General features: G+C 40.8%; 4 protein-coding genes, 1 non-coding gene and 1 pseudogene across 18 annotated transcripts; 3 read left to right on the top strand and 3 right to left on the bottom strand.

Annotated features, from left to right (window-relative positions):
• Nucleotides 1–108,250: 108,250 nt before the first annotated feature.
• On the top strand, nt 108,251–108,559 carry LOC117023989 (10 kDa heat shock protein, mitochondrial-like). Its single transcript, XM_033109291.1, has one exon. The coding sequence runs from the start codon at nt 108,251–108,253 to the stop codon at nt 108,557–108,559; it is 309 nt and encodes a 102-aa protein (XP_032965182.1).
• An 83,345-nt stretch (nt 108,560–191,904) lies between these two features.
• Nucleotides 191,905–192,011, top strand: LOC117024358 (U6 spliceosomal RNA). Its single transcript, XR_004423428.1, has one exon. It is a non-coding gene; the product is annotated as a U6 spliceosomal RNA (small nuclear RNA).
• Nucleotides 192,012–221,623: 29,612 nt separating this feature from the next.
• On the top strand, nt 221,624–222,788 carry LOC117023126 (dual specificity protein phosphatase 5-like; annotated as a pseudogene).
• A 7,131-nt stretch (nt 222,789–229,919) lies between these two features.
• ANXA2 (annexin A2) lies at nt 229,920–271,324 on the bottom strand. The gene is made up of 13 exons (XM_033108926.1): nt 271,223–271,324; nt 260,462–260,520; nt 257,337–257,436; nt 244,442–244,536; nt 241,336–241,449; nt 238,141–238,231; nt 237,196–237,275; nt 235,813–235,872; nt 233,804–233,897; nt 233,135–233,230; nt 232,610–232,668; nt 231,324–231,446; nt 229,920–230,287 (listed from the first exon to the last, which is right to left on the bottom strand). Exons 2-13 carry the CDS (start codon nt 260,507–260,509, stop codon nt 230,228–230,230), a joined length of 1,020 nt encoding a protein of 339 aa, XP_032964817.1. The 5' UTR covers nt 260,510–260,520; nt 271,223–271,324; the 3' UTR covers nt 229,920–230,227.
• A 16,125-nt stretch (nt 271,325–287,449) lies between these two features.
• Nucleotides 287,450–342,182, bottom strand: ICE2 (interactor of little elongation complex ELL subunit 2). 11 transcript variants are annotated; one of them, XM_033108453.1, is made up of 18 exons: nt 342,081–342,182; nt 341,224–341,705; nt 340,994–341,131; nt 339,124–339,228; nt 333,002–333,254; nt 331,979–332,098; nt 322,578–322,715; nt 321,482–321,598; nt 321,150–321,309; nt 319,996–320,177; nt 317,396–317,437; nt 314,947–315,952; nt 314,016–314,191; nt 308,783–308,912; nt 299,521–299,605; nt 298,113–298,163; nt 295,036–295,294; nt 290,891–291,544 (listed from the first exon to the last, which is right to left on the bottom strand). In XM_033108453.1, exons 3-18 carry the CDS (start codon nt 341,032–341,034, stop codon nt 291,422–291,424), a joined length of 2,988 nt encoding a protein of 995 aa, XP_032964344.1. In that variant the 5' UTR covers nt 341,035–341,131; nt 341,224–341,705; nt 342,081–342,182; the 3' UTR covers nt 290,891–291,421. The 11 variants fall into 11 exon arrangements, 10 of the variants coding, with proteins under 10 accessions (XP_032964349.1, XP_032964344.1, XP_032964347.1 ...); XM_033108456.1 differs by having other exon boundaries at nt 341,633–341,705; XR_004423227.1 differs by adding an exon at nt 294,372–294,469 and having other exon boundaries at nt 291,414–291,544; nt 341,224–342,141.
• Nucleotides 342,183–347,473: 5,291 nt separating this feature from the next.
• Nucleotides 347,474–1,035,723, bottom strand: RORA (RAR related orphan receptor A). 4 transcript variants are annotated; one of them, XM_033107224.1, is made up of 12 exons: nt 1,035,488–1,035,714; nt 878,380–878,433; nt 520,314–520,343; nt 384,628–384,713; nt 371,886–372,027; nt 368,932–369,327; nt 363,275–363,396; nt 361,573–361,705; nt 360,811–360,918; nt 359,405–359,515; nt 357,397–357,509; nt 347,474–356,835 (listed from the first exon to the last, which is right to left on the bottom strand). In XM_033107224.1, exons 1-12 carry the CDS (start codon nt 1,035,651–1,035,653, stop codon nt 356,671–356,673), a joined length of 1,626 nt encoding a protein of 541 aa, XP_032963115.1. In that variant the 5' UTR covers nt 1,035,654–1,035,714; the 3' UTR covers nt 347,474–356,670. The 4 variants fall into 4 exon arrangements, with proteins under 4 accessions (XP_032963115.1, XP_032963116.1, XP_032963118.1 ...); XM_033107225.1 differs by lacking the exon at nt 878,380–878,433 and having other exon boundaries at nt 1,035,488–1,035,723; XM_033107227.1 differs by lacking the exons at nt 520,314–520,343; nt 878,380–878,433; nt 1,035,488–1,035,714 and adding an exon at nt 441,676–441,695.
• Between the last annotated feature and the right edge of the window lie 117,710 nt (nt 1,035,724–1,153,433).

Below are 1,153,433 nucleotides of genomic sequence, written 5' to 3'. Positions count from 1 at the left end.
GTTGGAGGACTCAATAACATTGTCAATTTTCCCTAAATTTATTTACAGATTAAATGATGTCCTAGTTAAAATCTCAACAGGTCATTTTGGATAATTCAAGATGATCATAAATTTCATTATGTAAATGGAATGGGCTTCAAAAATCCAAGGCACTTTTGAAAAAAAATTCTTGGTATGTCTTGCTATACCAGACACTAAGGCATTATAAATCAAAAATAATCAAGATATCGTGGAATTGGTACAGAGAGAAACAAAGAGACTACTGGAATAAATTAAAAAGTACCAAAACATACCCTTGCATATATCGACACTCGACATATGACAGGTAGCAAAGTACAGCAGTGGGAAAAATTTTTAATTTTTCAGTTATTGAAACAATTGAGTACAATTGAGGAATAATTGAGTATCCATATGGGAAAAACTGAAACTGGGCCCCTATCTCATACAATATGCAAATAATAATTATGGAGTGATTAAAAAACTAAATGTAAAAGACAAAGCTATAAAGATTTTATAAGATAATATAGAATATATTTAGAACCTCAGGGATGAGAAGGATTTTTTAATGAAGATGTTTAAAAAAACACTAAACATAAAGTTCACAAATTCTACTACATTAAAACTATATTTACCAAAGACAGCATTAAAAACAGACCTGAAAAGACAATTTTGCCATAGTCTTGGTGAAGATAACTGCCAAAACATAAAATTTATGAAAACCTAGTATCCAGAATATATAAAGAAATCCTATACACTATAGAAAAAGGACACCCCAAGAGAAAATTTGGCAAAAACTTGTACAAGGACCTCATATAAGAGGAAATCCACATGGCCAATAAACAAGTCACAATATGGGCAATCTCACTTGTTACGTACCACCATGAGAAATGACTCCCTTCTGTTTGGCAGAAGGTAAAAATTCTGATCATACCAAGTACTGACAAGGATGTGGCGTACAACAACTCTGACACACCGCCAATGAGAATGTAAACTGGTCCACCGTTTGGGAAGCAGTTTGGTATTATCTCAAACAGTTGGAGGTATGCATAGTTCTTGACCCAGGAGTTCCCCTCCCAAGGGTATACTGTGCAGAAATGCAGACGAGGTACAGCAAGATACGTGTTCAACACTGTTCACAGCAGTATTGTTTATCATTGCCAAAAATGTAAACAATTCCATATTAGTTAAGGTGAACCTGGCTGCTGTTACAATAACCTGTGAAATCTCAGGGGTTTGACACAATGAAAGTTTTTTCTTACTGTCATAATAGCCCAGTGTGGATATTCCTATCATGGGACTCTACTGGGCAGCTCTCATCCTAATGATGATTCAGGAACCCAGCATTTCTCTAACTTGTGGCTCTACCATCTTCCACACAGGGCTTCCCAGGTCACCCAGAGGTCATCTCTAGTCTAGATGGATAGGAAAGATCATGGAGAATCATACTTAGGAGGTTCTTTTTTTGGGGAACAGTGTGTTTCTCCAGGGCCCATCAGCTCCAAGTTGTTGGACTTCAATCTAGTTGTGGAGGGCGCAGCTCAGCTCCAAGTCCAGTTGCCGTTTTTCCAATCTTTAATTGCAGGGGCTGCAGCCCACCATCCCATGTGGGAATTGAACCAGCTACCTAGAGCTCGCGCTCTAACCAACTGAGCCATCCAGCCGCCCCTCCAGAAGCTCAGCGGCAGCTCACTGTCTCCAATCTAGTCACGGAGGGCGCAGCTCACTGGCCCATGTGGGAATCGAACAGGCAATCCTGTTGCTCAAAGATTGCGCTCTAATCAACGGAGCCATCCGGCCGCCCAAGAGGTTCTTATAGGACAGGCAGAACCCATGTCCATACGTTACTGGAAGTGGGGCTAGGAACTGTAGTCCAGATGTTCCTAGGAAGAACAGTTATACAGGAGAAAACAGGGGTGGTGATTTGCTATTAATCTCTGTCACAAACCAAAATGTCCATAAACAATGAAATGGACAAATTGTGATATATTCATACAATGAGGAAGAGATCTGGCAACAGAAGTGAACAAACTATACCTACACACAACAATGCAAATGAATCTAAAACAAAACTAAGGTTGAACAAAAGAATGCAGAACCAAAAGATACTTAAAATGCGGTTTCATTTGTATCTATATCTATACCTATGTCTAGATTTCAAAAATAAGCAAAACTAAACTATACATTTTAGGGAGTACACAGAGGAAATAAAAGTATAAAGAAAAGCAAAAGAATTCTTCCAATAAAAGTTAGGATAGTACCTCTGAGGGAAGGAGGGATTTATGGTTGGGAAGGATAGACTGTGGTAATTATACAGGTGTTTATATACTATTCTTCACATGTATTACATTTTACATCCATACAGGAAAAGGTCAAAAAGCCAGATGTGGTTTTAACATCTAAGGTGTTTTTAACACCTTAACATAAGAGAAACATGCTTTTGGTACAGAGAAAAGCTGTTTCCCTGTGGCCAGAATAGCATTGCCCTCTGGCAAACCAAGCTTCACTGCCTCCTGTACTAGAAACTCAACACCCTCCAGACCTAGTTTTCTCTGATTTACCATTTTGAGGGAGAAGAGAAATCTGTGCTACCATTTGACATAATTGCCAAACACCCAATTTTGTCCCTGTAGGTCACTTGGTAAATGTTATTTGCTGTTGTCTTCTATAATTCCTACCCCTTTCCTGAGGTGACAAACAGTTTCTGCCATCGTCTAGTTTTGCAGTTAACAAATACCATTTTGCTACGAGCATTACCGCTCCTCTCATGATCTCTTTATCTTTGTTTCCTATAGTAACTTGTAAATTCCAGTGACTCATCTCTCTCTTGTTCCAGACACTTAACTTTCAAATCTGTGTTTTCCATCCTCCAGTGCACAATTTATTTTATATTCTGTTGCATCTCCTTTTCATCATCCTTGAATTCTACAGCTGGGAAAAGTCTTCCTCCCGTTACCCAGCCCTGAACACCTTTGTTTTTCCATTTCACAGACTCAGGAATCCGTTCTTGGGGAGCGACTCAAACACTCGGCTTTTGAAGGTAGATAATTTGAAGTATTCCCATGTCCCTTTGCATAAAAGGCATTTGTACTGGTGTCCTTCAGCAGAAACTTCTCTCTGCCTCCTACTGAGATATCCAAAGGGCTGGTTGGCTTCCAGCCCTGGGTTCCAGAGATGGTGGCATTTTCATGGCAAGAGTCCCACTACCTCTTGATCGTGAAATGGATTGGAATGAAATGCTCAATGCAAATGGGAGTAATACAGGGGGATTGCGAAGTCACTTTTCCTTAGCTTCCTCCTGAAAAAGCCTCAGCTGCATCTCCAGCTTACCTGTCAGACTCAAGGGTCAACCAAGTTCTAGCAAAGCAGGAATTGGAAGGTCTTTTCTCTCCCTTTCTTATTTATAGTAGCAACTGCTTTTTCTTTTACTCACCCTCAGGAGGAATATCTACTTGTGACAGTAGCCTGAGAGAGAAACATGTTGTGGGGTATTTCTTTCCTTCCTTTCCATCACCCCAGTCAAATGAAGGAGTCCTGAAGCTGGTTTTCAGGCTATTTAGAGTTTAATTCCAGCTGCGTTGGTACAATTTATAGGCACACTCTCTGACTGAATTACCTCTTTAGAGAAAAAGGCAGTTATAGAACTAACGCTCATAAACCTAATGAGTAAATAAATAAGCAGGCCAAAAAGTTGTGAAACAATATAGAAATCATCAAATGTGATATAATTCCACTATTTGTCATTTTCCAGTAGTTGAATGTATGACCTGGATATTGTTTATTTCAGTGGATTTCACCTTTAGATTCAAGTTTCCCATTGGAACAGATGCGTTAAGGGCATTTTGGGCGTAGAATCGTGTTGTACCTTAAGTGTGATTTTATGCAGGGCTTCCCCACAGCTGGACCCCACCCCACCTCTTTCTATTGTAAATTACCCGAGACAGCTTATGGTAAAGAATCTGTAGCTTTTTCTATTTTAAAAGAAAAGTCTCTCTCTCTCTCTCTTTTTTTATGGCACTCACTACTTTCAAAAACAGATTGGCAAAAGTCCAATCAATCTAAAACGATTCCGTTTTTCACCTGGGTATGTCAAAAGATAATTTAAAATGTCAGAGGCTGTAAACAAAAAAATAAAAAGCCAGAGATTTTAAACTGCTGCCAACTGAAAAAAAAAAGAAAGCAATTATTTTGTTGTAGCTACGGATCTCAAATATTAAAATGACATGATTTTAAAACTTATCATGTCAGCATCCTTAGTTATGCATGGCCTAATTGAAAAAAACAACTTATTTTTATATAGCCTATATAATAGAATTATTTCCCATAGAAAATCATAAAAATTTTCCAACAAATAGAATGTATTGATCATAGAAAGGCTCATCAAGCCTATTGGATACCTGGCATTTTAACAGAGCTCTACATCCTCAATGATTGCTTGGAGGCAAATTCATTTAAAGAGAATTGCTTAAGTAATATTCAAAGTATCCAGGAGGAGGGTGGAGATGTTTTTAAGGACTTCCCTCTATCCAAACTAAGTAACTTTTTAAAAAAGTGATTTCTTTATAAAGGAGGACACATAGGATTATTTAAATGATGTTTCATAAATCTGCTGCAGACAGGAAATGATAAATTAAGGCCACTACCACCTAGACTCAAATTAGGCACACACACACACATATACACATTTTACTGATATGTTGGCAATTTTCACCTTAAATTGTCTGGATTTTCTTGATTACTCTTAGACGTTGAATAACAATATAAAGTGCCTGGGGTTGCAATTGCTTACTTTGTACTAATGGTTGATTCCTTGCACAAATAATGTGTTTTAGGAAGTCTTATTATTTAAAGGAAAAAAAGGTTGAATAAAGAACATTCACTTTTTTTTTTATATGTCGGATATACCCTCCTCTCCTAAAAGTGTTCTTTGTGACCAAAAAAAAAAAACAACAACAAATGTAAAGATATCCTAAGGTACAATAAATCATAACATAAAATGTAAATATCAGTAGGGTATTTGTGGGTTGGGGAAGGGGATGTGTGGGTGAGGATGTGGGTGGGGGAGGGGAAGGAGTTTAGCCTAGCAGCTGGTCTGCCTTCAAAGAAATAAGGCAGGTTAGTGTATTTTTCATGCTTCCCCAGAGCCACCGGCTTCTGCTCACCGGTAACCCCAGAAAACACAGACTCTCTCCTTCTTGATCCCAAAACTGTCCAGTATACTTGTCTCTCCCATCTTGTGTGTCAGTGCAACCAGCCCTGGGTTGTGCCCTAAATACTGGAAAGTCACAAATCACTGGTTCAAATAGACCCGCTTCTTCAAAGGACAGAATGGAGAGTGGTGAGGGAAGAGGGAGGAGAGATGCTTAAAGTGATTTACGACCCCCCTAGGAGAGGGGTTTTGGCACCTGGGCCATTATTCTGGGACAAGGATCTGGGGAGGAACAAGAGACATTGAAACGTATGAGGAGCCGATTAGGATGGTTCAATCTTTCCTGGATTAGTCAGGCATTTGATATAAATAAGTAAACACCAAAATCACCTCCACAACAGCCCCAAACATCTCTTTCCCCTTTCACTCTCTTTTTTGTTTTTCCAAAGAGTGAAAGGGACTAGAGATTAGAAAAAGAGGTCTTGTGTATTCAAAGTGCTAATTCAGAACTTCTTTCTCTAATGCACTCATGAAACATTTTAATTGTCTGACTTTGCATTCAAAAGCCTTGTTTGCAACTCCTAATTGCAGGCTGCTTTGAACAAATAATTGAAATGCATGACTTGTGGGGCCTGCTTAAACAATTATAACGTGCTTTGCCGCTAGGTGCCGGTCCCCCTCCCACCCACCCCCACCCCTACCCCCGTTCCTTTTTGCATAATGACAAGCAGCCAGCTTGATATTTGCAGCCAAGTTAAAACCTTGCTAATTTGCTGCGCTGCAATCTGGGGTTGTGGCAGTGTCCGTACCTGCATTAGTGCTTGCAACAGCAAAAATGGCTCTAATAGTTCAACTGAATGTTAAGAAGACCTTTTCATTTTCTGCTGAGAGAATCCCACTGGGGTTTTGTTTTCAAAATACAAATCTTTCATGTGCCTGTTAGTTTTGCATCTACACACAATTTATGGAGCTATTTCCCTGAAAATCCTCCCCAACCTGATTTTAGCACAGTCCTCAACAAATAGGTTCCTTCCTTTCAGGGGGCTCCGGTTTAGAAATAAGACAAAGTGTCCAGATTCCAGGAATGCCCGAACACTGGCCACAGCCAGCGGCGAAGGACCACACACAGGGATGCTGCTTCTGAAAAGGGCTGTGATTCATTCTGGCTTTTAGAATCTAGAACATGGTGCCAGATGTGCCTCCATTTAGCGTTCTTGTCAGAACCCAGAGGCTTAAGAGAATTAAGACTATTTGTGCTCATTCATGTTTTTAACACTAAATTTTCTTTTTATTTTTTAAAATTATGGCCAAATAACACCTAACATAAAATTTGCCATTTTAACTATTTTTAAGTGTCCAGTTCATGTGTCATTAAGTACATTCACACTATTGTGCGACCATCACCACCATCCATCCACAGGAGTCTTCTCATCCCGCAAAAGTGAAACTCTGTCCCCATTAAACACTAACTCCCCATTATTTTCCCCCCCCGCCCCTGACAACCACCTTTCTACTTTCTCTCTATGAATTTAACTACTCTAGATTGGGCATTTAAGAAAACGATCCAACCTTACATGTTTGAAGATTAAAAGGGTAAACATATTACTCTTTAAGAATAAACTGGGCCTTTGTTGGTACGATCTGGTTCAGTAAATAGCAATTTTTAAATTATCTTACTTAATTTTGTTTAGGACGTTGGATGGCGGGAAAGCTTTACACATTAAAAAAAAAAGTAGATTTTTAAAATTCACTATTTTAAGATCTCAACTCTGCCTGCTAACTAAAGATGACTTCCTGGCTCCCGGTACCTCCCGGAAGCTCTCAGTGGCCTTGGAGGGTGGTTACATTTACAGTAGGAAGAGGGAGCCTCTGGAAGGCGGTTCAGGCACTGTGTTCTACGTATTATTCGTTCTAAGTGCTCACATGACCCCCGAGATAGGTATCGTCTCTCTTTTACAGATGGGGAGATGAAGCTCAGAAAAGCTGGGTAAATTGCCTAGAGTCACACAGCGACTCTGTGGGGAGACTGGGATTCAAGCCGGGTCAGTGGGACTCAAAGTTCTTTTCAAGTCACTGAGCAGCACAGCAGGAGGATCCACAGGAAGTGGAGCTTCAAAGACACTGGATGTTTGGCAGGGGGACTGGGGATTAACACCAGCTTGTCCCAGGACACAGGTGTAACACGTGTGCGGGACGGGGACGAGGGAGGGGAATTTCTCTTCATTGTTATGAATACCCTGAATCCCGCCTGAACTAGGCTGCACCCAGCGGGTGGTATTAGAACCCTCATTGAGAATCTCTGGCCTAGTGTTTCTTGGTCTTAATCTCCAAAGAGGAGCCCAAAGATACTCTTCATAACCCACTTTTGAGCTCAGAAAGCCATTCATTCCAGTAACAATAGCTTGCCTTTATTGAGTGATTACCATGTACCAAGCTTTGTGTGTGTCACTTACAAATGCAGGCAGCCTTGCTCTCAAGTTCACACACTTAACACTACCCTAGACAAGTTCTCCTGACATAAAATACATGTAAAGCTTCAGAGAGAGCCCCATTCAACCCAAACCTTCCCTGAAGAGCATGTAACCACTGAACTATACTGCCACGAATGAGATGCTCTTTTCTGAGGGGCAAACCAAGCTATCTAAAGTCAGTATTTGGGTTTTCCAAATTATAGTAAATGACAGAAAACATAAGCTTTGCATTTCTAGGCAGGCAGTCAAGTCCCTCCAGGCACCCACTAGAGAAGGGGACAATAGGACCAAAAAAAAAAAAAAAAAAAAAAAGATGCAATGGAAAAATTTGTTTTAGTCATCTTCTTGGCTGAAGCACCACCTCCAATGTTCTGCTCCCCAGAAGCCCAAATAAAAAATTCAGATCTGTGATGTGGAAATCAAATGATGCAGACATCTATTACAGATTTCTCCAGAAAGTATCCACTCACAGCAGAGTAGTTAAAAGCCCCAACTTTGAGACCTGAAAACTTCTGTTCAAATCCTATGTGTCACTTATTAGCTATGTGATCTTGGGCAAGTTACTTAACCTTTCTGTGCCTCAGTTTCCTCATCTGTAAAATAATAACAACAGCACTTACATCAAAGAAGTAGTTGAAAGGGTTACATTAATCAAGCACTAAATAAATGGTACCTCCTGTTATTATTCTGACAGGTAATTAGGCCTCCAAAATATTCTGGTCAAAAACATTTCAACAGAATTTCACCAAGCTTTTGCTCCTACTTGCAGGCTTTAGAACACGCAAGGGGTAGAAGAACAAGATAAATGACACTACAAGGGAAAAACATCAGACACTCCCAGAATTGTGACACAGTCTACAGAACAACTGGCCACAATCCTACTGATTATTACTGACAAGGAGAAAATTCTGAGATGTTCTGAAATAAATTACAGCATCGGGAGAGTGAAAGAGACAGAACTGTTAGTCTGTTGATGGCTGCCGGCCAACTCAGAAAAGATGGCTCTCATTCCTATGGATGTTTGTTGGAATTTCGACTTAATTTCCAGGTAGCTATTTCCAAAGATTACTTTAGCCAATCACCATTAGCCAGTCACCATCGAACTCTAGGTTTCAATGTGGGGTTTCCGGACTGCTGCCCACAGCCAATCCACAGGAGCGGACATTTCTTTTTGCAGACTCTGTGCCTGTGTCAGAGCTGGCCCTGCTTTACCTTTACCCACCACTTGCCTATAGTGAACGTAAATTCTTTCATACGGCTTACATCTTTCTACCCCTACTTGATGTATAAAAACACTTGCAAACTCTGAGACGATAGACATGCATGCCTTTTCCACCTAGCCCTGCTGCTGGTGGTTTGACTTCATGCCCCAAGACTGGTCTTTTTGTCTAGCAGTTTTGCGTAAATAAAACGTTTCTTTAAAAAAAAAAAAAAAGGAAAGAAAAAAAAAGATTTTCAGCTGTGGAGGTTAAAATGTTTGTTTCACATTATCCAACAATAATGAGTCTTCCAACTCGTCTAACGCTTCCACATCTGCTATGAGCCATCGGTCATCGCCACCAGCCTCGGCAGGGCAGGCCTTGGGCCCATTCTGTGGATGGAGAACTTCATTGTGCTCTGCCCAATGAAGACAGCTAGCTGCCTTGCCTGTGCCCCACTGCTACAAGTATATATTGAGGGAGAAACATAGCATCTTTTACCCGACACCTGTTTTTCTCAACAACCCTTCATCTCCACCCCACCACACCCCAACTATTATGCCTTAAATGTTGAGATCATTTTGATTTGGCTTTGGTAACTGCAGTTAGGAGAACAGCTGAAACAGAACAAACACAGAGAAACTGAAACCCACCTCACATCTCGGTTCTGATTTACCTTTTTATAGATTTGAGTCATTGGCTACCATCTGCTGAACTAGCTACCTGACTGCATCCTAGGGGAGTGGGGGGAGGGGAGCTTAGCTGACTCAATTTGTCCATTTGCCTGGTGACAGAGGACCCACTCAAAGGCAAACCTGCTCATTCTGCAATTTGCTCCTTTCGCTAAGACTTTCAGGACTCATCTCTTAAGTGTTAATGGAATAATCCAGGCCTATGAATGTGACCCTGTGCTCAACATCTAGCCCAATACCAGACACGGCCAAGTGCTTAGATGTGTTTTCTGCTGAGGATATCTCTTCCATCATTTTTCATCTTCAAATATTGACCCAACTTCAAGGGACACCCCCAAAGTTGGGGGCAATTGAAGTATCAAAAATAAATAGCTGACTGTAATTCATTAAAGCACAGTGACTATCTAAACATCCGAGTCCATAATGATACTCAAAAAAGATAAAGCAAGCAAACAAATTTGTGTGTTATCATTGGAGTCAGCCATTTTACCAACTCCTTGCTCTGAGAATTGGTAAATAACATATTTTAGGATAACCATTAAGCCCCAGTTGATGACATAAGGTCTTCTTTATGGATGAATACTGGTTAATAAATGTAGAAGAAATGATCGAATTAGAAAATCACCATTTTGCAATCCCTAAAGGAATAATAGATTCAACGAAGGATCATCAATGGACAATAGAGGAAAGGCTGATAGGAAATCAGATTTACCTGGTATCAAAGTACTACCTTCTGCATCCCCCCCCCACCACTAGTTGGGGAAAACATGTGGGGCATCAGGCTATGTGGAATAAACCCAAGATCAGTCCTAGTCTACAAAAGTAAGATAGCCAGACATTATATGCCTCTTGATGAGATGCAATATAAAGTACACAGCACCACCTATAAAATATTCTCATCAGAAACGTTTCACCCAAATCTGGTCAAGCCTTTAGATACACTTCCAAATTACAGGAAATATAGGAGATAGAAAAGCAAGATACATGACATCACAAGTGGGAAAAAAATTAAACAATTCAATAATTGTGATATATTCTATAGGACAACTGGTCTTGTATCCTTACTAAATCAGTGACCTAAAATGGAGAGGGAAGGAAGAGATGGATCCTAGCATGGATAATCCACAAGAATTAGAATTATGGAATGGAATTCTCTCATTTTCTGGAAGGTGACTTTCTTTTTAGAACAGTGCCCAGTGCAAGAACCTGGCCACACTGGACATGCACTACATATTTGTTAAATGAAAGAATGAATAGTAAGTGAATGAATTCTATAGATAAGATAAAAGAGGCTCAGGGACGGCCGGTTAGCTCAGTTGGTTAGAGAGGGTGCTCTTAACAAGATTGCTGGTTCGATTCCCACATGGACCAGTGAGTTGTGTCCCCTGCAATCAGATTGAAAACGGCGACTGGACTTGGACCTGAGCTGTGCCCTCCACAACTAGATTAAAGGACAACGACTTGACTTGGAGCTGATGGGTGCTGGAAAAAACACACTGCTACCCAATAAGAAAAAAAAAGAAAAGAAAACAGAGGCTCAGAGGGCGGTGTTCCATGGCAGGCAGCTGGTTGGTGGCAGAGGTAGGACTTAAACTTGATCTATCAATTCCTAACCTGGTGCTTGTTCATAATTCTCTATTTTTGCTTTATTTGGGTATAATTCTGGATTTAAAAATCTTTAAGAGACATAACAACCAAATGTAATGTGTGGCTCCTAGTTGGATCCTGGTTTGCATAAACCAGCTGTAAAAGACATTTGGGAGACAACTGAGAAACTGAACAGGGACTGGCTATGAGATGACATTGAGGCATCTCTGACAATTATGTCAGGTGAGATAACAGCATTGTGGTATTGTGGTTACACAGGACATGGCCTGCCCTTGTTTTCTAGAGATACAGACACTAAAAATTTTAGGGGTAAAAGTCATGGCATTGGTAATTTTTAGAAAAATACTCCAGCACAAATAATTTGGTGGAGCATTTATGGTAACGTGTTGATAACCATTAAATCAAGGAAATGGGTACATGGGTATTTATTAGGTGACAGGTAGACAGATAGATTATAGATATAGATATAGATACAGATATAAGTAGATAGATTAGACAGAAGGACAGATAGAGACCCAGCCAGTGAAAGCCTGGAATTCTTTCTTTTCTCAATGTTCCTACTGAAGCAGACAATTTTACCTAATTAGGACATAAATCATATAAAAGGAAATTTTCTTAAACAGCTATTTTTAAAGAACTTTGGTATTAATATTGACTGAATTCTTTGTGGAAATCACGGTATTCTCTAACATGTTCAAGTCACACGTGTTTGCGAGCATGCTGTGTTGAATAAATTGCTTGGAAACCTCTCAAATGTCCTAAAAGATTCAGAATGTGTTTCTCAAACAGTGTGCAGGAAGTATTACTCCTCATGATGTTCCATTAGGAAAAACCGAGGCAGGAGGAGACCAAGGACAAGGGAACTTCGTAAATCCTGGGCGAGAGCAGCCTTCAGCTTTCCGCTGGCAATACATCTGAGGAGAAGCCCGTGGCCCTCAGTTAAGTAGTCTGCATGTCACTTGGATAGTAATTCTAAGAGGGCTGGCTACTTGGCTTTGGCTTAACACTTTGCTGAACCTGAACAACTCACCTATTTGATAACTTGGGTTGGGGACTGGAGAGAGGGCTCTTCTTTCCTTCCTACCCAGTCTACCCTGTGTACACATCCAGGTTTACTTCAGAAGGGGAAGGGTCTGTCTGGGTGGCTGCAGCAATCACTTCCCACCTGCTTAGTGCCGGGACATTCTGCTATATTGCAAGAAGGGATCATACAATTGAGTATGGGAAAGCATCTAGGAGACCGTTGGTTTATAGTTGCGTAAGTTTAAAGAATTAAACGGTACACGAGAAAAACAAAACAGGAAGAAGATTGTGGAATGAGCACGGTGTTTGGAAATGGCTGACCTGGGTTTCTGTCCCAGTTTTGCCTCCGACTGGTTACCTGTCATCAACACAGGATGGACTGTCTCTCTCTCTCTCTCTCTCTCTCTCTCTCTCTCTCTCTCTCTCTCTCTCTCTCTCTCACCTATTCTCTCATTTTACAAAGGTTTTTTGAGTGCCCAGTATAAGTTAGGTTCCACACTAAGGAGGCATGGCTGCTTCCAGAAATTGACAGACTTCCAAAAGCTGAGTAAATTACCCATGAATGATCTCCGCCTGGCTTTACTTCCTTACTTCCCCTCCTTTTGCAGCAGTAATTGAGAATAAGTGTAGGCACTTTTGAGAAGGCCAGATCTCAGTTAAACCATAAGGAAACTTCTGGGTGAATTGAAGCAATCAGCATAAGAACAATCCAAGAGTTCTCTCAATATTTCAAAACTGACATTGCGTCAACTTGTTGATCTAGGATGCACAATCTGCAGAGAAAGCAAATGGGTGGCCGACGCCCAGTCTAGCTTACCATCGTACTCTGTGTATCTTGCATGGGGTACCTGCTCAGTTGTTTTTCTTATAATAGGGAAATATCTCTGTATACCACTGTCTTTATCAAATGTGGGAAAATCAGAGAGAGGACTGAGAGTGATAAATGTTTTCAGGAAAATGGTATTGACCATACATTGGTCCCTGCCCTCTGTTTTGTTTTTTGGGTTTTGGGTCACACACACACACACACACACACACACACACACACCCTATCTGACCTCTGCAGATGTTGAGTTTGTGATGCTTCACTGTAAAGACAAGTTTATCTGACTCTCCAAAGGGGTGTTGTTGCCCAATACGAGGGGTTCGCGGAAAAGGGAGAAATGGAAGACAACAAGCAGAGGCTGCCCTCTTTCTGTAACTTCCCAGCCACAGCACAGACAGACCAATCTCACACTCAGCTGAGTCACACTGGGGATTATCTGGTTCCATCCTTTTACCGAATATATGAAGAAATCATGCCTCAGACTAGTCAAGACCCAAGCCAGACAGCCGAGCCAGAACGGGCTGAACCCTAGTATTTTTTTCCCCCTTTCCTTGAAGAGGCCTCAACCTCAAGTGAAAGTGAAACTGCAACTTCTATTAAATTATGTTTTCTTATCATTTCTGAGCACCACAACTTTTTACGGGTTGTTTCCATTCCAAGTTGATTGTCTGAGTGAAATCTCTCATTCTGTCCTGGCATTAGGAGCCCAGAGAGATGAATCTCTGAGAGCAGACCCTTTAGCAGCATGTTTTGCAAAGCTTCTTCGGTTTGCTAAGAAGCACTTCAAAGCCCCAAGTTCATCTCTCTCATGTGACAAGAGAGCCTGTGCTCGTGCAGGAATGTCACATGTGCAAAACAAAGGAACTCGGGATGTGCAGCCGAGTTCAGTGTTCAGAACATGGCCTTAGGAGTCATGTCAACCAGATGTGAGGAAACTTTTTCCTTGACTCCGTTTCCTCTTCTGAAGCACTGAGCAAACTCCAGCACCTATTTCATGCTGTCTTTGTTGGAATTAAATGAGATAATAAATAAGATAATGCCAGACATAGTAAGTACCAAAAAGACCTTAGTTACCATAGTTATATAGGTAGGCAAACAAATGTAGTCTGTGCTTGGACTCCTTTTAATTGTTTTTGTTTTTGAGAGACCAGATAAATTTCCCAACATAAAACTTTTTCTTCCTTCCTTCTTTCCTTCCTTCCTTCCTTCCTTCCTTCCTTCCTTCCTTCCTTCCTTCCTTCCTTTCAATATTAATGGGATCTCAAGCCAAGTTAAACACTAGGTACCTCAGCAGGGCTGTTATACTCTGTTCTCCCCTAGTACGCCATACTAGACGTGCTTACCAATATTGCATTCCTTTTCTGCTTTAATCGGCCAACATGGGCACTGGGAGAACATTGTAACAGTCACCTCCTTGCCCAGCAGGTATCCAAACTGCATCATTTTCATAACAATCTTATCCTTCACCAGCAAGTAATCCTTCGAATTTTGCCACAGTGCCTTCTACTGCCAGCTCTTCCCTCTGACGGGTCCATGTCTGGACATTTAAAGCTTAGAGGCCCCAGAATGCTGGGGGACCAGGGTACAAACTTGGTGGAAATGTAGAGGAGTTTGGAAACCAACGGTGGTGGAACAGGAAAGCACAGGTGTAACTGGAGCACATTTCCCCATGTGGCAGTCTTGTGAACCACTTTAGAAACAGGAAACAGGAAACAAACCAACTGCAGCTCACAGCGTTTAGCCCTGTGCTTTAACCCTGGAATATAGTTACCATGTCACTGAGAGTACAAATTCATCTTTATTAATCTTGGAGAATGTTTTTTTTCTTGCAACCCTCAAAAATACTGACCGCCTAGCAACTGGGGTTGAGGTTACTTTTCTGCTTGAGGCTATTGCTATTTCTCTACTTTTGAAAACTGAAGAAAAAGGACAGGGGAAAGCCTAAGTGACACTTTCCTGTGCAAACTTGCATAAATGTTTCCCAACCCCACCAGTCCCCAAGTCTTCACATAAGCAGCTACTTGCATGGCATTGCAATTGTTAATCCCTAAAATTAACAAACTCTCCTGAGGGGGATTATGAATTGTGGATTATTAGGATGAGTAATCTTCTCAAATGATTTTTTTAGGAGATTTGTCTTCATAGAAAGCCTAAGGTTTATTCTAGAAGTCACTCGTTGTTGAAAGTTAAAAAAAAAAAAATTATAAAAGACTGATAACCAACAGTGATCTGATATCAATATGATCTCAAGTTAATTATGTACATGACTATATCCCAAAATGCAACGGCTATTAATATTTCCTGGGTAGTGAGATAATAGCTAATTTCTGTTTCATTTTCTTTCATCAATCTGAATTTGCTATTTTTGTCTACAAGAAATATACATTCCTTGTTTTTTTTTAAAAATAAAATCAACTAAAGAAAAATAAACAAATTGAAGCATTGGAAGGATAATAAGCAGTGGGGAGACGGGGTGATTACAAGCAGACTAACGCTCGTTTTCATTGAGGCCTGCTAATGGCCCCTTCTCTTAGCCGGCCTGTCAAGGAAAACCCCGTTAGCACTCAGGGGTCTAATGTGCTCAGTAGTGATATTTATATGTTGCACTACGCATGTCTGCCATATTATAGATTTCGCACTCTAACCTTCCTACATTTACAAACTCTGAATCTGTGCCCACCACATTTGTTCTTTCCTTTGGCAAAGAGAATTCCCACAAGAAGTAGAAACACTAAATTTTTAACAGTTAATTCTTTATAATTAGGAATGGAGACAGATTCTCATTAGTGCTTTGCTGTGTGAAATTCTCTCAGTGCTGTGGTCTTTTCTCAAGCCACACTTCCAGATTCTTTTTTAAGGCAGCGGTGGCCAATGTGCTCCACCAACTGGTGAGGGAGTGAGAAGATAAACCCACCAGAATGGCAAGCTCTAACTGGTTGGTGAGAAACAGAGTAAGCAATAAGGAAAGAGCCGCACCGAGTCTCATAAAAATTTGGAAAACACGTTTCCAACTAGACTACAAGAAGAACTATGTCAGCCTTTTTGCTACAATATTCTCAGCACCTAGTTTTGGGGCTAGAACATAGTTAAGTATTTATTGGATGGATGAACGAATGAAATAATGAATGAGTGAATGAATTAAATACTTTTCCAGTCCTTTTCTGCTTTTTGGCATTCAATTTCATATTAATTGCTTATTGACCTCATGATAATATAAATTTTAAAAATATTTATTGCACATCTGTTACATAGTTATTATCGGATATAAATGGTTCTTCACACTGTGTCAGTGCTTTTCAAACCCTGACGTATGGTTGTAGTTGTTGCTTTCATACTAGATTTGAGGGACAAGAGGCTCAGCAAATGATTTACCCAACTGAGTCACAGAGTTAGAAGCACAACAGCAGACGCTTCCCGCAGTACCCACTGCCCCTCTGGAATGTGTGGGTCATCTGCCCCCTTGAGCACCAGCCCCCACTAAGAAGTCTGCTCTGCAGAACTTCTGTTCCTGGGTCCCTTTACTTCAGAGGTTCATAGCTAATGGGTATGATCAGCAACGTTTAAAACTCTTTAGTATTTTAGTAGAGGCAATTGAGATGATTTTAGGTCATACACGAGTCTTTATTTTAATAGTTACAAATTTAATGTAAATTAGAAAAACTTGTAAACAGACACCAAATCAGTAATTTCATGGATATTATTGCTTTGGGTGATGCTAAGTATAAAGAAAAGCCAATTTAAAGGAAAATGACAAATAATAGAAGAAAAACTAGCTCATAGATCTCGCAAATATTGGGAAGGAAGTATGTAAATAGCTGAGTTTGGGAAACATAATTTTATTTATTTATTTATTTATTTATTTATTTAAACAGGACTTTATTGGGGAACAGTATGTACTTCCAGGACTTTTTTCCAAGTCAAGTTGTCCTTTCAATCTTAGTTGTGGAGGGTGCCGTTCAGCTTCAAGTTGTTGTCCTTTCAGTCTTAGTTGTTGAGGGCACAGCTCAGCTCCAGGTCCAGTTGCCGTTTTTTTCTAGTTGCAGGGGGCATGGCCCACCATCCCTTGCGGGAGTCGAACTGGCAACTTTGTAGTTGAGAGGACGCACTCCAACCAACTGAGCCATCCAGAAGCTCAGCGGCAGCTCAGCTCAAGGTGTCGTGTTCAATCTTATTTGCAGGGGGCGCTGCCCACCATCCCTTGCGGGAATCGAGGAATTGAACTGGCAACCTTGTGGTTGACAGCCTGTGCTCCAACCAATTGAGCCACGTGGGAGGCAGCTCAGCTCAAGGTGCCGTGTTCAATCTTAGTTTCAGGGGGCGGAGCCCACCATCCCTTGTGGGATTCAAGGAGTTGAACTGGCAACCTTGTGGTTGAGAGCCCACTGGCCCATGTGGAAATCGAACCGGCAGCCTTCGGAGTTAGGAGCACGGAGCTCCAACCTTCTGAGCCACTGGGCCGGCCTGGGAAACATAATTTTAACTCTAAGGATTGAAGAACTCAGAATACAGTAGGTACTCAGTAAATGTCCATTTATCCATCTATTTAGCAAAAATTTGTTGAGCTTCTACTATATGTCCTGAGTGCTAAAGAAACAGTGGTGAGCAAGATAACCAGGATCCCTACCCTCCCAAGCTTTAGTCATTCACATGAAGGAATAGAGGGAGGGAGGGAGGAAGGAAAAAGGAAGGTATGTTCAAATATAGAAATTTTAATGACTATATTAGGGCTCGGGAGAATGATTTTGAGCTGGATAGTCTCTAACGAGTCTTCAAATCACACCACCTGATTATATTTCCCTTGGAGAGAAGCATAAAGACCAGGGTGTCCAAACTTTTTTCAATGGTTTTCACCAAGGGCCATATGCGGTAAAATGCACAAACAGCCGGGCCACTCACTCGAGGTGAAGTACGTATTGCCTCACCTGGTTTATTTAAGTAAACTAAATATATTTTTGGAATTAGCTGCGGGCCAATTAACAATGGATTGCAGGCCGCAGTTCGCTCACAGGCCGCAGTTTGGACACCCCTGATACAGACCATAAGAATTTACTTATTTTCCTTTGAAGGTTCAATGGAGACAGAACTTTATCTGTTGTATTTTCTTCTAGCAGCACCCAGGTCCATTTGGTAGATATTTTGACCGCCATATCATCTAGATGTATTAGCTACACAATGTCCCAGAAAGCCAAAGATGCCACGAATGACCACAAATGACACTATAGCCTAGATTCTAGGCCCTAGAAACTGTGAGGGATGTGGTGAGAGGAAACCCAAGGAAGTTTGGATGCTTTCCTATCACATTAAAGGGAGGAGAACCACACAAGCAAGAATATACTCTAGATACCTTCGAGAGATTTCTAACAAATACATTTGAGCTGACTGTTATAAGGAAAGCAAGTGCCTAGACATGCACATTTGAGAAGAAAGCACAACTAAGCCCTTACCTCTGCTTTGGGATGTCAGCTCAGGTTTCTAAGTTGGAATCTCTAGCACTCCATGGAAAAATCTATCCTTCCTTTGCAGTAAGCATTTCTCCCAGTTGACCACAGCTTCTTGATGAAGATAGATGGATCTGCATCTGGCATTCTAATTACATTAGAGAATAATGACCGGGAAGATCTTGGGGAAGAGAGGATAATTTATTACTCACATTACTTCCACCCTACTAAGAAGTGTTCAGAAGTAAACTGTCTAATCCCTCCAGAATTCACTTATCACTCAGAAAACAAAACACAAGTTGGAAACAAGAAGAGCCTCTCTGCATTGGCACTGTTACAACGGGGTCATGGTTGGAGCCCTGAGATATTTCCGACCATTTCCGCCAACTTTCTTTCTACCTGGAGGATAATGCTATCAGCAGTAAAAGGGGATGGTTGTAGCAGCTATCATGTACTACCAGTTCACATGTGCTGGGTATATTTCATTCTCCAACCAAGCCTTGGGAGGAAGATGGACTTATTCCTGTTATACAGAAGGAGCAAACAGAAAATCTAGGAAATAAGTAGCCCAAAGTCACACTGATAGAATGAGAGTTTAAACTCAAGTCAGACTCTAAACCACACTCTTCACTGCTCTGCTGCCTCCTAAATGCCCACTTCCTAATTAGCTAATATGATACCCAGCAACCATGGCTGGAGCATCGCCGTGACCAGCAGCGATTTGCTAGTTACTTGGCAGCAATGATAGTGACAAGCTGTAATGGCAATGGGCTCATCACTTCATTCATTTCAGAGGCGAAGCCCGAATTAACTGAGGGGCGGGGGTGTGGTGCTATAAAGGTAGAGGGGCTGGGGCCTTGGCACGAGAGGTTGGCGCCTCCTCCTTTGCACACATTCGCTCACCTCCTTTGCACAGGCCCTCTAGCTCCAGCCAACTGTGCTGCCCTGGTTGGGGGTGGGGATGCGGGGGGAGCAGCAGATGCCGTCTGCCATTCTGAGAGTTAAACTGGCCAACACATTTGTATCGTTCCATTGTATCAACCTGTCTGCTGTTTGGAGTTGCAGGGAGAGGGAAGAGGTAGGTTTAGTAGGGTAGGAGGAGAACTTGACCACCATGATGGGACCATGTCTTAGAAGAGGAACCTTGGGCAAACCACCTAACAGCACTACCCTCTGTTTTCTCATCTGTAAAATAGGACTGATGCACAGTACCCACCTCATGGGTAGGATTCAATGTGAATACGTGTGAGAGGCACAACACAGGACAAAGTAGCAGAGAGAACAAAAAAAAGAAGACGAAAAATAACATTTTTGACCCCCTTCACATGCTGGCCTTCATATACCATGTGTATATACATACGCATGATACTTTGTCTACATGGCTTCATTTATTTCTAACAACAGATTGTACAAGTAGGTACTGTCACCCCCTTTTCAGATGAGGAAACAGGACAAAGCAACGTGAACTGACCTAACCAAAGTCCACAGCTAGTTCATAACAGATTTGGATTTGCATTATTTTCCACAGTCCTATACCGCCTCTCAATATAAAAAATGAAGACTCTTTCATAGAGTAATGAGCTTTCTCTTACTGGAAATAATCAAATAGAGATACTGGGTGTAAAGTTGTGAAAGGTTAGTGAGCAAGTCCCCTCAAATGCTAGAATTTGTAATTTTTTAAGTCTAACTTGCATTCATTCGTGGATTTATTCATTCATTTATTCAACACATATTTATCGAGGAACTACTATGTGCGAGAGCTCCTCTGGATGCGAAAGTGAGAAACAAAACAGTCAATAAAAAGAAAATAAGCAAAGGTCATTTCAGAAAGCAAAGTGCTCTGAAGTCAGGTGAACAGGTTCATATGATAATGAGCTCCTGGAGGGTTGTGGGGGGGTCATAGGGAGAGGCTCCTTTAGATGGGGTGGGGCGGCAGGGAAGGCTCTGTGTGGAGTGGGTATCTGAGCTAAGGCCTGAAGCTGAGAGAAAAATCAGCCATGTGGAGACAGCAAGGAAGAGCACCCCAAGCAGAAGGAACAATAAATGCAAAGGTTTTGAGGCAAGAACAAATGTGCACGTTAGAGTAACAGAAAGGAGGTGACAAGTGTGGCTGGAGGGTGCAAAGCACAGAAAGGGAACACACGAGGCAGGCAGAAGCTGGGCCAGATGGGGCCTGAAGGCCATGATCAGAAATCTGAATTCTACTTGTCCTAGGAACTTTTCAAAAAAATGCGAAATAGGGCTTTAGCCTCTGCTCCCCACCCCGATGACTCATACAAACCCCCTGCAGGCCAGCATTTGCACTTTTTCATAGAATTGAGAATTGCAGCACTATGAATTACCTAGGTCTTCATGCACTCTGCATTCTACACTGATCTATACATTTGCATTTAGGCAAGAATGTGAATGATCTTTGGCAAGCACTAGCCAGCATCACTAAGAAACCTCTGGGCTGTAGGTCAGAAGTTTCCTTGTTTATCACAGGCCCAGAACGTACGGGTCTACAAGGCCACCGGTCCTGGGCTGTCCTTCATCCCCAGCAGAGGATGGCACCCACAAACACCTAAGGCCATGACGACACCTTGGAGAAATTTTATTTGCACACAAGCATATCATCACCTCCTCCAAACCTTTCTCCTCCCAGCAACTGGGAAAAACAAGTTTCAGAATCTTGCAGTTGTAGTGTAAACTAGATTTGGATACAGCTACGTGTATAATTTAGCATCTTACACTTTGCACGAAGGGAGTTAACCTCTGAGTTCAGTTTCCTTAACTATAGAATGGTGATACAAAAACAAACCCTACAGGATTGTTGCAGAATAAAAACGTGATGACATAGGTGAAAGCACCCTGCATAGTGCCTACCACGTATTATGTGCTCAAAGACATATATTTTAAAAAATTGGGACATCTAAACCTTGCCACACGAATCAGATAAGAAACACCTCCTTGGGAATTTCCATAAGCCATTTGCATCCTATATCTATGGAACAAGAGAAGGGACAAGAGCAAATCCAAGTTCAACACATTACTTCAAAATACAAATATCTTCAGTATCCAAAAAAAGTAAAATTTAAATATTAGAACCAGCTAAACTTGGGAGATAGGAAAATGAATAATAAATGCAGGTAAAAATTTAGAGTTCTGTTTTATGCATACAAGGGGAATAATTAACTAATCTCAAACATGTAAATGAGGGCTTAGAAGCATTTCAAAACACCACATCCAATTCTAGTTACATATGCGGAATTTGCTATATTATAATAATTAGGTTTTTTTTTTTTTACAAAAGATTTATTTATTTTGAATAGAAGTATTAAATATTATACTAATTACTGGTTATTTTACTCTGTACCCAGGGAAAAGAAATGAATATTCATTAGCTCCTTAAGCTACTGATCCTACACCAACTAGACAGATTCCAACATCACCACGAAGCTGTGAGGGGGTGGAAAATGCTCCCTGTAAAACCGGCTCCTGCTACAAATCACAGCCTGATCTATTCAGCTAATGTGCACATGCTAAAATCCCCAAGTGAATTCCGTTAACACTGCACCCCCAAAGCCCTCAGCTGAGCAGTCAATAGGCGAGAATGACTGTTAAATTGATCATACGACAACAGAATTTTTCTGTCTACAAAATTCAGTACTCTTGAACAAGACAATTCTTAGAATATTAAACATGGTTTCACACACTAAAACTAACATCTCCATCTGTCCAAAACACACCTAGTTCACTCCAAAAGAATATTTCGATCGTTTTCCAACTGAGCTTTTGATCTACTCTAAGGAAAATAACTGCAAAAGGACCAGGCTTGAGATTTTCATTTATGAGGCATTTTTACCACCGCTCAACAGGCAAACACTGTTCATTCTCCAGTGAAAGGGAAAACCACGTAGGCAATACATTTTTCAAGATACCAGTCTGGTTAACCGTTAATCCTTGCTCTGTTTAGGACACTTCTGTGTTGGAGTCCATGCGCTGCTTGATTTTCATTTCTTTGGTTTGTCAAGTTTTGTGAACCAATTTAGTGCTCGAGTAGGTCAGTACCGCAGAGGAAGAAAGTGGCTGTGGCTCTAGGGAAAAGCTGGTCTTGCAAAAGGAAACTCCACGTTCCCTCGTGGCTGTCTGTGCTGCTCACCTGCAGCCCCAATGGGGCATCTCTATGGGGCAGAGACTGCTAATTATGCCAGATTGGGCTGGGAAAGGGTGACTAAAGAAGGGTGCACACCGCAATGCTGGCTGTATGGAAAAACAGCCCTGGGTCCTGCCTCCACGTGGGGAGAACCCTGCGATGCGGGTGGAAGTCTGTAGAATGCAATAGCTTGGTAGACTTAGTTTTCCAGAAAGAAAAATTCCTCACCCTCTAACATGGACATCGAAGAGGAAGGGAGTGTCGCTACAGGAGGTTTCACATTTCTGGGGATTAGAATAGAAGAGGACTCATTCAACAAATGCTTGAGTACCGAGCATGTGCTATATATACTTTGGGTACTTTACGTGTGGTTCCCTGATCAGCCACATCCACATAACCTGGGAACTACTTGGAAATGCAAGTGCAAGGGTCTACCTCAGAACTGAATCAGCATCCTCACATGTTTCCTACATCAAGTTTTGAGAAGCACTGCTAGACTGTGTGGGGTATTCACCATCGATCTCCATTTAACGTGTATAAAAATTAAAGTCCAGGTCACACAACTGTCAAAACTTGCTTCAGGTACAACGTAAATATAACTCTTTAACACACTGCAAGGGACATGACACAAACATCTATAGAGATATAAGGTTGTCAGAGGCCTTTCAGAAAGAACTCCTGTGCCCAGCCAAGGAAGAGCTTTGCTTCAAGACAAAGAAGGGTTTCTCAACACAGCTGATACAGGTAAACCAACAGGGCTTCCCTTCCTAAATTCAGGTTGGAAGAGTTTCCCATGTACAAACTCTAGACACTAGAAAGACCTAGGAAATAAAGGCTGGTCTCATCTGGTTTCCAGCTGGCAATGAGAGAGAGCTACAAGGAAAATTACCCAATTGCTTTAGCCAGCTAATTTATTTAGGTCTTTTACTAGTCCATGGCTCTTGCATAGGACATATCACATGAGGTAGATAAACATCAGAGAGGGGTTTTCTCCACTGATTTCATTGGACAGTGGTGCTACATTTGATCTTCATTTTCTGCTCTAATAGATGCTAGTAATACTTCTTGACAGGTTGTGTAGAGCCACAGATTTCCAAAGCTGAATGGAAGTGACTTTAAAGATATTGTAGAAATTAATGATTTCTGAGGGTTTTCTATGGACTTATATCTACTCTCCCTGGAGGTTCCTCCTTGTCAATCTTTATCAACTTGTCTATTTCCCAGTATCATATTTATTTTTTTACATTTTTTTAAATTAAAAATGCATTATTAAATTCATGTTTTAGAAAAAACTCAAACAATACAAAAGCATTTATAGAAAAAAGTGATAAATCTCCTTTACTCCTCTACCTAAGGGTAATCACTGTTAACATCAGGATGCATTTTTCCAGACCTTATTCTATGCATTTCTACTGTATAAGCATATATCCAGATGCAGTCGTTTTACATACTTAGACTATACTATCTTATTGTTCTCCAATAATTTTTTGGCTTACTCACTTTTATTACATTTCATCTTGGAGATGGTTTTTTTCTCTCTCAATCTTTCTCTCTCTCTCTCTCTCTCTCTCTCTCTCTCTCTCTCTCTTTCTCCATATATATATACATATATATACATATGTATATATATATATGTATATGTATACACATATATATGTATATATATACATATATGTGTATATATATACATATATATGTATATATGTATATATATACATATATATGCGTATATAGTCTTTTTTTCTAAAGAGCTGCATAATTTTCCATTAACTAGCTTTACCCTGGATAATTTCATAATTCCTCTACTGATAAAGATTTAGATTATTTCCAATCAATTATGAGAATTTTTCCAGATGGCTGATATAAGAGCAACATATGAAAATCAAGAACTTTCCATACACCATTAATAACTTATTAGAAATGCAATTTTTAAAAAGCCCATTCACAGTAATAGCAAAGAAGAAATGTGCAAGAATAATGCGATAAAAAATCTATAAAATGTACTGACAGATATAAAAGAAGACCAGAATGATAGCCTTGTTTCTAGGTAAGAAGATACAGTATTGCATACCTATCAATTATCTCAATTATCTTTACAAAAATCAATGCAATCCCAAACAAATGGCAGTGGGATAATTTATAGAACTTGACAAACTGGTTGCAAAGTTATTCTAGGTAGTCAGTATAAGGAATAACCAAATAAATTTGGGGAGGAGAAAGAAGACACCACCAGTGTTGGTGAGTGGATTTATCTTAAATATGACAACATAGGAGCCCAGAGCTAGCAGAATAAACATGTTTTTGGACTGGAGGTGGGGGCGGGGCAGGGGGAGAGTGAAGGGAGGCAGGGTGGGGAGAGTGAGAGAAAGAGAGAGAGAGAGAGAGAGAGAGAGAGAGAGAGAGAGAGACAGAGAGAGAGAGAGAGAAAGAAAGAAAATGAATACAATCAAAATGCAATTTAAGATAAATTTGCAAATCAAAATTCCAGAACACTACCACTAAAAAAAAACCCCAAAGAATAAAACCAACATATTCTTTGTGATCACTTGTCAGTTACAGTAAAAGTTTAGGAGTTATCTGAAAGGCAAACAGGTTCTCTACTTGTTAGCGAAAAAATGACATATATTCATACTCAAGCTTATTAATTTCACCCTAACAAGTACACATTTTTTGGGGTCTACATGACATGTTGATTTCTGAGGGATGCCAGCACTTGAGTCTTTCTTCAGTTTAGGAAAATTTTATTTCATTATAGCGATTAATTCCCGATTTTTCTCTCTCTCCATCTTCATCATCTCTGTTGTTATTATCCTCTCTCTTCTTCCCCCTTCTCCTCCTCCTCCTCCTTTTTTCTGTCTCTCTTTCACTTTTTGACAAATTATTTTACAGTAAATCCCAGACATCATGTCATTTTAGTTCCACATACTTGAGTATGCATCTCTAGAAAATATGACATTCCTTTACATAACGATATTACCATTTTTACACACCTAAGTAATCACAAAATTTCTTGGTATCATTTAAAATTTAGACACATTCAGATTTCCCTAAGTGTTTAAAATGGCTTCACATTTAGTTTTTTGGGATCCAAAGAGGGTCTACACATTATATTCAGTTATCTAAAGTGTCTCAATCTAGAATTGTCTCTCCTCTCCCCCCTTTACTTTTTCCTTTTTTCAGGTAACTGACTTGTGAAGAAACCAAATGTCCTGTAGAAGATCCAACATTTGGGATTTGTCTGTTTACTTGTAGTCTCAATTGATTGTGCGTTCATCCTTCAGACCTCCTCTAAATTGAAGTGAGCTTTGAAAAGTTTGATTAGATTCCAGTTCAGCTTTTTAGGTCATCAACAGTACTTCATAACTGGTGGCATATCAGGACACATGCATTCACTGTCTGATGGGAAGACTGATCCATAGGTTTGGGGCATGGTAGTCTGCTCCCTCCATTTGAAAGTTTCCAATAAAATTTCATTTAATGGTTTTATTCATTGATGATTATTGCTCAACTCCATTACTTATTAGAGGTTAAAAATGATGACTTTCTGATTCTATTATTCTTATATTTTTATTATGTGGAACTTCCCTATACAGAAAAGTTTCACTCATCACCTAGGGCTATTTGATTACCCCAATGTACTCTTTGTACATGGAAAACAACATAAATGATTCATCTTTCCTTATAATGGACACTTTTTAAAGTGAGAAGATGTTATCTAATTAATTTCCTTTTTTATTAAAGTATAGTTGACATACAGTATTGTATTAGTTTCAGGTGTACAACATAGTGATTCAACATTTAAATATCATATGAAATGATCTCTACATGAATTCTAGTAACCATCTGTCGCTATACGTAGTTATTACAATATTATTGACTATGTTCCTTATATTGTACGTTACATCCTCATGACTTATTTATTTCATAACTGGAAGTTAGTGCCTCTTAAATCCTTTTACCTATTTTGCCCATCCCCCTACCTCTCTACCCTCTGGCCACCATCAGTTTGTTTTCTGTATCTGGGTCTGTTTCTGTTTTGCTTTGTTTGTTCGTATGTTTTGCTTTTTAGATTCCACATATAAGTGAAATCATAGGTATCTGTTTTTCTCTGTCTGACTTATTTCATTTAACATAATACTCAGTACTAAGTCTATCCATGTTGTCACAAATGGCTAAGTAATAGGTGTGTGTGTGTACCACATTGTCTTTATCCATTCATCTATTGGTAGACACTTAGGTAGCTTTTATATCTTGGCTATTATATATAATGCTGCAATGAACACAGAGGTATATATATCTTTTCAAATTAGTGTGTTCATTTTTTTTTTTTTTTGGATAAATACTCAGAAGTGAAATTACTGGGTCATATGGTAGTTCTATTCTTAATTTTCTGAGGAACCTCCATACTGTTTTCCATAGTAGCTGCACCAATTTACACTCCCATCAACACTACACAAGGGTTCCCTTTCTCCACATCCTTACTAATTCTTGTTATTTGTTGTCTTTTTGATAATAACCATTCTGACTGGTGTGAGGTGGTATCTCATTGTGGTTGTGATTTGCATTTCCCTGATGATTGATGATGTTGAGTATCTTTCCATGTGTCTGTTGACCGTCTGTATGTCTTCTTTGGAAAATGTCTGCTCAGGTCCTCTGTCCATTTTTTTAAACAAATTGTTTGGATTGTTTTTGTTTGTTTGTTTGTTTGTTTTTAAGAAGGCGCAGCTCACAGTGGCCCATGCGAGGATCAAACCGGCACCACCCTCTAACCAACTGAGCTAACTGTCCACCCCTTGTTTGGATTTTTTGATATTAAGTTATATAAATTCTTTACATATTTTGCATATTAAGCCCTATTTGGATATATCATTTGCAAATATCTTCTCCCATTGTGTAGGTGGCCTTTTTGTTTTTGTTTTTGTAAGTTTATTGGGGTGCCTTTTCATTTTGTTAATGGTTTCCATTGCCAAAGCTTTTTAGTTTGATGTAGTCCCATTTATTTTTTGCAATTGTTGCCCTTCTACGTGGAGACAGATAAAAAAAAATATTGCTAAGACTGAGGTTAAAGAACTTACTGCCTATGTTTTCTTCTAGGAGTTTTATCGTATCAGGTCTTACATTTAAGCTTTTAATCCATTTTGAGCTTATTTTTGTATATGGTGTAAAAAACTGATCCAGTTTATTCTTCTGTATGTAGCCGTCCAGTTTTCCCAGCATCATTTATTGAAAAGACTGTCTGTTCCCCATTGTATATTCTTGCCTCCTTTGTCACACATTAATTGCCTACATAGGTGTGGGTTTATTTCTGGGCTCTCTATTCTGTTTCATTGATCTATGTGTCTGTTTTGTGACAGTGCCATACTGTTTTGATTACTATAACCTTGTAGTATAATTTGATGTCAAGGAGCATTACACCTTCCACTTTGTTCTCTCTTAAGATTGCTTTGGCTATTTGGGGTCTTTTGTAGTTCTATACAAATTTTAGAATTATTTGTTCTAGTTTTGTGAAAAAAGCCATTGGTATTTTGATGGGGATTGCATTGAATCTGTAGATTGATTTGAGCAGTATAGACATTTTAATAGTATTAGTTCTTCCAATCCATAAGCATAGTATATCTTTCCATTCATTTATGTTATCTTCATTTCTTTCATTTCTTTTCATTTCTTTCATCAATGTCTTATAGTTTTCAGTATACTGATCTTTCCCCTCCTTGGTTAAATTTATTTCTAAGTATTCTATTCTTTTTGATACAATTGGAATTGGAATTGTTTTCCTGATTTCTCTTTCTGATAGTTCATTATTAGTGCATAGGAACACAACAGGTTTCTTCATATTTTGCATTCTGCAACTTTATTGAATTCATTTATTAGTTTGAATAGTTTTTTGTGGAGTTGTTAAGGTTTTCTATATATAGTATCATGTCATCTACAAATAGCGACAGTTTTACTTCTTCCTTTTTAATTTGGATACCTTCTCTTTTTCTTGTGTAATTTCTGTGGCTAAGACTTCCAATACTCTGTTGAATAAAAGTTAGGAGAGTAGGCATTCTTGTATTAATCTTAAAGGAAAAGATTTCATCTTTTCACCATTGAGTATGATGTTAGCTGTGGGTTTGTTATACATGGCTTTTATTATATTGAGGTATATTCCCTCTATAAACACTTTGTGGAAATAATTTTTTTAATCATAAATGGATGTTGAATTTTGTCAAATGTTTTTCTGCATCTTTTGAGATGAACATATGATTTTTATCCTTTGTTTTGTTAATGTGGTGTGTCACATTGATTTGCAGATATTGAATCATCCTTGCATATGTGGAATAAATCACACTTGATCATGGTGCATAATCTTTTCAGTGCATTGTTGAATTCGGTTTGTTAATATTTTGCTGAGGATTTTTACATCTATGTTCATCAGGGATATTGGCCTGTAATTTTCTTTCTTGTAGGTTTTTGTTTTGTTTTGTTTTGTTTTTTTAGAATGAATTTGGAAACCTTCCTTTCTCTTCAATTTTTTGGACTAGTTTGAAAAGCATAGGTATCAATTCTTCTTTAAGTGTTAACTCTTCTTCTTTCATTTCATTTGTTGGGACTTTTTTGATTTCTGATTCAATTTCATTACTAGTAATTAGTCTGTTCAGGCTTTCTGTTTCCTCCTGATTCAGTCTTGGAGATAGCATGTTTTCTAGAAATTAATCCATTTCTTTTAGGGTGTCCAATTTGTTGGCATATTATATTCTTTTATGATCCTTTGTATTTCTGTGGTATCAGTTGTCACTTCTCTTTCATTTCTGATTTTATTTATTTATGCCCTCTATTTTTTTCTTGATGAGTCTGGCTATAGGTTTATCAATTTTGTTTATTTTTTCAAAGAACCAGCTCTTAGTTTCTTTAAAGTTTTCTGTTATGTTTTAGTCTCTATTTCATTTATTGCTGCTCTGCTCTTTAATATTTCCTTCCTTCAACTAACTTTAAATTTTGTTTGATTTTTTTTTCTAGTTCCGTAATGTGTAAGATTGTTTTATTGAGATTTTTTTGATTCTGAAGGTAGGCCTGTATCATTGTAAACTTCCCTCTTAGAATTGCTTTTGCTGTGTCCCATAAATTGGAATGCTATGTTTCCATTTTCACTTCTCTGAATGTATTTTTTAATTTTCTCTTTGATTTCCTTGTTGACCCATTGGTGGTTTAGTAGCATGTTTTTTGTCTCCATGTGTTTGTGTTTTTTTCCAGTTTTCTTCTTGTAACTGATTTCTAGTTTCATAGTGATGTGTTCAGAAAAGATGCTTGATATAATTTATTTTCTTTTTTTTTTTTTAATTGGGGAATATTGGGGAACAGTGTGTTTTTACAGAATGTCAAGTCATTGTTTTTTCAGTCTACTTGTGGGGGTTGCAGCTGCGCTCCAAATCAAGTTGTTGTTTTCAATCTAGTTGTGGAGGGCGCAGCTCACTGGCCCATACAGGACTTGAACCGGCAACCTTGGTGCCATGAGCACCGCACTCCAACCACGGAGCCAACTGGCTGCCCACCGGTGGCTCAGCTCCAAGCTCAAGCCATTGTTCTCAACCCAGTTGTGGAGGGCACAGTTCACTGGCCCATGTGGGAATCGAACCGAACCGGCAACCTTGTTGTTAAAGGCTCGCGCTCTAACCAACTGAGCCATCCGGCTGCTCTACTTGATATAATTTCAATCTTCTTAAATTTATTGGGACTTGTTTTGTGGCCTAACATGTGACCTATCCTGGAGAATGTTCCATGTGCATTCAAAAGAATGTGACTTCTTCTGTTTTTGGATGGAATGTTCTAAATTCCCTCTGGTATAATATGTCATTTAAGGCCAATGTTTCCCTATTGATGTAAGCGGGGTTCTAAAGCCCCTCCTATCATTGTAATACTGTCAATTTCTTCTTTTATGTCTGTTATAATAATATTTGATTTATTGTTTAGGTGCTCCTATGTTGGATGCATAAATATTTATAAGTGTTATATTCACTTGCTAAATTAATCACTTTATCATTATGTAATGGTCTTTGTCTCTTGTTACAGTCTTTGTTTTAAAGTCTATTTTGTCTGACAGACAAAAGCTACCACAGCTTTTTTTTCATTTCCACTGGCATAAAAAAACCTTTTTCCACTCCTTCACTTTCAGTCTTTGTATTAATATTTAGGTCTGAAGTGAGTCTCTTGTAGGCAGCATATGTATGGTCTTGTTTTCTTATCCATTCAGCCACCCTATGTCTTTTGATTGGAGCATTTAGTCCATTTACATTTCAAGTAATTATTTATAGGTATGTACTTATTGCCATTTTGTTAATTGTTTTCTGGTTGTTGTTGTAGTTCTTCTCTGTTCCTTTCTTCTCTGCTCTCATTGTGATGACTTTCTTTACTGTTATGTTTGGATTCCTTTCTCTTTATTTTTTGTGTGTTTATCATATGTTTTTGATTACCATGAAGTTCATATATAACAACCCATGTATACAGAAGTCTATTTTAAGTTGATGGCCACTTAAGTTTGAATGCATTCTAAAAGCACTATATTTTGCCCCTCCACCCCCGACATTTTATGTTTTTGCCATCATATTTTACAAATTTTTTGGTATCATTTCACTATTATATAGATGATTTTGCTACTTTTGTCTTTTTACCTTCATATTAGCTTTATAAGTGGTTGATGCACTACCTTTACTATGTTTGATTTTACCAGTGAGAATGTTTGCCTTTCACATTTTCTTATTTCTAGTTATAGCCTTTCCTCTTCTGTTTAAAGAAGTCCCTTTAACATTTCTTGTAAAACCAGTTTAGTGGTGATGAACTCCTTTAACTTGTGCTTGTCTGGGAAACTCTCCTTCAATTCTGAATGATAACCTTGCTGGGTAGAAGTTGTAGTTCTTTTTCCTTATAGCACTTTGAATGTATTGTGTCACTCCCTTCTGGTCTGCAAAGTTTCTGCTGAAGGCAGCTGATAGTCTGCCTTCAGAGGGGTTCCCTTGTACATAACTAGTTGCTTTTCTTTTGCTGCTTTAAAGATTCCCTCTTTAACTTTTAGCATTTTAATTATGATGTGTCTTGGTGTGAACCTCTTTGGGTTCATCTTGTTTGGGACTCTGTGCTTCCTGACCCTGGATGTCTGTTTCCTTCCACAGGTCAGGGAAGTTTTCACCTATTATTCCTTCAAATAAGTTTTTTGCCTCTTTCTCTCTCTTCTCCTTGTGAGACCCCTACAATTTGAATGTCAGCATGCTTAATGTTATTCCCAACATCATTTAGAGACCTTGATGAGGTCCCTAAAACTATCTTCATTTTTTAAAATTCTTTTTTCTTTTTGTTGTTCAACTTGGGTGATTTCCACTACTCTCTCTTCCAGATCACTGACCTACTCTTCTGTATCATCTAATATGTTGTTGATTCCCTTTAGTGTATATTTCATTTCGGTTATTGTATTTTTCAGCTTGATTGGTACTTTCTTATATTTTCTATCTCTTTTTTGAAGTTCTCACTGTATTCATCCATTCTTCTCCCGAGTCTAGTGAGCATCTTTATACCATTACTTCGAACTTTTTATCAGGTAGATTGTTTATCTCCAATTCATTTAGTTCTTTTTCTGAGGTTTCATCTTGTTCTCTTGTTTGGAACATATTCTTTGTCTCCTCATTTCACATAATTCTCTGTGTTTATTTCTATGTATTAGATAGATCAACTACATTACCTAGTCTTGAAGAAGTGGACTAATGTAAGAGGAATCCTGTGGGGCCCAGCAGCATAATCCCCCCTGGCCACCAAAGCTGGGTGCTTGAGGGGTGTGTCCCTTGTGTGGGTTGGATGTGCCCTTCCATTGTGGCAGGCAGGTGCACTGGGTGGCTTGGGCTGGCTCCAGTGTGGCTGGCTGTGAAACCTGAGATGTAAGTGTGGGCAAGGCTGTCAGCAGGGCACACCCACTGGCATTAGCAGGCTAGAGGGAGGATTCCAAAATGGTATCCACCAGTGCTGGCATCAACACAGCAGAACTACATGGCTAAAATGGCTGCTCGCACTGTTTTGGTCCTCAGGGAGAGTCCAGCTGCCATACATTTTTGTTTAGTTAAAAGTATTTTAAATTTTCTCTTGAGGTTTCTTTGACTCATGTTTATTCATTCAACAAACATTTTATTGAGCTTCTATCCTGTGCTAGGTACTAAGGATACAAAATTGAATAAAACATTTTTTCTGTCCTCAAGGAGCTCTCTCTAATAGACTAGAAGGATATGGGAAGTATTAACTACAGTGAAATATAGTATTACGTAATGGAGATAAGTATATATTATTCAGGAGAGAGAGAGATTAAGGAAGATTAAATCTATCCTGGGAAGTCAGGAAATGCTTTCTTAAACTATTCTTATTCAAATGTAACCTCTGTTTCTTGCTTCCCTTGATGGTTTCTGGCAGGATTAATTTACTTCTTTATTAGTAAAGAAGTGTTTACTAATTTTAATAATAGTTACTAAGTGTTTTTTAGTGTTTACACACACTTTTTATATTAATCAAAAGTATCAGTTGTAACATTTTACTACAATTGTTTATTTATAACTCACAAAAAAATTGTAGGTTTCTTGAGACCATGGTACAGATCTTACTCATCGTCATATTTCTAGTACCTGAGTGTCTACCATACAATATGAATTCAGTAAATATTTTTTATATATAAGTATAAGCACATATGGATATGTGAATGAGGTAATATGTGACATTATTATGATTGGTGTATTAATAAAGCTGTATTATTTAACAACACAATTATTTGTATAGATATTAGAGTTATGATGTGCTGAATATGAAAAAAAAGCCTTAATTGAACACATGGATGGATATCAATGATATTAAAGTTCATATTTACTATTTATTTAAAAAACAAATTATACTCATTTCTCTGTATGTCTTGTAGAAACATTTACCCCTACTTGATTAAACATTTCTATGCTGTTTGAAAGTGCTCTTTTCTACTAAAATTAATATATAACTACTCTTGTCTCGTGACTGAATTTGGAGGATTCACTTGGTTAACATTGAGGCTCACAGAGCCATTCAAGGTGGCCGTCATAACTCCAAGATGATGAGTTCAGATGCATTCAGAATGACTGCCTTTAGGAAAAAAATCCCAGAGTTGTGCTTAACTATAAGTTGGAAGGAAACTTAGCAAAAGCTCAAAGGTAAAACACCGAACTCTGACATTTTAATATTTTCCTGCATAAAATATATCTCTCAGAGTCATAACACATGCTATCTCTGTACTTCTCTTTGGAAATGTTATTAACATTCTTGCACTAACTGGAAATGGTAAATTCTTAAATTGTTAATAGCTTCCTCAGGCTTCTGTTCCTTTGCTGTACAATCATCTTGGCTCCGAATTATAAAAATATTGTGATGTGTGCTCATCAACCGGCTATCCTAAGGCTCTTTCTATTACTGAAAACAACTTTTGGACTGGGGAATAAACTACAGGGTTCCACTCCTGGGCAGGAAGTACTTTAACATGGAAATCTATTACATATTTTGTACCTGTTTTCTTGGATAATGCATCTGGATTTTAGGCTTATCAAATTTATTTTTCTAAATACAATGTCATGCTTAGCATATAGTAAATCCTCCCAATTGTCATGGGTTCAATGCTCAAGGGGGGATGGGATGACAGTGGTGCCTGCTGGTAACTAGTATATAACTGGAAAAGGCATTGAATGGGAGGGGAAGAGGTGCAGCTAAAAAATGTAAGAAGAAAGGATCTTGTTATAAGAATATACATGCAAAAAACTTCAAGAAATTAAATGAAGAAATGTAGGCAGAGGGAAAATAAGGTAAGGAACTATTCAGATGAAGGAAAGGGACAAAATGAAAGTGGACAAATTAGAGTTCAGATTCCCAACCACCACTGCACAGAGAGCAACACCATTTGTATGTTCCACGGTGTCCATGAGAAAAACAGATGTGTCCATGAGAAAAACAGATGCTCAGCCTAACAGGCAATACAAGTTTCTTATGCAGAGCCCACTGTGTGCAAATGTAGATACACTGTATCACACTTAATGGAAACTTTTGAAAACCTTCCAAACAATATTAGACATTTTTTACAGATGTAGACATGTACTAACGGCACACAAAATGTGAACAGGAAAGATACACACAAACTCCTACATAGTGATTATCTCTAGGGAGAGGGGAAGGGTGTGGGGTTGGGGGAAAGCGTAATTAAAACATTCTATTTCTTTTTCAAAATAATTCAGATATGGTAAAAAGTAAACTTTTCATGACTACTTTGGGGTCTACCACTTTCTGTATGTTTGAAACATTTCATAAATACAAAGAAACAGATTGAAAGTGTATGTGTGTAATGTGATGAGCAATGTACTTCAACAACCTTAAAGTAAATGCAATGAGTATGTCTTTCAGCCCTTTCTTTTTAACACTGATTGATGAAAGCCAGTAGTAAATGGCTGAATGAAATGCAAGTCAGTGTAAGCAACTCAGTGAGACGGGGAGGTGGTCAAAATGGTACCAACTGGATACCTGGCTCTTAGGTGGTCTGGCCGACCCAGTGAGGCAGAATACCATGGTGGATGAGATGAAAATCCTCTCCTTGAGAAAATCCTCCATAAATGAGTTTCTTTCCAACAGCGATTTTGATAAGCAACAGAGAGCCCTGGGTTCAAAATTTTATTCCCTGCCATGTACTCATTTCTTTTGTTAAATTAAACGCCTTGAATACTCAGCCAAGCTGACAGAGAACAGATACCCTCCGCAGAGGTTTGTGGAGTCTGACAAAAACAAGTGCCTGGATATAGAGGCCCCATGCCAAGCAATGCTGAGGGTATCTGTGGGCAGAAATTGCCTGGATTCCAGGCAGGGGGGAACAAGGGACCAGGTCTCTGCAGGGCGAGTCCACTACCATTTCAGACTTAATTTCTTTTTCAAATGACCAATGTAATCAATCATGACTGTTAGATTAGTATATTTTTGTATGAAGTTTAATAAATGCATTGTAGTGCAGGGCATCCTGCCGACTTCGCCATATGTCGTGCGGGGCATCAGGCGGGGTCTGTGGGGTCTCTGCTCCCGCTCCCCACACAAGAACGCAGGACATGGTGAGGCCAAAAAGGAACACCCACGGAGCCATAGGTAGGGGAGTCATACCACTATACTCTCACTGGCAGCTGGGTTGGAGACACAGGAACCAGGAGCAACACAATTCTCAACCCTCACTGTGCCGCTTGCAGACTCAGCCACCATCTTCTTGCTAGCTCCCCCATTTTTCTGCTAGCCTGGCCACGGCAGTTATATTAGTGCCCAATGGCTCACTGGTTACAGCTGACGGCCAACTAGCCACAGCTGATGGCCATTTGATCACAGTCGACGGCCATTTACTACCTGAGCTACCACCTTTCTATGTGAGGCCGAGAGCCTGGAAACTGCTTTTTGGGGCTCTGTCCCCACATGCATAAAACAGAGAGTTTGGATAACATTAAATATTAAACAGCAGAGTATAATAGCACAAAGTCTTTATTGCTTATTGCTATGTTATTTTCATTGCAACACCTCAGCAAATGAATCAACAAGTTCACCATTGTCTGGATATTTCTAAGCAATGTAATCAAACTGTCACCTTGGTCATCAAAATAATAATATTGCTAAAAACCTCAGCAAAGCAGCCATGGTTTCCAGCGATCTGAATGTATACAATCCTCCTACAACTCTCATTGCCCCTTGTTACGAAACGAAAGGAATGATGTTCCTTCTTCCATCTGCTCTTCTCTTGTCCATTTCCAGACCTCCCGTGACAATCACTTTAACTGACTGCACTCAATAATAATCAGAAGGGGGTCCACGTGATTTTACTTGCTCCACACCCCCATCTCCATCCCTGGGAATGACCATAACTACACAAATTAACTTTTCTCAGGGAGCCCATTCTAAGCATTCAAACAAGTGGTTTCACCTTGGTATTTAGAGAATGCTAGAGATACCTTGAGGTGTGAAGTCTACAGAGAATGCTCATACTGACACAGTTCACTTCCCCCAAGTTAGATGTTTACCTCTTTCAAACGTCAAAGAATCCTGAGGTGTGCAGTGTGTCTGGGTCTAGGGACATCCTCCCCAACCATCTGGTGGCCCTGACCCAGCGACCCACCGGTCACATGAAATGGAAAGTTGCGCAGGAGCCATCCATCCTGAAGATGTTGCTGTTTGTATATACTCTTATGTAAGCACCGTGACTGTGTGCCACTTTTGTCTTGGCGTGGTATCAAAGGTCCGGCCATTTTATGAGGCTGGCTGCTGAGAAATGGGGCTGCTGGTTGTACCCTGACGAGGCTGGCTGCGTCCAGCAATGAGCCTAGCTGTGTCCAGAAATCCAGTAAATAAAGTATGTCTACTCTGCCTTTGGCTCCACGCATCTTCTTCCAGCTCCCAGAGTTGCGGACACCTTACCCCTGGGGCCACAGCCCACTCGGACATGACACTGGGCCATCAAAATTTTGTGTCTCTGCTCTAGACCCATGGTTCTCAAATATGGTCTCAGACTGTCAGCATCAGCAGCACCTGAGAACTTGTTAGAAATGCAAATTCTCAAGCTTCACTCCAGATGTGATGAATCAGACACTCTGGGGATGAGTACCAGCTATCTGGTCTAACAAACCCTCCAGGTGATTCTGATGCTTGATAAAGTTTGAGAACCACAGATTATTCTCAATTCTGGCCCACTGGAGGTAGGAAAGACTAGTGTAAAAAGTGTAGATTCTGCAGCCAGACTTTCTGCCTTCAAATCCCACGTCTCCGACTAAGTACGTGTTATTGTATAACTTGCTTCAACTTTCTGTGCCTCAGTTTCTCCTTATCTGTAAAATGAGTTTAATGGTTATATACCTATCCATAGGTCAGTTGTAAGGATTAAATGAATTGTTTTAATAATTGTTAGCTATTTTGATGAGGTTAAACTACTTACTGAGGCAGCTCCTGCAAAGGAAGGATGACCTGGCACAAGTTCTATCTTGGGCAAACCCCTTTACGTCCCGGACACACAATGACTTCCTCTGCAAATGGGACAATTACATCTTAACCACCTGCATCACTGGGCTGGTGTGACGACAAAGTGAGAAAATGTATAAGTTTTCTATAAACTGGAAGAGCTATTGAAGGCAAGATAGCAAATATATGCCACATTCGCCAACCTGACTCTGCTGTTCCCCTTGTCAGGTGCAGTCCAAACTCAGTGAACTGTCTCCAGGTTTCTTTCCAGCAGCTTGATCATCATGCCCCCTTTGTAGAGAGCACGCAATTCATACTGAGAACAGCTGCTATCGTCTACAAGCTGTTTTTGTAACATCTTGTGTAGTACTTATTTTAGTACTTCTTGAGGTACCAGACAGTCTCTCTCCTCTTCAGTGACATCATTCTCACTAAATCAATATTTGTTATTTTCCCAGTAGTTTCAATCTGAGTTTAAAAACGTGCCATAGTTAGCAGCATGACTTACTTGTTGATACCCTTTCGAACTTGTATAGAGTAAGTTTATCAAAGACACATTACAATAATAACTATTTATTGAGCAACTGTTAGGGACAAAGTGCTGTGCTGATTTCATTCATTTCTCACAACAACCCCATAACGCAAACACTATGCCTATCCCTGTTTTACAAAAGAGAAAACCAAGGATGAGACAGGTTAAGTAACTTGACCAAAGCTTTCTAGCTAAGAAGACCTCTTAGATTCCAAGAGTTCTTTCAATCACAAAATATTCTTGTCCTGGATCTCTCTGGAACTTTGAAAACTGAACATGCTAATGCAGGGACAAAGACAAGTGAACCAGCTCACCTCATGTGCCTCTCAATAATGAAACCTGTGTTTGGGTCGGGTTCGAGTGACATCTCAGAAATAAATGCTCAAGAAGCAGTTCGTCCTTCTCCATTCACTACCTTTGTCACCATAAAGATCAAGGCTGTGCTTCAGATGGGTACCTAACTCTCCCTACATAAACCAAAATTACGTTACCACTTCCATCACATTACACAATTATTGGTTTTTTGCTTAAACTTACATCGGTTTATTTGTTCCCCATCCCCACCCTAAGGCACATGATTTTTTAAATGTATTAATGTTGTATTAACGAAAAAGTAATTAATCCTTAAGCTCCAATTAGACACAATGAAGTTAAATATATTAAAATTCTACAGAAAAGAAATTAAAAGGGTAATGATTAAACTTTCCCTCCTGCTCTAAGTAAGCATAAAACTGGACAAAATACATGAGACAAGTGGTTTAGGCACAGCAAACTACAAACAGAATAAATAAAAAGATGTTCTTTTCAGTAATGAAAGGCACATCACTTTTAACCATCAATCGAAATTGCATCACTTGTCCCTTCGAAAACATCTTTTATTGACTTTTATTTTTTTATATGCCTTCCATCATTGAAAGAGGCCAATATACAGAGAGTCACTTGCAAAAGCCTAAATATCTATAAAATCTTAAAGTTTATTTAGAAATGTGAGCTACATAAGAGAATTCTATTTACTTACAACATCATCTTAGGATTTGAGAAAAAAATGTCCAAAGCTCACTGAATGGGTGTTTATAAAAACCTACAAGTGCAGACATTAAAATGGATCCAAAAGACCTTTCAGCCGACCTCTTTACTTGACAGATGCCATCTCTGCGGGTCCCCAGGGTATACTCACCCATGTTCCTTCAACTAGTGGAAGCCAATATGTAAAACTCAGTTTTATTAAAATGGATTTTTTGCTTTGCTTTGTTATAGTGCCTTGAAAAACAAATCTATGTAGTTTTCCAAGCATAAAGTCCTAAGAATTGCCCTCCAGAAATATTTGAATAAATTAATTTGCTAACTCAAACGCAAATGAAGTATAAGTCACTATATCTTTTCATCCCAAGCACATGTTCAGTTAAAGTTCAGTGTGCATTTGTTCAACTTTTGAGGTAATTTTGTACAGATCTTTAGCAGTTACCCAAGGGTAGTATGAATTTATGGAGTGCTAGCCTGGATGAAAACAGCATTATAACATAAAATGCTCCATTAATACTTTAAAATCCAGTATGATTTATATTTATATAAATAACATAAAAGAAGCCAATTAAACCAAAGTCACTGGAGTGTAAATAACATAAAAACTTATTGTTCTGTGAGCTATGAAAATAAACTAATAATGAAAGTATTTATCATATGTCTAAAAAACAAGCAGGTACAAGTGGGTTAAGCAGACTGCAGGAGGAAACATTTTTATTTTTCCGACATCTTTTAATGCAGGCCCAATATTTTGGTCCAATTCAGATCTATTTAAAATGTAACATTATATCTGAAAGTTCCTTTTTGTCATTTGAGTAATTAATAATATAAGTGTAACAAGGACATCTTGATTCAAACACTTTGTAATCTGACTAGGAGGATATTTAAAATTCATTACAGTACATTAAACTTGCAGTGAACAGTTAGCTTCATTGCAAAATAAATAAATAGCCAATTTGCTTTGATCAGCAGAAATTCTGATAAAATCAGCAAAACACCAATTAAAATGTGAAAAATGTCACCTACCGTAGTTATTCTAATGGAACATGGACTTAGAGGAAGGAACTGATTCAATGTTTATTTTCATACCAGCTGTGGCTTCGAAATGTAAATCATTTCACTTTTTGCTAGTGTAACTAGCTCTTCCACAACCTCTGCACTGATCCTCTGGTTGAACAAATTGTATTACATAACAAGGTAGCTCTACTGGAGCTGCAGTTGAATTCCCTTAATTTTCTGGCAAATCATTGTTTTCTTTAAATTTTTACCAGTCTTCTCACCTCAAGGAGTCCTGTTCACTGACTGAGTACCCTGAGGAACTGATTGAGGTGTGTAACCAAATGATCCACAGTACTTCCTGGATCGAGGCGTCTCTCTTGGAATAATCACCACCCTTTCGTCTTGCTCCTCGCCATGTCAGTCGATTTAGTCCATCAGCACAATGCTGCTATCTGTCCACACTCAGACTTCTGCCATAGCATGGCAAGCTGAGGTTCAGTACATGTTTGTTCATTGCTAGTACTTAATCCCGTGCTGAGTGCCTGATGGGTGCTCAATAAATGAATATTGGAAGGACCAAAGAGTCCCACCTGAATTTTAATTTTTTTCAATTAATTCTATGATAGGTGCTTGGACCTACTGATCTCTGATTCCAGAAATAAATTCTCAGGTCCTCAGTGCCTCCAAAATAAAGGGAATAATTATGGTGAAAGAGGAAAAAAACAAAAACAAAAACAAACGGCTTAACCCTTCATTGCATGCCCTCTTCATGGAATTTAAAAAAAAAAGAAGAAGAAGAACCAAAAAAATAGCATAGCTTTGAACTGCAAGATGAGTGTTCTTTCTTCATCTGCCTTTTCTTCTATGTAGGCAGTTTCTTCTTGACAGAAACCATGAATTCATTTCTAACAAGCAATGTGGAATCTCTGTCAGTTCTGGGCACTTCAGAAATCAGTAACAGAAAACGAACGTGCAAAAATGAAAACAATTGTGCTGTGTCGTGGGCGCTGTTTTCTTCTATTGAATTTTTTCCAAAATGTTGTTTCATCATCTTTTCAATAATTACACGCAATAGATATTTAAGAAGAAATGTTATGATAAGACCCTCAGCATGGAACCCATTCATTTGCAAATGAACTTGTTCATTATGCAATTAGGAGATGGAGCCTATGTTCAAGCAAATCCACAATTCAAAAACACCAGAATTAAATTTAAACACCTCAGGACAACCATAATTAATTTAAAATTCGATGAAATAACAGCGATTTTACTGAGTTCAAAACAACTAATTCTTTGAGAGCTGCTTTCACTCATTTTAAGTTTTGTCCCATTATTGCTGTTGTATTTCAAACCATGAATTTGTATTTTTGCCATAGTTAGGAGGCTCCTTTTACTAATAAGGTGATGAGCCAATCCATTTGCCAATACAATCAGTTCTGCATGTACGAGGTCTGACAATTAATTTCATGAACTTGTTGCAATGATTTTGCTAACCTTTTTTGATATCAGAGGGATTATTCATGATGAATTTGTACCAACTGAACAGTTAAACAAGTTTACTATTTGGAAGTGCAGGAAAGGCTGCGTGAAAAAGTTAGATGAAAACAACCTAAACTTTTCGCCAACAATTCCTTGCTCTTGCATCACGACAATGCAGCAGCTCACACGGCACTGTCTGTGAGGGAGTTTTTAGCCAGTCAACAAATAACTGTATTGGAACACTCTCCCTACTCACCTGATCTGGCCCCCAGTGACCTCTGTCTTTACCTGAAGATAAAGGAAACATTGAAAGGAAGACATTTTGATGGGGCCGGCCCGGTGGCTCAGGCGGTTGGAGCTCCGTGCTCCTAACTCCTAAGGCTGCCGGTTCCATTCCCACATGGGCCAGTGGGCTCTCAACCACAAGGTTGCCAGTTCAATTCCTCGAGGCCCGCAAGGGATGGTGGGCAGCGCCCCCTGCAACTAAGATTGAACACGGCACCTTGAGCTGAGCTGCCTCCTGGATGGCTCAGTTGGTTGGAGTGCAAGCAGGCTCTCAACCACAAGGTTGCCAGTTCGATTCGTGGGCTGCGCCCCCTGCGACTAGCAACGGCAACTGGACCTGGAGCTGAGCTGCGCCCTCCACAACTAAGATTGAAAGGACAACAACTTGCCTTGGAAAAAAAAAAAAAGAAAAGAAAGGAAGACATTTTGATGGCATTCAGGACATCAAGAGTAATACGACGACAGCTCTGATGGCCATTCCAGAAAAAGAGTTCCAAAATTGCTTTGAAAGGTGAACTAGGCGCTGGCGTCGGTGCATAGCTTCCCAAGGAGAGTGAGTACTTTGAAGGTGATCATAGTGATATTTAGCAATAAGGTATGTAGTACTTTTTCTAGGATGAGTTCGTGAACTTAATTGTTCGTGTGTATGCCTTAATATACACATTGCAAAACTCAACCTTGAATATGTACATATGAATTTAAGACTGTTATTTGTACCTTTAAAGAAAAATTAGAGAGACACATGATCTTATCCTCAACAGGTCATCTGTTTTCATTTAATTGGAAAGTACAATGGTGTAGTGAAATCTGAAAGGTCTCTGTACAGACTCTAACCACCACCCTCCACTACCCCATATTTGCTGAGATTCTAGGTGAGTACCTTAACCTTTCCAAACCTCACTTTCCTGTATTTGCAAAATGGGATAGTAATATACCTAACTGATAGGATTATTGTGAGAACTGGATGATCATAAACGTAAAGCCTGTAGGAAAATGCTCAGCACATAGTAGTCACTCAATAAATTCCAGCCTCTATGATTAATCACTGCCATGTTTAAAAAACAGTACCAGGCAAGTTCATAAAATGCAAGGTCTTGGTCCTCAAAAGGGCTGCCAGATATAGCAGATAAAAATACGGGATGCAATATTGGGGACATACTTATACTAAAAAATTATTCCGTGTCTATATGAAATTGAAACTTAATGAGGCATCCTGTCTTTTATCCTGTCTTTTAAGCAATTTAGTGCTTAAGTTCTGGTACTTAAAGACCTTACAATTTCATATTTCCTTTAAATACTTGGGAATCAAGCAAAGGACACGTAGAAAAATGTTGAGATTATTGCCTTAATTCTTCACTTCACTTTGGGCATAGACACAGAAAGTTTCCACTGTCACTTTGGATGTCCTTGGGACACTATGACATGCAATCAACATCACCTGTGCTGGTTGATAATTCAGAGGCTATGATGCCCTTGTTTATAGCACCTTCAATTCCACAGACATTTTTACTTGACTAATTCACTGTTTCATACCAGGCAGGGGGTGGGGAGGAAATCATTCAAACTAAATGCTACTTTGAAGTTCAGTTACTTGGCTGGGAAACAGCAGATAAATGGATAATTACAAATGGTCTGAAATTTGAATGATTCTTTTTCCATTTCAACTAAATCTATTGAGCACCCCCAAATAATTTAAAAGTGCTGAAAATAAGCAGTATTGGAGATTAATGAAAGCAATATATTCATTCTGTTGCATTTATTAGTTTTAAATTATAGTATTCCCACTTGAAGGAATGCAATGAGGTTGAAATGAAGCAATTTTGTTGTTAAATATTGTCATTTAGAATAAAATGCACGTGAGCCTGAAACTGAAACAGCAGAAGCTGTTACTGTTTTCTATTTATCCTTAGGTTTTTTTCCAAGTGAAACAAACAAAAAAGTAATAACATGGTAGTCCCATATCTCAATGATCCCATGGGGGAAGGTCCAGATTAGGCACAAAAGTTGCTCAGGATGTGAGGACCAAGGAGGCAGAGATGGGTGTTTAGATCCCTGCCAGCTCCTTCTGTGGGTCAGGTAGGAACGGCTCTTCCTGCTTGTGGATTGGCTCTAACTTAGTACTTCGAAGCACAGAGGTGGACCAAGAGACCTAGGCATCGGGATGCTCTTTGGGGTACAGACCTTATCCTCATAGAACTTACTTTCTAGTGGAGAAGACAAACTAAAAAAATTAAAATATTTTACATCAGGTGATAATCAGTGTTATAGAAGGAAAATTGGCTTCTTGGCTGTGTGACCTTAGGCAAATTCCTTATCTTCTCTGAGCTTCAATTTTCTTATCTGAAGAATGGAAGATACTCTACCTGCAGAGTTCTCGTGAGGATTAGCAAGGATGTATGCAAACGGTATGCAAGGATGTATGCACCCAGTTCTTGGAGAACAGAAGCAGTAACTGTAATTGTTTTTATTACTATTATATTCATTATTATCTTTTCTGCTCTGTCTTGTTAGAAATGGAAACCAGTAGAAGGAGGGTTGATAAAGTACCTTTCTGAAATTCATCATGAAATTGCCAGATGAAGTACAGGATGCCCAGTTAAATCTGAATTTCATATAAACAATGTATAATTTTTAAGCCTAAATATGTGTCACACAATATATGGAACATATTCATAACTTAAAAAAAACACATTCTTTGCTAGTCTCAAGTTCAAATTTAACTATGCATTCTGCATACCCTCCCCTCCCAATATGGCAGTCCTAAGCAAAAGGTCCCTTCCAAGAAACCTGTTGAAATTAAAGTCCTTCTGCGTCAAGTTCTCCTTTCCTACTATTTTTTTTGTAACTTTGATGTTTTCTTAATTTCATTTTCTTTTTAAATTCACGTGTGATAGCAAATTCTTTCTTAGGGAAAAGATAGAAAGTGCTAATATTCTCAGGGCAGTTCTGTATTCCTTAGCACGGAGTCTGTGCAGGTGGCGTCACTAGAAGTGCCTCCTTGGCTGTAAAGTGCAGTGCAATGGACTGTGATCCAGCTTGTAGGCCATTGCAGATGGCATGCCCTAAAGTGTGTGGGCAACTCAGTGTGGAGCTCGGCACAGGGAAAGTGCACAAAAAGGGAAGGTATTGTGATTATTATTATTCATTCATTCATTCAACAAACATTCATTTGTTCCTATGATATGGCGGCACAATTTGCGGCACTGGGAATACAGCAGCGAGCAAGGGCCAACTTGCTGGGAGTTTCCATATGGCACAGATCCCACCCTAATTGAACTTACTTTCTAATGAGGAAGACAGACAGACAAATATTTTACATCAGATGATGATTAAGTGCTAAAGAATGGAAAAAAAGGAGGGTGGGGTTAGAGAGTGACAGGAAGTTGTTATTCTCAAAAGCGTAGCTGGGGAAGGAAGGTAGCACTGATGAGTGACATTTGAGCAGAATCCTTAATGAAGTTAGGGAACAAGTGACACGCATATCTGGAGGAAGAACATTCTAGGAAGAGGGAACAACCAGTGCAAGTACTCTGATGCAAGCAAGTGCTTGAAAAAAATGTTGGAGGAAAACCATTATTGATAAGACTGATCAGAAAAACATATTTTGGTTTCCTCAAGCCAGTTTATGGAACGTTGGAAGCTCTGGCCTAACACAGACCTTGGGTTTCTCAACTTCTGATCGACTGGAACCACTGCTTACAAAGCTTACTTTGACAACCTCTGGTACGTGTCTCAAAGTCTGAGAAAGTATCACTTTGAAAGCCTGTTCTTAAGGGGAGAAAATACTCTCTCATCTGCTGCCACTCTCTTTATCCAGCCCCATGGACACTAAAAAGTGATGCTCCCATAGCCACCTGAATGTTGTAGAAAACATAGGACCTTATAACGGGGAAGAGGGCTTCCAGCTTACCTTGTCGCACTCCATCTTTGCTTTCTATTTCAGCCATTTTTCTTTCTTAACTGTTATTTTCTATCCTTTGCCATATTAAATGATTATTACAAAATTCTGTTTCTTCAAGGGGCTAGTGTACAATCTAACCTGTGGCATTTGTCCATTATCTCTTTCTTAGTCATCATGCAGTGCATGTAACTTGGAAAGATGACCTTCAGAAATCTAGGTTATTTAAAATCTTTTAGAGGGGCGGCTGGATGGCTCAGTTGGTTAGAGCGCGGGCTGTGAACCACAGGGTGGCCAGTGCGATTCCCACATGGGCCAGTGAGCTGCACCCTCCACAACTAGATTGAAGACAATGAGTTGCCATTGAGCTGCTAGAGGGACAGCCGGATGGCTCAGTTGGTTAGATCACGAGCTCTCAACAACAAGGCTACCAGTTCAATTCCCACATGGGATGGTGGGCTGCGCCCCCTGCAACTAAGATTAAAAATGGTGACTGGACTTGGAGCTGAGCTGTGCCCTCCACAACTAGATTGAAGGACAATGACTTGGAGCTGATGGGCCCTGGAGAAACACACTGTCCCCCAACATTCCCCAATTAAAGAAAAATTTTTTTAAATCTTTTAGAAATGCAGCTTGACTAGTTTTTCAGTACCTTCAAATTTTTCTTCCCCTAGCGCTCTTGAAAGTGCTTTCAAGAAAAGAGCATAATTATTTAAAATAATCAAATTCACTCTTTTTTTATATGCCAGCACTATACTAAAGTGGTTCTTGGATTCAGTAATTGTTTCTCACTCTTCATATATGAACATTTCTTTCATTTACATCTATTTTTCTTCTATATAAAGTATAAAGATCAACTTCGGTAAATTAACATGTTAGGATCTATATATTCAATGCTAGAAGGACTTTTCAAAGTTCTTTTTATTTTTTTCAGAAATATTTTATCACTGTGGTGGTAGGTAGAATAGATCATAGGGCATTTTTCTTGCTGCTGCTCTTATCAAAATTAACCCTGATACCTCCACATACTGCGGCATAAAAGATTCCCTCTGACAGAGCTTCTGCAAGTTTAGTAGGAGCAATTGAAGACCTGGGAATAATGGTTCCTTGAACTTTCTGCACAAGGACGTGTTTGTCTTTTTGACTGCTTTCATCAAGACTACCGAGCAATTTCCGGTGTTATTGACAACACAGGGGCCCACTAAGAGCCTGAATGCAGGCTAGAAGTTCCCTACATTGAATCCTTTACCCTATTGAGAAGTATGCAAAGGCAAACATATATTGTTAAGCTATGGGAGATACCTAGGTCATCCTTGAGGGAGGTGAAGCCTCCTCTGCCTTTTGCTTGGATCCTTTGCCCCACCCCAGTGCTTACCAAGGGTTTCCATTTCTATGAGAAATGGCCATCATCTCACATTTCGTTGGACTGAGATGCTTAGCTATAGTTTCTATCATCCTCTGATCTGGTTTTAATTCTCAAAATGGAAGTCACAAGAAAAAGAAAAGAAAAGAAAAAGAAAGAAAGAAAACAGACTCTCAGCCTAATCTTCCAGGCTGGTTGTATCCAGGAGACTTGGCTTACAAAACAGTGCCGTCCTGCATGCCACCCTGTAGAAGCATCCATTGTAATTATCCACTCAGAAAAAAAACTCTCCGAAAGTGGAAGTGCTCCTCAACACTTTATTTTGTGACATTGAAAATGAATCCTAACCTCCCAGAAGTTCCTCCCATCTCACAACAAAAACAAGAGGCAGAGCATCAAAACAACAACTACATCCCCTTCCACCCACCAAAACAACCTGGACAATAGAATGGTAACTTATTATAAACAAACACTATGAACACGTAATGTATCGACTAGTAAAGAAAAATAAAGTTTCCTTTCCATGCTATTCGGTATCCTGCTCATTTCTTAATAGTCCTACATTCATAAAAGGCCAAAGGACTCTGACCTTGACAAGCTAACTGAGCAGGAAAAGGCAATCATGTGTACAAGGCTGTCACCCATCCCACAAATTATGATAAAATATACCTAGGGATCGGAAAAAAGAGTTCCGTGTCTCCAGTGACATCCACAATAGTACGTTTAAGGATTTGAATAGAACAGCAATTTATTTTGCACTAACATGTTTTATGGTTATCATCAAGCATTATGTCTTCAGAGACTGAAAGGTGATGTTTTTATGGACTCTGGCTCATTGTTGCATTATCTTCACAGCTCAGAAATTATCTCTCTCTCTTTTTTTAATTCCCCCATTCTCTCCCCCTACCTTTACTGCTCATTTAACAAAGCAGCCGTTTTTGTAAAGGAAAGGGGGGAAAATAAAATGAATCCGCACTACACAAAGGGCACAAAATGAACAGATTTCCAACCCTGAATAGTTTCAAAATGAATGATTATCTGGCTAATTAGTGAAATAAATAATAATAATTGCCTGTCCCTCCTCATTAGACTCCTTCATAGTAAATGGAACTCCAGTGCAGAGTTCCAGCGAGCTGGTTTCTCAGCAGAGAACTCAGTTCTGAGCTGGAAAAAACGAGGCATGACTCTATGTTGTAGATGCCCATGTGCCAACCCCTAAAACCAGAAGGTCAAGAAAAATGGGGGCTTCAGGATCTGCAAGGGAGATGGTTTGGGGCATATAGGGGATTTTTCTGGCTTCCTTCCATGTTTAAATATTATACTGTGTTCCAGACATCCAAGAAATGAGAGCTAAGAGCTATGGACATAGACCATTGGGGCCAGAAGAAAGGATTCTCACCGGTTCAAAGCTTATCTAATAACTAGCAGCGTCCATGGTCTTCAAGTGTGATCTAATCCCTCTGCAACGTTAATTATCTGGCTGCTTGGTAAACCTGTGAGTTCTGGGCTCCTTCCCAGACCCGCTGATGCAGATGTTCTGGAGTGGGCCCAGGGTCTGCATGCTCAACAAGACACACAGTGCTTTCCAGGCAACTGAAGCTGGAACACCTCCGCATAGTCAGTAGCTGGTGAGGATGGGCAAGGCTGTGAAGTAAAGCATGTTTCTGCCTTGTTGGGAAGGGGCTGCAGCAGGAAATCCAGCAGATTGGACCGTCCCCTGGTAGAGACTTTTATCCTGTGGCTCAGCCACAACATCCTCTTGCTAGGGCTCTTCTCTACACCAGCCTTGCCACAACGTCTGACATGAGCAGAGGACATCGTTGCTGTCCTGCTTCTAGGGCCTGCTCAGCCAGACCTATCACTCAGCACTGAGAGCTCCTAATGCGGCAGCAGATCAGCTTTAGGGGTCTGTTCCGAGCGTGATATATGAGTGGAGCTCTCGTTAATGTGAATCAGGGGACGGGCCCACTGCTGTGGCAACTGTCCAGTAAAGCTCTTGCTACTTGACACGCAAATCGTCTTCGCCTCGTGTTTAGAAATCCACCAGTGTTCAGGTGCTAGCAGGAAATGGGAACAAAATGATTGTCGTTAAATTTCTCCTGTTTTCTGAATAAACCTTTCAAGAGTTTCTGAGTCCCTAATCCATGCTGTTCCCTCTACCATGACACATTTTACCCAACCACATGAAGCGATTAATTAAGTGAACTATAATGTGCTTAGCACTGGGGAGGCAGCTGTTTCTTGAGCTCGAAGGACTTATAATCGAGCCTGGGAGACAGATTGGTAAATAGACAATTAGAATACTGTGATACCCAAAGGACAGACTGAGAAGGAAACTTGGATGGAGTCTCAAATGATGAAGAGGAGATGCCCAAGAGGAGAAAGCATGATGTTCAAGAGAAGATGTTCAAAAGAAGAGCCTTCCAGCAAGGAAAGGCAGGGCTTACACCAGGGCCAGTTTCGCCAACAGAAGGCACAGTACCCAGGACCCAAGACACTTTTAGGGGACTTCAGAAATGTCTCAGTTCTCATGTATTTTAAAATCAGAAGGAAAAAATGAATACAATGATAATGAATATAGAATAATGAATCCAGCCTGGATCATACTCATCTTTATACCAACGATGTCATAAAATATAATGTGTAATTTTTTTTTCAGTGGAAGTAAAGGCCCAGAATGATAAGTGTCCAGGGCCCTCAGAAGCCATAATGCATAAGTCATAAGCCCTGGTTTATGCCGAGAGACAGGTGAGCCAGCAGGTCTGGGAGTGCAAGTGACAATAGCTAAAGTGATACCCTGCCCTTACTCTGTATGAGACTCTTTTCTAAGAGCCTGGCAAGTATTAATCTCTTTATTCCTCACGACGCAATGAGGTAGGTACCATTACCACTATCCTCATTTTACAGATAAGGAAATCAAGGTAGAAGAGGGTAAGTTCCCCAAAGTCATACAGATATGCACTCATATCGTCACCCAGATAACCCTGTCATCTATCTAGGCGCTACTACTCCAGAGTCCACACACTGAGGCTCTATGTTGGCGCTCCTCAAGTTATTTAATTATCAGTGATGAAGAGCCCGTTTTCCTTCTTTCCAATCCGTCACACACCTGTACCTTTGCAAAACAACAATAAAAATGAATTGCTAGGAAAAAATGAAATAAAAACAAAACCATATACAAATAGCAAGCCCAATTTTAAACCAAGTAAATTCGACGGACATAAAATTACTTTTCAGGAGTGATGCTTGGATGTTGTAGCCGTGTCAAATCTACGTGAAAGTTTCTCAAGGCTTACCCTCGATGTCTATGCCTCCTTCACCTCAGACTGGTAACAAAGCATTCGCAGACCAGCCTGGGTCCCTCCACCACGCGTGAGGAGCACAGCTCAAGGCTACGCTGCTGGCCTGCCCAGCCGCACTTTGCATCCTTTCACAGCAGTGGAGAGGAAGTGAGGCAGGCAAAGGAGATGCCATTTCCCCAACATGTTGGTGAGAGGGCTTGAGAAGGGGAAACTGGGAGCTCTGAGTAAAGTGGGGTGCGTATCTTTTCAAGCAACGTGAGGGTGCACTCTGTGCCAAGCACCTGCCGATCACAGGCAGAGCTAGGAGCCATGTTGCCTGGACCTCCCATCTATTAAAGCCTCAAATTTTAGACTTTTGGTTCACCCTCAAATGAGGTGATACATAGATATCACTGATACACACTCACAGGATCAAAGGTTCAACTCCAAACTTTAAATTGGGCCATTAATGGTCCATACTCCCTACGGTGCTCTGTGAATTAATATTTTTCATTTAGTCCCTTGTTTGTCTTATAAATCATACATTAGGTAGGTGCAAAAGTAATTGCGGTTTTCGCAATTATTTTTAACATTTTAAACCGCAATTACTTTTGCACCAACCTAATAACTGTGTTGTATTACACATTTTTGCATCAAAAACATTGATTTATTAAATGTAAACACAATATATACCAGAAATTTTCATTTCCTTTATATATCTTTCTATAAGTATATTCCTGAAAATGTAGGAGATAGTTGGATTTTGGTAAGCATAATCATATTTTAAACATCCCAGGAGATGTCATATGGACAAGTAGACTGTATTTTATAGTGACTTCTGTTTCCTTGTCTATAAAATAAAAATGACCAATTAGATGTAAAAGACTTTGAAAACCTTAAAGTGTTGTTTTTAAGCTACTAGTTATTAGCAGTAATAAAAATGAGACAACAAGCCCAAAATTGAGTTACTTATGCTAAGCCCCAGGTCACCAAATTGAGACTTAATTACAGTTCTGGCTTTCCCAGAAGCGGACTCTTCAACCAGTCAGAAATGCCCTGAACAGCACTAGTGAGGTAACCTGTCTGATAGATCCCTACCATCCTCCAAAGGAAAGTGGCTATAATGACCAAGGCGGTTTGGGGGCTGGTATCACTTCCTTGTTCCCTCTCCTTTCTGCTAATATGTCTTTCATTTCATTGCATTTCATTTCTCAGAGCTCCTTTCCATTTGCTAGATTGGATGCTGTGCAATTCAAATCAATTTTTGCTCAAATAAACTCTTAAAACTTTTGATATGCCTCAGTTTATCTTTTAACAGTTCTGGTGTCAGAAGAAGGAACTGACGGAGACCCCCGATAGCCGCCAGGAGCAATGAGCAACCAGGTATAGGTACCTGTTGAGCCCCTTGAGTGAGTTCACTGTTCTCTTGCTGCCTCTAGAGGTGATGGGTAGGTCCTCTCGAATCTTAGCTCCACAGCTTTTGCTAAGTTATGAATGTTCAGACTTTATTTTAGCATTTCTTTTTCTGCACCGGGTCCAGAAACTGGCTGGAGTTGACATGGGATTGACTTAAAAACGCGGACTGGGTTCAGCATCAAATTGGGCATCACCTAAGCTGGATTGGGGCCAGAGTGAGGCCTCAGGTGAATAAAACTGTGTTTCAAGTCTGAACAAGTAGGTTAACCTTATCAAAGATAATCTTAAATTACAGTGGCCACAGTGGAGAACTTTTAACCATCTTAAATAAGCTTATCTACTTATGAGGTACCATAGAGAAAAAGGGGTTTCAGCCAAGCACACTATAAAGGGTAAATGGAAAATGGTTTTTCTTCCTCTACAGTTTTTGGTGACTAGGATGAGACCTTCTCGCTCCAGAGCCTGCAGCTGGAAGCCTGGGACATCTACCATGTTTCCCTGAAAATAAGACTAGCTGGACAATCAGCCGTAAGCATCTTTTGGAGCAAAAATTAATATGAGACTCAGTCTTATTTTACTGTAATATAAGACTGGGTCTTATATGATATGATATATGATATGATATGATATGATATGATATGATATATGATATGATATGATATGATATGATATGATACCAGGTCTTATTTTACTATAAGACTGGATCTTACATTAATTTTTGCTCCAAAAGACACATTAGAGCTGATTGTCCAGCTAGGTCTTACTTTTGGGGAAACACAGTAGCCCACAAAGAGTGAAAATTCTTACCAAAGTCAGCTCTCCCAGATCTCTATCTATGGTGCCTGGTTGAGAGCGTAAGGTAAAATTTCATGTTGTCCATTCCTTCCCAAATTTATATTGGCAGGAAGAATATAAGAATTAGGTCTTTGAATTGTGACTTGTGAATTTTTCAGGTACCCTTTGGTTGTTTATTCTTTCTCTCTCAGAGACAGCTATTGCTTTCTTGTTTGTCTTGTTTTGCGTCCTGAGAACTTGGCTTGGCAACTGTCAGGTAGGGATTCCCCATAATACGGCCAGACAGAAATGTGGGTTGCATTCCATTTGTCATTGGGGTCCTACCAACTACTGCCAGCTCTCAAGGGAATTGTCTAAGTCTTTCCTTCTTTTGGTTACCTTTGGGAGTGGCTCTGGATCCTGGGAGGGTAGTATCTTTTGCACCCTCTTTGGGGACGCCTATTGTTTCCATGGGGTTTTTCATTACTGCCAGGAATATTTACTGTTTGTCTCAGATGAAACCTGACAAGATATTCAAAATGATTTTGTTTTTTAAGCAGCTCTATGGTCAGAAGTTGGCCAAATTGGAAGCTGATATTCAGAGCCTGATAGGAATTTTTTTCAGCATTAGCAAATAATCTTAACTTATTCCATCTACCAGAAAAACAATTTGGATACAACAGTTCTTTTTATAAGTTAGTGAGTTTTGCATTACCAGTTTTCCCGAAAATAAGACTTAGCCGGACAATCAGCTCTACTGTGTCTTTTGGAGCAAAAATATAAGACCCAGTATTATATTATATTATATTATATTATATTATATTATATTATATTATATTATATATTATATTATATATTATATTATATTATTTTAGACCTGGTTTTATATTATAGTAAAATAAGACCGAGTCTTATATTAATTTTTGCTCCAAAAGACGCATTAGAGTTGATTGTCCAGCTAGGTCTTATTTTCGGGAAAACACAGTATCACACCTATCTTCTGGCTAAAATTTTAAAACAAAAGCTGTAAGAGCTCTGCATCTGTCTGTATGTGTATGTAAGTATGTTATAAATGTGTGATTTTTTTCTACCTCTGAATAATTTTGCCAAAATTAATTGTAAAGAACCCTATTTAATTGGCTGAAAAGACAAATAAGTTTATATAAATCAAGTATATGCTCAGAAGTATAAAAACTAACCTAAATGTTTTTCAAGCTCACCTGATCTAGAATACTGTTCAGTAAATAAAAGCTAGTTTAAGTTTGTTGGTTCAATTAAAACAGACATGCCTTTAAAATTATTATCATTAAATATAATACTTTTATTCTACCTAGTTTTACAAAGTTAAATAACCTCATGCTATCTCTGTTACAGAATTTGTCAGCAACAAAGATAACTTAAGGTGATGGTTAGCTGTTAAAAGGGTCGGATTAACCTTGATGTCCTGAATGTCATAAAAAATGTCTTCCTTTCAATATTTCCTTTATCTTCGGGTAAAGAAAGAAGTCATTGGGGGCCAGATCAAGTGAGTAGGGAGGGTGTTCCAATACTGTTATTTGTTCACTGGCTAAACACTCCCTCACAGACAGAGCCGTGTGAGCTGGTGCATTATCATGATGCAAGAGCCATGAAATGCTGGCGAAAAGTTCAGGTCATCTAACTTTTTCACGCAGCCTTTTCAGCACTTCCAATTAGTAAACTTGGTTAACTGTTTGTCTGATTGGTACAAATTTATAATGCATAATCCCTCTGATAATCAAAAAAGGTTAGCAACAGTATTGCAATAAATTCATGAACTTAATTGTCAGACCTCGTACACTGCTTCTTCTTAAGACATTGGATCAAAATGTTTCTTTCCAGTCCTCCCTCCCTCTCAGACCATTCTTTTCCTAATTCTTACACCATGAGTGTCTGTATAAGCTTTTTGTTCACCTTTTGTCATACTCTGGCCTGGAAAGATAATGCCACTGTTCACACATCTCAGGCCATTGTGAGGGTTGGGGGGTGGGGGGTTGGGGGGCAATCCAACCTCTAACTGCTGGTGATGCTATAGTTCTGCCTTTCACAAACTTCTCCTTGACTTCCAATGCCTCAGTTTCTCTAAAACCAACTCAGACCCCTGTATTGTGTCAGACTCCCTAAGCATAGGGGTCCATTTCCTTGGCCCAGTTAACTCCAAACCCAGCATCCAAGCTTTGTACAAAGAAAGGGACATGAGGCAAGGGTAACCAGAATAGAGCAGCCTGTGTGGCCTACAGACCCTTACATTTTACTGGTCTCCAGGGCTGTCACCTTCCCAGTCATGAGCCACAAACTCAGATGGCAGTTACCAGGAGGCATTCCTGATTCAAAATTAGCTTCCTTGGGGAGAGCCCTACTGCCCTGGCTAGGAGTAAGTGCAAATGAGGCTGTGACCCGGAACCTCTCAACTCTTGAAGATATTGCAGAATCTGCTGCTAAAGTGACAGCTGCCCAACGAAAATCCCTAGACTCTCTGAATGAAGTTGTCATGATAATAAAATATCCTTGATTATCTTTCAGCTGAGCCAGGAGGTGTTTGTGCTATGACCAACACCACTTGCTGCACTCGGATTGACACTTCTGGGGAGGGTGAGACATAAGATCACTACATAAGATCACTGAAAAAACCAGATGGCTTAAGAAAGTGACTTCTTCAATGGGAGTCTTCCTTTGACTTACTTGATTCTGACTGGTTTGGGTCTTAGGGACGATGGCTCTGAAGTGCTCTCCAGACATTGGAAATAGTTGCCCCTTATTTGTGGGGGAAATTTTCCAAGACCCCAGTGGATGCCTAAAACTGTGGCCAGTACCCTATATACAGTATTTTTTCCCCTGTAATACATACCTACGGTAAAGATTAACTTATACATTAGGCACAGTAAGAGATTAAACACAATAACTAATAATAAATAGAACAATTATAATAATACACTGTAGAAAAGTTATGTGAATGCGCTCTCTCTCTGTTTCTCTCTCTTTCTGTCTCTCTCTCTCTCTCTTTCCCTAATAACCAAGATGACTACTAAATGACCAATGGGTAATGTATACAGCGTGGATACTTTATTTCTGGAATTTTCCATATAATAGTTTCTGACTCTGGTTAACCATGTGTAACTGAAACCACAGGAAGCGAAACTGCAGATAAGAGGGGGACAACTGTATGCTGCTTATAATAATCATAGTATTCTCCCTGGTGAACTGCATTCTCTCAAAAGCTGTAAATGTACGTCTGCAGCCGCTAACCACCAAACAAATAATCTCCTTAAGACTTGAATGTTAGAAAAGGAATGAAGAGAATACCAACATAAAGAAGGTGAACCAGGCATCATGACCTGTGAATACCACGGAGATTCAGCAAAAAGACATCATGACCTATAAATACATACAGAGATTCAGCAAAAAACTGTGAGAATCCCATAGTGATACCTAGTACGTTTTGACCACATCTCTCAGTTAGGACTGAGTCTGATCAATAAGGGGGGATTGTTAATAACAAGACCACAGACTCAACACGGAGTTGCTTATCACCAAACGGAGACTTAATTATAGTTTCGGCTTTCCCAGAAATGGAATCTTAAACCGGTCAACCGGGAATTGCCTGCTCAGTACTAGTTATGTAATTTGCCTGATAGACCACTGCCCTAAAAGAAAATAACTTTGCAATAAACTAAGCAGTTTTTTTGCCCAGTATTACTCTCTTTTTCCCACTCCCTCTGTCTATAAAAGTCTTTCATTTTGTACAGCTCGTTGGGGCTCCTTTCTACCAGCTAGAATGGATGCTGACCAATTTGAATTGATTTTTGTGCAAATAACCTCTTAAAATGTTTTAATATGCCTTATTTTATCTTTTTAACACTAATAGTCTCTTTTGTAAATCTACGCTTTTCACACCAAGATTTATATAAAATGAGATGCATCTGTAATTCTTGGTATAAAATTATAGTAATTGTCTTAGATCAATTGTTGCCTCCCATATTAATCTCAGCCAGGACGTGGTGTGGTAATAATTGTCCTTATGTTGAAAGGAATCACTTCAAGTGCCTATATCTGCGTGTCATTCAGTCTCCTGCCTGAATAATCTTAATATTTGATCTTAATTCCACCATGGTTTCGTTCATCTATTCACTTCCTTTCCATCAGCTATTTCACCTAGATAGCATAGTTCCATTTGGTGAGAGGAAGGGGAAAGAAGTCTTGCTCTTTTCCTACAGAAAAAGACATGGTCTCCTGGGATTTGGGGATTTAGAATTTCTTAATGGCAAAATCTGGAACACTGTTGTAACTCAGGCACCTAGTTCACGATGGTCATTGTCCTGCAGGAAGAACAGCCTAGAGCAGAGACACTGCTGATAGGGATCCACACCACACAACCAGCCAGCCAGAAATGGGCCGATACAAGTGCTCTGCAAATGCCGATATGGTCCCCTGAGGAGGAGGTAGACCCACTTCTGGGAAGCCGAACAGTAGTACAGGCTCCGAAGTCAGGAAACAATATGTTCTCATTCTATCACCATGAAAGGTATGGAGCTGCCCAGGGGTTTGGGTGACCTATTATGCTGAGATAGCTCCAGAGCCCTCTTCTAAGTGCTTTAGAGATAATTCCTTTATTTAGTTCTCATGACAACTTTGTGAAATAGGGACTGTTGGTTTATGGAGAGAGAAATGAAGGCATGGAAATGGTGAGTAATTTTCCCAGGGTCACACAACTAGTAATTGGCGGTGGTGGGTTTTGAATCTGGATGCAAAGATAAGTGATTGATATCATTTATTATATTATTTTGACCCATTGTCTTCCACATAGATGTCTTACACAACCCACAGGAGGGCCCTCTTTTTCAAAGCTATCATCATAACTTCAGATACAAGAGACAGGCAAACTAGTATCAGCGGTTCTAAAAAGAATACTTGTAAAAAGCATGTACACTAAGGAATTTTCTTTATTTTATTTGCATCTCTAAATTGCCTGAAATCAGTATTTTATCGTACTCACATTACAGATGAGCAAAGGATGGCTTCAAGTTGCGATACTCAAACAACTGATTTAGGCTTGATCAGAGACTTGAATCTGCTATATCCAATTCTTTGCTATTTCCCAACTACCACCATGGGGTTTTAGGGCAAACTATTGCCATTTGGAGCCCACTTCTCTCCTCCATTCCCTCCTGAACAAATATAGTTATGACTGATTCTCTTTACACACTTTATCTTGTCCCGAGGCCCAAGATGAAAAAGAGTTAAGCAATTTAAAGCTAGTTGCAAAAGTCGGGTTGGGAAAAGTTGCCCTACACATGCAGCCTCCTTCACCGTGAATCCAGGAATCAGAGGAGACTCTGAAAAGCCACAGACAATTCGTACAAGCCGAGCTGGAACCAAGCAACCCAACTCCGAGCTCTAATAAGTACTGAAATTTGTTGAACGTTAACAATAGTTGAGTAAAGCCCAGTGTTTCCCTACAGGGCAAGTATAATAGGCCTATAACTTCAAATGTGTAAGAATAATTTCTTATTCATGTTGATCCTCACCCCCACCCCCACCCCCCGCCCCACCACCATTGCCAGCCGCATCCATCTCTTTCAAAGGGGGACACTGGAACGAAACACTGAAGTTTGAAGGAAAAGACACAGACACATAAGGTGAGCAGCAGTAGACGGCAACGCCACTCTGATTCTGCGTGGTGCTGCCCAGAACTTGTAATGTTTCTTTAGTGTTCACCCTTCACTTCGTGCCAATTGGCCCCAACTCCCCAGTAAGGCGAGGAGGCGGGCCAGATGAAAGAAAGCACCACCGAGCCATTTCTGGCTATTTTTACAAAGACAATGCTTTTCGAGAATTTTTAACCACAGTGGTCCAGGCATTCTTTGCTGATTCAGTTTCAACTCAGAAACAGCACCCACTTAAAAACACACACACACCCAGAGAGCCACACTTGTTCATAGGACTTAGTTTTCAAAGTTGCCGAAGTATCTCCCGTAGAAAAGATGTTTAGGAACAGGCAGTAGACAACAACAGAAGAAGGACGATGCAACACGGATGGAGGAGGCTCTGGATAACCAAGAATTGAAATACACTGAAGGTACATCCTGTGGGTAAACACCTTTCCAGAAAATGAATACATGGTGTTGGTAGTTTTAATGGCACCTTTTCCCCTTTTGCTTAAATCACGAATGACGCTTGTAGGAGACATTTTCCACTCACAATCACAGATAGGCCACCACCTACCTTCATTTTCTTGTTCCACGCACATGAAAGAGAAGGGAAAGTAAAGTTTGTTTTTCGCTCTCTGGCTTGCTTGACATGGCACCAGAAAACAGGAGCACTGGTGTTGCTCAGCATTCCCAGCTCTTTGGGGGAAAACAGGCTCCTTTCTAGGTGGGCACTGACCAAAGGTCCTAAAGCGTGGGAGACGAACTTAATGTTTGCTTTCATAAAACAGGGTGTTCGATCCTCCCCTCTGCCAGCGGCATGGAGCAAGCCACATACCCTCCCACACTCTGAGAAGGGAAACCCCAGCCACTGGTCCATCCTGGGTAGCTCTTGAGTGGGCGGCCTCTGCAGCCTAGAACTAGGATTCCTCCTTCAAACACTGCCTGGGAACAACTGGAGGAGGAGGCCTGGCCCTGCTGCTGGGATTGGACCCTGTCTGGGCCCCACATTGTCAGGGCTGGCCCGAGAGACAGAGGCACTGGGCATACAGAAGCCAAGCAAGGTGCCAACTGTTGTCTCAATAAATTATTTTGGATTTGCCAGACCTGTATCTTAGCAGCTGAAAACTGTTTTTAGTTCTGGGGTATATTTTCTCTCTTTAATGATTTTTATAATCTCTTATATTAAAAAAAATATTTAACAACAGATGTGTACCAATGAAAAGCAAGAATGATTAAGTCTCTGCTCCCCACCATCTCACTCCTCAACGCTGTTAATACTTTGGGGTATATCCTTGCAAAACTTTTTCTAAGCATATCTACCAGCACGTATGACTGTAGGTTCATGCTCCCAGTGTTCTCTATAGATTCTGCTTCTGAAACCTGTGTTGTCTGAATCTGCCCAGTCTCTTTTACTGTTCTGGTCTCCAGGGCTGGACACACCCTCAACACCCTCAAGTTTACGTCTGCCATGGGACTGGGGTGAGGGCCTCATCCACAACAGTTCTGCCTTGACAGCTTGCCCCAGCTGAGACAGTTCAGCCATCCATCATGTCTAAGCTGTGTCTTCTGCAACTTGAACGCTTTTTATTTGTTTTTAAGGAGTTGCCTCGCCTTGCTCTCGTCAGCAATAGAAGCGCGTTAGCTGTGGTGTTTTTATAAGCCAACATGGAAACAAGCATTTGTGAAGAAGCCCTTCTAGCCCAGAAGGAACAAACAGTATTTCCTAAATTCTAACAAAACGTTGCCTACAAGATTTAATGACAGATATTTGTGGAGAAAAGAGTAAAATAGAACATTAAGCATATTTACAAACCGTAAGGTGATTTTATGAACTATAAAACATTGAAATGTTTTTCTTAATATGCATTTTTGAATCAAGAAAATATGGTGCTTTCACTCACTTACCTTTCACGATGTGAACTAAGATCTCACATATGCCCCCCCTTTCTTTTGACATGGTCTACCCCAATATGTTATCTTAGATATCTATGACCTTAAAAGACGAGTCGTCTCAAATACTGCAGGTTCACCGTGAACATGAGTTGGGACATGAATTAATCTAAATCATCTTGGCATTCTGCATTGGCAAACCCATCTTTGCTATGTAAAGGCTGGCTGGAATGATTTCCCCATTAGAAATCCTGCCCACAGCCCTTTAAAGGTCAATCATACCTGTAGGTGACCCTTCTCGTCATGGTTGTGACAGAAAGCATGGATCTTAGTTGCAAGTCTAGAAGTTGACGACATGGGTAGAATCTACAAATTAAAAGATTAGGAAGAATATGAAACTAAGAGTGATCTCTCTTTTTTCAGGACAAGGATCTCACATGAGGTTATGTGATGAGGTAGTAATTGGTCTTATAGCAATAGGTACCACACACCACTTCTCAGTCTCCCCTCACCAGTCAACAGGGAATTCCTCTAACAAATAGTTTTAAATGTCAATATTCATGAGATAATTGAGCAACAAGGTTGGCCTCATGAATGGGTGTGATGTGAGACATACAAAATACCACGATTCCACCCAACCTGCTACGACATCTAAAATTCTACCACTAGAAATCCATTTATGAGTCCCTGAGAAGAGCAATCTTAAGATATTGTCATTTAACTATTTCATGATAAGAAAGCTCCCAGAACCCAAGGGTAAGGAACAAGATAGAAAGCAAACACCAGGAAGGTGAAGGAAGACACTTAAAAGGAAGTTAAGGTGTCAAAAACAAACTGCAGTGTCTTCTTTGTCTTGCTTATTATGGTTTGTCCTTTAAAAATAAAAAATTTCTTCTTAGACGTGAAAAATGATTCAATGAAAAATGAATGAAAAATGATTCACACTGAGGAACCTAGAAGAGGATTGGTTCTAAGCAGATACTCATACACTTTAGAACTAAAGAAGTGTTTATGCATTCTAGCCATCCTGAACCTCTTTTCAGCTCAGCCTTGAATATCAATGACAATGTTATCACACAAAAAGAGACATCATGTAGGGGAACAAGATCTCAGATTGAATCCAGCCAAAAGACAGCCCCATGTGGTTTCAGGACCCTCCCTGCTGGGGGGTTAATTCCTAACAGAAAACAATAAAACTATTTTAAAAATGTAATAAAATAACCAATTAAATATTTCAGAGAGCTGCATTAAAACATTTCACTATTTGCACTGATTATCATGTGGCTACTTATACAGCTGCCCATAAATCTGACTGCATTAGGTTCTCAGGTCTTTATTTCAGATCACTTCTTCTCCCTGTGTGGCCTTGCCCAGGAAATAAGATTTAATGAGTCACCGTCCTCCCTGATAATCACAAGAGAGCTCATTAGCTTTTTGTCAGATTTGTACCTACTATCTGCCCTCGATACGCCTATGACTTCCTTTGAGTTAAATATGATATTATCAAAAGGGAGAGCTCAAAAGAGCATGTTGGTGCTGAATGCTGTGGACTTGAAACACTATATAAATATTTTTACATATGTTAAAAGGCTTCTGAGACTAGAAGGGAAGAAATAACAGCAACACAACATCCCCTATTGATGGCATCACTATTTAGATGATACACATCATTAAAAAACAAGAAAAAGTCTGACATTTACACCTTTGCAAGACTTGCCAAATCTGTTTAAATGCCTGGGCTGAGTCAAAGCAAGGCAGAGTTTAAAGGACAGAAGAAAATAGTCTAATGAGTCTCAGTTTATCAAGTTTGGGGAGCCCTCTATTATGTATCTTAGGATACTTCACCAAGATCTCCCAATCTCACAACCTTCAGTTTTTACTGAAAATAACCAGAAGGGTCTCATGGCACTTCATGGAAAGGGATAAAATCCCCCATTACTCTCAAGGAATAGCTCTAAGAGAATCTTCAGTCCTTCCACAGACAATCTTAATAATAAGTTTGATTTGCCTGGCACTGGAATTGCCCGTTAAGGAAGTCATGACAGTGATGGCATTCAGCAGAAATCACCAGAGTGACCTGGGGCTCTCGTTTGGGTCTTCCCTGGGTACAGAGAAAGCACGTGGGGGACAGTGCTGCTCTTGCATGGCTGACTGTCCAGGGCCAGGGCCAGGGCCAGGCTCCCATTCAATGTTTACCAAGCTAATCAAGGGCCATAAAGCCTCTGTGAATGCATCAGAGTACTTAGCGTTATGATCTTTTGATTCAAACAGAAGTCGTTCTTCACATTTTGGGGGTTGCATATCTTTTTAAAAGAATTTGATGGAAAATAATGACTGGCTCCCAAGAAAAATTCACCACCTCCTCACAAATACGTGCATGTGTGTGTGCACACACAGACACACACGCACACACTCACAAACAATTTGGGGTGCAATTCCAGAGAGTTCTCAAATATTCTCATCCTATTTCTAAACCTGCTTAGCCTCTGGACTTAAGATTAGGTCTTATATAGACTATGATATCAAGGGATGTCATAAAAGTAACATTCATTGAGAACTTACCATATGTCAGGCACTATTACATCTCTTCTAACGCCCACCACAATTCTAAGACGTACATTTGCTATTATCCCCATTTTACAGATGAGAAAACTGAGGCACGGATAATTTAAGCAACATTTCCAAACAGCTAGTTAGTCGCAGAGTGAAGGCTTCAAACCTACTGTGGCTCTGGAGTCTGTGCACTGAACCAGTAGCTTATGCTCCCTCTCTTATATAATACATTTTCATTCTAAGGCATGTTCACTTCTGCTTTTTCATTTAATTTTTGCAACCCCCTCCAGGAGTTAGATTAGATAGATATCTCCGCTTCAGTGGGTACTGAGGGCATTTCCAAAGTGGAGCAGATTCGCTTTCTACTTTTTTTTGACAATGAAGTCACAGTTGAAGGAATTAAAAATTAAAACCCCAAATTCTGACTTGAACCTCCTTTCTCCACTAACTACAGGTTGAAACACCCTAGGAACATTTCTAATTCCTTTCTTCACACCGTCCACTGCCCTGAGGACTGAGTTAACATGGTGAGGTTTTTGAAGCCATGGTGCTTCCTGCAAAAACCTGGCTTCCTGCCGTTCACAGGCACAGCTTTGTTTCTACAAAGGAAAAGACATAGGAAAGAGCAGGAAGAAGAGGAAAGTTGTCAATCTGCGGAAAATAACAACGCCGCCTGCACACGATTGTGCTGGACAGCAGACACACATCTTTGTCCTTACACATAGCTCTAAGTCTAATTGACATGTAGAAATAATTTTAAAAAATATTAACCCCCCCCAATCTGAACTTCACCTAGCATTCTTCAGTGTTCGGCTGTTCCCACTCTTTGATGAACCTCTCCCTCCTGAAAACCCCTATCAGCAGGCACTGACTGTTTTTTCACAATCATTCAGTGTCAGAAGTTGGTCCCAGCTTTGCATTTCAGTGACATAGCAGACTGCCCTAACATAGCCTGCAATCTTCTTGCTCTTTAAAATGGCATAGAAATGCTGGAAGAAATGTAGCAAAAACTTTTTTGAAACAGAACCAAACTTGGAAGAAAGCATGAGGAAGAGAGAGTAGAGAAGAAAGAACTTCCCAGGCACTAGAAATGAAGAGGAATACATAGCCAGAGCTGGCATCTTGTCACCTCTGAACCAATGCTCTGGTAGCCCAGCAGGGTGTGGATCCAGGTACAGGGCCAAATGGTGAGAGGCTAGGGTTTTACATGGCCACTTAGCAACAGGACAGGTACAACGGGGCCCAGGCAAGGTGAGGTAACTAATAGACCTGACAAGCCTGTATGACGTCACGATCCTAGAAGGCACAGGGAGCAATCAAGGAATTTTGTCTTTCATCAGCTCCAAGTGGTGAAGCAAGTCAGTTATGGAATGTCAAAACCCCAAGCCTGTTTGGGCATGACCCAATGCAGACCAATAAAACCACTGAGATGCCCATCATAAGAAAATACAAAGCTACTCTGTACAGATATTTTCACAACCCAAGGAACATGGGAGTCCCCTTGCTGAAAGTAAGCTCACAATTAAAAAAAAATTATAAATCGCAAGAGGAAATGATCCTCCAAAAGACAGAGTAAGCAGACAGAACCAATGGGAAGATTATACTCTAAGAATTTAAGATAATAGAATAATCTGAAACAGGCAATATAAGTAAGGAAGTATATTCAAAACAATTAAAGACATAAAGAAAGGTGAGAAGCCACAATGCAAGACACCATATAATTAAAAGAAATAGATCTGAAAAAGTCATGTTCTACTTCTGGAAATTAAAAAAAAAGAAAAAACCAAGAATCATTGAAATTTAAAACTTAATGAATGGTATATTAATGTCCTAGGGCTGCTATAACAGAATAGCACAAACTGGGTGGCTTAGAACAACAGAATGTGTGTGTCACAGTCATAGAGACTACAAGTCTGAAATCAAGGTATGAGCAGGGCCACGGTCCTGTGACACCTATAGAGGAAGGAGTCTTCCTTGACTCTTCTAGCCTCTGGTACCCTAAATGTTCCTTGGCTTGTGGCAGCATGATGTCAATCTTCACATGGCATTCTCCTCTGTCTCTTCACACAATACTCACTCTGGGCATGTCTCTGTGTCCAAATTCCACCCTCACCCCTCTTTTTATGGACACCAGTCAGACTGGATTAGAGCTCACCCTAACAACTTCATTTTTACCTGGTTACCTCTATCAAAACCCTATTTCCAAATAAGGTTACATTCTAAAGTACTGGGGGTTAGGATTTCAATGTATCTTTTTTGGAGGACACAATTCATCCCATGACAAATAGATTTAACATTAGATCAGATACAACAGACAAGAATCAATGAAAGAAAAACCAGAAAATTATCCAGAACGCAACATAGAAAAATTAAGAGAAAATATAAAAAAGTTCAAAGTTATACAGGACAAAATAAGATCATATACACACACACACACACACGGTGCCAAAAAAATGTATACACATTTTAAAAAAGGAAAAACTGTATTAACACTGCAATACTCAATATATATCAATAACAAAAGATGACTACAAGTCACATTTGATTTCTGCAATTACAAGAGGTGCTCAAATTGGTTACCATCAGTGTAATTTTAATACAGTCTTTTCCTTTCTTAAAATGGGTATACATTTTTTTGGCACCCTGTGTGTGTGTGTGTGTGTGTGTGTGTGTGTGTGTGTGTGTGTGTAAAAAAATCTTAGGAGTTTCAGAAAGATGGATTAAAAAGCATGAGGGAGAAGCAATATTCAACAAGATAATGGATGTGATTTTCCCAGAATTTATGAAACACATATTCTTAGATTTAGGAAATATGCCAAATGCAAAGTAGAAAAAATAGAAATAAATCCATATATACCAGGGGTGCCAAAAAAATGTATATAAGTGGACACTTTGGTCAACATTGCTCAAGCAGTAGTTTGCTGTAATCAGAAGTGTCTGGACGCTGATGGTAACCACTTTGAGCACCTCTTGTAATTGCAGAAGTAAAACGTGACTAGTATTCATCTTTTGTTATCAGTATATATTGAGTATTACAAATTTAATGCAGTTTTCCTTTCTTAAAACATGTATACATTTTGTGACACTCTCTGTTAAATATATATATATATTAAAATGAGGTTCATGACATGGGGTTATTAAATAGGAATCATCAGAGACCAAATATTTAACAAATAGTGATGGGCTAAATAAATTCTGATGGGCTGATTCATTAATTTGTAAAATGAAAATAATTTAAAAATATTTTTAAATGTTAAAAATATATTTTAATTCAATAAAACTAAATGAAAATCTGTCCAGATTTAAGTATATATATACTTAAATCTGGACAGATTTTCATATATATATATATATATATATATATGAAACTGTGGATTATCAAAAATAATAGAAACCAAAACAAAACTAATCTATGTTGCTAGAAGTCTAAATAGTGTTTAACTTTTGGGGGACTAGTGGCTAGCAGGGGACACGAGAAGAGCTTCTGGGTGCTGGCCATGTTCTATTTCTTTATCTAGGTTTTGATTACACGGGCTCATTGAACTGTATACTCACAATATGTGTGTTTTTCTATGTGTGTATTATACCTCAATAAAAATTTTTTATAAGAGACACCAGGAGACAAAGGAATAATATCTTAAAGGTACTGAGAAGAAAAAGTAAGCAAAATGATCACTCAAATTGCATGATAAAGACATTTTTCAATCAAACAAAGATTGTGAAACTACTATTCACTGATTGTGCTGAAACTGCTAAAGCATGTACATAGTAGAAAGGAAATTGAACCCATAATAAAGGAACAGCATTGCAAAGAGCAATAGTGAGGGAAGAAAATGATAAACATGTGAGTTAAATCTAAATAAACACTTGCTGAAAAAACAACGGTAAAGATGTCTAGTTTTGAACCAATGAATAATTAAATTCCCGAGGGAAAAATACCATGGATGATGAGTGGGATCTTTGGGTACAAAGATTCTTGTATAATTTTAGAAAAAGAAAGAAATATCAAATTTTGGCTTCAAGTATGCATATTAAAAATTTAATGACCAACCATTAAAAGATTAGAAATAGAATATATAAATTTCAAACCAATAGAAAGGGGAAAAGGAATAAAGAAAATTCAGTCTATCCAAGGGAAGTCATAAAGGAGAAAAATCTAAGCCAAGAGTGTCAAGAAGTCAACAAATAACAAGTTTTGGTGAGAATGTAGAGAAGAGAGAACCCTCTTGCACTGTTGGTGGGATTGTAAATTGGTGCAGCCACTATAGAAAACAGTATGGAAATTCCTCAAAAAATTAAAAAAAGAACTACAATAAAACCCAGCAATTCCACTTCTAGACATTTATCCAAAGAAAACAAAAATTCTAATTCAAAAAGATATATTCAAAGGTACCCCTATGCTCACTACAGCATTATTTACAATAGACAAGATTATGGAAGCAATCTAGATGTCCATTGATAGATGAATGGATAAAGAAGATGTGGAATATATACATATATATACACATATATATATATATATATATATATATACACATATATATGTACATATACATACATATATATATGTATATACACAATTGAATATTACTCAGCAATAAAAAAGAATGAAATCTAGCCATTTGTGATAACATGGATGGACCTTGATGGCATTATGCTAAGTAAAATAAGTCAGACAGAGAATGACACCATATTTCACTTATATGTGGAATCTAAAGAAAACAAACCAAACAAAACCAGACTCATAGAAACATAAAACAAACTAATGGTTGCCAGCAAGGACAGGGTTGGGGGCATGAGAGAAAAAGGTAAAGGGGAATAATAGGCACAAATTTCCAGTTATAAAATAAATAAGCCATGGCACAGGGAATATAGTCAATAATATTGTAATAACTTTGCACAGTGACAGATGGTTACTAGACTTAGTGTGGTGACAACGTCATAAGGTATAAAAATGTCGAATCAGTATGTTATGCACCTATATGTTATGCCAACTATACTTTAGTAAAAAACTTAAACCAAAAAAGAAAACAAGGAAAAACCAAGCTAAGAAAAGGCAGGGTACACTGAAACAACAAACAAGATTATGGGAAAAAGTCCAAAGAAACTGTGATTTAAATCATGAAATTGAAGTGAATTAAACTAATTAAAGAAAGATACTCTTAAATTTTTAATAATTCAGTTATATATTGTTTAAAAGAGACATGTATGAAATGTAATGACAAAGGTTGAAAGGTATAGAATGAAAAAAGATATGTCAGTCAAATACTAACTCAAAGAAAGTTAAAAAATATACTAATATCAGAGAAAAATAATTTAAAGGTAAAAACAGGAGTTAAGAAGACAATAAGAAATAAGAAGCAAACTGACTCTGGGTGGTGAACACACAATGTGACATATAGATGATGTATTACAGAATTGTACACCTGGAAATAAGATGACCAATTCTCCAAGAAGATATAACAATTATGAAATCAATTGAATCAAACTATATAAAGAAAAAGATTAACCAAATTACAAGAAGAAATTGATAAATTCTCCATCATGCTGGGAGATTTTTTTAAACACTCCTGTTTTATATCTGATAAGTCTAGTTGATGTGCATTCCTTTCATCTTTACAACTAAAATGTAAGATCCTTGAGGTCAGAGTAGGTGTCTTCTGCCATGTTCCCCAGCATATGAGATGCATTTCCCCTCCCCCCAAAAATAACCATCCATAACCCCTTCTCATACAATGGGTGGAAGACTAAGTGCTATAAGCAAGTGCAGAGTACAGAAAGTACATGATAATTTATTACTGAAAGTAGACACTTTCTAACAAGCAAAACTACTATGGGTAGAATAATTAATGAAGACATACAATAATGGATTGAAAAGAGAAAAAGTTGTATTCTCTCACTGTACTTCTTTTGCAGCATTTATGAGACACCAGGCTCATTTCTTAAATTATAAAATTACTGTACTAACAAGAGGAGCACTTATATTCATTCTAAGTGGGGAAAAATACTCCTGGAAAAATTTAGAAAATGTAAACAGAATTCACATTTGAGCGACACAGGCAACAGCAATGATGCTACCCCCTAGTGGCAGAGCACAGCAACCCAAAAAGTTTTATGTCTCACGGGTCATTTTCCTGACAAAAATACTAAGCTACACTTGATGGTGATAAGTGTTAGATTAATGGCTGCTGTTATCGTCATCATTATCATCATCATTTTCATCATTCTCAGTCTATGGTTAAGTGCCTTTGTGACAGGGAGCAATTTCCAGGCCATCGGCTCTGGCCAGAGCTGCAAGGTCACACCACAAAGAGGGCAATTTATATTCAGGGACCACCAGCCTCTGGCCACTGTTCTCAGAAGGGAGCAGTGTAACCATCAGACACTGGGAGGCTTCCTGGCCTTCCTAGTACATCATGCAAAAGCAGCTCTTTGAAGATCAGTAATGTGAAGTTCAATCCTAAAGAACACTGAGGGTATCCATAATGGAACAGGCCATTTTCATATGGCACTTAATGAAAAGAAATGCAGGAAGATAGACATTTTGGTTACAACTCAATAGGCCCCATCCCATGTGTAAGTAAGCCCCACATGGTAGATTGAAAGTACATAAATCATGTTGAAGGGGAGTGAAAGTCCCTATTTTATTTGCCAAGAGATTCTCTTACAGTAAATACCATAACCTGTAGGAAGCAGGCAGCATTTTCACTATATCTTACTTTAATGAGGGTCCAGCTTGTTGAGAAGGTCTAGTATGTGGCTTCCATTAGGCTTTCATCTGAACCCAGTGCTCCAGTACAGGCTTTGCACAATCTACTTCTTAAATGAAAAAGCAGTTTTAGATTTCCTGCAAATCATGTCTTACACTGAAATAATACTCTGTAACTTGAGTAATTTTACCCAGGCTTTACGTTATTTTAGCTATATGTCTTTTAGACAAGTCAGGTGGAATGCTTAACTAACAATATTAAATCTTTTCCATGAGTTATGACTAATCAGTGGGCCAACGAGCAGGAGTTGGAGACAAACATGGAAGGAATGTGATCAAAGGCAATTTGAAGATGACCTGGCAGTCTAAAATGCAATGATCAAAATATCCTGCTTTAAATGTTTAATGTGTGGACTTCACAATAAAGGGAATGTGCAAGTTGTGATTCCAAGCTAAATACAATTCCAATCAGTTGCTAATCTACTTATTTGGTCATTTTTTAATTTAAAAACATTGTTGATAGTGAAAACCAGTTAGCTGCCATTTCAAACCCACCAGAATGGCTAAGATAAAAAGAAATGTACAGTACTAACCGTTGACAAGGGCGTGGAGCCAGCATCTGGAACTGTGTTCCACATGGTTGGTGGGAGTGTAAAACGGAACAAGCGGGAGAAACATTCGGCAGTTTCTTATACAATAAGAAAGTTTATCCCATGACTTAGTATTAATAGTAAGCCCACTCCTAGGTACTTACTTACAATAAATGAAAATGTAGATCCACGAAAAGATTTGTACACGGTGAGCAGAAGTTTTAAATTTTGAGGAAATCCTATTTATTGGTTGTTCATTTTATAGTTCATGCTTTTGGTATGTTATCTACCGTGTTTCCCTGAAAATAAGACTAGCTGGACCATCAACTCTAATGCATCTTTTGGAGCAAAAATTAATATAAGACCCGGTCTTATTTTACTATAATATAAGACCGGGTCATATAATATGATATATGATATGACATGACATGATATGATATGATATGATATGATATGATATGATATGATATGATATAATACCGGGTCTAATATAATTATATTATATTAATCTTATATTAATTTTTGCTCCAAAAGACACATTAGAGCTGATTGTCCAGCTAGGTCTTATTTTCGGGGAAACAGGGCAAGAAACGTTTGCCTGTCCCTAGGGTTGTGAAGATTTAACTTTCTTCTAGGGGTTTTAGAATTTGAGCTTTCATATCCAGGCCGTGACGCACTGTGAGTTAACAAAAGGACTAGTACATAAATGTTCATAGCAGTTTTACTCATAATAGCACTAAACTGGGAACCACGAAGTAGGCGTCAACAAAAGAATGGATAACTACAGTGTGGCACGTTCACACAGCAACAAAAAGTAATGAACAATTGAGACAACAACAACATAAATTAATCTCAAAAACATTATGTTGAGTGAAAAATGGCAGACACAAAAGACTACACTGTATGTTTCAATTTATATGAAGTTGGACAGCAAGCAAATCTAATCTACAGGATACAAGTCAGAACAACGGTCGCCGGGGCTTAAGCATGGAGGACGCTAACTGGAACGGAGGGGCAAGGGAACTTTCTAGGGACATGACAGTGTTCCATAACTTGTTTTGAGTGATAGGTACACAGGAATTCATTTGTCAAAACTCTTCAAACTGTGTCTACTTGGGAGTTGTGAATTGTACTGTTTACACATAACTCAATAACGCAATAAAAAGAGAACATTGCGGCTCTCAGTGCTGACGTTTGCTCTGATGAATTTCATTCACTAGAGAACATCTTCCAAGGTGCAAGGCTACTTTCCTGGAAATGAAGTAAAAGTATTTCCAGCATTTGGGGCCTTGTCCTGTTGTCATTGAAAGAAGCTATAAGGCAAAGGTAAAACCAGGGCAGTATGGAGTTACTTCTCACTTTTCCAGTTTCTGCTATTCAAAAATTCACTAATAATGGGATCTTGAACTCTTTGACACTTTCTTTCCAACGAATAGTTGAGGGACAACGAACAGGATCTATTTTTTATTAACTCAGTACTAAATAGCTTTATTTTGAAAACAGGAACACACAGCAGAATCCCGGATTTCATTTTGAATTCAGTATTCCCGTTTCATCCATTATTCATCTACACTGCACTTTCTTGGTTTATGATTTTACTAAATTTCTTCATTTGAATTATGGCCTTGTGGTCAACAGCGGGCAATATATTATTCTTATATAATTTTTAAATACAAAGGCAAATGGCACGGAACAATTAAAATCGATGGCTTGGGAGTCTGGCTCTTGGATGTCATCGGCAAACACCATGCTCTTGACTGTAACCTATGGGTTCCACTTCATGTGGGTTGTATTTTTCATACATCAGGGGTTTTTATAAATTTACTATTCAATCCAGCAGCCCTACTTTGCTCGCAAAATATAAGCAAAACAAATATGTCAGGGTAATGATGCCAGGACTCTCCCTTATTGAAAAAAGCAGTTTATTAATACCTTATTGCTACAAGCTAGATCTTATTATCATCTTGGGTCATTTAGAATCTTATTAGGTATTCTGCTGGTGGATGAATAATCCTGTGATAAATTCTTTGCCATGTCCTTCACAGTTGTCATAGCAGGATCATAAACAGCATTTATAACAATCTAGCCTAGAGGAAGCGGCTGACAACGGTCTGCTTAGCATGCAGGAAATATTCAGATCGGCTGTGTCTGGTTAGACACAAGCCCACAAGAGAGATCCCAAAGTTAAATGTAGCATGGGTTTCTCTGAAGATTTCCCCTTCAAAAAATGCATGAGGTCAGGGACGTGGGGACCAAAAACACTTTGGAAGCCACAGATAGTTCTTCCCATCAGATCTTCTGGGCAGCAGGGGAAAGCTCAGGCACAAGCCATTTTATTCCTGGCAGGCTGCTCAGGTCTTTATTTGAAAACTCCAGATCAAGGCACAAATTATTTTATATTGACTGATTTTTGTTCTCATTTTTAACTTCACATACAAAACTGTCATTCGCCTCTGTTACCGCTCTGTGTCTAATTAGTGTATTTGATGAAAAGATGAGCCTGAAAGGGAGTAAGTTTATGGGTGTAATTCCCAGCCTAAGCCAGGTACTTTTGCTCTATTTTTAAGCACGTATAAAAACCCGACTTAAATATATGTGTGTGTGTATAACTTCTGTGTATACATAAGTATATACATATATTTCTTTCCTATGCACATAGGGAGAACTATGGGTGGATTAGTGCAAATCTGCCACCACTATTCTTAGAGAAATCCACACAAGAGGCCAATGAGCTGGTCCAATATTTTTCCATCCTCATCTTCTGCTTCTCCCAGCCACTCACCTCAAAATTAATTCACAATTAATTTTTCATTATTCTCTAAACACGTCCGGCCCTTCCCCAATCTGGACTTTTATAAAAGCTTTTGCCTCTGTCCAGGATGCCCTTGGCTCTTTTGTTCTATGCCAGATGTCCTAAGCTGGATTCTCCCAGACTCAGAACCTGAAACAAGCATTTGAGGGAAAGTAATTTTGGAGGTGACTCCAGGAAACACAGGTAGGGAAGTGGGGATGTGAGAGAGGGAAGAGAAGGAATCCTATCGTGAGTGCAAATTGTGAGCAAGTAAGGCTTTCTCCCCCTGGGGATCTCTGAGAGACAGTGTAGAATGCACCTTGGGTTGCCCACAAGGAAGCTGGGGTATTTATCACCTGCTCCATTAGTCACTGTGGGTTGCTCCTGGCAGGTACTTAACTCCCCAGAACGCCCAGGCCGCTCCCTGCACTGACTGAGTTTGCTCTCAGATAGGCTAGAAGTTGTGGGGTCAGGGAGCATCTGAGTGGGGAATGTCAAGATGTGGGTAGGACACTGATGGCATCTACTTCCCAGACTAAGTCCTCCTTATTCTGTAAGTCTTCATCTAGGTGTTATTTTCTCTGGTAAACTTCTTTGATTCCCCAAGTCTCAGTTAGATGGCCCTTTACTTGATTCTCATACCACGATGCTTAATCACGGCACTTCTTCGATTATTTTATAAATGCAACTGTCTTCCTGTCTAAGTTATAAGCTTCTTCAGGGAAGGGGTTGTGCCTAACTCATGTTTGTATCACCAGTATAGTCCCTGACACATTAAAGAAACTCATAGATCCATACATTCCACAAATATTTACTGAGGACCTACCACATGCCAGACACTGTTCTGGGAGCTGTGGGATAGAGCAGTGAACAATATATTCTACTCTTATAATCGGGGACGGGGGTAGGGGGTGGGCGGTGGGGACTTACAATGGACAGAAGTAGGAAAAAATTCAGCCAAACAGATATGACAATTTCAGGTATTAGTAAATGCTATAGTGAGAATAAAAGAGAGTAAGGGGTAAGGAGAGTTTGCTATTTTGGCTAAACTGCTCTGAGAAAAGGCTTCTCTGAGAAGGTAATATATGAACAGATCTAAAAAATATTGGGTAAGGGTTAGGAGGGAGGGAGGGATGAATAGACAGAGCCCAGAGGATTGTTTGGGTAGTAAAGCTATTCTGTATGATACCGTAATGGAGGATAAACGTCATTCATTATACATTTGTCCAAACCATAGACTATATAACAGCAAGGATGAACCTTAACATAAACTATAAACTCTGGGTGATTATGATGTCAATGGAGGTTCATCAATGGTAATAAAGGTACCACTCTGCTGGGGATGTTGATAATGGGGAAGCTATGCCTGGGGGGAGGGGGGGAGCATATAGAAAATCTCTGCACTTTTTTTTTTCATTTTTGCTGTGAATTTAAAACTGCACTAAAAAATAAAGTCTATTTAAAATAAATATAATGAGAAGGACCCAGACTTGTGAAGATACAGAAGAGAGTTTCAGGCAGAGGAAATAATGAGTTCAAAGGCTTGCAGGTGGGAACAATCGTGGCATACTGGAGGGTCAGAACAGCCAGGAGATTTGCACTGTAGTGATGAGGAAGAACATGTCAGAAGAGCTCAGAGAGGCCAGCAGGGGCCAGGTCATGTAGAGATTTTTTGGTATTATAAATTAAATCTAACATGCCAAAATCAACTAGAAGAAAATTCAAGACTACATTTAAAAGCATTGTCTTCAAACTCTCTGGATATTTAGGCTAAGGTTGACTTCTGGATTTATTTATCATGTTACCTGCCTCGGTTTTTCTTGTACAACCACAGGACTGCAATGTTGATTAAAATGCTTTCTCAACTATCTATTTACTCACGCATTTAAGGTAACACCAACGGTGCCATCTTCAAAATAGCCAAAACCAAGTCCCTTATGGTGACTGGCTTCTTGCATTAGCTGAGTTATAACTGAGCTTTGGAAGTCCTTTACCATCATATCCTCAGTATCTTCTTGAGCAAAGTAAAGGGTAGGGATTAAAAGGCTTTTAGAGGATCTGGCAGCCCTAAAAGTCTGTGCATCAAATTGAACAACGTGAGAATAGAAGTTATGTAGTTGATGCTTTTATTTAACTTTTTTATAGGAAATTTTTAAAAATTCACAGAAGTGGAGAGAATACATAATGAACTGCATGAAACCATTATCAATCTTCACAATTTATGAGCATTGTGTCATGACTGGCTCTCTTCACACACATCAGAATTTATACAACCAAATATCCACAGTCTTCAAGGTGGATGCCCTGAGTCTCCATCCCCATACTGATCGATGCAGCACATTTTTGTGCATATTCACAGGTGGGGAGGTTTGACTTGAGGACACTGCTTAGAACCAAAGCCAAAAAATAAGGTAGGCGACCACTCAGATGATAACTATTAAATAATACATATTGAGCTTCCAGATTGAAAACAAATATTTTAAGAAAGGAAGCAGCCTCTTTTTTATGACTGGGTAAAACTGGCTTTGAAAATAAACATATGTTTTGAGCAGTGGTTTACCTACTACTGGAATAGTACTTTAGTGTATTTTTTCAGTAATTTTTCAGTAACTACTTCACATGAGGCCCAGGAATACACCCTGTGAGGGATACAAACATGCATGGGACAGTTTTTACTCAAGAAACTCACAGTTCAATAGATCAGAATTTGAGTGGCTCTGGGGACTCTGGTACCCACATTCCAGCATGCTTGATCACACAGCAGTCTCATTGCTGTGGGGACAGAGCCCCCAGAGAGCAGTTTCCAGGCTCTGGGCCTCACACAGAAAGGTGCTGTCTCAGGTAGTAAATGGCCATCAATTGTGATTGGATGGCCATCAGCTGTGGTCGTCAGCTGTAACCAGTGAGCCATTGGCCACTAATATAACTGCTGTGGCTATGCTAACAGCGAATGGGGGCTAACAAGAAGATGGTGGCTGAGCCTGCAAGCGATGGAGTGAGGGTTGCTGGCCGTATGGCCCCTGTTTCCTGTGTCTCCAACCCAGCCGCCAGCGAGAATATAGTGGTATGACTCCCTTACCTATGGCTCCGTGGGTGTTCCTTTTTGGCCTCACCATGTCCTGCGTTCTTATGTGGGGAGCGGGAGCTGAGACCCCGCAGGCCACCCTGCATGACAAATGGCGCAGCGAGCATGACATCCCGCACGACAATCACCATATGTGGGTATTCTGACTTGTCCTTGCATCCCTTTCCACAGCATCTTTTATTACAGTTGACAGTCACCTGTGTCTCCAGCTTGGTGAGCAAACACATTTGATTCTAACGCGTGTCCCTTCTCTAGCATAAGGGACAGGGTAATCTGCTCTTCCTCAAAGTCTGCACATGGAGGTGGAGAGGTAGGCTGCACTTGACCAGACGTTCAAAGACACCGGCTATCAGGGCCCTTTGCAACATGCAGTTAGCTCTGAATAAGCAATTTCTCCTGAAGTGTCTGGCAGCAACTAGATCAATTGCTCCCACAATTCCCAGTGAGTGAATGTGCAACTCTCTCACTGATTGATTGACTTAACATCAGCCAATTAGAGCTTAAACTGTCTAATTAAGCTGGAGACAGAGCCATCAACTCACTGGATTCTGAGGCCTGTTAACTTTACCTAAACAATAGAATGATGTCAGGTGTGGATTAGCACTGGGAATAACTAATAAAACCAGAGTAAAGCACTTTGCAAATATTAAACACTCAGGGAATGTTAACAAGGATAAGCAAAAGATATGTATAGACAAAAAAAAAAAAAAAGCCAAAACCTGTACAGAATGCATACACAACTCTTTCTAACATCCTTTTTCAACATACATACTTCTGAATTCACTTTGTCTAAATAACACAGAGCTCAATGTTCATCATTACATAGAACTCGATAATAAATGGTTTCCATTTTTATTTGTGTGTCTGTGTGTGTGTGTGTTCATTGACCACTATAGTTTACCACACTCAACTATCAAGACAGCTCTATTACACTTGTTTGGCCACAATTCACAATTAATATGTGCTTCTTTCTTAACTCCTACGTCAGGATCATTACTACTCCCCATTTTTCCCTCATCTAAAAACAATAAAACTGCTCAGAGGCGTAATGATTGCCACCCTCTTCAAGAGCAAATGATAAATATTTACCGATTTGCTTGAACATCAGACAGTTCATTTATGAAAAAGATTTAAATTGTCTACCGAAAACATTCTTTTCTCACTGTAAAACTAGCAACTGCAATGATCATGGAGAGATGTTGGAACCTGAATTGTTTAGCCAAACACGAATGTTTTATAAACACTACAGCACACAGAGACACCATCCTAGTCTGTCCCCAAAACTACAGCTGTGTTGGCGCCTGAGATAATAGATAGCAAAGGGGCATTTTAAGAAAATCAGCATGAGAGAGGAAAAAAAAAATCTTCTCAGGTATATGTACGTTATTAATCATAATTAAGGCATATTTGACAGTTTCTTGGCAACAGAAGCAATGAGCTCCTTTCTCTGACATCAAAATCCTAAAGGAATACTTGCTATTTCATTATCAACTTCACTGGTCTTTACACCTATAATATCCACTCTGAGCATATGAGGTTTTACAGCAACCTGAGCTATCACAATGACTGTTTGCCCACCCCAGACACTGTGTAACGTATAACATAAGCTGGGATCTTACTAAGATAAAGTACAAGGAACCATGCTGGGGTTAAAATGTGAGTTCCAGGAAAACACATGGCCTCCCCATAATGCATTTCCACTGAAGGGTCATCCTTCAGAGTTGTTGGTTTTTGTCTGTGCCGGTAGCTCTGCACTTTTGATTTCCCATTAAATTGGAAAGGGAGCACTTGGTTCCCACTGCAATGGCATCTTCTGATAAGACAGTAAGAAATGGGAAATGGATCTGTTTCAAGAGAGACTCATTTTAATAAAAGCAAACAAAAGACTCGCTTCCATTTAATCATGCCCAATTTCATTAATGTGCTTCCAAAGATGCTGCTGCTCTGGAAAGATTCTTATGATGGCTATGTCCTAAAGGAAACAATCAGCAGGATTTCGGTTTGGTGCCTTTGCGGGTGATTTCAAGAAATTTATTCTGATCATCTATCGATCACAAATTTCAGCCACGTTTCTCTTAGGCCCAGCAAGGAGATTTGGCCTATTACATGCAAATTCCCAGCTCACTTTTTGCTGTCTTCTTTCTCCAGAAACATGAGCATGAAAGACCTTTAACCTATTTTGGCACCTGTTTAATAGCATAAGCTGAGATTTGGATGGTTCTCAACATAGTATGTTACTACTTGGAAAATGATCACTGCAATTCTCCAATTTCTCTCTCTTGATCATGCTCCTTCTTAGGCTGTCTCTCTCTTTTTCTCACCACTTTTCTCTCTTTGCTTTCTGTTTGGCTTTATTTGTCCCCCTATCCTTCTCTCTGTCTCCTTCTCTCAGTGTTCTTCTCTCACAATACCTTTCTCCATCAGTCCATGCTGAGAAGAGTAGGGGTGGAGTGAAGACATATGATTTTATCTCCATCACGTAGGTGAATTGAAAATAAGTAAATGTGAAAATATTAGCCATTCAGTTGTCAGCTTAAATTTATCCATAGAGATCTAGAAGTGGAAGCTGTGTGGTTTTGGGGTTGGAAGGGACCTCAAGAGTAAACAAACATATTAACTTCCTTTTTCCCGGCAGAACTGTCTTCTCCCCCAAAAACAGTTACTCATTAATGAAGGGTTTCTGGCTCTACTAACTTCATATCATGACTAGAATATACTTGTTAAATATGGTCTTTAAGATGTTAAAATCATCCTCTCAGCTGATTTGGGGTTTTATTGTCTATTCTTGGCTATACCTCATCTTAGTGAGATCCCACAGGATTTAGCAATTAGCTTGAATACAGCAGTTTGATACTCAAAAGTAATTAATGGTATCAAAACACAGTCTCGCCTGCTTCTGAGGACTTGTTACACACACCTAAATCTTTTCTTTTTAAATGAGCACTTTATTTCTGTTAGAAAATTGTCTACCACAAAATTCTATTTTGATAGAAAACAAGTTAGCTTAATATATTAGCATATTTGAAACAACATTGGGAAAGTGATTCAGTATGCCAATTAGCAATGGTTCTTAATCCACTAATAATTAATAATCCTAAGAACAAAAGAAACACCAAAATTGTTCTTTGCAATTACATATACAATATATACTACAGAAATTATGGTTTCTTTAAACAAAAAGTAAAATTGTAAAATAGGGATTCTGTCAACTGTCAAATGAAAATTTAAGAAAAATTATGTTTATTTATTTTTTCTTTCAGAACTCATTTAAATATTGCTGAGGAAAGGAAAAGTGAAAGGAGATACTTTATTGTAAGTGTTCAATTTACCATGAAGTTTAGGTAAGGAATAAGTTTTCCTTAACCCTCTTAGTGTCCCTGGCTGGGTCGGAAAATTAAACTGACAAAGACATTTTAATAAAAGTAGACACATTTATTTAATATACGTTTTATATGACACTGGAGCCTTCATAGAGAAATGAAGACCCAAGGAAATAGACCTGAGTATTTTTTTGCTAGTGATGAAGTGATGGACAGTTGTGTCGAAATATGATAGATCCAAGAGTCTATGGTAACTAGTCAACTGGGGAAAACTTAGCAATGATTGTTTGTTCAGATTCTTCTCAGCATCTCTTTGTCTGCAGAGATAAGCATGCTCCTTTCCTCCGGGTATAAGGAAGGCACCTCTCACATGAGTGTTTAAGACCTGTTTCAGGGGAGGATGGTGAGAAGGTCAGAGTGACCTTCCTTCTGCTGTTTTCTCAAACTCCTTTAGCTTAAAATTGTCAATATGCAAAGGTGCCATGTTTGGAGTAGCATGTCCTAAATCCTAACAGAAGTAAATGTGGGTTTCAGTTCAAACAGATAAACACAATTCTGAGAACTTCGGATTCCCTTTAACAAGTCACTGCTCGTTGTGCCATTGGTGAAGTTGAACCTGTCTTCATAAGATGGGGGAGTAAGGGGTGGAGGTTAGGAAAGGGGAGCATATGTCCAAAAGTCAAGTCTTCCTCTCCCCAAAAGAACTTTATGATTGAACTGATTTTCATTTAAAATGTCCCCAATTTCAGACAGATTGAAGCCCAGCACACATGAGCCCTTATAGTTCTCCACATCTGTAATTCCTTTCCATTTCTTAAAAACTTGATGATGTTTGCTTTCATGTCCAAATCTCCCCTGACCACAAAGGGCATTAGCTTCAGGCAGTTTGGTATCATTATTTATAAAGCAAACACTTGGACTTTTAGAGTAAAACTAAGTGAGAGGACTGAGGTGACTCGCTGCGGTAGACATGAGAAACTCTCTGGAAGCTTCCGTGTTTGACATTTCTGTTTCTAGTGCCACTAATATTAAGAAAAACGTCAAATTTGAGCAATTTAAACACACCTCTGATGTCATCTGCTAATCTTCAAGACTAGATGGAGTAAACATAACGTTGTCCTATCAAGGATTTAAATAAGTCTCTTCAGTATAGGATTATGAAAATATGCTAACCTGAAACAATAGTTATTTTTTAAGTGTACTTTATTTTCATCATATTTGCAGTCTGTTCTGTGCTCAAAAAATAAATGAAAATAATTTCTGAAGCTTGAAGCAACTAAAAGAAATTAACACTGAAAGACAAGGGACTTAGATGCCCTTTCTGCAATCTAGGGAACAGGAAACACGGAAGTAACTTCCTAATTTCTTATAGGCAACTAGGTTAACATGTACCTCCTAGCTCACCCACATTACTGTATACCAACAGTAATATATTATATTTCATCCATGTTGAAGGTAACACATGTAAGAAATAAAAACAGACTTAAAAACTTAATATTAAAACCAATATTTTAGAACTGGGGGCCTTAAATGGCATTTGTAGGCATTCATATTTGCACCTCCTTTATAGCTACAGTCATATAAAATGAACATCCCTTACTAAGTTTCCTTCTAAGACATCTCAAAGGTTATTTTTATTACGAAATACTTAATGGAATCAAAAATAGAAAATCATTTAACAATCACAAACAATTTACCATTCACTTTGTCATAGCTTAACATTTTGCCATATTTGCTTCAGAATTTTTTTTCTTAAGGAAATGAAACCTTACAGATACAGCGGAAGCCCCTCGAATATCCCAAACTAATTCATTGCCCCACTCGCCCACACCCCCCAAAAACCCCATTAATAAGCAATTCTGGACAGGGCAGCTGTGCTGCATAATTCACATTGGGTCCTGGAATTGTTCCTGGCAGCATCCTGGACATTGGGATTACACTTTATTTTTCTCTCATTTTCTTTCCATCACTAGATCATCTCCATTAGAGTAGGAACATGGGAAACAACTGAATATTTAAAATATCTAAACTTCCCCAAAATAAAGTGATATTCCCAACACAGAAGGCCAATGCTTGATAAAACGAGAACTTAGCTTGTGAAGGCAGGGAGACTCTAGGTAAAACTGTTCACTAAGTGGTCCCTTCCTTTTCTTCTTCCGTGTCCTTCCCAGCTCTATTCCCTTTCTGTTTTTGGTTTTTTAAATGATTTCATTTTCTAATTCAAAATGTTTCCGTACTTACTCCCATACTTCCAACTTACATAAAGTAATATGATAGTTCTCCATGTACCACAACACACGTTTAACAAATGTTCTTATTTTGCCACATTTGCTTTAGTTTTTTTAAAAGAAAATTTTAAAGAAATCATTACTGCCTGAGCTAATAGAGGTAAAGCCACAACAGATCCTTTTTAAAGTGGTTGTATCCATATGCTCTGCCATTAGCAGCTTGCAAGAGGACCTAGTTTTTCATATTAGGGTGAATAATGGTTTGTCACTGCACCCCATAATACATTAGGGGGTTTTAATATTTCAACCCAAAGGAAGTAACTTTTTGGTATCAGTGATAGGCAGATATGAATGATTTAGATGGGGGCCTTTCAGTATCTCACATAGTTGTTATTTTTTTAAATGTTCCCATCATATCTTTTGTCCTCCTTATCCATTCCCCATACTTTAGCCAGAATGACCTTGAAAACCAAACCGGGTCATGCCAGTCCCAACTGTACACTCTTAGGTACTTCCCCATCACAGCTAAGGAGAAACTCCAAGCGCTTTACCCCACACAGCCAACGCGGACCTCTCACCTCTCACCTCTCCTCTTGTCCTCTGCACGATCCACGCTGACTTTTCAATTTCTTAAAGGCGTTATGCTCTTTGCATGTTTCTTTCACTGAAAATGCTCTTTGTCCTTTGTAGTTAGCCAGATCTGAGATATCTTTTAGGTCTCAGCTTAAAAGTTCTTTAATAGGTAAAATTTCCCTGACCTCTTCCCACATCTAAATCAGGTCTCCTTAATATAATCTTATTAAATCTCTTGGGTTTTTGAAATCATAATTTGCAAGCACATATTTATTTGTATGAGTATTTGTTTAATGCCTGCTTTTCTTTATTAGATGGCAAGCGTCAGGAAACCAGGGACCTTGATCATTTTTTTCGCTTCTAAATATACCAGCATAGTGCTTAACGCTTAGACAATCAGTAATTATTTATTGAATAAATGGGTGGAAATTCCTTGTTCCAGACCTCAGGATTTAAGACTTCCTTTTCCAAAATTGCATAATCGCCCTCATTCTTCCCTCTTTTTCTCTATTAACTTCCATGTATTTACTCTCCCTCTTCACTTCCTCCCCTCTGCAAACATTTGTATCTTTCCCCCCATTTATAGAAATGAGCTAAGGGATGGTAATAAAAAGTATGTCTTATGTTGATGATATATATTCTAATTTATTTCTACTAAGTATTGCTAAATAAATTGTCACTATCACATGGCATATACCGTGTTTCCCCAAAAATAAGACCTAGCCGGACCATCAGCTCTAATGCGTCTTTTGGAGCAAAAATTAATATTATAATTATATAAATTTAAATTTATATAATTATATTATATAAAGTTATTAATATAAAATAATTAATATATTTTAATTATATTAAAATAAGACTGGGTCTTATATAACATAATAATATAATATAATATAATATAATATAATATAATATAATATAATATAATAAATATAATATAATAAAGACTGGCTCTTATGTAATATAATATAATACTGGGTTTTATTTTAATTTTTGCTCCAAAAGACACATTAGAGTTGGTGGTCCGGCTAGGTCTCATTTTCGAGGAAACATGGTATGCAATGAAAGATTTATTTCAAATTTAAGACAGATTTTTTTTTTAAGATACCATAAGAATACCTCCATGGGTCCAAGATGACTTTACCAAGCAAAATGGCCAAACTAAGAAACCAAATAGCTATTTTGCAAACATGGTATAAACAAAGAATTCTCAACTCTAAGCTTGAAGAAAGTGCCAGTCCATGAAGCAACCATCAAGCAAAAAAAAAAAAAAATAGTTTTGAACAGAATTGCAAGGATCATTAACTGCAACTGAACAGTCACGTTCCCATAGGACATTCTTACAAATACTATACACCATCTTGTCATCTAATATTCTGAGACACATTTGGAGGTGTAAAATTGGATTTTGATCCTGAATATAAATGTTTCTCATAGTTTTTTAAAAAAAAAAGAATAGGAAGAAGCAGCAAAAGGTGGAACATTACCAAATTAAAACCCCATGCTTTAAATTAACAAGTCATAGTTCTAAAGAATGTTGTTTTCTGAAACCTGATAAATGTTTTTACATACATTTTTCAACCTTCTTTGTTCCTCCTCACACAATTCCATCCAGCTACTCCATGATTCCTTCTCCTGAAAGAACTCTGAATATGACTTGGATGCAATTGTAGAGCTCATGCCTCCTTTCCTTCAAAATTGAAAGTTGTTTCCATCCCCCAAAAAACTACAAACAGAAAACAGAGTGTTGAATCCCAAAATCCAAAATATTGACTAGAGGATGTTGGATAGCTGTGTTCTTCTGGAACCTTCTTCTGTTGCCCAGAAACCTACAATCCCCACTCTCTTCAGAGAGATGCTCCAGACCAAGGGATGACTAGGCTTCCAATTTCCTTCTTGATCTTGCTTCCAAACTCGTGCTTAAAGGCAGAATGGTGGGAGGAGTGAATGAAAGACCCTCCAGTGAAATTTTTAAGACACTCATTCATTCATCGAGCATTGATTGAGCTTCTATCACGTGTTCTAGCCCTGTGACCACAAGGCATATGGTGATAAGCAAAAGATTCCCCACTCTCATGAAACCCATCTAGGGATGGGAGACCAAAATAAATGAAACAATTACACAAACAAAAGAAATCCACAAACTGTGGTAAGTACTTGGAAGGAAAAAAATATAAGATCATATTGGAAATTATAAAAGGGGGAACAGACTTTGTCTGGATTTTTTAACTGAACTACAAATAAAAGAAAGATGAACAGGTATAAAGGGCTAAGAGAGGGCACATCCTTGGCACAGGGAATGGCAAAGACAAATGGCCTGAAGTAAGACAGAGTGCAGGGCGTCTACCTGTCAAGGAGGGTCAAGGGGAGAGAGTTAGAAATGAAGCTGAAAGGTAGGCCAGGGCCAGTCACCAGGAGCCTTGAAGGCTATTGTAAAGATTGTGGTCTTTGAAGAGGAATTAAAGCCATTGAAAAGTTGTAAATAGTGACACGCATGATCTAATTAAGGTTGCAGATCACTCTGTCATGTTGAAATATATCAAAGGGGATCAAAGAACAGAAGTAGGAAGACCAGTGACAACATGATTTGATGTGTAATCACTGGCTCCCATGTGTGGAATGAGCTGGAGGGAAGCCAGAGTGTACATGGGGAGAGGAGTTTATTGGCAGGTGCAGCCGCCCAGGTGAGATATGCTGATGGTCTGGGCCAGGAGAGAGGCAGCATGCCTGGAGACCTGTCCTGGTGACACATGAGTTGGCTCACTCCCACTCTCCGCCTACCAAGGTACTGCATGGGTCCTGAGAGGACTGCCCTCCAAAATGTCTACATGGATATAAAGAAGCTACTTTTTAGGAAGACTCTTAAGACAGTAGTCTTTGTTATCAGGGCCAAACATCCTCTGGCTTCTCCTGAGCAGTAGACTTATTTTAGCCCTAGGCACTTTGTGAGTCAATCACCAAGGATTGGCACCTTTGTTGTGTCGGTGGAGGAAAAACTCCACAAATTTGAGGCCCACTTTCACCATCAATATCATACTTCCCAGCCTGCTTCTTTGTAGCTAAATGCATTCCTTCTTTCAGCTTACTTCTATTCTTACTTTCTTCTCTAAAACATTTTTTTTGTTATATTGAGTATACATAATTTTTGACACATCCCTATTTATCATTTAGCAAGATTCTAATAGAAAATTGTTTTTTAAAATCAGTTACTTATTAACATTTATTTAAAACATATAAAAGGAAAAGCTATTTTTCTATTCACAATACTTCTGTCACCAAGTGTGTGGATTTTCTACACAACCAATTGCTCTGTTTCCTGCAGACACCAACTAGGTGTTCTACAGTTTAATTCAATTTTGACACTAACTGCCCAGAGTTAGTGAAGACCCACAGGTTAAGGGCTCAGTCCCACAAGATTGCCCCACTTCAGACTCCAGTCACAAGCATTGGGTGCCCAGGGTTTCCACACTTCTGTCCAACTTGGCTACAAATCAGAGGTTCCCACAGCCCCCTCCTCAGGTTGATAATTTGCTATCATGGCTCACGGAACTGGGTAAAACACTTTGCTTACATTTACTGGTTTATTATAAAGAATAGTATAAGGAATACAAATGAACAGCCAGATGAAAAAGTATATAGGATGAGGTCCAGAAGGGTCCCAAGCACAGGAGCTTCTGTCGCAGTGGAGTTGGGGTGTGCCACCCTCTCAGCAAACGGATGCATTTACCGTAGTTTAAGGAGTTTCTACGGAGGCTTCACCGTGTAGGCATGATTGATTACTAACTTCGTCTCCAGTCCCTCTCCACTCCCCAGAGGATGAGAGGTTGATCTGGAAAGGCCAGCAATGCTTGGTTTTACTGGTAACCAATCCCTATCCTGAAGCTATCCAGGAGTCCTCAGCCATCAGTCATCTGATTACCAAAAGACACTCTTATCACTCTAGATTCCAAGGGTCTTAGAAGCTCTTGTGTCAGGAACCAGGGAGTAAGAATAAATATTGTAACAAAAGATGCTTCTATTACCTATATCACTAAGAAAATTATAAGGGTTTTAGGAGGTCTATGCCAGGAACTGCGAATGAAGACAAAAATATGTATTTCTTATTATATCATATTATCACAATAAGATATTAGGTTGGTGCAAAAGTAATTGCATTTTTTTGCAATTATTTTTAACCTTTTAAACTGCAATTATTTTTGCACCAACCTAGTACATATCCATTGCAGAAACATTGTGCAATATAGAAAAGCTCAAGAGGAAAATAAAAATAATCTATAATCCCACCATTCAGAGATAATATTAGTTAAGATTTTGGAGTATAGTCATCCAATCTTATTGCTATACCTATCTATATACTTATCATTTTCCAATCTTTTCCTTAGGAAAGAATGGTGTGTGTGTGTGTATGTGTTTATGTATGTGTGTATGTGTGTGTGTGTGTGTGTGTGATAGAGAGAGAGCGAGAGAAAGAGAGAGAGAAAAAAAAAGAGAGAGAGAGAGAGAATATATGTGTGATGTGTTTTTGTATAAGTCTCTTAAGTCCATCTTGGAACAATGAGAGAAATGCATAGAAAGACAAAGAGATGGATAGATGATAGACAGATAGATAGATACCGTGTTTCCCCATAAATAAGACCTAGCCAGACAATCAGCTCTAATGCGTGTTTTGGAACAAAAATTAATATAAGACCCGGTCTTATTTTGCTATAATATAAGACCCGGTCTTATATAATATAATATAATACAATACAATACAAGACCGGGTCTTATATTAATTTTTGCTCCAAAAGACGCATTAGAGCTGATTGTCTGGCTAGGTCTTATTTTGGGGGAAACACGGTAGACAGATAGATAGATAGATAGACAGACAGACAGACAGACATTTTTCCCTGCAGTTTCAGTACTACATGATTTAAATCCTCAGCTGCTTCTTTGACAATGTCAAAATTGTTTGTTTCCAATGACTTCTATCAATAAATAATACTCCTGCTTGCTCGATCAGAAGCAATTGTTGGCCAAGTGATGAATGATGGCTTAGAGGTTATGTAATTCCAGCCTTTCCATCTTGAGTCCTAAGAGTATTCAGGTTGATGGAAGACTGACCACAGGTAAAAAGTAAATACTCCACATGGACATGTCACATGTTACCAGACCATACAGCACATTATATTTTAAATTGTTTATATAGCAAAGCTAGATTGCTAGTGGAAATGACAAATCTCTTAGCTTTCTTGTTTCTAGTAGCAATCTGTGAAAAAGAATAAAACTGCTCCCAAGTTATAGCAAGACTAGTTTTACAATATTTTGTTGTGAAATACAAACCAACCCGAATTCAGTTCACAGAGGAAAGGGATAATGAAGAACTACAATGTCTGGACTACCTGCCTTTGGCAGGCTGTAGCAATAACACCTAGAACACATGCTACTTGGAACTCATGCAGTAGATTGGCCTTGGCCAAATTGCTCTTTAACAGATAGTCAACCTTCTCCAACTCCTCCTCTCATAACCAGCTGAAACTGCTTTAAAATGCAAATATCTAATAGCACATTTAGTCCATATGATTTCATTTGGGCCACATCTATGTAGCCATTTTGTATTGAAACCCACAGAAGTCTGTGGCCACTATGCCACATCCCAACTCCAAACCAGAAGAGTATATTGAAGGGTTTCCAACATGCCTGAAGTATATTAACTAGAAGGGACAAAGTGCCCACTTAAATACTCCACCACTTAAATACTTTCTCCCTCTTCCTTTCTTTCTTCCTTTCTTTATTTATATAGCTCAATGCTTTGAGGATTTACTGTTAAGATGGATAGCTTTTTAAATTAAATCATTCAGGAGAATATTGGTTATATGAAAAAATTTTTACATCCCAGACCTACCAACATATCACCTTCTAATTCCCTATCCATAATTAGCCAAGATGTCGTAACTTTATTGTAATATTAATCTAGCTCAATTTGAAAACTTTTGTTGAACATCTAGCTTATTCTGACACCATTCTAGATACTGGGAATTCCGAAATAAAGAGACATAACCCATTCTCATGAATTCCCTAGTTAACTAGATACCTCATAAACCTAATCAGGTGGAATAACCAATTTAAAAAAAAATGCTTTGATTATTCAAAAATTTGAATGTTTTCTGGAATTTTAATATATAATAAATACAAGTTTTTTTCAATTTTATATTCTTTCTGATTAGCTTAATACCTGTTTTCTCTGATGATGAGTGATAAAAGACAATTATACGTGTGTAATGAATACCTCCAAGAGTGTCTGCTTAGCTCACACATATTCACCAGAGAGAAGAGAGAGAGAGAGAGAGAGAGAGAGAGAGAGAGAGAGAGAGAGAGAGAGAGAGAGAGCATAGCCCCCAAGTTAAGCTTAGTCTATGAAACCCAACCCTCCCGATCACAAATGAACCAGGAGTAAACACGGGACTCAACCTGGTTTCAATCAGAGTTAGTTCTTTCTCTTCCAGCTATAGTGGATAAGCTTGGATCAGAACAGCCCTCCCACTGAAAATATCTAGAAAAGATAGACAATACAGAAAAATATCTATTTGAAGGCAAAAGAACACTAAAATGTATCAAGACTTGGGGAAGTAGGATCCCAGAAAAAGATGGCTTAGAGTTGAACCATACAACTTTGCCCTTTAGGCATCTGCTGATTTTAAAGTGATGGCAGAAAGGCTAAGAAAACGAGCAGAACCTTCAGTAGCCTCACAGGACTGTAGGGAAAATAATTAGAACCTAGGGTTCACCAGGGGACAGTGGCCATGCTAAATGTGAACTGGAAATAGGTCAGCCGTCACAATGACTGAAGTTCAGTTTCCCATCAGTGTAATCCCACACTGGGTCAAAATCATCTGTCCTTGTGGTAGACAGCTTCTAAGGTAGCCCTCAGTGATACCCACCTCCTGGTACTCATGCCCTTGAACGCAGGCTGGAGCTAGTGACTGCATTCTAACAAAAAGAACTGGCAAATGTGAGCTCACTTCTGAGATCAGGTTATAAGGAAACTGTCCTGTCTTACCCTCCCTCTCTGCTTCTCTCACTTACTCTGAGGATAGCCTGATACCAGGTAGTGAGGCGATCCAGAAAGGAAGTCTATATCCAAGGAATCAGCATCTACAGCAAATAGTCAGTGAAGCCCTGAGTCCTGCCAACAGTCATGCCAGTGAACTTGGAAGCAGGTCTTTCCCCAGAGGAGCTGTCAGATGAGACCAGAGACCCTGCCAGTACCTGAATTTCAAACTTGTAAGAGACTTAAAGACAGAGTCACCCACTAAGCCACACCTAGATTCCTGGTATACAGAATTACTAAGATAATAAATGTTTGTTGTCTGAAGCCACTGAGTTCCGAGGTAATTCGTTACTCAGCAATAGACAACTAATACACCCTCTATCTTAATGTCTTACACAGTAAAAATAAATTTTCTTTTGAGGACTATAAAATTATATCCAGATTTCAAATTAGCTCTAAAATTTGTATACATTTTGCCTGACAGTTAATAAAAATACAGCAGTGCTACCTCAGCTTTCAAACATTTCCGTTGACAAACATTTTGGTATATGAACGCAGTAAATTTTATGGATCTATGGTATCATTAGATAGTAAAATTTATGCTAAATTTGCAGTTTTAGGGGTTGATTTTAAAGGTCTGGAATGGATTAATCCATTTTGCATTACTGTCTATGGGGAAATTGTGCCTCAGTTTTCGAACATTTCAGAACTCGAAAGGTGTTACAGAACGGATTACATTCGAAAACAGAGGTACCACTGTATAACCAAACATTCATAAAGATAAAAATAACCTGACAATTAAGAGGAAAAATCCACTAGTTTTAGACTCATTACATATACAGATATTGGTGTTATCAGAGAAGGACTTTAAGAGGACGAATATGTTTAAGAAAGTAGATGGGACGATAGAGAGTTACGGCAAAAAACTGAAAAGTATTGCTTAAAAAGATTCAAACAGAAATTACAAAACAAAAGAAATACCCCAATAACTGAAATTAAAAAATCAATGAATTGGTTTAACTGCAGATTAGACATAGCTAAAGGGAGAACTGGGAATTGGAAAATTGTTCACAGTAAGGAAAAAAGCCAGGCAAAAGTATATACTAAAAAAACAAAGATCAAAAATACAAAAAAAAAATTTACTGTGTGCAAGAATTTTATGGATAAAATTATAAAACTATTAAAAGACAGAAAAGAAGATCTAAATGAGTGAAAAGATGTACAGTGATTATTAGGGGAAGACTCAATGTCATAAATATGTCACTTCTCACTCTAACTGATCTCTAAATAAAATGCAATTGTAATCAAAGCCCCAACATGGCTGTGGTGTGTGGTGAGCAGTGTGTGTGTGTGTGAGTGTCTGTGTAATTTGACCAGCTGACTCTAAAATCCATATGGAAATAAATGATTATGAAATAGCTGAGAAAATTTTAAAGAATAAGGACAAGGCAGCTCACCAGCTTTAGAGACCTATTATAAATCCATAACAAAAATTGTGCTGTGGCTCGGGGATAAATAGATCAGTGAAATATAACAGACAGCCCAGAAAGTGACCCCCCATGTACAAGGGAACTTGGAGTCATAACAAGCATCAAGGGAAGGAAGGACTAGTCACCAAACAGCATCTGAACAACCAGCTATCCACATGAGAAAAGAAACTATTTATGTCATAATCTGATATTATACACAAAAATATATTTTAAATGTATTAAGAACTAAATGTGAAAAAGAAGCTTCTGAAACATTTAGAAAAAAATTATAGAAGAGAATATTTTTAGGACCTAATGGTATGGGAGTAATTTCTCAAAAGGCCTAAGTATATTAGAAAAGATTGATAAATTTGGGTATATTAAAATTAAAACTTCTAACAAAAAGAAATCAAAGTTAAAAGGCAAAAGCACAGATCAGAAGAAATCTTGCTATTCATACACAGAATCAATAAGAAATTAGTACCCAGAATATATATAGAACTTCTACAAGTCAGTAAGAAAAAGATAAACAATACAAAAGAAAAAATTAGCAAAGAATATGAAAAGTAATTCATAAAAGAGGAACCTTGAATGACTAAAACCATAGAAAAGGTGCTCAACCTCAGTAAAAAGGAGAGAAACACAAATTAAAACAACGAAGAAATATGATTTCATACCATCAGATTGTCAAAATCTTTAAGAACATTAATACCAAAAGTGGAATATGATGCAAGATAACATAAACTCTCATTTATTTTGAGAAGGAGAATAAATATATACTACTGTGAAAAGCAACTTGGCAACATCTAATACACTGGAATATGTACATATTTTACAAACAAGTAATGTCAATCCTTGGTAAACAAGAATAATAATACAAACCGTCACACAAGTTGATTATATGCCAAGCCCTGTTCTAAATGTTTTGTATATTAACTCATTTAATCCTTACAACAAACCCCTGAGGGAGGTACTCATTGCACAGAGAGGTTAAGTGACTTGTCCAAGGCCACATAACTAGTTAACAGCACAGCTAGGATTAAAAACTCAACAATCTGGGGGCGGTCAGATGGCTCAGTTGGTTAGACTGCTAAGCTCTGAACAACGGTGTTTCCAGTTCGATTCCCTCATGGACCAGTGAGCTGCTCCCTCCACAACTAAATTGAAGACAACGAGCTGCCACTGAGCTTCCAGAGGGGTGGCTGGCCAGCTCAGTTGGTTAGAGCACCAGCTCTCAACAACAAGGTTGCCAGTTCAATTCCTGCATGGGATGGTGGGCTGCGCTCCCTGCAACTAAAGATTAAAGGACAATGGCTTGGGGCTGATGGGCCCTGGAGAAACACACTGTTCCACAATAAAATCTATAAACAAACAAACAAACAAACAAACCCCTCAATAATCTGATGCCTGACTTCATGCTCTTAATCAATATGCTATGCTACATCTCTAGATGTCTTTTTGCTTGTGTGCATAGGAAGACATGTACTAGCATATTTACTCAGTATTATTTGTATCATAAAATTAAATGAATTGCTTTAACAGCAGATTAGACATAGCTAAAAGGGAGAAACGGATAATTGTTCACAAAAGAAATAAATATATCTAAAGTACAGATTAAAAAATAGAGATGGAAAAAACAAAAAAGTACTATGTGCAAGAATTTTATGGATACAATTTTAACTACTATACAAATTTAAAAACTTAAAAAAAAGAAGGTCTAGTGGTAAAAAATTGGAAACTAACTAAATGCAATTTAGAGGAAACTAAAAATAAAAAGAGGACATCATAAAAATGGTGGTGTGAGGTGAGCCTCTTGAAATCTCCCCTGGAATTTACAACAAATCAAACAACTATAAGTCCACAAAGGACTCCCTGCCAGCAGACAGGCAAGACGAAGAGGCTCACTACTGAAATCATCTAATGGTGGGCAAATTGTGGGAGCAGGGTAGGAGGGAAGGGAGAAATGCGGAGACGGGGCCGCAGGGTGCAGGACGCAGACCTAGCTCAGTTCTCAGAGCTCGCTGCATTCCAGAACTACTGCAGCTGTGGGAAAGGGAGAAACTCGAACTGATAGGGCTCCACTCATGCCCCACAGGGCTGAGGGGACAGCATATAACAGGGCTGAACCTAACTCTTACAGCAGAGACCTCGGAACAAAGACTGAGGGAAGAAGGCTGAAAATGGTGATTTAAGCCCTCAGTGCTGAGCAGAGAGCGGAATTAGGCACTGAGCCTAGCCAACCCTTCCCTACCTTCCCAGAGCTTCCCTGCCCCCACCTGCCCAGTGCGAGAAGCGGAACAGTAGCAGGGTCAGATCAAACGAACAGAATATTTGCAATTCTGAGAACTGTGGTCCGAAGACACGGATTCGAAGCCCAGCTTTCTGGCAAAGAGGAGGGAGCTGTGGAAGCAGGACTGTCTGTGGTGGTGGTCGCCACCATTGCTCTGGGCCACTCTCACAACCCACCCTGCCTCTCTCCCCATCTATCTGGGCGGATCACTTCAAGAGTAAACAGAGTTGCTGAAACACACCAGCTCTGAATATGGTGCAGGAAGAGCTTTGGAACTTCAGAAGCTCTCCACATCTCCCCACAGAGGTGGCACCCTATGACCCAGGTGAACTGTTCACTGAGGAGAAGCCCACTTTCCAGGGAATCCCCCCATTGTGTGAGAAGCTGGAATAGTGCAGATAAAATATAACAGTACAGTGTGAGAAAGAATAAAAGGCTGCAGTCGGAGAGAAAATAAAACATTTTACCCACACCTACTGGAAAACAAAAGGAAGACCTCTTTCTATCAACCTGGTGCAGAACCCACTCCTGTGGATGTCTAGGAAGGGAAATAATAAATCATTAATTGCCATGAATAACCAAGGCAACAAGACAGCTCAGAAAGAAAATGAAAAATCTCCAGAAAATGAACTTAAAGACATAGAAATATGTGACTTAAATGACAGAGAATTCAAGACTGCAGTTCTTAGAAAACTCCACGAGATGCAAGAAAACACAGACAGGCAGTTTAATGAACTCAGAAACACAATCAAAGAACAAAATGAACATTTTACCAAGGATATTGAAATTTTAAATAAGAACCAAATAGAATTTCTGGAGATTAAGAACTCAATAAAAGAAATGAAGGATGAAATAGCCAGCTTAGGTAGTAGAGTTGACCAGATGGAGGAAAGAATCAGTGACATCGAAGACAGAAATCTGGAAATGACACGGATGAAAGAGGAAAGAGACTTGAGACTTAAAAGAAATGAAAGAACTCTACAAGAGCTTTCAGAAAGAGCAATATAAGAATAATGGGCATACCAGAAGAAGAAGAAAGAGAGAAGGGAACAGAGAGTATATTCAAGCAAAGAGTCAATGAGAACCTCCCAAATTTGTGAAAAGAACTGGATCCTCGAATCCAAGAAGCCAATAGAACACGTAATTACCTCAACCCCAACAGGCCTTCTCCAAGGCACATTGTATTGAAGCTGTCAAATATTAACAACAAAGAAAAAATCCTCAAGGTAGCCAAGGAAAAAAGACAGTAACCTACAATGGAAAGCCCAATGGAATATTATCAGATTTTTCAACAGAAACTCTACAAGCCAGGAGGGAGTAGAATCAAATATTCAAACTATTGAAAGACAGAAATTGTGAGTCAAGATAATATATCCAGCAAAGATATCCTTTAGATATGAAGGAGGAATAAATACCTTTCCAGACATACAGAAGGTGAGGGAATTTTCTAACACACTACATGCACCACAAGAAATACTGAAGGAGGCCTTTCTACCAGCATCAATAGAGATAATTTGTGTCATCCAAAACATAAAAGGGGGAGTAAGGGCCTGAACAGGAATATAGGAATGGAGAAAGTAACCATGCTGAAGAAAATGGAACACTCTAAATATAAAACTTTCTTTTACTTAAATGTAATGGTAACCACTCAAAAAAAAAAAAAATCCGGAACTGAAATATATAACATAATAAAAGAAGAAACAGACGGAAAAATCATAGAATACCACCACACAGAAATAACAGACAACAACAAAAAGGCAAAGAAACAATGGAGACACAGTCTTACCAGAAAACTAAAGCTGGATGATAGGAAATCCTCTCATATCAATAATCACCCTAAATGTAAATGGACTGAACTCACCAATAAAAAGGCACAGAATAGCAGATTGGATTAAAAAACGATACCCAACCATACGCTGTCTCTAAGAGACACATCTCAGCTACAAGGACAAGCACAGACTCAAAGTGAAAGGGCGGAAACTGACACTCCAAGCAAATCGTATCCAGACAAAATCAGGTGTACCATACTGATATCAAATGAAACAGACTTCAGGGTGAAAAAGGTAACAAGAGACAAAGATGGACATTTCATAATGGTAAAGGGGACTATACAACAAGAAGACATAACAGTCATCAATATTTATGCCCCCAATCAGGGAGCACCGAAATATACCAAGCAACTAGTAACAGAAATAAAGGGAGAAATTAACCAAAATACAATTATACTAGGGGACCTAAATACATCATTAACAGCTATGGATAGATCATCCAAACAGAAAATTAATAAAGAAATAGCAGCCCTAAATGACACATTTGATGCAATGGACATAATTGACATTTACAGAGCACTTCATCCTAAACATCAGACTACACATTTTTTTCTAGTGTACATGAAACATTCTCAAGGATAGACCATATATTGGGTCATAGCCTCAGCAAATTTAAGAAGATTGAAATCATACCAAGCATATTCTCTGATCACAAGGCTTTGAAATTGGATATCAACTGCAAAAAGAAAGCAGGAAAAACCACAAATACGTGGAGATTAAACAACATACTTTTAAAGAATGACTGGGTCGAAGAAGAAATAAGAGGAGAGATCAAAAGATACATAGAAACAAATGAGAATGAAAATACATCCTACCAAAATTTATGGAATGCAGCAAAAGCTGTTTTAAAAGGGCAATTTATATCATTACAGGCCTATCTCAAGAAACAAGAAATATCCCAAATAAATAATCTCACATTACACCTTAAAGAACTAGAAAAAGAAGAACAAATGAAACCCAAGGTCAGCAGAAGAAAGGAAATAATAAAACTCAGAGCAGAACTAAATGAAATAGAGAACAAAAAGACAATAGAAAAAATTAATGTGACAAAGAGCTGGTTCTTTAAAAAGATTAATAAAATTGACAAACCCTTGGCTAGACTCACTAAGATAAAAAGAGAAAAGACACTAATAAACACAATCAGAAATGAAAAAGGGGAAGTTATCACGGATGCTACAGAAATACAAAGGATCATCCAAGAATACTATGAAGGATTATATGCCACCAAATTCAGTAACCTAGAAGAAATGGACAAGTTCTTAGAAACATATAGCCTTCCTAGGCTGAATCACAAAGAACTGGAAAATCTAACTAGACCGATCACCAGTAAGGAAATTGAATCAGTCGTCCAAAACCTTCCCAAAAGCAAAAGTCTGGGACCAGATGGCTTCATTAGTGAATTCTACCAAACCTTCAAAGAGGATCTAATACTTGTCCTACTCAAACTCTTCTAAAAAATTGAAGAAGAGACAATACTCCCTAAATCATTTTATGAGGCCAACATTACCCTGATACCAAAACCTGGTAAGGATAACACACAAAAAGAAAACTACAGACCAATATCTCTGATGAATACAGATGCAAAAATCCTAAACAAAATTCTAGCAAATCGAATGCAACAAATCATTAAAAAGATTATTCATCACGACCAAGTGGGGTTCATCCCAGGGGCACAAGGATGGTTGAACATATGCAAATCCATCAATGTGATACATCACATAAACAAAATAAAGGATAAAAATCATATGATTATATCAATTGATGCAGAAAAAGTGTTTGACAAGATACAACATCCATTTATGATTAAAACATTTAATAAAACAGGTATAGAAGGAAAACAACATAACAAAGGCCATATATTACAAACCCTCAGCTAATCTCATAATTAATGGTGAAAAACTGAAGCCCATTGCTCTACGTTAAGGAACACAACAGGACTGTCCCCTATCACCTCTGCTTTTCAACATTGTATTAGAAGTCCTTGCCAGAGTAATCAGGCAAGAGAAAGAAATAGAAGGCATCCAAATTGGGATTGAAGAAGTTAAATTGTCACTCTTTGCACATGACATGATGCTATATATAGAAACCCCTAAAGACTCCACCAAAATGCTATTAGAAACATAAACGAATACAGTAAAGTTTCCAGGTACAAAATCAACGTACAAAAGTCCATTGCATTTCTATATACTAACAATGAAATCTCAGAAAAAGAAATAAAATAAACAATTCCTTTTGCGATTACAACAAAAAGAATAAAATACCTAGGAATAAACTTAACCAAGGATGTGAAAGACCTATATGCTGAAAACTAGAAGACATTTTTAAAAGAAACGGAAGAAGACACAAAGAAATGGAAAGACATTCCGCACTCATGGATTGGAAGAATCAACATAGTTAAAATGGCCATATTACCCACAGCAATATAAAGATTTAATGCAATCCCCATCAAAATCCCAATAGCAGTTTTTAAAGGAATAGAGCAAAAAATCATCAGATTTGTATGGAACCACAAAAGACCCCGAATAGCCAAAGCAATCCTAAGAAAAAAGAACAATGCTGAAAGTATCACATTCCCTGACTTCAGCTTATACCACAGGGCAACAGTAATCAAAACAGCATGGTATTGGCAGAAAAACAGACACATAGACCAATGGAATAGAATTGAGAACGCAGAAATAAAACCACATAAATATGGACAGATAATTTTTGACAAAGAAGCTAAAAACATACAATGGAGGAAAGGCAGCCTCTTCAATAAATGGTGCTGGGAGAATTGGATAGCCACATGCAAAAGAATGAAACTGGACTGCTATCTGTCACCATGTACCAAAATTAATTCAAAATGGTTCAAAGACTTAAGCATAAGACCTGACACAATAAACTTCATAGAAGAAAACATAGGTACTAAACTAATGGAGCTTGGGTTCAAAGAGCATTTTATGAATTTGACTCCAAAGGCAATGGAAGTAAAAGCTAAAATAAATGAATGGGACTACATGAAACTTAAAAGCTTCTGCACAGCAAAAGAAACCATCGACAAAATAAAGAGGCAACCAACCGAATGGGAGACTTTTGCAAACAGTGCCTCCGATAAGGGGCTAATATCCAAAATATACAAGGAACTCATGAAACTCAACAACAAAAAAACAAACAACCCAATTGAAAAATGGTCAGAGGACCTGAAGAGACATTTCTCCAAAGAAGACATACAAATGGCAAATAGACATATGAAAAAATGCTCAACATCACTAATCATCAGAAAATGCAAATAAAAACTGCAATGAGATATCACCTCACCCCAGTAAGAATGGCTATCATTAACAAGACAAATAGTAACAAGTGTTGGAGAGGCTGTGGAGAAAAAGGAGCCCTCATACACTGTTGGAGGGAATGCAGACTGGTGCAGCCGCGATGGAAGGCAGTGTGGAGGTTCCTCAAAAAATTACGAATAGAATTACCATATGACCCAGCAATCTCTCTCCTGGGTATCTACCCCAAAAATCTGAAAACATTTATCCATAAAGACACGGTGCTCCAATGTTCATTGCAGCTTTATTTACGGTGGCCAAGACATGAAAACAACCAAAATGTCCTTCGATAGATGAATGAATAAAGAAGTTGTGGTATGTATACTCAATGGAATACTATTCGGCGGTAAGAAAAGATAAAATAGTACCATTTGTGACAACATGGATGGATCTTGAGATTATAATGCTAAGTGAAATAAGTCAGACAGAAAAAGTAGAGAACCATATGATTTCACTGATATGTGGTATATAAACTGAAAACAACAAAAGAACAAGACAAACAACTGAAAGAACAAAAACTCATAAACATAGACAATAGTTTAGGGGTTACCAGAGGGTAAGGGGAGAGGGGGAAGCGGGGCTCTAGAAGAGGGTAAATGGGGTCTGATATATGGTGATGGAAAGATAACTGACTCTGGGTGGTGAACACACAATGGGATTTATAGATGATGTATCACAGAATTGTACACCTGAAATCTATGTAACTTTACTAACAATTGTCGCCCCAATAAACTTTAATTTAAATCAATCAATCAATAAATCAATTAATTAAATTAAAAATAAAAAAATAAAAATAAACAGTGGTAGTTTCATTAAATGGAATATGGCATAGAAGTTAAAATGAGTAAAACTGACACATTACAAATAAGGAAAAATCTGAATTTTGAGTAATAAAACAAGTTACCAAAAGATAAGTACAGTATCATAATCCTGATGGAGAATTTGTCATTATACGTAACTATCCTATTAAGACGAATTACTCCAATGCTAATGAAATAAGCTCCAGGGCCTCTTACTTGTCTGGGCCCCATCCAAAGCCCTGAGATGGGCTCTGGCAATGTGTTCACATGGTCATATGTTTTGTAAAATTTGTACAAGCAAAATATTTTAACCACACTTGGTTAAGACAGTTGTCTCATCCCATACCAACTTCGCCGTTTTTCTCCCTTCCCTTAATATCAGGTAACACTGGAGCAACCATGGGAATTTTGGGGATCTGACTTAGAAGTTAAGTTGGAGACACATTTAAGTTAGGTTTTGTGAGACATGTTCATGGACTTCACTACTCATTCAGTGTAGGAGTTTTTCCCAGGAATACTCCTGCTGCCCATCAGTGGACCCTCACATGTGGCATCTGACCCAAAGGAACATTGTCCAAGGTCAGATCAAGACATAAACGCGCCCTATAGCACCAGGCTCTGGAAGTATAGTGAGAGTAAAACAAACAAACAAACAAACAAAAACAAAACAAAAAAACAAACAAAAAAACCCAAAACCCCCCAAAATCAACAACAAAGTTTGAAATGTATGGAAGCAGAAGCTGGTCTGTAAGAAATTCTTCCAGCCAGACATGTAAAATCATAAATAGGAGATTTGGTTTTCATTGACTCCTAGTCAAAACAAAGTTCTCTCTTGTCAGGAATAGACTCATAGTGCTATATATACAATTATGAACACACTGCTTTGTTTTTTGGGGGAGGAAATCTTACAAATGAGAATTTATGATAATTTTTGTTTGTAAAGCAAAAACCCATAGCAGTAGTACGCAAAATGAGTGTTTCTGTCTGTAAAGTTACATGCTTTACGAATTTTAACTATCAAGACTAAAAAATATTTGACCGACCATGCTAAAGGAAAAAAAATTGTCTTTTTACTCAGATTATTATTTATTTAATAATATTTCTCTAAAAGTTCAGGAAATAGTATCTATTTAGAAAAAGCTTATTTAGAAAACCATATAGACAATATTACTAAAACATTTCATGTAACATAAAAACTATGCAGCCAAAAAATTAAAGGAAAAGTATAACAGAGGTGTGTCAAATAGTTAACAAAAACGTTTTTTAAAGATTTTTTGTGGTTTTCATGTTTTTAAATTTTTATAATTTGTTATAATTTTCTTTCCCATTATAAATGAATATTCACCTTAAAAGGCTACCAAAATTTTACGTTTCTGGTGTACAAAACTGGCATCTGCCCCAATCACTATATATTATTTATTTATGACTTACATACATTAAAAGCTAAAAACATGCATGGGAAGAATATGAAGCAACTGTGGGATCTTGTTACCTTAGGAAAGGGCAGAGGGGTCTGGGCAACAGGCAGGACGCTTCCCCCGTGTTCACAGCATTTCACATAGTCAATAACTGATATCCCTGAATTCTGGTTTGAGTAAGCATCTACCTAAATCTGAGACATGGTCTCATTAGTGGAATTATATTTTAAGAAAATGGGTGTAAACTGGGTGTAAAATGGGACATTCTGTAAAATGGGACATCTTATGTTTTTTTATTATTAAATAGATGCAGTTAAATTAAGTGAGACCAAAGGTTTAAAAGGCTTTTCACATTATAAAATACTGTCAAATGTTATACAGTTTGCAAAATGACAATCTAGACGCAAGTATTAATAAGAATATCAATAACAGTATCTTAAATTTCCTGAGTACTCACTATGTGTCAGGTACTCTTCTATGCGTCCGATATGTACTCATTTAACACTCCCAATAAACTCATGAGAGAGGTACTATTATTATTCCCATTTTACATATCAGATCCAATATGTGACTTTTTGATGGATCCATAATGTATTTACCTATACTTAGTTAATACCTGTAAAATAGTTAAGTGGGTCAGTGCTGTACTCATGTCACTTAAAAACCATCAGTCCAGGTGTACGATGTTATGTTACGGGTGCTAGGGGTGATGGGCAAGAATGATACAAATAATTAAATAAATCTGTTATTTTCAGTAGTTATCATGTCATATACTCAACACATATCACGCGAAACAGTTTGAATTTTAGGGAGTATTATGAAGAAATGTATGTAAGTTTTTCATTTCTCACTTATATTTTAGTCCAGATTCCATAGCATTTCTTCTAAAATCAAAACTCAGCAAGTTCAGAACAGTAGTCTATCAAATTCAGATAGTTTCATTTTGGTTTTTATCTTTGGACTCTCTTATTTACCTAAGCATTGTAAAATGCCGCCACTTATATGAGGAAACTGCAGCAGTATGGAATCCACAGTTTCATTAAGTATCATGCATTCAACAACTACATTTGTATAAACTAGGGACTATGCGCCACAAACTGGGGATTCAGAGAGAAAGAAATTCCTTGCCCTCACAGAGCTCCAAAATCCAATCTGACTCAGCCAATGAAATACTAAGTCATGAAGAGAGACACAGAAACGCTAAAATAAAACAAAGAGGGCAGATAATTGAGGTGGGGGCCTGAGGAGACAAAAACTGGAAGAAAAAAAATTCACCAGAGCAGATTCTTTGTAGTCCTCCACATTGCCTCACTCCCAAAGGGATCCACAGTCTAAAAGCCTCCTTACCAGCGGCTTGAACCAGGAGCAGTAGCTCTGAAATATCACATCATGGATCTCCAGTGCAGTGAGGGTGAGAGGGATCTTTGGTGAAGCAAATGGGGGAGAAAAAGTTGGACAGAAAATTTCCTGCTGGAACACGTTGGGAGCGTGCGGTGTTTCAGCCACAGGCTCCTGATGATGGAACATAGTTGCTGAACATGAAGATAATTTCAGCACCCTACAATTATGTGCCTAATTAAAATTAAGAAATTAGAACACAGTTAAAAGGAATAATATTTTGCTCACAGCTAATTTCATTAAAGTATTAATGAACAGGACTCTTTTTATGGCCAGAGGGCAACCGCTTTCTACAGGGTACTTCCATGCTAGCTAATTTATTCATGCATGAAAAACAATCCAATGAGAAATGAGGGAGCAGAGAACTGCTGGTCCTAATTAAAATATTTAAAACTTCCATCTAGCCAAATACCTAAGCTTGAGCCAGCATGGTGCCAATTAACATGGAAAAAGCAAACACAAACACCCACGGTTTCTGATTAAAGTGCACGTTATTGTACCATGCAATATATTGTTCAGCACATATGTGTAAATGTTTAATTAACCCGTGTCTAAATCTCAGCAACATTCGAAAATCGATACTGTAATCCCCAAACAAGTGGCAATCTGTGTAGGGGAGACACTTACTTATTTATCACAGTGCTTTATTCAAACCTAATTTGAAGCCGTCGTGTGCTAGACATGCTAAAGTGTTTCTTAAGGGAAGGAGCAGGGAGGAGAGTCTTTGCTTGGCAGACTTCTCTTCAGATGGCAGTGAGATTATTAGTCGCCAAAGACTTGTGAGAGGAACTAGGTTAGCCTCAGGTGATCTGAAACTTTTCATGAATAATGTAGGGGGAAGTCTGGACCTAAACCCATTTGTCAGCCTGGATAGCAATGACAATAACACACACACACACACACACACACACACACACACACACGTCCTACGTGTTAACTAAAGACCAATCCGTTGAAACAAACTCCAGAGACATCCTGCCATGGGAGCATGTTGGAGAGAAATGTCTGAAACACTGAGAAGCTAAAGATTTGAAAACCTTACAAATATTAACTGGAACTTTATCAACATGTAAAAAGCAATCATAAAAGAAGAACTAACGTTTTCATAGCTGCTACATTCACTTCAGTTATCTCTGTCTTAATCCTGTGAGGCAGGCTGAGCAAGGAAAACCAGAGCTCAGAACAGTGGAGTGACGCACAGTACATGCTGGAGCCAGAACTTGGGTCCTTTAACTCCACAATCACTCCACTACATAGTACCACAGTGATTTTTAAACAGCTGTTAATTTTATTTATATAAGGGAGATCTAATCTTAAGAAACCTAATTACTACTCATTTAGCTATTAAAAATAATTTATAGTTTGGTTTTGAGAATTTCTTGGAAGAGGTTGAGAAGGTGGGGATATATAGTAAACAACTTTTCCTCCTTCTAGGGTTTCTCACTGCTTTTTCAACAACTGAAATCATGGAAGTTTAGACTAAGATGTTCAAAGTCATTCTATTGATAGGGTTTCAAAAATGTCTGTAAGCAGCAGACTCCTTTTTTCAAACATAATTTTCATGAAACAGTAATATATTGACACAGGTAAAAGCAGGAACCTTTAACGGAACGGGTGGATCTCACTCTCCAAGATGGCAGCTGAGGCACCACCCCAGAACCCACCTTCTGAAAACCACTGTGCTCATCAAAGCCTTCATTAAACAATGGGAGGAACTGAGGTCCACAGAGGTGAGCACACAAGGTAAGTATTTATGCAACATAATAGGCCTGGAATATGACTACAGTAACCTTGCACCCTCGCCCAGTGCTCTTTCTATAGCACCAGTCCCTAATGGAATCAATGGAGGCCATACTGCATGGGAAGTTATAGAGCCAAATAGAGGCAGGAAGTTCGCACAAAATTACCAGCAACCATATAGGAATGTGTGGCCCTGAGGCAGGTTGGCCTGGTGCCCATAGCAAGAGGTGAGATGGGAAGCCAGAGGCTTAAAAGAGATTTGTCTCGGCCCCGTGACTGCAGGCTCTTCACTTCACTTGCCTGGGCCTCAGAATCCTCATATGAAAACGGGGTTAATATCTCACAGAATTGTTTTAAAAACCAAATAAGAATCAATGAACATGTTATCACAAAAGTACTTCATTACACAGCATTGCAATTGCTTCCTTGTCTATTTCTGCCACTAGACTCTGCTTATTCCAAGATAATGTCTATGTTTTACTATCTCTTTATCCCCAGTGACTGTCCAGAAAAGGTGTTCAATTAGCGTTGGATGATGTTATTGAATCCATAATGATAGTAATAATGACTAACATATATTAAGCATTTACTATGTGCTCAGTAAGCATTGGCACTACTTGATGTTAATTATTTAATACAAATAACAACCCCATAAGACTGATATTATTATTGCCCTCACTGTACAACTGAAACACTAAGACATAAAAAAGTGACTTATTTGCCCAGGGTTCCAGAACTAATAAGTTGTGAAGAAAAGATCCACAGTTATGGTCAAACCTGAGCCCAAGCTCTTATTCACTACGTTCTTCAAAAGCAGCATTATAGGGTAACAAACGGAGTTACCAGCTAGGGAATCAGGCAAATGTCACAGATGGAAAAACATGTAAAACACAGAACACATCCACTGAGAAACATGACATGCAAATCCCAACAAAGTTTTGTTCCAGCAATCAGAGGTTAGTGGTGGCTAGAGGACATCTCTAATCTCTAACGATGACGTTGTAGAGGCTATGTTTCCACCATTTAACTCTCAGAAGGACCACTGGTCTGATTCAACATGTCTAAAAGAGAAATTCTCTCAAATATGCAATAGCCAAAGGAGGCGAGGAATCAGAAGGAATGGGGAGCAAAGAAGGAACACCAGAACACGATTCAGAATGCACCAGGAATTATCGCTGCGATCAACGGCCTCGTTGTTTTCATTTATACATATCCGGACACATCTGAAAACCCGTGCGAAATAGTGAAGTCGATGTGTCTGGTCACGATGCAGACTGATGGGAGTCGACGGAAAGATGACACTGGTCCTCGTTCATACTGAATCACTGAATCACAGTTTGAAAATGAAGTCGAGTCAGCAAGGTTTATGGAAACTCATTAGTGATGGAGTCATACTTGATCATGACGGAAAGCTGTGCACGGCTCGGTTACATCCCAGACATTTTCAGGGACTTCTTTTTGGGCAATCGTGATTCATATCCTGGTCAGAAACTAAACAATGGGCTGGTTGGACCACTGGTCTAACCCTGTGTAATATTCTTCACGAGATCTTGGCATTTAATTGGTAATTAACAACTACGTTCATGTATACAAAGTCTCTCTTTAAAGACAAGATGGGTTGCATGTGCCTGGGTTTCTAATTTACAGCTGGCATTGACCAAGCCCTTGGCGATCACAGTTTTCCAATTGTTGAGAAAACTTCAGGGAAAGGCTGCATATCTCATTAGTCTATCCCTTACAACTTACCTACATCCTACCAAATTTCTTAGCTGCTTAGAATCCAAAGCAATTTAATCAAAAGTATTTTCTTATAATGTACCAACCCAGTTTAAGTTAGTATTTCACAATCTGGTATTTCCTCCAAAAAGCCAGCATTAGATAACAAAATTGTCAAAAGGTGTGTTTGTTTTTAATTCTCTCTCCAGAAGCAGGTTTGGTTTTTAAAATTTTCACTTTCAAGGGGGAAAAAAAAGGCAACAAAGCAGCTCTCCAAGATAGAGGCTGCATTTTTATGCATCTTTAGCCAGACAAACATTAGTCCTTCCCCCAAACTGGAGCAGCTATTTTGAAGGAGGTAAACTTGCTGTTTTCTCAATATGCAGATGGGCTGTTGTCGCAGATCCACACAGTAATGAACAACTTTTCAATATTTAATAAGCCCGGCCTTGCTGTCCCCAGGCGGAGAGCACCGACGCTGGGTAGCCAGCTACTAACTGACCATTAAAATACGGAATCTCTCTTTAAAATCTGCCTCACAAATAGGTTATATCACCTGCAGTGGGCAGTGAGTGCCGTCCTCTGCCAGGAGGTGGCCTGTGCTGCCACCTGAAGAGATGAGGCAGGAGCAAGCCAAGTAAGCCCGCTCAATATTCAAACAGGGGCTACAACACAACCCTGTTTTCAACAGGGGTTTTAAAAGCGGGGAAAAGCCCATCAACAGTCCTTCTCACTGCAGTTGTTAGCCAAGCAAGTGGCAATTAGAAAATTAGCCATGAGGTGTGTTTTTTTAATGTAAAAGAATGAAAACGGTTCCGGAAATCTGTTTTTTCATGCTTGTTTGTATATAGGAGTGTTTTGCGCCGTCTCTGGTGTGCTGTGTGAGTATAAATATATTGCAACAATAATGCTCACTAATTGGACCAAGAAGCCATTAATTCAGAATAATATTTGAGCATTTTAGCAGTGTTTTTTTTTAATCTAAGGAGTAAAAAAAAAAATCTAATGTTAATGTGATTATAGTGAAACTCAGAAAATCATTAATACAATTAGATCATTTTCTGAATAACAGAAAAGCTAACATAATGAGTTCTCCTTGCTCTTATTGACCATTAAGAGAAAACATTTGGCTGTAACTATAATCCCAGGTTAACACAAATATTCCTACGATCACATTAAGCATAGAGAGTTGTAAAATTCTTGAGTGGGCCTAACCACCAATCTTGTTACCATCACTTCATACGATGTGATTGCCTTTTCTTCTCTTTCATCAACAACAATAGGAATGATGGCGTTTTTCACAACTACTTTTCATGAAGAAACAAGAGAATTTTTGCTTAACCATTTCAGAATTGTTGCATGTATAACGACGGGAAACGACAATGATGTGGATGATGGGTGATGGACGTCCTAGCAGATGATTGGCTCTCATCACTTTCCTCTAATGACCCCAATCCATGCCCCAGGAAAACTACAAAAAAACAACGTCATTGCCTTTTGGGCCACTTTTCCGGAGCATTAATTCTATAAGTGTTTATGGTCATGTGCTGCTGAGCAATAAAGAAGCTAACCTGCTCTGTGCTTTTCAGGAGACAAAATTATAACCAGGGGGTAGAGGATACAATGAAGCAGATTCCGGTCCTCCATGAGATCTAGCTAGCAGACTGTCCAGTAATAAAATCAATAGGGTAACTTAAAAAGTAGAGGCACTCAGAGGCTGCAAGACTGTCTATCATGGGTGCTATTAACAGTTTAAAAAAGAAAAAAATTAGCGTATTTTTCTCAAACTCCCATGTGAAATCCCAAAATATGACACAAGTGAAAATAGCACTGCTCTGGTTGAAGTAGCAGATGGAGAACCTAGAATTCCATTCACTCACCTTGTTTTAATCCCGAAGGCTCTCAGCCAACCCCACTGGGCTCCAATGAACACAGTTTAAAAACCACTGCTATTAAGAAATATTCTTAAACTAGGTGGGAAATTATTCTAATCAGCAAATCTCAAGCTTTTCTGTACTGGTGATAATCAACATACCAAACTTGAACCCATTTGCATGCCCAGATTCAAATATCCCAAAACAATTGCAGGGGGAAGTGAAGCACCACTAAAATTCCCCGGCTCCACGAGTGTTAAGAGTACTTGCAGGTTTCAGGGAGCTAATTATAACTTGGCCCACCTCACCCACTCAAGAAACCCCCCCGAATACGAGAGAATCGGAAATACATTACTACTGAGGTAGCCTTGATATACTCTCATTTGTAAAAGTGATAATTTTTTAGAAAGTATTCACAATTTTGAGTACTTTATCAATAATGACCAATTATTTGGGCCACACTTCACAACTGACCACAACACTTGAGGGTGTTATAACCCTGCACTTAAGAACCTGGATGACAGGATGGAGTGATAGCCATACCCACACCAAGCACAGAGCTGACTCCACATTTCTGGCTAAGACTGAAAGAAGGTCAACATTTTTATTCAGTTATACAATCGTTTTGCAATATCCAAATGCTTAGGCTTTTATGTATAAAAGCCAGTGGTGGTCAATTTCTCTCTGTTCAGCCAGCGGTTTAATTTAGGTATCATATAAAAATTAGCCTGGTGAAATGTTACTGTTCCTGCTCTTTTGAAATTCTTTCAGAGTACTCAAAATCATGATCAGCAGCACAGAGCTATGTAGTAGAATTGAAAACAATGGCACATCTTTTAAATAAATAACTTTTTGAAGTATTTATGATGTACCAGGCATGAACCCCATGATATGACTACTGTTGTCACCCCCTTTTATAGATGTGAAAACTGAGGCCTAGAGGAGCTAAGTAGCATATCTGGCTTCACACACTAGCTAAGTTGTAGAGCTGGGATTTGAACCCAGGCAAATCTGACCCCTGAGTTCACAAGCTTAATCTTTACATTACGTGAGAAATCCTACTGGCCAGAGGGAAACTGAAGAGGTAGTTCACAAAAGATCTGCTTTTCAAATTGTTACATGAGCTTCTCATTGCTGCTCTACGTTGTCAGTGAGCAACAAAAGGAAAGGAAAAGAAATAAAGAATGGAGTTGAGGAATGGGAGCAATGTGCGTGGGGAAGCTACTTTTCCTGCAAAAGGCAAAAGATGTCAAGAATTCAGATTACTTGAAAGTTCACGTGTCTAGAAAACCGGACTGCAGGTCTCTCCTTGCGGGGGTCTAGAAAACCGGACTGCAGGTCTCTCCTTGCGGGCGCGGCGCGAGAGCAGAGTATGAACTGCTGCTGCCGGAGTCATGGCAGGACAGGCATTTAGAAAGTTTCTCCCCCTCTTTGACCGAGTAGTAGTTGAAAGGAGTGCTGCAGAAACTGTAACCAAGGGAGGCATTATGCTTCCAGAAAAATCTCAAGGAAAAGTATTGCAAGCAACAGTAGTAGCTGTTGGATCCGGCTCTAAAGGAAAGGGCGGAGAGATTCAACCAGTTAGCGTGAAAGTTGAAGATAAAGTTCTTCTTCCAGAATATGGAGGCACCAAAGTAGTTATAGATGACAAGGATTATTTCTTATTTAGAGATGGTGACATTCTTGGAAAGTATGTAGACTGAAGTAAATCACTACTGACATGGCATCAAGTGAAGCTGCCCGTTCCACTGAAGTTCTGAAATCTCATCATGTAAATCATTTCCATGTCTCTTTTGTAAGAAACTAATGATATCCAAAGTAAGGACATCTAGTGTCTCTTAAAATTTAGTTCCACTGTACTGATACAAACATTTCCAAATAAAAATATGCAAATGAAAAAAAAAAGAATTCAGATTACTGAAAAGCTTTTGCACAGCAAAAGAAACCATCGACAAAATAAAGAGGCAACCAACTGAATGGGAGAAGATTTTTGCAAACAGTGCCTCCGATAAGGGGCTAATATCCAAAATATACAAGGAATTCATGAAACTCAACAACAAAAACACAAACAATCCAATTGAAAAATGGGCAGACGACCTGAAGAGACATTTTTCCAAAGAGGACATACAAATGGCAAATAGACATATGAAAAAATGCTCAACATCATTAATCATCAGAGAAATGCAAATAAAAACCACAATGAGATATCACCCCACTCCAGTCAGAACGGCTATCATCAGCAAGACAAATAGTAACAAGTCTTGGAGAGGCTGTGGAGGAAAAGGAGCTCTCATACACTGTTGGTGGGAATGCAGACTGGTGCAGCCGCTATGGAAGGCAGTGTGGAGGTTCCTCAAAAAATTACGAATAGAATTACCATATGACCCAGCAATCCCTCTCCTGGGTATCTACCCAAAAAAATCTGAAAACATTTACACATAAAGACACGTGTGCTCCAATGTTCATTGCAGCTTTGTTTACGGTGGCCAAGACATGGAAACAATCAAAATGTCCTTCGATAGACGAATGGATAAAGAAGTTGTGGTATATATACACAATGGAATACTATTCAGTGGTAAGAAAATATGAAATAGGACCATTTGTGACAACATGGATGGATCTTGAGAGTATAATGCTAAGCGAAATAAGTCAGACAGAAAAAGCAGAGAACCATATGATTTCACTGATATGTGGTATATAAACCAAAAACAACAAAAGAACAAGACAAACAAATGAGAAACAAAAACTCATAGACACAGACAATAGTTTAGTGGTTACCAGAAGGTAAGGGGAGGGTGGGGGATGGGAGATGAGGGTAAGGGGATCAAATATATGGTGATGGAAGGAGAACTGACTCTGGGTGGTGAACACACAATGGGATTTATAGATGATGTAATACAGAATTGTACACCTGAAATCTATGTAATTTTACTAACAATTGTCACCCCAATAAATTAAAAAAAAAAAAGAATTCAAATTAGTTCACCCAAAAGTCAAAAGACAATTTTTCTTTCTTTTGAGAAGATAAAGTATGCTGGCTGGCCCCGTGGCTAAAGAATAGTTAGAAACACCCCAGCACAGCTCACTGATGAGTCCGCAGGCACAGGCTCCCCACCGGACTCAGCACAGGCCAGGGAGCCTCTTGGAGGCCAGCCCTGAGCAGGACATACAAGACACCTGTGGCTACCAGCAGGGTCTGCTGTCAGCCTTGTGACATCTACAGCAAAAACATCACTGACAAACCACCTAGAAAGTTCTTTGGAATTACAAAGCCTCCAGCCATAGCAGAGTTTGATCCTCATACCCATCCTGTGAAGCACAGACTATCACTTGTTTCATAAAGGAGAAAATTGAGATGCAGAGAGGCTAAAGTACCTTTCTCGAAGCTTCTCAGTTGGTAAAAGGCAAAATTGAAACTCAGATGTTCTGATGTCAAAGCCCCTCCCTCTTACCAGGCCCCTTGGTGCAAGTGTCACTCATTCGCTGGACACAGCAGAACCTCGGGATAAGTGTGCAGACTATGACCTGGGCTTGCATTTCAGCTCCACCATTTACTGTTGCTGGATGACCCCTGGCAAGTTACTTAACCTCTCCAAGCCTCTGTTTTCCAAGCTGTAAAATGGGAATCATAATAGTACAGGCCTCGATTTGCTCTAATTGAAATGGAATGAGTTAATGTATATAAAGAATAAAGCAAAGTGGCTAGTAATACTGAGCATTAATCAAATGATAGCTTTTATTATTAATCGTTCACTCATTTAATAAACTTTGATCAGACAGTTATTCTGTGCCGGGCCTGTGTGCTTGGGCCTGATGATATGTGACAAATCAGGCATGATATGTGATGTACCCTGCCCTGAGGTTACTCACAGTCCTTGGGAGACCAACATAAGAGGGATTTATAAGGCAAGGGGCAAGTATAACGATACTGGCAAATTATGATACAGAATAGCATATGTACAAACACATTAAATGGCTTTATATCTAGAGCAATCAAAGCCAGTTGCTCAGAGAGTTTGGAAAACAAAATCTGTCAATGCCAAGAAAGATGCTACAAATTGAAGCATAATCCCAAGTTAAATATCAATGTCACAATACTTATTAAAAAGACACACACAACAAAACCCTGAGATGTAGAGTTGAAGACCCTTAGTGTCAATCCCAATTCCATGACCTACAAACTATGTGACTTTAAACAAAAAATTTAACTTCTCTGGACCTCAATTCATTCATTCATTTCTAAAACTGGATAAAATAGTAATGCTCCTTACTTGGTTGTTATGTAGATGAAATGATGTAGGTGAGCATTGTAAAATTTTAAACGTCATTATAATTATTTATCAACTTCAGGGACGCAGGGAGGATAAAGTAGAGGAAACGGAGGAGAGAAGGAGAGGGAGAAGCACGTGAGCATGTGCCGAGGTGCTTGGGCACTCACAGTAAGCACAAGTCCTGTCACGCTCCACGGAGTCGGGTGTGTGCACGGGTGACATTTCTAGTTGAAGAGGGCAGACAGGGATTTTTGCCAAAATTTTAAATCTACACAGCCAGTTTCCCTTCCATATGAGCAGCTTCCTTCTTATTCTCAGGTCCTGTGGACTCTTCTGAGATTTAGTCATCTTCACTTGGGGAAACCACACTGTCCGTCTGTGAGTATTTGCATCTAAAGGTTGCCACCTGCTTCCGCCTTGGAGCCTTTTGTCCCCTGGGGCTCACTCACTAGCTGCAGAAAATACCACAACCAGACCTGGGGACACAGGTTAGCAACCCATCCCAAAGCATCTGCAGAAATGTTTCTCCTCTGCAGCCCCTCCGGAGGCCTAGCCAAGCCACACTGAATTGGGCCACAAGAGGGGAGTCTGACCTTGCCAAATGGACAAAGACACTGAATGGCCTTTGCAGGGGCATAGCCTGAGGACAATCACAGTGTCATAAAGAGAGTGAGGGACTGAGAGAATGGGGATACACAGAGGAGATGGAGGCGGTGGGAAGTGAAAGGCCACATGTGCCAGACTAGGGAGCAGAGAAGGGACCTGATCTGTCTGAAGAGGTCACTCCAGCCATAGAGTCATAGAGAATAGACTAGAAGCTGGGGGGACTAGTGGCAGACAGGCCAGTTACCTAAAATGCCCATAATGAGGGCATGTATTCTGTTCCAGTGTGCTTGGGAAGAAAGCGGGGAGGATTCGAAAGCTATTGAAAAGGAAAAATCAACAAAATTTGGAGACCTGGTTGGATATCAGGGAGTAAAGCAAAGAGCGAAACCGATAATGATTCTACATTGGGTGACTAGATTCATGGACTATAGTTTTCTCAAAACAATAGTCAATTTCTGTAAAACTAATATCTCTCTACGTTGAAAATAAGTCTTATTTTTATTTATCATAAATCTCATTTGATTCTCCTGTGAGTTTCGGTTAAGTAACCCCTACGGGTTGGGAATGCCTCTTCTTTATGGATGACGGCTGAGGCTCAGAGAGATGAACGTTTGCCTCAGTCCATGCAGACTGCAGAGAAGAGTTACTGTTAGCCCCAGTCACCCCGGGCTGACAAATAGGTCTCAAGTTGTCTACCAACTCTGATGAATTCATAGTAATTCCCTCAAGCACTATGTTGAGATTCTGGTATCGAGTCTGGTCTTGGAAAGCTACTGCGGCAAACTGGCGATGTCTGCCATGATAATAGGAAAGGAGGGTGGCAGTATGTCAGATTTTTGCCAGGCCTGCACCAGATGATGCTGACTCATGAGAAATGAATAGAACAAGACAACAGATTTGATTGGATCCAGCAAATGGCTCCTACCAAAAGATCATTGGATACAGATCAAACCTTGTACCAATTGACAAACTGGTACCAGCAAGATTGTGAGGTGACCAAAACATGCCTACGTCCTTTCCACTCTTACTCCTCATGTCACCACTTCTGAACGGGAGGTTCCATTTTTCTAGACAAGAGTCCTGGTCCAATCTTTCAATTACCAAAGTGTACCTCACCCCTCCGCACTACACCTCCTCTGAATTTTCAGGTGATGAAACATTTCACATATGCCCCATCAGAAACCCTTTTGCTAGACAACAGAAAGAACAGTAGAAAGAATAGAAACTGGATTTGAGAACTTCTGTTCCTCATCTGTAAAAAAGATATAATACCACAATCTCAATGCTCTCCAAAGAATAATATATAGGCATGCATGGCATATAGCAATCATTTTACAAATACTTTAAAATTCTTACTACACCATATACCGATAAGATGAAGGGAAGCAAAATTTTGGTCAGACAGGATTTCAGCACCCTTAAAGTTTAACTCTACTTAGGGACAGTCCTCCTGACTCAAGTGACAAATGCTTCCATTATCTGATGCCTGCACCATGTATTTCAGACAAAATGAATCCAAATTATTTTCACTAGTGCTTAATGTTTAAAAGTCAAAGATCACAATAAAAATTGTTCTTAAGTCCAACGGTCCTACCCTAACACAACTCAAGAAAATCAGTGATAAAAGTTTCTTCTAACCTAAAATTCCCTGAGTCTATGATTAATGAAATTATTTTTCTCAAAGAAGCAAAACATTTTCTTGAGCAACATGTAGAAGTAGGAGACTGAGCTGAACACTGGTTAAGAGTGTAAGCTTTGCAATTGAACAGACATGAATTTGAATTCCAGTTCTTTCATTTACCCGCGATGCGGACTTGGGAAAGTTACTTAATTGTTCACAGTCTCAGTTTTCTCATCTGTAAAATCAGTAATATCTTTTAGAGGATTTGATCAAGCTAAAATGAAGTAATGTATGTAAAGCATTTAACCAAGTGCCTAGCACATAGTAAGGGCTATGAACTGCAGTTATTATAATCCAGGTGGATTAAAGCCATATTAAAAAATGATGAAGTTTACTAGTACATTGACTAATTTTAGTTGACGTGACCTTACCTCCCCAACAGTTTTCTGATTATAATGTTTTTATCTTTCCAGAATAGAAAGTGTAAACTACAAACTACAGACTCCTCAGGAATACATTCTATCTAATCAATCTATATATTTGATAATGCATATAATAAACATCAAAGTGATGAGCGGAAATTCAGATTCAGTCCAAACATCTGGTATCATGTAAACATCATCAAGAAGTACTTCATACATAATTTTAAATTATTTTATGGGGTCATCATTCTGTAGAACACAGCAAATTCAAGTTCTCATTGGACACTGAAAAACCCACTCAGTCAGTCACAGGAATTAAGAAATTAATGAAACCTCTATTTTTCAAGCCCTCAATGCATACTTAGCATGGTTCTAGGCATGGCATGGATAGAAAGTATAAAAATATGGTCCCTACATATAATTTATAATATCACTGAGGAGACACGATTGGGCAAAAGGATTCCACTCAAAAGTCATAATCAACAGAGGTAATTAAGGGCCAGCAGCCAAAGTTTATCCCACAACCAGTGGGTGAGAGAGAGCATCGAGCTAGTAGTATTTGGAAAGCACTGGATTTGCCGGTCATTTTCAGAAATGCCCGGTTAGGTAAGAAGTCCTTTCCTGAAGAAAGGAAGCCATTTTCCTGACAGATTCAGGCAGTTGGCTGTAGCTGAAGAGAACACTACAATGTGCTCTGGGCGATTTATCTGTATTGGCACCATTTCTACTGGCAAGGAAGGAAATATTTTCCCACATAGAATTCCATTACTAAAACTTTCAGAAATCTCTTCCCTGTCACTATTGCAATCACCACACACAAAAAAACTGTAGCTCTGGGGTTCTAATTAATGGGCCTCTTTACTGCACAGCAATACCATAGGTGGGGCTCTTGTTACAACTTGGACAAACTTCTTCTTGAGAACCTATCACCACAGTCTAAGTAAGAAGCATTTTCTCCTACCCCACACTCCATTCAGCTATGAAAAACCCATTAGACAACCTTCTCTCCCAGAACAAAAGGGCTTCTAGGGTGCTCCCCAGGCTCTTCTCTGTGGGTTTGAAATTACACACAGCAGCGCCAAAGGTAAGGCATTTCTAGAGGTTTTTTTTCCTTTTCTTTCTTTCTTTTTTTTTTTTTATTACAGTTCTGGGTGTTATTTTTTTTTCTCTGCTCCCTCTCCCTCTTGTGGTATATATTTGTGGCCTACAGCAATCACTTTAGACTTTTTAGACACATCGGGATAGAGATAGATGACACAAGTGATCTACTTATCTTCTTTTCCCATCACCAATAAAAGTGACAGCCCACCTAATTAGGCCTAATAAAGCAGCCACAGCAAGAGGGGCGCAGCAGCGATCTGAAGAGAGATGGCACTGACCTGGAGATTCAGGTGCTGCCTCCAGGCATTGCTGCTATTACTTTATCTCCAGTACATTACAGCTCTGCTCATGCCATATTCAAATGCAAGTAGCATGTTTTTCTCCTCAATTCTTAGATCAAGAACAAAAAAAAAAAAAAAAAATCCCATCTAATCAAAAAAGGCACTGACAATTTTTCAGCCCCACATTAAAAGCAAAGAGTCATTCAGAACAGTGCACTCCATATTCTATTTTATAATATCACTTTAAGCTATTGCTTTGAATCTCAGACATTTCTTTGTTAAGAAGGAAAATCAAAAATTCATCAGAAGAAGTTCTTTCTTCCCCCTTCTCTCTCTCTCTTTTTCTTTTTCTTTCTTTTTTTTTTATTCTTCCAGGGCTAGCATGGGGTTTGGAGCTGGAACCAACATTTGTAGAAGTTAGGGGTCCTTAAGCAATTATTGGCGGTGAGAGTTTGACCTGCTTGAGAGTTGTCAACAACTGACTTTAAACAAAGTGGAGGGAAAAAGAAATAAACGGTGCTCTCAGCAAAATTAATATACAGGACTGCAAATTAATGATGTCGTGTATTTTTTAAACAAGGCGAAAAAACCTGAACTTTGCATGAAACAGCATCTTAAGTACATCTCTGCAAAAATTATCAGATTGTCAAAGGGCATCAAAGCGAACTGAGTCTGCAACTATTCATAATATTTCCACAAATGCTAAATGTAAAATTTATCTTACTTTAGTCACTGGTTCTGTCGCAATTATTTAAAGCTATTAAGACAGGGAAAATGTCCTTGATCTGATGTGCCAGTGCTTGTTCCATAGCATTTATAGTAAGAAACACAACCTCCACCTTGCCCTCATGTGTGTGCACGTGTGCGCGTGCCACACACACACACACATTCTCCACTCCTTACTCCTGACCAACAGCTTCTCAGCCCTGGGCATTCTATCTCTCTGTAACTTATTATGGCACATAAGCCATCTATCCACATGGTGCTAATGGCTACACGTGTGCCAATAAGTTTCCCCAATCTTTACCTCCAACAATGACTTCTAACTCTCTTTCCACATCCAAAATGAAACCCATGACCTCTTCCTACCCGGCACAATCTGAAACCTCCTAAAACATTCCTCCCCTCCAACGTGCCCACCTCAGTAACAGGAGTGACAGCTCCCCTGCTGATAACCTGTAATCCATCCCAACTCCTCTCTCTGCTGTGCTCTCCAACACAAGGATGGTGTGTGGAATAGTCACAGCCATCTGTAGAGGGCCTGCCAGGTGTACGTACCATGACGTGTCTGTTACACACAGTAGTTAATTAGCACAACAATTCTGTGGAGTAGCAGTTTTTGTCTACATGTTTTAACCAGTGAGGGACTTTGAGAAGTGAAGTAATTTATACAAGGCTGCACAGCCAGTAAGTGGCAGAATTGGAATTTGTACCTACTGACGATTATGGTAAGTTTGTATAAAACAGGGAAGGGGGAGCTTTGCAATTATTGGCCAAGTGGTCTCATTTCCTCATGTGTATGTTCACAAGTATGTGCCCCAACCACTTCTCTTGGGCACTGGGACAGGCCCATGGCTGAGTTTTGCATGTCCAGTGTTCATCCAAATCTATCATATCGTAAGAGCAATCCCCATGTCCTCACAAAATTCCTGCCCAATATCCGCTGATGAACACTGGGAGACTTACCCTCCCTGAGTCCCACTTTCCTGTTCTACAAAAGGGGATTTATACGCTTCTGGTCAGGATCAGAGAGGATGCAGGGGAAGGACCTGGCACAATCCTGGCCATCCGGCAAGCTTCATTAATAGCAACCGCTATTGTTATTCTTATTCCTTTCTGTCATACCATGTCTTACAACTCCTTGGAGGGACTGCTTCCAAGTGTCAACGTCAGGAAAGATTGGGCTCAGAATTTCAGACCTAACTTGGATTCCTGAGTTTGCCACTTATTACGTTGTGACATTGGATAAATCACTTGCCTCTCTAGCCTTCAGCTTTATTATAATAAAATGGGGATGATGACACTGACTGCTCAGTGTTGGTGAAAGTTCTAAGGGAGATAATACAGAGAGAGCTCCTCCTACTCTAGCTGACGTACAAATCGTCTCATTTCACCGGGCAGAGGAGGAGGAGCTGTTGTAACATTTACTGTACTTCAGGCACGTGCTAAGTGCTTCACAGTCTCTGCTCTGATCTCCCACACCAACCCGAAAAGGTCACTCCCAGAATCTCTGTATTTCAGATGAGAAAATTGAGACTTAGAGAGATCATATACCTTCCCCAAATTACACAGCTAGTAAGCAGTCTCTCTCTAGAATCTGCACTCTAAATCTTACTTCATTGCTACCTTTTCCTCACTCTACAAAGATTTCATTGATAGCAGTTCCACCATATGCCCCACAGACCCAGAACTAACTAACTAACTAACTAACTAACTAACTAACTAACTAACTCTCTCTGTCTCTCAACTCAGTCATACCAGGAATCCCTCCAAGAACACATCTACTATTGGCACGTACACATGTGTCCATGTTTCTATTGCTCACATTTCTGTACATCCCACTCTTTGGTCACCCACTCGCCCCATTAAAATGCAAATTCCTCAAGGATCATGAACGCGTCTCTTACTTCCCTTGTTTCTTATTGAAGATCATGCCCAATCAGAAAGCATTTAGTAAAGGTGGTCGATGGAGCAAATGTGGACACGGGATCGGTGCCATCACAAGAGGGACGATTCATACCTGCCCGGGACTCGTCCTCATTTTAAAGACAGACAGAACACCTAACCACTAGCCCCACCATTTCTACAAGCCCCAGACCATCTTTGTAGGGCTGACAATGGCTGCCTCACTGGGATGTACAACACTGCAGGAGAATCAACCCTCAGGAAAATTCCTGTGGTTTTGGCATGCTGGAGTAAAACGGGAGAAACAAGCTTTCAGATCTTTTAACGAGGAATTTTGGCTGGATGCTGGATCTAGGACCTAAGAAAGGGCTTTCACAGAATGGCGTGCTGTTGTTTTCTCCATGTTTCAAGTAGCAGCTCCACAGCTTTTCAGCCAGAGCTGGATTCAAATCTTGGTTAGGTCACCTGCCAGTTGTAGCCTTGTGTAAGTTACTTAATAAGACACTACTATGTACCACTTGCAAGCTTGTTTTAACATTAAATGAAAGTTTTTAAAAACATTCTGTTTCATGAAAGAAGCCCACCACAGAAAAGACGTTCTGTGTGGTTCTTCTACTCATATGAAGTTTAGTAACAGGCAAGACTAAACCATGCCTAAAGAAATCAGAACTGTGCTTACTTCTGGGAAGAGCTCAGGGACTCACGGGGAAGAACACACGGGAACTTTGTAGGGTGACAGAAGGTTTCTATCTGTCACACAGGTGTCCAAGTCATCAAATTGTACACTTCAGGCTTGTACATTTTAATGTATATAAACTACACTTCAGTTCAGAAAGATACAAAATAAAATGAGATAATTTACATAAAACTCTAGCGAGTGCCAAGCAAACAACGGGTGCTGCATTTGAACCATTCAGTAACTACTGAATCAGCACCCACTAAGTGCCAGACACTGTGCTTAGGGATGGAAATCGCATCGTGACAAACCATTACTACCACTTATGTACTATCCTGAACTCTCTTTGTTTAATAGTGGGCTGGGCACAGAAGGATAAACTGTGGAGAGAGACTGGGCACTAAAAGAGCTGAGGCCAAAAACTGGCTGGGCCCCTGGGCAGGTGCTAAGAAGCAAAAGACATGCCACAGAAATGAGTGCCATCAGAAAGGCAGAGTCAGTGATGGCTTAGAGAAAGTCCCTGAGCAGGTAGCAGGGCCCCATCATAGAGCAGGTCCCCATTTACCCAAATTGTGGGAAACTGTGGGACAGGTGAGGCCTTGGCAATGTGACGAGGCCAGGTACCAGGTTGGGGCAGGCTGAGGCTGAGGTGAACTAATAGTCCACGCTCACCTTCTCTGTTCATGACTGTCCCTAGCGGCCGGAGCAGAAGAAAAAGGATTCCAAGTACGGGGAGAAAAGAGATATGGGGTCAGGGCACCAAGCAGGTCTTGACACATGCACTTCCCAGATTTTGAGGGTAAAACCACTGATCTGTTGCAAGAGCCATTGGTTAACAACATGTACACTCAGACTGCCCATGGAATTCCACGGGAATGGTAGTACATCTCGGGACTTGCATAGAGTTCCTGGCATATGTGTTCTGTGTTCAAATAAAAAACAGTAATTTTGGCCTCAGATGGACCTGGGTTTAAAATCAGCTCCGTCACTTACTATCTGACTTGATATAGTGGGTCTCAGCGTCTTCCTCAGCAAAATGGAGACGGACATGGGATCTGCCTCTTAAGGATATGAAGAAGATTTTATGAGATAATGTTTGTAAATGTTGTAACAGTACCTGACACATAGTACGTGTCCAACAATGTAAAGCGCTGTGGTTAAGAGCTGAGTGACAATTCAAGGTAGAGGAACCAGCACACAAAGGGGACGTGCTTCAGTTTTACGTGAACACAAATGGCAACAACATTGGGTGGTTACCCATACTGTTTTATTTATGCCATCTATGTGTACGGCCAATAGAAGAATTTCCATTCCATAAGAGTAAAGCTGGTTTATCTCACAGTCTAACAGTAGGAATCTCTAACCTACAATACTGTCAAATTTACCAAAATCAATGTCATAATACCCTCATGCCCTAGAAAATTCTGATGTGCCTGATCCAAAATTTCCTACAGTGTATCTTGTTGCAATTTGATATTACTTGTGAGTTTGGCAATACATTTTGGTATCAAAATAAGAAGCACCCTTTCCCTGACCATTCACGATTACAGGGTTCACTATCATATGGAAAAGACACAATCACAGATAACTCAAATTTTCAACCTCAGCTGACAGTATTTTAACATGACTCAGCTGTTCATCTGTTAGCTGGAATATTCAGAAGAAGATGGGGAACCAAGCTTTGTTTATAAGGGCTTTGTTTAATTCGGGGTGATGATGCTGTTTTAAGTGGTCCATCTCCAAAATACATCCCTGAACCTCAGATTAGAAGTTGGTGCCCTACCCATTCCTTCTTAAGAGCAGTCAATGGAAATGGATTTTACCAAGAGATTTCAAATTTTTCTTGCTTCCACATAAACCTTTTAGATGTATTTTCTAACATTTCACAATTAGATTAAAATCTAGCAAGTAAGGGGTCTATTGTCCTTCCCAAGTCTGTCCCAATTCGGAAACAATATGAATAAAAGAGAAACGTTGGGCTGCACAGTTGAGGGGTCACCTTCCAACACTGCACATATGCTGTGCACACCGTCTTTTCTTAAACATGGTAACTGGTGCTCTGCACACAAGAAACTCTCCAGCAAAGCAGTTGAATGACGAAAATAGTGAATTGCATCGCAAAAGCAGCAAGCACTAACATGGTAATTCCCATTTTGAATAAAACAGAGACAGGGCTTCTTTCGTGTCTGTTGGAAGTCCTGTATGGATGGATGCTAGGTCAGAATAGTAAAAGTAATTATTTTCCCCTATATTTTTGCCATCCACTCCCTGCTACTAATTTAGCATCATTTCAATACCCCCAATGACTCAAAGGTCAAATGATCCCTTCCCAGATATATTTTCAGCTTCTATAGCAAGATTTTTAAACTCACAAATCACACAAGGAGTCTAATAAATTCATTGTTTTGTTTAGTCTGATGATCTTGGCCAGAAGCAATTTGAGAGCTGCATTCGTATTGGGTTTATTTCAAAATGTGTGGGCATGCTTTGAGTTTTGAAAATCCCTATGTGATAACACTTGGGAAGAATCTTTCTGGCCATTCAGAGGCTTACTTGCAAATGACGGGGTGTCCTCCTCTACCCTAGGCTTCCAGATCAATGGTCTAGCCCACCAGGACGTTAAGCACAATCTCACCGAAGGACTAAGTACAGTAAGTCATACTGCTTTTCTTTTCCCCATCACTGGCTGGAATCTACTGTAATTGGCAACTGGCTTTTGCATTTCCCACCCTTGGCTTTCTGCTTCCTCTTGAATACATCCCTTTAAGTAACTCATCAGCAAACCAAATTCAAAGAAATATTCTGGCTACAAAACACATGTGGCCATTGCTGGCTCAGCATTCCTCTCTCAGGATCAACTGGTAATAAACTGAACTAATGCTTTTAACCCTTAGTGAAATGAAATAATGTGTTCTTCGGGTAGGCCCATCCCTCTCCTTCCAAGGAAGGCACACATACTCACATACACAGAAGTGACATTTATCACCATCCTTTTAAAGAGAAATAATGAAAGCTATGACGAGAAAACAACAACGCAGCCTCACCAGTAAAGAGGCACAGGAACTCCACGGCAAGGCTGTCTTTCTCTTTTTGAAGGCTATGTGCTCAGACATCCCAAGTCCCAGAACTGCTCAGTGAGTTCCAGAGCGACATGGGAAATAGGCAGTCCTGGGGTTGAATTCTTTGAGCGATTTTACATTGCGAACATCGTCCAGATCACAAAGGGCAGGTTTCATCCACCCTATCATGCCTGTCACTGACATCACTTCTTGCCAGAGGGAAAAAAATTGCATTTTAAATATTGACTTTCTCAGTCACTGCCAAGACCAACCAGTCAGCTGTGAACCACATGTGTGGCTGCCATCTTAAACAGATCGTGAACTCTGCTGCTTGCCAAGAAGCATCTCCAGGGCAATAGCAAAGCTCACTAACTATCCTGAGCTGAGATTCTAGGCACCCGAGCTAGGAGTGCAGGGAATAATTACCTTCCTGCAGGTTAGGAGCTGCTACTCCACCTCCTAGTGACATGTCTCAGTGACACCTCAACCCTCTGCATTCTGAGTCCTTACCCTTTCCTGCAAGGCTTCCAAGTCACCTTTCCCTGTGGAGCCAACCACCCTCCTCTTCCTTCTCCTTCTCATCCTCATCCTCCTCCTCATCAACAGTTGTTTAACAGTTATTACGTGCCAGCCATTATTCTGAATTATTTTACATCGATTACTACCACTACTACCACTAATAGTAATAGCCAATACTTATATAGCACATATTATTTGCCAGGCAAGAATATTACACATGTAATTCTCACAACAGCCATAGGAGAGAGGTACCATTATTATTCCTGTCTCATAGATGAGGAACCTGCAGCACAAAGTGGTTAAGTAACTTACCTGAGGACATATCTAGTAAGTGGAGGAGCTGAAATTCTACACAGGCTGCCTGGCTCTAGAGCCTGCTGTCTCCACGTGCACTCTGATCTCGTGGGCTAGACAGACCGCTAACAATCAATCATAACTCCAGGTTCCTTTAGAAAGGGACTCAGAGGGGTTTCTGAGATCTGGTCCACCTTCTTAGAGAAAGTGTCTATTGGGGTGAGTCTTGAAGCACCAGGAGGAGTAAGCCAAGGAGAAAATAAAAGGAAAAACCTTCCTGATGGGGAAATAGTAGAGACTCAGTTCTGGGGGCGTGAGTAGAGAATGGTTTACTCAGGGACTCCAGGCAGTTCTATAAAGTTAGAGCAAAGGATGCAGAAGAGAAGGATCAAGAGAGAACAGTGAAGGGGACTGAACCCAGTCCAAGATAGCCCTGCCCTCACCTAAGGTTAGACTGATCGTGAGAGCAGTGTTAGCCTCTAAAGGACATGAGGCCACAGGAAACACCTGGGTTTCATTTTCAGAACTATCCCTTGGTAGCCCTAGGGCAATCACACTAGGCAAGAAAGAGAAACTAGTTAGGAAGTCCTGAGCATAATCCAGGTGAGAAATGATGAGCGTCCGAACGACCACAACATCAATAATTATAAGCATAGGAGAAAATACCCAGTCTTGAACATTTTGCTACTGCTTTAATAAAAAACACTTATCTCGACACGGGATACCTAAAGTTCTTTTCCCTTAAGGGACTTGACTGTAGTCAAGCTCCATGAACCTCATAGGTATAGTATCAGGTTTTGAAATCCAACATAAATGAACTTACCATTTCACGTTTCATCACACTAGAACTCAACGGCTTAGCTGTCTTCAATGCATAATAAAAGATTTCATTAACCAAAATATTAACAGACCATGTCTACCAACAAAAAAAAGTCTTTATCATCCTCTTCCACCTCCTCCTTCTCCTCTTTTATGTGAAGCAACATTTACCACAGCAATTTAAAGAACATCTCTATGATGTCCCACCTTGGGCCATGGTTCTTAGAATAATGTCTCTAACCTACAAGGAAGCCACAGGCTGGATGACCTCTTACCACATCTGTGCAAATAAGGGACACTACACCTGACTCACACTAGATGCTCAAATGGGCTTTTTTTTTTTTTTAAATCAATCAGTGAGTGGGTTAAACCTATGACTTGGGCATGAACAACTTCCACTTAGCATTTTACAAACCTACATATTATCCATCACAGTCTCACAAAAGCCCATGCCATTTTACGTCTTGTCTTCGGCAAGGTCTTTTACAGGATGCCTTAACTGTAAAAACAGTGGTTTAGGTTATTTAGTTTATGGTGGCTCGTTGACCAAAAGAGTTTGAGAATCACTGTGAAGGGACATAGATTTCACAGAAACCACTCCTCAACAGCTTTATATTCACAAGGAGCTGGATACGGGGTCGTCTGAAACAGTAGATAACTCAAAAATATTCCACAGGTCACTAGGAACTTAGAGCTGGATGAGACTGGCCCAGAAAGGTGAAGGGATTAACCTAAGGCCACACAGCCAATTAATGGCAAAGCTGAGACCAGGACACATAATTCTTAATTCCTATCCCTGTATTTTCATGATTCCATGCTGCTTGCTCATTTCGTGTGAAAATATTACTAAAATCTCACTTGAACCTTGGCAGTGTAAGCCAAGGATGTGCTAATAATGCTGAGACAGTAAACACGCCTCAGAAGTCCCAGTATTTAGTCCTATTTTGCCACTTGCTAGTTGAGTCGTCACTTAATCTTTTTTAAATCTCAGCTTTCCTGTTTGTTAAAGACAGCAAATTCATCAGCCCTGCTTCTCACTGTTCATGAGGCTTGACAGTTCCTTCTTCATAGCTGCTTTCTCTTTGTCTAGAAATCTCTTCTTAGTATCCCTGTCTCAAGCTCAACCTATACCTTGGTTTCCCCTCTTCCTTTCATAACCAAATTCCTCAGAAGAATCTACATTCACAGGCTCCACAAGCTCTGGGTCAGCATGGGCCCACCAGTTCTTAGTTGTGTGACCAGGGGCAAGTCACTTAACCTTTCCAAGCTCTGATTTCCTCCTGTGTAAAACAGAGCTTATTAATAGTTCCCATCTCCAGATTGCTAGGAGGTTTAAAGGAGAGAACTGAGGTTAAGCACATAAGCATCCGTTCAACAAATATTTATTCAGCACCTGTTGTGTACCAGGCGGCACTCTCAGCACTGGGGATACAGCAGTGAACCAAAATGAATTGAGTTCTCATTTCCATAAGGCCTGAGTGGTCCACTTCTGAGCGTTTTCCTACACCTCCTCCCTCCCCTTTGGATGCTTACAATCAGGTAAATAGAGTGTGCTTCTTTGCCTTAGAACTTGCAGGAGCTGAGCACAATAACACAGGTGAAAACTGTAAGAGAACCACACAAATGGAAGGGATTTTTATGACTACTCCTCCAGCATAACCAAAGACTGGCAACAATCCCAGCATTGCCTTTCCTTCTTTGGGACACTGGAATCTACAATGAATTGGAAACTTAGGTATCCGGATAAGAAACCAAACAGTAAGTACTTTGAAAGTACAACCCCAGTAAATTACTGTACTTCAGATTCGAGTCTCCAGGCCACCGAATTTGCAAATCTGTTAAAAGTGAAGCCTCCTTCACTGGAGTTTTCTTAACACTCTACCGATCGATCGGCCTTCTCACACTGATCTCCTCCCCCTCTGTGCTGTTTTTATGTACATATATCATCAATCCCACAAGGCCATACGCTCCTGGAGGGTAAGGTGTGTGTCTGGTTCACAGTGTCACCACCTCCCTCTCCCAGACATGCGTCTCGACACAGAGTAGGTCCACAAAAAGGTTTATTGGCAAATAGCCACCAGGGGGGCTGGGCCCTCCAGAGGGCCATGTATTTTGGTGGCCATCCCCTCAGCCATGCTCACCACGCTTTTCTTTTAAGCGCACCAGTGTGCTTTATAAGTAAATAGAAAATGCTAACCTTAGCATATTCAAAAGAACATTTTAGCGTGCAGCAATTAGGTTATCTCTTGGTTATTTATTTCTTTGGCTTGTTATTAGCTCTGTACGGAATATTATTCTAATTATGTCAGCCCAATCAGCAGTATTGCATGTCCAGGCTCATTTCCATTAGTTTGAGCTTTGTCTTTCACACTGTGATACTAATTCAATGAGACATCAAACATTTAAATCGACCCAGGATGCCGAGGTCAGGCAGTTTTGCCCTTCCACTCTATTAGCACTCGGGTGTAATTGTGTTTGTCACTTCCCACATGACGAATAGTATCAGGGTGACTACTGGAGCACAAATGAGCAATGCGCTAATATATTATTTTGTTCTATAATATCAATATGTGTTTATTCAGTGCTCGTGCTAGCCAACTTGAAACGGTCACTTTAATACAGCTGCAGAAACTGCTTCTACTCCCAATGAAGCATTTATTTAAAACATTTACTAGACTTCCAATAAAATTTGGCAGAAGGGAAGAAAATTAAAATGGTTGCTAGAAAAAGGAACCATGAAAGTCTCAAAATTCAGAGCCTCTAGCAGCACCAGTGAGAACTGGGAAATCACAAAAACAAAAGGTAGAATGCAACTTTCTCACCTTAGTGTGCTTTGCAGCACTCATTCTGTGTCAGTTTAAAAATAAATCCATACATAGCCTACATAGCCTATGGTGTTTGAACTAACATAAACTTGACCTGGATTTAGCAGGAGTTAGACCCCTGACAATGAATTTTATCCTTGAGACCCCAACAAGCCCCATCTGTGCCATATGATTTACCCTTATCATTATAAGACTTAAATTTAAATATTAGTATAACATAGTATTACCCATTGTCTTTTAGTTTCTTATTTCACATTTTAACATCTAAAAAATAACAAAGGAAGCTAGTTTGACAAGAAGTCTGAGCCAATATGGTGTATTGTCTGCTCAGGAGGCACTGTTTATTCTGATAGGAATTCTATTTCTGGAACTCACTGCCTTTTCATAATCCCCATACGGTAGACTTTGTTATTCCCATGGTATAAATGAGAAAACGTGGGTCTGGAGAAGTTGCTGTCCAAGCTCAAGATGCTATAGCTTGTCAATGACAAACCCAGAACGGATCCTACATGGTCGTGACTTGCTGCTCCAAAGCCCCAAGCTGCCTGCCCACATCTCAGAACTGTCAGCCCAGAGTTTGGGTCACCCCTGCTCTGATACCATCCCTTATCCGGGCTCGGCTTCAGTCTGGGCTCCTGTATAGCCTGTGCTTGGCGCTCTGCCCAGGTTGCCTTATCCATCTTCTCCAAATCATAAACTTCTTCAACTAATGCTTGCATGTGCAAAGATACGCATTGAAAGAAAGTAAGAGGATAAATCATCCCTAACCTCTGCCGACAGGTTCAGTGAATTACACCAATGTATGTTAATTGAAAAATCGCTCTTTATAAATATAGATAAACCTAAAAAGACACGATTAAGTACTTTTTAATAGCTATTTTTAAAACTCGCCATTGCTTTAAATTACCCTGAGATGTATTTTTGTTCTATTGATTTTACCATTGTAAATGCAGATGCATCTTCTAATTTACTCTGAGGAATTAGCTGAGATTCTCCCACTTTCTGTTTGCGTCTCAGTTTGTATGCTGGAACTGCTTCTACTGTAGATATCATCAAAATTTAGTGCTTCCACAGTTTAAGATACAGAGTTCTAATAACTGGTTCCACTGTGGGGGAAAATGGAACTTTTAATTGTGATACTACAATTGGACAAAGAAACTGAAAGCAAACCCATAAATAAGAATTAGTCAATGATTTTTACGTTCAAGGAATGCAGATAGGCTTCATATGCTCTAACAATTCTTTTTCACAACATTCTATATTTAACCACTATGATATCTACATATTGAAAGTAGTATATCACACTTTTGCAGTCCAAGATCCAAGTTCAGCAGAAATGCAAGCAGAAATAAGAGACCAACTCCAAGGTGAAGAGCAGCCCTCTGAGATGTGGATACAAACCCTTTGAGTCCATAGTACTTTGGGAAGGTGACAAGAGCAGTAAATAAACCATTGGATTAGAATAGAGGGCAGCAACCTTTTAAAAGGGGTGTGCTGAAAAGTTGACCCCTTTCCTTCTGGCGTGCTGTTCCCTTGCTGACCACCTCTTTGCAAAGTAGAAAAGGCTAAATTGCCATTTGTCAATGATTGCGTGGAAAGGGCTGCTGACCCTTGTTGCTACTGGTAGCCCAGCCAGCCTTGTGTGTGGCGAAGAACTCTGGCTAAGTGCCTGTCGGGTGGGAGACCCTGCTCACTGTGCCACATGTCACGCGGGGAGGCCTGCGGGGTCTCAGCTCCCGCTGCCCACATAAGAACACAGGATGTGGTGGAGCCAAAAAGGAACACCCACGGAGCCATAGGTAGGGGAGTCATACCACTATAGTCTCACTGGAGGCTGGATTCACATAACGTGCGACCTGCTGTCTGCTTCTCTGCCAACCGACTGACCCGACTCTCCTTGACTCCCCAACGTAGCCACGGCAGTTATATTAGTGGCTAATGGCTCACTGGTTATAGCTGATGGCCAACTAGCCACAGCTGATGGCCATCCAATCACAGTTGATGGCCATTTACTACCTGAGCCAGCACCTTTCCATGTGAGGCCGAGAGCCTGGAAACTGCACTCCTGGCTCTGTCCCCACAGTGCCACCTCGGGCAGTGACTGGCCAGGGGCACCACACCCTCACCAACACTGAGGCCTGTGGTCAAAAGAGTAGAATTCATCAGGTCATCTTCCAACATCATTCTGATGACATGGAACGTATTGGTAGAATAAAATCATGGGACCAAAAGAAGCGGGGGAAAGGCTAATAGGCCAGACACCAGAGAAATTAGTGACAGTATGTCACCCTTCCTTGTCCTCCTATCAAAAAGAAATCAGACGGGGAAAATACTGAACAAGTTTCCTAACGGTGAGGGAGGGTGGTACATGGATTCATACCAGACTGGGAAATAAAGGGAAGAAAAAGAGAAACCATAGTCAACATAATATGTAGAAGTAGCCATTCATTTACGCACTCTTTCCATTTATAAAAGATGTGTTTCAGCCTCTGGCTGCACGTACATAATAATTAGCGCTAATGAATATAAATGATACTCACAAGTCAACCTGTTTACAGAGTCCCCCCTATGTCATTCAGGGAAAAACTGAGGTTGGAAATGAGATGTCTGCTGAGTTCTTGGGCTTGATGATGACCAGGAGGTTACAGAAGCTGAGGACGATTAAATCAATTAGCAATTAACAAGGCAAGAAAAAGCCAAACCTACAGAACTTGGCACTCCCAGTCACAGGTACTGTCACAGAGGAGGACATGCTTTTCCGGACATCTGTCCACAGAATAACCCAGCAGCTGAGAGGTGGTGAGGGTGGAAATTCAGGGAACAACATTAAAATCATGAGAGGTCTTGACAATAAGGACAGAGAACACAAAAAAAGGTGAAAAGAATCATACTTCCTTAGCTTACTGGGACGCTGACCTGTGGGAAAAGGAATAAACTACAGGGCCATTTGGCATTTGTATGCCAAAATGAAGAAACATCCCTAATCTAAAGTTTGCTTTTTAGTCAGTCTTGGTGACAGCTAAGAACCCCAAAACAAGCAAAAAAGACCTAAAATGGATGTCCAAAAGTTCATCTCCAAACTCCCTTCATTCATGGGCTCCCATTCTAATCTTATTTCCTCTTAGATCCAAATAAAGTAAGGAATCTGGTCTCCTAGCTCAGAGCATATTTGAAGCCAGAAATTCATACATGTGAGAAGTTAGTAGTGACATCACACAGACAATGGCAAAAGGTTAATATATCACATGATAGAGACTGAAAAACCACAGAAATCAGAGATAAGATTTCTTGAACGTACTATCCAGGGGCCAGTTAGTGTAAGGCAAAGCATCTTTAGATAACTCAATAAATATATCTGAGAATTTTACAGAACAAAAATGGGCAGGATGATAAATGAAAAGATCAATATTTGTGATGGTCTGTTTAATAAGAAATAAAAAGCATAACACATCGTAGAACAGATTTCCATCCTCATGTAAAACACAGTTTGATGGTTTATGAAGACCAGCCTCAGGTATTTGGAAAATTCATTTAGAGGACACCTCATTTTCCTGTGGGCCCAGGATCCAGTGCTTGGTGTTCTGACATTCCTAAGAAAGCATCATTCCCTAACCATCAGCTGCCTTAAGGACATTGCAATCTAGCATATTCCACAAGTAGAAGGTCCCTGAGAGATCAACAACATCTAAATCCGCAGAGAAAACAAATGAGCCCAGAGAAGGGTGGATACCTCCCAAGGTCCCACAATAACTGGGGGGCAGAGGTGAGTGGAACCATGGGACCCTGGATTCAAGCTTCCAGCGGTTTCTATGAAATTAAGTACAATAACAAAGGACAGCCACACATTTGGCACCTGCAAGCTGACTGCCTGCTGAGCTCATCCTTTTGAAGGAATCAGAGAAGCCATGTCAGGTGACAGGAAGGACCTGGGGACACTTGGGAGTGTGAATAACAAGAGGAAACTGAACTTACTTGCTAGATCCTACAGCCCGAAGCATCACAATTGCCCTTGCCCTTCTCTTTCTCTAAAACAATGCTTCAAACTCTCCTCATCCAGGAAGCCTACCAGACTAGCCTTGCCTACTTCTAACCATTCTTCCCAACTCTTCCATTGACTAGCCATGTGATATTTGCCTGATGACTCAAGCCTCAGTTTTCTTGTCTGAACAATGGAGATACCAAGACTTACTCCTTAGGATAGTTGTGAAATAATGTTAGTAAAGGGCTTAGCACAACATCTAGCAAATAATAAGGTAAAATAATAAAATCAAAATAAGGGCTCAGTTAAACGCAGGTGTCAGTACATTGTTACAACAGTAAATAAATCTCTATAACCAAGTTACTGAGTGCCTCTCTGTAAATACATATGATTTTATATTTGGATTTGTTACTTTGGTGCCATTTTGGTCTCACCCACCATGAGCTCCTAGAGACCAGGGCTGGTCCATGCATGTGTCTTTGCATGTGGGTTGCACTGAAATCCTCCCTTCTTTTGCCCCTCTTCCCTCACTAGATTGGAATCTTCTCTAGAACAGGTACTCTGTATGGTTTCTTGTGAGTATGGTTGGCCAGCTCCCTGGCAGCTGACTGTGGCTGAGCTGATAAATAGTAACTTATACTTTAGTGGTTGTTAGAATTGTTTACAAAGCAATTTCACATATAGAAATTCATTTCATCTTTGCAATTACCCTAGAAGGAGAGCAGGACACTTATTATCCCCATCTTAGAGAGGAAGAGAAAACAGCGGCTTGTACAGGTACAATGACTTGCCTCTCACCTTACGTGGAGCTGATACATATTTGAAATCAGGAGCATCTTGTCTGGCTCACCTGTTTTCAATAGCGGATATTACTCCTTCCCCGGGATGATTTTTAAAATATATGACTGCTTCTCCATAGTGTCCATTCCATGAAGAGTCCCTACACACATTTTTCTAAGATTTTGTTATCTACCACTCTTGTGTCTCCCCATAGCAACTTATCAACAGCATTTATCTAGCAGAGATCAGTAAACGATGGTCAAATCTGGCTCACAACTTGTTTTTGTATGGTCTGCAAGCTAAGGGCTGTGAAAAACAAAACAGAACAAACGAAAAAGAAAAGAAAATGCGACAGAAATGTATGTATGTGGCCCACAACACTGAAAATATGTACAATCTGATCCGTCAAGGAAAGGTTTTCTGGTCCCTGGAGCAGACTGTGGCTGTCTCCTGCTTTGGCTGCACAGACACTTAGACTCCAATTTGTGGCTCTTCTCCAGAAAGTGAAGGGGACTTCATGCAATGTGTGTTGAGAATGTCACTCTGAGCTCTATTTTGTTCTCGAAGGAAATATTTGTTGTGACTCTTTTGATGCTCAAGAAATCAGGACCATCAGTAAAGCACAAACCATGAGACTTTTCAATTCCTTTATCACTAAGTCATACTTGTAACAAATACCCACACCTTGTCCCCTGTCCAATGCATCCATGAGCCCTACCCCTTCACATAATTCATTCTTAAGGGAGCTGCAAAATGTCCTACCTAATGTTTCCCTTCACCAAGTTTTAACTTATTTTCCGTTTTTATCTTGTGCCATAATATTCATTTTTCAAAAATTATTGAATCCTTTTGAGAACAAGGATTTAAGAACTAAACATTACATAACTTCCTTAAAATTTCCCAGGTGATACAGAGCAGCCTTGAAGCCAGCTCACCTCATTCCACATGCAAGGCTTCTCCCCACTATGCCAAAAAATCAAGAAGGTTCTAAATGGAAACAATTATGGATCAAACCCTGTTAGTCAGTGACTCTTCCCAGAAATAGCCCACTGTCCTGGAAGGCCCATCCTGAAGCAGCTGTCTGGGCTTTCTCTTATAATGCCGTAGGAGACACACACACACACACACACACAAACACACACACCACACACACACACACACACATACCACACATACCACACACAATCATACACACACACCACACACACACGCCACACACACCACACACACCACAGACACACACTACGCACACACCACACACACAACCATACACACACACACACCACACACATACACCCCATACACACACACTACACACACACCCCACTCTAGAATTCCCCGATTATTTTGAATCCTGCTACTCACCATTCTAAGGGAAGAAAAGTGGGACAAAAACCTGTTCCCAGTTATGTGGAAGGGATCGCTGGATGTGGGAGCCAGTGGTTGGGATTAGGTTGTGCCCAACACCCACCAGCTATATGACCTTGGATTAATCACTCACCCTCTCTGACTCTTCCTTGCCTGTATAAGGGGCCCATACCCTATTTGACATTCTCCTAGAGTTATTATGACTTGTATAGGCAAGAGTGGATGATAAAGCACTTAGTAACTTTCAGAAGCCCTATACCACTGTGAAGAGGTTGTTATCATAGCAGCAGCCATTCTGCAATCAGCCTGAGATGCTTGGAACTGGAGTAATCAGCCCTCTCACCACCCCTGCCATCAGCTCAGCTGATTTAAGAATTTAGAAAAGTAGGTTTTACAGGGAAAAGCGAGGAGTTTTACTTTTTTCCCACTTCATCTACTTCATGAACTACATGGGCCTCCAGGGGTTAAGGGGCCCCCCTTATTTACAGCGAAGACAGAAGACAATGCACACACCCCAAAAAGCTTTACATAACACCCTACACCTCCATGATGAATCTCTGACTCAAAAAAAAACGGCAAAAGAACCCTTACCCATGTTGCCAATTAGATGAGACAGAGGAGCCTGGAGTAAAAAGTGATACCAAACCCATTCTGACTCCAGGGAATGGTCAGGATAATCTTACACATTATCCACCTCGCATTTCTGTGATTATGGCCTGCATATATTATATACCCCACACAAAATAAACATATTATTTGTGTGCTTTATTTTCCCTCCCCAAGCTCACTAATTAAACCCTTGTGTGTTGCGTCTATTCACTTGAGAACATGCCTTTGTTTGATAGATCAAAAGATTAGGCATGTATTTTCCTCTTCTCTCAAACCAGCCACGGCCTCTGTGGAGCACTGACTTCCTTCCTTGAAAATGCTGTTCTGTTTTTGAGACGTTTTCACCTTGGGATTAAGGAACACAGTTCACCCTCAGACTTGGTCATAGTTCAGGCTGGTAGAGAAAAGATGGGTGAAACCACTGTTTGCAAGTAGAGGAGGAGGCTGTGTAGCATGATTTCAGACTATTAATAAAGCTAAAGAGAAAACACCTGGAGGAGCCTATAAATCTTCCCAAATTTGGCAACCTGACCTAATAATACTGGAAAGAACACTGTGCGAGGAGCCATGGCTCCCCGCTAAAAGTTCCAGGCCTAAATGCACCTACTAACTACGTTGTAACATTGTAGAAATGGCTTGTATTTGTGCAATACAGATCTCCTGAGTCTCATTCATCTATAAAGAAGGGACAGTTCCACTCAGTCAATCATAGGGTTGTTGTAAGCATGACATGGTATGAGGTAAAGTTCGTTGTAAACTGTAAAGTGCTATGAAATGCAAAAGAATATTACTCAGGAGAGCTTAACGAATTAGTCATGTTATAATTCACAGGATATATAATTTTTACAAGGAGAGATGTGTATTCCCAAGCTGACTCATTGCTCTTTGTGGAGATAATTCCCCTACACTTTTTGATACTATTATAATAGCAAAATAAGTCTGAAACTGGGAGAAAAAAAAATAACCATTATAAAAAATGACCAGAGAATTCGGTGCTCCATAACAAAGGCCTGCCCTCAAGAGAAATTACGTCACCAGACCCTTATCGGACCTAGGAGAATGGCAATTAGACAACCTGAGCACCCTTTGAGCCTTTCTGTCTCACGTCAAGGGAGGAAGAAAAAGAAAGGCTACAAAACAATTCTGAAAGGAATCAGGTCCATTAAAAAAAACACCCTGAAATTTAATTATAAGGTTACAGAATGCTTTCCCTTCCCAATACTTACCATCACATCAACAGAATTCCAGGATTACAACAGTGGATTACAGCCAAGAGAGCTACAAAACACCAAGTCTCTTTAAGAAGTTTCTAGGGAAGCCCAAAGACAACAGGAGAAACAAAAACAAGAACATGAGAGAAAATCAAAGCTCCCAACACCTACATCTACAGGAAACATTGAACACGGCCTAACTCCTAATTAGATAAACATAAAACCTCACCCTAAAAGTCTGTTTAGTCAGTTCCTATTAACCAATACATCATGTCCGGCTTTCAATAAAAAATACAAGGCAGGTTAAAAGACTAGAATAAACAGCCTGAAGTGACAAAGGAAGCATCAGAACCATACTCAGCTTTGACACTGATATTGGAATTATCAGGTAGGGAATTTTAAATAACTATAATTATTATGTTTATCCCTGATGAACATACATGCAAAAATCCTCAACAAAACATTAGCAAACCAAATTCAACAGTACATTAAAAGTATCATAGACCATGATCAAGTTGTCCATGATACAAAGATAATTCAATACCTGTAAATCAATGATTATCTCAATAGATGTAGAAAAAGCATTTGACAAAATTGAACATGCATTCATGTCAAAAACTCTCAGCAAACAGAATAGAAAAGAAACATATCTCAACACAATAAAGGTCACAGCTAACATCATACTCAGTGGTAAAAAGCTGAAAACATTTCCTCTAAGATCAAGAACAACACAAAGACATCCACTCTCATCACTTGCATTCAACATAGTATTGGAAGTTCTTGCCGGAGCAATTAGGCAAGAAAAAGAAATCAAAGGCATCCAAATCGGAAAAGAAAACTACAACTGTCTGAATCTGCTGATGACCTGACCTTGCATATAGGAAACCCTAAAGATGCCACTAAAAAACTGTTAGAACAAATGAATTCAGTAAACTTGCAGGATACAAAACCAATATACAAAAACTAGTTGTATTTCTATACATTAACAATGAACTATCAGAAAAAGAAATTAAGAAAACAAAGCCATTTACAATTCCACCAAAAAAAAAAATACCTAGGAATACATTTAGATCCAGAAAGCAGATCAGTGGCTGCCTGGGACTGAAGGTGGGAGAGGTAAAATTGGGGACTGACTACAAAGGAGCACAAGGGTACTACATGGGGTAATGAAAATGTTCTTAACCTGGATGGTGGTGATGACGTCACAACTCCTTACATTCACTAAAATCAATGAATTATGCAGCTACAACAGATGACTTTTATGTACATAAATTAAACCTCAATAAAGCTGTCAAGAAATATTTGAAGAGTTTTCTGATCAAAAAGAGAATATTATTATTCCACATGTTCAAACAGTCAGAATGAAATTTCATAGACAGTAATTCTAGGGAGTTAAAATTTTAGCCAGAGGAAGTACACACACTGATAAAATTATTCAATAGGGGTAACTTTGATTCCCAAAGCAAGTGTGCTGGGACTGTTGGTTGGCCAACCTAAGAAAAATCCCTGACCCCTTCTTCTTTGTCAATGGAATCTGGAGTTTGCAATGTGAATAGCTGGATATTCTGTTATTTGCAGCTGAACGAATCCAAATGGATAAACCTACCTTTCAGGAGAAGTAGTCAGAAAGAGCTGAATAACTTTCTTCCAAGGAAAGGCGTGAAACATCCCTATTGGAGAGAGAAGATGGTATAATTAGTTGTTAAAAACAAAATAAAACACCTTTTAATGATACTTAAAAAAACAAAAAACATCTGCATTATATGTGTTCTTTGATAAAGAAAAGCAATCATTACTATGGAGCTATAAATAAATAAATAGATTGATAGATATAGATATATACACACGCACACACACATGCACACTTTTTGTTCCCTGGGGAACCTTAAAAATCAAAGTAAGAGACTACTTTTACTAGGAGATGCAATGCACACAAAAGTATTAAGGTTTGGCCTCTGCCCTCAAGGTGCTGGAAAGACAATCTATGTAGAGGGAGCTGAACACACCTGAAGCAATTAGCAGATATCAGACACTGTCCAATTAAGCCATAAATTGTATTGTACGAATACAATTAAATTCTGCAAAAGGCACACCACAGACACCTTTCTGATCCACCAGGATTAAAATATGCTACCTGATGGGGAATTGACTGAAACATCTACATCCAAAACACAGTTATTTTCAACCAGATGTTAAGTAGTCCTCAGAAGGCTTCTGACACCAACATGCTGTTAGGTAATATCCATTAAGTGATTTCATAGGAACAAGAGAAATTAGTTCGTTAGAGAGAATTCATTCAAAACAGGCTCCCCGAAATCACTCCTGGTTGAGCAAATTCTGTAGATTATTTCTTGAATTTCACTCATCTCTAGTATCTACACAGGAGATATGAAGGTGAAAGTTTTAATAGATCAGTGCAATTTAAGTACTGCGATAATGACAGTATCACAATTGGATTTTTTTCTTTACATTTTCCCATCTGTAGTCTTGCCTTCTGTCAGTCTGGGATTTTTCAGACTAAAAATCACAAGGTCTGCCTTATTTCAATACTGTATGGAAAAGTTCCAAGCTAAGGACTTTTTTAAAGTACTGTGAGCAGGATTAAAGCCCTTTAACATATGCACTAGTAGGGTTAACAAATGATCTACAATAAATATTTTCTCATTTGAAGCTGACGCTAGTAACCAATAAATTGAATTGCCTTTCTAAGAGTTCTGAGTTACCCACTCTATCCTTCCTACCTTGTTCTTTCTTTCCTCCTCCCTCTACCTATTAATGAATTTGATTTCAAGAGGTTTGAAGAGATAGTAGGTACATGGACTCCAGGAGATAATTTGTTCCCTTGCAAAGTAAATTAGCCCTTTGGGACTGAATCAGTAAGCTCCTTCTACACTACATTTATACAATTGAGAGACAAGAGGACCCATCTCCCCAACAAACAGTAACTGAGGTTCTGAGAGTTCATCTGCCTCAACCTTCACAAGAGCAGATTTGTTATCTAAATTTTAAGACAACTTTTATTTGCTGAGAGAGGTTTTGAGATGGAAAACCCTAGAAATGGAATAAAAACAGTTCAAGTAAAATGTTTCTCTTAGTTCCTGAATAATTACCAACATCACAACTGTTTGCCATAAAAAATGAATAAAAATTCACCTCTACTGCCTTCTTCGTTCAACTTCTAATTAGCACACACTATTTCACTTCATTATTCCCCATGCCCAAATCTCACTTTTTAGCAAACAAATCAACTTTTGGTGCCCTCTGCAAAGAAACACTTCCCAAGTGCTTTGAGGTGCTTAAAGAACTAAAGCTATTCATGATCATTAGATATATATATATATAGATATATATATATATTTTTTTTTTTTACTTTAGAGCAAATACACTGTATGCATTTTAAAACGGTGTGCTTTAAATCTGCTATTTCCCGATTCTCTTCTAAAAGTTGTTCTATTTTTAAATTTTCTTAATGTAACTTTCAACTTAATGAAATAAGTACCTGATAGAGTTCTGTTTTGTCTTCACTTTTTATGGTATTTCTTCAAAAGCTATTAATTGCCATTCTTATTTCTAATTTTATAATTGTTTCAGACATTCCTTCCACAATGCACATCCTTGCCTTCATTATGTGTGTATCAGAATTTAAATATTGGTAACCATGGCATTTGTGGACTTACTCGTTTCTACTACTGAATATCAGCTCAGATAATACTTCCAATATATTTCTCACACAGAGAAATATCATAACACAGTTAGTGAATAGTACTAATATCCTAGGATTAAAACAACTCATGACATGAAGGGAGTTCATTATTTTTGCTTAACATTAGAACCACAGATTTAATTTATAATGATTTAGAAGTGTAGAGAAAATGTAGCTTCTTTTACTTACCGATAGCTGATGTTTTCCTTCACAAGCTCCCATCTACTACTTATTAAGGAAAAAAAATAGCCAAATGTTTAATTGAGTTGAAAGCTAAGTGTGATCTGATTGTTTATTCAGCCATTTTTGAAAACATTCAGTTTGTCAGCCTTTCTTTCTTGCTATTTCTTTCTCTAAGAGAGCATCTGGGTGTCTGGAGAAGGGGGTGTCATACACATCCTGGTAAACTTGAGAGAGAGGGACCTTGAGCATGAGCTGGCTGGTACTCTGGGTTTCTAGGACAATGACCAGCTGTTGGGTCCTGACAGCCTCAGGGCTGGAATTTGCAGCTAGTGAATCTGTGGTCCATTCTCTTGGCTTGGCCAGTACTCACTGCAATGGTCTTGGCCTGGCTGTCTGCTCCGCAGCCCTGGAGACAAAGGTACTTCGCCCTTCTAGGATGAGCTTCTCAGGCATCCCCTAGACCAGGGGTGTCCAAACTTTTTTCAACGTATTTTACCAAGGGCCATATGCGGTAAAATACACAAACAGCCGGGCCACTCACTCGAGGTGAAGTACGTATTGCCTCACCTGGTTTATTTAAGTAAACTAAATATATTTTTGGCATTTGCTGCGGGCCAATTAAAAATGGATTGCGGGCCGCAGTTGGCCGGCGGGCTGCAGTTTGGATACCCCTGCTCTAGACACTTCTCCTTGTCATGTTATATGCCCAAGTTTATTCAATGGGGCTGCTCCTCACGCTGGTGTGCGGAAGCCTGTGAGGTGACCTCATCCCAGGGTGCTCAAGAGGAGTTAGGTGGGAGACGGAGCTGGAAGAGTCCCTTTGGCTTCAGTGTCACACTCACATGGCACGTGGGGCAAATGCTCTGGCTCTTGATATTCTGGGCACCCCAGCAACACCCTTCTGGGTCCTTACTTTGACTTCTGTTATTTCTCCATTTGATGTTCTAGCTTGCTCTTCACTTGCCCTTAGCACAGACTCCAAGATACACCTTGAACACACCTCCCCCTCCCACCAGAAAAATCTGAGGTAAGAGGACTTGGAGCTACAAATAAGGACAGACGGATATAAACAGAATCCTGCTGATTTGTAACTAGCAAAAACTTCACTACGGATATTTTAAAGGAATCCCCACTTTTATCATTTTTCTCATTTTATATATATATATATATATATATATATATATATATATATATATATATATATATATATATATATGGTAACTCACAGAAAGCTAATTATACCATCCAATAAGCCTCAGGAGACAATGTAAGAAACAGAACATAATTATTTATAAGTACTATATTATTCTTTTATAAATGAAAAGTAATGTAATGTGCTTAGGAATACTTAAAAACTGTTTCATTCACTCATATAGTATATACTGAGCCAACATTTGTTTGTAACCTTTGTATTCATTATCAGGGAAGGAAAGTTTGTTCACTTCTAAGAAAACTAGAGATAGACCATAACTTGTCTAGTTTCAATCACATCACAAATGACTAAAGCAAAATTAAAACCGTGAAGTCCTTTACATTGCAATTCGAATGTACATTTTCTAAACTGAAGTCAAAGTGGAAATTTATACAACATATTGTTTGATAAAGAAAGCTGAATATAGGGGGCGGCCGGTTAGCTCAGTTGGTTAGTGTGGTGTTCTTAACAACAAGATTGCCGGTTCAATCCCACATGGGCCACTGAGCTGTATCCCCTGCAAGGAGTTTGAAACAACTACGTGACTAGGAGCTGATGGGTCCTGGAAAAACACACTTAAATAAACAAAAGGTTTTTAAAAAAATGCTGAAAATACAATCAAAAGGATGATTTTCTAAAATCATGTCATTTGGCAAAACTTGAGACAAAGGTCCTGATTCCGAATGCTTGGGCCAGGTTAGTAGTTCTTACTACACTGTCAAATTTCTGCTAGCTTTCCAGAAACGATGCTACAAGGAAAAAAGAAAAGATCCTTTGCCTAGACACCGTCACCATAGTTAGTTTTTAATATGCGCTGCTATAACATCTTAAAGCATCTTACGGATAGTCTAAACAACCATCAGCCAGCAAAACCATTGTTTCAAGTGGCTTTGGGAGACACAGTCCATCCAATGGTGCTCAGTCTTCTCACCCCAGAGGAAAATGAAGCAGGCACATTTCAAGTCTGGCCTTTTGGACTGCATCTGCTATAGGACAAGACGAGGGATCACATCCTTCGCAGGCAGCCAGCATGAAAACTCTACACAGAACTTAAAAAGAAAGCAAACTAAATTCACCATAAGCGAAATATACGAAAATTTTAATTAGTGCGTTGGCAATATGTTGTCCTTACATGTCTAGGACTACAAAACCAGTTACACAAATTGTGGGGCATCCACACAATGCAATACACAGGAGTCATTAAAAATCATGTTCCAGAATGTTAATTGACATTGGAAATGCTGTTATATAAAAATCCTATGTGCAAAGCAAGTCATAAAAAAGTAGTATCAATTTTTGTGGGTTTATAAAACATATACAGGCTAGGAAAAGACATCAAAATACTAATAAAGATTATTTTACATGATGGTTTATTTATTTTCTCCTTTTTCTTTATCTGAATTTTCTAAATGTTTACAATACACATGATTTTGATATGAAAAACTTTAATAATGATAGGAAGTAAGTTAAATTGTTTAATCATATTTTCTAGTTAACTAAAAAGTATGCAAAGCCATTTGGGGTGGTTTAAGTATTTTTGTCCCTATCCTGCCTACTGGTCAACACAAATCCAATGATCTGATTATATTCAGTGAAACCATCAATCTAACAAAATACCGTTAGTGTCTTTTTAACATATGTGATATCTAAAACAGTTAAGACTTAAGTTTTTACTTCCATTAAGTTATTACAATGTTAAGCTGATAAGGAACTTGACATTAGTTTGAGATAATTTGAACACAATTACATCTCTCCTTTTTATTTGAGCATCTCATAGGAACTACAGCTTATGAAGCTAAACACCATTAATCATCACCACAGAACCATGAATGGTGGTGTAGGAGGTTTAATATCCACCGGTTCAGGTATCATAGCTTGGAATGGTGCTTAGTGATGAAGTTTACAGTTCTTATTTATACGGTATTTGTCTCAAAAGTTAAATGCAACACAAATTCCAAAGAGCTTAGCTCTTTGGGAATCTTGTTGCAATTCTTTTGTAATGTAATGACTTTTTTTTTGCCATTTTACATATACAACTTCTATTTCAGTTCTTATACCTACTTGTAAATTTTTAAAAAATTATTCATTTACTGTTTTGAATAGGTAAAATATGCAGTGGTTCAAATATCTAAAAGTACAAAATAGCATACTCTGAGAAGTCTCTCTTCCACGTATGTACCCAGCTACAGAGTTCCAGCCTTCCTCCAACAGACAACCACTGTTATTAGTTTCTGGTTTATCTTTCCAGAGATATTTAAAATGTATATACAAGCACAGTATATATTTTTCTGCCTCTTATTGTATCCAAACACTATACTGTCCTTCACCTTCCTTCTTTACTTAATGATGTACCTTAGAGACCTTTCCAAATTGGTATATAAAGAATATCCTCATTCTTTGTTACAGTTTCATTGTATTCTTTAACAGTCCCATATTAATAGACCTCTAGGCTACTTCCAATCTTTCAGCAAATAAACAGTGCTACAATAAATATACATAAGTTACTACACAAATTCCTAAGTATATCTGCAAGGTAAATTCCTAGATGTTGAATTGCTGGATGAGAGGGTACATGCATTTATAACTCTCATACCATTGCCAAACTGCCCTCCAAAGGAGTTATACTTATTTACACTTCCACCAGCACTGTATGAAAGAGCCTGTTTCCCCACATCCTTACCATCATGATATGTTATCAAACTTTTAGCTTTTGCCAAACTTGTAAATCATGATATCTCAGGGTAGTTTTAACAGATCTTTCTCTCTTATTGTGTGTGAGGTTGAGCATCTTTGCATATATTTAAGGATCACTTTTGTTTCCCTTTTGATGAACTATCTTATAAGTGTGTTTTTTTGTTGAAATTGTAGAAACTCAATATATTTGGGAAATTGGATCTTTGCAATATGAGCTTAAAATATTTTTCCCTATAGGTCATCTTTCTTTTGATTTTGTTGATAGTTTTTGCCATGTAAAAAAACCCAACAAAAACCATACAGATATGCACATTAACACACACACACACACACACACACACACACACACACTTGAACGTATTGCGTATTGATGTTTTCTCTTAAAGCTTCCGGATTTTGTCAGAGTTTACAAAGCCTTTCTTATTCTGAGATAGAAAGTATTTCTTTCATTCTTTAAAAAAATTTAATGGCTTCATTTACTCGTATTAAAATTTCTATGCATTTAAATTTTTCTTGGTATACACTGTGAAATACAGATCCAACTTTATTTTTTCCAGAGGTTTCCCCATTGTCTCATCATTTTTAAACAGTTCATTTTTCCCCACTGATTCACACTGCCACCTTTTCATATATTAAAATTGTATATGTTTTGAGATATATCTCTGGACTTTCTACTCTATTTCATTGTGCTGACTACATGCACTAATGACACACTAATTTAATATCTGAGGCTTTATAGCATACCTTAATATCTAGAATATCTAGTCCCCCCTAACTTTTGCTCTTTCTCAAAGTTTTCCCAGCTCTTTTTAGGAAAAAAAAAATCCTATATGTAGCAATAATGTTGCCTGGTTCTGAAGAAAAAGAAAGTCTCTCGGGTATTTTTGAGGCATGATATTAAATTTATAAATTAACTTAGAGAAGACTGATATCTCTGACACTCTTCCTAGTCAAGAACAGGTTATGCTTTTCTCCACTTTTTTCAATTATTTTAAGTCCTTTGGGAATGTTTTTAAGTTTTCTTTGTATACAACTTTTACACTTATTGCTAAATTTATTCCTATGTATTTTATCTTTGGGGTTGGTATTGCAGATGGGTTTTTTTCCCCTTCATTTTATCTTCTATTTGATTGTTCTTTGTGTACATGAAAATTATTAATTTCTGTTTGTTAATTTCACACCCTACTATTTTACTAAATTCTCTACTTGCTCTAGGTTTTTTTCTCATATGTTTTTTAGGTACACGACAATATCATCTGCCAATAGAGATCATGTTTGCTCCTTTATCACTTTAATGTATTTCTTCTATTTTAAGAAGTTGAGGCGCAGCTCTAGCCTCCAGCACAATGTTCACTACTCCCCATTTTTGTCTTATTCCTGACTTTAGGGGGAATAAGTCCAGGGTATCTCCATTAAAAATAATGTTTGTTTTGAAGCCAGATAAATATATTTTATGTTTAAGAAATATCCAATTTTACTGAGTGTTTTCTACCAAGGATAGGTGTTGAATTTTTTCAAAAGCTTTTCCAGCATTTGTGGATATAATCATATGATTTCTTTCTTCGACTTTCCAATATGAATTATGGTAATAGATTTTCTAATATTCAAATGTATGTTTTTTAAACAAAACCCCACATGATTTCTGATTTTCATATGTTTCTGGATTATTCTTGTGAATATTTTATTTAGAATTTTTACATCTATACTCACAAATGAGATTGGTCTGTGACTTTCTTTTTTTTGTGTAATTTCTGTTAGGTTTTAATGCCAGTTTTACACTGGCTTCCTGAAGAGAATTTGAAGATTGTCCTCTTTCATCGATGTTCTGGAACAACTGAAATATCATTAAAATGAACTGCTCTTTAATGACATTGCAGAAATTCTCTGTGAAAACCATCTTAGTACTTTCAGAGGGTGGTTCTTGGACAATGTCCTCTATTTTTGTGACGTATCTGTTTAAATCTATATCTTTTCAAGGCTATTTTGATAAACTAATTGAGCAAATTAGTTTCTTATAATTATTTTAGTTTTCTCCTTTTCTATAATTCTCCCTTATTGTTTCCTATTTTTTTATATTTGCACTTTCTCCTTTTTATACTGAATAAGCAAATGTTTTATCTTTCCTAAGCTATAGGATTTACTAGTTCTACTAAACTTATTATTTTCTATTTATATTCTTTTTTCTAATTTATTGTTTTTCCTTTTCTAACTTTTAAATTGGATGCTTATGACATGTATTTCTATTTTTATGTTTGTATATGTGTGTATATATATACATGTATGTATGAATGTATGTATAAATTATCCTCTGAAAATTGCTTTAGCTTTATGTCATAGTTTCTGATATGTATAGTATTTATATAATCATTATTTCCTAGCTATCCCAACATTTGAGTTTGCTTAATAGAGATTTTATTTAATTATAAGAGGGCATATGATATTTATATTTTTTTCTGTTATTCTAAACCCCACATTTTTCTCAGTCTTAATTATACTGTTAAGTATATTCAGTGTTTCCTCTAAACCTTTTGCTAGTATCAACCTAGTTATATTGTGGTTAGCTAAAATTTGTCTTCAAGTAGTTTCTTCAGGAAGGGTTCTTGACACTGCTGGGTCAAACGATACTGTAGCAGGTGCAAAGGAAAAGAAATCAGTAATAGTGATCCTGTCTTTATTTAAAATCTTGATATTTTACTTATCATAAATTTTTCCATTAACTTTTATTTATTTTAATATTGCATTAAATATTATTCTTGATTATAGGGATTTGGGGCATTCTCTTAAATTTTGTGCCCAGACACCTAATATTCCTTAGATTCTTGCGTGTTCAGCCATTATATTAGAACAACAGTGTGGTTGGCTCACTCTTGCCTTAAGGAAATGCTAAGCAGTGACCTATAACCTGCTGGTGTTAAAATGTGCTATGGAAAAGTGTGATCCCAGACAATTTTTTTTTCCATCTAAGTGAAATCTTTTTTCCTCCACCACCTTTCCTAGTGGTAATCTTTCAAGTCCAATAACTTTTATAAGATCTGTCTTGGTGTTTATCATCCTGAGTTAATTTTCCTTGGCACACAGTATGACTTTTCAATGTGTACATTCAAGTCTTTTTCTGTCTAAAATTATATTTTAAAATATTTGTTCTGTAGCATTTTTCAGTTTTCTTCTTTGAATACTCCACTTACATGCTTGTTGGCTCTCCCTTGTGTATCTCCTCTAACATTTTCTCGTAATTTTTTTAAAAATTCTTTTATTTCACTGTGTTCACTTTTCTTATTTTTATTTTTCATGTCCCTAGCAGTAGTTTCCACATTGTTTGTTATTTCTAATTTTGTCTTGATTTCTGCATTTATATTTTCCCCTCTACTTCTTTCCTGAGTCCTACTACTAGTTTATATAACTTCTCCTCCTACTCTCATTATTTCTTCCTTTCAAATACTGCATTTCTACCTGGTGGTACTTGTTAATAGAAGAATTATTGCTTCATTGAGTTTTTAAAAAATGTATGTCAAAATGTTCATCGCAGTTTTTATCCGTTGCATGACAACATCTTTCTGGTTGATCATCTTTCTGATTTCTGAATGTTGATCATCTGCTGATATATTTTGCTTTTTTCTCAGGGTTTCTCTACAGACATTGTTCTAGTTACTTTATCATTACTTATTATCAAATGAGTTGGTTTTTATGCAAATGAGTCATTTGCACATGGTTTTTAAGAGGGGAACCAGGATTAACAGTTCAAACTAGCTGGTTTTCACTATTCAAAGGTTCTTTTCTCAGCTGTTTCCATTTTTTTGTATGATCCTTTATGTAGTTCCATAGCCCCTGTGTGTGTGACCTGAACTGGTTCCCAAGTGTTTCCTGCTGACACCCAACTTACCCCTGTCTCTACCATTGCTATCCCTCAGGTATATAAGCTCTGATATCTCAAGAGTACGTACATCACTCTCAGGAATCACAGTAATTTCAAAAGGCTCATGAAGTGGAAGCATCTGGAGGTGGGAGTAAAGGGGGTAGGTAATTAAATAAGTAATACTTGTTTGAAGGCTATTTAAGAAATAGTTAGACTCCAAGATCCCTGCCATGGAACAAGCCCTCACCCCTACAGTGGACTGAAAGGTTGGGTTTTTTTTCTTTCCTGACAAGGGTAAATCAAAGGGTATTTGGACTACAAACTAGTAGGTACAGTTGATGGTGGATGTACCATTCACAACATAGGGAGAACTCGTGAAACTGAGACCCACCGCCCCCAGCCATGCCTTGCTTAGCTTAGAGAACCCTGGCAGCCAGGCAGTCACCCCCAGGCCGAGCCTGGAAAACTCTATGTGGTCTAGCAGCCCAAGAGCAAAGACTTATACATAGGGACACCACAGCTCCTCACTGAAGGCTGAGTCTAATCATTCTAAAGCAAAGCTCATCGTCAAAGTCCACTTATGTGCTCTACTATTCCAACCAGAGTGTTAGTCTCTATCTTGGTCTTCTTGGGCTGCCATAACAAAATACCACAAACTGGCTTAAACAATAGGCATTTGTAAAACTGTTTTCTCCCACTTCTGGAGTCTAGAAGTCCATGATCAAGGGAACCGAAAATTCAGTTTCTGCTAAAGGCTCTCTTCCTGGCTTTTAGACAACTATCATCTCGCTGTGTACTCACAGGGCTTTTCCATGCACGTGCATGGAGAGAGAGAGGAGGCTCTCTGGTGACTCTTTTCAGGAGAACACTTATTCTTTTGGGTCTGGGCCCCACCCTCATGACCTCATTTAACCTTACTTACTTTCTTATAGACCCCCTTTCCAAATAGGGCCAGTCCATAACAGTTCCCCAAAATTGTCAAACCAAACAACACCTATGGGATTTCAGTGGATGGGTAGTGATTGCCAATTCGTACCTCTTCCCTTATTTGACTATTTCACCTCTGGGTATGCTCAGTGAGTTTCCACACCAGGGGATAACTAAGTGGGAAAACACGTCCTCTTTCAGCAGCAGAACATCTGGATCCATTAGGTCTAGAGTAGGCAGGGTCTGGGGTTGATGTCTGTGGACACTACTGCACCTTCTTTCTGAGTTTTACGTCTGTCGAAGTTCTGTAGAACTAGTACAGATGGAAAACTGAAGAATGCTGATGAACTTTTTCTTTCCATTGAATACAAATGTGTTCAATTATAAGGCATTGTTCTATTGATTGGTATATGGAAACACGCAGCTATCTACACCTTGTGTAAAAACTGTGTCTGTTTTGTTGAATTCCATACCCATCACCCCCTAATAATCCGTAAGCACAGGTGGATCCCCCATCACCAGCAAAGGCTACTGATGGCTTCATATTGGAATGGGTGAGCATTGCAAAACAACCCAGGTGGGGACATCCTCATGCTACTCCTTCAACCAAGTGATCCCTTCAAGGCACCCTCACCTCTACTAATGTGGGTACTTGCCTCCCTTCCATCTGTCTGCAGAGCCTGGAAGGAAACTCTGATACTTCAGCAAACCGAGCTCTGAACAGTGAGTTTATGTGAGATATGTTGTCCCTTTGTTTGCTGCTGACAAGCGTAAAGAACCACTTTCACTGCTGATAATAATGGTTAATTTATCACATCTAGCCAAGGCTGACCTCTGGGTGTCCCAGCCCCTCCATCACCTTCACACCTGCTCAAGCTAATTGTTAGAGCCAAGTGTAAATGAAAATCAACTGGGCTAATAATGAATGGAGCCCATTACTCGCAACAGCACATTGCTTTACGAAGGTTTATCAAGAAACATTATAACCAGTCCCCCCGTCACAGTTCCCTGTTTCGTAGATGAGAAAAAGCAAGCAAACAAGGGGGGACCAGCACATGAAAACAGGCATAGTGCCTACAAACAGAACATTTGGCTTTAGCTTCCAGAGCTCTGGAATAGCCATTCTTATATTTTACCAAAATTCACTCATACACAAAAAAAGGAGGGTGGCAGTTAAGATATTTCTCTCAATGTTGTCATCTGTTTATATAAGCAAATGAGATCATTACTGGATATGAAGGCCTTAATTAATATGCTAATCTCATTCTTCCCTCAAAACCATTTTTAAGGCTGTTATCTCCATGACTCTCCCAGTCAATGCCACCTGCCCTAGAACTGCCCAGCCATTCCCATCTGAAAGCACAGACCTAGCTCCCAAACACCTGAAATGAAATAACCGGAACTCCCATTAAAGGAAACTGTCAGAAGAAAATTCAGAGAGCTTTACTTGATGTGAATATTTTACTCAGCAAGAAGCAAACTGTTCACGAACAGAGAGACTTCCAAACAGAAGGTGGTTGAGAAGTTCTCAGGTCTCGGTAGTTACAGCTCAGTTTGTAAAGTATGAATAAGTCACTTATTTTCTGTTGTGACTTGTTACTAGCAGCTTGCATTCCTTTTATCACATAAGCTGACTTGTCTGTAGCTGGTTAGCTAGGAAGTGACAAGGTCCCGCTGACATGAAGAGAGCTTAAGTGTTAAGGTCAGAGTCAGCATTTTGCGGAAATCAGGGCAGTTGTGCATTTCGGTTTTGTGACTATGAGTGTTCGGTCTAGGGGCATATGCAAAACGTGGTCTCCATTTTCATTTCTCTTTAATACCTGAGTATCGTCAACAGGCAGATATTAGATTAGCAAGAATTGTCAACTGTAGTTTGAAAACGTAACCTGAGGGAATGCAAATAATCACTTCCTATTGCCAAACTGGGGATTTAATATATTTGGGGAATGTTTCAAATTTTTTTTTTCTTGTAGTAATATAAGGGTGCCAAAAAAATGTATACACATTTTAAGAAAGGAAAAAAACTGTATTAAAATTGTAATACTCAATATATACCAATAACAAAAGATGAATACAGGTCACGTGTATACATTTTTTTGGCTCCCTGGTATATTTGTTCATTTTTAATGTACTTGTAAGCAGTTGAGATTCCCCGTTTCAAGCCAGAAATCAGAAGGATCATTCATTCCCAGCAAATTCATTGATAGCAGGAAATGCTATTAACCCCATGTGTCTAAGCACTCATTTTATATGGACTTCTACCAAGTGATCCTCTGGACTTAAAAACATGTCAGACTTCCAAATCAGCACTGTCAGACCAATTTGGACCAAACATCAAGTCATTCTGTATTAAACTGGAATCAATCATTCACAGGATGCAAATCACCCAGCTACACCTTGAACAACAAGTGGGACTGAGTCCCCATGATCTTCTTACCTGACTTCCCAGAAGACAACTCTTGAACCTGGCTGAAGATCCAGGACTTTGCAATGGCCAGGCCTTTGTTTATCATCTGCCTTCATCTGGGCATCTTCCTTACCCAGGTTCTGTGATATCTCATGGAGAGATATACTAATCAGTGATTTTGGAAGTATCAGCCTAATAGCCTTCAGTTTTGAGGGCACCATTCTAAATTTATACTGCACACTGTCTGTTTGTAACATGGCAAGGTCAGGTAGGTGAGCACAGGCTGCCTTGAACAGCAGTATCCACTGGTTCCAGAGGAACAAGGTGTGAACTGTTCGGGGTGGGGCTAGGGGAGAGGTTCCACAGTCAAATACGATTGAAAAATATTGGGTTAGATTATATTTAGTAGGAGTCCTTTTTTTCAATGTGGAATTTCTTAGAGCTAACAAACATTATCAGTCTTTTTTTAGCTTGCATGAATATAAAATTGTTGTTTTACAGAACACAAGTAAGCATCTAAAATAACACCAGTGTTGAGTAGAACATAAGTAGGAAACACTACTCTAAAAGGTCTTGTCCAAAAAAGACCAAATGGACTGCTACAGGAAGGAAAAGCAATTAACAAGTTTATCTCTGCATAAAAACAGGGATAAAAACAGTGCTAGCTTCATTTAAAATCTAATGTGAATGAGCCTTTGGACTTGAGATTATTCAGCGATTGTTGCTATGACCCTGTATAGCAAACAATCCCAAAATCTCAGACATTTAGAACAACAAATATTTACGTCTCATTATTAAGTCTCTGGGACTGTTTGGCTTCAAGCAGTAGGTCAAATTCACGTGTGTTCTGGGTGTTTCTCATTCAGGAATCCAAGCCAAAAAGTAGTGGCTACCTTGGGTGTGCTTTTCTCAAGGTATAGGGCAGGATCACAAAATTGCTGGTAATTGGCCAAACCGTTTAAGCGTCAGTTCAGAGCTGGTACACTATCACTTTTACTATATCCCCATTGATCAAAGCAAGACATGTGGCTAAGCCCAACATCAGTGAGGGAAAGAAATACATTTCACCAACAGAGAAACCAGGAAAGGGCAAAGAAAGGGGAACAATGGTGACCACATAATATCTCCACACTGACCATAAATTCCAATCCAAGATTTAACCACATGTGTGAGAATTCAATCATGTTTCTATTTTCTTTAAACACAAATATCCTAATAAATAATTCAAACATACAAATTATTAGGCTTGACAAGAGGAATACAGACTCTATAACCATTCTTTATTCTTCTTCTTCCTTCTTTGTAAAAGTCAGTATTCAGCACTTATGTAGCTAATCCAGGAGAGTTAGCATATTATGGCATCTTCCAGTAGACTCCTGGGTGTATATTATGAACACAGACACTACAGTCAAAACGTTATGTAAGAAAAATGACTAGTATATATGTTTTCTATTATCACCTCAAAGGTAAACCACATATGTTTATCATCTCACAGTTTCTGCACGTCAGGAGTCCAAGCACAGCTTAGCTGCGTCCCCTGCAGGCTGTACTGGGTTCTCATCTAGAAACTTAGCTGGGAAAGGATCTGTTTCCAGGCTCACTTAGGTTGTTGGGAGAATTCATGTACTTGCCCTTGTAGGACTCATGGCATCTTGTTTCTTCCAGTCCAGCAGGGAGAGGAAGACTCTAGAGCAATATGGCTATCAAGATAGTGCCTTATGAAGATGATGTCATAAAAATGGTGGCATGAGGTAAGCCTCTTAAAATCTCCCCTGGAATGCAGACTGGTGCAGCCATTAGGGAAGACAGTGTGGAGGTTCTTCAAAACATGCCAAATAGAATTACCATATGACCCAGAAATCCCTCTCCTGAGTATCTACCCAAAAAATCTGAAAGCATTTATACATAAAGACACGTGTGCTCCAGTGTTCATTGCAGCTTTGTTTACAGTGGCCAAGACATGGAAACAACCAAAATGTCCTTTGATAGATGAATGGATAAAGAAGTTGTGGTATATATACACAATGGAATACTATTCGGCGGTAAGAAAAGATGAAATAGTACCATTTGTGATGACATGGATGGATCTTGAGAGTATAATGCTAAGTGAAATAAGTCAGACAGAAAAAGCAGAGAACCATATGATTTCACTGATATGTGGTATATAAACCAAAAACAACAAAAGAACAAGACAAACAAATGAGAAACAAAAACTCATAGACACAGACAATAGTTCAGTGGTTACCAGAGGGTAAAGGGGGTGGGGGGTCGGAGATGTGGATAAGGGGGATCAAATATATGGTGATGGAAGGAGAACTGACTCTGGGTGGTGAACTCACAATGGGATTTATAGATGATGTAATACAGAATTGTACACCTGAAATCTATGCAATTTTACTAACAATTGTCACCCCAATAAATTTAAAAAAAAATTCTCCCCTGGAATTTACAACAAATTGAACAACTATAACTCCACAAAGGATTCCCTGCACAGTAGACAGGCAAGACTAAGTGACGCACTACTGAAATCATCTAAAGGTGGGAAAATTGCGTGAATGGGAGAGGAGGGAAGGGAGAAGGGTGGGGACGGGGCCCCACGCATGCAGTACACAGACCTAGCTCAGTGCTCCAAGCTCACTGCATCCCAGAACTACCACAGCTGTGTGAGAGGGAAGAGCTCAGACTGCTAGGGCTCTGTTTATGGCCCACTGGGCTGAGGGGACAGCATATAACACAGCTGAACCAAACGCTCACAGCAGAAACCTCAGAGCAAAGACTGAGGGAAGAAGGCTGAAAATGGTGGTTTAAGCCCTCACTGCCAAGCAGAGAACGGAAGCCTTAGGCACTGCGACTAGCCGTCCCCTCCCTACCCTCCCAGAGCTCACCCCACCCCCACCTGCCCAGTGCTAGAAGCAGAACAATAGCACTGTCAGATCAAAAAAATAGAATACTTGCAGTTCTGAGAACTGTGGTCCGCAGACATGGACTCACAGCCCAACTAGTTCTGGAAGCAGGTTGTGGTGGTGGTCGTACCCATTGCTCTGGGCCACTTCTCACAACTCACCCTGCCCCTGTCCCCACATATCTGGGCGGATTCCTGCAGGAGTAAACAGAGCTGCTGAAACACACGGGTTCTGAATCTGGTGCAGGAAGAGCTTTGGAACTTCAGAAGCTCTCCACATCCCTCCACAGATGTGGTGACCTATGACCCAGGGAACTGTTCACAGAGGAGAAGCCCGCCTTTCAGAGAATCCCCCCATTGTGTGAGAAGCCAGAATAGTGCAGATAAAATATAACAGTACAGTGTGAGAGAGAACAAAAGGCTGCAGTCAGAGAGAAAATAAAACATTCTACCAACACCTACTGGAAAACAAAAGAAAGACTTCTATCAACCTGTTGCAGAACCCACTCCTATACATGTCTAGGAAGAGAAATAATAAATCATTAATTGCTATGAATAACCAAGGTAACAAGACAGCTCAGAAAGAAAATGAAAAGTCTGCAGAAAATGAACTTAAAGACATGGAAATATGTGACTTAAATAACAGAGAATTCAAGATTGCAGTTCTTAGAAAACTCAACAAGATTCAAAAAACACAGACAGGCAGCTTAATGAACTCAGAAACACAATCAAAGAACAAAATGAACATTTTACCAAAGAGACTGAAATTTTAAAAAAGAACCAAATAGAATTTCTGGACATTAAGAACTCAATAAAAGAAATGAAGAATGAAATAGCCAGCTTAGGTAGTAGAGTTGACCAGATGGAGGAAAGAATCAGTGACATCGAAGATAGAAATCAGGAAATGACATGGATGGAAGAAGAAAGAGACTCAAGACTTAGAAGAAATGAAAGAACTCTACAAGAGCTTTCAGAAAGAGCAATATAAGAATAATGGGTATACCAGAAGAAGAAGAAAGAGAGAAGGGAACAGAGAGTATACTCAAACAAATAGTCGATGAGAACTTCCCAAACTTGTGGAAAGAATTGGATCCTCGAATCCAAGAAGCGAAAAGAACACGTAATTACCTCAACCCCAACAGGCCTTCTCCAAGGCATATTGTATTGAAGCTGTCAAAAATGAACGACAAAGAAAGAATCTTCTAGGCAGCCAGGGAAAAGAAGATGGTAACCTACAAAGGAAAGCCCATTAGATTATCATCAGATTTTTCAGCAGAAACTGTATAAGCCAGGAGGGAGTGGAATCAAATATTCAAACTATTGAAAGACAGAAATTACGAGCCAAGAATAATATATCCACCAAAAATATCCTTTAGATATGAAAGAGGAATAAAGACCTTTCCAGACATACAGAAGCTGAGAGAATTTTCTAACACATGACCTACACTACAAGAATTACTGAAGGAGGCTATTCGACCAGCATAAATAGGGATAATTTGTGACAACCAAATCATAAAAGGGGGGAGAGTAAGGGCCTGAATGGGAATATGGGGATGGAGAAAGTAAGCATGCTAAAGAAAATGGAACACTCTAAATATGAAACTTTCTTTCACACAAACTTAATGGTAACCACTCAAAAAAATCCAGAACTGAAATATATAACATAATAAAAGAAGAAACAGAGGGAAATATCATAGAATACCAGCACACAGAAATAATAGACAACAAAAAAGTCAAAGAAACAATGGAGGCACAGTCTTACCAGAAAACCAAAGATAAAATGATAGGAAATCCTCTTATATCAATAATCACCCTAAATGTAAATGGACTGAACTCACCAATAAAAAGGCACAGAGTAGCAGATTGGATCAAAAAACTAAACTCAACCATATGCTGCCTCCAAGAGACACATCTCAGCTACAAGGACAAACACAGACTCAAAGTGAAAGGGTGGAAATTGATACTCCAAGCAAATGGTATCCACGGAAAATGAGGTGTAGCCATACTGATATCAGATGAAACAGACTTCAGGATAAAAAAGGTAACAAGAGACAAAGATGGACATTTCATAATGATAAAGGGGACTATATAACAAGAACATAACAGGCATCAATATTTATGCCCCCAATCAGGGAGCACCGAAATATACCAAGCAACTACTAACAAAACTAAAGAAAGAAATTAACCAAAACACAATTATACTAGGGGACCTAAATACATCATTAGCAGCTAAGAATAGATCATCAAAACAGAAAATAAATAATCAAATAGCAGCCCTAGATGACACATTAGATGAAATGGACATAATTGACATTTATAGAGCACTTCATCTTAAAACATCAGACTATACATTTTTTTCTAGTGTAACTGGAACATTCTCAAGGATAGACCATATATTGGGTCATAAAACTAGCCTCAGCAAATGTAAGAAGACTGAAATCATACCAAGCATATTCTCTGATCACAAGGCTTCGAAATTGGATATCAACTGCAAAAATAAAGCAGGAAAAACCACAAGTATGTGGAAATTAAACAACATACTTTTAAAGAACGATTGGGTCAAAGAAGAAATAAGAGGAGAGATCAAAAGATACATAGAAACAAATGACAATGAAAATACATCCTACCAAAATTTATGGAATGCAGCAAAAGCTGTTTTAAGAGGGCAATTTATATCATTACAGGCCTATCTCAAGAAACAAAAAATATCCCAAATAAATAATCTCACATTACACCTTAAAGAACTAGAAAAAAGAAGAACAAATGAAACCCAAGGTCAGCAGAAGAAAGGAAATAATAAAAATCAAAGCAGAACTAAATGAAATAGAGAACAAAAAGACAATAGAAAAAATTAATGTGACAAAGAGCTGGTTCTTTAAAAAGATTAATAAAATTGACAGACCCTTGGCTAGACTCACTAAGATAAAAAGAGAAAAGACACTAATAAACACAAGCAGAAATGAAAAAGGGGAAGTTATCACGGATGCTACAGAAATACAAAGGATCATCCAAGAATACTATGAAGGATTATATGCCACCAAATTCAGTAACCTAGAAGAAATGGACAAGTTCTTAGAAACATATAGCCTTCCTAGGCTGAATCACAAAGAACTGGAAAATCTAACTAGACCGATCACCAGTAAGGAAATTGAATCAGTCATCCGAAACCTTCCCAAAAGCAAAAGTCTGGGACCAGATGGCTTCATTAGTGAATTCTACCAAACCTTCAAAGAGGATCTAATACTTATCCTACTCAAACTCTTCTAAAAAATTGAAGAAGAAACAATACTCCCTAAATCATTTTATGAGGCCAACATTACCCTGATACCAAAACCTGGTAAGGATAACACACAAAAAGAAAACTACAGACCAATATCTCTGATGAATACAGATGCAAAAATCCTAAACAAAATTCTAGCAAATCGAATGCAACAATTCATTAAAAAGATTATTCATCACGACCAAGTGGGGTTCATCCCAGGGGCACAAGGATGGTTCAACATATGCAAATCCATCAATGTGATACATCACATAAACAAAATAAAGGATAAAAATCATATGATTATAACAATTGATGCAGAAAAAGTATTTGACAAGATACAACATCCATTTATGATTAAAACACTTAATAAAATAGGTATAGAAGGAAAATACCTTAACATAATTAAGGCCATATATGACAAATCCTCAGCTAATCTCATAATTAATGGTGAAAAACTGAAGCCCTTTGCTCTACGTTCAGGAACACAACAGGGCTGCCCCCTATCACCTCTGCTTTTCAACATAGTGTTAGAAGTCCTTGCCAGAGTAATCAGGCAAGAGAAAGAAATAGAAGGCATCCAAATTGGGAATGAAGAAATTAAATTGTCACTCTTTGCAGATGACATGACGCTATATATAGAAACCCCTAAACACTCCACCAAAAAGCTATTAGAAACATAAACGAATACAGTAAAGTTGCTGGCTACAAAATCAACGTACAAAAGTCCATTGCATTCCTATATACTAACAATGAAATCTCAGAAAAAGAAATAAACAATTCCTTTTGCAATTGCAACAAAAAGAATAAAATACCTAGGAATAAACTTAAGCAAGGATGTGAAAGACCTATATGCTGAAAACTAGAAGACATTTTTAAAAGAAACGGAAGAAGACACAAAGAAATGGAAAAACATTCCGTGCTCATGGATTGGAAGAATCAACATAGTAAAAATGGCCATATTAACCACAGCAATATAAAGATTTAATGCAATCCCCATCAAAATCCCAATGGCATTTTTTAAAGGAATAGAGCAAAAAATCATCAAATTTGTATAGAACCACAAAAGACCCCGAATAGCAATCCTAAGAAAAAAGAACAATGCTGAAAGTATCACATTCCCTGACTTTAGCTTGTACTACAGGGCAACAATAATAAAAATAGCCCGGTACTGACAGAAAAACAGACACATAGACCAATGGAACAGAATTGAGAACCCAGAAATAAAACCACATAAATATGGACAGATAATCTTTGACAAAGAAGCAAAAAACATACAATGGAGAAAAGACAGCCTCTTCAATAAATGGTGCTGGGAGAATTGGATAGCCACATGCAAAAGAATGAAACTGGACTGCTATCTCACCATGTACCAAAATTAATTCAAAATGGATCAAAGACTTAAGCGTAAGACCTGAAACAATAGAAGAAAACATAGGTACTAAACTTATGAACCTTGGGTTCAAAGAGCATTTCATGAATTTGACTCCAAAGGCAAAGGAAGTAAAAGCTAAAATAAATGAATGGGACTATATCAAACTTAAAAACTTCTGCACAGCAAAAGAAACCATTGACAAAATAAAGAGGCAACCAACTCAATGGGAGAAGATTTTTGCCAACAGCGCCTCCGATAAGGGGCTAATATCCAAAATATATGAGGAACTCATACAACTCAACGACAAAAAAAACAAATAACCCAATGAAAAATGGGCAGAGGGCCTGACGAGACACTTCTCCAAAGAGGACATACAAATGGCAAATAGATACATGAAAAATTGCTCAACATCACTAATCATCAGAAAATGCAAATAAAAACCAAAATGAGATATCACCTCACCCCAGTTAGAATGGCTATCATCAGCAAGACAAATAGTAACAAGTATTGGAGAGGCTGTGGAGAAAAAGGAACCCTCAAACCCTGTTGGTGGGAATACAGACTGGTGCAGCTGCTATGGAAGGCAGTGTGGAGGTTCTTCAAAAAATTACGAATAGAATTACCATATGACCCAGCAATCCCTCTCCTGGGTATCTACCAAAAATATCTGAAAGCATTTATACATAAAGACACATGTGCTCCAGTGGTCATTGCAGCTTTATTTACGGTGGCCAAGACATGGAAACAACCAAAATGTCCTTTGATAGATGAATGGATAAAGAAGTTGTGGTATATATACACAATGGAATACTATTCGGCGGTAAGAAAAGATGAAATAGTACCATTTGTGACAACATGGATGGATCTTGAGATTATAATGGTAAGCGAAACAAGTCTCTACAGAAAAAGTAGAGAACCACATGATTTCACTGACATGTGGTATATAAAACTGAAAACAACAAAAAAATAAGACAAACAAATGAAGGAAGTTTTAAAAACTCATAGACACAGACAATAGTTTAGTTACCAGAGCGTAAGGGGGGAGGGGAGAGGTAGATGAGGGTAAACGGGGTCTAATATATGGTGATGGAAAAAGAACTAACTCTGGGTGGTGAACACACAATGTGAGATATAGATGATGTGATACAGAATTGTACACCTGAAATCTATGTAACTTTACTAACAATTGTCACCCCAACAAACTTTAATTAAAAAAAAAAAAGAGCCTTATATGATGTAATGTCATCACAGGAGTGATACCCCATCACCTTAGCCATACTCCATTGCTTAGAAATATGTCACAGATCTTGCCTACACACAAGGGGAGGGGATTATACAAAAGCATAAATGCCAGGAAGCAGAGATCACGGGGACCACTTTAAAGTCTGTCCTCCACATCTAGAAACCTAAAAAATATATTATTTGTGACCTACTTTAGTCCAACTCTGCTCAGCTTCTCTCAGTGGAGAGTCACTCTCTGCCATGTTCTAGAATTGTATTCACACTTAGCTGAACCCTCATTCACTGGCCAATTCTATTTTAAAATGTATTTTAAGATCTCTTCAGGATAGGAAACTTCCTTAGTCAGCTGGCAAATGCTGTTCAATCACTGAGCATTCAGTGTCATTAACACCAGAGTGGCCAAGATATCATTCCAGCCAGAAGAAGCCCAAGTACCAATTATTGGACTGTCCTGATTTATGTTTGTGTCTGATGTGAGCAACATAAGTCAACTGGTTATACATGAAAATGTAACCACTGGCTGACAAGAACTATCTACCCTGAGCCAAAGCAGTCAGTCAATTCTAAAGGTATAAACATCAATCAAATAAATGATTTGGCAGCTTAAATATTTAACAACTGGATGATAACTGGAATTTTTGCTTTTCAATCAGTCAAATAGATAGGGTCTCAGTAAAAGAAATAACTGAAATTTAGTGTAGATTTCCTTTTCATAAAGTCACTCATCCCAAAACATGTGTTGAATACCTACTGTGCTCTAGGTATTCTGCTTACTGTTGGGAATATAGAGATGGAAGACAAATAGTGCTAGGAATGAATATTATTCTTCAAACTCTTTCTTTTCCAACATTATGTTATCTATTTAGCCTGTTAAGCAATTTTCTCAGTGGTCATTGGCCATCAGCCACCAGAATCCAGTGACCATCCCCATTGCTCCTTTTTCAACTACTCTTATAGGGAAGAAAACCAAAATTTTTAACCAAAAGTTGCTTTACTACAGCAAAACCTCAACACCTATACATCTCATTGATTTCAAAAAGTAATTGGAATGAGATTACTGCTTCCTAATGGACTGACAGAAAAATCCGTATGATAAAAATGTATTACTGTGGTGTCCATTATAAGATCTGAAGTGAAGACTATCCTTTGTGTTCTACAAACACCTGAGAGCCAAAGGAACTTAAAACAAACACAGCATGTCTGATACAACTGTTCCAAGTTACACATAAACAGGAAATGCTACACAGAGAAAGAAAACCTCAGATAACTTAGGCCTTTCTTTCCATATACTCTTCCTGGAAGTAATTTTACACATTCCCATGGCATTTAAATACTAAATCCTTAGACAGCAAATAGATAACTTACTTCAATAACCATTTATCATAAGCTTGGTATTGGGCGGGGAGGGAAATAAACTCTTGACAAATACCAAGGACTTCTTTATTCTTAAGTCCTCTTTATTCTCAAGGATTTCTTTATTCTAATGCAATGGCTCCTGAAAAACTTTCCTTTCCAAGGATACTTTTTTCAAACACAGTCAATAATCTACAACCAACGTTGTCATCTCTTCAGAAGCCAAGATCTTTTTGGCTTTGGAGTTTTGAACGTAAAATGTGTGGCTGAATTTCAAAGATTCTAAAATTTTGATTTGTTGGTTATTAATCAAGTTATTAAAACTATCTCATGGTTCATATACAATGGGAATTCAATAAATAATTTTTAAATTGTTAGCTTTAAATTTTTAGATTAGAAATGAGTTTTAAATCCATCAGCTCCAGCCCCCATCCAGACCTTGAACGCCTTTAGCAGCATCTGGAACAAATGGTTGCCCCGCCCTTGCTCCACCAGCCCCAGCAACAGGGTGCTCACTGCCTAATGGGGGGATCCCTCCTTCCTCTCACATCACCTTCAAATGTGCTCCTTATTCTGAGTCAGTTTTTTTATCCCGTGGCTTTAACCCATGATGCAAGTTATGCCCCTTGGGTTCTCTTTGGGACACATCTAGCCCCTTTATATGACAGCCCCCAAATACAAATATTTGAAACCCCCTCCCATGTCCTGAACACTCTCTTTTAAAGATGTCCAGTTCTTTGCATCATTCTTCATAGAACGTGATTTTGGTTCCATCATCATCCTGGTTTCTGATCTCTAAATCAGTGGATTTCAACCAGGATTTTGTAACACAATCATTCTTGTGATCAATAAGAAAAAAGAAGAGTACATGACTACAGCCACAGCACCCAGAATTAAGGATAGCGTCTACATTATTTTGTGGCAAACCCTGGGAAGAAACTAAAAATACCCAGGTGAATATTTTGCTCCTGTGAATGTGATCAATCACATTATCCATGGTGGATTAAAGGCTGGAACCATCACTTTAAATATACCCCAGTTTATCTACATTCTTTGAAAAGTGTAGTAGCCGAAATTGAATGTAAAAGCCACGTGGTGGGTCAGCCATGGCAATGAACACTTGTTTATTAAATCAGATTTTTCTCCTCTTCCTACTCTTACCTGCCCTTCAGGATACAGATAGTCTCACCTCCTATATGAAACCCTTCAACTGGAAGAGATAAATTTTGAATTCCCAAAGTGCTTCCTTTGGACGGAAGCCTAAGCTGGACTCCAAGATCCTCCACTTCCAGCCACATGTCCTCGGACAGTTCCTGACCCTTCCTCAGATCAATTTCCTAACGTACGAAATGGGGATTCTTCTACCTGACCAGGCATCTCAGAATTTCTAGCACAGTACTTGGCAATATTAATTCATTGCCTTTCTTCTATTCTGCTCTAAACTGTGCTCAGAACAGTAAACTGCTAAGCTTCAAATACAACCTGCACACAGAATTATGAGACCAGGAGAGAAAATATGCTCTAAGAAACTGAAACTAATAAAAGTCAATGTGAAGTTATGCATTGGCCATTTGTGGAAATCATCCAGAATGTTGCCCACAGTTAGAGACGACTTATAACATAAGACTAAGGTGCCTCCTCAAAATGTTCTCTGCAAAGCATCAATACAAATCATCACTATTGTCAGATGATCTACAAATGAACCACAACACATATCATCTAAGAGAGCAGATCTTAACAACTTTTATCACAGAAAGAAAATATTTATAACTATGTGTGGTGATGGATGGTAAGTAGACTTACATGCTAATCATTTGGCAATATGTATAAATATCAAATCATTGTTATACACCTGAAACTAATCTGTTATATGTCAATTATATCTCAATAAAAATAAATATAATGACAAAAATCTTCTAATTTACAGTAAAATAATTGTCCATGAGACTGTTGCCCTCAATCTAATCAATATTGACTCCTATGACAGACATATCCTTAGATTGGAGAAGAGCAATTCTTCAAGTTATTGCTCAAGAATATTCAATTCCTCTACTTAAACTTGGGACTCATCTAGCAATTTTCTAACCTATGATTTAATCTCTCGAGTGTACAAACATAAAGGAGAGTGTGTCTGGTGCTGGAAGGTGATGCCAGGCACACACTCCCACGGCCAATGAAGACGTCATCACTCCAGCCTGAGCATTAGTCTCCTATGGGATTTGTGCATGTGAACTGACTTCTCAGCCCAATCCCCTCTGGGAAAATGAATTGAGTTCTGTTCTTGAAAGCCGAACAACACAACCTGCGCTATGAAGAGTCCCGCCCTGGTGCTGACTCGAACGTGCCCTGGATCCTCTAAGAGCAACACAACATGTCGGTGCCTCAGTAAATGTGTAGGAGATGGGGCCTCTGCAGCCCCTTGTTCCCCACCAGACGCCCCCGCCCCCTCACCACCCAACTTCAAGGGAGGACAAGTTGCTGCTCTGGTCAGACTCAGAGATACTTGTCAGTCCACTGAAAGGAGAGGACAGGATGGCTGCCCTCAGCGTCCCAGTGGATGCTCTCTTTGCTCTCCTTCTCCATTACCTGGGTCCAGCTAGGGCCCTCTTCTTTCACCTTCTCTGCAATGGGAATATCGGTGAGACTATAGACCCAATCACCTCCCACTCAACTCCCACAGGCTCAACTGAACAAATGGGTTTCCTTTTTCTTTTTTTAAATTTTTTTCAATCACAGTTGACATTCAAATTACATTAGTTTCAATTGTACAGCATAAGGGTTAGACATTTATGTAACTTACGAGGTGATTCCCCCAGTAAGTCTAGTACCCACCTGACACCATATATAGGAATTCCAATATTATGACTATATTCCCTATGCTGTACTCTATATTCCTGTGATTATGAACATATGAGTTTCAATATTCAATTTGGTGATAAGTAGGGGTTTTGAATGGAATAGGATGTATCATTTGTCCTCAAGCCGAAGTCATATATTTTTCTTTCTAAAGAAAATTCTTTCTTTCTAAAACCTTTGTTAGTAGGGAAAGGTATCTTTCTTTCTGTGCTCTCCATCCACTTAAATAATTCTGTTCACTTTTGTGTTTCCTTGTGTATGCCAGCACTGGTTATAGTCACGGAAAAGGAAGGTGGCCATGAGTCACACACAAGAAAGCATATGAACTCTTCTTGGTTTCTTGGTATTCAGACCAGCTAGAGCTTTAATGGGCACTTAGTAACCACTTTTCAGCTGAAGACAGTTTTCAATATTTTTCCTAGGGGTTCAAAGCTGGCAGTCTTTGCCACCCCACTGGATACTGAGGGACAGGGGTACACACAGTAAGGAAGAGGTACGGTGCTTTGACTCGCCAGCCCCCCAGACAAGGCAAGGAATCAGAAAGCTGTCGTGTGGTGATAATGAGCCATTCAAGCTGGGGCAGGGCTGTTCACGCGGGGCGGGGTCTAAGACAGAAATTTCCTTTTTTTTTTCCTTCACATTTTTGCTGAAGAGCCTTACCAAAACCTCAGCCACTTACGCCCTAAAATCATTCCAACTGGTTTTATTTGTTAGTCCAGTGTTTTCAAATAGAATGCAATCTCCCTGAAAGAATGACTGATATCCTAGATTCTTCCTGTATCTTTTATTCTCTTCCATAGCACCCAGTACTAAATACTTGCTGAGTTCATTTGGCCTTCACTTGTTATGACTATATTATTTACATCTTAAGCCTCTGATCTTTTCTCACGAGCCCAAATCAATAAACATAGCTGGGTTCTTGGTGCCAATAGAGTTATAAATACAAATGTAACATGGGGCCTAAAATTCTGGGGTAAGGGCTGATTACAAGTGATCATCTCAGTGATCCAAAGTGTAGTTATATTAAGATTTTCTATGATTTCCTTAAAGCAAAAACAAATGAAAATGTAAATTCTTACAGAAAAGGCACAGATTCCCCTAAATTTATTTGAAAACTCTAGCTTGAGAAACACACAAGCACACAAAATAACTCTGAGATGATGAATACAGATAGTGAAAAGGTGTCAAATAGTCACACCCTCAAAACACACACATTATTTGACCTCCAAGGAGCAAAGTGAATTAATTTTCCTGAAAGCGACAGCCAGCTTGGCGAGAAGTCGAACCAGGGCAACAAAGGAGACCTGAGGCAGACCTCTGGCTCCACTTTCGAAGCTCTCTGACTCTGTCCTGAGTTACTAGCCTTGCCTCCTCCTACAGCAGAGCCTGTGGTCAGAAAGCAGACCCTGCGGCTAGACTGTGTGTGTCCCACTCCCAGTTCTGCACACCGGCTGTGGCCTGGGGAAACCTACTCGACTTCTTTGAGCCTCCATTTCCTATAGAATGGGGATTGCAACCGTTCATTTCTGTGTGTGAATAGCACAGTACCTGACACATAGTTCTCAGAAAATTATCCTGGAGTCTTGATTCCTACCACCCATCCTAGTTGTGAGCTATTCTGCAGTGTTCCCTGTCAAAGAGAAAAGGATTCCTTCTCTTGCTTAGGTGAATCCTTCCATCCCTGCCCTGGACTCCACTACCTTTCCCCCATCTTGGAGACTTCCTCAGCTAACTGACGGCCCCCTCCCTGTCTGCTAGACACACCCAGTCAGCATCCTAATGCCCTCTTCCGCCTTGACAGTTCCTCCCTGAACACTGCATCCCTCTCTAGCTACTTCCCTCCATCTCTCCTCTTCTTCAGAGAAACTGAGTGGTCTGTCACTGTTCAAAGACCAACTCCTAAACAGTGATCTCCAACTTCCACTGCTCCATTCACTCTTCCATTCCTACAGTTGAGAGTTTGACACATTCCACTGGAACTGCTCTGAAATAGGCTGGTAGTGCTTCCTAGATGCCAAATCCAATGGACCTGTGTCACTGAATATCATATGCTTGACAGTAACATTACACTATTGAATTCTCTCTCTTCTAGAAATGTTCCCTGGGGTTTCATGATACCACACTCCCCTTATTTTCCTCCTACCTCTTTGGTAAGTCTGTCCTTATGTCCTTTGAGGGCACTTCTCTGCTTGTCTCCTAAACACGGATATTTTTCAGGGCTCAAGCTTTGGCCTTCTCATCTGCTGCTTGCATGCTGACTTCACTGCCTTCCTACATGATGATGATTCCTAGATTTATATCCCCAGCCTTGGTTTCCCTCTTGAACTCCAGACCAGCATTGTTCAGCCAAATGCTAGTATTTCTTCACTTGGATTTCCTACAAATATCTCAAAGTCAACACATCCCAAAATAGACACAAATTTCCTCCCCGAAACCTCTGCCCCTCCTATCTTCCCTATGCCCACATCTGGCAAAACAAAAATGCAGTTGTGCATTTGGGAATGTGGTTTTTGAACCCTAAGTACACACATGTATGTATACACATCAAAATCCTTGGGAGGCTTACTCAAAAGTATTTGAACTGTTTTAAAAGGGTCTAGAAAAGGAAGGAATCTCTTTCCCCTTCCCTATACCTAAAAGCAGGCTCTCAGCAACTTTTTAATAAGAGACCTACCTTTTATCTCAAGACTCATCTCCACATAGCACTTCCTCCAAGAAGCTTTCCCTGAGCTTCGGAGAGCATGTTAAATGGCTGTTCTCCATGCCCGCAGATTTCCCCCTTTCAACCACTGCATTGTTGACTATCTTGGTAACTTTGTGTCATCAGCACCACTTAGTGAGGCTTTCTCCCTCACTAGGATTTGAACTCCTGAGAACTCTGCTTTAGTTATCTTTGTGCTCTCAGTGCCTGACATAAACAAGTGCTCAACACTGCTGGCAGAATGAATGAAGGGCAAATATTGCTAATAAATGTGGACTAAGCATTTCATCCCTAATTCTAACCATGACTCATCATGTGACCTTGGGCAAGTCCCTTCACTCCCCAAGCGTAGGTCTGTATTTTCAAGAAAATCAGAATAGCAATGTCACCTTCCTCACAGGGCTACTAGGACAATTAAATGGAGTGAAGTCCATAACATTTCTTAGTATGTAATGGGTTTTATAACACTCTTTGGTGAATTGATTGGGAGTGGTCAGAAGGCAATGAAGCTGGGTATGGGGTAAGCCAGAGGAAATGTATACAGGTTGTCTCGTGTGACATAAATTCAAGTTTGCACATCTCCTCAATTGTGAAAATAGAAACAGTGTCAGGAAAACAAGAAAAATCTAAAGAATGGTTTGTTAACATTATTACCAAGGATTAGTAAGGTACAAGTGAGTAGGGGCACCTTAGTAGACATATGGATAGAATACTGGTGCCTTTTCAGACATTTGTGGAGCCTAAGCTTTCGCAGGAGGTGGGAGAAGGACCAAAGACCTTGGGCACTATCATTTGTTTTTCCTCTGAAAAAGATCATGATGCTGTAACTAATCCAAATGGAACTAAAATGGTTAAAGTCACAAAGCAGTGCGGCATTCATTAGGGATTCAGGCTAAGGCAATGCACAGCACTAATATTAACTATGGTTCTTAGCCTTTAGAGTTGGTGAGATGAACCCAGCTTCCTGCAGACCAAACACTTATGCTAATTGAAGAGAAACTTTCTGAAAAAAAAAGGCAGCCAAATCTAAGAGACCTGTCAACTCCAGGGTCATCAGTGAAGTGATAACCAGGAGAGAGCTGAAATCAAAGGTTGTCTCTGCCTCCCCCCGCACACTCTGTTCAGTGGGAGCCCATGGTGGTCACAGCTCCTTTAACAATATTTATAATGAAGGAACAACGTCGGAGATGTCAACCTTGATTATTCATAAAGCTTCCTCCTGCTCAGATCCACCCTGGGGCTAACAGTAAAAGTACCTGATTTCCAATTCTCAAACACAAAAGCACACAGAGCTTGAAAGAGGAGCTGACTAATAAAGTTTGCATATCCCTAAGAAAAAGAGCATACAAGGAAGAAGAAAAGGAATGGCAAGATTAAACAAAAACAGTAAGCTTGGATGGGATATGATAAAAATTTTAAAAGGCAAGAACTTAAATCTATCTTCCTTTTTTTTTTTTTTTAACGTCCTTGTTCATTTACATTTCAGTATAAACCATTTGGAGGAAACAGCTGTTTTATCTCCAGACTAGAACACTGAGGGGCTTTGAGTGCTTACTGTGGGAGCATAATATTGCTAAACTCTGTTCTGGAGAGTAGTCTAGTGGCTTTAAACTGTGAGGAGAGGCAGAGGGAGGCCTTCATAGCTGGTTCTGTTAGACAAGGAGGCCTCAAAGCAGAGGCTTTGATGGCTCACTTAGGCTGTCTGTGTAGGGAGAAGAGACCCAGGCCGGCTCCGGAGTCTACATCCGGGCTCTTGAGGACCCTAACTCTATGACTTATCCATTTGAGCATCTTCCTCCATCTCCTCATTTGTGAAATGGGAATAATAATACTACCTTCTACCTAGGGTCACTGAGAACATTTAATTAAATAAGGAAAATAGAGCCCAGAGCCAGGATTATAGTGAGCACTTAACAAATGTCCCTATTTTGAGGGTAAAGGGGATCAAATATATGGTGATGGGAGGAGAACTGACTCTGGGTGGTGAACACACAATGGGATTTATAGAGGATGTATTACAGAATTGTACACCTGAAATCTACGTAACTTTACTAACAACTGTCACCCCAATAAACTTTAATTTAAAAAATAATAAAAAAATAAATGTCACTATTTATTGTTATTATCAATCCTGAAAAAATTTGTCAAATAGATATTAAAATAATATCTTTTGCTTTTGGATTTGGTGGTTTTAATAGAAGCATGGTTTGAATGTATGGTAATGACTACTGTTGATTGCCACACTTCCTAACTCTTCTCTCCTTCTGGGCACATGCTAGACTAGGATTACACTGTCTGGCCCCTTGTGCTTGGGGGAGTCATGTGACTAATTCTGGCCAATAGTTGTGAGATGAAGTGCCATGTGTCACTTTTGGGCCAGCGCATTTGTCAGTACAAAACCTTCTAGAACTCTCTTTCCATTGTCATGATACCTGCAAATGTTCCAAATGATGACTAGTCATCAACCTTGGCTCTAGCGTTCATAAACCTTTTGAATTTTAGCTGGTTTAATATATTTTCTCATTTGTGGAAACCCTAGGTTAGTAGCTCTTCAAATATTGGTTCTGCCACATTATCGCTCTTGTATATGACTGCAAAAGACAGTAATAAGGGTGTGTGTGTAAGAATTGTTCATAATAGTTATAAATTAGAAACAACCTCAAGATTCATCACTAAGAGGATCACTAAATCGAACTATATTCATTCAGTGAAATATTACATAGTAGTTAAAATATTGAAACAACATAGACAAACTATAAATCAGCATAGACAAATCACAAAAACCTAATATTGACTAGAAAAATTAAATGTTTTTCTAAATGTTCAAAACACACAAAAGTGCTATATGTTTAGAGGCACATAAACATATAGTTAAAAGTATAAAAATATGCATGAGATTGATAACTATAAAATCAGAATAGAAGTTGTTTTTGAGGAAAAAAGAAGAATTGGGATCAGAGATGAGTATTAACTCTAAATATAACTTCTTATTACTATAAAAGAACAGAAAAGAAAAAATATAAAGCACATATCACAATAAAGATTACTGTGTATGTTTGAAATTTTTCATATTTTTTCAACAAATGTGATAAAATTTGTACATAAAGATATATGCCAAGGCATGTTTCTGCTAAATAACAAAGAGCAGTTCATGAACATTTCTTTAAAAAAACATTTATTATTTAAGTCCAATCTCTATAGAGACCCAAAACTACAATGGGTTAACAAGACAGAACTATCTCTTCTGGAATCACAGTCTAGGACCTAGTGGTCCAGGGCTAGAGGCACAGGAACATGTCCAGGAGAATGTTCTTCATTCTTTTTAATGGCACAACATGAAACTGCCACACGTTTTTTTTTCTTCTCACATCAAATTGGCCAGAGCTTTGCTGCATGACCACATCTTGTAAGGGAATGTGAGAAATGTCGTCTCTGGCTGGGAAACCATGTGCCCAGCTAAACTCTGCAGTTCTATTACTGAAGGAAGAAGAGAAGAATGGATGTAGCTGGACCACTAGCTACCACAGCACGGATTAAGTGGAGCCACAACAGGGGTGCCGAAGAAACACCTACAAATAGCAATCTTGTCCTTTTGTCTTTATCTCAGGATCCAGCCTCACTAATGGTCCCTGCTCATCTTTCTTTCCATGGTTTCCTATCTCTAGTCTTACTCAGTTGTCTTTCATCTCACAAGCACCTTCTGGGAGCTAGATACTCCATAAGGTGCTGGAGGTTTAAGGATGGAATGGCACAGACCTTGCCTTCCAGAGGAAAACACAATTATGATACCCATCAACAGCACAAAACTGTGTCCTGCATGGTTTACTCTGAGCATTGGGGAGGCCCCATGAGCCAGCCAGGAGAGTCTGTGAAGGCTTCTCTGTAAAGTCTCTTCAGGCATCACAGAGAGCATGGCTCTGGAATTAAAGCTTGGAGGTTAAATAGGGGCTGTCAGGGAGACAATGGGGTTCTGACCAGAGGCAATAAAAAATGCAAATGTCAGAGAATGAGAAACATAACATGTTCAGGAAAACAAAGATGTTCAGTGTGGATGTAAATTAACAAGGCAGTGAGCAGATGAAGATGGCAGGTTGGGCGAGATCAGATCATAGTCTTTCATCCATAAAAAGGACTTCAGACTTTGTCCTGTATATGAAGTTGGACAATTTGTTTCGCGAACTAACCCTAGAAAAAGTGCTACACACCTCATTGGCGAATATCATTACGGTCACCTTTGAAGTACTGCCCTTGGGAAGCTATGCACCGATGCCAGCACCTAGTCCACCCTTCAAAGCAATTTTGGAGCTCTTTTTCTAGAACGGTCATCAGAGCTGTCGTCGTATTACCCTTGGTGTCCTGAATGTCATCAAAATATCTTCCTTTCAATATTTCCTTTATCTTTGGGTAAAGAAAGAAGTCATTGGGGGCCAGATTAGGTGAGGAGGGAGGGTGTTCCATTACAGTTATTTGTTTACTGGCTAAAAACTCCCTCACAGACAGTGCCATGTGAGCTGGAGCATTGTCATGATACGAGAGCCATGATTGTTGGCAAAAAGTTTAGGTCTTCTAACTTTTTCACACAGCCTTTTCAGCACTTCCAAATAGTAAACTTGGTTAACTGTTTGTCCAGTGGTAGAAATTCATAATGAATAATCCCTCTGATATCAAAAAAGGTTAGCAACATCATGGCAACAAGTTCGTGAAGTTAATTGTCCAACCTTGTATACAGAGCAAGCCATGAACAAATTTTAAACAAGGAAGGCACAATATTAGATATGCTAGAAAGTTCATTCTGAAAGTAATGTGGAAGGAAGGGAAACTAGTGATATGAAATAAGGGGAGAGGAGGCATTTACTGGGGGGTGGGAGAGATGGGTTTAATTGGTGCCTTGTTTGGGTTGAGTTCCCTCTGATACGCCCAGTGGAGATGGCCAGGAAATAGCGCCCTGGACACACAGGCCTGCAGCTTAGGAAAGAAGGTCTGGCCTCCGCAGGAGGCTGCTTCTTCTATCTGCAGTTTCTTGAATGGATAAAACACTTTTAAGCCCCAGCACTCACTTCTGCTTCTCAGTTCATGGTGAATCCTAGTGTCCCCCGCCTGTGCTCCCCTCTCCCAGTTAATAGGCCCCCACAATATACAGCATTGATGACGGCATAGTGCTGGGATTTCAAATCTAGTTGAACTCCTTACTAACGGAGCCATGTCAACCTGAAGGGAGGCCTCCGGAGTGTGCACCCAGCTCTGCATTTGTCCCTGTCATGTTTAAGAGTTTTATCAGGCAAGATGAAGACAGGCAAGGAATCTTTAACTAATTGCCAGGTGACTCAAAGACAGAAAAGGTAAGTCTGTAGATGTAAGGATGAGAATTCAGAGAGAACAAAATATGGTAAAATCAACAAGATAACAGATAATGGGGAAACGGAAAAGCCTGTCAACTATATTTAAATTGTGAAAATGAATTGCAAAAATAAACTCAGGGAGAAATCCTGGTAAAGGTGTTTGCTACCCAGAATACTTAATTCTTGGAACATCCTGGAAAACTTTGTCCAGAGCACGAGGACCACCATTTCCTGAATCAGCAAAACAAACCAGAATCCATTTTCCAGGGATACGGCTACCACTTCAAATGGCTGGCCAATAATCTTCTCTCTTAGTTATTATTCTATTCTACAGAGACTTCCACATTCATTCACCCTGTAGTTTCTGGACATGTGGCTACATTTCTCCATAAATACCTTTCTAGAAATGCTATGAAATAGCATTTCTAGAAAGTAACAGTAATAATACCTATTAATCTACGTATTATTTTTATAACTACTAACCAAGTCTAAATGCAGCTTCCAGACTTTAATCTGATCATCCTTCTTCGTAATGGGTCACACTGAGTCATGTTCACATGGCACACTGTACTCCTCCCTTAAACTTTCCTCACCACTGTAATTCATTATTTCAATAATTTTCAATGTTTGTAAGCTCCATGTCTGATTGATTTATTACTCCATCTCCAGTAACTCATACAGAGCCGGCTCTTAGTGGGGGCAGAATTAATATTTATAGGAGTGAATAAATGAATGAAAAACTGAAGGATAGACACCCACCAAGAATGATGGGTGTTTTAGTCACACAATGAACCTGTTTTAGTCACACAAAATAATCCTAAAGATCTTTCTTGCTCAACTATTTCACGGTGGGAAAATAAATTCTTTTAACCGCTTTTTCAATAATTAGTCATCATAATCACTCATGTCTGTATCATCAGCTGTTTCTAGTCAAATAACTTATACACCGCTAGTCACCTGCAGCAAAGGGCTCCCCTGGCAGAGAAAAGCGGCAAAAATATATATAATATTGTCACATTCTCTCCTACACTGTAAATTCTCCATGTGTAAAACAGATATTCCAGAGAAAAGAGACATTCACCCCCCACTCTCTCCTTTTCTCACATCCATATTCATTTTTAGCTAGAAAAAAATATTGTTAAAATTCCATGCAAAAGTCCTTATGTATAAGGCATGAATATAAGTGACTCTTTGTTATACAAGGGCTGATTTGGCAATGAATAGGAGGAAGGTGGAAAGAAAGAGGGTCAGGAGGTAATTCAGAGAATGCCACCAAAATATAGGTGAAGCTAATCGCATCTATTCTCTTTGAAGCAGCTCCTGCCTGTTTTATTACAGAGTCCACAGGCAGATGGTGATTGGCTCTGCTGTTAAACTCAACTATAGCAATCAAATATTCTCTCTGCTGAACTTTCCTTGCAGATTCCGCATCCTGTAAGTGCAGGCCATTTCATTTTTGCAGTGGCCTAATTAAAGTGTTTCAGTTCACATTTGTTCTGTAAACTGTACCATAAAAAGCTGCCATTTAAAAATTTTGCTAGCAATCAATTCCACTGCCGTAATAGGAGCACAATGTCATTAAGAAATTAGTGTCATTCAGGATTATTGAACACGTTGTCAGCAACCCATTTGAAAATTCACTTTGTGGAGCCTGATCAAGGTGTCTGCCTACCTAGATATTGGAAAGGAGACGCTGTCCACCAATTAGCTATTAGGTTGGTGCAAAAGCAATTGCGGTTTTTGCAATTATAGCTAACCTTTGAAACCGCAATTACTTTTGCACCAACCTAATGAAGTTCTTAATTTTTAGAAGGCCAAAGTTTTAGCTATCCCCTACCCCTATTCAACAGCTCAAACAAATGGTTTTAGAAGATAACCAGTCCCACCCTTACCAGCAGACACAGGCAGTGAGGAAAGAACTGTTCTATCCTCAGGAAGATGAACCCACTAATTGAGCATCCAAAGCTTCCTGTAACATCCAACCTCAAAGGAGCAATACCAGCTGCTGCCATTCTGGATGACACAGGAGTGGGGGCTAGTTTACTTTCACGGTACAGTTAGGTTAGCCTACTTTTCAAGTTGTGTTTCTTTATACACCTGGAAGTTAACATCACCCTGGAACACAGTCTGGATTTTTAAAACTTCATTTCACATTTGGATTATTTTAATCCTTGATTTGCTGGAAAACAAAACTTTAATAGAGTTGCAATAAACAATTGATTTTTGGTTTCAAAAACTCTTCCTCTCCCTCCTTTTTGTCTTTTATTTTGTTTGTCCAAGAAAAAAACCAGAGTGGAAAAAAAAAGTATCTGATATTATCAAGTAGAAATAAGCAGAAAGGCAGCACGTAAGCAGATAACTCTTCCTCCTCTGCGTGAGTACTGGACAGCAGGATTGTCAAGTGCTTCACTGTGAGGGCAAATTTGAATCCACAGCCACTCAAGACAGAAAAAGAATTTGAGTCTGATTTCTCTATAAGAACATGTCAGGGAGTCATCCAAAATTAGGAAATTGTGCAAAGATCCCAGGGACGCCTCAAAAATAAAGCACCACTCACAACCCAGAATGGTAGAATTTTTTCTTTCTTATATTTAATGACCACTATATGGTCTGTGGAAACGAACATTTGGAAAGCAAGACAATTGAGTGAAACACTGGTTAAATTATTTGGTTGCCAGCTTTAAAAATTGATTTTTTCTTCTTGAGAAAGGCATACCTACATTCAAGGGACTCTCTGTACTGTTCTCCACCCCTTCCCATTCCCTCAACAGCAACACCCCAAGAAATAAAATGCCTAAGGCATCACATATTAGGGCCCCAATTCATTTTTAGACCATTTCTTGATCCTACAGTGCTTACTACGATTAAAGATGTCATACTCTTTATAATTATGGTTTCCAATCTGTAACTATATCTAAATTGAAGGTAAGGTATATTAGGATTGAAGAGGAAAGTAAAAATTAAGATTACTTTTTTATATCCATGAAGCCAAATGTGTGCATATTCATAGTAGAAAACAAAGAAAGGGAATAAAAAGAATAATTTCATGCCACAATTATTATCATAAGCAATAAAATGGTTAGTCATAAGGCAATCTACACTTTAACCACTTTTGGAAACAGATGGTTCTAAATGTGACTAATTTTCCTCAACATTTAACAGCAACATCAGAAATTAAACATGTTATAGAAACCATTAGGTTCAGTCCCACCCCTGTTACTATCAGTGTTGTCTATTAGGGAAATCATATCCCATTAATGTGTTTACATTAATTGAAGGACGAAACTTGAAGGAAAGAAAAGAATTAGCTATCTCTAAATACTCCAAAGCACAAGCTGGGCTCTTCCTTTCCCAGTTCAAACCAATACCTGCTCGTTGGCTACATTTCTCTTTGGACCAAAAATGTTGATGGATCAAGTTGAGGTTTTAAAATAAATTTTCTCATCTAGAATCCTGATCCATTCCCAGAAGCTATAGTGTGTTTCCACCTCAGAGGAATAAAATATCCTACTTATAAATGTCTTGGTCTATCGAATAAGAAGGCTTAAAGCAGCAATCCCAACTCCAATCCTGGTTTTCCCTGAACCTACAGCACACAGGGAAGAATACAGACTTACACGCACCAAAACCTCTTCTGAGCGGCTTAGGCAGCCACAATTCGAAGTACAAGCCTCGACAAGTACTGACTGTATCCACCTTTCTCAACTACACAGCTTGGGTGAAAATTGTGTGCCCAAAGCTATTTGTGCTGATGTATGAGTTCGATGCCACAAGAATGTGAAGTGTTTGGAAAGGCTTTTTCTGAAAACCTTTGCTCCAAAGATGTGATAATTATTAGTATCTCCTGACCTTCCTTCTCGAAGGACCCATTAAAGATGCTTTATGAACAAGTAAAGATATGAATGTCATATTTGTATCTCAAAATGAGTAAAGGGACTGTGGTGTCACCTCCCAATCCCAACAAGAAGTCCTTCAAGGAAGACAGAGAGCTAGGGAAAGTTCTAGAAGGGCAACTACAGTGAGGGAGGGGACGGGGAGCCTGGCGAGCTACAGATCTTAAGGCCCTTTAGTCTGAGAAGCTGGAGAATGAAACGGGAATAACCAAAGTCTTCACAGTCAGGAAGAACAGAGATAGGATAAACAGACGTTTGTTCACAAAATGCCAGAACAGAACTGGGGAGGGCATGGGGACCTGGAAAGGGGGGTAATCTGGGCACTGCAAACATTTAGAATAAAATACTGCTTTTCATAGTAAATTAATGCAACTAATTAATTTTCCTGAGCCTTCTCCTTTTTGTACTGATTAAATGGGCTAATACCTGTAAAGCCCTAACAGCGTACAGTGATTAATAAGTACTTATCATCATCATCATCATCCATTCCTGGTACCAAATTATAAGATCCACAGGGACGGGGACATATCTCACTCATGTGTTAATTCCCCTCCAGTGGCTAGCCCAGTGCCCTGCACATGCGATGTGTGCATGCCAGCAAACATGTAACAGCCAGCTCTCCAGGGGTAAGGAAAACTCTACTTTGTAGTGATTGCCAGTGTCCATGGTGTAAATATTTCCATCAATGCAAATTTCAAGCAACCAAAATGATGTCGCTGACAGCGGTACTGGGAAGAGATGAACGTAAGCAGTTCTGAGGGTTTGTAAAAGCGGCTGTACAAGCTGCTGCAGCCCATCGCTGGATACGCTCAATAAATAACTATGGAACTGAAAACGGGGGGCGCACCTTAAATGATTTTACGCCGTGGCCAGAAAAAGCCAAGCGCATGATCGCTATGAGTAAAATGATCAGGTTTTTCTCCCAAGCAACAATTTTACCTCATCACCTCTCAGATTTCAGTATTACCAAAGAATTCTAAATGCAGCTTTAGCAGAAAACCTGGTCACTACAGGATACATGTGAACTGCATGCACCAGTTAAAAAAAAAAAAAAAGTCACAGTATATACTGTTAGCAATAAAATGTATACTGTGAATTAAAAAACAAGTAACAATAACTAATAAATGGAATGAATATGAATTACGCACAAGAAGAAATCATGAAGCCTCAGAACCCTTACTGAATTCTCAATGGATGCAATCGGTTATCTTGAAGCTGTCTGCCTTTTACACAGACTCATGGCCTTGTTGGCCTCAGTTGGTCCCACATCCAGCCCCTCTCAATCCCAGCCAAGTCCTGCTTTCGGCCCCTCCCAAGGCAAGCTGCCTCAGCCACGTGGGGCACCCACACCCACGGGAGCAGGTGGCCCTGGTGGTTCTGTCCCCCTGCCTGTCGCTCACTGAGCTCTTCCTATCCTTTCTGATGCGACTCAGAAGCAGAACTACACCTCTTACCGCTTTTCAACTTAGTGAAATTAGTCTCTGAACCAACTGAAATCTTTGTTTTATTTTCTTTTCCTTTCAAAATCAGCCTCAGCGTTGGTTTCTTTCACCCGAGAAGAAGCATTATATTTTTTCCTCATCTCCATTTCAAATTGCTCCGTCTTTCATGGTACGTCGCTCAGCCTCCACTCACCCAACCTCTCCCAGTTGGAGTGAGTGTGAGTATGTGAGCGAGTTGCCTTACATCAGAATGCTTCCTTTGGCATGAGCTGCACTTACAATAAAATGCTTCTCTGCCTTAATGCCCCTTTAACTGAACTCTTTCCTCCTTCTAAGACGTCTACATACTTTGGTAAGAAATAGTCGCACTCTGCCTGTATACCCTATGTCTCTCATAGTTACACCTACTACCTCTGGACACCTCTGTCATAATGTCTTTCCCTCTTGGTCTCGGTTAGAAGAGCCCATACCTCTCCTTTCCTTAAAGAAGACATAGCCTTTCTAGGTCCGATAAACAGACAACTGAGACTGCAAAACGCAACCTCACCAACTTAAGCAAACCCCAATGTCCTGGGGTTTAGATCAGAGGCATTCAAAAAAGATTATGTATCTTATTTCAGTGGGCTCATTGTTCTAACACCAGATAATATTCATCAGTGTATCAGTCTACAAATTATTAAATCGCATCGAGGAAGCTTTTACATTCTTGCTTTCCTGGGCAGAAATAAATCCATTGTTTAATATATGCGAGAGACAAATTAATTCTTCCCCATCTCGATAATTCCTGCCTGAGAGAGCTCTACCAGAACATATATCATGCAGATGCTTTAAAAATAGTCTTATTTTTAGCAGTCAGAAAAAGAGTTTTTTAAATTGATGAATTCTGGAGTCTGCACCCAAGTAGGAAGAATCATGGAACAAACTTATAAAGAGAGCTTGACAAGGAACAATCCAGGTTTTATGGAACCACACAATTTGAAAGGCCCCGTTAAAGAAAACAACAATAATGAATACAAAATCAGGTAGCAAAGAAAATGTTTATTTTAAAAGGGTATGTAAAAGTGAGGAGTCCTGAAATTTAAGTTTCATAAGCTTCATGGTGATCCACATCCTAAGAAGGTATTGCTAAGAGCAAGCCCCTATGGGTGCTTTCTACGTGTTCAATCCATTACACAGGGAAGCCCACTTAATCATCATACCAGCCTCCTGAGAAAGGCACTATCTCCAGCTTCGTTGTACAACTAAGGAGACCAAGGCCAAGAAAGGCTGAGCAACTTGCCCAAGGTCACACTGCCATGGGAGACAGAGCCAGGACCCAACTCCAGCACCCTATAGTTGGCCAAGGTACAATGCAGCCTCCTAAGACCAAAAGACTATTTATATGTCTTACTTCTACCATTTCTCAACATTATTTTTATTGCATCCTAAATTTCCTAAGAAAAAGAGGCACAAAAGCAAGAATATTTATTTTAAAGCGAACACAAATTTGGACCTTGAAGTTGCACAGCAGATACTCCATCATCAGGTTTTAAGTTTTCATCCCCAATTGCTCCAATTTAATCCTCCCAAACAGAATGAGCTCCTTCATCAGTCATGGCCAAATGGGTTTTGAGTGGATGAAACTTATAGCTGCTGGCCGTGGGGTTCTCCAAATCACTAAGTTCAGATCATTTCGAATGTCTAACTCGCACTTAACAGGCAAGAGCTGAGAATCTGACTTGATTTTATTTTGGAGTAAAATCCTCTCCAAGCTAAGGTATTATTCTATAATTCCTCACATTACCTAGAAGTGTCATCAAATAGAAAATAAAGATATTGTTCACGTCCTTAAGTAATTCAGAAACGTTGGGGATGATCCTTCTAATGTGGGAGGCTCAGGAATAAAGTTTCTCACTTTCGATGGGGGCATTAACTTCCCTAGGACGCAGAGGCCATCAGCTGTAGTGAAACAGGTAATTTAACAAATGGATCCTAAAAGGCAGAAAGAGTCAACGTAGCACCTAACGTATTCACCACCAAACCTCATTTAGAACTGAAATCAAAGCCACAAAGAATGGAGAACTCAAGACTGGTTTGTCCATGACATCCGAATTTTCAAAGCAACTTAAAAACAGTTTATTTAACAATTTAAGGTCCATTTGTTAAAAGTCAGTAATCAGGAAAAAAGAAACCGAGGGAGAAAAGCATTGTATTCCTAAGTTCTGGCTGACACTCACACCTGGAAAAATTATCCATGTGAACTGAGACCCCTACGGCCTTAGCTGTTTTCTATAACACACTTGGCCAGTTTGGGTCTAGAGCAGGCTCCATGGAAGTGTGGGGCACCAGGAGAAGTCTAAAGGGACTAGGGAGGAAGGAACCTAACGTCACGCTCGTATAAGCTTGTTTGAACCTAACAGGCCCCAAATGCACTAGAATCTATCACATCACTCTCCAAGAAGCTAAATTTCGTATGGCGTGGGTATATTTTGAGCCTCATAAAAAGGTATTATTTTTTTTCCAAGAATCAAAAAACCTCCTTGGAGGCTATATAAACTCTGAGTGTCACTTGTTTTTTCCTTCAAGTATTTATTGAACACCTACCATGCGCCAGGCACCGGGGTAGGAGTTCTGGGTAGACTGTCTCTAATCTGAGAGTATGACGGTCGCGTTCATCCTTTTGACTCCAGGACCTAGTACACCTGGTACATAGCGGATGGATCAAAACTGGAAGTGATCATTTTCATAATCACTAGTCTTGTCAGTGGTGTAGAGGTTCACAGGTGACATAGAGGTCAACATTTTTCATTCCTGGAATGCTCATGGAATCTGTAAAGTCCTGCTCCTGGCAGCTGTCAACTGCCAAAGTGATGGGTTAGAGGGCACAGGATGGAGTGAATGATTTCATCAGGGCCTTCTCTATCATCGTTCTCCACCAAAGTGACAAAAGCATGTTACCATGAGGCTAACATGAGCCAGCCTGTTAACAGAAAAATTACTCTTGTGTTCCTCAGTGTAAATCCACAGTGTGTTTTTAAGGGAGGCCTGCACATTTCACACTAATTGCTTGTAAGTCAAATTACAAAAGGAGATTTAATTGAGAAGATGATGGTTTTAACCATGACATCTCTGAATGACTCACTCCTCCGTGCCCCACTCTGCTTTAGGCAATTTATATTCATCAACTCGCTTAAATCTCGCTTCCTCTTGTGGTATTATTGGCTTCATGTCTCACTTCACAGACGGAGAAACAAGTCTCTGACTACCAGGAGGCCAGGGAAGATTAGGGAGATTTCTGCCAAACCCAACAAGAAGTCTTTCATCAAGTAAGGCTGAGAGTTCGGGAAAGTCCTGAGAGGGTGACCGGAATGAGGAAGGAGATAGAGCGTTGGGTGGCCTAAAAATCTTAGCGCTCTTTAGCCCAAAACGATAGAGAAAAAAAAGGAGAATGATCAAAGGCTATATAAAATCATACAGAGTAAGGAGAGCATAAATCTGGGTTTGTCAGCAGTGTGAAAGACTAGAGATTTGTTATTCAGGCAGCTGCGAGGAGAAGTGAAAAGAGCTAATGGATAGAATGGAATCACCTAAGAGAAAATCACGAAAGGGAAAAGGATGAAGGCAAAAGTCAAGATTTAGAAGGACTCAAGGAGGACGCATGTCTACTAGAAACATTGTCATTGATTCCCTACTAGGTTTCTAGCTTAAGCTAAGCTCTTTCCATATGATATCATTTGATCCTAATCAAAAGCCCCTCCAGAGAGTGTTGAGTTTTGTCATCACTGCTCTACTGCTTGGTCATTTCAATTCAGTGCTTGTGACTGACTGCATTCCACCAGAACAGCTAGGTTATGTTCAAGTTTTCATTATGTCTCCAAATTCATGCTTATCATCACTCAAAGTGTTGTGTTTATCTATCTCTTTGTTTCCATTCCACTCTAATTGAGTTTGGAATAACTCTGCCCCTTTGAAGAACTGTGCTCACCCAGACTCTTAATTCTCCTTTCTACCTCCATCAGCCTCTTCCTCTGTTATGGACTGAATGTTTGTGTCCCCAAATTCATGTACTGAAGCCATATCCTCCCATGTGATGGGATTAGGAGGTAGGGCCTATGGGAGGTGATTGGGCTTAGATGAGGTCACGAGGGTGGAGCCCTCGTGATGGGACTAGGGCCCTCACAAAGAATCATGGGAGAGCTTGCTTCCCCTCTCTGCGCTCTGCCATGTGAGGATACAACGAGAAGTCGGACATCTCCAATCCGGAAGAGGGCCCCACCAGAACCCAACCCTGCTGGCACCTTCATCTTGGATTTCCAGCCTCCAGAACTGTGAGAAAAAATTCTGTTGTTTGCAAGCCACCTAGTCTATGGTATTTTTATTATTACATCCCAAGCTGATTAAGACATCATTTTGAAGAAATCCAGGATTTCCCCCAATCCCCCAAACAACAGAACACCTCAAACCATTCATAAAGCAAAAAAAAAAAAAAACTATTTCTGTGGGTCCAGTAGCAAAGTGCATTGTGGATGGAGCCAAAAGAGGTCTTTGAGAGCTAGAATAATAAGCTGCAGGTATTTAATGAGATAGTGTTTAGCTATGATAAACATAAGTATGTTTGCTTTAAAAAACTATAGATGTATAGGTTTATCCTGTTAAGAGATTTCATCACAATAAATCCATACGAATCACCAAGGTAATGTCGCTGCCAGAAAAGATAACGTGCCTTAGCCCTTGTTATCAACCACTGTACTCTGCAGGAAGCAGAACCCACCCCCTACATGAATATTACTTGCAACTTTAGGAGTTATACCTAGAAGAACAAGCTATAATGTTCAAGACAAGTGACCACAAAGTGAAGAAATTCAAATCCTGACATGTGAGGAATGATTTAAGTTAATGGGAATATTTAGATGAAAATATTGGGAGCAGGACTAGGGGCCAAGAAGAGACAATGGTTGCATTCAATTATGCAAAGGGCTTCCACGTGGAAGAATTGCTTTGTGTTATCCAACTCCAAGGAGCAGAACAAGAACCAATAATAACAATAATAAAAGCAGTTACCTTGTATTGTGCTTTCTCTGTGCCAGACACTATGCTAAGTACATTCTATTCATTACCCCCATTTAATTGTCACAACAACCCTGATGTATATGAGTTGTAGTTACCAAGAAACAGATTTAAAGCCAACACACAGAAGAATACTCTAACAATTAAGAGCACCCAGAGGCAAAATAGGTTGCACTGGGAGGTGTCAAGTGTCCTATCACTGGATGTCACCAATTATGTGCTGGAAAACCCTAGGCAAGAAGATGTTGTTGAGAGAATTCAAGTATCAGATGGGTAGGTGAGTTAGAGCTTACTTAAAACCCCTTCTAACACTTGCTGGAATGAAAAAGAAGACATAAACAAAGAAGGGATAACAGAGCTTTGAATGACTGAAACAGAGGAACATGAAACAGACTAGAAGGAGAAATCAAAACTTATTTCAAGGAAAATGAGATAGCATTAATAGAAATGAAGACATCCTCAATAACAGAAAAAGTTCTCATCTCTATGGGATGATTTCTTTCTGGTCCCTTATAAGGGCAAAAGTGACACGGCAAATGAGCTCTCGGGGTCACATGCATCCTCCAGGTCTTGTGGAAAAACTTCAGGGGAGGTGCTGGCTTCTCTGGATCCTTTCAGGACTTGACAGCTTCAAGATTCTAGAATCCAGCAGAAGGGAAGCCTACAAATCCCAATGGTTTCTTCTAATCACTTCAAGCTGCTATTCCTCTCATTGCTGTAATGACTAAAAATGTGTGTGTGTCAAAATGGACTCATTAAATTTGCTAGGAGACAGTGTCATGTATTCTGAAAGGACTTGGACAGTCCAAAAACCTACCAGCAGCAAAGAAGGCTTTGGGAAAATGAATAAATTGGAACTCCTAAAAATAGTGGTGGGAGTGTTTTGGATATTTAGCACATGATATGTGCTGGCATTAAATTTCAAAAAAACATCTCTAATGCCCATTTTGGCTTCTGCCAACCTTTTATGTGTTCTTCGGCCTAAAGGAACCATTGGATATATTCTCTAATATGTGTTTCCAACAAGAAATGGGGAAAGAAGGGAACAAAAGTGGAGTGGAAGGTGGAAGCAAATGAAGAAGAGAGAAAAGGAAAGAAAGATCTATTCACAAGCAGATGAAAAAGGCTGTGCGGTCGTGTCCCCTTAAAGATAATAACGGGCTAATGGAATGATTATACCCAAACAATAATCATTCAGGAATGTGGCAGCCAGTTCCACATACATGAAGAAACGCAGAAGACGGGTGGAGGACGCAAAAGTCAACTGTCACCAAACAACGCTTCCTGACTCTGACCTCAGAAAGAACAGAAAGAGGAAGGGGAGTTAATACCAAAAGTTAACATCAAAAAGCTTCTGAGACCAATTTTTTTCCAAACTACTATTCCAGCACACCAGCTACCACTTCTTCACCAGGAAATGCACTGTCTTGGCCTGTAGTTTCATCCTAGGAGGACAGAACTCTCATTTGCTGAATGATGTTTCTAGAAGAAACCCTTGCTCTTGAGGGGCACGGAAATTCAACGCAAGCAAGAATCCTCTCGAAGCAGTTTTTCCGAGTTCCCTTGCATGAAACAGGTTTTTCCCTCCACTTAAACAACAACAATTTGTTTTACTTTGATAGGTCCTCCTAAATAATGGTTTCATCATTAAACATCTGGCTTCTTCCTAGCAGATTAGGCCTCCAATGAGAAAAGTGTGTTTATAATTCTAATTTGAAACACAGCACATTAATATGCTGATTCTCATAATGTTTGCCTTAACCTGTTTGGAGAAATTATGACTACAAATATCTTGTACACAACACCTCTAACTACCAGCTTGTACAAACAACATAAGAGCCGGAGCGCCTCATCCAGACGATTGGAACCACTTCAGAGGCGATCATGATTAGTGCTTTGGCTGGAAGCCATATTTTACACATAAACTCAGCATCTGTCTCCGAGCTGCTGTCCCAGGCTAACGGGCCCACCTCCACTGTTACTAATAAGCACATTCAAGACAGCCAGATGGTCCAACAGGAAGCACTCTGCCTTTTCCTGAGCTAGGAGCACTGGAGGGAGGGAGCCGAAGCAGGCTCCAAGCCCCATTTCCTCGGGCTCCAGGTTCCTGCAACGCTGTGTGCAAACAGGAGCCACTAAAAAAGAATGTAAATGAGGGTGCTATTCATTATTTAAGGCTGGCACCCAGCCAGCCCCTCCTCCTCTGGGGGGATGCCTGCCTGTAGGAACAGGGAAAGCATCTGATGAGAGTGGGGCAATCCTGGAGGCATCCAGCCATTGCAAAGCACTTTCTTTCCTTCTGCTGAGGATCCTGCAGGCTCAGCACTTCTTTGGCCACAGAACAGCTGAGCTTTTCACTTCCTTCCTAACAAAGCAGTGGAGTGCCTTGGCTTCCAGGTTTATACCAAGGTTGTTTATTTACAACCTAACCACCAAAAAACAGACTTGCTGCTCTATTCTCATTCATAGCCAGGGTCCTTTGCCCCATGCTTGGATTTAAGGACAGAGGGCACAAAATGATCAGTCTATCAGTCTAGGGGAGAGACTTACAAGCAAGTTCTAGACTACACAGGCCAGAACTTGCATCAAGAAAATGGCTACTTTCTTTCTGGTGAGTACCTATACATCTTATGCTGAGATATTTAAATATTTCACACATCTACATCATCTTTCATTGATTTTAAGTGACATGAGAGCACAGACTTAGTCTGAATTTCTCCCAAGTGCCAACCTAACACAATGTCCAGAAGATCATTACTAAACCCTTAAACATGGTTTTTTAAAACTTTTTAAGTAAACTTTTTTATTTAATATAAAATGTATAATTTGGCACTTTGAACTGAATCAAATTTATCTCGGCACAAATAGCAAAAACTAAAAATTCTTGTCACTGGGGTTGACACAGAGTAGCTCTGTGTGTCAACTGTCAAATTATCAGATTCCTTTTCAATCCCATCTAAGAGTCATTTCCTTTCGATGGTATAATCCCAATTGTTAAAATAAATAGAGAGTAATGGACATGTATATATGCTCTTTTTCATTTGAGAGACTTATTCTTGCCTAATGATATAAAACATGCTGTCTACTAGTATTAGTCTGAACCCTTTGGTTGCAAGTGACAAAACTCCAGCTCTAAATAATTTTATCAAAAAATAGGGTAGGGATTTGTTAGCTTCTGATTACAAACCGTGAAAAGAGCAAAGACAGAGCTAGATTAAGCGTCCACTGGATCCAGGGACTCAGAGGTCTTCCCTTGCTCTCTCTACTTCTCTCTCTCTCTCTCTCTCTCTCTCTCTCTCTCTGTCTCTCTCTCTCTCTCTCTCTCTCATTCTCACTTTTATCTTCCCACATATTTACTTCAATTTCTCTAGACAATTGACCCCACACTGGAAATATAGTTACAGGACATCCAAGCTTATATCTCTATAGCCACATGGATAGACTGAAAAAAATATATACGAGTATATTGCTCTTCTCCATCAGTTCCAATTAGAAAAGGGAAGGATGCTGATTGGCTTAATGTGAGTCATGTTCCCATTCCTGGACCAGCAGTGTGACCTGGGAGAGTAAATGATGATTGGCTCAGTCTCAGTCATGTCCCCATCTCTCTCAGGAAAGAGAACCAGGAGGCATCCACCAGTACTGACTGAAGTGGAAATAAAGCCATTTCCCAAAGAAAAGGAGTGCTGTTACCAGGAGGAAGCAGGAAAAAGGCTTGCGCCAACTAAACCCATGTCCTCTATGTTACTTTAGAGGGGGGAAAATGTTACTTTTTATCATTTCAGATATTTGCAGCAGAAAACAAGTTTCCTTCTACAAGCTTGGAAAAGTGAAGACAAGAATTTGACTCCTGAAAGTATTTTTAACCTTTCGCCAAACAACTTTTCAGAAGTTGAGAGCGCTTGCCATCCCAGCTCATGATACCTCATTTGTAATGCTTTTTGATTGTTGTTTTTACCTTAGATGAAATTTTATGTGCCAAGAGTTTGGAAAATTGTTCTCCCACAAGCTCCCCTCCACTCCAGTAAATCACTTTTAGTACTCATTTTGGTATTTATCCCCATATTTCAAGCATAAACTTTTCCTTTTTAAGTTTTTAGTTTTATGCATTACCTACTGAAGTCCCCTATTGAAAATAGATGTTTCATTTTTGCTCTGCCTCAACTCCCCCAACACACACACACACATCGGCATACTTCCCAATCCTCTATGACCCCAACATGTTTCTAATCATAATTCTGGCTTGGTCATTATTCCATTTTATATTATGATGATTATGTGAATGCTATTCCACTGCTGAGCCATGAAGTATATTATAATTATTATTTTCTTTCTTGAACTTATTTCCCGTAGAGTTAATACTTATCTGGGTTGTTATTATTAATAATAATATTATTCGTTTTCTGGTTTCTTTAGATTTTTTTAATGAAATTTCACTACTTTATCTTCAGACCCTCTCGATGACCTAGATTTCTTCTCAACACATTCAATTTGGAATTATCTCTTTTGGAATTCTCTCTTCCTGAACCTTCTGACCTGCCTCTGGTTGCTCTCTTGGTCTGTTGCACATATTCATCTGGGAATCTTCTTCCACCATCATCCTGAGAATTTTCTTCACCTCTCTTGTGTTAAATTCCCTTTTTCTAAGAATCTAGATTTTCATCATCATTACTTCTTTGTTTCGACAAAATGGTTCTTCCAGTTGTTTTATGAGAAAAAGCTGCTTGGAAGGTAAAATATTTCAGGCCTCACATGTCTGAAAAATGTATGTTTTCAACTCTTACACTTACCTGATATTTTGGCTGGGTATAGAATTCTAGGTTGGAGAGCACATGCAAAATGATTTTTGATTCCTGATTATATATAACTTCCACCTTCTGTCTGGAAGCTTTCAGGCCCTAATTTCTGTCCACTGTGCTCAGAAATACCATCATGATGCATCTTGCTATATATCTATTTTCATCCATTTTGTTAGGCACTTGAGGTTTTTTTCATTCTGAAGCATGTCCTTCAGGTTTAGGAAATGGTCTCAAATTATTTATTTGACAATTTCCTCATTTTTATTCACTCAAATGTCAATTTCAGGAATTTCTATTATTCAGATGTTAGACCTCCTAGTCTGATTTAAATTTCTTATCTCTTTTTCGCCTACTTTACATTTCCTTGCTTTCTTATTCTAGTTTCTTAAAGATCTCCACATTCTTATTTTTCTAAATCTTATATTGAGCTTGTGATTTGTGTCATTTTTCCCAAGAATGTTTTAGTTTTTATTCTTCTGATCATTCATTTATTATAGCATTCTATTCTTGTCTTGTGAATGCAAAATTATTTCTTATCTCACTTTTTATATTTCATTTTTCTTCTCCCTAGATTATCTCTTGTTCCTCAAATTTGTTTTTGGGTTCATTTACATGTCTGTCTTTATTTTAGAGAAAAGCCATCCTCAGATGTCTGGTAAGCTTTAATGTCTGTTCACATTTAAGATTACAGCACAGAGCTCTGAGTATATGGGTTGAGCTGTCAAGCCTGGTTCTTACCCTAGATGACCTGGCTGGGTTGTTTCATTGGGAAAACCCCTAATGTTAACACATTTAGGTCTTTTCTCTTGGACTATTCAGAATGATCAAATACTAAATTCCTAATTGCATGCTGGAAGTAGAAACTGACTACCAGCACTTGGGGAATCAAATGGAAGAAGAAAACCAGTTTCTCAAATACAGGTGATCTCCCTCTTTTCACTATGGTATCCCTATCATCTTACATGTGTGATGTCCCTTGGTTCACAGAAAAAAATTCAAAACTTTCTGTTGCGTTGGGAGAGGAGCATCATTCAGCTGTTCCAGGTTGGGGTGGAAACAGAGAACTATATATTGTCCAATACAGTAACCACTAGCCACTGAAGCTATGTAAATGCAAACTAATTTAATTAAAATTCAGTTCCTCAATTGCGCTAGCCACATTTCAAATATACAATAACCACAAGTGGCTTGTGGCTGTTGTGTTAGGCAGCACAGATACAGAATATCTCCATCAAGTCAGAAAATTATATTGAACAATGAATGTCTAATTGCTTCTCAAACAGACTTTTGACCAATGCTCATGTTTCAGCCCCATATTCACTGCCACTTTCAGAGATATCTGGTATCCCCAATTCCTGAGCCCACTGGAGATGTTCAGGTGCAAATCTGGTTGATTCATTGGCTTTCTCTGCCAGAATAGTAACTCCAAAAGAACAGAAATCTTTGATTTTGTTTATTAATGAATCCAAAAGACCAAGAAGAGTACCTGGCACATTGTGGGTACTCCATAAATGTGTATGGAATGCTGACTAAATGTTTTCCCCACTGTTGACTTATCACATCTCAGAACTCTGAACCCTAAGTCAATTATCTACTCATCCTCCTGCTTTCTAGTTTCTAAAATATTATTGTTAATGTCTCTACTCCCACTCTCTTTGCTATTGTGAGTCTATATCTTACCACCATTCCAGAGATAAATGTTTATATTTGATCACCGTTTTTTTTTAAACAAGAAGTGCATTTCTAAATGAAAAGGGAAAAAAATTTAGGATACCAAATTTTTTTAAAGGAAAGATCACATAGCTTTTCTGGAAACAAATAAACAACAAACCTGAAACAAATACCAGAGAAGCCAAAAAGATTGAAACAGTATTAACAGTAGTCATGTGAAAAAAGTCAACATATTGTTTGGGAAAATAATAATTTTTTATGGTTTTCTTAGATTAACATCTTGTAGTACAAGTTTATTGTAGAGCACAAAAAGTAGTGCTTCTTTTTTTAAAAATGACACTTTTGAGAATCAAATGAAATCTACAGCTTAAGGGACACCCTCTACATGGGTCTGTAGTGAATATTTTTCACTCATTTTGGTTGCCAGTATCTGAACCCTCTGACATGCCTGGGGGAGCTCCACATCTGGTGAGTCACAGCATACTCTGCCACAGAAGGATATAGTCACCTTCCAAGCTTCTTTTGCAACAAGGGTGCAGGAATAGGTCAAGCTTTGCTAATAAGATACACCCAACTTAGGCCCCAAATTGGAAGCTAAGAACTCAAAGAACTAGGGATGGCCCAGGATCCTATCCAATACCCTTTTAGTAGATTCTTTTTTGGTTAAAAAGAAGCAGAGTTAGTTTCTATAATTAGCAAAGAAAAACCCAGACTGATAAAGAATTCAGACACCCTGTGTTAGAAACCTCTGGTTTAGACACAGAATAATATAAGAAATATATAACCCAACATTTTTAAAAAGAAGAGTAATTTTCTAAAATTTACATAATAATTTTTTAGGAAATTTAGGCAAAAATCTTAAGAGATTATTTTAATGGAAATTTTCCTCAGTATTAAAGCAAAGAGTTGGTATACATTCACAGCCAATAATATAAAGTTTCTCTTTGTGCCAAGAAACCCTCAGAAAAGTTGGAATTGCAGCTGGCCCTAGTTCGTGGCTTGGCCTCTCAAGGCACTTCCAAGCATGGCATGGGCAGTGGCCATCTGTGGATTTCTTTGTGGATCCTGCCAGGTGGCCGTGGGTGGGGCATGGGCTGCAGCTGAACCTGACCTTCAGTGGGTCCCCTCCCAGGTGGCCCTGGGGCTGAAGTCCCCAGCGGCCAGCTTCAACATGAGCTAGAGCATCACCCAACCACCTCCAAGGACAACACACTCAAGGGGCAGTTTGGGCAGGCACCAGATCCCTGCTGAGGCAGATCCTGCTCTGTAGGGTCAGCCCCTGCACTACAACTCTTCCACTGTAATCAAGGCCAAGACTCACAACCAGTGAGCCCAAGTGCCATTCCCTCCTACTGATATACAAATAGCAACCAAGGCTCAACTACAAGAGGAGGGCACACACAACCCACACAAGGAACACATTTGGAGTGTGTGGCTCAAGAGACCAGGAAGATTGCGCCGCTGAGCCCCACAGCACACCTACTACATAAGGCCACTCTACTAAGATTGGGAGACATAGCAGCCCTACATAATATATAGAAACAAACACAGGAAGGCAGCCAAAATGGGGAGATAAATAATCTTTGATGAAAAGCAAAGATCTACAATCAAGACTGCTTTACCCAGCAAAGCTATCATTTAAAATCAAAGGACAGATAAAGAGCTTCCCAGACAAAAAAAAAGCTAAAGGAGTTCATTGCCACCAAACCATATTACAAGAAACCTTAGAGGGACTTATGGCAAAAAAAAAAAAAAAAAAAGAAAAGAAATTAAAAAATATGAATAATAAAATGGTAATAATTACATACCTATTAATAATTATTTTCAATGGTAATGGATTAAATGCTCCAATGAAAAGAGAGAGGAGCTGAATGGATAAGAAAACAAGACCCTTACATATGATGCTTACAAGAGACTCACTTAAGATAGAAAGTAAAGGGATGGAAAAATATATTTCATGAAAATGGAAACAAACAAACAAAAATTCTGTAGTAGCAATACTTATACCAGACAAAATAGGCTTTAAAACAAAGACTATAACAAGAGACAAAAAAGACCTAGTAATCCCACTTCTGAATATTTATCCAAACAAACCCAAAATGCTACTTCAAGGGGACTTGCTCATCCATATGTTCATTGCAGTATTATTTACATAAGCCAAGATATGAAGGCAACCTGGGTGTCCCAAAATGGATGAATGAATAATGAAGAGATGATACATACATACAGTAATATTACTCAGCCATAAAAAAGAATGAAATTTTGCCATCTGTGACATGGATGGACCTAGAGCGTATTGTGCTGAGTGTAGTAAGTCAGACATCAAAAGACAAATGTCATATGATTTCACTTATGAGTGGAATCTAAAGAACAAAATAAACAAACGAAACAGAAACTCATAGATACAGAGAACATTTTGATGGTTGCCAGATGGAAGGGGGTTTGGGATAGGTGAAAAGGGGAAGGGATTAAGGACAAATTGGTTGTCACATAGTAGTCATGGGGATGTGGGTATAGTATAAAGAATATAGTCAATAATATTGTATTAACTATGCATGGTGTCAAATGGGTACTAGATCTATCGGGGTGATAAATGGGAGGGGGGTTGGGAGCAGGCTAAAAACAGTAAAGGGATTAAAAAATACAAATTGGTAGTTACAAAACAGTCATGGGATGTAAAGTACAGGGAATATAATCAATAATATGGTAATACCTATGTATAGTGCCACGTGGTACTAGACAGGGGATCACTTCCTACATTACATAAATATCTAACCACTATGCTGTACACCTGAAACTAATATAATATTGAATGTCAACTCTAATTGAAAAATTAAAAAGGGCGGGGAGATAAAGAAAAATAAGAGGTTCAAAGTTCCAGATATAAAACAAATAAGTCTTGGGATGTAATATATGACATAGAAATATAGTCAATAACATTGTGATAGCATGTACAGTGTCAGATGGTTCCTGGACTTATCATGGTGATCACTCCTTCAGCATAGGGAATACAGTCAATAATGTGCTAATAACTCTGTATAGTGCCAAATGGGTACTGTTGAATAACCATGTTGTACATCTGAAACTAATATGTGAGTGATATTATATGTTAGCTATGTTTTAATAAAAATCTTTTAAAAAACTAAAAGTTGGCATTGTATGTTAAAGGTATTTTTGGCCATCGTATTCACTTAGAAAGAAAATTGTCACCAGTGTTCCTAAGGCCTGGAGAATCTTATCCTAAATAATAATTTATACAAGTTGCAAAAAGAAAAATGCAGAAAAATGAAAAGTTTACCTCTCGCTCTCTATCTAGAGAATTTTTGCGTGCGTGCTACTTAATAATATTTCTACTGAAAAAATAAAGCCCAACTCTTAATATCCCAAAACAGAAAAAGAAAGTTATGAATGGTATCATCGATGCCAATTAAATAAGAGAAGGAAACAGTCACCTGGGTTGTCCACAGAGCTTGATTATGGATTAGCCTTTCCCTGGTCCACTCTTCCTATGACATGGGTTTCAACTGCTCAACTTTTAAGCCAAGAGAAACCTTTTCAGCAGAAGCCTAAATAGTGTGTTAGCTTATTATTTCTTATCTTGAGTACAAAAATCAAAGGACTTTTGTTGTTAAAATTTTCTTTTGATTGATTTCCTGGGGTTCTGAATGTTCTGTTTTCTGCCTAACATATGAGAACCAATTTGCATAGCCTCAAAGTATTTACCAAAATATTTATTAATAACTGTGTGGTTTTAATATGTCCACAAATTCTCTCATTTTCCTCACTTCTCTCCTTAATGTGGGTTGGACGTCTTGACTCGCACCTAGTGAATAGAGAACATAAAGGAAGAAATGGCAATTTTACAGCACAGACATCTAGCAGACACCACCTTATCCAAGTGATCGAGTTGAACATCCCTAGTGACAAGTCATGTTGATAGCATGTGCCCCTCACATGATGTGATAAGCACACTTACACCTCTGTGCTATTCTTCCCCAAAATCCATAACCCAGTCTAATCATGAGAAAACATCAGACAAACCCAAGTTGAGGGACATTCTACAAAATGCCTAAACAATACTCTTCGAAAGGACCAAGGTCAATAAAATCAAGGAAAGCCTGAGAAACTGTCACAGATTGGAAGAGATATGACAACTACATACATGTGGTATCCTGGATTGGATCCTGGAAAGAAAACGGACATTAGCGGAAAAATTGGTGACATCAGAAAAAAAGTCTGTAATTTAGTTAATGGTATTGCACCACCATTAATTCCTTAGTTTTGATCAGTAAACCATGGTTATGTGGGATGCTGTTAACAACAGCAGAAACTGCATGAACGGTATACAGAACTCCCTGTACTATCTTTGCAACGCTTCTGTAAATCTAAAATTATTTTAAGATACAAAGTTTTCAAAAGGAACTAATTTATTAAATAAGGCTTGGATAAGAGAAGAGATCCCTGAAATACTGCTTTTTGGAGAGAGATTTCAAGGAACACGATTAAATTAATGCTTTATCCAAATGTATGAGCTGCATTATAACAGGGCTTAGCAGTGTTTTCCTACACAGGAAGTCCACCTATGTCTTTCTGTGTGTAGCACTGTAAATTTGTGGTCTTTCACGCCCATTCTAGAAGCATTAATCTCTCCACTGTCAAAGATCTATATACTCCAAGCTCCAGAAGATACATTGAAGAAAGACCCATATTCCAAAGCAGGTTAGCTCCCAAAATCTAGCCACTCAGCAATCTGGGACAAGATCATTCATTTGAAAGCACAGTTGGGACCCCTTTTCCCTGAAGGTTCTGCCTGCTATAGCCACAATATCATCTGGGTCTTCTGAGAATCCTCCTTAAAGTGATATAAGACATTACAACTGCATCAATTGGCTAATCTTTATTATTATTAAAATACATCATTCTATCCCAACCAAGCAGGCCCCCTCTACTAGTAGCTGATTTTGGGGGTGGGGGTATGGAAAAGGTACTTGCTTTGGCTTTACTTCCCAGAGCTATTCATAGACAAGGGCTACTAACACCTACTTTGTTGTACCACTTTCACTCAGTGTGTATGTATTGAGCAACTGTGTTTGACCATCCACTGTCTTAGGTACTAAGGATACCGAGATAAAAAACATACAGTCTGTGCTCGCTTCGGCAGCACATGTACTAAAATTGGAACGATACAGAGAAGATTAGCATGACCCCTGCGCAAGGATGACACGCAAATTCGTAAAGCGTTCCATATTTTTATCAACAAACAACAAGTGCTGGCGCGGATGTGGAGAAAAGGGAACGCTTGTGCACTGTTGGTGGGATTGCAGACTGGTGCAGCCACTATAGAACACAGTATGGAGGTATCTCAAAAATCTGAAAATGAACTACCCTATGATCCAGTAATTCCTCTCCTAGGTATCTATCCAGAGAAATCCAAAACTCCAATTCAAAAATCTTTATGCACTCCTATGTTTATTGCAGCACTATACACAATAGCTAAGACATGGAAACAACCAAAATGCCCATCGGTAGATGACTGGATTAAGAAACTGTGGTACATTTATACAATGGAGTATTACGCAGCCATAAAGAAGAAAGAAATCTTACCATTTGCAACAACATGGATGGACCTAGAGAACATTATGTTAAGTGAAATAAGTCAGACAGAGAAAGATAAGTACCATATGATCTCACTTATATGCGGAATCTAAAGAAAAGAATAAGTGAATGAACTAATCAGAAACAGTTTTGGAGACAAAGAGGAAAAACTGAGGGTTGCTAGATGGGTGGGGGGGTGGGGGTAAAGGGGAAGGTGAGGGAATTAGAAAACAGTCAGTAACCACAAGATGGCCACGGGTTTTGAAAATTAATCTGGGGAACGTAATTTAGTGGTTACCAGAGGGTAAGGGGGGTGGGGGGTGGGAGATGAGGGTAAGGGGGATCAAATATATGGTGATGGAAGGAGAACTGACTCTGGGTGGTGAACACACAATGTAATTTATAGATGATGTGATACAGAATTGCACACCTGAAATCTATGTAATTTTACTAATAATTGTCACCCCAATAAATTTAAAAAATAAATTAATTTAAAAAAAGCTTAGAAAAACAGAAAACTCACAAATAAAAAAAATATTTGTAATTTCAGTAAAAAAAAAATAAATTAAAAATAAATTTAAAAAAAAAAAAAAACCCAAAACATACAGTCCCTGATACTCGGGCAAATGTTTGGTAGTGTCTGGAAAAGGTGAACATGCATGTATGTCCTACCCAAATGTCCCACTTCCAGCTACATCTATTATAATACCCGTCTTGCATGTGTGCCAGAAGACACAGGCAAGAAAGTTCATAGGAGCCTTGTTCATAATTGCAAAAACCTAGAAGCAAGTCATCACCAATAGCTTCAGTAAATAACATATGATGCATTCATAAAAAGCAACTTATACAACCACGAAAAAATGAACCATGACAATACATATCAACAGAATAAATCTCATAAACATAATAATGGAGAAAGCAGCAAGTCATAAATAGACACAAACAGAACAATTTCAATTATATGAAGCTCAAAAACAGACCCAATTAAACAATAAATTGCCTAGAGATACAGACTTAGGTAGCATTTTTTAAACCTATAAAGTTACCTACAGGAGGTAGGAAAGGCAGATGAGACCAGAGAGGGACATACAGGGGATTTCTCAGGATTGGCAAAATCCTATGCCCAAAGCCTGGGTGACAGACATATGAGTGTTTAGTTTTGTGGTGACTATTCTTTAAATTGCACATATACATTTTAAACACTCTTTTGTATGTATGCTACAGTTCATAAAAATGTTTAAAATGTGTTATGATAAAAAATTTTAAATACTATAATAATAATAATAATAATGGTTTGATAAGTTCCTTGTCTCCAAGCACCTGTCAAAAACTAGGTGCAATACAGTGCCACCAGTGCTATGACATATTTTTATGAAGTCAAAAGGAGAGAGCAGTCAACTCTCCTTGAACAGTCAGGGAAGACTTCAATGAGGAGGGACTCTCGAGCTGAGAATAATTATTCGGACCCAGCATGGTAAAAGAAGCATGGGTAAAGAGCTCACAAAAAGTCCCAGAAAGTTAAAGGAATATACCACATTTGGGAAAATTAAGTAATATGTTCCAGCTGTTTTTGAGAGGCCAGCAGCTAGAGCTAGAGAGGTAGGCAACGGAAGATTAGTGAAAACATGCTATTCTTTGCTAAAAGAAGAGTTAGTTCTCCATTCTGAGAAGCAATGAAGTTTATCCATCACAGGTAGGAGTTTGGGCCAGGATGAGACTAGAGAAGGAGGGTAGACAGGAGACCACAGCCATCACGTGAGAGATGCGATAGCTTAAATGAGGGCAGGGATTGTGGGGATGAGGAAGGTAGGGAATCTAGAGAGACAGGAGGTACAATCAATACTTGGTGAGTCGTTGGATATTGAAGTGAGGAAAAGAAGATGTCCAGAATGATCCTCAAGAATCTGGTTTGGATCAAGAATTCAGAAGGAAGACAAGGAATTCAGAGGGAGGAGCAGAGGTGTTGGTGTGGAAGCGGGAAGTGACAGAGAGGGATAAGAAGTCCAAGTTAGCATCTGATGACTCAGCACTGAAGTTTCATGGAAGCAGCCATCTGATACTCATTAGCCTACACCCAGAGGGGACAGAAGGAAAATGAACGGAGAAAGCACTGGCTGCTTTATCTCTTTATACACAAGAAGGCAAGTGACAGAATCCCATAGCAATAGTAGAGCTCTTAGATTGTCTTCGGTTTCAGGCACCTATCTCATCCTTGCTCACTTGGCTCAACCAGAGTGAGGCTGCAAATCACAGAAGCGATGGCACAAGTCTTATTGATACCAAAAGAGAAGTGGGGCTCTCATTGGGTACCAACAATGCGGGGTTTTCCATGAAATTGTCACATTAAAAACCAAATTATGGTCTTGATTTCATATGCCTTTAATAAATGCAAAAGCCCAGAGAATTCCCTAGGTACCTGGAGTGAGTAAATCCTTCAGTTAAATCTCAACTTAGTAATTGCAATGCCACTATTATCCATTCACTCAAACACATCCTCCCAAGAAATTGCTCTGTGAAAATCTAAAATATTTCATCCCTATTATAGGATCTCTGCATGGTTGCCCAGGCCCATGGGTTGCTTTTTGATGGAGGGTGGACAAAGATGAAAGAGGGCTGCACCAGAGGCTGCTGCACAGGTACAGGACAGTCAAAAGGGAAGAAGCAAGCAGTTCCTGAAAGGGTATGTAAGGCTCAAAGATACAAAGCCTCCATTTCTCCCATTACCATCAAAGACAAAGCAGCTAGAATTAGACATGTCTATCTCCATGTAATTCCTTCAAGTTTACATTAACATTTTAGCTTTATAAATATAATTGTGGGTATAGAGAAACATATCAAGATATCGGTAAATAAACACCTGCATTCATTCTCAAGACTGGGAACTGATAGAAGAAACTAAGGATAAGAAGCTCTTGCAAGCACATCAAAGAAATTATTTTCCCTGAGCCCCATACAACCACAGAATGAATGCATCCAAAACACATTGAAAAATTGGGACACTGGAAGATTGGGGGACTTGGGGAAGAGAGATTCTAATGAAGTTCATGAGAGCTTTACACTCTTGCTTTTGCACACACACTCATATACACATTCCTCACATTTTCAGAACACATGGCACCTACAAGGGGTATTTTTTTTTTTACATGGCATTCTCTACCCCCTTCAAAAAAAGTCGGCTGCAAAACACCTACTGCTTCTGCCAATAATGACAAGACCATTCCCTCAATTGTTTGTTTTTTGGGTTTGAAATCTTGAATGTTCCGTAGTGAACATGCACCATGGGAAAAGGCAACATGCCAGCAGTCCCCTCCAAGGGGGAGGGTAAGCATGAAACAAGCCTTGGAGAATAAACCAAATAAATCTGACCTACTGCCTAGCTGGGTCTAGGGCCAGCCCGCGACACAGTAATACTATGAACAAAGCACTCTGCATACATTATGCTCTTTAACCATCACAGCTAACCTCTGTTCCTGCGTTATCCATACTTTCCAGACCAGGAAACAAGCTCAAGTGTGGTTACCTCAAAAACCCAATACTTCTGGGTATTTATCTGAAGAAAACAAAAACATTAATTCGAAAAGACAAAGGAACCCCCATATTCGCTGTAGCATTATTTACAATAGTCGAGACATGGAAACAACCTAAATGTCCATCAGTGCATGAAAGGATAGAGAAAATGCAGTATACATATAAAATGGAATATTATTCGGCCATAAAAAGAATGAAATCTTGCCATTTGTGACAACGCAGATGGACACGGAGGGCATTATGCTATGTGAAATGAGTCAAGAAGGACAAATACCATATGATCTTACTTAAACCGTGGAATCTAAAAAAGAGAGAGAGCTAATAGATACAGAGAAGAGATGGGTGGTTACCAGATTGGGGGTGGGGGTATGAAATGGGTGAAGGGAGTCAAAAGGTATAAATTTGTAGCTATAAAATAAATAAGTCAGGGGATGTAACGTGCTGCATGGTGACAACAGTTAATAATACCATATTTAAAAGTTGCTAAGAGAATAAATCTTAAAAGTTCTCATCACAAGAAAAAGGAATTTTCTAACTATGTATGGTGACAGATACTACCTAGACTTATTGTGGTGATCATTTTGCAATATATACAAATATCAAATCAATATGTTGCATATCTGAAACTAATATGTTATTTATCATCTGTACCTTAAAATAAAAAAAATAAATAAAAAAACAACAAAAAAACAAACTTGGCCAAACTCATACAGCAAGTAAAAAGTAGAAGCAGGACTCAAATTCAGAGAGCCTCTCCCTGGGCATGCGGCCGTAATCACCATGCCTGCCTGGCTTCATAACCTGGGAGGTGGACTTTCACTCCCACAGAGAACAGGAGAGCGAACATCAGGCACACACAGATAAATCAAAGGCGTTGGAGGCAGAGGAGCATTTCAGTGTATTAGAAAATAAATATTTTTATCTAATCTATAATTGGGTAGCACTGCAGAAGAACATTGGGAGTGGGATATTCATTCAGAGGAAGTCTTCCAAGCCAACAGTAGCAAAACTTAAGGAGCCAGACTCTTCTGCGAATAGGGTGTATTTGAGGAGACATTTGTTCTCAGAACTAAACAGCACACACAGACAGAAACAGACCAGGAGGCAACTAGATTTCTTGGATCAATTCTAAAACTTCACAGCTGAAAAATATTGATCAATAGAATCGATAAACTTCCCCAAACTTGCTTTCTTCAGTGGTGGGTGGTAGAAAGAACTTCCAACTACTGTGTTTCCCTGAAAATAAGGCCTAGCCGGACAACCAGCTCTAATGTGTCTTTTGGAACAAAAATTAATATAAGACCTGGTCTTATTTTACTATAATATAAGACCGGTCTTTAATATAATATAATAATACAATATAATATAATACCAGGTCTTATATTAGTTTTTGCTCCAAAGGTTGCATTAGAGGTGATTGTCTGGTTGTCTTATTTTCAGGGAAACAGGGTAGGATTTAGAAGATTGGGTTCAAATTCCTGTTCATTGTCACTGGCTGTGTGCCTTCAAGCAAATAACTCAACCTCTCTGAGAGGAAAATGTGGTAATTGAAAACTAATTTTTTTTTTTTTGAAAAAGCACTGGACTTCAGAAAATGGTCCAAATTACTATGGCCAAGTGACAGCTGGGCCTTGTGCAAATGGGATCACAATGCCTGCACAGAGCTGCTGTAAACACAGTAACAGGTGCAACAGATACCCAGAATAACTACAAAAACTACATGAAATGATAGCATTTGCCTCCACCGAAAAAGAGACGGAGTCAAACCAGGCGGTCCTTCAAAATCCCTTCTTGGCAATCTTTACTCAATGATCCTTTGGTGAAAGGAGCTAAGAAATTGCTGGATTCTGTTGAATACAGGCATAGCTCAGATACTGCGAGTTCGATTCCAGACCACCGCAATAAAGCGAGTATCGCAATCAAGACAATCGTAATCTTTTTGCTGGTGTAGGGTCTTACCTTCAATTTGTAAAAAACGCAACATCTGTGGAGCGCAATAAAGCAAAGTGCAATAAAACAAGGTATGCCTGCCTCTACCAGGTAACAAGCAGGGCCAGATTCACGGTGTGCAACCTATGCAATCACACAGGGTCCTTCCCTTAGAAGGGCCCACGTTCGGATTAATGCCATGCAGTCACTACCTTCAAATTCCTAATTTTTGAACAAGGAGCCCTTAATTTTCATTTTGCATTGAGTCCTGCAAACTATGTAGCAGGACTGGTGCATGGCACTGTGTTTAGCATCCAGGACGTAGCAATAAAACAGCCCAGCACCTTCCACAAACTCCAAGCAAGTATTTTACTTTGGAAGCCAATCCTACAAAACAAACAGGGCACACAAGGAAAGATATGGACTTGCATATTTTATACCTCAGCCCAACCTTAGATTGCAAGCTCTAAAAAATAAAGCGGTCCTGGCTTGCTTGCACATGAAACACACACACACACACACACACACACACCGTAAACTCACCCAGCTGCACCCTGCTGAGGTTATAAGATGTTTTCCTGGACTCTTCCAGCGCCTTGAGGCATGTCCACACAGCTACACCCTGGACAGACGAGCGCCTAAAGCAGCAGTTCTTAAAGTGTGGTCCCCAGGCCAGCAGCACAAGCATCCCTTGGGAGCTTTGTACAGACCCAAATTCTCAAGCCCCACCCGAGCTCTACTGAATGAGAATCTCTGGGCCTGACACCCAGCCATCTGGGTTTTAACAAGCTCCTGCAGGTGATTCTGATGAGTGAGCTAACGTGTGAGAACCAGTGGCCTAGATAATCAAATTTAACCACTTTGAAATTTGTTTGATATCTTTCTTTTCTGTTTCCTTTTCTTTCTTTCTCCCTTCTTTCTTTCTTTCCTTCCTTCCCTTCCTTTCTTTCGTTCCTTATTTATTTATTTTGGCTGGGGAGGGTGTGCTGGGGGAAGTGGCCTTTCCAGCATCCTGCCCCATACCACAATCACCAGCAAATTCCCCAACATTGGATCTTTCTGTGTGTTTCCCACAAAATTCAATTTAACTCACACACTTTGTTTTTGCCTGTTCATTCAAGACACAATGCAGCGTGGAGTCCCTTGTGAACAAACATCCCATTTGCACATGTCAAGTATCTGATTCATTTAGACTTATCCCAATTGCTTAATGTCTGCAACAGAAGCCTCCGTGATATTCTTGATCTGAACAGCTGAGTTAATGCCCCTGAACAAAGCGGGCCTGGTGTTTGGGTGAGCTCCCATGGGTCTGACGGCCACAAAGAGAAGCTTGTTGAATGCACACATAAAAGAAGAAGAGATAGGAGGCAGAGACTCTGATCTTTATGACCCTCTGATTATTCTATCAGTTAGTTAAAGCGTAAATCCATCCCCCGACCTGACAAAATACGATTTTACTTCCTTTTACTCCACATTTTATCTTTTATAGCCAATAAAACATAAAAACTTTACAAAGGTTATGTTCTCATCAATTTTTGCACTAAATGACAATAAATTAAGTGGAGGTCACTGCAGCAACAACACAGACATCGGCTTGAAACTTTCTTGAAAGACAATCCTCCCCTCCCATCATCAGAGTGAGAGAGCTGCTAGTCAAAGATTTCTCCATTAAAATTAAAGCCCAATTTCAATGGTATTGACGTTCCATCTGTTTACGTAGTTAGAGCCTAGCCTTTTCTCTTATTTCTTAAAAATCTGCGCAAGGGGCCAACAAACTAAAAAAAATGTAAAAACACGACAACTTAAGTACTGGTCAGGTGCGAAAAAGAAAAGCTACACTTTGCCAAATCACTTCGCATCCAATGTCTTCCAGTTCTTGCTGTAATAAACGGTCTCCCAAACCTCCACAACACTAAATAGTACACTAAATGCATGAACTCAAATATATTTTTCATTTATATAAAAGTCATCCAACCAAGACTTGTCCAAGTTCCATTACGTGGATTAGTATTAAGCACTCAGAATAAAACCTGGCACGTAGCAAGGGCTCAACAAGTTATCATTCTTACTCATTATTATTGTTGCTGCTGTTACTGCTATGTTATGTGCTATTACATGCCATTCTGTGCTACGTATATACAATCACAAGCAAAATAGATGTGACTCTCCTGCTCTCACAAGCTAGTGACAGAGATAGATATCAATCAAATAATCACACAAATAAATGTAAGTTACAAACTGTTACAATGAAGTTATAACCAGGGGAGGGGAGAGGAAAAAAGCGCAGAATAGCTACATATCATCTTATGGCTTTGAAACCTCTTGGATATATAATTTGGACCAAATCATAACCCTTCCCCTCATGTTTTTGACGATCCTTCTGTATTTCCAAATGTAAAGCAGCCAAAAAGATTTGAAAGCAAATATTAATATTTCATTACTGTATAACTCAACATCAAAAACAGCTCCCCAATTCTGTAGATTAGAACTATATTTTTTATAATATCACATTTCCAAATGTAGAAATTGGGGCATCCCAAGAAACAAGCCTGTGTTCAGATACATTAAATGAATCTCCCATGAATTTTCTCAGAACTTTATGAATAAAAATTAGTTCATAATTAAATTATAACCTAAATTAAAGCTAGGATTTACCTTTAACTAAAGTATGCAAACCACTTTCTTGAACTTTATGACTATTTCTAAATAATATGAATTACTTCATTAAAAATATTTTTTATTCCCTTAACTTTTTTTTTTTTAAAGCTATAAAGTAGGTTTTCTGGTGACTTCACTTAGAGCCAAGAGCAAGAAAACAAAATGCATGACTACGGAATGTAGAGGCTCATTCTTAAAGAGAATCTGTTCGACAAAGAGAACTGGAGAAATTCAGAAAGGCCCTGGCAGTCACACCGGAGGGTGCTAGAGCTGGGGGGAAGCCCTCAGACCATCCCCCAACTTCTTTAGAGCATGACAGGAGGGCCTGGGCTCACCCGCACCTCACCTCCCCCACCCCCTGCCCCATGTGGAGTCCAGCTCTATCTCTTCATGTCTGAACTTGGGACAAGCAGCTTAGCCTTTTTCAGTTTCAGTGCCCTGCTCTGTTAAATGGCGACCTATCTCATAAGGAAGCAGTAAGCATTAGGTGAGAGAACGCTTGCACATGCTTCCATAGTGCTGAAATAGAATGAACACTAGTCAGCAATAGTGCAAGCCTCTCACAACTCTGTCTCCTAAGAAGATCCAAAATTATGACGACAATAAAACAAACAAACTGGGACCGGAAACTCATTTTCTACAGCCCATAAACTTCCGCTTGAGTGGGCATACAGTCCTCATCTAGGATTGCCCTCGGACCAGATGGGGATCAGTGAGCCCCAGAGGAGCAGGCGGTGGTCAAGCACGCTTCCTCTGAGCCATGAGAGACCTCACAGGCCTGACCCCCTGACATGTCCAGCCCTGGCCTGCACCTCACGGAACATTACCAGAGCAGAACCCACAGCTAAACCAACACGTCCGGTTGAACTTGCCCCTCCATGGTTATCTCCTCAAGCACATTACCTATAGGAATAGCAATCAATTCTCGTAGGCTACTCAAGAAGGGAGAAAAGTCTAAACAGTCATGCGAGACCCTTTCTTTCATCCATTTGAAACATGATAAACTGCATATGTGCCATGCTCTCTGCTAGGTGGGCGCTAGATGTAACGATTCACAAGACTCCGTCTTTGTCAACAAGGTGTTCATAGTCTTGGAGAAGGCAGATGTTCAATAGATAATTTTAACATAATGTAGCCAGTATAGTGGAAAAGTTACACATAAGATTTTACAATGTTTTTCCTTTTAGGAATTGCACCTGGGAAGTAAAATATTCAAGACTTAAAGAAAAAAAATGCTCTTCCAAAATAATGGCTATATTATCATAGTTGATTAGGTAATATTCATGAATTATAAAAGAACCATATGATGAAGGTGAGCAACAAGAAAAATACAACCTACAATCCTACTGGCTGAAATAACCACGGTTAACATTTACCTGCGTGGCCTTCTGGATTTTAAAATATATTTCTATTTCTAATCAAGATATGAGATCACTTTATACACAGGATGGTAACCTGAGGTTTTCACTTACCAGCAAACATGTAAACATATTTCTGGAGTGTTAAATGCTCCTCTATCATTTTAAGCATTTGCAAAGCATCCCACTATAGGTTCCATAATTTCTTTACTCTTTACTGTTGGATATTTAGACCACATCCATTATTTTTTTTTTTTTTTTTGGCTATCATAAACATTCTTTTTTTCCCTGATATCTTTTATTTATTTATATCTTTACTAAATTTATTGAGGGAACATTGGTTAATAAGATTATGTAAGTTCCGTGTGCAATTTTGTAATACATCATCTGTATATTGCATTGTGTGCTCACCACCCAAAGTCTAGTCTCCCTCCATCACCATACATTTGACCCCCTTTACCCTCTTCATCTTCCCCACACCCACCTTCCCCTCTGGTGACCACTATACTGTTGTCTATGTCTATGAGTTTGTTTTGCTTGTTTGTTTCTTGCTTTCTGTTTTATATCTGACATGAGTGAAATCACATGGCTCTTGTCCTTTATATCTGACTTATTTCACTTAGCATGATACTCTCCAGATTCATCTATGTTGTCACAAATGGCAGTATTTTATCCTTTCTCATGTATTTTATCCTTTCTCATGTAGTATTCCATTGTGTATACGAACCACATCTTCTTTATCCATTCACCCATCAAAGGACTCTTAGGTTGTTTCCATGTCTTGGCTACTATGAGCAATGTTGTAATGAACATAGGGGTATATATATCTTTACAAATAAATGTTTTCAAATTTTGGAGGTAGATACCGAGAAGATTGTTAGGTCATAGGGTACTCTTAATTTTTTGAGTGATTTCCATAGTGGCTGTATCAAATTACATTCCCACCAGCAGTATATGAGTGTTCCTTTCCACCCACATCTTCACCAACACTTATTTCTTATCTTATTGATAATCGCCATTCTAATAAGTGTATCTCATTGTGATTTTGATCTGCATTTCCTTTATAGTTAGTGAAGTTGAGCATCTTTTCATATCTGTGCTGCCCATTTGTATGTCTTCTTGAGAAAAGTGTCTGTTCAGGTCCTCTGCTCATTTTTTAATAGGATTGTTTGGTTTTTTTTGTTGAGTTGTATGTGTTCTTTACATATTTTGGATATTAGCCCCTTATCAGAGGTATTGTTTGCAAACATCTTCTCCTATTTGGTTGGTTGCCCTTTGGTTTTGTTGATGGATTCTTTTGCTGTGCAGAAGCTTTTTAGTTTGATGTAGTCTCATTCCTTTATTTTTGCTTTGACTTCCCTTGCCTTTGGGGTCAAGTTCATAAAATCCTCTCTGAGACCAAGTTCCATAAGTTTGGTACCTACATTTTCTTCTATGTATTTTATTGTTTCAGGTCTTATATTTAAGTCTTTAATCCATTCTGAATTAATTTCTGTGTATAGTGTCAAATAGCAGTCTAGTCTCATTCTTTTGCATGTAGCTTTCCAATTTTCCCAACACCATTTACTGAAGAAGCTTTCTTTTCTCCATTGTAAGTTTTTGGATCCTTTATCAAAAATTAGTTGCCATATATATGTGGGCTTATTTCTGGGCTCTCAATCCTCTTCCATTTGCCTATGTGTCTGTTTTTCTTCCAATGCCATGCTGTTTTGATTATTGTAGCTTTGTAGTATAATTTGAAGTCAGGGAGCGTGATACTTCAATCTTTGTTCTTTTTTCTTAGAATTGCTTTGGCTATTCGGGGTCTTTTGTGGTTCCATACAAATTTGATGACTTTTTTTGTTCTATTTCTTTGAAAAATACCATTGGGATTTTGATAAGGATTGCATTAAATCTGTGCATTGCTTTAGGTAATATGGCCATTTTAACTATGTTGATTCTTTCAATCCCTAAACACAGAATGTCTTTCCATTTCTTTGTATCTTCAATTTCTTTCAACAATGTCTTGTACTTTTCAGTGAATAGGTCCTTCACATCCTTTAAGTTTATACCTAGGTGTTTTATTCTTTTTGTTTCAATTGCAAATAGAATTTTCTTCATTTTTCTCTGATATTTCATTGCTCGTATATAGGAACACAAGGATTTTTGTACATTGATTTTGTATCCTGCAACTTTACTGTATTTGTTTATTGTTTCTAGTAGTTTTTTTGGTGGAATCTTTAGGGTTTTCTATGTATAGAATCATGTCATCTGCAAAAAGTGACAACTTCACTTCTTCATTCCCAATTTGAATGTCTTTTATTTCTTCTTCTTGCCTGATTGCTCTGGCTAGAATTTCCAATACTATGCTGAATAACAGTGGTGAGAGTGGGCACCCTTGCCTTGTTCCTGATCTTACAGGAAAAGTTTTTAGTTTTTCACCACTGAGTATGATATTTGCTGAGAGTTTGTCATATATGGCCTTTATTATATTGAGGTACTTCCTTTTTATATCCATTTTATTGAGTGTTTTAATCATAAATGGATGTTGGATCTTGTCAAATGCTTTTTCTGCATCTATTGATATGCTCATATGATTTTTATCCTTTATTTTGTTTATGTGATGTATCACATTGATGGATTTGCATATGTTGAACCATTCTTGTGTCCCTGGGATGAACCCCACTTGATCATTATGTATTATCTTTAAATGTATTGTTGTATTCAATGTATTAGTATTTTGTTTAGGATTTTTGCATCTATATTCATCAGAGATATTGGTCTGTAATTTTCTTTTTGTGTGTTGATACCAAGTTTTGATATCAGGGTAATGCTGGCCTCATAAAATGAGTTAAGAAGGATTGCCTCTTCTTCAATTTTTGAAAGAGTTTAAGAAGGATAGGTATTAAATCATGCTTGGTAGAATTTACTAGTGAAGCCATCTGGTCCTGGACTTTTATCTTTTGGAAGGTTTTTAATGAGTGTTTCAATTTCCTTACTGTAGATCAGTCTATTTAGATTTCCCAATTCTTCATGATTCAGTCTAAGAAGGTTATATATTTCTAATAACTTGTCCCTTTCTTCTAGGTTATCAAATTTTGTGGTATATAGCCTTTTATAGTATTTTTGTATACATAGTCCTTTGTATTTCTGTGGCTTCTGTTGTAACTCTTCCTCTTTCATTTCTTATTTAGTTTATTTGAGTCTTTTTTTTCCTTAGTGAGTCTAGCCAGAGGTTTGTCAACTTTATCAATCTTTTCAAAGAACCAGCTCTTTGTTGCATTAATTTTTTCTGCTGTCTTTTAGGTCTCTATTTCGTTTAATTTTGCACTAATTTTTGTTATTTCCTTCCTTCTGACTTTGGGCTTCATTTGTTCTTTTTCTAGTTCTTTAAGGTGAAATGTTAGGTTGTTGAGATTTTTGTTTCTTGAGGTAGGACTGTAATGTTATAAAATTCCCTCTTATTATCACATTTGCTACATCCCCCAAATTTTGGTATGTCATATTGTCATTCTCATCTGTCTCTATACATCTTTTGATCTCTTACTTCTTGTCATTGTTTAGAAGCATGTTGTTTAATCTCCATATATTTGTGGGTTTTTCAGCTTTCATTTTGCAGCTGATTCTCAATTTCAAAGCATTGTGGTTGGAAAATATGCTTGGTATGAGTTTAATCTTCTTAAAATTTTTGAAGCTAGTTTTGTGCCCCAACATATGGTCTATCCTTGAGAATGTCTCATGTACATTAGAGAAGCATGCATATTCTGGTGTTCTTGGGTGAAAAGCTTTGTAAATATTGATTATATCCATTTGGTCTAATGTGTCATTTATGGCCGACATTTCCTTATTGATTTTCTGTTTGGATAATCTATCCATAGCTGTCAATGGAGTACATAGATCCCCTAATATAATTGTTTTTTCAGTCTCTCCTTTGTTCTGTTAGTAGTTGCTTTATATATTTTGGTACTCCTAGTTTGGGTGCATATACAGAGGGTGCCAAAAAAAATGTATGTACATTTTATGAAAGGAAAAAGCTATTAAAATCGTAATACTCAATATATACCAATAACAAAAGATAAATACAAGTCACGCTTGACTTCTGTAATTACAAGAGGTGCTCAAAGTGGTTACCATCAGCGTCCAGACACTTCAGATTACGGTGAACTACTGCTTGAGCAACAATGACCAAAGTGTCCACTTGTATACAAGTGTCCCCAGTATAAGTTTTATATCTTCTTGATGTATTGTCCCCTTTATCATTATAAAATGTCCAACTTTATGTCTTGTTACCTTTCTTACCTTGAATTCTATTTTGCCTGATACAAGGTCAGCTATACCTGCTTCTCTCTGGATGCCATTTCTTTGGAGTATCATCTTCCACCCCTTCACTTTGAGTCTGTATTTGTCTTTGCTTCTGAGATCTGTCTACTAAAGACAGCAAGAATATAGTTAGGTTATGTGTTTTAATCCATCCCGCTACTCTATGCCTTTTAATTGGGGAGTTCAATCCATTTACATTTAGGGTGATTATTGATACATAAAGGTTTCCAATAGCCATTTTATATTTTGTTTTCTGGTATCTCTGAGTCTCCATTGTTTCTTTTCCTTTGTGCTTCTGCTATTTTAGTTTGGTGGTATTCTATGATTTTTTTCCTCCATTTCCTCTTTTTTTGTTATATGGATGACATTCTTACTCATTGTCGTGAGGGGCGGCCTGCGGGGTCTCAGCTCCCGCTCCCCACATAAGAACGCAGGATGTGGTGAGGCCAAAAAGGAACACCCACGGAGCCATTGGTAGGGGAGTCATACCACCATAGTCTCACTGGACGCTGGATTCACACGACGTGCGACCTGCTGTCCGCTTTTCTGCCTGCCAACCAACCGACTCCCCTTGCTAACTGCACTCTGCGCTTGCCAGCTCAGGCACCATCTTCTTGCTAGGCCCCATTTTCTACTAGCGTAGCCACGGCAGTTATATTCGTGGCCAATGGCTCACTGGTTACAGCTGACGGCCAACTAGCCACAGCTGATGGCCATCCAATCACAGTTGATGGCCATTTACTACCTGAGCCAGCACCTTTCCACGTGAGGCCGAGGGCCTGGAAACTACACTCCTGGCTCTGTCCCCACATTCACACATCTTTTCAAACTTCAATTATTTCTCCAGAATAAATTCCTGGAAAGTTGAATTGTTGGATCAAAGGGTATGTACACTTTTAAGACTTTGCTGCCTACTACCAAATTGCCCTTCAGAAAGGTTGTACCATTAAATATCACCATTTCCCCACATCTTCACCCTCACTATGTGGTATCAATCTTTTTACTCTTTGCATTTAGTATTTTTAAATTTTAATGTACTCACCTTAGCTAAAAATGTTGCTTACAAGAGCATCTTTTTTTAGAAGTAGTATGACACCAACTAAAATTAGGCAACTTTGAGTCGCCCAGTAATTCGAGTTTGGGTTTGAGGCATCAGTGCTTCTCAAATTCTACCATGCATAGAAATCACCTGGGAATCTTGTTGAACTGCAGATTCTCATTCAGTAGGTCTGGGGTGGAGACTGAGATGCTGCATTTCTAACCAACTTCAAGTAACGTCGATGCTGCTGGGCCAAGAACTGCATTTTTAATCTGGGGAACGTACTCAATAATGTTGTAAAGATTTTGTAGGGTATCCGATAGACATGTGTCCCATTTCGAGACCATCTCAGGGAAGATGTAGATGCCTGATCACTGCACTCACTGTACACCTGAAGCTGAACAATAATGAATGCCAACTATAATATTATATATATATATGTATATATAGGTATGTATACATTTACAAGAGGCAGAGTACAGCACTGAGAGTGGAGATATTGGAAATGGGATGGCTCGGTGCGATGTCAGAGAGATAGTGGATGGGGGAGGTGGGTCCACAGTGTGAGGGATATAAATGATAAACGTCTAAGGAAAAAAAAAAACCTCACAGACACAGACAATAGTTTAGTGGTTACCAGAGGGTAAGAGGGGTGGGGGGTGGGAGATGAGGGTAAGGGGGATCAAATGTATGGGGATGGAAGGAGAACTAACTCTGGGTGGTGAACACAATGTAATTTATAGATGATGTGATACAGAATTGTACACCTGAAATCTATGTAATTTTACTAACAATTGTCACCCCAATAAATTTAAAAAAAATAAAATAAAAAAATAAAAATAAATAAAATTAAAAAAAAAAAAGAACTGCATTTTGAGAAGCAAGGAGCACAATTCCCTTATCTTGAGGCCCCTCCCAGGCCTTAGAAGATGCCCCCATTTCCTCAGCAACTTCCTCCTCAAACATGCACTGCAGAACTGAAATTATTCTCTCACTAACCCGCTGCATTGTCTTGAACAATTCACTGAGCTTCAAATGCCTCAGTTTACCCATGTGCAAAATGAAAAGCTGGACTTTAAGTTCCTTCCTATTTCCAACAGTGAAGGAAGGTCTCCCTGCCCAAATATAATGAGGCGCATCCTAAATTCCATATCATTAGCACGATTTTGAATATCTTCTTTCCCTCACCCGACAGGATTGCACTCAGAAGTGAGTCCAACCAAAGACCTTTCATTCAAGCAGCTGGTGACAGCCACATTCTCAGGAAAAAAAGCACCCCTGAAAGGAACAGTCTACTCCAGCTGACATTTCTCCTGGTATTGCCTGGTTATAACATACACATCATTTTCTTTTCCCAAAAGAAATAGACTTAACAAAAACCTAAGGTTAATTCACCCATTAAAGGAACAAAGAGTGAAATAAGGGAGACTGACAGAAATATTGCATCTGTAAATACCTTGCCAAAGAGCGCCCAGAAATCAGCACTTAGCATGGGAAGTTCCAGTATCCTTGATAATATTTCACTTGGAATGGATACTCCTTTCTGTTCTGTGTGTTTCCCTCTTGCTTTTCTGCAACATGAAAAGGTGGACAGAAGCAGGACATGATCCTTAATGCCTGAGCTGACTGAAATGGTTGTCAAAAATGATGTAGAATCTATACACATATTTTCTTACTGATGAATATCAAAATGCTGCAGTTCTTTTTCTGTAAGGGCATTAAACATGTGTTATCTACCCTAATAGAAGACAGATTTCAATGCTCCCTAGTTCAAGTTATCCAATAAGACCACAAATGGTTGTTTAATTCCATTCTGTTTGAAAGACTAGGCCAGAATGATTTACAGTTAGTAACAGTGCACTTTTTCCCCCGAACCTTTTTCTCCTTCTTCTTTCCATTTACTGGCAGACAGTTTAATTCACAAATTCTTTTTCTCACTCTAACTTCCTATAGCTTCCTTTAGACAACTCCTAAGTATTTTTTGACTTCTACGGTAAGTGAGCTTTTTAGAAAAGCAAACTCCTTTGCTTTTTCCTTATACAGATGGTGTCCTGCCCTTCTTTCCAGTGTCTCCCACAAAGTTCGGGAAGTTTTGGTTTCTTAAATTAGGCCTGAATTAGGCATTTGAAGCAACTCTAATCAAGAACATTGGCCAACGTGCCAGAACCTAAAACACAATAAACAAAGAGAATCAGTTAGCATCTTCCACGTTTAATGTTTATGCTGCTGGGCATACCCCTCCGCCCTCTTTCACGGTACCAGCCTGCAAGCCCCTGGTTTTTTGCTGTTTGCCATCTCTTGCTCTTCCATTTCAAGATGGAGCCCAAGCCAGGATGCATTTCTCTGAAGGGCTGCTGCCCTAATTCCTCCCCATCACTTCGCAGCTTGTCAGCCTGACCCAAGCAATAAGATCAACAAGAAAACAAATCCCGCCTTATTAGGTCCTTTTGATCTTAAACCCACACCCTCCGAGATTTCAGCTCCATGATGCTAGCTCCGCACAAGAGAAGCAGAGTTTTCGTATGAAAATAAATTAGACAAGCACACAGATGAAAGAGAAAATGGATGTGCAAGTGCTAAAATGTTCGAGAGCCATCAATGTGGTCAGCAAGCTATGCAAAGGGCAATGGTTTCTTTTCCTTTCTTCTTAGCCTTTGATTCTCTATTCTCCATTCACCCTGCAACAAGACAAGTCTTTTTCTTTCAATGAATATTTTTAAGGTACTACTTTGCAATTAGGGATGGCTTTTTTACTTTGGCATAATGGGGTTTTGTTTTCCACACAGAAATTATAACGTACACTAAAGATGGTAAACTCTAGTCCTAGAAGTCGCCTTGCTACGATCCATCAGCTGTGATAATATCAAGATGCAGATATCGTCAGGAACCTGGATGGAGCATTTCATTTATCCTATTCCCTCCCCGAGGAGAAGCTCCACCAGGGATTATATTATTATTATTCAAGCTCCCTGGACGCACTCCAAATGCAGATTGCAACTACAATTCAGAGAGAAACTTACAAAAGGTGATAGGAAACAGATCTTCTACAGAACATTTTTTAAATAAAAATTAACCTTTTCGGAGTTTAATTCCATTCTATAAATCCATAAATAGACCAGCTTTCAGGAACTAAAGACTAATCCTACAGTAATAACACATAGCTCGATTTCTCATTCCATACAATCATTAATATTGTTTTAAAAATCACAAGAAATCTCTTCGACTTCTTAAGCTTTGTAATTCATTTCTGTACACCGATTCAAGAAACCTCATTAATTTAGGTGGCCTTTTTGCAGTACATCTGAGGCATGCAAATATTTGGGATTTTTACCTTAGGTCAGAGGTTAAGAAAAAATTAACTTCTCATTTTCAGAAAGGATTTATGAATGTGGAAAACTGCTTTTGACAGTAACGTGTTTATGTTATCTATTTTGCAAATAAAATAGGCTACACAGAATATATGAAGTAAAAGGGGAAAGGAGAGAAAGGTTTTATATAAGTGATTTTATATAAATTTTATATAAAAGGTTTTACATAAATTTTTTAAGAAAGAAAAAAACATCTTGTTACCTTGTTAACATTTTTTTCCCCTATATCCCAGATTCAATATTCCAATCAAATGTACGATGAAGGAGCTTTAATTTGGGAGAAAAAAAATTCTACGAACACTGATCGACACGTAATTTGTGCAATTATTTTATCTAGACTAAACTCCCTATGCTCTACTCTCCAATCACTTGATGGACTGAAATGCCTTTTCCATTGAGCTGAGTTTACAATTATCCTTAAACAAGTGAAATTTCAAAGGCTGCTCAATAGGTATTTTCTGTTCTGCATTAGAACTCGTAAATGCATAACCTGCACATAAACAAGTCACTCTACCTAATTAAATGGAATCTCTTGTTCTCTATTAAAAATTTAGAAGTGCTGCCTGAGTATAAACATGTCATTTGAGAAGGGGGAGGGAGAATCTCGTAATATCCGTGAATAACCAGCTGAATCTCCTCTAAGCACAGACGCGTATAATTTTTTCTAATTATTTTATTATCAGTAAAGATTGTTTAAATGTAAAGGATATTCATTGTTGGCAATAATCCCCTCAAGTGTTATCTGTGTACTAGGGAAATTCAATCTGGGCGCTTTAATTTACTTCAGAGACTATCACACAGACTTCCCCGACTTTCTTTTTCAGATGTCTGTGTCCTGAAAGAGGTAACAACATTTTCTCTGAGAGTTGCATCTAGATTGAAGAATGGCTTTATTCAGTTGGGTTTTTACATCACATATCTAGACCTAGAATTCTTAGAAGGATAATCCATAAAAGCTCTAACTTGGAAATGAAAATGTTCCTAAAATTCTTTGAGTTCGTGTCGTTTGGTCTGTTGCTAAAGAAAGTAAAGGTTTTTAAACTCTTTCCCCTTTTTTTGGAAATTGAGGAATTATAAAGCACCTCCAGCTAATCAAAGTAGTTTAACTTGTATTCAGGATACACTTCCCAGGCTACCAACAGTCTTTAAAAAAAATCTCTTTTCGTGAAATTTGAAACAATATTTGTGACACTTTATATCATAAGACCAGCCCCAGAAATTGCAGCACATAAATGTTTGAGGAGGCCGATGTAGAGTTGTGAACTGCGAGGTGTTTTGTTAGAGTGCCCTCTTGTGGTTAAATGTCATCGACACAATTTCTATTCCACTTTTTTTAAATTAAAGCTTATTGGGGTGACAATTGTTAGTAAAATTACATAGGTTTCAAGAGTACAATTCTGTAATATGTCATCTATATAACATGTTGTGTGTTCACCACCCAGAGTCAGTTCTTCTATCACCATATATTTGATCCCTTTTACTTTCATCTACCGCCCCCCTCCCCCTTTACCCTCTGGTAATCACTAACCTATTGTCTCTGTCTATGAGTTTTTGTTTCTTCATTTGTTTGTCTTGTTCCTTTGTTGTTTTAAAGGCACATTTGATAACCCACAGTAGTGTAATTTTAACAAAGATAAGCTGCAATTCGAAGTTGAACTTTCCAGTACCTTGTTGGATTTTGGATCTTCTCCTCTTCTCCAAAAACACCTTAAAATGCATTCACTCAAGCATACAGGAATGTAAGGGAGTTCTTAAATGTATGAAAACTCTTACAATATATACACACACAAATTATACACAAATGCAAAGCAATATTCCTTTCTGACTTGGGAACAGAGAAAGTCTTCATGAAACGACACCCAACCCCAAAGGTTCTTCAGCTGGCCATGGGAGGCATGGTTCCTTTCCCTGCCACCAGCACCACTGTCAGATACCGATAGCATGAAGTTGATGTAGCTGCTACAGGCTGGGTGGACCATGTCAGCAATCACTGCCTGAGAGGTCTTAAAATTCTGTGATGTTGACGGCACCCATTTGCAAGGACAACATACATCCCCATAGGAGCAAAGGCCCAATTCCCTCAGTCCTTGAGTGCAAACGAATGTGTCTTTTCTCTCATACCCCTTCCAATAGGGCTGTAGGAATTCAAAGTAAGGATAAAATACTGAAGAGAGTATTTATTATACTCAAGTACATCCATAGTTTGTTAATTATGCAAAATATAAACCATTTCTATTGCTTCAGAACGCTCTACCTAGAACCTTCACTAAAAATAACAATCTTTGTGATAAATCCTGATTTTGGCCAGAAAACCTGGGTTAAGGATTGAGAAATGTGGCCTTCTGTTTGATACACCAAATTTCACGTCTTAAACCATGGAGATTATACATTTCAAACTTGTCATTTTACAGATAAAAAAAACAAACGAACAGCAAGATGGAGGGATTTGCCCAAGATCTCATGGTAAAAAAACAGCAAACCTAGGATTAGAAGGGAGTCTCTCAGCTATAATTAGCATGAACTCCTTGGCTCCATCTTGCCAAATTGCTTTCCGGCATCCAGCTCTGTATCCTGGCCTCTAGCCCACAATACAACTCAGTGGTCTCTGAACTGCTACGAAAACTTTTCTGTTTGTTTTCTTTCCTCACAATGATAAATAAGATGACAATTATATTCTTTAAAACAAGATTAGCAGCAATTGAAAACCACAACCAAACTCAATATAACACTGAATATAAAACATCCTCCCTGGGCTGGAGATCCAAGATGGCAGAATAAACATTGTACCTGCTTCCTTCTGTGGACACATTAAAATTACAACTAAATTATAGAACACTCAACCTGGAGAACCATCCAAAGTCTAGCTGAACAGATGCTTATAACTAACAATATAAAGAAGCCACGTCAAGACTGGTAGGAGGGGCAGAGACACAGAACGGGCCCCACACCTGTGTGTGGTGCATGAGAACCAGGAGGGATATCTCAGCCGGGGAGGTTCCCCCCAAAGGAGTGACAGATCCCAGCCCCACAGAGGCTCCACAGCCTGGAATAGTGGTGCTGGGAAGAGAAGCCCCCACAACATCTGGCTGTGAAAAACAGTGGGGATTCCGACCATCCAGGTGGGAAAGAAGGCGTCGGAAAACCCAAACATTTTCTTAAACAGCCCGCGGACAGACTCACTCACTCACCGGCACTCACCTTGGGCTCCAGCGGAGGGACAGTGACTTGAGGGGTGTCAGAGGCATATGGGTGGGGGAGGGTGCGCAGGCTGAGGTGTGTAGCTTCAGGGAGAGAGCTGAGGACACTCAGCATTGTGTGGAGGCCCCACCCCCGAGCAGCCGGCAGGCAGGCGCCATCTTTCCTGTGTTGAACCCGCCCCCTACACTTACAGCCAAATCTGAATCTGATTAGTCTGGTGAGCTCCAGGGCTCCGCCCTGTAGACTCAGCTGGGACCTCACCCCATCCAACTCTCCCAACACAGGAGGCATCTTCTCACAAGAAGCCAGCCCTTCCCTCATTGCACTCTTTCTTGGAAAACTCTCCAGGTCTGTGGGTCCCAGGCCAGCAGCAACTGGCCTCAGTGTGCTCTGAGGCTTTTGCTGAGTACCTCCAGGCTCAGCACTGGCATCAACTCTGAGTCTACATTAAGCTGCTGACGACAACGCTTCCCACTCTAATGACACCCTGAGACCCTACCACACCCAACTACGGACTGCACCAGGCTTTACCAGAGGCTGAACCTTAAGGAAGCCAGCAGGTGGCAGCAGGCCTCGGGGTGCTGTGGCTTATTGCGGAGCACCCCAGGCCCAGTACTGGTGGCAGCCATCCTTGGTTCACAGTGTGGCCCCTCTCCCATGTGCCTCCAGGCCCAGCACAGGCAGCGACCAACCATGGATCACTTTGTAGCTCCTACCAGGTCGTCCCCAACTGGTCAGAGGCAGTGGGTGGCCTGGGCCTGCACCAGAGCCCTTCCTAAGGGGCCCAAGAACCAACATACTGAGGTTGGATTCAGACCACAGCAGAGCACCACCCAATTTGCCCCACAAGGGGTGGTCTCAACAGGCACTAGAGCCCGCTGGGGTGAATCCCACTCAGTGAGATATAGCCTCCCTCTCCTCCCCTGCAAGCAGCCCCTAAGCTGTGGACATGATCAAACCCCAGAGACAGCCTGAGGGTTGATCCCACCCACAGACATGCCAATAGCAACCAAGGTTCAACTATAACAGGAGGGCACACAGAACCACACAAAGGACACTGTTGAAGCACCCAGAGCAGGTGACCAGGGAGACTGTGCCACGGCGCCACAGGGCACCTACTACATAGGGCCACCCGGCCAAGACTGGGAGACCTAGCAGATCTAATATATAGAAACAAACATAGGGAGGGAGCCAAAATGGGGAAACAAAGAAATATGTACCAAATGAAAGAACAGGAGAAAACTCCAGAAAAATAACTAAATTAAATGGAGGCAAGCAACATACCAGAGATTGCATTCAAGACAATGGTTATAAGGATGCTCAAGGAACTTAGTGAGAACTTCAACAAAGAAATAGGAAACATAAAAGGGAACACAGAAACCATAAAAAAAAACCTCAGAAGTGAAGAATACAATAACTGAAATAAAGAATGCACTAGAAGGAAATCACCAGCAGACTAGACGAAGCAGAGGATCAAATCAGCAATTTTGAAGGCAAGGTAGCAGAAAACACTGAATCAGAACAGCAAAAGGGAAAAAGAATAAAAAATAATGAGGATAGTTTAAGAGATCTCTGGGACAATATCAAGTGTAACAACATTCTCATCATAGCGATACCAGAAGAAGAGAGAAAGCTATGCATTGAGAACCTATTTGAAGAAATAATGACTGAAAATTTTCCTAACTTGGTGAAGGAAATAGACATACAAGTGCAGAAAGCACAGAGTCCCAAACAAGATGAACCCAAACAGGCCCACACCAAGACACATTATAATTAAAATGGCTAAGGTTAAAGATAAAGAGAGAATTCTAAAAGCAGCAAGAGAAAGACAACTCGCAACTTATAAAGGAGCCCCCATAAGATTGCCAGATGATTTTTCAATAGAAACTTTGGAGGCCAGAAGGGATTGGCACAAAATATTCAATGTGATGAAAAGAAAGGACTTTTAACCAACATTACTCGAGCCAGCAAGACTATCATTTAAAATCAAAGGACAGATAAAGAGCTTCCCAGACAAGAAAAAGCTAAGAGTTCATCACCAACAAACCAGGATTACAAGGAATGTTAGAGGGACTTCTTTAAGATCTTAGGGAAAAAAAATCAAAATTATGCATAATAAAATGGCAATAGCTACATACCTATCAACAATTATTTTTAATGTAAGTGGATTAAATGCTCCAATCAAAATACATAGGAGAGCTGAGTGGATAAGAAAACAAATCCCTTACATATGCTGCCTACAAGAGACTAACTTAAGATCGAAAGATACATACAGACAGAAAATAAAGTGATGGGAAAAGTTATTTCATGAAAATGGAAACAAAAAATTTAAAAAGCTGGGGTAGCAATATTTATACCAGACAAAATAAACTTTACAACAAAGGCTATAACAAGAGACAAAGAAGGACCCAGTAATCCCACTTCTGGGTATTTATCTAAAAAAACCCAAAACGTTACTTCAAGGGGACATGTGCATCCATATGTTCACTGCAGCATTATTTACAATGGACAAGATGTGGTGGCAGCCTGGGTGTCTGTCAATGGATGAATGGATAAAAATAGGTGGTACATATATACAATTGGAATATTGCTCAGCCATAGAAGGGAAGGGGTTCCTGCCATCTGCAGTGGCATGGATGGACCTGGAAGGTGTTGTGTTGAGTGGAGTGTCAGACAGAGAAAGACAGATGCAATGTGATTTCGCCTGTATGTGGAATCTAAAGAACAAAATTAGCAAACAAAACAGAAACAAACTCATAGATACAGAAAACATTTTAATGGTTGCCAGAAGGGATGGGGTTGGGGGTGGGAGAAAAAAGGGGAAGAGATTAAGTAGTATAAATTAGTTGTTACACAGTAATCATGGGGATGTAGGGTATAGCATAAGGAATATAGTCAATAATATTGTAATAACTACGTATGGTGTCAGATGGTACTAAATTTATCGGGGTGATAGATGGAAGAGGCATGGAGGAGTAGGTGAAAAAGTTTAAGGGATTAAGAAGTACAAATTGGTAGTTAAAAAATAGTCATGAGGATGTAAAGTAAAGCACAGGGAATGTGGTCAATAATATGGTAATAGCTATGTATAGTACCAGGTGAGTACTAGACTAGTCAGGAGAATGATTTCTTAAATTATATAAATGTCTAACCACTATGCTGTACATCCGAAATCAATATAAAATAATACTGAATTTCAACTGTAATTGAAAAATTAAAAAAGGGGGGTAAAGGTGAAGGGTAATATGAGGTCCAAATTTCCGGTATAAAACAAATAATTCATGGGGATATAATGTACAACATGGAAAATATAGTCAATAATATTGTGATACCATAGTACGGTATCAGATGGCTGCTGGACTTATCATGGTGATCACTTCTTTGAGTATATAAATGTTGAACAACTATAGTGTACACCTAAAACTGATATACTGTTGTATGTTAGCTATATTTTTTAATAAAAATCTTTAAAAAAAAAAACCATCCCTGGAAATTTCTGGAATTCCCATTCCATGTGCACTCATGCTCTGTGGGGCTTGTCAACCAAACATCTTATGTAAAATGGAATTAGAGTACATTAAGGAACTGATAATGTGCCATTTTTTATTATAAATGCCAATATTAGTACCCCTCCGTGACTAACTTTATATATTATTAGGAAGTACTTTTTGTCATTTATGAAAATAAAAGGCCATGGAATGATTCATTGTAGGTAAAAGACCTGAAGAGAGGTCCTTGATCAGTTGCCTTCAGTTGATACATACAGATGTGCATAAGCTGAAAGACTCTAGGGATGATGGCCTTCCACAAAAATCTGATGAGGTTGTGGTAGTAATAGAGATGCCCACAAGATGGCACTCTTCTTTATTTTTAATTCATCGAAAGCAAAAAAAAAAAAAAAAAGTCAAACAAAATAGTAGTGATTTTCACACAGTCCAGAATAAATGGGGTTGTGAAATATGTAGCTGATTTCATATTCTCTCATGTTTAATGTTGTAATGATGCATGTGTAATGCATCACAGTTATGAAAATGGGCCCCCCACTTCCCTGAGAACTAAGCATGTGGCATGGAGAGCTGACTGGTTCCCACAGGGCTTGGGACAAAAGGGGTGTGTGTGTGTGTGTGTGTGTGTGTGTGTGTATGTGTGTGTGTGTGTGTAAAAAAAGGGTGTGTGTGTGTGTGTGTGTGTGTGTGTGTGTTTTTGCATGATTCTATATTTTTCCTAAAAGGTGAATTCTGTCTAAAAAGTATGTTAGATTCTCTCCGGTCTTAAGAGTTTGCTATCTTAAAGGCTAAAGTCAAAGTTCTCCAACCAATGCGTCTTCCTCCACAAATTCCTTTCCTGAATGGACTTTACTATCCTTGTTGTGCATTCGTGCGCACGTACACATACACACACACACACACACACACACACACACCAGATCCTCTCCTGTGCTACTGAAAAAACAAAGTATTTGCAGTTCTCTTTAGTAGGCAACAGATAACATCTGATTTGTCAGCAAGATTAGTGAATAAAAACAATACATGGAAATTATGAGAAGACCTCAATGACCGGGAAAAGGCTGGAGATCTCAAAGCTTTCTTCACACGGGACTCTTGTTCCACAAACTGAACAGAAATATTTTGCTAATAAAAAAAAATAAACACTGGCTTTTCGACATATGATGCTGGAACAACTAAGTATCCATAAGCAAAACGATGGACCCAGACATAGACCTTACACCTTACACAGAATGGATGATAGTCCTAAATGGAAAATGGAAAACTGTAACAATTTCCCAAAGAAAACATAAAATCTACATGACCTTGGGTTTGGTGATGAGTTTTTAAATACGACACCAATAGTACAGTCTACAAAAGAGAAAACTGAGAAAGTAGACTTCATTATAATTAAAACTACTTGGGTGGCCGGTTCGCTCAGTGGTTAGAGTAAAGTGCTAATAACACCAAAGTCACAGGTTCAATTCCCACACGGGCCAGTGAGCTAGCTGCGCCTTCCACAACTAGATTGAAAACAACGACTTGACACGGAACTGATGGGTCCTGGAAAAACACACTGTTCCCCAATATTCCCCAACAAAAATTTAAAAAAAAAAAAATTAAAACTTCTGCTCTGTGAAAGACACTGTTAAAAGAATGAAAAGACAAGGCACAGACTGGAAGAAAATATTTGCAGAACACATATCTGATAAAGGACTTATATCTAAAATATAAAGAACTCTTTTATCAGAGTGGTCATTTCATAAGGTGTATAAATTTCTACTTACTATGTTGTACACCTGAAACTAATATTTTATGTCAACTGTAATTGAAAAATAATTTTTTAAAAAAGAACACACACAAAAAGAACTCTTAAAAGTCAACAATAAAAAAAAACAGAATAAAAAGGGAGCAAATGATCTGGACAGACACCTCATCAAAGAAGATATACAGATGGCAAATAAGCATATGAAAAGGTGCTCAACAACGTTTGTTATTAGGGAACTACAAATGAAAACAACAATGAGATACCACTACACAACTATTGGGATGACGATATCCAAAAAAACTGACTACATCAAATGCTGACAAGGTTGTGGAACAACGGGAACACTCATTCATTGCTAATGGGAATGCAAAAGCTACAGCCACTTCAAAAGACAGTTTGGAAGTTGCTTACAAAACTAAATACAGTTTTACCGTATGACTCAGCAATTGTACTCCTAGGTATTTATCCAAACGAGCTGAAACTTATGTCGCCAAAAAATTCTGCAGAAATGTTTATAATAGATTCCAATTGTAGGACATCCTACAAAATATCTGACCAGCAACCCTCAAAACTGTCAAGGTCACCCAAAACAAGAAAGTCTGAGGAACTGCCACAGCTAAAGGGCCTGAGAAGGGAGCCCTGCCTATTGAATGTAGCGATGGATTCCTGGGACAGAAAAGGGACTCAAGGGGCAGACTGAGGAAATCTGAAAAAACCATGGAGTTTAGTTAATACTAATGTGACAGTGTTGGTTTATTCATTGTGACTAACATATCCTACTAATTTAATGTAAGATGTTTAAAAAAGAGGAAACTGGGTGTGGGAAGTACAGGTACTCTCTGAACTATCATCACAATAATCCTGCAAATCTAAAACTATCATAAAATTAAAAGTTTAGTTTTAAAAATGTTGATAGTCTTTTCCCAACTCACACACTCACAAAATTAATGGATAGATTTTTCTAACATTTTTATTACAATTCTGACACAGAAGCAGTAGAGTGAGCAGATTACCAACAACAAATGGTGTTGGAGTAAGAGATTTGGGTTCTGCCTTTTACTAGCTTTTGTGTGACTTTGGCTGAGCTTAATCTGGCTGAGCCTCAGTTTTCTCCTCAGTCAAGTGGGTTCATGATACCTACTTCCTAGGCATACCACAGGAATTAAACATCATAATCTATGTCAAGCACCTAACACAGTGCCAGGCATAGAGTAAGCTCAAGAATTTATTGCTCTTATTAGCTACCTAGTGTGGACTGATTGACACAACAAGTGTCCTGGTAGTAAACAGACTTAAATAGAAAAACTCAGAATGTATAAAATCTCTACCTTGAGTCCTTTATGATGGATGAGAGAATGATAAAGTCTTACCCTTAACCCATCAAGCGCCAACATCAGTTCCAGAAAAACATTCAAATAGGTATTTACTCCAGAGCCAAGCGATATGTTCTAACCAACAGAAAGCCCTTCTGGTGGGAGAGATTTGGGGGTTTTGCTCTAACCTGCTTGGTATTTCCTACAGTTCGTACTACCATCATTTAATTGCAGTCATGATTCCAGGAAGGGAGCCCTTAACTCCTCTCCCTAAAGGAACTGGTCCGTGTCAGGTCATCAAATGAAACAAGTTTCAAGAGCAGGAGGAAATGGTCATCGTGAAACATTATTTCCTACCCATCATCAGCCTACATATATTCGACAACTTGATATGGACCATAGTTGATAGCTTTTTTTTAAAAGGAAAAAAAAAAGAACCTGTCCCACTGCCAAGAAGATGAAGGAGATTAGCTGTAAAATGAATTCAAGGACAGCCCACGCTAAGATCCAAACACTGTACATTTCCCTGATGGGTTCACAAAGTCAAGTCCTGTGATTTGTTGACAGACAGGAAGGAAAGAAGTAAGGGGCACCTCCCAGGGTAACTATTTGGCAAGAGAGAAAGCCAAGAGAACCAAGGAGGCCAAATTCTGAACTGGGTACAGGTCATAGGAGGACAAGCCACATGAGACCCTTGAAACCACTGTCCACTGCCCTGTGCAAACACCACACAGTGGGAAGCGTCTCTTGGATCCAGGTGGGACAACTCTCTAATAAACTGTACACTATAACTTATTTATATATTACCTGGTTATATATGAAATTTATTTATTTGATTTATTAAATGCTTCCACTATACCAAAGTATATGCTGGAGACATTACATGAATTCTCTCATTTCACCCTCACAACGTTATATGGTGAATACGATTATTCCCAGGGGAGTAGACGCACAGGGCACACGGACTGGGGTACTTCTGGGAAAGACTTCAACGTAAGTTGAACGCCCAGGCTCACAGTGGGGTTCAAAGGAAACACATCTGTGTCGGGGGGAGGCTGTCATCCTGACTGTCCCATGGGCCTCCCATCCGGGACCTGCAGCAACAGAGCTGGATCCGAACACAGACTAACCACTGAGCACCCTCAAATCTGTCTTCTCTATTGGGGGTGGGGTGGGTGGAGACATGACTGGCTGATTTAACTCATCTCTGAGGCGGAGCTCCCAAACACTTCTGATATCTGAGCCAGAGTTTTCCACTATAAAACATATCAGAAGTATATTCATGAGCCATCTGATGTGGCTCTTCCAGTTACACGCCTTACTTATATGCAGTTTCCAGTTATGCTGCACGTTTTGTTATCCTCGTACCCCACTCAAAGCCCCCCGGCCCGGCTGCTGCGGTGCCAACGTGCAGGGCGGGAAAGAGGGCTGAGGGCTAGGGCTCTGGGGTGGGTCCGTGGCGGCAGCACCGCCACCCTACCTGGCCTTCGCCTCCCCCTGCGGGCAGGGCTCCTGAGCGCCAACCTCCCGTCGCGGTGCGAAACGTGCTGCCCCGCGGGCGCGGCGGCTGTGGGGGGCGGCGTGCGGGCCCGGCTGCGCCGCGCCAGGAGGGCGCACTGCGTGCCTCGTGGTGCCCACCTTCCTGCCCGCCTGCCCCGGGGGGGCTTCCTCAAACGGGGTTGTGAAACTTTCTACTCGGGATCTCGAGCATTGCATGGCTGTAAACCCCATTTCCCAAGAGGAGATTGAAACCCAGAGAACCCGCATCAGCCAGGACGGGAAACCAGCATCAGCCAAGGCGGCCTAGGACCAGGGCTGCCCAGGTGAAACCCTGCCTTCCGGTCCTCTCCCCCGGAAGTGCCTGCCTTGCATCCAGGTGCAAGGCCCTGCCACCTGCAAAGCACAGCACAGAATGTCTGGTGGGAGGACTTCCGAGGCCTACACCCCGCCACCTGCACTCCAGTTAGGTCTCAGTGGAAGAAGCCACATGGCTGACACTAGCTCCCACTTTCAAGAAGCAATAGACTTAATTGACTGTGTCAGGGACAGAGAGACAAGGTCCTGGTCCACAGTGAGGCGGGGCTCTCCCCCGTTCACCTACCATCTGCATGGCTTCCCTCGTGAAGACAAATCTGTTCCACGTGAGGGAGGCCTTCGATGACACCGAGCAGAGAAGGACTGTCATCTTGCCTAACTTTGGCTTCATAGGTCAGCGCCTGCAGTATGAATTTGAGATCCTGCCTTCCGCGCCCAAACCCAGGAGGAGGCAGCCAGCTTTTCATTCAGAGCCCATTTTCAGACACTGAGCCCCCGTGTGCAGGGTTCCTACTGCACATTCCCTGCCTCGGTGCTGGCTCTCAGAGCCCAGCAGGAGCTCCTTGGCCACCGCTATGTCCTGCGAAAACTGGGATGGGGGCACCAGCCCAGCCCCAAGAACAACTGCGATTCTGTTTCTTTAACTCATAGACATTCCATACCTGTGCAGTACTGAAGATATATGCCCCTGTGTCATGCACCCCAGGGGGATAGTAAGTGGTCACCAGGCTCTCAAACAAAGTAATGACTGACCTCAGTCAAGGATATGTTCTCTTGGGACTGAAGGAAGGCCAAGCCATTACGAGAGCACAGGCAGTGCTGATGCCCCACCTGCCCTCTCAGGACTGCCCAGTCCTTGCACCTCAATGCACCGTTTCATTTCAATAGTAAGGTAATAAATACACGCAGCAACGTGGGGATAGCTTTTACTAGACCAGGAGAAAAGGCAGTTACAAAGCCAATTCATTTGGTTGGAAGCACATTTCCACCTTATTTTTTTTAACTTTGGCAGTCTTAGTATCTGTCTTGTGTTGCATAAGGGCATAAGCGGATCTCCATCTAGTCAGGAGAGTAACCCTACTGGGTTTCTAGGGATGTGACGTATATGCTGATTTGAACCCCCAGATGTTTTGGAGACACGCTCTTGTGTCCAATGGCGGCCACTGGTTGAAGTAGCAAGATGTTGACACTTCCGGGTTGCCTTTTCACTGTGGGCTCTTCCCTGACTTTGGATTTTGGCATGATTCTTACTCATACTTGAACCTTTCTTGTTCTCCTCTCCTCAAAGCAATTCTTGTTATTTGCAAAGAGCTCTTCAGTTCATAGATCAAAAATCACCCCTTGGAGGCAGTGGCAGGGGGTGCCAGGAGAAAAAGAGTACCTACTGTCTGGGTCAGTGGAATTGGAACCGTTGGTTCCCATCTTGCTGTCCTTATAGGTGCTTATGTCTTGGGACACTTATTTTCTTCCCTGCCACTGGGGTTGTCTTCAAGCTGTTGACTTCTGGGATTTCTAAATTTCACAATGTGGCACTAACTTCTTTTTGACTGTAGGTTATTTCTCCAGGGGAAAAGGCAATAATTTTTCTAAAATCCATACAAATGTGAAGAAAAGCAGTATATTACTGGTTGTTGGTGGTGGTGGTGGTGTTTATAGTGCAAAATAAAAATATTAAAAGGAAAAAAACTCCCTGTCCCACATTCTCTATTGAAGAAATGATAAATGTCTATAAATCTACCATGTTTCCCCGAAAATAATACCGGGTCTTATATTAATTTTTGCTCCAAAAGATGCATTAGGGCGTATTTTCAGGGGATGTCTTATTTTTTTCATGTACGACAATCTACATTTATTCAAATAGTCATGTCATTTACTGTATTTGAATGACAAATACAGTCATTATTCAAATACAGTAATGTCATCTTCCAAAACATCGTCATAAAGTACTAAATGCATTCATCTGGCTGACGATCTTAACTGGGGCTTATTTTCAGGGTGGGTCATATTTTTGGGGAAACGCCCAATTAATGTTTGCGTGGAGACAGTATCTTACTGCAATGACTAATGTCAAGGGGGTGAGTTTCTGGCAGAGCAGCAGCTGGATGGGAGAAGAGAGGAAAAAGTTGTTAGCTGGTCTCTGAACTTGTGTAGCACATTCTTTGTGCCAAATAAACAACTTGTGTTATCACCTCTGAATTCATCAGTGCCTGGCTGGTTATTTAGAGTAAGGTGAGGAACCATAGAAAATGTTCTAAGTAGAGGCAAATAGATAACCGTGATAATGGAAAGAGACAGTGAGGTTCAGATAAAGTGGTGGAACATTCCAATTGCTGGGCAGAGCTCACCCTTCGAGAATGGCGGCCCGTTATGTGGACACTCATGCAGGAAGGAACTGAGCAAAGTATTATAGGACTGGGATTGTCAGAAATGGTTCCAGGGCACAGGGAGAAGGATCATGTGAGCACAGGGAGATGAAGTCAGTTACCAGGGCAGAAGACAAGTTATAGCAGCCTCAGCCCCCATAGGGCCAGGGTTATCAGAGCGAGACTCAGTACTGGGGACAAAATATGAGCCCCCGGCACAGCTCACTCTTTCCAAAAGCAGTACAGAAGTTATCAGAGTCACTGGAACAATGGGAGACGGGGCTGGTTAAGTATTCCATGTTCAGGCCAGCACAAGTCTGCAACCTAAGACAGACCAGGCCTGCATTTCCATGTATGGATTTGGAGGCTTCATCCAAGGGGAGGAACGAAGGATCCAGAGTTTAGGAACAAGCTTGATGTCCCTTCCCTTACTCTATCTGTTCATATTAGAAGGCAGATGTTAACTACACAGAAACCTCTTATTAAAACAGAGCTGGCACTTATCCCACTGAAGAGCTGAATACTTTTGATTCTACCCATTCCTTTATTTCATCTATGCTCTGAAATCATTTTCTGTTGTTTCTTTGTTTTCCCGGCAACTTGGAATACAGATCAGGAGTGCATCCTTCATGCTCCTTCTCTTGTTTTATGACTCTAATAGGGGCCTGTTTTCCCTATTGCTACACAAAATTTAGCTAACTTAAGCTCGTCAAAGCACAGGATTAGATCTAAATTATAGAGCACTGAGGTGTCTGGAATACCTCTGATGATTGATCCGGGATAAATCTTGTAGATCATACAAGGTCAAAAAGAAAAAGAAGTCAGAAGGAAATAGAAAAAGATTCCCTTCTACTGATTTGTCATGAGACACAGGCTGTTCTGGTGATTGCGGAAAGAAGAGGTACAGAATCACATCAGGATTGGAAAATAGGTTTTAACAAAGGCAGGGCCTCGTGCCCCATTCCCCACACCCAGTCGCTAAGACGTTCCCAGAGGTAGCCAACATTGTTGTGGGCAGGGTTTTGATCCCCTGCTAACACGCAGGCTCCCCCATCAGAGGTTGGGACACTCAGACGCTGCATGGAGGCTGGGTACCATGCCCATCACCTGGGCACCGGCCCGCTCAGTCTCTGGAAAGCCCGCTGTCTCAGCGATAGGTTACTGGCTTCTTCCTTTCACCTGAGCCCTAGCCTGCCAAAATGTTAACAGGGGTTGGTTCTAGTTGGAGTTCCAGGTGTTTCAGATTTTCTTCTGCATACTTTTCTATATTTTCCAACTTTCTACAATGATTATGTATTCCTCTTGTATGTCAGAAAAAAAGAAAAGAAAACATCCTGCTTTAAGGATTGCCTTTCCCAGAAACCTTCTAGACGTATCAACCTGCGTGAAGATCAGCTACTCTGGACCTTCAAGTGCCTCACCTGTGCCTTCCTCGAACACAGCTCTCATCATGCTACATGGTCAGTGTTGCCTTGTTCTTTAAAGCTGCAGTAATTAGTTCAGTGACCGGCACATACGGTGTTTCCCCAAAAATAAGACCTAACAGGAAAATAAGCCCTAGCATGATTTTTCAGGATGACACCCCCTGAACATAAGCCCTAACGTCACTTTTGGAGCAAATATTAATATAAGACCCGGTCTTATTTTCGGGGAAACACGGGAGAAGGCCTATTGAATAAATTAATAAGTTGATGAATGAATAAGTGAATGGCTGAGGTCCTACATTACCTGCTCAACTCTAGACTTTAAAAATCTTCCTAATTATACATGTGTTCATATCTATTAGGACAAAGGTGATCCATGAAGACCAAGCCAGGTTCCATTGACATAGTATCTTTTCTGGCTTGTTTGCTATTAATAGAAAGCTGATGGGTTCCACAGCAGAACAGCAGGGGGAAGAGAGAAAAGGGCTGGTGATCATCCTAAATAGCTCATTTCTTTACTGTGATTTCAGGGGTCCTCTTATCCCCCAAACATTCTCCATTTCCTTAGTCCCAATTTGGCCCAGAGCTTGGCCTAGCTTTTGGACTAGACGCAGGCTATTTAACGTTGGAATTGCTGGGTTTGGGTTCCATACGGCCTAAAGCAAGTGGCTTCTGGTTCACTCTCCCCTTACCCTTTACTGTGGAGAACAAGACTGAGCGGCCTGATTAGGGACGCATCGCTGGGAACAGCACAAATGCAAAAGAGGACTTGCAAAGGGGGAATGTGTGCCTTTCTGTTTTAGGAAACCTGCTGACATAGGGAATGCTTCTGTTTTTCTGCAGAAATGCCGCCTTCCGTGGACAAAATTCAGCCACAATCAAGCTAATTGAATGCACAAATGTAATATTTTTCCAGGGCACCTCCAATTTAATGCTTGATGAAATTGTGTCTTTCGCATATATTTACAAAAGCTTTTCTTCATCCAGAAATGTCTGTTAAAATTGCTTATAGATGCTGAGATAGCAAATCACTCTTCTAATGTAATGAGATAAGTCATCTCTATAAACTTTGCTTGCTCAAATGTACTCGCATAAAAGAAATCAGGCTACAGGCTTTTTTCAATAAATAGAATGAACAACTAGAACTTGATGGCTATAGCATGTTCTGCCTCATTGCTATGAGATGTTTAAAATTGCTCCCTCTCTCGCGCGCAGCAGAGTTTTCATTTTGGTAGTTGATGGAAAAAGGAGGTCAAATAAACTGATGTGGGTAAGAAGCCAAAGCCGTTTGTCAAAACGTGGGGAAAGGCCTGGAGATTGGAGCCATTTAAAGACTAAAAATTGATTTAAAAGATTTCTGTCCTCAAATCATTTTTCTTGCTAAATGCAGCCACTTTGTGAGCCTGGTTTTCCCTGCCTTAGCTACGAGTATCTTTACTAATAATTTACACCATAGGAACTTCACTGAGATTTACATGCATAGTCATTTGTGCACAGCCCCGTAAAACAGTTCCAAAGATCAAGAGTTCATGGAAAAGATGAGGCCTTGAGAGGTTTATCTGTTTCCAAGTAAAATTTGTCTTCCAACTTTCATCTGGAAGCCAACTCTGTACCAAAAGGTTTAATAGGTCACACGTGCCTAGGGTCACCATGCAGGACGGTCATGTAGGGCTACTCAGGTTGTGCACTGCACAACTACAGGGTCGAGATACCGTTCACAGACTGCAGTATGAAGGGTGGCATTTGGAATTGTACAGTGTGACAGTCCTGCCCAGCCCCCCACACACGCAGATTGCGGGGATGATTATCTTCTTATTCACTGGCATAGTTCAGTAAGCTTTCGTGGCTATACTGCATGCGTTGCCTACCACCTGAAGAATAAAACCAAAGTTCTTATTATCAACTGGCAAAATGTTAAAGCCTGCCCGGTGCCCCTGTCCTTCTCTTCACAAAGCAAAATTGTTTGGGAGAATATTGAAATCTCCAGATGGTTCTCCTGACATCAAGAAATGGTTGGGACAGCTTGACTGACGAAGATAGGCTGGGATCCAGAAGAATATGTGAGCAAATTCCAAGCGCCCTGTCAGTTTTGGAAAACATTAGACAACCATTGCTCCATCCAGGGCAGAGACAGCAGGCAGCATTTGGAACAGTTCTCTGGGAGTCTTTCTTGTGCCTGTCTGCCTTTTGGATTTTCCCTCCTGCCTGCTGGAGCGTCCAGACCAGTGGCCAGGCTGTCCTGGGCATGGCAGGACCCCAAGCCTGCCCCCACACTGGCTGCATAGTCAGCTTGGCTTTCTCCTCTATCACCGTCCCTTTGTCACCTGAAACACACTGTATGGTGGGAGGAAACAAAGCATCAGTACCTCCTGGTGGGAGGAAACAAAGCGTAACTCCTGATCTGAAACATTGCTCTTGACAGCCTCTGCCCAGCCCTATTAATTCTGAATCGAACACGACAATTTGGGGTTAAACAGAAAGGTCCTGCTTTTTAATGCAGTTCCTTGAACTCTGCCCCAAGCACCTGGAAAAGTATATTTGGGGATTTGGAGCATCAATTCTAATATGCATAGGAGGACGCATTTGAAAAAAACATCCTATTTTTGCATAACCTGCTTTTTAAATATTTCAGTGGCCTTAAATACTTTATGGGCAATTAGTGATTCAAGAGTCATGCACCATCTGCATTTCCATCTAAAGTTAGCCAAAGGGTCAAAATAACAAACCAGTCAGTCCACTGATGTATTTTGTGTGGTCAACACAGTATTGTTTTAATTGAACTTGATTGTTTGAAGTAGGGCAGGCATTCTCCATTTCTCCAGCCTTCCTACTTCTGTCCAACCAGCCCATATCACACATTTATTTCCATTACCTGCCTAGTCCCTGAAGACTGTGAAATTTGCCCAGGAACTGACTGGAATTTGCCCAGGAAGGTACAGGCGAGGAGCTTAGGGGTCCAGACGAGCTGAGCCTCACCCAGGAGCAGCCAGGTGTCAAGAATTAGCGGTTGACATAGCATCCTCTAACAAGGAGGAAATACAGTGTAAGGGTTTGGGGACAGTCATCTGCCCTGCCCCCACCCGCACACTCTGCTTAGGGGAAGTATCTGTATAAGCAAGCTGTCCAGTGTCCCGGGCTAGCAGCCTGTGCACAGCACCTTATTGTGCAGTCTATCCGGGAAAGAACAAGAATCCACACGACTCTAAGGAAGGCCCCTGGGTCTTTGGGGAGAGGGGGAGACCGTTTTCATTGTATCTAGTCTTTGTACCAGTTGCAAGAATTACCTCTTATCCATTATCAGAACCCTGAGACTCTGCATGGAGAGCTTCCTCCCAGCCGAAAACTTCACCTTAGACCTTAGGGCACAGACCAACTGTTCCCTCCTCCTCTGGGTCATCTTTCTTAACAGTCAAAAGCAATGCCTTTCTTCTCCATGGTCCCATCCCCGCCTCTTAGATATCCTTTACAAGAATGCTGCAACCTGATTCACTGGCAGACGAGTCCTTGAAATTGCAGCAGGATGATTTTTCTATTAGCCTAATGGCTTAAAGACATATTTGCAGCATTTGCTAAACAGAACTCGCCATCCCTTTTCCCAGTTTGAGGCCACTACTGATGATTATTTTCACCTGATTTACCTGCAGAAAGATGAGATGAGGGGTGACGCTGGGATGTTTTCCCCCGGAGGTACTATCATCTCTTGGGCAGGCAGAGCTGCCCTATAGAACTTTCTATTATAACGGGGATGTTGTCTCCCTGCGGTGTCCAATACACTAGCTGCTGAGTGGACACTGAGCATTTGAAATGTGGATGGCGTGACTGAGGAAATCCACTTTGTACTTTATTTCATTTAAATTAATTTAAAAGTACATAGTCACATCTGGATAGCGGCTACCGTAGCAGACAGCTCAGTTCTAGAGCTTTCTTCCTCTAGGGACAGCCTTACCAACCAAGCCATACAGCCCGTAAGTATGTTTGGTTTTTAAACAAATTGAAAGCGACGTCAACAAAGCAGTTGATTTCTAAAGTAAAAATTCAGTTTATTCGTCTGTTTATGACACAGTACACAAGAGGCAAAGTGTTTCACATCATAGATTTCACTTCCAGCTCTGTGGAATGTTCATTTCTTTGGCTAAAAGGAGAGACTACACAGGAAAGCCAGGCAATGCTTAGGCAAATGAAATAAGGATGGGGAGGCCGGCTATGCTAACGTCATGCTCACAATGCTGGGTACAGGGGCTGTTAGTGGCAAGCTGATTTCTAGAATTGTTAGCTGGAAACACAGGAGCACTGTTCCTGGACGCACTCTCGCTGGCGCCATCCTGGGCTCAGTCATCGCCTCCACACAGGTAGAGCAGCGCTTTCTGGTAGTCACCCTTGGTGTCTTGCTACATATGGCCAAGGAGAAAAAAGAAATTCAGTACCATGAAGAAGACCCAACCTTCACAGGGACATACAGGCTTCTCCCACTATTAACAGAGAAGACTCTGTGGGACCTGCCCAGACACGAGGTCTTGCAAGGCCACTCCAAACCAACCCATCGTCGGAGGATGCGCAAGCGGTTATGGCTTGGGGAGACTTTCAAGTCACATGATTACCACATGCAAATGCAAGATACTGGGGATTCACATGGTAAGCGACCAGGGCAACAGAATCCAACCGGCTCTAATTGCTGCCAGGTCCTGCAAACACCACCACTTTTCTCCTTGGGGCTCCCCCTTACTGACAAGATAGGGTATTTTCCTGCCTCACTGTGCTGTTTCCTGGATTCTTAAGGTCACATAGACATACGCTGGTGACGTGAAGAAACAATTACTAAAAGTCAAAACATGGCATCTAAACTTTAAACATATGCCCTAATAAACCTGGATATATCGAACCCACCTCTAAATTCATCCTTGGTAACCAGTGACATGCCTTTGAAAATGTCTAGATCTTTTAGAAAGGGGGATTGCCAATGCCTGTCTACACATCATGGGACCACTGTGAATGCAATCACTCCTTACGTACGAATGCTCCGTCCTTCCAAAACAAAGAGACTAAATTGATGGGAGAGATGGGAGTTCTGAGGAAATGTTGCCAGTCCTATCACAGAGGACTTTTCAAGAAATGGAAATATAACAAAATGTAAAATGTAATTGATCTACGTCTCCTGAGGAGGTCAGCAATTTTACAAGGTCATCATCAGGAACACCAATTATCATTGTAGAGTAATAGACGTGGGAAATAGAAAATATTTGCCTGCTTCTATAGGCTTCCAAGACAAATTGTAAATGGCACTTTCAAAATAAATCCCTGATATTGGATGATCAGCATCTCTTCTTCAGTGAGTTAGAAACAAAACCACCACTCTGTCACAGTTCTGACAGGCCATCTGTTGGGGCCCCGGCCCTCGGCCAACACAGCACTGCAGGCTGGGCTCACCTGGATGTAGTAGTAGAGGGACTTGCCGTACTTTCTCTTGAATTCAGACCTAATTTTCAACATATCCACTTCACTGCGGGAAACCATGATTCTGATCAGGACCTTATCACGAGTGCCCTTGCCCTGAAAGTCAAGTAGATGTTCCAGGTTACAATTCACCGAAACAATGTGAATCAGTGTTGAGTGGTAATTAAAAACGGATCTGGTAAATTTTCCTGCACAGGGAACTGATCCGGATTCTTGATACTGCCCTCTAAGAGATTGCTAAGGTAACAGTGAAACTATTCCGTGAAGAGAAAATGCGCATGCAACACAGCAGGATGACATCGGCAGAGACCGCCACGTGGGTCTTCAATAAATGTGAACTGAGCACTAACTACTGCAAGTCTCAGCTCAGAAAGTATGCGACTTTCCACACATAATAAACAGCTCCCGGCTCTCAGGGGCTTAGAGAGGACACGCCACCACGTTTTCATGGTGGCTCTCTGCCACTGTGAATGGTATAGGCAATAAAGACCACTGAGTTGACTTCCAGAGCCTCACACCAGAGGCACCAAGCGAAGGGTCATATTTGATATGGAACCCGAGGAGAGATGGGGGAGAGGCAGTGTGGACAAGGGGGTGATCCAGGAAAAAATGGAAGGGCTTGGAAGCTGGAAAGCACCAGGCACATTTGAAGCATGGAGAAAATGCGATGGGATTATAGGAACAGGCAGTTTATTGAAGGGAAAGTTGCTGCGCTGGCTTTGGAGGCAGCTAGACCTAAGTTCAAATCTGACTACGTAGGCTCAAGCAAGCGGAAGCTTTCTGAGCTCCAGTCTCCTCATCGATCAAGAAAATAATAACAGTAAAATAACAATAAGCCTCAGGTTCCTTGTTAATGGTTTAAGGTAAAGTAAGTTACACAATGTCTATCGCATTGTGGTCATTTAATAATCTCTCCTTTCATTCTCGTCTTCACTCTGAGGTCATAGGAGGGAGTCACTAAGAAATCTGGGCAAGAATCAGACACAAGTATGATCTGGCATTTTCTCTCCCGGGCACTTTATTTTCTACACACACACACACACACACACACACACACACACACGTGTTCAGGTAGGTCGGAGAGACAGGAGATGGATTTGTGGTTTTCTCACCTGTCAAAACACACAACCACAGCTGACTGGGGCGCTCCTAGAGAGTGGGGTTCCTTCTTCCACCCACTATTCAAGGAGACTTACTTTGAGGACACAAAAAGAAAAGCCTATTGTGGAAACATGAACCTTTCCGCAGGCTGTCCTTACCTTCATAGAGTCGTACAGTCGGTCAGCAAAATACAGGGGCTTGTTCTGGATGCACTGGACTGTGGGGAGAAGACAAGGGGTCAGTTACTCCTCCCCCAGTGGGAGGCGAGGTTCGGATCCCGAGGCACAAACCACATGACCTGACACAACAGGAATGGGCTGCAAAATGGGAACGGCTAAGGGAAAACCAGGGACACTCGGAAACACTCAGCTCCACTGTGGCTGTAAACCAGGGGACTGTGAAGGCCACAGAAAGCAGGCGGACATGGAAGCTTCTCCAATAGAGCCCCTTCTCTGGTTATTTTATTCTTCCTGGACAACTCTCTGTTCTAGCAATTTAAGCCCTTCCTCAGTTTCATATCTTAACATTTATACAGTCAAGATTATAAAACCACCCAAATCATGTAAAGAAGCCACACCTCCCAAACACACTTAAATTAATAAGACGGTCATTCATTACTTCCATTTCACGGTTCAATGAAAGCTGATGTCCACCAGGGAAGGGAGGGGGGCATGTGTGGTTACCCAGGTTCAGGAAAGCATTTTCCAGGTCTCCCTTGACTTCCTTCTTGATGCTCTCCAACATGTCATAAGGGCTGTAGCTCTTGTACCTTTCAAAGACTAAGGAAAAGCAACAAATCATTATAACAGAGGCACAAAGTTGTTAATGATCACACCCACACAGTTGTGTACCATGATTTGGGGAAAAAAAAGAAAATTAGGACAATCACAGCATCCTAGAGGGTTAGGAGTTGCCATGATGAACCAGAGCTGACATTGCACCAGTCGCCCTGGGACAGCTGCCCCATGCACTTGTCCTGAATGGCACTGCCCAAGCCATGTTTGAACATCTCCATCTCCCAAGTGGAACCCATTCTATCTGGAAGCTACGAGAAACAATACTTAGAACCCAGCACAGTCTACTACTTCAATAAATATAGCAAGGTAAAACGCTCCTCGGACAAGAAGGGGCAGCAAGCGAAAGCTCCAAACCATGGGAAATACTGAGGGCAAAGAAGGATTCAAGATGGCAGAGAAGGGCAAATGGACTTGGTGAGGGGAAATGCAAGTGCAACGTGGAGAGTGAACTCTGTCCTGGCAGACCCAAGCCGCAGCACAGACACCCAGCCGGCTGCCCGAGGGGACAATCCATTTTGACCCCTAGGCTCTCAGACCTGTCCGCACACCACTGACCTTTCTGGAGGTGACACACGCTCCGCTCAGTCATGATGCTGATCCACTTCGGAACATCAGTTCCTTTCCTCTTCACTCCGGCATCATAGAGATCCTACAAGCACAACCAACCAGGAAAGGTAACTACACAATAGAGAGCAAATGCATCAAAAAGGCCATGTAAAAAACTAACAACCTACACATTCAAAATGCCAAAGGAGAAAGGATGACTGCTCAGCAGACATGGGCAAATATGTACTATGTAGGTCACGAGTCTTAATCACGCGCAGTCAGATCACCATGAGACTAGATTGTTCGTGAGGTGAGTGCTGTACAAATAAATACCTCTGAAGACCTCCTCTGAATACAAAGGAAGGACCGGGAGCTTCCACTCACATCACATACAGAAGTACAATCAAACGTTCATTCGCATGTCCAGCCCTCCTGCCTTTCGGCAGTTGTAATAGCCAGTAAGCTAGTGGTCATCCGCTGAAGGCAGCTATAGGGCAGGTACCCACACCCTCGCTTCTGAGAGACTGAAGAAATGATGGAACTGGAAAAGGAGCCGGTCCAACCTTATTTTCAGTTTCTGGAAAACTTAAAGACTATAAATAATGCTAACAAGGGTGGGGGAGAGAGGGAGGGAAAGATGCTTATGCAAGGATAGATACGCATTCCGTGTCTGTCTACTACGGTGTTTCCCTGAAAATAAGACCTAGCTGGGCATTCAGCTCGAATGCATCTTTTGGAGCAAAAATTAATGTAAGACCCGGTATTATATTGTATTATATTATATTATATTACATTACATTATATTATATTATATAAGACCCAGTCTTATGTTATAGTAAAATAACACCAGGTCTTATATTAATTTTTGCTCCAAAAGACACATTAGAGCTGATTGTCCAGCTCAGTCTTATTTTCGGGGAAACAGGGTACTTGCGAATTGCAAAACCCAACTTCTAGTACCTTATGTAAAACTCTTCTCCACTGCCTGCTAAAAGTGCTGTGTGAAATATACTGAAATTTAAAACTAAAATGCGTTTAAGTAAATTTTGTTCTGCAGCTGTTACGTGTATTTTCAGACAGCTGTTGACCCTCTAGCAAAGGCATGTAGTTCGTAACAATCTCAATCAGCTTAACAGTTCTCAGGGCTCATGGGACTAGAACCAGCAAGAACTCTATGCAGCCGGAAGAGAAGTGCCTCTGCTCTCCTCCCGGCCTCCCCCACATAAAGGGCCGATAAGCCTTCCTACCCCTGGCTGTGCCTCCACCATCTTCTTCTGCTTTCTCATCGTTTAGCCTGTAAGTGTTCATTTGTAGCAAATGCACACGAGTGTGCACAGCCTGCAGAAACTGGTACTTCCACACAAGCAAAGCCTAAATGAGTGTATGTGAGTCAAATCCAGATCCTGCGATTAATACCAGGGCTACCTTATAATAACTATCGCTCCCAGAAAGTGAAAACGAAGCCCACAAACTCTTTGGCATTCTTCCCTTCCAAAAGTGGCGCCCACTTCCCTTCCCACAGACTGTGGGCTAGACGTAGTGACTCATCACCTCTAGTGAAGAGAGTAGGACAGAAGTGACAGTGTGTGACTCCTGAGATAAGGTCATAAGCACTTGGCTTCCTCCTTGCTGTCTCCCTTCGATCACTTACTCTGGGGAAACCCAGCTGCCATGTTGTGAGGACACTCAAGCACCATCATAGAGGCCTGTGGAGATACTAAGGTCTCCTGCCAACAGTCATGTGGTTGGGCCATCTCAGACCCTCCTGACCCTGCCAAGCCCAGGTGACGTCAGCCCTGGTCAACACCGTGTCTGCCAAACCACGAGAGGCCCTGAGCCAGAACCACCCAGCTGAGCCACTCCCTAATTCCTGACCCACAGAAACTGAGAGATAATAACTGTCTGTTGTTTTAAGCCATTATGTTTGGAGATAATCTGTTACACAAGATAATTATGAGACAGACTATCCAGACACTTATCAGAAAACAGAAACTCACACTAAAAAGCTTGGCACTTACCCGGGCATCTTGGTCAATCAGTTCATAATCAATGACAGAGCCATCATCTGCTCGTCTTCCCTACAGAAAAAAAATAAAGAAGAACATCAAATATACTCTTTTGCATATTTTTAAACTGCAAATGTTAATTTTTTCTCCCATTCATGTACGCCATTATTTATTTTACTGAACAAATACTCACTTAAAAATTGTCTTCACTCTGAAGTCTACACAAGACCAAGAATAGGTAAAACAGTTGTGGCAGTAAAGGGAGTGGTGTGTGTCACATGACCGACCCCTCCTTGGTATCCTGTCCGGGGCTAAGCATCTTACAGAAGCCTCCAAAAAAAAAACCCGCTAATGATATTTAGTTCCTTTCCTCAGAGAGCTTACAATCAATCCAGATGGAGAAATAAGCATGGAACAAATGTGATAAAACAACACAGTAATCTATGGCTCTAGGAAAATGTGCAATGAGAATAAGGGAGAAATCTGTCAGAGAATATAGTCAGCAAAGCCTGCAGACAACGGAGTACGGCCGAGGTGCACCGGGGAAGGGTGAGTCATATGGCGAGGGGGAGAAAGCCAGCCGGCACAGGAGGAACAGCACCAGGGGACACTGAGCACATCACAGGCTAAGTGAGGTGCTGCTCAGCAGGAGCAGAAGGTGAGCAGGAGGGATTCCCGGGAAGATTAAGTGAGGGAGAACCAGGGTACAGAGGACTTTTAAAGGAAGTTGAAAGTTTGGATCTGATGCAGCAGAAATGGGTTTTGATCAGGGGAATAAAATGGTGAAAACGAACTGCAAAAATATCTGTGGATGGCAGTGCACAGGGCAGGTGGAAGAGAAGAGAGCCAGGGAGGCGGCATGGAGTTGTCACACTGATGGAGCTGAGAGGGGACGGGACGCAGAACACTGAGCAATCATTTGTTATCAGGTATTAAACTGCACAGAAGGGAACTGCCTTTTATCCACATCAATGTGTTAACTTTAGACCCCCTCTCCCCTCTCTCCAGGTAAAGGACGACTCATACGTGACAGCAGGGGAAAGAAAACAAGAGGGTCACTTCCCACTGGGTCCTAGGTGACCACAGACAGAGGCAAAGTGACCTTCCCCAAGTGACGTGACAAGGACTGGCACATACAGCCAGGCCAAGACTTGAGAGCTGCCTATTTCTCTCCTGGTCCCCAAAGTCTGCTGACCACATGGTTCTGCTGGATAAGAAATCCTATTATACAAAAATGACAACTCTGCAGTGACAGTGCAAACCCACCGTCGGAAACGCAGCTGGAGTTTCTGGTGCAGACGCAGAGGATTGAGTTACTTTGTGCCCACGTATAAAATGAGGCGTGTGACTTGCCTTGGGAGGAAGCGAGGACAAAGGACTGAATGGGAAACTAACCTTTGCGAGGGCGACCATCAGCTTGCGGAAGTCGCCAGACGTGTCGGAAACAATGTCCTTCTCCAGGTCAGTCTTGTACACTTAGAAAACAACACATGTGGCTTTACGCGTCCTGCCTTTACAGCCAGCCACCTACCCACCCCGGTGAGCCCCTGCCCCGTAAGTCTCTGAAAAGCAGAAACGGCTGTGACAGCATGGATCTCCCCGCCCAAATCGGAGGGGATTCCCTAGAATGATTTTGACCTTCATCAAATCAGACCCAGTGTTATTATCAGTGACAAGGGACAGATAGGGCTGGATCAAATCGGGGTCCTCCAGCTCATCACTGATCAATGACCTCTTCTATAGCCAAAATACTGTTTCCCCACCTTCGCTATGAATACCCGTTTTGAACATCAAAAAATTTAAAGGAACACACACACATACTGCAATGGCAAAAATGAGTAAGAATTAAGTAATATTTTTGTGTGAATTTGTATTTTACTCAAAATGACATCTATAATGAAATGTAGTAACAACACACATATCTGTAAGGTGTATCCTTTATTCTACCCACTCCTCCTATACTGCTTGGTGCACACAGGTCCACATGACTCTTGCAACAATTATACGACCACAGTCCAGAGCTGGGACCTTCCTAAGCAGAGACTGGACAGCACCCAATAAATGAAATCTACATACGATACTTTCTACTTCACCCCATCAGATCTTTTTTCAAGATGTTTTCTCTCCTTTCCCTCATATCCATCCTTTTGTAGAAGTTCTAGGGGCACCTAATAATCAAAACCCAGGCCATAAGGAGGTGGAGGAGGGCCATGGACCACAGAAACCCCCTGGACATTACAGATGGCAGGCATTTCCACGTATGTAATCCAGGCGGCCTGTCCCAAACTATAGCCCAGAAATCGGGCCGAAAGGATGCACCACAGAACTAGGGTTACTCACTTTCCTTGTAGACTCTGTTAATTTCCTGCAGCTCCTGGTTGGTCCGTGAACAGATGATCTCAATGAGAGAGTCTTCATCAGTCCCCAGCCCCTGTGAACCAGGAAGCATGGACATCAGCAGGGAAAGGCCTCCTGGCCATTAGCCTACTTCTCTGATCTCAGTCAGGTTCTGCAAACACGGACTGGATCCATCAGCACGCTCCTTTCTACATTCCTACTGAGGGATCTTACTGTATTCCTCAGCCCAAGGTAATGCTATTTTCTATTCCTTTAAAAATGCTTCCAGAAGAAAACGTGGTATAAGGGACACATTTGAGCCCAACTACATATATATATATATATATATATATATATATACACACACACACGTACATATATATGGAATGGGAACAGACATCAGTGAAATACACCAAAATGTTAAAAGTGCTTGCCAGTTGGTGATGGGCTTAAAAAATGAATAACTTTTTCTTCTTCCCATTTTTCTTTATTTTTCAATTTCTACAATCACGTTATTTTAATAGATAGAAAATAACTTTATAAACAATTCTGCACTGTAATTTAAAATAAAGGAATATAGAAATTTTATGTTGTCATTTGCAGCCAGCATTGTTAAATTAGAATTAAGTTATTTTTACCAGGGAAAGGTACAGATAAAATTAAATTTTTAGCTTCACCCCTTTGAAATGTAAAACTGGGTTAATGTCAAAATTTCATTCATGTACTTCTACTTCTGTTTTTGCTTGATTACTATGCACTCTTCAGGCATTTTAGGGAACCATACAGAAATAATGAAGTGCCAAATAAACCTAGACACCAACTTTATTAAGGAATAAGAATTTGATGGGTGATGTATTCAAATTTAATATATACACTTTTGAGCGTGCCAGATAGCTTGAAAGGACTCAGTGAAACATGTATTTCAAAGCTGGCTTCATGATCAAAGTCAAGATTTAATAATCAGGATTCTCTAATACTTGTCTTTCCGAAAATGGAAATATCACTTTGAACTAAGTAGAATTACAACTGTTTAAAATGTAAATCAATTATAAGGTGTTAACACAATAAGAAACTTACTTATCCACATGAAAAGTATATATTAGCTATTAATTAAACTTATTAGAGTTTGTATGCCCCTGAAAAGTGGTTTGTGTAATATAAACTAAGCCTCAGGTTAATGATTAATTTTGAATTTTATTCTTAATCTAACCTATGAGCCAATCCCTCTTCCTCCAGTTTTTAATCATGATTCTCAGAAGTTCTTAGCAAAAGGTCGGCACAACATTCTATACAAATGTTACAGAATGACTACCAAGCATCTTCCAACATTTTAGAGGATAGTTTTTCAATCTCAAGGATAATAGGAAATATAGCCTAAAAATAACTCATGCGTTGGAAGAAATGCTATATTCTGACATTGTTGAACTATAAAACGGGTATAGCAATATACGATGTTTTATTCCATCACTGATACATCAGTGTTTATATCTGAGAATTCTAATAGTGTTTTTATCCCTATAGTCAAAGGTGACCTTGACAATTTCCCAACCTTGGCCCAAGCTTTCCACAGATTGTCCCCAATTCCTATCACAAGGGCAACTTCTACTGTAACATATGGCAGATGTTGCCACTGGTATTGCCAGAAGTCAAAACAGATTTTTTTTTTTTAAAGCATAGTTCAGTTCATGTCACTTCAAGCTTTATGGATTTCAGAAGGGTACTCAACTGTGATAGCTAATGGGAGAGCTGGCACAAGGTCAAAGACTTAGAAGTGAAAGCACCTGTCATTGGGCCCAATTACATAGATTACAATGGTGATTGACAGCTCAGACAGGTCTGTTTCAAGTCACTAATCTTGGTCATTGATACTAGCAAAATTGTACGAATCACAACTAAATGAATTCTTGACGAAAATAAGATAAACTGATCTGAAGTGATGATGGTCAGAAGACACCTAGGCAAGGCCAGCTCATCTATGGTGCCCAGGGCCCCAAGACTCAGATTTCAGGAGTGTTCTTTTTATCAAGCAGGATCAAGTGATGTTGACATTTTATCATTCTTAATTATACCTTCCCTGCAACATAGCCCACTTAGGAAACTCAGAACACGTCTGCTCAAATAAACTGAGCACAGCTTGGGCTAAACTGGAAAACTGAAGGAAGAAACAAAGATCTCGTAACAGATCTTTCAGCAGCCCTGAGCTATATCAAGTTCTAGACCCTGGAAATGCCCGGTGTGTGAAGTTTCCTCACTCTCGGAGGTGCTCTCTGGGGAAAGGGATGGCAACTGAACTGTGACATTAGCTCTGGTGACAGGCTTACAGCTGGGTGTCTTCATAATTCAGGAACAGTGTGGCATCACAGAAAACACAATGGGACTTAAATCAGAACTATATAGCTTTCCCCCTAAGGCAGAGGCTTTACACAGTTTTATCAGCAGAGGGCAGTATCAGATTACTCAAAGTGTTGCAGGAACACTAGAAAAAGGGCTTTCTTTCCTACACTTTGCTGTAACATGCATTTATGTTTATGCATCTGTTACATTTAGGTAATACTTGATTGAGGGTTCAGGTACGCACAAAGTTCAGAGGGGTTCCAAACTGGAATTTTTACTGTCTAATCTAAAATTCCACATTCAAAATAACTTTGAAAAGAAAAACGAATTATGTGCTCCGTCTAATCCTTTGACCTAAACACAGGTACCATTCATGATCTGAAATCACCCTTTATAAGCACTGTATATTCTGATTTTGCCCGAATCGGAATCAAACAGTAGGATTGACAAGGAGATGGTCAGAAAAAGAAACACCCAAGAGACCACGGGCAGAATTTGCAAGCTTCACTTAACAAAAGCTCTGAGTTTTACTGCTGCCTTGGTATCATAACAAATCTTTTTTAAGAAGGAAGTGTAATCAAGGAAGTAGTTTTACGAAATGGTATTTCAATTGCCCAGGTGCCAAGCAGTAGCAGCTGGTAACTGACTTCTCAGCATCATGAAATTTCTTTACAGTCTTAGAAAAAAGTAATTGAAATATTTTTGGTACGAATCCTGAGCCTTATAGCTTCAGTTCATTCAAAAAAGGATGGTTCCAAATGAAAATTCAACAAAAGTGAAAATCACCTAATTACACTCAGAAAGCTGTAATTCACAAATCATTAATGGCAGATTTGACAGAGATTGCATCTCACACGTGTTTACCTTCATGGAGGCTTTCAGCTCCGAAGCATCGTACTGGGCAGGTGTTTTCAACAGGCCCAAAATCACCGTCTCCAGGTGGCCGGACAATGCTGACTTCAGTGCTGACGCAAGTTCCTGCAGAAAAATTGGGCAAGAGCATGGGACACTTGGTTGGTAACCAATACTCTCTTTAACACTGGTGAGTCGAACAAAAGAGGGACAAACAAAAGTCGAACAAAAGAGTTTGGGACGAGTTTGTAAAGCAGATTGTGATTCTCTGACACTCTGGGGTCTTGGGTCAAACTACCTCTCAACTGCACTCCCTTCAACAGAGCCAGATGTCAGAAACCGAAAGATCAGACTTTGACAAAATCCCCCAAATCCAAGCAGATTTTGCCTTCTCCCCAATCATTGAGAGGAAACCAGAGCAGTAAGCAATTCCTCAGGAAGCAATGAGTGGGAGGGCACTTTCCAATACACTTGTGTGTGGCAACAGCCCACGAAGACCGGGCACTTCATGGGGTCAAGGCCCCTTCTAAGAAGGAGCTGCTTTGAGTAGGGAGCCTCCAGGGAAGAGAGGCCCAGTGACCTGCCGAGTGCCTCCCGTAAGAGATGTCTGTGCAGCTGACCCAGGGGTGGCTCCTGGAGGAATCCACCTTCCTCCAGAAGGAATCAGAGGCCCCACCATGGCTGGAAGGGGCTCATGAAGTTTCCCTATGCAAAATACGTCATCCAAGACTAAGTACATATCTATTTGTCCACACCAAATCGAGATGGGGTGGAGAGTGATGATGGGGACCTAAAGCCCCTCAATGACCCCCTTGACGTCCCCGCTGCCTATCACTTCTTAAGGGTTCCATGTCACCATTCACACAGATTTGAAGTCAGAAGTCCACACACGTGGATGTAGACAGATACCCTAATTCATCGCAGTTCTTAATGACACTGCCTCAGGGATTAAACTTCCTACACGTTACAAGCATTGGGTGACAACTGCACTCTGCTGTTGTAATTATTTTCTTCTCTTTTCACTCTTCCCCACCTCTTCTCTCCCTTCTTTCTCTCTCTCCTGCTTTCCAGCAGCACCCCGTGGCATGTACAATGTTCAGCCCCTAGAGGCACTTGCAGGAGCTAAAAAGAGGCGACGGGCAGGCTCCGTCAGAGAGCATCTTCTCAAGTCATTCAGAGTGACTGAGAACTGAGACGCGTCTTAGAAATCACCTGGCCCGACCCTTTCACCACCTACTTTCTCCCGCTTCCCGCTGTCCTAGTTACACATAGCACTTAGGAGGGGACATTAAAAGCAACAGCTTCCGATTATAGCACCAATTTTCCAATTTGGAACTTTGAGGTTAGGTCATTCCAAACTTAGCCTACCTTTGACACTCCCCTCTCCCCATTCTCTGTGTTCAAACCTCAAATAGCATTTGTGTACCTACTGACTTCTTCTACTACTATAAATTCCTTCTGGCATTCAACTTCCTGCTTCTCACAGCGTCTAGCACAAGGCTTTGCACTTAGCAGACACTCCAGAAATGTCAGGTAAATAAAACATAACCATTCCTTCTATGGAGAAACCTGGCATCTGCTTGAACATGAAAGCAAAATAAAAATCAACACTCTTTCCCAACTCCTCTCAGCTCCTGCTAGCTCTGCCCGTGCTGTTGAAGCCTTGGTCCACGTCCCTAAGTAGTCTGCAGTACATGGCTTTCTCCTTCCTTTATTAAGTAAGCCCCTCATTCAAAACAGTAAGGTTCTGCCGCCAGGGTTTCCTTCAGAAATTATCTCAAGTAGTTCATGTCTCTTTCTGTAGAAGATGACAACTCTCCTTAGCCTAAGGCTGAGAGACATCACGAATCAGGACCGTAAACTATCCCCAGCACACAGCAAATCCTGTGAGGTCACGGAACCCTGCCATGGTTCTGCTAGTATCTTCCCTCCAACAGTGAGAGCTCTGTCCTCCATCTATCTGCTCTGACATCAACATCCAGGCTTCTGAAATTCTGAGCACACACCCAAGCATGTTCCACGACCCCACCCTGTACGTGCCAGCTGAAGAACAATTATAGGCTCGCTGTCCAAAGAGGTGGGCCTTCCGCTCCAACCGAAACTCAGCTCTGCCAGCTCACAGGTCCTTGTGAGAAACTGGAGAGACAAAACAGTCCACTCTGCCTGTCCACAGAGGATTAATCTAAGTCTAGGTGGAAGAATTTTAATACACACGGGATGAAAGAAGCCAGATGCCTTCCTATGTATGTCCTTTCCAACTGTTTTGGGAGGTGTGGGAGGGAGCAATAGCAGCGCTTGCTTGGCCTGCGATACCCCGAAAGCTGGAGGTCATGCCAACCCCAAGAGCAGAAATGTCTTCCAGCTCACTTCCACTGCGGCTATGAGTGAAAGCCCTAAGTCAAATGGGAGCTGCAGGAAGCCAGGCTTCCTGCACCATCCACGAATAAATCAAAAGTTTTTAATAGCAAGAAGTTAAAAATAAAGCAGCCCATCCTTAAAAATAAAATGTCCTAACACTGCGACAAAATAAAGGAGGAACAAGCCCTGGGCTGTCCTTTAACCACTAGTGGACAAGTCAGAGAAAAAGCACACAAAGACCCTTTAAATAGTGGGAGCGTGGCATGCTGAAGATACCCTGGTAGACCAAATGAACTACTAACTAAATCTGTTTGTGGCTAAGCTCTTAAGAATTCAAGTGCATTTTTTCTTTCCTTCTTTTTTTTCTTTTTTAAAGAATGAAAGGAGTGTGTCAGGATCAATGCTCAGTGGAGACTAGTGTCCAAAGGGAACTACATGCCTGGCATAAGGTCAGCATTTGATTAATGGTACCTGCTGTAGTTGTTGGTGGTACTCCCTATTCCTTTCTAACTTTCTGTTCCCAGAACTGTCCCTTCCACACATTGTGGGTTGGAGAAGGCCGTGGTCTTTACAGATGGGCTCCAAGCATTCCAGGGGCCACGTGTGAGTTGTGACTTACAAGACTGTAAGAGGAAAACCTTGGATCCCCAAGGTTTCCAGAAGGCTCTTGCTGGTATGAGCCAGATGTCATGAAAAGAAAAAGCAATGGCTGAGATGAAATTCAGCAAGGAATGCCTTCCAGCCCCGAAACTGTCAGTACCTTTTTGGTCCTTCTCTGGTAGGCGAAGGCAATATCCTGTCTCTGTTCATTGCTGCGGTTGGTCAAGATGTTGACGATGGTGACCTCATCCACACCTATGGAAACACAAGTTGTGAATAGTTAACCATATGCTGTAGTCCTTTGGGCTTATAGAGAAGGTTTGAAACAGAGTTTTCAAACTGAAATTTATAGACTGTTTTCCAAACAGAAATACTGGGACATCAAAATTTGTTCTCTTTTTATCAGCACCTCCTGCCCAAGGTATATACCCTCTTTTCTTTCTTTTCTTCTGACAGCCTCAAACCTCAAGCCTAAACAGACCTTTTAAATATTTATATTTTTTAAAAAACCTATTTTATTCATAAATTGATTGCTGGATCAAGAGTAGGAGGTACATTTGTGGGGCTTTGGCAATCAGATGGAACAACAAAGATTTAGGATTTTAAATGAAGGTCCCCAAATTGCCATTTAAGTGGGGATTTAATAGACAGTAACTGTGAACTGAATTAGTAGAGACAATTACTTATATTTATTGCAGGATTATGGCTATATAAGAGGCTAGGTATAATTTCTATAATTATAGAGACTGTCATTACAAATGAGTCAGATTTAATATGGCAGTTGTATTTTAATAGCTTAACTGATTAATACAATCATACTTATTGAAGACTAAACTGTTTTGTAAGGAAAATAAACGTTCCACTGCTTTTAATCTTCAATGGGCAATTTTAATAATAAATTTTATAACTTTATTAAAAAGAATAAGTGTTTTAATCTAAATTAAATCTAAATTGGGAGTTTTGAAGTACCACCAAAATATTTCAGTACCTATTTTAATTGGAACATGTGTATTTACAAAGATAAGCAATGCCTTCTGGTATCTGAAAGTTTCCAATTTTATATCAGAAATACTAATATACTATGTACCTTAAGAAAGCACGATTTTGAGAATTCAGAAAGTGAAAGGTCTCTCTCTTGACTGATTAAGAACTTTGTTTAATAAAGCGTCCTGGCCATAACTGGATAGGTAATTCTTGGTGACAGGACAGAGTGGCTGAGCCCACAAGGTCACATGCAAAACGCAAATGGCCTGGCCTAAAGGAAATCAGAAGAGTTCCAAAGCAACAGAAAGGTAAGAACCGGGATGCTTTGAGGCAGAGGCCATGAGCAGACTGACAGAGAAGGTATCTTCAACGCTGAAGTACATTAGAAAGATTAAAAAGCAGAAAGTTAGAATTTCTGGGTATAAAAATAAATGACATTTATTTTTGTATTAATACATTCATTTCAATGTGAGTTCATACTGGTATGTTAGTCCGTTATATTAATTGTAGCATCTATTACTTCAGCTTTGATTTTTAAAATAGCCAATGTCAACATAGAAACCCAACTGTGTATAGAAGATTCAGTTTCAAAATGCTTATTTCAGCATTGTATATAGTATCAAAAAATAAAAGGGGGGAAAACTGTCCAATAAGAGACTGATTAAATAAATGTTCTTTTGTCCACATAATAGGATACTATACAGTCATTTAAAATGATAGTATGAAATATTAACTGACATGGAAAAATGTTAATATACTGTTAAGTAAAAGAAAAAAAAAGAAGGTTGCAAAGCAACCATATTCAGTGTAACCCGATTTTTATAAAATACATATGCATATATAAAAATGTCAAGAAGTCTTTATATCAAAATTTTAATAGTGATCATCTGAATGGTGGGATTTTGGATAATTTAAAGTTTTCTTTCTTTTGATTATCAATACTTTCAAAGTTCACCATAATGACCATAGAAGCATTTTTTTAAATACACCATGAATAACATGCACTCACTGATCTAGAATCAACTAAGGACTTCACCTCAACAGATTCCTAGCGCGGTTCTAAATCATTAGTTAATAAAACACAGTAAGTGCAATTAGGAGCTTTATCTATATAATTCTCTTTGGTTTCCAAAATATCCTAACGCCCACTATCTTACTTAATCACCCCGTGGGGATAACTATGTCTCTCTCTAGTTTATAGACAGAGAAGCTGAAGCTCAGAGACTGAGGCCCAACTCTGCAGCTGTCATCTGTGGAAACATCTGCCCTCTCTGGGTCTCAGTTTCTACATCTGCTTAAGTACGGGGCATGCACAATGACCTCCAGTTCTGCTTCGAAGATCCAGACGAACCACTAACAGATGGAATCAAGCTTTAATGTATTTAGTTTAAATTAGGTATGGGCAGGGTAGAGTTATTCAAAGACTGGTTAAAATTAGAGACTACTCTAGCGGATGTGTGTCTGGGCACACATGTGCACACACATGCACATCCACCCCCATACATGTATGTTCCCTGGCGTGTGCTGTCTCTATCTCTAAATATTCTATGGCTCTAACTTTGTATTAGGAAAACCAGTTGTTTATGAATGTTTTTGCTTTATGCTTAACTTTCTTAACCAAGTCTGAAAATGCTGGATAACAACAACAAAATACAATTATATCCTGTAACTTAAATTCTAGTATTTCCTGAAATCAATTTCGAGGATGCTAAACTGAACACATACCAAGAACACTGACCCATAAAAAAAGTATTCTCCCTTAAGAACAAATGCAAAGTTATGTTTGTGTCAGACTGGTCCTGAACCCACCTGCATTAGAATCACGTAAAGCACTTATTAAAATCCTGGTCCACTGAGCCCCACCTGAGATCTACAGATTAAAGACTCTCTAAGACGTTAGGCCCAGGAAGCAGCATTTCACCCAGCTCTCTGGTGCTTCTTTATTTGAGAATCACCAGTAGAGATGGATAAGCATAGGTGAGGAATGGAAAGCTCTATAGAAATCTGCTTTTGTGCAAGACTTTTAAGTACACTTCTATCAACTGCTTCTGTGAGGTGCAGGGTCGACTACAATTTTAGGGAAAGAAATGCTTACTTTTGTCCAAACAACTCAGGTAAGAAATTACACCTAAGAAGAGTTCACTGCACAAACTGCTGTGTAATCCCAGGCTCTTAGTCAATGAAACAATTTTTGCTTTTCTGTTCACAGCACCTAAGTGTCCAGCGCAGAGTCAGAATTCAATCCAATTACTGGAAATCCCCGTAAAGAGCCAGGGTAGTTAGCATGCAGCTCACCTAGGAGGCAGCAACTACTACAGTCTGAAGGTATCTAAATGCATTTTACCTCAGTTATTTACCAAGCAAACAGCCTGCTGAGATGCAGCATCCAACATGCTGGGACCCCTTACGAGTGAACAATCTGATACTTGACAAAAATGCTAATGCCAGCAACTACAAGGAAATTAAATGGACGCTATTTCTGCAAGTGGAAGCCCCTTCTCCCTTCTGAGAACCTCATCTACATCAGCTATTTCTCCCATACCATGGTCTGCAAATTTCAAATTGAACTGAAAAAAGGAAAAATTCACGGATCCCAGGATCGACTGCCTAGTCAAAGCCAGTTAAGGCATGTACTATGTCAGAACACCAGAAATACACATATCTGCCTGTGGGACTTCACCCTTTTATCTTCAGAACACTGCCGCTTCCTTTTGACCTGCTATCATAATTGGTGAGGCAGTTCATTCCTGTGGAAAATAGTTCAGTACAGGTGGAGGCTGCAAGGGTCATCTGGTTACTCACCATTTCTGCCGAGGATGCAGCAGAAGGATGAGCACTGAACACCCAGCTACCTACGCAGCACGCTTGTCACTGACAACGCAGACCGAGTGCCAGTACACAAGAAAAGCTTTAACAAACGTAGCAGAGGCGCAGACGCCAGGAGATGAGGCTCTGCCTCTCTGCATTGATACTTGCAGATCGCTCACGTTCCAGTGCGTAGGGAAGTGTTAGCTGGGCGGAAGGGCCCAGGGTCTAAAAGAAACTGTGTCGGCAAAAGTGGGGCAAAAGCATATGGAGAAACCAACAAGCTGAATAATGTTTCTTTTCCCATCCCATTCCACTTGTGTTTGATGTGGAAGGTCACAAAGTAATCTAAGCAAAGGCTCGCATTGGGAAACAGTGATGTGGATGGGGGAGCCCACACACTGTGGGGGGAGAACACAGAAATTTTGCGATCCAGACCGATTGTTAAACATTTCTTTTCTTTTCACAACTAATAGAAATTAAGATTTTCAAGATTGGTGAGGAACAAAGACACAAGTTTATTTGGCTCCTGATGGGAAACAGCACAATCAAGTTTGTACTATAAACATTTATTCCTTGAATGAAAAACGGTCAGCTAATCTTATTGGCTACCTACAAACCTGTTCCCAACACTCTGAGCTGGGGCATCCAGTAGGACTGTCACTGTTCTAAATGCCAGTCAACCTGAAGCAAGAGCTCTGCCCAGGGTTGCCACAGGGAGGCGCCACTGGCAGCAGGGCTCAAGCAGAAAACCTCTGGTGGTGGGTCTCTCAAACCATCGCTGTATTTTTAAGACAGAAAGAACACTGGCAGTCTAAAATAATGGCTGAATCCCAAGCCACAAAATCAGCCTCCTGGAGTTTCCTTCTCCTCTCTGGGGGTGGAAACCCCAAGTCAGCTCCGGATCTGGCATTCCATGGAAAATGTGTCTTTATCATCCCTGGGCAAGGAACCAAGAGGCCACTCACAACAGGATGCTGACTCACATCTGCCAAGACACACTGACTGCACAAAGAAAATGGATTTCATTTTGTTTGATGAAGGACTCAGGAGGCCCTCGGGGCAGGGCTGACTCACTAGAAAATAAAGGAAAACTGCCCGGCATCTCTCCTTATCTAGATCAAGGGGAAAACCATGACTCGGCTTAGATTACTGGGCGTATCAGTAGCAAACCGAATAAAGAAATTATCTTTACAAGGTCAAAGGCAGGCCACATGAAAAGCCCACATCTGCATAGGTGTGGACATGTTTTATTTATTGTACAAATATAAACTACTCACCGAGTGCCTACTATGCGCCAGACATTTTACTAGGTGCTTTACACAATTTTATCATGTAATTTCACCTCATCCAGGTGTGGTGGGTGTTACTGTCATCCCCATTTTACCCATGAAGAAAGCAATGCTCATAGAAGGCAGGGACTCACCTGAGTCATACGAGCAGAGCTGGAATTCAAAACAGGACTAAAGACCCAGGCTCAATGCACTGGGCTATCCTACCTCCCGTTACAGAAAATTACCCATAACTCGAAAAGAAGGCAAGAGGAAGAGAGCATGTCCTCCCAGTGTGGCTAAGAGGCTTCTCCCAGACTGCATCTCATATTCAGCTTGCTACTACTTATTATTGACTAGTGCAAAAGTTCCGCAAAGTTCTGTGTTAACTTGCAGGTTTGGGTCCAGTAGAAAAGATAAAAAACCCAAAGGTTTTGGCTTCAGTGCCATGTAGGACATTAATGCTCTCGTATCCAGCCCAGCGATCTTCCTCCAATGTTCTTTTCTCAGCGCCTATAAACACCCAGTCTCTCTCATTTCCCTTTGAACCCGCTTGTTTCATTGAACTAAATAAGTAAATGTTTGACATATGTTCATCCTATAGTTATATGTCATGTTTGTACCTTTTTGAAATGATACTTTGGTACTTCTTCATACCACGCTCCTCGCTCCAGTGCCTAACAAGGGTTTAGGGCATTCATGCGTCTGTATGTCTATAGAACTGGACTTACTGTTGAGTAGAACATACAAACATACACACTAATAATCGGTAGATAATGACTTGCCACCAAGTAACAATGCATGGCCCCTAAAGAGATAACCCAGTTGGGGTTTTTTCAACAGAAAGAGCTAGAAGGCTTTCTTATGGAGACAGCCATTAATAACTCAGTGGGAGAGGGGCAGTCCCTGCCAACAAGTCATCTGCCTGCTGGGAATGATTTTAGGGACAGAAAAGTGCACGGAGGTGCGCGCGCGCACACACAAACACACACACACACACACACACTACTGCTGAAAAGTATCCTTCCCACCATCGGCCATGGTGCTGCCTGGCCTGGAATTCCTGCTCCTGGAGTCACCTCTCTGGATCACTCAGAAGTGAGCACTCTGCCCAGAGAGTCTCATCAGGAGCCAGACATCCAGGTGGGCAACAGATACAAAATGGAGGCATCTGGGTAAGTGGCAGTCACAGACGTCGTGCTCTAGAAAGGCTACATGGGACTCAGAACCGTACGATCTAGAGTATGTTAGTTACCTCTCTATGCCTCAGTTTTTCATCCTATAAAACAGAGGTCATGAGACTACTTAATTTACAGGGATACAGAAAGGACTGGCTGGGTAATGTTTTGTAGCAGGCCCACTACATCTCCACTCAGCTGGTCTGGCACCAGCCTGGCTCCTGACTACGTTGCGGTTTTGGTGTATGAAAAAACAGGGCATCCAGAAAGTGGGGAACACTTTTGCCATTAGCACACATTAGATGACTAGTCCAGTTTCATGATAAACTCGGGCAGTTGCCTGACATGGGACAGAAAACAAGCACTGCATAGGGTGGGAGGAGACTGAAAAGTTCAGTCGGCAAACTTGGTCCCCAGTCAAGGAAAGTAAGTGCCTAAGAAGAAGGTGTGGCCCAGACATCAAATGTCTTCTATTTCCACTGTGTTCTGGTCTCTCCTCAGCTGAGACCCTTAGAAAAGATTTAAGTACCATCTATCTGGTAATCTCACTGGATACTTTAACAACTTAAAACCCTGGGGGAAAAAAATCTAGAACCCTGTCAGCTTTCCATGCAAGATTGTATTTCTGAAATACTCTACAGGACCAGCAGGACAACACAAAGCAGGCCACCACTCAAGATTCAAATCAAATCAAATTGCACATAAGAGAAGGACTACGCATAAAATGCAAGCACCATTTTGTGCTCCACTATTCTATCAGCTTCTTGAGACAGAAAATTAAACATCTGAACAGATGGAAGAGGACCCAACATATCCACCCTGAACTCAATTGATAGTGAAGTTACTATTTTATTGTCTCAACATTGCTTGACACCAGGTAAGAATCTGGTTCCTTCCATTATTCTTGGTTGGCACTGGTATTTGGATTTCCTCGGGAAATAGAGGTGACAGGTTTACAAAAAACAAACAGCTGACAGGCAGGCAACAAAAGCTGATGCCTACAATTAGAAAGGGACCAGGAGATCCTTCACCCATGGTTTATGGGCGTCTTAGCTTGGGTGGGGCATCTACACACCCACGGAGACCATTGTGAAGACAATCAAAAAGTCTGTGCTCTGAATAAAGGTGGTAGTGACTCAGCCAGCACTGGTCCCTCTTTCTTCCCAGTGGGGGTAAGATGAGGCCTGGTCTAAAGTAAAGCTGTACACAAAGGAAAGGGAAATGTTCCCTTCCAGGAGGGTGAGGTGGCCCGAAGCTACGTGAGTCAGGAAGCATTTCTCACAACTACACTCTCAGACTTAGAGGTTCTTGCCTGTTGGGGCCCTCACCTCCCACCCCCCCACACCCCTTCTAATAGGACAGGAGCTACTCTGCAGAGCCAGTCTGCCTCCTGGCATCTTCAAGAGAATATATTCCTAACTGCTGTCGCAACTGAATGAATATACCTCCAGGTGTGCAGGTGAGACCAAACACCCACCCACGTCCTGGCTTGCTCTCCACCGGCATAGGGATGTCAGGCTTTGGCCATGCTGGAAATCTTAAACGGTTCCACTTCAAAAGCATAAGGAAAAAAAGAAGTGCAAAAACTTGCTGCAGTTATGCTTCTATACTTGTGCTTATGAGAAAGGAAGAAAAACATTACCCACTTTGCATCCCTTCCGGAGAACACAAATACTGCTAAAATCAAAACCGGCAATAAATAGGGCAAGTCATTACCCTCCCCTTCCAGAGAGAGAGCGAGAGAGAGACCCAAGCTGTACTAATGTATTGGCACTTACACTAACTCTGGGGTTGTGCTACTTCTAATTACAATCTATTTTATGTAGTCTAGATTCATCCTTCTCTAATTTAGCTGACTTTCCTTTCTAGTTATTTGCACCCATATGGCAAACCACTCACAGCTGTGTTGTACACTCCACAGTATATATTTAACCCAAGGCCAATCTAGACCAAGACTCCTACAGATTTAAGTCTCAGAAACCTCTTGTTAATTAAGCAATATTACTACTTTTGCATGGCTTTATTCAGTTTCTAACTAGACAGAAATTAAGGTAAGTGATTGAATAGTCTACCTCAAGCCAGAGCATACACAAAACAACCATGCATTTGGTTTAGGTAACCAACTCAAGAAATACTGAGATCCCTTCAAACTGGAAACAAAGCAGACTTAGCAGAGTGAGCTCAATTCATTTTGCGAAAACAGATCAAAGCGCATTAAGGGGCTGTCACCCTTTCCGGATACTGTTCAGATTCTGGAACTGTCCTTTACTGCCTCATCTTGCCAGTCATGTGTCCCCACCCCCGACACACACCTGTGTGCTCTGGGATCTGTGTACACTTAGACTATTTGGGTTAAATGTTTACCTTCTCACATAGTCCCAGGGGCTGTGTAAAGAAGATTAAATACAATCAATGAAATAAAGTCCTTGCCCTCAAGGAGCTCACATTCTAGGAGAGACAAATCCATACATGAGTAACTACAACACAGTGTGGCAAGAGCTGTACATGAGTACCTAAAGTAGTATGAGACACAGACCAAGACATAATGGATTCCTCCTCCTTCTCAGAGAAAGCCTGACGAGGCTGTGTGTCAGCTCGGGCTGAGAGGTGAGTGGCAACTGCCTGTTAGAAGCAGGCTACCGCTCCCACTAAAAGGCGAGCCAGAGCAAATGCTCTCTGGGGCACTGAATAGGCTGGAGATGATGCCCAAAAGACAACCGGCAGCAGATGAGGCAAGAAGGCCCATGAAAAGGACAGACGCCGTACCAGCCCCGGTGAGAGATGATAAGGGTGGGAGAGAAGGGACGTGTGGAGATGCTTCTCGCCCGACGCTGCTCGTGTTAACATGCCCCACTCCAGGCCTGCTCGTTTCCAGTCCCTGTGTTTCACAGCAACTGAGGAACTCTCCTCCACAGGGGGCATGCTCCCAGCTCTCCTTCCTGGGAGTACTCAGACAACAGGAAAGTCGCTGGTAGTCAGCCGGAGCAGGTACCACCCGGCATGCTCTGTACTTGGCACACACACGCACGTGCGTGCACACCCTCGGGCTGCCCTCTGTGGAAGAGGAGGCCCACAGTCATCTTTTCTTGTCATGGTCCTTTGGCTTCTGTTTGTATCGGCATGTGAGGTTTACCCTTTGTTTCCTTTGATTTCAAGGGAACACCCATTCCTTAGCATTGAGTTCTCCCCACAAAGGGCTTGAGGTGGGAGTGGGTTAAGGGGTGGCACAGCTTCTCGATTACACTTAAGATAGAAGGCATTCTAAAAGGGAAGGCAAGATCTTAATTAGCTCAGTTTTTAATGGTGTTGGTTATCTAAAGATATCAAGGGGAAGGAAAAGGAATAAAAGGGATCTGACTTTTGCAACAAACGACTTCATTTTGTTTGTAATTAAATTTACTGCTTTCCATTTTAAAGGTTAATATGTGTCATCATAGAAAATTTGGAAAAAGCAGAACATACTGAAAGCACAAAAAAGGAAATGGATCAATTACTCATTATTCTATATATCCATTAATAATGCCTTTTTTCATTTTTGACAAAAAAGTTATGGTGTAATCATACTGTGTATACTCTTTTACATCCATTTTTCTATGCAACTAATTCTTTTACATCCATTTTTCTATGCATTTTTCTAAGAAACTAGAATTAATTTCTAAATAAATTTGCATCTATTTCTATGCGAATATATGTTAAAAGGAGTGTTTTAAAATTGTGGTGATGGTGGTACAACTCAGTGAATATACTAAAATCAGTGAATTGTACATTTTATATAGGTGAATTGTATGGTAGGTGAATTGTATGGTATGTGAATTGTATCACAATAAAAAAGTGTTAAAATTTGTTCAGAAAGTTTATTTTTCATGTCTCTGTGACATTCTACAGATATTCTATGTAATACAGAGGGAGTTACCATCATGTACTAAGTCACTCCCCGACTACCCAACACTGATACTAACGTATTTGGTACGCTGAACTCTGTACGGTTATTACATTCTTTCTTCTCAATAGTTGCTTAGAAGGATTTAAGGATTTAAACATATTGACAACCTAGAAATTATTTTAATGGGCTAACAGACAACTCAAGAAAATTTAGTTACTCCCTAAAATCACTAGGCACCAAAAAATAATAAGTAAATAAGTAAGTAAATAAATAAATAAAAATGAATTCCTAAATAAAAGTCACTGGGCATTAAGTCTGAAAGAGAAGAAGACAGGGGACCTAAAACTGGGCCACAAATATGACATGCATCTGATATCAATAGAATCACATCTAGGAAATGTTTTCAATGCCTGAAACTTACCCAGCAAAGAAAAAAGTCCCATCTTGGCAGGTGGGTGGCACGTCATCATGCTTAGGAATACAGCCTGGGGCTGGTTCAAACCCCAATTTGAACCAAGGCCAAGAGACCTCAGTGGTATCACCCACACAATGGGGGTAATGAAACACTACTTCAGAAGGTTAATTTGAAGTTCATCGTAAAATGAATAGTCCTGAAGGGCTTGGTGCAAAGCCTGCCTATAACGAGCACGCAATAAATTCAATAAAGAGCTACAACCGGGGTAACGGTGATGTCAGCTGCTTCTGAGCAAACTGGAAAGCAGGAATCCGAATCTCAGCCCTCCAGACGGTTCTGCTTAGAAACTTCAATATTATTCTACAAACTCAGAAAGGGCCTGAAGGTATTTTTTATTGCCATGGGACTTGCAGCTGTTACCAGAGTTCATTTGCGCAATCTTTACATTCCAGTGTGCTAAAAGCTTTCTCATGCAGGGATAAAAGCAGCCTTTGTCTAAAGCTGGCAAAAGGCACCATCTTTGTGAGATGAGTTAACTGTTAAACTTCGAGTGTGTTTCTACAACGGTATGTTGGGAAGCCCCAGGAATGTAGGCACATCCAAATAAAGAGAGACAGGGTAATTTTTAGGAAAGGGAAGGAGGAGGGGACAGGGAGAGGAGGAGAGAAGAGGACAGGGGGACAGAGGGAGAGGGAAGGCAGAGGGAGAGGGAGAGGGAGAGGGAGAGGGAGAGGGAGAGGGAGAGGGAGAGAGAGAGAGAGAGAGAGAGAGAAACCTATTTTGAGCAACGTCTATACGCCAGGCACTAGGCTAAGTGGTACTCCCAATAATCCTATGAATGAAGTGGGAACTTTGATAAGCCCTACTTACTGGTAAAAAACAAAAACAAAAACAAAAAAAGAAACCGAGGCTTAAGGAAGTTGTGTTTTTCCAGAGTCAGATAGCTTGTCAATTAGTGGCAGAGCTAAGATTTGAACCCATGATCACACATGCTCTCATGCACTGTGTTCCACTGAGTAGAACTGATTGTAATGAGACAAGCCCTGCAGATTTTAGTTTTATTTTCTGATTAGTGACTTCCTGACTTTCCCACCTGGCCTTTGACAAATATGGCCATTTCAAAGTGACACAAAGGAAGACTTTTTGCATAAATGTGGATACTTCATTATTCTCCTTTCAGTTGTCCGGGCAGCTTTCTGGGCAGTGCCCACAGTGTCCCCATGATCACATGGACACTGGAACTTAAGGCTGCTTTCAGGCAGATGATGCAAAGCTCTATGTCCTGTTAGAACCACACGACGTAAAGGCTCTACTTTTCTTCCTACCTCTGGGGAAAAAATGCCACCAGTTTCTCCAAAGGTTTTAGGAAAGGTGACCATGTAATTTATCCTGCAAAATAAAACAATTCTGAGAGCAGAAAGGGGCGCCATCAGTAAATGTGCAGGCACAACCCAGGACATACGGTCACCCTCCATAGGTTCCAAAGTCAGGGGGAGGTTCCTGGTTGAGGTTCCCCGTCAGTGACCTGTGTATGAAGTGTATGGAGTGTGTCAGGAAGTCCAAACATTCCCCTTAGAAGAGAAAAATGTCTCCTAGCTCTTTAGCAGGGGCTGGAACCAGCAGCTCTGACAGCTGGGTCACGTCTGTATCTCAGTCTAGCCTCACAGTGAAAAGGAAGTGCTTTGTCCAGAAGGGGAACCGACTGTGGTAAATCACCACAGCAATAGCCATGCTTCCAGGGATTGGGGTGGGGAGGACAACCCCAAAGATACACGTTTCATTAATATAAGCCTCCTAACTCTGAACATGCACTTTTGTAGAAAACAGCATGATAACCTGAAGAACCTCTTGCTCAACTCCACCCAATTAAATGCTTTATCTGCTGCCTTTAGAAAGGAAGGTCTTTATGCCTCCTGTTCCTCTCTTACTCATCCTGGAACTCGAGGAAACATACTCATTCCAACAGTTCTTCCCATTCCAGCTCCAGGCCTAAGGAGTGGTATAACTCATAGGGTAAAAAAAAAGAATCTGAATTTTTCTCTCATTAGATCAACCTAAGAGCAAACCAGTAAAAAGTTCCCAGCATTTTTCCAACAAATGTAATGAAATTCAAGGGGAATCAGGATTACAAAAAAGGCCCTTAGGGATCACCATGACCAACTTCTTCCTTCACATAAGAGGCGCTGAGGGCCCAAAGTAAAGAGCTGGGCCCAAAGTACACCCCCGGGGATCAGGCCTCCTGGCCCTCAGCTTAGGCCTACTTCCATGTTGCTATGCTATTGGGTTAAATATTTTCTCATGGTTTCGATCTCTCCAAAGAGAGGAGGAAAAAAGGGGGAGAAGGAGGGGGAAAGATAGGTAGGTAGGTGTAAGGTAAGGTAGGTTTGGATCTATTTCATTAAAGCTCCACTCCATTAAAACAATTTCAAATGATCAACGTATAGAGATTCGAGGGAGAATGAGAGACAACTAAAAAAGCCTCAGTCAGAGCCTGACAAGAGGACAAACGTACTGCCTACCTTTGGTCTTGATGGCTGTTTCAATGTTCAAAGCATCCCGGTCAGCATCAAAGTTGGTGTAGGCTTTGACGGACCCGTATGCACTTGCGGGTGTAGAGTGCTGAGGTCAAAAGACAAACACATACGCACATCATACAAATTTAAGATCCTCTTGTTCAAATATCAATTTCTAAAATAGCGGGTTTTTTCCCCTATTGTTTCCTTTATCAATTCAAATCATTCTTAGACTAGGTAACTAAGTAAGTATTGTTATGCCACCACATATAGGATATGGAACTTCATTGCTTCTGATGGGAATTCTTCTTCAAAGGCGCAGTTACATAGTTTAGAATATGCTGTCTACATATGCTATCTGTATGTCCACTTATCTTTTAGTGCAAACCCAAAAGCAGACAATGCAAAGTTGGGCACTCAACCACCATCTATTTGGGAAGATCTTGAAGAGTGTTAAACTGGGCTGGCAACAATTTTGAAATAAACTAAAATGTGGACATGCCTAAGTAACAAGTGTGTTTAGCCAAGTGTTTGCTACGGGCACACAAGTTTCCACCTGGGCCTGTATTGCTGAGCTCACAATTCTTTCGAAAGCAAATGTAAAATGCCTTCCTGCTGGTCTTATCAGGTGCGTGAGGGAAGCCTCCCTCTACTTTGGCCACCGCTGTGGCCCCCAGGTGGTCAGGCCACATGGCCCACATCTTCCTCATGGCAGCTAAGTTCCTCCTGCTCGTCTCTCTTCTCTCTGTACCCTCCCCTCTACTGTCTTTAACACTATCTATCCCTTCTGCCTACTACTGTCCCTAGGATTTTTTTTCTTGTGGCCTTTTAAATGACACCCTTTTCCTTTCACGTGCTTTCAAAGCCCATTACCCTTCCTGATCAGAGGGACCCACCCCACACCACCCCACCCCACCCCAGCGAGAGGGAAGGGCAACAGCCTGCTTCTAATCAGTTCTCTTTTCCGAAGTGTCAACTTCCCTCTTTCTTTGAAATGCTCTTGCAGCTTTCCTCCTCCCTGCTACCTAGTCCCAACGCAGAGGACAGACAACAGAGGATGGACCATGTGGTTTGGGGTGGCTGATGGCCAGGGGAGCCATCCACCACTGCCCCACTTTCAACGTCAAGGTTCCCCATCCTGTAATGCCCCCCCCACTCCCTCCACCCCCCAGGCCCATCATAATGTGATGACTTTGCTTTGGCTCAGTTTCTGGAAAGAGTCAGAGGCTGAGGGGCCCTGACTTACCTCTCCACCCACAGGCACCCCATTACAGGCACCCTGGCTCCCAAACCAGTTGGTTTTATCAGCAGTGAGGTTCTAAAGTAAGCAACTAAGAAGCCATCCTCTGAAATGTCTCCCAGGACAAGCCAGAGATCAAAGTTCAGGACCGGACAAAATGAGCCCGTATGTGCTTGTGACCATCTTGGCCAAATAGGAAATCCAGTTAATATTTCTAACTCTGAAACACAATGGATTATCAAGGTATTTTCCATCTAATTTCACTACTTACACTTTCCAATTGAGATTAACTCGATGGATTAACTCACACATTCAGGAAAAGGGAAGGACAATGTGCTGTTTTGAAATACTAAATACTGTATCTGCTATGGTGGCTACAAAATGGGGATGGAAATCTAAGGAAAACCAGCCTTCTGTTTGTTAACAATGCCATCGATTATTTACAAAGGCAGGCAGTCCGGTCGTTGAGCCGTATCACATATGGTTTAATTTACCAGGCACAATGTCACCTTATTCCAAAACAGTGAGTAGAGAAAAGTTTTGCATAATTTTACAGTATCTCTGGAAACAAAATTAAATAGGTAGAACTGTAAAATCCACTTGTCTGAAAAATCAAATTACTGAGGGAAAAGGGACTTTCCTCTTCCTTTAAAATATTGGGGCATACATGACATTTTCTGTTGTATAAGTCTCATCTTCACACGGAGAAATGCATCATACTAGAGTACGGTAACTTCAGGGGCTACAGGAAAGGTCCACCCATGAAACCTGGTACTAAAAACAACCTAATGATAGGATTCAGTAAAGAAAAACATCCTTGAGCTCCTGGACTTGTCTGGAACTCAATGTGCAGGTTGTCTTGTTGGCAACAAGTATGTACAAGTTCCAAAAGGAAAGATTCAAAATACATAGGCTTTATGCGCCATAAAATGTGTGCTTGCATGGACGTCATCCATCCGAACATTTGGATGCCGTAGACCATACAGAAGGTTCTGTATCACATGATCCAAGCTGCTGCCAACCTACTTCGAGTGCTTCTTTGTATTATAATTTAAATGAGAGCATATTTTGAAATAGCAGCAAGATATACCTACAAATCAGTGTCACTGCTGAGTTTTTGTAAAAGCCATTTTGGCCAAGGTGACTGAAAGATGTATGATATTAGATATTTTACATATTGTACATGATTCTGAAAGTATTTGCAACGACTTATAATGCCATATATAGTTTAAAATTTTTAAACTAACACAAAGAAGCAAACACATCAGGATTTCCAGGTTCACGTATTTTCTGGGAAAGACAAAAATAATTCTTAGCTCCCTGATAGCCAGAGCAAAAAAGGAAACATGATGAATTAGAGTTCTTTAATTATTTAATTAAAAAAGAAAAAAAAAGAAAAACCATTCTAGCCTTGGGAGAAAAGCTTTCCCCGGTACTAAATTTAAACTACACAAAACAAAACAAACGTATAAGTTCTTGTCTGGAATAAATTTCTGGACACTAAGAAGTCCAAAACACTCAGGGTCATTTTTGATATAGCCAACCATTAATAAAATCCCAGGGCATGACATTAAAAGTCACGTATCATCCTAACAATTACTACCACTGACATGCAAAGTATATAGCAGGAAAACTTCTAGGCTCCCCAGTGTCACTAGTGTCTGTTCAGTTTTAATGTGATGCCAAAAAACTTTCCAGTACCAAAACATTTCTTTCAAATAGAACTACTAAGAATAGCTAAGGTAATGAGGAAGAAAGGAGAACCAAGAGGAGAAATGATTGTCTAAATTTGGTCCCAATTTCCTTAGATGTACAAAGAAAGGCAGTAGCACAGTTATCCAGAGAGATGTTCAATTTGCAAAAATGACACAAGTGAAAATGATATACTTACATCACCCTCCAAGCTGAGCTTGCACAGGATTTCGTGAACAGTAGACATTTTGCAAAAGGCTGGGGAGAAAACAACAAAAAGTCTTTATGAAGAGGCTTTCCTTCCCCCCTCAAGCAGTGATTCATTATACTAATCTCTACTTCTTGGACCATTTCATCTGAGGATATTAGAGTAATTTTTGCAAAATAGATGCAATTCACGTCTTATGATTGGGAAAATTAAAGCTTGGTGATGGTTTGCCTTAGGTTTGGGATGGACTACTGAGCCAGCCAGACATTCTCTTGCTCTGTTTGACTAGAACCTGGGGAGGCTGATTTGTGAATACACAAACAAAATGCTCCCTAAGGCTAATGCAACTTGTTCAAACAGGATAAAACTGGGTCTTCCACTACTCATAAAAAGTGATAAACTTGTCAAACCAGCTACAACTTCTGTTATTTCTCACCGGTAATTTAACATATTGAAAAGGGCCTGAAAACTATGGGTGTGAACTGAAATCAATAGCATTTCCGTGCTGGCCCATTCCTAAATGGGACACTTTATTACTATCTGTAATTATTTTCTTAGCTCACCAATGCTTAGAAGATATTAAACTGTTAATGAGAAAGACAGTGGATAGATTTTCTGACATTAACTCATTCCATAAAAGAACGATCCGTGTATTTAAGATTCAATATGGCTGAAATGAAGTCATCTTGCAGTTAATACACTTATTCCGGCTTGGCACTCTAGCCTGATGAACTGGCTTTCCAGCTTTGCAATCACACAGTTCTCGGAATCTATACACTAACCCCGGCCAATAAAGAGTGCTCAACTGGCATTAAATTTCTCTCAACTGAGACAAGGCAGGTCATTCAGCAGCATCATCAACCCCAAAATAAAGGAAATAGAGCAGAGCTGCATCCCAGAATAGTGGAGACGACACTGAATTGCAGCTACTCCTGCTTTGGTCTCTTTTTGCTTAATATTCTCTGATCAAGGAAATTGTGCCCACGCAAATTCAGCTTTCTCTTCCAACAATTTGCTTTGTCTAAACATTTTCATAAAACTGGCTTTGAGGGAGTATTTGACATAGTCACTTGCTAACGTATCTGAAGGCTTTGGACTAAGCAGATTCCAGGCTCTGTGTGGAGTGTAGGAAGGGAAATGTAAGAGCAGAGGATTGGCCTTGATTTGTGGTTACAGATACACTTCTGCAAGATTTTCATCCTGCGCTCTCTCCTAGACCAGTCCTCTCTCTTCTTGACGCTTACAGAAGCTTTTTAAGCACAGCAAAAAGAAAATCACAGCTGTTCTAATTCCCCTCATTCTCACAACTTTCAGAACCCCTCCCCTGCAAAAAAAAAGAAATTGTCCCACTGCTGGAATATAATCCTGACTTGCAAAACGTCTTCCTCTACAAATAAACTGTGGCACATCCAGCCAGTGGAATAATACTCATCACTGAAAAGAAATGGGCTATCAAGCCATGAACAGACATGAAGAAACCCTAAAAGTACATTAATAAGTGAAAGAAGCCAATTTGAAAAGGTTGGGTATACTGCATGACTCCAACTATAGGACATTCCGGAAAAGGCAAAACTAGGGAAACAATGAGGGGATCCGTGGTTGTCAGGGATTAGAGGAAAAGGAGGAAGGGATAAATAAGTGGCACACGGAGGATTTTTAAGGCGTATGAAACTAATGGTGAAACTATTGCGTACGACACTGTAATGGTGGATACATGGCATGAGACAGCTGTCCAAACCCACAGAATGTACAGAATGTACAGCACCAAGAGTGAGCCCTACCGTGAACTACGGACTTTGACTGATAATGATGAGTCAGTGTAGACTCACCGATTGTAACAAATGTCCCACTCGGGCGGGGGCCATTGGTCGTGGGGGAGGGAGGGTGCGTGGGGCTGGGAATATATGGAAACTACCTGTACTTCCCATTCAATGTTTCTGTGAACCTAACACTGCCCTAAAAAAAAAAAAGTCTATTTCATTTTTTAAAGTTTTGCTCTGTAGCTGGACTGCTACCAGCGACACGTGGCTATTAAGCATTTGAAAAGTATCCAGTCCACACCAGATTCTGAAGACTTAGTATGGAAAAAGAATGCAAATCTCTCAATAATTTTTTATTTCATTATATATTATATTTATGAAGTGTTGGGTAAATTGGGTTAAATAAAAAACTATTTAAATTCAGTTTTACCTATTTCTTTCACCTTTGCTAATGTGGCTACTACAAAATTTCCAATTGCATATACAGCTCACACTGCCATGTTCCAATCCTAATCCAAAAACCTGTGAAGTGGCTGGGTCCATTAAAGACTAAGTTTGAGAGATTTCCTGTCAAGACAGACAAGTTTGTGAGTCTACTCAAGAAATCTCCAATTTCAACTTGGGCCAAGAAACATCCCAAAAGGTGTCGTCAGTATCCTGCAGCCCGAGACTTACCAACAGAGATGAATCGTCTAGTACACTGAGCCACCCAAGCCCGGCTTTACGATCACCCCTGGAGCTTGATTGCAACGGGACTAGGTCTGCAGTGAGGGATAAACTGTGGTCACCTCCCTTGCAGAATTCTAGTCCCCACTGTAAACAGCTAAGAAATTAAAATGCCAAAATAAAACAAACAAACAGAGGACCTGAAAGTCTGAGCTGCAAACAGGGTTGTTCCCACCTACAAAGAAGTATGGATTAAATTCCACTTATTTATTAAACCAGGTATCTCACATTGATTCTCTTATTTAGGAACTCTCAACCACTGAGGCACAGTAAGTTTTTACTGTGTAGTTCTTTCAAGTTGTCTCTCCAGCTCTGAGCACTGGCTTTGAAGTCAGCTGCCTAACCAAGTCCCACATGACTGTACAAATCAAAGACAATCTGTTATACACGCTCCACTCAGGTTCATTCTTCCCTCATAGCCACAACACATTCAGGAGACCCAGAAAACAGGTTTTTAAAAAGCCCCACACATCTTCCTTTCCATTTTATTGTCCACAATGGTGCTGCTCTTTCATCAAATCAGTTCTGCATGCCACTATCAATCAAATTTCTGTATTTGATCTTGTTCAAAATCCATCCGTCTGTGGCATTCTCTTTCTCCAGCTCAGTCCAGCCCTTAAACATTGGCATGGCAACCCAGCCTCACTGCCCTCTATCTACTCCGCAGCAAAAGTACACTTGGGCCAAATTGTTACTGGCTTCTCTCCAAACACACTGTCCTCCCTGTACTCCTTTAATCCCCGTCTCCTTGATTCATGTTTCCTCCCCCATCTCACCTTCAACTCTTCTTCCAGTTTTAGGGACCCTGCTCATTCCTCAAATCACCACTACTTTGGCATCTGCTCTAACGGGGTGGTTATAGGCCCCAATCCACAGGGCTCTCCCCCACCTTTCAACGCCAGCACTTCCTGATGCCACCACATTCATCCATTGAGCAAAAGTGTACTGAGCTCCGGCCATGTACCAAGTATTCAAATGGCAAATGCTGAGGTCCAATTCAGTGCAGCAGGGATTATGTTTTACCTGGTCTTCCCCATAGTCTCAGTTCCCCCACAGATTCAAGAATGTCTTTGCCTTCTCTAGAAACAATGAGTTGCTATTTTGCATAATTAACATTTGTATTTATATTATTTATAATCATTCTGCAGAAAAAGCAAAAATGTCAATACCACAAAGCAATATTCATGAAACCTGACATTACTCTATGCATGGCTTTTGTGTCCATATACCCAGGGTGCCAAAAAAATGTATATAAGTGGACACTTTGGTCAACGTTGCTCAAGCAGTTCACCGTAATCAGAAGTATCTGGACGCGGATGGTAACCACTTTGAGTACCTATTGTAACTGCATTAGTCAAACATGACTTGTATTCATCTTTTGTTATCAGTATATATTGAGTATCACAATTTTAATAGTTTTCCTTTCTTAAAATGTGTATACATTTTTTTGGCACCCTCTGTATTTCCTCTTTTGTGCAAGCTTAATGGCAAACACATTTTCACCTTAGAAATAAACTATGGCCCCTGTTTCTGTATTATATCCAGTCCTCTGGCAAAGCAAAGTCATTTCGAGGATGATTGATTAGCCTCTAGAAGAAATAGTTGGCTTTGCCACTCATGTTTATTAAAACATTAGCTTAATCTAGTTCATTTGATTAATGAGAATGTGTCAGTGCTGCTACTCTTGCAAGCGGAAAAAGAAAGTCCTTGCAGTGCTACTATAGAGTACAAACAATGGTAACATTCAAGTAATCCCCTTACAAGCACACACTTGCCTGCACTGCATTAGGGCTGTGAGAGACACACACACAATTATGAAACGCAGACCCCGCCCTGCAAGGACCTTCCAGGTCTCTTCTCTTCTTGCCCCAGTGAGACACTTGACAGATTAGCCCAGGTCACTTAGCGAATAGCAAGACAGAGCCAGAATCTGGATCCTCTGACTTTCGGGTCTTTGCCCTTTCACCTTCACAATGGTTCTCCATTCTAAGAGATTAAGACACCAAAAGGAAGATTAAAACACCAGGAGTGAGGTCAACTAAGAGCTTAATGGGTAGGTAAGGTACTGACTTAGTTTGAAAGGGGCAATCAATCATCTCTGGAAGTCTGGCCAGAAAAAGATGGGGGAAAGCCTGGGGAGATGGCATGGAGAATGTCCCTGGGTGGTGAGAGAACAAGAGGACAGGCTTAAAACAAGCCATGTCTGCTGTGGTGCCCTGTGGAGGGCTTCTGGATGGTGCCAATTTAAGCTTGGCTATGGAAATACTGGAGGGCCAGAGAGCCAGAGGTTCGTTCCCAATAGAGTATCTGTTCACCACAGCATTTGTTCTGGAGGCTGAATTTTCTTATGGAAAGCAATAGCTCTGCCTTAGTGTACCTATTGTTTTGAATGAGACTAAAATTAAGTCTACGTGCCATGAGACAATCCTACTCCCACTGACTTCTCAGCATAGTGTGAAATTCATAAATGCATTAAAAGCAGAACAATCACTCTTTATCTGGCAGACTGCTCTACAGCACATGACTACACCACACTTTCCAACACTTCGGTCTCACCCAAATCTCCAACTGGTTTCAACTTGCAAAAAAGAAAGAAAAAAAAAAATCAGCAAATTCAATCTGTTGATGAGCACCATTACATACCAGGACCTTCCATTCCCAGAGAAGGGCTGGGTTACTAGACAAGATAATTAAAATAGTATTTTATCAGGGAAAGTTTTTCCTTGGAAACAGAGAGGTACAGAGAGACTTACTGAAAGAGTCACACCCACTTCAAACTGGTTTGAAATAATGCACCACGGGGTGGGAACATAGACTCACACAGCTCCACCCTAATGAAGGGAACAGAGCAGTTTCCTCTGCCCTTGAAAATATTAATAAATAAGACTGTTAATTCCTGACTGAAAAAGCTCTTAGAGCGAAAAGTTAGCCATTAATGAAAAACTGTTCAAAAACAAGTAATTTACAGTTAGCAGAAGGACTATTTTAAAGATAATTTAAAGGTCTGTCCTTTAAAAAAAAAAACCCTATAGATTGTTTTGTATTTCATTGTTTCACTTCAAACACATCGTTATAACAAAAATAGTACAAGTGAAACAGCTTTAACTCCCCACCCCAACCCCACCGGAAAGTAAAACAAAGTTTGCAAACATGTTGAAACAAACAAAAAAAGTAAACCTAAAAGTCAACACTTCAAATAGTAAAAATAAGTTCTACTGAAATGAATTAAGAACCAGCTCCAGAAAGTCCCAAATATTAATTCACACAAACAATCAAAAACATGTTGCAACAGGGCTGGTCTGCACAAGCGAATCTGAGTACAATCCAGCAGTTTCACGGACACACCCACTTCATAGTTTAAACGTGGAGTGTTGATGCATCACCACAAAACACATCCCTAGCAACCATGATGAATCAATCAGGGACTGGATGATACAAATGAGGATTTTTAAACCAAAAAATGGGTGGAGGTGGGAGTGTGGAGAGTTGGGCTTCCCCACCAAAGCCCTTACTGTGCAAAATCCTGAGTCTAAAGAACCAGGCTAGAATTTGAAATCAAAAGGGGGTGAAAGACATGCACAACTGGGGGCGGATGGGGAGTTTACACTGTACTCCACTCTCCCCCACCCCCACAAAGCACACTTTTCTCCTTGGTTTTATGGTCCTGATTTATGCCTGAGTCACAGGGCCAAGTCACTCTCCAGAAATCCTGGAATTCTGCCCAGCAGCCTGAACACACTGGCAGGATGGACACAGCGTCACTTGCTCTGGCCTGTCTCTTTTGCTGTCTGACCTGAGTCAGTATTTGTTTGCTACTTAAGACACCGTGCAGCCTTCTTGCTCTCAGCGCCTGATAAGGGGCTGCAGTGGGCAGAAAGAGACCAGCAGGAAGAATGAGGTCAGTTAGCACGAAGCATTCAGGGTTGGGAAGTCAAAGCCTTCCTATCCACAACCCAATTTCAGTGGCCCTCGTATTATATTTCCAATGGGGCCCTGCTGCCAACAGAAAAAAGTCTAAACTCAGCCTTCAAGACCTCCACACTCTGGACTTTACCTACTGCTCCATAAACACCTCCTACACGCATGCACACACGCGCGTGTGCACACACCCAAGTACCAAAGTCGGATTGGACTGCTTGTTGTTCTCCAAACACACTCAGCACAGTCCTCCTACCCCTAAACTGGGTTCTCCAAGTTCCCTCCACTATGAACGTTCAATCTTGATCAGCCAGCACCCTCAGACTTCAGGACACAAAAAATACTGTTACCTATTTTCCTGCACCTCTCCCTGCTCTGTGCTGGTCACTCTGGGTGTGTCTGTTAAACATGAGGGTTGAGTGTATACCGACAGTCCTCTATCCTATCCACCCACAGGGTTTGTCTTATCCATTCGTCTCCTCCTAGGTCTGTGCACAGTGCCCAGCACACACGAGGCATTCAGTCACATTTTTGGATGGTTTACACACAGACGATTTTTCCACATGCTGTTCTTTTTTTCTTTTCCAATGAACTCTCCTTCCTGTTTTCTCTCTTCCTCAGACGACATCTCAAATGCAGTTCCAGTTCCATACATTCAGACCTGGAGGCTTCCATTCCCAGCTTCTGTGCAAATTTTTGCAAAGCCTGGTAAGGTCGCTTCTGGGCAACCTCTTTCGCATCATGATACGCACGCCAGGTCTGCACCCCACCTCTGTACTGTCAAGGCCGCTTGGGGCCTAGCTCATCCACTGGACAATGTGGACATGTGGAAATGCAACCTACGTCTTTTCTGGCAGGAAAGCCAAGGAAGGATATGGAAAGGAGGGAGGATTGACGGGTGGCCTTGGGACTCTGATTTCCTGAGCTGTGAGTGTGTAGACTGGGTGTGGGAGGGGAACAAAGGGCAAGGATTCCAGTCACAGCCATTCCTGTAGGTCACAACTTTCCACACCAAGCCTGGGATTAGACTACTTGGATGCTATTGACTTTTGACACGACTGAGCTCCGAGGTTTAAAAGCTTTGGGGTGTACCCTAAAAGGGAGATTTGCCCATAATCTCAGGGAACCACCCAGAAGAACAAGCTTGGCCATCTCCTGGCCTTTACTGCTGACTCCCCACCCCTACCCCCCAAACACACAAAATACATGGGGACGGCCTCTGGCAATAGAAAGAAAAATATGCCAGACAGTGAATGGGCGGAAAAATTTTTTTTAAAGGACTGGAAGGAATTTCCTGTGATGTAGCCTAAAACTAGGGTAGGGTGTGGCACCAGGGAAAATGAAGGGGGAAGATTCTCACGTCGGAAAAAGAGGAGCATGCCACTTCTTTTGAATTCTCACAATCAAATCTGAAATGCTGGTTAAGTCACAATAACTTTATTTTAAAAAATTGTTTAATTAAAATTTATTGGGGTGAAAGTAGTCAGTTAAGTTACATAGGTTTCAAGTGCACAATTTCGTAATACATCATCTATATATCACACTGTCATGATAACTTTAAACAAGTTTCCCTAAAGCAGGTTAAATATGAAGCTCAAGTCTCTGGAACAGCTGGATTAAAGGCGAAAGGAACCCCAGCTAAGTCTGGAAACTAACATTAATTTGGGAAAATGTAACATTCAAAATCCAATTACTGACTATACAGTTCCCTTATTTTGTCTATTTTTTATGTTTTGTTCACTTCTGTATCCGCAGTGCCTATAACTATTAGTAAAAATAGTAGGTGCTTAGCATTGTGGAATGGATGCGTAAAGCACATCAGTAGAGCCTGCACTCCTCTGTGACACACCCACCCTCGATGCATGAAATATGCCTCAGCAGGCGCAGAGCCCAGAACAAGCACAGAGTGAGAACAAAGGCCTGTGACAATGTGTTAGTGCCTGAGTCTAGGCCCAGTGGTGCAGGAAGACCTACAGCCCTCAAAATCAATAGCAATTACAGAAAGATATCTACCTAGCCAGCAAAATGACTTAAATCAGAAATTGGTCAGGAAAGTAATGGCCACAACTGCAGGCCTAATGTCAATCAATACAATCCTTTTAAGAGTTCAGACGCAGGATATTGAATATTGAGACGCCAAGCCCAAGGTCCTGATCAAAGCCAGTGAGTCAGCAGTATTTCCTGGGCATTTACCCCAGGCAGGCCACTTGGCCTGCAAAATCCAGGCTGTCTCCAATTTATAAACCCCCAACTGAAAAAAATTCACCTGGATGGTTACACCCTCCCATTGCAGATGAGATGGATCTTTTTGGAGAAACCCCTTCAAGCTTTTACAGAGTAGGATGGACTTAGGAGAAGGGAAGAAAGTGCTACGTGGGAATGTCTTACTATTGGGCCACAGAGGACACCACTTCAAAGTCTCCTCTCTGAACCTGGCCTCATCTAAACTCTTTCTCCATATTGCCTACGTATTATATTATGCGGCTCCTTGGTTCCATAGCCTTTTATTCTATAATTACACATCTGTTTCGGTTAACAAGGTTTTCTTGTTTTTAAAATAACACAACTCCTCTGGGTTGCCCAGGATTTGAGGACCAACCAATCATTCCTAATACTCAATGTTAATACATAATAATGAATATTGATTCAATTTGCTAGTCTCTAGCTGGGTACCCTGAAATGGGAAAGAGGATGATAATGCAGAACTGGATAAGCCTGGGTGGCTTTTATCAGATGTCAGGAAAGAGGGTCTCTAAAGAGGCAGAAGGAAAGCAGAGAAAAGTGGAGACGGGGCAAAGATATAATTTCCCAATAAAAATAATTTAATCTAGGCCAACCTTAAAACGAATACAAGTTCCAGAAAAATATTTCAGTGATTTATTTTTCCTATCCAGGTATCCCTCCCCTCACGCTTCCACCTTTCTTTCCTCCATCACCCACACCCCCAAATTCCGCCTATACTATCAGTACTTAGAAAACAATGCTGGTTAAGCAGGGGTTTCTGGGCTAGCCTGGGAACCTAAGCACCTCCTATAACATTGTTTCAGTAGGAAAGTGCATCCTGCATTTTAGACCACCAAGTTCCAGACGGATACAGTAGCACACACTTTTGAACAGAATCTGTAGGAGCTCAGGGGCCCAGATTCGTGGAACCCAGACCTTATGGTTCTTGGTAATGACCCAAGGTGCACCCATACGGCCCGTACTTTTTTAGATTCAGAATACCCATAGTTTGAAAATGACAAATCTTAACACAAAAATGACACTACATTTTTACGGCACTTAATGTTTTCAGTGTGTTTCACGTATTAATTTTTGAATGTTTTTTGAAATTTTCGGTAATAACCCTATATGAATGAAGGAAGAATGGGCTAATTCTTAAGCCGCTTTCATAGATAAATTAATTCATCCACACCTTCTACCCTCTCAACAGTCAGTTGTGGGAGTCCAGCCCTCCCACACCAGGCGCTGGGACCCACTTCACAGAACTGCAAGGAGAGGCCCAGAGGCCACGCCCTTCTCTGTACCTTAGATCCCTGAGTCACCGTCGTATAATCTCGAGTAACAGTGACAATCCTCCCCACAGAAGCATGGAGGACACTTACTTCCTGATGCAAAAGTGGTCAACCAAGGGGGAAACTCTCTAGATACACGGAAATCAGAAATTGCTCTCTTACAAGATAATATAGACAAAGGAAAATGAGCTGAGGTTTCTGTTTTGTTTTGTTTGGGGGGGGGGATTACTACTAAAAACTCCCATCCTTTATCCCTCGCCCCCACCCCCCCCCCGCCCGGAGTGCTTCCCTCCAGCTGCTCGGTTCAAGTTCCACAAATGCGCATTTGTTTCAAATAAAGTAACTTGCAACAGATGGGGATTACCTTCTAGATGACCGGAAAGCTTTTGTTAAACGAGGAGGTAAGTGCCCCGGATGAATGCTCCGCCTGGAACCTGCGGCTCCGGGAGCGGCCACACCCTTGTCCCCCCCACCAGCCCGCGTCTGGAATGCGGGGCCTCCCTCGGTTCCCCTCGCCTGCGCCGCCACGCTGGACTTCCAGGGAGCACTCGGGAGAGTGGGGGACGCCGGACCCCGTCCCTCGTCCCTGCACTCCCGACGTCAGGGCACAACCGCCTCCCCTCACTCGTGCCCAGGCCACCGTGCCACGGCGCCCCGTCTCTGCAGAACTCCTGTGCGGACCGTCCCCCCAGACCCCTCGCCTGGATGCCTTCCCGGATACCCGTCGCCCGAACTTCTCTGCAAGGCCGTCTCCTTCCCTGCCTCTCTGCGCCCCGCTAGCGCGGCGGCCCCGGGGCCATAGCGGGCGGGCGGGCAGGACGCGCCCTGCTTACCTGGGCCGAGCGCCGAGAGCTGCAAGCGTCCCCAGATGCCGAGCGGAGCCGGCAGGCCTGGGTGGGGCTTTTATAGCCGCCACATCCTCACTGTGCGGGCGAGGCCAGCCCCGCCCCGCCTCCCCCTTCCCCTGCCCCTGCCCACTCCCACCCGGAGTCAGGGTGACTCACCCTCACCCGCCCGCCCGCCAGTAAGGCTGGCCTCGCCCTGAAACGTTCCCCGCGCCCCGCCAAGCTGGAGGGGGCCCGGCGCCCACTCCCTTGCTCTCCGTTGAGGCGCCCCCGAGGCTCACTCGAGGCCCATTATCGACTTTGTTTCCTCCTCCCTTCCTCATTTTACTTCTTGAGCACCACGTGTCGTTCTCAGTACTGGTTTAGGTTAATAAATTACTAAGACTTTAGTAGACTCGGAGCTTGGTTAGTCACTTTTTTTTTTTCTTTTGGCATCAATGCAATGGAAGGAAGAATTGTTCCAAGAAACATGTGGTTCCCCTGAGCTGGGGCCACTGGCATCCAGCTCCCCATTACCGTCTGCAAACATGTTAGCTTAACCTCTGGCCAGCAGTTCCCCGGAGGAACACCGAGGGGCGGATCAGTGGGGTCCTGCCCCCGCAAAGACTGGCCCGCCCAAGCCTCTGAGCAGTAGGGAGGTCGGAGCCAGGTTTGGGGTGGAAGGCAGAAGCCAGGAACCAACATCTCAACCCTGGAGGTGCCCTTTCGCAGAGAGAGCTCTGCTCAGCTTCCCTCCGAGACTCTGGGGACTCGCTCGGCGCCCCGCGAATGGGGTAGCTCTGCGCATCCTCCTGGCACGCCTTCCCCGGCTGGGTGGGGCCGGTGGCTTTGAACCTCAACTTCCAACAAAGAAGTTTCCTCCCTTTCTTCTTTCACAACTGTCATGCCCCCCTCCCCACTCCCACAGCTGCTTAGCCAGCTCCCTGGCTTGGTCTTGCTCAGTTTCTCTCATCTTTCTTCCCTACTGTGCTTCCATAGGCCACAGTGGCAACATGTAAGCAAACATGTTTTTGTATGTGACTGTGCACTGTATTCAAACCTCAAGCTAGCAGGAATGTATTGCTAAGAATCCCAAAGACCTCTCACAACGCCTTTGAATCCCCTTTTCACACTCTCTTCATGCAGTTCTTTCTCCTGTCTTGATGCTTCTGTGTTTTAATCTCCCATCTAAAAAAGATTTTATTGGGGAAGGGAAACAGGACTTTACTGGGGAACAGTGTGTACTTCCAGGGCTTTTTCCATCAAGTTGTTGTCCTTTCAATCTTAGTTGTGGAGGGTGCAGCTCAGATCCAGGTTTAGTTGCCATTGTTAGTTGCAGGGGGCACATCCCTTGCAATGTTAGTTGCAGGGGGCGCATCCCTTCCTCCACCACCCATTGGAGGAAGTCAAGGAATCGAACTGGCAATCCTGTGGTTCAGAGCCCACTGGCCCATGTGGGAATCGAACCCGCATCCTTCGGCATTAGGAGCATGGAGCTCCAACCGCCTGAGCCACTGGGCCAGCCTCAATCTCCCATCTATCTTGACGTTCATTTTTACTTTCTAGTTGAGTATCATTTCATTCCTGGGAATCAAAAAATGATAGCAAGGCCAAAAGACATTCGTTGCCATGCCAGTGAGCTGCAAAGTCAGGGGCCACAAGCCGGGTCTCAGGACATTCAGCACAGAGCTCATTGTTACCCAGGTCTTTCACTTGGCATGTAAGAGATAAGCACTATCAGAAGGACAAATAGAAAATAAAGCAACTCTTTCGATACAATTTCTGATTTACATCGATAGTTCTTCAATTTAGGCCAAAAGAACTCCAGGCAGAAACTGTGTTTATCTGTCCACTCCTGAGAACATCCTGGGACAGAAGGGAACACAGGCAGACAGTACCAGTGGCCGGGATCCAGCCTCCCTTCTCTACTCCTCTGGGCAGGTTCCACAGCCTCTTCCTCCTAATTGTGTAGGCCCTCTACAGAAGATAAGATTTAAATCCAATCATGTGGAATATATAAAAGCCAGCAAGTATACAAAAGAATGTTTTTTTGCTTTTCTTAGGCATCCAGCAAACCCAAACAAACAGATCTGTGCAATAGCCAGACTTTGCGTCATGCTATACAACTTACACTGACGTTATTATAAAAATGAAGCTATTAGAAGTCATGGTTTAGAAATATCTGAGCAATGTGGGGCCAGTTCTGCCAGTATAAATGAACTCAGGAATCTCTCCATGCAAAGATTCTCTTTTTTCTTTCTTTTCCCCCCATGGCTGTGGAGAGTGTTTATTACAACAGATACAAGATTGTCTGCTGTTGGAGCAGGCCCAGTGTCTCAGGCGGTTGGAGCTCCGTGCTCCTAACTCCAAAGGCTGCCGGTTCGATTCCCACATGGACTAGTGGGCTCTCAACCACAAGGTTGCCGGTTCAACTCCTTGAGTCCTGCAAGGGATGATGGGCTCTGCCCCCTGCAACTAAGATTGAACACGGCACCTTGAGCTGAGCTGTCTCCCGGATGGCTCAGTTGGTTGGAGTGCAGGCAGGCTCTCAACCACAAGGTTGCCAGTTCAATTCCTTGAGTCCCATAAGGGATGGTGGGCAGCACCCCTGCAACTAGCAACGGCAACTGGATCTGGGACAGATCCACAACTAAGATCGAAAGGACACCAACTTGACTTGGGAAAAAAAAGTCCTGGAAGTACACAATTTCCCAATAAAGTCCTGTTCCCCTTCCCCAATTAAAAAAAAAAAAAGAAGAAGAAGAAGATTGTCTGCTGTTGTGTATACTGTCTTCTAAGGCCTCAGTTTTGTTTTGTTCACACTTTATCTGCTGTACGTCAACACGTCTAACAGTGCATAGCCAGCAATAATAGGTAATCATTAAATTATAGAATGATAGAATAATTTCCCCGGTAACAGAATGTCAGAGCAGAAAGAGGCCTTAAGAGATTAACTTGTCCAATCCTAGATTTTTATAGATGAAGAAACTGGAGGCCAAAGAAAGCCTCCTGATCAGTCCAGAGATTAAATAATACATCCAAGTTACTTACTGCAATATAACAGATCACCACTAAAATTTAGTGATTAAAATATAAATAACCGTTTATTGGCTTTTGATTTTGCAATTTGGACAGGAGTCTGGGGACAGCTTGGCTCTGTTTCACATGATGTTGGAAGGACCAACTCCACTGGGTTTGGAGGATTAAAAGTGACTTCACTCATTTGGTTCCTCATCTGGGGTTGCTAGAATGGCAGACAGCAAGTTAGATCTTTCTTTCCCTTGGTCTTTCATTCTCCAGGTCCTCATCTCTCTCTACACCAGGGTAGTAGTGGCAGCTGGATTTCTAGAAGCGAAAGCTTCCAGGGCTCTTGGCTTATCCGCTGTACAAAAACAGCCGACAGGCTGCATTGGCTTTATGGCTATCGTTTGCTGATCCTTGCTTAATTCATTGTCTGACCCCTTTTTGGATTTGCCCTCTGGCCCCTTGGCTCCACTCTCTGAGACAGTCTTTCCTTTTCCCTAAGATTGGCTATATTTGTAGCTAAGTAGCTCTCTACTTCATGCCAGTAGAAACTTGAAGATCCAGAAACCTCTTTTAATTTTGAAATGTTTCTGTGTCCAAAATGGCAGTTCTTTCTTTAATACAATTCTCCTTAAAACTATGTGGATTTTCTATAAATCTTATTTTCACTGCATGCTCCAAAAATTCATACCCAATACAATTTTCTCAAAAACTATGGATTTCCTATAAATCTTACTGAAGTTTACTCCATGCTTGAACATTCACATTCATTATTTTTTCCGAAAACAGACCTTTGTCTCTCCTTTGTACATGTCAGGCTGCAGTGGAACAATGCAGATAAGATTCTTAGAAGCCCTGAGATCATCAAGTAACACATTAAATCCTTCTGGAATCTTAAAAATGAAAAAAGGTTTTGTGGTCATATATGATTCAATCTTTATCCTGATGCCATGTCTTGCTTTGAAAATCTTTCACTGGCTAGACTTCAGCTTGAAAACCAAACAGATCTTTCTTCAGTGTATTTTTTTTTCTTATTGTACCTTATCATATGTAGCTAAAAGACCATTGGCATTTTCAACATTCTGCCTGGAAATCTCCTTGCCTCAATCCACAAATTCATTAGCCACATTTTTTTTTTCACGTTACCACAGGCAACAATATTGTTAGACATTCTACCAACATATAACCTCGGCTGCTTTTCCTCATTGCTTTTTCAACCTCCACTAACAGTCTTCTCTCTGTTAACGATGGTCTAGCAGTAAAGTCAGTGACACATATTTTAGGTTTTTGTTACAGCCACACTCCACATCCAAGTACTAATTTCTGTTTCAGGTACCTATTACTAGAAAACCATCTCCAAATCTTAGAGAATTAAAACAGCCATCATTTATTTGTTTGTGATTCTGCAAAGGAGAGCATTCACAGGGTCAGCTCTTCCTTGGTCTATCTCATGTTGGCTAGGAAGACCCAGAGGAAGCTGGAAGATCCAAAAGGGCTTCTCTCCAGTAGGGGAGTTTTTAAGAGTGAAAGTGGAGGCCGCCAGATTTAGAACTGGAACAGTATCACTTCTGCTCTATTCCATTGGTCACAGCAAGTCATATAACCCAGATTCAAAGGAAGGGGAAATAAATTCCACCTCTTTGCAAACAGAGTGACATGTGTTTACATAGGTGGAAGGAATTGTCGGCCACCACCTTTGCATACAATCTACCATAATTCTTAAACTAGTAAGTGGCAGAGCTGAGGCTGGAATATATTTTTCTGCTTTCAATCCACTGCTTCTTCCATTGTACCATATTTCTCACATATCACTATTGCTTCAGAGAGACACACACTGTCCCCAAGTCCTCCACATTATGTGGTTTAGACTCTCACTAACCATAAAGCTGTTATTTCCTTGAGCCTTGTTATATGCAATCAATATATAATAATCTCTTATATTTGAAGACATGGCCACATGAGGAAAAAAATCTACTTGGAAAATCCAACATCCAAATAATAAGAGTTCTAGAAAGAAAGAATAGGCAAAACGGAGGGGAGAAAATCATCAAGAAATAACAGAAGACAATTTTCTAGAACTGAAGGCCATGAGTTTTTAGATTGAAAAAACCACAAGAAATGGAAAAACAAAAAACTCAAGGCACATTATCATGAAATTTCAGAACACTGGGTGGAGACAGGGAAAAGTTCCTAAAAGATTCCAGAGAGATGAAAAAAGTTCATTTATGAAGGGTAAGAAATAGGAATGGCATTAGACTCAGTATTCAGACTTTAGTTTCTAAATACTCTTCACCAGTAAATGAATCAGTTCTCTTTGGATAAACAGCTGGTTCTATAGGTGGGGCAGAGAAAATGCATGGTGAACTCTGGGCTAAACAACTGATGGGGACATATCAAAGAGACAAAAAAGCCAATTTGAAAGTACTCTCACTGGTTAAAATTTGGGATAATTTAAGCATTATATTGAATAATGACAGCAATTGATTGTATTACATGGAATAGTCTAAACTGATAGTAAAAAAAAATACATGAAAACTTAACTCTAACTTATACAGAATTATATGGAATTCCTGTGTGAATATGTAACTTTTAGAACTATTCACATGTATAACTTGGCTAAAGATAAAAATTTAGCCCAAAGGAGGGAAAGAGGAAAACGAGGGAGGGAAAAGAAGGGAGAACGAGTGAGCAAGAGTGAGCGAACACACAAGGGGTTTTAGACTGAACCTGTCCCAGGTTCTCATTCTGTTTCTGCTTCTTCCTGGCCAGGTGAAAACTTTGGAAACCTCAGTTTTCTCAGACTGCAGGACTATTGTAAAGATTGGACAATGTAGAAACAGTTCCTGGTAGATACTGAAAAAAAACAGTGGTGATTTCATGGGCTTTTTGGGTCTTTTCCGCATCTAATCCTGCTGAACTCATAGTAAGATTTCAATAAACCCTTGTTGAATTAAGGTATCATGACCCAAACCACACAGAGTACTCTTGGTGTGGACAAACCACAATTTCTATTTTGTTTTGAGATATTTTCAGAGAAACATCTGCAGTGACTCCAACTTCTCTTTCCCAGCTTAACAGATACTTTTGGGCTCAGCTGATTCTCTACAAGGCATCCAGAATGAGCTAAGAAATAGTTCTCATTATATGCCCCTCCCTGGAAAACCTCTGTGGGTTCTGACCTACATAACCGCCTTATTTCCCACATCTTTCCCCTTCATTCCTACCACGCACCACTGCCCATCACATTCACACCTCCACGCCTTTCTCCACTGTTTACCTGCCTGGAATGCCTTTCCCATGGTCCTCAATGGTGACTTTTGCCTCCACCTTCTCCCCAAGTGCTTCAGGCAGATTTGGCTCTCATCTGTTTCTTCACAATTTCTATATACCTCTCCTCTCTCAATTGCCGTCTTGTTCCAGTATAATAGTTGTTGGTCTCTGCAACAAGGGAGGAGGTCCTTGAGGAGAGGCACACTGGCATGTACTGATATTACCAGTACCTGTTGATATTGGATTTCTCTTCATAAATGCATTAACCTTGCCCTTATTCATACTTACACTCACCTGATAAAAATTTAAAGGCTGATAGTATCCAGTGTTGTTGAAAATAGGTAAAATGGGCATTCTCACGTGTGACTGGTGAGAAGGCAATTTAGCAGTAGCTATTTAAAATGTCCATGTCCTTTGATTCAGTGATTTTGCTTTTAGAAAGCTATCTGACCACAGCAGTATGTGTAGAAGGATTTTTATTGCAGCATTTTAAATACCCTAAGTGCTCAACAGTGAGGCTAAATTAAAATTAATTATGGAAAAATCTGTACTACGGACCGAAGATGCTAAAAAGAATGGAGTAGATCAATATGTTCTGACACAGACAGATTTCAAAAATATAGTGTTAAATGAAAGAATAAGCAAAATGGGAGGGGAAGAGTGTCTTGTTGGTATAGTAAGTTACAACGCAGACATGTTCAACGTTATGAAAATGGATTTGGCTAAAAATGCTCACCCCTTCATGATCATTCTCATATTAACTCGCTGGGATTTTGGGATGCTTTCTGAGCTATCAGCATCCTAGTTCTTACCTCAGCATATTTTATTGCATTTTTATGGTTTGGTAAAGTCAGAGGATGAATTATTTCAAATTCTACCAGTTTCTATTGTTTCTTCAAGCTGCATTTTCCACGTAATGCTCCACAACACATGTACAAATACTTCAATGCTAAGTGTCTGCTATCAATGGAAAAAATCATAATTCTGTAATAGAAGATACATGTCTTAGTCATAAAAGTTTGCTCAAAATAGGACAGTATTTTTCATAAAATATGTATAGTGAGTATGAAAACACCCATACAAAGATAGCTACACTTTAAATGTTTTCATTTTTATTAAATGTCTACTACGTATATTTTGAGTGTTATGAATATTTTAAAACTTTGAAGACCTTATGTTGGCTGAGTGAAAAAAAAGTAAAGTAGATGAATGTGACTAATTTGATTCTATTTATATTAATATTTATGTGTATGTATATTTACATAATTGTGTAGTGTAGGTGTGCACCTGTATATACACATATGTAAATATATGGAAGGATGTTGGTTACTTTGGGGAGAGAAAATTAGTGTATATGTGTAAAAGAGAATGCTCATCTTTTATTATATATACTTTTTATATTTTTGGTGTTTGTTAACAATGAATACATATTCTAATTTTAAACATAGTTATAAAAGGATATATAGCTAGTATAAAGAGTTCTTCCTTCTTACACATTACGATTACGACACCGTGCCAGGTTTTGGGGAAAACTTGAACCTTCTTGATGATATTTTTCATATATATTCAAGAAAACACAATTTAAAAAAAACCTATAGAGGAGAAGGTGTATATCCTCTGCCAACTAAAAAACACTCAATATAGTAAAATTTCATTTGATTTTGGTTACTCTAATAATAATCTATGCTAATACAATGTAGGTGGGGCCAAATCTTACATAGTTCATATAATGAAAGAAAAGGTTTGCTAAGCAAATTACTGTAATAAAGAACCTGTTGCATGAGGTTTATGGGAAGTGTACAGCAGGCTTCTTCTTCATTCATACAACCTTTGTCTTATTTGTAGTACATCTTTATCTCATGGTGCGATGAGAATGTCAGGCTGGGAGCTCCCTGTTCATCTCTGCAACTCCAACACCTCGCTCAGCATGAGCCCATACCAGGTGCTTCATCTTTGTATCCTACTGCTGAGTCCTGTGCTAATAAATCAGCACGCATCTTCGGAGGCAGGGGTTCTTATCATAGCTCTTATCCGAACTGGGTGCACTCGGACAAACCACCTAGGCTCTCTGGGTCTGTTTCTTATCTGCAAAGTGAGGGATTTTGACTAGATATCTTTAAGTTCTCTTTTAGCTCTAAAACTCAGTCCAAAGGACAAGAGCAGAGTCTGGACAGGAGCTGAAGCCGAGCTTCTGCAGCTGGAACAACACAAAATCAAGTAGGAGGGAAGCAAGGAGTATGGTGGAGAGGCTGCAAGTGGAGCTGAAGTGTCCTTGCCTCTGTGGCCGGTGTGATGCCTGGGGGTTAGGTTTGGTTGACGGGAAGCGAAATAGATGCTAAATCATCTTTGCCATTTCTTCAACGCAATAGAGAAGAACAAGGAGGAAGAGAAGACAATAGTGAAGGAAAGCATTGGGAGGGAGGATACTGTGCGATTGAGACACAGAGAGAAATGGATTGACAGATGCTCCTGACCTAGGCAAAGGATACTCTAACATCTCCATCTTAGTTTCTGCATCTGGGAACTGGACAGGTTAGCCCAGATCACCTACGAAGTTCTTGCTAGCTCTTAACTTTGTAAAACTTCCCTAAAGCAGTCCCAAATTCTATAAAACTCAGTTAAAACAACCACTGAATGATTCATAATCCAACTTTATTACTCAGTAGAATTTTAGTTTAACTCCTGAACATTTTCTCCTGGAGTCCTTGATAGGAATTCCTGATTACTTTCAATAGGGTGGATCTCAAGATTGTGCCAGAAGCAAAAGGCAAACAGATGGGTGAGCTGCTCTAATCAGCTCTAGTTACAGTTTTTTGTGTTTCTTTTTCTTTCTTTTTTTTTTTTTTTTTGCTTTCAAATGAGAGATTAGGCTTCCCCAGATCCCAATGCTCCACTTCCTAATTTGGAGGTGAACCAGATGATTTCACCAGTCTTTCCCTTCTCTGGTGTCTGATTCATCAGCTCTAGCAACTAGGGTGGGGCAAAAATAAACATGACTCTCGTATGCAGGTTATGTTGGAGCTCAAAGGAATGACTCTAAGAAAAACTATTAAGATTGTTTTAAAAAAATGGAAAAATATAAGTCACAATACTCCTAACTCACAAATATTTTCTAAAAGGTCTGCCTGTATCTGGTGCCACCTATCTTTCCTCTTTGATTATCAATTACATGAACTTTTTAATTTATCAACTGTTTTACAAATACTTTTTTCTATGAATTTGGTAAGCCGCGTTGGTTTTGATCACCCATGTCCCTGAAAAAGCTGCCAGTATGTATCTGACTATAACATCAAGGAAATGTCAAGACAGGTTCATTCCATTTAACAAACATTGAATTCCCAGTACATGCCAGGCACTAGGGCAGGATTAGTGGATGCATACTAGGAAAACCATGGTAACTCCGACAATAGGGTCTAGTGGAGGTAAATAAGGAATTATAATTTGAGGAGTGTATCAGAAATGAAATCAAAGGGCGAGAGGAACCCAACAAGGGAACCACAAATCTGTCGGGAACAGTTAACCACTACAAAAAGGAAGTAAGATATTCCATCTCGGCCAGTGCATTCACAGTTACTCATAGCTAGTTAAACTCATTGCGTAAGCATAAAAGAGGAAATGTAACGTATTTCAATGTGTTCCATATCCAGAGGGAGTGTCAACGTAGAGAGGTGTGGCTGTTAATTTGTAAACGAACCACTCCAGTATAAAAACAGGCAAAGAGGATTAGCCACGGAAGAAAGTCTATATTTATTTAATGCCACCATTATGAAAATGGTGAAAATATTTTTGGAACTCCTCTATGTAAGTATTACCTTCAGAGCCTAAAGCAAATCCTGGTCACTGGAGAAGCGTTTTGAGGAACATCTAGAGGTCATTCTGAGGCACGGCTCATGACTAAGCAGGAAAAGGATAGTAGGAAGACAGGATACTGCTAAGGGAGGTGCAAAATACATGAAGCCCTCATCAGACCCTCATTTGATTACACTGTTTGATGGACTCAGCAGTATATATTTTCTAGTTTTAAGAAAATCTGATCGTTCTGATATGAGGTCTGAAGTGGCTATTAGTCTAATAAAGCTTTCAGGGTTCCTGGAATACTAAATATTCAAAATCATGTAATACAATTTAAAAGGAATTAATTTTGGGGGGTGAAAATATCCACAACTAAAGTGGACTGAAATGGAATCTTCCATAACAACATACATATGGATGAGGTACTTACACACCAAAGAGAGTCTCAAAAGCCAATACTCCCATGGCTACGTTTGTTGCGGTTGCCAATAAATGACATCGGCCTCCTGTAGTCTCTATTAAAACGGATTCAGTTAACACCGTCAGTCGCTTTCCTTTTCCAGAGCCAGTGGCATTCTAGACAGCTGGAACAAACTTAGACATGGCCCCAGGGAGCTGAAGAGGAAAAGAAGGTCAAGAGTTAGTGGGCACAGAGTCGGTCCGGAGACCGCTGCTGGCCAGTTCGCACGAAGGCTGACCACTCTCTTGGAGGTGCAGGTATTCTTCCTTCATGAATGAAATCCTTCTCAGAATCGTTAACACTGCTTCTGTTAGTCTTTTAACAAATTAATCTGTTAATAAGTTATGTACATAATAAAAGTATCTGCCTTGTAGTATTAAAAAAAGTACACAAAGCATTCATATACCCATGCTATCAAACTAACAAAGGAATGGGGGGCCTGGGGCACAGCTGAGACCCATATGGGCTGGCAGTGCTGGTCTCCATATTGCTATCTAGTTTTAACTGGTTAAGCGAAAATGTCTCCTTCAAGGATGTAGTATCCATGTAAAACATTTAAATATTAGCATCCATGTCACACAAACATTAGAACATTTGAGGGGGAACTAATGGCATGACTTACCCTGGCTCTCAAGCCCCTCAAAGGTGGGCAACTTGGGTTTCAGTTTGGGCATCTGGGCTCAGTTGCTTGGCTCCCTTTCTCTTTCCTATATACCAGAGTCCAAATTTTAAAAGGTTAGAAGAGAGATCAGCTAGATAAAAGCGTTTAGAGCTCACCATCCTTTCATAAGTCCCTTGCTAAGGATACCAACCGTTTTGTCCAGGTTTAGAGTTCACTTCCAAATAATATAATTGCAGTTTAATGCCCCAAAGAAGAGTTTTGCAAAGATACCTTTCCTCCATTTAGTTTGGGGCTGTAGAGGAGGGAGAGGCATGTGACGCAGCTTGTGTGAGTCCGCAGTACTTCTCACCCTATTTCGGACTTGTCCAACTCCAGTAGATTTAAGAACTCATTGTCTTGGCCATATCCTCACTATGTGGTAGGCACATTTGGCAAGGCAGAAACAGAGGTGACAGATTGCCAAGTAAGACTCGCCACTAGAACCTTCCCTTTAGACTGAAAAGTAGCTTCCCCGGATCACCCCGCCCTCAGACTTCCTAGGTTTCCATCCCGCCCCCATGCTATCTTACATATCACAGCCAGGGTTTCCATGATAGAAGTTTAACCGTGTTGCCCACCTCTACTGCCACCCCCTACTAAAAACTTTTGATAACTCCCTATCTCAAGACAGCAAACCGTCTCTAATAAGGCACCCAGGGCTTTTTACTGAGAAGTTCTCCCCACACTTTCTTGGGTTCCTTCTGGTCCCTTTACCATAGGCACCCCGGCCAGGCATCCTGGATGACCTGCTATTCCAACATGCTAGGCATGTTTGTACCTCTGCAACATCCATCATACTTGGTCCTTCAGCTTGAAATTTCCCTTCCAGTCTGGCAAACTCCTTTCAAATTTTAGCTCAAATGACACTTCTGATTGATTTAATCTGACAATATACACGTGCTCAGTGAGTTGCAGTTTAAAAAGAACTTTTATATCCATTATTTATTGGAAGGCCATCAGAGCCCGTAGAGTATGCTGGGAAGGCATAAATATTTGGATTTTACAGATGAAAAAACCGAAGCTCAAAGTGGGGATATGGCCTTAGCAAATGGCGGACCTGAAACTCTAACGCAGTGTTCCCCTCTTCCCCATGCCTCTTCCAACAGATTCCAACTCTGGGTTGGCTCCTTCTAAGACTCAACTTCACATACTCCTCCTCTCAAAGTTGCAGCTGACAGTCTTACAATTTTGAAGACTTCTCCAACTGCTGGATATGAATTAACTCTAGCATGGGCTCCTGGGACGCAGAAGACTGTGCTGACAGCAAACTCAGCACTCCCTTGGATGCAGAATGACATTTTGGCCTTAGGCACTTACTAAGTTACACAGTCCTCGCTCCTTAAGAGTAAAAGTTTTCAGGCACTAGAGTGTAGCATTAAAAAAAGCCAAACTGAATTAGGGACTGACCTACCACTTTATTAGCCTCCCAACATGCACACATATAGAGACAGTCAAGCCTGATGCACTGTTTTCAGTTTCCCTCACGCTCTTCCTGAACTCAAAAGAATTCGTTGTGCAATTCTGTGAGGCTGCGTTTTGGAACTGGACAGAGTCTATTTCCAGCTGCCCACTGTGGCACTTGGGAAACTAAAATTTGCATCACTTTTGGTGGGGCAGAGGGCAGACATTATACTTGCAAAATGTATTCAATTATTGATTTTTCACATTAGTAAAACTGCTATTTGCACAGTGTCAGGACCCATGACCAAATATTTAAACATAAAACACAAACTCCACAAATATATTCTCTTAGTTTTATAGAAATGTTAACGTTCTCATTCAATTAAACAAAGATGTAACCACTTAATCACTTATTCTGGACTCATTTCTCATTTTCAGTTGAAAACTTTCAGGGCAAATTTAAATATTGTCTCAGGAAGGATTTTATGCAATAAGACTGTTCCTGGACACAATTATCTTCTTTATTTGGAGTCCCATCGAACAGGCTAAAACCAAAAAACACTAGTTTAGTTCAGGAGCCTAAATTGGGAAGGGGGTTCATTGAAACACCAGCTTGTAAAATGGTGGATGACTGTGTTTCCTTGGCATTGGAAAACATCACCTGAAGAGTTGTATACGAACAGGCTTCTTTTCAGCATGCCAGCTGTGGGACACCAGTCTCTCCTCCTTGAAACCTTTTTTTTTTTTTCCCTGTTCTGGGAAGACTCACAGACTTGTCCAGACAAGTTGTGGCTGCCAGGTAGAATGTTTGAAAGAGGTTTTGAAAAATGGTATCTTCTAAATTGTTGAATCTAACCTGGGTTTGCACTTCTTATGTTACTCTTAAATGAGATAGAGCAACATTAAATGAGTCAGATGGTATTGTAAAATGTATCCAAAACATGGAGCTTTAGTCTTTCTTAGGGGGTGACTAGTGGTGTCTTTAATAAACACAAGACTTCAAAGTTTCCTGTGCAGACTCATAGCTGCTCAGACTTGCCCTTGTGAGTAGGGAGGTCCTAGACTGAGGAGGAGGCGGCCTAGACACGCTGGGGTACAGGGAGCTCGGAGGAATCAGTACACCTTAATTCGTGCTGATGGAGCATCTGGAGGCTGCCTAGTCCTGGGCGTGGTCTTGGGTCTTGGGTCTGGGGTTACACACACAGCTGTACAAACACAAACATTGCCTAAGAGAAGTTCACAATCTGTTTATGGATGTATACAAAATACTCGTAGGAGAATAATACAGGGGAACATCTGAGATTCAGAATTTCTGGCATTGTAAGTACAGAAGGAATTTAGAGGAAAAAAGGTTTTTAGGAGTTTGAGTTGTAAGAGAAGTTTTATGCCCTAGACCCTAAAAATGGGAATTCCAGATCCCCCCCCCCATTTCATTCCGACACTTAGGTCTTTATGCCAAATGGGGTTTTGAATCCAATAGGACTTTTTCCCTCGGTCTCTGTCCTCCTTGACTTCCCTGGAGTACCTGACATGGTGAATTATACCCTTTTTACAAAGTTTTTATTCTGAAAGTCTCAAATCTATGTAAGTCCCAGAAACAGTACACATAGCTCCTGTATGATCCTTTCATCAAGATGCCCTGTTAACACTTCCCTGCCTAGGTCCTCCAGTTTCAGAATAAATTGCAGCTAAGTTGCTTGGTTCCAGACATGTTAGCCCTAATTTTCTGGGGTATCAGCCCAGTGGGTTCCCCACCTTCCTATCTATTTATCTCCCCTAAGTTGCACACCTACATTTTCAGTCTATAGGTTCTATAGGACATCACTTATTTGTACTGCTGACATTTGGTTGAAAGCATAACTAGTTATCTTTTTTTTCATCCCATCCATCACATTTTTCCTCTAATATTTTCATCTAAGTCGGTGGCAGCACCGACTTAAAGCTAAAAACGTCAGCTGTCTTTGAAACCTCTCACTTCATAATTCCACACACACATACTGTTTCATGTGCCATGACCTTTCATTCATTCTTGTATTCCCAACACCTAATGTCTATTACCTAGTTGTGACTCAGTGTTATATGAGATACATTCATTTTGGGGGTAGGGTTAACTCTGACAGCTGCTAACTCTTAAATGGCTTCCCAATCTACATCTTTCCCATCTGCCTGCTATTTGTAGAGTTAATGGCTCCCTTGTCATATGTGTTTCTCCTCTGTAAGTAATCCTCCATATTGTAAATTTCCTAAAATTGATGTCATCTTGCTCAAAAAGCCTTCAATCTCATTGCTTTCAGAATCAAATCAAACTGTGGGAATAACACTTAATAGGTTCCACTATCAAACTCTAATTACCTTTTCATCTCCCTTTTATCCTGTTTTACCTCCATGGGTGTTACATGAGCATATTTGCTATTTCCTAAAACCAGCACTTTTTGTATGACTTTCCTTCATGCTCCAGTGCTCTGCTTCCTTTTTGTTCATATTAATATTTTACTTGTCTTTCAAACACAGCTTAAAGGTCATTTCCACCACGAGTGTCTCTTACTTCCAAGCATCCTTTTTTCTTATCCCTATGCACTATTGTGCCACTTGAATATTCTGCCCTGTATTACAGCTAATTGTGCATATCTATCTCCACAACTATATTAGGAAATACCCTTAAGGCACAAACCGATCTTATTTATCTTTAAATCCCAAGAGATTGGTAAAATGTATTATACCCAATATACTCAAAAATGCATTATTAGTTCCACAGAGGACACGCAAGGTTTTGATAGGTGGTAATAAATCCAACCAGAGGTACCTTTACGTGCGTAAGCATGCAGGCAGGCACAAGACTGGGTAATTCACGGGGTGAGAAAGCCTGGGTGGAGCGGCATGAACGTGGTGCTTAGAAAACACCTGAAATCCATGGTATCATTATGGCCTTACTGCAGTGTGACACTTAAGATCAACATGCACTACTCTTCTATGCTATATATATATATTTTTGGATAAGCAAAACCCAGGCTAGGGAGTGCAGAAAAGATTTCCTTTTCCCCTCCAAGAAATGCTTATTTTCAAGAAAGGGGAAGCAGGAATTCAACTCACTAACCACAGAATCTTTAGGTTTCGTGACTTTCAAAACTGCAATTAATTTACACTTAGCTCCCCCTCTCCCCTACCCCGGATGCTTTATAGGATTAACCAGGTTATACCATGAATGTACAGAAATAAAAAACGACCCTTTTGTAGTTCCTTGCTAATTAACAATAGCTCATATATTGAAAGCCAACACATTATGTCAAGGTGAAGCCTTGACTCTCTGAATCTTCCTACTTGATAAGGTAATCCAGAGACCCACTCCAGAAATAGGCACCTGGGTCTCCACTCTTTCAGGAAGTTTTGCTCAGCAGATCAGACCCAAACCCCTGACAGACGCCGGTGTACCTACACTTATGTACCCTGATAAGAAATATGGACGTTAGCCAAGGGAACATGGCAAGAGTGGAAGGATCAATGAAATACGTCGCCTTTATTTCAACATCTCAATGAGAAACTCAACAAATCAAATATTCTAAGGTTTGATTAAAAAGTATCATATACCTATTAACACACAACAAATATCTTAGTATCTTTACTTGCACGCCCCTCAGAAACTTCAGATTTAGCATGTTGGTAATAAAATATTACAAAGAAAAACTGTCCTCTTCTCTCTCTACCCTGAACTCACGCCTCCTGATATCTATTAAATGTTCACGGTGTCCAAACCCAGAATCCAAGTAGAATTGGAAATGAACAGGTCAATTCCCTTTGCAATTGCAAAACAGGATCCAAATGGTGGAATTATTTCCAAGTTTTGCTGATCGATTGGCAATGAAAAATTTCACTGTTTCCACCTCACTCTGTACTTAATTACTAAGGTTTATAAATCGGACTTCCACACTAGCCACTTCAACGAAACTTCTTCTTTTACTGAGGTTCTATGGGTTTGCTCTCTAGATTCATGGCTCTTTCTTCATTCTGCTCATTTCTGCTATGTCATCTTACCCTTTTCTCTGATTTTGAACATCATAGATACAGATTCCCAAACCTGTATTGATGAGATCAGGCTTCTCTTGAGTTTAAAACTCAAATCATCAACTATCTTTGACATCAACTATCTGTATCTCAGATTTAACATGCTGGTAATAAGATATTTTTAAAAAGGGGTCGTTTCTTTTCTTTCCACCCTTAATCTAATTCTTCAATATCCCTAAATGTTCACGGCATTTGTGATGGCTTAAATAGATGTTCACTAATTCTTTCTATACTCCTCCCTTCAAGAGGTGGAGCTTAAGAGTGTGGACTTAGTAAGTTATTTCTAACAAGGAGAACACGGCAGAAGACAGTCCTTGACTTCCAAGACTAGGCTATAAGATACTGTGGCTTCCTTCTTGCTCTTGGATTGCTCACTCTGGGGTAAGCCAGCAGCTGTCAGGACATTCAAGCAGACCTATGAAGAGGTGCAGGTAGTGAGTGAGCCTGGGCTTCCTGTAAACAACCAGTGAAAGACTGACACCTACCACCACCACCACCACCACTACCACCACGAGAATTTTTGGAAGCAGATGCTGCAGCACCAGCTAATGGCTTGACTGCAACTTTATTAAAGACCTCAAGTCAGAGGCAACCAGCTGAGCGGTATCCAGACTCCTGTCCCACATAAACTCTGAAATAATAAATGTTTCTTAGTTTAACTAGCCAAGTTTTCAGGTAATTTATTATGTAGCAATATATAACCAACATAGCATGCAAACCCAGAATCCAAGTAACAGAAATGATCAAAGGAAATGAACAATTTTATTGAATATATTCCCCTTCTACACTCCTTCTACTTTCTCAATGCATAAAGTCATCCTTTACCCAGCATTCCAAGTGAGAAACCTGGAAGCCATACTTCACTCTCCCTACCAACAGTATCACTGAGTTGTTTTTTTCTGTTATCACTCGAGCCCATCCCTTATGGCTTTAATTTAGGGCCTTTACCATTTTCAATTACTACAACACAGCTTTCCAACTTTTTTCCTTCCTTACAGCCTTTCCCAGTTCCATTCTTTAGACTAATGCCAACAAAAGCTTTCTCAAGCACATAACTGGTATTACTTATTTTTATTAAAATTCACTACTTGTTCTCACACTGCACAGGACAAAATTCAAATGCCACACCATGGCATGCTTGTCCTTGTGGTATAGCTTTTTCTCTTATCTCCCAGGGCCATAGCTTACAATCTGGCCATTCTTCTTCACCTTTGCATATGCTGCTTTCTTTCTGTGTGGAAGTTCTTTCATTTTTCCCTTATAACTTCTACTCATTTTTAAAAGACTCAGCTCAAGCTTTGTCTTAGAAAACCTGCCTTAATTATTAGGTCCAGGTTAGATGACTTTCTTATATTACTTCATTAGAGCACTTACTCACATAGATTAGTATTGTATCCTTCACTAGAATGTGTTTCTGGGGAAAAAAAAAATCTACCCTTGTTATCCACATATTCATTTATTCATATATCCAACTTATATCTACTAAGCAACTACATGACAGTAAATATGTTTGTTACATAAAGGTGAACAAAACAAATATGCCCCTACCCTTGCAGGGCACGTAGTCTACTCAAAACCTAAGTCAAATAAACAAATGAATATTATGATATGTGAAAAAAGAACGTTATCAGAGAGTAACAGTGGAGACCTACTTTAGATTGTGTGGCACATAGATGCACTTAAATATTTACAAAATGTTTTCCAAGAGGTATGTACAAAATTACACCTTCATTCACCATGGAGGTGTAAGTGGGCAGATCCATCACATCCTTGCCAACGCTTTTCTGTTTTCCTTTTAAAAAAAACAAAAAAAACCTTTGCTCATATTGTCTTTGTTGCTTACATGTTCTCAGTACGAAAAATCAAGAAAAAAGAACACAAGACATGATCAAATACATGTTTTAAAAAAGGCTAGTTAAGCACAAGTGGAAAACTAAGAATAGCTTTACATACATTATCAGGGTTACTCAAATGTATGGCTAAGATAATTTCAAAATAATCACTTGTAAGATCACACGTTTTACTAAGTAAAAAGAAATATTAAAAAAACGAAAGCCAAGTCTTTCCAGTATTCAGACGTCTGACAAAATCATTGTCTAGCTTTTTTAAAAGAGCAACTCCAAGGGAATCCCTGACTCTCCCTGGTTTCACTGCCAAATGATTCATAACTGAAATATTTCTGGGACATGGGAGTATGTGACAAAGTTTAAAAAAAAATCAAGCCTCAAAAAAAACAAACTCAATGTTTTAAAAAGGAAACAGCAGGATGAGGAAATTATATATTAAAATGTGCATTTTTACTATAATTCCTCATTAATTAGAAAATATTTTATAAATGACCAAAAACATCAAAACAAAACTTGGTAGTTGAGGATAAAAACATTCACCTGTTACTTATAATAGTTGAGAAGATTTCCAGGAATCTAGAAATTTCTAGATTTCTTATATTAATGAAAATTTCTTATATTAATGTAAAACAAAGAATAAACCCTAAAACAAAGCTAATATTGCCTTGGATTACAAAACTTGTATTTTACAAATGACACACATATTTCTGAAAACTTCAGCAGACACTAAAGAACAAGGATACAAAAATTAAGTGCATTCCTTCTTAAGTTCAAATTGGCTACAGTTAACATCAGCCGATCATGCCCTTTTCCAAATTCACCTATGTAGTCCTGGGAAACGAATCAGTATAGATGAAGAAAAAATAGCTTATATTTTACCACATATTAGTATTATCAGTTGAAATATCAGATTTTTCTGGGAGAAAACATGCTCATCTCTTTGTTTTCAGTAGCGTATTTCAACACTCAGCTGGGATTTGTGCCAAGAGATAGAGGCAGTTGTCACCAAACCTGTAACACAAAAAGGTGTTCTTTTTGTTTTATTTATTTATTTTTTTAACAAACCAATGGTAGCCCAACAAGAAACTGTTAACTTGTGACTTTTTAGTGGCAGGAAGCTTTTTATTTTTAATTTTGGTTTCTGCAATAGAATTTGCCAAGTGTTTAAAGGTATTAATTTTATTAACCTGCCAACAATCATCATTTGAAAATAGTATATAAAAAACTGTCACACTGGGTCAGACACAAGGTTTACAGGTTGCTCAAAATTATCTCTGACAGTGGCAAGATTTAACCTTTTGAGCCAATCTCAGACACTGGCGACATAACTCAAATTATTAACAATACACAATGGTAAATACTGCTCTTGAAAAAAGAAAATAATTTTCCTATTTACAATTTTTGGAAAAGTTCTACTATAAAAATAATTTTCTATATATTTCCCTGCCATGATAACATTAAAACGTATCTAGATTTTCCTCCAACATCAAGAGTTAAGAGTATAACATTCCATTTTAGTTCAAACATTCCTTCACATAGCCAACATGTTTTTTCAAGGCACTCGAAGAATGCTCAAAGACACTAAAAGAAAAATGTTCATCTTGTCTACTGATCTTTTGGGCCTGCTTCCCCTCAAATTCTTCTAAATTGAACGTTGTTATAACTGTTTTTCTTCATATGCCATGGTAGAGTCCTTAAGTTATTTTTCTTTTATTTGGAGCCACTCCTTCATTTTCAACTTGCTGAGCAGGCAGGCTTTTGGTTTCCATGGAAACTGGATTCCTGCGGCTGTGTGTAGGCATTCTTGTTCCACTAATCTAAGAGATGAAGCATAGAACAGAATAGCTTGACATATTTACAGCATATTTATATACCGTCAACTCTGTATTATTTACACATGACTACTTTGCTTGTGAATGGTTCTTTATGGTATATTTTTGAAAATCCCTAGCCACCTGGCTGCTTCTAAACAAGCTTTGATCAGACAATGTTGTACAGTACTAAATTCTCACATAACAATTATGGAAGGGGATGGATCAGGGTAGGTGAAGAGAACTAAAGGGGGAAACCACTTTCTCTGTGTTAAATTTTTAAGAGGTTGAAATGTTAAATTAGAAAATGAAGGAATGACAGGCCCTTTTAATGTGCTTGCAATAATGAAGCTGAAGGAGAGGAGGGGAAGAAATGAAAAATGTGAAGGGAGGAAAAGGAAATACAAGGTCAGAGCTAATAGAGGGAGGAGAAATTACAAAATTGAGAGAGAGAGTAAGAAAAACAGAATAGTCCAAAGGGGAAGAAAAAATGAATAAATGTGAAAGAAAGGGAAAGAAATGAACCCAACTAGAAAGGAAAAACTGAAGGGCTGAAAGAGAAGATTCTTGCAAGAAAGAAATAAAGGGGAAGAAAATTTTGGAAGAAGACTCCAAAGGATGGGAAAAGAGAAAGGAAATGGGGGGAAGAAACTTTGTTGGGGTGTTGGTTCTACCTTAATGTCTATGCTTTCTCAGTGCAAGTTGCTACTTACCCTCCCTTTCTAGATCATACCATCTAGGGAAGAAAGGTGTATTCTTAAAACACAATCTCTTGCTAATTATAATCCTGCTAAAGATGAGATCTGCAAATGTTGTCATCCCCTTGGCCACTGAGAGAGCATAAAGTTTAAAATGGGTTATGGAGAACGGTCTCACAGAGAAGTACCAAAGCTGTATAGCCTGAAATCATTTTCTCAAAACCTGTGCATGTCTGCTTCTATTTTCCCTAGCCACTTTGTACCCTTTCGGTTTCTTCAATCTTGTCCATTGAATTCTAGATGTGGGAGTGATGGGTGATACTGTTAACTCCAAGCATTCTCTTTCATAGTCCTAATCTAATAGACACATTATTACCATTGCTCCAAATGGCTACTGGCTCACTAAGAATGAATTAGACCTCAGTTTCTCTCACATAATATCTTGTCTCCTTAGGGGCATTTTTTTTTGGTTTACAATTAGATGACTAAAAAGGACAAACCTGAGTTGGGATTTGAGTCTGCCAGTCTGTCTGAATCTGATGAACTTTTGTAACATACTGATTAGAAAAATGTGATTTTTAGGTTATCTAGACTACTCCCCACTCAGCTGGTACTTACCATAAAAGTATAGTGACTTATATTTAGGGTGTGTGTGTGTGTGTGTGTGTGTGTGTGTGTAATGAATGTTTATACAGAAGTTGTTGAAGGACAACAGGGATAGGCACAGAGCCGTTGCAAAGGACTGGAAGCAGAAGTCAGAAGTAGCGCGGGAAACAAATGGGATCTCCTGTTCAACTTTGCTCCAGCAATAGGAGGCAGACACAGGCTCTGCTGGGGTATTTCTCAGGGTTAGTGCCTGAGGCACTACACAAAGATGAGATCTGATTTCAAGTGGACTAGGGACTAAGGGGTCATATTAGAGGCAGAAATGTTTGTTATATGAGTTTCTACACGATGAAATATATAGGGTCTTACTTCCTGGGGTTTCCTGAAGCTTTGGTCTTTTCCTATTGCTAAGGTTGGAATCCCTATCTGTGCGTGCCTTGGTTGGACTAGAAAGTCCCATTCCTATAGCCTACCTAGGAGGGAGTAAGGACAGAAGGTGGGGTAAGTCCCACCAAATGTAGGGCTGGAGTTCAGGGAGGTATGTCAAAGATCACCAAAAACTTTCCATGGGCTTTAAAAAAACATGAAACCAAGCATTAGTTACGTAATTGTCTACTACTGCACCTAATTATAGGCTATATACAACAACCAGTCCCAAGATATCTCACCACATATTTGTCCCTGGTCTGAATGCATGAAGCATTAAAAATACAAATCAATAAGTGCTCAGTAGTATACATAAAACTGAATTGTTTGTTATGTGGCCAAACCCTAAACATATAGAATAGTGTCAAGGTATTAAACTGTTCATTTTCATTAAAAAGGAATAGGCCATTCCACAGAGAATTATGCGTTATATGTGAGAAACTATCATCAGACTTTCTAAATCAAAAGGAAATCATTGTTCTAAATAGAACATAAATCCTTAAAAAATAGTTTTCAATTACTATTTTTAAGTTAATTAAAATTGTGCCTTAGGAGGTTATAAAAATCAGTACTTATATTAAACTTAATTGGAAATAGCCAACCAAAACTTTAGACAAAATGGCTTAAAATCTTAATTATTAACTTTCTTCATCTTTTCACTTGTATCCACTAGTTAACAACATTTATACATTTTGTTGGGCAAAGTTAACTAAGAATGTGGAAGGAGTTCTCATTTCTAAACAGTAACATTAGGGTAGAGAACTGAAAAACATAAACAATCCCATTCACTGTAAATTATGAAAAAAACAAAACAAACTTCAGTATTTGGTATTCCAGCTATTTCTCAAAGGCTTGAGGACATTTACAGATTAACTTAATATAACATAGAAAGAAAAAAAGAGCAGAAAATATCGATAGGACACACAAGTGATGGATACTCTGGGACAAACATATTGAGAAGATTATAGAACTGACACAATTTTGACTCAAAGATTTTTGGCACCAGGGAAGGAAAATACACTTGGGTTATTTCCTGAACATTCAGATTCAAATTTGTAGAGAACAATTTTTACCAAAACTAAACTCAAATTGGAATTTCTTACATGATATAAAGAATGAGTGACATGGTTTTTCTAGCCATGGCTTTACAGAAGTTTCAGATTGAGGAAAAACCATTCAACTGGTATTTCTGGGAAGGATTCTACAAAGAGAGCAACATTAATTATAACTTAATAAATACTGAATTATACAATACTTAGCAAAACATAATTTAGTCCTTAACATTTTATTGTACTTTTAATAAGGCTCTGCAGTCCCTAATTACTAACACTTGTTTTTATATTTTTCCATATCCTACTTATCAATTTTTAATTGCATCATTTTTATTGTATGTATTCTTCTGTAAATTGTCTCAAATATTTAACGAAATGAAGCAGCATCATAAATAAAAATTACAAACAATGTAACTTTGCTTTGCGTAGGAACATAGGGATTTAATTATGTTGATGCCTTACTCTTGTCCCCACTAGGCAAGTCAGAATTTTCTTTAGTTGACGTATAAACCTTACAGAACATAGAAAGTTCCCTGACACAACGACGGGACTTAGCAGAGCATACATAATCTACCCTTCCAATGGATATAGGTTTCAGATTGATATTATGAATCATGTGGCATACGTGGACATCAAGTTGAAATACTATACAGTCCGTGAAACAGATTCATAACAAACAACTTAATGGAAAATTTAATTTGAAAAAAGATCTTACCTTTTGTTGTGCTGTGGGACCTAGTGATTTAGGTGGAAAAGTACAAGGTATTCTTCCGTGATGGATATGATATGGTAATAACAGATTGGGATCTAGTGGAACCCAGGGAACTGAGAGACTGGAAGGTACAGCAGGAAGGCTGCAATGTGTTTTATGCAAATTGTATGCTGTCCTAGTAACTTTTCCGTCAGAAGTCTTGTAAATCAGGAGTGAAGAATCTTCTGCTGCATGCGACAACAAGTAGGAACCCTCCTGCAAGCTAAACCCACACAATGAAACTCAACTCAATGTGTCAATTTCAACAGCATTTTCTTAATCATGGACTACTAGAAAAACAGAAAACAATTATGGGAATGGAGTACCACCACCTCTGAAAATACTTTTATGGTCAAATAAGATGGAAGAGATCCTTTAGATTATTTTTATGTCTTTTAGGCAACTAATTTACATTCTTATTCCAAAGTTCAGGATATGTAATTATCTTCTTTTTACTCTCATCAGCAAATGTATAAGTTTTCAATAATTTACTGGTAAACAAATAGCATGCCTATTCTCTAATCCACGGACAATATACTGAGAAGCGTTTCATGAATGTGCATACATCGTAACATTCCTATATAGAGTATTTTAATGCATTTAACAAACATTGTATCTACTTTTTACCTAGTAATAGGTGAATAGAGATACAAAAGTAAATGTGACACATTCACTACATTGAGTAGTTTAAAATAAGGCAGCAAAAACAGCCAACTGAACAATCACAGTAAAATATGAGGTGCTAGGAGACTAATAGTAACAATAACAGCTGCTACGTACTGACTGTTTATACTGTCATTACTATTGTACTGCGTATATCCGTTTTGTTATTATTCTCCACAACAAACCTTCAAGGCATAATATTAATTATTAACCCCATATTAGAGATAAACAGAAATCAGAGATGGTAAGCAATTTGCCCCAAGTTCTGAGTGCAAGGCTTGGATAGAAAGTCAGACAGTCGGACTCCACAGTTTATACCCTTAATCATGACCTCTACTGTTGCAATGATCAGTTCTGTCAAACAACAAATCTACATTTTCTCTTTCTCCTTAGAAAGCTTTAAGGAATTCAGTGCATCAACATAAAGAGCTAAAAGGACATGATTAATATACTGTGCTTACTTAGGACTTTACACTCTTCTAGCTCAAAAGTGATAAGGAGAAATCAGTTTTTCCCCAAAATATACCATTAAAAAGAAGAATTAATCATACTTTGGTAATATGGATCTACCTACAAACCTGGTAAGTTACATTTTTATTATTATTTTTTAAACAGAAAAGCAAAAGGTGTTAACAAAGGAGGTACAGAAAAATATTCTTATCCTCTGGAGAGTTTCCCAAATCATCATTTTTGTATTTCCATATAAGGAAATGAATGATAGTTGACTTGGTAGTAGAAATAAATAACATCTTAAAGATTGAGCTATCATCAATGAAAATCACATAACTAACTTCACTAAAAATGAAGGTGGCTTTGATTTACAGAGAGAATTCATAAAAAACGAGATACTCCAAGGAAGCATATCTTAAAAGTGCCATAAAAGTACAATGCACACAGATGGATACAAACTATGGTAGGCTGAATAAACGGCCTCTCCAAAATACCTATGTCCTAAAGCCTAGAACTTGTGAATACATTATATTAAATGGTAAAAGGGAATTCAAATTAAATTAAGGTTCCTAATAAGCTGATTTTAAAATGAAGAGTCCTTAAATGTAAAAGAGGGAGGCAGAAGAGACTCAGGAATGTGACTGGAAGAGATCAGTGATGTGATGTAAGGAGGATTCAACTTGCCTTTGAAACTTTGGAGATGGAGCAAGAGAGCCATAAGCCAAGAAATACAGGTGGCCTCGAAAATATACAAAAGACCAGGAAACAGACCATACCCAGAGCCTTACAGAAAAGAATGCTGCCCTGCTGACTTTAGCCAAGGAGACCTGTTAGACCTCAGACTTGTACAACTGCAAGATAATAAATTTGTGTTGTTCTATAACACTGATTTTGTGGTAAATTGTTACAGCTGCAGTAGAAAACTAATACACAAACAAGATATTGATAATAAAATTTCAAGAAGCATTTGGCAAATTTCATGTATAAGTATTGTGCTTCACATGGAGAACAGAACACATAAAATTAAAATTCTGCTATAGAATCACAGAATCTCAGAACTGAAAGTACCTACGAAATTGCTGAACTCAACACCATCATTTTATAAATAAGGAAACTTACATGTACGCGTAGTTGCATAATAAGAGTTAGAACCTTGAGATTTGTGACTTTTAGTAGACTCCTGAATTGTTTTTTAGTTTATATTTTGTTAAGGGCATAAGAGAAGAAACACAAAAGTTCACATAAAATAGTCTGATAAATGATCAGGTGAAGAATCCACAATTTGCCATGGACCTAATGACTTTTGATCACTAGCTCTATGTTGCTTCCTTGTCCTGCAAATGTAAACAATACAGCCATTGTAGGCTGAATAATGGTCCCCCATTAGGTCCACATCTTAATCTCCAGAACCTGTTAGTTACCTTTAATGGCTTTGTAAATATGATTATGGATACAATGTGACAACCATAGCAGAGATTTGAGTGGGTGTGCTTTGAAGATGGAGGAAGAGGCCACAAATCAAGGAAGAAAGGTAGCCACTAGAAGCTGAAAATGAAGGCAAGGAAATGATTTGTCCCCTCAGAGCCTCCAGACAGACCAGCTCTGCTGACACGAGTTTAGTCTAGTGAAAATGATTTCAGATTTCTGACCTCCAGAACTACAAGAGAATAAATTTGTGTTGTTTTAAGCCTCTTTAAGTCTGTGGTCATTTGTTATAGTGGCAATAGGAAACCAATACGATATGCCTTATAGAAAAATGTAAATGATATTATCATTTTAGCTTTATTTTCACAATTTCAACTTTGATATAATAAATCTTGCACTTCTAGGTTATACTGTATCTATTCCTAACTACATATATTCAAAGTTTCTATGAATTTTCATCCAAGAAAATGAGATGTAACGCAAACTATCCAAAAAATACTTACCTACTTAATTTCTTTAGAATGTGTTGGAGGACATTAAATAAACTTGAAATCCTATTAAATAGAAGAAATCCATGTAAAATTAAACAATAAAAATAACTTACTCTGAACAATTATAGCTCAGATAGAGAAATGCCCTCAATAACAAAGAAAACAATAGATGAGATAATGTAAAACACAAAATACCAAAATTTCTGATTTGATTAAATTGTATTTACTTAGTTTTTCCCATTTCCTGATTATTCTTCAAAATCATAAAGTATTTGACTTGTTCAAGTCAGAGCAGTCATAAAGAAATCACTATTTTACATTCAAATTATGAACTTTTAAAAATGTTCAGAAGTCTTTATCAGAACTAATCTGCAGAAGAGCTTGCCTTTTAGAGATGGTGGTGAATAAGCTTCCGAAGAAATTGAGAGGTACTTTAAATGTGTACTGATAGAGAAGTCACTGACTGGGGACAGTACAGTTAAGGAGAAACGAAATATAAGGTATGTCTTTAGTTATCTCTTCAAAACCTATACTCGTGCTATTTACTATTTATTTAAAAAGTTTTCACTGGGAGGGGTGGGGCAGGTGGTGAATAATGTACAGAAAAACTTTACATATGTAAAGGAAACATCATCCCTCCAAAGCAGCAATCCTTATCATAGAAGTAGATGTTTTTAAATACAAGCAGAGAAATCAAGTTTGAATCTGGGACCCTTCAAAAACTATGTCAAGCCCCAAAGTTGGAACAATGCAACTAGTGTAAATCGACAATTTTTCATCCTAAGTGGTGAATCAAATATATTAACTACCAAGAGTGACCAAGGCGTGTCACTCTAGCTCAGCTGTGTGCTCTGGGGCAAGTCCCTCAAGAGTCCCAGTTTCCTCGGAGATAACACTACCACCAGTGCTTTCTAGAAAATTGTGAGATGCAAATTACATAAGGTTCATAAGTTATTTTCCTTTGTATTTAGATACTTGGAGTTCTGAGTACAATAAATTCATTTCAATCTGATGTATAGTAATGCTTGGTAGAATAGCCAACTTTTAGAAGTTAGGATTTCTAAATGAGTGTATAGAATCCTAGGCACTAAGAGCCTGTAACTGTCCTGTCCTTTCCCATCCCTGAAAAGAGGTGCAATGTATGCTCCTGTGCACCTCGGAGATGATGAGCTACTCCCTTGCTCTCGCCTCTTTTGTCTTAAGCAGAAAGACTGGTGCCACTGGCATCGCATTTAATTTGGAGATGGAGATGATTAATATGAATGGATCACAAATTGGGTCAGGAGAAGCCTCAATGTATAAAAAGACTGAAAGTATTCAAAATAAAGGATGTAAAGTTAACCAATATTTAGAGATAAAGGAAAATTAGTGATCATGTCAACAAGTCTTTAAATTCCTACCACAAAGTAAACTTTCTTACTTGAGTGCTGAAAGTTTTTCTTTTAATTCTTCTGAGGTAATTTCTTCTAGTAGGAAAAGCTTTGAAGTAAATGCATCAATATGACCTAAAATAAAATATCAAACTTAAAAAGAACAATTGCAGTATTAAAAAACAAAAATGTTATCCAGTCTCTTCAAAGATGTTTTTATGAGATTGTAATAACTGTAAAGGAACTTTACATTCCAAAAGAGGAGTTTTAAGTTTATTAAATAAAGCTGTATTTTAAAGTGACATAAAAATTAGATTATAAAAGAAATATATAGTAATTCTAAAAAATGTGAATGTAGAAAGGTTACACATGTCCACACTATAAAAATAAATCATCTCTAAACCCACAACTGACGAATAATAACTGTTAAAGTGCTATTGTTTCTAATTCCTATTAAAGTTGAATTTTTATGAAGATTAAATTTTTAGAGAAATATGTGCCTATTATCAAAACAAATGGATAAAGTTGAATTTACAGTTTGGGCATGATCTACACATGTCTAAGACATACTTGGTTCTTAAGATAAAATTAGATTATAAAACCCCAACTTAATTATTCACAAAAGCCAAGATATGGAAATAACCTAAGTGCCCATCAACAGATGAATGGTTAAATAAGAACTGAGACACACACACACACACACACACACACAGAGGAATATTATTCAGTCACGTGAAATAAGGAAACTCTGCTATTTATGACAACATAGACAGACCCTGAGGGCATTATGCTAAGTGAAATGAGTCAAAGATAAATGCTGCATGGTATCACTTAAATAAATTCAAAAGTTAAACCCATACAAACAGAGAAAGTGGTTTCCAGGGATGGGGGGGCGAGAGGAATAGGGAGAGGTTGGTGAATGAAGTCTGAGGATCTAATGTATAACATGGTGACTATAGTTGATAGTATTGTATTGTATAATTAAAATTTGATACAGTAGAACTTAACTGTTCTTATAAAAAGTATGTCAGGTGATAGATACATTAATTAACTAGATGGGAGATCACCTTTCACAATGTGTATCAAATCATCACTATGTACACTTTAAATATCTCACTATCTTATTTGTCAGTTACACCTCTGGAAAAAAATTCTGGCTTATTTTTAATTAAAACAGATCGTAAGATTTCTTATGGTTAAAAAAGATCAAAACAGTCTGCTCAGTTTTACTTTCTTACAAACATAACCTAATTCCAGAATCCCAAAAAACAAAACAGTAAATTCTCAAGATACTTCTATTTTAAAAACTAATGTGTAGGTTCCACAACAAAATAGGTTGAGACAAAACACTGAGACCTTGAAATGTACCAAGGAAGAGTGATATAAAAGATAGCCCTGAGTTAAATGTTATATGATCAAGTTAATACAAAAACCATATTATTGTCCATGTAACTGTCCTGTCCTTTCTCATCCCTGAAAAGGGGTGAAACGTATGCTCCTGTGCACCTCGTAGATGATACTATAGTTAAAAACGTCAGCATTATAAGAGAGTAACACTCAGGAATGCTGAAAATAATACCGTTTTAAATTGTTTTTAACTTCCAATATTTAGTTATCAAAACACTATCCGGAAAGCTTATGTCAATCATTGGGGCAACAAAAAACAGACATAATTTAATATCTAGCCCCCTTTCATTTCATTTGCTTTGTGCTCAAAAAAAGAATTAGAAATATTTTTATCAGATGCTTTTCTCCTAAGACAACAAATCCATTTTCCTCACGCCTACTTGTAATTTCCTATGCTAAGTTTTAGTTTTACCTTTGCATTTCTAACACTCATTAGAGTGATGTTACTAATAGCAGACATATTTTAATGGTTTAGAAATGGAATATTAAGTACAATAGAATATTTTTAGGCATGCACTACATATGCCACTGAGGAGACTAACAGTTCTCACCCTTTTAAAGAAATCTCCATGAAAAGTATGTATTATAGTATATGTCAAATATGAGCCATCAAAAATAACTATACAGAGATTACCATACTAAGCGCTATGAGGGCCTAAGGAGTTTACAATTCTCTCCACACTGGAGCATTTTAACCTGGGGGCCTCAAATGAATGATATGTGGGCGTCAGAAATTTATTTCCTCAGCTAAAGCAAGGCATGGGACGGCAAGAGTTTCCTTGACCTTCGGCCATGGGCAATCGCCTGCATATCAACAGTGTGCTATCCAAATCCTGTTTGTGTATGTGTCAAGATTGGGAAGCACTGTTTTACCAGGTACAAATAAAGCTTTTATATAATACAAACAAAGGCTTCATAAACGCATTCATTCATATAGCCATACATAAAAGCAGTAGAGGATGATAAAAACAGTCATATAAGCCAAAACTGTGCAAGCAATTTTAATAATCAAAAGGTAAAGTTATGATTATTCCATTACCATCACAATTTTGTCAAAACGTTATAAATTCTCTATCAATTATACATATATAGGGAAATAAAAATAGTAAACCTAATGCTTATTTAGCACACTGTAATTTAAAAAATTAAAAACTAAAGTGTTTTATTTCTTTCTAAAAAACATCAAGGGTACTTTGAACAGAGCTTGTCATCTAAAATTTATGATACGAAGCTAGCATCTTTTCTGACATGGTGAATTTTCATACTCGTTTCTAAGTTAGGATCAACTTCCAACATTGTATTCTTTGGGCTTTCAATATCATGAAATGTCTCCAAGAGTTCCTTTAATTTAAATGAATAGCAATGGTTGAGAGACGTAAATTCAGACTACAACTGAGACAGGACTATGAATGCATGGGAAAGAGAATATGGGCACCTGAAAACTTCCTGGTTAAGATTTTAAGATTCTAGTTTCTAAGAGACACAATAAATCATTTGTCTTAAGTTACACTAATACTGTCATACACACAATACTTCACTTTTGCTATATCTGACACCCCTAGCCCATTCTTCCCTAGTCCTTTTTAGTTTTACGGCAAGGTTATTAACACTTAAAACTGTGACTGAATTCTGGTTCTGCTACTGATAAACTCTGTGTATCCATGAGCAAGTTCTTAATCATTCTGAGCTTTACTTTTCTCTTTTGCTTAGAGTAAAAACTGTTCATTAATAGCAATTAAAACAGACCAAAAATTTTAAAATAATGAAATAACGTGCAATATATAATTAAATATGCTTTGGTGTTTTGAAAAATCATGGTTTGATACTGTGTGAATGTAACTATCTGAAGAATGGATTCAAAGTTTAGTTCATTTTGCTATCAGTTTTAATGACTGTCAGAGCTAATAAAAAGATAACCAAAAAGACACATAGACCCAAATGGGACAAGTGACTCATTGCTGGGCTTACTAATGCATGACACATTGTTTTTAATACCACATACCAATTACACACAGGTTTTTGCTGAAATTGTACTAGTGAATGTCCACCTTCCTTGATGTTAATCTTACAAACTTAAGATAGGGGCTGCAGTCCTCCTCTCCTTAAGGCTCTTTGGGAGATGTTAAAGAGATTTTTTTTTCCCTAAGCTAATTCCAAGTCTTTAAAGTATACAGATATGGGTTGTTTTTGTTTTAAATAAACCACATCTTTCAGTTTTGGCAACAAAATCATGCTTAACCTCCCCGAGGAGGTCCAATTCTGGGAGTGGCCTCTCCTATGGAATGGGTTGGGTATACAACTATCTCCCTGGAAGTCTGGAACGTGGAGATGAGGACACTTTCCATATGATATGTGACAAAACTCTATGACAACATCCAAGACAGTACCAGCTGTCAATCCACATACTTAACATAAGTAATGTTTAAAGTTTTTTTAGAAAAAAAAGAAATGCGTTCTACTTTCTTCCTAAATCCCAATGGTTTATCTTACATCTAGGGACAGTAAAAAGAATAAAGTATATAAATCAATGGTTTATTTTCTACCATTTCCTTTTTCCTTGACTTTTACTGTTCCTCCAACCAATTATCAAAGCCAAATTCATCTATTCTAAAAATATTTATTGAGTACCTCCATGTGCCATATACTATTCTGGGTGCTTGGGATATATCAATAAACAAAAGACAAAAGACACGAAAATGTGCAATAAATATCACAAGTAATTAAATTACATAATTTGTTAGTGGTAACCAGGAAAAGGGACTGGGAATATATGTAGTATTTGTGTGGGTATAGGAGCCAACAATCAGAGGAAGAAAGAAACCCAGGGATTATGAGCCTGGCATTTGGAGTTGCTTTTCTCTTAGGAGTGTCTATTAATCTGGAAAAAGTAATGGAGAGACTAAGAAATGGACCAGAACTTTCAACAGTCTCTCAAGATTAGAGGAACAAAAGCTGGAGTTCAGGGTCCATCAATGAGATAAAAATGTAAGCTCTACATTGGGACCCTGTGTCAGGGGTCCTCCAGGTTTGGTGATTCTCTAAAAGGAATCACAGGACTCATCATACAGCTGTACTCATGGATAAGATTTATTATGGCAAAAGGATACAAAGCAAAAGGAAAATCAGCAAAAAGAAAAGGTGAATGGGGTGAAGTCCAGAAGAAACCAGGTTCAAGAGTCCTCTCCTGAGGTTCTATTTGGGATGATGAAAAAGTTCTGGAAATGAACAGTGGAGATGGCTGCACAGTACTGTGAATGTAGGTAATACCACTGAATTGCACACTAAACAATGTATGCTGAACTGTACACTAAAATGGTTAAAATGGTAAATTTTATGTTACGTATTTTTTTAAATTAAAAATAATGATATAAGAGTCCTTTCCCCCTGGAGTCACACAAGATGCACTTACTTCCTCCAGCTTCTCTCGTTCACCAGGGAAGCTCATTAGATCCTCAGCACTCAAGGTTTTTATTGGGGACTCGTCATACAGGCACCCTCTGCCTAGCACATATGACAATTCCAGACTCTCAGAAGAAAAGTCGCTGTTCAGAATAAGCCACTTGGTTTGTACAAATAGTGCGGGCACAGTAAGCTATCCTTCAGCTAGAGCAAGGCTTATACCTGTGTAGGGACTGCTTACAAGCCAGTTCCCGGAGCCAGGCAAGGGCCAGCCTTGCAAGCAGGCCTTTCCGATGACTGGCAGAGTTAGCATGGCTATGTGAACTCGAATCCACACAGACCCTGAATGGCAACACCTGAGCAGCAAAGTGGGAAACAGACTGGCCTTTCTAGCATCCAAAGTCAAGCTTCAAGTCATCTAAATCCCAGAAACTGGATTAAGGTGAATCAGCATTGCTAGTGTGGCTGGCCGCCTGTCAAAAGAAAACAAAAAGTAATCCTGTCTAGAGGAAGATAATGTTTTAGCTCTCGTATTATCTGTATAATTTTTCATATACAATATCTGGCCCTTGAGAAAAAGAGCCTGGCATACAATAAAACAATATGGAATATAAAAGAAGAGAGAAACAACATGTTATGGAATGAATTGTGTCCCCCAAAAAGATATGCTGGAGCCCTAAGCCCCAGCACCTCAGAACGTGACCTTCCTTGGAAACAGGATCATTGCTGATGTAATTAGTTAAGATGAGGTCCTACTGCAGGAGGGTGGGCCCTTAATCCAATATGACTGGTGTCCTTATCAGAAGAGGAAGGAGACACACAGAAAGAAGACGGCACCTGACGAGGGAGGCAGCGATGTGTGTGATGAATCTACAAGCCGCGGACACAAAGGACTGCTGCCAAATGCCAGAAGGTAGACGAGGCAAGGGGGAGTCTCTCTTACAGGTAAACTGGTACAACCACCTGGAAAAACTTTTAAGAATTAGCTACTGAAGATGAAATATGCTTAACCTATGACCCAGGAAGTCCACTCCTCGGTACATGCCAACAGCAATTATGTGTATGCTGTATTAACAGCCATGTATAAGAATGTTCATAGTTGCGTCAAATGGAAACAACTCAAATAGGCTCCCAAAGTTAATGGACAAATAAACTGTACTATATTCTTACAAAGGAATATGCCAAAACAGTAAGAATACTCGTAAACTACTGTTATATGTAACATGGATAAATTTTTTAAAAAACTATGTTGTCAAGGCATAAACAAAAGAGTACTACTTTATGATTCCATTTGTATAGAGGAGGCAAAACAAAACTATTACATTAGAATCAGGATGGCGGTTACCAGTGGAGAAGAGGAAGAAGGCTACAATTGGGAAGTGTCGTGAGGGGTCTTCTAGGGCACCGGTAGTTTTCAACTTTTTGATGTGAGTGCTAGTTACAAAGGTGCTGGCTTTGTTATAATTCCTTGAACTGTGTATTGATATAGTTTTCTCTTTTATGAATGTGTATTATACTTAAAAAGCTAAAAATGGTAAGAGAAAAACGTTATTAATTGAACAGTATATTTTACAACTGACAGTATCTTAGGAGTACTATGTAGACATTTTTAAAACTTATATTTAAGTATAGAGAAGTTATCGGTCTTTCTGTTTTAATTCACTTTTAATTTTTGGTTAAGAAATGCTTTCTTACTCTTGTATCATAAAGATGATCTTCCATAGTTTCATCGACATTTTAGGATAATAACTAATTTTTTCTCAGAACAAAAATACACAAAGTGTTACTTCAGTGTCTTGTAATATCTACTGTCATCAAGGAGAAGTCTACTTTTGGGGCAATATGTTACACGGTACAAAAAGGATTTGTATACATAGCATCTGAAAAAATGTTAGTATATCCATTATACACAGATGAAAAAGCTAAGCCTAGGGAGCTTAAATGATCTACCCAAGGTAAAAGATCTATAAGCTATAAAGTACTCATGTATATATCTTCTGACTCCCACATTTAGTATGTTTTCCACTATTCCATGAGAGTAAAAAAAGCGCAGGTTGTGGAATCAGAAAAAAGCTATGAATACGAATTCTGAATTTCCCACAATGTAATCTTGAGCAATAAACTCTCTAAGCCTCAGTTTCCTCCTCTGTAAAACAAAGACAAACTTCATCTATTTTATGGAACAGTGAGGATTAGCAAGAATGGATATATAGTGCTTGACCGGCAGCACTTCATACTTCATAGGTGAGACTTAGAAATATTGCTTTAGTATTGTATACACACACATACTCACACACATTTGTACTTTTTAAAGGATGATTATGGAGCATTTCACATGTATCATATATAATTTGGTTGTGAGTGGTAGGTACATAATGAACCAAAAGGAGAAGAGAAAAACTACACACCCAATAATATCCTATGAGCTACACCTTCAGAGCCTGGGAGGAGGGGAGTAATACAGGGAGGAAGGCTGACGTTACAGAGAGGATAAAAAACACCATTTGAAAACAAACACAGTGGTGCTTTTAAAAGTGTATACTATAACATAGATAGCAAAGTATCACATAGGTAAAAATAATTTCTAATTAGCTTGTTAGTTGGATGTCAAATGACATTAATAAATGCTTCTGAAGTGAGATGTCTAAGTACTTCATACACATCTCCTTTAAGTCTTGACCATCTGTACACGGGCACGCTCCCTTAAAACCAAACCACTAAGTCTACTTTGTGTCAAGTACAACTACAAATTAAAGAGACTAAGTGATTCACATATTACCTTATAGTCACATCTGATATATAACTTATTTTAATTATATTCAGTCATTCCAGACACTAAAATGATAAATTGACTGTTGCTTTCTGTTTTTATCCTGTTTCCAGAAAGTAACTGTAATAAAAACTTACTTAGGAGCCCTTTCTCCTACAATTCCCTTTCTGCTGCAACATTTTTCTTAGATTAAAAGAGTAATATAACAACATTTAAAAAAACCCTCAAAACCTATAATTGCTTTTAAAATAGCATTTCAAAACATATTCACCCCCATACAAAAAAACAAAAATCCCCAAAGAAAACACAATACAATGTAAGTTTCTCACCAAACAGTTGTCAAAGAAACCAAATACACCATCCGAGTTACATTAAAATGAATGGCTTATAAGTGGGTAGGATTTGCTGAAGATAAACAGCACACAGGGCAATGATTACTTAGGGCTTTTAAGAATTTAGATGAAGTAAGCCACATAAATGATGGCTGTTTTGTTAAACTGCACATTAAAAGAAACTTTACATGTCTTAGTCATAAATCTCTATTCTCTCTCAGTACTTGAAAAAGGATTTCAAGTATAAGTTTTTGTTTGGTTCTTTCCTAAAATGGATGTGGCTGGCACTTGTGTTCAAGCAGCTTACATGAAGACTGCTGGTGTATTTCATGGCAAGAGGTCTTTTGGAGGAACACTGAAATCGTGGTTATTGGCCCAAAACTACTACAGTAAACTTCCAGCCGTGTCTAAGAAGGGGGAAGAGGCGGCTGAGTACCACCAAACAATGCATTTGGCCACTTCTTTTTTGGGTAAGCAGAGAGAATAACTCAATTATCTTATTACTACTGTCATAGAATATGAAGACAAAATACTGCTGAACTAAAATACGAAACAAATTTTCAAGTGAATAACCTTTTTTTGATTAAGCAAGAAAAACACACTCACAACATTTATTATATACCAAGAATTATGCTAAGCACTATGAGAATACAAAGTTTCATCAGATTCTGACCTTAAACTGCTTATTGTCTAATGGGAAGATCGGTGTAAAACAGAACAATAAAATAGAAAGTAACAAGTCTTAAGAACAGGAAAAAACACACACAAACAAACCCAAAAAACAATGCACTGAGTGACCAAAGGATGCAAATGACTTAATGGAGGGGCAGCACGAGCTGCTGGGAAGGAGAGAGAAGTATGGGATTAAGTCTTGAGAAGCATGGTATTGATATTAATCACTATCAATAATGATTAGCAAGTATTTCTTCATGTGAAATCTGTTAACTGTACATGAACCCAGTCAACACAAATTAAATCCCTGACTATCTCCCCAAAAGACAACAAAATAAAGATGAAGTAAAAAACCTATTTCATAAATATTTGAGATTTTAAAAACAATGTCATTATAATTTTAAGAAAATTTCAAAATATATGCTTAAACCAATTAAATAGTATTTTTAAAAGAAGCTCGTTAGAAAACACATCTATATTTTTAATTACAGTTAAGTAAATTATTGTAAAAATAAAATAATTATGTTGACATTCATGTACAACGAAATAGACAGGGAATAAGAGGGAAATTAAAACATTTCATATCACTAGTCCCATCCCGTCACTTAACTGCAGTAGGAAAGGTGTTTTAATAATAGAAAGGAAAGCTAACACAATCAGAAAACTGAAAACAAAAAGCACAGAACGGACACATTTATAACAGAATTAAAAAGTATGTGTTATATAACTTACCAACATAAAATGAGCAGTTGGAATGCAGTAAACTTTCAGTCCATAAGCGACAAAGTTCACTTTCAGTCAGAGCTTCAGCTCCATAACAAGCTTGATACTCCACTTTCGGTAGAACGTAAACTGGAAATTGCTGTAACGCAAGGTTTTCTTTTTCAAAGTTCCATTAATTTACTATTAACAGCAAATACATTTGACTGTAGTTTGTCACTTTCAAAATGCTTTCAGGTAATCTTATTTCATCCTTTTAAATACAGTAGGATTCTGACAGAAAGACAGACAGGAAGAACCCTTGGTAGAGGGGGCAAGAGGTAGATGAGTAAGAGATCCTGAGCCCCCACCCCAATCATCAAACTGCCCCCATATGTAGACATTTTCTTTCTGCCAGGGAATGTGACCAACAGCAGAAGCCCCGGAACACACACAGCCTATGATACCCAAGTGCCCAAGGGTTCAAAGCTAGATTCCGGGAAGCAAGGACTAATACATACATACCAATAATTTTCAGGAGGATAAAAAAGGTACACATTTTTTGCCCCTTTCAAGCATTAATTACTTTATCTAAGGCTCAATACTCTGAGCAGCTTCTTTTCATTCTATGAATGCATGAGCATTAATTCCTACATTAACACCTATGAACGTCATTATCTTCATTAATACAAAGGCTTTATTCCAGACACTAAGTACCTGACAAATTATCCACTTAAGAGTTTATTGGTCAGGACACTAAATAGATTAAGTAAAATGACTGTACCCATTACTGACTTAAAGGAGGATATGAAAGGAAGTAAATGCTTGTGAAATAATGTTAGCCGTGGTCACTGTGCTCATGTTATCTCACGTTCTGTCAAAGAAAATTCTGCTCTTAACAGCAATGTCTTCATTTCCAGCTGCAGAAGGAGAATTAATAAATCAGAAACACCTGATTTATGGAACTTAGAGTGATATGGCTAGTTAGTACTTTTGAAATTATACTAAGTGTCACTATTTATATACTTGAAAATATTTCATAAATGTTTCAGAATTCATGATTTTCACAAAGTGACAAATTTAATGGGCTTGGCACAATGGTAGTGGTACGAACAATTTAAATCCAGTAAAATTTCTGTTAAAAATAAGTTTAGTTCGTATGATTACCTTTGAATGTTGTAAAACTCTAAAGCAGTGTTTCCTAAATTTCAATGTGCATAGGAATAACTTGGTGTTCTTATTAAAATGTAGAATCTGAGGTGAAGACTAGGATTTTGCATTTTTAACAAGTTGTTCCAGGCGCCAAACTTGAGAGCAGTAAGGCCCCCACAATGCTTTTTCGATTAAAAAAAAAAAGATGTATTATTAGGATAATTTTATTGCTAAAAGCATTTTATTGTATAATAATTCTTCAGCAATTGGTAATCTGCATTTACAGTTGCTTATAATTACAGATAGAATTTAGAGATAAAGAAATGAAGGCCCAGAGGGTTAAGAAATTTGCTCAAGAACACATTGCCAGTTTATAGCAGGGTTGGGAAAAGAATACTTGATGAAGATCCCCTTTTTGAATCATGAATAGCTAATAGTTAATTCTAGTGTTCTAAAAATTAGAAAGTATTACTATTTCAGAAAAGAAAATACTTCAGGGGTTTTCTTTGATAATACTGCCATATCTATAAAACTGAGTCCTGAATCTGGTTTTTAATTTCTATATGTATTCTACTGCCATCTCCAGGAAGCCTTGGGTAAGAAAAGTCTGAATATTTTATCTTCGTATTCCAAAATTACAGTGAAATTTTAAGTACAAAGTTTTCAAACTATAACAATTAGACTATTATTTCCTTTCTCCCTGATTCTCCCGTAAGTGAAAGCTTTTCTTGGTTCTCTTCCAATTTTTCAAATAAACCTTTTAAACTTTTACATACATTCCTAAATAGATATTTCATAGCTAGTAACCTGTCATTGGTCCCATTAGGTACATTCTATTCTTTCCTAATATTCGAGCACTTTCAGGATACTTTTTCTGGCCCCAGAATGCCAAAATAAATTTCAAAATGACTGGATCTAAATTTTTATATCATTTTAGAATACATCTCTTAGGAAATCTGAGACAGAAAATAACAGATAATATCAAATCATTCAAAGTTACTTGGTGTGGATTTTGTTAAGTTCCAGCCTCATTTTGTAGTCCAAATTAGCCCTCTATTTCATTCCATCATTTGAGACTGGCTGCTGTTTGAAGTTCTCCCCTGATGTGCAGCTCTTATTAAGCAGAGTTTTCATGAGGAAGGATAAATGATATTGGAAACTAAAATCTCAACTACAATAACAGAAAACCGAAGAACCAGAAAAATAAGTACATAAAGGAGAGATGAGGCTCTTAGACATTGGAGGTTGATAAGACTTTTAAGTATTTTAAAGCTTTATCTAAACAAATTGGTTTTTAAGTAGGGAGTATTAAAGAGGATGCATTCTAACTTAGAGTTTAAATAGTATCATTGAAAAATTTCTCAAAGTAGTGCCTCAACTTCCCTAAAGTTCCTTTTCTTAACAACATGCTCCTCTCTCCTCACCCCTCAATTTTTCTCATTTATTCAATACCTATTTATTGAGTTTCTATGGTATAAAACATTTGGGAGAAACAGAGAAAAACAGAACATGATTCCAAAGGGAATAGATTCTACTAACGGATATAAACTATGTGCACTAAACTATTACATATAATGATGGGTGCAGTATGATAAGCATTCACTGTAAATTTTTTAATTTTACTTTGGGTTTGACACAGTCAGAAATATAAGGCTATTCAGATATTCTTTGGGGCACGATTGTTTTAATATATTTTGATGAAGAATGAATTCTCTCCTATAAGGTTTTTGTCTCGATATTTTCAAATTTCACTTTAGTCAAGTGAGTGACAATGTCCTTAACAGGAAGTCAGGAATTGAATCAGTATCCAAAATATTAATATCTCTAGGTTATTCTTACTTAAGAGACAATGCCAATCAATAATTCCTAAGTGTTGTAAGCTTGCAGATCAATACAAAGTGGTATGGGTTCACAGAGTAGAAAGTAAAAGAAATAAGGTTAGTACCTAAATAAATCAGAGACAGCAGGTAAGAATTAAAGAAAAAAAAAAAAACCTTGAAAATATTATCCATTGCACTGACACTACCTGTATCTAAGATGTTTATGTTACAGCCATTACATTGATCACAGTTCAATATGGATGAGATGCAAAAAAATTAGCAAAGTAAAATCTTTTAATACAGAGAATATTAGTATTTATCTAGTAGGCGACTGATATCAACATATATAGTATTTTGTCATTCTTTGACTTTCTCTTATTAAAAAATAACCTCCCCCACATATTTAATTCAAAACCATTTGGTTTCTAAAATTTCAAGTCTGAACCAGTAATGAAAACCAAATTATGAGAACTGGGAATTTAATAATTTATTCACATCCTTCCTTAAATTTCACAAAGGATAAAAGTATCATCAAGCAAAAGACCCACCAAGTCCATTGGATTCTGGTGGACAAACTATACATCCTAGATCCTGAAGACTTAACCTTCAAGTTTTTCATGATAGACTTGTAACAATGCTGTTACCATGTTCCCCCGAAAATAAGACCTAACCGGAAAATAAGCCCTAGCATGATTTTTCAGGATGACGTCTCCTGAACATAAGCCCTAACGTGTCTTTTGGAGCAAAACTTAATATAAGACCCGGTCTTATTTTCGGGGAAACACAGTATTAGCAGCTTGAAAAGGTTGGCACTTCTTTTGCTTTTTCCAGTTATTCCTCAGTATGATAAAAGAGTAGTAAGGGACTTGATCCACAAGGGCCAATGCTGGAACATCACAACTTTTTTTTTTTGGTGGCGGGGGGAGAATCACAATTCTTGATTCACCTCATCCTTAACTCAAAACACACTGACATTATAAAGTGGTCATTGAGTATTCTTATTGGATGGTAGGACAGCAAAAGACAGACATCAGAACTTTTTTTTAAAAAAGTGTACTACGACAAATACACACAATAGAAAAAATTCTCTTAAGAAAAAATTAAAGACTTCACTATTTCTTACATAATCAATTATAACATTAAAAATTATAAAAAGATAAAGTTCTTTATTTTCCAGAATTTGGTGGTCACACACACAAAATAACAAATATGAAACATAATTTCAAATATCAAATATGGAAAATTGTTTAAAGAGCCAATTACTCAAATTGTAGCAAAAACTTGTTTAAAAGGAAAATATTTATATCAAACCCCAAAAGAAACAACAGGTGAAAAACAAAGGAAGACATTTGGTCTTCTAACAATCCTGGGAAGACCTTTCAAATTGTGAAAGCTTACCTCTCACAATTTGGACTTCTAAAATGAGTCAAGAATATCACCAAAATAAGAGAAAAACCGGTTAATATGTCATAATGGAAATCCAAATTCACAGAGAAAGCAGGAACATACTGTATTTTGCCATGTATAATGTGCTCCCGTGTATAATGAGCACCCACATTTTTGGCCCAAACTTTCATGGGGAAAAAAATCTTTCATTTCAATTTTTTTAATTCAAATTTTTATTTGTTTACATTTAGGTACTTGTTTTTTTTTTTTTATAAAGGAACTGTAGCATTTACTCTTTAATATATTAAGGTACAAGAAATTTTATGTAACAAATTAATTACAAAACACAAGAACAGACACAAGGTACAAGAAATTTTTATGTACCTGTAACAAATTTACGATATTTATGCATCATAGAAGGCCAAGAACTCCTCGTTGTTGCAAGTTCATCGAAACCATTATCATATTCCAGAGTATTATTTTGCATATGGATATCATTACTGATTTCTAGAGTTACATTTTTAACTCATAAGCATAAATGAAATAATTAAAAACATTTATATAGATACAAAATTAGTACTGCCCATGTATAATGCGCATCCTTATTTTTTCACTTAGAAATTTGGGCAAAAAAGTGCACATTATATACATGGCAAAATATGGTATGTGCCAGTCTAGGTCAAATCTATGATGGTGTCATTTTTCAGAGTTTATATAGTTCATGCAAGTACGTTATTGGTATTCATGACTATTACATTCCACTAAACACTTTAAAAAAAATTCATCCTGAAAACACTACCATAAGTGTGATCAACATTTAAAATTACACTTTAAGACAATGGCATGTTAAATATTTACTGATTATCTACTTATGCTACCACATCCTAATTCCCCAAGTAACAACTTACTCTTCTGATTTTCTTCCGTTTTTTAGAACGTGGTCTGGTCTCTATCCTCTGGACACTGCATCGCACAAGTAACAACAGGTCTTGCAGGCTAAATAACTTGTAAACATAATTTCCTTCCTGAGGAGCTACATATTCTGATGTATCTTCAACATAGTCCTGAAGTTCATATGGCAATCCTTCAAAAATAATTATATTTCTCATTTTTATTTTATAATACATTAATCCTTTATTCATCATAATCCAACATAAAACAATTCAATTATCTATTTTTAAACTATCAATTTTAACATTCTATTTCCTCTGAGGTGACCATCCATCACATTATTTCTATTTCTGTTTACTTTTAATGGAACTGCAGCAAGAGCTGCAATCAAAGCTTTAAGGTTCTCCTTCTTTTAACTACTTACCTTACTTAACCCTAGGTAAAGTATAAACTGGTGAGACAACATATGAAGTGAGAAGAGTTTTAAAAAATAATATTATTTCTAATCTAGGCAGAGCTGAGGTACAGCTTTATATCTCTTTCACAAAATGAAAAAGTACAAAATTTAAAAAATAAAAATTAAAAAAAGAAAGAAAAAGTACAAAATTACAGTCTAACACCAAGAATAAATTTTGGACTAATACACATTTATGATTTTTTTGATGCGTTTTCCCTTCATCAGCTTGGCAAACTACAATACCTATAGCTTGGTAGCCACTGTACGTGTTGGATGAACACAGACTACAAAAATCCATACAACTTTGGGTACATATTTAGAAAGACGGTTTGGAAGTTAAAATACTGACCAGTACATGAAAAAATGAAATATCAATGACTATGTCAAGATTATAAATCAGGTTACAACAAAGGGAAAGTGAGGGAGAACAATCAAGGGACAAGGAACAGACAAAACAGTTAATATAAAGTTCTTTGTAAATATTTACTTACGTCCTTTTGGCTTCTGAAACACAGAAGGCCACACAGTTTTGGGCCAACTAGAGGCATCTGAAGGAACAGAGGGTTGTTCGGAAACAGGAGGTTGTTTCGAGTTTTCTAAATTCATTAAAGGCAATTCAGGTATTTTTCTGGAAATTGGCTTTAAGAGTTCATCCTGCATTTTTAAAATTTCCCCGACTGGGTCAAATTTTTTATATACTCGTTTGATAGGTTTTTTTAAAACACATGACTCTTCAGGACTACAAGTAGTATTAGTCTGGTTTCCTGCAGAAGCCTGCCCTGAGGGAGCATTTGGGCTATCAGGTTTAGAACTTAAATTAGAACCCACATCCGCTGTCATTTCATTACTATTCTTTGGACACTCTGTATCAATGATTAAACAGTCTTCATCTGTATCACTATTGCAAAGAATGGTATCTTCAGTTTTTGCTGCTTCTGATGTAACAGTCTTTTCCTTCGAATTGTCTGTGTTCTCCAGAACATTTAGTCTTTCATCGGTTTCATCGGCATTTACCCTATCATCAGCCATATCATTTTTATTAGAGGTTTCATTTTCTGTAGAACTTTCTAACTGTACGGCATCAGATGTTTTCAAGTCACCATCTTGCATCAAAGACTTATCAGAATTATCTGATACCTTTTCATCACATGGTACAAATCTCTGATCATGTTTGTTTTTATTCTCCTCAGGGCCACTGTCCATACCAGTCACCAGCTGTTTTTCCTTTTGCAACTGTTCCATCAGAAACTGAGATAAGCTCCTAGAATGAGCAGAAATGTCTGGTGCAGTTGGTGCCACATGTGTGGTTGCTACGCTGGGGGCCGTGGGAGTATCTGTCAGGCTGGGTACTGTGGAAGTGCTTTCTGGACTTGGTGACTTTGATGGGTTAGTGGTGGTTACTCCAAAAGTTTCAAGTTCTGTGACGTCATCATCAAAATCCAGATCCATATTTTCAAGGGTCTCAATTTTTCGGCACTCATTAACTTCAGAAGACATCTGAAGAAAATATATTGGTAAGCTATTAGCAAAAATTCCAGGCCACATCTCATCTATTTCTTAATGTCCCTGTCCCTTATATACATAGTTCATGCTCTTTAACAGCAGAAAGAAAAGTCTACTGTCTCTGAAAGGTTCTTGTTTAAGATGACAATAAACTACTAGCAACTAATTTATTCAACCTTACAATCCCACTGAAATGTTGATGAAACACAGACAAACGTGCTGAGCTGTAACAGCATAGGAAATTAGGAATACTTGTGAACTACCACATCCCTAGAGGAATTGCCACTAATCAAAAAATAGGCATGATCATGAAGAAGAAATGTAGGGCCAAACAGGAAGGCAGTAGATTTTCATTCACACCCACTCCACACATTCTTGCAGACACACCTGGACATAGCTGACCAGGAGAAAAGCCTCTTTACCACTGGGAGGAAGCTGCTTTCTAATGCAGCTGGGCAAGTGGCAGCAGCGTCTGGTGCATCCGTAACACTAATCAGTGACAACAAATCACAGTAATATAAGGAGAAAAGGACAGGAAGTAGCTTTCCTGTATTCTGAGACATGAAGCCATTGAGGCTATAGTTTCTCATGTACTGTTTTGGTAATGGAAGAACTATAGACAGCTTTAATTTCTTCAGAAATAAACTGTCCTCTTTCCAAGTAGCAGCACATCTTGCCCCAATCTGGCAGAGCACTTTAGATGAATAACATGGAAAATTCATTACGGGCTATGTACACCCACTAGCCTTACAATTAGGATTTGAGAGAGAAATGTTCTGACAACAAACATGTAGTAAGTAAGATCAACCTGTGTAGGTTTTTAACCTCGCTGAAACTTAATCTCTAAAATAGTGATAATAGGGTCATCTTCTTGGATTTGTTCTAAGGATTAAATGAGAAAATATACACAGAAAGTTACCTGACATAGTCCCTGACACATAGTAAGTAGCTTCTCAGTAAATGGTAGCTCTTATTAAAATGGAAAGACTACTAGATTTAGTCAAAAAATAAAATTAAGATACATGCTGTTTACATGAGGCATTCTTAAACAAAAAGGTTAAATATAAAACCACAGGGCATAACATTAAGAAATAAGGAGAGAGGGAATGGCAGTAGTTAAGTGTTAGACAAAGCAGAATTCAATGCAAAAAGCATTCTTCAGAAAAAGGAATCCTATGTTGAACAAAGATGAAACCCATGATGAGTAGATAATGAATGGTCTGATCATAAATTGTGACATGTCAAATAACATTAAAATATGTAGTCAAAACTGAAAAATAAAATGGAAATTTGGCAGAAACACAACAGTATTTAGCCAATGATACACTGTCTCCAAGTAAAAATAAACAGAAGCATAGAAAGTATGAATAATATTAAATAATAGAAATAAATATCTATGAATGACTGAAAACACGTATATAGACTACAAAGATATACCTTTTCCCTCCCAAGAATCCAAGGAGCATTTCCAAAGATGGACTATAAATTAATATACAAAGAAAACATCAATAAAGCACAAAGCAGAATCTGCTAAGATCTTACTTGCTGTTTAGAAGAAACTAAAGTTAGAAAATCATTTAAAAAAAAATGTAAATAAGCAAGAGTAAACCCAAGCACCTGGACATGAAAAACCATTCCAAATCATTAAATAAAGGAAGAAATTAAAAAAATTACAGAATACTTAAAAAGCAACAAAAATTAGAACACTAAGCAATAAAAATCAGAATTATCACTTATAGCCTATTCAAGAAATAAGAAAATAATATAATCATAATAAAATGAACAAATTTAATAATTATAAGAGCAAACATTAATCAATTGAAAAACAATGCTTTTATTCCCAACAGAATAAATTTAGATAAAATTACAAATATCATTTATTTGGAAATTAGTATGGAGCTGTAAAAGGATTCTTCTATAAAACATATAATTCATTACATCAATAAAAATTAATAATTCCTTAATGTCATAAAATATCTAATCAAGTGTTCAAATTTCCCAGTGTGATAAATGTGTTTTTACAATTGTTTACTGGAATCAGTATCCAAACAAGATCCCTACACTTCATTTGGTTGACATCTCTCAATTTTTCTAATTTGTCAAATGCCTCTCCCCCATACTGTGCCAAGTCTTACATCTACCAGATATTTGTAGAAGAAACCAGATAATTACCCTGTAAAAATTTCCACATTCTGCATCCCTGTGATGTCATTTAACGCATTCTTCTATCCTTGGAATTTCCTATTAAAATGATCTAGGAGCTTGATCAGATTCAGGTACATGTTTTTTTTTAACCTGAATATGTTCTATGTGGTACTGTGGACTCCCGCTTTAATCAGGAGGCTAATGATATCTGGTTATCTTTCTTCTTGTGATATTACAATTGACCTATTGTTTCATCAAGTGTCATCAACCTAATCTATCCATTATAAAATTCATTGATCTTCTAATGATTTTAGCAGCCTTGATGGTGATCATTACCTAGATTCACTATTATCTAGATTCACTATTTCATTAGGAGCTACAAAATGATGACAGTCATATTCTATCATTACCCTGAAATACAGTTTGTACTGGAAAGCCAAGACAAATACTTGATTTTTTCTTTTTATCAGTTTTCAGGTAGATTAAAAATGTAAAAAAAGAAAACATAAGAAAAGTTGGAAGTGCTCCATGATCTATAGATTATAAAAACATTAAAAGGCAAATGGGAGGGTGGCCAGTTGGCTCAGTGGTTGGAGCGCGGTGCTCATAACACCAAGGTTGCTGGTTTGATTCCCACATGGGCCAATGAGCTGCGCCCTCCACAACCAGACTGAAGACAACGACTTGACTTGGAGCTGAGCTGCATCCCCTACAACTACATTGAAAAAACAGCGACTTCGCATAGAGCTGATAGGTCCTGGAAAAACACAGTTTCCCAATATTTCCCAATTTAAAAAAAAGGCAAATGGAGAGAAAAACATACAAACAAATATAAAAGACAAAACGGCAATATCCTTAGAATAGTACAAGCTCTTAGGTATTAATAAGAAAAATGTTTTTCTATTTTATTTTCTAGTTTTGTTTGCTCTCTCACTTTATTCAAGTCTCTGTTCATTATTTCCTGTCCTTGGAAAAGCCTTCTTGACCATCACTGCAAAATAATCCCATTCCATTCTCTTTCCCCTTAACCTACTTTATTTTTCTGCATAGGATTTATCACTACCTGCCTTTTTGCTATTGTTTTGTTAATTATCTGTGCCCTCCGCCACTGATGTAAGCTCCAAGAGAAGAGAGACTTTATTTTTATTCACTACTGTACCCTCAGTGCATAGAACAGTATCTGCTCAATAAATATTTGTGGAATACATGAAGAAAGTTTTGTATAAACAGACTCTTACTTTAATAATCATGGAAAATATTTTTATACACAAAATAATAAAAGCTAGTATTTATGGAGTGCTAAACATTGTTCTAAATGCTTTATATATATTAACTCATTTAATTCCAAATAATCTTATGAGTTAAGTAATATCATGACACCCATTTTACAGATGAGCAAACTAGACTGAGCGAGATTACATAGCTTCCTTAAGGTCACAGAGCTAATAAGTATTCTGAAAAGGATTAACAATCTGGCCAAATACTTTTTGCACCAATCAAACTCATCTCTTCTTTTTCATACTTAAAAACTCTTAAATATGAATGAGACAAATTAAAACCACCACCACAATAACCACCATCCCTGACTGAGTTTTTAGTATATAGAGTATATAGTATAAAGACTGTGCTCAGCATTTTACATATAATATTAAACTTAATGCTTGTAACAATATTGTAAAGTAGTATTATCACCTTTCTTTTATAAAAGGAAAAAAAACTGAGGCTGAGGAAAGTTAAATTAGTTGCCTAAAGTCTAGCTTGACCTGGGGTTCAATTTTAAATTTCAATCTAAAGCCTAGATTTTTAATTGCTAGAGACTTACAATAAAACTTTAGGCTTCAAAAGAAAAACAAATACATTTCCTTAAGAAAAAAAAAGAAAGCATTACATACATCCATTTCAGATATATAATCTTCTGGTTTGTCCATAAATACTGCAGAGACTGGAACAGATGTATTTTTGGACATCATGAATTTTAATGGAACTTCATGGAAGATTTGGTTTCTCTCTCTCATTGTCATTTTCTTTTGGGGAAGTGGTGAATTAATATAAATTACTTTAACCGGTTTTGAACCTTAAAACAGAAACAGAAGGGGGTGATTAGTTTCTAGTAGCTATATTAAAAAAAAAAATGTATGACAGAAGGATCACTAAACAAAGAGACAGGATAGGAAAATGTATGACAGAAGGATCACTAAACAAAGAGACATAGGATAGGAAAGTGGTAGCACCAGTACATTTAAACTAGAAAATCTTTAAAGTCCCTTAGAGATCTAATGGCAAGGAATCTGACTGGCAAGAAAAATATGTTCTCTAACAATTTTTAAAAAGGATTTACTGCTTTTTATTGTTTTACTGTCATTATTACTCAGTTCTTACAGAGTTATACTTTCAAAAAGTGATGAAATGTTTACCACAGAGAGCATATTACATTCAACTTTCATTTGCAGTTTTGTTTCATTAGACACAGTCCTTCATTTACTAGTATGTTTTTACATATAATATTAATTCTGGAAGATATAAAAAAATTATTACATATGAACCAAAATAGAAAGGGAGTAATCTTTTGCACAGAGGAATTTATGGGCAAATATTAATTTTACTCAACAAACTATCCTACACTCATTAGTATAGACCTATTTTAATTCTGAATTCCAGTAACAGATGAAATAAGTCCTGGAAACACACCATTTGACATTGTCCTATAAAGTATTACATTCCTTTCATTTCACTGAAAGACAGAGGAACTTCACCATTTCATGTATTGTGGACACCCTAACTCATAATTATTTCTCTAATTACCTCTCACCCCTCAACACCATTATAGTTTCAGTAGATCTAACAGCTCATTTATTTATGTGTCAATTCTATAGTAGCACTATATATTTAAAAAGTTGTACTGAATGTCAAATGTCAAACTACATCCTCCTTAAATCAAAACTTAGATTTTTGTATTTGACAAATGACCACCTATATTCATACAACTGAATTAGAACTGTTTCAACTCCTCTGTTAAGAGCATTACCTGACGTGGCAAATCACAAACCTGCAACAGGTATTAGTTGAATACACACTGGAATTTCCCACTGTTCCTTGTAGTTTGGTCCATGATTATTTAATAAGGCAAATAACGACTGACTAGTTAGAGCTATCTGAGGGTGATATCTTGAAACAAGCTTCTCTGCATTTGGATCTTTACTAATATCCTGAAAAACAACATATATAACTTGTTAATGGATTATACTTACTGGAAATTTCTTTAATAAAGTAATAAAAAGGGAGAAATTCAGGAAGGGAACTTTGGAACAATTGGGTTACATGTATTTTATGAGGCATAGAAGATTACTTAGGAAGATCCCAAACCACCTTCCTACTTACATAATGCATAGCTGTAGCTGTTTGTTCCGGTGTCTCTGTGGTAGATATGTTATCTTTTGAGAGCTGTAACTTCGCAGGCATTGAGGGAAATACTGTTTTCACATATTTCACTCTGCCCTAAGTAAGAAAAAAATAAATGTTTTATTGCAAAAAATCGATGTATATTTTCCTTTAGTATCCTTTCATCATAAGAAACTTTTAACTTAAAATTCTTCATTCTACTAAATAGAAATGTCAAATTTAGAGCCTTTTTCTTCCCCCCTTTTCTTCTGCCTCTCCCTCTTCCCCCTCCAGTTCAAGCCATTGTTTCTCAGTCTAGTTGTGTAGGACACAGCTCCCTGGTCCTTGCTGGTATTATGAGCCTTGCACTCCCCCTGGCTGAGGCAGTAGGTTGCCAGTCGACGCTCACGGCAGCTCTCACCGGCTGCTGGTCACTCACGGCAGCACACAGCAGCCCACAGCAGCCCAGCTCCAGGGAGAGCTGTTGTTCACAATTTTAGTTATAGAGCGCGCAGCTCACTGGCCCATGTGAGAATTGAATAGGCGACCTCGGCGTTAGGAGCATGGCGCTCCAACCACCTAAGCCACCGAGCCGGTCCCAAATTTAGAGTCTTCTTAACCCAAGACTTTCATGTTTTTGCTTGACAACCAACATGTTTTTTTTTTTTTTAAAAAAAAGGGTTCAAGACAAGGGTGCTATGAAAATTTCCCTGCTACTTTAAATTCTAAACTCTCATTTTATGAGGTATAGGTCATCACAGGCTATAGCAGAAACTCTAAAATATCCTCTCTACATATACTTACTTCCAATATGATTGTGAAGAAAACCCCTTTAAAAAAAGGGGGCTTCCTGCTTGAATTCAGGAACATAAAGAAAGATGGGAACTAAGAAAATCAAGAAATAAAGTGGGTAGTGACATTTTTAAAATCATCGAGTACTGAGATCCATAAAACAAAAAGGGACACATTTGTATTGTATATTTTAAAAGTTATATCTCATTATTGTTCAAAATTTAAATATAAATATTATCTATGTGAAATAACAGATGATGTTTCAAACAAAAATAAATATATATTTTTATATGGTAAACCTTACCAATGCGAGAAGGGTTTTTTCTAACTTTAATCCCATCTCTATTCTGAATGGGAAAAATCCCATTAAGCTGGTGACTTCATGGAGAGTATAGAATTCTGGATACTTTTTCACTTGGTCAATGCAAGCTCTTAAAATTTTCTAGGAAATAAAAACCAAGAGAAATTAATTTGTATTGTACTTCTCAAATAGTGTAACAAAAATAATTTAATTATATGTGACTATATAATTATTCATTTCAAATATTAGCCTCATTTCATTAAACTTCTAACAATCCAGGCATATTATATATTCCTTATTTGATTTACTCTCTTATTTTTCATTACAACTCTTTTTAACCTAATTTCTTAAAATACTGATATTTAATAATACTAAAATTAGCAATCATATTAAAATTTAAAATTAAACAGAGAGGACACATCATATTTTCTATGCTATTTAAGAATCTGTCAAGGAAATAAAGCCACATGAAAATTTCAACAAACTTTACTGCAATAAAAGCAGTTACATGAATGATTAGAAATAAATAAGTTTAATATCCTAAAAAGATTCCCAGCACAAAAAAATTAATGAGGCAGTTATCTTACAGGTCATTCTAATCTACACTCTAAAAAATAGAGAAAAAGATAATCTACAATCTGAAAAATAAAAATAATTCATTACAGAGTATTTTTCTTCTCTCGAAACTGCTTTCAAAATATTAATAACTTACCAGGAAATGAAATCAGGAAGAAAATAAAATTCACAGCTTTACCCAAGCAGTATATATGCCACTTGTGACAACATGTAAATAACTCAAAGAGGCATAGCAGTTTTGGGTGGGGGTGGGAGGTTACAATTTTAAAAACACACAGACATTATCTTCTAAGTATTTTTCCTTCTCCTCAAAGAACCTAATCTAAACCTTTTAGAATGTATTTTACGTTACAAAAGCTCTTAGCAATAAGGTATCTTTATACTATATCTATGTCCTCTCTCCCTTAGACATTTATAAAATGTGTCAAGTTACAAATCAATAACTTTACTACAGTGTATCTTTTCATCTATAGTTTCCTATCCTCTACTTCCCTTCTTTAATCATCACTCCCAGCTATCTTTCACATCTTCCTCCTCCATCTATGCTTTTCAATAATACACCCCTTAATATTTAATTCAAGATATAACTTGCAACTAAGCAATGCGGTTTAACATGGAAAAGTTCTGTTTGTTTTAAAAAACCCTAGTCAACAGCAAATTCAGATCAGCATAATATCTTTGCTCCACATTTATATATTAGTAATTTTCACCCCTGACATTCCTGTCCTATGGCAGTCATTGCAATAATCTGAACATGCAAAGAAAAAAAAGTAATATATGACAACTATGTGACAGAGAGACTATTTTAGTTAGAGATTTATTGGCACATCTTTTTTGGTAAAACTCTGCTGGATGTTATACTGCTTATAACTGAGTTTCACTTAATTCAGTAATTATGGCAAGAGAAAGAGTCAAAGGAAAATCTAAGTTTTACACTTATACTCAGATACATATTATTAAAGGCATTTCACAACTGGTAGGTATTAAGCAACTAAAGGATCATTATTTGGTATGTTTAATAAAAAAAGTTTTTAACTAATAATTTAGTTGTCTTTGAAAAACAGCTAAGAGTGAACAAAGAAAGTTGAGACTCAGGCTGTTCCCCATTACCCCACCCCCTGAATGTTATTTAACTAAAAATATTTAACTAATAAATATACCACAAGCACATTCATGTATACAATACAAATCTATCATTACAAAGAAAGGTGAAAATGACTATGCTCTCTAAATTTTGTTTTGGGCCAGAAAAAAGAAAATGGTATCATACACATTTGCAACTTAAACATTTAATAGAAACTACTTCTGGCAGTAGGGTTGAGTAGGTACTTGAAGAGCACTTTTACCCAAAAAACACTAGATCCTGGATAAATTACAGCTAACACTTTTTATGCATTGCTGGGCTTGGGAAAAAGCAAGGAGAATCTCCAAGGACCATAAATAAATAAATAAATAAACCCTGAACACCTAGAGTGAGGACCAGCAGGAGCAGTGAGCAGTAAGAAAACCCATGAAAGGTGAGGTGGCTTGAGGGCAAATGCTTCAACCAGTTCTAAGATCAGGTAGGTTCTAAGATCACTCCTACATTTAAGCCTTAAAAAGCAAAGGTTTGAATAAGTATTTATATACACACGTTCAATGGATAAACAAAATGTCCATCTACATCAATGAAATATTTATTCAGCCTTAAAAATTAAGGAAATTTAGACACATAATATAACATAGATGAATCTTGACATTATGCTAAGTAAAATAAGCCAGTCACAAAAAGACAATTACAATATGATTCCATTTATTTATATGGGTGTCTACATAGAGTAGACAAATTCAGAGACCGAAAGTAGAATGATGGTTGCCATGAGCTGGGGGAAGAGAGGATTTCGGAGTTACTGTTTAACGGATGATACAATAAGAAGTATCTATTTGATCTTTGTCCCCAGTTGCTGACATATACACAGCTCCTAAAACCTGTGGAATCTCTTGAGATAAGAATGTCTCTTGTATGCTAATGAGATTACTGGTCGCTCCTAGATCCCTTCAGGATGGGGGATGGTTGCCACAAAGTCCAAGGCATGATTAGAAGGTTGAGGGTTGGAAATTTTAGCCCCACTCCCCAACTTCCAGGAAGCAGAGAAGGGCTGAAGATTGAGTTAATCACTAAAAGCCAAAGATTTAATCAATCATACCAACAAAATGAAGCCTCAATAAAAACCCCTAAACAATGGGTTCAGATATTTTCCTGTTGGTGAACACATGCGCCTGGAGAGGGCATGGAAGCTCTATGCCCCTTCCCCCCATACCATGCCCTATACATTTCTCTTTCATTTGGCTGTTCCTGAGTTGTATTCTTTATAATAAATGAAATAGTAAGTAAACTACTTTCCTGAGTTCTGTAAGCCGTTCTAATAAATTATTGAGCCAGAGGAGGGGGTCACGTGAACCCTAGGCTTACTGTCTGGAGAGCTGAAGAACTGGTTTGTGTAGGGAAAAAAAAACACCCCACATATTTGATGTCATAAGTGTTGAGTAGAAACAGTTCAGAAATGGGTATAAAGTCTCACTTTTGTAAGATGAAGAGTTTTGGAGATTGGCTGCAAAACAATATGAATGTACTTAATACTACTCAACTTCACACTTAAAAATGGGTAAGATGGTATATTTTGTTGTACATTAAAAATAAATTTTTTGAAAAGAGAAGGAAATTCTGACACATATTGTAACATGGTTAAACCTTGAAGACATTATTCTAAGTGAAATAAACCAATCACAAAGGGACAAATATTGTCTGATTTCACTTATATGAGGTACCGAGAGACATATTCAGAGACAGAAAAAGTGGAATGGGGCGGGAGGGAAGGGGGAATGATGAGTTATTATTTAACGGGTATAGAGTTTCAGTTTGGGAAGATGAAAAAGTTCTAGAGATGGACGGTAGAAATATGCTCACAACAGTGTGAATGTATTTAATGCCACTGAACTGTCCTTAAAAATGGTCAAAATAGTAAATTTTATATTATATTTTACCATAATAAAAAACAAAAAAGAGAATTTGAGACAGACTGAGGTCTAACCTGGGAAATTTGGGAACCCCAGACAGAAGTGAGAAAATGAAGGAGAAGCAATAATTGAAAATGGCTGAGAATTTTCCAAAACTGATAAAGGATATGAATCTATAACTATAAGAAATACAGTGAATCAAGTAGGATTAAAAAAAAAACAAAACACATTGTAGTGAAACTGGAAGACAAAAATAAAGAGTGGTCAGAGAGAAAAGACACATTCCCTAAAAGAAATGACAATTAAACAGACAAAACACTCTTCAATAGCAATAACATGAGCCAGAAAAAAAAGAATTATATCTTCAAATGTTGAGAAATAAAACAGTCAGCTTAGAATTATGTACAGAGTAAAATTATCTTACTAGAATGAAAACAAAATAAAAGAATATTTCCAGATGAATGAAAAAGACTGTTCATCAACAAGAGACCTTCATCAAAGGAACACCTAGAAGATACAGCATTTCAGGAATAATGAAGAGGAACTCAGAATGTACACTTGAGAAGAAAAAAATTGACCAAAAAACTGTCAAAATTTGTAGATAAATTCAAACAAACATTTCCCAAATAAAATAATAATGTAACTAGGTTTTAAAAAGAGACAGCATTAAAACAACAGTATCAGTCAGGAGGGATGTGATAAGAGTCAAAATGGTCTATGGTCTCTGTAGACATATAGTTTAACGAAAGGGGGAAAAGTCAATCCCCTCAAAGAAAGTACAAGAAGTTTAGAAAAAAATAAGACAAATAGAAACCATAAACAAGTCCATCTACATCAATTATAATGAATGCAAACAACTGAACTTTTTAATTAAAAGACAAAAGATGGTCAGGTTTTATTTAAAAAGAAAAGCAATCTAGCTAAACACTCTTTTCAGAGATATTTGTAAAATACAAGTTCTATATATTCAAAGCAATCCAAACTAAAATCTCACCTAGGTTTTTTGTAGAAATTAAGCTGATTCTAAAATTTACATGGAAATACAAAGGGCCGATAAGAACCAAAACAATTCAAAACAGAACAAAGTTGCCGGACTTCCACCACGTGGTTTCAAAACTTACAAGATTGGGTGGTACCGGCAAAAAGCCAGATACACAGATTAATCAATAGAACTAAGTCAGGAAACTGACCTACACATTGATGGTAACAACGTGATTCAATAAGAGAAAAAATAGCTTTCTCAACCAATAGTGCTAGGTAGTTTCTCAACATTGGCTCTACTGGTATTTTGGACGAGATAATTCTTTATGGTGGGGGCTGTCCTGTACTTTGTAGTATACTTAGCAACATCCTTGGCTCTATCCACTAGATGCCAGAAATACTCCTTCCTCAGTTGTGACAACAAAAAATGTCTCCAGACGTTACCAAATGTCCACTGGGAGGCAAAATCACTCTCACTTAAAAATCACTATGCTAGAACTAGAATATCCATATTAAAGAAAAATGAACTTTGATCCAAACCTCACATCTTGTATAAAAATAACTTGAAATGAACATAGACATTCACATAAAAGTTAAAACCATAAAACCTCTAGATCAGGGTTTCTCAACAGAAGCACTACTGACATTTTGGGGTGGATAATTCTTTGTTGTGAGGGATGTCATGTGCACTGTAGGATGTTTAACAGCATCTCTGACCTCTAGCCAGTAGATACCAGTAGAACTCTGCCAGATGTGACAACCAAAAATGTCTCCAGACATTGATGAAATCCCCCAGGCGGGGGTGGGGGGGTAGGGTAGGGGTAAAAGAGTAAAAGTGACCCCAGAAGAGAATCACTTGGGGTTTGAAATATTTCCGTGCTAGAACATATAAAAGCACAAACCATAAGACATTTTTAAAAATTAAACTTCATCAAAATTAAAATTTTGTTGAGATACTGTTTAAAAAAATGAAAAAGCATGTCACAAACTGGGAGTAAACTATATTATATACAAGACTTATATTAAGAATATATAAAGAACTTTCAAGACTCAGAAATAAAAACCAATCAGCAAAAAGATTTGAACAGACAATTCACAAAAGAATATATACAAAGCCAATAAGCACATAAAAAGATGTTCAACCACTGCTCATCAGGGAAATACAAATTAAAAATATAATGGATTGGCTAATATTAAAGAGATTAACAATACTAAGTGTTAGTAAAAGTATCGAGCAACTGGTACTCATATATTGCTAGTGAGAGTGTAAAATGCTATATCCACTATGAAAAACAGTTTGGCAGTTTCTAATAAAATTTAACTACATTTGCTGTATGATTTAGCAATTATATCCCTACTTATTTACCCAAGAAAACGAAAGCATATGTTCCAAAAAAACCTTATACAAGGACGTTCAGAGTGGCTTTATTCATAATTGCCCCAAATTGAAAATAACACAAATGCTCATCAACAGTTGAACTTTTTTATAAACCAAATTTCGTATAACCATACAGAACAAAAAGGAATAAAAAGGAACAAATTATGGATACTTGCATCAACGTGGATGAATCTCAAAAAAATGCTGAATGAAAGAGGCCAGACAGAAAGTACATTGTGCCTGATTCAATTCTTATGACTGGGAAACTCTACAGTTTAAGTGACACCGGTTCTAGGAAAGATAAACTGTAAGGAAAAGAAAGGTATCGAGGGGGAACTTGTAGATTAAAAGAAATTGTTTTGGCAAAAAACAACCCCACAAACTTACAACATATATAACCCATAACGTTTTTGTATTTAGAATATACAAAGAACTCCCACATATCAATAACAATAAGATGGAAATCCAGAATAAAGGGCAAAACTGGAACAGTCAATTCACAAGAAATGAACACGTATATGAAAAGATGCACAGTCTTATTATATATAGCCCGATATCATCTAGATAGGCTAAAACTAAAGTGACCGTTATGTATCAATTGTTGAGGATATGGAGCAACAAAACTTTCAAACACTGCTGGATGGAATATAAAATGTTACAACTTTGGAAAACAGTTTGACATTATATACTAAAATTGAAGGTATGCATACTCTATTACCCTACAATTCCATTCCTAAGTATACACAAAGGGTGCCAAAAAATGTATACACATTTTAAGAAAGGAAAACTATTAAAATTGTATACTTAATATATTCCGATAACAAAAGATGAATACAAGTCACATTTGACGTCTGCAATCATAAGAGGTGCTCAAAGTAGTTACCATCAGTGTCCAGACACTTCTGATTACAGCGAACTACTACTTGAGCAACGCTGACCAAAGCGTCCACTTGCATACATTTTTTTGGCACCCCCAGGATATACCCAGTAGAAATGTATGCACAGGTTCACCAAGAGACAAGTATGAGAATTTTCATAACATTGCTTAGAACAGCTTCAAACTGTAAACAACCCAAATTTTGATCAACAGAATAAATTCGTTTATTCATAAAAGGGAATAATGTACAGAAATGAAAATGAATTAACTACAAATACACACATATACATATGAATCTCACAAACAGAATGCTGAGTGACAGAAGGAAGAATTCTATTCATATAAAAGAGCAAAGAATTCCATTCACATAAAATGAAAAACAGTCAAAAGAGACAAAAGAAATAAATACCAGAAAAAAAAGTGGGGGGCAGGGGTTGGAAATGATCAAACACCAAACTTGGGATAGTGACTATCTCTTCAGGAAGGAGAATGTTATTATCTAGGAAAGATACACAGGGGGCTTCTAGGTTATTGGTAATGTTTTATTTCTTGACTTAGAAGAGAATTACATAGGTGTTCAGTATGTTAAGTCTTTGTTAAGCTATATATAGTTGTTCTATATACTTTTCCATAAGTATCTACATACTTTTCAATATTACATTTCATAACATGAAATTAAAATATTTTAATGGTAAAAAAATTAGAAAAATATCAGTGAATCTTTGGGGTGGACATGTAAAATACAAATTAGAGAAAATGTGCTGCCAAATCAATCTACCTAAAAAACAAGACTTAATGCTGACTGTTAGCTAACAAATAACGTACTCTGTTAATAAACATTTTTATATTCACTTAAATAACTACACTCAGCACTTGAGCAATTACTGTATGCCAGGCATTATTCTTGTCACTGGGAACACAGCAATGCACAAAACAGTACTCACAAGCATTGTGGAGAAAGACAATAAAAAATGGTAAAGGAAACTCACACAAAACAAAGAAACTCATAGATACAGACAACAGAATAGTGGTTACTGGAGGGAAAGAGGTATGGGGAGAGGATGAAGAGGGTCAAGGTGGTCAGATATATGGTGACCGAAAGAGACTAGACCGTGGATGATGAGCACACAATGGAGTATACAGACGTTGTACTGTACACCTGAAATTTATATAAAATTATTAGCCAATGTTACCCCACTAAATTTAATTAAAAATAAAAAATGAAATGTTAAAATAGGTAAAACTAATACCCTTTGTTCTCCAATTTATACTGACCAATTTTCTTTTACTCATGGTAAAAAACACATAAAACTTACCACCTTAACCATTTTGAAGTGCAAAGTTCAATAGTATCACATTGTTGTGTTTAGTGACCAGTTTTAAATGCTTAAAAAAAATCCATACTGCTGTTGGTGTTTGTAGATGAACTCCACTAAAATAATACACTTTACCCTCGAATGATGCGGGTTTGAACTATGCGGGTCCACTCATACGCAGATTTGTTTCAATACATACTATAAATGCATTTTCTCTTTTTTATGATTTTCTTAATAACATTTTCTTTTCTCTAGATTGTAAGAATACAGCATATAATACATTTAACATACAAAATATGTGTTCACTGTTTATGTTATTGGTAAGGCTTCTGGTCAACAGTTGCCTATTAAGTTTTGGGTAAGTTAAAAGTCATACATGAATTTTCAACTGTGCCTGTAAGTTAGCTCCCCTAACCCCTGAGATGTTTAAGGGTCAACTGTATATATTAATAGTAACTATTTAAGGGGGCAGCCGGATGGCTCAGTTGGTTAGAGCGTGAGCTCTCAGCAGCAAGGTTGCTGGTTCAATTCCCGCATGCGATGGTGGGCTGCGCCCCCTGCAACTAAAGACTGAAAACGGCGACTGGACTTGGAGCTGAGCTGCGCCCTCCACAGCTACACTGACAGACAATGACTTGGAGCTGATGGGCCCTGGAGAAACACACCGTTCCCTAATATTCCCCAATAAAAATTTAACAACAAAAAAAAGTTACTCTTTAAGTAGTGTACTGTAAATTTCTCCTAGGCCCACTGAATGATGGTAGGGTAACAAGGCAGACTGATTTATATGCTTTACTAATAAACATGTCTGATTTATACAAAAAAATGAACTCACAGTTGAAATTTATCATTTGGTGGCTGGTATTTATTATCACGAAGGTAATAAATACAAATTTATGTGACTAAGTTCTAAAGGACCATTTAGATTTTTAAGGACCAAGATAACTGCTTAAACACTCATTCTCTCTTATGGGAAATCTGTGCATCCAATCAAACCATCCATGTGAGTAAAAATATAACTCTCAAATATAGTAGTTGAATTATTAATAGAAAATAAAACAAATATGAACATACTATACAGTACATGATTTTGAGGTGTCAATACAGTATTTCTATTATTTAAACACACAAAGAATAAAAGGCCTACATACAATTTGGTCTCTAACTTGATAATACTGGTAATTTCATATGCTTTTGGCAGGATCATCACACACTGTAAAATGCTACAATTGCCTATTACTTGGCAGTTTAAGTAAACGTGGTTTTTTTTTTTTTTTACCTCTGTGAAGAGATGTGCGTCATCAGAAAGCATATTATAATCCTGTGCACATTTCTTCGCAGAATTCTGTAAAAACTTTAGGAATTCAGTAACTTCTTCGTTCACGTGTTTTTTCATATCCTGATTTTTAAAAAGTAGAGATGTTTTGGAATAAGAAGGTTGGTTAAAAACAATCATTTCTCAACCATTGCTCTAATTTGAAACGTTCTGAACAATAAAAAGTATCATATCCAAAGTAAAATCACAAAGAAAAAGTTAATAAAAATTATTATGTAATAAAGACAAACTTGCTATGAAAAACTCAAAAATTAAAAAGCAAATGACTAATAACTACAATACATGCTTGAATTAATACGCTTATTTTATAAAATGCTCTTAATTTAAAAAAATACCCAAATGGAAAAATGAGCAAACAAAACGAATAGGCAAATTACAAAAGAAATACAAATGAATTATAAACACATTACACATGGAAAAATGCTTATTTTCATTAGTAATCATTGTAAATTAATGTAAAATTAGAGGCAAGAAGGTAATGCCCCATATTAGTGATACAAATTGGTTTAAACTTTTTGAAGAACAATTTACCCATGTGTAACTGCAGATCAAAGCTTTAAAAACACATATAGCTTTTGATAACAGTTTTATGTTTTACATTTTATCTTAAGTAAACAATCATAGATATGAACAGAGTTTGCAACAATGATGTGCAGCACAACATCATTTATAAAGTCAAAGTTCTGGAAACTACTTAAAGTCATAAACAAAAATTTTAAATTGGTTCAATGACCCAAGTAAAGCTCTACTGCTAGTACTTAAGATGAAGGGGGTTGAAATATGCTTAGAACTAGAGCAAAATGCCTAAACTGCAATAGAACAAAAGTATTAATGCACCAATTTGTCCGTCAATTAAACTACATTTTTGTTAATATGATTGTACCTAAAAACATAAAAGCAAATTTAAAGTACTTCCTGATTAACTTTTAAATATTTTTTACTGAAGCTGAAGAACAGAATACATACCAAGTACTGCAAGTAGTCGTTTTTATTGATTCCAACAGCTTTGGAATTCGCAGGAATTTTTGCGTACTTAACCAACAAGTCCACATAACTCCTCTGCTCTCTCTGTGAGAAACGAGAGAAGCGAGGATAAGGAATTCTTGGTTTTGGAAGAAGAACCATTCCAACTGTGGTTTTAACTTTTTCTTTTGCTTGAGTTGCTGCCGGCTCATTTTCTACAGAACTTGCTGAGGCATTCGAATTTTCTCCTATACGTCTGGAAAAAAAAAATTTACAAATAGTGTCTTTCACATAAGATTACTATCATGAAACTTCATGATTCTTAATCACCAGGGAGAATATAGCATGATTAACACAGTAAATTCTGGATTATCATCTAACTTTGCCACCTGCATTTTGATGTTTAGCTATTTGGTGTAAATTAAGTATTCTGCAGGATAGGATCACATTACAAGCTTACCTTCAATTATGTGATGGGAAGGAAGAGATACAATACATAGAAAAGTTATGCAATTTGGAATTTTTTCCCCTTTACTGAAGAGGGGTAAATCACTCTTCCAATTACATATTCAGGTATTTTGTGTTTACATTTTATTCCAATGCAAATTGTTTTTTAATGCTTAATTTCTTCAGTAAGATACATCAGTTAACATGATTAACAAAAGCTACAAAGAGCAGGATATGATGAGTTCACAAGCTAGAAGTTAACAAATTCACTGAGATTCTAAATTCTCTGGTTTCCTCTGCTTTAATTATCGCAAGATTTAAAAAGAAAATTCCAACGCGTGTGCCATATCTTATGGAAGCAATAGAGGTTTTAGAAAAGTTGTACAATCCTCTATCACTCATGTACATGGCTGAATCCATGGAAATATCTTTGTTTTATACGAATGCAAAAAAAATCCTGGCGTATTTATAATGAAATACATTAGAAAAGTAGTGAGTGAGTGGCTAGAGAACCTGTTACCATAGTTGTTTATGAAACATTTCCTCCAATTAAAAAAAAAAATCACCTTACCACCCCAATTAAGGTATACCGTGTCTTATATTAATTTTTGCTCCAAAAGCCACATTAGAGCTGATGGTCCGGCTAGGTCTTATTTTCGGGGAAACACGATATGAATACAAATGTCTTATCTTGTTCATAGTGTCTCTACTCTTGCTATTCAGTTGTTGTAATCTAGTTTTCAAGCACACACACACACACACACACATACACAAACTGCACTTCCTTAGCTTCTATAATTCTAATTTCCACCACAGTTGAACTGTTCCTTATAATTTGGTTCCAAATTAAACAACAATAATCCAAGAGGAAGGGAAACGAATGAGAAAGAAGGATGCCTGTTGATTCATTCGTCATTCCTCCGTTCATTTATCCTTACTGAACGACCTACCATGTGCCAGCCTTATACTGGGTACTGGAGATACAACCAACACGGAGTACAATACAATCTCTACTTCTTAGGACCTTACAATCAAGTGGATCAGACAAATGAATGGAGAAGACAGAAAAGTAAATAGGGTACATCAATACAATGTGACCGTGGTACTTTCAGGTTTCCAAACTGAACATTCAGAATAGGTGACTTAAAAGAATCCTAAGGACATTGAAATCAGGGATTAAGAGGGGGAGAGGGGAGAGGTAAGAAATATCCAGACCAGTGGTTCTTAACTGTGACAGTATTAACTCCCTCAGGGCATTTTAGAAGCCTTTGGGTGCATCTGGGCTGTCAAAATAGGGGGAGAATTAAAGGCATTTAGAGGTGAGGAATATTACATGCCTGTAATGTACTGTGGTGTCCTGTACAACTTTCAAAGGTCCTTTCAGGCTTTCTGTTATCATATACAAATAAGTCTGGTCTGTTTTCACTTATCCTAATAATACATTTCATTCTCTTTAATTTTTCTTATGAGTCCTTTATGGTATAGTTTATCTTACTTCTGTTATATCCAACCTTATTCACTTGAGCTGGTGCATCTGACTACTTCATTGTAGCTTCTAGTGCAGTAGTATCCATGTATTTACATATTAAACTACACATTAGAACATAAATTACTATTCTATTTCACATTAATATATCTAGGATATTATTTCTAAATATTATGTCTGTAGCTATTATTATCTATGAATTTCAATTCAGGGTAGTAAAGGTGGTGGTTTCTTATTTCTTACAAATATTTGTTATGAGAAGTGGGAGGGTTTTGGCCTGATAAGGTTGAGAATTACCACCCTAGATCTGTGTCTGGACAAAGTATGGGTTAAGCCCCCATCCAAAATTATCACTGATTTGTTTTAAAGAAACTTTACAATACTAAAATAAATACAGTAAAAAATTCCAAAATTTTTAGAAAAAGATGGCGCCCCCAAATAAAGCAAAAATATTGAAGATCACTCTTTAGAGCTAAACTATGGATGGAAAACTAATCAAGAGGTGGTTAGTGAATGGGAAAAGAATTATGGAAATTAAAATAAGGATGCTTAGATTGGCTCTGAAAATAATACAGTGAAAAAAGACATACTTAACAACTAAAGTTTCTCCAATAACTGCATAAAAATAAGCATATTTTAGGTTAACAAAATGAATATTAACTGCTGATCTTGGGAGAAATGTATTACAGCAAATTGATTTCTCACTAGAAAATGTCTTGAGAGCTATTCAAACCTAACAGTATTGTGTCCGCAACTCTTAACAATACTGCTTCACAGCTGTCTCTCTGAATATGAGAACATGTCTGTCCTTGTGGCACAAACTGGCAAATTTAATTAAGCTGCTGCAGCAACAAGATGCTGACTCAGATATGCCAGAGTAGGAATGTCAAGAAATTCTAGCAGTTTAAATTGGCTACATTCAGCAAAGAATGAAATGGCAGCACATCAAGATCATTTCCATGTGCAGTGCTGTCAAAATCTTCATCAGGGGCAAGCCAAAAGCATCTGACAGGGTTTCTCTATCCACATTTACAGCATTATATTTTATTTCAGTTGATGGTTTGAAGTTTTCCCCCTTCATTTTGTCAACTACCCAGTCTCCTTTTTTACTTAAAGTTTTTATGGAAAAAAGGCAGAATTCAAAACGTCAAGTTTCCTAGTTTTTAAGTCTACTGGTTTGGGAAGCTTCTTTAACTAGAATTTGGAGATGGTGCTTCTAGACTCTGCATCTAAAGTCTACCTGTACCTCCTGAGTTTGATTTACTTTTCTACACTGAACATGTTGAAATTTGATAATATTTTTTTTATTTAAAGCTACTTTCTCCCTTGTTGGCTTAAAATTCAGTTACAAATATCTACAATCATAAACTTTAATTAAAAAAAGGCAAATGTTTACTTTTCAGTGGAGGCAGAAGGGTTGAACAAAAACCTCCCTTTGTTGAAAGTAATATAATTAGAAGTATTAACATTTTCCAAAATGTTAAAGAACATAAAAAATACAAAATTATGGCTAATAAAAATTTTACATTCTCCTAGTTTCCCATCAAGAAACAGCTGTAAATTAATACAGTCTGAAAATCCATTCCTTACTGTAACAAAACTTAATAAAACTCAAAGTTAGCAAGAAATACTAGAAACATGAACTCAATGCCTTGCGTCTTTATTTTTTCTATACTAAAAGGTAAATTATACTAAAAATTATTTTGTGCTATATAGAAATCCAAGGAAAAACAAGCATATTCTAGGGGAAAAAGATTTTTTTGTTTGTTTCCTAGAGAGGAAAATGTCCTCTCCCTTACATAACCCATGCCTGGGATATGCTGAAGAGAACTGTACTTGAAAAGAACCATTAAAATAATTAAGAAGCAATGGCAAGATAAAGAAAGTAATATTAGAAAAATTTAATCTGATGAAGAAAAGATGAAGGCTGAGATAAAAGTTCTGAAAATGGTGAGTTTTTTTGTTTGTTTGTTTTTTTAAGGTAAAGATACATGTTCACTAAATCCCAGGATACTAGAATTGGTAGGCATTCTTTGAGTCAAACAAAGGGAATTCTTTATTTAACTGACATGTTTTAAGAAATCAGCTATCCCCGAGAAATGGTACAAGTTGAATAATAGAAATAGCTTTAAAAAAAAATCCATACATGCACATTCGTAAGGAGTCTATTGTCTTAACCTTCTATAGCTGATATTAACAAAGACATGATAATTATGCAGCTTGGCAAAAAGAATGTTGCTTCTGAAATTGCCTCTTTTGAAGTATTTATTTTTGAAATTGTCTCTAATATAACCTCTGCTTGCTTTTATGTGAACTTATTTATTCATTGATGAAATAAAAAAAAACACTTGTTTCTTTAATGTTTTTAATGACAATGTGGCAATATCTATCAAAATAAAAAACATACATACCCACCACTTACAGAAATCTATCCCAGTACTTATACCAGTACATGTATAAAAAGGATGTTCATTGTTTGTAATAGTAAAGGAATGGAAACAACCAATGAATATCAACATTGTCTATTAAATGATACCACGAACACATCCTTAAAGGTACGGATTCAAAAGGCTGGGCTGAAGAGTGCAAAATCAGTATTCTTTGAAAGCTCAAAATCGATGAGCCAGCATAGGAAGCCTGAAGATGAAGACGGCAAGAGACTGAGAAATACCACAGTCACCAGAAAACTAGGAGGAAAACTAGGAGAGGGCGGTATCTCCAGTCAAGAACTCAACGATGATCTTGAGAAGGAGGCACTCTTTGTAGACTAGAAGGAGGCCAAATTAGAATGGGATGTTCAGGGAAACCAAGTCCAGTGGGATGTGCACTGAAGGAAAGCTTTTTTTTTTTTTTAAATCCATTAACTCAACCTGTTTTTTGATTAGCGTTTAATCCATTTAAAGTAATTCTTGATAGTGAAGGACGTCCTACTGCCATTTTGTTGTTTTCCGCATGTCTTACAGTTTTTTTGTGTCCCTCATTTCCTCCCAGCAAGCATGTGTAAGTCTTTAAAGAAGGCGAAGTACAAATGAGCAAAGAGGTAAGAAAGTAACTAGGAGAGAACCTGAAGTCCAGGGATTAAGATAGGGATTGAGCATGTTGAAATATAAGCATATCTCAGAGACTATTGCTGGTTTGGTTCCAGACCACTACAATAAAGCAAGTTTCACAATTAAGTGAGTGATCATCTTTTTGCAAGTGGAAGGTCTTGCCCTCAATTTGTAAAAACACAACGTCCTGTAAAGTACAATACAATGAGGTATGCCTGTATTGATCAAGACAAAACAAAGATACAGGAATAAGGGGATGCTAACAGACAGAAAGGATACTGAGAAGGCAGACAAAGGTGGAATCCCACTTGATGCAAAGGCTGGAAATACACTTCCTCCATCACAAAAGCAGTGGAGAAAAGGTGAAAGTAGAAGTTGAGCTCCCCTAAAGGAGCTTCCTAATTTCTCATTTGGCATATTTACACTCCTTTCTAGTAAACCTGATAACTTGGTTTCAAGATTCATCTACAATACAGTAGAAATAGGCAATCACAAAGGAATGAAGCTGGTACAGGCAGGCAAGCAGTGAGAAGGGAAAATTATCACTTATAGGCATTTTCATACAGGGGAGGGGAGGAGAAAGTCTGGGGTAATTAGCAGTATCTATTCAAATATAAAGCATATAAACCATCTGACCAAACAATTCAATTTATATGAATTTACCTCAGAAATAATTACAAAAAGTTCATCAATTTATTGCTTATAATTTCAAAAAAGAGGAACACAAACATTTTGCTATATAAGACTAGCTAAATGAATGAAAAAGTGTATCTATATAATGAAGTAATATGCAACCATTAAGAAAATTGGGCTATACGCAGGTGGTATGGAAATACACGAAATATCATTTTAAATGAAAAAATAAACTGTGAAACAGTTTTATAGTTTTTATAGATCTTATTGTATTTATAATATGATCCCATTTTTGCTTTAATATGTATCTGTTTATATGTGGATAAAGGTCTGAAAAGACACATACCAAAGAGTGGTCAGCAATGGGTACTGGGTTTTTCTATTTTCTAATTTTTACATTTCTACAATTTGAATGTTTAATAGTGGATATAAAGGGATGTAAAACTACAGCTATCAGAAAAATAACAATCAAATATGGAAATAGATAACCAAATAAATAAACATATTACCTGTTAGATAAAATACATAGTTCTTTTAAACTTGGAGCCATGGAATGATCTTTATAATTCTCTCGAGAGAAAAATGTCTTAAGGCCATTTTTTGAGGCAACATCCCTGTGAAGCAAAGTAATTTACTTGCATTTGACAATTCAAAATCTCATGCTAGATTAAGCAGCATAATGGTACAATTGTAATTATAACTACACGCCCTCTACATCCCCTTTCCTAGACTGTCGCCTCTTAATAATTTTAATTTCATGTACCAGATCTGTGAGTTTAGATGTTTTCCTTCTTGGGTAGCTTTAGGCTAGGCCCATTCTGAAATTCTCCAGTTCCAATAACCAGCCTTGCTTTTCCTTTAGTATCCAATTAAATAAATGCCAGAGCTACTAGAGAGTTAAAGATAGAACAGATTAAAGTACAGTGAAGGGTCTGTCAGGAACAGGGCTCACTTCTGGCTCTGGCCCTAACATTAAGATATTTGGTTACTGACAGAAAATGCTTCTCAATTTATTTTTGTTTCATGCCCTATTATGCTAGACCAAAAGACACTACAAAGACGGCATGTCCTACCTATTTTCATTAACTTGGCAAATGTGATAAATGGTGTGTCTCTACTAAAACCCATCGAAGGTCACATATGATTTTCCATAACATAAGTAATTTAGAGACTAACATATTATAGTTAATGCTTTCCATATAGTAACCGTCCAATAAATGCTGGTTGAATGAGAAATTTAAAAACTAAAAACACTGAGAACTGTTAATCTGAGAGGACACAGATTAGTAAGAAAAGGACAGTTCCAAGACCACGATACTATACCAAGGCCCTACATCACATCTAGTCTCACAATGTCAATGGTATATAAGAGCATCTGTGCTGCATCTGAACACATACTTTACGGCAAGGAGTATAAATGTGTATACTTCTAATCAAAGAGCAACTTCTGGCTGGCCCATTCCCAAAATGGGAAATTCTAGCATATTTGCTCCATATTCATTTCTTACTGTTTTTAAAGGCATTTATCCAAAACAATAGCCATTAAGGCATAAATGGTAAAATGAGAATGACTTAGTTGCTATGCAGCAGCAGTTATTACTTATTATGGTACTCTATCTGTGACATCTCATTACATTTTAAGCTTTTTGCACATCATCCAAAAACAAAGTCATGGGCCTTAGGGATTGTGAGCTCCTTGGAGGGAGGGAGCACTGTTTGCAATAAACAAATACTTATTGAGCATGTACTAATTGAATCTTCTTTGAATCAGGCACTATTTGTCAGGCACTATTTTAATCATCTTTATATTCTCATAACTTTTGTCTTCTCCTTGGCTAGCAAATAGTAGATGCTCAGTAAATGGATGAAATTAATCTAAAGTAGCACATGTATTAGATCTCCACAAAGCCACGTACATTACTTAGAACTGAGTCCTCTATTTGTGAAGTTCTTACACACTTCTAAAATACCGTCTATGTATTTACATTATCACTTGATATAGATTCCAATATAAAAGAAGCTTGTCTATTCTTAAAGGGTGTCTTTTTATTACTTGCACAGAAACGGGCCAAGTTCTTAGACACATAAAAATTCCAGCATTTCTGCTTCACTAAGAGACCAACTACCCATACATGATGGAATTATACCTAGTAGCAATCTGAGTGCCCAATTGTTGTCACTTTAGGAGAGACAATGCAGTCAGCTGTCTCAAAAATGCTCAGTAGTGTGAAGATGAGGATGGGGTAAATTGTGAGCCGCGGAACTCGGATCTTTTTCTCGGTTTCCTCCAACTCTCTCCAAGTCAGAAACTCGCCTTTCTTAATCCAGCCCGGTCCCACTTCAATTCTCTTCAGGTGATTACAAACAGATGTAACTCACCAGTTCAGCCTTGGTTCACCCATAGCCATGACAGAGCTCATAGTCTGAAGATTTCCGCTTCACGCTAGAGCTCACAATTCTGCTGCCTGGCAGTGCAGGCTCCAGCAGACGCAGGATTTCTGCAGAATCAACACTCACCTGAAGGAAAACAAAAGGGCAACATTAAAAGGAGGTGAATGGCCCGGCCAGGTGTTAACTCAGGTGAGGAAGAACCTGTTCCTAACACCTACCCTCCCATGACACGGACCCCGAAAACAGAACGCAGCAGCTTCTTTGTAGTAGGGCAGCAGTGATGATGTAGGGTAAGCCCTTCTCCATTTAACTTACTCCAGGAACGTCCCTTTCAAAACACTGTGAAGTAAGAGCCGAAACAGAACGGCGCTCTCACTGCTTGCTGACCTCACTTGCCGGCACGGAGCGGCACGGCTCACCTCCGCTCTCCCCCACTCCCTTGCTGCCAAAATAAATCGCGCTTCCGCTCTTCCAACCCTACACTGCGATGGGGGGAGATGCTGGCATGCAATGGAAGCCAAACGCTTCCTGGATGTCAACACTCTTTCCAAGAGAACCTCACTTTTGAGGAGACCGAGGTGCAGGCAACTGAAGGGGGAATTTCACAGGATCGCTTGGAGGAATCACCTGGACCACAAATCGGGTTTCACTACTCCATGTGCGGTGTTTCTCCTGCCACCCCGGGCGGACTGATGCTAGTCTGCGAGAGAAACTTAACAGTCAAATTTAGGCGCTGGTCTGTGGGCACTGGACAGGCCTGACCAGCTCCCACTCAAGGAAACTCTCACACTTCGACCCCGCGTGGGGGTGGGGCGGGAGACTCCACGAAGGTCAAAGGAGTGCCTGAGGGGAAGGGGACTAAAGGAGAAGAGAAACAAGGTTCCAGGAAGGCAGGTTAAGGGGCGAGCTAAGCCGGGGGCGGGGGCCGCGCCACCACCAGGAGCCGAGGGTCCCGGCTAGGCCGAGGGGACCGCCACGTTCCCGCCTCCCGCCCCTCACGGGCGCGCCCGCGTGCAAAGCCGCAGGGCCCTTCCCTTCCGCGTCTCGGCCGCAAAGACGCGGCCTTTCCGCCCACCTCGCGGGCCGCGGCGGCTGTGCCCGGGCCGCGTCCCCTCTCCACACACAGCCGTGCGCGCGCTTGGAAGCCCGTATTTAAAGGACGTGGCTGCGCCCTCTCGGCACTGCGTGGTGACGTCACCAGCGACGCAGCGGGCGGGGCCCGTGCGACTCGAAAGGGCCGCTCCCCAACCCGTAGTTCGGTCGGAAACTGCGAGACGGGGCTTGCCCAGACTTGCAGGGTGGAAGGGGCTGGGGCTGCGTGTTTCCCTAAAAAGTCCTCCACCTTGCGGACGACGATAAATTGGACGGAGGACCGGCGACAAGTATAGCCCTGGAAAGACCCAAACAGACTCATTTTGTGACATTAGCCCTCTGTCTTAACTTCCCTAACTAACTCTGACACCTCATCAGTAAAATAGAGATACTTACGTAGTAGGGTTTTTGGAAAGGATTAAATGAAATGAGGGGTGAACTGTACTCAGCACAGGACCTGCACGTCAGTAGCTTCTCCACGCCATCCCCATCCCGTTTCAGATGTGTTTCCACCAGCGGTTGCTCTGTCTCTCGCACAAGCTTTTTTCTCCTTCATTAAGGAAAGATGTATTGAGCACTGATGATTTGTGCTTGGTGCGGGGTACACATAGGGCTAAGACCAAATACAGGTTTTTCCAAGAGCTTTTGATCGTCGGGCGTCTAAGTCATTCACATTAAGTAATTATAAAACAGAAAATGATAAGCTACATCAGAGAAGTAGATGGAAAAGATCGTGTGAATCCAGAGAGGGAGAGAAGTTACTAGCGAGAGGGACAGAAAGCAACGTTGACTAGCTCAAGACTTCTATTGAGTGGTTGGTTATATGTGACAGTTACCACACTGCCCACTTGACCTGTCAGCTCATTTGAAGAATTTGAAGTATGAAGATGATGGGAAAAGGCATTCTAGACAAAGACCAGCACAGGGAGCTACATAAACTTACTGCATGAACAGAGTCCAGTTTGTGTGCTATCAGGAAAGCGTGTTCTAGATTTCAGAATGATTTATGATGTTTAAAATTATGTTAACATAAAAATTATACTTATGTTAAAATTTTCCCTTGAATATAAGGACCCTTAGATAGTTTATTTTGCCTGGAATGCAAGATTTACGAAGAGTAGTAGAAGAAAAGTGTTTGGAAAAATAGGTTGGGGCCATTCCACAAAAGACTACAAGCCAGACTAAGGATTTTGACTTCGTTGTATAAGAAATGGAAGGCTGGGGGAACAGGGGAGCTTATAAATAGGAATGACACAATCAGACCACCTGTTTCAGGAAAGTTTATCCGGCAGGGTATTAAATGCGTTGTAGAGAAAAGGCCAGTTAGGAGACGGTGCTTGTGAATACTTGCAGATCAACTGGTGCAATCCCTAGCACTGTGCAGGTAGCATTTCTTATTAGGTGAGTGATATTGATGGCCTGTACTAGGACAGAGAAGGACATCAAGGCAGTGTAACAGTTCATGTGTTGGGTACTATCTCACAAAGGGTGCAGTCAGAAAGACTTGGGCGTCTTCAGCAACTGCTCAAAGACAGCTCAAGAATTGTGTAAGCTCTCATGCTGCTGGCATACACCAGCCCACAGTAGTGTGTTATGGTAACATCACCAGATATGGCCTATGTTGAGATTCTAGATTATCATCAAGCACTATGCTCTGGTTTGGTGTATCTTGAGTTCCCGTGGTTGCAAGATAGTACACAGAATCAGAATTTTTAGAGCCAGAAGGAACTTTAGAGATTATCTAGTCAAACCCCCTTGTTTTCCTGATAAGGAAACAGAAGCCCAGATTGTCAAGATCAGTGATAAAGCTGACACCAAAAATCAGGTCTCATAACTTTTGCCATTACAATATATTAAATATATGCATCCTTTTTTTCTTTTCTTTTTTTTTTTTTTAAAGAAGATTCATACTTTTTAAAAAAACTTTTATTTAAGTGTGTTTTTCCAGGACCCATCAGCTCCAAGTCAAGTAGCTGTTTCAATGTAGTTGTGGAGGGCGCAGCTCACAGGGGCCCATGCGGGAATCGAACCAGCGACCTTCTTAAGAGCACCGTGCTCTAACAAACTGAGCTAACAGACTGCCCCATCCTTTTTTCTTTATGCTCTGCATAAAGCAGTTTAGTGAAAAGAACATGATTTTTGGAATCCAGCATATATATATAGGTTTGTATCTCACTTTCCTGCTTACTGGCAGTGAGATTCTAGACATGTTGTGTCTCCTTTTTGAGCCTCAGTTTCCTCATCTGAGTTACAGAGACAGTAATAGATCATCTACAGGATTGCTGTGAAGACTAGAATATGTAAAAAAGTAAATATGTGAAAATGTAATATGTCAAGAGTAAATTTTTAACAAATAGTAGCCATTAGTATATACTTTTTCTACCCCCCCAAAGAATTCATAACACAGTGGAGGTGACATTGTAAATGAACGATTATAATACAAACAAGAAATGATATACACACATGCATGCATATTGTAGAAGATTCTATGGGAACATGAGGAAGGAACACATTCTTACTGAGACACTTTAGAGACTATTTCAGAAAAGTTTAATTTATATTCGGTCTTGAAGGATGAGTAGTAGTTCAGTGGGTAGAAAAAGGACCATGGATTTTTAGGTGTGAAAAATCACAGAAGTGTAAAACAGTGCTGCATATTCTGGGGAAGGGGAAAGCTACTGCTTTGCTGTATGTGGGGAGCACAGGGAATGAAGGTCCTTGGATTGGAAAGGGGGAGAGGAGCTAGAGCGTCTTCATGCCATGCTAGGGAATTTGTATTTTTGATTTTATTTGGTGATGAGGAAACCAGTTATGTGTGTGTGTGTGTGTGTTTGTATGTGAAACGGTTTTATTGATGTGTAATCTACCTAGCGTAAAATTCACCCATTTCAGTTGTATCATTCAGTGACTTTCAGTGACTGTATGGGATTTTGCAATCATCAACATTACTAAGTTTAGAACATTTCCATTACCCTGGGAAATCCTTTCTGCCCATTTGCAGTCAATTCTTCTTCCCATCCCCAACCCCAGACAAACACTAATCTTTCTGTCTCTATAGAATTTGCCTTTTCTGGACATTTCAAATAAATCAAAGCACACAATATATAGTCTTTTTCATCTGGATTCCTTTTTTTTTTTAATTTATTGGGGTGACAATGAATTCCTTCTCTTAGAATATTTTTGAAGATAATCCATATTGTAGTATTAGTAGCTGTTTTATAGCTGAATAGTTGCCCATTTATGGATAAGCCCCATTTTGTTTATCCGTTTGACAATTGATGGACATTAGATGGTTTCCACTTTTTGGCTATTATGAATAATGTTGCTACGAACATTTGTGTGAACTTTGTTGTACTGTGAACTCTGTGGTTTCATTTCTCTTGGGTAGATACATAGGAGTGGCATTGCTGGGTTGCCAAACTGTTTTCCGAAGAGATCGTATCATTTTATTCTTTGGATTCTTAAGCAGAAGAAACATTTGGTTTTCCATTTCTGCTACACTGAGAAACAAAACTCAGAAGTTGAAAGAGAAGCCAATTATCAGTTGGAAAGAATTTGCGAGGGTATGTATTTGCGTTTGTAAAATGTTTCATCAAACCAACATTTCCAAAAGAACACTTCAAACTGCAAGCACCTGTTAGTGAAGTTATCGTAATTGTTACTAGGTGTATGCTTCTTCTTGTGGGCCAAATCAAGACAGAAATGTGCACCATCATCTGTTTCTCAGCACCTCAGCAGTTACCCTTCCCAGCACATGCGCATGGTTTGGTTTTTTCACAGACCTGACATGAAAGAGGCTTGCTCTGCACTCGTCCATTTGATCCAAATGCACATTAGAAGCAGATGTCTAATTTTGAAGGGCTAACCTCTTTGACCTTGCCCCATGAAACAAAGCTTAGTAGTAACAGTAGCAATAAGACATATGTGTGGTCAGATCTTACTGATTATGATTACGTTGGCTTTCTCTCCAAGAGTTTAATAATAACCTGACACTTGTTTTCCTTTCTAATTCTCCCATAAGATCATTATGAACAAAACTGTATGATGTCCCTCTTATGCTCTTTTTTTGACGACCCCTCTTGAAGTGGAGCAAGCTAACCCACCATGGAGAGGTCAGTGTAAACTGTTGTTTTTATGAGGAGCTTATGCATGAGTTTGGTCAAAGGCCTAGAGGTGACAGACTTCATATTTTGAACTCCACTATTTCTATTAACTCTCAATTTCCTGAGATACTGAAAGGTGGTAAATATTTATATAGATTTGACAGTCCACAAATATTTCACAGACATAATGTCATTCTTCCTCTTTTCCAAGATAGTTGGAAATAAAAACAGGATTAGGGACTGTTTGTTACATTCGGCAATTTGGGGGAGCAATTCAAATATTTATTTTACTGAGTGTAAGAGATGCTTAGGTATTGTGTGTGTGTAGAAGAAAATGTCGACTTAGTTGCCTTTATTTGGACTTCAGAATATTTTATGATTTGAATGTCCTTGTCATTACTTTAAAAATAATTTAGTACGGTTTTTCCACTTTTATATTAGTGTGATACTTAGTTGATGTTAAATTTATTGGTTCATTCCTACGTAATGTACTCAAGCGAAGGGATGGAGCTGGGGTGCACCAAAGCTAACCCAGGTAGGGTCAGATGTTTAGTCTTTGCCATCATTAAAGTCTGTGGCAGCATTTATTTTCTTTCTTTCTTTTTTTTTATGGAGGGGGCAGCTCACAGTGCTCCATGCAGGGATTGAACTGGCAACCTTGGTGTTATTAGCACGATGCTCAAACCAACTGAAATAACTGGCCACCCCTGCAGCATCATTTCTGATGTCCCATTCTAATGATTTTGAAAGCAAAGATGACAAAGTATGGTGTGCATTCAGGACTGCTCCCCTCCTACGTTCATGGCACCCTCCTACTTTGAGACAGGAAGCAGCCTCAGAAACTTCAGTTCTGCACTTCTGGCAGCTACTGCCAATCAGTAGACATTATCTCACAAGCTGAAATTTCTTTCTTTGCCTTCTCTGATCAAAAGGGCCGCTTGATCCTTGTATACCTTTTTTTCCCCTGCAAAATGGACATGAATGTTTTCAAAAGTACTATACTACAGACCAGTTCTTCTCAAACTTTAATATGCAAACCAATCACCTGGGGAGCTTGTAAAAAAGCAGATTTTGATTTAGTAGTTCTGGAGTGATACCTGGGATTCTGCATTTCTAATAGGGTCAAGGTCACCGGTGATGCCAGCGTTCCTGGTCTGTGGACCACACTTTGAGTAGCAAGGTTGTACTAGACTGTTTTCTGGAGACAAGATATAAGCTAGAAAACGATGTACAATGTAACTCAATAACAAAGAACAAAGAAGAAAAACAAGTGTTCCATTAGAAGCTGAAGGTTTATTATAGGATAACAGTACATAAAGCACATCTAAAATTGATGTGTTCAATGCACTTTTAATAAAGGTAATGTAATATTAAAGGTACAGTTTCTAAGTACAATATAACAACATTCATATTAGAATGAAAATCGGAGTATTTAAAAGACAACATTAAATCTCTCTTTTTTTACAGCTTGTATTTACAAAATGAATCAAAATATTTTTTTTTAATTCAGGACTCAATAAAATAAACAGCTGGAAATAAGCAGAATACTGTAAGAGTGAATTGAAAAGAAAACCCAATGTATGTGAAAAGTTGGATGATCCTCTAATAAAGACCATTAGCAAAGTTTTAGTACAATACTATTTTTAGGATACCCATAAATGGCTTGCATTTTTAGTGTGGCAGAAAAGGAATTTTTACATACTGTACACAAAACAGACGATATATTTATAGGTACAGTATTACTGTTTCCAAACTTGCATGTATATTTACAGAAGGCTGAGTTTGTTACTCACAGAGTTTCGTGAAATTTGTGTGCTTAATCCTCAAGACCCACACACAATTAGAATCAGCATTTCATGTGGTCTTTTCAAATGTGGATTTAATACTTGGTGTTAGACAAAAGTGTTAACCATAAGAGATGATATACCTTATAAATCTACCATAACAACCCAGGAAAAGAGTTTGAATTGGGGCACACTTGTTGTCATTTAACAATTATCAAATGCTGACATGTGCTGGCCATTGTGCAGACACAACGAAATACAATCTCTATCTTCAGGAAGCTTAGGATACTAAATGGTGCTTAACAAAAAAGTTTCCATCTCTTGCTAAGCGAAGCAATAAGGAATGAAGTGATTTGTGTTAAAAGAGATTTCTCCCTAAACTGTAGCCAATTCACTTGAAAAGGTTAACTATTAGCATTAGCTCTCATTAACCACATGATTGCATTTATAATTAAGGTAACAACAACTCTTCCATAAAAACGGAAAATGTCTCGAACGGTGGGTAAATATGCAGTGCATGGAAGCCAATAACCGTGGCTTGAGAATTTATCACCTTCAATTACAAAAGTGCAGTGAACAGAACCATTTGCTCTATATTTATAAATTGCTCAAAAATCTTTGCTAAAGATCTTACAAATTCAGTAATATTACAGAACAATTCTAATCAATATTTAATAAGGTGAACTACATCCTTAGTTAGATATTTGATATACTTCGATTTTTAACAATGCCAATAGGTCTTGGGAGAATAGGTGAAAGAGTTTAACTAAGCTCATTACTAAATGACTTAAAATGAAGGTCCTTCACTCAGTTCATGGAACTGGATGAGGTCATATTAAAACAGAACACCCCTTGTTGAATTTGCTTTATGGCCCATGTTCTGCCACGACAGTGTTAGTCTCCAGACTTCTCATGGCTCAGGTAGGAGGGGAAAGGTTTATTCTGCCATCAAGCCATCAAGGATATTTTATATAAATGCCTATTATCTATAGTAGGAGCTAAGTACACAACCCTGTCAGGTGCCAATAATATAATTCCTTAGTAAGAAAAAAAAAAAAGTATTACTCCATTAAACTAAAGTGTTTCTTTAGGATCTTGAAGGCTTGGCAAATTATTTTTTAGCTCAGGAGATATGGTATAAAGCCAAGTAGCAAACAAAGTAAATGCTAATAAGTTTTCATATACCCTTATTTATAAACAAATTCACCCTATAGATGTCAAATATCCATACTAAGGAAGTAATTTTATCCTAATTAAATACACTCTAGAATAATTTATATAATGATATTATGTATTTAAAGAGAAAAGCATGTCCCAAATCCAGCACTCTGATACAGCTGCCAGTTGGGCACAGGTAGAGAGATATATATATATATGTATATATATACAAATATATAGTTATACTCAGTGAAATTAACAAGACCCAAAGGTGGTATTGTCTAGGAATAAAAGGGTTTTTTTGTTCACAAAAGTAACTTATCTAGCACCACACATCAGAAAAACACAAAAATAGCACACTCTAGTTCTAAACAGCTATGTCTAAAATAGATTATATAGTAAAACCAGTATTATACAGCATATTGTGGAATTGATAAACAGATAAATATTTGCACTGAGTAGGCTGTTTATAATATAACATTTTCTTATCTATACAGAATGAAAGCCAAAAAGTTAACTGTATAGAGATGTGCAGAACATTAAATATTATGACTCAAAAGCAGCGACGAAGGTAAATTTGAAAGAAGAGTAAGAGAGAAAATGTTTACAGGCCATTACAAGTTCTTAAGTTAATAGTAAATAAGGAATCAATTGCTCAAGTTGAAGAAAGCAGTAAACAAGAGATTGCATTTACATGCAGATGTCTAAAATTTGTATTTTTTTAAGTCTATGCACAAAAGTCATTTGTTTTATTGCTTGACATTCAGTTATGGCTAGATTATTTAACCTATTTTTTTTTTTTGTACTTTGGAAACAAGAATATTGTTAAAGGTGCCATAAAAATGGACAACATTGAAAACGGTTTGCAAATAAACCACCTAACACTGCAGTTCTTTATACATATTAAAAGCCTTGTCTGGGGTTTGTCATATGTTAAATATATTTAAACTGGGAAAATATGTTGTAGCTTGAAGCCTCCCATTGGCCCAAACATCCAATACAAAAACACATCTCCACAAAAGGAGCAGGCAGACAATACAGGTACATTTAAAGAAGCAGCCAGCTAATGTCCTAATGTTTAAAAATTTACCACTGTTTTATATGAGATTTCAAACTATTGTGGGTAAGAAGAGAATTTTGGATTCATGAAGGTGTGTACAGTACATACAGATATTTTTTTTGTTTTTTTTTTGTTTTTTGTGAAATCATATTCACTATATTGCTCAAGAATTATCTGCATTTACATATGCAATCTGTTCAATGATAACCAAGTTCCTAGAAATAGTATTCATCCACATGGAAGTAATAATGAGAAAGGACTCACACATGAACACTGGAGAGAATGTAGTTGCTCTTAGAGAACAACATAATGGCATGTGCAGCATGTCAAAGCTAAGAGCAAGCTATCTTTCATTAGTTCTTAGAAGGAAAATAGAAAATGTGATACTGCTAATGTGGTAAACACACTAAATGTAAACAGCAAACAGATTCTCTAGGCATCTATTTGAAATATTCATATTCATTTTCTTAACACAAGACTCCATGTTATGGTTCACTGCAGAAAAAATGTTTCTATTTGGATTGAATATTCTGTCACTCATTTATAAATAAATGACTGAATGTATTTATTGCTCTAAGTTCTGAGGGTCTGGATAAACATGGAGACCCCTCCCCCACCATCTCCGTTTTCTTGGTATGAAGCGGGCTTGTGGATTATTTTTAAAATTGTTTGAGAGCCTGACAAAACTACTATCACTTAAAACACTAACAAATAAGCAAACAGACCCAGAACTGAAACCAATTGCTTTGTAAAGACATTGCCTTCTCATCTCTTAAGAATAAACAATCATAGGAAGGTCTCTAATGAAATCTGGTGGAACCTCTTTAATAATACTAGTGTTTAGGGCAAGAATGAAGGCCTGTATCATAGACTATTAGCAATAGATCAAGATTTACTGTTGCAATTGCATTTCTGGGCACTTAATCTGATCTACAGTATAAAGTTGTTTTTATGGGGTTATGTTATGTCATTTCTTTGTAAGAAAGAAGTGGCAATCAAATGTTATATATAAAAATGTCAATAACTTGTGTGTGTATGTGTGTGCACGTGCATGTATATATATGAGAGAGACAGAGAGAAAGAGAGAAAGAGAAATATTTCTGCCATTTTCTATAGTCTTTATTATCAAAAACAAGGTAAATGTTTTTGTTTTTGTTTTCCATCTAAATGACATGGAAAGTCTTCCCAAATTTTGCTTTTCTGTGGTAGTAAGAAAAATATGTAAAACTTCTTCTGAATATATATTCCAAGTGTGGAATGGAAGAATCAAAGCCAACAATTACGCTGAGATTCACTGACTGTATATTTCAAAAATGCAAAATGTAACCCTAAAAGCTGGCTTATGTCGCTGTTACCTTGTGGGTTTTGTTTGTCTTTAAACATTAGCTCTTATGTTAATTCAACATTTTAAAAACTACAAATGTGTAAGTGTAGGTGAACTGTGTTACATAAAGGATTTTTTTGTTTGTTTGCTTCTAGAGGAACATAGTGAAATTGATAGTTATTTGCTGGCATTAAAAAAAACCCCACGTTTTATCTTTTACCTCTCTCACTGCACTGATAGGCAGGGCTCTCATCTCAATACTTGTTTTTAAATTTTTTATTCATGTTATGTAGAACTTGAAATAGCTTTTAAAATATAATGCTATAGACATGTTTATCATGGATATTTTAATGATTAGAGAAATGGTAAATGGAGGATGGAGGATGCAGGATTGTAGTTTGAATGATGCTCTCTGTTGGTATATTACCTATTCATTTATCTTTTGAACACACTAGCATAACTTTCTACAGCTCTGGAAGTTACTCAATGTTTTTAAGCACACAAGACTGAAGAACACATAAATTTCGAATGCAACAAAATGAGATGACAGTGAAGAGTTTACACACACATGCAGTTCTACACAGTTCACTTGTGCCCTGGAGGGATAGTATTATCATTATTATTAATAATAAAAAACACAATTTGTCCCAGTAGTACTGGCCACCCTGTTTTAAGAGTTTTAGAAGATCCCTGAGCACATTGTTTCTGACTCTTAACCCCAACTCCAAAATGATAGGGCTTCTATTGTTGATATCAAGATGGATTGTCATTCACAGTAAGTCAATCATAAGGTGCTTATTTACCCTTTTTTTTTCACCAATCAGCACAAAGAACTGTCAGAAAATAACTTTTTATTATTATTATCTTAATATAATAGCACTGGAAGGACACATGATTTAAACAATCAATGTTGGAAACAGTGGCTTTAGGATTATTATCTGGCTGCCCCTTGACAGTAACAGGTGATTCAATCGACATTCCTTAGCCAAAAAAACCCAAAAAAAGAAAAAGAAAAAAAAAAAAAAGAAAAAAAACAACAACCACAACTGTACAAATATGTATTTTTCCCTGAGGGATCAAGGTACACCCGCAAGTGCTCTATGTACATATATTGCACTAGAGAGGAATGAAGAAAATGTGCAAAAAAGCAACAATGAGAGAAGCTTACATCCTACTTAAACCTTTTCATTAAAGATTCTACTAGGTTGTTTTGCATTTTGGAATGTCGGAACACAAACAGCTATTCCTTAGTCTAAAACTAAAAACACGTAATTCTACTATGGCACATTCAATGAAATAAAAAGTTTTCCAAAGACAGATAGACAAATTCCATCAAGAAAATAATACAAAGTTTGTTTGTTTGTATTTTTTTTTTAGAAAATTACATTACTTTCTTTCTTTGTTTCACATTACAAAATCTTTTTTTTTCTTTACACAAATCACATTTTATTGCAGGAATATTTCAAGTGCCATCAAATATTTATAGAAGGGTTAAAAAAATAGAAGTCTCTCTAAAGTGGTCCAGACAAGGCTTTGTATAGAATAAATCTTTTTTTTTCCCCATCTTCTAGTTTTGATTTAAGTATTTTGAATACATTTTCTTATCCATTGACACTTAGTAGCCTAGAAGCGGTCCGACATACGCACATCATACACACGAAAATTTCACACACACACACACACACACACCCACACCCACACACACACTCCATCCTCACCTGACCCTCAGCCCACCCCTTATACGCTCACAGACATCTGGGTATCCATACTATAAAGAACAACCAAACTTAGGAGCAGTGTCATAAGTCATGTTTTCCTTAAGTTAGGAAGGGTGAATTAGGATGCTGAAGACTTTTTAAAAAAAATCCATAGCTTTAATGTAAATTAGGACGCTGAACACTTAAAAAAAATCCATAGCTTTAACACAGTTTGCAAACTGTCCAAAAAAGCACTTTCACCTGCACTTTTGTTTTCATTGTGACCAAGCCACTTTTTTCACAATATAACCATTTGGACACCATTGTAACTGAAGGTATTCAGGATTTATAGAAAAGCCTCATTTACTCTATGTAAAAATTTGTATACAAGGCCTTATAGCAGCCAGGACAACAATGATTCTAATCTTTAATAAAACACTTGGACATTTAAATTTAGGAAACTTTAATTTTAACAACTATTGAGAGTAATTGTTCTGTATCACCAAGTATTTTGTCATCACATTGGTGTTTCTATAACAAGGAGAAAAATAAAAATGCAAAGTTTTTCACATCCTTTTCTAGACATCATATTTTTTTTTTAACTGAATTTATAGTTTAACTTCAGATCCCAACTTCAATCCAAATAATAGCCGTTCGCTCCTTTCACGGAACAAGCCTCTACTACTGTTCCTATACTGTCGATGTACTTTGCTCTCCAAGTCCACAGCTGCTTTTCTTTCAGAAAGACCGAGTAGCAGCATCATGTCAATGTGTCTTGGTTTCCTCTAAAAGCAATGTCACCATGGTGTGACTATTACTGAGATTAGAGCGTCCTTTTTTTTTGCATTAGGTACATGCAAAATCCTTTCTGGGAAAAAGAATTTCTTTTAAAGTTCAACATTAAGTTCTCTCTCACCCTTAGAGAAATTCAATTAGCTCCGATCATTTCACAAACGGACACTGGAATTAGGTTTAGTTGCTCTTTAATGCGCTAGCACCTGAGGCTGGTCATATTCAGAAAGCTTTGGTTAAAAAGAAGTTAATATACTTTAATAAAACCATCCCCAAATTTAGTGAATCAGAATGACAGAAAAACAAAAAACAAAACCAAACCAAAATAAAAACACACTATTTTCCCCCAAAGGAGAAACAATAGGAAAAAACATGGACAAATAAATAACTGAACTAAGCTTGGTACTCTTTTTAGAGTATAAATACTATTGAACTTTAAAGGAACTATGCTTATTTAAATTAAAAATTTGATTTAACCCTTCTTGCCCAAATATAAATACTATATGCTTATAGTTAACCTCTCTATATAAACACATAAAATTTTATATGCTTCTAAGGAATTTAAGTAAATATTATTCTTCTATTTATGGTTACACCCTTACTATACTTTTGAAACATTTTTTTAGATGTTATTTAGGCTTCATACACACTTCTGTGTGAATAATTCCTTCTCCTTTTCCAAGTCCCTCAGGAATCAAGTCAGAAAGTCAGTGGAGTCCAAAACAGGGTGAAGGGCTTTGGGAAGCCCTCACTATGATCCAGCCTCACATCAGGAGACACAGTTCCTGCCGGAGATTCAGGAGGGACCCTGCTGGTAAAGGAGACACTTTCTTTGCTGTAAAGGGCTGCTCGGAAACTCCCACCTTTATACTATGGGAGGACGTTCCCTTTTCTGTACAAACATGGTCTTTGATGTAAGACCAGAAGTTTGACTTCTAGCCCAAGTGGGATTAAAGTTATCCTCTAAATGCCTACATTTCCAAAGGTCACTTATTTCTAAAATATGCACACTTGTATATCAGGCTGTTCCTTCTCCCTTCCCCCACTGGGAATTATTTTTTTTTAAAAAAAACCCATGGAATTAAAGAAAAACAACTCAATATTTCTCACCTGAACACCAAAACAATCAATCTTCTAAATATTTAATAAAATAAATTACACTCCACAGTTTTCTAGTGACGATAAATACAAAAGTAAATGTTTGCAGCTAGCTTTGACTTCACTTTAAAGGCTTAAGATATTTGATAGTTAAATAAGAGAAACTAGTTCAACATGGCATGCCTCCCTCACCCTGCTATTCAGTCTATGAAATATGGAGAGCAATAGTCTAGAATTACAGCATTCGGAGGCAGCTAGTCTAGAAATAGTTCACTCTGAGATAAACTCTTAGGGTTCCTAGATTATATCAAGAACACAAACATTCATAAAGTGAATGCTTCGTGTCCTCACATGGGGAGTGTGCGTTTGCTCCAGATATAATCTTTGGGTCCTTCTTATAATAAATGCTGACGTCCAATAAATATTCTGGTTACTGATTTGTTCTCAAAGCATAAGCATTCCAAGTTGAGACTGAGTCTATATAACTACTGAATTGTATAAAATGAGCCTCCCTTCCCTTAACCTCCATGAGGTGGCATTTTTAAAAAGCTTTTTAAAAGTCATGTGCATGATGGTATAAGTCCACAGCACCAATCGATCATTCAACTTTGTATGAAGCATAAACACATCTATCCTTAAACTTACCAAAACGCAAAGTATAATTCAGGGAGAGTTCTGTTTCTAATTCCAAATTCACATATTAAAAAAAATAATCCAACATTGTGATTTCTAGATATGACCAGCCAGTCTTTTAAAAGTAATTTTGTAAACAGCAGCATAAATACCTCCTGACGTACCTTCCAAGCCTTCTCAGTTAAACTTGTGTTTCTGGTGCACATGCGACACGACAGTGAACACGCTAGCATTTAATTTAAAGAAAAAGGTGCAAAATGAAAGTGCCTTATCAATTCAACAGGAAAAGCTACACCAGTAACTACATTTTATATTAATTAAAACAATATATAAACAATATCTCTTTTAGCTATATATAGTCTTCATGCCCATTTACCCTGTAATATATTATAATGCTATTGTTGCTAGTGCTATGGACCCTTTTCGTGCCATCCTGCTGACTGGCAATAATCGGTGAAAAAAAAACAGAAACTTCCTTCATGAAACAAAGAGCAAGTTGTGCAAAGTAATGCTGCAACCTCCGCTATGCACACCAGTCACCGATTATTGCTGGACTCTCTGTTGTTACTGATAGATGGGTGACTCTGTAGAAAGTCTGTGGGCAGTGAGCTACAAGAAAAGGAAATCCTCCAACTTTAGTACCCTCCTTATATTGTAAACAGAGGTCAACGATCAAGAAGTCGAGACAGAAAAAGGGTCCATATCTGTAGGCATAATGGAAATCATATGCATGAGAAAAACAAGTTCAACTTTTATTTGTTTTCATTGTTTCCCCTCCTTTGCCTGACCCCGATCACCAAAAGATGTGCAGTGTGTTGGCGCTCCAGGTCTGTGCAGGGCCATATAAAGTGTCTTGGTTAATTTTTGTTTGTTTGTTTTTCATGTTTGTACTTCAGACATTCTAGAAGTGCTTAGGTGATACATTTACCCATCAATTTGCATTGCTGGCTCAAATTCTGAAGTGAACAACTCCTTGTATAATGGAGGAAAATGAAGTCGCACAATGTCTGGGTATATTGCTTTAAATGCCATTAGCTTTTCTGTATGTCGTCCACATAAGGCTCTTAATGTAGACACCTTGCATATTAACTGTAAAGAGAAGAAAAGACATGTTGTCAGGAGAGAACAGACATTAGAATCAATATTCAGGGAATATGGATGATCTTTACAACACTGCTTAGAATAGTGAAACACACTTGAAGCAACTTAAATGCCCAGTAACAGAGGACTGGTAAAAATAAACGATGAAATAGCTATATCATAGAATACTAGGTATGCCTTAAATGCGATTTTGAAGACAAATAATTCAATAACCTGAAAAGATGCTCGTAAGTAAAAGTGGCAGTCGAGACGAGAACCCAAGTCTCACCTTCCCCTCTTACTCCGACATGCTTTTTCCTTTACCATCTCAAACCTTGTTCTCTATCACTGTGGAAGAAGAGATCTGGAGATAGAGAAATATGGACTTTTTGAAATGGAGATATTTGTTTCTTTTCAGTAGCCTGTTGCTTACTGATGCTTTTGGTGGCTGGTCAGATGACTTACAAGGTTGGTTGGCAACATGATATGTGGCAAGGGTTAATTCATACAAGTCCAATGAAATCACCATGGCCCTTCAGGCTATGCTAACTGGAAACCTTTGGCTCTCACCTTTGTTAGTATTCCGTCTTCTCGGTGATTCTTCTGTAGGACGTGTTGAAGAGCTAGCTGAATTTTCTGTTGCAGTTTTTCAATTTTTACCTTTTCCTGCAGCCACGAGCGATCTAAACATTAAAGATGATATTCCTTACTATTCCTCCAACATGATGTTGGAACACCCCAATTCCTCCTGACTCTTAGATCCATAGGATACCACAATGCAGAGTTAAGAGACTAACAGGCCAGTTCCACTCTCTTTTTAAAATCTGCTCCTACGGAAGTGGAAAACTGATCTACCAAATAGTTATCAAGGGTATTAAATCTTTCCATTTCTACTGATACTCAAAGGAAGGGAGCCTCCCCTCACCCCCAACCCGTGCTTCCAACAGACAGCCATTTACACTAAGGCCAAACTCATACAAGTCCAATGAAATCACCAATACCCCTCAAGCCTTTCTAAGAATTACATTTCTGAGTGAAATACTGTTATCCTGCTAGCCTTTCTGGAAAACATGAAAATAACCTTATAATCCAAGGCAACTAAAATTGTCAACAAAATTCCAGATGACTTAAGGGTTGTTAATTTAGGATAAAGGCTTCACGTGTAAGAATTCCAAGTAAAAGATGGTAAATTTGCAAAACTGATGATCCCCAAAAGGCAATACTGGTTGAAAATATGGATTAAATTTAGATAAACTTGTGGATGACATACAAATAGATTGTAGGGAAAAGTACAATGTCTTAAAAACCATGTTATTTTGAGTATGGAGGTTCCTCAAAAAATTAAAAATAGAACTACCTTTATGACTCAGCAATTGCACTCCTGGGTATTTATCCAAAGAAATTCAAAACACTAATTCCAAAAAATATATGTACCCCTATGTTTATTGCAGTGCTATTCATAATAGCCAAGACATGGAAACAACCGAAATGCCCATCAATAGACGATTAGATAAAGAAATTGTGGTAAATTTATACAATGAAGTATTATGCTGTCATAAAAAAAAAAAGAAATCTTGCCATTTGTAACAACATGGATGGATCTAGAGAATATTATGCTAAGTGAAATAAGTCAGACAGAGAAAGACAAATGCCATATGATCTCACTTATATATGGAATCTAAAGAACAGAATAAACAAGCAAACAAAACAGAAATAGACTCAGAGATACAGAGAAAAACCTGATGGTTGCTAGATGGGAGTGGGGTTCGGGGATGGGGGAGAAGGTGAAGGAATTAGAAAGTACAAATTGGTAGTTACAAAATAGACACAGGGATGTGAAATGCAGTATGGGGAATATAATCAATAATGTTGTATAGATTATGTAGGGTGCCAGATGGGTACTGGACTTCTCAGGGGGATCACTTCATAGATTCTATAGATGCCTGACCACTGCGCTGTCCACCTGAAGCTGATGTAGAATAATATTGAATGTCAACTATAATTAACTATACATATATATATATATATATATATTTATATATATCTGGTTACGGGATGTGAAGTATAGCATAGGGAATATAGTCACAGCTATATACGATAGTACAGCAACATCTATATACAATGTCAGAGGGGTAGGCTGGGAGGGAGGTTTATCTGTGAGGGGTGTAAATGTCTAATCATTCTGTTGTTTTATACACCTGAAAGTAAAACTAAAACAAAACAAAACAAAACAAAACCAAAAACAAAACCCCAAAACACGTTATTTTGGAGATTGGTGATAAGAAGCGTAACCCAAATCTGTGACAGCGTTTATCTTGTTCTCAAGAGGTTAACTGTAGACTGGGTTTTATTCAATTCTGATTTCTTAAGATTTTATCAGACGGCATGAGGTCTTCAGAAAGGGGTATATATATGTGTGTGTACGTGTGGGGGGGAGGGTGTTATTAAAACATTAAAAATAGATTTAGTAAATGTGGAAACCTCTCTCGGTGGCTCACCAAATATTCTAAAAGGTATGTGCCTTGTAAACATTCTTCACCTAATTTTTTAACCGTTTTATTTATATTTGGTCTCTTACCTGCTGACATCAGTACAAATGCAGAAAACAATGCTATTTCATCTTCAGTCAGGTGCATAGAACATAAACTCTTTCCAAATTCAAATACAAAGCTAATAAAGTCTTCACAACCTGCCAAAATTAAAATAAAGACAGTTTAGGGTTTTGGTTCTTACCCCAGGAGAAAAATGGAAGCAGGTGAAGAGGGATCTAGGAGTTGAAGATCAGAGGGGACAGTGACAACATTTCTAGTTTAATAGTTTGAAATCTTAACAGGAAAATCTGTTAAGCCAGTATCACCATCACCACGATCGTCACAACATCACCATTCAAAATAATGAGAGTGAACATTTGCTGTGTGATTAGTACGTTAGGTAGTGCTCTAAGAGATTTCTCTGGATTTCCTCCTATTACACAACAGCCCTATGAGAGAGGTATTACTTTTATTACCCCCATTTTAGTGGTGAAAAAACAGAGTTGGAGAGAAAAGTCATGTACCTAAGGTTACACCTGTAGGAAGTAACATCCTGAGATTCAAGATCAGGCTGCCTGACTTCAGAGCTCATTCTTAACCAACAGAGTGTAATAGCCACAATCTAACTGAAACGTTAAATTCACTCATTTTTGTTTTCAACCATATTTGATCTAAAACACTGTTTAAAAAACTAACAAATGACACATTATAGTGGTAAAATCATAATTGTTACAGAACTGAAAACACAGAATGTGAAAGTCCTATAAAATAATCCATCCCCAAAGACTGGTCAAGTTTGGTGTCTATTCTTTCAGATTGCATACTATGCATACATATTTAAATGGCAATAGGCCACTATACTTAAGTATACGTACCTTTTGTCATTTAACTGTTTTAAAATCACATAACATATCTTAAATACTGTCCCATTCTTCTTAATGACAATATCCTACTTTACGTAATTTGTAGAAATCCAAAATAATTTATTTATAAAGTTTACATCAGTTTCACTTAGAAATACTTTATTTCTCTACAGTTAATATCTACATTTAGTTCTCATTAATGGCTGTTATTTGAGGAGTATGGAAGAGCAAATTTTTAGCTTTTTGCTGGATTTTATGTATCAACTAACATTTTCTAGTTTATCTGAATAACATATCCCCTGCCTATCTGGTTCTCAAAATCTGGAAGGGACCTGGGGGAGGAGAAATAACACAAATTTCTTCGATTACCAACTAGATAAGCCTTACACATAATATAGACAAAAAGTGTTTGACCTGTGTGCATTTTCTACAGTGACTAACTAGAAAGTAAAATAGGTGTAAGATAACATCCTGTAATTTTTGTTTCCAAATAACCAGTTTCCATTTTTTGTTCAGTAAGATCTTTCACCCAGCTCCCATCTTTTCCTGTAGACCTGACTTAAAGACCAAACACCCAGAGATTTCCTCACCTAAGGATTTGAACACATCGGGGCTAGCATATTTCCCATCAAAGTACACGGTGTTGTTCTGAGAGTCGAAGGCACGGCACATTCTGATAAACACCACCTCTAGAGAACCTAAGCAAAAGCAGAAGAGGATGTGGATTATTCCATCTTGGTGAGTTGTTTTGAAGGCACTCACGTAGAGACCCATTTCTGAGTCAGCACACTGGGTGTCCTGTGCTGTTTAGCTAGTGGGCCATCAGTTACTACGTTAGCTCTCTAAAAGGGCGAAGTTCACTAGTGTAAACTAAATACTTGTGCTGAAGCGAAGGCCTGTTTGACTGAAGAGAGGACTGATTTACAAATTACTTCTTTGGCACTCTTTTGTCTTGCAATATAAAGTCTCAGGAAAACATTTATTCATATTTATTAAAATAAACAAAAAATCCAGGGATGTCTCTCTGAGTTCCACAGCCTTCTTCCTGACAACTAATCGTAACCTCCCCAGGATCTAGAGTATAAAAACAAAACACAGGCGATGGTAAAATTGGGGGATGCAGGTGTTCTTCAAATTAATCTTTTTACCCAGAGGAGAAGCAAAATGGAGGGAATATTTTGTGCAAATAGCTCCAAAAGCTTTAAAAAGAACTCAGTTTCTGCTAAGAGAAACCCGAGCTATTATCATTGGAGAAAAACTATTCCCGACACCTTCCTTACCAAGCATTTCTTTAATAAGCGGGTGAAAGCAGGTTAGGAAGAGATCTCAAAATTCACTTGCAAAGCACATACCTGCTTTGAGAAGCACAATTTGATCGTTTTGACACAGTTCCATAAATCCATCAATGCGTTTGGCAAACTCCACCACATACTGTATCGCTTCTGTGATTTTGATGGCACACAACTGCCACATTACCTCCCGCTGCTGTTAAAGAGGGAGACACAAGAATATCAATGGTTACCCACATCCTTGGCACCATTGGTTTAACTGTTCCTATTTTGTAAAATCCTCCTTTGGAAATGGATTGAAAAAAAGGCTAGAGGTTCAAAAATAAACAGTTGGTCACTTTTGGGGGGTTATAGCGATTGCTTCCAAGTCCTTTCTCATCTCTCCCGATTCCTCTCTTACCTCTTTGGTGGCAAAGGGAGAGGAGGAAGATGTTATGAGCATACATGTAGCAGAAGATGAAAATACATGTCACTGCTTTAACCCTGCGCCACGAAGAGTAGCAAAGCAGTATCTTCTTTTAAGCAATTATTTTGCCTTGGGGAATTTCATACCACTTCACTGAGGGAAGGGAAAAAAGGGGGAGTCCGTTACATTTATTGTTCACCAGCTATGAGCTAGGTGTTTGAGAACATCTTTGCCTTATTTCATTTTCGCAAAAACATTTTTCCATTCTCCATCCATGGACATGAATGCTCGCAGAGGTTTCACAGTGAGTAGGTATTGGAGCTGGGATTCAAATGACAGTATCTTTGACTCTGAATCCCATTCCATAAGCTTTGCTGCTTCTTACTGCTTTCTTGCTTCCCCTTGTAACTTTGGCTGCTGGTGTTATCTGCCCTCTCAAAGGCAAACAAACTGGTATGTGGCTATTCCCCAACCTGTCCTGTTCAATAATTCCTTTTATCCACTCACTATCCAATTTAGTGACAGGGTGACCTGGATCTGATGTGTTGCTCACTTGTTCCCCCAATCTTAGTTTAAGACTGTTTCCACCAATATGATGAGGTAGAAGAAATACTGAATTAGGAGCCAGGAGTCATGGTCTAGTCCTGATGTTTGCACTTCCCAGGCATATGCCAAAGGATGTTAATTTCCTCCTATGTTAAAATGGAGGGGAAGATTAGCCTGGATAATCTCTATGGTCTTTGCTAAGTCTGAATTTCTATGATTATTGGAAAAAGTCACAGCATTTTCTTTATCCAAAGGCAGAATGGATACTTAAAAGTTCTCCTTCTCTAGCCCTGCCCTCCCATTTTGCTGGTTTGTTGATTAGAGTGTTTTATAGAAAAACACAATTAGCAGCACTTGTCAGCCTCATATTGCTAGGTTTGGACTGTGGCTATGATCACAGTTTCCAAGCCTTTTTGTGTACCCATTCTCTAAACTCCTTCTAAACGTGAGGCTGAGATTATTTTACACAAACTTCCTGTCCTTGAAACCTTCCATTTTGATATCGGAACAAATCCCAGTTCATTTAGGCTTTTGGAAACTGCTTAAATTAGCCCCCTGTTGATAAATGATAGGAGATGTGTGATAGTTAGAGGCACAATGGAATTTGGTTGCTATCGCAGAAATTTCATCTGCTGGCGTCTCAGTAAGACAACACAGCCTCAAGTACAGGATCAGTTGTGTAAGAAAGACTTTTAAAAACAGAAGTCTAATGAAAGACATTCCACCTTTGTTTGTAGTCTTGATCGAATCACCTGCATGAGTACCCTTCTCAACGCTGCCTCAATCTTAAGTAAAATTCACCAGGGAATATACCTTGCTTTGATAGTTCTCAATCTCCTCCTGCAGGAAGGTCTGCCACGTTATCTGCTGGAGCTCTTCTCTCAAGTATTGGCAAGTTTCCAGATGTGATTTAGATATATTCTGTGCAAGATGTTCTAAGGAGAAAACAAGAGATCACAACATGAAAAGTCAAGTCCTTCTTTGGATAATCAGTGTTTTCCTTACTTAATATTGGATTTAAGACATAACAAGTAGAAAGCAACACGCTAACCAGTTTTAATTATCTTTAAACATTTAAGTAAGCAATTTGGAACTATTCTGTATTTTGGAACATGAGGATGAAGGAGAAGCAAAACCAACAGTTAGCATTACGTCTTGGTGACTTTGAAGACCCTCTTGACCTTGACCTTCTTCTGTGCCTTTTGTCCCTCTGGGAATTAACAAATGCTGACCTAGATACGTGTGGGAAATTATTGACACAGCCTCTTTTTTGGCATTTTTATAAAGACACATCCGTCACTGACCTGGAAAGGACTACTCTTGAAAAACTAGGAAATGGAATTCTTTTATGATGACAACTAAGTATTTCTATAGCAGAACAAGCATTACTGAGGGCCTACTATGTCACTACATATAGTATAGTGGATAAGAGGTGGACTCTGGAGTCAGACTGCCTGGGTTTGAATCTCAGCTCTGCTGCTTACTAGCTGTGTGATCTTGGGTAATTTACTTCACCTCTCTGTGCTTTGGTTTCCTCATTTGCAAAATGAGGTCAATTGTTATCTATTTCATAGGGCTTCTGTGAGAATTAAATGAGTTGAGCATTTAGAACAGGGAGGGCTATAGAATGTGTGCTACCTAAACATTAGTTCTTATACTGGAGTGTAGGGAGTTTGAAGATATTAAAAGAAATAGGGGCCAAAGAAATTTCTTTAGGAACTTATAATCTGGTGAACAAGTATGGACATGCTGAAAGGACGATTTAAACCATTAGACAATACAGTATGAATTATATCAGAAGAGAAAGAAGAAAAAAATAACAGGTGCTGCTGGGGAAGAGAGAGATGAATGTTGGCTTAGGGGAATTGGTGGGTGCTTCTGGGCCAAAGAGGGATATTTGAGTTGGACCCTGAAAAATGGGTAGGATTTGGTAGGCTGAGCCAGCTATGTGAGGAGGTAGGCCAGTTCTGCATTCAAAGGATGGTAGGTGAAGGAAATAACATGGCATTTATAGGAGACAGGCAGATGTGATAAAGTGATAGAGTCAAAACAGAAATATGAGTAGGTAGGAGTCTAAATCCTGAAGGATCCTACGGGATCTTGAAAGTTAGGATTGAGAGTTTGGACTTGATGTAAAAAAAGAAGTCAACAGGATTTTCTAGGGGGAGCTGACATACTGAGCACTGTATCTGGGGAACTAGAACTAGCAGTTTTGTGACTGGAGGATTAGAGGATGGAGAGGATGGAGGCAGGAGGACCAATCAGAAGGCTGCTGGACTCTAGATGTGAGGGACCAAGAGCTTGAAACAGTTCATAATCAGTTACGGAAGGAAAGGATGATGAAAAATATTTAGAAGAAGACTCGATAAGATTCTGTGGATGTGAAACCATACTAAAAAGTGATCCCCTTCCCAGGGTGTTGCATATTTAATAGGAAAGCTATTTAAACAAATGATGCTGAATGTAGACTTGGCAACACTAGTAAGAGTGTTTATTTATTTGGAAATTTGTTACTGAGTCTGTCAAACAGAATCAGACGCGTTTGTGTGAAAACAGAGCAGGTTCACCTACATAAAACTTGAAACTAGACTCTCTGTAGAGACATTGGAACACAATAAACCTTAATGGCCCTATTGTCAACACACAGACGCAAAACAATGTAAGTAAATATCAAAAAAATAAAACATAAACGAAAGAGTTTAAAGGCCAGAGATAGAGAAGCTGAGAGAAAGGAGAAGCCAGTAAATTATGTCTTAGAATCAGTGATGCTTGTGAAGAGGAGAATAAAGACAAAAACAATGGGAAATTAGAAACAAGAAAACAAGTGTGTACATAAGGTAGTGAACTATCTTCTATAGAAAGAACTCTTGCTGTATAAGGCAGATTCTAGACTATAAACCAAGTTTTGCAGATATGAAGAAAATCCCCCAGGGAAGCAGGGGGATCCTATGAAGTGAAGGATGGGAAGAGGCTTACAGAGTTCTCTTCCAGATTATGCTTCTTTTCTAGTTTATATGGTCTGCATCTTGTTATTTCACTTCATCCTAAAAATTGTTCCCACTTACCGCTACCTCTCTGGGTCCAGCTTTAAGTGCCAAGGAATGAAACAATGTACGTGACAAACCAGTAGAGGGCAGTGGCCACATTCTCACCAACTGCCTTTGATTCCCAGTTCACAGTTGATTTGCCAAGTGTAAGATTTTAGACACTACTGTTTTTAAATCTCCATTTCAGCACAGGAGAATACGGTCAGACTGAGTAAAGGTTACGTAGTATGGCCTCTCAGAGAAACAGTCTGGAATAGTGAAATACCTTGGAACTAGGCGTTAGGAGACCTGGTTTCTGGTCTGAGTTCAGTGGGTAACTCACTTTGTGACAGGCAACTCAATTCACCTCCTCAACCACGATTGCTTCACCAATACAGTCAACGTCTAACTACTTCAGATGGAAAAGCCTGACTGCTGAGTTTATCCCAGATTTTCATAGTGGGAAGGAACTTTAGACTTCATCTGGTCCAAACTCTCTTCAGTTTATAGATAATAACATTAATAGTGAATGATAGTTAATACTTATGTAGCACTTACTATGTGCCAGACTCATATAATATATATTCTGAGTACATCTATCTATCTATCTATCTATCTATCTATCTATCTATCTATCTATCTTCTTACTTAATCTTTGTAACAACCCTAGGAGGGTTATCTAGTATTATCTCCATTTTACAGATGAAGTGACTTTTCCAAGGTGTCATAGCTGGCAAGTGGCCAATTATTTAAACACACAGAATTTGGCTCCAGAATCTGTGCTCTTAATCTTCATATTCAATAGGCAGGGATACTGTAGCTTGCGGAGGTTACATGACTTAGACTGTTGTACAACCTATCGCAAAGCTAGGACCACAACCCATGCAAGCTGACTTCTTGTCTCCTGTTTTGCCCAGTACGTCATTATCTCTCTTGCACAAGGCTTTGGTTATTGATTATAGTAACAAGTGCAGTTACGTTTTTGTTTTTAATGAACCCAGATTGCTTATCTGGAACATATAATTCAGGTACTAATTGTACATCAAGGACAAAATTTCATAGCCATGAAGGCAGACGTATTCCCACTAAAAGTAATGGACGGTAGACACCATTATTGAAATATAGAATTAGGCTTAGGATATGTTAATTTACAATTTATTTTCCAATAGAATAATTGTTTTCATTTGTTGAAAGTCTGATGACAAAATTTAGCCTCAAATGAAGTCAAGAGTCTTAGTTAAAGAGAGTGGGATTTAAGCCCCAAAGGAAATACAGCTTTAAAGAAAGAGCAGCAAAGTCTGGCCACTTTTTGCTACTCTTAACTCTTCAAAATATTTTGTATATGTACACGGGATAGAAAGTTAGAACCCAGTTATACCATTTTCAAATAAATTCTTGTTTCGTCTTGGGTTTGGAACTAATCCTAGTGACAAGTTAATTTTATCCATCCTGGAAAATGCCACAATACATGTGAAAATGCCCTAATTTAGGAGAACATGGAGAAAGTATGAGGGCTCAAGGGCTCTCAGACTACACTGGGAGGTGACAAGTATGGAAGAGGAAAGTGATTTGTGGGGGAAAGCGGAGCTGGGGGAACCGGCTTAGCCATATTTGGCCCCACTCAGGTATTAGTGCGTTTTTAACCAAAGTGCCATATTCAAGGGCAACACTTTGGCTAAGCCCTGTGGATTTATTTCAGGGTTGAATATTTGACAAGCAAACAGAATAGATCCACTAGTATTTATGATAAGCTGGAAGCAGACCTAAAGAAAGTCAGGTCATTTTTTTATGATATCATGTCAGCTTTCAATCAAATCCTTATTCATTTCGGAAAATTTTACTTTCATTACAGTTATGCTTAAGGCTCAGCCAACCAAGATTTCATGACAAAAATGGAAGGTTTTTTGTTCTAGTTCAAGAAAAATAAAATCAAACCTACCTCTGCTCAGCTTGGCTTCTAGTTCAGAGGTTTCTCTGTTAATCAAAAGAGCTGTGATACACCTTTAATGCTGTTCAGTGGTTAAAGACCAGGCTTAAAATGTCCCTGCTCTTGAGGATTTAAATTTAGACCCATAAAGAGGTGCTTGTGTAAAAACCGTAAAGAACATTCAATTTGTTCTATTTGGAGAAAGATTTTACTGGAAATATAAATTTCACTTAAAAATGTTTTATGGGGTACAGAGGTGGTGAAACCATCTAAAGAACACAACCGTTTTTTCCTGTGAACTGAGGATCTCTGTGCTCAAGTCAGAACCTGCTGGTTCTCTCCCATCTGAAGTCTTCATTCTCTCCTTGTATTAGGTTGGTGCAAAAGTAATTGCGGTTTTTGCAATTATTTTTAACCTTTTAAACCACAATTACTTTTGCACCAACCTCATATTAACTTAGTCACCTCCACAGCAACTAACTTGAAATATCCCAAAGGACTACAACCTTGTGCGAGGACTCATGGGGAGGAACAGATCAAATTCTAAAACTGCAAAGGTTCTTATCAAAGTTTCTCTAATAATAGTGCTAGACTTAAAAATTGATTAAATATAACAGAGGACGCTAATGTTACGTCCTTGAAACACAAAGTTTTCCATTGTCTGTATTATCAACATTTCTAGGTCACATCTCCCAAGAAGCAACAATGTCACAGGAATAAGGAAATGACAGTTTTGGGTTTTTTTTTTGGATGGTAAGTCTTGTATGAAATAGATCAGTTTTGTCACCAATATCCATCACCGAAACATTTTGGCAGGTAAAGAAGCCAATTTCACTTTACCATTTAGAGACTATATCAGGGTTGCACAACTTAGATGCCTGCAGGGGCTGGGGATGACACACACGGTAAGAGTGGAGCTGGCCCATCTAAAGGTGCTAGTGCCTCCCTGGTGCCAGTCACTGGGTGCCATTCACAAATGCTGATCCCCTGTAACTACCTCATTTTTAAATTCCCACAAGAAGCTGGAAATCTGAAATTTTTGTGGGCTTGTTCAGGTTTAAAATTTTGCCAACTGATTCAACAATTTAAAACTTTGCATTGGTCAAAAAAACACACGTCTGTAGACCAGGTTGTTTGTGGACTGCTAATTTTATGACTTTAGGTATACAGCATTACCTGGAATGTAACTAAAGAGAATAACTAACAGAGTTCATAGGCCTATTCCCTAAGCTTAACAGATTTCTGTGGGATTCTAAGACTGTTTTAAGTTCATGTTGATCTATCTCTGATGCCCAGGGGTCAACATATATCTTGGATTTACAATGGGAAACAGTGGACAGTCCAAAGCAAGGGGGCAGGCAGGGTGGAATTATGAAGTGGTCCAAATGGTAAAGGGGAATTGCCCTTCTAGCCGCACTATTTTAATAACGTAACTCAGTAGAGGAAAGTCAAACATATCCCATTTCCTTCAAAGGGCATAAGTACCACACCCCCAGTAGAAACACGGAAGCCATTACCTAATTCTGCCATGGACACAGTTGGGGAAGTCTCTCCATTGGTGAAAGAACAGTAGGGAAAGAACCCTGATGCTGGTGTGTAGTCACATATTGGTTCTGGTTTGATTCCATTGATATCAAGACCTGACTGGTCCGGGGAAGGCTGTATGTCCAGGTAGAAGCTGCTGACGGCTGAGTCCGCCTTGCTGCCCTCCGGGGTATGCCCGTCAATGTAGTTGCTGAGGTCGTCGTGAAGTTCCGTCAGCCCGTTGGCTGACATGTTGTAGGTCGGAGTCAACGGCTCGGCCTCTCCAGGCTGCTGTTGGTGGTCTCGCTGCTGCTGCTGCATCCTGTGTTTCTGCACTTCTGCGTACAAGCTGTCTCGTTGCTTTTTCGACATTCGGCCAAATTTTACAGCTGGAAGAAAATAAGCCAAACCACACCATGTACAATACGCTTTTCTTCATTATCCTCTCTGGCATGTTTTAGGGGTTCCTTTGAAGTCTCAGACAATATCAATCAAAAACCACATAACCACAAAATAAGGATGCGACCCAGAGGGGAAAACGGTCCCACCCCATGCCCCAAAAGCAAAGACACATCCAGAGGAACTAAGTTCTAGAAACAGATCCAGGACGGGTAGAAGGGACCTGGGGCAATGAACACTGATGTTTTCCTGCTGTCATATAACCCTGTGCTCAGTGGGAGCTACTGGTATGCGACTGAATCGGCTTGTTCACTCTCCAGTCACTAAGCTGGCTCAGACCATCTCTTTTTCTTCCCAGGGTTCACACCAACGCACAAGTATGCACACATTCACAGAGATACATCGAACCACAAGAGGTCAAACCTCAACTTTCATTCATTCCACTGAAGGAACTCGAATGAGTTTCTTCCTGACCAAACCCCTGAATCTGGGGCTTCATTGAGAGACCTAACCAGACTGGACGAGGCCTTTGCAATTCCCTGAATTACATCTCTGAGTCTACCTACCTCAGAAGGTCCCTTCCCTCATCTTGGGTCACGGTGGCCCCATAAAACCCTTGAACCCATCTTTATATGGTACTTTCTATTCTCATTTAGCCTCAAGTAAAAAAGAATCATCAGAATTTTGGAAAAGGCAAACACTGTGCAAAATCCCTGTTGGGTGAATTTGTGTTTATAGTGCTTCTCCTTGCGCTGTATCCCCATATTTAAAGTAGAATATCAACTGTAGGAGCTTTCTAGTTGATTCAGAATTCCAATTGATTTCTCCTGAAACACCCAGATGATTGAGGCAAAAAGCTCCTATGATTTCCTGGTCTGTGCTCTCCCACTAACCCATTTACTTCTCAGCCCGATTCTGTATATGTAGATAAAACCTCTGCTGGAGGGACTAAAATGTCCTAATTGATTATGGTTCAATTTATACCTGACGGGGCGGATGAATTCACCCATTTGACCATCACCAGAATTCTATGAATCTATGGGAAGAAGGCTCGTAGAGAAACGTGAAGTTGGGAATGAAGGCTACCACCCGATAGATTCCTTTTCTGCCAATGAGAACATGCTGCCCTTTTGCAGAGAGGAAACAAGTGAGCTGGATACTGGTCCATTTCCAGGTTCCAGGACTCAGGGAACAAACATGGGTGGGATTGGTTAGACAGCAGTGGGCTCTGAATGTCACGCCTATAATTGTGTAAGTGCCCAAATTCACTCCAAGCCCACAATAATGTGTGCTGTCGCTTATATGCAAAATCTCCAAAAGGCACACTGAAGGCACTTGATTTTTGTGTGAAGAATCTGTGCTCTAAACACCCAAGGGGATTAATACTCATCGGTGAAATTCATTCTGTGCTGACTCTGAATTGTGTTTTAACTATTGCCTGAATATTAACAAGAGTAATCACACCATTCTATAAGTGAAATAAGGGATCCGCTCTTGAGAAAAGTCACGCATCACTTGTGATTTTAACTTCCAAGTTCCTAAAAGATGAACCTGACTTTGTTGGTTTAGTGCTTTTGGAACATGAAATCTGAAGAGGAGCATATCACATTCTGAGAATACAGTGTAAGTTCTATGACTTGCATATGCTGATGGGAAAACCATCCTTTTTCTTTTTACATATTCTAAAAGGCCACTCTCCTGTGCTCCACTACTAAAGGTCATCACAGCTCGTGCCTGGTGGGTACACAGGCCCCAAGAACATCTGATTCTGGGAAGAATGTCTACCCAGCATCTGAAATACTTTTCCATAGGCTGAAACTCTATTGGAAGAGCTGTTTCCTTGAAAGGGTTCTCTTAAGAGAGCTAGCCAGCCAATATATTCGGAAAAGTCCTTAAAATGTACCCACTGTACTTTCTGCCCAGTTTCCTTGTATAAGAATAACTGTCTTGAAATCTGGTGTTGATTATTTAGTGTACCTAAGACAGTTTTCCAGGAAGACCTTGAAATGTTCTGCAATTGAATGGTAGATGGTCTCTATTTCTTAAAATAGCTTCTTTTAATTGAGAAGAATATTTGTCATTGAGCCACGGTTTGCACTATCTTCACACATTCTGCATGTACAAACACTTGACTTTGGCACATGATTCAAAATATCCAGTTAGCATAAGAGCTAATTCAACCCAACTGCCAATATAGCTTACTAGTATAAAGCATGTAGCAGTCAGCTCCCGCTTGTTTCCTTCTGGGGACAATGCCTCTAGGGACGATATTTATTAAGGTCTTCAGATGATACTTACCTTGGATCAATTCATCCACCTGTGATGTCTTAAATGTCAAAAATCTGAAGGTGTTCTGACCACACAGACACTCTTCCACGCACCCCCCACCAGCTAGGCAGCTGACCCTGATGGACTATGGAGAAGGAATAACTGCAGAGAAACCCACAGAACTGCCAGGGGAGGTGACGTTTTCCTAGATTTGGATCCAGGTTTCCGAAGGCACCTCACCACCCCATGCCACCGTATAGGTGAAGCTGCGATTGCTCACCATCTCGAGACATCCCTACGGCAAGGCATTTCTGTAATCGACAGTGTTGACAGCGGTTTCTACTGGTTCGATCAATCAAACAGTTCTTCTGACGAGGACACGAGTAGGTGGCATTGCTTTGCTGACTTCTCCTGAAAAAGCCCTGTGATTCAGTTATAAAATATGAAACAGGTTAGTGTCGGTTTGAGCTGTATGATACTAAAGGCAGTATACTAAGCAATGAGCAGCATGAATATTTAATGAGAATTAAACTTGTAGCAGAATCATCCAGGAGACCATTAATGAAATTAAAGTCACTTCTTTTTCCTTGAGTAAAATTGATCCCTAGAGCCTAATCCTCTGTCCCTTACACATGCAAAACTTTCTTTAACTCCAACAGACAATTGCCTATGTAAATAGGCACAGGATCAGGCCCTGTTCTTGGTTTCTGATGATCGAAAACAATGTGTTGATGGAACAATACAAAGGCACTCATCTTTAACCTTAATCTCCAAAATATTTTTAGTAGAGTAAACACCAAACACTTCTCTCGGATGTCCAGAGATAAGGAAAATGCAGCTTTATCGTAACCCAGGGTGGCTGCAATCCAGGTACACTGTGGTAATTACTTTCTATTAGCCTACTTAAACTCACCACCTGTTCGGTGTCTTGCATTCCCCAAGTCAGAATCTGCTGCTCTAAGAAGTTAAATGACACTTAGATGCATTATTTTGGCAGATCAATCAGATTGGGAATACTCAACCCTGACAGTTTGAAAACACCACATATTCGGTATTATGGCCTTAAAGATTTCACAAATCCAATCTGATGTTCATCAAGTTCCACTTATTTGTTTGGAGATGAGAAGATGCACAGAGATGCCTAAGGAACTGCTGACTTTAAGGATTTCATTCATTCATTTTTTGCTAACTTCTTGAGCTGGATTCTTACTATTCATAGCTCATTAATTTTCGGTGTTTATTCTTTTCTTAATGCTGCTAGTTTTCCTTTTAGTTATGTTTTAGTAGCAACCCACAAGTTTGCTATGTAGTATTTTCATTATCATTCAATTGAAAACATGCCCTAATTTTCAATATATTTCTCCTTTCATCAATATGTTATTTAGAAGCACATTTCTTAATATCCAGACATACAGGAGGTTTGGGGTTATCTTTTTATTGTTGAGTTCTCTCTCAGTGGTTTTGCAAACTAGAGATGTTCTCTGAAGAAAAACAGTTATTTCTATGAAGCAGAACTAAGAAGGGTACAAAAGATGATCATTTTCAAATCTCTTAACAGCAAAGATAGATGACCCCAACAAAGGGGACATTAGTAAAGAAGGTAGAGATAAAATCCTGAAGAACTGACACAGTGGTGGGCAAACTGGTAAGAGCATTCTCTCACCAAAAGATTTTTCTGGAGGCCAAGTTGGCAGTTGTAGCGAAATCCTTAAAAACATGCCTATCCATCAAACCGGTAATTACTCTTTAGGGAATATATTCTAAAGGAATATTAAGAATGGTACAAAGATTTACCTACAAGGATGTCCATCACAGCACTAGCTGTACTATAAAAAAAAATGTAGAAAGATGCTAAATGCCCAACATGAGTGAAATGGAAGAGTCATATTGGATATCCATATATTCAGCAGCCATTAAAAATAAAATTTCAGAAATACAGTTATTGCCATAAAAAGGGGATAAAAATATATGGCTGAAATAACAAAAAACAGCTAAAGAACTAAACGCAATATAATCCAATTTTTGGGAAAAAGAAATCCGTATGTTTAACATAGAAGAAACTTTGGAAAATTATGCCCCCAAATGAAAAGAATTGTTGGCATTGGTTGCTGATTTTAATTTTTTTCTGTTTACCTATGCTTTCTGATTTTTCTACAGTATGCAGGTGGAAAGGTATGTGAACAATTTGGGAGGAACAGTGTAGTACATCACTCTTTAGTGATGGCTGGGGACCTTTGTAGATTATATCAATGATGGATATGACCTCAGTTTCCAGTTCTTTCCTTTTGGAAGCCAAACTGAAATGGGAGGGAGCAGGCCACTGACTTCTCACCCCCTCTCAGCTCTCTGGCAAGCTGCAAACTAACCTAAACACGGGCAAGCCTGGGGCCCCAGGTCTCAGACCATCTCTCTATTGTACTTCAAACCTCCCTTATATCAAGTTTGGCCTCTTCTATGAAGCCATCTCTCTTTTCTCAAAATGTCTAAAGCGGTGGGGGGTTTTCTTTGTTTTGGGTCTTATTTTCTCTGTGAAAAGGGAGTGAGAAGAAGTTAGCTATCTTTGGGACTTAATGGAGAGAATTCAAGAAAATAACAAATGGTAAAAGAGGCAGATAATCCTTAGAAAGAGATACCAGGAGGTTAGCTGTCTAGGTATTCAGTTTGGTCTGAGACACATAATCTCTATCAAAGCTGAAAGGTATTTCTTTCTTGAGACTCTACCATCATTCGGACCCTCTGTGTTTGCTATCACTGCAGATGTCTAGAATCAGGAATTATTTGCTTTTCCTTTAATTGAGGCTGAATTTTGCTTGCTTCACCATGAGCCTGTTACACTTTGTTCTATGATCATTGAACATGAAGCCTGTCTGAGTGATCTCTTTTTTTTTCTTAAATGGAAGCAGTACTTGGGGGCTGCCATGCCATCACTCAGTATTTAGTCCATGGACCAAATCACAGTATCTGTAACCTTTCTTTCTAGGTGTTTTTCCACCTTTGGCATTTCTTCTCAGATCCTCTCAAAATTCTCCACCTCCCTCAAAAATCTGAAATCTGGAACTAGATACAGTTCTTGAATAATGGCTGAGTCATTAACAAGAAGGATGCTACTTTTTACTTTCTACATATTAAACTCAAGTTAACAACGACCACAACTAATAAAGTTCCAGAATGTTAACACAGAAGCCATATATAACCACCCACTCCCTCTGCTATAAGGGAACTCTGAGAGGGCATGATGATGAGGATGATGGTGATGATGATGATAAAAGTTTGGGCACAGCAAGTGAGCAAATAGACACACCTTGTTCTTCATGACACCATTTATTCTGTATTGAGTCAATTAAGCAAGTGCCTAAAGAGGTAGAGCTAAGAACCAGAGAAGAGATCTTTGTTTCGGACTAAATCAACAGAACCATGCCCACAAGGAGAGCTATCAAATACCAGATGAGATGGGTTAAGTGCGATTATGAAGTGAGAGTCCTGAAGAGAGAGAGAGAGGGCTAGCCCCTATGAGTTAGATAAACACTGAACTTTGCATGTCAGATGGAATGAGGGCTTGGCCTTCCTTTTTATTTTGTCTTTCCCCTTAACCCTTCAGCATTTCTTGGGGTTTCTCAGAAGTTCAAGGATTTAGGAAGTTAAACTGATAAAATATTTAAAGCTAGTGAACAAGTAAGAGGGAGAGAGATTAGGAGAGAGAAGGAAGAGGAAGAAAGGTATAAAGTGGTGGTAGGTACCTCTCTACCTAAAGGTAGAAAGAAGTATGCTCATAAATGTAGACACAGGATCGTAACTGACGGGTAGCAATCCTGAGGGTTAAACTGAGAAATGAGTGAGCTGAGATACCAGATCTAGGGGTTGGGGAGTTTGAGGTCACACAGAGAACAGGGACAGCACAAGCCAGTGAATGGAATTTTGGGTGGAACTGAGGCGGTATGTATACGGAACAGAGACAGTGCTGCAGCTGTTAGTTGGGAAAGATATTAAACACATAATTTTGGAGTTTTATTTCTAAAAGATGAGCTAATGAATTACTTCGTTGGCTTTCTTAAAAGTTCATTGTTTTACATGTCAAAACAGATGGAGATGTGCCATTACAAACATGGTGGGCTTGAGCAGAGAGCCACCATGATGAATTTCAGGGTAGTATATACTACTTGGTGTGACTGTGGCACACTACCACCACCTAGTGGCAGCATACCAATATGCAGTGCCTGCAAACTGGAAATTAAAATACTATAAACAGGCCTTTAGCGCTGGAAAGGAATTGAGGGTCCTTTCCAGGGTCAGTAGTTCTCAAACAGATGGTGCACAAGAATCACCCACGGAGCTTTTAAAAAAATACACTTTAGGTCTATTGACAGAATATTTGGGGATGCAGTCCAGACATACATATTAGTATAAACAATATGAAACTGTCATTTTTGTAGGTCAAAAAAGAAGAAATGTGAACTTTGAACAGTAAATATTTTAACAAAGCTCCTGAAGACTCTGCCGCCTTCCTCTTGTTAAGAACCAGAAATCTACTCTAGTTTTCTGATTTTGCAGATAACAAAAATGAAGCTCAGAACAGTAAGTGACTTGTTCAAAGTTGTCCCATGGCAGGTAGGAACCAGTGTGATTTAAACTCCAGTGTCCTCACTTTGAGTGCAGTGCCCTCTCACTCAGGTACCTCTCCGTAAGCACTGGATTAACAAAACTGATGTCACACAGTCTCATTTTGCTCAAGCAGAGCCTCCCCTGCACACCAACCTACTGTCTCAATTTCGACTATGTCAAGAACTCTCCAGTGTTTTCTCCTTTATTTCACCTCACCTTTCAAAGTGTCTGTCATTGAGTTTTATTTCTGATTTCTGCCTTTCACTCTCTGGGAAACCCTGTTGCCTATTTTTTTATTTGACAATATGGTAGGATACTATGAAACTGTTCCTCAATCCCACTAGATTGGAACTCCCTAGAACCAGGACAGAGACCAGGGTGTGTGGGAGAAGTCTCATATCAGGTTGCAAGAGCTGAACGTTAAAATTTCTTGAGCCAGTTCTTAAACATAACCATTATTAAAATTCAACTCATTATTTTATTCTTATTTTGCTATTATCCATGTTCTTGAGGTTATTTACATCAATTCTATCTGAATGGTAGAGATACTACACAATGGTGTATTACTGTGTTTCTCTTCCCTACTCTGTATTCAAGGAGATTACATGTTGGGAGACTTGAAATTGACCATGTGGTGGTAGTATTTATACCACAGAAACTAGCAAGTGCTATAAATCCGGGCTTAATTTATTGTTCTGCTTAGTTTTGAAAAGTGATGGAGAAAATGATAACAATGTGGGTTAAATTCAAAAGTATGTCATGTCTGTAGCCATCACCTTGTGACTAGCACACAAAACTTGAGGAAACATTCTTCCAGGTCTTAGAAAGGACTTAAACACTATTATCTGATTCAGTGAAGAAGTTGCTCACGTCATGACTGATGAATGAGTGAAGTTCCAAACTATGTCTTCCTTGTTTTACTTTCCTCTTGTTAGTTAATGTAAACAAAAATATCAACCAACATTTCTGTTGGCACTACAGTCTTTCGCCACCTGCAACTACAGGTATGGATGTAAGAGTTCAGCAAAAACCAGTGAGACCAGTGAGAATCATTCGTCTACATGAAGTTTATAAACAGAGTATTGTAGACGTTATTCTTTATAAATTGTGTGAAATTATATCAGTGAAATAGACACTGTAATTATGTACATACCGTGTTTCCCCCAAAATAAGACCTAGCCGGACAGTCAGCTCTAATGCTTCTTTTGGAGCAAAAATTAATAGTAAAATAAGACTGGGTATAATATAATATAATATAATATAATATAATATAATATAATATAATAATAATATAATACCAAGTCTTATATTAATTTTTGCTCCAAAAGACACATTACAGCTGATTGTCTGGCTAGGTCTTCTTTTCGGGGAAACACGGTACATATAGACACTGTTTGTTACCCAGGAAGCTGATTGTTAAAAACTGACCAGTACGTGACTGGGCTGAGGCCAGTCCTTGCTGGATCCCCAAAGTCCGATCAGACTGTCTGAATGGATCCTCCCTACTCTGGGTAGGCGTTTACCCAGAGTTGTGGCTTGGCCTTCTGTAGTTCCATCTCACACAGCCCCTGCCCCCCAAGACACTCTCCAGAAACTTTAGCTGAGTGGTTTTATCTTCATTCCACACCAGAATATATCCCAACCCACCCCATTTCCCAGCCGTGTCTCTTCCAGTGTTTTCTTGCTTGCTCAGTGAAGGGCACCATCCTCACCCCTGTTACTCAGGGCAGAAACATGGGCTTCATTTCATCCCTGCCTCCTTCCCACCCACGTCCACACAATCACCAAATTAGGCTGGTTGTTTTTTTTTTGGTTGTTTTTTTTTTTTTGCCACTTTCATACTTTTCAAATTTATCTACTTCTCTCCATCTTTACTGCAATTTTCTCTAGTTTCCTTATCTATTTTCCCTTTAATTGGTTATTATACAGCATCCCAACTGGTCTTCCTGCTTCCATTCTCATTCCCTCCAATCGATTTTCACAGTCACTGAAAATCTCTTTCTAAAAAATAAACCCAATCAAGTCACTTCCTTGCTTATTAGCCATCAGCGGCTCCCTACTGATGACCAGGCTACGACCACCTGTGTAGGCAGCGCTCTCCTACATTCAGTCTTCTTCTCAAAAGACACACTCTGGCTAAGCCTAAACTACTGTGTTCACAGTTCTCCGAAGGACACTCCCACCCCAACACACACACACACACACACACACACACACACACACACACACACACACACACACACACACACACACACACACACACGCTTATTTCCTGGAAAGCTTCCTCCTTTTCTTCAGGATTCACCTTCCCTGGGAACTTTCTCTGACCTGCCCCCTACCATGTGTACCCTTAGAACCCTGTAGGTGCCCCCCACTCCCCATAGCCCTTAACCTGCTGTGTTACTAATCTGTCTCCCTCACTGACTACTTTGTTTGTTTCCGACAGCTAATTCAGGACTCAGAGAAATCAACAAATACTTGCTGAATGAATGTTCAGAGATAAAAATGATGGTAGTGATAAAAACAGTGGTGACAATCATGCTGAGCTCCTATTCTATACCAGGCACCATGCAGGATGCTTTGCAAACATGTTTTACTTGCAATTCACAGCAACTCTGCAAAGTAAGTGTTGGTGGGTTTTTTTTGTTTTTTTTTTATCTGTTTCACAAATGAGAAAATTAAGTGCAGAGAGGTTAAGCCATGTGTCCAAAGTCACATAACAGGTAAAAGGAGGAGCCAGGATTTGAATTGCTGAAACTTGGTTGCATCTTATTCTACAGGTAATAGACTTTTTAATGCAAAAAAGCATCGAGACAAACATATAGGGCAGACTGAACAAAACAGATAAGCAAAACAAAACAAACAAGCAAAACCCCCCATTTTTCAGTTCTGTAGTCAAAGTTCCATATAATGGTTCAGACATAAGGTGATGGAGATGGTATTTTATAGGTTCTTTATATATATACACACATACTTACATATATTTATATGTAGCTAGTAAAACACTTTCATTTGCTCGATCTACTTAATGAAAAGCTTTGAAATGTACACGGCACTTCCTATTGGGGGGATTAATAGTTTTGCCCCAGCGTGTAGGTTGGCTGGACACAGAACTAGGGGCATGGTTGGGAAGATGCTCAGAGGTCCTGCCCCGAAGGGCTCCTATCTTGCTCCTTTTCTCAGCGAGGCACAGGCTGGAATGCTGATCTGATGTTTGGTCTTTTGACAATTTTCACTTAATGAATTGATTCCTACAGTTCATTAACATACCCACTTCCACTTCTGTATACACATATGTCTTAATTAGCTGCTCATTGGCTGTTTAATTACAAGAAAACAGCTGACAGCTGCCTTGCTGAATTCTAATGGCAGAAGCTGTGGAACGGCTACACATTTGCTTTTGACAACCAGGATTTATTCATAACTTTATGATTTATTGTGAATGCTCTCATGCCTGCCCGAATTATTGTATTTTTTCAATCCAAGTAAAAATTTGGAATTTGGGGGACTGTTAGTATAGGTGTATACTCTCATTTGATTTCCTTGGCTGACAAGAGCAGAGAATCCTGTATGTAAAAGTGCGTACGATGTTATGATCTTATTTGTCTTGGGAACTTTCTGTTGAAAACGTTCAGAAATACGGGGGTGGAGAAGGAAAATCGTTTGATAATCGTTTGGTAGAAAGTTAAGCATCTCGATACAGGAAAAAATGAGGTAATTGCCAACTTAATTTTATTAAGGGGTAAAGAGAAGACATGCATAGATTAAAATCAGGGGAGGAAGAGCCAGAGAAATGATAAAATTAAAACAGGAGAGGGCAAGAATAACTGTCCCCATGGTAGCAAATGAAGAAGGAAATTTGCTCTTTAGAAAAGAACAGGCAACCGCATTCGCAAAAGTTAGCTGGTATAGCCCTTCTCTCATACATCTGGCAGCAATAAATCACAGAGACGCAGATCTCTTGAACTACTTCAATAATGACTGGCCTCCCTGTAGAATTGTATGTGCAAATGATCTCTGATTAAAGCTGACCTCATGTGTCATACTCGGTAAGTGTAGATGTCTGCTTTGCCATACTCTGATTTGCTATGTTCAGATCCAATCCAAGCGAACACATTCAGCAACAGTGTTTCCTAAGCAAGCATGAGGGGCCCCACCCTGAGCCAGACACCATGGCAGAACCCTGTCTACAACGCGGTCACAACTGGTGTTATCTGCGAGTTCAGGACGGGACAGTTACCGAGATACGATTAAGACCTAAACAAAGAAAAACATCCAAATCATCTTGATGTAAACTGGGGTTTAACCCATCCTACCACTTGTGCATTTCATCCCAGGACTGGCAGATTTCGCTAAACAAAATTTGTTTTTCTCATCACTTGTATATAACAGAATTGAAGTTCGGATGTCACAGTACGCAGTAACAGCCAAGTCCAATTTTCATTTTAAATGGCTAGCTCTAATACTGGGGCCAGGTGTTACAAAACGTTAAAATAAAAATGTTGAGCAAGAATGTGTCAATGTTGGAAAGTGGACAAAATTGGTCCAAGGCTAGTGACATTTCACAACTGAAATAAAAGTATTAGAATCCTCTAAAAAGGAACATTTATGGACATTTGTTTTTAACCAAATACATAAAAAGCTCCAGAAATTGCTTTAGCTCTTTCAGGGAAAAAAATAGTACCAATTATACACTCTAGATATCTTTGAAAAGGCTTTCTATTGTTAACTTCAGGTAACATATTTGTCAGTGCAAAGAAACTATTCCAAATTCTGCATTTACTGGAGGAAGGAAGAAGCTCTGCATAAGACATCATCTTAAATGTATTATGATGAGTAAATAGGTGATAAATGAATGCTAGTCTAAGACTTATCAGAACACAGGGTCTTAAATGTAATCAGAAGTCAATTTACTAACTTCAATATTCAATGGTACATGATCCTTTACAAAGTTATAGCTGAAATTATAGAGCCAAAAATTCTAAAAGGACACAAGAAAAAAAAAACTGTATGCTTTTTTTATCGTGAAACAAATTTTTTATCATCATCCTCTAAGTAACCACTTTATCTAACGATGAAGCCAGGAACTGAAATTGAATGATAAATAGGACCATTTGTCAAAAGAAAACCTCAACTAATGGTCATTTTTCTACGAATACTTCATCATTTTTATTCGTTTTGAAGATCAAATCTTAACCCTAACATCTACAGCCTCTTGTTTTCTTTCTGGCCCTTTCCTCTGCCCACATCGTCCATGGCCCAGCTCTACCTCCCTGGCAGGTCTAGCTCAGTTTCCCTTATACCCCCTCCTAGTGTTCACCCAGGGCTGGGACTAAATTCTATTCCAAGAGTTCAGAAACCTTTTTACTGACAGAACTAAGCTTGCAGGCCTGGATTCTTTGTTCTTCTGAAAAGCAATATTCAGGCCTTGAGAAGGAAGAGTACATTGTTTCCTCATTATTTCAAAAGAACAAGTAAAATACTTTCAAAATAAAAACCTTGGCATAATGGAGTCCTTAAAATTTGAGGAATGGTGTTCCTGTCTATCCTTATCTTCCATTATCTGCAGAAAGTAACCCTTTGCTCCAGTCAAACTGGGTTATAGATTGTCCCTAAAACACAACCAATATTTTCTGTTTCTAGGCTCTTGCTGTCTAGTGAATATGTGCTCCTAGTGCCATGTTATAGAGACTGTGGCTTTACTCTAGTATTTAGTTCTCGCGTTGCTATTTAGCTTTTCCTGTGCAGCCCCCATCTCCATAACTAGACCGTAAACTGCTTGACAGAAGGATTAGGTCTTCTATGTCTTTGGATCCCTCACAGTGTTTATGGTCCTGAGAGGGTGCTTATATTTTTGTTGTTTTTATTGGCAGAGTCTATAGAACAAATCACAAATGGTCACAAAAATCAAGACTGGCCCCATGGATATCCTGAAATAATATTTGATTGTACAGAGCAATATTACTCAGGCATAAGGAGTTTGGCCAGGAATGAAAATAACAACAGCCCATGTTTTCTGAGTGCTTGTTATGTGCCCCGCCACACTTCTAAGTCCTTTACCTAAATGCACATGATAACCCTATGAAGCTAACTACAGTTACTATCGTCATTCTACAGGTAGGGAAACAGAAGCACAGAAAGGTTAGGTAGTTGCTCAAGCTGGTAAACAGCAGAGCTGGGATTCAAACCCAAGCAGTCTGGTTCCAGAGTTCAGAACGCAAGCATGACCCAACACAGTTTCTCTGTAGGAAGCCTAAGGGAGCAGGATTGGGTGAGCTGGGAACACCCGAGAGCCAGAGAAAGAGCTACCCAAACTTCGACCATTTTCACTGTTCATGGGCAATGCTTATCTGAGCCAATATGTGATAAAATAGATAATCACTTCAGCAATTAAATAACTAAATTCTCTAGTTTCTTGTGGTTTTAGGTTGTCACTTTTCAATGCAATTTTAAAATACATTCACAAAATGATTAGCTCAGAAAATGTCTGAGTCACTTTCTTTCCTCTCGTTGGGTATTTATTTATATATCGAATCAGAAATTTTCCTCGTCTAATGATACTATCACAGAGATAAATTATTTACAATTTGTCATGATGTAACCACCTTCACCTAGTTAGAACATGATAAATCATTAACATCAATGGCAAAAGCAGAAGGCTCTTGTTGTTACCACAGACAGAAGTAAAAATGTTGGTTCTAGCAGAGTGAAACCATTATGCAGAACAAATACTATGTGCATCAGACATGAACACATACCATTGCACAGCTATCCCTGCCCCGTCACATCAGCCAAATTAACTCTGAAAATCAACGGGGTGACAGCTGTCATAGGCAGATTCCTCTCTTCCTTACATCCTGAGAGGTCGTAGGTTAGACAGCCCATTTCATTTTGTTTTCTTTTAATTAATTAATTAAGCAATCAATCAATGAATTACTGAGGCAGGGATGTAAAAGGGCATAACTTTTTTTTTTTCGTCCTGGTAATCTAGAACCCCGAAGCCTGGAGGGTTACCACAGATGAATAATTCAAAATCTTCTTTAAGTAGTGAGCTCCCTATTCCGAAAAGGCAGGTGAATTTTTTTTTTTTTTTTTTTTTTTTTTAACTAGTAAGTGTGTTTGGTGGCGTGCAGAAAGCTCAAGCTTCACCAAGATGGGCTCAATATGGAGTATGTGTACACATACAAAGAGGCACATGTTACGATGATTAACAGTAAAACAAAGACTTCAGGAAATGATGAAGCCAATTTCCCTGCCATCTCTCAGTAGTTATTTGTGTCTGGAGGTGATTTTGTATGTTACGATACTGTAGTTTTTAATTTCACTAAAGGAGAGCTAACCAAATTCATGGATTTCACTTTTTACCTCAGATTCAAAATGTCTTAGGGCTCATTCAGGCCTGGTTCAGTGGCAATCAACCGTCTCAGAGGCCTTCAGCATGTTTAGATAGCTGCTCTCCTGTTTATTTTGCATTGTTTTATCCTGTAAACTGTCTCAAAGCCCTTCCAATATAAGCAGGAGGATTTAAGTCTCAATAAATTGAAATTGAATTAACAGACACAATCTGGGTTTGGGGGTCTTGAATGACGAGGACAAACATCTCTATTTCCCACTGACATATTATGCATATGCTGTACATACTGCCCTGAGATCAGCACCAGTCATAATTAAAATAGTAACAACGGCAATAAGAACGATAATGTTTAGATTTAAATAGTGCTTTTCGGTGCACAGGGCTTTTATTTAGTTTTTCATTCCATTCTTAGAATAGTTCTAATAGATAGGAAGAACAGGTGTTATGCTTACTTTATAGATGAGGAAAATGAGTCACTAGAAGATTGAGACATGCCCAAAACAATAAGGACAAGTGGTGGCACCAGGACCAGAACTCAGTTCTTTCCAACAGCCTTGCCATAATTTGGCCAGCTGTATCAACATCTGTGTGCCAACAATAAGACTTTCAATCACATTCTGATTAAACTTATGGGGAATGCCTTCTCATCAAGTTTGTAACAGGGACATTACAGAAGTCTAGATTCATCTCTTTTTTATAAAGATAACCAAAGAGATTGTTCATCCGTTCAATCAATTCCGGGATTGGAAGTGACAAAAAAGGAATGCTCAAATACCTTTCTCTAGCCTCCTGTTATTTTGACGGAATATGTAAATATCTATCTATCTATCTGTCTGTCTGTCTGTCTGTCTGTCTGTCTGTCTATCTATCTATCTATCTATCAATCTCTATATATAGTATGTATAAAACGTCCTCAATTGTAATTTAGCACCAAAACCTTCTGTCCTGTCATTTCTCATCACTCAAAATTCCAAGGAGTTGAATTTTCAGACATTGTAGAAGTAAAAACTAAGAATAGTAAAGATACATTCGAACATTAATAGAAACAACAACAATTAAAAAGGCTTACCTTGCAGCCTTCACATGTAATGACACCATAATGGATTCCTGATGATTTGTCTCCACAGATCTTGCATGGAATAATTTCAATTTGAGCTGCAACAGAAGCACGCAACCAGTTAATTACATTTTCTTTTAAACACCTTATAAAAGCGTTCCCTGATCAGCATTTGTATAGTGAAAACTAATAACCTGCTAAACATTATACTGCATTAACTATTCATTGCTGAACTGTGAGGGTCCCCCTAGAGCCCTGGACTAAATTATGGCTGCTCGTTATATAATAGCTTTCGGGTTATTAAAATGGGTCATTTGAGAAGGTGTTTAAGAACCCACAAGAAGGCTGGAATCAGCATTTCAAAGCCTTCAAGAACTGGAGAGTTCGCATTTTAGGCCTCAGAGCAAAGCAGATACTAAAATGCTTCCTTCGATCTCATTTTCCATCATTATTTTTAAAAGGTCATAAATCTGTCTTGGCTGTAGCTCGACTGGTAGAGAAAAATATACTCCAAAAAGTCAAGACTACTTAGGAAAATGATTCAATTCAAAATATTAATAAGTTACATGTGATGGTAAGTTAAGAATTCCTTACTCATCCTTTTTTAATTAACATAGTTGCCATGTGTTAAAAATGAGTCCATTTGTGTGTGATCAAAACCTTTCAACCATAAATATCCTATCTGAATTTAATAATGATGAATCCTGACAAATACAATATGTAGATTCTGAGTTCTTTACATTAGAAATTGATTTCCTGGTACAGTGTGCATGTGTTTCTATCCAACTGATTACTTAAAGATGCCTCATGCTCTAAAACTAACCAAATAATATATGTTACACCCAAGTTCTCAAATATGACAAAGCACACTTCTAAGAAAATATTGTATCTTGAGCAGAGTTGGAAATAGCATAATTAAGGATTAAAAAACAACCTAAGGATAAAATATTAGGTAAAAAAGAGTACTTGGATCAGTTATTAAATATAGTTACATGTGAAATAAAGAAGAGCAACGCTGAGGTGTATATACACAAGATGGCCATGTTCACCAGATTACCTGGAACGTTCCATTATGCTAAGTTTATTTCCCATGGTTTTTGCTACTGGATATCATGTCCGATTATCTACTAAATCACACATGCAAACACAACTGCAAGTGCCCAAGTGTATTTCATTTCCATATAGGCACTACCCGGCCCCACGCCTTACACAAAGCAATGACTTTTCCAAGGATGGAAGTTCCATGACGTAAGTATCACAGATAGACGCACAGCCCACTCTTCCTTCCAATGTAACCCCATATCCTGGGATCATTTCGACAGCACTTACTTTGAATTTGATGCGATGTTATATTCAATGATGAGAGCACACATGAAAAGACGGGATTTAGCCTCGTTATAAACCACGTATGTGTACCTGCTGACTTCCTTTCAAGGGCACTCGTACAAGAACTGTGGTGACGGTTAGGTAGTGCAAGCTATTCTACCAGTGTCCTCTTCCGTTCGGTCACTTTTAGTGGTGACATACCAAGTTCCATTGTCCAGAGCAGGGATGGTTTGAAATCTCACATCCAATATATTTTTCCATAATCCTAAGGCTTTCGAATATCCCAGGAATGGTGTCTTGGTACACTATATGTCTATTTCTGAGCTATGCAACTTAATACGAGGTTGCGTTTAACAAAAACGATCATCTTGAAGTCTGCTTCCTTATCTTAGCAGCTAGCTTGATTTCTTCAAGGACAATTCTTTATGAAATCTGAACTCTAATAACGTTTCATACCTAAGGCCCCTCCAATGTTCTTAAATATAGTCAAAGCAAAGTTTTGTGCTATAGATGATCTGCAACTCGAAAGAGATAGCTAATGCCCACCATTTTTCAGAGACGCAAAAGAAGCCAAGTGCTAGTAGAGAAATGCTGAAAGGTGATATCAGCCGAGAGTTATTGCCTGGATTTTCCCATATGAATTAACTAGTCTATAATGAGAACCTGTCCTGCCCACCCCAGCCCCTAAGGAATAGAATAATTAGGCAATACAAAGTACCTGGACCATCCATTAAACAACATTTATACGTGAAATGAAGAAGACAGACATGGAGCTTCTTCTGCTTATGTCTCACCTCAAGCTGTAACCACAGAAGTTAGACAGAAAAATCTTGTTAGGCCCTATAGTTTGTCAGCATCAAATCTAACTGAGGCAGTTAAAACAACACTGGTGCCAAACTTGGGACTTTCCAGTTACCTTCATTCCATCTTTACAATGGGGAGATCAAACACATCTATTCAGAAAAACTGAGGCCGGAGGAGGCAAACAAGGGAACTTCGTAAATCCTGGGCGAGAGCAGCCTTCAGCTTTCCGCTGACAATACATCTGAGGAGCAGCACATGGCCCTCAGGTAAGCATTATGCATCTTTAAGATATGAAGGCCCTGGCAGGCCATATTGAAAATGATGAGTAACACCGTAACTGGAGCCAATGGCAAATGATAGATTGCTCTTCAGCCTGCCTGGACTCTTGGTGGATTACCCATCAGAAGTGAAATGATGATATTTAAGCCTGCTAATGGCTGCTGTAATCTGGCAAGTGATACGGAGGTCTGGCCTGCGGGGGTCTGCTCATGAGGAGGGTGGTCCTGGGAGCGCTGTCCGGCCCAGCACTCTTAACTGTGGAAAGGCTCAGGGCCTGGCTGAGGGGAGGGTGGACTGGGGGTTGGAGGGTTGTTGCAGCACAAACCCAGAGTTTGCTGCCACTGCTGCATTCGACTGCTGGCCTGAGTCAGGCTCCCAAAAGCTTGGTCTTCAGCCTGGTTTTAGCTCCCAGGGGCTTTCTGATCCAGAGGACACTCTAGCTGAGATGTATTTCATAAGAATTCTGGAGGCCAAGATGCTTAGTATGAATGGACTCAATGTAGATTACTTGTATTTTCAAGTAGGGGACCATGTGCCTAGACCTTTGCCCCCTGCCCCCGCCCCTACCATGTTCATGCTTAGTTCCAGGGGGCAATGTTGGCCAAAGAATCACACTTACTTAGAACAAGCTTCATTAGGAAGCTTGTGGTAAGGGGACGGGAAGGATGCCCACAGCCAGGTTCAGATACTCTGACCGGTCTGACGAAACTATTTCACTAGCCTACCCCTCTGGGGGAGGCTCTCTTATCTCAGAAGACAATCTCCGTTGCAAATGCTCTTTAGGAAATGACTAAAATCTACCTGCTCCAAAAAGCAAACTCTGAATGTGATCTGATGACACGTGTGGATATTTCCAGAAAGCAAACATTTGCAGATTGGAGGAGGGCACTTACTCAGCCTTCCATTTAATCCCGGCCATCCCTCCTCCACCTTTAGTTAATTTACAAAATTCAAATGTATCAGTGAGAAAAAAATGTAGTCACCGACTTGCAAATTTTAAAAAGGCAGGCAGTTTAGGTCCATAAATTTGAGTTTTCAGTCCAGTAAGAGGGAAAAGGAAAAAATCCCCTTGCCCTTTGCTTTCCATCCCTCAGGCTTTTCCATTTTCCACCAGGCAGTGCTGTGTCTTTTCAAAATAATCTTCTTTTAACAAAAATTATGAGTCTTGGCCCATATATATACTGCACACATTAACTCAGTAATTCAAAGGATGCGTTCTGTCAGACACCACTACTGTCACAAGTATATTGATTAAATTAGTCCACATACATATTCATCGCAGCAAAGAGTGTTATTGTGTAGGGGAATATCTGAAGACAGACACATATAATCATGAATTGACTTAACAATGAACAATCTTGCTATGAAAAATTCTAATTTGCCTACATTTTCAGCTCTATTGCCTAAATAATTTGCTCTCTCATGCACCCTAAGTAATTCAAGCAGGCTCTCCACACCTGCAGAGGCAAATTTCTGCAGTTTCAAGGAGCTGACAACAAGTGGCAGCGGGGCGTCAGGAAATCCTGGAATGCAAGTGTGCTAATTAGCCAAGTGGTCCTGGGGCTGGGCTGTCATTGAGCACTGTATGTACTTGCACGAAAAGTTTGCTTTTTACTTTTAATTATAAAAGGAACAAGAACATGGGCACTGGCATTCTTAACACCTCATTTTATTCCTCAGGACCTATCGCAGGAGATATCTTGGTCCAGAGAAAAATGTCCATTCTCCCAAAGAAGTAAAAAAAAAAATACAATGGTACAAGAGTTGCACCCATCACTTCATTCACTCTGTGTGAACAGTGATCTCTTGATAAGGATATAATGCATTTATAATAACCAATAATATCTAACGTGTATTTGTGTTTATAATGTGTCAGGTATTATCACATTCCTTCTCCAACAACTCTCTCCGGTAGGTGGTGTCATTTCGTGTTATCATCATCATTCTTACTACCTGCCATTTTTTTAGATGGGAAAACAAGTTCAGAGAGGCTAAATAACTTGCCCAAAGACAGAGGGCTAGGAAGAGGTAAGGCTGAAATTTGGACACATTTTGGCTTTTTATCTAACTAAAAATTTAGGGTACTCCCTTCTTACCATTCTGCACGGCTGAGACCCCCTCATTCCAATAACAAACATCAGGGTGTACTGCTGTTGGCCTACAACCATTCACCGAGGATCAAAGACATCTCCTAAGTAATTTGGTGAAACTTACAGAGTACTCAGAACTGACACCAGGATGTCCTTCTGGGAGTTAGGTACCTGACTGATTTATAACTGCAAGTACTCATCAACCTTCTAGGTCATTCTTCTCAATTTTATAAAATTCCAAGTAGGTTTTGACCCACACCAAGGTTTAACAATTCTTACGGCTGGGCGCATTACTTCACTTCTCTGAGCCTCAGTTTCATATGTGGAGATTCCATGATATGACGTATAAATGACACAGCACATATATGATTATTTTATGTATGTATTCTCTCTCTCTAGTATATATGCGTGTCACACAATTCTTAGCAATAGTTTGGCACTCAATAAATAGTCATTATTATTATTGTTATTGTTGATAAGAAATCCTACCTTATAGCGAAATGAAATTCTTTTCTGCAGACTTTAAGCTCTTTCCAAAGTGGGGATAGAGAAAAGCTGCTTATCCTCCAAATAATATGACAGGCATTTCATACCAGCCACCACAGCAATCCCTTACAACACTGGCACTTAACTGTTTGCTGCACACAGTGCTATGTTGCAATCAGCTGTGGGGATGTGTCATGTAGAATTTGTTCTAATTAGAGTAAAAAAAAAAAATTAAGTTTTATGGGTTCATATAAAAAAATAAACTAATGCAGACCCAAGGTTACCCCAATAATATCTTTCACTCTAGCTCACTTGCACAATCACATATTTTCTTGAATTGGATTGAACAGGGTGGGGTTCCTGCTGGCTTGCCAGGAAATGGCCAAACCCTGGATACACCCATGAGAGTATGTCACACATAAGAATGTCAAGTAATGTGTGTCTTGCAAAAATGGTCAAGAACTGCTGCTTTAAAAAAAACCCTATCTTTTACACCAATCTGTTGACAGTGATTTTTTTTTTTTCAGGAGGGCTGAGAATATGAAGGACTTTTTATTTGCTATGTTATATATTTCTCTAATGTTTGAATTTTTTTTTTTTAACAACCAGCATGTATTACTTTTGTAAGCAGAAAAACCAATAAAGATTAAAAAGAAAAACCCTAAGGCATTTGATTTTATTTTCAGTAAAATGGCTTGAGTCCTTTATGGATTAGTCACTTTATTTTATCCCCAGTTTAAAACTGCTGGGGTATTAAAGGCTTCTGCAGCTGCCTGGATAGCAACCGGGCCTGCCTGCATGTCTAGGCCAGCTGGTGGAGAGTGGCGGGGTCTTCACCTGGTTCCCGGGAGGGACTTTGGGAGCTCCTGGCTTCTAGAGTTTTCTGGCCCCTCTGGGTCTAGCCACCTTCTACTTCTAAGGACATTGTGCCCTGCCCAATAGAGCCCAGCTGAAGGGGCAAAGGTAGGGGCTGAAATTCACCTCGCCGTGAGCCCTGTTGCAGAGTGGCTGTAACAACCTGGAATAAGGGAGCCTTTTCCTAATATGTCTGCCCCACTGGGCACCTTGTTTTCAAACCATCCTTCCAGAGGTGGCACCCTTCTCTGTAGTGTGCAAAGGTGCCGTGTGTGCTAGCTGTGGACAGTTCAGGGAGCAAAAGGCTTCCTGTCACTCTCACTGCTACTGCTGGGAGCCCTGAGCCACCATAGGGTCTGCAGAGAGCTCTCACTGCATCTTCATGGTTGGAGGGGAACAGACGGTGGGCTTCGAAGAGTTTGGAACATCCTGTCATCCTGGACCCTTGGCTTGAAGTACAGCATGAATATGTTCCATGGCCCAGGCATGTTCAGTGGTCCTCTGGGAACCAGTTGAGTACTATGCAAACTAATAATCAACCTGCTCTGCCATTTTGTCTACTAAATATAATGTCAGTATGTTTCCTTAGTCTAGTCTTTTCTTCCACCGATGATGGATTCCTTCATGACAGTACTTGATCTTCACTGCACATCACCAAAGCAATTAGCCCCCTAATTTGAAAAGCCGTACCCCTCTGGTAGAGCAGTCTCACGGTCATTTCTGGCAACAAGAATAATGCCTGATATTTGCAGAGTTCTGTAAGTTTTTGTCCTCATTAGCTTGTTTTGATGTTGGTGCTCACAGCCACTCTGAAGTAGGCAGATGGGTATCGTTATGCCCATTCTACAAATATGGAAAATGAACCTCAGAAGGATTAAATGGCTTATGTCTAGATTTCTCAGGGTTTAATTGTATAGGCAGCCACAAAGCAGAAAGACTTAGTGCCTCCTTCCTCTTCAGGATTATATGATGCCTTTAGTTATGTTATCATATATCTGGGGCTCTCAAGGGGAAATGATACGAGAGAGAAAGAGCTGAGGTCCATTCCACTAAGAAGTGTGGTGGGCAATCCTTCCAAGTCTCCATCAGACCCTCAACTCCCTGGGTGGCCTCACACAAGTCACTTCCACCTCCACTTCCTCCATCTATAAAATGGGAATAGTTCTTACCTCCCAGGCAGGTTGTGGTAAATGAATGCTCGCAAAGCTCTTTGAAGATGAAAAGACTTATATAAATGGGAAGCTTTAGGAAGCTTGGCATATCATTCTTGGCAAGGACCAGGACGCTGTGCCCTCACTACCCACAACAGGCTCCGCCACAAAGAGAATAAAGAAAAATACACAGAACTGTAATTTTCATCTGCTAGCTAGACTTACTTCGAGTTTTTTAAATTGTTGGTTGTTGGTTCTCAAAATGCCTTCCTGAGAGACTAATCGGTCCAGATGTTCCGATCTTAGTCTCAACGTGAGAGCAAAAGAGCACACTGATGGAGAAGTCACCCCTCTGTAATAGCTGTCACAAGCAAAGTCACTGAACTAAACTTTCACAAGGGCTCGTACAGTCTCATGGGGACATCATGGAAATGGCATGATTCCCACTTGTAAACACAATCAATATACATGTCACCCTCCGACATCCCAAGCCTTGGTATTAAGTTGATATCTGACTCAGAGGACCCTGTGCAACTATAGTCATTAAAGAAAAAAAAGACCTGCCCCTTACTGGGCCCCCAACCCAATTCTACCCCTTACCTACCATTGAAAGCCACTTCTTAAAGGCTTTAATTTGGTTGTGGTTTCGGCTGAAAACTTAACAGCTTTTACAAAGTCATTTTTTAATAAAGTTTTGCATATACTTACTTGCCAAATGCAAACACATGAGCACATCTCAAACACTTGAGAGATCAATTATTTGCAAACTAAATCTAAAGTAAGCCAAAATTGAAGTTTTGGAACTTTTGACTATTTCCTTCAGTCTTTATATTAGTTGGTGCAAATGTAATTGCAGTTTAAAAGGTTAAAAATAATTGCAAAAACCTCAATTACTTTTGTACCAACCTAATACATGCAAGACTTCAGTGCACAAGAGTTAAAACACTGGGCCAGAATGCCTCATATGAATTCAGAGAAAGTGGAGCTGTGTCTGCAGGAAATCTCTGAAGAATAAGGACGACAGGCACATCTTCTCATGTGGCTTTCCATGAATATGCAGGTAGTTCTGACAATGGGAACTGAATATTGATCCTTTGTAATATGTTTCTTTCCCTACTAGATTAAGCTTTCCGGAGAAACTCACTCACATTCTCTGACGCATATGTATCTTTGCTAAAAGCCAAATCCAAATGAGCATTTGTGTCCCCAGACAGGGAAACTCTGTCAAATCAGAGAGAACACAGATTTTTCATATACAGAAACAGTTGATGGCTTTGATTTTTAGATCCAGTTCTCTCTAGAATTCTCCTACTACACAGCAATGCACAAAATAACTAAATTTAAGGCAATCCACTCTTTACCTCTTTAAGGAACTACCTGGTGGCTAACTAAACCTTGAATAAAATAGTTGAACAGCAAGAGAAACAGCTTCCTAATAACTTTACTTATCCAGTGGGTCAAATACTGAATAAATTCTCACTCAATAAAAGATAATGCCATTAAGATCAGCAATACATATAGTTTCCTCGTTTATTGTTTTTCGTGATTTAACCTCTCTATTTCCTTTGCAAACAATGGAACATACTTGTTGTTGAGAATTTGTGGGGTTAAGTGAAATCAGGGACCAAGACAAAGGTAACTGGCCATTTGGCCAATGTTGGAATAAGGTCCCTCTAAGATTCTAGAATTAATTATGGTTTTTCAGTATATAGTTCCTGAAGATTTTCTAGGACCTTGAGATCAGAAACATCTAACAAAAATTCTCTTGAGCCTCTCGGTGTGGGCTGTCATTTCATATCAGCAGGAAAAAGAATCCACTTTATTTTACTAAGTGGTTAGATTATGTTCAAGGGAAATACCTAATAACGTCTTTTCCAACAAGAGGTGTGTCTCCCTTATGTACGAGTAATTCTGGATAATACTAAACAAAAAGATACCATCTGACTCACAGAACTGCATCTAATCTTTTCTAGCAATCAACCTCACTCTAGATACCAATTCCTTTTTACCCCTTAACAAGAACAATTTTGCCACATTTAGGTTAAGTCTTCCTTTGCTCATAGTTGAGAGCAATGGGGTCAGCTCTTTGCTTTCAGCATTCAAAGTCTGTTTTTCACAACAACAGAAAAGAACATCTTTAAAACCAAACCAAATCTGGAGATCTTATCTCGTTTCTACTTAACCAAAAACATCAGAATTACTCTTGCTGCATTTTATGAAATAACCTTACTTTACACAATTCCCCCCAAATTCTCACACCTAAGCCCAAGAGATAACCTCTCCATTTTACAGCTCTCTTAACTTCACACCTGCCTGGCATACCTTAAGCTTTACCCAGTATACAACCTTGGTATTTCAATTTGGAAGCTTTTACTTTTTTTAATGGGTACATATAATGTTACAAACATAAACAAACATAGTGATTCAATTACAAGTCCAAAGACAGGAAAACCTCTTGACACAGAAATGGGTCTAATAAATAGGATATTTATTTAAATCTATCTGTTCTATCACTTCATATGAGTCTCGCCCATTGTATGCTTCCCACACAGTATCACAGTTTACTGAATAAATTAATAAAAACATTCTGCTTGCCTCAGAATACTCCTTAAAGGGCCAAAGTCTCCTGCCTAAAATGTCAGCCATTGATTGCTAATTCCAATTGCACAATTTCTATGACCTCTTAATGGGGCCATCATAAAAACCAGGTGGACGCAGATGTGGGTCAAAATATCAAGAATCCAGGTTAAGTCATCAAAGCTTACCAGGCAAAGGAACCCATTGATTTTTTTCCACTAGCTTGGATGGTTTTTTAAAGATCAGTTACTGTTCACTAGATAGTAGATTATGTCATTTAAGAAATATTCCTTAACCAAATTAAACTGGAATTCATGGCAAAGGTTAGAAATAATTTGTAACTCTAAACCTTGAAAATGTATTTACATCCTTTTATATTAAGCAATAGAGGACTAACATGACAACACATCCAGAGCCACAGTAACACAGACTGGTAAACCCAAAACTTTCTTGGTCTACAGATCATTTTAGTGAGTGACGATGGTTAAGAGGGTTTACCACAGCCCAGATCCCTACTCCACCTCTGTGCTGTTTCCTACTTCACCAAGTTTCCCTAAAATTAATAGGCAGAATGGAGTTTTGGGCAAGACACCAGGGAATGGCCTAGTCTTTACTAAAAGTCATAAGCAAATTATTTCAACATTCCAGAAGCAGAAGTGTAGATGTTGCCAAATTAATCATTGAAAAGCTATATGTAAGATCTTGAAGGATTAGTGACCAACTCTTCCAAGAAAAAAAATTCTACTAAGTACGCCACCTACAATGTCCAGGACATAGCCAATGACATCTAAACAACAGCTAAGGCGAGTGAGTTCTAAGCTTTCAAATACATCATAGGTGTAATTTGGGATTGCAGCTCAATGGTTTTTGAAAAAATTCTTTCATAATGCTTTTCTAAGATAACCAGTAATGTCAGACAGAGGAATGACCAGATAAATGACCTGAGTTTTTCCTGACTCTCTAAACACACGCTCTTTAAACGTGCCTATTAAAGAAACATTTTCATTCTTAATTATAATATATAAGATCAGTCAGAGAATGGATAACGATATTTGCTGACAGCTGATGCACAGTTGTTTCTGTGGTCTATTCCAAAGGGGAGAAAGCAGGAGCTGGTAGCTATTTCTTCATAGGAAAAGGAAATATATAAAAAGGCAGAAGAGCCTTGGGGGAACATGAGGTCGTTGAGACATGAGGAGAAGAAATGCTCTGGACCAAGCTAAGAGACTGACAGATTTATTTTAAGAAAGTCTGATATCTAAGCATCAATTCATAGACTGTAACACCTAAGAAATGTCATTTTTCCCCCAATAAAAGGAAATGTATATCTTGGGTGTTCATGTTGAAGCTACCTATTTTTATGTAACTCAGACACAAGAGGTGAGGTAAGAACACCATAGCCATAAAAATAGCAAAATAAGGTGCACAAAAATGTCCTTTTCATTCCATTTTCACTTTTTGCTCCTATAGTCCAAGGAGCTTCTTTTGCCTGCAGACAAATGTATGTATGCAATGTATGTCTTTGCCACTTAAGATAGCTTGAGTGAGTGAGTGTGACATTATCGTTGGAATAAGTGAATCTTTCTAATTTGCAGTAAAAGTGTACCATTCACACACTCTGGTACTTTAGTTCGGCATGGTTTTGAAATCCATTTCACAAGTGATGGCAGCATATTTCACATCAGATGGAAACACACTCTGATTGCTAACAGCTGCTACGGGCACATCTTACTGTCACAGCAGGAGCTCAGAATAGCAGGTCCTTTTTAGTGCCAATGGCTGCTACCATATTAAATCATGACACACACACACACACACGCATGCACGCACATCACACACCACATATTCCACATGCTCACACCCAGGTCCATCCAGCTGCAAGTCCTTCCTCCTCTTGCTGACAACCTGCACAACAAGCCATCAGGGATGCAAAGAAGGTAGACAGAGCCCACTAGCAACCTTCATTTTGTTACTGTCACATTCACTGTCTATGAATTACATGAATTAAGGATGAAAGTGCAAACTTTTTTGAAAGGAGTTGAGTACAACCTTGAAGGTGAAATGTCAAGGTTCAATTTGTAAGCCTCGGGTTGAATCCCTGCCCTATCACTCATTTACTCGCCATGGGAACTTGAGCAGCTTTCTTAACCTCTCTGTGCCTGATGTTCCTCGCCTTTAAAATGATCCCACCTCATTATTCTAGGGTACCCTAATAAAGTGCCTGTAGAATCAGGGCCTAGCACATAGTAAGTGCTCAATACATGTTAGCTATCGTCATCACCATCACGGGCATCACCACCTTCACCACCACCACCACCACCACCACCACCACCACCACCACCACCACCTATCTTTTATGGATGGTAGTATTTGGCAATTGCTGCAACGGGAGTTGAGGGAACTAGCAGGAGAATGAAGAGGGATAGGTCATTATATTTCTTTTAGATAGAGCCATGCAGGTTAGCAGCTTTATTTATGATGCAGAGGCCTAATATGAGAAGGTACACTAAGCAGGTACAAAGCGTGACTGAAAGAAACCAGTGTGTGTTACGTCAGCTGCTCACTTTCTAGGAAAGCCCACAGCAAGGCTGGCGTATTGGAAAGGTGGTGAGTGGAGGAAGTGGGAGGGAGGCCTGGAGGGCAGTGTGGTGAAAGGGGGAAAAGGCTGACGAACTGCAGGGTTAGGAGGCTCTGAAAACTACCTGTGTAATGAGCAAAATTTACAAAACACCTGTGACACTTTGGGATCAGCTCTCCCCAGAGCTCAGCGTCCCTCATCTCTTCTTAGGCAGAGGTACCAGATAACCTTCCAGACCCGGTCCTGTTAGATCATGCTGTGATTTGATGATTAAAATTGAGTTGAACTGCCACTGCCCCAACAATAGGGGTATCTTCTTATGGCAAAATCCAGTAGGTGTCATTTAGTCAGGGAAAAGTGGTGACAGAAAGTGGAAGAGACGTCCACGTGGCAACCAATGTGTCTATTTTCACTGCATTTTGGTTTAGCAAGAGGAACACACTGAAATGTTCTGGTTAAAGTCCAGAGTAGAAGTTCTGGAGCTAGAACACTGTGTTTCAATACACCTATCCCCTTTTTTGGGTCTTATTTACAAATACAATGTTTGCTTTTACCAATCAAAGATAATTCCTTTTAATATCACACCCTACCATTAAAGAAGAGATGGGCTATACGATACTAATATGCTATTGATGGAAAAAAACCCTCATTTTTTCCCTTTAAGGTAAACAATTTCAATTGAATGTACTGGGACAGAGTTACGGTGTTTTAATTTTTTTGCCTCTCTCTTTGAAGGCCACTACTTCCACACCATGGCAGGTGGCATCAGTAATGCAAATTTATTTCCCATTATTATTTATTTTTCAAAATAAACCTTTCTCCATCAGTGAAGCATTTTAGGACCTCAAGGTACGTGGTTCCCAGTCACAATTGTCTAAGGACCATTAGGGCACAGAGAAGTAACTTGTGAGGCAGAGTCTGGTGATAACACAAAAGTGTACTTATCAGACAAGGGCCACCCCTGCGAGATGCTGGGGCACCAATGCCCAGAGGGGAGGTTGGAGTCAGCCTAGTGCTCCAGGAAAATCAATCGAATTACTCATAATGACCTGGCCTTATTTTTTCTTCACTGTTATTCAAAGGGACCCAAAGCAGTCACAGAAAAGCAATTCCAAGAAACGGGGTTAAAAAAAAAAGAGAGAGAAGTAAGGCTTAGAAACAATCATTTGAATCTGTGTACAGACTCCTAAACTGAAATTCTGAATGGGACAGATTTTTTTCAGGTGCATAACTTTGGTATGCTTGGTTTTTTTTTTTTGTTTGTTTGTTTTTTTTTTAAAATCAATCACACCTCAAACACAGCAGCCAATAATCAGGATGGCTATCACCTATGAGGAATTATTATTCATCTAATATATTCTTTAAAATATGTCATCAGAGTAAGTTTGACTGGTTCTTACCCATTCCCCACCCTCTAAAATAAAGAAACAGTCTTTCTATTGAAGCCAATTTCCTGTTCTTGGAATCAGCTTTTTGAGTTGTTAGACAAGATGAACTGATTACCCTAAAATTTACCACTGTCAGTAGCAAGTCGGGTAACTCTACCACAGAAATGTCCGTCCATTTAAAAATGCTTCTTGAGAGTGAATTCCTCCACCTCTGACAGAGCAATCCTTTCTCTTCTTTTGGTCTGTTGAAGTGAATGGGACTCAAGAGATCCAGTTCATTTTCCAATTCGATAGCACAGTCCATTTTAGAGTGAATGTACTATTCTTTCTTCCTTTCCTTTCTTTCTTGACTTTTGGACATTACTAATTCATTTCAAAGTATGTTTTCTTTGGTCATAATTTTACAAATATTATTTGAGAACCTATATCAAAGTTCAAAGCACTTTGCAAAAACATAATGTCATCAGTAAGACAGGAAGATCTCAGGAACAGTGATAGCAATGATTTCAAAAGGTCTATGTGATTTTTATATTGTGCCATTCCAGGGGATTTCCTTAAAGGGGCTTGAAGGAAGAGATTAAAATGGAGACAAGCAAACCTTAAAAGTGATGGTCAGGCCACCCTCAGTCTAACCTACATTAGGGAATCAAGGGGTTGGAGATCCCTCAGTCCACCGTTACCACAGTTCCTCATTTCTCTCCTAACCTGACAGAGGGATGGGTGGCATCTCCATCCCTGTAGACTTTGCCAGGCTCCACATTTTGTTCAATTACAACCGAAAAATGGGGAGCAAGGGATGATACAGGAGAAAACTGAAAAACCTGAGGGCCAACTAATGTATTTCCCTCAACTAATGATGAATTTCAATATTCTAGGAATTTAAATTTGTATTAATTGTCATTTGAACGTTTGATCTGTGTGAGAGAGTAATTGCTAAACTGGGAGAAATAAGTTACAAAGACTTTAAACGGGTATAAGTGCCTGTGGAGCAAGGGGTTTGAGATCATGAGTTGTAGAGCTAAGATCTAAGTGGTTTCTCCAGGAATGTGGCCACTCATTTCACTCCCGTGTGCTACTTCTCCCCGGTTTGCAGCAAGCCCAAATGAGCTCTGGGGGAGAGGCGTGGGGACAAGAACATAGCTAGCAGTTCCATGTGTTCTTCTTAACCTTAAAAAATGAAACTTCGAGAAAACCCATCAAACTGCAAAATGGGATCAAATGTTGATAGTTCCAAATGACTTCTCATGGGGAAAGCTTCAGTGCTACAACTATCACTTCCATCGAATTCTCCAGGGTGCCCTTCTCTTGACCCCTGTGGCTGAGTAAGTGAGGTCTGCCCAGCTCGGAAATAGGGAACTGTGTGCTGACTGCAGTAAAAGCACCGAGCTGTCCCAGGACCAAACTCTGCTGCCTCTTACTGATTTCTAAACTGGTGGCTGAAGTCGGGTTCTCCTGTGATTACCATCAGATTATGATAACAGAAGTCACCACCCCGTGGTCCTCTTGGGCAGGGGTTTCCCGTTGGTTCTCCCTCCCTTCAGCCTCCCACACTCACTGCTTGCTGTATAATTTTGTTAGTCAGGGCGGTAGTAATTCTGGCCCAACTGAAAACATGTACATACGATCAAGAGTGAGTCGATCTGGATATCGGACACCTGCTGTATGTGTGGAGGTGCTCCCATGAGGCAGCACAGGATAGCCTTTGAATATCCTTTGTTTTTGTGGCTGTTGTTACCTACCATATGAATTTTCTGGAAGAAGAAAAGTGGCAGACCATGTTTTCTCCCAACAAAATCACTGGCACCAGTCTCTCCACCAAAATGAGGCCTGACCTTTAAAGTAGTGATGTTGTCATCGCCACAAACTACGTGGAACCACTTCTTTTGCAACTGCTCTCGATGCCAGTAAGATGAGAAAGACAAGTTTGTCACTTTATAGTCACTATTTTTAAAAAAGGAAAATGGCCTGGCCTGGTTTCTTCTCTTGCCTTATTCGCCACATTAACTATTGGCTGTTTTCAAAAATCAAACCTACGTTTCCAGGAGAACAATGGCCACTAGCAGAGAATATTAAAGCATTGCTAAAGGAGTTGAAAGCCATTCCAGAAGGGGAGTTACATATTAGTTTTTGGCAGGGACAGTGAGCGTTTTGGCACCAATGTTTCTTAGCCTCCCCCGTTGACTGCCACAAATGGGTTCATGTGGAAGCATTCCTCCTAGTACGTGTGTTAAAATAAAATCTGCCTCATTACCTAATAATCCAAATGACTTTGGGAGGAAACTCTGACTCTCATATTTTATTTCTCCTTACAATACGGTTCAATTAGGGCGGACTTGGTAGAAATTCTGCTTTCATTACCATCACTGCTGCATTAAAAATCTGCTTTCTGATGTCATGCTCTGAAATAAACTAAGTTGTTGCTACAACTACCTACACACAAATTAGAAAATTATATGACAAGGAGTTTAATACAGCCTGCAGCTGGGACACAGGTTATTACTGAAAGTAGCTGTCGGCATGGTTTCTGGTTTTGCAGTAAAAGAAGATGACTTGAAAGGACTCGGTGGTTTTGATGCTCTTCTGAAATGAAAACATTCAGTGAGTGCATAGCATTGGGTTGTCATTAATGTCAGCCATGCAGAAACACTGTCTCCACGAACACTACAGTCATTTCCCCCGTCGAGACCATGACTTTCCACTCTCTGGCATTTCGGGCATTGTGCTGGTACTTTTCCAAAAGAGAATCTTTGGACAATCCATCCTTAGGCGCTCCAACACATACAACGCTTTTTCAATTAATAGGTGGCCTGAATTCGCTCAAGTCAGCCAATAACTCCTGTGGGAGAATGTGTTCCTTTCTGAGAAACACTGCAAGTTAATGATGAAATCCTCAAACTTGGGAAGGCAAGAAGTATAAATACGACGTTTAAAGGTACATAATATCGATTCAAAATAATGTGGCGGATAAAAATGTAAAAATACTGGAGTAGCTGTACATTGCTCCCCGTGGACGCCTTGACATGTACAGTTTAACAAGGTCTTATTGACAACAGTAGAAGAATCCCGAGCACTCTTGATCTGTTGGATGATACGTAGCACCTTTTTGTCCTGTGTCTGTTGCCTGACTATGTTGTAAACAAGCAACACAACACCAGACTTCATCCCAAAGTTATGAGGAATGAATCATGTTGTGTGGTATGAAATTAATGGCACAGCGTTAAAACAGAGTTGCCATCTACTTTCTCACTCTATGCAATCAAGTTGGGCATGAGAGAGGAAAATAAAGCTATTTTCTTAGGTGGGAGTAGACATTAAGAAGTGGTATTCTCTATCATATATATCATCAGGGTATTTTCTGTTCTTGTTATTTCCCTCCCTCCATTCACTGCCCATGAATTAATTTAAGAAACAAACAAGGCATCAGGGAATAAACTAAATATAAAATAGTTCTTGCTATATATTCTTTGGTTTAAAATACTCTACGAGCAAGGTACCAAACTTTGGATAAGAAAATATTTTGCAATTTCCCAGAATGTCTTGCATTTCCCAGAATATCTCATATTTGTCATACTTGCTACCGTGGTAGCATGCCATTTTTAATACCACACTTTTATTGTAATGGTGTTTAAATGCCCAAGGTGAAATCTCACAAAGAGATTGCCTGAATGTTGGGGAGGGTGGGACATCTGGTGACACTCTTATAGTAATCTTTTTACTTTACTTTTTCTATTCTTTCAAATTATAAATTCAAACTGCAATATCATTCTCCATCCTCTCCTATATCCTTTCTAACCCACAAAATAAATAAAATTCTATTTTAATATCTGTACTGTGAAACAGCCACAAATAGGGCTCTACAGGTTCATCATAAGTCTTGCTTTATATATAGTATCTGATTTGCTTCCAGCCATCAACTAAACCACAAAGACAATGCAGCTCATTTTATAAAACAAAACAAGTGATTTTAGAAACTAAATGGCCAAAGGACATAATTGTTTATATTTGAGCTGCTTTTTACCTAATAAAATGTACCGGAGAGGAACACCTACGACTTGAAATCTGGATGGGAATTGTAATGTTTTAAGTTGTTCATATCCAACCCCAAACATATGCATTTCAAAAAATAATGTTTAAAGCCATAAAATTTATAATCTATGTATCAATGATATCCCCCTTTAGAGTTCACCAAAAAGACATTAAAAAAAACCCACCTTTGCTATAAAATCATACCAGTGAAATATCAATAGAAATGTTACCAGTTATCAATCCTTATCACTTGGACAGCAAAGAGATTAAAGCTATTGTCAGCACATAAAAAGGTTTCATTGGGAAAAAAATTAACCTTTTTTAATGTTGTTTTAGTCAAGCACAGTCAGAAAAAGATGGAAATGGAAGTATACACAGAGGGTGCCAAAAAATGTATATACATTTGAAAAAACTGTATTAAAATTACGCTGATGGTAACCGCTTTGAGCACCTCTTGTAACTGCAGAAGTCAAACGTGACATGTATTCATCTTTTGTTATCAGTATATATTGAGTATTACAATTTTAATACAGTTTTTTCCTTTCTTAAAATGTGTATACACTTTTTTGGGACCCTCTGTATATGTATTATCATTAAATGGTGACTCAAAGGAAAGGAAGGAGTCTAAATAATGCTACCTTAATCCTGAAATAATAAAAATTCAAGCAATGAATGGCTGAATTCACACCTCAATATTACACCAAATGCAGGCTTACAAAAATAAGTTTTCATTTGTGTGAAATCATTACCACACTTACGGAAAAGAAAAGCAGCATTTTGCAGAACCATGCTGGTTTTGCGCTCTTCCTGCTAATTTAGTTTGTGCAGAAGATTCGCTGTGTGGGCCGCTTGTTCTTTATCACACTAAGCCAACACCTTTCGAAGGCAAGACAGCTATGAGTTAAGTAGTCTCTTTCCACCGTTTAGATTTCTGTACGGAGATTTCACAGGGTCCCGTAAGTGAAATCAATTAAGTAATAACTATAGCTCTCCAGGGAATATGCAACACATTAATATATCCATGTAGAAGCGATCCATGCCCATTTATTTTCAGCATTTGAAATGACTAGTGAGAGTGATTCAGTGCCCTTGCCTGTTGTCTTGATAATCTGTTTTTTTAAGCAAAAGGAAATGTATACTGCACAATAGCTTTACCACTCTGACCTCAATGTGAAGTAAAATGACAGATAACAAGGACGGAGAAGCTGGTCACTTAAAGAAATGATTTTGATGCTTTGGCTCATTCTCGTCTCTGCTCAGTTCCCACATCCTGGTCAGCAGATGTGGCTGACAGTTAAAACCTGCTATTTCTAAGGTTTAAGATATTACACATAGTTTGTGTGTATGAAGAGTCATCCTTCCATTTCTTAAACAATCTCAGTAAGAGTCTATTGCCCACACTAACTGTCCTCAGGAAGGGAAGCTAAAAGACCTTGAATAATTTCTCCTACTGCCTTGCAGTGTTACCTTGCTGCCCTCCTTCCTTGTCTGAAACTCCTTCTTGGGGTTAAATAAAGGTAGAGGCGCTGCCTCTCATGAATCATAGTTTTTGTTTTGTTCAGCATGCTCTAAAGAGTTAAATGGAACCTTTCAGATCACAGAATTCCAGACCTGTACGGACCTGTGAGATGACCTAATCAGACCCCTGGCTTTTTAGCCAAGGCAACTGAGGCTCCAAGAGGTAAAGTGACTCTCCTGAGGTTACCTAGCTGGTGTGAAACACAGGAGAGGCCACCACCCACATCTGCTCATTCTCCTGCCACCTTTTCAACTAGGTTTATCCCAACTCCCTCATTTCATAGGTGGAAACACAGAACAGTGTCAACAGAAATCACTCACTTAGGAGGAGCGAGCAGTCATCTTTTCATTTCTTAAACAATCTCAGTAAGACGTTAGTTTATCAGGTTGGCTAGTTGAGGCATTGGCAGCCGCAGGGAGCCTGACCTTGAGGACAGGAAATACACAGTGGCTCACGATTCACGGTAGTGGAGGCAGAGAGAGGCAGTAAGCTTTGGCATTGCAGGCAGAATGCTGGGCAACTGGGGATGGAGAGAGTTACCAGGGAGAGAAGGTCCTGGCAGACTGGGAAAACGATAATCGTGCCAAAGAGGAAGATTACAGTGAAATAAAACTGTGTCCACTTGACTTCTCCCCCGCGCCCCCCAGGTCTCAGTCCTAGCCACAACTGCACTGCAGACATATCTAGAAATAGAGAAGCTTAACTTGCCTCTTGAAGTCTCCCTTAATATTTGTCTTTGGGTCCACAGGAAATGAAAAAACAGAGGTATCCTTAATCCTCAAAGTTATGTGCTATTATAACACCTAGATTTATTCTTCATAGCATTTATCACTCCCTGAAATGCTACATAACTATTAGCTATCTCCACACATTTGGAATGGAAGATGTATGGAGCAGAGAGAGACCTTTCTCTCTCATCCTGTATCTCCAGTGTCTAGCTCAGTGCCTGACATACAGCAGGTGCTCCAAAGGAATGAATAAATTAGGGAATCCTATCAGCTGCTTCTAGCATGTACTAATCTATATTATCCAAGAAGGATAAGGTTGCTAAAGCTATCCTAGAAAGCCCTAAGAATTTTTGTTCAAGGATGGAAACTCTATGGCAAGAACCAAAATATCATAAAGGATTCCTAATTTATCATAAAATGAAACAGACAAATGAAAAATCAACTAGGGCAAGCATTCTTTTCTGAACTAATAATACAATTTACTAGAACCTGCAAACCAAAGATACCAAAGGAATTCACAGGATTGAAAAAAAAGGGCCATAGGATGGGGGCTGGGAGTGAAGGGAAGGGCGACTCTCAAGGAGAGAAAGGTAGTAATGATGCTTCTGACAGCAAGGTCTGGTCCATAAGTGGTCAGCACATGGACGCCCTCTGTGTGCTGTTAGATGTCAAGAAGTAGCTTTAGCAACAGACAGATCCAAAGACAAATGCTAAGTTGGCCACTTATTAGCTCAGTGATCATGGGCAAGATTTAACCTCTCCAACCCTCTATTTCCTAATCTATACCGTGAAGATAAAGGTAACTATTTCACAGGGTTGTTATAAGGCTGAAATGCAAGAATATATTTTAGCAACTAGCTCAGTGCCCGGCACACAATTGTAGCAACTATTACTATTATTATTTGAACTATTGATACCTTTATCTGATCTCAGATAATACTCAATAATCAAAGTTAACCTCCGTCTGATTTTGTGAACCAGGAATTAGTGCTTTATCCTGGGATTACTATAAGGTCAAGGTAGCAAGTGGGTTTCAGCTCATTTTCCAAGTCATACGGATGCTGGGATGGTGGTTTAGATGTACTTTGCTGCGACTGTGATGTCTGCCAAAGGTGTGGGGCCAGGCCTGCTGGTTCTAATATTAGAATGGGTAAGCCTCTTCTAGGGTCACAGAGATTAACAGCTATGTTAATATTACATTAAAAAAGCATAAAAAAATGAAAAGAATGGGTTAAGAGTCAGGTAGTCTGGTCTCTAATTCTAGTTTTAAAACTAACTGGCTAAGTGATTTTTATCCAGTCACTTCTTCATAAAGTTATTTCGTATTCAAATCCTGTTATTTACCAATATTGATTTTGAAAATATAAGTAAACATATAGAGAGCAGGGCTTGGCCTACTGGAAGTCCTTAATGGTTATTTGTTGGGATCATCTCTTGAAAGAAAAATGACAACCCAAGGCTATCATACGGAAGTGTAACAGTTAAATATTTCCTGTCCTCATTCAAAAAGTTTGACTCTTCCTACCAATGAGGAATATATTTGAAAGGAGAAAAAAGATCACAATATTTTTGGCACTGAAAAAAAAAAACTACCAGCTAATGCTTAGGGATGCTCCAAGAAAGACAAGGCTGTTGAGAATATAGCAGCTCTTTAATAACCGATGCACCATTTAAAAATAGCTGGAATTAATTACAGAGCTAATGACCCATTGAAAGGCTTATTTAAATACCAAAGCCAGCACTGAACAATCATGGAAAATATGGCGTAAAGGGTTTTAGAGAGCAGAAACCAGGAACAGCAGTTGAAACAAAACACACATTATCCTAGAACACTAGCTACTTTGGTGAGAAACATTCAGGATGTGACAATCTCAGGGGAGTTCTCATACTGGGTAAAAGAAGCCACTAGGATCAACAGAAAGACAAGATGACACATACGGTCACCTGCTTGGAAAAGAAGGGCCTCTATTCAGCATTCACTCCGAGAGGAGAGACCTTCACAAACAGCTCTCTCCCATCACCCAGGCTTTCTCTGCCCCCCGCCCACTCCGTTTTTCTGACGTACCTACCCATTTTTAATGTGCCATAGGATAAAATGAAAATTTCCACAGAGAGGGAAATATATGTCTCAATAAGTCTCCGTGGCTATTTTCGAGCTGCATTATCTCCACGAGTTTCCTGTGTCTGGGTCCTCTGTGCGTCGCATCCACACTATCATCAGCCAAAGAGAAGGTGATAATCTTCGGCTTGCCCTACTTGCCAGGCAAAAGTGATACCACTGCAGTTCTCAGTTTTTCTCTGGACCAAAACGGCCTTTCTGTATGTCAGTATCCTGGGAGCACACAGAGTGGCCCGAGCTAGAAGAGGCTCATTATTTCATTCATGCCCATTTATTAAACGCATTACTCTTACCCTCATTTACTATATAGCCCAGACGTGCCTTGCTAAGTTGAAAGTGTAGTGGAATCAAAAGGTTCCAAAGCCCTTGAGATCTCAACGTGGGGGTGTGTGTGTGTGTGTGTGTGTGTGTGTGTGTGTGTGTGAACGAGGCACTCTTGATGTGTATTGGTTTCAAGGAGCAAATATAAATTTGAGTATAAATTGCTGCTCACAATAACGCTTTTAAACCAGCAATTGTTTATACTGTACTACTAGAGGAACCCTGTAATTATTCCAAAAGCGCTTGCCAACGTCTACCCTGTTGCATAATTGCCAACACAGTCTTGTTCAAAAGAATTAGTGGCTACGTTAAAATTCTATTTGGTGTTAGGTTACTGTTTGAAACGGAGGGATTGCACTATGTTGTGATAGTCAAGGAGAATGGGGCCAATAAAGGAAAAATAAATTGTTTTGTCTTCATAGGTGGGAAGAGAAGGAAGGGAGGGGTTTGGAGGATACTCGTGTTGCTTGAAATGTTTTCTATTTCTTTTCTAAGAAATACTGTCATTCTGGAGCACGACTTTAAGGAAACTTTTAAAAAATGTTTCATGGGGCAGTTTTGAAAGAAGAATGATAACCCACTTCTCCCTCTTCCCCACTCCCACCTGCCCAGAAAATATTTTTCCACTGCCAGCCTTTACTCCTGATATTTGTAAGTGAATCTGTGATTACGGAACCACAGCTTACACATCTCGAAACATCCACCTGTGTAGGTCACTTGACTTTCTTGACCTACTTTATGCCATTTCTATTATACCAACCTCCTCCACTTGAAAAAGTGGTCCCTACTTTCTAATGAAGCACAGACAGCAGAGGAAGTTCAAGTTATCTGTAATGAAAGCTTTTGGAGTCTCTGGTATTTCAGGTGCATGTTTAGGAAAAAATGGGATGCACTTTGGGTGTCTCTCTTCCCTTGATTTCTTGCTCTCTCCTTACAGACCCACTCCATTGTGTTCTCTATCCACCCCCAAATGAAATCTACTCTCAAATCTGAAGGTGCTGTGAATCGTTTCATAAACAGAAACAGGGTGGAGGAAAATCCGGCTTAAGCAACCACTTCTGAATTTAATCCATTCCTTCTCCTCCCATGTCCCCTCTCTTACGAACAGAATATGTACAAGTAGACAACTAAGCAGTTATCTGAAAATAAGTTTCATATTACTCATCAATATATTTTAGGGAAATGCTTTTCCTACTCTGAGTGCCCAGGCTATCGTGTCAGTTGTTTGCTCTGCAAGAGAAGATATGGCCATCGACTGCTCCCAACAATTCTGAGAAGGTGTGGTGGGCAACCGTGCCCGTGGATCATACGCCAAAGTCAGCATCCCATGAATCCACTGGCCGCAAATGTGGTCCTCTTGCCTGGAAGTTCATGGCTTCCCCTCTCTCTTCATCATTTCAGGTTCTACTGGAGACCCCATCTTTGATTCAAACGTCACTTCCTCTTAAAAGCCTTCTAAAATGAAAGCCTGTAAATTACATATTTCCCTTCACCATTCACGTACCCAGTTTGAACATCCTTATCTTCCTTTTGCGAATATGTTGCCTTGCCATTTTGTCTCCAAGAACATTTGTTTTCCCACCCAAATTTGATGATAAAGAAACAGATTTATCAAAGCATATATTTCTGCATCATCTCCAAATGTTTGACTCTCCCCAAATGCTTGAACAGCAATATGTACCCAACAAATATTTTAAAAATAGCTAACACTTCCTCTCTGATTTAATCCCACTGTCACTATGTCTTATTCTCCTTTCGTTTTAAAGAAATTTCTCCTCTTCCTACTTGCTGGCAGTAATGATTTTTCTGCTATCTGTATTCTTTTTGCCTAGTACTCTGATTCTGTGAAGGGTGAACTTCAAGTTGACATGGAAGAATTCGCATTATCCTTCTACAGTTATATCTAAAACTAACACACTTAAGATCTAAAATGCACTCAATTGTTATAGTTACCTGGGAACTAGAGAAGGGGGCTTTTTGGCCCTAGAAGCGGATGTGTAAGATGATACATGTGGTTTGGCCTTCATTTGGAAGCAAGCAACAATCACAGAGGTCGCGGTTACATGACAGGAAGGGCCAGGGTAGTGAACACTGTGTTTTGGCTAAGTTACTTTGTACTATTATGTAATGAGATACAAACTCAGCCTTGCTTGAATTTAAGTCACCAGGAGTCAACTGTTACAAACTCTGGAATGGGAGGATAAACACAGGAAACTGTCCTCCAGTCCTCCAGTAGTCCAAGCCCACAGAACTTCGTCAGGGGTATGTTCCCTTGGGCTCCAAGAGAAACATCTTGCAACTTGGAAACAAATAGAAGTTATTTTCTAGATAGTTCTCCCAAAGAATTCAATGGAGTAAATTCTCCTACCTTCAGAAATCTTTGTGAACATTATGTATTTGAGAGCACCACCGGAGCAAACAGCAATGAATCTCAGCTGATTAGAGCCTTAGTAAGTAATTTGGGATAGCTGAATTTTCAAATAGCTGTAGTTTTATCCAAGCAAGCACACAGTAACAAAGGAGATAGTTATCGTAAATCTTTTTTATGGAGTATGTCTAAAAAATCAGCACATTTATTTTTCTTCTGAGAGTATTTTGAACATAATTTACTCTTTTCTGAAGATGAATTGTCATTATGAAATATTTTAAAACTTATCAGAAACTTACAAAAAAGTACAAAATTATTATATATGCTGTAATGCTTTAAGGCCTTCTAAAGAGTTATATGACATTTTGCCCCAAAACTAAATGCCCCATTATGCTGACTTTTAAAGTTTTTCCCCCCTTTGTCTTGCTAGATCTTATGAGGCCCACCTACCTGTAACTTTTATCTTAGAATTAGCCATGTGCTTGGAACCTAACTAGACAACCAAAGTTGTCACAGGATCTGTGTAAAAACCATTTAGAAATAGGATGTACTGGGTCTACAGGGATTTCCTCTAAGTCAAGGGCATGAGCTATAGTGCTTGAACTTTGGGACTCTTGTTTTGGCAGCCCAAAGGCCTATCTGCTTACTTCCTAAATTCTAAGGTAGTTCGTGACAGAAGAGGTTGCAAGAGGATAGATTCTCTACAGGTGAAGCATTGATGTAATAGGAAAGCAAAAATGGTAACAGAAAGACCACATTCTTCAAATTACCCAGAAGAAATGTGGTGCAAAGGGTAGACAATCACCTTTTATTTACATTATGGGCTTTGACAATTATCAAAAGCACATTCAGTTTGACAAAGTTTCTTGATCTCTTCTCAATGACTTCAAGTACATATGTTTTAAGGAACGGCAAACTGATTTAATATGACTTAAGCAAGGCAAACTTAAGTAAAACAAATTTTCCAAGCCAAATGTGTGTGTGTGTGTGTGTGTGTGTGTGTGTGCGCGCGTGTGTATATATATAGTATAAATTCTAGTTACTGTTTTTTTCTTTATTACAGATAGTCAAAAGTTACCATAGTTGCTGTTTTAATGAGGAAGCCACTTGAGTTATAACGAGAAGTCTGTGAATAATTTGAATTTGTGGTTTTAGTTCATTTTGGATCAGGTCAACCAGTCGTGTGTAGTCCATTATCAGACAAATCAAAAAGTTGATCAGAGCCTCATAGTTTATTCTCTTCCCTATGAGACCAAATTAAATTTTGATTTCTCTAGCAAATTTGACTGATTTCTTAAGATGGTTTAGGTTGAAAATTATCATACAGCCATGAAATGCAGTCTGGCTGCATATTAAAATGTGCGTCACTTTAAAAACAGTGAGTAACAAGAGTACTGTTCTAAAATTTTTTTCTATTTATTTTTTCTTTTTGTTTTGTTTATTTTTGTTTTCAAGAGTGCTTTCTGAAAGAGTCAAATTCATGTGACGTAACCAGGGTCAGCTTGCCCCCGTCACACCCTTAATATTTTATTAAATACACAGGAACTGAGCTGCCATTTCATTTTTGTTATGTTTTTTGCTTAATAACTATATTCAAGTGGTTATCCTCCCTCTAATGTGGCTGCTTGGGCAATTTCTCAATCTGCCCTTAGCAGCAGTTGCTAATATTTAAGTGTAATTTTTAGGTAAAAAGTTATTTCCTATTTAAAAGTTACACAGGCTTATTGAACAGAATTTAGAAAATATAGAAAAGTATGAAGAAAAAAATGTATTTATAGTCTTCACTCCTGGAGATAATTAAGGCATTAAAAATGTACACGTATGCATACACACATCTTCACACACACGAGCACATATATGTTGGTGGTGATGTTTTAAGATAAGTGTTTCTATACATGGTGAGGGAGTTACTTTGTATTTTCCAAATATTAGAAAGTTCAAATTAATTATAAATAACAGACATAATTGTAATTGTTATAAGAAAGCAATGAAGAAAGTTTTAAACTCTTTACTCAAATTAATTATAAATAACTGAGACAGAATTGTAATTGTTACAGGAAAGTAATGAAGCAAGTTTTAAACTCTTTACTTTGAAATGAGTGCAAGAATTTCACTCAGTGTTGTGGATCCAGGAAAACTTGAGAAAGGTGCTTTAAACACAAGATGGCTCCCAAGGCTTTGGACCCCCTTTCATTACGTAATAGATTCCAAACTGTAAAATACCAACACATTTTTCAAAGGGTCAAGAAAAACAGAAGGAAAGTAAATGTCAATCCCAAACTATATCCATATTAGTTGAAATTGTCCCAAAGTGAGCACAGAGTCAGTCTACCAAAGCAAAACCAAAACGAGGTGAATATTCAAATATTCAGACAAAAATCCCTGTTATTGAAGCAAACCACAAATATTTGCTTAGCACCTACTATGTCCAAGATTCTGACTATGCAAATACTGGATGTGCCAGACAACTGTCTAGCCTTCTATGCTTCTTTGCCTAACTAGATACACCTGCAGTTTTCCACATGGGAGTCCAGTTCTTGTATTTTGGCTGAACTGTACATTTATTCTGATGGATAGCCGATATTAAACAAGCGTTGAAATGAGAAGGTGTCTCACTTTATCTCACTTTACTTCAGAATGAAGTCTACCTTGGGAGTCTGATTAGGGAAACTTCATGAGATTTTAGCACTTATGTACATATTTTCAACTATTTCAGTGGTCAAGAACAGTTAGGATTCCTGTCTGCCACTTTTGCAGATCTCAGGAAAATTTCCTTGAACCTCAGTTTCGTCATTGGTAGCCCAGAGATCTTACCACTCACCTCGCTTCACAGTGTTCTAAAAAATGAAATTAGATAGCACCATGCTTGAGGGATAAAGGACTCTAAGTAAATGGTAGCTCTTATTGTACACCCCGGAGAGTCTACTAGGAAATTGGCTCCCCAGAGGTTCAAACCATGGCTTTTCCTGTGTGGCAACATCACAGACATTGTTTATCAGAGGACACAGACTCTAGTTCACTGCGGTCCATTCTTAGTGGTCACTGGAAAAACTGTTCCAATACGACAAGTATACACACGCAGATAACAATGGCTTATATATAACTGAACAGCAAACATGGCACTCAGTATTGGATGAAACCTTTTCACAGTATGCCATGGGCCGGGATCCAGCTTTCACTTTGTCCTTTCACATGCAGGCCTCCTAACTTGAGCATGCTTGTCACCACACACTTCTTTCCTTTAGCCTGTGAATTGATGTCCAGACAATGAATCCAACCTCTGAGAAATATGCACGCTGACAATCGGTATACAGTGTAGCTGTGGAGACATGGTTGAGAGGCTCTGGGGTTAGACACTTAAATTCAAATCTCAGTTCACACCGCTGTGTGATCCTGTGCATGTCACTTTAATCTCTCTGATCCTCGGTTCCCCTCATCTGTAAAAGGGAGATAACAACGATTCCTACTTACAGAGTTGTTAAAAGTTAAAACATGGCCATGCGTGTCGACTGCTTAGCCCAGCGCCTGGCATATAGGTAAGATTCAATAAACGTCAGCTTGTATTCTTATTGTTGTTGACTTTATCCTAATACGGAGCTCTTCACACTTGTTCACCAAATCAGATCTTCTTTTGGCGCTGTTTTTTGTTACTGTTAATTTATTTGCAGTGATGACAATTTGGAGAAGCATCCACACTTTCTCATCTAGTCACTTTTCCCTTCACTTATGAGAAGAGCTGGCTAGAGTGAGTGGTATAATTACGGGCAGCAAAATACTGTTTTCCTGGATTCAAAGCCTTCTGGGCCACAACAAATCTGATCTTTGCATATCATGAGGACAGTCCTCTAACCGAGAAAGACAGGGGCCGGTAGGAGCAAGTCCTCTTTGACGTAAGTTTCAGTAAGTTTATTGTTCAAATATATTTCGAGGATGGAGAATCCTAGAGAATCCTAGATGAAAACTATTTTCTCAAAGTAAAATAACAATTATTCTCAGAAAATTATGTGAGAGTATAGAAGTAGTGCTATTTAAATAACTCAATATGCAATAACACCTGAGTTAAAACCCTGTAACCAGTGCAACAACAGAATCATTATAAATTTTTTGTTTCTCTCTTTGGGGCTTTAAATTAATTCAATGCCACAACCAACTGCGTACAAACTGCTGTGGGCAAGCAGTGACCTCCTTGTGAGCTTGCTGCATATAGTCTAGTGTGTGCCACCAATATCTTAGCGAAAAGACAGAGAGTTCCTGACACCTCAGTCTCTGCATTCGTCCATCAGAGCTTTGAAAAACACTGCCTTCTTTTCAAGGGATAACAGAGGTTTAACAGAAAATAACAAAATTGGGTTTAGATAAAATTGGTATATTCCCAAGAATTCTCCCATAAAGGCAAATTCCACAGATAAAACACTTTTTCTTCATTTTTTTCTTTTCACTTTTTTTTTTTTTAAGTTTTTAAAGGAGCTGTTTCTTGTAACCAGAAGCCTAGGTACTGTTCAAACTGGAGTGGTTTCAGACGGTGGTAGAAGTGGCAAAAATAATTCTGTAAATACAACTCACGGTGTGCATGTTACACGTAATCTATTTTTTATGTATTCGTTAGCTGAGGCATTTGGAGTGCTTCCCCACTGAATAATGGGACAGCGTTTGTCCAGTATCTTCTTTGTTTGCATCACATTTACATTTGGCCTCCGCCTAAACTTATGTTATTCAACGAACAACCCTGTCTCGTTCATAATGGATTTTTTTCCAAATGAATCTGTTTCTTGTTAAAATTAGTGGTCAGAGTAGTTTTTTCATGGGATAGGTTGTGGGCAACAGCAACTTCTGAAAGCCTAACTTAATAGGGATAACAGTTATTGGCTTACATCACCTATATGGAACCAGGATGATAATGAAACTCGATTTGGCATATATACTCGTATATGTATCTGCCACCCATTTTGTTTTAAAAATTAGCTAATTATGATGTGACCTGAATTGAGAAAGTCAATACAACCCTTGAACAACCAAACACTTAAGGAAAATGAATGGTGCTTGGATTTGGGCCAGGCATTTGAAAAGATTTATAGATGTTACTTGCCTCCTGGCTTGAAACAGGAGTTAATTCTGATACAAGTATCTTGCCCACCTTTCCCCTTAATGTTGGTAAATCGTTCAGTAAGTATTTGGGTAAGATGATGCCAAGTTAATGACAGAGGTCTGTAATTAACACACACTCATACGGGCGCTCTAACAATAGGGTGCCAGGGAAAGTCTTCTTATGAGGCAATGTGATCAAGAATTAATTGGTTAATGTCTATATATCCCAACTATATATAAACAAATGTATGATTATTATAATTATGGAGAACAGAGTTCAAAATCCACTTCAAGTTCACAGAATAGTAATTTATACATCTAAGCATAGACGCAAATGTTTAGCTGTGTAAAAATACTTATTTTAATGCTATTTCAAATGTTTAATAAGTATTACTCATCTCTCAATTTTACTTTTTCTCTCTTAATAAAAAGACTTAGATGACGCAAAAAATTATAATTCCCTTATTGCCATTAATAACATTACTTTAATATTATTATTATTTGAAAATTTGGAAGAGGGAAAATTTGGTATTACATGCAGAAACTGCCACACTAATCACAGTGCATGCTTGTGGATGGATAAGGAGCACATGATTTAAATTTATGGCAAGCTAAGTTTACACAGAGGAAAGAACATAAATAAAGTTGGGTCCCTAGCCTCCCAAGCCTATGTACTACTTGAGGTGGGAAAGATGGCTAGATGAATACATGGTAGGTTGTGAAGATCACAATTACATAACAAACCAGATTTTTTTACAGGGAATTCAGGAAGACTACTTGTCATTTGATCAGGACCATGAAGAATGAATATCAACAGGCAGTGAAAGTTGAGATGGGAGTGAAGGAAAGCCAGGCAGACATCCCGGCATGAACACGCGTGGTGTGTTCAAAGAGAGACTCACTGTGTCTCAAAGGAATTGTGGAAAGGAGGTAGCTAAATTGGCAAGACCTAATCTTAAACAGTCTTGATACTCTGCTAAGGAATTTGAAGTTATTTTCTAAAAGTTGTATTAACTTAAAATTTTTGAGATGGTTTTTATTAACTTAAAGTTAACTATTCAGATCCATGTACTAGACTAGAGTTCATGTCTCATCTACCCCAGTGTTCAACCACATAAAGCTTATGAGCTTTTAACTTTGTTTCTAACAATTCATAACCAGGGACTTTCACAATAAAGTTCAGATTCCCAGATTCTCTGGAAAACTCAAAAGACCTGGCAATGGTGGACCAGTTATTCTAAACGGTGACAGTTGGTCAGAGCCAAGGGAGGTGGCTCCCTCCAGATGGCTTCCGTGCTGTCCAGTGGCCCAGGTGCCTCGTCTATCTGCCACACTGACATCAAATGCCTAGGGGCACTAAGTACTTGGATTTGTGCCTTCTGTTTAAAGAGAGGTCCTCTCTCATCTGCAAGAATTTTTCTACCATTGCATATCGTATAAATTAACTTAAATGAGTTAATTTATATTGATTGTGGCTTCTTTTGCTAATACATTACTTTCCTTTTTTTTTCTTTCATGCCAATGAGGTTTCCCATTTATTCCTTTATTTAAAACTGAAGATAAGTAGTTTTAAATAAAATTTCTTTGGGTTGAAAATGCAGATGCCATTTGTGAGGAGCTCAGGATGAACATGAGGTAAAGAACATGCCCTGTGGCAGGATTTCTCAACCTCACCACTATTGACATTTTGGTCTGGATAATTCTTTACTGTGTGTTCTTTCTTTTGGGGGTGGGGCCTGTCCTGGGCACTGTTCAGCAGCAGCCTGGCCGCTACCACTGGGTGCTAGTAGCACTCCCGTTGTGATCATCAAAAATGTCTCCAGATGTTAAGAGGGTCAAAATCGCCTCCAGTTGAGAATCATTGGGGATGAAGGTTTCCAGGAAAGTAAGCTCTGAGTAGGAGAGTAGTGCTCTGCTGGAATATGGGCAGGATGAAGCCTTCTACCATCCTGCTGTCACTTCTGCCCCCGTGCACCTTTCCATTCTGCCAGAGACAAAGGCTGCCCCAACCATGGGGAGGTGGGACAGCCAGGCAGCCTCAACTAGTGATGCCAAAATAGGCCCCAAAGGCCTCTTCTCCTTGTAAAATCCTTCAAACACCTCCACGAGATGGCACAGCAGTGAAGGCTCCTCTTTGTATGTTGTTCTCTATTACTCAGGTAGTTGAGGAAAAGAGGACAGGAACTGCATGATCTACTACTCATCAAGACCCAAACCTCCCCCTGGCCAAGTGTGGTTCATGATGCCTCTGAGGACACAGGAAGCCTCTTCTCCAACATGGCAGTGGCGAGGTCCAGACTGGGGGTTACTGGGGAGAGCAGGACTTGCTGCTGCTAACACCTGGATGGCTGGAAACAGGCCAACCAAGATCTCAGAATATAGGAGGCCACGTTCCAGGCCTTCCCTGTCCTCCAACACTACGGCCTCCGACATCTCATTCAAGAGCTTCTTTTGTTTTTCCTGTCGTATATGTTTACCTTGAATCGAAGCATTATTGTTCTATTAGTAAGCCGTCAGCCTGAGATTTTGTATGTTTTCCTAGTATAAGTAAGAATAATGAACTTCTTTTGTGGGGGACAGTGGGCGGTTGTTGAATGACAAAGCCAAGACGTAGGTAAAAGTTTACTAAAGAGTTTTGATATTTTTCAGGTAGACTTTGGGTTGGATTGCTTTTGAGCTAAGAAAAAAGTATCAAGATTATGGCATTTCCTGAAGTGGCACTATGACTTAACAAAGTCATATTTTTGTGGTTAGTGTCTTTTCACACTTTTTTCTTCTGGCATATAGGATCTAATCATTTTTCTGTGGTGAAAGGTAGTCTATGTAGGAAATTGGTTAAATTAATCAATGAAAATGGCTTGTTCGTTTTGCACCCCTGCTCAAAGAAATCAAAGGCCCATTTGTATAAAATTCAAGTCTTTTAACGGATGCTAAGCAAATGCATAGTAGGTGCTCACTATGGTTTAGCTAACGACAAGTGATTCTGGTCCCACGATAATTTGGGGGAGGGGTGGTGATTAAAAATGAAAATAGGACAACAGCGAAGAGAAATGACAACTGGTCTCCTCATTCACTAAATAACGAGTAAATGAAATAGCAGTCACCCACCAAAATAGAGATCGCGTTTACAGTAACGATAGCTCAAAAGGAGGAGCCGCTTGAACAGGGGGAGGACGAACAACACAGGGGTAAAAGAGGGACAAGGACAAGGAGGGTTTTGAGTAAGTTAAACCTACTGGTCACAAAGAACGACAGAGAGCCGGGCTGAGCGGCTGAAGCATCCTTTTATTCACAAATCAATGGAAGCTATTCAGGCCAATATGGTTTGATTTAGCAGATATTAACTGCAGCTAAAGTGATGCAAATACGTCAGCGAAAGGAGAGCAAGATAAACAGGAGAAAGCCACACTGGCTAAAAACGGAGGAGAGAACAGAGACTGACATTTAAAGACCAGATTAAAAGGATAGGAAAAACGAGAGAAAAGTAAGACGATGTGAGCGTGACATCCTTGGACAGAAGGGAGGTGAAGGAGAAGATCCGATGATCTCCTGCTTATTAGACTCAGAGAAAAGGGAAAAAGGGTAATTGAGCATGGACCACAGGTCACACAAACATAGCACAGGCACTTAGTAAATATTTGTGGAATAACGAGACATCCATGAAACAAGTTCCTTCCTTCCAGGATATGACGAAAACTTAAGATTTTGTATGGTACTGTATTAATAAGTTTTTGCCCTTTGGAGAAGCTAAAAGCCATGGACAGCCTTAATGATGATTTTCAAACAGCTATTTAAGGAAATTTCCACAAGCCTCATCTCGTACCCTTGACGCTGGTTCTATCACAGATTCAATTAGGGGGTCATGCTACCGTAGCTGGAGCACCGGACTGACAGTCAAGAGACCAGGGTTCCAAAATTGGCTTTGCTGTGGAAGTGTGTGATGCTGGGCCAGCCACTTAACCTTTCAGAGTGTGTTTCCTCTGGAGTAACAGGAGCGGCCTGGACGAGATAGCTCTCAGGACCCTCTTGCAATCTTACGCATGCAATGAAGTACATTACCATGTGGATCACACAGTTCCCTCTGTCTCTATCCTGCCTTGTATGCCCAGAGTTGAATGGCAGATAAAAGTTCTTTTTTTCCCCCCCTCTCTTCTCATTTTGCCTGCTGGTGGCTTGTCAACAGTACTTTATATAATCAATTCTGGAAATGTTTACTCATCTGTATTATCTCAGGATTGTTATTTACTATTCCTGCTCTTTTTTTTTTCTTGGCGGGGAGGGGGTAGGGAGGAATTTCGAAGTGTCTCTCTCAGGGAGACCACAGCAAACAACAAGGATAGATTTTCACAATACTCAGCACGAAGGGACCCTGTTCTGTTGGCTTCTCTGACACAGTTTGAATTCATTGTGATGGTATATTTGAAGTGGTTTCCTGTGTTTTTCTGGGTTTTTAAAGAGTAAATTAAAACTCTGTGCATATGGGTCTTTGTGCTGTTACTCTTAGCTGGATTTTTTTCCCCTTTTGTATGAAAATACAAATAATTATATAATCAGGTCTTTTGATATATATGTCAGGCCTAGTTATTAAAGAGTTAAACAGGCCTAACGCATCACTGACAGCACTTTTTGATTTAATAATATCACATGTAAACTCTCTGCAGCACTCGTAAGGTGAAGCATGAAAACACTGTGGCAGAGGAGTAAGGAGATTCTGATTCTAGTCCTTAACTGGCCATAACTTATCCTGGGAGTGGCATTTCACCTCCCAAGCACCTGATTTGTAAAGTAAATGCGTTAGGCTAGATGACTTCTAAAGTTGCTTATAGGTCTCATATTCTGCAAGATGCCTGACCAGCTAAAAAACTGTTTTCTTTTATTAGCTATGTCACCTTCCATGATCAAAACTCTGCTCCGAACTGGGGAATTACCAAAATTCACTCACCAGAACACTGCCAACCCCCAAACTGACCTCACCACTTTTCTGTTCCCTTGTTAAAAATGTAATAATCCACGCAAAAGTGCAGGGTGTGAGGCTAACTGGCATAATGAGTAAACAGAACAATATCCTAACTTAAAAGTACAGGAGCTTTCTGCAGAGGTCGGCTCTCTCACACTCCCAGCTGGGGAGTAGGAGGTGTGACCTCTGTGGGCCATGCACAAGCTTCCACAGGTCTGCAGGAAAGACACTAGGTGTAGCCTCCTCTGATCCTCCATATCCCTGATTTGAATCTCGGGGCCTTGAAGCGAATAGCAAAGTTGAAGGGCCTTACAATGTAGAAAGCAGCTCAGCTAATGGGGACGCAGTGGATTCATTTGTTGGAAAGTTGCTGTCCGGCATTTCACGTGGCCGATGTAGTTGGGCAAGGGGAGGAGACTGACTTAAACATGTGTATGTGTGGGGTGGCCGGTTAGCTCAGTTGGTTAGAGAGCGGTGCTCTTAACAAGGTTACCGGTTCGATCCCCACGTGGGCCACTGCGGGGATCGCCCTCCACAACTAGGTTGAAACAACTGCTTGACTTAGAGCTGATGGGTCCTGGAAAAGCACACTTAAAAATAAGTAAGAGTTTGGGGGAATAAAAACACTTAAAAAAAAAAAAAAAAGTGTATGTCAAGGGGAGGGAAGAATCCCACAAAAAAACAATCACAAATGAGCACGATAGCGCCTGTTTGTATAGTCCTTCGCAACTTTCCCAAACACTTGAATAATGTGGGCATATTCAACCACAGGAAGTGTGGGGAGTATACGCCTTAAGCCCACAGCTATTACAGATAGCTGGATTGCTCTGCCTGTCTCATTGGTAGCCAGACGAAAAGAGTATTTTTGTATGGCCACCAATGCATTTAACCAATGCAAAGCATTTAACTCATCTCCTTCCCACCATTAAAAAAATAAAAAAATCTATAAATGCCGGTGATAAAACGTTATGAAGCACTTACTGATGGGCCAAACACCGTAAGTGTATTATCTCATTTAATTTTTAAAACAATCCACTGAAGGCGATGCCATTATTATCCTCGTCAGTTGATGAGCGTTCAGGAATTCAGCAACTGGCCCTGTGGTGAGGAAGTCTCTATGGATAAATCTGTCCAGCGCTGAGTGTTTATCTTGAATACACGAACGAGAAAACAATCTGAGAGGCAGCTGGCAGTGACATTTACTTCTTCACAGTTTGGGCACAAGTCCTCCTATATATTAAATTACCAAGCATATCTTTAAATATACGTGTACGAGAGCAACTCCAATTCAAACAACCATCTTCAATGTAATAATTACACTGGCTGTGACACGAGCTTAGCCGAGAGTGTATTTTTATTTTAACAAGCTTGAGGAAGTGCATGAGCGTGGGCTGAGCTTTTTGCTCGACAGTCAATACTTGAAAGCTGGCTCCAACCTTTAATTTAAGCATTTGCTTGTAGCACCAACAGGACTACAGGGTTTCTAGTATCAAAGACACACTCCTCCATCCTTTCATGGCCCTGCTTCTGTAAGCAGCATGATTGAACTGCGGCACCACAGAAACTTGTTTTCCCTCCTCCTGGCAGCGCAAGCCAAAACACCACTGCCCCCTTCATCTTAGCGACATCATAATGAAGTCCCTGAATCAATTTATAACAAAGCGAAGTGCAACAATCCATTGAAGGAGTCTTGTGGCGGATACCTTTCATATACGTCTCAACAGCACACAAGCAGCAGAGTGTCCACACAGAAACCCATATCATGCCATAGAAGGATCTTTTGCTACATCCAAAAAGCTTTTTGTCTTCCCCTCCCGAAATGATTAAGGAAAAGGAAGACACAGAGAACATCTGACTGTTCCTAATGATTCCATGTGCCTTAAAAATGTTTGGCATCCTCCCTCAGTGGCTTCCCATCGTCTTCCGTATGAAGAACAATTCCCTTAGAATGACAGCCAGGGCTTTTCATGGTCTGAACCCCACTGGCCTCCTTGAGCTACCTCAGCTCCTGCAGTCCCTACAGGCCACACGGAATTCTTGCCATCCCCAAATTCACCTCACTGTCTAGCCTTTGAGAATTTTCACCAGCTCTACCCTTAGTCGAGAACACCTTCCTTTGCTACAAAGCTCAGCTAGGCCTTTACCTCCTCCAGAAAGCAGTTCCTAACCCCTCAGTCTGATGAGGACTGTTCCTCTGTGCTGCCATCGTATCTCCCGTCACTCTAGTTTGACACTTACACTGGGCCATGGTTTTATTTCTCTCGAGTCCTCACTGGCCTGTGAGCTCCTTAAGGCAGGGACTGTGTCTGGCACACAGCAGATAAACATGTTTGCTCAATAAATAGGTTTGAATTTTGCCTACCTCCACTCCACCAAAGTGTTCCAAGAGCCCCCAAGCCCAATTTGCATGAGGACTCAAACTCAGAGTCCAGAACGATGCATTTTTTATGAGACTCCCATGGTGCTGTGCTGTTGGGGCAGAATAGCACGGAGCTTATAAACACAGCCTTGGGAGTCAGACAGGCTTGGCTACCAATGGCAGCTACGTGCTTGCTCTGAGATCCTGGATGGGGTGCTCTGCCTCTCTGAATAGCAGCTTCCTCCTCTGTAAAAGGGGGATGAAAGGCTGACATGAGTATTAAATATGGTAATCCATTTCACAGTGCTTGGCACAGAAGTGCTGTAGAAATGATAAGACTTGGAACATGTATTACTGCTTGCAGGGCCAGGGCTTGGATAATGCAGAATTAGAAGCCTCTTTTGTTATGTGATGTGAAATATCATCAAAGTGCTCCTTCCATCAGCCCCCATCTCACCAGATCACGTTATCTCACGGCTCTGGGCACCAGCAAAGGCCCAGCTGAGATGCCAAAGTGCGCCAGCTGAGATAAGACTGAATGAAGGCAATACCCTGACTTCACACTTGTGGGCATGGTGTGCACCACTCCGCACGTGAATGAACCTCATGACAAGGACATTAATCACAACACTTACGAGGTGTTTACTATACACGAAGTACCTGTGACAGGAGAGACATTGTAGTAAGTGTGCTCTATGTGTTACTTCCTACTTTCCAAAACCCCTATAAGGTCAATATTATTACTTTTATTTTATAGATGCTAAAACTCTCGTTTAGAGGGGTTATGTGACTTGCCCAGGATTCTTCAGCTAGAATGTACCATTTCTGGGACTTAAATCTTGCGTTTGGAAAACTTTCCAAATTCATACAAGCTTTTATACCTATGCCGAATTTCTTGCATTCTTTCCTAGTCATTTCTCCTGTGTTACCTGAAAGAGCCAGGAGAAACTAGGACACAAGACCCAAACACTGAGTGAGGGGAGAGGGAAATGGAGGCAGTCTGGAGAAATGCATTACTCCATCTTTATGTAATGGGGAGCAACACTAACCTCAGCTGCCGAGCCTGGAAACCACTGAGAGCCTTGAGAAAGGAGATGACAGACTCTGAAAATAGAGCCCGTTTGCCTGAGACCATCCTTACCTAGGGCCAGAACCTTTATCAAAGACCTAAAAAGTGCACAGAAAGCATTAAGTCTTTTAAGTCTTAGAAGAATTTCCTATTCCTATAAAAAAAATCACTGTATCTTCTGATTCACTTTCTCTTCCTAACTTCCTCACAGGACATTCAAAAGCCAACATTAAAAAAAAAAAAAAAAAAAAAAAAAAGGAAAAGGAAAACGTAAAGGCTGTTATCAGGCCTTTGTGATATAGAGTTACAGCTTTGTACACACACTTGAAGTATATAAATGCCTTTAGTTTCCCTTGTATAAGGTTGTAGATTCAATTTTACGTTTGTGAAGTGGTGGTACAAAGGAATTGAGAATAAACAAAACGTGTTAAATAATAGTGAAAAATTCCAAAGCCTCAAGTCTAGAGAATATTTCCAGTACGGCAAGTACATTATTTACAAAAAAAAAGTACTAGAATGTCCCCACTTTTTAGTAAGCTTTTTATTGAAATGCAACATACGCTCAGAAACAGGCCCAAATCCTAAATGTAAGCTTGATGAATTTTCACAGAGTGAACAATATCAGATACAGAAAAAAAAAGCCTTTTGGTTTTTTAATAGTTTTCTATATCTGGGTCAAAACCACTGAATCCTACAAAACTTAATGTATAAAATTTATTAAGTTCAGTTAGCAGAAAAATGCTAAAAATTTAATAAAATACAATGCCTAAAAGGAGCCATTTTGCTTCAAGGAGAATTATCTTGGAAATTTGGAGGAAGTTTTGTTTTGTTTTTAACCATGAATAGGCACAGAGTTATTTCTCTAACCCTTTTCACAAAGGTTAGCATTTCACCTTCCCAACAGCCTTCCTCAGGAGAGAGGATGCTCCCTATCTTTGTTTCCTTCCTCTCCACTCCCATCCTTCCCCACGTTATCACTGCGAGTTGTTCTGAAACTAGGCCATCTCATTCCCCTTAGCCCTTCTGATTTTGCGCATTTCCAAAGGAAATGAGGTGCTTTTTCTCATGGCAGTCTAGCTGTGGGCAATTGCACATCCTCTGTTTACACAGTGAGCGCGTTTCAACCTATACTTTTAATTGGCTAATCAAACCATCCTGGAGCGAGCTGTCCTGATACTCTGACACCGATCTGGCTATAGAGGCCCCAAGTCCTCTCTCAGTTCCAAGAGTCAAGAGGAAAGCCTTGGAAATGCAGAATGTGCCAAAACACATTTGCTCCCACTCAACTGACAGCCTATTGAGAGGAAACCAAAAGAAACCAAGACCTGTGTGTCCCCAGTTTGATAATAACAAAGAGGCCGATCGCCCAGCTACAAAGGGCTATCCAAATGTCTATATGTCAGATGCCAACAAAGTGATTATAAAATTAAGAACAAGTATTTGAGCATTGCTTTCTAACGGCACATTACTTTTCACAAGATATTTCAGGGAAGGTTGGACTTCCATCCATTTAATTAGTATAATGGAACTGATTCTGCCAAGTGCATCTGAAGTTAGTCGAAGGCTCAGCTTTCTTGACAACACTTTAGGTGTGGATGGATATCTGGGCAGAACTCTTCCCTTTTGGAGAGGGTCTGAAGGAGCGTGAATGAAGCACCTCGGGTGAAGGTCTCAGCACTTGTGTGGTGGCAACTCTGTAAGGGCTTTGTGTCAGCATACATAGTAATAAAATCCCCTAAAGCACCCACACTCGTGGCAAACATCTCACATCTACTGGGAGCTGGGGTAACCCTGGAAGTTATAGTAACTGTAGAAAATACTTTTTCCTGGGTATTGGTCCCAACTGAAAAGACAAATAGCAGTAACTGGCTACCATTTTTGCTAATAATGTAGGTTGCAGATGATTAAAGATAAATTGTAAAGCCTTTGTAATAAACCACAATTTTGTGCCAAATCTCTGTTGTATGAAAATAGAAAATGACAACAATTCTGAGACTATATCATCAGCAGTGGTCATTAAATGGTCATCTTCCATGGCCATGAAAGAGGAAGACATTATTAAAAACAAATAGGGATGAGAAAATTTGTTCTGGAATTCATGTTTAAAGTGCTTTGTTCAGTATATGATACTTGGCTTATTTGACAAATCTGTCTACATTTAAAACCCTTTCTATTGCTGTCTTGTGCTTTGTAACAAACTCTTCTGTGTTTCCTAGAGTAAATTGTAGAGCAGTGGTTCTCAAACTTTTTGGTGTCTGGATCCTTTTATTCTTTTAAAGCTCTGGAGAACTTTTGTTTATGTGGGTTATATACCAATAATTATAAGAAATGAAAACTGAGAACATTTAAAGATATCTATATATAATTAATTTTAAAATAACAGCAATAAACTACAGATTAACATAAAGTACTTTTATGAAAAATATATTTTCCCCAAAAACATAAGTAAAAAGGATGTCATTATTTTACTTTACAAATCTCTTTAATCTCTGACTTAGTAGAAGACAGGTGGATTCTCATATCTGCTTCTGCATTCAATTTATTGTGTTTTTCTGTTGAAGTGTATGAAGAAAATCTGGCCTCAGAGATGTAGCTGGAAAGGGGAGGAGTATGTTAATGGTCTCTTCAGATAGTTTTGGATATTCTTCTTTGATTCTACACCAAAACTCAACAAGTGGTTGTTTCTTAAAGGTTAGTTGGAATATTAAACCTGAAACCATATCAGTAATTTTTTGTATTCTGTGAAATTCAAGCATACTGGTATATTTTGTACCTTGAATGAATCTTTCACCCATACATATTTTTATAATAAGATGCATTGGTCACTTGGAAACTGTTAGATCGCTGAGTTATATGCCTCTTCCAGATGTTGACATACTCTGTTTCCCCGAAAATAAGACCTAGCTGGACCATCAGCTCTAATGCCTCTTTTGGAGCAAACATTAATATAAGACCTGGTATTATATTATATTATATTTGAGCGGGTCTTACAGTAAAATTAGACCGGGTCTTATATTAATTTTTGCTCCAAAAGATGACTTGGACCTGATGGCCTGGCGAGGTCTTATTTTCAGGGAAACACAGTTCAATACCAAATGACATTCTATCAAATAATCCCATTTATTAATGTCACAACTGATATCATCAGATCTTTTGGAGAGGGTCTCAGGGAAATATTGGGAAGCTGTCAAGTACATGGAGTTGGATACACATGTTCCAAAATTCTAATATTTGCCTGCAAGCTGGAATTTATTGGCAATGCGTACTATCAACTACTTTTCATGAAATGATGGGCTCACTTGGTTGACTTTTGAGAAAATGTACGACTGTACCTCAGTTTGAATAACTACAGTCAGACAACCAAGTAAGTAAAATGGCATTCCATTTAAAACGCAGCTAGTTCTGAGACAACGGCCCAAGTACTTTTCCCTGGAGACAAACATCCTACTTCAATACGGAGCAGAAGTGCTTTATGTGCTTTATGTCTGGTTCCCACTTTGTCATAAAGAATATTAAAAAGACTTGTACTCAAGGGTCAAAATTTAATAAACTTAATAATTTTTACTGCTTCATCAAGGGCATTCTTAGATGAACCTGGTGATGTCTTGCTAACAGCAAGGCCATCGTGAAAACGACCACAATGACTACTGGTACAAGTTGGTGTCACTGCCTTGATTCTTGCAAGGGCACCCGTTTTACCCACCATTACTTTGGCACTATTAATGCAAATGGTCAATGCATTAAAAAGGGAAATAATCTTCGTGCTGTTATGCAAATAGTTTTTATCTCTTGGAACCCCAGAAAGGGCCTTGGGGACCCCCAGGAGTGCCTGGCTCAACACTGAGGACCACTGCTATGAAGATAGTGACAGTATAAATCCACTCTCTAATCTGCTCCATGCTTATGTCCTTGTGGGGTTCACATAAAGAAGATTTAAAAGGTTTATTTCTGTCTCCAACCTCCTGCCCTCCCTGCTTTAAAAAAAATTCCATTGTGGCAATTCAACATAAATTGTGTGTATAGAACAAAGAAATTGCAGTACTCTTGACTTCATCAGCATTTTTCTCCCTAACAAAGAAGGCTAATCTAACAAGCTATTGGGAAAACTATCATGAGCTATAGAAAATATGACATGCTTGGTCCCCCACCCCCACCCCACCCCACCCCCATCCCATCTAACTCCCAACCCTCCCCAAATCTTTCACTTCAGGGGTATTTCGGATGAGTTCTTAGTCGTGTCCTCAGAAATAATTGGGTATCCTAATTCAGCCACATGCAAATTACTGCTCCCCTAAAGAGGCCTTATTATAATTTCCAACTCTTGATGTCTACATAATCCCCTATAGTTCTTTAACTTCTTGCTTTCTAACTTCTGTTTACCGATGCACTATACTTTGTCAGCCAGTATAGCATCAATTAGTAATACAGTTGTGTTTATTAGGTCTCCCTAGAGCTTTGAGAAAGCTGCTTTGTATTTATTAATGACTACACAGAGCACTACTATTTTTCCATAGCATTTAAAAATGAGTAAATTACTGAAGATGAACTATAAAAGAACTCCAAATTTCAAAGGCAAGCAAAAAAAAAAACCAAAAACAAAAAACAAAAACCCAAACCAGAAAACCCCACATTATTTCAAACCACTCCTAATATTGCCTGGTTAATTTTATTTTCAATTTACCATCAAGAGGGAAGCTGGGGAGGGAAGTCAAATCCAGACTCTTTCTTCCTGTTCTACTTTTGGCATTTTGGAGTACAGGCCATTTGATTTAAGAGAATTGAGGTACAGGTCTCGTGATGAATTAAGAGCCGGTTTAACAAGTCTAAATTTCATTATCACACACCTGTTAAGTAATACACACCTGAATCAGCAAAAATCCACCCACACGGTGAATTTTTAAAAATTCAAAAGCAAGCCAGCACAGCAGAGAGAAAATGGCATAACTCCACAAACTTAGGTCCAGTTTTATGTTCTCAAGCTTAATTCAAAACAATCAACTTAAACGTGTATCCAATATGTACTCTCTTATTTTGCGAGTAATTCCCTGTACTATATAGGTGAAGTTCGAGCTATCCACATGGGTACAGAATTCGCTACTTAAGGAAACCAGAGACCAATCTCCCCTGCGATGACTCTTTCCTAACCAAACTTAAAGTGACGGGGAGCAATTACAGCACTCATTTTCCCTGCTTTTATATTCCTGGTCATTTATGAAATGAAGACGCTGATCTGCAAAAATCACTTTGCATTCATGAAAGGAGCTGTGGGAGCTCCCCCTGAGGATCTGGCTATGAGGCAGAAACATACCTCAGTGCACTTCCTTTGTCTTGCGCTCCCTCTTTGATGTGCAAGTCACTGGTGGAGTAAGCTGTGATGGCTTTGATGTTGAACTTCTAGACTTTATTGTTACTAGCATGCCTACAAGGAGAGCTGTCAGTCATTTCTTACATCTGAACAGCCATGTTTCTTTACGGCACCTTTTACAAGCATCAATCCTTAAATACATGTTTTCACATTCCTGCTGATTACCACACTATCTTTGTTGGGAGAGGGTTATGCTCAAATATAACTACAGCACCCACATTTTCTGTAAACACCCTGAGGCGTCATCAGATGGCTGGTAACCAACCTTCTTCAACAAGAGAAGTCTGAGTGCAAAACATATTTCTAGCAAATGAAAACATTCTAAAAAAGCATAAGCCATCTTAGTCAAAATGAGTAGTTTACTTCATATTTCTCCTAAGCAGCCACTGAAATCACATAGAAACTTCCAAACCGCTTCAAAAGGGATTCTGAATGCAACAGCAGCAGGGGGCTTGGAAAGACTGCCAAAACTTGGAGACATCTTAACTCATCTTAAACAACTTTGTTTCTCTGCAATGGTGGAAACAAACCACTTCTGTTCTACACGATTTTGCTTGTGATAAAAAGCATTGCTTTTGAAATAGATTTCTGCCAAATTCTTTTTTTTTTTTTTTTTTTGGTTAAACTATCATTTTCAGAAGGTGCTTGCTATTATAGATACAATGTAAGTTACAGGAAGATGGTTTTTCATAATTTTATGTTTATGGCAAACATATGAATGTATATACGTGTTCACAATTTCTTAAATATATACATGCAAAATAGGCAATATGCTCATCTTTAAAAATCTGTTGAAAAAGATAAGACTCTAATTTCTTTTACCGTCTCCCATTAGATTTACTTTTCAAACTCCTTTATCACTTCTGGAACAGCCAAATATTATCAAACCCCACTGGGAGATTCCACACAAAAAGGAAATAAAGTTAAGGTGCTTACATCACACCCTGCTGGTTTATAATGAACTGTTATCTTTCTGAGTAAATGTTTCAATGAAACCCAAGTTCTTAGAGATACTGGGTTTCAAATGAGGAGGTACAATGATATTTTTCATGATAGAGCTTAGTTTTGTTATTTTCCTTTTATAAGTTGGTGACACAGGAGATACACTGTTTCTGCTTGCTAATAAACTGCAAACGATATATTAGGAAAGACTCAATTTCCTTGGGTTTCTGGCCTGGAATATTTGATAAGGAATAAAATTACTGTAGTTTGTAAATGGTAAGACTATTCCAGGGTTTCCATTTTTAAGCAAACTCTCTACCCCCAACCGCCTGGGTTTTAAGTCAACCATCAAAAATGGAAAAGGCTTTGGGCTAGAATTTGATAAATAAGGTATGACAGTAATTTACAAGAACTAAGTTTGGGCATATTTGTTATGAATATTAATGAATGCTTGCTTGTTCTTTAATGTATTTAGTTGGCAAAAAGTAATAACCTCTTTCTACCTTAAATTTTTACCTCCAAAAGGAACTGCTTCGTTGATTGAGCCACCTATAGTAATTAGGGGTTGAGACTGGGCATAAGGAAACTTGAAGGCATTCCTTTGCTTCTTCAAAGTCTTGAACAACAACAACAACAACAAAAACAGACCATTTTTTTTCTGTTTTAATAGAAACATTTTCATAGAATGAGAGAGCTGGAAAAGATCTTGATGGCTATCATGCCCAACCCTCACATTTTACAAATGGGGAAAGTGAGCCATTGAGGTAACCTGACAATGACTGAGTAGCAGACCCGGGAGGAGAACCCACATCTTCTCCCGTCCTGCACAGGGGGTTTCCCACCATCCACACTTTGCTTGCACTGGGAACAAATGACTCATGTGTAAAGTAAAGGTGTTGGACTTCAGGGGTTTCTCAACCAGAATCATCTGGGCAGCTTAAAAAAATTACCAATACTTGAGCCCCACCTCAGACCAATAAAACTGGAGCCTCTAGGAGCACAGCCTAGACTTGTGTATTTTTAAAAAGCTCTCTAGACAGTCTAATGTGCAGACAAGGTTGAGAACTAAGAGAACCAGATGACCTCGTAAGTTCCCTTCTGGGACTATTGCATAACCTTCCCCATTGGTTGGAAAAAATCTTGGATTCTGTTCTCTGATATCCATCCATCGCATTCCTAAGTCATTACACTGTTATACTGTTTTTATGTTGGCCTAGTGATTGTCATTATCTGTATTTATCTAGTTCATTTATGTATTTACTGAGATATTATGTCCCTCTTCCCATGAAAACGTACACTCACAAAGACCAGAGATTAAGTGTACTCTGCAAGTGTACTTGCTGCTTAGTACATTTGCAAAGACAAGTTAACTGCTACCCTCGTGTCCACCCCCCCCACCCTCATCACCTCCAGCACATAATGGGAAAACGCACCATCATATTTCAAAGAAAGAGGGGCCTGGAGTTGCATTGTAGAATGGGCTAGGCTCCCCTCCTCTACACCACCCAGAACAGTTCTACTGTGTTTCTCCAAAAATAAGACCTAGCCAGACCATCAGCTCTAATGCGTCTTTTGGAGCAAAAATTAATATAAGACCCGGTCTTATTTTACTATAAGACCCAGTATAGTACACTATAATATAGTATAGTATAATATAGTATAGTATAGTATAATATAGTATAGTATAGTGTAATATAGTATAGTATAGTGTAATATAATATATTTAATAAAATATAATAAAATAAAATATAATACCGTGTTTTATATTAATTTTTGCTCCAAAAGATACATTAGAGATAATGGTCCGGCGAGGTCTTATTTTTGGGGAAACACAGTAGTTCTGTTTCACCAGACTAGAATCTAAGCTGCAGGAAGACCAGTTGTGTCTGCCTCATTCCGACTTGCTCATCGTTGGGCGTGGGCAGATACACCACGTGCTTACAGCCTGGCCCCGCTGAAACGCCATCTTGTAAAACGTCATCTTGTAAGTAGGAAGCTTTGATGAACTGGCGGGGCACTGAAACCTTTACTTTGTTGGTAAAAATAGCAACATAGAAAAGACATCAGTTTCCACTGGAGTTGGCCTTGACTCCTGCAGCATAATCCTCAGTCTGTCTCCACTCAGTGGTTGCAATGGTGGCAGAAACCAGCCTGGAGCACATGGAGCGCTGGAAGGCCAGAGCTTCCGGCACGATTTATGCAGAAAAGGAATACAGTGTTTGGAAAGTGTCATAGGCACCTCCAGCACCGAGCAGCCTCAGGGCCATCTGGGGTAACAGATTTGCAGTCTGCCTACTTCCTTCTACATGCTGGTTGATAGCAAGGCTAACATAGCCAGTAGAATATCTCAAGTTGTGAATAATGGCAGAAATTGCCCGTGTTGTGCATCTCTTCCACTCCGAAGGAAATTTCAGTGGACTAAAGGGAAGCTATGCTTCCTCTAATATCATTTACCTTTCTGAGCTTTAGTTTCCTCACTAGTAAGAGGAGAGGGTTAGACCAGAGCAGTGGTTCCCAAACCTGTCTGACCCTCAGTCACCAGAGGAGCTTTTACAAATTTAAATTCCTTGGCCTCATCCCAGACCATCGCAAGGAGGACTCGTGCAGGTGATGGAGAACAGGCATTTATTTTTTAAATGCTTCTCAGGTGACTATGAAGATCACCTGAATGCTATTTGGGAATCGCTGAAGGGCAGTGCCCAACAGCCTCTGACAGGCACGGGTTTCCCTGAGGGAGCTCTGAGGACCACCCAAATAGGAACCACTTGAGACACTTTTTAAACACACACCTTCCTGGGTCAGGAAGACCAGCGGACAGAAGAGACAGAATTAATCAGGCTCTATCTGGGTGGGACCCAGGAACCTGCCTTTGTAACTCTCCCGGTTATGGCTTGTACTGTGAAGTTTCAGAACCACTGATTTAGGCAGGATTTTAAAGCCAACCTATGGCTTATTTGGAAGGAAATCATGTTCACACATCAGTTTAAGGATTGCCTTTATCCAATTACGTTAACATTTCATTGCGTGTTGCAAACGTTCCTTTGTTTTAAAAGGCATATAGCTCACAGAAATGGCAAAGCTATAAGCCCAATAGTCTTAAAGTGCATTTTTTGAATGCTGATTCATGGCTTAAAAGACATGATTAGGAGGAAGTTGTCTCAGTTCTATTATAAAAGCACACAGGTGGGACCTGAATAACCTACGGAGCACACACTAGGCACTTAACCGGTATTTGCTCAAAGACATTTATTTAATTATTTATACCCAGTGTGCTACAGAAGATTCGACACGAGATAAACAAACAAAAGAAAAAAACCCCAACAACAGAAAAATGAAAATAACATTCTGTGAAAAAGAGAATATATCTCATGTGGTAAAAGAATCACACTTCTGGGTGGCGCAGTTTGAAAAACTGTTTGCTTCAAGAACTGATCTGAAACTTAACCACAAGTCTTCACTTCTGAACCACTACCTTATTTCTATGATGGAAAGGTTTAAACAGCAGGTTTTCCTTGCTTCTCCCCCACCCTCTTCCTTGTTTTTCACGTAAAGACGCAATTTCATCTTCCCAGTGGGAACCAGTGAGCACTGTCATCTTTTAATGACATCTAATAATGACAGGTAATCACCAGTATGGTGATTACCTGTCATTATTATTTCACTGGTTATTCTAGTTCAGCTCGGGCTTGACTTCTTGAGCAACGCAAAATTCATTTAAATTTGTGATCTCATTCCTTTGTGGAGCATCAGGACAAATGATATTTAAGGAAATAGGAAGATCAATACTTATTTCTTTGATTCCAACACAAATCAAATGGTTTTAGGACTGTTTGACACTTGATATACCACCAAAATCTGCACTTGTAATATCTATTTATCCTAAAAGTTACACAAAAGGATGCTTATCTTTGTGCAGTGTTGTAAAGTCTAAACTATGTAATGTTCTAAAAAACCTTTGTAAATATACTCTCTCTTTGGTAAATTGTTGTTTGGTAAATATACTTAAATGAACCAAATGATCTAACCATAAGTCTTCAGAAACCAAGGGGTTAATAGTTTTGCATCCATGTTTAAAATTGTTTTACTGCCAAAAAATCTGTAATAGTTTACTTCTTCCTAAATCTTAATCATTTTTGAAAAATAGAAGTTTTAGATTTAAAAAGGGAAAATGCTCATTTCTCTGATGAAAATGACTGACAATCTCTTTAAAAAATATCAGAGGACACAGGAATAGAATAGAGGTTGAAACTCTCAGAAACAAAAACAAAAACACAGAACAAAAACAAGGATTGCTATAAAAGTCATAATAATTGCTTACTTATAAAACAAATTTCACTTAAACTTTTAAATTTAATATGAAGCCAAACAATTTTATTAATCACCTTTAATCTATCTTAAGTTTTTAAAAAATTCCCTTCCTTCCAAGCAAACTTTTAAAATTCATTATCTCCCCCACCATTACATTTCTAATAACCATGTAAAACAATGAATTACACTTTTGAATCTGATGTAAGTAGAATTCCCCAAAGCAAGTGAGAAAATAATTTCAACCTTTGACCTCTCCGCTAGCCTGATGGGAAATTCATTGGCACCATTATGGCTTTTAGCTTTCCACGAGTAAATAAGTAACCACTAGAGGGCAGACTTATCCCAGATCTGACACTGAAGAAAAACATCTCATAAATGCTTTTAATGTTCCTTTAATTATTTTTGCAATGTATTTTATTTTCCTGGATATTTAACAATCAACTTCAGTTCATCTAAAAGTATTCCTAAATAGGTCAAAGGTTCACTTTCACAAATTACAATATCACAAAGGCTGAGATGGCCTAAACATACAGCCTAGCTTACGTATATTAAAATTTTTTAAACAAAATTTAAAAATCTTTACTCTTTACTACACGGCGGTTTAAGTGCTGAGTCAATCATACTACGACTAGTACTCAGGTTCCACTTTTGACACAAAAATTTCGAGAGGTTCTAGACAAACTGAAGTGTGTTTGAGGCAGAAACTGACCAAGATTGTGAAGTCTGAACAAAGTGGAGTGGAAGAGGACAGCAAAGATTAAGGGTTAGAGGGAGGGAGGGTGGGTGGTGCTGGTGGTGGTGGCGGTGGTGGGTGTGTGTGTGTTTCATACTTAGTCTTCAAATAACTGACAATCTTTCATTTGAAAGGTGGATTAAATGTGTTCTACATTGCCCCAAAAGGAAAGATCAGAATTAAGAGATTAAAAGTACAAAGGAGAGATTTATGGTTGATATAAGAATTTTCTAATTCAAGATGGAATAAGCTACCTCTAACAATAGTGAGTTCCCCATCATAGAAGGCGTTCAAACATAAACAGACAACCATTTGGCAGAAATCCTATTTAGAGAAACCAAATGCCAATAGGACATGTATCTGAATGATTTTTAAGGTTTCTTCTCTCCCCGAGACAAGCATACCTCAATCCAGTCACCAGAGAGGTAAACACCCATCAAGTGAGAAATGAGCTTTTGCAGATCTATCTATTTGGAAACTTTCACCCTCATGTGATTTTCTAAGACAACAGATTTCTCAAGAGTATGTCCACAATCATGCCCCTCAGCTGTCATGGAAACAACCAGGACAACACTCTCTCAAGTCCAAGGACTCTAGAGCTTTCTACTAAATAAAGGCATATTAAAATCAGAAGATTTAAGAATACTCCTTTGCCTAAAGATAAGTGGAACATATAGATAAACCTCTGGCTCAATTCTATCATAATGGAGACAGGTTACATAGGTTAGCTGTACTTTTATGCTACTCTGTATTTTTTAGGAAAGTAATGCTTATTATTTCACCCAGATCCTTTTATAACAAATGGACTTAATGAAAATCATGGATGAAGAGAGCTAATGATAAGCAAATAAGAATAACCCCATTTGTACCAAATTGATTTTATTAAATAGTAATTTAAGGATATTGGGCTCAGCAAAGCATTACATAATTGAATCTATTTTTTTCCCTTATAAATGCCAGAGTTATAATTTCCACTAACTAGAGACAAAGTTATATCCAGGACATTTTCACAGCTTCCTCCGGGGGAAGCTGCATGAAGATAGTAGAAATTAGGACTCTAGTCATCACTTCACCATGTATCAGCTGGAAGAGCTTGGCCAGCACATAACCTCTGTGAGCCTCAGTTTCTTCAACTACAAAACATGCCAGTATCAATGACTTTCCAAGGAGGATTAAATGAGATAAGAATGTTTGTAAACCAAAAAGCACAAAGCAAATATAGATTAACATCATCCTTCTATTTATTTATGAAATGCCCAGTAAACGTCAGAGGCAATGAAATCTAAAGCAAAAAACAAAACTGCTGGCAAACCTAGGGAACAGGTTTGACATTACTTTTTATACAGGAGCAAAGATTTTAAAGTTATCGCATTACCTCCCTATAACATGAGGGCTAACAAATGCCACTTAAGAAAGAAAATCTAGAAATAAAAGGTTTCAACTGCTTTCTTGCATTTTTGCCCTTTGGCTAATGATATAAGCTATTATCTGTCTATTTAGACCTCTTATCTCTGGACATAGCACTTTGAAATGTACAGCAGAACCATGTTTCATCATGTCACACACAACATTGCCATGGACACTAAAACCTATATGAATCTCTATGATTCAAAGGCTGGTGTGGAAGGGAGGTGTGTGGGTGGAGGAGCTGGGGCCAGGGGGTAGGGAGAGAACTTGTAAATCATTCCTCAAAAGGTCCACATGTGGTCTCTGAGATAGTATCAAATGTCATTTCACATCTGTGTTGTCACTGGTGTTCTCTCTCCAAATTAGTAATTTTTAAGCAGAGAAACATAAACATGATGTAGCTACTGACTCTGAGTGTCTAATTATGGTTTTTAAAATTATTAAATAAAACATACATAGGTTAAGGCAGCCTTGATTTCTTATTAATAAACTCTGTGAATATTTAGGATGCATGTAGAAAACATTTCTATGACAAAGATTTCTTAGAAGATTTGTTCCATAATTTAATTTTAAGAAAACTGAACTCCAACTCTCCCTCTGCAGATCTACCTATCACCTGTTATCTACCTATCTACCAATCATCTATCTATCCACCATCTATCTATCCATCTATCCATCCATCAACTTTTTCTCCCAGTAAATGGTCATTTGTAAATACTGTTTTCTTAGGTGGCCCAGAGCAAATTACAAAGTGGTTGAATGCTGTTGCAGGTGCTTTGCAATTATCTAATTGCTGCTCACATCTATTTTATTGTGATTCATTTGGCTGGGAGGGAAAGGCGGAAGAAAAAGGAGTCTAGTGAGAACTACTGATGTATTTACTAACATATCTGTTAAGCAAAAAACCCCCACAAAAACAAATTAAAAAAACCCTAAGATTTAAATCGTGTTAAATATGATATCTATATATCTCTCTATATATTTAAAGGACTACTTCTATTTATAAATTGTATTATTGTAGAACTGGGCAGCATTAAGGAAGTTATATGATACTCAATTTAAATCAAAGGCAAAGTGGTTTACTTGAATATGATGTTGTTTTGCATTTCAAGTGATGTGATTGAAATATACATATAAAAATCAAGAGGCTGCTCATGAAGACGGTGCTTTTAAAATATTCTCTACTTCATTGAGGATCCGAGCTCCCCCCCTTCTCCCATGGATAAATGGATTCAGAGATCCTCTTTGTTTTTAAAAGAACTGACCCCTCTTTGCCTGATAAGCACTCTGTTCAGTGGAGCAGCCATTTGGGTTTCCTCTTTTCAAGGTCGGGCCATCACCCTTTCCCAATCATACTCATCAAAGGACGCAAAAATGGGACAAAAATCCCAGCAAAGGGATACCTCTGATGGTGATGAAAATGAAACCAGGGATAAAATTCAAATCTCATTTGGTAAAAAGAAAGGTCAAATTCTTCAAAACATAAAATCAAATTTATTAGAGTTGGAAAGACTAGTAATCACTAACACAGTATTTTCAAAGTGGCAAGGTGCCTTTCATTTGCACATCAATTGTGCTGGGGAAGAATCTATTAAGAGACAGACATTCCCTTCAAAGTCGCAAAACTCTATTTACTCTCAAAACTCTATTTACATGAACATAGGCTGAGCACTCATGAGAAGCAAAGGGGTATATAATCTACTGAAACTGATGAAGCACTTGCGTTTCCTTTCAGCGATCGGCTGCCGCCTGACATTTGGTCAATGCACTTTTATTATGAGCGGAACAAGTGCTCCCCTGATTATAAATGTTATCGCTGGCTTTCTCTGTTTGCCCAAGAAGCAATCCAAATGGTATTGGAATTTTATTGTTAATTAAACAAAAACAAAACTGAAAGATGAGACTAGAGTTGCTCAAATGAAGATTTATTTCTTCTAAGCATGAAACCACTTTAAGCCTAAACTTATTTGACAACTAACACAGAGGAAGGATTTTCTTCTTTGGTGAGTTCAAAAGGCCTGATTTAATGATGTTTAAAAAACAACAGTAAATCAGCCAACAAAGAGAATGTTTCTCTTTTATGGTCTCTTGTTCTCTCCTCCCCTGTCCACATGTATACACATACCAAAAGCTATATTGTACTGAGTGTTTCTGCTTTGCATGAAAAACCTAATTATACAAACTCTTACATATGGAACCAATTTAACTATTAAAACTGAGAGGCAGTAGGGAAGTATTTAATATGATCCCAGGCCAGTTTTTGCCCCTTAAATCTGATATGGAAACATTTACAGCATTCCTCATTTTCCCACGAACTATTTTTCTTTAGTTTAAATTGCACCAAAGCAAGATAATCCCATTAAAACACAGGATGTTATGATATTGGGAACGAAATATTCTAATTATCTAGATGCATTCTATTTCTCTCTCTCGGGCTTATTGAAAAAGTGCATTGCCAGTACTTCTGAGCTACTTTTCTCCAAGCGCAACACTATCAATCTATTATCTTATGGCAGCCAGAGGTCACTCCAAGACAAATGTGTGGGCTAGAGCTTTTGGGGGATGATGGTGGTGGTGTAATTCTCATGATTATATTAGTAAGGGATAGTACAGAACTTCACTTTGCACTACTTCAAATGCAAAAAAGCCTATGTACTTGGAAACGTCAAAATTAAAATATTAAAAGATAGTTTATTGTTTGATAGTTATTGTTCATCACAGGACAGGGTCTTAGCTTCTGACCCTTGTCCCAACAACACAAATTATACTAAATAAAATGGATAAGGACTGGCATTGGCACCTCCCAAATAGCAAATCTATTTTATAACTTAAAGGGAAAAAAAAATGGAAGAAAATGTCCTAACTACTAAACTCTTCCAGGATTAATGAAACTCAGAAAACAGCCTAACAGTTTTTTTAAGGGGGAGGGGATGAACATAAGATTTCTTTTACATACGTTGGTAAGACAATCTTAACATTTTTCTTTCAAAAATTACTTTAAGTACTTAAGACCGTGGATCACAGAGAGGGTTCCTCTCCTTTATCAGTTGCATATTCTAAAAATGATTAAATCTCTTTTCCCGCAAGCCACGAGGAAAAAAGATAGAAAATTTGCTGTGGGTCTAAGTCGTAAGAAAGATTTCATCTCAAGCAGCTCATCTTAGCGTCCAGTACGTTTCGGCCTGTTAATAATTAATAAAAGATGCCACCCAATCTCTAGTGAAGAAAGGCAAAGCTCGGTGATCCGAAAGTAAACCCAGCGCAGATACTCAATGGGTGTCCTTCCTCCTGGATTGCAACAAAACCTCAACCTAGCAAACGTTTAACGAGCGGCGCCCGCAACGGATGGCATAAACCCGCAGGACGGCCTGGGTCTGCAAAAACGCTGCCCATTAGGGGAGCCCTGTCCGCCGCAAACAGATGGGGCTGTAAATCCCCACTCCCAGCGGCCGGGTTGCTGGGGCAGATTATCTAACCCGAGAAACCTGCTGGCGCACGAGGGGCAGCGTGCTGCGCGCTGAATTTCTCTGGGGCTGTTTGTAACAGTCCTAAGAGCGGGTCTCGGTTTCTCCTGGCCCCACTGGCGACTTCCTGCACACCTCCAAACTTTGGCTTTCCCATTAAAAACTTTCCTGACTTGTCCTGGTTACTTTCCTCCTCACCTGGGAGGCCCTCGAGCTACTCCTCTCTTCATCCAGTGCCCCGTGCCATCCTGCCACCAGCCTGGCTAAGGAACCCTGGTCAGAGCAGAAGGCCGGGAGGGAAGTCTTGACCGCGACTAATCCGCGCCGGTCGACCCTCAATGCCGTCTAACCTCTACCGCTCCCTGCAAATCCACAACCTTAAGTATCAAGTGGGGGTGCGCTGCGGCTGCGGGTGGCCGCCGAGGGAGTCTTGGCACGCTGAAGAAGCCCGTCAAGCTCGGGCCCGGGCACTTTCGGAAGTGGCCGCGGCGGGAAGCGGTGCGGACTGGCCGCACTACGCTGGCGGGCGGCCGCTCAGGGCCGCTGGGCCGCCAGGGCGGGAGGGCGCAAGGCCTGGGCGCTGACCAGTCTCCAGGGATGACATCGTGTCCCCACGCACGCACGGCCCGACCGGGCCGCAGCGCCTTCCCTTTGTAGGCCGGAGCTGTTCGGGGTGTGGGCCCTGGGGACCCGCCGCAGGCGCCCCTGGCTTCCTCCAAACTCCCCCAAACCCTCCCCTCCCTTCCAGAAGCGCAGCGACTCCCAACAAAGTTTCTTCCGGGAGCCCCGCCGGGTGCCAGGCAGACCCCGGCGACTGACAGGAGCCAGAGGGGGCGGAAGAGGGAGCTCCAGCCGGTGCGCCTTTGCCCCCAACAGGAGGCAGGCAGATCCCGCGGCCGGGCTCAGGTGGCGCCGCTGCCTTGGCCCAGAAGGCCCTGGCGGGGCTCCGGCCGCCAGCCGCGGGCAGTACGTGCGCTTGGGCAGGCGCGCCCACCCCTCCCCCTGCGCGCCTGCCTCCCCGCCCCCCGGAGCAGCAGCCCACCCGGCCCCGGCGGGGCGCCCGGGCTCACCTTCATCGCTGCGATCACAAAATACATCATTTAAGCCGCGGTGCAGAGAGCGCAGGGAGAGCGGATGGTCCGACCCCGGAGCCCCCTCTGCCGCCGCCGCGCCGCCGCCGCCCGAGCCACAGCAGCAGCTGCAGCAGCTGCCCGCCGCCGAGAGCCATCCCGAGCCATAAGAGGCTCCATGTGACCGGCTGACATCACGGCCGCCGCTCTGTTTACACCGCGCCCCTCCGCTTCCTCCCCGGGCGGGAGGCGGGAGGCGGGAGGCAGGCGCACCCCAGCGCCCCGCCCGCCCCGCCCCGCCCCGCGGGCAGGTGAGCGGCGGCGGCTCGGCTGGCGCACCCGGGGAGGCGCTGCCCTCCGCGCCCCCAGCCCGCGCCAGGCCCCTGGCCTTCTCCCCTTCGCGGGCACCTGTGGCCGCCAGGCGCGCTCTGTACTCAGCGTCCCGCGAAACTCGCATCTGACCACTTTCTCCCCCAGCCCGAGGGGCAAGCGGCACAAAACCCAACCCCACTCTCCCGCTCCCTTCCCAGAGCCCCCAGGGGTGTTAATGCTCCGACTCGTTGGCGGAAAAGAGGTGTTTGGTCTGAGGGGCCATAGTCAGCGTCCTTACCCATTCTCCAGAGTCCCTCAGCTCTATTGGGAATGTAAGCCCCCTCCAGATCCGGGACCAGCCATCGGGACCACACGGAGGCTAGATAAGTGCCTCCTAAAGTCTTTCCTTAGGACTCGGCCTGGGCAAGGGGAAATCCGCCCACCCAGGCGTTGGTAATCCTCATCACACCAACAACTAATGTCCTGGTTACACCTGCTTCTCCACTTTGGAAGAGCAGGAAACTCCATGTGAAACGCCTAAGTGAACAGCCGCCAGCCGATGTGTGCCACTAAATTGCCAGGCTCTCGATATACAGCATTATCTGCCGAGAACCCATTTACAAGTGGAAAAGGCTCTAGTTTTCACACCCTAAAAATGAGACGTTGTGGTAGTTTGGACGGTGGGGCGGGGGGGGGGGAGGAAAAAGGGGGGACGACGAAAAACGACCTCTAAAGGTCAACTTTGTGAATTTTAACTTGCAACCAAGATTCAATTCCCTCCAGACTTTGAAGTTTAATCCTTTTACTGGTCTTAAATCATGATATTACTATCATATTACTATCAGATGAATCCTTACAGTGAATTTCAGGTGCTACAGTGCCAGAGTCTGCGTTATTTAAAATTTCTGCAGGCTTGTCTGTAGTATTGAGCATAAGAAAAAAATTATCAGAAGCCAAGTTTGCATACATACTATTCCGTCAATTCTTTCTTTTATGATGGTCTGTTTCCTCTTACAACTTAAAATATTATATGATTATTAGTTGTTGCATTCATGGTGATTAAACAAGGAGAGTCCTGGCATTCTTTCCACATAATTGCGTTTTCCTTGCCCGAGTGGGCCATAATTTAAAACACACTTAGACAATCAGCCCTGTAGAAAACCAGGATCATACATTGCCCCCCCCCCTTTCAAGGCAAAATTACAGCCCTTTGATTTAGAAGGTCAAAAAATTTCATCGTACTTAAATTAAGCCAAAGCTTTACAAAAGGTTGATTTCAGCTAAAATCAACAGTTTTTCCTTTAGAATTTTTTCCCCCAAATAAAACCACAAAAATAAGAAAAGAAATTATAAAAGTGTGAAGCCAAGACCTACCCATGTTAACTCAGCTGTCCAGCCATAGCGAAATGGACAAGAGTTTCAAATGAATCAACCAAACCCACTATGATGTTTACAATTATGAAATTAAATCACACCACGTTCCCATGATGCAACTGTATCTCGCAGCGAGCAACGGCACGCCCTCAGTTACGCTGACACGTCATACATACTCGTGTTTGGTTCTTGATGTGCCTCGTGCTAACGATTTTAACAAGGGTAAAGCCCAGCTACCCTGTAGGTAGATCCCAGGGATAATTTTTTTCCCTTTGTACTGTTAGAGGATGGGAAAACATCAGAGACTTCCATACTCATTGCAAATGAATCCACATACACACTCTGAAAATTCACAATGTTATTTTTAAAACAATATCCCTCTTTAGAAAAGAATGCTTTCAAAATGACCAAATCCGTTAGCTCTAGTCTGCCTGTCAGACTCCAAGGTAAATAGTCTTACATTACTAGTAATCGGTATTTATTTCCAGACCATTTAAAACGAAATCAGTAATTGGGAACATGTAACATGACATGTGCTCCTGCAATTACAAGTAGTCAAATCATTCATCCTATAGGTATGTCCCCAATAGATAGCTAATCTCATAATACTTATTTGAAATATTTACACATTTATTCAACAAAGACATTTTCCGGATAATGCAATATGACCTTGCTGTTTAGAAATGTATTTCATTCTTATCCTGCAACTAATGAGCAACAGAATTGCAGATATTAAGTCTTAACCTTCTTGTGTGGATAGATGCTATTTGTAAACATGACTATTAAATGTCTTCAGCTTTTAATCCAGGGTATATTATTGCTCTTTACATTAACACAAAGCTCTCCTGAAACTTTGAAAGTGAAAAAAAAAATCCTCTTGAAATACAAATTTTCTACAGAATGTTAAGTTCTCAACCAAATAAATCAGTCAGGAATGAACAAATCCATCTGTCCCTTCGATACTACCAAATTGGAGCTATAAATGTTGCACATTTCAGTGCAAACTTTAACCAACTATACATTAAAATGCAGGAATAAATTATTTGGATTATATTAAACAAATACTATGGAATACCTACTATGGGAGAAAACAGTGTTAAGCAATATACTCTTTCCATTAAAAAGGTTTTTTTTACCACATGTTCTAAAAAAAAAAGAAGACTATTGCTTACATGGAAATAATTAAACAGGGTGGGAATTCTTTACCATGAATGAGATTATGTTATAATGTTATACATTAATTCTCAACTGAAATGTTTCTGTTGTCTAATTTCAGAAAAAGAAAGCATACTGTATACTTAGGTATAAACACATGTAATGCAACTCAGAGTCCTTTAGAGACAGTCACGGACCCACAGGGTGTCCCTATGTACTGGTTTCACATTGGACCTGGAGTGGAGGGACTCCAGCAAGGAAGTGGAGAGACACTTCTGATGCCAGGTTGTTCCAAATGCCTATGAAAAAAGCCTGCTGTATTTCATCAGGGATCTAGACTGGAGTATAACCAGTACATCGGTGCCAATCTTCCCACTTTCAGAGGTGAAGTACAGAAAAGATACTTGACTTTATGAGAGGTCTGATCTCATGGTATATACCACCCTGAATGACACACATAGTACTACTAGGAAGAATGGCAAACCAATGGGTTAGCAAATTTATCCTGAGTTGGCAAGTGGCTCCTAGTACAAAGATGATTTCAAAGTTTGCTGATGCACGTGGGAGAAAGCATTTTGGCTCTGTGGTTCTGTCTCACCCAGGCCGTGATTCTCTCTCTCCAGTATGTGTCAGCTTGCTAATTCAATTAATTTCTTTCTAGCTGAACAAGAAAGGGATCAGCGAAAGGTTAATGTGGTCATAGGCAGCTTGATTCAGCAGCATCCTTAGCCACCATTGCACTGTGATCTGTAGGACTGGGGCCATTCTGGCCAACATAGAGCCAGGGGATCAGGTCTCGGACAGATCAAACAGGGTCAGACCCAGAGCGCTCTAAGCAAGACTACTTGGGAAGTTACAGAGAAAGCACAAACTTACCTACGATATATAACAGACTTCCTTAATTTTGAGTCCGGAAGGAGATAGTCTCATAAAGGAACATCTATGAGTTGAATAATACTGGTGAGACCTGGACACCGCAGGTATTTAGGAGTGTTAGGAGAAGGGGATGAACACATTAACATAGCTTACCAGTTTTATTCATGATTTTAAACCAAATATATTAGGTTGGTGCAGAAGCACAACCTAAAGATGGAGATTTAAACCTAATGCGATTTAAAGTATGCAGGTATGCATATACATAGTCCACATGAAATATGGTGAAACACACTGTATTTTGGTGGTGAGCGACATTTTCAATTTCACGCGCACACACTTCACATTATCAACCACATTTACTGAATTCCTATTATGTGCCTGGCACTGTACTGGAGAATCAAACAAGAGCAAGACACTAGCCCTGATCTTGAGAGGCTCACTAATCAGCTGATCTTGGCTCTGAAAACCCTATAGAGAAGTCAGTTCCCTGAGTCAGTCTGAACTTTCTTAAAGGAAGGCAGTATCTGGTTGCCCATTGAAAAGACGTTTGCCCAGCACTTTGCCCCTTACAGTTGATATATCTGCACATCATTAGTGTGGCTTTTAGTGGAATGGGACATTGGAGGTGAAAGATTTGGCTGAACTGAGACAATGGTGAAGGAATTCTGAGATTTCTAGAACCACATATCTCATACATCTATTAGGAAATTCAAGAACTGGCAGATGTTTTGTAACCATCACAGTGAGGGAAAGGGTCAAGTTCACAGGCATAGAGACCTGAGCAACCTCCACAGAAAAGGTGGGTAGCAGGTGTCTCACTACACACACACACACACACACACACACACACCCACACCACAAAACCCACACCTGCCAAGGGAGCAAGGAAGGAGGTTCATGTCAGAGACCAGAGGGACTTTTGTCCCTTGTGTTCCCATGAGGTGTCCTCACCCTAGTCTTACAGCTGCCAGTGCAACAGGCCATCCAGGAAGTGGTGATTTTTTAGTTAAAGGATTATGAGAACCAGAAGTGAACTCAGAACCTAGAGCCCTGTGTTCAAGTTTCACACTTGCTACTATGTCCCCTTGGGCAAGTCACTTCACCTATCAGGACACCAGACCCTTGCCTGTGGAACGAAAGAAGGGGAACGGCTTCAAAGGGCTCCTGCAACTCACACACACCATAACTACTGTCAGGTCATGTCTCATCCACTCTGAGGAACACCTTCATCCCTTTCTCCCTGCCGCACCATGTCCACTTGCTTCTCTAAGGAGCCTTCTTTGTTTCATTGAACTTCATGGAATAGCAGGATGATCTGAAGCATTGACAAAACTGGGCTCAAAACCAAACTTCATCCCACTCACTGAGTGACCTTGAGCAAACCTTTTGTTTCCTCACATGAGATATAGGGGTAGTGGAGCCTTGTAGGGTCACTGGGAGGAATAAATTAAGCAATTTAAAGAAGGGATGGAGAGATTCTTTTTTTTAAAAAAAAAAAATTAGTTTCAGCTGTTACAAACATCATAATGTTAATAGACATTTACACCCCTCACAAAGTGATACCCCTCCCCCAATCCACTACCCCGCTGACATCGGATATAGCTGTTACAACAGAGTGAATCTTAATGGGGCTTACAAGTGGGAATACCATCTCCACCTCCACCACAAGCCCCTACATTGTTGTACACACAGAGCCTGTGTCTGCATAAATTATTGACCTCAATGAAGATGTGTTGAAATGACTATCAGCATGCACTTTTGCTAAGCTTTCTGCAATTTTGAAATGTGCGTATATAAAACAAGCATTTATTAAGTACCTGCTAAGTATTGGGAATACAAAGATGAGTAAAAATTAAATTACCCCATGGTCTAACGGATCTCATGGTCTCACTTTTCATGTCTAATTTCCTTATAAAAGTACAAGCTTTTAATATCTTATTTCCTGTGAGAGGGCAAGTTCCCATTCAATGAACCTTGATACACATCTTCTGTACATTATACTGTGCTAGGACATGGAGAGAGAAGGAAATAGATTAAGATGTCAGACACACACCCCCTCCCCCAAAGAACTTGCAATCTGGTAGGACAATGAACGTAATGTTTATCATGTAAGGCAGAATGCGTGACACACACTGTAAGTGTTCCAGAAATAAGGTGCTATGTAGCTAAGAGTAAGAGAGAGGTTATTTGGTGCAAGGTTAATCTTCAACTCTATAAGACGAAGAACTTCATGGAGGAGGTACCATTTGAACTAGACCCTGAAGGACCAATCGAATCTTAGTGGATAGAAAAAGGAATAACGGGCATCTTAGAAGGAGGGCAGAACACAGGTGAAAATACAGAAACAGAAAATGCATTTCTTATGCAAGAAACGAGTAGTGAAGGTTTATAGTGACATAAAGTACATACAGACAAGGAGGGGAGAAACTCAAAATATGGGTTGTAGCTATTCTTCTGCTTTCCCTCCAAGTGCCTAGTACAGAGCTTGGCAAACTATACGAATTAGAGAATGAGTTTTGAAAAATATTGGAGGGCAGAAGCAGGGAATTGTACTTTAGAAAATAAATCTCTTTGCAGCTTGCCTATTTCATAATCTTATTGTAAAGATTAATAGTTGGTTGATAGTCATAAAGTTAAATTACACTTAATAAAATACATAGAGCAAAAGAGTTCCACATCACAGCACACTAAGGAAGAATAAAACTGGAAATGGGTGTTATTTCATCAGAGCAAAGCTAAGCAGAGCATTTTAGGATGAACAAGATAAATTGAATGTTATTTGATTTTGTATCTTATCCATTTCAGTTCTGAAAATTATCTAGACAGTTCCATTAATATAGATGCTTCGTATATAGGCCGTATCTTATTTTTTAAAAACTCTCTTAAAAATATATTTCAAATATGGAGAAAAGATAAGCAGTTACAGATGGTTTCCTATTTTTGTCATGCATGATTAAGGACTGCAGAGTAACGTGGGAAATCCGAGTCTCGCAGCAAGGAGCATTCCAGGAGCAAATGCTGCCATTATTCGCTTTCACAGAGAAAATATGTTTCTGTTCAGTCAAGCAAAGTAATCAATTATTCTGCATTATGAAATACTTATTTTATAACTATTGACATTTCAGGCGGTTGTGTCACATGTCAATAGTGGTTTTGATTCTCACATCGAAGCTCAGGTTATAGGACGGGATTCAGCTATTCTCAGCTCTCAGAAGTACAAGTGTTATTTATGTCCAGGCCTGTGCTGGGAAGGATGCTGTGAGTACTGACACAAGAATAGACAAGGGTATGTTTTTTTCTGCTTTAATAAAAAATGTTAAATTCTTCTAAATATGCTAGATTCACATTTAAAAAACAAACAAACAATACTCTTCTCTTGAGTTAAAACAATTCCTGCATTTTGTAAGATGGAGGTAGATTAAATTAGGCATTCCATTCAAAGTCTCCAAACTTCACATTAGATTTTGAGTATCCATTAAGCCTTGTATACCCAAAGATATTTTCCAAAATCAAAACGTTTTCCAATAATTATACATCATTACTTCTGTTTGCTGCTTTTATCTATCCTATTGGTTAACAATTCCTTGGGACTTCCTTTACAGCAGGCACTTCTTTAATGGTCTTTTAACATTAATTCACCTAAAACTCTCTTTTTACAGACGAGGAAACTGGGGCACAGAGAAATTAAGTAACTTGCCCAAGAACACAAGGCTATTAAGTGGTGAAAACCATAAGAACTTATGTAAACCGATTCTAGGGTGTGCACTTTTAACCATGATGCTAATACTCTAAAAATTTTATTAGTTTTTCTTTAAATTGAGCACTACTCAGTATTTTGAAAATGGCAGACTTCTTCAGGAATCAAAAATTACCACTCTAATAAATTTTAGGCATGTGTGCAAGAAATTCTTTTATCACTCGCTCCTGTAATTGAGAAGGGTTAGCATGTGTCATTATGAATTATTGCACAATTTAGTAAATTATTTAATTACTTACTAATGAAGAAACATACTGTACACAGTTGTAATTATCCTGTTTGAATACAATGTTGCCATCTGTACATTTAAGAAACACTTGCTACACATTAAATTAACTCTTGAGGGGAATTCTTTCCTATTTTGGAATAAACAACTTTAAATATTGGTAATGGAATGATAGGACCGCAAGGAAACTAACAACTACAAAGCCAATGCTGCATTTCTAAAAGACACCAAACAAAATAACAAATCTGCTAAAAATATAAAAAATGGTAATTCAGAGTTCACGATTTTAACAGAAGAAGCACAAGATAGATATATTTACTGTTTTTAATTTTCCAAATCGTATCACTGCTACTCTTTTCATAAATAATTTTTGCAACATGTCATATAATACAGCATTTCTTTCACTTGTTTTAATCATCCAACAAATGGCTTTGATAGTATAATAATCTTGAGCACAGCCACTTAATTTTCAATGCACCTTTAAAAAATCATTGTCTAGGTTTATTGATTACAGTCATGCACGGCCTTGTTATTTATATAAAACCATAGTACGTACATAGCCTTGAGATGTTTTGACAACATATCTTAAGTAAAGTATCAATAAAGTAATTTTTAAATGACACAATACAAGTGAGAAAGAGTGAATTGTTTGTCTAAGCAAACCACACATTATTGAGAAACTATTGCTATGTATTATTGAATTTGTTACAAAGGCTTAAGTATAATAATAGTCCCTGATAACCCAACTTGCCTACTGTTTGTTCCAAAGCTAGGTAAATATTGTACAGTGAAAGTGTCATAAACTAGAATGTAATGGTGGTTTCATTCACAACATCTTTGTGCCTTGAAATGTGACAGAGGTAATATGGCAAAGCCATTATAAGCATGCAAGAATAAAAAAGGAAATGTTAGAATGGTTAGTAGGTACTCAAGAAGTCATGAGGTAGGTTTTTCTGCCTCCAACGACATGAGCAGATCAAACCAACCATATCTGACAGCTGCCTATTGTTAAATAACCACATACAGCAAAATGATATTATATTTTTTTCTGTTACCTTGTTTTGTCTCTTATCCTAACGTTAACATGCCATTTAACTGGGTAATTCAAATCAAACAAAAGTTTTGTCCTCTTCTGAATAATGCGCATATTACAATTATAGTATAGTTTGCAGATTTCACCATTTGTCAAAAAACTAGCAAGAAACTGTTTCCTATAAACCAGTAAGGACCATTTAAATTTAAGCATTAGAAAACAAGAGAAAACATGTTTTATATGTTCATAGCATCCACTGCTCAATTCATCGTGTAACATAAATTACTAATAGTATTTATTTTATACTAACAGTGTTTTATCAAATAGAAATATAGCAAAACACATGGAGTACTTTCTGTTTTAAGGGTATTTTCTGACGTTACTGTGGTAAACTGGAAGAATTGTATACTGATTCTTCAGATCTCAGTTTCTTCATCTCTTATTAAAATATAACTTACATATAGTAGATTTTAGTGTACAGTTCTTCACATTTTGACAAAGGTATTAATTGCATAACCAAGTCAATCAAAAATGTGGAACAGTTCCATCTCTCTCCTCTCAAATTCCTCTATCGCCAACTATTGCCCTTTCCCAAACATTGGCAAGCACAGATCTTTTTTCTATCCCTATAGTTTTACCATTAAAATATATCATTTAAATGGAATAATATATTATGTAGCCTTTTTGACTGGTTTCTTCCATGTAGCATAATGCATTTCAGACCATATCCATGTTGTTGACCATGTCGATAACTTTCTATTGTTGAATAATAGTCCATTCCACAGTTCATTCGTTCCCTAATCGAAGGACATTTAGGTTGTTTTCTTCTCTTAGTAATCAAAGATAAAGCTACTATGAAAATTCATGTACAGGTTTCAGTATGAACATCAGTTGCTATTTTACTCGGGGAAAATCTCTAGGAATGAGACTTCTAGATCATATGGGATATAGAAGTTTTAACTATAAGAAATGTCAAAGGTTCCCCAGGGTGGCTGTTTTGCCATTTTACCTTCCTATTAGCAATATATGAGAGTTCCAGTTGCTCCATATTCTCATGAGCCCTTGGTGTTGTCAGATATTTATCTATCTACTGGCAATTCTTGTTATTTGTGTTAGTTATGTTCTATAAAGTCACCGGGATCACGGAATTAGTGAATACTGGATCACTGTCTCCAACGGAAGTATAGGGTTCCTGTGAGTCTGTGCTACCATGTTTCCCCAAAAATAAGACCGAGTTTTTATATTATGTTTGCTCCAAAAGATGCATTAGGGCTTATGTTCAGGGGACGTCATCTTGAAAAATCATGCTAAGGCTTATTTTTCGGTAGGTCTTATTTTCAGGAAACAGGATAATAACATTTTTGTCAGCTGATCAGTGTATAATCTTGTTTTCTTGTGTGTTTCTATTTAAAGACACCTTATTTGATATATACTGTTGATTCATTAACATTGCAATCTTAGCCGACAGCACTGAATGATGGTTATCAAACATGTATTTTTCTCCATAAGGCACAGAACAGCCTACTTGCACGTAGAAACACTAGCCAGGACTCAAGCACTATGCTTGGAGGCAAGCATTATAAACAGCAAGATCACCAACAAAAAGAACAAAAATTAGAAAAATGTGCACTAAAAAGATTGTGAAACAGACACTTGTTTACAGTGTGAGGGCTGAAGCAAGAAGGCAGAGAGTCAGACTTCAGCTGGGAATGTGTGTCGGGACACTCTGTGCTTGCCCAAGTCTGAGACTGGAAGCCAGTCTTGATTTTAGGGTTAACAATAAATTTTATAGAATAGGGAAATTTGCAAATACAGAATCTACCAGTAATGAGAATCAACTCTATCTCTCTGTCTGTCTGTCTATCTATCTATCTAGCTCATCTATCATCACTTTCTCTATCCTACAGTCTCAGTTTAAATGTATTCAGGAGGTCTTGGCCACACTGTTAGCCTATATCAGATGAGCTTTGCGCTCCCATAGGCATCCTGTCCGTCCCTTTCAGTAAACCTGATTCTTCACATTGTTTTGTGCAACGATTTAGTCTCCTTTCTGTCTTCTTTATAGGAATCCAGACTCTAAGAGGCCGGGAACACATCTGTCTTATTCTCTTTTGTATCTCTGGTAACACTAAGGCTTAGCACAGTGCCTGGCATATACTATATGTTGGATAAATAGTTTTTGAATAAATGAACACTTCTTTGAAAGCAGCACGTATGGTGGAAAGAACACTGGGATTGGAGTTGGAAATTCTGATTTCCCATCCCAGCTCTAATACCTAGCGGCTGTGTGACTGTGACAACTTACTTATATTCCTTGAGACTCAGTTTCCTCACCTGTAAAATTGGAAAAATAACACCCATCTTTTGATGGGTGACAATAAAGTTTGACTTTTAAGGTTGACGATAAACATGAAAACCATTAGTATCTGGCACACTCTTGATAGCCAGTAGTCATTAGATTGGAATGGTTCATGAAACACAACTAGAGGTTTATAACTCTATGAGCAATATGAAATATACTCAGGAACAGTACAAACAGTGAGTTTACTTAGCCATCCAAATAGTACCAACTCTTCATGTATTTGGTGTTATGTACTCAGGGAACCTAAACAGTTATGAGAATTTTCCACTTTAGAAGCAGGTGTTTCTAAACTCTGCCAATCTAGCTACACTCTCCAGGATCAAAGATCATGTATACGATATACTATGAATATCTCTTCATAAGAATGGATGATTTATCTATTCCAACTGAAAATATTTTCTGAATGTTTAAAAGTGATTCTGCAGTAACATAGAGTTTGTACTCGCTGGAAATAAGTTTGTTTTTTTTCTTTCAAAACTCCTGAAAAAAACAAAGAATTAAATTTAATTAATAAGCATATTGTGATTTTGCCTAAAATGTTTTCCTACAAAGACCTATTATGTCCCTTAAGATTTCAAGGTAATAAAAAGCAATAATGTCTATAAAATTATCACAATCCTCCTGTGTGTAACTAAGGCTAACAAGATAAACTAAATGCTAAAATACATTGGATGTGGAATCTAAAGAAAAGAATAAGTGAATGAACTAATCAGAAACAGTTTTGGAGACAAAGAGGAAAAACTGAGGGTTGCTAGATGGGGTGGTGGGGGTGGGGTGGGGGGAGGGTGAGGGGATTGGAGGGCAGTCGGTGACCACAGGATGGCCACGGGGTTTGAAAATTAATCTGGGGAACGTAATTTAGTGGTTACCAGAGGGTAAGGGGGTTGGGGGGTGGGAGATGAGGGTAAGGGGGATCAAATATATGGTGATGGAAGGAGAACTGACTCTGGGTGGTGAACACAATGTAATTTATAGATGATGTGATACAGAATTGCACACCTGAAATCTATGTAATTTTACTAACAATTGTCACCCCAATAAATTTAAAAAATAATAATAATAAATAAATAAAATAAAATACATTGGAAAAGAAGCTACAATAAACCTACCATGGTTACATCACTCAAAATCTATACATATGATTGCCTTACAAAATTATGATGATCAGATATGATTAAGTAACGCTATTTAAGATTATTAATTAGTCTTTAGCAAATGCAAAACATGATGATTCACTGACAAAGCAAGATATGGTGGGGGGGAGAGATATTAAGTTTTTGTATTCGATTATAAAGCAAAACAGATATGTAAGACCTTAGAATCAATAATCATTATTTTATATGAAACTTTCATTTTTTCCTAACTTACATTTATATTAACTTTTCTTGAGATTACATTTTTAAACACATAAATTCTTATGTGGAACCTAACAACAGGTCTAAATTAAACCTAGGGTTTCAAACATCATTCGCTGACAGGTATCCTCCAAATGTTTTCCACAGAGGCACATCACTTCTGATTATTTCTAGGCTATTTTAAATGATCTTAGACAGGACTACTGAATGACTTGTCAGGGAACAGGAAAACATTATGACACGGCTTCTCCAGATTTCTTCTCAGAACATGAAATATTTGGGATTGTTCTAATAGAATCAAGGCTAGTTTAAAAACAACATAAGCTTCACTTTAAAGCTTTCAATTTAAACTGGGGGAATGCTTCTAACATGTGGCAACTGGGCTCTGACTCACAGCAACCTTGAAATTTTGGCCAAAATGCCTGTTTCCTGAGATTGTACCTGATAAGCCTATGCAACCCCTGGTGGGGCACAGCAGGCAGTCAATATATACTATTGTTGGAATGAATGAATGAATTAAAGGGTTTCCAATTGTGAGCTACAAATTCCTCCATCAACAAAATAATCCCATAGGAAAACTGCAATGTATTTGGAATTCATATCTATGAAGAGGTCTATTTTCAGCTCCTTTACACATTTTTTTTTTAATCATTTATGCTCAACTTGGTGTTTCTTGATTTTTTTTTTAAACCAAGGTGTAAAAAGCACAGAAGCATTTTCCAGAACATGAAAGACAAGTATAGTTCTTAGAAAGTTTCATTTGTATGTAGTTTGTGTGTGATAATTATTTTTAAATCTCAGTTAATCATCTGATATTTTCTGGGAGCAGACTGTGGGTGAGGCACTTTGTGAGATATTTTTAAAAAGGAAGTTAAAAAAGTCCTTGCTTATACACCAAAAATTGTTATTAAGATAGTAGAAGGTGTGCAGGTTCCAGTATATTCACAGGTGAGGCAAATGGTTAACTAAGTGATACTAAATTAGAACTGCTATCAAAGAAGCATACGTAATTGCTATAATACTTTTCATAATTACAGATCTCTCATTCGAAAACCTTATGAAATGGAACATGGAAGAAAATAAAAAGAAAGGAAAAAGGAAGAAAGGAAGGAAAGGAAAGACGGGATGGGGAGGCAGGGAAGGAGGGAAAGAAGGAAGGAAGAGAAAAGATACACCTCTAAATTCTAAGAACTGAATTCATATCTGTGCTTAAAAAAAAAAATTTTCCTCTGGCATTCACCTCAGAGACTATGTAAGATCCAATTCTGACAACCTTGATATCTGATTTTCCAGTATACAGAATATATGAAAAGCATTGCAGAAGGAGTAGATAGTTCTGCTCACAGGAGAAAGGAGAAACAATAAATATTGAAGAAAAGAGATAAAAAAGGATAAAAAGTTAGACATGAGAACTCAAAAAAATATGGCAGCATGGGGCCATTTAGCATAGGGGCAAACAACCAGCCACACCTGCAGAGACTGAGGACAACCTGTATTACAGCATACTGTACACACCATAATAATTAATGTTGATAATGACTTTGAAACATTAAGAATGGATTAACCCATGAACTCTAACATGACAGGGACTACATAACATACTTTAAAGGCCTTTCCCACCCCAAATAAGTGAAGTCGTTTAGGCACTTACAGAGATATTCTCCAGAAAATTAATTTATATGGGATACTCCTATTTTCTAATAATGTCTGTGAATTTGGCATGGGCACACATACCTCAAGTAATAGCTCTAATTGCTTAAGACCTTACAGGGTCTTAGTCCAGTTTCAGTAAGCAATACTCCAAAGCCTATTGGAAAAATAAAGAGCTTTCATAGTAGGAACAACTGTTTTATATACTGGTATTTTCATTCAATTCTAATATTAGCCAAATATCAATAAAACAAAAACTGTTCAAATACAACCCTCTCTTTTTAAAGCTACAATGTTTTCTAAATGTTTACTTGAATTAGGAGTGTTCAGGGCTGAGGTTTAATATATATCATTAGATGAAGATAATTGCTATTTATTATAATAGTAATTGCTGTTTATATAATAATGTTTAACCTGCTGAAATTCTGGAGACAGGAAAAGGTTAGTAGTTAAAGTAAATTTGATGACAAAAATAAAGAAAAACATAGGCACACTTGGCATTGCTTTCATTCAGTGCAGGGGAAGTGATCGGTTTTAAAAGGAGGCTTTATACATGCACACACAATACCAACTAACCTTCTTCATGGCTGTAACCATTCTCTTTTCAAAAGTTGCTAGCCTGTTTCCAGGGCAGCTGAAAAATATCCGTGAACACTAGTTAATGTTATCGGAGTCATGGAACTGCTGCCTCTACACCTGCCAGCTAGATCCACATTGTGCAGACTCTACAAGCAAGAGCTGACGGTCAGAGATGAAATCTCTCGCTCTCGGCTAGACAGAGGAAGGGGAAGCCACTACTGTGACTATCCCAGGCCATACGTTTCGTCTGTCGTTTTCACTCCACATCTTGTCCGGGTTCCAGAGTAATGCTTTCTGTATTAAAATCACCATGGCCACTTTTAAATTGCTGTTCAATTTATTATCATAATCATCATTACTATTGTGTTGTTGGTGCTAATGAGGGCCCAGTTTAAAGGCTACAAATCGACACTTAAAAGTGCCCCTGAAGATAGCAGGCCGGGTGGGGATCCTCATCCCCACTCACAGATGAGGCAAACAAAAACTCAGAGAGGTTTTCCAGCTTAGCCTGCGTCACAGAGCTAATGGCAGAGTTGCGGGGTTTCTGACTCTCAGTCTAGTACTCCATAAATGTTGCCACATGCTAGATATTAAACATTGATTTCCTGTTCTTTAAGAATTATATTCTGAGGAACTCGGATTGGCAAGTATAAAGAAAATTTTCCATAAGACGATTTTTGGAATTCAAAAACGAGGCTATGTTACACTTTTTCAGAAGATTTTGGTCACTCTATCTTCCTTTCAGTTCATATATTTTTATATTATCTATTCATCCCTGCCACAAGAGTTGATTTACATGGCTCTTCAACTATTGTTGCCACCAACAAATCACCGATTAATTGTTAATTAGCTGGATATCATGGCAATCCACAGAAAACTAGCTCATAGGATGCAGAGCAAAATCCAAGCCTGGTCATATGATGGTGCTTTCATAGTTTTTCTTTTCAGTGTGATGAGTGACACAGAGTGTTTTTAAGGGGCCTGGTTTCCATCATGACAGTGGTGCCAGAAGTTAAGAACATAGTTTGAAGTTATGTCTCTTCTTTTTCATGGCTCTCTTTTTCATCAATTTATTTAAACTTTTCTTGTACCTTTTCATATTTTATCCATTCAGATGTGTGTGGAGAGGGATCCAGGGAGCCTGCCCCACATGTGATTCCCAATAGCAGAAGGGAGTGGTTCTAAACCCCTAGCAGAAGGTGATTAATTCTAAAACCAACCTCCTTCCACATTTAAGGGATATTCATTTGGCATCTCTGCCCCATAGAACTTTGCTCCTACCACTCTTTGCTTGGTATGAAATACTGAATTCGTTTAGAAAAAGAAGCACAATAGGTTGTATTACCTTTAAAACTTTATATTATTTGGTACTAGGGCTTTTGGAAAATATATTGCATATTTTATTGGGCAAAATAACATACAATGATTATGGCAAGGATTTTAGAGGACACAGAAATGTGGTAGACTTTGGAAGTAAACGACATATAAAGTCTCAGGTCGAGATACTAATAGATCTAGGAATAAAATCTTCAAGTTCTCATTCCTGTTGAATGTTTTGACCATTTGGTCACACTCTTGGAAGAGACAATGAATATATATCTGTGGAAAGTCCATAAGATGGAAATGAGGTAGCCTACCTTTCCTCATTTGCAGTGATCAGAGATGAAGCCATTTATAAAAATACCTGTCATAACAGAAACCGCTGCATCTCAACTAAAAATGGGAAGACATAGAAGAGGTTGATAAAAACGAAATCATGATACACTAATCCTTATCCTGTCACCAAAGTGGTTGCCCAAAGAGGGGCCTCCACAGTTCATGATGAAAGGCACAATCATGGACTACCCACTGGGGCAGCCAGGCCAGAGAAGTGAGGGAATGGCCTTTTCTCAGAGGGCTGAATGGCTGGGCTCTCTCAAATGAATAGATAACACCATCGCAGAATACACAGTGGAGATGAAAGTGGAAGCCAACGAAAACAGAAGAACGGAGGAAAATCATCAAAGGGGTGGAAAATAACAAAAGTCCAGGGACTGATGTGATCAGCACCCAAATGCTAAAACTGCAGGGTGAGAGAGCTGTTTGAAGCTGCTAAAGGGATTTCATACAATCTGGAATGAACAGAATTTGCCATCAAATAGAACAGAAGGCCACCAAGAGACCTTAAGGAAGGACAACCTAATGGAATGTGAACCCTACAAAGAGCTCACTTGGCACCATCTTTTGAACATCTCAATCATTCTCAAGTGCTATTAAAACACACACACGCACACACACACACACACAGACACACACACACGTGTCCGGAGTCTGGGGAATTTTGATGGGAGCTGCTCATCAAAACTCTTAAATAATGCAAGGCAACGACAAGCCATCCGATCTTCCACTCTGAGGACCAGGAGCAAAGAACAGAAGCAGGTTTCATCAAAGCAGCCTCTAATCTTTCTAGCACATCTGCAATGTCCATCTCACCAGGGGTGACCTTCTGAGTGAACTTTGGGAGAGACGTGCTCTTGGTTTTGTCTGGGCTGCAGTTTAATTCAGCAGGAAGCGGGACGTGGCTGGGAAACACAGCACAAAGAAAATCACGGGAAGGAGGTGAAGAATGTGGGCCTGATCGACAATAAGTGAGATGAAATAAATGTCTGGTAGTTTTTTATGCGACCAGCAGAATGAAAAAAAAAAAAAGATGGGTTATCACTTTTAAGGCTCATTTCCCATTGCTGCCACTAAGTAGGCAATGACAGAAGCAGCACGACTGAGTAACAGCACCCAGGTCAGAGAGAAAGGGAGTGAAAGAAAAGTAAAGGGTCAGAGAGGCCCGTTAAGACTGTGTCCAATCCAGGGTAATCATCCGAATAGAAATTTTCAATGTCACCCAAGTACAATGTGGATAAAGTGCATTATGGAGATAAAACATACACTTGAAAACATTATTGGTTTTCATGCCAATGATTGTCCATAACTCCTCCAGATTGAGAGTGTTTGGGTTCATGGAAGTTATAAAATTATCAAATGATCAAAAGTATTTGTAGTAAAGGTAAGAAGTTATGTCATCTAAAGTTTATGTGCCAGTGGTCTTTCCAGGGGTCTAACTTTTAACCTAATATTGGACAAAAAGGGAGGGAGGAGGTATTCCTTAGTAGGGACAAGTCAAAGAGTTTGCAAACGAAAGGAAATAAAATTTCCCTTCTCAGTTGATTATCTTCCCTCTGATGTGCTGGGTATTATTACAAAGGCAGTGGGGAATGGAAAATTCTTGACTCTTGAATGGGCTCAATCTCGTAGATCTGAAAAGATCTCCAAGATAGTCTCCAGAAGAGAAGTGGCGGGAGCCTTGTTCTGATTCCTTCTGCCTCTCACCTTTGGTGTTCATTCCATACCCCACCAGGTGTCCAGCACTGAATCTGTGCGAGAACAGGGCACAGATAGAAGGACAAAGGGACTCAATTCACCATCGCTTTAGCCCTCCTCAGAGTCTTCAGTGTTTGTATATTCCTGGATTCCTATGAATACGAAAATATGTATATATTTTTTTCATGATTCCATTCCACATTTTACTTTCTTTGTCCTGGTAGAAAACTAAATCACCGTCTGTCTCCATCTCAAACAATCTTAAGTTTGTCAAAAATAAAGAAGGACGGAGTCTTCTTCGCACGAAGGGTATAGAGCATTCTGAGCACCTAGTAGGTGCTCAATAAATACCAGGCAATAGGTCAGGCTCGTTTTCTCTGACAGCTGTCCAGAGACACAAACTGCTTTTGGGAACCTGATGAAGAGACCCGCCTTTCTGGCAGAGCCATCCTCACTCTTTCATCACTGCACTCAAAGATATTACTGATGTTGGTCCTCTGGTTTTGCTGCTTTTTTCCTCTGACTGGACTAACTGAGTCTAGTCTGCTCACTAGCTGCCACTTCAGAATCCTGTCACGCAGCGGAAGGCCAAAGGACATTTTCCCCTAAGTCCTTTGAACTTCCTGGCATTCCGTTTTTCAACCCCACATTAAAGGTGCTGATGTTTCATCCTAGTCCTACCAGCCAATGGGTGGCCTCAAGTTAGACTAGGCAGGGCTTCTATCAGCTCTTTCCCTGTTGGGCACAGGGAGAAGGAACCCAGAGAAATGTTTCCTCAAGCTCATTTTGTAATTTTCCTTTGGAGGCTATCGCCGAAGTTCTGAGATCATTTATACAGGCACATTCGAAACTAACATACAACAGATGTCAACCTAGGGCCACGGTGGGCCAGCAAGACCTATTTCTTGCGAGTTCTCAAAAATATGTTTTTTTTCTTTTTCGCTTGCCTTTCCTCCTCCTCTGCTCTCACCCAACGCTCAATCACCTTAGAATCCATTAAAGCTGGTATACTAATTCTGTTTTTTTTTTTTTTTTCTCTAAGACAAGACCTGCCAACTTGAAAAACAAAAATGAACCTCCCTTAATTTTGGCATGTTTCTCCAAGCCTCAACTAACCCTGGGCAGAAACTGGTGGATGTGTGCCCAGTTGAAGCCTGTGGGTAGAGCTATAATTTTTACCTGCTTTAGCGAACAATCTTTTGGTAGGTTTTTTGAATTCTCATCCTTGGTATATTGCTGGTCCGGGCACTGGCAAGCCCTGCAGACTGGCATTCTCTGCAGTTTGGCAGAGCAAGTCATTTTTCCTGAGAACTGGAGATCTGAGATGCCACTGCTCCCACCAGAATCTCTGTCTGTCTCCCTGATTTACCCTGCTCCCGGTGGTCAAGGTTTTTTTCTACAAACATGAAATTAGTTTATATTTTAAGGGCTTTGGAATGACTAATTTTGACTAAGTTAAACAGGGCAGAGAAGTGACTCCCGAGTGACTCGATCTGTGATTCTTGGGAAGAGTTTAATGGACATATTTTATTTTCGTTCAGGGTGACCTCACCAATCATTGTGCAACATGCCCTTTCTTCTTCTTTTTTTTTCTTTTCTTCCCTTAAAACAAAGTAACCACAATTTTCTAGGCATTTCCTAGTGAAGAAAACCCTAATTGCGGTTTACTTATCTGTAAGGCCACTGTTGAGAAATTATGTATTAAAAAAACTTCTATTTTAAATTAAAAGTATAGGTGAAGGTGATTATATCATTCCAAAGTCAGTAAAACAAATGTGTTGTGTAAGTCATTTCAATTCAATTAAGAGAAACAGATCAGATGCTAAAATATTAGTAAAATCAATTATGAGTAATAGGTCTCCTGTTAACATGTATCACTACAACCGCCTCTCTCATAATTTTTGAATAAATTTGCATTTGTTTCATATTCTCTGTGTGTCTGTAATATACGTGCCACTGACCATAAAACCTCCATTTCTTTTTCTTTATTCCGTTTGTTCTGGTATGCCTTGGGAATGACACCTGGACTAATTCTTATTTAGGAAATTTTTTTCTAAGAGGAGAGAAAGTCAGGTGGCAAGTTGAAAAGAGCTTTGCAGTTAGGTGGGTCTAACTTTGAAGCTTCTCTTGTCACTTGCCAGCTGGGTAGGGAGCTTCAACCTTCTGAGCCTTGGTTTCCTCATCTGTAAAGGAGGATTATCGTATCTTCCCCACAGGGTTGTTGTGTGATTTAAACACAATGACTTACTGTAACCTATCTACCAGTGTGCCAGGCACATGGTGTTCAATGAATGTCTCTTTTTGAGCACCTTTGAAAATTCTAAAAGATCATTAATATGTAAGAGGAATAATAATCATAACATTTCAAATTTGATGTCTGGCTTTTGTGTTCGGGTTAGGGTTACCAAAGTCATCTGAAAAAGGGCTGTCAAAGAGAAAGACTCTCTCCCTTTACCTTTACTGGTTAGTAAAAGGGCACCCTCAAATTCTCATATAGGTAACTCATGAGAAGGCAGCACTATGTGCCAGTAAATTTACTGCTGCTACCTCAGTCAGCCTTTCCTCAAACAGGTGATGGCTGATATGGGAAAACGATGCGGAAAAAAATACAACATTGACTCTATAATTACTAAAATATAAAAGTAACGTGTATGTCATAAAAGATGAAAAAGGGAAATGAAATATTTTTGGAAGATTAGTGAGAAAAACTGGTACTTATTTTTCTGTTTAATATCCTTTGTCATTCTTATAATGTGGTTGGACATTTAGGTGGAAAACAGGGAATTTCTATGATTCCTTTTAGGTTGATGGGCTACTCAGCTAAAAGGTAAATATCTCAGGAGTGGAACTTAACTATAATTTGGCTAAACGGAATACTTTCCCCTGGCAGCACGGAGAGAATGCAAGTGTTGATTGAAGTGAGGAAGAGGGAGGACAATTTTGGAGGGTGGCCACCAGCTGAGGGGAGCAAACTTGGAGAAAATGGGCTCTAGGTAGGAGCGAAAGGGGGTGGAGATGGTGGGATAAATGGAAATGAGAAAAGCTGTAAATGCAAGACAAGTAATATAGGGTGGATCGTTACGGGGTTGATTCTTTTAGGATATGTGTGTTTATTTTTGAAGAAAATCCATAAGGTGCACTGATGGGCTCCATGTCTCTCGAGAAGGCTCCAACAAAAGCACTCAAGAGTTCAAAACATAGCTCACTGACACTCTGGCTTATGAAGACATCCCTTCTGCCTTTGGTTCTACAAACTTGTCGCGGGGGGATGGGGGTAGCATGGCAGGAAGGACAAAGGCTTTGGGCTTGACAGAACTAGGTTCAAGCCCACCTCTGCCACTCACTAGCTATATGAGTTGGGCAAGTTGCTTAACATCTGAAACTGTTTCCTCAATTAATATTCATAATTATACTTAATAGTCATAGTTATCATAAGGTGTAAATAACATTACACACACACACACACACACACACACACACACACGACGCCCAGAACACAGTAAGCTCTCAAATAATGTACCTATTCTTACTATAGGGAGCAAAAGAGATAAGAACTCCCATCCTAAGATAATACGAAAATTAATAAAGTTAAGGTTGTGGCTCCATCCAGGTGTATATGCACAGGAAGGGACCAGAACAGCCTTCTCCAGAGGACAAGTCCTTTTGTTAATGAGCAAGGCATACCTGATGAGGCCCTGAGCTGGGATTAATAGCTGCCAGTGGGAATAGACAGCATTACCCCACACGTCCCCACTCTGCTTCCTAGCACACAGTAGTGGATTAGCTGCCATTATCCACAGTCCCAAGTCCTAAGGCTCTTGTGTTTCTTCATCTCAGGGCTGGAGCACTTGGCTGAGCTGATCGCTCTGATGCCTGTATTTTGAATCCTGTAATACCCCATGCTCGGGGTCAGGGGATACAGATAAAGGGACAGAGGGTGGCTTCTGTTCTCTACTGAGTCCTCAGACAGACTGTTTTTAAGTCCTGAAGGTTCGCCTAGCTCATCTGGGAAGCTGGTAATAAAAAAGAATAACACCCTTGCCGGTATCTCTAACCCACACGTGGCAACATGTGTGAAATGAGAAAGTCTCCTGAGATGGGAGGACGTAGTGGGAGCAGGCAGGTAACACTGTACCTAAAGCACCATTAGTAGCTGCGAGGAGAAGGCTAATAATGGGATTTGAGTTTACCCAGCAAACCCCACGACAACGGCAATGCCTGGTAGGCAGTGGAAGAACGTGAACACATGATAGCTAGGACCTGGGGAAGCTGCTCCCTCCCAACCCAGCTCCTAAGGAAACTGTTTATGTTTTCTGTTTGCCAAAAAAACCTTCGTGTGTTGCTGAAACCTGTTTGTCCTGAACTGCTAACAATAAACACATGGCAACCAGTTCTCCAGATGACAAGTCCTTTTGTTAATGAGCAAGGAATGGCTGATGAGGCCCTGAGCTGTGAAAACCCTTACCTGGCTGGAGTCTCGTGGACGCCTCGGAGAGGGTGCCTTGGAAAGACGTCTGTTTTCTCACCATCCTGCTCCTTCACATGTGGGCAACCCATAAGTATTGTTGTTGTTGTTGTTTTATTATTATTGGCATGTCTCATTTGGGTAAATGAGCTGTGTTTATGTCACCCCCAAAGTGCCACTGCTCCAGGGTAAGCCAATTTATCTCCATACAACTCATAAAATTCAATATGAAGAGTATTAAAAAATACATAAAATTTTGTAAATATACATGCACTTACACACAGAAAACTTTATATCACGTTTCATGTATGCATGCATACATACACAAACAGGTATTTGTGGTGTGGGTATCAACAAGAGCCAGGTAAGTTCAAGAACATGTGAGCTGATAGTGTTAAACAATTAAGGAGTTGATCAAACGCCATAAGGGTGTGTGTTTCTGCAGGGTGGTGCTATGACGTGTCATCAGAGTGTATGAGACTAATGCCAGCCCATGCACCCGCTCTCTCCTCTTTCTCACCTTGTTGTCTATTAAAATCTGGCTCCCACACTTGCCAGGCACCCTCCCAGTTGCACGAAGGCTGTCGCTGGTTAGAGAGGATTGAGAAATTTCAACTTCTGTTTGTTGTTTTACGGGTATCCGTTGTTAACGAAAAGTTAGAAAATCGCCTTTGTAGTCCTTAGAAAGGTTCAGAAAGAAATAAAAAGTCTGGAAGAGCACCAAAAGAGTGTTTGAGGAAAGTCTCGAGGAATTCCAGTGGTCACAAGGTTTAAGAGATTCTGATCTTGGAACGAAAACAGACCCCAAATATGTCAGAACTAAGTTCCATGAAAAGAGCTTGGAAAAGCAAGCTTGTCAGGTAAAAATAAACTGATTTCTCTGAATAATCTTGCACTTTGCACAAATAAGAATGACCACACCTCCACTGTACGGCTGGGGCAGAGCCAGGTTCAGCCCAACTAGCTCAAAGCTTTGCTGAGTCAGCGGCAAGGCTGTAGGAAACCCCCTTGTTGTCAGCCCAGTGTCACACATGCCTCTGAAGCAGTTCTCTGAGAAAACAAGTTGAAGACTATTTGATGGAAATGCTTTTACTCTGACAGACAAGCTTCATAGGAAAAAAGACTGCATTTTGGGTAAGATTTCCACAATATAGAATTGCTTCAAAAAGAAAACAAACAAAAACAAACAACAGCCCCATGCTTTTTCCTTTCAGTCCCAGCATAACTTATCAAAGACAGGGGTTATATATATTCTTTGTTGGTGAGCCCATTAGGACAGAGAATGTCCCTGTCTGGCTCAGTGTTACAGTCTGAGAGCCCACCACAGTGCTTGGCACACAATAGGTGCCATTTTTGTTGCTCATGTTTATTGAATAAATAAATAAATGACGGAGAGTGGAGAACCCAGAAGGTCCTCTATTGAAGCAAAACCATAGCTGGTATCAATGAAATTTCGGGCCTCTATTTTTACCTCAGAAGCAAAAGATGAACTCTGTACTGAGTCGTGAAGGGCAGCAAGGTCTGAGGTAGCAACTTAGCAAGAGGCAGAACCGTGACAGCAAGACACCTTCCAGAGAAGGTTCCCTTAGAGGGATTGTTGGTAGAGCTGTCATGAGCCAATTTCAATGCCTGTTACAGTTTCATAACATAGTGGATGAGGAGCCGTATTAATCAGGAGGGAGGAAAGAATGAAGCATATATACCCTCACACAGGATAACCTGTAATTGTGAGCTTCTTCACAGCCCATTCTTCATTAAATCTCCACACCTGGTGTTTGGCAGATTTTCCCCACAGAGGGCAGAAAGCTGGGCTTCCTCTGGTCTTTGAAAAGAGCTGCTAAACTCAAATTGAGGCAGGGCGGTAGGACCTGGCTGTGCTAGCGACTGGGGTGGCCCTGTCTCTGGGCACGGGGAGGACCAATGTTTGACAAGGGTGTTGTTCTGTTGAGAATGATAATAGTAGGGGCAACTCTGGTTCTTAAAACCATTAAGACACAGAGAAGTGACGGGGGCTTGTGTCTGAGGGCAATTTTTAATGATCACATAGGAACTGGACTAGTACAGGCCACACAGGAGCTGTTACACAGTCTTCTCTCAGCACATTTCTTTTCTTGGCCGTTAACACTTAGCTTGCCTGGTTGCCCCCTCTTGGGTTCTTGAGGCAGAAGGAACAAGGGACTCCAAGGCTCTGATGGCACTGCCATGCTCAGACACAGCGATGGAGCAAGGCTTGGGTATCAGGACTCAGGCCTCTCTCAACATTCACCAAGGCCAAGAGATGACCTCTGCTACATTCCCCGCCCCCCTCGAAGTCTCTCAGCTATCCATACAGTCCCCCACAAATACAAAGAGTACATGCAGACACACACACACACACACCTTGAAACCTGTCCTGTCGTGTGCACTAAGGTATCTGGAGTGCCCAATAAACACATCAAATGTTGAATGACTGGACTGAAATAGTAGGAGGCAGGGTACCTACTCCATGCTGTATTTGCCTCTCTCAAGCTTCCACTCAATATAAAATCATGTGGACACAACTTTTTTCCATTATTTATTCTCCATAAAGGAGCTTTGTAAGAGTCAGGATACACAGGTCATAATGTTCTTTGTTTTATTTCGGTGACCAAAATAAAAATAATTTACTTTCCCATTTCAAGAGAGCCGAAGGTCATTTTTGCTGTGAGTTTTTACCTTTTAAAGATGACCCCTTCTTTACCCCCATAATAACGCTACAAATGTCACTTCCCAAAATGTATATGCTATGGGAATGGACAATTTCTTTAGAATTTTTCCTGTCTCACTATTTCCCCCAATCTTGCTAATCTGCTGGATTGGAAGCTCGTGCAATTTTTTTTTTCATCTGTCCCAACACCTCCTGCTGACACATGCCCAAAGGTGCTCAGCTTAAAAAGGGAGTGGTCTTTGAAAACATAAACTAGGTGTTCCCTGTTCAAATGAAAACTTGACAAGTATTCTCACAGGGAGTACTGGAACCTTTCCCTCACCAGCTGTACAAAGGTTAAAACTTGTTCCTGGCAAATGCATTTACACTGATGTATCCTATATGGATTGTCCCTCTTGTGGTTCACTAAACTCTAATTGCAATCATGTTGGACATAAGCGGCTTATCGTCATGTTTCATAATGAAAAGTGCACTCTCCAGAATTCAATACACAGTAATGGCTTCTTTGATTTAAAGCTTGATTATGGTAATAAAACCACTACGAAAATTGACACATCATCTTCAGTAGATCATCTTTCTTTGGAGACCAAGGCAAGTTCTGATTCCTGTGATTATTGAAGATCGAATTTAGTTTTATGCACTGTCAGCGGCCATTTCAGCTTCATTTGATCAATTTTGGTGTAAAATATCTTGGGGCCACCTATATTCACAGATGATGTATCATGATGATTCCTGTCGGGTGCATTCATAATCAGCAGGGTTGAGGGATATTGGTTTACACTTTGCTAAAAAATTTAAATTGCACTGAATAAGATGAACAAACAAAAACAGAAACAGATTCATGAATACAAAGAACAAATTGATGGTTGCCAGACGGGAGGAGTGTTGGGGAGCTGGGTGAAATAGGTGAAAGGGAGTAAGAAGTACAAAATTCCATTTATGAAGTCACGGAGAGGTAAATTACAGCACATAGAACATAGTCAAAAATATTGTAATAACTATGTATGGTGTCAGATGGGTACCAGGCTTCTTGGGGTGAATATTTCATAAGGCATATAAATTTCTAATCACTATGCTGTACACCTGAAACAAATCTAATACTGTATGCCAACTGTAACTGAAAAAGGAACTTAAAAAAATTTTGTAAAAGAGAACAACAACAAAAAAGGATATCAGAACATATAAGGAAAGTGAGAAAGTCACTCATCATCCTGGAACCATAAACACATCAAATGATTTCCTTCTTCTTGGGCCCCATAGCACTGACCTCTGTCTGCATACAAGTTGGAGTTCTGCTCACTGCCATGCTTCTCTGTGTCATTACTTCATCATAATGAATCATGACGGATTGTAGCACAGGGATCCACCATTCTGCATTCTGACCACTTCACTGTGGCTCAGGAGTTGGCAGAAGCACCAACTATCCAAGATTTTAGGGCTCTATGATTTTTTTAAGGTCTCGAATCACAGGCATTGCTTGAAGTACTTTCTGCACAAAAGGTGCATAAGTGTCTTTGCCTGCAGTTTCAGACCCCAAGACACAGGAAGCCATTGTCCACACAAGGCTGATCCTCTCGGTTTCATTGATCCAAAGCTGATTTGATTTTCAAAGAGTTCTGCCCGCCTTCTCCGAGGCCTTCCCCAACCATTCCTGCCCATAAGACTCTCCTCTTACTTTCAACACCTGAAGCTCCCTTGGTCAGCTTCTCTCACTATCTCCCTTTGTTGTTAGAGGGAAGACATTTCACCCCCTAACCAAACTCTACTGTTTGTAGAATGAGGACTCTCCTTAGACTTCTCTGAGTCCCCAGGATATCTAGTACATAGGAAGCATTAATGCATATTTCTAGATTGATCCAAATAATATTTTTGATGAGATAATTGTCAAATGGAAAAGTAGGTAAGTGAAAATCATGTAGAAAATGTAAGAGAAAAAGACATCATGGCATTAGTTCAAACAAGGGCAGGAACCCAGTCTCACTCTCCTGTTATTAAACCTCCCCGTGTGTTAGTTTCCAAAAAAAAAAAAAAAAAAGGAAAAAGATAATAGTACCTACTTCATAGGCTGTCATGAGGATTAAATGAGCTCATATTTTGTAAAGTGCTCAGCACAGTGCCAGGCATACAGCAAATGCCACAGAGGCATTGGTTAAATGAAAATAATAATTAAATAACATTGCCATGCCAAGATCTAGCCTCGTGCCTGTCACAGGAAAGCTGCTCAATAAAAGCTGAATTCAACAACCTTCGTTGTTTTATGACACCTGAACCAGCACGGGCCTGGGATGCAGTGGCTGCCAGGACCAGCGGGCTGGCCGGTGAGTGACTTCCGGGAGAGGAACCTCTTGGGAGCTCAGCAAGCTCCGCGCTCCAGTGCAAGGGTCCTGGAAAGTACCAGGTTCCACCACAAATTCAGCAGAGCTGGAGCGCTCCCAGGGCTGGGATGTGTGGCTTTTCGGGTTAGCCCGAGGAGAAGCAGTTGCTGGGCACCCTGGCACGCTGCCGCCGATCCTGGCTGCTGCGGTGAGGGGGACAGCCCGGAGCTCCGCCCCCGGCCTCCCGCCCAGAGCCTGCACGGAAAGTTACTGCGTGCTAACGTGGCAGGAACGATGGAAAGCGCTGGAAAGCGCGGGGTTGCCAAGGGCTGAAATCCTGGGCTGTGTTTCTTACGCTCTGTGCTTCTGCGAGTCTAGTCTATACACGTCCCCTGCACATAACTGTATTCTTTCAGCAGTTACTATAGTTTAGGGCACAGGGAGGAGAAAAAAGTTTGAGGAAGTGCCAGTAAGGCATGAGCCAAGATCCCATGTACGCCCTGTGATATTCCTAAGGTGAATATATTTCAGCCACTGTGTTGTGTACAGCTGCACGTTCGCTTAATGATTTAAAAATACAACCTAATTCTTTTATCAAATTCAAGTCACCAGAGGCTTCCATGTGTTCACTGGCTCAATCACGTTTCAACAAACATGTCCCAAGCACCCATTATCTGTCAGTTTCCCACGTGGGCCCTCGGAATCCTGAGCAGCTTCTAGTTCAGTGTGAAGACAGACAGGACATTGTTGCTATAGGATATGAAGGGCTGTCACTGGTGCTGCACAGAAGGTGCCCAGTACAGAAATGACTTCTACCAGGTGGGAAAGCAGCCTGCCCAGGCTTGCACGGGGAGCCTTCTTAGAGCTAGGCTTTGAAGAAGGACTCCAGTGAGGTTACCAGGTGAACAAGTGGCCTAATTAGGCTGTAATGTACATTTATTCTCTTTGTCCCACACCTGCTTTTTCAAGTGAGGCTTTAAAAAAATACAAAATCTTTGTCAGTTGGGGAACCGTATTCTATCAACATTGTATTCCCTGATTATGATCATTGTACTGTGGCCATGGAAGAGAAACCATGTTCCTAGGAAATCTACTGTGAGAAAGAATAAAGAGGAGTGTCCTCTCTCTGTGTGTACACACACACACACACACACACGCACACGCACACATACGCATGTACATATTTGTATACACGCGGGGGGGAGAGAGAGAGACAGAGAGAAGAGTGAGAGAGAGAGAGAGAGAATGATAAAGCAAATAGGACAAAATATCGGTGAATTGGGGTAAAGGGTATTTGTGCTATACTTGCAAATTTCTATAAATGTGAAATTACACCAACATGAAAAGTTCACATTTTTAAAACACAAAAAATACTAAATTAATATTTAAACTTCCAAAAGACAATACCTTTTATTGCTAACATTCTGAAAAGCATCTGAAATGATGAGAACCAAATCAGAGCCAAATCAGAATTTGGTCAGACAGATGTCACTCCCTGAGGCGTGCGGCGTCTTCTGTGGTTCCCTCCTTACTTCCCAACCTCGTTCTTTTTCCCCTGAAACCGTGAGATTTGTAGGTGAGAGGGTCAGGATAGCAATGACGATAACAGGTGTGGTCTGCAAACGCCCTGAGAGGGAAGGGGCTAAAATACTCGGCTTGTTCCTCTGCAGTGGAAGGACCTACCCCGAGAAACCCAGAGGAAATAGTGCCACCAGGAGTGGGCAGTCAGCTTAGTAAAAATTTGGGGTCTATCAGACAATTCTGTTGTGCTTGCTTATGATCTATTTTAAAAAACAGAGTGCAAAATTTAATAATAATAACAGTAGCATATAACATTTACCAGGTACGTACTATATTCTAGGCACTTTGCTAACTACTTAAAATGGATGTCTAACTGATTGCCCATAACAGATCCATGAGGTGGGTACTACTAATATTCCCATTTTAGAGATGGGAGAACTAAGGCCCAGCTAGTCAGTGGTGGAATTGGATATAAGCATAAATAGCCTGACTCCAGTGCCTAGGCTCTTGCCCCCAATATTATACTGAAAGGCCATGCAGGAGGGAAGAAAGCAGTATGATTAGTTGGGGTGGTGGGATTGCAGTAATGTTTATTTTCATTTTAATGTTCAGTGTTATTTGTGTGATATACATTTTTTAAATAACCCTATAGAATAGAATGATAATCCCTGACTCAATAGATGCAATTTGGGATATGTGTGCCTAACATAGAATCTTTGTCCTAAATAAATTATAGCTTCTCTGTGCCTTGGTTTCTGTATCTGAAATATGAGATAATATTTGCTAGCATTTTGCCACTAAACTACTTGCTCTGTGGTTGGTATTCTGTGTGTGGTGTGTATAGGACATGGAGGGTGTGGAGACTAAGGGTTAGAAATAGGTGGAGAGGAGCAGGGTGGAGTGAAGGCAAAAAATTCTTTATAAGGACAATTGCTCAGTGGTGGAAGCAGACACGATGCATGAGGCTGGGTGGGCTTTCTACTCGTAAGGTATTGTCCACGATGGGACAAACACATCACATCTGAATTAGGTCCCCTTTCCTCTTGCCTTCCTTCTCTTTCTGTCCCTCCTCTCTCTCCCTTCCTTCCTTCTTTCTTTCCCTGGGCCAGTGTAAGTGGTGTTTTGTCACATTTATACGTTTTTCTCAGCTAGAAAAGGCTAGCAGAGACTCAGGCCAGAGAGAACGTGAGTGGCTTAGAAGGCCTGAGTACATCTCTCTTTGATCCAGCGGCTCAGCCCGCTGATATCATTTAACCTCTTTACAACCTGTAAGGAAGAGAGACTTTACTACTTGCTGTTTGCCCACAGACAATTTTTGGAAATACATCCACCAAAGGTAAAACATCTGGAGTAACCAAAGGACATGCTATTATGGCTAGAAATTATGTGGCTTAGCTTGGACTCTCTTTCTGGTCACCTTCCAGACAATCTGGATGGAAAGCAGAGTTTTCATTTCTATGCATCATCCTTCTAGGTTCAAAGATGACTTTGAGAGAGGCAAGGGAATGAAGCTTTAATGCTGTCGAGGGCTTTGAGGTCTCAGACAAAGAAGCTCAGTCAATACTGAGAATTACTGGGCATTATCGGTCCTGGTATCAGTCCCCTCCGTATTACCAGGGTTTTGAAAACATTAATGAAGAAATGGGTCCCAGCATACTGGCAGCCGCGATCATTTCTGAGAAGATTAAGAGACCCTCTACATTGGGGAATGGAGGAATCAGTGAAAACACTTGCCCAAGAATTACTTTCCCTTTTTTTTTTTTTTTTTTTTTTTTGCAAATGAAAACCACCAAAGATGAAAACCCACTGCAACATGAAAAAGAAAGAATTAAAGCATTTTAAAACGAAACTCCAGTGTGGCGAGGGCAAGGTATTGTGTGTGTGCACATACCTGCACAAGAGATGAGAGGAGAGAAACACACATTCAGAGAGACAGACTGAGCTTCCGGAAAAAATGATGCCAAAGCCTTCTGCCCATGTTTAAATCTGCTACAAAACAAAGTCCTTCTTCTAACAAAAATAAAAAATGTATGCAGTCTGTGTTGGTGACGACGTAGGGCAACAGGCACTTACATACATTACTGGCGCGCACGTAAGCTGTTAAAATCTCCACGAAGGACCACTTTGCAATATCCAGTGACATTACTTAACAAATGTACTTTCTCATTGTCCTAACAATTCCACATCTAAGAATTTATCCTGCACATCTATTTGCACATATAAAAAAAGGTGTATGTTCGAGGATATTCACTGCAGCACTGTTCGTATTAGTCAAGTGTGAAATTAACTTAAAGGTTGTTTAACTAGAGGATTAAATAACTGCTGGTGCATCCACAAAATGGAATATCACACAGTTGTTAAGAAGAAGGCAGCTCTGCTTCCATATGCACTGCTATGGAATTAGCTCTAAAGATCTAGTGTTAATGGAAAAAATCAATACACAGAACAGTGTGTGTGTATGTCTATATATTTGAATATGTATGTTTGAATTCATTATGCTCATATATTCACAGAATGGATTATTTCTGGAAGGCTGCATAAGAAACTGGTAACTGGCAAAAGGTTAGGGCTTACTTCTAACTTTCTATTCTTTTGAATATTGCATCATGTACCCTTGTGACCCATTCAAAACAAAATTAAATAATGCTAATGTGTGCGAAACCACTGATTAACCGACAAATAAAAAGATGAACTTTGTACCATTTTCTAGGGATGGGGCTGGATGAGGTGAGTCGTTCAGAGCTTTCCCATGTTCCCAAGTCCCTTTCAACAGCAGGCTTCCCACTCTCTGACTTCTCTAGCTGCCTGCAGCTCAATTCAGGGTGGGTCAGCCTCATGCCTTTTTTGAGCTAACTCTCCCCAAATGGGGAAATCCCTGCTCTGTGCCAGATCTATCAGATTGGATTTAGTAAGCAGGGGTCTCCCCTGTAGGACTGACAAGGGGAATGGTACCTAGGGATTAGGGCCCCCACTGGGCTATGCCAAATATATGTGTTGCAACTCTGACCAGAGATAATGTTGGAGTTGGGTTTTCTTCTGGCTGCAAGGAACAAAGACTCACCAGACTAGGGGATGCTTGTTGTAAGGATACACGTGGAGTCATAAGAATAGCACAGCTCTCATGGGAATCTAGTAAGAATAATAAAACAACAACCTCAAAGATAACAATCAGGGAGCATTTGGGTGCTCACCATTGTGTTGACCGCTTTGTGTAGATAATGTCACCTCAATCCCACCACAAACCTATGAGGCCTTCACTGTTATCACGGCCACCTTACAGGACATGCAGGCTTGCAGAGGCCACTGGTGCACAGAGCGACTGCACTCCTGGGAGTGGGATCTGGAAAATCTGCCACTCTGTCACTCTCACTCTCACGGGCAGCATGGCATTTCTCTCTTAGGGTTGCTGCCTCTCTCTGTATATTTGCTTCTCTGTTCCGAGACCAGTTGGCTTATTCACTCCCTACTGGGCTCACTCATTGATTTTGCTCCATTACACCAACCCTTACAAGGTTCCTTCCAGACCCCCACCTCAAGGTCTCCTCTGTGCTTCCCTGGGTCCTAACCGACAACTCCTCTTCAGACTGCCCGTTCAAATTCCCATGAGCGAGAACTTGAGAGGGCATCCTCTCACTGGCGGCCAGCCACTTCTCCACCTGGGGCTAGCTGTCCCCAGTCAGGTTCTCCTCTTGGGATTAGTCTTTTCTTTCACTCGTTAAAAAAAATTTTTTTTTGAGAACCGACCTTAAGTCCCATATGGGGACATTGGGACACTGAGGATACCAGCACCAACAGAGCAAAGCCCTTGCTCCAATGGACTTATCTCCAACCTCCTTTACCCGAAGTTCTGGGCATGGCAGACATTCTAGTCTGTCCAGTTTGGAGACAATGACCCATGACTGGCCACTGGACTCTTGCCTCAGTGCCTAAGTCACTGCCCCTGTGATCCCCTGCATTCATGCCTTTTCCTGGTTATCCATCCACCCCCAGAAACTGGGGCTGTGCCGTGTCCCGGTGTACTACAGAGCCCCAGGGGACCAACCACAAAGCCTCAACAGCTGGATGGAGGGTGATGGGAGGGAATCCTGGTGGACACTGCTCAGAGGCCCTGTGGATCAGCGGCCATGGGCAGTCGAGTCCCAGACACAGATAATGAGGTTATTAACTATTCTATCATAATTGGTCAGCAGATACCTATGCTGTGCTCCTCTCCTTTCTTCCTTTCTGTCAATACTAAACTGCTAGAAGGGATTCCATGCCTGTCAAATGGTGCCTGTCAAATGGTGTTTCCTAGAACTGAATTAATCTTTTCTAGGCTCGTCTTCCACATTCTTCAAACTCTTAGTAATACTTCAGAACGCAGCTCCAGGCATTTCCCTCCTCAGTGAAGCCTTCCTGAAATTCTTAGAGGCAACCATGCCCTTGTGTGGGTTAGTTTTGTGCTTGGTATGTATTTTTATTGTTGCCCTTACCATGCAGGATTGCAAACTCAGAGTGTAAACTCAGAGAGGGACTGTGATTTGATTATTTACTTTTAATTAAATAAACTATTTTAGAACCGTTTTAGATTTACAGAAAAAGTTGCATGTCCGGCTTTCCCATTTCCCCCATCATTAACACCTTAACTATGCTAAGGAAGGAATCAACATTGATATGTTACTATTAACTACATTCAGTTTATTCAGATTTCACTATTTTTTCCGTAATGTCCTTTTCTATTTCAGGCCACCTCATTACATTTAGTCGTCATTTCTCATTCGCCTCCTCTGGTCTGTGACAGTTTCTTGCATTTTCCTTGTTTTTGATGACCTTGACAGGTATACTGGTCAGGTATGTTGTAAAATGCCCCTTGGTTTGGGTTTGTCTGAAGTTTTTCTCATGATTACACTGGGGTTTATTTTTAAACACCAGTACTGAGTTAAATACCTTGGAAGTACTACCTTGCGTCAACCAGGCATTTGATTAATGGTTATTGAACTGAATAGAATTCAAGTGTTTCTTTAGGACCTAAATAGAACCTTGATTGATGCTCTTGGAGAGATTAAGTATGAAACTGAAGTCCTGTAAAGCTCCAACACACAGCTGAATAATAAAACCGAGTGTCAAATAAGGGAACCGAGAGAATGACCTATGGCAGCTCAGGAGATGGATTAATCAGTATGAGTGGGTGAAGTCAGCCACCTATGTGTAATAAGGGACTGGAAAAGTGGGAGGATTTACAGAGGACTTTTTCAGTTCTCAGACACACCAAGCTCTTTCCTGCATTTCTAACCCTTTCTTTTCATGGCTGGCTTCTCATTCTTTAGGTCTAGGCTTAAATGTGACCTGAGCAGACCACATTATCTAAAATAGGCTCCACCTGCCACTCTCTCTCACCGACCTTGTTTGTGTCCTTCATAGCTTTTGTCAATGTTTATAATGATCGATTGTTTGTTTCTTTATTGTCGGTCCCCTTCACTAGAGTCTAAGCTCCTTGAGGATTAGTACTGTATTTTCTATTCACACTGGCAGAGCCCATTATCTGGCACATAGTGGTACTCAAATTGCCTTAATGAATGAATAAAAGGGTTGATGTTGAATAAGCCTATGAGACATGAGACAGCGATAAGAAGATACATGAGCAACTGCTGTAAGAGGCTCTGGAATGGAGCAAGAGTGTAGTGGGTAGGCAGATGGGATGCTGCCAAGCAATGAGACTGATCACATGGTGTCAGGTGATCCCAAATGGGGTGGCACAATTTGGGCAAAGGCCAACAATGTACTAGGTGTGGGCCACACAGAGGTGGAGGCCCTCCAGTAATTTTCCATCTTGGAAAGATCCACCAGGGTTCATAGGACAGAGAATGGGGATAGGGAATAACTGAGGTCAAGGGAGGGACAGGGGTTACAGGAATCTCTGTATAAATTGAGAACATATCCCCTGAATGAGAATAACTCAAAAGTTCCTGGAAGGCAAGGGGATGCCCAGTTTAACTTCTCTGGTGTTGGCACAAACCCAAGAAGAAAAAGGGCATGCTAGTCAATGCTTCTAAGTAAGAAAGATAACATGGAAGACAAAGACTTGTGATTTTGCTATAGGATTTGGTACATGGGAAGGACAGCCATCTTTGTAAGCAGGAGGAAATCTAGAACAATGCAATCATGAGCTTCAGGGCTCAGAATAGCAAGGACCCTAGAGAAATCTTTGATCTTTTCTACCATGTTTTCTACATGGTTACAAAGGACAGAGCCAGAGCGAGTACACACTGACTGCCTTGAAAAGTACATATTTTCCCATCTGAGTTGACCAAAAGGGCAGTGTTTCATACAGATTTGGACTGGAATGGGCCCAGTGGGAAAAGGTCTGGAAAGCATGTGGCCAAGAAAACTCTGGGAGTCCAGACTATGATTTAGAAACCAAAAAAGCGGTACATGTCGTCTTTGTATACCCATATAAACAATTATGGTGGGTGAATTCTACTTATTTTTCATCCCACCTAAGTAATAGCTTTGAAAATGAAAGATAACAATGACCTGTGCATATGGGAGTTCAAAGGGACTGTTGGTGGCAGAGCTCACAGGGTTCCTGGGAGGACCAAGAAATGGTTCAAGTGGTCTTCCTCTGAAAAGGTAGGGTGGGCCCAAGAAGGCATAAAGAATGGCTGCATCCACCTGAAGGTCCGATCAGGAGAGGAAGGAGTGTGTCTTTGTTATTTTAAATCTATAGCTTATAACCCCCTCAAGGTAACTGGGTGAGTCCTGTTCACTGACTGGTAACTCAGGAATTCTTTCTGTACCTCCTTAGATCAGGACTAAAGGGAGCATAGGTATTAGCCTGTGCAATCCTTCACTTGAGAAGGGAGGAAACTGATGTCCAGAGGTCAACATGACTTAGCCAGAGTCATCTAGGTACAGGGTGTCGGAGCCAGGGTGATACCCTGTAACCCAGCTTTCCTTTCAGTCCTAAACAGCCTATCTGGGGACTGACAACAAAGTTGGCTCTGATTTTACATTTTGATTTTCACTCTCCTTTTGTTTGAATATATGAACACTGTTTACCATATTTTTTTCCCTCATATTACTTTTGCAACAACCTTGAGGTGGCCGGGGGAAAAACAAAACAAAACACCACCCACATTCACACTCATTTTAATAAAATGCACACCAGGTACCTGACCTGCACACCTACTTCCCTGCCAATCTCCAGCTCTTATCAATTCATTTCCCTAACAGAAAATACGTGTCAACCTTGTAGATGGAAAGTAATTTCCTTGCAAATATTACCAGAGAGGTTACTAGCACTACTTGACAGTTTTATTATTACTTTTGTTTCAAGCTCAGATGGGGAACTCTACATTTGCCAGGTAGCATGGTGAAACAAAAAAGTACAGTTTTTAACTTTGCATTAGTTTTAACGTCAGAGGAAAAATAAGAAACAAAGAACAAGTGTACAAGTGTGTTGGCTGCATTTTGAGTACGTCCAAGGACTCCTTGGAGGATCCTGGCTTTCCTCCTTACTTCCCACCCACAAACTTTCAGATCCTAAAACATCAGTGTGGGTTGAAGGGAATTACTCTGCAGCACCTGAGCTGCCAGCTCAGAGGTGGGCAGCTGAGGTGACTTGGCAGAACTTGCTTGTAAACACAGGTTATCAGTTCATTTATAAGGTAAGCCAACTGGGGCAAGTTAACTTGTTTTACTCTTCTCTGGATTTCATTGAAGGTTATTATGCTTTAATAAGAACTCAATCATCTAAATAGTTCATATTTAGACACGAAAACTAGATGACATAACGACAACTAAAAGAGGATTTCATTAAATGTATTTATGTGTAGGGGCTACTTTAATTCATGTTTTACTACGTATGTGTTTTCTAGTGGGTCAGATTGTCTTGGGTGCAGGGTTGCTAGATAAAAATGCAGAATAGTCAGTTAAAGTAGAATTAAAAATAAACAATGAATAATTTTTTTTAGTGTATGTTCCAAATATTGCATGGGACATATTTTATTCATTGTTAATCAACACTGGGTCCATTAACTAACCGGTTTACTTGTTATTCAGACTATTTATTTCCCTGCTTCCTTCTTTTTTCAGTGGCTTAATTTTAGGAACCCTATTAGAGGGTGGAGAGAGAAATACAATTCAAGCACATTGGGTGTCCTACTTATCATTAGCTGAGGCACATGTTTTAGTAGGGGAAGAATTTGATATTTTGGGTTAAAAATGGTGATTATCTGCATTCTCCCTATTACTATATAGACAAAATTAGCCATAAATTGATCTTTTTCCAGAGTTTGGATTTTGCAGACCAGTAAAATGCAAAAAGAAAAGGAAATAGTGAAATAGTGGGAATATCAATACAGTGTTGCCAAGTTTAAATTTGACCAAATAAGGATGTTACAAAAAAATTACATCCGCCATCTTCAATTGCCATTAATTCATACAAGGAAATAACATTGTAATACCACCGAAGTAGGAAGGACACGCTTTTAGAATAAAGAGCAATACTTCTTAAATAAAGTTGGCAGCCTTACAATATGTTGCGCTGACTTTGTGACAACTTTGTCACGGTGAGGCACAGGCCCTGGGATCTGAGAACACGCACACCAGGTTATACCACAGTAGCACCTCGAAAATGCCAGGAGCAATATCGTACAGCATACAGGTTTGTGCTGGTAGGAGATCACCACAGAGCACCGTCTAGTAAAGGAAAGAGAGGTTGGATACAGCCAGTTTGAATTCTGATCACCCTAAATTAATAATGTAATGGAAGTAGTTTCTTTCTGAGAAGTGAATTATTGGTGTGGAAGTATAATGTGACTTTTCACCAACCATGAAGCATTTCCTCAACTTATAGTACATAGAAAACCTTTTTCTAAGCTTTTTTTTTTTTTTTTTTTTTTGAAGCACAGCCCCATCTCTGTACTCTTCCACTCTATCTCTAAAAAAGAATGCTTCAGGAACTGGATAATATGACATTGAACTGAAACAGCCCCCTTCCTAAGAGAGTTCAGAGGTCTTTGAAACTACAGGTAATTAAGCCTCTTGGCTGCTGTGAGCTGGCAGAATGTATGACCCCAGCTGAGCAGAGTTGGGAATTTGCCAAAAGGCAGGTGTCGTGGGTAGCAGTGCTTGGAGACCAAGTCCCTAGGTTCAGATTTTCTATCACCCTTCCCATTTTACACAAGGGAAAGCTATGGTGTGAAAGTGGATAATTGCTTAAAATTGCTGAGTAATTAATAGAAACCACGATTAAAATCAATTGCCCAACCCAAGCCTTGTATGCAGTTTCTTCTGTCCTCCTGCCTGAGAAGCACCTATAAAGCCTTTTTTTTTTTAACCAGTAGAATTTTTCTTTAAATAAGACAAATTCAAATTCATACGCTGCAGAGAGATTCAAAGAATTATTTACCAGTGATCTCTAAATAGTCTTTCTTTCTCCCCATAGCTACGAAGTTCGAAAGTGTGTATCCTTTTCAGGGGCTCTTAGAAGCAAAGTAGTCATTAAACACGCACACGCTTTAAAACATATGTTCGTGTATACTTAAAAAATATGAAGAATACCCCCAACTTGTGAAATATTTTGATATTATTTCAGTCTTTTTCTAGTCATGGGGGTATTTGCTGTCTTCTGATTCTTTTACTCATACAATTTTTAATTCTTTTAAAACTTAATATTATGATATAAATATCTCGCATGTTTTTATAACTATCCCTAACTTTATTTTAAAGGACATATAATACAAATTATATAAGACTATTTTTGCCCTCAACTCTTAATAAGTGGTATTCTCTGTGGTGGGGCAATACGTAGGGGGCCTTCTTTATATTGGCTCTCTGTAGTGATGGTGTTTTTAAATGACTATTTAAGTAACTATTTCTTACTTTTATAAAAAGTGAAAAACAAAGATACAGAGCACATACACTCCCTTTAAAAATCACTTCAACCTGAATTTTTAGGAGGCCATTTAACATCACCTCCTATCCTCCCATGGTCCTGTTCCTGACCTACCTGAGAAATCCACTCAATGCTTCTTCAGTATTCCAGACATGTGTCTTTCTGAGAGAAGCAGTGCAACCATTTTTTTTTAACCTCTCAAAATCTCAGCTCTTACGTAATGACTGAAGCTCAGGCATCTGCACCCCCCTCTCCGAGCCTTATTTAATATCAGCTTGTTTTTATTTCTTGATTTCCTGTTTGCCTTACTAATTCTGACACGATAATTTTTTTCAGGCTCAACTGAATAGAGAGAGATTTTGGTTTTGATTCCAGAATGATGTTTCACAGAAAGTCAACTCTTGTGCCAGGTACTTGATAAACATCTCACTAACTAATTTCTCTGTGTTTCTAAGCGATTAACATTTTGGTTAGCAAGTCCAGAGCCCTTCAGACACTGTTTGCCTCCTACACAAAAGTACGTGAATGAAACCCATGGAGTACAGCCTGGCCCTCTGCTTCTCCGTAATGGTTTCTGTCACTCAGGCCAAGCTGCTGCCACCATGACTCTGCACATCCGGGTGCTGCCTCAGGGCAACTGGGAGGATGCAAATGACTGTGGCCCTCAAATTGCAATTTAAGGATAACTGTTCGGTTAGGCTCTTCCCATGTATTTCTCTTCCTAACCACCAAGTTTGAGGATAATGTGCTATTTTTACTTATTTTCAGAGGAAAGAACATTAAACCTTAGGGTGATGGTGGCATATTGCTGAATTATGTGTTTTAGTCTGACTAGAATAAATTAGATTTTTGTTGGAGAGAGGGGAGAAACGACAGCATTGAATCCAAACAAAATCAGATAAAAAAGCTAGATTTTCTAGTGCTTGGGTTTTAGGAATAAAGAAAACAAAGTCGCAATTAATAATATAATAATTACATGGTAGGATTACATGCAATACTTACATGTAATCATTAACAAGGTCTTTCTTCCCAGACATTCAAAATCCATATACTCAGTTTTCCAATACGTTTCCCTCTATTGAGTGAAACTATGCTTTCTGCAATCAGAATGTAACTACAAAATTTAAGGGGAAAAGAACGTGTTTATTTTATGTATTTTTTTATTCTTTAAAGAACACATTTAAAAGGCTTTCCAACAGCATAAGGCTTCTTGGACACTGAGGTTTTCATTCAATGATCCTATGTAGCATCACGGGAAGTGAATCAGAGACTTTGGCCCTCCATTTCCTTAGAAACAGAAACATGCTTAAAATTGTTAGGATAAATGAGTGGGACAAAGTACATGCTGCATTTTGCTTTAAATTTTAATTAGAAACAAAACAAAAAAAAAACCCCTTAACTTTGGACTTAGCTGGAGAAGTATCCTGAACCTGTTCATCCTCCATCTTCTGCCCAAGTCTACTTTGGATATGACTGAAATTTCAGTTCCTCAGTTTTCAGATCTGGCTCCCCTGGAAGCTGTGGTGGTGGTGGTCACCGGGTCTGTCATCCTAAGGATTACCATTTGAAACACCAAAATCTTTCTGGAGGTTAAACGTTCCCTCTCTCTGTTTCTCAAATGAACTTCTCGAAGGAGTATGTTCTGAGCACACTCAGAAGCGGTCTCCAAGGATAAGGGTTGGAGAAGCTTGCCTGGTCCTTACAGAGACCATTCCTTTTCACCCTGCAGGAAACTTGTGTTCTCCTGGTCAGGTCTACAAGTATCTTCTCAGGCTTGGAAGGACAGATGAAAACAATCCTAGTTCGCCCCTCTTGGAAAAGGGAAGGGATATGTGGTGCTCATATTGCTTGGCTTTTACTTGAATCAAGTGTGGGAGAAAGGAAGAAAAACAAGGGGAAACTAAATCCTGAGGAAGGAGAAGAAAGCAAAGTAGCTCCCCACCCCAAATCACTGAGCAGTCTGTCCTTTTGAGTAAACTGACTCACTGTTGTTTGTGGTACCTCCATGGGCTTGAAAGTATCCCATTATTCCTACTACCAAGTAGAGAGCAACGGATGATTGCTGAAGGAAAAAAATGCCTGCCTACCATTGGTTCTTTTTTATTATTGCAGTAGTTTGTAGGAGAGGATTTTTTTTTTCTCTACCCACTTAGATTCGTTGCTGGGGTCCTGTAAATTAGACTGACAAAAGACAGATTAACAAGAAAAGAACAAAACCCCACAAGTTTCTTAATTTGTGCAGCATGCAACACATGGAATACTCTGTGAAGATGAACTCAAAGGAATGGTTACTTTAGGGTTTCTATCTTAGCAAAGAACAATACATTTGTAGAGAAGTGACAAGACACAGGAAAAGGGTTTTAGGCTTCCAAGGGCAGCAAACTGTGGGAAGGTAAATACATGGGGGATACTAGTGTAAGGTAAGGATTGTTTTAGCAAGATTTGTTACATGGATTCCTCTGATGCACTTCTGGGCTGATGAGTCTAGAGTTGTCGCCTGAAGTTAAAAATCCTCCTGCTCTTTCTGGTAGAGAGGGGGAGGCCAGAGAGTTTTGTCCTGTGTCTGCCTTTTCTCAGTTGCCTTCAGTTCAAAATAAGCCTTATGCCAGAGTGGCATATTTTTGGGTGGCATACTCTGAACCTTTTCAATATTAATTTTTCTTTTATTTTTTTTGAAAGGTTCTAAAAATAATACATATATATGGTAGGAAGTTTCGAATTTAGAAAAAAGTTAAAAGAAGTATGCAGAACATTACCAAATCTTATTATCTTATTAGTCAAATGCAACCACCATAACATCCATATTTTTTCCTATGGGTTTGTTTTATTTTTTTAAACTTCCCATAACTGAGATCATTCTGTACATAGAATTTCACATATGTTTTTGTTCAATCAACCAAAAATTTTTCTTATGCCATTTTTAATTCTTTAAATATTATTTTAATAGCAGTATAATTTTCCATCATATAAGTATATTATAATTTATTAATTTTCCTATTATTGGACATTTAAGGGGTACTTAAGTAAACATTTTTGTGTGTGTGTGTGCATAAATATTAGCATTTGAAATTATTTCCTTAGGATAATCTCCTGAAAGTAGAATTAACGGATTAAAGAGCAACACCATTTTTCAGGACTTTAATACATATTACTAGGAAGGTTGTATTGATTTATATCAATACAGTATATGGATATCTTCCTGACGCTCTAACTACATTGATTAATGTCATTTAAAAATCTTTGCTACTTTGTTAGGTCCCTGTTATTTAACTTTGTATTCAGTGGTGAGGCTGAAAATTGTTTACTGTATTGTTATTTTCTCTTCCATAAATTGTCAATTCATGACCCTTGTATATTTTCTCATTGATTTACAGTGACACCTTATAAATTAAGGTTATTAACTTTCTTTGTACCTCAATTTTTGTCCTCTGATTTTGTTTATGATTATTTTTGACAGACAGAAATTTTGTATTTCTCCATAATTTCAATTTATTGACATTTTACTGTGATTTCTTCCTTTGCTTTAAAGTATGGAAAATCTTTATCCATCTACACTAAATATGCAGAAATATATTCTTTTAGTTACTTAATTAATTAAAAAGTAATATTTCTTTATCTAGAACTTAATTTGTTATATAGTAGGAGAAAAAAATTTGATAAACTAACAATTATCACAGCACCACTTGACTGTTTTCCCCCACAGCTTTTATATACATTCTATATATAGGTATTTAAGACTATTCTTACATATGCAAGATTATGTTTTTGGGGTTTTCTTTCTATGTTTCACTGATCTCTTTGCCTATTCTTTTACCAGTAGTTTTTCCACCCCAATCCTTTTTAAATTTTATATTTATTTATTTATTTATTTATTTGTTTGTTTGTTTATTTTTATTGGGGCAGGGGAACAGGACTTTATTGGGGAACAGTGTGTACTTCCAGGCCTTTTTTTCAAGTCGTTGTTGTCCTTTCAATCTTATTTGTAGAGGGTGCCGTTCAGCTTCAAGTTGTTGTACTTTTCAATCTTAGTTGTGGAGTGCGCAGCTCAGCTCCAGGTCCAGTTGCGGTTTCTAGTTGCAGGGGGCACAGCCCCACCATCCCTTGTGGGACTCCAGGAGTTGAACCGGCGACCTTGTGGTTGAGAGGATGCGCTCCAACCAACTGAGCCATCGGGAGCTCAGTGGCAGCTCAGCTCAAGGTGCCGTGTTCAATCTTAGTTGCAGGGGGCGCTGCCCACCATCCCTTGTGGGACTCGAGGAATTGAACTGGCAACCTTGTGGTTGAGAGCCTGTGCTCCAACCAACTGAGCCATCCAGGAGGCAGCTCAGCTCAAGGGAGGCAGCTCAGCTCAAGGTGCCTTGTTCAATCTTAGTTGCAGGGGGTGGAGCCCACCATCCCTTGCAGGACTCGAGGAGTTGAACTGGCAACCTTGTGGTTGAGAGCCCACTGGCCCATGTGGGAATCAAACTGGCAGCCTTTGGAGTTAGGAGCATGGAGCTCTAACTGCCTGAGCCACCGGGCCAGCCCCAATTTTTTTATTTTTTAAGAAGTTCTTTTAGCACTTATACTGATTCTTTCAACTTAAAAGGTGGCCAAAATGACATACAAAGAAGGCTGTCTAAAACTACTAGGGAAAGAGAATCTCTGTCTTTAAAGTTTTAGGTCTTAGGTGAAAACGATACAGTGTTAGCTTTGCTTGTGTCTATGAAGGGTGGGGTTCATGCTATGACACAGAAAACCAGAAAGGCCTTTTTGGTTTCTTGATAGTGGTAGGAACAGTAATATAAAGAAGAATTAGGTATCTTTTTGATCATCTCAAGAAAAGAAAATTTCCAGTGAGGAGATGAAGACATTCAATGCTGAAAGATCATCTCTGCTTGCTCTTCCAGGGCGTCAGTAAAGACATCAACCCATGTATTGGTAGAAAATTGCCAGAAACTGTCACAAAATGAAAAATAAGAGACAAAGCCTGAATTACACTGGTCCTGTTGGGTTATACAAGGTATGTGCCGAATAATTTTGTTTTGTTTTTAAGGCTTGTTAAGAGTGACTATCTTAGAGTGACTTTTTTCTTTTTATAATTAATTGTATTTTCATTTTCCCCCCAAATTGCATAAAAGCTTTTTTTTTTCTTCCCCCTAATCATTGCCTGTTAATTAGCTGCTAGAATGCAGTATTGAAAGCTTTAGTCTCAAGAAGTGCAATGGTACAAAAAGTGGATTTTCTATTTCTTCACCTCTTTTCCTTAATAGACACAGTACCACTAAAACTCATCTCATTAGAAGAGATTTTGTGAAAATGAGACAGGACATTTCTAAACCAAGTGCTTTTTCCTCTGAATAAGATTTAACCCAAAGCGAGTTTGGGGACTGGAAGAAGGTATGAAAAAAACTACTTTTTAAAATTGCTATTTCTAAAGCTAATAGGACTTCTTTTCCAATAGCTTTTTTCCCTTGACAACCAAGGATTGATACATCTTGCATGTTAAAAGTAGAGGAGTATAAGTAAGCACTCACTGGATACATTCCCCGGCAAATTCCCTGTTTATTATACAATTGGTGTTATTTTTACTGTCGTGAAGATTCTCGTTTTTCCTTTAATGGTCCCTACTTTCCTCTTTCCTGAGCTCTTCTTAATTGTTCTGCTTTTCATTAGTAGATAATTCTCTCTGGTTGACCACCAGTGACGAGGGTCAGAGTCATGCACAATATACTATATCTGATTTGGTCTGGCTCGAGAAAAGCTAAGCTGTGCCTCAGCCTCGAATTAGTCACTTTAAGTATAAGTGACAGTCAGCTTCCGTGGCAATGGTTTTGTCATAGTAAGCACTTGAGAATACCTGCTGCAATTTTTTCAAACACCCCTAAAGTAAGTTTATCTTTGTTCTGAAACTATAAGCAGCACTTTGTATTTCTTTTCCATGCCACATTGAAGAGAAATAAAAACCAAGCGCCCGTACACATCACTGAAACGCATAAACAATTGGGTAATAGTCCATTTTCCCCTTAAACCTTTTGTGCTTGTTTTCCTGTCTTAGAATAACACTTAAAAGCCATCAAAGCGCCCACAGTACCAGCAGCTCTCCTGTGTGTGATGTGTGGGAGGGGGGTGGGGGGGAGGGGAGTGCAGAGCAAAAGTCTTTGCTCTGCAACGGGTGTCCACGGAATTTCTTAGGCCGAGGCTCCCAGTGGATAGACAACCGTGTGAGACGGAGGAAGAAGCCTCCTTCCACTCAGATACTGTCAGAGCCAATGTGCCTTTCAGGAGACTGTCTGTGAGATTCCGAACATTGGAACCGTGAAAAAAAAAAAAAAAATTGAGCTGGACAGATCCTTGCCACCACTTTTTCTGCTAAATATAGAGAAGTTGTCATCGGGTTGCACAAGCAATTTTCAGCTACAGCTCCTTAGGAAGGGAGGCAGGCACAGGGGTTCACGTGTCTTCTGGTAGTTAAACTGCACAGAGAAGAGCTGCCCCTGACTCGAGTTGTAAGGAGCAAGGGAAGGGGGCAGAATGGAACTGGGGAAAAGGAGTCTTCATTTTGATTAAATATAATGACATACCGGGGCATCTGTAGCAAATAACGGTGTTGACTTAACATTTCATGAAGCATCAATAACTCGGAAGAAAAGATACACAGAAGGAGCCCTGCCTACCCCAGCAGTCTGTGCTCAGGGCCCCTGCCCTACACCACTTTGGGAAACAATGTGGTCTAGTGAGAAGAGACTGAAATCCGGTGTAGATAGTCCTGAGTTTGAATCCCAGCTTCATCTGACGCTATGTTTGATTTGAAGTAAATTCCTTAGCTTCTCTGAGCTCCAAGGTCCTTACATATAAAATATCAGTAAAACAATATCTCCTTCACGGTGCTATTAGGATTACTATTAGGATGAAAGAACATGGCATTATATGAAGTGCTCAATGTTTGTTGGTCTCCTTCCCCCCTTTTAGGAAGTCATTTAAGCTTTCCTGGACTCCAGTTGTTTCTCTCTCAGCAAGTCCTATTGGTTCTACCTCTAAAGCGTATACTGAATTTACCCACTTCTCTCATTTTTCATTGCTCCCATGCCAGCACAAGCCACTGTCACCTCTTGCCCAGGCCATTGCAATAGCTTCTAGACACATTTCTCTCCTTCTGTTTTTAAACCCTGTACAACCCATCTCTGCATACAAGCAGAGAGAATGTTTTAAAATGTAAATTAAGTCATAGCACTCCCCTATGGAAAACCCTCCCATGGCTTCCGATTGCATTTAGCATAAAATCCAAACTCTTCACCACAGCCTCTGAGACTCCATGCGATCTGGCTCCTGCCTGCCTCTTTTCTCTTTGACTTCATCTGTTTCAACGTTCTTCCTCTATTAATACTTTTCAGCTGTACTGGCCTCATTTTACTTCCCAGAACACACCAAGTTGATTTCTACCTTGGGCCCTTTGCATGTGCTGTTTCCATAGCTTGTCGAAGTTTCTTCTATATTCTGCTGTGATTGAAACCTTCTTAACAGTCAGGTCAAATGTTCCCTCCTAAAATTCATCTTTCCTGACCTAGTCTCTCTCGTAGTCCTGCTTTATATTCTTCATAGCACTCGTCACTACATGAAATTATTTTACATTTTGTTTCTCTCTTTTCCTCATGGGAATGCAAACTCCATCAAATAAAAGGAACTATATTTTTCAGCCCCGGATAAGCCTAGGACAACGTAAAGTTAGCCACTCGGAGAGCATTCAGTGAATGAATTCTGAATGAACATGTAAAAAGGGGTAATAATATCTTCCTGAAAGTGTGTGACTGAGTTTGAAAATCTTTCCCTGTCCTTTCCATTTCTAAAGATTCTATGATGCCTTGAACAGAAAGTCTGAATCCCAGAATAATTTTAAAGAAATGCAGTTAGAAAATGTTCAGACACTCCACATAAAGTAATGCGTCTTAGGTTTGCCAAGGGGAGGCTCTTTGGGTATCTGCTTTCATGAAAGAAATAAGAGGGACTTATAATTTGCATGTCGAGTATTCATATAGAAAGGGATCCTTTTAAACTATTTAAAAATTGTATTCTTTTAAGTAGCATTTAGATTTTCTAAGCAATCCTATTTACAGTTGGCTTAGCTCATGCTTTCTTCATAGATCTCAGAAAGGAATACGATTCTGTAGCCTAACACAGCTGATAAAAGAAATGGCCCAGGTAAGTGCAGCCTGCCTGAATAACATGTTCTTTATGCCACCGTGTTCTGTGCAGATTAGATCACTTCTGGGCTGGACTCTAAGAGGGACACACTGTAAACTGGATCACGTCTTAGGGAAGAAAATGGAAACCGTGTTAGGATAAGAAAAGAGGAAGGCCTAACTGACCGGGGAGGGGACTGGGCGGGCTGACAGTTGTCAAATATTTGAAAGTTTCTCATGAAAAGACAGATTCTGTGCTGCACGTGCCACAGGACAAATCTAGAAGAGTCAAGTAGAAGCTACTAGGAGGCAGATATCGGCTCATTAAATGGAGAGAATTTCCAACAGTCTGGCCTCCTGCATAAGCAATGGGTTGATTGGAAACATAATGAGCAGGTGCCATCACGAGGATGTTTCAATTTCAGGCAGGCAAACGTGGAGTCAACAAGGTCCTACATGGATTCCTCTTATTGTATAGGTGGGCAGCATACACACTTCTGGCAAGCTCTCACGGAAGTCCTTCCGTGCATTCTAGGTAGGCTAGCAGGGTCTCATACTGTGCAACTCGTATCACACAGCGGTCTTTCTAAGACGTAATATGTGGGACATGAGGAGTCTGCCATTGCGCATGACTTAGGCTCAGGGAACTTTGAATTTCAAAAGCTAACCTAGACTCTTATAGACCCATGGTTTTATATTCTGCCCTGAAAGCAAGTTGCTGGCTATTTCCTACCCAACAGATTTCTTATCTGGAAGGCCAAAGCAGGTTACTATTCTTTTTGGTGGACACCAGTTTGTGGTTCTTAAAATAACCCTGGGTTTAGGGATAGAAGACAAGTTGGAGAGTTTACCGGTTGAAGTAGATCACCTTTTAATTTGTAGCCTAAGAACTGTGTTATTTTTCACCCATTCCTTCTAGCAGGGGTGGCTGGTTACTCTCTGCAAAAGCTGATTCTCCCTAGCAATGTCCTCCAGCCTGACCACTCTTTTCTCGGTTTTTTTGTTTGTTTGTTTGTTTGTTTTTTGTTTTTCCCCTCCCTTTGCTTTTCATTAGAATCCCTATGAGGCTTTACCTGCTTAGCATGAAAATGAGCCCATTTTATTTTTGGAACCCACAGAAGCAGCCCTGAGGGGAGTTACTGTGTTGCTTTTAGCAGCTAAACAAAAAGGTGTGAAATCATTTGCTGGCTGTTCTAGAATGGGAGAAAATAAATAAATACACAGAAGGAAGGTTCAGGATGGTGTGTGGCAACTTGGACAGAACCTCGTGACTGGAGCTTCTCTGAGACATTAGTAACCAAAGTGGCTGCAGGAATGTCTGTGCATTTCTCTCACCTTCCCAGGAAGTTACTAGAATAGCATGGGAAGCCACTGGGATTTTTTTTTTTTTTCAATGATTCATTTTGAAGTACTATTTCCATGTTGCTTTGAAAAGGACTTGGGGACAGGACTAGTGTGAGAAAATTCTTTACTGCCCTTCCTAACGTCCCCTCTACAGGAAGGTGAGGGATAGAAAGAGGACGAGTTCAGCAAGCTTTTTAAAGAATTGGGGATACCCAGTGAATAGTTCTGTGAACAGGTACGGAGTCTTTACCACAGGCCATTAACGATTCAATCACACAACAGTGGTAAGAGACAAAGACCTGAAGCAACAAAGATTTCTTGTGAAACTTGAGGGTTTTTTTGCCTCCTGCTGATAATGTTCAAGAGGAGCTATCTCCTGTCTTGGGGTGCTGAGGGCCCCAGATACTTCTCTTCTTGGAAGAACCTCCTATTTTCAACTATCTCTTCATTAGAGAGATAGTGTTTGCAATTTCATTTTCAGTTGGCATCTTTGATATGGGATTTTCTCTTTGTTTCTGTCTTCTTTTCTTTTAACAACTATGGAAACCTCTTTAAACTACAGAATATGTAAAACATATAACAATGCAGGGACTTGGTCCATGTACATACTCATTCCCAAGATTTCACAGTTGCTACTAGAGCTCTTTTGGAAAGAAATGAAATGTTGTGTGATGTCCTTTCCCATCCCCCTGCTCCTTGCTTCTTCTTTCCCAAGAGGCAAACTCTGTCCTGCAGCTGGTGTGTGTCCTTCCATCCTCAGCCTTTACGCAGACCGGACCAAGTAGTCACTTGGCTTACTGAACGTGGCCTCTGGAGTGTCTGGCAGCCTGGCTTCAGGGACTGGTGGGCAACCCCATGCAGTGGACATCACTGGGCCTATCTTATCAAGGCGCCTTTTTTCCAGCATCCGGGGCAGAATTACAGCATAGTCAAACACTAGGATAAGACAGACCCTTTAAAAGTACTATGTAATTGAGTAATTAATTCATAGAACAGATAATATTAATCGCCCACTTATTGCCAGGGACTGTTCTCTGTACAGAGATAGGGTGAGACAGACAAATGGAAATTACAACAAGGGTAATACCAAAATTTCTCTTAGGAAAGGAACTGTCCTTGCTTAGGAAAATTCCATGATAAGCTATGACCTCGAAGATGGGTGCACTAAGGACTAAGAGAGCTGTGCAGAGTCGTGGGGCGAAGGAGTAAGGAGAGGGAGGAGAAGGAAAGAAATAACCAGGAGTCTCAGAGTGAGAGGAAGAGAAAGGAGAGATGGGGGTGGGGAAAAGAACAAAAGAGGAAGACACGAGGACATGTGAAAACTATCTATGATGGTTCAGCTGCTGGAGGGATCCAACAACAAGGTCACTAAGGATCCATTTGAAGTTGTTTGTGTCTCTGTGAGAGAAATCCATTGTTTGCTACCCATCTTTTCCCGCACCCACCCCAATGAAATATTCAGTGAAATAAATATTTTTAAAAGTAAGGGTGGGTATCATATACAAGTACATATATATATGTATATGTGTATGTACATATACATGCATGTACAGGTGACACGGATATATGTGTTTTTTATGTATGTATATGTGTATCTGTATATATATACTCGTATACATGTATATACATACACACACACACATATATGGACATGTACCTACTATATAAAAGACATTGAATAAATGGAAATGAATCAGTGAAAAGCAGAAATTCAGTGCCAGGGATGACTGAAAACACAGCCCCAGGTCTCCCCCTTGTACTCTCAAACCTCGGAACTCTCAGAAATCCTCGCAAGGCCTCGGCCTCCCATCTGGTATGGGGAGAGTGTACTGACAGACATCTCAAAGGGCAGATAGAGATAGTTTGACACTGGAGCAGACAGCTGAGCTTATTGTTTCAGTTACACTGTAGGTTACAGGGAACACAATTTGAATACGGGGGTGGATTGTGAAGTCATAATTTATCAAACCTCTACCATAGTTGCCCAAATGCTCTTTCCCCTTGTTTCTAACTCACAAAGTCCTACTCATCATTTTAGATTCTATTTCAGTGTCACTTTATCTGTAGAGTCCTTCCTGACCCCCAGGGAGGGTAAATGTCTTCTAAACGTCCACACCTCTCCATACGTATCTCTCTATTACAGCAAATATCACATTGTATTACATGGCAATGAACCTGAATACAACACAGCAGACCGCATGGTACCACTTTTGAATCCCCACTGCCCAGCAAGACATATGGCACCTTTGCTGAATAAAACCTGGGTGTGTGACTCATAAAGGGAAACTGAGAAGTAGACTCATAGCTTCAGAAAGAGCCCCCGAAGATGGCACCGCTCTACCCCAATAGTTTTGCTATCAGAAGTTACTTGTCTTGCCCCTTGTTCCTATTTTGAATAAGAACCCATTGCTCCCCAGAAGGAAAAACAATGTAATCATCGTTTGTTTATTTATTCCCCGCGCCAAGACCCGCGGTGATGAGGCTGCATTGCACACGGGGCGTGGGCAGCAGAAACTGGGGAGTCTCACCCTGCCCAGCCTGTCTGGCTCGTATGCTCGGGCAAGTCACATAGCTCCTGTGGGACTCTGCTTCCTCACCCAGTGGTAATGACCAGCTTCACAGGGTGGCTGCAAAGCTTAATTAAGGATCGAGAAGGAGGCAGAAAATACAAAGGGCTTCAAGCATGCAAAGGATTTTCTTCCCATATTTATTTTTGGGCCCAGTAACCCATGGTAGGAAGTGTTTATGACCAGGAAGACGAGTGTAGCAAAAAACATAACTGCTATTATCACTCTAAAATGGCTCACTTGGTATTGATTGGGAAATAGGCCACGTCCTTATGTCTTCTAGTCAAGTATGGGCCCATACTGCTAACTTTTGGTGTACAGCTGGCTACCACTAGGCCTCAGTTCCCTTGACTACAAGGACTTTCTCTATGATTCCTTTACGCTCAGGTGTGTTGTGAGGCTTTAAACTTTCATCTCAGTGCCTGTATCCTCAAACCATACTCAGAAACAAGGTTCGTGATGGTCCACAAAAGTCTGTGAGCAAACCCACAGGGGTTGATTCCCTGAGCCAGAAAACACAGGGACTTGTGAAGCCTTGCACAAGTGACACCGCAACGCTGTGGCTTCACAGATGCCCACCTTTCTTCTAAGCACTCAGAGCCCTCGGCAGATTCAGCGTCTCTATCACTGCCAGAGCCTGCAGCTTCACCGCTCATTGTTTGCTGAAAGATTGAGCAAAAGAACAAGCGATCCTGAGGCCAGAGTGAGAAGGTAAGAGACGAAAAACAAACCAAAATAGTGGGTTGAGTTATTGCCTTGAAAAGTCGTGTTATTACTATTTACATTTTTGTTCTTTAATCACAGTGGCTGCCCTTGCACTAGGGGTATTCAAAGACCAAAACGGTTCAGAAAAAGAATCTAATGCCTTCTACCTCCAACCAACACCATGGGCAGCGTTCACTGGTGAGAGAGAAATACAGGCCTGAAGATGCCCATTATTGACATAGAGCCTCCTTGGTACCCTCATCCTGCCACAGCTGTCTTCAGAATCCCTGGCATCACACCCCAGAGGCAGCTGGGTCAGCCACAGGAATCAGGTGAGGAGGAGGAAGAGTGAGACGGCTATTGCAGGTTGCCTGGCCAGATGTGGCAGTAGCTGTGGAAAGGTGTGAGGCCACCACGGCTTATATAAGGAGGCGGGAGAACAGAGGCCAAAGGGGAAGATGTGATGTTGACTTTGATTGGCTAACGTAACATAAGGCCAACTGAGGGAAGAGGGGGAGAGAGGGAGAGAAGACGCTGTTGAAAGCAGGACAGTGTCTCGTTTGTATGCAGGTGAGACACAGCCTTCCAAGTACAGTCCTGAAGATGGTCTGGACAAATAGAAATTTGATACGCAGTACACTACACGCTATTTTAAATCTATATAAACATATTAAAGAAGGTTGGTCTGAGTAGGATATGATGTATAGCCTAATTACATCAATAGTGGATGCATTGTTAATACCATTTCTCAACTTCGTTTAAAAATCACTTGAAGAAAATGCAAAAGTAATTTTTGGAACTTTAACCTTGAGTGCTCCATAGATCATTTTCTTTAGAAAGCGTGGGTATTGGGAATGTTGAATAGCTTGTTTTTTGTTTTTTTTTCCTTCCCCAAACCAAAGCATTATAACTGGTCTCCTATATGCCTAGAGTAAAATTTTCTATAGAAACTCTATTATAGAAAAATGCCACATGCTACGGATTAAACACAGAAACCAGCTAATCACAACACATGAAAGCAAATGTAGCCTGTTCTGAGAAGTGCAAATATGTTAAAACATGTCTATCATGAAATACAGTCTTAATAATCCTTTGAAAAATAGGCTTTTTGCAAAGAGAACTTATTATTATACTTCACAGGGGGTTCCCAGTTTCAAATGAAGTTAATTTTATACACTTTGATGAAGGAAACAAAAGACACTGTGGAAACATCCTTTTAATTCTAAGCACCCCCTCTCTTTTGGGGGGAGGGCAGCTTTCAGTGATTCCATATGTATCTTATATTCAATATATGGAGGATGGAAAGCAGTGCCAGGGAATTCCAACACTTAAACTGCTACTGAACCATCCAGCTGTTAAAGGAGTTCAAATGAATCGTTAGCTATAAAAGAGAGGTTTCTCAATCTACATCCCACTCTGAGGTCAACTCTCGTCACAGGTGCACTTGGCTGTGAGGCACTTGTAATCTCAGAAGCAGATTCGGCTGCCAAGTTCAAGTTGCCATGACTCTGAACATAGTAGAACATTCCACTCCAAGCCAGAGCCTGTAATTCTTGCGGCTGTTCAGATGAGAGCCCTTCTTGGTACCACCCTGGCTCACAGCCACTGGCTACAGTAACACAGCAGGTGAAGGACTTAAGTGTCACTCAGTTGGTTTCCAGTTGCTTCCAGGAAAAAAAAAAATTCATGGCATATAAAATTCTTGCATCTGACACCTGGCAACTTTCCCCTGGGTTCACAGGCCACAGAGAGGAGATCTGACCATCACTGTCACGGCCTTCAGGGCTGTCTTCCACACGTTGAGGGGCCCTGAGACACACAGAAAAGTGGGGACATTCGCGCTTGGAAGACGAGGTAGAGAAAAACACTGCACGTGTGTCTAAAAACTCTGCCAAGAGCCTCAGCCCTGACATGTCACTTCTTAGCTCTTCCAACTTCAGAACATTCTGTCTTAGGAGTTGTCAGTTAGCTCGGCATCCTACGCTGGTTTGATGGTGTTGATACACATATACTAGAAAGGAGGCCAAAAGGAAGAACTCACCTCCATTGCTGGCTTTTGCAAATGATCCCCTGCTGTGCCCCTGGGCGTTTTCTTTGCGTGTTGTGTTTGGGCTGACTGTCTAATTTGAACTGGGCATCTGTGGGACTGAAGTTCCACTGAATATTAAGATAATAAACAATAGTGCTAATTACCAATAGGCTCCTCAAAAAGCAAAAGAAGAGTAAACTCACCTTAACTGGGCCTTTGTTTCTTTGGCAACTGAAAGCTCAAAATGCTATTTTGTCACTTTTGCATAGTCATTTACATCGATATTTTCCCCTTGTGGGATCAAATCTTCAATGTGAAAATAAATCTAGAAACGTTCTGTTCATACACTTTTAGGTGTGTGCACCAAATGACACAGTCCAGGAGGCAAGCACGAGTCATGGTAACTGGCCACATCCTTTATCTGTTGGGACCTAAGAGAGAGCAGAACTTTATCTTTAGGATGAAATAGCCTTTAGAAGTGGGTATCGCCGAGTTCAGAACCTGAGCATCATTACTGAGAAAAAGCACTTTCCTTTTAAACAGAGAAACCAACAGCCATGTACTACAAGGCCTGAAAAAAAAAATAAAAAAATTGAGCTACCACAAAACAAACAAATATTCAGCTCAGTTTCAGGAAGTTTAGAGAGGATCAAACAAGCCTTCCTCTATTGAAGTTGTTTGAGAACATTTATGCTTACTTCAGCCTTAGTTCCTATTTATGCTGCTGGTTTTTATACATTGACCTCAGGAGGGCATTCCAACTTCAGGTTACTCACAAAGTGTCTCCAGAAAAGGAGGCCTGAAAAAATCCCATCCCCAGCTTGGGGGGCGGGGAGGCACTCGGATTTGAATTTATTTCCAAACCACTGCTCCGTCCTTGAGGTGAGGATATCAAAAACTGGAGACAGATATTCCACAGAGAGAGGGTGAGAAAGCTTTCTCATGGTGTGAACACGCCTGTGAGGAGAATGCCTCTTTTTGTGGGCTGAAACCCGGAGATGAGAGAGTCTATTTGCAGAGCCCTAGTGAAGGTTTCCACTCAGAAGGAGCTTGCAATTTTCTGCTGGTCCCTGGGGAGGAGGATTTCATACACAGTTGAATTTTCAAGTAAATTATCTTCCAGAATAAAGGAGGAACTATGCCAATCCCTTGCAAACAATATTCGTGTTTTATAAAGCCATTACTTTTCAAGTTTTAGTGCCATTCACCTTCGTACCACAGTTTTGGTTGGTGTTTTTATCTCCATTTGATGAATCAGAAAATTGAGGCTTGGAGGTGAATTCCAAATTTATAGAACAAACTTGTAGAAAAGCTAAGATGCAAACCTGGGTCTTTCTGTCTCTAATGCCTGAGCTCTTTCTAACATGTCATGTTGACTTCTAACTATATCCTTCCTAACAACCCATCTTATAATTGGTGGGAAGACAGAGCAAGTTTTGGAGCAGAATACTAAAGAATTTTGATTGGGGAGTGGGCCTGAGGAAGATGGAAATGGTACTACTTTGGTCGTTGTTATTAAGTCCCTATCTTTTCATGGAAATATACAGAGGTTTCCTTTTAAAGTCCGCATGTTGGAACTTGCTGGTGAAATTTAAGTTACATGCAGCATATAGCACAAGCTCTCACCGGAGAAGCAAGAGATGAGAAAGCTGCTATCTCCAGAAGTGTCACGTCTGAAGGACGCACACACCTTACACTCGCATAAACAAACTGCGTGCCTCTGGAGAAGGTCTCAGTAAGGTTTATCCATATTTCAGCAAGAATGAGTCTTCCATAAGCAGAGTGTTCCTTTTTGGATATCTCCCACTACATATATGCCTCGCTATATAAATATCCACTTGGCTTACTCCGGAGCTTAGAGAACACATCCTACCTATGCTCAATAAGTTCCCTTTGCTCATTATGATGTAATAGATTTTGGTTATACAAAATATGCAACTATTCTCTGGTCCAAAATTGATGTGCATCCCCCTACCTCTTTTCCTTTTCCTCCCTGACATCAATACCCTCAAGTACACGAGAAGGCTTCCACTCCAGGGGGCTTCTGGGAGCCCCAGCTTCCTGCACCGTCCTCTCTCCCTCATCTTCTTTAACGTTCGTACGACATGTCCACAAAGTCGACGATCCCTTCCAGAGTTTCAAACAGCCCTTTTAGTCCCCTAAATCTGAGAGAGATAAATTTATAATCCACTTTAGGTTTATGTGGGGAACCATAAATATCAGGCTTGAGTCCTCGGGGCTAGAATTTCATGGGCCATTAAGCATGTCACCAGGTAGAAAGCTGTCGATAGCTGCATGTGAGCTACCTGCAGATGACCACAGTCAGCGTGGCTTAAGAAAGTATAGCCCTGACCAGACAGGGGTGTCCTTTTGCCTGGCTCTGTGACTCCACTCACCAAGTCTTCCCTCCCTCCTCTGAACTCAGTTCTTGCTAGGTCTTTATGACTCGCCCCCTGTACTAGACAGCAAGCTTCCTTTCTCTTACCTGGAATGAAAGTCTGGGTCACATATGGAAAGAACCGCCGATTTGCCGTGAGGTAGACCTAACTTTAAATCCTTGTACTGCCATTCGTAGCTATGAAATAAAGCCAAGTTACTTAGCCCATCTCAGCTCCAGTCCTTCCAATTGTGAAATTATTGAAGATAATTAATAGTATGAGAAAGGTATCAGTTGGGTCAATAGGTAGAGATCGTAGGGAGATAGATTTCCTGTTTAGTAGACAGAAGAACTTTCTAAAAACCCGATTTTCTCAAAAATAGTATGGGCTGCCTTGAAATGAAATGAGGAAGTAAAAACCCTCTTCTGCAGGTTTTGTGCATAAGCTGGGTGCTGGGTGGAGCATACAGGGAACAGATGGGAGTTCACAGTGGCTACCGCACATTTCTCTGCTAATCTTGAAATTCGATGAGTCTATGATTTGCATATGTATCCTTCCAGAAAAGCCAAGATAAACCCTCTCAAAATCCCCAGTGGAGAAGACAAGTAAAATTACATTACTTTTTTCTCATTTTCATTTTCCTTCTAGAAAACTAATCCCTCCCATGTTTTTCCCCTCCACTCAATTAGTTGCTAGAGAATCCCATTTTCACTGAGTGCACAGAATACATTTAACCATTTTGAAACACTTAACATTTAACACAAACCACATGGTTATAAGTTTTAATTACTTCCCACTACACAAATAGTTCCATTTTTAGAAAAAATCTAAATTCTCTATGCTGCCTCTTGCTCTCCGTCTCTCCACGGTCTCTGTGTTTGACTAGCTCGACAGTACGCTCCCGTCCTGCCCTCTTGCTGTCTGAGCCCATGACAACTGCCAATAAAAGTGACGACAAACTTTGATGCTCGTGCAGGTTTCCAACAACAGAGTTCATTTTATAATCACTAGAGGTCAGCCAGTAAGCATGATCTGAGTGACACTGGATTTTTTTTTTTTTTTTTTTTTTTACCTGAGATGTTACATGGAGGGCTTTCATTTCTGCAGGTTATGAACCACTTTGAACATGAAATTTTTTAGCTTCCTAGGGGAAATGACCTATGAGCCTGCAGACAAATCCCAACTGATTGGGCAAAGCCCAAATCCTTGCTATAGTACTTGAATTTGCTTGGAAAATTGGCTGCCATGTATGAATTATAGATATGGGGTCATCCTCAGGGAGAATGTGTGCGTGCGTATATGCTTGTGCATTTGAACATGCCTAGAACGTGAAGCAAATCATAAGTGTCCCTTACACAACAGCTTCTTCTATTTGGGCAAAGTGAATATTAATAGCAGCCTTCAATGGGAGGAGGGCCACAGAAGATGAAGGGCACTGTGCAACAGGGAGTGAGGGCAGTGACAAGACTAGGGCAGCCACCCTCCCCCTCATCAGCAAACGACTGCCGTTACTGACTGCACATCGATCAGCCAAGCACCGAGGAAGCAGGTGCTTGGATCCACACAACCGTGCATAGAACCAAACTCTCTACATATTATGGTTTTTCCTAGACGTACGTGCCTTTTCCGTTAAAGGAAGCACTTTATGGCCTCTCGCTGACATATCTGAATTGCCAGCATCACTACTCTTGTGCTTTAAGGCCATTATTAAATCAAATAGGGTTATTTGAACACAGACACTGAGATACATTACGGTCGATCTGATAACTGAGATGGCTACTAAGTGACTAATAGGCGAGTAGCGCGTACAGTGTGGAGATGCTGGACAAAGGGATGATTCATGTCCCAGGATGGAGCTGGACAGCTGAGATTTCATCATACTACTGAGACCGGTGTGCAATTTAAAACTTATGAATTGTTAGCTTCTGGGATTTTTCATTTACTATTTTTATACCATGGTTGACCTCTGGTAGCTGAAACTGTGGATAAGGTGGGCCAGGGAGGCTATTGGACCATTATCCCCATTGTACAGATGAAGCTTGGGCAGACTCACCGCCTGCCCACAACCACAGTACTCCTAGGCGGTGGCAGAGGCGGATGCTGGCCCACGAGGATGCCTCTGTGGCCTCAGGACTTTTCATGACACTGTCCTCTTTTGGTGACTTTCAGTGCCAACTATGATTGCATCTGCCTCTCAGGCTCTGTGTTAGAGGCATTTTTTTTTTTGCCTCTAATATTCTATTTCTTGCTGTTTGTGGCCAGATTCCTCCCTCTCCAAGTTGGTTCTCTTCTTTGCCTAATGTTATAATTCATGTTTCAGATATCCTAGGGCATCGTTTTACACGTTTAAATTTTCAACGCGACAAAGAACTGTAGGGACAATTAAAATCTCAACAAGAGCATGAATTCTACCAGGAGGCCCCGACCTCTGTAACCAACACTTCAGATGAAGAAGTGGCTGCTCTTCCTCTCCCACGAAAGCTGCCTCTTTGAATAATTGGGATTTAGAATGTCTATCATTTAAATCAATGAAGCTGCTGAATAAAAGACTTGTTCACCAAAGTTTCTCACAGGCTAAAGGCAGAGAAGGCTTATTTCTTTCCTTTGCAAACAAAGATTCCAATCTTTTGATGCTGAAATATAGGTAATGCCACAGTTTCGATGGATACCCTAAAATCTTTGGTGGTACAGTTACGGTTCTGTTTTTTAAGGTAGAGTTTTACAAGAGGAAGATTTATTTGTCACCATGTCACAATCTGAATTGAACAGGCATATTTTCTCCATATTATTTCCATTGAAACGATATGGCTGGAATAAAGCATCAAAAACAAACAAGCACGCAAGCAAATAAAGGAGCAAAAACCCTACTCCCATTTTTTCTTTGCTAGGCAACTGGCACCTAAGCATTTGAGATTAGAAATGCTGGGTACTTTGTTGCAGGGGGCTGAAAATGGCCCCATCTCCCCCCAAAGATGTCTCCATTCTAATCTCTGGAACCTGTGGCTGTGTTATTTTAGATGGCAAAAGGGACTTCGCAGATGTGATTAAGTTAAGGATCTTGAGATGGGGAGATTTTTCTGGATTATCCCGATGGGCTCAACGAGGGTCCTTCTAAAAGGCAGGCAAGAGGGGTAAATACAAGGAAGGTGATATGACTATGAAAGCAGAGAGACAGAGAGAAAGACTAGAAGATGCTATGTTGCTGGCTTTGAAGACGGAGAAAGGGGCCGAGAGGCAAGGAATACAGGTGGCTCTAAAGCTGGAAAAATCAGGAAGCAGACTTCCCCCTAGAGCCTCTGGAAGGAACTAGTGCTGCTGACCTGCTGCTTTTAGCCCTAGTGAAACTGCTTTTTTCGAATGTTTATTCTCCAGAACTTTAAGAGACTACATCGGTGTTGCTGTAGGTCCCCAATTTGTGGTAATTTATTATAAAAGCAGCAGGAAACTAATAAAGTTGTTTACCGTTTATCGCATTCGTATGTCCAGCTTTGTGCTTGGCGTATATGTAATACGGACTTGTAAATCAATGTTTACTGAATGAACTGCAAGTGTAAAGGAAGGAACACCTGAGAATGGAGCGTACCCAATTCCTGGCAACACTTTTTGGTTTAAAAATTTCCTATTTCTGAGAACGATGAGAACATGTTTTTAAGGCTCACTGGGTATATGATTACCCAGTTCAGTTCATCCATGATGAGACCCCCGGTTGTTTAGGCAGCTTTGTATTAGCCATCCAGGGCTAACAAGCTCTTTCCTGGCAGCAGGTGGAAGTGACCCTAGAGCATGATAAACAGCCTCTAGAAGCCAATTGCTTTAAGAAAACCTATTTAGTGCTCCCAGGGACTCAAAGCGCCAGGGAGACGGGGAGGAAGGAGAGGCAGCATCCGGACTACACAATACAACTTGCAAATACCAGCACCTTGAAGAATGTTTGGTATCCAGTAAGCACTCAACAAGGAAACGGTAGAATAAATGACACTCAGAGCCAGTGTGTAAACGTGACCGCCTCACCACCTTCCCAAGTCCTACACAAATCAATCCCCATCTCTGCCTTTCCTGCCTCACTGGATGTTCATTTCCATCAGATTTTACTCCTCTAAACTAAAGAAGAGCAAAGGAGAACATTCTCAAACCTCAGTCACAGACACACACCTGTCAACATGATATGTATATTTTGGGCACAGGGATTGCAGACCACAGCAATATATCTCACCTTTTCTGGGACCCTCTTGCTTCTTCAATTTTTGCAAGTCTTTTAATTTAAAGAATAATAAATTAAGCCATTCTGGCTGACTGAAGAATAGTTCCCCGAGGGAACTTAACACTTAATGGTTATATTAGTGACTTACAGGAACTTCTCATTCAGGATATTTTTAGATATATCATAGAGAGAAAATCAATACCTTCTACCAAACTGGAGAAATTTGGGTGATTCATTTTTGCGACATAGGAACAGAAAAAAAAAATTAATGCTAAAGACTGAAAAGAACTCCAGTTCTCCTAATTCAAGCTCTGGTTGACTCCTAGAATCATCATTCAGGAAGGGAGTGACCTTGGGGATCACTTAGTCCTGCTTCCCCACTTTGCAGATGAGGAAAACTGAGGCCCTGAAAGATGGACTTTCCCAGATCACACTGGCTGGGAAAAAGAAGACTCAGGACTGGGGCCCATCTGCCTTGTTTCATTAGATGACGGTACAAGGAGTTTAAGGCACAAAAATAAATAGATGCCGATCTTGTCTTCAAGGTGTTTACACTCTAGCAGGAGAGATAATGTGTATGTGAAAAATAATGACACAGAGGAAACAGAGATAAACTCTATAATAGAGGTATAGAATAAAAAGGAATCTTTAAATCACTGACCCTTGATATTGTTTTTTCCATTTTTTTTACAATAATAATCAAATTTGCAAAAACGTGAAATCCTTCCTTTTTTCAAGATGCCTTTAACCCAAATACTTGGACTATAACTTAGTTAAAGATTTTACCACACATGTTATTTGAATATCTGATCTGAAAAGTAAACAACTGAGCCAGACCACACAATGCATGTTGGATACAATCTTCTGGGCAGGTATCTCCCTGTCTGCCCAGGCAAGCCAAACCAAAGGAGGCATTGGGTCAAAAAGGGAGGAAGAGTAAAGGATAAATCCATTGACCACCAACCACCCCAGGAGGCCAAGAGGCTCTCTCCTCCCCATTAGTTGTGGCTGGCTCAAATAAAAATAACACACAAGCTGTGATAGAGGGGAGCTCTTGGTTTGGAACCCAAGTACAAAGTATTAGCAAAGAGAGATTATTACCCACTAGAGACTGTCTTTTTGGTATAATTAGAAGAATAGAAAGACCATTGAATAGTGGGATTTGTGAGAAATATGGGTCATGTGTCGGCAGCCCGAGTTGCTTGCAGAATTGGCTTTGTGGGTTGGCACGCAACACTGTGAATATTAGAAACCACAAATCTCTAGAGTTTCCTGAACAAATAAAAGGCCTTGTCTACGGATTGCCAGGTTGGAGGTTAGCTCACGAAAGAAGCCCCTAAGTGACCTCCAAAGCTACCTGTGCATTTCCTACTTCTCATTCTCTTCCTTCTGCTCCTCCCCACCTTCCTCTCCTTCTCTTCTCATTTTGGATACAGGCATCTCTGTGGGCCTAACTGTAGCTTATCATGCTTCTGTCATCCCCCAGAGGATACAGGCCCTCTCCATGACAACCACCAACTAGAAAGCCAGCAGCACTTTGGGACAATGGGACAAACCATGTATCCATGAACAAAACCAAAGGAAACTGATTCTTTTGCCCCTGGGGGACTAGAGGAGCTACCCCCCAGTGAGATTATGCTGCAGTTGAAGGCCCAGAAAAGAAAGCAAGCTCCCTGCATGAACAACAAAGCCAATTCTTGAGAAGCTGAGCCAGAGTGGGGACCCTTTAAACACTTCTCCTTGGGAACCTGAAATAGAAACAAAGCCCTTCCCTGTTTTCATGTGTCCAACCACAGACTCTATAGGATTCTTTCTGTGAGTTCTAAGCAAGTTAAGTAGATGTCTTTCAGAAGGTATAATTTGAGAAAAAAAAGGGAAAGATGAAATGTTTTTCAAATCCGCAGGATTAAATATACCTCGGCCATAGACAAACAGCTACGTTTTTATATAGTACTTTCATTTACCTCTGCCTGGAATGTTCTCTCAGCTCCTCCTTCAAGCTCTGTTGCTACTACTTAGCCAGATCTTTATCCAAGGTGATTTCTAGGAGCCCCCAGTGGGAGGCAGGTCCTACCTAGGTCATCTCTTTCCTTAGCACTTGTATCCAAAGCACTTTAGATGGTGCATCTGTGTACTGTACATCTGTGCATCTGTACCCCTGCCTCCTCCAAAGAAAAGATAGATTCAATCGTTTCTCTCTATATCCCCCATGCCTTTGACAGATTAGGAAGTCAGTAAGATCAGGAGGATTCCTGAATGAGTACACAAAATCTGTATTTCTTGGGTATCCAACAGACAAGAGAATCCAGAGATCTGAACAACGGACAGGAGAAAGAGAAAACCAAACCTGTGGCTGCTCTCCCCACAGTCCACACCAACAGGGCAAAGTCCTGTCTCTATTACGAGTTTCCATCTATTTGTATCACAGTGTTTTTAGGACCCAGAGGCGTGCTCTTTGTAAAACACTTGAAAAGATTGGGTAAAAATTGTTTCATAAATGCCAATCCAATCATCTACTTTATCTCAATGAGCTGCTGTTAAATGCAGTGCAAAGAAGAGAAAATTCAGCAGGGAAGTTTGTGCTTAAAAGATTTTGGCCACAAATGCTAAACAGGACCCATCTTCCCATTTGGAGAAAAACGCCCCTATTTCAATTGTGACGCTTGGAATTTCAGCTTCAACTCCAAAAGGCCTTGGGAAAGGCATTACAGAAGTGGCTGATGGTCCTCGTGGAATCACTTGATACACTTGACAGTGGACCCTCTTGTCAGCCGCGAGGGTCCTTTCCGTATACTGACCTGTCCCTGACAGAAAGTTTGAGGAAGCCAGAGGAGGAAGAGCACTTGGCAAAGCTGCTGCAGGCATTAACAAGAACAGAATTAAAAACGGTCACTTCTGGGACTCATCACACAACTTGGAAATGGTGTTCAATAAAAGAAAAGATAATTTGGGGCCACACTACTTGGAATGAACATCTGACATGCCGTCACTAGTCTGGATTTAGAAAACTGCTTTGATCCCCAGAGAGTAGATTGTTAATGAGTGTTTTAAAGGACGAGATTGCGGTAGCATGATAGAGTCAAAAAGGGTACTGGTATGGAAGGGATCCAGTCTTGCTTCCACTTCTGGAAAAGCAAGGGGGACTGAATTTGAACAAGACACTTTATACCTCCCTGAGCAATGTCCTTATCTAGACTATGGGAGGTGGGGACCACCAGATTAACTCTTTGGTCCACGAGACTTTCAAATCTGGGTTTTTGTGATCGTAACACTGAAAAGATTTAAAAACAAGAGCAACTAATACGCCCACCATTTTTCCTAGCTAAAATAAAGGTGAGGGAACTTTATTATAAAAAGGTAATTTTTCTTACATGTATGCTAACAATTAATGCATTATTTTTATAGCAATGTAAAGATTTTATTTAGTTTAAGAGGTCAATATCAACTTCCTGAAACTGATAAGCTCATCGGTGTGATGTCTTCTCATTAAATACTAATTATCCAAGGTGGTCAAACCTCCAGTGTAAAAACAATCATAAATAACAAACAACAAGAAGGTAAAAAAAGTTAACCTATCAAAGTTTTTTCAACCTTATACAAAAATTGAATAATATAACACACCTCATGGACTTCTCCTTTCCCTGGGAAAACAGTATTTTGCATTCTGGCTTTACCTCTTCCCAGTCTGACCACAATGTACTTATTTTATGGAACACTTTAAACCTCAGATATCTTGTCATTTCACCGATAATCACTTCAGTCTTCATCTCTAGGTATAAAAAAAACAACTAACTACCTTGCCATTATTATGCCTGACACTATTAAAAAAATAATTCCTTAATATTATCTAAAATAGCAGTCCATACTAAAATTTCATTAGTCATCTAAAAAGAATTTTTTGTTGTTGTTTTTGCCTTGAATCAGCATCTTAAACAAGGGCAGAAGTGAAACTGATTTCACCCAATTCACAATCCTCTGACTTTGAAATACTTCTTTTAGCTGCTAAAGTTACTTAGACACAATGTATCTGGAATACAAAAAAAAAATGTGAACGCCAATGTGATCGCTACTAAATATTTCATTATTTGAAATGTCTGAGTCTATGAATCAGATACAAATGTAGTTAAAGTCTCAGAACTGGAAAAGTAGCAAGTAATTCGCATAGTTTTCTCAAACACATAAATGATTTAGACACCTTGAACTTCCTGCTTTCAAGGTATTTTGTTAAACTTTGTAACATTCCCTGGAAGAAAACATCTGAGCAACCCTAGCAGCCTTGATTCTACCTATAAAAAGCTGAATTTCCTAGACTGTACAGCAGCCTCCCAGCAAATGGAGTGTTTTCAGCGGTGGCTTCTTCCAAACTTCAAAAAAAGAGGCATCTGACCGAACAAGGTGACAATGAGGCCAGCTTTGTAAATGGAACTAAGAGCCCTAAATTGTCGCAGATTCCAGCTTTTGGGAAGGGGGAAGGTGAATAGTTTCTCCGTTCAGCCTCCATAAGGCCTTTCTGCTAACAAGGTGCCGCTGACTCATAACTAGAAATACTGTTTTATAACACCGGTCTGTTTTGTAACACACATCGAAACAAAACAAAACAAACAAACAAAAAAGACTATTTAGACACCCAAACCAATCCTGCATCTGGGCATTGGTATCGAGATCTCAAGATGTCAGAGCGGCTATTTAATCCAGATAAAGTAGGCAAGGCCTTATCCCTTTCCTTGGCAAGAAAGTGGAGGCTCCTTGCCTACTGCATATACCCACAGGAGGAACAACCATGAATTTCATTTTCTTAAAACAGAAGCATTTTCAGACTTGTGTTTTCCTGGACAGCTGCCTGGTGGCTGTAATACATAATAAGGGCGTGTAATTGACAGTAATGTGAATCACTCACTGAAATTCTGGCAAAAAAAAAAATAAATAAAAGAAGTTATGTTTTTCCAGGAAAAAAAATTAAGGAGCAGATTCATTCTGTCCATTGAAAATAGCAATTACTTTACATTTCAGCTCATTAGCTACCTTTATATAAAAGAATCACTATAATTTGCACTAACTATCAGCATGTGTTGTAAAGAAGAGTGATTGCACAATGCATGCAATCGGATGGGTTGGGTCAGATATATTCTGTGAAACGGCAAATTTAGATGGGTTACTTGATATAGAATACATGGGATTCCTCTCCCAAGAGTGAGTTACAGGAGACTGTCCTCCCAATGATTTTGCCACTTGAAAAGCTGCTATCTGTCAGGACCTTGTCATTATTATGGTAATACCCTGGGCAGACTGATCAAGCTGCCATTGACGCCCATGGGCTGCTTCAGAATTTCTTTCACAAGGGCTCAGACACAGGGATCTCCAAAATAATGGCTGGGGATTTTCCCAGGTAGGAGCTGTTGGAACCATGGACGCTTTTAGACCAGGTAAAGGGTTTCACTAATCTATTAATTCTCTTTGAATACGGGAAAGAATAATCTGAGTTAACTTCACTATCAATCTGAAAGGGCCCCTCTTTTCCGAGGCAGAAGCACAGAAACTAAACCCTGGAAAGCCATGAAATCGAATTCCATTTAGATAAACACTGACTCTATCTGAACTCTACAGGCTCACATATTTGTCTGAACCTTCAGCATGTGTGAAACTGGAAAGCCCGAGTTCAGACTGGCCAGGCGTCTCGAGCTGCTGGTTCTGGAGGGAATAGAGGTATTCTGAACTGTGAAAATCTCAGGAACACATGAAAAAAAACTTGGGGCTTTAGAATGGTGGTGTTGGTTGGGGAGATGTACTTTGAACCAAGGTGGAAAGAGTGGTTTTTTTCCTCCATATAACACTTTATGAAGACAGTATGGATTAATTTTCTCATGTGGGATTTCTCATTCTTAGAAATAAAATTGAAGTCAAATTTCACTAAATCAGAAGTTATGCTGAGATTTTGAGAAATGAAACAAGGTCATCCCGTACTTTATCACTAATTATTACTGAGAAGCTTTTTCTTCTATGACAACAGTTGTTGGGTGGGATTATTGCTGACAATGGTTCTCATCTTGGACAGTCACCTCTGATTTCCAACTGAATTCTGAGTTCATTTGCAAGTAAGCACTAACAGGCAAAATGAGGATGGAATCCCACAAGCCACTAAAAAGAGACTTATTATGTACATAAATAAACCCTGAAAAAATTTCAGATACTGTATCTCAATTATAAGACAGTAGCAGGATGTCAAAATCTGAAAAGTAACATGTAATATGTATAACTAGTTCCTCTTGCAGGCATTCTCTTTGTTCCTATATGAATTCATTTTACACGAGCCCAAAGAGTTGGAAATGTGTTCTTTATTTTGTTTAATTGAGAAAAACGTGTTCACTCTCTGGAATGTCCACGTGTGGAAAATGAAACATTACATGGAATTGCACACACATATGATTTATCATGCACATATCCAGGACCAGAAATTCTAACGAAGAACCTTATTCAACAGAACAAAAAACACTTTTTTTTCTTCAGCATTTGCAATTCAGGTAAACCATAATGCTGAGGCCAACCATATAGTTTATTAGTTTAAAGCCTAGCTAAGCAATAAAATGTGTGTCATTTCAAATAAAGAAAATATGTTTTTCACAACGTTAAATGTAGTGTCCATGTTGTCCCCCTGTAGTAATGCTGTGGAGTGCCACAGAGATCCCTCCCTTCTGGACTGAGGTCCTTCTTCGCCAAGGAGCATGGACTGTTGACTGTCAATGACTCACCCCTGTGACTTGCCTTTAGCTAAAAGGAGCTGCCTCGTCCAAGATTATGCCTGGGGACAGCTAGTACCCAGTGGCTAGTTGATGCAGCATAAAATCTCCAGCCCCCTTGCCTTGATTTGGGACATCTCTCAAGGGATATCCCTGCTTCTGATCTCCCTGTGGCATCTGCTGAATTCAGGTTGCAACTGATGACAGTTCAATTTCTCCTTCTGTGCAATCCAGCTTCCATCACCCCTTGTAGGTGTGGCTCCTAAGAGCACTCCCCAATCAACTTTCTGTGTGCAAATCTCAGAGTCTGTTCTCTGGGGGACCCAACCTACGATATCCATTTCTTTAAAGATACGGTAATGGAGTGACAAATCGGGAATAATGACGCATTTGAGATGAGACTATGGTAGAACTTCACTCCGCGTGAGGTAGACCTAGCCTAGCCTTTATGCCAACAGGGTTGATTCCAGACGTTTTCTGAGTCTGGCATCCCAAGGTAAGCTCACTTAGCGGTGATCACATAAGAAACTTTACGATGAGGTTGTACTATTGCATTAATACGGATAAATCATGAACAGTATGTAGATCCTTTGGCCATGTGCAGGACGTTGGAAATTGGCTCTTCTGTGTTTCAGGGGCATAGTAACCTAACTCTCCAGCATCCTTCCTTATACGTGACACTCTGGGATAGAATGCATAAGAACTCACTGACCATTACAGAGTAGCTTAAGCACTAGGAGAGTCTGTGAGAATGGGACCCACACTGGTCCTTTTGCTCATTAGAAATCTCACTTAAGAGAAACACATCAATAGAGTCTCAGGTAAAGCAATTTAGGGCAATAAAAACATATTCTTTTAAATGCTACTATCTCCCAGTGGCTCCCATAATGAAAATGAGAACATTATCCTGTCTCTCAAATCACCCCAATTATGTACAGGATTAGGTAACTTCCACAAATCAGGCCATGGAAAGTTCTTTGATTTAGAGATGTCAGAAGCCTTTTTGGGGGGAGGGGGACGGAGGTGTGTATGTATGTGTGATGGTGTAACAGTTATTCCTTTGTCAACCTGAAATACCAGAGGTTGAGCTGCCTTCTAGGACAGTTTCTACTTTGATTGCACTGTGCTGTGTGAAGCTGCAGCACAAAATGAAGACAGCTCCTCTCGCTGCGTTATGAAAGACCCCCGTCTGAGAAAGGAAAGGCATGAAAGAGGCGATGAGAGATGCTGTTCCGATCAAAAATCAACTTCAGAGTCCCAAAAGATCTTCTTACTTCATCCTGTTCTCATTTAGCTTGCTAATAGATGCCTAACGAGAGAAGAATTGTCGTGAAGCTGAGAAATCTAGGATTTACATTTCATATAAAGAGACGGACTTTGCATTAGAGGCAAAGGACGTTCATTCTCCTGTTATAATAATTCCAAAGTGCTTTTTGACCTTGGAAATAAAAAAATCAGTGTGAAGACAGAATTGGTTAGGTCATCGCCTAAGGAGGCATAAAAGGCCACCAGGAAATAAATTAAAATTAAAATAAAAATAGATTCTTTTATTGGGTCACATCTCATCCTCTCATTTATAAGCAAGGTTTCCACTAAAGGAATTGATACTGCAGGGGATACTTTTGCTTTTCTTGTTTTGACTCACGATAAAGTTACAAACAAAAGTAGTGAGGAAGCTACACATAAAGCTTGAAAGAGGATTCCATGGAAAAGTAGACAGAAACCATGGTTGTGTACAGCTACTTACGGAGTGGACAATCGTGCTAAGGATACATACTTCCATGCCACACTAGACATAGCAACGCCATCTGTTCTGACCTTGAATGAGTAAATGTCATTTCTTTCCAGAATTTCCCTTAAGATTCAGTAAGTAATCTGGGATTATCACAACATCTCATTCCCAAATTGTTTAACGTATAAGGCTCACTTTTTCCTCTACAAACTGGACAAACATAGGGTATTATCCTTGATAGAATATACCGTCCGTTCTTGGAAAGATTGGCCAATTCTCTTCTCTAGTAGGTAGTTTTCCCCTTTGTGTTTAAATAGATGCCAATGGTAACTGAAAAATGTCTCTTTCTGTTTTATAAACTCGATTATCTGATTTATAAAATTTTGTACTGATAATGCAAACAAATGGTATTTAAGAGGTCACTTGGAAAAATCACACATTCTTCTTTAGAATGATATACAAGTATTTTTAAACCTTTTGGAGGAGGTTCTGACTTAAATCTTACAAACTGATAAAAGAAACTTTAAAGCAACCAATCCTAAAACTGAGACTCAATATACAGATGGTCAATTGCCAGACATCAAGAAGCCCTTTCAGTTGTAGTATCTCTTTCCAAAATAATACAGTACAAATCTCCCAATACAGTTTCAAATAATAAATGTCTGTTCTTCTTTACAGCTGCTAAAAGTGAAAAGATTATTATTTTTCTCTAGACTAAACTGGCCATAAAATTTTGTGTGCACACACACACACACTTATTTAAAATCTACAGATATTAAATGAGCACAATCTTCCTGCTAACCCCAAGAGATAGCAAGATAATTAAAGACTATCTAGTGGGACAAAGCTACATAAACAACAAGTATTTTACAACATATTTTCCGTACGCCACCTTAACAATGTACTGTAGGGGCAGAAGACCTGCAGGAATTAAGAAGGTGGGGTTGGAGATGGCTTTGCCTGGCAGGTGCTTTTGTGCCGGCCTTTGGTGGACCAGGGAGACTTCTACAAGTGCAGTGGTTGGTGAAGGACAAACAAGATGGAGGAGCTGCAAAAGCAGTTGAGGTATGCCCATGCACAGAATCTTCTCGGACCTGGTTCCCGAGGACAGCAAAAAGTGCCAGCATAGTAGAAATCAAGGAGAGAGCAATGGAAAGATTAAGATCCACTGGGAAGGGCCTTGAGTGCTGTACTAAGAAGTTTAGACTCCTCAGACAATGGAAAACCCTGGAAGGTTATTAAGGAGATGGAATAAGAAGATCCTGCTGACAGTGGAATTCCAGAGCAGTCCATAGTTTTTCTTTTTCTTTCCTTTTCATTTGAGGGAGGGGGAAGCAGGAACTACTGCTTTTCTAATAGCATTTTCTAATATACCTGGTCTCAGAGAGCAGAATTTGGCCAAGGCATGTTCTTAGCACTACCTTAGCAAACAACAATTCTTAGCACCATCAGACAAGGCTGTTGTCGCTGCTAAATGATGTGCAATGGTCCCTCTTACCATTGGTGTTCTATTATATTCACACAGCAACGCAAAAGGAGTGCCAAGCCACATCTTGACTACTCTGCTCGGCAGATTTACTGTCTGATAAGCCTTCAAGTTAGAAAAATATTTCAAGCTCAATCTGTCACTAACAACTTTGTACGGTTTGTTGTTTCCTGAGTTGCCTGGCCACTGGGAGACCAAGTCTGAACTAGACGTTTCCAATGGTGAGTCTTCCTGACACCTGCTCTATCATTTTTTATGTTAAATATACCAGCATATTGAAACCCTTTTCATGCCAAGAAGCCAAGCGAATGATGTGAACAACAGCAGCAGCAATAACCCGATGTTTTTCCCTTTGACTTGCCTGCCTTGATTAGAAGGCTTTGAATATATGCCGCGCATGGATAGCAAAGAGTGCAACACTCATTTTTTATTATTTCATTCCTCTTCGTGACAGACCCTTGTGGCAGGAAAGTAGAGAGTTTGCAGATAGGATAAATCTAGGACCAAAGAGATAAAATAATTGGAAATCATTGTTTTGATGGAGTCAGGGGCAGAGTTAGCAAGAGCATTCCTGGGCCCCCGCTCTCCTGGGGAAGCCTGACAGCCTTGTTCCCACTGCAGACTTTAAATGTCCTCAATCCGTGTAGATCAATTCGATTCCTGAGTCCAAATGACAAGCTAAACTACCAATAATGCCTTGCACAGGGTTTTAAGCGACATAATCAACCGGAGTGGGACTTGTGTCAGTTAGACTTTGTCTCCTTAAAAATCAAGAGTAACAGTGGTAAGAGAAGTTTTTAACAAGGAGGAAAGCCCTAGACAGTTGTCTCTAAGATTCTTCACCACAGCTTCAAGGACAACCAGGAAAAGAGCTGCTATTTGAGGCAACTTCATTATAAAATCATTTTTAATAAGCAATCTTAACAAAGAGAGGGAATACTCTTGTGGAGAAACCCTCCAGGGACCCAGAGGCTGCCCAGTTAAGTTATTAGGAAGTTTCACACAAGGGACCAAACAGCTATTTCATTGGCCTCAGGGGACAGAGTTTAGTTTTCACCTGTTCTCTAGAGGCACTGGTGTTATCCTGTCTACTAACAGCACAGACTGGTAACAATCAATTATCCCGACGCCCCAACTTGGTGAGGGAAAGTGAATTTTCAGTTTTGTCGACACAAAAAGACACGGTGTAAGAGAGACAGGCAAATTAACGTGAGGTGGTTCATTATATAATGAAGACTTCTTATCAACGTGCAGCCAATGAAAATGCCTCATCCGGACCTCAGTGCTCTTTAAGTGAAAGAAGAGAAACTCATTCTTGGAAAATTAAGAAAGAATAACAAAGAGAAAAGGAAGTATAATTACCCTCTTACAGTATGGTTCGGTTATGTGAGGGAAATAATTCTTTGTGCTGATGAAAGAAATCATAATCACTGCAGTGTACTTTGCCTACCTAAGGGGTAAGCAAGATTTGGAATTCAGGGTTCAAATGTTACACAGCTATGTGTGTCTGAGTTAAAAAGGGTTGGAAAGATACAGGCTCCTAGTGTATTACAGTAGCCTCCAGTCAATTAGCAGCACGAATGAAAGAAAGCAAGGAGAACCATTAGCCACACAATTCAAAGTCCATATGTATTTTTCGAGTTTCACTGCTCATTGCATTCCTCTGATTTTAACGAAATGGCAATAACTGGTCTTACAATTAGACCTTCAAGCTGGGGAGATGGAGATAAAGTGAAACACTCTTTTTCTTTAATAATCAGAAAAGCCTTCTCTTTTTGGACTAGATCTTACCTGCTCAATAAGCACATTTTCCCCACAGTTGATCAGAGGTGAGGCCAGAGAAGAGCCTCTAAGGATAAGAATTGTGTCTGAGTTCAGAGAACGGATTGAAGTATGGAACATCTGACTCACATAACACTCACTAAACGACAGTGGCAACACAAGCACTGTTTACAGGTCGCTGTATTTTTCACACACATTCTGTGGCTCCCCACTGGTTATGAGGTGAAGCCAAAACCTTATCTTTGTTCTTCACATCCTCTCTTTTCCTTGTTAATACACTAGTCAGACAGGTTGACACCACATCCTGCAAGCCCTCCATCGAGCTACCTGATCACATTTAATCCTCCCTGCCACTCCAGATCAAGCTCAGCTCACCACTAGTGTTCCCAGCTCACACAGACAATCCAACGTGAATCACAGCCCTTCATGTTCCTGCAGTTTTTTCATTACTGAAAGGTCCTCAGATGGGTCTGTCCTTTCTCCAGACTAAGCCATTGGAGAGTAAGGATTATGAGGTAAACTTTGTATGCTACACACAGTACCTACCACAGGGCTAGGCACAGAGTAGGGGTTAGAAATCTTAAGCTCATAAAATCTTTCTGAATGCCAGCCCGATCCTCCATCTTCGGGGACTGGCTGTGGCCTGTTTTCCAGCCTTCCTTCCCTAGATCCCTGTACTACAGGACAGGCACCTGGATTGCCTACCATGTAATCATCTCCCTCTTTCCTCCAAAGAGAAAATTTAAAATAAAGGATTTATAGATTAAGTCTCTTTCACTGAATCCAATCCTTAATCTTGCATATTCTAGCATTTTCTGCTCTTCAATATGCCTTCTAATTATTATGCATGGCTGTTAATTATTTAAGACATTAGGAGCTGGAGTTGATGCCTAAGAGATCAGCAAAGTAAAACAGGGAAAGAGCTATTACTCCTATATAGGAAAAATGCTTAGCCAGAGATGGAGTGAAAAACATTCCACTGTAAGGAATCTTGGACAGTCAAAGGAAAAAGGGTAATCAAATAGCTTGGAAATGAAAACCTCAGTCACTATTACGTGCAGATACGAACATCAATTACAACCAAAAAGACCATGTGACTACAAATGTACAAACTTCCTGGCAGTGTAGTTGATAAGGTTAGTGTAAAAAATTTCATGTAATTTATAAAGAAAGTAAATGTATACCAATAGCTTTCTTCATATTTCCAACACGTCGGCATCCCTATTTCTCCTAAGTTTTTATTCCTTTGGCTATAGATCCCAATAAAGAGAGAAGCTGATGTAACTGCAAAACCAGTCCTAAATTCAGGTATGCTTAAGCATACTCGGTACCTAGATATTTAATTCGCTTAGGTATCCTTTTGATATATATTTCAGTTCCCTAAGCATTCTTTTAGCTTTCATGATTTTGTTTGTTTTGGGTTAGGTTTCAGGGAAACCACAGTATCCTGAATTATACTACCTCTTAGTGGCAATGAATTATCAGGTTGGTTTGAGAAAAGAATGATGCACAAATTTATTATAAATGTCATTAATGTCTGTTAAAGGCTTTGTTGTAGTGGAAAATGGGTTCAGGCTGTACAAAATACACATTACTGCTAGTGTGGGGAACACAACTATTTTAGAAGCAAAAGTAACCACTTTCAACTATTACTATGGAATCAGTTGAGTTGTATGAACACTGATGTTAAGTGGATGCTAGTTCTTTGATGAATTAGGTTAGGTTGTTAAAAAAGGTAAGTAATGATTATTTTAAAGTAAGAAGGCTGCATAGTTTCTAGTAGAACACCTTGTTTAAATGAATGTTTTCATACAGTGGGAATAACTTTCCCTTGTCTTATAATTAGTTGGTTCACCAAGCTTAGAAGCCTTTATACATAAAATTGTTGTGAGGTAAAAGAAGACTCGAGTCAATTATAGGAATGTCAATGTTACACTTGGCTTCCTTCCGATATTTTAGAATGGAAGAACCACTCTAAGGAGTGAAGTTCTTCATTGTAGAGGCTTTTAGGCTCTGTGGATTGGTTTTGAATCCTGGCTCTGCTTCATATTAGCTAGTTGCAGGACGCTGGGCCTCAGTTTTCATCTATAGAGTAGGGATAGTAGCAATGACCTACCTCACAAGATTGTGGTAAAGATGAAACAAATTAACACTTACAACATGCTTAGAAAAGCATCTAGCACTTAGTAGGCGCTCTGTAACAATTACTTAATGTTGAATTGGAGATAATGATATAGCACTTACATACATGCAAGGAGTCAGTCTACTTTGAGTCCTGGCTCTGCCCATTACCAGCTAGATGAGTTTGTAAATTTCTTTTCACTTCTGTAAGGTACCGATCTCTCAGATACATTTGCTCATCTAAAATAAGGGTACCAGTAGTACAAAGGTCATGGAGCTGATGGGAAGATTAAATGAGACAATGCCTATACAGCACTAAACATAATGCCTGGAATATTAGACATCCAGCCATTCTTTAAAGAAGTTTCATTGAATATAAAAGATAAAAATATATGTATATGAGTTTTCTTAAATATGTAAAAAGAAACTTATCAAGTATACTCCCCGTACCTGGTAGGCTAGGCACTTTTGTTTTCTCCCTACTAATAATCATGGATTTTAAAGAGCCATTCACCATTTCAATACACCATTTTGAACCCTTGTTATGAAATGGGAACACAAATGCTTTTTGTCCAAATTCAATTCTCGAATCTGAGGTCTACTAACAGAGAAAACTTGAATCAACTGGATGCTCTGGTGGAAACACTTAGCTAAATATTCTTTTTTGAAAAAATGAAATTCCCAGATCCTCACCATAAACTGTGGGTTTTAATACTATGCGAATCTTCTCCCTTGGCAGAACTGACTGGCAGGACCAAGCGCAGTCCATTTATATCCTAATATGATGAGACAGAGTAATCATGTTAAACTCAGGAGGGCTTGGCTCTAGCTGCACAGGATGAGTCTAAACAAGGCAAACTGTTTCCAGACAGTACAGGGGCATTTTTACTTCCTTGGACTGGTTGACCTTGAAGGGACTAAAGAGGTATTACTCTGGGTGAGAATGAATAGAGAAGAGCAGGAGGGATCGTTTTTAGCACTCAGGGTTAAATCTTCCCCTTTCCCTTTGCTACTGTATGCTTGGATCACAGTATCAGAATCCTTTATGGTCTCTCTAATTCTTTTCTCCTCCCCTGTACTTCCAGCTTAGTCTGCTTTCCAGTTGTGAGCTGAATCTTCTGGAAAGAAGATTCACACACTTGGCATTTGTGTTTCAGATTGTTTCCTGTGACTAAGCATTCCCTTTTCCCCCAAGCCCCCACCTTCCACTTAATCTGTAAGCTCCTTGAGGGCAAAGCACCTGTTGGCACATAGTAGCTCCTCAATAAATGGTTGTCCATTGGTTAGCTCTTTAAGAGGCCAGCACCTGTATTTTGGTTATGTCCCATCGTAATGTCTGGGGTGGCCCATGGCCTTAGCAAGCGAAGAAATGAATCCTCTTGCTACTCTGAGCACTGGGTTATTCCTTTCCCCGACTGTTTGTCAACGGGTACACGGTATCTAGATGAAAGTCTACTAAAGAACTTCGGTGTGGCTTCTTCTCAGGTCTGTCCTAATGAAACACCCTGCCAGCAACTGAAATTATAATTGCTATGAGTCACAGCATGAGTCACATGGGTTGTCACAGCAACCTATTAACCATATAACCAAAGCACCTTCCATTAGCTTTGCCAAGAATGGTTCCTGAGTTTTCCTGGATTGTGAAAATAATGTGGATGAGCCCCAAGTTTGGGGTTGCTAAGAGTCTTCAATCAAAAGGAATGGCCTCAAGGAAAGGAAAAGAACATGAGAAAATAAGGTTATTCTAGTTCTTGGACCTCCTAGTAAATGGCAACAGTCGTGACAAACTGTTGGGTCGGTTTTGTGATATCAACAAATGCCTAAGGAGAGGAGGTTGAGGCCTCAAAACTAATTTTCTCTAAGTCAAATTCAAAACCAAGTCTCTAGGGCTGAAAAGTGAATACATTAACCTATTCCACGTTAAATGATGGCAATAAACACTTTTATAGATACAAAGGATTATTTCCCAAAGAACTATTCTAATTTCTTCTAAAATAGTTTTACTATTAAGAACTAAATCTCTTTATAAATAATATAAGGCTTTAATTTTATATTTTAGGTATTAGCCTCCTATAGCCAAACATTTGGAAATGTACTAAATTACCTTTTAATGGCAATTTGTGTTCAAATTAAATATTTTGGAGGGTTCAGAAGCATATTTCATTGTGTAATTTATTGGGGAAAAGTTAAATTGGATCAACTGACACATTTTCCTGACTGCTTACTGAGTAACCTGTAGCTTTTGCATGTTTGTAAGTGCCTGTTTCTGAGTTGGAAGAAAGCAAGCAGAACAGATTTAAACAGGAAGAATAAGGAATATAAACAAGGATGAGAACAGAAGGAAGTGACTGACAATGGTCTGTTGCCTCTAGAAGCAATCCAGGGGCCGAGCAGGTATCTTTGGGGTCTGTGATGTGGTGGCTGGTTTATATAATCCCTAAGATTATACCTCTGTGATGCTACACTTCCCAGTAGCTGGAAGTAGCTAAGAGGATCTGTTGCATTTTTCACTTTTTCACCTCCACATTTGTCATAGCCTAACATTTTAGTGAATGCAGAACTATCCAAGTGGAATTAGATTAAGAAGTCAGGAGCAAATGGTCCGTTGTCCTTGGCAAATAATAAAAACCAAGACAGCAGCTGATTCCAAGAAAAAGATACTTATCCACATGGTGCTATTTCAGCAGGAAAGAGATCAGAACAAACTTGTGAAACACCAAAGCAAAAGCAATCTTGAAAGTGTCCAACCAAATACAGGTGCTATATAATCACCACACAAATTAAACGGAAATTCTACACTACAGGGTAAAATTTCTCTAGTGTGTCCATATCCCCCAAGTAAAAGCTCCCTTTTACGTTCATACACCCAAAACCAACAGCAACGTTTCCTATCAACATTTGAAGAAAAAATGTAAGAAAGAAAATGTAAGAATTCCTTGACCAATTTGGTCGTGATGACTTTGTACTAGAAGCCCCAAAGCTTTGCCTTTCCTGACAGATCGAGTAAAGTTAATGACAAACACTGAGGTGTTTGTTTACTTCTCAGAAACTCAGGAGAATCTGAGTTCTTCCAAGACCATGTTTGTGGATTCCTCTGAAGCTAAACATCAGCTTTTCTTTCCTGGGAATTTCTGGCTCAACTACTCATCCTATAAATAAATAAGTAAATAAAAAAATTAATTAATTTAAAAAAATACATAATATTTTTTTCTTCTTTTTTTAAAGAAGCAATACCTATGCTTTCCAGATAACAAGGTGGCCTAAAATATTATCAGGTGTCACAACTATTCAGGTTCATTCTGTAGTTCTGGCACGTATGACCGGTGCGCTAACACTCTGGTCTGATAATATATTCTACAACTATACATGTTAATTTGTAAGTCGAACAGTCGCTCTGCGAGGGCAGTTAGGAAACCCAGATTGAAAGCGCTAATGTGGGGTGACTTCAGCTGTCGATGATTATGTAGTCAAGCCTTGACCAAGGTTTCCAGAGCCCTGGCTAAAAATGGAAGTCGTCAGACAGTACAAAAATGAATTCATACACTTCATTCACTGACAGTGAAACTTTTTGAAGAACAGATGTCAAGATGATTTAAGAGGAGCTAGAATTTAACATCTTAAGAAAACTTATAAGCAAGTCAGGACAGTTCAGTTTTCAAGAAAAATCCGACAGATGCGAAAGAAGTTGTTTGTATTACTGTTAATAGAGAAAGAAGTCATTGATTTTCTTCCTCCTCACAAGTTGTGGGCCCTGTAGAGATGCTAAGATCAGAAATATGATGGGTTGTCTGCTCAATTTAGTGACAAAAACAACCTCCATGTTTTAGTGGCATAAGACTTTCAGTAAACTTATGCCACGCAACTTGGACAATTAAATTTCTTCTTGGCTTATGCAAAATTTTGTGTCAACTATCTATTCAGGTGCTATTCTTCCTAACTTGATTGGGCCATTTCATTTTGAAAGTAAATCATGAAAGTAAACATCAACCAAAAAGAAAAAAACCCCCAAAACAAAGCAAGATGGTTTCTGATCTAAATCTTTCTGTCAATTTAATATTTGAATTACCTAAAGGGAGCTTTAAGTCTTTCTATATTTACTTAATGCTGAATGCATAAGAATTTTCCTGCTTATTTTCCTAGTTAGAAAGACAATCAAAATACACCCACTCGGGCTATACTTTGATTTGTTTTAAAGCAGGTATATAGCTGATGGAGTTAGTTAAGGCTTTGCTGCAAAGTCAACCTGGTTATATTGCCTCTTAGTGGAAATCCAGTTTTTCCTCATCAGCCACTATTCTCATGCTGTCACCTAAATCCTTTCATGAATTTCAATCCAACCACAGGTTATTGTTTCTGTAATAGACCAATGAAATTATTCTCAGGGATGACAATTCCTTGAAGGTCCCTATGGATGGATAGTCCGTATATTAATTAACATCTATGGTCTCTGTCTCATTAGTTGAGGGGTACTCTTTGTATCCAATGGAATTGAACTAGTGTAGCCAAGAGCCAAGTCATAATGCAAATAGTTTGTGGCTTTCTGTATGTTGCCAGGTGGCCAGGAGTCCATACCCCAATCCACCATAAACAGTAAGCACAATCATCCGCTCCTGTTCGGGAGAGGCCCAGGACTGAGCTAGCAGAAAGACTGAATTACTTACCACCTCTAGAGTGGGTCCCTCCAGGCCAGGGACGAGCTCATGGGCAAGGCTGTGCAAGGAAGCGCTCTGTACCATGCCTGCCCTGCGGATATACAGAGGACTTCAGTCTCCTGTACTGTCAATCTCTTAGTCATCATGAGCTCAATTATGTACCGACAACAGCAAGAACAACAACAACGATGATGACAAAACAACCCCCAAAAAACTAAGGGCCACAGACTACCCTGATGGATGGACAGCCAACTGGAACTGTGCATTGAAAGATGGAGGTGCTGTCCTGATCATGTGTCCATCACAGGCCTTTTCATCTTTCCTCAAACAAACATTCCATTGAAGCCCATGGGAGAGTCACGTGGAGAGACTGCAAGACCGGGCCCTAAAAGTCAGGCAACCATCAAATTTGGTGTTTGGTTTTTTTTTGTTGTTGTTTTTTTGTTTGTTTGTTTGTTTTTTTTGGTTTTTTTGCTTTTTCTGTTTTCTACAAATACAGATAGACAGACAGACAAACCCAAGAGCAGGTTTCAAGAATCAACTGAGGCACAAGATAAACTGCTTTGATGTTACACAGATATTTTTCACCCAAATGTTTCACATGAAATCAAAAATTTTAAAAGTGTATTTAGGAGAAATTTGGGGACATGTCTTTGTCCACCCTAAATTGTGCCATAAATATCTCCACTGCTTGCCTTAGAAGGATGCCCAAACACATCTCATAGGTAGCACATATCTGTGGTCTACAATAGCTATCAAATTCTAATGACACATTAAATCAAAGTCTAAATATGCTGGTCAAGTACAGTGAAAGTTGACTGCCTGCATCAATGACGTATTAGTTTCATCCTGAGGTTCAAAGCACAGTCAAACATCATTGCTCAGATTGCAAATCACAACACTTTACATTGACGTGAGTTTGTAAACTAATGGTACAGTTCGAATGAAGGCAATTGATGAAAGCAGTTAAACCTGAGAAGTGGGAATGAATACAGAGTATAAATCCAGCGCACATTTCCACATCAAACCACCGATGCCATTAACCAGGACCCTTGAGGCCACACTCATGGTCAAACAACAGCGCCTAGATCACGGGTCGGTATCTCTACTCCACAGACACAAGTACAAGATGACCTAAATCATGAACTAGTGGTGAGGAAAAGGAGACCAAAGTTTAAACAAAATCAAGGTGATGTTTCCTAGAAACATACCAACTCTTCCAAGAAGGATCCAGAGTAGGGGTGATCAGTAAATTGTTAAGTGATCCTCCTGGCTAGATTTTATGAGTTGTCTACAGCCTAAAGGCTGAAATCACTAGAAGTCATCAGAATATGGCTAGACTCTCTTTAACACAGACTCAGTACAAACAGGTGGAAATGTACCACTTCTGACCACTACAGGTAGAAAAGTATGACCTCTGTTGACCATGGATCACAGCTGAAACATTAGTTTAAAGTTGAAGGGTCACAGCAGCCAGACATATGCGAATTCCAACTCTTCAGAAAACTTGGGACAAGAAAAAAAATGCATTACTTACATGTATGTGTCTTCTTCGTTACTGAGATACCTAGAAGAGAAGAAATAATGACAAAGGTAAGAAAGCATCGTGTGTGTGCTTCTTGTACATCATTCAGTGTGCTCACAAAGGCATTGTGTTCAGAGGGTGATGCAAAGGCAAGATCAGTCTTAATCTTACATGGCCGCAGCTCTGGACCAACCGCAGAGTAATGCAACCACAAACAATGGGGACAGCGAGCATCACGTACTGGTTTAAGAGGTTCTGTGGTAAAAAGAAGTAGCACAGATAGTAATTAAACAGGGTGAGAGAGAAGAGTCTTACTTTTTATTTTAAATATGGTCGATGTTCATGTTTATAGGCAGAGCGGGAAAGATTTAAGGCACAAGAGAGTGATGCCACCCTACTCAGACAGAGTGAGCTGAGCAACAGAGTAATTAATTTGCTCTGCCCGTTGATTCTGTGTTTACTTCTTAATGAAAATGACTCTTCCTCTCGCATGAAGTATGACTTTTAATGGAGAGGGAAAATATATATCCACAAAATGTACCTGTCTGTCCGTACTCGTTAAGGTCAAAAGAGGAATGACTGCTACTTCTCTGTAAATGGCATCAAAAGGAACATAGACTGTATGAAAACATGAGGGATTCATGAGTCAGCACCCTTGATGTTTCCAAGATGATTTACAGAGAGCAGGTGAAGAATGAAACTAAGCGACATTTGGCACATACGACCACATAAAGATAACAGGAACGCATGCTTCAGAGCAAACAGTACTGTCTCTGTTTCAGAAGTACTCCATTTTGAACTCTTTCTGCATCATTCTTCTTGGGGGATATTATTGAGACCAAACAGGCTCAAAGTCATAAAACTCTTGAAAACTGTTAGCCTGTGACTAAGAACTGTGGTAAACCTTGACATTTTTTTCTTTCAAGTTATTAAGAGAAACATTTAACCCTCCTCTGGAAAGTAAAAGTTGTTGAAAAATTTGGCACCCCCATTAGACCTATTACTTAGCTACGGAACATATCGTACAGGGAAGAAATCTGTTATGAAAATCCATGGTAGACATTTAAAAAAAAGTTAGTTCCAAAGTTGTGCGCCAAGACCAAAATCACACACTTGTTCCCCCAACAACTTTCCAAAGGACTTATTTAGGGAAGCTGAAATTACATAGCCCAACTCAAAAAATTTTTTTTCCCTTTTTATTGAGGAAAACTAAACTATTGTTTTTCATCATGTTTGAGTTGGCTTCGCAAAGTGAAGTTAGAATCTTCTGCAAAGAGCCTTGAAGGCTCTCTCACACGGGAACTCAAAAAAGTGTTCCAGAATTTTTTGCAACAAGCTTGGTCATGGGAAGGGAACTTCCCACAACAGCAACAGTGAGTCAAGTTTAAAATCTGAACACAATTTGCAACTCCAGCTCAGGACACCAGCACCACTAAATTGATACATTAGTGCTCTTTCAGCATTATGAGAGCTATATGTGTACTTTCCTTAGGAAATGATACTTTCTGTAAAATCACTTTGAAGAGAAAGTGCTTATGCTGTCACTCCTGATTATTCAGAACCTGCACACAATTGGATTTAACACAGCCCAAAACAGACCTATCTATATTCGCTGAGTGTGGAACTATTTTCTCCTGACATCCAAAGGCCTGATGAAAATACCACTGCTTTGACTTTTCTCCGTAAATTTATTATACAGCGTGATGCAGTGTTCTCATCAAATATTTTCATGATGATTACACTGATAATAGATTTTGAAAATCTTTCCAGGAAAGCTGCCTGATCCTTGAGATCACAGTAGCACCGAGGTAAAACTCAGACCCGTCTCTAGGAGAAAGCACGACTTCAGCACCCGCACAGATTCGGTCCCTCGGTTTTGTTTTACTGCTGGATTAGTGATCAATAGAAATAACTGGGGGATACACCTATATTAGAGTTGCCTGATTTAGCAGATGAAAAACAGGATGTCCGGCTAAATTTGAATTTCAGTTGCCCATTTGTTGTTTATCTGAAGTTCAAATTTAATGGGCAGCATAGATTTCATCTGGCAACCCTAACCTATACAAATATAATGTAAATTGTATCTATTATATATAATGATGACTATACCAATCAATTAATAAACACATTTTTATGGAGAAAGGATTAAAAACCAACCCCTCTCATGAAAGCAACATATATATTTTTAAAGTATGTTACAACTCCTAATTATGAAGACAGGACTGTGCCTAATATTTATTTTTATTTTTTACTTAATAGCCATTATGAAGACAAAATTCTATTTCCCTACAAAAAGCAAACAAATGAAAACAATGTGAATACACACAAGACAATTTTGATGGGACGATCAGAAAACTTACTGGAATTCCCTTCCTTCTCCTCTCCCAAAAAATAACAATTGTGATCACACTAACAACTGCAATTTGTGTCACTTCCTTCTCTATAGAAGCTCTAGTGCTTCATAGTACTGGACTCCATAGAAATGGAGGGAAAAAAAGCAGAAAACATTCTTCTCATTTCACAGATGGGTGAACAGAGGCTCAGGGAAGTTTTCAACACAATAAAAAGTTTTTGTGGTAAGTTAACATCTGACCAGAAGTGTATCCATAGCACATATTTTTAAAATTTTGGTATAGACAGTGCCTCTCAAAAGAGTAAGTATTAAAAAAAAAATGGTTTACTACCTGGAGAACACGACTCAGCAGTTAGCTCTGCAAATATTTTAACCTGCAAGGCCCTGTCCCCCCAAGCCTGTGTAAACCACGAAGCGCCACCAGGGCTTGGGTGAGAGAGGCCTATGTGTCCTGGTCTGTGACCAGCAGCCATTTCTTCACCCTTCGGTGGGGTGGGGATGAGTCTTTCCTTTTCTCTTGCTTCTCATTTCCCCAGAGATTGCAAGATTCCTGTCATTCTCACCTTAGCACTCACCCTTACTGGGCGTGCAGCTGTCAGACATTGCCCAGATCCTTACGTGGAGGAGGAGAGACTTACCTAAACCTAAAGTCACCAGCAGCAGTACTAGCTCCGAATCAAGAATTTTTGGAGAACTGGGTTTTCTAAAGATAAAATTTGATGAGTATTTAGGAAGCAAATAGCTCTAATTCTCCCCAGGAGTAGGAAAAGGTAAACTTTTAAAAGGCAGCTCCTAAGATAACCGGGTTTGAAGTGAAGCTGACCTCAGCTTGCCTTCTTTGCCCATCAACTCTCCTGCCTCTTGTCTGAGAGACCTTCAGCAAGTTATTGAACTTCTCTGGGCCTGAATTTCTAATTCTTTACAATTGTAAAGTAGTATATTACATATATTATAATCATAATAATACTCAAAAGACTGTTGTGAAAATTAAAATAACATAAAGATGTGTAAAGAGCTTTACAAACTAGGAAGAGAGAGAAATGTTAATTATGTACTGACCAAAGGTAGGCAGCCCACACAGTCTTATTTTGACAGAATTGGATTAGAATGTTCTACTGAAATATAAGCCCTAGCGACTCATGATGTTTCTGGGTTTCACACTGACTCATGGCCTACGACTCTGGTTTTGAAACCAATGCTCTGGCTTCAAAATTCGTATTGGATGGAGGAGTGCATGAGACAGAGAACCAAGTTCTTGAAAGCGAGTGCATGCCATTCTAGACCCCGAACTCCACTGGATTCCTTTTACTCTCTGAAACCAAGGGAAGATACGTGGGCCAAGTGGCTGCTGACCAGCGTGGGCGAAGGACGTTGACCACCACCAAAGGGTGTTATACCAAGTCCAGCTGTTGTGAAGGTTTTGATTCATTTCCAAATGACTGGGAAGGACACCAAGATCCTTCCCCCGAGATTCGCAAATAGGCCACGGAACTGAGTCCTGTTCTCTACAGAGGCTGGGACTTCATGGAGTTGTGGAAGAGTGATGGGGTGGAATCAACTGTCTAAACGCAAAGTGCTCACATACCCTGAGCCAAAAGCGAACTTGCTGGATGATTTGGGCAAGCCCCTTAACTTCTCTGGGCCTTAGTTTTCTCATCTGTAGAATGAAGTGGTTGAACTCCACGATCCTTAATTTCCCTTCTAGTTCATTGATCAATGGCTCCTTGCCCTGCTTTCTAGCTATCAAACCAAACCTCTTTCTAAGCAACAGGCTGCCAGATCTATTTCTCGCTGTACAGAATCTAATGTAGCTCACAATCAAAGGTAACCACCTGAAACTTTTTCTTTTTGCCTTTAAATCCAAAGAAGAAAGAAGGCAGTACCCACAAAAGGTTATATAAGTAAAAGATACACTTCTTTTGGGTGATATTTTAAAATTATCTGGGCTAGAGAAAAATGGTACCTTTTGATAAAGTTGCAAGACTCCTTATATTTCACCCAGACCATACATACACACACACACACACACACACACACACACAGAGAGAGAGACAGACAGACAGACATATTTATTTCCAGGTAATGCTTTAATTTCTAACTTAACAATATGACGGCAGTTTTAAATTGCCAATTAATACCCTTAAAACTAAGAGGAAAACTCTCCATAAATATATACATACTCTACCCAAGGTAGGACTTCTAATGCAGCAAGATTGCCTGTCTCTATTTAGTCAACCATGCTTCAAAGTACAGCAAAGGAAATGTCATGAAAATACCACAAATTTATCACTGTCACGGTTATCAGTAGTTTCAGAGTTATAGTTATCACAGAGCAGAGAATTTTAGGAATGTAATCTGATATTTCCAATCAGTGCCAAATCTTGGTCCAATTAACTTCCTTGATGGACTTCTTATTGTCTCTTGGTTTCTAGGCAATTGTCTGGGTACCAAGTTTATGTTAACTTTTTTTTTTTTTTTTTTGTGGGAGGGAAGAAGGGAAAGAAATGGCATCTTTCCTCTTCCTCAGACACGCCAATTGCTAAACTAGCATTTCCAGAGGCTCTGCATTCTGGACAAGTCCCTAGCTACAGAGATGCCCCTCTGCCAATATCAGCCTGTGTGCCTTCTCTTGTCCTCTTTCACAGTGAAACAATTGTTGAGATAGACATATTTTCAACGTATAAATAAGTTCTGTGTTAGAATAAAAAACAAAAAGAAAAACAAACACAACAAAGAATACCTAAAATAAAACGCAATGAGGTTTTTCTTTTTTCTTCTTGTTGTCTTTAAATATGCAAGCATCGATAATACTTTCATGTGAGGTTTCTTTTCTGTTAGATTTGAGCCTAGGTTGAGCTGTTTCGGTAATAATATTTCAGCTCTTTTACCAATCAAGGTGCTTTTTACGACCAGGAAAAAAAATTCCATTTTAGTTTGAAAAATGATTATGGGCATCGATAAGAGGTATTTTTTTTCTGTTTTTTGAATTTAAAAAAATTTTGTGAGTAAGTTTGCGTGGCAGGGAGGAGATGTGCTAAATGATAATTAACAAAATCTTTAATTGGCCAACTGGCCATGAGTCTACACTAGCCCCACACATTGACTCTCAACTTAATTTCTAGAAAAGGAGGGCTCCCACTCTGAAGACGTCACAAGACTTATTCTCCCTCCTCAAAAGATGCTTGAGTTAAATGTGATGCTTATTGGTCAAACTGTGAGGTCTTGGGCAAATGGCTTAACCTCTCTGAGCCTTCATTTTCTTACCCATAAAATGGAGACAAAATTCTCCGTGCTAGATTTATAGACTTTAATAAGAGAACTCACGCAGGACACCTAGCATAGTGTCCCTGTAGACACCTAGCCTCTCGGCTACTAAGGACGTTTCTAATCACAGACATTTTGCATTGGTTAAACAGGGAGACATCCTGGAGGGGGATGGGTAAGGGAGGATGCGGGAGGCGGGACACAAGTATGCCCATTAGGGCAGTGCGTTAAACAGGTGGGTAATCTGGTAAATCAGCGTTTGAGAGCTCAGGCAGAACTTGCAAAATAAAATCTGGAACACTTAACCTTCTTCCTGCCATATTATCAAAAAGCATCGTGCAAATGTTGCAGTCTCCGGGGTCCACTCCCTCCCTTCTCTACTTCTTTTTGACTTCCTCATTGTAAGGAGCTAGGAGTTAAAGCAACAGTTGAAATGGAGTGCTTCGACACTAGCTAAGCAACAAGCTCCAGCATTTAGACTTTTGTTTTTCAATGGCTAACGATTATTTCATAAAGGGAGAACACATTAGTTTGGGCTGGCTCTGTGTCCCTTTCCCCAATCCTGAGTTGTCCCATGAGCTTGCTCCGTTTCTCACATCCTCAAGGAGAGAATCTATGAAGGAGGTGGAGCCGGAACACAGCTGAGGAGGGCCTCACCAAACAAAATGATGTTACAAAACAACGTCCTTGTCTAGGACAAAAGAGCTATTAATGATAATCAGTACATATTACTGAAAGTGCTCCAAGTAATCTCTGGACTTTGTTTCAAAAATTCTTAATGGACACTAATGCTTAGAGTTCACTCAGAAGAGAAATAAATTATGTGCCAGGGTTGCAGGGACCAAGGACAACACACCGAAGCCATCGGAGCATTAGCAATGTTACGACAATCAAACATTTTGTAATTGCATAAAAAGCCTTTGAAAATCATTTAGAAATACTAATTATGAAGATAAATAATACTTTCATGTGAGGTTTCTTTTATGTTAGATTTGAGCCTAGGTTGAGCTGTTTCGGTAATAATATTTCAGCTCTTTTACCAATCAAGGTGCTTTTTACGACCAGGAAAAAAATTCCATTTTAGTTTGAAAAATGATTATGGGCATCGATAAGAGGTATTTTTTTTCTGTTTTTTGAATTTAAAAAAATTTTGTGAGTGATTGCCTTCCATCTCTGGGTCATATTTGCTGACATTGGTGCCCAGAAATATCTTTTAATTTTGGACAAGCAGGCCAGAGCTATATCCTCTTTCAAGTCTTGCCTTTATCTTTGACAAAACAGTTCCAAGGACAAAACCTTGTTCCTGGTCCCCCAGCAAAGGCAACATAAAGAGACCATCAGTTTATATTAGAAAGAAATTTTGAAACTCAACCTAACTCTTAGAGATTACTATTCAATGCATTATGAAAAGTCCATACCTAAGAAGGGTAATTTCTCCTCTTATGGCTTGCTGGTGCCAAATGCATGATTAGTACTAATGGAAGCAAGAATAATGTGAATCCTTGTTCTTTCAAATTGATTTCGTTTTATTGAATCTCTATATTGAAAATGGAGGTACCCATTAGATATTACTCGGTTGACTTAAATTTGATTTTGGAGCTCTGAGCAGGGATGTGAAATGACAACTATCAACACTTCCAGCTTAGCCTTCTGGAATTAAGTTGTTTTATCCAACAAGTGAATAGTTCAACTCTGGTAAAAATCAGCAGCTCTTAACAAACTTTTCTAAGAAATGCTTTATGAACCTCTGAAATTGTTTATCGTTGCCACTAATAGGGGCAGGTACTGACTTGAACTGTTTGTAGGTGACTTCCCGGGATGCTGTCAAACACGTGGCTATAGCTGCTATCCCCAAACTCAAAGCTACTGGAACTGGTTGGGTGAGGATGACCCAAAGATTATGAAGCTGCGGCCCCAAGCAAGTCAGGCACTACAGATACTTTTCATATATTATGCCCTTGTGTAGACAACCTAAATCATACCTCATGGAGCATGGATCCTGGTGGGCAGACCAGGTCAATGCAAGTAATGACTGGAGAAATCTCACCTCGTCTGCAGCCACCCCCAAATCAAAGTCTGCCACAGATGGCAGAAGCATGGATAGAACAGGGGTATACTAGTTATGGCAAAGGAGGAAACAATTCTAAGCATTTACTCATGTCCTGAATCCCCTAGAAAGGAGAGGGAACCTGCTGAAGTGGAAACAATTGTAATTTGATTCTAAATTTGGGGAAAATGAGTTCCACTATCAGAACCAGGATGAACACGCAAAGCCCCAGGATCCAATGGGATAGGAAATAAATATTTAGAAGTGGAGAGGTGGCTTCAATTATTCCTTAACACATAGAACACCAAGGGTCTGTAAAGGATTTTAAAAAATATCCACATTATTATCTTGAAGAAAGATGAAAAAACTTCAATTAAATATGTATTTGTAGACTCTCTATTCCCCTCTAACGACAGGATTTTAGGCAGTTTGTCTGGATCGACCGCTGCTGGGTGACAATCCAAGAAAGTAAAGCATAATAGTTACCAAGGTATTTCGTTTACATTCACAGAATTTATCAAGTATGACAACTATTAGATTAGATGGAGAAACTGTTTTCCCATGTGAGACTTAAGAGTCAGAAAACCTGGGTCCTAGTCTTAGTTCTGTCACTTGCCAGCTGTATGAGTTTAGCCAAAATCTTTCTGGGTCTCAGTTTCCTCATCTCTAAAAGAAGGGGAAAACATCTTCTTTAATCTGGTAATTCAACCTTTAGAAATGTAGGCTTTGGAAAATAATTATAGATGTATACAGGGTTTTCATCATAGCATTAATTCTATCAGCAAAATATTAAGGAAGAACACACCAAATAACAGCAGTATAGGATGTTAAATAAACCATGGTATGTCTACATAATGAATACTCTGCCATCATTAAAATAGCGAAAACTTAATTTCATAGAGAGATGTTCTAGCTGTCCTAAGAGAGAGAAAAAAAATTCAAAGCCCCAAAGCATAGTGTAATTCTACTTCTGTCAAAAGAAGGAAAAAAAAATCAAACAAACATATATAGAAAAAGACTAAAAAATATGCACCACTATTCCATTCAGATCTCTGCTCAAAGATCACCTTTTCCCAGAATGCTCCCTGTCCAGTTTACCTAGAAATGTGTTCCCCTCCGCATTCTCCACTCTGCTTTACTTTTCTCAGCAGTACTTCTCTCCTTTTGACATTCTATTAAATAGTTGTTATATGTCTTTCCAAGAATGACAACTGTTAAAATTAGGGACTTTGTATTCCTGGACTGTCACTACATTTTTTTAGTGCTTAGAATCGTGCCGGGAACATGGTAGGAACTCAAGAAAATGTGTCAAACGAATGAATGAAGATGGCTCCCAAAACCTATGCATCTAGTTACTGATTGTGACCCCAAAGCCTAGTCCTCTGGAAATGTACAGAGAATATGAGGGGAACATCGATGGTGAGGTAAGTGCTCAATGAGATGGTCTGGGGACACAGAAGGAAAGGTTTGCATAAAAGTGAAAAGGAAGAGAACACACACCAATCCCAGGACTCAGAGGTCAGGCAATCCATAGAAAAGTTAAAATGGCGTTTTTAAACACTTCTGATAAAATCAATTTGGTCATTACCAGAACTGAACACAGGGCATGTAGGCCTCATCTGTTAGAAAGATCTTTATGATCTTGTTAACGGATCTGTGATACAGAAGCTGTAAGGTTATAACCCAGCTTGGAAAGCTAACCTCATATTGGCTCTGGCATAACAAAGAACGTGCAGAAAAATTTCCACTTAGCCATACGTTATTGCAAGAAGAAGAGCCTGCATGATTTCTCACACGTGGCAATTCAGAAGAGTTTAATGCTCCCATTTCTGAGACTGAGGAAGCTGTTTTGGAAACAACGATTTCCATACACAGGTTTATTAGCTATGACAGCTTAGAGGTTAACTTGGGTTTAGCAATCGCCCATCGATTCAAAGTGATTTGAAAACAAAAGTTGGGATGCCATTGCCACTGAATTATGCTGGGACCAATAGGAAATAGCAGTGTGGCAAAACACTCTTTGCCAAACTTAGTTTTTTATTTTTATTTTTTAAAGATAGTTTTCTATTTTGTATATGCCAGATTTTAAATCCTTGGATGATGATGATGACTTGATACGTGAGTTTGCATGTCATTCTTCCCAAATAGAGCAATGCAGTATCATTGGATTCATACTCTTCTGGACCACATTGTCCAGATCACGTCTATGGGAGGAAAACACAAAGGGAAAATGAGTTTTAGCTACATAGTGGGCCCAGAAAACAAAACAAAAGAACATTTACGAAACCTTTGAGTGGCCTTGAAAAGAAAATGGGGGAATGTGAGGGAGGGCGGCAGGCATTTAATTGTGTACTGAAATATGAAATATGTAGGGATAAACCATTGCTGTACCCGCGATTTGCTTTCAAGTGTTTCAGCAAAGAAAAAAGGGATAGACGAAGCAAGTGTGGCAGAATTTTGAAAAGTGTTCAATCTGGGTGTTGAGTGGATGGATGGGAGTTCATGGCACTGCTGCCTCTCTTTGTATGTATGTATGTTTGAAATTTTCATAATAAAAAGTCCTTATTGGCTGGCAAACTTTAAAAACTTTCCAAAGTCTCCCTTACGTTATGGGTGTGATTGCTTCTCCCCCTCTATGTGACTAGGGGGCCGTGCTATTTCCTGCTGAAGAAAGTGTCACTCACTTGAGTAGGCCCAATGCTTTGGAGAGCAGATAGCTTCAGGATACACTTATTTAGCCATTCATCTTATTTTACTTATGAAAAGAAATAGTTAATGTCTTTTATTCCTCCTCTTTAAATTGTTTGTAAGGAGGTCTTAATCGTTCCAACCATGATTTTTGTCAACTAAGATACATTTTAGGAATATAACCTTATTGGTTGACGAGAGAGTACTGGACTTTGATATGGTTGTGTGAAGGAAGCAGGAAGTAGAAAATAAATCAGAAGACCTGACTTTAAATCCCAACTTCCCCTCCCCGGCCCTCCACCATCTATTTATTAGGTCAGTGCAAAAGTAATCGCGGTTGAAAACGTTAAAAATAATTGCTAAAACCGCAATTACTTTTGCACCAACTTAATACTATAGTTTTGATAGGTCTGCCGTCTTGGACAATTTTTTGCTTGGTTCCCATTGTTCTCAGCAGCCTACATTTTTGTTGGCTGGATGAAAAGTCCCAGTAGTGGCACAGAATAGCAGCGACTCTTAAAAGCAGGCCACCTCGACTATATAGAAAACTAAACAGAATCAGACATCCCTTGGTTAATGATCCTAAACAAGAACCTGAGAAATCCTGCCTCCTCTCTTAAGTGGTTATTTTAAGGCAGATGGTTCTTTCTAACTTGCGGTTCAGCCCCATTCGCAGGTAATTTCAATTCATCATTCAGAATAGCAATCTGATCCTCATTCAAACAAGACATAGCGTTTCCCCATCAGTGTGTATATATATATATATATATATATATATATATATATATATATATATATTTTTTTTTTTTTTTTTTTTTTTTTTTGTCCTACATTTTAAAACTCATTTGAAGATTATTCAAGGGCAACTTGCAGTCAACCATTGTAACAATGTATTCACTGTTCTACAGTTGACAGCATATTTTCAACCCAAATTCTGGTTTCCTTATCTCCCTCTGTGGACTAAGTAGTGAAGACGTTGTTAAGCCAATTTTCAGTGAGGAAACTGAGTGTCAGAAACATGGAGGGGCACGTTCAAGGTCAACTGGCACCTGTAGGGCAGAGCTGGTCCCAGAGCTCAGTCGGTGACGTTTTTCAGTGTTCGTTGCAGTCATTTACTCCTCTGGCTGAATTCTTTAAGTGCTCCTCCCAAGCCCACACCAACAGCCAAAGGCATCCAGCAAAACCAATCAGAGATGAACAACTGTCTCCTAGCTCAAAGACCTGTGGTCTCCTCCCTTCCACCAGTGTTAACTTTTTCACTAATAGGCTCTCCTAGCTTTACATTCTGGCTGTCTTTTCTCGTTTTGTGCCGTTTACATGGTGCACTGCTGTACAAGTAAGTGCCCCTCTGTTCTACCTCATGTATTTGTAAGCAAGATACTGGAGGGGACTTGTCCAAGCCTTGAGGACACTCCTAGCTGCCAGGGTAAGAGATTGGACTCCTATGACATTATGCAAACGCAGTGGATCAGCTCTGCCACACATAGCTATGGATTCTACTCTCTACCCTTTCACACACACAATGAGAGAACAGCATGCTTCATGTCTTTATGAATTTGGAAATCAACCCCTATCCAGTGAGATAGCTTTAGTTACCTTTAATTTCAGAGCTGTCACTAATATGGTCCCAGAGCCAAAGGAAAGCTTGTAACCACTTGAACATCTCATTAATGAACAATGTATGCACCATCTGATCTTTCAGCTCCAAGTGAAATTTGTTCAAGTATAAAAAATCAGACTTGCCATATATACTGCCCTTTGCGGGCAGTATGCTGGTGTGTTCTCTCACTGCCCCAGGTTCTCAGGCACTGTTAGATGATGGAGACATAACGCCATTAAGACAGCAATGGTCCCTGGACTCATAGCGCTGAGGGGGACAAGCCTACAGTATGCGTGTCAGCTAGAGCCTCAACAGGTGACCCAAATTCCATGCTGGTCGTCCATTTTGCACCAGCCCCATTTAGGTTCCTAGAAGTCATGTCTTCTCCCTCAGAAAGCCCAAACACGGCTCTTGACATCCATGAGCTTCAACAACGAGATGTGTTTTGGCGGCACTGAAAAAATTCAGGCTATGTTAATTTAGCCCATCCCTTAGCACATTTCCTTTTCATCCTTGGTCACTCAAGACCCTGTTGACTTTTTTCAGGTACCCATGTCCATCAAGGAATGGACATGACAGGGACCTCTTTCTGCTTATTTTCCTCTATAAACATCTTGATTTTTTTATTTGCGTTTTAAGAGATCCTTAGAGATGATCTAAATATTCCAAATAATTCCTACAGCTGCTATACGATAAAGATAACTAATTCTGTTACTTTTTTTTTTTTTTGCACAAATGAAACCTGTGCCTCAGTTTCCAAGGTGACAGAATAAATAAAACAAGTCATCCCCCTGATGCAAATACGGTAGAAGTTGGATGGCTTTTCGACATCAGGAAGCTTTCAGGCAACTCACCATCCTCCTGGTTTTTCATGTTTTTTCCCCAATAGTCATACTTGGTGTCACTTACTGAAGGGTGCTTTAAATACAGCTATAAAAGGTACACAGATGAAACAAGGAAACTTTCAGGATTTTAGTTCCAGCAAACGAAGGCAGAAGTGACTAATCAGAGTAAACGCGACTTAGTCAGGAGTGTTGCTGTCAGAATGAATCAGCTTCAGACGGCAAGTCTGGCACCAAGTACTGCTTCTACGACCACCATGTCTCAGATAAACCACCAAGCTGCAGAGAATTCTGACACCAGTTCTAAGCTGACAGAAGTCTTATTATTATTATATATTAGGCTAAAGCTCTGAGCCGTACGGTAAGTCATCATTTTATATGGTTTTAACCATGACAGTAAAATACTGCCACAAGTGGCACTGTCAACTTTTCTGTGAGGGCAATCTTTTCCTCACGGTGACATTCAAAATATAGAGTCTGCTTCATCTAAAGGTGCTATCCTATCAGCTCTCTAATGGGAACAATCCGTTTAACCTGCACTCGAAGTACAGCCAAGGAGTGGAGTCGAATGTACAGGATCCAGGGGCCATCAGTCCTCCCAGCAGGCCCCTCCTGACATTTGATTCATTGATGAGAGTTCCATTTTCTTTCTGCTTGGGCTGACTTCAGAAAAAAAGGACATTCCAGAAAAATTAAGTTAACTATTAGTTCAATCCCCTCAAGCTGCTGGTATGGATTGTTTAAAAACTCCCTGATTCCAGAACCTGAGGAACAAGAGGCCTGCATTTCTCTGATTTCCTATCCTTTTAATATCCCTTCCAGGCGCCTCTCCCCTTCTCCCAGCCCACGGCCTGGCCACATATGTGTCTGGCAATCTACGTAGCATGCCTTCCTCATCTATTTTAATGTGGGGTGCTTCTGCTTACACTGCAGTGTCTCCTGCCTTCCTCAAATCCTCGCTTCACACCACCCTCACTTGCCGCCTTTGACCCATTCGCCATATAACATTTGCAGAGCCAAAATTCTAGGAATAGCGCCTGCAATTATTAATGTATTAGACTGTTGTTCCAAAATGACTAAACGCATTATTTCTGCCACAGAAGAAAATGCTGAGGTGAAGCAAGAGCAAAGGTAAAGACCTGGTTTTTCCTAAAATGGATACAGCCCTGGAGGCATTTAGATTCTCGAAGGACACAGTCGTGATTCTTCTGATCATTTTTCAAATCAGCTTAATGAGTGGGATATGGTCCTCTCATTAAACCGATAGAATAGATAAATAGTACCTGTATGTAGGGTGGGCGGCTGCAACAGGGAAACTGTTTCCTGGGATGCTCAAGGGTTTTCAACCAGAGCAAAAATGAGAGCCTGATTTCTGAAGGGAGCTTTATGTTCTGTCCTCACTCTTGACCAGCAGGAACAATAAATAGGGGCAGAGATTTCTCAGCTCTAATGAACTAATAACAACTCCAATTGGTATGAATTGCTTTTAGTAGGATTTTGACTAATTACCCTGTTACAAATTTCACCTCTGCTATGCCTTCCTTAGAAGAGAACGAAATGCCAAGCATGTTGTAACAATAAACATCTAAAGAGCTCCGTAAACCCCAATTTATTTATTTCAAAAACCACAAGTCTGAGTTCAATGCTGTACCTCACACACGTCTTCCTAAATGAAGTCTCCCCCTGCCCCAATCTTCCTAGTACAGCCCAAAACCCAAATAGCGCCCTTTTAAGGATCTTAGACGAAATGGATGTGAAATGCGAACAAAGCATCATCTAATCAGCTGTTCTTATTACCTCAAACTACAGAGTCGTCCACATTTGCTATTTCCTTCCAGAAAAGTTGGTTGACTCATGGCTGCTTTTCTGCTCCCAAACCCTGGAAACTTCAGAGCTACTCGCACTGCAGTATTTCTGCCTGCTCTGGATAGATAAGGTCTGCTTTTGTGTTAATGAAATCAGGCCTGTTACTCAGTAGAACCTGTGGTCTAGGGTGACCCTGAAGAGACATAAATTTCTCATTTTTACACTTTCCTCAAATTTCATAAGTTATTTTGTTATTGCAAAATCCAGTGCTTTATAATAAATTTATAGGGAGCCTAGGGGGATATCCATTCATATTATATGGTATCTCATTCACGGTTCCTTCGGGATAGAAACGCGGAGTTATACCTCTCAGTCAGCCAACAACTCTCACTTGTGAAGTTCCTGTGTGATAGGACAAACGAGGCTCCTGTGGGATTCCACACACATGCAGAATATAAAAGCCTACAAAGTAAAAAGGATCCCACTCCACTCCTGAAGTCGGATCACCTAGGTAAGCTGGAAAAATGCTGCAGTGTTTGTAGTCCTGAAGTGATTATGCCTTTTATTGTAGAAACGGCTATAAACTACCGATTTCGAGTGATTTTTACATACTTGCTGCTTAAATTGAGGTGTTACCCTTTCCTCTTTCTCTGCAGAAACGTCAGCAGTCACAGTCATGTATCAAGGAGGGGAGAATGCGGTGGGAGCAGTTGCCCAGTGTGCGATAATTTAAATAATAATAATTTAAAAACAGTAAAGAACCCGACCTAAAGGCTGGTTTGCTTTTGATTATTACCATGGGCTGACAATTCTGAGCAATGTCAGTGCTGAAATATTCCTTTCCCTAGAGGCTGACCACTCCCATTGCCTGCCCCTATCTGACATGCCACTGTGAAATCATTTCAGTATCTTTTTAAAGATAACATCATTATTTTTAAAAATGAAAACAATACATATTTACTGGATGGAGAACACCTAGACAAACTGCAAAAGATAATCAGAGAATTAAAATTCCCATTAACTCCACCACTTCTTGATAATCATAGCTCTCTATGTCATTTCCATTCTTTAGGTATTAAAAGTAATTCTACCACAAATATCCCTGTTACATATATCATTGTTGGCATTAATAATTTTTAAAAGAAGTTTACAGTCTTGAAAGTTTAATTTTTTTTGAAAGAATTGAATATATGTCATTAAAGTGCCCTATGTAAAGTGTTGATCAATTTATAATTCCTGGGGTAGTGTGCACCCTCACCAACACTGAATATTATCATGAAAAAGAAATCCTGATGCTGAATTCACTAAAAAAGCAACTTCTTTTAATTTACATTTGTTGTTTACTTATGAGATTAAAAAAAAAAATTGCTGACTTTTGTATTTCCTCTTTTGCTAATTTCCTGTTCATAATCTCCTCTTTTTTGTATTGTGGCATTATTAGTCTTTCACTTACCAATTTATACTGTCTGTAAAGTTAATCATATGTTGCTTTTTTCTTCCTAAAATTTAAAAAATTTGTTTTCACACATGCAAATTAAAACATATTTCAGAGGGTAGGATTAAATCTACTTAGCCCTTTATTTATGGTTTCTGCTTTTGCTTGTATGCCTATAAAGACTTTGTTCCAAAAACATATTCACCTATATTTTAAGTTATTTTTATGATTTTATTCTTCATATTTAATTTAAAAATTCAAATAGAATTTATCTAGATACACTTTCTCTTTTTCTTTCTTTGGCTTAGCTGGTAGATCAATTATTCCACTCCACTTCTTGAAATTTGAGTCCAGACAATATATTAACTGTCTTATGTCTTTTTTTGTTCTCCTACCAAGTGAGGTGTGTCACTGTCATGTCAGAAAAAAACCCACGAATATCAAAAGGTCTGCAGCCAAATTCTAGCCCCAAAACTTCATGTGTAGAATTTGAGTCAACTCACTCCTTCTTTAGAAAATGAAGCCACCATTAAGATTTGGAGCATCCATTGGTTACATTTGTTTTTACTGAGTAGATCTGGGCATGTTTCTTGATTGTTTTGTAAATTGGGATTCTAACAGCAGAAGCATAGAGCTGTAGCACCAATGCTTAATGCTTTCTCTAACAGATCACTGGCATAATAGAAAGTTTCACTTTTATCCTTAGTCTGTCTAGTATTTGTCTGCCATGAAAATTACTGGTGACAATTTAATACTTAACCGATAGCTTTTCACATAGAGCTGATTCTATAAATAAGGCCCCCTGTGCTATTTACCCAAGTTTGTTTAGATCAGAATTATATTCTAGAAGCGAAGGGGCTCCATTTGCTGATTTCACACAAGGTACACACATAGAACATGATGTGGCACTCCTGATGCTGTTCCATGAGCTGATCTCCCGTTTGTCCAGGATGAAGGCCAGGGAGGTCCAAGAGACAGGAAGGACCTTGCAGAGTGGGCTGCCCTGCCCAGATATACCTAGGAATTGTGCTCATTAGGAGAAACAGACAGAGAGGGTGGGGGAGGTAGGAGTCAGGGAAGCACATGTTTTACGAAAAAACTAGAGCATGGGAAGAACAGTGCCCAGTGGCCATCAAAAGGGATTTGAATAACAATTTACTGCTCTATTCCAAAGTGTCTAAACTGTAACAACCCCTCCTTATTACTCCCCTTTACTAGGACAATTGCCAGCAAGGAGGTACTGCCAAACATGATTTTTGGCAGCAATGCATTCCTTAAGGGGAGGTAAAGCCTTCAGTAAGAGAAGGGGAGCAGCATGATTGACCTTGATCCTGTTTAACCACAGCCCCGACGCGGGATCTTTAGCTTTGCAGAAACTGTAGAAAGCAGAGCCCATGTGCTGATACATAAGGGAAATCTTTCATTCCACTCATAGGGAACAGGCATCCAAGGGATACTTATAACTCACTCTTTAAGGATGTGGGAACTGAGGATAATCTCATCGTCCTCTACTTTGTGAGGGGAAAACAACAGCCCAGTAAACAAAACAAGAAAAAAAGGCAGGAATCTTGTCATTGATGTATTTCACCAGCTATAAACCTTTTCCCAGTATAATGCTGAAGAAAGGCAAACGGTTTCTTAGGCTTTACTGCTTCCCAAGCGTTCCATGTTCTTAGAGACCTTTGAGCTTTTTGGTCTTGTTTCCTCTGCCAGGAATGCTCTTCCTGGGCTAATTCCCACTTATCCTTCAAGACTCAGTGTAGGCTTCACTTCGTCATCACACCCAGGCTGTGTTGGCTGTCTTGCCCCAGTACACCCTGAACATGGCCTGCTGTGGTCTGTTGTGCAGCTTGGTCACAGCTCAAGGGCACTGGGGAAGGGATGGGTGGGGACATTTCATTCACCACCCATGTGCCCAGGTGTGGGTCTGCATCCACCCCTGGGAAGGGGACACCTTTTCTAAATTCCCCCCAAAGTTGCCTTCTTTGTGCTTACCGTTCTCGTAGCTATCATGCTGTTATTTTTGTTTACTATCTGTCTGTGCACACCCCCCATGCATACTCTCTTCCCTACCATCCCCCCTCCCAAAGATATAAAACATCACTCCTTCCCATTCAGTACAGGGATAACATCTTATTTCTGGATCCTCAACCTGTGTCATTGTGCTTGGCACAGAGAAGCTCCTTGGAAAATCTCTCCTGAGTATTTGGTGAATGAATTAAAAGTGAATGCCTTTAAGAAACTTGCAGCTCTCGGAGAGTACCTTATCTTCCTGTAAGTTCCATGACACGTAATAAAATGCTTCATAAGTTAAGTTTCTGAAGAGAGGCTCAGAAAAGAAGCACCAAGGATGAGAAGGGATTGAAGAAGTTAGGAGAAATTTCATGGAGGAAGTGAGCTGGTATCACTAACTCACAGGGTCTCACAGAGAAATTCCTAATTGGACTTTCAGTTTCTCTCAGTTAGGGGAAAGTGGGCTAAATATTTAGAACTCACCAATCTATTGTTTCTCCTCTGCCCTTATAACTGTGAGAATTCATTCATTCATTCATTCATTCGACAATATTTATCTATTACTTATCACATGTAAAACTCCGGCAGTTCCCAGACCCTCGGCCATAGCACATGTTATAAGGATCCTGACCCTGACTGGTAGGCTCTGATTTTTCCTGATTTGTCCTTATGTACCATTTTTGTGTAAGAGAAAGATGGTGCCCTCCTCCATCTGTGTCGGTAACGTGCTCACCACTGACCTGCAAAATCTGGCAGGAAGACTGGTGAGGCAGCAATTCAAAGAGCTGTGAGGTTAGCACAGCCCACATCATCAGTCTCGGACTCCTCTCAGGCCCTGGAATACTACAGGACAGCAGCAGCGTCTCATAAAGTCACACTTCTGTAACGTCCTCGGAGTCCCCTTTGGAGGAACACTTATTTGACCAATTAACATGCAGGAAACCCTTGAAAAGACTCTCCTCCCAGGCTGGTGGAGGATAAGCATGAGGGCTTTGTCAGGAGAGGAGCACAGGCGCACAGTCGAATCTGAGGCTGTGATCACTGCTTCCAAGCTATGGAACACTGCGCAACTCACCCTCTCCAAGCCTTCGTTTTCTCATCTATAAAACTGGTACCAGAGAGACAATGATCTGATGTACTCAAACTGCTCAGCAATGACCAGCATGGAAGGAGCTCCTTTAAGAGTATCTGTGTAACCTGAAGAAATTACGTCACTTATAAGATAGTATGAGTATTAACTAGCTGGGAAGATTCTGGTTGCCATATAGCAGGTCCTAAAAAGTGTTAGTTCCTTAAGATTATTGGAATGAGATTTTTCTATGGTTTAGCATTGTTTTTATGCTAAAAACCATTTCCTATGGTTTAGCTATGTTTAACATTCTTAACTCAGTTTGTTTGGGAGGAGCCATCACCTTCTGTGGCCATCTTGTTTGGAACGGGCCTTTTCTCTCTTGCTGTTTTCATTCAAGATATCTGTGGCAGGGCTGCGGAATATTCCAATACGTCCTCTTGACCTCTATCCATAAACAGCCTTTCTCACAATGAGTGTTCTGAGTTTAGGAGCCTTGCTATTTTCAACAAAGAATTAATTGCAAAGTAATTAAGTTTAGAGCAAGGGAATAGATGAACCCTGTCTATCATAAAGGAACAGTGTGGATGGTGACATAATGAAGCAAGAAGACTATACTTTAGATTAACAGGCACACACACACACACACACACACACACACACTTCTCTATTCTAAAGCACACAAAGAAACCGCCCATCACTTACATTGACAAGATAAATCTAAGCTGCTTAAAGAAGCTCTTAATTTTGTTCTCATTAAGTTGCAGGGTTAAAGGCTTTTACCTTCCACGTCCATGCAAAGCAATGTTAGGTTTTCACCTTGGAAAGTTAGTTCTCTGAGGCCATAAGTCCAATGACAAATATAGCACGAAGATGTGTTACAGGAACAGGCATCTGAAAGCCAATTGCATTGCTGGCCACATTCCCATGGGGCTCCACTTTTCTCAATGGACACCGAACGATACTGAGAACACCAGAGGGGCACAAGCAAATTTGCAATTAATCAACAGTGGAGATGGGGCAGGGGAGGCAGACGGGGACAGTCACCAGCAGATTTCACCACTAGAAGGAGGAGGCTTAATCTGCTTAAGGACAATTAGGTTGATGGTTGATGCCACCCTAACATTTTTTCCAGTTGCTTCAGGGACCAAGAAGATGCCAGCTCACATCACACATCCTGTTTGGTTAACGTGAATGGAGAGGGTTGCTGCAGAAGTGCTATGGAGTAATTCAAGGTGCATCCTTACAAATCCCTGTTGTTTTGATTTAAGCAGTATATTTCCAAATAACCACATATTTGAGCCTGGGAACATAGTACCCGGGATTTAAGAAACATTTGAGCATTTAAAAGAAAGAAAAAAAGGAAAGAAGGAAGGAAGGAAAAAGGAAAGAAGACGTTCTAGAAGGAAATATATCAAAATTTTAACTGAGATTGTATCTAGTATTTATCCTCTTTTCTGCTTTTACATCTTTCCCAAATATTTTAAAATGAGTATTGTCTTAATTTTAAAGTGGGGACATTGAAATGAACTTGATTTTGATAATTTAATAAAAGCTTTTAAAAACATCAATTCTAATGAAATCTGCTTTAAGAAATCTGCTTAAGGAATTCCTTAAAATTTCTCAAGAAATTTTACCCCTAACTTTAGGCAACACGGCTGTGATAAAGATGGGTGAGTTGAATGGACAAAATACAGAATTAAGGCTTGTTTTCAAAGTGTTTACATTTTGGCTCTTTTCTGGTGCTTTTTCATGGTTTCAGGTTGGTGGTGAGTTGTGGGAGGGGCTATATCAGCGTGTGGTTATGAGGAAAGAAGGGTGTTGCCACCCTCCTTTCATCACACCCATCCTAAGAGCAAACACAACTCACAAACCCTGTTGTCCTACTGCCTGGGTGGCTCCCCGAAGTTGCTGGAGGAGGTACACGCTTAGAGGGTGGGGCTGAGGAGTCTGAAATGCAAAGAATAAAAACCACCACCAGGGGTCCGTGGGCAAAGTTTTCTGTTATCTCCTTTCTCCCTGCCCCTACTGTCCACAGAAATGGACTGTTTTTTTTGCTTAAATCCCTCAGAGAAGCATTAACCTTCTCAATGGAAAAGATAAAAAGCTTGAAAAAGAGGGCCAAGAAAGCAGTGGAAAGAACAAGGAGATAAAACTGAAGTTGCGCGTACATAAAATGCATACTCTAGGTCAGATGGGTACCCATTCACAAAACGCTGTCTTAGAGACACTTACAGCAGGCTTTTTAGCTATGGAATCAGTTCGTACCATGGTTACCTTTTGGCATCACACATTGGCTTCCAGTCTTCCACATTGAGCACCCTGCCTCATACCGCTCTGGATAGTGAACGAGCTCACACACGATACCGCATTGCTCTCCACATTGACCTACATTACAGTTTCCTGTGAATGAGTTTAATGGACTAAGATTTGATTTGCATGAGCTGCCTCCTGTACTTGCTGGGGGCTGGCATGGTTCCTCAAGTGCCTGCAGAGGCACCACAGACCTTAGCTCTGGGGCTTCTTGTCTAAAATTCACTCAACAACTCACTTGACAGTCTCAAGTTTTTTGGGTTTGCTTTGTGTTTTGTTTTGCGTTCCCCCAGCAAGATTCTCATTCTCATCATGGTATTTTTGTGCCAGAAAAAAAGGAAGCTGTTGCCTGCGTACACAGTGAAGAAACCTAGGCAGTTTGCACCTCACGGTAGTAAGTTCTCCAAATACAGGTCATGTACAACTGGTTTCATTTGAAGACTGGGCTTGTGTTAAATGCCAAATAAGGAATTTTGACACAATCTGAAAAATGAGCGGCATACGAAATGAATACTGGTTTGAGTTTTCCCTGAAATTTCTGTGGACTGGAGTTTGGATTGAAAATTTTCCACTCATAACTTACATTATCAATTTGTCAAATAGCACCACAAGTATGTGTGCAATGGTGACCCTGTGATTTCTGAACAGCTACTTAAGTACAATGTGATTTAATCAAAGGATTCAACAATAGTAGGATCAAAAGGCCATAAAATGAACAAACTTAGAAACATAGAGTTGTCTTTACTATGTAATTATTATAAAGGAGACAAGGGCATTTTATGAAATCAGAGAAAGGGCAATAGTAGTGTCTATTTTCTTTGATTAACTAAGTCCTTGAAAACAAGCTTCTGGAGTTATGGTTAGAAATCCATCCCATTCTTTCAACAACCAACCAAATCCTCCTCATTTTTTAAGGGTACATATTCTGTTCTATAGACTGTCAGAATTTGGAACCTGGGAGATAATTTCTCTAAAAGGAAGCATAATCTATTTGGTTAATGATCCTACAAGGAGCTAATAAGTATCATCCCTCTTAGAAATAATAATACTTTGCTTTTATGTAGAATCTTTCTCCAAGGAGCACAGAGTGTATTATAGATATTATCTAATTAATCCTTGTAGGGTCCCAGGTGGAAGGGAGGCGGCAGGTATTATAAAGGTTCATCAGGCACCATCAACATGTCTCAGGGGAGGAAATGGAGCTATACAAAAAGAGGTAAAAAAGATACACGCCTAGTAATTTAGGCTAGGTCTGCATGACCTCAAAGCACCTAATCAACTCATTGAAAAGAAGAATCAGTCAAGTTTGATACTAGTTGCCAAGTGAACAACAGGACAGGAACATCTGACCGCATGCTTTGTCCTTTCCCCAGGTATACTCATGTGGCGGGAGCTTTAATGGAGTTGCCAATGGAAGAACCCACATTTCCCAACTTTTAGCCCAGTGGTCTCTTCAGAGGGCAAAGACAGCATTCAGAGCACTGATGGAACTTAAATTTTCTGTTTGTTGCTTGCCAGACACAGTATCCTCAAATAGCACATCAGCCATGTGGCTATGGTTTTGTTTCTCATTGTCCTTCTACATTTGGGGGACTAAGTCGGTGTCCATTGCCCTCTGCAATGTGGGTTGGTTTGTGCATGGTATTTTGGGGGTGGTGGTGTGGGAAGAAGGGGTTGGGGCTTGAATGACCTGTTTGGTAGTCCCTATCTATTAAATCGATGTAACAAGTCTACATCTCTTGTATCAAGACAGGTCTAAACCTGGGAGCCCTGCGAGTGGCAGTCTTTGCCTTCTCCTTAGGTACTGATCGATTTCACTTTTAAAAATTCTATGGGCAGAATTCAGCTTCCCATTGCACACCCTCTTCCGAGACAGAGGCCTATACCAGCGTCTTGATCAATAACCAATGAACGGAAGAGGGTGCTTCTGCAAAGAGTGAGCAGAACTTAAAATAACAGCCGAAGTAGCACTTCCTAAACTTCAAACTCTTTTTAGTGCCAAGCTCTCTGGGGAGTGGGCTCAGCTAAAATCAGTTCCCAAAAAGGAAAACCCCCCAAGAGAAAATTCAGTCAAATTAATAAACTAGTTGCCTCTGATGTGAACTACATTTTTTGACACGTTGTGATAATAAATAGTTTCTGATTCTTACTTAGCTCAGGAGATGTTGTTACTTGTCTTTCAAAAAAAAAAAAAGAAAACCACATTGATAATGTCATTTGTTTAGCAAACGGAGGTATATATGGTGTGTTCTGAGGGAAGATATCCCTTTGCTCAAACTTGGAATTTAGTAGGTCAATTAGATGGCCCTCAGTTGGTCACAGCGTCTGTGGGTTTTGGTTTGCTACCAGAAAGGGGGCATTTACTGAAGCATCTCAGAATGGCAGACTAATTTACTGCTGGCTATTACAAAAGGAAGGCCTGTCACCTAATCCTCTGAATTAACTCTCTGACTCCAGCTTGTCCCTGATACAAGCAAGAACAGTTTCCTTTCAGCATCCACAAGCCTCTATTTCTTGAAGTCACTCAAGTGGTCCCTAAGGCCACCTCCTTTTCTCACTCCACAAAAATCCTCTTTTAATACTCTCCTTGGATCCTTGGATCATTCCTCTCCCACAGCGCTTCACTTCTTTCATGAAGGTACCCTCAGCCCAGCTCTTAGCTTGCACAACGGCCATTCCCCGGCCTGGATTATCCCTCTCTCTCTCCAACTTTAGCTGTTCCCGTTTTTAACACTGGGAGCCCACTCTGATTTCTCCCAGATCTACTCCTCATCCGGATCATCTCAGCAGCCTGAAGGATTTACATAAAACAAATTAGGTACGTACTTGAGTTCATGTTTATCACTCATTTCCATGAATTTTTTTATGGATATTTGTTCAGCCTGGTCCTTCCAAACTCTTGATTTCTTGGACTGACGCTTAAAGGTTAGGCTTCTTGCGGGTAGAGAGAGTGTCTGTTAGGTCCTTTGAATTTCCCCATCGCAGTCTGGCCACAGAAGGTCCTTTTGCATTATTTGTGTTTACTACCCAACTGAGACTTTGCTAGACACCTACCTTCTTTTAAAAAACAAAATGTCACCAACTTCTTATTCAAATGACATTCAACTGTGGCTTAGCATTAGAACTTCCGCTTTTCTGTCATTTCATGCCTGTGTGTGTCCCAAGGTGGGTGGGAGAAACACTTAGAAATAGCTTCTATTATATAAAAGGCCATGAAGGAATTTTCCATACTACGTGCACAAAAATTCTTTCACTTAATGCCTCAGATGCTCGGTAGAAATTCTGACACCTTCCCCACCCTCCTAGGCCCTTCTTATTCCCCACACTTTTACCCTCCCTGTTCCCAGAGTATAGCAGTAATATTGCGGCTAAGTCTGTTTGGTATTAGAGTTAGAATTATTTATATCTTAGAGCTCAGGCTTGTTTATGCAGTAGAATTCTGAGAAGGAAGTGAAATCAGGAGATCTATCCCCTAACAGGGCATCCAGGGGTCAGGCTGAAAACAAGCACTGATGATAAGGTAAAACCCCATGCTGTACAGTAGACTGGCTGCACTACAGACCTCAAATAGCACAGGCCAGGTAGGGAAAAAAGCCTTGATGTAGTGCCAGTACAGCTAGCAAAGGGTCTGTGAGCAGGTAGACACGATTATCTCAGGGCCGTTCCTGAAAGCCCATGGGAATGGGGAGAGTCACACAGGCCTTCAAGGAACCACGGAGTAGCAGCCCCTGCCCCCAGGCCTATTCCACCTAACACTTGCTTCGGAGAGATCAGCAGTAGGCTTCTGCAATATAAAAGCCCCTAATGTGTCCTTCCGTAGCCTGATGAACTTCATGTAAACTCCTCTTTGAACTAACTATATTTAAGTTTGTTAAGCAGTCGTAGGTAACAGCTACCGCCATTCATTGAGTTTCTACTATGCACCAGGTATTTTACAAACAGATCTCATTTAATTCTACAGCACCACTGAGAAATCATTATTATTACTCTCATTTTACTGATGAAGAACTCAGAGAGGCAAAGGAACCTCTGAAACTTCATAGCTGTTTAAGCAGCTGACTGGGGATTAAGGTTCAGGCTGGTTTGATTCCAAAACTCATCACTTTCCTCTAGACTTCCCTGCCTCTGTGTGATGCAAATGAGGGTAATGGCCACAGCTAGGGAGCAGAGTCTAAAAATTTTGGTGGGGAGGTGAGAAGTAACCGAAATATCAAGTGTTTGGGTAATCAGAATTTTAACCTTGATTTGACTGTCCCAGGAACTTTTGGGCTGCAGGCTTGGTAGGGTGGATACTGGATTCTAATCCAGGCTCTGTCACTTTGGACAAAGCCCTATTTTGCCTTGCACTTGGATGTGGGGAAACAGATTCTTCCTTACCTTAAGAATTATCCATATCAAAAATAGAGCGGTTAATTCTTTCACTGAAAACGTTCAAGCAGATCAGTGATCATTATCTGTCCAGAACGTGGTATAGGAGACATTCAAGTCTTTACCAGGCAAGAACTGTGGGATGAGGAGTTGGCAGTTTAATGGCTGGGTGCTCTTCACTTGGCATGCGATTACTCACATTCTCACTGGTGAAGCCCAATTTCTCCCTATGCAGTGGGAAAACCACGCTGGTGTCTTCTGGATGGCTCCTGTGCTACCTCCGGAGAAACAGGGCTCTTCTCATAGCACTGGTCCCAGGCTAGGAGAGGGGAGGGTGGGCAGGCCCTGCATGAAGAATCCCGGCAAACCTCTGACCTGCTGTGCTCCAAGACGCCCATACAGTCAGCACCTGTAGCCCTTTCAGCAGGAAGGGGCCTCGGCCATGATCCTTCCAACTCCATCACTTAGAGGTGGGAACCAAGGCAACACGAAAGGAAGCTCTTTGTTTAACTCGTCACACTGCTACGACTAAAATTCTGGGCCCCCTTTTATCACACATGACCAGGGCTTTTCCAGCCTCACGCTTGCCCTGCAGCCCCGCTTAGGCAAATTTATCCCAGAGCAAGTTTTGTCTCTACAGGTCTCATAAGCGTGGGTCGCTCCTACTCTTCTACGTGCAGTTCCCGGCACAGCCTCTGTGTCCTCAAGGCCATGTGTGTCTTTTATTTCACCTGGACTTAGTCAGTAATGTACATTTCTCACTCCTACTTCCAAATGCAGCTCTGGGACTATACATATTTGTCTCTTCACTGCTAACATCTTTTTGCCCAAATCGCTGCCAGCATAGAACAGGTAATCAATACATATTTATTAAACAAATGAATAGATAATTAATCAATGTCAAACAGTTGCCTACGTTATTCAAGATGATGGCCAGTTTGAGGGAGCGGTTAATTGGAAGCCAACTGTAATAAGGGGTGATACAAGGTGACTCCTTCCCATCATTGTGCCCTGCCTTTCGTGAACACACACACTCCATGAACAAGAAGGGTTTATGTTTAGGGAGCAATTCTTCAGGTGAAGGGGAAGCTTGACTGAGGATTGCCTATCTTGTGAGGAGCACCCCAATGGTGGATTTGGTTCTGTCCCCGTCCCTTGTTCTGTCCTATTGTTTCTGACCCTGCTATTTCCTCAGGGTCCAATACCCTCTAGTTCAAGGCTATGGGGAGAGGATACTTCCTTTAGGGCAGATAGTCTAACCTTGGATAGGTCCTCCAGGTTTTTCAAACGCTACCAGAAGCAATACCTTTACATCCATGACCTCCTAGAAAAAATCCAAAATTTAAAAGACTTCTACTGAAACATATATATGATAATAAAATGCCAAATTCCTTCCTTGCTCACTCTCAAGGTGCATAAATTGTAATAGCAGTGGTTTGAATTCCTTTTTTCCTGCAACAGTACAATAAAACTATTTGTGATATGTAATCTAATAACACATTGACTTTTTTTTAAGAAATGAAACCTGAAAGGTCAATGACAGTATATTTTTCTTCTTGACTATTAGAAGTGATGTTTGTTATTCAGAAGGAGTAACTGATATTTTCAAATGGAACTCATACCCTAAATGGGACGTGCGAATATATCATAGTGTTGCTTTAGGGATGAAGACTTATTACAGAGGTGACATACCAGCAGTTCCTTACATGTTCTGTTTGTATTACAAATGGCTGCCTAGCACTTTCAAAAAATCAAATTATACAGTGTATTCCAGTATTTAAAATTCAGATATATATTTTTAATACATATGTGTATATATTTCTGTCTTTTCTTGAAAATAGAAAATACAGCAACACAAAGCTTGTGTGCCTGCATTATATGAACACTTACACCTGATCTGAATCAGTAGTTGCTGTCTTTAGGACAAGTTCTCTAGCTGACACAATCCTCCACCCCAATCCCTACTGCTAGTGGAACTGAGATCATGTGTTAATATCAGGTTTGCACCATGGTTTAAGTTTCTCTTTTTTGTGTGCACCCGGCTGGCTTAAGGTCTCATTAATCAGTTGCATTTAGTACCCCAGTATATTGCAAGGCATTATATGATGGACGGAGCCCAATTTAAGCTCTGGCAATGCTTCTAGAGGCAAGAAGGCTAGTCTTCCTTCCATGCTGTACAAGGTCCGCCTCATTCTTATTGTTTCTGGGATGCCTTTCCTGACTCCGGGCACCCATCTTCTTTCCTTGACTCGGGATTTCCTACCACTAGAGTTAACGACACACCATCCAGTGTTAGAAGTCACGTTGTGTTGCAGTTGCTTCTCTGAGGGCAGACTGCTCTCCTCTGAGGAAGAAAAATCTTGAAGTTGGAAATCCTCTCTCTCAGACTAGGAAGCCCGAAACCTCTCTGCTCATGGATATTGGACCTATACCCTATTCAATAATAAGGGTGGATACTTTGAACTTGAATTAAGCTGGAAAATAACCCCAACAGTTTAGGTTACATGAATCAGCAAGGCAAACAGATTTTTCATTTCTGTTACTTTTTTCCGACTTTGGTCCGGGCCTCACTGGCAATAAAAGATCACACTAAATTGTTTCTAAATTATGTAGAAAGAGTATAGTCACTAATGCAATCATCTTCCATAAGAAAACAAATGCGCTGAAGCCAGCAGTCCAGGCCAGAGGAGCCCAGGAATGTCACCTCTTACTTGGGTGTCCAGCCTCCCAGGAACATGCAAGCCGTTCCTCTGACCACAGCAACTGAAGAGGCTGAAGAGGTCATTTGGTTCAAGGAAATGGCTTCTTGCCTCCTCGTACCCCTCTTTACCCACTAAGAAAAGCAGTGGTGCCTTTTATCAGTTTGGCAAAAAGACAAAGGCAATGTTTAATTCTGTACTTAAAATTCTTGCTTCCTACTGTCAGCGTTCCCAGTTCTCAGAGAACCCTGAATGGATATCTGAAGAGTTTTTGTGAAACTGAGACTGAACAGCGGCAACAAGGAGGAAAAGATTCAAAATTAAAAGAATGTTTTAAAAGACACTCACTCATATATTCTATTCTCCTCGCTTTTTTGCTTCGCCCCAACCAAGTCCCGTTCAGCCCACAGGAATATTTCCGTAGCAGGGAAGTGATATAATGTCCCCACACTGTCTGTGTTCAAATCCTAAACACTTTAACTAGCTGGGTGGATCTAGGTAAGTAACCAGACATCTCCATGCCGCAATCTCCACATCAGTAAAGTGAGGTTGATATCAGTCTCTAGTTATAGTACGTGTTACATAGGAAGTGCTCGCTATACATGAGCTGTGACTATCATTTTAAGTGTTGAAGAAAAACACCTGATTTCTAAGACACACGCCTTGTAACAGGATTTACAATATAGAATAATGGTTGCCAGCTGGCAGACCATTGACCCCAAGCCTCTCAAGCTAAGATTTCATAGAGTAATGAAGAAGGCCTGCAACCTTCTCAGATGAGTGAGCTGCTCTCACTTGGCAAAATTGGGCCCGGCAGAAACCCAAGAGCAATTGAATTAGTGCCTTCTTAATTCCCTTTCTTGTTTAAAGAAGGATTTTTTTCTTCCCACATAGAAAATGTGTACATAGGGGAATCCTGGGATGTCAAAATGGCCTTCTGCCTTCCCAGTCGGATAATATACTCATGTGAGCTGTGACCAGCGAGAAAGGGAGAACATCTAATGAGTTCATTGCTGCACTCAGTGTGGTCTGTACAATGAGTGATAGAATCCTTAAATTGGAAGGCCAGAGAGGCTGTACGTGGCCCTCTTTTTGCGGAAGTGCCATCCATCCCTTGAGGTTGAAGAAATATGACCAAAATCTCTTAACAAGTTAGGGGCAAGGGTGCGACTAGAATGACTTTCTGTCAAATGAGTTTTTCATTTCACCAAGCTACCTCTGGTAGCTGAGTTGACTGACTATGCTGTTGGAGAGTGTCAAACCTTGTAAGACTTTCCGATTCCAGCTTTTTCTTAAGAAGGAATATCAGCTTTAACAACTACACAAAATATCCAGTTCCTTCCCTAGCAGGCTCTGTGAAGCAGGGTCTGGGCCATGCCTCCTAGTGTATAATCATTTCTATAGTAAGACCTATAAGGAGCAAGGATCTAAGTAAAAGGTCACAATGTGGAGGAAAGGAGCATATAAGAAGGAAAAAAAATTCAGCTGTGGTGGAAGTTTGAAAACACTGTTTACTGAGAACCTTCTGTCGAGATGATGTGACACAGTGACCTGTGAAACATATTCCTCCTTTGCTAACTTTCTCATAAAGCTTGCCTGCAACAGGTGGGTGGTAAACTCTCACATTGTTTTTCCAAAGACCTTCATCTGGTGTTTCATGGCTGAAAGAGTTTCCTTGGCGATTGTCTAAGGAGAGCAGAAGAGGCTTGGGCAAACAAAGCTATGAAAACCACAACTTTATTCATTCCTTAAGGTTTGCATTCACATAAATTGTGCAAATTGTTCTGCATGTTGAAAAACAACACAGCCAAAATCATATTTTTAGAAAGGGAATATAACGAAAACACAATTGAGTTTCCATTAACCTTCCAAACAATGCCCAACAATAGTTTCCAATAAATTCACAGGCTAGCTTTTTTCTAATTAGGTGTGCGTGTGCACAAACACACTCCCAGTTTAGCAGTCTAAAATGGAATCTAAAATGTTAGAGAAGGGAAAGTTCCATTTCTGAGTTTAAGCCACCAATCTTGAGATTCATAGTTGGAAGAAATTGTTATACTTTTTTTTTTAATAAAAAAATTATGATTCTTCCTCTCAGCCTAATGCAGCATTGCCTTTACCCAGAAATGATCTTAGGCTACACTAGAACTACTCAGTCAGCATGTTTAATTATCATTTCCCACAAGCCTCTAGGCCAGTGCTTCTCAAAGTTTAATGTGCATACGTATCGCCTGGAGATCTTGTTAAAAATGCTGATTCTGATTTAGTAGGTCTGGAGTGGGCCCTGAGATTCTATACTTCTTACAAGTTCCTCGGAGATGTCCAAACTTCTAGTCCACGGACTAAGCTTTGAGTAGCGAAATTCTGGACGAGGCACATGTAACATTGTTCTCACCAAAGAAATGGGCCACAGACAATTCAGGCTGGGAAGGCAGGATTCAGGCTTGTATGGGTTACCACGTTCCTTGTGAATCTTCTCTCATTCAGACATCTCCCTCAGCGCCATCTTCCTTCCCTCTCTTCTGAATGTACTTGCAGTTACTAATCTAAAGGAACTGGTCTACTGCACTGGCACAGGACAAAGAGCATGGAAACTTGGGTTTGAATTTCAGCAACACTACTCATCTCTGAGCCATTATCTGTAAAAATGTGGTTAAGATTCACACACATGTGCCTGTTATTGTGGCTAAATTAGAGAATTTACAGTGTCCAGTGTGGAGTGCCTTGTACTCAACAATTCAACAAATATCAGGCCCTTTTCCTTTTAAAGAGTCATGCCCAGAATCAGTGCTTCACGCATGGATTGATCAGCACAGATGAGAAAGGGATGGGCGTTCGTAATCCCTAGAACGTGTTAATAAAGTCTGCCATGATGTCGGAAGTTTAGCAAGGTGGGTGGAGGTACAGGTATACTCTTCCTCTCATGGCAGTCAATTGTAAAACCCTTGTCTTGCTCTATTGTCTTCTGAAACCACTCCTAATTTCTTCCATTGAAATCACTTCTAATTTCACATCTTTTGGCTTTGTCAATTAATTTACTAATATCTTTTTATGAAGCTCCTATTCTGTACCAGACACTGAATCAAATATCCAGATGAAGCCTCGAAAAGTAATAAGTTTCCAGATTAGTTGGACTTTAGGTAGAAAACCTGAAAAATTGTCAAAATGTTGCATTTTCATTCTAAGAGTTAGTATTCTACTATAGACAGGACCTTCATGTCGGTGAATTTATGTCAACATAGTAGAGTTGGTATAATGAAAGTTAGTTCAACATACACGCAGAAATAAATGGTGGTCTGGACATCATTACGAGGCAAAGATTTATCCTTCTGTTCATCCATCAGTCGCTGATGGAAGAATCTTTATAGAATGCTCAAGTTTCTCACCTCATCCCCAATGATGCAGCCATGGTACCTGCCAACTTCCTAAAGGGTTTTCTCTTGTGGAATTCAAGGTGAATGTGACAGCAGAGAACTAGAGACATTTACCTAGAAAAAGGACTTCCCCACTTTTAAAAACTAATCCCATAAATGAAAATAAGATTTGCAAATTGAATAGGAAAAATCACTTTAGAAGAGGGTTTTCTGGTTAGATAGGAACACAAGTCTTTGGATTAATCACATTAAAATGAATAATTGCCATTTACTAAGCTTGACTTTCCCATCAAATTGTCATCATGTCGCAAATAGCCTTTAAAAAGATAACTGGAGCCAAAGTGGAGCCATAGTGAGAACTTAATACACAAATCTTGGGCAGCAGGAAATTTACCTACACAGCCATGTCTTGACCTCCTTCTAACCCAAAGTAAGTAGGTAAGGAAGTCATTAATATGTGGAATAGGGATCTCTCAGAATGAAATCTTACCATTTGCAACAACATGGATGGACCTAGACAATATAATGCTAAGTGAAGTAAGTCAAACAGAGAAGAACAAATACCATATGATCTCACTTATATGTGGAATCTAAAGAACAGAATAAATGAACAAACAAAATAGAAAGAGACTCATAGATATAGAGAAAAAACTGATGGTTGCTAGATGGGACGGACGTTGGGGGACTGGGTGAAAAAGGTGAAGGGATTAGAAAGTACAAATTGGTAGTCACAAAATAGTCACAGGTATATGAAATACAGTATGAGGAATATAATCAATAATGTTGTAAAGACTATGTAGGGTGTCAGGTGGGTACTGGGCTTATCGGGAGATCACTTCATAGATTATATAAATGCCTAACCACTGACTGCACTGCATACCTGATACTAATATAAAATAATATTGAATGTCAACTACAATTAAATACACACACACACACATATATTCACAGGATGTAAAGTACAATATAGGGAATATAGTTAATGGTACTGTAACAGCTATATATGATGTCAGAGGGGTAGTAGACTTGGGGGGTGGTTCTCATTTTGCAAGAGGGTAAACGTCTAATCATTATGTTGTTTTGTACACCTGAAACTAATAAAACAACTTATTCAAAAAAAGGACCATGTGCCTTTCACTGATGAAAATCAAAAGGAATTGTACAATATTTACCACAGGAAAATAGGAAGGTCGGTCACAAAACGGAGGATTTGCACAATAGATGCAGGGTACTGTATGATTACCAAGGCAAAGTTTCTGTTTAGAAAAAAATTAATGTAAGACCTAGCATTATATTATTATTATTACATTATATTAATTATTTATATTGTATATTATATTATATTATTATATTATATATATTATATTATATTATATTATATTATACCTGGTCTTATATTAAAATAAAACTGGGTCTTATATTAATTGTGCCTCCAAAAGACACCGTAGAGCTGATGGTCCGGCTAGGTCTTATTTTTGGGGAACATGGTAGGAAGAGGCTCCAGATACCTTCTGAAAGTGAAATGTAGAGGTCAGAGTTCAGGGACTGACCTTTTTTAAGCTTTTTAAAAAAATGATCAGCAATGTGGGTATGTGTGTATGTTTATATTTGTGTCATTTTCAGGTAATTGTTAACAACGCAGTGAAAGCTGGTAAAAGAACTCATGCAAACTGTTCAGTTATGGTTCAAAGCTTTTCCTCCTTGCTTGGATTTTTATTTGATCAAATCAACGGCAAATTTGAAAATGGACTCGATATTATATAATATCAGGGGATTCTTAATTTCTCTTTCATTTTGATAATAGCATTATGGTTGTATAAAATTTCTAAAAAACATGTACCTTGAAATGTTAGTAGCAAAATGACATGATGTCTGGGATTTTCATTAAAATACCCCGGCAAGATTAAAATGTGTATGTGTGTGGGGGGAGCAGTACGGTTAGATAAAATAACTATGGTAAAATGTTGATAGTTGTTGAAGCAGAATGATGGGTCCATTGGAGGATTGCATTTTCTTTCAAGTCTTGAACATGGTTGGAAGTTTTTACAATAAAAGTAAAAAAAAAGAAAAAAAATCCGACACCAAATAAAGAGGGTTTCTTTAAAAAGCACGAAAAACAGTGTACACAACAATATTGACTTTTGCGGTGAAATGCAGGGAATGAGCGGAAAAACCCGAGAGCAATAATTAATGGCCAATCCTACGTGCATTCCATTAAGCACAGGCAGCTGTCATAAACATCTTAATTTAAAGAGTTGGGGTTTGGGGAATCATGGCGCTGCAAAAATCTGCGTCCTGCTCCTGCTCCGAAGGACTGGTACATACCAGACCCTTAAATTTTTAAACACAGCTTTCATGTTGTTGAGAGCTGAAAAACCTTTGAAAAGTCAGCTTGTTAGGAAATGCACCTTGCAGACTCCGGCTTCAAGGATTGGTTGAGATGCTTGGGTACTAGCAAAATTGATCTGGGAGTGGAGGTGGGCGTTCACTGGTAAAATAAATGTGTCGCATGCTTAAGAAGGAGCGGCGGGCTGAGAGACGGCTCTGACGGTATGGGCAAAGCCACATTAAGCACAGTACTTCCCAGGAATGCAAAATATACTACTCCTCGCTAGAGAGGCATTTAGCTAAAAGCTCCCCCCACCCAGAACCTCACTACTACTTGCCTCTATTGTTCCTCTCCTAGTCTCTGTACCCCCTCTCCCCCCGCAAAAAAAATGGAGAGAGGCAGGGTTTTGAAGGGGGAAGTGCTAAGCAGGAAGCAGATGCTTAGAATCTAGTCTCTCTAGTGCTGAGTGCTCCTGTAAACCTTAGGAAATGACTCTGCCATGGGGGCTTCCTCTGGGACATGGGGACCACATCTCATACGCAGGAAGGTCTCTTGGATCTCTTCTAGCCCTAAGACACATGAGTGCCTGGGCTGTGATTTGTATGAGAACTAGTTTATGTCCCTACCCTCCACTACCTGTACCCCCTCCCCTAGAGTTAGAAGGCACACAGGTGTACTATTTGGGTTGCAAAGTTAAATGTGAATAGAAAGGGGCAGAAGATAACTAACAATACACGCTAAGTCAACAATTAAAAAATCCAGACTCCCCAGTCCCAAAATCTGAATGGGCCCAATCACCTTTCATCAGTAGGAAATGTACCAATCCCCCCTGGTGGCTGTCTCCATTCGCAATATATTTACTCACTTCTCTCTTCCTCAGGAACTCTGCATTTATGCCTAAATAAGTGAGTGTTGGGAGAATCTGTACATTGACAGTTCCCCATGAACTTAAGAATACCTGTGTGCAGGCTGAACTTGACAAAAAATGAAGCTTGCTGGCAGCACAGAGCAAGGTCTCCTATTAATTTCTTGAATCGATCCTGGCAATATTATTGTCTGGCCCAGGAAAGAACAGCTCTTTACTCATAGCATCAGATTTGAATTTTTTTTTAAAACAACACTCTCTATTGCCCGTAAGAATGACTAATAACCGTCGGCTGTAATTTCCCAGAGTTTGTGGGTATGACTTCTACAGTGTTCCTTGCGTTCAAATTTGCCATATTTCGTCTGGGGGCTTGCGAGGGCTTTCAAACACAATTTAACCGAAACCCCCCGCCAGCTCTCGGTTCAGCCTAGAGATCTTTGTGGTACTCTTGAACTTACTACCTCCCGCCCCCACACCTGAGAGTCTCCCTGAACACTGCTTTCCCTGCATCACACATCATCAATCAAACAACCCGAGAAACGCAGAAACCTCAGTTCTCAACTGCAATCAATACAACCACCTTTCCTGGGGTAGCGCTGCCTTAGTTTTGAAGGTCACGGAATGAGTCAGGGGCAGAAGAAAGAAAAAGAGGCCATGGGTTCTTTGACTCCCTGTCTTGGAGAGATCAGCCTCTACAGAAAAATAACCTCATTAAGCTGGATTGATTGCTGGGGAGAGGACAGACCCAATTCACAAAAATTTTCAATGATCAAAATACTGTTTCGTTATTTTATATAGAGTCTTAACCTAGACAAATAAATTTGTCTGGTGTAAATTCTGATTCAGAAACAGATAAGAGGAAATTGAAACCACAGTAGCCAAGTATCTCTCTCTCTGAGGAGAGCGAGGCTCTGCTTCCATTGCAATAATTTGTTTTCTTACGTACATTACTTAAGTACATATTTATTCTTAAGTAATAAATACAAACCAGATTTGTTGAGTACCACTATATATTAATACAATTCATAGCATGAAGTGCCATAGGGAAGGCAGATATGGGTACCACTGAAGAACTCAGTCAATAGCTAGTTTTTTTAAGCACTCATCCAATGAGTTGCTCTTCCTGTAGGGAAAAAAAAAATGCTGGAAATCTGACTTACGCGATCTACATACAAGGCTATTTAAAAAAACCAGACATATGAAACGTTTATATGAAACCCTTCTAAATTAGACGAATCAGGAACTGGTCTTCTCTTTATTAAAACAAAAGACAAAACCCTTTGTAGTTTGAGCAAAGATTATTTCTGCAAAAAGACACCTCTGATCAGAAGTGCCTGATCCTCAAACAGAATCTCACTCTTTGGGGGCCATTCCTTACAGGCTGGTGATTGATTTTACTGAAGGATTCACTATAGAAGGTGTACAACCCTCTTTAGAAACACATCAATTGTTTAAACAAACTATGCCAATATTCATTTCTTTAGCAAATCATTTCACTGTGGATTGAACTCAGTCAGTGCCCAAATGATCACAACTGGTAACACTGTACCGATACCTTTTTACTGAAAACCTATCAAAGAAATAATAGCTCATGTTATCAGTATTTATTCTTGACCTTTTTCCTCTTGACTCCATTCTCTTCCTTTTCACTTTGCCAACTACTATTTATTTTCTGAAGTTCTGAATTCCAAGAAAACTTCTATGTGTTATCAACGTAATGTATATCATTAACATAAATAAGTGCATGAAATTATCTACATATTAAAGAAATGAACTTGTGTTGCAGTTAACAAACTGAAGAGGAAACAAATTCACAAAGATAACCTAGTAAACTTAGGCCCCTCTCATCACCCACTACACTATTTCTTAGAACTTTCATCTTTACATATGTACAAATAAACAGCGTATTTCTGTCCTGCTTATTCGTGTAGAGGACTTACCTGCAGCTCTCTGAACTTCTTCCGGCTCTGATTAACCACTAAGGGACCTGAGTCCTCACATGCAACAGACTGATGACAACAGCAGAAAGCTGCCTTTCTGAAGCATCAGAGAGTTCTTTGGCTCACGCTTGCTGCCCTTGCTAACTGTCTGACCTTCTGGACGCGAAGTCCTGCCCATATATATCATCACCTCCACTTTCTCCTCCTTGGTTCAACTGACTTCCCTGGACTCACTCCCTTATTGGCCTGGAATTGTGCTATATACCAGATCCCTCCAACAAGGCTGGACTCTGGTCATTCCTGGGCGCCTTGTCCTGCAGTCATCTGAGAAGAATGCAGGAAAGGAAGACCAAGCCTTTGGCTGATACAGACCCTCTTGTACTGGTGAACAGCTCCAACATCAGACACGACGGTTCTCCTTCTCATTCCTCATGCTTCCCTCCGCATGTCTCACAAACAACAAGACCACTTCCCAGAGAAGTGGCCAGGGTATGTATAGAGCGACAGGGAGCCAATGGAATTCTGCACGTGAATATGTTACCACGGACCATTGAGTTTAATGTCACATCAAATCTTTGCAAAGCTGGAACAAGACTAGTTTGCAAGAAGCCCTGGGTTCCCCGGATTATCTGTCCTTGGGCTGCTGATAATTTTAAGGGTGTGGAGATAATGGAACTTCACTTCTTTTCAGTAATCATATTAAAATAAAACATAGAAGTTTTTTTGGTGTGTTTGTTTTTGATTTTTTAGGATACAGAACTTTTTACCCAAGGAAGGAAGCCAAGGAAGATAATGCCAAGACTAGATTTCATAAAAAGCCTAACAGTTACACATAGATAAATGGCTTAATATGTAAAGTTTTACTTCAGTAATAGCAGCTACCCTTAGTTTAGATGAGCATAGAGGTTGAAAGTCTGCTGAAAAGAGAGAGAAATAAAGACCATGTGTTAACTCAAAACTGATTGAGATTGACAAATGTGACTCTTTCAAACCACTTACACACACACACACACACACACACACACACACACACACACACACATACACAGCCGTTTTCTTTGAAAATGTTGGGAAGACACCCTTCTCAGGTCAGGAGGATGAAAACACAAAGAAAAAGAAGGGAACTTCGACTGGATGAGCACTTTCTCAGTGAAATGATCTGAAGAATGGAATCCCCTAAATAAAATAAATGACAGATTGTAAGCAAATAATTTTCCTGGCGAGTTTCACACCAACACAAATATAATACAAACTCCCGAGAGGTTATCAGGGTCAGGGTTATGACTCCAGGCGGGATGATACCTAACTCCATTTATCCTGCCACCCAAGCATCAGTGCATCTATTCATCCATCCATTCGAACAACAAATGGAGAAGTATTTATTGAGTGCTTACTGTGGGCAAAACCCTGTCCTTAGGGGCTGGGAGCGACAACAAGGACCAAGACAAACTCTCAGTCCTTCAGCAGGGTAAGAGGAAGGGAACAGTATGGAGTATGGATACGTATGTAGGGCTCCCTTCAACCACACGAGAGACCAGATGGGTATATCTGTGTAGGCACAACTACTCTGGAGCCCTGACCTTGTATAAGACTAGGTACTCAGGCAAAGGAGCAAACGTACCAAACCTGATAGCAGGCAATTTGTATACTTCTTTACCTCTGCCTTCATTGTATTATTCCTACCCATGTTTTCTTCCTTCCCACCCTGATTTACTCGCTAAATTTTTATCTTGTGTACTGTATGCATTATTACAAGCTACCTCAGATCCTCTTGGGAAATAAAGAGGTCTAAATTCTTAAAAATTAAATACAATTATCCTACTAGGTCACGTAATAACCAAGATAGTAATTTTTATTATTACTGGTAACTTTCATTGAGGAGGCAGAAGTGTCAGGCACCGTTCTAAGCACTTTACAAGTATTTTCTCACTTATTCTTCGTAAGAATCTTTCGAGACTGTTATGACTTTTATCCTTCTTTTACAGATGAGGAAAACGAAGCACAGAGAGTTGATGTCACATGCTAGTAAGTCGTGGAGCCAGAACTTGAACCTGCAAACTTTGCTTGGGGAAGGGCTCTTTGTGGTCTGTCCAGGTACTCGAGCTCTCAGGTCTTTTGACAAGGCCCTTTGCTTACTGGTCTAACCTTCCAGGCTTCTCCTATCCTTTGACTTTAGGACGCTTATGATGTGTCCTACCTAGTCTTGGGGGCCTTCTCGAATACCGGCCTGATTTTCTCTGTGAACCCTCCCTGACCCTGTGACTGGGTTAATAGGAGCTCCCACATCTGAGCACCTATACCTCTGGAGGGTAAACTCCTTAGGAACAGGGGCTGTGTCCTCCTCACTTTCAAGTTGTCAGTACCAGGTAGCACATCCAAGCCATAGCAGATGTTTAAAAAAGTTGATGTAGGTTGGCTGAATGACTGAGGGCTCCATCTCTTCCCCATGAACACTGCGCAGCCCTCACGGACAGGCACGGCTAGATCCTTGCTCCCTCCTCCCGCACTGGTCCCTTCGTGATGGCTCTGCATCTTCATGTACTGTATCTGGATAGTTCTACCTGTCTTGGGTTGCTTCCAAAATTAAACAACTATTAATCTGTTAGTTGTAAAGCATATGCCTTCAGGTTTTATCCACCTGAGAGAAGTATATTTTGATTTGTGATTATAACTTTGACTTGGTTTCAGTCTAACTTAGTGTATTCAAAAGTGCCATATTCAATATTAGAATGAGCACTTTTAATTATTTTATGAACTCAGGCATTTCAGTGTCTTCTTTTCCCTGATTCATCTCAGAGTAAATGCCCCTAGCACCAAAGCCTTCCCTCTCCTGCTCTGTCATGTACTTTGCCTCTTTCATCGTCTATGCTCTTATTGTCTGGGCTATTTATTTGACAATCGTGGTTTACTAAGAAGGTGACATTATTGTCCCCAGTTGTTATGTAACTCTTGCATTGTTAAATCCTGGTACCCCATGTTTCTGACTTGTCTCCCGTGGAAATTTCTTGACAAGAGACCACTGTGATCTGTGCCTCTGGCAATCCTTTGTAGAGTTTAGTCATGCAAGTATGGGTTCCATGATGGTTTGAGAAAGGCCATGGAATGTCATAAAATGTTATGTCCCTCAAATACACTGAATATAAATGTCCTCCACTCCTGGGTTATTCATAAGTGAAATAGAGGGAGGCTGTATAGAGCAGTCTCCAGGCAGAATTATAGAAGTTCTGGTCAAAGGTGAATGGTACAAATGGTGGGGTGAGGGTGGTGGAAGGACGGGGTGCATGGTGGGGATGGTGCTGGAGTGCACCTCATGTCTTGAATGGCCACATATGTTAGGAACTGGGCTCAAGGTTTTACACACTTGATTTCATTTAATCATCACAACACCCTCCGATGTTGACAGATTCCTCTCTCCTTCTACCTACGAGTAAAATGGGGCTCAGAGAATTTAAGTAACTCAGCCGAGGCCACAGAGCTAGTAAGTGGTGGAGTTGGGGTACGACTCCCAGTTCATCTGACTCCATAATCATACTTTTTCCTCCATACTGATTCCCACGGTCACCTTCACTCTGAAATGCATGCACTGGCTGGGATGTCCCTTTAGGCTCAGAACGAAGGAAATAAAGATTGATAAGAGGCCTCGTTGGCAAGTCTCATAAATGAATGGGTTCAAGACCAGTAGGGAAGGGAAGTGGACATGTCTAAGTTCCTAGTTGTAGTAGGACTGCAAAAAAAAAGAAGGGAAATTTTCTGCTTCTAAGCGGGAAATTAATGGCCGGTTTTGAGCACCTACTGTGTGTAAGGCAATCTGCCATGGGCAGCACAAAGCAGGAGAGGAATCGAGATGAGGTCATATTACCCAGCAGCCAACTTACACTAACGCAAGCTGAGCCAGGAGGGCTCCTTTTGCCTTCCATGCTTGCTTGAAAGCCATCCTCCAGTCATCCCTTTAAAGACCAAGCGAAGAAGGGACCCAGCCTTGCTCAAGGGGGCCGGCTAGACGCTCATCTGCTCGCGCCTCCCGAGGGGCTGCAGACGCGCCAAGGTATCTGGGGGCAGTGGGTGTGCCGGGGGACGGAACCAGACTGCAGGCAAGCAGGGGGTTAATAGCTCATAAAATAAAACCCTCTAACACAAAAATGTTATTTTAATTGTATTACATTGAGGAGCCCTGAGGGTCGTGGGGTAGATAATCAAAAAGGACAAGGAGGAAATTAAAAAAGGGAAGAAGGCAATCAAAAAGGCCATTTAGGAGAGCCCCTAATCCTCCATAGAAAGAACACTAATTATACTCCAGAATCTCCTTATAATTAACCCTGATATAAAGTGTTTTTTGAGCCGTAATAACTTTTATATTCACAATCGTTTGGATCGCAAACTCCGGTGAATGCCTCACAAACAGCAGCCCTCACAGGTTGGCAGGTTTTCGGGTTTTCTTCCCCAGCGAGCCACACGATTACACGGCCGTCCACAACCCAGAAGACAAATATTTTTGCCCTCAGCTAACTCCATTGCTCTGTTGAACTCAGACCATTGCTTTCATTTTCTCTTTGGCAGGAATAGCCTGAAACACAACCATACTTGTGCCTCTTTTCCCTTCTTCGTAATTGCTTCCCGATGCTCATTTTTAGCCTTTAATATGACTTGGACTCTGGGATGGTTGCAAACCCACTGAATTCCCAACATACCTTCCTCAGCTAACACCCCGGCTTAGATTTACCTACACTCAGGGCCACTGGGCACACATTGCTGTAGTCGTTTTTAATGTTTCCAGACAAAAGCAAAGATTCAGACAGCCTGCCCAAATCCCATTCAGACGAAGAGCCTCACGTTCCTTGCCCTGATAGCTGATTGCTTAGGAACCAAATCTCCAAACTGTCAACTAGAAGAGCTCAGGAGCAAAACAGAGCAGCGAAGGAACGCAGACAGCTGTATGGCTTCAGGTGTCTGGGGTATTGTTGGAAAGAGAGGCAAAGGAAAGGTAACTGGGACCAGCGCTGTGAAGGCAGAAGGGCCTTGAATAGGTTGCTTGGTTTTTTTTTTTTTTTTTTTTTTTTTTTTAATGGCATGAAAATGAAAAGAATCTGTCCCTGTCCTCACATGAACCAGCCATTGCTCTTATCCCACCCAGTAAGAGAAGGAGCAGGATCTCAGATCCCATGAGATCCCAGGGGAGATAGTTTCAATGGGGTGCCTGCCTGCCAAGTGAAACCCTAGCAGAGGTTCACAGGGCTTCTGACATTCACAGTCTTCAGAACCTATTCGTCCCCTCTTTGAATGTACTCCTGAGCCTGGCTTCACCTCCTCCCTACAAATACACAGCAAACGCATTTGAAAGGTCTGCCTGTTCACAATGGGCGACATCCGCACTTGAACCAGAGATCAGGAAACCGAGGTCTGCGAAACACTGAGCCCAGTGTTTTCCCTCTGTATCAAGAGAATGCACACCTAAGGAATTTTTCCATTTTTGCTTGCTTGCTGTTGGAACTAAAACCTTACTTCTACTTGCCATCTGGGTGATTATTCTTTATGTAGAATTTAACAAGATGAGATGTTTCCTTTCTTGTTTTCTAAACCAGAATCTGTAACCAAGAGACAAGTGTTTTCTTACCATTCAGTAGTATTGATTAAGGGTCTTCAATATGCCCACCGCCCTCGGAATTAGGCAATATGGAACAGGGATTATATTGTCCCTGATTGTGTAGGGGCTAGGTTGCTCCTATTTGATTATACAGTTGGTTGAATAGCAAGTTATAGTTCATTAACACAAACAAACACGGGATGTTAGTTCATTTGCACTTTAAAATAACACTACTAAATAAATCATTTTTCTCCTTATCAAAAACACCTGTAAAGATACACAATTCACTTACAAAGGTGAACAAGCAGATTAAAAATGAAGAACAGACTATGAGTCTCCCAGCTTTTAATTTTCACAAGTACAACGCACTTACAAGTATAGTACAGTAAAGAGAATTAAAAAGATCAGTCTTAACATCCCTGATCCATTCATTAGCGCAACAAGTACATGCTGAAGTGCCATTCATTTCTCAGTACCTAAAGGTCCACCCTCAAAAAGCTTAGAGTGTGGTAGGAGACGTAATTCACATTTATATATAATTAATTTGCAAGTCAAGTTTAAAAAGTACCGTAAGAGAGGTGCAGTGTTTTTTTAATTATAAAATAATAAAGCTGCTATATAAACATAAAATATTCTTCATCTCATCCGGCAGGGGTCTCCCCTTAAGTTATCCTATTGGAATAGAAAGTGACACTTTCGTATCGCTATAGATGGGATGTTTGTAACTTCCTTTGGTGGGGAATTTATTCCAGGTTTACTTAATAGTAGCAGGACAAATGTTAGAAGCCAATAGGAAGAAGTACATCTGTTGCTAATCTTAACCTCCCATTTCTGGGGCCCTTGCTTTGGATGACGGTTCCCACAACGAAGCAAACTGGAGCTTTCTCCCTCCCATTTTGCTCAACTCCACCTCAAACTCTGCGTGCCTCCCACTTCTGTTCCGCTCCATCAAAACTTCATGGCTGAAGAGCCCCACGAACGCCACTGAAGAGGACAGACAGCACATTAATTGGAAAGGCTGGGTCATTTTCTTTACGCCAACCTCCAACAACATACTATATTTTAACAAGGTCTTCTGGGCAGGAGTCCTGAACCAAAAGAAACTTCACATTAGGGGAGTTGGAGAGAACAGAATCAGCGGTCTCGGGTCCCTATCCTAGATTAATCACTCACTATCGCAACCTCGGACATACCCACTTACTTATCTGAGCCTCCGTTTTCTTCATTGTCAAAATTCAGCACTAGCAGACCCACAATGTTGTATGTAACATGTAATACAAAGCTCTCATGAATTATAAGAAGGCATTTAATACAGTCGTGGGTGGGAATTTCAGTTAGGGTAGGTTTGTCCTACTGTACCAACAAATGGGATCAAATCATCCCAACTGGATTGTAATAATTTAATGCAGTCCTTCATTCACTTGTTCTTCTAACTGTGCATTAAATCTAAAATGTAAAGTCTACTCCAACTTGTACTTTATATAGTTTGGGGTAGCTCTCATACGATTTTCTATCTAACATCCCCTCTCTCTGCTTCAAGACTAGTTGCTGACAATGGATTTAGCTCCAACATGAAAAAACTGCTAAATTCCCTCTTTTTTTGTGGTTTCATCTCTGGAAGTAACAACACTAGCAACTCTGAATCAAAGTGGCCCTTGTCGTGACCTGTCACTCTTTACATTTACCTCTTACCATGCTAAAACAAATAAAACCAGAAACAAGAGTAAATAGCTAGTGTTTGGGAAGCAATTTTTAAAAAGTAGACCGTGGTGTGATTTTTAAATAGTCAGCTGTTCCATGAGGCCTCCAGTGTCTTATCTTCCCCCACAGGAGAGGGCCTGAAGTAGAATATGCTGGAAGGCCTTCCCCACTATAAAGGAAGATGACTCTCCTCCACATTCCATGTGTGTGTACAGAACCCCTGGAGATGGTCGTTAGCAGCTGGAAACTTTGGGGTTATCAAGGACAATAGGAAATGTCATTCTTCTCACTCTGAATAACTAACTGCATTTGGTCCGATGGCCCTAATCTCTTAGGGCCTGATTTCTGTTGCTGTTGTCTTCCAATTAATTTAAATCCTTCTTTCTTTAAATTACAGAAGTAATACATGCTGTCTGTAAAAAGCTAAAAAATACAGTTGGATGTAGAATAAAAATCAAAAGACCCATTAACTTATCTCCATATTTTTAATCCCTCTCTTCTCTTCTGAGGTAAAACATTTTAATATAACTTCTTCTAGGCTTATTTATATGCTTTAAATATCTACTTATTACGTGTGTGTGTGTGTGTTGTTCAATTACATTTTGCTTTGCATATGTCTTGTAATTATTTTATTTTACTTAAGAGTATATCATAGATTGGCTTCCAGGCAATGTCTATATTTGCATCATTCCTTCTAATTGCTATATAGTATTACATCTAATAAATGGAAAGGTGTATTACAGTCTGACTTTTTATATCTCAACAGTTAGCAACTGTTATGTAGGAAAGAAATGCTACTTTTGACAGAAAGAGAGAATAATCTGGCACATACTGAAGCTAAGGAGTAGTAAGTAGGGAAGTAAGTAGTTAAACAATCCATTATTTTCACCTCAAGAGACCTGAGAACTCTGATGGGCCACATGGGGTGAACAAGCGTCAAGGAAGGTGGGTATTGTCGTCTGAACCATGTCAAGAAAAGGGCCATGCCCCAACCCTCCAAGTACGACACCTAAATTTCATCAATAGAAATTAACTTTCTTGCTTTAAATGTGGTCAACTCTAAGCATTCTCTTTAAACATGCACGTGTTTTAGGAACGGGCAACCATGTAGTTTGTTGGGTGCTTTCCTTCCCAGAGAACATGATTCAGTCGGAAAACACTGCGTGCTTCTGGTGGAAGAGGATTCTAAAAACTGGGGAGTCAGGGAGGCAGGATAAGAGGGGATACGATAAAAGGAGAATACAGAAAAAATAAAATCATTAAGAATCCAGATTAACTGAAATATGTCACCTAACTAGAGATAGCCCCAATTGCTAAGAGCAAAAGTTAACTTCATCGAGCAAATAAAAATCAACTCTTATAAAGGTGGTGGCTTTCTTTTTGAACTAGAACAGAGGAGGAAAGTACAGCAAGCAGCTGCACCCCCATTCCTGTTGGTGGCAGACATCACTAATCTATTGTGGTATTCTTTCCCACTGAACCAGGACAGCCTCAGATTTCTTCTGTGCTCCTCACTCCAGGCAGCCACTACCACCTGACTGTCGTTTGTGCCCCAAATGAAATCCAGTGTGTCATTCAGTCACAGGCATCACCAATTCCACTATTACCAACCCTGGGTTTGAATTTCACAAGCAGACATGCATTGCATAAGCTTAAAGTTGCTGTTGGGATTCTTTCTAAGCCAAGTATCTGCGGAAGACATGTCCCAGGGAAAACAGGAGGTCTCTCTTAGCTAATATTTGAGGATTATTCCAGCCCAGAATGGAAGCTCCGTGTGGGTAAGGCTTTGTTACCTTCAAGCCCAAGAGAACATCGTCTTACAGCAGGTGCTGAGCTGAATGATAGTCTAATCAACTGTACAATGGAATACAACACATCTCTCGCAGATGTTTACTATATAGAGTTCTTGAGAATTGAAAACAGAAACGTTTGCCTTAAAATGTCATGGATGGATAGGACAGCTTCTGCATATGCACCCTCCAAATCAGATACCTTTAAAAGAACCTATTATCTAAAAATATGCTGTAATATTTTAAAATACAGTAACCATCAAGGGAAGTGGAAATGGAATCTAACAGGAAGAAGATACAAGTATCAGATTGTTGAGTTATATAAGATAGAAAGGTGGGCGAGGGAGAGCCAGTACACCTTCCAGATTCCTGAGAAGTGGCCAAGTCAGGCTTCCCGGGCAGAAGTCAGGCCAAAGCTTTTCTCCCTGTGGTGACTCTTCAGCAAGCAGCTGGCTTCTTGTACCAGGGTACACTGGAGAATCTACCATCAAGCTTCAGGAGGCATTCCTGGAGTTTCAGTGTAGATGTTTGTCCAGTCAAAAAATTAAGCAAATGAAATAAGCCTTTACCTGATTTGGCCAGCTTTGTTTCCCTGCGTCATGAGATCAAGTAATCCCGTCCAGCCTGTCTGAGACGGGATAGTCATTCTCGTTCTCTCTCTTTCACTCACTTACTCATACACACACCCACCCACATAGACTCTCACACACACATGAAAACTTACACACACATATTCACACACACACACATACCTTTAAACACTCACATCCACACTCATATTCACATATATACATTCACACACCTACTCACACACACACCCACTCTTCTATTATCAGCCCCCAGGGAAGCAGACTCAGATATTGCCCCCTCCCCCGTCACACGATTTTCATTCTAAACAAAAACAACTCTCTTTTGATAGAAATCTCCTTTTTCTAAAGGGACACTCTCATAAAGACCAAGCCCCGGGGCATTGTGTGGAAAATAAGCACACACCTGCTCTGCTGTCGGCCCCTTTATTGCTGAGATGGTATTAGCCTGTTCCTCTGGAGGAATTCTGGCTCAGAACTTTCATAAGTAGGAGACTCAATTATGCTTCTTATGAGTTCCCTAAATTTGGAAATTGAGCTAAATCAGGAAATACATTAGTCAATGTCCTCAACCTCCTCCCCTACTCATTTCTCAGTCTTTCCTTTTTTTCTGATTTCTTGGGGGTGATTTCTTTGAATTAGTAAGGCTAGCAATCGCAGCAACCATAAACAGGGTGCCATATTGGGACGGGTAAAAGGACAAGTGAGAAAATACATGCCCAACTTAGATACTGAGTCTGATCAGTCCACGGTTAAAGCCCATGGGCAAGCAGGGTCCTTATATGGAGCTTGAGGTCTTTGTATGGACCCCAAGTCAATTCACCTTAATGCTGAATTGTACTGAAGAGCGAGTAGTATTGCGAGATTCCAAAGAAAGAAGAAGTTTCAGTATAAGAGGTCGTTATACTTTAATTAAAGTGCAAATATTAATGTTGTAATTTGGGGATTACAGAGGGTATCCCCCAAGAGTACTAGGGAAGAAAATAGGCCATGGTCTGAAAGGTAAGCTGTATGATCCCATGTAAAAGGTCATGGCAGAGATATGCAGTTACCTTATGGAGCTTTCTGGAAGATACAATTTGGAACCTGCTTGAATTTATAAATATATCAAAAGAAGGTATGATAATCAAGTCTGCCTGTGGAAACAGAGAAAAGAGGGTCATGGAGACAAACACAGGCAATGGCATTCTAGGGATTTTTTGAGCCAAAGGACTCAATCAGTTGTTCCCAGTAGCAGGGAAGTTGAGTTGCCTAACTTATGTGTATCCAACCGTCTGCACACAGATGAGGCATTGGAGTAGGGAGAGAATGGGAGAGGAAGAGGGTGAAGTAAGGGACAAGGGCAAGGAGAAGGAGTGAGAATTGAGAGGATCGTGAGTAAGAGAAGAGGGGAAAACAGAAGGGAAGGAGCAGAGAGAAATGGAAAATGAGATGGATATAGGAGATATGACTCTAATTGATCCTTCAATCAGGCCTAGTTTTTGAACCTATGAGCATCTCTCTATGCTTGGTATGATTTTTAGTATTTAATTATAGTTCTTATTCATTCAACATGACGCCTAACCAGGGTTCTTCAAGTGTGGTCCTTGGGCCAGCAGCATGAGCATCACCTGGAAATTTTGTTAAAAATGCAAACACATGAAACACACATGATCCCTACTAAATCAGAAAGTCTGTGGGTGGGGCTCAGTTTTGTGAGTTTGTGGGATTTGAATCTGTCCTCAGATCTCCGAACACTGCAAAGACAAACTTTGAATCTGTGGAGATGAAAGCCGATCTCCACCAATGGGAAAGAGTCACTACGGTAATGGCCCGCTGTTTGGCTTCTTGTAACACCTGACCTCTTCATGTGCTGGGTGGGTCCTCTTCCATTTTCAGACATTTATAGAAAAGTAGGTTTCCATTATTAGAGAAGAGCCCACACCTTGGTACCAAGCTTCAGAAAGGTCCAGGGCACTATTCCAAAATGCCATTCAGCTCTGTGTCATGGTAATCATGTAGCCACTTTGAAGTTACAGTTGGGGCTAAAAATTTCTGTGATACTTTTGGTAATGGCTAACTAAATTGTTTTCCTGCAATCCGATACATCAGTGGTGTTTGTTTACAATACAAGGTGTTTGTTTCTATACTCCTTTTATTGCTTTATTTTCTCTGCTATGTGCACTCAGACCTGACGTATAGACAACTGTGGGCAGCACAGTTGGGTATAAAAGAAAGTTACTTAATGGTGTTATTTAAGGTGTGCCCCTTAGCCATGCAGTTTACAAAAGCAAATCCCTGTGAAGTATAAAGCATCACAGAGCAAAACAATAGTCACTGACATCTCTTTAGAGGAGAGAAAGAAGCTGAGTCACTGAGCATGCAATTTAAGAGAAAGCAAATATATCACAGAACAAAGAATAAACCTTCACCCTGGGTCACAGGACATCTGCTTCAGAGATGTTCACCAACACAGAAAGATTTGTTGCTTATGATAAAAGACATCTGTGATAAGACATACTGAACAAAGCATCATCTGACCCCTAACTAAACATAGCTTGCTTTATAAAAGGTTGTTTTTATATAATATTATCAAACACTATTTCCGTAGCTCTTTTAAGAAGACAGAGTCCAGTTAGTGTGATTGAATCTGTGGCAGACATCATTCTAATCTGTGTTTAGGAAAGCATATGACACCTACATCATACCTGTTTAATTTTCTACTTAGGTATAGAAACTAACGCTAATTAAAAAAAACACAAATCATTGCACTACTGAGGGCCTACCACCTTTAGAATGGTATTAAGCATCCTAAGGTGAAAAAACAAAACAAAAACAAACAAACAAAAAACAGATACTGCTTTGGCCTTCAGAAGAGACAAAGCAAACAGAAGTTCAGTACAGAAATGTTTCTGTTTAGGAAAAAGTCCATGTAGCAGAAGCCTTTGTGGAATAGATGAGCTTTGCTCACTGAGTAAAATTTCACAAAGGAGTTTGGCAGGAAATATAGACAAAGCAGAATAATGGGAGTCAAAGCCCTAAGCTTTTTAAGATAAAATCCAATTCCTCACTTCCATTTGAGATGAAATATCAGGAAGCAGCAAAGTCACCAAAAGGAAGGTTGATTCATCATCAGAGAAAGATGTATTGACAGTCCAAGCCCAATATAATCCTCCATTCCCAATTCTAAACATATAGTAGATTAGGTATGTCCAGGCCCTTCACAATGGGGTAATATCTATCATATTTCAATGGTTAGCTCCCCTAATTATCTTGCTCACCTATCACCTCTAAGAAGTCATCTGGGGATCAAGCAGATGCTATCAGAAGCAGGGACTGAGTTTGGGGAGGACCTATGCAGGTTGTGGGGATGAGAGAGTGTGAACAGGAAAGTCAGCTCATTGCTGGTTGAGTGTAGGCCCCAGATTCAATCTTCTGCTTTTCCCTCTGGTCCCAAAGTATCCTGGAATAGTACTTTCTGGTTGGGCTATGAGCGTTCATGTTGGCCATGTCCGCTGGGACAGGCACCTAAAGCAAATGACAGAGGTGCTAGTAGCACGGCAGGAGGTCAGTTATTAAGGAAAGAAAACATCTCAAAATGCAACCCTTCTGACTTCCTCTTCCAAACAGCCCTGAGAAGAGGGGCCCTTTGGCATTTAGTAATAGAAAAAGGACTTCTGCCCCCAAAGGAAGACTTTTGCAGACACCACCATTCAGTTTAGACTTTGGCTTCAGTTTCTCAGTTCATGAACTCTGATTTGATATTCTCTGATTTGAACAAACTCTGATCTGATACTTTTTTTATTTTTTTCCCTCATGAAAGTTATTTACATGTGAGATGTGATGATTTCTGGAGCATCTTTGAAGAATTGTGAATCTGCCTCTGTGGTACGGCATACCGTGTATTATAATGATTTATGGGCCCGCCCTGCTTTCCTCGCCCCTACTAGAACATAGCAACCCTGGGTGAACCTCCTTGGCATGTCTCACCTTGCCCTGCACAGAAACTTGCATAGGGAAAGTGTTCAATAAATACACGTTGGCTGATGGAACACAGCAGAGAGAATTCAGGTTCTTCCCACCTTTGCACTGCTCCCAAGACTAAGGTCTTGCTAAACTTTTATTAACCATTCCTTCCCCACTCTCTGCACTCTTTCTTAGACCCTACCCGTGCAGCTGATCTTAAGTGCCTCAGCATCCAGGTGTGTACTACTTTTGGACCTGAACCCCTGCAGTGCCTTTATCCTGGACAATCCTGCTAAACCATTTAATATCCACCCATCACTAGAGGGGAAGCAAACCAGGGAGGGTAGCAATTCTCAAGGAAGGGGAGCAGTGTACAATCACATCGATTATGTTGTTATTCGTGTTTCATGCTCTTGTAGCCAAATCGCCTAAAACACTTCTGGAAAAGCATTGGCGTTTACTCATACCCATATCCAGGAAGATTCTATAACTTCAGGCAGTATGTTCCTTTGTTAAACATTCATTATGTTCCTTAATAACTGCAGGATGCTGTTCTCTGCCACCTATTAGTGATAAAGACCAATCGAAGGCTAATGTTTAGACCAGTGGTTCTCAAAGTGTAGCCACTAGACACGCAGAATCAGCCTCACCTGGTAATGAGGGAGAAATGCAGAGTCTTGGGCTCCATCTCAGACCTAGTGAATCAAACACGCTGGGGGTGGGCCCAGGAATTTGTGCTTTTAACAAGCCCTTCAGGGGATTCTGATGCACACTACAGTTTGAGACTCACTGGGTCCGTGAAGGTCACGTGTACACGTCAGTCATCAATCTAGAATCACCTTTTTGTCTGACCTAAGTTACCTCTGTTTATGGCTGCTTGTCAGGAAAAGATATTCACTTTAATTCCATAGTTTGTTGAACTTTCCACTGGAGAGGATGAGATACAATCTTCACAGGCCACTAGGCTCCTGGAAGCTCAGCCTATTTGACTTCGAAGAACTATATACCAGATCCTAATTAATGAATTTGTCAAGAGCTGTTCTCCTTTGTCAGGATTTTAGCAAAAACTTCAGTGACAGCCATCCACTTCTATGACTTTTAACTGAGTAATTAACAGGATAACAGTTACAAGTTCAAGTTAAGTGCATATTATTTCTACTGGATTGGGTCATAAATAAGTAATATAGCTTTTGAAAGTGAATGGGAAGAGACGGTTGAAAAGAAAGACCTATTGGGAGCTGAATGAGGGAGGCCAGACTTAATTTGAAGCTCTCTGTACCTTCTCATTTTAGTGAAGCAGGCAGTTCCACAGGGGACAAGCTGAAACCGTGGTGCATTCGGCTTCACTTTATGCTCCAGCTGTATCAGAACATAGATAATTTACCAAATGGAGACATTCTCCAGACCCTCTTCCTCCCACAGAAATCAAATGCGAACACAACTCAATCCTCAAGAGGTAAAGAGGAAGGACGAGAACCAAAGCGAAGAATATTTTGCAACACACTTACACAAACTATTGGATGTTTTATCCTTTTTTTTTTCGTACCTGGGCTAACTCCCACCCCCATCACAAATTCTAGCAATGCAGAGGTCTCTCACCAGTTCTGAACCAACTTCGGGCCTCAGGGCTATAGCGTATCTTTTTTTTGGTCCTCGTGCTTTTGCCTTCACAAGCCTCTTCCTCCATAACATGTAAAAACTATATTTTATTAGTGTACGGACAAATATGTTCCCGGCTGGATTTCATTATTATATATTCATTATTATTAGATCCACTTTCTCTTTGGATTTAAAAAAAATAATAAAAATAAAATGGAAACATTTCAGTGAGTCCCTAAAAGTATTGTGGGCCTGTAATAGTTTCCTAGGGCTGCTGTAACATAGTGCCATAAACTAGGTGGCTTAAACAATGCATGTCTATTGTCTCACAGATCGGGAGGCCAGAAGTCCAAGATCAAGCTGTCAGCAGGGCCATGTGCCCTCTGAAGGCTCTGGGGGAGAATCTGTTCCTGGCTTCTCGCCTAGCTTCTTGTAGATTTTTGATTTGTGGCAGCCTAACGAATCTTCACCTGGTGTTCTCCTTGTGTGAATGTCTGTTTTCAAATTTCCTCTTTTTATAAGGACACCAGTCATGTTGGATTAGGGGTGCCCCCTACTCTAGCAGGACCTCATCTTAACTAATTACTCAGAATAACCTTATTTCCGAATAAGGTCAGATTCTGAGGCACTGAGGATTTAGGATTTCAGTGTACGGATTTTGAGGGGATACAGGCGAACCCCCAACAAGAGCCTAGGCCCTGTGTCTCATGGAAAAGTCATCCCTGCAAAGCCTTCTCTGGGATTCTGAAGGTGAGATGCAAGTCTGGGACCTCCAAAGCATCAGAAGTGGGATAAGGGCCCAGGAGGTGAAAGAGGGAGACGTTTTATGTTTTGTTTTATCTTGTTTATAAAGGAAACAACTCAGGATTCAAAAACACTTCAAGGAAGGCTTTCTGTGGCTCAACTCAACCTGAAGGAAGGTGAACTTCTCTCAACCCCCCATTTCCAATATGTCCTGGGCGAGCCTTACCCCTGCCTTGGCTCAGGAGTTACCAGGCTCTACAACGGGAGCAAACCTTCCTCCACCCTGAGGTTCCCATCCTACATGTTTGCTGCTTGTTTTTAGAGCTGAGCCCTCCTAGGAATTGAGGAGGGATACAATTTCATTTTTTGGAACAATCTGACTTTCACTAAAGCAATGAATGGTTGATGCTTTTTTCTCCCATGTTAACCTTTTCCCTTCCCCTGCAAGAAAGGTTCAACTTTGCCCCTACGTCTTGACTGGTGATGCAAAACACAGGGGGAAAGAAAGAGGGGCTTTCTCTGAAGAAAGAGACGTGCCCATCACCCTGGACACAAACTCTTTTCTCCTCTCCTCTGTTGGAAAAGAGAGTAAAAGAGAGAGGGAGGCTGGAAAGGACACCTGAGATTATCACTCTCTTTTTGGGCTTCAATTTTTAAAAGTTACTATCAGCCCATTACAACAAAAGCCTCCGAATTCTTTCTCAGTCCGCGGCTCAATGGTTTAATTCCCAAAGGATTCTATAAACCCAAACAAAGTGCGGGCTACCCTCCTGGACCCCCTCTCCCCCTAAACACACACATTCACAAGAAAAATCACCTCACACAAAAACAGCCACATAAAATAGCACAGCCAAATAAAGCGGCACAGCTCGAGGGGGCCCATAAAGTTGAGAACTGAAACAGTACATGAACTTTGCCTGTCGATTTAAATTGCAAAAGCTCCAGCTCATTTGCAGACACACAATTGGGTCTGGCAACACCATTCACAGCCCTGGATGTGAACTGGAGTCTAAGACATCGTTACAGGCACCAATGACAATGCCAGTTAGGCTGTGTCGAAAGCCGAACTGTCCCTGTGAAACGGTTCTCTTAGAGTGTGCTGAGGTTAAAAATAAAAAAAAAAGAAACAGTAATGGTTTGGAGCGTGTGCATGCCAAAATCGAAGAGTTTAATGTTTACATAGTGGGGTAATTGAAACCAGCCCAGAAAGGCGTTTTCTCTCTGCACAAATTGTCATAAAATAAGGGCTGTGGCTACTCTAAGCCATAAGTTTCTTAGGTCTTTAACTTAAAAAAAACCCAAACTGATATTGCTATGTACATACACGAGACCAAATGACTTGTGAAAGAAGGTAGCAGAGTCCTCTTTGCTCCTCAAAAGAGACCCTCAAGTTGGTTTACCTACCTACCATACTCAGCCCAAATGCTGAGCAATCCCTGGGTGAGAAAGAAGCTCTGGTACTTGCCAAGAGAATACACTCAGAGCATCCCTATTTCCTGCGTGGTGTTCAGCAACTGCAAAATATACACCGTAGGCATCTGGTTGGGGCAGTAGAAACGGTGTGCTTTGGAATGAATGCACGTCCCATGTTCCAGGTCAGTATATGACAGACTGCTGGAGGGATCCCAAAGTCCTCTCCAAATGCGTCCACTGACTGATCAGCTATAATACCGACCATTAGCAAATCATGTGGGACAGGAAAAGAAGGTTCAGTGAACAAATGACTCAAATTCAATTCCCAGCCAGAAACGTCATGTGGCACAGTCGAATTTCAGAGAGTGTCCTCAGAAACAGTGGATTCTACTTAATATGACCTTGAAGATTTCTCTGCCTTGCAGCAGCTATGCGTACTTCCCAATCTTCTCCCTTTCTGAAAGGGATAAGACTGTTTACTCTCGGGCCACATGATCGCTGATAATACAGCTTTTCCCCAGGTCCCGGGCTTCAGGCTTTCTTTCTGGAGGCTATAATACCCAGGATCAGGGCAAAGGGAGATGGGAAAATGCCTCCTTGGAGTGAGTGCTCCCAGAGAATAGAATAAGGCAGAGGGTGGGGTCAGACCAACTGTGAAAATTCTCATCAACATTGTTCAGAGGGCCATGTTCCAGGGGAGAGATAGCTGTTGGTTCTTCCCTATCTGGCCCTGGAAAATACGGAGGTCTACACCTAGGGCATTCAGCAAATGTCCTATAATTTATCACAGCAGGTACTGACACTACAGCTCAGTGTTGGGACCTCGGGGTCACAGCTTCCTTGACCTAATGGACTCCAGAGACCTGGGTCTGGGGGTCTAGCCCTCTCCTTGGAATCTCATCATGAGAGCCTCAGGGCCCTTCTCACTCTTCCCCCCTTCCTTATTCACGCGGAAAGGCCTCAGCAACTTTCCTTTCCTTGTCTTCTTGCCCCACTTCCTGCCTGGCCACCGCTGACCACCCCCACATGCCTCCGACAAACTGCACAAATCTCCGTGGAAACCAGCAGGCCACCCCTTGCCAAGCTTCCTCAGAATGTTGCCTTCCAGTTCCTTCCCTCCCAGCCGAACAAAAGTTTCTCTCACAGCATTTATGTAACTTCTGAAATCCGACCTCCTCCAGGAAGCCATTCTAGATTGATTAGAGAGAAATGCAAATGATTCCCGTGGCCTCAACTGAACATCTATATGATTCTAGGAGTTATTGTCTCCAGCAGCCAAGTTGCTTGGTGTCTCCTATCTGCCAGCTACAGTGAATGCTGTTACTCTTTTAAAAAGTGAAAGTAACTTCAATGTTTTACCAATTAAAAAATGTTAACTGCTCACACTAAACAGTCGGATTTGTAGATGCAGAAACCTACCCAGAAGAATCTGGAAATCACACAAACCCCACTACACAGAGGTAACTTCTTATACGATATACTTCTTCATGTAAATGCATTTAATCTTGATTGATATTGCCTCTGTGACACAGACAAAAATTAAACAGAGACTGATTTCCATAACAAAGAATAAGGACGGTAGCAACTCACTAATTGGTCCTATTTACATGCCTGCCATGAAAGGACCATTTTTACGCTTAAGTGGAAAACTTAAGCTTGACCAAGACTGTCCTAAGAAAACAGTGAACAGAAGCAAGGGATCTACTGTGAAGTGGAAGATGAGTCAAATTCAATCCCATTATCACTTTGCTATAGACGCTGATGAGTCTAATGAGGGCAGGAAGCATTTGTTTGAGTAAAAGAGTGATTGAGGTTGACTAAGGCAGTACAAACAAGCCACGGTGAGTGCATCTGCCAATCCTTCTGCCCATAGTCGGAAAGCATGCGTCTGATTCTAAGCCCAAATTTCGTGTGAGGCTCAGCCACACACATCTTATGCACTGTCTGCACTGGATCGAAGGCTTGAGGCTGCAGTCTTTATGGCATACGCATGTGTGACCAGGAAAATAAAAGATTCCCAGCTTCTCCTTCCTTCCTTCACTCCAGGGAGAAGACAGCCTCAGTCCAGTTTAATCCCGGGCGGGCTTGTTGTTCCCATCAGAGTAATGGACTGGGGATAGAGGAGAACGAAAGAAGCCAAGGCTGTTTGATTGGTTTACAGCGGAGAGACCACACTTATGGAAGAGGTAGAGAAAAGGGTAAGAATCAGAAGGTACTAGACTTGAGAAAAAGTTTGAAGGAACTTTTTTTTCTTTGTTTTTGAAGAGGGGGCGTGATTTACGCAGCTGTCATGTTGTGATGTGCAGGGTTTTGAGGATTTAGACACATACAGAGATTTTTTTTTTCCCCCAGAAAATCTCCTGTAAACTGTAGGTGAAACCCTTCCTTTAGAATTTTCTGAGAGACTACAATAAAGATATAAACTGCTTTTCAATTCTTTTTGTAAGTCAATGTGCGCTTCTTCGGAAGTGATGTGTGTTGACACGGCACAGGAAGCAGCTCTGTTGTGTACGGGTTACATAGAAATATCCGTGTTTGCCCTGCACTCTCCGTTTCTGGAGGGCGGGGCTCCTATTCATGTAGCTGATTTGGTTATACCCAGGGAGGCATCTTGTCATATTTATAGAAGCTCTGAAGTAGGAACCTGAAGACCTAAATTTGAGTCCTGGTTCTTCTTCTTACTAGCTGTGAGGCCCAGGGCATGTCACTTAACCGCAGCGATCTCAGTGTTCTCACAAGTACCCTGCAAGCAATGACAGTGACATCCGCCTGCACCTCGGGCCTCTGTGAGAGCACATGAGGTAAGTGTTTGTGAGCATGCTTTGCGAACTGTGAAGAATTACCCAAATCATCACTTAGTATGGCCTCTTGTACAGCGTGACATTCAGTGACTTACTGTACCTGACAACAAGGGAGGCTGGAGTGGCTCCAGAACTGATTCTGCCCAGGGCTATTAGCGAGTCTTCTCTAACCCTTCCTGGTATCTTCTCTGAGTTGGGAGCCAGAGAGGAATAAACTCAGTCCTAGGAAACCTACTGGGAATTGCACAACTTCCCCACCTCATTTCACCTGCAGCTGCCACCACTGATTAAATGGAAATGCTGGAGGGAGTGATGGGCCCAGGCCAGGATTCTGTTGAATCCTGCCTATGCCTGGCCACCAAGCCCTACGCTGATGGTGACTTCACCTGCTGGCTCCCATCTCAATGGAAGGCTCTTTCTGAAAGGCCATTTTGTGACTCCTCTGGGGAGCGTTTCATTCATGATGGCTGAAGTTCTTTCCCTTTTTGCTCCATATTAACCCTATTCAGCCCAAAGCAGCCAAAAAGAATCTGAAGGAGATAGTGGCAAGGGAAGACCTCGCACACTCCAAGCTCATTTCTAGGGGAGTTTCCCTTTGCTTTCCAGGATTCCAACAGAATCCCATCCAACCACAGAGGCAACGGCTTGCCTGGAGCCAAGAGCCCACCATCAACGGAGGTCCCTCTCACATGCTCCTGTCTCTCCTAGGATTTGTACCTCCCTATGGAAAGGCAGCCAGATACATCTCTACAAGCTGTCTCGGAATCTGATACTGTCTTTTTGTTTTAAGTAGCTGAGACCAAAAGGCTGGCCTATTCTCTCTTTGGTTTGAGGCAAGAGTCTTTGCAACTGGTTTTCCTGAGAGGCAGCTCACAGGCTGGTGCGACAGGAGCTGGCCTGCTTTCTTTGGCCTCAGCATGGCCAGTGCTGCTCTTGCCCTGAGCCAGGCCAGCAGAAATCGGGGCCCAAAGCAGCACAAAGACCTTGAATTAAGACACAGGCAACTCATTCCACTTTCCTGGCCGCCTCCACACATCTGTCTTGTCGGCCTGTGTCTAAACCTCTTGAGCGATTCCAGCTGCTGAGCCAGGCCTGCGGACACAGTGACATTTGGTTTCTGTTAGAACACAACAGATCAGTGTGTTCACCTGCTTCATTTTTTCCCTCCTGGACAAGGAGGGGGGTGGTGGTGCAAAAGCAGCCAAAACCTGAAGCTGCTGATCTGGAGATTTCCCATTTTGTTTCAGTGACTTCATGCCTTGGCCTGGCCTCTGCTGGATCTTCCAAAAACCACTTTATTTCCTGTGTATCCAGCACTCGGCCAAAAAGAATGTACAGTATGAAAAAAATGTCTGCTACCCTCAATTGCACAGACCCTTTGGAAAAAAATATCTGGAGGGCTTTTAAATAAAAGAAATAATTAGAACCTGCTGAGTGCCTTACAGAATCTATGAAACTCGACCTTTTCCAAAATATCATAGTATTTCCTGTGGCTTCTGTAGGCTAAGCCTCCATGGAGTTATAAGTATGTGTCCAACACAGTCTCAGGGCTCCATTTTTTAAATCCAAAAATCAGATTCGAAAAGCACAAATATATCCTTTTGGAAGACAACATCCTAAAAGGTGTTAAGCTAAAGCCCAGCTGGAAAAATCCAGGCTGCCAGCTGTCAGGGGTGGTGGGCCATGTGCATTTATTTTATTTTATTTACTTTTTTAATGAATGGAGGTTTGATTTTTCAGCTTGCTGCCCAGTTGCAGCTTTTCAGATGCTGAACATGCCAGATATGCCTTGCAGATGTCTCCAGTTGCAGCTTACAACTATATGGTAAGTGGAGAGCGGTTTACGAGCCTTGAGATTCATAAATTCTAGTCTTTAGAACTCTCTGTATAAACACAGTTAATGACTGGGAAGAGAGAGAGAGAAAAAAACATTCTGACCTTAAACTACCTGTGATCAGTGATCCAGGCTCCTGCTAGCCTTTCCCAAGAGAAAACTGAAACCTTTTGAAAGAGAAACTCAAGGAGACAGACGCTTCTACTGACTTTCCGGAAGAGGTAAAGAGTCCAGGCCTGGGTTCATCGTGCGTGACTCTTTCTCGCTCAGTCTATGTGTGGGGCAGACAAGATGAAACGGAAGATGGTACAATTAACTGGACACTTAAGCCTGCATAGGCCATTTCAAATACGTGGTCATAAAAATATCTTTCCTTTGTTGGCTCTAACAAAAAAGAATTCCGATTATTTTAACGTCATGCTATAGGTTGCCCGCTTTAGTGCAACCTGTAGAATTAGGACTTCATTTCCAGTGAGGAAGAGTCAAATTCCATATCAAGTGACTCTGAATAAAATAGTGAGCACGCACTCACTGATCGACTCTAGTTAGTATCAGCCTCAGGCTGAATTATGAACTGGTGACCATTTTTTTCCACAGCCCACGGCCCTCTTATTCCCCAACAACAGGGACCCTCCATTAAAGCTTGTCAACATCCCAGGTTGGGAATAGTCCCTTGCTCAAATTAAAACTTGCCCAGGGTATCTCTTGTTCTCTAAGAAACCCGCAAAGTGAGTTCTGTCGAGGTGAGAACAGCTGAGTATGACCCACCACCCAGATAACCCTTCCCAAGGGAGAGTCCGAACAAAGTTGGAATCCTTGGAACCATGGCGAACTGGTGAGAGAGAGATATTTCATGGGAGGCGGGCGTGTTCAACCCTTCTCATCCACCAGTTTCAGGGGAAATAGTAGAACATTCTCTGAGGAAGAGAAGCCTAAGGAGGAACTTAATCTACTCTGTGGTGCAGAGTTTGAGTGACTGGCAGTAGAGAAAACATAATGGAACAGGTTTGAAATAACTGACATCTCTGTACTCAACCTGGGCCTGTTAAATAGAGAAATACATACAACTATTTTATACAGAGAGGAAAATGCTAACATACCCCCGTCACCTTCCAGAGACACTTTAAGAAAGATCCTATAGTTTAAGCTTGCCTCCACCATCTCAGGACTTCAGAATAGGTGAGGCTTTACCATATGGACCACGAGAAAGAGGGCTGTGCATAAGGAGAGGTGTTCTTCAGACACACAGTATGTGATAGCTTGAGGACACAAGCGAGCACAGAGCAGGATCTGTAAACAGACCACAGGAAGTCCTTGGATGAGTTGTCTTAGGCTCCCAGGTCAGCCACAATCAAGTGTGGGTAAGTAGGTAGAACCTTTCTTGTTTCTATGCCTTTCCTTTAGGGGATCTAATTCTTAGTAAAGTAACTCAGGAAGAAAAAACTCATGCTTCTTTGTTTCTAGGACTTGGTCCTTTGTTTTATAATTAATATAGATTCCCACCCAATGCATAAATGTTTAAAGCATCATTTATATTGCATCGCCCACTTGTTAAAGTTTAAAATGTTGCAAATAGCCAAGAGTCTATGCTTTAGTTACAAGCAAACTTGCTCACCCCACGGTCTTAATCTCTGGCAAACAGTTGCATAAAATTGACCTCTAGATCAATTTTGTATTTACGGCACATTTTTTGTCATTATAAAATAAGAAGTAAAGATCTGGTTTTGAGTCAAAGTCTAGCTTAAAATATTTTAAGTACATGCACACACATGCTGGTCTGAAATATGTGTGTGTGTGTGTGTGTGTGTGTGTGTGTATGCACATGTGCACATCTATATATTGTATACAGAGATGAGAGGAAAAAATGGTCCCAACACAATATTGGTACACTTAATAAATAATGATGTAAAGAGACATAAAGTAGCACCTTCAGACATAGGGATTATTTTCTTAACAAGGGAATGGGTACACATATTGAACAAGCCATCTGCTTTCAAAAAGTTGTATGCAAATAGAGTAAGGAGATTTCTTCTCATGTTGTTCTTCGATGTGTTAAAGTTTCATGTCACTTTGGCTTATATGTCAATGCAGGGGTGGATTGTACAGTGGCTCTAAATCAAAATCCTCTGCCAACCTGTCCTGGGCATCATTCCAATAACTGGGCTCCTGACCCCTCCTTTATGACCAAGCCTCTCCTGGTTCAGTAACAGAGTCCCTGGCATGTTCTTTCCTGGTTCTCTTTCCAGGCCTCCCAGGGTCCCATTCTTTTCTTCATCTTCCCGAATCCCAATCTTACCATCATAATTTTTAGGCCACAAGCTTTTCTGATTGTCAGAGCGTTATAATGCAGGAAGCTTGGCATAGATCGTGAGAAGCTGGGGTATGTTTCAGTGATACCTCCCGTTATGGGGGAAGATAAATCTGTACTAGTGGAAGAGTTTAAATTCTGGAATATTTTAAAGAAGAGAGCCCTGGTATTTTTCAATACACACAGACACTCTAGTCAACTGCTAAGAAGATTTCCTGGGTTATTTCTATCAAGGTATACGTGATTTTCCAATATTCTGTATAAAAACTGTTCTTAAATTTTAGTAAACCAACTAAAACACTCAGGGAGCTTGTTAAAATGCACATTCCTAGGTTCTAACCCCAGAGACCCTAGGAAGTTTTAGGGTATAGAGTTCAGGGATCTTGGATTTTTTCCTCCCCATGATTCTCTCTCTTGGATGGAATTTTGAGAAATGTCACCCTATGTATTCATTGAATGACAGCCATGTATAAATTGTAAGTTTTATTTTCATACAGACCATTATTATTAGGAAAAATAGTTGCTGTCTTTAAAAAGTTTAGTATATCCCCTACAATCTCATTTGCACCATTAATTCTTCTAGTAAATTGTTTCTGTAAAACATAGATGTAAAAGAAATTAACGTAGCCTGATCCAGACTAAATTACTGCAAATTGCTCTAAGAACAGATGAAATGCAAATTAATGAGATTTCTGTGACTGCTTGTTTTTTCCCTCACTAATATTCTATGGGGGTGGGTATGATATATAGTCAAATATTGAATTCTTTTAGCTATTTTAGGAGATCAATTTAAATGCTATTTTTACACGAGCTAAGAGAGGGAGAACAGAGTTGATGACCATTTAAGTACCCCTCGCCTTAATAAGCCAAGTTTTGCAAGACAAAGTGGACATGAACTAACACTGCCGAGACAAATGTTTCAGGGTATCTGTTAGAATGGCTAGATGGTATTCTCTTTACCAGAAATATGACAGAAAGAAAATCTGCTTCATGATTTTAGGCATCTGAAGATCTAAAATCTAAACATCACCAACAACAAAGGCTAATATTAATCAAGCCCTTTCTGTATGCCAAGTACTCTATATTCATTATTTTATATTGTCTTCACAACATCCCTGTAGATGGAACCTATATCAACCAGTTTACTGATAAAGAAATTGAGATTCAGAGAGGTTAAGTAACTTGCCCTAAGTCACACAGCTAGAAAGTAGCACAGCTACAGTCTGACTCCAAATCCCAAGGGACCACAGCTGTGTCTCTACCTGAGAAAGAACTCACTCTCCACACTGCTACTGGTCTCCTCAACCAGAGTTTCCTCTGTTTTAGATACAAACTAGCTAGCTACACCATGGTTTGAGAAGTTCATATAGAATGAAGTGGTACACAGAAAATCATGGTCCAGATAATTTTCTTTAGGAAAAAGAAAAAAAAAAATCTCTTTTTAATTTCATTTTCAATATATTTGTGTAAACATATTTTGCCTGATTGTTACCGACTCAGCTTTGTGTGGATCTGTGACCGAACCTCAGCATTCCTTCCAGGTACACTAGCTGTTCTGGACAGCCTGCTCATTAGACTCTCCATGTAGAAAATCTTTAGAGGACATCAAACTGAGATTAGCTTAGAGACGAAAGAATGAAAGATGGCCATGGATTCTCATCTAATCCCTTTTGTGATCAGCATATAGAACAGAATAGTTTAGAAATGAATTTTATGTTTTTACTTAAAAATGATCTGAAGCCCCTAGAAGGAAGGCAAGGAAAAGCAGCGTTCAGTATCCTAGTAGTTGCTTCAGAAATAGGGAATTGGCTGGCACTCCAGGTTCCGTGGGCTATGCCCCTGATGTCCATATTCACAGACAAAGCCACCAAGACCCACAGACAAAGTCACCCAAGAGGTAAAAGGTGGGGAAGGATACCTCCTGGTTCCCAGGTTAGGTGCCCCTCTCATCACACCATAATAGAGGGATTGCTTGGTTCTGGTCGGAAGACTTTGTGGGCAGAAGGCATTTCACAGCAGGTGGTGATCAGAGTGGAGAAGAAAGGCAGGAGGGGACTGAACACAGAACAAGGCGGAGGATGCGGAGCCCAGGAGAGCAGGGAGAGGCCATGGTCAGAGAGGCCAAGAAGAAAGTCTCTAAGATCCTTTAGCTGAATGTCTTTTCCCTCCCCATGGCAGCACATCCTTCCCCACAACCTGCCCATGTTTTAAATTTTTCTGCCTCCTTCCACCCTGTTGTCGTATCTTGATTACTTATGGAAAATAACATTTAAAGTGATTGGCAGTGATGGGAATAAGAAGTGGAAATAGTAGGAAATGGATCTTCATTATGATGACTGTTTTCATTTAATTTGCTTTTGCTATTATAACAATAAATAATAATAACGAGAATGAGCATAATGCTTATCAAGCTAACATTTAGTAAGTCAGGCACTATGCTAAGCCTTTAAAATATGCAATCTTATTTAACTCTCTGCTGTTCTGATCAGTGTTATCATTATCCTACTTCCCAAAGGAGGACCCTGGGGTGTGAAGACGTCAGCACCTTGACCAAGGTCACTGGGCGGGTGGGTGGCAGTGCTGGGGCCCAAATCCCAAAGTCTGGCTTCCGATTCCAACGCGAGAGCCCACATTCTTGACCACCATGTGTGGGGCTTTCATGGGTGTTAGCTTTCTGAATACTGACAGAAACAAGCTGAGCTGGGTGTTGCTATCCCCTCTTCCAGATGAGGAAACTGAGGCTCAGAAATGATAATCTGCCCAGAGAAAGGAGCAGAGCTGAGGTTCAAAACAAGACCCTAAGCCATTCTCTGCTGTTCTGCGGACCATTCTGTGAATAGGATGGGACTGCATTTCTTATGTCTAGGACTCTCTGTCCAGGTAGGAGCTGGACAAGAGCTCGGGAGGAGGAGTAACCTGACAAAGTGTGTTAGAAGACAGGGAAGCTGTAACCATTTAGCGTATTTCCTGTGACCCATCCATTGAGCAAGGGAACATCAAGAAGGAGCAGGACAGAGTCATCTAAGTTAGGAAGTGGTTTCTTAGCCTTGCTAAAAATAACTGGGGAGAGAGAAGGCAATGGGGCAGGTTAGGGGAGAACAGCGAAGAGAGTGAGGCAGACATAAAAAAGAAAAAGAACATCAGGAGATAAAAGAGAAACGTCTTACAACAGCATAAACACAACCAAACACTGAGGCATCAACAAAAACCCCAGGATGCTCAGACATCACTGACTCCCCTCCTTTCCTTCCCCGATGGCACAATTGGAAGCTCTGATTTCATATCTCCTTTTACTTCTGGATGATGCACACTGACAAATACAGTATATAAAATGCAGGGACGTGTGAAAGGAAAGTGTGGTGAAGGTTGTTTTCCATCTCCCAATAATAACGTTTCAATTTGGTACCTAAATAAACAATCTATTTTAGTGGCTCCCCTTTGATACCTCGAATGTTCCCTTCTGTTATTTCTGGCAGTTCCCAATCCTGTGATGTGATTAGAGAGGATGATTGCACTTACATAACAGCATCAAATTAATTTGCCGCCGAGAACAACAGCGGCAGGAAATCATTGGAGTTCTCAACTCTCTCCCCCCACCCCCACCCGCCTCGAGTTTATTTAAGTGACATCAAGGGATTAGAGCGAAGTCGGTCAGTAGAGCACTGCTGGGAAAACAACCAAAACATCGACTCTGACCTTGTAAACGAAAGAGGAACAGAGCAAATAATGGAAAGTGCTGGTCCCAGGCCTGGTGCAAGGGCCATTGGATGAATCAGCCTCCCAAACACATATTTCCGTCTGCGGGAGAGAGAAACAAACTGTACCTTTCAGTGAAGATTATTTTCTCGGGCTGTGTTCTGCCAACTGAGTACTGTCAAAACCAAAGACATTTGCAATTTTGCTTATGTTTTCTTTCTTTTTTTTTTTTTCAGTTCTTTTCCTTTTGGCCCCTTTTCAAGAAACAGAAAAAATTTAAGTTGCCTTGAAGTTTTTACTCTATGAACCCTGATTGAAACAAAACGAAACAGAAAAATAAAACCCAGAAAAGAAGCCCAGGCAAATAGGATTATTTCTGTTTTTCTAAAAGACAGGACAATAATAACTCAGAAAACTTGAGCCCGTGATCTCACCAAAAGCCAGAGGTTTACAACAGAGGGCGGCAGCACGCGATGGCTTGGAAAAGGAACCCAAGACATAAGTCCTGCTTGTAGTTTTCAGTTCTTACATTAACCTTGGACGGTCATTTAAACTCTCTGAGCCTTGGTTTTCTTACCCAGGAAAGCAGGTATTACCTTCTTTCATCTCTATTACAGAGTTGTGATCACCCACCCGTTCATTCCGTTCATCCATCCATTCAACAAATACTTATTGAAAAACCAATTCCATCTCAGGAACTGTGCTAGCCCCTGGGACTACCTGCTCACATGGTCTCAGCCCCAGGAGCGCACATCCTAGGGGAGTGTAGAAATAAAGACAGCCTCCGTGCACAGAGGGCCTTGTGTGGACAGGCGCTGACCTTGCGACCTTTTATCCATTATTGTTTTTAAAACTCACAACCACCTTGCCAGGGTAGGTATCGCTATCCCTATTTTACAAATAAGGAGATGGAACATAGATACATTAAATACTCTATGCCAAATCACATTAGCAAGTGGCAATACTGGAATTCGCACCCAGGTTTTCTGAATTTAAAACTATACGAGGTCCCTTCATACATATATTTTTATGAACCCAATAAATTCTAAAGCATTCTGCAAATACAAAGAATTATTTTTAATGAGTTTGCACAAGAGGTTCCTATACTAGACAGACATCACAAAATGCACAATGTTTTTGTTGCCTCATTCCAGCAATTACAGCACTTGATTCTTTTTAAAGCAAATTCATTCCCATTATCTCATTTGATCCTTGTAACATTGTTGTGACACACAGAGAGCAAGTATTATTACTCCTATTGCGTAGATGAGGAGACCCAGGTGAAGCAATTTGCCAGAAATGGACCTAGCACTGGCCTAAAACTAGAACACTGGTCAGTGACAATTCAGTCGCCCGCCCCCGCCCCCCACACCCCATCATCCACCTCATCTCAATGGGTCTGTGCAAGGGTAGGTTGATGTTTCCCGTTTGGGCTCCAATAGATTTCTGGATGCTGCCTGTATGTGTCAGTCTTTTGGGTCAGCACAGCATCCCTTGTGTAGGTAGAAATCCACAGAAGAAAGACAGCATGGGCTATTTTTATACTTGCCCACTTTGACAATCATTAGCTGCTTTTGCACCGTGTAAGAATTTGTAGCATTTTCCCATCATCTTTTATTAACATCATCCTCCTCATTCACTAACATGGAGATTTCATTGTGCATTCTCTCATGCAGCTCTTCAGTAAGCTTGCTCTTAACATCAATATACCAGGTTTCCAAAATTGGTACTACTCCAAATCACGTTAACCTTTTGTTTCTTGTACGTAGGTGATAAAATGTTACAATCAAGAGACTCATACTAACTTCAACGACAGCATGGAATCCGTATCACATGACCCTGCTTGACTCACATCTCTCTTCTCTTAACGAATTCACCAAATGGCCCTCTGAGGATTCTTTGTACAATTTTACCCTCCTGGCTTAGCTCATTGTTAGTCCTTCTGCCTCAAATGCTTGGCACCCAACTTCCACAACCATCTCTCATTCTTCAAGGCCAATTCAACTGCGACTTCCTTGAGGATACATTTTCCCAGGACCTCTGCCAACACCGACACACCCTCCTCTAATTTTCCAAAGCCCAAAGATTATCAGAGATTTACTGGGCAGGCACCTTAGAGGAGCTCCAGTCCTCATCCCTTCTTGTATCAATGAGAAGACGGGAATCCAGAAAGGTCAAAGGACTTTCTGGTTGACGCTCAAGCTGGAGCGAGTACTCCCCTCTCCTGATTCTTGAGTCCTCTCCCTGAATGTCTGTGGAACTGCATAGCTGTATAGCGTGTACAATCTAGAATGGATCTTTGCCTCATTACTCTCCTACACTTGGGGAGCTTCTGAAGGCAAGGGCTGAGTCTTTTTCATCCCTGAATCCTACAGCACCTTTCACAAGCCCAAACACATACCATAGTAGTTGTTCAAGAAATGGTTTCGGGGGAAATGACTGTCCTTTAGGGGAACTGCTTGTCTGTTCTTCAGTAGAGCTATTTGCTAACCCATCCCCTGTTGGTTCCCTTCTCCTCACCCATATGACATCTCCACAGAGGATTTGCCCTTCTCATTCAACACACATTCATTCATCAGCTCATTCACTCATTTAGCCAATATCTGTTAAGTGCCTATTATGTGCCAGGCACTGTCCTAGGTGTTACAGATGCAACAATGAACAAAACGGAGTCTCTGCCCTGGCAGAGCTTCTCATCTCTCAATGGCTCCACCTTCTCCTCCTAAGGAACAGTTCCCAGCTGGAGGGAAACACAGAGTATCACGAAAAACTTCCAGGAGTGTTCATGTCCTTAGAGGTGATTATGACATATGTTTTAATTTCTCCTTAAGTAACTAATAGAATGATTGCTTAAATATGTTTTCCATTTAAAAGAATTTCGGACCAGCTCATGACTAGGTCACTCTCCACTACTGGGGGGTGAGCAGGTCACTGGCCACGGTGGCAATCTGACTGTCGTGCAACTTAAAATGTTTATTTTTTAGTAGTTGGTTACTTGATAAAGTTGTATAAATTTTACCAGAATGGGTCTTTGGATAAAAGCAAATAGCAGAAGAATTCTGCAGTAAAAATTTGAAGTTTAGGAAGAATGTAGATATGATAGTAATTCTGCAGATTTACTTCAAGTTGTTCTTCACCAGGTTTCAGAATTACATTTAATTGACTTCTCACATAAGCCACTGAGATTGCTCCATAATTTTGAAAAGCATTGTTAATAATAGGAAACTTAGTGTTGCTTATATCCAGTTTGGCTTTTAATTATTTGTATAGAAGTGTTTATCAATAGTGGCCAGAAATCTCCTTTTTATTTCACTATTTAGAAATAACAGAAACAAAAAATAAAAATAAACCAGGAGGCTCTTTTTTTAATCCAAAATGTAAGGTTTCTTAACATTTCTTACAAGAGCAGATTTTATCTGTTTTTGTCTATATTTGATATTATGATACACAGTTAAATTTCAAGCCACCATTTAATATTTATTTGGTTTCCAAACTAAGCACACTATTAGATGTCATTTAAATGTGTGTTTTATAAATTGTCATTTCTTATATAATTAAAATAAATTAACTCATGTGCATCACTTGTTAGATGGAACTTATTCAGAATTGATTATTATAACCCATGAATATTAGTAAATATTGTATTCAATTAATTTTGTAATAAATCTTTAATATGTACTAATCTAAAATGACACGTATATTTTAAAACATCTAACCACTATATTTTGCATTGCACGCAAAATGATCAGATGATTAAAACATTTTCCAAATTATAGTATATATAACTTAAAAATGAGTTCACAAGTTTAAAAATGGTTGGGGAAAGCTATTCTAAACTCTATATTTGTCCCTTCTCTTACCATCTATGCTCCTTTTCCAAGATGAATGTCCTTTTCAGCATTACTTACCATCCTTTCTGTCTCCTGTACAGTCAACCTTTCCCTTTTCACTTTCTTCTTTTTCTCAATCATTATCAAGTCTCCCTATTCTAAACAGCCAGCCAACCAACCATCAGTGGTATCAGGAAACCCTTTGCAGCCCTGCCTTCCTCTCAAGCTGCCACCTTACATAAACTTCAGGGAAAAATATTTTTCCACCGACTCCTCTGCCTCAGGGCCTTTGCACTAGCTGTTTCTTCTGCTTGGAATGCTCTTCGCCTAGTTTTTTGCATAGCTGGCTGAGTCCTGTCATTCAGGTCTTAGCTCTTCCAAAAGTTGACCAATTTTGCTTAAGTGCCCATTTAATCTCTCTCCACCACACCACCCACTTCTGACTCTGAGTATTTATTACTACCTGACGTTTTTCTTGTTTATTTTGGAACGATTTCAAAAGTGAGAGTATTGTCTGCTCCTGGGATATAACTCCAGCATGTAAAATAGTGCCTGGCACAGAGAAATTGCTTGATATTTATTTGTTGAATTGATGAACAGGTGAACAAATGATGTGTTTCAGCTTCCTTTGATGATTTTTTTTTCCTTCACTCACTTATTAAATGCTTGCTTTGTATAGAAGTCTGCTTTTCAACCTCTTCCCTTCTCACACTTTCCCTGGTTTATCACAGCTGTCCTCACAATTCGAACATCCATCTATACTCATATATATGGCAATGACAAATTCAGAGCATGGTACTGCCCCTGGCAGGCATTACTAGTAGATTTCAGCTCTCTTGAAAACAGTCTCGTCCTCATGTGCACTGTGCTCCTAGCAGGCTCTGCCAAAAAGTTAGCACTCCAGATGAAAGCTACTTCTCTGACCTATATGTCAATGACTCCCCAAATCTATATTTGCAGCACGGAAGTTTTCAGACCCCCTTTTCTAACTGCCTCCTAGACACTTCCATATGTTCACCTCTATCTTTTAGCACAGTGCCTGGGGCATGGTGAATGCTCAATAAATGTTTTGTGCAACAATAAGCACGTATTCAGTGACACTATCCACTCAGATAGTCTCTACTAGCTTGCCAGGTATAAAAGTGAGACTCACCTATTTGTACTTCTCTTCTTTCAGAGTTGTGGTGGCAATTTGCCAGGTCTGGAGCACAGTACCCACTTGTAACAAGTTACACATTTTGGCCAACAGTTCCACAATTTCACCCTTGAGTTCCTTCAAAACCCTTGGATGGATGCCATCAGTTCCAGTGATTTATTTACACCTAGAGTGTCATTCCAGGACATCCTGTCCATTCACCACAACTTGTTCTAACACTTTAGACTTCTCTGTTTTCAAATACAATTGGGGAGTGGGAATTTTCCTTTCCATTTCTTTAGTAACAGCTAACGCAAAGAAGTGACCATGACACTCTCAACTATTTTTTGCTCATCTTTAAAGTAGTGATGATCACGTGGGTCCAAGTGATCCAGTTGACTCCCTCATTTTCATCCTGCCATTGGTGCATAATACAAGAATGTTTTCTGACTGGCATAGAAGTTCTCTGCAAAGCCATCCTCCAATTATCACCTGCAGCCCTATGCCAACTAAGTCTATAAAATTCAGACTGATAACTCAAATGGATTAAAGAAATTTCACATCCACCAACTCATTTAATCCTCACAAAAACTCTGAAAGATTGCTAAGGGAGGCTAGACAGATTATCCTTTTACCGACAAAGAACCCGAGGTTCAGAGAAGTCAAGAGATTTGAATGTCACATAACAAGCTGGTAGCTGAGCTGACACTAGAACCATTCTTTTGTGCTTTCTTGTTTTTTTTTTTTTTCCCCTCCCTTGTATACCTTGATTCAGTTGAACTGCATCAACCTATCCTAATCCAATCTAATGCTCAATGAACAGTCATTAGGACAACTGGAAAGAACTAACTGACGTCAAAATGGTTGATTCAGTGGCCACATGTAACTATGGCTTCATGTAACAAAAATGTGCTCTGCTAAGAAATATTCCCCAAGGAGGGCCAGAGAGAACACACTGAGAGTCCTGACCCACAGAGGCCAGCCCAGACTGTTTGAGGTGAAGATCACATCACACATAACTATATACACAGCGCTGTGCATTTCAAGGCTTTCAAGTTCTTGCTGATGGATTTTCTCTTGAGACTAACTGAATTCTCATTACAGGAGCCTCTACTAGAGTCCAGGCTGAGGTGAGTGTTGGGTCCATCTCTGGCAATTAATACATCACCAAACAGAGGGCGGGGGGCAGCTCTCAGTCAGTAGCAACCACAATTCCCACAAGGGAATAATGAGGAAGCTGAGTCGCTGGAAGGATTAAATACTGGCATTTCATTTTCAGGATCACATTTTGCGTGCAACCGCAGCTCCAGACCTGAGAGACTGGCCGGCTCAGATCTGCCCATAAACATAGAGAAATCTGCCTCTAATGTAATCTGACATCGTCCCCACTCTCTGATTAACCACTTCTGGGTAGGCCTCAAAGAAGTGTGTGCCAAATGCTGCTCTGTAGATCCCAGTGGCTGCCCGTTTCATTCTTCATTCTACCTCGTCTTTTCTTAAGTATTATCTTGCCAGTTAAGCCAGTCTGGCTGAACCAGAAAGGAGTATTTCGCCATCACGGATACAAAGAGAAGGGAAAAATTACCATTTGATATCTTATTTTCCCCCAAATAAGAGATACCAAATAATTTGTTATTTTCACTGTAATTTCTTTGGTACAAAGATCAAACTGATAGTATTTCGGACTTGCTAGTCACTCAGTAACTCAGCATTTAAAAAATTTTAATGTACCACCTTGGAGTTTTAAAAAAAATAGTTTTAAAGTTGAAGCACAAAAACAAATTTGTGTTGTTTTTTTTTTAAAAAAAATGTTTCAATTTGCTTCATTACGAGTTCTCCCTGACCTTTTAAAAAAATGTATTTCTAATGTTCCAAGCCTTCCTCTGGAAAAGTGAAAACACTCTTCTAACAAATGTCAATTGAACAGTGGTGCTAAAATAAAATTCAAAATTTGTTGGGGTGGTGGAACCGCAGAGGGGCCGAATGTGGGTAGAACATTCTCTGGGTACCCAGTAGATTTGTCTCCTATGCTAATGAAGGGAACATTGGTGTGGGCCTGAAAAAGGATTCCCCAGGTCTGTTAATTTACTCGGAATTATTCATGAGCTGACACTTTTAGCTGTGAATTTAGCTGGTAAATCCCAGGTCACCCCAACATTATGTGTAAAAAGGGTAGGGCCGGTTTTGTGCGAGACCTTCACAAGGATGGATTAAAGTCCTTTCTCCCACAGTTACCCTTACTTGAGGGAGCTTGTTAATAAAGAGCTCTTCAGAGTCTTTCCTTTGTACAGGCACTGTATGAATATTTATAGAATATTCCATCTGTAAACAGCATTAAAATATAAACAGAGCATACCAAGAAATAGGAAGGCCATTTCCCCCTAATACATAGCAGTGTTGTGACATACTGGAGCTCCATTCCTGGAATGGCTAAAGAACAGCACAGAAGGAAACATCATTCACTTAACAAACCAGGGGGCAGCAAGTTGTGAGGTCTGGTGGAGATTTAGTGTTCTATGCTAACAGAATCTTCTGAGTAATTGAATGAGATATACATTATTTACACACACACACACACACACACACACACACACACACACACACACAGAGGCACCTGATATTTGTAATCATTGAAATTGGTCATATGAAATTGCTGCATTTTTTAGATAGAAAGTGGTCGAATATCAGAATTTTCCTATGGTCCGATCTAATTAATGTTGCCCCAAGTTTCTGGCACTTCGCCTTTTGGGCACAGGGAGGGGTGGGAATATAGAATTCTGTTTACACTTGGGCTGCAGCTAGCGACCTGAGCAGGAAAGGCAGGAGGGGGTGGAGTTGAATGGAAACCTTCTCAGAGAGCAATCTCTGCAGATTCCCAGGGCAGCGTCACCTCTTCCAAGGCTGGGGGATGGAGAATGTGGGGGTGGCAATCAGCCTGCACACCAAAGAAACTTCCCACTCGCCAGTGGTGGCTGCGTGCTCTTGATTGCAAACCTCTGGTAATCGTCATAGGTGTGTTACCAATTTTCAAAGGGATTAGTATACAATAAAATACACTGAACAAGAAAACCACCCAGAACGCAGTGAATCACTCTTTGATGATTCGAAAGGCATTTTGGGATCCTGTAATGCCTTAGGGTCAGCATTACAAACGTCAATTATTTATGGTAAATGTGTGGAAGAGCAAGTTCACGAGAAGTACTAGTTAAGAAAGTGCTGGGCAACTGTCTCTTACAATGTTTTAAAAAAGTAATAGTCTATCTTAGGCCTTCTCTGCTTTCAAGATCTTGCCCAGAATACTGCTTCCATTCTCTGAAAAACATGGCTCAGGAATCAGCGTGGAGAAATACCTATTCTATAATACGCTTGAGCAGGTAAAACTGAAATTCCCCCATTTTCCTATGAACCTTTTTTGGGTTGGATTTCTGTCCTTCTCCCTTAACCATTTACAGAGGCCTCTCATTAAATTCAAATCATTATATAAGAAGTGTAGTCTGACAAAGTTGACAAAAATTATGTTTTTAAAAGTCAAAGTCAGGTGGTACACTTGTGCTTTGTTTAGTTTCAAATGCTTCTAAAAACCAGGAGGAAGTGACTCTACTGCACTCGAGCCAATCACAAGTTGAGTTTCTCCCTCCTTGCAAACCACAATGGCTGGTAACGAAGAAAAAACATCTAGTCCTTGGAAGTCAAGTTCTTGGGCACTTTTGAAAACAAATTAATCCAAAACATCTGCAAGAATTTTATCTTTTAAAAACCCAGGTGCCTAAAACTTAAGGGAAAAAAAAATACGCGAAGAGGTTTTGCCAACCAAGTTTTTGAAAAACAGGTTTCTAGCAGAAACAAAATGTCAAAAATAAAATGCAATTGACTTTATGAATCTTTCTTTTCCATGGTGATTCCTCCTTTTGGCCTTCAACAAAGAATGGAATTCCTAGATGAGTTGAGTCAGATTTTCCAAAGAGCTAAAATAAACAAGGGGATTCCAGGCACACTAAAGTCTCCTGGAGGTGCTCTGGTCTGGATTTATTAAAAAATTCCGGGTCTTCTTAATGGTGGTAAACCCAATGCAGCCAGACATGGAGGTCGTGGTATTAGGCTTGAATAAGTGGAGACAGATGTGTTGTCTTCTGTCAAATGACAAGCTTAGGACTTACCGAATCTGTGTAGAAAGAGCACCAAGAATTCGAGAGAGAAAGGAGGCCATGTTACTGCACCTGTGGTAGACTGTGTGTCTTTTAGGAAATGAGTCACACACACACACACACACACACACACACACACACAATGAAAGAGTGTCTCTAGGTTGCTAGCACACATATTTACTCCCATTGCTATGAATAGATGAGCCTACACATGGCCTTAACGAATGTCATTTTGCTTGAAGTGACTGTGGCTTTGTAACCATATTTTGTAACATCTACAAGTTCAGTACCATCTAACTGCTACCCTAAAATTATGTCTCCAAGAAGGGCATTATTGGTATTTTGTAAACTGCTACTGCTTCTCCTCTTTCTCTGTTAGACATGGTCTAATGGGTTTAGAAAATGACATTCAAAATGCTGCTTTGCCAATTAGAACTTCCGCTACCTGATTCTTGAAGGACATAAGCATGCCTAATTGTGTGCTCAGACATTTTATTAAGTTGTTTTGAGGGCTGAAATTCTCTTAACCTTCATATAGACTCATATTCATAAAAAAATAAATGTTTTTAGTGAAAAAACAACCGGAGAAAAAGAAAAGGCATTTAATTCCAAATGGAAGTTCTATTCTTTTCCAAAAGGCACAAAATCTAACCAACCTACCAAGGCAAAGGCAGGCTGCAGATGTTGAAAACTGAGTTAGGAGACTTGCACAGATATTTTTCCAAAACTTTCTCAACAGTGCGGTAAAAGCTGTTTTGGACAGCTGAGGGGGAAAGACGGCACCATGTCGCCAGGGGCAGGGCTTACTCAAACCATTTTTTGAGAGTGAGAGCTGAACAAATACGACTTTGATGTTTCCACTGCCCTGGGTTAATTGGTCCTTGGGCAAATTTAAGTCCAGGGTCTCCGACCAGGGAATTTATTTCATGCAAGGACGAGACTCCCTAAGCATCAAACTCCTCCTTAACTTTCTCTTAGCAAGTTTCCTTTTCAAAGTTTAGGAGGTTACGCAGTATGTTAAACTCTTAAGTTCTAAGAGGAGAGGCAAGCTAATGCTGCTTCCAACCCTCCAAGAGAGCCCAGTGGTTAACTAAGCCCAACTGTCAACAATCCTATGGGTCCCCATGTGGCACACACTTAGCGTGATCACAACCTTGCCTCAGGAAGTGCGTGTGGGAAAATGTGCCAGACGGTCGCTCCCCAATTCTCCTGCTCAGTTTCAAAGGTATTTCCATAAACTACACGGACTGGCCTATTCAGGAGCACTGCCAGCTCCCACCAGACCTGCCCCTCCAATTCTAGATCATCCATGTGTGTTTCCCACCTCCGGAGGCTTTTCTGCTTCCTACCTTCTCACTACCGTGCCAATCACCGCTCTCCCCCTGGCCCCCCCTCCCCAAAGGCTCTCCGAGGCTGCTCCCTTTGTGATTGGCATCTCATTAATGAAGAAGGGCTATGTCTCTCTCATTACAGTTACAGTGAGTGAGAGTACCTCAGAACTAATTTACTTGCTCTCACTAGGGAAGACACGTTCCTCCATCAAGAAGTTCACTTTCCTGCTGCCTGTGGCAATAAAAGAACCCGTTTTGTTTTAACATTAATAAGGTGAGAGAATAGAGAATTTCCAAAAGAAATTAAGAAAGGCAAGAGGGTAGGTGTTGGCCCATGGAAGTTTCCCTAAACAGGCCTGATGCTGGAGTTCAGTGAGGGACCTTTGATTCAGTAACATATGGACGACTCCAAAAAGCCTCATAGGCAAATGAGAAACTAGGCACGCAGGGAGTCTGGGGCATGAAGCAGGAGACACGGGTTCTAGTCCTGGGTCCTAAATCCCTAAGTGACCTTGGGCCAGTCTTTGATTTGTTTTTTTCTCTTCTTCAGTTTTAGTATCAGTAAAATAAGGGGATTGAATAAAATAGTCTTTTTGGGGGGAGGTGGGGAACCAGGGGGAGAGGGTTCTTCCAGCTCTAAAATTTTAATATTCTATAAATGGGACTCAGGATTATTTAAAAATTTTTTTTTCCTGTTTGGAGTGAGTTTTTATCTCTGGCAACAAATTAGAAATTCCTTCAGAATTAAAGAGCATGGAATGGAAATCATTTGGCTTCTCCAGCTGAAAAGGTCAAGTAGATTCAGAAATGTACTCCAAGCCGGCACCGTCTGCGTGGAAACCTAATTAGAGATCATACTTCATTGGCTAAAAGGGATCAAACTTATCCAAGCTTTCATCTGGATATGTATTTTTAAAAAATTACTCTGAGTTACTAATTCATTTAGCTTTCTACTTACAGGAAATTCCACTCATTGATAAAGCTCTGCGGTGACACTCCTCCTGCTCACGTGAAACACCCTGCTTTCCATCCACATTACTTTATGACCGTGCCCCTTTATTATGTTATGCTGAACATGCTTTGTCATTTAAGAAACCATAAAAGGACATTTTAAAAAACTGTGCTCATCAAGTAGCTGGAGATGGCTCTTGTGCCTGGAACCCAAAGCGTGCCCTCTCGGTGGCTTGCCTCCATGAACGAAGGCTAGCCTAGGGATTGTTACCACAGAAGACAGTGTCCTGAGTTACCTGCTTCCATCTGAATGGGATTGTTGGTGCCAAATTTCCATATGGGTGACAAAGCAATGGGAATCAGAAATGCCTACCTTAGGGAGTGGGGCGACTTTTTATTGGGAAGACCATGGAATCCACGGCACATTCCTAATTCCTCTCTCTCTTGCTGAGGCAGGCTGTTTGTGAAATGGGAGAACTGTGGCCCAAGTCAACCCTTTGGTTTCTTGTCTTTTACGTCTGTGGGCTTTACCAGTACTCCCTGCTCCCAAGATCCCCCCACCCAACCAAGTGCAAATAAGTTCCACGTGTGCCCACCAAGTCTGGCCCAGGCGTCCATGCGATCAATGCAGAATCACGGTCTTCCCATCATTCTCAAAACTACCATACCTCCTTCTACCTGTTCCTAAGTATTGCCTTAGGGTACTGACAACCTTTTCTCCTACTTACAGTTTTTGAATGAAATGAAAACTAATCCTCTCTGGATGGGTAAGGTCTTGTGTAATATTCCCACACCCCATCATGAAGGACTTGCAAGGTGGTGTCAGAAGACATAGCCAAGCTACCACACCTCCGTCACGATGCAGACGAGGATAATATTTTTTGCCTTCTATGTGGCAGCTTTGAAAACCTGAGTCACAGAACCTCCCTTACGCAAGTCCCTACCTTCTCCTTCTCACAGCCAGGGCACTGGACCTCCTTTTAAAAACAAGTAAAATGAACAAGACATTTATGTACCTGAGAGTAAAATTTAAGATCTTCGGATTTCCACCCACAGTTTCACTAGGCCAATGCGGCCCCGCTTCATTTTTACTTGTATCATGGTGGTATAAACCCTCTAATACTGGTATTTTACTCTCTTAGCTAGTAAGAAGAATAAGAAAAAAGAGAATCAAAGGGAAGAAGGGCAAGAGATAGGGGACCGATTTTCAGGTCATCCTTTCCTTCTTAAAAGAAGGAATTTGCCTGCAGTGCCTATAATTTAGAAGGTTTTAATGAATGGCTTCTAAATTATTTATTACTCATAGAAAGCTGTAAACATCTCTCCCTAAACCATTATGAAATTAACTGGGCAGGAGTCAAATGGTTCAAACATTTGGCACTTTTTACGGGATTGCTGTTGAAAATAGTTCTGCTCTCTCTGTGAATAAAACTTCTTTCCTTCCTCATTACCGCAGGATTGCATGTGAGCACGTGAGTCTGTGTATTTGGTTACCAACTTGAGGTTGTCAAAAGGCATCTTAGCTTTGTAATTTGCTCTTTTGCTGACTTCCGACTTCATAAGTGATTCCAAAATTAGTAAAAAATAAAATATAATAACGATTTTTGAAAAGGGCATCAGCAGAATATACAAACTGGATATTCAACAAGCAGAAGTGTTTGAAATGCCTCAGCCTCGTTTCAAAGAGTTTCCTGCTGTCAAGCCCAAACACCCAGACAGGTAGACTGCTGTGAAATATGTAGGCGATGCCTGCTGCCTGATTTTCAGATGGCGAGCAGGCATTTGAAAGCATCAAAGTTCCCTGTATAGATGTGTGTACATTAATCCCCGCGTCTGTGATCTCCGCACTCGCCTATTGTAACTTGCTGTTTAATAGATTGCCAAACTTTGCCCTTCATAGACTGTACATTTTTTCCCCCAAGGATCTGTTCCTCTCCCAGGAGCTCCTTGCTGGGGCTGAGTTTTAAAAGTTTTCATTCCTGGGTTTGTGCGACGGCGCTGGGTCACTCTTTGAATTCTTTTGAACATCTCACTCGTTGGCTGGTTTGTCCTTGCCCCTGGTGCCAATGTCTCTGTATGTGGCTAACGTCAGTGCCCTCCAACCATGAATCTGCCGTGCGCCAGCCCTGACACAAATCACTAGCAACCACAGCCCTGGCCCTGTTAGAGCCTGTAATGGGGTGGGAGAGAGGAGACAGAGATCAGAGGCTATACACTGGAAGCCCACAGTGATGGATGGCCCCTAGACAGGCACTGTTTTCCTTGCACTGTATTTTAAATTCAGATTAGTAACCAACACAGAAGAGTCGGGCCATGTTACTTACACATCTGTGCTCCCAGCTTTTCCGGGAAAATTGGAAGACGTGATTGTACAGGGCTTCGTTCCTGCATGGGGTCATTTTCAGCTAAGGCAAATGTTCTTTATCAACTGAGGTGAGCGACAGACGTTGTGAAGCACCTTACACCTGGCCCTCTTGATAGCTTTATGTTACCTGCTGGGCCACTGGCCTTTTGCGTTTGTGATCCGTGATAAGGACACACACAAAGGCAAATGATAACTGGCATATTTGGGGGATACCAGCAGGTACTTTAGATATGTCATCGCATTGGGTCATTCCAACACATCTACATGGCTGGGATTCCAAAACCCATTTTACACATAAAACTACTGAGGCTCTCTTCTTAAGTACTTCACGCTATTTTACACGGCTGATGAGGGGAAGAGTTGGTTGTTGGAACTCGAGCTATTGGTTTTGAAGACTCTCTCTTCCCAAATAGCAATGCAAGACAGTCCCCACGTCACTCGTCCACTCTCAGTCAGCTCTGCTCTCATCTAGCCACACTGAACTTCTCACTGTGCTCCACAGTCTAGATCATTGAATCATTACTCGCCTTTGCATTTTCTTTTCCCGCTGCCTTGAATGCTCTTTCCTCAACTTCCTTCTGTACCTGGGAATGCCTCCTCATCCTGAAAATCCAGCTTAGTTTTCAGCTCCTTTGTGAAGATTTTCATGAAGCCCCGAATCAGTTATTCTGACCGTGGAGCTTCTGCAGCCTCCATTCTTACTCAAGGGTTCCATGGTAGAAAGTCCACCTCCATGTCTCCTCTCATCGGCGTCAGTTCCTTTAGGGCAGGACCATACCTCATTCATCACTGTAGGCCCCATGCCTAGCACAGGGGCCTGACACGCCGTAAACAGTCAACACTGGGTGGTTTATGGGGTGGAAGGATCTGAACCACGCACTTATCCAGGTCTCAGATCGGAAGGGTCCAACAGTAAATTGAATCCACGTTTTGTTTGCTGTCTTATACCCCATCACTGCACCCACACCTGTTCCCCATATTCTCTACTTAACGAGACTTCGTCACTCACTCCTCTGTGGCCAGATGGTTGAACACACTATTTTAAAAGCCCATATAAGTTCAGCAAGTGGCTTCAAACTTCAGCAACTTGCTGGGTCCTGCATGGGTTCTGAGGAGCTGACATATGTGCCCTGCAGGATCATGACATGACTGTCAAGTCAATCAGGAGACAACCCATCCCACCAGGAGCCTGGGAAAATAGCTGAAAGGATGGCAGGTGTGCCCAGGTGTGAGCGCAGGGCTGCCTGACCATCCCTTTCTTATGTGGGGTAAGGGAAACTGAATATACACTGATTCCCCTCCAAATCAATGGCTGGACCTCAACTAAACTTCCCATTTTTTATTTTCTAGCTCCTTATTATTTTTAAAAGTGTAAAATAATTGCCTCTACAGCTAACCTCTAAAGGCCTCATTTAAAAAAAGAAATTAATATGGAATAGCAGAAGTATGGAATAAACCAGAGACCCAAACTTAACCTCCATCTCCCACTTAAACTATAAATGGGTGGTAAAATTAAGAGCAGGTGCACTGACAGACAAAGTTGGAAGGCTGGCCTGATAAGATGGATTTTTATTCTTTCTAATGAACTCGTCACTTGCAGACAATGAGAGAGGACTGACCAGGTGGGAGGGAGGAGTTGACTTTGGCAATGAATTATTAAAGGTGAGAAATGTGTCTTCTCACAAAATGATTATTTCAAGAGAGGATACAGAGCACAGGCCATAGTACAGTTCGGGGAGTTTTTAGCGGCATGTTTTCATTTCCCATCCCGAACAAATCTTCACTGCATGTGCCCTGCGTGTGTGGTTATTTCTAAAACGTGGACATAACCTGAGAAGCTTTGGTCATCACAATCGGGCAGCCGATACCCTATTCAATATCGGTGGAGGGTAGAGATCACACTTTTAAAATTATATTTCCTGGTGTGAAAGGAGACTAAAGGATGGCTGCCCCTTTCCCTTAATAACAGGTTCTTAACTGTTAGCACCAGGAAGTACAAAGGGAAATGAACTTCCATGATCAATATTTGTTAAGAAAAATACTCTTTAATTGAGTTAGAATGAAAGTAAATGTGCAGACTGTTATTTAAGATAACTGTCTTGATAAGCCTCCTGAGAGTATAATATGAGGCAGAAAATGTGTTAACCATTTTTGGCTCTCCTTTATTCACCAGGGTCAGGTGCTCTGATGGAGTGGGGGTGGTGTGGGGGGATCTGGACTAGTAATATCTTGATGAAGTTGCAAAAAGAAAATTAAAAAAAAAAACTATTACAGTTGAACACTCTGAGTTGACATCTGAATCTGTAAACCAAGATAATTACAGAGTCGCTCTCCAAATTTGGTTAAGGTTCAGGGGACAATTTTAGACTAATAAAGAGCCTTTCAATGTTCTAGGCACCAGGTAAGAAAAGTGGGTTCCTCCTTTCTGGTCTTGTCATGAGTCCGATATTGATGTGACAGACCTTAATGCTATGGGCTAGCCTCTCTGAAGCGCAAGGTCCACTTGGAATCACTTTCCAAACACAATAGGAGCAGTTTATATAAAACTCAACCAGGCCGGCCTCTCTGCTTCTGGACCTTCCCTGACCAGTCTGGGCCTTTCTTCTTCTCCTCTAATGATTAGCCACCCAGCGTCTTCCTTCAATTTCTTCCAACCCTATTTCCTACCCCTTGCATTTTTCTTGCTTCTTTCATTTTTCCTGGGTATGCTGACTCCCTAGTTCCCCCTCTACTAAATTATGCTCTATTATTTCCACAGCCTGAAGAACTCACAGCTGAAACATTATTTCTAACCTTATTTTGTATTCCTAGCATGTGCTATAACCTGTTTTGAGTTTTATTTGCAGCCAAGCTGCTGACACAGCTCCAATTTTGTTTTCCTATTTTGATTGGGTAGGAGTGTTCATTACTGTGGGTACCAGTGTAGGGAAGAAAAGTCATTTTAAAAGGAACAATTTGCACCTTCGTTAAAGAGCTTTTTGTTTCTGAAGGCTGCCTATTTAAATTCTGAAAACTACAAATGTTCAAAAAAATACGTTACTTATTTTCTCAGAGAAAAAAGATTTTAATGAAACTTATAGTGGCCTAACATTATTTTCCTATTATGCTTTTTATGTCATGCCTATTCTGTCTAGTCTCTCTTTGTGTTTCTTAACTGTCCAGCACACACAGGCAGAGATAGAAAGCCTAGGAGTCAGGGGTTTGCAAGAAATGTTTTCAAAGCCCAGTCCAGCTCTACACTAATCAGCCTTCTTACAGAAATTGCTTCATTGGTGACATTATGGAATTCAGGGTTCATGTTAACCTCAGGTCTTACAACCACGTAATCTATGCATTTCCACTACAGGGAACCCTTTAGATAGGACATGAGATTTCCACTGAGTTTTCCCATAAAGAAAAGCATACGATGAGTGAGGTTTCACTATTTGATTCTCAGACTTCTTTTTGGAAGACATTTCTCTTCATGGGACTCTTCTATTCCAAAACCTTCAGTATTTCCACAGTTAGGGTTGCTGGATAAAAGACAGGATACACACTTATATTTGAATTTTGGATAAACAATGAATACTTTTTTTATAAATGTGTCCCATGCAATATTTGGGACATCCTTATATTAAAAATTATTCTTTGTTTACCTGTAATTCAAATCTAACTAGGCATCCTGTTTTTTTCTTTTATATATATTTTTTCTAAATCTGGCAACCCTATCTGGAGTGTATAAGAGGACAGGCCTTTTCTTTATGCTTTCTTTTCTACTGTATCTGACCTCTTCTCCCCACTCTAATCCTATGTGTCACTTAGCCTCTGAGTTTGGGTTATTTTCCCATCTTGAATGCCTCCTTTCTTTCTCTCTCCCTGGATTACTTTAATGTGCCTCCTCCAGGAAGCCTTCCCCGAACACCCAGCCCAAAATAATCTCTTGCTCCATTTAGATCAGAGGCCTCTTTCTGTCTGCGCTATACGTTGGTGCTTCTCACATACTCCCAAGAAGCTTTGGTTATCACTCCGTTTGTATGTGGTATTCCTTCCATGAAGGCACAGGTCTTGCATGGAAGTGGCCACCCCTCACTTCTCTTTGTGGGCAGCCCAGAGTCCAGCACTGGCCTTTCACATGGTTGGTGCTCATGAGATACCTACTGATTTCAAAGGTGACTATTGATCACTGAGCTGTTCTCGTATGCAGTTTCAACTCTGTCTTACTTATGTTCCTGCACTGAGGGAAGGCTCAGTGCCTGCTCCACAATGTGAACGAGTGGGCACCTGGGGAAGGCTACACACATGCTCGCAGTCATTTTTCAGGGCTGATGCCTGCAGCAAACCTTCAAATCATGGTTGACAAGGTGGGGCTTAACAATGACACACTGGAGACCAAACCAGCTGGAGAGCAGGTGGCAGGGTTCTCTGCCTAAACTAGGGTACAAAGTCATGGTCACTATATTGCATGATTATCTGGATTTAGAAACACACAGAAAAGGAAATTCTGGGAAGAAAAGAGCAACTGGCTTTCACTTTCTTTGATAACAGTTTTTAAATGTTTCTATTTTGCTTTTCCTCATATTCGCATGGGTCCGCACACCGTGTGTGAGTTAACTGTTGACCATCTCACGAACCAGGGCTTTCCGAACAGCCTGGTGAGGCAGGAAGTGTCCCGCACATCTCATCAAGAACCTCTTTCCCTTTCTGCTCTTGTTGCATTGCAGGAAAGACAGTGGGGCTTGCATTTCCCTGGGAGCTTCGAGAGCAGGGCGAGCCACACACAGTGCTCGCGCCAGCCCAGACGGCTCAGCCGTCTTGCAAAACCTCCTCTCGCTGCTGGAGGTGCAGGCCATCCGCACACTGGGTCCTCCTCCTCACACCCACATTCAGGCTCAATTAGTGGAATCCCAGTCTTATATCCACACCGCAGCAGCACATTAAAATGCCTCCGATTAAGCCCTGGATTAGCATGTGCCCTAACTTTATTTTAATTGCCGATTAAGATTAATCCCTCTGGGGAGTTCTCCAGGGCCGCTTTATTACCATGGGGTGAATCATTACATTTTTTGGGTTGCAAGTTCCATTTAGCTCTCTTTGACTACAATGGGAGACCCAGACTCTCCTGGCCTCTAAGGAGGAGGCTCTTTATTGCTCTCTGGAAAATCTCCCTGGACAGCTCATTTGCATGTAAAAGTTGAGGGTGTGAGGGGTGGGGGTGAAGCCGTGATCCATCTTGGCAAGTCCCTGAAAGCAGGAGGACACAGAGTCACAGACTTGGGTGGGCTCTTGGCTGTCAGTAGCTACGGTGAACTTTGATCTGAACAATTATATTTTTCATACACTCAGTGTTGGTTTTATTATTCATAATGACTTACTTAAAACATTTGTTTTTCTTTCTTTCTCTCTTTCATTCTATATGGATATACCTAATTTGTTTTCTGAATGGTTTGAGGGTAAGGTATATCCAGCGTGTTCCTTTAGTCCGAAATACTTCCCTATGTGTTCCCTAAGACTAGGGACATTCTCTGACACGATCACAGGTGAGTTATCAACATCACAAATTTACATTGCTACAGTAATTGTGTCTCCTCTACCACGACAGATTTACTTTGAAATCTACTTCACTAAGTAAGACGCTGGGTACCTTTTAAAATCTGGTTACAAAAGAGGGGCAGGAATCAAGAGGATGAGATGATCTTTTCAGGAAAGGGGAAGAAAATTCCCCATCTTGGAGATGGAGAAATCAGGCCTAGAAAGGTGAAAACAAGTCCGGGAAGGTTATACCGTGGCAGCACCGTCAAGAAAAATTCAGGGACTCAGGCAGTCAGCTTTTCCGGCCCGCCACAGGATCTCAGTGTCCTGCAGAGCCCCAGGGTCACGGAGGCACCTCAGGGTCACGGAGGACTGTGGAAGGCGGGGGTGAGCGGAGTGGCTGCAGTCTTCTCCCACCCACTGCCTTTGTATATTGAAGGAAAAAAAACGCCATTGCTAACCAATGTTTCAAAACCAGCCATGAAGGAGCAAAGGTAGCTAAATAAAAGGCCAGTTTGGGGCCACTGAATTGATAAGCGCGTGTAAAGACGCAAGGAAGACCAGGTCAACCTCGACTCTGGAAACACTGAGAGCTCCCCACCCAGCCAGACTTGACACTATCCGACCTCAGTATGGAGGCTTCCCCAGTGCAGTGGCCAAGAGCATTTGTGTGATTTGTAATAAAGACATGATGATAGCTGTACCTACCTACCTCATTAAAAGACATCTTTTCTCCCAGGTTCAAGATTCTAATTGCTTCAAAAATACGGTGTGGCTATCTGGGGAGGCATGAATCAGGAGCGTTTAGCAGCAATGTGAAGACCACCAGGGTGGAACACAGCTGAAAGGCCCTTTGATAATGGTAGGTGCCTTTGGCCTGACTCAGGTTTGAGGATCGGGCTGAGATCCAGAGCCACGGCTTCTGGAAATTCCTAATAGGACAGTTGTCTGCTGTGTATGTCAGGAGACTTCCCCCCTGTTATTGCTCTGGATGGATTAGCTTTTATCAGAGTATCTGGGTCAGATGAGTCTGTGGAGCGCTCATGAATGTCAAGGTCACTTTTACAAGTCATCTTCAAATGTGCTGCCCCATTTTGTGGTGTCTTCATCTGAGATCTGTTCTACTCCAGGAACCATCACCTGAAATTCTTTCACCCTGAGAGGCCTCAAAAGGCTCATGGAGGCCCAATATTTTTCTTGGATCCTCCACCAGATATACCTTTCGAAAGACTCCTTGTCACAGGGCTGTTGGTTTTCCTGCTTCTACTAGTAGAATTTACTCCTAGAAAAGAGAAAGCCCCCGTCTCATTCTCGGTTCCCTACCCTGATTACAACCAGTCTTAGTGGCATTTCACAGTCTCAACGGATGTACCCATATCTAGGCCACTCAAATGTCTCTCAGTCTTCATCTTACTTTACACCAAAGTCCTGAGATACACCACATTTGTCACTAGTATTTCAAATGGACAGAAGTCATTTACAGTCTCTAAATGGTCTAGTCTGGCCCCTCCCACGGTAATCTTATTTTCATCCTGAAGCAGAACATAAGAATTGAGGACGAAAGCTTTCTCTTTGTTGAACCCACAATATAAGCATGTTCCTTAGATTCTATTACAAAACAACCATTGGCTTTAACTGGAAACTTGAAAATTTAGGGTAATTGTAGTATCAATTCATGATTACTCAACACATTTCTTCAACTTCCTTTGTGACTGATATTTTGAGTATATTACAGTAACATTCTCTGAATAAAGTGTGTTGTCCTGAAACAAATTGTCAGTGGGGTCTAAGACACCCCACACATCTAAGATTTCTCACCTATGAATCACAGGCCTGCCAGAATATCTTTACCCTTTTATTTCCTCTTTCAGTCTTTCTCTTAAGCTCACTCCATGTCGTGGATTTGCCTTCAGCATGAGTAGCAACATGACTCTAAAACAAATGGGATTTCCATGTTATTCTGGTAGAAGCTGCAAAAGATTATATTGCCTACTGAGCCCCGATGGCAGTATTACAAGGCCTTAACTTGATGGGACTGACTTCGTTAATAGAATTCTCTCTTCAGTTGTTTGACTACGTTAATGTTGCTAGAAGGAAAAAGCTGATTTTCCTATATGTAAGCTATTTTCAAATTTGCATGGGGGGTTCTCCTGAACAGATCTGCAGTTTTCTTCCTATGGAGACACTACAATTACATATCCGTTTTCTCCTTATAAAAACTAATATCTTGCTAGGCACTCTGCCAGGAGTACTTAGAGTTAGTTCTGATAAGAACTCTTACTGGATATTTCTGGTCTAAGCTCTAAGACCTCTTTTGCTTCTTTCCACTTTGCTATTCGCCCCTCCCTTATCACCCGTGTCAAAGCATGTGCCCGCGTGCACACACACACACACACACACACACTTAATTTATGCCTCCCTTAGAACAGATCTGAGCCAACATATTCCCTGGGGGGAAACAATGGGCTCTTTTCCTATTAATGAACAATATGTTGTTGCAGATTCATGGAGGGCTTCATTTAATAAACATGGGAAGATGAATATGCTTATGGGACATCAAACCTCTTTAGGTTTAAAATTACTGACATAGAAGAATTATCTTGTGCAGCACCCCCGTCCTTTCATGGCTGGGTCATTACAGTGTAGCAGGGGGAAAAGTCCCCTATATTGGACTGTGACGGCTTTCTACCCTTTGACTTCATCTCCTCTATCCCTAAGTGCCAGGAAAGGTGTCAGATCTGCAGATGTCAGCAATGCCTGTGTGTGAACTAGTTCAACCTCAAATTCTGAGCCTTAGTCCTTATCGGTAATTCGATGGGAACCTGAAACTTTGTTGAAGGGGAAGGTATTTTGCTGGCTCAGTTAGAATTGAGTTTAGACAGCACCCAGGCTATTGTGATCTTCAACTGGCTTGAGGTGAAGGGACTCATGGCCAGCTTGCAGGAGTGAGCCTCCCCACTGCTGCTGCACCCCCCACCCCTGCTGTTCCTTAGGGTTGCTCTTCAGATTGCATCCTCTGCATTTTGACCTCACACTTCCCACTCTTGCAAAAAAAAAAAAAAAAAAAAAAAAAAGACCACAACAAGAGAATCAGAATCAGATTCAGCTGGTAAATTAGGGAGTTGACTTTCCAGCATGATTTAATAGGGACCAGCCCCGAAACAGCTCCCTCATGGGCCGTGCCCTAGGCCTGACTCTCCAATGCTCCTCTGAGTCCAGGCCTCTTCCCCACTGATGTCACCACACCATCAATTCTCCCATCCTGAACCCATGGCACACACTGCTAATCACTCATAGAATTCTTTCCATTAATACCAAACACAGCCCCAAATCTTCCTCACTACAATACTTCAAGCAGTCACCACCAGTCAACTGGAGGTGACATGGGAGATGAATCCTATTTGTATTCCTGGGTGAAGGCATTGAATAAGCCTAGACCACAGGGGTTTGAATCCAAGCTCCACCACGTAAAAGCAGTGTGCGTTTAGGCAAGTTACTCTGTGCCTCAGTTTCATTAATTGTAAAACGAGGATCGTTACAGTCAGTCTCTTTCGTGTATGGTTGTTGTAGTAAATGGTTAGGATTATAAAATACTAAAAACAGGACATGGCCCACATCAAAAGGGATATAGGTGTGTTTGTTATTGTTATTATTGATCAAATGCAAATGTCACCCAGAATGGATGTGTTACAGTGTATTCGCCACTTCCCCTGCATCTTGGATTAGTCGGTCAGATGGCTAGGTAATCTCCTAGCAAGGTCTTCAGAAGGGAGGAAATAGAACAGGACAACTTGTTCCAGGTCTTTGGAGATGCCAGTGGCTGCCTGGTGGGCAGTGGACTGGGAAGGTAGGAGCATAACTGAGAGTTGAATGCTGGGGAGAAGGAAAGGAGGGAGCATCAAAGACTTTACATCGGGGCTTTATTGAAATGTGCTTTTTCTGCTCCTTATAAATTAAGCAAACCAAACTGAGATAGTAGAGTATAGATCCCCAGACAAAAGGGTTGCAATGGAGCCATGGATGCAAAAGACAGGCGCAAAGTGTGACTTCCCCAACGTGTGGGGTCCTGATCTTGTTTGGGAAGTGGCCCCAAAGAGTTGTAAAGAGTTACTGCAAAGAGTCATTGATCCTTTATCTGCAATGACTATTAGATGCTGCATCAATAAACACAATTATTGCTGGATTTATGCCGTCCTACCTTGACCACCCTATTTAATCCTGCACACTGGCTCCCCTCACATGTCCTTGTGTTTCCTCCTTCCCTTAGCTCTTATCACTTTGGAACAGACTAAATCATACAGTCGACCCTCCATATCCACAGGTTTCGCATCCCTGAATTGAATCAACTGCAGGTAGAAAACAGTATTTTCAATCCGTGTTTGGGAATCCAGGAGGTGGAGTGCCGACTGCATGCACTGCTCTATGCCATTTTGTAGCAGAGAGTTGAGCATGCATGGATCCAAGGGGTGGGGTGGGGGGGGGTCCTTGAACAAATCCCCCACAGACCCAGGGAAGACTGTAATTTACTTATTTCTTACATTTGTTGCGAATTGTCTTTTCCCTGCAGGATTATTAGCAACTCAAAGGCATGGATATTTGTTTACGTTTGCTGATATGTTCCTAGAACCTAGAATTGTACCTGGTTAATAGTAGGTCCTGAATAAATATTTGCTAAAGAAATGAATGAATATTGTTAGTTCTTAAATGCAGTTCTCATACTCTAAAACCTTGGGGACCCTTTAAGACAGCAGTGAAAACAAAACAACACAAAAACAAAGTATAAACATTTGCACAGTTTAGTCTTCTCTAACAAAGTGTACTCCAATTAGTTGAGTGAAAAACTGAAAAACACAAACAAATCCAGAACACTATCTTAGGAGGAAACACATATGTTTGTGTTTCCTCCTGAGCTAATAAACACAGACATACCTCCTTCACAAGGAGAAGCCTCATGATATCATGGAAAAACCACTAGTCTAGACCTAAGGAGACCCTGGTTGAAGACCCAGTTTGGCACAAATCAGCTGTGTGACCTTAGGCAAATCAACTTTCCTTTCTAGGCCTCAGTTTCTCCCTCCAAATTAAGCCTGATTTAGTTCAAATATTTAATGAGCTCCAACGTCATCACTTGTAGCCTTACCTTATCCCATTCAACATTAAGATGCTAAAATAGCCTACGACCTCAATTTGATCATTCGTGGGAGACAAATTAAAGTTGCATCCCCTCCCCTTATAACCGTGGGTTGCAGCCCTCAGGTGGATTACACGTTCCTTTGGACATCCTTACTCAGCAGAGCAGGCATTTCCTCTGAAAGGTGAGATGCTGCGAGCCCCAGGTGCGGCACAGTCCAGGTGTTCACCTCTAACAGCCACTTTGGAGAACCAGAATCAAACAGCAATCTCACCAGCACAGGGAATGAATAAAACTCCAATAGTCAAGGCGTGTATTGAACTGCTGAGCAAGGGGTGTGCTAATGCTCTTTGAAATGGCTTAAAAAGCATCGCAACAATGTGAATGGGTTACCACCACCGCACAAAAGCACGTCCAGAGGATCGCTTTGCTCTCGTGCAGCCTTGAATATTGAACCCAGAAAAATAAATTGACTGGCTGTTTAATCCAATAGTCAATATGAGCTTTTGTTGTATAGATTCAATTGACTTACACCTCCAGCCATAGCCGCCGGCAAGAAAAATCTAGCGCAGCAGTGCAGGCCTGATATTGATACATATCCTAGGCAGTTGTTTCCTTCAGGAAGAAACAATGATCCCAAGCTACATTTGGTGGGAATGGTCAGTGCTCAGGGATCCATGTGATTAATAATTTCTGATCTGATTTACTGAAGAGCTGGGTGCTATCGGTATGGGTTATGAAGATTCTCTACTGGGATTAAGTTATCGTGGTGGTGGTGGTTGGTTTTTTCCCACGCACGAGTACCCACCTTTCTCTCCCTGTTCAAACACAAAGGTTCAACACCCCTGGCTCCACAGAGCCTCTGCCCATGAACAGGTTCTCAGCCTTGCGTCACTTTGGCGTCGAGCCTCACCCCAGCTCACAGCTCAATTACCTGGTTGCTGACAAGTATCTGTATTTTGTGTTTTGCTGCCGAGTGACAACAGGATGAATTAGGAGCGCTAGAAATTAAATTGTATTGAGTATGCTTTAATGCCTTATGTGCAAACCCTTCTGCCTGCAGACTCTCTGTTTGGCTTTCTCGGGGACGTAGTGAAGGCAGAGGGGTTGCAAACCAAATTTTCTGAGAACTGACGGCTCCCTTTTCCAAAGAACAAAATCCGCCCCTCCCCTTTACCCCTTCTCAGTTCAAAGCACTGCTTCCTGCTTCTTTGCATGGACGATGGCTACTCTTGTTTTTCTTTTGCTTCAGGATCCCTTTAGAGCTTTATAAAGAACACACTGCTGACTGGTTAAAAGGCAGCCATTTCCAGGGAATTTGCACTAAATCTTATTATATTTTATCTCCCTTCTGGGAGTGCAGCAAACTGTGAGGTTTCCCTTGAGTTTCAGGTTTAGACACACCCCAGAACTCAAAGTAAAAATGATACACGCTTAATAACAACTTCTAGGGAATCCTTTTCAAGTTCAAAGCAGATTGTAAACATTAATTAATCAATCCCCCTTCCCACACTGTGTGAGGTATGAACTGGCCCCATTTTATAGATGAGAACATTTAGGGGGGGAGCAGGAATGACTTGTTCCAAGCCCAGATGGACCTCAGCGGGTGAAGGGATGAGCCATTTTGATTCCTGTGTACAGTAAGGGCTCATGTGACTTTTCTCATTGACAAAAACTGCTGTAAACCCTGCCCTGAGCCTAGATTAGCTGTCTCTGTGCAGTGGTCAGAGCAGCATCTCTCAACTCCGGCCACCTACCACCTACTTGTCTTCAATTTTCTGGCCAGCAGGAATTGCCTTCCTCAATACAACTGAGAGGAGCTCAGATCAAAGGCGCATCCATGGGTCATTTAGATGCCCGAGCCTGTCCAACATCTCCCTCTAATAAGACTCCGTGAAGCACACGCTTGAGTTTTACTAGCCTACTTCTGCTCCAGAAGTTGTCTCCAATGCAGACTGCTCACTGCACCTTTTTCGCCTGCAGCCGTGAGAGACATAAGACTACAGCAGGGCTGTATAAGGGGAATGGGGTTCTCCACAAGTAAATAGATAGATCTTAGATAGAGATAGATAGATAGATAGACAGACAGACAGACAGACAGACAGACAGACAGACAGATAGAACAGGACAATACATTTTGCAACCTTTCACTATATAAACCTGTTGGCTAATCTTAGTTATCCACATGTCTTACAAAGAACAAGTTGGTGGTCGCTTTAGAGGAAACTGTGCAAGGTTTTTCTCAAGACCGATCTAGCAATGGAGCTGCTGACTACCCTGAAATGGTTCTACATTTCCCCCCATGAATTGCCTCAAGCTAATGAACACTGACATTCTTCCTGTTGACTAAAACATCGTGAAATGGTCAACTGAGACCCGGGAGGAATTATCTTTGTGGTTCAAATGCACCAAGAAGGTTTGCCTCAGTTCAGAGGGTGGTAACACTCAGATTTCAGCTCTCTCTCATCAAAAACATGTGGATACATGTTTTCCAAAGCAGTTGGGGGTGGTTTCAGCAAATGTTTATACATCTTTGGAAAATACCTTCGGAAGCAACAATAGTCATATAATACTTCATATAATACTTCAATACTTCATATAATTCACATGTAATGTGTTTGCTACTAGGTGGGAGACAATAGGAGGAGTTTTAGCTGAGACATAATGAACATGGGAATTTAAAAAACAAATAGAGGGAGAGAAATTTCTTTCTTTACTACAGTGCTGGGAGTGGAAAAGTTTAGCCTCGTGGATCTTAACTCTGGCTGCTTATCAGAACCATCTGGAGAACTTTTGAAAATTGTCATGTCTATTTCAGTCATATTGAACTTGCTTCTCCAGGAGTATTAAAGGTATTAAAAAAAAAAAAGCTCCATTTGTAATGCTGTTGTGTAGACAGGTCCAGGAAGCCCTGGGCTGGTCTAGGAAGCCCAGTGTAGACTGCCAACACCTACATGTGAGTTACGTTACCTGTCAGGGAACATGCAAGGGGGATGTTCCTTTAAAAGGAATCAGCCTGGCCTCCTCGGGTAATTGCTTCCAACCACCATCACTGTTCAATTAGTAATTTCGTTTTATATGATCTTTCATGTGAGAAACTATTGTAAAACAAGAAATCCTTCATTCTTATATTCCTTTAAATGGATCCAAAAGAAACAACCTGCTTGATGGATGAGCAGAATTAGGGACTGACCCCAAAAGAACTTAAAAGGAAAAAAAGATTTAAAACAAAACAAGACTGACATTGCTGCATCCGTGATGCCTGGGGCGCCAGGTTTCCTCAGAGCTGGCCATACATGCACCAGACTGATTGTGTCGGGAACTGTGCTTGATCCTAGCAGTACTGGGATGAAGCTGATATAGTTCCCACATGCTAGGGTCATCTAGGGATAAGGAAAAAAAAAAAGGAAAAAGTGCTATAATAAAAGCTGGTTTTTATGTGCCTTTTTTCATGGGTCATTTAATCTTTCAACTGCTTTCTGTTCCATATTTCATTTCATCTTCACAACAATCTTATTAGATGTGTTTTATTATTATACCCATTTTACAGATGGGGAACCTGAGACTTAAAGGGCTTAAGTAACTTCTCGAAGGTCACAAAACCTGTAAGAAGCAGACCTGGGTCTTTCTGACTCAGCAGGCCAAATTTATATCCCCATCTTATTCTGCCTCTTAAGTGCATAGAAGGTACGTGGAGGTTTGGGTCTATGGGGTGCTCGGTTTGGCTGGCTGTGTTGGGGTTGAATAGGGAGAGTTGAGCACATCTTTTTTTTTTTTTGGTAGGTCAGTGCTGCTCCAGATAAGAGCGAACTCAGCATCTTGGGTGCCTGCGACTTTCAAGATTTGTGTTAAGGAACCACTCCTCACCCACCCCTCCCCCCCATGCCAAACTTGCACACTCAAGCAGCCTGGGCAGCTTTATGGCCAGCAGTGCCTTTGAGACCAGTCTCTTGAGGACGAAAATATATAACCCAGACTCCTCATGCTGAGGCTTAATTTGGTACCTAGGAGCCATTTATTTTAGTTCATGGGGCAGAACTCCTCTTGGCCTGCTTACCAACGCTTTGGCAGCACAGAGTGCCTGGCTAGCCTACAGACTTAGGTGCAGCTGATCTGGAACTGGAAGTCATCTATTTATCCTCTAACTGTACTGCTATCTGGCGAGGGCAGGGGAGGAAAACGCACGCCTTGCCACAGTTCAGTGAACCGAGCTCTCAAGCTCCCGTACCTTGGCTGGTGGTGTCAAGTCATAGTTATATAACCACTGGGCTGACTGCCTCCCTGGAGGAGGTGAAGCGGTGCGGGTGGGGGTGAGCAGGAAAGGCATTATTAGCGTCATGTTAAGAAAACAGACTTTGAAATCTTCCAGAGACTTGAGAGATTGAAATTGTTTGTTTCCCATATAGTTTGTTTCCCATTTAGTTCTACAATCTTCCAACCCAGCGCATTTGAGTCTGGTACACTGTGGGTGGGGAGGCTGGCAGAGGGAACAGGGCAGTGAGTTTATTTAGCCTTAAAATATGCCCTCTTGTAATGACTGTTTACAGTTGACCAAAGTTGATGATAAAGATCCAGTGAAAATTAATGCACAGCTAAGGAAGTGACATAACTTTTGAAAGTATTCTTTTGCTTCTACAGTTTGAATGTGGACAATTAGAAAGACAGAGAGACCTGAAGATCAGTGGTCTCCCAGAAGCTCCTTGTAACCTTCAATAACGACAACAGGATAAACAAAGGAGTATCCTTTCTGGCTATTTATTTTGGGGTTGGGGGGGTCTGTTTCTTTTGCCCACAATAGTTACAACCATCTGTTTGTTTTTATAAACTGGAAAGGCGGTCATATGATGTGCAGTCACTCCATATCACAGAAATCAATTTTCGTTTTCTTCACATAGACTCATCCACGGCTGTCATCTGGCCCTCCAGCTCTGAGAAGTAAAGTTCCCCTCCATGCTCCCTCCCCCATGTAGCCCTAGAACATTTTTAATGAATAGTACTAGATAAGTGAACATGTGGGAAAATGATCATCCCTGCTAGTAATAAAAAATGCAAATTAAAGCAACTTTGAAAAGGTAGCATCTTAGTCTTCCTAAATAATGCCCTAATGATGGTCAGACTGCAGTGAAACTGATAAACTCAAACGCTATAGGCATTGAGTTAAATCAGCATAATTCTTCTTGAAAGAAATAAGGCAATGTGTAACACAAATCACAAAGACGTGCTTACTCTGACCCAGTAATCCTCCTCCTGGGAATTTATACTAAAGAAATAAAATGGGAGAAGCAAAATGCTACACAAACTGTGGCACTGTCTCTAATGATCTAAGCTAATCCTGCACATACACACAAAATTCCAGAAGGAGCCGAACATTCAGTAATTGGGGATGGCTTAACAAAATACGGTAAACTGATAATGGACTATTACACAACACTTTAACTCCAAAAGACACGATGGAAAAATGTAAGATTTAATGTCACTAGGATACAATTTACTTGAATGCGTTTATCTTTTTTTTTTTTAGTATGTAAAAGAAATGAAGAGTATTATAGAGAAGTGTACTAGGAGGCATACTGAACAATTATTTTCCTGTTCAGATCATCTGTACAAAGGGGCATTTATTAAGAATTTCCCAAATGAAAATAGTGAAATATAGAGGATTACCAAGCTCATGCTGGATACAGGGGGCGAGAGGGAGGGCTTAAAACATTGCATCCTGACTTTCTTGTCTAAGTCAGGTCTTTGGCCTGTGAATCTCACCTTTGCAGACAACCTCTTCCATTTTTCCAATGGAGATGACTTTGAAAGGAGCAAAAATGGGGTCCTGCTCTCCCCACAGCACCCATATTAGCTCACATCCATTCAGGTGGTAGGAGCACCCCCTGAGGGACTCGGAGAAAACTGACTGCCAGGGTTTCAGAATCCTCCAGATGGACAGTCTGTCTGTTATCCATCCTGAAATTAAGGAAACTCAGGTCCAAGTGACTGATCATCTTGAAAGACTAGCAAAGAAGTGAATCTTTATATATAATAATAAACCCGTCCCATAATTGGTGGAACTCAACGATTTCTGGTCAATCCAAGTGCAACCATCCCTTTGCTGTACTTCACCAGCTTCCCCATGCCTGTCAGGAAACAGTGTGGGCAGGTCTATGCTTTGCTTTTCCCTGGTCTCTGTCCAGTGGGGAAAAGAAGGATAATATGATGACTTTTCATGAAGCTAAATATATTCAAAGTCAAAAATTATTTCTTACTCTAAGGTAATGTCCTTTTTTAGTTTTCTTTCTTTCTTTCTTTTTTTTTGATATTAAAACTCCATCCTTTTGAGAAAACATGGTGAAAATAGATGGGAGTTATTTTTTGTTCCTGTTATTCCTTTGCAGTAAAACAAAGGAACCTTCTATTGCCCCCAAACGCTAGTGAAATCAGACGACTTCATTAAACACGTTAGGCTTGGGTCCTCATTCAATAGGGAGATGGAGATTCTGGACTTTCTAAGGGGGCCACACCTAACAATTTGGCAAACAGTTCTGGCCCTGGTAACTCTTTAAAATGTGCTGTGCGACTAGTATAGAGCTTTGCTTCCAAAGCTGTATTTGCCTGTCTGGCCTTCTGGGTTGTGGACTGTCTTTGCTCAGGAACCACTGCTTATTTGTCCTTGTGTTTTTGGTGACTGACACAGCACTGAGTATACTGCTGTTAAACTATTCTGTGGTTGGACAAAGTGGGTGAAATCTGAAGAAGAGCTGTGGACTGAAGGAGGAAGCTTTCAAAGTAGGTTCTGAAGACTTGACTAGAATCCTAGTTCTGCCATGTTAACAGCTGTGTGACTTGGGCAGTTACTTTTCCTCTCTCCAACTCTCACAGTACAGAAACACTGCCTACATCCTCCACCAGCACCCTAGCTGTGTTGTTATGTGTGGGCCATGTGAAAGTGCCTACAGGTGTGTTAATTTCATTTCATTCTCTCCATCTTATTCCCTGACTGGATGCTTCTCATATTCACACGTCATTCTTATCCCAGTCCTGGCCAGAGGGAATTGTGAAGCCAAAGGCCAGGTCAGCCGTCAGCAGGCTTCAGTGAAAGGCAAAATCAAATATTAAGTTGGTGCAAAAGTAATTGTGGTTTAAAGGGTTAAAAAGAATTGCAAAAAAAAACTGCAATTACTTTCGCACCAACCTAATACAAGCAGCATCCTTTTGCATTTACTCATGATTATTGTGTTTGACAAGATAAACCTGTACGCGCTTGTACATTCATTACAGAGCTCCTGAGATGATTTTTCTTTGTCTGCGTGAACACAGGAATTTTTAATGAACAGTTTCAATGTCTGGTTTCATGCACTTGAAACGTAAGCATCAGTGAGCATCTTTCTAACAGGCTTGATCCATATTCCTCAAACGGTCTGCCAGAGGCTCCGGCAGGGGGACTTGTGAGGGTTTAAACTGTGCTTTCTTCCAGAGGTCACGGATGCAAACAAAGAAGGGGAACTTTCAGCCTCCCGTTTCCAGAGATAAATATTTTAAACTGATAAAGAGGTAAATGGAGGAGGGATTTGAAATTCAAGTGCTAGTAAGAGAGGTATGAAGGGGCAAACAGAGAGTTGTAATGGCCAGGACGATCCCAGGGATTCTTTGGAACAAATTCATTTGCAAATTATGTCACACAAGGCACACAGAAACGTCAGATGTTCTGCCTGTTAGTGTAAGAAACTCATCTGCCTCTCCAGCTGCATCTCACACTGCTCTTTCTCATGTTTCTGGCCTCCAGCGTTCAGAGCCTTCCTCCGTCCCTCAAAAAAGTACTCTTCATCTCTCCACAGGGCCTTTGCACATGTCTTTCTCTTCGCCTGGTTCAGTCCTAGTCATGTTTCTGATCACCCCCTTTTCAGGGACGTATTCCTCCCTTGCATGATGAGACAAACCCCTTAGTATGTATTCTCGGAGTTCGTATGCTCCATCACACTTGTTGCTGTTGTTATTTTACGTTTATTTGATGACAATTTGATGAACTCTGTTGCCCCCGCTGTCAGCTCTGCAGAGGGACTGTGCCCCTGTTTGCCACCCATCTTATACCCAGCACCTTGCATGGCAGGTGTTTAGTAACTATTTAAGCACTAAATTAATGTAGTGAATGGATCCATGACACTTAAACTCACCAAATCTTTTTTTAATGACCTGCTTTTGCAAGGCACCCTGTGGAACATGTTAGAAGTCATGTTTCCAGGCCTCTGGGGGTTTCATCAGCTGGAATATAATTTTCACACATAAACCATGTCAGTAAGGTTGAGAGTTGGGCTGTACATGGCATCAGTGAATCCAGGTGTGTTCCAGATGGCACACATGCCTTGGACAAACCACTAAACCTTCTGTCCCTCCATTTCCCCACTTGTCAAATGGTGATAATATCAGTGTGCCTTTTGCTGAACGGTTAGAGGATAAAGCCAGATAACAGAAATAAAAATGTTTTGAAAAGGTCAATATCGATATTACTTTCTACCTGTAAGAAACCACCTCCTTGGCCACCTCTATAATCAGTCTTGGGCTTTTATAACCCTTTTGGGTGAGATGCAGCTTGGGCAGCAGGAGTGGGTCGGGCAAATTTGAGGGCGCAGTCCAGACGAAGGTGGGAGGGGCTACTCGAGGGAGCTGGAGAAGACCATCCTCCTTCTACCAGGGCCACCCAGGGAGGGCGGCCATCCTGAAACAGGGATACAGAGCAGCTCTATGACGGCAGAGGACCAGGAGAAAGTAGCAACGGGGCAGATTTTTCTGTCAAGCAAATCATCTGCCCTGAGTTTGGCTGTTTCTTTAACGCTAATTGAGCCCTGTCTCACCTGGTTTTGGCAAACAGGAAGGCTCCTCCCTACCTGAAGCTCACCTGACTGGATCTAGCCTTCACTCAGGGGCAGCTCCCTCTGGGAGTCTCGACTTGTGATAACCACTCAGGAACCTTATGAGCAGAGGTGTGGAGAGTCCTGCGTAATCACAGTGAGAAGCCTGGCCTTTCTCAGGATAAGGTGGCTCAGGAAGCACTGGGTGGGGGAGAAGTGAGTAGAACCTCAGCAGTGCTTTCTGAAGATACTCAAGCCTTCCAGTCTCCAGTTCTTAAAATGCAATGTCATCCCGTTTTGCAAAAGACGGGCAGAGAGGGTAATAAACAAGTCTACAGCAAGTCATTTAATGCTGCAAAGGGAGGTGTAGGTTCATCAAATGAGACCTCACAGATAACTTGGGGAGATGTGCTGGGTAACCACACGGGACTATAAAGACAGAAGGCCCTAGTACTGCTTAAGCGGCTGCTGCAAAGTTTAGGAGCTCAGGAACCCGGGCCCAGCTAAGCGACAGATGTGGCAGTCACTCAATTAAACACACTGCACCAGCCCCTTATTTGTTTAGAAAAGTTATAACCTCATCAGATGGTGACAGGAATCATGAAGGATCCACTGAACGTGGCATTTCTCACAACCTTTCCCCTTCAACTGTCGTCACCATTGAGGATGGATGGCTGCAGTCAGTTGTCTTTTCTGGGTGTCCCTTTGCAAAGGATGGAGTGGGTGAGGGCTTATGTTAGTGGCTAAGAATTTATTCATTTCACAGAAATACCGGTTAACTTACCCAGGGATACCTACAGTTGTTTTCACGAATTCTACAAATGCCAGGCCCTATGCTAAGCACTGAAAATGCAAAGGTGAATAAGACACCTACCATGACTGCTTTCAAAGAGCTATATCCTAATTGGTTAGATGGGCCAAAAATTTAACCAATATAAAAATTTAACCAATATAAACCAAAATTTACAGCTGCCCTTTGAAAAGCCTATTGCTATAATACACAAGGTGTTGTGGGAACTAAGAGGAAGGAGAAACTGCCAGGAGAGCCGAGGAAACCTTCCTGAACAAGGTATTGATGAAAAAACTAAGAATTTCTCAGGCATCAGAAAGTCCATTCATTTAGTCCTTTATTCATTAACATTCAACTGTGTTTGGACACCCTGCCAGGTGCTGGGGATACAATGGTGAGTGAAACGGCCCAGTCTCTGCCATCGTGGAGCTCCCCGACTAGTGGGGGTGGTAGGCACACAAAGAGTTAATCATAAATTTGGAAAGAGATGTGAAGGGAAAGTACAAAGTGTCTCAAGAGAATCTATCTGGGGAACTGATCTTGTTTGGGAGGCAGGAGAAGCTCTGGCCAGGATGTGACATTTGAGCTGAGATGGGAAGGATGCTTAACAGCGTACGCAGCCAAGGGGCTGGAAGTGTGGGCAGGAAGAGATTTTGGGCAGAGGAAGCATCATGTGCATTCACTCATTTCACAGACATTTATGACGTACCCAGCGGCTCATCACTGTCGTTACCTGCTGACCCCACGGAGTATGCAGTCTAGTGGGGGAGGCAGATAATTGTAGCAGGAAGTGTTCCCTTCATGGTTGGGAGGGGGAAATGCTTTCCACTACAGGGAACAGCATGTGCAAAGGCCAGGAGATCAGAGCTCAAGACATCAGTTGGAGATTGGGGGTTTCTAACTCCCCTGGGTGACTGCTGTGTGGGGTCTTGCGTGACCCATTATCTTGCTCTTCCTTGCTTAAGAACGAAAATCCTTTCTCTACCAATGGCCGCGATGCCACACTGAGAAGAAGCTGCCTCAGCAAATGCTGACAAGTGCATTTTGCAGTGAGCTGGAAGCGGCCGGTTTGGCTTGCCCTGTGCCTCCCTCCCGTCCTCCTCCTCTGCAGGCAGGAGCTACATAGTCATGGGCACCACGCACTTGACTGCTTCCAAAGGGCACCCTCCCTGCCTCACTGCTCCCGGCCTGCCTCAGCCCAGGCACCCTGGCCACAGCCGTGGCCCATTCAAACCTGCTGGCTAAGGGTTGGGGCCCCTTCCAGGAGGAAGCCCCCATTCTCCTTAATAACATTTTCCCTCTGCCTGTCTAATTAACTCCGTCACTGTATCTGCAGTCAGATAAAATGCTCATTTCACACCACATTAATTTTTATCAGCTGAACATTAAGCAACACAAAGCTATCTATGCTTGGTTTAATTTACATACTGACAGACCTACAAAGCGTTACCCACAGTGGCTGTGAAGCAAATAAGCAGAACTGGCATCAAACAAGGCTCTTCAAAATGAAATATTGATTTGCGAGACTGACAGTACAGGAGGGTTGGAGGACTATGGGAGAAGAAGTGAGGAGTAAAAGGATTCTTTTTCCTTGAAGAACAATTATTGATGTAGTTAACTAACAGGTCTCTTAAAGGTCAACTAGAGGGGCTGGTGGGGCTCCAGGATCCTGAAGATCAGGTATGTTCTGGGCACACAGCCCCATAGTCCATATAGCTCCCTGGAACCATCCGGCTATTGGTGGTTCCCCTAATAAAGGAACTGCCCTCAAATAGCAAGGAAATGCCTTCAAATAGCAAGTACTTCAATCTCTTTCTCTCTTTCTTTCTCTCTCTCTCTCTTGCTCGCTCTCGCTCTTGCTTTCATACACACACACACACACACACACACACACACGTACACCATGATACATTTCACCTCTATAATTCCTGTCAAGGTATTTCTTTAGAAGAGTCCTCCTTCCCCTACTTCATGGTCAAGGTCAGACATTACCTCCTCCAGGAAGTCTACCCAGATCACTCTCCTTCCGCACAAGTATGCTCCCAGAATACCCAGAAGAGGGTCCACATTGCACCTACCACACTGTATTTTAATAATCCATGTGTATGTCTCTTTCTCCCACTGGTTATAAGCTCTTTGCAGGAGCAGATGCAGGATTGGGGTGGCAGCTGAAATTTATTCCAATTGGGGGACTTTAAGGAAAAAAAAGAATTTAAAACTAACTTTTGCAAATATTACAAAAATGGGTAACCACGAGAACATGTTGTGAGGGTCCCTCCCAGGGCCTTGGAAGAGACCTGTGCAGGAAGCAGTTCTGAAGTTTAAGCTTTATCAGCTCTGAGGTGACTCTACTTCTGGCCTCTCAAGCATAGTGTCTTGCTCATAACAAGCATTCAATAAGTGCAGGCAGCATGAACTGAAAGACTAAAGAAAAAGGAACCACTTTTGAGGACCTAGTCTGTGATAGGCTCAGCCAAAAACTTTGGCAAGGGGAGTCTCCTCTAACATCCCAGCAGCCCAGATGATACAGAGGATAAGGGGTGGAGGCAGAATTGATTTCCAAGAATCATGTTTTTCCATATGAGAACCTGTGACTAGGGGAAAAAAATAAAAAAAAGAAAGAACAGGTGCCCCCAAGTGAAAAGACACATGGCTCGAACAGGCCAGTCTTTTGACTTTAGATTGCTCTCAGCATGCATCATTTCACCCAGATTAGGGGTTCTTTCACTTTCTCGAGCACCGAAATCACCTGGATCACTTTCTACATGGCAGATTCCTTGGCCCGAACACCAGAGAGTCTAATGTCTTATCACTGGAGTGAGGTCTGAGCACTTGCATTTTAAATATCTGTGCCCACCCGTGGTCTTCCCCCCGGCTTTACTGAGATATAACTGACATAGAACATTGTGAAAGCTTAACATGTACAACGTGATGATGAATTGATACACGTATATATTGTGAAACATTTGCCACAATAAGGTTAGTTAACACGTCCTTTATCTCACTTCCATTTTGTTGTTTTTGTTAAAGTGAGAACATTAAAGCTCTACTCGCACAGCAACTTTTAGGTATTCAACACACTATTGTTATCTAGTCACCGTGTTGACCACAGATCCCCAGAAACACCCATCATCTTGCTGCAGGTTGTCTGAGGCCACACTTTGAGAAACCTCAACTAAATACAAATGTTGATGTTGAAAGAGCATAGGGTGAGGTATCAGGTGGGAGCCGGTTGTTAGCGGGTGGCTAGTGGAGAACGATATTTCCTTTAAGAAGCTGGAATGTGACTTAAACGTGATTTGGCATTATGGCCTGAAGAAGGTCCAGGACTAACAAAGGGTGTGAAGAGAGGCATTTGAAACCTGGCAAGTAGAGAAGCCTTTAGATTTACTTTGAAATAGCTATGCAAAGCCCAGTTTGAGGACAGTCCTTGGCTTCCTGTGAATTTCAACCTGCAGATTCTTTGCACTGAATCCCCATGAGGAAAAGGAGCAGCATACCTTCCCCAACTACAGGGGCCAACGAAGGTGAAGCTTTCAGCTCTGCTATACTAAGAATTTCAATAAGTAGCTCTGCAGAGGTAACGCACAGCACTCCTTTCATGGTTGTACATGGCTCCCTAAAAAAGAAGGGCTAGCTTATGTTTCACAATCATGCATGCTGGGGCTTGAAGGTATCAGTTGGTCTGGGATTACCAGGTATTGTGTTTCCAACACCATTACAGCACGGTCTCTCCTCTCAGAGACACGTGTGACCCATGGAAGTCCCAGATCCTTTCTTTGGACCTAAAAGCTTCAAAAAGCCAGGATTATCATTTGTTTGTTTAGTGGTGTGTAGTGGGAAGAGAATGCAATAGGAGCTTTAGCATCAGAAAAGTCTGGCTCATTTAGAATCAAATGTACATAACACTGATGGGGTAATTGAGCCCAGGCCAAGGTCACAGGCTCTGGGTTCCAGGCCTGGTCCAGCCACTGTGAAGCTGTGTGAACATAGGTAAGTCACGTGACTTCCCGGAGTCTGTTTCCTCATCTGTAATAAGGACTTAATAATGTTAGTTCTGCTTCACAGAGCTGTGATACAGAGCCAAGGTGTTTTGAAAAATCTAAATGTAAATACCGTGTTTCCCTGAAAATAAGACCTAGCCGGACCATTAGCTCTAATGCGTCTTGGAGAAAACATTAATATAAGACCTTGTCTTATTTTACTATATATGATACAAGACCGGGTCTTATTTTACTTATATTAATGTTTGCTCCACAAGACGCATTAGAGCTGATGGTCCGGCTAGGTCTTATTTTCGGGGAAACAGGGTATAAGGAATACTGGCTTCTGGTAATGGTCTACTAATTCTCCTGTGGATAACAATTAAATTATCTGCACAGGATAATTTTTTAAAAAATGATTTGAAGACAATGAAATGCGACCAAAAGCAAACAGAAATCTAGAAGACTAGACAGTCTTAAATACAGGGTCTCTGCCTAATGAAATTTGTGAAATTTTGCCTGAGAGCACTCTGTAGTCAGTTTTTGGCTCACGATAGCTTGAGCTATTGGAGGGTTAGGAGAGGAACAAGAAAGTTAGGGGAAAAATTCTGGAAGGGTGGGAACTGCAGAGAGGGTGAGTCACAAAACCTGTGTAAAACCTGCCCAAGTCCTTGGCTGACTGTTAAAATATACATGCATGAAGAAAATCTTGGGGTGGGGTGTGGGGGGCAATACAAAAGCAGCACCTGGAAGATTAAAGAACAGAAAAGAGACACTAGTTGTTACTGAGCACAGGGGAGACAGAGCCGGAATTTGAGTCCAGCCAAGTTAACTGGCTGCTAAAAAAAATTTCTCTTCAAACATATGGGATTACATCAAACTAAAAAGTTTTTTCACAGCAAAGGAAACCATTAATAAAAGAAAAAGGCATCCTACTGAATGGGAGAAGATATTTGTCAATGATACATCCGATAAGGGGTTAATATCTAAAATTTATAAAATACTCATTCAACTCAACATCAAAAAAACAAATGACCCAATTAAAAAATGGGCAGAGGACATGAAGAGACATTTTTCTAAAGGGGACATACAGATGGCAAACAGATAAATGAAAAAAATGTTCAAACTCACTAGTCATTACAGAAATCCAAATAAAAACCACAATGAGATACCACCTCACTCCAGTCAGAATGGCTATCACCAATAAATCAACAAACAACAAGTGCTAGTGAGGATGTGGAGAAAAGGGAACCCTTGTGCACTGTTGGTGGGATTGCAGATTGGTGCAGCCACTATGGAAATCAGTATGGAGGTATCTCAAAAACTGGAAATGGAACCACCTTATGACCCAGCAATTTCATTCTTAGGTGTCTATCCAGAGAAATCTAAAACACTAATTTGAAAAAATTTATGCACCCCTATGTTTATTGCAGTGCTATTCACAATAGCGAGGACATGGAAACAACTGAAATGCCCATTGGTAGATGACTGGATTAAGAAACTGTGTTACATTTATACAATGGAGTATTACTCGGCTATAAAGAATGAAATCTTACCATTTGCAATGATATGGATGGACCTAGAGAACATTATGCTAAATGAAATAAGTCAGATGGAGAAAGACAAATACCACATGATCTCACTTATGTGTGGAATCTAAAGAATAAAATAAATGAACAAACTAGTCAAAAACAGTCTCAGAGACATAGAGGAAAAACTGAAGGTTGCTAGATGGGAGGGGGTAGGGATGAGGGAGAAGTTGAGGGGATTAGAAAGCACAATCAGTAACCACAAGGTTGCCATGGGGATACGAAAGACAGTTTGGGGAATATAAGCAATAATGTAAAGATGTTATAGGGCATCCTATGGACACTTGTCTTATTAGGCAGACCACTTCATGGACAGTGTAGGTGCCTGACCACTGAAGTGTACACCTGAAGCTGAAGATGAATAATAATGGAAGTGAACTATAATTTAATATATATATAGACACAGGATGTGGAGTACAGCATAAGAAATAGAGTCAGTGAAACTGTAACAGCTATATACGATGTGAGAAGGGTAGTAGATTGGGTGAGAGGGTCTATCACTTTGTGAGGGGTATAAGTGTCTGACTATTACATTGTTTTGTACACCTGAAAATAATAATAACACAAAAAAATTATAACAAAATTTCAGAGGAATACAACAGAATCGAGTCTCTGCAGCCATCATTTGTATTATCTATTATCCAATCAAAAGTCACCAGACATTCAAAGAAAAAGTAAAATTTAACCCATATTCAAGAAAAGAAAAGCAGTCAATAGAAACTGACCCCAACAATACTCAAATGATGTATTTAGCACGTAATGACTTTAAAGAAGTTACTATAAATATGTTCAAGGAATTGAAAGAAATATCTACACAACGAATGAACAGATGTGGAACCTCAGTGAGAAATAAAAACTATAAAAATGAACCAGATGGAAATCCTAGTGTTGAAAAGAAAAATGACTACATGAAAAAAAAAATTATACTATACGAGCTCATATGAGCTTAAGAGGAGATTGGAGATGGTAGAACAGTCAGTGCACTTGAACATGGACCAATAGAAAGTATCCAGTCTTATGAACAGAGAGAAAAAAATTGAATAAAAGTGAATAGAATCTCAGAGATCTGAGCACCACAGACTACCAGTCTAATGAAATTAAAATCTCAGAAGGACAAGAGAAAGAGGATGGGTACAAAATATATTTGGAAGAATGTGTGGAAACTGCCCAAATGTGGTGAAAGATATTAACTTACAGATCGAAGAAGCTGAAAACAGCCCAAGCAGGATAAATATAAATAAAACCATATCTAGGTACATCATAGTCAATTTTCTAAAATCCAAGGATAAAGAAAAAATCTTGAAAGCAGCCAGAGAAAAGCATGCATTACAGATAGGAGAAAGAACAGTATGAATGACAGCCAACTTCTCTCAAAAAACAACAAAGGCCAGAAGATGATGGAATGAAATCTTTAAAGCACAGAAAGAAAAAAATAATGTCAACTCAGAATTCTATGTTCAGGAATAAAGGCAAAATAAAGTCACTTTTAGATAAATTAAAACTAAGAGATTCATTACTGGTAGACCTGCACCAAAAGAAATGTTAAAGGATGTTCCTTAGTTTGAAGGGAAAGCACACCAAACGGCAACTCAGATCTATGGGAAGGAATGAGGATCACTGAAAAAAAAATGTTTTTTAATATAAGCAGTTACTAATTTTTCCAGGGGATATCAAATTTATCCCATGTAATCATACTTTACTCTAAAAAGACCTGTAATCATACATGTCCTCTAAACAGAACCTATAAATCCTACAAAGTCTTGTTTTTTTCTGCCTCCTTGCCATCCCCCCAATTCCCCCCACACCCGCAAAAAAAAAAAGAGAACAAAACTTGGTTTTATTATCTAGCTGTGTGATCTTAGGCAAAAAGTTAACTTATCTGTGCATGTATTTCTCCATTTATAAAATGGAAAGATGAACGAAATAATCTCACAAGTTTCTTTTGACCTGGACATACTGTGATTCTATAACTAAAATGGAGCAGTATGTTGGTAATATTCTCCATTTACTTTTTACTATTATTATTTATATTTCCATTATTATGGTTAAGGTAACTGAGTCTTATTCTTAATGCTCAGACAAACTCATAAAATTCACCCAAGAACTAATGAGCCTCAGAAGCTTCTTAGACACTCCAAAACTTTTTTCCCTCACAATTCAAAAATAACCAAAAACATACTCCCATTGCTAAAAGAGTCAAATATGGTAAGTCACAGTACATGTGCTGTGCAAACTATAAAGCCCAAAACAGATAAAGGTAAGGTGGTTTTATGATCCCAGTTGTCAAGTTCCCTTTCACATTTACAATATACTGATGCTGGATGCCCATTTCTTAGTCATCTCGAACAAGGAGGAACTGCATCAAGCCACATCAGAATGTGCTCAGCCAAGTGCAAAAGTTCACTGCACAAGTCCTGCCTGTGCGAGAAGCAGAGAGGAGGGAAAAGCCATGAGGCCCCAAGGACTAGGAACAGTTAATTAAATATTCAGTGTGTCCATGTTTCACTGGGGGGAGAATCTGTGGAAATTCAAAGAGCTTTCTGGAGATTTGCCACAGAGATGGACGGAAGCCAGGCTAGGCTCCACGGGTAGGATAGCACATTCTGGAGGGCTGCCCCTGGGGTGGCCTTACCTACTTAAGGGTGCTCTGTGACATTCGAGCTGGGCAGGCTTTCATTCCTGCCTCAGCGCCTCTGAGACTCTGCTGCATTAAGCGAGCCCTGGGAGGTTCTCGACTGACTCAGTGCACTCTAGAACGGTCTCAGCTGCCTCTCAGAGGTGGCAGGGAAAAGGCGGAATAATTTGGTCCTTTCATTGGAAGTCGCTTTATGATTCGGCTGAATGCAGTGTGTTCAATTGTTTCTTTTCTCCCCAGAAAACAGTCACTGTGAATAACATGCTGTTGGGAAACAGGTCTACTTAAAATGCCACATTAATATAATTATGTACAAATACCAGCATAAATGAAATAAAGGTCTGGCTACAACAAAATTTCAAAGCCGAACACCATTGCTGTAATGAACAGAGCAGAGGAATGCTGAATAATTTTCTGCTTATTTCACGGCATTCTTGACAAGCCTTTTCTCCCTCCTACACACACATCCCAGGTTAAAATTTCCTTTTTAAATTTGCTCCAACTTCCCAACTTGTAGCACGTAATGCTGTACACACATCACTGGTGTTTTTGAATGGCTCTCAGATTCGAACATTGCCACCTCAAGTCCATTACGTCTGCTTTTATGCTATCCTTTGGGGAAAAACAACAATAACAGAGCCCTAGGGGAAAATTCTGGGTACATAATCAGTGAGCCAAAGCCTGCTTTCCAGTATCCAAATCTCCACTGACGTCAGAGGAACTGAGTCACTGACGTTCCTGCAGCCTGTGGGTTTCTGACAGCAAAATCCAATCTATTTTCAAAAATGACATCTAGAACCATCTAAGCCATTGGTCACTGGTGGTGGAATAACAGTCCTTCTATTCTGACAGTGCAGAGTCGTCATTTAGTTTAAAACTGGAGTGGAAAGCACGTGGCTTCCTCCCCTGCGTTCGGTGAAGAGGGGGCTTGGCCCATCTGCCCATATCCTTGAGTTCACCGCTCAAAAGTAGCTTAGACCTGCAGTTCTGTCTATCCATTTCTAGTCCTTCAACCAAGCAAACATGGGAAATGTGAGGGAGTGAGACTGCTCTCAGAGGGCTTTGTCTAAAAACAAATCTTGGACCTTAGGTTTGAAGATGTGACACCCCCTCCACTGCCTGCCAACCACATAAAAAACCTCAAGAAAACACTGTCATAAGCATTGGAATTTATAATCTATCACTGTTTTGGCATGCATATCCTGCGGTGACAGCAGCTATCCCAAATCCCCACCCACTCAAAGTCTTCCAGCTCAGGAATCAGAGCAAAGCATCCTTACCTCAAAAGAGCCAACGTGGATTTTGTGGCTGATTGTGGGAACAGATATAGAGAGAATTCAACATGGGCCACTCACCGCTGCCTGTAGGCTGGCGGCGGCTCCTTACTTTACTCTTGTGTTTACCACAGAGAGCAGCAGAGTGAGCACCGACGAAACCTCAGCCCCCAGATGGGTTGCTTGCGATACATAATGTGCTTCCACACCCAACTTCCTATGACCTGTCTCAGAAAAGGCGGCCAAACCCCAGGAGAGCATTTTTTGAGTTAAAAACTTGACAGTGGTTTAGACTGGAAGCTCCCTGAGGGAAGGCTCAGTCCTCTGACCTCATTTCTGTGGGGCACACAGTATGTTTCCCCTAGGGCTTTGTTGTCGTGTCTCCCCAAAGGATAGCAAAACATGGGCATCTAATCCTATGATGAATGAGAGGGAAGGATCTGGAGCAGCCAGTGAATTCTTAAGATTGCAACTCAAACAGCTTCCTCTGTCCCTTCTCTGCACAGTGAGCACGCCAGAAACAACTGTTTTTTTGTTTTGTTTTGTTTTTGTCATCCTCCGATGATCAGAGGAGACCTTCCTAATGACCCCTCATGTATGCCAATTCTCCTCACTTGGAACCACATCCTTTCCTCTCCTCCAGCCCTACTTATGTGAAGGTGCCCTGCAGACTTTCAGGCACTGTACCATAAATGGAACATTATTTGGGGCAATATATTCCAGTGGAAATAGCTCTGGGCCATTACCTAAATGGCTCTGTGCCTTGGTTTCTTCAGCTTTAAAATGGGGATAGTACTACCTGATGTCTGGCCTACAGCAGAGGGCTACTAACTATTTTACTGTAGCAAAATAGTTAAAGCTTACGTAAGTACGCATATTACCATCATCATCATCATACTTTTCTAACCTCTACTTCCTCAAACCAGAAGTGTAAAATGAATCTGTGGTTCGTGACCGAGTGGAAAGAAGCCTGGGAGTAGGAGTGGGCCCCGGTCTGGCTGTGGTTTTGCCACAGTCTCATTCTGTGGGCTGGAACAAGGCTCCCGGCTCTCTGTGCCGCTCTGTGTCACAGAGCGGGTGGTGGTCTAGCTCTGATGGGATGCACAGACTATTTAAAGGGGAAGGGACTCCATGAGATGGCACAAGCTCACAGAGCTAGGCGAGCTCTCGACAGTTCTGACGCACAGTGCAATCCTGGAGGTAAACCTTTAGCTTTCTTGAAATGGAAGAGCACAATTTTAAACTTAGAGATGTGACGAGGACTCCGTGAGAAGGGCTGGGCTGGGCTATGGCAGTGATTGGGCCTGTACACGCTTTCTACCACTGAAAATATTTGAACTGTTTTGAGGAACAAATCCCTCCAACAGAAATCCAGACAGAGACTCTTTCGCACCCACTAGAATGACAATTACATAGAAAAAAGGAAAATAAGTATTGGCAGAAATGTGGAAAAATTGGTACCCTCACACATCGCCTGTGGGAATGTAAGATGGTGCAGCCACAATGGAAAAGAATCTGGCAGTTCCTCAGTAAATTAAACAGAGAATTATCATATAACCCAGCAATTCCACTCCAAGATATACCCTCCGCTCCGCAAATTGCAAGCAGGTTATATACAACAAAAAGTTGCATATAAATCTTCATAGCATCCTATTCACAACTGGCAAAAGGGGAAACCATCTTAATTGTCTATCAACTAATGAATGAATAATCAATATCTGGTATATCCAGACCATAGAATATTATTCAGCCATAAAAAGGAATGAAGGACTGATACGTATTATAACATGGGTGGACCTTGAAAACATGTTAAGAAGCCAGGCACAAAACGCCACAGTACGGATGATTCCATTTACATGAATACCTAAAACAGGTAAACATATGGACACAGAAAGGAGACTGTTGGCTGCCAGGGGCTAGGAATGGGGAAGGACTATGTTGTAAGAAGGGGTTTCCTTTGGAGGTCACACAAATGTTCTGCAAGCAGATAGTAGTGATGGTTGCACAGCTCTCTGATTGTGCTAAATGCCACTGAATTACACCATTTAAAATAGTTCAGATGGTAAATCTTAGATGTTTTATAGCACAATTTTTTTTTTTTTTTTAAATAAGCCAGACAAAGGTGGGGATGAGGTGGGAGGGAGGGAGCATTCTGGAGCTACAGGAGAAGTAGAACCTTCCGAAACCATCTCTGCTGCACTGTACATGCCCTTCCAAGGCACCGGGTTGTTGGCTTAATTGAGAAATTATTCCTAATAAGTCCCAAGGAGCTACAGGTCTTTTCCTTACAAACGGGAAACAATCATATCTCATGGCAGCTCATTATGCATTCTTTTGGTACCATGAGTTGTTTTAAAACCGTGAAATTAGTTCTGGCAGAGTTTATAGAAAAACACCCAGGAGATGAGACTGAATGAGTTATGTAAGACTCCGCGCAGTCTGCATACGAGATATTAACTCCTTACTGGCAGAGCCAAGGACACCGGTGTCATTTATAAAGCAACAGCACATTCTGGTTTCCACCAAAAGCAGCAAAGGCTGATGGGAAGAAGCAGTCGTCTGGATGCACATCTGGATGGGCCCATCATGCAACTGCCAGGTCCAGCCAGGTGCTCTTTTCCCACATGAGGCCGGGAAGCCCCAGAAGGGTGAAGAGACTTGCCAACACATGTCGATTTTACTAAAAGTTCCAGTCTTCTTCCAGGAGCTAGGTTGCCACTTCAGTGTGGCGCACTAAAGCCTTTAAAATCAACCGGAAAGCTAAAATATTAATATAATCATCACTACTCTATGGCTATGACCCAGGACCAGCCCCAGCCCAACTAGGGCTGACTAGTTTGATCAACTGAGCTTGAATTCTGGAATTAAGGTGACACATATTATAAAAGTTTTCATTTGGCAACAGTCACTAAGCCAATTATTACATCTAAAGAAAACCCAAAAAACCAGAAACTTTACCACATGAGCTCCAAACAAGTTGTTAAGCTCTTGAGCTTTCTCTTCCCTCTCTTTTTCTTACACATACACACACACACACATACACACACACACACACACACACACACACACACACACATTTCACCTACTGGTAGAGTGTACCTATAAAAAATAAATCTAAATATGTATGGACTATTTTACCAACGAAATGTAATATTTCATAATTCCATTTACTTAGAAAATAGCAAACAATTAGAAAACTAATTTAAAAAACCCTGTTCAAGGTATGTCTCAAAGATCAAGTACTTAAACTTGGAGAAGCCCTTGGACTCTACTCAGAATCCAGAACTCTTATTTTATAAACAGAAACAACAAGCTTAGGTATCTGGTTCCTCAACCAAAACACTGGCCCGAACCCCCACAGGCAAGGTACCCTAACTACAGCAACATGTGATTACTGACGACCAAGGCAGGAAAATCCAAAAGGACTAAAAGCAAACAGAAGTAGTAAAAAAAATCCAGTAGTAGCCTGGAGCCAGGTGTAGTACCAGCAAACCATACCTACTCTAACAGGCAGCAGGGAACACAGGCTTAGGTGTCAGACAGAGCCACGTTTGAAGACCAGACTTTGACACTTATTTGCTGTGCAGTCTTCGGTAAATTACTTCCCTTCTCCAGTTTCCTTCCATAAAGGAATGACACATCCCCACCTGAAAGTGGGCATAGGGATATCAGCCTTTCATGGCTATTATGGAAATGAGATAATGTATGTAATGAGCTAATAAAGGCATCTAGTTATTGCACAATAAAGGATTTTTTTTTTTTTTTTAAAGTCCTGAGGACATCAGGGCATCATGATGTGGTCTGGTTACTGGTGTTCACAGTGAGAACCCTGAGTCATCCAGAGAGCCTCCAGTTAACACGCAGTAAGTGTGTTTTCAGGGAGAAGGTACGGACTTTCCCTCCCACAGGGCGCTCCATCCCCTTTTTCCCCCAGGACCCCTGCTGCCTCAGGCCTTCATCTTTTTATGCCCATCTCTGGAGCCCTGCTCAGACTCTGTCTTTTTCTCTTTTAAGTCTACTTTCTGCTAACTATTCTTCTATAAATTATTCAGTAAACTAGTTTATCCTAAGGTATCACTGCGTGATAATAGCGAAGCAAAATTTTCACGTGTATCAGTTAGCAAGGGGCACTGCCATCAACCAAAGGAATACATCTCGAATAGTGACCCTTCAGCAAAGGTGTGTCCTCTCAATCATACCTTGGAAACAGTTTCTTCTATACGGCTAGTCAGAGGCATTGCCATAAGGAGCCAGGGCACCGGCAGTGCCCAAAAACGTGCTACTGAAGGTATCTGGTATTCCTAATCAGAGTTAGATATTGATTGGTATCCATTCAAAACATTGTAGCCCCCTTCTGATTGATTCATGGTTACTCATTTATTTATATTCTTCACGGGCAGTGGGGGTGAGTCACTAAGGGTAGCAAGGTCTTACACCAATAAGATCCCACCATCAAAACACTAAGTTTATAATTGTGGTTCCATGCTAAAAACGCACTGAGAAGTAACCCTCATTTCTTTTTCCTTTTCTCATTTTCCTCTGCAGTCTGATGTCCTCTGAAATACCACCTGCTGGAGAATGCAATAGGTAAGGAGGGAGGGACACAGGAAAAAAATAAATGGCTGAAGCTTCTTAGGATTTATCAAGGTACGTATATTGGAATGTATCCTTTTTGTTTCTCTCTAATTCTCTGTCTCTCAGTGCCTCTATCTCTGGCTTTCTGTTTAAGACAAGAACAGAAATACTGCTGGGATCAAATGGAAAATATGGTCTACAGCTCATCTGTCCCATGATGGGACTTCTGATTTCTCACACAGGACAGGAATCATGTCTGTTTTGTTCACAAGGCTAATTCCAACTCTAGCCCAGGCCCTGCCTCAGTTCTGCAAAGCTCTCAACCCTGCATTCAGAGACACTTACAGTGGTTGCCTGAAATTGACTATCATGGGAGAGTGTATGCCAAAGAAATTGGCAAACACCACAAATCAGGGCTTTTTTTTTCTTTTATTTTCTGGAGAGCCAATTGATAAATATTTATCAGCACACCTCTGATAATAGGCATCCCCTAACTGTTTGTTAAATAAACAAAGGAAGAACAACATGCTGCTCCATTTAATTTGGTCATTTCCAACACCTCTCTGGCCCTACTCATAGCAAACCCTCTGTAAGTTCTTCTTGACATGATGACAAGCCCTAGGATTTAGTTATGAAGCAGAGAAAGAAATGCCAGTAAGACTACTGTAAAACAAAATTTCTCTTTGGTAATAGTGTCTCTGACTCAGCTCTGGCGGAAAGTATCAACCTTATAAAGCCACAAGGAAGAGGTGAAGATTGCACATCATTTCTCCTTTCTTTTGATGTTAAAAAGAGAACCATATTAAATGCTGGGACAGGGCTGTGAGAGGAAGGATGCTAGGCTTGGAGCCAGCACTCACTCACAGCAGCCTCCGCTTTGTGACCTCGGGCAACAAGGGACTTTCTCTGAGTATTGGTATTGACTAGTACATAACGCCTACTCTGCCTGCCCACAGGATAACCCCTCACCCCCACTGAGCTCCTATGCATCCTGCAGAACCTAGTTCTAGGTCCCTGCTGCTTTTACAAAGCCACCCCTCCTCCTTCAGAAGAAGAGGGCTTGCTGATCCTTCAGTATGGCATTGATTATGCTGGGCTGCACACAGCGGCTTATAGATTAGATCCCCCAACCTCCGTCACTGTGAACTCCTCAAGGGCAGGGGCCACATCGCGGCAACATTCCCTGTACTTTTCGTGGTGCTTGGCACATAGTAGTTGATCACTGCATGTGTATTAAAGTGAAGCACTGAAAACTAGGAGCGGAGGGGCTTTTAAACTGTGAACATAATATGTAAAAGGTAAAGGGTCACTTTCAAGGGAAGACCACAAACAATGGTGGCACTCTATTGCTAAGCCTTAGGAACAACAGCCTTTGCCGGTGCAGACCCGATCAAAGCATTTAATCACATGGCCGGTAGGATACATTTGTGAACACCTACAGGACCTGGGCGAAAAGGATCAATTAGGAACTACAGAAAGCATTCTTCCAAATAGTGGCCGTCTCCTCCTCCTCCTTCTCCCCCCAGTGTGTTCCAACAGCTTTATTCCAGGATTCTGATCCCTCCCTGCCCACAGGGCTCAGAGGTAAGAATATTACATAAGGGATGAATGCTGACTTCATTTGTTTTAATAAAAGAAACAGCCCATTTAAAGGAACACAGACTTTAGTGGCTCAGATATTTCAGAATGTGAATATGACCCAGAGGCTCAGGAATACAGAACGGCTGTCTTGAGAATGACCGTTTTTTCCTATTTAAAACATTCTGGAAAATTGCTCCGTTTCCCCGTGCCAAAAAGAAAAAATGAAAAACATAAGGGCTATTTGGAATGTCTCTTCATCTTACAGATGACTTTAATGCATAATGTTATAAAGGCATGAAACTCTCTGGCCTCAAATGCCCCTGTTACAGCCGTCCAAAAGCCCAGGAGAAGCAGCCTGGAATTCACAAGCAGACCCCTGCAAAGCAGACCCCATTTCACATGAGTTTCATTGTTGGGTGATGGACTTTTTAGTGTTCAGGCATGTCCTAATAAGAGATAAGCATGCTGTCTGGGGTCATTTCTTACCTGTGTTCCAGTATAAGATGATGATGGTGGTGGTGGTGGTGATGGCAGAGATGTATCTCAGTACAAAAGCTATGTTCTCTTTGTTTTATTTGATACAGTTAGCCTGTTAGCTAGGTAGGGAATGCATTACTGATGCTACAATGTGGAGAATGGAGGCAGAGAGACTGCTGTGCCTGGTTCCAGGTCTAACGGCTGGGCAATGGGTAATCTCTCAGCAGAACCCAGAGCTCTTGCAGGACGCCTGACACGAGTGAGGAGTCGGAAGGGCACCACCATAAGGAGCATGGATTTGGAAGAGCACAATGTTGGAGTCAGACAGACCTGACTGCACCTGGGCCTTCCCAAGGACAGGTTTCGTGAGCAAGGGCCAACTCGGATCCCTCAGAGTTTCTTCATCTGAAAATGTGAGTGGCAATTCCCAACTCAAAGATTTATTGTCAAGATTAAGTGGGGGTGGCGCAGATGAAGAACATGGTAAGGATCCAAAAAATTGTTGCCTTTGGTAGTTATCATTATTTCTAGCTTTACAGAGGGCTCTCGGCCCTAGAAAGGGGCTAATTTCATTTGTTCTTTGGGACTCTGCCTGGGTGGGAATTCCTCTAAATATTTCATGAGGCCCATCTCTCTCTTCCCCCGTTAGGGGCTTTAGCAAATGGCAAATAGCTCAAGTGCAGATCTGGCTTCCACGTTCAGAAGGAACAACCATGCCTGTCAAAGCATTGTGTTTGTATGTTGAGCCTAGTGGCCCATTCTTCCAGTGTCCTTTATTTTTGAAATGGCATTCACCTGTTATTGACAAAGCATCTTTGTCTTTTTCAGATATTTCTGTGTCGACAGAGATGAAAATCTTTGCCCAGATTCAATAAGGCAGGAAATCAATTAAGGTTTTCATTTTCTGCTTAGCCTCAAAAGACAAGACGATGAGAAAAGGCCTAAGTAAAGGAAATGTGTATAGATTCCTGGAGGTTTCATTCTGGCTTCTATGGTCTGGAAAAAATAAAATAAGAACAAAAAGCCTTACATGTTCTATTTAAAACATAAAGGTTTTTTTTTTTTTTTAAATTTACAAAGCCCTTTCAATTTTGATTAATATGGACAACTATGACAGAGGAAAGATGCCTCAATTTTTAAAAGACAGCCCTAAACCTAACAGCTTGGTTTTTAAATGGCTACATTTAAATATTTCTTTCTCTGTTCATTTCCAAACCTGGGCCATAAATCACCCTTATGAACACAATGGCCTGTGCCTATAGCCATTTATCATTTGGATAATGTCACCTGTTCAGGTGTGCATTAATTTATGCCTCAAATTAGAACTCCGGTTGGCTGAAATCTTCCCTCTTATCTGCAGACTCTGAGCAGCAGCCCCTTAGGACGGACCGGACCGTTCACAGCCCAAGGCAGGGAAGAACATATGCAATTCTCACTCAGGGGAGGGGGAAAAAAACCAGTGGAAAGAAAGTTGGGGCCTAATCGTACTCTCTAGATCACTTGTTCAGCCTCTTCAGGTTCATCATCCAAGAAGCAAACTATTTTAAAATGTTCAACATTTCCAGCCCAAAGAGGAGAGGCGTGCATGCAGCACGTGTGTCCGCTTTTGTTGCTCTAAGACAAGGTATCGAAAAGGTGTGAGATGGAGGGATATGGAGCCCATGAGAGAGCATCTCAGAGTGGAAAGGGTGCGAGAGTGGCTGTCAGGAGTTGGGAATCCTAGTTTTGCTGCTAAATGTGTGTCACCTTGGACAGGTCATATCTTTCTGGGCCTCAGTTTCCTTAGCAGTAAAATAAAAGGTCTCCAAGATCTTTCTACACAGATATCCCTGACTCGAATTTAAGAGGAAGTAGTTCATTATTTATTACTGTAGCCAACTGTTTATTACCACCTAACCCTCCATGATGCAGCTATTTTCTCCAGCTACCCCAAAATAGATGGAGTAGAAACAAACTAAAAGTTTCTGACTCATGAAACAAAGAGTTGGTTTTTAGACAGCTAGGTGGGGAAACCTGTATTTGGTCTTCTTTTCTGTCTCCACTCTATTTCCTCTTCTTTTTCTTTCCTTTTTCCTTTTCCCTCTTTCTCTGTATTTCACTCTCTCTCTTTTCCACATATCTCAGAAATAGACAAAATACTATTTGGAACTAGCATTACTATTAATGCACATTCAAGATGGATTTGCTCTGTGTTAGGTATCATAATTTTTGAATAAAACTATGTCGTTTAATGCTCCAAAAAAACCCTAGTGAGGCCCACATTAATCCTCTCCATTTGACAGATGAGGAAAGCGAGGCACAGAGTGTAACTTGCCCAAGATCTCACAGAGAATAGCAGAACCTGAATCTGAACCCAGGGTCACCTGACTCCTAAATGCTGAATGAGCAAGTTCACAAATCAGGGTCCTTTCAAATGTTGTTTGGTAAGTTTGATTGCGTAAGCTGCGCTGTTGATTAAGATCACCTGTAGCCAAGGGGGATTACAAATATTTTTTTAATTTCCACAAATGAGAGAGGCGTGACTATAAAATTACATATGTATGAGATTAAACAACTGATTTCAAGAGACATACACAAAAACTAGTCTTGTTGCATTTTGGCCACAGTTTACATATTTGAATTGTAAATTCAGAGATCCTGGCTCAGTTTATTTCTCTTTATAAGGCTGTGATCACAGCTCTTAAATATAGTCTCTCCTTTTCAACAGAAGAAACCTAAAATCCAAATTTGTTCATTGTTCTTTTTTAATGGCCTCTTTATATATATAGTTTTAAAAATTATTTTCTCATCACCCAAGTAAATCAAGGGAAAATAACGTCCCAGCCATAGTTTTTAAATGCGCCAGTTTGTTCAGGGCGTGAAAATTGTGAGAATCTCATGGATGGAGTCCTGAGCACAACCAGGGTGGTGAATCAGTGCTTCCACCAGTCACTTCCCCAGTATGCAGCCCAAGTTGTCCCAAGCTCCTCTCTGCTCCCCCTCCCCCCATATGCAGCCTTCCCCTCTCAACATGACGCCACTTTCCCCTGACAGGCAAGGGAACACCTGCCAGAGGGTGACTTCACCATACCAATCACTCTGACAACAACCCAAATAAAACCCTGTCATTTAAACCACAAACAACAATCCAACAGCGCTGGGGAACTCAAACAGAGTAACAGAAAAGAGAAGAGAGGGAAGAGGAGTGGTGGGGGCGGGGAGAGAGAGAGAAACAGGCACTCACGCACACACGCTGGTGCCATAAACAAAACACAGTCACCCATGCCTGGACTTGGAAAATGCAGGGAGGCAGTGCAGCTAGAGGGAGGAGTAAGGAGACAGACCAGGTGTGAGTCCAGCACTTCTGCTTACTTGGTATGCCACCTTCGGAAAGTTACTTACCCTGTCTCGTCCTGTTTTCTTATTTGTAGAATGGAATTCATAATAGGACCCAACTCATAAGATTGTAAGATTCTGAGTGTTTACGTAAAACACATAGCCCTCGATTCGCGTTTGCTGATTTACACTGTATTATTAATATAGGATTATATGGTAGGTCTGCCTTCCTTGTATGTTAGTGAACCTTCCAGAGCCCAACGTGGCAAACTGCTCCTTCCACCAGTAAGAAGGACGTGAAAGGGGCCTGCACGGCAGTCCCGGGGTTTGCCTGTGCCCAGGTGAGGGACTTATGGAAGTCCTATCACTTGGTGTCAATTGCCAATGCTGCCAGATAAGAATGGGCGCATCCCTAACGTGGTGTCCTTTCTTCTACCCATTGTGCAATGCCATGTTGTCGTCGACACAAGTGACAAAGGTGTACCTTTTAGGTGTCCCAGAAACCCCTTCCTTTGGAGCAAGGGGAGTCCTCTCCCTCCAAGCCTGCCCCTCCCTCAGGAATGTTGAGGGCGGACTGTGCAGCATTGGTGCCTGGGAACGGTTTGTAAAGCCTCCCTCTGGAGCGCGCCAGCCTATTCCACAGCATCTCTAATAAGCATTTTCAGCAGTGACGTGCTACTTTGAAATTTTTCCTTTTGGTAGGAAAGTCAGAACTGTCAGAAGGAGTCTAATTCTTCTGTTTTTGATTTCTTGGTAAGAATCCAAGAGGGAAAAAATGCAAAGGGATTTAAAAAACAAAACCCAAAACTCCAGGGGCAGAGGAAAATCCATATTCTAGTGGATGGCTGGCCCGCTTGTGTGCCTGAGCAAAAAGCACCCAACATGATAAATGCTCTGACTATAAGCTTACCTCTGTGTGAAGGTGTTTCCGCATCTACCCATAGACAGAGAAGCACCATACTAATTCTGGGCCGGACCAGAAGACACTGGCTCAGACATCTCTTGCCAGGCTTTCCGGAATGGCATTGTTTTTAATCCTACACAAGAACTCTCATATGTATTACTAATGGAAATTTTAGATTGCCTTTACTGTCCCCTCTCCTAGGGAGCTGCAGTGGTAATGAGGATACCAGCACCTCTTGGTATCTGTAAAGGCTTCATGGTTCCATAAAGTGCTTTCTTCTCTACACTCTCCTTTGATCCCACAGCAATGCTACCCATAGGCAACACTGCATTCCTCTACCCATTTCACAGATGGACAAACCACCACCATGTTGAGTGAGATGAAGGGCCGGCCGGTCAGGAGCAGAGCTCGAAGTGGAGTCACGACCGACTGCCTCCACTATCATCATGCGGCCCCCTCCACGACGTGGACACTTGCACACATAAAAAGGAGAAAAGTGGAGTCTTGAGGGTGTCAAGGAAAGAATATATTGGGCCAAGTGTGAGGGGTCCGGTTTTCAGTTTTGATTCTGCTCCGAGTTGGGGGAACTTGGTAACTGACCTGCCTTCTTTGGAGGGAGGTTCCTGTCTATAAAACAATGTCCTTCAGCTCTGAATTCTGTAACACTTTCCATGCCTCCTTGGAATGACCAAATTGACATCAGATTTGGATTGGTAAATTTCATGGCAATAGCAGCAACCTGAACTACAACAATCGGTGGAAATGTGCACAGTTGGTTCCAATTCTGTCTTTTTATAAATTCATGTTTAAAAGTTATACTTGCACATTATTTAAAGAGACAAGTAACTCTAGAAAGCTGTGTAGAAAAACCAACAATCCCCTCCCCTCCATTTCCCATACCCTGAGGGCGACCACGTTCAATTCCTTTAGCTGATTCTTCTGATATTTACTTCTATATCTCTAAATAACACGTTTATGTAACTACTTCTTGACTTTTCAGTTTTAGGCTTTATCTATTGACCTTCCACTACGGAAGATGAGGTTTTTGTTTTCTTTCAAGAACTCCCACCCCCACGACACACACACACACACACATTTCCTGTCCCCCATCCTGCCAATGTAGTTCTACCACAATTTGGTTGGATCGATATTCTGTGCTTCTGGTTTAATGACAACGAAAAAGCTATTCACTGCCAGGTCATGTTGTATCCAATGAGTAGTTTTCTGTAGAATATTGTTTCTCCTGGAGTTAATAATGAACTGTTTTTCTTGCTTAATTTTCTATGTACCGATTACTTATTCAAGCCCAAACTCTTCTGGTGTTGTCAGTTTTGATATATTCAAACACATCAAGCATTCTACCAATTTCACCTTTTCAAAGCAATTTCTCTAGGATTCCCCCAATTCTGAGCAGCTGCAGTCCGCACTGGTTTTTCTCTGGGCTGTTGCATAGCTGCTGTCTTCTGATTTCTCTTTCCTGTCATCTCTTCCTCTCGGTTTTGCTGGCTTCCTTGTTTCTTGTTCCTTCTTTCCTAGTTTATATCATTTTGATGGAGTTTCCCTCAGTAGTCTCCTGGGAAAGGATGTATGAGGTAAAATTTTGGAGACCTCACATATTTGAAAATACTTTTATTTTAACCTCACATGTAATTACTGATCGTTTGGTCAGAGGTAGAATGCTGTATCAGAAATCATTTTCCCTTGGTATTTTGAAAAGCTTGTTTCATCATCTTCTAGTTTGCAATGTTGCCGTTCAGAAGCCTATTACCAGCCTTATTCTAAATCCTTTATGTGAAACCTACTGTTTCTCTTTGAAAACCAAAGGTCTTCTCTTTGTCTTTGGTGTTCTGAATTTCAAAATGATCCTGCCTTGGTATGGATCTAATTTCATCCATTATCCTAGGCATTCTGATAAATTTAACAGAAATCGCATGTCTTTTACTTTCAAATTTTCCTGGATCATCTCTTGACTTATTTTATCCTTTCCATTCATCCCATTCCCCTTCTCTATTTTTCATTTCATCTGTTAGATTTTTAATTTGTTACAGCTCATTGTTGTTTTTTGAGTGTTTCCTTGTGTAGAACATTCTGTTCTTTCATGGATGTCGTACCTCCATTTATCTTTCTGTGTTTTTTAAAGACAGTATTTCCCTCTCCCTTAGTTTTCTTCTCCCTTCATAGTTTGTCTAATTTGCTCCTTAAAAAAAAAAAAAATCTCTTTTATATTAGATGCTTTCCTTTAGATGCCTGGTAATTCTTGGTTATCTGCTCATATTCAAGAGTAGGGCACCAAAAAGCTAAGCATGATTTTTGGGTACATGAGAGAGGTTCGTTCACTATTAGGACAACTAATTGGGCCATTTTCGTGGGGACCTCCAAGTCCACAATTTTTAGTGTTTTACTCCTGTTAGACTGGTCAGATACCACAGTGAAGATTCCAGCTCCTGCTAAGAGGTTTATATTTGACTGCTATTGTATTGTGGAACCAAGTCAGTGGAAGAAAGCAGTGATCTCCAATTAATTATGTGAATGTACCCTTAACCGCACTGTTTGCACATGGTGTCTCCAGTCAAGGGGCCATCCATTTACAGTATCCAAAGGACAGTTCCACTCAGAGAAGGGGTGTGGCAGTTTCCCAGAGGGAATCTTATTATTCGAACAGACTTTGAATCAATATTCTATCAGTAGCCCACCTTCTACCCCACTTTCAGGGGTAACTGGTGCCATCAATTCTTGAACCTTTGTGGCAGTGGGTTCTGTGATGTTCTAGGTTTTTCTCACGACTGACCTGGGAGTCAGCTTTGTCATCTGACAAGCCAGGCACCTCTGTTCCACTGGATTTCCAGCTTCCAAAATGTTGCGGCTGATGTATTCTTATAGTTGGTCTTGTAAGTTATCCTTTAAAAAGACTCTTGACATATCGTTTTCGTGGGTTTTGAGGAGAGAACAGAACTAAATATGTATGTTTAATCTGCTATCTCTAACGATTTTGTTTAAGCTCCTTCATCCTGTCTTTAACAAAGTCAAATATACTTTGGACCAACAATGTAATAACATTGTCTGAAGGAAATCTTAACCCACTGGAAAAATGACAGTTCCTTTATGTCATTTATTATTGCCCATATCTTAATTCTCATTTCTGCCTCGTACATATCTCGGAGGCCTGCTCCTGCCCACTGGATTTGTAATCTGAGCCTTTTAAATATCTATTTGGCCATTAATCTATGGTGAGCAATGTACAAAGCCAGCCAAAGACCAAACTATACCTATGTCATTTACTGTCTCTTGGGAAGCTAACAATTTTTCATCTCAGATTATAAATGAAAGTTAAATCATTTGTATGTTCATTATTTTAATAATGAAATGGTTATTTCCTACCTGTTTAAATACTCCAAAACCTCAAAATTGAATTGAGTGGTAGGGTTCTTTAATTTTGAAGAATTATACACACTGCAGAAAAGCACAGTGTGTTTACAAGCATGGCCTCTGGCTTCACACTGCCTACATTGGAATCTCTGCTTCCTTGTGTTTGACCTTGGGAAAACTGATTGGCCTCTCTATGCCTTGGTTTCTTCATCTATAAAATACAAACAACAATAGTACCTATCCTCTAAGTTTATTGTGAATATTAAGTGAAATAATATACGGATAAAGTACTTTTCCCAGTGACTAACACATAGAAAAGAGCTCAACAGGTGTTAGCTGATATTATTCATTAATATCCCATATTTTTAAGGATTCAGGAATAAAGTTAATAAGTTTGCATTAAGTGTAAGTGTGGCTTGACAATGAGACACTCCCTCACCCCGCAGTGATTTAACAGTCATCTGATAGAGAAATAACAGTGTCATCTGATAGCTAAACTGTAAATTCTGTACCTAATGGGTTTGAGTACAAATACAGAAAGTTGGGTGGAAGCAGGGGTCAGGTTAGAGAGCCCTGGTGCAACGTGACGGATGGTATGAGCACACGGAGTGAGTGAACGCCATCCACGGGCATGTCCTGCCTGCCACTGCATTCAAAAAGGATAGTCTGGATTATGGTGAAACTACCAAGGCAATTCCACTGTGCCGACCAGAAAAGGCTGGGCTCCATGGTCACAAAGAAATCCCTAAGGCTCAGTAGCTTAACAGAAAATGTTTGTTTGTTTTTCTTGATTCTACCAAGTCCGATGTGGGTCAGTAGGCCTTCTCCATCTTGTTTCTCTGGCATCTGGAACACATGGTCGCCAAGGTTCCCCACAGGAGGGAAAGGGAGACAGAAAAGCATCTCAGTTCCCAAATGCCTTACACTAGACCTTGTACCACATCCACTAACATTCCATTTGCCAGAACTCAGTCTCATGGCCCCCAGCTAACTGTGAGGATGCTGGAAAAGGCCATATTTTGTGTTCCCAGGAAGAGCAGTGTGCTGCGTGCACAGCCTCACGTGGGCCACCCCCATTTTGGAGAGTTATCTGGACAGCCAGCTGCTTTCTCCGTGGAACATTTTTCTGTCCCTTCACTGAGCACCCCTGATTGTGCATGGTGGGCTGCCGGTCTTTCTTTGCTCGAGTCCCATGGAACCCACATGTGGCCAGGATCTGAAACCTGTGTGCTTAGCCCTCCCAGCCTACAAGGCAGTGAGAATCTAGGCAGACAATGTGGTAGGAGCTCGACCCCTAGTGATGAGTGGGGTCTGGAATCTGTTGACTGAGACGTGATCTTTAAAAGGAGCTCCACTCTATTGTATCCTCTGCCCATCTTCCCATCAGGTCTGCCTTGTGGCTAAACTTAGAGAAGCTGACAGCTGAGGGAATAGAGAGAAAAGAAATTGCTCTAGAATATTATATCTTTATTAGAATTATTTATTAGGTTACCCCTAACAACAATATTTTATATATTATAGTTCCCAGAACAGTTTTATCTTTGTTGCCTTATTTTATCATTGAAAGCATGTGGGAAGTAAGTAGCAGAATTATCACAATTTTACGTATGAGAATATCAAGGCTCAGAGCATGGACGCATTACATTCAGATCACAGGGAGCTGGTGCTGTAAGTGACCCTGTGCCTGGGTCTTGTAACTTGTGTCTAGCTTTGACTTTTGACATTCCCTCTGTGTGTGTTAGGTGAATACTTAGTATTCACCACTGCTCAGTTCTGACCTGTGGGGGAAAACAAGGCCTTGAAACTTAAGTAACGTATAATCTATCTGGGTAAAGAAACCTACTACATTTTATAACAATCTATGAAAATGAGGAGAGAATATATAATTAGGGACTAATTTAGCTCTTCCAGTCCAAAGGGACAATTTTACGCAATGAAGACAAAAGTTTTTAAATGGCCCCCAAACCCAGTACAGCGTGATGTCTCCATGCCCTTGTGCAGGTTGTTCTCTTTGGCACAGAGAACTTTCTCTTCGCTCTCAGCCCAATAATCTCATCTTTCTAATGCTGGCCCATATGCTCCTCCCTCCCCAAAAGTCTCCTCCAAAATCACCAGGTAGAATTACTCAGTCTGTCTTCCCTAGGGTGCCCTGGAGCACAAATCAAATATATGTTAAGGTTGTTGATTTTTGGTGGAGGTGAGTAAGGTGGATGGGGGATATGGTATCTTTTTTTCCTCCAGGTACATCTTTGATTTCCTACAGGTAGGAATCAAGTTTGTTTTTGCTCTGTACCTCCACAGTCCAGTGTGGCTGCTGACACGAGTTCAAGGTTTATGAAATGAAGAAAACAAATGATCTGAGAGAGAGGAAACAGCTACCTAAGATGCCCAACAGAGTCGCACAGGTGTCTTTCCCAAGCTCAAAGCCTGAAATGCCGGAAGTTGGAGACCAGAGAGGAAGAAAATGAGTGGATGAGAAGATGGGGGCTGCACCAGCAGATGCTGAAGAATGTCAAGGGTTCAGAGTCCTGCTACCAGATCATGAAGCCCTGGACGACAGTGACCTCTCTGTTCTTGCAGCTCCCCCTCTGCCCCCGCCTCCAATCTGGTTTTGTTTGCCCTGTCTGACCGGTGCTGTGATTCTCCTCCAAAGGTCTGTCCTTGGCATGGTGATCAATCAGCCTCTCTCAATGCATCAAGGCCAGTGGAGGGGGGAGGGCGGGGGGAGAGGGGGCGCACAGTTATCAGGATTGGTTCTGGATGTCTCTCCTCTCCTCAAAGGTCTCTCCCAACCCTTAAGGTGCATTCTTTGCTTAGACACTGGGAAACACTGAATCTATGTTCTTAAGCGGGCCTCATGGAGCAAAAGGGGTTGATAGAATGTAAAAAGCCCAGTTTCTCTTCCCACGGTTTGACCTTAAGGAAGTCAACTAACCCCACAGCGTTTCAGTGTACTCCTCTATAAATGAGTCTAATGATACTTTGCCTAACTCGTGGAGGAGTGGCAAGGCTTAATTAACTAATGGTCATTTCTCTCGGCACTTTGGATGCCCTCCGTGGACACAAAATTATGTTATTACTTGGAATAATAATAATAGTTTCCCCTAATAATTCTGTGTTATTATTGCATTTAAGAAACTGTATTAGAGGCCTTCTGGATCTAGTTTAATACCTATAAATGTCTCTCCCTGGCAAAACAAGGGAGCATTGCCCGGTGATTATGGTTTGTCTTACATTTCAAAACTAGTCGGTTTAAACCCTCAGCGGAGTCCTTAAAACAGCTTGTGGCCAAGGGGGACCTCTTTTGATCTCAATTTGCTGGACCACTGAAAGCACTTAACTTGAGCAAGGCAGCTTGTTTTCAAAGCAGAGGACTTGGCAACTCCAAGGGCCCAACCGACGACTGTGAAGAGATAGGCACAGAGCCAAGAAGAGCAGGCCTAGCTTCACACCCCGCAGCCAGAGCAAGGTGCCCTATCACAGATCTGATCATTGTTGCCCCCTATTTATGAGCACTTCCACTGGTTTCCTCCGGCTCTTAGAGTCAAGTCTAAATTCCTCCCCATGGCGTGCAAAGCCTTCGAGTTGCACCCGGCTGCCTTTCCATCTTATCTTCACTCTCCCTTGGTTTCTGTGTTCCGCCATCTTGATCTTTTATTTCTTCAAACACACCAGGTCCTCTCTCTCTCCTTTACACATGCATGCTGTTCCACAGCCTCTGCAAACCCTTTGTTTCTTGGCTTTACCCCTTTCCAAGCCCTCCGAGGTACCCGACAACATCCTTGGTTTCCTTGGCAGAGAAAATTGTACTTGCCTATCGACTTCCAGGTCGGCCCATGAAACTATGGGACCATGCAATGTGCCAATTTTGTGCACCAAGTCTGCACACAGTAGGTGCTTAATCAATATTGTTGAATGCATGAAAAAAAAATGTAGTTTCTTTCTTTTATGTCTTATATGATGTTCTCTTATATTCTATGCCCAACCCTAACCCTAATCCTTTCCTACCCCTCCCTTAGACCAACCAAGGGCAAGTAAAAGGATAAAGGAGAAAAAAATAGATTACTAAAAGGAGAAAGAGACTATAGGCGGGAAGGATTCAGAACAAGGCAAAGTGAGATGGGAAGAGGCATATTTGGGAGGGAAGGATGTGAAATGAAAGTAGGAAACAGGTACACAGATTCTCATGTGTTGAGATTAGATTATAACCATCCTTCCATTTTCTTTTCCAGGCATTTTCCCCATGAGAGAAGTGAGGAGGGCAGGGGAAGCTGTTAGCTCCTCACATGCATTACCTCCTCTGTTGCGTACACTCACTCTATCACACAATCATTAGAGACACATGTAACACAGGCAGGCGGGGAAGCTCAGAGAGGTGGAGTACCTTGCTCAAAGTCACACAGCTAATAAAATAAATAGCAAAGCCTAACGTGAAACCCGAATGTGCCTGAATCTCATCTAGCACATTCAGAAGAGTAGGATGTCTGCCCCACTGATAGAGCAGGGAAAGCATGCTTTGGGACTCTGGGGCCCTCATGTGTCCCCTCTCTTTGGGATGCAGAAGACAAGGTGGGTAAACAATAACTAAGAAGAAAAAGGAACTTAACACCCAGGTAGGTGTTAAATGCTGTACTTTGAAGAGCGGTTTCTTACTTTTGCACGGGGGGAAAAAAAGATTCCTATTTTCTTCCATCAGAAGGCAAATGAATTGAACTGATTTTCCATGGCTCTTGGTTTGTCTTTTCTATTATTAGGTACACGTCTCGGAGTCATTCTGTGTACGTAGGCCCAGCAAGCAAGTTGTGAATTCATCATCACAGCAATATTTTCCGCCACAGTTTGGGCCTGGCGCACAGAACTGTGCTTATGGACTTTTGCAAAACCAGCGCAACACAGGCCAGCAGACATTCTGAAGAATAAACTCCCCACTGTTTGCCTTTCTTAAAGGCTCTGTGACACCACTTAATAGATTCCAGCAGTCCAGATGCTTACTGACATCTAAATAACATGGTCTCACTCTCTGGTTTTCTACATCTAAATTTCCCCTCCCTTTGGGCAATGCGATTAAAAACAAGAGTCCTGCACACGGCAAGCAACAGTCTTGTCTTTGATTTATGCTATTACTGCAACTAGGGTCCTTGAGAGAAATTCCATCACTCCCATAATGAGGGTGAAGATTCAGTTAACTAATAAATCCTTCAGGAGTGTGCTCTGATGCTGTTGAACTTTTCATTAAACAATGATGTACAAGAAGGGAAGAAACATTTTTAAATAACACGATAGAGATACACATCCACTATGGAATTCGTCAAGGCCTAGAAATATCACATGTTAGAGAACCAAGTTTATTTGCCAATCTGTAATAATACATTTCTCCTGAAAATACTAGGTAACTTTGCCTTTCTTCATTCCTTGGCCTGTCTTTATAAAGGGAAGGGAGAGAACCAAAACCTATCTGTGATTCAATCAGAAAATGCAAATGAGGTCAAGTTTCTTACAGGCTTGTGAGATTTCCCTAGAGAAATTTTCAGAGTCTCAGCAGCTGCCAGTGCTGGGGCTTGTCTGTGGAGTGACAGGAACGCAGTACTGGCTCCCTCCTTCTTCCCTTGGACACTTGAATTCCAGTAAGGGGCTTCCTAGAGCTTTGGAATATCATCCCAGGACTAAGGTCACACACACACACACACACACACACACACACACACACACAGACACACACCCGCCTTTTCATGCATAGAGTTGATGGCCTACCTCTTTGCCCTGTCTTAGAGTGAGGACCTCGCACCCCAAGTGAGGCAGGAGGGAGGCTCCTTGGGCAAAGCCTCCCAGGGAGAAGGGATCCTGGAGGTGCCCTGCCAGCTTCTGGGACCAGTGACTCCACCCCTGTGAGGGCCTCAGGGTAACCTGGAAGGAAATCTCTCTCACACAACCCCTCCCCTCCCTGACAACGTAAACTAACAGCTTCATGTGAATGCACTTCACCTAGCCAGGTCCTCCCCTGGGACACAGCACTCGGAAGATATCCTGCTATCTTGCGATTGGGAAATTGGTAGTTTGGGACAAGCTGACAAGGGATACTGCTGCAAGTCAAAACGCTCCCCTCTGCCTCCCAGCAACCTGAGGGTGGCTCAGGAAATTTATAGGGTTTCTCTTTGCTTAGCACAGGTTCTAGCATGTGTTTTGAAAGTAGCCTTTTTTTTTTGTTTTTTCTTCCCAGAGATAGCTAAATGCCACCGATTAAAGCTATAAGCTAGTTCCCTTAGATTTAAAAAGACTAGACAAGGAATTGAGAAAAGGAGGGAAGCAAGAAGAGTCCCTCAGCTCTCAGTGTGCCGGAGGTCTCACAGAAAGTGAGCCCTCGATGACACCATGTCACACTTGAAAAAGGGCTGGTGAGAATTGGGCCTTCATTGCGTGAAGGCGGGGTGAAGATTTGAGGTGAAAAAGTACATTCTCTTTCCTGTAAAATCGTTTAAAACTATTTTTAAGCGAAATGTTACCCTTTTAGCCTGCAGCTTTCACATTGAGAATGAAGACAGACAGTGGGGTGGAGGAGGCAGATGTATGGGTCTTACAGGAAACTTTGAGGAAAACAACACAGATTTCCCCTAAGCTGTGAAAACTGCAGATCTGGAGATCCTCATTTACGTATCAGTCGGCCTAGTCTCGGTTTTTCATCACTGAGCGTCCCTTTACTACATGTCTCTCAAAGCACGGTGGCAGACTACAGACAGGAGAACTACAAGGGACCATGTTAAAAGGTAGATTCCCATCCTTGCCCTAAAGGATGCAGGGTGTGGTCAAGGAATCTGTAAATAGGTGGCTGATGTCTAATTAACTGGAATCACTCCATCTCTGCTACTCTCCCATGCTAGACTCCCTGGAAAGGAGCACCACCAGGAACTGCAGCTACCCCCCTGCCAGAGTACACCTCACCTCTGCCAGGTGTCACCAATTATCTAGTCCCACCACAGGGCCTAGGACCTTGGCCAGGATCGGGTCCGAAGGAAGAGCCCAGAAGCAGGTCAGCTGCCCGTGTGAGGGATCTCTCCTCCACTGAAGATGCCTGCCATGCCTCAGCCTCTCTGGCCCCCGGTGGGTGCTCCACTTCCAGCCAACTCCCCCTGGCTGCTGCCTTTGCTGTTTCCTTGCCCCATGCTGCCTACACGTCCCTACCAGGCTGACCCTTGCCTTGCTCCTCTGATCATCATGACACTCTCTGCCTCCTCGGCTGTTTGGATCTGGGGCTCCTAGACTCTGCGCTTCGTGTTGGGTCCCCTCATATACCGCCCACGTCCTTGTGCTGGTGGTCCCTGAAGCCTGTAGCTCTCCAGAAGGTGGGGCTCGCATTGAAAGAGTAGCCTTCCATTCTTCCTGTCACCATCAGAGTGGCCCAAAGGCTCCATGTGACTGATAACTCCTCACGTTGACCCCCCGACCCTGAAATAATCACTCCCTCCTCTACACATGTCTCTCTCTTACGGCTTCACAACCTATTCTAATTATTGGTATGCATCTTTCCTCCCTGCTTAGCTCTCTGATGCAAGAATTGTGTCTTCCTCATCTTTCCACCCCTGGCAACTCGTGTGGGGGCTTGTGATACTGACACACACATTTATTGAATGCTTACTCTCTGGCAGGCACTGTGCTAGGTGCTTTCAGGCAGGATGCCACTTTATCCTTGCAACCACCGTACACGATCGCCACTTTTATTAATCCCATTTGAATAAATGAGTCCAGTGAGACCAAAGAGTTCAGGGAACTTGACCAAAGTCAGACAGCTAATAAGTAGTCTGTTCCCGACTGGAATCTGAGCAGTTTGACTCCCAAGTCCCATACGAAGAGCTCATTCAAAGTTTGCTGCATAAATGAGGGTAATACGAACAAATGAATGAGTGGAAGTACCCACAGAAGCACTGCATTTTGGAGCTAAAAGGAACCTATGGATCATTTAGTCCAAACCCTAACTTTATTGCTGCAGAAACCGAGGTTCAGGGCAGTAACACAAAGTGTCTGAGGAAAAGCAGTGTGGTGGTTGGGGGCCCCAGCTGTGGAAGAGATGGTCTGCGTCAGAATACAGCTCTGTCATCTGCTATCTGTGTGAGCCTCGGCTAGTCCCTTAGATTCTTTGTTCCTTAATTTTTTCATCTATAAAAATGGGAATGATAATACTAGAATTTATCTTATTGTTTTGTTGTAAGGATTAAATAAGATAATGTGAATGTCTTAGAATAGTGCCTGGTCTATATAAATGCTCTTGCAAAGGTATCTACTGGCATTATGGGTGGAATGTTAGCATTTGGGGATGACAATGGCCATAGAAGTCATGAATCCAACTCTGATTTTATCAAGAAAACTGGGGTTCAGTGTCCTATTTGCTGCCACATTGGACCATATAAAAGAAACGTGGTGATCTCCTCATCCAAGGCCCTCATTTTACAAATGAAGACGCTATAGCCAGAGGAATCAGATGACTTGCTAAAGTCCCGATCTCACCAGAACAGCGCTGGAGACAAACGTGGGTCTCCTGACTCCAGCCACATTGCCGGAGACCTAGTCGTCAGCTCATTCTCCACCACCCGCTTGTCCCAGGCTTCTCGGCTCCGGAACAGGGAGTCCAACTGTTCACGACTCAAGTTTATTAGAAACACTCCGTGCGGGAGCTCAAATTCATGGCAAGCTAGTCCATCAAGATCCAGCTCTTTCAGATGACAGGTGGGTAGAATTACAGGATCACATTGCAACCATGGATTTGTGAGATCCACACTGGAAAAGGTTCTCTTCCCCACCACTGGGCTGACTGGTGAGTGAGTCAGCATTCGTGTTGCAAACCACCCAAGGATATGTACACTAGCCAGCACTCAGCAATTAACACCCACCCTCCCTGGTGCCATCCAGTATCAATGGGTCTTTATCCTCATGCATGGTAGGTATCTTTGAAAATGCTGATGCCCAGGCTCCAGCCCAGACCAACTATCACAGAATCTCTAGGGATGGGGCCAGGCATCAGTCTTCTTTTAAAGGCTTCCAGAAAATTCTAATGTGTGCTGAACCAATTGTAAGGCAAGAGCAATGCCCTCTACCCGTAATATCCTAGGGCAATGGTTCTAAGAGTGTGTGTGCTCCCCAAACCAGCAGCATCCCCTGGGAACTTGCTAGAAATCCAAATACTACATTAGGTACCCTCTGTCATTTTCTCTCATAGCACTCTGTTGTTAGTTTTCCTAACACTTAACGAGATGTGAAAGTATACAGTTATTCATTTAATATCCTTTGCCTGCCCCCCTCTACTCCAGATGGCAAGCTTCACGATTGGGGGTTCTGACCACGTCTGTTGTGTTACTCAGAGCACCTGGCACACAGGGGAGACTCAACCAATATAGATTCAATGAGTGACTGAAGGAGTAAGTGTTAGGTATGTGTCGGAAGACAGATATATTATTGAATTTTTCCTTTTTCAGAATTCATTGCTGTGGCCTTATCGAGATGGAGCATAAGCATATGTAATGCATGCTTTACCTCTCCCAGAAATAAGAAAAAGCAAGTTCAACTCAATGTAGCAGGTAACTAGGAATTTTTAGACAACTCCCAGGAAAATGAAAAGAAAAAAATAAAGAATATTACCAAAAAAAAAAAAAAAATCAATGTAATAACTTTGGCTAAAAGAGTGTCTTTGCCTAAAACACTACTGCTTCTTTAGGTCAGATCCCTAAATATTTATTACATGTAGCTTGGGGGTAGCCAGAATATTAATAAGCCCTTTGTGAGAAATAATGAATTTTAAGACATGGTTCATGGCCTTTCAGTTTGCTGGGAAAACATAGCTTGTTGATGTGGAATTATAAGAAGGATCACAGAAGTCAGGTAGCGAAGCGTTAATTCCAATACGCAGGTCTGTTGAATGCTTACATATATGTGTGCTGCTTAGATCTGCTTTCCTGATTTAGGCTTGGGGAAGATGCGAGAAAGAGAGCCACAGAGCAAGAGCACATGATGTGTTGGCATACGCAGGAGGGCCTCTGTGGAGGAGGAAGAGGTCTGGGACTTAGAAACATTCTTGACTCAGATCAGCTTTTGGAAGTTAACATAGTCAATATTTCTCTCTAGCTCTGAATGGAGAACAGGCCCAGTCTATGAAGTCAGGACAAAATTTGTTCTTGGATGTGATTTGGGGGTTCAAATGAGGAGAATCAACTGTCTCTGAGCTTCAAATACCGTTTTGTTGACAGAAGCCAACTGGCTCTTTTCATAGACATCTTCCCTTGTAAAAAGAATCCTCAAGTGCCAGCAAGTGGGGTGTTACATTCAATAATAATGGCCGCATTTCAAAACTCAGTGTGTTAGTGGCCATATGCTATAGTGATTAAAGCAGACTTGCTGGAGTCAAATCTCAGCTTCTTTACTTAATAGTTGTGTGACCTTGGTCAAATTACATAACTGCATTTTGTCTCTGTTTCCCCATCTATAAAATGGGGCTAATAATATCTTATTTGTATGACCGTTGCTGTGAAAATGAAATGAGGCAATTTATGTAAAGTTTCAGAACAGTGCCTGACACATAAGAAATGCTACAGAAGTGTTAGCAATCAGTATTTAGAAGCCAAACCCGATCTCAAACCCATGCAATCTGTTAAGATCTATGTGTTTATCCAAAAGACAACACAAATGAACTGCAACTCTGCTGAGGAACAGGATAGCAGCTGGCCAAGGATAAAAGTAACCTGAAACTTATGGAAAACATCACAGAGGTGACAGTGGTTACAGTGGTGGAGTATAAAACATCATAAATAAAGAGGGTCCAAACAGGTTAAAGGAGGATTGTATAGCCAGGAACTTCTGGAGTCGTTGATTGCTGGTACCTGAGGATTAGCTCAGGTGATTAGAGCATCATGCAAGGAACACAGGGTTACAGAGTTAATCCTAATCGGAATCAGCTGACCTCCCTCCTGTGTCATGGTCACAGGGATATCTAGGCAGCCTTCTAAATTTCTATGCCACTGTTACCAAGTAAAATTAGAAGAAAGCATAGTGGAGATGGCTTGCCACAAACCATCAATGCTTCTAGCACATGCTTAGGTTCTTCTATATCTGCATACAAACACATAGAGGGCATTAATGCAATGATTGTATAGGAAAGTTAGGTTTGATAGAGCAGTAAAAATGATACAGCTGTTTTGTGGAAGTCACTGTGACATTAATAACCATGTTCACTATTCATGAGAGACCGGATTTTGAACTATGGCAAAGTTATCTTAGAGTCTCATTCAGGAGGTTTGTTTGAATCACTGAGGTTCCATAGGGGGTTTGATTCAAGGTGGCCTCATTTATAAGTTCCGAGGCCAAGAACGAGAGGCATTAGAGTGAAATCCTAGCACAATCCACATTCAGCTCTGAGTAGGCCTGCTTCCCTATCTTACATCGCCATCCTCAAAGTGGTGTGCTACTGCTATCGCCTTAGCAAAAAGAAGGGCAAGGAAGAAAGGAGAGCAGACTGCATCCCAGAAGCCTGACTTCCAGAACTTCCTCATCTGTAAAAATAGGGAAATTAGATGAGTTCATTTCCAAGACCTTCCCCTTCTAAAATGTGAATCTAAGATGATCTTTAACATGCATGATTTAGATATAGTTTATCTGATCCTTGGGCAGAACAAACCGCTATTACACAGGATAATGTGAGGAGTCTCCCTAGTGAAAAAACATCTCCTCTCCCTATCAAAGTTCCTAAGATTTTACCATTATAAATATATTCCTATGGACTTCAAAGGCTTTAAATTCTGAAGAGTCTTCTATTAAAAGATAGGTAACGGAAAACAACTAAAGCCTTTACTAGTTCTCACCTGACAGTCAGGGCCAACTGGTCAGCTTGCTTTTCAAACATGACTAAGAGAAAGGTCTCCTGGGAATGAAACACTGGGTGTGATGGGGTGCATCCCATTCTGTCTGAGAGTGGGTACCATGTCTCATTCATAGCTCTAGGTCCTGTTTTTATACAGGTATTGGTACATGCTTGGTACTTGTTAATGGTTTTGTTTCGTTGGAAGAAAGGGAGGGAGGGAGGGAAGGAGTAGGGGGAGGAGGGAGGAATGCACAAGCAAGAAAGTACTCTTGAGAGTACCTCCCGTATCTGACTGGTCAGTACGTACCCAAGGAAACCTTTTCAACTTGGGTCCGAGCTGCTATGAACAGCCCCCCTCTTGAAGGACAATTTCCAGCCTCCCTCCAGACTTCCCTTAGCTCTGAGAGGGCGCTGGGCTGTCGCTGAGGACTGACTATTCAGGGACTCAGGCAGACCAGCTGCTGCTATGCTGAGCCCTGCACCAGTTCTAGGCGCTACACTTTTTTTAAGCACTTGATTTAAATGAAGAAAGAAATTGGCTTATATTTTTAGCAGCTCCTGCTACTAAAACTCATTTGACAAAAGTGCCAAAGGGACAGTTAAGTCTGAGTATGATTTTTTTTTCCCATGGAGGAGGAGGAGGGTATAATTTATCTGAAAATGACTGGTACTTTCCTGGCCTGGGGACATTATTCTACCTGCTCGCTCTCTCTCCCTCTCTCTCTCTCTCTCTCTCTCTCTCTCTCTTTCTCTCTCTCTCTCTCTCTCTCCTCTCCCTCTTTTTTAAGACATACTCTTTTTTTTCTTCCCATCACATTTCAAACTTAAGATATTACCTGTCTTTAGCTTTAGTTCTCAAGCCCTAACACAATCACAGAAAAGGTGTACCACCTCAGTTCAGAAACTCCACAACCTTCAATTACACTTCAGAATTAGAGGCGTCTAGTTGGGTGGACGGACACCATCTTCCTCCCCCACCTGTGATACAGATGTAATGTCAAGTACGTGGTACAAGTATAACATTAAGCCTAACCGGAAAACAATATTAATGTTGTGTTTATGTATACTGGGTACCGCTCTAAGTATATGATTTCAGAGGGCCTGACATCCCCTCCTCCCAGCTGCTGTTATTACTGACTTGCCTTGATAGCTGTCTGAGATCCCCTCCATTACAGTTATGGTGAGAATTACCAGAATGAAGAAATGTCTTTGTTGTTTTGAGGGTGAAGGAATTAGTCAATCAGAAGCCTCTGCTAAAATGCGTATTACTTATGAAAGTAACATTTTAACCCAGTAATACTTTGACCTAAATGACTTCAAAAGATGAGTTAGCTTGTAAAAATGGAGCCTTGAGAGACGGGGAGTTTTGAAGGGTTTAGGGCTGGTAAGGAAACGTCTGGTGTACACAAAACCCAAAATGAATTCATTTGTTCATGTTATCTGGAAGCTTCTCCCCAGAAATGCAAAATTGTGAATGGTGGTTATGTCCCCAGAGGACAGTCTAAAAAGGTATGTTTTAACGATAATGTGCTTTAAATATAATTCTAAAGGTAGTCTCAGACCACCCTTCAGAACAAGGCTTCCATGAGAAAGTATGTTCAGGAACCAGGTTGGAGGCCAATACTCTATATTCCTGCTGCAGTAATGTTGGAATGTGTACGGCCTCCCGGGGCGGGGTGGGGGGAGAGGTCTTCAAAGGAATCCAGGTGGGGGAAGGAGTTGCCTGTGTTGGTCCCTGAGAACAGGCCAGTTTCATCTGTGGATCATGACTTCCCAGGATCCCAGGATCCCAGGGGTTACTGACTGCTCCTTATTATTGTTGCTTCCTGTCAGGATTCTTGAAGACTCCGTTATATTATAGCCGTCCTTGACAGCGGTTAGAAAACTGTACTGTAGCTGTTGTGTAAGCAGCAGATACAACCTCTCGTTCATGTTTGTAACCCCTTTTCTCAGTGGGGAGCATGTATTCGGTGCTCAATGAGAACTGGATGAAGCAAGACAGACTCGTGCATTTCAGACACAAACTAGTACTGACTACATGGGGCATTTCATCGCACAGGTTACCAGGGATAAAGAACAGGCAAGGCCAGGAGCGCTGGGGAAAGAGGAGCAGGCTGAAGAGGCTTCCTGAAGATGTGAAGAAGCAGATGGGAAGGGAGCTGAGAACAGAGCAGAGAGCTAAAGGGGAGTGGTGGCCAGTGTGAGGGGCACGCAGAGCTCCTGGTGAGATTCACTCCCCCTACTCTCCCCCTCAGCCTTGATTTAGGACCTCAGCCTGGAGTAGGAAGGGAAAGAGAAGGAGGTGGGTGAGGGAGGGCGGTCCTGCCATCTAGTGATCAGCTCCAGGTAAAGGAAGCCTTAGGTTGGGGCCCAGAGGGCATCCAGAGGCTCCCGGGAGGAAAGAGAATCTAAGAGGACAATGGAAGGGGAAGCAGAAACACTCTTTAGTGACTGTCAAATCTGGACTCAGCCACAGCGAGGTGGTCTACTGCCTTCCGGCACCTCCATGCAGCTAATGGCGAAGGTGCACTGGATGTGGAGTCGGCCACACCCTGGGCATGCTCTGCAGGGCAAATGGATGCACCCCCTCTCCTAGCCCAGACCCACAGGGGACGTGAGACTCTGGAAGAGAAAGCTGCCGGGAGGCACCGGGAAGAAACCATCCAGCATATTTTTTTTATACCCTTACAAAAAAAGTAATAAAAGGCCAAGTCTTGGTTAATAGCTTCTCCAAGGACTACCGCTTTGCACTTTCCTTCCCTCTCTTCCTGATTCCCATTGATTTTGCTTCTCTCTTATGTTCAGATGTCTTGCCACCAGTAGCTCTTCTAGTCTCTCTCAAACCCATGTAAAGGTGCAGAATTCATTTGCATTCGTTATGGTCTCAGGGCAACTCATTTACTTTCATCTTGAAATATCCCAAAAGTTACTCATTTACTTGGATCATTTAAAGATTTCCAGGCATCCTGCAAAGAAGACATTAGGCGTCCTCCTCTGCACAAGAATTTCAGAAGAATCGCAATCACCACTATGGAGGGTAGGCGGAGGTGGGGGGAGGTGGTGGTCCCAGAGAGTGAGAGAACCAGTCACACAGAGCATTTAGCCAGAACCTACCAGGGAGGAGTTGTCTTTTCCTCTGGCCCAACCTGGTTCAGGCCTCACCTTTGCTTACCTGGATTATTGCCAGTGTGGAGACAGGATAGGCCCCAGGGAGTTTCACAGCAGGAAGTGTTAGTCTCCCTTGGCATTTATTTATACCGTGGGGCTAATGGAATTCAGTGGGTCACTGTTCCCTAGGGCACTGACCTGTTAAACTCTCTCACTGGAGTTGAAGATGCTGTCCAATTGCTGCATCAGTGATCGGGGGGCAGTGAGGGTGACGGAGGGCATTTTCAGGACTCTTAAGATCACGCCCTAGAGATATTCACTTCTATCTTCTGGTTTGCCCAATCCTGTCAGAAACATAGTGGTCTGTTCATGTCTCTAGCTTGCGTTCAATTCCCATATGAACCCTGCATTAACTAAGGAGAAACTTTGCACATCTGGAGGCGTCCAACTCTGACTCCTTCCAGAGTTGCTCATTCCTTAATCGGCACAAGCTTGCCGGGACAGCACATGGAGAGAGCTTGTCAATTCTTCCACGATCCTCTGTCATTTTACGAAGCAATCAACTGAAAGGGTAGGGCCTAGACATTTCAAATTCCGACAAGAAGATGGGAGAAATTGCACAGAACACCAGAAAACTCCTGGAAGAAACATCAGTACTGTCGACAAACTCTTGCTTCTGTTCATTCATTATTCGATCCATCTCTTAATTCATTCAGTAAACACGTACTTCATTCACAACACTATAAGGCAATGAACATGTTACCTTGGTAGTAGTTAACATCTCCCTACTGTATTGCAGACTTCTCAGGGTTGGGGACGAGGCCCTACTCAATTTAGCACTCTGCCTGGCATATAGTAAGAGAACAAGTAGTTTATGAATGAATGAATGAATGAATGAATGAATGAATGAACAAATTTAAAGATATCCCACTGAGCACATCACATGACTATGTTAGAATTCAATCAAAGGTGGGGAGTCACAACATTTGTCTTGGACTTCTGCAGAAAATTATCTACTTTCATCAATATTTCCATATATTCATAAAATGGCATTTTTGTCGTTATTTTTGAACTTTCCATAATTATAAATGCAGTATGTACTTGCATTAAAATAGAAGGAATAGTTGTTTATTTAGAAAATGTAGAAAAGATAGATTATTTTAAGGACAAAACCAATTGTCTATATTCTTACCAATACTGCTAACAGTTACGAGAATTTTCTTCTAGTCTTTTTACTATATATACAAATTTACAAAGCTGGAATCATGCCGTATTTACAATTTTAGATCTTGATTTTTTTCCACTTACATTATATTCTGAGCATTTTACCACATCATTAAATATACTTTGAAAATGTTAAACATAATGGCTGCATAACATTACATTATAGATCTTCAATTCTTAACTAATGTAGATTTATTGTTCTTAATAACTCCCCGAGTCACTGCACAATCAAAATTGTTCCCAAGCTCCTATAACCATTTTAGTGGCTGATACTGATTGAAAACCTTTACAAAATGACAAATACTCCCAGGCAAGTAAAGCTGTTCTAAGTATGACTGGATCTAATCTTCAGTTTTTCCCTCCTCAAAGTTACTAATTCATACAAGCATGCTAATACCTTTGGAATGTTTATTCTCTTCAAGTTGGAAGCTCCAGGGTACACAAGAAAACAGGCACAGAGCATGATGAGAAACACATGGCAAGAGTCTAGCAGATTTACCAAAACTCAAGATTTACTTGGGCATGAGGGACCACACCTCAATTTAGGAACAGAAAGAATTTATTTCTTTAGAGCAAAATGATTTTGCTAAAAAAAAAAAATAATAAAAAAAAAATCTTAAGTCATCAAGAAGAGAAACAATAATGCAAAGTAGACACACAGTCACACGCTTGTATCATCAGTGGAGAAACTGGGACTATCTATGAGGTTATGATCACAGCGGAGGTGACGAAAGGCCTTTGCCAGTTTGCAAAACATTAACTAAGTCGTGTCCTGGGCTCTCTTCTATGGAACAGCTTGTTTCAAAATTGTCATGGTCTCTTTCACTCCTTGGGTGCCATCCTACCCCAGTCCAGTCTTCTTTGCCTTAAAGCTGGAGTGTTCAATACACTGAATTTGAAATTCTAACTTAGTAAGGTTTTGCATGGAAAACTCACTCCAGCACAGCCATGAAAAGTCTGGACGGCAAGTCTTGCAGGACAGAGCTGAGTACCCTCAGTACTGAGTGGCCACATCTGGGTACACTGGTTCCCTCCCCACAACATTGCAGCTTGAGGATTGATATTACCTCCTAATAGCGTGGGTCATGCAGCAGACATTTTCCTCAAAGCTGGCCCGGGTGCCCACTAGCTAGTTACATGGATAGTCTTCCCCAGAGGGCAGGGTTGAGGAAGTCCTCAATTTCCTACAGCTGATAGACATGGAAACATGAAACTCTAGATCCATGCATTTGCCCCCACCTCATTTAGGTATTTGGGGGTAAAGTGGAGAGACACCCGCTATCCTGATGACCTACTGGAATGCATCTAAGTTTCCATGGCTGGCCACAGTGGTGTCTTGCAATAAATTGTGAGGATGTCACAAGAAACATGTGTGACTGATTAATACTTTTTAAAAATTTTTTACAAGCTAGTAGAATACAAGGTTATCCCTACAAAATATGCCTCCTGTTCTGGCAAAAGGGTGAAATTGCAGCTAATATGGTAGAATGTACACAAAGCGCATAGACTGACTTTCTGGGACAGTATTTGCAGAGCTACCATTAGTGATATAGCACCAGAAGTCACTCAAATGCTTGTTAACTTTTGTGAACACTATTCTGTTCTACCAACAAAAATATGTGTGCTATGGCAGATGGCCCAATATCTATTACTCCCTTCTCCCATAGGAAAAAGACCTGAGTAGGGCACATGGCCACCCAGAATAAAGACATTTCTCAGCCTCCTTTGCAGCTATATGTGACCATGTGACTAAGTTCTAACAAATGGGATGTAACCACCAGTGAACCGTGCAAGTTTCAGGTGGGGCTCTAGAACTAGCCTGACGCGCCCCCTTGTTTGCCAGGGACTTACCTGGTTTTACCATGAAAGTCCCATGTCTGGGAAAATCCCTTAGTTCTGAGCAAAAATGGAATGTTTGGTGCTATCTCTCCACTACCCTTTTATTCAGCCTGTTTCTTGAAAAATGGATAAGGTGGTGAGCCATCTTGGACATGTAGATGTCAGGAAACCCCAAGACTGGCACAAGGAGCAAAGGTCCATGCCAACTGCATGTAGCACAGCTGCCACACCAGCTCATACTTTCATGTGAAAGGTAAAGCTTCTTTCTTGTTAAAGGTCTTTTCTAATTGCTTGACAGCTAATCTAACCCACCAAGCTCCATCTCTTGTATCATTTTTGGCTATCATGATTTTGTCCTTTTCTGGAATCTGGCAACACCTATCTTGACTATACACACTTGATATTTAATCATTGACTTCTTTGTGTAGTCATTTATCTGATTACATGTTTAAGTTTTGTCTCTTGGGAAGAGACAGTGTGGTTAAGAAAACATGACTTGGGGTTTAGAAGGTCTAGGTTCAAGTTTGTGTTCAGCACTTGCTGCTTGGGTGATCCTGAATGGCCGTTGCCTTATTTGTAAGGTGGCAGTGATTATAGTCCCTCCTCTGCCTAGTCCATTGTGTTGTTGTGAGATTAGATACTATGAGAATACTTCATGCAGCATCAAGCACCACAACCATGTCAACTGTTCTTGAGAATTGGTCCTCTCTAATATTCACCAGATATCCCTAGCAGGCTTACCACAGTGCCAAGGATATAGTCAATAAGAGCTCCATGAATGCTTGTTGAATTAATAAAGGAGGGGGATAAAACAGAAAAACAACAGTTCCTTACACATTATGAAATTGCAAAGAATAAGGCTCTGCCTGCACATCTACTCCTTCAAATGCAAAGAAGGTACAAAATACTGGGCATATATTAAGCTGAGGGGTCAGACTCAAGTTTTCATTCATGAGTGGTTTAGGAGCCAAAATACTAACAATTCATGGCAATGAACCCGAAGTCAACAATACTAGAGAAACAGGGTTAGTTCCTATGAACAGGGGCACCACCCTTCTCAGCTACAACTCTATGTTCAGTACCTCACCACGAACATGAGGAAAAATCAAAAAGGCTCCAGATACATTTTATGTCAGGAAAGAAATGGCTTCTACTCAGCAAGCTGCAAAGAGAGGTGCTATTTCCAGGTGCTCTATAGCTTACCAAGGTGATGACATTAAGACAAACTATTAATGGAAAGAGAAATGTGAGTAATTCTGGGAGAGCACTTAAGCAAACACCAATCGAAGGGTAAAAATCCCCGTGAAACCCAGGGGGAAAGAAGAGATGCAGCTTTAACCAACAGTTCCAACAATGGACCTGATCCCATCACAGATGCAGAGCAAGAGAGAGAGCTATTTTGGTTACACCCAAGAGTGGCAGCGCTTCCCAGACATAACTCCTGCTCACTGAGGCTATGAGCTGGACCAAGCCACCCAATGCCACAAGGTCCCTTCATGTTCATCTTTTCCCTTTGCACCTCCTGATGGTATATTTTCCCTTGGGCCCCTTATCCTTGTAGGATTTTTTCCCCCAGAAGAGCTATCTTTGTCCTCAGAATAGGAGCCAACACACTCAACATCACTGAGCTACAAATGATTGACAGTTATTTTTTCCCAGAAATATTTAGAATTGCAATATTTAGAAATATGTAGAATTTCCAGGGAATGGACTTGTCATTGTGGAGCTCAAGTGTGTCCACACGGCCAGGGTGCAAGTGGCATCATAAGGGAAGGTGGTTTTGGAGGGAGCGAGGACCCCAATATCTTCAGAGTAACATCATTTGGCTGCTCTTTGCTGCCTTTCCACAAAGTGGGACCAGAACACTGCACACAAATTGCTCTGATCAAATCAAGGGGCCCTAAAGGAGATCAGGCTTGGCTTAAAAGCTCTTGGGCTATGAGTTAATAAGAATTTTAATAAAAATGGAAAGTATAGCCCTGGGCCGTGGTACAATATCTCTCCGGGTTGCTGGTGTTCTATCAGTCAATCATATAATCTTTCTGATGTTTGTAAAGTGGAGAGGGTAACTGAAAATTGTGTGGGCCAAAGAAGGTTTCAAAAACAGAACGTGCAGAAAGATCAGCTCTCTGATTGGCCCTCCCAGGGCTTGAGACATAGCTGAAAGTGAAGTCTTTCCCACAAGATAAAATACCAATAAAAACAACCTATGCCCAACACACTTCACATAACAAAGCAATTTCTATACACATTTAGTTGTCATGACAACCTGTGATTCCAGTTTATTATTATAACCTATTTTACAGATGAGGAGGCTGAGGGTCAGAGAGATGGTGTGTGGGGGGGCCTGATCCCATGTCGTCTGAGTCCTACCTCCTTCCACAAATTCCTCAGTTGGTTATTTATATTTTAAACTCAAACTGTTTCATCACTACAGTGCCATGGTTCAGCTTACTGTCCTTAGATGCAACCTAGAAGATGGCTGGTCTGTGTCATTTAATTCACCTCCAAAGGTAGGAAAAATGATTAATCCTTTTTTTACTTCTAAAAATTAGCATTGAGATGAAAATTTACTACTAATTTAAAAGTAAACAGCCTTCCTGCTGTTCATCTGTTTTTGTCTAAAGGACTGTCAAGATCTATGGTATTTAAGGTACAGTTCAATACCTAGGGTGTTGCTCAGTCACTTATCTACTCCATCATAGTGACCTTTGTTAATATGACCATCAAGGGGTATATTTCTGACGGTTAAACTTTGATCATAATAGTTGATAGGCAAGATTGGCTTAGAAGGTTTTTTGTTTTTTTTTAAATAAATGGCATTCAGCAGAAAATATAGATGACATGCGACGCTTGCTTAGCCAGAACATGCTGGTATAAATGCCAGCCCATGTGAAAGGCACATTCCTGTAAGAACTACCACGTGGTTTGAAACATCACATAAAAATTGGTGCTGGCCCATTTTGCTTTATGTGCCGCCTAAGAGAGGACACAAAACAGAGAAAGGTCACCCTTGTTCTTCATTTTTCTGACACTGATAATGACAGATGAGAAGAGATTTGAAAAGTTACACTGGTTGTCCTTGAACCTCTCTGACCATTCTTTCTTCATCAGCAGGAAAGCCGGGAATCTTTCCTCACTCTGCCTTCTTCATCATAGCTCACGTTCTCGTCCCTAAGTCCTCAAGGATTTAGCTGCCCTCCCACCCTGACTGCCCTAGGTCAGGTCCTCCATGGCTCTCACCTAGTCTACACCCCAAAACCCTGGTGGACACTGCAGCCAGTGGGGCATCTAAAGGGGAAATCTGAGCAGGACCTTCCATACTGAAAAATCCTTCACTGCCTCCCTATGCAAGTACAAAGTCCTTACCTTGACTTTTAAGGCCTTCTATAACCTTGTCTTTTGCCCTTTCCTCGGAATGTGGCAGGTTGGAGGCAGATCCCAAACCCGAGCCCGGCAAACTTATCTTCCATCTTGAATTCTCGTCACAAAAACCATTTCTTGCTTCTTCTTTTTCCTAGCCCATATTTCCTATTTTTTTTTTTGTCACTGCATTGTAATTGGGAAATTAAGTGACTAGGAAAGAAAAATGAAGCCGATTTGACTGGGGTGATTCCAGGTACGTAATGAGCTTGGCTAACACAAGCCCATCCACAGGTGGGGCCCTAATAATTAGGCAGCAATGAGGATGCCCATATATCAGTCAACAGGCACCGCACGCTGCCAACCCCACCCCTCCTCGCACACGTCAACACAGGCTTGGTCGCATGTACTACAAGTTCACCATGTGAAAAACGAAAATCAAGGAAACAGCGAACTCCGTCCCTGCCTTCCACGGGGAACCTGTCTGGAGTGTCGTGATGCACCCACTCTGAATCATGCCTCGTGCTGTATGCCACAAAGTCACGGAGAGCATACCATTTACTCCTCTAAAGAGCTAATTGGGGGCACAGTCTTCAGTCTCCATTTGCTCTGAAATCGCAAAGGGCCCCATCAAATAAGTTAGCATCTGATTGTTTCTGTTCACGATGCCCAAAACCTGCATATCTAGAAACCTCTGGAAGCAACTAACTGTTCACTTTGTATGCAGGCCTTTGGCATTGTGAAGGTACAGCCTTAGAAAAAAGGGACAGGGGCTGCATCCCTCATCTTTGTGTCCTTGTTCTCTAGCTCAGGGGCTGGCAAAAGAAACGTCCACGAATGCTGGAGAAGGGACCTTACAAACAAATAACCTGGACCATGTAGTGGAGTACAGCTCAGCCTCCAGATCTTTCAAGGTTTGGCTGCCTACCTCTTCTCTGAATGGAGATTCTGTTCTGATTGCCCATGTCGATCTTTGAGATTTGCTGGAGACTTCATCGTCTCTGGGATGATCTCACCCCACTGTCTCCTCTGACACTGTCCCTCTCCCCATTACACTGCTTCACTGGAACCATACCCCACACCTACCAATTGCCAACACCTAGAAAACATGTGCAGTTGTCATCCCCAACCCCTCGGGCCCGAGCCCCACCTGCTGATTTCAGCCTGGCCTGGCCTGTAGAGTCCTGGACCTTTTATCACTGAACATAAGTTGACCAAGATGGGTCCTGGGTATGGGATTTTACTCAGGCCGTGACTACAAGGCACCAAGCATCTGGAACATAATGGAAAAGAACAAAGCTATCCGACTGTTTCTAAACATCCAGATGTCTGGCTTGGACAAGGGGTAACATCCTGGCACCTGCCCTGTGGACCACAGCGTGCCGGCCAAGCAGAACGGCAGCAGGTCCGGGGCCCGGCTGACGGGCGCCTCGTGCTAGCCATGGAGTCACAGGCCTGCGTCCAAGGCTGCCACCATGTCTCTGTGCAGGGTGAAATCTGGCCCGAAGACGACAGACTTGAAGCCTCTCTTTCTGGAAGTTTCCTTTAGAAAAGAAGCATGAGGGGCAAGAAGGATGGAAACAGACCTCTGCTCACAACAAACCCCACATATAGATATAATACAATGAAGGGCCTCATACTTGTAGGTGTCAAAAGTGTGGCCAGGTCAAGGTTTCTCTCTCTGCTTTCAGTTCCCAGGGAACACAATTTAACCAAAACCACATGATAAAAAACTCAGTGTCTTCTTGTTCTAACTCACTTCCCCCTGGAAATTTTTCTTCTTTTTGTGGTAAGAGACCATTTGGATTTCCACCTGATCATCCGTGAAACCCTTCATGCGACACATATTTATTAAGTGCTTATGTGTTAGGCATTGTCAGCAGAATATCTCCTGCCTGTCATGAATGCAACGACAATAAGACTAAGTAATAATTATATTAATGATGATAATAATTGCTAACACGTATTGACCCTTTATGTGTCCCTTTATTGTATTATTGAATAATCTCTTTATTTGTATTTTTCATTTACCTTATCAAACCACCCTAAAAATAAATATAATTATTATTTCCTTGGAAGCTCAGAGTGATTAAGTAATTCGCCCAAAGCCACGCAGCTTATAGATAGTGGAACCAAAATTTGAATCTAGATCTGAGTCTAGAGACCATACACGAAACCATGCATTATATTAGCACACATCTGCACAGTGCTTGTGGCAGAGAAGACCCTGGGTCTGTACAGTGACGTCACACCTTTGGGAAGCACCATTCATGGTATTATTTGAGACCAGCATCTGTAAGAGCATAGCTCTGTAGGATACAAGTAAACGACCCCCCACCCCCACCCCCTGAAGCTGTGAGACAAAAAGACTCTGTCCTGGGCTCACTTAGAGACACTGGAAGTACAGGAGGAAAAAATCCTGTGTAGTGATGGGCTATGCATGTTTTTGTGTCACCAGTGGTATCTAATATGGAGGCTGGCAGGCGGTGATCTTACATTTTTGCTGCTTGCTGAATAACAAACACATTTTAAAAGCTAAATGGAGAAGGAGGATGCCCAGACTGGAAGAAGATGCCTTAACAGTCAGGTTCTGTTGTGGTCAGCAGGCGGAGGCAGGAGAGTCCTCCTCACAGGGGGATTGTCCAAGGGACGTGAGCTGTGACCCCAGCAAGGGGGCTCAGTGTGTAGCGCCGACTTTGAGATGGCTCCCAGTGGGAGGAGGGCGGACTGGGGCTGCACCAGCAATTAGATCTGCTTCCTGGATGACAGATGCAGCCAGTTGCTGCCTTAACATGGGGACCTTGGTTTCCACTGGCAGCCTTATTCTGCGGTGGTCCATTCCAGCCTAGGAGGGCCTGCTCATGGCGGGAAAGAGAGCGGTGCCTGTTCCTGTGACTCACTGGCTCCAGGGGCCTTGTTCTCTCATCCAGATCCTTGGAAATTGCCCCAGAGGGTTCTGTGGCATCCCTGGGAGGGAGGGGGTGAGGGGTGGAGACTGGGGGCTTGGCATGAGGCTGGGTGAGGACAAAACGTCCCAGGTCTTTAGGCTGGATTAGGTCCATCTAACTGCAAAGCCAAGCTCTTTGCACTTAATCTAGAAGTCCCTGAACACTGGATTCAGAGGCCTGACACCTAGAATCTTGCTCCAGACCTAAGCTGCAGTGAGCTGTCCTGGCAGTTAGTTCAGTCCTCTGGGCCTCAGGGTTCCCATTAGGAAGAGGATTGCAGAGCTAGATGTGTGCCCAGCTGCCTGCCCTCTCCAGCAGGGCCCCTTGCACACGTACAGCCAGGGCCAACTATGGAAAAGGGGGGAAGGTGCTCGGGGTTAAACAGCACAACTTCTCACCTTGCACCTCTCTGTCTGTCCCAGGAATGCGTGGGCCTAGATTCCAGTCTGTTGCCGAGGGGATGCTTTCAGTATCTCCCAGACCCTAAGTCTGTGGCCCAGCAGCCTGCCTGACAAAGCAACCTGCCTGTGAGCACTGTGGTAACTGCCCTCGAAGCCTGACCGGCTAGAGCCCAGCCGATGGTTTTTTGTAAGCTGTTACCCAAAAAAAGCAACGCTAAGTTGGGTGTAGAGATAACTATCTCTGCGCTGTCACACCACAGGGGAGGGAGGGTGGTGATCATAGCACCATCTTCCTCAACAATAATACCTTACGGAAGCCAGAGAAACTTGGGCATTGAAAGTAAAAAAACGTTTACTGCACTTACCAAATGCTGAGTGACTCCCAGTTAGCATTTTTCAGCAGAGACCTGCAAGAAACAACTTTTTCTTGTTTTCTCCCTGTGCCACCTAGCAACTGACCCCGTCTGCAGAAAGCACAGTTGCTCAGAGACTCCATACATTCTGCGGTGGCTGTGGACTCGCTCAGTGGCCTCAGGCAGAACAAGGTGCCCTCACAGACCTGCTGGGTTCTGAAACCCTGAGGAATCTGGGGCTGAGTGATTCTGTGCTACTAGAGAGAAAGAAAGAGGAAGCGAAGCCACAAGCTGGATGGCTCTGTGGCAGCTGCCACCACCACCATCCAACCAGCGGGTCACCTGGCAGTATCTACAGGCGACGGGTTTCTCCGTCTCTCTCCCTTTCTGTTGCTCTTTCTTGCTTTTTCTCTCTTCCTCCCTCTCATCCTTTCCTGGGAGTTGTACTCCTTCTGGAGAAGGAGGCACCTGCCTTTGCTTCTTCCATTACAAAGAAAAGAAAGATTAAAAATACCATTGAGAAATCCCCCACTGTTATTCTGGAAGTTAGAAAAGAGGTCAAAGAATCTGGTTTTTCTGTCCCTTTGGGAGGGATTCTTGCCTCAAAAGGGGTTCAGGTTAGAAATGATAGGATCTTAATTTTAAGGCCAGGAGTGGATATTTTGGGACTAAACAGCCCCCGCTTTGTCAGTCACTTTATACCTCACTCTGTACACCCCATCCTTATTCTATTTCCTATCTCTTCTTTTCTTTGGTTATTACTATTTCAGTTCATTTTTACTTATGAGGAAAGCATAAACCACCTAACTCTGTCAGATATAAAACCATTTCAAATCCTTTTTGGACAAAGCAAGACACAAATATATAAACCATCAATGAGCCAAATGCCACCCTTGGGGTTTTGGGACCTGGGTCAAGTGACCCAGGATAATAGGTCTCCCCTACCCTCCAGGCAGGGAGCAGCACTGTCCTGCCTCGCCTCACACCTCAGTGTGGGTCAATGCCATCCTCGGTGTACCTCGTAACACATCTTTGAGTCCCCCTTCATTCTCCTGTCCTGTCTCCAAGCTGACTGCCCACCTCTTCCTCCTCAGCCATCTTCCTTTCTAAAGTTCTGCAATCTGTTTTTTTCCGTTCAATTCCCTCTGCCACTCCCCTGTGCCCCCATCCACTTTGCCTGGCCAATGACAGAGCCCCCTTGCCAAAAGCCCTTCTTTCTCCTGATGCCTGCCAAACTGACGACAGGTGGAGATTTCCCCCCAACACCAACTTGTTCAACGCCATGTGCTGACGGAGGACCTTCGTGGGCTGCCCACAGGCTGCAGGAGAAAGTCCCAATTCCTCACCTTGGCAGACGGCAACCTCTACCTCCTGGCCCTAACTTACTTTCCTAGACAGTAATAATAAGAGAGTTGTTTAAAAAGCTACCACTTGTGGGACACTTACTACATGTCAGGCACAGTGTTAAGCGCTTTATCTGCGTTCATTCTCATGAGAGTCCTGTGAAGTCCTGTTACTTGCACTTCACAGATGAGAAAATGAGGCTCCAAGAGAAGTAACTGGAAAGGTGGACAGCGAGTCAGTGGTAGGCCCAGCATTTGAACCCAGGCCTACGGTATCAAAACCTGTGCGCATGACCGTCATCTTTCTCCACTGTCTCTTTTTTCCGAACGGGGGTGCCCCACACTGCAGCTAACCTGCCCCTGGCCTCTGCCCTCCACACAAGTCTTGGGCTACCATGGATCAGCCCCTCCAAAACCCAACCCGGGACCTGGTGCATAGGAGCCTTAAGGCGCCCTCAATGCATATGAATTGAAAATTCTCAGTCTTCAAAGTAGAAAATAGGGTGAAAAACGACATGCACCCTGGGAGGCTTTGAGTGGACAGGCAATGGGAGCAGGTCCACTGCTTTGCAGGGGAGACTGGTGGTGGAGGACTCTGGTTGTATTCACTTGAGTTGTAGGTTCTTTTTTTTTTAACTGGACTTTATTGGGGAACAGTGTGTACTTCCAGGCCTTTTTTCCAAGTCAAGTTGTTGTCCTTTCAATCTTAGTTGTGGAGGGTGCCGTTCAGCTTCAAGTTGTTGTCCTTTCAGTCTTAGTTGTGGAGGGCGCAGCTCAGCTCCAGGTCCAGTTGCCGTTGCTAGTTGCAGGGAGCACAGCCCACGTCGAACCAGCAACCTTGTGGTTGAGAGGACGCGCTCCAACCAACTGAGCCATCCGGTAGCTCAGCGGCAGCTCAGCTCAAGGTGCCGTGTTCAATCTTAGTTGCAGGGGGCACTGCCCACCATCCCTTGTGAGACTCGAGGAATCGAACTGGCAACCTTGTGGTTGAGAGCCCGCACTCCATCCAACTGAGCCATTTGGGAGGCAGCTCAGCTCAAGGTGCTGTGTTCAATCTTAGTTGTGGGGGGGCGAAGCCCACCATCCCTTGCGGGAATCGAGGAATTGAACTGGCAATCTTGTGGTTGAGAGCCCACTGGCCCATGTGGGAATCGAACCGGCAGCCTTCAGATATAGGAGCACGGAGCTCCAACTGCCTGAGCCACCGGGCTGGCCCTGAGTTGTAGGTTCTTAAACTGCCTCCTGTAGCTGCGGCCGTCTCTCTCACACTCCTTTTCTACTGCCTGTTTCCTTCATGAAGCTCCATTCCTAGGACGTGTTCTCCAAAGTTCCAAACCCAAACTTCCAAACAAGCAGGAAGTTTGAGTTCCAACTTCCCCCTCCCCTGCTGTTTTACTGCAGGGAGATGGAGGAAGGGTGTCCTCACTGGGCCATAGGGTGATTTTTTTTGTCACACACACACACACACACCAAACCCTAGAGCCTCTTGTTAATACGAACCATTTCTTGGTCAGACTCTTCCATCATAGATCACTCTGACTTCCTAAAAACTAAAGAGGTAAGGCAGACTCAGAGGCAGCAGAGGCCCCTTAGAAGCCAGAGTCCAGTCCCTCATTTTGCGGATGAGTTCATTGGAGCCTGGAGGGAAATTACTTGTCCAAGGTCACTCAGAGAGAGAGTGGCAGAGCCCAGACAAGACCAGGAGTCCCAAGTTTCCCAGGCCTAGAGCACTTCCCCTGACCTGGCAACCTTACAGCTACAGCCACACACACCAAAACTGTTCCTATTATGGGGGTCACGGTTAAGTGTCCACTGGCTTCCCCAGGACCACATGAGACATAAAAGCAATTCTTCTCATGTGTCTTTCAAGTTGTCAGCAGGTGTCAAGGACACTTTAAAGATTCACTCTCTGACCCTGGCAAGCCAGGTACTAGGAGGGTGAGGTCACTTGTGAAAAGGAAAGCCACCGGCTGAGTCAGACCAGTGACGGACTCATAGGCACAGCCTTGTCTGGCTGTAGAAGGCAAAGCTCCTCATTGTTGTCCCTGAAGGACTACTCTTGATTTTCCTAGGGTCTCTGCTGCATTCACTGGGTTTAAATCTTTAAGCATAAACCAAGCGCTAAACCTCCCATGACGATGCACAAAGTCCTTCCCGAGCTGGACCAGTCCATCTTCCGACATCCTCGCCGCGTATACCTCCTCTGCTCAAGCCACACTAAACATAGCCCACTGTTCACATCTTCATTATTTCTTTGGCTGTTTCCTTTGCTGAGACTACTTTCCCCTCTTGACCTGCCAACTTGTACTTGACTTTGACTAGGAAGTTTAAATGCTTGCTTCTCTTCATAGACGCCCTTGGCCCTTCCTAGTCCCCGCACCTCTCTCCCCTCAGAGCTCCATTCACGGCACCTTCTTGGCCCTTCGGGGATTGAATTCTAGCTGTTTGTTAACATGTTCTCTCTCTACAGCTATATCGAGAATCGCTCAAGGACAGTGTCTCAGTCATATGCATCTTTGTACCCTGAGTAGCTAGGTCAGTTCCTGGCACATAGAGGGAACAACAGAATTACCAGCTTAAATAGAAATGTGTCTGCTTAAGGGAAACTTTGCACTGAATTCCCAAGTGGAAAAGCCACTGAAGGCTTTTTCCTTTAAGAGTACAGCAAAAGCCTCATTATAGGTAAATGGTAAATTATCACTTTCCCAGCTGCCGCCACAAGGCAAACTCCATATGTGCCTGAGTGCACATGTGTGCGTGCGCACACACACACACACACACACACACACACACACACACACAGGAGCCGGGTGCTCTTTGGCCCTGTGCAGCAAAGAAGATAAGATCACAGGCTGCAACAGAGGTAAGCCACGTGACGATGTGGGTAACCCCAGGCATAAATGATACCCTCGGCAAGGCCCAGTGTAAATCTAACCACATCATCTTTTCATGAAACAGACATGAAAAAGTACGACTAAAACAATTACAAAAAGCGTGGTTTAATGCCTTCTTGCCTCGATGGTATCAAAGCCATTAACACTGGGGCTACACTTGGGGAAACAATTCTCTACGATAAGGAGATGAGCTATCTGCTCAAGAGCATGTGCAGGAAGCCAAGGTAACTGGGCAACACATAACGAAACGGTTTGTGGCCAATGAGCCGTCTACCTCAAAGTGTCCCCAGGTGGCATGAGTTGTGTAAGCGATGGAAACCGAACCTGCCCTGGTCTCAAGGTGAAGCCTTTGTGGGTGCCAATCTGTGTGTGTGCGTGTGTCCTCCCTAAACGTTAGGGCTAAAGTGAAATTCACAGCTCCCCCACCTGTGGTCGAGACTGCTCTAAAATAAAAAAGGTTGAAAAGGTGAGACTTGTTGTCATGCAGCAATCTGAAGTCGCTTTCCAGTGACTCCACCTGCCATGTGACTCGCCTGCTGAATGACCAGTGTGTGACACTGATGCAAAATGAGAACCAACATTGATTGCTCAGTACATCCCAGGAGATACTGAGTTTCGGCATCAGGCTATTCTGATATAGTTAGGTCTGAATTCTCTATGAGCCCCAGGAGAGGATGTTTCTCCTCTCCAAAGCTCTGCTCACGCCTGGTCCATGTTTTACTGCAACAGGGTTCCCTCCATCAGTCTTCCCCCTTTTCAGTTCCCCAAGCAATCCTTCCATGATTCTTTAAGGTCCCCAGAACTATAGAGTGTGGCAGTTGGGATGGGCTGTAGGGCATTTAGATCCCAAACTTCAGGCTCAAAATTTTGTGAATGAATCTCAGCTCTGCATTAGTCAGTGCTCTTCGATTCGTAAGTTTCTTAACCTAAATCTCAGCTTCTTCATCTATAAATTGGGACTAACAGAACCTGCCTCCGAATTAAGTTTGCTTAGAAATATATGAGTTAGTTGATGTCGAAAACATAGCACAATCATGAGCATAAAGTTAGACCTCACTATATGTAGTTATTATTTATACCACCATCATAACCCATGTAAACCCTCTCAATTTCTAGAAGAGCATCCTGAGGTCCAGAGAGGTAATGTAGGTGACTTGTCCCAAGGAAGTAAGTCTTGGGTAATCCAGTTGTTATTGCCTCTGATAGACAATGACTAGATTGAAGGTAGCAGCACACGTAAGTGTCTGAATTAGTGGCAGAACTTAGATCTACTGATTTCCAGGCCAGAGCCTGGCCTGGTATACCTCATTGATACCATGTGCTGGTATTTTGCATTGCAGTTATTTTTTTCCAACCAGGTCTTAAGTCTCTAGAAAGTAGGGATCTGTGCTTCTTAAGTCCTCTCTAGAGTGTAGTACTTCACAAGTATTGGATAAATATTTGCTAATTAGCTGATTGCAAAGATAGCTGCTGATTTTCAAGGCAACAGGTGTCTAGCCATAACTGCTTCTCCCCCCACACTATCATGTCCTCATAATTGTGGAAAACTCATCCTAGAAGGACTTGTGCTAATGTGTTTACAGAGGGAAACATTCCACCCCTTTTTGGAATGCAGATAGAGATTGCTCCAGATTGCAGGCACACGAATTAGAGCCATTCTAAAGCCCCAAAGCATTCACCCACGGCACCTTTGTCCCTGCATGTCAGACTTTTTGTCACTACATGTCAAAGTGGCCAAGTTGCCTTTTGATGGGGCTACTGGTACCCACAGCCCAGATGTCAGGGTTGAGATGACAGCCCTCACAATCCATCATCAGAAGGGAACTCGGCACCAGCCCTTCTCCGGAAAGCTGAGTGTTTTGTGTAGATTGTTGGCCTGAAATGGGATATTCTAATAAATATTGCTGTTATTTTTATTGTCTTGTGCAGCATTGAATATGCTTTTCATAAGTTGGCCTTTATGCAAACCACTATGACCTACATGTTTCATTCAGATTTTTATTTTCTGTTTAATATGCCCTTTTAATTTAACATCATTATAAAAAAATCCAAATGGATGCATGTGACATTCTACTAGTCCTAAGCTTTTTGGGCTAGACTTTTGTGGTTAATATTGAGGTAAAAGCAAGAGCGCAAGAGAACATGGGTGTAGCTTGGAAGTGCCTGGGGTATAGTTCTTTCCCTAGCAACTGATACCCTCACGTCGCTTAACTGAATTTTTCCTGTTCTTGACCTCTGCCCTTGTTTTTAGTAATATTGGTGTAGTGAGTTGAATACATGGCCATGTCTATAGAGAAATGAGAAAAATCTGGCTTTGGCTAATCCTCTCTGAGGATTAAAGGTATGAGGGATTGATACAAAGGTGAACTTAAAGGCCAATCAAATTGATAGACACAGGTGTCCCTTAGGGGATCCAGGTAGGCAAGATTCCACCCAGGGTCTGGGGTCCCATCAGCCCCATCAGGGGAAATATTCTTTTCTAGAATCTTCTATTCCATCCTTCATTTCCTGTGGCCTTCTCAGAGACTCTGAAGTAAGGGACAGGCAATGGGAATGACATGTTCCCCACACTGTGTGAGACACCCCACTGTTCACTGCTTTTTCAAGCACAGCCTGAGAAGACTTTGCACAGAGCTCTGAGGACAATGTCTGGACAAGCAGTGTCGAAAGTGGTCGCCCCAAATGGTTGCCACCAGTGGCTATTGAGCGTTTAAAATATGGCTAGTCCCAACTGAGCATAAAACATACACCAGATGTTGAAGATGTAGTAGTAAAAAAAAAAAAAAGAAAAAAAGTAAAATATTGCATTAATATGTTTTTTACGTTGATCACATAGCGAAATGATAGTAGTTTTGATGTCTTGGGTTAATTATTGTTTTATTAAGATTAATTTCCCATGTTTCTTTTTACTTTTTAAAATATGGCCACCAGTACATTTAAAATTAGAAATGTGGCTCGTGTTACAGTTCTACTGGACAGCACTGCTCTAGATGATTACCAGAAAAGCCATCTCCATTCAAGTATGGGTCCATCCAGTGAAAAACACAACTCTCCAGCTGCTATAGCACTCGGAATGAAATTCATACTCGCGCCCTGGCACCTGGGATGCTGAGGTACCTGCGCCCTACCTACCCCTCCAGCCTCCTCTGGTTGCTCACTTCAGTCATGCTGGCATCGTCCTCCAGAACTGCAGGCTTGCACCAGGCTCAGGGGCTTTGAAGACTGTTTGCTCCATCTGAAATGCTTTTCCCTCATGTGTTTTTATCATCTGGGCCTCACCTCCAATGTTATCTCCTCAGAGCTTCCTTCCCTTCCTTCCTTCCTGACAGAATAACAGCCCCCCCACCACCACCCCAAAGACATCCACATCCTAACGCCTGTGACTGCGTTACCTTACATGGCAAAAGGGACTTTACAAATAGGATTCCATTACGGATTTGGAGATGAGGAGATTATCCTGTATCATCCAGCAGGCCCAATATCATCACAGGGGTCAGTATAAGGAAAAAGGAGGAGGCAAGAGAATCAGCTTTGGAGCGGGAGATGTGAGGACACAAGCAGAGGTCAGAGAGATGCAGAGCCAAGAGCCAAGGAATGTAGGCAGCCTGCAGAAGCTGGAAAAAGCAAGAATTGAATTCTTCTTCCCGAGAGCCTCCTGAAGGAACACAGACCTGCCAATCCATTGCAGACTTCTGACTTCCCGAACTGTGAGATAACAAATTTGTATTGTTTTAAGTCCCCCAACTTGTAATGTGACAGCAACAATAGGAAACTAATACACCTTCCAATCTGAGAAGAAGTATCACCCAGTTGCTCTATTCTATCCTTCTAGGTTATTCTTTTCATATCATTTACTGCTATCAGACATCAGCTAATTTATTTGTTAACTTGTTTACTTATTTATATTCTGTCTCTCCTGAATAGAATGTGAGCTCCTTGTGGGCAGAGCCCTCCTTTGTTGTGTTGACCACAAGGTACTCTGCCTTTTGCACTAGTGCCCGACAGGTAGTAAATGCTCCTTGATATGAATAAGTGGTTGATGAACGAATGAATAAATGAACGAATGACCACTGGCTATTGACAAGCCTTACTTTCGACTAATTGGATGTCATCTGAACACTTTTAGAGGAAAGTATACCCAAGTAGGTGAAATGAACAACACGGATAGATACTGGAGAGTGCTTCCTATTCACCAGGTACCATGATGGTGCTGCAGATATACAAAGAATTCAGTGGTCCTGTCCCTCCTCTGTAGAAAGACATGCATGGGCACATGATAAAACCATGGCCAGTGGGGGGTGTTAAATGATTGGGGTCAAACAAGTAGTGGGGCCTCAGGTATAAGTAGTAGTGTGCTGGTAAACCAGCTCTCCAAACCACCACAACAACCTGAGTTGCAGTGCTTGCTCATTTCTGTGGTGTAAATACTCCTACAACGACTGATTTCAAGCTACCATTGTACTGTCTCTGAACACGGCATTGGGAGGAGCCATCCACAAGTAGGGTCTTACTGAGAAGGTAGGATTTCAACTGCACCTAGAAGAGATGGCCTCAGGGAGAGGGCAGGAGGCATGGTGCACACACAGGCAAGAATCTCTTCAGGGCTGGTGATGTGGGGTCTCAATGGCCCTTGTGGCTCAAGTGGGTTTCTTGTCATTGAGACAAACAGAAATAAGCAACTGACAGAAACCATCATGAAGAAGGCTGCCCGGAAAGATGCAGGAGCAGAGACTCTTATTGCCAGGAAGACCCTGATGATTTTCCAGCCCAGAACTAATGTTACGAAGCATGGGGTAGAGCTAAGAGCTTAGGCTACATAAGCTTAGTCCTAGTTCACTGAGCTGGTTATAGGACCCCCAGACCTGAACCCAGGCTGATGCCCTTACTCATTCTGCCTCTCATATGTTTGACTGATACGACACATACCTCCCTGTAGTCCTTGCATAACGAGGAGCTATCAAGTGAACTTAGGACAACTCACTTAAGGTTCCCAAACTAACCGTGCTTAAAATTCCCACCCTCATCCAGGAGTCATCCGCTCTAATTTGGAAGCGTGAAAGATTTGATTCTGAGGCCCTGAGGGGTGGTACGTAAGAAGTCGGTGTGCGGGATCCAATGGTGCCTGGATTCAAATCCTGACTCTACCACTTCCCAGATGAGTGACACTGGGGAGGTGACTTGATCTCTCTAGACTTTAGGATCCTCATGTGTAAAATGGGGGTAATAACAATATCTTCCTCAAAGGGTTTTGTGAGGATTACATGACGCGTGAAAGATACCCAACATACCCACTGCCTGATTATGCACAAGGTGCCAATAATGTGAAGATCATGTTTTTCCCTTTCCAAGGTCTTGCAGACACAACCTAATTTCCAACGCTAATTTCCTCAAAGCCCCTTCCTGCCATCCAGTTACCTGTCCACTGCCGTCGCTCTGGGCACGAGCCCTCTCCTCACACGCGCTCTAGACACCGGTGGGACAGCCCTCCCAGGCCCACGCCTTGCTTGTTGATCACTTTAAGAACACGCATTTGTTTGTGTGCAGGGTGAGATGTTTGCTTTGCTTTGGGCGTGTTTCAATGAGGGACAACGATAAGGCCATTATGGGAACACAGAGACAACAATGAAAACAACACTGCTTTCTGAAAAGCACTAAAAAGCATTATTTTGCCTGAATGGCCATTATTCTCTCTCTTTTTCCCCCACACAAAGAGCCAGAGCACATTTCATTCAGTCTGTTGCTGAGTGAGTGGGTGTGAAGATGCGGCACAAACAAAAGAGGTAACATATTGCTGTTGTCGGGTCTCTTGTTAAGGGCCCTGCGAGGTGGACCAAGCCTCCCGCTAGCCCCGCTGCTTGAGTCATCGGAACAACAATGCACACATATATAAATATAAAAACCCTACCTAATCCTTGACATGGTTACATGACGATTTACGAGCAGGACCTGGATTTCAAGTCGGCAGAACATAAAAGCACAGTGTTCATCTAAGACGTTGGCACCTTGTCATCTCCTTCGACAATGTTAGGTGTTATTCCTGCTGCCTTGGAAACACCATTCCTCCTGCCCCCCAGGAAGAAGGCTTGATTGCTCTATTTCTGACACACTAGGGTTCCTGGGCTCCTGTTTGAAAGGCCTTGGCTGGGGTGGGCTGAGAGGAGCAGCAGATACCGGCCTGCAGAGTGGAGTAAGTTTGATTCCAGAGTATTGGGGTATTCTAGGTCCGGGCCTGCCCAAATCACACCCAAGTAAGAGAAAACCATTGTCTCCTACTCAGAGTTTTCTGGGGAAAAAAAATCAAATAGGGGGAGGAAGTAAATCTTGGCATTCTGTAAATTTTCCTTTATTAAGGACAATTCCGTTGCTTTGGTTTATGGCAGTGTGTGTGTGTGTGTGTGTGCGCGCGCGCGTGTGTGTGTATGATTTTTTTCCCACCACAACTGTTTTCTTCCCTCCAGCTTTTGTCAAAAAGGTCACTGTGCCAATCTGAAATAAGTTCTGAGAACTTTTCTTCTGGATCACTGGACAGTTCTGAAGAAGGAAGAAGTGTCCCTTGATAAGTTCTCAGTTCCCTGAGGGCCAGGACTCTGCCACATTTCCCCTGGGGTCTCCCCAGGGCTCAGGATGTGCCCACACTGTAAGTTCATACCAGTGGTTGAACCTCAGTGGGGGGACGTTTCCCTAGGTGATTCAGCCAGAAGAATGTCACGTTTAAGAACACCATTGTGAGTGGTCTTATTGAATGCCAACCGTGTACCTGGCACTGTGTATGATAAACAAGGGTTACGTACGCTGTGTTTGGGAGATGGGAGGAGCCTATTCTCGTACATGCTTTGAGCCTCCCCGACCCATCCCCACCTGGCATTCAGAGGTTGGCACCCTGCCTTGGCACCTGGGAGCTGCACAGCAGCATGGCTCCCCTGCTTGTTTGCACTGTGTGGCCCTTGCCAAGTTCATACTGTGCATAGTGTGTATATGTTCCAGTCTCTCACTTACAAAATGGGGATAGCAATACTTGACACCATGGTGTGTTGTGAGGATTAAATGAAACTACGTATGAAGCACCTAACAGAGGGCCTGGCGCATAGTAGGTGCTTAGGAAATTTAGGTGGCTAGCTTCTCTTTGATAAGTAGTAAAAAAGTTGATATGAGGGAACAAGATGAACATGCAGAAAGTAATTTGGGAACATTATAGAGTTAGCAAATAATAAAGAACTAAATGGGATAAATAACAAGATCTTGGGTAAGGGCTAGAGCTGTTTGCAGCCCAGAGGGGGAATACCGGGGGCGGAAGGAATCTGTGGCAAACAGTTTCATGAAGGAAGCAAACCTGAGATGGAACTTGAAGAAATGGCTTAAATGGCTGTGGTTGCCCTTGAATAAAGAGTTCTGGTGCAATAAAACATGCTGTTGGAAAAAACACAAAAATCCCAGTACCAGATACATGTCATGGGATCATGGGGGTAAAATGACGAAGATAAAGAAGCGTGGGCTGGGCCAGGGGGTACAAAGGTGCTGTTCTGCTAACGGCATCTCCCCCCTGAAAGGTCATCCATAATACCCTTTGTGTCCAGAATTGTGGCAATCAGTAATGACCCCCAGCTTAGCATCAAGAGCATTCCTTTATGACAAGAGCCAGCCTGTCACCCTCTCTCTACTCAGAGTTCAGGGTGTAGGGGGAAACCAGGCAGATTCACACTGTACATACTTCCAATTAGAAGCACAGACAGGGAGAAAAGCAAAATGAATGTCACCGAAAAGAAAGTGCTGCCACCCACTCTTGGCCTAAAGGTCACTGTGCCTCAGCCTTGGCCATTATCTCCAGTTGCAAAGGTCAGGGGGGTTGTCTGCATTGCTGGGGAGTATGTAGGCTTTCATGAGGCTTCACAATTACTATTTCTCTGACACCAAAATTAGTGATCAGCTCTCAGTAGTAGATGATAATAGAGAAATGGAGTGACTGCAACCTTTTCCGCCATCTCCCTTGTCGGCTCTATGAAGCACGGCCACAAGGCACAGAACGAGAAGTTTCCACATTCTACAAAAGACTACAAGACTGCTGACTTAATTGGGTGAGTTACAAATGGCTATACCATTGCCAACAAGAAGACATCAAAGAAGAAGGAGAAAGGAGCGATTAAAACATCTCATGACATCACTGTGGTGTGGAAACAGCCTCACAATAGATCTGGACAGGACTTGATATCAGAGTGCAGAGCGTTAGCCACGTGGTTCCATGCAGTCCAATCGCTGTGGCCAGCACAGGCAATAATACCACGATGGGATTCACAGAATTTCAGAAAATTTAACCAGAATGAATTGGAAAGACACTGGACTTGGAGTCAGATCGACCTGCATTCAAATCTCAATTACTGTCAACCTCTGATGGGCAGTTTTTATCCCCTGTCATCATTCCTGTACTGTGATTCCGCAGTTTTAACGTCTGGAAAGTCAGAATGATCTCAGTATCTATAGCTTAAGGTTCTAGTGAAGATTAAATGTGAGAAAAGGTGGGAAAGTCCTTTATAAATGATCGGGTACAATACAAACAATAATAGTTATGATTAGCTAGCGATAACATCCACTCTGACATGATCCTAATCCTATATACTCTGAGGTAAAGGTGATTTTCTGTATTAGACCTTCCTAGGGGAGAAGATTTTCCGCTGCTGATGATTAAATAGAATCTGGGAAACACTACATACACACCTATTTAGGTGGGGTGACACAGAAAACACATGAAGAAAAATAAACCAAGGCACATCTCACATGTATGAGTATGGGCTGAATGTAGCCTTTGGTGGATGGGTATCAGAAACAAAGTTATCAACTTGTACCACTTCAGTTAAGCTTCCTAGCAACAAAAATACATAAATAACAAACATTTATGATGGATATTATCCATAAAACACCGTAACATTAGATTGTGATATTGGTCCCTGCAAGTGTGTTCTAGCTAAAGGCATTTGGCATTTTTCAATTCATCCAGTAATGGAGAATCTTATGTTTAAACCTGCCAAGTATGGAAGATGAGGCAGGAATGATAGTTTGGGAGTTGAAAATCTTTTCCCCCTTCCTTCCCAGGAAGAAATCTATTGTAGTATCAGCAGTGGTCTAAAACACAGAGATTCACCCAACATAGTAATAAGGGTTTTCCTTCTAAAGTTCTGTACCTGGCCCTGGTGAATAGGTCTGGGAAACATGCTCGTAGTAGTTCTGAGTGTAGCACAGTGATTCCAAAGTAGCTGACTCAGGCTCAGAGGATGGGGAGAGCTTTAATATCACGTCCATCTGTGTGGCTGACCACACTGCCGACGCTCCTGTCATTGTCTGCTTTATTGTCCTGCATAAAACTCATCAGCAGACATAAGTTATTTGGTAAGATGTGGGGAAAACATGTTCTCTAAAGTTTCCTGGAACACTGGGCATCAAAGGAATGAGATGTCTCCTGGCCTTTCATGTTGCAAAAGAGAGAGACATATAGCCTAGCAGGGCAGCTAAAACTTAGGACCAACTGTTAAGGTAATATGAAAACCACATGACAGATTGTATAGGCGCCTGCATAACTTCTGAGTCATTCCCCAGGTGCGTCTGCTTTCTGCAACTATAAGGAGCCATCTTGAGGAGATAAGCAGTTCCCGTCGTGGGCAAGAATTTTTACCTGACATCTATAAATCCCAAATTTCTACCCTTCCTTCGCCAAAGGAATCCACTCATGGGCTGAAGACCTTTGTGCTTTTATCAGATTTTTCCAGGTCTTTGCCACTCTCACCCTACCTGACCCTCAAAAGTTAAGAGACAGTGCAGTAGAATTCCACCTGATAGAACTGGTCATATTTAGAGACGTAATTATGCAACAGGACAAGGGGAGAAATTGAAGCACAGTTATATCTGAGTTGACTGCCATGTTCTCCCACTGTGCAGGGAGAAGTTGACTCTGGTCTTGGAAGACAAATGAGTCGGGTCTTACATTTTATTGTTTAATCTTTTTTAATGCTTGATTATTAAAAAAAAACACCTTGTTCTTGTATTAAATTTGAACCAAAAATAAATAAGAAGCAGATTTCTGGGCTTATTCCCTAGATATTGAATCTGGAATCCTGATGAAGGGCTGGAGAATCTAAACTTTTAGAGCCATATTACGTGGTCCTTAAACCCACTGAAGTTAAATATGGCTGTGCTGATTGCGGCCCTGGAGAGGTCTGAAGAGCATCATTACAAACCCAAGAAACCCATCTAGTGGAGAAGGAAAATATGGGAGACAATGAGAAAAGCTGGGATAGAACCATGTTTCTGGCATATTCCAGGCCACTATTAAGTCACATCATAGGTTTTGTCTCTCCAGGAGGCAGCCATGCAAATGCCTTCCATCACTCACTATTTTATTTCCCTTCCCACTGTCTCCCGAGTAGTAAAAACACCCAGTAGCATTCCCCTTGGCTACGTCTCCCTTTGACCAACCAGTCACCTGTCACGATTTAAGGGCTGGTAGCAGATCTCCTGAGTGGACTCTTTTGGGGGTGAGATCCATCCCTGATTTATAGCATCACTGACATTTTAATTTAATTTTTTTAGAACTAGAACGGTCCTTAGATAGTACCAAAATAATAACTAGACAAGCCGGGTTTTAGAAGTCACCGCTGCAAATGAATTGATACTTTCACAGTTTAACAAATATAAAATTTTACATTATGTATGGATCAAGAGGAAAGAAAAGAGTTCTGCTGGGTGTGGAGACAGACTAGTCCTAGAAACTGCGTGTTTACTTCAACTGGGGTAACAGAGAGTGCTGCTTTTCTTCTGGCCTTGGAAAAGGAACAGTTTTAGGTATCATTTCAGAGGTGGAGGACAGCAGGGGGGCGTTCGGGCTAAGGAAAGAAAGGGTGAAGGCATGCTGTTCTAGATGTAGAAGGCTCGGAGGAGGAGAGATAGGGTAGTTGGATAAACTTAGAGTGAATCTGTCAGAAGAGGAAGGAGCAGGAATAACGGGATAGTCAAAAAGACAAAGGAAAATCTTGTTCCTACTCTGTAGGTAGAACACTGGAATGGTGAACACAGAGAAAGCCGTTATGGAGCCATTCACTTGCTTCAGTAAATATTTAGTGGGAGAGCATTCAGGGATGAATGACATCGCGTTTTTCTGGCTGGTGCGCTTAGCCAGAAAAACAATGAGACCTTTTCATTACGGTGGGGCAAGGGCTGTGATGGACAGAAGTTCAGGGACACACAGGCTAAGTGTGAGTGCAGACAGAACATGTCAGGGAAAACTTTCTAGATAATGTGGCACCACCTGAGGCTTGAACGGAAGCAGTGAGCAGAGATTTCAACCACAGGGGGACCTACTCAGGAGGAGGAGTTATCGTGGAGAAGCCCAAGACCGAAATACTCTTTGCTCATACACCCAACATGGAAGAAAATGTATCATATGTGAGTCTTTGCTCTCTTCACCTTGAACACCCCAGCGACACAACATGCCAGGCTCTGGAATACAAGCAGCAGTTTACATTCAGCCAAAGGTTATCAATGTTGCTTTCCGGGTATTTGTAGCTGAAGGCATGCACGTTTCTTCCCAGTATAAACAGAAACGAAGCTGGCCTCAAGACGGAACATGGTAGCATGCAGCCAAGCAGAAGACCTGCCTGGCTGCTGAATGCACCCTGCAAAATGGCACACCGGGACTATCATCCAGCTATCAACTTCAGCAGCATAGCACACTGACATGTGTTGACAACTGCGGTAAAACACACTTGGAGTTACACATAATTAAGAAAAATGATTAGCACTGAATAGAAGCTGGCAGGGAAGAACTCTGGTTTCTGAGACAAAATTACAGGATCGCAGCCTATTACAGCTGGGAAGAGATCCCACAGATCATAGACAAGCAACACCATGTCACAGATGAGAAAATAGGCCCCGAGAGGTGAAGTGAAGGCAGAATGCACTGTGGAATGATCTACACTGTGTCAGAGTTAAAAGAGAGGACTCTGAGATCAGACAATGTCGCGTTTGCATCCCAAGTTTGGGATCCACTGATCTCAGGGAAAGTTCCTTAGCCTCTCTAAAGCTCACTTTCCTCTCTGAAATCTGGATTGCCGTGATGATTGACTGAAGATTATGGTAGGACTTACTCATGGTAGTTACATATTGTTGCTACACAGAGTCAAAACACTAGATGCATACCCTTGCTCCACCACTCATAAGCTGTGGCTACCTGGACCCCCGTTCTTCCACCTGTTGAATGGAGATAAGAATGCTAGAACTTACCCTAATTACTTGCCAGGATAGGTGGAAGGCTTGAAAATGAGAGCTATGTAAATTTCTAAGACAGTTGTTAATGTTACTATTATGACAAGACATGTTCTGGGTCTCCCTACCAGTGATGGGTGGAGCCAAGACTGGACAAACACAGTGAAAGACCAGGGAAGTTTTTATTCCGGGCATCTGTCGGATTGCAGTGCTTGGACTCTCCCAGTTGGGATCAGAAGGTCTGATGGGCCAAGGTGAAGCTCAAGTGTGAGAAGAGATGTGCAGTCTGTGCAAAGCAAAAGGGTCTCATTTCAGGGAGGGATTCCAAGGGATGCTGGAGATGAAGTCAAGCAGGCGTGGGTAGCAGGACAAGAGGAAAAGCCTGGGGAAATCGAGCCATCTGCCTGCGTCTCACTCGGAGTTTTCAGATCCATTACAAAGAAAGAAAAAACTTCCCCCTCTCCCCCTACACACACAAAGGCAAAAAGCAAAACCCCACTTTGGTCAATCCACGAGATGTAAAGGCAAGGCTGCACCCAGTGCTGAGAACGGGAACGCTCAACTGTTTCACAGCCAGAGACTCACAACCTCCTCAGCTTCTCCGCATTTCACAGTCTCGGGCGCTAGAAAGAAGGACCGGTGCCCTTGGATGGGAGGGATTGCTTACTTGCCACGGAAATGTTCTGTGCTTTCAGACGCTTCACTGTTTGTTTGCTTGTTAGTGTTTTCTTTTCCCCCTGGGGCTTGGGCATGGACAGGGCGATTTTTTAGGTGCCTGCTCTGCAGAAAGATGACAAGTGTGTATTTGGTTTCTCTCCTTACCCAGGCTCTTGCTTTAGCCTGAAGGGCTCCTTTCTGGCTTCCCTACCTGCTCACCTCTCACTCCCCTCTAAGGCCCAGTTCAGGGCTCCCCCAGTGTTCCACTCACCTCCGTCTCTGTCCTGACTACTTGTGGAATGGTGATGTTTGCCTGTCTTTCTCCCCACCACAAGGTGGTTCATTCAGGGTAACGACCTTATCCTCTTCCTCTATTCAGTTTTGTGTTCCCCATAGTGCTTCGCACATGGGGCCTTGCTACTCAACCTGTGTGTGTTTTAATGGACCAGCAGCATCAGTACCACTTGGAGCTTCCGAGAAGTACGAAGTCTCATGCTCCACCCAAACTTGAATCTGAAACTTCCACTTAACAAGCTCCCTAGGTAATTTGTGGCCACATTCAAGTTTAAGACACTGGATGGGGTGTGACAGGGAACAGTTAATCAGTGTTTGTGGAATTTACCTGAAGACTCCAGTTATTCCTGCTGAAGTTCTCTCTCCTCCAGGAGGACAGAGCCCACAGTTCTGTTAAGGGAAGGCAGTGGGTCCCTGCAGTGGGTCCCTGACATGAACTCTGCAGAACGCAGTGGCCTGTTCCCATGTACCTAACACTACACCTACTCCTTTCAAATAAAACAAAACTTGAACGTGGAACAGAACCAGAAGTGCCAAAATGCCTGAGGACATTTCATCAAAATGTGGCTGGCTCGATGGGAAGCTGCCATGGCCAGAAATGTCAGGAGGCCTCACTCATGAGGTTTCAAGCTTTGTGTTGCAAATTCAATGGTCCGGACTGAGATCAGATGAGTCAAGTTCAGATAACCATTCAAACCTTTAGATGGGGACGGAAACCCAATCTGTGTTCTCAAACCATTCCAAATGTGTTGATCACCAGTTTTAGTTTGCTGTCCAACCCAATCCAAGAGAGGATAGTCATTTCGCTAATAGCAGATGCATACTTTGCTCATCAATGGAAAATCTAAGAGTAGCATCAAAGGTCAAAAGTTGCGAGAAACTTGACACTTTCAAGACGGTGCCAAACCTCAAGCTTCCAATAATAAAGGCTTTCAGTCAAACCTTCTGAAGAAAATAGAGGCCATTTGACCCAAAGTCCAGCAGAAACAGGCATGTACTGTGCTGTCCCTTAAAAGTGGCTGAACTCTTGGCTAGAGTGTTAATGAAAACAACTTAGGCAGCACTTTGTGCCCCAGAAGACAATAGCCCAACTATGGTTCATGAAACAGCAATACATAGCCATGGCCCAATAAGCTATGGAGATTCTGTTGAAATCCAAGAAAGTGAAACCAAAGTCCTAAGCTTTATTTCCTAAATTCCCTAAATTGTGACATGCTAAACAAGTATCAGTTACTATCTAAGCACAAAACTCTAAAATTTCAGACTAGATTCAGAATAGATATCTACAGATATCAAAGCAATTAAGCCCTTGTACATTTATGGGCACTCACCATGTGCTAGTTTAAGGGTATTTAGGATTCAATATGGAACTCCCCCTCTTTTTTCCCCGCTCACTGACTTTCTCTTTTCAAATGTTTAATGACCATCTACTGGTTCTCCCAAACTGTTCTAGACCTGGGCAGGAGATTTTCTCTCCTTGAGCCCCTGGCGTCACAGCTGGGAGTGACAGGTGCATCAACCAATAATGTGGTGGGAAATGTCTTTTAATAATGATGTGGACACAGTCCTTAGGGATTACTTGAACAATCATGCTCCAGTTTGAGCCCCTGGAAAAGACTTTGTGGCTGTCCCCGAGAATGCCAACAATAAAACTAGATCTTAACGACTCCACTCATTCATTCTGCTATATCCTTTTTGGAGTTGAAAATGCATGAGGGAAGCATACGCCTGTCACAGTTGATAAAGAGGTCAGCCATCTGTAGCAGAGGTGGCTTAATGTCAATCACATATCTCAGAAAAACGTGTTGACCTCTTAATTTTTGTAAATCAAAAATTTACAAAATTTTTGAGGAGCTAGGCTGTAGACTCAACCATGTACATTGGTAAGGCACCTTTCCATGTAAGAATACCTTCATAAATGTTTGCTCACTGGGCCCTGAGTCGCCGTGGGGTAGTTGGTGGCTTGTCACAACACGACATAGCTAGTACGTGCAGCTTTGAAATGAGGACTCTTTTACACTGCGCTCTCGGTCAAGCCAAAGGCAGCTATTCGTCACATTAAAAGTGTTAGAAATATTTTTTTTGAAATTTCAAGGCATGAAGCATCTCCCCAACATGCGTTCCTCTTTATGTAACTTGACATTGGGTATCTTGGTGTGCTAGACTCTTCTCCATTTAACTGGCCCTGCAACAGGCCACAACACTCAGATTTAAGGAGACAGAAAATCTAAAGGAATTGTAGGTCACTGGAATCTCCCTAATAGGAATACTAAGCTGCCCTCAAAATAGGGACTTAGTTTTAGGAGGGAAGGCAAATTATTCATGGAGGTGGTCAACTTTTAAGTTCAAATTATTTTCACTCCAGATTTTATCTGGACTCTAGCTGATGAATATTCCAATTTCCATCACAGGGAAGGCAACTAGCTCAGAGTGACAGGAAATTGGCTCTTTAGGAATATCTTCTATGTACAGTAAGTCCTCATTTAACATTGTCGATAGTTTTTTAAAAACTGTGACTTTAAGTGAAATGACTTATAACAAAACCAATTCTCCTATAGGCTAATTGACATAAACAAGAGTTAAGTTCCGATGGCATATTTCTGGTCACAAGAATATCACCATACTTCTAAATAAAGACCCTAAATACTTCTAATACTACACATTGAAAAAAATGTGAGCTATACGTACATTTAAGAAAGATTAATAAAAGAAAACAGGGAGATAATTGCTTTCCGACCCGCTTATTGCAGTGCAGGGTTAAGTGTGGCCAAAGCCTACCGCAGCAGCTCAGGGCACAAGGAGGGAACCCACCCTGGACAGAACGCCTTTCTATCACAGGACACACTCACTCTCATCCACACTCAGACTGAGAAAATGTAGACATGCCAATTCACTTATCGTACACATCTCTGGGATGCTGGAGGAAACCAGAGCACCTGGAGGAAACCCAAGCAAACATGGGGAGAAGGTGCAAACTCCACATAGTGGCCCCAGTCCGGACTCGATTTTTTTCCCCATCCACATGATAGGGAAACGATGTTGAAAGAAATGACACTAATTGAGGACCTCCTGTACAAATCTTTAATTCCCTTTAGAATTTTTCTCAGCGTGTGAATTCTTCATATTCAAAGGCAGCCCTTGATATTTACTCCTCCTGCCAAGGTGACCTCTTATGGGCCCTGGTATCCCTCTGCTCTGCAAAGTTCAGGACAAGAAGGAAGAGGGAAATGTACAGAGAAACTCAAAACTGTTTATCTGTTAAGACTCTAAGCTGGGATATATACACAGGATGCCAAAAAAATGTACACACATTTTAAGAAAGGAAAACTGTATTAAAATTGTAATACTATATACCGATAACAAAAGATGAATACAAGTCACGATTGACTTCTGCAATTATAAGAGATACTCAAAGTGGTCCAGACACTTTGATTATGGCGAACTACTACTTGAGCAACCTTGACCAAAGTGTCCACTTACATACATCTTTTGGCACCCCTGGCTGCAGTATATGGGCAAGAAAAAGTGAGCAAGTGGAAGATAAACATATGAGCAAGAAAGCCAATTATCCAATCGGGAAAGAGACTTGCTTGAGAATACTGGAGAAGACTCTCAGACCCACAGTCCTGTGGATGAAGGCACTGATGGAGAGCACTGAAGAAAAATGTTGAAAGTGATACACTATTGGAGTTGGCAAACTGCATCCTCTCCGACCAAAGGAACACACTCCCAGAAGTGAAAGGAAAGAAGTGGAGAGTGGGAGGTATGGTATGGGATAGGAAAAGAAACAAAAAGAGGCACTTGTATGAATTTTCATGTTATTTCAGTGAAGTCATAAAAGGACAGTTTCTCTTCCCAAAGCTTGCCCTGGACAGCTATTTAAAGGGAGAGCAGGAACTGTACAAGCTTTTACCAGATTCTGAGGTCGGAGCCTTAATTAGAGTCACGATTGTATTGTATGTCTATTTGTGTAACTGTTCAATTAGGAATGTAATAGCTGGGACAGAGATCTTAATGAGCTTTTAGTGTCGTGATGCTTCAAGACTGACTTTTTTTTTTTTTTTGGTTATTGTTATTATTAAGCTTTTGTACAAGCTTTTTCCTCTCTGCAGTCCAGTGATACAAGTTCTCCCTTCAGACACATTGAAATGCAAGGCTGAGACTTTGTATGTTCAATGCTGTGCATCAAAGATGGGCTGGTGTTCCCTCGTCTTCATGATCTGTGTGTAAAACAGTTGGGTGAATGTACCCTGTGGTAAATATAACCTCTGGGAATATTGGGATCATGGGGACCATCTTTTAAAATTGAGCAAACCGAGGTTCATTAAGACGAAGTGATCCACCTTTCATGGCACAGACAGTGAACAACAGAGCCAGGGCTGGCACCCAGACGTCCAGACTCGCCACGAGCAAAACAATCAAAACACTAGTATATGTCACAGTAAGGTCATCCTAACGCTCCAACATATATAAGGAACTCGATCAGTTCATTCATGCTAAAACCAATTCCTTTCCAAAGACTGTGTTTTGTTGGTCTTACCTAAATAGGTACTTAATTTGTCTTTGCTGTTCACTACTTAGACTTGGGTACAGTCAAAGATGACAGTTACATTTTGTGTTACACAAAAGGAAGAACATTCAAACACGTCCTGATTTAAGCCAACCTGGTCTATGAAACCTGTATTCGTGAAATCTCATCAAAGGGGACTGTGGATTTTTTGTTTGTTTTTTTGCTTTATAACAGGGTTCTCTGCCTCAGTTTCCTCTTGGTAAAACTGGCACAATAATGGCATCTACTTCATAGGCTTGTTGGGAAGATTCAATATAATACAGTTAAATTGTTTAGCAAACAATGTGGCAAACAATTCATCTCAATCAATGCTGGCTGCTTTTGTTCTCATTCTTTTCATTATTACAAAAGGATGGCCAGAAGATTCTGTATGCCAACCACTCAAAGTCATTTTTATATTTGTAGGAGGAGGTGGAGAGGATTGGGTAGCTTGCTGGGGTGGTGTATGTGCTAATATTTTGAGATGATTAAAAAGAAAGAGAAAATTAATGCCAGAGCTTGTGAAAATAAATATTGAGACAAAACAATTATTCTATTATAAATAATGCAATTCATTTGTGATGTGTTATTGAGTGCTTGAAGAATGAATTGCCCTCAAATATTTTTTTCAAAATCCATTTATTGCCCAAGATAAATTTAAGGGTAGTGTCACATTTTGAAAAATGTTATTTTATTGGCCATAATTTTTCATGGTTCCAATGGGGACTTGGTGACAGCCCAACACAGCAAATGTCCTTCATGTTGCCATCCTTTCTTTTACTTTAAAGCTGAATTGTCCTGGGACCATTCAAAATGTGATTTATTTGTCCCTGGGCCAGTAGAAGGTTCTATGTAGGTGAAAATGGATGTTTGGCTAGTTGAAGAGAAATGGAAATGAGACCTGCCGGCTGACTTATTCAGTGGAAAGAGGTAAGTAACTTCGGAACATTAGATCACTCTACATTCTGACTACATGGAGTTCTGGATGATTCATGTCCCTCAGAGATCCACATGGACTTACATGTGATCTATCAAGAAGGAAGAAGGCAGGGGCACAACAAAGAGAATGAGCACGTTTTCAGCATCTCAGTTCTAGGCCTTATGCTATGTGCTTTGTCTATATTTATTCACAAAGTAATTGCAACAGTCCAGTGAAGCTTAGGTTCTGTGAGATTAGAAAATGTGTTCAAAGTCACAGAGCATAAAGCACCACCAGCACTGGGTTTGTCCCAAGTTTGGGCTGACTCAAAAGGACCATAGTATTGCCAGCTTTGTGGAGACATTTTGCCTTACCTCATCTCTTCCTTTGGGGAAAAGTATTAGGCATCTACTTGTGTTGTGGAGAGGAAATAAGAGGCTAGAGAAACTCAAGATAAAAAGGAATGAAGATATGTTTAAATCCTGGTCCTCCCATTGCCTGGTTCAATGTTCTTTCCACCACACCCTAGTTCTTAGGGATGAGGTGTAAGAAGATGTCAGACAGATGGGATGGACCCTGGAGAGGGCTGGCCGTCAGAGAAACTGGGTTCCAGCCCAGTCTGTAAATCTGACTATCTGCAACCTGGCCCTTTACTTCCGTGTACCCGTTTCCTCATCTATCAAATGAGGAGGTTGGACTACATGATTTCCAAAGTCTATTTCAGCTGGAACATTCCATTATTCTATTATCTTTGTGCTCTAATAAGTAGAAGCATGTAGCCCTGGGCTTATTAATATTAACTGGGGCAAACAAGTGAAATTACTTTATGAAAATAGAGATGTGGTTGCTGCTTGGAGCCAAATATGCCTTATGAGACTTACTCTAAACATTGGTGGTGGGATTGCTGATGGCTCCTTGGCCAGCGCACATGAACCCCCTGCAGTTTCACTTCCCAGTTGGTGCCAAGAGTGAGTGTCCTCCACAGACACAGGGAAAGGAAGCACAACACATTTAAGTGAAAGGAATACACAAAATTAGTCATGTTCAGCCTGACTCATCTTTCATCCATCTCCTTCCTTAGTGCTTGTTCAGTCCAGCTCAATCCAAAGGCCAACCCTTCCTAGAAATGACCCCTAGAAGGCCCAGGCTCCAGTAATGGATTCTTATTCCTTGGAACAGAAGAGTTCTTGTTCTCTACACTCTTATCATTTACAGTCTGGCCATCAGGCATGTCTATATGTTTTGACAGCTGAGATTTATAGTCAAGATCCTCTGTGCCGGGGGCAATGTTTTATGCTTTCGAGGGTAACAGATGAAGGCCAAGGGCTACATGTGTGGACTACATTGCCCTGTTTGCCAAGTTTATTTTAATGCTCTACTCTTGGGTTCTAACAAAAGATGCTGCAAGAACAACTGCATTAAGTGTATTAATGCATATCCTATAGGAATTTCATTGAGACTACAGCTAAGTCAATCTCTCAATGTTCCCTGCACAAAATCCCTGGGAGAGAGATTTCTTTCACTATTCAGTGTCAGAAATTTAGCTACCCCATTTTGATGATAATTTTGATAATAAGAATTGTGAATTGACAGTGTCTGCCCTTTTTTATTTTGGCTGCCAAGAAGCCCAGGTCAGATATGAAATGAATTGGTATAATTTTTCTTCTTCCATATGAGCTGTATATTTTTAATTTGGTCATACTAGTTCCCAACTTTATTTATACTTTCTCTGATATATATAGTCTGCCATTGCTGTATATCAGAAGTTTCCTTTTAAGTTTCCCCAAGTATTTCTTCAAATGAGGTAAAAATCTAAGTAGCTGCATACGTAAAAATATGTAAGTAAATACATCAATGAAACCCAGTATTTCTTTGAATCTGAAATGCCTAGCACCGTGCCTGAAATTCAGCAGATATTCAATAAATACCTACTGCTTGACTTACAGAGAGACACATTTCACCTTATAGAGAAGCACCTTCTGAGAGTCAGAGCTGCTTAAAAAAAGAGGTGCACGCCTCCTGTCATTGGAGGTACCTGGGAACGGACCAGAGGAGCACTTTGGCCAACTTACTTAGCCTGTTTCTTTAACGATAAAATGGGAGTGAAAATATCTCCCTTTGAAGTTGTTGTGAATAATATAAGAGTTGGTACATGACAAGCAATGCATGCAGTGAGCATCTGAAAAAAACAGGAGCTATTATTATTACAGGGGATTCATGCATTGAAAGCTGTTTTCTGAGCTTAATTCATTTCCAAACCTGAGCGTTCTGTTGGGTTAGGGAGCTCTCAGTCATCAGAAGAATCACAGACTTGGAGCCATGGACTCAACCTGCTTGTGTGGCTACTATGAGGGGGACTTAAACAGCAGATGATGGGCTGAATGAGATGACCTTTAGGCTTCCTTCCAAACCCCAAGTTCATGGTACTCAGGTTTCAAATCCATTCCATGAGAGGTAGCATAAGGGTACTGGGGAAAATATCAAAGATTCTAGTGTCATTTTGTTAGGCGTTCTCTCTTCTTTCATGTGTAAATTTCATTTGGGACCTTATCAATTGGATATTAAAGCGTTTTCCAGGGAAAAAACACCCAGGAAGAGAAGAGTTGAGAAAATGTCAGAGAGTGCTTCATGCCTTGCTATCAATCTGTAAGTAAAGAGCTGCTTTCTCCATGGCTTGCCAAACACAGGTTGGCAACCTGATTATTTCCACTAAGGCACAGACAGCACACTTCAGACAACGGAGCTGTCCAGAACGCGTGCTGAACGTGATGGACATTCCAGTTTCATTACTGTCAACCTCACAACAAATTGCTCCATTATGCACCCCCATTATTTTCTAGTATTTTAACAGCGATGTCCTTCAGAAAATGTGCCATGTCTAGGAGAAAGAATACATCAGCTCTTACATTTTGGCTAGAATGACCATAAAATTGCAAGTCACCATGTTACCATGGTAACTTTCCACTGACCTTTATCTAAGGAGTTGTCAGACACCTGAATGGGGCAGAATTAACAGGTGGGAAATTCTCCAGAGACAGACAGGCCATACATGGATTTCATGATTTCATAGATGGATTTTTTCTTTTCCATGAAAATCCAAAAAGGAGCATCTATTATAGAGGTTGAGACTACAGGTGTACAGGTGTCACCCCAGGTAGTCCACAATGTAGACGGTCCAGGTGCACCTGCATCTAAATGGAGAAGAAATGGTAGTCTCAGCAATGAAGGACAGGTTTCAACTTAATACTCCTGGATCAGTCAATACTTTGGTTGGAAACAAGACAGGCAATTTCTTGTTAGTAGAGCCTCTTGAAATTTGAGTGGACAGGTCTGGTGGCAAGCATTATCTAGCATGTGGCTGGCCACATAATAGGTGCTATAAATATTTGTTAGACGTTTCAGCTTGCCTCAGCTGACCCTAGGTTAGGGCTTTCACAAAGCTCTTATATAGGAGACTCCCCAGCCTTGATTGGGGGTGGGGTGGGGGACACAGTGGGACATTAAAGAGGAAGCAGGCAACTGCAGGTCCGTCTCCCCTGGAAAATCATAAAATGGATAAGAAATTGCATAAGCTGCAGGCCCAAGAACAATGCTGGCCTCGACACTCATGTCACCCTGCTCTGGTCCTTTCAGGCTTTTTACTGCGTTATCTTTCTTTCTCCTTCTGCACTCCCCACCCTGCATCCCGGGGAGAGGAGGCAACTTGGCTAGGATACGGTGTTCAACACCAATGTCAAAGAAAAAGTGTCTTTGGGATTCTCTTTCCTCTTCAGTTGCCTGCTTATCTTTTCTCACTTACTGCTGAAAGCTCATCATAGTTGATTAGGGCAAAGAAAAGATCTCCATGAAGTGGTATTTGCAACAATGGCATTAGAATTCAATCAGGCATCTGGCCAGGATTTCTTATTATTCATCATTTCACTCATAAGGTGATGAGCAAGACTAGGGTTATTCTGTCATCAGCTGCATAACTGGCTACAGAAACCAGGTGCTATTTATTGAGATATTTATTGAACTGCCATTATGTGCCAAGCAGCATACTAAGCACTATGGGGACATACAAAGGTGAATTAAACATAAATCCTGTGCTCAAACTAATTGTACTAAATGAGGAGGAATTAGATACCTACTTATATAACCAGAGAGTGAGAAGTGCATGCTTTGGGGGATTTCAGCAGGGGCAGTGATGTCTTTTTCCTACAGGTATCCCTTAGCTGGTGTGGAAGAGGTAGCTCATATGCTGGTCCTTGATGGGTTAAAAAGAAGCTGAACATGCCAAGGAGATGGCAGGGGCAGTGGCAGCAATGATAGGGCAGAAGGATCTTTAAGCAGCAAATATCTGTGTCCTGAAGGTTAAGAAGGCACTTTACCGTTGCATGAAGCAGTCAGCTTATAACCCTGTACGTGTGATGCTGTTTAATCACTTGCATAGAAACCTGTTTATCGTCACCAAAGCGTAAGACCTGAACAATGGCCTGAGCTTTCCACCTCCTCATTGAGCATTCTGGTCCTCAATGGTTCCATGCGTTTTATGCTAGCTCATTCCTCCCTCTCATTAGTCACATATGGGACACTTACAGAGTTGATTAACTGTCCCTGTAATATTAGAACATGTCTGCCTCTGGTCCTAGTGGGAGAGAAGCCCTAATCATATTGTTCTTCTCCAAAACAATCAGTGAGATCTTCAGCCAGGAAGCATTTTTAAAAAGCTTCTTAGATCTTTCAGTTACTCCACTAGTCCTATTACGAAGACATACCATCAGTGACTGGTTTGCCAGAAAATTCAAGCTGAAGAGGCTCTGCTACTCCGTAAAAACACAGCCAGATCTTCTTTTCTCCAAAGTGGAAAACTTTAGGAAATGGCACATCAGAACAAGCACGGGAAGTGGTAATTAGAATGGATTTCAGTGCATAACAGCTTAGGTCTAGGAAAGAAGATGGGTTGGAGAGATTCAGGCAACAGAAGTTTAGCACGATTTCCCAAATTACATTCCTGCTGCAGATCAAAGTTTCATTCCAAACCACACCAAAGAACACATTTGGAGGCTAAACTCTTCAAGGCACATAAGAAGTATTTGGAAACTTTCCTACCGTGTTTCCCTGAAAATAAGACCTAGCTGGACAATCAGCTCTAATGTGTCTTTTGGAGCAAAAATTAATATAAGAGCTGGTATTATATTATATTTTATTATATTATACCCAGTATTATATTATGTTATTTCTATTCCATTCCATTCCATTCTAAAGACCCGGTCTTATAGTAAAATAAGACCGGGTCTTCTATTAATTTTTGCTCCAAAAGACTCATTAGAGCTGATTATCCAACTAGGTCTTATTTTCGGGGAAACACGGTATTAAATTTGGAGTACAGCTTATAAGCCCAAGGTGTACGAAATAATGACCTTCATTAAGCCAATGCCCTAGCAAACAAAGCATTGCTTACATAACCAGAAAACTACACCTACATGAGGTTTGAAGTATTTTATGAGCACCACTTGTTTCACAAGGTCATAGCCAACCAGACTACCCATAATACCACTTATCAAATAAATATGGCCACGTCAGATTTTGACTCATCCAATTCTTTTCTACCTTGCTAAAACCATTCGGTCTAGGAGAGAGATGATAAAGGGAACGTTGCACCCAAAGGCTGGCTGGCTTTTCCACTTAAAAAGGAAAACCTTTCCCTTTTTCCCTTGAAAAGGAGAGAAAGGTCTCTCTCCTTTCCAGTCTCACCAGGTTTAAAGCCTCTTATGCAGAGTAGTCAGTTTCCACACACCACAATCATGCATAATTAAAAATTTTAACGATGCAGTGCAACAAATAAATGCATAAATACAATGTGATATTCTGGATTGGATCCTGGAACAGAAAAAGGACATTAATGTAAAAAACTAATGAAATCCAAATCAAGTCGGGACTTCAGTTAAGAGTAATGTGCCAATGTTAATTTCTGAATTTTGACAAATGAGTCATGGTTATGCGTGACATTAACATTAGGGGAAACTGGGTGAAAAGTATACAGGAGCACGCTGTATTCTTTTCAACTCTATGTAAATCTAAAATTATTCCAAAATAAATAGTTTATAAACAACTTTATGGATGAATTTATGTTTTGGAGGGTAACTCACTGGCAGTACTCTGAGGAAATCTCTGTACTGGAACTCAAGTCTGACATAGCAGAGGAGCACTAGTGTAGGCGGTAGAAGCCGCAGTCTACATATAATTAAAGCCATGACGTTGGATCAGAATTTAACCTCCTACAGAATGGACACCTGAACCTGCGAGGGGCTCTGCATCTCTCACAGGGCTAACTATGGGACCAAATGCAGAGATGCTTCAGAGAATTCACTGAAAACCTAAAAGCACAACAAACTTGAAAGTGGGTCTGAACAAGCCACTGAGTATCTTGATAACATACAGAGACCTGATCCATGGGCAAACATATGGGCTGGTATAGTTTGGTCTCAACTCCGGAAGCTGGCAGCAAAGGAAACTTCAAATGGTGCATGAGAGAAGACACCGGGGCAACTTCAAGGCCCAAGAGCAAAACAGGGCAGTGACAGCAGCAAAGGTTTTCGTAAGCATTTCCTGGGAGCTCTGGAACTCCAGAGCGGAATCACCTCATGGCCAGAGGGACTCTTGCTGCCTCACACGCTAGCTGGCACGACTGCGTATTGAATTGTCATTGCAACTGTTTAGTTCCCTCCTGTCCCAGAGCATCTGCTCATTCTTCACGGCTCCTCAGCACCCAGATTGTCAAATTCAACAGGTCCTTCACCTTTGTTCATCTCCTGTACTCTCCCCCTTACACCCAGCCATTCTCACCTATTTGCTATTTCTCATGTGCACAGATTGGTCAATGTTCTGTGCCCTTCACCTGCTCTTCCCATTCCCTAGAAGGCCCTTTCATATTTTTCTTTCCAGGATAATCCCCACTCATCTTCTCTTTTCTAATCTTTTATGGCCTCCCGCTCTTCCCCATTGTCCTTCTTCCTGGTCTTCAGGTTTCACATCAAGTGTCAAGTCCTGAAAGTTTCTTTCCTGATCTTTCCCCTCAACTCAGCCTCCTACTAATTCATGATCAAATTGTTCATCTAATATTATATCTGTCTCCCTATCGTCCTCCAACAGATTGTGGTCTTTTAGGGATAAAGGCTGTGTGTGTGTGTGTGTGTGTGTGTGTGGGTGTGCATGTATGCGTGTGCATGTGTGTATGTGTTTTCCAGTATCCATATCATACAGTCAAGTATTAGGCACAAAGTAGGTTATAGAAATAAACGAATCAATGAGTACAATGGTTAAGCCACTTCCATGTATTCCAGAAGTATGCATATACTTGTAAGGTCAGGAGAAGTTAGTATTACGGTAAACGTTAAATGTTAGTTCTACCAGAATAATTTCCAAATACTACGCTCTTACAAGTAGCAGTGAGCTCTCACAGTTCAGCAGTACTACCAATATGTACAGAGCATTTTGCAGAATGACATAATGAGAATGACAACATTTTATGACTAAGTACCGGTTAATGAAAGAAAATTAATTAATTCACTGCTAAGATAAATGACTGTAAAAACTTGGGGGGAAAAAGCCGCCATAGCTATTATGTTTCTAAGTTTGTTCTGGAATATAAAGTACCTTCCATTGAAAAACTCCCACCTCCAATTAACTTTATTAGCTGTATTAAATTGGTATACAACTAGAGATATCTAGCTGCTGTTTTAAACCTCCCCAAATAATACATTCTGGAGCAAAAAGCAAATTTTGTAGGTAACTAATGGGTGTAAAATACCAGGGAATTTATCTTTTGCATAGTAATTCACAAAAGAAGGAGCAAATACAAAATACAAAGCAGTCTGTCTATCCTTCTAGGAAAGTTTGCCGATGAGCTTTATAAGGCTTCCACCTAAAACAAATAAACTAGTTTTCAATGTCAATATTAATTTTAGCAAGGCACGACATCAGGTCCTAAAAGGCGGTGGGGAGGAAAACCGAAACCCACTGTTTATTTTACTTCTAGCATTCTTCCCCAAGGCCTTCAGTAAATGCTCAAGAAAACTGATAAAAATCTCATTTTATGAGTTCACTGCTTATAAAATTTATGTATTTGAACATTAAATTTTATAGGTTTTGGGGGGGATAGCTTATACTAAAATTCTGCTTATTTGCAGACTGAACCTGTGTCTATGAGGGCATAGTTGAAGAAGATACAAACAAAAAACTGTATCTCATTCATTTTTTCCCAAAACTATCTATCAAGCACCTACTATGTACCAAAGCACTGTTATAAGGCCTGAGAATACAGCAGTAAACAGAATAAAGTTGCCAGCACTATAGCCTTACATCCTAGCTTAGAGGTCAGCTAATTTCTACTGTAAAGTGCCAGGAGAGTAAATATTTTTGGCTTTGCACCCAGGCTGCCTTTTGCAATATTCAGCCTTGACACTGTAGTACAAAAACAGTCATAGACAATATGTAAAGAAATGAATGTGGCTGTGTTCCAATAAAACTTTATTAATATAAGCAGGCAAGGGGAACTGCTTTGGCCTGCAGGCCATAATTTGCCAACTTCTCTTCCAGTTCATGAAATTTCCTACAAATCACTGGAACTAAATCATAGTGTTACAGAATTTATGGAAGGATTTATAGAATTATGAAAACTTAGAGTTGAAAAAGGACATTCACTTATTTTAACCTTTCTTTTCCCTCCTGTGGTAGCACCGTGTCAAGAGTGTGGCTTTTGGGTCAGCTTGCTAGGGTTCAAATCCTGCCTTTTCCATTTGCCACAGGTGATTTGGGACTTATTTAATCTCTGTTGGCCTCATTTTTCTCCTTGATAAAAGGAAGAGAATAATAATACCTATCTCTCAGGAGACTCTTCAGATAATCCAGGTAAACACTTATCAGGGCAGATGGGTCACAGCAAACTCACAACAAATCTAGTTATTCATCTGAACAAGCACCACAATAATGGTAACAACAAAAATATTGAGGCTCAGAGAGGTGACATGACTTGAAGGGCGTCCCATAGCTCCTGAGTATCAGAGGCCCTATGGGAACCCAAGCTCTGTGCCTCCCAAATCAAGGTCCTGCCTTAACCACATGATCCACGAGGAATAAATATTGGACATATTGACAAATGGCAGCGGGACTCACTCAGTTCAATTCTCTGGGGAATTTTAAGGAGCCCTCCGATGTATGGAGAAGGACTTGGGGGAAATCGGCCAACCCTGAACCTTTCTGTTAGAAATATGTGTGCTGTTGTCGCACTTAGTGAGGCTACCAACGGCAATGACCCATGAAAAGAATATGGTCACTCGGAGAATACATTCGGCAGTAGAGGCCTAAGGTGGATGAGAGAACTCAATTCCTCCATGCACGAGAAAAGCCAGGCCTTCAGCAGAATCACTGCGAACCAGACGCCTGGATGAGGTTACCATGTTGGCTTCTTCCACCTGGTGGCACTCTCCGGGAGACCACCCAATGAGCCCTTCAAAATATTATTTTTCATGGTTATTATTTTCAACGTTTTGCTTGTTTCACTTAAGGATCAGATTCTCCAAAACCTCCTTTGAAGACCACAGTTGTTCAGTGTATGTAATGTAAGTTATCCTCAGGGAAAGAGAAAAACCAGAGCTGTGAGAGCCAAGGGTTTCGTACCACCACACCCTTCTGAAGGCCCACATATTTCTACTGTTTCAAGCACATCAAGCCACAACAGCATAAACGTTCTCTCAAGGAACTTTAAGCTAATTCATTGTGAATGTGACAGCTAGAGTGCAGAGAATTAATTTCCTGAGTTTGGTCCAAAAAAAAAAAAAAAAACAACAACAACAGTGTTTTTCTTGAGGTTGGTGCTTTGTGGGATCTAGCATTTGTGGGTTCTGACAGGAAGTAGGAGGGCTAGAAGACCACCACACTGTTAAAATCGGTAGAATTATCCTTTTGACAAATGGTTTTGCTGACTAGAGACATCTGGGTCATATTGGGCTTGAATTTGATTTTGAAGTCTTTTTTTCCCAAGCCAAAGACAATGTTCTCTTTGGAAGTGCTGGACATCACTGTATTGGTGCCCACACACACCATTCCCTCACCCATTTTGAAAACCTCTGTTATCAGATCGAGGGACTGTGAGAACCATATGGCTTCAGCCCACTGGTAACACAATGTACTGCATTTGCTGAGGTGTTTGTTGATTGCCTTTTCTGAAATCATTTGGAAGATTTGCAAGTTACCACTTCCAGGAAGTTTTCAAAAAGCAAGTCCATGTTCATTTGTTTAATATACATGAATGGCACATCTTCTGTGCCTCACAAATGCAAATCATGTGATGCCACAAAAAATATGGCTCTTTCCTCAAAGATGAGTGAGACTGACAGACACCTGGTTATAATTCAACATGCTAAGGGCTATTACAGAGGTATTTACAACTCTGGAGACATTGGGGAAGACCTTTTAGGAGAAATGACATCTGAATCCAAGGCTGAAAAACAGTTCACCAAGGCAAGTAAATGGGGAAGTGCACACAAGCTGAGCTTGTCCAAATGCAGATCCTAAAACTTCTTAGAACCTAAGGTGATCTTAGTAAAAAGTGAAAGCCTGTGTTTCCTTCACCTGCTTCAGTGTGGTATGCTCTTATTTATCCTTCTCATGTATCCCAGTCTCCTCAGGGCCCAACATAGTGCTTGAGATTTTGTAAGAATATAATAATGATGTTGAATTAATAAATGAATGTTCTTATGCCTTTTTTTTTTTTTTTGCCTACATTTCTCCCTAGGTGATAGCAAATTCTCTGGATATATGGACTGGGACTGTTTTTATGTGACCCTAAAATATCTAATTGATTTGGTCAGTGAGCGAAAAAACAATGTAAGGTTTAGAAAAGGATTCCAAGCCAATTCAATGAACAAAGGATAGTCTTTTCAACAAATGGTTCTGAGACAACTGGGTATCTATACACAAAAGAAAAAAGCTGGACCCTTACCTCACCCTTATAAAAAAATTAATTCACAATGAACCATCGACCTAAATGTAAGAGCTAAAACTATAAATCATTCAGAAGAAAACATAGGAATAAATCTTCGTGATTTTAGATTAGACAATGCTTTCTTAGATTTGACACCAAAAACACGACCAAAAAAATAGGTAACTTGGACTTTATCAAAATTAAAAATGTGCTTCAAAGGACAAAAATAGGAGAAAAGTTTGGCAAGTCCTGTATCAGATAAGGAATTTGTATCCAGAATATATAAAGAGCTCTTACAACACTACAACAAAAAGGGTAAACAACCTAATTAAAAATTGGCAATGGCTTTAAATAAACAGTTCTTTAAAGAAGATACTCAACATCATTAGTAATTTTGCAAACCAAAACCACAATGAGATACTATTTCATATCCACTAGGATTGAGTAAAATAAAAATGACACAATAGCAAGTATTGGAAAGGATTTGTAGAAACTGGAACCCTCATACATTGCAGGCAAGATTGTAAAATGGTGTGGTAATTTTGGAAAACAGTCTGGCTGTTCCTCAAAATTTTAACCATAGAGTTACCATATGACCCAGTAATTCCACTCCCAGGTGTATACCCAAGAGAACTGAAAATACATATCCAAACAAAAACTTGTTCACGGATATTCCTAGAAACATTATTCATAATAGTCAAAAAAGGGACACAACCCAAATGTCCATCAGCTGATGAGTGGATAAACAAAATATGGCATATCCATACAATGAAATATTATTAGGTAACAAAAAGGAATGAAGTACTAACACGTGCAAGAACACGCGCGAACCTCAAAACAGTCCAAGTGGAAGAATTCAGTCACAAAAGTCCACATATTACATGATTCCCTTTATATAAAATATCCAGAATACGCAAACCCACAGAAACATAAACTACATTAATTGTGTGCTAGGATCTAAAGGGACAGGAGCACAGGGAGTGATTGCAGGTGGCTATGGCACTTCTTTTTGGAGTAAAAGAAGTATTCTGAAATTAGATGGTGGTGATGGTTGCACACACTGTGAATATACCACTGAATACTAAATTTCAAAATGGTGAATTTTATGGTGTGTGAATTGTATCTCAATAACGCTGTTATTATTATTTTTAAATCACTGGTAGATGTTATCCTCATTGTCGTCACTGGTAGTACCAACACGGTGGTGAATGTCACTAAGCCGTTGTTTAATGCCAGCTGACAACTTTACACTGTTGACTGAATGTCTCTTGAAATTTTAGTCCATGGGGACTTCGTTTCAGAGCTGCTTCTATTCTCTACCTGTGTGGTATCTTTCCACGGGGCCTTGTCCAGTCTTCACTCAGAGTAGAATTCAGTCAACATTTTTTTTCACTATTATCAAAAAGCCACTGTCTTTTCTCAAGTCAGGAAATAGCCAAGTCATTTAAATGAAAACACCACATTTCACCCCCAAAACCATTAAACCATTTCAAGGTCTAAAAATTCATGAACAATTTGAGATCATACTCAGTGTTTCCTGATACTTACTACTTCAGAAGTGCAAGGAAGATATACAAATAAAATCTGGCAGTCAGAGCCACAAAAGGGAGATTTCACTTTCATGCTATGGAATTCCGTCTGCATGTACTCTGATTTCTCCTCTGCAGATAATGGTAGAATTGCCTAAATCACACACCAGCGGCACTCTAATAAGACCTGATTTGGCTTCATTTCTCAAGGCAAACGAAACTTGTAAAATGCCCTACTTTTAACAGCTCGCCATAGTACGCAAACTGTAAAAACGGATTCCGTGGGAGTGAGTTTGGGCTGGGGAAGAATCAAGTGTGCAGCCAAAATTAAGTTGATAGAATTTTCCAGTGTTAAGGAGGACAGCATAACTTTTTCCTCACCAGCACGCATCGTCTCGGGAGGCAGAGAGAGCTGGGGATTTAGCACCACCTTGCTGGTTCCTGGTATGACTCAGAAGGGAGGAAAACTGGAGCTCAGAAATTGAAGATATGGGAAAACGGCTTTGTTCCTTTGCAGGTCTGCCTACTTGTCCTACGGCGGCCGAGTTCTGGTCCCTGAGGCTGGTCCTAGTCCCTGAAAGCTCTTGCTTGGAAGAAAGCTCTGTTCCTCTATGAGAACTTGGTTTAGCTTTCTGGCTAAATCTGTTTAGCTTTACGGTTAACTCCTGACTTCCATCATTGCTCAGACCTGAAACCTGGGCCCCACAGAAGCAATAGCTATCAGAAACAACATCATTATAGTGACCTATGGTACTTATTTTTCCAGATGAAGTAACTTGTGCCCAAAGGTATGGTCCTTTTCCCCATGTTAACGCAGCAGGTTGGTTAAGGGGAATTCCTATTACGTAGCCCTCCCTTTATGTATTCAGAACCGGTTCCTTGCCCTGCGATCTGGAGTCTTCATTTTCCTAATTTGGACTCCTTGGATTCCAGAATGCCAGACCTCCACCCTGTATCTGTCTGCTCTTCAAGTCCCAACTCAGCCACCGGACAGCTTGAGCAGGTTTCAGGACAAGACCCGGGGACCTCCAATGACCGTTCTAGCTGTTGGAGTCATGCTTCTTGAGACCCAGCTGCTGTTGACCCTGATGGCTACCAAGTCTCTCTACTGCTTAAGTTCAGTCCTGGGTGACAAGGTCAAGCTGTTTCCGTGTGTTAGAAGCACATGCTTCATCTCCACTAAGCAGCAGCAGAGAACAATCATCTGTTCCTTGGAGTGTACTTTGATCAAGAACGAGGGTCATGTGCACACAGGGCTGAGTTGCAGTCCTGGCTTTGCTAGTTGCTAGCCAGATAGCCTTGGGGAAATTTTATTTGTTTTTGTTTTTGACCTTTCTGAGCCTCAGTTTATCAGTAACATGGGAATGCTTATAGCAGCACCTTCATGGGACTGTTAAGTAGGTATGTGAGATGATATACCACATACAGCCCTTAGACCAAAGCCTGGCACACAGTGACTGCTCAGAAATATTAGCTGTTAGTGTTACATGGAGAAGGAAAAGCAAACAACTATCAAAAGTCAATAAAAAGACACACCAAACATCTACTTAGATACAACCTGGTCATCATATAAATGCACTATTCATTTGATTTGAAGCATTTTCCCCCAAAAGAACGTTTAATGTTTATGATCAATTATTTAGGTTGCAGAAACATATCATGAGGACTCACTTTAAGACAACCTGAAGTGACATTGCTAGACATCAGACATAAGAAGAGGACATCAATAAAATCTATCTCTAACAGACTGAGACAATTGGGATTTAGGGTCAAGATTCTGGAAATTCCCCATATACTAAAAGGAAATGCTTTTAAACATTATATAACAGAAGCAAATAATTTCCTTTTCTGCTTCTTGTAAAATAAGACACAAACATAAACCTTTCACCTACATGTGCCATTTTAGAATCCTATTTCCTTAAAAAAATAAAAAAAGTTATCACCACGAATGTGGTATTATCATCTGGGTTGTTAGAAGAAGGAGATTTATGAAATCTGCGACTGTATTTCCTGTTGGCATGCTTTGAAGAAATAATCTACTCTATCAGCCATGGGTCCCCGTAAGAGGTTTGCACACAAATATCTTTTAGATAAATATGTAAGAAGGAGCTTTGCTCTCTCAGAGATTGAAATACTTTCATCTGACCAACCACATCTCATATTACACCTTGGTTTCCGGGAACATTTAAGGCTCAATTCCTAGCAATCCTGAAGGTCCACAGATCTGTATATTTTTATTTTCCCACCCCACCCTCTCCCTGACATTAGTTTGTCATCCTTCTCTTCAGTCTAATTTTTCCTTTACTTAATCTCTAAACAGTAATTTCTATTACGTTAAAGCTATTGCCATTTTTGTAGGTCAAAACTCATTGAATGTCAACAACTTCATTTGATTCAACCTATTTTTACCAGTTTTAGTCTATTAGATGTGTTGTAGGGCAGCTCAAAGCCTTTATAAAAGGATATAAGGTATACATAAAATGAAACAATGGTCTGATTTTGATAGATATTAAAGTTATGAAACAAAAAGATTACATTTAACATGTCTACTTTGAGAAAAATCAGAAATACAAAAATGTGCCAATGGGTTTAATTGTTTTTTTCTTAACGAGAGGATTCCCTTCTTTGAATGAAAATTGAGGCAGATAGTAATACACAAAACAAATGTCATTCACCTGCCCATTAATCCCCTCGGGGGCTCTTAGCCATCTCCGACACCCATTTTAACCTTGAGGCCTCTTTTGTGGACCCTGAAAGGTCTCCTCAAAGCACTCTTTGAAAAACACTGATCTAAACAAACATGAATCGGGACAGAGTTGGGAGCAATGCACTGCAATCTGCCTTCCCTACAATGAGTCTTACTGACTTAATTTCATCAGGAACTTCAGACCCTTGATACATCTGTATTACCGTCAGCCTTGCCTCTGCTTTTTTGGCTGCACTTGCCTCTCCTCCCCCCCTCCCCCACCCCCAGACCCTGAACTCCCAGGCCTTCTGTACTGCATACCTCCTAGGAATACCTACCATGGCTGTCCCTGCTGGAGAGAGATCCCTCATCAGGCCAGAGGGCCTGGACAGACACATGCCAACCAGCCCCACATGCTGCCCCATCATTACTCCATAAGGGGCTCTCAGCATATTCCACTCTCCTGAAGTCCCCACTCCACCCATTGGATGAAAGACCATGTTAATGTACCATAAAGGTCAACAACATTATTCAGAATGTCAGGATACTGCTTACACTACTAGGCTGGCCATTACAGCAGAGGAGCACATTTCAAAACTTGAAATAGCCACTCTGCTACTGCCCTCCCAGTTTTTAATAAACCCCTGCACTTCCTTTTACCACCAACATAAAAAAGAGAGCGAGTGAAAGAGAAAGTGTTAGAAAACAGGGTGACTCCTTTCCTGAACAATAGCAGCATTACAAGGTGTCCTTGAGGCAGAGAGAGAGAGACCACTCAAGAAGGAAATAACATCTCAAACCAGGGGGCCATTCACCAAAGGGAGGTAACGTTTGAAGCTCTTTGCAAAAATGTTTTCCTGTTTCTGCCTTCCCTTGTTCACTACAGGACTGATGAAAAAGAAAGATGACAAATACGTTTATAAAAAAAAGAACCCATTCAATAATTCATCACTTTGTTGGCATACAATGTATCTACTCCACAAGAAATTTGTTTTCCTACTTGTGGACAATGAATGGGCACCTGAGACTTAAGTATGGCTCAGAGAGCACTGTCCTCATGTGCACGCATTCTGGAACTGTCCCCAGAACGCTGTCCAGGCCAGCACCCTGGTGGTGCTTTCTCTCCTGTTAGCCCTGCTGTTCCCACATCTACCATCTCTTCTGCCTCCCAATGCAAAGCATGCTGGTGAGCACCTGAAGCTTTGCTTTGTAGCATCCATTCAAATTCACTAGACATGAAATTACGGTCTTTTTCAGCCTAAAACAGTGCTTCTCAATCTGGGGAGGGGGTGGATTTTGTTCCCAGGGTACATTTGGCAATGTTCGGGGACATATTTGATTGATGTGACTGGTAGGGGGTGGAGAAAAACAGAGAAAAAAAAAAAAGCATCCATGGATGCTGCTAAACGTCCTCCAGTACACAGGACAGCGCCCCCCTCCAACAAAGAATTATCCTGCCCCAAATGTCAGAGCTAAAGTTGAGAACCCTTGCTTAACAGAAACACAGTAATAAAAAGCCCTCAGGCCAACCTCTAATCTCACAGATGAAGAAACTGAAGCTCAGGGAGGAAAGTGATGTTAGGATCTGCCCAGAACGCAGCCAGGTCCTGTATGTTTTCCCAACAGCATGTTTATTCTAAAAGGAATTACTCTTAAAATGGTGCTTAACCTCATAAAAAAAGAAAGCCTGAAAAGGTACACACCTAAATGTAATCTGTGATTATTTCTGAAGAGTAGAAATGCACTGATTTTTCTTCTTTGTTCTGATCTGTCTGGCCTGGATTTACCTGGTTTGTTATTTTTGTTTTGCTTTTATGATAAGTATTTACTGCTTTTATAAACAGAAAAAAAAAAGCCTGTTCTCATTTTGAAAAACTATAAAAAATGTGGTGAAATTTAACTTGACTAATTAACATTTATTGCTGGCAAGAGTATGGCAAGACCACCATTACAAAGTGGTAGGGTGGGGTGGGTAAGTGTACACATGGAGACTCTTTTAGAAAACAAATTGATAACATGTGTTCAGAGTCTTAAAAAACTGTTCATTCTTTGACCTACTCATCATCCTTTAAGGAATTTATCTCAAGGAAAGAGTTTCAAAGATTTATGTACATGAATGTGAAGTGAAACTTTATAGTAAAACAGCGGAAATAATGAAAGTATCTAATAACACGATTAGTGTAATAAATTCTAGTTTGGCATATGAAATACTTAAATTATGCAAAAATGACAGTGTCTATCTAACCCCAAATATATGCAAATGATGGAATGTTATACAGCTGCTAAAAATCTTGGTTTTTTTCTTTATTAATTCAGTGTTGCTTTCCCCATGAAACTAAAGTCTATGATGCCAGAGATCTAGCCTTTTTGATTTCCTCTGCACTCCTGGTAAAGCCGTTCACACAGTAGGTATGTAACAATTACTGTGGAATGAATGAAATGCATCAATGAGTATCGTTACCAATCAGTGATAGCCTTATAGATAATCAAAATCTTTTTTTATTTTTCTCTGTTTTTCAAAGATTCTCCAATGAGCATGTGTTAAAAAAAAAAAAAAGCATCCAGCATGTGAGAAAAAAAAAAAGATATAGATTATTTTGTTGTTGCCAAAAGTAAAAGAACACAGTAGAACTTAAGGAAGGAAGGGAAACACATAATAGAGTAGGAGAGGGCGAATGGAAGGGCATTCGGCGCCTGGGAAGCCCGTTCCATGACGCAACTGAGGGATGCAATGATGCAGCCACTATGGATTCCAAATACGGGGATTGTATATAACCCACTGGACAGCAGTCCTTTGTCGTAAGTGGTTTACTCTTTCCGCATTCTTGCCTCATTTGAGCTTTTCTCCCACTGGTAGCACCAAGAGCTAAAACAACAGAGAAGCCACAAATCAACAGACTCGTGTGGTCAGAGGCTCCAGTGGCCACAAGATCAGAGGTATTGTGGCGGTGGAGGCTGGGGGTGCTTTTCAACTGGATGTGTGTCTGTGGCTGACAAATGGAATAAAAGAGCTATGCTGTGGTGCTCAAAATAGAACAGAAAAAAGTATCCCAAAGAGAGAGAGAGAAGAAGAAGAAAATGACACAGACATGAGAGGCTAGCTTCTGGAACAACCTAAAAAGACCGTTAACCCAGACCCATGAATATAATTCTCACATCCTTTGTAGAACTGTTTTTTTTTTTTTTCTTTTCACAAACGCCTCATTGGGATTGCAACCCTGAAAAATGTCATCTGCCCTCTCCCTGGAATGGATGGATCCTTATGTCACCCAGGTAGAAAAAAAGCATGGTGATTTTTATATATTTGACTACTTGTGGTCATCTTGGTGGGGGTGATTGAAGAAAATAAACAAAACTAAAAATATAAATCCACGTGTGTGTATGGAGAGAGAGTAAAAGAGTCAGAGCAAAGAAAAGAAGAGTCAGAGCAAAGAAAAGGGATCGAGAGAGACAGGGAGAATGTGGAACCCTTGTAAAACGGAGTACACCCAGCAGTCCCTCTCATGGGGCCGTTACAGAGGTCTGGAGTTTATTGGCTCTGCCAGGGCCCTCTGCCCAAACCTATTCTCTCTCGACTTCTTTCTCTCTCCAAAACTTTAAGAATCAACACATTCCATTAACAAGAGAAAAATCTTTTCATGTTCCAATTAGATGAAAATGGCCCCCACAGGGTCATGTGAGTCGTGGGTAGCTCATCTTTCTTCAGCATAGGTTTCAGGAACACAGGGTAAGGATGAGAGGAAGGCGAGAATAACTAAAAGCATACTAGGCCACAAAGACACATGTTGCGTTTTTCATGGTTTGGCTCACCGCAAGCCCTATCTTAAAAAGTAGACTTTCACTTGGGTCCCTGGAAAAAGCATTTGTGATTGTAGTAGATTAAAGATGGCTGAAGATTCTGTGGCACTCCCTCTAGTGAGAAGTGGGGTTGATCTGCTCTCTCCCTGAATTGATGCTGGCCTGTGATGCTTTGAGCAATGGAGTACAGCAGAAGTGACACGACCGTGTTTCCCCGAAAATAAGACCGAGCTGGACAATCAGCTCTAATGCGTCTTTTGGAGCAAAAATTAATATAAGACCCGGTCTTATTTTATTATAATATAAGACTGGGTCTTATATAATATAATACCTGGTATAATATAATATATAATACTGGGTCTGGTCTTACATAATATAATGTAAGACTGGGTCTTATATTAATTTTTGCTCCAAAAGACACATTAGCTGATTGTCCAGCTAGGTCTTATTTTCAGGGAAACACGGTATAGCCGTTTGGGGCTCAGCCTTTAAGAGTATTGGTGGCTCCTACCATGTTCTCTTTCAGCCCTGAGTTACCACATAAGAAATCCAAGGACTCAGGGGTAGAACCATGTGGAAATAACCTGAGAACCCATGAAGAGGATGTGGGACCCAGTTGATCCCCAGACTTCCAACTGTCCCTGCCAAGTTGCTGGACACACAAGTAAGGCCATCTTGGACCCTTTGGACCAGCCTGGCTGCAGTTGAATACCAACAAGTGACTCAAATGGATGTGATGTGGAACAGAAGAATTGCCCAGCATAACTCTGTCTGAATTCCTAATCCACACAAAAATGTGAGATAGAATAAAATGGTTGTGTTTTTAAGCTCCAAAATTTTGGGGTAGCATGTTATACAGTGGTAGTCTGGTCCAGGCAAGAGGGTGATCTCTGTCCATTTTCAATATTGGCTTTACCTCAGAAATCTATCTATCTATCTATCTATCTATCTATCTATCTATCTATCTATCAATCATCTATCTGTCTATCTGTCTATCTATCTATCTGAAATAAGAGATAAAATATAGTCTGTGCTGTTTATGAAATGCATTGCAATGCATTACAAAGACTGTCTATCTTAGCTCAGATCTCAGCATTGCCACCAGCCTGGTAGAATGACTCAGGTGAATTATTAACCTCGTTAAGCCTCAACCTGCTCATCTGTAAAACGGGGCTGACAACACCTTCTTGATAGGGTGGTTGTGATTGTTCTATGAGAAGGCAAACGTATAGCACAGAGCACAGCACCTGGCTCCCAAGGCAGAGGCTTCCACAGCCTGTGACGCCTGCACCATCTCGCCCACCCCAGGCTCCGCTGTCCAAATCGCAGCTAGTTTCTCTGCCGCATCATTTCCCGGACACTCTGACTTTTCCTGGTAAAAAACTGCCTCACTCTTTGTTTTGTTTGTGTCTCAACCTGACTCGCAGTTAGAACTTCAACAAATTGAGGGCATCGTTTAAAGAACCATCTGGTATACAGAAGGTCCTTAAAATGAGTAACAAGACCTTGTTATATGTGGAGACCACGTTTCCCCAACAGACAACATGACCTGACAGAAGGCAGACCATCTAAACATCCATAATATAGACATCAAAAACCTGAGAAATATGTGGGCCCTGAGAATTGAAATGATAAGAAAGAGAACTGAAAGATCTAACATGGTATGAGTTACGTGACTAGACAAAGATGAGCAAGGTCAGGACCCCTCACTATTTGTTATTCCATCTCATCTCGCAGCTCACGAAGGTTGAGCTTAGGTTACAAAGGCTTTACACTGCAACATCTTTTGCCTACAACCAAGTATAGGAGTATCTCACATGAAAGGCCCAAATTTCATGTCCGGGTGGTTCCTCTAGAAGCTTTCCTTATGCTTGCTTATGTTAAACTCCTTATAGAATCGGCCTGCCAAGGGCCACCCAGTTACAAGCATGGATTTCAATTCCTCCTGCAAAATATGTCAAGTCATTTGCTTAGTCAGTATAGACAGCTTTGATCTCCATTTGAGGTGGGTCTACAGCAATGAAAAGAGCAATTCTTCTTGCATAAATAATTATAAGAATGACGAAAGGATTAAAACTCTTAAAGAACAACTTAAGACATTACTAAAATTACTGTGCCCTCATCCAGGTTTTGTAATGAATGCATTTCACAGCTACAACTTCTTCCTAGACAACTGCGTCTCTTTCTGAAACGGTTTGGCATACCTGCTAAGTGTTTGTGGCATAGACTTGGAAGACAACTAAACACTTCAAAATCCCTACCATTTGCAAAGACCAGCCTAGACTCACAGTCACCCCATTTAAACCTAACAGGCCACTAGAACGACATCATCTGCGATGATCTCTCTTTTGCTCCTGGACGACAAAAATCACCTTCTTCGATCGTTTGTATTACGTCTGGAAGTAATTTGTGCTTCAAGTTATCACCAATGAAAACCAAGACAGATGAGAAGAAAGCTGGCTTCTTTGTCAGCAAGATACTTTCTTTTGCCAGAGCTGAGAGAGAAAGAGAGAGCCTGGAATTAGAAAAAAAGATTTCAAATATTTATCTGACATCTATGATCTTTTAACAGAGATGTAAGGCACGTCAGATTTGCAACACTTCGTGGCCTGAAGGGGTATAGTTATCTGGTCAGTTGTGAAGACGTTCTCTTGTTCCTACTCTGACTGTCATGCTGTCACTAGGGTGCATGCCTGGTTCATGATAAAAGGGAGCCAAACTGGGTTTTCACAGGAATTTCAGAAGTCTCAGCATTAGCGAAGACCCTAAGCAGGGTCAGCAAACCAAAGTGTTCTCCATATTATGGACCAGAGCAAAGAAATAGGAAAAAAGAGAAGGAAAAGGCAAAGAAGCTGGAGTACAAAATGGGGAGAAAAAGTATCTTTTCATGCACACTTGATTTAACGCTGGGGACCTCTAGTTCTTTGTGGTTATATGCTCATGGTTATTTGGCATTTGGACGGGTAGGGGTTTTAAAAATAGCCCACTCTCTTTGGCACAAGACAGTACCAGTATGAAAAGGTAGTTGTTGTGAGGCGCTAATACAGGCTGTGGGGTTGTCCTCGTCCAATGGCCGTGCCATGACCTCGCCGGTGCCTGGATGAGGTGATGGGTGGAGATGACGTCGAGATTCCAGCCACGGTATTTGTCTCACCTAAGAACAACCATCTTCTTTCACATAGTCTAATACTTCATGTAGTCTACTCATGGGCATCTAAAAAGAAGTCTAGTGAGAACTCCAAACAAAGAACCACTACAAATTAGCCCGTCTCAGGCAGTAAAAGGGATCCGTAGATACCCTAGCCCTGCTTATGGGGGGAAGCACCGTCTCTCTCCATCTGTGCCTTGTTCCGCAGGCCTCACTTCATCCACCAGGCTCCTGGCCTCTAGCTTCTCCCTCTCCTGCCTAGCCTCATACACACCCGGCCACATGGCTGTTTCACCTGCTTGATTCATAGCACTCCATATGAGCCAGTTCTTTCTGTTTTTCTTGTTTTACCTGCCCTCTCACTCCATCAATTCTAGGTGAGTAGTGCAGGCATCAGCTGGGTGGGGCTGGCATGCTTGCCAGGGATGCCCCTCCAGGGCAGTGGACCTGGTCCTGAGTATCACAATCTCTGGAGTAGGTTTTTCTACCAAGTTCTTACAATGTGGAGAAGAGAACGTGTGCGAGTGTCATGAAAGAGTTACACAGGGTGGGAGCAAGGACAGGCAAGGAGAGGAAGGTCATGTGTGTAGTTAGTTGTACACATGCGTGTGTACACACACACACACACACACACACACACACACAGATGATCGTCTCAGGGTCAGCAGCTCGTGGACATTTTTCCTCAACTAAATCAAATCAAACCAAACCGCCAGATAACAGCGGCTATCTGGCCCACCTAAACATGGTATTTCGGGGCGCAGTGTGGCTGATGCCATCTTTCACCCCATGGCTCTTTTCAGCCCTGCTGTTTCTGGCTTGCCTCCAAGATTCTCTTGCCCTTTAAGATTTCAGGTGGGTGTCCATAAATGCGAGTGAGCAGACAGAGAAAAGCTGTCCATGCCCTCTGTGACGTGAGCCTCCCACTTTGCAAGTCCTTCCTAGGACAGCAATAGACCTGCCCTGAGGGGATGAGGCAGATAGATCAGACTAGACCCTCACATTCCTTCTGCTCAGAGAGGTGGGAGGGGGCAGTAGAGAACAGGGCCTTCACCACAGAAAGAAAGACAATGTATCTTCAACGTACGGTAGGTCACTAGAACCCAGGAGATGCTCGCACCGTTAGAGATGCCTAAGATGAAGAGGGCCACCTCAGAGGTCCCTCTCCTGACCCTTTCCTGCCCTGTACTCTGAGTTAGGTCTGACTCCCGTGGTCCCCTGAGCAGCCTACGTTGACCCCGCCATCATCCTGGCCCATAGCTCATTACTTCCCACAAGATTATGAACTCCTTGACGGCAGGAACTGGGGCCTCCAGTACTGTGCTTCCAGCACCCCTCACTGTTCGCAGAGAGAGACGCTCACGGAGTGACGGATCCTTCCCCGTCGCATCTCCTTTTGCAGAGGAGGAAATTGGTGCTTCGAGAGAAAGAAAGGGAGAGGGAGAGGGCAGGAAATCAACCAGTCTGGAATACTCCCTGGCCAGAGAACATCTTAGGTATTTGACATCCATTAGTTCTTTTTCCCCTCCAGAACCTCAGGGAATTAAGTTTTGCTGCCCTGCAGACTTGTCAGTGAGTGCTGGGACACATACTTATTGGGAAGAGAACAAAATGCAAGGCTGTATAAAGTCAAAGGCTAAACAGTGGGGAGAGTGACCATGGGACAGCAGAGTGCCAGAGCCTCATGGTGAGCTGAGAGCAACACGGCGTAGGGGAGGAGCTGGCGAGGTACTGAGTCCCGCGGGAACTGAGCTTTGGCCCACCTGGGAGGCAAAGATACAGAAGCCTCGGGGTTAAAATGTTGAAGGGCAACAGACCCAAATGGGGAAAACACACAGTTCCGACCTACCCCCTTCACCTTTGCCCAGTGACAGAGTTACATTTAAATCCCATGGAATTCGTACACAGAAACTTGCATGTACTGCTGCTGGACATGGAAATCGTAACAACCCTTCTGGATGGCAACAGATGTAAAACTACCTGAAAAATATAAGATTACTTCTGAAACCTGGCGATGCCTTACAAGGAATTCGAGATTATAAAGGAGCATTAAGTAATTTCCCAGTTTTGAAAATAAAGGAACATATATTTTACACACAGCCATACACTCGGGAAGGTCCGGTACTCACGAGAGGCCCTGTTAGGATTCTCAGGCTCCATCTTTCTATAACAGGAAACTCAGAGGTCACTGCCTTATTTTCCAGCTGTCTGTGCCATACACGGAAGAGTCCCTAGATCAGCACTTGTTTAAAACCATCTGATGTTAGAGCTGAAGGCACTTTCATGATCATTTATTCTAATCCCCTTATTTTACACTTGGGCAAATTGGGAACTCAATGAGCTTCCTCAAAGTTAACAGTAGAGGTGGGCCTAGAACACTGCGGTTTCTAAAGTGTCCCATCAACGTCACTCTTTAACTCCTGACCATCCCAACTCCTCTCAGAAGAATGCAGGGTACAAGAAAGAAAGTCCATGCTTGCCATTAAGAGGTGTACCACTTGCCCATACCATCTCAGCTTTTCTCTTGCCCTGGAGGCCTCTGGAGCAGCAGCACGGTGAGCATGCGAGCCATAGAGGGTGGTGGTTTGCAGAACATATGTTCCTGTGTTCAGGGCATCAGCAACTGCCTCATGCTCCTAGGCCCCACCCCAGGGACGGCAGAGAGTAGTGGTGATAAGGTGTGGCCGAAGGCTGTTCTGTTTGTGCCATTTTATTGGAGCAGGGATGTTATGCAACGAAATCTTTGGTATTGCAATAATCCTGGATTATAAATAATTTAGCATATTTCTTTGTAAACTGCAGTCCAAAATCCTTGCAAATAAGAAAAGGATTAACTTTTTTAGAAGTACTTGCTCTTGAGACTTTAAGTTCAAGGCAGAACAATGCTTGCCGTGGTAATTCCATCTATTTTAAGATCACAAAACCATACCAAGTTGAAACCAGAGCAGAAGATATTAATGCAGTGCTCCCTCTGAAGTGCCCAATAGTGGGACGAGAAAGCTTTCAAAGGGAATTAAGTAGACAGCGAAAGCTCCCTGTTCATGTCCAAATCACAAGGAGGCGGCTGAATAGGATTCACAGTTCTCCGTGGGAAGGACCCAACCACAGCTCATGTTCAAAACAGGGGGGAGACGTCTTGGGAAGATCAAGGACACAGAATTCTGCTGTCAGAATCAGCTGCCTGCCCATTAGAGCCTCAAAAGACCCTCTTCCATGTGCAAGCGGATACGATCCTGCAAATGAGCCCAGTTTTCTTTTTCTAACTGCCCCAAACTCTATCTGAAGGAAGCTGTCATTATGTAATATTTCCCAAGCACCCTTGATGTAAGCTTCAGATGTGTGTGTGTGTGTGTGTGTGTGTGTGTGGTGTGCATATGCGTGTGCACAGTGGGAGAGTGTGAGGGAACAGTGAAGAATAAGATAAGTACATACGAACTAGAAAAAGTGGACAGGGAGCTGCTCAGTGTGGAAGAATAGATAAGCATCCAGGGTGAGCCTTAGGTCCAGGGGTCATCACATCACCTGGTTAATTCACGTAGACAGAGGTGATGAGAGGAACCATGTTAGCCACCAAGAGAGGCAGAGCCAGGACACCTGAAGGGTCAAGCAGGCAACAAGAGGCAGAAGCAGGAGCTACGGACTCAGGAGCCATCAGCCATCAGTAGGGGGCAAGGCAGGGGCATGAAGGACTAGAGGGGCAGGTCAATGAAACCACACCTCCAAAGTCTGGCCACCAAGATCCTCCATATCTGGACTCAGTCTGTCTGTCCAGCCTTATCACCTGCTGTCCCCCAGGTGACACCTTATAGGCCACCAAATTAAAAAATGCAGCACACTCTGTTGGTCTCCATTCTTGCTTTTGGTCATTCTTTTCTCAGCATCCAGACAATCCTTTCTCCCTTCTCCTCATAATGGCTCTCATCTTCCAAGATATAGCTTTAGAGCCATCTCTTCCTAGAAGCCTTTCTTGCCCCCTAAACCTTTACGCTGGGTTAAGTACCATTCCTATGTGCTCGGATGACCTCTGCCACCTAAGGAAGATGGCAAAGAAGTTGCACGTAAAGGGTCAACTCTGAATTCTGAAAGGGTCACGGCTGCCTGGGACACTGTGTTCAGAAGGATTCTGAGGCCTCATCTGGCATCATTTGGAAAAAATACTACAGTCAGTGAAGAACACCTGCTACTTCAGGGCATGGGCCACTAGTCGCCATTCCTATTCTACACTAACATGCTCATTAGCCAGATGAGAAATCTGAGGCCAAAAGATGGCAAGTGTCCACCCAGTGTTACGAGGCTAGTTAACAGCAAAATCAGGACAGGAATTCCAAGTCTTGTGATTCCTCACCAAGTGCCCCTTTTACATGTTAAGATTCCCAAAGGTTCTAAATCTGGAATATTGAAACCCTTAGCTCTTATCAGAGGTGGAGGGTAATTACACAGTGATGGAGCCAGCGAAGGGAAACAGAGTTTTAGTGATTTCGATTGGACACCATTCGCCTGAATCCCTGTGTGTTACAATGTTTTCTCTTCCCGACTCCTCCGGAGACAAGCCTCTGCCTTTACGCTCTTCTCTGCTCAGCGCTATTGGCACTGCCTGTGCCTATTACCCAAGTTAAAATGAAGACTTCTGAGCTGACTCTCCCGGTATCACAAATATGCCCTCAAAATGATGCACTCTCCTCCGTGTCAAGGCAGAGAGGTAGAGGAAGGTGAAGCCACCTTTCCCAACTTCACCTCTCACTCCTTACCCTGGAATCTGAAACTTTCCCGAGAAAGAAATATACTTAAGAGTTGTTTCATTAGATAAACTCTTTCTCTGCCTTAGTTAAAGGAATTTTCCAGTGGGTTCTAGTTACAGGAGGTTACAAGGTATAAGGGAAGGAAAGCTGGGACGCTCTCAGTCTGACAAGAAGTTGTCATGTTACCACTGTACTTAAATTTAGCTGGAACATTTTATAAAATTCTATTATGCATTTTCCTTAGACATTACATGGTGAGAAACATGAAACACCTCCCTGCCTACCCCCTCTACCCCTACCCATGTTACTGAGAGAGTTTGGGGTTAGAGATGAATTATACCAGAATGGCATGAATTTGCAAAGGGTCACCTAACCTTTAAACTTAAGCGCAGCAAACTGGGCTGAAGAGAATCACCAAGATGCCCCCCTGTTATGTGCTTCAACAGTGAATAACCTGGTTCGCCAGGTTATCCAAGGACACGGCTCTAACAGAAGTCAGGAGAATTCCCAGGACTGGAAGCAAATGTGAGATGATGATAGGACATTCCCTAACCCCCCTATCCCAGGATGCTCAACGGCAATTAGCAACCATGTCCTTTGTCTCACCTCCACTGTGTTTTTAGCAGATCGGTTTCTTCAGAGGACAGGGCAAGAGGGAATGGGATTAGGCTGGGAGCCCTGATTTTCCGAGGGAAGATGGTATTATTCGTTTTCATGTCATGTTTCTCTGAAGAGTTCCTGGACAACCAAATCCTTACCCTGACCCGGACTGTATCGTCTTTGGGTGCCCACCTTACACCTCCACAAGAAATCAAAGCAGCTGATTTGCACATAAATTTCTAAGCAGCTGCAAAGAGAATATTCCATTGTATCTGTTTATCTTTTCTCAAGCCCCGTAAGAGGCTCCTAAGGGAACAGGGGGCATAGACGAAGGAGAAGTGGGTGACAGAGCCTTTGAGGGATCAATAAATTCGACTGCTCCTGTGCACAAAGGGAGGAATGGTGCAGGGAGGCAGATGAGAGAAAGTATCCCAGAATCATAAATTTTAAAGCTGAAAAGATCCTTAGAGATCACCCAGTATAACCTTCTTTATTTTATAAATGAGGAAACCGAAGTCAGAAATGCTAACAGACCTGCCCAAGGTCACACAACTTGTGAACAGAGAACCAGGACCCAAATCGAGCTCTCCCAGGTCCCCAATCCAGTACCTTCTCCATAGTCCACAGCTGTTGCCACCACCCCGCCAAGCAGCCATTTGAACACTAAAGTGCCTACAGGATGACCCCACGTCCATCCCCAAGAAGCCTCCCATCATGTTCCTCTCCTCAAAAACAATGTCATGGCTGTCCATTTTCTCTAAAAAACTCTCTCTGGCAGTCGCATGGGCACAGAGATAGTTTCCTCCTGTGAAGAAGAGCTCTCACAGCTGACTTTTACTGTGAAGCTGGCAAAGCCGCTTCGGCGATCATTTTTTAATGCAGCAGCTCCCTGACAAGAGGATTACAGCAGACGGCTTTCAAAAAAGTCAAAAAAATAATTTAAAACACACTATGTTAATGCTTGTCTAGAGTTTTGTTACACTTTCGTAAAAACCCATAAATCTCTTCTGCCACACCCTAACAGCAATCCTGTCAATAGCATGGTTTACTGAAATTAAGGCCAAAATACAGTAGACCTAGTCGTAAATTAGGATCAGTAACCTAACTGGGCAGAGGAGGCTTTCGACATCACAAACCAAAATTGAGTGCGGAGTCACAAATCTGGAATTTTTGAGGAAGTAGGCGGTAGTTCTTTCGGAGGATGGTTCCTTTGCGGTCTTTCTTGCAAATAAGATGGGCAAGACCCTAGAAAATAGCGCTTCTCAAATGTGAGCTTGTCTCAGATTTACCAGCAGAGTGTGTTCAAACCCAGACTGCTGGGCCCCACTCCTTTTTGGGCCCTGGCTTTCTGAGTCAGCAGGTCTGGAGTGGGCCCCGAGAATCCTTCTTTCTGATGAGTTCCCAGGGGGTGCTGATGCTGCTGGTCTGGAGACCACATTTTGAGAGCCTCGGGGCTGTAAAGATCCCCCTCCCCAAGCCTCTGCTGGGGTGGGACTTAATTACAATGTGGAAGATAAAATGTGAGGTGAGACTTTATAATTTCTTCATAGGCTCAGCAAACAGGGTGGGAAATAAAAGCACACAGACTCAAGGGCCTGTTATCACAGCCACAGCATCAAGCAGTCCCTTTAACAGGGAGGTAGGCAGTGTACACCAGCTCCTGTAGTCACCTCTAAAACGATAATGCCTATCTGAGCAAAAGCAAACACCGGGAGGCTTAAAACCTGGGGTCCCCATGCTCGTTCCTCAATCAGGGAAAAAAAATGCCTTTATGTAGAGAAAGTGCAGTGTAAATAGAAAGTAGGGCTTGATTTCCACAAGCTCGAGTCAAAGAATCTGCTGAGAAGGCCACATGACACACGAAATGAAATCCAGGTCCTTGATACCCAGAGGCAAGAAAGAGAACGAAAGATCCAAGAAAATCCAAATGTTCCTGAATTTCTACCGTAAACAGTTCTGGTCAGATTCTCTTGCTCTTTTGGAACATCCATGAAGTTCATTAACTGGCATACATTAAACAGGAAACAATAAAAAAAGAACACAAGGAAAAAAAAAAAACAAGAGGAAGAAGGTGCTGGAGGACAAATCAGTAATTGCTCCTTTAGAGCAAACCAAAGTTACTGAGAAAATCTCCTATAAAGGTTCTGTCAAAACAAGTCACTTACGGATTAGTGAGAGCTAAATCCTCCGTCAGAGAGATTTTTCTCAACATTCGTAAATGGGTTTCAGTATCAGAAAATCTTAGAAAATATACTTCCCCTGCCCCCACCCTCCCCTCAGAATGGCTCTTTCAATAGTTTGACATCATGTGGAAGCACAGTGTTTCCTCAGGCTGAGGCTTCTTCTTGAGAAAAATAAAATAAATAAATAAACAAACTTGTCATTCACAGCAAAGTCAGTGGCTGGAAATAAATCCGTACAGGGCACCTAGTAGCATGTTTCAGAGGCTTGCCCATACAACACTCGTATGCAAGTGCAGTCCTCGCCTCTTGCAGCCATTTCCCTGGAATAATTAATATATGGTTGTTACAAGCTAATACTTACTTTAGCTTTTCACCTCTTTCCATTTTGGTCTCTTTCCTTAGGGTTTAACTGCTCAACTTGATCCTGTGGTGAAGGCCTGAGCTTAAACTGCAGCCTTAAACATGGAGAGATGATCACTTCTTTTAAGTAGAAAAAGGAGAACACTCGTAATACCAAACTTTTTCACTGGCTGCCTTCTAGGAGTACACATTTCAGTTCTGTCAGGAGAGGGTCATTTATTTACTCTCTTCAAACCATCTTCAGGACTTGTGTTATATTTCTGAGCAGTCTCTGCAGTTCCGATCACTGGATTATGGAGGTCTGTCTCTGTTCATTGAAGAAGGACCGTGTTTCCCCAACAATAAGACCTCGCCGGACAATCAGCTCTAACGCGTCTTTTGGAGCAAAAATTAATGTAAGACCTGGTATTATATTGTATTATATTATATTATATAAACCAGTCTTATAGTAAAATAAGACCAGGTCTTATATTAATTTTTGCTCCAAAAGACGCGTTAGAGCTGATTGTCCGGCTAGGTCTTATTTTTGGGGAAACACGGTATGTAGAAAAGACCCACTCATACTGCAAGCGTGGAGAGACACTCTGGCATTATCCATATGAGTGGGTGACTTGGCAAGGCCATTTTCATGTCTGCCTCCCAGAAGGTTACACTCCACTTTTTGTACCCAAATCTTTGTTCTCCTATCAGCTCTCAAAGCTAACACATCCTGGATGTCATCAGTGGCAATCAATGTAAAGCTAACAAACGTTCAAAATGCTCACTTGTGAATAAGGATTAATTTTACCGCTTTGGACACAGACTGCTTATACATTTTCCATTTCCACCATTAGACCCTTTACAAACATCCATTTGCCAGACAAAAGTATTTCTCCTGATACCCAGATAGCAAGTCTTAGTTACAGACCGGGTTTTAGGCATTAATATACTACACCACTCTGTAGCATAGTATGATATTAGGGGGTGACCCAAAATTCCAACCCCAAATATTTCCCTTCCCAAGCTACCTTATGCCTAAAATTTCACCACTGAAAAGACACTTTAACATCCAGGAATACCCTTTTCATATTAAATTATTCTGAGAGACAACACATTACATCTATTTAATCAGTAAGCCTCTAGAGAATTCAGCAAGTCTTTTATTTTGGTTGCATAGCCAAGAGAATTTAGACTTGGGGTTATACATTTAGACTTGGGGTTATACAGACTTGAGTTGAATTCCAAGAGCCATTGTTTCCACGTGAACTTTGGCAAGTCACTTCACCTCTAAGAGACTCAGCTTTATCATTTATAAAAGGGGAATGATGAAGAAGTGAGGAGTAAACAAAGCAACAGGAAGAGCACACTGTGTGGGGTCTGCCACCTGGCCAATGCTCCACAGTGTGAATCCCCTTTTTCAGGGGCTAGCTGGTCAGGGAGAGAGGTCAGGACAGATTACCTTCCTAAGGTGGAGAGGAGATAAAAGAAACAGGGCACATCCTAGGAAGGCAGATCCAAGGAGTGGGAGAGAGAGAGGGAGGGAGAGGGGGGGAGAAAGAGGGAGAGAGGGAGAGGGAGGGGGGGGGGGGGAGGGGGGGAAGTAGGAAGGGGGGGAGAGAGAGAGAGAGAGAGAGAGTTTTAACGCGCAGCGGTGGGAACAGGAGAATACTAGTTACTTGAGAGAAAGGACTGCAAAGTTGAAGAGACAGCTATAAAAAGGAGAGAGGACCAGAGCAGGCAGCGAGGACAGCCTTTTGCCTACTACATTCATCAGCTGAAAGCCAGCTCTACCCACAGTTTTACAAGTTTCACTCCAGCTCTGCCCTAACTTGATTACATATCAGGGCCTTGTATTCATTATCTCAAAAATGGTATCTCATGATCTTTGCCTGTGGGATTAATGAGTAATCAGAATGTACACATAAATCTCCACTTTGCTAAAGATCAAGTTGAATGTTGCCTCAAATCTTTATCTTGTAGTGGGGGAGTATGGATGTTAGATGAATATGTAAAAGAAAGTGTGAACCAATTATCTTGATGATATGTCCAGAGACCACGACTGTCTAATGTGGGGGCTGAGGATAAAAGTTCCCCTCAGTCTAATTTACCATTGCTCGGGGAAGAATCTGTGTTTTTGTATTCCACATCCACTGGATAGATCTGTGACTAAAAACATATTTTTGCACCCCAAATTGAGGTACTTGTTTTCCAAATGATTTGTGAATTTTATTTATGTGGAAGTTCTTATAAAATTGCACTTTGATTAAAAAAAAAAATGAAGCTTACATGAAAGAGATGAACCCGGAAATTTTACAATGTCTGTCTATAGATAATGCTTACACAGATAACACTTACTCGATCTAATAAGAGATAAGAACTGTTTGTCTTCCATCTTAATCCATTCACTTCAGTCTTCTTGAATTCCTAAGGGTAAAGTCATGAAATTGGGAGAGCAAAACGATGCCCCCACTAAAGAGAGAAAGACCTTGTGAAAAGAATAGATAGGGCCCACATTAAGTTAGAGAATGGATTTGGTGTTTACAATTACCTCCTGTTTTTATATTGGATGAACAAATGCTGAAGAAAGATCTTAAGTAGTAGTCATGAAACTGTAAGATTATGAAATGAAGCTATAATTCTTAAATACCTACTAAGTGCTAACCATTTTATGGGCACCAACTCATCTAACATATGATGTAAAAGCACAGTGAAGTAGAATTCTTTCTCTACATTACAGGCCAAAGAAGAGCCTTAGTTTGCGTAAGGTACACATTATTGCGTGACAGAACCAATATTCCAAGTGAGTTCTGGTGACTCCAAAGCATGTATTGGGTGGGGTCAGGATGGTCCTTAGCTTTGGAGGCCTTCTGTTTACTGAAGGCATGGGCTTTGTGCTAGACTCAAGGAATAAAAGTAAACAGAATTAGTAAATCTCTGTATAGCTTAGGTCCTCTAGGGTTAAAACGGAGGCAAGAAGGCAGGCACAGCGGACCTCTTCAGAAAACGAGGCAATACATTTTGAGAAATATCACAGGGGCTTGGATGGTGAAGTGTTTCAAGAACGTCCTACAAAGAAGTTCTATCTAGCATATAGTTTTTAGGGATCGAATATGAGGGCATAGGGGTTAGGGTGAAGAGCAAGCCATGATCTCAGGCTTTTTGGTGATAAGACCATGATGAATACTCCTTGGAGTTTCCAGAAAACATCTAGCAAGGAGTGCAATGGGCAGTAACTGACCTTCATGCCACTGTAAACGAGCATTGGGGTCAGAGGTGGTCCACATCCTACTTAGGGGAACAAGGAGCAACATTTCATCTCCAGGCCACCCGGGGTTGTCCATAGTGCAATAGAAACCATGCTTTAGCCTCAAGAGGGCCAATATGCAAACATGTTCAATACGTGCAATTTTCCGACCTTAACTTCTTGTTTCCTGCGCTAGGATCTCAGAGAAGTAAATATGAATACATCATTTTCAAAAGTCCTTGAGGTGGGGAGCACAGACTTCTGCATTTAGCCACCTGGGCAGGTCAAAATCAGATTATCATGTGGTAAGCCAAAGTATATGTCCCAATATGGACATGGTATCTTCACAGCTCTTATCTGATTGAAGTGCACAGATGTGGATTGGAAATGACATGATTACTAATTTTCTGAGGGGAAAAAGGGGAAATCCAGTATAGTGACTGGGTAAAAAGTTAGTAATAAAAGGTAAGTAACCCAGACGGGGAGTTTCCTGAGCAAGCACAACCGACAGTTTTTAGCCACGTTTCTTTCATGGCGTGCTCTTAAAGTCAGGTTGATAGATATCTGACCCATTGCTGGACCATCTACTGAAACCACCTCTTGTCATTTTACCAGGTAGGGACGTCAGCAAAAAGCCTTTTCAGCGCAAGCAGCAACCCACATTCCAAAACAACTCTCCACACTTCAAACTAAACAAACAACTAAGGAAACCCAGATTAAATACAGCTTTATCAGGATGGAGTTTGAGTAATCTCTGAATCAACAAAATCTGGGGAATGTGTGTACAGAATATCCATCACACAAATGTCAGACCACAAAGTTAAACCCTTTTTTGAGACGCTGCTGAGGACTCCCTAATGCAGCCAATATAGGACAGCAAGGGAAGCCCGGTGTCCTGCTAGCGTCTACCCTACAGACTGCTTCTTCTTATGCAACGATCAAGAAAGCAAATTTTACGCAGAATTATTTCAGTTGTTTCCCTGGATAGAGCAAGATGGTCTTTTCTCATTAGCTTGAATGGAAAGCTCCTTTTCGAAGCTGCTTTAATTGCTGTGGGTTACGCTTGAACATCCCACAACCTCATAACTACAATACGACTGGCATCTTTTGGTGGTTTTTAACTTTGTTGGGTACAGGTTACAAAGTCCAAGATTAAAAGGGTCATTTGTTGTCTGCCAAATTGAATGTTTCAAAGTCAAATTGTTCAGCGACGTAAGTAGGGGAAAAGAATTAAAATGTACACTCACATATAGAATTAGGTATGCTCACAAAATGATCAACATAGGAAAATATAAACAACAGTAACCTGAGGGTACACGTACGTGGATTGTCCGAGAAGTCCTAAAATGGCATTTTCTTATTTTGTTGAAATGAATGTACTATTTCAATATTGCTGTCATAATGGTCCAGGATACTGGTAGCTCAAGGCTGAACATGCTTCAGAATCAAACAGAGCAGAGTCAAATACTAGCCTACTCACTCACTTACCAACGTGTGACGTGGGGCAAATATCTTACTTCTGACACTGTCTTATGATCTATAAAATGAGGACCATATGACCGACCTCATAGGTTTTCATACAGATATAAGATTACATGTAAAGTATCTGGTTCTGGCATATACTACATCCTAAATATTTTTCCAGCCCTCCCCTCGCCCCACCTTTGGGCAGAAAGAGCGTGTGTGAGTGTGTGTGTGTGTGTGTGTGTGTGTGTGTGTATCTTTAGTTTTAAAATTATGCCTACATATAACAGGTACACAATAAATACTTCTTGTCAGGACAGATCCAAGATGGTGCAGTAGATAAATACTGTTTGAGCTTCCCTCCACGAGCACATTAAAATTACAACTAAATTACAGGACAATCTACCTGGAGAACCATCTGAAGACTGCCTGAATAGAAGTTTTATAACTAAGGATATAAAGAAAAAGCCATGTTGAGACTGGTTGGAGGGGTGGAGATGCAAAACAAGCTGGCCCCAAACCTCTGTATGGCGGCAGAGAATCAGGAGAGATATCTTGGCCACAGAGGTTCCCCCCAGAGGAGTGAGGGACCCCAGTACCCCATGCCAGGCTCCCCAGCACAGAGTACTGGTGCTGGGAAGGGAGGAGGAGCCCCTACAACATTTGGCTATGAAAAAACAGTGGGGATTCTGACCATCTGGGTAGGACGGAAGGCTGCAGGAAACCCAGATGTCCTCTTAAATGGTCCATGCATAGACTCACTCACTTGCAGGCACTCACCCTGGGCTCCAGTGGAGGGATGGTGACTCGGGGGGCACTGGAGGCATACCGGCGCCAGACTGAGATGTATGGCTTCAAGACGGCTCGAGGACAGCTGCCATTCTCCCTGTGAGGGTGCCTCCTCCCAGGCAGCCAGCAGGAAGGTACCATCTTTCCTGTGTTGAACCCTCCCCCACAGGCCAAATCTGAATCTGATTGGCCTGGTGAGCTTTGCTGTTCCAACCTGGTGAGCTCCACTATTCCACCTTGGTGAGCTTCACTGGGACACCGACCCACCAAACTATTGGAGTCCACAAGTCCCCAGCTGGTGGCGACTGCCCTCGATGTGCTCTGAGACTTTTGCTGAGTGTCTCCAGGTTCAGCACTGGCACCCAACCAGAGTCTACATTAACCTGGTGACCCTGTCTCACCCAACTCGCCTACTGCATGAGGCTTTATCAGTGGCTGAACCTTAAGGAAGATGGCAGGTGGCAAAAAGTTTTGGGGTATCCTGGCTTTTTGCAGAGCTACCCCAGGCCCGTTATTGGTGGCAGCCATCCTTGGTTCGCAGTGTGGCCTCACCATGTGCCTCCAACTTTAGCACAGGCAGTGAATAACCACAGATCATGGATCACTTTGTAGTTCCTCCCTGGCCAGTCACAGGCAGTGGATGACCTGGGCCTGCACCAGAGCCCCTCCTAAGAGGTCCCAGAACCAACATACTTGGAGGTTGGCTTCACACCACAGCAGAGTACCACCCAATTAGCCCCACACGCAAAGTAGCACACACAAAGGGTATCTCAACAGACACCAGAGCCTGCTGGGGTGAATCCCACTTAGTGGGGTAACGACCCCATATAGTAGCCCATAAACTGTGGACATGACCAAACCCCACAGCCAGTCAGCCTGAGGGTCAATCTCACCCACTGACATGCCAACAGCAATCAAGGCTCAACGATAATAGGAGAGCACACACAACCCACACAAGGGACACTCTGGGAACACCTGAAGCAGGTGACCAGGGAGACTGTGCCAGGGCACCTACTACACAAGGCCACATGGCCAAGACTGGGAGACACAGCACATCTACCTAATGCATAGAAACAAACAGACAGGCAGTCAAAGTGAAGAAACAAATAAATGCATCCCAAATAAAAGAACAGGAGAAAACTCCAGAAAAAGAACTAAATGGAAGGGAGGCAAGCAACCTACCAGAGACAGAGTTTAAAACATTGGTTATAAGGACACTCAAGGGACTCAGTGAGAACTTCAACAAAGAGATACTAGGCATGAAAAAGGACATAGAACCCATAAAAAAAAAAATCTAGTCAGAATCGAAGAACACAATAACTGAAATGAAGAACGTACCAGCAGACTAGACGAAGCAGAGGATTGAATCAGTGATTTGGAGGACAAGATAGTAGAAAACACGCAGTTGGAATAGCAAAAAGAATCCCCCCCCCCCAAAAAAAATGAGGGTAGTTTAAGCGACCTCTGGGACAACATTAAGCATAACAACATTCACATCATAGAGGTACCAGAAGGAGAAGAGAGAAAGCAATAGATTGCTTTTCTTAAAGAAATAACGACTGAAAACTTTCCTAACCTGGCAAAGGAAATAGACATACAAGTCCAGGAAGCTCAGAGGGTCCCACACAAGATGAACCCAAACAGGCCCACGCCAAGACATGTTATAATTAAAATGGCAAAGGTTAAAGACAAAGAAAGAATCTTAAAAGCAGCAAGATAAAGGCAACTAGTAACTTATAAGGGAGCCCCCATAAGATTGTCAGCAGATTTATTAACAGAAACTTTGTAGGCCAGAAAGGATTGGCACAAAATATTCCATATTATTAAAAGCAAGGATCTACAACCAAGGGTACTTTATGAAGCAAGGCTATCATTTAAAATCAAAAGAAAGATAAAGAGCTTCCCAGACAAGAAAAAGCTAAAGGAGTTCATCACCACCAAATCAGTATTACAAGGAATGTTAGAGGGCCTTCTTTAAAATGGAAAAGAAAAAAAATCAAAATTATGAATAATAAAATGGCAGTAGCTACATTATCTGTCAACAATTACATTCAATGTAAATGGATTACATGCTCTAATCAAAAGACATAGGAGAGCTAAATGGATAAGAAAACAAGACCCTTACTTATGCTGCCTACAAGAGACTCACTTCAGATCAAAAGACACACACAGACGGAAAGTAGAAGGATGGAAAAAGTTATTTCATGAAAATGGAAACAAAAAAAGCTGGGGTAGCAATACTTACACCAGACAAAATAGACGTTAAAACAAAGGCTATAGCAAGAAACAAAGAAGGACCCAGTAATCCCACTTCTGGGCATTTATCTGAAGAAACCCAAAATGCTACTTTGAGGGAATGTGCACATCTATACATTCATTGCAGCATTATTTACAATGGCCAAGATGTGGAGGCAGCCTGATGTTGATGGAAGAATGGATAAAGAGGAGGTGGTACATATATACAACGGAATATCGTTCAGCCATGGAAAGGAATGGACTCTTGCTACCTGCGGCAGCATGGATGGACATGGAGGGTACTGTGCTGAGTGGAGTATCAGACAGAGAAAGACAGATGGGATGTGATTTCACTTATATTTGGAATCTAAAGAACAAATCAAAGAAACAAACAAAAAAACAGAAACAAACTTATAGATACAGAAAACATTTTGATAGTTTCCAGATGGGAGGGAAGTTGGGGGTGTGGGTGGAAAAAAGAGGGATTAAGAAGCACAAATTAGTAATTACAAAGTAGCTATGGGGACGTAGGGCATGGCATAAGGAATATAACCAATAGTATTATAATAACCATGTATGGTATCAGATGGGTACTAGATTTATTGGGGTGATAGATGGGAGGGGTTTGGGGGGCAGGGTGAAAAAGGTGAAAGGATTAATAAGTACAAATTGGTAGTTACAAAATACTCATGAGGATGTAAAGTATAGCACAGGGAATACAGTCAATGACATGGCAATAACTATGTATAGTGCTAGGTGGGTACTAGATTAGTCAAGGAGATGACTTCTTAAATTACAGAAATGTCTAACCACTATGCTGTACACCTGAAATTAATATCAATACTGAATTTCAACTGTAATTGAAAAAATAAAAAAGGGGGGATGGTAAAGGGGAATCAGAGGTCAAAATTTCAGGTATACAACAAATAAATCATGGGGATGTAACGTACAGCACAAGGAATGTAGTCAACAATATTGCGATGGCATAGTACAGTGTCAGATGGCTGCTGGACTTACCATGGTGATCACTTCTTTAGGTATATAAATGTTGAACAATTAGTGTGTACCCCCGACACTAATATGATATTGGATGTTAGCTATATTTTTAATAAAAATCTTAAAGAAAAAATACTTTTTGCCATTTATTCACTAGCAAACATAGATTATTTACCTTTTTGCACTGTCTAACTCAGAAGTTCCAAAACATTCTTATTTCATGATTAATCTCTCAGTAATTTTTTACAGCACTCCTACACTAAAAGAAATACCTAATGCTTCTGTTTATTAATGAGACCTAAATAATTTAATACATATTTATATCCTAACAAGTTAGTTGATTTTGAAAAAATAATACACATAAATGAAAAGAATAATATTTTCATTTCCTTGTTAAATGACACAAGTACTTACTACTGAGATATATGTGCCAGTTCGGCACTTCGTAACTTCTCAAACTTTGGCATTAGATTGGAAACCCCCACCCTCATTTCCTGCTCCCCACTGTACCACAAGGTACTGCTTTATATTGTCGCAACTGCCAAAACCTAGCTTCACAGAGGTATGACATCACTGAAAAGAATGTCGTGCATTTCAATAGTGAAACTGAACTACCTTGAGTTAGTAGTTCACACGGTATCTGACAGATGTCAAGAATTGACATATTTTCCTCTACTATTTAAAATAGTTCCTGGCACTCTTTTGAATTTGCTGCAATGTCCAGGGTACCTTTGCTCAGTGTCTGGGAACCAAAAGGCTAATTAGTCATCTGAAGTAAGCTGCTTCTTCTATGCTAGTGTATCACAGAAATATGAACTGGACATCATGTATAAATCTGAATAGTAACAAGACTGTTCTCTTGGAGTTTTAATTGTATTTCTATTTAACGTTTTAGCTTTTAACATTTCACCTAAACCACAAGAAAACACAAAGTTTACCAGGTGGTCCTTCTCATTAATAGGAATGTGTGAGCTGGGGATCAGCTTCCTATAAGTTCATTTGAGATGAAGAAAGGGATTCCCCTTTCACATGTGAGAATAGCTCAACGCCTAAGACCTTTGCTTGCATGTTTGCTGTTCGCCATCTAGAATGCAGGCCCAGGGAAGCAACAAGGCTTGCCCCTGCTCCTATTCAGACTCCATTCTGTGTTGGTTGATCGGCGCATCTCCAAAGTTGAAAGATGGTTTAAACCTTGTTCAGGAAGAGAGTGGTAAGGAGAGCCAAGGTGGGGCAGAAGATATACGATGCTGCACATGCTTAGCAAGGGCTCTTTGAGAGAAAAAACCCTGCTTTGTAGCCCTGGCCAATTTCTGTAATACAACCCCCCCCCCCCCCAATGGATGAGTAAGGTCACTGAGGTCAGAGCTGGAAAAGAAACACACCATCACCCTGGAGAGCTCGCTCCAGCCCACCACAGGGCACAGGGCATTCTTCTCTTCTATAGCTGTCTGAAGAATGCTCTGAATTGAGAGACATACCCTTTCCTGAAAGGAAAATATTCAAATGTTCAGGTTTATTAGCTCCTAATTGAGAATTTCTCCCAGACACAATAAATAAAAGTAAACACACACACACACACACACACACACACACACACACAAAAGCAAGAGTGCTTTGGAAAGAAAGTAGGCTAATCTGAAGCATTTTAAGCAGGGGATAAATTGTGGCCTTCCCCGCTGTGAATGCGGAAACGGTGTTGACCTGGCTGGCTGAGCCTTCCAGCCCAGGGAAATCGAGTCAACAGGTATTGATCAGCCACTGACCAGAGGTCCAAAGTTCTATTAGTAGTTTTGGCGGGTATCAGGAGAAGACAGTGTAGACTCTGTCCTGAGGGGCAGACAATGTCATGGGGACAGGAGGCTTATTACACACAAAGCAAGCAAAGCCCAGCTCCAGATTCTTCCCATTGCAACTTTAGAGTAAATCAAGTAACACTGTCTTCCCAGGGGCACCCTTGGCAGAGGCCAGTAGAATCCATTGTTTCTACTGCTGGACATATTTATGGGCCCTATTGGCCTATTTGGCAGGAAACTTTATAGAAAATGTTCCGGAATCATTCTGCCCAGTGTGAAATCAATGGCCTCGGAGCCTAGCTCTGTCCACTTTGCATCAGGCTTCTTAGTTTCTTTAGGTCCCAGGCACATGATTGGGTACTGATGTTTAGAGCTCTGCTGAACTTTGAGATTCAGTGGGAAAACTATTATATTCCACCAACTCTTTCCCCAAGTGCAGTGCAAGTCGAGGTGGCAGATTTGGAGAGTAGCCATTAAAAATGCACCATGCTATCGCAACGTAAACTGACAGATGAGTGCACACAGAAGTAAACAGAAACACAAGAGTTATTACAGGGAGGATTGCCTCCTCAGGGACTCTGATTTTAGAATTATACAAAATAGAAGGCGGCCGGTCTATAGTGATTTAAGCGTGAGAGTAATGAATCCAGTATCTTCTGACATGTTAAAATTTCCTGTTATAAAATACTTTGCTCTTTCATTGACTTGATAAGCCTGCAAGGTACATTTTGCATTCATATATAGTGATATGTAAAGTATTTTGTTTGCTTTGGAAAACAAAGGTCAATTAATAACAACTGTTGGGTTACCATGATTTCCCTTCATTTATATTGAGAGCCTCCTAATTGTGAACCTTAAATTCAGCGTTGGGTACAGCATTTGTTTTGCCCTTGAGGAGTTTGCAGACCAGTTACTAGGCATTGATGTCCCTCGTAACATTTCAAATACCATGTAACTGTAGTCATATATGGGAAACAAGCCAATTATTATGCCATTTGCACACTTACTCTCCCCAAGATTCATCTTGGGTTTCACTAAAGGCCTCCTCTCCTATAAGGTTTACCGTTATGATTTGGAGGTCCTCCTTGGGACAGAGCGGAGCTTCAAACACAAGGTGTGGAGTAAGATGAGTCTTTCCCATACATACTGATTTGCATGGGGGTTAAGGAGCTTCCCTGTTGGGGGAGGTGGACTTGAGCTTTAGCAACACTGGGGATTAAGACATGTATAGACGAGTAGGATGGCTTGAGGAAAGCAGGGATGAAAGTCAGGAAACAGGGATAAAAAGCAAGGGTCACCATGGGAGAATCTGGCAGGCCTGATTAGACTCAGCCACAGTCTGAGAGCCAGATGGGAAGACGTGCAGATGGGCTGGGCAGTCTCGTGGACATACGTGGGGAGAAAGGGGTTATATATAGGTACTGGAAGAACTCCCTCACCAAGTTCTAGAACACTTTGGGGCTCAAACTACTTTACTAAGGTAATATGTTCTTACATGAGCCTAGAGACTGAAATCTTTTTCTCACTTCAACATAGGCCGCTCTTCTGTCACGGGAATGAAAGATTTGAGAGGGCTGGAGGTTAGGGTCAGCAATCCATCAGGAGAAGGAGAAGTCTGTAAGTAACAGTCAAGAAAAATAAGGGTGGTGTGGTTTGGGGTGGGCAAGGCCAATGTTGATGGCACTGGTGGAATTCAGCAGAGCAGAGTCTGGCTGGCAGTGAGTGGAAGCCCAGAAGAACTCCTGAACGCACATAAGACACCAGTTTGGGCACACAAAGGGATGCGGAGGTTGGGATGAGCTTTGTAAGGGACTAGCAGGGGAGGGCTTGAGGCTGTGGTCTTAATGTTAATGAGAGGCATTCATATCCGTGGGCTATAAAGGCTTGGAAACATTTTGGTTACATAAGCTGACATCCACCCCACCTCCTCTTTCAACTGACATGCAGCCTTAGCCCTGTTATCATCTCTGATCTTGGACCACTTCCCTGAGTCACTGTGCAACCAACTTCTCTTTCGGAAAGGCGGGGAGAAGAGTAAATTCATTGGTTTCCTTCAGACCACCCTGAGATTCCCTAATTTGCATTGCTATGTGAGTGCAAAACACGATGATAAAATAATATGATTCTTCAGACATGTCAACAATAGATCATTAGATCAATTATTTTTTTTTCTGTGTCTGTTTTTTTTTTTTTTTAAACAGGGACCACTGTGCTTTCTTTCAAGTGACAAGAGTTGTGACAGCTGCTCTATAAGGTATTCCATGGTTAATTAAGACACCAGTGTCATCTCTGAGCTCTTTTGTGTTTCATAGAAAGCAGTTGCTAAACAGATGAAAGTAGGTCTGAGGCAAGGGGTAGCATAACTATTATTTCAATTAATAAATAGCTCTAAAAGTGAAGGAAGTGATAAAGGCCTCAACAGCGTCCCTATCTGCCCCGGTTCTGTCAGGGAAATTAAACAGAGCACTTGTGATTGCCATTGCTTCTGTTTAAGAGATCCAAGCAAGTTGGGTCACCTGAGCTGAGCAGGTGAGCGTCTGCCTGGTTCTTGGGGCACCCCCTAGTGACACATTCGTATACCCTGGCACATGCATGTTATTGCTACAGAAGAAAACTGTGCAGAACTGAACACTTTTTCTTCCACCCGCATCCTCTCCTCCATCTTCCTCCCCCTGCCTTCCACCAAAGAAGCCCTAAAATGTATTTTCAGACAAATATCAGGGAAGCATTTATAAATATTTCAGAGGTGTTTCATAAATAAGTAAGCAAATCTACAAAAAGACTTCCCTCTTTTTAATGAGATCTTGGCTATGGTCTATGCTTTTATTTGAGCATCATTAAAACCAGTTGGGGAGATTTTTATACTGGACTCTCTTTTGGGGGGTTTCATAATATATGAAAAAGCCTGCTATGCATCTCTGAAACATGTAGCCTCGTCCCTGACAGAGTAGGCAGTTCTGGCACGAGGGAATAGCTTTTACTCTTTTTAAAGTAAATACTAATCAATAGCAACTGTACCGACAAAAACCTTCTTGCCGCCTAATTGCACCACAGTTACTCATAGACCCCAACAGAATTTTCCCCTGGATGTAACAAAATTAACTACCAGGGACTGAGCTGGTGAGTTTTCACCATCTCTCTATTCAAATGTAATTAACACAACCCCCCAACTGCCACATGTACCATTAAAGTACCATTTGTTTGTGTAATTTCCAAACAGGGTCTGAAGGTCGTGCCCACATCAATCTTTTCAGCACACTCATCTGCACAGGAAATCAAACGGGCAGGGAGCTGGTCCCAAACATTATAGGAAATCTCTCCCATTCTGAAATCTTGTTTGTAGTTTCTCTTCTGCACTTAATGCCCTCTGTGGTCTCTTTGGCCATGTCAGAAATAGCTAGAGTGTATCAGAGGCGAACAAGTAATTTAAGCTGTCTTAGCAAGCAAACCTGGTACCCAGCTCTGGGCGGATCCAGCTGCTGGATATGCAGGAATTTTAACAACAGTTTGGGATGGATGCTGTGGTCAATTTGGTTACTGATAATAAACATCTTTATCACATATTAAGGTTTTTTAAGGACTTCTACCTACATTTTTTAAATTCCTTATTATGGTTGGTGATTACAGTAATATCAGTGGCCATTTATTGAGCACTTAAGCTAAGAGCTTTATACACACACACACACACACACACACACACACACACACACACAACAGGGTGCCAAAAAATGTGTACACATTTATAGAAAGGAAAAAACTGTATTAAAATTGTAATATTCAATATATACCAATAGCAAAAGATGAATACAAGTCATGTGTATACATTTTTTGGCACCCCCGGTTGTGTGTGTGTGTGTGTGCATGTATATATACACACATATACATATACATACATATAATCATTTAATCTTTACAAAACTTTATGAGTTAGGAATTATTACCCCTATTTTAAAATCAAGGAAACTGAGGTTCACAGAGATGAAGTGACTCCAAGTACTCCGAGCAGCTCGAATGAGGGAGCACTAGGATTTGAACCCCATTTTCTGGTTCTGAAGTTCACTGTGGATCACTTAACCATTTTGGGAGGGAGGCGTCATCATCACCACTATCGGTGTCATCTGCATTTCACACAGATGGGAAATGAGGCACAGAGAAGGAAGGCAACTTGCTCAGGTCTACCCAGCACGAAAGAGTTGGGCAGGAGGGGAAAGAGGCAGCCATGGAAAGCGGGGAGAGTGGGGGCTGGGGGAGGGAGTGGGGGTGGGGGGCGGTTACTGGAATCTCTGATTCTCTAAACCTACAGCAGCCGCTCTGTCAATCTTCTTCAATGATCAGTGGAAAGACCAATAGAAGAACCCAGAGACATAGCCTATCAACCTGTACAAGACACCTGCTTTGTAACTTTCAGCTAGTGACATCCCCCCTCTAGGCTTGGAGACCTCAACTACGTAACAATGAGTTAGATAAAAGATCTTTTAAGTCGCTTCCAGTCCCTAACATTTTAGGCTAATTATACATTCTTTGAGTTAGGTCATACATGGAACTCTAACAGCATTATTTTCTCTAGATTTGACCTAGTAACGTCCCGATGAGAAGCAAGGGAACCATGTCATCACAAAGCCATTGCTTTATAAAAGGAAGAATGACAGGCTAAGGAGGCCCATGTTTAGCTTCCTTTCAGGAATCACAAGCTACTCCAGGAGGCTTGGTAAAAATGCCATATAATGCCCAGCACCTAGCTCCCATGTACAGTTTGGCAAAGAGCTGCCCGGTTTGTGAAGAGGTGTGTGCAAACTCACTGAAGCATGTAACTCTAGTCAGGACTCAAGTATTGTGTCATTCTTCAGTGGCAGACTCTGTTGTTAGAGTCTTGCTCCTGGCTGCACAATGAACACAGAGGGTCTTCCTGTGATGGCAGTTTCTGGACTTCTGTCATGCCTGGTTCTGGCCTCTGAGCCTGTGCACTGGGTCAGCCTGACCACTTAGAACTCCCTACCTTCACCCAGAAACACACAGGCCACATGCTCGTGTGGTTTCTTTCCTGCTCCTAGCTCACCGTAGGCATGGGGTGTCTTCCGCAGTTGAGTTTATACTTGACCCATCCCAGTGAGGCCCCTCTAACAGGGCCACTATCAGCCCAGAGCCAAGGGGACACACACACTGGAGCAGACTGTGCTGTGTTTGTGTGTCAGGGTGGCGGGGGGGGGGGGGGGAGGGGTGGGGAGGGGGACCTTTGGTGTCCAGAGATCCTTGGCATCAATTTACTTCCATTTAAATATGTTTTCCCTTGATTCAGAATGAACTGAGAGAAGCAAAAATACTAATCAAAACGGAATGCAAATATCCAAGGCTCCTTTCTCTCAGAAATGCCCTATTTTCCCCCCTCCATGGTACTAATGTTTTAGAAATAGAAGGCACCTCTAGAGAGACAGGATAATACCAAATTTTAAAATCCGTAGAAAATGAGTACGGGGTAGGCAGAGCTATTAGTGCTACTAAAAATAAGCTTTGGGAAGCTACAGTAAATGGGAAAACCAGAAGAGTCGTTCCTTTTTTAAACTGTATTGAAAAGCCTGTAGTTCAGGAGCCATTTTCTCCAGAGATTCCAACAATAATACTCTGGATTCAATAATCATTTCTATAGTGGTCTCCCTTCCATTTTGTCCCCCTCCTTCCCCTCACCACTGCCCACTGACGCAGACTGGACTTGGAGCGTATTATCCATCCAAGACAGCCTGGTTCTGCGAACTGAACATCGTGCCAACTGCCATAGCACTGGGGGATTATGCCTTGCTTGCTGCCTGGTGTCCTAAAGAGGGGAATTATTTCCCCTTATTTTCATTTTTTTTTTTTTTTTTTTTTTACAGAGAGTTATATAATGGTACTGTAAACAAACAGCCCAGGGCTGGAGAAAAAGATGTCCCCCTGGCCTCGGGGGTTCTCTCACCTCCGCAGCCCAGCATACTGCCCACTCTGTTTTGTCCTCGGTGGATGAACCTCCCTCCCTTTGTTACCTGAGGGAGGGGCGGAGGAGGTGAGCTCACACCTCGGATCTCAGGGCCGGCTGACGTGTGTCCAGAGAAGACATGTCAGCCATTGACAGCTCTCTCGGACGAGAAACATGATTGCAGATATTCAGACTGTAAGGACACTGGCACCCAACACCACCTGCTTTGGGTTCTATTTCAGATGCCATGCCGGACCCACCTGCCAGCCTCAACCCCAGACTCCCAGCTGAGCTATTCTGAGGTGTCAGGGAATTTCTGGGATTTTAACAGAAAAACAAAAAAGATATTTCACCAAACCCTCAGGCCCAGGTGTCAGTGCTGTCGAGACTGGCTCCTTAGCACCTAGGTGGGCTAGCAGGAAAAGTGAAAATTAGCAGTAAAGCCAGGAACAAAGTTTATTCCCAACTTTCCATCTTCTCTCTAACTTAGCCTTATTGCAGTATTTAATCCTCACATGCATACACAGAGAAAGATGGACTCTGAGAAAATCTGTAGAAAGCAATCACAGGATACTTATAAAACGGACATTCATAAAGCAGCCAGTCCACTTCCTTCATCCTATAGGAACTGAGGAACAGAGGCTGTGAGCAGGGCCCCCTCTCAGCATGTGTCAGAACTGGGGACAGAGCCACAGCCTCGGCTTCTAGCTCCCGATTCTGAGTTCTTACCACCACTGGGACCCTTGTTGTTTTTCCTGTTTGATTCATGAAGCCTCTGGAAAGACAGTGATCCCAGGTAGGACAGGAATGAAAAGCCAGTATTTCGAATGCCTCCCTCTTTATTATAAGATGACCTGGAATGTATTATTTTTCCCTTCTTTGTTTCAGTCCGGGCATTTCTTCCCCTTAAAAGCAGCTAACCCTTCACCATGGAGGGGATGCAGAAATCTACCAATAAAGTAAGCCTGAAAGCCCTTTGCTTCCTGCAGAAAAATCTATATGTGCCCTTCAGCCTTATAATTGAGTTGCAATGGGGAAAAATAAAATTGTTTCCTAGCTGTGTGGAGCCGTTCCACTGAACATGCCAATAAAAAGCAAGTGGTGTTTTTGTCCATGGGATGTCCAGGTTCGGAGTCAGATCTATGAAGCTAAACAAGGGCTAGGTTATTACCAACAAACGATTACACTCCGGGTTGTATTGAACAGAGGGGTATTTGAACTCTTGAGACTAATTGGAAGGGTTCTGAAATGTCAATGTTGACATTCCCTGTCTGGATTCCCTGAACCACAGTAGAAGCCAACCCTGAATTTTAAAAATGTCGCCTTCCAGAAAGCTCTATGTTTCTATCAGGATGTGATATGTTAATTCTGGGCAGGTAAGTCACTTAGATTCTGGTGCCCTTCTATGCCATCAAGTAGATATGTAGTAACTATCCACATTATCTTTTCCTGAAATTCATTGGGAAGATCGAGTAAAAAATAATACTTTTTGTTTGTAGAACACTTGAACTTGTAAAAACCCCCTTCCTTTACTCAGTCTCAACTACTACTCCCTGCAATGTCTGTAAACGGGTATTACCTACCTCAAAATAACCCTGTGTAGTGGGGGTAATAGTCCCATTTTAGAGATGAGAGGACTGAGGCTCAAAGAGATTAGGTGGCTCATTTAAGATCACACAGCTGGAGAGCAACACAGAAGGGATAAACCTAGATTGGCTAATTTCAAATCCAGTTCTCTTTCCACAGAACCATATTGCTTCTATCTTGGTATACACAAAATTCTCTTTAAGGCTAAAAAAAGTGACATTATAATAACTAATTAAATCCATCTGCATCCTGTCAGTCATGTCAATATTTGGGAGTCCATGTTCCTCGCCATGGACATAAATCATCTTTATAAGTCTCTGGCTGGCTGTCTTGATGACTATGTACAGCAACCTCCGGAAGTGCCTGCCGTGTCTGATTCACTGATGGATCAATGAAATGGCTGGACCAGTCTTGCAGCATACCCTCTGTTCCCAAGGTCATTTACGTGGCCAGGTCTGAGAATATCAGACCAACCCCATCTTTCATCATATTTGGTCGGCTGATTTTGTTTGCAGACAAAACAAATGGCTGTCTTCCTGTTGTGATTTCCAGGTTCTCAGGGGAAAGCACCTCTTGTTCAATTCTCTTCCATCCCTTCCCTTACGGTTTCATTTGAATGGGGATTTAAAAATAATCATTCTACAATGAGAGACAGGTTTAAAGTGCCTATGTAGTAAAGAATCAATTCAGGGCAACAGACTCATTCACGAATGAATAAGTAAAATGATAAGCGGTTCTTCTCCTGTCTCTCTATAGAGGTGGGAAAGGGCAGAACAAGCATACTAGGAACCCTGAAGACAGTCCAGTGACGGTATTCTTTCGCTTAAGGCAATGCCTGCTACATGTTCCAGGTTCTAACGAAATGGTTGGAGGACATGTTAACAGGTTTTAATTAAAAAAAAATTTTTTTTAAGCAGCCTTATTGAGATAAAATTTACATGCCATAAAATGCACACATTGTAAGTGTACAATTTAATTATTTTCAGTAAATTCATAGAGCAGGTAGCCATCACAATAATCTGGTTTTAGAAACAAGTTCAATCTGAAGACAGAATATTTTGAAGCGGTAATTCTCTTTGCCCATCACAGCACTGTGTAAGATTGATTCTTATCATCGTCTGCCTCAGTTAGGCCCCACTCTATCACTGGATAAGGGTAGCAATGCTTTGAAAGATCAGCCTCCTTTTCCTGGCTTCTGAGCAATTGCATACTGGGACTTGGGGGTGAGCTCCGAGCCCAGCCACCCAGTACCCAGACTGAAGAAGGGGCCCCTGGTGCCGACAGGAAAGCCCACCATCACCTCCACAGCCTGCACACCCACTCCTTGGAAAGTTACAGGGAGCTCCTGGTCACACCTCCAGATTCCAGAACCAGGAGAACAAGCGTGTGATCAGCCCCCTCCCACCCCAGCCTCCTACACCCACCTATCCTCAGGAAGCCTGAAGGAAATTGGCCAACGTCTTGGCATTCCATTGTGGTTGCCAAGTCCCCTTATTGTTTTTGCACTTCTTAAGAGACTGTCAGCACAACTTCCCCCCTGCCGGCCATGTGACAGGCAATGCTGTCCTTTATCTCAGGGCACCAAATGACTACCTCGTTCCAGGTCTTTTCTGTTTCACTGGGAGTCAAGTGGAAGACAGAAAGGCAGCCCTATTTTAAGGCAAATGCTAGAACAAAGGCACTGCTGTGCTTTGCTGGCATTTGTCAGCAGCAGACAGGAGTAAAATGGGTATGAGCAAATATTTGGTGGAATACAGAACCTGCTTAAATGCCATAGATTTACTGTGTGGGGTCAAAGTAACAATGGTGGAATTAAGAGTATTATGAAAGAGAGTCTGAACAAAAGATATGCATGCCTTTCCACATGCGGTTATCTCCTTTGAGAATCCCCTTTCCTCTTGTCTGTCCTTCTATCTCATACCAGTAGTTCTCCAAACTGACCATTCCTTTTTCCCATGTCGCTCCTTCCTATGGAACTTAGGCTGGTGGGTCAGCTGTTCTGTTTCACGTTTGTCTCCCTTTCATACTGTGAGTCTTGTGGGAAGGGGACCATGTCTTATTCATCTTTGTAACCCTGGTGTCCAACACCACACTGGCCACGTACAGGATGCTTGAGAGATGATTCGTACTCAACTGACTAGGAAAGGACCGTGAAAACAAAGAGGGGTTCGCATGCAGAGCAAATATTTCCTTCTGCAAGCAGCTGTGCTAATTTGCCAGTCTTCACATGGCCAGGGAATAATTTGTGATAATTTGTTGAATGAAGAAATTGTTCTGGACTCAAGAAGCACCAAATGTAAACCGAAATGTTGGATTGCAAGACAAAGGGCTGGAGGCTGTAGGGACGGGGCTGTCCTAAAGTACTGCTCCATTGAGAAGGCCAGGGGAATGCAGGCTCCTAGCGCAAGAGAATAATTCTGCAACTCCACAGCCGTGCTTTGTGAGACTAAGGCAGCTGCCCCTCCTTACAAACTGATCCAGTCAGAGCTGTATCTACAACAAGAAATACAAAGATGTGCTTTCAATTTATGCTTTCAAGTGCCTTCACGATTCTAATTTTGTCTATCGTGTCCACTGCTGTATCCCAAAGCTTAGCACAGTACCTAGAACACACAGAGCACTTAGTAAATACTTGGGATGTGAATGAAAATTTCATAATCTGGCTGGCTTCTTTCCCCATAAAATGTGCATTCCCCCCCACGTTCATCCCCCGTGCTTTAAAAACACAAGTGTCCTGGAATGAAGTTTCCATTGGACATCTCTCTTGTCTAGGAAGCAATTTGTGAACATGATTAACAAATGGAAAAGGAGTAAAATAAATCCACGGGAACCAAGGCCTGGAGTTCCATCGTTTAGAAAATGAACGCGGTGAAGCCTCAAAATCTCAGGCATCCTAAAGTGATTAGGCATCTTCTGGGTGAGCCCAGAAATGCCAGAGAACACTGAGGGCTGGGGGCCCATCCAGGAGGAAGCAGAAATGAAGGGGAGGGAAGGGAATTCACGTTTCTTTGGCACCTGCTATGAGCCAGGTACTGGGTCAAGTACTTCCGTCTCTCATTTCACTTCTGACAATGTAACCTCCCAGCTGGTTATGGAGATATGACTTTATAACTGAGGACAGGTGGATCAGAGATACTTCATAGGTTGTCCAGAAAGTGTTCACGCCAGAACTTGAATGCAGGTCTACGTAACACTAAAGATGAAGCTCTCTCCATCCTACCACGTCTCAGGCTCTGAGTGTTCCTCTGGCTTTGTGTCCCACAGGGCGCAGCCAACCCTTACTCAGCTCTGTAGGCTGCTCTCCTCAGTGTGGGCCACAAGAAACACTGCTACACGTTTCCGGAACTGCATTCGCGATCACAAGCATTGACACTTCTTTACCCAAAAGTGGTCTGACGATAGCCCAGCCACCACCTGAGGGAGGGCACGCACCTACAAAGTGCTGGCCCTACAGGAAGTGCTCACGCAGGCTGGTTTCACTAGTGGAGCACAGGCTGCTCCGTAGAGATACTTCCTTGCTATACCACAAACCCTTGCAACTCATCCCAAGCCGCTATACTCCTGGGGGCTTGGAGGAAGGCCTTCCGGAGCTTTGAAAGGCAGCATTCAGTCTCCTCCCTAGGCTACCCCTGCCCTCCAGACAACACAGAACCTCCCAGACTGGTGCTCAGTTTTCCCATATTCACTGTTCAAGAATGGTTTTGAGAGGCAGGTATGGTCTAGGATAAAGCCTAGTGCTTTAACCGGTTTGTCCTGCTTTACCATCGGGTTAGGGGGCAAAGAAAGGCTGGTTCTTAGGCAAATCACGTTCCCTCCCTGGCCATTTTGTTCCTCATCTGTAAATGGCAAAGATTTGATAGATTATTTCTAAGCACTGTAGAACTTTCTACAATGATGCAAATATTCCCACTTTCTGCCCTGCCCAATACAGCAGTGGCTAGCCGGATATGCCTACTAAGTACATGAAATGTGGTTAGTGTGACTGAAGAACTGAATTTTTAATTTTATGTAATTTAAAAGAATCTCACTTTCAATTTAATTAGCCACGTGTGGCTAGTGGCGCCTGCATTGGACAGAGCAATAAGAAGCAAAAGAGGAAGCAACCTAAGGTAGAATTATGAGTTCCAATTCACAGGGATATGGGTTCACATTCCATTCTGCCACATCCTCGCTATGGGGCCAGGCACAAAATATTTAACGCCTTCACACTTTGTGGTTTCTTCTTCCGTAAAATGGAGATAATAATGGCTTCCACAAAAATGTGCTGTGAACACTGAATAAGATAAAGCTTCTAGCGTATTGTCTGACACAATGTATGAGGAGGGTTCCATACAGGAAGGAGTGGGGAAGTTTCTTTTCCTGATTCATCCATTGTTTCATTCACCAACACATCACATATAAAATTGAGTGAGGAAACAGAGGTTTAAAATCCACTGGGTGGGGCACTGGGGGGTAGGTGGGAGGGGAGGGACGAAAGAGGGAAGGAAAGGCAGTTTTGCCTACTTTACATTTTTCCCAGGGCTGTCGCTGTGTGTGTGTCTTTGACTGATTGGGTCAAATTACACAAGATCTAGCTAGATATTCAGATTCCCTCAGATGTGTCTGTGTTGTGTAATCATCCTGGCCTTGTAAAGGAACAGACCTGACTGGCCAGGGATTTTACAGGAGGCATCATCACTGAGATTTACAGTTCACGAGAAACGTTCTTTAACAAATGCTCGGACCGTCTGAAGCATCAGGACGACACTTTCTGGGCTATTTAGCTGGCATTTTCTAGCTAGTATAATTCAACAGATGTACCCAACAGACTAAAAGAAAAAAGCAGTGGATGAGAAAGTTAGTCCGCAACTCCTTTTTGCCCCCGAAAGACGCCAACTCTGAACAATTCACATCAGCTCCGTCATAATAAATAGTTTTCCATCCATTTGACCCTCACAAGCATCATTTGAATTACATGGAGGATTTTGACGAATCCCAGGGCCCAGGCTACACCACATACAATTCAATCAGAAATGGTGAGCATGGGACCCAGGTGCCAGCACTTTTTAAAGTCTCCCGGACACTTCTAATGTGCAACTATGTTTGAGAATCAAGTGTTTTTATAGGAAGCGATCTGAGTAGAAATTCAGGAGGTAGCTGTACTGGGAGCCCTGATCTATATCATATACTTAAGGCCTAATCAGATCGTGCTGATGTTTCGTTTAGCACATACTGCTTATTGCAACTAGAATATTTCTCAACCAACATCCTCTTTAATAAAGTCCAATTTGGGCCATTTCCATATTGTTAGTGTTGACAGGGAAATTCCCCAATGAACTGGTGCTAGGAGGGGGTGGTGCTTTAAAATCAAGCCTTGAAGAAGTATTAAGCTGGTTTCTGGAGCCCGAAAACCATCAACAGAAGAGCTGCTTGAACAACTTCTGCATACTGCCACCTGGTGGGGCCTGGTCCCAACTTTTTCACTGCTCCTCGGGCTTGGGCTCCAGGCCCTCCCCCAAAGAGATGTAATTTAGGAAAATGTCGTGCATTTTCAATCCAATTTACTGGTGCCTTCCACATTGATCAGACTTCTCCTTTTTCCTACCATCAGATTAATATAATTATTGCTTTGACATGGCGAAGCCATTTTATGTAATAGCTTTGTTTGTTACTATGGTTACAAGTTTAGCAGTACTTTAGAATATAAGTCTATCATCCCCTGAAAGTAGCTTTCTATTTGTCAAGGTGCAGCTCTTACGCACATCTAAGAATAAGCTGAATATTGGCTTTCGTTTTCTATCTTAAGGAAAGTGGACTTTCTTGGTCTAACTGTATTTGAAAGTTCTCCGACAGTCCTCAGAAACTGTTAGGTGCTATCCCAGTTCCCGAGCCCCCCAGGATTTTCCTACCTGAGTGAGACACTCATAAAAAGAGCTGTCTGGGAGAAAGTCAGAAAAGTTGGCTGTGGGAAAGCTCTGGATGCCAGTCCAGAGCCCTCCTGCAGCAAGACTGGCGTTGTTAAGAGTCTGTTTACTCTTGGCTGATTTATTTCCCAGCTAAAGGCAAGGGCAGAGGTCATAATCTCCCAGGAGTCAAATTTCTTTGGGTGTAATCCCTTCCTCTCATGCATCTGAACCATCACCCCTTATTTTCTGATGGAAATGGAATTATAATTTCCTTTTGGAAAATGGCAGAAATTTAGAGCTGGGTTTAACCTGCCATCCTCAAGCGACAAAGCATGACAGTGTCTCCGCTTTGACAGTGCTTCTCACCCAACTGATTTAGACCCAGCCCTCAGAGAACAGAGGTTGTGTGGCCTCGGAAGCTGGGCTTTCCTCTTGTGCCTGGTCAATGGTAACAGCTAACCCTGGAGAGGGCTGAGTGTTTACTGAGGCTTCCAAGTGCATAACCCCATCTAATCCTCAAGACGACCAAGGAGGCATGCATCGCCATCACCTGGCATCACTCTTTTTTGCAGAGGAGGAAATTGAGGCTCAGAGGGATTAAGCACTGTCCCAAAGTCACACAATGAGTCAATGGCTAAACTGGGACTCGTCATCTTTGGACTCCAACTTCGGCTTTCATTCTAGGAGACCTCACTGCCAACTCCACAGAAGTTCACTTTCCAGATTCAAATAGCCGTGACCCGGAGCAAAGAAAGAACAGGCCATATCAATGCCTTCACCGAGGACTTGATTGAACCAAACTGAACAAACTCTAACCATCTTCTTCCCTCTCTAGGAGAAAGTTATTGATTTGGTAGCCCGTCGGTGAATTTCCAATGGCTACTAATTAGCTAGCCATGTCATTTAAATTTACTATCACAGAGCAGGAACATACTTATTTATACTACTCGCATAGCAGGATAATTTGCAGTTATATAATTTCTTGCTAATTAAATTGGAATTGCCAGGTAGAAACTAAGCACTTTGGAGGTGTATGTTTATCAACAATTGGCTACCTTGGAATTACCCGTTAATGACATAATTAGTTGTGGCCTCGTAAGAAAGGTTGTTATGTAAGGAACTTTATCTTTCCATCCTGACTGACAGAAACAGCAGGAACCTTGGAGATACCAGGAACATTTTATTTCTTCTCTGGCAGGAGAGGATGTAGTTATGCAGGTTTGCCCTGTTTCTTGGCATGTCTGGGTGCCCTGGTGACAGGGAGGGGGCAGAAAGGGTGAGCTTTATCAAAGGGTGCAAGCACTGAGTTGTGCCAGGCTAGCCTCCACATCTGTGGAGCCAGAGCGCAGGTGGGAACTGCCAACTTGAGCAGAGATTGAGGAAGCTCAGAGAAACTGTGCTTGGGCTAAGGGGCATAGGGGTCAGGGGGTTGAATGATCGCTTGGTCGTCTGCTGTGTGGGGACCAGGACAATGTCAGTTGTAGAAAGGAGGCCAGAAGGAGAGATGGTGGATTCCATATACCAAGGGTGCTATGAAATGGTATGTGGCTCATATAACATACACCGGGTAGGCACCAGCCCTAGAAAACAAAACTGCCCCCAAGACTGGTTTTCTTGGCAACAGTGTTCCCCTTGTCCCTTTCTCTACAGCCCCTTGAACTGACTATTGCCTGAGGTTGTTCTTGCTGTGAAGTTTCACTGGATGTCATCACCCGGCATGGGGAGGAGAAACCCGCACAATATGCTGGGTTCTCAGCTTTCCAGGACTTCTGTGCTCGGCACTTGTAGAATCAGAGCATCAGAGGCTCTTAGAACTGCAAGGGGCCCCTCTTTTAACACAGGAGAAACCCAGGGCACAGAATGGGTGAAAGTGTGGTCCAAAGTCACACAGCATATAAATGTCAGAGCCAGGCCTGGAACGCACATCCGTCACTGCCAAGTGATTTTCCATACTGTAACTCTGTAATGAGGGAGTTGTTGTTGATGCTCTCAAATTGAGACTAATTTAAATAATAGCCATATGGGGAGTGCCTCTGTATCTACCATGAAAGCTACCCTGGGATCATTTTTTTCTTTGCCGTTTTTAATGACCTTATGCAGACTCCTGTATCTAATTCCTTTCAGTGGTCAAGAGCAGGCAGACATTTGTTCCTCTTGGCCTGAAATGCCTCCTACTACAAGACAATGAGAACTCCACACTCCATAATAACTGCCCCTTTTCTCCCTGGCTGCTAGGAAGCTGAGAGCTATGTTTAGTGCTTATTTGCTCAAATTTTCCTCAGTCATAAGTTTTCATTGTAATTTTCTTTCCCTCTCTTTCACTTGGTACCTGCTTTTGCATTAGGTAAATTGTTTTGATCATTTTATACCTGTGTTTTCATGATAAAATTTCTGGATGTAGGTAGGGCTATCAACCAATCAATATATAACAATAAACAAATAATAATCTTAAAACTTGGAGTTCCCACAGAAAACAAAATCTTACAGAATTTACAGAGAACTTGGGAAGATCCCATACCCTCCTGCAGTACACACGAAGTGCAAGGGGAAAAAGGCTTAGTTTTAGCGAGAAGGAACAGGAAACAGAAGAGGCCAGTTCTTTTATCAGCCACACCCCAGCTGCAGAAACACCATCTCACCTCACTAACCATTACATCCAGAAGAGGGAGAATAAAAAAGCTTCTGGAGACCTTGGAGTGGTGCGATTTGGGGAGAGAACTATGATAACTTGGAAAACATTTGAGAAACAGCAAAGAAAAGGAACTGACATTTTCCTGATGGCTGGAGTGTGCCTGGTACTATGTGTGGTATCTATCCATCTGTCTGTCTGACTATCTACCTATCTATCTACTTCTCTCTCTCTCTCTCTCTCTCTCTATATATATATATATATATATATATATATATACACACACACACACACACACATGTATATGTATATACATACATACATATATATGTGTATGTATATATAATTTTATTCACCTCTTTCATCTTTCTAGTTAAACTTTTCCTAATTTTATCTAAAACTAATTTTGTCTTCCTTATTTGCACAGATAAGAAAGCCAAGGTTTGCAATTAGGTATTATTTTCAAAGTCAAATAACAAGTAGATATGAGATTTGAATCCATTCTCATTTGTATCTGAAGCCCACTTTTTTTCTACCACTTCACCCACAGTCTCAGACAATCACGGTCACCTGGAGCTGTCATTAATATGCCACCCATTTTAGGTCTCTCTTAGGCCTAAAGTCACCAAGCTTTACCAGCACCCCAACTGGACTCCCATGAAGAACAGGTGGGAGGACACGGGTATGAAGCATGGGGATGACCCACCTAATCAAGGGTAGAAACCCTTTCCCGGGGATTCTTAGTTAACCGTGACCGATTCCAACAGCTACGTTTCATCCTTCAAAATGCAACTGTAATGATACCAGTGTTATACTATTGACAAGTCGGCAAGTATGTTAACTGTCAAGATGGGTTTTATTAAAATTAAAATTGTTTTCAGGACATTTTGTGGATAGTTTAGATGAGAGTATTCCAATTTCTCCTTATATGATTTTTGGTGTCCTGGAATGATGTGCTGTTACGTTTCATCACAGATGCAGGCCACCTCAGTGTAGTGCTTTTCCTGCATTCAACGTATGTTGCAGAAGATTCATGAAGCACTGAAGGCCTGGATTAGGACTTGGGGTTCATCAATGCTGGACCAGAATATTCCAGGCTAAAACCTCAATTCTACTTTCTACCTCAGAGCCTTCCAGGATCCCATGTTATTCCCCAGTCTTAGGGAACTAATTGCATAAAGTGGTTAATTTCTTAATCTATTTAGAGAGAAATGGGTGACATAACAGAAAGAAGAAAACTTGAGCTCATGATTTACATACACTTATCCTGTGCCCCTGTCATTCCACCCCTAGGAACACGTCCAACAGAAACCCACACTGAACGTCCAGTCAAGGACATGTATCAGAATGTTCACAGATCCACTACTTATAATTACCCCAAAGTGGAAATACTTCCAATTCTATCAATAACAGAACGGATAAATTATGGCATATTTCTACCATGAAATATGCAGCAATGAAAAGGAAAAACCTGTCAGAGGCATCAACGTGGATGAATTTCACACACATACTGTTAAGAAAAAGAAGCCATACATAAAAGAGCATGATTCCATTTATATAAAGTTCAAAATGTATGCAAATGTCATCTAGGGTGCTAGAAGTCAAGATAGTGGTTACCTCTGAGGAGGGATTGGGACTGGCAAGGTCATGAGGTGGCTCCAAGGATGCTGGTACTATTCCATTTTTTGATGTGGGTCTAGCTTATTTGATGTGGTCACATAAAAATTCATTGAGTTGTACAAATATGATTTGGGCACATTTCTGTACACGTGTTATACTTCAATCAAATGTTAAAGAAAAGGATCAGGGTTCAATTCCCAGCTCTGCACTATGTGACTTTTGGAATTCATTTTACCTTTATGCTATAGCTTCTTTATCTGAGAAATCACCATAACACAACCCACTTATAGGGATGTTGTGAGAATATAGTAACAGGCTGCATATAAATTGTCCAGCCCTGTACCTAACACGGTAGCTATTAGATATCTAGCCATTCATTATTTAAATATTTTTAATATGGAAATTATCAAATATGCATAGAACTAAAGAGAATAGTATAACCAATTCCAACGGATCCATAGACCAGCTTCAGTAATTGTCAACCTATGGCCAATCTCGTTTCATTTAAATCTGTTTCCCCAACCACTGAAAAGAGAAGTTTATTTTAAGGATATATATTTTCATCAATATATACATATACCAGTTTGCATCTTTAAGAAACAACTCTTTTTAAAAACACAACCATAATACCATTATCATTAAATACTACTATTGCTACTTATGAAGTTTCCCTGATCACCAATGTTTTTATAACTGGTTTGCTCAAATCAAGATCCAAACAACGAAAACTGGTGTGTATTTTTTCATTCATTTAACAATTCATTTAACCTCTTAACAAGTCACAAGGGCAGTGGGCAAAGAGGCTGTCTCTGACATATCCCACCAATCACAGAATCCTTTGTGGAGAAGGAAAAAGAGTTCTGTTGTGAAGGCTCCTGAAAACAACCAGAGTTTCTATCTACAGCACTCTTTTGAATTCTTTAGAACCATGGATGGCAGCTGTCATGTCAAAACTAGATCTAGCACAGTAAAGGAGAGACCCTTTACCGCAACACCGTGAACACAAATGGGAGAGCAGCTACTACTGTCACACAGTACACAACCGGCCTCAGTGATTTTGATGAAACCAGTGTTTCAAGCTCCTCACATGAACACACTGCCCAAATTAAGATGAAAGCTGTATTTTGCATCTTTTGCCTCTTCTCTTTCATTTTCTATCTCACACCATGGATGCTGATTTCCGAGTCTTAGCAAAGGCAGGATCACGTACCCAAGCAGTGTTTGACCCCATACTGATTCCTTAAAAAAGCTTATTGTCTCCTGGCCTGCGGGGGCATCTTACTTCATTTTATTATATAATCAACGAATGTTTCTGACTCCTCCAACTATGAAGCCCTGAAGGAAGGGCCTTCATTTTATTCATTTGTGGATTCCCCATCCCAGCACAGCACCTGGTACACAGTAGGCCTTTAAACACATGTGTGTAGAATAAATTAGCGAACAAGAGTGAGCAGAACCCATGGGAAAAGCAATGGACTGGGAGTTAGAGGTCTGCAGTCTGGTCTTACCTCTCTCTCTGACCCTTGGGATGACCTGAGGCAAGACACTAACTTTTGTGGGCTTCCATGGGCTTCCAGTAATTTCTAAGGTCTCTTCCAAGTCTTAAAAAAAAAAAAGAAAAAAAAGAGTCCTCAATTCCAGAATGTATTTACTTTCCTTACTGTGTTGATCTAGCTATTAATTTACATCTAAAGACTAACTGCTTGGCAAAGCACGGGTGCCTTTCAGAACACTCCATAGGGACGCAGCTTTGTTTTGCCAGTTGCCCTATACCTTTTGAAGTCTTGTGTCCCCACCGCAAATCAATGGCAAGACCCCGCCCACAACAGCTCGAAGGAATCCTCCCATCTAACTCACCCAGTGGCATGCCACGGGCTAGTCACGGTTCTACTAAGTCACCCTGGAAGCAAGAGTGAGAAGGCCCTAAGAAGGCTGCTCTTTCCTCTTGGTCCAGGTCTGACTCTGCCGTGAACAGAACTGGATGACTGACCACGATCAGGGATGCTGACAGGGCGCTGTGTTTCCGGAGGTGAGCACAGGTAGGGGCAGCCCACTGAACATTTATCAAGTGGTGAAATTCACCATGCTGCTTGCTCTCGTCTCTCATGCCATCTCACACCCCCGAGGTACTACCCCGTTCCAGAAAAAACGCTGGGTCTTAGCTTGCTGACAACTCATCTCCTGACGGTGTTAGCTGATGACTTCTTTAGGGCTTAAGTTGTAATCAGCTGGGAGAATGGGAGGCACTGATTATATTTATTCCATCCTTTATTACTCATTGAAATTAAGCAAGCAACTGGGATGAACAGCTTCGTAATTCTTAAAAATATTCTTATCGCACACCACTGCCACTAATATATGCTTATGGTACAAAAACATAAAAATACAGATTGGAACAAAGAAGAAAACTAAAGTCGCCACATGCTGTAGGTCCTTTAAATTATAGAGCCTAGATGTTTTTTCATATATTTATGAGAGTGTAGTTCTTCTACGTCCACAATCACACTTCCTTCTACCTATCATGTTTTATGGAATTCCACTTTTAATGGCATAAAGTCTATTTCATCCCAATTCTAATGGAACATAATGCATGCAGTTCTATTACACGGTTGCATTTTTAATTTACTGAAGTGGGGAGCTGTATTTTGAGAGGGAATTCTTAATAACAGAAAACCACTAAGATACAAAGGAATTAATGTTTTGCGGTAAGAACGAACTTAAGGCAAAGAGTCTTTCCTAGCCCACCTTCAAATCTCCAGGCAGAGAGGCCTCTTTCCCTGCTGACCCTCTCAGCTGGACATTCATGTATCTGGTCAGTGCCCATCCCAGGGGCCGACAAAGGCAGGTCCGGAAAAAGAATGGAACATGTAGTCATAAAACTGATTTCAAATCCCAACTCTGTCTCTCGCTGGCTCTTGGGCAAGTTACTTAACCTTTCCATTTTCAGATTCCTCATTAATTAGCAAAGCACAAATACACAGTAAAACTAATTAGTAAGGCAGTAATACACAGGGTGGCAGAGGGAAGGAGACAGCTAATGTGGTAAAATACTTTGTAAGGATTCAAAGGTAATCTACCAATTAGTTCAGAAAGCTCCTCGTCATCATCCCTTGGCAAGTGGATCCTAGCTTCAGCCACAATTCTAGAATGCTCTCTCAATAGGATCTTTTTTTGTGTGAAAGTTGTCAGTTTCTCAGTGTTGGAACATCTTCCAGCTCGGAGTTTGTCACCTGTAGACTCTCTGTCCTCTCTGTATGGGATCGACTTCCAAAGGGAGCATTTTAAATGCCCCCACATTCCTATCTAAAGAAGACGACTGTACCAGCGATGCCAGCCCAGAGACATCGAGTTACACACATTGTTAGAGTCCACAAAGCACTGCTTGTTTCCTCGGCACCCTCAGAATCCCAAAGCAGTAACAACACAGTGTCTGTACGGCCCAGGCTTAGGCTCTAGCCCTGCAGAACTGCTGTCTGTCCTGAGAGTGGAGCCACGGCTGTGCCCAGAGAGGCCCGTGTGGAGCTCTGGCCCACGAGCTCCGCTGGAAAAGTCCTCCACCCCTGACGGGGCCAGTGACCAGCAGACTGGCCTCTGGAGGTAGAGCACTTTGCTTCTCTGGGCCTCAGTTTCCTCAACAGGAACATGAAGGATTGGTGCTGATGGGTGTTAGGATTCCTTCTTGTTCAAAATGTCAGGAAACTGTAAGTTCTTACTTATTTTTTGTTCTGCTCAGTGCCCAGCACACACAGTGCCTGCAACAACATACGTGTATGTTCTTCGAAATATTGCTGAGTGAATCAGCAATGAATAAACAGATGGAAACCTGTGCATGACATGAACGGAAACACAACAGTCGGGGAATTCTACTCACTCATCATGTGGTATCAAGCAATGATCAAAACAGCTGAAGCCATATCTGGCCTGCATGGTCTGCCGTGCATGGAGCCCCCCGCCCCCCGAAGGCAGCAGCATGGTGTATATTGAACTGGACCTGCTCTTGAGCACCTGAGACAGAGGGCTACCGTAGCAGGGACCAGAAAACATTGCACTGGGGCCTGGAGAAGGTAATATTTCAGACAGGTACACATCATGCTTTTGGAGAGCTTTCTGTATCTGCATTTCTTATGATGTGTCAGTTTGTGCATAGACTGACACATCACAATTCAAAAGCCAAATGTCCCAAGATCTAGGGTTAGCCATCCTGGAGAAGAATCTGGAAAGCACTTCCATCTGACCTGGCATCAGCTGGCACCTTGACTTTCTACAGGTTCTATGAGCCCTTGGCAAAATCTCACATGCCCATCGGGTCTATGGACTCAGCAGTGCTCGGGGAACAGAGTCACTGGTCAGACCACAGACTTCTCTCCCTGTCTCCATCCTGCCTCAGCCCCAAGCCTCGGAACACTGGCTTTGCAGTGAAACAAAACATTGAATCATATTTTTAAGTATGTTGGTAAATCTTTCCAGAGAGCATGTTTGGCAATACATAGCAAAACTTTAAAACTTGCATACACTTTGCCCTTGCAGTAGGAGACAATTTGACAAATGCATAAATGCATGTGTACATGGATGTTCCTTAGTCTTGTTTGTAAAAGAAAAATTAGAAACAACCTAAACGTCCATTAATACTAACATATCAGTTGAACACATAATGAGATTCACCGATGAATGAAATACTATGCATCATGAAAATGATGATGCATGAATATACCATAAATGATGTCCAGAAAATATGATGAACTGAATAAAAGAGTTTATGTGATATTGCCTATACATGCAAATATATCCAGATTATTATACATAGAGAGATGACTGTTAGAATCCTCACAGAAATGTTAACTTATTACCTGGATCTTGAAATTTGGAGTAAATTTTGGTCTTCTGTCTCTCGTTCTCTCTCTCCCCCTTCCCTGCTCTCCCTCCCTTCCATTCTTTTTTATAATTTGAACTCTTCACAATGAGCATGTTCTTTTTTATTAGGTTGGTGCAAAAGTAATTGCGGTTTTCGTGATTATTTTTAACCTTTTAAACCGCAATTATGTTTGCACCAACCTAACAGTAGCATAAAAAGCATTATTTTTATTTTGAAATTAAACAAAAAAAAGAGTTTCACTGGCAACCTTGGAAGGGAAAACATGTCGGAGATTTCTCCAAATAGTTGAAATGAATTTCTAAGGGTGTATGCACTTGTCATGCTCATCCTTCTCACATAACTGAGCTACAAAGTACTTAGCATGTGTGGACCAGTTCTCCCAAGAGCTTTCTCTTCCAGCTGCCAGGTAACTGATGCCTGAAGCAGAATGGGAGTTCTATCAACCCCAGTTTTTGTCTGAGTCCTAAGGAAGCCCTATCTATGTGTTTGGAAATGGAGGCAAAGAACTTGCCCAACTATCAGCTGCAATGTTCATTTGCCACGGCCCATCTATATCCTTAGCAGGACGCAGCTAATGAACACTGCAACCATTATTATTAAATAACACTTCTCTCAATTTTAAATATAGACCTTGCACCTTCCTCTCTCTTCCCACTTCTAACTATAGGAGAACATTAAGAAAGTCAATCCTTATAGAATGTCAGAGTCAGATTAAGAGACTATCCAGTCCAATGTCCTCATTCTACGGAGCGGGATACACATTCTAGAGAAAATAATTTGAGCTGGATATTGACAGAGATTAGATATCTAATTTATGACGGGATGAGAAGCAAGGTCTTCTAGTCCTGTCCTGTGCTCCCAGGACTGGGCTCTCTCCACCTTCTTCACAGCCATGCCCTTGTTTTGGGCTCATATTTTCTTTCGCTTGGTTGACTGTACTAGTCATCTAGCAGGTTTTTCCTCCCCCAGTCTCCTCCATGCTAAAGCTCACTCCACCCTGGCACCAGAGGAGCTCCTTAAACACTAACCTGACCGTATCTTTCCTCTGAATAAATCTCCAAATGTTCCTCACGGCCTTGAGGACAGAGATCAGGCTTCTCAGCATTTTACAGGAGCCTCTTCGAGTCTGGCCCTGTTCCAGCTTCATCCTCCACCCTGTGCCTCCCACCTTCTAAAGTCACCCTACGCTCCAGACAGACTGAACTCATTGTAATTTTTCAAACAGCTGATGTACATACTTGTGCTTTTACTCTTTGCCCTATCAGGAGTAATCTTCTAGACCTTGTTTGCTCACAAAGCTCCTAGCCTTCCTTCAAAACCCAACCTAAGTATCTCGGAAGCTTTCCCTAAGCCCCAAGCACAGTTACGCCCCCTCCTATATGCTCCCTAGAGTCCTGGGAACGGCTCTCAATTAGCACTCAGTAATTGTGGAGTGCATCTACCTTCTCACCAGGGTGTGATTTCTGGGAATTCTTCACTGTTATCCCCTTCATATTGTGAACACAGATCCTGACACATGGTTGAGAGTAAATAGGCAATAAAATTTTGGAAAATAAAAGAATGACTAGTGGATGACTGGATAGATCAATGAATGAAACCATGCTGCCATTCCTTGTATGGAAGTTCTTTCCACAGGATGGAAACTTCTGGAAGGCATAAGCAACAGGGAGAACACCTGGCATTTTAAAAAGAGCCTTTTACAACTTATGGACCATAGTGACACCCTTAGAGAAACCATCTTTCACACATAGCAGCTGGAAATACTGCATGTTCCTTATTGTCACATAAAGGAGAGTTTATTACAAGGGACTATCCTATAAGTTCTTAACTTAAGAATTAAATGAATCCTCAAGTACTAACCAGCTCTTGAAAACACAAACAAAATTCTAGACTGAAAACCCCTGGAAGCCAACAATAAAACCATATATAACCAGTGTGGCTGGGAACCTAATACATGGCAGGACCTCAGAAAACGCTACTCGCCAAATGAATAAACCAATCAATAACCAGAAATGGAGGTGTTAAACCAACACAATGGGCAGTGAAGAACAAACCACCGTTTTCTTAGACCTTTTAGAACTAAAATAGACTCTGAGATCATCCAATCTGACACTCTCACTTCACAAGGAAGGAATCTGAAGCTCAGAGAGTTCAGTGACCTCCTGAAAGTCCCACAGCAAGTTCACGAAGCAGCTAGAACTGTGTCTCGGTCCCCTGAGGGTCTCTACCATGTGGTGCTGATTTTCTAGGCAAACGGAAAACAAAGATGGCAATCACACACAGAGCACTAGGCTCAGGCTTCTCTGGAAGGTGCCAGACAGCAGTACAGGCTGGGAGTGAGGTGTGCAGCTCTTCCTCCCCAGTGAGGTTCACCTGAGCTGCCAAAGGTTTTTTTTTTTTTTTTTTTAAACAAATCTTGAATTCTTTGGTGAGGACTGTCTCAAGCCAAGGAGCAGACACATTAGTGCGCCCCCTCCCCCCTTGCTTCCTTTGTTCTTCTCTTTGAGCTGGGTCTACTAGAGGAGCATTGTAAGGTGCCCCTGCTGGGTCTACAAGGTCCCTTTTTGGTTCAATTAATGAGCCATAAATAACCCAATGAAGGTGTCAACAAAGAAGGTAATTTATCATACCTTGTCAGGAGAGCCAGCCTTCTGAGGCAAACGCTCATTCACCGTCTGGTGCAACATGTTAAGATTTATTCCTGGCCAGGTCCCTCCTCCTCCAGGCCCCCCCGCCCCCAAACCAAAATTTATCTTCCCCAGGAATCCTCACAGGTGTGTTGCTTTGACAAATAAGCTATGAAGTCTGGTATTCATCACTAGCTGGTCTTTGTTGGGATGAAGGCAGCAGGAAATAAATTTATTTTAGAGGGAAGGTACTTGTGATTCAAAGATGCTCAGGGGGAACAGCGAGTTTATTTCCATCTTCCTGGTTCTGCAAGAGGAGAGAGGGCAGATAACGCTAGGACAGCCTCTTTCTTCATTATTTACTACTTGGTGGAAGAACAGCCAGTACTTTACTGAGATGGCACCCTCAGTTGCCAGTCTGGAAGCTCAAGTCACATACTCTTGGATATGATGGGCTAGGAAACCTTACACTGGAGAGGAAAGTGCTATAAGACATCTCAGATGCTCAGAATTGCTGTACTGGGAGATTTTCCAGCTTTGCTATTCAACTTCTGGCGTCCCTTGGAGTGCCAATCCTGAAGTGTGAGTTTGCCTAACCACCGCGCAGAGGTGCTTGTTGAAATACAGATTCCCAGCTTTTCCTACCCCCTAGAGATTCTGATTCAGGAGGGAGAAACTAGGGATTTATATTTTAACAAGTTCTTCTCTTCCTTTGCTTTCAAGTAATTCAGATATATATGACTTGTGGCACACAGTTTGGACCAAGAAATACTACTTGATGTCCCCTGTGCCACTTGTCTATCTGCACATTCTGCAAAGATGGAAATGCTCTATATCTGCTCTGATACCGTAGCCAACAGTCATGTGTGGCTCCTGAGCACTTGAAATGTGGCTACTGTAAGAGAGGCCCTGAATTACTTAATTTTTATTTCATTTTAGTTCATTGAAATTTAAATTGTCACATGTGGCTACCATGTTAAGACAGTACAGCTCTAGCTCATCACTCTGCTGATTTCAGTTCTGGAGAGCATGTACAAACTGGGAAACTCAATATGCACACGGGACTTGATATACCAGTCTCCTCCCACTCCCCCTTATTTTGCCAGCTAATAAATACGGTAAGCCCCTGGGGTGTGCCCTATTTAGTCACTTGTGAGCAGGAGGCAGGAAGAGCATATCCTCCTGCCTCAAGGTCTATAGAGATGAAGAGAGCCAGTTTCTTAAGCACCTTCTGTGGGGCTATGAGGAATTGGTTTGAGAGTAAGATGTGGTCCTGGCCCCTTAGGACGAGGTCCCTTTCTTCCCAATACAGGGAGAGAAGATGAATACACAAGTGACCCAATATCAGATTGCACAGCATGATAAATGCTCTACGAAAGCCCTGGAATTTTAAAAGAAAACACCTAAAAAAACAAAGAGCCGGGAGTCTAGCCATCCCTATCTAATGTGAGCACTTCTGGATAGGAGACAATTATTTCCCCACTTTGGAAGAAGACAGCCTAATAGTTAATTGTGCCCAACTCACTGAGAAAAGTTAGACTTCTAAATTCCTTCCTGGAAGTATCCAAGGTAGATGCCCCACCGTCTCTACCATGCCGAGATGGGATCCACCTGGACAGTCACATGGAGCATGTGTGACTAGCATCACCTGCTGCCCACTAGCCTGTAGAGACTATGAGATCCACGAGGAGAGATGCGGACTCACTCATCTCAGAGCCCTAGGACCTAGCCCAGCGGCTGTCACTGGTAGGGCACAACCAGACTGTACTACAAGGGAACAGACTCACCTTTGGCCAGGTGAGGCCCCTAACCTCTTACTTCATGCTGAGAGTCAGATGAGCAAGTGGTCCCTGAAAAGCAGAAATGGCCTGTTCTCTGATGGTACAAGGACGTGGGTGTTCCCCTTATAGCACTGCGAGAAGGACTCATCCCATACATATATATTTTAAAGGGTAGGGGAAAAGCCATATGGAAGGGTGATCGGTCAGGGCCCTGAGGAGGAACTCCCCTTCTGTGAAAAAACTCTGCCTGGGAAAGTGTCTCACTAGAGCAAGAAAGGTTCCAGGCCTACGAGTGGGGCCCTGCACCCCCGAAGAGGTAAGAGGCCTTCCCTCTGACCAGTGGCGCAGACCCCCCATTCCAAAAGGGAAAGTGCAACCCACAGGCTTTCACTGGACCCCCTGCCACCATTAGAAACCCCCCACCCCCATGCACACGCTTTCCCTAACTCACTCCTCTGGCTCCTAAAGAAGCAGAACCTTGGCTCATAGCTGCAGGGTGACTAGCTGAGAAGAGGAGACATCTGGCTCCAGCTTTCAGAGGTCTAGCTCTGCCAATTTCCCAGATTCCTGGAGTCTTTCAAGTCTCGACATTCGATTATCCTTTCTTTTTGTCAAGTGGCCTTATCTTGCCTCCAGAAAATAAGCACTGGTATCAAAAGTTGTGTGCTTGATGCCAAGACTTAATGCTCCTGAGTATCTAGCACAGGGCCAAAACTGCCGCCCCCTGCAGAGAGAGAGAGAGAGAGAGAGAGAGAGAGAGAGAGAGAGAGAGAGAGAGAGAGAGAGCTCCTTACAGGTCACAGGCCACTGTGAGTTCCTCCTAACCAAATGTAAGGGCAGGAAAAGAAGGGATAGGATCTGGCAAAAATCTCAGCCTTCTATCCAAGCTGTTCTGCCTATGATAACAGCTCAGAACCAAAAGAGTTGGCTGAGTTCTCCAGCCAAATATTCATTTGATCAACATTAGCTCAGTGTTAGGGAGCCATGTTAAGTCATTGTATTAGCTTGGCACTCAGCTTAATATAAACTAAATGCTGGAAAAGCAATCTCTAGAAAAATATTGAATCGAAATGTTTTCCCCCCGAAAGAAAGAAAAAGAAAGGAAGGAAGGAAGGAAGGAAGGAAGGAAGGAAGGAAGGAAGGAAGGAAGAAAGAGAGAGAGAGAGAGAGAGAGAGAGAGAAAGAAAGAAAGAAAGAAAGAAAGAAAGAAAGAAAGAAAGAAAGAAAGAAAGAAAGAAAGAAAGAAAGAAAGAAAGAAAGAAAGAGAAAGAAAAGATCCAACAGTGGGGGTAGAGAGGTAACTTCTATGTAGAGTAACACAGCAATACCAATGTCTTTGAATTCACCTAGAAAACCAAACTACGGCATCCCTCTGAGTGGAAAGATTGCATGGTGCTTGCAATTCAAAGATTACTGTGGGGGAAGTCTGAGAGACCCACAAAGACAAAGTTGCTTGAGAGGCAGTAGATAAAGATGCAAGAAATGAAGGAACCATGAGAAGACTTGGACCAGATTCCATCCCCACCAGGAAACGCAGGCAAATGATTGCAGGGGAAGGCAGATTCTTGTAAACTCTGGGATATTCTAGACCTTCCTAAAGATAAACTATCAGAAACCATCAATTCATTCAGAAGTCACAACTGTTCATTAATAATTGTGGAAACTGAGGCCTCCTTAAGATCAAATAACTAGCAGCTGAGAATAAAAAGCTTTATCTGTTTATCTGTTATGGCCCAGTGCCAAGTTTCTCTATGCAGAGCAAGGAAATAATTTCCATGCAGCAGCTCAAGATGCGCAATTTTGCACTTGCCTGAAGCCATGGCACGATGAATATGCGGCTCCCTTTCAGATCTCGCATGCTACCAGCTATTGGTGGGGTGGGTAACTGGTTGGGAAGCCTCAGCTCCTGCAAATGACTCAGTAGGTGGTTCTGACTCCTCTGAGTCAGAACCAAGCCCAAGGTGCAGCCTGTGCCAAAGCTCCATGGCGTTGTTGAGATGCTCTGGCCTTGGCTGGCATGGGAGACTGAGGACCTCTGGTGTTCATCTATAAAGAGAGGAATGCTCTTTCTGACAAGAGACTAAGGAGCATGGGCCAGGAAAGAAGCTGACATCACCAAGTGGCTCTCCCTCTTGTCTTTCCCATCCCTGGAGAGTTTGGATGGCTTTCTTCATCAGGTGACCTTATACTTAAATGCTCACTCTTCCTTCTTACCAGGGGCTTCCAGGTTGCCTCCTACAGTCTGAAGTTGTGGCCACAGAACACCTAGCTCTAGCTTTGATTCTGCTGCCTCCTAGGGCTGGGACCCTGAGCAAGTCTCCTATCAAAAGCCTCAAGTCCTGCTCATCCCAATTTTATTGCCAACACATTTGTCCTCCAGCGCCATGATGAGTATACCAGTCACCTAAACGAGACCCTCCATGGGATCCCCAGCCGATGGAATCCTGTCCAGCCTCCTGAGCCTGGTACTTAAACCCCAATTCACCCTCCAAGATTCATCTTCCTCTTTTTCCTACTTGTAGCCGATGTTCTGGGCAAATTCGACCACTCACTCTTCCCTGGGGCCTGTGTGCTTCCCGCCTCCCATGCTTCTGCAGGTCCCTTTACTGGAGATACCTCCTCTCTGCCTCTTGAAGTTCTGCCCGCCATCGAAGGCCCAGATCAAACGCTACCACCTCCTCCACACAGCTTTCCCAGATCGCCTCTTAGGAAGTCCCTTTGATCTCACACACTACACTTTGCGGCAACTTTCCTATTGACATACAGCACCCCGCGCTGAACTGCCAGTATTTGCATGAATGACTTATCCCTTCTTCCTAAAGGCACACCCCTTAACGAAGTGTGGGAGGTGTCTTATTCTTGTTTTATTTCCCATGATACCAGTTTATACAAGTTTATACTAATGAACAAATGAATGAACTAAAAAAAAAAATCTAGATGCATGTTCTAAAATTATCTATAGCTGTGGTATTTCATCCCAAAGGTGGCTGCACATCAGTAACAGAAAGCAGCCTGGCCATAAGCTTTTCATATGGGAAAGGATAGAAGCCTTGGGACAAGCCATTCTGTTGGCCATGCAGTATCTTTCAGTGTGCGCAGACTCCCACGAACCAGATGCAGCATCTGCTCTAAAAGGGCCCAGAGCGCCTGAGCTCCCTCATTTCTCAGTGCGATGAGGAACGCACGGGACTCTTGAAGCTGACAGTCTTTCTGGTAAAGAAACAGCTATTTAGCGTAGCACTGCTTCGGCTCTACACCATATGCAGCAGAGTTGGGCCACAGTGCCCTCCTGGCAGCAAGCCAGAGAGAGATTTGAGGTTTGGTTTTTGCTGAGCTCCACAGGCGGCCTGGATCTATGTTAACAAGGCTCTCACTTCTGTGTGACCAGCTAACAAGGAGACTGCCACGTGGCCTGCATCACAGGAGGAGACCCTCCCCAAAGCTGTGTGTCTGCCCCCTGCTATCCAAGTGGCATCTCTATTTGAATGTTTGGAGGAAGGAAAGAGGAAGAGCTCTCCTTCCCACTTCTCACTTTCCATCAACAGACTAGACCAATGTTCTCAGACGTTAGCAAGCACATCAAGAGTCCCCTGGAGGGTTTGCTGAAACACAGATTGCTGAGCCCAAACCCCAGAGTCCCTGATTCAGTAGCTCTGGGGACCACACTTTGAGAACCACTACTCTAGGCTACCCTGAGAAAGGTACCTGAAAGCCATCAGAGGTTGGACAAGCGATATGTGACTGTCTTCCTGTTTCCAGGCTCTGTCCCATTAAGGTCTTTTCCCTTCTCTGCCACCACAGAAATCACCTTTTGGGAGCACCCATGTACCTGTTGACTTCCTTGCCTCCTCCTTGCCTATGAAATAAAAGTCAAATCCATAGCTAAGCTCAAAGTGGCCAAGGCCTAATTGTGTGCCAGGTGCTGTTCTACACCTTTTACACATATCAACTCATTTAATCTACACAATTCCATGCAGTAGGTATTACTATTATCCCCACTTTAGAAATAATGAATCCCACAGTGAGCCCTCGGGAAATATTTTCTGAATGAATGGATGAAAGGAACTCGTAAGCATTTACACCATGTACTGCAGAAGGCTGTGTACATGCCAAGGGAAGCCATCAAAAAGTAAAGAATTGTCTTGCCAACCAGTTATTTGTTCCTGTACTATATACCAAATAACCCATTTGCCTGCAATTGGCTAGATATTCTGGCTTCGTGTAGACATCTCCTCACTGGGAGGAAAGCCAGAGTTAATCCCTCACAAAGGGTTGTTTAATAATAACCAGAAACTGGAGAAGAGCAGAAAGGAACACAGTGATCCCATACAATCTGAGGAAAATGGACTGCTCAGGCTCCTGGCATTCACACTGCCGACAAGGGCCCCTGGTGCAGCCTGAGGTTTCTTAATTTTTATTATAAAAATAGAACATGAATATGTCTCTCCTGATTATCACCACCAAATGCACCAGCAAAACATCTACGGATGCATATTACTCTAATGCAACACTAATGCTCACACTGGAACAGAAAACCAGGTCATCTTTGAAAGTCTATAAATGGACAGCCCTCTGTGTCTATTACTTATTTATGTTCCCCACCTTTTGCGTAAGCAGCCTTGAGGCCCAAACAGAGAAAACACACCATACATAAAGCTACCAGTACAGATAAATAAAACATCAGACTCAAACTGGTAGCTTCAGCCTTCACTGCTTTGGAGGGGATGGACTTCACCAGCTAATGCTGCACAAATGATCAGCAAAATGTGATCTTTGGAGACTGGGGCAGTCACCTCAGTCCTAAGATCTGTGCTCTTCCCAGGAGATGCTCCGCTTTGTCCCTTTCTGGAGAACATTCTTGTTTTGCTGTGGATGGAAGACAATAACAGCAAAGTGAGTTTGAACCCAAATCTCTTTGAGTTGGGTAACTGAGATTGATGTTAAATTCATCACCAGCTGAAATTTCTAGGTGACCTCCAAAGGTTTCCCCACGTGGCCTGCCCTGCAATTAAGCAGCCTCAGGGCCCACCATGGTAATACTAGCCATGGGGAAGTCTACACATGAGAGAAGTCATGAGAGTGCCCAAGCGAAGTTCCAGAAGAAAGATAACCATGCCAGATTCAAGCCTCACTGATGTCCTGTGGTACCTATGGCCCTAGGGGGACACGTGGGTAAAGGGAAGACTCATCTCGGGGAGTAATATCACTTGCCTCACCCTTTTCAGTTTTCCTCCTGGCTGCTCATAACAGCCCTCTCTTAGCTGTCCTCTCTTAGCTGGAATGAACTAGGTTATTCTCACCCAATTTTTAGCTTAGCCTGGTGTTTGGCAACCTGTGGAGTGGTTCTGTTGGAGATCTGGTGTGATTAGCAGCCCAAGAGTACGTTTTCAGAAACAGCCTGGATGGAGTAGCAGAGGGCATCCTTACACACTTGTCAAGCCCTCAACCGTTTTAGCTACAGAAGTGAGAATGCCTGCCTCAGCATGCTACCATCACCATCAATGCCATCTATTTCAAACACAGGTCACAGATGTTCTATCTAGTCCTGAGGGCAACTGTGTGGAGTAACCAATACCGACCACTCTATTGACCCTGTGGTGGCACCAGTCAAGAAACAAGCCCGTGGCCTGTAGACACCCTCTTTTTCTTGTGCAGAGAATGACATCTCTCTTAGTTAGAAAAATGAGCCGTGTATACTGATGAAATGTGTAAGACAGGCATTTTGATGGGGCAAGGGAAAATGGCAGAAATCTTCAGATGCCAAAGACTGTTTCTGAAACCACTCAAGTAACAGCGCTTTGACAGATATAAAGCACTGTGCTGAAGGAGGGTATGATTATTAGACAGGAGCCGTATTGGGTCGTACGTTTGCAAAGGGAGGGCAATACGTCTGCTGATTTTTTTATCTAATGATAATAATTGCAAACACCTACTTAATGTGTGTCAGGTACTCTGTGGAGTGCTTCATGTTGGATTACAGATTAAACAAACAAACAAACAAACAAACAAAAACCTGAAGCATCCAGCTGGCAACTGGCAAAGCTAAAATTAGGACCCAAGAAGTCTGATACCAGCACTCAGATTGCCCCCCCACTGCTGCACAGCCTTTCTCAGAAAGGCTCAGAAGGATGCCAGGCTCAGCATAGATACTCTCTGAATACTTCCAGTCAGCACTGAGCATGAACATGGTAGTTGCTCAAGAGTATTTCCTCTCTGAGTGATTATTATTGTTCACTTCATAAGGTGTTTAGCTTGGTGAGAAAAGACTCACCCTCATCCCGTTGGAAAGCCAAGTTCTTCCAAGCTTGGGGAAATCCTGCGTCATGAAACTGATAAGATACCAACCAGCACAGGAAAAGTTTATCACAGATTTTCTGAAACTAGGTGTGACCCCTCCACTGAAAACCTTGATAATTCTTTCTTCCACACATTGGGGCAGACAATGTATGGTTGGTCCTTGACATCCATTCTTGTGAGTGATGTCTCCAATTCCCTGAATTACCACTTGGGTCTTCATAACACAATAGTCTGGTCCCACCACCGGCAGGAAGACGCACTCAAGAGAGTTTTCAACCAGAGAGTTTTGAACTACATCATCTGAGGTCAAGTCTCAGCTCCAACAAATGTTACTATTTGCAGAACCTTGAGCAAATCACTGAACCACAATGACCATCTGTGACATCCATAAAATAGAGATAACAATAACAATGTGACTTAAACCCATGTACCTCAGAGGTTCAGTTAGGATCAATGAAGATTATATATGTGAAAGCATCTATGAGTATAAATAACAAAAACAGAGATGATAACTAACATTTTTTGATTGCTCATGTGCCCGACACCCCATTAAGTGGATACTAATATCTCCATTGCTGGTGAGAAAGAGGAAGGTGAGGCTTAGAGGGAATTAGCAGAAACAGAACTGGAATCCAGGTTTTTCTAGCTCATGAATTTTTAGCTGAGTTGATATCACCCATAAGTGGGTGAAAACTGGTTCCCGGGGGGCAAAAATACTTATTCTTTTTATGTGTAAAGCACATAAAGACATAATACAGTGTATTTGTGGTATTAAAATTGCATGGGGAGGGCAATTAAGAAAAACAATATCTAAAAAAGCCTCCTTGAAAGTCAAAAATAAAGAAAAATGTGAGAAATGCTGGTTCTGCCTTTAATACATCATTCCATGTCCCCTAATTAATAAAGATTGTCAGCATCCTGTGATTAGGCTCCTTCAATGGAAGGCTGCACGCTGTGTTCAAACATGGTCCCAGAGAAGGCGATGGCCACTTTAGTTGCCATTGTAAATGGTCTAGCTCAGAGGTCATGTGCAAAGAATTAAAATACCTTGACATTTAAATCCCAAAGAGTAAATCTGCCAATCAAAATAGAAAGTTACTAATGTTACTGAGCATCACTATTGTTACCATTATCCACCCTCGATGGCACATATTGAGATCAAGTTACACAAACTAGAAGAGAGAAGAAATAATTTTGACATTTTAAATAAAATATTGGGAAAAATTAAAATGATAATTGAGTGTATTGGGAACATTATTACAACTCTGCCAAACCTGCTAAGGGGGACACAGGTTGCTCCATTGCCCCTGGCTATTGGAAAAGCTGGAGATTACTGTGTAAATTCCAACTGATATCTGCACATTGAAGGAACAGGAACTGGCCTATTCCTTGCTTCTTTAATGAACCAAACTTATTCAAGCAGCACGCTTCCCGAAACATGTAAAAGTCTAGTTACCAGCAACAGCTTGATCTACTTGGTCCATTTTGACTTGAAATACAATGCTTCGCTCTTCTCACTCTCTCAGACTTCCTGCCTAGGCATTCTAGCTCCTGACACCTGACTTGGCCTCCCCATACTCCCTTCCTACTTTGCCCTAAGCACTCTCTTAGAGACCTCTTAGCATACTACTCACGGATTTATTCATGTTGTCCATGTTATTGCATTCAACAAACAGTTGTGGTTCACTAGCAATGAACCAGGTATTCCTTTAACAGGATGGCCCGGCTTCTCCAGTCTGAGAGGCTCAACCATCCGGGCCAGCCTTGCCCGAATTCCTCCTGAGTGAGGGGGGCTGGAGAGGAGGGACTTGCAGTCATCAGAGATTTCAGTTTGTACAAATTGCCTTTGAGGTGTTCTTCGGGCTGAAGCACGGCAGGGACGTACGTGCTCACTTGTAACGCTGGGCCAGGCTGGTCCTGAGGTAGCTGCGATCATCAATCCAGTTGCCATAGCGGCCGTAAGTGTTCATTTACCACTATGTGACCTGGAGCAATAATATATTATGCCTTCCGCCAGCGGGAGCCGCGCCAGCTGCAGCACAGGGCGGCCATGTCGGCCATCAGTCACCACTCTCCTTCACAACCTTTTGTTCCCCGCTCATTACGGTGAATTATAACAGGGGGACAGCACATTTTTCAGGAGAGTGTCTCCTGTTAGGTCTAAGTGCTAACTCATCCCAGGTTGGTCCAAGTTAGCTGCATTAGCATGGGACACTCACACACCAGACTTCCCTCCCTGAGCACTCAGAATGGGTGTAAAACAGAGTGCGCACTTTTCTACAAGGCGAGATAAAAAACCACTCAACTCTATTTACAATAATATTGGATACTGCATTTTGTTGCACTCCATCACGTCCCTGAATGCCTGTCGGGATGGTAGACGACATTATAGCACACTAAATAGGCCATGGTGTCAGCTTTGGGCCTTGACATTGCTACTTCGGGAAGAGTAGAAGATGGGAGTCCAAGTCACAGATGGGAAGGTCAGGGGCCAACACCTCCACACAATCAGCATTTAAAAAAACAATGTTTCACTATAATAGTGATGGCAGACAATCTAAGATCATAAAAATTAGAGACTGGGTCAAGGTATTAGGTGACTAAGAGAAATCAAGGCTGAAACTGTTGGCTAAGATGATTCCTGATAGCGCCAAATAGGAAGCGACCCAAATGGCCATCAATTGGGGAATGGATAAACGAACTACATATCCTGTATCCTGTATGCAATGAAGTGCTTATTCCAGCAATCCAAAGAAATGAAATATTCATACGTGTGACAACATGGAGGAATCTCAAAAGCTTTATGGAAGAGAAAGAAGTTTAACACCAAAGACTATGTACTTTATGATTTCATTTGCGTGAAAGTCTAGAAAAAAGCAAACTATATATTGACAGAAAGCAGCTGTGTGGTTGCCAGAAGCCAGGGGTGGGAAGAGAGAACAAAGAGTGAATGGGGCCAAAGGAGTTTTTCAGGGTGAGCGGACTATTCTATACGTTGATTTTGGTGGTGGTCATCTGATTATACACAATTATCAAAATTCATCAAACTGCACACTTAAAATTGTTGATAATACCTTGGTAAATAAAAATGAGCAAAAACAAACAAACAAACAAAACCCTCAAAAACCAAAAAGCAAAAATTATTGACTAAGGGGAATTGCCAAAATTTTCCTCCTACGTGACAGAGGCTCCTATAAGACAGAATTAGTATTGGACAAGAAAGTGAATTATTAAGTAAAAATGAATAATCCAACCTTATGAGTCTGAACTTATAGAGGCCAAACACTTCACAATCTCTACAGTACGGTGATAAGCTACATACACCACCACTGTGACGGAGAAATCCTGTCAGTTTCAGTATAACTTCTGGTTAAGTCAAGCTATGTCTAAATGGCACTAAAATGATGGAGTGAATAATTAACCAGCAGTATGATCTCAGGTAAGTGGTTTCACCTCCCTGAACTTCAGGTTTCTTGTCTTCAAAAGTTAAGGAGTTGGACATGGTGGCCATTAAAGCTTTTAAACGAGACAACTGCACCATTCTTTGATTTCTCCAAGTCCTTTAATGAGCTGGCATCTTACCATTCCATTTAGCAATTGGGATTCCCCCCCCAACCTCCGCCCCAGCTAAATCTGGCAAGTCTCAATGTCAGCATTTTGTAGAATGGAGTGCAGGACCCTAAGACACCGGGAGGGAAGACGACTACTACCATAGGCAAAGTGGACCCTAATGATGAGATGCCCCCATGGCTACTTTCCCTACCTGGACACAGTTTCTAGTATGTTCTCAGTCAGAGGTGTCCTTGGAAGATCCCCAGTGACTTATCTGTTTTATTTTTAGTTCCTTGGTGACTTTGTAGTCCAAAAATCTCAGATCTCAAGACAAGGAATATTTTTAAATCTCACTTTTTCACGCAATCACGAGTCACTTAGCATATCAGCACCTGTAACCCAAAACCCCTCTCATCACTCATCTATCTTCTTCATCTAGTCAAAGATCCTGGACGTAAGAAAGGGCTTTAAATGTTTGCTCTTGAAAAGAAAAGACACGAGAACCTAATTCTGGCGACCAGCAATATAGTTATCACCAAGAAAATGATTTTCAAAAGCAGAGCTTTTACAAAGTTAATTGTTGATCTTTGCATCATCAACCAGTCCAGTGAGCAGGCAAATCTCCTGTGCAAAAAAAAAAAAAAAAAAAAAACAACAAACACCTGCTAAGTCTTCAAGCAAACCCTAAAAGACTGACTAAAACTTAATCCATAATATCTTGGAAAGATTCCTGTTAATTCTCTGAAAGCATTGATTTTGTTTTTTCCACTTGATTGATCTGGCTGGAAACTAAAAAGCCAGCAAAAGCCATAGCTGATCATAAGAATAACTATGTATGATGCCTCTAATAATGGTTATGTACTCTGGACATGACAGATCTTTCAAACCTTACAACGGAATTGTGAGTTCGTATTACAAGCTCAAGGCCATCCAAGCAGCAGAGCTGGGATACACACCCATGTCCAATCAAATCCAAAATCAATGCTCTTCATTGTACTGCTCATTTTCAAATTCAAAGACCAGGCTTCTGTTTATATATCTATTCACGAGGCTCATTATGCATGTTAAGCAAGATGGTCAGCAATTATTTGTCCATGGATGAAACCGTGTGTGTTTAGGTTTCTCATGTCTTGTACTTTACTTCACATTAGCAATGTGGTCTGAGGCATACATTCACGTGAGCAGTGACCTGTAATTAGTTCATAAGATTATCACTTAAAACAGAATTTTCCTGTTACCAATGATGCTCAGCGCTCGGCTGTTAGGACACTGCATGCATGTTACGTGCATATACGTACAAGCAGGTTTGTTTTCCCGTTAACCTGGCTCTCCCTATCCTCCTTCAAAAACACTCAGTCCTTCACCTTTTAGGTTTATGTGCAAAAGAGATAATAGAGACATACATGGGGTGGATGGGGAGGTCATAGGAAGCTGAGCAAGACCACAGAGAAAAAAAAAACGCAAAAACTCACAATTCTAAGACTGGCCCTTGTTGTCCTTATACATAATGGAACAAGCAAGGCTAATAATATTAGTGAGCCCACGAAGCCCTGTTGGAATTGAAACAGTAGCTCACTGAAGGTCAAATTTATTAGATTTTCTTTTCTACCCTCGTGGAATGGTTGAATAACAACTTTCTATTGTTAGCACACATTCTTTTGTAATTGCTCCACCTACATAAAAAAAACAGAAAAACAAATAAACAAACAAAAAACTGGAGAAAGGTACCCGTATGGCCTCCCGTTCAAATCTAAGTCCCAGTAACTGTGCGCAGCAGCATCTTAGCTTGAGACTTTCCCATTGAACTAGTCATTTAAAAGACAGGCGACTTTGCTACGGTGTTGTGGGGAAACCCAGACTGCCAAGTTCTGCAGGGCATTTTAAAAGTGGGCTGCCAGGTTTAGAGCTTAATTTTTCACATTTCCTGTCTTTTTCACATTTTGAATTAGCTTAAGGATGTCATTTCGGATTTTATCCCATTTTGTTCTGATTCTTGTAGTCACTCTTCTGAGGCGCCCTTGTTCTTTGCTATAATCAAGGTCATACTTAAAATAAAATGTTATTTCTTGATCAGGGTTCTGAGAGGATTCTGTTTGCAGTGTGAAGGTTCAGCCCCTGTTGTAGAGGACGGGACTAATGAGGGTAAGGCTGAGGGGCTTGGTCTGCATAATCCCACTCTGCGTATAACATCTTGAACCACACCTGGCTATCTCCAGGACCGGGCAACAGGGTCTGTAACGTGAGGATAAATGTATCCCTCCCATTTGTTCCACGAAGCATAACACCGAGGCCTTGGCCACAGCCAGTTGGCTGACCACCACTGTGAAGGGAAAACCACACACACACACACACACTCACACAAGGTCATCCAGCTGTCAGAGAAAGCCTATAAAGTGAAGAATTACATCATGGGCTGAACATGAGAAAGACCTGGGGATTTTAAAAAATTCCTGAGGCCCAGCCCACCCCACTCCCATTTGCCCATTCCCCAGGAGTAAGACCTAGCTGCTGGGAGATGGAGCTCGGGCATCATTATTATTTAAAAGCCCCCCAGAAGATTCTCACGGGCAAAGAAGACCCCCTGCTCTAGATCCAGCCAGCCTCAGTGGACTCAACACTAGGGACTCAGCACAAACCTCCTGAGTGGACATTACTGTAGGTAGAAAAATTCCCAATCTGTGCATGGCAAGCAGCATGGGCCAGAATTCCTGAATGACACCTCCTGCATTCCAAGAGGGCAGGAAGCCATTCCCAAAGATTGTCCCTGCAGAAGGCTACCACTATGTCAGCAACAGGTGTAAGACTTAAAATTGCACACCGGACGCCATGGCCAAGGATGCTACATGCCCAGCATGGTCTGAATCCCCACTGACAGTGACCTGGGTTTAGCAACAGGCAGAGTATGCAGTCACGTCAGGGTGTCCACAGGGTCCACAGCTCGGAGATGTAACAGATGGTCAAGATGAGCGAAATGAATAGAATGAGACAACAGCAAAAGCAAACAGTTCACATCACTTTTCGAGTGGGAAAGTCAGGAACTGGTTGGCTTCAGAGCAGAGGGGAGGGAAGTTGTAGAATATGTATATCCAGCAAATGTAGCAATGTGGAGCCGGAGTAGAGAGAAAACCTATAAAATATAATTTCCTTCTCCACTCTCTGAAAATGCAAACTCATGATCATATAAACCACGTATGTCATGGGGGGCAGTGGACGGGGCGGGATAGGGACTCTCATTTCTCTTTTCAAAGGTTCCCGGTGGAAGAAGCTAGGTACTGCAGGGCTGCCACCTCTGGGGACGAAGCAGAAGGCTGGCTTCTTGCATGCAGGTGGGTGGTGCCAACTGGCCAGCACACAGGTTTGGCCTGTGTCCAGGAGACAGTGCCTTGCCTGAGCTCCTGTCAGGGGAAGTGTTGTTGTATCGTGGCTGCTGCAGATGAGAAGGTGAGGGAAAGGATGAGACTCTTCCGGCTACAACTGCCAGGAACACAGCTCGTTAGAAGAAATAAGGCTTCTCACTGTTAAGGGAGAAAAGGGGCGCTTTCTCCAAATTCCTTCCATGTAATCTGCCAACCGGCAACAATATGGACAAGATGATGCGAAGGAAGTGTTATCAGATAGACAGGAATACAATCAAAACTATTATTTGGGAAAATAAAAAATAATTGGTTCAGGCGAGGGGCACTGTTTTGGCAAACGAAGGCAACTTGCAAGGGTGCACGTACTCGTCTGTTACATGTCTTGGCGAGACCTGAAATCATGAGGTGACCTCTGTCTGCAGGGAAGCCATGGTCACCTAAAGTCACCCTCTGACCAGAAGAGCCAGAGCAGAAGCAGGTTATCAATCCAATTTTCAATCCATGAGACGAACAGGGTCTGCTTCCCGCCTCATCCCCCAGGTCATGGGGACCATGAGCTCTCCCAGCAGCTGGACACTTTGAAGAGTCAAGGGGACAGCAGGACCCCCGCCAAGAGTTCAGACTGGGCTACCCTAGGATTCAGGGAGGTCTGGAGGAGAGGTTACATCGGTGTGGGTTATATGCAGGTGGGATCAAGGAGCTGCCGGGAAGAAGACGCATTCCAAGGCAGAGGGAATCACATTTCATGGTTTAGAATCAAAGAGGATGAGCCAGGACCAGAGGGAAGGTGATTCTGAGGGCAGCACAGGGTCCCTCACCCCAACTGTCCTGAGCCTCATGGGAGAGCAGCTGCAATTGCATGGGCGAGTACAAAGAGAAACAGCAAAGTGCGACTTCCCCCCAAACGGGTGGCACCCAGTGAGCACGAGGGCATCTCGGCTGGTCTTCCGCCTGTGGCCTCAACGGTGGAGCTAGAACCTAAGCGAGGGTATTGGAAGAAGTGGCGACGATGAAGGCACCCTGACCAGGCTGCTACGGAGTCTCGGAAGCTCTCTCTGGGCATCAGAAGTGGCACCGCTACTATCAACAGGCAGCAGCTACGCCCCCCAGAGGCGTCCCTGGCAGTGCACGATGCTTTCTTTGGATACCATGGCCACGTGGCTGTTTCCAGCATCCGCACCTTCAGAAGATGTCAGCACGGAGAGCCATCCGGAACACGCAGGCAGCCAAGACAACCACGTCACCTGAGACATGCCCCGAGACTCCCAGATTACTTAAACGATAGTTAGGAAGCGGAGGGATTCACCTTCTTTCCAGAATGGATGGGAATAAAACTATTTGGAGACCCTAGTTTTTATTCCGGGCAAATCTGACCCAAGATACACAAGTCACAGGTGTTAAAGAAGAAAAACAAAATTGAACCGGAAAATTTCTCTGCTTTTCCTCGTGATACAAATGCAGGGCACCATCCATTTAAAAGAAACAAAACCCATTTTTTCTTTCCACTCCAAAATGCCAACATTTCCAAATGAGTTATAGGAGTCACTTCTGGAAGGCAAAATACTCTCCATGGTTCATTTCCTCAGTCACTCAATAAACAGTAACCAAAAATAGATGAAGTTCCCAGCTAGTGCTTGCCTCTGTCAGAGATAAATAACAACAACAACACGGAATTCATGCCAGTCACTTTCACATAAGCAACGTCACTTCATCCTCATGACCCCACTTTGACAAGCACTGCTTATTCCTACCTTAAAGATGGAAAAACTGAGGCTTAGCGAAGTGAAGTGACTTGGCTAAGATCATACTTGTATTCATAGTAAGGGACAGAACCCACTCACAGACTTTGATCTTCCAATTCTGGCTACAGATCCTTTTCATCCTCCACACCTATTCCCCCTGTGGAGTACTAAGATACGGCCTTACTCCCCGCTTGCAAGGAGCTATGAGACCCAAACGCATTAAACAATTCGAAACTAGAACTTGGTTATATGTTGTCCTGGCTCCAAAGGATGGAAGCTAAAGGGATACCATAGTTCAGGAAGGTATCAGAGAAGGCTGGAGTTGTCACCGAGTCGAGTCGTTGTAGAGAAGGAGAGATACGATGACTAGAACAAACAGAAAACAGGCAGGGTGAGTTGAAGTGTATTCTGAGCAGTGGACGGGGGAACACATAGAAGTTGCCTTCTCAGCTGAACTAGAGTAATGAGATGCAGCATGATGGTAGGCTCAGGCTGCCATTCTCCCACAAACACCTCCAAACACCGGGCATGGGCCAGGAATTTTGCTACCCCCAGGAGTTAGCCTAAGTTGTAGTCCCTCCCTCCAGAAGCTCACAGACTAACGTGAGGTGAGAGCCGGATGCATGATTGCCAGGCTCAGGCCAGCCAGAATGTCTCCTGCTATCCACCATGACAGCGTTGCCAGTTGCTAGTCCAAACCTTGCTCGGCTCAACGTAGGCTATTTATCAGCACTGTCTCACAAAGATAAAACGTCTCAATAAAGAGCTAAAGGGGAAAAAACTCAGCACAGAGAAATAAACTGCCCAAATTGGGTTCCCTCCCTTCTCCATTGATTGCCCAGTGTTACTCCACACAGGAGAATGCCACACAGCTCTGGACTTGGTCACCGGAGCAGCTGTGATGACACAGGGCAGTGACACAGAGACCCTGCCACCTCTGTTCTACTTGCCACAGCCTCATCTGAACTCTGGAGCTGGATGCTGCAGAGCAGGATACAGAGAACAGGCTGTGGGGATGCTTTTTCACCTTCTTCTTGTCACCTGGTTGTCGTGTTCCAGTTGCTACCGATCCCGTGGTGGGGTGTTAGAACTGGCATTGGCACACTCCTACAAATCTTTAGCATTACATTTTTCACTCAGCAGCTCCTTACATCTTTATCTGCACTCAGTTTATAAGCGAAATCAACTGATAAAGCTTCCATTTCATACCATCTGTTATGTGTCACAGACACTGTTTTTGCAAAAGAGATGGGAAGGATCTTTTAAGACTGGAAACTTTCAGAATAGTTTCAAGCTGTATAGGCAAGAAGCTAAATCTTAATTTAGAGAGCATCTGGACACACTCAGAGGGGAAACTTTCCATAAATGTAAGGGCAGCATGCCAACCGTCCTCACACATGGATGGCGAAAGCTTTGGCTCTGTAGGGGTACGTCTGGGACGAGGGTCCTGAACTGGTCCCCAGTGGATCCGGTGTTCACCACCGACTGACCTCTGTGGGTGTTTCTACTGGATTTAACAGATGTGAAAGCAGCTGGCTGCCAAAGACTTCCAGGGGGAAGTCCTATTCAACCTCCAAGTTTTAGGAGAAGTGCCACTGCTTCTTGACCTCCTTCTGATTCCCTAGGCAGAACTATTTCCCCTGAGCCCCCTCCAGCCCATTATGGGTCTCCGTCAGCTCCCCTCACATCTGAGCTACATGGTGAGCTCCTTGAGGGGAGGGATAGGTTTCGTTTCTCTTTGCAGCCATCTAGTCCCTGGAATATTTTATTTCAATAGGTAATTCTTGAGGAAACTGGGCCTTTTTCTCCAGTTATCTATTGTATTGACTTAGAGTTATGTGGGTTTTATATCTTTTTAAAAGTGATCTTAATTTATATATATTATAGCTAGGATTTCAGATTAAGAGCTATGCACGTTAGCAAATAATGTGTGTAAAACAGTCAGCTTTTTCGGTTATATCATACGTGCTCGATACATATTAGTTGTTGTCCAGTTAGCATATTTAAGTTTAACCAGACATTGACTTTGTGCTTTTAAAATTCCTGGTCCTAACTGTCCTGCAAATATATTTTTAAAACATGCTAAATATTCTTGGAAATTCAACGTAAAACAAGAACTCACGTTTATACTGTGCGAAAGATTTTGTAAACTGTTTTTACAGTTTCAACTGCTGCATTTTGCTGGTGAAGAAATGGAGCCTCAGCCAGCCTACGTGTCTTACTCAAGGCCATAAGGCCCGGATGGAGCTGAAGGAGGAGTCAGATCCAACTGAGAATTCTGACTTCGTATCCTGACAGGCCCAATGCCTCTCTAGTTCTTTCTGTCAGCATTCCAACATGTTTTTAGTTTATTCATTTTGTTTATCCCCCTGAAAAAAGGACAGTTTATATACATATACTCTCTAAAGGGATCGGATGACGTCTGAAATAGCAGTAATTGTAGGCAAAGCTTTTAAGCAGGATTGTGTATTACTGCAAACAGGAAATCATAAAGAACATTGTAATCACTGTCACAATTTTAAACAAGATTGCTGTACCTGGTTTTGTTTTCTTTCTTGTTAGATAATTTTACCAGCAGGTTTGTAACAAAAAAGCAGGGAAAATAGATTCTCTTGCTGGAAATTTAATAGCATTATGTTCAGTGATGAATAGAAGTATTTCTCTTATTTTGATCATGCCTTGCCCACAGTGTGAACTCGATAAACACGTGTCCAATGAAATTACGATTACAATAGCTTGTTGCTTTTTTTCCACTGGGCAATAATAACTTTCATTTGTATAATGCTTTACAGCTTACAAAGCACATTCTTCATGTATTACCATTTTATTCTCACAGCAATTCTAAAAGGTAGATATTAATTTCTTCACTTTACAAATCAGGAAGCAGTGGCCCAGGTAAGTTAGATAATTTGTCTAAGGTCAAAATACTCACCAGGCATGGGCCTGTTAGGAAACAATGACAATTTAGGTGATTCAGGGGAAGAAGTATGGCAGAGTGGCTAAGAGTAGGGGCTTTGAACTGAAACTGCCAGGGTTCAAATCCTGCCTCTACTATGAACTAGCTGTGTGACCACACACAAGTTACACAAACAGTCTGTGCCTCCATTTCCTCCTGTGGGAAATGAAAGTAACAACAGTAGCTACTGGCACGTTAGTTTGTTAGGAAGTTTTGTGCAATTCGGTTGGCATATACTGAGTACTCATCTTATGGACTCAATAAATAGTAACTGCTATTATTACATGATTATTCTTTCTGTCCTGGGAAAAACTTCTTAGCAGATCTCCTCATCCCTTCAGTTATCAAATGCATATCCAGTCTACTATAAGTAGCAAAGAAAGCTGTGAGTTAGAGGAATGAGTGCGGGGCTCAAGCACCGGAAATCTGGGTGTGAGTTCTGGTTTTGCCATTTATCAGTTATGACATCATGAGCAAGTTCTCCAATCTTTCTGATGGCCAAATTCCGCATCCATGAAATGGGATAATAATTCTAGTCCTATCAGCCTCACAGCGTTGCTGTATGGATCAAAATCAAGTGAAATCTGAAGGGAAAGTACTACGTGGTCTATAAGGTATGATGTAAATTCATTCATCTATTCATTCACTGACTGCTGGCAGCTTGCCTGCCAAGTGTAAGGCACTGTACCGTACAGGGGTATTCAAATCTGAGTCAAGATAGTGGGGGAGACAGACATGTAAAATGATAAATGACTATACGCTGATATGAATTCAAGGAAGGTATTATTACGATGTGCCTATTATTGAAATAGACACTGTGGAGGCTATAAGAGCATTTTAAAAATGTGAACACACCCTACACTCCTGTTGCAGAGAGAAAAGACTACATCCTGTCAACACCCACATTTAGCAACTTTGCCAAGAAATGCAGGTGAGAACTCCACTGTGTCTGTTGTCTTTCTTCAGCATGAAAGAACTAGTAAATGCAAGAGGCCTTTTGAGTGATGGTTCCATCAGTTCCATGACACCATGTAACTGTTGGGCTCTTTCCCCCACCAGTGCAATGGTGTGGCCCAATGTCCCAGTATTTGGGCCTTTAAGTAGATACTTATTGAAGAGCTACTGTGTGCCAGTCATTGTGCATAATAAAAAAGATGGAAATAACACTTTGTTCAGGCTCTAAGGGGGTTGCAGTTCAGTGGGGCACATAGGCTCACATACTAATTATTCCAGAATAAGGTGCTCATGGTTGAGATATAGGGAAGCAAAGATCTCAACATTAAAATGGAGAAAGGTCCCTTAGCCCACCTGGAGACCAGAGAAGACTTCCTGGAGGAGGTGACACTTGATCTTAGTCTTAAAAGGTAAGAGCTAATTAGTTAGATGGAAAGAAAAGGAAGGGACTATGACAGAAAGGGGAAAGCACAAACAAAAGATAGAAATTATTCTAAAAGAGCAAACCACTTATCCCAGTAAAATGCTACATTTTCTTCTCAAATATAAATTCTTGGTCTCAAAATATAATCATGTTATGTTGCCCACTTTTCATGGTTTTCCTTATAAGAAGCTTTATAAACGCAACTAATGTTCAAAATTATCTGAGAAGTATGTTTGATTTCAGAGTCATCTTTTATTTTCTTGAACCAGAATACCTTGAGAAGGGAATAATTAGGGGTCTGCTTTAATTCAATGTCTCCTTTGAAATAGTTCATTTACTTTATTTCTCCAATTAGATAAATTATTCAGAAACCTGACTATGGGATCATGCAAATCTAAACTCTGAGCTAGAACTTTGGTGGTCAAAGGTTCGTTTCTCATTACAGAAGATATTTGATATAAATATTAATTTTCCTAAAGTGGTGATGGCAGAGATTTCATACAAAGGATGTTCAGACTAGATTAAACATCAGACTCAAATTACCTGAGCTCTCACATATATGGAGAATCAAATTCCATTTCATCATGATAAGAAGCTACCCTGGACAGTCATTCTGGATTTAGCAGGTTGATGTGGTCTGCTGCCTCTTTACCAAAACATGTGACTGTCTAAAATATTATTATGGCCTAACTGCCTTGGACAGAGGTAGGGAAGGAGGAATGTGTGATTTTATAATATTCCATAGACTATAAATTCTGCCCCAATAAATGACTATTTATTAATTGCCTAGTGGACGCCAGAAGTGAGATAGATGCTTATTCAGTCCTAGCTCATCATACTCAATCTTCCCAACCCCCTGAGGAAACTAAAGCACAGAGAGAGTAAATGTCTTATACAAGGTCAGGTAACTAGGACTTAGCAATGTTTGCTGTGAGGCATAAATGAGATAAAACATGTGTTACATGCCGAGTTTGGTGACTAATAGCTAAGCCGAGTTTGGTGACTGATAGCCATTAAGAAAATCTAACTCAGTTAATGTCCACCAAATGTATTACTTGGAGAATGTACTATGTGGGAAGAAGGTTCCTGATAGTTGGTCAGGATATGACACAACCCTACATGTCTGCTCAGCAGGTTTGCACAATGACTTGGCTCAGGCACATTCTTAGGCACTGGCACGACCTGAGAGAGGCAAGGGCCCTTGCCCTTCTGGGCCAGCTGGGCCAGATGCTCTCCCAACAAACGAGAATAGCAAAACTCTTCAGACACTGCCGAAGTCTCCAAATTGGCACCCCTCATTGAGTTATACCTGCTAACAGATCCTTAAGGACCCATTCCAAATTAATTATGTGCCGGATTTTGGAAAGTTCAAAAACCAGGATTACCAGCTTACATAGCACCGCCATTCCTACTGGGCACTATTGTATAAAAGGAAAAAAAATGAAGTGTTCCTTTTCTTTCTTTTTACGTCTATTGGGCAGAGGACCGTATTAGATATTCTGTGGCTGTTTGCTGATGTGTGACAGAGTGACAAATGGAAATACGGACACAAAGAGGTCAAACAAAATATTTTTTAAAAACATTGTTTCCCTGAAACGTTCAGACAATTGCAGTTAAAGTGGGCAGCTTAGCCTGCCAAATGTGCATTCTGGAACTCTAAAAGAGGCTTGGGAGATCTGGGCTTCCGTCCTAGTTCAACCATGAACTTGACAGTAACTTTGTTCCAATTTCCCTGTCTGTAAACTAAGGTGGTGGACCAAATCAGAGTGTCCTAAAGCTTCACAGAACACACATGCCTCGATACTATAAAAGGGTTCTTTACAAAGACAACAAACACAAAACAAAAACACAACAACAATAACAAACATAAATAGGGTTCACGCTGACATCCTTTTCTTGGAGAGTCACAATGCCAATGGTAACATATTAAAGAATCTGAAATTCCTGATGCAAACAGACCTGTAAGCCAGTATTTCCAAAGTTAGTGGACCATGACATGCAACATCTTGAAATATCGAGGGAACACTGGTAGAACACACTTCTAGAAATACAGGATTAAATGATGTTGAAGGTGCCTCGTGCTGTTGGATGCCATGTTCCTCCAAAGAAGGGTTTCATTTTGCCATATAGGTTTCTGGTAGAGATACACCTGTTTGCATCTCTCTCGATGTCTCTTCCATACATCACTGAAGATCTCATCAGTGCCCACTGCTCGGTTTGGAAATGGGGATTTCGGGGGGGGGGGGTCGTCTCACAATATGAGAGGCCATCCTCTGTACTTGCCTGCAGCCAATAGGGATTGTGACATTTTCCTCAGAAGCCCCCGAAGTAAATGGAAACAGTAGTTTTTAGTGAAATATGGCAAAATTTTTCTGAAATTAGGATGTGAGGTCCTGGATACTTCTTCTTCATTTATGGAGCCACCAGGCTTTATTTATATCCTTCTCATTGCTACAAAGACTAGATGAGTTTTGAGCCCCCTTTCCACTCTAAAATGACATGACTCCATAGAAGAGACAAGGTAAAGAAAAATGTTTGACTTTATCATAAAATCATCAGCTTATAGCTGATGCATTTACCAAACATTGTTTTAATGAACTCCCTGTGGCCAAGGAACGAACACACCAGTCGGTTTTCCCTGTCCTCCTGCAGCCAGCGTCAACGATGGGTGGCCCTTTTAGGAAACAGGTGCTGCAGCTGCCATGGCATTTTATGCACTGGTTTAGGTCACACTTTGGTCCATCTGATTAAAACTAAAAAAGCTGCTCAGAAAATAGTCTGGTTGATGCTTTGGCCCATGGGTATAACTAATTAGATCTCTACCCAGATGATCTAATGGGGGTTGGGGGGGGCAGGGACTGGCGATTTAAATGATCAGGAAAGATGAAATGCTGACACACTAGTTTCCCCTTAAAATCCATTTTTACCATGTTATACCCTAGTGCACACGTGTGTGCATGCACATACACTCAATCTCAAAACAGTTCCTTCTTTCCTCTTGCACAAAGTCCAACCTCTTCTGAATGACTCTGTGACCCTCCAAAGGCTGGCTTCACTCGATTCCTTCTGTTTACAATATTTCCCTCACTCAGCACAGTTCCTCTCTTTGCTCTCATGAGATCTTTGCATCATCCCCATCATCACTGCTTTTTAACCATGTGTTTTTCAGACATTATTCCAGGCAGCCCTCAAAGCAAGCCTATGAGATACTATTCCTGTCATTGTACAATTGGGGAAATGGGGCATCGAAGGCGTTCAGGAACTTGCCCAAGGTCGCACAGCTAGGAAGATGTACAGCTGGGATGTAAGCCCTGACCATCGGTCTCCAGAGTCCTAACTCTTCCCTACCGGTTCACAGAGGCTTCAGTCATCTTATCTTCTCCAAATCTAACCCATCGATCTTTCAAGGTCAAGCACAATCCACCTCCTTTAGGAAGCGCTTTTTCGTGGCTCGTAGTCCCCCGTCACCTTCCCCCCACTTGTGGCATTCTCTGTCTCCCTTCCTGTCTCATGTCATGTCGTGCTGATTTTTGTGTGTATGGCTTCTGGTTTGACTGTGAGCCTCCTGAAGTCAGGGATCAGACCCATTATGACGTCTACATCTGCTCACCACGCTGCACAGTATTAGGTTCATGGTACATCTGCTCAACAGAACCCTGTTCACAGGTGAGTTCTCTGATGGCCTTATGAAGGCATCAGACCATTCTCGACCTTCCTATACTTAAGACAAACACACTCGGTCCTGGAAGCTAAGCCCCACAGGGAAAGAAACAGAAGTTAACAAGAAGAAAACATTTATCATCCAATGATGTACATGACAGAGACTTACAAGTTAAGTACTGATCGTATGAAACAAGCACGTTTGTGTTACCAGGAAGCCCCTGAGCTGCTGCTTTAAATCTGGCCTAGGAGATGAATCGGCAGGAGCCTCTTACCTTTGAGAGATGCCTCCGCTATGAATGGGCACAAGGAGAGGAGGCGGGAGGAAGGGGAAGAAGCCATTACGGCTTTAACGGTTTAATCCGCGGATATATGTTGTCAGCCTGGCCTGCCTCCAGGGGTGCGGAGGACCACAGCTCAAGCCAACACAAGCACATGCTAAGTTAATGGGCAGCGCAACAAGACGCAGATTGTATAACCGAAGGGAAGCGCAAAGCCCTCATCAGGTGTATGTTCCCTGGAGTCCCCACCTGAAAGCAGTAACTGACACAAGCACCACGTGGACGGATCTATACACACAAACACGGAAGGGTTGCGCATAAATATGTAGAAAGGTGGCGGGGTCCGGATTTTGTTTGGCACAAAACACCAGCTGTACATGGGTGGATTCTTTTGGAACATGGAAAGGGGCCCCGATCCTGATCCGGGGTAGGTTTCTTCTTACTGTGGCCACAACAGTGGAGAGTACAAGTAGCCTGCTTTGAAGCCTGAGTGTCTTTGCTTTTTTTCGAAGTTTTTCAGTTGGGCTTTCTTCTTTAATGCCTTCAATTATCACAGTTCAAATGATTATGTTTCCAGAACCTCCACCCAATAGCCACAGAAGTTTGGCATTTCCTGTACCAAATAGAAAATGACCAGGCAGAGGACTGAACATAAGCCTGGCTCTTTAGCTTTTTTCCTGATGCAGCCTCTAATTTATCCGCCTCCCCATTCCCCCCACCCCCAAACACACACTTCTTATGCTAGAGACATAAGAGATTATTAGTGCAGATGGATGGAAATTTTTTTCCGCACTTCAGTATTTGCTGTCAGAACCAAGTACAAGGTTTTCAGGTGGTATCCTCAGCAGCATGGAAATCCCCAAACTCACCTTCAAATATAACGCCCTAGTCCCAAAAGGAAAAATGCACAGATCACTTTGCCGAGAACAGCCCCTCGACATGGCACTTGGAGTTTTATTTGAAGCTACACGGTTCCTCCCTCCCGCTTTATCTCAGCAATTTCTCAGCTGTTCTCCACACACTATTACACTGTCTTGTATACCATGCAGTGAACACTTAGCAGCCTCACCCCGTTTACCTGCCCAAACGTGGATGTTGACACACACAGACCCCATCAGCCTGTACTATAAAACTCACTAGACAGTTGATTTGGGTGGCCTGCTCCTGTCTGAAAGGGCTTATCATCTAACTGGTAAAATACGAGACTTGCTTAGAGAAATTGGTGGCAAGAAATAAAGGCTGACAAATGGTAGAAAGTAGGTGCAACATGAGTTCAAAGGAAATGAAATGGTTACAAGAGATGGTGAAGACAATACGGAGGTGATGCCATCTGTGGTCATGAAAAGTAGGTATGGTTTTAAAAGGCGGGGAGCATATTCCTGGTAGGAACACATGCATCTAACACCCCCCAGGCTTTCCATGACCATGTCACCTCTACGGACTGATGGCACTGTGTACCAGATTCTCAGATGCCATACGTGCACCATCTCATTTAATTCTCACACGTAGGAAGCAGATTTGACTATCCTTACATACAACTCAGAAGAAACTGGAGGTTTCAAAGGGTAAGTGATTTGCCTCCATATTGAGCACCAACGGAGATCAGCTCTGATTCGAAAGTCTGTGTTCTTAATGCCCTAAGGACCGGGAGTTGAAACTAGAGTATGCTTGTCTCATGTGGGTGGTGACGGTACAGGAGAGCCCGTTTCAGCGGGTGGGCAAGGGGCCTGGGTCCTACGGCACTGCCCACTATGTAGGAATCGCACTGATGAGGACTGGTGGAGGGGGCCGGTGCGACCCAATGACTGAAAAAGGCCAACTTTGGAAGGAACCTAAAGAGATTTACATTAATTTCTCGTCAATCTAGAGCAATTAACCATCGCTGGGTGGTAACGGAAAGGAAGTCGTAATACTCCGGTTTTTAGCCCCCTGGCCTCCTGGCAGAGGTTGTACTTATTTATGAGTTTCCCTCCCATCCCTCTGCTCCCTGCTCAGCTCACTCCGCCTATGGTACCTTCCTCAGCTTCACCCAAAGCACTTTCTGAGCATCTTAATGAAAGAGTTCTATGGAGTGCTACAGAACTCAGCAGGAGTGGCCCAGTTAGCTCTGCTCGCACATTCCGGAAGGGTCTGGTGGGCAGGTGTGGATTTCAGCCCTGGTTAGAATGAAGAGGCTCAGGTACTTATGTGTCCCCGTTACAGGATCCCTTGATGGCGCTCTCCTGCTAGGATATTCAAGGAGAGGTTCATCAGCGAGTGGTTTCAAGTCAAAGCTTTCTATCACATTCTTCCTCACTCCTAACTTAAGAGAATGGTTAAGACAAGAAAAGCAAGGTGGATTTAGTACCTATTATTTGCCAGCAACATCCTACCCTCGTTTCATACTTCCACTCCCATAAATTTCTTAGAGCCCCATGAGATAGAAACTATCCTATTTAACAGACGTGGGCACCATAACCCCAAAAGTCTTAGTAACTTGTCCCGGTCACACAGCTAGTACAGTCTGCTTTCAAAGAGAAGTCCATTTGACTCCCAGCCCTGCATGGCTCTCCTTCTCTGTTGAAGCCTTTCTGGAGCTTCTATGGTTAGTTTCCAGGAACCAGGGTTTTAATATGCCCACCTGGATAAGATGAGGTGTGGCCTCCAGCCGACGAGGACTACCCTACTTCTTTATGAAGCAGGGATCCCAGCTTGAGTCTAACTGGTACTTGCCCTAGGATTCAGATCTGCCTGGTGGAAAGTGGAGTGGGGGAGGGTGTCTGACAGCAGAGAGCTCTGGGGAGCTTCCTGGGACACCCCCCACCTAAGGGAATGGGCCTCGATTAAGGACGAGGGACAAGTTCAGAGAGGAGAGAGTTGTTGCAAGCTTTCATTCAGTCCCATTGCCTGTGGCCTCATACCTGACTGAGCCCAGAGTCCCGAAACTAGAATCAAAGAGCTAGTGAAAACTCCTGGGGCCTGGGGGCATGTAAAGAAGGCAGCGCTACCTTGTGGCAAATGGAGGTAAGTACAGCCAGCAGGAGTTGGGGCACAGGCACTGAACAGTGACCTGAGCAGTTTGCCAGGCAAGTTTCCACGTGATGCAGGGGAAATGCGGGGAGAACGCTGGTCTCCATCTCCAGGCACTGCAGCCCTAGCAGCAGAGGGCATAATGGATGCTGGTGTGGGAGAGCAGGAAAACAGTGGCCCATCAGTGGCCGCTGGGAGGACTGGCTTCCGAAGCACATCCTTCTGGGTGAAAGAGTGAAAAGGGGGTGGCGGATAGAAAGAGGTCCTGTTTGAGACTCTTGGGAACCATAAGTTACACTGAATGATGTATGCCCCATTAATTATGCCACAAAGGGTGTTCCTCGGACCAAAAAATAGAAACTTCTCTTCCTCCCTCTCTCCCTGTAGCTAACATTTAATTGAGTGCCAGCTATAAACCAGGCATAGACTAGTGTCTAGAGATACGGAGAGAGCTCCAGAATGGTCGCTGTCAGTGAGTGCTTTCCATCTGGGGGGAGAGATAGAGAAGTTATTAGACATTCTGGCACAGAAGAGAAGTGGTGATGAGGTCCCTTTGATCATCTTAGCACCGGTCCCTCTCAGGGTTCTAGCGCAATTCCTTCCACTTTTGGGCAGATCTTTCTGGGTACCAGTGGTAAGAAGGTTTGAGACATGGAGGAATAAATACGAGCTGTGGTATTACGCAGTGAGGAGCACCGGGCTTCTCAACTCACACTAAAGGCAATCAGACCTTTTCACAAGGCTCCATGAAGACAGCTCTCTGGGCCAGCAGGACTGATGTATAGATCACATGTACTGTGGCAACTGTCATGCCTTTGGAGCACCAGTGAAGAACCATGTCACATCATGTGTTTGTAGTGTCTGCTCTCACATCTTTGAGCTTCTGGCCCACCCTTCCTTCCCAGCTTCAATTTTCAATACCCTGTCATAGTGTCCTAATAATAGAACACTAATGGCAAAATATTACCCTCTTCTTTCTACTGCTGCTTCTCTCACCACCTAGTCTGCGTCCTGATGCCGTCCCGAGGGCCATCCACAAAACCAAATGCAGAGTTAGAGGGTCTCCGCCGACCTGTAGGGCTTTCATGCTACATCCCAGCTTTAAGGAACTGTCTAAGTGTATCATTCATTACAAGGGACAAAGAGAGTCTCGCATTGGATGGATTTAATATACCTGAGTGAAAGAGGAACTAGCCCACCATGAAGCCATTTTGTTTCCTTGTACAACAAGACAATTCCATAAACCTGACATCAAGGGGAATGTGTCCTCTGTAAAGGTCAGAAGCCACTTTCCCATTGATGGACCTATTAGGATGCAAAGAGAGTTGCATCCCGTTTCTCTGTTTGCAAGAACTATATCATGTAATTCTTTGGGCAAGCATTGGTTTCTTCCCCCCGCTCCCACATGAAACACTATGCCATCCTCCATTCCTACTCAAAACCTCACCAATAGTCCGCCCGAGCCCACACTTTGTCCCTCTCCAATTAGGTTAGTCCATTCCCTATCCACATTTTTAGCATTTAAGTATTTGTATTAATTGGCTAGAACTGCTCTAACAAAGCACCACAGACTAGGTGGCTTAAACAATAGAAATTTATTGTCTCACAGATCTGGAGGTTGGAAACTGGACATCAAGGTGTCAACAGGGTTGGTTCTTTCTGAGAGCTTCGAAGTATGTATGGATGTGTTACAGGCCTCTCTCCTTGGCTTATAGATGGTTGTCTTCTCCCTGTGTTTCCACATTGTCTTCCTTCTATGTTATCTGTGCCAAATTTCTTCTTACAAGGACACCAGTCATGTTAAATTAGAGCCCATCCTGATCAACTACCTGGTTAGAGACCCTACATCCAAATAAGGTCTCACTCTGAGGTACTAGGGATTAAGATCTTAACATGGATTTTCGGGGGTACACAGATCAGCCCGTAACAATATTCTATAGAGATGGCCTTCTGATTGGTTTCTGGAAGATACAGCTTACCTCCCCAGATAGTTTGTAAATTCCACCAGTGTCATTCATTTCTAGTTTCACAAAACTTAATGGGTAGTTAACACTTAAAAATTGTAAGTTCCATGAAAGAAGTAATTGTGCCTGTCTTATGAAACACTGTTTACTCCCAGAACAATATCGGTCACATGGTAGGAATGGACTCAGTACTAGATGAATGAATAAATGACCAGAAAAGTTTCACATTGGGAATACATCCCTCTGACCACTCAGAGAATCGCCTTGTCTTTAGAGAACAATTGGATCTTAGCTTTCACTGTAAGAGAGGATGCTTCTCTATTTTCATTAAACCTGGTAGGTCCTACATATGTTGCATCAGCCATAGAAGTTAAAAACATGGTAGCAATCCATCAAGTCAAAAATATTCTTTGAGTGTGATTAAATAGAATTCTAATTACATGGTTCAGCCAAGGAAGTCAGTCGGTCCTGCTCAGGACCAATTTTCACTAGGTCAAAGCCAATCTGAGCACTTAGGGTGCAGGTTTGTCCTTTCAATTGCCATGATGTTTCTGCAGGGCCAAGCGTCCCATGTCATACCTTGAAAATCTTCCACTCACGCTTCTGTCACCTCAGCAGAGGACAAATCTTAAAGCAATGGATTACACAAAATGACTTTCCATGGGTCCAATTTGGGCCATCCACATTATCTTCCACAGGGCACCCATATGGATTCTAATCAGTAGCAGAACCTGAAGTTAGGAATCTCTCAGTACCCATCATTACTTAAGGTCTTTGCTACTTGAGTAACTATATCTTGAGTAGATTTTTAAAGAGAATGCCATATAATTATTGATATAAATGTGCATATGCATTTATGCATGGACAGATGTAACTATATTTATGTGCACGTGTTTGTAAATATGTTTTAATGTATTTACATGTTCTTAGAGTATCTACTTCATTTTCTCACCCCCACATATTACCAATCAAGAGAACCAAGTAAACTGGGAATCAGTTTCAGCAAAAAGTGACACCATCAAATGGAGCCAGGAGAGGCAGAGGCGGGGACTGCAAGAAACTGCCTGCATCCCTGCTTACGCCAATCACTCTGACATGCTCCTCTCTCCTTCCAAAATGACTGATGGGCCAGTAATTTGTTGTTGCTGTTGTTTTGGCACACATTTGCAGAAACAAACGTGTTCACAGTTCCCCTGCTGATAGCCGAAACATCCGAGTGCCACAGGAAACAGACTTTGACATTTTAGCTGCTCACAGACGGGGTCATCCATAAAAGTTTAATTTTCTAAAAATATTCAGTGAGGTGCTTTTCCTGAATGAGATGGTTTCTGGCTCATCAACGTATTTATGTGAGTAAATAGAAGTAGGATCGGTAAGTCAGGAATCTAATCAGCTATCATCCAGTCCATCTGGTTTAATTAGAGAGCACAGCAGCTCGCAGGCACCTTTTAGTAAAAGGCTTCAGAACCGGCTCCGGCAAAGGCGGGGGTGCTTCTGAATGTGGTTTCAGATATTTGTCATCTTCCCTGCATCCACACAGCTCTTTATCAAATTCCTATCACAGAACAACTTGAGACACATCACTGCATGCCTCTAAAGGGCATGCAAATGGAAGTAAATGTGGCAGAAGGGAATACCACTGAAAACCACCGCCAGTCCTTCCATTCACTCAGAAAGCATCAATTCAGTAAGCATGCATTGGTGCCTTCTCTATGCCAGGGACTGTGTGAATGAGACGTGGACCAGCTCTGGTGGGGGTGACCATTGTTAAACCATGAGGTAAAACAGTGAGGTAACCCCAGGAGGGGACCTGGTGTAAGTCTGAACTGATTCTGGGAGAGTAACTGGGAGCGAGTATGGACAGAAGAATGAGAAAGGTTCTAGACCAGTGGTTCTTCAACTTACGTATGAATCAAAATCAGTTAAAATACAGATTGCTGGGCCCAACCCTCAGATTTTCTGATTCAGGAGGCGTCAAGTGGGGCCAGGGAATTTGCATTTCTAACAAGTTTGCCACTGGTTCTGATTCTGCTGGTTCAGGGACCATAATTTGAGAATCGGCCAGTGGTTCTCAGCCCAGGCTCACACTGGAATCACCTGGGTATTTCAACAGCTACGGAACCTTGGGTCTCCTCCCCAAGATTCTGTTTTAATCGGTTTGCTGTGCAAACTGGACATCAGCCATTTAATGAGTTTGGATATTATGTGCTTGGATTTCAAACGGACAGAAAAGTTGCAATTACAGTATAAATGGCTTTTTCTTTCACTGAACCAATTCTCTGTAGTGGGTAGTTTCTTCCAAACAAGGATATTCTCCTACACAACTACCATGCAACCATCAAAATCAGGAAATCCACATTGATACGTTACAGCCATTCAAGGTTTTGCCAAATGTTGAAAAACGTTTTCTATAGCAAAAAGATCCAGTTCAGAACTTCCCGTTGCCTTTCCTTGCCATGTCTCTTTAGTTACCTTTATGCTGGAACCATTTCCTCAGTTTTTTTCCTAACAGCCCTGACTTTGACAATTTAAGATTCCAGGCCAGTTAGTTTGTATAAATGTCACTCAATCTTGGTTTATCTGATGTCTCCTCAAGATGAGATTCAAGCGACATATCTTTGGCGGGGCTGTCACAGTCGGGACATGGTCCCTTCTTACTGTAACTCCCGACGTGGCACATGGCTTCTATGTGTCCCATTACTGATGAGGTTCGCTTTGGTCACTTGATTAAGGTGGTGGCTGCCAGACTTCGCTGCACATTTACTAATTTTCCTTTTGTAATTAATCAGTTCCTTTGGGGGGAGATACCTTAAAATTACGTAAATATCCTGTTTAATCACCAAACTTTCAACTTATCCATTAGGTAATTTTTCTCAGCACAAACTCCTGATGTCTTGTTTGTTCCGTGGGTTATAATTTGCTACTATCACTATCTGTTTGAGGCCAGTGGGAGCCCTTCCGTCTGGCTCTGACTCCTGGTTTTGCGAACGCTTGCCCGGTGATTCTAACGCGCAGCCCAGGTCGAGCAAAGGACCCATTCGGAGGTTTGGAGCCAATGAGCAGATGCCTCAGGGAACTGCAAAGTTGTCAGGATGGCTGGTGGGCAGGATGGGGGTGGCAAAAGATTCAGTCTTTAGGGCTCACTTGAGCCCAGACTACTCATCATCATTATCTCCAGCAATTGGGTCCCATCCCGCCATGTGTCCTAGACTGTAACCCCACCTACCACGGAAGTACTGCCTTGCAGGTAAGAACACGGACTTCAGGGCAAGGGTGTTCGAGTTCCTGCTCTGACACTTCCTAGCTGTGCAACCTTGAGGCTGTTCATTATTATGGATTTAATGTGTGGGTCCCTCCAAAATTCATATGTTGAAGCCCAGCCCCCATTGTGGTTGTATTTAGACACGAGGCCTCTAAGGAAGTCAAGTCAAGTATACTAAGGGTAGAGACCTGATTCTACAGGACAGTGTCCTTGTAAGAAGAGACACCCAACGGCTCTTTCTCTCTCCCCACATGTACAAAGAGGTCATATGAGCACACAGCAAGGGGGCCACCATCTACAAGCCAAAAGAGGAGGCCTCAGAATGTAACCTACCCTGCTGGCACTTTGATCATGGATTTCCCAGACTAGGCCCCAGAACTGTGAGAAAATGAATTTCTGTGGTTTAAGGCGCAGTCTATGGTATTGTCATGGTAGCCCCAGCAAACTGAAACATTGCTTATCTAACCAAAGTCCGTTTCCCACCTTTCAAATGGAATAGTCCTACTTCATGGAGGTCTGGTAAGGTTTACGTTAGAAGAAACCGAAGTATTTAGCATGGTACTGGCTCTTAGTTAATGCTTAATAAGTGTCAGCTACTTCTACTACCTGTCCTCGAACACACCGTGCCTGTTTCCACTTCCCTGTCTTTATTCATAATCAGTTCCATCCCACAAACACTATTGGAGCAAGTCCCTACTGTGTGCCAGGCACTATACTAAGTCCTGGGGATACAGAGCACAAAAGGCATTGCTTCAAATCCAAAGCCGGGAGTGAAGATACTGCCCACTGCTGGCCAAGGCTAGAAATTGTCTCCAATTCCACGTGTAGTAAAGTGATTCACAAGAGCAAACATAATAGGAACGTGGTTTGGAACCTGTTTCACAGCACTGGGCTGCTGAAAAAATGAGTTAAATCATAAGATTAGCCCCAACCATCCTCCATAGTTTCCCTTGATTTTCTTACATTCATTAAGTAACAAAGTCTTCTCCCAGTGTACTGGTAACTGGCTGAGGTCCTCCAAACTAAACAAACAAACAAACAAACAAAAAAAAACAACTTTTTTTTCCTTGACTGTCAAAGACATGTTTTTCACCTCTGTGTTGGTTTGCAGTACTAGATAATGCCACTTTAAAGGAAAGCAGCATTAAAGTAATGAAGCAAAAGTGGAAAGGCCTTGCTATGCTCCAATGACATTCAGATGGGAGGTCAGAAAAATTCCTGAGCCACATGTAATCGTGACTGAAAGGGTCCAACTGACTCATGTTGGAAAAAACACGATTATAACTTTAAACCTCCTTTGGGGGTATAAACAGAGGAGTAATTTATTCCTTTTTGAGGAGAACTAAACTAGGATGAGAGATTCAAAATAAGTTTGATAAGATAAAATCTGAAGAGTCCCGATTTTCACTCAAAGTTCCTATTTACGCCTCAAAAGGAATATCATTCATTAGAGAAACTAGCTTTGTCTTGGATAGTGTCACAGTGGTCCGTCCCTTCGTCTGATATCCCTAACACCACATTTGTATCTTCTGTACTGCTTTTCCTGGTTTCCTCTTGGATTTAGAGTTTCTGAGTATAACCCCTACTAGACAGTGAGTTCCTTAAGGGAGGAGTCTTTGCCGGGGGCCCCCAGGGCCTAGCAGGAAGCGGGGACACTCTTACCCCTCCCGTTTCTGCCTGCCCCTAACTGTGATGGGAGGCTGCACACATCAGCGGACACAGCAGATGTCCAACAGTCAGCCTGGGATCTGGACACATTGTGCTTTTCCCTTTCGGCTGGAAATCTCCACTCTGTGTGCTTTTTCTTAATATCTTTGTGATTCATTTCCTCGTTCCATTCCAATCATTACATTTTTTTCTCTCCCCTTTTATCATCTTGACCTCAGAACTCGCCTTTCTATTTACAGCCGCTAAGCTCCCTCTTCTTCCTTCCTTAAAGCATTTCTGCAAACCTCTTGAAGCTCTTCTACAAATATGAATGGTGGATTAAAGACCTTGAGGAAGGCTTCACCAAGGAGTCATGTTCTCCTTCCTTGTAGCCAGCAAGAACTTAAAGGAGACACAAGTATGTCCTTCCGGTTTATAGACAGAACTTGCTCACACTGGGCCAGCGAGAGGGCGTGAAGCGCCTGACATGCCCCTCCCACCGCTGGGCTGGGGTTTTCAAGCTGGGTCCCCTGAAATTCGAAGCTTCCTTGGTGCTACCCTCTAGGCCAAAGAGGAGAACAGGAAGGGCAGGGGAGAAGAGTAGACATGGGCCATGCCTCCCATTCATGCTTCAAACACAGAAGCTCTGCTTTTCTCTGCCTTACGAATTGGACTTTTCTAAAAGATTCCAGTAGAAAGAAAAATGGTTCCACTGCTGACATATTTGGTGAGCCACTGGAATATTGGGAAAACATACAGCCAGTCAGACTAGTGGCAAATTTTTCCTTTAAGGGTAGACTGGATTTGACTACTGGAAATAGCCAAAGGTCACCTGCAGCCAAGACTGGTGAAAACATTATGTGAGCACAAGGGATAATATCACTGGAAGGTGAAACAATGATGTCAATAACGGAATGAAAAGTAGATTGTGTGTTTCTATAGCTCATGAAGTATTCCCAGGAGAAACTGGAAACCCCAACCGCTCACTTGTGACGGGTACATACACTGACCGTATACATTGAAGTTTCGAGCTCATTCACATGCATAAATTCTCCTGTTGGTTATGAGGAAGGCTGTGTGTTTGTGTGTGTTCAGTCTCACTGCTTTCAAATCAAAGTCAAGAACTTCTCTAGTTAAAGTCTTGAGGGACAAAATTCCTCACAGTGTTTTGTCTGGATTCAAATGCTGCTCCAATTCTTACTGGTTGTGTGATTCCAGGAAAATCATTTAACCTCTCTAAACTCAGTTTTCTCATCTGTAAAATGGGAATAGTCCTTACCGCATAAGGTGGGTTTTTTTTTTTTGGTTTTTTTTTTGAGATTTAAATGTGGTAAAACGTGTTAATCCCTCAGCATAGGGCCCGGCACAGAGTAAGTTACCTTAATATTTGTTGCTGTTATTACTGTTATTATTATCCTCTGGCCTGAGGATTCTCCAGCATGACCTAATCAGCATTCACTCAAGAAGCCCCATCTCTCTTCAGATAATACATGAGATCCTGCTTTAATTAAGAAGCATCCAAAACAGACCGGCAGCGCTTTGCTAACTCATCCATGACTCATTGGAAATCTGGGATTAGAATGAGAAGTGGAGGCAGTCTGGGCAGCTGGACAATGGGAGGATACAAATTAGAACCCTGTGTGGCTCAGTGGGTGGAAACATCCAAAAAGAGGGTGGGGCACTGCTAGGAAGGGATGCAGTAGATGCTGAAACATGAGAGAATTCTAGATCCTGGTTCACTGACTGTCAGAGCGAGACCTACGAGAACCCTCCTGCCAGTCCCCACACAGTGTGACCCAGAAAGTTGCGCACAGGGACACAGCTTGTTGGTGAAAGCGCAGGATTAATGCTTCTGTCTACTGTTTTGGGGGCCACTGATGTTTCCCTGCTACCTGCCCAATTTTACCGGGAGCTGGCTCTGCCTGTGCTTGCAGGGCCAGTGAGGGACGAGCAAGGGTGGCTGGGCAGCCTTAGCCCTCTGCTGTGAACAAGCTCTGATTTTTCAAGTCTGCAGCCTCAAAGCGTAGCCTGCAGTTCTCCCATCTCACCTTCTAAAAATGTTCACTCTGAAACTTGTAACAGCAGTGACCTCTGACAGACTGGCACGTCCCAGCTGTTAACATTATTCTGCTTACAACAGAAGTTGCCCTCAAGACCCCTGTAGCCAGGCCCGGGGAGGAGGTGACACTGTCAGGACTGGGCATCACGAACAAAAGGAAAAGTCACCTTGGCTCTGAGGGTCTGGGAACTGCCAGCAGCTCAGGCTGGCTGCCTGCAATCACTCCCTTCTGCTACTGTGTGTTTGGAGAGTTGAGACGCTGCCTCTGGACAGGCCAGGGATGTCGCTCAGCGATTAGCTGATGGTAGGTCATTTTACCTGGGGACTTATTTTTAGCAGGCCATACCTCCGTTGCAGGACGTTGCCTTTCAAACTTCTTTTAATTGATTTCATTTAGCTAACATGCTGCCCCTTGATTCCAGGGGTCAAGTGACCCAGATGAAGACCCCTTTGGAGAAGGTCCGTGGATGATTTGGGAGGACCAATACCCTGCCCTCCAGTCTGGCCCCAGGGAGACTATCCACGTCAGGGAGGAGCAATTCCTCACAGTCACCCCTGAATCCTCTAATGAGCTTGGGTTACTTCACGTCTTTCCAGGCTATTCAAGGAGGTGTGGTCAGAAGTACAGAGACTGTACCCTTACCTGAACTCCAAAGCAGCTATCTTCCCCAGCACCCCTTCGCCAGCTCGTGTTAATCAAGATGTTTCACCTCTAGCTGTCTCTAAATTGGGGGACATCTCTGCCTCACCCACCTCTCCCCTATGCAGTCACCAGGTAACTGTGGCAGAGCGCGTTGTGCCCTGCTAAAGAAGGTTATTATCCCCTTGGGTTGCCTGGAAGTTATTCACTTTGCGCTTTACCTTTGCGGCTCCTGAGTTATTGGGACACTTACGAGTCAAGATATGAGAGAAATATGTTCTGGGGCTTCAGCCGCCCCAAAGGCCTCATTCATTCCACATGCATCGAGCCTCTTCTCTGTCCCACGCCCGGTACAAGGGGATGAGTACTGAGGGATCACAAAGCCCCCAAGGAGCCTGCAGATTAGTGGCAGCACTGTGTGACTTAAATGCCAGGATGCGGTCTTACCACAGGACAGCCTGCACTCCCAGCCTGGGGGGAGGGGGCCAAGGCATCGGGCACATTTTCCGGAGGGAGGGGCCCTGCCCGCCAGTTTGAGATTTGCCAGGATTCAGCCAGTCAAGAAGTGGGAGGCCGCTGTCCTAGGTGTTAGGAAGAAAATGGGGAAAGGCTGGCAGATCTGGGGAAGGGCAAGCAGTGAGGTCTGGCTGGACCTCGTGAACACGTGTGGGCCTGGATGGAGAGGACAGGCCAGAAAGGTGTGGCCGGGCCAGACTGCAGGGTGCCTGGAACCCACGGAGAATGAAGGGAGGTGGGAGGACACACCAGGATTGCAGCAAGGGGAGAAAGCAGCACGATGAGGTCACTCTGTGGGGAGAGCGGAGGGAGGAAGGGGACAGGGCCGAGTAAGCACAGATGTCCTGTACGTGCCCCTTGGAGGCTGCTGCAGTGATCTGGGCGGGGAGCAATGAGGCCTAAACGATCCCAATCTTTCATAGTATCGAGTGCGATGCTAGGCAGATGCACAAGTGAAGTCTGAAAAGAGAAAGCAGGCAAACCGAGTGCTGGATTCCTGTTGCTAAGTTGCCCAGGCTTGCCAAGTCCCCTCCCAGGCTTTCTCCATCCTGCCACCATCACGACATCTTCCTGGATTTGTCAAGCAGGCTCTTACAGACCTTTCAGAAGGAGTCCATTTCCAATCTGCCAAACTCAAACGACAGTAAGAAAGCTAACCCAGAACTCATTATGAAGATTACTGAAATAAACATGTGGGATCGATCACTTCTGGACATGTTTGCCTTGTGTGTGTGCGGAATGAAACCACCTCCCCATGTAGGCCAAGCTGGATTCTGGGGTACTCTGGCTGCTCACTTTTCTAGGAAGTGGGGATAAGAATGCATATGCCCGAGGACTTAGGACTAAACGAGTGAATTGATGTAAAATAACGATACAATGCCAGGCGGGACACAGAAAATGTGACACCTCTAACATCACAGTTCCCTGTTTCTTACATGCCTGGCATGTGTCCCCTTTTTTCACAGCCACCACTTCTAAACACACCCTATCAGTTTGAAGTCTCAATTAAGAGTTAGGATCTGCAATCTGTGAGGCTTTCTGGGGCAGGGACCTTTTCAGAGGGCCTCAGATCCCACAGCACCCATCAGTCTCTTCTCTCCACCCATCAGCAGGGGCTGGCCTGGGTGGTGAGATCCGCTGAAAAGACTCAGATAACGGCTCCTACTTTAAGGTACCTTCTGAACCTTCAGCCGTTAACCCACACGCCAGCCCAGCGAGACAGGCAGTGGGTCTCCATTTCACTAATGAGATTGCTGAGTGGTGGCTCCCAGCTTGTGGGCTGGGCCAGGTGGAGGCCGGACGGTGACAGGAGGGACATTAGAATCCTCAGATAGTTGAGTCTGTGGCACAGCAAACACCCCTCGGCGACTTAATGCCTTGGGCTCTGGATTTTCACCCAATACTGCGGCAAGTTTCTTTCAAGAGTTCCCCCGTCTGACACCCCCAGTAAAACAGAAGCTGAATAGACAGGGAACAATTCCTTCTCTAGGACAGGGGGTGTTAAATGGAAAAACCTCGACCATTTCTGAGCCTCCGTTTCCTCACTGATAAAAATGAGCGAGTCAGACTAATGTCAAAGAGTCTTCCGGCAAATGCAGATCAGAGCGCATACTGAACATCAATTCTTTTACACCCAACCATTCTGCTTGTTGTCCAAACAAGCCCAGGCCCGCCAACAATTCCAATTTGCCAATTTGATCTGATCACACGGATGTTCTCTCTCACTTACACCAGCTGATAACGGAGAGACAAACGTTAGTGAAGCAGCAGCCAGCAGCCAAGCCCTTATTGAGATGCAGAACAGGAAAGGGGGTGATCAGTTCAGGAGGAAACCCCCACCAGGCACATTTAAGCCATTAGAAGAGCCCGCCCTTCCTGCCTCCACTGAAATCTTGGCCCCAGTGAGCTGGGGTCCCCGGGGGCTCCCCTGGAGCCAGTCCTTCCTGCTGAGGAGGGAGGAAACTACACAACTCACCACCACCACCTGCAGCAGCACAGCTATTACCTTCAAAGCCATTTCCCTCCCACTCCAAGTATTTTTTGAGTATCCAGCCTAGAGTCTGTGCCCAGAAGGAAACGCCTCCTCTGTTAGATGGCCATATGTCCTGGGTTGCCCAGGACAGTCTGGTATGCCTATTGGGCCAGCATCCCATATGGTTCGTGCCTATTTTCATGCTCGGAAGTGTCCCTCTTGGACAATAAATAAAGTGGCTACCTAGGGTCTACCAAGTTGCTTTCAAAATTGGTTAGAGGGAAGAAAAAAATCCTGTAGAACCATCAGTGATTAAACTGTAAGATTACTTTTCCAAGATTACAAAGACTGAAAGTTTTTGCTCATAGAAGTTATTATATATTTAAAGTATAGGTGGGAGGGGATAGTAAATGCAACTTAGTATTGATGGATCTCTGAGTTTATCCCAGAAACACTGTTCAGATTAGTCTGTCCTCATTGAATAGTCTTGGCACCCTTGTTGAAAACCAATTAGCCATACACACATGAATTTATTTCCATCTATTTCATTGGTATATCGATCTATCCTTATGTCAGTATCACCCTAATTTGATTACTGTGGCGTTGTAATAAGTTAATTGGGAAGTGTGAATCTTCCAACTTTGTTCTTCGTTGTCAAGAATGTTTTGGCTATGCAGTGTTCCTTGCATTTCCATGTGAATTTGGAATCTGCTTGTCCATTTTTTCCCAAAAAAACAGTTGGAAAATGATAGGGATTACACTGAACCTGGAGATCAATTTGGGGAGTAATTGTTCTTAACAATACTGAGTCTTCTAATCCATGAATACAAGATATCTTCAATTTATTTCAAAACTTTTTTGTAGTTCTAAATATACAACTTTCACTTCCTTGGTTAAATTTATTCCTAAGTATTTCTTATCTTTCGTAGATGCCCTTTATCAGGTTGAAGAAGTTCTCTTCTTTTTCTAGTTTGTTTAATATTTTTATCATGAAAGGGTGCTGAATTTGATCAAATATATTTTCTGCATCTATTGAGATGATCACGTGGGTCCTTTTCCTTTATTCTACTAATACTGTGCATTACACATTGATTCTAAGAATTTGTGTATCTAAGAACTTGTCCATTTCATCTATGTTTTCCAGTTTTTTGGCATACAATTGCTCATTGTATTCTTTTATAAGCCTTTGTATGTCTATAAAAATTGGTAGTAATGTCAATTCTTTCGCTCCTGATTTTAGTCATCTCTCTTTTTTCTTGGCCAGTCTTTGCTAAGGTTTGCCAATTTTGTTGACCTTTTCAAAGAGCCAACATTTGTTTCTCATTTTTTTCTGTGGTATTTAATACTAATAAAACTGGACTTGTATTTTATGTCTTTTGTTTTTTTCTTATTTCATTTTTCAGGTATTTCATTTTTTCTGTTGTTTTCTATTCTCTATTTCATTTCTCTCCACTTTTATCTTTGCTTTTGTTTCCTTCTGCTTGCTTTGGGATGAGCTGGCTCCTCTTTTTCTAGTTAGTTAAGGTAGAGGTCAGGTTATTGATCTGAGATCTTTATTTTTTTAATGTTGGTCAGGTGTTCTAGTGACAAAAGGTCTCAGTTTTTATCTGGGAATATCTTAATTTCTCTTTCATTTTCTTGAAAGCTAGTTTTGTCAGCTACAAAATTCTTGGTTGACAGTATATTTCTGTCAGCACTTTGAATGTCATCCCTGCCTTTGGTCTCCATTGTTTTTGATGAGAAATCAGCTCCTGATCTTATTAAGAATCCCTTATATAGGACAAGTTGATTCTCTCTTGCTGCTTTCAAGATTCTCTATTTGTCTTTGGTTTTCAATAGTTTGATGGGTCTCTGAGTTTATCTCACTTGACATTCATTAATTATTTTAATTATTTTTTAACATTAGAATGGGGAGAAACTATTCCCTCACGAAGACAGTTTGAGAAATGCTAGGCTAGACAATCTATGCTACTTGGTTTGGGACATATGTTTGGGTGACATTTACTGTTTGGACTTGGAAAACCAGAGAGATCACTATAGACTAGAGTGGCTTGAGAGGGATTTATGGAACAAGTGGGACTTTACATTGTTACAAATTATAGGTGAAGAATGGAGGAAAATCTAAGGATCGAGTTTTTTAAAATTTAGAAATGAAAGGCATGTAAATTCTCCTAAGGTTTTGTATCTCTCTTTTCTGAATATACCATCCCTTTCCATTATGATGGTTAAGATCAGGAAATGGATTGAAATCTTTTAATTTCCTCTTTGGCTTTGAAGTTACTTAAAGAAGGAATTTAGAATTTAAATAGTGTGACTGGTAGAATCTTTGAGCAAAGATTTGAGAAAACAAAAATTAAGTGTCGTCTCATTTTCAAAATTATGTTGAAGACCTTGCTCCCACCTAAGAGAAAGAAGAACTAAATTAAAATGTTTGGTACTGAAAGTAATCAGAATAGTTGATCAAACTGAGAAAAACTACATACTTTTTAACTTTAGGACCCGTATTGTTAAAATCCCTCAATCTGTTCAGATATGGGTGAAAACAATGTTTTTCTCATGTGTGACAATTAATCTTGTACTGAGGCTAGACAAGGAGCTCACCCTGACTCGTTTTACTTAAATCAAGGAGTTCTTCAAAAATCAACAGTTTGTTTACATTAAGCTTTACATTAAAACCTCAACAGTATCTGAAGCCTGTGGGAACTGGAAATCAACATGTGTAATCCAAATCAAGTCACTTAAACTTAGAGATGAAGAGTCCTAGGTCATGAGAAGCTAAGACCTCCTTGTGGTCCTCCAGCAAGACACAGGTAGGTAGCACTAGGACGTAGGACCCTGGATTGGGAGTATAGACAATGAGATCATCTAATTTCTAATCCAGTGCTTTTACTTTTGTAGTTTTCTATTACTAGAATCAGACATTGCATACGATCAGCTTCCAAGTACTTGCTTTTCACATTCCTGAACAACCAGCCAAAGTCCTGGGTGATCACAGCAAGTCAGGAGAGGGAAGGAGGCTGGCTGGGCAAGATGGTGGCGATTGTCATTGGCCTTTGGAGTTTCCGACCTGGGTTCACTAGGTGTCACTACAAGGCTGTTAGGGGCAGGGTGAAGGCTCCATTCAAGCTTGCTTTGCCTAGTGACAAACAAACCCTGAGTCTTTGAACAGCCATCATACGCTGCGGCTGTTTGTGATGTTTATTTTGTTTCCAACTGCAGGACAGCTTTCTCAAAGCCAGCTACACAGGGTCTGGTTGAGCCACCGATGTTGCATAAACACAGACCAATTTCCAGTTTTCCTTGAAGTATCTGCTCTGTTTCAGTTTAGGGGGACACAGAAGTACCTCAAATCACTGAGACTTTCATTGAGTACACTCCTTAGACTGGGTGATTAAAGCACTTTACATTTGGCTACTTCTGACGTTGAGAAACACCAAAAGTTTCTTTAGAAGAGGCTAAGCTAGCCCCTCTAAAGTGGACTATATTCACATAAAAAAGGACAGAATGATGCTGGCAACATCCTTCTGGGGAAACTGATGCTCAGAACAGATTTTAAGACTGAAGACTTGGGGTTGTGATGTCTCATTCTTTCCTCCCAGTCCACACTGACTACGTTTCCTTGTTGTTGGGCAATGTCATTCTCCTCGCCATGCCTTTGTCCCACCTGTTCCTCCTTGCCTGGAGGATGGTCTATCCAATCATGATTATCCAAAATAGACTCATGATGTATACAAGTCTGCTCATTCTTCATGGTCCAACTCAAATTCTAGCTCTACTACAAAAGCGTCTTTTCAAAACAGTATGGGGTGGTAAGAAAACCATGGGCATTGAGGTCGGCCAGACTTGAGATGGGCAAGTTACTTAACCTCTCAGATTCTTCACTATAAAATGCTGGGTCATTGTGAAGATCAGAGGTGGGAAAAAATGAATGTTTGGGTATTATAACTTTTATTATTATTCCAACTATCTATTTGGGTGGAGCTCTTTTGCATCATGAATGCCCAAAACATGAGACTCAGAATCACATCCATCAGTACTGGTATGATTTATGCAATAATTCAGGAGTTCTAGCCTTATCTCCCTACGGATCCCTGAGGACAGCAAAGACATCCCACATGTTTGAAGCAGAGATTCAGTTATGCTGAGTGTCCACTTACGGAACACTTGTTTTGTGATAGGTACTGGGTGGCCTTCATTTAATTCTCAAAATGATGCTAAGAAGAGATTTTTTTTTTTAACCTTCTGTTTACAGAATAGGAAACTGAGGCTCAGAGTCAGTGATGACTGCTGGAGGTCACACAGCTTGTAACTGGCATTTCTGGCCTTGAACCCAAGTCCTTTATTAACCACAGCCAAGTCCTCTCCAAACAGGTGTAGTAGGCACTCAAGGGTAACTACTGATCGATTACCTGGATTGCACTCACACCCCTTGTCAGACTGTACCCTTGTCTACGTGGCACCTTTATCTGCCATCCTCCTTTCTGTTGACATGTGCTTATCCACTCTGGCTCTGTTTTCACTCTGGCCATTGCAGTGAGCATCAGCACAATGCTGCGCAAGTCTAAGGACCGGAAAGTTAGCAAACCATATTTCAGGGGGAAACTAAGTGGTAAGAGTGAGAACAAGGTGGCACGCAAAGCCCCCAAGCACGTCTGGCAGGGTGGAATGGGGACTTGGGGGCAAGTGACAGATTACCTATTTCTAGAATGAGGTATAAATATTAACTCCCTCGGGGTGGAAAATCAGGGGCAAACATAACCTACAATCAGTCAGAGCACGATAGCAGGAGGGGAGTCACGTTTGATGCTTCTGGAAATGAACCAATCACCTCATAGGTCAGAAGGCAATTACCTTCATTCAGCTCAGAAAACGCCTATTTTTCAACCACTGAGTGCACTGTTTGGGATTTTTGTTGTTCTGTTGCTCTGCTTCTGTTGGAAAGAATATATAAAAGTCATAGCCAAAGGCAGAACACTTGCCTGGCTGACAAACTGCCTATCGACTATGGCAAATCATCTGTTGCTAAACTATTAGAATTATGACTTGCTGCTTCCTTGGTAAATGCCTGCCCTAGATGAAGTGCTCTAGATGCCGCAGCTGTCTCTGTGCTTTCCTACTCCTCTGTGATGTTTAAAGGCTACCTGAAACACTCTAAACAAGGTACAGCATGTGGTTCAATAGACACTAACATCTTAAAGGGATGACCTAGATTTAGCTATCCCAGGTGCACAGAAATTGGTATTTGCACCCTCCCTCATCATATCCACATACTTTCAGTTGAAAATACTATTATCTCATTCTTTTCTTTTACACTCAAAAGAAGAAGGAATCATTCTGAAAGGGGGGTGGTAGAGGCGGGCAGTGATAAAGGTAGAATAAAGAAAAGAAGGTATCTTTTGAGTACCTACTGTGAGTACATCACTCTAATTTAATCCTAACCACCTTCAAGGTGAGGTATTGTTATTATACTCTTTTTTATTGAGGAGCAATCCACATAACATACAATTAAGCATTTTAAAGTATACAATTCAGTGGCATTTAGCGTATTCAAATGCTAGGCTACAACCCCCTCTCTCTAGTTTCAAAATGTTTTCATCACCCCCCAAAAATACTGCATACCTATTAAGTAACGACTCCCCATTTTCCTCTCTCATTTCCTGATGATCACTAATCTGCTTTCTGTCTGTATGTATTGGCTTATTCTGGACATATCATACCAAATAAATCATATAATATGTGAACTTTTAAGAATGGATGCTTCTTCTTTCATTTAGCATCATGCTTTTGAGGTTCATCCAAGTTATAGTATGTACTATGAGTACTTCTTTCTTTTATGGCTGAATAATATCTCATTGTATGGATGTGCTACAATTTATTTAACCGTTCATCATTTGATGGATGGACATTGGCTATTATGATTGATGCTGCTAGAAACATGCATGTCCAAGTTTCTGTGTGAACATATGTTTTTGTTTACCACGGAAGTATGCCTAGGAGTGGAACTGCTGCTTTAAGCCTGCTTTAAAATGGGGGAAATTGAGGCTGAGAGAGGGTAGGTACCCTGCCTAGGGTCATTCCGTTCATTAGGGTCGGAACCAGGATTAGGACACAGGTCCACTTGGTTCCCAAGTCTATAGTCTAGCCACTAAACCTAAAACTTCTTGAGCTAAAACTTCACTGACTAATTATTGTGTAGAACGATTCTAACTTTTAACCTCATCTCAAACACCCTGAGGTCGTATGATTCATAACACTAATTTGAACTTGTTGAACCAGCAGTTTCATTTGGCTCATGCTGAGATCTGAGCTTTTTGTTTCCCAGGCAAATCAATAGCAACAGATATTACCTTGTTAGATCAAATACAACTTTTATTTTAAAAAGCTCCAATTATGCCCTAATGCAGAGTTCATATACTCCAAAGGCTTAATAAAGTAATAAATGACATTTTAATTTGACAATTAATAATACAAAAGTGTTGGGATACTTTGGAATTAGGAAGGCTTGTGTGTGATTTTCCTTTTTTATTAGCCATTGTTTTAAGATAAAATTATACTTGTCTCACATTATGATTGGGCAGGAACTCAGTTATTAAGAGGTAGAAAATGGGTAAATTGCTACTGCTGTGCTTTTTGTGGTAAATTGTGAAAACAAAATAAAAAGTAAAATATAATGGGGAGTCCTATACCCTGTTAAGAAATGGTGCAATTCCTTCAAAACTGATTATTCCTGGATAAGAAATGAACGATCAAACAGCCAATATACATATCCTGAACTTTCATTAGGGGTATAAATTGGTAAGACAGTGAATTTTGGAAGCATTTGGGTTCTCTGATTGGGGGAACAGCTATTAATAATTTAAAACGTGTGTAATGTATATGTCTACTACAAAGCTATATCCTCACAAACCTGTGTGTATGAACATACACCCAGCCACCCACCCCCAAACACCCACCGACAGCATGAGCAAGTTTTCCAGGCTCCCAACAAAACAAAAATACTTAGACCACTATTTTAACATGCACTGACTCAACATTTGAAGCTCCTGAGACGAGATGTCATGAAGGAGTTAAAATAAATGGAATTTCAAAATACGGTGCAGGCAGAAATCAAATTATAAACCTTAGATCTACTTAGCTTAAGTGAGTTACTGATGACTAAGTAAAATTATTCTCTATGTCACCAAATCCCTTGTAATCCTTAGCTGTATGTTATTTTTATTAAAACAGCAAACTGTTTTTCAAATTAGAAAGAAGCAAATCTTAGTCATTTACATTTATTTAATAACCTTTGGATGTTCACTAACATAAAATGAATGGAAAACTTACTTCCTGTTGAGAAAATATCAATTACACCCAGGAGATAACCACCTCATTCTTCTTCCCAAATGCAAGTGGGAAGAGAGCAGAACTTCCTGTATCAAGTTGACTTCTAGTTAAAGAAAAAAACTAATAATATTAATACAGCACATAGAACTGTATGTTGAATGAATGAATGAAAGAAACACCCTAAGCAGAATAAAGAAGTAGGTAGGAATTATTTGGAAACTGCGGACTGGGTGAGGCGAGTTTCAATGTGGGTTGTCAAGGTGATAAGCATGTTTCAGAGGGGACAACAGAGGACATTTCTGGTCATTTTAGACATACACAAATTCAAATGACAGGCAAATATGAGTATATCAAAAGTCCTAAAAGTTGTAAGAGTTTTTTGGTTCCACTAATACTATACCTAAGAGTTTTTCCTAATAAAAAGGACTCAAAAGATGAAATAAAGTTTGAAGTAGTAAAGTTTTAAAAACATAAATCCCATTGTTATTTAAAATGCTAACAAGTTAGAAACAACCTAAGAAATAGCAATTGAAATACATTATTAATAAATACCTACAGACATTTAAAATTAATAAATTATTAATACATGATTGTGTAACAATAACAAATCAGAAGAAAATTATGGTAAATGAATAAATAAAATCAAGTCTTTAGACCCAAGGATATGAAATAGTGTCAAGTAGAAAAGATCAGTATAACAAATTTATAAGTAATATAATGTGTGCTTTTAAAGATTATTATATTAAGAAATACAAGGGTTTCAAACAAGGAACAAGCATGAGCTCCTGCTGGAGGAAGTAACAGTGAGAAGGCCCACATCTTTGGAATGATGGGGAGGAAAGGAAAACGATGAGACTTGAGTGAAACAGAGAGCTGTGACTAACAGCCAGGATTTGGGCCACACTCATCTCAGTTTAAGAACTGAGCCAGGGATGAAGTTAATCTCAGCCTCCACAGATACACTAATTGCAATCCTTAGTTCTTCTGTTGTGGGGAGGGCTCTCAGCAGCTCAGCTTCTCGGAAGAAGACCTCACAATCCCTATGGTTTGGGGACTTAGAGTTTAATACACATCCCCATGCAAGGAAATGTAGGAATTACTGAATTGGGGTGAGGATGGGGTGGGGAATAAACTGAACTCACAGCCTGATTCCAAATGCCTGCAAGGAGAGGCCTCCCCCAAGTATATTTATTGGAAACCACTCATTCTAGGACAAACTGGTCACCACACCATCTGCAAACTGGTGCTGTGGAAAACTCTTTCTGGCAGAGAAGCTATTATCCCATCCCCAAGTCCATGGGCTCACACAGACCAAACTCTGCAGATAAAACTATAAACTAGAGAAACATAACAGACTTTTCCTGGAACAATCAAGCCACTCTGATTAGCCTTTCTTCAGCAACCTCCTCTCATCCAGCCCACTCACTACTGACTTTTCCTCTTTCCCAACAGTCCATCTCAACCGGCTCTGTGGTGAATAAGCCAGAACAGTAAATATGGATTCCTATGAATGTCCAGGCAAAACACATTAAATGCTCATGGAAAAGACAACATTCGTCTATGGCAGGTTTAAAACCACTGCAACATTTTTGGCTCCTGTAGTACCGAAAGAGTCATGTCCCATGTGTAGGTAATTCATCTAAATGTTCTTACACAGCTCAGCATTTAAGTAAAATATTTCTTTGTTTCCATAAGAAAACAAAGGAAGGTGGTACTCACAAAGCTGCTGAGGCATACCGAACCCAATTTTTTAAAATAAGTTTTCATTCTGAAACAATTTTAGAATGGCAAAGATAGTACAGAGCTCCCATGTTGCCTTTACCCAGTTTGCTCTACTGTTAAAATCACATATTACCATAGTACGTTTATTAAAACTAAGAAATTAATATTAGTATATTACTATTAACTAAACTTTAGACTTTATTCAGATTTTTTCAGTTTTTCCACTAATGTCTTTCTTTTCCCCCAAGACCCCATCCAGATCCCACATTGTATTTAATCATTCATGTCTCCTATTTTTTTTTCAATCAGTGAAGTGACCGTATCTTAGTCTTTCGTTGTTTATCATGATCTCAGCATATTTGAAGTCTCAAAATTTGGATTTGTCTGATGTTTCCTCACGATTAGACTGAAGTTATGGATTTTGAAGAAAAATACCTCAGAGGTGAAGTGCCCTTCTCATCACGTCTTAGCAAGAGGCACTTAATATTAACATGACTTGTCACCGGCGACGTTAACCCTGATTACTTGTTTAAGGTGGTATCTGTCAAGTTTCTGCACAATCTAACTTTACTATTAGACAAAGTTGCCAGATTTGCAAATCAAGATAGGACATCAAATGGGATATACTATACTAAATATATATATATATATATATATATATATATATATATATATATATATATATATTTAAAACTTTTTGAATTAAAATTCAAATGTTATTGGGCATCTTTTATTTTATCTGGCAGTCCTACTTTCAGAAATAAATTCCCAATAAGAGCCATAAATGTTCACCGAGTCCCTCATCGAGACCATGGAACTCTCACCCCACTTTTCACAGGCACCTCAAAAACTGCAGTATAGACAAGAATCCTATTTAATGCTTACACCAGGAATCTTCAAACTCTCCTTGAAGAGCTAGGCTCTCTCACCAGTTTCTGATTCAGGTGGTCTGGGATGGAGTGCAAAAATCTGCATTTCTAATAAGTTGCCAGCTGATGGTTTGGCACCACATTTTAAGATGTGTTGTTATTCATGGAGGGGAAGCTGGGTATCTGTACTTCTTACACTTGCCTTACAAATCTGCCATTACAACTCAGTAGGGTAGGTCCTAATAACACAACATACTTCCAACTTATGGATACAAGAATGGAAACAGAATAGTCCAGAACAGATCCTCCTATCCCCTGTAGGTGGGAATCCTTTGTCCCCCCCAGTTAGAGTTGAGAATTAGCCTAGATCTAGATGGGGAGCTACAGTGGGATGGCTTCTTTCACCCCACTGCTGCCTCAGCTGTAGAGAGGGTACAAGTTTATCTCCATGAGCATCTACCCATCTGTTGTCACTTCTTGTCCTACAGAGTCTCTGAAACCATGAATCTTGTCAGAGAGGCACACACACAGAATGCAGAGATGTAGGGGAATGACATGTCTGAAAATCAGAATGCACAGAACAAATACTAGGGATAATAAGTTAATTTGTGCTTTTAAAAAAGTCTACTTTGGTTTGTCTTGGGTACCTAATACTTAAAACACTGCTCCACTGACTTTTACAGGAAAGGTCTTTCTTAGACGCAAACAAAAAAACCTTCAAGTGCTTCAGCAGAAAACAACTGGTCCATAAGTTGGAGGTGTCCCACCTATCTATCCCCTCCCCTTTAGCTGCCAGAGTACTTTGAAATGAAAGGAAAGAGATTTTGGTCGAGCTTTTCTGCAACATGTATCTACCCTTTACATCGGTTACCTAACAATTCAGGCAGCAGTTGGTTACCTAGAGTATTCTCATTATGCTAAGCTCAGCTCTTACTGGAGTAGTAGTTAACTTTTCTAAGTTGAAAAAGCACTTTGAAAAGTGAAGGCTTTTGAAAAATGGCTAGTGTGTGCATTTTTCTAGCATGTACCGTATGCCAAGGATCCTATCAGATACAGGATCCCACTAATCTTCACTGCATTATTGTGGGGAAGGTATTAATACCCCCATTTACAGATTGGCTAAGTAACTTACAAAGCACAGACCTGGGATCTAGCTTCAATGTTTTAGACCTACCTTTATAATCAATACCCCATTTGATTCCCATTCAACCCAGTCCAAACTTTCCCAAGGGACCCAACTTCAATCTGTTAGACCATCAGGAAGAGCATTTGGTATTCTTAACTAGGCACCAAAAATAGTGCTACTAGTAGGCTGGTTGTAAAGACAATTTAGGGGGTGGATCTCTACATACCAAAAAAAAAAAATTTCATAAAACCTTTTTTCTTTTAATGCTTCTCTAGACATATAATTTTCAGAAGGAAATAAAACACAATCTACATCGAAAAAAATCCTAAAACCTGGAAAAGGGGAGACCAAACCTTCGTGCACCCTTATCTGATTTAAAACCACTTAAGCTACTTGGTAACAGTTTGGGTTAATAAGGAAATCAAAAAAACCTAATATTTTGTCTATGTTTGAACTGCACAAACAGATTTATTTCTAAAAGTCACCCTCGAGAAAGAGAGGTCCACTAAGAGTGCTTATCTAGCCTGTTTGGCATTTATTTATTGTGGAAACTCAGATTTCAAACAAAGGGAGCAGAACGGAACGTCACCGATCCTGATGGAGAAAAACTAAGCCCTCTCATAATTTCTCCTTTATTTTCTGAAGACTTGAGTGATTGTAGGACTTCGAGGCTTTCACTCTGAGCTCCCTCAAATGCGGGGGCTATAACTATAGGTATCCTAATACCAATGGTCTTTAAAAGCACTGAATGTAATGCAACCAAATATTTATGCAAATAATCAGATCTGTAGCTCCTTTCCTGAGCTTAATCAAGATATCCCCTCCTCCTTGCCACTTCACGGGCCCCAGGAGAATGGGGTCTAGCTGCATTCGCCTGTCTTGTGCCTGTATGGCCTCCATCTCTGGCTCTCCCTGCGTCTTTGGGGTTAAGCTCTTTCTGTCCTTTCAGGAGTATTTGACAACAAGAAATCCCATCCTCTTGCCCAGAAACTGATATGATTATAGTCCAGGAATGGTCAAATATAGAAACTGTGATCCAGAAATGAAGTGGCCCAAGAATAGGGATTTAGATGCTGGGGAAAGCTCTGTAGGTGAGGTTGTGACCAAAATGAAGACATCTCAACACACGTCTTATTTTGGGTCCTTCCAGGCCCTATCCGTTGTAACCATAGGCCTGAATGAACTTACAGGCCCCCGTGAGGAAGCCACTTTTATCACCCTTTTGAAGACCCTTCTTTTTAACAAGTGTGGTTACTCCATTGGGGCATTGGGGTGTCAAGGGCCAGAAGCTTTAAAAAGGAAAGAAAGAGAAGAAAATCAGGAAGTGGTGTAATAACAAAGGCCTAATTATAAGGGAGGAGTATCTCTCTACAGACAGGTCACTGGAAGGATGCCAAGGGCTCTAGCCACATAAAGGAAAAGATTGTTATAAAAAGATTTTTAAAAAAAGAAGGAGAAGAAGAAAGAGGCATGGCAGTGGAGACTGCGAGGAGGTGGGGCAGAGAATAGGGAAATGAATAAGAATAATGACTTAAAAGCTTTTTTTTCCTGGTACTCTGCTTCCCTTTCTGCAGATGCTCAGCTGAGCCAATGCAGCTGGCTCCCTGACAAATGTGGAAAAATCAGCCAATTTGAGCTGGTTGTTAGCAGTCCCGGCACAGAGGCTCAGATAAATGAGGGGCTGCCTCAGGTGTGGCAGCAGGTCTTCCGGAGCCATTGCTGAGAGATTCTGGGACAGCTCGTGGCCTCCTGGGCTCCGGGATCTCACCAGCACCCACTTCTACCTCCTGGCTCTATGTTGGGATAAAGGTGACCTTGGAAGAGGGATCTTCCTCCTCCCCTCCCTAATATCCTCCTAACTGACAAGTTGTCCTTCCTTCCAACTGGTAGACTTTCCTCCTGTTCACTCACTGAAAGGTCTGCATAAAGACTCTTGTCCCCAAGTGTCTGAGCGCACATCTGATGGCCCAACTCAAGGCCTCTAGAAAACGCTTGATGGCTATTCCTTTTCAGATCGCTGCACTGAACCGGAGTCTGTGGACACCCTGGCAGAATACCCTGCCATTTCCTCACAAGACATTGAAGGTTTCTTTGTAAATCTTCACTAACACCAAACAGTATGCCACACATAATTATTTACACGTTGTTATCTCCAAACATGGAGTACGAACATGAAAAAAGAAGGGCACATCTGGCCACGAATTCAAGCAAAGCAGTTAATACTTTGAATCTAGTTTAAGGTGAAGAGAATGTTCCTGTAAGTAGCAGTGCAAGTTCCTTCCTTACCAAACTGTTCACTTTTTCTGTGATTCTTAGCTATGGATTATCTGATAATTAAATAAAAAGGAGAAAAACGATGGAGAGGCAGTAAGCCCTCGCTTAACGCCATCTCTAGGATCTTCAACTAAACGAAATGACGTATAAGGAAACCAGTTTTGCCAGAGGCTAATTGATATAAACAAGAATTAACTTCCTACAGCATCTCATCAATGTTACAACAAAACAATGTTGAATGAAATGACCTTATTCAAAGATCTGCTATTCTAAAATAAGTGCTTACATAGGGAAGTTTCTAGAGGGATGAAATGTTATATATCTTTTTTTAAGTGGTGTTACATGGATGTATATAATTATCAAAACTCACCGAACTCAACACTTAGGACTCTGTATTTTATTGTATGTTAATTATATCTGAATACAACTTTACATTTGAGTGCTTATGTTCAGTAATATTCACTGTGTCTACACAATGCATCTATACTAGCGTATTGAAGTGCTCTCTAATTGTAAAAATGTAGGGAAAAACATACAGTGTATCACTTCATCTGTTATCCTTTACATAATGGAGTATTTTCAAAAGAACTGAAAGTAATTCCTATGCGACCCTCAAGTACATTTTAGGAGTTTATAATGCAGAGTGGCTCAAAAGATTTTTTTTTTTTTTTGGAAGGAGAGATGATGTTGTTATATATTACATATGAGTTGACTATTATTGCTATCTTATAATCTGAAAATAAAATATGTTAAGTGCTTTATTTAGTTGGTCTCAAAAGCTTTAATGTGGGGGGTGCACTGGCTGGGAGTTCAGAGGGGAGGGCCAGGAAATTGGTTATTTTGCATTATACTGATTTACAGATGAAAGGAGAACATTTGTTCAATTCAGGAAGAGAACAATAGAACTTCAGAGGTGAAAAGGCATTGGATTATATGGTCTAATCAATTCATTACATCAATATAAAAATTGTGGCTCAAAGAAGGAAAGCACACAGCCATCTTCTGCCAAACACTGGTCTTCTGGCTCTCACATCTATTTCTCCTTCCAGTTTTTCATTATTCTTGTTTTAAATGCCATTCTCTACTAATATTTTAAAGCAAATGTGATGTTTACATCTATCATCAGCTTTCTACAAAGGAATATTTTCACTAAGTAGTATTTTAAAACATCTCCAGAAAAATGTTTTTCCTCTGAGAATGGCTGCTTCTCAAAGTATGTTTTTAAAAATTAAGATAGTCTAACGTTATACTCACTCATGTTTATCTTCTTAGAAAGTACTCCTGTATATCCTCTCAATAATAGTTATGGCTTTGAAAAACTCGAATTCATGTTTGCTGATATCCCATGCCTAGAACAGAAGATTCTCAAAGGCATTTTTATCATCACAAACCCACATTTTCTCCCATTTGGATCTCAGTGCTTCCTTTTACTATGCTTCCGTAACTGGGCAAGTTATCCTTCTCTCTGTAGCTTTAAGAATTGTCAGTGATAAGGTAAAACCATAATCCCATGGAAACGAATTATTACGTTTAATAAAAAAACAAAGAAACCAGTACTCTTGTTCATGTCTGCAATACATGGTTTATGGAGAGAGTGAGATGCAATGAATAGATGCTAACCGGATGTCCATATCCCTACCAACCACACTGAAGATGGGTGACTTACTCCCCACAGGCAGAAGTGAACCCCCTCGAGAGACAATGCTGGTTTTGGGGATCCAGATCTGATGACCAACCATGCTGGATTCTACTATAGTGAGAGCATCCCAGAGCTAGAAGGGAGCTGAAAAGTCACCAAATGTAGTGCTTTTCCAGCAGTTTTCTCTTTTAAAGTATAATTTCTTTTGAAATTCAATCTTACGTGGACTCCTGACAAAGAAAACAATCAAAATTAAGGAATGGGTTACTTGCTGGGCAGTTAAAAAATCCTGTTTGGGGAAAAGATCCAACTCATTGCTTGCAGGGCCCTGAGACACTGCCATAGGAGGTTTCCTAGAGTACGTCTGAACACGGGGTTCTTAAGAGAATGGTGACAGGGAGCTTTCTACCCCTAACGTATATTCCACCACAGGCAGCCTAGACGCTTAGAGGATTTCCGCCTTACACAGAGATGAAATGTGTCTCCTGGTAGCTCATATTCATGGATGTTAGCTTACATTGGAGCCCAAATAAAATAACGTATCTCCATTTCACATGGAGAAATCTTCATGTACTGCAAAGCAGCAGGTATGTTGTATTTTCGACATGCTCTTCATTACATGGCAGGCCGTATACACATGCCCGCCTTCCCACACAGGTGTTCAGCTTAACCCCCCTGGGCTCTCCACCCGTACCCTCAGTCTTATCACAGCTTCCTGTGCATGTGCAGGTCGAGGACTCAGCCTTCAAAAGGACCCAAGGCACGTGTGATCGTGCATGTGGATGAGAAGGGAAGGAAGGGATTCTGTTCTGGGTTCTTAATTTTTTCTGATAGCTTCAAAGCAGACTCAACCTTTTCTGAATAGAGGGCCATGAAAACTGGCTTATGGCCATTTAGAAGTGCATCAGATTCTGGGGGCAGATTCTAACCAGACTTTGTCTATTAAAAGCAAATGAAAACAGCTAAATTGCAGACAAATGAATCTGTTCCTCCTCCCCCCTCAGAAGGCATCCTAAGAGACTTACTTGGAGGCTGTAAGAAGACTTCCTGTACAGTAATGTTCAATGTTTAGAGCAAATCAACAGCTGGAAAGGCAAACTGCTTTTTAGTGTGAACATTTCACAGTTTAAATCACTTAACAGATGTAAAATTATAGGATATACTTAGCATTTAGGGTTTTTTATTATTAGCTAAGGAAGAGCTTTTTGGAAAATATATTTGATGTTGAGCACTTCTTGATGACGAGGGCAAGAATTTTTTTTAAATGTTCATTAGACTAAATAAAAAGGTTCATTATGCTAAATCATACTTTACTCAGCTTAACATGTGGCTTACATCGGTTCACCTAAGATTAACTAGACATTTTAAAGCACTAAATATACAAATTTGAAGTTGGGGAGTGGACTGTCCGACTGACCAGCCAATGAATGGAAAAGATGAGTGGCATCAAGGCTAGAACTGGTATCAGATGCAAAGTGAGCTTTCCATAATTGAAATTAATAGATAATTAAGCATGCTGAGGAGAGAACTTTGAAGTCAAGCGGTGCCCAGGATCATAGGCTTAGAGACAAAGAGGACCTTATCCAGGGAGAATGTTGAAGAGAGCAGGCGGAAGGCTGCTGGCCACTCCCTTCCATGTAAGGGCAAGGCGAGTATTTACAGAGAGGATTTACACAAGAGGCATAGAAGCTGGTGACGAGACGGAAAACAGATCAGGTGAGGAAAGATTAGTGCAACTGGGATGTTTTGACTTCCAAAGGAAAGAAAAAGGGCAACTTGATGACTTTGATCAAGTATATGAGTGACTTTTACGAGAAGGTTTCGGAAAATTAAGTGACAGCAAAAGAATATCAGGTGGACATTTTGGGAGGGAAGCCAGCCAAGAGGGCAGGGATCAGCCTAGGAATTAGAAAGTGTGGGTGGAGTCGCTTGTTACTAACAAGTAAGGAGACCTTGGATAAGCCTCTTACAGATGAGGCCTCAGTTTCCTCATCTGTAAGGCATGAAGATTGTAGCAAATGACTTCTAAGATTCCTCCCAGTGGTACAGAATTATACACCTGAAACCGATGTAACTTTACTAACCACTGTCACCCCAATAAACTTTAATTAAAAAAAAAAGGATAAACAAATAAAAAGATTCCTCCCGGATCAAGAGAAACTTTTAATTAAAAATAAACTAAAAAAATAACAAAACAAAAACAACAAAAAAACCCTCTCTCAAATGAGGTTAATAAAAACTATCAGGTAAGTTTGTAGAGAATTCATTGTAAATTTCCTTAATAAAAGATAAATGTTTGACCCAATGGTTTCTTGTTGGTTTTTCCAACATTCTGTCTCTGACCTGCTTTTTCACAAAATTGCTAGCCTACCACTATGTCCATCACTGCTGGCATGGAGAGGATACTAACCAATCCACAGTGTGGTGGAGGAAATGATGCTTTTTGAAAAATGAATTCAAACTCTTGTGGGAAGGGAAGAGTGTGCTATAGAAAAGTCGTTAATAATTTCACCTGGAGTTCAGCTTTCCATTGGGAACACCAACCACATACCAATGTGCTTGCTGAGTAAGGCATGGGCTTCAAGAGGTAGGGAAAGCACTCAGAGCTGAAATGTCAGGGCCCAAGAAGGAAACCAGCATGTGTCTGTCAGTCATTGTTTTGAGCTAGTTTGCTTGTAATGCCTTTAACCCTTACTGTGCCACAGGGAGGTTAGCATGTATTACCCCCATGGCATAGTGAGGAATCCAAAGTTCAGAGTGGTCAAGAGACCTGCTCCAGGTCACATGGGCAGACTACGGAGTCGCCCTTTCATCAGCTATCTGCCGAGTGCTGACTCTGTTCTAGACATTGTGGGACACAGTGAGAGAAGCCAACATGGCACCTACCTTGACAGAGTTTAGTTTCTTGTGTGTGTGTGTGTGTGTGGTGGGGGTGGGGGTGGGCAGCTGTAAACACACCAGCTAATGATGAAGAAATACTTGGTAGTATGAAATATGACAAAAATAAAACCAGGGAATATGATAGAGAGTGACTGGGGCAGGGGGGCAGGGGGTGGCTAAGGGAAAAAGAGCTCTCTGAGGAGGTAGCATTTAAACCATCAACAGAATGACAACAGGACCCAGCCATGCGAAGATCTGGGCAAGAGTCAGACCAAGTGAGCAAGAGGAAAGGGCACTGGTTATATAGAGGAGACAGCAAACATCAAACAGAATGGAGCCGGAAGATGCAGCTGACGGACAGAAGGGGCAGCTGGGGAGCTGGCTGCTGCCTAATAAGCTCCTGGCAGAGAACTGAAGGGGGTAGGCTGGCTGGTTGCATCCTTGTCTTTTAATAGAAGCGGTGGGAGGGAAACAGAAGCCATGTCCACTAGCACCTGTATCCACAAAGAAGGAGTTCCTCCTAGGAAGGCTGGGCACCGCAGCTTACCACCGCTGAAGTTCCAAGTTCCTTTCTGCTGTATGTGCCAACCTTAACTCTCAGCTCTCATCTCCCAGGGAAAGTCGTTAGTGTGTTGGAGTTGTAGCAGCTAAGCCAGTAACGCACCTCGAGTAACACGGAAGCAAGGTAGGAAGGGAAAAACAACACCCCACTGCGATCTCAGCCGTATTTCTTCCACATGGCAAGTTTCATTTTGTTTAATTTAACAATAAACTCATTATATTAACTCAATTCAATAGAAGCAGCAGGGGGAGTTCTCCTAATTTAATCTTGGGCTTTGAGGAACCTTGCTCAGTGCTAAAACAATGCTGTGCAGAGAGATTAAAGGGCTTGTATCCTATTGAAAAAAATACCTTCCAGTTTCTGACTGCAGCCTACCTGTAATTTAGGAACTAGTCAGCCTACTTCTTACTTTATCCAAAGCATCATCTAGTCAGAGAGCTAATCTCTGCAAGCAAATCATTCTTATGAATGATGCCGCTTGAGGGCTTAAACTCCGAGAAGTGATCCTTTCATCCTTGGAGCTGATGCTCCAATTTGAAAAGGAGTTATTGGATGCACCCAGCCAGGGAATATAAATATCTTACACTTATGGATGTCACAAAACTGGTTTTATGTAAGTCACTTGAAAATACAAGGACGGAACTATCTAACATCTATCACTTTACGTATCCATTATGATAAGCAATATAGCATGCAGCCTAAAAAAAAAAAAAAAAAGTTGGTTCTGATGATTAGCCATTACAAAAAAGAATGTCTACACTTTTAAAAAATCCTGAGGGATAGGAAAAAACTATATAATCTGCTGATCTAGTGATGTGAAATCTAGAGATTCCAAATTCTCACACACACACACACACACACACACACACACACACACAACTATGGCTAGAGACCAAACAATGGTTTTTGTCCCCAGCTGGCAAGAAGAATTAGCATACTCATTAATTAGGATACCGTTTATGCTAGTATTGAATCTATATGAATGCAGGCCCTCTTGAGGATTCCAGCTGGGAGATGCCAACTTTGGAAATTCAAAGACAGCCTAGATTTATCTTTGGTGTCTCCATATGCTTCGTGTGGTCATGTTGACCATGGGGGCTTGTGTGTATCTGTGACACCTGTGAATATTTATTGACTCAAGCATGTTTGCAAGTTTATTTCATGCTCTTTCAACTACACATGCAAAACAAGGTCAGGCATGGGAGGTGGGGGAGAACAGAGCCAGCTTTCACAGAGAAATTATCTTTATCCCGACGGCTTGTAGAAGAAGAAAGAAATGGCTGAAATGTGAGCAAAGGTACAGATAATAGTTCCAATTCACTCCAGCAGTGGCTAACAAGGCCAGGCCTCTTTCCCTGGTGGGAAGGAAATGAAAGAGGGGGAACTGGTGGGAGAAAGGTACAGGCCTTGCCCTTGCTGCTGTTCTCAGTCTCTGTCTCTTTCACACACAGCCCCTCTCTCTCTCTCTCTCTCTGTCTCTGTCTCTCTCTCTGTCTCTCATGAGAAATATTTTCTCGAGGTCAAAAAAATAAAACAATCCCAATGTGGAGGAACTGGAGCAGCAGGGAGGTCTGTCACAGGTTTCAGATCTCAGAGTGAAGAGCACTCAGACAAGATGAGGTTTCAACTCTTCGCAAAGTGAGAAAAATCCTTCTCACACTGTCAAGTTGCAAACAAGAAGAGTTTTCCAGGTTTAGGATATTTTTCTTCTATTATCTAAATTCCTCGTTATGCATTTGCTTTCCTTATTGATAGCATTTCCTGTCATGGAAAAGTATAATTTGCCAGAGAAAGAAAGAGAGGCAGGGTGGAGGGAAAGAGACAAAGAGAGAGAAACTAATATCAGAATACAAATAACACAGCAAGAGGGCGCATCCTATTATAGGATTCTTTATGCTTAAAACAGAGTCTTATTTCTCCCATCTAAAAATAAGCCTGTGACCTTTTTGCATGCTCCAGACCATATGTATTTCTGCAATGTCCAGAGTCCCAAGGCACATGGGGCAGAGTAAGAGCTGAGGGCTGTCTGGTCCAGGTCCCCCAAGCTAAGAAGTACACCTGTCAGAAACAGCAGCAAAATTCAAAGAGAAAGAATCCACAGAGACCTGGGAGGGCACTCCTAACCCCCACTTCCTCTGTCAGTTATTGATTAAACCTCTTATGCATACACATCCGCTCCAGGAAAGCTGAAATTTAATTTCATACCTCCTACAGAAAAGAGATGGATACAGACGGTGAGTAAATAACACTAAGCACCATAAGAAGAACAAACACCTGCATACATTTTCATTGTTATATATTTTTTTAAGTCCAAAGAAATAAAAAACAATGTCAAACTTCACGTATAATCAAAGAAATGCAAACTAAAATGTGTTAACACTTTTAAAATCTTACCCCATTAGCAAAGATGAAAAAGAAAGATAATACAAATGTTGGTGAGGGTTTAGGCGAACAGGCACTCACGCTCATGTCTATTTAGAGTTGGAATATGAATAGAGTTTTCTGAAATTAAATTAGGCAACATTTTGGAAATGCTTTAAATATGTAGATTCCAGTGTAATTACACTTCTAGCAGTTTATTGCACCAGTCATCTTCAGTAGGATGTTCATCCCAACATTGTTCAGGAAGGCAAATTGTGAAGTATCCAACAATGGGACCATCAGTTTAGTCAATTGTGTTATATTGACACAACGGATTTGGTTAAAAGTCAAGCTTAGAGAACTATATAATTAATTAAATGGGTAAATGTTCAGAAAATGTTGCTAACCAAAAATAAGTCTAAAAGCTATCTATCTATCTATCTATCTATCTATCTATCTATCTATCTATCTATCTATCATGCTTAGTGTGTGCTAAGCATTTAGCTAAGCATACTTGCATTATCTCATGTAACTTAACAACCCTATGAAGTATATACTATTATAACCTTTTCACAAATAAAGAAACTGGTAAATGGGGGGAGTGGAAATTTAAACCTGGGTGGAGACTAGTCTAAACATATACATTCTCTCTCTGCCATGAGAATGAGTGTGTGTATGTTTGTGTACGTGTGTCCTTCCTCAAGAACATACACTCTAAAATGTGTGCAGTCATCTCCGAGTAGTAATTGAAAGATGATTTTTGTTTGCTGCTTAGCGCTTTTCTGTGTTTCAAGATTTTTACAATGAGCATGTGTTTCTTTTGCAACTAAGAAAACACATAAAATCATCTCTTTTTTTGAGATGATACTCCATGATCATCTGACTACTTGGGACTCAGGAGGATTCAAGAAGAGGTAGAAAATGGCTAACAGACTCTTTTTCCCAGAAGATTCTGGAGCCAGGCACAGCCACTTACCGACTATCTGCCATGGGGAAGGTCAGTTTGCCTCTGTAACGTCAAGTGAGAAATAAATGGGCTACGGCGTGTAGAGCCAACCCCACACAATAACTGCTCAATAAATGCTGTTTCTTTCTCTTGCCTGTCTTCCGGAACACACCAATTCCAGGAGTGGCATTCTCTAGACTCTACTTCATCTCATACACAGTTTTCATTGTCGATGGAAGACCACTGACCCAAAATCAAAATCAGATGCACCTGGGCTCCCCTCCCCTCCCAAGTTCTAGCCTTCTTTAAATTATAGTCCTTGGCTTTTCAAGGTTATTTTTTTTCTATTACAGTGGTCTTCAAACTAGGGAATGTACATATATACCTGAAGTGTCACAAAAATCCTTCCACAAAATACATGGACACAGATAGTGTTTTGAGAATTAACTTCCAAAATCTCCGTTTCCCTAAGATTCTTTCCTAAATTTGTCTGACAACACCTCTGTGTTCAAAGGTTCATTCCAGTATACTCACTTGCCCTCCTGCAATCATCCTTCTCCCACTTTATAGCAGAAAGACATGATGTTCACTGCAAATCTACTATGCCATGTTGTCCAGAGCTCTGAACAGCACTGGATTGGCCATACATGGGTTAAAAGTGAGCCTCCTTTAGGTGATAATAAATCCCAGGTGGTGAGGGCTTTTGTAAAGAGTTAGAAATAGCGTATTTTGACCTGTTCAGGGACTCAGATAGGTGGAATGGGGTGGTGAGAGTAACGATAACTATGGTTTCACAATGTTCCCTCATCTCTCTCTTGACTACCATTAGAAACACCATTAGAGTGAGCAGACTGGGGAGAGTCAGCGAGACGTACTGCGGGCTGGCACCTCATCACATCCAGCCCCTGGCTCATCGTTCCACAGCTCCAATCCTCAATCTCTCCTTTTCTGACAAATATTTATTGACTAATTGCCACCTGCAGAATATATGTATATATATAGAAAACCTTGTCCTTATAGAGCTACATCTTAATCAAATTCTATGTTAAAATTTGAATTCAGAAGTGACCTGATTGTCACAGGAATGCATATTAACATACTGAAAAAATAAGTTCACTGAAAAATGAAGTCAGGCTTTTTCCTACACAAAAGAAATCTAACTTGATCAGCTGAATAAATAATGAGGACAATTAGGGTATATTATCTATGCATTGAATGAATTAAATCTGTAGATCTAAGGTTTGATGAATATGCACTTAAAGGATGTGACCAACGCATTTTTACCATTATATTAAAAATACTGTTTGGCAGGAAAAGGTGTATTGAAATTATTAGCATTTCTAAATTGCCAACACTTTCTACGTAGATCAACTTAAGCAGTATGTCACTAAGTGAAAGAGTACATATAATTTTTAGTCATTTAATATCTTGGTAAGGCCCTTGTGATAAACTTTTGGTATATATCAAAAAAGTAGATGACTGATGAATGGATAACAAATGCTTTTGGAAGCCAGGTATCCACTATTTCTTGGCTTTCCACAAAATCAAAGGAAGACCTAACCAATGTATTAACTGAGAGATCATTAAGTACTGCTACTGGTGATTGTTTTGGGCTTATAAGTCAGAAGTTCAAAGACAGAAATGATACTGCTCTAACAGAACTCCACCTAACCCCTCACATGATAGGTAGACAATGTTTCTCACCATTTACATCCTAAAAACTAAAAGTAGGATTGGAACTGATGTTGAACTCTTAGCTATAAATCACATTCATACACAGGTTGAACTAATTGAAAATAAAGCCCCATCCATGTCATTCAGAAATGCATTTCCAATACAGTTTTACTTCTCATGTTTAATAATTACTTATCAAAATGTTTAATACATTTATGTTGTTTTGATCAACTATGTACTAAAATCATTACAATGATAAATCAATTTAGAATACTTTTTATTACTTAGAGCTTTATGATCACGGAACTTGTAAAATTTAAGTTTATTTTTATACATATTTTTATTGCAAAGGGTTATGGAAGCATTATCAACAAAAGACTTTTAAGCATAAAAACATATGAGGATAAAATTCCACAGGGAAAAGATAATAGAAATACAATTTCAGAGGAAAAAAAAAGATGTAGAAATTCTGAGTGTTAAAGAACAGCTTGCTTAGGTATTTTTTAAAAAATGAATGATGGTGAATATTCATTCAAAATAGTATTTACATTTCAGTGGATGCTTTTTCAGAATTGATCAGTTTTATTTTAAAATGTCAATATTTATAATGTGCCAGGAATTATAGCCTTTGCAGCCATTTAAACTTAGGACGAAAAATTTTAAATGTCAAATTTTAGATAAGCATGTGCAAGGGGGTACAAAGAATTTTCAAATTCTTTTTGGGGAGTGAGGAGAGGTAAATGACAAAAAAAAAATTGGAATTTGCTGCCTACACATTTCATGTCTATCCTTTTTCCTCAATGAGATCCAAGAGAATGACATTTATTTTATTGGGTTTAACGGGGCTACAGAAAATTCTTGACTTAGTCCTTTCAAGATACCTGGCCATACTCCACCAACAGCCAGGTGTCCGTCGGTTCTCCCGTGGAGCAGATGCTTAGAGCACATGACCAGGAATGAGCATGCGGCAGCTCTGACGACAAGGACAGTGTCTGGCACTGGGTCCTTCCCTGATGGGCTGACCAGATCTGACTCACAAAAGCAAAGGAAAACGATTAGGTTGGTGCAAAAGTAATTGCGGTTTTTGCAATTATTTTTAACCTGTTAAACCGCAATTACTTTTGCACCAACCTAATAAATTTCCCACCTGTGACTTAAAGCAATGGTGAAGTAATTTATATGTATCATTTGTAAGAAAGGAAGAAGTACTGCGGAAAAATTAGCACGCAAATGGAATTCTCTTTTGTCCAGAACTGACTATTTACCACCTTTTCATGCTTTCGTCTAGATTTCATTAGGCAAAAATCCCACAACTAAGTACTAGAATAACTATGCTAATTTAGAAAGTTGCGTTCATACACCAACACCCAAACAATAAAAAAGACTTTTAATGCTTTCGTCTAGATTTCATTAGGCAAAAGCCCATAACTAAGTATTAGAATAACTATGCTAATTTAGAAAGCTATGTTCATACACCAACACCCAAAAAATAATAATAATAAAAAAAACCCAATAAAAATGACATAGAAGAATTACAGGGACACATATGCTGCCTTTCCTTCTCTCTGCCAACTCTGGCCAGGGCAACTTCAGGAATAGGAAGTTATCCACTCAACATAATTAAAAAGACAAAGGGTGTAGAAAGAACCAGGTCCTATCACTTGCCAACTTGAACTCTCCTCCTTAACCTCTCAGAGCCTTGGTTTCCTTATCCTTAAAATGGAGTTCAAAAAAGACACCTTGCTTTCTACTTCACAAGACTGCTGCAAGTGGCAAATTAGAGGATGAATCCAAAAGAACATTATACATCAATATTGATTCATCACTGAGTCTTAAAAGCTTTTCTATGCCAACACTTTTGGAAGGAGAATCTTAACTCGGTGTTCTCCATTCCATTCTGTCCTGATGTCACCTCTCTTTCCTTACAAAGCAGCCCATCTGGGTGGAAGAATGGATGTAGAGAGTTGTCACTGATGTCAAACACAGACAGCAAACATTTATTATAGGGAGAACTCACATTGCAATGAAAAGTTAGGCTTGCAGCCCTGGTTTCACTACAATGAAACAAACAGCCACGACTCTGGGCACAGTCCTTAAACAACTATCGTTCTGCCTAAACAGTTACACCAACATGAAAGCTGTTTCTATCTTGATTCATCCTATGATACAGGAAAGATAAATTGGCAAATCAATTTTCACCTATAAGGTCAAGAGTAATCACTGATTGTAAATCAGATGGACTGTCTTAAGAAAGCTGTAAACAACAATGAGAAACAGAAACATCGGATTTGTCCTATGTTTAGATCTCACAAAGCTTGCAATCCAGGGAGCAAGATCACTTAACGCTTCCTGAACTGATGCCTGTACGTAAGCCACAGCTCTCTCTTGAGGAAACACATTATAAGTCCTGACATTATTAACCTGGACAATTGACACATAAAAGGATCCTAATTCATTAATTTGGTAATTGATGTTCATTGCTTTGGACATGGACTTCCACGCTGTCAAGCTAGTGTTTATCTGCAGGAAATAAAGACCAAAATAGAGTATGTAGCTGTGCAGATCTAGCCGAGCCTGGGAGAAAAAAAAAAAATCCGGTTTTAAAAGTCTCTGAACATGAAAATGAAAAACACAACTAATAAACAGTTGTGTCGCCTTTTAGTCTTTGCCCCCAACTGTACTGCTTCATTTTTAACATATGTTTAACTGCTATTTTTTATTAAACTCATATTTAGGCGGAGAGGAACAAGCTTACCACATATGCTTTGGGTTATATACTAAGTATTTCCTGTCAGATGGTGAGTTAAAAAGAAAAGACACTGGGAGAGAAGAATTAAATCTAAATCAAGCCTATGAAAATCCCTAGCTTTGGGGAGGAAAAGCTTAGGCTTGACAGAATTTGGGGTACTTTTCTACACAGAATTCTTCACGGCACGCTGGAAACGGACTCTAATACTATCGTAGAGAGGTTCTATGGTGTCGTCTTGCGCTCCATCCACAAGGCCCCTGAAGGACCAAAATGATCCCTTTAACTGTCCCTGTATGAGATGGTACTCAGCCTAGACCCAGCTGCTGGCTTATAAGGTTCTGGTTAAAATTAGTGAACTGGCAACACCAGGATTTAGTTGCAAGGGGCTATTGCTGTATAATGCATAGTAAACAGTAAGAATGTTCCATGACTTTTCAGAGCTTGGCAATGAGGACTCTTGCTGGGAACACCCAAATGAATTTATTCCTTGACATGTTCCCTTCCAATCTGTTTACATCATGAGGTTGGTCCCTCGGTCCCTGGTCCCTCGGTTATTCCAAGATACTGACTTAAATTTCATACACCTTTCTGGATTAAGTCAAACACCTTCATCCACATCGTGTCCCTTAAACATTCCTTAAGGCTTGTTATAATGATCACCAAATGACAGAACAGGAATCTAATGAAGGTCAAGTGACAAGTCAAAGGTCATACGGGCAAAGGGCAGAGCTGGGAATTGAACCCAGAGCTTCTGATTCCATAATCAGCATTCCCTCCTATCTCCTCATTCCACTGCACACACACATCTAGTTTCTTATCCTTTCTTTCCTATCTCCATTATCTGTATCTTTCACATTCTCTTTATCTCTTCCTTCAAAAGCATCCATTATTTCATTAATTTGTTTCTCTCTCATTGTACATATATTAAAGTTCCTGAATCCTAAGAAAAGAAGGGACATTTGGGAAGAAATTATAACAATAACAATATCCTAAAACTTTGATGTCAACACTAATAAAATGATAAAAGGTTTGGCATTTGTTGTTTATTTTTAAATGTATACATCTTGTCTACTTTATGTGAGAATACTGGCTTGAAATAAAAGCTGTAATCCAAAGAAGAAGCAGAAGTGGCATTCCCTTCTATTTTCTCAAGGGAGATACTGGAAAATTCCCTATTGAAAGTGGATTTGCAAACGCTTTCCCAAACAGGCATGCAAAAAAACAAAAACAAAAACGTTAAGAAAAAGTATTAGCTATTTGATACTTACAAAGTAGATTGAATCATTCCAGCCATCACTGGGTATCTGGCATTTAGTAGGGTCACTTGGGCCATTCTGCTTTATGAGGGTTTAACCCCGAGGAGGGTATGTTTAATCGAGCTTGCCACAAGTGCCCACTTAAGGATTCTTTCAGCAAACAAGGATTCTTTCAGCAAACAAGAGGAAATATTCTTCAGCTAGAGTTTAGGCCATGGAGCCTCAACAAGAATGATGCATTACTTTCAGAGAATGTACCCTCTGTTTTCTCCACAGTTTACCTCAATGTACATCTCTATCAAAGAAACAGAAAGAACTGGAAGACCACCTGGTCCCTGCACGGAAAGCATAGGTGTACAGTCCAGGCTTCCCAGTGGCACAGAGCTTCCGTTCCCCAGCGCTAACCAGGGACTGGGGAGCTTCGCCAACAGATTATAGAAAACATGATTTTGATGTGCCATCTCCACCATACTTACTGTGAGCCTTTGTGCCTCAGTTTCCCTACCTCTAAAATGGAAACAATAACAGCACCTACTCATAGGATTGCTGGGAGGATGAAATGAACTCATTCAAGCACAGCTCTTAGCACATGTGCTAGAAGATGGTATTCAGGTAACTCATACATTTAGTAGATTATATTAATGATTTCCCTGTTTGTCCATATAGGATACCCACACTGGTACAACAATCTTTGCTGACAACCTTCCTCCCCACCTAAATTCCATAAATGCTAACTTGTCCTGCTGCCTTATTCCTTCCCAATCCTATCCCTTTCTAGCTGAAAATCGGTGCCAACATAATAACCAAACAAATGAATTTGTAAGCTACCTAATGTATATTCTCTCCCAGGTACAGGAACGCTATAATTTAACTGAAATTCACGTTTTAGGACGATCCTTAAGTAATTGCTTTAATAATGGAAATTTCAGGCAAGTTGGAAAATGTTTTTTGACCTGATAACCTCTTCTCAAGTGCCCGGCAAATACTCTTTTGCTATACCAGGTAGTCACCTAACTTCCTGATTAGTCTGCTCCAAATTTTAATCACCATCATAGGCAAATACTATCTCGGGATGACAAACTTCCCTGAAATCCTTCTGGGAACATGTCTCCAATTTAGTGCATTGAGCACCAAAGTATGAACCAGGGAAATTGAATTCTAGTTCCAGAGCCATCGTTTATTTACAGGGTTGCATTAGACAAGTCACTTTATTTTTGTGAGTCTCAATTTCCTCATCTGCATCATGGGAACAATAATATGCACTCACATTCCTACAGCCTGACAGACAAATCCAGCCTACCACCTCTTTTTGTAAATAAAGTTTTATTGGTTCACAGTCACGCTCACGTATTTAGGAACTGTCTAGGGCCCTTTTCTGTGCTACAACAGCAGAGCTGAGTAGCTGTGACAGAGATCATAAGGTCCTCAAAGCCAAACACATTAAATCACCTGACCCTTCCCAGAAAAAGTTTGCTGACTCCTGCTCTGGAAGACTGTGTGAAAAACCAACGAAATGGTTGATCCGGAAGTGCTTGTAAACTGTAAATATTTACACTTCTTTTCGATGTTTATAGGCTATTAGTGTGCCACTCACCCCCTAGCTGCATTCTTCCCAGATAAACAATCCTAAACACCTTGTGTCTCTTCCTATTAGGCCAGTTTTAAATTTATTTCACTGCCTTTGTCGCTGGGTGGGGTATTTTTGGACTTGCTCCAGTTTCTCCTGTTCATTTTTCTTTTAAATTTTAATTAATGTATAGTATACTGGGAAAGTTATTATCTGGTTCTCAAGTGAAATCCAAGTTAATACAGCCAAGAACTGAGTTGGCTTTTTAAATAACGGCTCTGTAATGAAGTACCCTTGGTCAAGTAGAAAGAGCACAGTCTAAAACCAGTTACATCACTGACCAAATGTTAACACCTGAGCGAATGACTTAACCTCTCTCAACTCAGCTTCCACATCTATAAAACAAGAGAACATATTATAGAGAGCTTAGAGTTACTGCAGAGATTACCACAATATATTTGTAAATAAGTTGACTTACGCAGAACGCCCTCACATAGTAGGTCCTTGGACAAGGCTACGGAGGCCTTCCTCACATCGCTGACCAAGACACTTTTTCTACCATAGTGCTCAATTTTCAATTTGTGAGTCAATTTATTGGACATAAGTATCCTACCTTACATTTGTCCCTATTGAACTTCAAGTTGCTTTTGATTTATTGAGGTCACTTTGACTTCTCTATTCCTGTCTTCTAAGGAATTAGAATGTATGCCTTTCTGAATTTGTATTCTGTGGACCTCATTTCCAAAGGGTGAAAGAACAGGAGAAAACACAGGTTAACTAGGGTTATAAGGCTATCTGTGTAAGGCAAAATTAAGTGTAGATTTGGACCAATTATTCAAAACCTAACATGACAAAATGTTTCGGCTGTAACCATCTAAGCCTTAAGAAGCAAATATGTTTTCCTCTCAATTTTTCACTTCGCACTGCTAACCCAGATCAGACCAAGGGGTAAAAAGACAAATGGGTGGTCAAAATGAACAGCATGGTTGGGGAAAAAGATATGGGAAACAGGTGACTTTTGTCCCCAGGAAGCTCTCACTGAGTTTTAAATGTTGCTGCCTTACCAAGGGTTGCTTTGAGACTGTTTTAATCTGAGACATTTTATCTACGAAAACTTTAATTTTCCTGCTTCATTTTCTACATTTTCCTCTCGCATCTTTGATTCTAGCATTTACAGCAGACACCAGATCTCCTCACTAGCCTGAAGCTTGTTAAACTACCGCGAAATAAGATATAAGCACCTCATTAATTACCATCATCAAGAGAATTAGTGTGCCTATCGATAAATATTAAAGTTGCAAATCTCTCTCTAAAGAATGTACTTGCCACGCACAGGTATTAGATACCTTTCCGCCTGAGACAGATCTCAATCACAGAAGACAAGGAAAGCCCTGACGGCAGATTCTATTTTAATCCAAGGATTTGAGGAGAGGTCTTGCCTGCCAACAAATGATTGGTTCTTTTCCTTGGAGTCTTGCGACTTTAAAAACCAGCTAAACACGAGTATAAAAATGTAAACTGCCTAAATCAGCACTGTGGGAATCATTTCGAATGTACTAACAAAGCCACTCTTATAAATTGAGATATTAATTCAAATTTTTTAAAGTAAAGAAAATTAAGTCCATTGAAATGCACAGAAAAATGTTTGAAAAACAGGCTTTTTGCTCAACTGCAATTTCTAATTTTCACATAACAACGATTATACTAGTTAATATTTATTGAATAGTGTCGTGCAAGACACTATACTGAGAACCACACATGTCCGTCCGTCAGCGCCCCCTCACAAACCCAGGAGGTCCGCAGGTTTAACCGTAGGATAGAAAAACAAATCCAGGAGGTATTAGTCACCAGAAAAACTGAGACTTAAAGAGGTTGAAAACTTGCTACCTATAGATCACAAATACCAGTTTTTAAAAATTGGCTGCATACATGGGAAAAGACTTAACAATTCTGTGAATATGCTCCAAATGATTCAAAATAAGTATGCACTGAAAAAGAGACATTGCAGTCGTAGGCTGTATTAATGGAAGTACAGGGTGAAGGGCAAGGGAGCATATGGCTTTGCCTGACTCCTTGGGCATCAAAATCCATGTGGGGGTCTGTGTGTTCAGTACAAACACAGTTCACATGGGATATGAATCGACCAGAGGGAAAGTGGCGAAGATGATGAGGGGACTTGAGTCATGACACCTGAGAAATGACTACTGTTGGTAGCCTGGAAACAGAAGAGTACCAGGCTTTGTGAGAGACTGCAAAGAGTGTAACACTGTGTTTCCCCGAAAATAAGACTGGGTCTTATATTAAGGTTTGCACTAAAAGATGCATTAGGGCTTATGTTCAGGTTATGCCCTCCTGAAAAATCATGCTAGGGTTTATTTTCTGGTTAGGTCTTATTTTCGGGGAAACATAGTATATAAGAGCATAGATCTGGCTTCAAGTCTCACCTTTTTCTCAGCAGCACAACGTTAAGTTATTTAACCTCTCTAGGTCTCAGTCTTCTCATCTCTATGATGGCACTAATATGATACTTTAACCTCAGGAATTAGGTAACATAAATAAAGCACGTACCCTAGTACATGGTACTCAAGAAGCTGTTAGTAAGCGCTAGCCAGTATTATTATTGTTAACTCTGTTGTTCTTGTGGTTCTTAAAAGAGAACAGTGATTTCTAAAATCACCGCAGGAAACTGGTCTCCTGGGGTAAATAGGTGGCATCCCAACAAAGGCGTCCAGGGTCCCAAAGATTCAAGAAATACCAATTTAGAGAAAATTAAGCAAGATTTTTATTCTAGGCACTGTGACTTTCCAAGAAGAGGTAAAAGTACGTAACAATTCCCAGATGTGTTTGTTTAGAACCATTTTTAAAGCCCATTCTCTGGAATGAATGTGTTCCGCAGAACAAGCTTCAGGTCCCATAACTATACAAGGGCTGACACATCACAAGCTATGCCTACCGCCCTCTGATGCCCATGAACCACACTTCAGAGAGTCTGCCGGGAGGATTCAGGACCCACAAGGAAAATAGGTGAGATGACAAACCTGGGAGGTGGGCCATTGGGTAGGTTGAAACACAGGAAATGTGCCTGGTGGACGCAGGGCATAAAGCAAGAAGCAGCTCATTCTGTGGAAACTGGTGGAGCAGTCCCCTGGTGAAAGCTCACTTTTAAAGTAAAATGGCCCAGATAAACCTGAGATTCATTAAATGAGACCTGGAAATAGGGTTGCCCCATATAGATTCATCTGAATACATATGAATGAATAAAGAAATGAATGACTACTTTTATTTCAAGGTTATCCCCTGTCTTTCAAAGCATCATGAAAATCACGCCATTATTATTACCACTGAATTATCATTATTGATAAAATTACAGACAGCATCAAAAAGAATATCAATTGAGTCTTTCTTTTCCTAGTTGAGTGTTTCCCATACATCAGCTCCTTCTGATTCCTATGTCCTTAATTGTTGGCTTAACCTCCAGGGCTCTTTTGGCATGTGTTACACATAAACAAGTTCCAAATGAGAGAAATGCGACAGAATCCAGGACAGGCTTTGTGTAGACATGGATTTTTCACATGCTTATTCAAAATATTTGCTGTCAATGGTACTTGGTTAAAGTGATTGTTACATACAGCATGGCTAACTTTTATGCAAATGAAATGCAAATGTATGCAATGTTATCTTTAATGCAGATGTAGCAGAAAGTATTAAGATATGCTGAGAGCCTAATTAGGTCCTACATCAAAAAGTATATATAAACTTGACTCCAATGTCTTAAGAACACAAATTGAGTCTAGAAATCCCAGTTTGCTAGCTTAAAAAAAAAAGATGAACATATATATTTTAAATCACATTTCTTTTTCTTCTCCTTTTTCTAAGACTGAGAACTTAAAAGGATGATCATGGACAGATATTTCAGCTTGGTAGAGGGGGTGTGAAGTGGGTGGGAAATGAACAAGTTTCTTTCTAGCAAAAACCAGGAAGCAAGAAAAGAAAATCAACCACAACCCTTGAAAAAAGGCAAAACAAAGCTGTCCTGTGCTTTCTGTTTTCGTATTAAAAATGATGACTTGCCAGAAAAGCATATTTTTGCATTTATTTCCATTTCTAACTGTCCCAGAGACAAACACATGTGCATTCCTTCCTAATTGCTGTTGCAGTTAAACCTTATTAATTCCTCTTTCACTAATTCTCTGTGTTGATCATTCTGACAGGGGTGGGACGGAAGTCTACTGTTATCTAAAGGGTGAAAGGGTTGACAAAGCAAATAAATATCAGAACAGCTATGGACGTATGCACACTCAACCGACAGAATGGAACAAGCCCTTCTCAAGCATTTAGAAACACTGTTTATATAGAAAATTGGTAAAACTGTTCAACTGCCTTTTCTAATTATTGCAATGGATCCCAAAATAAATCTCCTATGGAATATTTTGTTAGACTATTATATTTCGCTACGCATAGTAGAAAAGGGATAAAATTGAATGTCTTTAAAAGTATAATCCAGGCTCTTCACTGACTCAGAGGGGCCTCATTTTCTGATTCCTAAACAAAGTGTAGTGGCTTGAAGTCACAAGTTCCTGAGGCTTTTGCCTAGCTCTAGCTGTCATTTGCTTCATGTCCTCAGATAGCTCAGAGGCCACGGGCCTCAATGGGCTTATTGCCCTTTCACTTAAGGGGTTTTTCTCTCCCTACACCCCGTTAAAATTTCAGGACTGCTTTATGACTCAAAAGAGGGAGAAAAGGATGCCAAAACAATCTGAAAAATTCTCTACAATACATCACAAATGTCAGATGTCACAGGTCTCCAAATTGGGAGGGTATGTGTAAGGTGAAGCAAACACATATGAGTTCTACATCACTTCTATATACAGATCTACCTTTGCATTCATGAATATGTATATGTATATATATATACATATATATATATACACACGTATATATATATATATATATATATACGTATATATGTATATCACACAATACATGTGTACAGGTACAGGTACCCATATATAAGTACAAATGGATGTATGAATATAGCAACCTCAAGATAGATTTATAACACACGTAAGCCTGTATACGATGACGTACTCATATATATGTACTCATTATATACATATATGCTCATGAGTACATACATGCATACCTATATGGGTCTCTATGTGCCAATACGCACGTTAAATATGCATATATCTGAGCCAGTTAACCTATGCCCTTTGTAATAGAGAGTACCCGAAATGGCCCAAGACGAAATCTAGGCCTCTGTGTCCAGGATGAAGGGCTTAAAGCAAGCAGAGCTTACCCAGCTCTATTCCCCTCTGAGTTTTCTCCATCTTATCTACTAGACCCTCTGAAAGGAAAGATCTTTTTTAGTTCTGCTAAGATCCCCAAATGCTCTTAACATCTCCAAAGCTCTTTAATACAAAAGGACCCAGTTGCTGCGAGGCACAAGAATTGCACTGGCTTCACAGCTCCACAGAACATGCCCAGTGGAATACATTACACACCGCTCCAGCACAGCAATTCTGAAATTGATATTGCCAGCATCACTCGCCCCAAATTTCTAACACTGTCATGATAACCCCATTTGTTCTCAGGCTGTGCTTCCCACATTTTAAAGTAACAGATTCTCCCCGTGTCTGGCCTTCATCACGCCCTTCCTTTAAAAAGGAAACCGTCTTCCCCGGGTTCCTCCATTTTGTGTAGTAATTCCTGGTGTTGTTTGTCAGGCAATTGTCACGTATATAGTAAACTAACAATTTGTGCGATTTTCAGAGACAAGATTTATACCCCAAGCAATTAGAGGCCAATGGAGGATTTGGTCTTAGTGCTAAACAGCTTGGTTCAGATGATAACCGCGATTGATGTCAAGAGACAGTGGCTGAGGAAGAGGTGACGACAGCCTCCTGCGGTCCCGCCCCACCTCCACCTTTGCAAGTGCTCCTCCCAAAAGACGAAAACATTCTGCTTCGTTGGGTCCCTCGCAATCCCCTCCTTAACTTTGGGCACCTTGCTTCTCCGCTCTAGCATGCCACTAATAATGACCTACCCTCTTGATGACGTTCCCCACGGCATCCTCACTGCCCTCTGCAATGGAGTGTCAAACCCATGTGACGCCAGCCCCTCCTTTCACTTCCACAGCACAGCACACTCCCGGTTCCTTTCCCACTTCTCAAACATTTTCTGAGTCCTGCTCTGGCTCCAAATATTCCCCCAGGTCCAGCATACTGACCTCTGACCACCTCTCTTCTCTCTACGTCTGTCACTATCCCTCTTATGGCATCAACCATCAAAGGAACAGCTAACTGCTCTCAGGAGCTCCAGGTTCCCACCGTCCCAAGTATCTTCTGGACATCACCACAGAATGGCGCTTTGTAAAGTATCAGTGAAACCAGTTCTGAAGGCTGCGTCTTCCTTCCAAATGCCACTGTCAGAGATCTACGAGTGTGAAATGTGCCTTTTGTTTCCCCCTTTTGGTTCCCACATTAAGGCAGCTTCCAAGTAGCACCTCCACAGAGCTCTGCACACTTGTTACTTAGACTGCATCCTCTCTCCACCATTCCCTTTCAGCCCTTCCCACCTGAAGCCCAGAATGAAAAAGCCCCCCGTGTGTCAGAAGTGAGCAACTTCCAGTGGCAAGTACACACACGCTGGACAAAAATGAGCCGGGATTCCAAATCAGAATTGCTGCCTCTTCACGAACTGACTTTGGACATTGACTTAATCCCTTCCAGCCTCAATTTTCCCATCTCAAAAATATGAATGAGGCTCTTTTCTTATGGCTTATTGAGAATAATAAGGCCTAGTTGTTGCAACCACCACCGTCTCCCTTCTCCAATCCAGATGTTTCCCAAACCTCCAGCGTCGCAGATTCGGATTCACAATATTGACAGAAGTCCCCTCAATCTGTATTCTGAAAAATTCCTCAGGAATCTTGGTGCACAATTAGATTTTGAAGACTCTGCTTTACTCCATCATAGCCCTTGAAGCCAGAATTTCCTTCCTAACACATAACTCAAGTCATATTACACCCAAGCTAAGAAACATTTAAGGGCTCTATAATTTTCTAAGGACATTTTTGGTTCATCCTCACCTGTCTTTTCTATTTCCCAAATGGTAACTGATTTTGTGCAAAATTAGTTTATTTCTTATTCTCTATCAGTTATGATGAATTTAGTTATAAGTATCAGAAACCCAATCGACAGTGGCCTAAATAAATTAAGCATTTATTTATTTATTTTCACATAACATGAAGTCTAAGGGCAGATGGCTTTGTACTTTGCTTCAGAGGCCGCACGGGGCAGGGCTCTAGGCCACAGTTGGTAATTCTCTTGGTCTTCCCCTCAAGAAGAGATAACAGCAGCAGCTTCAGGCATCAAGTCCGCACCTATATTCCAATGCAGGAAGCAGGAGAGGCCGGCACAGAGAGGTTCTCCTTAGTGCCCCTCTCTCCTGTCTCACTGGCCATAACCGGGTCCCATGGCTGCAAGAGAGGCTGGGAAAGTATTTTTATTGTTTAGCCTGTACAGCGGGAGACTGGTAAGGGAGAAGGAATCTCTGTGAATGGTTTAGAGTAACCAACAATTAGAGTTCCCTGAATGCACTGCAGATGTCACCACCTAAACGTAGAATGCACTTCCTTCCCAAACCTGTGATTTAATTAAATAATGATAGTGAATATTTAGTCGCACTTGCTGTCGTCCAGGCAGCACTTTAAGTGCTTTACGGATATTAGCTCTTAATCTGCACAATAACGCTGAGGTAAGATTATTATTATACCGGTCTCACAGGTGAGGATACTGAGGCCGAGAGGAGATTAAAACAGGCAGCCTGAGTCTAGATCCTACACTCCAAGCCACACCACAAGACTGCCTCTCAAGGAACAACTTAAGTACAACCTTCTCCATAAAGAATACCTTGCATGCAACCCCCCCTTGCCAGATGCACCCCCTTCCTTCCTTAAACCCTCAGCCGTATTTCTATGTCTAAGGCAATGGTAACATCCAATGCAGGGTAGTTGAGGGTGAAGGAAAGCACAACTGATTAATAATTATACCAGGAGAACATATCGTCCTGGGCAAACCGGGGTGTGTAAGCATCTTCCCTGTGATTCTAACCTCCAGCAGTGTGCTTGCAGACACATAACATCACATCTGACTTGCAAAATGGGGTTGTGTGGGCAGGGACTAGATAGGAATGGAGTATACAACCCCTGGCACGCTTCCCGTGGTGCTCTGCTCAGAGGAAGTGACGTTGTTCAATTAACTCTGTGCTGACCGGAGAAAGCTTAGAGGGTAGCTAGGATCTGCTCAGGCAAAGGACCACAGGGTGGCAGCTGTAAGAAGTGGGTGAGGTACAAGTTCTGCAGTCAGATCACCTGTATTCAAATCCCATGTCAACCACTTGTGAAATCTATGACTTGGGACACTTTACTTCACTGGTTTGTTGCCTCAGTTTCCCCATCTGTAAAATCATGATTAACAAAGGCACTTACCCTGTCAGGTGGTTGGAACCACCACAGGAACTAATGAATGTAAAATGCCTGACACAGAAACATTCAAAGTTTTGGCAACCATTAATTCACATACATTAATTATGTGAACAAATGTGTATGAGTAGAAATGTGCGTGGCAATTGTGTCACGTGCAAGATGTTGCAAGAAAGCTACATTTGGATCACATGTGTGGCTGCTGGGCTTGCTCTGAATGGCAATACCATTTTCCCAATGTTTTTAAGAACAGGGCTCAAATTTCAGAGTGCCATCTTTGTTTTGGTGCCAGTATCATCAACGATGCCCACACAGACACATCATGCTGATGTGACATCTGCCACAGACTCAGACTCGACAAGGTATAAACACTCAATACATTTCATGCATTCTGTGTCACAAGGCCTTAGAAATGCCACAATGAAAAAATAAAACAAATACTAATTTTAGAAAGCCACCATAAAATTAATGGGGCTCAGAATTGAGAGATAGGGTCATATTCAGCGCCTCCCCCGACAGATAAAACACCTTTCGTGATTTCAGAGCTGGGTGAAAACTACAACCCCTAAGGCACATCATGGTAAAGGTCATTCAGATTTAAGTGAAATGATTAACTGAGAATTAACTGGTTAATTCCATTCTACACTGTATTTGTGTTTCCGTTGTCTAAACAGGGTAGGAGAAAGTAGTGTGTTGAACATAAGCCTAAGTTTGCAGTGCGTTTTTGGCTCCTCAGGGAAGAGATGCGTAGAAACAACAGCACTCCTGGTGGTTCCAGTGTTTAAGAAATGACAGAACTAGATGCTAAGCTTTTACAGGGCGATGAAGAAGTGAGACTGTCTCAGGATCGGCTACGAACCTATGAGACGGCAAACTTGCTGTTGGTGACCCTACACGCTTCCAGTAAAGAGCTTTGGATATTTTTGTCTAAACAAATTCCCTTGGAGTGACCAGACACTAAAAAAAATGCACAATCTATGAAAGACATATGTTTATTCATTATAATCGCAAACCGGTCTTCTGCCCATTCACGATTTTACATGGGATAAGTGATCTCATCACACGTTATTTTTATTAGCAGATAAATCCCAGTGGCTCAAAAGAACAAAAAATGAAAGTATCCAAGAGTATACACTGATATATATACACAACGATGGTACTTTCCTATTGACTTTGTTCAAGCTCAGGTCAGAAGGCCCCGTTACATTGCATTGGGGGCTCATTAAACGGGTCTTTAAAGAGTCAATGCAGGAGAAAAAGGATATGAGGAATGAGAAAGAAAAGCAATCAATGTTGTGTGCATGGCTGGCACTGTACAAGGTTCATGACATTCTTCTATTTATTTAATATGCATAATCCCTACAGAAGGACATAGCAACCCCATATGTTGGGTTTCTACACACAACTCAAAACTATGGACACCGGCACCTCGTGTTGGGGCACATGCAAAATTTTGGGGAAAATAATTTTATATTTAAAAAAAAAAATCATGTAGCATTCATCTTAGGGAACAAACAGGACTGTCCTAGATCTCCTTATACTCACTTTCTGGTTTAACTTTTTATTTTTTTCCATTACATGATTGCATTACATGTTTTACATTACAACTTTTTTGATGTTTAAGATCCTCAAAGTCTCAGTTCAGACCCAGATCACACATTGAATGATTCGAGCAGTCAGGACTCAGACCTGAGTCTCTGTGACTCCAAATCCCCATCATGTATAAAAATGACGAGTCCATGTCAGGCTCAGGATGCTCCAGAATGTTCTAATCATTCCCTCAGCATAGCACTACACACTGGGACAAGATTTAATTTCTCCAACTTCCCAATTCATAAGACACATCACTTAAAAGTGGGTATCACAGAGCCTTGAAAATGTCTCTCCTGAGAGAACTTTCGGCTCCCAGAGAGTCACTCATCTCCTTGAAGTGCTGCTGGGCCAAATTCTCAGGCCCCCGCTGTTCTTCAATGACATTATTCAGGAACATGTCCTCTGTGACAGCAGGATAAACCCTGTTCATTGCTGAGAGCTGTGATCCTTGAGTCACACTCCTAGGACTTGCCCCAACTTCTTAGAGATGAAAATGCAATGCAGAGCATTTTTGTGACCAAGGATGGGAGAGAATGTAAGGGAGACCATGGGACACCTTGGAGCTATCAGGTGGAAGGCATACATTTATAAAAAGGTCCCTGGGCTACACATTTTAATTCAAAAGAGCCCCCAGAGATGATTCTGAGTTTAAAAGCAGAGAAATCTGGTCCAGTATAAATGAAACTTATTAAGGTAAAGAATTAGTACAGAAGTATTAAATGGACAGATAAATAAAAAAGTTTGGAAAAAGAAATTCTCCCCACTACCTTTCACCAAATGAATGCCTGCAACACTGCAGGGGTTGCCTTTTACCAAATGAATATCAGCAACACTGGTTGCGCTTGCCTTTAGGCACATAATTTGCCATGCCTACATTCTTTCAGGCCTCACAGTAATGTTCCTAGCCGGGTATTTGAATTAACCAGACGCAGAGGATAAAACTTTCAAATTAAACACATTCCTAAAGGATTTCAGGCTCATTGTGTATGCACCAAGGAAACATAACATCCTAAAAATAATACATACACAGAGAGAAGCACATTTTCCACGAACATTAAAGTGGAATATGAATTATGACCCAGCTCATGGGAACAGACATCTGATTACATGCAAAATGGAGCTTTTGTAAATAACATCAGTCTTTGTGAGCTACCACAATTATTATCAACCATTTAATTTTACTCCCTAGCAACTCATCCATCATTGTTAAAACTGTCCACTTTTGTTTTTTTTTCCCCTTCTGATTCATGAGGCTCCAAATTTTATAAAGTTCACCGTTAAAGCTATATAGATTACTAACCCAGCAGTGAAGGAGTTCACGAGATTATTAGATTCACCAAAGCATCCGCTGCTTTGTATATATGCTATTTCGGGAAGTATTCTGCTGGCAAATTGCTAGAAGCAGCAGAATTACAATGGTAGCCATTCTGTTTGCTTTTTATACAAAGGAATCATGAAAATGTGTTTAAACTTTTAGTATTTGGGTATTTAAGAGCAAAGTGACTCCCAAGGAAATTAAGAATATCTCCTTGTCTCCCTCGCCCCCAATATTTGACACTGTTCCAGGAAATACCATCCACAATTCCACTTGGTCTGTCATATAGAAATAGTGAAATAAGGCACTTGCTGGTCTCGCAAATTCTATTTCATAAAAAGTAATGAGAACTTTTTAGCAATACAATTAAACTTTTCCAGTTTTGTCCTTCGTCTATTCCTGTTTTAAACTCTTGAAAACCAGATACAGGAAGGACCTGTGGCTGATGACTTTTTGTTCCTGTAGGAGTATTACCATGTTTCCCCCCAAATAAGATCTAACCGGAAAATAAGCCCTAGCACGATTTTTCAGGCTGACATCCCCTGAACATAAGCCATAATGCGTCTTTTGGAGCAAAACTTAATATAAGACCCAGTCTTATTTTCGGGGAAACACGGTAAGTGGGGCATCTGAACAACACCTTTGAGTGTTAACTGCATCAGAAGTAAGTTGAGAAAGCCTTTTGGCCTGCAAAAAAAGTCAAATTTCCCCTTGCAGCTTCAGTGGCATTTGTAATAGCAAATGAATTGTATAGTATTTGGTTGAATTGAAAAGCTTGCTTGGTTGTATCCTTCTTTTGGAACATGAGTCCAGTGTGAGCAAAGGACCATTACTGTCACCTTCACTTCTGTGCTTAAATAGTACCGTGTTTCCCCGAAAATAAGACCTAGTCAGACAATCAGCTCTAATGCGTCTTTTGGAGCAAAAATTAATATAAGACCCAGTATTATATTACATTATGTTATGTTACACTATACAATACTATACTATACTCTGTTATGTTATATAAGACCCGGTCTTATATTATAGTAAAATAAGACCGAGTCTTATATTAATTTTTGCTCCAAAAGACGCATTACAGCTGATTGTCTGTCTAGGTCGTATTTTCGGGGAAACACGGTATGAGTTGAATTGATATTCACTGAAATGAAGAGAAGAATATTTAAGGTGAGAATGCAAATTTCTATTTCTAATAAACAGTTTAACTGTTTAGAACCTAATTTGTTTCTAGTCTTGGCCTGAAGAGTATTACCTGGAAGTGCTAGCTAAAACTTTATACTGAAGGCATCATTTGCATATTAATATAGAAGAAGAAGAAATGAAAGGGGAGGTGGAATTTTTTTTTTTTTTTTTCCCAGCACCTAATTTACGTCAGGCATTTCATTGGCTTGGGATTTTGTTTCATTTAATCCCTAACTATACCACTGAGATTGATATAATTATCCCCACTTTTAAAATGAGGAAACTGGAGTTCAGGTAAAGTAAGTAACACGCTTAAGTAATAAATGGAAGAGGTGGGAGTTGAATCCAGATCAATCTAGCTCGAGAGCCTAAGCTATGTTCTTTGCTTTCTTACAACAGGTTTTTTTTTTTTTATTCAGGCACAATCATTAATAGCTTTTATTTTTCTACTTTAATTCTCCACTTTAAACCTTCTAGTTAAAATGAGATCTCAGATCTGCCAAAATGGACAGGTAGTATCTAAAACTATGGTAGTTAAGATGAGATTTGCAAAAACTATGTGATAAAGGCCCAGTTACTTTTCCTCTCAAAGCCCCAGTTTACTCATTTAAAAGAGTAACAGTAATGCTGGGAAAATTACATGAACCTCCACACCTAGAGCCCATAGCACAGTACCCAACCCACAGTAAGCGATTCAGGAAGAGTAGCTACTGTCATTCCAGCTAACAACTAGTTGTTCAAGCAAAAACGTTTACCACAAACTACTTCTCAAATCTTAATGACAAAGAATAAACTCACTAAAAAAAAAAAAAAAAAAAAAAAAATCCCCGCCCCGCCCTGACCCCCCCCCATACTTACAGAAGCTTGCCCCAGGAATCCCTTTTCTCTTCATGTCTGATAGTAACCCAGAACTTTCCAGCTTTGCTACTGGCTTGCAGTGCATTACTTTCAGTATGCTTCTCTGCTTTTGCCTCTCATGGGTACTTTATTTTTGCAACTTAATTCAAATAAATATATACAATAAATGTTGAATGCTATTAAGAAACACAATTGAGTAAAGGCATGCTGGAGGCAACAGGAAGAACTGAATGGTTTCATGGAGGGCCCTTCTAATCTAAGGCGCAATAGAGGCCATGCCAAGGAAATTCATACAAATGGTTCCAATATCCAGGCTGCCATAAATAATCTTGTTTTAATGAACGGAATTAGAATGCATTCATTTAACAAATGTCTAGCTATAAGCTCCTACTGTGGCATGACCCTGTGTTAGGTGTTGGGATACCATGAGGAATCAAAGCAGAGGTGGTCGTTGCCTCTTCTAGTTTACTTATGGTGGAAAAGACTGGCATTAAATTAGACGAATAAGCATGGAAACAAACAACTAAAATTGCAGCTAGGAGAAATGCTACCAAGGAGAGAAAGAAAATGCAAAGAGATCCCATCTAGCAGACCCGGCCTAGGTAGGCAGGTCAAGAAAGTTCTCTGAGGAAGTGATGCTTTATTCAAGATTTTAAGGCTGGCCCAAATGCACATCAACTGATAAGTGCGTAAATATAATATGACATATCCCCATAGTGGAATATTATTTGGCCAAAGGAAGGAATGAAGTATTGATTCGTGCTCCAACATGGATGAACTTGGAAAACATTAAGCTAAGTAAAAGAAGTCAGTCATGAAACACCACATACTGTATAATGCCACTGATATAAAATGTCCAGAATTGGAAAATGTATAGAGACAGAAAGTATATTAGTGGTTGCCTCAGGCTGCACAGGTGGGGGTGGGCGGGCTAAAGGGCACTGCTAATGAGTATGAATGAGGAATGAGTGCTCATGGGTATGGGGCTTCTTCTGGGGGGGTCATGAAAATATTCTACAATTAGATAGTGGTGATGGCTGCAGAACTCTGTGAACATACAACAAAACATGGAATTTTGCACTTTAAGTGGCTGAATTGTATGATATGTGAATTCTCTTTTTCACACTCAACACTCAATATCCCTTAAAATTGTAAAAGGCTGGGAAGATGATAGGCTGAGGAGCAAAGGAGCTGTGGTTGGAGGAAGCATGGTAAGCACAACTGGAAAGACAGAAAGAAGGCTGAGGTGGCGGTACAGGGAGGAACAGGTATGAGAGCAGGCTGAGGGAGGCAGGGGCCAGTCCACACAGGGCCCCCTCCGCCATGTGCATGTTTTGTTTATCCTAAGCACACTGGGCTACCACTGGAGGGTCTGATACAGGCAAGGAGACACAACACAATCACGTTTGCATTGTGAAAAAAATCATTCTGGCTGAAGTAAGGAGAAGAGACCTGGACGAGGCCAGAGAACACATACATATATACCAGTTAAGAGGCTGTGAGAGTCCAGTGCAAGGGTGGAGGTGGCACTGATGGACAGGAGGGGACAGATTATAAGGAAGATGTTTAAGATGCTAAAAAACAGGACAAGGTGTTAGGTATTTAGTGTCAAGAGAAGAAACTAGGGAGGACAGTTGTGTCTGATTCCAGAGCTCTCTGGGAAGGCCTGAGCTTGAGATGAGAATTTTTGAGTCACCTAAAGAGAGATGAGTGGAACTATGAGGTGCATAAACTTGGGTCCGTGAGAAGACAAGAAGGCCTAGAACTGAGTTTTCAGGAATTCCAACATTTAATAGCCTGATACCACATAACTAGAATCTAATCATAAGACAATACCAAACTAAGGGTCATTCTATGAAATAATTGGCTTAGAATCTTCAACTGTGTCATGCTCATGGAAGTCAAGGAAAGTCTGAGGAACTGTTTGTCATGAAGGGAAACCAAAGACACATAACAACTAAATGTAATACATGATTCTAAACTGGAACCTTTTTGTTTTAAATGTACTATACATTATATTACCTTTTGACATTTATCCATATATATCTGTAAGACATATATAAAGATTGGAACAACTGGTGAAATCTGAATGGGGTTGATGGATTTGAAGGTTGTAATATATTTCGAGGTGATAGGACAAGAGGTTGGCAACTTCCTCTCAAATGATTCAGAGGAAAATGAAGTTCTTTTATTAGTCTTGCTACTTTTCTGTAAGCCACTGGGCATGACCCATTTGAGAAGGAGAGCAGATTGCAGAAGAGAAGGAATAACCGTTGGTGCACAGGTTCTGAGAAGGAAGTGTCAGGCAAGACTTGACATAGTTGTTATGTTGTGTGGGAGAATGAGTTGATCAGAGAAGAATAAAATTGTCATGCAGGATTGGGGCTCATGTCAAGATAGTGATTATGGACAAAACAATGATGTGCCTTTGAACTACGGTCAAGGACTTTAAAAATGTAGCACTTTAAACTGTTTCTTTAAGTGTATGTATATCCAATTTAGTAAACAGGTTTATGTTTAGTAATAGATAAACTGTGTTTTAGGTTGTCTCCTCCTCAATTTTATTTGCGAAAAACTAAAATCACCAATTATGAAAGACATTAGAAAAATACATAGTTTAAAACTCACAATACAGTTAAATTCAGTATGTGTTGTGTGTGCATGCATGCATACATGTATATACACATAACATACACATTTCATTTTAATAAAATAATATCACAGGTTGCTTAAAATATCATCCAAACACTTCAAAACCAACAGTTTGCTTTAGTAACTGCTCAATACAGTTGCTCAATTAAACTGAATTTATTTACAAATTATTAGCCCCTAGACAATATTTGAGCAATGAAAAAGAATGTGTAAGAGAAACAACCACATAAAAATAGTAAATCCAAAGTTGTTATTAGCCAGCTGAAACAGTTACGATATAAAGCAAAATTCTTTCTGAATATCACTTTCAGTGAAAAGAGATATTTATAAAACTTTAATTTATATTCTTTATTTTCCAGATCTCACTAGTGTCCAGGTGAATGGTACCTTTATTATTCCTAGATGAAGACTCTATAATCTATAATGCTCATGAGGCATAATGCCTCAAGTTTGAGTTATTTCTTTTCTGTTCTACACCAAATGGAAACACTCTTTTGATTCATTTGTACCTATGAAAGCATTTTTGAACTCACACATAACTAGGCTTAGCAAGCAACCAACTTCCTGGACTATCAGTAAAGATTTGGAATAGAGTACGGTTGTTTGTGTGTTCTGAACTTGCATGCATGAGGCAGTGAAAGATCTTCTTAGCAAATTAGATGGGAAAGGATAGGGTTAGAACTGTATCTCCTGAGTGTGAGGGGTATACATGATGCACTATGAAATGAAGAAAAAAAACATGCGCAGCATGATTTTATTTCCATACCAAAAAAAAAAAAAAATCCCAGCGAGACCCCTCATAAATGTGTACCCTTGCAAACGTGCATCTGTATTAGCAAGGTAAAAGATGGAGAAGGATGTCTGTTATTACTTGTTCCATCACGATGTGGGGGCGAGGGTACAAGGGTGGGACCAAAAAATGCTTAGAGAACCTTTGTATGTAAAATATTATATGCAGATGTTTCTGAATAATAGCTGAAGATGTTCATAATTTTTTTTCTCAATATTACTGACTTACTTTCACAAGAGTTAGAGGATATTTGTCCCTTCTATTTCTCCTGACAAGTACAGTCATTTTATCACTGATTACCTGAAAAGGTTTGCTTTTAAAATGGTCTTTCTGTGTCACAGAAGTGTGCCGGGAAAGGAATGTATTTTATGTAAGCTGTGCATGTCGAATTCATCCCATGCTCTACCCACAAAGAACACTTCAATTAATTGACTGGTTAGCAAAATTACATGCAGAGTACTTGAAACTATGCGGAATTATAAAGAAAACCCCTCCAAGTGGCTCACATCACATTTAACCAATTATGGTTACCACTTTTATGGATAATAAAATAAGCTACAAAATGTGGCCCAAACATAACCTAAAGCAAAGAGTTTCGAACTGAATAACAAAGACCCTCTTTCCCCACCCCCAAATGAAATAGAGGCCTGCAAACTGTACCTTTCTGGCCATGAAAATGAATCAATATGAGATTTTGCTAAACTTGCACACTTAAATGTTAGAGAATAGAAATTATAAAAAGTTGGTTTCCGACTCATTTATGCGAGTGGACGATCCAGTAGCACGGCTCCTCAGGTTCAAAGTTATGGGTACACAACTGTAAGACCACGTATTCATTTGCATCTGAAGACACATTAACATGTGCTGTCTTTCCCCTGAAGTTTTATTACACTCTCTAAGCCAATTGCTTCTTAACATTTCTGTATTTGGTCCGTCTACAATGGCTATCCAGTCAGAGTTAGAGGTGGGACATTTCAGTGTACCTTAGGGTACACTGTCAAGACCCACAGCCTCACCCCTCCACGAACACCGGGGTCTCTGTACTAGACTCGGAGTGCACTGGAGGGCATCCTGGCTGGCAGAGAGCAACATGAGTTTTAGGGGGGTTCTGCCCTTTCCTAAGACCGGGGCCAAGTCACCCTATTCTTTTGGCCTCCAGTTTCTTTACCTGGAAAAGGTGGAAAGTAAACTTGTACCTTCAACAGTCTGTGATTTTTAGATGCCCATCACATGTGAAATAAATCTCTCTAAAAAAAAAAAAAGTTGGTTTCCAAGAAAACCACAAGCCACTAAAAAGTAAAAACCAAAAATCTTTACCTATATTGGGGAAACAAAGCTTGCCTACTCCACCTTTTCAGACGACAACCATGAGGAGTTTAATCATACGATAGTATACCTAGGTTGGACCAAGTGTGGATGTTACAAGCATCTTGCATTCACAGTTAAAGTGATCCTGAAAAACTGAAAAGAGGCAGGAGCTTAGTTTGACAAACACTTAGGAGTTTTCTAACAGAGCCCAGACATCTACTGATCCCTGGCCTAGCTTTGCCAAAAGTTATCTCCATACAGATCATAAACTAGAGAACATTGTTTTCATTCATGGGTCGTAGAGCAATATAAAGGCTCTGTCAGTGTAGGGCCATGGCAGCAGCTTGGGACAATAATTAATTATGGTATCATTATTATTTATGTCTATATAAATATTGCGTATTTATATAATATTTATATTATGATGATAGCTATCATTTATTGACTGCCTACTGTGTGTCAGGCACGCTACCAACTGCTTTGTACACTTTATGGTATTTATTCTTCAAACAATTCTGCAAGGTAGGCATTACCTTTCCTGTTTTACAGAGTTGGAAATGGATTCAGATCTGCAATTGGCTTTAAGTCACTCAGTTATTCAAACTCAGGGCTATCAGATTCTAACAGTCCATGGTCTCTTGGCTACATCCCAAGGAGTCTGTACAAATTGATCACGAAGCTTGGAACAGATTTCGGCTCCAGTTTGTGGGTACAACACAAGACAGAAAAGGCAACGTGAGTTTTCGGCACACCAGGAGCAGCCTCGGGCAAGCAGGAGAGAGAAGTACTGAGCTTTCCTTTAATCCAGATGTTCCTTCTGTTTTGAGATTGTCTAATTCTTCTCAAAGATCTTTCTAGTTGAGTTCTCACTTGCTCATAACAAGAATGTGAAGCCCAACAAGAGAGATTCTCACACAAGTATAATTTAAGAGCGCCCAATTTGTAGCTTTAGGCGCCAAAAAAAAAAAAAAAATCAAGTCATCCTATCAGTCAGACCCTTCCCTTTTGTAAGACCTCCTGCCATTTCCTTCCTCCAAATCCATCACCAACCAAGTGAGAAATAGGGGATGATTACTCCTTTATCTTTAAACTGACCTAGATAAGTAGCCTCATATCAACAAAGCACTCGAGGCTCCAGATTTTGTTAATTTAACACTGGGGCTTCTCCCAGTGTTATTTACAGCTGTGTTGTCTAGTTTAGTCGCCACCAACCCATGAGGCTATTGAGCACATGAAATACAGCTAGCTAGTCCCAACTGATATGTACTACCAGTGTGAAAAACACACCAGACTTCAAAGACTTAGTAAGAAAAACATGTAAACGATCTCATTAACAATCATTTTATATTGGTTACATGCTGAAATAAAAATATTTTGGATAGATGAGGTCAAATAAAAAATAGCACCAAAATTAATCAGTTTCTTTTTACTTTTTTAATATGGCTACTGGAAAATGTAAAATTACATATACCACTTGCATTATAGTTTTATTGGACAGTACCGGTCTGAAAAGAAGGCTTGCCAATGCTGTTTAAAGACTGCTAAAATTCTGCATCACATACAGGCTCTTTTTGTTTCAGTTTAATCCTAGAAGGGAGAACTATATTAAAACTGCAGCTATATTAAATCCTTGGTGCACTGAGACTAAGGGGAAAAAAGAGAAAGTAAGTGGGTTTGAAAGAACAAATGAAAGGAAGAGAAGGAAGCCAAAAGGAATATCAAGCATTTTCTATTAAAAATGTGACTGTTGATCTGTTTGGTGGCATCAAGTGCTTTTCAAAAGAACGCAGACAGTAAGTTAGAATTCAGTTTCTTCCTGATTCAGAAGGTTGAGTCAAGCACGGTATCTACAGGGGCTATTCCTGGACCTTCGTTGAAAGTCGCTGCCTTTCCAAGTGTTTGTCTGATCACCTCTGAACGATAACTATAGCTCATTGTTGTTCCCCCTTAAAAACCATTGACATCCATCCAAAAAATTAGAGCTACATTTCAGGGAATATTTATGCGATATTTATAGCCTGTGAAGAATACCCTGGGGAACTGCCAGTAGGAAGGATTAGTTATCAATTTCTCATTCTTCAAGTTTAAATTTTCTTGAGATTCATATCCAAAGGACATTTTATAATCCTACGTAATGCTAGTGTGTGAATATAATTTGGCATACTGGTCAAGTTCAAAGACAAATCCTTTTTTTTTTGTAAAATGGGGAGAAAAATCCTAGTTGATTTCCACTAAAAACACAGTAGACCCACCCCCCCAAAAAAAAAATCCACTCAAAGAAGTAGTGTTACATACTTGAAGAATTTTTTGAAGTTAGCCAAGAAAAATAAAGTAAAACCAAGGAGGAAAAGTTAGGGTTTGAATTTCTGGAGATTGTACTTCCTGGTAATATAAAAACAAAAATTAAATTCAGAGAGATTCAACTCTGAAGTTAGCATTGCATAAAAAACAATAGGAAATATTTAACTATGTGCATATGTTTGTACACAGACAGAAATAGATATAAACAGACCTTAATTAGCGTTGTAGACTTTAATTATCTTTGTACAGTAATTGGAAATGGTTTTGTTCTGATTTATTCCATAACGCTTACTGTGTCTGTTAACAACTAATTTTTTCCCCCTTACAGCCCGTAATACAAGGCTTTTACTGCACACTTTATTGCATCTGCTTCTCATTTAATGACCATTGTTCTGGTCTGTCAGAGCAAGCAGCTATACAACTTCTCAAATCTGCAAGATTAAGCAAATATTTTGACAATGCTTAGATTTTTCTCTTTCTTTCCTTTTTTTTTTAAACGGAACAAATAAAAATAAAAAAGGAACTTTTTTCTTACCCACACAAGGTTAGAAGAGTTCTTAATCGAAAGAACATAAAGAACAGGCAGCAGTTAAATGTACTTCAGGTAGCAAAAGACATCAAGCAATTTTCTGTCCCATTTCACTTAAGAGTCCTAAGAATCCTGCCTGAACCACACAGCTGGGGTCACAAAGCATTCCCAGGCTGCAGGGAGGTCGCTGGACCCCTGGGGCAAACCATCCGGAGGCTTTTCAATTGTGACTAGCTTCTAGAACTAAACGGAAGCCTCCAGCTCACCTGGAATGGCCACAGCAGGAAAGCTGAATGATAGGTGTCTGAATCACTAAGATTTAAAAAAAAAAAAAAAAAAAAAAAAAAAAAGGTTTATGCTACAGAACTGCAATACTACTGATGGCTTTGAGACCAGGATTGTGATTCTTCCCATAGACAGTGGCTATACATACAAGAATGGAAGCTTTTGTGAGAGATTAGGGAGAGAGAGAAAAAGTTGGAAGGAGTTATGGAGAGTATCTATTCACCCATAAGGCAAAAAATAAACAAATGCATCCACAAAAACATAAAATAGAAATAAACGCTGTTAACTATGTGAGGTGATAAATGTCAACTAAACTTACGGTGGTGATCATTTTGCAATACTCACATCTATCACATCGTCATGTTGTATAACTTCAACTTACGCAATGTTATGTGTCAATTATATCTCGATAAAAACCAGGGTGGGGGCAGAAATGCTAAGAGGTAATGGTGGCCCTGGTAGATGGAGGTGCTGTGGTTGTCACTGAAAATGAGGGGAAGGGTAAGAAAAAGAGCTTAAAAGAAACCAATTACAGAAAGATAACTAGGAGTAGAAAGCAAGGTGAAGGCAAGGGTTGAATTTACTCCAGAGGCACTAGCCTCCTAAAACTTTCAGGTGGGGAGGCGCTCCTTGGAGGCTGCATCTGGCAGGGAAAATTTTTGCAAGAAAGCATTTAGATTAGAGCTGACAACATTCTGCTAGACAGACAGAAAAGAAGACACAACATGCATGGGCCATAGGAGAGCACCAATCAGCAACGATACAGCAGGCAGAAACAACTCTCTCTGGAGGAAATACAGATTTGTCTGGTTGCCATTAGATTGCTTCAGCTCTCCACTTACTACAGTGAGGAAACTACGAAGCAGGATGTGTGCTTCAGGAAGCTCAAGTGTAACGCCATGACGTTCGCTGATAAGCCACGGGCAAGCTGCCTGTATTTGTGGGAGTCCTGTGAAGGGCGCCTCCCGAACAGTTCCTTCTCTGCTAATAGCACGGGCTGAGCCCTTAATTGGAGCAGGTCTGCGCCTTTTAATGAACGCCCTTGATGAGCTCTCCAGACTGTTCCATTAAGAACTCATTCTACCGGAAAGGCATGATAATTCTCTTTAAAAATGTTTTCATGTTACCACTGCCAGTTATTTCTCAAGTTCGGCAGTACAAAGCAACAAAAACCCAAAGCCTTGACTTTATTTTAGAAGTCTCAAAGAATGTGTCTGCCTTAGAGCAGAGATTTATAAAGTTGTAGTATTGAAATCACTTGTCCTCCACCCACTCACAGAACAAGACAACAAACCAACGTCAAAGCTCCTGAAGTACAGCACAGAATAAAATCTCTTCGTGCAGATTTACTGGACTCAGCCAAAAGAATCTGAATCAGTAGGTCTGGGGCTCTCTGTACTTTTAACAAACATTCTAGGTGATTTTGATGCAGGGGGTTCAGGAATCAACTTGGAAATGCTTCTACCAAGATGAAATATGGTAAATGGCTTAAAAGTGGGGTTTGCAACCAGACTATAGAGGTGTCAGTCCCAGTTCTACCACTTCCTAGCTGTGTAACCTTAGAAAAATTACTTAACCACTCCATGCTTCAGTTCCATTATCTTCAAAATGGAATAATGGTAACAATGTGAAAGAACTGCAGAATATGCAAAGTACTTCTTAGCACAGGCATGTGATAAGTGCTCAAAAAAAGGTTAGCTGCTATTACTAGTGGATTCACCCCTCAGTGCTCTCAACTAATGAGCCAAATCTGGGGGGAGAGGGTAAGGTTGAAGCAGAATTCAACTGAATCAATCTCAGCAATCATAAAATCAAATCCCTCTTAAGTATCTTTCCACCATTATCTCAGGGGGTCAGCATGGTTCTGGAAGCTGTGCAGACTTCCTATACAATATGGACCTCCTGTAGCACAATATTTCCTAACAACTCTCTTGGGCACAGACACAGCTCCAGGGCAGGAGACAATTCAACGGAACCGCCAAAAGCACACGTTCACTGCCTTACTTCCTGGAAATCCCATTAAGCACCAGTCTCAGAAGAAATGACCTCGCAATGCAAACCCAGTTAATTCAATTCAGCAAGCATTTATTGAACTCCTGCGATGTGCCAAGAACTCCAGTAGATGGTGAGGAGGACAAAAGAGGAAAAACAACCCTATCCTCAAGGAGGTCATAATCTAGAGGGCAAGAGATGCCAAGTAATTTTAAGGTAAGTTCACCTGAGATGAACACTCTCCTAGAAGATGGAAGAATGCCATGTGAACACAGAGGAAGTCGTAATCAACTCTGATGGGGGCAGCTCGAAAAGGCTTCCCTGAAGAGCAGACATAGCATGCCATTAAAAGAGATCAATAAGGCACGCCTATGAAATTGTTTAATGACTTTTTCATTCATTGAAACAACCCAGAAAAAAAGCCTGTGGGATCATCCCTGTCTCTGCGTTAACATGTGTGTGCTTAAGATTTGATTAAATGTTTGTTGTTACTGTAACATATCACATTTTTAAAAACAAGTATGAACATTTATCTACTGTTCTGATCTTCTTCAAAGAGAAAACAAGATCCAAGAATACTTTATGTTTTTCAAAGGCAAACCCTCCAAGTAACAATGTAAGAATGGCAAATGACTGAATGTCTTATGGACTAGTCTAGTGGGCCACAGCAGAACCCTGAGAAGGCCCGTATTTGCTTTATGTATTATAGCAATAAGATGGAGCGCTAGAGTTTTTTTCCTTTATATGGCTCTCTTTCTAGCTGACTACAATCACTAATAATTTCTTCAGACCAGCACAGGAAACAGGTATTGATCACAGTAAGCCATAGCATCCACAAACACCTGCTACAGCAAGGTATGGTCTCCATGGAAACCCTCCAATAGAACCAATCTGAATTCAATTTCAGAAGTAATGAGAGCAGATAATTTTACACTCAATCAATCACTGTCAGCCGCCGTTATCAGCCAATCAGTCATTATGTCAGTCAGTCCCACTTTCGACAAACTTCTTCTGTGGCATGGTCAGACGAGAATGTTTTGACATCCAGAAGCAACACAATCAAATTGGCTCATCTTTCCTGGCAAGAAGCCAAAGACACAGCCAGCCATGCATTGTAGTTTGCAAAGGCAATAAACAGACAGACCAACCAAAATACACTACGGTTATGGAAGATTCTAGACAGCAATTTCAGTAATTCTTAAGACACTTAAGACAGAGAAGTACTTTAGACCCAAAGGTCATGTCGTTTAATCTTCTTGTTTAAACATGAAGAGGACCAGAGAGTTTAAAATGTCTGCCCAAAGCTACAGAGCTAATTGAAGATAGCCCAAGACTAAAATATGAGTTTTCTCCCAGGCCGGTACTCCTCCAGGCTGTCATGCTGCTGCTATTAAATGCCTTCCTTTTTTGTGGCAAGAGGGTAGGGATAGTTGAAGGTCACGTTCCAATTCTAAACAGAGAGCCCATGGTCTGTGGGAAACTCACAGGGTACTTGTGGGGCTTGTGTTTTGGAGCCATCTCAAACCTCCGTTTGGGGTTAGTATGTCCTTGGGCAAAAAAACTTCTGGTTTCTAAGGGAGAATAAAAGACTCTGAAATACTACAGGGCTACCAGATCATTGTTACAAAAATGACATTTTGATGAATTTAGGGCAGGACTATCAAGAACACATGGATTGAATTTCCCTAAAAATGCATGGCAGTGGGAGGTAAAATCTGAGGGGGAAAATCTGCTTCTGGCAAATATATTTGGGCTCTTGTCAAGCTCAAACACTAGAAAAGTCATTTTGGACTTGTGAAGAAACTGAACGGCGTTTGGTTCAATGATCCTTTGTAAATATAAGTTTAGTTCTGGAAATCCCAAATATTCCTAAGATTCCTCTGCATTTTCTCGAAGAGACGCTTTATTTGTTTTCTTTTGTATTGCATTATTGCTCAGAGACAGTTTGCTGAGAGTGATAACCACATTCTTTTTGATAAAAATGGATAACTTGATGGTTCTCAATCTTTAATGTGCACAACAGCCTACCAAAGCTGTTCAAAACTAAGATCCTTAGACTCCATCTCCAAAAATCCTCATTTATTTAACAGGCAGGGTTGGCCCCAGGAACGCCCCGATCATTTTGATGTACTTTCTCTGCCAACTGCCTTGGAAAACATTGGTAACTGATGATATTTGGTAAAGGATTGGGGTCATTTTTTGATGGTGGTTTTCCAATCACATTTCTTCCCAGCTACTTTCAACTCATGAATTGTGTGTATCATCCGTATCACATGAACACAGTTTTAATGGGTCTGATTACAAGCTTTTACACACACATAATCATTTTCTATTTGGTGTAAGTAGGCTTTATCTTACATAGGTAGATGGTATATGGGACACTCATTCATCCCATGAAAATCTGTCTAAGGCAAATGAAAAGGAAAAGCAGAGCAGATATATGGCTTCAGGCTTGAGGTAAGACCAGTAATTGCAGCAAGAGTAGTTTGCAAGCTTTAACACGAAATGGTTGCTTCATTTGTCTACCCTACTCTGTTTGCATGACCTTAGCTCAAGCTACCTATTATCTTCTTGCAAAACACCAATACAAAGTTTTGTTTATTTCTAGATCAGTAATACTGATCCTTTCCCTGCATTTCCTTCTTAGCTCAAATTTTGTTTTTTATTTATGCATTTCAGGACATTTGTTGGGCCTTGGAGTGTGATTAAATAATGACAAATATATTGTATATACACTAGGCAGACAGTCCACTCTATAAGGACGCATTTTTTTCACTATTGTGTCCTTTGCACATGGCACACTGCCTGGCATGTTGTAAGCACTCAATAAATATTTGTTGAATAAGTAAATGAATAAAAGGATGGCTAGATGATAGACAAGTACAAACTCACCTGTTTGGATACTGTCTGAATGAATAAAGGTAGTTTGAAAGATTCAGAGTTCACAGTGTTAACCAATGATTACTCATTTTTCCAAAGGTTGTTCTTATTGATAAAACTCTTGTTTAGGTGTTGTTTACCCCATAGAAACCCAAAGCAAATAAAGTATCTTAAACTTGCCCTCCTTTGTAATACCAGCTAGCGTACAGATTTTTCTTCCGCTCACTTCATTTTTGTGGTGACTTAAACAGAAATATTATTGGAAGCCAAAATAACTCTTAGACATTGGGAGAGTAGAGGGGAAGTTGGGAAGGGGATGAGGAGTTTAATAAAAACAACAACAAACCTCACCAAGGTCTTTAGCAATGGGCGCTCTAGAAGCCTGTAAAAACTCAGACATCTTTAAAAACTCGCTTTGCTCCATCACTACAATCATCCCAGGCTCAGAGCCTCCATGCATCATTCAGATGACAGAGGCAACCCTTGGGAAGTTTATTTGTCACGCTGATGGGTTTCATAGCCTCATACCAATGCCTTCACAAGAAACAACTTAAAATCCCCTCAAAACAAGCACACTAGATGAGATATGAGCTCATGAGCTATCAGAGATCCTCCCCATCCATTAGGGAAAAGGAGGGAGGGAGGAGAATTAACCCTTGCTGGGAATCCACTGACTACCAGGTGCTGCACGAAACTCTTCACACACAGGATACTGTTTGATGTTTATTACCTTCCAGGAAGTAGAAAGTAGTATGTTCATTTTTTTAGGGAATCAGGACTCAGACACCTCCATCCCCATGACCAAACAGTAAAGCTGGGACTAAAGTAATAGCAAACATTTACTGAGGGATTAATCAATGTTAGTCATTGTTTCATGAGTGTTAACTATTAACTCATCTAATCCTCATGTCAACCTTATAAGGTGGGTACCTCTATGCCCTTTTTAGAGGCCATACAACAAACACAGAGGCTAAGTAACCTTTCCAAGGAGTCACACCTGGTAAGTGGTGGAGTTGGGGCTGGAACCCAGACTGTCAGCTTTGGATCTAAGCCTCTTAACTAACACACCTAACCAGTTTCTACAATAGGCTCTAGATTGGCGTTTTTCCCAAAGGCCAGATTCTTTCCAGGATACAACTCTGATTTATATTTCTGGAGAAAATAAAAGAGCAACACTTCAACAATAGCCTACTAGACTCTTTCAGCACTATAAATCTTTTTTTTTATTATACAGAGGGTGTCAAAAAAAAAAGTATAACATTTTAAGAAAGGAAAACCATTAAAATTATAATACTTAATATATACTGATAACAAACAATGAAGACAAATCACGTTTGACTTCTGCAATTACAAGAGGTGCTCAAAATGGTTACCATCAGCGTTCAGACACTTCTGATTATCATGAACTACTGCTTGAGCAACGCTGACCAAAGTGTCCACTTGTATACATTTTTTTGACACCACCGGTACAGATATGCTATGTGTTTATAATTAAGGAAACCATATAATTTATTATTAAACTAACGCTCTTCTGAGAGTGAAAGGGCACACAGAGTAATTACCCAAAGAGTATTGTTGTAACCTGGAACTGTCCTAGGTGAAAAAGGCAGCCTGGTTAGCTGAGTAATGAATATGTGGTCCATACACACATGATTAGATACAGTCACTTTCAGACACATTCTGCTAAGATCAGCTGGACTACAGATGCAACATTAAATGCTTTCTGACACTGTGCAACTCCATCCTTCCTCTCATCCTAAGAGCGACTAGCCCTTTCTTTACCTAACGCATTTCTTTTAACTTGTTTTCTCACAAATGACTGTGTGTAATTGGTCAGCCACAAGAGATTAATTTGTACTGAGCTGGCTGGGCAGACACCGTGATAACTCAATAGCGGCTGGTGCCTGCGCATGGGATGGAATGTTCTCTTACATAAGCCTCCCTCCCTCCTTCCCAGGCCTGCTTCTTTGGAAAGTGCCAGCCAAGCCCTTCAAGTACCTCATTTTTGCCTGCCTGCAGGAATTCTGACTTGTAGTTTTTAGTTTCCTTGTGGGCCCTTTCTCTTTTGGAAATAGAAATACTAGTGAAGACACCAGACTCCCCGCCTAAAGCAATACAGGAAAGAATCAGGGTATTGGGGTGCATGCCAAGCAGGGAAATCCAAAACTGAGCAAGAACAAGATTATCTAGATCCTGCATCTCCTTCACGTTGATTACAACTATAGTCAGACTCAGAGAACAGGCCACGGGCAACGGAGATATTGGTGATGATGATCGAAACACACAGTTCTAAGAACGTATAATGTGCTTTACATAGATAATCTCATTTAATGTTCTCTCAACTCTATATAGCAGGTACAATTATCATCCCCATTTCAGGGATGGAAAAACTGAGACTTAGGGCAAAAACTCCGCCTGAAGTCCAACTTAGGCAGTTTGAGCCAGAGCCAACACTCTCACCCACAGGGCTTTGCCATTCAAATGTACAAACCAACCCCAGACAACAGAACGTCAGAGACAAACGGGACAGGAGAAACCCGTGCCTCCCACCTCCTAATCTCACAGATGAAGACTCCAGTTCAGTCCTTTTTCCTCCTCCAGAAAAACATCTGTCCAGGACTTTGTAAAAATGAAATGAGAGCTCAGAAAGCTACATACAGTAAGACGTGCTATATAAACGTAAACTGTTATCACGACACAAGCCTTCAAACTCTATTTGAAAATTTATTTTACTCTAATAGAGCCATTTAATACTTGGACATAAGGCACAGGGCCTGGGCAAACTCCACCTACCATGGAAATGCATCTTGTCTATGCTTGTCACACAGTTATCTCCCAGGTGGTCACATCTGCCACATCCCAATGCACTGTCAACAAGGATAAAGTACCTTCAAAACACTATAAAAGCACCGAGTAGAGGGCATAGAGAAAATAGAAGAGGGGAAAGTGAAGAAAGCAAAAGGATTTTATTTTTTTATATATCCCCAATCCTCTAACCTGGTCCCTTACTTCTGATTGGCTGGCAGGACAGGTGGAAGTGGTGACTCATAAGTACCTTGTACCCGGCTCTCATGGCCCAGTTTTCCTGAGCAGGCTAGAGTGTCAAGAGAATTTGCAATGATACACGAGTCAGAATTTCTTTCCTAGAGTAAAGCTGTGCTAAAGGGTTTGACGTCAGAAACAAACCTGGAAAGATCCACAAGAATGGACCCCAGGCTCTTGTCCCCCAACCCCCATCTCACCAGTGGAGTTTAAGGAGATTCCATTGTAATGAAGCAGGATGGGTACAACATTTGGGATGGAAAGGAAATCTGACCCACCCAAAAGCAGTCAGTTTTCTCTGGAAGGAAGAAGCTGTGCTTGAGCCGTGAGATTCCTCTTTCATTTTTTCACACGTGGGTGGGAAGCGAGCTGGTCTAAGATTCATGTCATGAGGGCTGCTCTTTACTTGAGGAGACCAGGTGACCCTGTCACTGGAGTCCCAGGCCCTGGAGTGGCACCTTCTGCTCTTCTCACAGTCACTTTGCCGAGCTACCCAGGGACAAGGGCACCTGGACCTGTGCTGTCTAATATGGTAGCCAACAGCCACATGTGGCCGTGAGCGCTTAGAATGTGGCTACTCCACATTGAAATGTGTTGTAAGTGCAGCAGCCACACCAGCTTTGTGAATCTCTCAATAATGTTTCTACTGATTACATGTTAAAATATTTTGCACATATTGTGTTAAATAACACCTTTCTTCAAAATTAATTTCATCTGTTTCTTTTTACTTTTTAAAATATGACCATAAAAAAAAATTGCGTAAGTGGCTATCATTGGTGGCTCATGCCGTATTTCCACTGGACAACACTGGTCTAGAGTCTTGACAGCTGCGAAAGGCGTCCTCGACCATGAGGATCAGCGTCAACTGGGAGTGTGACAGAAAAGCAGCCCCTCAGATCCCACCCCAAACCTACTGAACCAGAATCTACCCTTGAACAAGATCCCGAGGCAATCGGCATGCGTGCTAAAGTTGGAGAAGCTTTGCCCAGCACTCCTTAGGCACCTGAGAAATATCTGCTGAATGAACAAATGAGTTACCTCTAGGAAGTTTCTTCACACAGAAGACTTGGAAAAAGGGTAAGGCCCTTCCCTGGCGTTCTCGTCACCTCATTAATACTGGTGTGTGCTCCTCAGCTTCACCACCTTTCATTTTAGCAGGCCCATAGAATCAGGCCTTGAGAAACTGTGGTCCTTGAGGAAGTGTGGTCCAGAACCCAGGATCTGGTTAGAAATTTAGAATCCTGGATCCCTCCCTAGGCCTACTGATTTGGAATCTGGACTATAAATAGACCCCCCAGTGTATCGTGAACATGTCAATGAGTTAGAAACTGGAGCGTAAGAAACGGTCTCTCAATTGCTCCATGGAAGCAAGAAGGCTGAGACCAGCCCAGAGAGAGGGTGGGGCAGGTGGGTACTTTGAGGATCTCGAGATCCCCAGACCATCCAGCACCAGGTACAGAGGAGAAGGCCTTAGACAGGGCAGCTGGAGCAGAGGAGGAGGACAGGGTGAAGCTAGCGCCCCAGCATACCACCGTGACCTGCAAATCAAAGATCAGACAAGGGTTTCCTCTGCACTCCAACTCTCCACTTCATTCTTTTCTAGGCCTACCATCCTCAACAAATGGACTGTCTGATCACGTTAGCTATAAAAACACAGAAGAAACACAAAGCGGATTTTGTTTTAATCAGAAGCAAATGCTCAGGGAAAAGAAAGTCATGGCATACAGAGAGCAACAGTCACAACTACCATCTCTGTCTCCTGGCAATCTCTCCCAGACATCCACAACTCCCTATGCAGCCAACCTCAGAACAGAGAAACAGAGGGCTAGAGGGTCGGGGCAGGGGTAGAGAGAAAAGACAGCAGAGACTGAGAAATCAAGGAACAAGGAGATGAAAAAAAGAGGAGGAATGGACAGAAGGAGCCAAGTCCAGGAGAGTCCATCAGAAGCTGTGTGTGCCTGGGTATGGAGAGCCGGGGGAGAGAGACCAAAGGAAAGAGGGGGAATATGAAGGTGTTTCTTCAAACTTTAAATGAATTCCCCTTTTGATCGGCATGAGGAAGAAGAGGCATCTAAGTGTGACCAGAGGACATAACAAAATAGGAATGATCCTTAGGCAAGTTCAACCTTCCTCCACCCCATTCTAGCAAAACATTATCAGCTCTTTCTTAGCTCTGACAATCGTCCTAAGGGGACAGGATCCCCCAGGAGAGGTTGTGGGATACAGCGGTAGGTTTCTAATAGTGATAAACCTCTGTGACGGGGAAGGTAGACACACAGCACATATGTCACAGCCATCCTGCCTGCTGACACCTGGAGCAGCTTGGAGTTCCACCTGAGTGAGCCAGAGGTCACCACAAAGGTCTTCATGCAGTGAGTGGAGGATGCTCCCCAGGCTCCCACACCAAGCAGCAAGATCCTGTGCCAGTTGTTGCTCAATGTTTTGTTTTGTGTTTTAAGAAAACCAACAACTCCAGCTGGACTGGACTGGATGGAGTAATATGCAGCAGGACGCAGCTCTGAACTGGAGCAAAGGAGCCAGCATCACCGCCAGCAGAGAGTCCAAGAGGCCTTCAACGGAGAGGGAAGGACAACCTCGTCTAGGGGAACTATTCCTTGTTCTTGTGACATCGAGGCTGCTGTGACAAAAAACCAAAGGCCCTCTAAGGTATTCAGAGGCAGTCCCTGGCCAGACAGCACATCTTGTGAAGGTGGAGTTGACATTTTTAAGCTCAAGGTCCTTCCTTGAGAGCGTCTTCTGCTTGAAGTGGTTGTGTTGGTTTGACTGAGACTGGTGGGGTAGCCTGATGTGCTCCTTCTCCACCCAGAACATGCAGTCCTTAGTTGCTCACCTTGAATGGGGCAGCTAGCCATATTGTAGCCAGCCACAGTGTGTAGCTGTAAGCATTTTCTGTTTATCCTAGAAGGGGTAGGGGGCTCTAGCGTGCTGGAAAGTGACACCGCATGACCTCATCCTGGCAGCACAGAGGGTCTTCTGTGACGCAGTGACTGAGTGGGTTCTGTCTGTCTTCACGCTCAGGATCTGAACCACATCCCGGCCATCAGCTGGCACGTGGCCTGGGTCCCCCTAGACAATCGTCTGCGCAGGACTGGGAAATAAGGCTGGTTTACCCGGGGACTGACTTGTGTTCTGCCTTTTGAAGGACTTCAAAAGGAAGACCACTTTTCTCATTCTATACCGACATTTTTCCTTAAGAGGAAAACAACAGGGCTTGGGTTTTTGCAAGCAGGAAGGAATAAAATGCATTAAGACCGCAGAAGTGCCTCTAGAGGGCCTGGTAATGACAGCCTCCAATGGATTCTCTACCTTCTCAAAAGGGCAATTGGAATTTCTCCTTTGAGTGTCTCTTGCCTTGTTCTCAAGAAATGCATCTGAATGAGGGTGCTAGGAGTGGTCAAGAAGAAACGTCAATGAAACATCTGAGGCAACTCTATCGTTTGGCTGCATGGCTCCATGCAAAACATGACAGTTTTACATTTTTCCTTTGGGCATGTCTGATAATACACAAAAAGTCCTACTCCTTTGTTGCACCATACTTGTTCATATCCTAAATAGGCGCGGAAGGAAAAGCAGAGGAAGCGCGGTCCTCTGGGCACAACTTTTTATTCTTGGTTTCCCCAGCAGTCAAAAGAGGACATAGTTATTTATTCCGCAAGCCTTTCTTACAGGCCCATTTTCCAGGATAAACCATCCTAACTAAGGTATTTGTTCCCACGGGGACAAAAAAGAGTTATAATAAAACTGTGAAACTCTCCAGGAGGCAGAAATGATTCATGTGCTTACGTAACCATGGATTTACATACGGCTTTGGAAAAGAGAGCACGGGCCTAAAAGGGGCTCCCGGCATCTTAACAAAGTGTGTGACCCACATGTTCAAACCTGTGCTGCGAGTCATCTTGACACATGTGCATTTTCACTCACATCCTTCACGGCTTCTTTCCTTTATATTAAAACAAAATAACATCAACAACATGTGAAAGGAAAAGTGTGCTGGTGTCACTGGTTAAATTTCATGAGTTCAACTCCACACGCTCTCGTCCACAAGCTCTTGATAGCATGTTGCTGAAGTTGCCCAGTTTCATTGAACCAAGTGTCCACTTTGCCCCAGGAAATGAGAGCCAACGCTGTGTCCTGCGTTCCTCTTTCCCGTTAGCCAGGCCTCCGGGGAGACCAGCAGCTCCGCAAGACCAGGAAAGTGACGCCAGGGTCTCTGCCCTCCGTGAAGAGCCACACGGAGAGGAGGACAACACCCTTTTCCATGAGGGAACCATATCCCTCTGGCCCCGCACCCCAAATCTCCTCATGGCAGCCCTCGCCCCAAAAGCCCAGTGAGCATCGTGACGGAGGAGCAGACCTGATTCTGATGAGTCGGCTTGACGGAGACAATCTGCTGGCATGTGCAGTTTTAGAAATTTCCGAAGAGCAGGACACAAGGAGACTTTGACGTTAATTCCAGCAGGACCCATACAGTCCCCTCGAACAATTGTCCTCTGTGTGGGAAGCCTAAGGGGAGGTTTGAAATAGGGGCTGGCATGGAGAGGGGGACTGGGGCTCCCTAGTACGGTCTCTTCCACTTAAGACTTGGCTCTTCAAGCACACACCAAACCCTGGGGCTTAATGGGAGCTGAGAGCCACTTCTGGCCTCACCCACAGCCAGGGTCCTCTCGCTGCAAACACAGAATCACCTTTGACCTCTTCCTCCACACCATTTTTCATGCCTGTTTTCCAACATGCCTTTAGATGATGGATGAATCTCCACCCATAAATCCTTACTTTGAAACAAAATGCCCACCGAGGCAGCTACTCCCAGGCATTTCCCCTGGACTCCCCTCTGGATCTGAAACCTTCCTGTCCCAATACCGCATCTGGTGAAGCTGACTGGACCTGAAGTGCTGGCGGCTCAGTGTTTTCGGAAACTGTGAAGAGTTCTCTTGCCACAATTCTCTTGTTGTCGTCAAAAGCAATTACATGTTGCAGATGATGAAAAGCACTGTCATGAAAAGCTGGCACAGCAGCCACGGAGACAGATGTATTAAACCACACAGCTTCTAAGAATTCCCACTTACTCTGGAGCTGAACACAGAGATGAGCGTTGTGATAGCCCCTTCTCCAACACCCTCCCATTTGGCTTTTAGTGCCTACGGCTCATTTCTGATGAGGTACTAAATTCTTTCCGTGGACAAACACAAAATTGCAGGAAGTGGTCATCATCCATGTCCACGTGCTCAAACAAAAGTAACAATTTCGTAAATGCAAATTATCATTAAAAATACAGTAGGTTTGACAGTAGTGAGTCAACATAAAGAAATCCAGCATTTCTAACTGGTGACATAAGAAATACTGGTCTGTGAGATGTTAACTGATGTGCTATGAAAAACGTACTCCATGCTCACAGAAATAGGGAAGCTGTAGGTTAAAACAAATGAACAGTGTTTAATTGCAGGACTTCTCAGAGCTATCAATATTGTAATGAGTACTTTGAAGTTAAAAGACTCAATTCAGTATATACAGAGAGTGCCAAAAAAATGTGTACACATTTTAAGAAAGGAAAAAAGCTGTACTAAAATCGTAATAATCAATACTGGTAACAAAAGATGAATACAAGTCATGTGTATACATTTTTTGGCATCCCCTGTATATACGTATGTATGTGTATAATATATGTGGGTATGCATTTTCTTTTCTCCCAAAAACCCCCCTGATTCCTTTGAAGTTGAAGATGCGGTACTATCACTTTCTACCCCCCTGAATGCCTTACTCCTCCCTCCCTTCTGTCATCTTGCAAGACCCAGCTCAGAGGTGGTCTTCTGCAAGAACCATCCGACCCACACTAACCTTCCGACCCCGACATGCTGTAGTGTTTGCTGTGAGGCTGCTCAGTCAGTGGACATGAGCTGCATGTCAGAGTTTCGAGAACATTACATTCTGCACGGCGTCTGTGAGCAGTGTGTGCTCTGACATCCTGCCGCCGCTGGGGAAACGCAGAGATGAAGTGATATCCCTTAGAAGGAGCCACTATAACATGGTGGTTACCTGTCACTCACCCCTGTTTTTAGTCCTTGCTCACCACTTCCTAGTAGTGCTTTGTTTCGACAAATTAACCTAAGACTTGGTTTCCTCACTAATAAACTGGGGTAAAAATAGTACCTATTTCACTGTGATGAGAATTAGAAGAAATTCTTCATGTAAAGCAATTGGGATGGTACCTGGCACGTGGTAAGCGCTCAATACGAAGTAGGTTTCACTGTTATCACGGGAGAAAGTGTCACAGCCAAGTGCCACTAAACACCAACTCTTTTGACTCTAAATCCCACCTTTATTTTACTCTTTCACACTCCTGTGTTCTTTCCACTCGACCACATGGCCTCTTCTTTTTGTTTAGAACACCTATGGGCACCCACTTATCTGTGCTTTATCTTTTTCTCCAAATCCTTCCAAACCAGCTCGTGAGCTCCCTGAAGCCCAAGACCATGTATAATCGCACAAGGCCTTTCTATGTTGCCCCAAATGCTTTAATAGCCAACCAGGAAGTCATTCAGTGTAGTTATTAAACAAATTCTACTAACCACAAATTGCTAAGTCTCAATGATGACTGAGAAATTTGTTAGAAATATTGATACCAGGGATGAAGTTGGTTTCTCAAACCGTATTCCAGAGGGCAGGAGTTGTCCAATTTTTTTTTTTTTTTTTTTTTTTTTTGTAAAGGGCAAAAAAGTAAATATGTTAGGTTTTATGAGCCACGAAGTGTCTGTTTCATTACTCAGCTCTGCTGTTATGTGAAAGCAGCCATTGACAATAAATGATTACACGAATGAGGTTGGCTGTTCCAGCACAACTTAACAGCGAGGGGCCGGATTTGCCCCATGGGTGGTGGTTTTCCGACTCTAGCTCAGGAATGATAAAAGTGTGGTGCAGGGAAACTGGTTAGCGGTCCAATCAGATGTGTTTGCTGTATACTGATTTGTGTCTTTTAATTTCAAGCACTCATTACCATAAACTTGAAAGCCTGAGCACCACTCAGCAGCTCTGTCTCAGCAGCAGCCTGGGCAGGATGAATTGTGGTGTGCAGGTGTTTGCAGTGACGGACCCTAACGCGTAGCTTCTCTGTCTCCTGGAGTCCATCCAGTGATCCACTGCTAATGGAATCTTCAACCTGACCAGAACGGACGGCACTGGTGCCTCTGGAGAGGAATCCTATCAGGTACCATCAAAGCATCCCACAGCGGTTACAAGCTTGGCTCCATGAGAATAATACACCAAGACAGCTATGCCACCTAGTGATGCCTGCATGTACTGTTCTCCTCTAGAAGAAAGCAGGAGAGGCTTTGGGGAGGCCGGGCATTTGCTATTTCTGTCGAACACTTCCACATGCAAAAAAAAAAAAAGTTTAAAGTCTCTGTCTTCACTTCAAAACATTCCTTGGGGCTGCCTTAACCATTCCCTGCAAGGCTCAGAGGATATGAATAATTGTGTGCTAAGAGGGAGCAGCCCAATGCTATAAAGCACTAATTACCAAAGACTATACGTCTGACACACACACACATTTCAGATTTCTTGCAAGAGGTCTACTGAAGAGCTAGACTTCTAGAAGACTAGATTGCAAAACCTCATGCCTAATGACTTGCATCCTTCAAAACGCAGCTGACTGTAAAGGTACCACTAACATAGCTTTCAAATAGTGGTTTTAGTATCGTAAGATGCTATGATAATAAGCTCTGACTGTGTTTTCCATAAGGAAGGAAAACATCAGTCCAGGAAAGAAGTGGAAGGTGAATGACACTTATCAGATCGCAGTTTCTGGAAATGGATTTGCTTCACTAGATCAAAGACAGCCCGTTTCTACACATCATCACCAATTCAGCAGGAGGAACCATTTCAGATGCTCTGAGTGTATGTTTTGAAACTGGATAGTTGGTTCTCCCACTGATTATTTCTACTCTAGGTCATAGGTATTTCCATGCACTCTTGATTGTCTTTATACAGTTAATCAATACGACAAAAGCACAGAAGGTGTACAAAAAGCCCAAAAGGGAAGAGAGAAATTAAGATGAATTCAGGCAGCATGCCAAAAAGTGTCTCCTGTATCCTACTTACCTAATCGTGTACCTGGTACAGGATTACAGAAGGGACACTTTTTTCTAAAGCACTGAAAGTGGCTTCTGGAAACAAATGGTAGCATAGTATAAAGTGTCCTAAAGAAAAAGAAATCTCGTATCCATGCTCATTAATTTACTTTATATGATTAAAGATTTAACCAGGTACTTCACTCCTGCTTTTGTCCCCGGTACAACCAATGCCTGTTTTGGCAGGAAGAGACAGACCGGATTGGAACTGCTCAATCACTTGATCCTGGATCACTGGGGTTTCACCCAGAGCCAATAATCTCAACTCCCCATATTTTAAAATATGCTCATCGCGACGAACAGTTACTGTTTGCATACAGCTGTCAGCTGTGGAAACATTCTTTTTGGGACACCAAAATCTGGCTTTTGCCCCTCTTTCCCTGAGACTCGATGGTGGCCTACTGACTCACGCTGATAAAAAGGACACAGGTTCCCTTTGCTCCCTCCCTGTCCAGACGTACTTAGGCCTTGTACAGGTAAGTGACCCCTGAGCAGCAGAAAAAGCTCATTGAGATGGTTCCTAGTTGTGAACACAGCATCATGGTGGCCATCACACAGGTGCTGAGCAGTTAGTTACAAATGGGCGGACGCCAGGACGACCTTCATGATGCCCCTGTCCCTGTCGGCTCTGAAGCTGGTGTCCAGGGAAGAGCTGAGCCCGAGAGAGAGAGGCAGAGCCCCAGGAATAAAGCTGGGGATGCGGTCTTTGAGAGTACCTCTCAAAAACCAAATTCTTGCTTGTCTTATTTTGAGGGGCTCCAGGGAGACAACGCAGCTGATGGTTATTTTTGTAGCCAGAAACAAGTAAAGAGCTGGGCATGTTTGCAGACAAATGTGCTCTGTGTAGGTGCTACGTCAAATCTACACAGCAGTGACGCAGGCTTACACTTCATGTGTCCCTTTAACATTCCCCAAGCACAATACACCTATTGCATTCTTGGAGCATATTCAGAAAATTCAATACTTAAGGAAAAGGGGAAGTGGTGGACAGCTTACTTTTGCTATTTTCTTTGTTTCCTGCAAAGATATTTCTTTAAAAGGAAACCTTTCAAAGTAAAACGGACTACATTATATTTTTACCCCAAAGCTGTTAGGTGGTAGGTGTAACTTGCAAACCCACTTGAGTTGAACATAAACGAAAAAAGAAAAATGCGAAAGGAATGGTGATGAATAAATGGAAAGTTTTAAGGATAGATTTACCATCTTCATGCTTACTTGTTGCTTTTACATCTATGCAGTTTCTCCTGAAGGCAAGAAGACATGTATTGTCATGTAAGGAACAAAGAATAAGGCAGGCAGCAAAAGTAACCATCAGCTGTCTTGTCTCCCTATAGCTCCTAAAAAGAACTTTTATTTTCCAGACAAATGTTCTCCCATAGATGCAAAAGTGTTCATCTTCATTTCTTGCCGCAGCCAAACTCTATTTCTAAAATGTCTCAAATGATATCTGGTGTCTTCCGTTAGAGACGGAAATCTGGCAATGAGGCCGGAGGTGCAGTATTAGGATTGGAACCCACGGCCTTTGTATTTCTCATCCCACTGAGACACAAGAAACATGTGGCCTTCTGATTTAGGCTCCAAGAAATACTCAGTGTCCCAATAAAGTCCCTTCAATTAGTATTTTTATATTACTCATCATTAACCATATTATTTTAAATATTCTATTTCTGAGGAGCTGGAGGCATATGAACAGTATGGGTAAATGACATCACGAAATAGTGCACTGTTTAAAAAAGGCCATATTCTCTGAGCTATGCTAATGAAGTAATGGTGGATTCTCCCACTAAGTTTCTTACACTTAAACACAGTCTTGCATTTCTCCGAGCTCTCCCACAGGTCAGCTAAGGAATGCCACCTTGACCATCCTAAGTCAGCCTTCTCTTCTTTTCCCCAGTTCTTTCTCTCTCTTTTTTTTTAAAGTTGACATCTTAATTCTGCCTTTCCCTAGTGAAGTTTAGTGCTGTGGGTTTTAATATGCTTTACGGGTTGATGTTCATTCAGATTTCTCCTCACTCTTCATCACAGCAGTTTATGCAGTAAGCATGGCTTCCCTGAGTGGCCCGGGCCACCATGGGGATTAATATTTTGCAGCCAATGTTTATAGAGTATCTTAATCTATTCAGCAGAAAATCACTTCACTTCCCCAAGAAAAACACATCTGCCTACTTACTCCTCACACCAGCTCACTGGCAATGCCTGTGCAGGTGTTTCAGCTTCTTGAGGTGTTTCGGATAGATGTTCAGGTCATCTGCTGGGCCATTGTTTGTCCCACCATACAAAATAATTTTAGAAAGAAAACTATTTTCAGCTGTTTTTTAAAGATTCCAGCTGGGGTTTGAAAGCAATATTTAGAGAAAGCACACAGGCAGAAAAGGTTGATCATGTGAACTTTTATCACACATCAAAATTCCCTTTCTCTATTTTTAGAACCATTTCAATCAGAGCGTACACCAGCATTTGCTAATGTCTATAGGCAACCAACAGAATCATCAGGGTTTGAGAAACATTGTCAGAAAAAAGTGCCTTTAAATAATTAACATCATGCACTCTTCTCCCTTCTTCAGCCAGTAAAGCAAATGTCTCTTGACAGGTAACTCTAGACTGTTCGAAGTAACTATCTTGTTATTGAAAAGCACTTCAATTAAATATAGTATCTTAGAAAATCAAAAAAGAACTCTTCAATATTCAATTCATGAGTTATCAACTCAAATGCATAAAAGAAAAACCCATATACTTCTATTTTTTTTAAGTGAAAGAAAAAATATTAAGAATTAAAGCAAGTTAACATGTAAAAGAACTAATCAACAATAGCAACAGTGGATAACTGTTTTGGACTATATACTATTAATTTGCAGGCTCCTAGATACTCTTATATGTGTTTTCTGATTCAGCCTAAATCCTATGGTAGGTTTTAACATCCTTATATCAAATAAAGAAATGGAGGTTTAGAGAGGTTAAATACCTTGCCCAACGGCAAAAAACTCTAAAGTGGAAAAACTCGAAATCTGATCTGGGTCTCTAGGAATCCCATATTCCTTCCCCTCTTCACAATGCCTCTCGAAGAAAGAAAGACAGGGAGAAATTGTAGCCTGACCCACCCAAGAAGACAAAAATCCAGGATTATTCAGAGACACTGAATTAACCATATTTTGAGTAAATATGTGTTTTCTAGCCATTGGATCAACTATGATATGATTCAAAACTGGCTCTTCTGAAAGCCAAAGATACCAGATGGACCGTCTTTCAATCTGGTGTTTTTGTCATCTAAACACGGTCCTAGAAATCAAAACAAATAGAAACATAAAAACTATGTTTTTTTAAAAACATGGGCACTCTCTACCCTGGAATAAGGTCAAAAAATGAAAAATAGTTACCAAAACCAGTCCTAGAGTAGACGAGGCCTATTTTACTGTTAAAAAAGGCGCACATCAATCCGGTTTCCTTCTGCAACTACTCACCAATCACTACTTGGGCGGACTGGAGATAAAAATACCCCGAAGTGGTTGTCCAAAGGGCTTCTGACAGTATTATCCTGATCCACCTTTGCATCGGCCTTCCCTCTCGCCCCTGACTTTTTAGGTGTGCCATGAAAAAGCAACACTTTTCATGATCTACACTGGACCAGGCTTGAAATTAACCTTTTAGTGAATCTTTCACATTCAATGTGAAACAACAGACCGGTGCTGATGTGACATTTTTGGTAGGCGAGCACATCAAAGGCGCCTGTCTCTGACGATCTCCCTGAACACCCAAGGGTCTCTGAGGTCTCCTTAGACTTGACAGGCAGAGCAAGAGAGAAGAAGGCAGCAGGAGCAAGCTCACTGGAGACTCTCCATAAAATGAAGGCATTTCAACCCACTTCTAATTCAATCTTAGGCTCTGGATTACGCCTAGCTTTTTAATATTCCAGTATAAAAGAGAAAGGCAGGATAAAAGACAAAGAATATTATTTCTGACTGCCAAGCCCCCAAATGCAGAAATACATAAACATGTGGCTTCTAGCCCCAACACACTCAACCTTGATCTTCCTGCCAGCATTTCTCAGCATGATCATGTTTACTGTTTTCTGTTGGGAAGGCAAGTGCCTTCAGCACTTCTTTAGATGCCATGAAGCATTTTTAAATTGAAAGCACATGAAATTTAGGGTCAGCACACAAGATTGTCATACAATAATCAAAGTAACAACAAAATAATTATGCTCATCTCTAAGGCACGTGCCTTTTTGCGCCCCCATACTCAGTGTCTAATGGCCACCTATGAGGCATAGACACCTGTAGAAACTTTCAGATTCTTAACCCCTTCCACTTTGCTTAAAACAGGCAACTTAGGGGAAGATAAACCACATATAAAATACCTGTCTTTGCACAAGGCCACCTTCAGGACCCATCACTTACACTTGAGAGTCTCACCCAGACTTATTAAAAAGCAGTCATTAAGCTAGTAGTCGATGACTTGGGACTCTAGGGTTCCCAACACTTCTCTCTTCATTCAGGAATCCATCCTTCAGGGAAAAAAAACAATTATTAAAATAGACCACTGGAAAGGGAAAATGAGAGGACAGGCATTTAGTCCCGAATCAAGTCTAGGAAGCGATTCAAGAACAGCTTCAGTGGTACCTGGGGTTTCGTGGGCTATTCTCACACGAGGCTAGTTTGCTACTGACTGGATAGGGTTTTCCCATTGTTCACTTCTATCTCCTCATGGCTAGTAGTCAGGGAGGCCTCAAGGAAGAGAAAGAACATAATTTAGACCACGGTGGGGCATCTGGAAGCCACGGTAGGCAGAACAAGAGCAAAGGAGGAGACAAAAACATATGAGGCATGACATGAGTCTGTGAAGAAAAGGCACTAGCAAGGAGGTCACATTTAGAGAGGGGAGATGTAGGTCAGAAAGGCAGGGTGTGGCCAGCCTGGAGAAGGTCAGGCTAAGGTTTAGAGTTCATCCCCAAAAGCCTGGGAGGTTTTAGTGATACTGAGCACCTCTTAATCATTTGCTGAAGGAGTGAATGTGCAGGAGATAAAAGCTCAGGAGGAAGGAATGTTTTAAAGAACTGTAATCTTGCTACAGGGTGTGATTTGGATTTGAAGGGAGTCCATCCAGGGGCAAAGAAATCAGCTTAGGAAGCGAGGAAAATGATACCGGTAGGAGGTAAGTGAGAACCTGGGGTTCAGGTAGCGGGAGGGAATCTGAAGAATGCCGGGAAGGGTACAGACTAATTGAATACCACAGAGTGAGTTGGGGAAGAGAAGATAAAATGCCTGATAACCAGTTCTTTATGCTGAGATGGCTGAAGAATGATGACAGCATTGACAGAGACAGGGAATTCAGGGACACTTTGTCCAGGCTTCCAGGTCCTACCACTATGTATTTCAACCACATAAAACACACGGTATTATAATCACTCAGTGTTGCCTATTGGACTAGAAACTAGGCAAGGACCAAGCCTGTGTCTTATCTTCCTTTATATGCTCCAAACTCCTGATGCACAACACCTAACATAAAAGAGGTGTTCCAGAAATAGCTGTTGTGTGGGGAGGCTCCGTTTGTGAAGAAGATGAGATAGTCAGCTGGAAAATCCAGTGACTTTACGGTGATTAAAGCATTTCCATAGATATAACCGATGTTGACACTGGGAGAGACGGGTCATCTTTGATTTCTTCCTTAACGAAACTGCCTCCCCCCCCAAAAAAAATACAGTGACTCGTGCATCTTCCTTCCTAATGTCTATCAGTTATATCCTTTCTTTTCCAACGGGCAGATGAATGCTATGACGATGACATTCAGGAGGGATGGGTCTCCTAGAGAGAGAGAGTAGAGAGAAGACAAGAAAACCAGCAACTGAACCTTAGGGGATGCCTCCATCTCAGCAGCAGGAGGAGAAAGAGAAACACAATTCCCTGTTGCTTTAATAGAGTCAGAACAATCAAGACTCTTGCCTACTGAAGGAGACACATAAACGCAGACCATCTGAGCCACCAGCAGATGACCGCAGTTAGGCAATGGTCTTTTCGTGACTTAGCGTGCTGTTTACTCAACTGTAAATAATGATATTTAACTGTCACTCCTTGAAGGATAGTTCACTTTCTGTTCTCTGCCTACCAATGAGTTATTCAAATGCACCTATTTATTATAAAAACCACTGTATGAGCAATTACACATGTTTCCGGAAGAATAAAGGTTGATAAAAATGTTTCTTACTCCATTCAAAATCTGCTGTAAGATACACTATTGTGACATATCAACAGAACATTTCCTCTCATGGGGAAACTAAAGCCCAAGATTTTCTGCTACTTATGGACTATAATAAAAGATTCTTCTTCTCAATGTTCCGTATCTATTTTGTCCCTAAGTAGAGATCAGTCTAAAAGCTGGGACAAGGACAGATGGGATGGAAGAGAAAAATTAAAGTGGGTTCAAAGCTCCCCAGTTTTGGTAGCCAACAGCTCTAATAAAAAAAAGGGGGTTTAAAAAAAAAGAAAAAAGGGGTTTAGTTACTTTTGATGAATTAATTCATAAAATGTAAAAGATAGATAAAAATCCAGTCCCACATTTGGAAAAACAATGACTTTCGGGTAAGCGCCACCCAACAATTAGCTCAATGGAGGCAAAGGGGTGTCCATATCATCTGACTAATCCCATCGCCTTGTGCAGGGTATGCTTTCAGAGAGATACTAAGTACTTGGTAAGTGAGTAGACTGTAAAGTAACTTCTTGCGGGGAGAGACAGATTTCACATTTCCCAGGCTCCCCCACCACCCTGGAATCATGCTGAGCAAAATTAAGGCACCTGATAATTACGTTTCCTAGTCCTGTGGCATCGAGACTCCCGTTTCTCATGTCCTCTTGGCTCACCTTTTCCTCCCCATTCTGCTCCAGCTGAAGTCAATGCATTACAGAGCCTGCTTCTCCCAGCCTGGTCCCAGGTGGTTGCCATGACAACACACCCTAAGAGCAGGCACATGACAAGGGTCTTCCTATATACCTCAGGGCAGGAGGGACTGTGGGAGACCCTGAGGCCCACAGTGGGGGATGAAGCAAGGAGACCCCATCCACAGGTAACATCTCTCTTGGCCGCAGACCACTCAGTAAAATGGGGGACGCTGTCACTGGAGTTTCTGCTTTCTCACCCAAAGAACACACAGGAAAAGTAGCTTGGGACGTGTCAGCCACCACACATCACCTCATTTTTTCATTAAAACAAGCAAAATGGCTAGAATCTGGCATCAATGATAGTTTAAAATATCCAGCCTAAATCTAAAAGAAGGTATCCCCAAGCCTTTATGAGGGACGAGCTGCTCTTCTTCCCCCCTAGAATTTGGCATTAAAGGGCATGGCAGGATGTGCTGGTATCACAGTGATGCTGGTGCAGGTGGCAGCATATCTGTTGTGCGCTGATGTGAGGTATGGTTGGTATTAGGGGTGTTGGTGGCACACGGTACACAAGCTTCTGGCCTCGTCCCTCGCTCTAAAGAGTAGTTCCAAGACTTCAAATTTTCTTACGCACAAGCCCTAAAGCCCTTTATGATTTATTCATCCCAACTATACTGACAGTAATTCAGATTTATATAGCCTTTTTCTAATTACAAGATTTAAAAGGAAATGTAGTGCTTTAGTTGCTGGGCCTGCAAAGAGTAGGGTATTATGCATTACTGTATCAGCGCCTTGCACACAGTAAGTGCTCACTAAATGTCAATGAGTTGAATGGAAATGCTAGAGGTGAAGCCGGCACCCCCAGCCTGAGGGGTACTGCCACCTGTGCACTAGGTCTTCTCAGCTCCTTAGGCCTGACAGCGCACCCAGGTGACACCACACCTTCAACAGGAACAAATGCTCATGCCCACACACAGGGCTTCTGCCACCAAACTGCAGAACTGAGGGCATGGCCGTGGGCCACACTTCCCACTTCTTGTTTCTTTCTTAGCCTTTCCTTAAGATCCAGCTCAGGACCTCCTCCCGAAGCCCTCCTCTTCTCAGTACCCTTCCTCTTTTCTGCAGTGCTGCTGCACGGTTGATTCTGCATTTCTTCTGGAACTTACAAAGTAGAGTAAGCGGCCCCTTTTACCTTCTGACAGTATTCCCTCTCTCCCACTTAGGTGATAAGCTCCAGGAGAGCCACACAGTGGCTCCTGGCCAGCAATGACTATGGTCTCAGACTCCATACCCCAAGCAAGTGGCCCAGACGCTAGTGAAAGGAAGAAGAGAATTCACTTCTGCTCCCTTGTCTGGAAAGGAGCGTTTCTCTGGACTGGTGTTTCCTGGGAGAGGCCTCTGGGAACCCTGAAAATCAGGTCTGGCCACAAAGATAAAAAAATTTTAACCAAGCAGTGTGGAAGCTGACAGGTCAGCACAGAGCAGAGAGCAGTGAAATGAGGCACTCCCAGAATGGCTGCAGTCAGGGAAGAGGTCTCAGCAGAGGGGATCTGAGCCAAGTGTTGAAAAACAGGAGGAGGGAGCCCAGTGGAGAAGATAAGGGAGGGTGTTTCAGGCAGAGAGAAAAGCCTGGATAAAGGCTTGGCATGTTTGTGACTACTGCCTCTCAGATGAGCAGCCTCAAGGGGACCCTGGGCAGTGTTTGCATTTCATGTGTCTATTAACATACACACTCAGTGTCTGCCATTCACATATGGAGTGACGGTGGTGGTTACACTCTTTTATCTCCCAACTGCACAGGGATGTGACAGGAGCTCTGTGTCTACAGGGACATGTGGTCTGCACCCTTGGGTGTGGATATTTACATGCTGACTCTCCAGGGCCAGGGGCACGCTCCCTGTGAAAAGCCTGTGATGAAGTATGACACAGAGTAAGGCATCCCACATCCTGTGGGCTCTTCTTCCATACTTGATATTTCTAATTTATCACAGTCATCTGAAAACGATAGAATTTACAGTCTGAGTATATTGCCGGAGACTAAGACCCACAGCACAAATGGATGGTGACGTAACGTGTGAAGAGTGGGCACTCAGATCAGACACGTCCACCAGTGTGCTTGCCAACCTGCAGGGCACAGCTGCAAGCTGGCCTCCCAAAGTCCATCATTCAATGGCACTACCAATCCCCTATGTGACTAAATCATATTTGATGTCTTCACATTGTGGAGCTTCTGTTGTTCCTGACTAATAATTCCACATGTCACAGAAAATACAGATTCTCTTCATCTTGGGTTGTCTTATTTTATAAAAAGGAAGCTTGTGAAAAAGATGGGTGGGGAGAGAGACAGAAGACAGCCACTGCCCAGAGACAACATGCTGGAGTATTTATATTCTATCAGTGTAACTTGGTAAAGCATAAAGTTGTGTAATCTAGAACCTCGTATAGAGTAAGCATTGACTACACTGTATCTATTACTGTGTTTCCTCAAAAATAAGACCTAGCAGGACCATCAGCTCTAATCCGTCTTTTGGAGCAAAAATTAATATAAGACCTGGTCTTATTTTACTATAATACGGGTCTGGTCTTTATAATATAATGTATTATATTATAACCTGGTGTTACATTACATTATATTATAAAGACCGGACCCGTATTATAGTAAAATAAGACCAGGTCTTATATTAATTTTTGCTCCAAAAGACGCATTAGAGCTGATGGTCCGGCTAGGTCTTATTTTCGGGGAAACACAGTATCTAAATGTAAAGAGTACTTCAGATAAGGTTACCAGATCTTGTATCTGTACAAAAGGAATTTTGTACATCAACATGATCAGCTAAGAGTCTAATAAAATATAAATTAATATTCTAGAATCAAACTGGCCTGGCTGACATCTTTGATTTCCTATTTACTAGCTGTTTCTCCTTCGCAAGGTTCTTGAAAGTTTCTAAAGCCTCATTCTCCTCATCTTTAAAATGGGATATTTACCTGCACAGGTGTGCTGAGAGGATTAGATGGTATCTGTGTATAGTTTTTAGTGCACTCTCTGAAACAGAGTATGTATTCAATAAATATTAACCATTGTGATTATAAAAGAATAAGAACATTAAACGACAGCTTTTCAACTTAAAAATCCCAGGTTTGTCCAAGTCGAGTTTCCTGTGAAAAATGAGTCAGTGTCGCAGAATAAAGAGCAGATTTGCCCTAGCTACTGACAAGAAAACACAGGGAAAGCCAAGCACTAGTCCTGGCCCTGAACTGCCTTTCCGGGACACCTTGGTCACCTCCCGTCTCCAGGCTGGCCTCCCACGCGCTTCAGAATAAAGCTTTGGTAGAGTTCATGCTGGATAATGTCGTAAGACCCTTCGAGCCATAACATTCTGGAGTCAACCTGTAGGGCAACTGTGACGGCAAAGGTCAACACGGGACATTTTATGAACCATAATTAGAGGACAGAGTGATGGGGCCTGTTGGTCCCATTATGTAATTAGCCCTTTGCCTCCAGGGAGGACCTGTGTACAATTATGCCATCACATTCTGAAGGCAAGGTACCAACTCACATCAAATCACTGAGAAGAACAACTGTGATTCATTTGAGTCACAGTTTCCACCTGAGAAAGTCACCCAGGTATTTCCAGTCTGTGCCTTCTCAGCACCAAATATTTGAAGAGCACTTTATTTCTGCAAACCCTTGCAATACAAAGGGGACATGTACAGGGTTCCTTCTCACTGGCTTTATGTTAGACTGGTGAAGCTACACCTCCTTATACTTGGGCTGTACCCCAGTCCTCCCACACCGCCTAAAATCCTAGTGCAAACTGTAGAATGCACGCGAGTCAACAAAGGAGCTTGTTAAAAATGGAGCCCCTCCCCCTTCCACACTGATGCTGCAGGACTATCGTGGAGCCCAGGGAGGTACCATTTTCACAGCCTCCCCAAAGTCCTCAGCTATCAGTGGTCCCCGTCGTGAAAACCACTCCCTGAGATTCACCATGGATAGCTTTGGGAAGACCAGACGGACGGCTGAGCGACCACCATCACCTGAGTTGAGGTTTCTATGCTGCTTCTGTCACCAGGCAGGAAGAAAAACGATGGCACAATCTGCCCATCTCTTTACATGCGACAGAAGTGCAATTCTAGAATGTCTAAGATGCAAGCCGACTTGGGAGGAATAACCATTGCCCAAGTTACCGCCCCCAGCATTTGCCCCCCATACCTAATGCTGCCTCACTGCTGGCCCTGAGCTTAGTGACTCACTCCCCCGTCTCTCCCTACAGAGACTACAAAAGAATCACTCAGTGTTCCAAGTACCTCAAGCATGGAGAGTCTGAGCCCCAAGTAATTGAGTAAACAATGTGTTTAAGGCTCCAGGATGTTTCATAAGTTAACAGTAGTGTGATCATTACAGGGTTATCATTTAGGTACAATGCCTACGGTCAGAGGAATTGAACCCTGGTGTTCTTACTCCACACACTACAGTGTCACGCAACACATACACACACAGTGCTATGTTTGGGGCCACTGTCCTACCCTCTGGGATCTTACAGATCTTCATCCCATCCATTCTCAACTTCATAAACAAAGGGTACTAGATGTATTTGTTTGCCCGCATGGTGGGACATCTCAAATCCTTTCGCTACTTTATCCCTCTCAGAACCTTCCTTGGTTTTGTCAAATTATCCTTAAGGTATATTGGTCTAGCTACAGATTATTTCATAAATGGCCAGAGATGCGCTTTTGATTTTGATTCCAGCACTGTCCATGATTACATCTAGTATTTGGTCTCCCTTTTTGAACATAACAATGTTTGGGTCAGTCTTCGGAAAACTGTCTGCAATGATTTGCAAGCCTATGTACTCAGTTATCACCTATAACTCTGCCTGCTCATCTCCGAGTGCAATTTGAGCTATTTTTTCCATATGTTTTGTTCATACAGATGCTCTTCTGCCTCTTTTTAGCACACTTGCCCACAGCTTAGTATTTCACTGTTAGAAATACCCAGAAGTTTCACTACATAGACGATTATATAAAAGTGTTAAACTGGATCACCCCTAACCAATGCCTAAGGGCCTGTACTGTTTATAGTTCTCTATTCAGAGAAACGACATTGTGTATCTGTCTACCCACTGTTTCCTGTCTCTACAATAGTCTCCATCCCCGAGACAGCTTCCTCTGATAGCATGTTCATTAACAACTGTAGTGGCTCAAATGTCATTGACAAATTTTAAAACTTAAAAACAAACAAACAAACAAACAAACACAAAACAACTGTAGTGGGAGGGAATATCTGGAAAAATTCACAATGTCACTTGCATTTATTTGCTGAATTCTCGTGATGATTGCTTAATTGTTCCACGTGCTTTGACATCATAGACTGAACTTCGACTTCGAAATATTTAATTATGAGTGCCTCTAAGTCTACACAGGCAAGGCAGAGGAGGTGGCTGCGCAATTGTCCTGTAAAGCTGAGCAATCCATTTAGTCGACGCAGGCCATTCTGGAAAGAATGCGATTACTTTGCCCACGTCAAGAGTCCCCCCACTCTTGGGAATGACCACATTCACACATGTGGTCTATTTGTGCAGTCCTGTTCTTTGGTTTAGTTCATTTAACTCTAGATCTGCAGCTCCATCACTCAATAAAACAGCAACATGTTATTGGGTACACAAGCAGTTAAAACCTTTCCTCCATTGGGTAAGATGCAGAAACAAGTACTCTCGAAAATACAAAGAGAAATTAGTTTGATAATGAAAAACCACTGAAAGCAATTTATGAACCATTCCCCTGACAGTATATAAACTCTTAATATACTACACATAATTCAGGCTTGGTCTTTTTTTGATTACTCTCTTCTAATCATACATCTTTCTAACAGCAATACTGATACCTGAATCTCTTTTACTCACTGTTTCCGAGGGATATACAGTAGCAAACACGCCTATGCATTGAATGAAGCTAATAGCTTGTATTGTTTACTCAAGTGGATGCCTTTGGTAATTTTATTTTTTTTAAAAAAAAAAAGACTAATCAAGCAGTTGTGAAACCAAATATTTGCAGAATCCAAGCAGTTGTGTACAACCTAAATTTGTTGCTGTGTGCCCTTAAATAAACAAACTACATGACTGCCACAAATAAAAGGGAACTTAAATGGTAAAACTATTATTTCCTTAAAAACGATGCAAGTCAGGAAAAAAGTTGAGCAAAATAAAATTGGGTGGAGGATATAACAAATGGGGAGCCGTGGTATCCCAAAGGGGAGAAAAACAAAAAGAAATTTCAGAAAGGAAAATAAATTAGCTTAGCAAAGTCACAATGAGAGAGGGCAGACTAAAATAAAGGCAAAGGATGTAGCGTCCAAGGAAAGAGGAAGGGGCGAGTGGAAACAGCTGGAATTGCTCAGCTGTGTCAACATTCGGCTGTTTCACAGATTGACTAGCAAAGTGTCATCTGAAACCAATTACATTCCCAAAACCCCACGGACCCAGTTCATAACATTGATTAATCCACAATGTGAAAAAGTCCCCAAGCAAAACTAGAACAGCTGTCAGCCCTTGGAGCTCAAAACACAGCAATTGCTTAAGAAAAGAAGAAGAAAAGCTCTTCTTGAAACTTTAGGGATTTTTCAGAAGGTATACGACTGAAACAGAAGATTGATTTAAAACTACTCCTACCCGTGTTTGAGAACTGTTAGAAAAGTAGGGGTCACGTTTAGAAAAAAAAACAAACAAACAAACCCCAAAGTCCATTCCAAAATCAGCACACAACAGCCGCAAAGTCTGGAATACCTTGTATCTTTTTTTGCCCCCTGCTAAGAGTAACACTATGGATTTCTTTTTTTTTTTTTTTACATACGTTTATATTTTTTTCTCTCATTATTTTAAATGCTTTAATTTATTTCCTTTGGGCATTGAAATGAGCTGTATTGAATATACTTTCTAATAAAGAAATCTTTTTTTCCTTTTGTTACATTTCATAGAGCTAGAAGTATACACAAAGTCCTTAATTTGCAAACATCTAACTTGAGCATGAGTCAAACATACAAATGGCCACCACACCTCTTCGATGAGCCCATCACGTGTACAGCAGACTGTAAAGATGTACACAACGCCTTGGCCTTGCCTTGGAAGCTATTGCAGTTAGACATCCAGCCACCATGTGCTTCAGAGGAGACCCCAAAGCCATACAAATGGCCATGGAAGGAACCTTAAGAAGTCTCCATCCATTTCTATAGATCCTGGCCTGAAATCTCCACCACAAGACAGAAGAGGCTGTAGGAGTCCCTTATCATATGGATGAATTTTGTTTTTCCCACAGAAATAAGTCACATGCTTATTTATTTGTCCATTCACTCAGCAAAGTATATCAAACATTGGATTTCAGCATGTGAATTTTGTGTACGAGTAAACCAAAGCTTAGGAAGGTCCAGCGACCTGCTCAGGGCCATACAACTAGTAAGTGTTACACTTTGGCCTCAAACTCAGAGCTATCTGATACTACCTAATTCTGGGCTCTTTCCAACAAAACATGTTACTACATTATGCTTGACATAGATTTTCATAAGCTAGTTTGGGAGGCCCAAAGCATGCAAAGCATAGTTCCTACGGGAAAACACATTGCGAATTACAAAAAAACTGGATATAAATTAGACTTGAAGAACTTAAGCTGTTTATATATTCAGATTCCACTGCGCTTTGCTCCCTCTGTAAATACTCCATTAGTAATCTAATGGTCTCCTCAGTTGAAACAACACTCTGTAACTGCAACTTTTAGGAAATTGAAATATATCTTTGATACTTTTGAAGCTTTTCATCCAGATACTGAATGCTAGTGTCTCATGGCACTAACCAGTCTATTTTTGTAATTCAAACCATTCGGAAAACACAAACCTTGACTCCATTGGTACATCCCTGGATTTGAAAAGGAAAAAAATCACAACCCACAATTCACTGTGTCAGTCAAAGGAAACCAGGCTTATTCATTTTCAGATCTCAGAATCGGAGGATCAATGTTAAATATAGCAAAAAGTTATTTCGGAGGTAAGGAAATAGTGTTATTAAATACAATTCTCCGAACAGTGACAACATCTTCAGAGCTTTGCGACAGGTCACATCTGCACTGAGTTTTGAAGGATTAGAGATGGGAGTGGTAGAAGGGGGTGGGGCAGGACACTGAGACAGAGCAGTTAGTCTCAGGACAGATTCTCCCTTTTTCTTTTTCTTTTTTTTTTTTTTAACCCTAGAGGATACTTATAATTATTGTTTTTTGTAATGCTCATGATGGCACAGATAAAGAACACCAATTGCTCCCAACAGAACTCTAAGTACAGTACACGCTTATAAGAGCAAATTACTGTTTATACATGGACAGGATTGTAAATGAGGGGAAGAACATTACAAAGTATATGTTACTGAACAAAAGCCAAACATTTCCATTTCTTTCTTTTTATAAAAAGATATCATTACCTGCAGCTTGCCCCCTTCTCTCAGTCCCCTCAATGGATACTGGCACTGATAAGCCTACAAGAAATACAACAGTAAGTTTACATTTTTATGTCATGATTTTAGAACACGGGGTAACATCCAGAGGTAGAAATATACAATCATTCACGTTTCCGTATTTCAAGCTACTCTAAGAGTCACAGGAACAGAAAGATGATACCTTAAGTGCTGAATGGCGAGATCATCTGTCCTATGAACTACACAAGCCTACGACCCTCAAATAAATCTAGCCTAAAAAGTGTACCACTTAACAACAAAACAACTGAACTTGAAAGGAACTGAAATTAAGTTTTGTATAAGGCTGGGTCTATTCTCTGTGCATTTTCATTAACTATGAGTTACCGTAAGCTAGACTGTTTTTATTTCCTTATATGTAATTTCTGTTTTATAAAGCCTAGTCCTGTTCCAAGACACTGTTTTTGTAAATATATATATATATATATACACACACACACAAATATATATATATATTTACATATATATTTATAAATATATATAATTACAAATATTATATGTGTGTGTGTATATATATATTATATATATATATATATATAATATATATATGTATCAGGCTACCTACCACATGACCCTAAGGAGGATCGAAAGATCACAACGATTGTATCTTTCTCATAGGTTCTAATATTGTTTTGAAGATTAAATGAGTTAGTACATCTAAAGCACTCAGAACGGGGCATGACAACAGAACCGTTAGAGAACAATGTTAAGTGGTCAAAGTGAGTGTTTTCATTCCATTGGAGGTTCTAGGAAACGTGAGTTCCAAAAATTTAGGTCTGGTTAGTCCCAAGGTGGTTTTGCAGCAAATAAAGAGTTTTAGAAACGTGTGGCTTCCTATCCACTTCTCACCACCATCAAACACACCTTTTTTTTTTTTTAACTCACTGCAGAACAGAAGTTGAGCAAGAGCCTGCTCTGAACTACAACCGGCAAAGGCCCGGAAGTAGTCTCTTTCCCTTGCTTCTGTGCCTTCAATGCCTTCTCTGAGCATTTGGTTGAGATTCGTACGCTAAAGTCCTTTTGTTTGAGTGTGAGACAAGGTAGAGGGCAGTGAGCAGGTGTACTACTGTTTCTCACAACGAGCTTCCTTACTGCTCCTGCTTCATTTAAAACCAGGACATTCAAGGCCCCTGTGCAATGATGAAAAGCTCACATCTCCACAGCATGGATTCTTTTAGGGTGGGACAGGTGAAAGTTTGTCTAGGTGCACTTCCTCACAGCACTGTCATTGCTCAGCGGTTCCAGCTTCTCAAATGGCATGAACTGCTTAGCGATGGTGCCACTGCCTAGCAATGTATGTTGCTGGGCTTGACTGGCCTCAACCCAAGGGAGTTCAATAGTGCTGGCCTAGTGGATAAAGGGCAATGGACTGGGGGCAAGAGTCAAGAAATAAAATTCTGGCCGGCCCGGTGGCTCAGGAGGTTGGAACTCCATGCTCCTAACTCCGAAGGCTGCTGGGTTCGATTCCCACATGGGCCAGTGGGCTCTCAACCACAAGGTTGCCGGTTCGACTCCCACAAGGGATGGTGGGCTGCGTCCCCTGCAACTAGCAACAGCAACTGGACCTGGAGCTGAGCTGCTCTCTCCACAACCAAGATTGAAAGGACAACAACTTGACCTGGAAAAAGGCCTGGAAGTACACACTATTCCCCAATAAAGTCCTGTTCCCCTTCCCCAATAAAATCTTTAAAAACACAAATAATACAATAAAATTCTCATCTCAACAAACTGGGTATGTTGCCTTTGCAAGCTACATCCTATGTCAACACAATTATGCTTCACCCATCTTCAGATTGGGGATAGGCAATCCAAGGGTAGATCTACTTCCAATGAAAAAATGTTGGGGTTTTCTGCAGTTACTGAATTCTTTCCCACCACAAATGCCAACCATTGCCAAATTCACTGTTAAATTTCCGAGGCGTTCTCTGGTGTCAGACTCATGGTTTTCTCGAATATCAAGCAGTCTATTTCAATGAACATAGCTAATGTTTCTTAGTTTCTTACCACCAAAGCTTTGTTACCTCTCATAACTGAGCCGAACCCTTATCGATGACTGGCAGTGAGGTTCTACTGGCCTCCATTCTAGAACAGTGCCACCTACAGAGTGGAGCCTAGGTACAAATTGGCAAGCGTGTGCTTGCTACTATCACGAAGTACAAAGGATCCCAGGACCCTCCCCCAAGTCATGCCAACACACTTTGATGTCACTTCTCCTTGGGAATTCTTATAAGGATAATCCTGTGCCTTGAAATGCAGCCTTCTTTTATTTCGTCTACAATTCATCAGGTACTGGCTTGGGAAATACGAGGTCAGATAATTAAGTTTGCGAACTTGTTGCAATGATGTTGCTAACCTTTTTTTTTGACATCACAGGGATTATTCATTATGAATTTGTACTGACTGGGCAAACAGTTAACCAGGTTTACTATTTGGAAGTGCTGAAAGCCTGCGTGAAAAACTTAGACGACCTGAACTTTTTGCCAACAATTCATGGCTCTTGAATGAAGACAACGCAGATCACACGGCACTGTCTGTGAGGAAGATCTTAGCCAGTAAACAAATAACTGTATTGGAACACCCTCCCTCCTCACCTGATCTGGCCCGCAATGACTTCTTTCTTTACCCAAAGAGAACAGATATATTGAAAGGAACACATTGTGATGACATTCAGGACACAAGGGTAATACAACGACAGCTCTGATGGCCATTCCAGAAAAAGTGTTCCAAAATTGCTTTGTAGGGTAAACTAGGCGCTGGTGCCGGTGCACAGCTTCCCAAGGGGAGTACTTCGAAGGTGACTGTAGGGATATTCAGCAATGAGGTATGTGGCACTCATTCTAGGATGAGTTCACAAACTTAATTGTCTGATCTCATACACACACACAAACACACACACACACCACACAGGAACATTTTTCAGCCATAAAAAAGAAAGAAACCTTGTGATTTGTGACAACATGGGTGGACTTTGAGAACATTATGCTAAGTGAAATAAGTCACGCAGAGAATGACAAATGCTGTATGATCTCACTTATATGTGGAATGTAAAAAATAAACAAAAACAAAAAGAAAAACCAAGCTCATAGATATAGAGAACAGATTGGTAGTTGCCAGATTTGGGGGTGAGGAGGGCTAAGGAGTGGACAAAATGGGTGAAGGGAGTCAAAAGGTACAAACTTCCAGTTATAAAATAAGTCCTGGGGATGTAATGCACCAGTACAGCATGGTGACGACAGTTAATATACTGTATTACATATTTAAAATTTGCTAAGAGAATAGATCTTAAAATTTCTCATCGCAAGAAAAAACTTTCTGTAACTACGTACAGTGATGGATGTTAACTAGATTTACAGATCATTTTGCAATGTACATAAATATCAAATCAAATCTTGTACATCTGAAACTAATATGTCAACTATATGTCAACTTAAAAAGTTATATGCGAAATTCTGACCCAACTGAAGCCATTTTCTGTGTCAGAGTGACTTAATTAAAGTCTTTGTGATGGCTGTTTGGGAGAACTTAAAAAAAAAACAAACGTATTTGTAGGCCATTCACAAAGGAGTTATGTAATTTAAAAAACCATACATACACTGAGCAACTGAGCACCTACTCTGTACTGGACCCTGCCCTGAAGCAGCCCAAGTCTAGTGAGTGATACAGACACAGAAATAGACATGGTATATGGGCAATCACTTTGTTATTCCAGAAAGAAACCATTGCTTTGCAAGTGAAACCACAGGCAGCACATCTGCAAATAGGTCCAAACACATTCTTGGCTATAAACGCTATCCTTTGGCCTGAAATTGATTCTGATATTAAAATGCCTATAAGGAAAAATGAAAACGTGTGTACAACTAATTCCTTATACTTTACCAAAATCACCTTCCTTCTACCAAATTATCTTCCTTCCCATTAAATGGATAACAATTCTTCTTCTTTTACTGGACTATTGCAGGGGAAAGTGTCACACAGGTGGCAGACTCCTGGAAATGTTTCCCAATGTTCTAAGCTCCATCTCCTTTGCCTCAGGTGAGGTTAAGGCCGTGGTTGCCATGCTGTGGGATAAAACAAATTCACAGGAAAGCCACGGGATATTGTAAAATTTCCAGGACAACAGAGTTCTGTCTGTCAGACAGCAGAGACTACTACTAAGTTCTTTAAAACTAACTATTAATAAATGGAACTGCTAGGTATTTCTCTTGGTCTTGGGAGTGAAAAAGTTACTGAGACAAAAAGGCACCATGAGCTGAGCAAGTTTGGGAATCTTAAATGGAGGAAGGAGGCTCTCTCCATCGGACCTCAATGTCCTCAGAAGCAGGCTTACGAGTGTCTCTACCTTTCAACCTTGAAGGGAGCTGCTAAGGGAGACTTAATGGATTTTGTCACTGTGTGACATGTCACTTCGGGTTTAGGAAGACGAGATGGTCCTTGCAGTGAGAAGAAGCCTTGCGATACCCCACAACCATGTATGTGCCTGGCACGTAACATGTGCTCAATAAATGGTAGCAGTAGCAGGGGGTGGGTGGTGGGTGATGGTGAGGGTTGTGATTATTATCTCCAACCAGATATAGCTGACTTACAGAATGCAATCTGTCAGAACCTATTCTTTTCTCATTTTCCCCCAAGAGCACATCTTTGGCAAGGAGCCATGGAGGTGAGCAAAGTTAAGTTTGTTAGTCTAAGTTACAATATTCAAAGAAGTATGACAAATCCGGGTCTCATCGGTGGCACTGAGGGCTGCCCGATGTGTTTACACACTACATACATAGGCCGCCACGTAGAAGGCACTATCTCAAGTTGTCTAGTCCACAACGTGCACAACCTTATGCAGCCGCCCTGCTTGGTATCCTCAAGCCCCGTCTGATAGATAGAAAATAATGATGGTGTCTCTGGCCAACCGTCATGTCCATTATTGGGTAAGTGTTCCCACAGTGCCTCTAGGCAAGTAGAAATGGGAACCCACGCAGCACTGAGACAATCGAGCCAGGGTCCGGCCACCATGGGAGAGGACCCTCAGGATCTCACTCAGCTATGCCGGCTGGGGTGGAAGACAGCCTTCAGCCCTGGCAGGTGGCAGAACATTACAGTTTATGCAGAAGGGCAGTTGTGAGGACCAGGTACACAAGCAGAGTGTTGGGTGGGTACAGTGTGTAAGTTGAGGGTGGGAGTGGGGAGGGGGCAGTACCAAGACACACTTCAGGTACCACCTAGTAGTTGGTCTAGGGCTTCTGAGGTGCTGCCAGGTTAGGCCAAAACGTGTGACATCCCTAGCATTTTAAATCGAGCATTTCGACAGGCTCGAGCTGGCTCCTGAAAAAGTAAGTAGCAAACACTAGCCCCCATTTAAGGCATTCATCCCCTCCCACCTCGTTTCAATGTGTGCTCACCCTATTTGATGACTCTCATTCATATTTCCTTTCGACCCCCACCTTCCCACACTACCTTCCATTCTTCCTACTCCCTTGGAATTGCTTCAGCAACCAAGCTGAGCTAGCTTGCTACCCACTCCTGTTGGGAAGTCCCAGCCCTAACCAGAAGGCAGGGAACAGCCAACCCTGCCTGCCAATGAGGGTCTTCAGGGTCTCCTGCTCCTCGTGACATTCAGGGACTGAAGAAAGGACAGACTAAAGTAATAGAAAATTGCGTACCTATAAATGGTTAGCATAGGGCAATTGCTTAGCTAATGAAGAAGGAGGGAACTTCTGCCATTCTCTCCCATTGTTTGTACTATAAGGAAGGAAAAGTTCTCTCCTACAGAGAAGAAAGTTTGAGAGTTCTCCTAGTTGAGGGGAGTCTTACAGGGGTTGCTTCAGACCTGCACCTCGATCCCCCATTCCTTGTCAGCTCTCCCATGGGAGGGGGCTACCCAAAGTGCTGGGCTGGAGCCTGGCCCTCACTGGGCCATGATCACAAGGGGCAAGGTGTCTGCAGCTCAGGCAGCCTCCTAGGCTCACCTCCGTCCCTTCTTCTGGCATCTATACCAGGCAGGCTCAGCTCAGGTTCCTGCCTCTGTGCGGTCATCGCACCCTGAGCTCGGCCATCCTTGGGATTCCAGCTACTCACACCTGGGCTGCTTGGGCAACGGGACGTAGAGCCTGGCCACAAGGTGGAGATGGGATGCTTCACCTCGGTTGATATCACTCAGCTTTGTGTTCTACCACCTCTAACCACTGAAGCCCTACAGTGTGCGCCCCTGTATACACACACGTGTGTGTATGTAGATGCATCCGTTTAATGAATGAAGAAAGTACTTTGTCTGCATTGAGCTGTGGTTCTTGTTGGCAGGGCACCTTCATCCAAGAACCTGCGAGAAGAATTAAGTTTGGGCAAAATCCTACTCCGGCCCCTATCTCAATTGAGCAGAACGTCCTATAAAAAAGCTAGGGCAGACATAATTAGCTCCGTTTCTGAGATGGGGAAACTCAGGTCCATCTGCCTTTAGTGAGGTTAATGGATTTTCCCCGAGTCCCAAAGCTACTGGAACAGAGCTGTGCCTTGACCCGAGTCGTCCACGTCTAACCCTCCTCTCATCGCACCCCAGCTGCTTTGATTCTGAGCAAGAATCAGTGCCCTTCTCCGCCTCAACATGCATACTCAGTGGAGAGGTAAGAAGACATTGTCTTCAAGGTAAGAATGGTCCAACATCACACCCACATGGTTTTGTGGAACTGCCCAGCAACTGGAGCTGCCAAGCAACCTAAAAGACATCCAAAGGAGGGAAGTCATCATCTTGTCACCTTGTGGAAGCAGCTGGGATGCCATGTCAAAGCTGCTCCTCACCTCGAGGAAGCTCAATCCCCACCCCTCTAGTCTCACTCATACCTGAGGTCTCCTCTTCACAGAACAAAGTCTGTGGGGGTGCTAGGGCTAGGGGGCCCAGGGGCATGGACACCAGTGCTTCTTAAACATGAGCACGCACAGAGTCACCTGGAAGGCTTGCTGAAGCCCAGCCTGGACTGCTGGGTGTCGCCCTCCGAGTTTCTGAGGGCAGGGCCAACAAGGTGCATCTGTAACACGTTCCCAAGATACTGATGCCGCTGGTTCAGGGACGACCCTTAAGGACCACTGCCACGTAGTGACTTGTCTCTTCCCAAGGCCTGGCTCACGGCCCCACACTCAGAAGACACTTCCTGAGAAACATCAATGAGGGCCTCAGTTGATCATCCTAATAAAAAGATTTAAGCAGCTTCTGTCTTCAGCTGTTTTAGACCCGGTGTGGGTAAGCTAGATAAAAGTCCCTGCCCTCTAAAGATAAAGATTGACACAAGTCATGCAGACAGCGTAGAAAGATGCGATTATAATAAATCCCCCCCCACCCCCCGCCCAAGATAAAACAAAAGGCTGACAATGGAGACTGCCAGCTTCTTTGGGACACCTCCGAAGTTCGTGCTTTCTAATTTTGAGTACTACCATCACCATGCCGTGGGTCACTGTGCAGCTGTCTCCGCTGTATTTAATCACAATCCTAAAGTCCGAGTGAGCTGCTCCAACCGGATGACGTGGGAGTCGTTGACCGCCATCAAGGCGCTCTGACAGGCAGGCATGGCTGCAGAAGGCGGTGACAGCAAGAGGTTTCAATGTGAGGGACTCACGGCATCAAAGATCTGTGAACGGTTCAGCTACACAGAGGCATCATCAGAATAATGATCATTTGTCACTCTCCCCCCTCCCTTGCTTGTTCAAAGAAAAGAGCCCTTAATTGCTTCTTGAACTACACACAAGTGGGCCGTTGACTGTGACTGTAATTCAGCACGGAGAAGCAAGGAAAACTCTAAAACAGATTTTGTTGAGGCAATGTCTTAACTGGAGAAAACACGACAGCAGGCTCGGCAGGCACAGGGCACTAAGTGGAATGAGAGCGTCTTAAAGAACAGCTTGGGCTACTGTCAGCAGTTGAAAGTAATCTTTAATTAGAGATGACACCAGGTGTGATCCAGGGGGCTATGTGTTTTAAGTGGGGAAAGGGTGAGGAGGAGAAACAGAGGGAGGGAAAATGGGCAGAAATCTTTTTTAGAAGGGTATCGCATTATAGATGACCTCGCAGATTCAGATTCCTAAGGAAGAAGACCCTGTTTAAGGAAACCGAAGACTTCTGCATAGGGTCGTTTGCTGTTAAACATCTTTCTCCAACCATGTCTCAGGTACAACATGACATCTTGAGAAGTCTGAATCATTTCCTTCAGTCTAGCCCGCACATTGCTAGAAAGGGTCATGGACCTCGAGAGGCAGAAACTGGTTGTCCACACCACCCAGTTCACCAGCCATTCCAGGCCAAGTCATGGCCACCTCTGTATAGGCCGCATTCGGGGCAGGGACTAGAAAAAAGATGCCAGCCACGGAGAGCCAACTGCAAACTACATGTCTTCTGTAAATTATTTCTCTCTGGGTTTATCTAAAGATGCCTTCCAAGGAATTCTCCTTTTCAAAAATCTGTCTTTGTACGTTGTTCTGCTGTTAGGTCCCTGAAATAAAAATAAATGTCCAACACTTCTCTGAAGCCTCCCATCCCACTCCATTCAGAGGAATCTCCTCTTAAATGCCTTTTGCACTACCCCGCGAGGCAGCCCTTCCACTTCTGTATCTCCCGTGCCGACCGACCGGCCCTCTCCCCTGACTGTCCTACAATCCCTGCACTGGGGACTGAGGCCCCTACTTCTGTCCTACACACAGTGGCTGTGCCACTTCCTCAATAACACTGAACTGTAACCATACTTGCAAACAAGCCTCAGTGAAGAGGGCGCCCTCTCGTACTGGGAAGAGCCTGATACCCCCTTCCCAGTAAAGCACCCACCGAATAACGGAAGTAGCTGATAAGAATTAGCATTTATTGGGTACGTAATATGCGCCGAGTCCATAGCAAGGGCTTTACACAGCGTCTCTCGTTCAGTCCCAACAATAACCCTATTTAGGTAGATGCCATCATGCTCGCCATTTTACAGAGAAGAAAACAGAGTCGCGGCGAGAACAAAGAAATTACAGAAGTCACAGTGACAGTGGTCAACTCCTGCTTTGAATCCACATCTCTGAGTTCAGTATCCACACTCTTATACTCTATCAACGGCCAGCAACTGCGGCATAATGGCGGCACGTCCTCCACAGGGACAGTGTGAAGGAGGGTATGGGTTTTCACCTAGCACAGAATCAGGGGCGCAAATATCCACGGCATGTTGGACAACGAGCTGCTGTTCTCCACGTGCGATTTCTCAACTTGACAACAACTCTACAACCGAGCTGTTTTAGCCTCGCTTAACAAACAAGAAAATCCTGAGTCCGTGTGACTGAAAAATTTGCCTACACTTCCACAGGTGGTATGTGGACGAGATTAAGTTATAAAGCCCACATACTTCCCACTCTGCCTTCTTGGCGCCACTTGTCCAAGGTCCCCTTGTTAACCAATTACAGACTTATTACTCTGCTCCCCCTAACTAGTGAAAAATATACATATAAATACACACACACACACACACTAACTTTGATCCAGGACCATTCTAAGACCATACTCTTGAAGGTATTATACACTCTGAGCATCAGAAATAATGCCACCAATTCATTTAGACATTGCCTTCAAATTCTCATATAGAGGTGCTCACCTTCTAAAGAAAGCAATGAAATTGAAATTTATTAATAGATTAAAGAGAGGTAAGTGACTTATTTCATTACCAGATCTTAGATGTGGCTCTACATTGTCCTTACGTTTGTAAAATTGTTTTTCATGACATAGACTGACTTTATTTCTCTGGCAGCAGGATATGCTCTCCCTCTTAAGCAATTGTCATCGCACTTGTGTAACTAAGTAGTGTACGAGGATTTCAAGGGTCTCTTAGTAGCTAAATTTCCCACACGTCAACTAGTCATCTTGTCCTCAATCATCTATGTAAAAATGCTGAAGTCCAAATGTCACTGTTGCATTCTTTCTAAACTTGTGCAAGGATAGAAAAGGGGACCGAGAGGCAGAGTAGCACTTCAATTAGCAAAGTGTTTATTGAGAAGGTACAATGTGCCTGCTGTGTCATTCATGGCAGGGCTGCCTGAAGAATAACCCCAATCCTCATCCTGAAATTGCTGGCAGAGGGCTGCGGCAGGGAGACACTCACACAATACAAAACTGATCATGGGTCCCATGAGCTTCACTCTGGCCTGGGCACTTCTGGGTGTGGGTGTTGAAGAGCTCATGCTCCGAATCCAACCTTGTCTGAAACCTGGCTCTGTTGCTTTATTTACTGTGCAACTGTGAGCACGTGACTTAAGCTCTTGAGGACTCAGTTTCCTTCACTGTAAATGGAGACAATAGGATGTATAATAGGGCAGAAAGGAGTAAGCAAATCTAGTATATAAAGAAGACAGCACGTGACCAGCATATAGCAAGGATTATTCAAGTCCAGAATAGCACACAGTTGAGTAGAAGGAGGCTCTGCCAAAGCTCAAGAAGCCATTAGTTACTCAGAGCTTCCCTCTTACTTCTGCTCCAGGGCTTTGCGGTCCTTCTCTTGGTTGCAACTTCCACTTCCCGACCTCTGCACCCCAAGCAAGCTTCTCTTGGTTAACCTCTATTCATCCTCCAGCCTAACCTAAACCCCTGCTCCGACTTCCTTCCCAAACACCCACTCTAGCACAACAGTGATGACTCATCCCACATGCTCTCAAAGCACCTAAGCTTACCTGCATCCCAACACCTGTCACTAGCCTTTCAGAGGCCTGTTGTCTAGCCTACACCCCCTGCCACAGGGTGAGAAACTGCAAGGCGAGACCACGTGCCAGGGCTCTCTCCCTAGCTCCTAGTACAATGATGGACAGCAGCAGGTTTTCAGGCACTATTTGTTTAAAAGATGTATAAATGAACACAAGTAGATACCCTGTCTAAACCTGCACAAATCCACTCTTAATAAAAGTGCATGGCTCAAATGTGGCATCCAATTCTGCTGTCCCATCTTGTGCCCGATGTCACTGAATCTCTGGATAAGAAGTACAGATGGTTGTGCTGTCAGGGGAGGCCTCCCTACCACCACATCAGCTGCTGGTCCTTCACACGGTGGGTACAGAGTAGGTTATGAGGCTTGGCTGGCTGACTGGTAATAAGTTCGCCATTGCAAGGTATGGGTGTTAACGTGGATGCAGTTCAGCTGTTTTTCCAACATCTGGCGTAAATAAATGTGGAAAGAATTCAGGTTGGTCAACCATGAGTAAGAACATCTTCTTGCTCTCTTGGGAGCCGTTACAGATTTTGGCTTCATCCCCATCCCTGCATAAAGAAGCTGGGATGGGACTGCAGCTTCCAGAATTACAACCATTTTGTCAACTTGTCATTTGACTCACCGTCTAGGTCTGGAGACATTTTGCACAGGAAGAAAGCAATAAAGTGAACAGTCACAGGGCCAGTGAATTCTCCAATCTTCAAAGTACCTTGTTCTGTCCCACAGTACATACATATTTCTGGTAAGCACCATGGAGAGCCTCACATCTGTTACCTCCTGCACTGCTGGGAATCAAAGCATTTATCCCCACGAGATGTTTTCTGAAGTCCCGAGGGCACTGAGCCATCTTATCCTCACTCCCTTGGTGAGCTTCCCTGCCTACATGAAAATACCTGAAAAGGCTAACTTTGTCTGTTCCTTATTGCCTTAAAAATAAGAGGACTCTTAACCTTTAGGGATTTATATTTGGAAAAGGGAAAACGAACTAGATACAGCTTATAAAAAGGCAGGAGGGTGAGTCATTTAAAAAATTTTTTTACAAGTTTGAGAAAATGGATATATATATATATATATATATATATATATATATATATCCATATATATATATATATATATCTCCATATATATATATATGAAACTAAATATGAACTGATCTGATTAATTACTTCTCAGTGTATACACCTTTCCTTGGTTATATTTTATTTTTCAAAAAAAAAAAAAAAACTCAGTGGAGCCCACAGCAGGTGTTAAAAACCTACTTGATTAATAGAGTAACAAGGATTTACAATCAGTAATTACTCAGAATTAGCCCTGAGAATAATAATTAGAATTCTGGAAAACTGGGAGACAAAAGACCCGTATTTAGATTTCAGCTTCACCACGCCCTCATCATTTCCAAAATGTGGGGTAACACACAGTCGCTTCACAGGTTTGCCGTGATGACCACATGTAAAATCATTTTGTAAAGGGCTGTCCTTCTTAGCAGTAGCAGATCTTCCCGGCTCCTCCCCAGGACTGAAGGGCAGATGCCAATGCGGTTGCTCTTTCAGGGAAAAGGTTACGCCAACATATTGTTTTTACTGTTAAATCATATTTATAAATAAATCTCTATCAATTATTTATTCAGGTTTCTTTTTGGTTAGGACATTCTAGAATCCTAAGAGAAGAGGTAGAATACAAATAATTGATTTGGTCAGTTTAATATTGAGTCAAAGAATCACAAAGTTGTTGTCATTGGAAGGAACCTAAAAAGCATCTAGTTCTAATCCAACCCCCTTGTGTGACCGACGAGGAAAGGGAGGCAGATAGAGGCTGGCTGAATTCCCCAAGAAGACATAGAGAATCACAGAACCAGCTTTAGACAAAAGGGTTCCCAACTGCTTCAGTGCTTCAGTGTCCTCTGCGACACAAAACCTTCCTTTTACAGCTTTCCACATGAAGCCAGTGTCTGAGACCACAACAGCATCCCTCTCCAAAAGGTGTGGAATAGCTGTGAAAGCTGTGTCTGGAGGGTGGGGGTGGGGCCTGACCATTCACGGCAGGGTCCCCTCTCTGTACCTCCACAATAGGCGGGCAGGACTGCTGTCCCCTCCTGAGGCCTGACATGGCTTCCCACTCCTCCCACAGTGTCTGAATGGGTGGGTCATCGGTTTCACTAATAGTGACCGTGTTATTAAAATGCCAGGCAGAATCCACAGCGGAAGGTCAAGATCATGAAATGTCTAGTTCCCAGAGGTATCAGAGAACAGAGGAGACTTGTTCCTTCAGCTTATTTGGACTTGAAGTGGTAGCTCCCCAGAACAAAGCCATGCACCCCCACGGATGTTCTGAGCTAGGGTAATTAATTTCTTAGCCTCTCCAAACCTGAGGCTAGAAATCTGTGTCCAAAAACCCAACATATTTCACAAAATCCTTTGGTGCAGGAAAAGCCCAATTTAAACAGACCTAAATAAACCCAGAATACATGGTTGCATACACATCTGTTGCAGTGTTTATTCATCTGGAAAAGGATTCTACAGTGCTCTACCACGAAAGGGGAAACCTAGAAAAGGGTAAGGAAGATCCCTCGGTCCGCACCTACCCACCTCTCGCAAGCCCCTTCCTGATGGGCGTTGCTCCTGTCCAGAAAGTAAAACAGCTTGGGCCTCACAGTGTAGGACAAAGAGAAAATGGGAGGACACAGACCTCTCCATTATCAAGTCTGCTGAAAGCATGAAGAAGATAGAGAAAGAACACAAACATAAAGGCTAACTAAAGAATCCTTTCTGTTTGTCTCAGAATGATATCAATAGCACAGGCAAATACCCCAAGCCACTCCTGCATGGAAAGCCTGGGGCTGTTTCCACCCTTTTCCTGGTATAATCAATGTTTAAGGCCCAGGCCTTAGCTGGGCAAAGTGAGCAAGAGACGCTCCACCACGGAGACGAGTGCCTTGGCAGTAGGGTTTCCAGGTGGGAATTCGTGCCCGTTCTCAGGAATTTTTTTCGCTTTCCCATTCCTGAATCCCGAGAAAAGGTGGTCGGCAAATCGGGAACATCGGCTCCTTGAACCCAGGTGGTTGGTAGAATCGGCCGTCACTTTGTGGAAATGATTCACCGTGGAGAACAGAAAACAGTTTATACCTCGGAATTCGGGAACGGGAAAGTGAAAAAAATTCCTGAGAACAGGCAGGGATTCGAAACCCTACTTGGCACCAACTAAAGTTGGAGACACGTGAGGTTTGAAGGGAGCCCCCTTATCTTAGACAGCCCACAAGGACTGTCTAGGCCACTCCTCTCACTTGAATTTTCTGCCACGCCTCTCAGTGAAGGCAGAGAATTATTTCCTCTATTTCAAATTGCTCTGGTCTATTAAGCCCTTTCAGGGTTCACCGGGAAAGCACAGGGTTCTTCCATACTCCATTAACCATGCTTGTGAGAAGCCTGCCAGGCTGGCCATTCACCCCATATGGCAAGCAAAGACCCACGAGGTACTGATCGGAGGGACCCAAAGTCCAAAAGTGGAAGCAAGTTCCACAACCTCTCTGGGAAAAGCAAACCCCTAACTTGCCGAGGTCTCTTATGCAAGCCCAAGGATAATCACACGAGATGGATAACACATTTGACCTCTTTTAGAGGTGCCTACATATTGGGAAATAGCTGACACTTGCCTTTGGGACTTGCTGTTAGGAGCATTTGTGTGTGCCTACGTGTGTGTGTGTGGTGTGTGTGTGTGTGTGTGAGATTTTCTAAATTTCAAGGATTCGATTGCCAGTTTGAGCTCTCTTGGCAGAACCTTCAAGTGTTCTCAGGAACAGATGCCTGGAGGAGAAGAATGCTAGGAGTTCTGAAACAGAGCAATGCACAGAGCTGAGGAAGCAGCTGCTCTGTTCTAGTCACTGTGTATACAACTTCACCAAAAGTGTTTAGGAAACAGATCATTCTGGAGCCTATACCACCAATTCAAAATGCAGGCCCTTTTAGTTCCATTCAGCCTTTTTTCCCTATGCTGTTTGTTTTCTGCCATGAGTTTTAGCAATCTGTTTATGTTGTGAGTGCACGCGCACGTGCGTGTGTGTGTGCATGTGTGTGTTTCCCTCTCCAGCCTAGCTGAATTATCCCCAAGTGACTCTTAATCCTCAACTGTAATTCCCAGTGATTGCACTGATGTGATGATAACGGGGAGCCCATTCTCCTCCCGCCCCTCCTTGCTCCCTCTCCCCTTGTTGCTAAGCTCAGCCAAGGATGCTCTAGGGAGCCGTCTGTTTAAAATAGGAAGTTCAGCAGCAGGGTCACCAGGCTTTCAAATGGAGAGGGTGCCCAGGGTAGGGGAGCTCCCAGTCCCAAACCCTTCCGTTTTCCCTCTGTCCCCAGCATCTCTCCACCATGGCATGAATGGCAGTGTGCAGACATTGGTCCCAAGTCATCGCTTCCAAGGCCCTTGGCCTCTCTGCAGCCCACCGAGGTTGGCACTGACACTGAAACGAGCTCTGGACTAGGACTCAGACAGGCCCCTGCCCCAGCTCGCTGACGGTGGGCAAGTTCCCTGTCCTCAATTTCCACCACCATAAAAATGGACTGAACAGGTCTGACTAGATGGCGATTCAAGCAGTATGTCTCACACTGCGCTATACAGAAGAATCCTCTGGAGTCCTCGTTCAAACACATTCCTGGGTCCACCTGCAAGGATTCTAATTCAACAGGTTAGTCACTGGGCCTGAGAATTTGCATTTCTAACCGTCTTCCTGGGGATGCTGCTGCTGCAGTTCTGAGGCCCACACATCGAAAATCACTGGCCCATGGCATCTTCCACCCTGCATATCCCCTCTATCCCCATATTCAACGCCATAGGAGAAGTCAGAACTGTTTGGCCCTGGTCTGCTGAAGAATTCCACAAAGGGCTACCAAAGTCACAGGCCTCTCCCACACTTACACCGTTTTCCTCTTGCCCCCAAGTTCTACTCAGTCATTTGCAAAGACAAGCAGCAAAGATATAAGTAAGGTGTGCCACTGGCTTCACTTTAAGCTGTTGGTAGTTGCTACACCTCTGAGGAAATCATTTGAAATTACAAGATGGAGACAACTTGAAACATAGCCAAGAAGGAAAAAGGATAAACTATATAGGCTCCATTGCCTAGGTTATTATCTTGGGTCATATTTTTGCCAACTGCATAAGTCACCCGGAACAGTGCAATGTACATTTGGGGGTCCCACATACGGTTTGGAGAGGCATAAAAAATAACTCCAAAGCAATAGAAACAGAAGTATTATAAAGTACACTCTCAGACACTTATCTTGCTCCTCGCTCTATAAACCTTTTCAAACTGCAAAATCAGAAACCTTTCTGCCATTCAGCAATTTGACCTTCACCTAAGAGACAGCTGCAAATCCTTGCATTATGTCCGTTCTCACAGAGTAGCATGGCCCCATGTGAAAAGGAGAAAGCACTGGGCTGGTGCTGCTGGGATTATGTCTACGAAGGAATTCTGGTTCTAAGCTCCTGCGTTCAGATGCCTAAATATTTCTCCATCTGAAAGTCTACGTATTCCAATGCAATAGGGCTCATGCTAAGACAGAGTTTTAAAAGAGAACTTAAGAGAAAAGAATTCAGAGTAATGTCAGGAAACCAGTGTGTTTCTCAAATCTGTTCCTTTTTGAAAAATTTTGCTATTATAAGCTACTGTTACTAAGAATGCATCATACGCATTAGATTAACTAAAATCAAATAAATATTAAAAATCATTGCACTAGGATGAAAAATAATTTTATTTAAAATTTTATATTTTAACTTAAAATGTGATGTGTTCACTTTAGAACTTTCCAAATACAACAGGAGACAGATAAAAAGAGGTCCATTCCCAAAAGGTCTAAAATGTTTTTTCATAAATTTCCCAATAGCTATTTGAAAAATCTGTATTTCTTCGAATCGAGGGTAAGCCCACTGCCTATTTTTGTAAATACAGTTTTCCTGAAACACAGCCACTGTCATTTGTTAGCATACTGTCTATTGTCACTCCAAAACAATGGCACAGTTGAGTAGTTGCTCCAGAGAGCATATGACCCACAAAGCCTAAAATATTTACTATCTAGTCATTTACAGAAAAATTCTGCCAAACCCTGGTTTAAATAATAGAAAGGAAATTATGACAGCAATTTAAACCTTAAGATGCGAGGCGGAACATGTATACTTCAACCAGTTACCTTGTAAATTAACTATCAACCTGTTAGATCAAAAAGCCTATCTGCCAATATCAGAATCTATTCCTTTCTCCTGGCTCTCAGAAATGTCTTCAAATGTAAAGTAAGAATGCTTTGAAATTTACTCAGCTATTTAACAAACTTCTGAAAGCCTAGTCTATCCAGAGTACTAAAATCAATCTAAGTACTGAAGATTTATACACACCCCATTATCCGCCAAAAAATAAAAGTAGAGCCACACTAATCATGAATGTCTGCATGTAATTTGAGTCATATAAAAACAACATACAAGGAAGGGGGTAAATTGGGGTTTCAGAAGCCATAAATCTGCAGTTGGCAAATAAAATGCTATCTTAGATAATCACATTTGATTGTCACTAATGTTAATATATGTCGATAACAGTCGAGCACTGCACACCAGAGGTTAGCTTTACTGCTCATTGCAGATGTTTGCAATACTGAATCTCTGCCATAACCCTGTGGGAATGGCATTTTTTATGTGTTCTGCAGTGAATTTATGGCCAGGGAGCCATAAATGTTATAGTTCTTCAAACCCTTTTCTTGTGGAGATTGTCGTAGTGCTTGAAAAGTAGAAAGGCACAGATGTCTTCTGTTCGCAGGCCATTTCCAGACCTGCTTAAGGATATAGCTTTTGCTAGCTCCTGAAGCGCAGGTAATCTGTATTATCAATGCCACCCAGGTTTGAAATCTCCCACTATTGACTTGGTTGCATTCAGGTCTACAGGAAGTTAGCAAGGCCAGGTGCCAGGTGCTGGGGTAGACCCTGAGACAAGGCCCGTGATCTCAAGGCACTCACATGGCCATACACAATACGACACGGGAAGTGCTGTAACAGAGCATTACGGATGGGTGACAGGCCATACACAATATGACACGGGAAGTGCTATAACAGAGAACTACAGGAGCTCTGCATAGACAAGAACTCATGAAAGATTTTTTGCAGGAGGTCATGTCTGAACCAAGTCTTGAAATAGCAACACAAGGAACGAAAGCAAAGAAGGCTCCCTGTGTGTGTTGATGGTCATGCAAGAAAAAGCATGAACAAAGCCACAGTTGCAAGAAACAGGATGATTTGTTCTAGAATGTCCATGCAGTGTACTGCTGGTGAGGCATGACGTGGCCGGGACTAGGGGGGACTCAAATGTAATGGAGGAAGAATATGGGCTTGGGAGTGAGGTACATCTTGGTTCAAGTTCTAGCTTCATCACCTACTAGCAGTGTGACTTTGAGTAACTTCCAGAATTTCTATAACCTTCAGGATCCTTTATACCTTAGATGGTTGGTATAAAGATCAAGGAGAAAATGGCTGGGTCCTGAGAGCAAAAAGAGCTAGAAAACGGGTAAACTAACAATAAAGCCACAGGGAGGAAATACACCCATTCTGTAGAGCAAGTAAGAGGATTAAAAAAAAAAAAAAAAAAAGAATTTAAGAATTTTTAAAAATTCTATGGATAGCCTCTTCCATCAGCACTGAATAATGATGGAGCCATTTAAGAGAGGAACTCAAAGGCAGAGCAACGATGCTTGAATCTCTCATTTTCCTGTGTCACTGTTATGAAGGTGAAAGACATGCTGTCAGGGAAACGATAAATCACAAATACAATTGACAGTGTTCAAATGGCAGCCTCATGAGCACCTTCCCTGATTTCTAAACCCAACACAAACTCTGTTCGCTTCATGTATTCCTCCAGTACTGGAGGGTGCGAAACAGACTTCCCCTTGAAGTAACACAAAACCCACTTCTGACATGCCAGGAGCTACATGACAGATGTAAAGGTTCTTTCAATAGAAATGAATCAGCACCTCAAGCATAACAAAAGGAATTAATTTAGAATTTTCTGTTAACATGAGCTTTCCTAGTTTCTCTCAGGGAGAATAAAAAGCCCCTAATGATTCTGAATAAATGCCTGGGTAAAAGTCACAGACGAGTGGCTACTCTTCACCAAGGCCTCCCTTAATTCTGTGCGAGAGGGAATTACACGGAAGAACATAGATCTTGCTAACTTTTGAAGTCATCCTGTTTCTTGCAACTATGGCTTTGTTCATGTTCTTTCTTGCATGAACTACACACATATGTGTGCACACGTGTGTACATGCATGCGTGCGTGTACACACACACACACATCATAATGAAAAAAGGGTCATCATATCTGCAGGGTACAAAGTGGAAGGGATACCTTTCCCATGTCTAAGCATCCAGGCCATTCTTGGAGGCTTCCTCTAAATAGTCCCTAGGCAGAAGCCCCTGGGACCCAGGAAGAGAGTCGGGGCACAGATACAAATGGGGACGATCCCTCTAATTAAGAAATTTTCCTTCAAAGGTTTCAGAGCCACAGTTTGTTTGGGCTTTTTATCTACCTACCTACCTACATACCCACCTATTGCTGTTATTTGTTTATCTGGAGGAAGGTAGACCCAACCAGCTGCAGCAAAACCCATCACTGCAGGCTCTGGGTCTCTGGGATCAGGACTGCCTTGGGGGTTCCTCTGCAGGCCATCCACCAGCAATGACAAGACGTGGGCTCCAAGTACACTTCTTTGTCACGTTGTTGGTAAACACAGCTCTCCAAAGATGAATAAAATTTTTTTCAATTACCACGCGTATGACCAATTGAGGGTTAATCTAAACAAACAAATGAGCCACCCAGGGGTGACCCCTAACTGTACAGCCTGGGGGCTGGAATTCACTCTAGCTCTACTCCTGACTGCTAACTTTCAAAGCATCAAATGCAGCAAGCCCAGGCTCTTCTCCCAAAGGACTTTCTCCCCTGAGAGGGGACTTCCCATTGTTGACTTCCAGTCAGAGAAGGAAGAAGGAATTTTGCCCTATAATGTGGTGAAGTAGGGAGAGGTCCAGACATGACTGGGTTCTGGAGACGAACCCTTTCACCAACTGCTGGGTGATGCTGGGTAAATCATTTTCAGGACATTATATTTTTTTTGTCTGTTCACGGGGGGCTTTGGACCAACTAGATGATCCCAAAGATTCCTTCCAGCTTTAAGTTTATTCCATGATACTAAGTAAAAATAAACGGAATCAAGTTGTCCCTATGTGGATACGAATAAGGCATTTGCCAACACAGTGTCATTTGAAGCCTCTGAAAAAACACCGAAGCCTCCATTGGGGATCCCTGAAACTCTTGCCACCCATGAGTCTTGGATGAAAGACTGAAAACCGCTAAAATGTACTCACTGTCTAATCTTGGAATGTGTGACCATTGACCCACCGCCAGCCATTTTGTCATCTACATGAAGTAAGCTATCCATACGTCAACCAAAGGGTAGGTAATTTTTGTTGGGGCAGAACAGGTCTTAATTCTCGAGCACAGGAAGATGACAGCAGCCACAATTCATATATACTGAAATAACTCTGGGGCACTAGACAAGAGGGGCAAGAGACAAGCTATTTAGTTCATGAGAATTCCCAAGTCTCTCACAGGGAAGCAGGAATCAAGTGGTCTACAGCTCTGTGTGATCTGACACCACAATTAGCCTCTCTGTCACCCCCCAAATACCCTCCAAAATTCACTGCCTCGACACACAAAGCCATTTGTGTGTTCAAACCAGCCAAACACAGTGTCTGAAAACCTTGCAATGTCGCCTGTCCCTCCTATTACCTAAAATGGTCCACTGTTCCATTTGCACAGGCTTTTCTTCAGCAGATTTACAAGGTAACATCTGTTTCAGAAACAGATGTTTATGCCAGAATTCTCTTCTTCTCATTAATGCTTTTCCGGTTAACATCTAACTATCTCACTCATTAGTTCTTAATAATACTTTTTGTATCCGAGCCGTGCCAAATACGGGCTCTGTAGAGCTCTGTATTATTGTTGCTTCTGTTGCTGTTGAATTACGCTGCTGAATAAAGGAAAAGTAAAAATAATCTCCTCTAAGAAGGCTGCTATGTGTCAGAGCTCTATCTTTGTGAACTGAACAAGCTGAAATCAATTAAAAGTGTGTGTTTAGAGAATGCATCTCAGCTGTCTAATTGCACCACCTCTGCTTCAGGGCCAAAGTTTGACTCCCTGCCAAATTGCCATCAAAATGGGCGTCCGTTAGCACTGCTACGAGTGCCACCGCCTGTGTGTGATTCAAGGGCTTGTTTAATGAAGGAAGCCCAATGGGGTTTGCCTCACAAAGACTCCCACTTCCCAAGGGCAGTTCTTGGCCACCCTGCTCAAACAAAGGATATTACAAAGCACTCCAGGATGAGGGTCCTGGGGCTGACTAATTTACCCCACCCAGCTTCCTCAGTCTGACAGACTTGGTCGATTAACTACAGGAAACATTCAGAGGATGTTCTCTACTGATCCACAAGCAGCTTCACATAAAGAGAACTCCTTTAAGAAAAGCAGTCAACATACCTTTGCTGAGTGTCTAGTGGTACCCTGGATGGCTGGATGGCTAAGTACTGTTGTATCCATCCATTCTTAGATACATAAATCCTGTTCCTATGGATCCATATCCGTTTTTCCTGGTTTGTCATACAGTGGCACATGCTAAAATTTTCTTTGAAACACTTTTTAGTAACACTTTAAAACACTTGATGGTGGTCTCAAGACTGGCTTTTATGTTTGAAGAAGCCAACACTATCACCGAACAATTGAACAAACCAAGTCAGAAATAAGTCTAATGCTGGTCTAGATGATAAGGGAAAAGCCAACCCTCCAGGGAACTTGGGCCAACACAACATATTGTGTGGGAAAGGAGAAAGAATGCTTAATAAATCATTGACAGTCGTTTCCATGGTTACAAGAAATGTATAGTCACTTATATTTTTTAGCTTGGTGTCACCAGTCCTACAGGGAAGAAATAAACAAGCTCTTGTCGATAAGCAAACTCACTTGACTTAAAGGACTGTTGACAGATTATCAAAAAGAATAATAAAATAAAATTGAAATTTAGGTGTGACCAAACAAACTTAGTCTCCAGACTTCATGGTAGCCAATGTCTCTTGGTCCCAATGAACCCAACTGCAGCTCCATAATGTGCTCTGTTCTTTTTATAGTAGGCTCTTCCATTTCTGCCTAAGAGGCTGCTTTTCAACAAAATTACTTGGCAAACACTACTTTATCAAGTATAAATCAGATATGCTACTCTGGAATCTAAACCCACAAAGAATATCCCCATAACACTACATAATAATGAAAAATAGAAATACTGCACTATTGCTGCCAAAAGACATGGAAAACTATGAATGAAAATGATCCCTGGGTGTGTCTTCCATGAGATTCCACTTAAATAACAGTCTCCATTTACTTAAATCTCTACAATCTGATGGGCTAACACATTGCAAAACGAAATAAAAGCACATTTTAGGAAGAAATTAAAATGTTATAAACTGCCGTGGGTGGTGTTGGCATTGTGCAAAGAATGGTGAGTATTAACCACAGCCAAAACTTATTTCCCCTGCAGTCAACAGATACCATCAGAGGTTTTGATGCAATGTGCTAAGGGAATTCAAACTGCAGATTTGGGGGCTTCTCTACAGCTCTTCTCTCCAAATAAACTCCAGAAGAAGCTAGGCGACTATGTAGGTGAATTATGAAGTAGAGGCAGACCTACTCTGACATTTTTACCCCTAGCCCTTCTACATTTAAGCACTCCCCACCTCCAAAACCACGCTCCTGCCTTCTTCTTTACTTGCTGTGGACACTGCCACCTCATTCTCCTGGACATCTCTTGTGAAGAAGTACTACTTTTATTTTCTTAGACTCTCTGGTTAGACTGATGATTAATATCTCTCTCATGGGACTCAGGTCACAATATTTACTCAGTTATCCCACGAAGAGATAAGTGAACAAAAAAGGGCAATATTCTTCCAGCTATTGTAGTTTTCTACAATCCCAACTAGAAGGAAAAGCTTCCTTTCCTATGACTGGATTCCCTTCAACATGAAAGGATTAGGAGCCAATAGCAACCATTCCAGACTCAAAGCTTCTCCAACACACAGCTTACGAGGTCTTGCACAAGATGGCCATCAGGTGTGGGGTCTGCCGAGGGTACAAGCCAAACAAATGATGTCGTCACAGAGTCACATAGTAGATTATCTGGGCATTATCCCCTAAGTCTGGAGACCTAGACAAGCAATGCCATTTTCTCTCCACCCCCAATGGCTGAGCTGTTGATTTTTCTCATCCTTGTACTCAGAAGTTACACTGGACTGTGGGGTGATGCAGAAAACCCTATGGGAGAGTGACTCCTACAGAGTGAATTCCATGATATGGTGGTGACTACAGGTGGGTCAACAATAACCGAGAACGTTCACCTTCTTGTAGGATTGTGGCTCTTCTTGGGGAAAGCACATTTCACATCAATCCCTGGTACGTGATGATTGTAACAAAGCTATTCGTATCATGAATGCCATCTTGACAACCATTTCTGATCACCTGACAGCCATCTCTGAAGCTAACAAACTGAGAAGGCAAGGTAGGAGCAAAGCATAATCTTCCTTTTGCTTCACGAGGTCTACGTGCCGTCATCCTATACTCACAGTTGACAGAGTTCCAGAGCTCCATGAAAGGGGCTTTGAGCACGGAGGTACTGACTAGAGATGAAGCAATGTCTACCACACCCATGGGCCCACAGAGGACCGAGATTACTCAGCCAGAGAACTCCACATATCCTTGCTTCCATTGCCAACTCCCTTGAGGCATGTGATGGCCTGAGATCTTTACCGAGCTTCAATATAGCCCAGAGATGTGCCTCGCTGTAGGATTTGGGCACAGGAGAGGGCCTCATGCTGATGAAGTTGGCAGGTCAAGGTGTGATACTCATTGGAAAGACCCTTTTTCTCCTAAGGATAGAGGATCAAGAGACATCCATTCCTGGGGTGACTATTCCTTTAGGTGAGTAAACAAAAATACTGAGATTTCCATAGATTCCAAGAAGATCTCAGAATATTGAGAATTCTTGCCTGTGGAAAGACCTATAAATTTAGATGGCCGAGATTCACCCTCCAATTACAGGAAGAAAGATCTAGGCCATTAAATTGGCCTCAAAGTGATATTTCCTCTTACCACTCTAATTAATCAAATATGACGACAAGGGAATAACAAACAGAACCATGTAGCAGATATTTCGGCAGTTGCTGTCTGGTCTATTTTAAGGGATGCCAGTGCAGAGCCCAGCCTTTTCTCTGCCCGACCCCAGTGATGTCCATCCACTAGTTAGAGGACAAGCGACGGATGCAGCTCACCTTCCCAGAAAAGGAGCTTCCTCCCAATGACACCAGCTCTCTCAAACAGGACGTGATAAGGTCCCCCAAATGCACCAGCACATCGTGTGTTCATGGCTCTATGGGGAAGACAGATGAATTAGACAAGGGACCAGCCCTCAAGGAGCTTACATTCCAGCAGGAAGGAGAAAAGCTAGAAAAATAACCAGTTTAAAAGTGGAAAGAGATAAATGTCATAAAAGGGGGGGGATAAGTTATTTCCTGTTTAGATAGGAAAGATCAGAAAGGAAAGGGAGACATTCTTTGAACAACCAGGAGGTATCCAGGGCTGGGCCAGGTACTAGAGACACAATGACAAACATGACCCAGGTGCTGACATTTCGGGGGCATAGTCCTCCCTATGCACAACTAACTGCAATAACCCTACTGTAGAATAAGAATGTATATACCTGTAAAGTGGCTCAGGAACAAGACAGGAGTTCCTTTGCCTAAGTGAAGAAGAATTCACAAGAGGTGGTATTTTAGCTGGCCCACATTTTACCAGGCCCCCCCACCAAAAAAAAGAAACCCCACAAAAAACAGGAGGAGGAGGAAGAGGAAGAGGAGGAGGAAGAGAATGAGAAGGAGAAGAAGGAGAAGAAGATTCTAGGGAAAGGGCACTGTATCTCCTTGAGGGCTCCTCTTTTTTCCTACATCAACCTTGATTCTTCACTGCCGAGCACAGTGCCTGAAACATGATGGGCATTCAATGAAGGTTACTGAATGAGTCAGAGAATTCAGGGAATGAATGGACAGACTGCCCTTTGGGTGCAAAGCTATAATCAGGGGAGTCACTGGTCAGATCCTTGTTTCGGAAAAATGTTTCCAGGGCTCTGGAGAGTGGGAGTGAGCTGGCCTGTCCAGGGATGAGTGAAAATGCTGCAAATGGTCTGAAGGACCGAGAAGCCTGGGACATACAGAGATCACCACAGGAGGCAGTTTCCAGAAGTATTTCAGACACTTGTAATAGGGATTTGTTTACGAGAAAGATACTTTTTAAAACATAGTAAAAGAAAAAGAAAAAAACAACACCTTTTAAAAGCCTTATCTTCTGGAAAGAGCTTTGAATAACATGTACTAATTTTGAAGGAAGCCATATATAAAACCACTAGTAAAAAAGCTTTGTACAACCGAGCAAGGTCAGTGGCTCTCCGTCTGAGGAATCCTGGCAACTTTGTAAATATCAGCTCAGTCTGGGGGTTGGGCCCAGTGACAAATGCATTTTCCAATTTCATGGAGAATGAGATAAGACCTTGCCAAGGTTGTGCAAGGATACGAAATCACAGAGTACATAAACTAGAGGTTTTAAACACTTTTCTTTTTCTTTTCCTTTTTTTTTTTTAAGCAGCAGAACCCTTTCCTCAAAACCTTATGCAAAATCCAGTAGGCAAATCAGGTAACAAATAAGGACGCTTGCTTGAGATGGAGTAGTAGGAGCTTGAGGATCCCAGAGAACACTGTTTTCTGTCCCCTCCTCACCCTTGGAGGCAGCCCAGAGAAGCACTGAACAAACACCCAGGAGTCCCCTGGGACACAAAGTACTCTCCAAAAGTCAGGGAAACTTTCAAACTGGCCCTCCTTTCACACCAAAGGCCCAATTTCCCTAATGACAAGATGTACCCCAAGGCTTCTGGGTTGTTCCTTCCTGCTGCTTATTGTATAATCACCAGGACACTTGCGATTATGAATCACGGCCACAAAGAAACACCCCAAAATTCAGCCACAAGTGGGAGAAGAGAGAGTAACAAAGGACTGGCTCGTCTTAAGTCCCCGAGTTGGGATTCTGCAGATGAGAAATCGAAGGCCCGTGGAGGCAGCACCTCACCCAGGCCCACACCCACTCAGGAGACATTGGCAGCAGAGCCGGGTGTGAGGCTCTGCAGCTTCTCCGTGGCTCTGGGGAGTGGCTGTGTACATCAGTGTCCCTTATGGAGCTGCAGCCTTCCGGGGAAAAATCAGAATTGGGGACATTCCATATCTAGCAGTCCGGTATAAGTACACAAAGCAATGCAGTGTGGGGTAAATCCAAGGACATTTTGTTCTTGCGCAGAGACTGACAAGCTCATTTAGTAGCAACAATTCGCAGTCCACAAGAAAATGCTGAATCTCACTTACAGACAGTGAAATTCAGGCAAAGACAACCAAATAGCACTGGAAGCTATTTTAGACATGCATATTGTAATACCATAAATCCTTATTTTTCTTAACAAAATAGCCCCCACAAAATTATCTGTTACAACAAGGCCCCATGGGAGAGGTTATCATCCCCATTTCATAGATGGAGAAACTGACATGTGCAGGCCCCCAGAGAGGTGGCAAGAGCCAAATCTTCCTCACACACAGCTGGCTGCAAAGCTCACACAAAGAGCTTCCTCAGTCAGCAAAACGCAGCCTCTGGGTACCCAGGGAAGGCGGTTCAGAGTCATTAAAAATTGGTCCTGTCCCATCCCAAAAGGACATCTGGATAAATATGCACTGGGGAAACATGACTAGCAGGCTTACCTGAGGAATTTAATCCAAGGATGCTTTAAATTCACAGTACTTATGCCCTGGTCTGCAGTTTCCTTGCTGATAGAGTGGCAATTCTATAAGCACTTTGCAGGAGAATTTACCTTACATGTCTTTCTCTCAAATTCCTTCCAGGAAATAAAAATTAAAGCCGCTAACTGTATAAACCACCTCATCTAAACAGTCTTTCCCCATTCTTTCTGATTTTCTTGGCCTGATCCCCTTTTAAATGGATTTCACACGCTAAAGGTTGCCAGGCTGACATCCTTGGGGACCAGTCCTATCCATTTATGTGCACAGCCACAAACGATGCTCGGCCCTTTGGCACACAGACTCCAGGCAGAGGTAGAGGAGGGTGGAAGTAAAGAGAGAGCAAGAAAAATGTTAGCCCAGGTGCAGGGCTACCAGAATCCAGGGGCAGCCCTTCTGAAATGCACTGTACACTGTAAGAACATCGCTACTCTTGAACTGGCTTCTTAGGAAGGTTTCTTTAAAATAGCAGGAAACTATTTTCTCAAAGGCATGGATTTGAATATGCTGCAATCTCCTGCATAGTTGCATTAAACTCAGGGGAGTGAGAAGCAAGCTCATAAAAAGCTCCCAATTCTTTCTTACTCAGTGTTCTTTCAAGCCCATTACCATAACACAAAGGTCTCTGCAACTTGGTTGTCCTACCCATTGGATCGCACCTTTTCCTCCTTCTCCCTCCCCTAGCATCCTACATCCCAGCTGCACCATTCCTAGTGTTCTTTGTCTCGAAATGCCCTTCTCCAGAATGCCCTTCTCCAGACCACCTCCCCACCTCCAATTGGCAAGCCCAGCCTTTCTTTGGCAAAGCCTTTCCTGACATCCACCCTCAGGTCTGACCATTTTCCCTCTAACTCACCAGGATACCTTGAGCACGCCTCTAGGTTAGCTTTCTACACTCACTGTGTACAATTACTCAGGGAGAGCCAACTCTCCCCAGCTAACAATGAGCTCCTTGACAGCACAAGCAATACCGGATTTACGTTTCTGTGGTCTAGAAAACGATGGAATCAAAGTGCCAGACATACCGTAGGTAGTTGAAAATGCATGTTGATTTGAAAGCCCAACCCATAACTGAAAAAGGAAAAGAAAATGCATGTTTAAAAAAAATAAAAAAAATAAAAGAATGCACTAATACTGACTCAGCAAAATATATCTTTTGAGGGGTACAGGCAAAGAGTGCATTGTATGGCAAGAAACTAGAAACAATCGAAGCAGCCCTCAATAGGGAAAAGTGTAAATAATAGGCCCACATTAGGGAAGACCATGAAACATTAACACGATAACAGTCTACATGTACTGACATGGACAAAGGGAAATGGACTATCAGGTGAAAAATTCTGGGAAAATAAAAAAGGAATTCTTAGCAATAATTACCTCTGAATAGGGGTTGCATTGGAGATATGAGAGGTTGATTTTAATTTTTTTTTCTTTATGTTTTTTCTCAAGTGTTTGGAATTTTATAAGTATGTATTATGCTTGGAATTTTAAAAATGGATAAAAATGTCCTCCCTTGAAGTGGAATTTAATTCTAAAGGTTTCCAGGTTCACAATCCTCTCAAATCCATTAAGCAAATGAAACAATCTATAGTAGCCTATAATATCCTTGAATCTATAATCTCCTTGAAAAATAAAGGCACATAAAACAAGGAAACCCTTTTGGGGGTTCTCATGGTATGTTTCCCTGTGCTCCCGGATCAGCTTCTCTCTGGTGCAATGCTTTGGAAACCCACTCCCTGCTCGCTTGATATCTGGATTTGAGTTATTTCCACTTGAGAAATATTTACTGGGCATCTCCTTGTAGAAGGCACATGTACAAGACAGTGGATGCAGAAGGAGGAGGAAGTAACATAAGGCCTCAGCATCCCACAGCTCCCTCTCTACCAGGAGATACGAGCCTCGAGAATCTAAAACAAGGCAGAATGTGAGAAGTACTATAAAAGGACAAAGCAAACAGGATGGGGAGTGGTTCCCGGTGGGAAGACTGGGGAGGATCTTGTGGAAGATTAGACTGGAGCAGGGTCCAGAAAGACAGGTAAGGAGATGGAGTGAGTGCGAGAGGCGTCTGCCTGCCATGTTTTGTATGCTGTTCTGGCACACTGGAGTTGTGGCTAACTATCCAAACTTTAAAGGGCTTTCTGCATGCAAAGTAAATAAAAGGAATTGCCACATACCTGAAATAAAATCCAAACTCTTTCCCCCAAATTTCAAGACCCACATGTTCCCATCATGCCTCCTTCTCCCACCTCGGTTCCTTCTCTTCCCTCCTCTCACTGCAGCCATGCTGTGTGTTCCAAGCTCATCCAGCTGCCAGGACCTTTTACTGATGTTTTCCCTCTGCCTGGAGGATAAAGAGCAGGACCTTTGCCCCACTTACAATTTTATCCTCAGTACCTAGCACACAGTAGTAGCTCAATAAATATCTGCAGTAAATAAATGAATAGAGTTCTAAATGAGGGTGGAAAAGAGCCAACAAATGTCGAAGCTTCCCTTGGACAACTCACCCGCGTTTTTTTGTTGTTGTTGTTTTTCTTACATTTTAAATAACTCAATCTGGACTATAATCATGTCAGGTGCCTTAAGCCACAAGGACTGTCACAAGTATCAAGCTCGATACCTTGTGACGTTTCATTCGCAGGGCCCTGTTGCAGCTCTCACGTATGACATGATCTCAGTCTGCATAAAAGGACTTGGCATATAATTCTTACTATACAGGTGAGCAAACTGATCCTCAAGCCAAATAACCTTTTGGACCGTTACAGAGTCAATAGCTGTAGGAATGAAGACTCAAACTCGAGTGCTCTGCCTTGTCTAAATCCTATTGGCTTCTACTAAACCCCAGAAGATCTGTCATGCACTACTCCTATTCTTCACACTCAGCTGTAAAGGGCTTCTAGTCTCCAGTTATCTAGAAAGATTATCAGTGAAACGTATCAACGAGGGAAAGTGGTATGATTTGAAGAGAATCTTCCCCTACAAACAGAACATACTAAGCAACTTTTGACAATTACTCCTGTAAGTCCTCCTGATTCCTGTTATTGGAATGTCTCAACTTTTAAAAATGTAAGTACCACTTGGAGCAATTGTTATTTTAACTGTGAATTAAGATCATAAGTCTTTTGTTTAAAATGCAATTGTGTGTTCTACTGAACACTTCCAAAGGTGCAGGCCTGTAATTCCCTTGCAGGCAATGTATGCTTCAGTGAAACTTTTCATTTGCAAATTAGGTTAGTTTATGGCAGAAAATGAAAAGTCATCATCAGACAGACCAAGAAATGGGGCCATTCTTTACCTAGAAGGAGCAATTAGCTGAAACATCTGAGGGGAAAATTTCTCTCTCGTACATATATTGGTGATTTAAAAAAGGTATGAAAGAATCACTCTAAATATCTCAAGAACACACCTAATTACGGTTTACCCCAGTGACCATTCATATCTGCCTGTTTCCTCAAACTGAAATGGGAGTTGCAGAAACTCCTTGAATGAGACCACACCCCACAACGGGGAATTCCATGAAGTGGTGCCAGTTCACAACTTCCCTGTGCCGGGTTTGGACAAAGTCATCTGCGTAAGTCCGTCTATACATAGGCAGACGCCCCTGTAAATGTGGATTACAATTATCTTCAAAAGGACAGACTATCTTGTCCTCCACTAAATCCCCTGCAGGGGAAGGGAAGGCTTTCTTGGAACATTACCTCACCGGCTTAATGATTCTATATAAACTAGGAAAGCTACAAGGAGAATGGGAGGGTAGGCTCAGACATCACATGTATCCGTACTAGTAGGTTGGTGCAAAAGTAGCCGCGGTTTAAAAGGTTAAAAATAATTGCAAAAACGGCGATTACTTTTGCACCAACCTAACAGTTACCCAGCCATTAGGCTGCTGATCAGATACACGTTTGTTTTTCTTTATAAAACGTTACTTACCATTTCAAAATTAGTATGCATGCGCACACATACACACACCTCCAAAAACAAAAAAGGAAACCAAAAAACTATGTTCATCAAGATTGTGTACCACGCTCAGCTCTGACCATTTTACTTCCAGCAAGTTGGATTCATTCCATTTTCACTGGCAACTCCTTTAGGAAACAGTCTTTTAAAACCTGTGTTTTGAGAAATGAAGTTAATGGGCCAGAACTGGTTTGTCATGAAATACTCATCAAGTCAGGAAATCAAGTTCAAATCCTTCCACCCTGAGCTGCACGGACCCCATCTATGGGACTGTCTCAGTAACTACCTAAAGGTCACTTTTCTAGAGACAATGAAGAGAGTTCCAGAAATAGTAAACTTGAATCCAGTCCTATTACCTCTTGTCATACGTAAGTTAAAAAGGAGGAAACACTTTTAATTTCCTAAGTCCAATAAAGTAGATCATGTTCAATCAAGGGCAGAATCCAAAAGAGCCAGCAGTTACCTCCTTACTTCTCCCCACCAATATGGAGTAATGAGTGGTCAATTTTTAAATGCTCTCCCGATTTGTAGCAACATTTTGAAAAGCTAGAAGAACTGGGGTTCTACACGAAAGCAGCAGAATTGCCTTTCTCCACTCCAGGGCTATCTGTACTTAGAGGGGGACCACTCATTTGGAATGAGAGCCCCAGAGGGAGATGGGTGATGACACACGCCTGCTCTCCCAGGCTCTGGTTTTCAATATTCCTTATCAGCCAGCACATTATCTGTCGCCAACATCTGCCCGCATGTTACAATGAACTAGATCACAGCGTATCTTACACTCCTTACAATTTAGGTTAATGTCTTTCTGATGAGAGTTGGGAACGGTTAATCACTTCCCTGGTACATTGATTCTTACTAGCTTTAATTTCAGAAAATTATACTTAATAACCTACCTAGAATCCCAGCACTAGAGACGACACACCCAGGCCACCTTGTCAATAACTCGATCAGAACGTTTCTTCTACTGTGTAGAATATTAGCTTATTCTAAGACTGTCTCTTCCCCCAGAATCTCCTTGAGGTCCGGAAATACCCCTTATTCTTGGCTTGCACACGCTCCCTGCTCATTTAATGTTTGGAGAATGAACAAATTAAGGAATAAATGCTCAAATTCTACTACATGGGAGCACAAACTGGGACATAGCAACCTGCTATCATGTATTCATTCAATCATTCATTCTTTTATTCTATTAATATTTAAAGTGCACTGTAGACATGGAGATGAATAAAACAGACATGGCCCCTGCTCTTAGGATGTATACGATGGTTAATAGAGAAGACAGACACTGAACAAGTAATCATACAAATAAATATCCAATTGCAATCTGTGACAAAGTGAATGAAGAAAAGTAAAGGAAGTAAAGGTAACAAGAGACCATGAGTCACTGAGGAAGAGATTATATTTCTTCTGAGACTAGAAGGGTAAGTAGGAATTAGCCAGGAGGAGACAGAATGAGAAGACAGTTTTCCAGGCATTGAGAACAACATGTGCAAAGGCCCTAAGGCTTGATGCATTCAAAACAAACCGGGCGACTAGAATTTAGCAACCAGAAGGCGAAGCAGGAATGACTGTGGAAATGTAATTGCTCCTTTTTCAAGATTGTCCAGAAAATATCCTTCCATTAAAATAACAAAATAAAAACCATTTAAAGCTTTGTAAACCTGCTGACGGGTTTTTAATTCTGTTCTAGGGGTAATAATAGAAAGCCTCCAAGCAGGAGAGTGACAGAACCAGATCTGCCTTTCCGAAAGAATGTTCTCTCTGTTATATCCTGGTGGAGGAAAATGTGGGGAGTAAGAACAAAAGTGAGGGATTGGCCAGAGGGTCCACGAGAAGTCCGTGGGGTCAGGACCTGGATCGGAGTGGGGATGATGGATACGTCTGGTATGAATGTTGGAAGTAACTCTCAAGTCCTGGGTGATGGATTCAATACGGGAGTGAGGCAGGGCCAAGGTGTATGTGTGGGTTTGTGCATTCTCAAAGCCAGCCTAGACCACTGGAGGCAGTGGTAGCAGGCCCATCTCCCAAACCATCTCCAAGGCACCCACCTGGGATACGAATATTGGTTGAGAATAGACCGTAACAAGGCTTAAATTGTCCCCCGGATCCCAGTTCTGGCATAAGCTGCACATACATTTTCCCAGCCCTTGTCACAAGGTCCCATGCCCAGGTCCATAACCTGGCCCCACTGAAGAAAGTTGGTGCTTGAGAGAACACACACCCTCATTCTTGTCCACAGTTGCCAAGCAAGGTACAGACCTCCACTCTTGGGGTTTCCACAGAAGCCCCTTCCTCAACCCTACTGACCTGACATGCTCAGGGCTGCCAATGACTGACTCTGAAATGTCACACAGACAGTGAAATCTCATCTCTCCTCTTCCTCGAGTGGCCTGTAAACATCCTCCCTTTAAAACAACAAAATAAAAGCTCTGCTTCCCACTGTGAGTTCTGGCCTTGGCTGCCCCAACTGTCAGGGCCACAGCTGAGGACCTCTGGCCTCCCAAGCTTTTAGTTTCTTCTCTGTATTCCCTCGGCTCCACTCCCCTGACATCCAAAGCTCTTCTTAAAACAGCCTTTGATATCCAATTTCCCTTTTATATGGCCCCTACTGTCAAAAGCATGGTTTTGTTTTCTTGCTGGAGGACGGATCCAAATTCTTCTGCTGCGCACCCATCACTTCCTGGTTCGGCTCCTGTATCCCCAGGCCGAGGGCTTAATCCTCCCAGTCTCCCAATCTGCTCTTCTCCAGTGCTACTCCTACTTTGAAAGATGACCTGCTTTCTCTTCTGTTAATGTAAAACGGTCCTCTCAGCCTTCTCCTGCTTGACCACTCTCCCTCCTCCATGTCAGTATTTTATAAAATCAGATTCCTCCAGTTAATGGATTGGATGGATGCTTTCCTGAGAGGGACCACCAGACCCTTTTAAAGCCCCAGCAAGAGACCCCCATTCCTCTACTTCAGAATCAATCTGTACTCTAACTGTCTCTTAATTTTCGCTCATTGGGGTTAAAGCTAGACAAAAATGATTTCTGCTGGGCAGAGCGGTGTCTGTATGACAGATGTCTCTGTTCAAACATCCTCACACTTCCCTTGCTCCGAAGTCCTTCCACTGATTTTAGATGCGTACCTGGAGACAGCAGGCTCTGGAGTGGGAGTGTGGGGAAGAGCAAGCAGTGTCCTGGTTCACCACAGGAAGGCACCGGGGGACGCGGGCGGCCCTCCCTTCAGGGGTGCAGTCACGGCAGTAGAGGACTAGCACCGAGCGTCATGGGGCAGCCATAACCACGAGCGCATGGTCACCAGCTGCCTGAGAACTGAGAGTTAACTGGATGCAAACTTGGGGTTATCCAGACCCTCTTTTGTCTCTGCCGCTTCCCTAGAGCCTGGTAAATTGAGGGCTGAGAGAGTAATGGCTTTTACTCACACAATGGAAATCACCGGGTGAGGGCTTTCTCCAAGCCCTCAAAGAGAGGGTGGTGCACCCAGAAGCAGAGACCTCCCCACATTGAGCTGACTTTGCAACACAACCACCACAGACACCACGCCAAGAAGGAACACCAAGGTTCAGTATGCAGGCCTTCCTCAGCGTCTGGCGCAGTCCACATTATGGAGACTCTGCCCGCCACTGTGGGGGGATCACAAAGACCCACAGGAAGTGGGTGCAGAGGCTCAGAGATCCATTCTAATTCCCGTGGCATTCACACTGTCCTGGCAACCCACCCCCCAGAACAGATCCCAGACGCGGCAGCCAGCAAAGAACTCGACAAAGGCAACCCCGAGATCATTTGCAGGCAGGGGACACGCCATGCCCCATCCTGCCCATTTACACAGGCAGAATGCGCACTGAGGCTTGGACCTCAAAGGCCCTTTGCAAGCACCACAAGTTTTATGGAACCAAAAGGGGAACGACAACAAACGAGTGAATCAGAGGAAAGAAGAGGGGTTTATTCCATTTCCCTGATGCTCACACTTGCCAGTTACAAAATAATTCGCCAGTCTGTGTAATTTCTTTGGAACTCCGAACACCCCAAGTTCATCAAAGTGAATTCTGTGCTAGGAAAGAGATGAATCTTACATAAGCAAGGTTGCACTTGGGAAGGTGGGAAAAGCCACACCTGTTCTAATCTCTCCCTTCCTCACAACTCACCTGTCATCGTCCTGTGCTTCTTCATTGCAAAACCAGCATTCCTCTCACGGTTGGCTATGCACAAAATATCCTTCTGTCCTCCTAGTCACATCAAAGCACCTTCACGCTATGCAGACAGGTCATCCAGGGAAGGAAGAAAATTAGCAAACCCACCTAGGTTATTTCTATTAAAATTAGCCCCTCAGCCTGTAGGCTCTGTCAGTTTCCATAGAACACAAACTCTGACAAGTCTGTTGAAAACTCCTAACCTTTCCAGGTTGTGTCAACAGCTTGCAAACACAACAGGAGGATGGCACCTCTGAGTTCTGCCTTTTCTTTTGACATAGAGGAAGCTTCAGAGTTTGGCCACTAGCAACTTTCACATTTATCTTTATCACCCTTCACACTGCCACCTAAGGAGCCTACCACCACCGTACTGGGTAAGACTAACATCTTCCAATCATCTGTAAGGTCCTGATAAGATTTAGCTCTTGTCTACTTCTCTATTCATATTTTACCCTACTCCCCACCCCTCCATCCTACTCCGCCCCACCAAAGGCTGCCTCCTTAATTTTTCAAACAGGTGAAAGTTCTATCTACCACAGGGCCTTTGCATGTACTATTCCTCTGCATGGAGCCCTCGTCTCACCTAGTTAACCCTTTCTCATACTTTTGGGTCACAACTCAAAAGTCACTTCCTCAGACTCGGAAAGGCCTCACATTTATCTTCTGATACTCTTACACGTTTATTTTGAAATATGTGCCACAGTTGGTAATTAAACATAGTATTTATGAGATTTAATTAAAGTCTCTCTTCCCCACCAGAATAAAAGTTTCATGAGAGCAGTAACAATGTACAAAGTTGCTGCATCACAAAACTTGGCTTATGATATGTGCACAGTGTTTAATGGTTTTGTCGTTCGTCTCGTTAAAAATTTTCTAGTGGCTCCCACGACATTTTGTGAAGTCCGAAGTTTTCAGAATCCTTCATCATCCCACCAAATCCCAGGAATTCAAGATTATTTCTTATCAATCCCCCAAAGGTACTCTCCTCTCCTGCCAAGGTCACTGCTTTGATCACTGCTCCTTGCCTGAAATGGCTTTTCTCCCCTCTGCCTATGCAAACCTAGTCACTCAGGAAGATACAGTTACACAGGAGACAGCATAACACAGTTGTAAGCGTGCCACTTTGGACTGGAGTCCTAAATTCAAATTCAGCCTTCACTACTTACTGTTTGTGCGACCATGGCCAACCCACTCAGTGCTCTGAGCTTCACTGTTATAAAATGGAAAAAGCAGTATCTACAACGTTATTGTGAGCATTAGGTAACATGACGTTTTTGGAGCACTGGACACATTTCCTGGCACAGAACAGATACTAGGTAACTACCATACAATGTGAAGAAAACACTTCCATTTTTCAAGTTAGACCATCATACATCAAAGTCCATATGCCTAAAAGTTGACATACTGTAGAAGCAGCACGGGCCAAGTTTATGTAGAAAATTAATTGCCAACAAAATCAAGGGTTACTTTCACTAGCGGGCATGGAGACCTTCATAATAGGTATATGGGTTCATTCCCATGAGGGTCAAGCCGAGGTGGGCCTGCTCTCTGTGACAGCAAAACAGTTCACATGACAAAGGTTTCTTTCTCAAAATGCCCAACAAAACACTAGCTTCTATCAAAGCTTAGCATCCTGTGTTGTTGACCATTTTGTTCAGCAAGCAGGAGTGTTGAGGCAGCATCTGCTCCATGCTCAACATTCCAGTTTGTACTGCAGAAGATGCAGAAATACTAAACACGGGCCTTTCCCACAAGGCACCAACAGTGTCGTCACAGAGAGAAGAAATGCCTCAGTAATGCGAGAGAGTACAGAATTCAGTTTTCAACTGGGTGGTATAGGCTAAGTTCAGAAGAGAAAAAAATCAAAAGAATCATTCATTTAATAAGCATCTATTACACGTCTACCAAACACCAGGCAATGACTTAAAACAAAACAAAACAAAACAAAACATGGGGGCAGCCGGATGGCTCAGGTGGTCAGAGCGCAAGTTCTTAACAACAGGGTCGCCAGTTCTATTCCCACATGGGCCAATGAGCTGCGCCCTCCACAACTAGATTGAAGGATAATGACTTGAAGCTGATGAGCCCTGGAGAAACACACTGTTCCCCAATATTCCCCAATAAAAAAATTAAAAAGAAAAAAAGCAAACAATACATGCCTGCTTTTCAGGAGCTCGTAACTTTTACTACATATGATCCCTTCCTCCCCATCCATCGAAATCCTGCTCACCCATCAAGGCCTTGGTCAGAGAACACCTCCCCCGTGAAGCTTTCCTTAACCATCTTTCACCCATACCCACCTTTTAAAAGTTTTCTACTTTGCACACCGGTTTTACCACTCAACACTGCTTGGCTTCTGCTGTTAAACATAGTCATCTTTTATTGCATAGCTCTCATTTCACTTTTTCTCCCTCTATATATCCTCCACGTAGTTACGAACTCCAGGAGGCTATAGGCCCACAAATCTTCTGCAGATTTAAAGCAGATGTACTTGTATATGAACCAAGGTAGGTCTTCCTAAGAGCGACTAAAAGCAGAAAGAGGGGCTCAGGATGGCGATTCATCTATACGGAAAACAAGCTCTGTGCCAGGTCCTTTCCGCAGACCCACGTCAGTCCTAATAATCCTAGAAGGTTCTGAGTCTTCTTGGAACCCTTCTCCCCTCCTACACCCTTCTTCCTGAGCACAGTCACTGAGCAGCCAGCATCTGCCACCGTGGCCTTGGCTACATTCATTTCCTACGTGGGAGTAAGTAACTATTTGCTGCAATCAATGGGCTGGAATCACCTCTGCTCTGCTTGTTCCTAATACACCCATCAACCGAATCTAAATACCCAGGAGACTACACAGAGAGAAAAAGGCGATTTTTGCATGACTGCCTATTTGAAGAAATTCACAAGGGCCCCAAAATGCAAGCAAGACCATCTACCGCAAGAATGTAAAAGTTTCAAAATGATTAGTGGCAGTTTTGTCAATATGTACAAAACTACAGTATTTTTTTCTTATTTTTTTTTCAAAGGAAGTCCACCATTCTCCATTTCCCCAAAAGATCTTTGTTCTTTTTCTCTAAATTATTCCTCACCTTGGGCAAGTTGGTAGGAACGTGAGAAAATTACATTAAATCAGACATCCTTGAGATCAAAATAGATTGGAACAGGGTTCTCTTTGTTTAAAATAGTTCTTCAAAGAGAAAGCAAAAAAGCTTAAGGGAAGAAAAAGTTGTCAAACACCCTCAAGCACTTTGGAAACACCTAAGATCTACAAACTATTGATATGTTAATTAAAATTTACTTTTATCTAGGATAGGTGTTTGCTGGTGATGGTCCCATTACCCTGTGGCACTTTTGGCCTTTTCAATAAAATTGCATTTCTTGAAAGACATTAGAAAATGCTTCCCTTTCTCTCTTTCAGTTTGGCTTCCTGTCCCTTACTGCAGTTTAGTGAGACTTCATTCTAGTGTGCTAATGTTATACAGCTGATCACCAAATCCCCGAGAGAGAACATAAAATACATCAAGTTCATCCACCATCAGCCTTTTGGTGAGACCAGGAACTAACCACAAGATAAGGTGAAAGTCACATTTTTAATCAGTGAGTGATTAATAACTGTGTGTTGACTAGCAGCCAGAGTGGGACTTCTGTAGAATTTAAAATACCCAGAGAAGGAAAATCCTTTCCAGCAATAACCCTTCTCAGTAATCTATTTCAATAATGCAAAGCCCTTACTGCTGAAAAATCTTCCTTCTACTAAACATAAATCCCATGGGACAGTTTAACTGTGATTCTATTCTGGGAAAGATGCCCTTTCTGGGGTCTTGAAACTTCTTCCTTGCATTGGTCTTAGAATCAGGAAAGAAGGTCACGTATGCAAAATAGGAAACAAACCATCAAGAGTCAAATCCAAACTTAAAAGTGTCTAAAGAGTATATGAATTTGAAGTGAGTCAATGTTATTTTGTTATATTTGTTCATTTTCTCTTCAAAAGTAAATGCCATGTGCAGTGTTATTGCTAACAGAATGATTACTTCTGGAACAGAGGTTGGCACTCTGTGACCTGTGGGCTGAATTCCTGCTATTATAAATAAAGCTTTATTGGAACACAGCTCTGTCTATTTGTTGACATACTATCCACAGCTGCATTCTTGCTATAGTAGCAGGCAGAGTTGAGTAACAGAGTTGTAAGAGAGACCACACTGCCCACAAATGTTTACTATTTAGCCATTTACAGAAAAGTGTGCAGACCCTTGTTGCCACCAAAATGTTACCAATGAAATGCACAGTATCAAAAATACAAGTCTAACGCCCCCTGAGAACACCTTGGCTATCTTAAAAACCTAGGCCAACTACTGTATGATTAATTCAATAGTGGTCATTATGAAGACCCCCGAACAGCCACAATCACCTTGTATGACCTAATTTGCCATCAGCATATACTAGTCTGTCTTGCCATGTCATTTGACATGCCTCATGAAAACATTAGGAATGTAACGATACTGCCTATAAAAAGCACTAGACAGCAGTATTGTATAAAATAGACAGACACCCATAAGCACCGTGCTAAACATGTTACACATACTTTTATGTAACCTGCATGTAAGTTCCACGAGAGCAGGGTTTGTCTGCTGAATCCTCAGTGCTTAGAACAGTGGATACCATATTGTCATTGCCCACCAAATATTTGAGGAATGAAGTTCATTCTCACAAAAATGCCATGGAATCTGTCCTGATATTAGGCAATGTAGAGATCTGACACCCAGATGGTTTCAATTTTTTAATACCTCACGCCTCTGTTAATACATGGTTCAGTCAGCAAGCCCTCCTCCAGCCCATCTTGTTTTCAATTAAATGAAGACCCTCTGGCAATAGGATAACTAAACCTAACCGGATTAAATACTAAGCATTTTATTGGGGTTGATTTACTTAGTACTATATTAGAAACAAACAAACAAAAAAACTAAAAGGAAACAGGATGCTTTTTGTCTATAGCACATGCAGAATAGTACAGTTGTTGAAAGCGTGAGCTCTGAAAAACTCCTCAGTGTCACATCTTCACTGCATCACTTCTATGTGACCTTGGGCAAGTTATTTAACTGCTTAGTGACTCAGTTTCCCCATCTGTAAATGGGGGAAATTACAGTATCTAAGAGGACTGTTGTACAGTTACAGTTCTTGTCGCATAGTAAGTAACAATATATACCTGTGAGTAACCTATATTTACTTAAGCATATCATTGGGAAAATAAACTGGCACCTAAGGCAATTAGTAATAAATACATTATCATAATCTATAATCCCATGTGTTAGTAGAGCTGATGGTTAGAGCACAGAATCATCTATAAGTCCTAGAACTCTCTGCCTCCAATACTTCTGGTTAATTTGTATCCATCCTTCATGTCTGAGCTTCTATGTCACTTCCCTGGAGTAACCTTCCCTGACCAACCCATTCTGCAATTGGGTCAGTGTCCACCATACAATCTCCATACTTCTTGCACTCTGTACTTCCTTTCCACAGATGCATTACTCCTGTAATTACTTGCACAACAGACTGTCAATCACGTGTGTATAGCTGCCTGCTTCTGTGTGTGTTTACTTCTGTACTGCTGCAGCACATACAGGAGACCTTCATAAGTGTTTCTGGATCCAATGACTGTGCAGTGTGGACCATGAAGGAAGGAGAGATGATGCGGGCTTGAAAAGTCTATGGGGAGGTGAGACCAGAGGTAGTGAGAGAGTAAAATGAAGAAAGCTGAATGGTTTGTAGACCTTGAAATCCTTGCCCCCGCCCCCATTTTTAAGGTAAGAAACAACAGCGGTACGTGATTTCTAAAGAAGAATGTATAGTTTATCCTCAAATCTCAAAACCTCCTTTAAGTGGTTACAGAGGAAGTGGAGCTACGTTTCTCTTCTGTTGAGACAGAAGCAGAGATTATTGAAAAGCATCCCTGCTAGCTGGTGCACTGGTCCTTTTCCACATCTCTTGAGAATTACTAGAGGACATTCTTCAAGGAGGAAGAAAATCTTGGGAGGAAGATTTTCTTTTTATCCAACACTGTTTGATGATTGAAGGCAACACTATAAAATAACCTTTCACCTCCATTAATTGAAATACGGTTCTTAAGTTGTAACCATTCTTGTCAAGTTATATATACATGTAAATATCTAATCTCTTCCTTATGCTCTCTAATTAGCAATTATGTACTAAATTCAGGAATTCTGATTCACTAAAGCACAAGGTATGTGTTCTCTTAAGATTGTCAACTAAGTCTTGTTTCTCAGGATATTATCAAATCTGTTCACATTCTCGTGCAAGCTTAAACCTTATCTCCATTTATCTATCGTCGATAGAAAATTTTAAAAACGGAGGAAAAAGAATGAGTCATAATGTGCAATGCAAGGGAAAGACAAAAAAATTATAATCCCTTTGGCATGTCATTCATTAAGAAATTTCTTCCTGAGGATTATGAGTTTTGAATATGCTCTGCAGAGTCAATCATTTATTCACCCCCTCAATTCAACTAATATTTGTGGTACATTGCTTTATTCAGGTATTCAGTTCAACTAATTTATCAAGCACCCTCTAGGTGCAAGGCTCCCACCAGGTGTGGGAGGTTGATGGCACTGGAGTCAACATGTACCTGAATACCTGTCATGGGAGACGGAGATGACGTAACCCGGAACTGTTCAGAGTGTGCCTCATGAGCAGAGCTGGTCCTCAGCCTGGTCATTGCTGGTCTGGACGGAAACTGAGAGTAAGCCTGTCAAACCTTTCACATAAATTTGACAGTGTAGTTTGATGTCTGGTAACTCTACTAAAAAATCAGGGCTTGTATCTTTTACTTGGTTTTTTTCTTTTTCACTCTATATTCCAAAAGTATTGATCCATGATGGATGGAAGGTGGAAGAAGTCTGAGGAGACTTGCTGGAGGAAAGGAAAAGCAGCATAGAGTCTAGGAGAGAGAGCAACAAAGTAAACGTACTTCCAGCCTGGGAAGGGAAGCAAGGGAACGTGTGGCATGTGAGCAAAGCCTGATGGAAGCAACAGAATCTGGAGGAAAACAGGAGAAAAGGCCTTTTGAGGCAAAGTGAAAGTTGAGGCCAGAAAGTGAAAGGTTTTTTTATAGTATACAGTATGCATTTACATCTCTGTAAAGCATTTATAGGATACAATGTGCATTTACAGTATGCATTATATAGGATACATAAAGCATTTTATAGGATACAGTATGCATTTACGTCTCTGTAAAGGACAGGTGAATAATAATGATAGTAACAGTGGCTAACATTTATAGAAGGAATACTTACTGCAAGCCAGGCCCTGTTCCGAGAATATGGTGGGACTTACCCCATGTGCTCCTTCCAACTACCTGCAGGGACACTGGTTTGTGAAAATGATTCCCAAACAGATGAAGGTTATTAAATCAGAGTTGAGTGTGCACCTCGGGAAGGCAGGAGACAAGTGCCATTCAGAGGTAGAGGGGCACTATCTCTACGCTCCCAGGCTAGATGAGGGTGTGGGAGTGAGCTGGGTTTGTACATGTTCTCTTTAAACGAAGGACATAAAATTGTCCTGCAGGTTCTTTTGGTTCGGTGATGTGAGCCCAAGGATGAAAGGGCAGGTGAGCAACAAGCATGGGCTTCCCAGGTCCAGCAAGCCCCCTATTGCCGCAGTGCCCTTCTCAGTAAGCAAGGGAAAGCTCTGCTGAGCGGGGCTGCACCTGGCCCCGGCTATGAGTAGCCACCTCGCGTCACAGGGGCAAGATTTCGTACGTCTGGCTAATAAAATATAGAGCTTCATCTAACCTTACAAAACGTGTGGTTTGTTCCTACCAGTTAGTATAGAAATACTGCTCTTACTTTTCAGTAAGTGTGATGTAATTTGTATAGATAATTCAAACTCAGGCCTGGTTGCCTCCAGAGAGGCAGGAAGTGAGGCCAGCACAGTAGGCTGGGGCCAGGAGGTGGATTTGGAGCTGAAGACAACAGGGAGCGAATGCGTACGGATGAGCACGAAAGTCATATGGGGGGTTCTTTGCCTCCACAAAGAATATTCTTTGGCTCAGCAAGACAACACTATGGGAAATGACCAAGTTACTCGTGTGGCCCTAGGTCACGGTCCTTTGGAGGGAAAAGGGGGAGGGGGCTGAAAACACAGAGTCAGTGCTTCCTAAACCAGGTGCCTACGATACCTGCAGTCCTTCCCAAGTTCACACTTTTTAGCCAAGGCCTTAAAATGCCTAGCTAGGGAGTTTCTGAACCTACTGTAAAATAATTTATTTATATTTATATATTAAAATATTAAATAATAATATATAAACATAATGTATAATTTATAATATTAAAATATATATACACACTCATATATGCACCTACACACACACACACACACACACACCTTTCCACCTTTCCTTGAGATACTGGACATAAGAAGGAGTACTTGGTCTGGACTGCTTACCAATTTGTGAGGCACTTCATCAAGTTTTAAGGTGTCAAGCCCCATAAAATCAAAGTCCCTATTACAGTGGTAAATCAGCTGTCAGGGCAAAAACCAAACGAGAGACAGTTCACCGTGGCAGCCACGAAGAGCTAATCTTTGAGGGCCCGAGTCATGATTTTCAATGTTTTTCCATCTGAAATAGGGGAACATGACTCACCGAGGCCTGAAACTGTTTCCTGCTTCATGAAGCTAAATTCCTACACCAGCAATAAGGTCTCCACAGAAGACCTTAAAACAGAAATGTCACTCCGCAAAGTCCTGATTTCAGCCAATAGAGTTTTAGGTTTACGCTTAACTGGGAGACTGAAAATCTGGCTCACCGCAGAGGCAACTGGGAGACCTTTCTCTTGAAATGCCTGAAGACTGATGTCACTGCTCTGTCTATCCAATGTCACCACTTGCCTCTCCCAAAACCCAAGTGAACTCTGGAGAAAGTGACAAAGGGCTGAAATTTCAGCTTTATCCCATGTCTGGCACACACTTCCAAACACATTCAGTGCTCAGGTAAGTTTCAGCTTTAAAAAACTTTGTAAGGAAAAAGACCAGGTAATTTACTCCTTTGTTATTATCTGCTCTATGAAGGGGGGAAACCACTGTATTAATACGATCTTTAGCAGGAAAATGCACTGCTGTTAGGCCTGGTTCTCAACTTTCTTCACTGTATCCATATTTACGAAATGGCTTGTTGCTGTGACTAAAAGAAATTGGGCATTAATATTTGCCTCTGTTGCCTGAGAGAACTTACTAGAGATTCCTTAAGTAAACGTTCTGTAGAGAATGCTACACCTATAAAATGGTTTAAAAACATGCTGGTCAGTAACCAACCTTGAGAGAAAGTTGGATATATAATTGGCTTTTCAGCAAGGACAATATTCCCTATAGGTTACTCTCGTGATGGCAATTAGCCCCAAAAGACTTACTTCTTCTGATTTCGATTCTTGGCCAACATGGCCATGGCCACAGACAACCACAGCGACTTGGTCCATGGGCTCTTTGCCCAAGAGATGAGAGAACGCCTTTATGACATTAACATTTCATGTAGACTAACCATACCATTCAAGTTATAATTTCAAGCCAATGAAAAACTCTCACACATTATTTACCAGTGCTTTAAAATATTTGGTTATAAATCCCAAGACATCGACATTTAGTATAGAAGACGCTATGTGTGCAGTGGGTGGGGACTGTTTGCTGGTGGGCGGTATATGGATTCCCAGCCCTCGTGAAGACTCAGAGGTCCGTGGGGATCCAGCATGCACACGTGTGGCACCTTGGGTCTGGCACAATGAAGACACGACTCTCTTTCGTATCCCCAGAGTGCAGGAAGGAGCTGGCTTTCACGTCTTTTAATTTTGCCCCTTTTACTGGGAGGTTCCCTATGATGAAGGCTTGGTAAATGGATATTCCAATGAAATGCAAACAGGAGCCACATTCAAGGGCGCCATTTAAAATGAAACCCACACAAGATCTCTCAGCAAACCACTGGTTTTAGGGGGAGCCTGGCTGACTTGAAAGACAGGACACTTGATCCTGAACACACCGCGCCACACGGCGTCCTGCCACTGCTCTACTGGTTCTGACCGTGGAATTTCCAAAACAGACGCCCTCCAATAAAGCCAAGAGCACATTTTTGTGGCTTCAGAGTGAAGTCGGGTTTCTCTGTATTAGAGAGAGATGGCATTGCTAAATGGACTCGTTTTCCCTCAGACGGTACTAGTCTCAGAGAGGCGGCCTCCCCACAGAAGTGCAACTGGAAGATAAATGCCTCGGTTGAGGTGCCACATGGTTTGGGAGACGTAAGCTGGACCCAAAGAATCTCAGGAAGGAAACAGGAATGATAGCACCACAACTTCTCTGAGTGGAGAGGACATCTGCAACGTGGGTACCAGAGCTGAACAATCTAGTGATTGTTCTACGTGGAGCGCCCAAAGGCCAGAAAGTCAGGACGTAGTCAAAGCGGGGGCTTTCAGGATGGGGTAGTCGTGAACTCATTCTGTATTGGCAGAAAAGAAAGCTACCCAGGTAAGGGTGGAAAAAAGTAAGCCACATGTAGGGCACACAAGGGAAACTGGTTAGGTGGCTCAATGGCAAAGAAAGACCCACCGTGAGTGAACAGCCTCTGTCGGCCAGGCAACGCAGAGGTAAACCACAGCAAAGCACTGCTGGTCCTTCCACACTTTTCCATAAGACAGTCTCTTCATGGAGGATGAACCATGTTAGTAATGAAGGGCGAGATGAATTGGGAAGAAAAGAAGACTAGTTATAAGTCTGTGGTAATCACTCAGGTGTGATGTAGATGAAGATGAAGAGGGTGAATATGAAAGTGTAAATTAATAGGCATAGCTGAGAGAGAGATGACCTCCTCTTGTGCAAATAATCAGATCCACTGTGGATCCAGTTTTAGGATTTTAGATGTAAACGAAACCAGACAGGGGTTGGCCATGGGTACCACTGGCCTGAAGCAAGACCTACTGTGACCCTAGAAAAATAGAGCAGCAGCTGAAGGATCCCCACTTTTCCTTCTCTCCTAACGACATCACAGCAGTTACCTGTCCCGGGACACCCCATTCCCAACACCCCACACCAAACCACCATTCCTTGGAGGCAAACTGATACAACAAGGTAGTAAGATAGAGAAATGACCCATATAATTACAAATATCACTGAATCGTGAGATTTTCAAGTAAAGCTCAACGTGCGCTCATTTTATGAAGGAGGTGGTGGCAGAGGCCAGGCGAGTGAATGCAGTTTTCCCAGTCTCCAAGAGCTGGACTCAGCGGCAGGGTGACTTCTCTTCCTGGCTCCACTGCTGACACACTGGATAAAGCTGAGAGAATTATTCTTTTTTTCCTGAGCCTCAGATTCTGCATTTGTAAATAGAAAAGGTATAACTAAATGGCTCCTAGGTCCCTGCTAGCACAAACTTCTTGTGTGATCAATGCTTCTAAGATTGCGATGTGTCCAGGTGGGGAAGTTCATTTACCCCCTATCTGGTTTATGCTCACTTAAGGGAGTGATTTCTTTCCTCTGAGGCTCTCATCTTGGCCATTATTCAGAGTGAACTGCCTCCTGGTGTGCTGTCAAAATACATCAGCTTCAAAGACAAACACACACCTTTCAATCCAAGGCCAAGATAGTTTACTGTATAATTTATGATAATGTTAAGTCTGTTTCTCATAAATGTTAATAGTGCCACTTTTTTTTTCATAGATGGGTAATTCTCAGAAAAGCAGCTGGATGTTTAAAGTTACTTTTTTTTTTTTTTTAACGACATAACTGCCTCAGCCAACAAATCCGATTAAAACAAAACAAAACTCCACTGGGTTGCAGACACAAGGATTCTGTTAATGGCAGTAAGTAAATCCAAAATAAAACCATTTAAAGACTGTTCTCATAACTGTTTATCTACCATGATTTGGTTAAGTTCACATTCACAGACGTTTCTCCACTTTCACGTGTAGATATTAATAAAGAGTTTTTTTTTTGTTGTTGTTCTTGTTGTTGTTTTTTTAACCTTAATCCAGGTTCTTTCTATTCCTATAAATTGCTGAATTTCTTGTGCATTAATACAATACGCCCAAGTGCCTTGCAAACTCTTCTAAAAATATTTTGCCATTAAATAGTCACCTTTTTGCCATTTATAGACTTAGCAAACTTGAATCTGAAATAGAAATGCTATCTTTTATATCCTATAGAATTGTTTTGACTGCTAAATGTGTTGAGGAATTTTCTGTCAGACATGGGGAAGCTGGATTTTGAAATCACTTGAATCTTTCGAAGTCATCCTCTGACAAAAGAAAAATGAGTCAATAATTTCAGTTTAGCTACTGTCCCTGGGCTTCTGAAATTGTAGATTTTCTATTTTGAAGCATCATACAATCCACGAAAATACGAATCTAAGTATTCTTAATTATTGATGCTGTAAAATACAACAGCAATAAATAAATTTTAATATAAAAAGATTTCAAATCCACAATAAAACAACCAGAAAAATCATATAAAAGAATTAGGTTAAATGTCTTCAAAGTGTCATCAAGCACACAGAACACTGGGGTTCTAGTCCTCTTCTACTTGATAACCTGAAACCTTATTCATTCATTTTTTCTTTCATTCTTTCATTCAATAAAGGCATACTGAACTTGACAGCATAGTACCATGCTGGGCATTGGTTACAGAGAAATGACAGAAGACGGTCTCTGCTCTCAAAGGGCCCACAGTCTAAGGGGAGAAAAACATACAGATAATCCTACAATGTGGTGGGTGAATTGATCAAGACACGCACAGAGTATCAGGAATGAAAACGGGTGGTAGTGGGGGCAGGTATCAGGGTTTCACGGTTTCTTAAAGAAGTCGGTGCCTCCTCTGAGTCTTAGCGCCTGCCCTGTCTTGGCTTACAGGCCAGGTGAGAGGCTCCTGGAAGATAAAGCCTGGGAAAGGGCTTCCTGAACTCAAGCACAAAAGAGCTAGACTGGGATTATTTTCCACGGTGAGGAACAGAAAGCTGTAGCATAATGAATGAGTTCTTTTGCGTCTCCAGCTATTAAGGACAACATCCAAGCATGATTTGGAAGAGGGTTTTAAAAAACCCAGTTTCAGCGGATTTTCTCAATCTTATTTGTCTTTATAGAGGACTCAAAACGAAAGGACGATATATCTCCATTTCCCAGATGAGGAAATTTAGGCACAGGGCCCAGAGAGTTAGGGAAGACTCTGCTACCAGCAACAACAACAAGCCTCAGTTGAGAGGCTGGGGAGTAAGAAGCCCAGGCCCCCATGGTAGGGACAGTGACGGTGGGAGACAGCACTTTCCTTCCATGATGCTGCCCTTGAGGAGGACAGGCCTCCTGCCAAAAACGGAAAGAGATTTTCTCTAATTTCTTCCCCCTTCATAAAAGCAAGTCAGAAAGGAAACAAAATCCACATTTAAAACTCCCCAAATATTTCTGAAGCAACTTTTTTTCCTCCATTTCTTTCCAAGGCAGACAGAGGAGGTATTAAGACTTAGTTCATTCTCATCTGAAACTTGTGTCTGACAAGCTTGTTGTGAGCAACCATGATACAGACTTCAAATGCAAGAGGAAATAAAAGGAAACTAAGAAAGGAATCTGTGAGGGTGAGGGAGTCCTTGGAAGGTACTATACAACAGGGTATCGGTGGAGCTGGGTGTTGAAGTCTGGGGAGATTCAGTGTACAGAGCAGGAGGAGTGGCCACTGTGGAATACTCGCTATGAGCTAAGGTGCAGGGACAAGCATTGGGCTTATCCAGGGAAGAACACTTCCCAGAGACATCCTCAGAAGTAATATGCAGTTAAGGCTTGTCCCACGGCTGCTCCCATGAGGGGCCACTGCCAAAAACTAGACTTAACTGCTTCCATTCCCTCTCATGACAGTCAATTACTGTGGGTGAAGCCAACGGCCGAAGATAGTAGGGGTGCACCAGAATTGACTCATTTAGTCCACGCAGGCTGTGTGTGCTTGCCCTGGGGCTATGAAGAGTCACAGAAATCCAGCCTTTGCGCTGAAGCAGCTCCTAGCTACCTCTGTGGAGGAGACAGACACCTACCCACTCACTCTGTGGTACAAAGTGCTGAGGTCAACAGAAGGTATGTACAGAAGCTGGGGCACACACACGGGGAGGGACAAGAGCTGTGAAAGAGATGGTGCTGGGGGGAGGATGAGCACCAGAATGTGAAAACACACGGGGCATTTTGGAGAGGGAGGAAGAGTCAGGGTCATATCCAGTGTGGATGGCCATCTGCTTGGGATGCGGTTCTCAGCCCTGGCTGCCCACGAGAATCATCTGGAGGAAAAAATACAGAGGCCAAACGTCCTATGTGTTGGTATGGGTGGTGGTTGCGTGGATGTATTCCTGCGTAAAAATGAATCCACTCATACACTAGATGTGTGTACTTTACTGTCTTACATCACATCTCAAAACAATTAAAATACTGATCCCCAGATCCTGTTCTAGACCAACTAAGTCAGAATCTAATATGCAAGAGGTGAAAACTATTGTCCTGGGAGAAGACTTAAAAAACAACAACAAAAAAATCCCCTCATTTGAAGGCAGCAAATCATTTTTAACAGGAATCAAAGTCTTATATTCCACTATCTGCTAGGGAGAAATTAGTAAAAATAGCAAATGTACTGAAGGTCCTGTTAATGCTTTAAAAAAAAAAAAAAACAAGATTACGAGTATCTCCAATCCTTTAATACCACCTTGTAAAGTAAACTAGGTTATAAGAATCCCATTTTACAGATGAGGAAGCTGAGGAGGCTCACAGAGGCTACTCCCTTGTCCAAGGGCACTCAGCTAATAAGAAGCACAACTGGGGGGCTGTATACAGTGAAGGAATCCATATATTCTTTATGAAGGAAATTTCTATACACCACCAAAAGACTCTGGGAGCCCACCACCCTCTCTGACTCCAGCTCTAATAACTTCTTTAAGTGGGAGCTTTTTGCTGCTACAGAAACAATTTCTGCAAACCAGTCAGCCTGAAGTCAGCAATGATTAAATTGCCCCTTGAAGCCCTTAGCCACTTGCATGTCTCTTTGTCTTTAGGGTCTCATCTCAGCGATTCATTTCAGCTTCAGTCTGCACCAGAATCTCAAACCTGTCATGCCGAGGGCAAGAAGAAATGCCCTCCTAACAAGACTCTGGGCATCGCAGGGGCTGCCTGCAATCCATACTTCCATAGAGTCCTATTCTTCATGAGCAGGTAACGAAGCTCATAGGAACAGGAGAAATCGCACAAAAGCAGAAAATGACAATTCAGAACACACACCCATGGAGTGACGGCATTAAGGAAACCCTCAAAGCCCTTAGCAATGTAGCTGCCAAAAGAAAAAAAAAGAAAACGACTTATTAAAAAAGAAGAAAGAAAGAAAGGAAAAGGGCCCACATACATCCTGCAGGTTATGAAAATTACTGCAGCATTAGAAGTGATAATAGCATAGGGTCATCTAGTGTGTATGAAACCCTGGACAATATAAGATGGGTTGCTTGAGCATAAAGGCTAATACTGCCTAGAAACACCAGGGAAATAAGACCTGCATGTAAGAGGGAAAATATTCACTTGGTATTTCTGGATCACCTTTCACAGTGCTTGCAAAGAGTAAGCAGTGTTTCCGGATGGCATCTCAGCAGCTCTCTGCACTCACTGAACTTTTCATAAGCCAGGCTCTGCTGTTTGAGCTGAAAAGTTCTGGAGGGTGCTATTTCGTGTTATTCCTTAGCTCCCTGTTCTGTTTCTAAGATCTCACAATGGGTAATGGAAAGGGGAGGAAAGGGACTGGGAACGAAGGGAAGCACTTGAAAAGGGGCAGTTTTGTAAAACTGTACACCTACCGCTTTCCTTAGAAACTAGATACCAGAACTAAAGAGCTGGAATGTATTGAAAGGTGTCCACTCAAAACTCCTGATTTTAAAATGAGGAAACCAGGCTTAGGGCAGTGAAGTGATTTGCCTGAGGTCACAAAGCTGGCTTCCAGGAGGAACTGAGCCTAACAAAGCCTAAACTTACATTTTATGTACGGCTCTTGAATGCTTAAAGCCCTTTCCCAGATATGATCTCATAAATACCCTATTGAGGATAACCCTTTTTTCAGATGGGAAAACTGAGGCTAAGAGAATCTGATTTTTCCCCCCTAAGCTTACACAGCTAGTAAGGGGCAGTTCATGAAGCCAGGTGTCTGGACTCCGTTGGTATCCAGAAAACTGCCTGTGTTAAGTGTGGCTAGCAGGCAAACATACCTGTACCAGGCTAGGCTTCTTTAGTCCTGATTTACCTAAATGGAGCTAAGCCAGTCCTAGCTATTCACACCCTAGTTAAGGCAAACTGCCTTCCCGAGTAAAATCTATTTGGGCAGCTTCAGGCACATGCCATACGGAGAAAAATAAAACAAAGGCTAAGGATGTTTGGGCACAGACGAGAAACCGTATTACAAAGGTACATCACTTTCATACTCATTTGTACATTTTTCCTCATGAGGAAATCAGGCTTCATGTAACCTCAATTTCAACCTTGTTGCTGTATCACCTGTTTCTCAGAGAGTCATTTCCCAGGGCCAGGAACTTATGATTGGAGGTCAGAAGGCTGGGCTTTTAATAGACTCCTGATGCGAGTTCTTTCCTGGGGGTCCACTCTTCTATCTCAGCTCTGCCCTATTCTCAGGGAGGACACTGCACCCTATATGGGCAGTGAGGATTTTTGTTAATACACCAAAGGCTGAATTACCTGCCAGCCAGCGTGTGTGTGTGTGTGTGTGTGTGTGTGTGTGTGTGTGTGTATTGGGGGGCAAGGGGGACACCGAGCTCTCACTGGACTCACAGACCAATGTACCGCGTTTCCCTGAAAATAAGACATAACCGGACCATCAGCTCTAATGCGTCTTTTGGAGCAAAAATTAATATAAGACCCGTCTTAGTTTACTATAAGTAAACTTAGTTTTATAATATAAGACCGGGTCTTATGTTAATTTTTACTCCAAAAGATGCATTAGAGCTGATGGTGCGCCTAGGTCTTATTTTCGGGGAAACACGGTATGTCAAAACAGAGCAGCTAAAACCTGCAAATACACCACCCCGAATGGCAAAAAGGCAAGTGGCATCTTCTCTGTCTCTTCTTCCTCCTCTTCTTTCCCCTGGACTAAACCAGGGTGTCCAATCCATTTGAGGGTGCACATGATGACCTCCTAAAGAGTTTCCTGTGGCCCAAGACAACCGCCCCCTGCCCCCCACCCTGCAAATTCCTCAGATGAATCTATCTGCAAATCGGTAATGTTTTAGACCCTGGTTCTTAAACTTAAGATCCATACTGAAAGCGCCTACATAGTCTTAAAACAATGCTGAGGCCTGGGCTCTTTCCAGCCCCTTCAGATTCTGATGTAATGGTCTGGGGTCCCCCTTGGGCAGTGGGAGCTTTACCCGCCCCTACTCCAGCCCTTCATCCCCAGGGGATTCTAATATGCAGGCAATTTTGAGCAATACAGCTCAACCCCAGGTCTAAGCGGGATTTCCCAGCATGCCTCTGACCTAACATGTCTTCCCACCCTCCACACCCACCCCTACTGAGAAACAGGGGAGACTGTAGTACTGTCTGTCTACTCCCTCCATGCTAGGGGCCAACCTTTCCAGGCACTCGACACCTCTAGGGAGGATGCTGCTTAGAAGACAGGAAAAAGTCACATCACACTGCTTCAAAGTCCTCAAAGTCTCTGCTTAATTTATTAATAAAATGCTTATCAGGCCTCAGACTTCATAAGCACATGCAAACAGCCTCTGGAAGCCATGTGTGCGAGTTTCCTTATCCCAAGCACCCAGCACCATGCTGGCTCTGCTGATTCCCTTCAAAGCACATTTCTCTCACAGCTTACCCAGGCCAGCCTCCTGCCTCTCCGCCCATGATGCAGCCTGGCACCCCCCACCATTACGGTATCAGCTCCTTTTCCTTTAAGCGGTTCCCTTATCAGGGCTCAGAGATAATGCAAACACTAGGAAAATACTATTTTTATATTCCAAAGGGTACAGCTTATAATAATGCATGCTGGTAGGTTTTGTTTCCCATATATTGGGGTCTTGACTGCAGTCTCCCTCCAGGCAGGAACAAAATGGATGCAGTCGGAGGCAGCGGGGAGGCTCCCCCACCCTGGATGCTGATGCAGCACACCCTTTCTGCAGGCTTAAGAGCAGAGGGTGGAGTTGGCCTCGCCGGTCTGGCTTCTCATAAAGGAGTTCAGAAGGGCCAACAGCAGAAGAGGGCTGAACTTGACCATGGCCTTCTAGTCAGAGAATCTCAAGAGAAGAATAACCCTATAGTTTCTGACACCGGTAACTTTAAAAGCAATGTCTTGTCTGTATTTATTCAATCATTTTTTAAATCTTCCTTTTGTTTCTTCTCAGCATCACTATTCACTAATTCCTTTACTTTTCAATTCCTTCCCGGGAACAATAGAACCTTGTCCCTAACCCTGGCAGTTGCTGCTGCTAACGAGCCTTGTAACTCTGAGTAACTGAATGCCACTCTGGGCCTCAGTTTCCTCATCAGAGAAGGAGATCCCATATCACTAGCTGACCGCTAATCTTTCATTCAGACCTGACGTGACTCTACGACCGTAAACCCTTTTTATTCCATTATAATCTTTAGGTCTTCTTCCAGCATCTAATCCATAGCAGTCATAAACAGTATTATTTTTCCTTATACAACTCATTCCTGTCCAACCTTGCCCTCCACCCAAGAAAAAACAATCTGTGGGGGGGTTTGGTGGCGGGAGAGAATCAAAAGAATTTAATTTTTTCCTATTATCGCAGCATTGGAGGCATGAAAATAAACTGGCTATAATATAGAATTACCTGTCCCCCCCCACTAAATGTCATATTTTATATTTATTAACAGTAGTATTCATATCCAATTATCACATTATTGCAAAAAGTGCATCTTTTGAGGACAAAAAGGATTGAGGATACTACAAAACGTGACATTAAATATTCTGTATTTATGTAAACCGATGGAGTTTTGGCAATATTCTTGGTATTGTAAGTAGAGTTATTATCAAATTACAAAATAAGTGACTGTTGCTAAGGTTTCCATGCAAAGCACTCAGTTTCTTGATTGGTATTATCAGATTACAAAATATGTCTACTCCACTATTCTGAATGGTGTTCAAACAAGAAGGCACAGAAGGTGTACTGATTTTGTTTGAATTCATATTTATTTCAATTATATCAAATCATTTCATCTGTTAGATTATAGTGAATGTGTGATATTATTTGATTCCAAATAGTCCCTTTTGTATAAATTAGTTTAGAACAAAGTAATTTTATTATACCATTTTATTAATTTTTCTATGAATAGATTTTTTTAAGTTGAAAATGCTTCTAATTGTTTTGTTTAGCAAATACTATTACAATTTTGCTGATTTTTCTGTACTTCTCCATTTCTTTTTCCAGTTGGATCAGAACTACAAACAGGGATGAACCTAAAATTTCTATTTTCCATCAAAGCCCTGCTATCAAATCCTTTTGATTTGAATATAATCAGTCCCATTAGCATATTTAAAAAAATTAGTTAAAAGGTAGTGAAAAACTACATTTTCCTGTCACATTTACTGTGAGCAATATTGTAATAGCCATAGGAATTGTGACACAGGAACCAGAAAAGCAAAATTTCTTGTTGGGAAGCTACACTCTAACACCAACTGACACAAGTATTAATGCTGTGCTCTTTTAGAAGTCTCATATTACATTAAATTATTGTTTTGCAGCTGAGTAAGGAGAGCTGGGAAGATTTCTGGTCACTTTTGTTTAGAAAGTCTCTCTTTTAAAGCTTTAAGGAAGGAAACTTAACTATCATTAACCACTCTTCCAGTCAACAAGACCTTGAATTTCCATAGCCTCGAATCAACACAAGCTCTCAAATTATTTTTAATGACTAATATATGGAGTCAGTGATGAACACTAAATGACAAAATTATCATTGTCCAAAGAGTTGTAATTTACAAGTTATTACTTATTAATCGAAATCACCTTGTATTCTAGATGCTCTAGATACTTTTCATGCCTTATCCTATGTAATCATCACAACATACCCCTGTCCCCCACCACACACACACACCTGATAAAGATCGCTATTCCCATTTTACAGATGAGAAAACTAGAACTTCAAGAAGCTAAATAACTTACTTGCCCAGGGACTCAAAGCTAGGAAGGGGCAGAATTGCAATGGCAACTCCATAGCCTGGAAGGCAGCCCATGCTGTCTCCACCACGCTGCACTGCCAGCTGAACTACAGAGCAAGAATGAAGTGACTTGGGTTGTTAAGTCAATAAACTAAGGCAAATAACACTGCGTGCATTTTATCCTTCCAATATATTTTTGGCGGAGAACAAATTGCCCTGGGAGATGTATTGTATAATTTCATTTGGAGCATTGTCCTTCGGTAACGGCAAACTGGAACATACACACACTAAAATCAGATTGCAATTAAAATCCAATTATAAATATATTACGATATTAGACACCTACCCAGGAAAGACCCGGCAGGGGACTTTCTCTGAAAGGCAGTGTGTCACAGTCTTCAAACTGCTTCCATGTGTACTTCTGACTGTGCCCTCTGACCTTGAGTGTGTGTTCAACTATGCCTGGCAGCCTTTCTCTGAGAGGAAGAGGACTTGGTTTATTTCTCATAATGGAGTCACTTTAATAACACCATTACCGATTTACTCTGGAGGATGACATGTGAGGAATATTAAGTCTTCCTCAGGCAGATTATTAAACAAATTAAACACGGCATTTAAACTGCTGGGATTCAAGAGATGGCGCTTTGTGTGAGGTCAGAGCACAGGGTGACAGAGCAGGTCCACGTGTGACCGTCACACTCTTTAGGCCCTTTGTTCAAACGACTCATTTTTTCACCGAATTGAACTGTTTAGAAAATACTTATCCAAAGAGACAAGCGGTCATTTCCCCGCTACCCAATATTTTCTTCTTAAAATACAATTCACAAACCAAATGAATGGCAATTATCAAATGCGCAGTATATCTGAGGACCCAAGAATTTCCTTCCAGTTTCCTACTACAGGGTTTGCACTGCTGGCACTTAAGTTGATTTTCTTTAATTTGACAGAACATTTCAACTGCAGAATTCAGGCTTCCAGTATTTTTCAACAGTTGTCTTTAAGTTCATTTGTCATCATTAACATGGGCCATCCCGACATATCACGCAGCACAACTCCATTCACCTGTCCGGCTATCCGGCCAGAACACAAGTGCTAGGGCTGGCTCTCAATATTTTTAATTTATGAATATGTCAAAGAGCCAGACGTTGGACACCCCCCTCCCACCCCGTTTCTTTTTAAGTGGTCTGGCATAGACTACGCGTCCACACTGTATGCACCAACTTCTTACAGCTATAGGACAGGTGCTAATTAATCTACCCAATTATGCAGTGAGTGGAAGAGGCTTACCCAAAGGATTCTAAATCTGGAGGAAAAAATGAGAAGGGAAAATGCTTTTGGTTTCACACTGAAACATAATTTCAGGAGTCAGCTTACTTGTCATTTCTGTTTAAGTTGGATCGACTCCTGTATTTCCCCTATATCACAATTGCTGGTGTTTTTTTCTTCTTCTAAGGGTACACTTAAAAAGCACTAAGAAGAGATTATCATGCAAAGCAAAATAAGTCAGACAGAAAAAGTCGAGAACCATAAGATTTCACTCATATGGGGGATATAAAACTAAAAGTTACAAATGAACAAAACAAAACAAACAAAAACTCATACACACAGATAGTTCAGTGGTTACCAGAGGGTAAGGGGGCAGGGGGAAGTAGAGGGTAAAGGGGGTGAAATATATGGTGATGGAAGGAGAATTGACTTTGGTGAACACACAGTGCAACATAAAGATGAGGTATTATAGAATTGTACACTTGAAACTTATGTAATTTTATTAACTAATGTCATACCCTAATAAATTTTTAAAAAAAGAGCACTAAGAAGAAATGATAAACAGACCTGAGAATGATTGGTTTACCTGTATTTTTTTTAAAACTACAAATAAACAAGAAAAAAATCCAAACAGTCCATAAACTTAGGATCAGTGACATGAAAAGTGCCAGACCCCAAATGATGCTGTAATTCCAGCAGGCTCCTGTTTGTGGTTAACCACTCACAGGGCTCATCGCTGGAATTCCCTGGACACCCATACAAATGAGTATAATTACAGATACCATGAGCACAGACCTAGGAGGCTGTTGATTCTGTTAGAGAACTCAGGGAAACCGGAAGAGAGAAATCCTGGGGTGTACAACCGATTTTGTCACATGTGCTCCGTTGGCCTTTCCAGCTTTATGGGAGGGATGCAATGTTCTTTGTCTGGTTCTCCACTGTCAGGAACATATATGAATGCTGTGATATCTGTCAGGGAAGGGGAGAGGAGAACTACTTCTGGATTTCCTCCAGGGCAGTCAAAGCAGATCACTAGGGATCTTTCTCTCAGGGACAATCCAATATTGGCACTGATCCCGAGAGAAAGGAAGTCAACTGCCATAAGTAGACAGTGGCCCTGGGAATGAGAACGCCACCTAGTCCTACACAGGAACGGACTCGCCACTCAAGAAGAAATGCTGGCCACCAAAGTGTCCCTGCCTATGTCCTATCCCTTTCTTCAATTGTCCCCGACCCTTTAGAAGATAATAATTTAGTATCATGAATTAAAAGAGCTGAAAATAATTTTTTTAAATGAATAATTTAAGAACTCACATGTCTTGTTAACACTAAATGACTTTCCAGCTGGGCAGAAAATCAAAATCTGCGTTTGGCAGTTTTACAAGTCATTATGGAAATATGTCTCCTCTTTATGTGATCTCCTATTTCTAGATATCTTCTTCACTTTCAGATATTTTCCTTCTCTGTATGTTACAGAAGGTATTTGAAGAGCCTAAAACATCAGGTACCATTTGTGAGTTGAGGGGGAAAAAACACAAAAAACAAACCAAAAAACAAAAAACAGTAAAAAAGCTGAGGATTGAAAATGTCAGTGTTTTCTTGAAAACATATGGTAAGTGAAAGAAGCCAGACATCAAAGGCCACATATTGTATAATCCCATTTATATGAAATGTCCAGAATAAGCAAACAGAGACAAAGTAGATTATCGATTGCCAGGGGCTTAGCGAAGGGGTTATGGGGAGTGATTGTTTCACGGGTACGTGGTTTCTATTTGGGTGGGTGAAAAAGTTCTAGACCTAGATGACGGTGATGGTTATGCAACACTGAATGTACTTAACACCATTGAATAGTATAGTTTTTAATGGTTAAAATGGTAAGTTTTGCGGTATGTGTATTTTACCACAACTTTAAAAAAGTGACAGTGTTTTAAATGGTAAAATTTGACATTTGGGTTCTAATGACTGGCAGATGGCTCAAAGGATCAGAAACCTTGGGCACTCTGCTCACCTGCCAGGGCTTCCTGAAGTATTAGAGAAGGAAATGCCTCTATCTACCTGGTTTCCCACTTAAACCTCCTAATTCTGAGATCTGTCTGCAACAGAAAAGGAAGCAAGACTGAAAAGAGAGAAATGAGGACACAGACCACCACCTTTCCCTCCCTTCTTGGCCGAAAAATCCTCAGAGTCCAAATGAGCAGGTGACCTACCCAAGTCAACTGACAAAGTTTCACATGTATTTAATTTCTTGAGTGTTTGCAAACAATAGGAAATTGAAGATGATTGCTTACAAACTCCAAAATGCTCTGGACATTTATGTCCTGATCATATCTCCCTTCCTTATCAAGAAGGAAGGAGAAAAACAGGAAGGGAGGAAAGGAAACAGAAAAAGGATGGAGAGAAGGGGATATGACAGTATCTGTAGAAACCTTCTCTTGAACCCTGAGTACCTAATTACTATTTTTCCATTGCTCGGCAGAGGTAGCATAATAATATTGGATATAATAATACTGACATAAGAATTTATTGGTTTCTTCATCCATAAAATGGAGATAACACAGATTTGTGTTGGGAGGGATGTCGTATTCACGGATCTGATTACTAGTAATGGTGGTTGGTTCTATATGGTCTTAGAGCCGGAAGAGGCCTGAAATCTACAACCCTCTCATTTCATAGGTGGAGAAAGAGAGGCCCGGGGAGCTAAAGTAAGGCACTAACAATCTGAAAAGGCAGCATTTTATGGTGGGCTTCAAAGATTTTGATTCTATGAAAATGGAAGAATCAAGGGAAAGCTTAGTCATTACAGATGTCTTGGAAGTAGGGTGGTGGTTAGACACTTAGAAGTCAGAGGTACTTATCCGAACCCAGGTCTGTTAACTCACTCTCTAGTATAACTAGGAGGATTACATGAGGAAAATACAGAAAAAGAGGTTAGCACAGGACTTGGAGCATCAATACTCAATACAGGATGACTGTTGGTGGTGTTACATATAACTTATGAAACACACTCTAGGATGGGTTTTCCCTATAAATTTCTTTCAACATTTCTGTGTGTTTCAACATGTTCATAATAAAGTGTTAGGGAACTCATTTAATAAAGTAAGTTAGGGCTTCAAGAAGGAACAAAGAAGGCTGACATCTATCTTCACAACGTAATTATGGATGACTAAGAACCAGCTCATCAGTACTAACTGGATCATTAGTGGTATCACTCTCCTGGCTCCAAACATAAAATAGCCCCAATTCTCCATACATACAAATAACCTTAGCACCTGTAGCGTTTAGTTCTTAGGAGGCACCCACTACTCAAATACTCTATGATATCCAGTGAGGCAAATACAAATCACCCAAGAGCGAGTTCACTAGCATGTTTTGCAGGAAGCCTTAGCATGTCGTGCTTGGCCAGAACGGTCATACCATTTTTGAACATGAGGTGTGAACATGACAGTCACTAATATTCCTGATTTTGTTTTTACCAGGATCTATTTTAATAACTCTCCAGATGACCTGATCCTGCGCGCGTCTCAGAAAATGTTTCCACAATTTGCATCTTTACCTGTCAAAAACAGATAAGGTGACCTGAAACTTTTTGAGTCATCTGCAGAAAAATGAATCTAGCCTCTTTATCAAAGAGCCTTCTAGCAGATATAAGTGGTGCTTGCTGGGGCAGGGTAGCTCCAGCCTCTCTATAGGGAACACAGTGGCAGTCTCTTTGGAAGCTATGTGGGTGGGGTGGGGGCTGAGGGCTTGCTGAGCAAGGATTAAGGGAGATTATAGGGTGCTTTGGCCATTTATCCCAAGAGATAGGGAACAAATTACTTGTGCTATAAAAATTATATTACTGGAATATTACTCAGCCATAAGAAAAGATGAAATACTGTCATTTGCGACAACATGGATAGATCTTGATATTATCATGCTAAGTGAAATAAATAAGTCAGGCAGAAAAAGTCAAGAACCATATGATTTCACTCATATGTGGGACATAAAACTGAAAGCAACAAACGAGCAAGACAAACAAAGAAAAACTCAGACAACAGTTTAGTGGTTACCAGAGGGTAAGGGAAGGGGAGAAGGGTTATAGAAGAGGATAAAGGGGGTCAAATATATGGGGATGGAAGGAGAACTGACTCTGGGTGGTGAGCACACAATGCAATATATAGATGATGTATTATAGAACTGTACACTTGAAACCTATATAATTTTACTAACCAAAGTCACACCAATAGATTTAATAAAAATTAAAAAAAATAAATTTTTAAAAAGTACTATTACTAATAGCAAACATATTCTACTGTTTTGCATCTGTTAGATAGCATCCTAAGCACTTCCCATATATTAACTCATTAAATATGAAATGAAAGTCAAAGTTGCAAAATCCAAACCCCGATTTGGTAGAATGGGGAAAAGAAAAAGCACTGAACCCAAGCTCCAAGGCTAGCAGGGGACTGAGAAAAAGGAGACCTGACTCCTCAATTCTGCCACCAAAAGGACCTAGGCCAGTCATTTCTCCACTTTTGGTAAATGTCATCATTGGCAAAACGGGAAATTTTGATTTGAAAAAATAGCACTGAACTGGAACTGAGGGTGATGCTGGGACCCTGATTACTAGTGGATCTGGAACACATGGGTATACATCACGTCCCTCGGGGCATTCCCCATTGCCTGTCTCCTTCCCGCCTTCCCTCTCTTCTTAAAAGAGAAATCAGATATTCATTCAAGTCTTTAAAAGAGGGAATTCACTCACTAATCTGACTATTCTGTGTACAAAATGGAAGTAGAAATTCATTGAAATGCGTAATTCTGAGTGGTTTATAGAAACCATGCCATTCTGGAAAAATAGATTCAATTCATCTTAATTTCCCCAAAGTATAACCACATTAAATGCTAGCATATATATGTCAACAGAAAAATTATTAATTTTTTATATCTTAACAGATGTTTGAATGATCAATAAACCATGACCTCCATCATGGCAAAACAAAGACAATTCAGCAAAGTGTTTTGGATTGTTATTGCTGTTTTTAATTTTTTTCCATAATAATGTATAATAATCCTTGTTCCTACTTTGTAGGCATTGAATATCCCAGTTCAGAATTTTTCCTTCTTCCCAGTATTATCTTTAATAATCTCATGTTACTGCAATAAAAAAATGTCAAAGATGAATAATGAAAATGTAAATTTCAATATGCTATAATTATAATTCTAAAAAAATGAAGTGCAATAATTAAGGGCTTGTTTTTTAGCAAGTATAAACATAAATAGAATTTCCTCTGGCTTTGGGGTATATTCTGTTGTAACAGAACTGCTGTCAGAACTGCAAACAGCTGAAAGAACAAACACCGAATTTACCTATTCTATAAATAAAGTCAAACTGCACTGCTAGCAAGGGAGATCCAGTCTGGAAGTCTAGTACCACCACTGGCTTGGTACCTTTATATGACGGACCTGTATAAATGTGTGCTGTTTTCACTGTTGTCACTTTTATAAATATGAAGAGCCCACTGAATCAGTCTTGCTATATATCTCTTTGTATCAAAGTAGAATCCACTGTTGTGAAATCTGGCAGTTAATAAAAATAGCCTGCTTTTTAGTAGATTCTCCTGACTGTGGGAACACTAGTTCAGCAGTAAGGATGCATTCTTCATAAGGTAAACCTTATACAAGTAAAACTGTAAATCCTAGGAAATGTGTAAAACAATAGCTTTGTTCTTTACCCCCAAACAAGTACTGTTTCCAAATAATTAATGTATAGATAAAATAATGTCAGTCAAATAATATGTAAGGTTCTGCATGGTGACGGCTAATGCCCTCTGGGAGTGTAAAGAGAAAGCAGTTTTCAACGCCATCCTGAATCTTTTACCGATGGGATAGCTACAAATTTGCGCTGCATAATTTTCACAAGACTTAAGGTAATGATTGCAGGAACAGTAAAATAAATTAAAATTGCCCTTTCAGCAGGTTTACATAACCATGTTATTGTGAAAACAAACTAAAACAAAAATGACCCAAAGCAAGAAGAATCTGGAGAATCACATATCAGGATCAAGAAATGCAGAAAGTGGAAGGCTGCTGATTGATCAGAGAGGGAGGAGAAGGTCAGCAGATGGTGTCATGTTATGCAAGCCAGGGAAGAGGCTGAGTCAGAAGTCAGAGTGGCCAAGGAGAGCCCAGACAAGACAAAAGCTCCAGTGGAGGTACTCTCAGGCCATCAACATAAACTCATTTTCTCTACTCTCCTCCAACCTGAAAAAAAGCAGCCATTTGTTGAAATTGACTGGCTGCTCTGGTATCATCTTCAAGGTTCCTTTTTAGTTCTAGGAATCTGAGAACAATTGCCTTGATGTTCCCCCACTCCACCTCCACCCCACCCCCACCCCACCTTTTCTAACATCTACTCTTCTTCCTACTGCATCATTATGCTCATCACCCCAATAAATTAAAAAAAAAATAAGAAGAAAAATCATAAGAAAAAAAAGAAAATAAATCTTTAACTGTAACAACATACACTGAAATTTCCCCACAGGAAGGCAAATTCTTGTAAACAGCTTAACCAAAATGCAACTGAAAGTGGATGCCAAGGTGGTTTGTTGAAAGCACTGTCTGGTTTCTTTTAGAATAGGCCCGATTTCTTGCAGGCTCGGGCAGGTAGGTCATGCATTTCTGGAACCACAGAGCAGCCGCAGGCTTCCTTCCTTCAGCATCTGATCTCTTATTTGGCACCCACACTTAGCACCCTGATTTCACTGTTTACAGCTCATTGAAACTTTACATCTCTCCCTCAGAAACCTTCTAATGTCTGAGAACTGGCATGGCCAGGCCAGTCAGGATGGTCTGCTGGACTTGGGAGGACATACTGATGATTAGTATTTTTAACACATTATGTCAAGTTTCTCATTAGTTTTGCTTGAAAAAGACTGCCTTTTCCACATAAGAACGAGCAGTCGGGTGTGAGCACGGAGCACAGACTCTGTAGCTTACTGCTGGGTTTGATTACCAGCTGCCTGTGTAACTTTCTGTGCCTTGGTTCCACACTGATAAGGCTATGGGATAATACTAGTACCTCACAAACTCAATACAGCAGGATCAAAAGAATACATGGACAGCACTTAGGAGAGTGCGAGGAAAAGAGCAGGCACTCAATAAATATTAGCCTTTATTATTAACCCATAAGGAACTGAGCAAAAATGCCTGTTTTTAACCCCTTGGGTAGGAATAATACAAAACTGTATGCAAAGGCCCAAGTTTGATTTATAAAAATCATAAATGTGCATCTCATTTTAGATTACTAAATGCACGCCACAATTTTCAAATCTGACACAGGCTGGTTCTAGTTATCCTCGGCCCAAAGAACGTAACATAAGGAAGTATGTGACAGGGACATTGACTCACAGATGTGGTCACACCTTGAGACTTTTCAGAGTTTTATGGGCCTTCAGGAGAGCAGGCATTTTCCTCAACATCCCTCATCGTATACTGATTATTGCCTCAAGAAACGAGGCCCCTTCCAATATACCATTATCCTGAGGGATTTCAAAAGCACACACCATGTGTGGTTACTTTTTCCCTAGGGCGGACAAGTTGAAAATGTAAACACTTATTTGATCTATTAGGAAAAGCACATAAAAAGAATTATTCTTTGGGTCTTTCCTACCTATTTAATCAAGGGGTACATGTTTTTATTCTTAGGTGTCTGTATAGTTATTCAGTTCTCTCCTTGCCTTTGCAGGGTGCACAGAAAGTCAACCCTCTTGGTTAACACGCTTCCTTTTAAAGATGAAAATCCTTCAGAGAACAGAAATCCAACCAAAGGACACCAGGGCTGGTACCCACACCAGAAACTATAAATTGATGAAGAGATACATAGTTTATTTACATTAGCTGTCAAATATAGGGAGAATGCATCTATTTGTGAAATGAGTCAAAAGTGTTTGCTGAAACCTAATACCTAGCAGTTAAAAACATAATTTAAAAAATTAGTACCTTCAATACATTTCAATCGGGAATGACTACATCAAGAGCACCTTGATTAAAGTCACCAGTTCCTTAGTTCGGTGAGAATTTATTTGTGGTAAGAACTTCCATTGCTTCAGTAGGAGAAGAACTCAATTTGGCTGTGCATTTCTTGCAGGTAGGGCCATTCTTGCAGATGAAATCAAGAACCCTTACATATCACAAAAAGTACCCTCTCTTCCCTTTTTTTCTAACAGCAACGAGTTCACTTTCTTCTTTCATGTTGTTTTATTGCTGGCAAATGTACTAGTTAAGTGTTTGCTAGAACAAAACTTTTGTGCTGTTATCTGTTTATACCATAAGTTTGTCAGAATAATGATACATTCTACTTAACAGCAAGTGAGACACAACCTACCAATAAAGCCTGTCTTGTTCTCCAAAGTGTGAGAATAATATCTAAGTGTGAGAGCTTTTCTCACACTTTGATGTTATTTTCACATTTGTAACGTCAGAGACTTATACTTCCACATTTCAAAAAATAAAATAAAACCTATCACCAAACCCTAAATCCGTGTAGCTACAAATGCCAGCACATCCGTATGCACAAGTGCTTCGTCTGACTCCAGAAAAGCAGCGGGCATGACTATTAGATCCCTGGGAGTTTATCACCTTGAACTAAGAGACCGTTCAAGGTGATAAATTGGCCATTAGAAAATCTAATGGACACCAAGCAACCCTGGGAGTCAGATGCATCATTTCAGATTGAGAGAGAACCAAATATGCACCACTATGATCTTGACCCAACTGGCTATTTCTCTGCCACCTCTGAAACATTAATAACATCAACACTAGGCTGGGTATATAAGTTGGGTGAGGAAATAAAAACAACAACAACAAACAAAATGCTTGGTAAGGGAGAGGGTAAATAGCTTCTTGTTTGTCAAAAGTCCAAGAAAAAAGGCTACCAAAATTCCAGGTGGTATTTGTTTTTAACATCTTTATCATCTATGTTGTTTAGGAATTAACTCTGATTTAGTGCACCATTTCCAAAATTTATTTGCCACTATTCTCGAAGGAGTGTGGAATATTTCCTACAATTATTAACAATCCAAGAAAAATCATTTATGCACTTTAACTGCAGTTACTAGTTTCTTTTTAATTAAAGGAAAACAATGCCTAGGCTACAGTGAGACAAAACAGAATGGGCACATTGTCGCTTTAAGACAAAAATTGGGAAAGAGATTTTATTTCTTGTAAGCAATAAAAGAAAACACAGTCAAAAAGGCAGTTCTCCTAACAACCAGTTATCTGGGGGGAAAAAGAATTCCCATTTATAACAGCATCAAAAACAATGAAATATTTAGGAATAACTTTAACCAAGGAAATGAAAGATCTCTACACTGAAAACTACAAGATATTGGTGAAAGTATGTGAAGAAAACACAAATAAATGTAAAGGTATCCTGTGTTCATGAACTGGAAGAACTAACATTGTTAAAATGTCATACTACCCACAATAACGTTAATTAAAAAAAAAAGTAATTCTACCCAAAGCTACCAATAGACTCAATGCAATCCTTATCGAGATTCCAATGGCTTTTTCACAGGAAAAAAAAAACCAAAACCTAAAATTTACATAGATTCACAAAGACCCCGAATATCCAAAGCAATCTACAGGAAGAAGAACAAAGCAGGAGGCATCATACTTCCTGATTTCAAGCTATATTACAAACCTGTAGTAATGAAAACAGTATGGTACTGACATAAAAACAGACATAGACCAACAGAACAGAACGGAGAACCCAGAAATAAACCCATGTATATATCAATTAATATTTGACAAGGAAGCCAAGAATACTCAGTGGGAAAAAGTCTCTTCAATAGATGGTGCTGGGAAAATTGGATGTTCACATGTAAAAGAATAAAACTAGTTCCCTATCATGTGCCACTCACAAAAATTAACTCAAAATAGGGTAAATACTTAAATGTAAAACCTGAAACCATAAAACTAGAAGAAAACAGAGGAAAATATCTCCTTGACATGGGTCTTATCAATGATTTTTTTGGATGATACTTAAAGCACAAGCAATAAGATGAAAAATAAACAAGTGGGACTACATCAAACTAAAAAGCTTCTACACAGAAAAAGAAACAATCATCAAAATGAAAAAACAAAACAAAACTATGGAATGGAAAAAATATTTGCAAACCATATATCTGATAAGTGGTTAATATCCAAAATATATAAAGAACTCATTCAGCTCAATTACAAAAAAAAAAAAATCCAATTTAAAAATGGGCAAAGGACCAGAATAGACATTTTTCTGAAGAAGATATATAAACAGCTAACAGGTTCCTGAAGAGGTACTCAGTATCAAATATCACTAATCATCAGGGAAATGCAAATCAAAACCACAATGAATTATCACCTCACACCTGTTAGAAAGTTGATAATAAAAAAGACAAGAGATAATAAATGTCAGTGAGGATGTGATAAAAAAGGAACCCTTGTGCACTGTTGGTGGGATTGTAAATTGGCACAGCCACTAAAGAAAACAGGAGTTCCCTCAAAAAGTTAAAAATAAAACTACCACATGATCCAGCAATTCCATTTCTGGGAATACATCCGAAGGAAATGAAAACACTTCATCAAAGAGATATGTGCATCCCCATGTGCATAGTAGCATTATTTACAGGAGCCAAAACATGGAATCAATGTATGTGTCCATCGACAAATGAATGGATAAAGAAGTTGTGGGGGGGGGGGGGGGGGGTGTGTGTGCGCGCGCGTGTGTGCGTGTGTGTATAATATACACATATATATATATATTTATATGCATGGTACATACAGACACATACATATTAAAGTTTTTTCAGCCATAAAAAAGGAAATCGTGCCATTTTCTACGACACTGAAGGACCTTAAAAGCATCAGGCTAAGTGAAGTAAATCAGACAGAAAGGCAAATACTGTATGTTCTCAATTATGTGTGGAATCTAAAAACAAACAAAACAAACTCATAGAAAAAGAGATCGGCTTAGTGGTTACCAGAGTTGGAGCGGAGGAGGAATTGGATGAAGATGGTCAAAAGGTACAAAACTCTAGTTATAAGAGAAATAAGTACTGGGGATGTAACGGACAGCACGGTGATGATGATTAACGACTGCTATATAGTATATTTGAAAGTTAAAGAGAGTGGATCCTAAGAGTTCTCATCACAAACTAAAAAAAAACATTTAGTTTGTGTCTATATGAGCTGATGGATGTTCATTGTGATAACAATTTCACAATATATGTAAGTCATTATGCTGTACACCTTAAACTTATACAATATATATATATATCAATTATATCTCAATAAAACTGGAAAAGTAAACAAGATGATTCATTCGAGGGGAAAATGGGCAATTCTTCAGACTGAAGTGTTTCAATTAATATATAACTTAGAGACACCAGGACAGATGAACCAACTGAAGACTGGCACTGAGGGTGGCGATCATAACAATAGTAATAATGGCAATTATAACACAATGTCACCGTAAAGCATGTGAAACTTGGCTTACAGTGCTTTCATGCATAGGATAGCAGCTCTTCCTGAAGTTTATGCTCTTAAAATAAGGCTCATAAATATCACGTTTATTTTAAGTCCCACATCAAGAATGGCCTCAGCTTTGCATATGTATGTCCTGGGATTTGCCATGTTGGCATCCACCCATTCCAAGGAGGTATGGTCCCACATCCAATGACCCGACGACACCAAAGCTAACGAGAGTCAAAAAAGGGATGCTTATCTCTCTAGACCCAGATAAACATGGCCAACATTTTCCAATATAAATGAAAAGATTCCAAAGAAATCTAGATATATTTACTCGTAACACTGCCTTCTGAATACTACAGACTCCAATGTGTTTTATTTCTCTGCAGGCTCTTCATTCATTTCATCTGCAGCATATCCAATGCAGAAAATATGGTCTAAGATTCAAAAATGTTTTCTCTCACCTGAAACTAAAAAAAAAAAAGAAGAAGAAGAAAAGAAATTAGTACGGGAAAAGAAAAAACGTTTTCTCTCAAGAAAGAAAGGCAGCTCAAACATGGAGACTGAGGTTCAACTGCCTCTTGTGTTTATTTTTGAATATTAACTTGCTTAAAGAAACAGATCTTAAGTTCTTTCCTGCAACATTAATATATCACACACAGACTTGTTCTCGTTGGTAAAATGCCCCCTTTCCTGGCAGTGTGTGCCCGTAGCCTGATGGACCTCGCAGTGAAGAGAGGCATTAGGCTGCAGCTGCGAATCACAGAGCTTCTGTCAGTGGGCTGGCCTTTCCTTAATGCAGACGTTCTCTGGAGCTATAAAACACACCTTCTTTAGAGCTAAACTACAGTTAGCATTTTTAAATTTAAAACCTGTGCTTAGATGAGTGCCACTCTTCCTGAACAATCAATTTGCATTACATTAAATCAACACAGTAATGAAGCTATAAAATTACACTTTTCATACATTAAATTTAATGATGAAATAATAGGTAGTAACAGGTTACAATTCTGACAAATACCACACAATCAGTAAATCCATTCAACAATAATGAATAACTTTAAATATCCCATTTCCTGGGCAACAATTTTGAAAGAGGAACATATAAATTGGAAGGTTATTGTCCATCAGGATAACATAATTACCCCGGAAAGAGAAATACCAGGGACCCTAACCTGAAGCCTATGGTTATAACAAACTTTTCTATGCTTTATTTATACTGAGTCATTTGGAATAATTTAATACAGTATCACCTCTATTTTGACATGCTGTTTCCATATCATTCATTTTTATGGTAAAAAATACTAACTCGTATGTTTGGAATAGGACCAGAACAAAGGTGGCAATTATTGGTAATCCAAGAAAGTGAGAAACATATGTATTTGATTCTTAAGATTCACTTCAGTTTTTAAATTAAAACAATAAGATCTATTTTTACTCTTTTTCCCTAATTATCTATATGCATGAGACACATTTTTTAAAAAAGAAGTACTTAAAAAAAGTGACTCACATAGACGTGGGATGGAGCTAGATGGTTTCATGTATGCTGAATGATGTATGAATAAAAATATTCAGAGAGCAGACTTGACACAATGTGAAAACTTACTGCTTCAGGTTAGCTGTCATTACTCCCCTGGGGCAAAGAAGACCACTCTGAAAATGCTCAAATTGCAACGGTTGCCTGTTTTAAGCACAGCTCTTTGGAAATCCTTTGCAAAATGTGTGAGCTTTTATATCACAAGAAATCCAAATCCCTTCATGCCTCAAAATCAAACTACTCCGACCAGTAGAAAGTAGAAAGTAGTTTCTGGTAGAAACTACTTTGACCAGATTGCAAAGCATAGACAGAAAAACTCCTACAAGGTGTGGGGACGGTAGTGCTTTGCACAGTCTAGACTGTTCTGTGGCACTTGTGTTGCCTTGATATTAAGAGGTACTACGAGGGGGGGAAATTCTAAGTAAAAAGAAAAATTCTGCCAATGCTAGGCTAAACAAAGTTAGAAACTGTTTGAACTCCAAACTTCTCAGTTTTAATATGCTAATGTGCACTGAGAAGCAACAACCGGGAGACACAGCAAGCAGTGTTTCCCCAAACTACATTGACCAGGGAAGTATTTTCCACAGAACAGCTACAACACCCTCGCCAGTGACCAGTGTTCCACGGAATTCACTTTGGGGAACGCTTGCCTAACTTCATAGATGAGAAGAATCAGTACATTTTGCCTGAAAAGACCCAAGGTCTTGTTTACTTTGTTGAAAACCAAAATAGACATACCAGCAAAGACATAAAGTAATAAAAAATATTAAATCCTTGAAGTCAGACTAGGACAAAAGGAAGAAGAGGATCTTAACAGGTCAACCTGTGGGTAAATTCATAGCAAGCTTTCTGATTTGCAGGTGAGAAAAAGAGACCAAGTCAACCAACAGGCCACCTAAGCTAGCAACCTGAGAGTAACCCTGGCTTTAAAGGACTGCCTTCTCTCTGGGGGAAGCAGAGCACTTTGGAAGAGCTGATGAGTTTGATTCCGCAGGGAGACATGTAGTTGTACCCTTTGCTCACCAATCTCTTGAAAATAATCTAGAAATTCGACCACAAGACAGCATGTACCTGCTGTCCTGTCTTGTTGGCTACCACCAGGGCCAGGTGGGACACAGGGAACCTAATATCTGATGGGAGAAAAAAATCTAAAAAAGAAAAGATGCTCCCTCAAGGCTTTTCATTTTGTTTTGCCTTGCCTCAAAAAACAAAAGGTTTTCTTTTAAAATATAGTTAGTAGTTCAATTGGACCAAAAGGAATTGTTACCTGACTGAAAATTCTTCACACACCAGAAAACTTTTGCTAGATGCTGCAGGACACCATTTGGCACTTTCCAGACTGCATTTGCACATTCTCAGTCGCACTGCTATAAATGTAACCACCGGTATGCACACACATTCACAGTACACTGAATGTACAATGTCGAACTTACTTTTCGAGAGAGAAAATTTCTCAACATTTCAATTGTCTCATTTTACCAGTCTGCTCACTTCCCAAAATACGAAGAAAGAGGAAGAAAACTTGGTTCTGACTTCACTCACTTTATGTTTGGGCAGAAGGCCAAGCAGTCTAACATTTTCAGCACTACCACAATTCCCTCGAGGCCTCTGGATATAGGGGCTTTGCACGTAAATTAGGAATTAAATTGAATGAGAAGGTGCGCCTGATTGATCCCCACTGCCCCCATCAAAATTCTACTCATCTTACAGAGTCAGTTTAAATGTCATCTCCTTCAACAAATAATCTATGATATTCCCCCCTGGATGTGAGCTCTCCCTCACTCCTGAATGGTTCTCTGCTACAACCCCCAGACAACACCTTCACAGTGTTAAATTAATTAAACAAGGAGGCCATCAGACTACCGGGGCTCTAACGCAGTGTCGGGCCTAAGGAAGCAAACACAAATCTAAGTCTGTAAATACCTCAAGGTTATGAAATCGAAATACTAAGGACAATCAATCACAAACAACCAATTAGGCTTTATACTATAGCCAGTCAGATAATTTCCCTTCTTCGCTTCCACATTTTCTCTATGTAAGTCTTTCCCCCTGAGTTCCCCCAGCTGGTGGAGTGCTTCTAATCACTGTCAATTTGGTGCTGCTAGATTCAAACTGATTTTTGCTCAAATAAACTTAAAATTTTGAATATGCTTCAGTTTATCTTTTAACAGTAGAAAGCAATGGAACCAGGAAACATAAATTCCAAAGGTAGAGGGAAGAGGTGAAGAATGGTCCAAATAAACCCACGCATATAGGGGCAACTAATTTTTGACAAAGGAGCCAAAAACACATAGTGGAGAAAGGAAAGTCTCTTCAGTACTGTTGGGAAAACAGGAAAGCCACAGGCAAAAAAACAAAACTAGACTTCTATCTGACACATTACACAAAAATTAACTCCAAAAGGGTTCAAGACTTGAATACAACACCTGAAACAATAAAATACATAGAAAACATAGGCATTAAACTTACAAACCTTAGTTTCATGGGTTTTTATAAACTTGACCCCAAAGGCCAGGGAAGTAAAAGAAAAATGAATGGGGCTACATCAAACTAAAAAGCTTCTGCACAGCAGAAGAAACCAATAAAACAAAAAGACAACCAACCAAATGGGAGAAGATATTTGCAAATAACACCTCCAATAAGGCACTAATATCCAAAATATATAAAGAATGCATGCAACTCAACAACACAAAAACCAAACACTCTGGTTAATAAATGGGCAGAGTCCCTGAATAGATATTTTTCCAAGGAAGTCATATGGATGTCTAACAGATATATGAAAAGATGTTCAACATCATACTTACAAGGGAAATGTAAATCAAAACCACAACGTGATACCACTTCACACCTGTCAGAATGGCTATTATCAATAAGACAAGACATAACAAGTATTGGAGAAAATGTGGAGAAAAGGGAACCTTTGTACATTATTGGTGGGAATGTAAATTGATGCAGCCACTATGAAAAATAACATGGAGATTCCTCAAAAAAATTAAGACTAGAGCTACCATATAACTCAACAATCCCAATTCTGGGAATTCTTCCAAAAATTGGAAAACACTCAACAATAAAGATATGTGCACCCCTATGTTCACTGCAGCATTAGCAATAATAGTTAAGATACAGAAAAAACCTAAGTGTCTTTTGACAGATGATTGGATAAAGATGTGGTACATACGTGTGATGGATCCATAAAAAATGATGAAATATTGCCATTTGTGACAACATGAATGGATCTTGAGAGTTATGCTAAGGCAGAAAAGGACAAGAACTGTAGGATTTAACTCACATATGCGGGATATAAAACAAAAAGCAACAAACAAAACAAACAAACAAACACACTTATAGACACAGACAACAGAATGATGGTTACCAGAGGGGAAGGAGGCGAGGGGAGAATGTAGAGGGGATAGAAGGGGTGAAATACAAGGTGATGGAAGGAGGTCAGACTTTGAGTGTGAGCGCACAGAGTATATAGACACCAGTAGATGTCATGAAATTTATATAACGATATAATCAACCAACGTTACCCCAATAAATTTAATACAAAAATCACGGTCTAAACCATGGGGAGGGAGCTGGTGAAATAGGGAACCCCAAGGGGAACCTGAAATCTTAGTGAGGAATAGCCAAACGTGGGCCAGCATGGGAAGTACAGAAACCAAGAGCAGAGGTACAGGCGCTCACTTCATGGCAGTTGCACCACGGATCAGCCCTTTGTCTGGGTTTTAACACTGGTCCGGGTGGGTGGGGAGGAAGAAGAAACTACAGTGTATTCCTATCCAGGGAATATTTTTAGTTTTGTGTTTTTGACGGTGAGCTGCCAGCACAAAATACACCAGCTTCCTAACTTCTTCAAACCAAATAAATGAAGAGAGAGGCTGCCGAAAACCTTGACAAGCAGCTTGTCAAGGAAAGCTGTTTTTCACACAAGAAATCTCCTATGAAAACCCTAAATCTTACCAACTTCCATTCTATTTGCAATCCCCTTATCTGTTAGCATCTCAATGGAAAAGTGTGAATTGGACCCCCCCAAAATCCTTTTTATTTCTAAAGTCGAAAACTGATCAAGGAGCCACATTTCAAAAAGTTTTATTCATATTTCATACACACACACACACAAATTAAGGAAAGGATGCATACTGGCTTGTGGGACTCAAGCAAAAGTAATAAATTTGTCTTATACACGATGTTCTTCAATATATGCTATTAGGAGTCCATTTTATGATTAGTTAAGTTTGGAATCAATGCAGAATTTGCAATGAGGATTTTTATCAGAACAGTTTGTGACTGGAACAATTTTAAGCCAATACACATGTTATTATATAATCTTATGCCCTGTTATAAAGTCTAACACAATTGCTCAGGACTAGCAGAGAGAGAACCACAGAGCAAAAAAAGATCTAAAAAAGCTACAAAATGATCCAATTTAATGCCACTGTCCAACATGAGAAAGAGGGCAAATGAAACCTGGAAAAAAAAATGCTTTTTTTCTTTAAATTTTAGAAAAATCTTTTGGAGGAGTAACCTCAAGAAGACTTTAAAAAGGAGTCAATACCTTCAAAGAGGTAAGACTGCTGAGATTCAATGAGATGGTATCACGGCTAGATTTCATAAGCATAAGATCAACCCTACGCATAACAGCCAGAGTTAGAACAGGGAGTGTGGCTCCACTGTACACACAAAAAGGCCCTGCAAGCCTGCCTGGTAGGTCAGCACCTACTCCTTGAGTTTAAATATTGTTCGATTGTCCTGCAAAATACAAACAGGTCACCTTTGGAAGACACAGACAAACCATCATCATCAATTTGCATTTGAGCTTGGACTGGCCAAACCGTTCTTTACCAAGGAGCAGCCACACAAAGGTAGGCTTTGGTGGGAAGGAGTAGTGACCGAGTCCTGGTACCCAGCCAGCGAGTGCCACCAGGTAGATCGTGAGCTAAGTGGGAAAGGGGCAGGAGGCTAAGGTATTGGAGGTGGGGAGACTCCAAATAAAGTACAAACTTGGGAGCAGAGGGGAACTATGAGAGCATTTACCTTTCTCCCATTTTGCCACGGGGTAACAGTGTAAACATATAAAGATAAATAATTTTAGAATACACACACTGTAGACCAATTTATAAAGGGTTTCTTCTGTTGTGGTTGTTACCCTAAACATCTCCAAGACTTTTCTGTGGATCCCCAGAGTGTCCCAGCTGAATCCCACAGCTCCCCAACTTCTCACAGCACCTGCAGGCACATTTCTTAGCAACTCTGGCATTTCTCCATTCCTCAGGAATACAGGTATACCTCATTTCATTGGGCTTTGCTTTATTGTGCTTCATAGATGTTGCATTTTTTACAAATGGAAGGCAAGACCCTCCACCAGCAAAAAGATTACGACTCACTTCATTACAATACTTACTTTATGGTCTGGAACCATATCTCTGGAGGTATGCATGTATCTCTGTTACCTCCATCTTCCTTTTTCAGCTTGAATAGGACAGGTCCCACGTTGATAATTAATAACTATAATTTGTCAAATACTTTTGTCTAAAAACATATTTAGGGAGCACTGAAATGGATACTATTAATAAGCTGTTTCATGCTGATTCACGTTAAAATACTTAACTATGTATTTGGGAAAGAAAATCTCCAAGTTATTTTTTCAAAACAGCTTTAACATTGATTTCAAACCTGACAAAAACAACCCAAGAAAAAAATTCAGATCACTCTAACTTATAATGATGTAAAAATATTAACTCAATCATTAACAAACAGAATCCATCAGCAGATAAAAGAATAACAAACCACCAAATAGGACTAATTATAAGGATACCAGGGTCATTCAAGAATAGAAATTGTACTTCTACAATTCATAATCTGAGTAAGTTAATGGAGAAAGATCATAAGCTCATTTCTATAGATACTAAAAAAGAAAAACAACATTTGATAAAATAAAAATCCATGATTTAATGTGCTAATAAAACAGGAATCTATGAATACTTTACATGTAACAGAAACATAAACATGAATAAATCTTAATTCAAAAGCCAGGATCATGCTTCATGGTGACACATGGGCAGCGTTCCCATTAAGAAGGGCTACTACCGACACTCTGTAATTCAAAAGGGTAGGCCCTGATCTTATAGAATTAGTCCTTTCAAGAGATACCAGAGAGCTCACGCTTTAGTTCCCCTCCTGCCCCTCACGTTGGATTTCAGCCTCCAGAACTGTGAGAAATAAATGTCTGCTGTTTAAGCCCCCAAGTATGGTATTTCGTAATGGCAGACCAAGTACAGTAATAATCATGAATAAGAAAAATGGGAAATGAAGCAAAAACTATTATTTTTGCAGATGATACATGTATGAACCTAGAAAACCAAAGAGAATCAGTTGAAAATGAATAAAACTATAAGAGACAATTAAGGTAATGAAGACAAAACTAGCCTACAACAATTAATAACTTTTCTTATACAAACAAAAGTTAATATATAGAAGATGGATACTACTGTGTTTCCCCAAAAATAAGACCTAGCCAGACCATCAGCTGTAATGCATCTTTCGGGGCAAAAATTAAGATCCGGTACTATATTATATTACATTAAATTATATTATATTATACTATATTATATTATACCCAGTCTTATAGTAAAATAAGACCGAGTCTTATATTAATTTTTGCTCCAAAAGGCACATTAGAGCTGATAGTCCAGCTAGGTCTTATTTTTGGGGAAAGACGTTATGTACAAGAGCCAAGAAGCATACCTTTTCAAGAAATAAATTTAAAAGTGCATAGAATTCACAAGAAACTTTAAAATCCTACAGTGAGACATAAGATGACAAATTAATGGAAAGACATACTTTCTTCATAGACAGAAAATTCATTGTAAAGGTTTACTTTCCCAAAATCATTTCATAAATTTAGTATGATCCTAGTAAAAAGGCCAATAAGAATTATTTCTGAAACTTGGAAAGTTAATTCTAAAATACACGTGGAAAATTAACCTGTGAGAATTATCAGGAAATAATAGGGTTATTAACCTGATTGACTATTAAAACATACTATGAAGCTAAAATAATTAAGACAGTTTGTTACTAGCAAAAGAATAGCCAGAAAAATGGGGCAAAAATAGTTCAGACATAGACACAATACATATTGAAATTTGTTATAAAGTTGTCATTTCAGATGTGATAGAATGATGGATTAATCAATAAATATGTTGGTAAGAATGGTCAGTGACTAGGCGGCAAAATGATGTGGTTCCATCCCCATGTCTGATCAAAATAAGTCCCAGATGGCTCAAAAATGTAAATGTAAAAAATAAAGTTGTTAGAACAAAAAAAGAGAACATTAAAAAGAAAATCTTAACATAAGGAAGGCCGTACAAGGCCAGGGACAAAAAACCTAATGCCATCAATCAAAAAATAAAATAAAAGGAAAGAAAACTAATAAATTTACATCAGCATTTGAAATGTTTGAAAGGCAAAGAGTACCAACAACAACATGAAAAGTAAATGACAAAGAGGTGAACGTACTGGCAATTCATACGACGAACGGCTAATTTCTCCTCAACAGAGTGCCTTCAAATCATTTAGAAAGGGACCAAGAACCCAGTGTAAAAATGGGTACGGTTCATTTTTGTTGGGCTCTCTGGAAGCAGATTTAGAGAAGGAGGCTTACTGGGGATTGTTCTCCTAGTCAATCCTCAAAGGGGAACTGCAGGAACCAGGACTGCACAGATGAAATTGGGCAGTGATGAAATTACAACCAAGACCTCAGCTGGTTTGACTGGGAGCTCTGGGGCTGGGATTGCCAAATTGGTAGCAAAGAGGCTGAGCTTTTGCAGTCCCATACTGACTGAATTGGGTGTGGGTATTCCCGGGAAGGGAGTGACCTTAGGCTAGTGGGCTCTCATCAGCTGAAGCAATCCCCAGAGGGGATGACAGCTGAGTTCCTGCTGCTATAGTCTGTGCAGCAACTAAGGGAATGGGCGCTTCCTCCTCCGGAAGGTTCATCTGGGTAGCACTGCACAGCAGCCTCTGCTTTAGTAAGTGCCAGTTCATAGAAAAAGAAAAGCAAATAGCTAATAAATATACAAAATACACTTAACTTCATTCACAACTATTAGGCTGGTGCAAAAGTATTTGCAGTTTAAAAGGTTAAATTGCAAAAACCGCAATTACTTTTGCACCAACCTGATAACAAACTACAAATTAAAAAAACAATGAGTACCATTTGTCTTATTAGAGAAACAAAGATAACATGGTTGCCAAACATAGAGTTCTTTAATATTGATACTCTTACACACTGTAGAGAGGAATGCAAATCCCTAAGACCTCCTTGCAGGACAAGCTGACCTATCTTTCTAAATTGAAAGTGCACACAGCCTTTGAACCAGCATCTGCCTTCTAGGAATTACTCCTACAGATAGATTCATATGTATACCCAAAATATGCACAAAGCTTATTAATACTGGTTACTCCTGGGGAGTCAGTCGGAAGTGAAAGGATAGGAGATGGGTTTCATTGTATACCCTTTTATACTATGCTGATATTTTTTACCCCGTATATGTAATGCTTTAAAGATAATGGTCAAAAGAAAATCTGAACATGCAATTGAAATCTCTACCTAAAAAGATACTTTATGGTCTGTGCCTTAAAGATATTTTCTACATCAAAAAGAACCCACTTTTTGTTTCCATCCTACTATAGCTAGAATACCTCCTGGATTCTCTTACAGTTAATATCATAAACATACTCCTATATGCAGGAATCTGCATTAAGTCCCTCGATGTTATTTATCTGTTGTATAAGAACCTACACCAATTTAACTCAAATCCAAGCAATTCTTAACACTTTTGAAAAGGAAACTGAGCTGTTGAAATACTATATGCCAACTATGCTAATAAGCCCTCTAATAAATATTCCAATTTAATTCTAACAACACTGCGAGTTATGTCTTATTCTCAGTTTACCAATATGAAAACAGAGTGCACAAAGGTTAAATTAGTTCTATGTAATAACTAAAAGTGGCCAAGTTCCGTCTTTATGCAGATGTTTACCTCTTTCTACCACATCCTTCTGCCTCCTGTAATATTTTTCTTTTAGCTTCCAAAATATTTTTTAAGCAACCACTGGTAACATAAGTAGTTGGTATGATTAAATATAAGTAGCATGATTTCCATTTTAAAGAAGAAAAGACTGAGAAACAGTAATAGGCAAATGTCTCTCCTAGCTCTGAAAGCTAAAATTTCACATATTAGAATGCCAGTCTTCATCCTCCTACTACCTACTTTTGAGTGCACTTTAATCTGCTCATAAACCTCTCACTAAAAGAGAATTCAAAGTAGGTGGGATCTCTGCCCCAGTCTTCCGATTTGGGTTGCCATGAGAAGCAGGATTAGAGGAAATGCGTTGAGCCAAGAGAAGGGCTAGGAGTCCAGGACCATTGTTTTCCTTTTAGTCATTAAAGTCAAGGCCAAGTAATGGAAACCTATGTAAGTTTGGGTGAACTTTTCGCATCTGTGGGCAGAAAGGAGACCCACAAAATTCTGAGACAAAACAAAAAACAAACACACACAAGAAAACAAGGGGAGAAAGTGAAGGACGCGTCTCTTACACGTTGAGGCAATTTAACGAGTGCGTTACGTACGGGGTGGTAGGTTCCCTGAGTTCCTGAATACATGAGGCAACTGCTTCCCAAGTGAAAGCGGCCAATGGTACCAAAAATTAGGCTTAAGCCCAAGTGGCAGAAATCTTTTAAAAAAAGATTTTTAACTGTCAGTAATCTGAGTGAATGATGGGTTGGCTTACAAAATATGTAGTACTGAAGATTTTGAACCTAGATAGTGTTGTTATCCGGAGGAGAGAGGAATTGCTTCTGCTGCACTGATACTGTTTATCATTTTGCCCGGACCCTTCAATAGAGATTGCTGGGTGTCTCACTGCCGACCGTCTGTTGTCACCTACACGAGGGAGCTACATGAATCCCTACTAGTTGCTGTACCCCAGAAATGTCCCCTCCCCAAGAAAACCATAAATGAATCACTGTTGCTTTAAAACTCTGAGAAAAGGGGGTGACTTTAAGTATGCCTCTTTTCCTCCGACACACCCACAGGCACACACAGCAACTTTCAGCTATAATTTAGAAAAAGGATGCAGCCCGGCAACAGTTAAAGACTCATTTCTTATGCTTTTTGTGCATTTACATAATTGATTCGCTAGATAATGCACTCTGCTTCCTTATTTAATAAACATGTTAATGATTTCAGACAATTACTCAAAACTGCCTACAAGTGTCTGCCTAAGAAAAGCAACAAAAAATAATTAAAATGAAAATACACACCAAAAGGCACATCCTTCATATCACATTACACAAGATATTAAGTCAATATGTCACCCTGTCACCAGTCACTCGCTACCTGCTGTTATACATTTATTCAAATTCTAATGTATTAGCTCAGGCTGAGACATTGGTTAGACACCCAGGCGGGCGAACACACAGAGGGAGAGAATAAACCTGGTGCTTTGTCAGGGGAGAGGCAGTGAAATAACAGCAGCGGAGGAGGGGGGAGACAATAAAACCAGGGCTAGAAACAGAAGGTTGAAGCAGACGTTTTCACAAGAAAACCCTCTCCAGGCCATTCTTGGCGGGGGGCAGTCACGGGGGAACTAAATGGATTCCATTTCCTCTGCCACCCCTGAGTGCGTGGAGAGCACCAAGCAGGCCAAACATCACAATAGGTCCAATTCTGGCAGACGCCTCCTGCGTTCTGGCTATTTTCAGGCCATCTTATTTTATTCCCCAGAACTTTCACAAGAGTCAACTGCAAAGCCATGGTCTGCACCGCAGACACTGTCAGCACCTGAGGAAACCAGGAGGCTGGGGAGGTACACTGAAGAAGCTCCTGAGTTGGGAAAACGTGACAGGGGCAGCTCCGTGGTGCTTGGCCAGTCCACTTCATCTTCGCTCCTTCCACTCCTGCTGGAAGCCTGGTTGCTTGAGTACAGCAAGTCCCAGCCACCTTTCCAGACCCTCCAGGAAAAGAGAGGAGGGTCACCTGACAGGTCCAAGAGGACACTGAAGAAGGAGCATGGATGTTTCTACCCCTTGCTAGAAGTTAGCTGATTCTGGCTCAGAAAGTCCTGGCTCCAGCCCTCCCAGAGACAGAATAGATTGGAGATTTAAAAAAAAAAAAAAAAAAGAGGAGAAAATGGCCTTTGTTCTATCAGTAACTTCTTATTCGGATATGTAGAAAGGATGGTAAAAAAAGAATAAGTAAGCAAGGAGGCTTTCTTGCCCAAGTGACACTCCTTTCATGTGTCTAAGGCCAAGTAACCTGAATGGAGGCATTCATTACGAGTTCTGAAACAGGACCTACCCGGTCAGTAGGCAAGTAGGAGTGGGTGGGTGGCTGTGTGTGTGACCAATCGTGAAGTTTCTGACCTGCCTGCTTCACTGTATATAACCTCAACCTGCTTACAACCTGGGTATCGCGCAGAGGAAATGGTGAGAAATATGGGAGGGCAGAAACAAGGACAGGTCATTCAGAATCACCTTAAGAAATATGCACTTTATCAGGAAGGTTATAGAGCCACCAGAAGGTTTTAAAGAGTGACAGAGTCTGATTTGCTCTTGGAGTGATCCCACTGGCAACGAGGTGGAAAATGCTGTGATCAGGATAGAGAGATCAGTAAGGAAGCTGTCACATCAATCGGGGTGAGAAGGAGACTAAAGGTGTGGACCAAGCGTATGGCAGTGGGGGCCGCGTGAAGTGGGCAGCAATGTGAGCTAAGAGAGGGGGTATGGACATTCTAAAATCAGGCCAGGATAGCACGGTGGAAGGTGATGCTGTTCTCTACGCATGGGAGGGGAACAAAAAGGAACACAGGGTGTCGGGGGAGGAGGAGGAAGGGGGTTGGCGAACTCGACTTCAAACATTTGGGTGTCAGGTGCCTGAGGTACATCCAAATAGAGTGTCCAGAAGCCAGCACTGGGCTTCTGGCTTGTAGTTCCACTTTCCCAGATAGTAAACAGTTTGCTAGACTACAAATGAAGCAAAAGTGTAACCTGTTCCCTGGGTCAAAGCATCACCTTGCAAACAATCAGAAAGCTCTCCTTCAGTCTCTAGAAATGCAGCCAATGCATGAAACATTTATTCCTATCAAGTATTAAAAGGCCTAGTTAATTAATTCAAACCATCCCTCCCATCCCCAAAAAGGAGAACAACAAAAACAGGGTGGGAGGAATTGCCTAATGATGTTTATATAATAACACTCTCGCAGTTTCATGGCCAATTCATTCAGGTCAGAAAGTATAACAGATAACACGCAGACCAAATGTTCAATATTAAGAGGGCCTTATAAAACTACTCAGCAGTTCTTTAAAATCAGATTATAACGGGATAATGCAGTCTAACTGTCGAAGAGGGAAGGAGGCCTAGATGATCTTTCATATGAGCAAAAATCAACCTAGGTGATCCTTTTTGAAGGCTGGTTAAACAAAAGGAACTATAAACTCTGCACACAAAGCACTGGCTGCAGAGAATACGGGCAGCTGTTATCTGTGCATGCACCCATTTCAGAGCCCTCCCCACATGCTTCTTAGATGGGTCTCCCTTGCCAGCTCTGTTGGGGCTTCCCATCAGGCAACTTGTTCTGTCCCCCTTGATGAGGCTTCAACAAATGGACAGCAGCTGGGGAGTCCAAATGCTGAGGTGTGGTTTATGTAAGCAAGTTTAACTCAGGTTTGTTAGGGGCTGTCTGGAGTCAGCCGACTGTTAAAGTACTCACACCTACAGAAAAGATAGCTCTGTCACCAGCTTCCATGACAAAATCCCAGCTTAGTGCTCCCATTACTGAAGATCTGTGGGGCCACAGGGAAGAGGCCCCATTAGACAGTCTCCTCCCACATCACTCTGTGCTCAGCTTGCTCACCTGTGGGCCTTCTTGTCCCTCTTCAACTACAGAGAAATCTTAACTTTGATTTGAATCCTGGCTACCCCAAAGGCTTCCTTCTCTCCTACAGAGAGCTCATCAGACACGTTTCTCATCAAAAGAATCCCACCACCACTACTAGAAAAAAAGTTATTCCAGCTGCTAAGAACATACCATTCTCTCTAAATCATTTCTTTTTTTTTTATTTATTCATTTTCTTCTTCTACTTCCCTCCAGAGAGGAGTTGAAGCTTACCGCAGATAGGTCATAAAGAAAATAGTTCTGAGGAAATCAGGCAGCCAATATACCAGCCTCATAATGATCAATGTACCTGTTGAGACTCAACGTGAACATCAGCCAGGAACTTCCATGTGGCCACAACAAAAGGGAAAGCGCTATTAGGGAATAGCTACCTGTTTCTGATCATTTCAGGATTAGAAATGATGAAACATACCAATATGCCAGATGGGGGAACTTCAGAGCAGCTTTCAAAGCATCAACTTGGGAAAACCAAATCATTAGATAAGAACTCCCCTTTCTTCTCTCTGATGTCCATGTGACTTCATCCTGTTTTATACTGTCTTTATTTTATTAATTATTTGAAGAAAGAACAGACATTGGACTAGGAGTCAAGACTTCTTCATGTGATGCCTAGTTCTAGCCAGAGGTCCTTAAGCAAACAGTCTCACCAGTAAAACAAGAGGCAAGAACCAAACATAACCTTCCCAATCCCAAAGTCACAATATTTTTAAGATATCATTGGTTTTTAAAGAGATTAGGGATGTCACATGTGGTGAAACTCCTTTGTATGTGGACAAACAGGACTAAATCCTTCTTCTAAATTAACTCTTAAGCTTTTATATTTTTGGAGGTATCATATGACTCAACAGTATGGTTCTGTGTGGCAATAAGCCATACATGACAAGGGGCATTCTATTATATTTCTTACAAGTAAAAGAAATACGCTTTTAGGAAATCTCATGCGCAATGCCTACTGGCCTCATTTGGTTGATCCTATTTGGGCTTCTAAAGCTCTACATTAATTGCCATTCTTTAAAATGGTATGTATAAGTCAAAAATAATTATTTTACAGCCATCCTTTGCACAGAGATCAAAGATCAACATACACAGATAATATGTACATACAAACAGAAATTTGTTCCATATTTAACAACCTTGTTAGGTCCTCCCTGTACTAAGAATAACCTTAATTTAAATCCATAGTCAAAAGAAAACATCCTAATGAAACACAATTTCAAATTAGAGTTAAATCTGTCTCCTAGACCAAAATCCACAAAAAGTCTCTTGCATGTATTTTTAAACTTCATGTGACTTATTTAAAGATTCAAGGTTTTCACTGAAATGAAGCATAGATGTCTAAACTTTCATTAGGCTAAATAGTAACTCAGGAAGAATTCTACTGGTGCGTTTGCATTGGTTTAAATACTCTTCCCTGAGACACATGAAACTGGTCTGACCAGGGTAAACTGTACCTTTCATTAGTTCTGTTTAAGGTCAATGGTCTGGGTGGGGGGGGAAGCACTTGTAGCAAACCTGCCATTTCTCTACATGTAAGTAGGGATTTTTAATCATTACATTGCCTCAGTTGCCCTTTTGTGCTTTCGCTTTTAAATTAAACAGAACCATGCCTACCTGTACAGGTTTTAAATTCTTGCAAGGCAAATACTCAACCTTATGGAGCAATAATATACAGGCAATTGTAATTTCACAGACAATGGCATTTAAGTTGCACACATGCTGTAATTCCCTACCCACCGTCCACAGCAGACATCACCAGCCAATCAAGTATTCACTTACTCTATGCCCAAATGCGGCCTCAGATTCCTTTTCAACATAGCACTACAGGCAGTAATACCAACTGACAGCACCTGAAGTACAAGCTTTTTGCATTCCACTATGTCATCCAAGTCTGATGTTAAGAAGACAGCAAACTCCAAATTGGTTAAGACGCACAGTAGTGAAGCAGTGAGTCAGCACCACGTCCTGAGCTCCGCAGCACTTATCCAGTGCTCTCCACTGATGTCCAAAGTAGTGTGGTACACTTAATAAGCGATCACTAAATGGGACGAGTGAATACATGAACACTTCCCTTGTGTTCTTGAATGCCTTCTCCTTCTCTTTTGGGAAGACTGCATGGAGCAATGCTCCTAAATATTATCAAGTCATAATATTTGGGTACCAAAGGAAGCTTAGTAGGCAAATGGAAAGTACTGAAACCCACTCCTGGATTTTAAAATACCAGAGCATCCGTTATTACACATCTGATAATTACCAATCCAAATATCCCACAAGTTCAATCCCACACGATAAGTACGGCACACCAATTCCAACTTGGCTATTATAGGTCTGTGACACGTTGAACTGAATATTCCCTTCTCTGGGCACCATCGTGTTCATTTTTAAATGGAAAGTTTCAAAGATCTAACACCATTTTTGATGATGGGATTCATCAAACATTTACTTTAAGTGCATCACCTATATATTAATAGCCTACTGTAAGCAGAGCACTTTGAGAGGTAAAGGTGAACTCAATGAACAAAACACATATGCCGCCTTCCAGTTCCTGTGTCTGCTATTAGCATGTGGTGTGCCTTGCCACCGGGCATACTCATGTCGTCAAGAAGGCCCAGTTTGCTTTAGAGTTGGTGAAAATAGCTGTCCATCTTTCTCCATCAAGCTGCTAGTCAGAGTAACTTGGGAAAATTCCAGTGCTATTTCAAACATTCTCTGCAACGCAACAGCTTCTCTCCTCTGTATGCAAAGGAAAGCAAAGGCTGCATCTCCCCACATGCTACTGCCAGGTCTCCTGGTAGAGAATGATAAAGCAGGAAAGGCAGTGATAGGAAAGTTACAAACATGTATTTTTTAAATGGACATTTTTCTGAAGCCACAGAAACTCACACCTCCTTAAAGATTCCCCAATTCCTAAGGTGGAGAAATAGCTGAGCTTCTGCCCAACTATCAATAAGAAGCTACTAGAAGGAAGTGGCGATATGTGATCCCAAGGACAGTGACAACCATTCCAACCCCCTGTGAGGAAAAGAATTACTATAGGTCTCATAGAGACTTTCTTCTAGATCAATCATATTTGTGAGCAAAAGTCTAATACCTTTAATTTTTTCAAGGTTTTAACTAATATTTTATTGTGCTTCATTCCTTCAACCAACAAATATTTACTGAAACCTATTATGTGCTAAGTACGACGCTAGGTGCTGGGGCATTCAGCAGTGAACAAAACAGATGTTCATTTCTAGCCTTATAGAGTTTACATTTATATAAAAAAGTAAAATCAGGAAAACAGCTTTTGGGGACATCTGTCTCTGCATCTGTCCATCCACACAGAGATATTTGCTAGGTAACTATTTCATGTCAGGCTCTAGGTTAAGCTGGGAGAGAAACAAGACCAAAACATCCAAGCACTTAACAAATAAGCAAGTCACTACAGAAGAACGGGCTGCTTTAATGGAGGCATGGACAAAGCACTATGGACAGAGATGTGATCAATGTTCCTTATGTTTTTTAGGAGCAGACACCAGTCACAGTTGAACTGGCCTTTGAAGGATGAACAGAAGTGTACCAAGTAAATGACGGGAGGAAAGGCATCCTGACAGAGAATCACATCAGAGAGAGAGCCGTGGGGGTGCAGAGAGGGTTGGAAGATGGACAAGAAGCCCTGGGGCCGGGAGCAAGGGTGGTAATTTGGAGGAGAGGACTCTGGAAAGGCAGCCTGGAGTCCAAAGGGGTTGGGTCTCAATGCCATGTCTAGGAGTTTGTCTTTTAACTTGGGAGACTGGCATGATGAACCCATCTGGTTAATATCCTGTTCAAATAAGCTTACACTCTATACTCCTTAAGTGGGATGGGATGATTTGGCCCTCAGTATTTTGATCCTTCTCCAATTCTCAGATGAATGGGGAAAATTTTGCTAATTATTGCCAGGAAAGGAAATGTGAGTGTGACTGGCCCAGGGTGGATGGGGCCCAACACACCCAGAGAGAAGTTTCTTCCTTTCAACCACTTCATCCAGCGAGCAGCTGCTAACCCACTAGCTGTGCCAGAGAGATTCCATGGGTCTGACGGCTGTTAATGGGTTTTATTACCTTGTTGGGTACCTCAAACTCCAGTTACTAATTACAGGGCATCAATGTGAATGTTTGGCTATATAATTTTTGTTAATTGATTTGCATGAGGGGATTTGGGCATGACACGCTCTCAATTTTCTTCCGGCTCTAAAACTCCATGACTAGTACTCTATGGCTACATGCATCAGTAATGACCTTGTGCATTCTGGGTTGTGGGCTTCATGCACGGGCTCCCTCTTCAATTGCTCGGAACCCTCAGGAGCCAAGTATTACACAAGGACACACAATGACACGGAGGCCCCGGCTGGAGTGGGGCTCAGCCATTAGCACTCATACTAGCTAGCATTTATTGGTGTGTAACAGTGAGCAGGTTTTGTAGGGCCAAGCCACTTCTAGCCACTTGGACTTCTTGCCTGCAGTGGGCTCACACAACTTGACATGAAGCAGGTGGTTCTGTTTGATCAGTGGATCTCGAATGTTTATGTCCGACACTCCCTAACCAAACTCTTTCTCCATTTGTCCCTCATGTGCCAATGACAAGGCTTTAACTGACCCCTTCTCATGCCCAATTCACCCTTCTACCTCCCCAAAGCCCACAGCTCATTCTGAAGGTACTGCTCCCTACTGACAAAACTGCTTTCTTCTTTAGGGTCTTTGAGTAACATTCCTAGCATAGCCTATTTCTGGGATGGAAAGAGATACGAAAAGAAAGGGCAAGATAGGAAGGACCCACAGGTAAGCTAATTCACTACTTATATTCCAGACTTCCTGAGGCCATCTGTCACCTGTTAATACACCAATAAGGTCGCTCTGACTCTTACCCATAAACTTTCTGATACCTTGGTTTTCAAGGTGAAAAATACAATTACTGAGAAACTGTGAGCTACAGCACTCTATTACCAACTGAACTTCTGGGCAACAGATCCGTGGAAAACCTCTGGAATGGAAAGTGGTTTTCCATGACTCTAAATGACCTATCATTCCAGATGTGTCATGAGCCACTTGTGGCTTAAGAGTAGTACAAATGCTCAAGTTTTCAAATAAGTAAACTTTCCTTCATAAACTAGAGGGATTGAAGGTTATCACATTGTAAAGCCCGTCTCGTAACCCTACATTCAGTATGTTTCCTCAAATGGGAAATGAAATGGTGGTGTCAGAGCTCGGACACCCATTTTACACCTCCATGTGAGTGTGTGTGTCCTGCATGGAAATGTCATTGATTATGTCTGTCATACATTATGGCCGAAAAATACATGATGAAACTTCTAGCTGATTCAAGAGTAGAGAGTGAGCTGAGAAATGGGGGAAATGCTGGTTCTCTTCTTGCATTATGAAGAGGGCATCAACCTGAGCAAGAAGATCTGCGGGCACGTCAATGATTCAGACATTATCACTTCCGTGGTTCAAGACGTTGGAAAAGGTATGTCTTTAGGCGCGTGAACCTTAAACACAGCCAAATTCAATTCAAGAAAAGGCACCAAAAGTGTTTCATTAGGGAGGAAAAAAAAGGGGGAGAAGGAGGGAGCGATTGAGAAAGAAGTTAAAAAGCAAAGCTAGAAGAGTTGCTTGGTTTTCCTTCTTTAAATGGGTGCTGCCTGTTTGAGGAGTTATGGCCTCAGGCCTGGGAGGATCTTTGGAGGAGTTCTTGGGCTTTATTGGGCAACAGAGATCAGTCAAATGGGAAAGATTAAGCAAAATACACTTGTGTGTGATGCCTGACAAATTCTGTCTCATCTTCAGCTGTGAGGGGAAAAATTCGGTTTCCTCCAATAACATTAATTATCCAACCACAGCAGAAACTTGACAAAGGCTGATGAGGTATTTAGATACAGAGATTGTGATGAATCACTGGGCGCAGGTCCCGGGATTCAGACACCTCACAACAGCAGCTCTTTCTCTTCCCCAAACTCAAGGTGAAGGGAGACCCCAGCATTTTGATCAAGCCAAGGCAGGAACGGGCAAATATGCCCTCTGGGCCTTGTGTTCTGGAAAACGGGATTATACAGAGAAGTCAGTGATGCCTCAGAATCCAACAGGCAGAGTGTTAATCCAGCTGCAACCATTTACCCTCCTCACCCAAGACTTTTATGGCAGAAATTCCCTGAAACTTCTGAAGAAAAAATCTCACGAGCTGCTCCAAAGCCAAAGAGATGCTCCTGTTCTGTATCGGGTAAAAAGCCATTTGCCTGTCACTTCTCTCTCTTTTTAAGAGAGTCAAGCAAAAGAAAAGAGGGTAAAACAAGGTAGGAAATATTCAGAAGAGATGTATTAAGATATTTAAAAATCTGTTCCTGTTACCATTTTTAGGATAATTCTAGAGTTTGTTTCGCAAGTTTTGCAAATGGTCCAATACCCTGTATCAAAGAGGCAGCTGCCTGACATAGAAGGATCCTTGAGTTGTTTCTTTTAAGCAGAAAGGAAGAAACAAAGGGAAGTTTCCCTTCTTCCCCCCACCCCCCACAAGCCGGCACCCCTACAGTACATGAGTCATAAAATAGCTCATGAAAGAGGCAGCTCCATGGAGTCTTCTCAGCTCCTCTTTATTATCTTCCCCAGAGACAGGGAGAGATGGCGCCAGAGAACAGCCCAGCAGGAATCTGTGGGAGTGAAAAGCAAACAGGAAGCCTGAGACCCTAGGAGGTCCAGGCTGTTTGGGAAGGAGGAAAATTTTGGTAACTATGGCATTCTAAGAGCCATCACTTCGGTTAGGGCCATGAAATACAGCCAAGGCGTGGCACTACATATGAAGACCCTGAGGAACTGGCTCCTCTTCCAAAGCCCTCCATTTTATCGATATTAAAGCTGAGGTGAAAAGACGTTAATAAATGGGCTCAAGATCACACTTCTAAGACTTAGTACTGGCCCGTTTCAAGGCTTTGCTTTTCAAAAGGATTTTCCAGAACCTAAAACAGGGCCAGTGCAGATTCAGCTCAGCACCATCTCCCTTTTGCAATGAACCAGAAGTTGGATGTCTGTTTTGAAGAACCTGGGGACTCTCAGAGCCTCAAGCCCTTCCCGATAACCCAGTACACTGTTGTGGGGACAGAGCCAGGAGTGCAGTTTCCAGTCTCTCGGCCTCACGTGGAAAGGTGCTGGCTCAGGTAGTAAATGGCCATCAACTGTGATCGAATGGCCATCAGCTGTGGCTAGTTGGCTGTCAGCTGTAACCAGGGAGCCACTGGCCACTAATATAACTGTCGTGGCTATGCTAGCAGCAGATGGGGGCTAGTAAGAAGATGGTGGCTGAGCTAGCAAGTGCGGATTGCAGTCAGCACAGCGGATTGCAGCTAGCAAGTGAGGTTGGTTGGCAGAGAGAAGTGGACGGCAGGTTGCGGATCGTGTGGCTCCTGCTTCCTGTGTCTCCAACTCAGCCACCAGCGAGAATACAGTGGTATGACTCCCCTATTTATGGCTCCATGGGTGTTCCTTTTGGGCCTCACCAGGCCCTGCGTTCTTATGCGGGGAGCGGTAGCTGAGACCCCGCGTGACACCCTGCATGACAACTGTCAAGGTAAAGTATAACTGATCCTTTCCCAAGCCTCAGAAAACAAAACAACAAAAACCCATATGGCACATATATTAAATGTTAAACAGAATACTTAAGTTAGAGCCTGGCACATAGTAGGTACTCAGCATATGTTGGTATGATAACTAAGTCACCAAAGCCCAGTACTCTGGCCAAATGGGAGTAGATTATATCATCTGAAACATCAGGTTTCACCACCTTTCGGGGTAGGGGAGAGGCAGCCCTTTTGGCATGACACAGGCAATGGCCTCAATGCAAAAAGGGACTTCCATCCAGAGGCAGTTCAATAAAGGGCATGTTAACCAAAGAGCTATGGGATATCAGGGAGCTCAGCCGGCTCCTCTGTGTTGAATCTATCAAGGAAAGAGGAAAAATACCTTTTAATTTTAAAGGTATTTGTGTAAACGAAGTGATACAGTGAATCTGAAACCAAATTGTCAAGTTAAAAATACTGCACAACACGAGGTATTGGTGCTACACAAATACCATGTATTGGGTTCTCATAGCACCGTGCAACCTGCTTTATTCTAACACCCCATTGTTCTCCAATAGCCAAGTGCTAGGTGCTGCGAAGGCACTGAGCATACACTGATGAAACAGATCTTTGTTATTGATTTTCCATAGATCTGTCCCATCAGTGTATATAGTGACTAGCCCTAGCCTAGTGATGGACACACAGTAGGCCATAATTAGATGACTATTGAATACGTGGATGGATAAATGCGCGCACGGAAGAATGGATGAAAACGAAAGCAGCCCTGGGGCAAATCACCCCATGCCTCAGACCCCCATCAGTAAAATTCCATAATCCGCGGAGCTGCAGAGAGAAACAGCCGTCAGGCCTTGAAGGCATGCATATGCTCCTTGGCTGGAGCCAAATCCCAACCCCTGGAGAGCATGCGAGTCACAGTCCAACCCATGGGAGGACGTGCCAAAGCCCAACCCCAGCTGCACGGTGACTCGTAGGAAAACTCACCAAATTCCCTTCCAAAAGAATTTGCCATGACCACGATCCCAAACGAGTACTGATCACATGTCAGGCTTGGCAGCCAAGGCCTTTCCGCAGAATATGGGATAAGCAATTCCATCCTGACAGATGTGATCTCCAGAGTGCTTGAAGTGACAGCATGGAGTTTTCCACTGCTCCGGGCAGCGGAGGAATACGTGCTGATGTGACTTGACTTAAGAGAAGACCTGACAGTCTCCTCCATCTCTATCAGGATATTTTTGCAAGTCCAGGGTCCTCAACTTTCTAGAATGAGCGGGAGATGGGCAATCTGCAGCATTAATTGGATATTAACCTTTCATTCCTCCTCCAGGGTAGCGAATACTGCTCATAGGCACATTATTTTGACCTTCTCTACATCTAAATGGCTAAGTAGCTCATTACTTCCTGGGTAGCAGTCAATCATTGCCTTTATTGAATCAACACTTTGTGAGCCCTTGCTATGTAGCAACCACTCTTCTAGTGCTTTTTACAAATATCCACTTACTTACTCCTCATCCAATCCTTTGAGTTAGGTACTACTGTTTCTCCCAGTTTGCAGATTTGGTAACTGAGGCCCAAAGAGGCAAAGAAACAGCTCACAATCTGGATGGCTGCAGGAGCTGTCATGTTAGCTGAAACAGTATTCGATGAAAGACTTGAGAGTTGAAAGAGCTCCATTCCTTTAGAGGGTGAGTCGTTCTGTAGTATAGCGTATAGCCTATGGCATTTAAAAGATGGAGGCAGGGATGGAGAGGGGAGGACCACAAAAACAAAGTATATTGTTCATAGTGTGTTCACACTTTTATCAGCATCTTTAGCCAAGGACTGAGGACACAGAGGGAAGGACATGACCCAAATGTAGTAGGGTCTTTTCTCAGAGTCAGCCTCAACTCATTTTAGGACTAGACCTCAGTAAACTGGACGCATAGAGGACTTTATATATAAATATATAGGTAGGCAGAGACATATATACATATAAATAAACCAGGGCCTTTGGGCAAATATATTAAGAACAACTTTCTATCCTTTGTTAATTGGAAAATAACCAGTTCTTACAGGTCCTCCTACACAGAATGCAAGGGGGTAACTTAGCCCACTTTGAGAGTTCCACATACTAGCCATTTGGAAGGAGAAGGCACACCCTTTGGGACACTACTGTCCTCACAAGAGGCTTTGCTTTTCCTGGTTTTCCATCTACTGTCGCTGATCATGAAGACATTAAGCCATCATGTAACCCAGGTGATAAAATTTAACCCTGAAAATCTACTCCCTATTTTTTTCTTACCACTTTATCACCTACAGCTATCCTTTTCTTTCATCAGAAGCCCTTGTCAAAAACTGATGGTTATTGCATGCTAATTTCACCACAAATACCTGATCTGAATTCTAAGTAATTAGCAAATCGGGTAACCTGCGAGATGCTGATCTTTTTTTATAACCACAAAAAAGCTTTTCACGGAGGATATTTTAGTTCAAGAACATTTCCAATCAGGAAACCTAACATCATGTTCCAAAATACCACACTATTGCATTCATACATTTAGGCGGCGTGTTGACTGAGGGTAATAATGTACCTGCACGTCAATCACACTGCCTTGGAATGTGCTAGGGCAATGAGGTGTGTATTCTGTATGTTTTACCAGTTTGGGCAGCTGTCCATAAATAGGGACCAGCTACGACCAAATTCATCTCGCGAGGTTCAGTTTCCCATTGTGAATGAAAAGCGTTTGTTTGCTCAAGTAGGAACACGTATGTTTTCTGAGAATTTTCATTTTGTGAGGATCTGAAGACGGGTACACCCAATGATAAAAGACAATTCCTACATGATTCTGAAAAATCAAACTATCGTTGCAGGAGACTCTGAGATGGAAAAGGCTTCATTCCATTCCCTTCTCTGTGATCACCAGCTACAGGGCCTCAGTTTCCTTGTGTATAAAATGGTTAATACGTACTACAGTATCAGAAGTTTGCTGGGAATAATAATTAAAAAAAAAAAGATGTGAACGTGTTATGCAAACTTAAAGCAATACACTGCATAGGCTCATGTGACAGGGATCAGGGACAGGGATCACTAACCCAAGAACTGACAAGACCTAATTCAAACAAAAAAATAGCAAAGTAACATAAACCTGCTTCCAATTACCGATGCTAGTAAAAGCTGGTCCCCATTTATACACATAAACTTGTGAAGTCTTTCGCCTAAGGTAACCTATGTGAACTACGAGGTGAGAAAGATCACTTTTTTATAATCTACAAGTTCATGTTACATTACATATTTCTTCACAATGTTGTTTTAATGTTGAACCACATTTCACACTAGTATCTCATTATGATTGAGCTTATTAGTCAGTAAACAATTCTTATTATTACTTCAAATAAATGTAAAAGTCCCTTAAAAAACAGCATCCTACAAATGCCGAGAAAGGGACTTTGTGGAAGGGGCTGGTACGCCTCATGCTTGGTCTGTAACTGGTACTCAGTAACTGCTTGATGAATAAATGGATGAGTGAATACACTGCTGACGTGATAAGAAGCACGGTGACAAGTGGAGAATCTTAGAACTGCATGCTATTTTAGAGCTATCATAATTGATCATAGCAAAGAATTCTCTGAGTGGGAACTCTTAGGGGGTTACGAAGAGAACCTGTCTTCCTAAAGGAAGACATAAAAGTCATAATGCACACAGTTAGTACAAAGAAAATTATTTTTTCATTGAGACCCAACCCATACAATGTGTTCAATAAATGAATATTTCCACTGGAAAGCCGAGGACATTTCAGGGGGATGTACCAATCTAACAAGCCCACTTTGCACTGGGTGAGCACAGATGTGTTTTGACCCAAGAGCAGGGATTCTCTCTCTGAATTTCTCTTACAGATTTATAGTGAATGGGGCAGGGAAGCAACTAACTCGAGCCAGCATTTAGTTGTACTTCAGCAGCGTTTAATTGTACTTGGGCAGCATTTAATTGTACTGTGATATAATATAGGTGGACTGTTTTGGATTTTGGATTTGACACACCTGGATTCAAAGGCTGGTTCTGCCATTTTCCAGCTACATAAGCCTGGGCAAGTGCAAAAATCTCTGAGCTCAGTTTTACCTTCTGTGAAATGAGGGTAAGTAACATTTATCTTACAGACTGGCTGTGAGACCTTAATGAGATAATATATTTGCATCCACATAGCATGTGTTCCATAAATGTCAGTTTTCACCCCTTCCTATCTCTTTTTAATGTTTTATTGTTTTGACCGTTTTTTATCTGCTGTTGGGTTTGGTCACACATAACTATAAAAATAGAATATCCAAAATAAGTCCATATGTATTATATGAATTTTTAAATATTAAGTATCTTAGATTGTGGCTAGAATGGAAATTTTAAGTATGCTAATTACATGCAATTTCTTCTCACAGTGAATATAAACTTCAAATCTGTTACATATTTGTCTTTCCGTTTACAAAGGCCACTTCCAAAACAGCAACAAAAAACAACTCATGAGGTCTAAATGAAAATACAGCGATACATGGTGTCAACAGTTATGGTACAACTATTATTAATCATATATGCAACCACTGAAAATGTTTTTGAGCTATTTTTAATCATAAGGGAAATGCATAAGCTATAACGTTTGATGGAAAAGGCAGAATACAGATCAACAGAAATGTACATATTTATACACACACACAAATATGTAGAAGTGGTCACTTCTAGGATGTTTTATGGTTAGCTTTCTATTCTGAAATGAGCATATGTTTTGTTTAGAATCACAAAGAAAGTAAGGATAGCTTTAAAAAATATTTCACAATATAGTAACAATAGGTTTCTATAAACTTGAATCAATTTCCTCTGAAATGCAGTGTGTACCTTTCCCCTTCATATGGATACATGTAACGGTGCCGAGGCGTCAGCAGCCCTACAGAAGAAGACGTGTTTAGAAACCACATGACTGAGTCCTCATTTCTAGGTCATTACAGGGGTGATGGTTTCTAACTGCTAATTTCGCTCTTCAGATAGCATTCATTGAAAAAATTTTTTAAAGCAAAAGAAACAATATCTTGGTGAGTATTTTTATAGAAACCAGTGTTAGCAAGAGCTTGTCAGGCCCCACAACGGAGACCTCAGGGCTGGACCGTTCATGAGGCCCTGCCATGTCAAAACCATTTTTATGAATTACCAGAATTCAAGAGCTGGCTCACCTAGACCAGCTGCCTCTTTTTATGGCGAAAGAACCCGAGGTCCAAGACGAAGATTAACGGTCTTATCTGTAGTCCCACAGTTAAAGAGCTGAGGCCATAAACAAGGTCTCCAGACATACAATCCAACCCTCTGTCAGCTGTACACAAGCTACTTTGGGCCAGCTCCATAGCTAGGCTTTCTGTTATCAGTTTCCAGCTACTGAAATCCACACTACAATTCTTCAACACAACACCAGACACAAGCCCACAATTACTGAGGAATTTGGCAGAACACAGAACTGTCTTATGCTCCATTTAATAAGGTCAGAATGGGTCCTTCAATCTATGTGTCACTCACTTCACCCAGTAGAATAGCTTTTAAGGTACACTCACACGATAAAGGTTGGGTATAAGTCAATGAATAACTGAATCAATGCCAATGGCTGCCAAGTAGCCAAAGCAACACATTTCGCATGACTTTTCTCCATCGATTTCAGTGGGATTTTATCAGAATTTCTATTCAGTTTTCAATGATCTGTTCCTCCATTTATTCGTGTGTATATGTAGTCCAAGTTTAGAGACCAGTGTCATGACAGAACAGGGCATCTATGAATATCTGTTCAAAAGCAAGTCAACATTCCAAAAGCGAGAAAGGTTTTGGAGAGCTGGGCATGTGGAAGGTTCTAGAGTCTAACAAATTAGATGAGGCAAGAATACAGCACCAGCAACCAACATGGAGACCTGGGTCAAATCTTCCAGTAAAAACAACTCATGCTTTGTACTTCCTACTGGAGAGGGGGAGTGGTACTGAGGGAAGAGATAGGAAATTGAGACTAGATGTGTGGAGACCTGGGCACACAGGTGAGACATAAAAGCAGGGTAGCTGGTTAAGGGAGTAGAGAAAGCACAGCTGCTGGTTCGCTCTGGAGCAAAGATGACTTACAGAGTTTCTGACAGGAAATCTGGTGTCACCTTTGCATCTCAAACCATCACAGAGCTTGCCTACAATCAGAGGTAACGTTCATCAAGAGCCTTTTAGATGCTAACAACTGCACTGAGCTCTTTCCCAAGGGTGTCTGTTTTCTCCCTGACTCCTATGGAGAAATTGAGGCTTGGCTGAGATAAAATGACTTGCCCAAGGTAACACAGATGACCTTGATCAAATTCAGTAGGATTAGAGGCTGGGCTCAATAAATTGCTAGATAATTTAAATACATATAAATTACCAAAATAAAATAAAGCACCAAAAATAAAATTTAAAAAAAGGACAAACTCAGTCACTGGAACGGCCAATAGGTAGCCAGAGGGCTCAGTGACCTTTCTCAGATCAAATACATGTAGGAAGTGCATTCTTCATTACGTATTAATGTGTGCTTTTTCTGACTTTGGGTATAAGGTTCCATCAGCATTTTAAAGCTATTGCCCACATTTGTTGTCTCTCTGCAGTCCCCAAGTCCCCAAATTGCTAACATTTGCTGGCAGGCTGATAATTTCATAGGCGGTAAAGCCGCTCTACTTCAGACTAATTAGAGAGAAAGAGGGTGGAGGATCAGCAGACTAAATGACAAAAAGTTGGCTTTTTCCTGAACAATAAGGTATCATTCTTTTTTATCAAGAAGAGTAACACAGACTTACATAACACAACCTTGCCTTGTAGAGGTCTTCTTTTAATGAAAAGGCAAGAAGGATTTGTAATTAGAACATCATTTTGCATGCTCTTAAATACCTACAAGCACTGTGTTCCCGTGAACTTGCTCTGGAGAGCCCTTTCCTCCTGAGCAGAGCTAGTTAGACTTTGGCTCTACCTCTGACACAATTATCACCAATTCTGCATCAATAAGGTCTAAATTAACACTTTTTTCTGTACCAGGTCTGCAGATTCTATTGCAGGTTTCTGACAAGGGCTAATGAGATCTAAAGAAAGACTGATTTTTTGAAAAATTAAAAGAGGTATGGAGGTGTAACAGAAAATATGACTGTTGCGGGTAACATCAGAGCGTTTTTCAAAGAAGCACCGCAAAATTCTGAGTGCCCGTCAATACTAAAGAATACTGTACCACTTATTGCACAGCAGGGAATCTTTTCAAAGACTGGGTAGGAGCCCTGCCCCAAGTCATCCTGAACTCTGGACCCCATTCCTGCAGCTCCTTCATACCTTCCCACAGCGCCTACTGAGAGGGAGGCATCCTGGTTCCCTCCGCAGGCCCTCCTCACAAACCTCAGAGAAGAAACGGCTGTAACTGTGAACACAGCATTCGTGTGTTGTAGAAAGAACAGTGCTATTCTTCTCATCTTCCAGCTGCTTCTGCCTGGGGAGTAGCATCCCCATGTCAACACCATACCAGGCATCCAGCGACAGAAGTCAGCTTTCCACCAGTTTCTGGTCAGGAAAACACCATTGTTGAAACACTGATGATGGATACCACTCCAGCTGTCACCCTTTGGGGTTATTTCTTGCTGGAAGTATAGCCCCACCTTCTCAACAATTCAAAAATGGCTGTTTGCATCTAGGTCCACTCCTCATTCCCTGAGCATTTCTGTAATTTTATAGCTATGACATCTCAACAGTGTCTAATCCTTTTTCTATTTTTTTTTTCTTTTGAGCCAATGTCTTTATCCTACACCAAGGCAGTGGTTGGTATTTCCAAACTTTTTTTTTTAAGACCCTTTACCCAAAAGAAATTCCGTTCTAAACTCCAATAGGTAAAATAGATCGAAGGCAGGCTGCCTGATTAAAGCAGTGCTGGGGGCTGGGGGTCCCACCAACCCCCACCCTGGAGAGCGGTAGGGTTCTGTGGATCACTGAGCCAGGCGGTGCAGATCCCTGAGAGTGGAAACAAATACACGAGACTTGGGGGAACAAGGGGTTCATGAAAGCGAAAGAGGGGAAAGTAACACCCCATCTTGAATATGGAAGCTGAAAACCTTCAATCCATTCCTAATGGTACAGGGCAGGCAGAAATGCTAAACTTACAGGCCTGCTTTACAAAAATTAAAAATATCCGCCCCTTAATATAAGCACTTGAACATATTTCATTTCATCCCCACAACTACTCTTTGTGGTTTACAGATTTTCAGCTTATAGAGGAAGAATGTGAAGCCTAGAAAAGTTAAATGACTTGCCCAAGGTCACACAGACCTAAGTGGCCGAACCTTGACTCAAGCCCAACGTTGGACTATAAAATCTTTACTCTTCATACCTGCTTGCCTGCCATCAAGGTCTCAAACTCCTCTGGATTTGGATCATTTAAGAGTGGACCTATCAGCCCAACAGGAGGAAGCCTTCTTTTTTCTTTTTTTTCTTTAAAGACTGAAGAAGTTGAGAACTATTTCCTTAAGAGGTTATAAGGACCTTGGTGCAAAGACAAGAGTGACCCTGACAGTTTTCAGGATCTGTCACACTGATCAGTTTCTATTGCACACTTGCCACATGCCCAAGCACTGGAGAGACAACAAATAAGACACAACTTGAAATGCCAGAATAATTTTCCCCTGTCCACCTTCTGAATCTGACTAGAGAACAGGCCAGGGCCACATATAGGAACAAGAATAGGAACACAGAATGGGAGCAGGAACAGGAGGGAATATAGAAGGAGAGGGAGAGGAATAGGGAGAAGAAGAAGTAACCTTACATAGCATTTGGACTCTTCAAAGAAACTACACACCCACTGCTAACGCTGGCCACCTCATATTTACTCCGTGCTGTTTGACTAAACCTCACAGCGCCACTAAGGTATAGGAAGGGCGTATATAAAACCAAGCATTACAGCTAAGTAACATGTGTCCTCAGAGGGGTCATTTTACCCAAGGTTACAGAGCTAATCAGGGTCGGAGCTAGACCTCGGGACTCCTGGCACAGTGCTCGTCCCCCCACAAAGAGGGCTCCATGAAAAGCAGACAGATCCTATTACGTATCTATCCTCCGCTACTCTGCCTGCCAAAAGCTAGCATGGTAAAAAACACTCTTGTCCCTCACGATGTCTCCATGATCAAATTTGTTCCCCTACCATCATCATCCCCAACCTCCTTACCAACAATTATCTGCGTCCAGCCACACTCACTTCTTATGATCAGCCCTCCATAAGAAAAACTGGCTGCAGGGACATAAAACTCACAGAACTGGCTACCTCCCCCACTCTTCTTCTGTTTAACATCCAGGCCTGACTGTAATGACAGCTAATCAGGCAGCAGAATCAGCTGAAATGAGGGTTTTGGTAAAAAATCACTGCTCGTTTAGTTCTCAGCAGTTAAGTCTCTTAAATGCCAACCTAGTAGGAAGTAAGAAAGTTTTTTCTTCTTCATTACAAGTCTCAAAGCTATTGAGTGCTCTCAACTTGCAGCTGAACCCATATATTTGTATATTCCAGAGGATATCGATATTCTTTCTCTACCTGCTGGGTTTGAACAATCTTGAGTTACTCAAAGAAGCAGTGTCTACATCATTCAAGATGCCCAGGTTAACAGTAAAATATTCAGTTCCTTATCCAGATAGTTATAAACCTTTAGCCATCTTTCGAGAAGTAGATAACTTGACTAGGATTTTTGGCTTTGATGAAATTTCTCTACAACCAGGGCACTAGGCCTACAATTTGGCTGTGTGACCACTAGATGGTGACAGTGTGCCACAACCCAGAACCAGTGGTGCTGGGATCAGCTGACTTTCTCCAGGCTTCTACACCAAAGAAGCAACCTTTTAAACCTAAACCTCACTTCTTCCACCACATTTAAAGTGTTACTTTTAGCAAAGCATCTGAACCACTACCTCTGGATTAGGTCCCTCATACTCTGCAGAACTCAGCACCAAATCTTAAACCTGGCATTCAGGGCCCTCTACAGTGGCACCAAACCCACCACCCACACTCACCCCCACTTCTCTCCTACACGGTCCTCATATCACAGCCACACTTGAATCCATGGTTTTTTGCACATACACACGGATGCAAAAATAGTCCTATCATTCCCCACGTCTATACATTTGCTCTTGCTTTTCTGGTATGTTCGCAAATCCCGATGGTCACCCATCCTTTCAGTCACCTCTAAAATACCTGGAAATCTTTCTCAGACAAAACTTCTTCAAAGGGGTTTATAAGCCCAGAGTTCTATTAGTATTTATGAATACATTAAGTATTGTTCTCTGTAGAAAATTTGTAAAATGTGGATTAGCAAAAAGAATTTTAACAAAACACCCCCAACTTCAACACTCAAAGGTGGCCCCCTTGATGGTGTTATAGTGTGTTATATATGAATCTTGACATTTTTAGGATAAATGTGTGTTAATAGCTGGATCACATAACCTGCTTTATCTACTTAGCTCTATCTCTTGAATATCTTTACACATCATTAAATAACACATGAGGCATTTTATGATCCCCCCCAGGAGTCAATGCAATGTGGTAGAAAGTACACTAGGCTTGAAAGCAAAACACCCAGTTTCAATCCTGGTTCTGACATGTACTCGTTATGTTTGGGCAAGTTATTTAGCCTCTGTGAGCCTCATTCTTCCTAGAGTATAACGTTTGCCTCGGTGTCTCTGACTGCCTACATGAGAGAATTTATGTGAATATGTCTGGCATGGCACCCGCCTCAGAGTGACCCTCAATAATTATTCATTTCTTTCCTTCTCACCTTAGTCAGTGTGATTTCTTTCACCTCTCAATCCCTACTACTCTTTGTGCCTCCCCGTGGCTCTATCCTGCTGGTTCTACCTTAGAGGAATCTGTGAAAATACTGTATTCTTCCTACCTGGGCATAAGACGACCCTAGAAGGGAGCGCGGGGCTGGCCTGACTCCTCCAACTGGCCCCCGTAGCTCCCAAGACGGTGCTGGACCTGCAGGTGGCCTCCTTTTGTCTTAACCATCGCCATTCTGGACCTTTACCTCCTGCATCCCTGTACACAGCCTCAGAGAAAGCCTAGGCTTCTTCTGGGCCCTGGCTTGACTTGGTTGTTAAGAAACATTCAGCCTGGAGCGTGGCTCTTTAGGGTCCTGATGATGCCTCTCTGCTTGGCATCTTCCCCACGCTAGCTTCTCTCCTGGCAGCCAGGTCTGCCGCCTCTTCTCCTGGCTCCTGTCTCTCTGATCCCAGGGAATAAACTACGTAGCTCGGTGAGAGGAAGGGCAGCGTCGGCCCCCTACCCCCGTCCTCCACACAGGCACTGAACAACATGCTTCAGCTGGGAGCCGGGCCACTCTGAGGCTTTCTCCAGCCTCCCAAGGCTTTCTGGGCCTCAGTGTTTCTTAGTTGTTGGATTTTATTTTTTCCCCATTTTCATGAAAAAGCACTTTTGGCTCTTTTTCAATCAGCCGATTGATCTGTATTGAAGCTAAAGCCACCTTCTGTTTTCCCCTCAACACCACCCCCAGAAACTGCCTTCCTTACAACCTGCCTTACAAAAGAGAAACCACTCACATCAGTGGCACAGAACACTCTGGAAGAAAAATTCATGTGATTCCACCACAAAGTTGAGGCTCACGTGAACCTGTCCACTGACCTTACTTGGCAAGTAAAATGGAAAAGGCGGCGCAGAAGGCAACCCTACGATGCAAGACACCTGCTCCTGGAGAAGACGTGGTCATACAATTCACAGTGTGGGCTCCGGAGCCGAATTTAGGGATGATTCGCCACTTCCTAGGTGTGTAACCCCGGGGGAGCTGCTGTCTTCCTGATCCCCAGTTCCCTCATCTTTCAAATGTGGAGTAGTAAAACTTCCTGTAGTGCTTTGCCATGGCTGTTGAAACAAATTACTGCACATTTAGCAGCTTAAATCAACACAAATGTATTACTCACAGTTCTGGAGATCAGAACGCCTCACATCGAGGTGTTGGCAGGCTGTGTTCCTTCTGGATGCTCTGGGGAGAATTCGTTTTCTCCCCTTTTGCAGCTTCTAGAGGCCACCTGCAGGCAGGGGCTTGTGGCCTCTTCTTGCCTCTTCAAAGCCCTCTCTCAATTCCCACCCGCTCATCCCCTCCCGGGCTTCCAACATCCCATCTCCCTCTCTTTACTCCGACGCTCCTGCCTGCCTGCTTATTCCCCTGGGCCCACCCAGATCATCTAACATAATCTCCTCCCTCAAGGTCCTTAAATCATCACATCTGTGAAGTACGGTATTCACAGGTTCCAGGGATTAGGATGTGGACGTCGTCAGGGGCTCATTAATTTGCCAACCATCATTCTCTCACAGGATCGTTAGGAAAATACAAGAAGAGAATACACGCATAGTTCTCACACTGCCTGGCACACTGCAAGTGCTTGGAAGATGTCAGCCACGATGATAGCAATACACCACTGTTAGCATTAGGGGTAGTAAGAGAAGCGGTTGTTACTTAGGTCAAGTGGGGCCATGTGGTTCCAATTTTAATGGGAGGAAAGGGAAGTATTATCGGGGCTGGGTCATGCCCAGAGACACCCCTTTGTAGTTTCATATCCTCGCCTTTCATTTTTAAAAAACAAATGTTTATTGTGCACCCACTAGATAGCACCACTTTTCATTCCTAATAGTAAGACTCAGGTACACAGTTTGCTCAGGTCATTCAGCTAGTGACTAGCAAAGGCAGGATTCGAACCCTCTTTGGTTTGACTCAAGAGCCTGTCCTGTCCTCTTCCTAGACACCGGGATGTGGCAATATACTGGCTCCTATGCACTCCGAGCATGAGAACTATACCAGCCTGCCTGCCGTTAGCCAGCACACTTTTTCCGGGCAGAAAGCAGGTTTATGCTTCTCTTGTGTCCTCCACAGCCCTTGTCATTTTGTGAGGAACAGGAGAGCCCAATGAGATGGGTACGTGCCTCTGCATCCTGAGCACCCATCAGAATCACCTGGAGGGCCTGAGAACTCAGAGAGTAGGCCCCACCCTAGACTTCAGTAGGCCTGACTTTGAATTTCAAATAAGCACCCAGGTGACACTGCTGCTGCTGGTTCAGGCCCCCACTTTGAGAGCCACTGTTCTGGAGGAATCTGGAGGTAAATTCATTAGAGGAGAATCAATTGCTCAGGTATGTGGGAACAATGTTCACTGGTTCCCACCCACTCTTTCCCCTTTTTGATTTGCACAGAACTGCGAGGGCCACTTGACCAAGGCTGCCCAGCAGAGGAATGGGGGTGACTTCTCCACAGAACCTCCAACGCGTCCTTCACGCTCCCTTGCTGCTCCTCCAAGGCTGCAGGTGGCCCCCATCTGCAGCCTTGGCTTTATCACATCTTCAGAAGGGAGGCCTGGGTCCCCGTCCTCCCAGTCTCTGCAGGTCGGCCAAATAATGAAATCCAATGTAAGACACCAAACTCCACCTTTGGAAATGAGGCAGCAGGGGATAGCAACAATTCTTGAAAAGGGCAAAGGTTCTTCGAGCCACCCATTCTCAACAGCTCACCCACAGCTCAAAGCCATGAGCTTGCCAGGGTTCAAGGAATTCAAGAGCCAAGGTCTCAAGTGTGCTGGTGGTGTTGTTTAGATGTGACCCTAAAGGCTGAAGGGCAAGCTTATTAGCAAATTTTGGAACAGCTGTTGATAAAGATTTTTAAGTTTTGCTCAGGGGACCAGTTGCAATGAGGAGCATTTTATGAGAACAATACATATTGTAGACATCTGAATATATTTCCATGAGAAAATAAAGATGAAGGAAACAAAAAGATGGTATAGTGTTCTTTCATAGCCGATGAATATTTAATACGTTAGGGCTCATCTTTAAGGGGAAAAAAATACCCTTTGCAAAGATTTTACATGCTTCCTACAATAGCAATCCATACACAAAATGACAAACACCACAGCCACCCGTATAAATACCATGTATTTCATTATTCCCTTATTACAGTGGCACAAAGACCAGCTGCTACATGAAGTTTCATGAAAACATAAATTACTGGTTATAAATAGCGTATTTAAAGCATGAGGCCATCCAAAACCGGCTGGTTTAACATAAGCTGCCTAGAACAAGTCTGAGGAATTGATAGGACAGGCAGTAAACTCGGGCAGAATATGCAGATCAGAGGAGAGCAGCCAACAGAAGCTGCAAGAGGGACTCACAACAGAGCTAAAGGGGATAAAGTGGAGTTCTCAGGGGCCTGCAGGAACAATTCTACTTTCAGTTGACCCTTGCCACCCCAAGAGGGACCGATTCACAGACTGCTTATCACCACTATTTTTAACTTCTTGGCAGTCTAACCCAGTGCAATGGGAAAATCGCCCAAAGTAAATACACACTCTCATTTGATTCTTCCCTCGGCAAGTTATTTTCTATTATTTCCTGTTAGAACCATTTCCAGTACAAATCACGCTCCAGAGGCAGAACTTCAGTGTGAGGGTCCTCTAAGGAGTATCTATCCTAGACTGGGGTAGCTAAGGCATGTTTTAGCTCTCCGCTCTAGATGCTGTGTCCAAACAAGCCCTTTGAGAAGCTTTCTAAGCTTTTCACCTTCCAGGCTCCTTTGTTATTATTATTATTTCCCACGAGTTGTGCTACCAAACAAAATTACACATAGTCATACATAATCATTTCTCCATGAGACAGCTTCATACGAATAACATTTATTGAGCATTTTCTTTACGTTAGGCACTGTACACACATTCTCTCAGGGAATCCCTGTCACCATCCTACGAGACGCCTGTGGCGATTTTCCACACTTTACCTACGGGAAACAGGATCACACAGGTGAAGTAACTCGCTCGATATCTTAGAGCTGGAAGGCAGTAGAATGAGTCTAAAGCTCAGATCTGTCTCCATAATCCACACTTTTAACCACTGCATTGTGCTACCTTACCTTGTCCACGTTAATCCGTGTTAATACAGTTCCAGACCAAAGAAAAGACTAGCCAAACTAGTTACAAACTTATGAAGTATAAATGCATAACTTGCATTAGATTTTTGAAAGCACCTAAAAATAGCCCCATGAAAGTCTTCATGGATTCCTTCGCTATCCCAGACCTCACCTTAGGAAACACTGACCTATCACCAACCACCTGAATATCGTTTGTGATCTGATTCTTCTAGGACCGAACAAAACTCGCTCGTTAAAAACACTGTCTGATGCCCTAGGAAATAAAGCCCCATCCAGTCAAAACTCGGAATGACATTCAAGGCTCTTCTCAAATTGGCCCTCATTATCTTTTCAAATTCATCTTCCAGAATTGTGTTACGCACCCTGAGTCTGAATCAATACGTGAGAGGCCTGAGCATCTGTACTTTTAGCAAGCTCCCCAGGAGATCTTTATTGGCAGGTAAGACTGAGACACAATTCCATCTTCTCATGACTATTCACAGGCATGATAACTGTCCTAGGGAAACTCACCCTTTACTAGGAGGCACACTACTTACTCTCTCAGCTCTGGGCTTTGCTAGTGACCATTTCCCAGCCGGAAAACCATGTCTCGCCCTTTCCTCCCAGGCCCACCTCAAAGGCCTTCTCTGGGAAGTCTTGCCTGCTGTCCTGTTAGATTTGTCAAGTCCCACTTGCCCCCACAGTACCCTGCTTACATTCTGCCTCTTATTGTGGAAAGCTGTCCCCTAGTTTGACCCAGCAGACAGTAAGCTCTCTAAGAATAGGACTGGTTCTTACTAACCTTTGCTTCCCCTTCTTCACACAGGCACTGGTCAGAGACAGTTCTTAATAAGGATTAGTGGGTCTAATTTGTCTCTGGAGAGCAGGAGGAGCTACTGTATTCAAAACAGAGTTCTTCCTTTGCAGACAAAACGGGGGAAAGGAAAGGGAAGAGAGAGAGGGGCTCATACAAGAATTAAACAAAGAGAAAAAAAGTGATGGTTCATTTTTCCCTTAAAAATGTGATCCAGGATTAATCATGCACAAATGGTTCTCAGGAACTAGTATTTCACTGTGATCACACTGAGTCTGTGATCAAAACTTCCTGTAATAAACTCTGACATAAAGTTTTAATATTTGCATTTGTCATCATGACCAACCGCCTCAATCACACCTGGAATGAAGCAAATGTCCCCTGAGCCGATTGCACCTTCCTAGGTCCCAGTAAGCCTCAGCCATTTTCAATTTGCATCAGTGCCTAGAGGACAGATTTACTGATTAGCAGCTAATGTTTATTGAGCACTTACTGTGTCCCAGGAACCGAAGTTTCTATGTATATGCATAATATCTAATCTTCACAATAGCCCTCTCAGGTATTATTATCACCATTTTCTAGATGAAGAACCTGAACTCAAAGAGGTTAAATAACTCGCCCACAGTTGCACTGTGTACATTAGCAACGCTGGAGTTTGAACTCAAATCTGCCTGACTGCAAAGCCCCTGTTCTTAACGACTCTGCTAATTTTTTAATAAGAAGATCCATATGATTTTACAGATTATAAGCAATGCCATCCAAATATTAGCGAAAGGAGGAAAGGCTCTGGGTCTACACTATGGCTAACGGAGAACACGCTTTCGGAGAACAGAGCTTCCTCCTGAGAGCTCACCCTGCCAAGAGTAGAGCTCATCAGGCAAAGGTTCAAACCTGCCCAGGGACACTTCCAACCAAAGACCCTACGTGGGACTGTGCCCTCCGCCTGAGAACCCTGGATTCCAGGGGACCTGGCGCTCAGGCCTCAGTGAGCACAGAGCCAGCTGCCTCTTCAGCGCAGCCTCTCACAAGATTTCACAGGATCGGAAGGGCCAGGGAGACTCGCGACATCCCTGATTTCATTCTCTCATTTTGAAGATGGGGAAACTGAGGCCCACAGAAGCGAGGTGTTTGCCCAGGTCACACAGCTAATAAACCCCTAAGATGAGGCTCAAATCCATGCTTCTGGCTGTGAGTCAGGCTTGTCTGTTTTCCTTAATTTTTGTTTTTGGTGGTGTTGTTTTTTTATCTCAAAAGAAAATAGGATCATTGTAGTAGAAAAACAATAAGCTTGCATAAAGAAAAAAGTGTCCTCCTGTGTCACCCTGACCCCAGGCTTCTGCCTTCCAGAGATCACCCTTGTCAATGGCTTGGTATGGACATCACCGCACTATTTCCTAAACTCATTCACACACATACAAACACACACAGCCATTCTTTCTTTAACGAAAATGGACACACGCATTTATTCATTTCTGAACCTTATCACTTAACATATGTAGAATATATTCCCAGGTCAACTAAATCTAGTGTTTTTCTCATGCAGTGATGCACAGCAGGCCACAGTCAGGAGGCTGTGCAATGTGTTCAAACATTCTCTTCCTGGGGGACAGTCCGATTGTTGGGTGTGACTTGTAGGCCACCCTGCCTCCATTGAAGTAATGAACTCCATGAACTCTGCTAATGGGGGTGTGGGGGGAGATACTGTACCTCACTTCGTTTTATGTGAATCAAAATGAAAACCTGATCTCCTAAAAATGACCAGGGGAACACGTGGTTCCATTTTCTGGCACATCAGACGGCCGCTCCTTTAAGTAAACCAGTCTCTGAAAATGAAATATTTTTACTGATTGCTTAAAAACCTGCTTACTAAAGCAGCAGGAACTGGGGCAAGCTGATGTTTCCTTACCTGTAAAATGGACAAATAATATTTTCCTTATAGAGTTGTGCCGTTCATAATTAAATGAGGTAAAACATATATAGTGCCTAATACGCTGCCTCACATAATAGCATTTAATACAAAGGGCGACTATTATTGTTGTTATTGCAATTATGGCTGGTGTTCATCCACGATCAAAAGAGGTACAAAGGTGTTGATAGGGAATGTTCATGCTTTATATGGCTTGACCTCTTATTAGCATGTTACCAGGCTCTGGAACATTCAACAGCTCACATCTATGAAATGCCTGTTCCCACAGGTAGGGGCCAGGGGGTTGGTGAAGCAGAAGGGAATAGGGTTGGTCAGCCTGAGATCAAATTTGCTGGTTGAAGATTTAACAAACACTAAAGAGACGATCCCCACACGGCCCCTCAGTGTTTATAATGGGCCTTGTGTGAAAGGATAGGAGGAGCTCTGATGTTTAAGTCTAGAACATTTCAGCACCCATAATTAATGCTATTTCCAGCAAAGGAGAAGGATTTGGGGCTCCAAGTTAAGGTTAGAGAATCCAAGTAAGAGTATGTGTGTGTGTGGGGGGTGGGGGTGGGAGAGGGGCGGGGAGGGGATTCCAGGAAAATGCAATTAGAAAAGCAGGTAAGTGGAGACTTGTGTTTCTAGAAATCTGTTTTTAGAAATACTAATAGGCTTGGGTTTTTCACCCTACATCTCTGAATGTGTCTGTAATTTGTGTGGTCTGCACACTCCAGATTTTGTTTTGAAAGGGGAACTTTATAAATCACTGTATTATTGCTACAAATAATTGAACCAAAGACTAATTTGTGGTTGCACACATGTTCACCACTATGTGAAAAAAACTGCTGTCAGCACCAGGGCCCAGTTTCCATCACATCACTGTTTTTACATTTCAATGTGCATCTGAATGTTGCAAATCTGAGGGGGAATGTGTAATGCAATTTAAAAAAAGGAAAACAAGAAAGAAAGGAAAAACTGAGGGAAAGAAAAAGGGGAGGGGAGGAACAAGGGAAGGAAAACAAATCTTCCTTCCACTTTCTTATTCTTAGCCTTAAGAAAGACTTCCAACAAGAGTTTCGCTGGACAGAATGTTTAGAATACTCTTATTCTTTGTTAATGGTATTAAAAACAAAAACAAACAAAAAAGAGCAACAGACCTAATGTGTGTTTTTCAAAAGCTTGGATTCTAAATTCATTCAACTATAAATCTGGGTTATTACTTCAAAAGCTAGATACATCCTGACTTTCCTAAAATGACGCAAAATATTCAATCCCAGGCCAAGAGAAATCCCAAACCAACGAACAGAAGTCAAGGAAAATTGAATACAGACCCTTTCAACTTGAATTACTCAGGTCCAAGGAAATTAATTAAGTCTTCCAACTTTTCTGCCTGGTTAACTTTTAGCACATTTTAAATACTTTGCCCTAAATATTTCAAAATATAATCCAAAAGTGATCAAATTCCATTTTATGAGCTGAAGAATACAGATAAATACATCAATTTTATCTAGAATACTCATACCCATTTCTTTCATGGATATTGGAAAATACTGATAGTACTGTATCTATTCAAATGCTTCCAAATTATCATTGGAAAAGCTTTTGGATATTTTGATTAATTCTAAAATAAATTATCATCCCAAAATGCTTCTTAAAAATAAAAGATACTCTATGAAAAAACTATAAACGATGATACCACTTTATCAATATCACACACAGAAATCTAGACAGGAAGAAAGAGTTTATAAATTAGTTAAAGTAGAAAACAAGCCAACATATAACTGACAAAAAAAAATATCTACCAGGAGACATCTGATAAACAGAAAATTCACACCAGTGGGACAGTCCTTGAGTAAATAACTGTATGGAATATATACAACTTTTGAAATACCTTTAGATGAAATGAAAACATTTTTGTATACCTAACCCATTATTTAATGTTTTCCCATGATCCTCCCTGATCCACACACTTTTTCTTTTGGCACAAAGAAAATAAACACACACAGTCTCTTTTCTTACGTGAATTCAAACCTAGGGAAACACAGTCGCATGAAATGTCCATGGACTAATCTTTTGGAGTATAATACAGACTGGAGGTCATCAGTCTGCAGTTTTGCCTCCTCAGGTTCCTTTCAAGCCCTCTCCAGTGTTTCAGCATCTCCACTCTATGGGGAGTGAGGGCATCATTTAGCACAGCAGTTCCCACGAATGTGGACCATGGACCCCCGAGGGTCTTCAAAACTCTTTCAAGAAAACCCATGAGGTCAAAACTATTCTCATAATAATACTTATGACAAGAAGTAGAGTTTTCCAGAGGCTACATGCCATGTGATGTGGCAACAGATTGAATGCAGAAGCAGAGTTGAGAATCCAGCTGTCTTCTATTAAGCCAGACAGAAAAGAAATTATTTACAAAAATAAAAAAAGAATGTCACTCTTCTGTTTTTGTTTTGGAAAACGTTGATTTTTTTTTTTTTCCATTTCAGTGTTATTTATGTTAGGATGTAACGGGTTTATTATTATTTTAAAAATAAATATATTTTTAAATGTTTTCTCCATTTTCAGTTCTATTATGGCAAATATCAATACATATAATTAACATATACAAAAGCTATTGAAGGTCCTCAGTAATTGTTAAGAGTCTTAAGGGGTCCTGAGACCAAAAAGTTTGACAACCAGTGATTTAGCACAATGCCTAATATACAGTAAGTGCTCAATACTCGTATGGCAAATTGGCTGATTAAAGGGCTTTAATGATGATTTTTAAATGTACAAGAGACTCCACAGTTCAATAAATAGATATGGCCAGTAACGATCCTTGGACGACCATGTTCAGGTCCTCTGCATCTGCTTACAATATGATTTAAAAAAAAAAAATGATGGTAAGAACACAAAGTATAGATAATGCAGTATTTTGTGTTATAAGTATGCTCACAGACATATAAGATAAGTATGGCTTAAAGACAGGAAAAGTCAAGTAAAGTAAAGGTGGGTAGGTATTGGAGCAAATGGGTTCTGATTATCAGTGGACTTCCTTTATCCATCCTATCCCCATTTATTTCTCATTTCAGAGAAACAGTACCTTGTGTGAATTCAGAGAGAATGTTTATCTAAAGCAATTTATGAGGGTTTTATACTCACACTAATTAAACTGTACAATGTCCTGCATGGTTCAAGGGCTTAGAGCCCCCAGAAGGTCCTGGGGTCCACCATGTAGGCCAATTAGTTAACTTTGTTGGGTTCCATGGCCATTGTGTTCATGTGCTTCTCCCAGTTTTCCTCCTGATAATGTCTTCTCTTGCAAAATCCATTTTGGACAATACCTCCTCCAAAAAGGCTTTCTTTGAAATTCTTCTTTCCCAGAGAAAATTAAAAATTCCTTCACCTGTCTTACCTCTGTGCGTTACACATGTCTGTGTCAGCATGGCACACATGCTGTTGAAATTTTTCTCAATGTCTCCCTGAATAGACCATGAACTCCTTGAAGGCAGAGCCTGTGTGTTTCCATCTTTGTGTTCTAGGACCTATCACAGTGCCAAAACATGGTAGACACTTTATAAACCCACACAAACTCTATAGTCAGTCATCTTACAGACTCATAGGATAATTACTAGAATTAAGTAAAATACAAAAGAATAATAAGGAAGTGGTGAGATTCCATATTTTTTTCCAGCCCAGCTAGAAATCCAGCATGTGTGTCTTAGGGATGGTGAATTAGTCTTGTCATGTTTGAGAATGAAGAGCAGTCCACTTAAAGAGAGCCCTCTCCTAAAAAAAAAACAAAAACATAAAAACAAAACAAAAACAAAACAAAACAAAAAACATAGTGCCTGAAAGAACACTTAGCTCTTTTCATCCTTCTCAAGGGATACAAATTGCAAATAGTATAGGTAAGTATTTCAAACGATAGATTAAACCACGGTAAGAACTTGCAAGGCAATAAGCAGTACTAACGTGAAAACCAGTCAATCAGCAGAAAAGGACTAGAGAAGGGGGAATCTAACAATCTGGAATGCTTATTTGACATCAAACAAGGTTGGAAAGTCGTGCTCTAAAATCGATCAGCCTTTGTTGCCACCTTTTAAGTGACATGCCAATCAGCAAAGAACACACATTTTCATTAGCAGAGAAAAGGAAGAATTTGTTTGCCTAGGGTTAGCTTTGGCAAAGAAATGGGTAAAGTGGGTTGTTTCCATGTTTAGCTTTAAGAATATGGCCATATAGTAGGAATTACGATGTTGCCCAGAATCTAATATGGAAAGATAGCTGCATACCTCCAAAAGAAGAGGCCAATACCCGTAGTACTTGAGTGGAAATTTGAGATTGGGTAACTACAGGCAATCTAATCTTATGAAAAGTTCAAAGAGTAAAGGTCTTGAAGCATAAAAAAACTTGTCCATCCCTACAACCATCCAATATAATTTGATGTGTATCCTTCTGTTAGACTTTGAAAATAGCAATTTATTTCTCATTCATTAGTCTGATTTCAAACCACCCTTACTGGATATCTCAAATATCAGAGACTCCAACGTCATATAACAGGCAGATAGTCTCTGTATCTGTTTTATTTACTACATTATAAGTCAGTTTTCTTCATTAGAACCAGAGCCTTAGCCCGGGGTGGGGGAGGTAGGGAATCTCACTATGCTACAGCTGAAAGTCACCCCAGGAATTAACTAACCTAACCCCAACCATTTTAGGAAAACTGAGGCTCAGAGAGTTCAAGTTCCTTGCCTGGGGTCACATAGCCAAGGACTATCTTCCTCCAATTCAGGGCTGTTTCCATGACACCAAAGCAAAGAAGTATAGATGCTCATTTGGAAACGTGCATTTGGACAAATTGCTAGCCCTGAGCACCATTTCCTCCTTACATAAATAAAAGCAATGTTTTCCACTGCCACCTCCACCCCGGGAAGAGCCAAGGCGTACGTGTTTATTCCCTCGAGCCAACTGTGGGAAGATGGAAGACAGAGCATCACCATGAAGCAGCAGTGCTGATTCCAGACGGAGGAGGTTAGCGTGAGCCCCGGCACAGGCTTGAAAGAGGCCCAGGCAGATGTCGAAAGAGAAACGGGATCTTTACCTCACCTTCAAGTGTCTCCCCAGAGTATTTGTTGATTACAAAGAAGAAAATGGTGACTTTATAGTGGAGAAACCCTTAGCTAGGGGATCAAGATATACCTTCAAGGTATACCTCTCCGGAAGTGGGACAAACTGATGTCATGTTTCCCTGACATGATGTGCTGGGCAGGGCACTTCACCTCTGTGGTCTTCCCCCAAATCCTGGCTTCCGCTTAACCACGAGCAAACAGCAGATAACCCACGCTGGGGGACATGCTATAAGGTACCTGACTAGTGCTCTTCACAAAGCCAAGATCTGTAAAAACAAGGAAAAACCAAGGACCTGTCACAGGTTGGAGGAGACAAAGGAGACATGACAACGAAATGCAATGTGGGATCCTGGACCGGAGTCAAGAACAGAAAAAGGACACTGGTGGACAGACAGGTGAAATCCGAATAGAGTCCATAGTTTAAGCAGTGGTACTGTGCCAATGTTCATTTCTTAGTTTTGATAACTGTACCATGGGGCTATTGTAGGGGATGCTAACATTGGGTGAGGGGCAGGAGCGCTTGTACTATCTTCGCAACAGTTCTGCAAGTCTAAAATTATTTCAAAAAAATTTTAAAAATATTTTAGGTGGCTGATGGATGCGCTGAGGACTTTCTAGTCCCTCCTCTCAAACCCTGGTTAGAATCAATCACTTTTCCATGTTTCTTTCAAAAGCACTTTACACAACTCTCTTTCTCCTCATTTATTCAGATTATTTTTGTATGTATCTTTTAAAAATGGTAATGTTTTAAGGGTAGAGAGCAGGGAGAATCTTTATCACTGCAGGAGCACCTCATCCAATGTTTCTGACAAAGTAAGTGCTCAGTTAAAAAGTCAGCTACCCAAGACATGTAAACAACCTGTGTCCGCTGGTGGATGAATGGATAAAGAAGTTGTGGTATATACACAGTGGAGTATTATTCAGCCATAAAAAAGGAAATCCTGTCATTTGTGACAACAGGGATGGACCTTGAGCGCATTATGCTAAGTGACATAAGACAGACAGATATCGCTTGATCTCACTTATGTGTGGAATCCAAAAACAAACAAAACAAACTCATAGAAAAAGAGATCAGATTTGTGGTTACCAGAGGTGGGGTTGTGGCGGGGAGGGAGAAATTGGATGAAGATGGTCAAAAGGTACAAACTCCCAGTTATAAGATAAAATAAGTCAGTACTGGGGATGTAATGGACAACATGATGACTATATGCAATATTGCTATATGGTATATTTGAAAACTGTTAAGATAGTGAATCCTAAGAGTTCTCATTACAAGAAAAAGCTTTTTTCCCTGTTTTTTTAAATACCTATATGAGATGATGGACGTTAACTAAACTTACTGTGGTAATAATTTTACAATATAGGTAAGTCAAATAATTATGCCACACACATCAAACTTATACAGTGCTGTATGTCAATTATATCTCAATAAAGCCAGGGGGAAAAGTCAGTGACATGAATAAATAAGTCACATTCAATAGCCCATGCTCGTCTTTCATACCTCTCTCCTCCTTGCATTAATGTCACACACACATGCCTTATCAAAACCTGTCCATCCTTGGAATTCGCAGAGAAGGGAAGGGTTCCCTGGTGCTCCCACCTCCCTCCTCTGCCCTGACACAATGACTCTTCTCATGGGGGCTGAGCTGACACAGACCCATCTCCTACTAAAGCCTCATCCCCATGTCCACAGAACTCACAAACACATCTCTGAACAACTGGTGTTGGGGACACCTGCTTCCCATGGAGGAGTTAGATGCACTCCGCTGCATTTCATGATTTGCCCCCCGCCCGCCCCAATTCCGAGCCCATTCCATAAGTTAAAATATACAAGCTGTGTTTATGACTATATTTCTGTCTCTTCACAGCATCCAACACAGCACACTGCCCTCACCCACTAAATGCTTAAGAAGCAAACACTTTTGAAAATTCTCTGTACTCTTTGCTTAGACTGCCCTTCATCTCCTACTCAGTCTGGAAAAGTGTCCAGGTATCCTCCCAAACTTGGTGAATTGCATCACCTCCTCCAGGAAGCCTCCCTTGGATAACACTCAGCCTCAGAATTAATCACTTCCTGCTCTGTGGTATCTATATACCTGGTACATAATTCTGCTTTGGTACTTGTTACACTGTATTTTCATTATCCATTTACACATCCATCTCCCCGACTATAACAGGAGCTTCTTGAGAGCAGTCACTTTGCTTTATTTATCGTGTATCCTTTACCCCTAGGACAGTACTTGGCATGTAGTCAGTGATATAATAAATGCTTTCTGCATCAGAGAGTGACTGTTATTCCCATTCTCTGGCTCCTCACGCCCAGGAACTTACTGAGGTGGCAGACACATGGTACATGCAGGCGTTACCTACAACAAACGAACGAACACAGGCTGCAAAGACATTCTACATACAGGTCTTTTTTGCTGCTACAGCCAGCTCGCAGGTATGAAGCCTTAGCACACTGATGAAACATGAAGTGATTACCTGCTAATTCTGATTTCCTGAGCCCCTGCAGCAAACTAAATATTTAACCCCCAGACTGTTAATCTGATCTTTTTTTATTTCCCTGTGAGTATGAATGCTTAGCAAGAGGTTAGGAAATGAATTTAGGCAATCAGATACAAGGATCTCTAGTGATACCAGGGTTACTGTAGTATAAAGAATGAAATCTGCCCAGAATGTTCTCTTCAGAAACTCCTTCTCAGCCAGCTCAGTGCTCCGAGTGGTTTTCCTCTATTTCCCCTTTCAGCAATATGCTATGATGGCTCCTCTCCTTTTGGCTGGCTGCCTTGCTGTCTCTCTGGTCCCCCAAACTGAAACCTTAGATTTGTCATTGCTCCTCTCTCTCTCTCAGCCCACACAACCAAGCGAAAAATCCCATGTCACTGTCCAACAACTGAAATAACCTAAACTAATGCTCCTCTCCATCCTGCAACAGGACTCAAATCCCAACCTTTGTCATCTCCTGCTGGGACTATGACAAGGGCCCAGCTGGTTTCCCTAGCCCCAGGCGATCCCTACCTGCACTCAGGCCCCGCAGAATCTCAACTTCTCACCACACGTCTGATGGCCTCACCAGAAGGTGGTGTGCAGTCACTCACTCCCTCGCTGATCTCTTACCCACAAGCACCTTGAAATGTCCAGATGGAGACGTGTGCTGCTACCACTCCTCTTCCCTGGAGTGCCCCACTCTGTTTCTCTACCTGATAAACTCCTACACGTCCTGCACCACCCAGCTTTAAAGTGCATTGACTAACCTTCACCCCAGAGGAAAGACACACACGTCACGTTGCTTTGTAGTCCACACTAAAGCACTCTCTGTGTCTGGCCCCTGCTAGAATGTGGAGAATTGCCCATCCATGAACTGTCTGCAGAGCGCAATCTGTTCGTTGAATTTATCTCATCATGTAAGGTTTCATGTGCATATGTGTTGCGTCTTGGACTAGACTGTAAGCTCCTCCCGCCCTCATATCTTCTAGCACAGCACCCTGCACAGTGACTGACTGAAGAGTAAACTCTTTTCTGTACCAAGAGGTGAAAGCACCAGAATTACACCCGTGGTTCTCAGCCCCTGGTGTTATCAGAATCAGCTTGGAAGCTTGTGAAAAATGCAAATGCCCTAGCACTGCCCCTGCTGATTTTGACTCAGAGGACTGCAGAAAGTTCTAGAAATCTGTATTTTCCACTGGGTCCCTCACTCCTGCCAGTTAACTGTGCTGTTCCCCACACATGAGAACCACTCCTCCACACTGTGGGTTTGACAAGCTCCAGTGCCCAGCTTGCCCTTCAAGCTCACTCCTCCCGGGGTTAGAGGTCAGAGGTGAAGTCAGAAGGAGTCCCTAAAGCAGAGAGAGCTCAGGGTCCTCTGTGCTGGCTTCTCTGGGGAACCGGCTCCCCATCTCAGAGGCAGCCGAGAGGTGATTGTATCTAGAGAGCACACAAACTACTTATCTGCTCTCTGCGAAATGCCAGCGAGTTTGAAAGGCACTTTGTCCAATTAGAAGTGTGGAGAAATATTCATCCTGCCCGTGACAGAGATGAAGTGCTTCTTTCAAAAGCAGCGGTGGCAGCCTGCCAGGTTTAAGAAGTCCAAGTATTCCACACCGAGCCAGCAGTTATTAATTAGTTTTATTAGTGGCAGGTCTTTAATGCAAAATGACAGAAGGAGAGGGTGAATATCCCCATCACTACTCAAATACAAATTGTCCGGATTTAGGTTGTGTTGTTTCTGCAACATGTACAGGCGGCCCGCCAGGCCCAAGTGGGAACGGAGAATGCAGCCAAATGCCTTCCTGCAGAGTTCCGGACTGTTAATGGCATGACAAAGAGACTCGGATCCTTACCTCAGGTAGCTCTCTAGGGGAAAATCCACCAATTTTAATTATCAAGGCGAGGAGCCTCCAAGGGGAGGGTGGGAAGCTGGGAGGGGAAACCAAGAGCAGGAGGAGAGGATGTGGTGCGGGTGGGAAGGGGGCCTGCGTCGCCCGCCCTGGCCCATAGGCCTCCGCGAGACACCGGCGTGTCCAGAGAACAGCACAGGGCTATGTGGCTGAGACTTAGTTTTACACTGTCAACCTGCTTTTTATGACCATTAATCACATTTGTATTTGTAAGCACTGAGACAGGATAATAAAATCTCATGCTTCAAAACATATGTTTATCACCACAGGCATAAAAAGGAAGGGGAAAAAGTTTACAAGCCTGCACCGTTGGCGAGAGCCGCTGTTTATCTGGTCGCTTCCCCAGAAGCACCCTGGGGGCTCCAGAGAACATTCTGTGAGGGAAGAGACAGAACTGCCCTGAAGTCTCCATGTCTCTCTTTGTCAATGTTTCTACTTGTTTCTGTGTTTGAGTTTAAAGGAAGTCCGTCCCCCCCCACGCCCTCTTCCTCAGTGCTCACCTAACAGCCCTGAACTCCTTATCTCAGGGCCTGACATACCTTCTTCCTTTGCCCCACATGGTGGCTGAGCGATGCCTTTCTTCCTTCATGCGTTTGCTTTTAGCAGCTTGTAAATTCCCTGTGGTCTCCCCTCCCCCAACTACCCTATAACCCAACCCAACAAGCTGCCAATGCTTTGAAAAGGTTTTCCTACCCACCCGCCTTAGCAGCTTTCCTCTAGATGAGACCAGAGACAGGGAACTTCTTCTGTCAAGGACCAGATAGTAAATATTTCAATCACTGCAGGCCCTACAGTCTCTGTGGCAACTGCTCAACTCAACCCCTGTGGTTTGAAGCAACCATAGACAATATGAAAACAATGAGGTCTGGCTGTGCTCCAATACAACTTTCATTCCAAAAACAGGGAGTGGGTAGGTGGGTTTGACCCGGGGAATCACTGACTCCCACTCTAGAGCCACAGTGCCCAATCCAGGAACCCAGGTCCAAATGAGTTCTGCAAAACTAGATGGAATATTTCAAAAATTCTGACAGAAGAGATATATTTGCTTTCATCACAATGACACAGGCTAACCCAAATCTCTTGGCTGGAACCATATCAGCTATTTGTTTTGATAGTAACTAGCTTGCCTTGTCTGAGTAACAAAAATTGGTAAATAATCATTAATAAACATAGCTGGATAATAAAAATCTTTCAAAACATGACGTCCATCATTGGAGAGGGCAGGAAATAAAAGTGACTATTGTTTAGAAGCACACAGGGCATTTCGAAAGCATCTCATGCCACCTGCTTCTCTAGGAGATTCCCTCAAGCAGCTCAGACACTTTTGATGACGTAGGCCATCACGTCCTACCACAGGAAGAGTCAGAAGTCAGTGGGAGAGAAACTTACCACCGTGATCAATATTAAGCGCTAGTATTTGGAGTCCTCACTAAGAAAGGAAATATTTTACAAGCCTACCAGAACCAAAGGCACTACTGGCCCAGTTCCAGATTTTCTACAACAAAATGAAAAAAAAATACTCAGTATTGGGGAAAGATGAGAGTGAGAAGGAAAACAAGAGCAAGGAGGCCTTGGTTCTCTTGATGATTCACTGAGTCTAAATACCACATCAGAATCTGTGATTCCACAGTGTTACGTTAACACAGCACGTCAATGTTTCTTGAGTGAATGAATTTTACATCCACGCTCGATGTTATAAAAGATTCAAAAATGAGTATGCAATGATCTCTGCTTTCCTAGAGTTAATGGTCTAATAATGGAACCCACGGAAAGATGAAGACATAAATAATACACAGCATCTATATGCAGGCACTGTATTTGCAGGTTCCCACTGTCATCCGTGGACGCCTGTCTTAGAGAGGATTTTCTCCAGCCTGCTTATATGGTCTCCCCAGCTCCTGGCAGATCTGTAGTAGATGGTTTAAAGGATGGTGAAAGAAGGAGCCAGTCGAGGCCAGCACAGTGACAATGTGCCAGCAAGAAGGAGAAGTACTGCCTAAAAGGGTTTCGGACACTTAGGATAAAATTGGTATCTATAATTATTTCAGCATTATTTATAATGAAAAAAACTATAAACAATGTACATAGTCATCGGTAGGAATAAATGAGTTAATGTATGCCTATACTATGGGAAATTTTGCAATTCTCAATAAAAAAAATAAATTAGATTTATATCTATTGACTTGAAATGAAGTCTATGATACATTTTGAAGTTTCTCTGTTCCTCACCCCCAAAACCTGGTGAGGCAAATTCTCACGCGTGTCAATAAAATTGATTTCTTCCATCAATTAGTACCTGGCCCAGAAAACAAAATCATCGTGTCCCACTATAAGAACATCGATGTGCTGAACCTACGGTTAGGAGGCACACACCAAATCAGCTGTGACTCCTCACTTTACAAAGGGTGTTTTCCCATCAACAAGGGGACACCAACAGGTGCCCTGAACTTGAATGTTTTACAGGAAAGCAAGGAAAGCGTGATGTCTCCTGGAAACTCAGCTGACACGAAATTTAGAGAAACATCTCCTGCATAAGGTGAGGCCCACCTTTGAACATCAGAAGATACTTTTACTAAAAAAGAAAGCCATGAAAGATAGGTTACATAGAGAATTCAAGGAAGAACCTATACATCACCCAATGGGTATATGCTGGCGTATATGCATGCGTGTGTGTGTACGAGTACCATTTTATATATAATTTGTATAAAGCATAAATAGTTTAGTTTTATACAGGAATCCCATTTTCCCACTTACTTCCTTTTAAAAAAACAAACACCTGACTGGTCTTCAATAGCTCATAACAGTACAGGTTTGAGATTCTCAGCCTTTCAGCTAAGAAATCAATGGCCGATACACAAAGCCTAAATGCATCAGGAGATATTTTGCATTTTTGGGGTTTCATGTGGGAAGCAGTGTCGTGTAGTGGAAAGAACAATCTTTAGAGTTGAAGAGACCTTTATTGAAATGCTGGCTCCACTGCTGTGGCTTTGGGCAAAGCTCTGAACCTGTTTCCTCATCCAAAAATAGTAACAGCAGCAACACTTCCCTTGCACAATCATCATGCAGGACAGAAACCCTACACACGAAGCCTCCGGTACGACTCTCGCTCGGCACAGATCACACACTCAATAATTACCTCCATTATTATTTCACAAATCGGTATTTCTTAAAGGAGAGCACATCTATATTGCCATCTCTCTCATCATAGTGAAAAACTAGAAATCAGGTCTGATCAAGGGCTCATCTAATAGCTGAGAGTGGAAAGTGGAATGGGAAAGTGACACCACCATGCAGCCCTTTTCCCATTCATTTAGGTGTGCCCCAGGACATTAAAAGGCTGGCTACTATATTTCTTAGGCTGTGTCCAAACCATTTTAGTCAAAATGAGTGCTTTGCGGATGAATACATTGCCAGCCTTTAAAACATGCATCTTCCCCTTCTATCCTTCCTTCCAGTGGAATGGAGAGAGTGGCTGTTTATCTGGTCTCTCTCTCAATAAAACAATAAAAACAGTACAGTGGCACTTGGGCAGACATTACACATGCATGACCCAAGGATGCAGCCGGGTAACCCCAAGTGCAACTTTGTCCAACACAGCAGCTCCAGCAGGACCCAAAGTGCCACTGGGTTTGTGCATGAATTCTGCTTCCCACATCCTATGGTCTTGCATCTGTTCTGAAAACCTGGTGGCAACAGGAATATTTAAAAATCAGGTCTACCGAGTGCTATAAGGTCTGAATGCCAAATACTACTGCCATTCAAGCTTCACTACTCTCAGAACAGGCTGCCTAGAATGAAGATTACAACTGCAGTCCAGGCTCAGTCTACATCCTGTTTAATGGTGCACAAGGTACTTGGGTTGATAGCCAAGGGACCTGTGCAGCTTTTGGCGGGTAGCTCTCCACAGAGCATGTCGTGTACAAACAGAGGTCATGTCAGCACGTGTTGTCCTTAACCAACACACTGCTATTTAAGTAAGTGCTAACGTGCCGTTTCAGCAATTGTGATTTATTGAGGAGGGTGTTGTGAATAATGCGGGGGACCTGACCATCGGCCTTCCATCCCTCTCCTTTAGACAGGCGGGTCTTCACTTATAAAACAGTCATTCGGTAAATTAATGTGTTTTATTTTAAGAGTGACATGTTATACTGGCTTGTGCTTAAAGGCAAATTAATCTGAATTGCCAGTCTCCCAACCAGGCTACAAGGGATCCAGCCCACTGCATCCGGAGTAGAGGAAGACATCTAAATGGGCAGCAAAAGAAGACAAAATCTCCCATCCCTTTCTAAGGTCCACAGGTACCCCATTCACCACCAAAAGGCACAGCTGCTACGAAAGAATGGGAACCATGTTCAGTAACTGGGGCCTTATTTGCAGCCCAGCACTGAGCCCAGCCCCTTTTACCTGGAAGCACCCCAAATACAGGTGCCTGCCACAACCCAAGGTAGCGCTTTACTTCCCTGAGACCCAAAGCCAATCAGGCAGTGAGTCAGTTTATTGCTTTTCCTTGGTTAGCACTCAATGCAATTTCGGGAATGAATGAATAATTGATGCACGCAGCTGCCAGTTCACAGTTCACATGCAAAGCCCCCATGTTCCCCACCCAGAGTATGTGATTTGGTGAGCAGAGACTCATCTGCCTCCCAGCTCTGTGCCTCTGGCTATCAGAGAGTTCCAGCAAGCCCCTTCAAATCTCAAAGTACATCTTTTCTAGTCTGTAAAAGAGAGCTAACACCTGCCTCCCAGGACTGCTGTGAGGTCAGACAAGGTATCTATGACAGCGACTGGCAAATGGAATAGTGTTTGCAAATATCAGTTGTTGCTATTATTATCATCTGAAACCTTCAACAACTCTCTACTACCAAAAAAGTAACAACCAGACCCCAGCCCCCATTCCCTCTCCTACCTTTTATCTTCCTCCCTCCCAGTCCAAACCTTTTATTCCAACCATGGATCTTTTTTTTAAATCCTTGAATACATTATACCAACTCCCTCCCCTATACTTTTGTTCACATCATCTTGAAACACTGTTGTCCTCATCTAGCTCAGCCTATCTAAATTCTAGCCATTCATAAACGAATAACATATTTTTAGAATTTAAGACATGCTCCACAGGATAGGTACAGGACCCAGGCTGGGCCACCGAGGGTAATACACCTCCTCCTACAGTTAATGGTGCTGGGTGGGGGTCCCACGACCCAGTCTGAGACAACTAGTATGTGATTAAGGATTCATATAGGTCCCAGGGGATAGGAAGTTGTACGCTTCCCCTGGGATCTCTTGCTGAAGAGGAACTGCCTGAAAATAGAGAAAGGCCAACTCAGAAACTCTTTGCTTCTCTTGATCGTCCCCTTAAACTTTTGAGTTACATGAGCCCACTAATTCCCATTTTTTGCTAGTTTAAGTTTGGTTTGTCTCATTTGAACTCCAAAGAACTGTGACCAATACCAATATTAATAGCAGTTCCGTTGCCCGTGAAGAAACATTATGTTAATTGCTTTATATATATGATATGTTTTGCTTGTTCGCCTTTCTAGTTGTGGACCTGTCGAGACACAGAGGTTCAATAGTTTTCCCAAGGTCACACAAGTAGTGACAGGGCCAAATGTCAAGATTCCCAGCCGAATGCTCCATTTCCACTCTATGCCACCTGGGGACACTGACCTCAGTGGATGGCTTTGGGCGCATGGAGGAAGGGTTGCTGGTCTTACGATGGCCCTGTTTTCAAACACTGACATAGTTGGAAGGAGCTCCGGAGCAATTTCCTATAGCCCTGAGGAGTGTGCTTTTACAAACCACACCTCTCGCTGCCTTTCACTCACCCTTGCAGCAAGGCCAACACTCATAATGAATGGCCAGTGGGCAGTGTACTAAACTCCAACGTGAATCAATGAGAGCCCTAATGAAATTGCTGCAAGTTCTAGGGCAGAAGGTAAACCGAATGCCTTTCAGAGACACGTGACCCTGTGTACTTCCAAGTTCCCAGAAAAGAAAAAGAATGCATATGTTAGGGTAGAGGGGATCGGAGCAAACCAACACATATTTCTTATATTGACTTCAACGTGTAATCATGTCTCATGTGGACCCTATTATTGGAGAAGGCAGTATTCCCCCTAAGTGATTACATAGATAATGGAAACTCTCTCTTTCTCATTGTGTTTTTTAATGAAACATTGGACATTTCAATGTTCTTAAAAGGGGTTCCTGAACATTATTTCATCATGACCTAAGGCATGGAGGTTACGCGAGAGTATCGAGTATTTGTTAAAAGCACAGGTATAGCCACACCGCCTGGGTTTGTATCCCAGTTACACAATTTCCCTGCTGTTGTGACCTTGGGAAAGTTAATAAACCTCTCTAAACTACATTCTTCTACATCTGTAAGTCAGGGATACCAGCAGGACCATTCTCATGAAAGTGCTGTGAGAATTAAATAAGCGCATGCAAGTAAACTGCTCAGCATTTGTGCCACTCAAAAAATGTTAACCCTCTCCTCGTTGTTATAAATGGTAATATTAATTGTTAATGGTGTTATTCTCATGTCATCCACTATTATTTTCTGTAAGACTGTGATTTCTTTAGAAACTACAGAGGAATATAAGTAGGTTTTTACACCATCTCTAAACGGCCCCCGGCTGTTTTATAATAATATTTTTCTGCTTTCCGTAGTTCGTTTGACTCTATAAGATTTCAAGTTGTGAGCCAGTACAGCTGTCAGCTTGGACGTTATTTACATTCTGCTGCCAATTTACCATATAGCTAAGACTGTGAGAAATATACATTCAACAAGTCATGCCATTAAGTGTTGCAGTAACTCTCTCGGCCACTAGAGGTCTACCCTTCATTCATGGGTTCGCTGCTCCGTTGGTCTTCCCAGAGGTCTACTGGTCTATCCAGAGCTCCATGTTTTAACAGACCAAATCACATTAAATAATGCAATGATTTCCTTAATTTGGTATTCAGAACTCTCCACAGTGGAGTTCACATCTATATTTCTAAACTCATAGTCCACTATGTGCCATATACAAACCATCACTCCCAAACAAATGCACGTCTCTTTGTTGCCCAAACAGTCCTTGGGCTTTTTCACCTCTGTGCCTTTACACACACTATTTGCCCCCATTGATAAGCACTACACCCCCTACACACACACCACACACACACACACACACACACACACACACGCGCGCGCGCGCACCCGCTCCCCAATGGTCTTTCTACCTATCTAAATTCTTTTCATCCTTCCAAAAAGTATTGTCTGCATTTCAACTTACTGGTGATCCAACTCCTCCTTGGAACTCACTGAACTTGACGCCAGTCTATACTAGTCATTAGCCAATGAGTCTCATACTGAGTGTGACACATTTTGTATTATTACTTTGTATCTTTATTTAACTCAGAACATATTGCTACTTCGCCTCTCCAACTAGACCATAATCTCCTGAAACCACATGTCTCTCTATTCCAGATGAATGTCCAAGAGCAATAAAAGGAAGGTATGGCCATTTATTGAGCACCTGATATATGCCAAGCACATCGCCAGTCACTCTATAATATTGATCAATAAGCCTATTAGGTGGATATTTCTAGTCCCTTTGTAGAAATTGAGTCTTAAGGATGTAAAATGACTCGGCCAAGGCCTCACAGCAAGTAAACAAAAAACCAGAATTCAAAACCAGATCTGGCCCCCGAAAACCATGTATTTTTGCCCCATTCACATCATATGTATTTAACATCACATACACCCTCAATAAATATTTAGGGGTTGCTTAAATAGCTAAGCAGCAGCTTGTGCTGAATATCTGCAATACTAGACTATTATCCAACCAGCAGCATGTATCACCAGTCCTCAGACTCTGGAGTCTCTGTGCGACAACTCGGGGCAGCTCAGCAGTCAACCCAACAAGCCAGTGCTCCTTAAAAATGGAAAACCTCCTTCTTCAGCTGGAGCAACTCTGAAGGTACTATGTCTGGCCCTCCAGCCCATTACACGTTGCAAGACTCTAATGATCTCAGATGAAAATTGGGGAGGTGAGAGTCACAAAGCTGTTACACAAGCAGCACACAGGCAATTATCAAAGAGTACATGAGGTGCACACACACATTTTCCCTGCTAGTAGCTCTACAGCTCTGCTAGCACTACGATTCAGTTAGCCATAATATTATGAAATATATTGCAAACAACTGGATTTCATTTCAAACAGCATAAATTAACCAATTGCACATGTGCACGCAGCATCTGCTAACCTAATAATTAAGATATTAAAAAAGTCACCTAATGGCAACAAAGTCAGGATAACGGGATAATTGTTACAGTGTTTAAAAAAAATTTAAAGACACATAATCCAGGCACCCATGTGGCACACCAAACGGAAGGTTGCTTTTTCATGGTCTCTTTGAGCATGGTGTTTGGATTAGCACGATGTGAAAAGCAGCAACTGCTGTTATGTAACTAAACCCTGCATATACAGTTGTCAGTCTGGGTAAATTTAACTCTGCAGGTTTAAGGCACAGCTTTGTCTGCCAGAGCAGAACTTAGGAAACATCGAAAATTTAAAGCCACATTACCCCATGGACGACAGGGGGAAAGCTGGGTAGGGGTGTGTTCAGACAGCGAGGTAGAGAAGGCCAGCGCGGCTTGTCTGTGCCATACCAGAGCATTAGCACCCCCTGCACCCCCCACCAGCTGGTTTGAAGACAATGAGTACTGACAAGAGCATGGTTGTTCAATTACAAAGCTGGCCGCATTTTCCCTCTCCCTACATGGCAATAAAGGCACTTAGGGGGCCTAATGCAGTTCGGAAGGAAAGGCACTGAAACCGAGAATCAGGGGGAAGCTTTACTCACAGGTTGCTTTACAGTGAGAACAAAGTGGGTCCCCTTCTCCAGGTAAGGGCTCTGTCGTTCCTGTGGCATGGTAAAGCCTGCCAAGGCCAAAACTGTGGCCCGGGGTCTGGGCCTGTCCTGCACGGCCAGTCACAGGGCTCAGGATGAGCCCCATCACCTCTCTGTGCCTCAGGTTTGCCAACTGCAAAATCAGGGACACGGGTTAACTCTCCAGGAGCCCCTTCCCGTTCGATCACTTCTCCCTCTGGTTTTATCGGCCAATCTCTATTCATTATGGACGAGGACTCACTCTGCAGGGAACCTCTCGTTCTAAACTGGGCTGTGTCAGGTGAGGCTAAGAGAAGGACACTCACTGAGAACTGTCAAGATGTCAAAACATATAAATCCACTGGACCATGTTTCCAATCCTCTTCACTCCCCAGCAGAACTCATTATGAAGCAGGCTTGCCCTGGACCCCATCCAAAAAGGCTTGGTGAAGTCAGTCTCGACAAGGAGGTTCCCACTCATAAGATGTTCTGAACCCCATGCCTCTCTCAAAACCTTATGGTGAGGGGTATGCCCAGGGAAGAAGAGACCATCGCCACACGTGAAGGCAAGATACCCCCAGGGACTTAGTTCAAGGGAAGCTTCAGGGCTGAGTTGGTTTTACTTGTTTGTTTTATGTGGTGTGAGGGACGTATTTTACAAGGATGGAGTGGACTGGAAGTGATGCTGAAAAAACTCACAGCGCTGAGAAGATTTTCCACTCTGTTTTGTCTGCAACAGGGCCAGACTATGCAAGGCAAATAAGGCACTGACCTCAGGCACAGAATTTCACGGGTGCCAATAAAGTCAGTAATCAAGATAAATAATATTTCCACACAATACTTATTAAAGTTAATGTCAATGCAAAAAAATCACGGTGCGCAAAATATCAAAAATCTAAATAGAGAGAACAGCAGTCTAATAATGACCAGACAGCCAGATACTTTTAAAAGAGCAGGTCTGTTTTGCATGAAATGAAGCACCATTACATCTTAAATTTAGATCTGGGAAAATAACCAGGGGAAGTTGCTGCTGATGACTTATCCACGTTCTCATCCTTGTCATATCCACGTCTCCCCTTGCTAAGTATTCTGATCATGGGTTTTCGGGAACGAGCAATCGGTCTTGGAAGCATGCCGTGGGGTATGCCAATGAGAGGGTATCTGGCTTCTATCTGCTAAGACCAGGGACGACTCCAGGAAAATTTGTACTCTAGAAGGAAACATTATCCCCAAAAAATGTTATTCTAGAATGATAATTCTTTGAAATAGTTATTAGTCGAGTACAGATAAAGCTTTGCCTGCGTCCTCTAAAGAGAAAAGACTGAATGTGCTGCGGTGTGTTCATTTTCTATCAGTGCAGTTCTGATGATGCCACCCCTTACTCAAAAATCTCACCTGGCTCCTGAGAGCCTGCAGACTTACATTCAAACTCCAAAGCCCAGAAATCAAGAGCCTGATTCTCTACGCGAATGCTTACAATCCCGTTTTATTCCCTTTTCCCCACCTGGGCTTCCCAGCCTTCCTGCCTCCACTGAGGCTGTTCTCCACTAGAATCAGAAACACCCTTCTCTCACTTGCTCCAATCCATTTCTCCTTCTCTAAATCTCTTATTCCACTCTCCCAGTCTCAATTATACAACTGCCTTCTCCACAAAGCCTCAGAGCTCTGTTGGGTGCTAAATTATGGGACAAATTAATGTTAGTAAGAAATAGTTCCAAGTAGCTTTTGTCTTTCAGGTTAACCCCAAATTAACCAAATGTTTAATTTACCCAAAACAGCTCAATGTCAAAGCATACTGATTCCTCCTTCTCTATCCTCAGGATCAGCACCATTGGCAGAAGGAAAGACGTGAAAAACAATAAAGCTCCTTTTTCCTCACTGACTCCTCCTAGGACAAAGTAGGTATTCAATAAAAGAATAAACAAATGCATCCAACTTCTAATAAAGACAAAGTATGGGAATGAGGTCCATCGAATAGCCCCAGATACAGACACAAGATGGATATTCTCCGGATCCTGAAGAAAACACACACCACTCTGGGCCCGAGCAGGAGAGGGAAGAAAAATTCCATTTCTCCTCCTGAGGCGTCACTGGAGTCCCCGGCTCTCCCAGGCCCGGGCGTGCTGCCTGCCCAGAGTGATTTCCTTCCATAGCTAAGGGCGTGGGGCTTCAAGCCTGATTTTCCTCGAGCAGAGCCATTCAAAACCATCATAGTCACACAGATAGAAGGTGAAAGTATATTCCAAGCAAACTACTGGACTGAGGTTGAGTTTATCAAACCAATTACACCGAGATGTTCCGGGAAGGGGGGAAATGTAATCACATACGACAGGGATTATCAAAACTGCTTACACAGTAAATCAGGACACTGATAACAGGCTGACAACAGCATATACCTGACTGAGGAATTTCAGGCTCAAATTCCCCAGACTTGTAAAACAGAAATAACAACATAGAACAAGCTGTGCGGCACTGCTGGGCACCTGGGAACGTCTGGGGTGAAGGGTGGAGGGTGAGGAAGTAAGGTACGGGTGAGGGGAGGCGGGGAGCAAAGGAGCCCCTGTGAAAGAAAGGCCCATCTCGAAGACCTTGTTGTGCAGGAGGCTATTTCTTGTTACACCGTTCAGAAACATTCTAATGGATCCTGACCTTGGACACCACAGAAATACAGCACTAAGTCAGAGTTGCAGAAGGAGACAGATAGAAGACAAAGTGGTACATTGTGGTGAAGACTGCAGACTACCAGCGCTCCACACGGCAGAAGATTCAGGGAAGAGTCACTCTGCACAGGTTTTGGAGTAAGCCAACTTTCTGAGGAATGGCCTAGAAAGCTATGTAGGGCTTCTCGAAGTATGGAAGTGCCATACACGCGGAGAAGGTCTCTCTCCTTTTCGGACCCTGCCCCTCAGGTGTTTATAGAGGATCATCCAGGGCAGGCGAAACAGGCAGAGTGGGGGTGATTTTGTATCTCAAATATACTAGTAATAAATTAACTTGGGGAACACAGAGTCACCGCAGGATCTATGGGGCCCAGAGCAAAAGCAAACTGCAGGAGATAGCTAATGAATCACTGACAGACAGGACACCAAAATAGAGGGCCTAAAGAAAGCAGCTGACCTGGAAAAGGAAATAAATACCTGCATTTTAAAGGAGGGGCCTCCTATTCCTCTGTGCATCACTGGGTTTTGTTTTCTGTTCACAATGTGGTGCCTTCAAACACCCTAACAAGTTTGGCTGACTCAGGGCACAGGCTTAAACTTTATCAACGCCTGCGACAGTAGTGATTTGCATCAAGTTCAATGCTATCCTTTTGGCAGTTGGTGCACTTAATTGAGTGAAAAAAGCTGTCAGTCTGAAGCTCCAATCCCAAGGTAAATTCACTCTGAACTAACCATCTGCTAGGGCTTCTCCCAGGGTAGTCAACACTTACCATCCAGAGGACTGGATTCACTTCCTCATAATTCGATCGTTCCTGAATTAAATTGACGGTCCCAGGGACGAAAAAAAAAATGCAAAATGTGCTTTGAGACAAGAAAGCAGAAGCTGACTTGTTTTAACAAATGCAAGAGACTACCTATTTTTTCACAGTGATAGGGCGGTACAATAAATGATTTTTCTAAATTAGCCTTCAGAAAAATTATCATATTCCATGCCACCCTCGTAATTTACATTTGGGTTTTTGTTTTGAAAGTTGAGGCATTTCTTGGAGGGACCACACACAAACCCAAAGGATGGGTAGCTATTGTTTTCAGACCCAGTTGCCCAAGCAAGGTCAGACCAGGTTGACCAATCTTATTAAATGCTGTGAATGTCAAAGTCTCTATGAATTTTTTGGCCTATCCATGAGCCTGCTGCTTATTCAAAAGAAAGGGAAAGAATGACAGGCAGTTTCTCGTATTCCATGGTAGCCATGGTGGTTGGAAAGGCTGGGTAGGGAAGGCAGGTAAAACAATCCACTAAGAGATAAATCTGGAACCAGGCCCCCAAAGCAATGCAATCATGCTTCAAGCAAAAAGAAGGGAAGAAATGAAACAGGGGCAGGAGGGAGTCTGAAGGTTTCTCTGTAAACATGATTTCATTCCCTACCAGTAATTGGGTGACTTGCCTCTAGTCAGATTCAGTCCCGTGGGTACTTAACTGCACAAGGTTTTTTTCAAACATTGCACATTAACGCAAATTTTTCCAAGAAATACGAGCTATGATCAAGAAATACGGTGAATGCTGCTGCCGAGTGCCATCCAATGGAAAGGCAGGGATTTTCAACATGGGAAGCGGTGTGTCGAACCTTAGTAACAGCATGTGACAAGTTTCAACTTGTTCCGTGCAGTCAGTCGGGTGTGAGCTACAGTTGAGAGAAGGTGTGTTTTAAAGGATGCCATAAATCAACCTCCATCAGGACAACGCTCCATGTCACACATCGCTTCTGGATATGGCAATTTCTGTCAAATAAAAACATTACGGTGTGTCCTCATCCACCTTATTCACCGGATCTGGGACCGTGCCACTTCTGGCACTTCCCCAAAGTCAAAATGACCACGAAAGGAAAACGTTTTGAATCTATTCAGAACAGTGAGGCAGCCACGACAGCACAACTGAACACACTCACGAAAGAGGACTTCCAGAACTGCTTCAGAAAGTGGCACGAATGATGGGATACATGTGCTTGAAGTGAAAGGGAATATTTTGAGGGGAATTAATGGCAATGTGTCTTTTACTATAATAATTTTTTTAAATGTAAACATTCACCGTATTGTTTGATCACACCTCATATTTCTGAATTAACCAGTGTTTAATCATTTTTTCTATTGTTCTTCAGAAGTTTGACACCACTTGATTATCATTACATTTCCGATGAGAGAGAAAGACAGAAAATCGTGAACCGCTGTCTCACAGGGCCTCCTCCAGCCATGGGCCAGGAAAGATTAATGTAACTCAAAATAGAATGAGACCAGCTCAGTTTTGCCTGAATATGCAGATTAGAAATTTCAATACCCACTTTTGTAGGGATGTGATATGAGAGGTAAAATAAAGGAAGACAGACAGAAACAGAGAAAGAACCATTAGGACCTCAAAACATCCCTCAGACTAAATAGAACCTAAGAGATTACCATATGTAATATTTCTCAAATTCGCCTGATTGAAATAGCCGGGGGCATTTCACAAAAACATAGGGTTTTTAGGTCCTTCTTCTAGAGATTTAACTTTAGTAGATCTGGACTGGGCCTCAATAATCTATTCTTTTATACATATTTACCAAAGGCCAAAACTTAGAATAAAACACAAAGGCCAGAAGCAAAGCAAACATGTTACAGCCAGAAAAATAAATCAAGAAACAACAAATAAAGTTCGAGCCAGAAAAGCAATGACCTCATGCAGGGCAGGGGAGCACACATCCCTATATATAAGACCTTGGGGAGCGGTTCTAGGAAGGAGCTGGGGTGCTAACACCCTCGTAGGGGTAGGAGATGTGATCTTGTATCCTTCGTAGGCCAAACGCTAGAATTGACATGCCTATTAAAACAGAGATCCATAAAAACCTGTCCCCTTCACGAAAGAAACACTAGAAAAATTCTACCCCTTACTCAAGGATGTGAACAACGAACTTCCCATCTACCTAGAATTCCAGGTGGGGAAAAAACAAGAAATGTCCTATAAGAAGTTGAAATCCTAAACTTATGCAAATGTATCGAGGTTCTGAATTTATATTCCCCTTATGTGGTAGGGTAGGGACATTTCCACAACTCAAGATACATAGGACTCCCTGGGGGGGAAATCATTCTGATGAAGATGAATTCACAATAAAAAATCACAGTCATATAACCTCAAACTAATATAATACTGAATGTCAACTGTAATTGAAAAAAATTACCGTCATATATGGAGAAGATCCACTATACATAAGATACAAATAATAAAAATTAGCACTGTAAGAATCTGACAGAATATTATGGAAGGTTCTATAAAATAAGCAACTCTAAAATTATTCAAGAGGTTAAAAAAAGAAAAAAACAACACAAATAATGCAGTAACAGAACGCTATGGCAAAAAAATAGACAAATTTGAGAAAAAGGTCTAAAAGGGACAAATAAAAGTCATTTGAAATAAAAAACTCAAAGGATGTGAGACAAACGTATTTGATATGTTTCCATCCATATGAAATTCCATAAGAGGCAAAACTAATCTATGACGATGGAAGTCAGAAGAGTATTTAGCTTTGGGAGGGTCTTGCCTGAGAGCGCTACTCAGGGGAGCAAGCTATGTTCTTGACCTTGCTCTGGGTGATGGTTACACAAATGTAGTCATGTGTAAAGCTAGCATTACTTCACTGCACATTAAACCACCATTTTGAAAGTTCAGTGGGCAGTTTATAGACAGTAAATTAGTGAAGATTAGTGAACCCAAAGGAAGAACCAAAGAAACTGCCCAGAATGTTGAACAGAGAGAAACAGAGATAAAAGATATGAAAGAGAAATGAGATCTCTCATACATCCAAAAGGAGGTTCAGAAAGAGACTGAGAAAAGAGACAGTGTCTGAGAATTTTCCAGAACGAAAGAAAAGCATGAGTTATCAGAATGAACAAGCACACCATGTCCTGAGCAGAATGAATACATAAATCCATACCTATACATTTCATAGTGACCCTGTAGAACAGCAAAGAAAGAGAAAATCTTAAGCGCAAGAAGACAAATTACTTACGAAGGAACAACGATTTAGCTGACAGCAAACTCATCACTGCACAATCTATGCCTCCTATTGGTCAAAGGCCATCCCAAGCTGCTGACAATGTGGAGAATGAGTTTTGCTTGAAATGACTGCAGAGGACTTTAAAAAAACAAAAAACAAAAAACAAAGCCCTTCCATGTTAAATGCACTGTTCATTCATTCCTCCAACAGGTTTTTATGGAGCACCTACTATGTGCCAGCCTGGTCAAGGAACATCCCTGCTCTCAAAATGCTTAAAACTCTGGATTCAGGTGTGTTTTAAATTAAGTGCTGTGATGGCTAAAATACTGGTGCTCTAGAAGGCAATAGAAAGATGTCTAACCCAGAGGAGAGAGGTCAAGGAAAGCTTCCAGGAATAAGAAAAGCCAAGCTGAGATCTATCAGAAAAATGGCATCAGCAAATGGGGACCGTAAATTCCATGAGAGGAGGGGCCTGTCTGTCTATATACTATTGTATCCCTAGAATTCAGAACAGTACCTGGCCCCCAGGAGGTGCTCTATAAATGCTTACTGGATGGATGATGAGTGGATAGATCAATGGAGTGGCTAGAACACAGGTGTAAGAGAAAGCATGTGAAGGTGAGGAAGCATAGCGTATTTGAGCACCAAAATTCAGTCTGGCTAGAGAACAGAGTATGTGTTGTGAGTATGGGGAGGACGAGGTGGTAGAGAGGACAGGTGAAAAAGGAGGCCGGGAAGCTAGACAGAGGCCAGTTTAGGTTCTGTTAAAGTGTTTGCATTTTATTCTGAGTGTTAGGAATTCAATGAAGGGTTTAAGCAAGAAAGCGGTACATTAGATTTGCATTTGCCAAAATCATTTGGGTCTAAGTGTCAATGTCAGAGAATTCAGCACCGTTCTCTAAGGAGAAAGAATACTTCCTCACCAGTAATACGATGAGCAGCTTTCAGATTTCTACCCAAAAGTGCTTGAGAGAGGAAGGAGAGGAGAGAGGAAGGGAAGGAGGGAGGCATATGTGGAGGGATGGGGGGCGAGGAAGGAGAAGAGAGAGAGAGAGAGAGAGAGAGAGACTGATGGACAGAGAGACAGCGACTGTGTGAGCAGGTCTAAGAAATAAACACAGAATACCGGCTATCCAAATCCTGCAGTGGGTATGTTTTCCAATCAGCCAAATAGGAAATGGATATGTCCTCAGCTCCAGCTGAACATTCTGTTCTGGCTTTTCGATCTAAAAACTCCATGTGCTGGTCAGCACCGTTGCTGTTCTCATGTTGTCTGCCCTGCACTGGTCCAAACCCTCCCCCGAAATATCAATGTGTCGTATGTGGGCCCAGGCAAAGCTCACTAACTTTTATGAAGTTTGAGTCTTCCCCGTTCTTGCAAAAGCAGTAAACCAGAGAAGGGTCCATGGTAATGATCATGACTTTCCTTGTGCTGACAGCTTCCGGAAAGGGGCAGCAAGCCCATTAAGAGTCTGGCTGAGTAAAACCACACCCTAGCCAATGCCAAATTCAGCAACTTCTCTGTTGGCAGCTCCTGTTAGGGCTGCAAAGCACTAGAGGAGCTGGGGTGGTTCTGAGGATGCGTCACCCTTGTGTGCATGGGCCCTGCCTTGTGGTCAACTCCACATCCTTAATGTTCACAGTCCACAGCACACACATCTGCCAAGCCGCAATCGCAGGTTGCTCTCAACAATCGGTTCAAGTTACTTGTCAGAACTGCATACAGGAATTCCTCCAGCAAGATCGGAGTTTCACTTTGTCTAGTAAGCCAAGACAGTGAGGAAGAGCGTTCCATCTCAAGGAGTTCTCCGGCACCATTGTTCTTAGGCCTAGGAAGGGCAACAGGATATCTAAGAAATGAAAGGAAAACCTGCAAACGGAAGGATGAAGAAGCTGCCACAGGAACAGCCAGAGGACAAGAGAAAGTAAAAAAAAAAAAAAAACCACACCGTCTCTAGGGGTGCTGTGGTCAGCTGACTTGGCGAAACACTGCACAACTCCACGGGGCTCCATTAGCCTAGATTGCAACCTCCAGCTTCCGCAGATGGAGACGTAAACAGAGAAGGAAAGGGACCCCAGGGCACCAGGAACGTCATTGAGACATATTTGTCACAGTTAGGGAAAGGGAGCTGTGGTAGCTGGTGTGGTACAATGTTCTGGACTCTAACCAATTCGTCTAGGCCTCAGTCTTCTCATCTACAACATGGGAATCATAATTCTTGCCTCCTGGGAAGGTAGCGAAAATTTTAAGGATTGAGCTTCGTGTGTGCAGTGCCCGGAGCAGTTAAGTGATCGATAAGTAGGAGCTTGTAACTACTATGAAGTCCTATCAAATCAAACATCAAACTCCAGGACAACTGTCTTTGCAGACTCATTGAAGACGACAGGTATTCATTGTCCACTTTGTCTACAAGGCAAAGTTGAGTGCCTGCTGTATGCAAAGCCCTGTATTGGAATCACCGGAAAACACAAAGGTCACTTCACTGCATCCCTATCCTCAAGGATCGCACAACTTAGGCCGACTCATACATTAATCATCCTAGTAATGATCCACTGTGATAACACCGTGACACAGATCCAAGTAAGACAGGCCACTGCCCTTCCCTCCCCCACCAATCACCAAACCAAGAGACAGGACACCTTTTTCCTAACTGGTTCCTCCCTGGCTGAGAAGGAAATTTCCCCCCTTTCAGGCCGTGGGAGAGACGGATACACATACGATCATGCTTGAATGCAGCTTGCTCATCCTGACGAAAGCCTGGAGCACACAGCTCTGGGCAGCCTTCTCTGCCCACAGCTACCATATCTCAGGCTCGGCACAGGGAGAGTCTGAGGTTTACTAAAGAGTGTCCTGGTTTATCTTTCTCTACAAAACCCTACCATATGGATTCAACCAAGGCAAAGCTTTCCCAGGACCCAAGAAGCAGGGTGTGATGCTCTAAACAGCGTTCTTACCACTGGGAATAGTCAACAGTCTAATGTCTAAATTCCAAAAGATATTACTGATGTTGTTTATAATTAACAGGCTTAATAAAATGGAGTCAAGCTGCTGGCTTTCATAGGCCCAGCCCTATTATGCAGTTGGCAAAATATATGTGTGTGTGCATATGTATATACATGTGTGTACAGACGCACACACACACACACACACACAACGTGTGGGTCCAACCTTTCCAAAATTTAGAATAGAACATGGCTAAAAAACACATCTACTCTATGGAAATGAGAAAAGGCAACAGCAGTAGTCTTTCTCCTCCATCCTACATGACACACTAGCCAAGGGTGGATTCCAGGAAATTGAATGGACCTGGGAGCAGCTAAAGATGGAAACACATTGCACATTAAGCACATTTCCAGAACTCAACTCTAAACTGGAGAATCATTTGAGGAGCATCCAAAGTACTGAGTTGCTGCCCTCCATTAGCTAGGAGATTACCAAATGGAAATGTACATACCATCTTCACTCACAACACACACAAAAATGCCAAGTATCGGAATCACTAGAGTTGTCTAGCCTACGGCATCTCTTTCAAGAACTCAATAGCCCGAATACTTAACTCAGTCCTCTTCTCAATCTATCTACCTTTTTTTTCCGCAATTATATTTAGCAGTCTTTGTGATTCATCGCTGAAAAGCAAAGTATGGATTTCTCTTCAAGTATTTCCTTCTCTGGATTTGTTGTTGTTCGTAATAATTCTGATGACTTCCAGAGGAAAATGCTGAAAGTGACATTACTAAGTCAGAGTAATACCAGGGTCTTTAACTCTTGCTTCCAAGTATTTCATCACCAAATGTGTAAAACAAATGGAAAACAACAAGCAGGCTGTCATTAGGAAAGCTTTTGAGTCGAGTTCCCTAATCGGGAAACCTCACATTTATAGTAATAATGTATCACGGAAAAGGATCTACAGCTAGTGCTTTCACATTTACTGCTAGTTACTACATAGGTATTTAATCCCATTTTCAACGACCCAGCCAGCTCAGTCCAATGACAACCACTTACAAGGTTGGAAGTGGTTTAAACACAAAACTCTAACCTGTTCTACGAGGGAGGTCCTGAGATGAAGACACTGGATTGCTCTGAGAGAGACCTGTTATTTCCCCATATGGAGTAGGCTGCAGTGAGAATAAGTGTCCCACAGGACAGCAAAGGAAAAAAGAGGAGCCCACAGACTGATGAATGGAGAAACAAAATGCGGTGTATCCATATAATGGAATATTACTCAGCAATAAAAACGACTGAGGCTCTGATACTTGCTACAACATAGATGAACCCCAAAAACATCATGCTAAGTGAAAGAAGTGAGACAGAGATGGCCACACTTTATGTGATTCCTATTAAATGAAATGTCCAGAAAAGGAAAATCTAGAGAGACAGAAAGTACATTAATGGCTTCCTTAGACTGTGAGCAGTAAGGAGTTGTAATAGCAAACGGAAATAAGGAGTCTTTTTTGGGTGACAGAAATGTTCCACACTCAATTATGGTGGTGGCTATACAATTCTATAAATTTACTAAAATCACTGAATTATACACATAAAAAGAGAGAATTTTACAATATGTAAATTATCCTCAATTTTTAAAAGGGTAGAAAGAGTAAGGAAAATCGTATTCTTTGCTGGGTCCTTAAAAAAGTTGGGTCTTGGTCATGAGGTCATACAAGGTCAGACCTAGCAAGAACTTGTAGCTCAGCAAATCTCTGAACTCCACCTGGAGCTCACCTGGAGAAAGTGAGGCCCTGGGGAGGGCAGAGGGGGTAAATGCTCAAAGTCATTTACATAATTAATGGTTGAGTTGGGATCAGAACACAGGCCTCTTGATTAGTTGTCCAGGGCACTCTTCAGTTTATCTTCGTTATTTTGCTTCATGCAAACTTCCAGGGCAATAACCATACAGATAATAAAATATATTCACAAACAGATGTGCCCGTGTCACAAACCAATATGCTTTTTGGAGTATATAATACACTGCATAACCCACGATTTCATTATTTTCTACTTGTATATTTCACAAGCATTCGTCTTCTTGTCTTCTCAATATTTGTTTTTCCACGAAATCTATGGTTGTGTAGAACCTTTCGACTGAGGATTCTTTCCTTACCCGAAGTATTCATAGATGTATTTTTTTAGAAGCTGAATTAACTCTCTAAAAGGTTTGCTGCTTCAGTACAACCAACAGCAAACATCCTCATTCAGACCTAGCCACAGGGGCTTATCTTTCTAATAGAAATGTAAAATAGATCTTTATTTGCCACAAAATTAAAATGTGATCCAATTACGCAGAATATGAAGGAACTTGTTGAATTACCAGGAAAAAAAAAAGTCACACACACTAATTTAAACAATGATACCACAGCCTTAATTACCATGGGCTTTCCGACTGTAGCTTTCAAACAGTGCTGGAATATGATGAGGCACAGCCATGCCGACGATTAGACATACACAGAAAAATAGGACTCCACTGACACAAACAAATGAGGAGGTTAAGAATTTTAAACAACTTTTTGGAAACACATCGACCACTCTGAAAATTATTCGTGAGCTTTAAGCATCGACCAATGTCATGGACTCTCTAAAATTCGTAAGTTGAAGCCCCTAATCCCCAGTATAACGGTATTAGGAAGTGAGGGCTCGGGTAGGTAATTCGGTTCAGATGAGGTCATGGGGGTGGGGTCCCTATGATGGGATTAGTGCTCTTATAAGAAGAGAGACCAGAGCTTCCTCTCTCTACCATCTGAGGATACAGGGAAAAGACGACCTTCTCCAAGCCAGGAAGAGGGCCCCCCCACCAAGAACCAAATCTGCCACCAGCTGAGTCTGGACTTCCCAGCCTCTAGAACTAGGAGAAAATAAATGTCTGGTTTAAGCCACCCACCCAGTCTATGGTATTTTGTTATTGCAGCCTGAGCTAAGACAACCAAATACGTACTTTACCGTCATGTACACCTCGGTACAATTCATTACAGGGATCAAGGTTAAGTGGTTATGCAAGATTCCCTTTCTCAGGAACTCGATCAGGGGGTAGTTATTTATGTGCATTAAGTATGTGAGAAAATATTTAGCCTTCCGAAATTATTCTTGCAGTGACTTACTTACACTTTTATAGCCTGTCTCCCAATGCTTTCGCCTTGGCACAAAGTGAAAATTAAAATAGAATTGCATATTTAGCTCAACGTCCCTATCAGAGAACCAGTCTTTAACTTTCTAAAATGTATGACTTTCGTCTTAAAATGATGCCTATCTCCAAACTGCTTCACTCTGCAGTTGTTTATATACACAGAGGCCAGTTGGACAGATGCTCCCAGGATGCTGGCGGTTCCCCAAGAGGCAAGTGTCTTCTCCTCAAAACACAGGGGACAATAGGCAGTTAATCGGGGGGGGGGGGGCAGAGCTGCACTGACCAGTGTGTGGAAGGTCAGAATTTAAACACACCGATGACCTCACACTCCAGAAGGCTCCAAACTGCCCCTAGGGATCAAACTTGTCTAGCCAGTCTTTCCTTCTCTAACAAAGCCCAACACTCTTCCCCTATTCCACCTGAATGACCCAGGTGATACCTAAAGTGAGAAGAAAAGTTCCCAAACTGAAGTCAGTCCTTGTGTGGTGAGGAAGACCGTCTGAACTCTGAATCAGAAGATCCTTGGGTAAGGAACAAAGATTCTGTCTCAAATCACAGAGGTTAACCCCGCATCTATTGTAACAGAAGAAAATAACCTCAAACTGCATGGCTTCTAAATGATCAAATCCCATATATTTTCTCAAATTTTCGTGAATGACTCAGTGTACCTAGTATGTGACAAAAAGAGGGGAGGGGCAGAACCAGGAATAACAGAAGTTAATGTGAGGTGGGCTAAAGTTATGAATATCTTCTTCTTTAAAAAATAAATAAATGTATAAATTGAATAAAATGAATTTATTGAAAGCTTGAGCAATAAAGGAAAATTACACCACCTTAAGACATGCAGGCTTATGGTCATAAATATTTTCTCTGACCCGTTTCTATTCAGGATGCTTATAGATCCTTAATGTTTTGCAAGCTGACACAGGGCCCTTTAAAACATAACCCAACCTATGTTTCTTCTCGGAGAGCCGAAACTCTCTTCCTGCATCTCTGCACAGAAAGGCCATGACCCTCAGCTTTCACTGGCTCTTGGGATGGTGGCCAGAACGAGAGAAGTCAAGCTGGAGAACTCCCCAAGGTGGTTCTCAGGTAACCAGTTGGTTAGATTTCATCTTGTGTGGGGTTAGCTTTGCCTCGCTAGGCAAAGGAAGCACTTGGCCTGGGTTTACAATGATTTCTGTTTTGGTTCCTCCAGGGCTCAATTCTAAACAGCCCAAATAAAGGCTCTGCTGTCCTGAAGGGCACCTTTCAAGAGAAACAAAAATAGGACGCTCGATTAACAAAAGGGGACTGTTTGGCCACCAACGTCCTGAACGGGGTCTGACCATAGAACTGGAAGGGCTTTCTGCAAAGTTAAAAAGAAAAGACGGAGAAGAAAACAGCAGCAAGAAAAGAATCATCACAGAATCACTCACTCCAAACCTTCCTTTCCTCTCAGAAGTGCCAAGGGATAAAATATAAACCTCTTTGAAGAAAACTCCAGCCGCAGCTCAGCTTTCAGGTTGTAGAAGACGTTGGCATCCCAAGGCCTCCCCACTGTCAGATCAAACATACACAAAATAGTTCCCTGATATTTGCCCGGTTTCCCCCATACCATAAAAAACAGGCTTTCGTTTTAATCTACTTACCACACTGTGGGTGAAGGCCTGTAATTTCACAGCACAGAGATAACACACATAATTCATATGACACATTAGTGGAAGATCTACAGGGAAAGTATTTAGTCAGAGCTCACTGAAAACAATAAGGAGCTTGGCTACTGCCTCCGAAGGCAAAGGGATGGCCCTTCCAACAGGAAAAGCCCCCTCCTGTCACACTCACTGGAGTTAAAGATAAGTTCAGCCTATCAGTATCCAAGTTGTTTTTAAGTCAACAGGGCTCCCTCATTACACAACACTTCTCTAGTCCCTCTGCAAGCTGCAACATTCTCAGCCTCTTTCCAGGACCTCCAGGGGCTACTGCATATGTGAAGGCCCTTGAAAACAGCAAGTGCCATTAACACAGACTAGCAATCCCACTATAGTCACAATCGACATCATCTACCCCGCCAGCAAACACTTGTGCATTTCTTTTTCTCTTCCTGGTCAACTAAACACACACACACACACACACACACACACACACACAATCCTCCATCTAGTTCCCCATGGCTAGACCGAATGTTTGAAGATCTGACACCTTTTCTCAAGACCCTCTTTCAACTTTCTCTCCCATGAAGCCTTTTTCCCCAGGCAATGCGGAGACCACTCCACAGCTACTATTCATTCCATTTCTCCCAACCTTGAGGTTCTGCCAACTGTGAGGCAGATTCTGTATACGGACAGGATTAATCAATGATAGGCTGTGTAGAAAGTTAAAAAAAAAACAAAAAAAGGAAAGAAAAGAAAGAAAGAAAGAAGGAAGGAAGGAAGGAAGGAAGGAAGGAAGGAAGGAAGGAAGGAAGGAAGGAAGGAAGGAAAAGGCAGCAACTTTTCAATCATCAATTAGACATGTTGAGAAGGAGACCACTCAAAGCAGATACAACTCAAATGTAACCAGAAGCAGCAAAGTATATTAGAACCTCACCCTGGATTTAAAGACATTTTTGGGTTTTTTATGCCTTTAATAAACATAGTATGTCCAAAGCTAAAGCCAGTGTTCTGATATAATTTTCTCTGTCACTACACCAGTCCATCTCGTTTACTTTCTCAACCACACTCACTTGGATCCTATGCTTATTTTTTCCTGATATCACTTCAAAATCCATGAACATGGCCTGGTATAAAAATTTCACTTTCTAATTCCCTGTCAAAAATGCTGCTCCACTGAAGTCCTAGTCTGGACTCCAGACTCTTGTCAAAATACTTTTCCTCATTCCACAGAGAACATACTAACATGTTTCCTTCTAGACCCACATTTCCAAGTGTCCATCAAACACTTCCCGGGAACCTCCAATGCCCCACCCCCAAAATGGAGCCCATGTGTTCTACCATCTTCACAACCCTCCAAACTGTGCTGGCCAGTAATTCCAGCCAACTCTGAGACTGACTCCTGCATTACCTCCATCATGTGCCTACAATTCCACCTTCTGGGACATTCTACCTCGGAGCCTACCTCCTCACCCAGTCAGGTCCCATGTCTGCAGCATGTCTCTCTGGTATTATCACAAAGATCTACCTTGGCTCTTTATCTACACTGTCAATTCTATACCCCAACTTCAACGAAGTCATACAACATCTTACCAAAAAACAAAATTTTGGTATTTTTCACTTGCTCAAAATTTTGCCATAGGAAAAGGTCCAAAACACTTAGCCTGGCACGTGGCTATTTTCTCCAACTTTATCTCCTAATCCTCTCCAACATACTGCTTGCGTAGGCTAAGCTACATACCTCATTCATGCTGCCTGAATGTGCCATGAACTTTCACCTTGTGAAACTAGACTTGTAATGCCCTCTCACTTTTTGCCCTCTAGGCAAATCTCTCCCCATTTTTCCAAAAGCTAGGCAGATATATCCACTTCACGGAGCAATCCCTGACTCCTCCTAAGGGTCTTCTCCCTCTTCCGTGCACTCTATATTCTGTAAGTATCTCTATTCTAGCACTCTTCATATATTTTAAAATTACAAGTTCATATGTCTTTCCTGCCTATCAATTCCCTTAATTCAACTTTGTATCTCTATTGATCAATATGGGACCTGGCACATAGTAAGTGTTCATTAAATACATGACGGATCAATGAAAGGGGACAATACATAGCATTACCTTTAAACATCTGAAGCTTTCAAAGAATATTAGATTTTCTTGCCTCGTTCCAATTTTCCCTCAGCTGGCTCATCTTTCATATATTGATTTTGAACTGTACTGTCACTAGCATACCAAGGGCATTCACTGAACGCCCAAGGAAGAGACAGAGATCTGGGACAGAAGACTCAAGACAGTCTACGGTGCTGCCCTGAAGGAATTGAGGCCAATGAGAAGATAAACACAACTGAGGCAGAAAAATGTCAATTCAATAAGGACTATAATGAGCGATCAAACCAGAATGTGTCTGCCACTAAGAAAATAATAATGGGAAAGGCCAATTAAGAAAGAAAGGGATGTTGTCAAACATCATGGTAATTTTCATCATAACCTTTTATTAGGCACAATACGATACTGACAGGTTTCACTGAGGTCTGCAACAACATCTCTCCACCAAATATATTTTTCATCCCCTTGCCAGGCATTGGTGCTGTGTACTCTCCCCTCAAACGCTCATGGAGTTTAAGATCAACATGGTTGATCTGAGATCGTGACTCTTTGGAAAAGGTCTTTCTGAGGTGCTGGATTACCAAGTGGTGGTGTTGACAATGCTGCAGAAGTAAAATTCTGGAATGAGAGCGATTAAGAGATGGAGGCTACCAGTAAAATCCCTTCTGGATGGTCACCGCGGGAAAACATGGAGGCAGCAATCCAGGCTGGAGACGAACCAGGTAAGTCATTAGGATCTCCCTGGAGATACCGTCCTAATGGTTGGAAACTCAGAGGGAGTTACTGCCAGGTGACCCCCTGATGTCAGTCTTCCTCGGCGGGGTGAAGGGATGAAGTCATTGGGAGCACGTCAAAATGTGATAACACATTCGTGGACTTTTCATTTATGCATCCACTGGGAGCAGACCCACTTGCTGCTGCCTTCTCAGATCCTGTTTCTGCTTCTAGGTTTAGCGCATGACTTAAGGCGTAAAAACATGCCTCTCTCTTTCTGTTGTGGAATAAGTTATTTTGGTCAGTGTCCTCCTTTGGAAGACAAATGACAAAATAAAATGACCATAGTTCTTAGGTCCTTGATGCTTCTTCCCAAACTTAAGAAATATCGATTACCAGAAGTTCTCAGACAAGATAATGAGGATGAAGAGGTTGAAACAAAGCCTTGATGCTATTATCGACTTGGGCAGCCATAACTGACCCCTGTCCTCAGGCAGACTGGCCAACTTGTTACAAGGCAACACAAGGCACACATTTTTATGACCCAGTGATGTATCATCTTCTTGATCTACCTGAGCGGCATGTTTGTGTGTGTATTTATATATGTGCATGTGGGTGTGTGCATGCATCTAGATACCATCATATATAAATATATAAAAATTCACTTTTTTCACTGAACAATGGCTTATTTTCATTCACTGACTTCAACATTGCAGGATTGGGACTTCTCAGCTACAGTCTGTTTCTTGAAGACCAGCTACTCTACGTCTGTATGTGTATGTATCACCCACATGATCACAATACAAATTAGACAAAATAGATGCTTAATGGTGTAATTCACTTTACAATGGCACTATTATTACAGCTCTATTCTATTTTCATTACTACTGCATATTAGAATCAGCTTCCAACATGTTTGAGTGAAGAAATAAAACAACCCAACCACAGTGCCAATTAGTTCTATAAAAGTCATGTAGTATATCAAAACTAAAGCATTTTCACAGCATCCCACAAAGACGGATTCAACTCTTAGTTCACTTCTTCTAGCTTGCTACGCTTCCACCCCTACTATACTTTGACCTATCCTAGGCAAATTACAAGTTAAAATCAATAAAAGACCCTTAGCAAGCTTAACTGCTTCTCTAAAAAAGGCTATTACAATCCACCAGCACACCCTTACCTTGCACTAACATTATTTCCTGGGTTTACCCAATACCATTGTGTACCAATAACTACTCTTTCTCATGCTACTCTCTCATCAGCTCAAATACTGTAAGAGCAGAGCAATTTCAAGCAGGTTGTGAGTCTCTGAGAGTATTACTTGCAAAGTGCAAGTAAATTATTAGATTACATTACATGTGAAAGACTCAGCAGTGGGTCACCGTAGTGGAACATTAATGTAGAACGAGTTGAATGGAACCCTTGCAGACAAGCTTCTCCAATGTGATTTTTTCTTTTTTTTGGCAGCGAGAAGAAAGTGAGTAAAAGGGTAGGGTGGGCAAGGAATGATGGGTTACTGCAAAATGAGGTGTGTCAGAGCACTGGAGCACAGTGGGAAGGAGCGTGCTCCCCAGACTCAACGGCTGAAGGGAGCAGCCTGCGGGTACCACAGGAACGGTGGGGGCAGATGGAAGGGAGCAGCCAGACATGGGTCCTCCTCTGGCTCAGCTCAAGGCAGGGGCTGTAGTCTCAGGGAAGCCCAACAAGTGATTAATAGGGTTAAACTTAAGTGATTTGTCCTCACTTGGCAGGATCCAGCCCATGGCAGCTGAGCTGAAGGACTGGGGCAGGATCCAGTCCAGGAAAGGAAACTGGCAATACAAGGAAGGGCTTCAGGACGCCCTGGCCCTGGGACTCCTGCTTATTTCACAGAGCAACCAATCAGAATCAAGGAAGAATGCTCCAAGCCAAGGGAGCGGAAGACCTGAGGAGGATCCAGGGGAGAGTAACTCGAGGGACCCACTGCTCCTTTGAGTGCTTCACCATCACCGCTGTCACTGGAGCGATGCTTGATGTGTGCCAGACATCCTGCCAGGTGCTGCAACGTGCATAATCTGGTAATCCTCTCACCCACCTTGGGAAGCCGGCACCATCATCATCCCCCGTTTTAAGGTGACAAAAGAAACAGACTGAGTGATTCAGGAACTTACCTAAGGTCACACAGCAACCCCACAGCAAGCACACCTAGACCTCTAGCCTAGGGCTGTGTCACTCACAGCAGGCTTGTAACAACCACGTATACTGTCACCCAACACATCCAGCCGTGGTCTGAGTTGCTCAAGACTGGAACAGGGCTGAAGCTGCCATTGAGAGGAGTGTTGGTGGGTCCAAGAGAAACAGAAGTGGGACAAACAAGGGCAGCTGTGTCCAAACCCAAGGCCCAGCTGGAAGAATAAGCAAGTAGAAGCTGCGCTTGCCGAGTAGGGAAGTGCGAGCGGAATCTACTAAGAAAGCAAACGGCGGCTCTGCAGGGTAGTGTGGGAGAGATTACCTGCACGGTCAGTAAGCACGTACGTTTTGAAAGCCACTGTGCAGAAGTAAAAGAATAATCCCTGCTGGCCGGCTGGGGGAGACCAGACTCCTCCCCAGGAAATGACACTCCAAGACAGCGTAGAGGAGCCTGGCACAGGAAGAGGTTACATGTTGAATGAATGAGCAAGGCCCACACAACAGACTATCGTAAAAGACAGGGTCATGAGACCTGTGGGAGGGAGAGGGAGCATCCTCTCTGGAGAGCAGGATTTCAATAAGCAAAGAGAGACTGGGACATAAGATGAGACATAAGTGGGTGGGGGAGGAGAGGAAGGCTGAAGGCACACAGAAGGAACAGGGGTGAAAAAGCCCAAGTCAAAGACACACAGAGAGGAAAACCATCAGAAGTGTCTGGTCAAAGGTGACCCAATCAGTAGGCTACACTGAGCAACGCCACCACTGCAAGGTAAGATCCAGGCTCAGAGCTCTCCTATCCACTGCTTCATCCCCAGAGCCTAGCATAGAGCCTGGCACGTACAAGGTGCTCAGCAAATATGTGTTGAGTGAAAGAATGCCACCCTCGTGCTTTTATAGTGACATCGACTCCAAGCAAAAGGGGATTCCAAAATTTGTATTCTGAGCCGGGCTAGGCAGAAGCGTGCCTAAATGTAACAAGCTATTAATGAGCACGTGCTAAAAGTGGCTTCAAGACACTGTAAGATTACAAATAATAAGTATTTACATTATTTTCCCTCCCCCACCTCCTCCCTGAAATCATAATGAGTAACACCTGGAGTTCAACATCGGTTACTGTGGAAACCCTGCCTCCTTCCCTCCCTCCCACTGCTGCCAGCCCATGGCCACAGAAAGGCTGCTTCTACTCAAGCCCAGGACAGGGTTTTTCAAACTGTAGGAACAGCCCATCAACAGATCAGGAAATCAGTCTGGTGGCTCGTGACTTGTATTTTGTCCTTATGTAAGAGAGTAAAACTAACAGTGTATCACAGGTAGAGCTTAAATATTTTATGTGAAAAGTTTATGTCAAGAGTGTTGAGTGTGAGTGTGAGTGTGTGTGTGTGTGTGTGTGCACGCCGCGTTGGCTCACAATGTAGTATGCTTTCTCATTGTAAGTCACAGTACAAACAACACTTGAAAGACATTGAAAGGCAAGAAATTCCAATAATGGGACCCGCCTTTTCATATTCAAGCTGAATGACCTTTGTCTTCCTGCCTGAATGTGACTATCAAAGGTATTGTTCTTTAGGCCAGTAAACTGGGTCCATCCTGAAACATCAAGAAATCCTGTACAACATACTATCTTCAGAGTTAGTTCTTCCAAGGTATCCCAGTTTCACAAGAAACAAACAATGTAGTTTGAAAAAAAATTTATTTATTTTTCCTAGTTACAAAATTAATACATGCAAAATGCAGAAACTGAAATACAGAAAAGCACAAAGAAAAACAAACTCATAGATAATCCCACCATCCAAGGATGCCCATTTTATCATTTCACCATTTAGATGGTATACGTAAGTCCATGCTAGTTAGTGTGTGTGTGTGTGTGTGTGTGTGTGTGTGTATACATATACAGAGGGTGCCAAAAAAATAAATACACATTTTAAGAAAGGAAAAAAACTCTTAAATTTGTAATACTCAATATATACCAATAACAAAAGATGAATACAAGTCACGTTTGACTTCTGCAATTACAATTGGTGCTCAAAGTGGTTACCATCAGCGTCCAGACACTTCTGATTACAGCGAACTATTGCTCGAGCAACGTTGACCATAGTGTCCACTTGTGTACATTTTTTGGCCCCCCTGGTATATATACAAATACATATGTATACACATACACTATAGTAACAAAAGGGATATCATTCTGTGCACACTACTATGGAAACTGTTACTTTTCACTAAACTACAGATCGTAAACATTTCCCCCTGTCAAATATTTTTCTACTGCAATATGATTTTTACTGGCTTTGTAATGTTCCATTTGCAGACTTGCTCTTGAGCATCTCTATAAAAGGTACAACTTGACACCTTCTGCCTTGAGGAAAGAGGATTGCTGCCAGGAGACAGCGTCCCCCACTGCGCCCCCAGCTGCATCTAGCTCAAGTAAGTACAAAGGACAAGATGCTCAGCTTGGTGTCCTGTATTACACTTTCCACTAAGCCAGACCAAGAGACACTATTTTTGCTGTGCTGCAGAATGGCTTTACTAACATAGCCACAAGCTCACTGGCTAATTTTTAATTGATAATAAAAATGCCCAGTGGGAATTTAAAAAATAACATTTACTGACAATGTTCCACTCTTGATGCATAGCCAAAATAACTTGCGCTTACCTAATGCTGGATTAACTTGTGTTCGTGTCTTAAAATCCTCAGGTGGTGTTTCTGGGTGAGGGCAGAGGCTTGATTTTGTACCTTACTGGAACTTCCGAGCATCCTGGCACAGCACACAAGTGGAAGGAACAGAAGGTAAGGAAGTGGAAGACGAGCGTTCTAGTCACAGCCTTGCTACGTACTAGGGATGGGACCTCACACACATTGTTACATCTCCGTATCAGTTTAAAGGAGAGGCTAAGCCAGATGATTCACAAGGCCCCCGATGGCTGTAACAGGCTTTATGCTAATAAAACATGACTGGTGGCAGCATCATCTCTCTCTCTCTATTTATCTCTATCTCTATCTATTGTCTATATATCATATAGACAGAGTGACCACCACGTATCTAACATACACCCCCAATTCAAGATCAGAAAGCGAGCTTTGGAAATTTCAAAAATACTTTCAGTGTAGTTATCAGGTCTCCTGATCCTGTACGGGGGCCTGAAGAAAGTTATAGAACCTCGCTAATCTTCAAACTTCATCCTTCACACTGTGAAATTTTACATCTTCTAGGTTGACAGCCTGGTCTATAGAAACTGCTCACTTTCTGCATAAACGAGCTCATCAGAAGTGGTTCCTCAGTGCCAGAAATGGTAAAATACAACTCTGGCAATTGCACCCCTGTCATCGTCAGTCAACGAAGAGGATCGCTAAGAGAAGAATCATTTTTGATTACCGAAGTATTTCATTTGCCTTTGCTTTCACAATGCTTCATTAGCTGGACAGTTGAGAGTTATGGGCAGTTCACACCCTCCCAGATGCCCTGTCCTTTGGCATATAATATCCCCATCACACAAACGTTCCTAGGGGTACACGCTATATTGTTATTGTGGCCTGCTTACCCTCCGCTGGTTTTAGAATTGTACAGTGAAAATGAAAAGCAATGCAGTTTATTGAAGAGTTTTTAGACTTGCTAAATACATCCTTGTTTCTTCTGTGATTTGTAGGTTGAAAATCCATTAACACTCACTCCTCCCCATCTCTGGCATCGATCTTATGGGATGATACAAGCCTCTCGGCTGCTGGAAGGGCAGACTCACATCTGGCTGTCTTTTCTCCGTCTTTGTCCATTTCTTCAGGTTTCTTTAAAACTAATTGGAAGAGTCAATAAACACGCCCGCCGACTCCCTTAACACACTAGGAAGCAGATCATCATGCCCTTCAGACCTGTTCTTGTTCTGTTTTTCCAAGTATTCCCTTACCTGCCTCTGTCAATTGGCATTCTCGACAAGTTCATCATAACTTCTCAAAGTGTCAAATTTTCCTCTTTTCATTGCCCTTGTTAAAGATAATTTATAATTAGAAAGGCACATTCTGAGCCATTTCGGAGTCAATGCTAATTTCATTTTCTTTTGCATTGAAGTTTCTTTTCCCTCTAGAGATTCCCTTCCTTCATTCACAGCCCCCACTCCCCAGCCCCAAACAGGCATTCTTAATCTCTGTATGCACTGCTCCATTCCCCTATTTCACCATTCTTATCTTTTCCCCCAAATACTTCACCCAGTGAAACACACTTTAGCTTGTAGTTCTCCTTCCTTCACTCCACTTCTGAGAGAAATGTCTGTGTCTGGAGATTGTAAAGTCACCTTCAGGAAAGAGGCATACAGTTGGCTGTCAATTAATCAGGATAAGACAGAAAAAATTACATCGTGTTCAGCTTGGCTTCTCAGTACATGCATTTCTGCTTTGGGGCTCAAGAGGATTTCTCCCACACAACCTAAAATTCATACTTATGCCTTTTGTTTGGCTATAACTAATTCTCTACCTGGCAGCATAGTAGTTAACAGTCTGGGTTGTTTAAAACAGTAATTACCATACCTCATCATAAATTTAAGTGCTGGTCCCTCATTTTCCCCCCATTCTGTTTCACCTCTGTTCTTTGCAACCTGCCTGCTTATCCTCGGTAGCATTCTGTGCTTATAAAGTAAGTCAAATGATTTCATATTCTGTAATTTTTATTCCCACATCTAGTTTGACATACAGATTTTAAGCCAGTTTATTTTCCCCCATTAAGCACCGACCCAAATGTCACCATTCTCGTCACGTATACAATTCCATCAAGTTTCAGAGTGTCATTTATACACAATTTTATTTCTTCTTACTTCTTTCACACACGCCTACCACTTACGTACAGCAACTTCACTACATTCATATTTCATAAACTTCATCAGTATTCAGCCAAATCCTCCCCGAAAGTAAGCTAGGTATTTTTAACCGTGCACTGCCTTTTTCACAGGCTTGAGGATCCCAGACTAAGTGGCATCCTTCCTTGTACCCCGAAGTTTCATCTATTATGGTCTGTTTGTGGATCTAGGAACTTGCTAATAATTTTTTAAAAACTTTAAGATAGTTCATAATCAAAACTCAAATGCCCATTAACACTACTGGATATGATTTTGGGGGTGGGAGATGAGAAACTCTCTACTCCATACTCTTTCTTACTCATTTTCAGCCTCTGCTTGTGCTTCAGGGAAAACAGCACTGGTACAGCAACTACCTGGGACAGCCTGGAGCCCTTCAGCCCCTTCAAGGATGTGGAAAACCTGTACTCTCGGCTGTCAGTAGACACTGCAAAGGGCTCCCCAGCTGGCCACCAGGGCCTCCGTTCTATGGACAAGATAATCACCAGGAAACCACAGCACCACGCATTGTCAATGTGCCACAGCACATAATGTGATAAGACAGTTTCTAATAATGATGTGTCAGTTAAGGCCATAAACATCTGTTAGGGAAAAAAAATTCTTCTTCCATCAGCACAAGGGGATTGTTACCTGTAATTCCTTTTAACATTAGCATGTAAAAACCGGAGCGAAAAGTGAGCCTGCCTAAGCCATGAGCTGTGGCACATTTATCCCTCATCACACCCCATTCCCTTCTTCTAAGGATTTCTTTAGACAAGCTCCTTGATGTCTTTCCTACAAACTCAAGCAAGTAAATAAATAAATAAATAGGATGTCAGAACAGAACACCAAGACTCCCAAGCTGAATTTCCAATAGTAGGACAGGAAAGATATCGAAAGATAACCACAGACGATATATCATTAAGTTGAGTGGGATGGCCCTGGGAAGTCTGCTTCTGCCAGTGTGGTCCCAGCAATGTTTTCCCTACTGGTCCAGAGAACAAAGGCTTACTAAGCTTGGAAAAAGGGTTGCTTTGGGGGGAATCTAAATGTTCTTTATTAATATTCTTTAAAGTTTTCCTTCTAACCTTGAGTTTCTTAATTTTCCAGATTTATGAATCCTTTACCAAAGATACCCCTTGAACATATCTAAGGAGGAGGCAGAATTAGCCAGCATTTCTATCTACCATTAGACAGAGGAGAACTCACATAATGCTATTATACTACAGTACGTACTTTATTTGAGGATACAAGAGCCTTCCTGAATATTTGAGAATGATTTTACATCCTCTATAACTGTAGAGAAAGAATTATGGCTCTAGATCCAGGTTGAAATTTTCCCATTTAAAAAAAAAAAAAACACCTCAATTAACCAGACTCAACTAATTGAAGTGAATTTCTATTTTGCTACTTGTAACTTAGAGAACAAGGGAAGCAAATAAAATATACTGATATCAAGGATTAAGAAAAACAAACAAAAAAAGAAACAATTTCCAAGATGGGATGAGGGCAGATTTGGTCCAATCTCTGACACCGTCTCCATATACAGTTCTATAATATACCATTAGAATTCATCCTCAGAACAGTAACCTTGTGGTACCGTAAGATCCTCAAACCTCAAAGAAAGATGTAATTACACCTTCAATGTTCTATCTAGGGTAGGAAAGGGAACCAGCACACTGTAAACACATATTTAATTTAAAAAGACAAAAAACATTGCTGATTAACCCACTGTTAGCCAAAAAAATAAATTCATCCGTAATGCCTTGGTACCCTTATAGAAAAATCATGGTTTCCTGTATATTAATCAACACTTGAACACTGATTATCTGGAGAGTTTTTTTGAAGCATTAATTCAAAATGATTCAATTTTATGTTTTTCTAATATACAGCTTAATAAGAGTGAAAAATTTAAGAGCTCATTTCCAAACCAACACTTCCCTTCATGCAAAATTAAAAAAAAACAAAAACCCATAAAAACAAAACATTTTTTAAAAAAATGATAGAAGAGAGAGATCCTAAATTCTCAGCAAGGAAGACAGACTTCATATTCAGAAAGGTATTCCACATTTGAGGTTAGTGGCGTAGAATCTTGAAGGCCTTTCAAAGCAGGCTCTTCTTGCTCAGGAAGAACTTAACACTAATCTGGGATGAATGGGTCAGATGATATCTACCTCAAAGTCCCTTTGCATTGTCTCATGGAAGACAAAAAGACTGAGCAACAGAATATGTCATATGAGCAAAGCTGCATTTTCTATAAAAAATTTTTCGCACACGGGGCAGTCACATTCTGACTTTCTCCAGACATCTGAAATGTAGTTACGTATTTTGCTTCTACAGACACCGAAGTACATATATATAAGCTAAGAAGCACAATTCATCAAATAGACGAGGAAGATGGAGGGGAAAGGAAGAGCACACTCAGAAAAAAGTAGCATATGCTGTAGAGACCTTACCCACTCCAACAGAATTTCTAGTGACATCCAAATCACACCATAACTTCCTAAAGGCAAAAATGGGAGAATCTGGAGAAAAACGTGCATCTTAACTCAGAAGTGACAAGAGTATGGCTCAAGAAGTCATGGGCTTGTCTCAGTCGAATTTCAAAGGTCAGTTCTGGTGGAGAGGGGTCAGTGTACTTCCAAAGACGATTCAGCTGTCACCAAAAATCCTCAGAACATTTTCATCCAGAGGCACAATTATTGCAATGAACATTCTTGTACGTCCCTGCACCCCACTTAAGAGTCTAGTGTGGAAGTGTCTCATGGTTGGGGATTTATATGCAGGCTCCATATTTCAGTATTAGAAATAGAGACATTTTCTAAAGCCAAGGGCTCCTCATAATGCCAGCAGGCTTTGGGAAATTCCAGCAAGTGACTAACATAAAAAGAGTCAACTATAAATGTTTTTCAGCCACTGAGGATTTGACTTCTGGATTAATAATTCAATTCTTTTTGAGAAATAAGGGGAATGTAGCAGAAAAGGTTATCATAACTATCATCAAATGCATTTTCTAAAATTATTCTATTACATTTTTAAAGGGTATAATTATAAATGTTTTTATGAGCAATTTACCGGAAAATTAAAAGTCCCTTAGTTTAAAAAATAATTATTCTATCCCTCTGGCAAAGGATTTTATCCCAGCCAGCAGCTCTTTCAAACTATGAGGCATCATTTGTTCACTGTGGAGAGCTGCGTCCATGTAAGAAAAGCTGCTCTGAGAATCAATCTCTAGAAAGGGTGCTAAATTGCCAGACAAGAGCACCTACCAGAAAGTGAAATCAGTCAAGACTGAAGGGGGAAGTGGAGGGGAAACATTTTCAAAGTCTAAAACTTGTATGGTTCTAGAAGTCCTCAGGGCTACAAATAAACTACAGGCCTTGTTAACTGATTTTACATCAATTTAAACTGAGCTTCCAGGGGGTTCGATCTCAACCCAACTGAGCTTTTCAGTGTTAATCCCATCTTTTGGTGTCGATTTTTCCCTTAGGTTGGCCAGCTCTAAAAGCATTCAACCTTCAGCACTGGTGTTCCAAACCAAGTGCGTGGCACACAGCCCCGTGAGAGTAACTTTAGTGAAGTGAAATATGTAAGCTTCTGGCATGCATATAATAACGCGATTCTGGAAAAGGGTTTTTAACAACAGTTATGTCACAATGCTCATAGCTCCCTGAAGTCCCTGAAAGCCTTGTTAAAGATTCGCCGTGTTGTTTTTTTCTGCTTCATTCTTACTTCCTATGCTGCCGCTTGCCTTTCTTTTTTTCCCTTTCATTCTGCTGTAAAGATGGGACTGAATGACACCAGCCATCATCATTAATAACACCTAGAAAACGGAACAGTTTTCATTATAACTGCTACCATTCCTGCCCAGTTTGCAGAAGAGGGAGAGGCCGTCTTTCAGATTATACAGTCACAGATCAGATTTCGGAAACTGAGACACTAACAGTACGTAACCCATCCACACGTGGCTTCCCAGGAGTTTGGAATTCAACAACAGTTTTAAGTCTACCTAGGCAATGTCTCATGAGGTCACCTCAATGTCATGAGAATCCAGACCACAATCTCTGTGGCCTGCAAATGCTGGCTGGCTGGCTGGAAGCTAACCCTGCAACCCCTCTGGAAAGCATCTCCCAAATCAGAAAGCTTCCCACTTCACCCAAAGCCAAGAACTCCACTCAATCCTCCTTGAGGTTGAAAGTACTAATTATAAGGTGATGATGTTTGGTTTTCGTTTTGAGTTGTGAGCCTTTATGTTTTAAGTATTAAAAAGGCGTAATCACCTAGTGTGTAGGTTAATTTCTTTCCGATATTGTAATTTATGCAACATTAATACTGGGTGCCAGCTCCAATTTTCTTTCTGCTTACACTCTGCGAGCCGACTTGCATATTCTGCCAGCTCCATTACATCATCTGAAAACCCAAACATTTCCCATTTTCAAATCACTCTCATCTACCAGGCATACTTACACATTCTCTCTTTTCCTCCTTATAGCTTACACACACCAAGATTGGTACCCCTGAGGAGCAGACACTACCTCTGAGGTTCAAGTCTGCAAATGCACATAATTTCTGGAAGCTATTACTACTGCTGTGTTAGCTAAAGGATGCTTCCATCTCTGACCTTCCTTTTTCCACTCAGACTGTTATATAACCTAGTGCCTGCGTGCAGGATGTGAGTTGAGTGTTTGGGCCTTACCTCCTTTCCCTCCCCCCATTAAATCTCCTGAGGGAGGGACAAGAGGTTGGTTCAAAGAAGAGTGAGTGGAGGGGTGACCCTCTAGGGGGCAAAGGGATATGGGTCAGCAGGTCAGCTATGCAGGATGCATCCTACCCCTCCTTTCTGCCTCTCCCCTTTTTGCTGAGCCTAGGGGGCCGGTGGTACTGAATGGCCCAGCGTTATATAATTTGCAAGAACAGCAAGTTACAGATTTGCTAGTCGGTTCCGCAACCTGCCACCCAGATCTCTTGCAAGAACACCTTCTGGCAAGAATGACACCTGAAGATGCTAATGACACAGGGGGGGGGGTGGCGGTAAGACAGGGGAATGGCGGCTCAAACCAGAAATTAGTGTGGCTTCCTACATACTATACCCCTCCATCCAAAAAAAAAAAAGAAAAGAAGAAAAAAGCCTCAGAAACACATGAAGGGGATTTTCTCCAGTGTTTCTGATTAACCCTGTTACATAACCCACTCGCATTCCAAATCCACCGTCTCAGGGTCTAAATATACTCTTTGCAGCCAAAAGCTGTCTACACACAAACTCACGGAGCTAGCGGCAGGTCCAGGCCCCCAGCCCTGATCCCCCTCCCTTCACTCCCGGCCCTCGCAGCCCCCCACCCCTTCCGCTCCAACCGCGGTTTCCTGTGTTCACTCTTCGGAAATCGCCTTTAATTAAATGTTTTTAGCGTGTGTCATCCTGATGGCTTTTACTGTACTCGAATTCCGTGAATGGGAAAGCGCCCGGACAGGGGGTGTGGCTAAGGTGGGGGGAGGATACTGTAAAACAGCCAACACATGATCAGCCATATTCCTACCTCCAACTAAAACGTCGAGAGGAAGGGAGCGGCTCCCGGGGCCCCCACTCGCCTCTCCCCAGCCCTCCCCAATCGCCACCAGAAGCCGAGTGGCAAGAGGAGGGGGCGCGCTGGGCCAGTAGCCAGTGTCCAAGCCCGGACTGGAGATCCTCTCTGTCCCCAGCCCTGGGCTGCTCGCGGGAGCCTGCTTCCTCCGGAGTGACAGGCGTGATTTATACATTATTTACAACAGTAATTAAAGCCGTAGCTTCCTCCCGTTCTTCGCAAACTCCAGGCGCATCCAAATAAATAATCCCCCTACCCCCAAGAAAAATCCCAAATCAGGTTCCAGCACCTTTAAGAAAGCGGGAGAGAGTGAGTTTTCCGGAACACTCCAGTTTAACTAGGGAAAAGCAAGAAGGGGGCAATGGAGCCCCTCAGCCGCCCCCCACACACACACACACATACACACACTCCAAAATGAAGTGTGAAAATCTCCCTGGGAGGGGGAACATCGCTCGCACTATCCAACCAGCATTCAACTTGCACTGACCATTCCCAGGTTCTTGCAGAAACGCTTGGAACCCGAGACAGGGAAGGATTCTCAGGGCAGAAATAAGTTTCGGTGCCTTCTGAGCTTTCTTTTCCTGCTTGTTTGCTTTTGTAGACGCTCACTCCGAATGCGCGCGTGTAGCGCCCCACAGGACCGCCGCCCTCCGAGCGCTGGCGCGCACACGCCCCCCGCCAGCCTCGGCGCGGGGCTTCGAACCCGGCTCTGCAAACTTGCGCAGCTCCCTTCGCCGCGCCCGCCAGACAACTTGGCGAGCACCTCGCACGCCGGCTCCCGGCTCCCTCCAGCCCCTCTTCCAAATCCCAAGCCCACCGCTGTGCTCCCGAGGTGCCCGCGTAGCTCCCAGATCTGGAAGAGCCCCCTCTCCACCCCTGGGGCTTCCCTGGTCTCTCACTCTTCCCATCCCCTTTAGCTCTGTGGGGGATCGAAAACACAAACCTTCTAGGGTAGCCGGGGCACGAACTGTCAAGAGGAGAAAAGGTAAAGGGGGAGGAGGGTGGCCATAAACATATTTTATTTCCCCTTCTTAAAAGGACACTGCCGCTTTAAAAGTTTCTTCCCGGGCCCCCACTCTCCGGTTCTCCGTATTTTGGGGGAGCGTATTTAATTTCGGCAACGCGGCTTTCCTCCTCTCTTTGCAGAAAAATCAAAGCCAGGGGGTGAGCCCGCCGGCTGTCAAGCCTCCTGCCGCCTCCCCCGCCCCCCTCTCCTCCTGCAACCCGAGAACGGGCTGCAAAAGTTTGCAACATTTCTGGGGGGCCGAGGGGGGAGGGGAGGCGATTGCCCCAGGCTCGGGGAGCCGCTGCAGGCTCGCGCGCGGCCCGGGACCCCGCGCCCCCAGCGCCTGCTCCCGGCCGCCCCCCGATCCGCGCCCCGGCTCCCCGCCGCCCCCTCCTCAGCCCCTCTCGCAGCCTCCTACCTCTGCTGGTGCTGGAATAGCTCTGTCTGCGCACCGGGGCGGGCGGCTCGCTCTTGCGGGCGGATTCCTGGTTCAACGGGGTCTCCCTGGAGCCGGCGGCCGCGTCCGCGCCGCTGCTGCCCGGCTCGCTGGCGGCGGGGTCGGGGGCTGCCGGAGCTGACTCCATGTTTTTTCCCAATGTAGAGATCGCTGGAGATGGCGAGCTCCGAGACTCCCTCTATCTTCTGTTTTCAGAGCAACTCTATGGTACCAAAAAAAAAAAAAAAAAAAAAGGGAGAAGGAGACCGGGGAGAGCAGGAGGGAGAGAGCAGGCGGTGGCGGGCGGGCGAGCGAGAGCGCGAGGGAGCGCGCGGAGTGTGTCTGGGTGGACGTGTGTGTGCGCCCGAGAGGGGATGGGAGGCGGGTCTGGCCACAGGCAGCGCTAGCGAGAGCTTCTCCAGCCGGCCCCCACACCCAGATTCCCCACCCTCCAGACCCCAGACCGAGAGCCAAGGACTGGCTGCCAATTTTGGGAGGTGGGGTAAAGAGGGGAGGAGGTGGGGAGAACCTCCAGAGCCCCAGTCCTCCCCTCTCCCCAGCCCAGGGACAGAAATTAAAATCGGCGAGATGATTCTGTGCCTACTTCTGAGACTGTTGGGGGAACAGAGCTCGTCCCCATCCGCCGTCAGCCTGGGAAGAAACAAATCCGATAATCCACGTTGAGGAATTGCAGGTGGCCAGCTCGCTGCCAGCGCAGCCCAGGCCAGGTCTGATGAGAAACTAAAAAGGAATAGACCTGGACTTGAAACCCCAAGGAAGGCGGAGGATGGGAGGACCCAGCACTTCTGACTTGGGGATGGGACGTCCAGTGGGTTTCCAATCTTGGTTTGATACATCTGTGTCTAAAAGCAGATTTTTTGGAAGTCTAGCATCTACATGGACAGCCAGTTTGTGGCGTGGTTGAAAGAGGTCGCTTTCAGCTCCTTTGCTGTTCCCTCCGTGAAGAATCCAGAAACCACTTGGCAGGGCAATTTCTACTGAAGAAAACTTTGGCCGGTTTGGTTGATGACTATCTAAGCTGGATGCATCTATTTCATGCGTGGCTGCTAATTGTCAATTCCCACTGTTACTTTTGCTATTAAATATACAGTCTCATCCATAAAATATATACTGGAGAGGCATTAATAATGTCTGGATGATAAAATTCAGATAATTAACAGCGCCTAATAAGTCACACCATTCTACAACGCCCTTCCACTGAAACACCCTCATCACACAATAGGTGCTTAATGAAACCCAAGGAAAGTGGAGAATTGCATCAGTGTTATCTTGACTCCAAACTCCAATAAGAAGGAACAATACAAATGAGATAAGTGGAAAACATTCAGATGGTAGTAGCCTGATTTCTCTGCTTCAATACTCAATCCCCATTTCCTTTTGCCTGTGGAAACACTGATGAAATCCGTACATTTTTCACACACACACACACACACACTTTCCTTTTAGGAGGCTCACTCACAAATTTTGACAATAAAAAATATTATTATATACCAGAAGGTGGCATAAATATGTGTATTTAGGGGGTAGGGTGGGGGAGGCAGTTGGGGAACATTTTGCTTTTGCTAACTTCCTAGTTTGGAAAAATGATTTTTAAAAATAAGGGAGAAAAAAATCCTAGTTAGGTAATAGCTTAAGAGGAACCTCTACCTGCCAAACTTCACACATGGTTTGTGTTACCGTTACTGATCTTAGCCTGATTTCAGATACACAATGCTATTTGCCATGGTCTGTGTGTTAATCAGCAAAACCTGCGGTCCACTCTTGTGAGTGATATAAATGAAATGCAAACAGTTCTGATACCTTAATCCAGTCTCTGCAAGAATCCGTGGCTTTAGCCTGTCTGTCGGTGCCTACCCACAATGACATGATCGTCTCCTCCATCCCAAATCAGATGTGTGTGTTTCCCCATACAGCAAAGCACAGATTTCCAGAGCAGCCTTCATACCCTTTACAGTTGGTTAGTCTGTTAATGTTCTTGATGCAGTTGACCTAGCTTGTCACACTTGCCTTTTCTAAGTAAGCAAATATATCAAAGTGCACAGTTTAATAAATAAATTCCTGTGGGACAGTATCACAAAATACATCCCCATATTTACTTTAGAATATTTTTTTAAAATAGTTTCCTTATTAAATTTCACCAATAATTCTATTTGAGATGCCAGTGGCTTAAAACATATCCCTGGCTCCTTTTTAGGTACCAGTTGCAACTTAACCACTTTTTGTTTACGACTATTCCCCTGGGCCTTCTTCAATTGGTTCCAAGGCTGGTATTTGTTCACCCTGGAAAGACCTTCCTGAAAATGGTCCTAGTGACCTTAGTCAATTAAGACAGAATCCATACTCCCTTCAGCGGTGAATTTCAGCTCCAAAAAGCCATTTCTCCTAACTCAAACAATTACTGCTTCTGCAATTTAAAACAATTGGAATTCAAGTGCTTTCCCCAAGAGAAAAATAAAAGAGAGTTAGGTACATTCCTTGACTGTCAATCATTGTTACTAAAGTGTAAATTACCTGGATTGGGGAAGTATTTGAAACCCGAAAAGCACAGTGATTAGGTTTATATTTCTTTCCTCTTCTCATGTCCCCACGCTGATTACTAATTAAGGCTTTTCCATTGTCCAAATATTTGGAGGGATGGGAGCCTTCCTTAGATTCTGAGCATTGCTTAAAAATGGTTGTTTTACTTTGTACTACTGAGTTCTCTGAAAGACAATGGCTTAGAAAACCTATGCTTTGTAGAAGAGATAAGCCTAAATCTATTTTTTGCAACTCCTTCCTCCCTCCTTAGATTCACCAGGGCTCTCCCTGTCTCCATACAGATCCCAGGCTCCCCTCTTGATGGTAACACTACTTTTTTCTTACTCCAAAGTAATTACCGGGAACCTCAGACTTAGCTTTGGCTGGTCTCACTCCTGCCCCTAGCTCTCCACATCCTAATATAATTGTCAGGAGCTTTAAATTCTACCTCTGTGACATCCGCCCCTCTTTTCTGTGGCCACCACACCGGTTCCAGACATTACTGCTTGCCTAAAATATTACGGTAACCTTCTAAATAACTGGCCTTTAGTCTGATAACCATTCTAATCCATCCCAGATAGCACTGCCAAGTTAATTACCCTGAACTACAGCTCTCATTTCCCACCATGTCACTCCCCTGCTTACAAGACTTTAATGGCTCCCCATTGCCTATCCAATTAACTACTAACTAGTCAACGTGGTATTCAAGGCTCTCCCTTACTTATCACGGCCTGCACCAGAGATGGTAAATCAATCTCATCTCATGAAGGAAATCCTGAGGTTGGTCGGAAAGGTGTGGGCTGTGATTGATGAATGCTGTCTCCCATGGAGGACTGGGAGTGTGCCACTCATGCCAAGACTTTGCAAACTGCCCTCCATTCTTCCATAATCCCTGCAATCCATGTGTAATCCCCAACCCATGCCATGTGCTAATTTCTGCTCCTCTCCTTCTTGTAGTCCAGGATACAAGGGACAGATGCCTATGCCTCTTCCCCCAAAATGCCCTTCCTGTCTTTTCTCTTTATTGAAACTCTACCTTTCTTTCAAGGTCCATTCTAAAAGGCCACTTCTCTGTGGGACCTTCCCTGACTTACCCCAAAACAAATATTTGAAATGTCTTAGTACTCTGCACCGCTCCTAAGGCATTTGGTACAAGCTACCCTGTGCTATGGTTGGTTGAACAACTGCCTTCCCCTCCCTAGTGGAAGATGAATTCCTTGAAAACAGGAAAACAGGGGCTCTGGCCTTGCACACAGTAGGTACTCATTCGATTTAGTGGATTTGGGGAACGGAATTGATGAACTAATCATAAGTCGTATGTCCACACAGTGATTCCATTACACAACAAGAATGAAAACCTAAGCATTTCAACTTTCAATCACTTGAAATAAGCCTTTCCTTCCTGGAGAAAAGATTAGTTGACATGTATGGGCTGTTAAAATTTATATATGCAAAAAAAAAGTTGACAGTTATTTTCTTTACGTTTCTTGGAGAAGAAGAGAGAAAATTATGGAAATACATAGTAGAATTTCCTTGGGAGAGGGGAACTTTCTACAACATGCCTAAGAACAAAGAAGACAGAAAATTAAAAGCTAGTGCCCAGCCAACAAGTTTCCTTTCTTTCAAAAAAGCATTAAGAAACTGAAGCTGGACTATATGCTGAAAATAGAAGAAACTCAGACAAAAACGCAGCACTGTTCTTGGGCAATGGGAAGGGGCTCCTTCCTGCTGCATGGTTTGTAGTCAGGGCAGTCCCAACAAGGAGAGTCCAGGCTAAGAGGAGCCCTCTGTTCAAATCAGAGAAGGAGTAGTATACCTGAGGTCCACATGGGTAGGAACAGGAGATCCGGGCTTGCTAGACAGTAGGAAGTAAAGAGGAAGATGAAAGCATGCAGTGTCCACTCCACCCTTCTTCCCATTTTGTAGATGAAGAAGCTAAGATGCAGAGAAGTGACTTACTCAAGACCACCCAATTAATCCATGGCACGATGTAGTAGCCTCAGATTACCTGAATTCAAGACCCCACTCTGCCACTTACTAGCAGTGTGGCTGAGGGCCAGTCACTAACCATTTCTGTGTCTGTAGTTCCTCATCTATAGATAAGGGTTGTTATGAGGACGAGATGAGACAATCTTTCTAAAATGCTGGCCACTCCAAATATCACTATTATTGCTATGCGTCTTACAAGATTTAATAAAATACTGTATAAAGCCACACTGTCCAAATACAGTAGCCACTAACTACATGTAGCTATTGAGTACTTGAAATGTGGCTAATCCAAACTGACATATGTGATAAATGTTAAAATCCGCATAGTACAAAGATGGTACCAAAAAAAATGTCAAGTGTCTCATTCATCGTTTTGTTGATTGCATGTTGAAAAGACAATAGTTTGGATATATTGGGTTAAAATAAAACATGATTCACATTGATTGCACTTCTTTTACCTTTAAAATCTGGCTACTAGAAAATAGAAAATTACTATTTGCTTTACTTGCTATATCTATACATTATACACTGCTGGTATGGAACATGCCTGGCACATAGTAGGCATTATAATGATTTAATTGGAGTAATTGCTAGCGTGCATCTGGGGGCTCCACTGGGTCAAGAGTGAACACCCCTCTCATCATCTTAAAAGATCTTAATTGCATGCCTATCTGCAGGACATTGAGCTGGGTGCTAAGGAAAACAGAGGCCAAGTCTTACAGAGAAGGTAAGACATGCATACCAAAACTAAGTGGCATTCCGTGATGAGTCTTAAACTGCCCTAGAATCAACAGCCACATGTAGCAGTGGTCATTGTATTGGGCTGGGCAGGCTTTTCATTTCAAGGTTTAATCTTTTGAATTTCTGAGCCACCCTCAATGGATATTCATTTGTAGGTTTTAGATTCTAGAAATATTTGTTTTGCACCTGCTGTGGAAAGATGCTGTACGTAATTCTAAGATAAGTTGGGTAGAGTTCTATGAGGAGCTAAAACAAGTCCACCAACAACTGTATTTTAAGATATGAAGTACTGAACGTCATAGGACAGGTTCAGGTGAAGTACCAGGACTTCAGAAGAAGGAGCTAATGTTGCCTGTTGGAGAAATCAAGAAAGGTTTCCTTGAGGAGGAGGCATTTGATGAGCTGTTTTTTCTGGAGCCAGGACTAAAGATATGTACTTATTTGGTAAGTGGTTATGGGAGTAGATGAGCATTTGCAAAGAGACTTGAGGTCACTGACTCTGTTTTTATTCTCCAGGTGGACCTATTCTTAGTGTTGCACACAGACGTTTTTCCATTAAGGAAGTGCATAAGAACCTTCCCTGTACAAGGCAATGTCCCAGATAGACTATATCTCACACATTTATATTTTCACCTTAGATCTGTGGTTCTCAAAGTGTGGTCCCCAGACCAGTAGCATCAGCATCACCTGGGAACTTGTTAGAAATACTAATTCTCTGGTCTCACACCAGACTTACTGAGTCAGACACTCTGGGGGTGGGTTCAGCAATCTGGTGTAACAAGCCATCTTTGTGACTCTGATGCATGCTCAAGTGTGAGAACCATTGCCCTAAATTCAAGACCACCTGATTGGTAAATACACATATATGAATAACTATGAATCCTAAAAGAGGGCTCTTATGAGAGAGAAGATCCATGGCTCTGTGTGCCTAACTCGGCCTTGGACTCCAGTATAACCCCAGATTTCCCAGCACCGAGTAAGGAACCATAGCTAAGTCATGCCTGTCTCATTAGTTTGGTAGGAGTTACATAGAGAGGGCCTTGCCCCCCCCACCCCCTGTTCTGACGCACACGCGCGCACATGCGCACCCCCCCCACACACACACACACACTTGGAAAGAGCTTAAATTTTAAAAGTAAAAGGAAAAAAGGTGTCAAACTAGCCTGGGGCACTGATGATTCAGAATGCCAGTTCTGCCCTGGTGAAGATAGGTATTTAGATGGAGGGCCTGTGTGAAACTAAGTCAGAAATCAGCAGGAAATATTTTCTGCTTAACAGATCAGAAGGGTGACGATGACAGTAATACTGTTCCCAGAAGCTACAGCATATTAAATACATTATGGGTCAAACTTCCCTTTAGAAATAGTTATGAGTTGTCCCTCTCTCTCATGCCAGAAGAAATGTAGTTGGCCCAAAAATGTAGTTGGGCATCTCACTAAATACTTTATTTTGTTCCATTTTAGGTGTGCCAATTACCCCTTAGACAACAATGGCTGAATAACAAACCATCGGCAAAACCCAGCTACAAGATTTACCTTCTCATTCTTATCTCTGTGGGGGAGGCTAGGGCTTGGCTCCGGGCAGCCGATTGGATTTGAGTCTGCTCTATGTCTCTCTCATTCTTCTTGGGACAGCGGTAGACTGGGACCTGCTCTGCTCATGGCGAAGACAGGTGCAGAAGACAGCAAGTCCATCAACCAAAGCACAGCCAAACCTTTGCTAACCTCCAATTAACCAAAACAAGTCCCATGGCCAAATCCAAAGCCAAGAGGTGGGGAAGCACCCTCTGCACCAGGAGAGAGGGCAAGGGTGTGAACACAGCACTGCTACAGGGGAATGAACAATTGAGGCCAATACTTCAATCATCAGAGAGGGCTTATCTGTACATCACAGCTTGGCTGTACATTGCAATCACCCGGGGAGTTTTAAAGAGTCCTAATGCCTGGGTCCCACCCCCAGAGACTCTGGTTTAATTGCTTTGGGGCGCGGCCCAGGCTGGGAGTGGTAAAAGCTCCCCAGGTGATGCTGATGAGCAGTCAGGTGTGAGACCCGCTGGTGTTAAACCAGGTGCTGTTGATTGAACAAACAAAAAACTCTGACCACTGCTTTGGGGAGGTCCCTTTTCTATTCATGTTGGGAGCTCTCTATCTTCTAAGACCTTTTACAGGTAAAGCACATTACTATGTCAAATGCAATTTCAGTTCCCTCCAGTGAGCCGCCTCAGGTCAGATTCATAAAAAGGTATCATCCGAGATTTTCTTAGCATTGAATTCTAATGAATTGCTGGTGATTCTGTTTGTCACTTACCTAGGGTTAAAGTGAAAACACTGGTGTGGGTGCTAACTGCTAAATGTCTATCATTCTAGAGAACCAGTGCATAGGAGTACAGAATCCTGCTGTGTTACCATTAGAAGGTAGGATCTACCGTCTCAAGGCATAGGACACTTGCATACTAGGTGATGAATACATTCATTTTGCTTTTCATTTATTTTCATATTTTCTGTATGTATGTACATCAAGAAAGATACCCCCCCACACACACACACACACCACCTTTTTTGGTGCTTTCTGGCATTCAAAGTTCTGTAAATACATAGAAGTTATAAAATAGCTTATAACTTCTTAAAAAGATCTATTTTAAGGCAGTTGTTTTCTGCCATATATTTTGGGAAAGGGATACCTGGGGCTAATTTAAATTGGCACCCTTAATCCTTTATAAACCATCCTTTTTTCCAGCAGTTTTTGCCACTTAAACGTGTCTAATATTTTCAGTCTTAGAACTTACACGTCATTTATTCCATCACTAATTTATTTCAGTTTTTAGCGTAGGATCTTTCTAAAGCTCTTTATGACCGTGTGAAAACAAACATATTACATCATATGCCCCCTTTCTGGGTTTTTTGTTTGTTTGTTTTTGACTTCTGTGTGTCAGAAGGACAATATTACAGGAACCAACCTATGTTTTTAAAAACCCTTCATATCCTTCAGGGATCTTCTAGATAGAATGATCAAGTAAAACATCCTCCCATAATTTCCCAATATGTTGTCTGGCTCATAGATGAGCTCACTTGTGAAAAGAAGAAAAATCATTGATTTGCATATTATTTCCTCCCCTCAGTTGATTGCTGGCTGTCAGGATGCTTGAGATTTTAAATAACCAATCAAATTATTAATTTTGGATGAAATTCCGTAATGCGATGGCTAATTTTCGATTTGAGGGGGGAGCGCTGTGTAGAGCAACAGAAATGTCAGAATAGAAGAAGAAAGAAGAAAAGATACATCCGCCCTGCAGATGAGTCACTGGGAACATATTGGATACATTTATCAGAGTAGGAAGCGCTATAGAGTCAATAACATTTCAGTTTGACACTTACTTCACATCCAAAAGTGAGATCCACAAATATTTTCTTCCCAGGGACATGTTGTCATAATACAGAAAATAAAGCCTTGGGTCTACACAGCTGTTACCCTTTGCATTTATTCCCAGCTGACATGACCAAAAAGGATGCATCATCCTGCACCAACCACCGTTTCATTGCAGGAGGCCGACCACGGGAGCCCTAGAAGTGCTGCCAAAAAGCTATGTGACTTTGAAGAAGTTGCTAAACTTCTCTGGGCTTTGGTTTTCTCCTCTGATGAACTAGATGACTTGCAAGGCCCCTCAGCAATTCCATTTAATTGTCTAAAGAATACTTGGCACTACAAAAGACAGTGTTGGAGGAAGCTGTGTTACAAGAGATGGATAAAAGCAGATGTTCAATATGGAAGATGTTACGGGTGGAATGTTCTGGTGCTGAGGAAGCTCATTAAGCAGAGAAACAACACTGTAGACTCAGAGGAAACTAGAGAGGTCAGTGAGCACTTGGCCAAAGTCACTCGCAGAGTTGGTGGCCAAGGGAAAGAAGGACCGGACACTCCCAAGTTCCCGACTTAGTGCTCTTCCTTTTGCCCCAAGCTGCTTTGCTTTACTGGCAGCTAACCTCATTTGGCTGATGGAAAGGTCACTTTAAAGCACCATTTGTTCTGGTGTGAGCAGAAGGATTTTTGAGGACAGACACAGCCTATACGATGGGAGACAGCATGACCCCAATGAATGTGTCCCAAAAGTGGTCCATCTTTTACTTTCATTGTCAGCCACACAGTAACCACACGATTACAGCAGGTCAGCATTCAGCCTCAGCCTTAACCAAATGAGCACGTGAGATTAAATTTAATTTGGATTTGACCCTCTGGGCAAATAGTTCCCCTATTCAATCTTGGGGTGCCCCAAAGGACAGTGAAGACACTTGGAACCTTTGCGTCAATATATACCGGGCTGTGGCCTCAGGGAAAAATCTACCAGATCTTGAGCCAAACAAGAAGTGTTACTTGCATTATGACAACACTAGGAACTGGGGGATGGAATCCCTTTATTACAAAGAAACTTAGCCCAGATTATTGAAGGGTCTGACCAAAGCTCCATGGAGTTAGTATTCAGTGAATACAGTCTCTCTGCCTAGGTCTAATTCCAGTGCCCATGTTCTTTCTCTGACATATTTTCTCTTGAATGCAAATAATAATAAAGTGAAAAGCAAAAATGAAGCTTAAATCTCAGACTAGGGAGAAGAAAAATGAAACGGGAAAAAAAAATGGACGTAAACAAGAATTAAGAAACCTGGGTGCAAATTCCAGGTCCTTCTTCTTGATCATCATCCCATTTTATTCATCAGCACATATAAGATATGGTTATACAACTAATAGCCACGAGCACTCACCCTTCAAGTGTTTTAAACATATTTCCTGTACTTTACACATAGTTCCTATGCAACAATGCAATGAGATAGCTACTATTCTCATTCTGGTTATGGCTGAGGCAACCGAAGCACAGAGAGATGATAACAGGACCAAGATCATCTGATTCATGGTGGCAGAGCTGATACATGACCTTCCCCACTCCGCACCTTCCCAATATGGGACAGACACTAGATCTGCCCTTCACCTCTCAATGCACCTGCTAGAACTGTTCAGGGTTCCTGGACAAATCACTTTTCCTCCTCAGACATCAGCTTCCTCATCAATCAAACAAGGAAAGTAGTCTGGATCCTTTCCCAATCTAACTTTTGCTGATTCTATGTAAGGAAGGAAGACAAAGAAAAAGACATGGTTAGAAAGAAACTAGAGTAAGAAGGTAAAGGAAAAGAAGATGGAAAAGGGGAAGAGTAGACCGGGGAAGTGGTGGCATGCCTTCCTCCCTACTTTCCCAACATACTGCTACCTCCTACTCTGGTCCTTCCCCTAAAGGAATCCTTCCACACTTTGGTCAGCAGAACTCTCTTGAAGCAAAGGGTGCTGGCCTTTGAGGGCTTTGGGAAGTCTTTGAGAGCCAGAAGTTCAAACCTTATGTTCTGGAGACAGAACAAAACCAGGTTCAAGTCTGGGTTTTGCTCTGACCAGCTCTGTGACTTCAGGTAAGTCAGTGTTTCTCCTGGGCCTCAGTTTTCTTATTTCTAAAGTATTTCTTATTTCTAAAGTATTTCTTATTTCTAAAGTATTTCTTTGTGGCCTTAGTAACCACAAAGTCCAATTCTATGGAAAACATAAGCCTCCTTCCTCTCCAGTACTTTCCCCACTGAACTCTGGCATTTTCTGTAGTAAGGGCTTGTCTGGGTTCAGGCATGGACGACTACATTAAACTGACTTTTATAGAGCAGGAGTGCTTTAAATATATATATGCCATCAACCCTCAATAGCAACTTACTCATTTATTCATTCAATTATGTGGTCAGTCCCTCCATCGATAAATATTTGTAAGGCATTATGAAAGTAAGAGTAATATTAGTTACCATTTATTATGGGCCAGGCATTTTGCGAGGTACTGGGGATAAAGGCGTGATAGCCCACAGTTGCGGTTCAAGGAGCTAGCTGACGGGGTGGGGGTGAGAGTGGCGTGGGAGGTGATATGAGGGATGTATGTGAATTACTGCATTAGTTTGCCCCATCCGCTAGAACCATCATCCATCAGAATCCATCCCCCAGCAAGTTACGTTGTAAACAAGAGCAGGGGTTCAGAACCTCAGAACACAAGTTCAGATTGCTAGCTCTGTTACCCTTGGCCAGTCTTTCTCCACCTGGGATTTTATCAGGTTGTATTCCATTTCAAGGAACAGAAAACCCACCTCAAAAGGGCTTAAACAAGAAGAGAAATTTGCCAGAATACAAGAGGCCCCATGATGGGAGGGTCCTGGAGTGGCCAGTTCTGCCCCCCTCAGTGATATTGACAAGGGCCTTTGCATCTCCCTGGTCTGCATTCTCTGGATGTCAGCTTGAGCCTCATGCTACCTCCCCCGGGTGACAACATGGCTGCTGCTGCTCTAGGTATCATGTGTATCAGGAGAAGAGTGTCATCTTGTCCTGTGCTTTTTCAAAAAAAAAAAGAAAGAAAGAAAAAAAAAAAAGAAAACAATCCCCAAAAATTCCTCAGTAGATTTCATTCAAGCCTGTTGGCCAGACTGAGTCACATTTCCAATCCTAAACCAACCACAAAAGGGACTGGGAGTCCCATTGATTTAGGCTAATTGGGATTTATTCTAAATTGTTGGAAGGTCGCCCACAAGTGCCGTCCTGTGAGTGAGTAAGCCGTTCCTACTACAGAACCTTCCATTCCTCCGTTGAAAATAGCCATTCTTCCTTTGCAGGGCTGTTATATTGAAAGCATGGAGCAACATTTTGTATACTTTAAGCACTCTGCAGATATAAGATACTAGTATTCCTCTGATATAAAGTAGAGGCTTTCAAACCCAGTGAGGGTCAGAGTTCCATGGAGGTTTATTAAAAATAGATTGCTGGGCCCCAAAGTTTCTGATTCAGGAAGTCTGGGTGGGGTCTGAAGTTTGACGGTCTAAGAAGTTCCCAGGAGATACCGCTGATGGTGGGCTGGGACCATACTTTGAGAATCACTGCTCTAAACTCTGTGTGTCTTGAGTGTCAGAACCAGGTTTTATTTTTATCTCTAGCACTTCAGTGCCTGGCACATGTAGTACATGGTAAGTCAGAATAATAGCTAATAGTTATTCTGTGCTCAGCATTTTATTAAACCTTTTACATGCATTATTTCACTTAATCCTTAACTGTAACACCAGGAAGGAGGTACATTTTTTACCCCTATATTAAAGATGGGTAAAATGAGGCACAGGGACAGAAAGCCAGTAAATTGTGGATACGAGATTTAAACTCAGATCCCTCTAAACCAAGAACCCGTGTGATTAACTAAAACTTTATCCTGAATATAATAAGTGGTTGCTAATTGTTTGTTAAATGAATGAATAAATTTAATATCCTAAAAAATGGAAATATAACACAGTTATATGTTGATGAAGTGAGAGAGAGAGACAGGACAGAAGCATGCGTCATCTCCTGGGAATGTGGTCCAGGAAAAGCCCTGGACATTTGAGATCTTTGGCAACACAGCAGTCCTCTTAGATGGGGACCATCCCACGGGAGGTAAATTTAACCAAGGGGAAATGGCGTGCACTCAGGAGTGGAGTTCTCTCCTTCCCTAATTTACCTTGGCTTATCTTCCACTGACACAGCAGCATAGCACGTGAGTGTGATGGGAACAGAAGAGCAACTAGGGGGCCTTACTCTCCCCATTTTCCACCCTCAGCTGTCCATGCATTGCAGGGAGAATTCTGACAGTGCATCCCTGGATGTAAAGAAAGTCCTTTTACAGATACACACTCACTCCCTAAGTCACCAGGGTACCATTTGCTAAATTGCTGCTGCAAAGCAGTGAATGGTACCCTGGTGGCCTCACAGACTGATTGTATCCCTAAAAGTGTTTAATTTACCTCTGGGGGGAATTTACGCACTGGGAAAATCTGGTTAAATGTATAAATGAATCTTCTAACCAGCCAAGATTGAAGATATAAAATCATAGAGCCAGAAGGCACTCCTTGAGAGCAACAGGTTCCGCGCCGCACCCCCCACCCCCAGCACCCTCTCACAACACAGTCTCAGGCAAGGTGGGCATCTTTGCTGATCTCAAAAGGGCATCAGGAAGGAGATTCCAGGATGTCATAGCATCCCTTGACCTTCAGAGTATTTCTGCTCATCTAACTTAAATCCCTTTGGCAGTAGCTTGGGCTCATTTCACCTTCTCTGCCACAGTGGAGATGGAGGACAGATGATCAGCAGCATTCTGTGAACCAGAACTTTCTTAAGCTTGATGATAGTCATTGAGCTTTTAGTGGGCCCAGAGCTTTTGGGGTGAAGCCTCAGCTTAATGACGCTCCTCATTCCTCGGTGTAAAATAAAAATGCCAAGAATCACGCCACTGGAGACTTTCAGGAGTGTCTCCATCAGGACAGGCTGTTACCCTGTGGTAGCAATCAACCCCCCAGACTTAACAGCTCGTAACCACAAGGTTTGTGTCTTGCTCACTCTAATTCCAGTAAATTTTCAGGTCACAGGTAGTTCTGCTCTTCACGGTCATGTTTCCAACCCTGCGGGTCACTGTCGCGGTGGGAAGTCATGCATGGACTCTGAAAGCTTCAACCTGGAGGTGACACTTGTCTCTCTATCCACATTACACGGGCCAAAGCAAGGCACACAGGCTCACCTAACTCAAGGTGGCGGGGAAATGCTAAATGCTAACAGGGAGCACAGGAAATACATGGCCAATCATAACACTGACGACCAGACCCTGGGGAACATTCCTGGGTGGGAACGTCTTTGAAAGGTACTTTTCATCACATACCTGGAAGTAAGTACCTGGAGAAAAGTCCAGCCAAGTGGAGAGTATAAGGAAACTGAATGTACAGTTCTGTCTTTTGGATGAAACTACATCCATTCCAAAAAGTTAATATCCCCATCTCATGTCGTCTCACACATTCAAGGGCTGACAGAGGCGGAGGGAGATTTAAATCAGACGAGCCAGTGCTTGCTATGGGTCAGATCCTACCCTACCTGCGGGGAGAACGGAATGACTAAGAAACTGTTCTTGGTCTTCAAAAACTTAGAGTTCATGACAGAGTTCATCAAACGAATAAGCAGATTCATTGTAATATAGTATATCACAGCACATAAGTGTATAGGCTGCAGAATCAAAAAGACCTGAGTTTTGCACCTCTGCTTCTAGTTGCTCAAGGTTCTTCCTCATAGATGGTCCATAATCTTAGTGGCCTCCCTGAGAAGGCTCGTGAGGACTGAAGTAGGTAATCCATGTAAAACGGCACATAGTAAATGGAGTGCTGAAAATAAACACTTTATTGGAATAAATATGCAGGTTGTTGTAGGAGCACAGAAAGGCCCTTAGTCTGGGGCGGTAGGAATCATTTCCTGTAAAGTGGCACCTGTGATGCATTTTGAAAAGTGAATAGGAGTTCGATAAGGAAAGAAATTAGTTAAAGACCCTCTTAGCAGTATTCAAGTTAAGACACCCATGGTCCCGGGCTGAAATCAGAACCAGGACAGATCTGGGTTCAAACCCTCTCTTTGCACCGTGTTAGCTGTGTGGCTGTGGGTGAGTAGCTTCACCTCTCCACGTCACTGTTTCCTGAGATTCTCCTCATTGGGTTGTGATGGGTATTATATCCTAAGCCAGTACCTGATAAATTGTAGACGAGATAAAAGAAGGCTTGAACGTGTACAAGGAATGTAGGTGAGAGAGTCCAGTGCTTTTGTCTACACTCCATTTTTCATCCAGCCCCAATTTTGCAACAGAAAACACGAGATGCTCACTGTCCTTATTCCATGAACAGGAGGTAGAAGAGAAAAGCGGGTTCATTGGCCAGGGTTGAGGACAAGGGCAAGAATAGAGCTGTGTGTTTGTTTTTAGTTATAAGTGGTAGGCTCTTTGATAGCAAAGGAAGGTAATTGACTTATAGTTCCCACTAAACTTTAGAGGCTTTAGTTTGTGCCAGACGAAAATTAAATAATTAGCAAGGAATGTTCAATTCCAACATCCTCGGCCAACTGCCTATTTCTCCATAAAGATGGGCCCCCAGGGAACGGAGAAGGATGTAACTGCAATTAAATAGTGCATAAACCTTGCAGAGAGCTGTCACCATAGTGCCAGACCTTGGCTGGGATCTATGCTAGAGCATTCACCATCCCCCATTCATGGCATGCTCCAAGAGAAAATGTATCAAAATGGTGGTAAGCACTCCCATATTTGCCCATTGTTAAAAAATAAAACTCCCATAAAAGAAGTCCTTCTAAAGAATTATCTATGAAAGAAGATTGTGAAACAAAACATAGCCGAGAGGGTATGACGTTTCCTTTAAGGTTTAAAAGTCCAAATACAAAAGGTGAGATGTGTAATGTACATATATTATATCAACTTACCTGTAATTTTCAGAATCACTACTATCTGGCCTATAAGCGGAAATCTATGCCTCCTACGTACGTTTATTGAACATTTACTATGTTTTAGGTCCAGTGTCAACTCCTGTGAATATAATACTGGATAAGATATGAGCTCCCCACCCCCGTGTTTCTGTATCATTCAGGATTAAGTTCAACCACACATAAGAAAAACCCAGTAAAAAAACAGCAATGTTTTACACTAGCTAGAAGTGAATTGTTTTTTTGGGTAAAAGAAGAGACAGAGCAGGCAGTCCAGGACTGAAATGCCATCTGCACAAAGCCAGAGACCCAGGCTACTTTCTGTCTCGTTGCTCTGGTCATTTTAACATAGTGTTATACAGTCCAGTATGGCTGCCTTAGCTCTGGTCATCACGTCCACATCCTACCCAGCAACAAGGAAGTAGGGGCAAGAAAGGTTATACCGCCTACCTTTGAGGACATTTCACAAAAACCAGATATTTCCCAGCTTCAAGGAAGCTAGTAATTATATAGCCTTTATTCTGGTTGACCATCTACCCAACCTAAAATTTGAGAGTTCTGTTACTAAGGAGGAAGGCAAGAAGGAATACTGAGGGATAATTAACAGTTTTTGCCACAGGTTTAAAGAGCTCGCTTTCTTTCTTTTCTCCATTGTCTTATTTATAACTAAATCACTGGAGTAGCACCACTCTCCTCCAAAAGGGAGGAAAAGCCCTGAGCTGATGTGTGTTGCAGGAAAAATTTGTGTACAGAAAAAAACTGGATTTTCCCTGATCTTTCATTTACAAACAGGTGAAAGTTTTATATAGGAAAACCAAAACAGGAAAATATCAGAGCACTTTTAAGGCTGTCCACCTCCAGGAGATAATTGTTTAAGCTCTTGAGGAAAAATAAACTTGGATGCTTACCTGGTGTATATAAAAAGGAATTTCATTAAGATTAAAAATTCAAATATAAAAGAAAACAAAAGTATTTTACAATTAAATTTAGGATGTTACGTACTTAGTCTTGTGGTGCAGAGGGCCAAAAACAGAGTACACACACATATATACATACAAACACACACAGACCATACCATGCACAGAGATAGCATATTAGGAAATATTATATATATATATACATATAAAATAAATGGGCATTCATATCCTTAATGTAAGAAAAAGATGAATGTTCCAAATTTAAAATGACAAAGGCAATTCAGAAAACAATTATATTTAGCTTATGTGAATTAAAACATAATGTAGTCAAAAACAAATATATAGAAAGGGAGAGAAAAATCACAATCGAAACAACTGGAGTTACTTTGTCTGCCATTCCACTCGATGAGCTTGAACTCCAGATTGTACTGGGTACAAAAGATGCAGACCTATTTCCCCTCTCTGTACTCCAGGGACCTTCAAGAGTCATTTGGACTGTATCCGAGCAAGTGCTGTTTCTAAAGTCTAAACATCATATGAAATGCAAGTTTACCGAGTTAGTGAGGTTGGGGAGACAGACTTTCTCACTCACAGCTGGTGGGAAATATAAGTTGATAGCAACTTTCTTGATGGTAATTTGGCACTGCATGAGCTCCAGAGCCTGAGGTATTTGAGAACTGTAGCTTGCTCCACAAGCAAGGGGACAGATTGTTTGCTAAGTTGGGGAAAAATCAGTGAAGCATTTCAACAAGATAGGCTTGCTTGGGGATGTTTAAGCATTTTGGTTATGTATCTCAGTAGAGAGGTAGGGCTGTAAACCAGTGTTCCTCAAGCAGGTCTTGGGGATCTTGGTGGTCTCTGGCCATCTCTCCAAGGTTCTCCAGGTCTCTTCATGGTTTTTGAAGAAAAGGTTTAAAACAATTCTGTTTATCTATGTTTGAAATGTACGCTTAATCATGATTTTCTAGAAAGCTAGTTCTAGTTTTATTAAGCACTATATTCTTCAATGTTGGGTATGCACTGCTAGAATTGTATTAGTTATTTTGTCTTGGCTCTTTTCAGATAACTCGTGCAGTTAATTGGCTAAGACTTCTTTTGTCTCGTGCATGATATCATTTTTGGTTGTAAAATTTGCATTTATTGTTGTTACTGTATTGTTGTATTATATTTTCAATAAACTGAAAAGGTCAGTAATTCAGAAGTAACTGACTGAAGTCTGTGAGCAGTGATAAAATAACAGAATTCAGAACAATATCTAAAAGATGAGTAGTGAGCAGCTCCAGTGCTAACAGAAAATGCGAGTCTGTGTGTTTTGGGACACACGTAGTTACAAGTGGGATGATTTTTCACACACAGTCCAAAAAGAAAAAAGGTAATTGAAAGAATTATGATGAATCTGAAAATTAGATTTTATTGAGCAAGCCAGCTGTTCACTCTCAATTCTAAGTGTTTTGTCTGATATGAAACTGTCAAATAATGGTATGAAACCGCCACATTAAAAAAAAACCTCTCTAAACACAGTGACTTCTCTAGTAAATAAAATTAGATTTTCCATAATAAGCACAAAAAATTGTTTCTCAGCACAAAACTGATGCATATTGTGGCTAAAGGCAAAGAGAGCAAAACTACAGAAGCAACCTTCAAAGTCATATTCCTTTAGCATAAAAGGGAACAAGTGAAACGCTTATATAATGACCCCCAATATGACAAATACTATACTTAGAGGGAAAGAAGAACAAGCTATTGGTAAAATTCCTTTTTCAAATGACACAGATGGACACAGCATAACAACATTGGCGTACATGCACTATGAGGGAGCAATTCCTCTCACATGCAGGCTCTCGGTGCGGAAAAACAGTGACCTGTAGCACACGAATCAGGTCCTGGCAAATTATGGTGCGTGAAGAAGGGAGAAGGGCTTGAGGAGCTTTTGTTTGATGATCACTGAAAATTCCATGTCTAGGAATTTAGATAATGGCATTTTGTGAACTAAGATAAAACTGGAGAAGTTATATTGGTAAATACTGATGGAGCATCAGGTGTGTATGCAACAAGAAAAGGTATTATCACAATCACACAAAGATGTTTTCTTTATCTTAACATCAATCCACCGACTGATTTATTCAAAGAAGGCAATTGTGAGTGAACAATGTCCCTTCTGATCTTGATTAAATACTAAAGGAAATATTGATGTCTGTGAATACAAGCGAATCACAGCTACCAAGCATACATTTTTTCAATTTTGCTGTGCTAAGAAATAGGCAGCATGTACAAGAATTCTCCTCCATTCTGATGTACTTGTATGCTTGCTGTGAAAGAGAAAGGAAAGCACTCAAGTTTTTAAAAGCAAGGGGCCTTACTTAAACTATCTGAAACAATCTTGAAAAAGAGGAGTGAAGTTAGAAGGCAGACTCTGTCTGACTTCAAAGCTCACAATGAAGCTGCAATAATCAAGAGTATGCAAATAGATCTGTGGGACAGACTAGAAAACCCAGAAGTAGACCGACACTTACATCGTCCATTGATTTTTAAAAAATCATTTTTGTATTGAGATAAAATTCACATAACGTAAAATTCATCCTTTCAGAGTGTACACTTTTGAAGTGTTTGGTTTGTTGTTGTTGTTGTTGTTGTTGTTTTAGTTTACTGCCAATGTTGAGCGACTATGGCCATTACCTAAGTACAGAACACTTCCATCATCCCCAAACAAAATTTGTACCTATTAGCACTCATTCCACGTTCCCTTCTTTCTTATCCCCTCAGAACAATGAACCTAGTTTCTGTCGCTACAGAGTTGCCTATTCCGCATATTTCATATAAATGGAACTATGTGACGTGGACTTTAGTGTCTGGCTGCTTTCAATTTGTGTAATAACCTCCTGGTTCACCCATGTTGTAGTATGTGTTTGCACTTCTTCATTCCTTTTTCATGGCTGAGAATATTCTACTATACAGATAGACCACATTTTGTTAATCTTTTATCTGGTGATTGACATTGGGGTTGTTTCCATTGTTTGGATGCGATAACTAATGGTGCTGTGAACATTTGTTTTTATATGAACATATGTTTTCAATTCTATGGGTATATACCAAGAAGAGGAACTCCTGGGTCATATGGGAACTCTAAGTTTAACACTTGAGGAACTGCCAAACTGTTTTCCACAGCGGCTGTACTATTTTACATTTCCAGCAGCAATATACAAGGGTTTCAATTTCTGTAAGTCGTTGCCAACACTTCTTATTTTCCATTAAACATTTATGATTATACCCATCCTATTGGGCATGAAGTGGTATCTAATTAGAGCTTTGACATGCATTTCCCAACTGGCTAATGATGTTGAACATATTTTCATGTGCCTAGAGTCCATTTGCCCATCTCCTTTAGAGAAATCTATATTCACATACTTTTTAAAAATTGGGTTATTTGTCTTTTTATTGTTGAGATGTAAAACTTCTTTATATATTGTGAATATTAGACCCTTATGAGATATGCATATATGCATATTTTCTCCTATTCTGTAGGGTTTTTTCCTTTTTTTTTTTTTTTTTTTGATAGTGTCCTTTGATGCACAAAAGTTTTAAATTTTGATGAAGTCCAGTTTATCTTTTTTCCTCCTTTGGTTGTTTGTGCTGTTAGTATCATGCCTAAGAAACCACTTTTTTTTGTTGTTGGAAATGTTTTGATTAATAAATCAATCTCTTTAAGTGTTATTAGTTTATTCAGGTTTTCAATTTCCTTTTGAGTCAGTTTTGATAGTTTGTATGTTTCTAGGAATTTGTCCATTTCATCTAGGCTATTTAATTCATTGGCACTCAATTGTATAATTTCTCCGAATCCTTTCTTATTTCTATATGTCCAGTAGTAAAATCCCCTCTTTCATTATGGATTTTAGTAAATTCTTTCTTTCTTGTTTGGTCTAGCTAAGGGTTTGCCAATTTTGTTGATCTTTTCAAAGAATAAACATTTGGTTTTGTTGACTTTCTGTATTGCTTTTCTATTTTCTATTTTGTTTACCTCCACTCCAATCTTTAATATTTCATTCCTTTTTCTTGCTTTGGGTTTTGTTTGCTCTTCTTCTTCTAGTTCCTTAAGGTAGAAAGTTAGATAGTTGATTTGAGATCTTTCTTATTTTAACACAAGTATTTATAGCTATAAATTTCCCTCTGAACACTGCTTTCACCACATCTCTTAAGGTTTGGTACACTGTGTTTCTGTTTTGATTTATCTCAAAGTATTTTCTAATTTTCATGTAGATTTTTCTCTGACCCATTGGTTATTAGAACTGTGTTGTTTAATGTCCACATATTTGTGAATTCTCCAGATTTCCTTTTTAAATTGATTTGTAATTTCATTCCATTGTGGTGGGAGAACATGATTTGATGGTTTCAATATTTTAAAATTTATTGAGACTAGTTTATGGCCTAACATATGGTCTACTTTGGAAAATGTTTTATGTGCATTAGAGAAAAATGTGAATTTTGCTGTTGCTGGGTGGAATGTTTTATAGAGAGGGTCAGCTGCTTTTTTACAAAGGTACCAAAGCAATCCAATAGAGAAAGCACAGTTTTTTCCAAAATGCTGATGAAAAAACTAGATATCCATATAGAAAAAGTAAATCTATACTCTGCCCTATACAGTACACAAAAGTTAATTTAAGGTATATCATAAGCTTAATATAAAAGCTAAAACCTTAAAACTTATGGTACAAAATATAAAATAATTTTTTGGTTACCTGGGGATAGGAAGAATTTTCTTAGACAGGTCACAGAACACAGTAAGTATAAAAGAAAAAAATGATATATTAGACTTCATTGCAATACAAAACTCCTGTATGTTGATAGACACAATTAAGAAAATGAATAGATAACACATAAACTAGGATTACACACACACACACACACACACACACACACACACACACACACACACTCCGGGGGTGCCAAAAAAATGTATACACATGACTTGTATTCATCATTTGTTATTGGTATATATCGAGTATTAAAATGTTAATAGTTTTTTCCTTTCTTAAAATGTGTAGACATTTTTTGGCACCCTCTGTATATATGACAGAAAATTGATATTCAGGATACATAAAGAACTTCCATGACACAATAATAAAAAAGAACAATTCACTTAGTAGTAAATAAGAAAAATATTTGAACAAATACTCTACATTGGAAAATATACAAATTATTAATGAGCACATAAAACTGTGTTCAACATCATCCTGTAAGTGCAAATTAAAGCCATAATGAGATACCATTACATATCCATGAACATGGCAAAACTAAAAAGACTGACAATACCGAATGTTGGCAAGACTATGAAGCAATAAAAATTCTCGTATATTGTTGATAGCTTGTAAAATGCTTCAATCATTTTGGCAAAATGGTCTGGTAGTTTCTTACAAAAAAGCAAATATACACTAATGTGATGTTCCAGGAATTCCACTCCTAGGTATTTACCCAAGAAAAATCAAAACATATATCCACAAAAAGACTTATATAAGAATGCTTATAGAAGCTTTATTCATAATAGCCCCAGACTGAAAATGGCTCAGGTGTCCATCAATGGGAGATTGGCTAAATAAACTGTGGTATATTCATACAATGTTAAAGATCACAGCAATATATTATAAAAGAATGGACTACTGATATATCCCATGGCTGGGATGAATCTTTAACATTATGCTGAGTGAAAACAGTTCTTACAAAAAATAGCTCATAGTGCATCCTCTATGAGTCAACGTATATGAAACTCTAAAATAGGTAAAATTAATCTATAGTGAAAAAAAAATCAGACTGTGATCGTCTCTGGGAGATTAAGGGTAGGAATCATTATCACAATAGGGAACTTCCTGGAGGTGATGGTACTTTGCAGGGGTTTGGGCAACGTTGGTGTTTAGATAAACTAATAGAAAAATACACTGAAGATTTGTACATTTATTATATATAATGAATTTTATTTTTATAAGGAACTGTAACAATTTTGAACTGTAGTTAATGATATGCATGCTGCAACTTACTTTGAAATGTATCAAAAATGAGATGAATTGATAGATGGATAGAAGTATGGCTAGATGGAGAGAAATATGATAAAGCAAACACAGTAAAATGTTAACTGTAGAATCTAAGGAATATGCGAACATTCACAGCATAATCCTTTCAACTTTTCTGTGTGTTTGAAAATTTTCATAATAACATTAAAAATGTGTCTAATAAAATAAATAAAATCATGGTTCTCGTAATTCTTATAAAGACCATTTCTACACGTACAATTTTAGGTGTTTAATCATCTGGTGTTTCTTAGCAATAATTAAAATCTTTTAAATAAGATAAACTTATTATTTCAGGTTTTTTAAAATGCTTTTTAATGTTAAGGATAAAGGTTAAAGATGTCTTACAAAAACCAGTGTGGTACAAATAACATAATCACCAAGAATTTGACGTTTCCCGTCACTGATTTTCTATACTTATCAGAGAATGAGAACCATAAGGACATGCAGAAATACTTTCTAAAATCAAATGCAATAAAAGTAAAATTGGGAATCCATTTGCTGCCATCTCTCGAGTTGAAATATTCAACATTCTGTCTTTTGAATGTGATATGCTCCTTGATTTAGTATCTGACTGAATGATGAAAGTAGTCTTCAGCGGGAAATCTCTTCATAATTTCTATGTCCATATTCAATCCAGAACCATTTGTCAGAGCCACCAAAAACTTGCTGCCATTGCTGACAACCTATGACTGTAAATTTGGATTTTTTAATATAGTGAATAAAAAAAAATAAGAGAAATTGGCTGGATACAGAACACGACCTATGGCTCAAGTTATCTGTCAGATATTAATACAGTCTTAGCCCAGGTTCCCTAGAAAAGAGTCTAAGGCAAAGATTATCTGCTAGCACTTTATTGAGAAGTGCAATTCCAGGGAATTAAGAGTGAGGAAAAAGGGGGGTTAATTAAGGGAAGGAGAGAGATCAGACATAAGGAAGTACACTACTGAGATGGCCAAATTCCGTAACAAATACAGCTCAGCTGCTCATCCCTGAGGCAATATGAAACTTTTGTTTTTCAGAACAACCCTGGGCCAGGGAGGCTGAGGGGCATGGAGATGGGAGAAAGTTTGACAAATTTATCTTCTGGTTCCCTTTTGCCTCTCCTCTTCCAGGGTTCGAGGTCTACTTGAAAGGTAGCAACGATCCTGTAGCCATAGTCTCCATGAGTCCACTCCAGCCAGTGGAGTCCTCTCCTTGCCAGTTGACACCACACATGGGGCTCCTTAACGGTGGAACTGGTGGCAGCAGATAGGCATTAGAATCTTGGGCATAGAATGAGCTGTGGCTAGAGTACCTTTGGCCAGGAGGTAAGGCAAGTGGCCACTGCAAGTAGAACTGGGGAAGTTCACAGTGGGCCTGATACAGGTCAGTTGGTGATGGACTGCAAACAATAAACACTTAATGTAAGATGGACTGATATAAAATATCATCTATCATTTAAAATGTTAATATTTTATTACAAAGTTTAGGAGAAATCTTTAAAAAATTAACCTAAAATTGGTTGTCTCTATGTATGAAGAATAGCCTTTAAGCAGTACTTGGTGACCTCAAACTGGAGAAACTGAGCTGTATACCAAAGTCCTTGCCGTTTCATATGGAAAAACTCATGTGACATAGTTCATTGCATTGTATCATAAGGCGTTTCCCTCATTATTTAGCCATGTATACATAAGAATTATTTCAAAAGGAACAAAGCTAGTAATAGTGACCAAGTCATTAAAATAAAGCATGCAACCTCATAACTATTCCATAACAGAAAACTTGGCGTTCATCAGTTTCATTCTGATGTGTCCATCACATTTATATTTCTCCTGAGTGCAAGGGTTTTTTTTTTGCCTATCTGATAATTGAAGTCTTTCTCTAATTCTGCAAATGCTTAGCTAACATTTCAATACTGCCTTTTTATAATTCTGTCCTTTATTTCTTGAACTTCTAATATATATTTCAGCTTCCCCTTCTGTTATCTGTGGTTCCTAAGTTCTCTCATATTTTTCTTTATCTCCTCATTCTGCAATCTGAATAAATTCCTCAGTATTATCTTTTTAGTCATTAATTCTCTTTTCAACTGTGTCAGTCAGTTGTGTTTATTCTGCCTGTGAGTTCTTCCTTTTCATAGCCATATTTTTTCATTTCTACGATTTCCATTTGGTTCCTTTAATAATCCTCCCTTGCTTTCTTAATCTCTTTACAGATCTTCAATATATTTATTTTGAAATTGCTTTAAGAGTCTCCCATTGAATCCATTGAATCCCATTGAATCCATTGAATCCACATTTCCTCAAAGTGCACTTTTTTTTGTTTGATGAGGTATCTTTTATTCCTCAATTTTCTGCATTAGCTTTTGCATGCATGTTCATCTTGTATGGGAGTTTTGTTATATTTTTATTTCTGCCTTCAATCTTCTTGACTGGATATTTTTTGGTTTTCTTCATCAGGAACCCCAAGCAGAATCCCTAGTTCAGAAACAGGTCTCATATTTGGAGCCCCTTACCTCTCGTTTCATGGAATTATATCTTCAATTACCTAGCTACTCAGCAGACCCAGGCAGTAGTTTAAACATTTTTCAGCCTCCGTTCACTGGAAAAGCCCTATTCTAGAACTTCTGACAAAGTGAGCCTAAATATGATCTGTCATCAGGAATAGATGTGTTTGATCACTTTCTCTTAGAATGAAATCTGGGCTGCCTTTGTTTGCTTCTATTTTGGAAGTCTAGTAGGACCATGCTATCAGCTCCCATTTGCCTTTGGGTATTAAAACAGAAATGTTTATCTAATTTTTCAGTTACAGATCTTTTAAAATTATTTCAATGGAAATATATTATTACCTAGTGTTATGCATTGGAGTATGAATGTGCAAGTATGTATAGGGTGCTGTGATCACACATTTCAACATATTGAGCGGCATATAAAACTGACATAAAGTGGCATTATTCTGATGTGGAACATGTTAGATTATTAGAAGTATAATTTAATTATTAAATCTTTTTAAGATGCAATACTTATTAAGAAGTGAAGTTTGAAAATTAAATCCAGAGGAAGTAATTAGGCATGCACAAAAATATTGCCCTCTATGATATTCATCACAGTATTACTTATAAATGAACAAATAAATAAACAACCTGAATGATCAACAATAGAGGATTGAAGCATGCACATGAGGAATTTTAACATAGTTACAGAAACTGTTTACAAACAGTTCATTTGGTATGATCCCATGTATGTATTTATGTATTTTCTGAAAAGGGATACAGCAAAGTATTGACAGTAGTAACTACAAGATGGTAGAAATACGGGTGACTTAAAATTTTTCCTTTTTTAACTTGCTTGTGTGTTATCTGTTTTGTTTTTAACTAACTAAAGTTTCTCAAGTTGGACACTATTGAGTTTCCAATATCCTATTTGTAAAATGAGAATAATCACAATAAATTCCTCCTAAGTTGATTGTGTTGATTAAATGAGATAATTTATGCTGACCAAATCTGAATTGCTTTTGTATCTTAGAAAAATGACTTAGCTTCCTTGAGGTCTGCTTATATGTAAAATAGGAATAATGATACTAACTACCTTAAGTGACTGTCAAGAGGATGGGATTCTGTAAAGAGATTAGTCGAGTGCCTGGGCTATGGTTGGTTTTTAATGCATGTTAGCCAATACTGCTTCTGTTGCTGCTGCCATTAATTTTGCTGTTGTTGTTTTGCTGCTATTTTTAGCTTCCTCAATGCCTTCCTTTTAACAGAACAGCCTTACTGATACTGAGTCTCATTTTGTCGGAGCTTTGCTTGGGCATTGAACTATTAATTGATGATAATAATTTAATATGCCTCTTCTCCTGGTAATATATTTATAGTATAGCACGAGTATTTAATATCATTAATATGAAAAATTAAGAACATTAATGATTAATATCATTCATTCTTGGTGAATAGTAGGGAGATAAATTTGGAGCTTGTAAGCCTTGAGGCAACCCTATCAGATTGTTTGCTCTGCCTCTGAATTGCTGGGCTAACACTCTGAGATTCTGTGATTTGCACAAATGTATGTATTCAGTACCAAAAGCTGATAGGTCCTTATAAGGCTTGTAAATTAGATAATAATACTGCATCACAATTGAGTAACAGAAGCAAACAATAACTATGTAGTATTATACCTCATTACATTATGAAAGAATTTATACTAATTCATGCCAGGAACTTAATCTAAAGGAAAACGGTGTTGGCTAGTAGGTATTTCATATCATGAGGAATGAATATTTAAGACAATCTCCATGATGTAACTATGAAGCCTGAAGATATAGAATTGTATCTTTAAAAATCTTACTAGGCTTCATTGTTGGATCAGCAAAAATTTCTGATATACTTTCAAAAGCATTATAACGAATAGGTGGAACTTCTAGGTTTGTAGAACAATTGCAGGATACCTGATTATAAACCTTCCTTTCCCTCTTCATCCCAAACATAAAATCAACAAAGAGAATAAATAAAACTACACAACGAACTTCTGTATTACTAGAACAAAGAGAACTCTACAACCTTATTTTACCTGTGAGTATGAAAATGAAGAAATAAATTCCAACAGAGTTCTTGATGCCCACCATTGCTGCAGTCTACAGACGCAGAGTAGGAGAGGAGGGGCTTAAAAGACTGCGTGATAAAAGAAGAGAGAAGAGTGGAGGACTTAGCAGAAGCTCTGACAAAATCACCTGCAGAAAGTACAACAATAAATGCCAAAATACAGAACACAGATGAGGACTTGGTTGTTCATAGCCCTAGCTATTAGGTGGGGGGATCAAGAGTATGCAGGACCACAAGTGTCAACCTTGGAGAAGAGTTGCTTCTGGTTGAGAATCAGATAAATATTATATAAAAAAGGTAGTATCTCTTGGTGGTGATTCAATGAAGAGTAAAAAGAATAAAAGAGGAAAATTAAGGATTCTGAGGAAAAGAAAGAAAACCAAAACTTGCAAATTCTTGTCCGTCTTCTGCCCTCTAACAAAATCATTATTAAAAGAACCTGCCTCAATGAGAACAGAACTGACAGAAAAAGTTGCTGTTAAACTAGGAACTCTGTCATTGAAATGAAAAGGACTAATCAAAAAGCATACCATATGTATACAAAGTTACATATGCAAAAAGTCTGATGATATGGATAAAACTCCTTTCTTGATGAAAAGTCTCCCCCCAAAATGAGCCATGAATCTAAGAAAACTTTAATGCAACATTCTAAATTGAATTACATATCCTAAAACAAGGCTTGGGAATATTAAAGGAAAAAAAACACCTCAAATCAGAAATACAAAAGCTAATAATACAAAAGGACCAAAAAAAAAAAAAAAAAAAAGGGAGGAATGAAACGAGTTGATAAAACTGAAAAAAATAGAAGAAAAAGACAAAATCATAATAAAAGTAAAAACTTAACAAAGGGCACTAAAGTAAGCAAGTAAACAACTAAGAGAATGAAAATAAGATCAAGAAAAGTAAAACAGGTCAGAGAAAAAGTAATAGTTGAAATGGAAGTCAGGAAAAGGAGATTGAGCATAAGTATAATTGGCGTCCCTGAAAAAGAAACTTGAAAAAAATGGATAAGATGTAATATTTAAAACTAAAATCCAAGAAACTTTCCATAAATAAAAGAAGACCTTAATCAGGGCCCACTGAGTACTATGGAGAATGATTTATATGGAAAATATCTTGGTAAAACCATTAGACTTTAAAGATTAAAACAATTCTATAAGGCCTCCAGGTAAAAAGATAAAATACATTACAAAAGCAAGAAGATCAGAATGGCATCTTATTTTCCAAACCTACACACAAGGCAAGACAACAGTGAACAAGCATTTTCAATAAGCTTGAGGGAGAAAGTGAAAAGCAATGCTATTACACCAGCTATACTGTCCTTCAACTATCAAGGCCATATGAAATTATTTTGAATGTGCCAAAACTCAGAGGATACTAGACACATATTCCATTCCTGGGGATTTATAGCAGGGGTGAAAACTATAGCCCACAGGGCAAATTCAGTCTGCCACTCACTTTTAATATGAAATTTGGTTGGGGGGAACACAGCCACACCCATCTATTTACATATTGTCTATGGCTGTTTTAGTGATAATAGTTGCAGAATTGAACAGTTACCATAGAGATCATATAGCCTAAAAAGCCTAAAATATTTACTCTTTTTCCCTAATTTACAGAAAAATTTTAACAAACATTAATTTAGAGGATGCATATTATCCAATCAAAGGATAAATGAGAAAAAAACTTTGTAGAAGAATGGATGGTGACTATTTCATATATTTATCTGTAGATCTAAAACTAGAACAAAAATGGTATCTTACGTAAACATCGTATGTTCTGACAGAGTAGAAAGAATGCAACTAAAAAGAGAAAGGAGAACTTAGAGTATCATTGACTGTTATATAGATGATAGAAGAGAGTTAAATGATAGTATTTAAACTGAGGACAAGGATAAATGAGTAAAGAGAAGATTGAGGACACTATAAAAATTATTAATATAAATGTAACCATTAAAATAAAAATATGTACCTTCTAAAATTCTAGAATAAAATTTTTGAAAAAGCAAACAGAATACCTCAAATACAGAAATAAACTTAGCAAATACAACATAATATGCTCAATAATTATACATAAGATGATATCAGCATTGAGACAAAAGATTGCATTCATATAAATGTCGCTTTATTAAAAGAGAAAGGTTTTCCTCATACACTGTTGGTGGGAATGCAGATTGGTGCAGCCACTATGCAAGGCAGTGTCAAAAAATTAAGAATAGAATTACCATATGACCCAGCAATCCCTCTCTTGGGTATATACTCAAAAAATCTGAAAACATTTATCCATAAAGATATACGTGCTCCGAAGTTCACTGCAGCTTTGTTTATGGTAGCCAAGACATGGAAACAACCAAAGTGTCCATTGATAAATGATTTCATAAAGAAGATATGGTGTATATACACAATGGAATACTACTCTGTCATAAGAAAAGATGAAATAGTGCCATTTGCAACAACATGGATGTATCTTGAGATTATAACAATATATTATTATGCTAAGCAAAATAAGTCTGACAGAAAAAGTCGAGAACCATATGATTTCACTGATATGTGGGATATAAAACTGAAAGCAACAAAGGAACAAGATAAACAAATAAAGAAACAAAAACTCATAGACAGATAATAGTTTAGTGGTTACCAGATGGTAAGGGGCGAGGGGAATGTAGATGAGGGTAAAGGGGATCCAATATATGGTGATGGAAAGAGAACTGACTGGGTGGTGAACACACAATGTGAAAATATAGATGATGTGCTACAGAATTGTGTACTTGAAACCTATGCAATTTTACTAACCATTGTCACCCCAATAAATTTTAATTAAAAAAAGAGAAAGGTTTTCAAATTTTCATATAAAGTAAAACTTAAATCTATGTTGTTTAATATAGTGACTAGTCCTTAATAATATATTCTGGTATAATAATAAATTCATGGTAACTAGTGTTAATTCTACTTTCTATTAGTCCCCAATATCTTATTTACAACTCCAAATCCAAAAATCTCTGAAAAGATTTTCTATAACTCGTCTGGCATCAATAACTGACCTGATATGATTACATGTGATAGCAAAACCTGACCTAAACTGATGAGATGCTATTTATAGTCTTTATTTCTACTACTTCGAGCGAATATTCATATATGTCACCACTGAAATATCCATGGGATTGATTATGGGTTGTTGCTTTTAGACACTGTTGGGAGTTTTACATGATATACAGCAAACTCACCATATAGCCTTTCTAAAATCTAATTGAGTCTGAATTCCAAAACATAATTGTCCCAAGGGTTCTCCATAATGGATTGTGAAATGCTTCTTCTGCTACTCCCATTACTACTAGTTCCATTAAGTAACCCCCAAAACAGGGCCAGTAAAAAGAGGGAGGATAACACATTGCAACATTTTTTTAATAGCAAAGAATTGGACAAAACTATAACTTGCAATAGGAAAATGATTAAATAAAATACAGTCTACCCAATGGATGAACTTTCTATAGTAATTTGTGATGATTCTGTAATAACACAGAAAAAAAATACTTATTACTTATACCACAATGTGAAGCAGAAAAAAATTACAATATAAAAATTCTAACTGGTTAGAATTAAAATTTTTAAGAATTTTAGTAATGCATGTAATATGGACTGAGGTGGCACATAGAAACACCAAAATAAGTCACTTGTAAAAACGGTAAGGTTTTAGGTGATTATTTTATTAATTTAAATGGGAAAATCTGCATGTTATAAAACTGTTTAGCAAGTATCTAGAGTGACACTGAATTCAAGATTGCCTATAAATAAAAAAAAAGAGCATAGAAAGTGCTTAAGAACTTAGTAGTCTGAAAACCCTCAACATTTGACTGAGATTTACAGTCAAGAATAGAAGAGTCAATTCTATGTAAAATCATACAAGAAGCGATTACTCTGACAGAGCCTCTCGGTCTTCATGGTCAGCCCAATAGTTGCCCCATGAGACACATGAACTCACATAATCAGTGTGATTACCACAGGCCAAAAATGGGCCCTTCCCTAACATTTGCTGGGCCTGGGTCAAAAATATAAATGGAGGCACACATATATAATAAGTCTAAGTATTTAAAACGGATCAATCCATTGTTTAACAAACAGTGAAATCAGGGATGTTTTGACAAATAATGGCAGACCTTAAAAATACGTGAAAATGTATGGTTTTTATATGACTAAAGATAAGAAAATTATTAAAGACAACTAAATTTAATTATTACAGGTATCTGGGTGATCTACTCACGGGCTTTCAATGCTTGCAAGAGTAATAAAACATTATTATACACATTTCATAAATTATTATGTATCAATTTCACAAAATTTATTTTTCTGGCCTTTACACAGAATCATTTCATTATGTGTTATAATCAAAATTTTGATCTGAATCGTGTCTTATGAAAGTAATGATCTAAAGGTTTACAAAAATAAAAACTGATACTATATGCAATCATACAAAATGAAACTGCTGTCAAACAAGGAAAAACTAGACCCAAACAAATCCTTCCCTAAAGTGGGTCTCTGGAGTGGCTATGAACTGGGGACGTCGCCTGGGTAACGAGCTGACGCCTGTTCCTGCCAGGCTATCCGAGGCCCTCCACAGCCAGTGATAGGAGCTGTAGACTTCCCTACTTAGTTTACATCAGCTGTCTTTGAAGTGTTTCTTACCAGCCCAAGAAAAGCAGGAAATCAGTTTAGTAAAGGGAAATAAACAGATGGACAGAGTCATTTATTTTGAGGGGAACTCTGGGCTGTTTGAATTAAAGTAATGAGCACTTTACGATGCTGTGAAGCTGTTTTTACATTTCATTTGAGTAACTCAAGATGTAAACAGAGCCCCATGCAGATGAGCAGAACCAAACTTCTCCAGCTTCTGAACATTCTCCTAAAGGATTGGGGAAGGGAGCATCCTGCCTCTTCCAGGAGATAAAAAGGATAGTAATGAAGATACTGATGCTACGAACAACAGCATCTTCTTATTAAATGTTGTTATGTTCTGGCCCTAGGTAAGGTACTTTTATATACATTATCTTTAATCCTCATCGCAACTCTGCAAATCCCTACTGAGTACCAGAAGCTGAGAAACTTGTTAAGGAGACAGAGCTTATAAATGGTGGCGCTGGGATAGGAATTCACTTCCCTATGATTCTAAAACTCGTAACTCATTCTGCCACCCCACAGACTGAAGAAGTTCTGCTGTTGTCCACTTTTTCACCTTAGCTTTGCTTTTATTTGAATTTAATTGCTTTGTTACTGACACTTTGTAACTAAAATAACAAGCAAAGCAGTGGCTTGTATTCTGGCTCAGGTTCTCACAGCTGCAAGTTTGGGGTATTCAGCAGGTTACCTAATATTTCTGGGCTTGACTTTCCCCATATTTAAAGGCAGCTAATGCTATCCTATCCACATAGGGAAGGGAATGAAGAAAAAAAAATGTAGACTTATCACTAGGATAAAGGATAGCAATTATGTGACAAGCTACGGTACTAACTTTATTAATAGCGTAGTATAGACTAGTATAGTTTAATCCTAAATAGACTAGTAGAGTATCAAAATGACAAGGTAACCACTGTGCAGTGTTCTCTGCTTGGTAACATTAAATTGTTGGGGAGTAAATGATTTTATAATACACATTTTAAAAACAGACTCCTATATTATATAACAATAATTGGCATTCAACCAACCTACAATAATTTATTGGGTATTTAATATGTATCAGATTCTATAGTAAGAATAGGATCAGCAGGTAAGTGGAGAGGAGATGTGAGAAAGCTTTATGTTCTCTGGAAACCATTTCTGAAGATCTCCTTGCGTCTGGTAACCGTTATCTCAGGCTGTCACCGCAGGATCTTGGCTGCCAGCTATTGCCCTGCTCCATAGACCTAAGAGTTCAACCTTTAGAACCTTGTTGGTGGGTACTGTGTAGTAAGGTAATTCCATGAAGGCTGAGATTCTGTCCAATTCACCTCTGTATCCCTGATGTATAGCACAGTACTTTGGGGGAAAGTAGATGCTTAATAAATGTTTGCTAAGTGAATTAAATAAATACATAATAATAAAATGTTCATAATAATAAAATAATAAAAAGTAGGTTATAGAAATGCATTGATTGACACGAGGATAAATTTGTTATTATTGGTAATGAAAAATTATTAAATAGTAAATATACTTTTTTTTGTAAGAGAAATATATTTAAGTACAAAGAAACATACATACGCACATATACCATAGAAAACTAGAAGGATAGATAAAATATTGACACTAATTATCTCTGGATAGTGAGATTTTAGATATCTTTAAATTTCATTTCATTATCTTTTTTTGTTGTTGTTTTTTAAGTTTATTGGGGTGACAATTGTTAGTAAAGTTACATAGATTTCAGGTGTACAATTCTGTGTTACATCACCTATAAATGCCATTGTGTGTTCCCACCCAGAGTCAGTTCTCCTTCCATCACCATATATTTGATCCCCTTTACCCTCATCTACCACCCCTTCCCCCCATTTCATTATATTTATCTTCTTAATTTAGATAATAGCCATGTATAGTTTCTAATAAAAGTTTATGCTGCTAGAAGATAAAAACCTTCTCTCCTCTATTCATGTCACACATTTCAACAACCCTGCATGCTTGTAAATGGGGAGTCTATGTCTTTATAGACTGGTGAAACACTGTTGCAGTTATCTCCAGAACTCAGTAAAAAGGGGCAAGTGGGAGCCTCTGCTGAGTAGCAAGCAAACAGTACTCAACCTCTGAGTTTGCTAGCTGGATTTTCACAGCTGTACAGGAGTGAGTGCTGGGCATTCACAGTGTTAGGTTCTTGCTCAGGATGGGACTCCAATAGCTAATTACCGGGTTTTGAGACTCAATTTATTTTGGCTCTGCAGTTACCATTGGCCTCATAAGAGAAGCCAGTTAGCAGACTGGTGGAACACAGGACACAGATTAGGTTTAATGCTAGCTGGTTATGAGGACTCAGACATCACGTTTCACATCCCTGAGCCTGTTTCTTCACTGCTATCATGAGGGGCTGGGAGCTTTTGAAAAAAAAGGAAGAACTGATTGTTTTTGAAGAACTGTGATTGTTTTCACCCAAAGTCATTGCCTCCCGAAGATCAGAAAGGTGCTCCAGCCTTGGGGACAGGCATCCTGCACTTCCGCCCTGGGCTCAGCTAGAGGTCCAGGGTTCTCACGTGAATGTTCTTGACATGACAAGATACTCAACGCAGATTGTTATGAGGGAAAAACAGATGCAAAGCAAATTTTAACCGAGATTCACTTTGGGAGGTGGGATGATAGAGATATCCAGAGCAAGGGGATGTTGAGAGTTGATTTCCTGAGACTCAGAGACCTTTAGTCTGTTAATAGTAGCTGCACATGGTCTGCTCCTATGCAACTCAGGGGGGATGGACTAAAATAGGTATCGCACAACTTCCTAGAAGACTTCTATTGTGAGCAGTAAGTCAGCTAACATATAGAAAGAAAGCACTTAGCAAGGGGTTGGGGGGTGGGGGTTGACTAGAAGTCCCAGTAAGTGGGGGCTATGATCATTGTAACTTGTAAATGTGGCCACACTCTTTTCCTTTTTTCCACTCACCACATTAACCCTTTCATTCCTGCCTTGTGGGCTGCCGCTCAGACCTTGAACCTTTCCTATTATTTTCTATATGGAATACCTTCCTCTTCAGCATGGACTTTCTCTTGTAGAAACAGCATGACATGTGGAGGCCAGTGGGACCCACACAGTTAACCCAGAACAGAAAGTATACAATGTCAATATTTAGAGTGGCACTATTTGACCAAGGGTGGTTTTTTTTCCTCCTCAGAGTAATTACTCTGTGTTTGGATTCTCGGTTTTCATAAAAGAAACCTGGCTTGCTAGCTATTACATACACCAAATGAACCTAAGCTTGTGTAAATGTTGAATAATGAATTAAAATGAAATTGCTATTTGTGACAGGCCTCCCATGACCTCGTGTGGTTTTGGAGGCAACGGTCCCTGATGTCAGCTTCCATGAGGGAGAACGTCAGACTTGCCACCTAGCAAGGCTTGTCAGAGCTCCATTTGGCTGAAAGAAAAAGACAGTCCTAGAGGTAAGCAGAGGCTATTATTCCTGTATGGGCTCCCCCTTCCTGCAAATATAGACTGTGCTAGTCTTGGTCCTTGGGTACCAGAAACTCTCGAGGACAGGGTCCTCGGAGTTGCTCTCAGACCTGCGAGGCACAGCCACTGAAAGTTGACAGCACAGACTGAAAACAGTTACATCTCTCAGGACACATTCAAGGTTACTTTTTAGTATTTAGCAAAGAGGCTTTCAAACATGCACACGGGATGGGATTGGTAAAAGCCACTTTAGCCAAGTCAGTTAGAAGGCATCGAAATTCCCCATACCCTTAAATTTGGTTCTAGTCTGGAAGACCCATCCAATCTCCATTGCAGACCCCTAAAGGAGCAAAAAATAAGTGTCACACAGTATTAATCCAAGTGAATGGAATATTGTCGTTGGGCAAATAAAGAGGAAGATGGGAGAAGATGAGCAAACGGGCTTTTAGAAGAAATGTCAAGTGAAGAGGTGGGGACAATTTATTTGGGTGTGGTAGAATGTACATACTTCGCCTGCTTGGAATCAAGAGAAAGCTTGATGCTAATATGTAGACAGATATTCCTGTATTTAATGAATCAAGATTCTTTTTTAGAACAAAGATCTTGGCTGAAAAGACGATTAATGTGTTTCTTTTTGACCCTAGCCCTGTCCCTGACCCAAAACCTCGAGGCGCTCCAACCTCTGCCAAAGCTATTTTCGACCATCTACCAAAGTAGCCGAATCAGGAACTGAGTTCTAGATTATTCCAGGGGGCAGGGTTTTTGTTTGCTGGGTTAGTTTGGTTTGGAATGGCTGGGTATTTTATGAAGGGGCAACATTACGTAGCTAATTGCAATACCACGTCCGGTATGTACATATAAGTGGTGGTCCTCACTATGGCCTCACAGCTTCCCTTCTCTTCACTCACCTTAATCTCGCCCCTCTTCCAAGGCCCGCCCAAGACCCCTTCTCCTTGTTCTCCTACAAAAGGCTTTCCCAAACAGCCTGCGCTCACAGGGATCTCCAGCCCCTTCTCCCAATTCCTTATTCTTATTGATTCTGCCTATGTTCTCAACTTTCCCTCCAGCAGGGCATTCTTTAAAAAAAAATTAAAAAAAAAATAGAAATCTTATACATCAGCCCAATTTGAAAGAAGCAGAGCTCGGGGCACCCCAGAGCTCACACGCAGCTCCATCTCATCTCCCAAAGAACTCTTGGGACACATGGGGAACGTAATCTGGGAGTAAACTGATCTGTGCTACTTGTATTGACGTCTCTCAACTTGTTGTTCTTCCCACATGTGTCAATCTTCCTGAGTAAATGAGAGCCTCTTGAAGGTGGAGAACTTGATTATTATGGCAATCACATCATTTAAATCCCCAACTGGGGCTTGTGTACTTCTGGGCACAAGAGGGCAGAATAGCTGAAGGCCAACCATGGAAAACCTAGAATTATGATCATTTGTGTATATCTTCTCATGGTTCATAGTATAGTGCCTACCACAGAAAAGAATGTTTAATGAATTCCACACATGCTGATTAATTGACTGCTCCATGAAGTTAAGTAGATCATTTTAATCTTGTTGGCTGAAATCTATTATTTAAATTGCATAAATTGACTGTACTCTTTATTATAGCATGTTGTCGGTGAATAATGTTTTTAAGATTTAGAAATAGCAGGAATAAGAGCAACCTATATGCAGATACCAAAATAGCTGCCATCCAATTTACAGGTAGTGATGCTTCTGTAGAATTAAATATGCTACTAGAGATAATGGATTATGCACATTTAAATTCTGACAGGGACTTTTTGTTTGGATATTCTCTTTCCTTAAGTATTTAAAAGTTTCTTCCAATACCTTAATGATACATGATTAAATCCAATAAGACAGGTAATGATAATGAAAACATTGTTGAAAATCCTGGTTGATACATGAATTAGTGTCTTAGTTACAAATGAAAGGCTCTGTCACAGAGAAAATTGTGGTTTTTCTGAAGTTTAGAGAGGACAACCAGACTGCTCAATCAATAATTCATGTGTTTGGTTATCTACCAAATATTTATTGATCAACTTGTGAGTGCCAAGTACGCTAAACACAGGAGGACATGCCACATGTAATATAGTAAATGCATTCCTAAAAAGCCTCATGTCCTGTAAAATTATGCACTAAAAAATAAGTACTTGGAAGTAAAATAAGATTGAAACAGACCACTCCAAACCTACACAATTTTGGAATAACAACACTGACACAAGTAACAAAAAACAACTGTTTTTTTTAAAAAAAAAAAAGAAAAGAAAGAAATTAGTGTATTTAAAGAGATACATCAAATCTCTAAAAGATAAAAACTATAATATTTGTTAAATAAGTTTTTTCTTTTATAGCACAAATTTATTTGTAAAATATTTTTATCATGCAGTCCCCTACCTAGAAGGAACCCGACCCCACTTTAAGATCCTTAGCTCCACATGGCCCTAATTCTTTATTTTTGTTTTTAATTAGTTTCAGGTGTCCAAAACAATGTACTAGTTAGACACACCCCTCACAAAGTGACAATCTACTACCCCTCTGACATCATATGTAGCTGTTACAATTCCATTGACTCTATTCCTTGTGTTGCAGAAAACAAAACAAAAAAGGTGATGGTTACTTGTAGAAGTGGGAGTGAGGTGTAAGGTAGGGTGGAGGGCCCTGAGTTACGAAGGCAGGGCCCACGCTACAAGAGAATAGTGCTACAGACACCTCCAGGACAGCATGAAGAAGACAGAGTCAAGAGGAAGAGCGAGGTATATGAATTTAGGTTTCCACCAAAATGCACCTCACATCAGGAGTTTGGTGCAAGTAGTTTATTGGGGTACTCCCTGGAAGCACAATGAGGGAATGGAATAGTGAGACAGTGAAAACAGGAAAGTCACTTCACTTTATTAAGTGGAACCAAAGAGCAGATCGACCACAATGGGCAACTGAGACTCAGCCCCATGTGGGATCTTGTCAGGTTGCACATCACTCTGGGGGCATCAATTTCTTGGCACTTCTTGCTTTATTTGTAGGCCAACGAATCTCTCCTGTAGGCCAGAGAATGCCCTCCATCAGAGAGAGGCAGAAAGTGACTAACAGGTTCTGGCATCATGCGCAGGTGACCTGGTAGAAGTGGGTAGGCTGAGAGGGTCCGGGCAGCGTCTGCTAGTGGATAAACGGGGATTGGATGAAATGAGACAAGGAGCTCTTGGTTAGTACTGTAACCTTTCGTGGCTTGCTAGTCACTGTGTTAGTGCATTAGCTACTGTTTCGTGAAACAAAACAGTCCAGTGTTAGAACAAACTGCCTATGAACCAATGAGGTTTCCATATTATGTAGACATCATATCCTTGTTTATGAAATGTGTATGTAATTTGAATCACTGCAACCATGTGTTATAGAAGAGCAGGGAATACTGGGGATAACATATCTGAATAAAATACTGAATGGTCCCTGAGTACAAGAAACTTCCAGTCCAGTGGGAGAAACGAGAGTCACAGGTCAGTGATGTGAGCGCTATGGCACAAGGTGCTGCAAAGTGCTATGCATCCCCTAGGTAGCACCCCTGTCCACATTTGGGGGACCTGGGGAAAGATTTAAGCTAAGTCCTGAAGGTTGAGGCTCAGATAGATGGGTAGGAGAGAGGAAGAAAAGCCCAGGGGAATGAATATGCGAGGATACAGGGTGAATTTCCAATATCTGTGAAACTATTACCTTCCACCCCCATCCAGGTCACTAAGGACCCTGGACTTTAATGGTTTAGCTTAAGGAAATGGGGAACATTAGAACTCCAGAAATTTAGGTCTCCAGAGAAAAATTTTAAGCCCTAAGGTAGGTGCTCAGACGGATCCCTGCATCGTGCAGAGCCTGCCCGGCTGCTAGTGTTGGATAAACAAATACCAGTCTCTTTTGTCCCTGGGATCAGCGTCCTGCCTTGACCTTGCTTATCAGATCAGGTAGAAAGCTGAGGTCCTCCTTACCACATGTGGTCATTGCATTTCCCATGGCATTTTCACAAGAGGCCGGGCTGCTTCCCTGGCCATTGTCCAGGTAGGTAATTATCTTGCCTCCTGTTCTAACTCCCTTGCAGTGTCAGTTGTAGGAGAGCCTCCTTCACTCCCACTTGATTGGCTGCTGGTGCTGAAAGGTTTCATTCTAGAAATCTGTTACCTTCTGCCCTGGAGCTTGGCTGGCTTTCAGGGGCAGGAGAGGATGTTTGAGGACAACTTGGCCAGGTCTATACTTACTAAGAGAAGTGGACAATTGGGACTAAATTCCTGACAAAACAAGCACTAAACGTAACTTTTTAACCGTATGACCTCATTGTTTGAAAATATGAAAACCTGGCTTGTTCAGAGAAAAGAAAAAGTTCCCAGTTTTAAATTACTGACATAAAATCTGTATCCCTTAACCTTACCACAAGAACGTGCTGTTTTGGAAAACTGCCCAATAATTATGATGGGCAAAGATTTTGAAGATGATACACGAGGAGAGGATATGTGAATTGAGATGTACTGGAAAATCAATCAATCTATCTATCTATCTATCTATCTATCTATCTATCTATCTATCTATCATCTATTTATCTATCATCTATCTCGCCAGCTAGCTGTATTTTTCTATCATCTTTTATCATTACTGAATTCATAGCTTTTTGCTTCCTCTTATATGCATCGTTACAGTATAGCTGTGGTGATGATGTTCCTGGCACTTCAGTCAGCCAACCAACAGTTTCGGGGTACCACAGTTGGGCATGTGACTTGGGAGATATGAAGATCTATAATGCCAATACCTTTCTCTGGGCTCCATTCACCTCTGAATAGTGATACAGCAAGTAGGAGCAGCTCTGAAAACAGACCTGGGTTTAAATTCTGGCATCACTACTTCTGTGACTCTGAGTAAGTTATTTAATCTTTCTAACCCACAGTTTCTCCATCTATAAAATGGGAATAATAATATTGACCTAACTCACAGGGGAACGGAATCTGTGAGATGTTGCAGTTCAAGTGCTTAGCAATTTAGTGTCGGGTGCATCATAGGCTCAATAAGTGTTTGTAACCATTACCATGTTTAAATTATCAGACGTATATATGAAAACATGCCTGAACTGCTAAATGAGGAAAAGTCTAGTCCCACTCTCCTGTCCCCCCCACCCAGCAGCTCTGAGAAGAGCTTGTGCTCTGTAGAAATCAGATGATAGTGAATAACAGTCTTCGTGGTCACAGAAACCTGGGATGGAATCCCAGATCTGATACTTGTCAACTCTGTGAGCCTAAACAAGTAAAATAATCTCTCTGAGGCGTGGTTTCCTCCTGGTAAAAATAGGATAGTTGAAGGATAAAATTCAATAACTCTGACATAGAGTCACACAGAATTCGCCACATGGAAAGCACCAAATAAATGTCTGTATATTTATGTTTGTATATTTCTAGTATCATCATAAAAATAATTTTAACATTAGGGATATGGGAAAAAATTTCCACTGGAGAAGCCTAATAATAACAGCCATTACTATTAGAAATAATGAATACAAAGCACTTGAGGATTTGACCTTCGGAGTCACCCAAAATGCAGCTACTTTTACCTTTATCAGCCTAAAAAATATCTGTTATTCAATATTTACCAAAGGCCGAGTTGGAAGAAGTACTGTCCTTGGAGGTCTCATGAAGGGTGGCAGTCCCTCCATGTCAGCAGGGGACCAGGCTGTGCCATCCTTGTGGGGAAGTAGACCTATACTAATTGTATCTTTGGCATTATGCTACTCGCAATGCCGAACCCAGCAGTTATCGTTTACATGAAACTCACAATTGGGTTTGAGCAAGGATATTGTGGAAATCAACGCCACACCTTCAAATCATATTCCTATTTGAGGACTCAAAGGAGGAAAACCCTTTATGCTTCCGTTTGTTAAAAAGTTCGAGATTTTTGCATTACCTTTAGCGACTTTTTTGAAATGTATAGCATGCCTCACTGATAGTAACCTTGACTTTCTTACTAGCTTCTCTATTTTCTTTTTATTTTGTTTTCTTTTTCAGTTTATAAATCAAGTTTTCGCATTACACATGTGAAAGCTGCTTCAAATCCTTTTGGGAACAGGGTTGGAATAAATTAATAAATGAAATGAAATATTCTTGTAACACCAACCTTATGCTCTGTAGTGTTTCAATATTGCTCAAATTGAGTCAATCTATGCATGACCAGAAAGAAGCCTAAATTTGTAATGTTTCCTCTCTATGCTAAAGGCTCCTACCAGACATAAAGAGACTTGTGTTGCCTGAGGACAGTTACTTAACTAAGACTCAGTTCTTTTTTGAAATTATAAAATGAGAACAGTGGTAGAATAATGGTAATATATGTAACAACTTTTGAACACCTATCAGTGTCAGACTTTATGCAGAGCGCTTTACGTGCATATTTAATTTAATCCTTTACAATTATCCTGTAGTTGCTTTCCAGACATATTTAAATTCATAATAACTTTACGAGGCAGCCACTGATCTATTTTACAAATGAGGAAACTGAGGCTCAGAGAAGTTATCTGTGCATGCTTACAGAGCTAACAAGTGACAGATCGGCTGAACCCAGAACTTGCACCATGGCACTTGGAACCACATTTACATTTTTGTTGCTGATGTAGTTTCATCAAAATGACATCATCTGTCATAATTAATTTCAGCAAAAGGACATTGTCTGTGACATGCTACGAGCTTGATTTTGGTTATGAAGTTTTGTTTTAATTTATAACTTTTTATAAGAAATCAAACTGTAAAGGATTTGTACCTTTTTATGGTTGTTTATTTTAATCATCATCATAAAAATAAATTAACATTAGGGATATGAGAGAATTTTTTTTCCATCAAGGGGTTGACATGTTTTTCAGGTTTGGGAAGTCCTGATACAGACAAGTTTTTATCTTTTATCTGCATTATCTTAAATCTACAAGGTTTATATCCACTGAGAAGAAAAAGAGATTCCACTGAGATGGGCTAGAAAAGGTGGGATTTGGACTAGCTTTGAAAAAGATGGAGAATTCAGAATGAAAGTGACATCTGGCTGCAACACCCCCCACTCAGGTGATTCTAGATGGATTTGGCTCCCCTGGATGGCTACCGGACATCTTTCATCCCACACTGTTCCAAGTGGAGCCCTTCAAAAGCTGAGGATCTGATCAAAAAGGGAAAACTTTCCAAACAGAGGAGGACCTGTCTTCAGTTAGAAAATTGGATTCAGTTAAATTGGAGATGCGGAAGAAACCTCTCGTGACAGAGGAGCTCCAAGTTCACAAGAGGAAATGAGTAGAACACATTAGGCCCTATATAAACTAGACTGTCAGAGCAAGGGCCCGCAATGGGAGTTCTCATGGGAGCGAAAGAAGAATCAGAGTCAGAGCCAAAACCAGAACCACACAGAGGAGATTCTGAACGCAGAATAAGGAGTTTAGGTGCTAAGCCATGGGGAGGCATTACATGTCTTTAAGTAGGAGGTTGGTATAAAATAGATGATGTTTTAATAACAAGGCAGAAGATGACTAGAAGATGGCAAAGCTTGCTGGGCTGAAAAAAGCATTGGTTAGACTCACCAGGGTGGAGCTTAAACAAGTCGAGTAAGGAAAGAGTTGAATAACCCTCCTTCACTGCCCAGGTAATAGAGATTCTGACAGCCCACCAAGAAGGAACTTACGGGCACTGATGGACTCAGGCTACGTATGGGTAGAGCCCTAACTTCCCTGACGGCTTCCCACATTTCGGTCGGATCCATAAATATAATGGAGAGATCTTCATATTGCCCCCTTGTCCTGCCGGCAGAGCCCGTGCCGACAGTGTCCCCCTGGAACCAAAAAACACAGTGAGATTTCACAAGTAAATTTTTGACAATGCTGGGCAATAGCTCATTCAGAAAGACGGCCCAGGAAAGCTACTGCAATCAACTCTCTCACTTTGGGTTTCTATTGTAAAGAACTTGTCTCAAAGTCTCACGCAGAGAATTCAATTTATACCGTCAAAATAGGTGAATCATGAAGTGTACCTCACTCACTCCTGGGGTTGGTGGCAGTCACCTATTTACCTTCACTCTTTTCTGGTTTCTGAGGGCAAATGAATTAAAATTCATATGTTGCAATTAAAAACCATTAACAGCAAATATCAGAGAGAACAAGCAATTAATTAATGTATTATTTAAAGCTTTACTACACTTCAGCTATTAAGGGCAATCATTCATTCGGAGAAAGATTTTTTTTAACCCATTATTAAAAGCTTAAGTGTGTACCAGTAACTGAAAATATGTTTAGATCTGCTTGAATTCTACTCTAGGGAGCAATATCCTGACAATATTTCCTGACCTAATAGCTCAGATTATGACATGGGGTCTAAAGCTAAATGTATTAACTTACACATAAATAAAACACTAGCCTATAAATTGTGCTATGGATTCTTGCACATTGATCCATCCATCATTTCTAAGCTTCTCTTCTGTTCAGGGCCCGATGCTCAAATCTGTAAGATAGTTGAAATGTAATTATTACCTTCCAGAAGTTTCAACTATTCTCCTCTATGGTAGATAACTCATCATTAGGAATGACAATGAATTGTAAAAATTACTTGTCTGTAGATATTTCTAAACAATTTAAGGGCTTTCACTTATGAAATTTAATCTTTTCATCTTCCATTGAATATTCAAGGGAATTCTTTGAAATGGGAGGTTGGTGGAAGCATTACTAGCCACATTATATGAGCTAAAAGTTTGTCCCAGAGACAGTCAATAACCTACTCAAAGTCACGAGGTTAGCGATGGAGCTAGCACTAAGACTCGCATTTCCTGAAGTCCTCTGTCTACCTACTTGATTTTTAGTTATAACACACTAATATCTCCTCTCTACTGTAGTAAAAGTACACTGTCATGGTAAAGGGATTTATACATAAGGGTCTTTCATGCTAGAATAGAAACATTTTGTAAATTTTACACATTTTCTGGCTTTATAGAGTGAATTCAGATGCGAGCACTGAGCTAACCCTGGATGCCGTCGTTCTACTCCCAACATGATGAATTATAGACAGAAATTGTAGAATTTTTAAAAAATGTAACTTATGTATTAAAGCAAAAAATGAAAATGTCAAGATGCCATAAATGAGGAAGACACTCAAAACTAAAACCATGAGAAGTTGATGACAGGGAGGCCACGTGGCTACCAGGACCTGCTAGATGCTGTGGGACAGGGCAGGTGATGCCTGATGAGAAGAAGTCTGGAACTCAGGTAGCTGGCACTGGGCAACTCACTGGCTGCTGTCATGAACAACTCTGATCAGTAGCCTGAGAAGTGGCATGGTAGCACACAACTCTTCCTGGACTGTGAATGAAGCAAAACATTCGCCCAAGAAGAAAATGAAAGCCCATGCTAGGGGCTATGTGCCATATGCCCTGGGGGGCCAAATTCATATTACCCAACAGGCAAAGGGACATAACTTTAAAAGTGTTTAAGGATATCTCTTCTCAGAAACCAAAAATTAAAATGTTATAGTGCTAAAATCTTAAGGGTTGCTAGAAGAACAAAGAACATATACTTTCCTAACCAGTAGAGGAAAAAAATGGGGAGAAAAAAATAACAAAACAAAAAAAACGAGAAAAACAACCTCTCCAAAATCCTTACCAATTAAAAAAGAAAACAGGGAAGAGACAAAAAGATGAAAAAAAGTTAAACAAATAACATTTAATAACGTAGCACAAATATGACCAAATATATGAGTTGTAACTATAAGTGGTGTAAATTCAGTGGTTAAACATAGAAATTGTCAGAATTGTTAGAAAAATAAGAATTGAGTATATCTAAAACCTAAGTGTACTAAAAAGTTAAAAATAAAAGAACAAAAGAACAAATAAATAGAAACACATAAATATATGATATAAATATTATAAAACAATTTTTAAGTGGTCCAGAATTGGTGAATCTGGAGGACACTGTTAGAAGCAAATGTTAAACTGCTGGGTGAGATCACCTCCACAATACAGGGTATTACTGAGAAACCACCATGGAAGACCATTGTTGACAATAAGCTAACGGTCAAAGATATGAAGCACATCAGGAAATCCATCCCCGTAACAGAGTCAGCAGACACAGCAGCTGAGAGAATTGCCAGTTGAGAAACAAAAGAAAACAGAGCAGTTTCCAAAGGACTTCAAAATAGATATGTTAAAAAAATGTTCAAAGAGATAAATGAATCAACTGAACTCATAATGTTAGAAGACATTATAAAAAACAGAGTATCAGACTTGAAAATAAGCATATATTCTGGCAATGAAAAATATTATCACGATTGTAAAATTCAATAGAACATGGCAAAGTAGACATATGCAAGAATTAATAAACTGGGAGAGGAGTTTAAGAATGCAACTTAGAGACCTCAAAAGATATATGATAAAAGAGAGGCAATGAGAGATGTGAAGAATAAATAAAAACCTCCCGATAAAATGCTAGGAATTAATTCAAATATGTTAATGACATATTTTTATGTAATGGTCAGTTTTATTTCTCAACTTGACTGAGCTGTAGTCTCCAGTTACTCAAACACTAATCTAGATGTTGTTAAGATATTTTGTCGATGTGATTAAAGTCCATAATCAATTGACTTTAATTCGCAGAGGTTATCCTAGATGATCTGTGAGGGTCTGATTGACTCATTTCAAAGGTCTTAGAAGCAGAGCTGGGACTTCCCTGAAGAAGAGGAAATCGGGTGTATGAACAGCAGCTTCGGCCCGTTCCTGAGAGTTCCAGCCTGCCCTTTCTGATGGCCTACCCTACGACTTTAGACTTGCCTAGCCAGCCCCCATAACTGTGTGATGCAGTTCCTCGCAACCCATCTCTTAATATTTATCTCCTACTGGTTCCGTTTCTCCAATTGAACCCTGACTGATACACTATGTAAATGGATTTAACTCACATCTTCATGTACACAGATTCTCAAATTGCATTAGGAATAAAAATGCTTTTTATGAGAAACATACCTAAAAGAAAAGAAAGTTGAAAATGAAGGGATGAAGACAATGCATGTGGCAGGCCAATGTGTACCAAGAGAAAACCATGATGGGGATAAGGAAATGTGTTACGTGATGCCTGGAGCGCCTCTGATAAGCAGTGACATTAGGACCAATGAGAGTCTCCCATGAAGTTGCCTATGCTTCCAATGAGGTCCCAGCCCGTCTGCGTCTCTGGTAAACGTGGTGATCTCTTTTAATTTCTGAGAACAGCGCAGACCATTTCTGAAGTTAAACCTGAATATTTAGCACAACATCAAAACAAGGAAATTAACATTGCCACTGTGTGTGTGTGTGTGTGTGTGTGTGTGTGTGTGTGTGTATAGTTTGTCATTTTGTCACATGTGTATAGGCACATCTCAGAAATATTGTGGGTTCAGTTCCAGATTGCCCCAATAAAGTGCATATCTCAATAAAGTGAGTCACATGAATAAAAATTATGTTTACCCTATAGTGTAGTCTATTAAGTGTACAATATCATGATGTCTAAAAAAATGTACAGACCTTAATTAAAAATACTTTATTGCTAAAAAGTGCTAACCATCATCAGAGCCTTCAGTGAATCGCAATCTTTTTGCTGGTAGAGGGTCTTGCTTCGATGTTGATGGCTGTTGACTGATTAGTGTGGTGGTCGCTGAATGTTGGGGTGGCTGTGGAAATTTCTTAAAATAAGACTACAGTGAAGTTTGCACATTGACTGACTCTTTCAGGAACGATTTCTCTGTAGCACGCAATTCTGTTTGATGGCATTTTACTCACAGTAGAACTTCTCTCAGAATAGGAGTCAATCTTCTCAAACCCTGCCGCTGCTTTATCAACTAAGTTTATGCAGTATTCTAAATTCTTTGTTATCCTTTCAACAATAGTCACAGCATCTTCACCAGGAGTAGTTTCCGTCTCAAGACACCACTTTCTTTGCTCATTCATAAGAAACAATTCCTCATCTATTAGTTTTATCATGATATTGCAGCAATTCAGTCACGTCTTTCAGGCTATCCTTCTAATTTGGTTCTCTTGCTATTTCCAGCACATGGGCAGTTATGTTCTCCACTGAAGACTTGAACCCCTCAAAGACATCCAAGAGGATTGGAATCAATTTTTTCCAAATTCATGTTAATATTGATATTTTGACCTCCTCCCATGAATCATGAATGTTTCAATGGCATCTAGAATAATACATCCTTTCCAGGAGGTTTTCCATTTACTTTGCTCAGATCCATCTGAGGAATCACTATTTATGGCAGCTATAGCCTCATGAAATGTATTTTTTAAATAATAAAACTTGAAAGTTGAAATCACTCCTTGATCCATGGGCTACAGAATGCATGTCGTGGTAGCAGGCATGAAAACATTAATGTCACTGTACATCTCTATCACAGCTCTTGGGTGCACTGTCAACGAGCAGCAATATTTTGAGAGAGATCATTTTCTCTGAGCAGTAGGTATCAACAGTGGGATTAAAATATTCATTAAACCATGTAAGCAGATGTGCTGTTATCCAGGCTTTGTTGTTCCATGCATAGAGCATAGGCAGAGTAGATACAGCATAACTCTTAAGGGTCCCAGTATTTTTGAAATGGTAAAGAAGTATTGGCTTCATCTTAAAGTCACCAACTGCATTAGGCCCTAACAAGAGAGTCAGCTTGTCCTTTGAAGCTTTGAAGCCAGGCATTGACTTCTGCTCTCTAGCAATGATAGTACTAGGTGGCTTCTTCTTCTAGTATAAATAAGGCTGTTTCATCTTCATTGAAAATCTGTTGTTTAGTGTAGCCACCTTCATTAATTATCTTAGCTAGATCTTCTGGATAATGTGCTGCAGCTTTTATGTCAGCACTTGCTGCTTCACCTTGTACTTTTATGTTACGGAGATGACTTCTTTCCTTAGATGTAAACAAACTCTACTAGCTTCAAACTTTTCTTCTGCAATTTCCTCACCTCTCTCAGCCTTCATAGAATTAAACAGAGTTAGGGCTTTGCTCTGGCTTAGGCTTTGGCTTAAGGGAATGGTGTGGCTGGTTTGATCTTCCATGTAAACCATTAAAACTGTCTCCATGTTAGCAATAAAGCTGTTTCACTTTCTTATCATTCGTGTTTTAACCGGTGTAGCCGTTTTCATTTCCTTCAAGGACTTTTCCTTTGCATTCACAACTTGGCTAACTGGCGTAAGAGGCTTAGCTTTTGGCCTGTCTCAGCTTTCAGCATGCCTTCCTCACTAAGCTTAATCATTTCTAGCTGTTAATTTAAAGTGAGAGACGTACAACTACTCCTTTCACTTAAACACTTAGAGGCCATTGTAGGGTTATTAGTTGGCCTAATTTCAATACTGTTATGTCTGAGGGAGTAGGGGAGGCCCAAATAGAGGGGGAGAGAAGCGTGAATGGCTGGTGGGTGAAGCAGTCAGAACACACACGTATGTCGATTAAGTTTTCCATCTTATATGGGTGTGGTTCATGGCCCCCAAGGCAACTAGAATTAGTAACATCAAAGATCACTGATTATAAATTACCATAACAAATACAATAATGAAAATATTTGAAATATTGTGAGAATTATCAAAAGGTGACACAGAGAAACAAAATGCGCAAATGCTGTTTGAAAAATGCACCAAGAAACTTGCTTAACACAGGGTTGCCACAAACATTCAATTTGTAAAATAAAGAAACAAACAAACATAAAAGCCAAACAGTATCTTCGAAGCATAATAAAGCAAACTGCAATAAAACAAGGTGCACCAGTGAATGTGTGTGCTCAAAACCTCAATCAAGACACAGAACGATTCCCTCCCCTCAAAAGTCTCCCAGGTACTACCCTTTATAGTCACACCGCCCCTTTCCTCTCACCATCGCTAATCCCTGACAACCACTAAGCTGTTCTCCATCTCAATACTTTTGTCATTTTGAGAATGTTATATGAGTTGAATCGTACCGACTATTACCTTTTCGATTTGGCTTTTTCACTTAGCCTTAACACCCTTGAGATCCATCCAAGTTGTTTCCTGTACTATTTGTTTGTTTCTTTTTATTGTTAGGCAGTATTCCATAAGCCTGTACATATTTTTTAAGTTCTAAGAAAAACTAGGCGTTTCGTTAAATAAAAATATTAATTTTTAAAATATTAAAAAAGAGTAGCAACTCTTAGGATTATAGCATTTTCAAGTTCTGTTTTAAAATAGTCTGAGACTGCTAATTTCACTATATTGGGTCTTAAACATTTTCCCAGGTTTGGGGAAAAGAGATCATTTATGTTCCTACCAAATCATAAATGGAGTGGGCATAGTGATCCATTTATGACAGAAATGTCTGTTAAGTGCCAGCTATGTCTTACTGTGCTGGATGCTGGCAAGCATGGAAAGAGAAATATATCGATCTTGTGCTTAGCACAGTGCCTGGCACATAGCAGGCCCTCGGTTGCTATTAATTGAATGAATAAATCCTGCTTCAAACAGGAATTTATAATCTGGTAGCAGAGATAATATGTGGATAGAAATGAATGTAAGTTAGAAAATGGTATATGTCATAAAGAAGGTGGAGATGAGAGCAGTGGAACAGTTCAAAGGAGAAAGATTATCCTTTGAGTTGTAAGGATGAGAAGCCGTCAAAGAATTGGTGACTGTTCAGTGTTGGAAAAACGATAAGAATTTAGATAAAAATAAATCAAGGAGAAAAAAACTGCATTCTGGGCACAATAACAACAACAGTTGACAATAATTTATATCTTTCTGTGTGCTGGCCACTCTGCTAAGCATTTCACATACTTAAATCATGTCATCCTCATGGCGCCCATATTATTCCCATTACAAACAAGAGGCCTTGGCAATGCAACAACTTGTAATGGGCTGAGTTGGAACAAATAAGCAGTAAAGCTCCAGAATTCTCCCTCTACTAAAGGGTGGGAGCCGAAAGACGCAGAGGGTTAGACAACAGTGAAATTTGACTGGAGTCTATAGTATGTAATTGGGGACAGAAATAGCAGCCTACCAAGATAGGTAGAGCTTTGAATGCCACGCTACGTAATGTGGATATATTTTAGAAAGCCTCTGAAGTTTTTGAACTTCAGCAAGTACTTAATTAGAGCTGTTCTGTTTGTTTAGTTTTTGTCTTTGTTCAAAAGTACTGTCTTGTATTAAAAAGGAGCACATAAATACTAGATGTACAAAAATCAGTAACATCAGTACAGATAAGAGCTAAGAGAACACCTGTGTGAATGAAGATTATGGGGAAGTTGCTATGCTATGAAGATGGACAATTGAGGAGCTGGCAACTGGCTGAAATGAGTGGGGTAGTGGGGGGGGGGGAATGGAGATGGAAGCATCGAAGGTGTTTTGGAGGTTTCTCGACTGCATACCTGGGAAGATAATGGTGTCTTCAGTAGGAGCTGGAAGAGGAGGAATAAGTTTCAAGGGGAAAAGTGACTTCAGCTTCAGATATTTTGAATGAAGGACTTCACGGGCACTTCAAGTTTTCATGTAAAAATGTGACTGAAACCCTGGAAACAGTCTGGAGGGGTCATACATTAGCCATGAGAGTGGATGAGATTGCTTTGGGCAAGCTTTTCAAAATACCCATTTGTAAAAGAATTTCTAACCAATAAAGAGATCTCCCAATGAATGAACTAAGCATGTCTTTGGTTTTGAAGCGCAAATATCGTTGAACTCAGATTTTCTTCAGTGTGTGTGGTTTTTTTTTTTCCCATCAAGTATTTTCATTTAGGATTTACATTAAAGAATGGCACAGACATGTTTGGACTTAAGGCTTAAAGGAACGGCGTGGAAATATATACTGGGTTATAGGTAAATCCACAACTATCGTTCTTTCTAAACTTGACTTGATTTCAATTTACAAACGGGGACTACACTATCCTTGTTAGTATTTGTTAACCTTTTAACCCACCAGCTGATGCTTCTCTGAGCAAAGAGTTTTGAAAATTTTAGTATTTTACATTTGGCTTCCCTATCTAGTATTATCTAGGTAAAATCTTAGATTTGGAGAGAAAGAGTGACAAGAATTGTAGAAATACTGTAATAATAATAATAATAATAATAATAATATTAATAATAATAATAAAGTAACAGCACCAATTTCTAAAATGAATAATCTGTTGGGCCTACTTTGATGCCTTTTAAAAACTGAATTTGTATCTCTAAAGTTTTGGCGGTTCTTAGAACTGTTTGGATTGAAATCTACTTTTTATTTTCCTGTCTCCAAACTCAGTTCCTTTTTGAAACATATAAGTTAGTTGAGTTATTGCATGTAGGAAAAAAAACAAATGGACTTCCTTTGAATCAGTTAGCCCCTAAATAGTCAGTAAGGTTTCACCTCTTTGCTTAGAACAGGCCTCTAAGTATGTCCGAGAAGAGGGACTCAACTCCAGATCCATAAATTGGTTTCAAGCAAACCCTTGAAGTTGTATGTTAAAATCGTGAGTGAGGTGCGTACATTTCCCTGGAAGCCAGTTTGACAGAGCTCCATCACAATCTAAAAGCGGTCTATCGAGACTCAAGAAGCTACGACTGTCTTCGAGGATCCTTCTCTGTTCAGGGGCGGTAGGACAGAGGTGCCCTCACTCTCGCCTGACCTGATGGCGTGGCGTGCTATGCTAGGCTAGGCTAGGATATATGAGGCATTTATTCCAGTTCCGGCTCTACTCTGAACTTCCATGAACTTCCAACAAGTCACTTATCCTCATTAGGCCTCAGTTTGTTCATTATCTGAATAGGGCAGAATGTCTATCCTACTTGGAGAGACTCAATCAACAACTGTGAGAATGAAATAAATGTGCTTTGAATGTGCAAAAGCATCCTAATGAGGCCAGGTATTGCTCGGTGCCCTTATGTGGTGTTCTTATTCTTGCTTCTCTGCTCTTTTCCTTTCTTAGAGACCATTGGTTCCCTCAATTCTGCATTCTCTGCTCTTTTCCCCATGTTTTTAGGTGCTGCTTCCTGAAGCAGAGACAGAGGAAAGCAAAAGATGCTGATTAGGCAAAGGGTTGCTTTAAGAACTTGCTTCCAAGAGGGAAATACTATTAATACTTTGCTTTTGTAGAGTGCTTTACAGTTTTTCAAAGCATTTCATATTAACTGCCATACTTCACCACAACAGACCTAGAAGAAACTTTTCACCACAACCATTTTATTCGATCTGGAGACTAAGGCACAGAGAGGTCAGGAGTCCAAGGTCATTCCAATTGTCTAGGGTGATGCTAGGGCTGGAACCAGGTCTTTTAACACTGGGTTCCAGGCTTTGGCCAACATTCTCTTGGGTCTCATCTTAGGTAGGAGATACAGAATCAGTCATGATAGTATCTAGTCCTACAGTGAGAAGGTATTCACAAGCAAAGAAACGAAACATTCCCTTTCTTGCACAATGACCCAAGAAAAATTGTCTCCCATCGTGCCTGTTTTTAGAGGGGGTTTGACCTTGCCGTTAAGTCTTTCTCTTGCTGCTGACTCTGCTCTCTCTCCTTCAACTTGATTCATTTGGGCCCCAGTGGGCCCTCCTTGGGGAAAGGTCCATCTGGGAGTGCTCAATACATTCCCCTGTCAAGCTTAGGAAAAGAGCTACAGTTGCAGAACAAGGAAACTTCCAAGAGGACTCTGGCCAGAAGTCAATTTGCAATTTTGAGAGCGGTACTTGATCTGGACACTGACATAACATGCCTGTTGCCTATTACTTCACAAATGCTGCTTCATATCTTTTTATTCTTGCTCATAGTCATGAATTCTCTAAACCAGTATACTGCTCAAATTTTCAACCAATCATTTAAGGTGCAAGCATTTCACATATGTTTATTGAGCACCTATATGTCCCGAGTGCTCTGGGGAATAAGAAAATGAAAGTTGACAGGGCCTGCTTCAAATCTCCTAACCTATAGGAGACAGCAATGATATAGTGACACCTGGGTGCTTCTGAAGAGGGCTGTGATCTGTGGCCAATGGCTGCAGAGAGGAGAGACTCAGTTGCTAGCCTTAAAATATTAGCTCCTATAAAAAGATGCTCCATAACATATGTCCTTTGGGAAATGCAAACTAAAAGAACAATGAAATGCCACTACACACCTATTAGAAGGGCCAAAGTCCAGAATTGACAACACCAAATGCTGGTGACAATGATGAGCCACAGGGACTATCATTCATTGCTTGTGGGAACGCAAAACGGTACAGCCACTCTGGAAGACAGGTTGGTAGTTTTCTTACAAAACTAAACATGCTTTTACCATATGGTCCAGCAATTGTAATCTTTGGTATTTACCCAAAGAAGCTGACAATTTATGTCTACACAAAAACCTGCATAGGGATGGATGTTTATAGCAGCTTTATTTATAATCACTAAAACTTGGGAGAGACCAAGATGTCCTTCAGTCACAGGTTAACTAAACTGTGGTACATCCAGAAAATGGCATAATATTCAGTGCCAAAAAGAAATGAGCCATCAAGCCACAAAAAGACATGGAGGAAACATAAATGCATATTGCTAAGTGAAAGAAGCCCATCTGTATGAATCCAACTATATGCCATTCTGGACAAAAACAAAATTATGGAGACAGTAAAAAGATCAATGGTTAGCAGGGGGTAGGGAGGAGGGAGAGATGAATAGGTAAAACATGGAGGATTTTAGGGGCATGAAATTACTCTGTATGACACTGTATTGGTGGATACATGTCATTATACCTTTGTCCAAATCTATAGAATGTACAACAGCAAAAGTGAACCTAATGTAAACTACGGACTCTGGGAGATAATGAAGTCATGTAGGGTCATCAGTTGTAACCAATGTCCCCCTGTGGTGGGGCATGTTATAGGAAGACTGTCCATGTGTGGGGGCAGGGAGTGTATCGGAAATCTCTGTACCTTCCTCTCAATTTTGCTGTGAACCTAAAATTGCTCTAGAAAATAAAGTCTCTTTTAACAAAATTTAGCTCCATGAGAGCAGGCGTCTTGCCTATCTTGCTCACAGCTATAATTCTCAGCTCCTAGCTGAGTGTGAGTCTCAATAAATATTTCTTAACTGAATGACTGAAGGACCTCTGCCTGAATTAAGGAGAAGGGTTAGCAGAGAACAGGAGACCTCAACAAACATGATGATAAGTAGGGCTTCCCTAGGCAGGGAAGTGCGAATATTAGAGGCAAAAAAGAATAATTCAATGATAGCACAAAAGCCCAGAGACCACGGACTGTTTGGGGAACTTCAAATAAGCTGCTGTGGCTAGAGCATCAGTTTCTCAAGGGAACAAAACATTGACTCGTGCCATCCTGGTGTTAGATATGAAATCATTATGTCCCCATTTTACAGAGAAGGAACTTGAGTCTCAAAGAAGTTAGGTGATTCATCAAAGGTTATGCATTTATACGAAGCATTGTACTAAGCACTTCTTATGCAGTATCAAGTTTAATCCATAGAGCAAGTTTATGAGTCAGGTGCTACTGTTTTTCTAAGTTTATAGGTAAAAATAACAAGGCTTAGAGAAATTAAATAATTTGCCAGGGCTTCTTGTTCAAGGTGATAGTGCTTAGACCCCATTAGATTGTTGGCCTCTTGTTCCTGACATAAATACCTTAAAAAAAAAAAAATTGTTTTCAAAAAAAAAAAAAAAGGAAGGAAGGAGTAAATCACAGCAACACTGGAAAATAATGTTAGCCTAAAAGAAATGAGGAGAAATATCTGAAAGAAAGCATCAGGATCTAGACTGAATAATAAGATTCTTTTGTGAGGATTCTTTGATGAAGACTGGGAATAACGCTCCGAATGCTCCAGCCTGGAGTGGCAGGTGTCCTGAGCAGGGCCCCAGGGATGAGGACAGGTGGGGGACGGGGAGCAGCCAGGCCACTGACTTTCTGCACAGCCCTTTCCATCTCCCGCAGGCAGCAGTGGCTGAGGGTGGGAGAGTGAGGTCTGCCTCCAGGCTGCAGCAGGACCTGTCAAGGGAACTGAATCTGAAACACAGGGGATAGGGCACCCCATGGCAGGCCAAGAACAACACTCCCTGATTAGCTTCAGGGGTTCTACGCCTAGTGGTGTGTTTCCCCCTTCCAATGCTTCCATGGGGAAAATAAATCCCAAATTCCAGCTTCAGTAGCATGTCTAAGCCTCCTCTTGCCTGTGCAGGCTGCACATGGACAGAACCAACAATCTAACAGGGGATCTGAGCACAAAGATGGGCCCTGAATTAAGAATTACCAATGAGCTGCCTGACCGCTGCACTGTTCACCTGAAGCTGAAGCTAAATATTATTGAATGTCAACTATAATATATATATGTGTGTATCTATAGTCACAGGATATGGAGCACAGCATAGGGAATAGAGTCAGTGGTCAGTGGAATTGTAATAGATATATACGATATCAGAGGGGCAATAGATTTGGGAAGGGGGGGTTATCACTTTGTGAGGGGTGAAATATCTAACTAGTACATTGTTTTGTACACCTGAAATCGGAAAAAAAAAAAAAGAATTAAAAGAATTACCAATGAGGAAGGAAGTCACTCACCCTCTGTCACCTTTGTTTAAAATACCTAATAAGTAGCAAAGGCTTTGGATTTCTACCGTAGTTCTCCAAGGTACATTTTCTTCCCACTCTGCCAAGCCACCTCCTAAACCTAATTTATAGTTATAGCATGTTTGGATCTGCATTCCTCCATTGGAGCAAGCTCCTGAAGTCTACATGAAAACTTATAACATTTTTGGTTGGGCTATTGACCCCCCCAGGTCGGCATGAAACACACAGCACAAATTCAGTGAGTGTCTTGCGTGTGCAGAGCCTCTCTAGGGCTGGGGTCACGGGGCAGACGGTGTCTGAAGAAATGGCAGGGGCATGGGATTTAGAGAGAGCTCAAAGCTGACAGTGGTGGGCCCAAATAATTGGTCTAAACAATTAATGGAGAAGCAGAAGGATACCCTAACATACCATAGTTTGGGTCTGATGAGGGCAGAGTCCTTGAGTAGGGTCTGAAGAAACTAGACTCGGTGGTGGGTAAGGAGAAAGGGCAATGCCAACGGTATGAACCAGAACCTGAAGGCAGGAATGCGCAAGGTAGATTGGTGAACAGGAAAGCACTTGTGTGACTTGGGGTGGCATCTTCATGGGGGCAGTAGCAAGACAGCGAACCTGTTTTTCCCCAGTTGTAAAAAATGGATTGAATAGTATGCTCGATTCCCAGGACTGCCATAAAAAATTACCACACACTGATGGCTTGGAACAAAGAGAGTCCTTCTTTGCCACTCACTAGCTTCAGGGGGTTCCCAGAAACCCTTGGTGGTCCTATTTGTAGTTGCATCACCAAAATATCTGCCTGTCATCTCATGGTCGTCCCTGTGTGTCTTCACATGACCTTCTTTTATAAGTACACTGGCCATTGAAGTTAGGGCCCACGCGAGTCCAGTATGACCTCATCTCAACTAATGACGTCTGCAGTGACCCTATTTCCAAATAAGGTCACGTTCTGAGGTTCCCGGTGAACATGAATTTTTAGGGGACACTACTTAACCCCGTACATCCGGTCTGTAGATGGTACAATTTATAGACTGGCTACCGAGGCCCAGCTTCTGGGCACAGGGGCAGATGGTCCTGACTCAAAGGCAGCTGCCCCTCAAGGAATGAAAACCCTTCCCAGAGCACTGAAACTCTCCTAAATAATGTCTAACCGACATCCTTTCTCTGAGACCACTCTGTGATGCCCAACAGGGATCTTTTTCCTCCCCTTCTTATTTGTTACTCTAATATTTGTGGGCAAAGAGAATGTTGCTATCCTCCCTCAAATAGTTTGCTTTTGCAGACAATGTACTGCTTTCCCGTTTCTATTTTAAAGCTGCGCACGCATCTGTAAGAAGACGGGAGTGTTATGTAATACTTACCATTTTTGTCAAAACCTCATCTCACCCCATTGCCTGATACAGGAGGAAGTTACTGGTGTGAAATTTGCTTTCTTTTTTTTTTTAAGGGTGAAGAGTATATTCAGATGCATTTCATACCTCACATTCATAAGCTGGTCCGTTTTTAAAAGACTATAGATACTATGCTAATGAAAGATGAAATTCACATCTGTTTCTGGTTATAGCATGCCAGCAACAATTGCACGAATAAAGCTGAATACTCTGTGTTTTCCTTTATAGGTATTTTAAAGAGGTCCCCTAGAGGGAAGCAGGCAGATTGATCAACAGAAAACATCTTAAAGAGAGCAAGATGACCAGGAATATTTTCCCTTCGAACAGGTTATGAGGCTAAAGTGTTAGTACATTTGGAGCTTGTCATTAGGACTATTTTAGTTTATAAATGAGAGCTGCAACAGCCACAGGGAATTTGGGGAAGGGAAAAATTACTTCAGGGGAAAGATATTTCTTTGTTAGAATTAGGGCTTTGTGAGAGGTGAGATGGGCCAGCCCAGAGAATGTCAGGACTGGGAATCCATCAGAGCCTCAGGCCTACGCAAGGCCAGGTATCAGGGCATGGGAGCACATACGTGAGTCTGTGTTGGCTCTGAATATGGGGGTCAGTCCGTGAGAGGAACAGTGGCAAGATGCAAAGTACCATTAGACGAAAGTCCAGAGGGAGGCCACTCTACTTCAGAGTATCATCCATACAGAAGGAAGGGGTAGGTACGTTGACAGGAGTCCAGAAAAAGAGGGGTTGATGTCAAGAAAGTCTGGCATTGGTTATTGGGGTCCCAGCCATGGGGCAACTGGGGGTTCAAGGGAAAGATATTAGGTCCAGCTCAACTCTGCAGACACTTCATCTTGGTAACCACTCTGTAAAGTGGGCCATCTATAGAAGGAACTGAGAAATACCTCCTGTATTGGGTTGAATGACGTCCCCCAAATTTCATGACCATTGGAAGCCCAGGATGTGAAATAGTTTGTGAACTTATATGGACATAAGGCCTTTGCCGATGTAATTACCTAAGTTAAGATGAGGCCAAACTGGATTATGTCCTAAATCCAATGACTGGAGCCCTTATGAGAGGAAGGCCATGGAAGAACAGTGGAAGAAAACCATGTGGTAATCGGCCCGAAGGTGGAGTTATGCAGCCACAAACCAAGGGACACCAAGGGTTGCTGGGAAGCTAGGGCGAGGCAAAGAAGAAGTCTTCCTTAGAGCTTCCAGAGGGAATGGTGCTACAAGGAATCCCTAAGTCCTTGATGCAGCAGCACGTGCTGCCATTTCCCCTTCGTTCTCGGTCTGTGTGTCCAACGCCTTCTGGGACTGTGAGTTTCTTGAGTCTGAGGCCTGTGGAGGCTTGCTATCTTTTGCTACTTAACTTTGACATATTGAAAAGAGGATTTGATTTAAATTTAAGAGCGCTGGACTGTATTTTATTACTTATTCATGTATGCATGTAGCCATTCAGCAAGCATTTATTGAGCACCTAATGTGGACTAGGCTCTGAGTAAGGCCCCGAGGACACAAAGATGATAACAGTCTCTGATGTCGAGGGACATATCCAGTCAATCAGATTCCCAGGAAATCATGCAGCACGGGCAATAACGAAGGATTACAAAAGCCCTGGGGAGGCACAGCAAAGGCAGCCACAGGGAAATGGGAGAGGGCAGATATGAGGGTCCTCGGAGATAATACCCAAACAGGGCCTTGATGGGTAAGTGGGAGTGAGCCCGACAGAGGCCAGGGAGCCATTTCAGAGAGAGCAAGTGGCTGGAGGTGACATGTGTGGCATTTGCAGAGACCTACAGTCAAATGGTGTGGCTGGGATGTAAACATGCAAAGCAGGGAGGAATGAAAATAAGGGTAGAGACGTATATGAAGAGAAGGTGGTGGAGAGTCTTGCACCCATGTTACAGTGTTTACACTTTAACTGTTGGTAATGAGAAACCAGTTTTGGCTTTGAACAAGAGCAGTCAGGTAGGTTGTGTGAGGTCCGGACTGGCACACTGCTGGAGGCAGAGACAGGCAGACGAGGATGGTGAGATACTTGGGGTGAGAGATAGTGCTTCTCTGAATCAGGGCAGTGGGAGGAGAAGGGGCAGTGGCATGTCTGAAGAAATACGCCTATGCAGGAGGCCAGCCTGGAATTCCAGCCTTGTGAGTATGTATAAATGATTTCCTTTTTCTGAGCCTTACTTTCCTCATCAATAGAATGGGGATCATGACATTCCTGTCCACAAGGTTGTCCAAGGATTAAATTAGGCCACCAACGTGCAAATACTTTGTAACTCCTTCTCTATCAGTCTCCAGGGGGGACTGTTAGTAGGTTTTCCATAATATTTGTGGGATGGCCCATCTTGTGTCTCAAAGGTGGCTGATACAGTGAAATAGGTAAATACTGAATATACTGATTTAGACATTTAAAATGCAATTTTCGAAGCCCAGGTTTATTAGTATTTCTACGCTCTTTTAAAAATATATAATTATGTTCTCTGCTCACATAATTGTATTCATTATAAAAACTGAACATATCACTGTCACTTTCATTGCAGGGGACTGGCAGAACATGCTTTACCTAGCAGATGTGTTCCTGCAAATTTTACTTGTAAATTGATTTTAAAACGAGTCAAACATACTTTACTTGTACTAGAGAGATGAGGCATTTCGAAGAACCCTCTGGTTGTGACTCCTTTGGTAAAATGAATAATTATCCTTAATATTTTGGAAGGGTTAAATGTGAACTTCCATATATCTTAATTGGGTGGAAGCGTTCTATATAAAAGGATATTTGTATTGTTATTATATACACAAAATGCAGAATGGTGTCTGTTCAAATATGCTAGGCAGTCTCTCTCTCAGCCTGCTGCTGTGTGGTTGTACTTCTTAACACCCACCCGTTGCAATTTAAGACATTCTCCCACCAAACATGTCAAGTTAGCAACTACATTAATCTATCTTCTTCATGCTTGACATAGATCCAGTCTCAACCCTTCCATTACTGACATGAGATCAATTCACTCTCACAATGTAATCTTCTATGAGACAATAAATTATAAACTTTCTATTTAGCATCTAGTCAGCATCTAATTGCATTTTGATGTGTTTCTTGATGTGCGGGTGGAGTGCTGAGAATTGGACATGGAAAGTCGGATGAGTCATATTTGCCTAATTATAACTTGTAATTGTAAAACATAACAGAATTAATACGATAAGTGATGCAAATCGATACTAAAAATGTTCAAGCAAGGAAAGATTGATGGCAATGTGGATTTATAACAATCATCACCATTTATGAAGCACCTACTATGTTCCAGGAACTGTACTTGTTGCTTTATACATATATTATTTTTATATCTCCCCTGACTCTGGCAGATACTATTGTTTTTCATTTTACAGATGACAAATTGGAGGCCTAGCAATATTAATTTGCTCTAAGTTACCCAGCTAGAACCTGGTCAAGCTGAAATGTGAACACTGAACAAATATTATGTCTCAGGTTCTCTTAGTTAGGAGACCTGGTTTTCAGTCCTGTGTGGGACTCACTCACCTTTCTGTCCTGGTCCCTCATCTATCACAGAGGGGTTTGTTCTCTTTATCTCTGAGACCCCTCTGCTTCCTGATGTTCTCAATGAAGTTTCAAGAAGGCCTTGGGCTACTTTTAAACAGCCTGGCATTCCACCTCAGCTCCCCAAGTCAATGAAATCCAACTTGAAATCCAAGAATAGCTAAACCTCTACTTCAGTCCCAAGAGCCATTTCATTTACTGAAATACTTACCACACTACCATCCAATTACTATGTAAAACACCTTGGGATACCATTAATACAAAAGGTTATATATTCTAAAACCCAAATGTCATTTTGTATTAGACATTTTCTTAAGGCCTACTTATCTCAGGATGAATTCCAAGAATGAGTGCTTAATAATTATTTTGCATTTAAACAACCTACTTATGAATTCCAGGGATACATTGTGTCACAGTACAGCCTCTGCAGGATACAGCAATTATTATAAATGCTGGTGGATTAACTGCTACAGTATTGCAGCCTGACAAAATGACACATCTGTATTAGATCACTGGTAGGTCATCAGGCAAAATCTTTCCTCCCCCTTCATCCCCAATCCTCATTCCAGAAAATAAAGCTGTGCGAAAAGTTTCTCAATCTAGTAAGAAATAATATAAAACCCACTGGAACCTACATAGGTAAAACCCCCAATATTGGAGCTGGCCACAGACATTTTATCATTTGGTGAATTGCAATGCAGACACTTCCTTCTTCAAAGGTTCTGAAAAGAAGATTTTTAAAAGCCAAGGTATTTTTACATAGACCCATGAATTTGACTTAAAAGCTAACTCAGCCACAGAAATTTGGAGTTTGGATCTATTTAGCTTTATGAAGTTTGTCTTTAAAAGAATGGGGGATAATTTTGGAGAAAAGAGGATTTAGATAAAAATGTGTTGATTTGTTCCTATATGCACATGCATGTGAGTGTGCGTACGTGTGTGTGTGTGTGTGTGTGTGTGTGTGTGTGTGTGTAGGGCTGGGGTGGGGACAGAAATGCAGTTAACCTCTTATGAACTCAAATAGCCAAGCTCCATGCAGCTTTAATAAGTAACCACTTGATGATGAACATCTAACAGTCTCATTAAATCATAATTTAAAAGATTGCTTTCTTTTTTGCCCCAAACAAATAAAACTCTGTGAAATTCTAATAAGGATTTTGGAAACAGCTGTTTTGTGCTACAGAATGTGTAATGACCTTATAATTGTATTAGATGTGGCATGGAAATGTTTATGTTTCTTTTCTAGTCTGAAATGTGCTAAATAACAGAAGCCAAAGAATAGGGATTCCTCATGAATTCCAAGGGCATAAGGGCCATTCTGGAGATGGAGTGAGGGGGGTCCTTTGTCAAATTCCAATGTGGATGGGCTGGACCAGACTGAGGCAAGAAAATTGGCTTCTGGACACTTGGAGCCCCTTCCTGGCCTTCCATGGCACCTTGCCTTCACCTCAAGCATCTAAATACCTGCATAGTCCTTTGGACCCTAGAAAAATCTGCCCTTTTGTCTTAGACTCTCCTGTTGCAAGAGGCTCCAAATTCCCAGGGCCTCTCTCCACTCTCATCACAGTGCTTGAATTTCCTCTAGCATGGGAGTGTGCGATCGCTGTTTGCTCTGCAGGTCTGCTCTCCAACGCTCACCCTCCAGGCCCAGGAGACTGTCCTGTGTGAGCTCTATCCACTGATTTCCTGGCCTTCTAATTCTCACTGGGTTCAGCCAATGGGAGAGTGAAGTTTGGTAATTATTTCCCTAGCTCCTTCCCTGTGGGATTACCATGGGTTACATCTGTCTCTCTACCAAAGACCTCAGCGACTGTCAGCTACTGTCCCCAGGTCTTGCCCAGACCCTCTTTGCCTGGAGGTTCTAGTACTTGCTGCTTCCCACTCCCCTTTTTCCTTCAAGAAGTAATAGATCCTAGCTGTTAACAGCTCTGGGATGCTTCTTGTAGTGATGCACTTTAAACAGCTCTCCAAATACGAAAACCAAAACCAAAAGCCTGATTTGTAGTGTTTGCTGATTTCCATGACACAAACGCTCCCAGCATGACTTTAGTCACTCACGGGGAAGCTGGAAAGGGGCACAGCACACATAAAGACTGTCACAGACCACTCTGAGCTGGCTGTGGCACGGTACTGCTTCTCTGGGGCATGTCCACACCTTTGTAAACAGCCACTGAATTCCACTGTGCACTGACTACCCATTTAGACTGCGCCATCTGTTTTCTCCCAGGGCCCCGAGTCACACAGCCTTCTGAAATGGTGGGCCTTGTGTGCTTACACACTTGCTGTGACGGGGAACCATCTTCACAGAAGCACAGTTTCTCCTGGGCCAACTCCCACAGTTAGAAGCTCTTCCATAAGTAACAGGAACATCCTCTCCCCTGTGTCCCCACTTGCACCCAGCCTGTTTCTAAAGTACAGATACTTGCGTTCATCTCTCTCCTGTGAAAGGTCTCCTTACAAGTGACTTAGGCTGATGTGGAGTGGGTTCACATTGTCATTGAAAAAATGGTGGTGAATCCCACCCCAAAACACGGGGGCAGCTGCCCAGAGAGCCATCTCAACCAACCACTGCCTCTGGGGGCTCCCCGCAGGAAGCCTTCTCCCAGTCCTCTGGCTCCAGCACTTGCTGTCGGGGTGAGGGTGGGGGGCTCCTGTCTGAGGAGGATTCCCACTCAGAGTTGTTCCTGGTTTCTCTCTGCAGGATCAGCTCCCTCTTTTCCTCGTCCCCTCAAATCAAGTGAGTGTTTTCAGCTTATCTGCTCCCACCAGATAACCCAATGGGACTCCTTTGCAGGAAAACTGGCTAAAAGTCTCCCAAGACCAAAGCATCCCTCCACTTTCTGGCTTATTCCAGCACCCTCTAGCATGTTCTATGTAGGGCATTGTGTTATCTAAGAAGGACTAGAGAATACAAGGATTCATTTACCAGAGGAACATCTGTTGTTCAACTGCTGACTCCAGAGATGGGGAATGTCAAGGAACAAGGCACGTATTTGTGAAATTTGAAGGTTTGGGAGTAGGTGACTGCAATACAAAGAATGATAACAACATATAATATTACATTTTACAAAGCATTGCCTTATGTATTATCTTTCATGCTCATGACAAGCTCTGAGAAGCAGATGTTATTATGATCCTTACCTTACAGAGAGGTTATGTGAGTTACCTAAGATCCCAGAGAGAATGATCTGCAAAGTTAAGACCTGATTTTAGAGCTCAAAGGCCAGGAGATATTCCAAATAAAGCATATTACTTTTCTATGGCTCAGACCAGAGTCCTGCACCATATATCTGTTATATATAAAAATCTGACAGACCTACTTCCCCCATTTCCAAGACAGGCTATAGACATGACGAAACAAGAAGTTTACAATCGTGCCCAAAGATAGTTGCTGCTCAGGTGGCCTGAAGGCAGGGCGATGTCGGAGCAAGCCAGTTAAACTTCTTTTTTAACATTTTTACCTTGACTTTCAGACTGGTTGTAATTCTGTCTGTGCACTCCCCACCCATGGCATCCCATCCGTTCCTCTGAGGTTTTGGGTTATATCTCATTTTACAGCCGAGGGACTGAATTTTGTGCCTCTGCAGGCTTTGCTTACCCAGGCACCTCAAGCTGTCACGTGGCATGTCATCTTCTCTGCAATGAGTCACAGACTCCTCAGACTTGAAGTGCTGGGAGAGTTTTCCAAGAGGCACTGTAGTGTAGAGCAACAGTCCTCAAACTTTAGCATGCCTCAGAATCATCTGGAAGGTCTGTTAAAGCACAGATGCTGGGTCCCACCCCCAGAGTTTCTGGTTCAGTAAGTCGGGGGTGGGCCCTGAGAATCTGCATTTCTAACAAGTTCCTAGGTGATGCTGATGCTGCTAGCCCAGGGAACCACACTTTGAGAACCGCTACTCTAGAAGTGAAGTAAGGGAGCTTTAGCATCTATACGATATTGTCGCAACTTTGGCTCTGCTTCTTGGGCAAATTACTAGACCTCTGGGAGGTTCGACTTCCTCACTTTCAGATGGTGATAACAGCATCTATTCATAAAGTGGCTGAAAATGTTCAATGAGGCCATCCATTATAACCCAAAGGGCCGCTTCCCTAACCAACTGGGTTCTGTGTCCCTGAAAATGGCAGAACTCGGCTAGTTTCCCGGATGACCCCAACCTCCAATAATAATTCACTTCTGGAAAAGCACCGATAAGCATCTAGAATCTGGCCACGATTTTGTAGAGGACACAGGAGGAGGTTTACATCACAAGCCTTACCCAACACCTTGAAATCCCTCCTCAAACCCTCTTTGGCCTTTAATCCCTGGTGCAGATTTCATGGAGCTCCCAAGTGTCACTGGATGCCTCCTTTCAATTGTTCCCAACTTTAACTTTTCTCACATTGAAGGAGGCAGGCTAAGTTACCTCTCTCCTAGCCTCTCGCCTCCCTTGTATACGCCAAATTCATCGTATTTGTAAACCAAGGGCCTCCGGTTCAGAGCATACTTCTTCCCGAAGGCAGTTCTTGGCCATCTTTTGTCACGTAAGCTTGGTTTTGGTCTCTGAGCCTGCACCATGAGCAGCTTATTAGAGCGTCTCTCCTCGTCCAACACCTCCTCATCGACCACCTCCCAATGAAGAGAAGGAAATGTCCTCCCTGTCTGTACAATTTATTATATGATGGTTCCCTCAAGGGAATGATGGTTTAGGGAAGCAGCAAAGTAAGCAGTAACCAGTGGGACCCAGGCCCCTCAGACTCAGGCACCGCCTCCCCCACCTTCTCCTAAGGGGTCAGAAAGCACTTGCTCTGAGACCTCTTTTGGGATAGTTCTCCCTGGATCTGATATAGGGAAGGAGTGGTCCTCACCCTCCTCGCTGACACCTCCAGCCCCACTGAACATTTACGTGTCAGCAGGAGCTCTGAGAAGAAGTGCAAATGAAGTGGCATTCCAGGCATTACAAGGTATGACTGGCCTTCCAGGCAGGTTGAACCCACAACTCAAGGCTTCCGCTATACTTCCTCACCCACAGAGCCAGGGCCCACCCCTGGACCTCTTACTCCCAGCCAGAATGATGCCTGGCCTATCTCTCTAGTGCCTCAGACTCTGAAAAACGAGATTCTCCTGCCTACCAAGAAGACACTTATTCCCTCTTAGGATATAGCTTGCTTGTCTGTCCTCTCCCCTGTTGCTGATATGAAGCTCTGGTTCCAACACACTTGATTTTATCCTCCAAGGGCTGTAATTATCATTTCCCTTTTCCTCTCTAATTTAAAACTAGCTTCACTAAAAGCAAGACCTTGGGAATTCCTGATCCCCACTCCATTGGGAAGTGAGGTATGACCCTCTCTCGTCCTGTTTGTCATCGATGGCTCTAATTCTAATGTACTCTACCAACCCTCATTTTCCAAACCATATTCAAAATCTCCATGTCTGTTAGTTTGTTGCTACTGTCTCTTGTACTCTAAAATGAAGGCAAAGGTCTTTTTTTTCCCTTTCTCCCTCTAAAGGTACGTTAGCAGCCAAGGTCTGGAGAGACTCCACATTCCTAGATCATATGAGCGTACAGCCGTAGTGATAGAGGTGGTAGTGACTCTGGGCCCGTGTTTAATACCTAAGGTTTCCTCTAGTAAACTTTTCATTAATCTCTTTTGATTATATACCCATACATCCTTTTGCCTCCCCTGCAACCCTAGTTAATGATCTTATTCTTCTGGTGTTGGAAAAGCTTAGGATCTAGGTTTAAAGAACAAGACAAACAAATGTGAAACAAAAATTCATAGACACAGACAACAGTTTAGTGGTTACTAGAGGGCAAGGGGGGAGCGGGGTGGTAGATGAGGGTAAAGGGGATCAAATGTATGGTGATGGAAGGAGAACTGACTCTGGGTGGTGAGCACACAATGGGATTTATAGATGATGTAATACAGGATTGTACACCTGAAACCTATGTAACTTTACTAACAATTGTCACCCCAATAACTTTTAATTAAAAAAAAAAGAAAAAGAAAACTCATGAGTTCAAATCTGATGCACTGTTCCCCAGTTTGTTGGTAAAGATTATTTTACCACTCTGAGATTGAGTCCGCTTCAAAACGGGATAAAGTAGGACTCATGCTAACATCTGCTTCACAAAGGATTGAGTGAATTAATATATACATAGTAGCCCCTCCCACCATGGTTTTGCTTTCTGCGGTTTCAGTTACCTATGGTCAACGTGGTCCAAAAATAGGAAATGGAAAATCCAGAAATAAACAGTTCATACGTTTTAAATTGCACACTGTTCTGAGTAGCGTGATGAAATCTCATGCTATCCCACTCAATCCTGCCCAGATGTGAATCATCCCTTTGTCCAGTGTATACACTGTATGACACTCCTGCTCCCCGCCCATTAGTCACTGAGTAGCCACCTTGGTTATCAGATTGACCGTGTCAGTATTGTAGTGCTTCTGTTCAAGTAATCCTTATTTTACTTAATGATATTTCCCAATCGCAAGAGTAGTGATGCTGGCAGTTCAGATATGTCAAAGAGAAGCCATAAAGTGTTTTCTTAAAGTGAAAAGTTATGTATATATAGAAAAACATAGTGTATAGAGGATTCAGTGCTATCTGTGGTTTTAGGCATCCACTGGGGATCTTGAAACGAATCTCCCTTGGATAAGAGGGATTAGTGCATGAGGTCTTTTGCAAATATTTGGTACTTCCAACACATGCTTCTCTTATTTCTAGGTGCACCCACCTATTCATTTTATCCTAAGCAGATACTGAGAGTTTCAACATAATGGATAAAGTAAGGTATTCTATGATCAATTTTATTCCAAGTGACTAGGCTGCCCTTGCTTGCATGGAGAGAATCATGTCCAAGTTGCTGTCAGGTTAATCACAGACCAACTGGGAGTAGGCTATTTACACTTGTGTCACTTTCTCCAAGATTTGATTACTGTAATTGCCTATTGACTATGTGTTCTGTTGGCTTCCACAGCAGCTCCAACCATTGGGGTAGGGAGCGGTGGGCAGTTTGTGTCATGGCAAAGAGAGAAGCTTCTGAGCCTGTCTGTCCATTACCCTCAAGCCATTGTTCAGTGTTCTGATCCTCAAACTGCTCCTTTTACCTTTTTGGGTCCGCATGTGTCCCTGGCCAAGGATATCTCTCTAAATTTTAACGGTGGTTTTTGTAGTCAACTCCTGCCCAATGCAATTACCCAAGGTTATTCAGAGCCTTGTTTAAAGATATTTATTTTCATTTGGAATTGTCTGATGCCCTAACTGCATTTTTAAAAATTTAAGCTTTCTGCTTATCTCATGCTGCTTAAATTGATTTTTATGAATCATTTGGCTTCTCTACTGATTTTTCCATTTTCTTTCATTAACGTTTTGGGGGAAGAGTGATTGTGGTGGCTGATGGCTTGCTTTTCAGTCAACCAAGTCATAGGCTCTCTGACTTCACTTTCAGATGAGAGGCCAGGTACAAACTTCCAGTTTATTCAACATATCAATTGGGTCGAAAGAGGATCCATGAATGAATTTAATTCCTTCTAGTTCAGGTTTGAGTGCACTGTTCAACATTCCTGCTGATATCTCAGCCTAAACTTTACTGTCCCATAGCTCAGCTGTCTTCCAGAACTGAATTTAGCTTAAATCACTACCATCTACAGCGATTGCCGCAGACAAATCTTTTCAGTCATCTAGCTCTCAAATGAAAAGTGCTTCCTCACTGCTTATTTGATGGAAGGTAATGAGGTGCTGTTTCTACAAGATTACTTACCTGATGAGACAGGAGGACTCAATTGAAAAGACCCACACAAGACCCCAGATGGCTGTGGCGGAGCACTTCTAGAGGATTGCACTAGCATTTTTGTAGAGAGACGTCTCCCTTTTAGCCCCAATAAATTAATGCAGTTCTTTGTCCCCATAAAATGTTCTTTCAGTGTTTTTTCTCCCCCTTGGTTCTCTAACTTCAGCATCCATCACAATTACCTGGGAGTCTAGTTAAAACAGATGCTTAGGCTGTACCCCAGGAGTTTCTGATTCAATAGGTCTGTGTTGGAGCCTGAGGATTTGCTTTTCTAACAATTCAGGTCCAGATTCCACACTTTGAGAACCACTGGCCTGGGGTAGATGAGGCCAGCAAGCCATCATGGCAAAGAATGCCATTACTCATTTGATCCCTTTCCCCAACTTTGTCTTCCACTCTTACCACGTACTGACATTCACTCAGTCTTTCATTCATTCACTCAATTTGGCAAATGTGTGCCTGATGCTAAATCCACTATAATTCTTGGAAAGAGTGAAGCACGACCCACCTTTATGCCTTTGCTATTGTTGTTGGCTCTCCTGAAATGACATCCCTTATCTCCTTCCTTTCCTGCCTGGCTCACCTCCAACTCATCCAAGTTCTATGTCAAATGCCAGCTTCTCTGCAAATCAAGTCCTTCCCCAATGAGAGCCAGCACTCCTATTTCACTTGGTCCAACGTTCCATCATTGCACTATTTCATTGTATTTCAATTGTTTCTTTACAAGTTTTGCCGCTGCTGGACTGTGACTTCCTTAGGCATAGACTGCACCTCATTTTTCTAACTCCAGCACCTCATACAATGCCTAGCCCATGTTTGCTGATCAGTTGTGGACTTGATTATTTCATGGCAGGGACATCCAATTGACTCAATCAACTAGGAGCTTGGATTTAAACATGATTTGCCTTTAGTACATACAAATGATGTAAATTTGGTTGCTTGAATGCAGTGTGAGTAAAAATGAAGAAAGAGTGTTTACTCCTGCATAGGTCTGGTGCCTTCACTTAACTTCATGATCTTAACATGTTTCCCCCAAAATAAGACCTAGCCGGACCATCAGCTCTAATGTGTCTTTTGGAGGAAAAATTATAGTAAAATAAGACCAGGTCTTATACAGTATAATAGAAGACCGGGTCTCATATTAAGTTTTGCTCCAAAAGATGCATTAGAGCTGATGGTCCGGCTAGATCTTATTTTCGGGGAAATAGGGTAATCCACATCTATGAGGTGTGATCACAAAATCCGGTGAGTACTGCTGGCGAGTGCAGGGATGGACAGGCAGGGATCTTCAATCTGGGAAGCAGCACATCAAATCTTAGTAACAGAGTGTGACAAGTTTCAAGCTGTTTGGTGCAGTCAGTCGGGTGTGAGCTATGGTTGAGAGAAGGTGTGTTTTAAAGTGTGCCGTAAATCATCCTCCATTTTGACATGCTCCATGTCACACATCGCTTCTGGTAGACGGCAATTTTTGTCAAATAAAAGCATTATGGTGCATCCTCATCCACCTTATTCACTGGATCTGGCACCGTACATCTTCTGGCTCTTCCCCAAAGTCAAAATGTTTCGGGACATCGAGGCATCCATGACAGAACAAGTAAAGACACTCACGAAAGAGAACTTCTAGAACTTCTTGAGAAAGTGGCAAAAATGAGGGGATAAGAGTGTTTGAAGCGAGGGGGAGAATTTTGAGGGAAATTAACGGCAATGTGTCTTTTACTGTAATCATTTCTTAATTTAAGCATTCACCGTACATTTTGATCACACCTCGTATAATCATCATGTAAAAACTGAGCCAGAAAGTAGAGACACTTTGCGTTTTGTAAATGTTGATACATTTGAAAATGTAAATGCTGCTACATTTGAATAGCATTCTTCTACATGAAAACATTTTCACATCCTTTATCTTAGTAGATTCTTAAAAATACTCCTGTGACATACTAAGATGCTCATGAGTAAATACAACTCATCACTTCATTTGGAAAAATGACTCCATGCAGAGAGCCTCCCACCTATGACCAGGAAGTAAATGCCAGTGCAGGACAGGGATGGAGAGCATAGGAGGGGGGTGGCCGCTGCTTTGAGTGAGGAAAAAGCCCAGCACTGGACTTAGGAGGCGTGGGGTTTTTGGTTATGATCCAGGCATGACTAGCCATGGAATTGTTAGCTTCAAGTTTCTTCATCTGTGAAATGAACTAAATGACCTCTCCCATCTCGCCCAGCCTTAAAATTCTGTGATAAGATCTTTCAATTAAAATAACAGGTTCATTAACGATTCCTCAATGAATTCTTTAAAAGGCAATGTCATCTTTAGAGCAGCATCCTCGAGAACTGTCATGGCTTATTCTCCAGTGTGCATGAGGCCCCTGAATGTCTTCCAGACACCTTTCTGGGGGAAGGGCTGCGAGAATAGAGATTACTTCCTAGGCAGGGTGCTCAATGAGTGTTTTTATAGACGTTGGTACAGAAATTAGCTCAGATCCATCCCAGACCTTGTCGTGCCCACTGCTGGGGTTACACTTGAACTTTACAGTGTTTTCCTCTTTGAGGACCTCCATAGATGGACACAAAGCCCAGATTCTCTCTGGAAATTTCTCTTAATTCATGACTTCAGTGACTACCTCAGTGCTTACGACTGCCAAAACGAGAGATTTCCAACCCTGAGCCCTCCGGCTAGATTCTTAACATTTATACTGCATTCTCCTCTCGTTACTGCAAAGGCAACATCTCCAAAGGGAACCTGCTTTCCTTCCAAATATGCTCTTCCTTTTGGGGTTTTCTGACTCTTTTAATAGAATCCTGTTACCTAGGCTTGAAATTACAGACTCCTTTTTGACACCTACTTCTCCCTATCCCACAAACTTAAAGGTCTTGTCTATTTCTTTCTGGAATGTTTCTCCTCTCCCTCCCCTGGCGTTATCACTGTACCACTATCTTAGCACCAGCCTCTGTGATCTCTTGCCTGGAGTTTGCAGTAGCTTCCTAACTGGCCTTCCCTTAGCACATCTCTCTTCCTAACCTGGCTGCCAGAAGCAGACCCTGAGATGAGGATTCATGAACACGTAAAGTATTAAGGGACTGCTTCTGGAAGACACCGGTAAGGGAGTGCAGGAAGCAGGACAGAGAAGGAGAGCAACTAAGCAAAGGTGAGCTTTCTTTCACACACAGTCGCATCCCCAGCCTGATCCTGCAGGGATCTTTGGAGAGTAAATTACACCTCAGAGTTTGTGCCAACTGGAGACCAGAGCTGGGCTTTCATACCTCCACACTGTCCATCTGTGGCTAAGAGCTACCCCAAGAGATGTCAATTCTCCAGCACTTTCAGCACTCTGCTTATTTTGTCAAAGTACCCCCGGTAGCCCAAAGGCAGACATCTGAATAAAGTCACAGGTGTGAGCTATTAAAAGCAAAGCATGCACAAGGTGGGAAGGGGGACACAGAAAAATGGCACAAGGGATCTGGATTGACTTGGGCACTTGATAGAGCATGGACAGTGTCCACGACTCTGACTTTCACAAGACCGCCAACTCAACATTCCCGTATTAGTCATTGCTCTACTGAGCAACCATGAATGACTCCTTAAACTCTCTTGTAAGCGCTTTAACTACATCAAATCGTCATAGGTTTCCTCAACCACAAAGTCCCCGTAAGTTAGCACCATCCATTTATCCATGCCTGCCTTGTTTTTCTTCACACATTTAACATTTCTGACAGATTGTTTTAGTATTTTACAGACAGATCACAGCTTCCCAGGCTCTGCACCTTAGCGCACTTAGAATGGTCTGTAGACCACATCTGCAAATCCTACTCATCTTTCAAAGACCAGAAAGACTCTTCTGATTACCTCCTCTTTGGAGCTTCCCCAACATTTTGTCTGTCCCTCTATACATGTAGTATGAAAGCAGCTGTCTTATTTCTCCTCTAGGCTAATGGTTAACAATCAACATCTCATTTTCCTTTGCATCCTTCCAGCACTATCCACAGTGCCCAGTGCTTGGGACATAAATAATGCTATCAGTGCTTTGGAATAAATGATTGAAACTCTTCCATGTGCCTAGGTCAAACAGAAGAAGGTGAATGGGGAAGTGGCCCCCCTCAAATGAGTTCTCAAAGGTCTAGTTCTTTAGATGCAGTTTCTAACCCTTTGAAGGCAGTGAATCCCTGACACACCTTTTCCACGTCCTCGCAAATCAATCTCTGCTGTGAAGGAGATGGTGGTGAAATGGTGACAGGGAAAGAAAGTTCCAGTTCCCCATGTCCTGAAACAACCCTTTCTTTCAAGGAAGTTCTAGAAATAGATTGAGGAACCACTTAATATGTGCAGCATATCTAATACCCAAGAGTATTTTTATAAACATAAATGTGAAGCGCTTCTCTATCAGGAATAGCACTGAAATGACATTTAAAGACCCAAGCTCTAGTACTGCCCCCATCATTTTATAGTGTGAGACACTGAGCAAGTCAGTTAATCTTTTTGGCATTTGTTATCCTCCTTAGTTAGTGGTGTGGTGAGATAAGAACCTTAATCGCCGTACTATTTTATGGTTTCACTAGGACCTTTCATGTGCCAACCACTGCGCAGAGTAATGGAGGTATAAAGACAAACTGTCATAGGTTCCCTTGACCACAAGACCCTTGAAGAATTGATACCTAGGACCTGGCTGAAATCATTAAACTTCTCTGGAAGAAAACTTGTTCTAGTGTGAAATTTCCTTCCTGTGTCTTTTGCCCTTTAGTTCTAGTAGGACCTTTCATTAGATCCGATGCCTCTTTCCTATTCTGTACAAGTCTTTACTCACAGGAGGCCCTCAAGAACTTTGAGACTTCAACTTTTACCACAGAACTTCTACCATTAAGCACATACATACCGTGTTTCCCCGAAAATAAGACCTAACCAGAAAATAAGCCCTCTCATGATTTTTCAGGACGACATCCCCTGAACATAAGCCCTAATGCATCTTTTGGAGCAAAAATTAATAGAAGACCCGGTCTTATTTTGGGGGGAACATGGTAGACATGAGTACATAACAAAAATCTGTGTCAAGTATATATTCCAGCAGTGCTAGGGTCACTCAATAGCCATTTGATGGGATCACACATATTAATCCATTAGCACACGCAATTCAAATTTACTGCCAGAGTAAAACGAAAATTCCATACACCATGGACCACTGAGCTCCCTCCTGCATAGGTGAAGCTGACCTGTTAAATCATGAATGCTGCAGGTCCTCTTCCCTAAGGACGAAACAAACACAATCACAATCCCATTAACCACGATTCCCCAATCTCTCACTATTCTGACTGATTCTGTTCCGATTCTCTGAGTCATTAATATACAGGTTTCGTTAACGTATTAAACGCTTACCTGTGCCATGCACTGCATATGTCTCTCCCTATAGGTAGAAAGATACTGACAAAAGTTTTGTGGACTGAAAGAGATTCCATCTAGTACTTTCAAGGTGGTCTGACCAGTTCAAAGTTATTTTTCATGGTCTGGCCACTTGACCTGCACGTTTGGCTTGCGACCGTTTATGGTTTGCTTCATTTGTGTATGAAACTCTGGCTTATACCATGGAAGTCAAAAGTGTCTTCGCTTTTATTATTGCCTTGACTGTGTTTCTTTTCTGGGCCAGTTAGCAGTACATCCTATGCCACTGATTCTGAAGGAGTGAGTCAGCGATTGCCATACATTTGTGCAGAATTATTTTGTTCTGATTCAAAGGTCTCTGGCATTTTAGAGGAGGGAGGGGCACTGTTTAAGAGATTCCCTAGTAGAGGGTTAAGAAGAGCTTGACTTTAGAGGGAAATCCCTTTGAGAGAGTTTCTATGTCTTCCTATAAAGCACGACCCTGGAGCTTGAAAGTTACAGACCAGTCTGGAAAGAAGATGGTTCCCGGATGAAAAAGTTCTTAGAATGTAGTCCATCTCACCCAGCTGGAGAGCAAATCCAATGGCCCCGTTACTTGGTGGCCTTACTGTTGACGAGGGTGACAGGTCTTAAGATTTGTGATTCTACTGGAAATCACTGCAGAGTGCTGCAAGGCAGTGCTAAGAAGTCCCATTTGGAGAGGAAGAATCACTCTCGGGGTTACCGGGAAGCAAACTTCCAGCTTCTATCTTAGGGCATCCACGAGAAGAGTCTTCCTCTATTTTGTTGCACCATTTCCTCTCCGTGCATGTAGCTAGCTGTTTTTTGTTTGTTTCTTTGTTTGTTTTGCTTTCACTTAAGGTACTTCATGCACATGAAATTTTCAATTAAAGGAAAATGGGGGAAAGAAAACTTTGAAAAAGCGCAGGTTAGTTTTGTTCAGATATTCATTTACGGAGGTAGGTGAGTTCTCAGCTAGATCATTTTTTTTAATCTTTTACCTGGAGATTTAGTGAGGAAATTATAAAATCACAGCAATTAAAGATAATCCAGTAAGAGAATTTAAGATTGAGTCTAAGCAATAACTTGGCCATATCTCCAAGTAAAGGGAGGGCGACAAGGATTTCAGATAGGTTTCATATTAAAATGTGCATTCACAAAGCAGCTGGCAGTAAATATCACTGATTAACGTGTATATTTTCTATACATTCATCTGGCTTAAATCCAACAAGATCATCATCCTGGGGAATGGATACCAGGGACCATATTAAGGGGGAGAGATTTTTATGATAATGTCCAGAGGGCTGTTTAGCTAGGAAGATTCCAATTGTAGTCAAGAGGGGGAAGCATCTGGTCTGTTGGGTAAAGGAAAGGAGACAAAGGGGAAAGAAATACCATGGACAGAAACTGGAGCATTGGATTGGAAAAGCAATGAACGAAGTCATTGCAGGTGTACAGTTCAGAGCTGGTGCTGCTGAGAGAGGTGTCCAAATCCCATTTTTAAGGTTGCCTTACCATTTCCTTACATGCAAAATGTATACCATCTGTCTCTTCTCTCACATGGTTCTTACTTCCAAAATGGCCTTCTACCTGTCTGTATTTTGCTGAACCTTCAAAGCCCAGGTGAAGTTCTGTCTTTTCTGTAAGCCTTTCTTCAAGTTTCCATTGCTCTCAGATCTAGTCACTCCGTTAACTCTTTGAGAACCATGTGGTTGAAATGGCAGAGCAGATGCAATCCTATTTCCGAGTAGTCTGCATCACCGGCTTAGGAGTTTACCTCAGCATATGCTGCTGACAAAGAAAATGTTTGGTGTACTAATTATCTCATATGAATAGTACTTGTCTCTTTTCATTAAATATCTTTGAGAGAAACAGCAGTGTGGTATAATTTCTTTTCTCCCACAATGTGTAGCATAGTGCTAGGTTTTCACAGTAGCCAACATGTATTGAACATTTGCCATCTGCTTGGCACTCTTCTAAGCTCTTTGCATGTAGTAACTCATTTAATCCTCACAATAACCCTGTGAGGTAGGTAGTAGTATTATCCTTATTTTACAAATGAGGAAACTGAGGCTTAGAGAGGCTTTCAGCAAATTGTCTAAAACTACACAGCTAGGGAATATGAAACAGGGTTCCAAGGTACACTGCCTACCACCCTGACCACTTACTGCAAGTGGTCAGTGCTAGGTAATTCATAAATGTTTTCTTACTTGTTAATGGATTGACTTTGTCTTAAGGAGAAAAAAAAAATAACTCCATAATAAAGCATCCTTTGTACAAAAAAGGAGCCCATGCTTAAATTAATATTGAGCACTGCAACTTCCCATTACTTAGATTTGATCTGAAAATTGAACAGAAAAATTCCATCCTTCTCAGGCTGCCCTTGAGCTTTTATAAAAACTACAGGAAGCACAGAGTCTGATCAGGGCTTTCAATTGGGCTCCTCCTCTTGTGAAGGTGAAGTGGAAACCGGGCAAGTGTCCAAATGCTTTACCAAACCAGCTAATGCTACTGGCAGCTCCCTAGAAACCATTTAGGGGCTCACAAAGCCCACAGCACACAGAAAAACAAGCATCACAGACGTAGCACTCTGGATGATGTGCTCATGTTACATATATGACTCGTCTCCGAATAGAAGGGACAAAGACTGTTCTTTCCTTCCAGGCTTGTTAGGTCTACGCTGCATCCAAAGTAGTAATGTGGTGTTTGTTAAGGCTGCTCTTTGCAAAGCTCTCCGGGTCTCCCCAGAAATGCAAGCCAGCAGCAGAGTTGATGGGAAGTGTCATGAGCAGTCTCTTGCTTGTACAGCACAAGGATAATTTCCCCCATCATCTATTTGTATGTTTATATGAGTAATGAGGTCAATTTGGGACAGGCAGGTTTTGTGCCACAATTTGGACAGATGTTTAGAGCCTCTGGAAAGCACAGCTGCCTGGTCCAAGTGGTGGCTCTTGCCAAAAGTACTAAGTGTTCAAAGGAGAATGTGTCACTAGGGACTCTTCAGAGGAGCCCCCTGGTCATCAGGGAATTGGCTTATATCGATTCCCTCCAACCACACTTACACTTGTAGAACCTGTAGCTCTCACAAAGTGCAAATGCACTAAATCGAAAGACATTTTTACAATTGACAAATAAATATTTGATTAACATAGCTGTCTATCTTTGCTTGTTCAAATCTGAAAACATTATTCTCTTAAATTGGCAAAATTGAACTTCAAACCAGTCACCATTGAGGTGTCTGAGCTCTGTTCTAAATGATATGACTTTGTCCTTTTGATAACAGGCACAGAACAGTGACATGGAATAGAAACGATTTTTTATTTTATTTTATTTTATTTTTTTAGGGTATGTATAGCTCACATGACATTGGACCTGAAATGACTGACTATAAAACTCCTGAGCTGCTACAATGGAGATATTTAATGCAGCTACACAGGGTATGGCATGTCATGGCATTAATGTCTCTGTTCAAAGGGTAATTGTTAGCTCAGATTGTATGTCACTTTTTGCTATTGTAAACCATGCTAGAATGTTCATTTTCTGCATGGCTCTTTGGGTACACTTGTAGTTGTTTCCCTAGAGCCCACACTAAAAGTGGTAGGGCAGAATTGTAAGGCACATACATTTTCAACTTTTCTAGATATTTTCAAATTACCCTCTAAAGAGGCAATAATGACGTGCACTGTTCCCACCAGCTGGTGAGAGCCCTAGCTTCCCCACCTCTCTCCTAACATTTGACATCGTCAGGCCCTTTAACGGTTGCCAATGTGGTTGGTATGAAGTGGTCTCTATCTTGTTTGCACTCCTCTGATTCATAGGAGGGCTAAATGTTGTTACCTTTGTTCATTTTTCATTTTAGGTTCCTCTTCTCGGGACTGGTTTTTTTTTTTTTTTTTTTTTTTTTTTTTTTTTTTTTTTTTACTTTTTGTTTGTTTGTTTGTTTGTTTTTTACAATTTTTTCCCATTGGGTTGCTTATCTGAATATTTCTAGAGTTCTTTATAGATTCCGGATATCAATCCTTTGTTATGTGCATTGCAAGTACCATCTCCTGGGATTTGTTTCCTTCATTTTGCCTATTGTGTATGCTCTTGGGCAGAATTTTAAAAGTTTTGTGTAGTCCCATTTTGTCTTGTTTACATAATCCTTCTTTACCCCAAGTCATAATGATGCCCTTCTACATTATCCCTTCTTATAAAAGACGTAGTTTTGTTTCCCATATTTAAGACTTTAATCCGTGTGGAATTTATTTGTGTGTGGTATGAAATAGGGACCCAGTCTAATATTTTCCATACAGATTGCCACTTGCCCCCACATCTTATTATTTTAATAGCCCACTTGTTCCCCCAATTTGTATTGCCATTTTTGTTATATATCAATTTTGTATTTTCTAATGGCTCTGTTTCTGGACTGTTTATTTTATTGGTCTATTTTCCTGTTTTTGTGCCTAAAATGCATCGTCTTACTTAGTATGCCTTTATAAAGCATCTTCGTATCTGTTACGGCAAGCACCACCACTAACCCCATACTTGTTCTTTTTTCCAAAATTGTATTGGCTACTTAGGGGCTTTGTCTCTTCCACATGAAATTTAGGATCAGCTTGTCAAGCTCTAAGACCGTCCTTGGGATTTTAATTGACATTTTTTGCAATAATAGAGTACTGCGTGAGAAATGACATATGTGGTGCCAAAAAAAATCTATACTAGTGGACACTTTGGTCAACGTGGCTCAAGTGGTAGTTCACCACAATCAGAAGTGTCTGGAGGCTGATGGTAACCACTTTGAGCACCTCTTGTAACTGCAGAAGTCAAACGTGACTTGTATTCATCTTATGTTATCAGTATGTATTGAGTATTTCAATTTTAATACAGTTTTCCTTTCTTAAATATGTATACATATTTTTGGCACCCTCTGCATGTGTGATATTGAGTTTCCCAATTGATGAACATGGCATAACTTTCTATTAATTCAGCCAATCTTTCATGTGATTCAATAAAGCTTTGATATTTTCTCTAGAGCAATAATACACATTTGTTGATTTAGTACTAATTACCTTAGAGATTTGTTGCTATTGTGAATGGAATTTTTACTTCCATTTCATTTTGAAATAGTTTATTCTTGGTATATATAAAAATATTGAGTTTTGAATAGTACAGTGGTATCCAGTTATCATGCTGAGCTTTCTTATTAATTATGGAATTTGGTATATCTATAAACAATCACTATAAATAAACACATTCATCCTTCCTTTTCAATGCTTATATTTTTTTTATTTTAATGCAACAGAATCTTAGACATAGTGATAAAAGGCATTCTTGTTATGTTTCTCAAATTAATAGAACCACTTCTAAAGTTTCACGTTATATATAATATATGATGCAGATTTTTTAGTTTATTAAGGGTCTATTTCTTGAATAAGTACTGAATTTTAACAAATGATTCTCCTAAATCTATTAAAATGGTCACATGTTTTTTGCTTTCATTTGTAAATTCAGTGTTATATTGATCAATGTTAAATGCATACTTATTCTTTGATTTCAGAGATTAAATACATTTGGTTTTGGCATATTATTTTTAAATGCTGCCTAATTAGAAGCATTACTATTTTATACAAGATTTCTGCATCTCTGTTTGTCATTGAGATGGGTCTGTAAATTCATTTTCATATTTTCAAGGTTATAATAACCTTATAAAATGAGTTGTAAAACTTTCATTTTTTTCTTTCAGTTTTATTTTAGATTTTTGTTTTAAATCCAAGTTATAAATGCACACACTTTAAAGAGTAAAATAGTTTATATTGGTTTGCTACCAAAAAGAAAAATAAATAAATACAAGCTTCCCTCACTCGTAGCAAAATCCCCCTCCCCATTATCATATTTCTGTCACCAGAAGCAAAAATTGTTAGCTGCTTATTTTGACATTTACCTCAAGGTTTCTTGAAAACATGCTTGCGTTGTAATAAGTATTGATTTTCCACTACAAAGGGCAAGGAGTTATCTTTCTTTCCTTCCTCTGGTCCTACACACACATATACTTTTCCCATCTCTCCACCCTCCCAATAGTCATAATTTCAGTTAGATATGACTAAATCAGTGTCTTATTATAAAAACTATATATGCGCTATTCAAATTAAGATGGTTTTTCCTTTTCTGATCTTACTGGTTTTGCTTGAAGTAAGTAACTGTAAGCAAAGTTTGTGTTTTGGTTTTCTTTTCTTAGTTTCTATGTTTTATCACGAATTCAATTCCAAACTGAACTCCTCATCTATTGTCTAAATCTTCTTTCAGGGCATCCAGAAGCTAAAAGTATTCTATCAATTTTACCCTCTGAGGAAGTCAGTGTGGGAGAATTCTGACCTGCTCTGGAGGAGACTGGCTGCTTGCTACACCTAGTGGACGGGCTGGATTCCTGGGATTCCCTTCACCATCATCCTGGGGATTCCCTTTGTTCTTTGCTGTATTGAATCTACTGTTTCCAATATCCCATGTTTTCTACTTGCTTGCCATGAGTACATAGAGATTTTTGCATCACTGAATATGTCTATTATATCCTTCTTGGAATGCTTGGGATTCTAGATTGGAAACAGTATTCATTTAGAATTTTGAAGGAAAATATTGCTCAATTGCCTTATACTTTCCAATGTTGATTCCGAGAAGTCTGAAGCCATTCTAATTCCTAATTCTTCCCATGTGACTATTTTCTCCCTCCTGGAACTTTGTATGTTTTTCTCTTTGAGCCAATTAGTCTGGAATTTAAGAATGGTATTCTTTGTATGAGTCTATTTCTATCTACTTTTCTGGGTACTTGGTAAGCTTTTTCAGATGAGAAACTTGGGTTCTTCATTTCCAGGAAATTTTCTTGAATTATTCTATTGATTGCTTCTTTCTATGCATTTTTTACTACTCTTCGTTTCTAGAATTTTTAGATGTTAGACATCTTGAACTGGCTGTGTAATTTTTATTCTTTTTTGTTTCTTTGTGTTTGACTATTTTCCTAGAAATTTTTTTCACTTCTCTTTGAAAACTCCTATCAATTATTTTTTTTCTATTTCATTTTAATTTCCAAGAGGTGGTGATGATGGCTGGTCTTTGATCCTTTTCATAATGCTCTGTTCTTGTTTCATGGTTAAAGTCTCTTCTAATCTTTCTCTTACGACACTGATGACAGTATTTTGAAAGTTTCTTCTTGCTGCTTAGCCTGTTTTGTTCAAGTTGCTTATTTCTGTTTATTTTGGTCTTCAACTTCCATTTTAGAGGCTTTCCCTAGATGTCTTGTACCTTTGTTAACACCTTACTTTAATGGTTAGATATTTCCTCTTGGGCAGTTCGGATCCCCAAGAAATGAGCTTTCTAATCACTGTCTGGATTGAACCTGCGTGGCCACCCTGCCACTGCTTTGGAAAAAGACTGGGGTAGGGGTGGGGAACTGGCACTCTCAGCATTTAGGATGTCCATGTTTTCTTAACTGCCCCACTTTCAGTACTGTATGCCCATCCTACCGTCCGAAACTGTGCTGAATTCCCCCAAACCATGACTCTATTTTACCCTTTTTAGCCTTTTATTGGGTATGAGGGAGGAAAATGTGTGAACATTTTTTTGGGCTGTTAGGAGTAGATAAAGAGATTAGGAGACCTAAATGCTCCTTAGACTGGCAACTCAAGGTCCTTAATTTTAACCTCTTCATTGCAGTTCTTCAAGTAAGTGATGGGATCAACCCCTGAGTCTTTTGGGGTTCTGTAAAATCAGATGTATTCTTGACAATTTTCTTTGCAAGTTTGGTGTTCTCAGGTCTGCTAAGTTCTTTATGTCTCACCTAAGGCTTTCCAGCTTCCAGAATTCTACTGCTCTCTGATTATCCCTGTATTTATCTCCAGGTTACTTTTGATATCAATTCCACTTCAGTCTGACCATTTTTTTCTTAGCTCCCTAGACCTTATTTTACTATGTTTTAGGTATTAATATTTTTTCCAAGTTATTTTAAAATTATTTTGTATGCAATGTGATAGTTTCTTTTTAATTTCCACGTGATTATACATCCCTTAAGATCTTCTCTTTTATTCATTTATTATTTTCCTAGTGTACCTAATACACTTCACTTATCTTGGACTTGATGCCTATAGGTAAGTATGAAGTCATTTCTAAGCAACACATTCAATGTATTGCTATAAGCCACTCTCCATGTATAAACACAATATTGTGTAGCATTGCATCAACTTTTCTTCTGATCACTAATGTGTTATAATCTGCAGCCAACTGGCAATTTATTAAATGATAGTAACTATGATAATGATAAGTGAGACTTATGAGAGAGAGAGAGAGAGAAAGAGAGAGAGAGAGAGAACATTATCTTGATTTTCTAAAGGAATGTTTCCCTAAATGTATTTCATATAATTCCAGTGCTATGATATATATGAATAGGTGTTCATGAACAAAGGATTCTGGTCAATTTAAACTGAGTATTGCAGAATTGTACACCTGAAACCTATGTAACTTTACCAACAATTGTCACCACAAAAAAATTAAATTAAAACAAAATTAAATAGGCTTCTTTAACATAGGACTTCTCGGAGACTTTAATATACTTTCATGTTTGATACAATATTTTCTAGTCTTGCTGTACATAAAATATTTTTATTTATGGGACACTTTTGCATGTCTCTTAGGGCTCACTTTATATGTTATGAACTTTGGAACAGAGTGTTCTAATGTTTTTGTTTGTTTGTCTGCTTGTCTGTTGTTAGTTGTTGTTACCTATATTTTTAAAATGTAGTCCGTCTCCGTGTCAGAACAATTGTGTGAAATATTAAATACTTCTTAATCAAAAAGTGAAGGCAGAGCAAGGTTCAGCTCCTGTCATATACTAACATGCTTTCTGAATAAGTGCAGAGCTCTGAATAAAATCACAGAGCACTAAGTAATGAATGTATACTTCTCGCTGTTGGGGCCAGGGAGATGCAGTGGAAGTGGTGGCAGGGAGGATCCAGTGGGCTAGGCTGTAATGGGAGCGTCTAGAAGAAGGCTAAGCCCAAGGGGCGAGTGTGTGGGAAGGGAAAACACTGAAATCATAGGAGTCTTCCCCAAGTCGTTCTCACCACTGATGAGAAGGGGGTTGGTAGGAACCAAGAGAACTCAAGCTGCGAGCAGCTAGGAAGCAAGGATGGACAGGATACAATGGTGAAGGAAGTGCCCTGTGATTCAAATAAGGGACTCCACTCGAGGTCTTACTATTATTGGGGTCTGGCTGGGGAACTTGCAATGGGTTGAGTACTTTAAAGCAATAGGATTGAATCAGCTAATAACCCAACTTTTAAAAAGTTTGAAATAGTTCTATTCCTATGCGATAGAGGAGGAACTCAGGTCCTGAAAGGGTGAGTGACTTGCCAAGGCTGCACAACAAGTGAGCTACAGAGCTGCTGAGAAAATACAGCTCCTGGACTCTTCGTTCAACATTCTTGCTATTCCATCACCTAGGTTTTTCTCCATGCTTCTTTGGCATCTACAGGGCAATGGCACTGACTCAGATTTACTGAGATCCTCTTCTGAGAGCCACTGTCTACTGCCTGTCAAGCTGCCAATGCAGAGGGGTTACAGTCGAGGCCCAGGGTCATCCATCGGAAATCTATGGTGATACCGACGTGCTCTCTGAAATTCTGACATCCATCAACAGAAGGGCTGCCGATTTGGAAAGTCTAAGGTCACGTATACATAATAGAAACCAGTTTAGCATGCAGCACAGAAACATTCTCCCTGTATTAAGTGCTCCTCAGAGCAGTACTGCCAGGCCATGAGAAGTCATAGCACCTGCTGGAAAGCTGATGTGCAGGGATGCTGATGGGGCCTGAGGTGATCCCTGGCAGTACAGGCAGTCAGGCAATTTTGCTTTAATAACTCTGGTAGTTGGACAGACATTAGCTCAAAAAGGCTGACCTCACTGCCCTAAGTGGCCCCCATCACTTAGTTATCTGGGCTTTGGAATCTTGTTAACATGTGGACCTCTGTGATGTAGGTCCCCCGTACCCCCAAACACCAACTGAAACCTCTCGGTGCCTCAATAGTTTTCAACACATTACCCTAGGAGGCTATTCTGCTTCATCCGGTTGGTGCTTCTAGCCCAGAACGCTTCTGTTCTTTCAAGCCAAGCCCCAAACTCCATCTCCTTCCCTCCAAGCAAGCCCCTTCCTTACTTCATCTTTGTACTTCCGCTCAGCACCCTCCATCCTTTAAATTATTATTTTGACAAAGCAGACTTGAAAGAAACAGTATTGATCACTTTTGGCAAAGTACCTTGAAACATTCCTGTTGTTTTCAGGAGAGGGAGGGAGCAGCAGGGTCACTCTGCACATACAATTATGCCTGGCTATTTAGAAAGAACTTCCTCTCCTTACGATTACTTGTTCTTTAGGTTCACACCATTCTCACCCACCTCCCCCTTTTCTTTCAAGCCAAAATTCTGAAGAATTTTTAGGAAAAGTGCAAAGTGAACACCCTAGAGCAACGTATTTGCTCTTTAAAATATATCCCTGTCTCTCTTAATCCGCATATCTCATATTTTATATACAAATAGCCATAGTGTAAGAACAGCTCTACATTAGTTTTATTTAATATTCTATTTTAGAATATTTCTTCCTACATAATCTTTCTCATTGTTATGGCTACATATTCCACAAAGATGATGGCCCAATCACAGTACTTCTACATGAAAGAGTCAATTAATCTTATGCGCACCATTCCGCTAACTAACCTTGTGTTAGATGCCCATAATTGAGTCAGACACTATACTAGCTTACCCTCATGTTGGATTTCAAAATGAGGAAATTAAAAGGAAAACAATTTAGATAAGAGGGCAAGCATCAGAGGCCAAGAATTTCAGATCAAAACCTGGGCATTAAGATTCTGGGCTGAGTCCATGGAGTCAGAGGTTAGGGTTTACTAGAGGCAGGAGAAGGGGAAGCCTGAGAGCCAGGAAGTCAGCAAGACACAGGACCTTGAGAGTCAAAACAGAGGTGCCTGGGCAACTTATATGATCAAGCATCCTTCTGCAGAGGGTATTTTCCTATCCTTCCACTCATTCTTCTTGCTGTGTTTGGGTGCTCCTGAGGTCACTAGGGATGGGGGAGTTTAACAGATAGTACTTGGTAATGGGTAGTGACCAAGGTAACATTGTGCAGATTTACTCTGCCCATGACTAAAGCATGGGTCAAAGAACTGGAATTACAAGGATATGCCCTGGTATTACGAGCTTCTGTCCTGCCCATGATGTCTCCAGGGGATCTGCCCACTCATGGTCCCTACTTGAAATAGGGAGGAAAGGAAGCCATACTCAGACTGGACCAAGGGTGGGCACTTGACTCAAAGGCAACCTAAATCCTGTCCTATAAAAATGAACTGAGCCAATCCAATTTCTCTTTAAGGAATTTTGCCATTTGGAGACTGAGAGGTTGCTGCCAGTTAGTGAGGCTGAGTGTAAAAGAATATCCGTGGAGCAGAGGGACCTGTCAGCCATGATGTAGCATGTGGGATGACGTTACAAGGAAATTGCCACTAAACATGGTGGAAATAAAAACACAGCAGGCATCCTCATAGAAGAGTAATCGATAGAGAAGAAAAATTGTTCCCCATAGATAGCCCAATTTGTGACTTTGCTATTATTGCTCGCTTCTTCAACTTTTCCTGGGTTAGCATACACCTGTGTCCTTTCATTAAATCTCTTCTTTTTCCCTCCCGGGCACACCCAAGCAAATCTCTATTCCTTCCAACTAAGAGATTACTGTATCGTAGATCCTAACAAGGAAGCCTCAGTAAAGAAGAAATTCCTCAGAGATCCCCATATGAGGTTGCCTTTAAGTCATGTCTCCGACGTGTAAAATTTGGCAAGAAATAACAAAAGGGCTTACTGCCTACCTTTACAGGAAGACAATTAAATCAATTAAAGAGTGAGATACACTATGCCTTTTGCCTTCAAGGTCAGGCCTTGACTCACTAGAACCTTGGCAAAGTCTTGCAGTCTGGAGGGAGTAAGAAATCATCCCTGTGGATGACAGACTTCTCAGCAGATGGTTAGTAAATCAAGATCCTGATGTAAAACATTGACGCTTTTTAGCCCGGGAAGATGCAGATGAAATATTATCAAGTTAATCATGTAGAGTAAGCCACTGGTCATGATCCTTAAGGAAAAATACTGTTCAATGTGAGATGAAATCCTAATTGCAACAAGTAGAACCATAAAACCAATTAGAGCCCCAAGGCCAGTGGGCTAGAAGAGAATTATAATTAAGGAGACACCATTTGTATTTACAAAAGTGTATGAACAAGAGACTCCTTATTTTGGGGAATGGGTTATGCATCCTGGATGTGCATTTAAGAGGAGGGCACCCTACCTCCGGATTGGTATTATTAGGCTTGTGTTATTTACCTCCCAATTACAATTGTGATTTCCCCAATGTATCCACAATAATCATCATATAGTAGGAAGAACACAATCCACACACCAATTCTGTGAATGCCAGCTGTGGACTGGGAGTCAATCAAGTCCCCTTTCTTTATCAAATGGGATTCATAACCCCTAGTTTTTAGGGTAGGGAACCAACTACCTCCCAGTTGGTTTCCCCTTGGGGTAGAATCAAGCAAGAAAGTCCTGCCTAATTTTTGCTTGGAGAGAAGCCCCAGTGGTAGATGCCCACAGTCCGGAGAGCCCTCTACTCTTAGAAACAGTGTATACAGCGACTCTGGCATCTGGGCCACAGCTGTCTACCATCTAGGTGCTGCAGTCTAGAGATAATCCATGATACCCAACGTCCTTTAGGTAAAGACCATAACCAGTTGTCATAAGGCATTGTTTAGAAATTATCTTATTACTACTTTTTAATTTCTCTGTGGGTCATTTCAGCATGCATTATTTCATTCTCATAGCAACAGTGTGAAGAGGGGGAGTGTGATTATTTTTGTTTAACAGATGAAGAAACTGAGGCTCTGAAAGGTGAGGCAAACTGTTTGAGGCCGCACGACACACAAGTGGTAGAGCTCGGATCCGAGCCACTCATCAGGTTACAATGTGCACATGCTTCCCATAATCCCACTGAAATTCTGCCAAGTGGGCTGGTGGCATGGCACTTCTCCATCAGCTAATGCAGGCGGCCTGGACTGCCGTTCTTCCAGTTTGCCCTAGTTCAGTGCTTCTCAAACATTAAAATGCATACAAATTACCTGGGGCTCTTGTTAAATGGCAGATGCTGATTCAGTAAGTCTGGAGTGGGGCCTGAGACAGAAATGCTTAAGTGGTGCCGAGGCCGAGGGTTTGCTGACCACACTTTGAGTAGCATAATCCTAGCTGACACCCAACGCTTCCAAGTTATTTACGGGATTATGCATAGGACCTCTTTTCAACGCTCAGTACCTTCCTTTCTCTCACTAACTACTGAGTGGCTAGATTGGTGAAGCAGTCCCAAGTAGTTCTTAATGAAACTAAAACCAGACTGACAGACCTAATACCCTCCAGCTGTTATCCAGTATGTACCATTGTGTGGGAACGCTGAGAGTTGAAGCTAAAACAATAATCTAACCAGAGTCTATTTAAAGCCACAGGCAACACGTGATTAGTAAAGTTAAGGAAATCTAAGGTGGAAGCGTGGAGAGCGGGTAGCAGCAGCAGCAGCAGCAGCGCGACATCGGTAGCATCATTAATTGAATATTTCTTATAATGTAAGTTGGTTCTCATGTATTTTATGGTAATTATTACAGCAGTTCAGTAAGAAAGACATTATTATGAATTTTTAGTTATTCATATTCTGCTTTCATCAAGAAAGTAATCTAAAGCAATGTCCAAGAATATCTAACATCTGATAAGAAAAGAGGGCACGAGTTTAAATGTGGGTACAAGAAGAAAAATCCGGGTGCAAAGCAGAGCCAGGAAGTGGCTGCCAATGAACACTCAGTGGCTGCACGCCGGCCAGCAGTTAGCCATCCTTGATTCTCAACTTTCCAGAAGCCAACGAGAAGAGAGGAATCTGGTCCGTTGAACAACTTAGAGTGACCATGTAATTAAAAAAACAAACACTTCTCAAAGAAAGCAAATCTTTTTTCACAGCCAGATCGTGAGAGGCTATCTCCTATAAAGGATATGGTGTGCCGTAATGCATGGCTTCCTCAACAGTTACTCCCCACGGGCCCAAGGATGGCGGTCATGGGGTTGTGTTTACAGGGTTTCCCTATGGAGGCTGATGCATCAAAACCAAGCCTTCAGAAATGCCGTCCTTCTGGAATACATGTGACACGGTTTAGTACCTAGAATTTAGCTGCTCTGGTTTGATTCAGAACCACATCTTGATCAACTTGGAGAAATGAAAGAGTCATGTGTCCTTCAAGCTTTGGAAGATGCAAAGTAGCAGTGAGTGAGAAATTGTTCCAACAGCAGGGAACTCAGGTTGAGCGGAGGCCCAAATGAGTTAAATGAAAACTGGGCACAGTTGCTTAACAAGGACACACTGGAGTAAAACCCATTCCACCCCAACTCCGAGGTGAAAAATCTCCATGGAATATTTTGTGCAGGGACAGGGTTCTCCTCCAAAAATGCTGTTCTGAGTCTAGATAACTCAAATGATTGAGGTCTTAAGTTATACTTCATATAGCAGGGATAAAATAGTTTTAGCCTGAACAAATTTTAAGGCCATTTAAGGTGCATGATCTTCACTGTGGCTGAAAGAAAATCTTAATAAAGCATATGTAGCATAATTATATTTGGGCAATGTTATTTCTTCTAGAAGTTATTTGTGAAACATAGACCATTCATCCATCCATTCATTCATCTATTTATTGAGCCAAGAGATATTTTGGGACACCTGTCATGTACTAAGCATACTCTTGGGAACAAAACATAACATAGGATCACTGTCCAAATGGACGTGGAAGACCACTGTAGAAGATCCAGCAATCACATAACCATCTAATCCCACAAAAATTCTTCATGCCCAAGATATTAAGATTCTCCAGGTTTTCAACCATTCAGTATAAATTTAATATCTTCCATCTGTTGGTTACCAAATAGGGGATATGATGATAAATGACACACAAATAAATGCATAATTATAAAAGGTGCTAAGTGCTAGGAGAAAAATAACAGAGTGTATCTGTGAGAGAGAATAAGGGCTGTGGGCTGGTGATGATACACAGCTGGTGTTCAGGGAAGATGTCTCCAAGGAGGTGGTGTTCAAATGAGACCTGCAGAATGAGATGCTCTAAACATGGGTGGATCAAGGGAAGAGCATTCTGGTTGCAAAACTCCTGATGCTGGAGGGAGCATGCCAGTTAGAGGAACAGGCCAAATGCAACTAAATGGTCACATCTTGTGGGGTTAGTATTTACCGCGCAGTTATGACTGGAAATGTCAAGTAAAATAATTTATTTCAGAGTAATTGATCCGTAACTCTTCCTCTTTGCAATAATTATTCAGCAAGGCCAGTTAGACACTCCTCATTTAATATGATAAAACCCTATCACTTTTGTGTAAGATAATGCATGACCTCTCTATAGCTAGACACATGCATTCTGCTCATTCAACATGGATAGTAGAGCTCTAAGAAACACATAAAAAACAAGGGACATTCCTCGAATTCAGGCAGATTATGTGGCTTCTCTGAAGACTCACAGCCCATTAAGTGGCAGCCCCACGGTTTGAAATGACAGGTTTTCCACAGCCTAGGCCTTTGCTTCTATAGTATGTGAGATGTTAGAGCTGTTAGAGACCTGGGGGTCAACTTTAGGCCAACCCTCATTTAAGTGAGTTACTGGGGCTCTGAAAAAGAAAGACGGCAGGAACTTAGATATTGAGACTTTTAGCCCTGCCCTGGATGTCTGCCTTAAGGAAAACTCTGCAGGTTCTCTTGACAAGCATGCAACCCTCTTCCACCAATTGCCACCCCAGCAAAGATAATTACATTGTGCCACAACACATTATTCAAATGCTACTTTCCCTTGAGCCTGCAAGGCCCTGGTGCAGGAAGGTGCCGTGCCTACAGATCCCCCCATTTCTTTGCAACGTCAGCCCATTCCCTTTGGCCATCAGTCTAGGTTCCAGCATTCCCTCACTAGGACTTTTCTCGTGCAAAAACCTCTGCTCCTCACTCCTTCTGTCTTACTCATCAGACAAGACTCCAGCTCTGACTGTGCTCTACCTTTGTCTCTGACCAGGTACCCCAGCTGCTATATGTGGAGAGAAAACTGTGATGGAGCTAAATGATTCACTTTCAATTCATGATCTCCAGCTTCAAATAGGCACTCACAACTGCCCAGCAGGTCTTTTATTTTTCTCTTGTTGACTTACTTCCCTATTCCTTGAGAAGACTATTTTATACCTTCTTTTCTCTTCCTGAGACCTCCTGATTCTTTCCTCTGTCCTCAGATAATGACTTCTCATTTCACGGACAAAATTGAAAAATCATTTTCACGTCACCAAACCTGCAATCTTCACTGGGGCCCATTTTCTCCTTCTTGGTTAAAATGGGAAAAGTATCCTTCAGCCTATCAAAAGTCCAGTCTCTTCTATATGTACCCAGCATCTCATCTCCTCAAATACTGTTCCTACTTCACTGCGTTGTTCCCTCTTTATACATTACCCATTTTCCTCTCTCTTACTGGATCAGTCTCACCAATAAACAAATATATCTATTATCTCCTGTATTTATTACAAACAAAACAAGTCTCTACTTACCCCTCATCTCTTTCCACGTACCACACCATTTCTTGAGTTCCCACCCCAAGTCCTTACTAATAGAGTTTTCCACACATCGGCTTCACACTCTCCCCCTACTTCAGCCTGGCTTTTGCTCTCTACTACCCAGTTATTGATTTCTACTAGAAACACGCATGCCAAAGTTTCCAGACCTACAGGATGTGAAATCCAATGGACAACTTTCCATCTCTTCTTACTCAATATCTCAGTATCAGTCAACCACCCTGTCCTTCTATTCTTTCTTTTGACTCTCGTGACACTCACTCTACTCCTGTATCTGACTTCCACATTAGAATGTTCTCAGGACTCAGTCTTAGCTGCCTTTCTCTCTCCCTGAGCAACCTCATCCAGTCCATTGCCTTACTTTTTCTTAAGTTGGTTTTAATTTTTATCAAAGTTACCCAGAGTTATATGTTATAGACAGAGTTATAAAGTTATAGAGAGTTAAAAAAAAAAAAACCTCACACAGTGGAAAGTTTGTGAACTTAATTGTCTGACCTGTACTGTTAAAAGTCTGTTGATGTTATTCTCCAAACATCAAACAGCAGATAATATGAAAGTTTCATTTCTTTTCCTGGAGTTTCCCATAGCCCTCTGATCCTCCTGCTTCAATCCAGCCTGGCTCCCCTGTGCAGCTGACATCCCATGACTTCCCTTCACTACTCTCCTGTGATAAGTGAAATCTTTCCTAGATCCTTTTCTCTGTCTTGGTTTACAACTTTATTTTGCTGTAGGACATCCTTCAATAGCTTTTTAAGAAAGCGTACATCTTGAATTCTTGCAATTATGAAAATATAGTTACTTTAACTTCATTCTTTTGGTTAATAATTTGCTATAAATATAATTTTATGTTAAAAATCATGACCACCCAGAATTTTGAAGCAGTGCTCCATTTTCTTCTAATTTTCAGTGTTGCTGTTGAAAACTCCAATATCATCATGATTCATTTTACTTTGTATGCCGTTATTTTTTTTCCTCTCTGGAGGCTTGTAGGATCTTTCCTCTACCTCAGGGTTCTACATTTCACAATGCAATGAACCATGTTATAGGTCTGTTTTCAGTTGTCGTGCTGGTCACCTAGTGGCTCCATTTAAGCTGGAGAAATGCGTCTTTTAATTCGGGGAATTTTTATTGAATCAAATTAGTTGGATGTTGGGTTTCTTATATCTTCTAATTATCTTCTCTTTTCTTGCTTATTATTTATCTTTTTGTTGTTGTTCTGATTCTATGACCTATAAGATTGCCTCTAATTTATCTTCCAACTTTTATATTGATTTTAAAATTATTGTCAGATTATAATCTTCAAAAATTCTTACTTATTCTCTGTTCGTTTTTCATAGCATTCTGCCCTTGTTTTATCTCTCTTACCATTCTGAGAATATTAATTATCATTTGATTTTGAAGGTTTTTTGGCCTGCCTTCTTTTTCTTTTTCTTTTTTTTTTTGATTGTGTGTTTTGTTTTTTTCTTCATTTTGGAGATGTTCCTAATATACCTGCTAGCCTTATTTGTTTATTTGTATTTGAAAGAGAGTTAATAATAGCTGCTTGCAAGCTCTGTCATCTTGGTGGGGCTTTACCAGTTGGTATATTTCACTGTAGATGGCACTTGCCAGATTGATGTTTTGTCCATTCTCCAAACCTGTCAAAATCTTTTCTGTCCTAGAGGTTTCAAACACCAGGATCAATGGAAGGCATTCTTTCCTACTCCCCCACGCCCTGCCCCCAAGTACATTACCCCTCCCCACACACTCTTGCCTGAACCCTTCGTGCTCTTCAGATCTTTGCATATACATCATTTCTTTAGAGGGGCTTTCTCTGACTATCCTATCTAAATAAAATAGCTCTCCGTTATTTTCTCCTGTTTCCTTCTTCTATAATATTTATCACAATTTAATTTATGTAATTGAAAACTTACGTGTCATGTAATTGAGTCTGTTCCTATTTCCTGTTGTCTAACCACAAGCTATGCATGAACAGGAACCACTTCCATTTTGTTCAATGCTCTAGCCTCAGGGCTTAGCACAGAAATACTGCATGGTTTACAAATGTTTAGTTACTTAATCAACAAATGGATGGATAAATGAATAAATAGAAATTCTAGGATTTTGGTCAATCTCTGCTATAAGTAGCTCTGTAACCTCAGGTAGGTCACTTAACCTCCCTAAACTTTGTTTACCTTCTTCAGACGTAGAATAACAGTGCTTACTCTACGTGGAGAGGTATTTATGAGGCACAAATGAAATAAATGAGGCAAAAGTACTTAGCAAAAAGGTTTATATAAATATAAGACACTGAATGTGACTTACTCTATCTTTTCTTACTTTTTTCTTCCTTCCATATTGAAATCTCAATTTAACACTTCAGGGATCATACCTTGATAACACCTTCTAAGTGGTGGTGTTATTAAGGGTTCTTTTTAGAACCAAATTAACTAAACTCTTAGATGTGATTCAAATCAGACATATCTCACTCAGACTCCTGAGTAAATAGAATCATAACAAGATTCCAGTTTCTGGTGCTAGTTTAGTGAAGGGAATGGGCAACATCACCTCATATTCTACTTTTAAGTACAAGGATGAAAGAAATAACATAAATTCCTGTTCAGGGATGAGGATTAAATCACCCCTCTCTTTGTACCATAACTTTCCTACAATATTTGCCCCAAATTACCCCAAAACAATGACACCCTACTTTAGTGAGGTTGTGGTCAAGCTGGAATGCTCAAAAATTGCTAACAGAAAAGGAAATTGCTATAATGCCTCTGGAAAGCAATTTAAAATACATATAATACGGTTTAAAGTGACTAACAGTTTTCGGTGCCATAAATGTTCTTCTGAGAAATTATCCTAAGGAAATAATCCAAAATCTAGGAAAAGCGCTGTATTTAAAAATGATTTCTAGTATTTACATGTGTAAGCTATTAGAGATGCCATATGAGGTCGGGCAATTACTTTTGTGAACTCATCCTACAAAAAGTGTTACAGGGGCGGCCAGGTGGCTCAGCTGGTTAGAGCACGAGCTCTGAACAACAGGGTTGCCAGTTCGATTCCTACATGGGCCAGTGAGCTACACCCTCCACAACTAGATTGAAGACAGTGAGCTGAAGCTCAGCTTCTGGAAGGGCGGCTGGATGGTTCAGTTGGTTACAGCATGAGCTCTCAGCAACAAGGTTGCCGGTTCAATTCCCACATGGGATGGTGGGCTGCGCCCCCTGCAATAAAGATTGAAAACGGCGACTGGACTTGGAGCTGAGCTGCACCCTCCACAGCTAGCCTGATGGACAATGACTTGGAGCTGATGGGCCTTGGAGAAACACACTGTTCCCCAATATCCCCCAATTAAATTTATATATATAAAAAAGTACTGCATATCTCATTGCTGAATATCACTACGGTCACCTTCGAGTACTCCCCTTGGGAAGCTATGCACCGATGCCAGCACCTAGTCTACCCTTCAAAGCAATTTTGGAACTCTTTCTGTATGGCCATCAGAGCTGTCATCATATTACCCTTGATGTCCTGAATGTCATCAAAATGTCTTTCAATAGTTCCTTTACCTTCAGGTAAAGAAAGAAGTCATTGGGGGCCAGATCAGGTGAGTAGGGAGGGTGTTCCAATGCAGTTATTTGTTTACTGGCTAAAAACTCCCTCACAGACAGTGTTGTGTGAGCTTGTGCATTGTCGTGATACAAGAGCCATGAATTGTTGATGAAAAGTTCAGATTGTTTTCATCTAACTTTTCCTCGCAGAGTTTTTGGCACTTCCAAATAGTAAAGTTGGTTAAGTGCTTGTCCAGTTGGCACAAATTCATAATGAATAATCCCTCTGATATCAAAAAAGGTTAGCAACATCGTTGCAACAAGTTCACGAACTTAATTGTCCAACTCGTATGTTATAATATATCAAAGTTAAAGTAAATTTATGGTGTATATTTGGCAGAATATTATGCAGCCACAAAAATCAAGATTATGTAAGCTTTAGAAAAACATGAAGAAATTTTATGATGTAGTATATGAAATTGTATATACACATTATTACTGATATAAAGATTTTTAAAAGAAAGTTTAAATAAACATGACAAAAATGCATTCTATTTCAATGGTGAAATAATGGAGAAATTACTTTTCCTATGAATACCTCATGACTGGTATTCATTAGTCAATTAGTCAATTGCTTGGTGAATTTGAACTTCTGGAAAAAAATATAAAGAAAAACCTTGAAGGGGAAGGGAAAGTCATCTTCAACTAGATGTTGAACTTCTTAAAACTGAGACATTGCTCTGACTCTTCTTACACTCCCTACAGAGCTTAACTTGGACCTGTGCACAGAGTATACAAAGGTATGATTATCAAATGTACATCCTGTAAGTCTCCTTTAGTTCTAGCTTCAGTTCTCAGACTCTTAATTCTTGCATTTTACAGGACTGAACATTAATTAGGTAGCAAAAAGGTCTTCTTCTTTTATGAGTATCTGATGATAAAGGGGAGCAAGGCAGATGTGTTTACCTCAAGTGTCAGCAAACTTTTTCTATAAAATTTTAGACAGTAAATATTTTGGACTTTGCAGATCATGAGATCTCTGTTGCAACTACTCGATTTTGACTTAGTGGGGTGAAAGAGACCACAGGCAACTCGCAAATGAATGAACGTGTGTTCCAATAAAACATTATTGACAAACACAGGTGACAGGCTATAGTTTGCAGACCCCTGATATAGCTAATATATTTTCTTTTTCATGTGCTTTTGATACCTCCAATTGTCATCACTGTACACTTAGTTTGAGACGTTCCTCAGCTCTTTAAACAGCTCCTACTTCCACTGAATATTAAACCAATCTAGTATCATATCTTCAACACATCCTGTGAAGCTTTGCTTTTTAAAATCTAATCGACTGATCTGCAACACTGGCAACACCAGAAAGCTGGTTAAAAACAAGAATTTGGGGTCTAGCCCAAATGCATTGAGTTAGAATCTACATTTTAACAGGCTCCTGAGTTAATTCATATGCACATTATATTCTGAGAAATGCTTCTCTAGAGGCAAACCACAGTTGTCTGTGGAGAGTTCTCAATAACAGCTATAATACTGGGTTGCTCTTTGATGTTGTGTCATTACCTTGTCTCCCTCCTGGATGACTCTTCAACTCCTCTTTGCTTCCATTAAGGGTGGCAAAGGGTCTACTGGCTGACGACAATCATAGGGGCTTTTCTTATCTTCCCAAACATAGGGCCCACCATTCCATCCTGTCGGGGGTTGAAGTCAGCTATATATAATCTATACTCTCACATTCTCTCCACATGGTTCTCCTGCAAGGTTTTGGGTTCCTGAAGTAAACTAAGACCCTAGCAGATCCAATAATTCCATGAGGGAAAGATGCAAATCAGCTAGCCACAATCCTGTTCATGAAGTCATTAAGTAGTTTAGAGAGAGGGACTGGAGCTTACTATGCTTCTGCCACATTTGTGAGGAGGACATATTAAGCTGAACCATAGGAGACTACCATTTTTGTCGGTCAAGAAAGTGTTGCATATCTTATATTTCACGTGGTTCAACCTGATAGTAAAAATAAATAACTCATATCACAGCCTAACTGCAGCCACTTACTAAACACTTACAATGAGCCAGCGCTCTTGTTGGATAAATTTCACATATCATTATCCTGCTTAATTCTCAAAGCAACTTTGTAAAATAAATTTTTATGTTTCCTATTTTATAGCTAGGGAAACAGAAATTCAGACAAGTGAAAGAAATTACCCAAGATCATGTTGCAGACGTGATTTGGTTTCAGAATCCAGGTTTATGTCCCCGAGTCACACTGCTTTTCTAAGAAGCATTCTTTTTCAAGTTAAAGTCTAAACTCTACGGCTACAGAAACATTCTGTGGGATATCCTGGCTTACATTTGAAACAGTATATTGAGGAAGACAAAAGGGGCTTAGGTATCCTCTGCCTGTGGTTCCCTTTTACCTCTTGTTACCCATCTAGGGAACAAGACCATTACGGTTGCTTGGGAGGTCCCACTAAAGCCGGACCTTCCTCTGCTCCAGACCAGTCGTTCTTAGTGGTATGCAATCTTTAGTCACACCTCAGAATCACCTGGAGGACTTGTTAAATACAGATTACTGGACCCAACCTCTAAAATTTCTAATTCAGTAGGTCTGAGGTTGGGCCCAATAATTCGCATTTCTAACAAGTTCAGAGGTGGTGCTGATGCTTCTGGCCCTAGGGACGATACTTTGAGAATTACGGTTATAGACCTTAACCATCCAATCTTCTAGCTCCTTATTGGAGTTAAGCTCTCTGAGCCATCTTACCCTCCCACTACTGCTAGCTGCTAAACTAATCTGAGACACTATTCTGACTTCATACATTCATGGCATGATAATAATAAAGAATAGTAGAGTATCTGCTCAATGCAGTAGATCTGCCACACATTTAGATGCATACAAACTGTGTGCTCTTTCATATGGGGTAGATGTTATGCCATTCAGGGGTGTAGTTCTTATGTCAGAGGTGTTCTGGTTATGTTTTCCACTTTTGGAGGTAGGGTGTCAAATTTCTCCACATCTTAAGTCACCTTGCAGTATTCCAGAGTTTTTCCCCTGCTGCTTTGGCTTTACCTATGGAAGTCCTCAGGACAGTGTTTCAGCAAGGGGCTGAATAAAAAGAAAACAATGTCTATCCCCATGATAATTTAAGTGTGTGCACTGTGACCGAGAATCCTGTGATGTGTGAGTAACGGAGTCTCCAGTGGGTAATGCCTGAGCCCATACACCTCCAGAGGGGTGGGGGATCTTTCTGTTTCTGATCCACGAGGTTTCAGGAGTGCCTCTGCTCTATGCTTCTCTGCTGGTTCTCTCCTTTGGAATTTCCTCTTGGTTTCTCACAAATGGGAGTTCTCAATCTGGTGCCATGTTCTTGGACAGCACTTGTCCCCCAGTAAGGAAAGCAATTTCTGACCACACCGTTGGCTTTTGTCTTGTCCATTCCTTCTTCTTGGTACTTTGATGTCCTAAGCTTGCATTCTTTTCACCTTTCTATGCCTCTGGAGAATTGACATAAATATTGCCAAAGCATGACTTTTCTCCAGTTTTTCAGGTACACTTGTACATCACACCACCAAACAACTTTCTGTGTTCTAGGATGGCAAAAGTTTTCATTCATTCAATACATGTATTGAATGACTCTTTAAAATTTTTAAAAATTTATTTTTAAGTTATAGTTAACGTGGAATATTATATTGGTTTCATGTGTACAACAAAATGATTAGCCATTTATATACCTTAAGAAATGATCACCATGATAAGTCTAGTACCCACTTGGCGCCATATAGTTAGTATTGGCCATACGAGCATGCCTTATGCTGTATATTACATCTCCATGACTTATTCATGTGATGATTGCCAGATGGAAGGAGTCAGGGGGATGGGTCGAAACGGTGAAAGGAACCAAGAAGTACAAACTGCCAGGTAATGAATGACTCTTACATGCCAGGGAATGTGTTAATACTGACAAGGCAGATACATTCGACATGAAACATTTTCCCTAAATAACACGTATTTCACCGAAATCCTGAGTATACTGACACTGGAAATCAGAGCATTAAAAACACTGTTATTTTGTGTTTTGGTACGTGGTCAGATCATATGTTAAATAATTACACTGACCACTGTCTGACTCAGGATCAGCTCTTCCTATAAATGAAGTGGGAGTGCCTGAGACAGCATGACCTCAGGGATTCCTTCCCCAAGGTTACACAAATTCTCCCATTCTTTGCAGCTTTGATTGAGGTATAGGTAATGAAAATGTGAGGGATTTAGGTTCATGTTAATTCTGATTCTGTTTTTCACTGCAGTTATGTAAAGAAACAGGATACAGGTCAAGACAACTTTTATGTGGGAGACAAGATGGAGGGTGACATTATGAAACCTGGGTGCCTGAATCATGGCTCAAGTGCCAGGAAGAATAAGGGGTTTCTGAAAGATTCCTCACCAGCCAAGAGTTGGGATTTTGAGTGTCTGGCAGGAGACAAGGGTGAAGATGGACGATCAAAACTCTAAAATTGAACTTTACGTATGTGAATTTGGACAGGATTTTTTTCTTTAATGGTAGAGATTAATCTTATTCACTAGACCCCACTGCACATATTTTTTCCCTCTATGGCTGAGGATCCTTTCACTGAGTATTTCAGAGTGAGTTTCAAATGACCCTTTCAAAATCTTGTAGTTCTAGATGAGAAGTCTCCACACTAGGAATTAAGAGTCACTGGGAAGCCGAGCATATCAGCAGAGAGGTTGGCAATTGAATTTATAATTATCAACATTCCAAAATACTTTTCTAAATATAATGGCAAAAGACCCAAACCATAAAAGTAATCATCGCCAAATCTCACTGTGCAAAACAATTTTTTTAGGTACCCAGAATGCCACAAAGACAATTTTAAATGCAAACAACAAGCTAGGAATTTGTTTTGGCAAAATTTATGATAAAATTGCATATTATATATTTTAAAATAATACACAAATCTTACAAATCAATAGAAAAAAACCAATGTTCTAACATTAAAAAAAAAGTGTATTAATTAGGGGAATGCTTGCAGATGGATTAGCAAAATCTCAGGGGCTTATTACAATAGAAATGCTTTCTCACCTCATGAAATCTAATGTAAGTACGTGTTCCTCATTGGTGGGAGACATTTCTCCCCATAAAGATTCAGGGCCCAAGCTCTTTCCACTTGTGGTTCCGTCATTTTCAACATGTGGCTTCCAACATGGTGGTATTCCTCTGCACAAAACAACCTAAGAGTTGAAAAATCTAGAGGGTTCATCTATAGGATATTTTTAATGGGCCAGGACTGGAAGAGGCACAGATCATGTCCACTCTCATTCTGTTGGCTAGAAATGAATCACACATGGGGATATTTAAGTGCAAGGAGAGCAGGGTATATTTGTCAGGTATAGTTGTCTAGGAAGAACAGGAAATAATTGGTGAACAACTACCTAGTCTCTCCCACAGCCAAATTACATGCCTTATAGGAGCAAAATGTGTGTGTGAGTGTGTGTGTGTGTGTGTGTGTGTGTGTGTATACACACCTATACCTATATATAGACCTCTCAGGCATGAGAAAGAAAGAATGAGCTTAAATATTTGCCAGGACTAGATGGCACCAAGGCCAACTCGTGACAGCATCAGTCAAATCAGAATTCTCCTGTGTCCTCTTCTCCCACCCATGCTCCAGCTATGTAGGCACAGAAACCAATTGGGCCAGTCAGAGGAGAAGCGCTGAGGGTGAGCAAAGAAGACAGATGCTTCCTTTCCCACTGCAGGCAGCAGGTCTGCAGTTGGTCAAATGGGAGGGTCGGGAAGGGGGGGCACTTTTCCTTTAAGTAAAGATTCAATTTTATATTGTTACTGTGGGCTGGACATAAATTACTAAACCGAACTGCTCTCTGACCAAAAGTGACTGACGGACTTCTCATTATTGAAAGTGATCTGGGTTTTTATCTGAGGGGAGGATAAGTGCATTTTAGTGTGCACTGCGAGACTGCATATGTGACTTCCATGCAGTCATTTCAACCACATGTGTAAACATTTTTGAAAAGACAATGACAACATGCTAACAAGCAGAATTTCTGGGAGGTGGGATTGTGGCCAAACGAGTTTCTTTTTTGTTTGTGTATGTGGATGTATTTAAGTCTTTCAAAGTTCTCACAGCACACATTCTATTTACCATACAATCTGGATGATGTGCATACTGTACTGCATGCAGTAGACTGTACGTGATGTGATATGCAGTAAATTGTACATAGTTTTTAAGATAGTTTGCCACCTTCTGTCTTACAAGGTTATCATTTACTGGATACCTAACCTCAAAATCATTGAGAGTAAAAGCCATCATTATTTGATTTGTGAACATTAAATTCATTTTAATGGCCATATTGGTATCAGTCCGTGTTGTAAAGTGTCACGTTTATAGGAATTGAGTGATCATTTCACAGAGCATTTGCCTTTTGCCGTCCAAACATCTGTCTGCTATTTCTGTATTTCCTCTTTCTGAGCCCTTATTAAAGTCATCTGTCTTAAAAGAGGAAATATTTGGTGTCCACCTCAAACCCTACACTTTTCAAGAAGGTTTCCATCATATCTACATAAACCTCTTCCCCTCCTGAGTCCCATTGTGAATGAATCTGAACCCCATAACTGAGCACCTGACTGTGTACTGCCTGACTCTTTCCGGCATGTTAGGCTTATTCTCTAAACTCGATGATAAGTTTCTCCAAGCTAGAGAACGCCTGTGGTCCTCCCAATGCCTCAAGCCCCTAACAACCAATTGCTGGGCACGTAGTAGGTAAAAAGACATGATTTTGTCATTTCTGTTTCTCTTGTGTGATAACCTCTCGGATCTTGAGCCATTTAGAAAGGCTTTACTAGTCACAGTTCTAAGACTACCGCTGTTTTTCTGCTATCTACTCTCTTGCCTTCTGGTTTCTCTGCTGTCAACAATTTTATCTGGCGGCCTGCATTTGGAGAGGTTTACTGATCCATATGCCAGATGAGGCCCAGAAAAAGAGGGAAGAATGAAAATAAATACCAGCAAACACTACAAACAACATGCCTGTTTTGTTTTTTTTTTAATCTGCTTGGGAGTTTGGGGATGATCAGTGGATGACTAGCTTGTGCTAACTTTATCCCCCAAATAACAAAGTATTTGAGGCAGCATCTACTACTACTATTACTTCCACTACTACTGCTATTGTCCTTAGCTGCCTGTTACTGAGACTCTTCTCTTTGTATTTTCTAGGCACTTTATAAACATTATCTCAATGAATTCTTGCAACATTAACAAAATATAGAATTATTTACTCTTATTTTCAGAGGAGGAAACAGATGTTAAATGATTTATTCAGGGACACTCAGCTGCTAAACAGCAGGGATGGGGATGTCAGTCCAGGTTTGCTGGTTTCTAATGCTGTTACTCTTTCCACTATATCATGATGTTTCTTAAAAAGTCTCTTAAAAGGTTTTCGAACAGCAGTTTCTTAATAAGTTAAATGTACACTTATTATGTGACTCACCAATTCCACTCCTATATACTTACAAGAAATGGAAGCATATGTCCACACAAAGACAAATATACAAATGTTAACAGCAACTTATTTCTAATACCCCAAACCCAGAAACAACCCAAATGTCAAACATTAGATAGAGTCCTACCTCGGAGATACTGCAGTTCCAGACCACAGCAATAAAGCAAGTCATAATCCTTCTGCTGGCGGAGGGTCTTGCCTTCAGTTGGTAAAAAACGCAACATCAGCGAAGCAAATGAAGCAAGGTATACCTACAGATGGATGAAGAGGTAAACAAATAGATTGGACGAGGTTAGATGAATAAACATGTGGTATATTCATATAATAGAATACTACTCAGCAATAAAAAGGTAGGCACTACTGATATATGCAACAACATGGATAAACCTCCGAAACATTGTCCTGAATGAAAGAAGTCAGATACAAAGGATTATGTATTTCATGGTTTCATTGATACGAAATTTCAAGAAAAGGCAAACCTGTGGAGATAAAAACCTGATCAGTGATTTGTTAGGACTGGGGATATAAGTGGGATGAACTACAAATGGAAAAGATGGAATTTTTGAGGCCGATTGTTACACAGCTGTTTAATTTACTAAAAAGCATCAAATTGTAAATTTACAAAGGAGAACTGAATGGTATTTTGACTTCAGTAAAGCAGTAAAAAATGAATATACCCATTTTAAGTGTACAGATGATACAAGCAATTTGCATTATTCCCAAACTAGTCAATCCCCATTTGTCCTCTCCTTTAGGCGAACACTGATAGTTTACTTTTGCCTATTCTAGATTTCTTATCAATGGAGTTGTATACAGCCATGCTCCGCATGACAACATTTCCGTCAACAAGAGATCGCATACATGACGGTGGTCTCGTAAGATCCTATTGGAGCTGAAAAATTCCTGTTGCCTAGTGACATCATAGCTGTCCTCATGTCATGGTGCAACACATTATTCACGTGCTTGTAGTGATGCCGGCAAACACACTACTGCGCTGCCAGTCGTATAAAAGTAGAGCACATACAATTATATGCATTGCATAATACTTGGTACTATAATAAACAACTATGGTACTGGTTTATGTATTTACTACACCGTACTTTTATCATTTAGAGTGTCCTCTTTCTACTTACAAAAAAAAAGTTTGCTGTAAACAGTCTGCTGTGTTCCGCTGGCAGCAGCCTCATGCATCTCGTGGTTACCGTGTCTCTCGATTACATCATTTTCTCGGGTGCTTGATTTAATCTCATGTTTTTTTGTTCATTATGGCCCCTCAGCGTACAAAATCCGCTGCTAATGTTGCCAATACAAGGCCACATCGAATGACCTGGAAACGAAATAAAGAGTGATTAAGGACCACGAAGGTGGGAAATCAGTGATGATTATTGCTTTCCAGTTAGCCACGTCCCATTCCACCATAGCTATACTCTTGAAGAACTAGTGACGGACGCTGTTAAAGGATCTGTTTCATTGAAGACAACAAGACTAACAAAAATTTGGCAAAGGCCTATCTCAGGCATAGAGAAACTGCTAATGACCTGGACTAAAAACCAGACACAGAAGCGTATCCCCCTCAGCACCACGAAAATCACAACCAAAGTAAAATAGTTGTTGCAATGTTGAAAGAAAAGGCTGGACCTGACTATGATGTTCATTCAATTCACTGCTATCTCTGGGTGGTTTAAATGCTTCAAGATCATTATTCATTATACAATGTTGAAAGTGAATGGTGAGTCTGTGAGTGCTGATGTGAAGGCAGCTGGAACATTTTTGGAAACTCTAGATAAGCTGATTGTGGAGAAAAATTACTTGCCAGAGCAAATAATCAATATGATGAAACCTCCCTATTCTGGAAACAAGTCCTGAGAGGACTTTCATCCAAAATGAAGCCAAGTCAATGCCAGGTTTCAAGGTCTTTAAGGACAGGAAAAGTCTAGCTTGGGGGCAATGTTGCAGGCTACAAATTTAAGCCCTTTGTAATATGGCACAGTGAGAACCCCCAGGCCTTAAAGCATCCAATAGCAAACACTGCCAGTATATTACAGGAACAATAGGAAGCCATTGATTAACCAGCTCCTCTTCCAAGGTACCCTCCTGAATTGCTATGCCAGCAGAACGGAGAAGTACTACTTGGAGAATAACATACTTGTCAAGATTTTGCTTATTGTTCATAGTGCTCCTGGACGTCCTCTTATTGTTGGTGATCTTCGTCCCAACACCAAAGTGGTGTTTCTTCCTCTGAACACCACCTCTTTGATCTGACCAGTGGATCAAAAAGCTGTAGCAGCTTTTAAGGCTTACTACCTGAGGAAGACCTTCGCCCAGGCTATTGTTCCAGCTGAGGAAGACACTGATGCAATTCAGGAAGGATTACAACATCTATGACTGCATCAAGAACCTTGCTTGGGTTTGGGGTGATGTCACCAAGGAGTGTATAAATGGCATCTGGAAGAAGACACTCTGGAGTTTTATCCATGACTTCAAAGGATTTGCCAAGGATGAAGCGGTTGTAAAAATCAACATGATCTTGAGGTTATTATGCTAATCGAAATAAGTCAGACAGAAAAAGTCGAGAACCATATGATTCCACTGATATGTGGGATATAAAACTGAAAGCAACAAAGGAACAAGACAAATAAAGAAACAAAAACTCATAGACATAGACAATAGTTTAGTGGTTACCAGAGGGTAAGGGGGGGAGGGAGATAGTAGATGAGGGTAAAAGGGATCAAATATATGGTGATGGAAGGAGAACTGACTCGGGGTGGTGAACACACAATGTGATATATAGATGACGTATTACAGAATTGTACACTTTAAACCTATGTAACTTTACTAACCATTGTCACCCCAATAAACTTTAATTAAAAAAAATCAACGTGGCTACGGATGAGATGCAAACAACGTGAACCTGGGTGTGGCTGAGGACGACACTGAGGAGCTCCTAGAGGTGGTTCCTGAGGAATTGACAAATGAGGAGTTGTTGGAGCTGGAACAGGAACGCACAGGTGAAGAAGAGGCAAGAGAAAGGGAAACTGCAGGAGAAGAAAAAAAGAAGAACCCTCAAGCAGACTCACAGTAACATTTTTAGCCGAAGTTTTTGCAGACCTCAACAAGCTCCTTAAAAAGTTTGAAAACATGGATCCCAACACTGAAAGGTTTTCATTAATAAAGTGGAATGTTCATGGTCCATTATTTGCTTATGAGCAAATCTCTAATGAAAAAAAAAAAACAGAAAAAAAAACCCCCAAGCAAACCACCATAGACGTGTTTCTGAAAAGAGTGACACCTCAGAAGAGCCAGAGGGAGGTCCTTCAGGAGGTGTTCCAGAAGAAGACACTGTTATCATAGGAGATGATAGCTCCACGCATGTCACCACTCCTGAGAACCTTCCAGGGGGACAAGATGTGGAGATACAAGACAGTGCTATTGATGCTCCTCACCGTGTAGACCTAAGGTAATGTGTGTGTTTGTGTCTTAGTTTTTAACAAAAAAATTTAAAAAGTTAAAAAGAAATTAAATAGAGTAAAACTTATAAAATAAGGATATAAAGAAAATAGTTTTGTACAGCGGTACAATGTGTTTGTATTTCAAGCTAAATGTTATTACAAAAGAGTGAACAAGTTAAAAAAATTAAAGTTTATAAAGTGAGAGTTACAGTAAATTAATTTATTATTAAGGAAAATATTTTTATAAATTTAGCATAGCCTAAGTGTACGGCATTTATAGCCTAAGTGTACGGACTAAGTGTCCAGTCCTGTTCTAGGCCTTCCTATTCACTCACCACTCACGCACTGGCTCAACTGAAGCGACGTCCAGGCATTCCAGCGGCCAGTCCCAGCAACTGCTGGAGCTGTGGCCACTACCACATCTGTCCCCCCACCTCTTGTGAAGGTCAACTCTGAAATAGTTCCTTCCATTTTAAGATTTGGTGATGAACACATGGAAGCCACTGAAACTGTCTCTACCTACCAAAATAGTAGGCCAAAAACAGTATCACATTTCTGGAAGGGTTCTGGAGATTAGTGACACCACTAAGGCCTTGAAAGATACAGGTATGGTGAGTCCCCACTCAACAATGCAGCAAACGTGTAACTTGGAGAACAACTGTACATTATTATAAACTTACTCTGGTAGACAAGATGACCTATCCTGTGGACATCAGTGAGTCTCTTTTGTCAGCCACCTCCATCCTTGCCTAACGGACTCACAAACAAAGTTACCACGGTGACATAGATGGAGGTTATGCGTGGACTCAGTAACATGGACTTCCATTCATGAAGTCCAGCCGGGCTTCCACGCCTACAGAGTGCCCAATCTGCCAACAACCTGCTGAACCCTGATATGGCATCATTCCCCAGAGGTATCATCCAGCTGCTGGGTGGCAGCTTGTTTACCCTGGAACACTTCCATCATGGAAGGAGTCGCTGTATTCTCACTGGAACAGACACTTATTCTGAATATCGATTTGCCCAAACCACCATCATTGACTTGTGAATGCCTTACTCACCATCGTAACATTCTGCACAGCATAGCTTCTGATCAAAGAACACAGCCTTTAGCAAATGCAGTGCAGCAACAGACTTATGCTTATGGTAATATCTTGTCCCCCAATCACCCCTAAATTGACTGGCCTGATAGAATAGCGGCATGGCTTTTAAAGCACAGATACGGTGACAGCTGGGTAGCAAAACCCTGCAGGGCTGAGAAAATGTCCTCCAGCAGATCGTGTGTACTCTAAATCAGCAACCAATATATGGTGCTGTTTCTCCCATAGATGGAGCTCACGGGACTGTGGTCAGGGGTGGAGATGGCAGACTCCTCTCACCTCTGATGCATTGGAAACGTTCTTCCATTCCGTCCTCATATCTGTGGGGTCTGCTGCACTAGAGGTCATACTTTCCAAAGGAGGGGTGCTTCCACCACGGGACACAGCAATGATTTTCTAAAAGTGGAAGCTGAAACTGCCACCTGGCCATTTTGGGATCCTCAAGCCAGTGAATCAACAGGCAGAAAAGGGGGTTATTCTACTGCCTGGGTTGACTGAATCAGAGGACCAGGGGGAAAATCGTTTGCTACTGAACAATGAAGGAAAGGAAGAATATGTCTGGAATGCGAGAAATTCCCTGGAGCCTCTTAATACTCCCCTGTCCTACGATTCAACTAAATGGAAAACTACAACAACCCCATATAGACAGGACTGTTTATGAACAAGGCCCTTCAGGAACAAAGGTTGTGGTCACCCCACCAAGCAAGGAACCACGACCAGCCAATACACTTGCTGAATGCAATACAGAATGAGTAGTAGGGGAACATAGTTATAAATAGCAGCTACAACCACCTGCCAGACGCAGACATGAGGACTGTAATAGTTTTGAGTATCTCCTCCTTATTTTGATATGAAACAATTTGTGTATATATAAAGGCTAAAGGCACAGGGTCTGGATGTCTAGGTTTTGAATCCCATCTATGCCACTTACTGGTTCTGTGAACTGGACTAAGATTAAAAAAAAAACTTTTTTCTAGGTTTGTCTCCGCAAAATGTGAATAATTATGCTAATCCCCCTCAAGGGAGTTCTGTGACCTTTCAATGGGTTAACACCTTTAGAGCCCTTAGATTAGAGCCTAGCCCAGGGGAAGCAGTTAGGGGTAGCTATTGTCACTAGGAGAGGCTGTAGCACCAGAGGACGCAGACTCCTACAGACCTGCTAGTCTCTCCTTCGGTGGAAACTTCACCCCAAATCGTCCCTGAAACCCTACATGGAAAGGGACACATTCCCAGCCTTAAAATGCTTTCTACTTGTTTGGCCTTTTCTTGAGGGACCCTCCCCAACAAATGCCAAGAAGCATTGTCCTCATACTCGAGCATCCTCTAGCATTTTCATGAGGACACTCTGAGAATAGCTTATGCTTGAGAGAAAGACTTAGGGGAGGGTTAAAAATGCTAAAATTTGACCAAGGCTCCAAATGAAAAATAGAGCTTTAGGGGCAACCAGAGACATCTCCCTTTTTTTCTTTCGCTCTCAAAATGCATTATGATGAATAGTGCCCCAGGGCTCGTGTATGCAAACTTCCACTGTGCTTATGGGGAAAGATTATAATTGAATCTCCTATAACGATGGGCAAAAAAAAAAAAAAAAAAGAGACCCAGACAGACAATGCTCAGAGGCTGTGGATCAGCCCAGTTTGGCTTCTAGCCCACAGCACCTGCAATTATTCTGCAGTGATTTTTGTTTATCTATTTAGTGCTCCCACTAGGCAGGGAGCGAGAGAAAGAGAAAGCATGGGAGAGGAAGAATCTAGTCATAATTCAGCCCTCATGGTTAGGCAGCAAGCTCGAAATGGAAAAAGTTATTCACATGGATAATGAAATGGAGCTGAGTTTCTAATGTCCTCCTCCATGGGAAACCGGCATAACTTGTAGGACTTTGCAAATGGCTTACACATTGTTCATGAGGAGATTATTTAAGAGTCAGTTCAGGGATGCTACACAAGGGCACTGCCCAGGTGAATGGCAAACCTGGGCACTCGCATCAAAAGGCAGAATGGGATCCTTACATTTGATTTGGAGATGGTCAATAACAGCCACCAACTGGAACCGGGGCCCCTTTTGTGTTATTCAGATCTTCATTGGTGAAACTGTAAGAATTGTCCCTTAAAGCTGTGGCCCTAGATGAAATGTGTCAAATATAATCAAGCAATCAGTGTGCGTTCCTGGGTGCAGCAGGGTTAAGAGATGTGGACAATATGATGTGCCTGTCCAAAACAGCATTAGACCAATCCCATTGGCTGGTGGAGCAGTGGCCACTACCATAACTCTCCCCCCACCTACTGCGGAGGTCAGCTCCAAAATGGTTCCCTCCATTTTAAGATTTGGTGATAGATGCATGGTGATCCCTTCGATTACATGCCTTATTTGTAATCCACAATAAAACTCAATGTGACTTTTGTAGTTACAAAGCACTTTTATATACAATAGCTCCAGGAAATAGGTAATACATTTTTAGGACCATTTTATAGATCTGAAATAACTAAAGTTCAAGGAAGCAAAGTGATTTTCCCACAGCCACATGGTTAGTTAGGTTGTGGAGCAGAAGCATGAACCCGAGGGTCAATAAGTTACCACCATGTTTAAACCCATATTCCTTTCATAATTGGAACATCACCACTTAGCTTTTAAAATTTGACATTTTATAACCTAGAGCAGTATTGTTCAACATTATACAATAGAACTCTCTATGATGATGGAAATATTCTATAATCTGTGCTGTCCCATATGGTTGCCACCAGCCACATATGGCCATTAAGCTCTTCTAAAGTGGTTAGTGTGATTAAAGAGATGAATTATATATTTTGTTTAATTGTAGTGAATTTAAATTTAAAAATCACATGTGGCTAGTTGCTACCATATTAGGCAACAGAAATCTATTTAATAGTCGGGAAACCTAGTCCTATTCCAAGTAAATATAGTGGTTAAAAGAACGCAGTTCAGGGTCAGACAGATTATTTCACATAATATCCAGTTGAATGAAGTACTGATGACAAAGGATTAGAGAGCTTTGGAGAAATTCAACAAAACGGCTTAAAATCTGAGAAAATTGAGGTCTATGTGCTTCATATATATCAATGTTATTGTATTAATCTATAACTGGTAAAAAGAAGAATATAGGAAAAGAAACTGGAAAGGAAATGTAATCATTTTTTTTTTTCCCTAGCAGTGTCTTCGTCACGTGGAACTCAGGAGCAGTTATGAAGCTTGGTGACAAGAGGCTTAGTCCTACTTGCAGAGAAAAGAAATCTAGCAGGCAGGAGATCCTCACCAAGAAAGTCACAGTAGTGGCTGCAAAGGAAAGTATGGGACAGAAACTTGAGGCCGAATGGCAGACCTGAGACAAACATAGGGTAGGCACGCAGCCCCAGGCATTGGATTCCAAGTGGAATAGCAGAGAGAATAACCCTAACCCTAACCCTAACCCTAACCCTAACCCTAACCCTTACCCTAACCCTTAGAGTCAAGGGTTTGTCTCTTTGAAGCAGTTGAAGAGAATATAGCGTAATAATTCAGGAACCTAATATCTAAGAATCAGAAAGAAAAGTTCCAGGGCTGGCCCGGTGGCTCAGGCGGTTAGAGCTCCATGCTCTTAACTCCAAAGGCTGCTGGTTCGATTCCCACATGGGCCAGTAGGCTCTCAACCACAAGGTTGTCAGTTCAATTCCTCGAGTCCCGCAAGGGATGGTGGGCTCTGCCCCCTGCAACTAAGATTGAACACGGCACCTTGAGCTGAGCTGCCTCCCAGATGGCTTAGTTGGTTGGAGCACAGGTTCTCAACCACAAGGTTGCCAGTTCGATTCCTCGACTCCCTCAAGGAATGGTGGGCTCCGCCCTCTGACTAAGATTGAACACGGCACCTTGAGCTGAGCTGCCTCCCGGATGGCTCAGTTGGTGGGAGTGCGTCCTCTCAACCACAAGGTTGCCAGTTCAACTCCCGCAAGGGATGGTGGGCTGCGCCCCCTGCGGCTGGCAACGGCAACTGGACCTGGAGCTGAGCTGCACCCGACACAACTAGGACTGAAAGGACAACAACTTGAAGCTGAACGGCACCCTCCACAACTAAGATTGAAAGGACAACAACTTGACTTGGAAAACAGGCCTGGAAGTACCCACTGTTCCCCAATAAAGTCCTGTTAACAAAAAAAAAAAAAAAAAAAGAAAGAAAAGTTTCAGATTCTGCCAGATGTTGATTGTCAGGCTGTAGGGGGAAAAGGACAAGGACCTATAAATGGCCGTTGTTCTGGGGGAAAGTCCTGCAGCGCCGAAGCTGCTGGTGTGAAAGTGAAAGGATACCCTCAGGGCTAGAAGCAGCAAAACCAAGTGTGTCAGAATGCTTCTGATTTGTGAGAAGAATCCCAGGTAATGCCTTTGAAAGTGTAGGGACATCGATTATTTCATATGATGAGAAGTCCATAGGTAGATTGGGTTAGGGGTTGATTATTTTTATTTCATTTAATTCTGACAATTTCATGAGGGCGGTTCATTGGATAATCATGAAGAAGCTGAGCCTTTGGGAGGTTAAATTACTTGGCCAAAGTCACATAGCTGGTAAGTGTCAGAGCCAGTGTTGGACTCACAAAGCCTCGAATACAGAAAGTAACTCATACTTTATTCTGGTGAGGTTTCACTTATGCAAAGGATTTTTCTTATTTTATGACAGCATTAGAACAAGGTTATTGTTATAATTTCCATTTCATGAAGGTTAGAATTCACAGTGCTGAAAGACTATGAAGACAGTGTCCAAATCACACATTTATGGCTCAAAACACAGAGCTTCCTATCAGAACTCCTAGGTGTCACTTCACGGTCCCCACTCCTGACAAAAGAATAATAAACAATCACAATCAAACAACATACCCCACGTTACCTGCCAATCTCCCAGCAGCCCTATGGCCACTCAACACCTAGTGGCTATGCTGTCCGATGCCAGTCTCACTGCTTTTCCCATCCATTCCCAATGGCTGCTGTTTTGTGAAAATGAACAGACAATACCGGACAAAGTGAGGAGGCAACCCCAGCATCTGCAGCCACAAGGGACAACCAGCCTGGAGAAACTGACCTTCAGTTCATTCACAGACAGAAGGGAGTCCTGGTCAAATCTATGGAGGTGGCATCTCAAATGGTAAGCCATCTGACCTTCCCTCTCTATTTAAAATCTCAGACTTGATTATGCATGAAAAAGTATCCCATAAATCTGCAAAAAACAATGAACCCATAAGCATGGAGGAGTTCAAAACGTATGCTCTCTTATATATAGCTTGGTAAAAAGGTATTATTTTTGGTTGCAGAGAACTTCCACAACTGGAAGATCTAAAATACATTCAGTTGATAGATAGATCTAAGCCTATGTGAAGAGCTAGCATTATTTTTCAGAAGATAATTATCCACTTATTATCTTATCAGTTGCCAACATCACTTAACACCGAGAAACTGTTCAGCATCACAGCCTAAAATGTCTAAGACTTTGGAATGGAAATAACTGCCAAATATGGGTTAAATTGATAAAAATAATTCCAAACATGATTAGAGTCACTCTGTTGTATATCCTGCACAGCAGGTGGGAAATCCTTGAGAAGAATTAGGGAAAGGTTTAGGGAAAGCAGATTAATGGAGAAAAGATTAAATGGGTTTCAAAAGCAGTACCAAACATATTTTAAATGACAGTCCTTCCATGGGCAATGTTAAAAGGTACTCGGGCACATGCAAAATTCAAGCACTTGGTTAAGTGTAGATCATGCGGTAATAAATGGAAATGTGTCCTTGTCGTACAAACTGCAGGTGGAAAACATTTGGAAGTGCCAAATATAAATGGTTCTCTTTCTTTTTGCCTTTGCATTTCATTGCATAAGCAATACAGAAAGGTATTCTTCTTATAAAACATTCAACCGGTATGAAAATACAGAAAAAGAAATGTAAAGATCCCTCTGAACACCACAACCTCCTCCCTGGCCGCTACTGCTCCATATGCATATTCCCTGCTGTGTGCACTAGTGCTTCTGACGCCCTTCCCAGTCATCTCCCTACACACAGCCACACATGGACAGATATATTTTGGCATTGCGTCTTACCTAAATGTAGACAATAATGTAAATATTGTTTTGTGACTTGTTTTTTTCCACATATGAATACATCTTGGTGCTATTTTCAGGTTTACCTATACAAGTATAGGTCTACTTTATTTTTCAATGGCACGCATAGTATCTCATAGCATGGATATTCCATAATTTATTTAGCTGGTGTCTTATCGATGACATTTGATGTTTGCAATGCTTTATTCTAACAAATTTCCAAAGAAAGCTTGTCGGAGTATTTTCCAAGAGCTATCAGAGAAGACAAGATTTCTAGTAGCCTCACTTAAAACTCACTCATGAATATTATAGACTGTAAGGCAGCCTATAATGAGCCAGTAATGTCAAGTCTGCCCCTATTGACTGAGGCCAGGTAGCCACCGCCATGACCCCATTTCTTGGCTTGGAGGCATTCGAATCAATGGAACAAGGAGAGCAGCCCCTCAGATTTCTGCATCTCACAAATGTAAAACCAAGATAACGACTCAACTTCTCTAAGTCTCGGTTTTCTTTTATGAAAGATGAGAATGATAATTCAACCCCATAGAATTTGTGTGAAGTTCAAATGTAGCAAAATGGTAAATAATGTCACAAGTGGTTATGGGTGTAGGGCTCACAGGAACCTGGGAATGAAAGGCTGCTTCACCACTTACCTACAGAGGGGCCTTGAGAAAATTATTTAACCTCTCTGAAGCTCAATTTCCTTACGCATAAAATAAGGATGAAATTAACTTTAAATGTGATTTTCAGAACTAAATAAGATACTGTAGCTTAGCATTCAACCTGGCATTTGGAAAATACCCAATAATTCTCATACTGCCAAATGTCAGTTCCCTTCCTGTTTTCTTTTCCTTCTTGTTGATTCGAAGCTTCAAGGGAAGAACATAGTATTACTTCACTAAGAAAAGGTGTCAATGTGTTTACTAGTGCTTATTTCTTTGTATTTTTGTAGTAAGTTAGACATACATTGTTTGAGCCTCATAAAACCCGCCACGGTAGCTGTAAAATCTCATGATTCTGTTACATGTTTACCACTGCAGAGAGACATTCCCTCTGGGTGTCTCATGTTTCTGTGCATCTTGTGAGCAGAAGCACTCACCGCCTTTTTTGGACTATCTTTCTAAGGATGTTTCTATAGTGAGTGTCGACCTTTGGAACAAAGAGCAGATCTGCTTGTTGTCCGGTGAAATGAACATTATGTCTCCTTCCAGGGCAAAGGGCAGGTTTGCATCAGCCCATTATAAAGGATTTTGTTTCCTACGATTGGAGGCCCTCAACTGTGATAAGAACCTACTGTGTGCGCAGCATCCATGGGGGCCACTCTGTGCACCCCACGGGACTTGGGGGCAAGGGGAAATTGACGCAAACATGAAGCTCATACTGCTGGCTATGCTATGAGTAAGAAAGTATTTTGTTTCTGATCCAGGAGTCTCAGGTCTTCTGCCAGCATCCATGAAATTGTAGCGGACTAACCTGTTAGCTGCCAAGTAGGATAAAATCTTACATCTTTCTTAGCTTTTTTACAGCCAGACAGTGCATGGAACTGCGGTTCATCTACTAGAAAGCAAAGACCTTCTCAACCTTCATCTCCTTCACCTTTTTATACAACCCAACACCGAATCTTGTCAGCATAAACATAGGACCTTTGAAGGTGGTGCTGTTCCATTCGCCCAGAATATTCTCTCTTACTTTTTTATGTCCAGTTCACTCATGCTATTCTTCAAACTCTAGCTTAAGCTTCGCTTCCTCAGGGAAAGTTAATCTTCCCTGATTCCATAACTATGTAAAATCTTTCTATTATATCCCCAGTACTCCTTCTTCATAGCACCGGCCACAGTTGATAATGCACCTTTATTTTAAATCATACTTACTATTTGATATTTATTTACATTATTTGATAGTGTCTAAACTTGCTTCCTCCCACCCTGGACTATAAGCTCTGTGGAGAGAAGAACCATGCCCATTTTTCACTCACTATAGTATATATATTACCTAGCACTTTGTTCAGTAAATATGGATTTAATGCTCAATAAATAGATAGGGTAGGAAAAGTTATCTCAGTTTTATAGATGAGGAAATCGAGGCTCAGAGATAAGTGAGTTTCTTATGGTCACACAGCTATCAAAGGCAGTTATAGGTCTACCATTCAGATTTAATAAAAGTGCAAGTTTCTTTCCATCAAGGTTGTTTCTGTGAATCCAGGACAGACTAGAAAGGTCTGCATAAGGGAACAGTATATAAGAAGGGAGTATCGATGGTGTTTTGTTCCAGCAAGGGTGTAAGGTCCATGTAAACACTGAATAAAGGAAGTGAAAAAAAAAAAAAAGGTGAGAGGGAAGGGCATAGAACCAGATGGTATATCCAAGTGGAAGGGGAGGGAAAGAACATATACATGGGAGATGGACAGCAGACTTGGTATCAAGAGGATTGGGTAGAATAAGGATTGAAAAGTGGGCCTGGATGAGGTTAAGAGATTCAGGATCTGACCCTCAAAGACTGCCTCTGGACACTTGTTTTCAGAAGACAGGCATCTCCTTAGGGAAATGAAACTTATAATAAAAGTAACAATAGTTGTCATTTACTGGTGTGTGTCAAGCGTTGTGTTAGACGCTTTACATTATTTTAGCTGGCTTGTCCTTTTTCTGTTTCCAACATTCTAATTATTTAGTATGTGAAAATTTTCTCTTCTTATATTTTTCCTCACTTCTACTTCTCTGATTTCCTGGTCCCTACCCTGCTATCATTTTCACAGCCAGGTGCTCAGGGCCTTACAATACCCACCGTGAAATTCCACCAGGTTGCCTGTGTATCCCCAACCTTATTCTATTAAGCTACTTGTCACTAAGGTTTAACTGAATAATTGATTCTTACCTCTCCCAAGAACCACTGAATTATAATAGAGTACTCTTGGAGTATATTTAAGGTATTCTTTTAACTCAGTAAAAAATCTCTAATAAACTTTCAGGCAGAAATGCAAGATATTTTTGAAGGCTATAGAATTTAGTACACACTTGAAATTACATCCACACCTAGGTCTTTACTAATTCAACCGGTTGGAAGATTTATCCCTTCTTAGTTGTCTAGTTTTCTTCTCCTCCCCTCAACCCCCACCACCTTCTTTGTTAAAGTTCTATAACTACACTTGATCCATGGACAGATATAAACAATTTTCTTTGTATACGTGTATATGCAGCAGTTATCTCCGCTGTCAATGACATCTCACTGCACCCATGGTATTCCTGGGAAGTAAGAAAGCTAAATTGTCCCCAGGGTGTGGTGAGTGGAGGCAGTTGTTCTGTTACCCTCTTCTACTATGGAATAATTGGGAGTAATTGGGAGAAGATGGGTAGATGAGACTCAATTTTGAATGTGATATATACATGATATATATATATCTCTTGTGATATATATATATATATATATATATATATATATATATATATATATCTTGAAATATACATATATATTTCAAGAACCATGAGAGGTCTTTTGACAGTCGCAATTAATTGGTTTACAGATCACTGAAGGTGCTGTTGGAATTGGTATGTGACATGAGGAATTTTTCCCCAGCTGTAGCTGAGCTCTCAGGAGACCAATAGTTTAGGGAGGTTCTCCAGGACCCATTTCCTTCTCCAGTGGAAATATTTTCACTCCAGCATGGACTGAGATTCCTGGCTTCTGACCTGTTGCCTCACCTCTAGATTGTACGTCTCGGCCTAAGTCCTTTGTATTGACACTTTGGTTGAACCATCTACTTGGCTTTTGATGTTCGTTTCATTCATGGATATTGTCTCTTGGACCTTCTTTATTTCTGTTCTCTATACAACTGAAGATTGGGTCTCTCTATACCCTCTCCCAGTACAGGCTTCTGGAATTCCAGTGTTCTGGGTTCCCAGTTGTCTGAGAGGAGAATTTTGACAGGACTCCGCTAAATGCCCTGTTTTGTCCTCACACTACAATAAGAATTGTTTAGCCAAGGGATTCCAGTGAAAGTTCCAATGGGACTACTGCTTCAGATTTTCATACTGGGTAATTCTTGCTCAGTCTTTCTTCCTAGACAAAAGGGAAGTCAGAACTCATGTCTCAGAGCTTAGGCTGCGTATGGGGTTGTGGTGGGATGGGCCCCCTGAGCTGCTGGTAAAAGCTGAATATCACCTGACAGAGTATCCAGCCATAATCAAAATAAAAAAGCCAAACTGTTGGGATGACCAACATGCAAGTCTGCAAGGCTGGCCAAAGAGGAATAATCCAGGTACTAGGTAATGGAATCTGAGGATACCTTATCAGAGAAGGAGGAGACTGAACACCAACTTTGAGCTGGTGGAGGGAATCTCCAAGCACTTTCTATAGGGTTCCTGGAGCCTTAGGCAGGGATATGCAGTTATGTGAAGGGGGCCAAACTGGTACAAACAAGTATGTGGTTGAGAGATTCATGTGTTGTGGTTTTTCAACTCTGGATCTTATTAGAAAAGATCTTACTAGGTAACGATTATGAGTGTATCAGTTAGCAACTGCTATGTAAAAACTACCTCAATACTCTGTGGTTTAAAGTAATTTATTTTATAAATGTATAAATAAAATTTATCATTATAGCTAGTGCTTCTAGGGGTTGGCTAATGTAGGCTGGGCTGGTCTGAGTGGTGCTCTTCATTCTGGCTGGCCTTACTCATGTGGGTTGGCTGTTGCATGGGCATGGTGGAGGTCTGTTCTAGGCGGGCAGCTGAGTGAGGGAAGTTTTGCACATCTCTTATTTTCCTCCTGAGACTGGAAAGCTAGACCAGAATGTACTCACAGGGATGGCAGAGGAGCAAGAGCAGGGCAGAAACACACACCTCTTGAGGCTAGGCTAGGAACTGACACATGTCACAATTTGCCTCATTTTATTGGCCAATGCCTGTCACATGACCAAATCTAAGTCAAGAGTTAAGGGAATATGTTCACAGTAGGAGAACACTAAAGAAACATAGCAAACAATGTGAAGATAAGGAAGGGTGAAGAATTAGAGGCAATAATATAACCTACACAATATTAGGCACTCATCTAAGAACGTCATGCTAATCATTATATGTGTAACGAGTAGGCATTATTATCTTGATACTGTAGACAGCTCAAAATATTCACATGTGTCACTAAGGGTAACGCAACCATTAAGTGGCAAATCATAGATTTCAACTCAATTTTGTCTGGTTTCAAATGTGTAATCTTTCCACCATGAGGTCAGAAGTCATCCAACTATCCTCCTGCATTCCAGTTAATTTTTATACAGAGTATACATACAAATATACGTTATATTTGACAAACACTTTAACAATTCAGTAAACAAAATTAAAGTAAAAGTAAAAATTAAAAATAATCCTAACTTCGTTGCATATCCTTCCTATTTGCTAGTAAGCTCCATGGATCAATTCAACATTTTCTGTCACTTATTCTTTGCCCTTATGATATTCTAGAAGTTAATAACCTTACTGATGATAATTCTTCTTATCTCACACACACACACACACACACACACACAGTTGGTATTCAATACTTTTTAACACGGAGCTCATCAGTATGCCAATTCTTCTTTCACAACATGGAGAACATTCCATCACTTAAAACAAAATTTCCCAACACCCTAGCATTAAGTACAGCAATTAGCTTTCAAGATGTCTCTTTAAA

This window comes from Rhinolophus ferrumequinum, chromosome 6, assembly GCF_004115265.2.
Source record: "Rhinolophus ferrumequinum isolate MPI-CBG mRhiFer1 chromosome 6, mRhiFer1_v1.p, whole genome shotgun sequence".
NCBI classification, from domain to species: domain Eukaryota; kingdom Metazoa; phylum Chordata; class Mammalia; order Chiroptera; family Rhinolophidae; genus Rhinolophus; species Rhinolophus ferrumequinum.
Note: the sequence above shows the minus strand (reverse complement) of the source record. Positions and strands in the feature narration are given on the sequence as shown.

Excerpts from the sequence above, each read along its gene's own strand:
- LOC117023989 (XM_033109291.1), top strand. The coding sequence starts at position 108,251 with ATGGCAGGACAGGCATTTAGAAAGTTTCTCCCCCTCTTTGACCGAGTA.
- ANXA2 (XM_033108926.1), bottom strand. The coding sequence starts at position 260,509 with ATGTCTACTGTTCACGAAATCCTGTGCAAGCTCAGCTTGGAGGGTGAT. Across the intron at positions 235,873-237,195 it reads TGATGGTCGCCCTCGCAAAG|GGAAGACGAGCAGATGATGG; the intron begins GTTAGTTTCCCA and ends TTTTTTCTGTAG. Across the intron at positions 233,231-233,803 it reads CGTGTGTCACCTCCAGAAAG|TCTTTGAAAGGTACAAGAGC; the intron begins GTCAGTGGTGTG and ends GCTTTTCCTTAG.
- ICE2 (XM_033108453.1), bottom strand. The coding sequence starts at position 341,034 with ATGAGCTCTGTCATGGCTATGGGTGAACCAAGGCTGAACTG. Across the intron at positions 321,599-322,577 it reads AAAAAACCCTTCTCGCATTG|GGCAGAGTGAAATATGTGAA; the intron begins GTAAGGTTTACC and ends TTTCTTACTTAG. Across the intron at positions 298,164-299,520 it reads GAAAAACTTTCAGCACTCAA|GATTTCAAGTTTATTTAATG; the intron begins GTAAGAAAGTTT and ends TCTATTTAATAG.
- RORA (XM_033107224.1), bottom strand. The coding sequence starts at position 1,035,653 with ATGGAGTCAGCTCCGGCAGCCCCCGACCCCGCCGCCAGCGAGCCGGGC. Across the intron at positions 520,344-878,379 it reads GAGAAGGGGGCAAGCTGCAG|GTATCTCAGTAACGAAGAAG; the intron begins GTAATGATATCT and ends CTTCTCTTCTAG. Across the intron at positions 369,328-371,885 it reads CGTAGGGATGTCTCGAGATG|CTGTAAAATTTGGCCGAATG; the intron begins GTGAGCAATCGC and ends ATTTTCTTCCAG.